The 1,153,433-nt window shown below is 43.5% G+C and overlaps 1 protein-coding gene across 1 annotated transcript; it reads right to left on the reverse strand.

Moving 5' to 3' along the window:
• Nucleotides 1-175,059: 175,059 nt before the first annotated feature.
• On the reverse strand, nt 175,060-767,653 carry LOC147727408 (atrial natriuretic peptide receptor 2-like). Its single transcript, XM_086963625.1, has 21 exons — nt 767,634-767,653; nt 767,189-767,312; nt 663,117-663,221; nt 619,299-619,401; nt 610,786-610,931; nt 590,635-590,707; nt 554,115-554,265; nt 523,246-523,332; nt 479,142-479,285; nt 471,728-471,849; nt 468,776-468,923; nt 453,380-453,428; nt 431,531-431,635; nt 366,089-366,208; nt 336,315-336,408; nt 301,895-301,982; nt 274,150-274,289; nt 271,705-271,857; nt 209,392-209,490; nt 198,317-198,408; nt 175,060-176,256 (listed from the first exon to the last, which is right to left on the reverse strand). Exons 1-21 carry the CDS (start codon nt 767,651-767,653, stop codon nt 176,128-176,130), a joined length of 2,292 nt encoding a protein of 763 aa, XP_086819751.1. The 3' UTR covers nt 175,060-176,127.
• Between the last annotated feature and the right edge of the window lie 385,780 nt (nt 767,654-1,153,433).

The following is a 1,153,433-nucleotide window of genomic DNA, read 5'->3' on the forward strand; positions in this document are numbered from 1 at the left end:
TCTGGCCACCAAGAGTCATCCCAGGCGGAGGGGGAGGTACCTAAGATAAGGACTTCTGTTTTGTCTGAGTTCAGTTTCAGATGGCTGTGCTTCATCCACTCGGCTACTTTTTTCATTCCTTCATGTAGGTTGGTTTTGGCGGTGTTTGGGTCATTGGTGAGTGAGAGGATCAGTTGAGTGTCATCAGCGTAGGAGATGATGTTGAGGTTGTGTTGGCGTGCGATGGTCGCGAGGGGGCTCATGTATACGTTGAAGAGGGTGGGGCTTAGTGAAGATCCTTGTGGCACGCCGCAAATGACTCCAGAGGCCTCTGATTTGAATGGTGGGAGGCGGACTCTTTGAGTTCTTCCGGTGAGGAACGAGGTGATCCATTCCAGTGCTTTTCCTTGGATTCCGATGTTTCTGAGGCGTTGTAATAGGGTGCTATGACAGACTGTGTCGTAGGCTGCGGAGAGGTCGAGGAGGATGAGGGCGACTGTGTCTCCATTGTCCAGTAGAGTTCGAATGTCGTCTGTTGCTGCAATGAGGGTGGTCTCAGTGCTGTGTTTGGCTCGGAAGCCGGACTGTGAGGAGTCGAGGGATTTGTTGGTTTCGAGGAAGGCGGCAAGCTGGTTGTTGACAGCTTTTTCGATGACTTTGGCTGGGAATAGAAGGAGCGAGATGGGGGGTAGTTTTTGAGTTCGGTGGGGTCAGCTGTGGGGTTTTTCAGAAGGGCGCTGAGTTCTGCGTGTTTCCAGCTTTCCGGGAAGGTGGCGGAGTTGAGGGAGCAGTTGATGACGTCTCGGAGGTGTGGTGCTATGATGGAGTCTGCTTTGTTGAAGATGTGGTGAGGGCATGGGTCAGTGGGGGATCCTGAGTGGATGGAGTTCATCAGGTGGATGGTGTCCTCAGTGGAGATTGGGTTCCAGTCATTAAGGATGTTCAAGGGGGGTGAAGGTACTGCAGAAGGTTGGGTGGGTTGGTCTCCGGGTTGGTTGTCGAAGCTGTTGTGGATGTCTGCGATTTTGTTGTGGAAGAATGAAGCTAGGGAGTCGCAAAGGGCTTGAGAGGGGGTGATGTCGTTGGAGTTGGCTGAGGGGTTGGTAAATTCTTTGACGATGTTGAATAATTCCTTGCTGTTGTGGGCGTTGTTATCTAGTCGGTCTTTGAATGCGGCTTTCTTGGCAGACCGGATTAGTTGGTGGTGTATGCGGGTGGCGTTTTTGAAGGCGTCCCTGGTGCTGGTGTTTGGGTCTTTTTTCCAGGCCTTCTCGAGGGAGCGACAGAGTTTCTTGGATTTCTTAAGATCATCGTTGAACCAGGAGGCGTTTTTGCTCTCCTAGCTTTTGGTCAATAGATGGGGATGTAGTCATTGTCAATAGATATGCCCTTCTTTTTCTTTTTTATCTAAATAAACTCTCAAAATAGTGAGGTATAGGTTTTGAATTAATCGAAAAATTACTGATTAAATTGTGCGAAATTAGGGAGTAAATCGTGTTGAAGTACAGCTGATCATGAGAAGACCGTTGTCGTAACCGCAATTGCCGAAATAAGCAATTGTTAGGTACACAAAATGGTTGCGATGCACGTTACGACGCGTGCGTGGTCTCTCGCTAATGACTTTTCCTTTAATGAGTGTCATTGCAGAGATCATGGCAGTGTGCCCGCTAATGCGTGCCGCTTGTTGTGTCCATCGTGTTGCCGTGAATCGTGTATGCAGGGAGTCGGCCCGACACCCGGAGTCAGCGGAATGAGAGCAGTGCGGGCAAGGATGAGTGGAGGTAGGCTGTGTGCAGGAGGAGCGCGAGGCCTCTAGTGTATCTAGAGGCCTCTAGTGAGGTGTATTTTTCAAAAGTATTCCGTTTGAAACAAGAATGTGGGCTAAGAGCAGAGGGCCTACACGGACAGTCTGTGTAGCGATCAAGGGGTAACAGAACCCATGATGTGTGCACAGGTCACGACTTGGACTGGACCGCTCCAATATTAGCCTCCGTGTCCTTAATAAAATCCAGATTTTCTGCCCAGCAGGCTGTGAAAAATCTAAATTGCTTTGAAATGTTGACACAATGATGGATTCAAATAGGGGGGTGTTTTTATATACACAACGCTGGATTCCAATATGCGTGTGTCGAATACACGCGTGTTTTTAATCGAAAGCCCGAAAACAGACACATAAAAATGTCAATGTTCCTTTGTTCAAAATCTTAAATCTCCAAAAGTTCTTCACCGATTGATTTGAAATTTTGACACAACGTTGGATTCGATTAAGCGCGTGTTTATATATACACAACGTGGGATTAGAATATGCACCTGTCCAATACGCGTGTGTTTTTAATCGAAAGGCCGAACAGACCCAATTGATTTGGTTGCTGCACAAAAACTACAAGGGACGCATAGAGAGAATAGTCTGCATATATTAGGATGGACAGTTGGTGTCAGGATGGCAGACCGGGAAGTGGGCGGAGGGAGGGGGGAGGAGTTGGTTCACTTTGAAACATTAAGAAAGGACGCATAGAGACAATAGTCTACATATATTAGGATGGACAGTAGGTGTCAGGATGGCAGATCGGGAAGTGGGTGGAGGGAGGGGGGATGAGGTGGTTCACTTTGCAACATTAGCGCGTGTTTATATATACACAACGTTGAATTCGAATACGCACATGTCCAATACGCACATGTTTTTAATCGAAAGGCCGAACAGACCCTATCGATTTCGTTGCTGCGCAACAACTACAAGGGACGCCTAGAGACAATAGTCTACATATATTAGGATGGACAGTTGGCGTCAGGATGGCAGACCAGGAAGTGGGTGGAGGGAGGGGGGAGGTGTTGGTTCACTTTGTAACATTAGGAAAGGACGCATAGAGACATTAGTCTACATATATTAGGATGAACAGTTGGTGTCAGGATGGCAGACCTGGAAGTGGGTGGAGGCAGAGGGGAGGAGTTGGTACACTTTGCAACATTAGCGCGTGCTTATATATACACAACGTGACAATAGTCATAAAAGCATATTGTGTGCCCACAAGCATTGTGAAATTAAACATATGAGAAACGTGCACTTACTCTTTTCTTTCTCTTCCATTTAACCAGACTGAGCCACAGCAATGCATGGCAGGGTGCAGCTAGTATATATATATATATATATATATCCATCCAAACGTTTCCCCCAACGAAAGAGCCAGCACACAAGTAAGTTCTGTATAAGGAATTCATTTTTCCGAAGGCTGCTGAAATAAAGGGTAAAAACAAATCACAGCTCCGATTAAAACAAAGGCCTGACGCGTTTCGTGCATGTAGCACTTTCTCGAAGGCAATGTTTAGAAGATCAGCAACGCCGTAGGTGCAACTTGATTTAATGTCTGAAGTCCTGCCCCGGTGGGTGTGGCCGACCGCACGGCCTCCTGGATGCTGTAGTTGTACTAGGTAATGCTACAGTGAGCTGGCGCGCTGTCTCTGTAATGAAGTACTGCATCTATACCCCAGTGGGTTGCTGTGTTTTTTCCACTTCCTTCACACAGCTCGTAACTGCCTCCAGATTCCTTCACTTGTCTCCAGGTTGCACATGCCAAGTGGCATACACAGAGACTGCATCGCAGCAGGGCTCTTACAGGGCCGGGACCAAGGGTATTTAATCCATCCAAAAGTTTCCCCCAACGAATGAGCCATCACACAAGTGAGTTCTGTACAAGGAATGAATTTTTCCGAAGGCTGCTAAAATGACGGGCAAAAACAAATCACAGCTCCGATTAAAACAAAGGCCTGACGCGTTTCGTGCATGTAGCACTTTCTCGAAGGAAATGTTCAGAAGATCAGCAACGCCGCAAGTGCAACTTGATTTAATGTCTGAAGTCCTGCCCCAGTGGGCGTGGCCGACCGCACAGCCTCCTGGACTCTAGTTGTACTAGGCAATGCTACAGTGAGCTGGCGCGCTGTCTCTGTAATGAAATACTGCATTCATACCCCAGTGGGTTGCTGTGTTTTTTCCACTTCCTTCACACAGCTCGTAACTGCCTCCAGATTGTGAGGACTTCGCGATAGCTGCAGAGACTCTGCAAAAACAGGGTGTTTTTCATAGTGTAAAACACACACACACACAGACACACACATACACACACACACACATATATATATATATAATATACATATATACATATTTTACTGTATTTTGGACACTAGGGGTTTATTAGGGAAATGTTTTTCTAGTGAGTTTCTGTACAAACCATCTTTAAAGGATATTTTTCGTTTTCATGGTGACTTCAGGTGTTGTGATTACATCAGTAACCACGATGATCTCACCTTATTTTAAAAAGTGTAAAACACAGATATACCCACATTCTACAGGCATTTGGGCACTAGGGGCCCGATTCACAAAGAAAAAGTGAGATAAAAGTCTAACTTTACGACTTTCTGTATTCACAAAGGGCATTTGCTACCCGTAAACGTCCTTTGTGAATATAGAAAGTCGTAAAGTTCGATTTCGGTATTCACAAAGGGCATTTGCTACTCGCAAATGCCTGAATACTGAAAGTTGTATTGTTAGACTTTCGGTATTTATAGAGGGCATTTACGAGTAGTAAATGCCAGTTGTGAATATTGAAAGTCATAAAAAAAACTTTACCTTTATGAATCGGGCCCTAGCGGGTTATTAATGTACTGTTTAAATATACTTTTATTTTTATTAGTGAGTTTCTATTAAAACCAATTTTAAAGGGTATTTTCTGTTTTTATGGTAACACCTGGCATGGCGATGATGTCTGTAACCACGGCGATCGTGTCTTTTAAAAAAGTGTAAAACAGATATATACACACATGCTATAGTATTTTAGACACTAGGGGCTTATTTGTGTACAGTTTAAACTCATGTTCTTCTCGTGAGTTTCTATAAAAACCATCCTTAAAGGATATTTTACGTTTTTGCGGGGATGACAAGCGTCGCGATGATGTCAGTAATCGCGATGATCATGTCTTTTTTAAAAACTGTAAAACACATATATACACACAATATACCGTATGTTTGACACAAGAGGTTTATTAGTGCACTGTTTAAACTCATGCTTTTGCAGTTATTTTACTTAAAACTAACCTTGCATTGTATGGTGACATTTTGTGGTGACGCTGGTCGTTGCGAAGATATCGATAATCGTGACTAGTGCATGTTTGTGAAAAGTGTAAAAACAGATATATACACATATTTTATGGTAGGTGTGACATTAGGTGCTTATAAACATGAGGTTTAAAGTTATGTTTCTGTATTTACATTTGTGAGTTTTATATAGCGCAAACTTGACCTGGAGGTATCAGGTATCAGAGTGCTTTACATGAGCACCAGTTTCGTTACAGACGGACACACTCGTTTTTTGTTAGGCATGGGGATATTCAATTTCTGATGTTTGTCATGATGTTCGTGTTCACAAACATTGCATAACCTGGAAAGCAAGTGATATGATTGGATAAGACACTTTCAACTATCTTAATATAAAATGCTCACCCATATTTTGAATGAGTGATGCATGGGTGATTGAATGAGTGGATGAGTTATGCATGGATGATTGAATGAGCGCATGAGTGGTGTATGGATGATTGAATGAGTGCATGGGTGTATATGAATGTTTGAATGGGTGCATGAATGGATTATTGAATTAGTGCCTGTGTGATGTATGGGTGATTGAATCAGTGCATGAGTAGTGCAAGGATGATTGAATCAGTGCATCAGCGGTGCATAGATGATTAACTGAGGGTCTGATTGATATATGGATGGGTGAATGAGTGCATGAGTGGAGCATGTATGATTGAATGAGTGGAAAATGGATGTTTGAATGAGTGCAATGAGTGCATGAGTGATGTGAAGATGATTGCACAAGTGGTGTATGGATGATTGAATGAGTGCTTGAGTGGTCCATGGATGACTGAATGAGTGCATGAGTAGTGCAAGGATGACTGAATGAGTGAATGAGTGGTGCATGGATGATTGAATGAGTGCATGAGTGGTGTATGGATGATTGAATGAGTGCATAAATGGAACATGGATGAATTAGTGTACGAGTGGTGCATGCATGATTGATGAGTGCATGAGTGGTGCATGGATGTTAGAATAAGTGCATGACTGTTTCATGGATGGCTGAATGAGTGTATGACTGGTGTATGAATGATTGAACAAGCACATGAGTGGGGATGCATGATTAAATGAGTGGTGCATGGGTGATTGAATGAGTGCATGACTGGTGCATGTATGATTGAATGAGTGCCTGAGTGGTGATTGGATGATTGAATGAGTGTATTAGTGGTGCATAGATGATTGAATGAGTGCATGAGTGGTGCATGGATGATTGATTGAGTGTATGGTAGATTAATGTATGTTGCGATGAATGTGTGAGTGGTGCATGCATGTTTGAATAATTACATGAGAAGTAGATACATTCTTGAATGAGTGCATAAGTGGTACAAGAATGATTGAATAGATGAGTAAGTGGACATTTGCCACTTGTTGTTTTAGTGAATAAGTAGAGGTGTGATACAGTGTATAAGTATAATACTAGGTAAATCAGTGAGTCTATCTCTTAGTAACTAGTTTTATGAAACACTGTATGCGTAAGTGATTGAATGTGTAAGTGCCAGTACCTCCATGATTGAGTAAGTTGTTACATGACTACCTAGAAAAGTCCTGTATTGGATTGAAACTTTTAATAGGGAAATTGATTAAAAATAAGAGAAGAGAAAAAATGGTAATTTCACTTTGTGTTTAAAAAACATCTCAAAGGTTATTAGGAAGTAATATGTGTTTGATATGAGAACTCTTTTGAGACATCTATGATAGTTCAACTGCAGCCATGAGTGAAAAAGAAAATACAAATATGTTAGTATTTAACCTTTTAAATAACAGAAACAGAACAATACACATATCTTATACTGTAAGACTATATTACAATATAGTAAAAACAAAATGTTCAGTTTTTTACTGTTCTCAGCTTTCATACTTCTTCACCATACATGATGGTTTGTATGAACCATCATCCTCAAACAGTGGGGAAAAAACAATCGATAGATTGTAAAAAAAAGCTTCAGACTAGATCACTACAAATAAGTGATACTATGCATTTCACTCACTACAAGTCATTAACTAGGGGCTTTTTCTAGACTTACTACAGTAATCTGAAAAAACATATGTTAAAAACATGTCTCATATTATTATATCTGGTACAATATCAGAAATAGATGTGAAGTAGGCTTAAATGTTCGAGATCCTTTTTGAGACCATGATCCTTGGTAGGCCAAATGATATGTAAACTAATGATGATGCATGTAGACAAAATCCAATACAGTACTTTATTCCCAGAAATAGTACGTTGAGGTTTGGTTGTAGTAACAAAAGGGGAAATGTTTTCTTTTTGGAGGCAGTGTTTAGTTTCCTCTTCAAGCTGCAGTAATTGGAGTATTTGCATATACTTTCAGACTTTAATCTGAGTGCTATGTATAGTTGTTATATTAAATCCTTCCTCCAATATAAAATGGCTCTTGATTTTCCAAGATCTTTTTGAGAACATTACCCTCAATAGACTGAATAATCCCACACAGTACTGTGTAGAAGCTGTTGTTGGAGAAACTAAAGGGGTGTAAACAGTTTTTAGTTCAAATGTAAGGCTGCTGTAATTGGAGTATGTCAAATCAGTTTTTAACTGTAATTATGGAATGGAACGTTTCAATGTTATATAAATTCCTTTGTTGAAGGTAAAAAGAATCTTGCATTTAAAACAACTGCTTGAAGACATTACTCATAATATGTCGAACAATATCTAATAAACAGATAAACCACATTATAAAAAACAACGTAAACCACTTTTCCATCCAGAAATTGTCCTCAGAACTTTGGTTGAAGAAAGAAGAGATATGAGTGTGGTAATCTCCTAGTCTTGGTTTTAATTTTAGAGTAACGTAATTGCATTTTGTCCATCCAGTTTGGGATCTTAAATAGACAGTGTAATGTCCAGATGTTGTATTGCCTCCTTCCTGGAAGATAATAGCCAAAGTAGTAAAATTCCTTCCTGAAATGGATATTTGTCCAGCTATGATGTTTGTATTTTCAGTTTCTAATTTTGAGCCATCTGCTCTGCATCATTGTAGCATCATTATAATATATTTCCCAGTTGTTTGTAGGAACAACATAGACATGATATTTGATCAGCACTTTAGCAAGGTCATATTTTGGTCGGCCTTTTTTTCAACAATTTCTCAAAAGGCACAGTTTTAGTATCTGCTAATGTCAAGTAGAGGGATCTTCTGAATTAATTACAGTGCTGGACGTGAAACCAACATCTTTGCAGTCATGATTCCATGTGTAACTCAATCCAAATATGTCATTAATATGTACTTCTTTTAATGCTCTTAGAATTACCATAACATATTATTGTGTGTCTTGTTGCATATTTAGAGAAAACACTACCGATCCAGTGGATATATCTATAATATCTCGGATTCCTGAAACAAAATGTATTACAGTTCTGTCACTCAATAAACATTGGAGCAAACCATATAGTGCAAAACAGATTCTTTTATCTCTTTTTTGTTCAATATGGTTTCCTACATGTGGCAAACGGAACAGTACATGTAGAACAACATTTGCATCGCAGTTGATGCCTGAACTTTTTTTGAACTGGGTACTTACAACTTCTCCATCAGTTACCAGTTTTCTCTTCTTTGATCCTTGAAGATTCTCCTTCTCTCCTTCCTTTTTTTGAACATTTATATTCTGTTTTGCAATTTTCTACTTTGGACAGATTACCATTTCTCGTAAACAGGCTACTTACCTAAATGAGGAGCATATAGACTTCCCAACTGATTTTATTCTCTTAAACAGCTTCCATCAGTACTAACGTTGTTCTCATCAAAGTCAATAAAAAACAAACCAGACAATGTTCTAATTCATGACAATGCCACATATTATATTCCTTCTTTGAATACAGTACTTCCACAAATTAACAAAAGCTGTATCTATACCTAAACCTTGAGATTTGTGGATGGCTACAACATATGCTAGAGACAGATGAAACTGAGTGGCATATTATCAAGGTGGGCAATATGAGATTATCGCCGCTTTTGCGGCCGTTTTCGTCCGCAAAGCGGCGATAATTTAATCGCCCTATTAGCAAGATGTCGCTAACATCAGTTAGCGACAGCTTGTAGGTGATAGCAAGCGGTTTGGGGCCCGCTTTGCATGTCAGCAATACTTATCGCTAATGACATGCAAAGTGGGCGTACCCAACCTGTTAGCGACTGAAAGTAGTCGCTAACATCGATATTGCCTATTATCAATGCGGCGTAGGGATAAAAAAAATCACGCTAATCGCGAATATCGCCAACGCCTGCTCATACCACTTCTTAACCTGTATATCCAATGGGAGATGGATATTCAGGTTAAGACCCTATTAGCAATAATGCCTGAATATCACTGGATTTCCAGCAATATTCACGCATTTCGCAGCTATCGCCGGATATTTTATCGCATTTGAGATAAACGTTGCTAATAGCGCGTTATCTCTGCGATAAAATCCGGCGATGCACAGCAATAGAAAAAATTTCGCTAAGCTTATTTAGCGATAAATATCGCTAGTTGTTGATAACATGCCCCTGAGTTCCCTGGACATATAAGTCTTTCACTAGCTAAAAACGCACAAAGCATCTACTAATCTGCTTGACACCATCAACTTCATCCAATTTTTAAGACCAAGTATTCCACCTCATCTCTGTTTGGGTAATTAATGACATTTATAACTGTATCCATTGCACCATTTACCAACCCTGCTTCAACATTTAAATTCTGGCGCAAAATTATACTACGATTTCTGCATACAAGTCACTGCTTCTCTAACCCTGCAGTTTTTGATACAGAATTTTCAAAAGAATCCAATTTTGCTTGGAGTTGCTCTGTGAGTAGTATTGCCACTCCCTGATGTTTCCAAACTTTCTTCATTCTCAAGTTGTTGTAATTCTTCATTAAATGTGGAGCACTCTAGAAGGGTTGACATTAAACACATTATAGACATCTGTTCTTTAATGAAAGTATACATACGTTGTGCTTCTGTAAAATTGGATGAAAATAGTTTCTTTTTAAGGTGACTTTCGAGCATGTTTGCTTTCTTTTGTGAGAACTCCTACTAAAATGTCCTCCAGTATCTCTCCGTATTGCACATCTGATGCTTGACGCATATTTCTCACCACTTCTTTGTATTCAAAGTGTTACCAAAAATTTACATTTCTAATACTTCTAGAAAATGTGTTGTTTTATTATGTGGAAGTGTTTTTAAAACAGGTTGTCCTTTGCAGGTGCTAGTTGTAATAGATTACCAAATGCTATTACATGTTTCCCACCAAATAGTATATCATAGTTTGCTTTCAATATTTGCTGCATTCTTACATTTATGAAAGCAAGCACTAGGTTTGAGACCATACTCATTTCTTCAATAATTAGAAGTTTCATTATTTTCAATACTCTTGTTACCTCGTGACAAGTGTTACCAGATACCTTCTGATATTCTAGTTTGTTGTCACGTTCCTCAGTTAGCATTACTAGTCAATGAAGAGTAATTCCTTTAATGGTATGTGCCGCTAATCCTGTTGGTGCAGTAACTACACATGTCAAATTTGAATCTGTAGTCTTCTGTAAATAACTGGTGAATACTTTAATCAAGAAGCTTTTTCCAGTGCTGGCTTGACCACTTATGTAAAGTAGAACTGTTTTAAATGAAGAACGCTAACACTGTCACTTCCCATGCAGGAATCCATGCTCTATTTTATCTTTAATTATGTTAAAAATGTAATTCTGTTCATTATTCAGTTGATTAACTAACTGTTCAAAATCTAAAGTTGCCTGTCTTGCTTGCAGCATTGCATTCTCATCTCAGTCATAGCTATTGCTGCTTCATTTTGAATTATTGGTTCTCCAAGAGGATCTTGACTTGCTGGTGCAGAGCTTTGGCTGCTTTGAGAACTGTCCTTGGCTGTTTCAGCAGTGATGATCTCTTCCTGTTCAATCTCATCTCTCAACGTTTGCAGGTAAGTTGGAAACACTGAGCATTGAATGGTGTCTTTTAAAGCATTGACCCCTTCACTGTGGCGGCTATTCCGCCGCAGTGCTAAGGGGGCGGGGCGGGAGAGCGGCGTGAGCATGCTGGTGATGGAACCGCTCCGTCACCAGCGTCGGTTGCGCTATGCTTGTGACGGAGCGGTTCTGTCATGGCCCCGCCCGCTCAATAGAACGCTCAGCACAGGCGCGGAATTCGCGCCGTGCATGAGCGGCGGGCGGGCCATGACGGAACCGCTCCGTCATCAGCACAGCGCCACCACAGCTGATGATGGAGCGGTTCCGTCATCAGCAGGGGAGGGGTTAAAAGAGTCTTCATAACAGTCACAGAGCCAAATAATTCTGCTTCTGCATGCCATGGCTTGAACAAAAGGCTGTAAAAGTGGCAATAAAAAAAAACACTCTATCTATGCTGGAGTTTGGCTACTACATTTTCTAAGGTTAATCAGATTTCCTTTGCTTTGTCTCACCAAACAACCATCACGTTCTAGGACTGCGTATCTTCCTTTTATATTTTTCAGTTACATTAGTTCTATATGTATAGTGCTGCAGTACTTCATAGAGACAAGTTTTCAAGATGAAGACTTCTTCTTGGGTAGTATGTATCCAGCATGATAGTCTTTGGATTGTCTGTACTTTCAGGTTCAAATTCTGAAAGGTACTGTATTTCTGGAAAAGACTATAATACTCTATTATGACTATTTGCAAGGCGTAGGCTTACCCACAGAATGCCTCTTGACTTGGAGAGTAAACTAGCCAAGCTTAACCTGTCCGAACATTCAAATGAACCTATTTCTTTGTGGGAATGCATTTTCAAGCTAAAACTGTACGTTTTCTTTGTAAGACTGCTTTCTGTAGAAATCTCCTTTCCACATTGATTTATCTCTGTCTTCTCCAATTTTGTTATATATGAAGTTGTGTAGGGAGCAACAGTGATGGAGTTGTCAGCAACAAATTGTAGATCCAAATTTGCATTCTTCATCTTCAGAATGACAGGATTGCAGTCAGCGATATATTTTGAAGCCTCTGTTCTTCTCAGGTTGTATGTATTTTTGGTGATGTTCATGTGAGGGTGTGTCTGATTGCAGACAAAAATCTGTTCACTCTTCCTGTTGAGATCACTGATCATGGTAATTCAAAACGACATCTCGTGTAAAAGTTTCCTTTAGATTCGTATTTTCAACTATAGTATTTCCCAAACCTATGAGTTTGAAACCATAAAACTTGTTGCCTCAAACCCTTGTTAGCAGGCTTCTTTGTGATGGCACATGTCACATACTGTTGTATAAAAGACAAGACAGACTCATCAGTGTCTTTTTAAAACTTTGGGGCATCTTTTACATTAGCAGCATGTGAATATGTGGAGCACCTGTAACTTGGTACTCTTTGTGTCAAAAGAAATCAGTTACTTCCCCAAGAGGAGAATTAATATAATTCTCCTGCTAGATTTAGATTGATGTCCTTTATTTTAAAGCTTGCTTTTCTCAGGAATTCAAGGTGGTCATCTCATGCATACTCGGCACAACTAAGTGTTGTGCTACAATGTTTTTCAACATGCATTCCAGCTCAACATGACGATGATAGCAATATTCATTTGTGCCACGCTGGTGAGCCAACGAATGAATCAAGTTGTATTCCAGGTTTTCATATTTTCCTTGAACTTTGCCAACAAATTCCTTTGCTGTGATATTTTGCACATTCACTTCCATCTACAGAATGTGGTTTACTGCATACGATAGTCCTGATAAGTCTATTCTAATAAAAGATTAAATATTTAAGGAATACAGTGATGAAATCTGAGATCCTCTGAATATAGTCTAGTTGATCTGTACTCGGCTGTTGGTCGTCATACCTACCGCCCATTTCTATGGGGAAGAGATGCAGAAAACATTGAGCTTCCAAACTTCTCTCCCACACATTTAAGGGTGCTCCTCTTGCTTCTTTCATTTGAAAGAGATCAATAGCATCACCAAAAATCGTTTTAGAATGTAGAGGGTCAATACTGTATTGTTCATAAATTTCTTTTGATCAGGATTGATCCACTTTTTCAACCTAACCGCTTGATAATGATATATCATCCTCCATATGTGGTACATTCTGAAAACCATCGATATCTTTTAAATAAATATTATTTTGTACCATATATATATTGCATTTTTTACTTTAGTAACATCCACTAACTCTTGTCATGTCTTTTTGCTCTTGGTAAGAACGCCATTCACTAGAATTACAAGTTCTTCTTTCAAATCTCTCTGTACCCCTACAGTTTGAATATTCTGCTTGAAATCAAATGGCAAGTACATAACTCTACCTTTAAGACCTTTCTAGAGCTCAGTTGGATGTAACTTCCCTGTCTTTGGTTCCAGATGGACTATAGCTTGGAATGCAATTACACATTGGATGAGAATTGATTCATACACATTTAGAACTTGCAATTGTAACGGAACTGAAACTACTTCCAACTTGTTATGGACTGATCGAGCTGGCGTTTTATTATCCTCTACCTTATTATAACAATACTTACATATAATTTGTAGAATGGAACATCCAAAAGGTTCCTCTACAAATAAATAATTTGCAAATTGTCACCACTTATCATTGTTCTCTATTTCACTTTTTAAATACAAATGAACATTCCCAGTTTGACTTTTATAGTGAGTGCATCAACAACAAATGCAAAAACAGTTTGGTATCTCTGAGTAAACACTTGTTAAACTTTCTAATCTCTTCTTTGGAGGTATCAACAGTAATACCTGGCTCTTTTTCTGGTGCTGCTGCAGATACCAAGTCCTCTTGTTCCCTACAATCCACTTCTGGACCAAAAAAACTAAACTGAACATCATCACAAACATTTTCTACCTCTGCTTCTGTACCACGCAAAAGAGCTCTATACATTTCTTCTAAACACAGAGCAGGACTTTTAAAATAGTAAAGCCTCCAAACTAGTTTTCGCATTTCAGAGTGGTGAACAGCTAATATTCTAGTGATATAAGGGGTTTTGGAACACTTTGGGGCATATTATCAAGGGGGTTTATCTCTGCTTTTTTGGCTTTAAAAGCCAAGAAAGCGGAGATAAAATTATCTCCCTATTACTGTGTTAGAGATAGCTAGTAGGAGATAGCGACCATCTTGGGCCCTGCTTTGAATGTCAGTGATATTTATCACTAATGACATGCAAAGTGGGCGTGCCAAGATGTTAACGACTGGAAACAGTCGCTAACATCGCTATCTCCTATTACCAACTTTTGGAGATATCTCCAAAAGCTAACACCTGCCCCTGAGCAGTTCTTAGCCATGTGATCCAATGGTAGGTGGATAACATGGCTAAGAGCATTAGCTAACTTTTCAGCGATATTCATGCATTTCGGACGATTTTTATCGCTTAGGAGATAAACCTTGATAATTGTAAGGTTCCTAAGCGATAAAAATCGCCGCAGCTCGGCGATAAAAATATCGCCGCTAAACCAACATAGCGATAATTATCGCTAGTTGTTGGTTTTATTTGATAGACATGCTAGTGAGGGCCACTGTAAATTATTATTCTTTCTTACTTTGCATGGATCTAATCCTTGTAAAACACCAATTTTCTGTTTCAGACTTTTTCAGACAAACTGGCGTACGAAAGCTCTCAGTATATCGGTTGATTCCTGCCAAATATTACACTGCTACATTTCAATTTACATACAGGGACCTGTCAACGCCTTCCCTGTACCTCTTCAGCTATGATTTCCTCTACATTTCTAGGTACGATCACCTCTTTTGAAATAGGACAACCGTCTTTCATCTCATAACATCATCGAAGCTGGTCAACTGCATGCACTAATATGTTCTCTTGCAAGTAGTTTTCATCATTAAAGAACGGCTCAGTACTGGAAGTATCTACCCTTTCACCTCTGCAAACTTTACAAAAATTTGTTCTATTGACAAGACTTTTCTTTTGGTGTTGTCTTCTGATAGACAACAATATTTTATCTAGTGTCTTCATTTTGTTTAGAATAAAAATAAATAGCTTCCTCCTTAGAGAATAGGCCTTATTTATTTATTTTTAACAATTTTTATTAAGGTTTTTACAACATTTTATTTATAACCCCTGGTTCCCCCCCCCCCCCCCACCCCCCATGAGGACAGGTACTTCTATTGTTACATACTTAGGTATTGCAGTACACGAATACAAATTCCTTAAGAAGGCAATAAAGGAGAACAGAAAGAAAACATATTAGCATCAAAACTCAATACACTCTTAATCATACATTTCCTTCTGTAATGATTTCATGAGACACAATTTAGTATTATCAAAAAGGTTGGATTGCGTTATTTGGTGATTAAAGAATTTAGCATTTATCAAAGGCTTTTTCAATTCCTGTATTCAGTGCACCTGAACCCAATCTAGCAGAGGTGCCCAAATTTTCATGCCTATCTTCCGAATATTACGCCCCTTTTGTTTATAAATGGCGACCTCGAGACTTCATGTTGCGAGTAATCTAGCGTTCCATTGAGAAAAGGAGGGTGGAGTGGGATCGAGCCAGGCTGATGCGACACACAGTCGAAAGATAGCCATTGCCACGAAAATCAGCCCTTGAGCCTGTCTAGGACGTTCTTTATTAGAAATGCCCAGCATAATCTCTTCAGCTGTTATGTTAACCCTAGCATGGGTAATGTCCAAAAGAAACCCAGATATTTCATTTATAACGTTTGTTAGAATATTACATGTGGCGAACATATGAACACTGTCTGCAGCGGGGAGCGCACATCGTGGGCAAGTAGTGCCTTTACCAGTCCCCCATTTAGCAATTTTATACGGTGTATAATATAATGAAAAATATTTTTATAAAACTGCGCCTGTAGTTTTATGGACATTAAGTAAGTAAGTGACAAATCATATGCAATAAGGGGAATGCTGGGTGAAACTTCTAGTTTAATTTGCCATGCCGCCCCATGTTTGTCCATATCATCTGGGAGTAAGGCTTTAAAACTTTCATAGATCTCACCAATTCTTGGGGGCGTGTTGCTGCATATATTTTCTATGATTTGGCATATTTGAAATTTAATACGACCACCCCCCTTTTTTGGTAGGAAGTCTCTCACCTGAAGATATTTTAAAAAATCCCTGTTGGGGATGTTATAGTCTTTTTTTAATTCATCAAATGATTTAATTCCCTGAGTAGAAAAAAAACAACCGAGTTGCTCTATCCCTAATGCACACCAGCTCCGTACATTGGAGTCATGAAATATTTCCGAGAGATCTGTATTCTGAAACACCGGTGTGTAATGTGAAAATCGGCCAAGACCAAGTAGTTTTTTACCCTTTCCCCAGACTTTGACAACACTATTGATGGTTTTGAATTTCACTTTTTTAAGGTTATCATCATTAACGTGTCGCCAGAGACAGCCTGTGCTCCCGTTCCCCAGGATGAGTTCTTGCGGTGTGGGAATACTCAGATCATCTGGGTTAGAGTTTAGTAATCTTATGCTGTAATTCATAACCGAAGCCCAGTAATAAAGCATGAAGTTAGGTAAAGCCCACCCCCCACGCTCTCTAGGTAATGTAATCCATTTGAGTGCTCTCCATGGCTTACTATAACCCCATAAAAACTGTGAAAACATTGAATCTATATTCCTAAATACATGTGGTGGGAATTCTAAACATATTGCCCTAAAAAAATACAAAAACGTAGCAAAAAAACCATCTTCTCTAAATTAGTTCTACCTCCAATAGATAGGTGCAAATTATCTAAACGTGACAATTCTCTCTTAGTGTGCAACATAAGTGGCTCCAGATTATTATTTACAATATTCCCAACATCAGCACTAATGCTGACACCCAGGTATGTCGCCTTATCAGTTACTCTCGGATCTCTCATCACAATCTTAGTATTAAGCACAATCTGTGTCTTACTGGAGTTTAGCTTGTATGCCAAGACTCTACCGAAGTTCTGTGCTTCGTTTTCAATCCAGTTCATAGCATTTGTAGGATCCCCTGTGACAATGGCGATATCGTCAGCGTACCCTAAGCATTTTGTTTCTAGACCACGCACACATATAGGGGAAATTAACATGTTTTTTTTGAGCCTGTGTATGAACCCATCAATATAAATGGCAAAAAGGAGGGGCGAGCAGGGGCACCCCTGCCGTGTCCCCCTGTTGATTTTAAAATTGTCGGATAACTCCCCATTGATCAGTACCCTGGCACTGGGATTAACATATAGCTGTTGGATCGCTGTAATATATTTCTTACCTATGCCACAGTTTAGCATGGCGGCCCACATGAACTTCCAGGAGACTCTATCAAACGCCTTCTCTGCGTCAAGCAGTGTACGCGCCATTCGGTCACCTGTTATTCCCGTGTAGTCAAAAAGGGATATAGCTCTTTGCACATGGTCAGTCGTAGATCTACCTGGTATAAACCCGTGTTGTCTTTCAGAGACTATATTATGGATCCGAGGTGCTAGCCGTGTTGCTAATAATTTAGAATATACTTTGGAGACCCCATTAATCAATGTAATTGGTCGGTACGACCCCATTTCCTGGGGATCTTTGTTTTTCTTGGGGAAAACTATTATTTTGGCAAGTGACCAGGATTTCGGTGGGTTCCCACCTTGAAAGATGTTTTGAAATAGTTCAGTCATGATAGACTTGAGCTGTGGTGCAAATTTAATATAGAATTCAGTTGGAATCCCATCCAGGCCTGCAGCTTTTCCAGTGGCCTAGGAGTTCATAGATAGTAGGATTTCCTCCCAACATAGTACGCTATCTAAGATCCCCTGATCTTCTTATCCCAAGCCCTCTGTAACTGATGGATCTATATAACTCATGGGATCCTCGCATTCATTCTCATCCTCATAGTACAACTACTGATAAAATACTTGGAAGGCTTTTCTAATATCTGCCAGATCCGCCTTCAAGCCAAGCGCAGGATCATTAATTGCTTTAATTAGAGTACTGGATGTCTCTTCCCGGGTTCTAACCGCCAAATGATGACCCACTTTCTCGCTCAATTCATATAACTGCTTTCTCAATTAAAATTTCCGATATATAGTTTTTAGCAATTGCCACCTTGTTCACCTCCCTGTCTGTCACCTCACCATCCTGTACTGCCTTGATCAGACCTTCGTCCGCTCTCCGCAAATTTTGTTCCAAGGACATTATTTTTTGTCTTTCTATATTGTTACGTCGGAATGAAAATCGCATAGTTTCACCCCTGACACATGCCTAAGAGTATCCCAAACAGTTTCTATTGAGGTGGACCCCAGATTATCCTCCAGAAAGGCCGGAATCCAGTTCCTCATATGCATGGAATATTCCTTGTTATTCAATAACGCTCTTTCAAACGTCCAACTAGTAGCTGTGGGTCTATCAGCCCCCACTGTGATGATAAGTTCAAGTGGGTTGTGATCCGAGAGAATTCTCAGGAGTTTTTTTATTTGGCAAATTGATTTTAAAGTACAGGACATAAGCATGTAGTCCAATCTTAGATGCCTAGAATGAGGGTGAGAATAATAAGTATATCCAGGATCTCCCGGGTATGTCTCTGACCACCCATCTATTAATCCATGGAGTACACACAAATCTTTCAGAGATTGATATACTTTTCGTTTCCTACCATGATAACCAAAGCCTGGGTCAGAAAGCCAATCACCAGGTAGATGAATGTTAAGATCTCCACAGACAATAACAGGGAGGGGCCAATGTACCAGTTCGTTGGAGATCTTGTTCAACACTTCCTGATCATCACTAATATTGCCATAAACAGTGCATAATGTCAATTTGCTTTTCCCTTTATTATAACAGCATTCGGTTATCACATATCGCCCGAATTTATCCGCGATTGAACGCGAGAACTGGATCCCCCCTCCTTTTGCCAAAATGGCTACCCCTTTTGTACGTGACCCCTGAGATGTAGCAGAGATACGTCTATATCCAAGTGTTTTCAATAGGTATTGCTTTGACCCCTCAATGTGAGTCTCCTGGAGACATATGATATCTGCAGCAGATAGCTTAAACCCTTCTGCCACTTTCTGCCTTTTCTTAATATCATTCAGGCCACATATATTCAATGAAAGTATTTTTAATTTAGTCATCCATATATTTCAAAGTTACCAGATATATCAAATGCGAGCCCTGAACACAGCCTTTCCTCCTTAGCTTCCATTCCCATATCCCCCTGTATACATCTTGTGCCCCTTGTGAAAGTTCCGGTCCCTGTCCCCACCCTCCCCTCTCCCCCTATCACCCCACTGGATCCCCCCCCTGTCCCTACACCCCGCCCCTCCACTATCTAGTGAGACTACCTGGTTCCCTTGGAACCAGGTTGTGGGCATCGAGTGATTCGTTGGCAGCTGGTGTCTCCGCGTCCTAACCCCTGTTGCTATGGGAATGGGGGGAAGTTTATTATTTAGTCGTTATATTTTCTTAGATTCATTGTACACAAGCATAACATCTGTCTATGTAGTATAGGGTACCCTCTCCCTCCCGCTTTCTCAAAATGTCTTATTCCTTATGCCGCGAGTGCCTTGTTGATAGGTATTTAGTTACGACCTATTTTTGGGGATTTTTTCCCCCTCCTTTTTTAGGTTTTTCTTTGCCGTCTCTGTTTTTTGTAATCTCTTCGAGATAAGTTTCCGCTTGAAGTTCGCTGGTGAAACTTCTGGTGACTCCGTTATATATAATTTTCAGTCTGGCAGGATTCTGTAGAAATACAGTGGCTCCCAGCTGTTCAAAAGGAGCAAAGAGTTGCCGCAGTCGCCATCTTCTTTCCACAGTCGCGTGGGCAAAATCGGGTCTACTAAAAAACGTATACCCTTTGTGTTCTCTTTTATGGGTTGGACGTGCCATGTCAAAAATGGCTTCACGTAGGAGAAAGTTGCCCCCATTGCTCTTGAGTATTTCTCTGATGAATGCGATCGTTTGTTGAGGGTTAGTGGAAAGCAATGGGCCCGCTGGATTTCTTTGTCCCTGTCCCAAGTGGTGAGCTCCGGAAAAGATTCTTTAAAGAGGGATATCGTATAGCCCCTGGAGTCGTTCCCCTCGACTTCCTCCGGCATTCCCAAGAGACGTAAGTTATTTCTCCGGGCCCTGTTTTCCTGATCCTCCACTTTCATCATCAGGTCTCACACAATTCCTTTGTGTTCTTTTCCCTGTTTCTGGAGAACGGATACATCCTTTTCAAGGTTCTCTGTCCGTAGCTCGACCGATGCCATTCTATCTGATATTTCTAGACAAGTTTGCCCCACCTTATTGATTGCTCCTTGAAGTTTCTTGTTATCAAGTTTCACGACTTCTTGGAATTTCATAATTGAATTAAATACATCACCTAGGGAAGGTTCAATTTGGCATCCCATCTCATGGGATGTTTTATGTTCAGTTATATTTGTATCTCTTAGCGAGTTGTATTTTGGATCGGACGTTGATGTACCTTGTGTAGGTGGATTCCTATGGCGATGATCAATCCGATCGGTGTTACTTCCTTGATCAGTAGTATCTTCATCAATAAATTTATTATGTCTCCTTAGTCTTCTTTTCTTTTTCTCTTGCCTTTTCTTTGAGCTATTGTCTTTAGGAGAGTCATCCATCTTTTTGGAGTTGGGGTAGGAATTAGAGTCAGAAGTTTCTAAGTTTTCAGATTGTATCTGTTCGTTGCTCAATCCGTGTGGCTCGCTTGATGTAGACATCCCCGTCTCATATACTTCAGACTCCGAAGGTGACTCTGACTCAATTTCAGATCCAGCCCTGTCTGGAAATAGAGCTATATTGCCGGGGTTTCCATCAAGGCTGCGAGACGGATCAGTCTTTTCCAACTCTGCACAACTCGAGCTAAGAGGCATTGGTAAGAAGGCAGTTGGAGCAGTGAGGTTCTTTGTCTGTATACATTCTTCAGGTGGTGGTGCAGTCAAATCTGCAGTTGGTCCTTTAGGTTCAACTGATGTAGCCCTCTACATCTCTGTTGCTAATCCAGTCGTGGTTCTCCCACTCGTGGCCGCCGGGATCTTACTCCGATTACCGGGTATTTTTGGACAGTTCGCTTGGGTTGCTGTCAATTTCTGCTAGTTTCTCTTGCGCAGATTGTCCTTTAATTACTGGGATAAAGATGGTTGAGATCTGGGGTTGAGCATCGTTGGCCTGACCGCTAATTTTGGCCGCTGACTTCAGGTTTTTAATAGCCTGTAGCCGCTTGGCTTTTTTTGCCAATAGTTCCAGCTTAGCTGCTGACTGCAGATTGTCAGGACCCTCTTCTATATTATACTCCTTGGCCGTATCCTTTTCTTTGTTTTTATCTTTTGTTTTGTCTTTCTCCTTGTCTTTCTGCTCCTTCTGTTCCTTCTGTTCCTTTTGCTTCTCTTTATCTTTGTCTTTATCTTTATCAATGTTTTTGGATTTTTCATCTTTTTTTTAGCCCCCCTTGTCTCGGGTCGCCGTGTTAGATTAGCCGGGCCTTGTATGCTTGCATCCTCTAGCCGGTTTCCTGCCCCCCGTGTGCTTGTCACGGTTAGCTCACTCTGAGCACTCTCCTTGGACTATTCGGATGGTTCATACCCCTCCACTTCAGCCATGCTGGTCACTTTCTCCACCGTCGGTCTCTGGCACCGCTGCGGCTTCTCTTGGGCCTTCGCACACCAGTTCATGCAAGAGCAGACTTCTCTCCCAGCAGTTCTTGATTTCTGGCTGTATTCTTTTGTGTATTCTTTTGTCCTTGTCTTTGATGAATTCCAGCACAAAGACCAGCAAGAGAGCTGTTTCACAGTGCCACCAATCCCCGGGCAGGACACGTACCTCAGGAGGGCTATTTCTTGGCAACCAAACCCACTGGGGAGCAACCTGCATGAAGATACACCAGGACCGAGCCTAGACCTGCTCGGGAGTTCCGTGTGTGTATGCACTGCATCGAGTGCTGTCAGCGTCTTGTAGTGTTTTCCCTGGCGTCTCCCTGGCAACGTAGACCGGGAGAGCAGTGGAGCGCCGAGACTGAAAAAAAAGTCGATCTGCCTCGAGGTTAGACCGAGTGTAGCCAGGGCAAAGTCAGCGGCTCCCAGACAGTCTCCCCCCCCCCCCCGGTATATCCTGACGGCGGCTTTTCCTTTTGCAGGCTTTTACCAGGAGCTCCTGAATCGAGCCCCCTGCACACCCAGACCTAGCGGACGTAGAAGACGATGATGAGCCAAACACTATATCACGGTGAGTAGAGAGTTGAAAGCTGCTATAGAGCCGTAGGTTAACCCGGCACTCTCGCTCTCACAGAACCTGCTTAGATCCGGACTGCCGCGGCATCTTTCAAATAATAACATATGTCCAATATCTTTTCCCTGACAGCACATGGCACCTGAGACGCCACGTATATGTCAGTTGCAGGGTAGGCGAGGTGCAGGCAAGCGTACGGGCATGGTGTGGGTATATGTACGATAAGGATTATATGATCCACATGTCACGCTCTACTACAGCGGCTGTCTTTTACTCCCCCGTTTGCTGGGGTTATTGCCTGGGGTTCTATTTATCTTGTTGTGCCTTGTATGTCAGTATGCTTATAAGTCTATTGGCCCATTTAGTTTATAAGAGCTTACTTGTTCACTTGCTTAAGCTGTCCGTGTCCGTCTCTGGCAGGGTGCCGGCAGGGCCCCTCAACTAAGGCACATCGTCGTCGTCATCATTTTCCAGTGATCTCGAGGTGTACTTTTGTTGTTGGAGATTTTTCACAGGCAGTTCACAGGCAGTTCTCGAGAGGATTGTTGAGCTGAGCAATTTTGAGACCCATTGCATCACTTATTAACAACGGTGATGAGCAGCAATATTCCGTGTCTATGTCCGTATCAGCATCAAAATCACCCAGGGGTCAGGACCTCGCGGAGCACAGCTTGCAGCACCGATCACACCGACGCCATCTTGTCTCTCTCGGTTAATGCATTAGTGAAAAAAAGGCCTTATCAACTACACCCTCAATATGTTTCTTTTGTCTGACTACTTCTCTTCTTCTTTTATACTTCTACGTGCTTTTTTATACATTTTGAATTACTCTGCTATGGAATATTCTAACTCTGATTACCTTAAACTGCTTTTGTTTTCTGGTTAAGCTCTCTCACTTTTTGCATGTTTTTTTACTTTCCATATCATAAACTATCTCCTTTTAATTGAGAAGAAAGTGCTAGTAGTAAAACTGCATGCACAGGCTCAAGCATAGCAGGTCCAAGACATAATGCAAGGGCTATTTCTCTGCATGGTAGAATTCAAAGTGTTAGTTATTTAACAGATATATGAATGAGTGTCCCAGCCCCAATCTGGGGCAGGGATTGCATGTGTATGTACGTCTGTTAGGTAATCACTGCCTCTCTTTGTGCCATGTATGCTCCTCTATATGTGTCTGTAAGGGGTTGTATGGATTGTCTTCTGTGTGTATTAGAGTATTGGGTTATGTAAGTGTGTATGTGCAACTGCCTCCATTAGCAGTAGATACAAATCAGTTCTGCCTGTCTCTCGGAATAAATCTTTAGGTGCTTAAGGCACATTCTGTATGGATGTTGTAGTGTCTGTCTGATTGTCTATTTAGGTATGTTAGATTAAAGTCTTCATGGCAGGATGGATGTATAATTCAACACATGGGTCTCCAGGAGTGAATATAGCTCACAGAAAATTCTAATTACATGTGCTACATTTTAACCAGATAGCTCACTGCACTATGGCCTAGCTACAGCCTACCTTAGTGGTCAGTTATATGTGGTAGAAGAGAAGTTTACATCTTGTGTAGCAGTTTTAAGTGAGAAGACAGTGCTAGCAGAAAAACTACATGGACAAGCTCAAGTATACCAAGCCCGAGACCTAAGGCAAGGACTACTTTCCCTATCTGGGGCTATGATTGCATGTAACCTTGTTCGTAAATCACTACCTCTCTTTGTGACATGTATGCTTTTCTATGTGTGTCTGTAAGGGGCTGGGTGGAGTGCCTCCTGTGTGTGTTAGTGAGTTTTGGGTTATTTAAGTGTGTGTTTGCAACTGGCTCCATTAGCGCTAGATACATATCAGTTCTGCCTGTCTGAGTGATGTTTTAGGTGCTTCTCCTACTATCTCACTGGGTGTTTCAGCGTCTGTCTACATTTGTAGTTCAGTATGTCAGATTAAAGTCTGGGTGTCAAAGTAGATGTATAATTAGGCACCTCGGTCTCTCTGAGTGCATATAGCTGACTCAATCCTCAGAGTGCATGTGCTACCTTTTAAGCATACAGCACCCTCCCCTATGGCCTAGCTTCTGCCTGTCTTAGTGGTCAGTTATATGTGGTACAAGAAGAATGTACACCATGTGTAGGAGCTTTATGTGAGATAACAGTGCTAGTAGTAAAGCTGCATGCACAAGCTCAAGCATAGCAGGCCCAATACATAATGTAAGGGCTACTTCTCTGCATGATAAAATTCAAAGTGTTAGTTCTTTAACAATTATCTGAATGAGTGTCTCAGTCCCTATCTTGTGCTATGATTGCATGTGTATGTATGTTTGTTAGTTAATCACTTGCTCTCTTTGTGACATGCATCCTTCTCTATATCTGTCTGTAAGCGGCTGGATAGATTGCCTCAAGGGTGTGTTAATGAGTATTGGTTTATTTAAGTATGTGTTTAACTGGCTTCATTAGCGCTAGATACACATCAGTTCTGCCTGTCTGTTTGAATGAATGTTTAGGTGCTTCTTTTACTATGTCACTGGGTGTTTTAGTGACTCTCTGGTTTTATACTTCGACATATCAGATTGATGTCTGGGTGTCAGGGTGGTTGTAAAATTGGGCACTTGGGTCTCAAGGAGTGCATATAGCTCACACAATCTTCAGCACCCATGTGTTGCCTTATAAGAATATATAACACCCTGCTCAATGGCCTAGCTACTGCCTTCCTTAGTGGTCAGTTATATGCTCTACAAGAGGAGTTTACAACTTGTGTAGGAGTTTTAAGTGAGATGACAGCTCTAGTAGTGCAACTGCATGCACAAGTTCAAGTATAGCAGGTCCAAGACTTACTGCAAGGGCTACTTCTCTGATTGGTAGACTTGAAAGTGTCAGTTCTTTAGGCTTCCCCACTCGTGGTGCTTCCAACAACACCACCCAAAGTAAGTGCTTCTCTTTCTTCTCCCCCTCCAAAGGTAGGGGGCAGGCTCAAACATTTCATTCACGTCTGGGAATCTTTGACTCAAGACCCGTGTGTTCTCGAAACAGTTCAGGGTTTCAAAATAGATTTCACAGAGAATCCTTTCCAATCTGCCACTCTCAATCCTCTGGTTCTTTCTTCAGAACATCTAGAGATCGTCAAAGAAGAGGTTTCTTCTATGTTGAAGAAGGGCGCAATAATAGAGGTTCCTTGGTCTCAAAAGAATTTTGTAAGCACCCTTTTCCTAGTCGAAAAGAAAGACAAGGGTTGGCGTCCAGTAATAAACCTTCGGGAGGTAAACAAGTACCTCGTCTATCGTCATTTCAAGATGGAAGGCATCCATCTGCTCAAGGACCTTCTACTCAAAGGCGATTGGCTGGTCAAATTGGACTTAAAAGATGCCTATTTTACCATACCCATGGCAATAGAACATCAACCTTTTCTCCAATTTATTTGGGACAATCGCCTTTTTCAATTAACTTTGTTAACTCAGATCTGTAGTATCTGTGATTATAAGAAAAACAAATAAGTATTACCATAATTCCTTTATATATCCCTATGCATTTACAGTTATCCTATTTGGAACCTCTTTCATATAAATAATGCTGTCCCGTTTTTCACAGTCTTGTATAACAACATGATGTACAAATTGTTTGTTCTGCCTCTGTTGTCTTCTGAGACATTTCAAACAATTATTGTTATTTTAAAATGGCAAGTAGTGTCAAATTATCGGATGGTTAGCATCTTTTTCAATCATTGGTTTCACTGCCACTGAGTATGGAGGAGTGGCCAAAAGTGCGTATACTGGTTTTTGTCCCTTGAGTGTAATTCATTCACAGTTCACTATTAGGTACACTAATTTAGCCCTGAGGACGTGAATAATGGAACAAGTGCTTCGTAATCATCACTCATATGCCTGTTTCTTGAATATTGATGGACTGAGACATTTATTATGGTAGTCAGAGTGCCGAAAAACAAATATGTTTATGTGCCTCAAGTGTGTTCAGACCCAGGTTGGTGTGGGTCCTAGTGGCATCAGTACCATTAGTTTATCTCAAGTAAATAATTCATGGCAAATATGGCAATTCTCTGCTTTCAGTAATCTCATACCTTTAACTATAATGCTGGCGATTTAAAGTATTTGTTTGGGCATCAAGGAAGGAAGAAATGGCCCCATAATGTAAACATTCATGTGGAAGAGCTTTAATTATGTAATGAGCGTTAATCGGTAAAAAAAGGCCATTACCTTAGCGTGTGTCATTATTTCTCCAGGATTCCGCCGAGCGGTAAAGGCCTTGTCCTGTGGAGTCTACAATCGCACCATATTTGTTGTTTTTACTTTCTCACCTCACTATTTTTGGAATAAAACTTCAGCGCTATAGAGTGAAGTAGAGAATTTTAATTAACCACATATGAGCACTTGCACTTTTTCACAGTTTTTTTTTATCTCTGGCCGCTACTGAAAATCAGTTGGTCTACCTCCTGGTGGAGGACAGCATACTACAAATCCAAAACCCTATGATGATGCTGGAACGTTACACCTAGGCGGAGAATCAAGATACGCCACCAACATCCTGTGTATGTTTTATTAGGGTTTTTATATGATTCCAATAAGGACCCTGATTTGACAGGACAAGTGATCCATTCCATTCTCTTTTGATTATTTCTGTAACCTCAGGAAGTTGAATGGATAAACGCTTCTTCTTCCCTCCACCGTGATAACTACACACCTATATGTTGTGAAACAAGCTTTCAGCACTTCACAAAGAGATGTTACATGCAAAGTCAAGATGACAGTGATACTCCACAGGGGCAGTCTGCCCTAGTAAACTTGACCCATGTTTAAACAGTGCATGTTTAACTATGCCTAGCAGTCTCATACTGCACATAAACAATATCTGATATACAGCTGCCATATTTTATAGGCTCATGATTCATACACACCTACTATGCATTTTTAGTATTCTCAATTCTAAGTGATCCTGCCCTCTTTCACAATAGAATAAATAGGACTACAAGTTCCAGAATGCAAAGAAAAACATTCTCTGCGACCAGCAGATCATGTATACTCATATTAAACTTTCTCATCTTCAAAGACACTAATACAAATAACTTTAACCATTAAAATACAGCAGCACAAGGTAATATGGAGCTCATTGTGCACATTGTGAACTACCTTCAAAGACAACTACTCTGCAGCTGACACAAACTGGATCATAGTCTCCTATGAATAAATATATAAAAGAACTCATACTACCAGTCATAAACCATCTCATTTAATTTAAATATTTGTATATACATTTCAGACTGTTTTTTTACAATCTCACATACATATATACCTTCTTAATCAATATTTGTGCTTGAAAAGAAACCTAATTCACATACCAGAGCCACCCTAGTGCTCAAAATGTTATTCATTTTCTTCAAAATATCTTTTTTTTATTAAAAAAATTGAATATTTGCAATGGCGTTGCAATGCTCATGAATACGTCGCAAAATCACAAAACAAAATCAGACATCCAATTGCCACCAGCACATTCTAAGTTAATAGGTAAACACATTTATTCTAACCATCACACTGTATACATTACCATCTACATAACTCTAAAAACATGTATGAGTCTCTGAATGTTTCTCTGACAGCATGCATGAGGGTTTTAGTGAGATCTGTTACTGAGGGCATAAGTGTGTCAGTGAGTGTCTGAGTGGGTGTATGAGTATCTGAATGGGTCTGTGTGTGAGTGCTTGAGTGTGTGAGTGTGTCTGTGAGTTGGTGCATCAGTCTCTTTATCCATCTGTGTGTTGATGTCTTAGTCTCTGATTGGATCCGTTAGTGGATGTGTCAGACTCTGAGTGGGTCTGTGACTGGGTGTTTGAGTCTCTGAGTGGGTCTGTCAATGGGTGCATCAGTGTCTGATTGGGTCTGTAAATGTGTCTCTAAGTCTCTGAGTGGGTCTGTGCCTGGGTTCATTACTGTCTGAGTGGGCATGTGAGTGGGTGCATCAGTCTTTGAGTGGGTCTGTGGCTGGGTGTCTGAGTCTCTGAATGGGTCTGTCAGTGGATGCATCAGTCTCTGAGTGGGTCTTTAAATGGGTGTTTGAGTCTCTGAGTGGGTCTATCAGTGGGTGATGCAGTGTCTGAGTGGCTCTGTCAGTGGGTGTCTAAGTCTGTGAGTGGGCCTGTGACTGGGTACATTAGTGTCTAAGTGGGTGTGTCACTGGCTGTCTGAGTCTCTGAGTGTTTGTCTGTGAGTGGATGTGTCACTCTCTGAGTGGGTCTGTGACTTGGTGTCTGAGTCTCTGAGTGGTCTCTAAGTGGGTGAAAGAGTCTCTGAGTGGGTCTATGAGTGGGTGCATGATTCTCTGAGTAGGTCTGTCAGTATCTGCATCAGTGTCTGAGTCGGCTTATGACTTAGTACATAAGTGGGTCTTGCAGTGGCTGCATGAGCCACTAACTGGGTCTAAGAGTGTGTATGTGAGTTGTGAGTGGGTCTGTGTGTGGGTGTGTTAGTGTTGGTATGTGACTGTCTATGAATCTGAATGAGTCTGTTACTGGGTGCATGACTGTCTGTGAGTGGGTCTGTGAGCCTCTAAGTAAAAATGAGGGTGTGTGTGTATTTCTTTAGTATTTTCTCATTAATATTCATGACAATGTTGCAATATTGACAGCATCCCTGTGACGTTACATACTAATGCACCCACAATGGAGGCCGGCCCAGGGGCATGGGGTCCCCAGGGCCAAAATTGGCCAGGGGACGGAGGGCCATGCAAACCCCTCTCCCATTCAGTAATGTTAGGGCGCCTGGGGATGGAGTCCCAGGGGACAAAATAGGCCAAGAGACTCCCCATTAATTTTTTTTTTTTAAATGTCTCCTCTGTTAAATATATTTAAAAAGGTCAGGTCCCAGGGGATGGGCTCACCGGAGCCCAAATTGGCCCAGGGATGCGCCCGCATGACCCTCCTCCCCCATTTCACAATGTCAGGGCCCCAGGGAATGGGGGCCCTGGGGCATAAATAGGCCCAGAGAAGGGCGCTGCGTGTCCCCCTCAGCCATAGAAAATTAAAAAAACAATATGGCCAGGCCCTCTCCTCTATTAAATATGTTGACCCCATACCCATTTGGTAATGTCAGGGCCCCAGGGGATGGGGCCACAAGGCCCAAATGGGCCTGTTGAGGGGTGCTGTGTGGCCCCCCCTACCTATTAGAATTTCTTTGAAGAAACACTAACCCCAGGGGTAGGGTCCCCAGGGCCGAAATCGACCCAGAGATGGAGGCCATGCAGCCCCCTCCTCATATACAAGAAATAATTTTATAAAGCCAGCCCTGGGGAAGCTAACGGAGGCCCGACCCCTTTCTAAACCACTCTGCAAAGGGGCCTCCTGGTGCACATCTTTTTTGGAGATGAAGTCCCCTTGGCTGCTAAGGGTACTTGGGAACCAACGGCCAATGGCCCCTCCTATTACTTCCAGTAAGTCCCACACAGTGGGATTGCTGAGTGGTTGTTGGAGGCCCCACCCCCTTTCACTCTGCAAACGTGCATCATGGTGCACTAATGGTTGGAGGATGAAGTACCTTTGGCTCCTGAAGGCCCTGGGGAGCCAACTACCCCTCCTGCTATTTCCAGTAATTGGCACACAGTGGGATTGCTGAGAGCTCATCGTACCCCCTCTTTCTCCATCACTCTGCACACCTGCCTCCTTGTACAATTCAGGTTGGGGGGTGAAGTCCCCTTGACTCCTGAGGGTCCGTAAGGGTCAGCCACCCCTTCTGGTACCTCCAGTAAGTCCCACACAACCAGATTTCTGAGAGGTCATCAGAAGGCCACCCCCTTTCTCCACCACTCTGCAAATGCTGCACCACCTGGCACATTACTGGTTGGGAGCTGAAGTGCTCTTGGATGCTGAGGGTGCTTGGGGGGGCAAAAACCCCCAAAAGTTACCTACAGTAAGTCTCACACATACCCATCTACAGACCTATACCAGTATGCACACACCCACTCAATCCTCCATAGAACTACTCACATACCCTCTCAATTACTCACTCACTCACTCATACAGCCACTCATATACCCATATACCCAAATACCCATTCACATAGCCACACACTCACCCATAAAGCTACTCACACACACATAGTTACCTCCTTAGTCACTCACACACTCACTCACCCACCCATACAGCCTCTCAACACAGCCACTCACTCACTATACAAGCACTCACACACTCACTCACAGACCCACACAACCACTTACATACCCATCCATACATCCGTACAAGCACTCCAACATCTGCTCACTCACCCATACAGCAATTCACACAGACACTCACTCTCCAATACAGCCGCTCACATACCAACTTTTTTAACCAAATACCCACTCAGACAACCACTCATTCACCCATATAGCCAGTGACACACCCAATCATTCTTAAAACCATTCATACACCCACTCACTCACCTACACAGCTACTCACATCCCAACCAATTATAAACCCATACAGCCGCTCACACACCCATACACACAAGATTGCACCTAATGTACTAATTTAACTTTGTACTAGGTTAGTATATGTTTAACAATCATAAACTCATAGAAAATACCTACACTCACTAGATGATGTCATCAATGATATAATTTGCGATATCATCAGTGTTCTAATATATGAGTTCATAAGCAGTGCATTGTGGGGGTGTAAGTTATACTTAGCTTTTGCATGAGTGAAATATGAGACTAACTATAACGTCCCAGTAAAATTTTTTCCCCTGTGAATATAAATATATATATATATATATTTGTCTTACATATTACATCACTCATGACATGGTCAGTGACATCACTGATGACTATGTGTGCTCTATTCTGCAGCTCCCAAACAAAGAGGAAACATCCTCAGAGGAATGATTTTGTGTAGGAAGGTGTCCCTTTCTACACAAAAGCAATCCTGTGTGTCACACAGGCACCCTTGCACCCTGGTGCAAGGGTGACTGCATTGGCGTTAGGCAGCAGTTTTGTACAAGCAGAGAGCAGGACTGGATTTTCTTTAAATTATACCATTGTGAATCTTAGTTTATCACATTCCTAGTCAACGAGCACTTGTTTAAAAAGAAAAGAAGTGTGTTCCGAATACCACATTGGGCTAACAACAATAGTGTCACAGCAACATAAAGTGTGCTACTGTCTCATGCCTGGGAAAGTTTTTAAAGTCAGGGATTGTCAACAGAAGAAACAGATTAACAAATGGAAAATGTGACTTTGAAACATTTTCAGAAGCTGAAACCAGAACTGACTGGTCTGAACAACCCTCACCGTTAAAGGCTAAGACCTGCAACAGAAATTATCCTGGAGGGCATTTCTACTTTAGTGCTGGTATTATTAGTTTGATGACAGGTGATGGACAGCTGACCTCTGTGCTTACTGAACTTACTTTACATGTTATACCAGCTTCAGTATATGCACAATAGCACCCATGGACTAGTGCACCAGGTCAGAGGCACTATGAGCAATGTCTTTTGTTTTTTACACCTCTTTCAATTTTCTTTTTTTTCCTTATTTTATTAAAACCAAATATCCAGTGCAGTCAGTGGAAGAAAATACAGCACATTTATTAATCCTCAATGTATTCTGAATTAGCCCGGCAAATTCACAGTCTTCCTAAAAAAGCAGAGCAAGCAAATACATTCTTTTCAGTTTAGCCATCCCAGATCCTCCCCCACCCAAACCAACATAGAGCTGTTTCTAATGATAAGAGAACTTTCGCCACCTTAATAGACAATTTTATTGATATATATATATATATATATCCCTGCATGTGAAAACGTTGAAATCAAATTATGGCAAACATCATGGTAACAGCGAGTACCAGAAATTGATCAGCAAAATGAAGTCAGATGGAAATATAATTGTCAGACAATCGGACAAGGGGGGCAACATTGTGCTCCGGCCCAGATCACTATATCTGGAGGAAGCCTACCTCCAGCTCAATGACCCGAACTGCTATAGACATTGTGACCTCAACGCACTTAGGAAGGCACAATCGGACTTCCACTCTCTCCTGATGGGATGGCGATCCAGCGGACTTATCAGCATGGATGAGTTAAAGTGTCTAAAGAATGACCATCCTGTAACCCCCGTGCTGTACCTGATCCCGAAGGTGCACAAGGACGCGACCAAGCCGCCAGGTAGACCCATCATATCGGCGTGTGGTGGGCTGCTGGAAAAAGCCACCATGTACATTGATTTGTTCCTCCAAGAGCATGTTTTGTCACTTGACTCATATATTCAAGATTCAAGTGACTTGATGAGGAAATTGGATGGGTTTGAGTGGAATGATGACTTCTGGTTGATTACTCTAGATGTGTCATCTTTATACACAAGTATAGTGCATGCAGATGGGTTAAGGGCTGTTGAGTTCTTTTTGGGTAGGCGACCCATAGAATTAGTCGAGCATAACAAAATGTTGCTGGCCATGATCAGTTTCTGTTTGCACCATAATTACTTCATGTTCCTAAATCGATATTCTTATCTTAAGTGTATAGTACACTTAACCTTAGCGCACTGTTGCTATTTAGCGGAAACCGCTGGTAATATAAACTCTTAAACAATCTTAAATTTGTTTTCCAAAAAATAATAATTGTATTTGTACATTTGTAAACAAATCTTATCTCTACACAATTTACATGAAGTCAACAAAAACTTTTGTTATTTTTCAACACAAATGTTTACATCATCACATTTCAAAAAATAGATGTCAATTCTTTAAACTTTGGCAACTTTTTCTGTGTATGCCCAATGCATTTCGAGCTCAATGGAGCTCTTCGTCGGGGGCCTGTGGAATGAAATACAGAATTCAATGACTGAATCTCTTCTAGAGCATTACATTCATAACAATGAAGCAACCACGTTGTATATTAAAAATGGTAACGTTACTGCAAGAAGAAAACCTTCACCAACACCTCTGTGTGTGTAAAAATTAAGAACACTGAAATAAACTTACAGAAGTCACGCTCAACCAAGTCTTTTCCTTCTGTTAAAAAACGAGACACAGACGCAAAATAATCTCTCTGACCTCTATTATAAAGTATTGCATGACTAAAAAAGCAACCTGAAATCTCTCTTACCTTGAACACAATAAACACGGTGTTCCAACAAAAGTCTCACGCACCCAGTACTCGCTCTTCTCCTAAAGATAACAAGAAAACCATCAGCTATAAACCGGGATGAGTCACCCTGCAGTTAAGCTCTCGACCACACTGCCTCACGCTAGAAGCTCACCTCGCTTTTCAATCCTGGTGTAAAGAAACCAACTCTCTCTCGCTTTCAACCGCTACGCTGTGGGAACAGTGGATTGTGAGTAACATGCCTCTCACGAATCTATACACAAAGCCGATCATCAACAGAGACGACGGACTATAAACCAAAACCACTACACAACTCGCTATTCAGCGCCATATTGGAATGGTAAAAATCTGGAAACCAAAGCGTTTTCAACCACACGACTGCGTGACTGGAGATAAGAATAAAAATGAAAATGAAAAAGTGAGGAAAAACAGAAACGCATAGTGATACAGTCTCAGTTACCGATCAGTAGAATATTACAACGTATGACAAGCAAATGCATATAAGTACAGACATCATACTCGAAACAGCATCCGAGTGAAGGGGAATCATAGGAAACACGATAAATCCATTTTTTCATTAAGACCCTTTGGTTCTTGTGTGGAAAGATATTTGATCCAATGAATTTCTCTCTGGAGGAGGGATCTAGTTAGATCAACCCCCTCGTACATTTTAACTACCTCCAGAATGGAGAACCTGATCTGGGCTATGCTGTGATTGTTCTCATTCCAATGTTTAGCTAAATTACTTTTTATGTTCTTGTTTTTAATAGTACTTTTGTGTTCTGAAATCCTTGTCTTAAGTTTTCTTTCTGTTTTTCCTGTGTAAATTTTTCCACAAGGACATTTTATGTAATAAATCAGGTTTTTGGAATTACAATCTCCATTGTAGTGTAGATTTATCTCTCTGCCAGTTTGTGGATGGTGTAACAATTTGCCTTCAATCACATTGGAGCAATGTACGCAATTTTGGCATTTCTTCATGCCTCTGTGGGTTTCCTCTGTTTCTCTGGATGTTTTAGTTAACATTCAAGAGCTACAAATTCATACGACGATATACAGAAAAGAGACTGATGTGAACAATTCATTACTTTATCAAAGCTTTCATCCTCAAAATCTTAAAGACAATTTACCTGTGTCTCAATATATGCGAATCAAGAGAATATGTTCTCATGAGGATGAATACAAAAAGAATCTACACTTGCAACATCAACGATACAAAGACAGAGGATACCCCGAAGAGGTTTTGAAGAAAGCAAGAGACAGAATTGAAGCTTACAGCAGAGATAACCTGTTGATTCAAAAAACCAAAAAAACTCAGGATAGACAAGTGTTTGTATCAAAATTCTCAACCACATCACAGAAGCTTAAAACTATCATTTACAAACATTGGGATCTCCTAAAGAATGAAGTAGACTTCAATGGGATATTTAACAGCAAGCCTATCTTTGCTTATAAAAGATCAAAAAACTTAAAGGAGTTGTTGATGACTCCGACCAGAGAAACAGAGGAAACCCACAGAGGCATGAAGAAATGCCAAAATTGCGTACATTGCTCCAATGTGATTGAAGGCAAATTGTTACACCATCCACAAACTGGCAGAGAGATAAATCTACACTACAATGGAGATTGTAATTCCAAAAACCTGATTTATTACATAAAATGTCCTTGTGGAAAAATTTACGCAGGAAAAACAGAAAGAAAACTTAAGACAAGGATTTCAGAACACAAAAGTACTATTAGAAACAAGAACATAAAAAGTAATTTAGCCAAACATTGGAATGAGAACAATCACAGCATAGCCCAGATCAGGTTCTCCATTCTGGAGGTAGTTAAAATGTACGAGGGGGTTGATCTAACTAGATCCCTCCTCCAGAGAGAAATTCATTGGATCAAATATCTTTCCACACAAGAACCAAAGGGTCTTAATGAAAAAATGGATTTATCGTGTTTCCTATGATTCCCCTTCACTCGGATGCTGTTTCGAGTATGATGTCTGTACTTATATGCATTTGCTTGTCATAAGTTGTAATATTCTACTGATCGGTAACTGAGACTGTATCACTATGCGTTTCTGTTTTTCCTCACTTTTTCATTTTCATTTTTATTCTTATCTCCAGTCACGCAGTCGTGTGGTTGAAAACGCTTTGGTTTCCAGATTTTTACCATTCCAATATGGCGCTGAATAGCGAGTTGTGTAGTGGTTTTGGTTTATAGTCCGTCGTCTCTGTTGATGATCGGCTTGGTGTATAGATTTGTGAGAGGCATGTTACTCACAATCCACTGTTCCCACAGCGTAGCGGTTGAAAGCGAGAGAGAGTTGGTTTCTTTACACCAGGATTGAAAAGCGAGGTGAGCTTCTAGCGTGAGGCAGTGTGGTCGAGAGCCTAACTGCAGGGTGACTCATCCCGGTTTATAGCTGATGGTTTTCTTGTTATCTTTAGGAGAAGAGCGAGTACTGGGTGCGTGAGACTTTTGTTGGAACACCGTGTTTATTGTGTTCAAGGTAAGAGAGATTTCAGGTTGCTTTTTTGGTCATGCAATACTTTATAATAGAGGTCAGAGAGATTATTTTGTGTCTGTGTCTCGTTTTTTAACAGAAGGAAAAGACTTGGTTGAGCGTGACTTCTGTAAGTTTATTTCAGTGTTCTTAATTTTTACACACACAGAGGTGTTGGTGAAGGCTTTCTTCTTGCAGTAACGTTACCATTTTTAATATACAACGTGGTTGCTTCATTGTTATGAATGTAATGCTCTAGAAGAGATTCAGTCATTGAATTCTGTATTTCATTCCACAGGCCCCCGACGAAGAGCTCCATTGAGCTCGAAATGCATTGGGCATACACAGAAAAAGTTGCCAAAGTTTAAAGAATTAGATTTACAAAAAGGGGGTGGTGATGAACAGAGTGTCTGAGTTAAACAGACCACTCTTACCCAGTCCAAAGATCAGGGCTTGATCCATCACCGTTATTTATCTCACTGCCCCATCCCAGCTCAGAACCTGGCTATATGCAAATCAGTCTGTCCCTGGCCCAGTGCATCATGGGAACAGGGCAGACTAAACTACCAAGCCAATTCTTCACCAGAAACGAAACAAGCTACCGGGGACCGGTTTCTGGCATTTCAGCCTTCTTCGGCCCGGCTTGCTTGAATCCTGATGGAGCATTGAGAAAGGGACTCATGTCTGAGTATACCCTGCCACACCTATAGTGGCCAAAAACGATTTACAAAAAGGGGGTGGTGATGAACAGAGTGTCTGAGTTAAACAGACCACTCTTACCCAGTCCAAAGATCAGGGCTTGATCCATCACCGTTATTTATCTCACTGCCCCATCCCAGCTCAGAACCTGGCTATATGCAAATCAGTCTGTCCCTGGCCCAGTGGATCATGGGAACAGGGCAGACTAAACTACCAAGCCAATTCTTCACCAGAAAGGAAACAAGCTACCGGGGACCGGTTTCTGGCATTTCAGCCTTCTTCGGCCCGGCTTGCTTGAATCCTGATGGAGCAGTGAGAAAGGGACTCATGTCTGAGTATACCCTGCCACACCTATAGTGGCCAAAAACGATTTACAAAAAGGGGGTGGTGATGAACAGAGTGTCTGAGTTAAACAGACCACTCTTACCCAGTCCAAAGATCAGGGCTTGATCCATCACCGTTATTTATCTCACTGCCCCATCCCAGCTCAGAACCTGGCTATATGCAAATCAGTCTGTCCCTGGCCCAGTGCATCATGGGAACAGGGCAGACTAAACTACCAAGCCAATTCTTCACCAGAAAGGAAACAAGCTACCGGGGACCGGTTTCTGGCATTTCACCCGGGAGCTTGTTTCCTTCCCAGTGTAAGAATTGGCTTTTGTAGTTTGGTTTGCCCTGTTCCCATCATGCACTGGGACAGGAACAGACTAATTTTCATACAGCCAGGTTCTGAAACTGGGATGGTGCAGTGAGCTAAAAAACGGTGTTGGATCTAGCCCTGATCTCTTGACTGGGTGAGAGCTTTCTGCTTAATTCAGAGACTCTGTCCCTCACCACCCCTTGTTGTAAATAAAGTTTAAAGAATTGACATCTATTTTTTGAAATGTGATGATGTAAACATTTGTGTTGAAAAATAACAAAAGTTTTTGTTGACTTCATGTAAATTGTGTAGAGATAAGATTTGTTTACAAATGTACAAATACAATTATTATTTTTTGGAAAACAAATTTAAGATTGTTTAAGAGTTTATATTTCCAGCGGTTTCCGCTAAATAGCAACAGTGCGCTAAGGTTAAGTGTAGTATACACTTAAGATAAGGCTGTTTAAAGTTAGGCACGTTACAGGACAGACGTGCTACCTCAGCTGCACGCTTAGGGTTAAAATTTAAAATCTGTATGAAATAAGACAAGATTTCAAAGGTAAAAGAACTGAGTGCTCCTCTTATCTAAAAACCTAAATCGATATTACCAACAAGTCAGGGGTGTTGCCATGGGGGCCTGTTTCTCTCCCAGTTACGCCTGTCTCCACATGGGGTACTGGGAGGGACAGGTCCTCAAAGGCATTCACCATGATATCTGTACCCGTCATATCATCCGATGGTACAGATATATCGATGATATTCCGATGGTTTGGCATGGAACATATGAAGAAGCGGTTAACTTCATTGAGGCCTTGAATTCTAACTCATTCAACTTGTCTTTCACGTCTCACATCAGCCAGCAGGTAGCACACTTTCTTGATGTTACATTGGAGGTCAGTCAAGGTAGGCTCGAAACCAAGCTTTTTAGGAAGCCTACAGCGGGCAATACCATTTTGCATGCGGGAAGTCATCACCCCCCACACTTGATTAGAAGCATCCCCTATGGGGAGATGCTTAGAATTCGTAGGGTGTGTAGTACGGACTCCCACTGCAAAGTTGCGCAGGCAGCCAGTAAACAAAGGTTCCTTGCCCGGGGGTACAGTGAGCAGCTAATTGATATAGCTATTAGAAAAGCTAATGCCCTGTCCCGCAAAGAAGCACTGACCCACAAGAAAGCACAGAAAAACATCAATGCTAGCACTGAGCAACCTGTCAGACTCATTTGGACCTACAGTAGCCAGCACGGGGCACTCAGGAAAATCGTCAACCAATACTGGAACCTGATCAAATTGGATCCAGTTATTGGTGAACACATGCCTAATAGACCAGCCATTACTTACAGGATGGCGTTCTCCTTACAGGACGCACTAGTCAAATCTAGTCCTGAGGTAATACCCCCTAAAAATTGGCTAGCTGCCAGTCGGGGGTTTAGGAAGTGTTCCAGCTGCAAAGCTTGCTCTCAGGGGCTCAATAAGACCGAGTTCCTTACAGCATTCTCAGTAGTGCCTCGTAAGATCAATAAGCAACTCACGTGCAAGTCGGAGTATGTGGTGTATGTGCTGGAGTGCCCCTGTGGCCTGCAATATATTGGTAGTACCAAATTGCAGGTCCACAAAAGGGTACTCCAGCATATTAGGGCAATCAACACTAATGACGCCACTTACCCTGTCGCACGACACTTTAAGGAGTTCCATGATAACAACAGCAGTCTCCTTAAATACTATGCTATTTACTCAGTGGGCCCCTTGAGGAGAGGTGGTAACCGGGATGGGATCTTAAGGGCACTTGAGACCAGATACATCCTGGAGATGGACAGCAAAAGCCCGAATGGCCTCAATTCCACGGAGGATTTTTACACTTGTTTGTAGAAACACAACATCTGAGAGCCTCCCGCTGAATTCTCACCACTTTCTCTCATAAATAGTGTTGGCTATTCGAAGAAATGTTACCTGCCTCAATCATTAGTGTTGGTCCGGTGTTGATCAGATATGACTATGCAAGATAAGAGACACTAGGTCATACGATTAATGTCGATAAAAGTGGTTGCTACATACCTCAGAAATTTCATGTAACTGGTGTTAAGCTTAGTACCTCAGAAAAAAAGAAATTCTGTTTTTAATTGCACTTGTTCTATTTAGCACTTTCAACAGCGATGGTTTTTGGTATGATTTTTTGTAAACACCTAATAGTGGGTTAGGTAGGGGATAGGTCAAAATGTACGCATGTTTGTGCCCTTCTTATCCGGTTATTATACTACTACACCACAATTAATTATCTAGATGGTAGTAGTTTGAAGTATTTATGATGTATATAGATGTAAATATATGAAATTTTGTGTATATATTTTATATATGTGGGACTTCTAGGTATGCTGTGCGTTGGTTTTTGCAACATTTAAGGCATTTATGCCGGCAGCTCTCAGACATTTGCTCTCTATGTATTTTGACTTTGTTTGAGGGTTTATCTTTGCACATTTTTGTAATTATATGAAATTTCGTATGAAGTTTGTAAATACCTTGGGTGCCCATGAATTAACTAAAATATCTCACTTGAATTATCGGATATTATAAATGTATTTAAACAGTTATCAAATTGAAGGGCAATTGTGCTAACATGTTTGGTTCCCCGCTTTTGCAATTGCAAGCAAATCAGTATCCAACATGGTTAAACACTCCCACTGTTTTAAATGTAACCAATCAAATGTGTCCATCGTTGTTGCATGAGCACTTTAAATTTCTCGCAATTATCTCGGTGCGTCATGTGATCAAGGCCTCTGTGTAGGCCGAAACGTTATGCTGGCGTGGTGTGCTGAGGAATAAAGAAACTCACCTGCACTCTGGGTCTCCCGTGTTTTTCCTGTCAGATGGCCGAGAATTCAAGTCTGTCGCAGTAAAAGCGCAAGTGCGGAAATATATATATATATATATATATATATATATATATATATATATATATATATATATATATATATATATATATATATATTCATCCAACCTCGTCTCGAATTTTCAATGCCTTTTTTTAAAAAAGACCAGCGCAGACCCAAATTTAGTGCATTAGTTTATTTCGCCGATGCCGCCATGACACGTTTCGGGAGATCCGTCCCTTGATCACATGACATCTCAGTGATTTTTTCTCTGCCTTTTAAAGTGCTAGTGCAGATCAAATGTTATAGACATAGAAACAATACTCCATACTAGTGTGTCTTTCACATTAACAATTGCCGCATAAATGCATAAATATCATCATGTTTTAAATAAAGACATATTTCCTTCATATCAAGAAATTAATTAATAACCGCTTAAATGCATTTGAAGACTAGAAGTATTGAACCGTGTCTAAAAGACACCCTAAAACATAAGTGAATAAATACATGAACGATTTGTGCAAAACCAGTGATAGTGCAAATACAAAAAAAATTCCATTTCTCTCGTACCACATGGGCAAAATATCTGTTGCAACAAAAGTGACCTGTGCTGTGTTTCTTTAAGACCATGTGCTAAGGACAATGGGACTTCTGTTCTACATATTTGTTATATCCGGGATCAATACCGTTATAAAACCAATGTTAAATTATTACAAATATAAATATTATTGTATAAACAATTGGTTCTAAAATCATCCCTAAGTCAATAAAATATATAAATATTGATGTCCTAAAATCCTATTCACATGTTAAAAGAACAATAGTGGAAAAGTGAATTGATATTAAATACTCATTTTTACATTTATCTAACTCCCAATAAATATGGCTCCCTGCACTAAATGAATTCAGCCTATGTATATACATGAATATCTTACAAAACTATCACAAAATGTAATAAGATGGATCCATGATTGTAATTAAATATGCAAAACATCATTATTATATACTTCTGTAATGGGACGAAATAATAATCCGTAGAGTTCATTTACAAGAAAGTATACAGATCCTCCGTATTGTTCAAACCCCTGGGGTGCTTGGAATCAAATCTAAGTATATATGATGTTTCTAGGCACCTTAACTTAGCTTCCCTATTCCCACCCCTCTTGGTAGGGAGTACCACATCTATCACATAGTATTTTAGAAATTTGGGATCGCTGTTGTGACTGTGTTTGAAATGTCTGGCTATCCTCATTATTGCAAATGGCTCTGATGTGCTGCAATATCCTTTTGTGGACAGGCAATTTCGTGCTTCCTATGTATTTTAAATTGCATCTACATGTAAGCACGTCAAATGTAAATTGATTTTGTCAATGCCTGGATCAAAAGCTGTTTTGTAGCTGATGGTATTAGTCCCATATTGGCAAGCCTTGCACACAGAGCATTTGTAAAAACCTTTTCTAGCCCTCAGCCAACTGTTTTTAGGCCTGGCCTCAATACTGCTTTTTACTAATGAGGACCCCATACTGTTAGTTTTTCTGAAGGACACCTCCTATGATGGGGACGCTTTTAATGATGGGCCAATTTTTTCTCACAATTCCCCTGATTTGTTTTTCCTGTCTGGAAAAGTTGAGAATAAGCCTAACTGGTTCATCAACTCCATGTTTTCCTTATGTTTATTTTTGTATTTCAGCAGATCCCTTCTACTAAGTGATTTGGATTTGTTAATGGATGACTCTATTATCTTCGAACTGCACCCTCTGCTTAGAAACCTAGTTTTGCATTCTAGCAGTTTGTTGTTGCAGTCTTCTTCACTGCAAATCCGTCGAATGCGAAGCATTTCAACATACGGTATGCTTCTGATTAAATGAGACGGATGAGCACTAGAGGCATGCAATAAAGTATTGCCGGCCGTAGGTTTCCAGTACAAAGTGGTAGTTAATTTGTCTCCTTCTACCTTAATCTGCACATCCAGAAAGGTTACAGTAAACTTGCTGATGTCAGCCGTAAAGTGGAGGTTAACTGCATTATCATTCAATTTCTCAATGAACTCTAAAGCGCTCGCCTGGTCCCCATCCCAAACTATAAACAAATCATCAATGTATCGCAGCCATGTGACTACATTTGTGTTGTATATAAGTTCATGCTGCTGCCTGAGGACCAGCTCCTCCCACCAGCCCATAAATAAACAGGCGTAACTGGGGGAGAAGCTGGCCCCCATAGCAACACCCTGAATCTGCTGATACATTTTACCATCAAATAGGAAAAAATTATTTTCAAGACAGAATTGCAGCATTTTATAAATCATTTTGGAATGTTGAACAAAGGATATGGGTCTCCTCGCTAAGAAATATTCTATAGCTCTCAAACCATCTTGGTTTTTGATACATGTATATAAGCTTGTAACATCTAATGCGAGCATTAGGAAGGAAGGTTGCCAAGTAATGAATTGAATTTTGGCTAGGAAGTCACTGGTATCTTGCACATAACTTTTTAGGCCCTTAACAAATTCCTGTAGAAATGAGTCAATATATCTCAATACATTTTCCAACAGGCCATAGCATGCAGCAATGATGGGACGTCCCGGAGGCTTGGTTGGATTTTTGTGTATTTTAGGTATAAAATACATAACCGGGACCATGGGATGTTCCTTCTTTAAGAATTTGAATTCATTCATGTTTAGTAGTCCCAAACTTTTCCAAGCCAATAACTGTGCAAACAGAGCCTCCTGTGTGTCCTTGAATCTTGTGTATGCAACCTTCCGATAGCAGTCCGTATCATTTAACTGTCTATAGGCCTCCTCCATATAGTCATTACGTGGCCATAAAACCAAGTTTCCGCCTTTGTCAGAGTTCCTTATAATGATTTGTTCGTTCTCCTTCAATGTTTTAATTAACTGCTCATATTGCCTTTCCTGATTTGTGATTTTCCTTCTTGTATTTACAGTTGTGGTACTGAGTTTCTTGACTTCCTCCACCAATTGTTCACTAAAAACATCAATAGAGTCACGAGCCATAATGGGAACAAATTTTGAATTTTGTTTGAACGACGTGGTAGGTTTGACATTGGTTCCAATTATTTGTGATGGCTGCATTTCAGATTCCGCCTGCAATTGAGTTTCCCTCAGTCCTTCCAAGCCTTTCATTTCATACAGGAGGTCGTAGTCTGTTCCAACCAACCCCCTGAAAGCTGGATTTTGCGGTACAATAATATCCGCTGAGTCTTCCTGGACTCCTCTCGCCTGATGGAACTTTTTTAATTTTAATTTTCGGATGAATCTGTATATGTCAGCTCGTGTTTGGGTGTAGCTGAAATTGGATTCCGGACAATAGGACAGGCCTAGGGGTAGAAGTTGCTGTTCTGCTGCGGAGAGATCAATGCCCGCTAGATTGATGATGGTGTTTTCCTTGTCCCTCTCTGTCGTTTCTGATAGAGGGACATCCATAATTGCCTCATTTATCTGCGGGCTCTGCCCCTTCCCCGCTTGACTACTCCTTCTCCTGGCTTTCCTGCGGGCCCTCCTCCTCCTTGTTGCCCTGTTTTGTTTTGTCCCTTGGTTTGCGACCTCAGAGTTTCCCTGCGGCTGCTTTTGAAAATTACCAACTCTTCCCCCAACGTGAGCTTGATGTTGGGTAGGGTCTGTCTTGCTCCCACATTATCCGACTCAGAACCACTGTCTATTGCAGAACTAAGTTCCGAGCCTGACGGTAATTCCGTTGTTACTTGGCTTGTGTGTGCTGAAGCTGAAGCTGGAGCATGACCCGATGCCTGCCCTATCCGTTTGTTTGCAGTAGCCACCCGCATGGAGTCATACCTTCTCGCGAAGGTGAAAATTTGTCCATTCAAATAGTCATCTCTATCTCGTCTAAATGTATAGCTTTTTCTGTTTTTAATTTTTTCCTCTTCCTTACTGAGACGTTTTCCATTTCATCCACCATTTTGGTTTTATACTGGGGATCACCTTGTCGCTCTATCTCCTTTTCTAAGAGCTCAATTTTATCCTGTAAGGTTTTTCTGTCGATCACTGCATAGCGTACTAATATTTCCACTAATTTGCGAGATGATTCGAGATTGCACTCCCCCCATTCCGCCATCATTGCTGGGTTGGGGGACTCATAGCTAGGAGCAATCATAATAAGTAGGCCCCTTGGTATCCTGCCCACGTCCAAATACCGCGGGAGGGACATAGCCTGCCACCATTTCGCCTGCTCCTGTTGTTTTAATTTTTCTAAAGCCTTAAAATTGTCCCTTAGTCCCTTGCTTTTGTCCTCTGGACCCTGAATGGTCACATTGCTTGTCCCTTGTGCTTCCTCTGGGGTGTCTTCAAACAGCCCTTTGGCTGCTATTTCCCAATTCCTGAGTGTGCTTGCTGACATATTCGGCTCCTTAAGTTCAACACTAGCGCTGGAACTTGCTTCTCTGTCCTAATGTCGGGAGAATAACAAACAGCTGTGCTGCACTCCCACTGCCCTGCTTCCGCTCCTTAACTCCCGTACCTCGTAGGATTCGATCCTCTCACCCCGCTCGTTCTTCTCCATCCGTGCGCCCGCTGTAGACACACCGATGGATACTCCAACTTGCCGGGCGATCCGCCGAATCACTCGTACGTGCCTTCTGTTTGCCATAAAGCTCGCAGGGGGCTTCACCGCTTCTCCATTTGCGCAGATACTTCCGAAAGTGCCCCGGGGCTCCCCGCCAATGAACACCACGTTGCCAAGGCCACTCATTGCGAAAACGTCTCCAGAGCAGGTACTCTTCCTGGATGTAGCCTTCTTCTCAGTGAGGGGTCTGCGAAACCGGCGAGAGTCAATCCGGTATCTATTCATCCAACCTCGTCTCGAATTTTCAATGCCTTTTTTTGAAAAAAGACCAGCACAGACCCAAATTTAGTGCATTAGTTTATTTCGCCGATGCCACCATGACGCGTTTCGGGAGATCCCTCCCTTGATCACATGACAATTCAGTGATTTTTTCTCTGACTTTTAAAGTGCTAGTGCAGATCAAATGTTATAGACATAGAAACAATACTCCATACTAGTGTGTCTTTCACATTCACAATTACCACATAAATGCATAAATATCATCATGTTTTAAATAAAGACATATTTCCTTCATATCAAGAATGATATATTACCTACTGGCGGTCGCCAGTAGCAAGTTACAGTTAGAACATACTTTCCCTAGGAAGAGCGTTTTTCATTTGCCAATAACTCTGGTGCCACATCACAACATTTTCTTAACTAATACTACATGCAATTCAGCTGCTGTCTTGAAAGTTTTGTGGTGATCCATCTTGCATGGGCTGAGAAAAAAGGGGGTCCCAAAACGCATTTTCCCCATCTTAATTCCAATAGTAGCCCGAACTGCTGAATGGAATAACACCAAATTTGCCAGGTTGGTAGATGTTAGTCCAGGGAAGTATTTTTTGTGATTTAGTGTAAATCCATACAGTAATTTTAGAGATATTAACCAAAATTCAAATTTATATATATAGGGATGTGAAGGATCTGTGGCTTTGACACGCAGCTATGCGAACCCACGCGCCAGGTGGAGTGCTGTAATTGGCTGGCTGCATGCTGTCTAAAATGTTGTGGCTGACATTTTATGAAGCAAAGGCGATCTTGGGGGATGGATGTAAATGTACAAAAACCTGAAAGAGGTCAGGATAAGAGTACCCTGACCACATGGGTGTATTGCAGGGCTATGTAACGGTTTTCAGAATGCAGAAATACATTTTTTTTAAAGGTATCAAACAACATTTTATGACGCGGGAGCCGTTCCCGATTGATCAATGTAAATTTAAAAATGATAGAAGGGTTCAGGGTAGAAGTACCCTGACCCCATGGGTGTATTGTATGAGTATGTCATTGATTTGTTATATGTTTTATTGCTGATTTTTTTTCCAATGCATGTGGAGTTGCAACCCCATTGAGGCACTCAGCTCTGCCCCCAGTGTAATGTTGTGGTGGAGTTGTTAAACTTGCTGAAATATATAAAAAAAATACAGTCAAACATTCACTCACAGAAGAATGCATGCACTCACACAGTCACACACACAGTCCACATCCACTTACAGACACATATATCCAGTCACAGACCCACCCAGAGACTTACAGATCTACTCACAGAACCTCTCTTACAGTCATTCACTCACTCAGAGACCCACTCACAGAATCATTCACCCACTAAAAGACCCACTCAGACACTCATGCACTCAGTTATAGACCCACTCAGAGAGTTAGACATGCACTAACAGATCTACTCAGAGACTCACACACCCACTGAAAGTTACAACCCAGTTACAGAATCATGCACACACTCACAGACCCACTCAGACACTCATGCCCTTACTTAAAACTGCACTCAGAGAGTAACATAGCCACTCGCAGACCCACTCAGAGACTCAAACACCCACTCACAGAACCACTGAGAGAATCACTCACCCACTAAAAGACCCAGTCACAGAGTAATGCACCCAATCACAGATCCACTCAGACACTCCTGCACTCACTCATTCACAGACCTACTCAGACACTCATACAGTCACTCATAGACCCACTTAGATAGTCACAGATGCACTCACAGACCCATTCAAAGACTCACAGACACACTCACAGAGCACTTAGATTGTTACTCGCTCAGTCACAAAGTTCTTCTCAGATGCTCATACAACCACTCACAGACTCAATCAGACAGTCATGCAGTCACTAGGAGATATACTCAGAGACTCATGCACCCACTGACTGATCCACACAGACAGCCATGCAATCAGTCACACAGTCACTCAGAGACTCATGCACCCACTCACAAAGTCACTTGTAGATGTATGCACCTACTCACACACCTATTCAGAGACTCACAGTCTCACTGAGAGACTCATGCACCCACTCACAGACCACGTAAAACACTCATGTTTCCACTCAGACACTCATGCACCTATTTAGAAACGTATTCATATAATTACACATCCACTCATAGAGTCACTCAGATAGTAATACACCCACTCACAAACTCACTTAGAGACTTATGTACCTAAGCACACACATATTTAAAGACTCATGCTCCTACTCACAGACTCATTGAGAGACTCATGCACCCAGTTAACGACTCTCACGGATACGTATGCGCCCACTCACAGAACTACTCAGAGACTCATGCTTCCACTCACAGACCCATTGAGAAATTCATGCACCCACTCACATACCTACATACCTACTGAGAGGCTCTCACACCCACTCACAGACTCAATTAGACACAAACACATGCACCCTCTCAAACCCCTACTCAGACACTTACACACTCAATCACAGACCTAACAGACCCACTCAGGCACTCGCACTCCCACTCATAGACCCACTCCGAGACTCATACACCTTTCGCAGACTTTCTTAGACATTTACGCATCTTGTCTCACACCTATTCAGGGAGTAATGCACCCACTCAATCAATCAATCAGGGAAGTATGAAGCATGCTACTCAACCATGAGGGTCTCAAGGTGCTAGGGGAGCAACTTCAGTCAGTCGAAGAGCCAGGTCTTGAGGGTCTTCTTGAAGGTGTGCAGGGTGGGGGCACGTCTGATGTTAATCGGCAGCTCGTTACAGGTCTTGGCCATAATGTTGGAAAAGGTTCTTCCACCTGTTTTTGCTTTGCACATGCGTGGGGGTGAGGTCAGCGGATCAGGTATGTGGAAGGAGATTCTGTCATTGAGGTCCGATGTTGTGGAGGCATTTTAGCGTTACCCTTTTCTCAACAGGGAGCCAGTGGAGGTTGCGCAGGTGATGGGTGATATGTTCTTGGTGAGGGATGCCGAGGATGAGTCTGGCTGCAGTGCTCTGTATGATCTGGAGATAGTGGAGCACAGACTTGTTGATCCCAGCGTAGAGGGCGTTTCTGTAGTCTAGCCTACTGGTTATGAGTGCATGGGTGACGGTCTTCCTTGATTCAGAAAGGATCCATTTGAAGGTCTTTTGGAGGATGCGGAGGGTGTTGAAGCAGGGAGAAGCAACGGCGTTGACCTGTCTGGTCATGGAGAGGGAGGAGTTGACTACGATGCCGAGATTTTGGCGGTGGTCCGAGGGGGTAGCGGGGCTGCTGAGGGTCCAATGCAGAGGGGGTGGCTCCGAGCACAAGGAACTCTGGGGCATATTACCAACGTTTAGCGATATTTATCGCTAACGATGCTTAGCAACAAATTTTTTAACGCTAAGCATCGCCGGAAATTATCGCAGAGATAACTTGCTATTAGCAAGTTTTATTTCAGAAGTGATAAAAATCCTCGGGGTAACTGCCAATTGAGAGATTATCGCTGGAAAACCAACGATAATCTCTCGAAGTTTGGCGTTAGCTTGATAATAGGGGCTCACAAACTTAGCAATGATATCCACCTTTCATAGGCTATCATGGCTAAGTCAGGAAAATACCAGGTGTAAAAAAAGCAGTGCTAACCGCGGTTAGCGCTGCTTTTTCTATTACTAACAGGGTTAGCAAAATCCTTGATAATAGGAGAAATGTCGCTTAACAACATTTCTCCTATTATTTTTCTCTGGAACGCACCCTTTGCATCTCATTAGAGATGCAATGGGAAGCGTAGAGAAAAAGGGTGCTAACATGCCAATTTGCGTGTTAGCACCCTGTTTCTTTTAAAGCCAAAAAAGCGGAGACAAATCCCTTTTTAATATGCCCCCCAGTCTTCTCCGAGTTGAGCTTCATGCAGCTGCTGCTCATCCAGGAGGTGACGTCCTTCATTCCTTCCTGGAAGGTGAGTCTGGTGGTGATGGGGTCCTTGGTGAGGGAGAGGATGAGCTGGGTGTTGTCGGCATAGGGTACTATGCTGAGTCCGTGCTTTCTGACGATGGAAGTGAGGGGGGCCATTTAGATGGCGAATGACGATCCTTAGAGTATTCCGCAGTTGATTAACGTGGATTCAGAGAGGAAAGGTGGAAGTCTGATCGTTTGAATTCTGTCAGTGAGGAGAGAAAATAGCCGGTCGAGGGCGGTTCCCTGTGTGCCGGCTTTGTGGAGTGTGTGCGGTAGGAGACGGTGTCGAAGGCGGCAGAGAGGTTAAATAGGATCAGGGCTATGTCATGTCCTTGGTTGAGAAAGGTGCGGATGTTGTCCATGGCGGCAAGTAAAGCGGTCTCAGTGCTGTGGTTGCTGCGGAATCCAGATCATTAGGGGCCAAGAATGAGGTTTTCTTCAATGAATTTCATCAGTTGGATGTCGACCGTCTACTCAGTGACTTTTGCAGCAAAAGAAGAAAGAAGATGTTGGTAGATCTTGAGGTCTGTGGGATCTGGTGAGGGCTTCTTCATTAGGGGTCTGATTCTGTGCGTTTCCAGTCTTCGGGAAGGTAGCCGGTTTTGAAGGTGACGTTCATGGTGCGTCATAGTTCCTGATTTATGGTTATATGAAAGGTGTGCAGGGGGCAGGGGTCTGTGGGGGCTCCTGAGTGGGTACCTTTCATGAGCGATGCTGTATCTTTGGTGGCGACTGGGGTCCAGGAGGAGATGGTGGGTTGGCTGGCGTGGCTGGAGGAGGGAGTGGTTTTGGAGTCAGGCTTATAGTCATTGAAGTTGTCATAGAGGCCCTTGATTTTCAGGTGGCAGCAGGAGCCGAGCTTGCTGCAGAGGTCCTGGGAAGGGGTGATGTCTGTTTTTTACTGGGGGGTTTGGTGAATTCCTCTATGATGCTGAAGAGTTGTTTGGAGTTGGTGTAGTTAGTGAGGATCTTGTTCTGGATGAGGATCTTTTTGATGGTTCTGCTGCAATGGTGGTATTCTCTCATGGCGTTCTTGTAGGTGGTGCTGTCTTCCGAGAATTTGCTGTCCCTCCAGTTCTTCTTGAAATGTCTGCAGGTGTGTCTGGATTCTTGGAGGTCAGCGGTGAAACAGGTGGCCTTCCTGGGGCGCTGTCTGTCGGGGTTACATAGGGGTATAAGCTTGTCTGTGCAGCTGGAGATCCATCTGTGGACTTCTTTGACTGCGTGGTTGGCGTTAGTCGAGGTGACCAGGGCATCATGATTGAGGGTGGAGTTAAGTTGCTCTTCAGTGATCTTGCTCCAGTTTCTTCGTGGAGGGACGGGTGCAGGCTGGCGCGTCATGGGTTTGTCAATGTGGAAGTGTGCGCAGTGATGGTCCCTATAAGGGGGTTGCATGGTGTGGCCAAAGTGGATGTTGTAGCCTCCTGCGAAGATGGAATCGAAGCTGTGTCCTGCCTTGTGGATAGGGGTGGTGACAAGTTGTCCCAGTCCGAGGTTGGTAAGGTTGCCTAGGAAGGTGGCGGAGTTGGGGTCGGTGAGGATGTTGAGGTGGAAGTTGAGGTCTCAGTGACGTAAGCAAGCCTCAGCTAGGCCTACCGGTGCAAGGGGTTCGCCCTTCTCTGCACAGAGTCCTTAGACCATAGGAAGAAGTTGGCACAGAAACTGGAAAATACAAAAGCATAGTTTATTAAACCTTTAAAGGTGGTACTACAGTCCACACAACACCCTACAGTATTGCATAGAGTAGCACACCGAACTAAAGCACATGGCCCCTTTTATACACAATGAGGGGGCTCAAATGTTTAGTTCCGGATAGCTGGAAACTGGCCCAAGTCGTCCCAATTAAAAAGAAAGCCCACATAAGCATCACGCAATTAGACAACCTGAGACCAATCTCCCTCCTTCCCTACTGTGCGAAGGTAGTAGAAAAATTGGTCAACAGACAGCTGGTGAGCTTTGTGGAGGAAAACATGCTCCTTCACACGTCTCAATCGGGATTCAGAGCCAAACACTCGACAGAGACTGCCCTCCTCCTATCGACAGAACTGCTGCGAAGTAAGGCGGACGAGGGTCACACGGCTGCACTGGTCCTATTGGACTTAAGTGCGGCGTTTGATACCGTATCTCACCCCGTATTACTGGACCGCCTAAATGAAAAGGGAATAACCGGTCCTGCACATGAGTGGCTGGTCTCCTTCCTCAACAACAGGAGATTTCAAGTGCACTGCCCACCATATAAATCCAGTGTAAGATGTCTCAGGCAAGGGGTTCCTCAGGGCTCGATCCTGAGCCCCACTCTATTTAATCTGTACATGGAACCCCTTGCCAAGTTGGTGGAGTCATATGGTGTTGCAATAGTCTCTTATGCAGACGACACACAACTGGTGATCAATCTATCCCGTGATCCAGTTGTGGACGCTGAGAATTTCTCGGCCTGCTTGGTAGCACTTGACGGCTGGATGAAACAGAACTGTTTCCGCCTCAATGGCAACAAGACGGAAGTTCTTATCGTAGGCCCCTGCCCTTCCATTTGGACCTCTGCCTGGTGGCCCACGGAACTGGGCTTGGTCCCGGCCCCAGTAGACACAGTCAAAAACCTTGGCTTCCTTCTCGACTCTAAGCTAGCATACACCAACCATGTGGGGAAGGTTGCCGGAAAATGCTATGGACTCCTGAAGGTCCTGAAGAAAGTCCTGGACCTTTTGCCCCCCAGCTCCAGAAAAACTATGGTACATGCCTTGGTCACCTCCCACCTAGATTATGGAAATTCCCTTCTATGCGGACTCAGCAAAAAAGGCCTAGCACAGTTACAACGCGTCCAGAACGCAGCTGCTAGGCTGGTCCTTAACCTCCCTAGGAGAGCCTCTGGGAAACATGCATTACGCTCCCTCCACTGGCTCCCAATAAAGGAGCGAATCAAATTTAAAACTATGTGTATAACCCACCGTATAGCTCACAAAAAAGCACCTCCATATCTCCAGGACCTGCTTCCTGTCTATCGCCCCTCACGTCCCCTGAGGTCGATGGGCAGCATGCTTTTAGTGGCGCCTCGGATATATAGAGCTAGGATGGGAGGTCGTTCCTTTAGACACCATGCCAGCAATGACTGGAATAACCTACCCATCGACTTGAGGATGGAGCTGTCTGAAACCAGGTTCAGACAGAGGCTGAAAACCCACCTTTTCCCCAAGCTAAATTCAGCATAGCAGGCCAGGCACTCCCTCTGTGACCCAGCTGATGTAGATAGGGCTGTCAGCGCGGGGACGCACTGTTCTCTGTGCAGCCATGCACTTAACAAATGTCATTAACCTAACCTAACCTAACCAAAAGAAGGCGGTACAAAATACAAGAGCAAGTTTTATGTACATATAAGGGCATATTGGAAGGCACAATCTATGAGTGGGCGGAGTTAACAGTTTTCAGAAACTAGTAAACACATTCCTATCTGGAACTAATTAGTAACAACTGCAGACCCTACTGGGCAAGCCTGGGCATGCTGAAAGTAGGGGGTGCTAAATATAGCCTGTTGCTGGGCAGATTTCAGTCGCAGTTAACAAGGAGGTAGGACAAAGCACATGATGAGCACATGGCAACATGTGGCAGACAAAATGGCTGCCACAAATACAAAATGGAGTCGGTTCAATTGCTACAACAATGGTCAAATACAGCATGTCTTCTGCTAATGCTTAACCTAATCGCCGTTGATTTACAACAGACGACCCTTTCAGCATTAGCTGAAGACATTCGACTTCCTAGGATAAGCTAGATACTCAACCCTTATGTCAATGACCATCATCTCAGCTATCTCTTTGTTCAAATTATTCTGCATTTTGACTTCTGCAATATTTCTTCTGGTCAGTATGCAAGCAGTAATGCACATAGAACATATCATCGGACTACACTGGATACACACCCAACATGTGAAAACTATTGCAATTATTATACATTGAGCAGTCAATACTTTCCAGCCCCAAGCAGAGATTAAAGTCCAGAACCATCCTGCAAGAGTCCACGTACCATTCTCTGTGTGGAGGTCTGCAGCGATCTTATGGAGTTTATTGATCGCTTTATACACTGATGGTGTGTGATCTGGGATGAACACACAGCAACTACTACCTATAATGCAACATGCACCACCTCTATCTGCTAACATAACATCTAGAACCATTTGGTTCTGTAAAGCAACAATTCTAGCAATTTGCAATTCTTCAGTGAGGTTTCCTAGGGCTACAGCTGCTTGATCTGTAACAGCTTCTACAACTCTAGTTAATCGTCACACTTTTCTACTATTTAATGCAGCACCCACAAAGAAGAACAATCCTAAATGAAAATCTACATATTGTTGCAGGCTAGTATCTGTTTGATCTACATCATCAGTATTCAAGGTGCTCTTATAACGATTTACAGTAATATTGTTGAATAGTTTAAGATCTCGATGATACAATGGAGGTGCCAGAAACACAGGAGGCAACAAAAAAGACACATAACATACACCTGTCCACCCAGCTGGCAATCGATAATATCCACCATTTCCACACACAAAGTAGGTGTTATGTGAAGCTAAAAAGGTACTATTATTCAATCCATCTATATTCAAAACAGTAATACAGTCACTAATTCCAACAGGAATATTTCCAATGCTCTGTACACATAATTCTGCTTGTGCCTGAGTGACGGAGATAACAAAATGTTCACTTTCAATAGAGTCTCTTGTGTTGGTGAAGATATATGGCGTTGAAATGTTGTCCGGTCGATATTCCTCCCACTCCCATTTAGTTCCATTTGCTTGGGGATACCTATCTTTGTCTTGATGACATTCTTTATTCAACCGGAAAAGCAGTCTGCCCACGGTAGGCTTCCTAGTTGCAAAAAGCAGGGTATACCAGGCTCAACAAGAGACATTATGCGAAAAAGGGAGAGGTATAAACGGTGTACCTCCCTTCTTTTGATGTGCATGCATCATCCCACGAATCGAACAGTTCGTGGCATTTGTAGCAATGTGGTTATGGTGTAGCATCTGAATAAAAGTGTGATTAAGGTAGGATTGTCGGTGCTTCAATTCTTGATATGGGAGCGTGAAGAAATAATGCTCCTCGGGTGTCGGTGTAGTAACAACAAACAACTCACGAGCAGGAGTTGTCTCCTCAACAGACCATGTTATTGTTGCCACAATCACCAAGACAACAATAAGCCCTACAGCACAAAAAATCTTCTTCTTTTCCATTTTATTTTTACAAAAGCACAAAACAATTCTTCCTGAAACTAAAGTAGTTGTCAGAGCTCTTACCCCTGGGCAGCCGTTGATTTCTTCACCACGGGCCAAGGTGGGTGTCACTACTCTAATGCAGGGCTGATTTCCCCCCCCCTTGCCACATCGGCTCTCCGTTTTACGAACCCAGGGAATGATCAGACAACTTTCAAAAGCACTGCAGACTCCTTTCTCGGTCTCAAAATATATCTCGTTGCTCCAGGGATTGTCTGGTCCGGGAAAAACCCCTCAGATCCGTCAGGTGTCACAGCACGGCCTTTCTCCGCAGTCAGAACCTCTCGATGGTCGGTCAACACAGTAGGCTCCACCAAGGTAGGAAGTACTCACCGACAATGGGTGTTGTGGATCCAATTTTTCCGATTCGTGACTCGAACTGCTATCCTCGTGGCAAGTAGCACTTGCTCCGGTCCACCCCACCTTGGCTCCAAACTGCTTGACCTCTCGAAGACCTTGATCATCACATGGTTGCCAGGTCGAAGTTCATGGCCTTCACCTGTAGATCTGTCAGGAAGTACTTCCCGAACCTGTTGATGAATAGAAACCAAGTTATCAGTTAATTGTGCCAAATAGTCATTCATTAAGACACAAGGTACATCATACACAGAACTTGGTTTATGAATTCCCCAGATATTCATGGGCCTACCAAACAGAATCTCATAGGGGTGAGAAATGTTTGAGAATGAGGCACTGATCTAATAGACAACAATGCCAATGGCAACGCATCTGGCCAAGTCAGAGAAGTAGAAGCCTGTATATTGGCTAATTTCAGCTTCAGAGTAGCATTGTATCTTTCCACCAATCCTGCTGATTGTGGGTGGAATACTGCATGAATCTTCTGTTTGATCCCTAATCCTTTCAGGACATACTTGGTAACATTCCCTATAAAATGAGGTCCGTTATCACTCCACAAAGTCTACAAACTCCATAACGGGGAAAAAATTCCTTCAAAAGCACCTTTGCCGTAGTAATTGCAGTATTGTCCTTTGTAGGGTACGCCTCAATCCATTTACTAAAGGCACATACCACCACCAAGGTATACTTCAGATTATTGCAGCGTTCAAGCTGAATATAATCCATCTGCAAAACTTCAAAAGGTGTAGTTGGTGTAGAAAACCCTCCTGCTGGAGTTCATGTCCCTTTTCCAGGATTGAATTGCAGACAAATCATGCAGGACTGTACTACTCTCTCAGCTGTACTAGCAATTTCTGGATGCTCCCAAACTTGTGTAAGCAATTTCACTATTGCTGAAGCTCCACCATGTGCTAGCCCATGTGCCATCTGAACCATAGGTTGTACAAAAGCTATAGGCAACTTCCATCTATCCATCTGTTTGTTTCACCAACAACCTTCATCATCCAACTCTCCATCCTTGGACCATTGCTCCCGTTCTTTGTCAGAAGCGGTCCTCTGTATTTCTAATACTTCTTTCCTAGCATCATGCCACCGCTCAGCTTTTGACTTCACTACATACATGGAAGTAGTGTCAGGCTGCATCGCAGTCTCACGTGCCACTCGATCTCCAAAAGCATTTCCTTGACCCACCTTATCAGTCACTTTCTTGTGCGCACTGCAATTCACTATAGCTATTTTCTTTGGATATGTTAATGCAGTCAAAAGATTATGCACTAGTTCTCCGTGCATTATCTGCATCCCGTGTGATGTCAGAAAACCTCTTTCCTTCCAGAGCAGACCAAAATCATGCGCCACTCCAAAAGCATAGCGGCTATCTGTATAAATGTTTACACGCAAACCTGTATAAAGCTCACATGCTCGTGTCAAAGCTATTAGTTCAGCTGCTTGAGCTGACTTCTGTGGTATGCGAGCTGTCTCCACTATTGTGTGAAGCGTAGTAATTGCATATGCGGCTGAAGTTGTACCATCCGGTAACTTCAGACAAGACCCATAAACCCACAATTCTCCATATACATCTGGAAGGGGCGTATCTTGCGAATCAATGAGACCCTTTGTCTGTTCCTCAGTCAGGAAAATACAATCATGTGTTTCTTGCGCCTCAGGCTGAGTCGCCGGAAATGGCAACAACGTGGCTGGGTTTAGTGTTGCACATCTCTTGAGTGTAATATGAGGAGCTAACAGCGTCAGCTCATATCCTCTCAGACGAGCACTAGTTAAATGCTGCGTCTCTGTTTGATTCAAAAGGGCATCAACAGCATGGGGTACCAGCACCAACAATTTATGTGATAAGACTATCCCTTCACTCTGGCGTATTGACACAGCTGTTGCTGCAACCGAGCGAAAGCATCCAAGCAACGCTCGAGCAATAGGATCGAGTACTGCTGAAAAATATGCACAAGGACGTTGCTTATCGTCATGTGTCTGCACTAACACTGACCCTTTAGACGCTCCGTGTGCTTCAGGCGAACATTACCTTCACTGGGTTTATGTGGCCATCCATGCCCTTAAATACCCACAATGTGAAATAAGAACCTACATCCTACTAAGGTTCCTTCGAGGCGTTATTATTACATCACAGACTAAGTACCTACAACCTTTTACTTTGACATATTAAGCCTCATTTTAGCTCCAGAGCTATCGAAACTATTGTTCCTTACAGTCCAATATCGGACACTCAATAAGGTCTCACCTGGTCTTGGAAGGCGTAGTGAAAGCAATCTTAATCCAATTCACTTCGATCATATTACCAGACCACCAATTAATCTTGGCTCACACAGTAGCTTTCTGATAGGACCTTGTTCCGTTCATGCATTACATCTAATTTTACTTGCTCCCTGGCATCTTTTGCATTTTCCTACGAATTTTTAGAATCTTCAAGTGGTTCTCCCGAGGAAGGCGTGTGTCACGCCGAAACGCGCGTAGAGATTATTAATTAACCCACTTGGTTGTTTTTTATGACTGTATTTGTTTTTATCTATACATGATAATTGATTTTGAATATGAATGTATATGTTGAAATTTTTTTATGATTAACTGCGATATACTTGTGATTTTTTAATCCCTCTTTCATGTTATGTATATTTTATAATAAATGAATAATACTTATCTTCATGCTGTTTTTGTTAATTTCTCCTGTACACTGCATTAGTCTATATGTGTTGTGCCTACATTTTCTTGTGCCACTGTACCTAATATCCTTAAGGACCCCAAAGTTGCCTAGGATTATTATTTGTATAAGTAACACTGACAATGCACATCCATCTCGCTCATGTACATACAATGTAAAGGGCTTTGTGTAACCTGGAGTACCTAACACTGGTGCTGAACCAAGGGCTTGTCGTAACTGTTGAAAAGCATTCTCACATTCATCTGTCCATGGAAGGGGTATTAGAGTGTCTTTTGTCAAAAGTGCTAACAAAGGCTTAACAATGTAGGAAAATCCCAATATCCATTGCCTACAAAAGGAAGTAAGACCTAAGAATGCTTGAACTTCTTTCTGTGTAGAAGGTACTGGTGTGTCTAGAATTGCCTGAATGCGATCTGACTTGAGTGCAAGCCCCTCCTTAGACAAAAGGTGACCTAAGTAGGTTACCTTTGGTCTACAATACTGCAATTTCTTTTTCAATACTTTGTGATGATGTGAAGCAAGGAAAGAAAGCAAGGACAAAGTGCACTTTTCACATTGTTCAGGGGTATCGGCTGCCAACAAGATATCATCGACATATTGTATGAGCGCCACATCTTCGGGCAGAACAAAAGAATCAAGTTGTCCCTTCAATACTAGGCTGTAAATACTAGGACTCTCAGTATAGCCTTGAGGAACTCTACAAAATCTATACGATCGATTATTCAAAGTGAAACCGAACAGATATCGGCTATCAGGATGAATAGGGATACAAAAGAAGGCATTCTTCAAGTCTATAACAGAGAACATGGTTGCAGTAGGTGGAACTAAAGTAAGAAGTGTCAGAAACCACTGGGTATTGTGGCACCACTATCCTATTCACCTCTCGTAGGTCAATTATAATCCTAGTATCAGTGTCTTTCTTCAAAATTGGGAGAATCGGGCTTATACAAACATTACATGAAACTTCTTCAACCACCCCCACTTCAATGAGATCTTGTACAATTCGTGTGAGTGCTTCCTCGCCCTCCTCTGAAATTCTATATTGAGGTAAACGCGGTAACACAGCTCCCTCCGTTACACTATTTTGCACCGGGGGAATAACCATCTGTCCCACATCAGTATCTGAAGTAGCCCACAAAGTTTTAGGTAGGGAGGCTAATGCAGTATCCTCTTTAGCAATGCAAATTCTGTCCATCACTGGGTAATTATCATTCAAAATCACACGTACTCCTTCAGGGGAACATCTTATTGTAGCTCTGAAATACTTAAGCATATCAAGACCCACAATATTATCTGGTGTATTTGGGGAGAGCCAAAACGGGCATGAAACAGCAAATTTATCAACATGAAATGCAAGTGGTTGTGAAAATGGGCTAATGAGGGTGTTCCATCGAACCCTATTGATGTGATCATTAAGCCAGACAGGGGAGCCCTCAGAACCAATTTTTTAGACAGAGTGCTACGAGTAGCTCCTGTATCAACCAGAAACTGATCAGTAGAACCCAAAACATGTGCTTTAACATAAGGACCCCTCTGATCTACTGGAACTTCAACTGATTCCTTACCCCATCCTACGCAGTTCTATGCATAAGCAGAATCATGTAAATCATGCTGCACATAATCAGACATCTGGTAATGGTTGCGCCTGTCAAAAGTATTGAACCCATTTTGTACCTGCACATTAGAATCAAACCTAGCACGATCGTTCGTGTTGCCTCTAGGACCTGAATATCCTGTGCGATTTCTCATTGGTCCTCGACCACGGACATAGCGTTGTGAGCGCAACAATGGACACTCATCAGCCCAATGGCCAAATTTCCTACAATACGCGCATTGGTCAGCAGCCAAATTCGAACGAGTGTAAGAAGAGCCAAAAAATCCTTGTCCACCTCTAACAATACCTCTAGGAGGTGGACCATAAACCTGAGATAACATAACCTTCGTTTTTAATTCCTTAGACTTTTTCTCCTCACTACCCTTCGCTTCTAATTCCTGACGCTCATAATATTGAGCCATCGTCAGGAGGGATGCCGGGGAAGAGGTAGTCCAAGAGCTTTCACTAGCTTTAAACGGCTAGCCACTCCTGGTAATAGATTCGTAACATATTTATCTACAAACAAATGTCGGCCCGTATCGTCCGTTAGCGACTGACCACTAAAATCATGAAAGGCTTCCTCAAAACGCATAAAGAAATCTGAATCCGATTCATCTGCCTTTTGTTTACATGATGCTAAAATAGTCCAATCAATCTTTTTAGGGGGAATAATCGTTTTTAACTTAGTTAGTATTGCAACAGGGAGGTCTAAAATCAACTGACATGGCTTTTTCACTGGTTCCCTATCCTCATCTTCCATCTCTATCTCCTTCCATAATGCCCCATACGCTGCGCGATCATCAACTTTACGCACTGATCTCCACATATCAGGCGGTAATATTAGCCTGAAAAATAAATCGATATCAGATAATGTCATGCTACAAGAATTTATGGCTCCCTCAACTTCCTCATAAAAAGCGGCTGTATTTTTCCGCGGGTCAGGCAATGCAGCATTAAATGCCATTACATCTGCCCTATTCCAGGGAGTGTATACCCAATTATAAATAAAATAACCTTTAGCCTCTACAGAGGACTTATCATCACTTGTACCCCTCCCTTAGGAGGAACATATAAAGAAGCAGCCTCTCGCATAGGCTTTGCATGCACTATTGCTGTCTAATCTGTTCCAAAGATAGATGATTGTTTCCCGCCGAGCAAATCCATCTGTGCATCTGCATCTGTTTTCCGTTTCTCCTCTCACATACGAAGCGCCTCAGTTCATAGTTTGAACAACCGTCTTATCGTATCAGCCACCTGGGGGAGAGTAAAAAGCCCATTACGTATTTGCTTACAATCGGCTGCTAAATCATCAGGTTCTAAAACACCAGAGACTTTCCGAAACATGTCAACAACTTCTTCAGCAAAGTGCTCAGTAAAATATAATCGCTCTCTGTCCTGCCACCCCTGTAAACTATCTAAGATGTTAGAAACAGTAACAGAATCACGAAATGCTTGATGAGCAGTCTTTCTAAGTTCTGCCGCATGTTCGACCGACAGCATAGAGCGAGTATCTGGTTTTGTTCGATATGCCCTGGAATCGTCATCTTCGTCTGATCGAGCGGACGGAATGGCATACGGAGGCTGAGGTGGATCTAGCAAATGAGAAATCATCTTGTGATTTATTAAGGACAGGATAAAGAGGTTGCCGAACAGCATATTGGCCAGATATCTGTAATCTGCTCTCCATCTCCTGTCTCTCTTCCAATTCTTTCACTTCTTTCTTCCTTCATTCTTGCACTTTTTCATACACATTCTTCCGTTGCTCATTTTCAATCAGCGCTTGCTCACGTCTCTCAAGCTCACGTACTTCTTTCACCCACATTCGCACACATTCAAAAATGTCTTGTCTGGATTTCCGCTCGAACATACACTGTGCCACATACTCAATCTTTCGCATATCAAATGACCCATACATTGGCCAACGTAACTCAGGATCTTTTTGCGTGTATTTCCTCCATAATGTGCTGTACATTATAGAAGAAAGACCATATTTTATGTACATATCTCTATTAGGCGTCCCCTCTGGGGGAGCCAGCTGCGATTCCTCAAGTCTTAACCGGTTATTTCCACAAAAGCAGCACATCCTACGAAGTGCGCTAAAAGCAAGCATGCCAAAAATAGTGCAATATATGCAGTATTATAATCAAAGTAGCACTTAAAGTATCTGTAATACGTTGTGCCGTTCAAATCAAAATCACAATTTTAGAGAAAAATCTCCTCATTACCAGCCTATTTGTGTTGCAACGCATATATTTAACTTTCACATACACATCATGACTAGTCATACCAAACCAAAATTGCCACAGCAAGCGTATCCTAAAACGCCTTGCCAATCCCAGGCTTCCAAAACCCACAGCAAGTACCGTACAATGTTTCGTACCAATCACAGGGCATCCAGATTCCAACTGCCAAGTTCTAAATTCGACCAAACGGCCACTGCACGGCAAACCAACAGAAGAGATCTCAGTCGAGGACCGGCACCACATGGATGGTCAGATCGGAAAGAAAGGAACAACGCCTTGGATGCCAAGACTCAGGTCTCTTCTGGCAGTGATCACGTCCGCGGCGAGATTCCAATCCTTCGTCACAACCATTCCTTTGGGCATCCGAGTCGCCGATGAGCCCCATGTTCAGTGCCAATTGATGTAAGCAAGCCTCAGCTAGGCCTACTAGTGCAAGGGAAGTCATGGGTCGCACTCCGACTCCACCCACCAGCTGTTTTCAATCAACAATGAACTGTAGAGTTTATATTGCTTGTGCTGAATGACGGTTTAAACTTCAGTTTATACATGTACATTATTTTCTGTTTTTCAGTGCCCCTGATGAAGGGAAATTCTCCCGAAATGCATTGGGATTGGATTAATTGTTTCTTGCAATGAATTTTTTGTTTAGACAGGGAACTCAATGTTTAGAATAGGTTTAAGAAATATTGAATGTTTATTTTGAATGTACACACATTGTGTTTAAAGTTTGAAATTACAACATGATAAGTGATCATTAAAATTTTGAAAAAATTCACAAGCATTTGAAAAGTTTATAGAGTACACAGGCAGATGGATGTCTGCCATCAGTAGTGCGGGTAGGGTCTAACGAAGTCAGTCATTAGTCTTTATTCACTTTAACTTTTGTGGAGGGCGGCTCCTCCTCCCCCACCCAGCACACCCCTTTGAAATCAAAGACAAAAACAGCTTGAGAATAAGCGCAGATTAAGGAGTGCACCACGCAAACCCCATTCGAACAAGTCCTCTTCCTGGGCAGTTGGGGTGGTCCTTCTTCTGGATGTTGAATCCATCAGGGATGGGGGTGGTGATGTTGGGGGCAACGTTGGAGTTGGGCTAAGTTTCTGTGAAGAAGGCGACATCTGGCGAGAGGGTGTTGAGGAGGTCTCACATTTCTACAGCATGTTGGTGCAGGGAGCCTACGTTAGGGAGGATGCACTTCAGGGCTACAGTGGGGCTAGTGTCAGGTGTGTGTGTGGTGGCTGTGGTGGTTCATTTGGAGGGTTTGGAAGCAGTAGTGGCAGGAGAACAGCTGGCAGTTGTTATTCCTTCTGAGTTCGAGGAGGGCAGCTGCGTCAGAGCGGTGGGAGCTTGGAGATCCAGGGTCCCTGGTGCAGGTCGCGGTCAGGGATGGGCACACACAGGCTTGCCTTTGGTGCGCCAGTGGCTCCATTAAATATTGGAGAGGGGAGGGAGGTGCAGCGGGAAAACGGCAGGGGGGAGGGGCCGGAGTGGAGCAGCGGTGGAATAAGTCGGGCACAACAGGAAAACCAGGTAATACAGGGAGAAGGAAAACAGGCAATGTGGCACAAAAACAAAAGGAACAATCACAAGCACAGAGGCACAGATCAGAGGCACAATAACAGAGGCACAGGATAACAGAAATTACACAGCAGCCATCAAAAAACTGCACAGTAACAGTGCAACAGAAATAACAGATTGCAAAAACGGGCACAAGCAGAGAGGCAGACAGAGGCCTCAAAGCTACTGGCAGGAGTGTTGCGGGGTCAGCAGTGGTGGATCAGCAGCTGAGCTGCTGAGGGAGAGAGCATGACCCTGGTCATGAGGTCTGGGGTCTTGCTTGTGCTCCCTCGCAGCGGCCACCAATAAATAGGGAAGGGGGAAGGAGGTGCAGCTGTAGGTGGGAGCGGGAAACTGGTATGGGTCACGGGGCAGCAGCAGCGGTTAATTTCAGGCACAACAGGAAAAACAGAAAAACATGGAGAAGGAAAACAGGCAAAGAGGCACAAAAAGCACAATAACAAGCACAGAGGCACAGATCAGAAGCACAATAACAGAGGCACTGGATAACAGAATTTACAGAAATAACAGACAGCAAAAAAACGGCACAATAACAGGGCAACAGAAATAATAGACACAAGACACAAGCAGCGAGGCAGACAGAGGCATCGAACCTACTGACAGGAGTGACGCTGGGTCAGTGGCTGTGGCTCAACAGCACACCTCTCTTACTACTCACCAGGGGGCGCGTGTGCACAGTAGTTAAGGGAGGGGGTGGAGCCTGAGGTGACATGTGTGCAAACAAGCCCTGTGGCGCATTTTTAAGTTGGGGGATTAAGTCCCCTTGAATCCTGATGGTCCCTGGGGTCCAACTAGCCCACCAGGGACCTCCAGTAAGCACCACAGAGCTGCATTACAAAGAGGTGTAAAAAGGGGCGTGACCTCTGAACACCTCTCTGCAACGCAGCTCCCTGGTGCATACTGGAGGTTCCTGGTGGGCTAGTTGGCCCCCAGGGAGCCCCAGTATTCAAGGGGAATTAGTTCCCCATCGTACAACGCGACAGGGGGCGCGTTTGCAGAGTACTGCAGGGAGGGGGCCGGGCCTCCGGCGCGATGCTGGTCTCTTTTTAAATTAATTTTTTTAAGAAGGGGGGCTGTGTGGCCCCCCTTCCTTTCCTATTTTATTAGCCCAGGGGACCCCATCCCCCAGGGCCTGACCCCTATTTTTTGAATTGTTATTGTTTTAAAAGGAAGGGGGCCGCTTGGACCCCTCCCAAGGCCATATTCTGCCCGGAGACCCAATCCTCTAGAGCATGGCCAGTGTTTTTCATTTTTTTTAATAATTGGAGGGGGGCTGCGTGGCCCCCCTCCTCTGGCCATTTATGGTTTCTAAAGTGCTCAACTCACTGTGGGGCATCTCAGCATTGCCTAGAAAATAGTGTCCTGAAAAGTAGGGCTAAAAAACGAAACAAAGAGGCCAAATTAAAACAGAAAAGCTTTAAGCTATGTTCTAAAATACCAGTAGCTGGGGATTTTACGCAAAGCTGGGTGGAGCTCATTCCAAAATCTTGGCGCAAGATATGAGAAGGCTCTGCCCCTAGTGCGGGTCAAACGAATTTGCGGAACCTGAAAGAGGCCCAATGTACTGGATCTGAGTCTCCGAGAGGGAGAATATATATTTTTTTATTATTCTTTTTTTTTGATGCAAGACTTTATTGACATTTTGATAACTTACAATATCATGCCTACAACCCTGGGGCCGGCTATTCCCAATACTGTTCATCCAAGGCAAAAAGTACACAGCTATTCAGCCGACATCCATCGGTCCGGCAGCAGATCTTCTAAAACATATGACATTGTTACGCATTACTTTTATACCCAGAAAATAAGTGTCATCTTGCTTTTGTATTTTTTAATAACATAACTTAACTTTTGACTCAGTAGTTAAATGAGTGACATCATCTGTGGTCCATCGTCCGTCCTACCTTGCGGCAGTTACGGTTGCCTTCGCATTTATCTCACACAACTTCCTCCCTGACCCGGTTCTATGCAATTAAACTGGTCTACGACCCGGCCTTCCCCCGCCCTCTAACATCTTCAGTAGTCCACAACCCTATGCACTTAAGTATCTTCCATCTCATCCCCCGAACTATCTATATCCTCTTCTTCTAAAGGTTCACATATATCGCCCCTGTAGGTGTTCCAAGGCAGCCACACTTTGTTCCATTTGCGGGGATTCGCTCTCAGCTGATATACTGCCCGCTCTGTCACCATAATCGCATCCATATTTCTACACCATAGCGACAATGTTGGCAACTCCGCTGCCCCCCACTTCTGTGCTATATCTATTTTGGCTGTCATTGTGCCTATCGCGACCCATAGTCTACCTTGATGTGTTAAGTCATTCGGGCCCCATATATTCAACAGGCACAAATGTGGGTCGGGTGTCAAGGACACTCCTAGTGTTTGCGAAATGGTGCGCATCACCTGCTGCCAGTATCTTACCATAGTTGGGCATTCCCAGAGTGTGTGTAAGAATGTGCCCTCTATTCCACAGCCCCTGAGGCAGAGCGGGTGTGCTGCTCTGTGCAGTTTGAACCATGTAGTTCTGGTGTAATATATTCTATGTAGAATTTCTAGCTGTACCAGGCGGAACCTAGCTGAGATACCCGCCTCACGCGGAGCTGTTAGCGCTGCGTTTCCAGCTCGAGTCATCCATGTCTCCTATCTCCGCCACCCATTTTTCACGCAACTTTACTAGTGGGTCTGGCAAGTTATTCAACAGTTTACGATATGTAAGGGATGTAGCGCCCTCGAGGGAGAATATTTTTGAAGTTTTTTTGTAAATAGAGAGGGCCTCTGTCATTGAAAGCATTGTATGTGAGGCAACAGATTTTAAAAAAGGATCTTTTTTTCACAGATAGCCAGTGAAGTTCCCTGAGCAGCGGAATCGAGGGAGATCCTACAGGGCGATTGAGGATCATGCTAGCTGCCATTTTCTGTAGTACTTATAGTTTAGCCAGGAGAGTCTCTCCCACTTCAGCCAACAAGGGGTTGCCATAGTCCAGATGACTAATTACCATTGCCTGCACTATGGTCCAGCGATGGGAGGTAGGCATGAAGAGAAGGATTTATCCCCATCCCCGGGGCTGGCCTTTGCGTTTTTTTTAATGTAGTTATTTTTTCATTATTATGGGGGAGGGGGGCTGCGTGGCCCTCCTCCCTGGCCACTTCTGGCCCCGGGGACCCCATCTCCCGGGGCCAGGCCACTTAGTTGGGGACCATGGGGGTCTCCAATTCCCCCACGGTCCCAGCCGGATCCCCGCCTCCTGCTTTTCCACATGGGGAGCTGCTAAGATGCAGCCCTGTGTGGAAAAGCAATCTGCTTTAGTTTTTAGAAGAGAGAGCAGGTTTCCCTGCTCTCTCTTCCAAAAACCAAACCAGAGTTTGCTATGACAGGGCGGGAGCCGCCCGGCTCCTGGCCGGACATACCAAACTGCAGTGTCCCAGTGGTAGGCACCCTGAGACACTGCAGGAGCCAGCCCTGGGGGGTGGCGGTCCCCAGGGCCAACACAGGGCTCCAGGAGGGGGCCACTTGTCACCCCTTCCAACATTGTTAAAACCCTGGGGAGGTGGTGGTCCCCGACCTCGGAAGTCTGTAATGGACCCCCAAATTTGCATAGTTAGTTCCCCGGGGAGGTGGCGGACCCTGGGGAGTGTGGGGGTTTCAAGCCCTCCCTACACAGGTAGTTTATTTTTTTTAAATAAGCCCCACGGCTGCAGAGGGCCAAGTGCCCCATGCAAATATTTTAGAAAAGCCCCAGGGGGTTGCAGTCCCCAGGGCTGCGTGGGGGACGTGAACCCCTGCAAATATTTTTGAAAAGCCCCGGGGGTGGCGCGCCCGGGGGCTAAGTTATAACGAAGCGCAGGAGCCTGCTCTTTTTTTTTTTTTCTTCGTGGCAGGATTCGCAGATCCACCACACATTTAGGTGTTTTTTTTTAAACAAAATGCTTTTTTGGGCCCTGGGGGTCCTTGTGGGATCCCCTGAGCAGACCTAGGGGGTCTGGGTGTTTCTACTCTGCCCCCTTTTCTCGTTCTACTGAGGAAAAAGATGGCTGCCAACACTTCCTGGTTTGAAGTGTTGACAGCCAATTAGCATGCAGCTCGTGATCGACAGGGTGCGCGGATCCACCGCGCCTCTATATATCGAAACTTTTATTTTTTGATTTCTCAGCAACTACTGAACGGATTTACACCATTTAAGAAAAAGGGTTCTTTCTCAGGCAAGGGCTATCTTCATGCCAAACGGGCTGTAGCCGTGTCTAAAGTTTCCTATGGGAAATGCATTTTTAACCTCTTTGTTTTAATTTCTCAAGAACTACTGAACGGATTTACACCATTTAACAAAAAGAGTTCTTTCTGAACCAAGGGCTACCTTTTTGCCAAATTTGGTGTAATTCCATTCAGAAGTTCGGGCTGTAGCCGTGTCTAAAGTTTCCTATGGGAATTAACATGGAGAAAACAAGTTTTGAGACCCCCTTTTTTCTCAGCCCCGGCTTACCAGAGCGGGCCATAAGTTTTGAAAATTCACGAAGATTCAGCAACTAGTGTCAAAGTTATTGCCAAAAAATTTTTACGAATTTCTAATGGATAATAGGTCCTAACTATAACTACCTACTGGCGACCACCAGTAGGTAATATATCAAAGCTCCAAGGTTGCCCTGTTGTGGGAAGCACTCTGACGCTGTTCATGGGTAACACCCTTTTATTTTAATAAGAGGCACAGATAAAACATCAATCGCTTAGGCAGTTCAGCAACGTCCCAGAGCCTGACGCGTTTCAAAGTAAGGAAACCTTCTTCCTCAGAGGCAAAGAAAGTTCTGAAAGTGTCCCTTTGGTGGACATGCCTCTTAAGTTGCCAAATGGCCCGTCATTAATGGGCCGCTTATGCCGTTCTGAGCAAGGGATGCTGCACCATAAACATGCCAGAAAACCCGGTCTGGATAGACCGCTCATCACCATGAGCAAGGAATGCTGGGCAATGTAGTCCCTGACAAATTAGATTGTGTTGCACATAATGTAGCTGCCAGCAAATTCAAGCCCTCGGATGGGCCTCAATGTCCATGCTCCTCTTTAAATCCATCACAACGTCCCCAGATACAGGTCAGCTAGTTAACTGTCCCCTTGGCCCCCTCTTGCGGGGTGGTGCAATCCTGGCAGCCGAAACACCGCTTAAAATCGAAGCTGAGGAAGAAGGTTTCCATACTTCGAAAGTATATAGATATATTACCTACTGGCGGTTGCCAGTAGGTAGTTATAGTTAAAACTTAGTTTCCATGGGAACAGCATTTTTTGATTTGCTAATTACTTTGGCGTAATTTGACGAACCTTCGCAAAATTCTCCCCCCAAAAAAATCTATCCAGGTCAGCTCCTATCCTGAAAGTTTGGGGGTGATTCGTCAAGCGGGGGCTGAGATAAAAGGGGGGTCCCAAAACACGTTTTCCCCATGTTATTTTTTATAGGAAATTTTGAGACAGGCTACAGCTCGAACTGCCAAACAGAATTACCCAAAATTTAGCAAAAAGGTAGTGATTGGTTCAGAAAGTGACTTTTTTTTAAATGGTGTAAATCTGTTAAGTAGTTGCAGAGGAAATGAATATCTGGGGCAGCAGTGGATTCCCGAACCCTCCCGATCACGAGCTTTATTCTAATTGGCTGTCAACACTACAAACCAGGAAGTGTTAGCAGCCATCTTGTGACTCAAGAAAACAGAAAAACAAAGGTGAAAAAAAGAAAAGGGAGCAGGGTAGAAACGCATTGACCCCCTAGGCCGTCTTAGGGGGTCCCACAAGGACCCCAGGGCCAAAAAAAGCATTTTTTTACAATTTCAGCGAAATTCGCGCTGAGGTTGTAAATCCCACCAATTTATTATTTTTTTTTTAATGAAGCCCGGGCTCCCGCGCATCATTTAATTGAGGGCCCGGGTGGGAATTTGCAGCAAATATATGTGAGGACCTGCGGGACCCCCACAGCCCCAGGGACCACCACCCCCACGGCTTGCTTAACATTATGTGCGGGAGGGCACTCACCCTCCCACAGCCCCGGGGACCGCCACCCGGGCCTCTTTTTTAATGTGTTTGGGGCCTCCAAGGCCCCAAAAGCCGTGGGGACCACCATCCCTGGGACTTTTATTAATTATTTGCAGGGCCACACGGTCCCCCGCTGCCCCGGGGACCGCATTCCCCAGGGCTTATAAAAAAAAAACAGGTATGAGGGGGCTGAAGCCCCCCACATGCCCCGGTGACCACAACCTCCCTGGGTCTTCAATCACATGGGGGGCCCATGCGTCCCCCTCCTGGCGCCCTTCATGGCTCTGGGACCGCCACCCCGTAGGGCTGGCTCCTGCAGAATCCCAAGGTGCCCACCCCAGGACACTGCTGGTCTCTATTGCAGGGTCGGATCCGTGTGTCTCCCGCCCTGTCGTTGCAAACACTTTTTGGGATTTTGCTCTTGCTTACAAAATCCAAACCAGATTGCTTTTCCACAAGGGGAGCTGCATGTCAGCAGCTCCCCCTGTGGAAAAGCAATGCCAACTCCCGCAGGAGGCAGGGAGCAGGCAGGACCATGAGGGAATTGGGGTTCCTCCCACGGTCCCCAATGAAGAGGCCAGTCTTCATTGGGGACTGTGTTCTTTCTGCACATCTCTTCTTCCTGCACTTTTCTAAGTCTTTCTGGACTTCTGTTGTCTCTTTCTGCATTTGTCTTGCTTCTATCTGTGCTTTCTTCACATGTCTTACCTTTGTAGGCATAGTTAGAAATTAACATTTAAAAAACCTGAGCATGTCATGAGGGATGTAATATGTGACGTCATCAGCAGTGCATTGCTGGGTTGCAAATATTAGTTAGGTCTACTAACTATAACGGCCAAATTTCTATGGTTTTGTATGAGTGACATCTCCAACTAACTATAACGTCCCTGAAACCTATGTTTTTTTCAGTAAATATATATATATATTCACAGAAAGCAGGCAGCGGTGGCCCTGGTTCTGTTCAGATTGTATTATTGTAATGCGCTCTACCTGGACATCAATTAGGGCTCCTTCCACAAACTACAGCTTGTAAAGAATGCAGCGCAAGATTTTTAATGGATCTACCTAAATTCCACCCTGTTTCAGCTTCCCTTAGGAAAGAGAATTCCGTTCAAGTCCTTCTGCCTTGTCCATAAGGCTCTTCACAACACAAGTCCCGTCTTACCTTTGTAGGCATAGTTAGAAATTAACATTTAAAAAACCTGAGCATGTCATGAGGGATGTAATATGTGACGTCATCAGCAGTGCATTGCGGGGTTGCAAATAATAGTTAGGTCTACTAACTATAACGGCCGAATTTCTTCTATGGTTTTGTATGAGTGAAATCTCCAACTAACTTTAACGTCCCTGAAACCTATGTTTTTTTCAGTAAATATATATATATTCACAGAAAGCAGGCAGCGGTGGCCCTGGTTCTGTTCAGATTGTATTATTGTAATGCGCTCTACCTGGACATCAATTAGGGCTCCATCCACAAACTACAGCTTGTAAAGAATGCAGCACAAGATTTTTAATGGATCTACCTAAATTCCACCCTGTTTTAGCTTCCCTTAGGAAAGAGAATTCCGTTCAAGTCCTTCTGCCTTGTCCATAAGGCTCTTCACAACACGAGTCCCGAAGGTATCAAATGGCTCTTCTTACGGTATGTCCCTACCAAACAACTGCGGTCTGCCAACAAAACCCTGTTGGTAGTTCCCAGGCCCAGATGAGGGGGAAGAGCCTTTTCTGTTGCTGCTTCAAAGTTTTGGAATTCGCTCCCCCTATCGATCTCTGGGTAAACCTCTCACCTTTTGTTCTGTAAGGCATTACAAACATAGCTCTTCACTCTTAATGGCTAGGCCCTCTCCGTGCTTCCTCCAACCTCTCGCTGTATCCGTAGCTCCTTGAGGCCCTTGGGCAAAATTCACGCTTTATAAGACTAATATTCATTCATTCAGAAGTTGTGTTTGAAGAGTGGTGGACAAAAATGGTGTGGCCTCCAAGGACCTTTAAGCAATCCCACTGGGTGGGACTTACTGGAGGTAACAGGAGGGTTAGGACATCCTTGCGAGCCAACTACCCCTTCTATTACCTCCAGTAAGTCCCACACAGCAGGATTGCTCTGTACTGATAGCAGACAATGCCCCCTTTGTCCACCACTCTGCAAACGCACCTCCTGGCATGCTCTTGGTTGGGGGATGATGTGCCCTTTGCTCCTGGGACTCCTTCAGGGCCAACTAGCCTACCTGTTACCTCCAGTAAGCCCCACACATTAGAATTACTGAGAGGTGCCCACAGGCCACACCCCCTTTCTCCACCACTCTGCAAACACGCCTCCTGGTACGCTCTTGGTTGAGATATGAAGTCCCCTTGCCTCTTGAAGGTCCCTGGGTGTCAACTAGCCATACTGTTACCTCCAGTAAGCCCCACATGGCTTGATTGCTGAGAGGTGGTCGGAGGCCATGCCCCTTTTCTTCACCACTCTGAAAACTTGCCTCCTGGCACACAGCTGTTTGGGGGATGAAGTCTACTTTACTCCTGAGGCCCAGAAGAGGCAAGGGGACCTCATCACCCCACCAACAGAGCGCTGAGAGGCGTGTTTGGATATTGGTGGATAAATGGGGTGTGGCCTCCAACCACCTCTCAGCAATCCAGCTGTGTGGGGCTTACTAGAGGTAACGGGTTGGCCACTTGGCTCCTAAGGACCCTCAGCACGAAGGGCACTTCATCCTCCAACCAAGAACAAACCTGGAGGCACGTTTGCAGAGTAGTGAAGAAAGGGGAGGGCCTCGGAAAGTTGTCAAGTTCTGTTTTTTTATTTTAGGAAGGGGGGCTGTGTGGCCCCCTTTTGGCTCCCAGGGACCCAATTCACCGGGGCCTGACCCATTTTTTTATCAGTAATAAAACAGGAAGGTGGCCGGGAGGCCCCCCTCCCGATGCCGATTTCTGTCCCTGGGACCACATCTCCTGGGGCTGGGCATTTGTTTTTTTTTTTTAAACAGGAGGAGGGACCGTGTAGCCCCCCTCCACAGGCCGATAACGGCCCTGGGGACCCATCAACCAGGGACCTGCCTTTGTAAAAAATGAAATAAGGAAAGGGGGCTGTGTGGCCCCCCTTCCCTGGGCCAGTTTTGGCCCTGGGGACCCCAACACCCTGGGCCTGCCCCTCATTTTGAGGGGGTCTGCTCCGGTCGATATAGCCTGGGGCATGGCCACATCCTTTATTATTATTGTTTTTTACATGGGTAGGGAGCCCTGCTCCGCCTTTCTACCCAGGCCATTTATGGCCACTTGCTTGGGGACCGCATGGGGAGCCGCAAGGCACCCGCAGTCCCCACCAGCTCGATACCTCCTGCAGGAGCTGACATTGCTTTTGGGCTTCTTGGAAGGAAGAGCATCTTTTCTGCTCTCGCTTCCATGAAGCAAAGCACAGTTTGCTATGGCATGGAGGAAGCAGTGCTCCTGTCATGCCAAAGCAAACTGAAATGTCCCGGGGGTGGGTACTCCAGGACATTGCTTGAGCTGGCGCTGGGGGTGGCGGTCCCCAGGGCTATTTCTGACTCATCAAGGGGGGCCACGTGGCCCCACTTCAACATGATTTAAGCCCAAGGGAGGTGGTGGTCCCCAGTGCTGTGTGAGGGGGTTTGAGACCCCACACTTAATTTTTCAATATGGCCCTGGGGAGGTGGCAGTTCCAGGGGCTCCATGCAGGCTGGAGCCCCCATGCATCCTTTTTATTTAGGCACAGCGAGGTGGCGTTCCCTGGAGCAGTGTGGGGGGGCCGGAGCCCCCCATGCCTTTATTTAAAAATTAAACCCCGGGAAGGTGGCTGTCCCTGGGGCTGCATGGGAGAAGCATGAGTTCCCCCATACTTTTATTTAAAAACTAAACCCCGGGAAAGTTGCTGTCCCCAGGACTGAGTGGGAGGGGCATGAGCCCCCCATGCCTGTATTTAAAAATGAATGCCCTGGAGCTGCATGGTGCCTGCATGGCCCCCACATTTAATAAAGATAGCCCTGGGGAGGTGGCGGTGCCCAGGGCTGTGGGCTCCACACAGGCCCGCATGTTTTTTGATAATTCCCCCCAAGACCATGCCCAACCGGGGGCTTCAAGGAAGTCCGTGCTTCATTCCCAAAAAACTATTTGGGTGGGATTTGTGGACGCAGAGTGGCTCCCATCCCCAAATATTTTTTACATGTGTTTTTGAGCCCTGGGGGTCCCTGCCCCCTTTTCTTGTTTTTTTATCATTTTCTTTACCTTTTTTATTGTGACTCAGTTCAACTGAGTCACAAGATGGCTGCCAACACTTCCTGGCTGGAAGTGTTGGAAGCCAATCAGAGTGCAGACACAGATCGGGAGAGTTTGCGGATCTTTCGCTTTGAGATATGGCTATCTGAGAAATTTTTACAATTCTCAGGAACTACTGAATGAATTTACACCATTTAACAAAAAGGGTGTTTTCTGAACCGGGAGGATACTGTTTGCCATATATATTATAATTCCATTCAGCAGTTCGGGCTGCAGCCGTGTCTAAAGTTTCCTATGGAAATTAACGTGGAGAAAATGCGTTTTGGGATACCCCTGTTCTCGGCCCCCACTTGACGAATCACCCTGAAACTTTCAACACAGGAGCTGACTTGACCCCCTCATTAGTTTCGAAAATTTCTCAAAGATTCTTTAAGCGAAATTTAAGATATTTGCAAATAAACAAAAACGCTTTTCCTATGGAAACGAGGTCCTAACTATAACTACCTTGTGAGGACTGCCAATATATATATATATGATAAATACTTATATTTTTTTCAATATTAGAAAGTGCAAGTGCTGATTTTCTTAGTATATCTTATAATAATATGTTAAAATCATATACCTACATAATAAAAAAGTTTTTTATGCCATCTCAAACTATGAAAAAAGCCTCTTTGTTACACATGACCACAGAACCTATAAAAATATATGTATTAGGCATATATGTTAGTATCCAAAAAGCAAATTGGCTATAGATTTAGCCCCAAGTTCATCTAAGTTACCCATTCACCCTATGTGCAAATATTAAAAAAACTATACATGTAAAAATGCTCCAGGAATAGTGCAAGTGTGGGAGAGCTTATTTAAGTCAGCCACGTGTATAATTCCTCACCCATGTTAAAGATCTGGGGCTCTTTACTGTTCAGTTCCACGATGAAGAAGGTTTCAAGTTTCCGTAACTCCTTTTCCCTGCCCCCACCTTCCTCCTCCTGGGGACTTGGGCAATACAACTATACTCTAGTCCTGAAGGGTTACTTTTGTGGGTATTCTCAAAATGTCTAGCTACAGGGTAGCTGCAATAATTATTGACAATCGCTCAGAGGTGTTGGTGAATTAGCTTATATACAGGTAAAGTAGTACTGCCCACATATATTTTCTAACATGAAAATTCCAGTATATATACCACATAGTCTGATCTACATGTAAGGTTGCCTCTGACCTTGATAGTTTTAATAAAAATGATGTTAAACTATTCTGATTCGTACTATTTCTGCACACTTTCCATTTTAGGCACTTCCTAAAACCTTACCTATGTGAAAGCCATGTCCTATTCTGTACAATTGTAGTGTATTCACTTCAAACCAAATAGTCTCCTAAAGATTTAGATTGTTTGTATGTTGTTTGGGGGTGTCTGTTAATCAGGTTCCCTATCACTGGATCCTCTTTTATCAAATGCCAATGTTTCTCAAGGACTCTTTGTACCTTGGCATGATAAGCATTATATGTGGTTCTAAGTCTGTGAGATGTTTTAGTGTCCTTTTTTTCCATATTCTTCAGTTTGGAGGGATTGAATAATATGAGTTCTCTATTTAAAGCCTAAACTTTCTTTGAGACTGTATTAAGCATGGCTCGTGTATACCCCCTTTGAATGAAGCAATATTTAATTTCTTTCTCTACCATTTCATATTCTTCATTTGTGCTAAAATCCTTCTGGTATGAAATGAATCTCCAATAGGTATGCTTTTTATTTAGGGGGTAGAATGAGAACTATCATCATGAAGAATAGCATTTCCTGCTGTAGGTTTTCTAAAAACAGTAGTCTGCAATTTACTTTCCCCTACCCAAACTAGAATATCCAAAAACTCAATAGATGTTTTGTTTGCTCTCCCTGTGAATTTTAGGTTCAAAGTGTTCGGGTTTAAGTCGAACAAAAACATGTTGACCTTGTGTTCAGTACCCTGGCACAGTACAAATAAATCATCACTAAACCTTAACCACACGAAGATGTGAGTTGTCTAGTAATCCATACCCAACCCCCAAGCACCTGCTCCTCCCATCAGCCCATGTGTACAGTAGCATAGCTGGAGTGAAGCAGGTGCCCATGGCCGTACCTTGTTGTAGCCCAAAAAATTCATTATTAAAGACAAAAATATTTTTTGTGAGACACCACCTTACCATTTTCATTATTAAGGCATTATGCATCGTATATCCTATGGGTCTCATACGTAAAAAATGTTGGACTGACTAAAGGCCATCCTGATGTGTAATGCTAGTATAAAGGGTTGACACATCAAGAGTCATTAGCATCATGTCCGATTCCCATTTAACATCATATATACGTCTCAAGAAATCAGCCCAATCCTTGATGTATGAAGGTGAAGTTACCACAATAGGATTAAAAAAGAAATCAATATATTTCAACACATTCTCGAATATGATGTATATATATATATTTTTGTTCTACTGAAAAAACCAAAGGTTACAGGGACCTTATAGTTAGGCTAACATTTCACTTGTACAAAATCAGTGAAATTCAGCAGTTATAGTTACCTGAGGGAACTATAACTTACGCCCCTGCAAGGCACTGCTTATTACCTTACATATTACATCGCTCATGACATGGTCGGTAACATCACTCATTGCATTTCAAATGAGAGATATAACTCATCCCTAAGGTGGACTGTAGCTGGACCATAGGGTACGCTCCTATGTGCATAAAAGCTAACACGTTAGAAGTTTCAGTAAATTTATGCTCACTTACAGACACATATGCTGATTTATAAATCCAGTGTTCCACCCTGATTTGAATCTCACATAAGCACATACAGAACGGGGAGAGCCAGGGGAGATGCTTGAGACAGTCTGACAAGCATCTAAAAATGCACTCATATACACTTACACAACTCTTAAGTATGTAGCACTAACAAAAGCAGTGGGACACTTACTATCCAATCATAACCTACACACTCAAGAGACATTCCATGCCATTCCTTACATATAGATTTAAAAAACCACAAAGTCACAAATACAGCCAGTGATGTACTAAGAAATGTTCTTATATATATAAAAAAAACATATAGGGTCTGGAACACTCATTGTGATTTCTAGAAAAGACCTGACACTACCAAGTGAATCATCATGAGAAGTAGTCCTTTAAACATGACTCAGGTCTGGTACAGTTGAGCCTGTGCATGCAGTTATACTGCTAGGCTGACTTGTCATTTAAAACTCTTTGACCAAGTGTTAATTTGCTTTCCTACCACATATACCTCACCCCTGAGGTAGGCTGTAGCTAGGCCATAGAGCATGCTGCTATTTGCTTAAAAGCTTATTCATGTACTTAGAAGTTTTAGTGAGCGCTGTGCGCACTTACAGGCCCATATGCAGACTTATACTTTCAGTATTCTAAATTGACTTCAATATCATGTAAGCAGATACAAAAGAGGAGAACTACTAACCCATCCTTTCAGACAGTCATACAAGTATCTAAAGTTTCACTCGTACACACAGACACAAGTCTTATATATATATATAGCAGTAATGAAGTCAGTGGCACACTAACTTAAATAACTTAATAATCACTGACCAACCCAAGAGAAAATCTAGGCAGCCTTATATATAGATTTATACAGTCACAAACACAGGCAGTGATGTACCAACAAGGTTTCTTTTATAGGGAATCACCTCTATATAGGAACTGATACACTCAATCAATCACAAGACTTAATTTGATCTTTTAAAACCGATCATAAAAGCACAATTTCATCCAAAATATTAACAACAACTTATATAACCATGAACACAAAAGACTTAAAACCAACTTTTCAAATTAATCATGTGCGCAATAAAGATAATATCATAAAACTATTAAATACAATTCAAATCATGCGGGTTAGGCCCATGTTACATAAATGAGTCCAGTTTTATCCTTGCAGCTGCTAATTAAAAGAACAACCGCAGAGATTTCCTTTTTCTCATACAGGCCCACAAAAATGAAACTAGGAAAAAGCACACAAACGGATCCGGGTCAGCCCTTAAAAAGTACAGAACCACCCTACATTGTGTAAATTTATGGGACCTTAAAATTGGAAGAGTAAATGATTTTCTTTCATCAGAATAGGACTTACAGAATACAAATAGATGCAGATCTGACTGAGGAGACTGGTTATTGCATGGGCAGGATGACAAATCTGAGAGTTCATATTTCCTCTCTGGGTACCCTAACATCAGTGACATCAGGTTCAATCGAAAACGCAATAGATTAAATCTATGGTGTGCATTAGTATTACAAGAGAGGTACGAAAAACCTTCCCCATATCTTGGTGGAATAAGGTCATGTATAAGGGAAGTTTTTTGGAGGTGATTATACTTTCCCTCCAAGCATAGTTTGTGCTTTAATAATTCAATTATTTGCTGCTTCAAAACCCTCCTACAGGAGTCAGAATCCTGAAATAATTTTCCCTGCCCCAATGAAGTCAATTCTGCCTATACATATTTAAGCCAACCTATCCTCTTATACTAATCCAATTTCCGACAGTCCTTAATGATGCGTTGCGTTAAATTAACAGTGGACCTATGCAATATTGAAAGCCACAACAGGATCGGAGCCAGTCTTATAAAATCACTCAAATAGGGAATCCCCAATTCTAAATGTAAAATATAATTTGAAACTGAGTGTGATGATGCTACTTGATTTAAAAAAAAGCTATCTACCAATTTCTCGGTGTTGGTATACGTTTGCCATCCCCCAGACCCCTTGCCCATAGGTTGTTGCAGCCTTAGTTTGTGAGCAGTAGATGTTTTTAATTGTGTCCTTGGGACTGGCACCTAACTTCTTAGCAAGGATCTTGATAGCTTGGAGGCTCCTTTCCATACCTTGTGCTCTTGTTGCCACCAAGTTAGATCAGGAATGTTTTTTATCACAAAGGACTCCTAAGTATGGAAAGGAATCTACCACCTCAATTTTCTTTGCGGCCAGATGGGAATAGGGGTGTTTTGTTCCTCTTCCCGCTCCTGCTATGATTATAAAAGATTTAGATTCATTTACTTTTAGGCCTAATGAGTAAAGGACATGTACAATGTTATAAGGGATTGTAAGACTACCCCAGTTCTTGCCATTAGTACTGTGTCGTCAGCGTACGCCAATATTTGAAGAGGAGTGTGATCAAATGTAGGCACGTCCAAAAGGGAGGTGGTCAGGGCGGCCTCCACCCCATTTGTGAAGATAGAAAGAGAAACGGGGTGAGGACACATCCCTACCTAATTCCCTTCTTGATCTTTAAAAAGCATGTGCATTCCCCATTCCTGCCATACTGTACACAGTCAGTGACATTGGCATACAGCTGGTGAATAAAACAGATTATCTGGGATCAATGCCCATCCCTTCCATCCTGGGCCACAACTTCTGTTGAGAGACACAGTCAAAAGCTGTGGTCAAGTCTATGAAGGCCATGCCTTTTGCTTTGGTATATTTATCTATGGATAATGAGAGATTCAGGCATTGATCCACCTCCAGAAACCACATTGTGCCTGCATAAAAATGCTATGCTCTTCGGCCCAAACCTCCACTTTGGCTAATAAATGCTGTCCCATAAGCTTGGTGGTGGTGTCCAGAAAGGAAATTGTTCGGTAGTTTTTTGGGGACCCCTAAAGCCTTTTTTGTATATAGGCACTACTGCACTCTGGTTCCATGCATGAAAACTAAAAGAGGGTTAACTTGTGGGTCCTGTAAGCCACACACCATAGCCCCACTATACTTCCAGGATTGTGGAGGACTCTCACTACTGCACTCTGTTTCCAGGATGGCGGAAGACCCTCTACCACAATGGTATTAAAAACATTTGTTAGTAGGGGGACCCACATATCGTAGTTCTCCTGGAAAAGGTCGATTGGCACTCGGTCAGGGCCTGGAGCCTTTCCAGGGGCACAAGCCTCCAGCCCCTTTCTAACCTCAGATACTGAGAAGCTTAGCCTGCCATGAGATACAAGGTCTAGCTCGGGGGTAGAAATAGTAGGGAGATACTGAAACCAAAGATATTTTCATAATGTCCCACCCATGCTTCCTCGTCTACATGTATATTTAAGGAAGTGTCTTTCAAATCTTTAAAATAGGGGGCTTTTACAACTTTACAAAAATCCTTACTACTCCCTGAGATAGCCGCCTGCTCCCAAAGATGCTTCTTTCATCTTCTTCTCGCTTGTTTATAGTCATTGCATAGTGTTCGTATCATGATGGAATCTCTAAGATGGGTTTTTAAAGCGTTGACGAGGGCTTTTTTAGCAGTAGAGCATAATGAATCAAAACAGCGAGTGGTAGGGATAATATTTGGCGACTTCAAGCGAGTAAAACACTCTTTCAATTTTATCAAAAGGGCTCGAAACTGGACGACTAGGAATGAAGGGGAAGAGTTGTCCTTCAAACAATATGTGATTTCTTCCCTGGATTGGGCTAGTATTTCAGGGACCAGATTCAGTTTCTGTGCCTGTGTCCACTTAAGTTGGTAGCCATTTTTCCTGGCTAGGGTTAAGCTATCCATTACCTGATGCTGTACTTTTGCCTTACACAGGATACTTAAGTGGGTAAATAAGATAGCATGATCGCTATGACAAAAAAATAGGTTACTAAAATGTTGTTATTAAAACATTAAATAAAGATAAAAAACGTTGAAGAGGATTAAGGTGGGTTTATTAAACCTCATCCAGGAACAGCCAAGAGTAACTGAGAAAGATCAGGATTCTTATTAGGAATCCATGTACAGGGTTCTGAGAGCTAAGAACATTAGCAAAGACACACAGGTCTTAAAGGGAAAGGAGAGAGAATATCACACATCTCCCTTCCTTACATCATAACAAGTAAAGGAAAGAAAGAACAATTTTCATAAAATGAAACTCCAATAAAACAAATAATATAATTCTAGAATTGGGCAGAAAAGTTCATGCAAAGCAACAACAAAATAGCAATAAATAAATGCAGTCAAAAGCAATACAAAGAGATCAGAAGCATTATGAATTCCAAGAGAGATAACAACAGGACAAAATGATCAAACATAGTCTTTCAAATAGCAAGGAGCTCTGCGAGTTCTTTGGCTCCTCTTGTAAGAAGGCAAGGACCTGTCAAGAGAACTGTTAGAAGCAAGATGAAAATTGCCACACGAGCCATCATTGTAGACAGAGTCATCAGAAAGAGACAATTCGGGATTAACAACAACCACACGACTCTTATTCCAGATTCTCCCATCTTCCGTCTTAATGGCATTCTTAAAAATCAACAACAGCTCTAATGTCAGTGTATTTCGACCACGGTTTGCGTCCTACCGGAGTCCTTATTTTTACAAAATCACCCACGTTGACCTTCTGATCACCCACACATTTTTTTTAATCAAAGTATACTTTACGAGCGGTTTGTTTAACTAACTCTCTGGTTCTCCAATCCCCAATGTCATTACAAGCCAAACCTTTATTCAAACACATCCATCCAGGGCACCACAAGGTATTAGGAACCCTCCCTTTGAACAACTCAAATGGAGACCTCCCAGTGGAAGAATGAGGGGCAAAACGATAGGTATTAATCCTGTCTTGAAGAGTTGTCCTCTAATTCAAACCAGAAGACCGAGCTAGTTGAATTGACTCTTTTAGAGTCTTGTTGACTCTTTCAACAGCACCATTGGTTTCCGGATGATATAGGGAACACCTTTTATGAACCACACCGCATTTTTTCAAAAATTCAGCAAACCTGGAGAAACAGAATTGTGGTCCATTGTCAGATAACCAACTGTTAGGAAAACTTTCTTTATTAAACACACCCTCTAAAAACTTAATGATAGAATCAGAAGTAATTTCCCTGACTGCACAAACTTCAATCCATCTAGAGTAAAGATCAATTAGAACAATAAGGTAAGGAGTATCAGAAACACCAGACAAAGGACCCAAAATGTCAATAGCAACTTCATCCCAGGGATGACTTGGCAAAACCCTCTTAACCATAGGCATTTGTTTTGTCTTTAAAATTTTGTCACTAGAACAGCATTCAGCACAATCCCTGACCATCCTCTCTATTTCCAAGTCGATGCCAGGCCACCAGAATTGCATGCGTAGGATCTCTTTAGTTTTCACTATGCCTAAGTGACCGCAATGAGCATGAGACATAATTTTTTCCTTAGAGTGCTGGGGGGAACAAGTTTGGTACCCCGAGTTAATAAACCTTCACTCACAGAAAGTTCATCTGAAACCAACAACCACGGCTTAACCAAACGAGTATTCTCCTTTAAGGAAAGAATAACTTTGCAGATCTCCTCATCTTTCTCTAATTCCATCCTCCATTCTGATTCATCAATTGCACCATCAGTCACCTCACACACATTTGTGTATTCATCCGACTCACAGAAATCATCTGTTTCAAACTTTTCCGTATCAACCAACCTAGATAAACAATCAGCTGACTTATTAGCTACTCCAGGAATATATTGAACTTCAAACTCATATTCCTGTAAGGAAACAATCCACTTTCTAATTCTCGAAGATATCGCGTCTAAACCTTTTTTAGAAAAGACCTCTCTTAAAGGCTTGTGATCAGACAGAATACAAACTTTCGTACCCCAAATCAGGTTTTTGAATTTCCTCAAAGCCCAGTAAATTGCAAGAGACTCCTTCTCAATTACAGAGTAATTACACTCCGATCCCTTTAGACAACGCGAAGAACAACAAATCAGGGAATCTTTTCCATTTCTCTTCTGAACAAGCACAGCTCCTAGACCTTTATCACTCGCATCGGTAAATAAGACAGTGGGAAGGCCTGGTACAAAACCATGAAGAGAAGGAGCTTTATTTAATTCTTTCTTAATACGTATAAATTCACTCCTGCATTCCGTCGACCACTCAAAAACAACATTCTTTGCAGTCAACCTTCTTAAATTATGAGTCTTGTCTGCAAAGTTTGCAAAATATTTTCCATAAATTCAACCATCCCTAAAAACGGGAGAAGTTCCTCTTTACTAGAAGGTTCCTTCAGTTTATCAATAGACTTCACCAAGTCTTTCTTTGGAAAAACACCATTACCAGTGATACAGTGCCCCAAATAGTTAACTTCCTGTACTCTGAATTTGCATTTAGACCTTTTAAGAGACATTCCTGCCCCATATAAACGTTTCAAAACAGCACACACACAACTATCATGTTCAAGAATGTTACTACCATAAATCAATAGATCATCCTGATAACACTTAACACCAATCAATCCTCTTAAAATCTTTGACATGATACGTTGAAATACTGAGGCCGCAGAAACAAGACCAAAAGGCATTCTTATAAATTTTAAGGTACCCATAGGTGTAATGAATGCAGTCAGATCTTGGGAGGAATTGTCTAGCTCCACCTGATGGTAAGCGGAAGCTAAGTCAAGAGTAGTGAAGTTTTTTGCACCTTCCAAAGTGCCAACCATCTCATCTATGTTGGGAAGAGGAAATCTATCCACCACAACTTCTTTATTTAGTGATCTTAAATCTATGCAAAGACGAATTTCCCCTGTTGGTTTTTTTGCAATAACAACGGGGGCAAGCCATTCAGTTGCTTCAACCGGTTCAATAATGTTATTTTTTACAAGTTTATCTTCTTGAACCTTCACCTGCTCCATAAGAGGAATTCTCCTAACTTTTGCTACTACAGGAAGAGCATTATCTTTCAACTTAATGTGATGTTTGTAACCACGCAAACATCCCAATTCTTCTTTAAAAACATTCGGGAATTGTTTTGCCAAAATATTTGACAGATTATCATCGCTCTTGTTAGATACAGGATTAGACACCTCTTGAATTTGAACCTGAGGAGAGGAATTAGGATCAAGTTTAACACCAAGTTGACGTTGATGCAACCACCCCAATAACGCATCACCTTTCTTTGAAACATAAACCTTTCCCACAATGATGTGAGAACCCAATTCTATTTCAGCCATGAAGTATCCTAACATTCTAATAGGCTTCTCACTATATCCTAAAGGGAAAATATCACTTTTTAACATTTTTACTTTCTTTGAAAAAAAATAATTAAATAATTTTTCATCAATTAACGTTATTTTAGAGCAAGAATCAAATTTGAAATTAATCATGGAATCTTCTACTCTAACCATACAAGACGGATGATCTGATTTGTCATCATCGTTCACCTCAAAACATATAGATCTTACTTGAGGTTGAGGCCATCTTTTCCTAGAGCTATCACCTTTGTATGTTTTTGTTCTGCAAAATTTAGCATAATTACCTTTTTTATTGCATAGATTACATATTACTTTCAAAGCAGGACAAACAGGTGAGTTTGCTAAATGAGTAATTTGACCACATCTAAAACAAGCAAATTTGTTATTCAAAGCAGAATCAGATAAGTTGGATAACGCATTCTGCTTTTCTTGTAAAGTTGTGCCTCCTTGTTTTTTTATTTGATAAACAGTTTCATCAACTTTTACTTCATCCTTTGACTCAGAAGTAGATGCTTTCTCTTTTTCTTTTTTTAATTCACCAACACATTTAGTCATATGTTCGACTTGTTTTGCAATGACAAGAACTTCTTCAAGAGGAGGTTCATCCTTCAACCAGAGTTCTTTTCTAATATCATCATGTGCGCACCTCAAAACAAATTGATCCCGAATTCGTTCATCTAGAGTTTGACCAAAGTTACAGGAAGATGCCAACTTCCTTAAAGAGGAAACATATTCTTCTACTGTTTCTTCTTTTTTTTGTTCCCTCAAGCCAAAATGATATCTCTCCATAATAGTACTAAGTCTCGGTAAGTAGTGTCTATCCAGTTGTAGAATGGCTATCTCATATTCATTTAAGTTTCTTTGTTCAGCAGCCGATAAATCAGGTAAATGTTCAAGAACATCTTGACCTTCTCCTCCAAGACAATGTAGAAGAAGAGAATGTTTTCTTTCAGCACTTAGATTTGTTCCACAAACTCTAGCGTAATTTGCAAAAAAAAATTTCAATTTTTTCCATTTTACGTTGGGTTCACCAGGACTTGTAAGAAAAAATGCAGGCTGAGTAACATTTTGCATTTTTTTTTATGTTAATAAATTGAGAGTGAAAAATAATAAAATAACTAAAAAATTGAAGTATTGTATTTCTCAGAATTTATTCACTTTCTAATTTATGAGAGAAAAATAAATTTTTTAATTTGCTATTAAACTCTTTATTTTTTGTGAAAATCAGATTTAAAGAGTTTAATTTTCTTTTAATTAAAGAGTTTAATTTTCTTTTAATTACTATTTTCTTTTCTTCCTTTATAGTGAGTAAAACTCATTTAGAAACGTCACAAAGAAAGTCTCATTCCAAAAGAAGATTTCTTGGTTTAGTAATGGCCAATTGTCTCAGGGGCGCGTTCTAATCCGAAGTGCAGTGTTCAAGAGACAATCAAATGATGTGTACAATTGAAATGAGAATGCAGCGTCTTGCTGGAGCGCAGCAGTAGCGTGAAGATAGTCTTTTGAAACGCAGCTCTGATTACATATCCGCGTAAGCAGAGGGCTCTTCACACGTTCAGTGCCACGCGTGTAGTCTTGCTGGAACGCAACGGCAGCGTGAAGGACGTCTTTTGAAACGCAGCGTTAATTACGTATTCGCACATATAGAGCGTAAGCAGAGGGCTCTTCATGCGCTCAGTCCCACGCGCATTCTATCTCATTAAATTAAATCTTATATCTATATTTATTTTCTTAGTCCCGATTTTAAAATGTACCTCCCGCTCTCCTCACCATACTCTGAAGTCAATTTCTGCTGCTGGGAAGTCAAAGCTTCGCTTCTTACCACACGAAACCGCCGCTGGAGGAGAGACAAGGTCGGTTTTCTTTTCTATGTTGCTGTGTTGAGGTCGTTTCCGATCGTCGCCAATAAAATGTTGTTATTAAAACATTAAATAAAGATAAAAAACATTGAAGAGATTAAGGTGGGTTTATTAAACCTCATCCACGAACAGCCAAGAGTAACTGACACAGATGAGGATTCTTATTAGGAATCCATGTACAGGGTTCTGAGAGCTAAGAACATTAGCAAAGACACACAGGTCTTAAAGGGAAAGGAGAGAGAATATCACAGTTACCTGTGTGGACTACTTTCCCATTTAATGTTGCAGATGCTAGAATGAAGTGGGGAACATCCTTTACGACGCGGATTTTACTCTGCAGTGCTTTTACGACGCGTCCGTTACAACGGAAGTCGTAACAAAGACTTGCGCTGGAGGGCGCTAGAGGATTAAGAATAGTATATTTACTATTCCAACACCTTCCCTAGTGTCCACGAGGACTGGTGTTAGAATAGTAAATTATACTATTCTCAATCCGCGCCCCAAACGCAAGTCATGGTAACGACTTGCGTTGTAAGGGACGCGTTGTAAAAGCACGCGTTGTGACGGTACGCGTCGTACCTTCATACATCCGAATGAAGTAACTTGTAGACTTTTGACTTCTCCTCCTGAATGTTATCCCTATCTCACCTGCTTTTATAGCATTAATTTTTCACAGATTCCACTTATATCATAATCTATTTAAAGCTTCACTGTATTCTTTATGCATGAAAACTAAAAGAGGGTTAACTTGGAGGTCCTGTAAGCCACACACCATAGCCCCACTATACTTACAAAGATGCATATTAAATCCCCCCACCCAAATGATGTTAACAGGGCCCCTATTTATATTTGAAATGTTTTTTTCTATCTCATTTGCTAGTTGTTCTACCACTGCCTTCAAATTTATCCCAAATTCATTGTGGTAATAGTTAATTACTAGCCAGATCTCTTCTTTCCTATATTCAAGTTGAAGGAGCTTGAAATGGCTATTTGAAAAGCCAACCTGCCTGAATTGTAGGGGTATAGTGTTAAAGGTTAAGATTACTAATCCCCCCCCTTCGCTTTACCTGACAGTGATTTTTTCGTGGGCGTGTGAAAAGTGCGGAACCCTGAGAAAAAAACTGGGACTTTGGCCCATGTCTCCTGGAAGCAAACAATAGCCAGTGATTGTCAAAGTTTATGCTAGTGGGAATTTCCGATCTTGGAGGCTATTCCTGCCACATTCTAGGATGCTATTTTCCTCTGTGACATTCGAAGGTGACATAATATGGGGGAGTCTCCTGGACACTGAGCACCGGAGATACTGCTGTGGAGGCCCTCCCTACAGATAATGGGATTCATGAGATCTCCTGCAAACTAGGCACTGGGGTAGCTGGTGTAATTGCCCTCCCTGTTAATGAGGGGGCTGATGACGTTAGTCAATTGCCAGATTCCAGATCTGAAAGGGCTGTCTATCTATTGTACAACCTTATCCCTAAATTAATATTAGAATCCTTGCTATATCCCGGGAACGGTTGTTCAGGCATTCTCCTGAACCTGTGAACCGTATGTAACATCGAACACTACTTATAAACGTGCTCCAGTGGTAAAGGAACAATCTGCTAGCTCCTAGGAGTAAATCTATGAAGATTATCTAGGAGAAAATGCCCAGTGGAGGCATTATTGATATTGATCACCACACAGTCGCCGGTTATACCTTTGCTTGAGCTGCCCACACACCCAACTCTCCTGGCCATGATAAATTCATTGGTCAGTGGGTGGCTCCCCAGTCCCGAGTCCTTAAGGTTGTTTGTTAGCCAGTGGAGACATTTATCCATTAACTTTTATTGTGGATTCGTTCTGATTTTCCTGGAGCAGAGGGACATTTGCCAAAAACAGTACCAGAGGGGAGGCTGCTGGTGGGAGATGAAGGACTTGTTGCAAGTAATTATCTGAAGGCACAGGACAGTTCTCGCTTATTCCTACTGACTAGACGCTAGACGAGGACTCTTATTTCCTTTTGGGCTGTTGGAACCTGCTGAAATACATCTCTTAGACTCATTCCTTAGGGATTCCGAACCTCTAGAGGTGCAGTAGAATTTGCAGTGCCAATTGGAGGCTGTCCTAAGACCCTGGTAGTAAAGGGAGATTGAATTCTCATTTTCGTTAGAATGGGCGGTCCCCGATCCTCTTTCAGGTGAACTAAGTTTCCGTTTATGGGTGCACTTACGAAAGGGTTTCTTGGGGGCTCCGCTCAGGATAGGACTAAATGTCTCTGCGTCTCTAAATAGGCGAGTCTCTGCTCAGCTTGCGTCACTTTGGTTAGAATGGGCTCCAATATAATAGTTATCTTTTTACTTACTTCTGCCCCTTCCATATACAACTGCAGAGCCATACAGCCATAAACAGAGGCAACAATGTACCAGTAAAGTTACTTACATAGGGAATCACACCCCCACATAGGCACTGATACACTCATTCAGATATCTAATATGGAATTAACATTACCAACTCAGCCATCCAGAGAGGTAGCTGTTTAAACATGTGTTAGGCCTTGTCCCCTTGACAATGAGCATTCAGTTATATTTCTGGGCCAAATTGACAATTCAAACCTTTTGAGACACATTAACCTACTGTTTTACCATGTATAACTCAGCCTAAAGATACCCTGTAACTAAGTCATAGGATATGTGTTATGTGTATAAAAGGGAACACATGTAGTTAGACGTTTGAGTGAGCTACATGCACACTTACAACCCATATGCTCAGATATTCATGCAGTGTTTCACCTTGAATTAATCTTTTATAACCACATAGAAAAGGGGAGAGCTACTAACATGGCTCCTTACACAATGTCAGAAGCATGTAAACATTCACTCACATGCACAGTGAAACCTCTTATGTATGTGTCACTAATGGAGGCAGTAAGTAACTCTCTAAAATAGCCCAATAGTAAGTAACACACCCAGGAGGCAATCCATGGGTGCTGTTACATATGCAATTTCAAAGCTATACAGTCCCAAACAGAGCCAGTTATTTCCCAACAAACTTACTTACATAAGGAATCCCAACCCCATGTAGGGACTGATACAGTTTTTCAGATATCTAATAATGAACTGACACTACCAAGTCACCCATGCAGAGAAATAGCTCTTTAAACATGTGTTAGGCCTGTTACACTTGAGGCTGTACATCCAGTTATAATGTTAGGCTGAGTTGACACTCAAAAGCTCTTGAGAAGCCTTACATTGCTGTTCTAGTAGATATATCTCATTGTTATTGTAGCATGTAGCTAGGTCGTACAGTGCACTACTATGTGCATAAAAGCTAACACATGCAGTTACAAGTGTAAGAGAGGTGTACCTACACTTATAGGCTCATATGGTCAGTTATACATCGAGGGCCAAATTCACAAAGGCAATTTGAGACAAGTCTAACTTTACGACTTTTGGTATTCACCGAGCTCATTTACGAGTCGTATCTTTACGTCAGGAGTTGGGCTGGAATCTCTGGTTCGACCAGTACTCTCTGGCTCAAGTGGTACTCTCCGGCTGTGGCCGGAATCTCCAACTTGGACATGAAGGAGTGTAATAAATGGTCCGGAATAAAATTTTCACAAAAAGGAACATTAGGAATGTGAGATAAATGGTAGAGCAAGTCACGAACATCAGTTTGGGCAGGGGAACGGGTGTGGCCAGACACTGCATCACATCTTGGAAAAGTTTGCTCCTTTGCATCATGGTACATGCAGTGCCCAGTTTGCACTCCCTGCACTCTACAAGACCATAGTGTTACACCACACTCAGAGTTGACTGTAGTGTTACACCAAACTTTGGTGTAACAGTACAGTAAACACTGAGGGGAGCGCAAATTGTGGACTGCATGTACCATGATGCAAAGGAGAAATCTTTTCTGGGATGTTAGACTTTAAAAGTATTCATTTATTATAAAATAAGTTAATAACCTTTTTCAATTTGAAAATTCATGTAACTTCATTTATTTATTCATTACCTAAATGGCCATTTTGAGACTATTCGTAATTAGGAAATCCTTTGTACATAGTGTTAGCGATTTGTATTTGGAAATTGCTCTTTGGGATTTGCTGTTTAGCGATTTCCAAAATGCGATTTCTACTAGATAGAAATCGCATTGTGAACCACTGCAAATGACTTTTAGTACATGCTGTAATGATATTTTGTATTTCCTAGCAGCCCGAAATAGCAATTTGCACCATTAAGAAATGCAAAATGCATATGGCTAAATGTCTTTATAATATTTGTTGTGTTCAGACATTATGTTTTTTTATTGTAACAAAATGGGATATGGTTCGCAGTTTGCAAAATATCTGTAAAATGTATTAAACAGATAAATATTCAAAAGAAATTGTTTATTTGCTCAGTTAGTGTAACTCTGATGTCAAGACATGCACCAGCAATATTTTTTTGAGGATTGCGAGCCACCTGCCCTACACTTGCGAAATTGTAAAGTTCTACATTTCATTGTTGTCAATTGTGTATGGTTCATTTCTCATATGTTCAGTTATTATTTAATGGTAATCTATAACAAAGTAGTAAAGAAAAGGTGATTACAGGTACCATAAAGCTTTTATTTTAGCTTAATTATTAACATTCACAACCTCTGCTTTATTTGTGTTGCTTCATGGTTGTTTTAGCCAGTAAACTGCAATTGTACTGTAGTAATACACACTGTTTTCTCTCTCTGTACAATCGGGCTCACAGGACTCTTAAGAGAGCGTGAGAACACCGCAAGGCAGGGTCACTCAGTATATTTCCATGCGACTCTTGTGAGACTCTTGTGGGTCATACCAAAACTTGAAAATCAGCTAATGAAAAAGCTCATACTCTTTATCAAGTGATTGTGCACCATACAAACAGCAGTTGGTCACAACCTAGGCTAATTTTGCTACTGTGAAAAATCTAAGAATTACATTTATATTCATGCCACCTCTCCCATTTTTTCTGTACTCATATAACTCCATAATATTCCTGAAGCTTACTCATTCTATTGAGCACACTTCTTGTGACTGAGATCTCTATAATGCACCATGTTGCCTCTGGATTTTGGGATGCAGCTTCATCCAACGGGTTTGAGAATATGCCATTAATTGTGGTATTGACAAGAATCTTTGATTTCCAAACTTGGACAGAACTCGGATTGGTCATAGAGGCTTGAAGTGGCATGAAGTGTTACCAATGGTTCGGAGCATTTTGGATTGTGATCATCCTGACCTGATGATTGTGCACTGTGGAGAGAATTACTTAGGTGCAATCACAGGTATGACACTTGAAATCCAAATGAGGAAAACAGTTTTACAATTGATGTCTCTCTTTCCTCACACTGCCTTTGTGTATTCTAATATATGTCAAATACAGAAATGGCAATTGTCAAAAGAGACCTTTCTCTTCTGTTAGCTCCCTCTGAGTCAGATACAGCATCAGTTCTCTCAGGAGCACCAGGACACCCCGTTGGGGTATCTGTGCGCTATATAAAATTCCCTTAAATAAAAGGTACATTGACTCAAAGTGCCGCATTTTAAGAACTAGATAGAACTAAGCTAATTCTACCATTTTTAGTACAGTATTGTGGATTTTTGTCATCTGTGGTCTTGTGTTAAGTCTATATAAAGAATACTTATTTTTGATATAAAACTTGTGTGGTGTCCATCTGTAGTGTTGTCACTAGATTACTGTATTTGGTCACAAATGCTTTACACACTGTCTCTGAGATAAGCCTGTCTGCTTGTGCCAAGCTACCAAGGGGGTGAGCAGAGGTTATTTTAGGAGTGTATACCCTTACCCTGACTAGAGGCAAGGGTCCCTATTCGTCACATGTCCCTTAAGACTAAAAAAGTCTTTAATTCACATGACTGAATGAAATGTTTTGAAAGTGATCTTACGGAAACAAGCTTAGGATGCATGTTTTCATATATCATGCCATTGGAAATCTATACAACATGACTTAATCCATTATGTAATACCCAGAACAAAATAATGAATAGATAAATGTCACTCCTGACATATTGGTTGACATTTTACAACCATATCCACCGTCTAGTACCACACTCAAGACTAACACAAATTCAATGATACATGTGTTCCATTACACAGCGACAGCCCCGCATAATTGTCTGGTCCAAAACAAAATGGCTCACACATATACATGCACAAGAAAACATGAAAACATAATTGCACGCCTAATCAACGATTGCATGCCTATGCTTTGTCACACTATGAAACATCTGAATCTGCCCTTACAACACAAAAGTGTGCAAATTATGTATGCTTACTTACATAAATATGCCTGTGTGTAGAGGACGCACATGGTATATGTGTACTTTTGCATGGTATTTACCTTATACGTCTAAACTTTACTTATTTGCCAAGCGTAAAGGAGGTATAAAAATGGGAGTAGTGTTTTGTTGTGAAGCTCTTCAAATGTACACACTTACTGTTCACAAGAGTTGCCGGGTGGGATTATGGCTATATTATAGGAGGAGAATGTTGTTGTTTGAATACTGGGGTACCCTTAAAGCTCTTAACTTTAAGGAAAGTTAAAAGCATTACAGCACATCTGGCCACTACACCTGGCATACATTAAAAGCGTAAATTGGTGGAGTAAGTGTGGGGTACAGGTTGCAGAGGCTGCTCCCAAAGGGGGCTTAAAAGCCGGCACCATAACTATCTCCATGCCCCTGGACACAAACTTGTGGTGGCTGAGTTTTGCAACGCAAAGTGACCAGGAACTAAGGAAACGCCCGTGCCCCCCCCCCCCGCAGCGGCCACTGAAGAGGCGTCGGCCTCCCTGGCCAATGGAGGCCGAGGTGGGATACGAACCCCCCAATGGACATAGGGCCGACCGGGTCTGGAAGGCGAATGGGGGGTATATAAGCACTGCTCCCCCAGGCAAGCTCCTATCTTATCGGAGCGGGGAGAGGCACCGGCATCGGAGCCCAAATTTTTGTTGTGGATAGCCGATTGTTCCATTTCATGAAGGCGAAGCCCTCCACGACTGAGGAACCGGCCGCTGCTGCCTAAAAAGGACAAGGGGTTTCCAGGCACGTCTGGGTGCCCACCCCGTTGCACCTGCAAGAGAGATAAAGATGGTCCGGAGCTCCCCGCCCAGCGCCACCAACTGGAGCAAGGAGTAGGACATCGGTGAGCGGGAGCCTACCCCGCAGCACCGTGCACCCCGGGGGTGGGCTCAACCAGGTGCGGCAACCACGAAGAAAGCGGGAGCCTCCGCCGCATCACCGGGCACATCAGGGAGCTGGGAGACTGGGGCCAACGGATTTCGAGTCCGCCACGGCCTGGCAGGATCGAAGTACCCCACCCCACCATGCAGCCACCAAGGAGGAAGGGACTCTCGGAAACCGACAGAGGAAGAGACTGAAGTGAAGGTACCCCCTCCTACTCGCAGGACAGATGAAGGACTGGCCGCCGCAGCAAGCAGCAGGACAACATCAGGAGCGGCGACGAGATCTAGGCGGCACCTCGCGGGAACCGGGGGCCAGTTGGTTGGGATTGACGACCAGCTGTTGGACCGGTGCGATCATGGCAGAGCAGGGCGCCAGAACAGCTACCCGAATGCACCTCAAGCCAGAACGGCGATGCTCACAAGAAATCGATCCGGGGCACCTGGCAGGCTTTGGTGCAAGCAGATGGGACAATTAAGGGACAGCAGCCAGGCCAGAACCAGGCGGTGGTCAGTGCTGGCAGTGGTGCCCCCGAGATGATGAAGGCTGGGACGGGCGGCAGTGCCCCCGCAGCCATCAAAGGAGGTAAGAAACAGGGCTGCACGAATATTGTTTACTTCCCAGCACTTCAGGGTACCAAAAAGAGATACGGCCAGCTTAATCAAAAGAGTCAGGTACCTAGAGCATAGAACAAAGAAAGGATATAAGGCGCCCGATACCTGACATCCTTGGTATACTGGATGTTGATTCTGCAGCACTTCTGGCGGCGCCCCCGCAGAAGGGCCAGTTTTCAATGGTGCGAGTGCAAAGGGGAAATAGATAGCGATAGTGGCCAGTGGCCCAGATTGCTCATGTCGTCTCGTGCTGTGACTGCTGACTCTGGCGGGGGGGGCAGGTGTTGAGCCTCGGGTCAACTCCGCACGGCTTTTATATCGGACACTCTTGTCTACATGGGATCTCAGCAAAGAGATACCATGTAAAAAATATTATTAAATTAAAATAATAATTATGGACGGAGGACTAATTTAAACTATACATTCTCCCGGTGCTCTCATTCCTGGAAATGTAGATTAGAAACCCGCGCTATCATCGCCTCAAACGTGCCTTTTGTTTCAAGAAATACTCATCGCACCGCACCCTGCACTGCATCAGCTTAACATGCACAGATGTCCAATCCCTTGATTTGCTGGTTCGGCTGCGCCCAACAATCAAGGGATAACTGGCGCAGGGAAAAGCTAAAGAATTTCAGAATTCAATTTTAGTACTGCTCGATAACAAGATTAGTGACATCATAACTGCTGGATTACAACCTGATTTCGGAATTAATGGTGCTGGGCAGTGAAGGTTTTCTTTGAACATGAGAATGGAAGCCTGATGGTCCCCGTTATGCGGTATGTCTGTGCGTGCACAGTACTGCAATAAATCATTGAAAGCGGCCCGGACAGTAAAAATGACCCAGGCCATTGTACAAAGGCTCATGCTGTGCTCACTTTCGGCAAATTAAAGGTGACAGGCAAAACAAGATGCTTTCAGAATAACAGTCGGGGTTTGCATTGTGCATGTTGAGGACGCCAGTTAAGACACATGTGTGCTTAGCTTCCTGTCATTTCATAAGTCCCTTCATGGCAGAAATAATGTTGCGAAATCAGGAGCTTGGTTAATTAATAAATTAACTGGAAAAGCCTGGTAGGACCAGGGCAACTTTTCTTTTAATCAGGATAGGAATGTTAGCCTTATAATATCCACCACCCAGGCAACTATTTGAATAGACCAAGCTGCGTTATCATAAGAGATAAGTGGGATAGCGTTCAAAGTGATGTTGGGGGTTCAGGCCCGACCGCGTATAAATTAAAAAAATGTTTTAAAAGTGGTATAAAGAAAATTGACTTGGCTTTCACGGCTCTCCATGTTTAAAACTATTTATGAGCGCTGAGAGCCCTATCTCAGCCTCTGGCAGTGGTGATTCGTCTTACAAGGCCCAGAGGAGTCCGACCCCTACAACTCTACATTCACAGGTTACAGATTGGTAATATTCTTGCTGCAAAGGACTTGTACCAGGCAGAGCGCAAAGCCTAACTCCGGGACAGAAGCTACTCCCTCCCAGCGCAAAGTGAGCGCAAAACCAACCTATCAAAGAAACCGACCCAGAAGGGCCAAGAGACAATAACAAGGAAGTTTGTCAGGACATAACATGCAAAATATGCAAGAATATACATGTTTCCTTGTATTCCTAATAAACTGCGGCCAACAAATGACCACAACGAGACGAACGTGTACGTTGGCTTTTTCTTGTTTTGATTAGGAATACCGTATGGGCAAATGTGGTAAACATGTGGGAGTGGGGCAGAGTGCAGGGGTTATGGGTCACTGAAAAAAAGGCCAAAATAATAGAATTGGAAAAGGGGCAACTAATGGGGTATTGCAAAGGGGCAAATAATGTTATGTTACCTAGCATTTGCCATTAAGGTGGACCTCATATGCTTTCAAACCTGTGCTGAAATTTGCCTGCCCCTTCCTTTGTCTGGGTAAAATGCATGATTCTCCTGGTTTCATAAAAAAAAGAGTGAGGCCTCTCCAAATTCATTAATGTCAGTGCTGCAGATTCTATTGTGTGGAATTTGAAAATCGTTTTGGAATGTAAATGTTGACAAATAGGATATTTTAAAAGTGTTTTGCTGTTGTAAAAAACACTGCATTTCGTGTGCTAGGCTTTGAACTAGTTTCTTCAAAAATGGCCATTATTGTCAGCTAAAGGTCATTGGCTAGCCCGGTCACTTCAGTATGTCATCGGACAATATTGTACCCTTTTCAACATTCTCTAGGGCAGAGGTATTCAAACTTTTCCAGGTTGAGCCCCCCCAGCTGAATTCCCCCAGATGTTGGGCCCCCCCACCACCCGACCGAAACCTCGGGAATCTGGTACACCACATGATCGACTGCAACGCGCACACCACAGGCCATATCCGGCAAACAATGCTCAACACAACAAGAGTGCCTAGCAAACTGCAGGCCTGTGAGTGGGTGTGGCAAAAAACAGAGGCGTACCACACAGCTCAAAACACAATCCTCCAAGGCAAAGGAAGTCATCACAACCCTCCCCATCCATCATGTACACCTTGTCATCCACCAACTCCCCCACCATTCATTCCTTCCCTCCATCTGCGCCCCATCCACATCCAAACCCCTTCAACCACTTGCAAACCCATCCACCATCCATCCATCATCTCACCCATCCATCCCTCCATCCACCCCCTCACCCATCCATCCATCATCCATCCATCCATCATCCATCCATCCCTTCACCCAATCCATCCCCTCACCAATCCATCCACTCTTCCACTCATCCATCCAACCACTCACCCCTTCACCCAAGCTATCCTCCCACTCATCCATCCACTCCTCCATTCATTCATCCATCCACTCCTCCATTCATCCATCCACTCTTCCACCCATCCATCCACTCCTCCACCCATCCATCCACTCACTCATCCATCCAACCACCCACCCTCTCACCCATCCAGCCATCCCCCACCCACTCATCCATCCACCCAGTCACTCATCCGTCCACCCACTCAACCCCCCACTCACCCATCCATCCCTCCCGCTCTCCACCCTCCCCCCACTCATGCATGCACTCTCTGACCCATCCATCTCCCTGCTCCTCTCCTCACCCATCTATGCACACACCTGCCCATCCACTCTGCCAATCATTCATCCATGTCCTCACTCATCCATCCATCCTCCTCTCTCCATTCCCCCCTCACCCAGCCACCCATCCATCCACTCATCCACTCATGAATCCATCCATTGACCTCTCACCCACCCCTTCACTCCTCCATCCATCCCCCCGTCCATCCACCCTCCTCAATCACCCATCCATCCCCACACCCACCCCTTCACTCTTCCATCCTTCCATCCATTCATTCACCCCTTCACCCATCAATACATCAATCCATCCATCCATCACCTCTCTCATCCATCCACCCACCGACTCGTCCACCATCCACCCCCCATCGATCCATCCACCATTTCACTGATCCATCCATCCCTCCACCATCCATCCCCACATCCACCCCTTAACTCATCCACCCATCCATTCATTCACCCCTTCACCCATCAATACATCAATCCATCCATCCATCACCTCTCTCATCCATCCACCCACCGACTCGTCCACCATCCACCCCCCATCGATCCATCCACCATTTCACTGATCCATCCATCCCTCCACCCATCCATCTACCCTTCCAATCATACACACATCCATCCACTCTCATCCATCCCTCCACTCATGCATCCATCCTCTCTCCCACCATCCATCCACCCCTTCACCCATCCTTCCATCCCCTCACTCATCCATCCACCCCCCCACCCATACATCCACCATGTCACCCACACATCCACCATTCCACCCATCACTCCACCCATACATCCACCACTCCACCCATACATCTATTCACCCACATGGCAACATAACGGACGTCTGGTGGCCGGCTCCACCCGACATCCCTTGCTCTCCCTCTGTCTCCCTCGCTCTCTCCCACTCTGCCTCCCTCGCTCTCCCTCTGCCTCCCTCGCTCTCCCTCTGTCTGCCTCCCTCCCTCGCTCTCCCTCTGTCTGCCTGTCTCCCTCCCTCGCTCTCCCTCTGTCTGCATGTCTCCCTCCCTCACTCTCCCTCGCTCTCCCTGTCTGCCTCAGTCTCCCTCGCGCTGCCTCCCTCGCTCTCGCTCTGTCAGCCTCTGTCTCCCTCCCTCGCTCCCCCTCTGTCTGCCTGTCTCCCTCCCTCGCTCTCCCTCTGTCTATCTGTCTCTGTCTCCTTCCTCCCTCCCTCTCCCTCTTCATCTCACCATGCCTGTGTGTGCCCCGGCTGACACAGCTTCTGGGCACACACACACTCAGCCAGCCAGCCGCACCCGAGCACTTCACACCTCTTTAAGAGACCATTCGCATGCTAATGAGCTTTGTTCAGCTCTTAGGCCCCTGCAGCCCCACTCTGACGGAAATCGCCCGCCCTCACTATTTAATTTGCATCGCGCTGCCACAGGGACAAAGGAACGGGCACAAAGGGAAGATCGGAGTGGAGCGCGCGCCCCCCCTGGGATGGTGCCGCGCCCCCCCAGGGGGGCGCGCCCCACAGTTTGAAGAACCCTGCTCTAGGGTGTAGTCTAACTCAGCGTCCTCTGGGCGAGGACATCTGAGGTAAAGGCTGACTCTGCTGTTTGAGCCTGTTAGGCCCTTGAGTCAGAACCTTGCTCTTGCAATGGTAGCACACCCCACTCTCAGGAGGAACCAAAAAGAGCTAATGTTTTCAAGGCCTTTCAGAAACGAAGGGTGGGCAGAATTCCGCGACATTGTAGTCTGGCGCTATTTTCATAGTGCAAAATGCACTCTCATGTTAAAAAATGGAAGTGAGGGGGCATTTTGTGCTATGAAAATAGCACAGCAAATACCACTCAGTGGCGCCAAGTGGCTAGTAAGCAGCGGTTTCTAAAGTGTAGAAACCACTGCATATCAGTTGATGCTCGCTCCTTGCATACTCCGCTGTGATTAAAACTGACTGCAGAGTATTCAAGGGTGCATGCGAATGGTATATGCAGTGGTTTCTAAAGTTTAGAAACCACTGCAAACATAACTCGATTCCATTACATACTCTGTGCTAATTAAAAGTTAATCACTGCAGAGTATGCAAGGATGACGAGTAGTAAGCAGGGGTTTTTAAACTTTAGATACCACTGCATAATTTATTTTCGCCAGCAGAATGGTGGAAATTTAATCAATCAGCAATTCTGCATTACAAGATTAAACACGGAATTAACCAACCACCTGAGGGGGGGGAGGAGTTCACCCCTTTCACCCCTACCTTCCCGCCTTTACCCGCCTGCGGCCCGTTCCCATCAAGGTATTCCTGTGACAACAAGATATGGTGTAAAAAGGCTGCAGTTTATTCCACACATGGATTACACCTCTGGATGGGTATGCTCAGCCTTGAGTCCCTTGCTCACTTTGCCACTGGACTCAAGCTAGCCTGTCTGAACTGGGGTGGCAGAGTGGGCTAAAGAACGGTGATGGATTAAACCCAGATTTGTTGACTGGGTGTGAGTGTTTGATTGGTTCAGATGCTCCGTCCATCACCACCCCCTTTTGTACCACTTTGGCCGCCATAAATTGGCAGGGTATGCTCAGCCGTGAGTCCCTTGCTCACTTTGCCACTGGATTCAAGCAAGCCTGGCTGAAGACGGCTGTAATGCCAGAAACCGCTCCTAGGAGGCTTGAATCCGGTCCAGGGAAGGCATGGCTTGGCATTTCAGGCTGGACTGTTCCCATGAGGCACAGGGTCAGACTGATTTGCATTTATGGCCATGTCTGAACTGTGGTGGCAGAGTGGGCTAAAGAACGGTGATGGATTAAATCCAGATCTGTTGACTGGGTGTGAATGTTTGATTGGTTCAGTTGCTCCGTCCATCACCACCCCCTTTTGTACCGCTCTACTTCAGCAGCATATAGGCATCCATGTAACATCATGGAGTCATAATGTGCCCCTGTTGATCTGCTGAAGTCAGTTTCCAACTTTTTTTTACACGCCTTCCAGGTTGACGGATGTGACTAACATCAGGACCACAGGTGTTGTAAGTTATACTAAGTTGCGACCTCATCGAGAGAACATGCAGAACAACCAGCCAAGGGAAGTGGGCGGGTCTGTGAGGAATTGCAGGTAGACATGTTATCCACCAGAAACAGGAAACAGGAAAGCTGACAAGGTCGATATGTAGCCCTTAACATTTTCCAGTGTGCCTCCTTGCTGGACTAACAAGAAAGAGTAACATAACATTTCACACAAATGGACCTGGTGAGTGTCTAATGCAGCCGCGGCCTGTGCAGGTAAGAGCGGTGGGTGGTGGGGCCCGGCGCGGGCCGTCAGGGGGGATTTTGTCAGACGATGAACAGGGGAAATTAAATAAATAATTATTTTCCCCTCATTTGTCTGTTGAAACCCCCCCCCCCCCCCCCCCACACTAGATCCCACCAGGCCGCAACGCCCAGTGCTCTTACCTGCATGGGCCACAGCTGATCTACTGAGCATCCTGCACATCATTTGACAAACCTGTTCCAACTGTCTGAGTGACGCTCCATTCTGGAAGGCACTGAATTTCAGGCAGAGATCGTTCTTGTGAGCTCTAAAAAGATCCACAGGAGAGGTCCTCAGAGCCTGAAGACTCTATCCAGGTGTAGTCACCATGCTTGCTTAACAAGGTGACATCGACTGACACTGTCTGCTCATAAATTTAGCACTCCTGGCAGATGATTTACTACCATGTAAATCCAATGGTCCTGAACCCAGGACCAGAGCTGAAGGTTTCTCAGCAGAAAGGGTGTAACCCTATTCCCTCCTGCATGTCTATGTACCACATTGCAGTCGTATTGTTCATCTAGATCTGGCAGACTGGCAGCTAAGAGAAGGAACGAAAGTTATGAGAGCTACACGCATTACCCATATTTCCAACAGATTGATGTGCAACATCTGGTCTTATGGAATGCAGAGGCCTCTGATCTTTGATTCCTCCAGATGAGCTCCCCACCCTAAGGCGGCGTTATCTGTGATAACTGGTGTGGATGGAGGTAGAAGGTGAAACAGCTTCCCTTGGGACAGGTTTACTCCCATATTCCACCATCCAAGGTCTTTATACTGCTTTGGAGATCTCCACTATGATGGAGACTCTGCCTGTGAAGGTATTACTGGTGGGTCCTCATGTGTCAGCATGAATGGGTGACCAACTGAATACAGGACATAGCAGACTGAGCAGGTGTAGCACAGTCAGGACTGGAATGATTACTTAATTCTCAAACATCAGCTTCATAGTAGCCTACATGTTCTGAACACTCAGGGGAGGAGGAAGGGCTTGAATATATATTGTGTCCACTACTACCTCCATGAACAGGATGCACTTAGGAGGCACCAGGTAACACTTGGGTATGTAGATGGAAAAGCCTAGATTGACAGCAATGTGGCCATTGTCTTCAGGGAGCAGGACACAAACTGGAGAGCTGGCTTTGATGAGCCAGTCATTCAGATAAGGGAATACCAAGATTGCTGTGTGTTTGAGAATCGGTGCTACCACCTCCATCACCTTCTTGAAAACCTGAAGAGCAGATGTCAGATCAAATGTGAGAACTGCAAACTGGTAGTGTTCAGATCCCACCATAAAGTGAAGATATGTCCTGTGTGACCACATGATAGGGATGTGGAAAAAAACATCCTGCCGGTCAGCAGGCATCATCCAGTATCCCGCTTTTGAAGCTAGCAGAACCTGTTGCTATGGACAGCATTTTGAAAGTTTCCTTTATGGGGAACCCATGCAGAACTCTAAAATCTAGTATTTGACAAAGTTGCTGGTCCGCTGAAAATTTTGGTGACCAGGAATAATTGAGAGTAGCACCCTTGACCCCTTTCCTGTCCTGGAACCAACTCCACTGTGTCCTTTTGGAGCATGGCTTGAACATCCTGTTTTATGGTATGCAGGTGGTTTGGTGTAAATGTATTGGGATGGGGCAGAAGGGCAATGGATTTTGTTGAGAGGGTAGAGCATACCTCAACTCCACAATCTGCAAGACCCAAATGTCTAAAGTAATGGCCCACATTGCTTGTGGAAAGGAGGATACCAATCGTCCAACAGGTTCCATGTGCTCTGACAAGGGGGAACTAGGGCTGCTTCCCTGTGGTGGAGAGAGAACAGGAGGAGACAGGAGTAAGTATAAGTGCTCATGTTCTTCATTTGTCCCGACCTCTGCACTGCCTCTACAGAGGGTTCAACTTTGGCTGTTGGGCATGTTGTTGATGACTCAGAAAGAAAAGTCTCGGGAGAAGACTTGAAGTTTCCAAAATTTGTGACTGTCTCCCTTTGGGTCTGAAGGTCGAATGATCTGACTGAGGCCTTACTGTCCTTAACCCTCTTGAAGATTTAGTTGTTTTTTACCCCAAAAAGGTGGAAGCCATTAAAAGGGAGATCCCGCAGAGCTTTCAGGAGACCCTGAAAGAATCCAGATTTACGTAGCCAAACATGGCATCATATGGAAATACATGTCCCCAAGGCTCTGGCAACAGAGTCTGCAGTATCCAGCCCAACTTTATGACTTGCATGTTTGCAGCTTGACCATCCCACAGCAGCTACAAAAAAGTAACTCAGCATTAATGATGGGCATAACTCATGTAAAATGCTGTAGCTTTATTGCACAAAATTACAGTAAAATTATGTGAGATTATGTGGAATTGAGCAAGAAGCACAACCAAGAATTTAGTGCTACTTTCTTGGTGCAAAATGCACCGTTATCCAAAATGGACACAAGGATGCATTTAGCTCTAAGAAAGATGCGCTCAATGAAAAAGAACACAAACTGCAGCAGCCAACAGCCCCTTGCACTCTGCAAGTTTGTTGTTCCTGTGCTCCGGTGGTAAGATTTTAGTGCCAAATAATCAAAATTACAGGAAAGGGCATAGTAGCAACACTTGTTGTCATTTTGCATCAAACGAATTTCGCAAAATTACCAAAATACTCACTTACTCTGGTGTAATACATTTTTTCCAAGGCCTAGTCTGCAGGCTATCTGGCAGGTTTTTGAGAATTGCCTCCCCTGTCTCCCAGAGAGCAGGTATATATCTGCTGGGGAGACAGGTGGCATTGAGGTATTTAAGGGCTATGGTCCCTGCAGAGACCACCTCAATTGCAAATCGATGACAGTATAGAGGAACAAGAGGCTTGTACTGCAAGGCTCTCCAGTGATTGGTGTGAAGACCGGAATATCAATTCTCCAGGTGCTGGTCTGTAGCACCTTGCTATTGACCTGTGGACTGCGGTGGAAGTTATTGGCTTTTTCAGTCCGGAGGTATAGGTTGTGTCTTAGCCTCATTTAAGGATAGCAAGGGCTACAAGGAATGGATAGCTGTCTGGAGTACCTTTGTACGGAAGCTGGCTCTGGCCTCCATGGAGGGTAGTTGGAAGACCAACATTTCTGCTGCCTTCTTGTTTACTGAGTGGTAGGATGTATCTTAGGTGGATTTTGCACAGTTGGGAAAAATAGTTCCCACTCAGGCAAGGAACCTAGACCACTGGCATCACTTAGGGCCAGATGTAGGTCGACATTTACTGACCGGTAAATGGCTATTCTAGATGTAGGTGGCCCATTTTACCGATTCTGTAAATTTACTGAATCTGTAAATTTACCGAATCGGTAAAATACCGAATCGGTATTATTACCGAATCGGTAATACTGAGATGTAGGTGGGACTCTTCTGAGTCCCACAGGCCTTACCGAATCGGTATTTTATCACCCAATCCAATTGGGTGGTAAAATACCGATTCTAGGTGTGCATGCACATGTGTGCATGCACACCTATGGCATGTGACAGACAGACATGCCCTTAGGGCATGTCTGTGTGCCACATGTCCCACCTGCCTAAATTCGGGGTGCTAGAGGGTGTCAAAGTGACACCCCCTGCACTCTTGCAACATTCGGTATGTACCGAATCGGTAAATACCGATTCGGTAATGCCCATTGATTCCTATGGGCTTCAATGCCCATAGGAATCAATGGGCATTACCGAATCGGTATTTACCGATTCGGTAAATACCGATTCTTACAGAATCGGTAATTCAATTACCGATTCTATCTACATCTCCCCCCTTCTATTTTACCGATTCATAAATACCGAATCGGTAAAATTCGGTATTTATGAATCGGTAAAATATACTTACCTACATATGGCCCTTAGTCCTGTGAAATCAGGGCCTACGATAGAGGACAGTCCATCCCCATCATCATGGGGAGACTGGGGTCTCCATAAGGATCAAAGTAACCAAAAATAACCTGTGCTCTTCCATGAGATGTGGAGCCCCACTTCTCATGTGATAATATGGGAATTATATCAGGAACGAAGACTGCAGGCAAGAAGGTTGTGACACCGATCAAGTCAGATTGGGTGCAGGAAATTAAGGCTGTGCTGTTGAACTTGCTAGGAAAGTTATCGGTCGGGCGCCAAAGGTGAAAATTGACTGGATTCTTATCGGAGGTGGCGTTGGTCGTAGCACCAATCCTGAAGGTTTGGGTGGTGCAAGTGTTAGATTTACAGCCTATTTAACTGGCAGCATAAGCAGGAAAAGTGAAAATGGCATCCGATGGTATGGCGTCTGCCAGCCTCTGAAGGCAAAATATATCAGACCCATGAGGCCAGTTGACGTTCCAGTGGGGGCCATGGATTTTTGGAAGATGTCATAAATCGGATTAGGAAAGATGGTTGGATCTGTCACTGCAGGCGGGAACTCTGAATAGTGCTGACCATGCTGGGTCCTTAAGGCGCCACTGTCGGTAGAGTGAGAAATTATAGCTCGATTTGCATTACAAATGTGTCTTATGTAAGTATCCCATAGAGTGGCATTCTACACATCTGCAAAGCCCTTCAGCACCTTGTCAGGACCACAAAGCACTATATAAGAACTAATACAATACAAATACCCTAAAATGTCATATGTCATATGAAGCATCCCATATACCTCAAAGGGCACATTAACCTTCATATATAACAACTGCACCATAAATTTGCATGAGATGGATATTACGTAATGTCCATTGCATGACATTAAAGCAGCTTTATAAACTGTAAATCTTCTGCAAGAATAAATCACTAACACTGAGTTTCCATGGAGTAGCTCGTGTCCCAACTGCAAAGCTTTTTAGCACCATTTCAGATTTCAGTAGTAGTAAGCAGTGTATAAATACTCATTTCATACTCAATATCCCAACTATATGTGTATCTGAGCACAGTAGGTTCTATTTTGCACACTACTCTACCTTGATATGCTCTAATTAATTACTTCCAAGACGTTACATCCTTCCCATTACCATTCAGCATGAAACATGGGCTCAGGTCAGTGTTTTTTCGAAATGGAAATTGTCAGTGCAGTTGCAATTCGTAAATTCATCTTACACAGTGAGAAGATTCTTAAAATAATCTGTGGTTCTTTCATGTTGTGTGCTAATTTAGAATTAGAATATTACACTCCCCCTTACATCTTTCTCATCTATCTGCATGCACCTCAATACACAACTTCCTTTCCTATCCCCAACTTCTCCCACACTTGTTGCACACATGTCTTATATCCAATTTGAACTCCAGTAGTATGTCTCTTCTTCAAAAGCCGGATTGCGAAAAACAAGAACCCCCTGGACACTGATACCAGTGAAATCCTAGGGCAGGGACAACAGTGTGTGAGTAAACACCCTAGGCAATCAATAACAGTGGCAAAACAAGTAACATCAATTGACAGTAAAAACTAAAGGTGAACAAGAAAAATTAAAATGGTCAAGATTTTAATGTCAACAATTAAAAATCATACAAATACATAACATTTTCATAAACATATAAAGTGGACATAGTAATCAAAAACATACATTTCATTCCTAATAATACATCTGAAAATAGAACTCATTTAATTATTAAAAATCACACTGTGGCGAGTGTAATTCGACGCGCGTTTCAGCGTAAGGACCCCTTCTTCAGGAGCACCCAAACTTGTTGATATCTAAAACCATATATTACATATTACTTTACCTCATAAGCAATTCATGAAGAAAACAGTCTAACATTTAATCAAAAAGACAAGAATTTCAACACCAAAGTGATCACTGTCAAGAGAAAAAATGAAATATCAAGTTGCCACAACCATTTGATGTAATTATAAGAAAACATTGTGCCATACTCAAAGAGAACAAATATCCATTATCTAATTTCAAAAGAGTATATAGACTGACCCAACAAGTTGTAATTATATAATCATGATGGAAGAATAAGACTATTTGCTAAACATAAACTTATACGTATGTACAAACAGTTATCTCCAATATATACATATTCATACACAGACCATGGCTGTCGTCATCTGGATAGATCGTGTCACACTCGACCGTTAATATTAATATGGAAATAACCAAGTGCTAAACAGTCTATGTTACTCACTGTTATCAGGAGAATCTCATAAACCCTATATGTTAGGGAGACGATCAAATTATTGGATGCTCAGCAGATATCTGGGTCATCACGTCATAGACATTCCTAGAGTATATAAATAATCAAATGATCAGGAGAAGTATCGTTTCTGGGCCCAATCAGCACTAGACATTTTTTAAAGAAAATTAATCATTAATCTCACATAGGATGACATCGACATGTGGAGACAGAGGATCAAATTCAAGGATCAATTTAGAGACATTAGTTAAAGGCAATAATTAAATGATGAAACTAATTTATGGAGAAGGAAGCATATGACGGGACAATGCGCATAATGATATTCCCTGTTCACACACAAAAACACTATACTTGAATTGAACCAAAATTAAATTTATACAGGCATCAGTCCTTCAGTTGCCGATCATCAGGCGTTTCACTTGAAAAAGAAATTTCCCCGCTATCACGGGCCGTTTTTATCACTTACAAGCCTGTTTCTACTTAAGGTAATTACAGCATCCATCTGCATGCACGTAGTACCGCGAAACTGCATTGCTATACGAACCATATACTATGCGGGTCTCCCTTTCTCTTTTGTTTAGCTGGCTCCGAGATTTTATTTGTTCTACACCTTCCACTTGTGCGGGCTCTCTATCTACATAGCGTCCTGTAGCCCATTGAAGATTTTCTGGAAGGTACGTAAAGGAGTTGGTCTGTTTGTTTTATCAATTTCAATTTGTCCACGTACACCAGTCTTTACGTTTGGCTTCATTCAGTTATGTGTCTGTCCTGATTTGTAGGTATTGCCATACCATTTTAAATCAAAGAACCATTTTGGTTCAATTCAAGTATAGTGTTTTTGTGTGTGAACAGGGAATATCATTATGCGCATTGTCCCGTCATATGCTTCCTTCTCCATAAATTAGTTTCATCATTTAATTATTGCCTTTAACTAATGCCTCTAAATTGATCCTTGAATTTGATCCTCTGTCTCCACATGTCGATGTCATCCTATGTGAGATTAATCATTAATTTTCTTTAAAAAATGTCTAGTGCTCATCGGGCCCAGAAACGATACTTCTCCTGATCATTTGATAATTTATATGCTCTAGGAATGTCTATGACGTGATGACCCAGATATCTGCTGAGCATCCAATAATTTGATCGTCTCCCTAACATATAGGGTTTATGAAATTCTCCTGATAACAGTGAGTAACTTAGACTGTTTAGCACTTGGTTATTTCCATATTAATATTAACGGTTGAGTGTGACACGATCTATCCAGATGACGACAGCCATGGTCTGTGTATGAATATGTATATATTGGAGATAACTGTTTGTACATACGTATAAGTTTATGTTTAGCAAATAGTCTTATTCTTCCATCATGATTATATAATTACAACTTGTTGGGTCAGTCTATATACTCTTTTGAAATTAGATAATGGATATTCGTTCTCTTTGAGTATGGCATAATGTTTTCTTATAATTACATCAAATGGTTGTGGCAACTTGATATTTCATTTTTTCTCTTGACCGTGATCACTTAGGTGTTTAAATTCTTGTCTTTTTGATTAAATGTTAGACTGTTTTCTTCATGAATTGCTTATGAGGTAACGTAATATGTAATATATGGTTTTGATATTATTTTTTAATGTATATTTTAGATATCAACACGTTTGGGTGGCTCCTGAAGAAGGCGTCCTTACGCCGAAACGCGCGTCGAATTACACTCGCCACAGTGTGATTTTTATTAATTAAATGAGTTCTATTTTCAGATGTATTATTAGGAATGAAATGTATGTTTTTGATTACTATGTCCACTTTATATGTTTATGAAAATGTTATGTATTTGTATGATTTTTAATTGTTGACATTAAAATCTTGACCATTTTAATTTTTCTTGTTCACCTTTAGTTTTTACTGTCAATTGATGTTACTTGTTTTGCCACTGTTATTGATTGCCTAGGGCAGTGGTTCCCAAACTTTTGACTCCTGAGGACCCCCATTGAGTCACCACTGGAAGCCGGGGACCCCCAATCAATTTGTATGAGTTAAATTTCAAATATTAAAACAGTAATTCGAAAAAAATACACGTGTGCACACAAAATAAATACTCAAAGTACTAAGGATTTTGGGGCCAGATGTATGGCCATTTCATTTAGCGCCTCGCAATTGGCGACACATTGCGAGTGGCAAATTGTGAGTCGCTAAATGAAATGTACAACAGTGCGTTTAACACTGTTTGGGATTCTCAATGGTGTCGCAAATTGCGAGGTTAATTAATTTTAATGAGACTCTCGCAATTTGCGAGCCCATTGGGAATGCCAGCCCTCCCAGGTATTGTGGCCCGCTGGGCTCTGCAGGCCACCATGTCTGGGACTGCTTTTAAATAAAGCAGTTTTTTAAAAAATGCAGCCCGTTTACCATGCATTTAAAATAAAGAAAATTAAACGTTTTTGTTTCATTTTCTAAGGGCAGGCAGAGGTCCCTGGGACCACTACCTGGCCTTAAGAAATAATTTTGCATGCATTTGCAAAGGTCCTACTTGCGAAAGCATTACCATCTACTTGAAGTAGGTGGTTTTGAGACTCACTATTTGGGAAGGAACGCCCCTTCCAAATAGCAAGTTGCAAAACCTATTTAGCGAGTCACGAACAAATTGCGACTTGCGAAATAGGCAATATACATGGCCCAATAGTTTTCTGCATGCGCAAACGGGTTCACGAACCAGTTCGTGCATATAAAAACGGATCGTACATCTGGCCCTTAGTATTTTATATTGAAAAAATAGCCCCTCGTGTCACATGTATTCCATTTGTTTTATAGCATCTCTCATACCATTGTAGGATGTCAGAGCACTTTACATCACACTCATACAGACACATTGAATCATACATGTAAATCAGTGTGTATATAAGATGTTTAACGAGGGCTTGGCCTGGAAAAGCACAAACTCAGGATTTAGAACATAACACAGTGGCTAGCACTGACTTTGACATTACAAATTATTTCCCCCCTAAATATTTTTAGCAGCATCAAGATAATGAATAACTGGGAAAAACATCAGTTACTAACTGGTACCATGCAGTTTGCAAGCAGCTCTTTGATGACCGTTTATAGGTCCCTCTGCTACATTACGATTGTCACTTATGAAGTGCACAGCAACGAAAGAACCTCTGTGCAAAAGCAGTAACCACGAACCTATGCACATAAAATAATGCTTTTTAAAATGCATCTTTCACGTTCTTTGCAGTAGGCACATTAACCCTCTGTGCTACATTAGTTAAGCCAAAGCTGCCACTGAACAAAACTCTCCTCACGCTCCAGCAGGTACATTAATCACTGGCATTAGCTTGACACTTTTATTGTTGCTGGGAAGCTGCTAATTAAACAAGAACCTTTTCTGTGCTTTTAAAACTGTTGCCTGCGGACCCCCTGGGAATGTGTCACGGACCCCTGGGGGTCCGGGGACCCCAGTTTGGGAAACACTGGCCTAGGGTGTTTACTCACACACTCTTCTTCAAAAGCCCTCATTCCTCAAACATACAGCCTCTCACTCTACCACAAACTCACCACATACTACCAATTACTCATAATTTTAGTTTTCTGAAGCCTTAACGATTGAGAACAAAGAACAGAACACAAACATATCTATTGACACTTTCCAGAATCTCGTTCCTCCTATAACACTTTCATCATCCAGCATAATACAACGGCTCATAAACCTACTGTTGGTAAGTGAATTATTGGTAGTGGTAAATATGCATCTATCACTAGCAAAAAGGCCACTAACACAGTCTAGGTCTCAGACTTGGTCTCACAAAACTATTTCCATGCTCAACCCTTTGTAGCTTGGCTGCGAGCATTTAAAAACAGCAATTCAGTAAATAATTAAGACCCAGCACACAATAAAAATCCTTCACCATTTATAAAATAGTTAATATATTTATCTTTAAAATTACACCAAAATAAAAAGAATCTAATATAGGGAACCGGAGTTATGGATTTTCAAGGTTTTAGCACTATATAGCCCTCAGAAACATATAGTGCCTTTTTGGGACATCAGGTCACACTAGAGATGGACAAAGTCAAAGTTTCAGGCCAACCCCGAAGGAGCCCTGCATGGCTACCCCTTGCGTTAGGACTCGGTCACCGTTTTTACCAGATTCGGTAAGGGTTCGCCGACTTGCCTTTCGACGAGCTCCTGGTCAAACTATGGAAGTTTACCTCCAAAGCTTCCCAGCAGGATGAACCAGGGATCCAGGCTGCTCTTCACCAGACCGGGTTCAGTGAGAATTTCCCAGCGTGGCTTTGGATGAGCACCCAGTCAAACTCTGGAAGTCAGACCTCTGGAGCTTTTCAACGGGAAGAACCAGAAGCGTAGGCTGGCTCGAAGTTGAGGGTCAACAGCTTGGCTGGCCAGGTTGAGTCAGTCCACTTTATGGAGCTTTTTTCCAAAGTTGCTCCAAACTTCTTCAAACTTCTGGAACTTCTTCCTGAAGTTCCTTTGAGGGTCCCAAAATGTCCAAAACGTACTCCAAGGGCCTGGAAGCTCCAAGATGGTGCATGCAATTTTGTGACTTCAAATTCCACAATCCACTTGGACAAAATCCTTACAAATCCACTGGTAGTGCTCTTGGTGGTGATGGTCCAGGTGAGCTCTGTGAGCCTGTTCCTTGCAGGGAGTTCACTCTTTATTTCTCTTGAAGCAAGTTATGTCCATAGGGCGATAGTTTCAAATTGTGCAGCAGGCGCAGTCAGTCAGAGTTCAGGGTCTGATTGGTGCGAATCAAACTTCCAGCATGGACCCTTCTTCTTCTCTCATTTCAAGCTGCAGATCTGGGAGGCTTTGCCCCTCTCAGATACTTATTTAATGTTCTCTGGGTCGAGCAGGAGGGTGGTCCTGTCCAATTAGGTGCAGGCAAACACCCCAGACCACAACCATTTCCTCCAAAGTGTGGCACAATGATCTCCCAGAAAGCACTTTTTGTCCAAAATTCAATATGACTGAAGTCTCAGTAGAGAAGCAAAAGTTACCTAATACAACCTACAGGATTGCTCATTTCCATAGCTCCCTTCCATCTGACATCTGAAAATTCTTTCCTTAAGCTTGCCATCTGGCTGTGTTCAGAGTGGAATGGAGTATATGGACCTCGCTATCTCTGCCTGTCCCCTTAGCCCTCTGTAGCTGATGCTTAACGCTCCCTTCCCACTACTCTGGCATTGCTGTAGAGCAAGGTCCTCTTACAATTGAAAACCCTTTCTCCCTGGGTGCCAATTAGCACTTCATCAAAGCAGCCTGGCTAATCCACTTACCTCTGACCAATCAGGACAGATCACTAGAAGGTTGGATTTTGGCTTACAGACAAGAAAGTCTTATAACTTATTTTCTTTACATTTTAGGATAAATTCATACAGTATATTGCTGGATTTATCAATACCATTCTACTAAGTCCTTGAATTATATTTTCCGGTTGTCCCTTGCCATAGTTATGAATTCATAAACTATTGCAATTTTAACCTATGTGGTTGGGGATCTAAAATGGGGAAATTAAATGTCTAATTTGTCCAACACCAGGGCCTACACAACTCATTTTATAAGGACCCTGATTATGACTACATGACCTCCTCACCCCTGGGATACCCAGGGGAGACTTTAGGGGTCCTGAATATACTAAACTAATATAGATCCTCACTCCACAGGGCTCCTAGCCCAAAATTCGTTTTTGGGAAGCACTTTACTACAATGATGAAAGTTACATTTGCAATTTATCTATCCCCAGGGCATATAACCTTTCTTTTATAAGGGTCCTCCTTACAAGTACCTGACCCTACACCCCTGGGCCGCCTAGTAGGTGCTTGTTACCCCTGATGGGGTGTGGAAGCACACTACGTCGGAAACCCATAAAGGATTAGTGCTGAATTAGTATGGTGAAATGTGAAAGTAGTTTGAGTGGTGGATATTAGTCAGTTATTTGGAGTGAGAAGGGTAGTGTAAATGTAAATGTAAATGTATAGGCATTTATATAGCGCACTACTTACCCGTAGGGTCCCAAGGCGCTTCGACCGCTGCGAAACCCTTCCTGGCTTCCCTGAGAGATGGTCCCTTAATGGGTATCTCCAGGGTGAGACCAGGCATCCCCGGCGGTCTGGTGCGGCCGTTAGTGAAGATGAGGCAAGCTAATGCCCAGAGTTGCCGAGTGTGATCGCTGATCAGAGTGGGCACCGAGGCGAGAGAATTATCGAGTCCGCTGACCCTGGTCCAGAAACCTGCCGCGCCGGGAATCGAACCCTGGTCCCGGGCCGTCCTCTGCTCTCGGGTCTGCCGCCTCTAACCAGTGAGCCACACTAGGGTAGAAAGGTTTGCATTCATGTTGCACCTGTTACCCCTGATGGGTGTTGAAGCGCTTTTCTGGTGAGTAGGACGCTACTCTGGAACCCATAAAGGATTAGTGTTAAAAATTAGTATAGTGAAGTATGAAGTAATTTGAGTAGTGGATATGTTATTCAGTTATTTGGATAGAGATGGGTAGATTGCGGGATAGAAGAGGGAAAGAGGTATGTATGTATATAGCGCTTGCTACCCCTTGAAGGGGTTTTGAAGCGCTTCATTGGCGAGTTGCATGCTACTCTGGAACCCAAAAAGGATTAGTGGTGAATTAGTATAGTGGAATATGGAAATTGAGAAGTGAACATTTTAGTCTCTTATTTTGATTGAAAAGAATAGAGGAGGGACGGAAGAGTGAGCTTTTTTTTTGTTGAGTTCATAACAGTAGGAGGGGGATTTTGGATGAGTAAAAAATGGGTTTTGGAGGCGAAGAGTAAGAGGGAAGAGTTTATAAAGCTTTGTTTTGGAGGATCAGTTTAGTAAAAAGAGGTGTCAGATGCTGCAAGCAGCGGTAGAGTAGGAGAGAGTCTAGAAAGGGTTATTTTGGGGATCACGGTAGTAGTATGGGGTTTGGGATAAATGAGAGAGTGGATGTAGGGCATAGATTGATAGATGTATAGGGTGAGATATAGGGTAGTGCATTGGAAAGAGTAGTAGAAAGAAGTTTGAGATGAGTCAGAAGGTTGGGACAGAGAATATATTACTATTGGCTTTGACATGGCCTCATGTCATCCTTTTTCCTGACTCTGCCTTGCTTCAGCTTTTCTGCATGCACAGCAGTGCTTGCAAGTTGTTTGGGTTATTCACGTTCAAGACTTGTTTTTTGTTTAATGTACTCTGAAAGACTTTGTGAGCTTCATTAAGATAAAGGCTAGAACATGCAAGATTTGGAGAAGGGGGCGTGAGAACTCCTTCCTGCCCTGGGAATGCTTGCTTGGAACCTGGCCAGTTCTGGTAAGATTCTTCTGGCCCAGACGGGGGTCTTTCCGGAACCTTCTAGTGTGCTTTGAGATCATAAAGATGAGGGTTGTTGACTCAGAAACCGGGAGTTTGGAATCCAAGTGGGGACGGTCACGTCTACTTCGGAGCGTGGACCCTGGTTGCTGAGGCTCTCAATTACAGCTGTTTAACTTCCCCAATCAGGAGTGGGCTGAGATGCAGTGTTTGCACCAGCAGCCCTCATAAACGCTCGATCCCTCTGTAAGCATTGATATGAAATAGCTGATCTGATAGCGGATCATAATTAACCCTGGGCGAAGGACTTCGCTACACCCACGGAGTGGACGTAGTGTTGCCTACTTAGCCCTTTGCAAAGTAAGCGTAGCAGGCAGCGAAGTTGGCCGCCACCCGCCTCCCTCTCGCCCTCCCCTACATACCTTATTTTTATAAAATAGCCTTAGAAAAGGAAATAAAAAGCACTTACCTTGTCCGTTGCGTCCGGGGCTCCCTCTTCTAATCGTGCCGCCGTCTTGGATACCAATGCGCATGCGCGGCAGCCCGCGCATGCGCATTTCTCGCGAGAAATGCGCATGCGCGGGCGGCCGCGTAGCATAGTGTTGCCTACTTAGCCCTTTGCAAAGTAGGCGTAGCAGGCAACACTACACCCACTCCGTGGGCGTAGCGAAGTTGGCCGCCACCCGCCTCCCTCCCGCCCTCCCCTACATACCTTATTTTTGTAAAATAGCCTTAGAAAATGAAATAAAAAGCACTTACCTTGTCCGCTGCATCCGGGGCTTCCTCTTCTAATCGCGCTGCCGTCTTGGATACCAATGCGCATGCGCGGCCTCCCGCGCATGCACATTTCTCGCGAGAAATGCGCGTGCGTGAGTGAGTCAAGGTGCACCTCCAAAGTACTCATTTGATGTAAATATATCTTTCTGATCTCTTGCGGGATGTCCAGTATATTTGCTTAAGTCTTATATCATATTATTTGCTGCTTGTTTATTCATCAGTATTCAGATATTATATTTACCAAGAGTGTTATTATTGCTTGCATATAGACATATATATATCTTTGTGTATTTGAATCTTGTGCATTTGGCATCTGGGAAAGCCTTTCTGTTAGAGAGCATTGTGTAAAACAAACCCCAAGCCTTATTGTAAAAGAGAGAGTCCTAGCATTTTCTAAAATAAAACCCTTTTCTAAAGGTGCTGTGTTAAAGTATTTTGCTTCGCCGGGTGTTGAGCCATCGTGTGGGAGCTGTATTATCTGATAGGCGCAAGCAAGACTGACATAAAGGTAGTTTTATTCCACCTGCACTATTCTTAACTAGGGACTTAAAGGGTAGGTTAGGCCACTCATTTGTGTTTCCTAACCCATAGTGTACCCTAGTGTGTGTAGGTGTTTTCACGGCATTCTAAGCGTTTTCAGCATAGCACCAGCCTTGGAAAATGGTAGTGCCCAGGGCACAAGATGACTTTGAAACACCCACCCATCCATAAATTGCTAAAGTTAGAGTACTAACATTAGACCTTTACGTCCCTCCTGCGCCCATTGCTCACACTCGATCCACTTTTAACAAACTTAAACAAAGCACAAACATCAAAAAAGAGACAAAGTTTGATTCACCCATGCTACATCACAACATTCAACTCAAATGCAACACAACACCAAAACACAACAAAATAAATTTCACACACAAATAGTCATACAAATTCTCTCATAACCCTATCAACTCTGTAATACACCTGCTTGAGACAGACATCCATTAGGAGCAAAGATACAATACCAGCACCATCAGTCTATGTGTTCTACCTACTTCCTCACCTTTTCATATTCATGAAGAATCAATCTCCTCCAATAAATCCTGATAGATCAAGGAAGAGTTCAACAGAAAACACCAGCAGACATGAATCTTTATTTCTGAAAAAATGCCCATTCATTGATCAAAAACTAATAGATTATCTATGACCTACTTAGTGTTACTGATCCAGACTTACTATTCATCTTAGAAACCTAGCTTTAAAAAAGATATGTCACCAATAATTCATGAAACTATCTAATATGGATATCAAGCCATTACACACAACCAACAAATAAAGGAGATGGGCTGGCTAACGTCTTTACATATACCATAACTGTCCCTAAAATGAAAGATGTAGCAATTCAAGGTTGTGAAGTTCTTTTAAGTAGATACAAACCTAGATCTACTCTTACCTGCAACTAACAACGGAACACATATGGATGCTCTCTTTGATGCAATATCCAATCTATCAACCATACTCTTCAATATATGTATACGTGGTGACCTAAACGTCTGGTGCAATAAACCAAATATGCCGCAAACATTTGCTGTTTTGTCAGGACTAGAAACAGACAATGTTCAACAGATTGTGTCTGAACCAGCCCACATAGCAGATTATTCCTTAGATATCATCTTCTCCAACCCTGAACTAATTACATTTCAACAAAGTTTACTACTAATATGGACCAACCATTGAATCATCCCCTTGCTCAGAATTCGAAATAAAATTTCAACTGAATCTCACCCTACCCCCTCAACATTTCTAAGACAATGGACCAAATTAAGAGTTGGAATCTCAGCTAAGCATGGGCGAATTTTGCGAATCTCGCGTTCGCGAATTTTGCGGATTTGCGAACTCACAATCCGCAAAATCCGCGAATTTGCGGATTTTTTTTTGTGTTCGCAAGGATTTCTGCCAGTTCGCGAGGCTTTCGTACCAGTTCGCAATTGCGAACTTACATTTCAGCACGCAACGGTCGCGATTATGTTGTTTCTACGTCTGGTTCATCATCACAGGTTCCCAGCACCCTCTGTTTCACCACTGCAACCCACTGTTACATCAATGCCACCCTCTGGTTCATCATCACTGTAGATTATGGGGGAGAAAAGCAAGCACACCAGCCCTGCTTCAACTGACATGAATTAATTTGGGGTTAGTTTATTAATGTGTCCCTGTTTTAAAATTCCAGTCTGGCACCTGCTTCCTTATCTGTAATTTTGCTTTCTGTTACAGTGCATTTTTTTTCCTCAGGACCTTTGTGGCCTACTTGTAGCTATTCTATGAGCCTGCTGTGAGGGTCAGAGCAGGGTCATACAATTGTTGCAACTAGCAACTGAATTCTGGAGGGGCCCCAGTCAGGAAGCACTACAGGGAATTGTTACTAATGATGAGTTTGAACTCTTGCCCCTGCCGAGTGCTTTCAGTTTTGAAAAACTCGTTTTTCTGCAATTTTGCGGGATTCGCGGGGCGCGAACACGCGCGAGATCGGATTCGGAAGCCGCAAATTCGTGCGAATATGCAATTTGTTTTTTTGCGGCGTGTTAGTTGGCAAGGTTTTGTGCGTTTTTGCAAGCCGCTCGTAGCGCAAGGCGCGAAGTTACCCTCGCGGTCGTTCAAGGGTGCGGCCATCTTGTTTGCCTGACGTATTTCCGTTTCCGGGCGCGAAGTGTAATCTCGCAAAGTCTGCGGCTTGCCAGTACAGTTTCGCGCGTGTTCGCAAGGAAAATCTCGCGCGAACTTACCCGCGCGGTCGTGAACGGGCGCGGCCATCTTGTTTCTCATTCATTGCTATGGTTCTGGGCATGGTCTTTGTATCCTCTCTAAATCTCTGCCACCCTTTGCTTGTTTGTAGTTTTCTTTGATCTATTTTACTTATTATCTATCCCTCTATTTTTCTAGCCCTATATTTTTGTGTTTACTGCTACTTTTGGTTAATTTTAAACTACTTTTTTAAACTCTTTTCTTTTCTTCTCTTCCCTATTCTATTTTCTTTATTCCTTTCCACCCAGACCATGGTGAAGGGAGCCGGGAAGCATCCCGAGAAGGGGAAGGGTCCCGCACCCCGTGTCCGGCTCCCGTGCGGGCGTTTGAAGGGGGAGGAGGTCGTACCCAGGGAGATCTTTACCCCGGAGGAAGTGGGCCAACTCATTTTTTATGTTCAGCGCCGCCTCCCCAGGACCATCATGGGAGGCGGCAAGATCAGTGCCGGGTACGGGGTCCGGGAGCGCCGGAAGCGGTGGGAGAAGGTGTGCCAGGCCATTTACCACCACTCTCGGGTCTGGCGCACCTACAACCAGGCCCCCCACCGCTGGACGGATGTCCTGACCCGTGAGCGAGATCTGCTCGACCTCCTTGGCCTTGAGATCCCCGGGCTTGGTGAGTAGTAGTAGCTATTTCTTTACTACTATGTTTTCTCCTGCTGTGTTATTATATTGCACATTTTTGTTTTTTACCAAGAGCAATAATGCTGCTCATTACATTGTAGGTAAATTATATTTCAAAATCTTCTGTGCATTTCAGGTACACTGCTCTCCTTCTTCTCAGTAGTGTTGCTACTATGCTTATTTGTTTTCGATTTTGTGTTCATTTCATTGGCCTGTGAAATTATGTATGAGTGTAGTTTAAAAAACTGCGTAATGCTACACACTAAGGTTCAGATTTGTAATTACCGGCGCATCCCTGCAAAGTAGCAGGGATGCGCCAGTAATTGTGCGTGACGCCACCATCACCCATGGTGCGCCGTATTTACAATACGGCGCACCATGGGCCCAAAACGTCACCAAAGCGTTACGCATCTGTGCCGTAAAGGCGGCGCATTGCTGGAGTTGCGTCGCAACGATGGTGCAGCTCCATCAATACTCTGGGGTGCCCTATCTCCCCAATGCTGCGTCAAGCCGTAAGTCTGCTTCAAGCAGGCGCAGGGTTTGAGTCACGCATCATTGTCCTCAAAGTGACTGATTGAAATCTTGTAGATTTCCCTCAGCCACTTTTAGGATGCGTTCCTGCGCAGGAACGCCTTCCCTTGCGCCGGAACGCCCCCTATTGGTGCAGGGCTTTACAACGTGATGCATCTCCCATATGCGTCACGCTGTTAATATACGCCGCACCATTGCGTCTCTTTTGTGCTGTCGCTGCGTCACAAAAGTCACGCAACAATGGAGCAAAAGAGCCGCAAGGGGCTTCTAAATCAGCCCCTACAGACTCAAGTCCAGTCCTTCCTTTGTACACATGGCGATAAGAAGAAATAGTGGTGGTGGATTAATAGTTTGAGTATTTTAATGACTGGTTAATGTAGTAGGAAACTTTAGTGTTGTCGCTGATCTTCAATCACGATGGACTTTGGCTGTCACTTCGCGTGCTGCGGACTGCTGCCTGCCAATCCTAGGCAAACCTTTTTAGTACTTTGTTTAGTGAGTTACATAAGGTAATTTCCAATTCGACGGTCCGCAAATCAAGCAATACTAAAGTAATAACGTAGTCGACCACATGAGATTGGTCAATAATATATCCCGTGGAGTAGTTGTCTATTTGCTATTTCGCAAAAATATTTTGTTAGTTCTTTTGAAATGTTTGATTTGGTTGACAAATATCATCCATGTTTTCTGTTTTTCTTTCTTTCATGTTGTACATCAGCTTCCCCCAGGGGCAAGAGGAGGACACAGGAGGAGGAGGAGGGTGCTGTTGACGATGCAGGCCAGGACCGGGCAGGCGAGGGCTCCTTTGCTGGCCCCAGTAAGTTTTAATTTTAATATAGAGTACTTATTTTTTCCTAGCGTTCCTCATTCGATTTTTTCTAAATCGTCTTTGATCTTCTTGTAGACAGGATCTAAATTCTTATCCTGCCTCGACTATGACTCCGTGTAGTATTACTAGATTATTCTTATTAGTCTGTCTGTGTAGCTAACTAAGATTGCACATTTGGCATTTCCATTGGACTCCCATTCTAGTCAGCAATAGCTCTATGCACTGAGTGCAGTCCTCTGGGATTGTCCATAATGTCTTTTCAAGTATTCTAAATGTTTATGCTTTGACAATTGCCAACAGTAAAAAGGTGAATGACCACCAGGAAAGAATAAGATACTACTTTACTTTTAGTTTGGATAGGAGGACAATCCATTCTACTACTGTTGCCTGGACAAATCTGCACAAACAGAACTATGGACACTAAAAAATGCATTGCTTAGCTTATCAATTATAATAGGTGCTGTTAGACTTTCCACATACCTCAGTGATAACAGACTTTGTAGTTGAACCCCCAATCTCCTAACTGACTAGATAGTGTGGCAGAGTCATTTAGCTCCCAAAGTCACCGATGGCAGAGGCACGGACTCATGCTTGCAAAACTTCCAAAACCTTTAGCTCATCCACTCTAGTCTGGAGGACCAAAAACCACAGAGTCTATTTGAGTTTAAAAGCTTTCTTAAAAGTAAACACATTTATTGAAATCAAGTTTGTCATAAAAGTAAACGTTTAACTGGAAATGGAAAAGTGCTTAGTGCTGACGATTAATTGGACACATTTCTTGTGGTCGAGCCGAGCTCTCACCTGGTTTGAACTTGATCCTGCTCGTGTTCTTAGAAGTCAAGCTTCTGTCTGTTAGGAGAAAAAGTGGTGCGTGTTAAAAATAAAAAGCAAGCATTCATCAGTTGTGCCAAAAAGTGCAGCAAGACAACAGCCTTCCATGGAAAAAGGGACATTTTTACTTTACAGTAGACAGTCACAAATTATTAAATTGTATACAGTTTTTTTCACATTTCTTTCTTCCTCCTAGACCAAATATTATATAGTAGTGAGTGGTGTATTCTAACATTATTAAATGTACTTTGTAGGTGGAACATCTGGAGGCGGGGCCAGCGTCGAGGTGTGGTGGCATTGGATGAGGAGGACAACTCTGGGGAGGAGGCGGTGCAAGTGCCGGACAAATCTGTGGGGGATGACACGGTGGTGGCGGGCAGAGGTAAGCTATACATTCCTTACTCATTTGAGATTGAAGACTGCAGAGTGTGCTTTCTGCACGGGTGTATTATATAAATAAACCAGGTAGTAGGCTCCTCTAAATGTACTTCGACTTAGCTGTGAAGTTTTTGGCGAGAAGAATCCCAATCAGATCTGAGGTGAACTTGATGGAAGGGCTGAACGAAAAGCGAAAGAAGGGTGTAAGTAAGTGTGGAAGGACGAGAAATGTAATGATGACTGGCAAAGAAGAATGATATGTGTTTGCTTGGTCCCCGAGGTGGCTGGGAAGGAAAGAATATGGTATGGTGCATGGCTGGGTGAATGATGAAGCAAGGATGGGTGTAAGGAGAACAGCCTGGGTGGGTGAAACAGAAACTGTATGTGTGCATATACTTTGAATGGATGGATGCCTGGATCATTCATGGTACTATCTGACTCTTAGATAGCATATGTGTATCTAGAGAGAGTAGACGGTCACTGGATGAACTAAGTGTTACTTTGAAGAGCTTGTAACACTGCACCCGCACGTCCGTTCCAGTGTACGAAAGGCAAGGAAAAGAAGTTGTAATTTTGTCCAAATACTACCATGAATAGTAGCAGCAGTTTGTATTGCAACTGCAAGCACAGCATATATCCGGTTATTACGGTGGACACTCCCTACCTCTCTTAATAACTTTAGTTTAGTAGTAGTACGTCATTCATGTGTGGGGGTATCACTGTTCACTCCATAATAAGCAAAGCACCTAAAGTCATCCCATATGTCATCAAATACATCCCATGTGAAGTGATAGATAATCAGATTATTTAGCTTCTTTATTTTCCTTTTCTAATACTCATTTGCACTGTAGGGTGAAAGCTAAATTAATTAAGCAGTAGCCCTTTTAACAGAGTATTCTCAGTGCCACCCGTAATAGAAAAGTAAGAGCTTCACCACCTGCATGTACTGGACCGGTACAGTAACGCAAGTCTGTCTCACTCACCATGGTGTGCGTCTGTTTTTCTCGGGTGCAAGTTCACTGCGCTGGCATTATGCCGGCTTGCATAAGATAACGTACCAATTTTCCTAAACAAGAGAGAAGAAGAGGAATAAGACTGGTGTACTGTCATAGTCGACTGTAATGGAAGTCCATAGTGCTTGTAGAATGTGTCGCTTAAACTCCCACTAATGTTAGAGCAAGGATGAAGAAGTCGGAGGTTACATAGAGACTGTCCTCAATAGTTATGTACTGTGCTTTCAATTTGCTACTTGTACTGTGACAACTTTCTGCTCAATCATTTTGTGTTAATCTTAAGGAGCATTGGTTACACACTATGGGCCCGATGTAGGTAAATCTTTTTTACCACTTCATAAATACCGATTCATACCGAATCGTTATTTAAGAAGTGGTAAAAAAGAGAAGGGCAGATGTAGGTAATATTATTTTAAAAATTACCGAATTGGAAGGAATCGGTATTTACCGATTCGGTAAATACCGAATCGGTAATGCCCATTGATTCCTATGGGCATTGAAGCCCATAGGAATCAATGGGCATTACCGAATCGGTATTTACCGATTCGGTAATTACCGATCTCTGCAAGGGTGCAGGGGTGTCACTTTGACACCCTCTAGCACACCCAATACTGGCTTGTGTGCCATGTGGCACACAGACATGCCCTAAGGGCATATCTGTCTGTCATATGGCATAGGTGTGCATGCACACATGTGCATGCACAACTGGATTCGGTATTTAAACACCCAATTGGATTGGGTGTTAAAATACCGAATCTGAAGGGCCTGTGGGACTGAAAGTAGTCCCACCTACATCCCGAATTTTAAAAATCGGTAAACTTACCGATTCTGTATTTTTCCGATTCGGTAATTTTACCGAATTGGTAAAATACCGAATCGGACAATAAAAGGTCCCCCACATCTCAAAAGGCCAAATACTGGTCGGAAACGGCCGAATTCGGCCGTTTCCGACCGGTATTGGCCACCTACATCGGGCCCTATGTCTTTCTTTCTTCATGTAGTTGCTCCTTCCAAATCCAAGACACCATCAAGGAGGAAGGAGCTGGCTCGAATGGCCCGGCAACGGAGGCTGGATGCCACTGTCGCTGAATATCGGCGGCTGGTGGCCCTGGAGGAGGAGGAGACACAGTCTGGTACAACAACAACGTCCTCGGGGACAGCTGCATCCTCCTCCGTGCGGGCTGCCAGGCAGCGCAGTGCTCCAGCGGTACGGAGCCGGGCTACCAAAGCCCAACACCAACGCCGAGCAGCAAAGACAGCAGCTGCCCCCCACAGTATTTGCAAGGCACACCGGCGCCGCTTATCCCTCAGACTGTCCTACCTGGAGCAGGAGGTCCTGAACTATAAGAACTTGGTGGAGGGCCTCCGCTTCGAACTTGCCACCCTCCGCAAGGAGCATGATGCCCTGGCTGCTAAAGGCAACAGCACCCTGCCATAGTGTCCCTTGCCCCTTTTTTAGAGACTTTTGGGGGGTGGGAATTGGGAGTTGGGTTTTTTGGGGACTTTTGAAGGACAATCGTTGGGGTTAGGGAGGGTCTTGCGGGAGATTATTTTGTTAGGGCTATAAAAATATAATTTTTTAAACTTTATCTGACCATACCTGTTTTTTACAGCTTTTGAGTCTGGTGGGTGGGGGTTTAACAGTAAGTTTGTTTTCCTGAATAGTCCTGTGACTTTAGTAGTACTACTGTCAATCTCTCGTCTCTCCTAATACTCCATTATACTACCTCCAACCAAACGCCTATCTTACCTGCAATTTATGTTTGCAAGTAGGGCTAGGCCCAGGGCTGTCTCCACGGGAAACAGCGAATAAGGTTGGCAATCCTGGGCGGATAAAATTTCCTCATAGCGGTGGCACTATTGGTGTGACACAGTGGCAGTTGCATGCCTATGAAAAAAAAGAAAATGAAATCTGGTTTGTCCTCCTGAGCAATACAACGGTACAATAGAGAATATAGCAGGTGACAGTACACTAGAACAGTGCCACATTGTAGCCTAACAAATGGTAAAGTATAACTACTAATTCGGTTGAAGTTCTTTGACATTAGCCATGGGTCTTTGTCAAGCAGAGTAAGAATATATCCTCGGATTTCTTCACCAGCCTGTTGGTATCACCTTATCCTCCCCAGCAAGTGTGTGGATTTATTGCTGTAATTTAGTCACACCTCAATCAAAACCACACAGCCCGGGGGAAGAGGGTTAGGGTTTGAAAAATGGATGGGTACGGGAGTTTTTGGGAAAGGTTTTGTGAGACAAGAAAAAAAAGCACAGCATGGACAAACAATTGTGAACATAAACAAATCTTTTTTTACAAACCTATCCATCAATCTTTGAAAGTGCATGCACTCCTGCATGCATGTCAGTGAAAAGTCAGTAGTACTTTCGACAACTGTGGAAGAAAGAATGCGACAGTACAGGGCGTGTGTGGAAATATTGATAACTATATTCAACATAAGGTCTCTGTTGCCAGATACCTGAGAGCCTTGCTGGTCACTATAAATCCATTCACAACACTCAATGGGGTTGTTCTGGAAGGTGTAGTAGATAGAAAAGGAGAAATTGCTCTTTTTCTAGGTGTCCCCTCACTCACCAGGGTTGCCCCTTGGTGACATGCTTCATCATTGGGGCCATCCCAGTCCTCTACGGGCTGGGGCGTGCTGCGACTTGCGAATTATGTAGGAGCACTTACAAATGACTATGTGTGGTGCAGATGTGATAGTGGAGTGGACTAATTGATGTGTTAAAGGATCAATTTAGAAGCAGAGAGAGATCCAAGAAATGCAGTCACAGTCCTAGAAAAACACAATGGATACTGTATCTGTATGTTGTTGTAGTTGTCCTGTTGAATTTGGTAAGTAAGTTGCATGCAGAAAAAAAATCCTCCTATTAGCGGCACTCCTCCATTGCACCTGACGCTTCGTCCATCGATGTTGGTCACCACCAGAAGACACCCTGTAAAAAAAGCACAGCATGGACAAACAATTAAACATAAACAAATCTTTGGGTACAAACCTATCCATCAATCTTTGAAAGTGCATGCACTACTGCATGCATGTCAGTGAAAAGTCAGTAGTACTTTCGACAACTGTGGAAGAAAGAATGGGACAGTACAGGGCGTGTGTGGAATTATTGATAACTATATTCAACATAAGGTCTCTGTTGCCAGATACCTGAGAGCCTTGCTGGTCACTATAAATCCATTCACAACACTCAATGGGGTTGTTCTGGAAGGTGTAGTAGATAGAAAAGGAGAAATTGCTCTTTTTCTAGGTGTCCCCTCACTCACCAGGGTTGCCCCTTGGTGACATGCTTCATCATTGGGGCCATCCCAGTCCTCTACGGGCTGGGGCGTGCTGCGACTTGCGAATTACGTAGGAGCACTTACAAATGACTATGTGTGGTGCAGATGTGATAGTGGAGTGGACTAAGTGATGTGTTAAGGGATCAATTTAGAAGCAGAGAGAGATCCAAGAAATGCAGTCACAGTCATAGAAAAACACAATGGATACTGTATCTGTATGTTGTTGTAGTTGTCCTGTTGAATTTGGTAAGTAAGTTGCATGCAGAAAAAAAATCCTCTTATTAGCGGCACTCATCCATTCCATCTCACGCTTCGTCCATCAATGTTGTTGACCAGAAGACGCCCTGTCCACTGCCTGCCTGGCGGATGCTGAATTGCGGCTCGCTAATGTGAAGCCTGACTCCATCCTTTTTTCCCCATTGCACAGACTGAAACCCGGCCTGTAATTATTCAACGAAAAACAGGAAGTGATATAATATTACAACACCACTGATAAATAAATATAAGGTATGTAGGCTGTGGAGTGCAAAAAGTCACACTTTGCTTTTCCTAGTAGACAGTACAATATTTTTGACAGTGCGTACTCTGTCTGAGTCACCTTTTGAAGGATAAATAAGTATGGGCAAATTAATGTAGCGGATCTTTCCCCTCAAGCTAGGTGTACTGTAAACTGTGTTTTAGAACAAAATTAGATCTTCCCAGCAGTGCTCCCACCAAGACCCTTACTAAAGCCAGTCGCAAAAATGTAGAAGACCCCCAATCAAATCGGAAAAAACGAGGCCTAGCAGAAAACTGGTGACAAAAGGTACTTTGAAAGTAAAAGTAGGCCCAAATACCCCCTTACCCACCGTGGATTGCATTCAAACCACTTGCAAGCAACCAAGTAAAAGTATCCATAGCCAGCATCGCTCCAAGACTCGAAAACCCCCCCACCCAAACACATGCAATAGAAATACTGCTAACCCTAACGAACCCTAAGTTAAGAGTAGTGGCAAAGGCTTTCTTTAACTATGCCAAATACCCCCTTTCCCACCCAGGATTTTCTTCAAATGACTTGCAACCAAAATGACACATTCTCACGAGTGCTCTAAGACCCCAGAACTCAGTTGCAAAAATGTACAACACCCCGAAACACATGCAATCCTGCTGCTAGGGCTAACGAACCCTAAGTTACAAAAAGTGCCAAAAGGCTTTTCGGCGTGGATTTTGTCCCAACCACTTCCACCCGGTATTAGACCTTCCCAGGAATGGCCCAAGACCCCCCAACCCACCCGCCAAAAAGCATAACACCCCCAAACAGGCCAAAAGCAACATCTCCTACTTACAATATTTCTCGGCCTTCGGTCCAAACGCGCTGCGTAGCTAGGCCATAAGTCGGGATTGCCACCACGGATTTCCTGAAAAGCAAATGCAATCAAGATTAGAGTGTCCCAGCAGTGCTGACAGACCCCGAAACTCACCCACAAACAGACGGAACCCCCCCTAAGAGCACCTCAAAGGTAAGCAAGTCAGCAAAAACACTAAAAAATTTGCGCCTCGGATTTGGTCCAAACCACTTTTATCCGGTATTAGAGCTTCCCAACAATGGCCCCAGAGCCGTCAACCCAAGAGAAAACGAGTAGAAGACCCCCAAACAGCCAAAGAGCAAAAGTACAAAAATGGGGACTTAGTCATTTTTTCCCAAATTTCCCAAATCACTCCGCGCGCGCTCTGCAGCTAGGCCCTAACTCCCCTCTGCCACCATGGATTTGCTTCAAACCTCTTGCAATGTAAAGTATCCATAGCCAGCAGTGCTCCCAGACCCCGAAACCCACCCACAAACACCAGGAAGCCCCCCAAACCGGCCCCCGAAAAGGCTACATTGGGCAAAATGTCAGAAATAGCAAAAAAAAAATCGGCCTGGATTTTGTCCCAACCACTTCCACCCGGTATTAGACCTTCCCAGGAATGGCCCAAGACCCGCCAACCCACCCGCCAAAAAGCATAACACCCCCAAACAGGCCAAAAGCAACATCTCCTACTTACAATATTTCTCGGCCTTCGGTCCAAACGCGCTGCGTAGCTAGGCCATAAGTCGGGGTTGCCACCACGGATTTCCTGAAAAGCAAATGCAATCAAGATTAGAGTGTCCCAGCAGTGCTGACAGACCCCGAAACTCACCCACAAACAGACGGAACCCCCCCTAAGAGCACCTCAAAGGCAAGCAAGTCAGCAAAAACACTAAAAAATTTGCGCCTCGGATTTGGTCCAAACCACTTTTATCCGGTATTAGAGCTTCCCAACAATGGCCCCAGAGCCGTCAACCCAAGAGAAAACGGGTAGAAGACCCCCAAACAGCCAAAGAGCAAAAGTACAAAAATGGGGACTTAGTCATTTTTTCCCAAATTTCCCAAATCACTCCGCGCGCGCTCTGCAGCTAGGCCCTAACTCCCCTCTGCCACCATGGATTTGCTTCAAACCTCTTGCAATGTAAAGTATCCATAGCCAGCAGTGCTCCCAGACCCCGAAACCCACCCAAAAACACCAGGAAGCCCCCTAAACCGGCCCCCGAAAACGCTACATTGAGCAAAATGTCAGAAATTGCAAAAAAAAAATCGGCCTGGATTTTGTCCCAACCACTTCCACCCGGTATTAGACCTTCCCAGGAATGGCCCAAGACCCGCCAACCCACCCGCCAAAAAGCATAACACCCCCAAACAGGCCAAAAGGAACATCTCCTACTTACAATATTTCTCGGCCTTCGGTCCAAACGCGCTGCGTAGCTAGGCCATAAGTCGGGGTTGCCACCACGGATTTCCTGAAAAGCAAATGCAATCAAGATTAGAGTGTCCCAGCAGTGCTGACAGACCCCGAAACTCACCCACAAACAGACGGAACCCCCCCTAAGAGCACCTCAAAGGCAAGCAAGTCAGCAAAAACACTAAATAATTTGCGCCTCGGATTTGGTCCAAACCACTTTTAGAGCTTCCCAGCAATGGCCCCAGAGCCGTCAACTCACCTGCAAAGAGGTAGAACAACACCCCCACAAGTGCTGAGTCTTTCTTCATTGGGCGTAAACCAGCCATCTGCTTTGATGGAAATAGGAGTCTGGAGGAGGAGGATAGAGGAGCATGTTCTTCTGAACTTGTGAACCTGAGGAATGCAGACTGCGGCACCTTCAAATCAATTAGCAAACAAGTGAAGACAGTTCTGCTGATGGGCTTGTTTTTGTGTTTATCTGATTAAAGTTTGAATTATATTAACTGTGCACAACAAATAAAGACAGACACACAGGAATAAAAGTGAATAAGGACGAAAAAGAAAGTTATTGATTCGTTGTCTCATTTTCAGGGTTTGGTATCACGGTCCAGGAATAAGAATAAGGCTTCGTCATCATACTCTGCGAATTCAGGCAGGGTGAGCTCAGTGTCACCTGACAGAGTAGAAATTCCCTCATCTATGTTGCTGGCCACCTCGCCTTCATCCGGCGCGCTTTCTCGTACTCTGAAATCTGGTGGTATGAGGTGCTGATTCATCTTGATCATTGTTAACCTCTCCACATTTTTGGGCGAGAGGCGGCTCCGTTTGGAAGTTACAATGCCACCAGCAGCACTGAAAACACGTTCAGAAGACACGCTTGCGAGTGGGCAAGACAAGTAGTTTAAAGCCAGGTTGGTGAGCTGTGGCCACAATTCTTTTTTCCCATGCCAATACGCCAATGGGTCAGCATTAACATAGACCTCTGTTGAGTCATTCAGATAGTCCTTCATCATCGACTCAAGGTCCTCATCCAAGGTTCCTCCACTTTGCTTAGCTGTTGCTGTGCCTGTGACCTTTTGAGAACCAAACCCAAGCCGAGCTAGCCAATCCTCTTCAGCCTCCAATGTTTCTGCTGTGTCTGGTGCAGATGATCCGGTTGCCGGTGTCTTTAACGGCTGAGAGGTCACTTGTGCCACAGCCACAGGTGCAGAAGTGGATTGTTTTGACTGGGGATGGCCTGCTGATGCTGATGTACTGCCTTTTCCTTCAATTTTCTGCCGTTCTCTTTCAAACCTCTTGGCTGACAAGGCTAGCCAACGTTTGTACTTTGGAACATGTTCATCATCAAAAGGAAAGAATGCTTGGCCTGCCAGCGCCTTTTTGTAGCGTGGATCCAGAATAGTAGCACAAATGTAATGCTGTTCTGAGTGGATCATTTTAAGACGTTCATCACCTTGTAGGAGCTCTAATAATTTCTCAGCCAGAACAAAAGAGTCTTGGTTTTTTACATCTTTTTCAAACACAGAACACACCTCCTTCAGTTGGTGCTCCAGCATGTACAACAATGGGATAGCTTTTCCCAAATTACAGTCCTCCTTGCTGACTGCACGCGTGAAGAACTCAAAAGGACGAAGCATGCGTGTCAGGCTTTTAGCTATGTTCCATTGCGCCGCACCCATCCTCAGGTCCTCCTTCTGAGCTGTACCCTCTGTTAAGAAATAGTGATCGAGTACCGTATACTGCTCATACAGACGCTCAAGCATGTAGAAGGTTGAGTTCCAACGTGTTACCACCTCCTGGATGAGTGCTTTCACTGGCATTTGACGTTGATATAGCAGGCTCCTCAGCTGCTTCCGGGCCTTAAAAGAATGGCTGAAATGGTTGCACATTTTTCGGCAGGTGTCCAATACTCTGTACGCTGCACTGTCTTTATTACCCAAGAATTTTTGGACAACCAGGTTTATACAGTGCGCCAAACACGGCACTCTGAAATACTCACCCAGCCTCATGACCTTAACTATATTGGCGCCATTGTCCGTGGAAACATAACCAACCTGGCGTTTTTTTGGGGACAGCCAGTTAAGGACCTTTGTGTTAAAGACATCCAAAATGTTTTCTGCTGTGTGACGTTTCTCCAAACCAAACATGGCTAGTGTTGCATGTTTCCGAGCAGCTTTAAAAACAATGTCCGGGTCAACACCTGTGTTTAGCTTTGCTTTAGCCCCTGAAAAAGAGACCCAGTGTGCAGTGATGCACATGTAATCAGCACCTGCGCCACTGGTCCACATGTCTGTTGTCAGATGTATAGTGTGAACAGCACTCTTCTGCAAAGCTGCCCCAATCACCTCCAGAACATCTTCATGTAGTGCTGGAACCGCAACTCGGGCAAAATAGAACCGGCTGGGAACCTTCCATTTAGGGCAGAGCGCTGCCACTAATTCTAGAAAACCAACCTCTTCTACAAAAGAAAAAGGGAGAAGGTCCAGAGCTAGCATTTTAGCCAGCTTAGTGTTATACAGACGCGTCAGCGGGTGGTTGCGTTCATATTACGCTTCTGTAAACAACATCTTTTTAATGTTGCCCTGGACCAAGGATTTACGGGATGATGATGATGATATCTTCGACCCAGTTACGCTCGCTGATGAACTTTTACGCATTGGTGTCTCACTCTCTCCCACACTCTTAGTGTGGCTCACATGTGGTGTGCTGCTGACAGGGGTACTGGGTGTAAGTGAAGTGTTTGACACGTCTTCTTCCTCCTTGTCATCATCAGATGAAACATCAAAGTTTTCATTTCGTGCAATTCAGGCTTCCTTGATCGCCTGTAGGTGCGCAAACCATTGGACAGCGTGCTGTCTCTCAAGATGACCTCTCTGGCCTCCGGTACCATAGTTGGTACCAAACTTACCACGACTAACTCGAAGCTTACAAATGCTACAAATGGCTACGTTTTCCTTTTTTGGGCAAACACTAAAGAAGTCCCAAACTGCAGACTTGAAATGTCTTTGGGGGCCGGAGGAGGCGGCGATACTGGTGGTGGTGGTCCTGCTGCTAATGCCAGATGAAGTGGAGGATGTGGATTGCCGAACTTCAGTACGTTTTGCACTTTCACCACCACTAATTGAGGTCGAGGTGGATGGAGGTCCCTTCTTGCGAGGAAGAAATATGGAAGCGGTAGGTGTTGGTGTACTAGTTAACTCCAAATCCAATGATTGTTGTGTTTCCATTGACTCCTCGTCGACATCATCATCACGCTCAGCAGCTTCTCGGGATAGGGTCAAAATGTCTCTTTGCTGCATGCCCGCTGGGGCTGCAGTGACCATTATGATGACTGGATCGTCGTCGTGAAGGGCTTCATCAGCAGCAGTATGCGTCACTTCTTGTTGAGCCTCATCACACTCCATAGCTATGAGTTTTTCGACGACCTTCCTTTTACGCTTAGGTACCTTTGTCAGATCATGGTGTGCCTCACTCTCAGACTGCCGTGATGATGGTTCCCAATCTTCATCCAGAATGGGATCATCAGAAGGAGGTGGGCTTGAAGAAGATGTAGACACCAACCTTGATCTTTTCCTTGCTAGGGATGTGGAAGACAATGAATGATCATCAGGAGGAGTGGCTTCCAATGATACCTCGGCTTGATTGTCAATTTCCTGATGTGCCCCTACTTCGGGAGGAACAACTATTGTGGGCACTTGTGACCCTCCATGCACCTCTGCTTGCGCATCTCCTTGCGCTGCCTCTCCTTCCACATGTACTTGGGCTTGTACTTGCACATGGTGTTGTTGTTGCGGCTGTGGTTGTTCAACACTTGTCAGATGAGTTACAACAACCTGTGTTGATTCAGGGGCATTGCTGCTACTTTCTTGCGATGAGCCAACATCACTGGTCGATGGTGATTGGAGAAGTACACTGACTGCCTTTGAAGCACTCAAGGGCTTTGACTTAAGTTGGCGTGGTGGTGGAGGCACTGAACCCAATGGAGCGGGGGTGCTGCTCCCAGCTTGGTCCCCAGCAGATCCTGCTGCTGCTGCAGGCGTACTTTTTTTTTTGCTCCCAAAAAACGCGGCGGGCGGCACACCAGCCTCCTTGGTAACTTGCTTCTTCTGCTCCTTACTAGCAACTTTCTTGCTAGAGGAGCTACGGAGACCTTTTTTTGGGGCCATCTTCTTCAGAGCAGGTCAGACAGCAGGCCGCAGTTGCACGAATTGTAGAGTTGTCTGAGGCCAGACGTGACGTCGCGTGACGTTATGCTGCACACACACACCGCTGCAGGACTTCTTCCTGGCACTGGTGGTTCTCTTGAGTCTTGTGCACCTAAAAGCAATGGAAGACAGAGGAACATCAGTTCAGTTATACACCCCCAAAAAATCGGAAAAAAACAGAAAAATCAGCACAATCCCATTCCATCCATGCCCTCCATGATGTTTAAGTTCAAGACACCCCACAGAAAGACTAGGCCCATGCAAGACTCAATACCCCTGGTGAAAAGGCCACAAGTACAGCCCCCAAAAACGAAAATGACTGAAAAATCAGCACAATCCCATTCCATCCATGCCCTCCATGATGTTTAAGTTCGAGACACCCCACAGAAAGACTAGACCCATGCAAGACTCACTACCCCTGGGCATAAAGGTTGAAAAGTAGGCAAAATGGTTGCAGGCCTAACAACAATGCCTGCATTCAAAATGGCCACTTGCCTCCCAGCACATGGCCAGGGCCTGTAGCAGCACTCAAAATGGCCCCCAGCCACATGGCCTGTCCCTCCCCATGAACACCCCCAAAAATCGAAAAACACTGAAAAATCAGCACAATCCCATTCCATCCATGCCCTCCATGATGTTTAAGTTCAAGACACCCCACAGAAAGACTAGGCCCATGCTAGACTCAATACCCCTGGTGAAAAGGCCACAAGTACAGCCCCAAAAAACGAAAATCACTGAAAAATCAGCACAATCCCATTCCATCCATGCCCTCCATGATGTTTAAATTCAAGACACCCCACAGAAAGACTAGGCCCATGCAAGACTCACTACCCCTGGGCATAAAGGTTGAAAAGTAGGCAAAATGGTTGCAGGCCTAACAACAATGCCTGCATTCAAAATGGCCACTTGCCTCCCAGCACATGGCCAGGGCCTGTAGCAGCACTCAAAATGGCCCCCAGCCACATGGCCTGTCCCTCCCCATGAACACCCCCAAAAATCGAAAAACACTGAAAAATCAGCACAATCCCATTCCATCCATGCCCTCCATGATGTTTAAGTTCAAGACACCCCACAGAAAGACTAGGCCCATGCAAGACTCAATACCCCTGGTGAAAAGGCCACAAGTACAGCCCCAAAAACGAAAAGCACTGAAAAATCAGCACAATCCCATTCCATCCATGCCCTCCATGATGTTTAAATTCAAGACACCCCACAGAAAGACTCAGTCCACCCACCACTGAGTACCCCTGGGCAAAAGGCCCCAAAACAGCCCAAAAATCGAAAATTCCCAAATTGTAGTTGCAGCAACTGTAATGCCCCAAACAAACTTACTTGTGAAATTTCTAATCCAAAAGTGATCCAAAGAAAGTCAAAAAGGCCTCAAATCCAAATATCCAGCAGCATCCACAAAAAGTAATCCTTCCAGCTCCAGATCCAAATGAAAATTGACCAGGAGATGGACAAAGCACTGGGAGGAGCCTGCTGGACAGGAACAGGAAGTTAAAGACTGTGGGGCACTTCCTTCCTCCCACCCCCCCTCCCCGAAATGGACTCCTCGCAAAAAAAGTGCAGGCAAATGTCAACCTGAGGAGTTATTCAGATAAAAATCATAATTTCCAGAAGGTTTATGCTGCTTGCTGGTGGATTTCTTGTGCAGAATTGCAAATTTTATATTTTCGCGAATGCGAGATTGTTGCTGCTCGCCGCATCTCCAAGCTCGCAATTGCGAAGTCCCGCGATACGTGATCACGGCGTACTCGCGTTGACAAACTCTCGCTGTGCAAGTTGGCAAGCCGCGATTACGTAATCGCGCTCGCCAAATTCTCGCGGGATCCCGCAGCAAGATACAAAATGGCGCAGCACTCGCAAAATATCGAGAAAAACAACTCGGCAAACGCTGATGAACGCCGCGCGCCGCAAAAATTGTATCACCCAGAAAAAAAATCCGCTGCGTGCGAATTTAGCGGATTTTGCGAGAAATCCGCGAATCTCACGGATTGCGAATTTCCCGAAAATCCGCAAAATCCGCGAGCGGAGCGGATTTTACGCCCATACTTAATCTCAGCTAACCACAAACACTCAACAGGAGACAATAAACGTAGTAGAAAAAGTTTATAACTGGATGATAATATGTATCTCCAAATGGAATGCAACTGACCCTCTAATAATAAGAGAGCATGTATCAACATCATTTTGATGTGATTTTCTTGTTGATCCATAGATGATGGACTTACTTTGGAGTTCAAAGGGTGCAGATAGCCTTACCCGACACTCACTTCCTTTATTTTTTTCCACAGTGAACAACACTAACTGTAATGGCACTTGGATCATACAGGTGACTCTTTGCACTTGTTTCACTTTTCCTGTTGTCACTTTATGATTTATTTCACTTTGTGCAGTAGCACTAGCCTCATATTTCTGGTCCTGATGAAAGCAAGGACGCAACAGTCCATGTTTGCTGAAACATGTCGACCATACCTCAGACGGTCTACCTATTTTGACTGCCTAAGGTTATATTTTTTAATCTTGGTATTGAGAGCATACACAGAATAAAGGTTGTTTCGTGCTCTCTTAACCAATTTTAACACACTTTCCTGTTTTGGTTTCTTTTTCTCACTCACAGTTATTTGCACTGCACACCCCAGTCCCATATTTTCTCTCCACTCATTAAGATCGAGTGGTAGACCACACTGTAATTGGAAACAACAAAGGGGACCTCCTAACCACCAGGTCATCCTTTGATTGTGACACTGATTTTCTCAGACGGGTGGTCCGGATAAATCCCAAATGATGAAGGGCGGATCCGTATGGTGACTGATGGGTATTTTCCTCATCCCTTGAGAGCCTTTGTGTCGATCATTTTGACCTCTGGTTGAGTAAGGGACTGTGGTCTGTTGGGTAGATATCCTACACCTTTGAACTCTCTTTTTTTGATCTCAGACCCTCTGGTACCTTTCGTTATTGTTATAACTGGATGACCACAGCCTTTGACAAACTAATCCCAATAAGAACTTCAAAACAGGGCAAAAACAAAAGCAAAGCTCCTTGGATAAATGAAGAGTTAAAAAAGATAAAAGGACAAATCTTAACACTTCAGTGCAGATAGTACATGTCCAAAAAGCCTCAAGACAAATTGTATTAACACAGACACAACACAATGAACAAATTATAAATAAAAATGGCAAAAGATCTCTACTCAGCAGCATCGACAATACTTAATGCTCAACCCCAGAATTCCACAAAAGTCTGTCAGAAGTTCGCAATCCAGAAAGCAGTCAAACTTCCAACTCACCTTTACAAAACATTTGCAATAAGATAGAATCATATTATTTATCTAAAGAGGGCACACTGGAAACATATATACCAAGCAAGGAAGACAATAGAACCCAAATTATACATTAAAACTGAGACAACTGAAAAACAATCTCCATGTATTCCATGCTTTCAAGAAATTATGACCTCAGAATTTGAGGACCTGATAAAAGCCAGTGGCTTGGCTGGCTGCACATCAGACTACTGCTTTCCACTAATTTTCAAAAAGATTATTCGATCACCATCTGCAGCTATCCTAGTAAAAATATTATTAATTCCTCCTCATACACAGGAATTGTTGAAAGGATCTATATGCTCATTACTCAAGAAGGGAGACCTGGACCCACATGACCCAAAGAACAACATGCCAAACTCCAATGGCCTTTTCTATAGCAAACTTATGGAGAGAGCAGCATGTCTAGATCTTGAAGAGGAAGAGCAATTTAATCAGCTCAAATCACAATGTGAGATGACCTAAAAAAAACAGTTGGCAAAAATTGTATAGCTGCATTATGGTTATTCTTTCCAGTAATTCTTCTTACCTAAATAACATGTTATTCCTAACGTATATATCCCACTTCTATTCAAATATTTACAGCATTAAACAGGAGATACAGAAAGATGCATCACCTAATCTCGCCTTAGCAAGAGTTTTGAACTCACCTGCTACAATTATCCAAATGAATTTCAAGTTGGAAAACTGTAAGGACTTAGGAAAATCAACAGCTGCCTCATCGCTACAGATAAATGGGAGACATGGAATCCCCTCAAATTAAATGCATCAGAAACCAAAATACTGACCTGCACTGAATGGAAAAGCTATCTTACTCTGTGTTTCTGCCCAAATGAATTAGAACCTCCATAAAAAATGGCAAAAGTGGTATGAAATCTTGAAATTGCTTTTGATTTTAGACTTTCCATGAATGCTGAAGAGGACAAGCTATCTAAAGGAACTTTTTGCACAATTAAAACACTTTGACACACCTTTAAACATCATTCCTCACAAGATACAAGCAACAACATCACCGCTCTAAACTGGATTATGCTAGGGATCTATACCACAGAATTCCACTCTTAGCCATAAGAAGACTGCAGAAATTCAACAGCAAGACTACTCCTAAATGTAAACATTCAAGCAAGCAGCACTCCTGTCCAGAAGGCTCTTCAAAGGTTTCCAATTTGAAAAAGGACTACTTTCAAGGCTATTATGCATCGCCCACAGAGTGATAAATGGCACAGGACCAAAATTCCTTCAATTGAAAATCACTAAATACTTACATTGTAGGCTGGCACCATGCCTAATATTTACAGCTTACTAGAAGAAAAAACTATTGATGGCACTGCTTTCTCTCTCTGTTTAAGCCAGACAGTAGAAATAATTTGGAATTCAAAAGAATGGTTAAGACATAATTATTCCTGGTGAGATCCATCAGAGAATCTATATGATGTTGTTCACAAAGCTAAGAAACAGCACATATTCTGGCCTCTCTGGCTGAAAACAGATGCCCCTGCATACCTTGTAAGATCAAGTGAGAACCAAAGAAGCACAATACCTTTAGAAACCAGGTACAAAATGGACTGATCGCTATGATTCGCAGAGACAGTTCACTCCTCCATATCCTATTTGTCAAATATAAAAGACCTGCCATCCGGGCTACCCTCACAACAAAATAACTCCCATTAGGCAGGTTTGAATACAAATGGAAATTATCTTTGCGTTTAATGTTACATATCAAAAAACAACACCATCAACAGTCAAATGTAACACAAGCGTTACTACAACATATAACACCCGCCCACATGTGTCAACCATCCATTTGTCTTCAACAGTTTTCCTATCCTCAGCTTACATGCTATCCCAAAAGCCTCCTGCCACTATACCAAACCAAATCTCAGCAAGACAAATTGACCTTGATTTAAAACTATTGATGGTTCCCTCTTCTCCTTTCTAGCAAATGACCCACTCATTACTTAACCTCTATTCTCTACGTTCCTTACTCTATTTATTACATGTCTGCAAACTGTCCATTTCTCATCCTTAAGAACACAATGTCTCCTTCCTTGGTACCATATCTAGGCAATCAAATATTAACTAACCTTCTGTAGCCTAGCTACTCATCTGACAAACCATTTGCATCAACTTACACTAATGATCACACTTATTACCTTGATATACCTAAAAAAAACTGGAGTAAATGGACTGATCTCAATTCCCAACAATACCTACTGAATTAACTACAAACCTTCGGCTTCTCGAGTAGCATGCTACTTGCCATAAAGTGCTTTAATGCCTTGTCAGGAGTAGTAAGCGCTATGTACATGCAACTACAAAACAATACAGTTGCCTGTGGATCATAACTCATTTTAATAAGATATAATTCCAATATAAATAGTTAAAGGGTAATTCGTAAAATATATGAATCCTGTTGGTGGTGAAATGTTCACCATGTGGGCACTTTGAGGCAGGAGTTGATGTCCCATTGCAGTTGGATATTCTGGTATTTCTTTATTATTTATTTTAGAGTTTTAATATAGCGCAAACTTGACCCGAAGATATTAGGTATCAGAGTGGCTTACAAGAGCACCAGTTTCGTTACAGATGGATACAATAACGTTTTTGTTATGCACTGGTAGTTTAAGTGATATGACAAGAACCACAGGATGTTGAGTGTCCCTGCCGAACCTGATTTGCCATCTTCAAGGTCGACCGCTCTAGCCATAAAGCTACATCGTAAATCTGGTAGGAGTCATTTAAAAATATAATTGTGAGCAATTGTGCTAAATTATATACTTTCAAACGATACTGATAGCATATAATTTGGAGATCAACTATGTTTTGCAGCAATCAAAGACGCTTAGTAGCCCATCTATTTAACTCATACTTGAATCACTCTATGACAAAGAAAGACTCAAAATGGATGTCTCTGGAAGTGATCTAAGTATTTCACAGGGTTCAGTGGAGCTTGAAGCAGTGTCCCTTGGTTCTGTAAATTCCGGTGCCAATTGGCATCTCTGTCTCTCAACACTGACAAGACCATCAGCATCAACAACTATCGCAGTGCTGATATATTTGTCACTGAGATTTAGGCCAATAGGAGATTTCTTACTGAAAATTACAGATCGGCAGGCAAGAGAAGAAGTGAATGGATTGGAGGCACACAGGCACCTCAGCAGTAGTTTTGAAGGTCACTCTCTATTGTTCTTCAGCTACACTTCAAAAAGTGTCGGCATAGGCAAAAGGCGATCACTACCTTAATGTCCACCCGGCACTACCTTAGTGCCGGGTGGAAGGCCTAAACCTGGACTGCCCCGAGGCCTATTGTAGCCAGAGTTTTCATCTACAGGGACAGGGACATCATATTACAAACGGCTAGAAATGCGCCACAAATTGAATACGAAAACAGCAGGATAACCTTCTTTCCGGACTTTGTGCTCAAAGTGCAGCGCCAACGATGCAATTTCCTTGGAGTAAAGAGTGCCCTGCGGGGGAAAGGCATCGAGTACGCAATGCTCTTCCCTGCCAGGCTGCGGGTAGAAGCAGAAGGTAAAGTGTGGTTCTTCGACACCCTCGAGGAAGCATGGTACTGGCATGAAGGATGGCGCACGTCGGGAACGAAGACTCACCAAGATCTGAGAGAACGACAGGGGCAATCCTGGCCGGAACGGAATGCGGAGACTACATCCGGCGACAACTTGATGGCTGCTGGTGGCAAAGAATAACTGTATGGTATCCTTTAAGGTCAAAATGGATGGCAAGAAGAGCCCTCCTAGCCAGGTCTTTGGGGACTCATTCTCTCCAGTGGCCATGTGAGTGGGATAGAGTGCTCTGTGAGTGACTGTTCTTTCATAGGGTCCTGGGAATGTACAATGGAACAATGAATTGGGGTTCCCTAGGGGACTAAACATTAAATGGAGTGTTTTACAAACACTGAATGTTGGTCGGGTGTAGGCTGGCTCATGCACCACAAGTTTCAGGGGTGGGCTACAGGCACTCCGCAAGTTTGGGGGGCGGGAGGTTCCACTACCGCCTTGCAGGGAGGCAGGGAGGGGAGTGTATTTATGTTTGGTGGGGGTGGGAATCCTGTCACCAGGGATTCTTGTTGCTACTACAAAAAATTGTGTAATGATGCAATCAGTGATTTATGGAGACAGGGAGGGGGAGGGGGAAGGGAAATTTGTTAGGTTTCTGGTTCAGTTTAGACAACACTGACAGATGACAACAAGACGGTATTATTGATTATTGGTATCATTTTATACCTCTACATTTGGGAATGTAGACGTATACAGAAGTATTGGTCCGCAGTAACGAAATGTATGGAGGTAGTAGTGGCACCATGCTGCGGGCGCAAGAGCGATGCAACTCCACATTTGATTTATCAAGCCACGCAAGCCCACCTTGCATAGTTTCATAAATACAGAGTAACGCAACACTGGGCAAATCGCTGCATTGCATTACTCTGGCCCAGCGAAGTGTTCCATGGTTGGAGTGTGGGCTTCCTATGCATCCAACCATGGTTTTAGCACAATCCCAGATTTAGCATTAGTCGTATTAAAATCCCACGGTCTGATTCAGCAATGTGCAGTTGTCTAGCATCTTTTAACATCTGCTTGTCAGCGTAATGTGTGTGAGTCTGTAATAAGATAGGCTCACACACTTTACGCTGACAAGCAGATGTTAATAGATGCTAGACAACTGCACATTGCTGAAACAGACCGTGGGATTTTTGTTGAGGTTCGCTTGACAGCACAAAGTGTCCATGTAAGTAGAAATGGGGCCACAAATGAAGCAGGGACTAAAAATGATGTCCTGGAACATTAATGGACTGGGGGCCAAGTTAAAAAGTGGTATAGTACTTCAGTATGTAAATAGGCATTCACCTGATGTTGTCTTGTTCCAGGAGACACACTTACTAGGGAATGAGTGCAAGGCACTGACCAGATGGGGCTTTCGATTAGCGGCAGATTCTGCGTTTGGGGCCACCTCCTGGGGTGTGGGTATTATGGTACAGAATAGCTTCCAGATGACGATAGATTGCACATGGACAGACAACCTGGCTAGATTTGTGGCGACCTCAGAGAAATGGGAATGCCAAATACTGAACCTGCTCTCAGTACATGTACCACCAAGACTACAGGCATCAGCTTTCAACGACCTCGGTGACCTACTGCTGACCCTGCCTGAAGGGAGACTCCTTGTATGAGGGAACTTTAACTCCATTGTGTCAGACAGACTAGATCGCTGGCCCCCAAAAGACCTGCCGCCTGCACAAATGCAAATTCACAACTTTCTTGGAGGAATGGGGCAGGTAGATACTTGCAGGGCTGCCCACCCCGTAGAACAGCAGTTCTCCTTTTACTCAGGGGCCCTTCACAGTATGTCTAGGATGGACTGCATCATAACCCTGGCAGACCAATTGGAACAGGTCAGAGAGGTAAACCAGCTGGCAAGAGGTATATTGGACCATACACCCATCTGGGCTAGGGGCTAGGATAGAGGTGAGAGAGCAGAGGATTGGCAGGATATCCCCAATAAGCCAGTGGTTTCTAAAGATTCCCCAGATAAAAGAAAAAGTTGTACAGGAAATTGAGCTTTATTTTTGGGAAAATGAGAACTCAGTGGAATCAGCACATACACTGTGGGAGGCCTTTAAGGTCGTAATAAGGGGATCTACTATTTCCCTCATTGCAGGATAAAGAAAGAGAAACAGGCAACTCTGGTAAAGGGGATCTACTATTTCCCTCATTGCAGGATAAAGAAAGAGAAACAGGCAACTCTGGTGCTATTAGAAGCTGATATTTTACAACTGGAGGGCCGCTGATGCTACCAGGGCGCAACACAGAGCAACGCTCAGTTAAACTTACAAGGTGGGGACAAGACAGGGCAACTACTGACTTGGCTGGACCATAGAGAGCATGCGAATAGGTTAGTGGTAGAACTCAGGGCTGAATCTGGATGGACGCTGACTGAACTGCATGAGATCGCGGACTCATTCAGTGACTATTATAGCATGATTTATAAACCCCAGATGTCTCACACAACTACTGATGCAGATTCATTGTTGGGTTATAGCTCCCTGCCCAGGCTCTCGGATGAGGACTGGGTGGACTTGGAGCAAGACCTCAAAAGTACAGAGGTAGAACGTGCCATACAAGAGCTTAGTGCAGGCAAGCCCATGGGACCGAACAGCCTACCTATTGAACTATATAAAATAGCCTCCAGTAAGATAGCACCCTACCTGACCACAATGTTTAAGAAAGTCGGGATAAAGGATCACTCCCCCTAGATCATAGATTAGCAACCATAGTGGTCATTCATAAAAGTGGTAAGCCTAAGACTGAATGTTCCTCATACAAGCCAATATCGCTGCTTAATGCAGAAGCCAAAATCCTAGCAAAAATACTGGCCACCCGTCTACTGCAAATCATAATTAAACTAGTACACCCAGACCAATTGAGCTTCATGCCAGCCAGAAATACCTCACTAAACTTGTGGTGATTACACAGAGTCCTGGACCGAGCACATACAATGAGGGACGACGTAGTGGTGGTGTCACTTGATGCAGCCATAGCGTTTGACCCGATCGAATGGCCCTATATGTTTTCTGTGCTAAAGAAACTGGGATTTGGCCCAGGCTTTTTGACTTGGATTCAGCTAAAATACAGAGATACCCTAGCACAAACAGTAGTTAACAATCGGAATTCTCCAATATTTCTAATAGGGAGGGGCACCAGGCAAGGTTGCCCTCTCTCCCCGTTGCTTTTTGCCCTCATGCTGGAACCACTTGCGATGTGATTACAGAAATACCCTATCATAATAGGACTCAAGAGGGCTGAGGACTAGGAAGACCATACTTCATTATATGCTGACAACATAGTTTTGCATTTGGCCTCCCCTGCTGCCACCCTGAATGGAGTGATGGACATCTTTGTCGTGTTCGGGAGGTATTCTGGATATAGTACAAACTTGTTCAAATCAGTCATTTATGTTCTCAACAGTGGATTTCCCCCAAAAAGGGTTCACTAGTGCTCACGCAGTCACAGAATTCAAATATCTGGGAATATATGTCTGTAAGGATCCGGCCCATTTCTACGACTGCAACCTCTTGCCTGCCCCCCTGCAAAGATTTCGAAGTGATGTCATACACTGGAAGTCTCTTCCGCTGTCCCTGTTGGAGCGTGCAGCACTATTTAAAATGATGTCCCTACCACGCTTTTCATACATGTTGCAGAACACACCTCATCTTCTAGGGGCAGATTACTTTAAATCAATAGAAAGCGCCCAAAGAGAGCTGTTATGGGAGGGAAAGTCACCCAGAATATCCATTCAGAAGCTTACAAGAGGATGGTATGACGGGGGAATTGGACTTTCAGATATTAAAAGATACTACTGGGCTGCGCAACTCGCCACAATTAATCAATTTATGTATAGACCACAAGGAGACCCTGGATATCAAATGGATAGGTGGCTACTTCCTGAGGGATATAGCTTCATGGGGGATATATATGTCAGCCCCACCAAGCTGAAACGGGTGCCAACGAGAAGTCTGGGCTGGAAGGGTAGTCTCACATAGGCCACCCCACTCTGGGATGCAGAACGACTGGGTAATTTGAGACACACTAAAGGCTTCGACCGTTGGGATTTCATCAGGATTACCAGGGTCACAGATTTATGGAGGGCAGGAGGAATTGTCACTTTTACCCAACTGCAAACTGAGTATGACCTTTCCAACACTGAGTACTTTAGGTACCTTTAGACCAGACACGCAATACAAGCTGATATAACGAAGGGTAAGATGCTGCTAGAGTCCTCCCCATTAGAAGACAGGGTTTTGGACGGACACATGCCAGAAAAGTCCATCACACTGATGTATAAGAAACTAATCAATAATATGTCTGTCCCCCTCCTCAGGCTCTGAGCCAGATGGGAGCAGGATTGGAGGATGAGGAATGGATAGAAGCACTAGCCTCCCCCAAGGAGACTGCTATCTCCTCTCGGTTTAGAGTTGTACAATTGAAAGTACAAAGAATGTATCTTGCCGGCCCGGCACTGATAAGGATGAGCTATAGATCTGTGGTGGAATGCATGAGGGGACATGGACAGGAAGGAGCTTTCATACAAATAATTTGGGAATGTAGAGGTATACAGAAGTATTGGTCCGCAGTGATGAAATGTATGGAGGAAGTAGTGGCACCATGCTGCGGGGCGCAAGAGCGATGCAACTCCACATTTGATTTGTCAAGCCACGCAAGCCCATCTTGCATAGTTTGATAAATACAGAGTAACGCAACACTGCGCAAATCGCTGCATTGCATTACTCTGTCCAAGCGAGGTGTTCCATGGGTGGAGTGTGGGCTTCCCATGCATCCAACCATGGTTTTAGCACAATCCCGGATTTAGCATTAGTCATAGACCTGGCAATGTGTCAAAATGCTTCACCTCCTCAGATGAGGCATAATGAGGAGTAATATATTTCTTTCTTCTTGTTACTTCTTCCTTTCATGTGTGTTTCATTCTGCAGCACACATAGAAAGAGGAAAATGCCTTAGGGATTGTCATCAGTGATGTCATGAGTGATGTCACTGACCATGTCATGAGTGATGTAATATGTGACATCATCCGCAGTGCATTGCGGGCGGGCGAGTTATAGATAGCTGAATTACCTATAACGGGGGAATTTCAATTGTTTTGTATGAGTAAAATGTCCAGCTAACTATAACATGTGTGAAACCTATGGTTTTTTCAGTGAATTTGCAAGGTTTTTTAAATGCTAATTCCTAACTATAATGTGGCTGAAACCTATGGTTTTTTCAGTGAATTTAAAAGGTTTTTTTAAATGCTAATTCCTAACTATAACGTGGCTGAAACCTATGGTTTTTTCAGTGAATTTCAAAGGTTTTGTAAATGATAATTTTTAAATGTATTAATTGTTATATTTTTTTATACTAATTTACTACATTGTTTTAAAGTATTTATTTTTAGATATTTTATTTTTTAAATTACATTACATATTTTTAATATAAGTTGATAAAAAAATGTTTTTAAAAATATTGAAATTATAATATTTTTTATTTTATTTACTATTTTTTTAATTTATATATATTTTATATAGCAGGCAATGATATCCTATAGAAGGAAATGCAAGTTACTGGTAAGTACAGTTAAATTTACTTTTCAGGAATAGTAGTGAGCTGAAAGATGCAGCACTGAGGTATCTCCTGATAACAGGTGATTAAATTTAGACTTCGTAGTTTGATTTTTGAGGAATTTTTTTAAGTTTCAAAACTCCACACTTAGAAACATTTCCAAGTGAAACCAGTCAGTGTTAGCCTATTGAAGGAAATTCAAGTTACTGTAACTACGATTAGAATTACTTTTCAGGATCAGTAGTGGGCTGAAAGATGCAGCACTGAGGTCTCTCTTGATAACAGGTGAGTAAATTGGAATTCATAGTTCGGCTGATTTTAGAAGAATTTTTTAAAGTTCCAAAACTCCACACTTAGAAAAATTTCCAAGTGAAACCAGTCAATGTTAGCCATGGAAGGAAATTCAAGTTGCTGTAAGTATGGTTAGAATTACTTTTCAGGATCAGTAGTACGCTCAAAGATGCAGCACTGACGTTTCTTGTGATAACAGGTGAGTAAATCGGAATTCGTAGTTCGGCTGATTTTACAGGAATATTTTCTCAATAGTAAAGAAAGGGGGCGGGGCCTGAGGTAATATGTGTGCAAACACGCCCTATGGCGCATTTTAGATTGGGAATTAATTCCTCTTCAATCCTGAGGTCCCCTGTGAGCCAACTAGCCCACCAGGTACTTCCAGTATGTGCCAGGCAGCTGTGTTGCAGAGTGGTGTTCAGAGGGCACGCCACCTTTTTACAACACTCTGCAACGCAGCTCCGTGGCGCTTACTGGAGATACCTGTTGGACTAGTTGCCTATTAGGGGACCTCTGGATTGAAGACGAATTAGTTCCCCACCTTAAAACACGCCACAGGGCATGTTTGCACTCACATCACCTCAAGCCCCGCCCCCTACCTTCACCACTGTGCAAATGCACCCTGTAGCGTGTTCTAAGTTGGGGGATTAAGTCCCCTTGCATACTGGGGGTCCCTGGAGGCCAACTAACCCACGAGGAACCTCCAGTATGCGGCAGGGGGCTGCGTTGCAGAGAGGTGTAAAAAGGGGCGTGGCCTCATTACACCTCTCTGCAACACAGCCCCCTGGCATGTTTGCAGAGGGGGAACTAATTCCCCTTGCATACTGGAGGTCCCGGGGGCCAACTAGCCCACCACAAACCTCCAGTATGCGCCAGGGGGCAGCCTTGCAAAGAGGTGTAATGAGGCCACACCCCATTTTACACCTCTCTGCAACGCAGCCCCCGGCGCATTTGCAGAGGGGGAACTAATTCCCCTTGAATACTTAGGGTCCCTGGGGGCCAACTAGCCCACCAGGAACCTCCAGTATGCGCCAGGGGGCTGCATTGCAGAGAGGTGTAATGATGCCACGCCACTTTTTACACCTCTCTGAAACACAGCCCCCTGGCACGTTTGCAGAGGGGGAACTAATTCCCCTTGCATACTGGGGGTCCCTGGGGGCCAACTAGCCCACCAGGAACCTCTAGTATGCGCCAGGGGGCTGCATTGCAGAGAGGTATAATGAGGCCATGCTCCTTTTTACACCTCTCTGCAACGCAGCCCCCTGACGCGTTTGCAGAGGGGGAACTAATTCACCTTGCATAGTGGAGGTCTCTGGGGGCCACCTAGCCCACCAGGAACCTTCAGTGTGCACTCGGGAAGGTACAGAGTACAGTACAGAGTACGGTACTTCGTACCCCACGATTTAAAAAAAAAACATATTTTTTTGGCCTTGTGGGTCCTTGTGGGACCTCCTGAGCAGGCCTAGGGGGTTAGGGGGTTTCTACCCTGCCCTCTTTGCATGTTTTGCACATTTGTTTCACTGCTTTCTTGTGCCTCGGTTCTACCGAGGCACAAGATGGCTGCCAACACTTCATGGTTTGGAGTGTTGACAGACAGTTGACAGCCAATGACCATGTAGCTTGTGCTCGGGAAGGTACAGAGTACAGTACAGAGTACAGTACTTCATACCCCACGGTTTAAAAAAAACAACATTTTTTTTGGCCTTGTGGGTCCTTGTGGGACCCCCTGAGCAGGCCTAGGAGGTCAGGGGGTTTCTACCCTGCCCCCTTTGCATGTTTTGCACGTTTGTTTCACTGCTTTCTTGTGCCTCGGTTCTACCGAGGCACAAGATGGCTGCCAACACTCCCTGGTTTGGAGTGTTGACAGACAGTTGACAGCCAATGACCATGCAGCTCGTGCTCGGAAAGGTACAGAGTACAGTACAGAGTACGGTACTTCGTCTCTAGATATCACTATGATTTTACTTTTGATTTTCTCAGGAACTACTGAATGGATTTACAGTAACAACAAAGCCCCTGCACTGGAGACAAACAGTGATGTCCGGGTGATTTGTGGTTTCAATACGAAAGGTATACTAAGCACATCAAGATTTTCACAGTAAATCAACCATTTAGTGCAATGAGAGAATTCAAAAATTGTAAAGTTCTTGGTGTGTGACACCGGTTTAATGTTCCTCTGTACTGGCCAACACGTGTTTCATCGCAGGGAAACAGACTGCGAATCTTCAGGGCTGGATATAGATACAAAAATTGCATTTGTAAGGGTGTTCTACACGAAAATAGATTAAAGTGGTATGAGTGACCAAGGTGAAAAAAGGGCATGCCATGGAGTGACATTGTGTCAATTGTGACTTGGAAGGTATTACTCAGGTGACTTTAGTGCGGGTGAAGTGTAATATTGATACTAAGATGTATCCACAGTTTGTGAAAGTGTGACATTATTCTGAGAATCTAGAGCATTATTTCGAAAAATGACCAGTGCGTGAAAGAGTGAAGGTGGCGGAATGAATAGTGAGTGTTTGTGTATTTGTTAAATAACGGGTATAAACCCCCTTGTGACTTACAGTGACTCTTTAAAAGTACATGTAAACTATACTGTTAGACATATTTCATTTAATGGAATATACCTAAACATGGGTTGCTCAATACATAATTCATTGGAGATAATCATAGTATCACAATCGCTTATAGATAGCATTATATGTCTTAATAAAGCATTGTTTACTTGACTGGATTGTACTTGTTTTATGGTTCATAAAAGGCTCGTGTGGCTTTCTTGGATAGAGAACAAAGCCTGACGGGTTTATAGTTTCCATGTCTAGGGGGAGTGTAGACTGTTATGAAGAGCGACATATAATTTGCCCGCCACTGGTCAGTGAGAGTGCTAAAAAATCTGTAGAAAAGGGGGGGGGGGGCATAATGGAAAAGGAGGATATCTGGAAAGTAGGTGAAAGGAAGTAAGAATTTGGTACACCTAAAAGAACACCAACTATAGTAAGCCTGGTTCGTGTTAAACCACGTGGATCGCGGTGTTATGGTAAAATGATGAAGAAATAGATGATTGGGGCAACAATGGTCTTGGTAGGTCGTACCATTAGAAAAAGGAACAGGTTACAGCACTACAAAAACTCCCCCTCATAAATTATGGACCGGAAATGGTGATGTGGCCAACCCGATATGGGTGAGATATGTAGAAAATAAACGTTGCTCGCGTTGTTCGATAATTTCTAAAAATATACATAATGCATATTTTATGATAGTATATACATAAATGGTTAAGACAGAAAACATAACAAAAACACAGGCGATGGACACCCACTCGTTTAGTCATCCTACCTCGTTAGTGTTCTAAGAAGGCCATAACCGGGAGGAGACGATTTAGCGCAGTAACGCTCAGAGTCAAAAGCAGGCGGATACACCTGTATAAAAAGTGGAGACACAAGAATATGGTGGATATATGACCCTTTGTATTAGGGCAATTGTTGGTAGGGTAGTCGTATTGGGCCAAAACGCGAGATTGTTTACCTGGCTAACTGTAATCTCCCTCCTGTAGTTCCCGGCGCCGTTTTTCCAAAGACGGTCACCTGACAGGAAGTCAGGACACTTTTTATAATCTAGTTCCGCTTCTGTTTCCAAGAAGAACTAGACCGGCGGTATAGAATGCTATTCGTGCAAAGCATGTCTATATCTAGAAGAAATACTGCATTTACAGCGCAGTGTGGAGTCGAAAAGGGAAAGAAGGGGGGTTTTCTTTGGAAAACATATATTACTTCAAATAGTTGGTGTTCGAAAAAAGGGGGCACAACATTAAAACTTCCGGAAACCAAAAGGGGGGAGCAGGAGTTGATTAATTAGTTTTTTGGTCTCGTGGATGATTGTCCCTAAAGGTTATGTAATGTTTTGGTCAAAAAACAATGTGTTAATGATCAATATGGATGTAAGCTGAAGGTACAATATATTGCATTGAAAAAAACAAAGGTAGAAAATACAGACGTCAACATGTATGAAGTATATATAATTCTGTTGGATTAACATACTCCCTACTCATATTGTGACATTCATAAAATATAGGTGTACAGCCTGTTGGTATTGGTGTACATTAGGAATCTATTTGTTCTCATGCTGCAATGTGATAATGGGAGAAGATTTGGAAATGTCAAGGTGTACATCAGGTCTCAGTTCAGTTCCCCAGGAAATATTGCATCTCAGGGTCGTAGTTCAGTCCGAATTCTATACTGCGTAGACGCATTATCCAAGTTGCCTCTTTGCGTCTGAGAGCTAGCTCACGGTTGCCCCCTCTCACATGGATGGGAACCGTTTCAATGCCATAGAAACAAATACGGAAATCTTCAATGGTAGGTTGGCATTTGGCTATATGTAGGGCAACAGGATATTTTGGGTCTTGTTTTTGGATAGCCCTTATGTGTTCGGAGATTCTGTCCTTCAAGCTCCTATTGAATGGATTTACACCATTTAACAAAAAGCACAATCTGCGAACCGAACTCTACCTTTTTGCCAAATTTGGTGTAATTCCGTTCAGCCGTTCGGGCTGTAGCCCTGGCTAAAGGTCCTATGGAAAATTGCATGGGGAAAACACGTTTTGGGACCCCCTTTTTTCTCGACCCCCATTTGACGAATCACCCCCAAACTTTAAGGGAAGGAGCGGAGCGGACCAGGCCATTTTCTTGGAGAATTACACGAAGATTCGTCCACCAGCGCCTATAGAAACTAGGCCCTAACTATAACTACCTACTTGCGACCGCCTGTAGGAAATATATATATATATATATATATATATATATATATATATATATATATATATATATATATATATATATATATATATATATATATATATATATTTACTGAAAAAAACATAGGTTATAGACCATATATAGTTAGGAATTAGCATTTACAAAACCTTATTTTACTCACACAAAACCATTGAAATTCGCATATATAGTTAGTTGCACTAACTATATATTGCGCACCCGCAATCCACTGCTGATCATGTCACATATTACATCATTCATGACATGGTCAGTGACATCACTGATGAAATCACTGATGACATCTCAAATGACATCACTGATGACATCACTGATGACATCTCAAATGACATCACTGATGACATCACTGATGACATCTCAAATGACATCACTGATGACATCACTGATGACATCTCATTTGACATTACTGATCACATCACTGATGACATCATTCATGTGATAATACGATGAACCTCTTCAGACTCTAATATAACCTTAGATACACTCAGTGTAAACCAACACTCACAAACTGTCACTCATCCATGGAGTTACTCACACACCTAGTCAGTCATGCAAAGAATCAATCACACCTCCATTTCCTCAACTATACAGTTATACAAACTTTACTTATTCAAACATATACTAACACATATTTACTCTCTTATACAATCCCTGATACAAGTTCACAATGATGCATACAGCCACTCACACATTCACTGGCTCTTATGCACAGTTATTTATACATGTCAACTCTCATATGTACTGTGTTTTACATATGTACTTACTTTGACATGTGGCACTGAGATATCCATTCACTCACCAGTACACTCATGCACACAGTCAACCGCCCATACAGCTGTTTCCACATGCACTTTTGAAACCATACATCTAGTGAATCAACTGCTCACACATCTATGCACAGAGTCATACACCTCCCAGCCACCCACACACACACTCAGTCTCCCATACAAATACTTGGGCAACCAATCAATAACCCATATAGTTACTCATATAGCTACTTATCAACACATGCAACAGTTTACAGAACAACAGACATAATGATGCACAAATTAAGACAGTTTAGTCACTAACCCATGCACTCAGTGAGACACATTTAATCACTCACTCATACAGTCAGTCATGCACCTACTAAATCCTTCATCCAGACACTTATACATCCACTCATTCTTCAATATGTAAGACATATTTTAACTTTACAGAAACATACAGTCACTGGATGTTGTCATCAGTGATGTCATCAGTGATGTCATTTGAGATGTCATCAGTGATGTCATCAGTGATGTCACTGACCATGTCATGAATGATGTAATATGTGACATCATCAGCAGTGGATTGCGGGTGCGCGATATGTAGTTAGTGCAACTAACTATATATGGAATTTCAATGGTTTTGTGTGAGTAAAATAAGGTTTTGTAAATGCGAATTCCTAACTATATATGGTCTATAACCTATGGTTTTTTCAGTGAATTTTCAAGGTTTTGTAAATGCTAATTCCTAACTATATATGGTCTATAACCTATGGTTTTTTCAGTGAATTTTCAAGGTTTTGTAAATGCTAATTCCTAACTATATATGGTCTATAACCTATGGTTTTTTCAGTGAATATATATATATATACATACATATATAAACATATATCATCTGTATATCTATATAAATACAAACATAAATGCATGCATACATATACTTATATGCATACAGATGCATGTTATTTACATGAAAGTTGAAAAAACACTAATAAAAGCAAAGCTAAAAAGCCACCTCATTACAAACAGAATGGCTTTAACTTAAACGAGGGCGAGATCTATTGCATTTTCAATGCTTGTTTACTTTGGTTCCATCAAGAAGGCATTCAGATGTGTCACACATTTGCCATAAATTCTGAATGTTAGCACTCTAGTTGCACATTAGATCACTGTAGTAAAGCTACTGCTCACCAGGGACGTCTGCTGCTGGTATTCAAAGTGCATGTTTCAGTCTGCATGTCAGAATTTTTTTAATGAAATAGAAGAGGATTTGAGAAGTCACTCAAAATGATCCCTAATTTTTCTTTCTGAAGCACTAATCATACTTTCTATGGCAAAAATAACCCCCTCATGTTGTTCCTTTTTAAATTGAGTGTTTTCAGACTTACCACTTCATTCCAATCAAGATGGCTTCTGGTGTGCCATACTTTTGTCATAAGGAAGACTGTTAGCGCTCTAGTTGTTCTTTAGAACACTCTGGGACATTCTGTCATTGGGCTATACTTGGGGTACATCTGGGTGATATTTGGGCTACATTTAGGCTCTTTTGTCTCTGGTGGCCATCTTGGGAGACTGTATGTCAGAATTTTTTATTGAAATTGAAGAGGGTTTGAGAAGTCACTCAAAATGTGCCCTAATTTTTCTTTCTGCAGCACTAATCATAATTCATATGGCAAAATATACCCCCTCATTTTGTTCCTTTTTAAATTAAACGTTTTAAGAGTTACCACTTTATTCCAATCAAGATGGCTTCAGGTGTGCCATACCTTTGTAATAAGTAGGACTGTTAGCGCTCTAGTTGTTCTTTAGAACACTCTGGGACATTCTGTCATTGGTCTATACTTGGGCTACATCTGGGTGATATTTAGGCTACATTTGGGCTCTTTTGTCTCTGGTGGCCATTTTGGGAGACTGCATGTCAGAATTATTTAATGAAATAGAAGAGGATTTGAAAAGTCACTCAAAATGTGCCCTAATTTTTCTTTCTGCAGCACTAAAAATACCTTCTATTGCATAATATACCCCCTCATTTTGTTCCTTTTTAAATTAAATGTTTTAAGAGTTACCACTTTATTCCCATCACGATGGCTCCAGGTGTGCTATACCTTTGTAATACGTAGGACTGTTAGCGCTCTAGTTGTTCTTTAGAACACTTTAGGAGGCTGCAGTAGAGCACAAAGGAATCAACTGACAGTCTCTGTCCTTGTTGGATGTACATGTTTTACTGAGAATGTCAGACTTCATTTTCACATGACTGAGAAAGATAATGTGAATTTACAGAAAATATGCTTTCAGTTTAGCTTATAGATCCCCTTCCAAACCACTGTGGGAAAATCATGAGATATTAGTTTTCTTCCAAACAATATTCATGATATCACAGCAGAAGGTTTTTTCACATGGTAAAATCACCTTAGAACCCACCACAATTCCTAAAACGAGTATGGTACAATCAACAAATGATTTATAATGTAACTAAAGTCCTAAAACCCTCTATTAACTACAATGCTTTTTAATGAGGTGCTATCATGTATATTGGTCCCAAGATGGCTGCCAACACTTCTTGGATGAAGTGCTGACAGCCAATCAGATCAGATGTGTGGTTAGGCTCCGCCCAGATATATATCTTTTTTTGAACCTAAATTACTCAAAATCCACTGGAGCACATATATTGAGACCTATCAAAGGCACATCGGGCTAACAGTCCCTACAATTTTGCCAAGTTTCGTGCAAATCCATTCAGCCGTTCGAGCTAAAAGTGAGGCCAACCGCCCTATGGAAATTAACATGGGAAAAACGCGTTTTGGGACCCCCCTTTTTTCTCGCCCCCCCCTTGATGAAACCCCCCCAAATTGTCAGGGGCTGCTCAGAAACAAAATGTTCCATTTTCCTGAAAATTTCAGCCAATTCCGTACACAAACGCCAAAGTTATTAGACATAGAATTTTCAAAAATCCAATAGAGAAAAAATCCTAACTATATATACCTACTGGCGACCGCCAGTAGGTAATTACCTACTGGCGGTCTCACCGCCAGTAGATAATATATATATATATATATATATAGATATTACCTACTGGCGGTCGCCAGTAGGTATATATAGTTAGGATTTTTTTCCTATGGGATTTCTGAAAATTCTATGTCGAATAACTTTGGCGTTTGAGGACGGAATTGGCTGAAATGTTCAGGAAAATGGCACATTTTGTTTCTGAGCAGCCCCTGAAAATTTGGGGGGGTTTCTTCAAGGGGGGGCTGAGAAAAAAGGGGTCCCAAAACGCGTTTTTCCTATTCATTTTCCTATAGGGCGGTTGGAATCACTTTTAGCTCGAACGGCTGAATGGATTTACACAAAACTTGGCAAAATTGTAGATATGGTTTGCCCGATGTGCCTTTGATATGTCTCAATATATGTGCTCCAGTGGATTTTGAGAAATTAACGTTTTAAAAAACAGATATATCTGTGACAGCGCTCCGGTTAGCGCCCCGGTTCGCGTACCTGACGCGTAACGGAACTTCGCGAAGTGAAGCTGATTGGCTCTCCGGTTTCTGTCAACATTCTAAATAGTCCGGAACGTGGAGAAAAACGAAGGGGGAAATTAATGAAAGGGGGCAAGGTATATCCCTCCTGACCCCCTAGGAATGATGTGGGGGCTATTAAAGGGTCCCGTGGGGCAAAAAAAAAAAAAATCGATTTTTCGCAGTAGAAGCGCTACCCGGTACGCGAACCGGGTGGCGAACCGGGTAGCGAACCGGGTAGCTCACCGGTAGCGTAACGGGAGTTCGCCATTTTGTGTTTCGGTCGAATTTAATCACAAGATGGAGGAAAAACAATGTGGGAAATGGGTATAAGGGGGCACGGGAGACGTATCCTGACCCCCTAGGTTTTCTGAGGGTGGCTGAGGAGGCTCATGTATGTCGAAAAAAAAATGTTGGGGAATTTTTCGCGCGGTTAGCTGCCGGTACGCGAACCGGGTAGCGAACCGGGAAGCGAACATAAGTGAAAATTAGTGAAAAAAGGTACATTCGAAATTTTGCTTTTGGGAGAAAATTAGGAAGAAAGTTGTGTATTTAAAATGTTGCTTTGTGTCAAATGTTTTAAAAAAGATTTTGTTTCTTTGAGAAATTGTAATTGGAGATAATGTGAAGTATTAGTACTGACAGGGTGTGCTTGTACATAGGAGCTGTGCTGTGTTTTCAAATTATGACTTGAAAATCGTTTTTATGGAAAAGCAATGCTTTTTAAATGTAAGAGAAGGAAAAAATGGTGTCTGCTTCTTTAAACAAATATTTCACTTGCCCCATGATTCAGGGAGAATAATTTGCTTACTTAATGTGTATAAAAACGTTTCTTGAAGTCATTTAGGTTTCTTGATATGTACTGCTAGAGTTTCATAGCCAGCATGGGGAATATTTACAAGGCCTTTGAGCCACTTTCAAGTTATTTTCCCCATGTTAAAAGTGATGCAAAAGTGGTGCAAGGGCCTTGTAAATACTCCCTCATGTGTGTTAGGGCATTTTAAGTCACTTCCCCATGAATGGGGGAGAATAATTTGCTTACTTGATGTGTTTAAAAACGTTTCTTGAAGTCATTTAGGTTTCTTGATATGTACTGCTAGAGTTTCATAGTCAGCATGGGGCATATTTACAAAGCCTTTGAGCCATTTTAAGTCAAAAAACAAATTTTTAAAACACATCAAGTAAGTAAATTATTCTCCCAGATTCATGGGAAAGTAGAAACAGATCCTTTGAGCACTCCCTGAGCACATAGTAATATAAAAATGTTGTACTCTTTACCATTAGTCTGACTTTTTTTATAATTACTCTACTATTATATCTTAAATTTTGGAAAAAAATGAATAATGTCTTAAACAATTTTTAATTTATAAATAAAATTGTATTGATATTAATTTTAATAATCGTTGGAAATTTCAAGTATTACTTCATCTGAAATTTCATGATCTTTATTTTCATAAATTGTCTCTTGTTTTTCAAAATTGTCCATAAATTCCAACAGTTGTTCGTCTACTGTCACATTAAAAAAATCGTCAATATTGTCCTGTATTTCTGATTGTACTTTGGGTTCCTGTGCTTCTTTATCCATAATTGCTGTTAAGGTAGAATAAAAAGAGAGAGAGAAATAGAGTTTAAGTAAGAAACTTCAACATTTTTATTTTTAACTTAACGTGTACAACATAGTTCTGAGTTTTTAAGAGTGAATTTATGTTTGGGCAGTGTATTGTACAAGGCAGGAAGTAGAAATATAAAGTACTGCATGTGATCAAGTCTAACTCAATCCATGACTACAACAGAGAAGCCTAACTCAATCTATAACTATAAATGAGGGACAGTAAATATCTAACAGGAAACGTTTTTATAAAAATAACTTTAGGTGCACAACATATTTCTCCTTAGAAACTATTAACTTACCTTTGGAAAAGTGTCTTAGGTTTCTCAGGAAATGCTCTGTAAATGTGCCTCAGGAAGTTCCAGTCAAAATGGCTGTCTTTCCCTCTTATTTTTCATATATAATCATGTAGCAAACCAATCAAATGTCAGCACATAAAAATACAACTTGAAAGTAATGTTATCATTGGTTGAAAATGTCAACTCTTTCTAATGTGTTTTTGCCATGTAATTTACCTCAGGTTATTTAGACAGGGCTACAACTTGAATGGCTCTATTGAATTCCATCAAATTTGGGAAAATGGTAGGGACTGGTATGTAGTAGGGACTATTCAAAATTTGGGGAAAGTGTCTCCAGTGCTTTTTTGGTACATTAACTTCCCACATTTTTTTTTGCTGCGTGTGCCGTTGCGCGCCCCGGTTCGCGCACCGGGTAGCTTACCGGCAGCGTAACGGGAGTCCGCCATCTTGCGTTAAGGTCTAATTTGGACACAAGATGGATGATAAACAATGCTGGGATTGTGTAAAAGGGGGCAAGGGAGACATATCCTGACCCCCTATGTTTTGTGAGGGTGGATGAGGAGGCCCATATATGCCCAAAAAAAAGAAAAAACATTTTTTCAAATTTTCACGCGGTTAGCGCCCGGTGCGCGAACCGGGTAGCGCTCCGGAAAGCGTAAATCGTGAAAATTAGAAAAAAAAAAGTTACATTTAAAATTTATTTAGAGTGATCATAGTTAGGGTAGCTCTGAAAAGAGCTTTTGGGTCTGTGGAAGATTTAGGTCCTTATAAGTAGGTACCAATACACAGTCTTAAATTCTGGATGAAAACTCTGTTCCCCTCATCTGAGAAGTGCACACCATCTCCTCTGTAGATATCTTGCATGTAGTAACGCAAGTTATTGTTGTAGATGGAGCCCATTCCATGGTCTCTCATGTAAGCTGAAACAGACTTATTTACATGCTTCCTCGCTTTCTCAATTTGTGGACAAATTTGATTGGACCACCTCCATTTCTGTCTTTGGCATATATTTGAATATACCAAGGCAGTTTGAGGAAAAAAGTGCCATCAATTGCTCAAAGGTGTCCTTGAAAAGCATTTCCAGACCTACCCCAGTCATAGTGCCCAAATCATTTCCACCACAGTGCACTATTAAGAGGTCAGGGTTTGGCAGATGCATAACATTTTTTTAATAAATACATATAAAATATATTTTTCCTTTAAAAGAAGAATACATTTTACAGCTTTTGATATTTGCTATTAAAAAACCATTGAAATTCACTGAAAAAACCATAGGTTATAGACCATATATAGTTAGGAATTAGCATTTACAAAACCTTGAAAATTCACTGAAAAAACCATAGGTTATAGACCATATATAGTTAGGGATTAGCATTTACAAAACCTTATTTTACTCAAACAAAACCATTGAAATTCGCATCTATAGTTAGTTGCACTAACTATATATCGTGCACAAGCAATCCACTGCTGATGATGTAACATATTACATCATTCATGACATGGTCAGTGACATCACTGATGACATCACTGATGACAACTCAAATGACATCACTGACAACATCACTGATGACATCATTCATGTGATAATACGATGAACCTCTTCAGACTCTAATATAACCTTAGATACACTCAGTGTAAACAGACACTCACAGATTGTCACTCATCCATGGAGTTACTCATACACCTAGTCAGTCATGCAAAGAACCAATCACACCTCCATTTCCTCAACTATACAGTTATACACACCTTACTTATTCAAACATATTCTACCACATATTTACTCTCTTATACAATCACTGATACAAGTTTTCAATGATCCATGCAGCCACTCACACATTCACTGGCTCTTATACACAGTAATTTATATATGTCAACTCTCACATGTACTGTGTTTTACATATGTACTAACTTTGACATGTAGCACTGAGATATCCATTCACTCACCAATACACTCATGCACACAGTCAGCCACCCATACAGCTGTTTCCACATGCAGTTTTGAACCCATACATCTAGTGAATCAACTGTTCACACATCTATGCACAGAGTCGCACACCTCCCAGCCACCCACACACACACACTCAGTCTCCCATACAAATACTTGGGCAACCAATCAATAACCCATATAGTTACTCATATAGCTACTGATCAACACATGCAGCAGTCTACAGAACAACAGATATAATGATGCACAAATTAAGACAGTTTAGTCACTAACCCATGCACTCAGTGAGACACATTTAATCACTCTCTCATACAGTCAGTCATGCACCTACTAAATCCTTCATCCAGACACTTATACATCCACTCATTCTTAAATATATAAGACATATTTTAACTTTACAGAAACATACAGTCACTGGATGATGTCATCAGTGATGTCACTGACCATGTCATGAATGATGTAATATGTGACATCATCAGCAGTGGATTGCGGGTGCGCGATATATAGTTAGTGCAACTAACTATATATGCGAATTTCAATGGTTTTGTGTGAGTAAAATAAGGTTTTGTAAATGCTAATCCCTAACTATATATGGTCTATAACCTATGGTTTTTTCAGTGAATATATATATATATAGATATATATATATATATATTCACTGAAAAAACGAAAGATTTGGAATCAGTTCTTTGAAAAAGTCGCCAAGGAAATGCAAACACAAGAAAACGGGTGGACAAACAGATGTGGTGAAGGGCACCCTTGTAGAATACAAGAGCAGTAACTGTTGGTGTTGCAACTTCACTTGAAACAAAAACACCTAAAACAAAATCCACGCAGAGTCCTTGAGAGCACCACCTGTGAAGTTAATGGCCTCTGCAGCATGAAACCCGGGAGGGATCTCCAATACAAGAAAGTGGCCAGATACTTTGTCAGTGACAGACACTCATTACTTTTTGGCAACTCAACATCCAGCCTTGCACATTTTGCTGCGAAATAGCACACCTGGGAGTTCCTGCATACGCGAGGTATAACAGAAGGCTCTTGTCAGCTGTATCCACATTCATCACTTTTTGTTCCGTTCAGTTTGCCTCCTCTAAACCTTTCCTTACATTGTGCCATTTCGGAAAAATCACTATTTTCCCATCAGACCTCTATTTGGATTATGCAATAATGCCATGAAATCATGAAATCACAGACTTTTATATTTATGTGCACTTATGTCTATCCTTACTCTGTTGCATTTCTCTCATAAAGGATATATACATATACACACACACATATACACACACATATATATATATATATATTTTTTTTTTCTCCAATGGCCCACGCTTTCAGAAGGAACACAACAGCTCCCCCATTCCTCGGCAGCGCGATGTCAGTTGGTCAGCCCTACGCGTTTCGAGGACGCCCGCCTCTCTTCAGGGGCTTGCTTCACAGTTCTGGCGCTTGTGACGTCTCTATAGTGCACGGAATTTATTTGATTGATGACGTAAGTACGCAATAGATTGCAACTGCATGCTGGGACATGTGATCCCTAAGAGATATATTGTTAGCCCAACTACTAAAGGAAAGTGTCCCGGCAGATGATCTCCTACTAAGGAAGAAAGTGACTTCAACCTTGTCTGGCGCATGGGGCCCATATGGGTGCCTTCTGAAAGAGTGGGCCATTGGAGGGGAAAAAAAAATATATATATATATATATTCACTGAAAAAACAATAGGTTTCACACCAGTTATAGTTAGGAATAAGCATTTAAAAAACCTATTAAAGTCACTGAAAAAACCATAGGTTTGACACCAGTTAAAGTTAACTGGAAATTTTACTGACCTAAAACCATTGAAATTCCCACGGTATAGTTAGTTGGACTCACTATAACTTGCGCGCCTGCAATTCACTGCTGATGACGTCACATATTACATCACTCATAACATGGTCAGTGACATCACTCATGACATCACTGATGACACCATCCAGTGAATGTGTGTCTTTCTGAAAAATAAATATGCTTTATATATGTATATGTAAAGGTCGATGGAAGAATAAATGTTTAAATAAGTGTCTTAATGGATGTTTTTTTAAAAAAAATGGATTGGTTAACTGGCTTATTAAGTGTATCTTAGTGAATACATATATTAGCGAGTATTGTTTAAATATTTAAATGTTTGTATCAGTGTTTCACTTTGTGTATAAGTGTCTGCATGGGTTGGTGAGTAGCTACATGTGTGTGTATATGGGTTATTAGATTTTTTTTAGTATCAGTATGAGTGTCTGTGTGGTTTGGTGGGGGTGTTACTTAGCACATAGATGCATCAATGACTGACTCACTGTTTGTATGTGTTTTGAAGACAGCATATGTGCAGGACTGTATGGGTGGATGAGTGTGTATATGTGTGTGTTAGTGAGTGAATGACTGTCTCACTAGTGTCTTTATCAGTAACTACATATGTTTTAATCTAGTATATGTGAGTATTGATGTATATAAGTGAGTATATGTGAGAGTGAGAGATTGAAAGAGTTCTTGTTTAAATAAGTCTGTGTTTCTATAAGTGATTGTTTAAGAGAGTAAGTATGTGTACGTTTCCTTAGAAGTAAGGTGGTAGTGTGTGTATAGCTGTATATGCAAATAAATGGATGTTCAATAGTTTATTTGCATGTGTGATTATGTGTGTGAGTAACTTTTGGATGACTGTCGGTGTGTAACAGGATGTATAGGTGTTTCACTACATATGATGAGTGAATATATGTATGAGTGACTATATAGAACTGTTGGTGAATGAGTGGATGTGTATATAGATGGTGGTATTACTGAATTGGTTGTTGTAACTGGTATGGGTATCTCTATTTTTTGGAAAATTTTAGTTTCTATTTTTGAATATGTGTTTCAAGGGTTACATTACACTGAAAGGAGGTCTGTCACTCTGTCACAAGGTTGGTGTCATCAGTGATGTCATGAGTGATGTCACTGACCAATTCCTAACTATATAAGACCTGAAAGCCCACCAGGAATCTCCAGTATGCACCAGGGGACTGCATTGCAGAGAGGTGTAATGAAGCCACGCCCCTTTTTACACCTCTCTGCAACGCAGCCCCCGTGCATGTTTGAAGAGGGGGAACTAATTCCCCTTGCATACTGGGGGCCCCTGGGGGCCAACTAGCCCACCTGGAACCTCCAGTATGCGCCGGGGGCTGCATTGCAGAGGTGTAATGAGGCTATGCCCCTTGTTACACCTCTCTGCAATGCAGCCCCCTGCCGCGTTTGCAGAGGGGGGACTAATTCCCCTTGCATACTGGGGGTCCCTGGGTCATATCTGCCCAAACACCAATATTCCGAACGATTGAAAATGACTTTTCTTGAGAAACATTTGGATTTGGATTATCATGTCCTATACTTTGGAATTTTTGAAAGACTGACTTTGAGGATGCTATAAATTACTTAAGTCTGCCCGAATTGTGTGGGTAAAATTGATACCTAGTCACTTTGAACAAGAATGTACTTACATCTCGTCTAACATTTGGAAGAAATATCTAGTTATATGACAACAGGATATCAACATAACTTGAAGGAAATAAGAACGCCCTAAAGAAGTTCTGTTGTACAGAACGAAACGTTTCGGCTGGCTGTGGTACATAAACTTAAGGAAAATAAAAGCATTTGAATATACACCAAGAGTCAGCGCTTCAATAAGGACTCTAAGTGATATGATTTGATTGGACTTATTGTGCAAGTGGTGCTGTGCCAAACTTTGGAATATTCTCCACTACTCTCTACTACTTACTCTCTCCTACTCCACTACTCTCAAATACTCACTCTCTGCTACTCATTCTCTAATACTCTACTACTCTCTACTACTCTCTCTCTCTACTACTCACTCCCTACTACTCACTATCTACTACTCTCTACTACTCACTCTCTACTACTCTCTCTCTACTACTCACTCTTTACTACTCACTCTCTACTACTCTCTACTTCTCACTCTCTACTATTCTCTACTACTCACTCTTTACTACTCTCTCTCTACTACTCACTCTACTACTCACTCTCTACTACTCTCTACTACTCACGCTCTATTACTCTCTCTCTCTACTAGTCTCTACTACTCACTCTACTACTCACTCTCTACTACTCTCTACTATTCTCTCTCTCTGCTACTCACTCTCTACTACTCTCTACTACTCACTCTTTACTACTCTCTACTACTCACTCTCTACTGCTCTCTACTACTCACTCTACTACTTACTCTCTACTACTCACTCTCTACTACTCACTCTCTACTACTTGCTCTAATATTCACTCTACTACTCACTCACTGCTACTCTCTCTACTGCTCTCTACTACTCTCTACTACTCTCTATTACTCACTCTCTACTCTCTACCTCTCTACCTCTCTCTACTTCTCTCTCTACTAGTCTCTACCTCTCTACCGCTACCACTCTACCTCTACCTCTCTACCTCTACACCTCTACCGCTCTACCTCTCTCTACACACACACATATACACATATATATATGCATATATATGCATATGCATTTATATATATGTATGTGTATATAGATATACATACATATATAAACATATATAATCTGTATATCTATATAAATACAAATATAAATGCATGCATACATATACATATATGCATACAGATGCATGTTATTTACATGAAAGTTTAAAAAACACTAATAAAAGCAAAGCTAAAAAGCCACCTCATTACAAACAGAATGGCTTTAACTTAAACGAGGGCGAGATCTATTGCATTTTCAATGCTTGCTTACTTTGGTTCCATCAAGAAGGCATTCAGATGTGTCACACATTTGCCATAAATTCTGAATGTTAGCACTCTAGTTGCTAATTTGATCACTGAGGTAAAGCTACTGCTCACCAGGGAAGTCTGCTGCTGGTATTCAAAGTGCATGTTTCAGTCTGCATGTCAGAATTTTTTTAATGAAATAGAAGAGGATTTGAGAACTCACTCAAAATGATCCCTAATTTTTCTTTCTGAAGCACTAATCATACTTTCTATGGTAAAATGAACCCCCTAATGTTGTTCCTTTTTAAATTAAATGTTTTCAGACTTACCACTTCATTCCAATCAAGATGGCTTCTGGTGTGCCATACTTTTGTCATAAGTAAGACTGTTAGCGCTCTAGTTGTTATTTAGAACACTCTGGGACATTCTGTCATTGGGTTATCCTTGGGCTACATCTGGGTGATATTTGGGCTACATTTAGGCTCTTTTGTCTCTGGTGGCCATCTTGGGAGACTGTATGTCAGAATGTTTTAATGAAATTGAAGAGGATTTGAGAAGTCACTCAAAATGTGCCCTAATTTTTCTTTCTGCAGCACTAATCATAATTCATATGGCAAAATATACCCCCTCATTTTGTTCCTTTTTAAATTAAACGTTTTAAGAGTTACCACTTTATTCCAATCAAGATGGCTTCAGGTGTGCCATACCTTTGTAATAAGTAGGACTGTTAGCGCTCTAGTTGTTCTTTAGAACACTCTGGGACATTCTGTCATTGGTCTATACTTGGGCTACATCTGGGTGATATTTAGGCTACATTTGGGCTCTTTTGTCTCTGGTGGCCATTTTGGGAGACTGCATGTCAGAATTATTTAATGAAATAGAAGAGGATTTGAAAAGTCACTCAAAATGTGCCCTAATTTTTCTTTCTGCAGCACTAAAAATACCTTCTATTGCATAATATACCCCCTCATTTTGTTCCTTTTTAAATTAAATGTTTTAAGAGTTACCACTTTATTCCCATCACGATGGCTCCAGGTGTGCTATACCTTTGTAATACGTAGGACTGTTAGCGCTCTAGTTGTTCTTTAGAACACTTTAGGAGGCTGCAGTAGAGCACAAAGGAATCAACTGACAGTCTCTGTCCTTGTTGGATGTACATGTTTTACTGAGAATGTCAGACTTCATTTTCACATGACTGAGAAAGATAATGTGAATTTACAGAAAATATGCTTTCAGTTTAGCTTATAGATCCCCTTCCAAACCACTGTGGGAAAATCATGAGATATTAGTTTTCTTCCAAACAATATTCATGATATCACAGCAGAAGGTTTTTTCACATGGTAAAATCACCTTAGAACCCACCACAATTCCTAAAACGAGTATGGTACAATCAACAAATGATTTATAATGTAACTAAAGTCCTAAAACCCTCTATTAACTACAATGCTTTTTAATGAGGTGCTATCATGTATATTGGTCCCAAGATGGCTGCCAACACTTCTTGGATGAAGTGCTGACAGCCAATCAGATCAGATGTGTGGTTAGGCTCCGCCCAGATATATATCTTTTTTTGAACCTAAATTACTCAAAATCCACTGGAGCACATATATTGAGACCTATCAAAGGCACATCGGGCTAACAGTCCCTACAATTTTGCCAAGTTTCGTGCAAATCCATTCAGCCGTTCGAGCTAAAAGTGAGGCCAACCGCCCTATGGAAATTAACATGGGAAAAACGCGTTTTGGGACCCCCCTTTTTTCTCGCCCCCCCCTTGATGAAACCCCCCCAAATTGTCAGGGGCTGCTCAGAAACAAAATGTTCCATTTTCCTGAAAATTTCAGCCAATTCCGTACACAAACGCCAAAGTTATTAGACATAGAATTTTCAAAAATCCAATAGAGAAAAAATCCTAACTATATATACCTACTGGCGACCGCCAGTAGGTAATTACCTACTGGCGGTCTCACCGCCAGTAGATAATATATATATATATATATATATAGATATTACCTACTGGCGGTCGCCAGTAGGTATATATAGTTAGGATTTTTTTCCTATGGGATTTCTGAAAATTCTATGTCGAATAACTTTGGCGTTTGAGGACGGAATTGGCTGAAATGTTCAGGAAAATGGCACATTTTGTTTCTGAGCAGCCCCTGAAAATTTGGGGGGGTTTCTTCAAGGGGGGGCTGAGAAAAAAGGGGTCCCAAAACGCGTTTTTCCTATTCATTTTCCTATAGGGCGGTTGGAATCACTTTTAGCTCGAACGGCTGAATGGATTTACACAAAACTTGGCAAAATTGTAGATATGGTTTGCCCGATGTGCCTTTGATATGTCTCAATATATGTGCTCCAGTGGATTTTGAGAAATTAACGTTTTAAAAAACAGATATATCTGTGACAGCGCTCCGGTTAGCGCCCCGGTTCGCGTACCTGACGCGTAACGGAACTTCGCGAAGTGAAGCTGATTGGCTCTCCGGTTTCTGTCAACATTCTAAATAGTCCGGAACGTGGAGAAAAACGAAGGGGGAAATTAATGAAAGGGGGCAAGGTATATCCCTCCTGACCCCCTAGGAATGATGTGGGGGCTATTAAAGGGTCCCGTGGGGCAAAAAAAAAAAAAATCGATTTTTCGCAGTAGAAGCGCTACCCGGTACGCGAACCGGGTGGCGAACCGGGTAGCGAACCGGGTAGCTCACCGGTAGCGTAACGGGAGTTCGCCATTTTGTGTTTCGGTCGAATTTAATCACAAGATGGAGGAAAAACAATGTGGGAAATGGGTATAAGGGGGCACGGGAGACGTATCCTGACCCCCTAGGTTTTCTGAGGGTGGCTGAGGAGGCTCATGTATGTCGAAAAAAAAATGTTGGGGAATTTTTCGCGCGGTTAGCTGCCGGTACGCGAACCGGGTAGCGAACCGGGAAGCGAACATAAGTGAAAATTAGTGAAAAAAGGTACATTCGAAATTTTGCTTTTGGGAGAAAATTAGGAAGAAAGTTGTGTATTTAAAATGTTGCTTTGTGTCAAATGTTTTAAAAAAGATTTTGTTTCTTTGAGAAATTGTAATTGGAGATAATGTGAAGTATTAGTACTGACAGGGTGTGCTTGTACATAGGAGCTGTGCTGTGTTTTCAAATTATGACTTGAAAATCGTTTTTATGGAAAAGCAATGCTTTTTAAATGTAAGAGAAGGAAAAAATGGTGTCTGCTTCTTTAAACAAATATTTCACTTGCCCCATGATTCAGGGAGAATAATTTGCTTACTTAATGTGTATAAAAACGTTTCTTGAAGTCATTTAGGTTTCTTGATATGTACTGCTAGAGTTTCATAGCCAGCATGGGGAATATTTACAAGGCCTTTGAGCCACTTTCAAGTTATTTTCCCCATGTTAAAAGTGATGCAAAAGTGGTGCAAGGGCCTTGTAAATACTCCCTCATGTGTGTTAGGGCATTTTAAGTCACTTCCCCATGAATGGGGGAGAATAATTTGCTTACTTGATGTGTTTAAAAACGTTTCTTGAAGTCATTTAGGTTTCTTGATATGTACTGCTAGAGTTTCATAGTCAGCATGGGGCATATTTACAAAGCCTTTGAGCCATTTTAAGTCAAAAAACAAATTTTTAAAACACATCAAGTAAGTAAATTATTCTCCCAGATTCATGGGAAAGTAGAAACAGATCCTTTGAGCACTCCCTGAGCACATAGTAATATAAAAATGTTGTACTCTTTACCATTAGTCTGACTTTTTTTATAATTACTCTACTATTATATCTTAAATTTTGGAAAAAAATGAATAATGTCTTAAACAATTTTTAATTTATAAATAAAATTGTATTGATATTAATTTTAATAATCGTTGGAAATTTCAAGTATTACTTCATCTGAAATTTCATGATCTTTATTTTCATAAATTGTCTCTTGTTTTTCAAAATTGTCCATAAATTCCAACAGTTGTTCGTCTACTGTCACATTAAAAAAATCGTCAATATTGTCCTGTATTTCTGATTGTACTTTGGGTTCCTGTGCTTCTTTATCCATAATTGCTGTTAAGGTAGAATAAAAAGAGAGAGAGAAATAGAGTTTAAGTAAGAAACTTCAACATTTTTATTTTTAACTTAACGTGTACAACATAGTTCTGAGTTTTTAAGAGTGAATTTATGTTTGGGCAGTGTATTGTACAAGGCAGGAAGTAGAAATATAAAGTACTGCATGTGATCAAGTCTAACTCAATCCATGACTACAACAGAGAAGCCTAACTCAATCTATAACTATAAATGAGGGACAGTAAATATCTAACAGGAAACGTTTTTATAAAAATAACTTTAGGTGCACAACATATTTCTCCTTAGAAACTATTAACTTACCTTTGGAAAAGTGTCTTAGGTTTCTCAGGAAATGCTCTGTAAATGTGCCTCAGGAAGTTCCAGTCAAAATGGCTGTCTTTCCCTCTTATTTTTCATATATAATCATGTAGCAAACCAATCAAATGTCAGCACATAAAAATACAACTTGAAAGTAATGTTATCATTGGTTGAAAATGTCAACTCTTTCTAATGTGTTTTTGCCATGTAATTTACCTCAGGTTATTTAGACAGGGCTACAACTTGAATGGCTCTATTGAATTCCATCAAATTTGGGAAAATGGTAGGGACTGGTATGTAGTAGGGACTATTCAAAATTTGGGGAAAGTGTCTCCAGTGCTTTTTTGGTACATTAACTTCCCACATTTTTTTTTGCTGCGTGTGCCGTTGCGCGCCCCGGTTCGCGCACCGGGTAGCTTACCGGCAGCGTAACGGGAGTCCGCCATCTTGCGTTAAGGTCTAATTTGGACACAAGATGGATGATAAACAATGCTGGGATTGTGTAAAAGGGGGCAAGGGAGACATATCCTGACCCCCTATGTTTTGTGAGGGTGGATGAGGAGGCCCATATATGCCCAAAAAAAAGAAAAAACATTTTTTCAAATTTTCACGCGGTTAGCGCCCGGTGCGCGAACCGGGTAGCGCTCCGGAAAGCGTAAATCGTGAAAATTAGAAAAAAAAAAGTTACATTTAAAATTTATTTAGAGTGATCATAGTTAGGGTAGCTCTGAAAAGAGCTTTTGGGTCTGTGGAAGATTTAGGTCCTTATAAGTAGGTACCAATACACAGTCTTAAATTCTGGATGAAAACTCTGTTCCCCTCATCTGAGAAGTGCACACCATCTCCTCTGTAGATATCTTGCATGTAGTAACGCAAGTTATTGTTGTAGATGGAGCCCATTCCATGGTCTCTCATGTAAGCTGAAACAGACTTATTTACATGCTTCCTCGCTTTCTCAATTTGTGGACAAATTTGATTGGACCACCTCCATTTCTGTCTTTGGCATATATTTGAATATACCAAGGCAGTTTGAGGAAAAAAGTGCCATCAATTGCTCAAAGGTGTCCTTGAAAAGCATTTCCAGACCTACCCCAGTCATAGTGCCCAAATCATTTCCACCACAGTGCACTATTAAGAGGTCAGGGTTTGGCAGATGCATAACATTTTTTTAATAAATACATATAAAATATATTTTTCCTTTAAAAGAAGAATACATTTTACAGCTTTTGATATTTGCTATTAAAAAACCATTGAAATTCACTGAAAAAACCATAGGTTATAGACCATATATAGTTAGGAATTAGCATTTACAAAACCTTGAAAATTCACTGAAAAAACCATAGGTTATAGACCATATATAGTTAGGGATTAGCATTTACAAAACCTTATTTTACTCAAACAAAACCATTGAAATTCGCATCTATAGTTAGTTGCACTAACTATATATCGTGCACAAGCAATCCACTGCTGATGATGTAACATATTACATCATTCATGACATGGTCAGTGACATCACTGATGACATCACTGATGACAACTCAAATGACATCACTGACAACATCACTGATGACATCATTCATGTGATAATACGATGAACCTCTTCAGACTCTAATATAACCTTAGATACACTCAGTGTAAACAGACACTCACAGATTGTCACTCATCCATGGAGTTACTCATACACCTAGTCAGTCATGCAAAGAACCAATCACACCTCCATTTCCTCAACTATACAGTTATACACACCTTACTTATTCAAACATATTCTACCACATATTTACTCTCTTATACAATCACTGATACAAGTTTTCAATGATCCATGCAGCCACTCACACATTCACTGGCTCTTATACACAGTAATTTATATATGTCAACTCTCACATGTACTGTGTTTTACATATGTACTAACTTTGACATGTAGCACTGAGATATCCATTCACTCACCAATACACTCATGCACACAGTCAGCCACCCATACAGCTGTTTCCACATGCAGTTTTGAACCCATACATCTAGTGAATCAACTGTTCACACATCTATGCACAGAGTCGCACACCTCCCAGCCACCCACACACACACACTCAGTCTCCCATACAAATACTTGGGCAACCAATCAATAACCCATATAGTTACTCATATAGCTACTGATCAACACATGCAGCAGTCTACAGAACAACAGATATAATGATGCACAAATTAAGACAGTTTAGTCACTAACCCATGCACTCAGTGAGACACATTTAATCACTCTCTCATACAGTCAGTCATGCACCTACTAAATCCTTCATCCAGACACTTATACATCCACTCATTCTTAAATATATAAGACATATTTTAACTTTACAGAAACATACAGTCACTGGATGATGTCATCAGTGATGTCACTGACCATGTCATGAATGATGTAATATGTGACATCATCAGCAGTGGATTGCGGGTGCGCGATATATAGTTAGTGCAACTAACTATATATGCGAATTTCAATGGTTTTGTGTGAGTAAAATAAGGTTTTGTAAATGCTAATCCCTAACTATATATGGTCTATAACCTATGGTTTTTTCAGTGAATATATATATATATAGATATATATATATATATATTCACTGAAAAAACGAAAGATTTGGAATCAGTTCTTTGAAAAAGTCGCCAAGGAAATGCAAACACAAGAAAACGGGTGGACAAACAGATGTGGTGAAGGGCACCCTTGTAGAATACAAGAGCAGTAACTGTTGGTGTTGCAACTTCACTTGAAACAAAAACACCTAAAACAAAATCCACGCAGAGTCCTTGAGAGCACCACCTGTGAAGTTAATGGCCTCTGCAGCATGAAACCCGGGAGGGATCTCCAATACAAGAAAGTGGCCAGATACTTTGTCAGTGACAGACACTCATTACTTTTTGGCAACTCAACATCCAGCCTTGCACATTTTGCTGCGAAATAGCACACCTGGGAGTTCCTGCATACGCGAGGTATAACAGAAGGCTCTTGTCAGCTGTATCCACATTCATCACTTTTTGTTCCGTTCAGTTTGCCTCCTCTAAACCTTTCCTTACATTGTGCCATTTCGGAAAAATCACTATTTTCCCATCAGACCTCTATTTGGATTATGCAATAATGCCATGAAATCATGAAATCACAGACTTTTATATTTATGTGCACTTATGTCTATCCTTACTCTGTTGCATTTCTCTCATAAAGGATATATACATATACACACACACATATACACACACATATATATATATATATATTTTTTTTTTCTCCAATGGCCCACGCTTTCAGAAGGAACACAACAGCTCCCCCATTCCTCGGCAGCGCGATGTCAGTTGGTCAGCCCTACGCGTTTCGAGGACGCCCGCCTCTCTTCAGGGGCTTGCTTCACAGTTCTGGCGCTTGTGACGTCTCTATAGTGCACGGAATTTATTTGATTGATGACGTAAGTACGCAATAGATTGCAACTGCATGCTGGGACATGTGATCCCTAAGAGATATATTGTTAGCCCAACTACTAAAGGAAAGTGTCCCGGCAGATGATCTCCTACTAAGGAAGAAAGTGACTTCAACCTTGTCTGGCGCATGGGGCCCATATGGGTGCCTTCTGAAAGAGTGGGCCATTGGAGGGGAAAAAAAAATATATATATATATATATTCACTGAAAAAACAATAGGTTTCACACCAGTTATAGTTAGGAATAAGCATTTAAAAAACCTATTAAAGTCACTGAAAAAACCATAGGTTTGACACCAGTTAAAGTTAACTGGAAATTTTACTGACCTAAAACCATTGAAATTCCCACGGTATAGTTAGTTGGACTCACTATAACTTGCGCGCCTGCAATTCACTGCTGATGACGTCACATATTACATCACTCATAACATGGTCAGTGACATCACTCATGACATCACTGATGACACCATCCAGTGAATGTGTGTCTTTCTGAAAAATAAATATGCTTTATATATGTATATGTAAAGGTCGATGGAAGAATAAATGTTTAAATAAGTGTCTTAATGGATGTTTTTTTAAAAAAAATGGATTGGTTAACTGGCTTATTAAGTGTATCTTAGTGAATACATATATTAGCGAGTATTGTTTAAATATTTAAATGTTTGTATCAGTGTTTCACTTTGTGTATAAGTGTCTGCATGGGTTGGTGAGTAGCTACATGTGTGTGTATATGGGTTATTAGATTTTTTTTAGTATCAGTATGAGTGTCTGTGTGGTTTGGTGGGGGTGTTACTTAGCACATAGATGCATCAATGACTGACTCACTGTTTGTATGTGTTTTGAAGACAGCATATGTGCAGGACTGTATGGGTGGATGAGTGTGTATATGTGTGTGTTAGTGAGTGAATGACTGTCTCACTAGTGTCTTTATCAGTAACTACATATGTTTTAATCTAGTATATGTGAGTATTGATGTATATAAGTGAGTATATGTGAGAGTGAGAGATTGAAAGAGTTCTTGTTTAAATAAGTCTGTGTTTCTATAAGTGATTGTTTAAGAGAGTAAGTATGTGTACGTTTCCTTAGAAGTAAGGTGGTAGTGTGTGTATAGCTGTATATGCAAATAAATGGATGTTCAATAGTTTATTTGCATGTGTGATTATGTGTGTGAGTAACTTTTGGATGACTGTCGGTGTGTAACAGGATGTATAGGTGTTTCACTACATATGATGAGTGAATATATGTATGAGTGACTATATAGAACTGTTGGTGAATGAGTGGATGTGTATATAGATGGTGGTATTACTGAATTGGTTGTTGTAACTGGTATGGGTATCTCTATTTTTTGGAAAATTTTAGTTTCTATTTTTGAATATGTGTTTCAAGGGTTACATTACACTGAAAGGAGGTCTGTCACTCTGTCACAAGGTTGGTGTCATCAGTGATGTCATGAGTGATGTCACTGACCAATTCCTAACTATATAAGACCTGAAAGCCCACCAGGAATCTCCAGTATGCACCAGGGGACTGCATTGCAGAGAGGTGTAATGAAGCCACGCCCCTTTTTACACCTCTCTGCAACGCAGCCCCCGTGCATGTTTGAAGAGGGGGAACTAATTCCCCTTGCATACTGGGGGCCCCTGGGGGCCAACTAGCCCACCTGGAACCTCCAGTATGCGCCGGGGGCTGCATTGCAGAGGTGTAATGAGGCTATGCCCCTTGTTACACCTCTCTGCAATGCAGCCCCCTGCCGCGTTTGCAGAGGGGGGACTAATTCCCCTTGCATACTGGGGGTCCCTGGGTCATATCTGCCCAAACACCAATATTCCGAACGATTGAAAATGACTTTTCTTGAGAAACATTTGGATTTGGATTATCATGTCCTATACTTTGGAATTTTTGAAAGACTGACTTTGAGGATGCTATAAATTACTTAAGTCTGCCCGAATTGTGTGGGTAAAATTGATACCTAGTCACTTTGAACAAGAATGTACTTACATCTCGTCTAACATTTGGAAGAAATATCTAGTTATATGACAACAGGATATCAACATAACTTGAAGGAAATAAGAACGCCCTAAAGAAGTTCTGTTGTACAGAACGAAACGTTTCGGCTGGCTGTGGTACATAAACTTAAGGAAAATAAAAGCATTTGAATATACACCAAGAGTCAGCGCTTCAATAAGGACTCTAAGTGATATGATTTGATTGGACTTATTGTGCAAGTGGTGCTGTGCCAAACTTTGGAATATTCTCCACTACTCTCTACTACTTACTCTCTCCTACTCCACTACTCTCAAATACTCACTCTCTGCTACTCATTCTCTAATACTCTACTACTCTCTACTACTCTCTCTCTCTACTACTCACTCCCTACTACTCACTATCTACTACTCTCTACTACTCACTCTCTACTACTCTCTCTCTACTACTCACTCTTTACTACTCACTCTCTACTACTCTCTACTTCTCACTCTCTACTATTCTCTACTACTCACTCTTTACTACTCTCTCTCTACTACTCACTCTACTACTCACTCTCTACTACTCTCTACTACTCACGCTCTATTACTCTCTCTCTCTACTAGTCTCTACTACTCACTCTACTACTCACTCTCTACTACTCTCTACTATTCTCTCTCTCTGCTACTCACTCTCTACTACTCTCTACTACTCACTCTTTACTACTCTCTACTACTCACTCTCTACTGCTCTCTACTACTCACTCTACTACTTACTCTCTACTACTCACTCTCTACTACTCACTCTCTACTACTTGCTCTAATATTCACTCTACTACTCACTCACTGCTACTCTCTCTACTGCTCTCTACTACTCTCTACTACTCTCTATTACTCACTCTCTACTCTCTACCTCTCTACCTCTCTCTACTTCTCTCTCTACTAGTCTCTACCTCTCTACCGCTACCACTCTACCTCTACCTCTCTACCTCTACACCTCTACCGCTCTACCTCTCTCTACACACACACATATACACATATATATATGCATATATATGCATATGCATTTATATATATGTATGTGTATATAGATATACATACATATATAAACATATATAATCTGTATATCTATATAAATACAAATATAAATGCATGCATACATATACATATATGCATACAGATGCATGTTATTTACATGAAAGTTTAAAAAACACTAATAAAAGCAAAGCTAAAAAGCCACCTCATTACAAACAGAATGGCTTTAACTTAAACGAGGGCGAGATCTATTGCATTTTCAATGCTTGCTTACTTTGGTTCCATCAAGAAGGCATTCAGATGTGTCACACATTTGCCATAAATTCTGAATGTTAGCACTCTAGTTGCTAATTTGATCACTGAGGTAAAGCTACTGCTCACCAGGGAAGTCTGCTGCTGGTATTCAAAGTGCATGTTTCAGTCTGCATGTCAGAATTTTTTTAATGAAATAGAAGAGGATTTGAGAACTCACTCAAAATGATCCCTAATTTTTCTTTCTGAAGCACTAATCATACTTTCTATGGTAAAATGAACCCCCTAATGTTGTTCCTTTTTAAATTAAATGTTTTCAGACTTACCACTTCATTCCAATCAAGATGGCTTCTGGTGTGCCATACTTTTGTCATAAGTAAGACTGTTAGCGCTCTAGTTGTTATTTAGAACACTCTGGGACATTCTGTCATTGGGTTATCCTTGGGCTACATCTGGGTGATATTTGGGCTACATTTAGGCTCTTTTGTCTCTGGTGGCCATCTTGGGAGACTGTATGTCAGAATGTTTTAATGAAATTGAAGAGGATTTGAGAAGTCACTCAAAATGTGCCCTAATTTTTCTTTCTGCAGCACTAATCATACTTTCTATGGCAAAATATACCCCCTCATTTTGTTCCTTTTTAAATTAAATGTTTTAAGAGTTACCACTTTATTCCAATCAAGATGGCTTCAGGTGTGCCATACATTTGTAATAAGTAGGACTGTTAGCGCTCTAGTTGTTCTTTAGAACACTCTGGGACATTCTGTCATTGGGCTATACTTGGGCTACATCTGGGTGATATTTGGGCTACATTTGGGCTCTTTTGTCTCTGGTGGCCATCTTGGGAGACTGCATGTCAGAATTTTTTAATGAAATTGAAGAGGATTTGAGAAGTCACTCAAAATGTGCCCTAATTTTTCTTTCTGCAGCACTAATAATACTTTCTATGGCATAATATACCCCCTCATTTTGTTCCTTTTTAAATTAAATGTTATGAGTTACCACTTTATTCCCATCACGATGGCTTCAGGTGTGCTATACCTTTGTAATAAGTAGGACTGTTAGCGCTCTAGTTGTTCTTTAGAACACTCTAGGAGGCTGCAGTAGAACACAAAGGAATCAACTGACAGTCTCTGTCCTTGTTGGATGTACATGTTTTACTGAGAATGTCAGACTTCATTCTCACATGACTGAGAAAGATAATGTGAATTTACAGAAAATATGCTTTCAGTTTAGCTTATAGATCCCCTTCCAAACCACTGTGGGAAAATCATTAGATATTAGTTTTCTTTCAAACATGATTCATGATATCACAGCAGAAGGCTTTTTCACATGGTAAAATCACCTTAGAACACACCACAATTCCTAAAATGAGTATGGTACCATCAACAAATGATTTATAATGTAACTAAAGTCCTAAAACCATCTATTAACAATGCTTTTTAATGAGGTGCTATTATGTATGTTGGTCCCAAGATGGCTGTCAACACTTCTTGGATGAAGTGCTGACAGCCAATCAGATCAGATGTGTGGTTAGGCTCCGCCCAGATATATATATATTTTTTAACCTAAATTACTCAAAATCCACTGGAGCACATATCTTGAGACATAGCAAAGGCACATCGGGCTACCAGTCCCTACAATTTTGCCTAGTTTTGTGGAAATCCATTCAGCCGTTCAGGCTAAAAGTGAGTCCAACCACCCTATGGAAATTAACATGGGGAAAAAACGTTTTGGGACCCCCCTTTTATCTCGGCCCCTGCATGACGAATCCCCCCCAGACTTTCAGGGAAGGAGCGGAGCGCAGCGAGGCAAATTTAAGGAAAATTACAGGCAGATTCCTCAACCCACGCCAAAGTTATTCCCAATAGAATGTTGCGGATTTCCTATAGAAAACAATCCTAACTATAACTACCTACTGGCGACCGCCAGTAGGTAATATATATATATATATATATATATATATATATATATATATATATATATATATATATATATATATATATATATATATATATATATATATATATATATATATATATATATATATATATATATATATATATATATATATATATATATATATATATATATATATATATATATATATATATATATATATATATATATATATATATATATATATATATATATATATATATATATATATATATATATCCAATTTCAAGGAGCCCCCGACTCTTCAGGGCGGCCTCGTTCTACAGTGGGCATGGAGCAGCCCTCTCCTGTTAGCACGACAGGAAACACACACACCGAGGCCCTTTCCAGAGATGAAACCATTTATTTGCGGTGGCAACAGCACTCCTTCCCCTTTCCTTACGCGTTTCAGCTCTCGCCTTGGTCACAGGTGGGAAAGTTAATCAAAAGCAAAGTGCGTTGTGCTGATTAAAATACGCAATGTCACATGACCTCCAGATGGAAATACATGTCCCACAATGCAGTGTACAGGTTTTGGTAAGTTCTGCCAGGAATGTCAATGAATTCTCTTTAACTTCGATGTTTCTGCTGTTAATTACATCGTACCTGCATTGATTTAAATGGATATGCTTTCCTCTTCGACATGTGCTGAGTTATTGGCAAGTTCTCACAGTAAGCGTTCACCACCTCAAAAACGTTTGTTCCTCTGGATGGTCAGAGCGGGATGTATACCCCTCCGACTCCCTTCCAAACAGTCACGCAATTCACACAGTGGCGTTACCTTCGTAGGTAGTGTGACTGTAGTGGGTCATGCTCCTGTAATAACATCCAAGCACATTTCTCCAATTTCAAGGAGCCCCCGACCCTTCAGGGCGGCCTCGTTCTACAGTGGGCATGGAGCAGCCCACTCCTGTCAGCACGACAGGAAACACACACACCGAGGCCCTTTCCAGAGATGAAACCATTTATTTGCGGTGGCAACAGCACTCCTTCCCCTTTCCTTACGCGTTTCAGATCTCGCCTTGGTCACAGGTGGGAAAGTTAATCAAAAGCAAAGTGCGTTGTGCTGATTAAAATACGCAATGTCACATGACCTCCAGATGGAAATACATGTCCCACAATGCAGTGTACAGGTTTTGGTAAGTTCTGCCAGGAATGTCAATGAATTCTCTTTAACTTCGATGTTTCTGCTGTTAATTACATCGTACCTGCATATATATATAAATCGTTAAGTTCGGCGAACGCCGACCAACGCCATGACTCTTCCACAAGTCGACAGCGGTTCGTGCTGGATGGCGAATCCATATATCAAATCAAAATCCACACTCCAATCCTTGTATTGTTTCACAAGGCAAGTATGAAAACACGAACTCCAAACTGCATCAAATAATGTTTATTTGGAGTGTGGATTTTGATTTGATATATATATATATATATATATATATATATATATATATATATATATATATATATATATATATATATATATATATATATATATATATATATATATATATATATATATATATATATATATATAGTCACAAAATACCCTTTCCCTTCAAAAGTGAATTATGCCCATCAGGGTCAGAACCTCAGGATCCACAGTGACTGGTCATGTTGACTGGCATTTGACCAGTGCTTGGCAGCCACTTGGGCACTTTCTACTGCTGTTATCTTGACTAACAGGTACGCAAATTGAGGCCGGCTTGTGTGATTGAAAAGTAGGTGGATCATGTGTATTGTACTGTTTATAGGGCGAGATGGGTCACATATGAGGGTCAGAGATGCATTCAAAATATTTTTGGAAAGTAGACAATTGCCAGTATGCACTGAAAGATGCATCAGGTAGGGCAAGGGTGTGCACATTCATACAAACTTCAATAATGCATTGTTGATGAATTTAAATAAGTTATTGAGGATCTGTACTGATAGGTGTATGAAAATGCTAAACAGCAAATAGAAAGAGAGAAAGCAAGATTGATAAGTCGGAATAGCTTCTGGAGTTGGGATGGAGCAGCAGTGTTTTAACATGAGTCCAGAATATGGGGTGACCTCAATTTTTCACATGCATTAAGTCAGGGAGTTCAATATTTTTTCAGCTTCCTCTGTGAAACAAGAGCGTCCTAAAGGAGATTTGTGAAAACTAGGAATGCTGAGTCTTGGAACACAGGCTCCATCTTAGTTGGCAGCAGTGCAGCTTTTGTTGTGAGAATCTTGGTCCTATCCTGTGGAGTGACCAATAGGATTGAGTTGAAGAACATTCAGCATGGGATTGGCAGCCTGGGAAGGTCTTGTTTAGCCAATGGTATGGGATCCTCTGGGAGAAGATGAAGTTGAAGCCTTCCAGATGACCACTGTGCAGGTGGTCTACTAGTTCACCAAGACTGAGTCCACAAGCAAAGTCGAAGTAAATTCTGATTTGTTGTTTCCGAGAAGTCTTTCTGGCATGTACATTTCAGTCCATAACATAAAGTCGTATAGTAATAACATTTAACTGAATTAAATTGCAGTTGTGCATTTGACCAACTGTTGTGTTTCTTTTAATTCCTGGAGTGTCTCCATCAAGCAATGCCTGGCTTTTATTTTGCCCTGTATAACCTACAGTATCTAAAGCAGACACATGGACAGTCACGTATAATGGAATGACCATCTTTATGCTATGATATGCTGGACTAGGCTGACATCAAATTATGGGTATCCCACTGTGAACCTTGAATGGCTGCTGTGGTGTCTGCCGTTCCTTTATGAGCTGACAAAGCTTGTTTTCCTTCCAGCCAATAAGTCACCATGTCGCCTTTTCCCTGTGGACAGAAAAATGACAAAAGTCACCATTCAACCTGCATGATCTCTGACTATTGAGAATATCACATTACATACACTACAGTAAAATATAGTGCCTCTAAGTAGTAATGTCAGTGAATGTGGAAAGTAGTGATCTTTATGAAAGAAAATACAGAAAGAGACACTCAAAATCGATCAGGCTAGAGTTATGGGTGTAACTGCCTCAGGAGTCACTCAATTCTTCATTGTCAGTGTTTATACACGATTCGTGAACACAATGCAACTCTTTGGGAATTAGAAGTGGGTCAGAAGAGATTGAGTGACAGGTAGCATAAGGTAATGATAGATTGAGTCTATTCTGTGAAAATGTAGGTGACAATGTGAGGGATCGGTTCTTAACTGTTCTTCGATTTATTTAAAAGCAACATTGCAGAGGAACTGGTCAGTAAGGTATGTCCCTCGGAAAATAATGCACAGATCTGAGATAGGGTAAGTACTATTGGGTGGATGGAAAGAAGAGGTGTGATTTACTAACGCTGGAAGTGTGGTGTAGGGTTTGAGAATAACTTCAATGAATCCACGAGAAAACATGTGATAAGCATATATAATTCCCATAAAGCAGCACAGAACAGAAAGAGTGTAGTAAATGTTGCTACTACAGATCTTGTCTAATTACACCAATAAACCTCTAAATACAGTCAAGAATATCAGACCTGGAAACATTTAAAGCCACATCAGATGGTACATGCTGCTATTTGGAGGCTGACTCTACCCAGAGACCTGTATTCATTATAGGTTATTTAGCGTTTTTGTAATGCTTGCTGTCAAATTAGTGATGAGGCAATACGAGGCACCACGTCTTCGGCGCCTGTTCTGGTGACGTTGAGACCCGAAGGTCGGTCCCCATCCACCCTGTACACTGAGTGGGTCGCGGTCACCATCGGGCTACGCTCAGGACCAGGATACTGTCTCTACTGCCGCTCCAACAGATAACAAAGGTGCCCTTGAAGCCGTAATGATGACAAGCAACACAAAGTCCTGTGTCCGCTTCGCAGCAGGGGTTAATGCTTTCTGCCCAAAAACTAGCCATGGGACGCCTTTGCACTAACGCACAGCAGAAAGCTGCATAATCTGGCATGCAGGACTCAACACATTTAGGAGGTGACGCAGGTGTCGACACTTTGAGTGCAGCGCTCGCAACTAAGCTGGACTTGGTACTAGCCGCAGAGGAAAAAATCGGGTTGGTGCTAGACCAGACCAGAACATCACTCACATCTCAGATATACAAGGTCACCTCTGACTTTACTCTATTACGTGCTGACCACCATAAACTAGCGGAGAAAGTCCAATCACACAATAGCTCCCTGCTAGAACCGAAACCTGTCACCCGAAGTCACGCAGTAGCACTCCAAGACCTCCTCGACCGTCTACACGCCCTGGAAGATCGAGTCAAAGATGCTGAAGGGCACTCCCACCGGAACGACATCCAGGTGGTGGGCCTGCCGGAGGGACTAGAAGAAGGCCGGACCCTGGAGCAGTATGTGGAACATTGACTTGCAGGCCTGCTATGTCTAGGAACACTATAGTCACATTTTGTGGTGGAGAGGGCACACTGTGTCCCGGCATGCAAGCCTCCCCCGGGGGCCCACCCGCGGCCATTCCTCTTTAAACTCTTACATTACAGGGACCGAGACACAGTTCTGCGCAAGACTCACAAGATCTCGGGCCTATAGGTCGGAGGGAATCCTGCTATGCTGTTTCCGGACTATACGGCACAAGTCGAGAGACGGACAAACACCTATGCTGCTGTGAAGCATCAGCTACAAGTTGAACCTGCCATATTCTCTGCTGTTCCCTGCCAGATTCAGGGTGGTGGCTAACAGAGTGGCCCGCTTCTTTGATACACCTGCCGACACTTGGGATTGGCTAGAGGAATCAGGGTTATGGTCCGTGCCTCGATCCTCAGGCACGGAATATACTAATATTGGCGGCAAGAGAGCCCACCACCGTGGTCGGCGGAAGAAGGTAGGAATTATGTCCGCAACTACTGTGGCACCCGACCCAGAGCAACGCCGGTTGGAACACCAGGACGCCTTGGTGGTGGGGGCAACACTGGCGACTCAGATGTAGCGTGAGAATCATGAAGAAATCTCCTCTGGATCTGCCACTGCTAGCACCTGCGGATGGCATCATCTGAACAAAGTGCCGCCAACAGGAACAATAAATAAAGCTGTACACTCAAGTAGACTCTTCTATGGGAATGGACTCTGTTAATGATCACTCTTCCCAATGTACTTTGTCTTTGCGGCTTTACTATGTCGAATGCACGCACTCCACGCCCCAGACATGACCGCTACTGAACATACACACCTCAAGCGCATGCCAGCGCACAGGATGAGGCCACAGATATTATTGCCGCATTGAGGAGGGATAGTTGGCGCTCGCAGTAAGACACTTGCTACACACACAGCACCAGCATTCACACTGGATAAATTACTGCCACAGTTGGGCAAGATAATAGTTTGGAAAAGCCTTGCCATGGCATTGGCCCTATGCATTAAAATGGTTCAAGGTAACGTTTTGAGTGCTAGCTTGTCAAGATCATTCTGTAAACCCCTGTACACACTACATCTTTGTTGTTGCACCGTTCCCCCAAACCAAGTGGAACGGTGCCATAAGCAGACATGACACAAGTTGCAGTGACCACGTGGAATGTACGCAGCATGCACACCCCCACATGCCAATATTCTATATTCTCGTATTTACAGCGCCACAAGACAGGAATAGTACTACTCCAGGAAACACACATGTCACGGGCTGAGCCAGAGCGCTTGCACTAGAGATTGAGAGGCCAGATATTCAACACCACATAATCAGCACATGCGCCCTGCTTGCTAATATGGGTCAGAGTGGGAATCCCGTTTACTCGTGAGGATGGCATGAGCGATGCCAAAGGCAGATACACTTTTGTGACAGGGTATCTAAACGGCCAAGAGATGTTGTTGGGCTCCCTCTATGCCCCAAACTCAGATCAGACCTCCTTCCACTCACGCATATCTGAGGTCCTGGCCCAATGGAGCGGGATTCCCTGGCTACTGGGGGGGGGGATTTTTAAATCTGTGCTCATTGTGGATCTCAATAGATCCCTCCCACCCCTTAACAGAACTCCCTCTGCATCCAATGCACAGGTCCTCTCTAGCTGGCTGACACAATGGGCCCTACTTGATGTATGGCGTACCCTGAACCCCACTGCTTGAGTATACTCTCACTATTCGGCAGTGCACGGGTTACATGTGCGCCTAGACAGGCTGGTATTATTACAGGCTCTACTCCCGCTGGTCCACAGTACTGAGTACCTGGGGCAAACCCACTCTGATCATAACCCTCTATTGATGCAGCTCAGGTGGGAGGCGCAGCGCCCCCATATCCCCATGTGGGGTCTTCAACCCAGCAGCTGGGAGATTCTACGTTTTGATCGTCGCTGGGGACAGCGACATTAGCATACTTCAAGCTCAATGAAGGCACAGCTAATGACGCGTTTATAGAGTGGGAGGCGTTTAAGGTGTCCATCAGAGGACACTGTACGGGTACCACGTGGAATGTCCATAAACAGCTGTCTGACTCCCTGGTGAGGATTGAAACCCAACTACTACTCACGGTGACTGGAAACATTACACTAAGAGCACACAGACTACATGGAACAGCTTCGCTGTCACAACTACACAGCACACACAGCTTGCACACACACGGCGGCTGATAGAGCGGGTAGATTGCTGGCCTGGCTGATCCGTCGGAAACATGCTCATGCCCCAATCGGGGCGTTGAGGGCCCCGGCAGGTCAGTTGTTAACTACGCAGCGCAAAATACACACAGCTCTGGGGCAGCATTATGCACTGCTGTATCAATCTCTCAGTAGCTGCGATGCGTGAGACATGGCACGGTTTCTAGACAGCTTGCAGCTGCCCACAGTGACAGGAGACCACAGGGAGCTGCGCAATGAGCAGATCTCGCTGGTAGAAACTGGGGACCCCATAAAATACTTAGCGTCTGGGAAAGCCCCAGGGCCTAACGGGCAGCCTATGGAGTACTACAAGGCATACCACATCTCACTAGTGCAGCGCCTAAGCACTGTGCTCACCACTGAATTGGAGGCGCAACAGCTGCCTCCTTCTATGTGCAAAGCACACCTGGTGTCATTGCTGAAGCCTAGCAAGGATCCGTTGGAGATGGGCTCCTATAGACCCCTGGCTCTGCTCAACTGATTATAAAATACTCACGAAGGTGTTGGCGGATAGACTGGCACAGGTGGTCCCAGGGTTGGTCCAAGCCGATCAGAATGGCTTTGTGCCAGCGCGCAGTACTTCGCTCAATCTGCGTCGGTTCTTTAGGGTGGCAACATATGCGACAAGGGAATGGCCAAGAGTGGGGTGCCTGGTATTAGACCTGGAAAAGGCCTTTGATTCCTTGGAATGGGCCTATCTGTTTGCCATCCTTGAAAAATTAGACCTCGGCCCAACCTTCATACAGCTAACGCGACTTCTCTACACTGGCCCCACCATCAGGGTCAAAATGGACCCCTACATCTCAGACTCTCTCCATATGCAGGAGTGTCCTTTGTCCCTGCTCCTATTTGCGCTTGAAATGGAGCCACTGGCAGAAGCATTGCAAATCAAGTTGGAAGATTGGATACCCCTGGGTGGTACCACAAACCAGGTGTTACTTTATGCAGATGATCTCCTCATCTACGTCAGAGATCTGGAAGGCTTCGCGAAGCTCTCTGGCTTAAGAATGAATATTGACAAATCCTGCCTCTACCTGTTTGGGGAGGGGCTCCATGACACAGGCCTCACCATGGGCGGCAAGCAAGTACAATGGCAGCCTGACACCTTCCGCTATCTAAGTCTCCAAATCTACCGCCAGTCAGATGACCTTTTCGATAGGAACCAAGGAAGGGCGGTGACATCCATCAAGTCATAGATGCGCTTCTGGAGCACGCTGCCACTGGCTCTGACAAGAAGAATAGCACTCACTAAAATGGTGATTCTCCCGCGGCTCTTATACTATTTCATAAATCTACCCCGTTATGTGCCGGCTTCCTTCTTCACCTCCTTAGAGAAGCAGATCAGGGACTTCCTCTGGGGCAAAGCCAGACATAGGATGGCACTGGAAAAGCTATACCTGCCAACAGACCAAAGTTGGTTGGTGGCTCCTTGCTTGGAGCATTACTACTTGGCCTCACAGCTGCAGTGGATTGCCCGGTGGCTGTTGAGTTGTCACTGTGCGGACACAGTGACTACGCACCACCCTACATCCTGGAGCGAATAGTCGAGCTCTTTCACCCGGGCGCGCATCCGAGATCACAGGAGCCCCTATTACTCACTGTGGCCCAAAACTGCTTCCACAGAAGCCTATAAGTAAAATGCACCGTGACCCCCTATGCGCCGGTAATACCTTTAGAAGGAACACCTAGTGGACAAACGGCGCTCAGAGCGCCTGCAATCAGGGACTGGCAAGAGCTGGGTGTCCAAACCCTCGGAGACCTCAATTGCAAGGGGGCGCTCACACCGTACAAGACATTTGTAGCTGAGGAAGGGCTGCTGCCAAGCCAATTCCTCACCCATCGTGTGCTGGTGGCCTCACTCACAGCAACATGGGGGGATGCCGCTACTGAGCCGCAACCACATCTCACTATGCAGTACTTACACATCGTGGGACAGGGTAGACACCTAAAGCACTGGTTTGCAGACTCACTCAGACTCAGACAGCGATCAGCCTTGACACACTTCTTCACAAGTGGGAGCAGGACCTAGGTCACCCGTTCACCGATAAAGACTGGACCCAGGTGCTCAAGAGTAGCCGACACACATCCCCAGGAACATGCACTTTCGCCAGATTCAACTATACATAGTCCACAGGGCATACCTCATGCCTGCAAATATGAACCAATATTTTATTTGCGAGGATACCACATGCCCGAGGTGCGCTGCAGCTGGGGCAGATTTGGTGCATATGCTCTGGAACTATGCCCGGGAGGGTGCATACTGGAGTGACATTGCTGCGCTGCTGCCCACTTGCAGGGGCCGGGAGTTACTTTTCGACTGGCTAACCTATTTGCTGCACAAGTTCCGTAGAACGCCCAGCACAAAGGTTACGTCCAGGTTCCTCGACCTGGGAATGATAGTGGCCAAGATGTTTATTAGTAAGCGATGGAAAACGTCAGACCCCCCTCATATTCAGGCTTGGCGACACTCCATGATCGTGTGGTCCAAGGCAGACGTTCTCACAATCAAGGGCAAAGAGACCCTGGGGCTGGAAAGCTCCATATTGCCACATTCTGGGACGCTCTCTATACGGACTTGCAACAAAGTGCAGACACACCGCTTGGGGACCCCTCGGAGGTGAAGGCCATGGGTAGCTGACACGCACACACGATGGGATGGCACGTACACCACGCCACCTTCTTATTGATAGATATATGCTGATTGTACCAAGATATCACTGCACACGGAACTGGGGGGGGGGGGGTTCAGAACTGATCAGTTTGTTGCACACTTTTTGTGTCTCTTTTCTTTTAGCAGTTAATGAATGCACAGTTTTGATCTTCTTTTTGCTCTCCTGAGATACTAATCTTGTTACCCAATTGTATATGGCGTCAGTACAATCGCTTACTCCGTAAGTCCACATGCGTCAGAGTATCTATGGATGGCCATGCAGCAATGTTTATGTCTTGGGGGACGTTCATGAATGTAAACCATGATATATTGGACATGTCCCACATCTCTCCCCTCCCCTTCTCTTCCTCCTTCTCCTGCCGCCTATTGGAGACCAACTATAAATGTACTTACGAGTCTTGTTTCTATAGTATTTTATACTGCCCTTACGGATGTGAACAGACTGCACAAGATCACATGTGCTGTATCTAATGTAGCAGCTGCAGTGCCTACCAATGTTGGCATATATATGTGTTATGATGTACTACATATAAAATCAATAAAACATATTTGCAAAAAAAATGACATTATTTTGTGACAATGGACATGCAGTTTCTTAATGTATGGCCTTAAACTGTGGGAAAGCACACACCGTTAGAAGCGACCCGAGCTGCTGGACCCTTGGTTAGTGCTTTAAGTGGGATGAAATATGCGGAGGAGGGAGACAGTAAAAGATGAGCGGCCTAAGAAGCTAAATTAAGAATGCTCTACAAAAGTCATGGGTTGTGTTACTAAATAGATGGCCTAAACTAGGTGAAATAGATTCCTGAGCTTGACAAATTCATGGGCCGAGCATTACTTGACAAAGAATAACCAAAACCAGCAACCAACAAGTTGATATAAGACAGTTATCCTGGGCCATAAGATGCACAACAGTGGAAGATGCACATTTTTAACTATGGAGCTCTTTAACTGCTTGTTCAGTTGGACAGACTAGTGTACAAAGGGGATAACTTGGTTATCCAATTGGAATTAAATAGAATATAACCACATTGGACACTGAAGGTAAACAACAGTATCCTACTGCCTGAGGACCCAGAGTAAAAGGCTTCACTGTCTCTTTCTGCCTTTAGTCCTGCATTTGCAAACATTGGAAAGTTCCAGAAAAAGGCTCAGAATAAGCAGAGTACCAAACCTTAATTAAACTCCCAGAGTCTTAAACCTAAATTAGAACATTGAAATGTTGGAAGCTCCATTGAAAACAATGGAATAGCTCCGGGCTTATAATCCCTGATATAAACCCGGAGCTCCAACATTCCAATGCTTCTTAGTTCACAGCTGTGGCTCTGAACAAAAGCTTCAGAGAGCCTGAGGGGAGTTCAATCCCCTTGCGCTCCCTAAAGCCTTTGTTTAATTTGCTAGAACATTCCTCCCTCTAGTGGCAGAATGTTCTAATAGCCTTATAGCCCTTCATAGCTGGGCTAAACCGGCTATTAAAGTCCCCCTCCCTTATTAAAGTCCCTCGCCTTTGGCGCGGGCCGTTAATGGCCAGTATAGCCCGCTATGGCGGGCTATAAGGCTATATTAAACACCTAGAGTTCTTAACCTTAATTAAACTCCTAACAAGGTGGGCCATTCACTAAGAAGAGCAGACAGCATGACTCCCACTCATACACAGTGGCGTAAAGAAACTTTACCCCCCCCCCCCCCCCTGGAGCTCAGGTGTTGCGTGTGGGGCTAATGATAGGCCACTGCTCATACATGGGTTTCATTTGACTTTATAGTTAAAGATGTTGGTGATCAAATGTTGAGAAAAGCCCCCAGTATAGTGGCATTTCCACAGGTCTGTGTAGCAGGCAGTCCTGCTTTGAAATCTCGATTCTCTGGCTTGGTCAAATTGATTGATACGGGGAAACTGTGCTCTTCCTTTGCTAGCATGTGAGAAGTTTGAATGAGGCCCAATACTGGAAACCAGCTCCAAGGACACGTTTCTAGGACATGCCACTTGTGCTGTGTTCATTCATGCATGATGTTATCATTCCTTCACAACTAAACCGATATGGTAGACATCTGATTTGAAGAAACATCACAAACTAATATTTAGAAGCAAGTTCTGTCTTTCAGCTTATGAGTAAAATAAAGATTGTAAACATCTGAAATTGCCAACAAATCCCACAGTAGTGTAAAATGGCGTCCATAGATTCCTGAATTCAAAATGCTGTACTTGGCCAAATTGTGCAGGATAAATTGAGGCACGTATTCAGCACTTGAAAGGCCAGCCGCATAACCTATACTCATAAGACCAAGGCAGGTCCTCTGCTTTCACAGATTCTGGGTACATACCAGGTTCTCCCAGAGTCCAAGCATAACTCAACTCTTCAATGAAAACTGTCAAACACTCTGCTCTTGAAGGGCCCTGCCACAAGTCCTTTACTCACAGGGCCCAGGCATAAGCCCCGAGGTCATAGAGCCCAGCCACAAGTCTTTGTTAAGAAGGACACTGGATAACCAATTTAGTCAAAGTCCTTTATTAAGGTCGAGGAGCTGAACCAACATCTTGCAGCTTCATCAGCAAACAGCAACTGTCTAACTTAAAACAATACAATCTAAAGCTACCTTTTGAGTACAGTAAGGTAATGATCGATACTTTCATCTTAATTCTGTTTCCTAAAAATAATTTATATCTGGTTACTCCAATACAAACCTTGGGTGCAAAATAAGTATCCAGATGAAGTAAAGCTAAAGCATAAACATTTAAGTCACCTGGGAAACAAGATTTTGTCATGCCTTAAAATACTTTTAGTCCATCGGGAGCTAAAGAATGCAAAAGTAGTCTTTTATTTTTAATAGCTGACATTTTTCCATCTTCATCTAAGGCATCAATGTAGTTACTGAAATAAGGTTTCCATTCAAGCCACTTTAAGGGAGGTTCTGTTCCGGAAACCCAAAACGGCTGAGGAGGGTTGATGGTATAAGTTTGAAGGCTCATTATGCAGTTCCTTTAATGCTATCTCCACAGATTAAAAATTAGTTGGTTGACGAAGAAGGTGAATAATGTGTGTAAAGATCTATGTACATACAAGATGACAGAGACTGGTAATAGGAGATTGCTGAATTATTTATTTAATATATAGATCACACAGAGCACCGAGCGTGTTGCCTCACACAGCTCCGGCACCCGACTGATTCGCGCTCCGAAGCGCGCTCTACAAAATGGCCGCCGCCTCACGTTGTCACGCGACGTGAGACAACTAGAGCGGCAACTCTACATATCTTCCCTTTTTTCCAGAAACCAGTAACTTATTCTATGGGGGCTTCAGTGTCCATCACCCATCTCATAGTCCCGGAACCTGGAGGACTTCACTATCAATCGTCCACCCCTGGTGCACCTTACCGGAGTGGCTGTTCCTTCCGCTCCCCATTGGGTCAGGGACTCTTCCTCCTTGCTTTTGTGGACCAACGATCTTTCTCTGTCCACCTGTTCTCTTCCCTCTCGACTCGTCCTGCCGGCGCCTGGGGAGCCTCCATCTTCTTGCTCCACCCCTGGCTCCGTGTTTTCCATTTCTACTTCTTGAGTGTCCGTATCAGTTCCCAAAATCCGTTGGTCCCTCTCGTCATGTTCCCGTGGCTCTGGAGCCCATTGTACAATTTTGTTACATCGAGCCATGCGCTCCTGGGACCATACGTTGTCGTCACTCAGCCTGGCCGCTCGGCCAAGAACCTCTTTGACCTGTAAAGGTCTGCTGTATTTACTATCCCCCTTCCGTTGAAGTGTGGCCAGTTTGACTCTTACCCATTCTCCTTCTTCCAATTGTGAGTCTTTTACATTCCTTTTCTTATTGTAGTGTTCTGAATATATCCTCTGGGCCCTTTCCAGATTAGCTTGTACAACCGCTGGAGACCATTTACTGGTTACCGCCTTCTCTTTCCACGCCAAATTATCCTTGGTGAATGGGTCTCTGCCTCTTAAAATCTGGAAAGGGCTGTACCCCGTGCCACAGGGGGTGATGCGATACGCCCAGATTATGTGCAACAGTTCCTTCTCCCAGTCCTTCCCCATCATGATGGCTGCTTGGATAGAGCCAATTAAGACCGTATTGAAGCGTTCAACTTGTCCATTCCCTGCAGGATGGTATATGGAAGTGTGTTTAAAACAGATTCCATTTCTCTCCATGTATTTCACCCATTTGTCAGAAGTAAATTGTGGTCCATTGTCACTTAATATGGATTAGGGAATACCTTCCCTGAGGAAGGTGGCTGTGAGAAATTTTAATATAGTGTCAGTGTCCATTTCTTCACTGATATGTATTTCTGGCCACTTGGAATATTTGTCCACCAGGGCGCATAGATACTTAGGGGTTCCTTGCTCGTCCAAGATGGGACCCAATATGTCGATGGAAAGTTCTTCCCATGGGTTCCTCGGTGTGTCAAACTTTCCTATGGCCGGCCTCAATGGTGTTATGGTCTTATCCGCCTGTATACATTGGTTACACTCCCTTACATGTCTCTTGGTTTGCGTATCCATGCCAGGCCACCAATAACCTTGCTTGGCTCTTAACTTGGTCTTCCCAATTCCTAGATGGCCTTCGTGCAGTATAGTTAGTAGTCTAAGGATGAGACCTTACGGGGGTACTACTTTGTCCCCTCGATACACAAAGACTCCCTTGTCCCAGAGTGAGAGCTCTTCTCTCACCTCGAAATATTTCCTCATGTCTCCGCTCAGGTGTCTCTTTTCCGGCCATCCTCCTGTGATGTACCCCTTCAACTCCTGGATGATCTTGTCTGTCTGGTATGCGTCCTTCCATTCTAGGTTACTTATCACCTTCTCCGGTTCTTCCATCAGTGCCACCATTTCATCTTCTTCTTCCTTTTCTTCTCCTGCTGACTCCATAGCTGCTGCCCTGCTGAGATAGTCAGCGACTTTATTTCTGCTCCCCGGGATGTACATTACGTCGTACCGATACTCCAGTAGCTTGAGAGTCATTTTCGCTATCCTCGGGGTGGCATTTGCATGCCCACTAGATGAAAGGACCCGTACTAATGGCTTGTGGTCTGTTCTTAGTTGGAATCTTGTCCCCCATAGGAACTGGCAAAATCTCCCCATGGCCCAAACCACTGCCAGCATCTCCTTTTCGATGACACTGAACTTTTTATCATTGTCTGTCAGGGTCCTGGACGCAAAACTAAGGGTCTCCATTTTTCTCCACCCCTGTCTTGCATGAGGACTGCGCTGAGTCCTTTGTCACTGGCATCAGTTGTCACTACCGTATTCCCTTGTGGGTCATATCCTTGGAGGGGTATGGCTTGTGTTACCTCTCTATTGACGTATTCAAATTCCCTCTGCGTTTCTTCTGTCCAATCAAATGACGTCTTCTCTCTGGTCAACAACCGCATGTGGTGGGTCTTGGAAGCAAAGTGCTGTATGGATTTGCTCTAGTACTCTGCCATTCCTAGGAAGGACCTGACTTCCTCCTTGCTAGCGGGTGGTGGTGCATCGCATATCGCCTTTACATTCTTCTTCTTGGGCGTGATTCCTAGTTCACTGATTTCGCGCCCCAGGTAGGTGACGGATGCCATGCCTAGGTGGCATTTCTCCCACTCAGCAGTCAGCCCCTTGTCCTCCAGCACCTTCAGTACTTTGGCCAGCTTTGCATCGTGGTCCTGTTGGTCACTCCCCATGACCAAGATGTCATCTTGGAAGTACTGGACCCCTTTCATGTCCTTAAAGAGACGGTGCATCAGCTTTTGAAAGACCGCCGCTGCCGATGCCAATCCGAAGGGCATCCTACAGAATTGGTAGCATCCGAAGGGGGTGATGAATGATGTTAGCCTCCTGCTCTCCGGGTGCAACGCTACCTGGTAGTACGCCGACGTCAGGTCTATGGTGGAATACCATTTCTTTCCTTTGGTCTTTGCCAGCATCTCCTCTATTCGGGGCAGCGGGACCTTCTCCACCACTATGTTCTTGTTAAGTTCGCGCAGGTCCATGCACAGCCGGACCTTGCCGTTCGGTTTCATCACCACCACAAGGGGGGCAAGCCACTCTGCGCATATGATTGGTTCAATAATTCTGTTTCCTTCCAAGTCGCACAGCTCCTTCTGTACTGCCTCCCTCACAGCTATCGGTGCATTCCTTGCTTTATGTGCCACTGGTTTGGCATCCGCTTTGAGGATGATCTTGTGCGCAAACCTCTCTAGTCTCCCGACTCTTCCACTGAATACTTTTGGAAAGTCTCTTCTTCATTTCGCCATGTCTGGCTACGGTTCAGGTTCCGTCAATAGCACCTGCACTGCTCCGCCAGGGTCCAGCTTGATGCCCAAGTCTCCTTGGTCCATCCAACCCAATACCGATGGGCCTTTCTCCGCCACATATAGTTTGCACTCTGCACTGTGCCCTCTGAACTCGAATGTTAGTGATCAATAGCCTGCAATGGGAATGCGATCTCCCAGGTATGTGACCGGTCTGATGTCCGGTGGTTCCAGGTGTGGACCTAGCTGGGGCATGAACTTCTCTTTCCATACTGTTCTCTGGACCAGCGTGTATGGTGAGCCTGAGTCCGCCACGATGCTTATCGATACACCCCCTATCAACATGTCCAGCACTGGTTTATTCGATCTCCTGGAGCCTACACTCAGCACCTGGTCCTCGATGCACAACACTTCATCCTCTTCCACGTGGCATCTTCCTTCCCGTTCCTCCTGGTCTACATCGACAAATTTCACTGTGTTGCGGGCCATTTTCCTTCTACACACTTTTTCATAATGTCCCATCACTCCGCATAACATGAATTTGGCCCTGAATGCTGGACACCTTTTATCGTTCGCCTCATGGGCCCAACTGCCACAACGGTAACACGATGTCTTACTGCCTTTCACCTGCCTCCCTGGCGGTCCTGGTTTTCCTTGCCACTTGTTGGGTCCCTTGTAGATCGGGCCTGTGTTCCTGTTCCCGCCCTTAGGCTCTTAATCCTCTATTCTGTTGACCATGGGCTTCGCCGCCATTTCTCTTTTCGCTGCGTCCGCACATCGTCGTGCCAACTCCGCCTTTTTCACCATTGCGATCGCTTCATTCAATGTGGTGGCACCACCCGACCAAAGCTTATCCTGGACCGACTTCATCGTCGTGTGCATTACTATTTGGTCTCTGATGAATTCATCGTGGAGCCCACCAAACTGGCACGTAGACGCCAGCTTTTTCAATGCCGCCACATACTCGTCGATGGACTCACCCTGCTCCTGCTGTTGGAAATTATAACGATCTATCGACACACACACTGCCGATCGATAATGTTCATTCAGTTCTTCCAAGGCGTGCGCGTAGACATCGTCTTCCCCTGCCTGTCTCTCCTTGGGTACCAGGTTTTTGAATACTCTGATACCCTCCGGTCCCAAATTGCGCAGCAAAATTCTCCTTTTCCTGATGGGGGTGAAAGTCTCTTCATTCTCGTCCTCCAGGACTTCTATGTAGTTCGTTATGTATTCCTTCCAATCTTCCCACTTCATCAGGGGCTCACCTGGCTTGGGTAGAAATGGGACCGGCGCCGTCGCCGAGGACGATTGGGCGCACATTGTTGCTCGCCTGTTTGGTTTGGCGTTCTGGGTCTTGGGACTGCCTGGTGCACTGTCCTCCTCACCCTCACGTGTCAGGGTTCAATCGCCTCCCACTTCACCACTCTCAAAGGCACCTGGATTCGCCAGCGCTACTGTACAGCTGGGTGCTCCTGTGAGACTTAGCTCCTGTGCTGCCTTGTCGCTTCTTTATCCCTTGGTAGGGGGTGGTAGCGGCCACTGTACCTCAGATCGTGGTCTGATGGCTGTCCGCTGGTTTCTACTGCTACTGCCGCGCTCTGTGTGTTCCCCTGCGTGCTTCCTGCTCTCCAGTGGTGCTGCACACCGGTCAGCCGCCGAGCTGTAAGGGATTGCCCGGGGGGATGGTCGAGGTCCTTTTTTTTTTTCATTTCTTTTTTCTCTGCACCACCTTGTGGGTCCTAGTGGGCTCAAACACTCCTAGTCGCCATTGTAAAGATGTATGTACATGCAAGATGACAGAGACTGGTAATAGGAGGTTGCTGAATTATTTATTAAATATATAGATCACACAGAGCACCGAGCGTGTTGCCTCACACAGCTCCGGCACCCGACTGATTCGCGCTCCGAAGCGCGCTATACAAAATAGCCGCCCCCTCACGTCACGTCGTCACCCGACATGAGACAACTAGAGCGGCAACTCTACAATGTGTATACTCTCAAATCCAATTAAAAAAGTATTTGGGTAGTAATCAAAGCAAAGTAAACAACAACAAGTAAAAGAAATTAGTGGAGAAGTTAGCGTTAAATGTTCCTTAACCAAGATAAATGTCTTTTTGAAAAAAATCAGAGGCTGCCAAAATGCCGGTAACAAAGACTTTACCTTCCGATATAAACTCCTAACCTTCCGACGTGAATCCCAGATGGTTCAGACAAAATCTGTCAGTAAACAAAAACTTCAACATCCAAAATGGCTGCTGCGTCGGGTCTTGTTGCGTGACCTGCGTGGATATGCACATACTGCATTAGTATCAGGAGGACAGAAGCCGAAGTAACCGTTGCTGGTAGCGCACAGGTCCACAGAGTTCTTCAGTTGCGAGGGAAGGTGGTGCGAGCGAAATGGCAGCACGAGAAGGTAGGCATCAGCAGAATGCTTACATTCTTGGATAGACAGTACTCACGTAAAAAGCAGTACCTCCCTCATCAGCAACAATCAAATTGTCGATAGTAAGGCACAGCTCCCAGTTCGTAGTAGAAAGGTCAATTTCACAAATTCTACCCAGAAGGTGAAAAAAAAATTGTCAAAAATCGACAACAACAAAAAATAATAATAATCATCCACACTTCTTTGCGTGGGTGTGATGCTCCTCAACGCCGCGTCGCCAGTGTTAAGAAGGACACTGGATTATCAATTTAGTCTAAGTTCTTTATTAAGGTCGAGGAGCTGAACAGACATCTTGCAGCTTCATCAGCAAACAGCAACTGTCTAACCTAAAACAATACATTCTAAATGACAGCAAGAAATTCTACATGACAAAGAATAATTCTACACTAAGTTACATCATTTAGAATGTACAAGAGAATAAGAACACAACAGTCCTGCACTCACAGGGTTCAGGCATAACCCTGAGGTCATAGAGCTCAGCCATAAGTCCTGTGCTCAGAGGGCTCAGGCATAAGCCCCGAGGTCATGGAGCCCAGCCACAAGTCCTGCGCTCACAGGGCCCAGGCATAAGCCCTGAGGTCATAGAGCCCAGCCACAAGTCCAGCGCTCACAGGTCCCAGACACAAATCCTATCTGCCCAAAGCCCAGGCACACACTCTGAACTCAGCCTTTCAGCTATAATTGTTCTGCCCCTGGAGTACCTGAGCCAGCCCTGGCTTAACAAAGCAAGCTGTGGCATCAGTAGCAGCTCCTGGAGGGAGTGCTACTGGGTGGTGATGTTGGGCGGGGAGGGGCAGGGTGGGGGGTAGTAAACACCGGAATACGGATGAATGCAGGTAAGTTGACAATTAAATCTATAAAACAAATTTCGTTTTGCGTGCTGCATCACCAAATGCGATGCAACGCGTGCAACAAAATTTGTTTTATTGATTTAATTGTCAAATTACCTGCATTCATTTGCAGGTGTGGTGATCTGTACATTCGAACATCCAGGTCTTGAGTCCTTTCTTGAATTGCTGGAGCGATGAAGCGGTCCTGAGGTGCAGGGGAAAGTTGTTCCAAACTTTGGCCGCCATGTGTTATAAAGATGAAGGTTTCCCGCCCTAAATAGGGTGAGCAACCGTTACTATGACCTGATGGTCCTGTGGTGTATAGGCTGTCACGTCAGCAGTTTTCAGACAGCCCCGCCATCAGAAACCCCGATCTCCCACTTCTAATTTGGGTGAAGAAGCCACACGTTTGGTGGGAAGGTTGCACCACCAATTTAAAGCAGTGCCCCTGCTCTGCCAAACTCTAAATGACCCCTAGATATTTAAAACATGCATAATTTCTTATGGAATATATTTTATCATGTACATTTCGTTCCACTTGCTCACAACAGTGGCGGCTTCTCCGTTAAGGGGGAGTATCGCCCCACTGCTTTCTCAGCAGTGCAGAAAGGAAAAATAAAAAGACAATAACACAATGGTATTATCATTTTATTTTTCAATACTGAGCCAGTTTAGGGCGGGGCAGGGCTGGGCTGTCATTATGCATGGAGGAGGAGTGGTGGGCACCATAAGTGCACATGACGGTTTGGCCGGCCGTCTTAGGACGGGCAAACTGACATGCGCACTTAGTATTTCTTCATGTGGCTGTATTTCACAGCTGGGGGGAGAACAGTCCCAGGCTCCCAGGCACTGTCTGATTGGAAAATCAGGCCACTCAGACCTATCACAAAGCTAATGTTAAGCTGGTAATGCTATTTCCAGCATTACATGAGTATTGTGTTTGGCTTAGGGGAGTCTGGGAGCCTGTGTGATGCCAGGAGTCAGGAACAGAAGAGGACGGAAGAGAGGTGGCGGCCTGCAGGTGAGTGATCTTTTATTCCCCCCCCCCCCCATACCTGCCACTTTTGTTCACTAGCAGCCACCATTGGATCACAATTTTTCAGTTGTGCGCAGTTTCTCATGTGACACAAATATTTGTTAGCTTTGCATTGAGCGTTCCTAAGGGTACAGTTGTTTGATGGCCTCGCAGATGTATTCTTCTGCTACAGGATAATGTTCTGAAATACTGTACCAGACAAAGAAGTATATTATCACTTATTTTTAAAATGTACAGCTTTTTCACTAACTCTTTTAGAAAGTGTGTTATACAATTCACACTTTGATCAGTTTCTTTAGGTGCGAATCTTCACAATTTGACCTGGGAAAGAGGTGGCTGACTCTTGGACCGGGGCCCCTTAGTGCAATATGTCACAGATCTATAGTGGGATAACAACAGCACAGACGGGATAAAAAAACATAAAATGTTCTCAACCACAAGTACACAGACAAACGCGAGACATACACTTATTCACAAATAGTAAAAAGGTGCTGTAATTTGATTACACCATACAAGTTAAGGTAGATCGAATGTTCACTGCAATTCATTTCTTCACTCAAAATGTTTGCACAGATACATTTGCAGCAGCCTTGAGAAGGTGCTAGAAATATCTGCTAATTCAATGACGATCAGCGTTCCTCGAATATTGTGAACACAGCAGGAACTCCGGATTGCAGACCCATTGTGCTGAGAGCGCTAGGGGCGCCCAGGGGAGCGCGCGCTGCTGGATGCAGCTGATTCGCCTCATCAGAAACCCCGGAAGTGGCTGGAGATAGTGTGATAATGAGCCCCGCCTTTATTATTATGATTGCATAGGATGCGTAGCCATTTGGGTTTTGGGACACTAGTAGCAGCGGTGTGACCTAAAATGAGAGGCTAAAGATTGCAATAGGGTCCACCTTACAGAAACTCAGGGAGTACATAATGAGTAGTGTGATTTGTGAGGAGAGTAGCGCAACACTTTTAGACTCACCCTGCAAACAGGCTGGGCTCCAGGATTTGGGATCCGGATGGACCATGAAGAAGAATGGGTAGTCCATAAAGATAAGTGGGCTTTCCAGAGACTCCCAGGTTTCTAAGAGTTGGGTCTGTGCATGTTGGGTAGTCATGTTTGGGTGTGAGCTGCATACCATACCTATTGCTGGGTTCTGACTACTAGTTTTATCTGTGCATTTTTAGAGGTTTAAACCTATTGGTTTGATCCATCTTTCCTCTCTCTGCCACCATCCTCTCTTCCGATTTCACACTCCTTTCTCTCCACTTCACCTTGCTGTCCTGCCCTCTTCACACTCTACTTCTTCCCACCTCACTCTCTTCTCTCTCTACATCATCCTGCTGTCTGTCCAACATGGCCGCCTGTTTCTGTATGTACCTCGCTTCCTCCACTTCACTGTCATACTGCTTTCACCTCACCCTCCTCTTTTTTCACCTTATCCTATTTTCTCTCTCTCCTGAACATGCAAACCTCTCTCTGTGCATCACCGTACTCTCACTACTCTTCACTCTTCTATTTCCACCTCACGCTTCTCTCTCCACCCCACTCTTCTCTTTATACCTCAGCCATCTCTATCTTGCTCGCCCTCCACTCAATCTTGCTTACAGTGGCGGCCCCTCCGCTGTGGCGGTGGAGTGTCGCCTCACTGCTTTTAAGTGGTGCGAAGTAGAAGTAGAAACATAAAATGATAATAACTTTGAGTTATTATCATTTTATGCTTGTGCTGCTTTGCGAGCAGATGGGTGGGCGGGGCTGCTCTGCTCTAAGAGCAGGGCAGGTGAGGAGGGGTTTGCCTAAATGCACATGACTGTTTGTCCGGCCCTCTTAGGCCACCCAAAACAGTCATGCGCACTTTCCCTGTTCTCCATGCAGGCTGCATTACAGCCTGCATGGAGAACATACCCAGGCCCCCATTCCCTGGCTGAGCATCAAACCAGGACGCTCAGACCAATCACAACGCTGCATTGCAGCATTGTGATTGGTCAGGGGAGCCTGGGTGCTTACCAATCACAACGCTGCATTGCAGCATTGTGATTGGTCAATGGGGTCTGGCTGTGCTTCCTGTTCCTCAAGTTGCACGAGGAGAGCAGGAGCAGAGATGCGGGACCCGGCGGCAAGTTACGTTTATTTATTTTTTTATATTACGCTCCCCCCCATGACCCGCAAGCGATGCCAGCTGCCACTGCTTGCTTACTCTTCTCTCTCTTTCTGACTTGCCTTCCTATGCTTCCCATCACCTTCCTCCTTTTGCTCAGTCTATCCTCCCTCTTGCCTCAGCCTCATCCTCATTACCTCTATTACCCTCCCATTTCTTTGCTTCACCTTCGCGTCTTTCCACCTCACCCTTCTCTCACTCTTATCAGTTTAGGGCCCGTAGAGCAGCAGCACTGTAATCAGGGCCTCTAGAATTATGCAACAGGGAAGAATCAAATTATGCAGCAGGACTGACAACATTTTGCAATGTAATGTGGAATAGTATTACTTTATTATTTTGTCATTTTTTGCACGTTAATAGTGTGTAAAAAAGTTTCACCTCATTAGTGACCAGTAAACCTCTGGCAAGGGTAATCCACTGTGCAGCAACACATTACTGCGTTTAAAAAAAACATTTTATTCTTTTATGATATTTTTTTTATCAAAATCTTAAAATTATGCTGCAGATGACGGATTATGTGGCAAATGTGTCAAAACGATAAATATGCGTATAGTGCTGTAGCTGCAAAATCGCATAATTCCAGTGGCCCTGGCTATAATCTATTTCTGGATATTCATGTGAAAAAATTAGAGAATTTGTTGGGAGAGAATAAATGTAAAGTCACTGGTGTGTTAAAGTGGAGTGTATGTTCTTTAAGTCCCTTCTATTAGAGAGCTCCGCCTTCTGTGAGTACCTCGGGAGAATGAGTGAGAGTAGAGCATGTGTTGCCAGTGCTTTTCTTTGTATAATAGGCACCTGCACTGCTTCCTTCCATTCTGTATTTGTGTAGTTTTATTGAAACATAACAAGTCTTTTCACTTAACAACCAGCCGCGGCCCGTGGAGGGAGTTACGGTGGGGCAGGAAGGCGGGGCGGGTGAGGGGCAGGGTAAAATGCGATGCAGGGTGCGCTACGAAATTAGTTTTATTTATTAAATTGCTTACTTACCTTCAATTATCCATACTCCAGTTTTTAACACCCCCCACCCTGCCCCTCCCCGCCCCGCCTCTCTGCCCCACCAAAACTCCCTCCACGGGCCGTGGCTGGGGTAGGGGGTGCTAAAAACCGGAATCTGGATAATTGGAGGTAAGTAAACAATTTAATAAATAAAACGAATTTCGTAGCGTGCCCTGCATCGCAAAATGCGATGCAGTGCGCGCTACGAAATTCGTTTTATTAATTAAATTGTTTACTTACCTCCAATTATCCAGATTCCGGTTTTTAGCACCCCCCACCCTGCCCCTCCCCCGCCCCGCCTTCCTGCCCCACCGTAACTCCCTCCACGGGCCGTGGCTGTTCACAAATATGCCATTGTCAGATTTTTTTTGCTTAATGTAGTGCCCTAAGCAGGGCCACTGGAAATATGCGATTCAGAGGCTACAGCATATGCTGCATAATTGTAGATTTGCCACATTTGTCACACAATCCATCATCTGCTACATAATTTGCAGATTTCAAGAGAAAAACATGTTTCTGGCTCAAACGGATCAAAAGTTACAAAAAACGCAGTGACTCGTGTTACTTAGCAATGGAGACTTTTGGCAAAGGCTGACTAGTCTACTTTCCGTTGTCTATGGCTGCATTTTACTGTGTTAAACTTGTACTAATGAGTGGTAACCTTTGCCAAGATAGTGTTAACATGCACAAATTTAAAAATAACCAAGCAATATCACAAAATGCACCACATTACACTGTGTAATTTGCCTTTGCTTGCCACATAACTCAGTCAACCATGTCTTCCATAGCCGCATAATGCCAGCGATTCTAGCCCTAAATAAAAAAATATCATTTCATCAGAAAGAAAAAAAATCTAACCCTGCTAAAATGTATATCCTGATTGTATGGGCATTTTCACTCAGTTTTTTGCTATAGCAATATCCTTCACTGTGTTTCTGACATAAATCTGTTTTCGTCTCTTAATTACTGTGTGACCCGTGCGGTATCGTTATAGTGGGGGTATCTCCAGTATCCCTTTCGTTTACACATTCACAGTTATAGCAACCATACCCTGTGACATCAAAAATCACACCTGCCTCCAGGCACTTAAAATAGCCCAAGGTATTGGCGTTACACATGAAAATTCCACTATTAGGATGTAATAGCGAGGCTGTAGGCACGTATGGTTGTTTCATCAAGAACACGAACAAAGTATGTTTTCTGCTTCTGAATGGGCCTTGGGTGGACCACGGGATATATTTGGGAGGGCCTGGCCCACCTGACCCACTCTAGACCCGGGCCTGCCTGCATGTGTGATGTCACGTTATTCCTACTCTCCAGAGCCATCCAGTGACGTCGTAAGAGAACAATACGGGGTGAGTGATGAAAGCTGAGGTTTGAAGGGAGGGGTGCGTGGAACTTGCAGTCTGCATGGCAGAATGGGGAGAAGAAACGTGTAATTATACATGTGCAATTATATATTCTCTATTCTGCCACTACTACCAGGGTGCCTACGGGAGCTCGAGAAAATTGATGACATTTAACAAGAACAGCACCAACCAAATATGTGACCTCAGGGTCTAAACATGACTAATATCAGATGAAAATCAGCGAAAACATGGAAAAAACTGTGCTTAACTAGCAAATGGAAACAAAACAAGGGATTCACCGCGAACCGTGTGACGCAGCAAGAACAATTATGGAACGGAGAAAAAAAAGGAGTATGAGGTCTAATCTCTATGACAGAAAAGTTCCCTCATGTTTAAGTGAACGTCCAGAACTTAACTCAAATATATGTTTGAATATGTCACGAGGGTCAATCAGGTTGCCGACGCTTTATTGAATAAGCACAATAACATGCAGTGCTTTATGTGAAAAGCCCTGTTACACAAACATATCAAAAACCTTCTCTAATTTGTGCGTACTTGCATATGCGTAGATTGGTTATGTAGTACATCTCACTTACCTTGACTTGTAAAGTTCCGCGACATGTCAATACATATTTTCCAATGCGCTCCAGAAGTTGGTGTGCATTTGAACTGCACTGTATTTTGAGAGCTGAAAGAAACATTTTCATCTGTTCATAAAAAATATCCATCTCTAAACAAGGGCTAGATGGATTGGCGAAACCTCAGAAACACTCACTCAAACAGCCACTCACACATCCATACAGCCACTTACACACCTAGTAACTCACTCATACATCCATTCAGAAAACCACTCACTCACCCATACAGCCAATCCCACAGCTACTCGCTCACCCTTACAGCCATTAATGTATCCACTCACTTACCATCATAGCCACTCACACACCCACTCACTCACCCACACAACTATTCACATACATACTGATACACCCATACAGCCACTCACACACCCACACAGCCACTCACAAACCCACAAAACCACTCACACACTCACTTAAACACCCATACAAACACTGACACAACTACTCACACACCTACAGACCTAGTCAGAAATCCATTAATTCCCCCATACAGTCACTCATGCATGCCCTCAAACACCCATACAGTCACTCACATAGCACACTCACACACTGATACAGTCACACACCCACTCAGGTCACACATGTTAGAGATAGTATCAATCACTGGTAGTAGACCTAGTTTTCTAATCTAACTTTTATTGTAGGTTAGTGGATATGTTTAACACCCATAAACTCTTAAAAACACTTACACTCACCTGATGATGTCATGAGTGACGTCATTTGAGGTGTCATCAGTGATGTCACTGACCATATCATGAGGGATGTAATTTGTGATGTCATAAGCAGTGCATTGCGGGGGCGTAAATTATAGTCAGCTCAGGTAACTATAATTGCTGAATTTCACTGAGATTGTACGAGTGAAACTTGAGCCTAACAATTACGTGCCTGTAGCCTTTGGTTTTTAGGAGAATATATATATATATATATATATATATATATATATATATATATATATATATATATATATATATATATTTTTTTTTTTTTCAATAATGCTCGCTCCACCCGCAACTTCCAGCCGGATTCGCACAAGAAGATGAGGCAGACCCAAGTAGGTGCTATTAGATTTATTTTCTTAAAACGCCACCAAAATCCTCACGACGCGTTTCGGCAGATCCCTGCCTTGATCACACGACAATATATATATTCACTGAAAAAAACATAGGTTTCAGCCACGTTATAGTTAGGAATTAGCATTTAAAAAACCTTAGAAATTCACTGAAAAAGCCATAGGTTTCACACATGGTATAGTTAGCTGGACATTTCACTCATACAAAACCAGTGAAATTCCCCCGTTATAGTTAGTGATCTCACTGACCATGTCATGAGTGATGTAATATGTGACGTCATCAGCAGTGCATTGCGGGCGCGCGAGTTATAGTTAGCTTAATCAACTATAACAGGAGAATTTCAATGGTTTTGTATGAGTGAAATGTCAAGCTAACTATAACATGTATGAAACCTATGGTTTTTTCAGTGAATTTCTACGGTTTTTTAAATGCTAATTACTAACTATAACGTGGCTGAAACTATGTTTTTTTCAGTGAATTTCTAAGGTTTTTTAAATGCTAATTCCTAACTATAACGTGGCTGAAACCTATGTTTATTTCAGTGGCTTTCAAAGGTTTTGTAAATGATAATTTTTAAATGTTTTAATTGTTATATTTTGTTATACTGATTTACTACATTGTTTTAAACTATTTATTTTTAGATATTTTATTTTTTAAATTACATTACATATTTTTAATATAAATTGAAAAAAAAAGTTTTAAAAAATATTGAAATTGTAATATTTGTTTTTTTATTTTATATATTTTTTTAATTTATATATATTTTATATAGCAGGCAATGATATCCTATGGAAGGAAATTCAAGTTACTGGTAAGTACGTTTAAAATTACTTTTCAGGATCAGTAGTGGGCTGAAAGATTCGGCCCTGAGGTCTCTCCTGATAACAGCTGAATATAGTCTGTGGTTCTGATAAAGGAGGAAACGTTGTTATATGGCCACAAGAACAGTATATAACAGAAGCCAACAGACAATTATCAGATCCCAATTGTTACATGAAGACTAATTTGAAAGAATATGACCTAGCTAGAGAGAAGATACGCAAAATGCTCTTCAAATACAGAAGGGAGGGCCTAATCTCTATGCAAGAGTTCAAATTTTTGCACACCGAGCTACCTATCATGCCTAGATTTTACTTAATTCCAAAGGTGCATAAGGGGACATTTCCAGTCCCAGGACGGCCCATTATCTCGGCAATAGACAGCATTGGTGAACATCTCGCCCAATATGTAGGCTATTTCCTACAACCTCTGGTATCTAGTCTGCCAACATATATCAAGGATACGGGATATTTCCTACAGAAGATTAAAAACACCACATGGACAGAAAACTTCCTTCTATTAACATTGGACATAGAAGCTGTTTATACGAGCATTGAGCACTCCACTGGTCTAAAAGCTCTAGAATATTTTTTAAATACCAGACCAGCCAATTGTTATAACCACAACAAAATGTTGGTGGATTTGGTTAAGTGGAGTCTTCATCACAACTTCTTTATGTTCGGGAGGGATGTCTTTTTACAACGGAGGGGGGTGGCCATGGGGGCCTGCTTTTCCCCTAGCTATGTGTGCTTGCACGTAGGCTATTGGGAGAAGCAGGTCCTCATGGGGGAACACCAGGCCATCTTTTCTGAATGTGTGAAACAGTGGGTCAGATTTATTGACGACGTGTTTTTAATCTGGAGGGGTGATGAAGCCAGTGCGTTAGATTTCATAAAGATGTTAAATATCAATGATTATAATCTAAAATTCACGCACCACATTAGCAAAATATCTGTTAATTTCTTGGATGTCAGAGTTTACTCCAAGAATAACTGTTTGGCAACCACCCTTTACAGAAAAGAAACTGCGGGCAACTCTACGTTGCACGCGAGTAGTGCCCATCCGAAACATACCATTGATAACATCCCATATGGTGAGTTACTCAGGATTAAGAGAATCTGTAGTGTGGGAGAAGAAAGTGATAAATGTATAGAAGAATCCATCAGCAGATTCAGGGCCAGGGGATACCATGATAAAATCCTTAAAACAGCGGTTACAAAAATCCAACAAGTAACCAGAGAATCCCTTCTGTCCCAAAACAATAAGATTCTGAACGAAAAGGAACATTTTGAAAACTCTTATATCAGGTTCCTTACAGCCTTCAGTCATCAGGACAAAAAAATAAGATCTATCCTTACGAGAAACTGGCCCATTCTGCAAACAGATGGAGTTCTAGCAGGAGATCTTCCAGTCAATCCAATTGTTACGTTTAGGAGGGGACCCTCCTTACGTAGTCATGTCTCTAACCCCTTCCCAGAACTTACTACACAACCCACCCGGTTATCTCCCAGAAATGGGTTTTTCAAGTGTAACAGCTGCCGGGCATGTAAGTTCGGGATAAATACATGTTCATATACTACTCCATTCAGTCCAACTCCCCTGCAGATCAAGGGGAATTACAACTGCAGGACTGAATATGCAGTATATGTCCTGACCTGTACTTGCGGCCTGAGGTACATTGGAAGCACCCGGCCAGCAGTATACGCCAGGATATTACAACACCTGCGTGCAATTGTTAACAACGACAACGCTTATCCTGACCCCAGGCATTTCAGAAAAATGCATAATAACAACTTGGAATGCTTGAACTATTTTGTGTTAACATCGGTTGCACAACCAAGAAGAGGGGGAGATAGAGACAAACTCTTGCGCCAGATGGAGTCTAGAATGATACTAGAGCTTGATACTAAGGCTCCAAATGGGCTCAATACCACGGAGGATCTCTATCATTTTCTTTAACTGATTTGTGAGTTTTTGTTCATTTGCCTAACTCACACCCATTTCCGACCCAGCTGTAGTCTCTTACCCTGTGGGTGTGCTGTCACAATTCTTTGCTCTTCTCCCTTCCCCTTCCCCAGGCCCTCGCCTCCCCCCCTTATTTGTCAATTCCAGTCTATTTTTCTTTCCCTCCCCTTTTTTATACATATTTTGCACTGGGGTTCACTCAAATTAAATGGATTAGTTTATGTTCCATCCTGAGTTTAACACATGGTACTATGGTGTTATCAGCACATTTAAAACATTTAACATAGAGATCTACCAGACGGGGTGTTAATCAAGGAGAGCAATAGGGCTGCCATCGTTATTTGATGTCCCTTACTATTCAATTAGGATGAACAGGGTTGCCATCATCTAAAGATGTCCCTGCAGGATTGATAACAGTACTTATTTTGGTCTTTACGGTTCTTGTATTTATATTGCAATTTTGCACAGAGTGTATATGTTTACAGATCTTGCTTCTTTTAATGTGTATATAGGGTAAAACATTTTTAAGATATAACAATTAATTTTGTATTGAAAGTTTTTAAGTATTTATACTTTTATAACCAGAAACGCCTATTTTGCACATAATGTAAAGATTTACAATCTGCACGACATGGCACTTTGCACTTTACACTTTGCACTTTACATGATAGACTGTTTTAGACCATAATCATGCATTTATGCAGATACAATCCTGTGTTAAATCATCTTAAATGTAAATGAATTACCATATTTATTTTGTGCATTCATATGAAGAGGATTTTCACAATGGCAGTCAGACTTTCGATGATATATAACCCAGACCGTAATAGTATTTCGTCTATGTTTACTATTATCACATGGTGTGCACTAGCAATTTAAAAAACCAGGCATGTAGGGTAATGTGTGACTGTGAACAAGGGCTACCGCCCGAAACGCGTCAGTCTCGTATGCTGCCTTTGCCTAAATAAATAAGAACTTGCCTTGATTTTGGGACTCGTGTCGTTTTCTGAGTCTGGGGCTCCAGATTCCAGTCTTCGTGCTTTGCCTGTATATATATATATATATATATATATATATATATATATATATATATATATATATATATATATATATATATATATATATATATATATATATATATATATATATATATATATATATAATTTTTTTTCAATAATGCTCGCTCCACCCGCAACTTCCAGCCGGATTCGCACAAGAAGACGAGGCAGACCCAACTAGGTGCTATTAGATTTATTTTCTTAAAACGCCACCAAAATCCTCACGACGCATTTCGGCAGATCCCTGCCTTGATCACATGACAATATATATATTCACTGAAAAAAACATAGGTTTCAGCCACGTTATAGTTAGGAATTAGCATTTAAAAAACCTTAGAAATTCACTGAAAAAGCCATAGGTTTCACACATGTTATAGTTAGCTGGACATTTCACTCATACAAAACCAGTGAAATTCCCCCGTTATAGTTAGTGATCTCACTGACCATGTCATGAGTGATGTAATATGTGACGTCATCCGCAGTGCATTGCGGGCGTGCGAGTTATAGTTAGCTTAATCAACTATAACGGGAGAATTTCAATGGTTTTGTATGAGTGAAATGTCAAGCTAACTATAACATGTGTGAAACCTATGGTTTTTTCAGTGAATTTCTACGGTTTTTAAAATGCTAATTACTAACTATAACGTGGCTGAAACTATGTTTTTTTCAGTGAATTTCTAAGGTTTTTTAAATGCTAATTCCTAACTATAACGTGGCTGAAACCTATGTTTATTTCAGTGGCTTTCAAAGGTTTTGTAAATGATAATTTTTAAATGTTTTAATTGTTATATTTTTTTATACTGATTTACTACATTGTTTTAAACTATTTATTTTTAGATATTTTATTTTTTAAATTACATTACATATTTTTAATATAAATTGAAAAAGAAAGTTTTAAAAAACATTGAAATTGTAATATTTGTTTTTTTATTTTATATATTTTTTTAATTTATATATATTTTATATAGCAGGCAATGATATCCTATGGAAGGAAATTCAAGTTACTGGTAAGTACGTTTAAAATTACTTTTCAGGATCAGTAGTGGGCTGAAAGATTCAGCCCTGATTTCTCTCCTGATAACAGCTGAGTAAATCGTAATTTGTTGTTCGGCTAATTTTAGGTGAATATTTTAAAGTTCCAAAACTCCACACTAGAAGAATTTCCAAGGGAAACCAGTCGATGTTACCCTATGGTAGGAAATTCACTTAGCAGGTAAGTAGTGTTATTGTTACTTTTTCTTACTCAGTGGTGGGTCCTGGATCCAGCACTGGCGCATCTTCTGTAAACAGTTGAAAGAATGCGTTTAAGTCATACAGGCAATTTTTTAGTAATATTTGTAGTTTGTGAAAATAGACACTTAGAAACGTTTCTGGTGAAAACCAGACAATGGATTCCTGTGGAAGTAAATACAAGTTACTGGTAAGTACGGTTAAAATTACTTTTCAGGAGCAGTACTGGGCTGAAAGATTCAGCACTGAGGTCTCTCCTGATAACAGGTGAGTAAATCTGAATTCGTAGTTTGGCTGATTTGAGAGGAATATTTTAAAGTTCCAAAACTCCACACTTAGAAGAATTTCCAAGTGGAACCAGTCAATGTTAGCCTATGGAAGGACATTAAAGTTACTGTAAGTATGGTTAGAATTACTTTTCAGGATCAGTACTGGGCTGAAAGATGTAGCACTGAGGTCTCTCCTGATAACAGGTGAGTAAATTGGAATTCGCAGTTTGGCTGATTTTATAGGAATATTTTAAAGTTCCAAAACTCCACACTTAGAAGAATTTTCAAGTGAAACCAGTCAATGTTAGCTTATGGAAGGACATTCAAGTTACTGTAAGTATGGTTAGAATTACTTTTCAGGATCAGTAGTGGGCTGAAAGATGCAGCACTGAGGTCTCTCCTGATAAGAGCTGAATAAATCGTAATTTGTTGTTCAGCTGATTTTAGGTGAATATTTTAAAGTTCCAAAACTCCACCGTTAGAAAAATTTCCAAGGGAAACCAGTCAATGTTACCCTATGGAAGGAAATTCACTTAGCAGGTAAGTAGTGTTATTGTTACTTTTTCTTACTCAGTGGTGGATCCTGGATCCAGCACTGGTGCATCTCCTGTAAACAGTTAAAAGAATGCGCTTAAGTCATATAGGCGATTTTTTAGGAATATTTGTAGTTTGTGAAAATAGACACTTAGAAATTTTTCTGGTGAAAACCAGACAATGGATTCCTATGGAAGGAAATACAAGTTACTGGTAAGTATGGTTAGAATTACTTTTCAGGGTCAGTGCTGGGCTAAAAGATGCAGCATTGGGTTATCTCCTGAATACAGGTGTGTAAATTGGAATTCGTTGTTCGGATGATATTAGGTGAATATTTTAAATTTGCAAAACTCCACACTTAGAAGAATTTCCAAGTGAAACCAGTCAATGTTAGCCTATGGAAGGAAATTACATTTTCTGGTAAGTATGGTTAGAATTACTTTTCAGGATCAGTACTGGGCTCAAAGATGCTGCACTGAGGTCTCTCCTGATAACAGGTGAGAAAATAGGAATTCGTAGTACATCCAGTAAGCGCCACAGAGCACAGGGCGTGTTTGCACACATCACGTCAGGTCCCTCCCCTCCCTTCACCACTGTGTAAACGCACCCTGTCACCGTTCTAAGTTGAGAGATTAAGTCCCCTTCAATACTAGGGTCAAACTAGCCCACTAGGTACCGCCAGTAAGCGCCACAGAGCTGAGTTGCAGCGAGGTGTACAAAGGAGAGTGGCCTCTGAACACCTGTCTGCAACACAGCTCCCTGTCGCATTCTAGAGATACCTGTTGGCCTATTTGGCCCTCAAGGAGCCTCAGTATTGAAAGAGAATTAATTCCCCAACTTAAAACGCGCCACAGGGTGTGTTTGCACAGTGGTGAAGGAAGGAGGCGTGGCCTATGGTGATATGTCTGCAAGCACACCCTGTGGTGCATCTTAAGTTAGAGAATTAATTCCTCCTCAATCCTGTGGATCCCTGGGGGCCAACTAGCCCACCAGGTCCCTCAAGTATGCACTAGGAGGCTGTGTTGCAGAGATGTGTTCAGAAGCCACGCCCCTTTTTACAACACTCTGTAACGCAGCTCCGTGGCGCTTACTAGAGGTACCTGGTGGGCTAGTTGGCCCCCAGGGACCCTCAGTATTGACAAGGAATTAAATTCCCAACTTAAACCGCACCACAGGGCATGTTTGCACACATGTGAACTCAGGCCCCGCCCCCTCCCTTCACCACTTTGCAAACACGCCACGTGACACGTTTTAAGTTGGGGAATTAAGTCCCTTTGAATCCTGGGGGTCCCTGGGGTCCAACTAGCCCACCAGGTACCTCCAGTAAGCGCCACAAGGCTGCGTTGCAGAAAGGTGTAAAAAGGGGCGTGGCCTCAGAACACCTCTCTGCAATGCAGCCCCCAGGCGCATACTGGAGGTTCCTGGTGGGCTAGTTGGACCCCAGGGACCCCCGGTATTCAAGGGGAATTCTTTCCCCCTCTGGAAATGTGCCAGGGGGCGCGTTTGCAGAGTGGTGCAATGAGGGGGCGTGGCCTCCTGCGCGATGCCGGTCTTTTTTTTAAGAAGGGGGGGTGTGTAGCCCCCCTACCTTTTCAATTTTCTGGGAAGTTGGTACCTCATCCCCCAGGGCATGCCCCCTAATTCATTTTTTTAATAAAAAATTAGGGAAGGGGGCCGTGTGGCCCCCCTCCAGAGGCCATTATCGGCCCCGGGGACCCCATCCCCTGGAGCATGGCCTTTTTAAAAAAAATTATATTTTTATAAGAGGGGGGCTGCCTTGCCCCAGTCCATAGGCCATTTATGGTCCCGGAGACCCCATCCCTGGGGCCAGCATTTATTTTGGGGGGGGAGGGGACCGCGTGGCTCCCCTCCAGGGCCTCTTGTAGCCCCGGGGACCCCATCCCCCGGGGCAGGCCTACTCCGGTGGGGACCGTGGGGGGGTCCCCAATCCCCCCACAGTCCCGCCGTCTCCCCGCCTCCTGCGGCAGCCGGCATTGCTTTTCCATATGGGGAGCAGCTAACATGCTGCTCCCCATGTGGAAAAGCAATTTGTTTTGCTTCATTGAAGCGAGAGCAGGTTTCCCTGCTCTCGCTTCAATGAAGCAAAGCAGTTTGCTATGGCAGAGTGGGAGCCGCGAGGCTACCGCCTTCCCATAGCAAACTACAGTGTCCCGGGGTGGGCACCCCGGGACACTGCAGGAGCTGGCCCTGGGGGGTGGTGGTCCCCAGGGCCCTCAAGGGCTCCAGGAGGGGGGCCGCATGGTCCCCCTTCCACCTTTTTTAAAGCCCCGGGGGGTGGTGGTCCCCGGGGCTGGGGGGTCCATTACGGGCCCCCCAATTTACATTTTTAAAGCACCAGGAGATGGCAGTCCCCGGGACGTGTGGGGGGCTTCAAGCCCCCCACACAGGATTTTTTTTTAAAACAAGCCCCAGGGGTGTCGGTCCCTGGGGCTCGGGGGGCCTTAGAGGCCCACCATCATTATACTTTTAAGCCCCGGGGGTGGCGGTCCCCAGGGCTGCAGGGGGGCTGTGTGTCCCCCGCTATTATACATACTTTGCCCCGGGGGTGGCAGTCCCCGGGGCAGTGTGGGGGTGATTGGGTCCATAGTCCCGCCCACATGGGCATCAGCAAAGCAGGGCATGCTGGTCTTTGTAGTTATGCCCCATACTTGCTAAGACAAAGTTCCATCCAAAACCCGGTTGGGTACCCCTAACCAACTTGAAAAGTTCACTTTAAATGTCAACCCCAGTGGGCACGAGCAATGAAAAGGCCCCAGGTGATCCTGCCAATAAGAACCCGGTAGTGAGTCCCCCTTCAATCCTGATGGCGCTCGAAGTTTCAAGCGTCCTGGATCCACAAAGCAGTGGCAGGACCTCCTCACGGCTTGGCTTGCCGCTATACAAAAAACACACAGGTTGCCCTACTGAGGAAGTCGCTCCTGAAGGGGTAATGCACACAACCACCGGCAGTAGAATTAACACAGCAGCCTTCCAAATCTCGTAGTGTGACTGCCAAACGCGTTTCAAGCAAATGCTGCTCTTGTTCACTGGCTCTCTTCAAACAAACGAGGTAAGCGGTTTGAGGCGGAGAGCATACTTTTGTCAAGTCTATAGTCCCGCCCACATGGGCGTCAGCAAAGCAGGGCATGCTGGTCTTTGTAGTGATGCCCCATAATTGCTTAGACAGAGTTCCATCCAAAACCCGGTTGGGTACCGCTAACCAACTTGAAGAGTTCACTTTAAATGTCAACCCCAGTGGGCACGAGCAATCAAAAGACCCCAGGTGATCCTGCCAATAAGAACCCTTTAGTTAGGCCCCCTTCACTCATGATGGCGCTCGAAGTTTCAAGCGTCCTGGATCCACAAAGCAGTGGCGGGACCTCCTCGAGGCTTGGCTTGCCGCTATACAAAAAAACACACATGTTGCCCTACTGAGGAAGTCGCTCCTGGAGGGGTAATGCACACAACCACCACCAGCAGAATCAACACGGTAGCCTTCCAAAGCTCGTAGTGTGACTGCCAAACGCGTTTCAAGCAAATGCTGCTCTTGTTCACTGGTTCTTCTCAAACAAACGAGGTAAGAGGGTTGAGGCGGAGAGCATACTTTATTCAAATCCATAGTCCCGCCCACATGGGCGTCAGCAAAGTAGGTCATGCTGGTCTTTGTAGTGATGCCCCATTATATTAATTAAAAAATGTCAAATAAATATTTTGTATTTATGTTACACTATCTTAAGATATACTATGTATTTATATAATCATATATATGTGTTTTATATAAGCATGTATTTATATATGGTATTAAATATTAGTGGAATATATTTAGTTCACATTATCTTAAAATTATATATTAAAATATTTAAAATCTACTACTTTAAATTCTACTTGTATTAAAAAGTTGATATTGTTGTCTATTTTTGGATGATATTAGTGCCAACAATATTTTTTGCCGACATTTTTGTACTAACCATTATAAGTATAGGATTGCGATATTATGGCAAACTCTGTTTTTGACACAATGTTTTTGACAGAGATATTTTTTAACACAATATTCTGTCAGTGACACTTCTGTTACACACTAACGTTACCTTCGCTTGTCGATTCCATTCTTGATGCTGTATTCACAGTGTCACCGAACAGACAGTAGCGTGGCATTTTAGTGCCAACCACTCCAGCCACAACAGGTCCTGTTAAAGGAGAACATGTTAAAACGTAGATGAGCAATATGAGATGAAAGTTTGTTGACTGTGTTATCAAAGAAACTGGTTACATTGATTCAAATCCATTAAAATTTATGAAAAATGAGTTTTCTGAAGTAGGGTAACATTCATTGACACTGAGATAGGGAAAGGACTGACACTAAGGGCCTGATTATGACTTTGTTGATGCAACTGCCAGCCTGCAACTGCGGTGGGACCGGGAACTCCACTGAGAAGCCGGCTTCCTCATCCGGCGTATTTCAACATTACAGTGGGGTTAACCATTGCACAGTGGAGAATGTAGCAGGAGTGCAATGCAGGCCACACAGCGCACTGTTTGACAGTTCCGGACTGTGCTCCGGGTCAGCTGGTGGTGTGTTTTTAAAAACATAAATGGCTGCCATAGGCACAGTGCCGTCTGACCCAACGGCATTGGTGCACTTCTAATATGCACCAGTGTTATGACCTGAGGGCACATACACCCTCAAGTGTTTCTGACAAGTTGTGTGAATTTAAAGTTCATAGGTGATTGCAATTATTAAAGATTGTGTAAAGCTACTCTAGGGACCATGATTTAGATATTGGCGGAGAGGATATTACTTCGCAATGGCGATGGAGTTCCCTTCACGGTAATACAGTGGTCCACCTGCCAAATTTTCTTGCAGGTGGACATTAAGTTTAGCCACAGCAGAGACTACCCTGTCTCTGCCATGGCCAAACTTCTCTGATGCCCCTGGATAGCAAGGCCCATCAAATAAAGCCTTACATGTCCACCCAATCCATTTAGATGGGTAGGCATGTAGTCATTTTTTACTGTTCTGTACCACCAGGTAAAGCCTAGCAATAGGGTACAGTAAAACCATAGTAATGCTCTCCCACCATGGGAGAAGCTTCTCATGGCGAGAACATTGCTTTATTTTTATCTTTTTATAAATCCTGTTTCATGATTTTCATTTTGAAAAGAAAAAAAATAGTGTTTGCTGCAATGCTGCATCCTCGCCTGCAGCCAACATTAAAATGCTTTACAGGAACATTTCGCTGGTTTCTGCCAATGTCTTTATAAATGACCACCTGGCGGTCATTTATAAATGAGGTGGGCAGAATCTCCACCATGGGGATGGGGTAATTTACTCCATCCCCATGGTGGACCCAGGAGCCATCGGCCTGGTTCTAATTCAGGCCCTAGGTCTGATCTGCAGTTCAATCATTGTATTATCATTAATATAAAAGAAGTAAACTGAAAGTTTGATGTGGCTGATGTAAAGGTAGTTGTAGTCCATTTTTGACATCAAAAGATTGACAGTACCGCAATACCATCTGAAGGTAGAGTCATGGCCACATGAGAAATAATTGTGCATTGATATCATTTCAAGCTGATGCTACAATATAGCCTTATAGCCCGCCGTAGCGGGCTATACCGGCTATTAAAGGCCTGCTGAATCGTTAAAGCCGAAGGCGAGGGCCTTTAACGAGACAGCGGGACTTTAATAGCCAGTATAGCCCTGCTACGAACGGCTATAGGGCTATTAGAACATTCTGCCACTAGAGGGCAGAATGTTCTAACAAATTAAACAAAGGGTTCTCGAAGCTCGAGGGGATATAAATCCCCTAGAGCTTCGAGAAGCCTTTGTAGAACATTGGAATGTTGCTCTGCAGGCCTTTACCGGCCCGTAGAAGCAGGTAGCACTCCATTGTCTGCAATGGAGCTCCCAACATTCCAATGTTCTAATTCATATTAGACATTGGTATAGATGGAAAGAGTCTTCCTTCTGGAAGAGGCTGATGAGCTGTGGTTTTGTTCAGAATATCTGACATTGAATGTGAACTTGGAAGGTAAAATTCCTGTTGTAACACAGGGGACACCAACATACATAAATATGCATACAGGATATTCTCAGAAAATGTTGGGGGCAGGTACAAAGCAAACCCTTTCTCCTCCTCTTTGTGCAGACTAAAAGTAGAACATTTCTAAACTGCAAACCACTCAGCAAATCAAATCATGAGGGTACTATTGGAACAAATAAGCCTAGGCATACCAGCCTAAGATGTATACAGAATATATCCACGTAATGAACAGAGCTGTTTTTTTTTCAGCCAAGATGGATGCCAGGGCCTTAATAACATTACAGAATGGAAAGCTATGCTTAACATTTTTTAACATGTCCACCAGTGTTCCAAGCAATTACATGGATTCTATCACTGTAATAAATCTACATATAAAATATCCTGGAGCAAAAAAAGAAAAGTCTTAGTGTTACTCATCCAGCACCCATAACATCTCAATATGCAGGGCCTGATTATGAGTTTGGTGGGGAGGGAGCGGACCGCCACACCAGCAGCCTGCTTCTGAACTGCCAAGCCAGTTTGCCCACCGCACGTCAGTTTACATGTTTCCTCATGTCTGGCGGTCTTTTTTTGGTGGTCCCATGGCGGTGCCTCTGAAAATGTGCACCGCAATGGGAATGCCCCAAAAAGGTCCTGCATGGCCTATAAGGCCCATGCTGTGCAGGAACAGGGTTGCATGCTCACAGGGGGCACTTGTGCCCCACTGCATGCATTCCCATGCAAATGGGCTTCAGGGGGCCCTGTAGGGCCCCCTTTGTTTTAGGATTGCCAGCCTTTTCATGGAGTAAAGACCTCTAGCGGCACCACCAGCATACTACTGAGGCAGCGCTGCCACCAGTGAATGGCAGTGCCCTGGCGACTGCTGCAATGCAATGGCGGTTCGACCACCAAAATTGTGATATGGCGTTTGGACCACTAGTGCAGCGGTGGCTGGACCACCACCATCGTGCCCCCACAAGCCTTGCAGTTGTCGGACGATCAAACTCATAATTTGTCCCTCAGTCTTTAGTAAAGCTTTACTTGTGAATCCTTGTATGTTCTGTCTGCTTTCTCTTATCCCATCAGGTGCTGGAGTTTCATCTTGTCTTTCCAATATGGTACCTCTAAGATCTACACACATTTTCAATGTCCACCAATTTCTATAAACACAACTGAATGGGATAGCACTCACTCAATGCTATACACAGTATCGATTGCCTTGGTGTCTTTGAAATCAACCCTTCTAAACGCCAGCCCCAATTCACAGCACTCATCGACTGCCAGGTAAGGCATTCCACATAGGGATAGCAGACAGGACCCTTCCTTCCCCTCCATGTATGTGACATTGAGGAGTTGATGATTATTTCCATATCACATTATGGCGTCGCTACCACTGAGCTGCGACACTAGAACATTATCTAGCCCATATGAAATGAGGGGAAAACCGTAACTAATTTCAGAGTGAATCGTTGTTTAATGTATTCTTTATAGGGTCCCACATAACAGATCACTAAAAAGAACAATATAGTTTTAATTAGGACCTGCTCCTAAATTCTTCCTCTTCTTGTTTTGTTCCCTGTGCCTTTTTGATGGATCTTTTAAGTTTGCGGCGGCTTGAAGCAGCAGCCGCCGCAAACTTAAAAGTGCATGCTGTGTATTTGCATGCAAAAAGCGGCAAGCACCTTGCGGTGCCTGCTGCATTGTGCATGCAGGTGCAGGGGGGTACCATAGGTATTGCGGAAAAGCATGTTCCCGCACCCATCGTAATGTGGCTGGCGGTGTCTTGCAGACACCGCTACCACATTGCGGTCCACACCCCGCGGATCAGTGGCGAACGGACCTGCTGTGCGCCGCTGATCCCACCGCCATCGTAATGTGGCGGGTGGTGTTTTCACGAACCAAGGAGGTGAATCCGCATCCTCCAGGCCGGCGGTTGCTTCTGCCGGCCCGGAGGATGCGGATTCACCGCCATCCTAATCGACCCCAAAGTGTTAAAAAATATTGCCAAAAATGTTGTGCCAAAAATATAGATTGCCATAATATTGTGATCCTTTACTTAAAATGGTAAGTACAAAAATATTGCAAAAAAATAGTTGAAACTAATAATGTCCAAAAACATATAAACAAAATGTTTTTTAATAAATGAATAGAATTCAAAATACCGCCGGAGTACGTCACCACCAGAAAATCACGGGTGGGATAGGCCAATGTGCCTGTTGGTCCGCAGACTGCCAGTTTTTCTGCTCGCCCAACCATGAAGTGCCTTCACCCCAACGTGACTGTGGTGGTCAAACTGCCACAGCTGAGCTAGCGGAAAGGGACAAATATAAGGCTGAACTCAGTTATATATGTCCTGTGCCACCATTGAGCCAATTGTGCACATCCTGCCACTGATGCTGCTTGATGACGTCCAAAACCAACACCGTACTGAATGCAACCAACAGTAAGTCACAATCTCCACCATTTCCATTTCCTTTCCATTTAACAGATGTACAGGCAAAGGCATATTGAGGTGTTTGGGTGCCTTGGCCCAAACCTATTTTGTGGGTCACTTTTCAGAACAGCTTTGATAGTATGATCTAAATACACCTCTTTGATGCCCTCTTTGGCCAGGTAACTGACACTGCACAGGCATAGCCTTCCAATTGTGTTTACATCTAATATTCAAGGATAGTGATGTGTGTCTTTAATATTGCAAAACAACTGCAGCTCCTCACTAACATTACATCAAGTGAGCTTTGAAACACCCTCTCATTTCCCACATGCTAGTTCCTGAGTTAAAATGAATTAAACGTAAGTATGGCTGTTGCGTGAAGTGGAAACACACCTTTTCTGCAAATTTTCTGTAATAGACTCTCATGCATCACTCACATTATAAAGTAGTTTGTGTAAAATGTGAATGGGACCAGTCTGTTGAATAAGTATTTCAAGGTCATCATGGCAAAACTCTCTGTAGAACAGGGTGGGCTCAAACAGGGGGCATCCTGAAAGTATGACTCCCTCAGCTAGGGCCCTCTTTTACCATGCCTCTAAACGTCTCTGTACACAGTCCCCCTGGCTCCAAGTGTAACAGAGATAGCCAATAGCATCACTAAATGCCATGTATCTGTTGACATTAAAGTAACACACCTGTACAACAACATTGGGGCTCATTACGATATCGGGTGGACAACAGAGATACGGTTTGGAAGCGCCCAACATTAGGTCAGGGGCACCCGACTGCAGGATTAGGATGCAAATACCTTTAGGGCGGTCAAACATCCATTTTTGAATGGAAGCTTGTGCGGCGAGCAAAAAAGTCCTGCTTCAGATACTTTCATTGAAAAATGAATGTTTTTAAACATCCCTGCACCATGTGGCAAGTACCAGGCGCTCCTGCCACATGGTGCAGGTGTGTTTAGGGGTGCACCATAGGTGCCCCCTAGGCCCCATAGTGGAGGGCCAGGAGGGATGTATGCTCTGCTAGTGCCCCCATAGTCACTTTCCCAATATACTTTCCATGTCGGGAACACCAACATGGAAAGGCTGTTGGAAACCAACATCGTAATCCGGACCGAGGCTGGCCCCACTGTTATTCAAGGGATTACAATTTTGCTCCTGTGCTAACGGGCTCTGTGAGCCCACTGGAAGAGGAGCGGAATACCCCAGTGGGTTTCGCTCTGACCGCCGCCATTATAATATAGCAGTTGGATGGAAATCCTGGATGTTGGGTGTAAAGTCTCCAACAGACTGCCGGATGGCTCTCTGTCCGACATCATCCAAATCGGGCTTATTGTGTCCATAACTTTGGTGGTAGCTGGCAACAAACAATGCACACTTCAACAAAAAGGGATATCAAATCTAAAAGGAGAAACTCACCATATAGGTGTTTTTAAAATAATTCCCCAACAAATTCACAATTAAAACTATGCATCACACATCATTGGGCAAAGTGCAATGTAAGATCATGCAGAAATTCCTCTGCACAAGGGGTAACCGTCAGCCATATTTTACCTTTAAAAAAATGGCAGTCCCAATTATGAACCATTCTATACTATATCATCCATGTAACTATTCTCCTTGTCTCCAGCAAGTCATGTATTGTATACTTCTTCAATGGTCATATCATATAACAAGGTGCAATGGCTTACCTAACACACCTATTAATAAAGAAGCTGAATTAAATACACCTGCAGTTAACTATCCTTAATGTGACTGTCAACCACTAAATGGCTGCACCTAGATTCAAATGACAATCACATACCATGATAACCAGTGAATGCCTTTAACATAGTAGACGTTCAAAAAGTAAGCAGTAGTACCTACCTTCATGCTAAACAAACATGTGCATTACACATCTTTCAATGAAACATTGGTAACATTTCAAAGGCAAAATTAATGCCAGGACTAACTTGGGAAAAATCAAAATTGTGATTTATTCTCACAATTGAGATACCTCAATTAGTCCGAAAGAAACAGCAGCCCATCTGTACAGTTCAAATTCTCTGGATTGCTCTCCCGTGGCACGCTTGCCTGAAATAACACTTCAAGGGGAACCTTCCCGGGAAGGGGCATCTAGTGGACAGTCCAGGCTCCTCATGATGTCACATGGGAGGGGTGGACTTGGGTTTAGGAGGGGTTTTCTTTTCTTCTTAGGGGTAGTTCTAGGCTCATGAGGGGGTCAGTTTTGTGAGGGTGGATTGGGATGTGGAAGGGATTGGTTTGGGTGTGGAAGAGGTACTTTTGGCTTTGGTAGGAGGGGTTTGACTGTGACAAGGTTAAGGGCAAGGGCAAATAGCAAGCTGTCACTGGGAAAATGGTTAGGGTGCTCGGGAGGGAGTAGGGGTTGGTATGTAGAGGGAGTGGAAGGTGTCCGATGTATGAGTTGTTTGTGCAGGTGTTTGTGAGTCTGATGCTTCTTCTGTATGTATGAGGGGTGATTTGTAGGTGTATGATGTGTGAGTGCGTATGGGCATTTGTGTTTTAGAGTGTGTGTGATGTTGAAGTGCTGGGTATGCTTTATGTTGTGGATGGGTTGATGGTGCAGATGTGGTATTTTGGGGTATGCTGGGGTGTTGATGTGTCTGTGGATGTGGTGGCGGGGTATACTGGGGTGGATGTGTCTGTAGGTATGAGTGTGGTATCTGGGGTTGGTGTATGTGTTTGGGGTGTGGGTGTGGTGTCTGGTTTTATGTTGGGGTGGTGGATGTGTCTAGGGGAATGCTGGGGGGTTTGGATGTGTCTATGGGCGCAGGTTTGGTATCTGGCGTATGCTAGGGGGTGTGGAAGTGTCTGCGGGTGCCTGCGTGGTGTCTGAGGTTAGTGGTCAGAGCAGTGGCTGTCAGGTGAGTGTTCTGTGCTTCTATGTTTTGTGGTGTTTCTGTTCGTGTGTGCCACTTGGGGCTGTTGAAGTGAGTGCATGCATGTGTGTGAGTGTGCTTTGGACAGGCACGGGAATAGGGAATTTTGATGGGGATAGGGATGGGGAGAGTCAGGAGGTGGGATGGAAGTTTGGGATGGGTGTAAGGTTGTGGTGAGTGAGGATGCCGGAGCATGAAAGGATCTATGTAGACCAGACATAGTCCTGGTCCTGTGGATACCTTCCTGGTTGTTTAGCACAGATGCATACAAGGTTTGTGGAGTCCCCAATAATCTTCCAACAGACCTGTCTCTGTACATACCTACTACACTATGTCTAAATTTATCGGTTTACCCATCGTGGTAATGACAAATCCTTTGGTGCATTTCTATCTCAGATAATATAATATACTCAGATAATATAGTACACCAACAGCATCTGATTCATCTGCAATCTTTCTTCAGCAGATCGTCAAAAATTATGTAAACAATGAAGTTCTATTCAATATTTTATTAGGTTTGTAACACATATAGAGATACATTTCCAGTGTCTTGATTTGTATTCCTCTGCTTACTCACAAACAGAGCGGGCCTTATTCACCAAGCAGTTGCCGGGTGAGGTGAGGCTTTCTCCCACACCAAGCTGGGTGAGTATATCAAAACGCCTTTTAAAGGTTATATCTAGACAATCAGGTCATGGAAAATGTTGTCCTGGAGGGCAACTTTATTGTGCCCTCACATGAATAATAACACATACCCAAATTTTTTGCCTCTTCACTTTTGAGATAACTGTGAAGCTGTCTCTGTTTGCTCATGAGGTTGTGTGTTTATTTTTACTAATATGACAAATTAATTTATTTATTTTTTCATTACTGCAGGAAAGAAGACCACATACGGACCTAGCAGTCGCCATGATATACACTTGGTTCTGGTAGGGTGGTTATTGAACCACTTAAGTATAGTTTTTTCTTAGGAATTAATTTGTTTATAATCACTTTATATAATATTGCAGTAGCATTACATTCTTCTTTATGTCCTGACGAAAGCCAGTGAACATCACTTTTGTGGCTGAAACATGTTGACCTTTCACCTATTACTAAGTAACAGTGATTTTTTCACACTGTTAGGTTGTTTTTAATCTTGACATCAGGACGGATCCCAATAAAATATATTTTCTGTCCGTATAGTCATTTTTAAGCATCACTTTTTCTTTGCACTGCACTCCATCAGCACCATTGGTTTAAGAGCACTTTGGCTAAACCATCCACTGGATAAAAGTCTAGTGTCATATGGCTGTTTCAATCCTGGCTCGGGTACACAGACTTTATTCCACGTTTTCCCAGATGATGATGCTCCGCCAAAGTGGTGGGCTGATGGGATTTATCTGAGCCCAGTGCTACTCTTATAATCTGTGTCTGATGATTCCCATCCTCTAGAGCTCACACAACATATTTTGCAAACTGACCTATAAGCTCCTTTTCTGTATTCTATGTATTTGATTAGGGGTGTGGAGCTCATATAGTCATTAAATATTATCCCCAGACCCTCTTTTTCAAATTTCTTGTTTCTTGTTCAGAGCAGCTATGGTTGCAGGTCATATTGAGGGTTCCCAAAGTGATTGGGTCCCAACCTGTTTGCTCACTTTATTAATTTAGCTCAGGTTTTTGCCTTTTTGACAATGCCTGATTTCGTAGGATTAGCTTTTGATGATGATGTTCTGAATTCTATTCTCAGTAATAATCCAAGCATCTTGGACTCTTTACCTGAGATTACCAATGCCACTCAAGATGACTGGCTCACACTGCTGAACCTAAAAAAGACCCACTCTCGCACTTCCCTTCATGCGGTGATAATTGCAGAATATCTTTGGGGCAAGTGCGCATCAACAGGTCTTATTGTCACTAATACTCCTAGGCTCTTCTTAACACTTTGTGTTTGGATGCCAGAAAATGGTTTGTCAGGCATTTGGATTGTTTATTGCAACGAATTGTCGTAATTGGCCTGGCTGCGTTAGCGATTAGCTGAACCTACACGTTGTCCTCCTTAACTTGGCTATATACGAAAACGCCATCTTGAATACTGCGGCGGCCATCTTAGATCATAAGCGGCCTCGTGGCCGGCATGCCCTTTAGTCCGTTGTCCGTTCCAATGACCACTTCAGTCTGCCCAGCAACAGGCTATTTTTAGTACTGGTCAAGCTTGCACATGCGCAGTCCCAACTGACCAGTAAGCCTTTAGGAATGTGCGCCAAACTGACCAGCGGAGTTGTTCCCCCTCCAATGAGCTGGCAGTGTTCCAAAACATGACCATATATGTACATAAATGTATCCTAACTTGTGCCGCCTATCTTTTATTGCCCCAAACTGTATATAAATCGGGGTCACACCGGTGTTCGGTGTGATACCTCTTGCATTACCGAAGGGTGCTGTTTGAGCGTACCACCACCCCATGGGGTCTTAATAAACTTGTTCTTTGCCTTTTACAGTTTCCGTGCCAACAGTTCTTGAATGTAAGTGGGTTATCTTCGGAGCATGTAGGCCTTGGGAACCCTGATTTACTTCAAATTGGCGACCACGAAGGGACTCATCGGCGACTCGGATGCCCGAAGGAGAGGTCGTGACGAAGGCTTGGAAACTCGCCATGGACGCGCGCTGCCACGAGTGACCCGAGTCTTGGCTGCCACGGTGTTTCTTCCTTTGCTTCCGATCTGACCTTCCAGGTGGCGCCGGTCTCCGACTGAGTTTTCGAGTGTCTGCATCGCTGAGACAGTGCCGTTTGGCTGATTTGGCTTACAAGACCTTGGCAGTTGGAATCTGGACGTTTGAGAAGTTGGGTAAGCTTTGTGTTCGGTAAGGTAGTCTTCGGACGCTTACTGAAGTTCTATGATTTGTGATCGGTAAGGTAGTCCTTGGACGCTTGCCGAAGTCCTACGATCTATGTTTTTGATTTGAGTTAGCTAACATTGTGATTTTGTGATCTTTGAACTTATATGTGTAGTGCACTTCACATAGGCAGGCATGTAGAGATGTTTCTCTAACTTTGTTTCTTCCTCTGAGCGGCACAATCGTGTGAAGTACTGTAAGTGCCATTTTGTCCGGTGTCACGCTTTCGTGATACTTTTCGAACATGCCTGTTTTCAGCACACTCCGAGGGATGTGCTGTCTTGGAGAGGGTACCTCAATTAGGTTAGCAGAAGCACAGCCGGCTCCCCCAGAGGGAACACCAAATCGTGAGATGTATATAAAATTTGGCCTTCCCCCTATAATGTACAGCAAATTATGGCATAAGTATACAAAGTCGGATCCTGAATTGCAATGGCCTCTACATGGGTCGTTCGATTTACGTAAAGTACAGTTTGTGGAACAATGTTTGTTTCAACGCAGGTCTAGACAAAATATGTTTGATTGTGTGCGAATGTGGGAGAAAGCGGTGCGTGAGCGAATGAAGCGTGAAGTTGCCTTGGTGGACAAAGAGCAGCGCAAGGCTGCTCGGGATAAGGCTTTACAGCTTGAGGAAAAGGAGGCTCAGGAGAAGAAAGAGAGGGAGGAACGGGAACGTAAATTGCAAACGACTGGTCAATTTCCTATCCGTCGACCGCTTTATCCTGTCCTTAATAATGAGACTGATGATTTTTCATTGCTAGATCGGTCACCGCCTCCGTATGTTTCGCCGACGGCACCAGCTGCAGATTCGGAGGACGATGGACAGGATAAGTCGGAACAGAAGGGGGTATCTGCTCTCAGGTTTACTGCGGAGAGGTCCGCACATTTACGTAGTTGGGCTCGCAAAGTGAATAAGAAGTGTGTTTCTCAGGATCAGTTGCTTGCGGAGAAAAAGGCGTGGTCGGATCTTGAATTGATGTATTTTTTATCTAGTTTGGCAGATGAAGTTGTTGCTGCATATCGTGAACTTTCTGTCACGTTAGAACCTAAATCGTTGTCAGTGTATCGTGAGAATTTGGTTAAAGGTGTATTTGATCTTGCAGATGTCGATGACCTATTCACGCAACTGATCCAGCTGCGAGACGAAACGACGAAATTGCGGGAGGAGCGGAAAAGGAGGCAAAAGGAGTCCGAATTGGAGAATAACGGGCAGGCTAAGTTGCATGTTATGCCTATGCGTGAAGCCGCGCCTTTGTATGTTCCACCTAAAGGGGACGGTACAGATGATGATAAATTATCGAAAGATGCGAAAGGGTATTTTGTATATAACTGGGTATACACGCCTTGGAATAGAGCAGATGTTATGGCATTGAAAAACTCTTTACCTGATCTTCGAAAAAATCAGGCGGCATTTTATGAAGGGGTGGAAGGGGCTATTTCGTCTTGTGTGATGACTCTTGTGGATATAGATTTGTTTTTTGGGCTAATTCTGCCACCTGATATGTGGAGACAAATTCGTAAAAATAATGATGAAACGATACTGGGGGGCACATGGAAGGAAATAAATGCTGCCGATTTAGATAGGGAACCGGCATGTAAGCCTTGTCAGTTAATTCTAGATCTTCCGGCGGCTATTTTGAATAAATTAAAGACGCTTGTTCCCTCTAAAAAGATTGATTGGACTATGCTAACGTCGTGCAAACAGAAACCCGATGAAACGGTCTCAGACTTCTTTACACGCTTCGAGGAGGCATTCCATGATTACAGTGGTCAATCTTTAACAGACGATACGGGTCGGCATCTGTTTGTAGATAAGTATGTGGCTAATCTCCTACCGGAGATTGCAAAACGATTGAAGTCGAGTGAAAGTTCTTGGGCCACGGCGACCCCTGCGTCCTTGTTAACTATGGCTCAGTATTATGAGCGGCAGGAATTGGAGGCTAAAGAAAGTGTTGAGAAAAAGGCGAAGGAATTGAAAACGAAGGTGATGTTGGCGCAGGTTCGGGGAACACAGGGTAGAGGGAATGATAGAGGTAGACGGGGTGGAGGAAATACGTCGTATGGTCGTACGGACATTGCGGAGGATCAGTGCGCTTATTGTAAGGAGTTTGGGCATTGGGCCGAAGATTGTCCGGTACTTCGTGAGCAGCGTAGTCAGCGTGGTCGAGGAGGTGGAAGGTCGAGAGGAGGTTATACGGGAGCGAGAGGTAGCGGAAGTGATCGTGGAAGGGTTGAGGAGAGGGGCAGTGGCCAAGATGAACGAAATACGTTTGATAGGCGGAATCAATATCAGATTTCGGAGGGAGAGAATGTGGAACACCAGGATTATGTGCATGCATAGGACTGCGTAGGATGGGGTAAGGAATCAGTTGAAGTGCCGGTAGATCAGCAGGGTCCATATGTAACAGCGGGTATTCTGGGTTCTACTGATCAATTTCTTGTCGACACTGGGGCTACACGTAGCGCTTTGTCGAAAAACTTGGTTCCGAGGGCTCCCCTGTCTGGCGAAATGATTACATGTGTAGGGTTTGATGGCACACCCTCCCCCAGCCCATTGTCCAAGCCCCTTGCACTATGTCTTGACAAATACTTTAGTTTTGGTCAATTCTTGTTATCACCCCATACACCAGACAATATCCTGGGTATTGACTTGCTTAAATATTTTCGAGCAACGATACGTTGCGCCCCTGAGGGAGTGCGGGTTATCCTGAATGACAATTATCCTGACCCCTATAGGTTTTACGCCATCTTAGATGTTCCAGCTTTGGCCTCTTTACCGCATACGTTATGGGCGACCTCAGATACGGATGTGGGAGAGATGCGTATTCCACCACTACACATTACTGTTAAGGAGGGGGCCCCTCTACCACGAGTGCCACAATATAAGATCTCGAGAGAGGGTGAAATTGCATTGACACGCATTGTTCAGGATTTGATTTCTGCAGGGGTTGTGGAGGAGGTCCGTTATAATGTTTGCAACAGTCCTATTCTTCCGATCCTTAAGAGAGACACTGACGGCAAAATCTATCGCTTTATTATTGATTTGCGAGAGATCAACAAAATTGTCATTCCCCAATACCCGGTGGTGTCCGATATTACGACCCTGCTTACCTTGGTTCCACCAACGGCCACCACGTTTAGTGTCATTGATTTAAAGAATGCGTTCTTTTCCATCCCTGTTCATCCTGATAGCAGATACCTGTTTGGCTTTACGCTCAATAATAAATCATATAGATTTTGTCGTGTTCCCCAAGGTTATACTGAAAGCCCTAGCATCTACAGCCAGGCTTTGAAAAGGCAGCTTGATTCGTTTAAATTGCAGTCTGGCGTTGCTCTCATCCAGTACGTGGATGACCTTCTGCTTGCTGCTGACACTTATGCACAATGTGAAGAAAGTACAATTGCGTTGCTTTCCTTTTTGGCGCAGAACAATCATAAGGTTTCGAAAAAGAAGCTCCAATATTGTAGACCCCAGGTGACCTACCTCGGTCATCTGTTGTCTAAGGAGGGGCGTGCATTAACATCTGATCGAATTCAAGCAATTCTAGACACACCAGTCCCCTGCACGCAGAGAGATGTACGTGCCTTCATAGGGTTGACGTCCTTTTGTAGACAATGGATTATGGGTTTTTCACACATTATAAAACCCTTGCTAGCGTTATTGTCCAAAGCTACACCAATGCCCTTAGCATGGACAGATGAATGTCAGAAGGCTTTTGAACAGTTGAGACAGGCCCTTTGTTCCGCACCCGTGTTAGGCACACCAGACTACACGAAACTTTTCACATTGTACGTGCACGAGAATGATGGGTGCGCGTTGTCAGTGTTAGTGCAATTACACGGGGATAAGCAGAGACCATGTGCATACTTCTCTGCCATTCTGGATCCTGTAGCGCGAGGGTTGCCTGGGTGTTTTCGAGCGGTAGCAGCAACAGCAGTGGCCATACGACAGAGTGAGGGAATAGTGTTATCACACAAACTGTTGGTGTTAGTTCCTCACGCAGTAGATGCCCTGCTAAACCAAACAAAGACCCAATACCTTACGAGTGCACGGCTAACAGGATATGAGCTGACACTCTTGGCGCCACTTATTACACTGAAAAGATGCGCTACTTTGAACCCTGCCACTTTATTGCCCTATCCGGCCGAGGAGGGTCAGGAAGAAAAACATCATGATTGTGTTTTCCTGACCGAGGAACAGACAAAGGGTTGTGTCGATTTACAGGATGTCCCACTTCCAGATGTGGATGGGGAACTGTGGGTTGATGGATCATGTGTAAGGCTGCCAGATGGTACGACTTCCGCAGCCTATGCGATCACGACACTTAAGACAGTGGTAGAAACAGCTAGGATACCACAAAAATCGGCTCAGGCAGCAGAGCTGATAGCCTTAACAAGAGCCTGCGAATTGAGTACTGGTCTATGTGTGAACATATACACGGACAGCCGGTATGCCTTCGGAGTGGCACATGACTTCGGGCTACTCTGGAGAGAACGTGGGTTTTTGACATCACATGGAGAGCACATTATGCACGGAGAGCTAGTGCGTGATCTCCTAAATGCGCTGCTTGGCCCAAAGAAAGTAGCGATAGTGAAGTGCAGTGCCCATAAAAAGATCACGGATAAAGTGGGCCAAGGAAATGCCTTTGCAGACAGCATAGCAAGACAAACGGCTATGTCCCGAACTAGCTCCCCCATGTACGTGATACAGTCACAGGCTGAACGATGGAGTGATGCTAGGGCAGAAATACTGGATATTCAAAAATCAGCTACTGAATCTGAACTTGCGGCATGGGCAGTAGATGGGGTACTAGATGACGAGGGTTGTTGGAGAAGCAAGGACATGGAGAAGTGGAAATTGCCTGCAGCTTACTTGCAGGCGATGGTCCAGATGACACATGGACTGGCGTATGTCGGAGCTCTTGCAATCACTCGGCTTTTAACACGGGTTTGGGAACATCCTGAGATTGCTAACACTGCGAAGAGAGTAGTGCAGACCTGCCTGGTTTGTTTACAGCACAATCCTGGAAAGGGGACCCATACTCCGAAAGGAGGGTTCGTTCCACCTTCTGCACCATTTGAGGTACTCCAAATGGATTACATCCAACTCGAGCGCTGCAATAACCTGAAGTACGTCCTAGTGGTGGTATGTGCTTTTAGCAAATGGGTTGAGGCCTACCCCACGAAAGACAATACGGCTCTGACAACAGCTAAGGTGTTGCTTAAGGAATTCTTTCCTCGCTTTGGAGTTTGTAAATTTCTGTGGAGCGATAATGGGCCCCATTTTGTTGGAAAGATTGTGGAATATGTACTGAAGGGGTTAGGGATTCAGCAGAAGTTCCACGCTGTATTCCACCCTCAGTCAGCAGGTCTGGTCGAGCGGTATAATGCGACGTTGAAGCTTAAACTGGCCAAAATTGTGGCGTCTACATCGTTGAAGTGGCCTGATGCTTTGCCGCTAGCACTACTCTCTCTTAGATCAGTACCCCACTCACGAACTGGCCTTACGCCCTATTAGGTGGTGTTTGGGCGCCCGATGAATATCTGGGGGGTGCCCAAGCCGCGATTAATACATGATGTGCCTTGCGTTATGATGAATGACTATCTGGCACGATTAACAAATGATTTGCTCTCTATTCATCAACAGGTTCGAGAAGCGCTCCCTGACAACTCTACTGGAGAGGGCCATGATCTCCGCCCTGGTGACTATGTGATGATTCGCTCGTTTGAGAGAGCAAGCAGTCTGGAGCCCAGGTGGAAGGGCCCCGAACAGGTCCTCCTTGCAACCCGCACCGCTGTACGAGTGACCAACAGGAAGCGGTGGGTGCATTCGACACATTGTCGCCGTGTCTCCCCGGATCTGGTGACTCCTGCTGTATTGACCGACTACAAAGAGATCTTGGAGAAAGAAAAGAGCCCAGCTGTGACGTTGGCCGAAGTTGAGGGAGCCTTCCCGGACCACGCTGCTGCCGGACGAGAGCGCTACAACCTGCGTCCTCGATGAGAAGATTTTTTTTTGTATTTTTAAGACTGGTTGGTTACCGCTCCAGGTTTGTGAAACGGAAACCGGGAATTCCAAGGGGGGGGGATCAGTTCTGCCAGTGTAGCGACACCCGTCTTGGCCCGGAGAAGAAAACAACGGCTACCTCGGAGTTCAGCACCGTATTTTTCTTTTTTAGGTATACACGCACGTGTATCTGAGACTTTGCGAACAATTTGTGCTATTTAAGACTTTGCACGAACATTTCTGAACTATGGCAATAATGGCTTCACGTGATAAGAAAGTATTGGGTGCCTTTCTTTTTGTTCTGACTATTGTGGTGATAGCTGTTATAGCCTGGGTAGTTGAACTTGTGGCGCCCGTACGTGAACATTTGCTGCCGACTACCCCGGCTCCGTCTGAACATTTTCATTTTACATTACCCTTTCATGAAGAACGTCATAGGCAAACGTGTCTAAATAACAGCTTCATTCAGATTCTTCACCACACACATAACATGACCAATACCTCAAATTGTTGGGTGTGTGGGATGTTGCCAGGGCACCAAAAGAGAGGGGGCACCCCACTTATTCCACTCCCGTTTTCACATAATGGATCATGCAACGCTTGGTACACCCTCCTTTTTACTCTGAGATGGCCAACCAAAGGGGGGGTGCTTTTCCCTTTGAATAAAGTATGTTCCCATGACAAGGATGGGTTTCCACGGGCTGAGGGTACTCGATTTGAATGGGAAGAGTACAGGCCATTAACGTGTCTGCCCCACGTGTGTACAGCAACCAGAGGAATTTTAATGTATCAAGTGCACATGTCATTAATGTCATTGCCACAAAAGCCGATTTATGTATCAGAAATAAGGGTTCGATTGCAGAGGGGAAAAGCGAATGTAATACCACTCTCACTTTTGATAGCCCGAATGGCATCTCATTTGTTGCATCACCGAATACGTATTTTATTTGTGGAACGAAGGGTTACCATCAGCTTCCTTTGGGGTGGTTGGGTACATGCTATGTATCGTTTGTACTACCTCCTGTATTTATTGCCCCACCAATGTATCACAATGATTACACGTTATATCATGACTTCGTCCTGAATAGGGTTAAGCGAACTGTTGTTCTGGATGACATTGACCAGACTGATACTGCCTTGCAACAGTATGTGGACTTTAATTTGGGACTATTCTCCTTTGTGGGGGCCGCACTGAACAGCTGGAAAATCAGACGACTGACACGTGTTGTCGAGGCTGTAGCGAATGACACTGCCATTGCCCTGGGGAACATTACCGAGGAACTACAGATTTCCAGGATTGTTACGCTCCAAAACAGGATGGTGTTGGATGTCGTTTTGGCTGATCGTGGGGGGGCATGTAGAATTATCGGAAGCAGCTGTTGTGTATATGTTCCGGACAATTCTCCATCTGTTTATGATGCCATCTCCAAGCTTCACAAGATTGCAGCTGAAATACACCCAGACAATGGAACTTGGACACTTTCGGGATGGTTCTGGTCCATGCTTGTTACTTGGGGCTGGAAACTGTTGACGATTCTGTGTATACTGGTGGGAGCAATGTTTTTCATATGCCTATGTATTCAATGTGGCCCAGCCCTATGTTCTATGTGCCTATCAGCCTGCATACCATCAAGACGAGCTCTTGCTCATGACAAAATGATGCTTCATAAAGAAGTAACACAAATCATGTTAATAGATATTGAGGACGAACATCCTGATTATGTTCATTATGAGGTAGATTCAGCTAAACGCTAAAAGGGTCGTCTGTCGTAATTGGCCTGGCTGCGTTAGCGATTAGCTGAACCTACACGTTGTCCTCCTTAACTTGGCTATATACGAAAACGCCATCTTGAATACTGCGGCGGCCATCTTAGATCATAAGCGGCCTCGTTGCCGGCGTGCCCTTTAGTCCGTTGTCCGTTCCAATGACCACTTCAGTCTGCCCAGCAACAGGCTATTTTTAGTACTGGTCAAGCTTGCACATGCACAGTCCAACTGACCAGTAAGCCTTTAGGAATGTGCGCCAAACTGACCAGCGGAGTTGTGCCCCCTCCAATGAGCTGGCAGTGTTCCAAAACATGACCATATATGTACATAAATGTATCCTAACTTGTGCCGCCTATCTTTTATTGCCCCAAACTGTATATAAATCGGGGTCACACCGGTGTTCGGTGTGATACCTCTTGCATTACCGAAGGATGCTGTTTGAGCGTACCACCACCCCATGGGGTCTTAATAAACTTGTTCTTTGCCTTTTACAGTTTCCGTGCCAACAGTTCTTGAATGTAAGTGGGTTATCTTCGGAGCATGTAGGCCTTGGGAACCCTGATTTACTTCAGAATGGTACTTTTATGTTCGCTGATCCTGAGTTTGACTTTCCGGGTTGTGTGTCCAATGTACCTTAGTTAACATGGGCACGTGATCATGTAGATAACACGCTTGGAATTATAATTGGTGTGGGTATTGAGGATCCATGGTTTCCCTGTACCGATATCTACTGATTGTGTCTTACATGTTTGTGGACAAACACTGCACGATCTGCATGGATGATGACAGAGGACTGGAGGGAGATTCCAAAGTGTGCTGGTATTATCTTTCGGCTGATGTTTGGGTCTGGTGTGCACCAGGCTATCTCATAAGCTTGGACCCTTTCTGAAAGCAAACAGTGGTGGAGGAATATTCCCAGTCGCAGTGTTCAAGATGCTCCAATGTTTGCGTACGGTTTTCTGAACTCTGTTGGAAAATGTGCAAAAAGTGTGTACCATGGTTAGTCTCTCTTCTGATATTTTCTCATGACGACTCTCCAGAAGGGCATTGCGATTACTGTTGGATGCTCTTTTACAAGCACAGCGAATAAGATGTTTGGGATAATTGCGGTCTCGTAACTGTAATGTTAATTCTTTGGCATGTTTTTCAAAAAAGGGTTTTGTGAACAGTTCCTGCGAAGACGTAGGAACTGGCCTATGGGTAAATTCTCGCGCAGGGCTTTGGGGTGGTGCCTGCCAAATGATAACAGTGAGTTCCTGGCCATGGTTTTTTTAAACAGTTCACATTGTAGTGTACCATTCCCAGGAAAAATCATGATATCCAGGAAAGGGAGTCTGATGTTGCTAGACTCCATGGTGAATTTCAGAAATCTATTTTGTTGGTTGAGCCTCTCATGGAATGCTTTGATCTCTGTTGTCGAACAGCGCCAAATCACCAAGACGTCATATATTTACCCACCACATGTTAGTGATATCTCACGCTTTTTGTTCATTAAAGAACAAAAGTGGATTTTTAAATTGAAATGTGACACCAATGGTCTCAACAACAGCATTCCGTGGGTCTCAATATAATGTGGCAGTCTTTCAGTCTTTTTCTATGCTAGAACTCCAATACGAGCGGGAATCTCAGAAAAGACCATATATTCCATTTTTTGGAGGTCAAACTGTTGTATATGTGTAACAGAACTATATCTGCATTTTTGTATGCAGCATAATAATAGTGAATTAATGCCCCACTAAGTGTTAGAGTTTTCTGAGTTTTTTGATGACTCTGTCACCACTCTGCAAGGTGTATTTATTGTTAGATACTTATGAATATATCCTTAACTATGCTGCATTTTTGTAACGAACCCGAACACTACCTATAGGCTCGATATATTCTGTGTCTGGGTCTTTGGATAGCTGATACAATGGTTATTGCGTCTAAGCATCCATCGCTTTACATATATTGGTATTGACATCTAGATTGTTCAATATGTCATCTGTGGGGAATTGGAAAACAGTGGGTTATTCCCATTAAACAATTGTGTCATGCTACAAGTAAAAAGCTAACTTTGCCCCTGTGTATTGTGACAAACTGACCTAGAAGCTCCTTTTCTGTATTCTATACCTTCCTGGTAGGCCACCATCTGTTGCAGATGGCTGCCTTGTACGTGGATGGCTTTCAGTAGTGTAGTCTGCCCTACAGAGATGTGTCTCAGGAGGTTAACAGCCTCCTCACTCAGGGCAGTGGGGGTGTAGGGGCAGGGGCTGAGGTGCCTGGAGCAGATGAGACAGTCCCCTCTTAGGGGAGCTAGCCTGGCCAATTGTTTAGGGAGCAACAGGAAAGGTGAAGATGGAAGGGGGGCTGCCGAACAAGGATGGTGTTGATACAGTTCCTGTGTATTCCTCCACCACTAGGGAGTTTCCACTGGAAGCTGACTCTGCAGATGATGATGTTGAGTCTGCATCCTTGGTGGCACTCCCCTCACCCTCTGGGCCACTGGGTTCTTTTGTGTCTGTTGTGTCACTACCGGAATCACTATGGCCAGCTGCTTCCCCAAGAATGTTGGCCCTGTTTCCTCCGCTTACCTGCGATGAAGCTGAAATGACATTTAACCCCTCCCATGCTGGTGACGAACCCCAGCCGTAACGCCCCGCGGTGGGCGTGTGCTGATGACGGCTGGGGTTCGTCACGGCCACGCCCTGTTCTTTTGTTTACCGCACAGCGGTAAAATCGCGGCCGCAGCGAAGGGGTTAAATTAGTTTTTTTGCATCTGCGTCAACACACTGGACCAATAGCTTTTACCACAGAACAATTCTAAAGTGCACAGATGATTCAGGCTACAATGCCCACTATAGTGGCTTCAACATTAGCATGAGCACATACATGTATGCTACATGACCTGTAACCAGTTGCTGACAGTGATGTCATATCCACATATAGCTCTAATAGCATGAGTGAACTTCTCTCAACTCCATCCTTATTTACCTAGTAGGATACTTCAGCACCATGTATACTTTGGCTCTTGTAGTACACCTTAGTGACCTGATGTCAAATAGTATGGCTATAACAAAATCATTTAAACTGAATCCATATTAGGCCCTACAATCAGCAAATGGTCATTTACCTAACACTACATCATGGTGAAATGATGTTCAAGTAATACTGCTATGATGCAGCAATGTGTGCAGTAGCAGAAATCAGCTGACATGTAAATGCTCATTTCACACTATTAACAATTCCTATTTGACACTTCAGAATAGTCTAATTAAAGCTACACTTAAGTAGTTTTGCTATGTTTCACATGTAGCACAGAGAAGTAGACTGTGGATAATGGGCCAAAGTTTTGTGAGATATGACAACAAATATCCACAGCATAAGAGTGTTAGGCCTAGGGACATCCCCAATCCAGCTTGGTGCTGGTGATAACACCATTCTTACATTGGATACTTAAAAGCCATATGGCCATTGAAGGTTTTTGAGGCTCATGAAATGTCCACAATAGAAAGAGGTGGTGTTACTTTTGTCATAATGGAAAGGCACATCACAGTACCTTTTCATATTGCAAACACAAGGAGGGAGGCCCTGCCAGAGGAAGACACATCTGCAGACACCCCTGTCCCCACAGCTGTGGATCCCCTCCCCTGCACTGCAAAGCGGGGACGTCCACATACATTTCCAGGAGGTGGAGATGGCAAGACCATCATCAGCAAGAAACATTGCACCTAATTTCCTTCAGTGTGTGTAACACATTCACTCTGTGGACTATTTCTGGACACATTTTCCTATCTGATGGGAGTAGTATTTTGGACATTGAACTTCAAACAATTTGGCATCTACAACTATAGTTTCATTCATTATGTTGACTTCTTCACTTTTGTTTTCCCTGTTTATTTATTTTCTCCATGTTCACTGCAATAGATACACTAGTCAGAAAACCATTGCCTTCTGTAGTAATTTTCTCACATCTAGCAATTTAGATATGTACTCCCATCTGAACTTTACACAATGCCAAAAATATCAACTTGTGTAAGTATGGATATGTTGCATGTGCACACCGTCTAGCTCAGAATCACAACCATGACTCACCAACAAAAATATATGCAAGGTCATTCTCATATACAATCTAATATTGGTGATTGTGACGGTAGAGGGCCAATGACTCTATCTGTCTCTGCTGATTACTGTGCACGTTGCTTATATGTAGGCCGCAGTTTGAAAAATACCTCACTTGCCTCCTGACCTTTGGTATCAAGACCTCCTCCACTTTAGCTTCTGTTTGCCATCTCTGGGAGCAATCATGCCAGGCCAAAAAGGTGTGAGGATGTGTGCCTTCTCTCCAAAGGAGCTGGAGATGCTGGCTGATGAGGTCCTTTTCCTCTGTGGCCAGTTCTATGGCTCACCAGAGGAACAGATAACTATCTGACATACACATGTTACTCTGTGTAACTCATTCTTTGCAATTTCCACAGGCTACAATGTGCCCTGAGTTCCAGAGTGAGGTCTATTAAGTGTTTTATCATTTCTTGGTCCCAACATAGGACACTTATGTTAGGTATTGTTGAGCACTATACATTGTGAAAATAACATCTCTATATGTAGGGTGTGTAAAGCCCTATATTCTATTTGATGTGTATGTAGCCATCCAGCGACGGCTCGTGGAGGGAGTTACGGTGGGGCAGGAGGGTGGGCAGGAGGGTGGGGAGGGGGAGGGGCAGGGTGGAGGTTGCTAAAAACCGGCAAATGGATAATTGCAGGTAAGTAAACAATTTACTTAATAAAACGAATTTCGTAGCTCGCACTGCATTGCATTTTGCGATGCAAGGCGCACTACGAAATTCGTTTTGTTAATTACATTGTTTACTTACCTGCAATTATCCATATGCCGGTTTTTAGCAACCTCCACCCTGCCCCTCCCCTTCCCCACCCTCCTGCCCCACCGTAACTCCCTCCACGAGCCGTCGCTGTAGCCATCTATGCATTTGTGACTTTCATGTTGCCTGGGTTTGTATACAACTTGGATAATGCTCAATGTGAAGAAAATAGTATAGCCTTTAAATCATAACCCGCGTATGTGCTCTGTCTGGAGCAGATAATAATGTAATTAGCTATATGTTTTGTCCCACACATCACTCAGGCAAAATCTGAGCTCTCCAAACAGCTGTCTAGGAGTTAGCAATAGCTCATGTAGCCCCTCATCCTTGAGGCTGTTCATTGGATGGCCCAAGCTGACCTTTTTGCTTAGGACACATTGGAAATGTGCAGGTCAGGTGTCATCTGTATGCTCCAGCTGCAGACAGCAAAACCAGACAATAAGCTGTGCACAATCAGTACCATGTGCCTGGCCTGGTCCTGACTGTAAAGGTGCAGTATAATGATGCAAAAGTTGGTAAGTCTTCAGTAGCCCACCTAGTTTGTCTCAGATGTCATAGCACCTCACATCATAGTACCTGTAAGATGGGCCTGGCCTTCATGATATTAGTGGTCTGTCTTAATCAGTTTGGGACATGAGCAGATATGAGGATACTCAGATTGTTGATACACATTTGGGCACCATGTATTTGTAGTGCTCAGCATGTAACAGCTACAGTTTTGTGTTAATTTTAAGCAATGAGTGTGCAAGATGTATTCACAATGTATCACAACTGATATTTCATTTACAATCTGGTTTTTACTCTCTTGTATCTATGCAGGTCAACGTTCATCAGAAGAGAGACCTATGCAATGGCATCGCCACTAAGGAACTGATACGTTTCATTTACAATCTGGTTTTTCCTCTCTTGTATCCATACAGGTCAGCGCTCATCAGAAGGGGGACCTATCGAGGGGCATCGCCAGGAAGATTCAGAGCCTGAGGATCTACAAGAAGCGCAGTGTCCATTGCTGTAAGACCTGGGAAGACAGGAGATGCTGGACCTGGAAGATATCTCTGTGCTACATGTGATATACAGCAAAGCTACTTAAGCACAGCTTTATTTAGACTATTCTGAAAGTGGACATATGAGGAAGTGTCAACAGTGTGAAATGAGCATTTGCATGTCAGCTGCTTCACCTCCCGGATTTTGATTAGACCTGGCCCATCATGCTTTGGGAGTCCTGATAGGCTCCCAAGACTTGGTTGATATTGACCTTGGTGTGAGTGTCCCCAGTGGTCCACAGTACTCCTCCTATGAACCCTTCTCCCACAAGCTAGTGCCCTTGGTCAAGGGTGCCCTCTCCCACTGGGTCCTGGCTCCTCTCTAGCTGGGCTGGTGATTGTCACCTCAGTATCTAGGACTGGGAGGCACATGATGGACGTAACTGTGCTAGTTACACAGGTTGGGGATGACAGCTTGGCTGAGGTGTCGCAGTTTGGGTGGGAGGTATTGGTGTGGGCACAGTGAGACTCACTGTTGCTGTCTGCCCAGGATGACCAGATGGAGTTGCACCATCATTCATATCCAGATCTCTAGGAGTGTTATCATCACTGAGGGCTTGATCCTAGGGTGGAGTGGGAGTATCTTTCTGGCCAGTACTTGCCAGGTGCTCTGCCTGATTGACCTGTCCTGAAATATAGAACATTGTTATTGGTGAAAGTGTAGTATCTACATTCAAATGTTTTGTGACACAGTAAGGAGAAACCCAGATAAAATAAAATAGGTAGAGATTATTATTATTATGTATTTCAGTGGTATTGAACTTGTTAACAAACCATTTGGAGACATTAAATATATGTACTTGACTTAAGCAGCTCATTAGATTTCCACAGATGTTGAATTTTGGATTAAAGAATAAACATGACATCTCCCATACATTTAAGGCAACACATTTGAGAGGTAACGTGTATTTGACCATTCCAAGTCCTAGGTGTGTACAACACAAGCGATCACACAAATTGGGTACATACTTAGCATTAGTCATCATGTGAGCAGTGCATAGTCAATTGGTCACCTGCCAAGTCTAATCAGTTGAATTACCTTCATGCATTGCCAATATTTGAGCTACAGACTTGGTATGGTGTAACTCATGATATCAATAGTTTCAGTGGAAGAGAACAGGACACCATAAAGCTAAGTAGGCAAATATGTCTCTGAGTAGAGCATTGTATGTAGATTGCTCAGTCCATGAGAATTGCACATCAGTTATAAAATGTCAGACATGTGAGAATGGGCAAAATCACAATTTCATCTTGTTTTGAGTTACAGGAACAGGGCCTCATTGTAGTTGTAGTCATTTTAATCTCTACTTGCCAACACTTGCAAAATGGTTAACTCCATGAGAAATTGAACATCAGTTGGTCCATGTCAGACAAGTGAGAATTGGCAAAATCACAATTCCATCCTGTTTTGAGTTAGAGAAACAGGGCCTCATGGTAGTTGTAGTCATTTCAATCTCTTATTGCCAATACTTGCAAAATGGTTAGCGTAACATACCTGTTGCCAAAATGCAGTTCGGATGAACCATACATTTACATGTTAATACCTATCATGGAATTATACTTTCATAGTAGTACACTTACAGACAGCATTCCAACATGTAAATGAAATTAAATGAAATCCAGTATTTGTAAAGCACACAATTATCCAAGGGTGTCAAGGCGCTGAGAGCCATCGGCAAGCTATTGCCCAGAGTCACATGGTGCTGGGCTAACCTGCCATTGGCGATCGAACTGTGAACCCAGTGGTCCGGAGTCAGTCACCCTGGCCGCTGCGCCACACCTCTTCCCTCTACATATGCAACAATACACATTACTACAGACAAACCTACATCTCTGATACTTTGAGGACTGCATGTTAGGAAACTAGGTACACAACACAATGGCAAAAGCTGAGTTGAGAGCAAACAGGACATTGAGGTATTGTGACAGTGAGTGAGGTGTAACTTACCAGACTCCAATCCCCCAGGTAATCCTATGAAGTCCTCAGCATGTTGGAGTACCAATACCTTCAACTTCCCAGGGAAAGAGGTGTAATGGGGCACTGGGAGGACCACCGCCAGTCTTCTGGGCCTCCAGGTGTTGCTTGGAGGCCATGGAATGCACCTTCCCCTTCAAGTCATTCCTTCACTTCCTAATTTCCTACTGTGTGCACAGGGTGGTACCGCTAGCATTCACTCTGTACTCTATTCTGGACCACATTTCCCTTTTGCTACTGAGAACAGTATGTTGGACTTGTGCTCCAAATAATTGTCACTCTACTCTTATGATTTCATCCACCATGACTGACAACTCAGCCTCTGAAAAATGTGAATTTTTGGGGTGTGACATAACTGCAAATTAAAGTAAGTGCCAGTGAAAAAAATAAACAGAGAACAATGAATGTGAGAAAAATATGCAACAAAAGTGTGTGGAGAGTGGTAAGAGGGATCGGAAAAATAGGCTGTCCTCACCAAAAACGTGGGCTCTGCCTTGCTCTGCTGCAGTGAAATAGAAAAGGATCATGGTCTGAAATGGGGTGTGTTTTATAGTGTGATTTGCAGGTGTATCCACTTGATAAATGGACATCAGGTGTGTTAAATTCGTGCCCATCCAAAGGCCACTGTTATGGTGCTTGGCTGAGAGCTTACTGCGGCGGCCTACAGCCATCAGAGAATCACCGCTAGGGGACCATTAGTACAACTGTGTTTTCGTAATTGGCTCAGTGGGAACCCACAACCATGACGGTAATGGAGTACTCATCACCAGCATTGCAGTCCGCGTGGCACAGGCGGGACACACTCCTTTGACACAGTCAGCAGCTCAGGCTGCATCTTAATAGGGAGGGTGGCAGACCGCTGGCTCAGCAGTCTTCTTGGGACAACTCACAATCAGGCCCTATATATATAAATATATACTTATTTAAAACACACACACATACACACACATATATATATATTCACACAACGACCATCACCACTCCAACGGTCCATCCGCACTATCTCATGCCACTCCAATAAAAGCCACTGCAAAAGGTTGGTCTGCTAGTAAGTGTCATTCAATCATACATAGCAGCATACTCAGGCAGCATCTAAAATTCATATGAGCAAAGCAACATCCATATGTATAAATTCACTCAATGATGCCCAAGAATAAAAGGCAAATGCCGTCAATCCATCCTTCTGTAAATATTGCACCAGCCACATAATGTGCAAGTGCCAGTTTCTAAGCAAAACCACATGAGTCAGTGATCAAATGACTCCCATACATCTGCCTATATCAGATGGTATATACAGATAATCATAAACTGCTGCTCCCAGAGTACATTGTGCATTGTGCATGTTTTTTCAATGCATGGTAACAGTTCCATCTTCTAGCACAAGCACGATGTTAAAGTGGAATTGCATTTCAAACAGTCAGGTGAGTATATTATTACTGCTGTTCTTGTTTAATGTCTTTGACTCTGGAAAAATCGTTTACACACTGTACGATCATGACAGAATGTCCCCCTGTATGAATCCCTTCCACGCACCGACCTCTTTGCTCTAGTGGTAATCCTTTGTGTATATATATATAGCCGAAATGCATGATGCTGATTTACGGAAAAATAAAGCACTGCAATTTCAATCATTGCGCTTTTCTGGTCTGTACCTGATTCGTCTACTGAATATACTCCGTGGCTCAGGACTGTTGGTTATATATATATATATATATATATATATATATATATATATATATATATATATATATATATTGTGATGCAGAAATCCAACAGAAAAACGAAATCAGCGAGCCCACAAGGTAGTTGCAGCAGGTGAGTTTATTCCTGGCAAGAAAGAAGACGCGTTTCGCCCATGTCCGTGTTCTTGGTCATAATATGAAAAAAATATTCATTTTACTTTCTAGTAATATTTGTATTAGTTTTCATTTAATATGAAATTATATATATATATAGACACATATCGATCTATCTATCTATCTATCTATCTATCTATCTATCTATCTATCTATCTATCTATCTATCTATCTATCTATCTATTTATATATTTATCTATCTATCTATCTATCTATCTATCTATCTATCTATCTATCTATCTATCTATCTATATATATATATATATATATATATATATATATTACCTACTGGCGGTCGCCAGTAGGTAGTTATAGTTAGGATTTTTTTCAATGTTAAATCTCAAAATTCTATTTGGAATAACTTTTGCGCCGGTTGACGAATCTGCCTGAAAATTTCCTGAAAATGGCCTCGCCGCGACCCGTTCCTTCCCTGAAAGTTTGGGGGGGATATGTCAAGCGGGGGCCGAGATAAAAGGGGGGTCCCAAAACGCATTTTCCCCATGTTAATTTCCATAGGGCGGTCGATTTAACTTTTAGCCCGAACGGCTGAATGGATTTACACCAAACTTGGCAAAATTGTAGGGACTGGTAGGCCTATGTGCCTTTGCTATGTCTCAAGATATGTGCTCCAATGGATTTTGAGTAATTTAGGTTCAAAAAAATATATATATCTATAGGCGCGCTCCGGTACGCGCACCGGGGAGCGCTCCGGGCGCGCCACGCGACTTGCGCATGGAAAGCTGATTGGCTGTCGGTTGTCTGTAAACATTCTAAACAGTCCGGAGCGGCCGCCATCTTGTGTCTCGGTAGGATCGAGACATGAGAGGTGGCCAAAACAAAGGGTTAAAAGACCATAAGGGGGCAGAGTAGACACCCCCTGTCCCCCTAGGTTTGATGTGGGGGCCATTAAAGGGCCCCGCGGGGTCTCAACATTTTTTTTTTTTTCGATTTTCGCGGGGGAAGCGCCCGGTACGCACACCGGGGAGCGCACGGGGGAGCGTACTATGGGAAAAAAATCACTGAAATTTTTTTTATGTTTATTAATTGTTTTTTTTCATTTTATGTAAGTACCTACATGTAGGTACCAATGCAGAGACTTAAATTTAATTTACACCATCTCCTCTGTAGATATCTTGAATGTTGTTATTGAAGTTTTTGTGGTATATGGAATCCATAACATAGTCTGTCAGGAAAGCGGAAACAGATCTTTTAAGCACTCCCTGCGAATTTCTAGGGGATCATGGGTAGTCTATCCTGATACCTTATGATGAAAAAGAGGTGTAAAATATACATAGGAGATAATATAGTGGGAGAAAGGTAGTAACTATGAGTAAACTTACTATGTAACATTAAAAAAGTTGCACAGTATACTATAAGTCTTATTTTATAATATAATTATTTTGGTAATACTACATGAATTACATATAAAAATGAATATTGTCTCAAACAATTTAAAATTATTAAATATAAATTTATTCCTCTGATTCTTTTTCATAATTTAATACAACTTTTAATATAATATTGTCCGGTATTTCCTCATAATTATAAGTACATGATTCCATTTGTTGCAAACATTCTATAAACTGTTGATCCAAAGAGTCATCCATAAAATCAACTTTATCTTTTTGCTCCTCTGGATTTTCCACCTTTACTTTGATAGAAGTAACATTTGCTTGTTTTTCTCCTTCCATTTTCTTTCTGAAAATTGCATAAAAATTACCTATATTAGTAGAGTTAGGGTACTGTTGGGTTTAAGTTTAGACAGGTACTTTTGAGTTTTTAACAGTCAAGTAATTTTTGGGCAGTGTATGGTTTCAGGCAGGAAGTAGAGTTATTAAAAAGTGCATGTGATTAAGCCTAAGTAAATTCATAATTATACCAGAGAAGCCTAACTCAATCCATAACTATTACAGAGAAGTCTATCTCAATCTATAACTATTACAGAGGGATAGTATATAACTAACAGAATATTTTTTCTCAAATTAAATTAAAGTGCACAACATACTTCACTTTCCAAAATAACAACTTACCTTGGAGAAATCAGTTGAAGTTGTCAGTGTTATTTGTTTTCAAATGTACTTCTGGAAGCAGTAGTCAAAATGGCTGTGTTTCCCTCTCTTCTTTTATATATATTTTTGTACATAACCAATCAAATGTCAGGAAACAATCGTAGAAAATGAAAGAAACTTTTTAATTGGTTATAAATTCTAACATTTCATATGTGTTTTTGTCATGTAATTTACCTCAGGATATTTAGACAGGCCTGTAGCCTAAATGTCTTAATGGAATTCCACCAAATTTGGGCAAATGGTAGGGACTGCTATGTAGTAAGGCTTATTCTATATTTGATGAAAGTGTCTCCAGTGGTTTTTCTGAAAATTACTTTCCCACCTTTTTTTATGGAGCGCTCACAGGTGCGCGCTCCGGTACGCGCACCGGCAGCGTTACGGGAGTCCTCCATTTTGTGTTTCGGTACAATCGAGACACAAGATGGAGGGCAAACAATGTTCGGTATGGCTAGAAGGGGGCACAGTAGAGACTTCTTGACCCTCTAGGTTTTCTAAGGGGGGCTTAGGAGGCTCATAAATGTAAAAAAAAAAAAATCTTTAATTTTCCGCGGGGGAAGTGCCTGGTACGCGCACCGGTAAGCGTACCGGGGAGCGTACTTTGGTGAAAAATAGTGAAAAAAGTTAGAAAAAGATAAACGTTTTGAATGATCAGAGTTAGGGTAGCTCTGAAAAGAGCTTTTGGGTTCTGTGGTTGAGTTAGGTACCTACAAGTAGGTTCCAATGCACAGTCTTAAATTCAGGAGGAATATTCTATTTCCCTCATCTGAGAAGTGCACACCATCTCCTCTGTAGATGTCTTGCATGTTGTAACGCAAGTTGTTATTGTATATTGAACCCATTCCACAGTCTCTCATGTAAGCAGATACAGATTTATTCACATGTTTCCGTGCTTTCTCAAATTGTGGACAAAATTGGTTGGACCAGTTCCATTTCTGTCTTTGGCATATATTTGAATATACCAAGGCAGTTTGTGGAAAAAGTGTCATCAATTGATGAAAGGTGTCCTTTAAGAGCATTTCCAGACCAACCCCAGTCATAGTGCCCAAATCATTTCCACCACAGTGCACTATTAAGAGGTCAGGGCTTGGCAGATGAAAAAAGGTTTTCACCAATGGTATCAATTGATGACATTTTAATCCTCTCTGGCCAATCCACTTGATTTCCACATTTGATAAATCAAGGTTGTGATAATTTCTGCTTGCTGCATACCTTTGAGCCCAGTGGATGTAGCTATGTCCTATAATCCATACAGAATACATGATGTGAGAAGGTTCTGGTGCAGTCAGAAGAAGTGTAGGAATGAAATGGCAGTTGGAACAGTAGGAGTTTACAAAAAAATAATTGTGGAGTTTCACTGCTCTTGAATCACAAGCAATGATTGGTGGATTCAGATAGTTGAAAACTGAAAGTTAGGGTGCATGGTTGTGTTGTGTGAAAGAAGCAATTTGAATGGTTAAAAAAAAGTCACTAAAAGCTAAAATACCCTGGATAAGCTGGTGTATTGAGAGGTCAAACATCCTTGCTGAGTTAATTTGCAACATTGTACAATAAACTTTTGAACCTGAGAGTTCAGTTAGGAGGGTGTTGCTATGGTAACAGATAGAAAGATCTGAGAGGGGGAAGGGTGTTGGTTTGAAAATAGTGAGGGAAGACTTTTGATTGGTTGAATTAAGGCATATGTGTACAAAGTTAGAGATTTTCTATGCCAGTCTTGGTTTCAGTGTATTGAGTGCACACTTTTTGCTCTGCTAAAGAGAAATTGGCGTGTGTGTCTGACACTGTTTTCAATCTCCCAAAGCATTTGTAAAGGTAAGTAATGATTTATTTAATTTAGATAGAGACTTGTTTGCTCTATGGAGAATATTTGGAAGCAGATAGTTATGTTTCAGAAGTCAAATTGTATGCTAGTATATAAGTCCTGTGTTGTGTTTCTAAAATGTTATACAAAAAACGATTTTGGGCGCAAATGAATGGTATTTTTATTTGGCCCTTTTTTATGATTGCCTTGTGCAACTGGTGCATCACTTTGTACATGGGAAATAAGTGACGCTCTTGTGGCGCAAGGCCTTCATAAATAAGGCCCTGAGTTTGTTGGCTGTTGATTTGTTATTTGCTTTTTGATAATACTTATTATGAACATATGCAAGATAGTGGATTTGTATTTGGGAAACAGTGACCTTTCAAAAGTGATATTCTGTGCTTGTTCATAGGTTCTGCGCAGTGTTTTTTAAATGTTATTCAAAAAACGATTTTGGGTGCAAATGAATGGTATTTTCATTTGTCCCTTATTTATGATTGCCTTATGCAACTGGTGCATCACTTTATACATGGGAAATAAGTGACACTCTTGTGGCGCAAGACCTTCATAAATAAGGCCCTGACTTTGTTTGCTGATATTGAGTGGTTGTACATAGGTTCTGCGCAGTGTTTCTTAAATGTTATTCAAAAAACGATTTTTGGGTGCAATTGATTGGTATTTGCATTTGGCCCTTTTTTATGATTGCCTTGTGCAGCTGATGCATCACTTTAAACATGGGTAATAAGTGACGCACTGGTGGCGCAAGGCCTTCATAAATAAGGCCCTGACTTTGTTTGCTGTTGATTTGTTTTTGGATTTTTTGATAATGCTTGATATCAACATTTGAAAGATAGAGGATTTGTATTTGGGGAAACAGTGACGTTTCAAAAGTGATATTCTGTGCTTGTACATAGGTTCTGCGCAGTGTTTTTTAAATGTTATTCAAAAAACGATTTTGGGTGCAAATGAATGGTATTTTCATTTGGCCCTTATTTATGATTGCCTTATGCAACTGGTGCATCACTTTATACATGGGAAATAAGTGACACTCTTGTGGCGCAAGACCTTCATAAATAAGGCCCTGACTTTGTTTGCTGATATTGAGTGGTTGTACATAGGTTCTGCGCAGTGTTTCTTAAATGTTATACAAAAAACGATTTTTGGGTGCAATTGATTGGTATTTGCATTTGGCCCTTTTTTTATGATTGCCTTGTGCAGCTGATGCATCACTTCAAACATGGGAAATAAGTGACACACTGGTGGCGCAAGGCCTTCATAAATAATGCCCTGACTTTGTTTGCTGTTGATTTGTTTTTGGATTTTTGATAATGCTTGATATCAACATTTGAAAGATAGAGGATTTGTATTTGGGGAAACAGTGACGTTTCAAAAGTGATATTCTGTGCTTGTACATAGGTTCTGCGCAGTGTTTTTTAAATGCTATTCAAAAAACGATTTTGGGTGCAAATGAATGGTATTTTCATTTGGCCCTTATTTATGATTGCCTTATGCAACTGGTGCATCACGTTATACATGGGAAATAAGTGACACACTTGTGGCGCAAGGCCTTCATAAATAAGGCCCTGACTTTGTTTGCTGATATTGAATGGTTGTACATAGGTTCTGCGCAGTGTTTCTTAAATGTTATTCAAAAAACGATTTTTGGGTGCAATTTATTGGTATTTGCATTTGGCCCTTTTTTATGATTGCCCTGTGCAGCTGATGCATCACTTCAAACATGGGTAATAAGTGACGCACTGGTGGCGCAAGGCCTTCATAAATAAGGCCCTGACTTTGTTTGCTGTTGATTTGTTTTTGGATTTTTGATAATGCTTGATATCAACATTTGAAAGATAGAGGATTTGTATTTGAGGAAACAGTGACGTTTCAAAAGTGATATTCTGTGCTTGTACATAGGTTCTGCGCAGTGTTTTTTAAATGTTATTCAAAAAACGATTTTGGGTGCAAATGAATGGTATTTTCATTTGGCCCTTATTTATGATTGCCTTATGCAACTGGTGCATCACTTTATACATGGGAAATAAGTGACACACTTGTGGCGCAAGGCCTTCATAAATAAGGCCCTGACTTTGTTTGCTGATATTGAGTGGTTGTACATAGGTTCTGCGCAGTGTTTCTTAAATGTTATTCAAAAAACGATTTTGGGGTGCAATTGATTGGTATTTGCATTTGGCCCTTTTGTGTGATTGCCTTCTGCAGCTGATGCATCACTTTAAACATGGGTAATAAGTGACGCACTGGTGGCGCAAGGCCTTCATAAATAAGGCCCTGACTTTGTTTGCTGGTGATTTGTTTTTGGATTTTTGATAATGCTTGATATCAACATTTGAAAGATAGAGGATTTGTATTTGGGGAAACAGTGACGTTTCAAAAGTGATATTCTGTGCTTGTACATAGGTTCTGCGCAGTGTTTTTTAAATGTTATTCAAAAAACGATATTGGGTGCAAATGAATGGTATTTTCATTTGGCCCTTATTTATGATTGCCTTATGCAACTGGTGCATCACTTTATACATGGGAAATAAGTGACACTCTTGTGGCGCAAGACCTTCATAAATAAGGCCCTGACTTTGTTTGCTGATATTGAGTGGTTGTACATAGGTTCTGCGCAGTGTTTCTTAAATGTTATACAAAAAACGATTTTTGGGTGCAATTGATTGGTATTTGCATTTGGCCCTTTTTTTATGATTGCCTTGTGCAGCTGATGCATCACTTTAAACATGGGTAATAAGTGACGCACTGGTGGCGCAAGGCCTTCATAAATAAGGCCCTGACTTTGTTTGCTGTTGATTGGTTTTTGGATTTTTGATAATGCTTGATATCAACATTTGAAAGATAGAGGATTTGTATTTGGGGAAACAGTGACGTTTCAAAAGTGATATTCTGTGCTTGTACATAGGTTCTGCGCAGTGTTTTTTAAATGTTATTCAAAAAACGATTTTGGGTGCAAATGAATGGTATTTTCATTTGGCCCTTATTTATGATTCCCTTATGCAACTGGTGCATCACTTTATACATGGGAAATAAGTGACACTCTTGTAGCGCAAGACCTTCATAAATAAGGCCCTGACTTTGTTTGCTGATATTGAGTGGTTGTACATAGGTTCTGCGCAGTGTTTCTTAAATGTTATACAAAAAACGATTTTTGGGTGCAATTGATTGGTATTTGCATTTGGCCCTTTTTTATGATTGCCTTGTGCAGCTGATGCATCACTTCAAACATGGGAAATAAGTGACGCACTGGTGGCGCAAGGCCTTCATAAATAAGGCCCTGACTTTGTTTGCTGTTGATTTGTTTTTGGATTTTTGATAATGCTTGATATCAACATTTGAAAGATAGAGGATTTGTATTTGGGGAAACAGTGATGTTTCAAAAGTGATATTCTGTGCTTGTACATAGGTTCTGCGCAGTGTTTTTTAAATGTTATTCAAAAAACGATTTTGGGTGCAAATGAATGGTATTTTCATTTGGCCCTTATTTATGATTGCCTTATGCAACTGGTGCATCACTTTATACATGGGAAATAAGTGACACTCTTGTGGCGCAAGGCCTTCATAAATAAGGGCCTGACTTTGTTTGCTGATATTGAGTGGTTGTACATAGGTTCTGCGCAGTGTTTCTTAAATGTTATTCAAAAAACGATTTTGGGGTGCAATTGATTGGTATTTGCATTTGGCCCTTTTTTATGATTGCCTTGTGCAGCTGATGCATCACTTTAAACATGGGTAATAAGTGACGCACTGGTGGCGCAAGGCCTTCATAAATAATGCCCTGACTTTGTTTGCTGTTGATTTGTTTTTGGATTTTTGATAATGCTTTATATCAACATTTGAAAGATAGAGGATTTGTATTTGGGGAAACAGTGACGTTTCAAAAGTGATATTCTGTGCTTGTACATAGGTTCTGCGCAGTGTTTTTTAAATGTTATTTAAAAAACGATTTTGGGTGCAAATGAATGGTATTTTCATTTGGCCTTTATTTATGATTGCCTTATGCCACTGGTGCATCACTTTATACATGGGAAATAAGTGACACTCTTGTGGCGCAAGGCCTTCATAAATAAGGCCCCGACTTTGTTTGCTGATATTGAGTGGTTGTACATAGGTTCAGCGCTGTGTTTCTTAAATGTTATTCAAAAAACGATTTTTGGGTGCAATTGATTGGTATTTGCATTTGGCCCTTTTGTATGATTGCCTTGTGCAGCTGATACATCACTTTAACCATGGGTAATAAGTGACGCACTGGTGGCGCAAGTCCTTTATAAATAAAGCCCTGAGTTGCTGTTGTACAAACTTAAATATGTTGCAATTTATTGTTTATATTGTTTGCTTTTTGACATTACTTTGTTGTTTGCTAATAGTGGTCTTTCATGTGTTTTTTTTTACAGAACAACAGATTCAAATCAACTTCTGAAAAGCAAGCAAAAATGCCTTCAAGGCAAAGAATTATCAAAAATACCATACGGAAAAGGAGAACATCAACAACAGAATTCATGGAATCCTCTACAACAACTACTTTAAAAAACACCAGAAAAGCTTCTGGTAAGCCAATTAAGTCTTTTCTTCGCAACATATGTCGTAGAAAAAGAAATGATATTGCTAATGTGAATATTCAGAAAAAGTCAACAAATCTAAAAAGGAAGGAGAGGCCCACAAAAAATGTCTCGATTGGAGCAGGAGAGAAGAGAATGGATAGCAATAGAAGGGTAAATCAATTTAGGGACATTCGTAGGCGAATGTTTCGCAATAGGGTAGTTTTAAATTTGCTAAAAAATGATAAGAAAAGTAAACTGAGAGCTGCTTTTTACAAGAAAAAGAAAAGTGTAGAAAAGATTGTTGATCAGGCTTTTGAAGTTAAGAAAAAATTATTTATTTTAATATTCAATAGAATTAGGATACTTAATAAGGCAATTGATGTTTTCAAATCTAACAGTAGATGGAAAAGAATTATTAATCGGAGTAATTTTTGTGAAGTATTTTCTGGTGAATGGATGCATAGTTCAAGTTCTGAGCCGTTTTTCAATGAGGAGAGTTACTTTCAGGAAAATGATTTGGTGCATGCAGTTGACACCAGTGGTCGAGCATATGAGGTGAAAGATGGTTGTGTGATGGAAAAAGAGAAACTTGTATCTAAAGATGCAGAAGAGGTGTCAGCTGATGAAGTTTTAGGGAGACGTACTAAGGGTCCAGTGTACACATGGAAGTGCAGTAGTATTTGTAGTGTGCGACAGGATTCAATCGATTTGCTTCGAAATTTCTTACGTACATATAGTAAGAAAAGTCTCAAACAAAAAATGAAGATCTTGCAAGAGTTAGATCCTTGCAGAGTGAGAGAAAGCACAGGTTTGCATGGGCATTCACTAGCTTGTCTTTCTAGAAAAGTATGTCAGAGTGTTTTTCATCATTTTAGGATGTTAGCAGTGCATCATAATAAGGTGAGGAAATTAGTGAGAAAGTTGTATTATGCAAAAAGTCCAGCACTTAAGCTTAAACAGTTAAACAGTGCTCTTTTGCATGGATCTGAAGTGGATGTGAAGACTATTTGTGAAGAAATTGAGTTTTGTTATTTTGGGAACAAAGAGGACAGTGTAGAAATAGATATAGTAATGGATGGTAATGTGGAAGATAATGGACAGATTTCAAGTATAGAAAAGTTTGACGAGGAAAAGACCAAGTTTAAGGTGAAATCAAGTGAAAGGCCTAATTTAACTTGTGTGTGTTGTCGACGGACTCATTATAAGATTCAGACTAGGTTAGTTGATTTATATGCAAAAAGTGAATTGGAAAATAATAGTGAATGGAAGGATTTTGTAAGTTATTTGTTGGTGGAGAATTCTTTTGATTTGAGTTTTGATCAGCGTATTTGTAATTATTGTTTAAAAAAATTAAATGAAAATAGAATGCCTGCTAGAGCAGTTCATAATAATCTTCAGTTGATAGATATTCCTTCTGAATTGATGGATCTAAATACTTATGAATCTATTTTGATTCAATGTGTCCATCCTTTTCAGGCTATTGTACGCATGGAGCCTAAGACAGGGAAATTGCCTCCATCAGATTTACAGAGAGGATTAAAGGGAAGAGTTGTTTATTTGCCTCTAGATGTAAAGAAAAATATTGATACAATTGGTGTAGAAAGAGTAGAAGAGGATCCTCTAGTTATTCTAGTTAATGGCGTTCCGACAAAGAGTAAGAAAATCTGGCAAGATTTAGTGGATGTTAGAAAAGTCAAAAAGGCAACGTTGTATTTGGTAAAAAACAATGAGTACTACAAAGATGTAAGTGTTGGAGCAGAGGAAACAGCTACAGAAGAAGACAGTGATTGTTCAGTTGGTCAAATTGAAAAAGTTGATGTGTCTAGAAGTGAAGAAATATATGAACATTATACTGTTCATCCTTTGCATTCCAAAGAAGTAATGGGAAATGCAATTGACTTGTTTCAAATGAAAGCAGCAAAAGGAAGTCCCATTAGTGTATGGGAAGAAAGTTTGGAAGCTAGTTGTTTTCCACAATTATTTCCAACAGGTCGTGGTGGACGATATGATGATCGACCAGTTCAAATTCCTGTAGCTGAATACCGGACTCTAAGATTATATGCTGAAGATCCAAGGTTTCGTCAATGCATTCCATATTTATTTCATCTACTGTTTGAAAGTGATTTGTCTGGGCTTTCTTATGCAGTTAATCATATACTAAAAAGTGGAGCTCATTTGCAAAATGTTTCTGCAAGGGACTTTATGGAGAAAGTGAATCTGCAAGATAGTATTTTGGAATCTCAGCTAATCAATCTCATGGCATGTCAACGTGGAACCAATGAGTATTGGTTCCGTCGTCATGGAGAATTGAAATGTATGCTAAGAAACTTAGGAACTCCTACATGGTTCCTCACTCTTAGCTGTGCTGAGTATGCATGGGATGACTTACTTGAATTTCTACGAGAGGCAAATGGAAACATACCAAATATAGAATTAAAAACACCTGGAGAACTGTGTTCTTTGGATCCAGTGAATGTTTGCAGATATTTTAATCATAGATTTGAAGCTATGATGTCTTTTATTACCAACAAAAAAAATCCTCCCCTTGGAGAGGTTTTGGATTTCTTTTGGAGGAAGGAATATCAAGCGAGAGGTGCTCCTCATATACATATGTTGTTGTGGATTAAAGATGTACCCAAATTTGGATCAGATTCAGATGAAACAGTGATGAGTTTCATTGAAGAGTATTCAACATGTGCTGTTCCAAAATCTACTGTAGAAAACAGTTTAAGGCAACAAGTTTTACGTTTTCAATCTCATCATTGTGGAAAGTACTGTCGTCGAAAATTTAAAAACAAGGAAAAGTACTACACGAAATGTCGTTTTGCATTTCCACGACCAGTGATTTCTAAGGGAAGAGTAAATAATTTGATGTCATCTCTACGACATACTGTGACGAGGAAATCTCCCAAAAATACATACAATTTGAAAAGAAATGAAGAATCTAAGTACATCAACGATTACAACCCAGTGATTTTGTCCATGTGGAATGCAAACATGGATATTCAGTTCGTTGCTGACAACTCTATTGCTGTGGCTCGATATGTGACATCTTACATCACCAAAAAAGAAAAGACAGAACTGAAGGAAATGTGGGAGGACATTTCACATGAAAAGAGTCTAAGCAAGAAATTATACAGTTTCAGTCTGAAGATGTTGTCGCATCGAGAAATTGGAGCATATGAATGTTCTGATCGGTTATCATCAGCAAGTCTCTATGCCAAATCAAGAACAATCATTTGGGTTAGTCTAGGTCTTGCTGCAACACGAAACCGAGTTTTGAAATCTGTACAAAAAATTGAATATTTGGCGGAGAAAGAACCAAACAGTACAGATATTTTGAAGACAAATATGTTGGATACATACTATCCAAATAGAAGTACTCACCTTGAGAACACTTGTTTGTATGAAGTTCTGCAAAACTACAGTTATAAGAGGAACATCACAGAAGATATCAATAATGGAAAATATGCAGTCATTGGCTATGAAGGATGTCTAGTGAAGCAGAAAAAAGGCCATTTGATTAATCATCGAAAATTGAGTTGTGAAGCTACAGACAAAAGAGAATTTTACTATTTAGCTCTTTTGCAACTCTTTAAGCCATGGCGTACAGAAGAGGAACTACTTGGAGATTTTCTCTGTTCTGAAGACTCTTTTAATGCAACTAAGGATACCATAGAATGTCCTATTTTTCTAAATTATCTGCAAATGTTGAATGAAGAAATGGAGCAAGAAACCACAATTGCTGAAGAGATAGCTAGAGACAGTTCTCAAGATAGTCAGAGTTCTACTTCATTGTGTCAGGATCCACTAGGAGGACCTATTATCCAAAATGAAGCTGCCACTGCCATGGATGAGGTGGAAAGAGCTATGGAACAAGCTCAAGAGGATGGAGTTAACTTAGAAGATTTGGTAAAGCAACTAAACGTTGAGCAGAAAAAAGATATATGATGAAGTCACAGAGCAGATTGAACATGGATTCAGACATGAGAAAAAAGAGTGCTCATGTACATCATTTGACCCTGTCAAACTGTACGTAAGTGGAGAAGCAGGGACAGGAAAAAGTTTTCTAATTAAAGCCATTGCAAGTTATCTGCAGAAAAGGACTGATTCACCGCTGTCTTGTGTTGTAACTGCTCCAACTGGTCTGGCTGCACATAATAATAAAGTTATTACTCTACATCGTTTACTGATGCTGCCAGTTGAGCATAATAATAAATTGCATTACAACAAGTTATCTGGAGATGCTTGTTCTGAAGTTTCAAGAGTCTTGAAGAAAATGAAACTTCTTATCATTGATGAAGTAAGCATGGTCTCAAATCTAATGCTTGCTTTTGTGCATTTGAGAATGCAAGAAATTCTTAGAACAGAGTATGATGTGTTATTTGGAGGAAAACACATTATTGTTTTTGGAGATCTATTGCAGTTGACTCCAGTAAAAGGACAACCAGTGTTTAAAATGCTCACACATGAAGATACCAGGAAGTCCCTTGGAAGCATTGGAAACGTTAATATATGGTTAAATTTTAAATATGCTGAACTGCTTCAAAATATGCGACAGGCAAAGGATGAAGATTATAAAAATATTCTACAAGATGTAAGAATTGGAAAAGTAAGCAAGCTTGGGAAAAAAGCTTTACATGGTCGATTAATTTCAAATTTGTATCCAAATGAAAACATTCTTCCAGAGAATATTTATAAAAAAATGACTGAGAAGAAATCTGGGATATGTTTGATGACAACTCTGCAAGAATGTTCCATCTTCAACAACAAAATGTTAGAGTTTGAAAATGAAGAGATTGTGAAACTGGAAGCAATAGATAAAATAGAGCACATGGGTGCAACAATTGTTTTGTCTGAAAATTTGAAAACTAAATTGGATTCATTAGAGAAAAGTATTTCTAAAACAGCTGGTTTTGAAAAGACTCTGAATGTGTGTTTAAATTGTCGTATCATTTTGAGAAGGAATTTAAATGTTGAAAGAGGTCTGGTAAATGGAGCAATGGGTTATGTTGTTGATTTTGTGAATTACAGAAATAGAGATGGAATTGAATTTTTAAAAATAAAATTTGATGGCATTGAACAAGTACAACAAATAAGTCGTGGTTCTGCTAGATTTTTACTTGTAAAAGACTTATATGTTCGCCGAAAACAGTATCCTGTTTGTTTGGCATATGCAGTAACAATTCATAAATCTCAAGGTTTAAGTGTAGATAATGCTTTGGTGAGCATTGGAAGATCTGTGTTTATAGAGGGTATGGCATATGTGGCATTATTCCGAGTCAGAACTTTATCAGGATTGTACTTGATTGAGTGTGATGAGACAAAAATTTGTGCAGATCTAGATTGTGTTAAAGAATTCAATAGGTTAAGAAGAGAATATGCTCCACATTTGCCTCAATATCCTCTGTTTGAAAAACGTGTGGTAGGCCGAAAAAGAAGAAATGAGGATAATTGCAGTGAGGTAGTTGCAAAAAGACAAAAAGTAGAGAAAACTGTAATTGAAAACAGGAAGAATGCAAGGCGCCACCCCCCTTCGGGGAGTGGCGTCGTTAGTGGCAGCCAAAGGGCCGACCCAGTGGAGGTTCACTTCCGAGTCAGCCGACCCGGAAGTGAATATTGTGCAAGGACCAATGGAATCGGGGGGCTGCGGAACGCCCCGGAAGTAGTCGTAGGGCGCGAGGCATAAAAGCCCGCGACCACCTTAGAGGCCCCCTCTTTTTGTCCGCTGACCGCCCAGGAGTCGGACGTCGCGAGAAGAAGGCACCCACCCATCCCTATAATTAGGACTTCAGGCAGGGCAGTAGCGGGGTTCCGGACAAGAATACCACGGGAACTTCTTGTCTAGTGACAGTTTTACCTCTGAACAGGTTTTCTAAATCATTCTGGACTCTGGGCTGGCGGGAGAGTTGGGGCTGACCTGCTGGTGGCCTTGGCTCTTCAGCCCTACCCCGGAGGCCGCTGGTTGCCCAAGTGGGGGCACATTATTGACCTGCGGCTCTGTTGACCGGAAGGGGGTTAACGTAAAGAGAGCAGGCGATCTGGGTTGTGGCCTGCTGGCGCAACCCTGAAGTCAAACCAAAGGCTCATTGGAGAATGGGCGGTAAATGAGTGTATATTGTATATAAGGCGAATTTTTCAAAATACTGTGATGTAATAATTTTGCTAATAAATAAAGAAATGGTGGTCAATGAAGTAATTGACCTGTGAACTTAATTTTTAATAAACAAGCACACTGCAGAAAATCAAGCAAGACTCCCGAGTTTGATGTTGAAGGGGGGCCTCTTTAAAGCATGCAGTGGTGTGGAATGCACTTTGTATGCCATCTAAAAGAATTGTGAAGAAAATGTTGTTGGATTTCAGTTTGAAAATAGTTCTGGTGTCAACTGCTATGCTAATGTAGTGGTTAATGTTGTTTTTTTTCTTAAAAGTTTACAAGAACAGATTGTTGAAAATCGGGATCAAAGATTGTGTGGTTTATTGAATTCTGTGTTTGAGAAATGTAGCAGTGATACAGCAGAAATAGAAAGTGTAACAGAAATTCGAAATATTTTAGATATGTGTTCTGGTCAAGATAAATTTTCACAGAACATTCAGCAGGATTGTCAGGAATTTTTAATGTTTATGTTTGGTGTTTTGGAAGATGAAGGTGTAGATGTAGATAATCTTTTCAGCCTTTCTTATCAATGGCAGCATGACTGCCACAATTGTAGTTTATCAAGTACTACTAGAATAGACACTGCAAGATTTATATATTTGACTTTACCTGACTGTAAATCAGTGCCATTTAAAAATCTAGTTAAAGCAGCTGATCATAATATGGTGTGTACCCAATGTAACTGTACAATGCTGTCCACATTATTTATACAAAGTTATGGGCAGTATATCATTTTAGTTTTCCAACGATGTAGACCTGATGGAACTAAATTGACAACTTCTATTAAAACTTTTGTGGCTTCTCAGTTATCAATTTCAGGAAGAACCTTTACAACTGAAGCTATTATTTATCATGACGGTTCTTCGACAACCTCAGGACATTATACATGCTACTTAAAATCTGAAAAAGGATGGAGTTACTGCAATGATTCTCATTTAACTTATAAACAACGTTTGCCTTATGACTCTACAAATTCTTATCTAGTGTTTTTAAAACCAAAGTTTTAGTAAAGGGAATTGGCCTTTAAAGTCGGGAATAGATACTAAAAGTTAGTTAGTTAATCTAATATTTTAAATTATTTATCTCATGTAGATACTTTAAGTGGATCTCAAAGTAAAAAATACTGATATATCTTACACAAATTGGCCGTGAGGAAAGTGTAAAGTATGATGTTCTTAGATCTTTTTTCATAGGAAGTCGATGAAATGGAAGTTATAGAGCACAGCAGACTTTTTTTCCACCAAAAGGACCTTTACTATCTTCTATTTGGCCTCACGGAAAAGTAAGTGAATCAAAGATTAGTGTACATATATGAGATGTATGTTTGAATGTGTTTTTTTTCCCCGCTGTTAAATGATGAAGACTTTGAACTCACTAATTTAAGTGAAATTCAATATATTCTGAGAACAGCAAAAATAAATAATGTAACATATTGTAGAAGTTATTGTGTAGTTCCATTGTGTAATTTATTTTGTGTTCACATTGTCTCACACTCATTTTCCTTTTTCACCCTTATTTACCTCTCTTTACTAATTTACACTCTTTTTTCATCGCTGTTTCTTTACTGCACTTCATTCACAACTTCTCAATCTAATTGGAAATGTCTGCATTTCTCTCTTCCTTCCACCACTTTTTATCTTTTTCATATTCTCTCAGTACCACTGCTTTAGTTTTCTTACCTTCTCTTTCTTTTTCTCCTTTTTTTTCTTTCGCACTCATTGTACTGTAGTTCACTCAGTCCGTCCTTTTGTTTTTCTGTGTACTTACTCTCTCACTCCTGTTTTATCCATCGTTCTATAATAACCTCATTCCTTTCATCCCTTCACTCTGTGACTTCACTTCACTCACTCTCAGTCATCTTCTATTCCTCTTTTTTATTAATAGTTTCTTATTCAGACTCCTCTCCTTTTCACTCATTTTCCTTTTACTTTCTTATCTTTACTGATTTTGTTTTGATATCTTACATTCTTTTAGTATCTTACTTACCTTTAGGAATTTGTTCTCTTTCTATTTCTTTTTCCTTCTTTTTTCTCAAACTACATTACTTTCTTTCTGTTTTTGTATCCTTCACTATTGCTTCATTTCTTAGTAAACATTTGTAGATTTTGAAACCTCATGAACTGTTTCTTCTAATTTATTATATATTTTGAAGTAATTATAACGTGTTTTTTCTTTTATCTTTCACAGATACAGGTTTTCATTAATTATATGGTAAGTGTGTTTAAAAAATGTTTTTTGTTATCACCTTTTGTTTTATTTTCACTATTTTTCTCTCACCCTACCTCACCCCTGTTTCTTTACTTTGCTTCCCTCACTTATTCTTATCCTCCATGTTTACTTCCTACCACATTCAACTTCTTTCAGTACCTCTGCTTATCCACACTCCTTCACTTACCTTTTTTACTGGTTCACTTAGTTCCTTTGTGACACTCCTTCTTTTACTCTCTCTCTTCTTTCTCTCTGTTACTCCCCATGTCTTACCCTTATTCAATTATATATACCCTCTTTCACTCCTCTTTACTTACACTCACTGCTATTTTCATTCCCTCGTTCACCGCTGTTCCTTTTCTCTGGTTCCGTCACTATCTGTCATTCCCCATACTTAACTGTCCTTCCTTTTACTTTCATCATCCATTCACATTCTCCCAGAACCTCTGCTTTAGTCTTCTTCCTCTTTCTTCTCTTCTTTTGCTCCCTTATTCTTTTTCTTTTTCTCAGATACTTCCTCTTACACTTTTTCTCTGTCTTACTATCTATTACACAGTCCCTCTGTGTTCCTCCCTCTAGCTCTCTTTCTCTTAACACCACTCTCTCTGTCCCCATTCCTTTTAGCTTCATACTTTTTTTTCCTTTTTTTTTTGTTGGTGCGCTGACGGGACGCGCACCGGTACGCGCACCGGGGCATTTACCGGTGCGCGCACCGGGAGCGCTCCAGAGATGAAAATATTTTAAAAAAAACTATTTCAAAACAAAAACTAATATTATAATATACATTATAGTGTTCATTTTTATAAAAACATACCTTTCTCAGCTATAGACATTTTTGAAAAAATAAGCTTAGAAATTTACTAAAAAGTACATAGGTATGAAGCCCTATGAAAAGTTATAAATTAGCATTAAAAAAACCTATGAAATTCACTGAAAAAAACCAGAGGTTTCACACCAGTTATAGTTAGGAATTAGCATTTAAAAAACCTTTGAAATTCACTGAAAAAAACAGAGGTTTCACACCAGTTATAGTTAGGAATTAGCATTTAAAAAACCTATTAAATTCACTGAAAAAACCTTAGGTTTCACACCAGTTATAGTTAGCTGGAAATTTTACTGACATAAAACCATTGAAATTCCCGCGTTATAGTTAGTCGGACTCACTATAACTTGCGAGTGCAATGCACTGCTGATGACATCACATATTACATCACTCATGACATGGTCAGTGACATCACTCATGACATCACTGATGACACCATCCTTGTGACACAGTGACAGACCTCCTCTCACTGTAAAGTAACCTTTGAAACACATATTCAAAAATAGAAACTAACATTTTCAAAAAAGTGGATATACCCATACCAGTTACAACAACCAATTCAGTAATTTCACCATCTATGTACAAATTCACACATTCACCAACAGTTTTATATATTCACTCATACATATACTCACTCATCATATGTAGTGATACCCCTATTCATCCTGTTACACACCGACAGTCATCAAAACGTTACTCACACATATACTCACACATGCAAATAAACTAATAAACATCCATTTATTTGCATATACAGATTTACACACACTACCACCTAACTTCTAAGGAAACTTACACATATGTTCTCTCTTAAACAATCACTTATAGAAACACATACTTATTTAAACAGGAACTCTTACAATCTCTCACTTTCACATATACTGACTTATATAAATCAATACTCACATATACTAGATTAAAATATATCTTGTTTCTGATAAACACACTAGTGAGACAGGCATTCAATCACTAACACACACATATACACACTCATCCACTCATACAGTCCTGCACATATGCAGTTTTCAAAAAACATACAAACAGTGAGTCAGTCATTGATACATCTATGTGCTAAGTAACACCCCCACCAAACTATACAGACACTCATACTGATACTAAAAAACATATAATAACCCATATACACACACATGTAGCTACTCATCAACCCATACAGCCACTTATACACAAAGTGAAACACTGATACATATATTTAAATATTTAAATATTACTCGCTAATATATGTATTCACTAAGATACACTTAATAAGCCAGTTAACCAATCGATTTTTAAAAAAAATACATTAATTAAGACAATAATTTAAACATTTATTCTTCCATCGACCTTTACATAAACATATATAAAACATATTTATTTATCTGAAAGACACACATTCACAAGGATGGTGTCATCAGTGATGTCATGAGTGATGTCACTGACCATGTCATGAGTGATGTAATATGTGATGTCATCAGCAGTGCATTGCACGCGCAAGTTATAGTGAGTCCGACTAACTATAACGTGGGAATTTCAATGGTTTTATGTCAGTGAAATTTCCAGCTAACTATAACTGGTGTGAAACCTAAGGTTTTTTCAGTGAATTTAATAGGTTTTTTAAATGCTAATTCCTAACTATAACTGGTGTGAAACCTCTGTTTTTTTCAGTGAATATATATATATATATATATATATATATATATATATATATATATATATATATATATATATATATATATATACGAAACACCAGATCCTGACACAATGGAGATTGCGTTGAAGCAGGTACAGACCACACGATGTGAAAGTGAAAAGTGCTTTATTCCTCCTTGAGTGGCAGAATGATGCGTTTCGATATATATCTATAGTGCAACTAACTCAAAGAAATACTCTGTCCCATGAGGGGTGGAGCACAAAGCGGGATGAGTCCACCGGCAGTAAATGCAAATCCAAATTTGATCCAACAGCAGTCCTGCATTTCTTCTGACCACTTCCTCCTGACAGGGCCGATGCTGAATTAAAAGGGCGCAGGACCCAATAATTATTCGAAAACGCATGCGCTCGGCAGAACCACTAAGAGTCCGTCCTCTGAAGGAATAAGTCACCAACAATGTAAATTGGCTGACACGTTTCGACCAGCCCACTCTATGTCAAAGCCACCATGATGTAATTATGATGTAACTAAGATGTAAATAAAAAATTATATGTTCACCACTATATTATTGAAAATGATATTGAAAACAAAGATATTAAAACAATATTACTTACCTAAAGAACAATGACAATATTCTTGTCAACTACATTTTTGCATCACAATATTTTTTTAAAAATATTTCTGCCTTTTGATATTTTTGATCCAATACTTTGTCTAAATGCCATTCCTGATGGAGGTTTTTATTTAATTAAGACTTCTTCCTCCATTTCCATGACTCTGTTTGGAGGAACTCTGTGGAGTCCTTAGTGTGGTTAAATAGCACTGTGGTTCCATGAAGGAGTCATTCTTTCCACTGACATGAAGTGACAGAAGAGAAACCATTGTGTCCAACCCTTGAAAGATATCAATCAATCAATCAAGGAATTTGTAAAGCGCACTACATACCTGTGAGGGTCTCAAGGTGCCTGGGAGGAGGGGGTTGGGGGGGGGGGGGGGGTGGGGGGTAGCTGCTAGGTCTTGAGTAGTCTTCTGAAGGCCAGCAGGTCTTGGGTCTGTCGTAGGTTGGTGGGGAGGGTGTTCCAGGTCTTGGCGGTGATGTGGTCGTTTTCCGGATGCGTGGGACCATGGCTAGGGCGAGGTTGGTTGAGTGGAGGCTGCGGGTGGAGGTGTAGAAGCTGAGTCATCCGTTGAGGTTTGCTGGTCCGGTGCTGTGTAGGGTTTTGTGTGCCGGGATGAGTAGTTTGAAGGTTATCCTCTTGTTGACGGTTAGCCAGTGTAAGTCTCTCAGGTGTGGTGTGATGTGGCTGTGTCGGGGGATGTTGAGGACCAGTCGTGCTGCGGCATTCTGGATGCGTTGCAGCCATCTTAGGAGTTTGTTTCTGTTCCTGCGTAGAGGGTGTTTCCGTAGTCCAGCCTGCTGGTGACGAAAGCCTGGGTTTTTTCTCGTTTTGGAGGGAATCCACTTGAAGATCCTGCAGAGCATATGGAGGGTGTTGAAGCAGGATGCGGGGCGGTGTTGACCTGCTTGGTCATGGAGAGGGTGGAGTTGAGGATGACCCCCAGGTTGCGTGCGTGGTCGGTTGGTGCTGGGGCTGTTCCCAGCAAGGTAGGCCACCAGGAGTCGTCCCCGGCTGAGGGGGTGAAGCCGAGGATGAGGACCTCCCTCTTGTCAGAATTCAGCTTTAGCCTGCTGTCCTTCATCCATTCGGCGACCGCCTTAATTCCCCTGTGGAGGTTGGCTTTGGTGGTGAGAGGGTTTTTGGTGAGGGACATGATCAGCTGGGTGTCGTCGGCGTAGGAGATGATGTTGAGGTTATGCGGTCGGGGTACGTGGGTGAATGGAGCCATGTAGATACTGAACAGTGCTGGGCTAAGGGAGGATCCTTGTGGTACGCCGCAGATGATCTTGGTGGTCTTGGAGCGGAAGGGTAGGAGGCGGATGCTCTGGGTTCTGCCGGAGAGGAAGGATGTGGTCCAGACCAGGGCCTCCTCTTGGATTCCAGTGTCGTGGAGACGTGCTGTTAGGGTGTGGTAGCAGACTGTGTCAAAGGCGGCTGAAAGGTCCAGAAGGATGAGTCTTTGTCGCTGACGTTGGACCAGGCGATCAGGCGGCTGGTGCGGATGGTGGTCGCAGGAGTGGTGGGCTCGGCGGTGGACATGGGGGTCGTGGTGATGAAGCTGTTGTGGATGTCGGCGATCTTACGGTGGAAGAAGTTGGCCAGCGAGTTGCACAGGTCATGAGAAGGGGGAATGTCGTTAGTGCTGGAGCTGGGGTTGGAGAGTTCTTTCACGATGCTGAAGACCTCTTTGCTGTTGTGTGCGTTGTTGTCCAGGCGGTCCTTGAAAGCGGTCCTCTTGGCAGTCCTGATGAGTTGGTGGTGTCTGCGGGTGGCGTTCTTGTGGGCAGTGCAGCTGTCTGGCGTTTGTTCGCGGAGCCAGTTCTTCCACCTATGTTTCCGTAACCCGCAATAGTCAACTGCATGTATTCCCATATTCCCATATACATTGAAAGGACTCTGAAAGAGCTGCCCAAGAGGTCTTGTTTTATGATATATAAATAGCACCCAATAAATATTTGAGTTTATGCTAAGGAAGAATCCCCATATTGTGGTATGCAGACTACTTTTACTGGCATTCTCTTAAATGGTTACTATCAGTGAGTTCAGATTAATTAAAATGGTCTTATTAGTGTACTGAAAGAGAGAATAATAAGTGAGAAACACACAGCTAAGGGATGTGCAGCACCCATGTGGTCAATATTTACAATGATTCAAAAACTAGTGAATAAATAAACAATACACAGAAACTGGGTGTAAGTAAAAAAAATGGTGAAACATATACAGTTGTAGGTCAGCACTCTAGCATGGCAGTGACCTCACAATGGCCAACAATCAGTAGCAAGTCAATAGTACACCCATCTCTGCATATTAGCAATCCTCCTATGCTGTTATGCTCTACAAGACAAGCAACCTCTTTTTTCTATTTACTAATTCATGTATGCTCAAGCATGTGTCTATTCTATTGAAGTCTATTTCTTTATTTGGTAAATGTTTCTTTCACATATATGTTGTGCTTTATATGCTATTTTAGAATGCCACTCTGATAGACTTTTTTTACTGAAGCACACTTCTCTGCGCATGTGTGTGTATGTGTGAGAGATAGAAAGGCAAGTGCCTGTACCTCACATAGCCTTCCTGACAGGCACAATGTGTTACTTTGCAGCACACATACTGATAGACAGATTCACTCTTAATTTCCTTCAGCAAACATTTGTCTCCTTCGCTACCACTTACCTTGGAAACTTTGTTTCAATTTTAGCAAATATTTGTCTCCTTTGTTGCAGTTTTGATTTCAAATCTTTGAGCCTGATTATAATGGGAGTTGGACCGCACACTGACTGGCTGTCAGTGGCAGTCTGACTGCCGACAGGCCTTCAGACTGACTGCCAGATTTCAATACAGGTGGTTGGACCCTAAGCGGGCGGGGAAGAACACCGCTTCTAACACGGTCATCGGATCCCGATGGGGCGGTGGTTGGAATTGCAATCCTGAATGAAGGCGTTGTCGAGGCAGGCAATGCAGCAGGATTACAATATCCCTTTCTGACAGCCTTTCCATATCGCAAAGACTTTCATGAAAAGGCTGTTGGAAATGGATTTTGGGGTCCACAAACAGGGCCACCATCTATTATGGGCCACTGTAAACTGGCCCAGAGGGAACATGTAGTGCCCCCACTTCCCTTCATGCTCCATGTGCAATATACCACATGGTACATGGCACACAGTGCATGGATGTGCTTCTTTGCATGGCGGCATGAACTGTAACCCCCTTTTTTTTTTACAGAGTTTATATAGCGCAAACCTGACCTGAATCAGCTATCAGAGCGCTTTACATAGCACCAGTTGCATTACATGAGGACACATTCATTTTTTTTTGTTAGGCACTGGGAGATTAAGTGATTTGCCCAGAATCTTAGGATGTTCAGCGTCATTGCCAAGACTTGAACCCAGTTCCCCAGATTCAAGGTCAACCGCCTTAGCCGTTAGGACAACTCCTCTCCCCTTCCTTGGCCGCAGCACAAGCTGCCATGTAAAGGAGCACTTGCGAGCACTAGTCCTGTGGTTGCATCACAATGAGGTGGTCAGACTGTCACCTATTTGTCGGGCGGTCTCCTCACTGCTATGATAGTGAGTGGCGGTCCAACAGCCTGCTATCATAATCAGCCCCTTTGTTTAATTTGTCTACTGCTGAAGAACAGACCGTTTTCTAAAATTTCATTCATTTCACACTTCTGTTTGCTTAGGTCAGGCGAGAGTAACCATTACTTCCTTTGGAATGTGGACAATATAAGTTTTTTTGAATAGCATTTTTTCTATATGTTAAGCTGCTGATGTAAAAGAAGACTCCATAAAGCTTTGAAGAGAGTAACTTGTACTTTATATTGAACTAATAACACAAGTATTCTAAATAACTTGATCATACAACACCTCCCTTTGCCTAAAAAAAACCCCAAAAATGCATAACAAAATCATTGTACTTTGCAGGTATGACTTCTAGTTTTCTCAATGATTCACGATACCCGCCCCAGATCCCAAAACTACCTTGATGTGTATCTATTTCAGGTAAGTATTAAAAAAAAATTCTGAGCTGAGGCACCGAGAAAACCTCTTGATAAATATTTCTTTCTTTCAGGATTATACTTTTATGCAATAATTGCAAAAAGATAGTTTTCAAAATTAATGAACCGAGTACGCCATTTCAGTAACTGCTTCCCTGAAATTTGTAATAAGGGATGAGGTTGTGCAATGAATTGCTATGACGCCATATCATAACTTCAGTGTAAGTCTCAAGGCTTTTGAAACAATCGCGTATGCTTTTAAATTAGTTATAGAAGTAAACAATGTGAAGCTGTACGTAAGTATCAACCTTTTAATTTTCCGCTGGTATACCTAACAAACAATGTTTGCCAATCATATGGCACACATTTAATTCACCTTGGGAAGATGAAAGACAGAGTCAACATGTAGACATTTGAACTTTTGACCCATTGAATAAATACTGGTCTGTGCTGCAGTTGCATCTGACTATTAGACTTTTAAGACTTGCAGGAGGGTGACATAATAGCTCCATCAGTTGTCTTAAGAAAAGATTATTACTCATTTTTGCAGTGATTGTGCATGGATTCCACAGTGTTTTAAGGGAACAGTGATATGAGAAAGTAGAGCTCCATAGATCTTTCTCTGTGAAAAAAAAGGAAGTGAAATGCTGTGCAGGGGTGGGACAGGCATTGACTTAATATGATCACAAATGTGAATGAGCGTACTATAGAGTCTTTAGGCATGTGGAGTGAGCTGCAATGTTTTCTGTGTGAGTGGGTGGATGAAGTGTGTGAGTTACTTACTGAGTGGGCTGGACAGATGAGTGGGCTCAATAAATGAGTAATAGTCAGGTGCATGAATGGGATGAGTGAGGTTGAGGTGAGTGAGCAAGTAAATGGGATAGGTAGGTAGTGAGATAAGCAGGGTTGGGTGATAAATTCCACTCCACCAGAGGGAGTTGGCACAGTTTTTGGCACTCTGCGATACGATGTAATGCAGAATTCCAGCCAAATTATGCCAAATGCTGCGTGGCAGAGTTTTTCTCACCCACGGCTAACCAATGGTAAATTGACGCGGGCAAGGGAGAAGCGATTGGAGGGCACCCGGCAAGATTTTCTCAACAAGGGCGGTTAAGACCATTTGCAGTGAGAAAGTTGCCACTTGAGTAGAAAATCTACTTTAGCGGGAGCAACAACTAGAGTCACTCATGTTTTTTCAGATTTTTCAGCGCAGAACAAACTCCCGGCACTAAAGGTCAGCACAGCGTGTCAATTTCCACCCATTTGTAGCACTCTGCAGAATCTCACGGAGTTTTCATGTAACTCTGCGGAATTCCATGGTGTGAAACTATAGGACTTCTGCCCACCTTTAGAGATAAGAAGGTGATCAAGTGAGAGGAATAGATAAGTGACTGAGTCAGTCAGTGGGCTATGCAGGTGAGTGAGAAAAATGCATATATTACAATATATATCTCGCAACCTAACAATAACACATCTCCTATAGGCGCTCTATGCACTCCACAACCATTTACATGAACCGATATTAAGGATCTTAGTTAATGCATTTTAATTTACCATAAAATGGTATTAAGCGCCGGTGGATATGGGATACAAGGAATAATTTTGTGACACTGCACTAGTCTTTATTTAATAACTGAAGAGTAGGACTCAGCCAATTGATGCATCAGTTACAGACATCTGTGGACATGCTTGATAGCCTCACATGTTTTAAAACAGGTGAGATAGTTCAGCTGGCTAATATTCCCCATGCAGTTTTCAGAGGAAATCCAGTTTTAAGTTATGATTCTGATAAAGTAGATTATTTAGTTAATGTGCCATCAGCAGATGCGCACATGGAGCCTAAACGTTGTAGCTTTGAATCCAAGCTGCATAACTCCAGTGAGTAAATTAACTTGCTTCACATTAGTTTGCATAGTTTACTGATCACAGGTACAAAAATTGCCTTATTGGAAAATGAGAGTAACAACATTTCTTAGCACACATGCCAATTTCAAATGTGAGAGTACTACTACTACTTAGTAGCAGCCAGTGCCCTGAGATGTTGTGTATATGCATTTATTTACTCATCACTGTCTCATATTCTATTTCACAAAATATCGGAATAATAGTTGCAAGCTCCCTAGTAGAGCACATCCCTTAGGCCTGGCATGTGTGCTTAAGCATATATTTACGTTTAGGTTTCCATACAGCAACATGGCAAAAACTCATCGTTCCAGTCAGGGTCAGTGGAATTGTAAGGCTGCAAATAGCTCTAATACAAGCAAGAGAAATTAGCCTTCTAGTCATAGGGCCTGTATCACAAAGTTAAAGTTTGACGAAAGTCTAACTTTACGACTTTTGGTATTCACAAAGGTCATTTACTACTCGTAAATGCCCTTTCTGAATACCGAAAGTTGAACTTTACTACTTTCAGTATTCACAAAGGGCTTTTATGAGTAGTAAATCCCCTTTGTAAATACCGAAACAGGTAAAGTTAGACTTTCCGTGCCTATAAAAGCTATTGTTTTTGGTCATTTTGTTAAAGAAGTTGTGAAAGGCACTATTTTATCCCATTTCTAAAAACAAATTTCAGATGGGAGAACTACCCTTCCTTACCTTGGGGCAGTCATGCTCACTCACTGGCTTACAGATTTTCCACCAGACTACGTTCAGGTTTCACCAGCCACCACTGATAAGAACTGTCTTTTGATTGGTGGCCCTATTGTGGCATACTGGAACACTGACTTTCTACCTCATATGCTTATACTGATTTTTAATTCATCCATGTTCTGTGCATTATGTGTTTGCTGTAAGAGTTTCAACCCACATTTCTTCAGGGTATAGTTTCATGTTTTTCTGTACAACATGAGCATGTGTGTGTTTTTGTAGAGAGGATTATTGAATGTCAGCCATAGCTGAAGCCTCCTGTGATGCAAACAATGAATGTTTGAGCTTGTGCTGATGTGAAGGACAATATGATTCATTTGAAGGGGTGAGAGAGTAAGAGTTTTGTGCTGAGGAGGGAATTGATGGAGTCGGGGAGTTTAACTTGATGCCATTGGCTCTGAGGATGCCTTCGCACGGGTAGTGACTGGGCAGCTCATAATTTAGAGAGTTACTCCAGGTCTCTCTAAGGGTTATCGCATGAGACTCCTCTTATGCCTCAAAGAATAAACTGTGTTTCAGTGAACCACACTCCCCCCTCAATTTGAGCGTTGCAGGTTGAGAGTTTAGCCGTGATTGTAAATAGTGCTCATGTGATCCATCAGAATTCCAGATTTGATAGTGCAAAGAAAATGCATATATTTCACATTCCTGATTGTGACAAACAAGTCAGATAGGACTGCAAGAAAGTGTAGAATTAATGTACTGTGTGAGATCGGCTTGAGAATAGCCACAGATAGTGCAACACCTAACACAAAAAGGAGGTGGGAGAATATATGTAGCTTCTACAGAACAAGCTGCACCCTGTAAATAAGCAATACAATGACTTTAGCATATTCACTAAAGTCAAATGGAAAGACATATAGATAGTCTGATAGAAGGATTCTCATCATGAATTGACATGGCGGAGCAGCGACTGAGCCCTTCCGGTGGCGTTACATTTCCAGTGAGTCTTTGTCATTTGAAGCCAAATTAAGACTGGAGTTGTCTGAAGTGATAACATGACTGTAAAGGGTTCACGGTGACTATATCTTGAATACCTATGTAAAAAGAAACAATGCCAGAGTCTTTGATCTTTGTATGATGCAGGTGAATGTTTAGAGGTTGAATTGAATAATAGAAGGCTTTCCACCCATTTCATGTGTTGACAGTGTTTAGAAACAACTGTAATCAATCTAGTGCAATGATAGTCTGTAGATTATAGGGCTAGAGATATCACATGAAGGTTAATGTTGGAATAAAAGGATTTCGTTTGACTAAGGCTCCCAGAAAGAGAGCGTGAGATCCCATCTCTTGTTTTTCACATTAAAGCGCCAATTGGTAAAATGGTAAAATCTTCTCATTTCAAGGGCTTGTGGCATAACTTATATGTTTATACCTTTGCATTGATTAATGAGCTATCATCAACAGGAATGTCTGACATAATATCGACAGACAGAATATCGAAATACAAAAATATCGGAGCAAAAATATTGACATCAAAAATATCGGAATCCTATCTTCATAAAGGTAAGTACAAAAATATCGAAAAAATAATATCGTAGTACAAAAATATCGGAATCAAAAATATCGTTTTTTTAAATGTATTAATAATAATGTAAAAATAATTTTAAAAAACATAATTTTACAAATATTAAATACAAATATTAAAACAAAATTAAAACGAATACATATACATTTAAAATAAATAAAACACTTAATAATTTAATGTAATTTTTTTTAATGTTATTTATTTGATTTAATTTAATATTTTTTTGTTTTTACCCTGTACGCCTGTACCCCAAAAACCCAAAATTGACCCTGAACCCTAAAAATATCCCTGTACCCCAAAAACCCAAAACTGACCCTGAACCCTAAAAATACCCCTTTACCCAAAAACTGAAAACTGACCCTTATCCCTAAAATACCCCTTTACCCAAAAACTGAAAACTGACCCTGAACCCTAAAAATACCCCTTTACCCAAAAACTGAAAACTGACCCTGAACCCTAAAAATACCCCTTTACCCAAAAACTGAAAACTGACCTTGAACCCTAAAAATACCGCTTTACCCATGAACTCGCTTGGACCGCCCTAAGGGTAAAGGTGGCGGTGTCGCCATTATACTCAAGGATATCTACACATGTCGTTACTCCCCGGAGTCCATCTCTGACTGTGAAAGCCTATTCTTCACTATCGAATTCTCCCCCAACGACAGTTTTACGGGCATTCTCATTTATCGCCCTCCAGGGTCCTGCAGAACCTTCCAAACAGCACTTCCTACTGTAGTGGCAGAACTGGTTATTGCCCCCTCGAATTTTACGCTGCTTGGAGATTTTAACGTCCATTTCGATAACACCTCAGACACCACCGCTACAGAAATCACAGCAAGCCTAGCTGCAATGCAACTAGAGCAACGTGTTTTCCATCCCACACACAACAAAGGACATCTTTTGGACCCTATATTCAGCAACTCTGAACGTCTTAAGGTGGGCACAATTAACCACCTCCCCTGGACAGATCATTTCCTGGTACCATTTAGTTGGGCCACACACAATGTCCCCACTTCTACCCCTGCTCCTTGCCAAGCACGTAACTGGCCTAAGCTACACATAGATAATTGGTCCAATATCCTTAACACCACTAGACCCATCCTTGTCACTGATCCTTCTGTCAATAGCAACCTAGTCGACGAATGGATTACTAACTCTCTGGACATTGCTCTTCCCCTTCGCACACCGGGCCCAAAAAGGCAGAAAAAAACTGCTCCTTGGTACTCGGAGGAGCTTAGGGAGGGGAAACGTGTCTGTAAGAGACTGGAAAGGAGATGGCGCATGACCTTTAATGAGGCAGATAAATCTATCTACTGAGAAGCCATCAGGAAGTACAAGTCTGAAATTAAAGCTTCTCAAGCTGCCTTTTACAATGATAAAATAATGATGGCAAAATCCAAACCAAAGGAGATATATAGGATACTAAAAACTTTGACAACGATTCCACCTCCTCCAACAGACAATCATAATCCTACTCCTCGCTGTAATGAACTAGTCGACTTCTTCTTTCTTAAAATAAACACCATCTATCTCTCTTTTCCGGATTCGGCAATTGAATCCTCCACTTCTAAATCAGACCCTGGCTTAAAATTAGAAAATCTTCCCCAGAACCATCTGGCTAATTTTACCCCTATGAATCTCGACACACTTGGGCTCCTGATGCATCAAGTAAAATCTGGCTCCCCTCTGGACTCTGCCCCTCCCAGTACACTGATCCAAGCTGACAACATCATCCTTCCGACACTCTTGGAGCTCTTGAACTCCTCAATACAGACAGGGCTGGTGCCATTGGCTTGGAAACATGCCATGGTGCGGGCACTCCTAAAAAAACCCACTCTGGATCCAGGCAATTTGAGTAATTACCGCCCAATATCACTGCTTCCCTGGTTTGCCAAGATTCTCGAGAAACATATCAATATCCTTTTAACTGAGTTCCTCGAACGCAACCAGCTGCTTGACATCTCCCAGACGGGCTTCCGCCCTAAACATGGGACGGAGACCGCCCTGTTGGCAGTGACTGAAGAGGCAAGGCGGATTTTGGATCGGGGAGGATCAGTGGCAGTGATCCTCCTCGATCTAAGCGCCGCCTTTGACACGGTAAACCACAAAATCCTCTTAAACCGCCTTTTCGATCTGGGAATCTCAGGAGAAGCCCTGGGCTGGTTCAAGTCCTTCTTGAGCGACCGCACCTTTCAGGTGTTTGAAGGTTCCGCCATCTCCTCCAGCAGACCGCTGGGATGTGGGGTGCCGCAGGGCTCCTCGTTGAGCCCTACACTTTTCAATGCATATATGAGGCCGCTGGCTGGGATTGTCCGTCCGCATGGTATTAACATCATTACCTATGCGGATGACACCCAGCTAGTGGTCTCCCTTGTGCAAGGGAACAACTGCCAACCACAAACCAATCTAGCGACATGCTTGGAGGAGGTCAAGAGCTGGATGACCATGTCCTGCCTGAAACTCAACGATGATAAAACGGAGCTCATGCTCCTAGGCCCCGCAGCCCCTTCCACCGTGGATTTGTTATGGCCTCTGAGCATGGGCGCTCCTCCCACTCCCAGAGATAACATAAAAAGCCTGGGAGTGTGGTTGGACAAATCGTTGACCTTTAATACCCAGGCAACCAAGGTCTCGGCGGTCTGCTTTGGCCTCCTTAGGTCAGTCAAAAAAATCCTTCCTCTTCTCCCTTTTGAGGCCAGGCAGATAGTGATCCAAGGACTAATACAATCCCGCCTCGACTTTAGCAACTCACTGTACCTCGGGGCTCCGGAGTATAGCCTACAAAAACTGCAGCGAACACAAAACTGTGCAGCCCGCACTCTGCTGGGACTCCCACGCAGAACCTCGATAAGACATGGCCTAAGGACCCTACATTGGCTTCCCGTCAGGGACAGAATAAAGTATAAAACTCTTTGCATCGCCCACCAAGCCTTTTGGAAGACAGGCCCAGAAATTAACCATACTCTAATTCTCCCCTACCAGCCCAATAAGTCACTTCGCTCCTCAAACACCTTCTTGGCAAAAGTCCCTAGGATCTACAGAGCCAGATCAGGAGGCCGCTCTTTTGCCTACAACGCGTCCAGACTGTGGAACACTCTTCCAGGTCATCTGAGAAGCAACTCCAATCTGTCAAGTTTCCGTAAACAGCTCAAGACCTTCCTGTTTAACTAATTGGACCTCTCCTGGATTGCCTCTCTGGAAGACACTGTTCTAGTTCAGCGCCTGGACGCCTCAGGGCAACTGTTGCGCTATATAAAATTGCTTTTCATTTCATTTCATTTCATTTCAACTGAAAACTGACCCTGAACCCTAAAAATACCCCTTTACCCAAAAACTGAAAACTGACCCAGAACCCTAAAACTACCCCTTTACCCAAAAACTGAAAACTCACCCTGAACCCTAAAAATACCCCTTTACCCAAAAACTAAAAACTGACCCTGAACCCTAAAAATACTCTTACCCAAAATTAATTAATATTATTTAATTACCAATTAATTATTAATTAACAATAACAATAAAGTAAATATATTAGCACATTAGCTGTAATTAATTTAATTTAATAATTAATATTATTTTTCCCAATTAATTAATAAAGAATAACAAAAAATTATATATATAAAAATTACTATAATTAATGTAATTAAATAATTAATATTAATTAATTACCAACTAATTAATAATTATAAATATGTACAAAATTATATTAATTAATTAACGAATTAATATAAATTAATTACCAATTAATTATTAATTAAAATATGTACAAACATATATTAATTAATTAATTATTATTAAATTATTTCCCACCCTATTCCCCTATAAACCCATAACCCGCTACAGAACATATTTATCAATTAATCAATTAATTAAAATTAATTAAAAAATATTTCTCAATTAATTAATTAATAATTCCTACTAATTATTAATTAATTTAACATAATTAAATTACTTCCCACCCTATTCCCCTATAAACCCACAACCCGCTACAGTAGTAAAATACAATATTTAATTAAATTACATTAAAAATTAATAAAAAAACATAATAAATACAATATAATATACACTAAATTTATGTAAAAATTGATATTAGTAACATCAAAGTTATTTATTTCGATATTATTGACATCGATATTTAAAACTTCGATATTACTGATATCATACTAATATCGATATTAAGACTGTCGATATTACTTACCTTTGATATTTTGTCCCATCGATATTTAAACTTCGATATTTTTGTATATCGATATTTAAAAATCGATATTTTGTCTGTGTACCCATCAAGAGAGGAGTGCTGCAGATACAAGAAAGAAACAGTAAGACAACAAAAGTGTAACAAATGCTTCCTCTTCCTCTGTAGTCCGATTGGGCAACACTGGAGGGGTCCACCAAACATTCAAGAGGGGCTTCATTACGGCCAATGCCAATGACTATCTGTGAGTGATGGTAGACTCAGAGGCCCTACATCACATTGTGCATCAGGGCACCATCATATTGCGTTACCCCACTGGATTTTAAGCAACACCAACATGTTAACTATGACTGAGGCTCTCTGTTTTCCGTTTTTACTTTTTTTACAGATAAATACAGACAGAAAACATTTTTTTGGTCTGTATTTATTTTTAAATGTGGATAAAAACGTAAATTGGGTTGCTTTTTGAGTGATTCTAAATACTGTCAATCATGACTGTCAGGCCATTAGCTGTGTGGATGGATTGGTAAGGGGGCTAAATAAGAAAGTAAGTTTAGTAAAGAAGCTCTAACAGCATGCACAAGGTGGATGCTGTAATTTCATATTTTCTTCTAAGCGCATTGATTTATCTTCTGCATGCGTTTATAGCATTGAAACCTGGTAGGCATTCAAGCATGAATGCATATTTCCTGGCTAAATAAATGTGGACATATACTAATTTCAGCTTAATTTTTCCATAAAACCCAAAATAAATATGGATAAATACAGAAAAAAATTGCAAAAAATAAATATGAATAAATACAGACGGAAATGTCAAAAAAATAAATACCATAAAAATGGGAGCCCTAATTATGACAAAAAAGCGATAAACGAAAAGGAGTTTAAGTCCTTAGAAAGAATCTCTTTGAATTGTTACATCACAGGCATAAAGTTTGCTGATCTGTGGGACTTTCCAGAACATTCTCCAAAAGCTATTGTCCGGTAGGTGCCATAGCAATACATAGATCATGGCCAAACAAATTAGTACTCACGGATGGCTTAATTCCTAAAGAATGTCATAACTCTCTCTCAAAATGTCTGCAACTTTGCCTGGGTGCAGATTTGTGACTTTCAAATATTCATAACATTTCCAGAAGAAGGCCTAGAATTTTTTTGTAAATTCCATTTTCATATGAGCAAATATGCATATGTATATTTGGTTCTGCAAAAATCTGTAGAGCAAAGGCAATACACTTGATTCGTTTTTCCTCTATGGATAAAACATTTTCCTCTACACCCCTACAAGTTTTAGCGGTGTTACCTTCTCCTTCTAGCCCTGGCAAGGAATTACTTCAGTCCTTATTGGAAGTACATTTCTGACCCTTGCTAAAAAAGATGGGAGAAATGATTTTGAATGCCAACTAATGTATCCATTTTTAGGAGCACACAAACTCACACGGATTCCAACCATGGAATGCCCATTTCCTCCCTCTTCCATCTTCTGTGAGATAATAAATCCAAATGAAAATCTTCATGTGAGTAAATCCTTCTATAAGTGTAAAACCACATTTTGCACATGGCTTTTAATGTTTGCAAGCCAAACGTGTATATTCAAATAGTTTTGTCGACATGGCCTGGAGTATATGTGTTGATAAGTAGGTAGCCGCCCATTCCTTGTATCCTCGTAGGAAGATGACAGCTAGGTCTAGAGTAGAACTTCAGACTGCACTCTCCTGATACATAGATGGCCCCAAGAACATTCCGAAGCATGGGGAGCATACTGCAGTTTACACCTAAACATTTGGTACACAAGCAGAAATAACCTGAAACGTAAAATGAAATGAACTTGTAAGGGGTATCCAATCAACATACATTCTGTAAGAACAGCATCGCATTTGAAAATGTAATTTGTGGAAGCATCGGTCTCATGAAACATCATATAAAGCGAAGACACAAAATATGAATTTTTAATGAATGTAACAGTAAGTGGAACTAATGTTGGTAAGGCACCATAGGCGCAATAGTTTACTGTTGTGATTCACCTAAAAGAGTAACCAAAGCAATGGGTGCAGGTAAAGTAAAAAATCAACAGGACACACACACACATTTGCCAAAGCAGTGCAGTCATCTTTACCTTGATAGATCAACACATCGATAATTTAGGGAGTTTGCACTGCAAGTCGAGGAGTCCATCAGTGGCCGAACAAAACTAATTTCAGTAATACCAGCACGTTCCTAATGTTTCTGCCAATGACTGCATCTGGAAGCCAATTATTCTGAACCTTTAGGCTCACATCATGGAAATGTTGGACACATGACCCATAGAAATGCTTAGGATTATGAAATGATGGTTGCTAGAATATATTGTGCAGGTTATATATATTTTAAAGATGCTCGAGTCCTAAAGCTTATCCTATTGCAGGGTTCTACATACCTGAGTGTATTCCGGCTCGTATCTTTAGTAAGGTGTTGGCCTTGTGTGGGATTCGAAATGTCTTACACACTGCCACCAAATCCAGGGCCATGCTAGCTATCTCACTGGCATGTAAAATTCCATTCTCGATAGGAACTCCAGAAACCACCATGTCTGAAAAAAAGATACATTTTGTAGGGTTTTACAGGTAAAATGAGTCTAGGTAAATAAAACCTTCCATGGACGATACTTAGTGAATAAGGGCCTGATTCACAGAGGTAGCTACCCTTTTGAGTGATTGGCAATTTTGATTAAGTTTACTACTTTTTTATCAACAGCACTCGATTATAAAATTACTCCAAATAATAACTCACTTGTCTCCATCAAAGTGAAGGGCCAGAGGACTATGCACCTTTGAGTAATTTACAATTTTGAGTAGGTTTACTACTGTTAGGCTATTCAAAACATCTGAGTGTAAATTTACTCCCAAAGTGGAACTTAAATGTATATCTCCTTCTTAATTTCAACCCACTGTTTCTACATAAATGTTGCCTCACCCTCTCTTTTTACACATCTCTTCGCTCACCTTTGCCTCTACTTCTCTATCGACCCCACGCATTCTCTCTACCACTGTATTAACCTCACCTCACTATCTCTACCCGATCCCTGCCTCTTTACTTTACAACTTTTCTCTGTACTCCTGACCTCTTTTTCTACTCTTTAACCTCTCGCTATCTTTCTATCTGCGTCGCTATCCTCTTTAACTGATCTATATTTCTTTATCATTGGAAGGTAGCCTGTCGCTCTCTCACTACTTCAGATCTCCGTGGGCCCGATTCAGAAAGGTAAATTACCCTTTCGAGCAAGTTTATACTTTGTGGTTAAGCTTACTACTTTTGGTATTCACAGACTCCAAATGTAAACTTACTACAAAAATATGAATTACATATCTCCACTCCCAGAGTAAAAAAAATGGCGTACTCTTGTGTGCTTGTGTGACATCTCTCCCTAAGCCCACTCCTTGATCTCCCTAAACCCATCTCACTTCTCCCTGATAGCATTCCCTTAAGTAATAAGTCTGGGCCTTTTCCCAACCACTCCCCTGGGCCCCAAAGAAATATATTTTCTTACATGTACAGAGAACCGCAGTCGGGGCAAAACTCTGCACACATAAGCACAGGCAAAACTTACATTCTGTAGTACATTTCTGTCTTAACTCTTTCTCTACCTCACCCCTTGATGTACTGCACCTCTTTCTCACTACATTTCCTTCACCTTGTCTCAAACTCTCTCCCCTTCACTCTAAAACCTTACTCTAGCCACCCTCTTTTTATACATAGCTTACATATCTCTTTCTGCCTCCCTGTCTCCTTTTTGAGCTATTTTACATTTCTCTCTTTATTTGTTATCCCTCCTTACATCACTAATTTCTCTACCTGTCTATGCTTCTCGTCTCCTTCTACTCCACTGTTGTAAAGTTCTCTTTTCAGGTTCACCTCTCTTTCCTCCTTCTGCCCTCTCCCCTTTCTCTTTTAGTTGATAATTCAAATTTGTTCAGCATCATGATTGCCTGAATTAGCTGGAAATGGTTAACAAGTTTCAAGTTGCTTTGTAAAGGGGATGTGGCTTGCCCATGGCTTCACAAACCCCTATAATGGCACAAATTGCAGCAAAGCAAGTAACATTAAACGTATGTCACCCCGGACTTGATGTTTTGACATTTTACTTAGAACTTGCTGAATCAGAATTCACCTCATTAGCTTCTGGGGCATGTTTAGGGCAGGTCTAATTGTCCTTACGGTCCTCGTTCAAGATTTTACTGATTTGGAAACACTGTTTTTCCTAGTCTGTATTTTTTTAATGGAAAAAACTGAAAGTAGGTCCTCTTTTTGTTGACTTTGCATGCTGTCGCTCATGACTGCTATAGCTTTTCAGATTGATAGCAATGGGAGTTTAAAAGGGAGGTGTCCTTAAATAACTGCAGATGAGCTGATGTGCCTGTACAACAATGGTAATGCTTTTCGATGAGTGTATGTTATGAATATGTAAATGTGTCATCTTATTTTGATAAAAATCAGGCAGGCATCCAAGAGCGAGTGTACAATTATCAGTAAAATGTTGAAATACGCAAGATGCAAGTTCAAATTTTCATAGAACACAAAATAAACACTGATAACATTTTGCTGAAATAAATATGGATGAATCCAGGCGGAAATGTTAAAAATAAATGCCGTATAACCGGAAGCCCTAATTATACAATAGCCATTAGCTTGGCTTCACAGTTGCTTGAACGTGACCTTCAGTGTAACTATTCATAGGCATTGCCTGAAAAACAATTTACGTTAAAAATATCGCCACTTCACAGAGTGAAAGCTGGAAAAGACATTCTCTAGTATTCTAGAAATAACTTGTAATCTGTCTTCTTAAAATGTGTACACATAAATAGCTTTTGTCCATGTTACTCACATGCATCTCCTATTGTCTCCACCTTGTAGACATCATAATTGTCTATAATATCATCAAAGGTTGTGTATAATTTGTTTAGAAAGTCCACCACTTGGTAGGGCGTGCTGGTGCTGGACAATTGAGTGAAGCCAACAATATCGCTGGAAAAGAAAATAACACAAAGGTCAAACACAACATCAGTGTGACCTCTAGTACTAACAGCCTCATGTGAGGGCTGTGGTAATGGTAAAAAAGTGCAGCATAGGTAAAATCACACATTTCTACAATTTACAAATACTGCTCCACAACACAGAATTACTGTCATACATTATCACCAGAAAAAAAGGCTAGTTTAACTGCCTACAAAAACATTCTGAAACGCATCTGGTGAATTTATTACTGCAAGTTATTCTCCATTCATGGGCCATACTTTCATTGGGCCTGATTCACAGAAGTAATCTGAGACAAAATCCTAAACTCACTACTTTTGGTATTCACAAAAGACTTTTAGTAGTAGTAAAGTTAGGATTTTGTCTTAAGTCTGTCCTAAGTTTGTCTTAAGTCTGTCTTAAGTTTGTCTTAAGTCTTTCTTAAGTCTGTCCTAGGTTTGTCTTAACTTTGTCTTAAGTCAAACTTTAGACAAAATCCCAACTTTACTACTACTAAATGCCTTCTGTGGATACCAAAAGTAGTAAGTTTAGGATTTTGTCTCAGATTAGTTCTGTGAATCAGCCCCTCATTCTATATGTAATAAAGCACCTTCCAGTGGCACTTTTAATAGGAGTGGATGAACAGAAGCTATATGACTTTTCCAGAACCACTTTGCTGAATGGGGCCCTATTGCTAGTAGTAACAATTGCCGAGCTGGGGCCTTCATCATGATAGAACATATTTTGCTAAAATAAGCATAAAAGGGGATACAACGGAAAAGTAGAAAAAGGCCATTTGGTAATGTAGAATCCATTGACTTGCAGTTCCAGACATATGAGGTGGATGGCAAATGAAAACTGTGCAATGAACTTCAAATTTTGAAAAGGCAGAGGGTGTATATTAACAAGTGCTTTTCACATGAGTTACAGACGGTGCCACTGACCCGTAACGTTTAAGTCGCTTCACTGTTGCATTTTACCTCTACAACCTTTACAACCACACTTTCTGTTTCACTAAAACAGAACACTGGTTACCAAGTTAAGTGAATTGAATGAAACTAAACCATGGGTATTGGCTGTGCTTTTGCAGACAAAGAACCAATGAATTCAGTGTAACATAATTACTCTAAAACAGGCCACTCAATGAAGTAAGTCACAATATATCTCAAAATCACAGTCTACACCATCAAACAAACAAACATTTTAGAATGACTCTTGTTGGCGATTGATAGAGGTGCAAGGCTGGACAAAGAGAACTGGCATTTTCTTTACATTGGATAGCTCTACTAAAATAACTTTTAAAATAAAATAGTTCTTACTTTGTGATAGAATTACTCTCATTCTAAAAGAGAGGAAAAGTCTACCAACCCTAAAGAAGTGAGTGAAAGTGAAATCACAGACCATTACCAACTGGTATTGTCTATTTGACTGTCCTACACATTTACAAAGGCATCTCTTGTAAAATTAATGACAACTGAAAACTGAATAACATAATTGAATAACACACATGGAAGTCTTATCAATAGATTATGATACACAGGCTTCAAACAGAAATTGAAGCATCGAAAACTCGGCTAAAAATCAACTCCTAGAAATTGGGTTACTAGTTGACTGTGGTGTGAGCCATGGTCAAGCAGCATCCACAATCCGAGTCAGTTGAAGTTTCAAGTTTAGTCTATTTGTGAGGTTAATTAAAATCATTGCAATACAAATAATTCATGATCGATAATATTCATCTTGTTTAACGTTAAAACTTCTAGTCTTCCGTTTGCTCATTATTAAATTATGAAACAAGCATAAAAACAGTGGGTGAGTTTACATTTTAAAATTAAATTCTTTTAATACATTTACATGGAGTAAGAGCCATAAAGAACAATAAATTTATTACATAGCTTCTTGACCATTCAATAAGGCCTAAATGCTGAAATATGAGGGAGTGGATGTCAAATAGCTACACAGATTGTGTGAGTTCGTTCTTGCGGTGATGAAGAAGGTTCTTAGCAGTTTCTACCTTTGGAGGGATCCATGCATTGGGAGAGAGTTTGACTAAAGTGCATTAGTGCCTCTGTCCATCTCCGAAAGTGTTTTGCGTCTCCTTGAGATCATAAGGAAGAAGTGCAGAAATGTGCCAAAGCTGTTATAATGTCTCTGTGTGTCTCCCCTTTAGTTATGCTAGTCAGCCCCAGTGGCTACTCTGCGTCCTACTTGCTAGGCCTCGTCAATTCATCACAATTCTACCACCACAGTGTGATAGTGCAAGATGTGCCAGAGCTCTATAGTGAACCTGTATGTATGCCAGTAAGGCTCCAATAGCTATGTCATACCTTGCTAGCTAGACCTCGTCTGCTCCTTCGAGTTCTGCAGCCATTACCATTTTCTCCAAAATCCTGAGAAATGTTACCAGCGTACAGCTCAGTCTGAGGTCCATGAGATTGAATCATGCCACAGCAGCCTCTCTACACAATATCATCCCTCTCTTGATTAACTCTTTGCATAGGATTTTCCGACAATCATCCGGCGTGGCTTTTCAGAGACACAGCCCGTGAATGATGTCCTCAAGCACTTCGTTGCAAAGCCCTCACTGTTCTCCATATTCCTTTCTTCACCAACCTCGAAGGTATAGTTTCATGTAATTACAGAGAGTTAGCCATCCATAGCTCCATCTAGCCAGCGACTGCTTGTCATCCAATAGGGACAATGCTTTGGTATTTGATTTTATTATTCTTTTTGGCTCGCTGCAGCTCTGGTTTAGGGCCCAAGTGGATGAGAGGTCCAGGGTGGTAGGTGACTTTTGTAGGAAAGCTCTCATGCATGATCTATCCCTTCCCTGTATTTTCAGACAGTAATTGTGGCCCAAGGAGCCCTCCTTACCATGTTTGGGGCTTTGGCAGCAGCTCACAAAAGCTGCCTGCCTGCCTGCCCATCTTTTGTTTTACCAGGCCGAACTCCAAACTGATTTGTGCAGGGTACATATACACTGGCAGATTTAATACAGCCTTGAAGATATTTGAAACTTTGGATTCCAAAACAGTGCTGTCCCAGTCCCTCAGGGCCTCATTTCCGTAGGCTAACGTGGGAAGGATTTTGTAGTGATGCCACTGGAGCCAAGGTAAGTGAAGTATATTTATTGTAGGCTACAGGGTTGTGGACCCAGGGAACAGGAACTCCACCAGCCAGCAGTCCAGCAACAACTGTGAGACCAGTTAAACATAAACATTCTGAGAATCCAACACAATACAATCCCAGCTTCCTAGCAACCATGGAACACTGACAGAGACTGCTTCTCCCAGCAATCAGAGACACAGGCAGCAGTAAGCAGCATCCTCAAACAACTTCACACAATACTACACACCTTCCTTCCTCACTTGAAACAAAAAAAAACAAATATATGTGAACATAAAGTTACTCCCGAAACCTCTTGGGAGTGACTGACAATCTTGAGCTTCTCCAGAATCCTCTATAACCCTCCTTGGACCCAGTGTTATTGTTCATGCCAACTTTGCCAGCACCACTCTTGGCACCGTTTCTCACTTTAACAATTTTAGAAATATTCCACGAATGTCCACCCATGACTTGAACCACATTATTGCCAATCCTCAAAACTCTAGTTGGTTCACCAAATTTATTTTCCCCTTCCTTCACATGAATAGGCTATTTATTCCTGACCACATCCCCTACCACAAGAGGAACATGTTATAGTACCTTTCTTGCAATCGTACCAGGCTTACTGTCTACCCTGAGTCTCGGACAAATTTCATCTCACCATCTCCATGAGCTTCTCTGAGTCAGACTCTGATCTAAGCCATTTACCGATCCAACCAGGCCAGAAACTTGTGTTTGCTTTACGTTCTCTAAGAAGCTCAAAGGGTGAGACTTTAGTGGAGGAATGAGGCATAGTCCTGTAGAACCACAACATGCTATTCAATGACCTAACAATGTTATGGTTCCCTGATTTCACCCACTTAATGCACTCCCTCCATCACGCGGTTCATCCTCTCAACAAGACTATTCATCTGTGGGTGATATAAAGAACTCTTGGAATGCTTTACTCCACATGAAGCAAGAAATGTTTCAACTTCACCACTCACAAATTGAGTTCCATTGTCGGAAAGAAGAGTTTTAGGGAACCCATCTCTCATGAAAACATCACACAAAAATGTGACCACACTTGAAGCATTAGCCTTTCTTACCAGCTTAACTTCAGGCTATCTGGAGGCATAATCCATACGTTCTAACATATACCTGCAACCACTAGAAAAGCAATCTAATGGTCCCATCACATTAATGCCCAATCTGACCCATCGTCCAGAAGGACATTCAATAGGTAACAGAGGAGGCTATACAACTTTCAAACTTTTGTCAGCAGCACTGCACACACAACTACGTTCTCAATTGCAGCGTTTAGTAAGTGTCGTACCCAAATGCCCTTCATGAGCATTTTTAATGATGACTTGTCTGACCACATGGGGAGGAACACGTTCTTCACAGCGTAATACCATGCCATCCTCAATATATATTTCATCCTCAACCTTACAGTAACGTTATAAAAGAGGAGACAAAACCTTTTCTCAAGGCCAACCTTTTTTTACAAACTCACAAACTTACTGAAGTAAAAAATCCTCACTCAACACCTTTCTCCAATTATCTTCAGTACCTATCTCAGACTTAGGTATTGTTGGACCTAGGTTACCCCAAGTCTACATAAGGTAGCTTGGCACAGTAGTGGCTACAGATAACTCAAGGCGTTGGTTAAGTGCTTACAAGTCTCACTCACAGTAACTCAGCGATGAACCACTAAAATAAAGACACAACACCACTGATTGGAAAAATACCGTTACCTTTTATAAAAATAATATTCTTTTCTGGTTATACTTTTAGTCAGGTATAATACACCATTAGATTACACCTTGTTCATGAAATTCAGATCACACTTCAATATTTTTCCTGGTCAGATTTTAAGAATCAAGGGTACAGTTACGATCAATGGCTATTCAGGTCACAGTACACTTCACTACTGTATGTTTACAGAAAGAAAAATGCAGTCCGACAGTTCATTACGTTTTTAAATACTCATTAGCAAGTACATTACCCCACAGCTCTTAAGTAACTGCTCAACTCAACAGAGTGACCTGGTTGTAGATCTTCACAGCATAACCCACCAGTTATGTAACTAAAAGGGAAGACACAATAGTATTAGCAAGGCTCCCTTCACGCTAATTTACAGGCACACCTATCTGGTAGAGGATCTACTTCCTCAGTTACCAAAATTCTGTAAGGGCTTTTACCCAGGAACCATGTGGTTCCCTTCACACCTTTCTCCTCTCTCCTCTGTGCTAATTATTAATTGTTTTGTTGTGGGCTGTTTGGGTCACTAACCCACTTTCCCAAGTCAGTCTTTCAGGTGCCAAACAGTTAATCTCCTGGGGCTTAGCCCCGATGTCTCGGTTCTCAGGCAATTGACGCTGCCGCCTCCCGCTCCCTCTCTACCCGGCTTACTTGGGGGATTGAAGGCGTGTCGCGGGTGTGTCCTCTACACGCGATGGAGCCTGGCAGCAGACGGCTGTTGGGGGAGGACAGGGAAGGCTTTCCCGGCCCCAAGGCTCCCTACCGCAACGTCCGCTGTGGCGCTTCTGCCTCCTCCGAGGGGATCAATCACCGGAGCTCCGACGCGGCGCTCCTCTGCTGGCTCGACCGGCTTTTCCTCAGGCGGCACTACTCCGCCGGGCATGCGCGGGCGCGCTCGCTCTTCTCCCGCCTCTGCACAGCCACGCTCACAGGAAGGACGCTGTTCTCCGCGGTGACGCTGCTCTCCTGGGCCTGCCCGACCCTAGGCCCCTCCTGCCTCCACAGAAGCGTTCGCGCTCAAGACATGCGCGGAAGCGCTTCCTTCTCCGATTGACGCGGCTGGTGCCCCCGGGGTCCCACAGCCGATCGTAGCAGCGCCGCTGCTCCTCCTCAGTCACTTCCCACTCCGACTTCTCAGGAAGGATGTGCACACACGGCGCCCTCGCTCCTCAGGTCACAACAGGCTCCACAGTCCCCCGACCTCACCAGGGCACGTCAAGGGGTCCACAGCTGTTTCGTCACACTGGTAGGTGCAGCGCTGGGCAGGGGATGTGGGAATGATCTTCAGGAAGAGTGTCCTGTCAGCTTCCACTGGGGTGCAGGCTAAGAAGGGTCTCCCTTCACACTCAGTTAGCTGTCCTTCTCCGCAATTGATGTATGGGGAGGGATTGGTCAGAGGCTGAAGGGGGAACAACCCTCTGAAGAAACTGTCAGCCTCAGAGACAAACTAGCTGCTCTCAGTGTGTCCAGCTCCTCTCACCACTGCCTCACTCCTCCACTCTTGGGTCAGCACAAAATGGCTGCTGGTCACTGGCCTTATATAGGGTGGCCTGAGACCTGCAGAAGTCTCTAGTCAATTCTAGAAAGTTCCCTAATGTTATCCTATGGACCTGTCCTCCAGTAGTGTCCGTTATGGCAGTTGGTGGACACCATTTTAGGTTTCTGGAGATCCCTAGATTTTCAAGGGGGCTGACTAGGCCTCACAGGTTATGAGGGAAAAATGGCGTCATCGCCAAGGAACACCTAGCCCCCTGACAGCATTAAAAATTCCTGATGGACATATGTAAAAATAAAAATAGAAACTCTGGGAGGCTAAGGGGGACAAAAATAAATAATAATGGTTAGAGTCTCCCCAGAAGCAGACAGGTCTAACAGGTATATACAAAGCATCCACAAAGCAATCATCACAATCTTCATCACAAAGTTCACTGAACTTCACATCTTCACTCTCATCCTTCCTTGCAGAAAACAAGATAAAAAAATCGTCTCTCCCATTCTTCCCACCAGCAAAGTGGGACACATCAAGCTGATACTGAAACAACCTGGACACCATTATCAAAATCCTAGGATTGCAATATTTACTGTCACCAGCACCTAGAATGGTGACCAAGGCTTGTGGCCAGTTTGTAATTTGAAACGCGTGCCTCTGAAGTACGAGCAGAATTTCTCATGGGCGACCAACAAGCCTGCAGTTCCTTTTCTTTGACAGAGTACTGCACCTCGGTATCCCTCAAAACTCTAGATGCAAATTCCACAGTGTTGTCGCTATCACAACCCCTTTGTGCCAGTACAGCATCAAGTCCTACTTGGCTTGCATCAACAGTTATGCAACAAGGTACATCCGTATTAAAAGACTAGAGAGCTTTGCTCTCACACAAGGTGGACTTGATGAGATCAAAAACGGAGGCACACTCATTGGACCAGAGGAACTTCACGCCTTTTTTAGCAGGTTGCTGATGGGACGCGCAATGGTTGTGAAGTCAGAAATGAAACATGAATAATACTCACATAACCTAAATAGTGACTTAATACCATTCTTGCCATTGAGAGGAGGAGCATTGATAATAGCCTCATCCAGACCTTATTTAGTTATAATATCCTCATGGGACAAAAAATGTTCCACCTGTTCTACCTCTATGCATAAAAATTAAACATTTTTAGTTTTGAGCAGCACGCCTTGTTCCTCAAAATTTTCAGAACCTTATATATTGTGATATCATGATAATGAACATCTTTGACAAAAATCAACATGTCGTCCTGAAAAACCTACACACCTTACACCCCTCTTAATATATTTTGCATTACCCTCTAAAAACAGAGGCGGCAGATGTCAAACCAAAAGGCATGCTTTGGTACTGGAATGTGCCAAGGGGAGAGATGAATGCAGTCAAGTGATGGGACTCCGGATGGAGCTCTATCTGGTGGTAAGCACTGGCTAGATGAATTTGGAAAATACTTAGCTCCCTTGACACGAGCAAACAAATCGTTGATTTTAGGCAAGGGATGAGAGTCAACCCAAATTTTCTTGTTAAGGAATCCCAAGTCTACACAAACACAAAGCTGCCCATACTTTTACGAGCCACAGCAAGAGGAAACAACCGCAGTGAAGATTCTGTGGGCTCAATGATCCCTTTGTTGCACAATTTCTTGAACTCCTTGTCAAGATCATCTCTCGCACTAAATGGAATGCCTCGGAGTTTGTGTGTCACAGGCATAGCACATTCCGGTACCACAAATCTTGCCCAAGTTGTTAGCAAAAACAAGAGGAAAATCGTTCCTCTATTTCTATCCCTCATCCTGACAACCTACCACCAAAACTTGCTCTTTAGCATCTGGCTTTAAAATCATTCCGGACAATCCTTGGTGAAACCAACCAAGTATGTATGTGCTCAGAAAACTCAGTCACAAGTGTTGAAGTCGACCCAAAAAGAACAGTACAGAGTGGGTTTAGCCATGTAGCCCGATCATTGCCAACTAATCTGTAGTGATGATGCTTCCTAGCAACCTTGGAACACTGACAGAGAATGCTTCTCCCCGCAACCAGAGACACAGGCAGCAGGAAGCAGCATCCACAAACAGCACCTGCCATCAGCAGGATTGGACAGAGTGAAGAACCCTTTATCTTCCTATGCAGCAGACCCAGGCCGGCTTCAAGGGCTTTGCCTTTCTTTTTGTTTTCCTTTATCTGGGCTGCAAACCTCCAATTAAGATTAAAGAGAACACTGAGCTATTTGTACACATTTGTTGATTCCACCTTCTCCCTGCTCAGGTATCATTTATGATTGTTAAACTTTTTCCTTTGGAATGAAAGCGTTTGGGTCTTTTTCAAATTAATATATAACCAATTTTGGTTGGAGTATTCCAAGTTTGTGTTCAGGAGATGTTGCAGCCCCACTTTTATTCTGCTGGTCAAAACTAAGTCATTCGCATACAGCAGATAGGATATCATGAGTCCTCCCAATTTTGGCGCATGCCTATTAACTTATTTTAATAAGGGGTAAGATCATAGAGAAACAAATTAAAGACATCAGGGCCAACATACAGCCGTTTTAATCCTTCAGATGTTGGTATATTCCTGGACAAATGGGAGCCATCCTCCAGTTTGATCCTAACCCATTTGTCTGTATGCTGCATTTGTAGTGTCCTTAAAATGAGGCGGGCATGTTCCAATCTACAGGTTTTGATCACATTTTGCTGAGGCTACCCTGTCAAATGTTTATTTATGGTCTATAAAACACAGATAGACAGGCTGTTTATAAGACATTGCAAAGTCATTTACCAGGGAAAGGGGCATTATGTTGATTATAGACCCTGTTTGTTTACTAAAACCAGTCTGGTTTAGTGGGATTATATGATGTTCTTCGGCTCCCTTCTGCAGTTCCTCCAGAATGGATCCTGCAAAGTATTTTGCTTCAATTGATGCCACTAGGCAGCAGTTCTCTGGCTTGATTTTGTCTCCCCCCTTGAATATTGGTGAGATCACTGAGCCATTCAATAAGGTGGGTACTTTACTGCTGGCTAAGGCAAAATTGGCTATAACTTCTTTGCCCAAAAAGATGGTTCTTCCTTAGAGATCCCTACAATCCTACTCAGGGTAAGGCACAAGCAAACCCCAAATTAAGTTGTGCTCAACCCCCTGGTAGCTTGGCAGTCAAGCTTAACTTAGAGGCAATGTATAAAGTATTTGTGAAACACTTCAAACAGAAAAACTGTGAAAACATCACACAGACAAGATCCCACATCAGGTTAGAAAATGTGAAAAATAAAACTAGACCAAAATGATAAAAATCCAATTAGTAGAGCCAGAATTATGAATTTTTAAAGAATAAACTGTAAAATAGCAATTAAAAACAGAAAACTCCAACTGCGTCACACTAGACTGTGTCAAAGTTAAACGGTCAGGCTGACTGTGATGGAATGTAGGACAGATACAGTCTCATATTAGTCCTGCTAAAAGTATACCGTCGCAAGTTTTGTGGCAAGAGTCCCATTCGCATTGGAGAGGGTCATAAGTAGCAAGAAGAGTCTCACAGACGGTAGTCGGCGTGGTGCAAAGAGCAGGTCGGGCATCGTGTACAATGGATTGGAGATTCACATTGGCAGTCCCCCATGGGCTGTTGATGCTGCTGTGTGAAGCTCACTATGATTTCCGGTACGAGTGGTGCGGTCTTGTTGTGAACCATTTCATTTGCAGTTGCGAAGAGCCCAAAAGCTTGATTTAAAGAGCCACATCAATTGTCCAAGACCTGAGTGGCACCACTTGGGGTCAGGAATTGCTTAAGCAGGCCCATGAGCTGATGGGGAGCCTTTTCTGTCATTGAGGATAAGATCAGGAGGCCAGCAGACTAGCCTTGGAGTCACTCTATGTTCCTAGGTTCAAGATGGGCATCGGTCCAGTTCTTCTTCCCCTTGTGAGAGGGCAGCAGACAGCAGGTCAGCATAGCAGAGCAGCAGTTCTTTCAGAGGAGCAGTCCAGCAGAGTGGCATTATTTGCAGCAGCACAGCAGTCCTTTTTCCTATCAGATTATCCACTGCTCGAGAGGTGTACTGAAGAGTTGGTGCCTGAGGTCCTTCTTTTATACAAAGTTGTGCTTTTGAAGTGGGGAGATGCTTCTGGAGGCATGCCTTTGAAGTGCACAGATGCTATGCCTTCCTGGCCCTGGCTCTAGCTCACCACAGGTGGTTATGCTTTTAGAGACATGCCTTTGAAGTACACAATTTCCCTGTCTTCCTGGCCCTGGCTTTAGACTCACTACAGGGGATCATGCAGCCCTTCGTATGGTGACACGATACAGCCTAATCAGGTGTCAGTGAGGCTGGGGCCAGCTCATCCCTACCATCCTATAAGTGTGACTATTCAGTCACATCTAAGCTCCAATTGTGTGTGACTTTCTAGGAAGAATAAACAGACGGATAGGTTTTTTTGTCAGTTTAGACCTCATTAGTCATTTGGATCATGGGACCGCCCGCTTTATTCTGCCACTCCGTTTATTTTTATCTCTAGCTAATTATCTCACACTTAACAGTTGCCATGTTTACTCGCATTAGCTGTATTTTACATTTTTATTCTAGCAATGTGTTACTTATACAAGCCGAACCGTCTGCATTACATCCATTAATTATGTATCATGTTTAAGTCACTGCTTGCACTACCTGTTTTAGCCACCATTGTGGGAGGTTTTCAATGTTTATTTACATGACTCCTGGGACTGTTTATTTTCTACATTGTTCCCTTTGGCATGCACCTTTGCTCAGATAATACCTGCTTTCCATGTTCCAGTCATTTTTCTAATGCACTTGATGAATATTATTTTGTGGCTGCCTTCTGGATGCAATCCTCTAGAATCATCCACATTTGATCTCTGCCTCTGTCGCTCGGCTTGGTTTGTCCTTTGCACTTATTTTTCTAATAGGATTCAATCTTATTACAGCACTGCTCCCATTTTGCCGTGAATTTTGATTTGCTTTCTACGTGCATATATACTTTTGTCTTCTTTTAGATTGAAAAGAACGAAGAGAGGTCATCTTATATTTCATTACCACCTGTGCTTTATATTTAGTTTTGGTACCGTCTTCAATGTTTCGCATTAGCTGTAGTTTATTTTACACTGCACAAACACATTAGTATTTGGGTCTACTCTTTGTGCTAGGTCTTACTATACTGATGTACTTTTACACTTTAGGGTCTCCACGGTAATTTTGGTGACTCTTGTGTGCTTCACAGCATTCACTTTGTATGTGGAGTTTCGTATATCCATATGGTTATTTTGTTTTGTTTAGTTTGTTTTTCTTTTCATATCCTTCCCAGCCCTGAAGAGTCACATCTGTGACACAGTGTGACGAAACACGTGTCGGCTGGTTTGTCTCCTTGTACTGATCAAATTGAAATACAAACTCTTTTCACATGCAAATCTGATGTTGACCTCCGTTATTTACCAATGGACACTGTTGTAAACATTTGGTTCTGACACCGAAACCTCACCATACTTAATACTTGTGCACAGGACTTTGATTGCAATTGTGTTGTGTGGATCTTTATCCACACACTTGCAGGGGTTGTTTTTCTCCTGGGTTTGTTCCCCCTGACCCGTTTGCACCGTGGTCTAATGATGTATGATTTTGGACTTTGAAAACGTGCACGCTTGAGTGCCATTACTTCCTGTACTTAATCCAAACCCATCAAAGTAATTCATATATTCCAGAGCATGGTAACCAGAGATGTTAGTCACTCATTTGTTAAAGAAAGGACAGTGGTTATCATTTATATGTGTTAGCAGTGGGCAGCCACAGGCCAAGAGACAGCCTATAATTCAGAGGGATGATATATCTCCCCGTACCTGCGGAAACGACCACAGAAGCACATCCAGTGACAAATCAGACATGCAGGTTGAGCAGTCCCAGAGTCCTGTCAGGCCCCTACCTTCTACCACTGAAGCATGCAAGGATTCAGCACAAAGACAGCCATGCACAGGGTGCCGTCTGGCACTCGGGGCAGAACAAAGTATACAACAGGTAGTCTCCATAGTCCGGAGCTCCAGCTTTACCTGATGATCTCTTCTTATGTGCAAAGGTGCTGCGCTGTGGAATGGTTGGGAGGAAAGGCACAGTCTGGCAGCCTCTTTGTTCCAATGTTGGTGATGCCACTAGTGCAGAGGGAAGCAAGTTGGCTCAGCTGCCACAATGATGTGCACAAAAGCTCACTTCAAACAGGATAATAGGGAAGAGTGCATGTAAAAAGTAGCACACTTCAACCATGGGGCTTAAAGACTGGTGGGTGTCAGTAAACTCAGCCACGTGGCGGTTGGCAGAGTTTTTGCTGAACTTCACGCTCCAAGCAGAGCACAGAGTGGCAAAACATGGCGAACTCCACTGGCAGAGAAGAGTTTACTGCCCACCTCTATTTTTTACTTGGGATCTACAAGTAAATTAAATATGCCAATTGTGAATGAGCCAAGTCTACAATTTTAAGGAGAAGGCACAAGCACTTTAGCACTAGCTAACAGTGGTAAAGTACAGAGTCCTAAGGCCAACAAAAAATGAATTCAGCAAAAATAGGAGGAGGAAGACAAAAAGATTGGAGGTGACTCTGCAGAAAGGGTCAGGTCCTACATCCTCTTACAGATGTAGCACAAATGGAGATATAGTCTGAACACAAGATAGAATCTTGGGGTTCATTTTGAATGCATAGGTTATGAGCCCCATTAAAGATAGAAAATGGGGAAAGGACCGACTGCTAAGAAATTTGAATTTGACATTATATGAAAGGAAAAATACGTTTGGAAAATCACCTTCCCTCTTAAAGACCAAGTAAGGTTATGAAGCAGAAAAAATATTGATATCAAGCAGTAAGCATGGTTTGGCAAAACATATAGGTCTGGGTTGCTAAGGTGTATATATTCTTTGTCACAGTGGTTGTATGTTGTTGTGTGATACATTTGGATGCAAAAAACATCCATACATGCAGACAGAGAATACTCAGATGGATACTTGAAAACACACATACCCAAAATCATGCACAAACACCTGCACCACCCTTTTTGATGTTATCCCGGAAGTGACTCGAAGAGTCACTTGGCTGACCTCCTTTTTGAGCTACCGGGACAAAAAAGCTTTCAGAGGCCTCCCTGCAACTGCCCAGCTGACCAGCACCCACTGGGTCTGTCTGAACCTGTTTGAGCCCTGCTGGTAGCCTGGAGTACGTCCTGATCCCCAAGAGGTGCCCCTGGGTCCTAGACCCTTGGCTGGCATCAGAGTGATTCCTCCTGATGAAAAGGTGATGATGCAAATGTTTAGGCTCCTCATAACAGCAAAGTGATCTCCTCATGCCCAGAAATGACTGTTTATGATGAACTCTAATGTAAAGCTCTAGTGCTACCTGCTCTTCACGCCGACAGCTACAGCCCACGTCAGCTGCCAACGCAAAGCTCCAACAAAACCTGCTCTTCACTCCGACAGCAACAGGCCTGTGATGACCTCTAACATAAATCTTCAGTGATAACTATCTCTTCGTTCTACAGCAGTAACTGTCTACAATGCCCAACCAGCTCCTTGGGTCATTAACAACCTCCTTGCGGCCCCGCCAATGCATACAGTACTCTTTGCACAGACATGAGGAGGTAACTCTTCAGCAAGATGATCTTGGACACTGTTTCTGACCAGTGTTACCCTGAGGGTGGCCTTAACTTGTGAATTTCCACAAGCCCCGTGCAACCAGATAACCCTGAGTTATGCCTTGGGCTTTTTGGCACTAATTTCACAAATTTTAAAAACTGATATCTCAGGTTCCACTGACTTTTTCACTTTGTTACCGTTTGAGTGCTGCATAAATACTATAACATTGCCTGTAAATTAATCCTGACTGCGTTTGTACTAAACTATTAGAAGAATAGGCACAGGTTTATTTGTTGACTTCTGTGGATCACACTGACATTGTTTGTGTTTACTATTTGAGTGGGGGTTTGATCCCTCTCAACTAATAACCCAATTTCCTACAAATCACATCCATAAATCAGTTTTGTGGATGCTTAAAATCTAGGCATTGTAGATTTCTAATCTTCTGTATATTCAGAAAACCTTACATTATGAGTACTTCTTAAGTCTAGCCCCTTCAATGGCTGTAAAAAGAATACATGAACTCAAACACTAAGGCATCTCTGCTATCATGCGCAAGTCTGGCAGTTAGTTCCACTCAATTCTGGACAAAAATGATGAAGGAATATGTTTGTGTGGAGTTTAAAATGAACTACATGTTAAGGTCCGGGGTTAGTGTAACACTATCATGCACCAAAATAAAGCAAGCCACTGCATAAGATCACAGAGTATAGAAGAGTAGACTTACCACCTGCACAACTGCATGTAGGAGCGAAGACCATGTACAAGACTGCACCATGCAGAGGAACAGATTATACATGTGCACCTGGGACAAACTTGCCACATGTACAAGGCCCCACCATACCAAAAATGGCATCTTACTTTGCCAAAACCATTACAGAAGCCCAGTAGGAACTTGCAAAAAATATCAATTGTGAGTCAACTGCTTTTTTGTGGTGGAGGAAGAAAGGTTATATATAAAGAGCCCTGGTCAAATGAAGTTGCATACAGTGGCATATGATGCCCACCAGAAAACTAAGTAAATGAAAAAATACAGGTAAAGGTACACAAAATAAATAAAACGTACTATTCATAGATGATGCTCTGAGGTCCAACGCGGTGCCTTACATCAGCAACTCATGCTTTTAACATAATTGATAGATTATTGTCATCACAAAACAAATTGCTCTCTCACTCATTGGAAGCATGAGGACTGTTAGGTTGTACAGCTCTTTGGAGGGTGAGTTCATAGAAAAATATACACGATCATTATTCGGGATTTGGTTAAGTCGATGTTTCAGTTAATGCCTTTAATGGGCGATGCTGCTACCAGATAATAGTGAGCTCCCCATGAATGAAGATGCTCTCCCCTTCATTGAAGTGAGTGTCAAATGTAGGCTTTCCACATACATTTCAACATTGAGACTTACATTAAGGATGCTGTAAATATTGGTTTTGGCGTATGTATGTCGTTTTTTTGTTTCAGGAGTTCATGAAATAATTAACTACCTATGAAAGGATGTCTTATGTGAATACAAAAATGCGATGTATTACGTTTTTATGGCAGGTTTGATATATATTTAAGATGGGTACATATTTGATTGGATGGTGTATATCTGCAGGAAACTAAAATTGCTAACTCTGTGATTGGCTTTGGAAAAATAAAAAAATTATGATGTTTGAGATATGCTTGGAACAGTCAACTACCCCTGCTACAATTGATGTAAAGCGGGTATGCTGTTTAGAGAAAGCCTTATGGGATTTTCACCTACTGGTAGGCGGAGACTATTGAAAACATGCTTATAATGGAAACGGAACTAAAAGAGTTTGGAGGGAAAGGGTGCAAAAGAAACTGGAGTGTGAAAGTGAAAAGCAGACTAGTGTGCAAACATTGCTCAGTAAGGCGTGTATGTCTTGTAATTGATAATATTTTACAAAATGAAATATAAATCAAAAGCTCTAACGGCAGATTGGTGAATGTTTTTAAGGGTGTTCATGTAGATCTGCGGATCCACTGCATATTAACCCGTGGGGCTGCAATGACCGTCATGGCTGATCTGAGAAAAACCTACTGAATTGGACTTCTTTACAAGAAACATGAAAAGAGTGACTATTTAGGAGTGGTATAATAAAACTAAAGAATGAAAGGAAGTCTGTGATTTGTTAAGTACAGGAGTATGAGTAGGAGAAAATTGGAAAGGATAGCCATTTTAGATACTTTTCTACTGAGAATGGAGGAGGACTGCCATATTTCTGATTTGAAATTTGCAGTTCAAAACAGATGTTAGCAGATATTAAAATAGAAGTTTGAGAACAGCAAAGTGATTTTACCGGCATGTTAACTATAAAAAAGTATATTTCAAAAAGTGTGAGTGTATATAAGCTAAAGAAGATGTGTAGCTTCTAGACACTACAGTAAAAGGCAAACAGATTGGAGCTTAGATGAGGACAATAACTAAAAATGTAATAAAAAGTAAAGGAGTAAGAGGAATTGCTATATTGGAAATATAGTTATTTAATTAAGCCAGTATGAATAAATGTGTTAGAAATTAGATATGGGTGCTTTGTGATAGTATGTCATTTAATAGTATCTAATTTGCACCCACTCAAAGAGTCAGGCAGGCACTTACACACCCATTTATACTCCCATAAAAGCACTTATGTACCCACCACTCAAATATCCAGGAAGTGACTAACACACTCAGCCACACACCCATGAAACCATTCACAAAACCATTTACTCATCTATACATCTACTTACATAGTCATTCACATATCCATACAGGTACTGTCACATCCACTCACACACCTATATAGCCATTTATATAGCCAGTTCTCAGACTGTCAGTTATACACACACTTACCTACCAATACACCCAGTTATACACCCATACAGGCAGTCACATACCTACATAAAGCCATTCACACACCCAGTCAAACAGCGACAGGTGCACTTACACATACAGCTACATACCCACACATAAGTTGTTTCCATCACTAATAGAGCCACTTGCACACACAATTATTCAACCATTCACTAACACAGCCAGATATCTATTCATAAAGCCACTTACATACCCATTTAGACACCCATATAGTCACTAACACACCCAGTCACACCCCCACATAACTACTTACACATCCATTCACACACTCACAGAGCCACTGATACACTCACTCACATATCCACTCAACCACTCACACACCGAGTATTTGTATGGTTTTCAGGTTTTTCTAAATAGAGGAAGTGCCATGTGAATACTTCTTCATGGCACCATTTTAAAGTTTTTTACTGCATAGATTGGATTAGACACATTTTGGAAACGTTTTCTTTTCTCCTGAAGGGATGGAGAAATATTTCCAAACATCCAACAAATTCTTTGGAGTTGGAGAGTCTTTTTCTTCTTCATCCTGCTCTTTCCATTCTCTTCTATCTTCAGCAGAAAACATCTTAACTTTGGAATCCTCTTCTTTTGAAGGAAAGCCAAAAACATAATGGAGCTGTGCTTTTGAGACTGTCCGTAGAGAAATATAAAACTGAAATAACTGATTTTGGATATTGTTTGGAATGTGGGCAGGTGGAGAGATTTGTGGTGGCATCGCAGCAGATCCATAAAATAAATTCCAAAAAGAGAAAGACTTGCTGTAGTGCATTTGTAGAAAGTTTACATAGGTTAGGTTGATTTGTTAATTATTACTTTTAAAATATATAATCAGAATAAATGTGTTAATACAATGTATTTATTATCTTAGGAAATGTATATTACTAAATTTAATTTATGGGTGAAAACTATGACATTCTTAAAAAATACTAAGGTTATAAGGACTTTACAATATAGGAAATAGCTTTAAAAAACATAAACATTCACTGAAAAACAAAGTTTATTGGGACATTATAGTTAGGCAATAGGATTTGAAAAAACATAGAAATTCACAAAAAGGTTGACAGGGGAGTTATAGTTAGGCTTAGAATGTACACTCACAAAACCATGCAAATTCAGGATTTAGAGTAACCTGAGCTAACTATAGCTTTCAACCCCCCAATACTTTTCTTATGACCTCCCATATTACATCACTCAAGACATGGTAAGTGACATCATTAATGACATCTCAAATGACATCACTCATGACTTAAACCAGCTAAGTAAACATCAATATACTTTATAAAATGCCATTAACATTTTTTTTAAATAAGAAGACTTAGATGAAAGACATACAGCACAGAGCTCACTGAAACCTTATCAACTACTACACTCACTTATCAGGTAAGAGACAGTTCTCAGTGGATAGTCCTGTCTCTTCTGCACCACTACTCTAGACATGATGAAGCAAAGTAAAATGTCTAACCATATAGTCTAGTCCATTGTTAACCACAGCAACTTCATTTGTGAACCTGGAAAGAGATTTTAGTGCAAATGTCAGATTTACACAAACCACTACAACATATAACCAGTAGGGAGATCTTAGTGGACAGGCCACTGTGTCACAAACCTCTAGTAAAATTATTCTTCATCCTGGAGAAAGATGTGAGCAGAGAGGTGTGTCCATTGTGCATGTCTACTCTACTGAGCCACCACCCTAGAGAAAGCCTTAGTGAAGGATGCATTTATTGCAATCTACTACTACAGTCATTCACCACACAAGAAAGAGAGGTCTACGGAAACTGCTCAGTATGTCATAAAACACAATTATATTCAGCCATCACTGTTGTGTGAAGCCTCAATGAGCAGCTTACACTGTCACACAGCACTACCATAAACATACCTGAGAAGGGAAAAATTGTCAGTGTAGAGGCTAGTTCGCTGATAAATAGGGCATCCACTTTAAAAACTGGATTATGGATCAGGTTATATATTTTACAAATAGTATCAGTGATTAGAAGTAAAGAAATATTTGCAATTTAATTTATGTAGTAGCTTAGTATATATATCTTTAAGTGTCAGAAACGTTTATGAAATACTTAGACTCACTGGATGATGTCATGAGTGATGTCATTTGAGATGTCATGAGTGATGTAATATGTGAGGTCATAAGAAATGCATTGTGGGAGTGTAAGTTATAGTTAGCTATAACTGCTGAATTTCTGTGGTTTTGTGTGTATAAAATTTGAGCCCTGACTATCCCTGTAACATTTGGTTTTTCAGTAACTTGCTAAGGATTTTTAAATTCTATTTCCTAACTGTAATGTCCCTATAACTTTGGGTTTTTTCAGTCACTACATATATGTATACATAACTCCATTAATATAAAAAAAATCCACCGCACTAACACATTTTTAATTATTTATATACATTTTCCTAGATTCCATGTAGTTTTAGTTTTACATGTATAATTCAACTCATTATTTCATTTTAAGGGCTATTGAACTTTATTTTTAAGTTACATTTAGTACATTTTAAAATACTACTACTCATTCCAGAACCCTAAAACCCCTTACTATTACTATACATTACCTTCCACTGAGCATTAAAATGTCCTTACATTGTTTAAGTGTATAAGATATGTGCAATTGTGTATTTATTAAGATAGATCTAGGTATGTTAAGTATAATCACATGTAAACAGGATGAGCACCCAGTGCTATTATTCCCAAATTTACTGTATAGCTTCCAGTGTATTTGTATTAGTGTTTAGCTAAAAGTCCATTGAAACTCTGAGAGACAAATTTAACTGAGTCTTAGTTCCTTTCCTTTTCTTCATATCCCTTATTCTTCAAACAAAAATATTTCAATGTTTCTTCTACCATTTTTATGTATATACAACCACATGTATCGGAGCAACATGAGGATTGAGGAACAGCTGTTCAAATCATTTCAAGTAGCATAATGTCGGCGTATTTTATACATCACAGTAGCAGGAGGTATCCAGTTCGATCCCTTGTTTCTTTCTCCCAGTCAGCCACACTGAGCTACCACCCGAAAGCTCTTCGTGGCGGCTTGCTATCGGGGGGATCCATGATTCAGCAGTGGTCTCAACCCTTAATCACCAGGTTCACTACAACGTTATCTTCCCATTGGGATAGCTCCATATAATGTTCATCAGTGATCCCTGTCCGAGTATATTTTGGATTGAGCCTGTGCCTTGTATTTCACATCCTTTGCACAGATCTTTCTTCAAAAAGTGGCAACCACAAGGATTGAATCCATGGGTTTATAAACAGGGCAATTTGATAAGTGCCTCAATGTAAATTTATTAGTCAGTCAGTACTGTCCTAAAGAGATCCACAGATTAGTTCCCTCTTTGGGTCGAAAGGTCAACATATCCACAGGATTATTCCATGAACACTACTAAGAATGCTGAGGTATTCACAGAAGGCATTTAGGAGTCCTAAAGTTAGGACTCCTAACTTCTGTGAATACCGAAATGAGTAAGTGCCTTCTGTGAATACCAAAATGCGTAAGTGCCTTCTGTGAATACCAAAATGTTAGTAAGTTTAGGATTTTATCTGAAGTTAGTTCTGTGAATCGGGCCTATGGTTGCCATAGGAGAATTTATTTTTTTTGTTTTGCCAATGACTTTGGCGCCGCTTGATAAATCCCTTTTTGGTTAAGCTGCTGTGTTGAAAGTTTCAGGGTGACCTGTCAAGCAGGGGCCAAGCAAAAAGGGAGGTCCTAAAACATGTTTTCCCCATGTTATGTCTATGTGGAGTTTTCATTTTTTTAACACAACTACACCCCGTACCGCTGAATGGAATTACTCCAAATTTGGCAAAAAGCTAGATGTTGGTCCAGAATTATTTTGGTGATTTGGTGTAAATCTGTTCAGTAGTTTCAAGGATATTTAAGTTTAAAAAATATAGATATCTGGGAGCCTAACGGCCTACTGAGACGTACTGAAATTTGATTGGCTGACAACACTTCAACCAGGAAGTGTTAACAGCCATCTTGGGACTCAGCTTGAAGACGAGTCCCACAAAAAAAGTTTAAAAAAAGAAAAGAGGGCAGGTTAGGCATTATTTTAAATTTTGCCACAATCGTGAGTGGATCGGCAAATCAGCAACAACATTTTAAAAAAACGCGTGGGCTCCCACTTGTCTTTTGAAAGTAGCCCCTAGGTCGGCCAAATCCTGGGAGCATGGTAAAAATAAAGGAGGGAGCGCATGGGGCCCCACCTCCTAGAGTTGTATTTAACCCCGGGGAAGAACACCTCCCAGGGTTTTTTTTTATTGAATTATGCAGAGTTTACCCGCATGGCTACCATTACGCTTCAGGCACCACCACCTCCCTAAGGCTTTTTAATGATTAAATGGGGGGCCTCTAGGCCCTTCCCAGCCCCGGGGACTGCCACCTCACTCGGGCTTTGCAAGTCAAAATGGGGGTGCCGCATGGACCCCAGCAGCCCCTAGGGCTGCCACCTCTCCAGAGCTATAGCTTTTATTAATGGGGGCCCGCATGGACCCCCCCAGCCCTGGGGACTACCATCATCCCAGGGCTAAACAGGAAATTAATGTGTAGGGACACGTGCCTTCTGCAGCCCCAGGGGCCGCCACCTTCTTGGGACCAATAAGTAAAATTACAGTGGGGGCCCCCTCCTGGAGCCAACGTGGCCCCGGGGACCGCCACCCCCCAGAACCTGCTCAAGCTATGCCCTCGGGTGCCCACCCTGGGACATTGCAGTTTGCTATGGTTTGGCAGGAGCACCACTCAAGCAATATCAAACTCCGCTCTGCTTCTAGTAAGCAAGAGCAGAAAATGCTCTTGCTTCCTAGAAGTGGAGCAGAATTGTGTTTGGACAAAGGGAGCTGCATGTTAGCAGCTCCCTCTGTGCAAAAGCAATGCAAGCTCCCACAAGATGGAGGGAGCGGCAGGGATTGTGGGAGTCTTCAGGCTTCCCACAGTCCCCAACTTGAAAAACTGGGTGCCATAGGTGGGAGCAGGGCACCCAGTATTGTGGCCAGGACTAGGAGATGATGAGACCTGGACCAAAATTGGCCACGTGGTCCCCTCCCTTGTTTAAAAAAAATAAAATAAAGGGCAGACTTACCTTCCCTTAACTTTATTTTTTTTTAAAGGATCGCCAGGCCCCAGGCTATGGGCTCCCCAGGCCATCATTGTGGGTATGTGAATGGCTATAGAGGAGAGTGATTGGTTGTCTCAGTACCTGCTTGGTTGTCTGAGTGTCTTTGTGGATGAGTGAGTGGGTGAGTCAGTGGCTGTATGGGTTAGTGAGTGGCGATAGCCAATAGGCATGTTATGTTTAAGGGAATTTTCTATGTGTGCTGCAGAATGCAGCACACACAAAAAGAGCAACACCATTCTAAGACCAGGTAAAAGAAATTAGTGTTGCAGTGGAACACCCACAGAACTACCCAGTGCACGCCCCTTTGTCACAGTAGACTGCTGCAGAAAGGGGCATATTTACAAGGTGGCGTTAAGCCACGTTAAGTGGCTTAGCGCCATGTTCGGAGCCCTTCCGACCGAATCGATCAGTCCTGGTCGGATTCCTTCCCGACCGAGCCATTCCGATGGGCTCGGTCGGGAAGGAATCAGACTCCGATTTCCGGATTACGGACGACAGGCTTCGCAGTCCGAAAATCCTCCAGTACTCCCCTGGTCGCCTCTGTGTGACCGAGGGAGAACGATGGCAGCTTTTCACTGCCTTTTTGTGCCGGTCTGTCCAGCATGAAAAGGCAGTCGGAAGCTGTCTCTGGGATAGATATTTTTAACATCTATATTACTTGCCTTAAAATTGATATATTTGTCCACGATTTTTATGCACACAATATGTGTGCATCATGATATTTTGAACTCAATATTTCTCCTCCTCAATATTTTTTTTCTTTAGTTTGTCTGAATACCCTAGGTTGTTGCAGGATAAAACATGGGGCTGCCAGACTGATTGGCTTTCACATACGATCTTGCATCCTGCTTGGCCATTCTACAAAATGCATATGTCTTCATTCCAATTCTACTTTAGTAGCATTCCATTACAATGGTATTATATTCCAAATTGTTGGGGAGATATGAAAGACCAGAATTTCTTTTAAATGGGGCAGTGCTCCCAGATGTTAGACGTACTCAAAACTAGCAGACCAATTGCTGCTCACCAGTCCAAAGCAAGAGATGTGATTATGTTGTCTCACTAATCAGGAGAAGGGAGGTGACGGAGGAGGCAGTGCAAACCTTAGTGTAGCCCTATGAAAAACAACATTACCAGTCTCGAGGGGACATGCAGCTGGGATGGAGGACAACATATTTATGACTCCATGTCTCTACCGGTAAGCAAACGAACCTTCTAAGGAGGGGGAGGAGGAGTTAGAGGTCACTAAGGGGTAAAGATGAATGTTCTTGGGATGGAGGACAACATATGTCTGATTCCTACATGTTTCTGCGTCTGATTCACTCCCTTGAGCAGTGCCACAACTACTACCCTTAACTAACTGGAGTTTGGGTCTTGAGGACCAGCTACATGAATGTGTGAACAATACTGCATTAAAGGGTTCTCACAGGAGATAAACAATGCTCCATAAAGGACCCAAACATATTTGCAGGACAAGGCGCACCCCAACGGGATGCATATGTTATGTCTTAATTATTTATGGATAGAACTGAATTCCAAAAATGTAAATAAGATCTCCCCAACTGAGTTTGAATTCGCCCATTAAGATCTCAAGTGGTGACAGCAGTGGAATCAACAATGTAACCATGCGCAAATTGAGAATTTAGAGTAGAAGTTAGGTGATGGCAGTGCTTAATTGATAAGAGAATTAACGCAATTGCTTAAAGTTCAGCTCAGAATCCCGCATGCCTTGCAATTAAATATGGGCACCCTGTATACCAAGGCATCATAGTGCTAAATCCACTGCAAGCCTATTTAGTCCACTATCAGACACTCTTTGCCCATTTATCTCACTCTTGCAGGTTCCTGCTTTCTCCCTTTGTGATGTTTTTGATGTGTTTCTCTTACTTAGTCTTTCACCTTTTGTGTTTTACTCTCTCTTGCTCTCAGTAAATGTCTGATGAGCAAAAATACATGCCAGTCCCCAAAATTGAGCCCCGGTTGACTCCACTGGCAACGACCAGCTCAAATTAGGCATAGGCAACAGCAGTTAAGTCAAGCTGCCCAACTACAACAGAAACAAGCATAGCAGGTCCCTACATCTTCAACACATAATACACATGCAAGGTGCAGCTAATTAGAAACATCAAGAGGCAGTTATCCAGTTAAATTATTTGATGGCAGCCTTTAAAGATAACTTAAGCATTCTGTCTACTAAACTCCAAAAGTTGACTCCTGGTGATGAAAGTGATTATTCACAGTATTGAAGATAGTCACGTGATATACAGTTTGGCCCCTTGACAGATTGAGTCACTATTACTTAGGCACAAGATGCAAAAGCATATCAACTGGCTAGTCCTGATGGAACCATTAGATATGAACCCATCAAGAATATTGTCATGGACTGATTATGGTTGATAAAAGACAGTGGAAAGGAATATTTTTTGTTGAAACCAGAAAACATTGGGGGCCGAATAGGATGCGGCTCGGAAGGCTCCGCATCGTAATGGGCTCTTTGGTTTACTTCCCAACTGATTAATTAACATACAAGTGGTCGGAAAGTAAATTGTCTGGTCATTCCGGCTGGCATACGATGGGCTCAGACAGCCCATCAGCCTGTTGGAATCTGGTCCAGTAATCTCGAGGGTGGACCTTTCTGCCCCTGAGATTACAATGTATGGTTTCTGACTTGGTTTCCATGCCGTCCTGTCCGACAAGGAAACCATGTTGGAAAGTGTGTTTGGGGACCCCCAGCTGGGCCAGTTTGGTGCAGACCTCTGGATGGAGGATAAGGGGTTGATCCCTGCACCATGTGTCAGGCACCTTGAAGTGCCTGCCACGGGATGGAGGGATGAACGGCACCTCCTATGGAAGCATTCATTACGGCCGGTTTATGGCCGTAATGCATGCTCCCATAGTGAGATGTAGGAATGCGACCGGACAGTGTTCGGTCGCATCCCAGTGATGCGGTCTGGACCACTGACCGGATGTCTGTTGGTCCCAAGACTGAGTCGGTTTTGGCCAGAAGCAATTCCGCGCGACATTGGCATCAGGCAGTATATGTTGATGTAATTTTACAGTTTTGGTACTCTCTGGTGTCAAACAGTATAAATGCAGCCCCTACCTCTAAGCACATTTCTGTGATGCATGCTCCCACTGTGACCTATTTGGGTGATGCTAAGCCACTTAATATGCCCTTGTGGATATTTTCAAGGTCTCTGACCCCTAGGACCTTCATACACTTCCATTTTGGGAGTATGGCTCTCATAAAACGGCTCCAGCTATGGCTCACATAAAATGGCTCCAGCTCACTGTTAATTGCATGTTGCTGCGATGTAGGCAGCAGTTTTATAGCTGACTTCTTAGCAGTGTACCAACCCGGGGCATGGAGCACCTCCATGAATCCATACTCCTTTATTGAGGTCAAGACACTGCTTTGCTTTCTGAAATCCTGTGGCTTTAGGATTGCAGCAGCAAAGTTTGCTGTGCACAAAGATGCCTCCAAAATCAATGTCCTCACATACATTACATACATACACTTCTTATGTTTACTTCATGATGGTCTAAAAAGCATGCCTATAGTAGTTGCGTCCCTTCATTCGGAAGGAGCAAGGGCAATATCATGGTCATATTCAGTGACCATACTTCTTGAAAATGGACCCATGAGCAGGTTTTGATGAAAAGTGCCCTGCTTTGAGTGCATACAATAACTCAGAAATGTATGAGTTAGTGTGTGAGCTTCAGACAGTACAGCTGGTAGTTTTGTAGTCTGTGCTGCAGATGGTGCAGTTTCAGTGAACACAGGTGCATGAGCCTGGTCTACACCTGCACACTGACATAGATACAGCCCCAGGATCATCAAGTTCAACTTTCATTCCTACTGCTTCCATGCCAAACAGAAGCATGGAAATTACTGTGCAAAAAAAAGATTTGACACTTGGGAACATCACATGTCTAAAATACTGTGACCACATTTAATGGAAACATATTAGGCTGCGCTTGGTCTTTCCTCCCAAGATGGAAAATGCACTATAACAGTGCACACTGCACAATATACAAACGGAATGTGCCTTTTGCAATTGTCAAAAATGCTCGATGGTAAAACAGCGCTGCGCTTCTTTCAAAAAACAAAGTCCAATCCACATGCTTGGTAAAAATCAATGCCTAACAGTCCTCAAATAAACACAATATCCCTCAGACATGACTCAACAAATGTAAAGTAAATGTCATTACCACTGTGAACTGCGCATGCACACGACCCAAGGCATCACGTAGGTTATGAAACTTCATCACTACTTAATCTACTTCTCAATACAGCAGCACTGTCTTCTTTCACCAAAGCCCCAATAGCTAACAGGATCCATATGATTGCATGTGTACTAATAAAGCTGTTTATTCAAAACAATTATTTATTCTTTCATAGATATGGAATTTTAAGAAAAACATGATTGAATGGGATTAAGAAGAGGGTCTTTATTATTATTATTATTATGTTTCTTACATAGCGCCTGAATCGACCACCGAAGGGTTATCTCCGCGCTTGCCTTGGGAACCCATCCTGGCTTTTCCCTGTGAGATAGCCCCTAAAGGGCATCCCCAAGGTGAAAGCCAGGCATCCCGCCGCGGGGGGCCGTTGTGGAGATTAAGCAAGCTTAATGCCCAGAGTTTCAGAGTGTGAACCCATGATTAGGTCAGGCACCGAAGCGAGAATTATCGAGTCCATGGACATTTGAGCTCAAGACCCTGCCGCGTCGGGAATTGAACCCTGGTCCCGGGTCTGACCTCTGCTTCCTGTCAGTAATGTAAGTTCCACTATTGGGTAGTTCAGATACATACCATTTAGTTTTTAATATCCTTACTCACATGCGAAAGTCCATTTCTTACATATTTTGAGGCACTGGTCACTCCCCTGAACCCAATAGGATACCACACTAGGTTAAATATACTTTTTTAAATAATAAGTTTAAGGTAATGACAATGGAAAGCTCTGGTACCAAGGTGTTGGGTAACAATACAAAGATGATATTCCTCTGCAGCATACACATGGATGAACATCCGCTTTAAAAAAAATACACCTTTAAAAATGCCAGAACTAGCTGCAAACATTCAAAATCTTGAACATCAGTTTGAAAATTCACATGAGCTTTGCTAGAGAATCTGAATGCAGTTGACTCCAGACAGAAAGAGTGGAGTTATAAGTCTCTTCTCCAAACCCAAACAGTGAGGAGGTTGAGTCATAACCACTAGTGTATTAACAATTTACTTTGGATTATCAGACTAATGAGGAAACACAAATCTATGAGTAGCCAACAGCATTGAAATACTTTATCTTGCACTTTGTATGAAACTTCCTATTTATTCTCTTCTCCTAAACTCCATATCTGGTCTAGCCTCGCTTCGGCTGAGATCTCAAGCAACCCATGAGCATCCTGGGATGTAGAAAGTACAAATCAGTAATTTAGCTGGAACATGAAGAAGCAAAACTGGTCTAACGTAACTAATAGAAGAGAGCAGAACCTCTCCATCCTAGAGTCAGGAGGAAAAGTCCTAGGAACACCCATTAGTAGTTCCAGACTACAATACAAGTGCACCAAAGCTAACAGAACAGAGAAAGTGTGCTTAAATGAACTTTTTTGGTAGTCATTTGTTGATCTAACAGTGCACATTGACAGTTTCCCAGTTTACCTGAAGAAAATAGTTGCACTTGCATAACTCTGCGCCTGTAGGGTTTTTCCTTGTCTCAGGTCATCAGCCACTTGTTTCGGCAACATGCCTGTTTTGATGATGAATTAATAGTTATAAAAACAATTCATGTTATATACAACTTAAATATAAAATTAAAACAGTTGACATCTTATTGGTATTACATTTTATTTAAAATAAATATCTTCTCAAATATTAAATAGAAGACAGATAATGCATTAAGAAATGTAAACCAAACTGTTCATTTGTTCTTTTTTTCTGGGATAGTGATAAGTAGGCATAAAATCACAATTATTCTTATTTTTCACAGTGACAGTTATCGCTCCTATCACTCCTTTGCCATCTATGTATAGGAGTCACTGACATCAGCTACATCAGCTTTTCAGTTTATTGTCTGTGATGGTTAGGAGAAAAAAAATAAAAAAAACGAGCTAACACTTTTTCCAAGCGGCATCTAGACACACAGTCTAAGAAGCAGAACAGTGGTTCTCAGGGAACAATCCTCTTATTTGCCTTATACAATTAGGTTCAAGGGGCCTTATTTACAAGAAATTAATGCAGCATGGTGCCGCAAGCCTGCGCTATTTATTTATTTATTTTAAATTCTTCTAAAGCGCAGGAATCAATCCCGTAAGGGTATCTCCGCGCTGTGCCAGCAGTAGGAAACTCAGTCAGTGAATAAGGAACATTAAATTAGATGGACAGAAAGGCCTCTTGATAAAGGATAGTTTTTAGTATTTTCCTAAAGGATAGGTAATTAGTAGTTGTTCTGGCTTCAAGGGGCAGTCTGTTCCATAGGGCAGGTCCGACTGAGGAGAAGGCCCGGTCTCCTTGTCTGGACTTCTTTGTGGACGGGGGTTTTAGCAGGGCTTGACTACTTGAGCGAAGGGACCTACTGGGCTGATATGGCACCAAAGATTGAGACAGGTATTTAGGACCTATGCCATAGATGCATCTATGGACCGTTCAGCAGATCTTAAAATCGACGCGCTGTTTTATTGGGAGCCAGTGCAGCTCCCTGAGCAGGGGTTTGGAGGGGGTCCTAGCTGGTGCCCCCATAACCAGTCTTGCTGCCGTGTTCTGGACCACCTGCAAGCGACCTACTGCATCAGCATTTGCTAACGTCAGCAGGCCGTTGCAGTAGTCCAGACGGCTGGTCACTAATGCCTGCACAAGTGTCTTCCTGTAAGAAGCAGGAAGATACGGAAAGACACGTCTAAGCAGGCCAATAGTGTGAAAGCACAATCCTGCGATGTAATTGGTGTGCTCCTTCAAGGTCAGCTTTTGGTCCAGTTTCACCCCAAGATTCTTCACATGATGTTTAGATGAAGGTACTGGGCCAAGATCTATTGGCCACCAGTCAGGGGACCAAAGAATGCTTGCTTTGCCAAAAAGCATGACCTCAGTTTTTGTGACATTACATTGGAGGCAGTTCTTCGCCATCCAATGTGACACCGCCCTCATACCCTCAGCAAAGTTCTCTTTGACTTTAGAGTCAAGGGAGCTGAAAGGGTAGAGGAGCTGGGTGTCATCAGCATAGGAGATCGGTGTGAACCCATACTTCCGCACAATCTCAGCAAGGGGGGCCACATATACATTGAACAATGTAGGGCTAAGGCAGGAGCCTTGTGGCACCCCCTTCGTGAGCCCCCTGGAGATGGAACGGAAGGGGCCCAGGCTGACAGATTGTGATCTCCCGGAAAGGAAACTCTCCAACCATGATAGTACTAGGCCTCCGATTCCTACTCCTTGCAACCGGCCGAGAAGGATGTTATGATCCACGGTATCGAAGGCTGCAGACAGGTACAACAGCACTAGAATCATGGAGCCTCCTCTATCCTGTGACATTTTGATCTGATCCGTCACAGAAAGAAGGGCTGATTCAGTGCTGTGGTTGGGCCTGAACCCGGATTGAGATTGGTCCAGGCCCCCTGTCGCCTCGATAAAATCGGAAAGGATGGTATTTACGTGCTTCTCAGCCAGTTTGCTAATGTAGGGGAGGAGAGAAATCGGGCGAAGGTTGGAGAGTTCAGACCAGGGCAAGGTGGAGTTTTTGCGTATAGGGTTCACTACCGCTTTCTTCCAGGCTGATGGGAGCATACCCTCAGCGTATGAAAGATTAAGCAATTTCTGGATGGAGGGTCCTACTATGTCAATTAGCGGGGAGAAGAATTTAGCAGGTAGCAGGTCAGTAGGGGAACCAGTCTTTATTTGATTAATCAGTATGGTCAGGTCCTCAGCAGTTATTCCTGGGATAGCCTGAAGAGTTCTTTCAGAGGTCAACATAGAGGATATTTCAGGAGCTTCATTTCCCAGAGAGTCTGAGACAGCAGTGATTTTTTTATATATCCCTTCTATTTTGTCTTCAAAATATTGGGATATATCGTCACACAGAACCTGAGTAAAGGTATTAGGGCTCTCGCACACCTCAGGGTTAGTAAAGGTCTGAATAATTTTAAAGAGTTCTCTTGTTGAATTACCTGCCTCTCCAATTTGGGTTGTAAGGCTTAATTTCCTGGCCTTTTTTATGTTTTTATAATAGGAGGACATTACCTCCAGATAGCGAATCTTATCTTCCTCCTTTCCTGTTCGTCTCCAGAGTTTCTCTAATTTTCTGCATCTCTGCTTTTCAGTTTTTAGAGCCTCAGTATACCAGGCTTCCCTTTTAGCCATGGTAGATTTTTTTACGTTTTTCTGAGGGGCAAGAGTGTTAATAGCTGCCGTCAGAGTGGAATTAAACTTGGAGAGAGCAGTGTCGATGTTATCGGAGTTGGAAGATATTGGCTGTTCCCATACTTGCACGAGCTTAGCAGAGGTTACTTTATGCCAAGGTCTGCGTTTAGTGTACTGAGTGGGCAAGTGGTTCAAGGGATGGGTTGTATGTGTAAAAGAGAAGTTTATCAGTTTGTGATCAGACCAAAAGACGTACTTAGGGGGGTAACAATGAACATTTGGATGGGAGGTGAAAATCGAGTCCAAGATATGACCACCTGAGTGCGTGGGTTCATTATTTCTTGGGTGTAGACCTAAGAGTGCAAGGTCTGAGAGAAAAACTTTGGTGTCCGGATGATCACTAATATCCAAATGAAAGTTAAAATCTCCTAGTAAGATAAAATCTCCGTTGGCTTTCATATGTGGAGCTAGCAATTCAGTGAGGGCCAGAGAGAACCCAGCATTGGGTCCAGGTGGACGATAGACTAGAGCTCCTCTCCAGTGTACCTTGGGGCTGATTGTGAGATGAAAAATTAATACTTCCATAGTAGGTAGCATCACTTGATCTAGAACTCTAATATTCAGGGTGTCCCTGTATATGATGGCAATTCCGCCCCCCACTTTCACCGGGCGGTCCAGTCGGATAAATCTATATCCTGTGGGTATCCCCAAAGTGATAGTGGGGGTGGTGTGAGGTTTCAACCATGTCTCAGTAAGGAAACAGATCTCGGGTTGGATGCTATGGATAGTGTCCCATAGATGTATATGGTGTTTAGGGAGAGATCTTAGATTCAGCAAAAAGCTTTCCAAGCCTCCCTGGGGGCCGATGCTGTCCAAAGGCCGTCCAATGATGACATGGGAATCCATAGCTTGCTATGCTGTATTACTTTCAAAGCACAGGGATGCGTCATATTTACAACGATATGACGGATCCCTATGCTCTCCTCTACGATGGTGTACAATTGGCTGCCATGCGCCAACGCAGGCACTCTTGCACCAACACTGGACCAGCGTACATCAACAGCCGACTCAGCTTCTACACCCCCACCTGCCAGCTCTGCTCTGCCGGCCGCGTCCCTGCCACTGTCCCCGTATCCGAAGAGTGACTGCCGTTGGGAGATCTTTCTCCCCCCCCCTTAGCGCCTTGAGACCTTCACGGGTATATAGTGCGGTTTACAAATGCTATGATCGATTGATTGATACATGGAAGAGAAACTCTTAGATATTATGGGGCATATTTATGAGCCCCTTGTGACACTTTTGCACTTCCGTTGCGTCACTTTTTGTGACACAGCAGCAGAGCAAACAATGCGCTATGTTACACCATAGTTACAAAGTGACGCACCTAGGCAGATGCGTCACCTTGTATACCCCTGCGCTACATTATACCTGCATCAGGTATAATGTATGCAGGGTCGGTGTTCCTCTGCAAGAAAGACTTGGCACAGTGAAATCTACCTGATTTCACTGTGCCACTTCTAGGACGCCACTCTGTCAAAACCTTATGTCTGCCTCATACAAGGCGTTAGGATAATGCAGTACAATGTGTATCGGCCTCCCACATGCATTGCTGGAGTTGCGTCAATCAATCAATCAATCATTCAATCAGGGTTTTATAAAGCGTGCTACTCACCCGTGAGGCTCTCTGCTCTCAAGGCACTGGGTTGGGGGGGGTGTAGCTCCGGTCAGTCGAAGAGCCAGGTCTTGAGGTTTTTCCTGAAGGTGTGCAGGGTAGGAGAGCATCTGATGTTGTCAGGGAGCTTGTTCCAGGCCCTGGCTACAATGTAGGAGAAGGCTCTTCTGCCTGCTCTGTTTCTGTGTATGCAGGGGATTCTGCCAGGGCGAGGTCGGCGGAGCGGAGGTCTCTTTTGGGTACGTGGGAGGAGTCTATCTCATTGAGGTATTTTGGTTCGATGTTGTGGAGGGATTTGTAGGCGTGGGTGAGCAGTTTGTTCGTTACTCTCTTCTCGACGGGGAGACAGTGGAGGTCTTGTAGGTGTTGGGTCATGTGTTCGTGTCGTGGGGTCCCAAGGACAAGTCCGGCTACGGCGTTCTGGAACGTTTGGAGCATGTGTAGGAGTGTTCTGTTGATTCAGGCATAGAGGGTGTTGCCGTAGTCCAGACTGCTAGACTACGTCATGCTTATGACACTACTTTAGCAATGTGTGAGTTTTGCGCCAACAGACACGTCAGGATTCATAATGCATCTGTCACTCCTTGAGACATGGAGCACTGTACAGTACATACAGCGCATTCATGGTGTCGCAGGGAGGGCACAGTGAAAAGTCTTGCATCGCTGTTTATCACAGCAATGCAACACTTTTTGTAAATGAGGCCCTTTGCCACTGCTCTATTCTTGAAGAGTATTTAGCCTGGGCACCATTTTGCATGACTATCCTCAACTGTTTATCTTGCCTTGCTCACTCACTACTTGTGCGCCATGTCGTTCGCGATTTACTTCACTCAATGACATGTAATATTCTAAATCAGTCATGTCTGATATCTGTTAATATTATATTTAAAAAATACAAATAATTTTTCCCTCTGTACAAAATCTATATTTTCTAAACTGACTCTCTAAGGTAAAACAGAAAATGTCTGGGTTCAGTAAGTATGATGTACCGCATACGAATGCAATACAATACAAATTATTTTTTAAATCGCACTGCTGCTTCCGAAGAGGTGTACGGGCGCTAGCAGCAAGTGACTGGAAAATATAAAAGAATAGAGGGAAGAATTAAAAAGACACGTTTTAAAATTTTTCTTCAAATGTATTCTGAAGAAGCTAACCGATGATCTAATGGGAGTGAATTCCAGAGCCTGGTCGTAGGGTACACAAAGGATCTTCCAATCCTACTTGCCTTACTCCCTGGGGACTATGAAGATGATTTTGACTAATGGATCTCAGGGTCTGGATTGAGAGTATGCCCTGAATTGTTTCCTCAGATATAAGGGTCCTTTATATTCCAGAGCTCTGTAAGCTAGGGTGAGAGCCTCAACCAATGAAGTTGTTGCATGTGGGGAGATACTGATTGGGGTGCCAGAATTTTCAAAATTAGGCGAGCTGCATTAGGTGAGCCTATTAGAATTGAGCAAATAGCTGCCTAATGATTCCTTAGGATCAGACCGGACTGGCTGTACCGGGCATCAGGCGTTTTCCCAGTAGGCAGGAAGGGTGGGGGCCGTTTTGTTACTGGGAGACGGTTTTGTAGCAGTGATTTAATATCGACCCCCTGTAACAGAAGCAGCAGCAGTGTTTCCCACAAGCACCTCTAGACCCCCCTACCCCCATCGCCCCCACCCCACTGGCCAAGTTGACTTAATTGCCAGGGATGTTTTGCGTTCTCAGTCCGGCACTGCTTGAGATCTGCCCTTTTGCTGTCTAGAGAGTTTCTGCTAGCAAACAGTTTGCTTCATATTCCCCTAAGACATTGCTAATCACAGACAGCACTAGTTGACAAAGGACTGACGTAACAAAACCTGAGGGGGGGGCCTGCACAGCACGTGGAGGGGCCCCCTCCGGACTCAATCAGGACATCTCCGGCCAGAGTACTGTGCTGAGGGGGCCAATTCGAGATTGGGAGCCCCAGGGCTGTGGGGGCATGTGTTACGCCTCAGAGGCAAAGGTCTTTAAGAATCGACCCTGCTATGTCAAGATTCAAGTAAATCAATGCCTTTGCCCCTATTCATTTTTCCTCATGCAAGACTTACTTTGTTTTCATCTTGGTACAGCGCTCATTTTACTTTTTAGATTCTTCATCGTGGGAGAAGATGATTTTGAGGCATTGCTGAAGACGAGCCCCATCATTGCAGTCAACATAGGCATCTGGCATGGGACCTGATTTGGATAGAGGAGGGAAGTAGCATAACAAGGAGGCTGTCGGCCCGGGGCAAGCAAGTAAATGGATCCCTTTGACTACTGTTAGGGCAGTAAATACAGCATCTATCATAGTTCAATGGGCCATGCAGGGCCCCAGAGTCACTGTACCTGCTGTGCTAAGGGCAGCTACGCCCCTGGAGGAGGAAGAGGATGAGAAGGTAAGCAGATTAGCCATTTGTACTCCTGCTGCTTAGCCTGGCAGCAGAAGTGCAGCATAGCAGTAGAGAAATGTAGAAATTCACTGGGTATTAAAGGATGGTTGCAATCATTTATTCCCAAATCTTGCAGGCCCAACTGCGAGGACAACGGTCCTAGACCTAGATTACAGTGATTCAAAGACTGTTCCCCATATGATTTGAATAAACTCTTGGAGGATTGATTGCATGCACTTTTCTCAGTTTTAAAAAGTTGTATTCAGTACTGTGAGCTAAAACATGAAAAATAGAATTTAACTAGATACATTTCAGTTGATAATCTAGGTCTAGGACCACTGTTTTTTGTATCATATTGAACCCAGGTCCCTGACCGTACTGGGGAAAAAAACATTTTTGTAATGGCAACTGCGAGGACAGGGAAGCACTGGAAAAAGTAGGAGTTATCCAGTGCTCAGGGTGAGAAATCGGTTTACACTGTACCCTGATGTGAGCTGCACCTATCCAAAAGGTCTGCTCCTCATCCTCTTAGTGGTTGACCCTTCAGATGGTAATGAGTGAAAAAGAGAGGTACCCCTTAAACTGGTCAAGGGAAATGACAAGGGTTCCCTTGAGTCTAAATTAATACAGGTTTACATAAACATACCTCAAAATACAAAAAGTACAATCATATTATACACCAAAAATTGAAAGTTAAAAAATAATTTATTATGTATACAACGAGATAAAAACAATGAATGTAGGGCTAACTAATCTAATGCCCTAATCTAAAATAAATAAAAACAAACAAGACAATCATTTATGGCCTGCACAATTGAGACTAAAGTCAGAAGAAGTAAAACATGAAAATTGTCAAATACAGATTGTACATTCTGGCTCCATTATACTTCCATCAATGTTTTGCTACTACAGAATCTGTGCGTCAACATCAATGTCGGAGTCTTGAATTGTACCAGGAGAAGCGTCTCCTGGTATACATAATAAATTATTTTTTAACTTTCAATTTTTGGTGTATAATATGATTGTACTTTTTGTATTTTGAGGTATGTTTATGTAAACCTGTATTAATTTAGACTCAAGGGAACCCCTGTAATTCCCCTTCAGATTGTAAGCCACAAAGGAGAGTGCTGGTATGAACAAGGTCCTTGGAGAGCAAGAGGTCTTTGCCTTGAGTCCTCCACAGTGAGTTTCTGTTAGTTTTTTATGTTTGCATCACCTCATATACCAATCATGCAGCTGTGCTGAGTGCTCCCAGTGACAAAGTATGTGACCGAGATCAAGGTCCTATGGCCACAAGTGAAACACCATGTAGTCCCATTTTTTATTTGCTGCTACTGTCAGCTCAATGTCTAGTGGAGGAATGACAGTGGTGCCAGCAGAAAGATTATAGAGGCATGAAAAGCCTTTTCACCTTGTTTCAGAGCAGCCAGAGTGCCTACTGGCCTCTCCTGTTCAATGTAGCCTGCCAGTCCACTGCAACCAATACTATACTTCACTTGATTTAAAGTGTACAAGTAATCTATAAAATAGATGATTGGAGAGAGCTTGCCAGATGGCTGATGAGGTTTGCAGGGCTCTCGTAATTAATTATTGCGACTCATGGTACACAAAGGTTCTTTAATGTTCGGTGGAAGTGTTATAGATAGTTAAATGAGGCACTCCCTTCCTTCTTTCTGCCCTAGTTTTGGGTTTCCCCTAACAGGACTCTCCCATCTCCACCAGACCAAACTGCTACCTTCTAAAGATAAAGACAATGTCCATATCAGTCTTTTAAGGATAAGCAAAGGACAACAACTACCCAAAATGAGTTCCATCGAAGGATATTTTGAATACACAAACTCTACCAACAATCATTGTATAAGTATGGTTCAGTTGCTATCAAGTAGAGTCCCAAGAGCTCTCTACACGAGAGTCCTGGGTCCCACACCAATTGACACAGACAAACTATTTTGTTTGCCAGGGATGGGTTCTGGAACCGAAACCTGGAAGTTCTGCATTCTGCCAGGGGAAGAGCTGCCTTCGGTTTGCCCTGAGGCAAGGAGCTGACCAACTAATGAGCTAGGGTGTTGGAGGGGCCCAGGAATGAGGGTGACACTATCTAGAAATGAATGGACTGCAAGGAGCCAAGGAAAGAAGAACTGAAACGTGTCTACTTCATCCCCAGGGAAGACCTGCACTGCTAGGCCATGTGGTGGTGAGGCTTTAAGACTCCAGTGCCCCAGTTGCATGCCCAAGGAGCCTGAAACAACTAGGCACTCAGAAGGACTGCAGACATATCCTATGTCCTAACAGCATGATGAATAGCTCCTGTGACTGTTTGATGCTGGAAACATCACGTCAACTGGTGGTCATCCCAGAAAAGAAAAAATGATCTTTGGAAGGCTGGGTTCAACAGATCAGGCGGCCTGAATGTCAGTGACTTAAGTCTCTGTTGAATCCCTTATGAAGGTGTTAAGTTGGCTCTTCTATTAATCTGAGTAGTGGATTTTTGAAGTGGGCCTAGGTAAGATTGACCTCCCACAGCAGAGATTTACCTGCCTGCAACCAGATCCAGTGGAGAGTGGCCTACACCCCACTTCCTCACCTGTGTTGCTCTGCTTTTTTTCAGCAGAAGCTTTCACATTCATGCCAGAGCCTGCACGAGTGTTGGCAAGACAATGGCAGAGTAAGCACAAGTCTGCTCTGTGAGCTGTGCAAACAGTACACTACCTCAAACCCTGCCCCACACCCACAGCAGCAAGGTCATCTTGCCAGATTGCAAACTAACAAGAGCTTAAGTAAGGCATAGTGCAAAAATGGAATAGTGTGTGGAAGAACTGTTTTTGGACACATTAAGCTCCAGACAGCTGACATCCTTTCAGGATGAGGAACCCAAATAGAAGCTATTGTCATTTGTCATTGCAAGGGCACGTGAAGCAGTGTAAACTGAATCCACTGCTCCCACTAGTTAACAGAGCTTACCGTACTCATTACATGTCATTGTTGTGTACAATATTGTGTTGTGTGGTAGAAGTACTTTTCTCTCATGTAAAAGCACTGGTTGGTGGATGAAGAATGGTTTAATATTAATGTGAAATGTTTTACTGAAATCTGTATATCCAAGACACCAACTCCTCCCCCATGAGACTAAATAATGTCAGCAAATCTCTTTACTCCACATCTGTGAAAAATCAAAGAAAACATGCTGTCAGAATCATTTGTAACCACCTGTAAAAGCCTGATGTTTTAGATTGGTTTCAAGCTGTCTTTCATCCTGCACAAAATACTGAATCTGTGTAACTATCACTCTTGGACAATATAAGAAAAGACTGTGACCACGTCCATATTAATGCATAGATCCTCTTGGATCTCTGCTGCTTTGGATATGGTCGGGGCCGGACTGGACGTAGCAGGCCCTGGGAGTTTACCCTATGGGCCAACATGGTAGATGCCGGTTTAGACCCCTAGGGGGCTGTTTTTCAGTGTAGCTGCAATATCAGCCTCCAGCAACAAAAGCGCCACAAAGCTTTCCACTAGCACTATTGCAAATTATTCAAATGCAAATGAATACATTTTAAATGAAGATTTATTCCAGCACAGCTATGTGGTCCATTCAAATGAAGGTCCAGATGCAACTGAACATCATACAGAATGTTCAGGTTCAATACAACAGGCTGGAACTTAGAATCCTATCTAAAGATAAACAAGGCTCATGCCAGAATTGAGAAGACTAGCATGACACAATTATAGACATAGAAGAAATTTGTAAAATTAATTAATTACAATATGAGAAATGTAACACATCCCCCTTTATCAATAAAAAAAATCAAAATCAATATAAAAACAAAATCAGAACAATAAAATATCAATTCACAAAATCCATACATTTCTTTGGTAATTGTCTCACAAGTTCTGATAGTTTAACTCTAGAAGCAACAGTTCCATTATTTGACATATAATCAGACGAATTAAAATATTTACTGGAATGATGTATAACGTTGTCATTATCCAAGTGATAATTATACAAACGTGGACATTTAGCCAATCACCTCACATTCCACATCTTACCATCTTGGGTGATAACACTATTAGCAAATACTTTTTTCATTTGAGTAGCTTTACCAAACTTGTTTGACCCTTTACTTATCAAACCTGGTTTGAGAATCCTAACTCAATCAATCACCAATTTGGAAAGAATGTGCTTTAGTTATCCATTTGCCATTATGCCATCTGGCAGATTTTAGCTGTTTAATACCAAGCCTTTTAGCAGTATTGTGTACACATTCTCTATCAGTAAATCTATTCTGAGATTTGTTCCTGAACCACCATGGACACACATTAGATGCAGGATTTCTTCCTTTAAGAAGTTTAAAAGGACTGATTCAGTAGTGGTGTGAGGAGTGATGCGATAAATCCACAACCGTTCTCTTAACACATTAATCCAGCTGCCACTACATTTTACCAATTCATTAATAAATGTCTTAAGCACCCTGTTAAATCGTTCTACCTGTCCATTTTCGTGTGGTTCATATAACGATGTAAGCTTATGTGTTATACTACAATCTTTGAGAAATCCTTGCATTTCGGTAGATGTAAGCTGTACACCATTATCATAGACTAATATAGAAGGACACCCTTCATGAGAAAAAACAGCATTAGTTGTGGCATTTGGAACAAATTTAACCTCTGGCCACTTGGAATGATAATCTATCATGACCAGAGCAAACATTAAATTTTCAGGCAAAAAATTGAATGGACCAGAAATGTCAAATGCAACCTTTTGCCAAGGTTCATGAGGCCACGCCACAGGTTTCAAAGGGGGAACTTGTACTCTTAACATTTTATTACTTGATACACATTCAATGCACTCTCTTACAACACGATCAATACATTTATCCATGCCTGGCCACCAAAAGAAACTTCTGACCAAGCGTTTCATAGATGATATTCCTGGAAGGGTTTTGTGAGCAATGTTGAGTATGTCTTGCATACCTTTGGGAGGAATACATTTGAGAGATTTGAATATTACATTTCCTTCTAATTCAAGTTCTTCTGAAATATTAAAAAATGGTAATAAGTCTGGTCTTATCAAATTTTTATTTGGCCAACCTTCAGTAATACATCTTTTCAACTCAATCCACTTGTCATCCAATTGCTCACACTTACACCAAGATTCCTCCGTTATTCCTTGAAATTGTTCCAGAATCACTTCATTAATAGTGACAACAAAATCACAATCTTTGATTGCTGACACGTCACCCAGATCACATGGTAAACGAGAAAGAAAATCTGCATTGACATTTTTTTTCCTGGTACAAATTCTGCCTTAAAATTATATTCCTATAATTTCGATGTAAATCTAGCAATCCTAGCTGTAGCATTCCAACCTCCTCCTGTCGATAAAATATTAACTAATGGCTTGTGGTATTTTCTAAGGAGGAACTTACTACCCCACACATACAGTCTATAATGTTCAACAGCCCATACACAAGCAAGAAGTTCCTTTTCTATTACTGCGTATTTGCGCTAACACTCATTCAATGTTTGAGAAGCAAATGCCACATTCCATTCCTCTTTACCTTCTGTCTCTGAAAGTAGTCCTCCCAAACCATACAAGCTAGCATCTGTCCTGATGATGCACTCTTTCTTTATGCGGAATGGTTTTATATTCATATTTTACATTCTGTCTCAATAGTTTCCTCAACGGTTCCATTTTGGTAGCAAAGTTTTCCACAAATTTACTAACATTTTCACACATCCCAGAAAAGGATAAAAGTTGTTCCCTGTTGGCCGGTGATGGAGCTTTAACAATAGCATCGATATTCAATTTGTTTTACGTATTACTCCATCACCAGATAATGTGTGTCCTAAGTATTCAACTGATTTTTTGAATAGTTTACATTTGTGTGCTTTGGGAGTAAGTCCATTATATTCTAACCTCTTGCCCACTTCATTTAGATGTGTAAAATGTTCTGATTCATTTTTTAAAAAGATTAATATATCATCTTGAAAACCTTTTGCAAAATTGTCCAAATCTCCAAATATGTGAAACATAACTCTCTGAAACACGGACGCCACAGACACCAAACCAAAAGGCATCCTAGTATATTGATACAGACCAAAAGGTGTTAGTAATGCTGTATATTTTTTAGATTCTTCCATCAATACAATTTGATGGTATGCTGATGGTAAGTCTAGTGTTGAAAATATTTGTGCACCCTCTAACATGCTGACTACCTCATTAATGTTGGGCAGGGGGTGACAATCAATTACTATATTTGAGTTAAGTGCTCTCAAGTCTACACAGACTCTAAGTTTATGTTCAGGTTTGCGAACAAGAACAATGGTAGAAACCCATTCTGAGGATTCTATAGCCTCAATGACTCCTTCATCCGATACATCTTTTAGCATTTCCTTCAGTTCTTCTCTAATGTTGATTGGGACCCCCTAAATTTTTGTTTAACTGGGGTTACATTTTCTTTTAAAACAATTTTGTATGAAAAAGTCTTTACCTTCCCCAATTCGTCAAAAAACACTTTGTTAAAGGAATTAATTAATATGGTTTCTTGACCACATGTGTTGTTTTCTCCAATATTTATCAATGCCACTTTACCAAGTAAATAATCAACACATAAGGATACAGGTTCAGAAGCATGTGGATTCAAAACGATACCAATTTCCATTGGTCACACCAACCTAAAACATTTACACCTTTTTGTGTTATATTCAATTTCACCTGTGCACATCTGCTCTTGAAGTATAGTTCAACATTGAAGAAACCATCAAAATCAATTCTAGTACCGTCAAAACTTTCTGCAATTATGTCAGGAGGTAGATGTTTGTCATAACTAATGACTCTACTTAACTTCTCTTCATAGTATTGATGTGTAATGATTGTCCATTGTGAACCAGAATCAACCATGAGCATGAACTGCCTACCTAAAATATGAAATTCACACTTAGGAGATTTAATTTGGTTCTTAGACACTTTGTCGATAATATACACCCCTACACCTTTCTTTGTATCTAAAGTGTTATCTACCACAGATGTACTGTCCCTACTGGATATGTAAGACACGATCCATCTGTTTGCGATGATTGGGGTCTACTATCTCTGCACATATTGCTAAAATGCCCAATTCTACCACAATTCTTGCAATCTCGATTGATAGCAGGACAACCTGGAAAAGAAGCGATGTGAGATCTGTTGCACATCTGTAACGCATATTCTGACTGTGCGAAAAGGAGTTATCATTTCTTTTGTAATACTGAGGTGGATTGAACTTGTTGAATTTAAATTTTGGATTATTGTGAGGTATTGATTTCTGATGATCATTCTTAACCTCATTTCTAGATTTAACAACACAAATCTCTTCTTCTTTAACAGTGTTGGTAGAGTTTTGTTTTACCCCTTCCATCCATTTTTCGGATTGCTCTATTACTTTAGCTTCAGAAATAGTCTCTGACAAACTTGGATCTCCCATAACCCAAAGTTTCTCTTGTATTTTCTTGTTATTGACATGTACGAATATTTGATCTCGTATCAATTCATCTGTGATAGTACCAACATTGCAGTGTAAGGATAATGCCCTCAGAGCAGTTAAAAAATCGTCAAATGATTCCTCTTCTTTTTGTATTCTAGTATAGAATTTAAACCTGTTCAGTGCAATACTCACTACAGGCTTGAACCTTTTCTATATTCTCATCAATGTTTCAGTATATACATTCATATTGTCACCACTTCCATCACTAGGTGCAACAATTTGAGGAAAAATTCTAAATTACGACTTGCCCCTCAGATCCTAAACAATGTACAAATATATTTTTTTCCTTTCAGAACCCATACTTTCCCCATCTATGGCTTTCATGTATGTAATAAACTCTTCTTTCCACCTTGTACAAGGCATAGGTGGATCCCTTTAAGTTGCAGATATTTGGCTGGTGGATCAAACTGCATAGTGGGTGGATATTTATATTAACAAGCATTTGCAATGCAATAGGTCTCTCATTAGAAAAGTTTGAGCTATTGGTATTGTAAATGACAATTTTTTTATTTATGTGTTGGTTTTGAAAATAGCGAAATTAATAGCTTTGTCATTTACAATGCCAATACTTTTAACTTTCGCAAATGTGACACCTATAGCATTTGTAATGCAATATGTGTTGTATTTACGTGACTTAGATATATTGATATTACAAATAACAATTGCTGTGAATTTTTTTTAATAATTAATACTTAAATAAAAGTTATTGTAATTTATAATGGGAATAGCTTAAACTTTTGTGAAGATTATGTTCAGTGTATTTTATTGTGATGAAAATCCAAGAACAGAAGTTAAAAACATTAACCTCTTTTTGTGACATTTGTAATAAAGCTTGAAACATTGAGAGAACATATTTGAACCAGTTGTTGGTGAATGGTTGCACAGATTGATACTGTGGTGGCGCTGAGTGATGTTGTGGTTGCGACGAGTGATGCTGTGGCGTTCAGTGATGCTGCGGTAGCGCATAGTGATGTTGTGGTGCCCCTGACGGATGCTGTGGTGGTGCTGAGTGATGCTGTGGTGATGCAATAGATAGAGTATAATTATGTGGCGTGTAACTATGTGGCACTGAGTGGTATTTGGAGTGTATGTTGCGTTGAGCGCAGTGTAAATATGTAGCATATAATTATGTGGAACTGAGTGGTATTGTTTGGAGTGTATGTTGCATTGAGTGCAGTGTAATTATGTGGCGTGTAATTATGGGGCACTGAGTGGTATTTTGAGTGTATGATGTTGCATTGAGAGCAGTGTAATTATGTGGCGGGTAATTATGTGGCAGGTAATTATGTGGCACTGAGTGGTATTTGGAGTGTATGTTGTGTTCAGTAGAGTGTAATTATGTGGCGTGTAATTAAGTGGCACTGAGTGGTATTGTTTGGAGTGTATGTTGCATTGAGTGCAGTGTAATTATGTAGCATATAATTATGTGGCACTGAGTGGTACTGTGTGAAGTGTGTTTTGCATTCAGTAGAGTGTAATTATGTGGCGTGTAATTATGTGGCACTTAGTGGTATTTTGAGTGTATGGTGCATTGAGTGCAGTGTAATTATGTGGCGTCTAGCCTATATAGTGTAGGATATATCGCAGAATATATACTGCAGTTTAACATACGTAGCATTATAGTGATACAATACAATAACCATACTTCTACATAAATAGCTCAAATTTCACATATATCTTTCTCATATTTATGTCGCTCAAACTGAAATGTGTCTTGTAACTTAGAATATTAAATGATATTAAGGAACAGAATGATTCTCGTTTTATCAACACCAGAAGGACACATTTTTAATCAGTCCAGAAAAAAGTTTTTGTTATCTGAAGGTTACACACAAATCTCAAAGGCAGGCACTCTAGCCACCCAGTTATCTTATCTGCTTGTATTATGCCCTGAAACAAATGAAGGATGTTTTCTTCTTTTTCGTATGCTAGTGTTTTTTTAAATGTTTATTTTGTACAGCAGAAAGAGAAAACTACAACCATGGGACATGTTACGTCCTATGCAAAACTCTCCAAATAAAAATGGATAATCCACAATCCATAAGTATTTCCTGAAATGGCATGAGGGGAGTCACCCATGTAAATTTCTTTAACTGCATCACTTATGTTCATTCATGAAGGCGACATAACAATAACATTGTCTTAATTGTAGAAAAAGCTTTGTGTAATAAAATACAGAAGATCACAGATTTCTGAATCATGGATTTACGACCTTGCTGGGTACCACATGAATGCTTTTTATTATTATCTGCTTCAGTTTCATGGCCTCTGATAGTTGGGGGGGTCACTACGCTCTACCCTATGAAGTGGCTTAAAAGTCATAGCTGCTTACAAAACAGGGCATATAGTGGAATTTTACATTATCTATCACTTTTAAAACGACACAGCGTTTCTTCCTTCGCTTCTGCATTCTCCTTACCTCTGTTTTGCCAACCTGTTCATACAAGTCGATTCTCAGCACTATATTGTAAATGAGAATCTACTTGTCAAGAACTTCTGTTTTAACTGTAAAGCAGTTAGCAGAGCTCCTTAGTACTCAGGGGTTTGGAGCAAGGCTCAGCGTGGACCAACAAGCACGCTTCATAGATGGCCATTGTGGCAAGGTCATCCCTGCCTGAAAGAAGGGAGAGCATAGCACAGGAGAGGGTGCGGCCTTACGGCCAGAGCTGCCGACTTTGGAGCTGGGGAACCAGGTTCAAGCTTTGGCGTTGGCTTAGAATCCTGTGATTCGGGGCAAGTCACTTAAGCTCCCCCTGTCTACCAACAATGAATGCAACTGGTGCTCATATAATGCGCTCCAATACCTTCGGGTCGAGTTCACGCTATATAAATCTGCAACAAAAAAACACACCTCCGGAGTCTTGCTGAATCTGCAGCCCGGCGCCTCCGGCTGCTCCTGCATGCAAAGACAGACAGTCATCGCCTAAATGCTCATGCTTACCGTGTGAGTCAGATTTTCTATAGGTTTATCCCCTTTAGTCCTCGGAAACAACAGACATGCTCATCAGCTGGTCCAATGTCCAGTGAGGCACGGGCTTAAGAGCATCTTCGACTCTTGCTGAACACGCCCTGGGGGTACATGACGCCCACAGCACGGAACTCCAAGCGCGGCCAAGGTTCGCAGAAAGATGGACGTTCATAGTCCGTCCCCTTCTGCGGGGTTTCCGACGCATCTGGAGAGGAGAGGGGCAGCGCATTGACTGGCAGACCGGTACCTTACTCAAGGAATATAAAGGGGCTGGAGACGCGAGGACCCGACCCTCCAACCTCCCTGACATAACTGTAAGCCCCGCTCAGGAGCGCCTCGAGGTAAGGGACACCTTCCAAGGCGTCCACCAAGCCCGCCCTCTGATGAAAGTCATGTCCTCCTCCAGCTGAGATACGTGTGCTCGGCAGCTGTAAACTTGAACTGCCCGAGGCATCTGCTCTGCTGGCTACTCGTAAAACAAGAGACCATTTGCTGCAGGGGCCTCTGTTCAAACAGAAACAAAAAAAACTGATCAGACAGAAAAGTGACCTGCCCTCCAGAGAGAATGGAAGAGACCGACGTAGAGCACAGAGATAATCAAAAAACAGCGTGCACATCCCGAAACCGGAAGTTCCGGAGAGTCATGCCTGTCATGGGGCGGGACTTCCGTCTTCTGTGGGAAGCCCGCAACCACAGAGTGGCTGGTCAGAGGAGCAGTGGTGACGCGGGGCTCCCATGCCTGAGGGAGAGCCCCGCAGAGGCTGAGACCGCCGATGCGATGAGCGGTGAGTGGGGCTTTAGTTGTGCGGGGGAGGGGGGACTGGGCAGTGTGTGTGTTTGTGTATGTGCGTGTCCGTGTGTGTGCGCATGTCTGTGTGTGTGTGTGCAGGGGGGCTGGCTGTGTGTGTGTATGCAGGGGGGGCTGGCTGTGTGTGTACACGCGCCATTACTACATGTGAGCCAAGCGAAAGCAGGGGCTGTGTGTGCGTTTAAATGTAAGCACGTCTGTGCAAGCGCGTCTAGAAGCACGTCCACAGACCCCAATCGCGCGTGGCCCGGCCAGTACCACTTGGCAGGCAAGACCATAACAATAGATCTCGTGGTGACAGCCCTTTCGCGCTGCAACACCAGCAAGACCTAAAAATTGTCTAAGACTGCAATATGAATCAAAATTTAAAAAATCAGACTATACAGTAAACTACTGTTCAACAGTAACACTCACTGTACAGTTGAAGCTGAAAGAAGTTGTCAATATGTTGCAACTGAAATACGATAAAAATACTAAAATAAATAAAATATAACAAAAGAAATGGATGTGAAGGCTACAGTTCTTGTTAACATTGATTTAAATTGCGGAGCTCTGTAATAAGGGTATTTTTCTGTGTTGAACGCTGCTATAAACCCTTCCTAAGCGTTTATGTAGAAACCATGGCAACCCAAAATGGCCGTCACTGACGTCGTGCGCGATGATGTAAACACGTTTTGGTACTTGCGTGTTGTTTTGCAGAACGTTCTTCCGACGTACTTCAGTGCGTGCGCTCGTAGAATGCAGCGTTAAGAATAATACACTGTGGCAAACAAATTCAGCGCTTGCTGCAATGATTGAAAGGACGCCGTAGAGATTCAAAAAATAAAGATGACCACTGAATCACTGTAAAGACGGAAATATCTACTGTAAAAATTGTTTAAAGAGTGGTGGCAGTAGAATGAAATTAACAACGTTCAGGTTACTTGAATTTGATATTATCGCACAGTGCAGGTTAGATGTCTTAAAATGTAAACGGTCTGCCGCTGGTACGATCAAGGCACTTCCAACGTTGAGTATCAGCCGCAGGTGCAATCAGTAGACAAAATAGCTTTTTCCAATAAGATAACAAATCAGAAGCGCTGCGCAAGAACAATGTGAGGAAATAAACAGTACCTGAAGTATTCCAGATTTTAGCACACCCGCATAAAATCCGGTACACAGTCAAAATATCGAGTTAGAAATATCGATGTACCAAAATATCGTGTCTAGAATATCGAAGGTGCAGAATATCAAAGACAAGAATATCGTTGGACAGAATATCGACCCTAAGGTAAGTAATATCGAAATTTTTAATATCGATGTAAGTAATATCGAAGTTAGTAATATCGATAGCATATATATCGATGTTACTAATTTCGATTACACTAATATCGATATTTGTATTATTTCAGTTGTTTTTTATTATGTATGTGTTATATGTTTTACTTAAGTAATTAAAATAAGTACTATTATATGTGTATTACATATATATATTAATACATTTATTTATAAGTTAATTATATGTTTTGGTACCGGAGCGGGTTGTGGGTTTATTGGGGAATAGGGTGGGAAGTAATTTAATTATGTTAAATTGATTAATAATTAGTAGTTAATATTAATTAATTATAAATAATTGGTAATTAAATTTAATTAATTGGTTAATCATTTTAAGTAATTGATTAATTGATAAATATGTTTTATAGCGGGTTGTGGGTTTATAGGGGAATAGGGTGGGAAATATTTTAACTATGTTAAATTGATTATTAATTAGTAGTTAGTATTAATTAATTATAAATAATTGGTAATTAAATTTAATTAATTGGTTAATTATTTTAATTAATTGATTAATTGATAAATATGTTTTATAGCGGGTTGTGGGTTTATAGGGGAATAGGGTGGGAAGTTATTTAATTATGTATAATTAATTAATCATTAGTAGGAATTATAAATTACATTTAAATAATTGGTAATTATTTTTAATTAATTGGTAATTAATTTTAATTGATTGGTAAATAATTTTAATTAAATCATAAATAGATAAATGTGTTTTGTTGTGGGTAGTGAGTTTATAGGGGAATATGGTGGAAGTAATGTAAATGTAATTAAGTAATAATTTTTTTTAAATGATTGTTTTGTAAAAAATGTAATTGTTAAATAATTAGTAATTGGTAATTAAATATTATAAAATTGTATTTTATTCTATTTATTTTTGTTTAAATATATTTAGGTAATCATGTTTTTTATAATTATGTATATGTATTGTATATGGTTTACATTTTTTAAATACTTTATATCATTATTTAAATAAAAAGATTTTATTTATAAGTATGTTATTTTAACCCCTACGCTATCCAACATTTTCCCTACTGTTGCATTCTCTGGAGTTGGAATAGTAATTGTTACCCCTACGCTATCCAACACTTTCCCTACTGTTGTACTCTCTGGAGTGGGAATAGTAATTTTAATCCCTACGCTATCCAACGCTTTCCCTACTGTTGCACTCTCTGGTGTGGGAATAGTAATTTTTACTCCTACGCTATCCAACGCTTTCTCTACTGATGCACTCTCTGGAGTGGGAATAGTAATTTTTACTCCTACGCTATCCAACACTTTCCCTACTGTTGTACTCTCTGGAGTGGGAATAGTAATTTTAACCCCTACGCTATCCAACGCTTTCACTACTGTTGCACTCTCTGGAGTGGGAATAGTAATTTTTACTCCTACGCTATCCAACGCTTTCTCTACTGATGCACTCTCTGGAGTGGAAATAGTAATTTTTACTCCTACGCTATCCAACGCTTTCTCTACTGTTGCACTCTCTGGAGTGGGAATAGTAATTTTTACCCCTACGCTATCCAACGCTTTCCCTACTGTTGCACTCTCTGGAGTGGGAATAGTAATTTATACTCCTACGCTATCCAACACTTTCCCTACTGTTGCACTCTCTGGAGTTGGAATAGTAATTGTTACCCCTACGCTAACCAACGCTTTCCCTACTGTTGTACTCTGTGGAGTGGGAATAGTAATTTTTACCCCTACGCTATCCAACGATTTCCCTACTGTTGCACTCTCTGGAGTGGGAATAGTAATTGTAGTAATTGTTACTCCTACGCTATCCAACGCTTTCCCTACTGATGCATTCTCTGGAGTGGGAATAGTAATTTTTACTCCTACGCTATCCAACGCTTTCCCTACTGTTGCACTCTCTGGAGTGGGAATAGTAATTTTTACCTCTACCCTATCCAACGCTTTCCCTACTGTTGCACTCTCTGGAGTGGGAATAGTAATTTTAACCCCTACGCTATCCAACGCTTTCCCTACTGTTGCACTCTCTGGAGTGGGAATAGTAATTTATACTCCTACGCTATCCAACGCTTTCCCTACTGATGCATTCTCTGGAGTGGGAATAGTAATTTTTACTCCTACGCTATCCAACGCTTTCCCTACTGTTGCACTCTCTGGAGTGGGAATAGTAATTTTTACCTCTACCCTATCCAACGCTTTCCCTACTGTTGCACTCTCTGGAGTGGGAATAGTAATTTTTACTCCTACGCTATCCAACGCTTTCCCTACTGTTGCACTCTCTGGAGTGGGAATAGTAATGTATACTCCTACGCTATCCAACGCTTTCCCTACTGTTGCACTCTCTGGAGTTGGAATAGTAATTTTTACCCCTACGCTATCCAACGCTTTCCCTACTGTTGCACTCTCTGGAGTGGGAATAGTAATTTTTACTCCTGCGCTATCCAACGCTTTCCCTACTGATGCCCTCTCTGGAGTGGGAATAGTAATTTTTACTCCTATGCTATCCAACGCTTTCCCTACTGTTGCACTCTCTGGAGTGGGAATAGTAATTTTTACCTGTACCCTATCCAACGCTTTCCCTACTGTTGCACTCTCTGGAATGGGAATAGTAATTTTTACTCCTACGCTATCCAATGCTTTCCCTACTGTTGCACTCTCTGGAGTTGGAATAGTAATTTTTACCCCTACACTATCCAATGCTTTCCCTACTGTTGCACTCTCTGGAGTGGGATTAGTAATTTTGACCCCTACTCTATCCAACGCTTTCCATACTGTTGCACTCTCTGGAGTGGGAATAGTAATTTTTACCCCTACGCTATCCAATGCTTTCCCTACTTTTGCACTCTCTGGAGTGGGAATAGTAATTTTTACTCCTACGCTATCCAACGCTTTCCCTACTGTTGCACTCTCTGGAGTGGGAATAGTAATTTATATGCCTACGCTATCCAACGCTTTCCCTACTGTTGCATTATCTGGAGTGGGAATAGTAATTTTTAACTCTACGCTATTCAAAGTTTTCCCTACTGTTGCACTCTCTGGAGTGGGAATAGTAATTTTTACCCCTACGCTATCCAACATTTTATATAATTATTTGTAAAAATATTAAAAGTATATTTAATTTTTTATGTTTTGTACATTTTATTTATGTTATTGTTTAATGTTTGTAAATGTATTAGTAAATTAAAATATATTTTAATAATTTATAAGTTAGTAAAATAATTATTACAACATATTGTTCAGAACATATATATTATATATTTACAGTATATATTTAATTAATATATTATTATTATATATGTATTATTTATTAAGTTTAAACATTATTAGATACTTATAACTATGTATATTATATTTATTAGTGTTATTTAATTTATTTTACAATTATATTTTAAAAGAAAAAAAAACGATATTTTTAACATCGATATTTTTAACATCTATATAATTTTTTCGATATTTTTGTACTTACCATGTTGTAGATAGGATGTCGATATTCTTGCCCTCGATATTTTGGACTCGATATTTCTGTAGGTCGATATTTTGGTGGTCGAAATTTTGTCAGTGATCCATAAAATCCATGTGTCCATGAAAAACACTCTGTGCCCGTGCATTTAATAGACAGAGTGATTATTTCCTTCTCCTCGTCACCAACTTTGCAAAGTATTCAAATGCAAGTGAATACATTTTAAATGAAGATTTATTCCAGCACAGCTATGTGGTCCTTTCAAGTGAAGGGCCAGATGCAACTGACCATCATACAGAATGTACTGGTTCAATACCACAGTCCAGAACTTAGAATCTAAAGATAAACAAGTCTCATGCCAGGATTGACAAAACTAGCATGACACAAGCTCTTTGCAAAGGGCCGGTTTTGGTTCCTAGTTCAGCCCAGGATATGGTTGGCCACACCATCTTAATAAACCGTATTGCTGTGGCAGGCCTAGAGATTCGTGCACATAATTGGTTTCAATTTTTTTATTCGGGTAACTGCAAGAAATGTTTGACCAACTTTATTGCCAGCAAGGCCTCAGTTTAGTGCGGGACCCCGAGGGCTCTGCCTTTTCCTATTTGTTCAACATTTATGTCTCTCCTTGTTGCATATACATAGACTGTGTGTGGTGGTGTGTACTATTAAGTAATGTTTCTGTCCTGCTGTCTCCATAGTGAGGTTCTAGAATCTCTCTGAACATGGAGTTACCAGAGGACTTGTTGTGTGCAGTCCTGTTGTACTGTGCTGCTTCCAATAAACAACTTTTATATAAAATCCAGCAATTAAAATTCAACACTCCTCTCACTCAGGCCTTAGCCCATTAAGGTTTTTAAATCTCCATGTACTCAGAGGATTGTCAAATTGTACCGCATCCAGACGGCAATCTTTTTTCCCAAAAAGCTTTACAATGGCTTATGCTCTTTGTCTTGTATTGGATGGAATTAATCAGTTAAACCTTAATGTAGAAAAAACTGAGGTTCTTGTCAATAATAAAACACTGACCTCTGGCTAGACTCCTACTGGCCGCCTTAAATAAGTACTTTACCAGCTCTATCCCCAGTAGTCAACAGCCTGGTTGTGAAAATTGACAGTTTGCTATCTCAGTTCAATCAGGTTTCTTCAGTGGTCTCCTCATTGAATATGACAGCATTTAGGGGAGACTAGTGTTACCTGCCTCGTAATAGGTATATCAGAAAAGCAGCTAGGCATGATTTTGTGAAATATGAATTTATTTAGAATTTGTAGCGTGGAGCCTGAAAAGAGCAGGCTCTGGGGCAAACAGCCCTGGCTGTTGCACCTTTGAGACTGCCGAGGCTTCTCGCAGGCCATACAAGTATCACTTAAAGTAAGGCAGGATATTTCTACCAATGATAATGACAACCAGGGAGAGAGGGAACAGTGCGTGCTTTCAGCTACTAACACCAAAGGTTGTAGGGAGAGCAGCAAGGTGTAATTCCCTACTGCTGAGGCATGAGCTGTGGGTGAATGATGAGTGAGAGGGTTGGAGATTTTCCTTTGCCAGTTGCAGTCCATATATGTATATTGTTCATTGTTTAAGGTTCCATATGAAAATATCTACCCCTTTTTTTATTGTTTCAGTCCTCGTCAAATATTTATACCCCACTCTCCTGCCAAGGACTATAAATGGTCCAAACCTGCTGTTAGCACAATAGAAGTTATTTTATTACCAACACTGCATAATCACAGAAATAACCAATAGTAGCTCTATATTGTTTCATATTAGATTGCTTTTTAAAACAAAAATGTTTTATTGGTTTTATACAGAAAAAAGACAATACAACACATAAGACAACATCCCCCCCCCCTCCGATCGGGCAGATTAAATGTGAAACAAAAAGAATTTCAAAAGCATATAGGTATAATAAAAGAAAAAAGTAAATATATGAATTAACACATGATTATTCAAAGACAAATAAACATTGGGTTAGATAGGTACACATTTCAACTAGACGATTGAAGCCAGGTTATTGTTATATAAGTCACTAGGATTCAGACCATTCTATTAAGGGTGACCACATTTTTAAGGCTTTTATTCTATGTTTCCTACCTTTAGTTTTATATATTGCCATTTCTAAATTAAAAATTGCTAACAGTCTTGAAAACCACTCTTGGTATGAGGGGGCAATAGGATCTAACCAAGCTGATGCTATACAAATTCTTAATACGGCCATCGAAATAAAAATCAATTCATGACCGATATTCTGATTAGTACAATTTGTTAGGCCCAGGACAACTGTTTGATCAGATAGAATAACCACGCTTTTGAGGATCAATGAGAGGAAATGTTCGATTTTTGATTTGAGAGAAATTAAAGAGGGACAAGATGAAAAAATGTGTATACAGTCCGCATCTTGTAAGTTACATCGAAAGCAGCATGTTCCTCGCCCACTACCCCATTTGGCGATTCTATCTGGAGTATAGTACATAAAAAAACATATTTTATAAAATTGAGTTTGTAGTTTGGTTGACATAAGTGTAGTTTGTGATAGCCCATATACATACTCAAATTCTTCTGTAGAGATTATAAATTTCTTTTGCCATCCTTGAATAATCTTCTGCCTGTCAACCGATAAATGTATCAGTAATAACTGGTATAACCCCCCGATCCGTATTTTTTGCTGATAGTGGCTGAGAATTTTGGCTAAGGTGCTTTTAATCATAGTGTCCTCTCCCCTCTCACGTCGTGATAGAAAATCTCTTATTTGGAGATATTTAAAGAAATCTCTCCATTCCAAATGATACTTGTCTTTCAGAAATTCAAAAGAATATAGCCCTTCTGAGTAAAAAACCCAACCTATATGAGTAATTCCGGCTATGATCCATCTATCGATATAGGAATCTTTAAATATGTCTGGTAAGAGGGGATTATTTTGTATGGGTGTATAGAAAGATAACCGTCCCAGACCTATCATTTTCCTCACAGATTTCTAAACTTTAAACGCTGCTATGAGTGTTTTTAGTCTTACTTTTTTATGGTAACTATCGAAGAGATATCTCCAAAGATAGCCGGTGCTTCTGTCACCTAATATTATTTGATGAATTGAAGGAGCGTCTTTATCCCCAGTTGTCGCTGTTCCGTCAAGAAGAAAAAGCTCATGGTAATATAGCAAGACTGTTGCCCAATAATATAGCCTAAGGTTTGGAAGGCATAATCCTCCTTTTTCTTTGGGAAGTGTCAGTAGTTTATAGGCACGACGGGGCTGTGTGTATGACCAGATAAAGTCCGTGAAGATATGTTCCATTCTTTTAAACCACTGGTCTGAGATTTCTAGATTAATGGCTCTAAATATATACAAGAGTTTTGGAAAGTAGACCAATTTTAAAGCATTCACCCGTCCGATCAAAGAGAGATGTAGATTATTGATACGGCGGAGATCTTTTTGCATTTTATTTAATATAGGTTTTATGTTCAGGTCGACTAGATTCTCTAATTCAGAGGTTATTGTAACCCCTAGATAAGTGGCTGAACTTGTTATGCGTGGATCTGTCATAACACATTTGTTGTTGATAATTATTTGGGTTTTCCCTCGATTCAGAGCATATCTTGAAATTTTGCCAAATCTTAAAGCCTACTGCTCAATATTTGGCGTAGCCAGGTTTGGGTTAGCAGTGACAATAGCGATATCATCTGCATAAGCGAGAATTTTTGTTGAGTATTTATTTGTCAAAATGGCAGTTATATTCCTATTATTTTGCAGTCTCCTGATAAATGGATCAATATAAAGAGCAAACAACAGCGGGGAGCAGGGTCATCCCTGCCTAGTTCCTCTCGAGATTTTTAGTTCTTTTGAGTTACCTCCGTTAACCATCACCATAGCCTGAGGATTAATGTAGAGTTTTTGTATTGCCTGTATGAAAGCCTGGTTGAAACCGACCCTGGACATTGCCTGCCACAAGAATGACCAGGATACCAGATCAAAAGCTTTCTCGGCATCGAGTAGTATTAATGCCATCGGGTCTCCTTCCACCTGGGTATGGTCAAATAAGCTGATTACCCTCCGTGTGTGATTGGTAGTGTCTCTCCCAGGGATAAAGCCATGCTGAAATTTAGATGTAACTTTATGGACTATTGATGAGATACGGTTGGCGAGTAGTTTGGAGTAAATTTTAGAATCTTCATTTAATAATGTGATGGGTCGATAAGAGCTCATCTGGTCAGGGGGTTTATTTTTCTTAGGGAATATCACGATTTTTGCCGTAGACTATGAGTTGGGGGATTGCCCTCCTCTAAATAAATGTAAGCATAGATTCAACAAAATGTCTTGAAGTTGATCCAGAAATACTATGTAAAATTCAAGGGGGATAGCATCTACTCCAGTTGCCTTCCCGCGGGAGAGATCTTTTACCGTTTTTCTTATTTCCTGAATGTCGGGGGCCTTTTCCAAGATTAGCTGGTCTTCAGTGTTGAGTTTGTCACAGGTATCTATATCTAAATATTCAGTAATTTTCTCTTGGTCTATTTCTCCCTCTTCTGTATAGAGAGCACTGTAAATACACCAGAATGCTTCTCTGATCTTCTCTGAGTCAGATACTCTGCCAATTACAGGGTCTTGGATTTCCAATATTACATTTTATGTGGTCTGCTGTCTCATCCGGATTGCTAATTGCTGACCAACTGACTCACTAACCTCGTATATTTTTTCCCGGTGAACAGTAGCTTTTTTAACTGCTTTATTGATATATATATATATTTGTAATTGCCGCCTTAGCTATTGCAACCTGAGTTTGTGCATTAGTTATCTCTTCTGTGGTAAAAGAGCTTCTTGTTACCCTTATAATATCTTCCTCCATCCTCTTTAAAGTTTCTTGTAAGAGTCTTAATGTTTCTCTTGCACACTTTTTAGTCCTGAGTGAGTATTGTATAGTTTCACCCCTAATGCCTGCTTTTAGGGCGTCCCAGACGAAATCTATTGCTGTGCTGCTGTTATTAACCACTAAAAAGTTGAAATCCAGCTTCTCATATGTTTACAATATTCACTCTCGAGGAGCAAAGACCTCTCAAATGTCCAAGCTTGTGGTGTCTGTGTCAAAGATGTTGTCTCCACTGTAAGTATCAAAGAATTATGATCCGACATAATACGGGGAAGCTTTTCTACTTTGGAGGAAGTTTTAATTGAGCTAGAGATCAAGAAGTAATCCAGTCTAGCATGTGTATGATGTGGTTTTGAGTAATATGTATACCCTGGATCATAGGAATTACTGTTTGAAGTCTGCCACGCATCAATTAACCTGTGGGTGATACATAGTTCCTTGATTGCTTTAAAGACGTTTGATTTCCGTCCACGGTAATGCCAGTCATCTTTTATTGACCAGTCATATGAAAGATTTATATTGAGATCACCACAGATTATAAGAGGTAGCGGCCAATTAGTACGTTCATTGGAGACATTATTAATTACCAAGAGGTCATTGTTATTGCTCCCATAAATTGTGCAGATGGTCATTGATGAAGATTGCCCTGAATGAACTTCTGTGATCACCCATCTTCCCAATTTATCTGATTTAGTTCTATTAAAATTAAACCCTCTTCCTCTGGCTAAAAGTGCTACCCCTCTTGCCCGCATACCCTGTGTAGTTGCACCAATCGGATTGTATCCTAGTGAATTTAGCGTTTGTGATTGTGACCCTTCAATATGGGTTTCCTGCAAACATAGGATATTAGCACCAATAGTCTGTAGGCCTACTGCCACCATTTGTCTCTTCTTGATGTCATTTAAACCACAAATATTTAATAATAATATTTTTAGTGGACCCATCTATCAATCCGTTGCGACCAGGGGTGTGACATCAGTGTAAGCGAGCCCAACGGGCTGGGCTGGTTTGTTAATGTATATTACATATTTATCATATCTCAAATAAACTAGGGTCTAGCAAATTTATTAACGTTTCACTTATAACAGTTAAGTAGGCTTGTAGTCCAGCCTGTTCAACCCATAAACTAATTTTCAGTAATACCTCAAACTTTGTACATGAATAAGAGGTGGGATAGATAATAATTCAGTTTATCATATCATCTTACATGTCCTGGTATAAGATTTATATTATTTCCCTGAGTTTCATGGATTAGTCTCTGTAATTTCTCGTAGATAATCCGCTTGTATTTCGCTGATAAAGCTTCTTTTTGAGCCCTTGTATATGATTTTCAGGCGTGATGGATTTTGCAAGAATACTTTCGCTCCGAGTTTTTCAAATGGATCAAATAGTTGGCGCATTTTCCATCTACGCTCCACAGTAGAGTGAGCGAAATCCGGTCTCGCAAAGAACTTGAATCCGTTATGTTCTCTTTGTGTGGTTGGTCTTGCAAGATCATAAATTGCTTCGCGGAGGAGAAAGTTACCAAAGTAGACCAACATTGCTCTGGGATATTGATTTTGTTTGTTGGAGTGTTTTGAGAGAGTTAAGGGGAAGCGATGGGCCCGTTGTATCTCCCTTGCCATATCCCAGGCTTCCAGTTCCGGGAATGATTCTTTAAGAATGTTAATCATTGCCCCTCTGGCATCATCTCCCTCAAATTTCTCTGGAATTCCAAGGAACCTTAGATTGTTCCTTCTAGATCTATTTTCATGATCTTCTACTTTAGCCATTAGATCCTTTATGATTCCATCTTGCTCTTTTTCGTTTTTTTGAAGTATCATAACATCCGTTTCAAGGTTCTCAGTGTTAGTTTCAACCATGACCATTCTCTCCGACATTTCAGAGCAAATATTGGCAACTTTTTGCACAGCACCTTGTAGCTTTTCAATGGCCATGCGTTTTTTTAGGCTGTCTTTTTTAACATCCTATGAGGGTTCAGTTGTTTTTTGACTTGAAGTTTCTCCCGATAATTTATTCATTGGGCTTTTTCGGGTAGGATTGAATCTGGTTTTGCTGTAGTCGGTATTGTTACCAGGGTCTGTGGTCTTTTCGTTCAACAGATTTTTTTCGCCCCTTTTATGTTTTATCCGTTTTTTTCTACTCCCACTCCTTTTTTCCCCCTGAGGCTTTTTTCAGTATGTAGTCTTGAGTCACTGGAGCCAGTGATTTCTAGAGGTGCTGACTCTTTTTGCACATCGGGACTTAGTTCACTTGAGTCGCTTAGTTCGCTTGAGTCACTGGAAATAGACATGCCTGTTTCATATATTTCGGATTCTGAGTCTTCACCGGAGATTGATAAATTCGCTAAGTGCGAGTCTTTCCCTGCTGAAGAGCATTGCATGTGGTTAGCTGGTTGTAAATACTCTATTTTTCATATTAGATTGCTTTGAGAGAGTACACACACATCTCAAACTGCATCCAGGGGCATCCCACATGTGCCATACATGTAGCCCAGTTTACGCCCCCTGTGACAGCTACACCCACAGCAGACCTGCACTCATTATTGTATGCATATGACCACCCATCACAGCTTATGTTAGTGTTCAAGTGTATTTTTACAATTGTTCTTTTTATTGCCTGTTTTTCTTTAATTTCATTTGTTGAATGTATTTTGGGTATTTTCAGTGCCAAGAAAAACATTAAGGGCCCGATTCACAGAACTAACTTAAGACAAAATCCTAAACTTACTACTTTTGGTATTCACAGAATTTAGGATTTTGTCTTAAGACAGACTTAAGACAGACCTAAGTTAGGATTCTGTCTTAAGTCTGTCTTAAGACAAAATCTTAACTTCTGTGAATACCAAAAGTAGTAAGTTTAGGATTTTGTCTTAAGTTAGTTCTGTGAATCGGCCCCTTCATGGCCTTAGAAAACAAACCTTGAGAACTGAACACTTTCAATGAAAACAGATTAAAACTTCAGATCACTGGCAGTGTAACATGCACAATATGCCATGTATCATTAGAAAGCTCTACTCATAAGTCTTACTTTGCCTTATTTGCTGCCTGCTATCTGTTATGTCACTGTCTCATTAGATCATTTGTTATCCTTAAGTTTACTGTCCCCTATTGCTTATTTTCTCACTGACTGTTTGTTTACCTTTTTGCTTGCAGATCTAGAAGCTGCTCGCTCCTTCCCACCCATTTGCTCTCTCACGTCCTACCACCCAGAGCTCTGCCCCCCTCTCAGGACCTACTTAATGGAGGCTGCAGTATAAGACATCAGGTGCGCCAATATAGCCAAAGGCAAGCCATCTGTGCCCGTCCACGCCTGGACTAAACCCAGCACCAGGAACCTGTGGCCCTCTGACCACCCACAGATATTCCTCTGGAGAACACTGAGACCTGCACCATGGATGCCACAACAACAACTGCTGCCTGCATCCCCTCAATGGAGGGACCTTTCACCTGGCTCCACTGCCTGTTCGCCTGCTACTCAGCACCGCCCGCCCACATAGAAACCCTCACTACTCCCCCAATGGCTGACCATGACCACCACAGAACTACTCCACTGCCTCCTACTCAATGCTCAATCACTCTGCAAACGTTCCACCGAGATCTGGGATGCCATCCCCACCCTCACCCCAAACAATGCCTTCATTACAGAGACCTGGTTCAATCCGTCAGCATTCCCCGTCATTGCCACTGCTACACCCAAGGAATACAAGATGATACTCTGGGACTGCACCAACAAACACAGAGGCGGCTTTGTCATCATCCACAGAGACACCATCCACTGCACCACCACTGAAGATGACAATGCACCAAGCATGGAGCATCTCAACTTCCAACTCCAAACCAACAGCAGAGAAACCATCAGAGGCACCTTCGCAAACAAACCTCCAGGCCCACGCCCTGGCTTCTGCAACACCATTCCCAAATTCAACGCCCTGCCCACCAGCAACTACAATCACTTCATCTTCCTCGGGGACCTGAACTTCCACCTCGACAACCTCCAACACACAAACACCACCAACTCCTGGATAGCATGAGCAATATTTGCCTCACCCAACTGGTCACTGCCCCCACACATAACACAGGGCAAATGCTGGACCAAATCTTCACTGCCAGCGATAGAGTCAAGTACAACCATGTCACTAAATTAACCTGGACCGACCACGCTCTCATCCACTTTACCATTGCAGGTGCCCCACACTCCACCACCAAGACCCCTTGCTCTTCTCCCCACAGCTGGACCAAAGTGACAGAAACCCAATGGACGGACACTCTTAACACCACCAAGCCAACCCTTAATCAACTTCGACCAGGCCCAAGCCAGCTGATTCACATCAGAACTCAGGACCACGAAACGCAACTGCAAACGTCTGGAGAGACGAATGCGCACCAGCAAAGATCCCACGGACCAAGCCACCTTCAAATCAGAACTCAACAAATGCCAAAAACTCCAGAAAGACACAAAAAACACACCATGGCAGACCGCATCAAAGCCAGCTCCAACCACAATGAGGAACTCGTCAACATCATCAGAGTGTTCTCGGGCTGCGGCCACCAAAAACCCAATTCCCACATCCCAGAAACTCTGCAACACTCCGGCGAACTACTTTCACAACAAGATATCCGCCATCTACAGTAACTTCTAACACGAAAACACCGACCTCGACAGCCTCCTCATGCCAACGGATGTCACTGAGAACCTGCCGCTCACCGTTCGGAACAGCTCACCACACAAGGCACCATGGCATCATGAACTCCATCCACTCTGGAGTACCCTTGGACCCCTGCCCCTACCACCTCTTCAACCTTTGTAGCAAGGAAATGAACATCAAACTCACCTCCATCCTCAAGTCATCCATCCTCATGGCTGCTTTTCCTGATCAATGGAAACAGAGGTCAGACCCTTCCTCAAGAACCCTCCTCCAACCCAAGCAAACTCAAGAACTGACGACCCATCTCTCTGCTCCTCTTCCCTGCCGAAGTCCTTGAGAAGGCCATCAGCCGACAACTCACCAAACATGTGGAGAACAACAACCTACTGGACACCTCTCAGACCAGCTGCCACACCAACCACAGCATGATACCACCCTGATTGCTGCCACAGATGACATCAGAGCCCTCCTCTACTGGTGTAACACAGGTGACCTGATCCTCCTCAACCTTTCAGTAAAGTTCAACACAGGACCCCACCACAACCCTATAAAAAGGATCTGCCATATTGTGATTCAGGGAGATGCCCTCATGTGGATGGCATCCTTTCTCATAGGACAAACCCAGGTAATCCGCCTACCTCCCTTCACATCAGAACCCAAGTTGATCATCTGCAATATCCTCAATGTTCATCCCTCAGTCTCACCCTTTTCAACACCTACATGATGCCCCTGGTCAAAATAATCAAAACCCATGTAATCAACATAAGATCCCATGCAGATGACACCCAGCTCATCCACTCACTCTCAAAGACCCCTGCACCACCAAGACTAACTTCCACAACTCCATGATGAGCGTCACTGACTAGATGAAGACTAACTGCCTGAAGCTCAACACAGATAAAAACTAAGTGCTGATCTTCAGAAATAACACCTCCCTGTGGAACGACACCTGGTGACCTGCAGACCTCCACCTACACCCTCACCAACAGATCATGTCCGTAACCTCAGCATCATCCTGGATAGCAAACTCACCATGAAATGCCAGATGCTGTCGCCTCCGCCTGTTTCTACACCCATTGCATGCTCCAAAAGCTCCCTGTCCACACCAGGAAAACCATCATCCAAGCTATAGATACCAGCCGACTCGAATACGGCAATTCACTCGATGCAGGAATCGGGTCCTTACTCCTGAAGAGACTCCAGACCATTTAGAACTCAGCAGCCACGCTCATCCTGAACCTCCCCAAAAGAACCCACATTACCCCCTACCTCAGGAACCTCCACTGCCTCACTGTCCAGAAAAGATGCTAATTCAAGATGCTTTCACATATCTGCAAGGCCCTCCAGGACAAAGGACCAGCATACCTCAACCACTGCCTGATCTATTACCAACCATTAAGACACCTGTGCTCTGTCACCCTCACACGCGCTCTCTGCATCAAACGAAGTCACAGCGAAGGCCGCTCCTTCTCCTACCTCTCCTCAAAGTCTTGGAACAACCTTCTCATCAACCTCTAAACAGCACGCTTCTCTCACGGAATTCCAAAAAGGGACTCAAAACATGGCTCGTCAACTGACCGCAGCAGGATCCCAGCACATGGATACCTTCATGGGTGATTAACCGCACTCTATTGATTAATGGATTGAGCTGTATCATATTTTACTGACGAATAAGAGGAGTTTGTGAACTAAAACATTACCCAGTATGGATTTTGTAGTAAAGAAAGATGCACAGTCCAACTGTGTAAGTAGATAATACTTTATTGTAGATTGCTTCTAGGATCGGCAAGTAGGAGAAGATAGGAAGTATAGATAAAACCCCACCAGGAGCAGGCTCCAAGCAGCTCAGCCTGAGTTGACCAACTGACACTGTGAGCCACCCAAGCATTCCATGATATAATGGTACATTCTATTCAGTGGAGAACAGTAGAGAAGTAATTTACTACAGAATTTGATTCTGCCATCTCTGTGATCAGCATAGAGTAGTCAATCAAGGAGTCTTTTTACCATTACTAAAAAATACCAACAGCCTTACTGTAGTTCTTTCTTTTTCCATAAAACATGGGTTGTCCATTACCAAAGAGTGACTCCAGATCTACCAACTTACTGTAAAGTAAGCGATCTGTCTTCTGCTTCTCAAGCATCAGGTCCTGGGTTCTCTCAGTGACCAGCACCTCCAAGTGCTTACTGTACTTCTCCATCTGAAATAACACAATCACATGGTTCTTAGAGAAAAGGCACATAATTCAGTCAGCGTCAATCTTTATGGAAAGAATAACCAAGTGGCATGATTCATCTATTACTGCAGAGTAGAGTGACCAAGAAAACTGGGCTTGGACTGCGGGTCCAAAAGGGGCCTATTGGGAATTTAAAAGCAGCTGGAAATAATGTTCATACCAGCCCTGCTCCCATTCTCCTCACTCCTATCTTTCTCTTTCCCCTCTTACTCTCTGCAGATGTCCACCCTGTACCTGCTGTAATTACCTGGGGTCACTGGAGAAAGTGACAGAGGTGCCAGCAGCAAAAAGAAAACAAGCTGTAGAAAGTGACAGCAGCAAAAAGAAAACAAGCCCTCAAAGGTGACAGCTCCCGGGAATTGCTAAGTGGAAAAAAACAGACAGTCGGTGCCTGAGGTGAAATGCTGTAGTATCGGCATTGGAGGAACAACAACCATGGCAGACTCTCCTCCCTGTTTGAACTATACCAAACCACTGCAGATGAGACACTTACCCCACACAAGAGAGGGCTCTAACAAAAATAAACTTGGGGGTCAGTACAATGGCAGACGGACTGAAGTCTGTCCGCCATCGTGTCAGGGAGTGGGACCACCCGCCTACAAGGCAGTGGTCCCACAGGGGGTATTATGATGTGACCACCTCAGTGGCAGTCACATCTGCTATATTTAACATTGTGACGGGTGCTGCTAGCTACAGCACCCATCGCAAAGGAACAAAAGTTACTTACCTGTAATCTGTGGTTCCCCAGTATTGGTGTCTTTCATAGATTCACATGCCTGAATCATTCCCCATCATCAAAGTGGGAGTCCCATAGTATATAAAAAAGCAATAAATATGCCATAACAATCAAAAAACCTTGGGAACAAGAAAAAAGTTCCACATGCAAGACTGTAGATAGCAGTACCCCAATAATGCTTGGAAGACGCTATTTGCAATGGTATCTGCTTATAGCAAGCATCTGCGATCACATAATAGAAATGCTATATGCATACACATATATAAAAATCCCAATCATCTGAACATATACGGAACATAGGCAAAATAGGAAGCGTCTGAAAAGCAGTAAAGAGGAGGAGGGAAAACAGAGGATCACCTTATCTGAAAAAATTGTGGAGAACTGCTTGCCCCACTGAAGAATCAGCATAGCTGGCAGCTTCCAAACAGTAATGCTTGGTGAAAGCATGTCTGCTGGAACTAGTTGCTGCTCTACAGATCTGCTGAAGAGGGACACCAGCGAAAAGAGCACCCTCCTAGACACCAGCGAAAAGAGCACCCTCCTAGCCCTTAACCCCGGTCGCGCCCCCAACTGCATCCAAGCCGCTCCTGGACACACCCATGGACCTTTCTCCTGCTACTCCTGCAAATTCATCGGCACCGACAACATCTCCGCTACGACCACAACGCAGATTCCTGACCCCAACCATCTACAGTGCATCCTTCTCAACACTCGATCGGTCCACAGACACGCCATTGACCTATGGAATCTACTAGACACCATCTCTCCAGACGTCGCCTTCCTAACAGAAACTTGGATGAACGCTTCCTCCGCCCCAGACATCACCATTGCCATCCCTGAAGACTATAAGATCACACGCAAGGACCGCACCGACCACACAGGAGGAGGAATCGCTATCGTCCATAAGAAATCAATCCGCATCTCAACCAGCTCTGACGCCAACCTCGCTAACTCCGAACACCTTCACTTCCAGATCCACATCGACCCCAAGACCACACTCAGAGGCACCCTCCTCTACAGACCACCAGGACCCCGCGCAAAATTCAGTGAAGACATCACAGACTTCATCACTCCTCACGCGCTCTTCTCCAAAGACTACATCCTTCTGGGAGACCTCAACTTTCACCTTGAAAAGATCAACGACCGCAACACCACCACCCTCTTGGACAATCTCGCCAACCTCGGACTTAAACAACTGGTCACTTCCCCCACCCACATCGCAGGTCACACACTCGACCCCATCTTCACCTCCAGCAATCATGTCTCCTTCAGCCACACTACGGATCTCCTCTGGACTGACCACAGTTGTGTTCACTTCACCTACAACAAACCAAAACCCACCAACCACATCCAACCAACTCTGCAAAGAAACTGGAACAAAATCACCACGGACCAAATCTCCGCATCGCTCCTTCTAAACACCCCAGCCCACTCTTCTAACGCAAACGAAGCCGCCGCCAACCTCACCCTATGGTTATCCAACACCGCCGACACCTTAGCACCACTGAAGAAACGTCAAAGCAAACCTGGCAGCAAAAAGGCCTCATGGTTCAACGATGATCTTAAGAAGTCCAAGAAACTCTGCCGCTCCCTTGAAAAGGCCTGGAAAAAAGACCCAACCACTAGCACCAAGGACGCCTTCAAAAACGCCACCCGCACTCACCACCAACTAATCCGAAAGGCCAAGAAAACAGCATTCAAGGATCGACTTGACAACAACGCCCACAACAGCAAGGAACTTTTCAACATCGTCAAGGAATTTTCCAATCCCTCGGCCAACTCCAACGACATCACCCCCTCTCAAGCCCTCTGCGACTCCCTAGCCTCATTCTTCCACAACAAGATTGCAGACATCCACAACAGCTTCGACAACCAACCCGGAAACCAACCCACCCTACCATTTGCTGAACATTCTCCCCCCGTGAACACCCTTAACGACTGGAACCCAATCTCCACTGAGGACACCATCCGCCTGATGAATTCCATCCACTCAGGATCCCCCACAGACCCATGTCCTCACCACATCTTCAACAAAGCAGACTCCGTCATAGCACCGCACCTCCGAGACGTCATCAACTGCTCCTTCAACTCCGCCACCTTCCCGGAAGACTGGAAACACGCTGAACTCACCGCCCTTCTGAAAAAACCCACAGCGGACCCCACCGAACTCAAAAATTACCGCCCCATCTCGCTCCTTCCATTCCCGGCCAAGGTCATCGAGAAAGCTGTCAACAACCAGCTCGCCGCCTTCCTCGAAGCCAACAAATCCCTCGACTCCTCACAATCTGGCTTCCGAGCAAAACACAGCACTGAGACCGCCCTCATCGCAGCAACAGACGACATTCGAACTCTACTGGACAATGGAGACACAGTCGCCCTCATCCTCCTCGACCTCTCTGCAGCATTCGACACAGTCTGCCACAGCACTCTTTTACAACGCCTCAATAACATCGGAATCCAAGGAAAAGCACTTGAATGGATCACCTCGTTCCTCACCGGAAGAACCCAGAGAGTCCGCCTTCCACCATTCAAATCCGAGGCCACTGAAGTCATCTGTGGCGTACCACAAGGATCCTCACTCAGCCCCACCCTCTTCAACGTATACATGAGCCCCCTCGCGGCCATCGCCCGCCAACACAACCTCAACATCATCTCCTACGCGGATGACACTCAACTAATCCTTTCTCTCACCAATGACCCCAGCACCGCCAAAACTAACCTACACGAAGGAATGAAAGAAGTTGCCGAATGGATGAAACAAAGCCGTCTGAAACTGAACTCAGACAAAACTGAAGTCCTCATCTTAGGTACATCCCCCTCTGCATGGGACGACTCCTGGTGGCCGGAAGCCCTCGGAAAAGCACCCATCCCGACAGACCACGCACGGAACCTAGGCGTCATCCTGGATTCTTCACTCTCAATGAACAGACAAGTCAGCGCCGTATCCTCTTCCTGCTTCAACATTCTTCGCATGCTCAGAAAAACATTTCGCTGGATCCCCACCGAAACAAGGAAAACAGTCACCCATGCTCTGGTCACAAGCCGACTGGACTACGGAAACACCCTCTACGCAGGCACTACCGCTAAACTCCAGAAGAAACTCCAACGAATCCAAAACGCCTCAGCCAGGATCATATTAGACATCCCGCGCAACGAACACATCTCTGGTCACCTTAAAGACCTCCACTGGCTACCCGTCAATAAGAGGATCACTTTCCGACTGCTAACCCACGCACACAAATCACTTTACGACATCGGACCAGAATGCCTCAACTCATGACTGTCCTTCTACACCCCCTCCCGCCAACTACGTTCTTCCAGCCAAGCCCTCGCCACTGTACCTCGCATCAACAAGACCACCATGGGAGGCAGATCCTTCTCATACCTGGCTGCTAAAACATGGAACTCACTCCCCGCTTACCTTCGCCTTACCCAGAACCACCTAGCATTCAGAAAGCAACTTAAAACGTGGATATTTGACAAGTAATCCTCCCCCCCTTTCTAAGTGCCTTGAGACCCTCTGGGTATGTAGTGCGCTATATAAATTCTCTGACTTGACTTGACTTGATGAGGATACCGCCCTCGTAGTGTGCTCTTGGAGTAGTCTGCAAAGCTCTTCTAGCTTGCAGATGGCAAAAGTCAATAGCGGAAGAAATCCATCTAGCTTTGGTTTGTTTAGACACTTCTTGTCCTTGCCGTATCTTCCCATAGTCAACAAACAGTTGATCAGATTTGTGAATGGCAGAGGTCCTTTGTAAATAGAATTTTAAACATCTTCTGATGTCAAGGGTATGCAATGCCCTCTCCGCAGGGGATTGCGGATTAAGAAAAAACGTCTTTAAATGACTGGTTCGTTCAGGTGAAAATCCGAAGGCACCTTAGGCATAAATTTTGGGTTTGTAAGTAGCACCATAGAATTTTACGTGAATTGTAAGAAAGGTGAATTGACTGTGAAAGCTTGAACATCACTGACTCTTCTAGATGAAGTCAATGCTAGCAAAAGAGAAACCTTCCAGGTTAGAAATTTAAATTTCACCTTGTGAATTGGCTCAAATGGGTGGGCTAATACTACATTAAGATGCCATGATGGAGGCGGACGACGAAAAGGAGGACACATTCTGAATAGTCCATTAATAAACTGTTGTATTATTCTTGAAGAATAAAGAGAGGTGGATCCATCATGTCGGTACCTTGAAATGGCTGCCAAAAAGACCTTCAACGTTGCATGAGATAGGCCTGATCTCGCTAAGTGCAAGAAAAAAGGTAATATCTGTTCCGGCGTTGACTGAAACGGATTAACCCCAGCAGATTGACACCACATGCAGAATCTTTTCCATATAAGTCTGTATGTCTTTATTGTAGCAGGTGCTCTCGCGTTAGCCAGTACCTCCTTACAATCCGCAGAGATATTTAGACAAGCAAATTCAAGGTGCTCAGGCGTCAAGCTGCTAATTTTAGAGAAGCCGGATCCAGATGGCAAATTTGAGCATTCTGAATGGAGAGGAGATTCGGTATTGGTCGAAACTGTATTGGATCGCACTCTGATAGGAGAAGAAGTTCGGTGAACCAGTATTGGCGAGGCCACCTGGGAGCAATGAGAATCAAGCAACATGGTTCTTTCTTCATCTTCCAGAGAACTCTGGGAACCAACGGTATCGGAGGAAAGGTGTAAGCATATATTTGAGACCAGTTGATCGAAAACGCATTCCCCAGAGAGTCCCTGTGGGGAAGCCAGCTTGCAAAGAATAGCCATTTGCTGTTCTTCTTGGTCGCAAAGAGGTCCAGATAGGGATGACCCCACTGCTGGAAGATTCAATCCACCGTTGGCTGATGCAGTTCCCATTCGTGGGTGGGCACCGTTGACCTGCTGAGGGTGTCCGCCAGAACATTTGAAACTCCCGGCACGTGAAATGCCAAGGGATTGATCCTGTGTCGTATCGCCCTAGCCCAGATCTCTTGGGCTTCCTGAGATAGAAGAACCGACCTCGTTCCTCCCTGTTTGTTTAAGTAATGCATACTTGTAGTATTGTCCGGGCCAACCAATACTGTGGCTCCATGAATGATTGTACGAAAGGACTTGAGGGCTAAGAAGATGGCTCTTAGCTCTAGCAGATTGATGTGCCATGCCTTTTGTTGAGGGCTCCATTTCCCACTGGCCTTCAACCCTTGAAGGTGTGCTCCCCAACCCTCGATTGATGCGTCTGTGGTGATTGTGTAATTTGGCGCTTCTTGAAGGAACACACACCCTTTCTTCAATTTTCTTTCTAAGACCCACCAGAGAAAAGCCTCCCGCATCCGAGGAGGTATTTGAATGAGATCTTGGAATGAACCGGAGACTTGTAACCATTGCAGGTTGAGTTCCTCTTGAAGGGGCCTCATTCTGAGGCGGCAATTTGGTATCAACGGGATGCAAGAAGAAACCATTCTCGTAAAGGACTTGAACTGTCAGACTGAAACCGACTTTCTTGATAGTAACATCTGAGCCATGTTTTGGATCCTCTCTTGCCTTGTGTCCGATATGAAAGCTTGAACCAGTTGTGTGTCTAAGGTTGCTCCTAAGAACGTTTGCCTTTGGGAAGGAACAAGATGTGTCTTGCTAAGATTGATAGAAAGACCCAGCGATTGGAAGAAAGACAGACATCGTTGGACATGGATGTTTATGTCTGAGAAAGAATTTGCCTTGATAAGGTGGAGTAGTGTGGCTCACTGGTTAGAGGCGGCAGACCCGTAAGCAGAGAACGGCCCGGACCAGGGTTCAATTCCCGATGCGGCAGGGTCGTGGACCAGGGTCAAACGGACTCGATAATTCTCGCCTCGGTGCCTACTCTAACCAGGGAACACACTTGGCAACTCTGGGCATTAAGCTTGCCTCATCTCTACAGACGCCGAGGATGCCTGGTTTCACCTTGGAGATACCCAGAAAGGGACCATCTCACAGGGAAAACCAGGACGGATTCCCCAGCGGTCTTCAGCGCCAGGATACTCCTTGGAGTTACAGTGCGCTTTACAAGTACACCCCCATTTACATTTGCATAAGGCAATCGTCCAGGTAAGGAGATATTTGAATCCTCTCCAGCAGGTGCGCTGCTACTGGAGCTAGGACCTATGTAAACACTATCGATGCCGAACGCAGCCCAAAGGGAAGGACTTTGAACTGAAATTCCCTGCCAGCCACTCTGAAATGCAGGGACTTCCTGTGACGAGGTAAAATGGGAACGTGGAAGTACGCATCTTGAAGGTCCAGGGTGGCCATGTGATCCCCTGCCGACAGAAGATGAAGTATTTCTTGAAGCGATAACATCCGAAATGATCGTTTCTTCAAATACCTGTCGAGGGAACGAAGGTCTAGAATTGGACGCCATTCCCTCGGATTTCTTCCTAGAAAGAACCGTGAATAGGATCCTGTTCCTCTCTGCCCTTGAGGGACTTTTTTGATCGCTCCTTTTTTCAACATCAAATTTATCTGGGAAAATAACTCCTTGAGATGAGCTGGAGGAGGGCCTTTTGGGGGGAAATTTGGAGGAAACATTTCGAATTCAAGAGCATGGCCCCTGGCTACGATGTCTAGGACCCATCTGTCCGATGTTATTGAGGACCAGTTTGAATAAAATTTTGAGATTCTTCCTCCAACCTTTACATGGGACTGCGGCAGTAGGGGTGGAAGGTGATGACACTCATTGCCTTTTATTGGAATCCTTTCTGCGGTGGGTAGGTTTTTTCTCATTCTGGGAATAGGATGTGTTGTGCTGACCATAAGATTGGTAAACGTTGCGACTGGTAGCGCTGATTCCCTTGATAAGATCTGTAGGAAGATTGTTGGCTATAGCTTCCTCTATTAGAGGACGATCCACGTCCTCTCGCACACTGAAAGGGCGGCTTCCGAAACTGCAAGGTACCAAGAGATCTGGCTGTTTCAGTGTCCTTTTTAATGGTTTGCAAGGCTTCTTCTACATGTGGGCCAAACAAAAACTCCTGATCGAAGGACATGTCCAGGATCTTAGTGTGCACCTCCTGGAGAAACGAAGTAGTCTTTAACCAGCCTTCTCGGCGTAGGACAGCAGCCCCTGCCAGCTGTCTGAACCCAGTAGAAGCCACATCCACAGCAGAGTCTATAATCTCTGCCGAGATCCGTTCTCCCTCTTGCAGTTTCTTCAAAGCTTTAGATTTCAAAGGCTCCGGAAGCATGTCGATGTATGGTGAGATATCCGACCACATCTGTCGGTCGTACCGAACGTTGTCCCTGCCATCATAGAGACTCGTTTCCCAATCGAGTCCAGATGCCTGCCGTCTCTATCAGGTGGGGCTGTGATCGGGGATGATGGATTTCTAGCCTGTTTTTGGGCAGCTTGCACGATCACAGAATCTGCCTTTGGGTGTCCTATAAGGCAAGCTGGAGATTTTTCAAGCGCTTTATATTTTTTACCTAGTCATGGCAAGACTGGAGGAATAGATGCAGGATTCAACATCACCTTTAGTCCCTCTTTCCATATGAATTCTATAATTGGAATCGTCCACACCTGTTTCCTTGGCTGGTCTTTAAAGTCATAGAGGAAACATTCCTCTTTCTTAGTTTCCATAGGAATAAGGAAACGTTGGGTTGCTCTCTCCATAAGAAGGTGAAAACCTCCAATGTCCACTGGAGGTGAATCAGATGGAATCGGAGGCGAAGGAGAAGGTGTCTGGATTTGATATTCATCCCACTCCGACAACAAAGACCTGTCATCTACTTCACCTTCCTCTCTCTCTTTATCTTCTGATGAGTGTGCTTCCGCAGGATGATGAGAAATCACTGACAAAAGAGGTCTTGGAGACCTGAATTCTGATGTGGAAAGCCTGCGCCGCAGGTGTAGGAGGCACGGAGTCTGCTGATTCAGATGGCGGTAAACGTCGGTAATAATCATCCAGCATATGTTGAAGATTGGTTAACAATGCTATAGGCATTTGAGCTGTTGGAATACTAGTAGTGGGTGACGCCAAATGTTCAGGCTAAGGTTGATCATCCAGATCTTCCTCTTGGTATTTAATGAGCAGTTCTGAAGGACTTGTAGCTGCTCCAATCCTACCATCCACATCAGAATCTTTCTCACTGTCTTCTGAGTCCAACAATTGTCAGGAACCTGTAGAGGTACCTTATGTGGAGACAGGCGCAATGGAGATAAAGGTTCAAGCCCAGAACCACGCCTTTGTAGCAAAGAAGGCTTCGCCGTAGACGGCGTAGAAGTTAAAGCCGTAGATGGTGACCAAACCTGTATTTCTGCACATGTTGACCATTTTTGCGTCAACAGAAGAGTCGTCGATGGGCCCTTCGACGAAGGAATAAGTCCTGAAGATGATGACGTCGACGAAGGCGTGGTCGTCTATAAAATTGCCTTCGACGACGAGGAGGGCTTCGTTGACGATGAAGTCTTCGTCGACGATTTGGTCGTCGACTATGTAGTTCTCGTCGACGAACTCATCGACGATGAGGTCATCGACGACGATGGAGTGGCCGTCGATGAGGCCGTCGACGATGAAGCCGTCGTCTACGAAATCTTCTTGGTCTTGGTCGTCGACGGTGCGCCGACGATAGGAGTAGATGTAGTTTCTCTCGTTGACGATATAGGTTTCACTGAGACATAGACCAGCGGCGGCGGTGATGACGCCGACGACATGAACATCTCAGGTTTAGGTGATGAAAAAGTTACCGTTGATGTAGAAGTTGCGTCGACGGAAATCTTCGTCGACGACGGGGTTTTCTCTGAGGAAGAATCTTCTCAGAAGTTGGTTTAGGAGGCAAAATCTTGACCGATCTTCTCGGGGGCGTGGAAGGCAATGGTTTGCTCTTGACAGGAGGAGTAGCCTTAGAAGTGGAAGACCTCTCTGACCCCTTAGAAGGTTGCTGTTTCTTCACAACCTTGGCCCCAGGAGAAGATAACACCTCCTCAGCAGCTCTCTTCCTAGAGGCCACAGATGACCCAGAGGCAATACTGCCTACCTCAGACACTGGATTGTCCTGGTCCTTCAGCTTCTGTAGCCAAAGAAGTGAGCGGCCCTCTCTGTCCCTGAGGGTCTTTTGCGAGAAAATCCTGCATATCTTGCAGTCCTTCACTTGATGATCCGGATACAGGCAGTAGATACATTTCTTGTGGGAATCTTCTGAGAAAAGCCAGAGCTTACCACAAGATTCACAAGCCCTAAATAAGATTTCTTAGAGGAAGACATCCTAAAACCAAGAAATCCTGAAGAAAACTGAGAAGAACTGAGCAGAGCTCAGGGAGACTCCCTTCACACGACGTGCGGTAGAAAATCTGAGAGCCTGAGCCTCTGAGGAGAACTTTCTGGTGGGTGCTGTCACCTGATTGGCTGCAGTTTGGGCTATGTATAATGACTATGATAGTCATGCATTTGGAACGTTTTTCTTGGTAGTTTGGGCTACTTTACTTCCTGGTTTCTTGTTACCAAGGTTTTTTGGTTGTTATGGCATATTTATTGCTTTTTTACATACCGTGGGACTCCCTCTCCGACGACGGGGAATGATTCAGGCATGTGAATCTATGAAAGACACCCCAATACTGGAGAATTTAAAATGCACTGTTTGCATTTTCCTGCACCACGTGACAGGCACCATGCAGTGCATACTTGAACTGCCTCATGTCAAGGGGGACCCGCAGTGGGCCCCCAAAGTACATCCCTGCCAGCCTTTTCATGGGGGTGGACCCGCCAGCACACCGCCCGCCATCCCAATCTGGTGGGCGGAACATGGCCACACGATGGCAGTGAACCCACCACCGACTGCCTGTCGGCGTCAGATTCACCACTATAGTAATCAGGCCCCAAGACATGACATCAATATATGCTACATAGGAAAGGGATAGTCAAAAAAGCCCAGGGCCATTGGAATTATGCGGCAGGGGAGAACCAAATTATAGGGCAGGGTTGAATAAATTATGTGGCCTTGATCAGGTAAATCAAATGGCATAGTACAGCACATCTTGCGATATCATTACTTCATTATTTTGTAAAAATGTTTTATACACGTTAACATTTTCACTTCATTAGTACAAGTTTAACACCCAAATGCAGCAAAAAGCAAGAGAAAATTTACCGGTCAGCCTTTGCGAGGTGACTTCCACTGTACCGCAACACCCTGTTGTTGCATTTTTAGCAACTTTTGATCCCTTTGAATTAGAAACACGTTTCTCTGTTACTATCTGCAAATTATGCAACAGATGATGTATGCAGCAAATGTTGCAAATCCTTAATGTAAGCATCAATCTCATAATTCCAATGGGCCTAAAATCAAGGACCACCCCAGTGGAAGTATATATTAATAAAGCAGATTTTTACGTGCTAGGTTTCCAGCAACAAGACTCTAGTACTGCTATGGACCTCATGCGCAATGCCCACTGCTTCCATACCTATAGGCTACATGACAATTTCACATTTAACCAAACACTTATGACAGCCCACTCAGGGAGCACTTTTTCTTGCGTGAAATAGAGCCCATGATGTCCCTTGCTACACCACTGATCATAGCATCAGTAGAAAGCTTTGGTGAAAGAAGCCAACAAATGTTACTATCAACACTAAATTAAAGAAAATCTTTCGAATTTGAAAAGTGGAAAAATGAATTTGCTCCGTTTCATAGTTTCCGGTCCAAGCTTACTTCCTCTAATAAAGGTAATACAGGCAAAGTTAATTCCAGCCATTACTTATGGCAGTGAAGCTATGAGAGGGAGGGACGCTCCTTTATTAGACAGAATTGTGGCTAAAGCACTTCGCATGATCTTTGGCCTTCCAAGGTATTCATCGCCGGCCCAAATGAGACTAGAATTTGGGTTACAAAAAGAAGAGCTGGCACGTAAGGGAGCCTACATAAAAACCTGGCATAAACTAAGCAGGGGTGAACCGAATACCTTAAACGCTCTCCTGTGGAAAGAACTTCAAAACAAAGTAACATGTCCAGCAAGGAGGTATCTGGAGGGAGCAATTGAGGACCTCGGGGTACAGCAACTCTGGGCTCTCCCAGCCTCCACACCAGTCTTTAAAAAGGTGATTAACAAGACAGTCCGGAAGGATTCGGTGCTGCAGGACAAAGCCCCCTAATAGAGCGGGCGCATGGTTGGCTTACAGTACAATCATACACCGTGCCTTCGCCTCAAACTTATTTGCAGATAGGTTTTACCAAAAAAAAAAAAGAGAAATTTTTGAAATTTCGCCTGGAGCTGCTGCCTTCAGTGGCCCACTTGCCTCCATGGCTACGGCCACCGTCACCAACCAGATGCCGACATTGTGGGGAAGGAAAGGAAAACATAGTCCACTTGATCACCACCTGTACCGAGCTCACTCAAGATCGGCGAGTCTTCTTGCGACCGCTTTTTAACTTCCATAAGATACGGACCTGTAGACAAGCAGTCCTGGCCTGCTTTAAAGGGGACAACATCCAACTGAGTTGTCAAATGGTAACATTTCTTGAAAGAGCCAAGTCCCGCTTCAAAAGCTTAACGGTACCCCAGAAGACCATCCCCAACATTGACACTTCTTGACTCTCACATTAGTCTGTTTTGATAAGATGATAGCCCCTTCCTATTGGAATGTCGATATTTTATCCAGTATTCTCGTTTATTTCCTTCATGTACAGAATTTTGTAGTTTTTTTTTAACACGTTTAATTCAGATACACATTTTATAAATCGATGTTTCTTCCTCTGTTAATATTGTAAAGGTTTTAAATAACCATGTACAATAAAGTATTACTACTACCGTTTCATATAAAGTATGCACAATACAAATAATAATCTCGTCATTTTTAATTGTGGTAATAATATTATTTGAGCATCATCTGTATAGTCCATCCCCTAAACGGCAAGCAGCAAATGTAATGCAGAATTGGTGTAAAACTTGAGGTAACATAACCTTCAGTTTCTCTCTTTGGACACATTAATCAGGACACTAATGTTTTCATCACAGAGATGAGGTTGAGGTTTCTGAGTGACTTTACCTTCCCTCATCCCTTCATTTATATATATTAGGGTGATCCCTCTCTGCCATTCTCACCAAGCACAAAGGGCAGACTCCCCCCCCACACACAACCCCATGATAAGCACGAGCATCCAGAATTGAGCGGGACCAAAGACTGGGCAGGGAGAGAAGTAGCTTGTGGGAAGTTTTGGGATGAGATTGGGTCATCGGAGCAATAAAAATTACAAGTAAGTCTGCTCCTCAAATAGCAGGCTATGCTGCAGGTCATGACTGGCATGTATTGGCAGATCTATGTATGTTGGAGAGCAAGGGTATAGCACAGGAAGCATCAGGTAAGGTTTGAGGTGCATGGGCAGAGCTGCATGCCAGTGTTAGTGAAGGATTGGCAGGGCCTGCTGCAGAACACAGTTGAGGTGCACTGGCAGAGCTGTGGGCGAGTCTCAGTGCACGATTAACAGTGTGTATTAGGAACGGAGTTGAGGTGCGCTGGCCGACAACTGTGTGCCTCAGTGCAGGATTATCATGGTGTGCTGTAAGACAGAGATGAGGTGGAGTGGAAGAGCTGTGTATGTTACAATGAAAGAACTGCAGGGGGTGGTGCTGTACAGCACTGAGGTACATTGTCAGAGTTGTGTGTGAATCTCAGTGCAGGACTAGCAGGAGAGCTCCAGGTCGGGATTCATTCACACTGGCTAGCTGTGTGTGGGTTGCAGTTTCGAATAGTAGGCTGTGCTGCAGGTTAGGATTGGGGTGCACTGGCACAGTTGTGTGTTTTGGAGAGCAAGAACGGCATGGGGTATTTCAGGTAAGGTTTGAGTTGCATTGGCATAGCTGAATGTTAGTGTCAGTACGTGATTAGCTGGGTTGCTGCAGGGCACAGTTGCAGGGGTAGTTCTCTCCTTTTCTCTCTCCTCTTGCATTCCTTTCACGCACCATTCTCCCTAAACTGTTCTTCAGCACCCTGCCCACACCTTCTGCTCCCACTCTTCTCCCTCACAGCTCCAATCTCTCAGTGCCTAATCTCCCTACTGCCAATCCCTGCATTCCCTTGCACACCATAGTCCTCTCCGCTACTAATCAAGAGAGTGTAATGTAGGAAAGGCTTATGGTACATTGCCAGAGCTGTGTGTGAGACCCAGTCTTGAATAGTAGGACATTCTGAAACAGAAGCTTGGCATACACTGGTACAGTTGTGGGAGAGTTTCTGTATTCAACGCCAGGCCACATAGGTGTAGTGTCCTCCCCAGTCCAGGTACTTGCCAATGACTACGCCACACACGGATTACAATATAACACATCTTTAATCTTCTGCGAGTAACCGAAAAGTCAATATTCTAAACCTGCATTCACTCCACCACGCTCTAATGCTTATGTCACAGTTCTGCAGAGTCCATCAGGAGCCACAAGGGTTTGGCCATTGCAAACTCACATGACACTACAAACATCCGTGTTACATAAAAAATTGCAATTTTTTACAAATATAGACACAATAATAGCTCTTCAGTGAGCCTTCATGGTGCTTTCATCGCATGTCCCGGGCGTGTCTTCGTAAACTGGGGACAGGCAGTAGAAGTGTCCATGCCCGACATTGGGATGCAGAAACACCAACAGTCAGGGGGTCTTGAAGTGTCCTTTCTGACCCAGTCTCTACATTGACACAGTGCCTGATGAGCAATGAGCCACAAGCCACATGTAGTAAATGCAAGGAATTTCATGTAATGGACTTCCCAGGATGTTGGGAAGTCACCATGTGTCCTTTGTTGGTCAGAACTTGAAATGGTTCAGCATCAAAAGGAGCATCAGACTTTTGTTTTCTAAGCTGACGAACAAGCACCTAATCTCCTCTAGTGAACATAACATCTTTTGCATATTGATGCTTGTCAGGAGAGGCCTTCATTTTCCTCTTATGATCCTAGTCTTTCATGTGGGTTTCTTCCTCGGTATTTGATCTTCTGTTGGTACATTGAGGTAACTTTGTCAACATGGCTCTCCTACGCATCAAGGTTGCAGGGTTTTAACCTGTGGTTGAGTGAAGGGTCAAATGATAAGCTCGAAGAGTCGAATTTAAGACAGTTTAAAGATCGAGCTTTTCTAGTACAGCATGCTGGACAGCTTTCTTAACAGTACCCATGAAATGTTCAACAAGGCCATTGGCCTGGATGATAAAAAAGTGTGTTCTTCTGATGCTTCACATTAAGATAACTGAGAAAGTCTCTGAATTCTCTACTGTTAAAGGGTGGGCCATGGTCAGATTGTAAGATTGCTGTAACATCCCATATCACAAAGATACTGTCTAATCGCTTAATGACTCTCTCTTGAGTGATAGAAGAGAGATCTTCTATCAATGGAAAATGGGAGCATTCGTCAATGATCACCATTAGTGATGTCCGTTGCCAAGAGGACCAAAGAAGTCAATGGCCATTCTTTCCTATGCATGCATTGACAACTCTGACAGTTTAAGCTGTGTTGAGTGGTTTTTGATGGCAGGCAGTTGCAGAGATCACAGGCCTTCAATTCTCTTTCCACTCTCTAGCTCTCGTCGAGATGTGGAAACCAGACTCGGTGTCGGAGAGCTCATTTGGTGGCAGCAATTCCACAATGTCCTTCATGGGACATTTCAATTATATGTTGTCTCAGACTTTTCAGAATGACAATCCTCGAGCCTCTTAGAATAATATTTTCATGAGTAACAGACATTTTATCTTTGACATTTATTAATTTCTGGTATTCACTGTCACTGGTAAGAGGTCAAGGGTGCTGGTACCAAGACTGATGTATATTAATGTCTTTCTTTTTTAGCATGTCAATATCTTGACTTGTGGCAGTGACAATTTGTTCCAATGAAGTGGCAACTGGGGTGCTTGATTTCTCTATGAAATTTATGAAGGCTTCAGCCATCTAAGAATGACTGCCAGGGCACTGTAGAGGCACTCATGAGAATTTATCTGCATGGTTCTGATCTTTCCCTGGACAATGCACATTCGTGTAGTTCCATTCTCGCAATTGCAGGCCCCAACGTTCAATACAAGGAGGCCTTTTTGCCTTTGGATTGCAAAGGTGGTAAACAATGCTTGATGATGTGTCACAAGCATGAAGGGATACCTATACAAGAATATGTGGAAATATACACAAGCCCGTACCACAGCTACGTTTTCTTTCTAAGGTTGTGACTAAGCACATTCAGTTTGGGGCACATGTAAACTTGAAAATGCAACAATACATCTTCGAGTATTTGGGTGTCCGCTGTGCTCTGCAAGGATGGCCCCTAACCTGACAGGGCTATGGTCAACAACAACCTCAGCATGAAGCTTTGGATAAAGTAGCTTGTTTGATTTTCTGGAAGCTTTGCTTGCATTCATGTGACCAAAGAAAAGAAACATTCTTTGTCACCAAGTCCCTTAATGGTGCCCTGACAGTGGCAAAGTCTTGTATGTATCAAGAGCAATAGCTGGCCATGCCAAGTAAAGAACGCAACATAGAAACATCTTGTGGGGGACAGTCAGTTGACAGCGCTTGCACTTTAACTGGATTGGGTGTCATGACCTCTTTGGAAGAAATATGGCCAAAGAATTTAAATTTTGTCTCATGGAACTCACTTTTCTCTGCATTCAAAGCTAAAATGGCATCAGCGTAAGCGGGCGCCTCTCTAGCACACTCTCACCCACACACAGCCATTATGCCATCCCAGTATGCCGGCGTACAACCTTTACATGGAAGAGCGAGGACTACCTTGCCCCGCTTGACTCTGTATCGACACCTCGCACACCCTGAGACTCAGACACACCCTCCCTTCCATATCCCTTGCACAACACTGCATGCTCACCCACCCTCTCATCTTCCCAACCAACTACACCATCTGATTACGGCTGTTCCCCCTACACCCGAAGCACTTATCACTCTCACTTATCACTCTCACCCCTGCCTGCCTCCCCCTCCCTATCACATAATGACCATCGGCCTCTCTCAACAAAAGGTTTCCTCTCCCCTAACTTCTATACCATACATGCACCACCGCTTTCACAACACAGGCCTTACTGCATGCCATACACTGGCAAATGTTCCTGTAACATGAAGTCTCCCCATGGATATCTACTACCTGCGGAGCATCATGAGCTGTTCTACTGCTGCTATTGAAGATACTATTGTATGTACAAACCTACTTGCTTTCTGCTCTCATCCCTGACCTCCTCCCTCTTCCCCTCTCACTTTTCCTCTACAACCCCACTTATACCCCACCTCCATCAGTGCAACACCTTATAGGCAGTGCTGTTCCCAGTTATATAGATGTGCCATGGCTTTTTTGACTTGCATTCATTACCTTTAAGAAACAAAATAAACAAATATGAAGTGGCATCAGTGAGCAATTGACACACTTGTGCGAGGGCTTTTTCTGTCATCACTATAATTGAAAGGATTCATGACAGGCTGCATGATATGTTGAATGACATCTTGAAACGGCTGTCCAGCAGATGACACACCAAAGGTTAGGGCCTGATTGCGATCTTGGTGGATGGGATACTCCGTCACAAACGTTACAGATATCTTATCCAGCAAGTTAAAGTTCCATTATATCATATGTAACGTGCAATGTGAATCACAGGATATCTGTTACGTTTGTTATGGAGTAAGCCATCCACCAAGAACATAATCAGGCCCATAGTGTTTTGTAATGGAATTAAACCAACATGTCTAGGAAAGGTTGTATTGTACCTACAATTCTCATTAAGTTCCAACTGATGATATCCTTAATTCAGATCAAAGAGAGAAAATAACTTCACACCATTCAATTGTGTTATAATGCCATCAATGTGCAGACCTGGATCCATGCAGCTGCACACAGCTCCTTCACTGTCCTCTTTGGGTACTTCCACTATGGGACAGGCAGGTCTAACAGTAGTTTCAATATACTGCATGGCACGTTTTTCATGTTGCACTCCCTATTATAATATATTTATGTTTTAAAATGTCATGTGTGCTACTTTTTACTTTGATGGGGGATTTCACTCCAGTGTTGTTTGTTTTATGTACCTCACTCATCTTGCTGGCACTTAACAGGACTCATCTTTTCTGGGGAATTCCTATGCTCCTGAGCTCCTTGGTCTGCCATGGTTTTGTTTTGCCGATTGAGCAGAGTGAGCCCAGGGATGCTTATTGTGACTTAGTTACACTGCAACTGCCACCACATGCCTAGCGCCGACACACAGCGGATGTGTGATGCCTGCGTGCTGAAGGCGCACCAAAGGTAATCCCATCTGTGCCTGTCCGCAGCCGCACAGCACCAAGCACTAGCAGGCACATGCATCAAGCGATTTGGGAATCGCAAACGGTGCGAATCGCAAAATTCGGCCGTTTGCGATTCCCAAATCACTATTTGGGATGCATCAACGTAAAAGTGAATAAATCGCTATTTTAGCGATTTTTTCAAGTGCGATTGCTTTTAAGGAATCGCAAATTTGCGATTCCTCAAAAGCAATGCATGAAACTAAAAAAAATTGCGAATTCGCAATTAGAGAGAAAAAATTACCATGAGGTTGGACCTCATGGTAATTTTGCGAAATGTTAGAAAAATGCAATTTTTTGCATTTTTTTAACTTTCATGTTGTGCACACACATGCCCTTAGGGCATGTGTGTACACAACATATGTGCATTGTTTGATTTCAGGGGTGCAACAGGGTGTCCTATGGACACCCCTGCACCCTTGAAATCGCAATCTCAATTTGCGATTAGCTAATTGCGAATCGCAAATTGAGATTGTCTTCCCATTCATTCCTATGGGCCTCTAGGCCCATAGGAATGAATGGGAAGGGATTCCTTAATTGCGATTCGCAAAATGCAAATCGCAATTAAGGAATTCTAAGAAATCGCAATTTATTTAGCGATTTCTTGATGCATAGGCATTTGCAATTCCTTAATTGAGATTCCTTAAAAATCGCAATTAAGGAATCGCAAATGCCGAGTTTGATGCATGTACCTGTACGACTCTTGTTTCTCCCACCCTCCAGAGCTACTCCAGGCCAGTACTCCTAGAAATTGGCAACAAAGGTAAATGTCTTCATGTTCTCTGCATAATTTCAATGCAACTTCTTGTCATAATTGGCGCCAGAAATGTAGTTTTCCCGTTCACCCTGCCTTATGGCCTCGGCATGGCAAGGAGATCCATCAATTATTGACACGCCGCCACGCTAGACCCAGTATGCAAGACCATGAGTTAGCTTGTCTGCTCCTCAAATAGGAAATAACTAATAAAACACGAACATGAATTAGCTGGTCTCAAGGAGTCAGAAAATCCAGATGTTGCATTTTTAACTGAGACCTGTGTCGATATGGCGTCTGACCCTGACTTTAAAATAGCTGTGCCTGAAAGCTATTATTTAATCACTGTGGATAGACAACACAAGCGGCGTGGTGGGATTGCGATCATATATCACAACCAGTTTAGAGTCACTTTTAAGCCCCTTTTGCATCGCAACTGAGACTCCCTCTTGCTCAATTTAAAGTATAAAAATACGTATTTCTTCAATGCGCTTTTAGACTTATCATCTCTCAGGCCCCAGGCAGATCTTCATTCATTTACTACCAGAATTCATGGAATCTTGGGTAGAAACTCCCAACTTTACAATCTTGGGCGATTTTTACTTTCATCTGGAATGCATGGATGACAAGGATACAAAGCAGCTAATTGATATTTTGTAGTGTGTCAACCTTTCACAAAAGGTGAAACATCCAACTCACAAAGCCATTCACATGCTTGATGGCATTTTTTCAAATAACCTGGATCTAGTTGTTGGAAAAATTCTGCCTCTTGTCTGGACAGACCATAGGGCCAGTATGTTTAAATTAGTCATCCACACAAAAAAGACTCTCACTCCCAATGCACCAGCAGTAATAAAATATCGCCCCATGAAGAAAATTGGTAACTTAAAATTAGATAAATTGCTGTAATAAACATGAGGTCACTCTGAACCAACAGCTATGCAACAAACTAGCTGAATTATTTACTACTAAAGTAAATAATGTGAACTTAGTATTTACTGCAGCGTTCGACAATACAGACTAGCAATCAATGACAAAGTTAGTTGAGAAACCATCTCCACTAAACCAAATCAATGCCCTCCCTTATGGAACACGTTTACATCACTCACTGAAGAGAAGGCAGCATCCCTTAATGAAACATCCAAATCCGGTGCTCCATTTGATCCCTGCCCCATCAGGTATATCCCCCTATCTCTAAAAACATTGCAGCTCATCTCATACCACTCCTAAACAGGATTTTTATCTCTGGTTGTTTTTCAGTTACTTGGAAAAAGCGTCCATCTAAAGAACTAAAGAAACCTTCCCTTGATCCTTCTGACATGAAGAATTACAGGCCACTCTCGCATCTCCCTCTTCCTGCCAAGATCCTCAAAAAGGGGATGAACCAATATATCATGATTTTTCTTGAAATAACTAATCTGCTCTACCCATCACGGAATGGTTCCAGACACAACCATTGCACAGAGTACGCCCTGATGGCAGCCACAGGGGAAATCAGAGCTAATGTAGATGGAGGTGACAAGGCGGATTTGATCCTGCTTGATCTCTCGGCCACTTTCAACATGGATGACCATTTTATTTTGGTCAACCGTCTTGAAAACATTGGCATTAAAGGTACGGCTCTAAAATTGATCCGCTCCTTTTTGTCCAACAGGGAGCAAGTGGTTGCTCTTAGACATTTTACCTCTGTACATTTTTTCCTTCCTTGTGAGGTTCCCTAGGACTCCTCTTTGGGACTTACCCTTTTTGAAGTGCGTGTCATACCTTTGACCAAACTTATTTGATCATACGGGCTCAAAATATTTTTCCTACACTGACAACACAAAAATAGTGGTGTGTCTTTTCTGAGCCAGAGAAAGCGGCCAATCAATTCAATATCTTTATGAGTGGCATCGCTGACTGGTTGCAGAAGAATTGATTAAGACTAAACTCAGAAAAAATGGAGGTGTTTTTTCTTTGGCAATGACATTTCTCACTGGAACACCACGTGGTGGCCCTCTAATATCAAGCCCCTCACACTGCCTGTCCAGAAAGCTAGAAACATGGGATTCATCTTTAACACTAAATGAATATTCACTGAGTACACCAATCAGATTTTATCTTCCTGTTTTTTCCCTCTGAGAGTATAAAAAAGAAAATTCTTCCCTTTCTCCAAATGAAGCTAAGAAAAACATTCATAATTTCCCTAGTTGTGTCCAAATTAGACTAGTACAATGCCTTATATGTAGTCTCCCAAATTGGTGTACTGATGGACTTTCATAAATTTTGTTCAGTTTCGCAAACTGTTAGGGAATTGCACTGGCTACCAATTAGGGTACGAATCAAGTTGAAGGCCTTATGTTGGGCCCATAAAGCCCCGCACCAGGCTGGGCTGCTCTTTTTTAAAAAAATCTTTAAATGGTATGTGCCTACTCCATCCCTGCAGTCCAGCGCAGCAAGACAGGTAAACATTCCCAGAACCAAAATAGCACATGGAGGTGGAAGGCATTTCTCCCATTTCACCTGTAAATGGTGACACTTACTGCCTGACCATCTCAGAGGTCAGCCAGTTTTGTAAAGTTTAGAAAACAACTGAAAACCTGGCTTTTTTGCACCTCTGTTAAAAACTCAGTTTCCCTACTTTTGTTCTGTCATCATGTTGGACACTAGCTTCAAGACACTGATTGTTATTTGTACGCTTTATAAAATTATTAATATAACATATTAACATAACGCATGGGAGAAACCCATGGAGTTGAACATGTGGAAGTCTCAATGATATTGTGTTTGAGTATGGATTCAAGTTCTTTTTCAACAGCTTCCTGTAACTGAAAGGCAATTCGTCAGTGTCTTTGAGCAACAGGACGGACGTCCTCATTAATGTGTAATTGGAGTTTCATAGTTTTAAGCCTTTCCAACCCATGAAACAATGAAAGGAATTGACTTACGATTTTGTGATGTGCATTCATGTTATGGTTCACTGATATCAGTCCCATGTCAGCAGCTCTGATGAGGCTGAGTAAACAAGCACTTGATGCTTTACCTTGAAGTACATGGATGAATGTTTGTACAGTTATCTTCTAGTGTTTCATCATTTCAACAAATGAACCTTGACTTTTTAGTCATGGCTTCAATGAAGCCCATTAGTAAACATACGTTTTCAATGTCATAAGTTGCGGCAATGGAAACAATTCATTATATTTCTCCTCAGGCATAATATTTATTGATGCACCACTATCAATAATGAAAGGTAAAACCATTTACCTTTAGTGGGATTTTTCGGACTTTGTATTAATGAATTTGTCACTTTGTTATGTCGACTTTTCTTGTAACGCTAATTTTCCTCACAGGCGGCCAGTCCAACATGCACACGTTTCTCTGAGTTAAACATCTTCACTTTCGCTTGATGTTGATATTGAAGAACTACTTGACAAAGATTTAGATGTCAATCAACTTCATTTGGTGTTGATTTGCTTCTGCTGACTTGGTCGGTTGGCGTTTGGAGTGTGCGTTGAACATCGCTTCTGGAACATTTGGGCAGCCATTTTGTCTTTGCGCCGTGATGCACTTACTGATCTTTGCTTATGCCTTTCAAATGATGCTTATAATCATCACCCCAAAAGTCTTTGCCACAATCAATTCAAGTAAAGCATGTACTGCTACTGCATACATTTAAGTGTGTTTCCACTTGCACTTTCTTCAAGGATTCCCCGCAGGCATTGCAAGTGAAAAATACAATTTTGGAAATTTACTCAAACTAGAAGATTCTTTGAAAAACAGCAGCCAGCCCGCAATCTTTTAGCATTATTTCTGGACTAGGCTTACATATTAGTGCGTCCTGGGAGACGTAGTCTACGTTAATTTTAATTGAGCCAATTAGACTAACGCACCGATGATTTAGGAATAATGATCTGTAAAAAGCAAAGTCCAGAAACAGGAAACTGGGCCAACTGTCCAACCTATGACTGAAGCGCCTACTTAAAAGCGTATCCCGCAAGGAGGCTGGTGCACTTACTTTTTCCTTTACCTTGCAAACCATTACAAATTGGTTCTCCTTTCCACAGCCTTTGCAGATGTGTCCCATGGTGGGACATTACCTTTGTGTGGAAATGAAAATGTAAACAACTTCTTTTTCCCTGGAGAAATCACTATCTGCCAAATGCATCATTGTTGCCATTTGCGATTTCTTAATTGCGAAAATTAAGGAATCGCAATTAAGAAATCGCAAAAGGCTATGCATTAAGAAATCGTTATTTTTTTGCGATTTCTTAAAGTTCCTTAATTGTGATTCACAATTTGCGAATCGCAATTAAGGAATCCCTTCCCATTGATTACTATGGGCCTAGAGACCCATAGGAATGAATGGGAAGGCATTTTCAATTTGCGATTCGCAATTTGCGAATCGCAAATTGAAAATGCAATTTCAAAGGTGCAGCTGGGGGGGGGGGGGGGGGGTCCAAGGGCATGTGTGTGTGTAAAATGAAACTTTCAAAAATGCACTTTTGTGTTTTTTTGAAAGTTTTCGCAAATTACCATGAAGGTCAACTTCATGGTAATTTACCTCCCCCTATTTGCGAATTCGCAAATTTAAAATGTTCATGCATTGCATTTAGGAAATCTCAAATTGCGATTTCTTAAATGCAATCGCAATTTTAGAAATCGCAACATGATTGCGATTTCTAAAATTCCGAAAAACATGATGCATCCCAATTTTGTCAATTGCATTCGCAAACGGCCGAAAATTGCGATTCGCACCGTTTGCGAATGCATTTGACAATGATGCATGTGCCCGTATGTAGCCCCCTACCTTGTGCTTTGGCTTACTTTTCACATTCATGCCAGGCTCAATCTGAACACCTCTGGCCTCCATGTCAGCAGCTTCTCAATCTGCATGCTCTTCAGCTCTGGCAGCCATGACAACTCGCTCCAGACTATGAGTTTTTGTCAACATTCATTGTCTGAATGAGTCCGACAAGCATCCATCAATCACTCTGAGACATATAGCTTCCTCATCATTAAATGAATTGAAATGACAGTGTTGGATGAGCGTATCCAGTCTATCCACAAAGTCGTTGACTGTCTCACCATTTTTCTGTCAATCTCGATGGAAAATTTATGTTTTGTAATCTACATTTGGCTTTGGATTGAATTTAAGGATCAAAGCTGCTTTGATTTGACTATATGTAATTTTGTCAGCTCGCTGCATTTTATGACTTCTTTTAAACCTTCACCAGCAAGATTCTTTAAGTACTTGATATTCTTTTTGCTTTCTGCTTCTTCTATCGCATCAATGAAATCATCAAATGTCTCTATCTTTGTCGCCAATATTCAGCTTTTTGGCAACATCAAATGGTGGTTTCAAGAAGGTAGTGGCATTGTGGCCAGTTGTGGAACTTACAGAGGTTGAGAGTAGAGTTTTGTCCTTCGCTGTTTGGTGATCTTGTTTGTGCAACCCAACTCTGAGGACTTGCAACATGCTGGCCTCTGGGTCATGTTTGATAATGACAGGAAAGGTGACCTCTTTCTTGGTCTTTGCCGAAAAAGCTAAATTTCACGATTCTATTCACCAATCTTGGCTTTCTGAACTTATGAGGCCTTTGAAGTTGTTCTGAGCACCACTCGACAGCTTTGGTGGTGTGCCGCTCTGTGTATGGACAGTTCTGCAAGCAAACCCGGGTGCTTCCTAGGGGAACACTCCATCAGCCCTGTGGCATGATGACCCTCTTTAAGCAGTACTGATAAGCAGATGACCATTTCTGTCATCCCTTTGCTTCAAGGCATCTATTTGTGATGTCTGGCAAGTGTTTGAACTCAGCTTCAAAGCGCTTCTGTTTATAGCGTTATTATGCACTTAGATGTTCTTTCAAAACCTGGTTGCAACCGCTTATAGCATTATCACTCCATATGATGTACGGCTTAGATTTGTGTAGTAGTGCAGTCCCTCTCTTTGAGGCCTTCCCAGCAAGTTGTTGGCCAATGATGTGTAGACTTCTCAGAGAAGCTTTTGTTATCTTCAAATGCTTTACATGAAACTGGGGCTTCGCTTTGACTCCACAAATGGACTTCAACAGAGGCACTCATGGCACGCACCAGCAATTTGCTGCACCATGACAAACATTCTGGGGGAGCACTGTCGAACTCTGGGTTACTTATCCCCTCTTTCATCGCAACTTCTATCGTGCTCGCCAGCCCAGATACTACCCAAGGACCACACAAACTCAAAATTCTAAACCTGCATTCACTTCACTACACTTTAATGCTTACATCACTGTTCAACAGAGTCCATTAGGGTCAAAAGGCTTTCATCATTACAAACTCATATGACACTGCATTAGGGATTGCGCAAGGGCAGGTGTTGTTGATGCACATTAAAGACTCTCATAGCCATACCCTCTATCTACCCATCACCTGCATCAGCTCCCTGGAGACTAGTGCCCTCTAGGCTAGCAAGGCGGATGCTTACTAGTCTTCTGCTAATCTCCTTTTATATTTCTCTTCTGCCTTACTCCTGCCTTGCTCTCAGAGTGCTGCCCTACATTTACCCTCCTCCTGATCCCTTACTGTTATTTCCCTTCTCTTGTCACCCCTTTACTCATTCTTCTTCTCTTCTGCTCTCATTCCTTATCTTGACATTCTGATCCCAATCATTCCCTCAACCCTAAACTTCTCCATTTTCTTTTCCTCCTACTATAACCTTACTGACCCCATTTACCTGTTACATTCCCTCTCTCTTCTCCTTACCTTATTTTACCTCTCTCTAGTGCTCTTCTCTATCCCTCCTGCCACGTCACATTCCCTCATCTTCTCTTGAACTCTCTTTATACCTCCTTCCTCATTTGCCCTCTTCACGCGATTTCAAGTTTCTCCACCTACATATTCTACTGGAACATTTTGTTCTTCTTCACTTTTTTCAACTGCGAAGCCCTGATAAGGAGTAAGATGCAACAAGTTCAGATATGATGCCTGAAAAACTTCATAAAGAGTTATTAAATGCACTAGAGACAGGTTGCGTTCCAGGTGAATTGAAAAGAGAACACATTCATACATAATTAAAGAAGCCTTCTCTAGGCCCAGATCAGGTAGAAAATGTTAAACTAGTTTCCCAACTACCATTCATGGCAAAACTACTTGAGAGAGAGGTGTATAATAAGTTATTCAGAATTGTAGAGGACCAAGTGATACTTAGACCAATGCAGGCAGGTCTATGTGTCAGTCGTAGTATGGAAAGTATGGTAACATATGTATTAGAGGATCCATTCATGTATGCAGACAAAGGCACTCCGGCAGTGTGCATTATGCTCAACTGCCTTTGATACTGGTGACCACCAGGTGATACTGGAATGCATGGAAGGCTTTTGAATCAGGGGTACTGTTTACTCATGGCTGCAAACTTTTTTGACAAACTGAACCTCTCAAGTGGTTATGGGTTTACAATCATCCAAAATCAAAAAAGCTGACTCCTGGAGTGCCACAGGGGTCAGTGCTTTCATCATTAATATTTAACGTATATATTGTGCTGTTGGCGCACATAAATCCATCAGATGGCCTGACCTTCTGTATATATGTTGATGATACCCATCGTATCATCAGCACAAGGGTGGAAAATCGATGTGGATATATGGCCAATATCCAAAAGTGGGTGACAAGCAACTACCTAAAGTTAAGCAAGAGAAAGACAGACATTCTGCCTCCTGTCCGGCCTACTTCAGTGAGGTGTTCTGGTCAATGTCACTCAGGCCAAAACCTCTTCTGGTACAAAAGGTGCAAAATCTAAGTGTTAAATTTGAAATCACAGTCACAATGTAAGCTCAAATAAATTCAGCAACCAGGACTTATCTATAACAAATGCGTGTTTTGAAGAGTATTATTAATCTAGACTGGATTACTGTAATGCTCTGCATTAGGATCTTCTAGTAAACTCAAAAAAGAAACTTCAGTTGTTTCAAAAAGCACCAGCAAAATTAGTGTTTGACCTGAAGAAATGTGAATCTATATTATCAGCCTTAAAGAAATTGCATGGGTGCCTGGTTGCACAAAGAATTACATTTAGTTGAACAGTATACAGCCTGCCTTATTACATGTGCATTATGTCCTATGGCACTTTTAAAGAGGTGGATGGGAAATCTGTTATCTTTGTGACAAAGTAACCCATCCGCCAAACTCTAAATCTGGTCCTCCGTCTTGTGAATAAATTGCTTCATGACCACCTTGGGAATCCTCCCTTTAAAAAAGTTATCTTTCTATACAGCGAATCAGAGCTTTATATCTAATGGGGCCTGCCTTCTGAAAGTTCCAAATTTCAAGAGTATCATGCAAGGAGGAGGAACCTCCTATGTGGTGCTGGCCAAATTGTGGATGCAGTATGCCTCCAAATCTAAGAAAGGAAACATAACTTGTGAGATTCTGAACAGAAATAAACACATGGGGGCATATTTACCAGAGAATGGCAGAGCGCAGCGTTAAGCCAAAATTGCTATCGCTGCACTCTGCCATTCTGAAAATGCCACATTGAGGGAATGATTGTTTATGTGCAGGAAGGTGTTACTTTCCGCACATAAACAATCACTAATAGTGATATGTAACTCCTATATGTGCTGCATTGTGCAGCACATATAGAAGTTGCAAATCATAATCTTTTTAAGATTGTTTATGTGCAGGAAGGGCCACCTTCCTGCACATAAACAATCATTCATGGCAATTTGCTGCTTCTATGTGTGCTCCACAATGCAGCACACATACAAACAGCAAAAATGAGGAGAAATAAAAAAAATCTCCTTATTTCCCATTGTTAAGGTCATGTTTATTTTGGTCACAAACTTGGCACTGCCCCATGTTTATGCCACCCTTGTAAATAAGGGGAAGCATCAAAGTCATTGGGTGTTGCAGCAGAACACCCAACCCAACACCTATGGCCCGCCCTTTTCACGCTAAGTGTAGCGTGAGAGGGGGCCTTATTTACAAGGTGACATTAAGCCACGTTAAGTGGCTGAACGGTGCCTTGTCAATAAGGTGATGGACCTAACACCAGTAGATCGTCTTAAAAAGTGACATTCTGGTGGCATTAAGTGCTTGTACATATACCCCCTGGGTGTTTCCTTCTGTTTAATGGATATAAATGTTACCATCTTACTGTAATCGCTCTGGTATAATCTAACATGCATGAACATTAGCGCCTAGATACCTTCTGGTGATGGCCTGCACTTAATAGATAGAGAAATGTGAATACAAATCCCTTTGTCCAAAGACTAAATCCCTTTTCTGCTCAACCTTCTGTCCCTTCCTTTCTCCTCTTGTACTACTTTCAGTCTTTTCCCTTCTTCCCCATTAACTAAATAGAGGGCAAATCTGACCTTCTCCTGTGCACCCGCTGCTCTCCCTCACAACTTTACTCTACACTGACTGCTCTCATTCCTGGCCTTCCCCTACCCCCCCGGAGCACACCACATTCCACAATGCTTTCCATGAGTTCCTCTCCTCCCCACTCTGCTCCCACTCATTGTCTCTCCCACTGCATATGCTCCCCTCCCTTTTCTACCTTCTGATCCTTCCCCTCTTCATGCACCCACCTTACCTCTCTCCCCCACTCAGCTCCCATTCCTATCTTCACTCATCTAGTCTCTCCCGACTGCTGTTCCTTTGACTCTTCTCCTTCCCTCCTGCACAGACGTTAACTACCTGCTTTAACTGCACCTCTCTCTTACCCTGAAACCATCACCCACCACTGCCATTATCTAAGACACCCATTTAACCTATGCAAAGGACTGATGCATCAGATCAGAAAGGGAAGGCTCATTATAGCAAACAAATTAATGTATGAGTGCAGAGAGTGTAATACCTCCAGTATATCCCACACTACCATAAAGCCATGGTGATTTCATAGGAATGAAGTTGAACTTTGCAAATATGCTCTATCCAGAGCATCACAGAATATAAATCCTGCCAACCTGCAATAAACCCTGAACTTTGGACTAATACTCAGGTCATACTGGATATCCCATCTGGAACACTTAGAATTCACTGACGCCAAGTCAGAAGACGTCTCTCCTTTATGGAATTCACTGAACTTCACATCGCTTTATACTGGAGCCTCACACATCTGCAACAAATTCTAAAAAAACATACCCTCACTACCACCACTGATCCTCCAGCTATTAGAAAAGTTTGTAAGCAAGAGCTGTTGACGCCTCTTCTTTATATGAGCTTCAATATGGGCCTATCTCAAAATGCACTGACACAGACCAAACAATGCCTCACAGCTTGGAAGGGGCTAACCATTGTTCTTCTCATGGGCATAGCCGGGGCGCCAAGGGCCCTAGTGCAAGCAAGAAAAATTGCACCCTGACTCCTGCTTTGGAGGTATATTATCGCAATATTCATAGTTCAGCAGGCTCATCAGACTCCTGGGCCCCAGAGTCATAGCACCTTTTGCATTATTGATAGCTGTACCCCAGTGTCTTATAAGTGCAAGGGCAAGATGGGGTAGGATTGTGATAGAGAATCATTTCCCTATGATCCAATCTGATTTGCACTACGAGTAATAAAAATAGATGCATTAGTCACCAATATGCCAACCTATCGTGATTTCCTCTGTGAGGCTATCACAGTGCCCCGGCATTGTTACAGATCTTAAGAGTGCTATGCTGTAAACATCCATTTAAAGTAGTTCTAGGGTCTAAGGCATTTTTATTGTTTGGAATTCTACATTGCAAAGTCTAAAACTTGAAATATTGTCTGTATTCCTTCTTATGGTACATGGAACCTTTGAGCATCAGAATGCATGGATGCTGACTCTCTTTCAGTTGTGGTTCATGGGAGGTTGAGTTAACACACATGCATAAATATATGTGTATTGAAGTGTGCTGAGAACACGTTTGCCCTCTCTAAATTAGGGTCTAAAGATAGCTTAATAAAACAAGACACTACATCATAGCTTACCAGGTTCATCATCATGTCCACAGGACTAACTTTGTTTGGATTCATCTTGTATAACTGCTTCTTAACCTGCTCAAACGTGGGGCGCTGAGCTGGATTCTGTGACCTGCACCTCCTGATCAGCTGGAAGAAAGGGAGGAAGAAGTTAGAGGTACACTGATTTTAACAGTAAGTACAAATGCAAGATAATATTTATGATAGTTATAATACATGGGATTTTGCAATCCTCGTGAAAACACCAGTCTCTAATTTTCTTTATAAAATCAGCTACGTGTATCACACACAGTCGCCGATTATAAAGAAGAGACATCAGGAATAGACTATCATAAGTTATTACAGTAGAGTTTTAACGTCACAATGCCTGCTGCTATAGCTAGCAGCCAAGGTAAATTGCAGGTCAGAGCTAAGAGCATAATTGAAGCAGCTGTTTAAAGCAACAGAACATTGCTTTTCCTTTAGCTTACAATTACAAGCAGGGATAACGTTTATGTTTTGCACTGCATAGATAGTTAGAGAAAAACTAGAATCTTTCTTCACGTTTCAACACATTCCGAGCTAATGTACATTTTTCTTAAAAATAAAAAAGCAGGCTTCTGTTGAACAGTTTCTAATATCTGTTTGTAACAAATAACTAACAGGTTTTTGATGTGTTTAATTTTGCACTAGAGGTTTTATTTTTATTCTTCATGTTTGCAAACCTGCTCGATCTTTATTATGATAGAGCTATGCACCAAGTTTTTAAGGGGTTTGTGTGAAGGGTAATGGTAAAGTCATGTATTGTTTTGGATAAAGTACCCCCTGGCGTACATGATAAGGATATTGCAAGTCAACTCATAGTGCCATATCCTTATAAAGGAACTTGGCCTTCGGCCTCGTTCCCTTTATGGTAATAGAACTCCTCAGTGGCCTGCAATATCCAACTAATGTACTCCAGGGGGTACTTTATCCCTTATATAATTACTCACATGAGTGACATTTTGTTAGCAGAGTTTGAGAGAGAGGCGCACTTCTTTGTTAAATTGTTTTTCGCGATTTATGTTGTGATTGACTAGTTCTACCAGGGCCAGTCTGTGACAAAAAGTAGCCCTGGAAAAAATGTTCACACCACCCGGGAATTGCCAGGTGGAAAATACACACAGCCCAAGTCTGTATACCAAACACTCTGCATGCTGCCTTATTTAAGACAACAACTATGTTCTTGCTATAGCAATACGTCATTAATATGAATACCTCTGTAATATTCCCAAAGCATAGCAATTGATAGATAGCAGATGGCTGCCAGAGCTAGAAGAGGAATCCTTTCTACTGCTTGGCAATAACTTCCAATGTGTACCTGTACCTTCCGGATAATTCTGATGATGCAAACTGGCCAATTCCTTTGTGTTCCAAGAAAAATAGGGCTTGTCTACGAAAGCAGCCAGGAGGTAACTTGAGAACAAAACCCCTCCTCTGTCATTTCCACTGATCCTCGTGCCTCAGCACTTACTTTTTCCTCTCAATGTACACTGAATCACCATGCTCTTACTCTAGCTAAAGGGGTGTGACCCTGTGTGATTGCATTTGAGGATCATATTCAGGATATTGAAGCTCTAAGGGAAACATAATGGGTCAATTGTCACTCCATTTGTCTTAGATATTTGCTATGTTTTGCCATATTCATGCTCTCTTTTAGTTAGGAAACAACTTTTTTAACAGATTGATCTCCATACGTCAATCCCACCCCCTCCTTTTATTCTTAGATGACTATTTTCTTTACTTCTTTATTCAATTTTAGGTGTCCACTCAGTCTATACAAGTGTTTGTGTAGGTAATATATGTATGTTTTGCTCTCTCCTTGATTGGTTCTGGATAAATCTGGATGGGAATGAACTTACTAAAAGCATTTTTTGAGTAATGTATTTGCTTTTATAATTCATAAATAAAGATAAAGATTCACAAAAAAAGAATGGAAAATAATGTGAATACTTTTCAGCCTTTCACATCTTTCTCTCAGGTTCTGGCACAAGTTGTCCTGGTATTATGTCTAGTCAAACCTGATTTGAGATTTTTTTGTAGTAAACTATTCTTGAAGAATGGGTTGACTAGCCGAACTGGGTAACATTCCAAAATGCAAAGCAACATTGATGGCTTCCTATAGCTGAGGGAAAGGAGAGGAGTCATATCGATTCACAAAATTATCAGGAAATAAATATTGTTCACAAAAATATTGCCTTCCTATACTTACCTAATAAAAACACAAATATTGATCACCAAAATTTGGAGAAACATCGTTTACAATGCGGGGATTACATCTCAATGCCATTACATCACGGTTTTTACAACGCAAGTCATTACAATGATTTGCGCTGGATGGCGCTCTAGGACAAGGAATAGTATAATTTATTATCCAACACCTTCCCTACTGTACATAGACTGGAGTTGGAATAGTAAATTATACTATTCCTAAGTCCAGCGCCCTCGAACGCAAGTTGTTGTAACGACTTGCGTTGTAAAAACCGCAATGTAATGTACTGCGATGTAAATGTATGTGTTGTAACGTCATACATCCCAAAACGAAAGCAGTTAAAAATATCTATTTTACTTATGACGATAAACAAAAATAATATTTAAAAAATATTTACAGCAAATACTAAAGTAAAAACATTAAAACAAATACATTTAAATATATACATAAATATTACACCCAAAATAACACTACAAAAGGAACATATATATATAACATTATAAAACAAACACTAATTGGCATTCACCATGAAAGGCAATACATGAAAAAGAATGTAACTAAATGAACACTAATCAAAACAAAGTGTAAAGCAAAGTAGCCAATATATTTATATTATCAATAAACTACCAATATAAAAGGAACTCAAAATGTGATCACTTACTACAACAAAAACTATGAACACTTAAAAAGAATGATACTCAACCAAGTCTGCAACAGAAAACCGGAAAACAGAAATGGAAGAATACTTATAACCACCATCTAAAGTAAGTAAAACATTTAATTAAACTAGCTTATAAATAAATACATTAAAACATTTTAAAATAATAAATTTGTAGCCAGCATTATAATCATATTATATTTCAAACTTTAGGAATTACTGATACAGTACTTCAATATCCATAAAGACACTACAACGATCACATACCTGGAAAAAGACAAATAAAGGTAAGTAGAATAAAAACATTTCTAAGTAGCAAGTTACACTTAAATGCTAAAAAATCGAACTAAATTCATCAGCCCCTACCAGCTACCAACAAACAAAAATTTTAAATAAAAGTTAAACAACTTCTCCCCAACAGAAAAGGAGCCAGCTGGCCCACTTTACAACACCCCCAGCAGAAAACCAGAAATGTACGACTGAAATTACCATTATGAACACAGGTAGGTATAAAACATAAAATTATTACAATAACTTTGTATTTAGATTATAAATATAATGTCATTTTTTTAACATTTAATTAATAGTACTATCACACTATTTTCAGACAGGACCCCAGAAAAAGCAAGATACATCACATCACAAAAAAGGAAAAAATTACACTTTTACATGGCCTACACTTACAGCCAAGAAAGTACAAGCACAGAAACTATGAATTTGAATTGTAAAATAGTACTCTAATGCTTGCTTTGAGAGGGCTACAACAAAATATGATGTTGTTATTATGTAAGAAAAAACAACAACCCCACCAAATGTCACAGGAGTCAAAGTAAGGCATATACTGCAAGACTTAAGAGAGGCAAACACTAGTTCCCAAGAGTCCTCAACTACAATCACTGAAAACATCACAGACCAGCAACCAGATAAACCCACCTTAAAACACTTAGGGTCCGATTCCGATTTCGGCTGGAAGGGCTCCGAACCATGTTCGGAGCCCTTCCGACCGAATCGGTCAGACCCGGTCGTGTTCCTTCCCAACCGAGCCATTCCGGGCTCGGCCGGGAAGGAATCCAACTCGGATTTCCGGATTACGGACGACAGGGTCGGAGAGCTTGTTCGCAGTCCGGAAATCCTCCAGTACTCCCCCGGTCGCCTCTGTGTGACCGAGGGAGTACGATGGCAGCTTTTCACTGCCTTTTCGTGCCGCTCTATCCGGCACGAAAAGGCAGTCAGAAGCTGTCTCTGGGGGCCCCCAGCAGGGCCCCAATGGGTGCCCCTCTGTTGACCCCTTCATCCGGTGGCAGGCACCTTGGGGTGCCAGCCACAGGGTGCAGGGATGAACTGCACCTCTGCTTTCAGCAATGCAAGCATGCTTTCCGGTCAGAAAGCATGCTTGCATTGTAAGGTATACGAATGTGACCGAACCCTGTTCGGTCGCATCGTACTACCAGGGCTGTAACCGATGACAGCAGGTTGGTCGGTTACAGCTCCTGCCCAATGTCGGACCGACTTAGGTCCGTCCGATATGGGAATAGGCCCCTTATTGGCATGAACTTAAAAAGCCACCAGCGATACTCTTCCTGCTCCTAGAAGATACCAAAATCCGAACACTTAACTGGCAAAAATAATGAAGCACCCTTCCTCTTACATGATAACCTTAACCATGATAAATGCATTATGATGTTTGCTAGAGCGGATAACCTATTGGAACTAAGCCACTGTGAAACATGAATTATGGATGGGACATTAAAAATGTGCCCCAAACCTTTCACTCAGATATACACCATACATGGTACTTATCAGAAGACTAATATATCAATAGTATATATGCCTTACTACTACCTAATAAACAAAGTAGCACTTATCATGAACTAATAACCCAAAATAAAATTAAAACAAGCTACCCCCCACATAAAGTAATAATTAATTTTGAACAATCCATGATCCAAACGATCCTTACACTATACCCACACACTGACATACAAGGCTGTTGCTACCATTTTAACGAAAGCATTACGAGACACCTCCAACAGTCTGCACTAAAGGGCTCCTTACGATGGTGGAAGGACTGCCACTGACAGGCCGGCAGTGAGGTCCGCCGGCCCTGCAGTCTTTGATTCTCCCACTGCCAGATTACGATGGTGGTGGGATCCAGACTGCTACCGCAGCAGAGGCAAAGCCCGTCCACCACCGAACCCCCACAGGCAATCATTACGATTGCCCGGCAGAACGGTCTGCAACCATGAAATGGTGGCAGTGGCTAGAAAGCACCGTCTGCCAAATTAGGATGGAGTCTCCGGTCAGCCTTTCTGCGGCGGGGCAACAGCCTTTGAAAGGCATGCATATTTTCGGTATGGGGGCCTGTTGCGGGCCCCCCTTGTGTTGGGGAATGTGTGCGTGCACTGCGGGAATCCATGGTACCCCCCTACATTTCACTGTACCAAGTGGCAGGCACAGTGTAGTGCCCGCCACGTAGTGGAGTGAACAACATGCTCTTTTTGACATCGCAGCAGTATTGTTGTCAGCAGCCACTGCCGTAATGTTAAAGGTGCGGAATCCAGCCGCCGAGGTGGCGGTCCCATCATAATCAGGTATGCGGGACCGGGGTATGCATGGCGGACGGTCCCGGTTTATACCAATATAACGGATGAAGCCAGTCCGTCCGCCATCGTAATGAACCCTTAAGTGTAGAATATGAGGCAAACAACCAATTTGCACTAGCCTATGTAACCGCTTGTAGCAGAGGTAGCTAACCACTAAACTTACGAATAGAAAGTCCTTCATGCCAACTAAACAAACACGAACTAAGGGCCCCAGTTGGATGTCGGGCGATCCGCCCGACATCCTTTCCCACCCGCCACCCATTTCCCCCTGCCATACTATGGCGGGGGGCCCGCCGCAGATGCAAAGACCGTCCGCCACTTTTCCGCCCGGTCAAGGAGTTGACCGGGCGTAAAATGGTTTCATATGATGGCGGTGTCTGTTAGACACCGCCATTCATATTAGGGTGAAGGTGGTGACATGTTTTTCCGAAAGGCATGCGGGAATGTCTTGTGGGGGGCCGTTGCGGGCCCCAAGGGACTCTGGGGGTGGGGGGGGGGGTGCACATGGGGGGTACCTATGGTACCCCCCTGCACTTCACTGTACAACGTGACGTGACGTCACGTTGTGCATTGAAGTGCACAATGTGCATTTTTAGCATTGCGGCTGGCGGTGCTTTAGGCACTTCCTGCAACAATGGTAAAAATGCACATTGTTAAAAATGCGGGATGCGCCCGCCAGTATGGTGGGAGCAACCTAATGGCCCCCACAGGACCGCTGCCCTGATGGCGGGCAGTCCCGTGTTAGGTCGCGATGGCGGGAGGGTACCCCAATGGACTACTTTGAAAGCACTTGGGTTGGCAGACTTCACCACGCTGTATGCAGACGCCAACCCAAATTCCAAATACCATATTGGAATGTTTCAGACCATACCATGGGTCAAGAAACCAACAACACAGTAGAAGAATGGAACAATGCCTTCCAAACCACACTAGAGAGAACCCAACCTATACTCTACAAACTCATAAAAACCCTATACAAATAACAAAGTTACAAGCAGCTAAGAATGGGACAGTCAGTAACGCAAATTAAACCTTAGATTACAAATACACTTTACAAAGACTAGAAATCAACACTATAGCTACCCATTTACAGGTACTCCCCTGCGCTCAAAACACTATACAAAAGCTATACAAAACCTTAGAAAAGGTCCGTCGACAAGCAGCACCTTCTCGTAACACACTTCCTGACAGTAATAGACTACAAAAGTTAAGTGAACAGAAAAAAATGGCTGCAAAATGAAGCAAAGAAAAATACCTTCTTTTTTTTTAAACAATGAGGCTTTAAAAAGAAATTGTCTAAAAATGTTTAAAACATGTAAAAATGTTAAAAGAAATTTAAAAAGTCAATATGAAAAGTATAAAATTAAATAGAACTATAAAAATAAACAATATAGTAGTATTTAAAATATACATCAAAATTAATTTAAAATTGTAAACGTATACATTTATAATTAAAAAATGTACCACACTTGAGAAAATAAAGGCATAAGTTAAAAATATAAAACAATATTCTTAAACTAAAAATGTAATAAAAAGTTAAATATAACAATTTTTCCTATGTGTAGAAATATTTATGCATTTAAAAATGTATACCTATTCATTAATAAATTACAATATATAAATAAAAAATACAAACTGTAGCATGTACCTTCCTTTATTTAAAAGAAATACAAATATTGATAATGTATGTGGGAAATGCAATATCCACTCCAAACTAAACCACATAGGGGGAAACATTGCATACTGAAGGGTTTACATTTACTATTCCCATTCCAATCTAAAGGCCTGATTACGAGTTTGGTGGTCCGATTGCCCGACCGCTATTGTGGCAGTAGGGAGAACACAGCCAAGCGGGCGGCATCCTGACCACCGCATTATGAGTTAACCGCTGGGCCGGCAGGGTTCCGGTGGCAGTGCCACAGTGGTAGCATGCTTCGGCTCATCGAGAGCCTGCAGAAAATGCCGCCTCCATGGAACAACCTCTTGCATGTCAGTGCACTATGTACCATGCACCATGTCATGCATGGCACACAGTGTACTCATGACAGTGCAAGAATGGGGAGGCACAACATGTGCCCCATGAATCCCCATATGGGCTACAAGGCACTGGGGTCCTGTTGGAAGCCCCTTTCCTACTTTTCCGTCAGGTATTTCATTGCAGGGTCCCCACAATCAAAAGGTCAGCAGCAAAGCAGGCCATAATCTGGATGGCCTAACGAGGTGACATTTACAATGAAAACTTGGCTGTTCCCTAAAACTTCATCAAATACGCATTATCTTGATTGGATAATCTGCAGCGCCATACCGGAATAATGACTGTCCTAGCGCTGTGATGGCCCTTGGGATGAATGTTGCTCTTAATAAACACAAATACAAAAACAATTCCCACTGTATTCGATAATAATTTATGAAGGTGTTGGACACAAACCAATTAACCATTACTATTCCCATTCCACAGTAAGAAATCTTACATAAGGTGTTCAACAGTAAAGATGTGAAATTGCTCCTACGCACTCTTAGCAATTAAATATTCCTAATAAAATAAACTGAACAAAATATCAAAACATTAAACAATTTGAAAATAAAATATTATAAGCATTGTACAATGTAGTTCATATTAATAATATTTTTCATAATATATGTACTACATAACACATACACAATCACATAATCTAAATAAATTACTTATTTAAAATAACATTTATTAATTATAAATATAATATTTAAAACATTTTTATTACACACATAAATCATGGTCTGTTGTTTAAAAATACCAATATTATGTTAGTTGAATGTATTTGTTTTCTCTAAATAATACAAAAATACAGTTTGAAGTAAAAAACATATATTATAACAAAAAATACTGTTTTTAATAAAATGTACATTAATTTTACTACAACATAATTACATGCAAAACATAAATTAATCATATTGGAAAAACATAAAAAAATATTATATCTCAAAAATATTTTGATATATTTTTAAATTGACAAATTTGCTACAAACACCAATTAGCAAAACCTTTTTATTATTTTTTCAATCAAATAATCCATAACATTATGTAATGTTATTTATTTCCTAATTAAAATTTTATATAAACTTAAAATATAAAGATCGCACTAGCGAATAAATACAGCAAAATTACAAGCCTATTTTATACATGGACAAAAAAAATTACAAATCATTTCATTAGAAAGTCTTATTAAATAAAATATTAATAAAATGCAAAAGTTTAAAAATGTTCTAAGAAGTATTATATCTGGTATGTAGAAATACAATAAACTTGTCAAAAAGAAAATTAAAAAATAATAACAAATATTTCATCCTTTTTACCAATCAAAACAATATTGGGTCTAATTACGATGTCGGGCGGACTTAAGTTCGCCCGAGACTGTCGACCTCAGGTCGGGGGTCCTGACCACCTAATTAGGATGCTACCACGTATTGTTTGGTCGTATACACCAGTTTTTCAATGGAAGCTCATTATACTGCTGTAAAACAAACGTAACTCAAACTTCCATTGAGAAATGGAATGTGTTGTTCATCCCTCCACCCCGTGGCAGGCACCTCAGGGTGCCGGTCACAAGGTGCAAGGATCAACAGGGCGGCACCATAGGTGCCCCCTTGACCCCCAAATGGAGGCCGCACACACAAGATTGCCCTGCTGTGGGCCCCTAAACACGCTATCCAACATGGTTTCCATGTCAGACAGGCCAGCATGGAAGCCATGCAAGAATCCGTGCATCGTAATCCCAAGGGCGGAAAGGCACGCCCTTTTGGGAGTACGAGCTAGTTCCGACTGGCTGACATGTTACTTAAGCCTGCCCGAAGCCAACCGGAATGATCAGCCGGTATGTTCCTGACCGCCAGCATTGTAATACGGCAGCCAGAAAGTAAATGGAGGGGACAAATTATGATGCGGCCCAGAAGGCTCGAACCATCGGTTTGAGTCTTTCCCGGCTGCATTATCAACAGCCCCTAGATGTGCAAACAAATTAATATTCACATATTCTAATCATTTCTGCACCCTTTTCCCTATAAACCCAACTTCTGACTCCAGTAGCATATTAGCAAATACATTAACTCAAAAAATTATTCAAAATTATAAATAAAATGTATTTAAACTTTTTAAAGTTCCAAACTAAATGACACTAAATAATAGCACATATTTTAACATACAAAATAAATATAAAAGTACCAACAACACATAATAATCTAACCCTTAAAACTGACATAATATACAAAGATAGTTTAGAAAACAATATTTTTACAATATTAAAGAAATACATAAAACTATTTTCCTAACTACGATATTCCTGTTCATGATATTTTTGACACAATAATTATAGATCACATGAATTTGCATACAATATTTTGTCCAAATCCTGAAGTAGAGATAGGAAAAAATACCTAATGTAGAATTTATTATTGACTCAATAACATGGAAATATGGTAGTTATGGACCTCTGCCTACAACTATTTACCTCTGAATATAGTCCAAATGCCTTATCCAACCATTTTTTAGCAGCTGTGCCATGCATTATTAATTTGGTACATTAAGGGCATACTTAGGATGCAGTTCGGACTGCAACTGATGGCTTGTCAGTTGCGGTCTGAACCGCATCTACTGCTGCAGTCCGACCGACACAAATGAATGCGGTCAGAGGGACCGACCAAAGTGGTTGGACACTCATCATAATCCCCTAAGGACTGTGTTTCTGCAGACGCAATTATGTCGGTTTCCAACAGCCTTTCCATGTCGGCCTTTCTGACATGGAAAGGCTGTTAGCAAGCAACACTTGGGGCCCCTAGCAGAGACCCCTTCCCCCCTGGCCATCAGCATCTGGGCTCCTGAAAATCCCTGCACTGTGTGGCAGCCACTGTGAGGTGCCTACCACATGGTGCAGGGATTTTCACAAACTAACATTTCTCAATAGGAGCTTGTGCTGTGGGAGGGCGGCACCTTCTTGCACATAAACAATCCTTCCCCTCAATGCAGGCACCCTTGCACTATGGTGCAAGGATGCCTGCATTGACGCTTGTCTGCTAATTTTAGCTCCAGCACAGGGAGAGACGCTGCACTATATTCTTGGAAATACGGTGCAGCCATGTGTTTCAGAAGCAGTGGAGCGTGGCGTTAAGCCAACAAGGCTAACGCCATTTTTCCATCACTTCTTTTGTAAATATGCCCCTATGTACAGTTGGATCGTAATTCGGTGTGTGGAACTACCGACCTGTGGTCGAGCAGTTCATCAAATGTAACTGTGTCAGTCTGAGGCAACTCTGATCACCATCGTAATAAGGCCTTAAATGTCCAGTAGAAATGTATGTGATCATTCAATTTGTTTCTTTGTACCTTTGTGACCCATAAGGTCAACAATATGGTAAGTTTCACAGCATGATATGTGTGACTTGGAAACTAGCATTGTTCTAAAATACTATTTAGAGGAAATAAAACTTTCTCCGGCAAGGGCTTGCTGCCACATCAGGAGGCCACAAAACATTCTTCCCTCACCAATCTCCTGCCCCACTTCCACCCTCAGCAGCAGCACAACCTACAGGAGCCTTCAGCTCCCACCTGTCTTCAGCACTGTAGAATTTCCACACATCAAGAAGTGCTTGGAGACATTGTGTGCTGAGCAGCAGGGCCGTCTCTAGGTTTATTGCCGCCCTAGGCGAGAATTGAAAAATGACGCCCCCTCCCTTTTTCTAACATCACTCTCTTCCCCCGTCAACCAGGCTACAAGAATATATATATATTACATGATGACCATCCTCCACAGTTGGAAATGCGGCACTGACTACACATAAGAAGCAGCACGCTTTTCTGATGACTACACATGTATCTATTCGCTTGGGAACACAGCAGGCACTTGTCAATGATTACCACCTCCCCAGCACGTGCAAAAGGACCAAACATGCTTCTGTACAGTTCATCTTCAGTGTATTACAAAAAAAATGTCAATTTTCTCCGAAGACTAAAGTGTTTGTGGAAAAAAGATTTGCATGCTGAATAAACCAAGGGTTGCGAGTAGACACTATTGCTATGTGATGGCAATACATATACTGATTACCCAGAGCAGAGCACTCAATAGGCAGTGTGCTCAAGTATTATTTCGAACAGCGGTTTCATCTGACATTTGGCTTCACTGTTGAACTGTTCTTTGGAGCTTTGAGGTATTGGCGATTTAGCACACCAAATACACCTCATTAATGTGAAGGGAGAGGGAGACAAGAGAGGGCGGCAACAGAGTAAAATACAGTGGAAAGCTATTACTGCCTCAAAGCATCCCAAGCCACCATAGGCATACCATTCTTTTTCTTTGAAGGGTCCAGGCTTACTTTAAACAATGCCTTGAGTGCTTTGCTCAGAGACACTTTCGAAGTGAGTTCTTGCTTGATTCAATAAACACGAGAGGTTAGGGGTGTAGCTGGGGGATGTCCTTTGCAGAGCGTCGTCTAAGGCACCTTCCTTAAATTGGTTGTGGTGTCTAAGGGGGAGTGCAGGTGCACAGTCTAGAGCTCCGCCGCTTTTTGAGAGTTGTGTGCAGTGAGTGATGAAGTCAACCTGGCCGCTTTGCATTCTTTCAAAATGCGCAGGAGTCTGTGACTCACTGACTGGAGCGTGGGTTGCATCGAGCCACATACTGACACCAACACTGTGGGCTTTACAAGGCAGGCAAGGCTTAATTTAAGACCACAGGCCCGCTACTCTCTGCTGAACGGAACCGTACCTCTGTCTGTTCCTAGATTACTGTCCGTATAAAATGGAGCAGGCGGATAAGCGCATACTTGACAACTTCTATGCGACACCACTACTTAGTTCGCCAGTGTCTCTGGGGCCCTGAGGACGAGCTCAGACTCGGAGACTCACAGGCCTCATTTACAATTTCAATTGCGTCATTAGGCCTTCACAGTCAACATACATAATACATACATTGCTTGCATCCTAAATATATATTTATATTTTTTACACCCACCCACGTTCGCAGCGGCCTTCCCTGACTGCGCTGACTCCCTGGGGTGGGGATACTGCTCTCGGGGTAAAAGCCACGTCGTCGGACGGTACGTCCACGGGCCGAGACAAGAAGACTGTGTGGCAGGCAGGTGGCAGCAGTATTAATTACTTACTAATTTTAATTCACCATCCAGGCACCAGAGCAGCGCGCCAGCCGACACTTGCACACAGTCCGTCCCCTGCGCGCCGAGAGAGAGGGTGGTGCGCATCACCGGCGTAACAGCAGGCTGCTGAAGCACTGCTCACGGATTGGACTACAAGGTTGCCCAGGGCCATCATTGGTAGCGCTATCCCGCGCCCTACAAGATTGACGGCCCTGGGAAGTGGGGACCCACACTTACACACTGTTACTAGTGTGTCTCACTCCACACACGCGATGCCGCTGCGCAGCAGCATTATGTACAAACAGCAGGTGCGCTTGAACAGTGCACGCCACCACTCAGTGCTGCTGCTGCCCGCATGATTTTTGCCGCCCTCCCAATTTTGCCACCCTAGCCGGCTGCATAGTCCTGCCTAATGGCAGAAACGGCCCTGCTGAGCAGCAAGCGCTATGCAATGCCATACCACTTGCTTGTGTTCAGGACTGCTAAAAAAGCCTCTCCAAAATCAACTCTATCTTCCCCTTTGTGGATATTAGGGGGCAATAGGGAGCACCACACTGGAAGACCATTGGATACCCCTTCATGTGCCTGGACATATTTTTTTTGCTTATTATTTTATATCACTTTTTGTGTTTCTGTATAATATAACATTGACCTTTCCACTCCTCTTGCTTTGATTGGCTTTGTGCTGAGTTATTGGGCTGAAAAGTTCATTGAGATGCACCTGCACTATGGGAGTGGTACAAAAACTCGATAAGACTGTGAGCAGCATCCCTCACATGATAGTGCCCTGAATTTAAAATATTTACTCCCAGTTCCACTTGATCTATACCCATTCCTCAATTCATATTTTTTCCAATATTCATCATACCCATTCCGTCTCAGTCCAATCCCCATTAAACCTGTTTACTCTCCATTGGCAGCTGTACAGGCCCATTCATCATCGCTGTGTTATCAGGGTGGGCGGTGAGAAACTGGCTGGATAGGTCATGGATGGAAATTGTCATGGCAGACATGACTGACATGTTCTTGGTAAAACATGAAATTTCTTCAAATTCTTATATACTATGGGGGCACAAACCATATGCTCAGCACAGTGATTGTCATAGGACGATTTGTCCTCACAATCCACCATGCATGTTTTATTCTTCTGTACATTTTATACAGTCCAGAGGAAAAGGTGGATTCTTCCGCTGCTTAGAACACTAGGGCCTAGATGTATCAAGCCTTTTGCGATTCGTTAAGGCCGAAATTCGCAGAATTTCGGCCTTAAGGAATCGCAAACGGACATTTAGCATCTTTTGGGATGTATCAGAAATTAGCAAAATAAGGAATCGCAAAAAATTGCGATTCCTCATTTTGCTTATGCATTTAAGGAATCGCAATTTTGCGATTCCTTAAATGGCATGTATGGAACTTTTTAAAATTGCGAATTCGGGTTAAGGAATCGCAAATTAACACCAATTTGAAGTTCGTGTTAATTTGCGAAATCCTTTTAAAAAACAAAATATGACTATTTTGAAGGTGGCATGTGACACACATACATGCCCATAGGGCATGTATGTGTGCCATATGCACACACATGTAAGTTTCAGGGGTGCAGCAGGGTGTCCATGAGACACCCCTGCACCCTTGAAATAATTCTCAAATTGCGATTAGCAAATTGCGAATTCGCAATTTGAGAATTACTGCACAATCATTCCTATGGGCCTCCTGGCCCATAGGAATGCATGGGGAATTATTCCTTATTTACGAATTCGCAAAATGCGAATTCGCAAATAAAGATAAATAAGGAATCGCAAAAAAAATGCAATTTTTTACATACATTCCATTTTGCGAATTCTAAATAGCGATTCGCAAAAAATCGCTATTTAAGATTCGCAAAATGGAATCTTGATACATCTAGGCCTAGGGCTGCGACAATGCCGTCCTGCATTCATAGTCATGCAATCCCTTGGGGAAGAATTTGTAATTTTCTCTGTTTTGTTGTTTTTAAACTCTGTTTTTAAGTGTAGAAAATCTATTCTGATGTAAGATTTTTCACTGTATAATTTCTTCCATAATTTTGTGGTTTCCTATCTTTCTGTAACATGCGAATTTATTGTTTTATAAATATGCTTTTATGATTATTTTATAATCAAATAAAACTTAACTGACTGACTAACATGTTAAAGTATAAAAACGTTTTTTCCAAGTTTTCACTCAAAAGAGCAGAGGCACCTACTGTTGCGTGAATGGTGGAATGTTGTGCCTGGTCCTGTGCTATGTGTGTGAAGAGAGGAGCATGTGAAGTGAGGAGTCATGCTAAGCTGTCAATTACTTGGTAGATGACAACCACAACACATGACATGATGTATTATGCGCAACATCAGAAACATTTGCATTGCCAGAGTCAGGTATATCCTCATCTTCCAATTTCTCCAGAAACGTCGGGTGAAAGTCTGCTGCATCCTACTACCAAGCTTTCCTGAGTTTAATAATTGGAATGTTCATTGTATTAATTGCCATATGAGTGATTTGTAACAGTGTATGAACATGGTCTCTTCCTTCAAAAGTACAAAATTAATAAAGAAACATTAAAAAGAAATCCTACTACCAAGCTACAGTGGAAAATTGTTTCCTGTTGCTCATGGGTGTTACCTTTATGAAGCATAAGACCCATGTGCTACCTGAACATGTCCACAATTAGTTGCACCCTGTGGTGGTTGTGTTGCTCCATCTTGGACCCTTAAATGTTAGTGTGCTCCTGCATCCTGTTATAGCAAGGTGGTAATATTATGTGGTATGATTGGGAGGCCTTACCATGTAATATTGACACGATACCCAAAGTGGACCTCAGCATTTTACATTACCAACGTGATGATAAGTAATTGACATGACTCAAAAGAAATCCGACACCTATCTATAAAAATAAAGCTTATTTTTTTTATAAATGTATATACCAAATTGAAGTCAATACAAGGTGGATAACCGGAGTTATCAATTTTACAATGTTTGAGAAATCAGTACTTTATAGAACTGTCAAAATGTACCATTGCAATCAATGAGGGCAATCTCAGGTGACACTCGGACACTTGTAGGGTGAGTGCAACAGATCCCACTTGGAGTTAAGGTCTTGCGAGCCCACAGACTAAGCTGCAACAGTCAGAGCAATATTACTCTGTCAGGAAGTCTGAGTGCAAAAGCAACATGGCTGCCTTTGGTGCTGAACAGGAGCCGCTGGAGCTGTCAAAAACAATGCTTGACAAAACTATGCTTGCAGGTTGACTTCAGAGAGCCCTTTGGAGGTGAAACTTGGAGGGGCCCTTCGACCAAGAATCAACAGGCAGAACAGCTCTGTCTAGCTCAGGCGTCTTGGTTGCAGAGGTGTACCTTGCTATAAGCGGTGCTGAACAAAGCCTTCTTTGGGATGCAATACATCGACAACTGCACCACAGAGGTAGAGGGGAGACAATGCAGGTGGTTCCCTCAACTGGGGTTGTTGAGTGAAGCAGTTGGCAGTCTGCTTGACCACCAACACGTCTTGGTGCCAACAGGAGGTCAGACTTCTATCTTGGCGGCCAACAGTTCGGAAAGCTTGATAAGGCACAAGGGAACTCTGTATCTTGGCGGGCACACTCTGATGGAGCCACCTCAGTGCATGCCAGCTCACCCTCAACATGAGAATTGTGTCAGGGATGTAAAAGCACATTGTTTTATATCAAACACAAAACATTTCGGTGGTACCATTGTAGAGCTGGCTATCTTGGTTTTGTCACTTACAGTAAACTTGAATGGCAAGGCTGTACATATATGCCCTTGCCATTAAGATAAAGCACTCTGCCTCCTGGGCTTTAGGAGGCCTACCTTAGGGGTGACTTACATACCTTAAGACAGTGAGGTGACTCTGTCAAACATGGAGTGTGTAGAGTCTCACTCAAGCAGAGACGCTGCTCATGCAGGCTTCGGTAGCAGCCCATAAGACTTTATTTTACTCGGGTCACACAGGCTTACACAAATAGTGCTGCAGCCCTGGTGCCCCCTTTAACACCCTTGCCCTGGGTACCACTGGTACCATATACCAGGGACTTACAAGGAGGGTTAAAGTATCTTGCTCGTTGGGTGCACCAACTCACATAACCGTTTGAAGGAAAGAGCACTGGTATTCAGGCCTGATCAGCAGGTCCCAATGCACTTTCAGTCCTAAAAACCCCGGCATTCAAAAAGGGAACTTTCCTACTTATGGTCTCTACGGCCTGCAGCAACAATGCTTGGCCCTCGGTCACTGCATCCTGCTGCTTATGATGGTTATGGCAGTGACAAGTTCATGTATGATATAGGCAGACATCCCTGGGGGAATCTAGCAGAGATGCAGGCAGACTGATAGGTTGCAAAAAGTGCCTGCAGTAGCAGCCACTGGCCAAAATGTGAATGGGGGGTCTTCAGGTGAGCCCTGGGTTTCAGGTACTGGAGATGTGGGCTGCAACACATATGGTGTAGGTTAAAAATGTTTTAGACTTACTACAACAAAAGGTATCCAGGAGTCACAACCAAGTGTTTTTTCTTTAGACTGACCACCATACGATTTACAGATTAGATTGTGAATTAAATGCTATTCGTATGTAACAACCATTCAACTACTCATATACTCAGCATGCAACCAGGGTAGGAATTTTTCCCATCAGTTGCCGTTCTGTACCACCACTATCACATCATTTGGGTCCTCCTTACCCAGGAGTTAGTACAGGAAAACAGTCACATTATGTGGAAAGTGAGGACTGTGTGAGTGAGGAGACTGATGTTATTCGTTTCGCTAGGTGGTATCGGTATGGTGTTGAAGTGATATTTACAACTGAAAGAAAGCAGTGCAGTGAAAAAAGAGTGGTAGTGAGTAAAATTAGGTGGAACTGAGTAGAATAAGTGTTTTATTGATTTCCCAGAGGGACGTTGGGAGACACCGACGGAGAGAGCGGTGCTCCTTATTTACCTGAGCTGCTGCCAGGTGAGGTGAGGCGCCATCCCCACAAACACTGGATTGTGGTGGAGAATCAACACCTGACATTCAGGTGATATTTTTCCTTTTTATTTCTTATCACTAAGTTATGCAAGCAGTAGCAACATCTAGGTCCTGATGAATGCATAGGATAATTTCCGCTTATATGCAGAAACATGTCGACCACTTGCTAGTAGATATTATGTTAAATCTACTTTTCACTGTTCACTTGTTTTTAGACTTGGGGGTCTGAGAGAAATCAATAAAACACTTATTCTACTCAGTTCCACCTAATTTTACTCACTACCACTCTTTTTTCACTGCACTGCTTTCTTTCAGTTGTAAATATCACTTCAACACCATACCGATACCACCTAGCGAAACGAATAACATCAGTCTCCTCACTCACACAGTCCTCACTTTCCACATAATGTGACTGTTTTCTTGTACTAACTCCTGGGTAAGGAGGACCCAAATGATGTGATAGTGGTGGTACAGAACGGCAACTGATGGGAAAAATTCCTACCCTGGTTGCATGCTGAGTATATGAGTAGTTGAATGGTTGTTACATACGAATAGCATTTAATTCACAATCTAATCTGTAAATCGTATGGTGGTCAGTCTAAAGAAAAAACACTTGGTTGTGACTCCTGGATACCTTTTGTTGTAGTAAGTCTGATGTTAGGGGCATGTATCCAGTTTAGAGTCTTAAAACTAGCCCTTAGACCCTCATTTAAATAGTGTGTTCTGTAAAAATGTTTTACGCCAGGACAAGAGCCCAGTGAACTGCCATTTCGAATATTGGATGTGGGATTAAGACAGGATGACATCATCAGCAACATGTAGAGCCACTGCTGTTGGCATATGAGACGGTTGCTGGACACTAAACTTCTCTCTAGTTGTCTTTCAGCTCTTATTGCTGGAAAGGATACAGGGTCAAGTTGTTTTCCCACAAGCGCTCCCAAGCAAGAAGTAAATTGAGACCATCGACTAGTGATAAATGCGATTTTGAATTTGGCATGAGAGAAACACAGATTATATATACAGGACATGTCGTGAATGGGGTGTTAGGGAGTTCGAAGGCGGCAGAGCGGGTCAATTTGGAGAGCTGGGCTATTGGATTAATGAGGAACAAAAGAAACAATGGAGGCAATATTGTCAATGATGCTAAACCTACATCACCATACTACTATTGATTCCACAATGGCCTGTCCATGCAGCAATGTAATACAACACCCATTAGTGGCGAATCTATGAGGACAGAGATTTGCTCCAAAAGTATTACATGAATTAGAGAGAGAGAAAAATGGATTCTGGGCATCATCTTCAAAGGGAAAATCATTTTTAACATGCCATGTGGCATAAAATTAGGAGAAGAAATCATACGAACAAAGAAAGCAAAAAGTCCGACAAAGGTGGCAGAGGACTATGGCACAGATTAGACCAGATGAACAGGGGTGGTATAACAGGAGCACATGGGAAATAGCTACAGGAGAAGTAAAGTGGTGTAGTAGGTGGAAAAGGAGACAGGTAACCTGAGAAAGAGAGGTAGACCGGAGCTAATAAGGGGCACAAGATATAAGGGACATATGGTCAACCATGAGAACAGGTGAATGAGGTACAGAAAAATTGGTGGAATGGGAGGTAAGTGACAGAGGGAAGGGTGGAAGAGGGAACCAGGAGGAATTTCTTTTTCAGGGATACAACGGTGAAATGCTTGCTTAGTAGAACATGGGGCACGACATACAGAAGGCAAGGATCTAAAAGAGTATAGGGAGTTCGGTTCAGGGTAGCATGGGGTGCAGCAATTGAGAGCTTTCTGGATTTGGGTTTTAGAGGGAGGAAGAATGAGGAGGAAGGTCGGAGGAACAGTGAAATGACAGGCAGAAATTAAAAAACCAGGAAGAAAGGATTAGGGTGCTCTATACTACTGAACCCCCACCTCAACCTGGCAGTACCACAGATGTCTTGGAAATGGACAGACTTTACATTATTTGGATATGGCTAATGGTGAACATCTGCTGTACTGAGAGGTTGATATGAATACCTGCTCCAGTTACACAAACAAGCATTTCAGCTGCCACCTGTGACCTTTCTAAATTCTCCTTCACATACTTGCCATATTGCCTCTTCTTGTCTATCCCCTAGGTGTGCATCAATAAATAGATTTGGTACTTACCATGAGGCAAAGCATGAAGTTTGCCTCCGCTTGTTTAGTTCAATTTTGCTCTTCAAGGTCTTGAAATCAGCCATGGTGGCGAATTGGTTTCAGCATACTTCAGCAGAAGTTGGAGCACTTGGCTTGAGTACACTCTTTAGTCGCATGATTACTTTGGACAATCCTAGTTGTGGCTTATTTGACTTAAGTGTATGCTGCTGACAATCCTAACTATCCAGATTGTATGCCACCAAAGCCTGCTACCTACATCCTAAGAATTTACATATATAGCATCAACAAATAGCAACTGTGCATTATTAGGCTTCCTCTGTGATTTATGAATTCTTCCTGAAATATATACATACAAACATCTCTACACAAAATCTCAGATTGTAAAGGAATGCATTAGAACACTCCTGTGCAAAAATTCAAGTGTAGACACAAACACCCAAAAGGAACATATTTAGGTAAATTCACAGTGGAGGTTGTACATTTATGCATCCCCAAACTGACGTACAGATTATTTTGAATCACATGTGTCATCCAGTTTACACAGTGTTGTAGTTGTAGCACAAGAGCACAATTGCACTGTAAATATTCTTTTTCTTATTTCTGGGGCCCTTAATTAGAAATGCTGTAAGATATAAGCCTCTTCATTCAGGCAGACATTAATATACTCCATTAAGGATACCCTCACTGCCTTAGGTAGAGCAGACATGTACTCCAATCACGAGAACTTGAAACCGCAGGATAAGCATAATATCAAGGAGCTGTTTTTTAAATATGTGGTAGCGCACCAATAAGATAAGGAACTTAAAAAAACTTCTGTTAGAACACACACCCTAGTATTGTCTATGCAGGGCATGGAGCCTTATTTCACGATTTTAACAAGTGCACACGATAGATTTTTAATCACTCGTCTTCACCACTTACTGGCTTCTACCCCAGGGTTTGTCCAAACCCTTAGAAGATAGGGGTCTGTCTGGCTGCAACAATAGGTCTCCACAGTTTCAAGTTTATTTTATTTGCATAGTTTGTTCAAACCAATGCAACACAGAAATAATTCATTACAGTCCATTTTATGTATATAAAAACTCCTTAGTTATAAAAGGATAAAAGTTTCTGTTGAATAACTGTACAATAAAATTCAAATATTAAAAGTCACTTATTCAGGCACGTTATAACCGGGAGTACATGTCACGTTGTTTCCGCCACTATAATTCATGAGTATAATACTTTGTTTGTAATTGCACAGATAAATTTAAACGTTAGATTACAGCCAGTGTTTTGATTTCCGGTAGTTTCTTTGGCATGCTGTCAGAAATCTTACCAAAGCACAGTTTAGTTGAGGGTCACTTGGGGCAAGGCAAGCCAGAACTGCCTGCCTCCTAGTTCTAATTCCATTCTGGTCTCCACAGGATACCCTACATTTCGTCTTTTTTTGTGAATATTTTACATATTCTAGAACAGTGTTCCTTAAAATGGTTTTAAAAAGAAGTAAGACTTAGGCAGGCCCGTATAGCTTTACTTTATCTACAGCTATTACCTAATGCTTACACATTTTAATGTGATACTAACTTTCTAAGATCTACATTAAGGTAAAGAAAACACTAGAGGTGATTGAAACAGCAATATTCTTTATTGCCATGCTGCTATAAATGTAATGAATTACTGATAATTTTTAAAGACTCTTTTATAGTATTAACCATAGCATGCATGGGCTGACTTAGCCTGTTTAATACTCACTGAACATGATGTACTTTTTAGGTTATTGAATGTTTCTAAGTATACCACAATGCCAAGAAATATGGTTAGACCAATGAGAATTTCGACACTTTGCACATTTGATTGTTATGTAGTTATCCATTGAATTGTATGTTGTTTTTAAACTGCTTTCTTTTATGGCTGTATCCACTGCCGATAAAGAGTAGCACAAATGATCATTGCATCACTGTTCACACTGTGCAAGACAGCTGTGTTATTAATCACAACTTCATTGAGTGCAACAAAAACATTTAAAGCAGGACATATTGGACACTGAAAACAAGTTAAGACAGCTAAATTAAATTTCTGCTAGAACTACAAGTGGAGGAAGTGGAATTTAATCATATACTGGTCATACCCAAAAGTTTATACTTTTTGGGGGAATGTGAAATGGAAGAACGGCAATGGTTTATCATGAGCAAGACAAATATATGATAATCTATGTTAGGATAAGCAAGTAGGTTCTTCAGTCTGATAGAAAATGAAAGAGGTTTAGTGTTATTAGCAGTGATGTGTGAAAAGAGCAACCTCTGCTGTACGGCAAATCTATGACTTTTATAACAATACCTTACCCACGTAGCATTAACCAGGTATTCCTTTACCATGCCATTGCATTTACCATACATGGTAAGTATATTCAAGTTAAGTTAAATGTCCAGCCATGCAAAGTAAAATCCCTGCCATGCACAGCGCTGTTATCAATGATGTCATTTCAGATGTAATTAGTGATGGGGGCGTGGCTTCAGAGCCTTCGGAGATGGCCGCTGTTCTTGGGACCTCCGCTGAGACGTGAGGGTTTGGAACGCTCCAGGACTTATTTCTTCGGTCCGGACCAGAATTTTCTCCTTCCTGGACGTCGGAACCTGAGCTGCTTCTAATTCAGCGAAAATCTGCTCTCATGGTGAACTCAGCGGCCTTATTTTCTTCAATTTGTTATTACACCCTAGCGTAATGTCGCGGCCGCCATTTTGTTTTAGGCGTTACCGCGGACTTTCGCTCCTTTCTGTGTGCGATGATTCTTTCACTCAGAAAATTTTTGTCTCTGCACTGACGACTCTTTTCTTCTCATATTGGGTACTTTTGACCTTTATTTCACCACGTTGATTCTTTTATTTTGCTCTCTGCTGACTGACTGAATTTTTCGTTGTTACCTCACAACTTTGAGATTCTCCTCATCATTTTCTTGACAGACCTCTCTTTGTACGTCTCTTCATGGCTACGTCTCGAAATCCTCGAGGCGCGTCTCTCTCATCTAAACAAGCTGGTTTGGAAGACTTTAATCCATTCAATGTTCTTCAGGAAACTGTGGACAATTCCAACACGGATTCCCCTGTAACTAAGGGTTCCGCATCTTCCTCTAGTTCTCGCACCAGCTCGAAGCAAAATGCTAAAGCACTCTCGACGTCAATGAATGCATCTGGCAAAAGAGTGAAAGTTAACCCGCCATCACCCACAAATTCCTCTTCCTCAATATCGATGGAGCTCCTTCTTGAGGAAATTCGTGCACTTAAGCCACATATGGAAGAGACGAATACCCGTCTACAAAATTTGGAGTCCTCATGGTCCCTTACTGAACAAGGAGTTGAGTTGGGGATTTGGAAAATCGTATGGTCTCAGTTCACGGACTTGTTACCCAGGTCCCTCTCATGTCTAAGAAGATATCTCATCTTAAACAGCAGATTGAGCAATTGGAAAACCGTAATAGATGCAACAACCTGCGTATTTATGGTCTGGTTGAAGATCTTGAAGGTCCAAACCCAATATCCTTTTTTCAGTCTTTCTTACCAACTCTTTTGGGTCTTCCTGATACTCCTCTTTTGAATATTCAACATGCTCATCGTCTTGGTTCAGCTTCTCCATCAGCTTTGGCCTCTTTGAAACCCAGAGGTGTTATTCTTTATTTTTTGGAATACACGGAGTTACTCAAAGTTTTGCATGCTGCGAAACAACGTGGAAAACTGATTTGGAATGGTTCTACTCTCTTTTTTGCCAAGGACTATGCTAAAGTCACTGCAGATCGTCGAAAAAAGTTTTTGGAGATGAGGCCTGCTCTGCGCAGTTTGAATGCTAGATATGACTTATAATAATAAGACGACCACTTACGAAGACCCTGCTCTTCTTCAGAAATGTATGGACACTTGCAATGGAGAATCCATGGAAGTTCCTCGACCATGAAGGCTTATTTTTTCTTCACTAAAAAATTTTCGTCGTGTTTTATCATTGTTTCTTTCTCTATGTTGTATTCTGTGGTGATTTTTGTAATATTTGATGTTGATTTTTCTTGTCTTTCTTTGCAGTATGTGTTTTAATACTCACCTTGTTCTTTTTTCCTCATGTTTCTCTTTTTTATGTAAGATGTATTGTGGTCCCTCCTCAATTTTTACCGCACATGTTTCTCCTGGCAGTTATCCGTTTCCTCATGATCCAGTTTTGGAGTCTCCTGTTCAGCGTTCCATTTCCCTTATGTGGTTCCACCACCCCTGTTCTCTCCGTTTTCTTGTGGTATGTCTTTTGTTGCATTATTTTTCCTTCACGTATGTTCTATTTTCTTTTTCTGTATTATTTTCTTCTCCTTCGTCGGTTCTTCTGTATTTTTCTCCTATCTCCTTTCTCTCTTTCCTTTCTCTTTCTTCGGTTTTCCTTTCTTCGCACTTCTCTTCCTTTGCAGTCTTTTCTAATTCTTCCCTTCAGTTTTTTCATTCCTTCATGTTTACCATCTTTTCTTATCTCTTTTGCTTATATTGTCCTCATTTATTGTGGTTAAATTGTTATTATATGCTTATGCTTTTACTTCATTGTTCTTGCATTTTGGATATGTTTCATATTTTATTTTAAATGTCGATTAACATAATTACGTGAAATGTTAGAGGTTTGGGGTCTCCTATTAAGAGACAACGTGTTCTGTCCCATTTAGCTCATTTGAAGGCAGATATAGCTTTGTTACAAGAAATTCATGTTAAAGATGTTGAAATCCCTAAATTGCGTCGTAACTGGGTGGGCCATGTTTTTGCTTCCCCTGGTTCGGGTAAACGTAATGGAGTTGCAGTTTTATGCCATAAACGTTTGAATGTTCAACTGATTTCCCAGAATTCAGATACTGAAGGTCGGTGGGTGGCTGTTTCTCTATTGGTTGATAAACTACCTCTTACCATTTTCAATATTTATTCTCCCACTGCTCCTGATAAGTTTTTTTGGCCCCAAATTCTTTCCTCCTCCATGCAATATACGGATGATTACTTTATTCTTGGTGGGGATTGCAACATGGTTATGGACCAGTTTCTTGACAGGAAGTCTTATTCACGTTTTTCTCCCTCTCAGGCACATACTCAATTTACAAACACTATTTCTCATCGAGCTCTGGTTGATTCATGGAGGCTTAGTAATCCTACTTTACAAGAGTACACTTTTTTCTCTCCCGTTCACTCATCTCAATCTAGAATTGACTACCTTTTCATTTCTAAAGCTTTGACCCAACACATTACTCACTCAGACATTGGTTCTATTTTAATTTCCGACCATGCTCCTGTCTCCCTAGGTCTTGATTTACTCCCTCCTGTTACAGGTACACGAAGATGGAGATTTAACAACTCTCTTCTTTTAGACCCCTCCTTCACTGCTGCTTTCCCAGATTTTGCTTCCCGCTTTTTTACTGAAAATGAATCTCCTCACACTTCTCCTCATTTAATTTGGGACACATTTAAGGCTGCCTCTAGGGACTTCATTATTTCATACATTGACAGGAAACGTCGTCTGGCTTCCAAATCTATTTCCTCTTCGACATCCAAAATTAAAAATCTTGAACATTCTTACTTTTCCATCCAAATCCCCCTCTGTTCTAACTCAACTCATTTCCACGAAACTTTCATTTAATAAACTTTCTACCAATTCTGCAATTTGGATTTACTTAAATCTAGTGCCAAATTTTATTCTTCGCAAAATAAAGCAGGTAATGTTCTTGCTAATTACCTTAAAGTTAAAAAAGAGCGCACGAAAATTGATTCAATCGTGTGTTCTTCTAATGTATCTTTACATAAAGATGAAGATATCTTGGAAGAATTTTCAAAATTCTATCAAAATCTTTACACTCCTGAATCTCCTCCCACACCTACCCTTATTGACTCTTACCTTTCCTCCATTCCTCCTCCTTCAGTGTCACATATTGATTTTTCGCCCCTAGATAAAGATATCCTTCCTAAAGACATATTAGAGGCAATCCAAGTTCTTAAAAGAGGCAAAGCTCCAGGTCCAGATGGATTTTCAATAGAATTTTATTCTCATTTCTCTTCTTTCCTAATACCTAAATTACATCAGTTATTTTCTTCCTTTATTTCCTCCCAAAGGTCTGAGGGTACGTTTCAAGAAGCATTAATTTGTCTTCTGCCCAAGGATAATAAGGATCCCACTCTTTGCAAAAACTATCGGCCTATTTCTTTAATTAATTTAGACTATAACATTTTTGCAAAAATCTTAGCTTTACGTCTAGATAAAATCCTCCCTCAGCTCATTGGTCGAGAACAATGTGGTTTCATAAAAGGTCGTCATCTCTCGGACAACACTCGCCTTTTCTTTAATGTTCTCAGTAAATCCCCCTTCTTTCCTCGCTCTTTGGCTGCTATCGCACTGGATGCTGAGAAAGCTTTCAATAGAGTCAACAGGTCTTTTATGCTATCTACTTTATCTTGGTTTGGTTTTGGTCCTAAATTTATTTCTTATATATCGTTATTGTATTCCTTCCCTAGATCTTTTATTTTTGTAAATTGTCTTATTTCTTCTTCTTTCCCTCTTCTTCGCGGTGTTCGGCAAGGTTGTCCTCTTTCGCCTCTTCTTTTTATTTTAGCGTTAGAACCCTTTTTATCCCGGATTAGACTAAACGAGGACATCTCTGGGTTTCCATATGGAGAAAATCAATTGAAGTTATCGGCTTATGCGGATGATATTCTTTTATTTATCTCCCAACCTCAAACCTCTGTCCCAGCCTTTTTATCTGAAGTATCGTCCTATGCAGCTGTTTCAGGTTATAAGCTTAACGTCGATAAGTGTGAAATTCTCCCGCTCAATAAATATTGTTTTCAGGCTGATTTTTCAATCTCATCTTTTCATTGGAATTCCTCTAAAATAAAATACTTGGGTCTTTGGTTTACCCCCTCTATTAAAGACACCATTGCCTTAAATATTAAAAATTTGCTGACTACTTTGACTGACTCCACTAATAGATGGCATCCTTTCTTTCCTGGTGGGGTAGGTTAGACTCCATTAAAATGATGTAGGTTCCGATAATCCTATCCTTTCTTTCTAATCTTCCCATTAATATCCCCAAAACTTGTTATAAATCCATTTACTCTATTCTGTCAAAATTCTTATGGCAAAATAAAAAAGCTAGGATGTCCTTTGCCAAACTCAAACGTCCTAAATGTTTAGGTGGAGTTAATTTCCCAGATTTTGCGGCTTATCATACTTCCTTTTTTCTTTCCCATTCTATTTCCTTTCTATTACCTTCTTCCGCTGATGTTTTCTCTTTTCCTTTATGGGTTTCAGTTGAATCTTCTTTCTTTCATCCCTTTACCTTTAAAGAATATGTCTCTTTACAACATATTACACCGAAATTATCTCTTCCTATTCTTAAAAACTCTAGGAAAGTTTTTCTTCCTCTTTTTTTCAATGGTCTTGATGTCTTTGATCGTTTCTTACAGTCCTCCGTTTGGTATAACCCCTTGATTAAAATAAAAAATAGAAGGATCTTCTACAGTGATTGGCATTCTCTTGGTCTCTTTTGGGTTCATCAATTCTTTCAGGATGGCACCTGTCTTCCTTTTTCCTCTCTCCAATCTCGCTTTTCTCTTCCTGATTCTTTCCTTCCTAAATATAACCAATTGTGTGTGGCTCTTCAAGCTGGTTATAAATCCTTCTCTGCTTCTCTCCCTCCTCCTTCATTATCTTCTTCTCCTACTGTTCCCTTTCTCATATCTTCTTCTTCAGTTTCTCAGATCTATACGAAATTCCAGAGTTTTTCTCCTCTTCGTGATAAATCCAAAACTGAGCTTGCTTGGGAATATGATTTGAATGTTTCTTTTGATATCCCTTTATGGCATGATATATGGAATAAATTACGGAAGTCCTCTAGAGCAGCCAATACCACTCAAACACTATTTTTTGTTTATAATAGACTTCTTATTACTCCCTCCAAACTACATGCTATAGATTCCTCTATCTCCTCATCCTGTTGGTCCTGTCCTCATACATCTGCTGATCTTAAACTTATGCTTTTCACATGCCCTTTGATTCATATTTTTTGGTCTAAAGTTTGGCAACAAATCAATTCGATTTTTTTCTACTCACTTTCCGTTTTCCCTCTCCTACATTTTTCTGGGCAGTTTAGCAGATATATGGTCCTCCCACACTTCCAACGTTTCCATTATTGATCTTCTTTTAGCAGTAGCTTTTCAACAGGTCACCAAGTCATGGAAGAATGCTGCAAATGTCTCTTTTCAGACTTGGTGGTATGGTATTTGCTACAACCATAGACTTGACAGAGCTTATGTATATCCTGTTCAACTTGCCATCAAACAAGATTTATTATGTTTACCTGTTACTGAATTTTTGAATGTCTCTGCTAAATCTCATCCATTGCATGCCCCTTCTCGTGAAGAAGTTTTAAAACCCCCATGATATGTTTATATTTTCCAGTTTCATATATTTCATGGATATTTCTCTTTATTATGTAATAGCCTATGTAGAATTTCTACTTATTTTGTATTCTTACAGCATTTTTTCTTAGAATTTTGTTCTGTGATTTCTTCTTCTTTCACTCCTCCCTCTTTTTTCTTTGTCCTACTTCTCTTCTTTCTTTCTTTTTTGCTCTTTTTTCTTTTTTCTCCTCTTTTCTTTTTTCCCTTTATATTGTAATTTCATTCCTATTTTGACATGATTGCTATTCTTTTGCATTAAGAGTATTATGATTTTATGTATTGCAATCCATTTTTCAATACACTTCTTTTGAAACTTAAGAAAAAGATGTAATTAATGATGTTATCAAAGATGTCAAAGAACATTTTATGAGTGGTGTAATATATGAGGCATAAGCAGTGCATGGTGAGTGTGTGAGTTATAGTTTCTTCAGTTGGCTATAACTGGTTAATTTCAGTGATTTCTTTAGTTTAAAATGTTATATTTTAACTGTCATTGTGGTGACGCTATTGGGAATACCTTATCTTGCCGTAGTTCAGGGCACAGGCATCTTGATGCTTCGTCTTTCCTCCCCACTGTTCCCGCTGGTCGCGTCCCTCCCGCCGCCGCTGTTTCCAGCATATCGCGGCCGCAGTGTGGAGGGGACGCCGGAGCCACAACACCCAGCATCTCCAGTGGCGGAAGTGGTCATCAGGAGCATCGCGCCTGGAGGCGCATAAAACTAAGCCTATCCCTAGCTACGCGGGAGGCGCGTGGGCGGCGCCGGGCTAAGCCCGGGCAAAGGGCGGGCCCTCTGTAGCCCTCAGAGTCCTGTGGAGGCCGGGCTGGGCTACCCCGCTTGGACCCTGCATGGAACATTGATCCAGTTTTAACCAAACGGTCTATATAATCTCCAACAGTTGGACATTGTTACCATTGTTGTGGCAACATTTATAATTCTTCTAGGGTAGACCATGCCCCGTCAAAAGGATATTGGGGGATCATTACCGCCTACACCTTGTGGGGGAAGCATTATTAGTCCATTAGATGGGTTCTTCACTAGGGAAGTGACTGCCCTAGAAAGAGAAATAGCAATAACTGAGGAAAGGTTATCCTCTGAGTTCCTTAATGCCAAAAGATCTTCTTTGGGTAACATTATGAGTAGCATCATGCCTGAGAGGAGAGTTAGCCAACGCCTCATAGATCTTGGGCTACCAGAAAGTAGCACTATTTCAGAAGACCAAAGTATCACCGCGCTGGGGAACAGTATACAGGACAGCATTGCCCATAACGATGATAGAACACAAGGTAATACACCCCCTACAAAGACCATAGCTTGCCCTACCACAGAGATAATTTCCACCAGATGCAAACCAAAGGGGAAAAGAAAACGGTGTGGGGGCGGGAAGAAAGGCAATCGGGCAAAGATCCCCAAGCTTACGGCCAAAAAGATTAACCCCCCAGGAGCACACTGCCAAATACAAGCTACTGTCCAGCCTATTAGCACCCAAGCCCCGCTTAACCTCAAGCACCATCCCCTGCCCAAAAGATTACCACTGACTGCTCAGGAAAGAGGTACCTTGATTGGACAAGTAGAACAGTTAGTAAAGTCGTTAACTCTCCCCCTTATAGAGAGACTTAGAGTGGTTAGCGCAAATCTAGAGAAGTTACAGCAAATCACTACAGACAATAACCACTTGCTTCAAGAGATAGTGGGTAGTAAAAGGTCTTGAGGCTTTGAGCAACAGCCAAGTAGAGGGAATGGTACTAATAATTCATCCATATCTAATATCCATCAACCCTCTACGGTGCCACTAAGTGGAAACCTGGATACGAGGGACACAAGTAGAGTGGACAAGAAGGGTAGCCCCAAATGCCCTGGTGGCCGCTGTAGCTTATTGGAAGCTCCTAAACCTTCCCTAGAAGAGGGCCCACAACCGGCACGACAGCCTAATGGGCCCATACAGCCCAGTAGTAGAGCCCAGGGTCTGGGTAACCATTGTATTTTGCACCTGCCCCCTCAGAGTACCCCACTTGTAATAATACTAGGGAATGTTCCACCTTTGCCCTTGGGGGGGAGGGAGGACATTCCGCAGATCAAAAATTAAGTCACCCACTGGTTAGCAAACAACACCGTAAGTGGCCAAAACATAGGGCACAACATAATTATGGCACGCCGAGTAGCTTGGTTGGGGCATACCAGGAAATGTAAGGAAGGGGACTGCATAGTAGTGAATTTTAATAGTTCAGTACCGGTTGAAAAGATTTTGAAGGAAGCAGAGATATATACTGGTCAGAGGGGACAAAGCATAGAAATCTTACCTCTGGGATTCTTCTATCGGCCAGAGCAAGATCATGTTAGTTACAACAGAAACAGGATGCACTATAACACGCACAGAAAAGGAACAGACAGGTGGTATACATTACCTGCTAGGCCATTCAGCGGACAATCGAGGGGTGGTATGGAATCTATCTCACATACGGAGGTTACAAACAGATATAACATCCTCTCAGGTCTTAACGAATGTGACTGACTGAGGGATCCCGTTGCCAATGTGTCTCCCTATTTTGGCTCGGGTCTTCAGTCAGACTGTTCGGTATCACCAAGGGGTAACACGGCATTAACTGCTGCCGTCACAATGGATAATATTGGTTTATCGGGCCGAACAGTAACAGATGGAGACAGTGAGGATCTCATTACTGGATTAATGCGGCTTGGCCAACCTGGGATAAGTACCGGGGTGGACTGAGATGGCAAACTAGTATATAACATCTTGTCATGGAACAGAGCGGGGATTGCAAATAAGATTGCTGACCCATTATGGGTGCAGTTTGTAAAGCATTACTCTATAATCTGTCTTCAGGAGACATGGGCAACCGACAGCAACATTGCACTCGAGGGCTACAAGTCGTTTTGTGTACCGGCAACAAGCTCCAAAAGTGGACGGGCTTCGGGCGGCCTGGTTATCTTTTTTCCCCTCGCATTAAGATGTAGTGTTAGGGTTTTCCCCTCTGTCAACAAAAATTTCCACGCCATTATGTTGAGGAAAGAAGAGAACAGTATGTGTGTGATCAATTTTTATAACACAAACAGCCAGGGTGAGGGCTGTAGGATCTCAGAATTGCAAAACTTTATTATCCAATGTCGAGGAGCGCTTAGAAGGAACCTGCTACTTGTTGGGGACTTTAATGCCCACTTATGTGGTGATCCCATGTTACATCCCCTAGCAGATATGGGTTGTAGCTTGTATTCGGGACTCCATTTTGAACATACAACCCAGGGTAGTGCCTTGAACCACCTGCTAGATGAGCAAGATCTCCTGTTTTTCATGAATATTGCTCCACCGACGACAATACAAAAAGAACCCACCTTTAAAGGAGGAAGTCATGGAACTTTCATTGATTTTATCTTAGTTGACAGAAATCTTATCACACTTCTATCTGGCTTTTGAATAGCCCCCAGTGCTTATAGTGACCACAACCCAGTCTGTATTCTGTTAGGAGGGACCCTTATAAAAAAAAAAAAAAGGTCACCACCTCAAGAGACAACGTGCTGCAACCCATCAATGGCGGGCGACGCATAAAAGGGAACAAGGTGATACCGACCGAATTCCACGAAAAACTGATAAAGGACTGTAATAAGGACTTTCTAACCTGTCCGCTGGCCCGGAGGATGCGGGAAAACCGCTGCGGAGCCTCCACAGACCTACCGCCAAATTAGGATGGCTGGTGGGTCTGGTATTCCGTCCGCAGCTTTTCCGCCGCCGTCGCCTTCCGACCGCGGCGGAAAAGCACTAACATGTCTGGCGGTGTCTATCAGACACCGCCAGGCATATTAGGATGTCTGCACTTCCATGCTTTTCCACGGTGGCTTTCCCGCCGTGGAAAAGCATACGGACCTTCACTTCGGGGGCCCGTTGCGGGCCCCCTGGGTGAAGGGGTGGTGGGGGTGCACTTGTGGGGTACCTATGGTACCCCCTGCATTTGCATGAACAAAGCAGCAGGCACTGCGCGGTGCCTGCCGCTTTGTGCACGCAAATGCCGTGCATGCATTTTTACCATTGAGGCGGGTGCTGCACCCGCAGCAATTTTAAAGATAGAGGATGTGACCGCCACCCTGGCGGCCACATCCTAATCTACACAGAGGGAACACCGCAACCCATGCGGACGTTCCCTCCTACTCTGGGGTCGCGGACGTACTCAAGTCCGTCCGCGATCCTAATGACCCCCATAGTTAGGTAAAATATCGAATTTTTAAAAATGCTTTAAATTAAATAAAAATTAATTAAATAATAAATATAATTAACTTAAACATACTTAAAATACTTAAATAACCTTAAAATTAATAATTAATTAATATAATTAAAATAAAAAAAATTACAAATTAATTTGTTAATAAATATATATATATAAACATAATCTTAATAAAATATTTACAATATTTTTACCGTAGGATAGCGGAAAGTTTAAAATGTACTATAACCACTCCATTAAACGCTACAGTAGAGAAAGCGTTGGATATCGTAGGGGTTAAAATTACTATTTCCACTCCAGAGAGTGCGACAGTAGGAAAAGCGTTGGATAGCAGAGGGGTAAAAATGACTATTCTCACTACAAAGAGTGCAACAGTAGGGAAAGCGTTGGATAGCGTTGGGGTAAATATTACTATTCCCACTCCAAAGACGGCAACAGTAGGGAAAACGTTGGATAGCGTAGGGGTAAAAATTACTATTCCCACTCCAGAGAGTGCAATAGAATAGAAAGCGTTGGATAGCGTAGGGGTAAAATTTACTATTCCCACTCCAGAGAGTGCAACAGTAGGGAAAGTGTTGGATAGCGTAGGGGTAAAAATTACTATTCCCACTCCAGTGAGTGCAACAGTAGGGAAAGCGTTGGATAGCGTAGGGGTAAAAATTACTATTCCCACTCCAAAGATGGCAACAGTAGGCAAAGCGTTGGATAGCGGGAGGGTTAAAATTACTATTCCCACTCCAGAGAGTGCAACAGTAGGGAAAGCGTTGGATAGCGTAGGGAAAGCATTGGATAGCGTTGCGGTAAAAACTTACTCTTCCCACTCCAAAAAGTACAACAGTAGGGAAAGCGTTAGATAGCGGGAGGGTTAAAATTACTATTCCCACTCCAAAGACGTCAACAGTAGGCAAAGCGTTGGATAGCGGGAGGGTTAAAATTACTATTCCCACTCCAGAGAGTGCAACAGTAGGGAAAGCGTTGGATAGCGTAGGAGTAAAAATTATTATTCCCACTCCAAAGAGTGCAACAGTAGGGAAAGCATTGGATAGCGTAGCGGTAAAAATAACTCTTCCCACTCCAGAAAGTGCAACAGTAGGGAAAGCGTTAGATAGCGTGAGGGTTAAAATCACTATTCCCACTCCAGAGAGTGCAACAGTAGGGAAAACATTGGATAGCGTAGGGGTAAAAATTACTATTCCCACTCCAGACAGCGCAACAGTATAGAAAGCGTTGGATAGAGTAGGTGTAAAAATTACTATTACCACTCCAGAGATTGCAACAGTAGGGAAAGCATTGAATAGCGGAGGGGTAAAGATTACTATTCCCACTCCAGAGAGTACAACAGTAGGGAAAGCATTGGATAGCGTAGGGGTAAAAAATAATATTTCTACTCCAGAAAGTGCAACATTAAGAAAGCGTTGGATAGCGGGAGGGTTAAAATTACTATTCCCACTCCAGAGAGTGCAACAGTAGAGAAAGTGTTGGATAGCGTAGGGGTAAAAATTACTATTCCTACTACAAAGAGTGCAACAGTAGGGAAAGCATTGGATAGCGTAGCGGTAAAAATAACTATTCCCACTCCAGAAAGTGCAACAGTAGGGAAAGCGTTGGAGAGCGGGAGGGTTAACATTACTATTCCCACTCCAGAGAGTGCAACAGTAGGGAAAACGTTGGATAGCGTAGGGGTAAAAATTACTATTCCCACTCTAGAGTGCAACAGTATAGAAAGCGTTGGATAGCGCAGGGGTAAAAATTACTATTCCCACTCCAGAGAGTGCAACAGTAGGGAAAGTGTTGGATAGCGTAGGGGTAAAAATTACTATTCCCACTCCAGTGAGTGCAACAGTAGGGAAAGCGTTGGATAGCGTAGGGGTAAAAATTACTATTCCCACTCCAAAGAAGGCAACAGTAGGCAAAGCGTTGGATAGCGGGAGGGTTAAAATTAATATTCCCACTCCAAAGAGAGCAACTGTAGGGAAAGCATTGGATAGCGTAGCGGTAAAAATTACTCTTCCCACTCCAGAAAGTGCAACAGTAGGGAAAGTGTTAGATAGCGGGAGGTTAAAATCACTATTCCCACTCCAGAGAGTGCAACAGTAGGGAAAACATTGGATAGCGTAGGGGGAAAAATTGCTATTCCCACTCCAGAGAGCGCAACAGTATAGAAAGCATTGGATAGCGTAGGTGTAAAAATTACTATTACCACTCCAGAGATTGCAACAGTAGGGAAAGCATTGGATAGCGAAGGGGTAAAAACTACTATTCCAACTCTGGAGAGTACAACAGTAGGGAAAGCATTGGATAGCGTAGGGGTAAAAATGACTATTCCTACTCCAGAAAGTGCAACAGTAGGGAAAGCGTTGGATAGCGGGAGGGTTAAAATTACTATTCCCACTCCAGAGAGTGGAACAGTAGAGAAAGTGTTGGATAGCGTAGGGGTAAAAAATTACTATTCCCACTCCAGTGAGTGCAACAGTAGGGAAAGCGTTGGATAGCGTAGGGGTAAAAATGACTATTCCCACTCCAGAAATTGCAACAATAGGGAAAGCGTTGGATAGCGGGAGGGTTAAAATTACTATTCCCACTCCAGAGAGTGCAACAGTAGGGAAAGCGATGGATAGCCTAGGAGTAAAAACGTATTATTCCCACTCCAAAGAGTGCAACAGTAGGGAAAGCATTGGATAGCGTAGGGGTAAGAATTACCATTCCCACTCCAAAGACGGCAACAGTAGGCAAAGCGTTGGATAGCGGGAGGGTTAAAATTACTATTCCCACTCCAGAGAGTGCAACAGTAGGGAAAGTGTTGGATAGCGTAGGAGTAAAAATTATTATTCCCACTCCAAAGAGTGCAACAGTAGGGAAAGCATTGGATGGTATAGCTGTAATAATTACTCTTCCCACTCCAGAAAGTGCAACAGTAGGGAAAGCGTTAGACAGCGGGAGGGTTAAAATCACTATTCCGACTCCAGAGAGTGCAACAGTAGGGAAAACATTGGATAGCGTAGGGGTAAAAATTACTATTCCCACTCCAGAGAGCGCAACAGTATAGAAAGCGTTGGATAGCGTAGGTGTAAAAATTACTAGTACCACTCCAGCGATTGCAACAGTAGGGAAAGCATTGGATAGCGGAGGGGTAAAAATTACTATTCCCAATCCAGAGAGTACAACAGTAGGGAAAGCATTGGATAGCGTAGGGGTAAAAATGACTATTTCTAATACAGAAAGTGCAACAGTAGGGAAAGCGTTGGATAACAGGAGGGTTAAAATTACTATTCCCACTCCAGAGAGTGCAACAGTAGGGAAAGTGTTGGATAGCGTAGGGGTAAAAAATTACTATTCCCACTCCAGTGATTGCAACAGCAGGGAAAGTGTTGGATAGCGTAGGGGTAAAAATTACTATTCCCACTCCAAAGAGTGCAACAGTAGGGAAAGTTTTGGATAGCGTAGGGGTAAAAATTACTATTCCCACTCCAGAAAGTGCAACAATAGGGAAAGCGTTGGATAGCGGGAGGGTTAAAATTACTATTCACACTCCAGAGAGTGCAACAGTAGGGAAAGTGTTGGATAGTGTAGGAGTAAAAATTACTATTCCCACTCCAGTGAGTGCAACTTTAGGGAAAGCGTTGGATAGCGTAGGGGTAAAAATTACTATTCCCACTCCAAAGAGTGCAACAGTAAGTAAATCGTTGGATAGCATAGGGGTAAAAATTACTATTTCCATTCCAAAGAGTGAAACAGTAGGGAAAGCGTTGGACAGCGTAGGGGTATAAATTCTATTCACACTCCAGAGAGTGCAACATCATATATGATTAAAAATAAATTAAAGATTAATAGCAAATACAAATTAATTAACAATAATTAACAATTTTATATAATATAATAATTAATCAATTAAAAATACCCACAAATATTTATTACTAATAATGACCTATTAATACAAATTATTTACCAGTTAACAATTAATTAATTAACAATTAAAAATGTATTAATAATTACAACAAAAGAAAACCAATAACAATATTTATTTATTCACAAATAAATTACTTCCCACATTATACCCCTATAAACCCACAACCCACTACAGAAAATAAATTAATAAAATTAATATAATTAACAATTAAAGTATTAATTAAAATTATCAATTATATTTTAATTAATTACCAATTAAAAATGTATACATCAATTAATTCCAAATAAATACCAAAAAATACATGTAAAAATATAATTAATTATAATTAATTTACTTCCCACCCTATTCCCCTATAAACCCACAACCCGCTACAGAAAATACATTAATACAATTTACATAAATATCAATTAATCAAATAATTTTAATGAATTACCAATTATATTTTAATTAATTACCAATTAAAAATTTAAATACCAATTAATTCAAAATAAATACTAAGAAATACATTAAAACATTTAAATAATTCAATGTAAATTACTTTCCACCCTATTCCCCTATAAACCCACAACCCACTACAGAAAATACATTAATAAAATTAACATAATTATCAATTAATCAATTAATTGAAATATTTAACAATTATATTTTAATTAATTTGCAATTAATTATCAATTAACTAATAATTCTATATAAATACCAATAAATAAATTAACATATTTAAATATTTATAATTAAATTACTTCCCACCCTATTCCCCTATAACCCCACAACCCGCTACAGAAAATACATTAATAAAATTAACATAATTATCAATTAATCAATTAATTATAATAATGAACAATTATATTGTAATTAATTGCCAATTAATTATCAATTAACTAATAATTCTGAATAAATACCAATAAATAAATTACCTTTTTTAATTAATTATAATTAAATTACTTCCCACCCTATTCCCCTACAAACCCACAACCCGCTACAGAAAATACATTAATACAATTAACATATTTATCAATTAATCAATTAATTAAAATAATTAACAATTATATTTTAATTAATTACCAATTAATTATCAATTAACTATTAATTCTAAATAAATACCAATAGATAAATTAACATATTTAATTAATTATAATTAAATTACTTCCCACCCTATTCCCCTGTAAACCCACAACCCGCTACAGAATTATATTACGCAAAAATTAAATACCATAAAATTAATTAATTATAATGATTTATAAAACAAATATACACTTTTCACACATATACTAAAATACAAAATACTTTAAAAAATTTATATTAACCTACTTACCTCAAATTCGATATTTTTGTTGTCTATGTTCTGTCATTTTATATTTTTGTTGTCTATATTCTGCCATTCTATATTTTTGTTTCCTATATTCTGTCATTCTATATTTGTGTTGTCTATATTCTGTCATTCTATATTTTTGCTGTCTATATTCTGTCCATTCAATATTTTGTCCATTCTATATTTTTTGATTCGATATTTATGCTAATCTATTCGATATTTTTCCAGTCAATATTTTGGCCATTCGATATTGTGTCCATTCTATATTTTAAACTCAATATTATTGTAACTCGATATTAAACACTCGATATTTTGACTGTATACCGGTATTTTCAGTGGGCGAACTGATGGAGGGAATAAGTAATCTCTCCAATAAAAAGGCCCCAGGCCCAGATGGCATCCCCCTGATCTTTATAAATCAGATCTCACTTTTTCGGCCCCAATTCTCACCGCGGTGGGAAATGCTGCTGCAGAAAAGGGTTGCCCAGCCTCATGGGGTCTTTCAACTATAGTCCCCGTTTTTAAAAAGGGAGACCGTGATTGTATTCTAAATTACAGGCCTATCTCCCTGCTAGATTCCATCGTAAAAGTGCTAGGGGGCGTTATCCTGAAGAGGCTGTCTACCTGGGCAGAGGAGAAGGGGATCATTTCTGACATACAATATGGGTCCAGCGCAGGACATTCTACCATGTCCCAGTGCCTCAACCTCTACCTAATCCTGAGTAAATATACCATTGCACGACCAGGAACTGTTTACATGGCCTTCATGGACCTTTCCTCGGCTTTTGACTGTGTCAACCGGGGAAAGTTGTGGCAGTCCATGGAGGCCATGGGGGTAGAGCAACATCTGGTGAATTTCCTAATGGACTTACATAGTGACACAAAGGCTAATGTCAGATATACCCGGGATCTCAAGGTCACTCGAAGCTTCAGAACCAGTCGGGGGGTCAGGCAAGGGTGCATCCTGGCCCCCTTTCTTTTTAACTTATATATCAATGATTTAGAAGACAAACTGGTTAAGACAGGGGCGGACTACCCACATGTGGGACGACGGGGTCTGCCAGTTTTACTATATGCCGACGACGCCGTCCATTTAGCCCGCACTCCGAAAGGATTACAAAAATTGTTGGACACCTTTTATGGATTTATGTTATCACGAGATTTACACATAAACAACACTAAATCCTACGTGTTGCAGGTGGGAAAGGCATCTAGAAAACAGTATCCATTTAGGGTAAATGGAATCAAGGTGCCCTCATGTACCACATTTTCTTACCTGGGGGTACTTTTAGACCAACAGTTGAACTGGGTTGCACTGCTGAACAGGAAAAGGGGAGAAGTGGCTAGGGCTAACGCAGCGCTTTTTGATTTCACAGCGAATGGGCAACAGACCGGTGGCGGCTATGCTAAATGTCTATCGCTCCAAGAGCACTGCAATAGCCACTTATGGGAGCGAACTATGGGGATACAGTAACCATGAGGGTCTCCAAGTCGCTGAAAACACATTTCTAAAGCAACTTCTGTCTGTCCCTCAGGGAACCCCGAATACATCAGTGCACGAAGAAACTGGCATGCCCTACATTAGTGACACCCTGTCATTACGTCCCCTTATGTTTTGGATGCAATGTTGGCTCAACAAACATCTTGGGCTAACTCATAGCTTGCTAAAAGAAATCATGAGCCTTGAACACGTGTCCAAAATACCCTGGCTGAGATATCTTAGAGATAGCTATGACGAAGACGGGCGACTAGACCTATTTGTAAATCTGTCACGAATATCGAAGACAGATCTTGCATTTATAAAACAGTCATTCATTACACGCAAGAAACTGGACAGAGAGGAAAGGGACTTGATGAAACCCAGCGTGCGCCTCCATTTGATGTTGATAACCTCACCTGCTGAGGAGCAGTACTTACTCTGGCCATTACCAGCATATGAACGATTTCTTTTAATTAGATTCAGGTTTAATTTGTTTCACCTCCTACTGGCAGTCCCTAGGGGGTGTCACAAGATGATGGTGTTAGCACCCTGTGGCTGTGACAATTTGTCTCCACTGGATTTGCTACACTTCATGTTTTATTGTAAATATTATGAATTTCCCAGGGCTTTTTACCTTAAACCTAATTTAAAAAGGATGAATTATGTACAAGCCCGTCCTGCGTTCTTTTATCTACAAATGTTGAACCCAGAAAGTATACCTCATGTGGCTGTTTTTTTAAATGTTCTATGAAGTATAGGAAATGTTTGTATGTGTAAAATTGTCAAGAACAAAATCCTGTGTCTACTGCCCCCTCTTGATCATCCAACAGCTGAATCTTTGTGTTATGAATAGCCGTTTTTTATAAAATAGTAACTTGTCTTGTGTATTTTTATCTGTAATGCTTGAATTGTTAATTTTAATGCTATGTAAACTTTTATGGTTTTTGTACAAAAAAACGAAAAAAGTACTTTTGAATTTAATTGAAACTGTCATTTTGACCTAATTATAATGTCACTTTCACCTTTAGTTTATAAGTACATTTCTACGTTTTTTAATGTAAAGTAAGAAATAATTACCCTATCTAACCATAATGTCACTTTAATCTTTGTTTTTTACTGTGAATTTTTTATGTTTTTTTAACATAAAGTAAGGTTTTATTACCATACGTAACTATGTAAACCTCAACCCCACGTGTCTGTTGACTGTGCAAGGCTGTGGTTGGCAAAAGGTCCTGGCATGTGGCCAGGCCCGGCGCCAAACTCCGCACAGGTGGCCAAACCCCCCAGTGCATGGTCCTTTTTATTTTTTAAATCAATTTTGGATTCTGCAGGACTCTTATGAGAGTCTCTCCAGAACCACCACATCTGCCTGTGCTTGCACAAGACTCTCTCAGGAGCACAGAGGGCTGTGTTGGCTCCTAACACAACCCACTGGGATTGCGGCACCTTAAAAATCACATTTCATGCAATTTTGACCTCAGGTGTGCTTCCTTATGGATCTCCCTTACAAAGGAGAGGTGTACACTGTATCCTACCCCCTTATACCTTAATTATTTTTCCTTTTCAGGCCAGGGGGACTGAGATGCTATGATCTATATTGGCGGGCGCAACATTATGTTTGCATTGTGAGCAGCCAATCAGAGAATGTTCTCTGACACGACTCGTGCTGATGGTAAAAAAGTTCCTTATCGCCATTCGGATCACTTCATTATTTGTAATTGTGAGCCTACAGGAATTTCACAAGACTCTTCAGTACCCAACTATCCAGATATCTGTATTTTTATTTCTCAAACACTATTGAATGGATTTACACCAAAGCACAAAACACCTGCTTTCTGAGTAAAGATCTAGCTTTCTGACAAATCTGATATCTAGGCATTTAGCCATTCTGCATGTAGCACTATCTAAAATTCCTTATGGTAATTGGATGAGGAAATTGTGTGTTGGTACCCCACCATTTTTTCTTGGCCCCTTCATGACAGATCACCCCAAAACTTTCCTGGAAGGAGCTGAGGTGGATTAACTTCTCTTGTGGAAGGTTTTGTGAAGATCTGTCAAACAGCACCAAAGTTATTAGAAAACAACTTTCTACGTGTCAATCAAATTGCTTGGCCACACCCAGATATTCCTACATTTTTACGTTAATGTTGCAAAAACAACTAAATAGATTTACACCAGATCCTAAATTGAACAGTTTCTGAGTAAGGATCTAGCTTTCTGCCAAATATGGAGAGTTGGGCATAACTGGTGTATATCTCTGTAGAGTAATGACTTGTAATTATGTGTAATTGTGTGAGAAGCATATTCCAAACTGTAGCATAACTTTCTTAGCGCAAAAAACTCCCTTGCACCCTAAATGGGCCAGAGGATGCAAGAAAATAGCACCAAATGCTACAGGACATGAACTGTCGTTGCTAGCAGCCACTCACTTTCCCATAGTATGCTGCTACCTAGCTCCTGCGGTAGCATATTTGCCCTAAATTACTCTTAAATACTCAAGCTGACATATTTGCATGATTTTGCATCACAAGAATAATGTGTAATTATTGAAATTACTCTGGCAAAATTAAAATTTATGCCAGGCCTACAAATTTGGTGTATTTCAATACAGTTGTTTTTTTGTATCACTGTTCAATTGTTCTCTGGAAAATTGCTTGGGGAAAATGTGCTTTAGGACCCTACTCAATTTTCCTCAGCCCCTCCTTGATAGATTGCCCTGAAACTTTCCAGGAAGGAAGGAACAAGCAGAGACTGATGAGAATTGTTTTGGAAAGTTTTTGAACGTTGATCAAATAGCACCAAAGTTATTACCAAACCCAAAAATACTTTCCTATGGAAAATTGGTCCTAACTCTAACTACCCAGTGCCAACAGCCACTGAGTGTAAGAGGTTTTCAGTAGGTAATTTTGGTTAGGTAGTTATGTTTAGGTAGTTAGGACCTTGTTTCTCGTAAAAAAGTGTTTTTTCTTTTGCCAATATCTTTGGCACCGTTTGATGAATCTTCATGAACTTTTCTAAACTAATGGCCCGCTCACTTTAGCTGCTGTCTCAGACTGATCCGTCAAGCATGGGTCGAGAAAAAGAGGAGTCCCAAAACGCTTTTTCTCCATGTTAATTTCCATAGGAAACTGTTGATGCAGCTACAGCTCGAACTGCTGAACGGAATTATACCAAATTTAGCAGCAAGGTAGCTTTTGGTCCAGAGTGCACACTTTTTGTTAAATGGTGTAAATCTGTTCAGCAGTTCCTGAGAAATGTAAAGATTAGTCAGATATACAAATATGGCCACAGCGGATGCGTGATCCCTTCCGATCTCGTGCCTGAGGTCGGATTGGCTGCCAACACTTCAAACCAGGAAGTGTTGGCAGAGATCTTGTGTTACCTCCAGTAAGTCCCACACAGTGGGATTGCTAAGATGTCTTCGGAGGCAAAGCCCGAATTCACAACCACTCTGCAAATGCGCCTCCTGGAGCTACAGGTTGGGGGATGAAGTCCACTTCACTCCTGTGGTCCCTTGGGGGCCAAGGCGCCCTCCTGGTACCTTCTGTAAGTCCTACACATCAGATTTTCTGAGCGCTAGTTGGAGACCCTGACCCCTTTCTCCCCCACTCTGCAAACGTGACTGCTACTCAAAAAAACCACAAAAATAACTGAAAAAACACAGGTTTCAGGGACATTAAAGTAAGGAATTTGCATTAAAAAACCTTAGAAATTCACAGGAAAAAAACTAAGGTTTCAGAGGCGTTATAGTTTGGCTCATATTTCACTCAAACAAAACCAGAGTAATTCAGTCGTTATAGTTAGCTGAACTAAGGCAGTATGGGTTGGTGAGTACCTATATGAGTGTTTAGATAGGTTATTGATTGGTTGTCTGAGTACCTGTATGGGTGCCTGAATTGTTGTGTGCGTGGGGAATGTGACTCCCTGCATGGATGTGTGAGTGGGTGTTTCACTAGCTGTATGGGTTCATGACTGCACTGGCAAGGGGTTGTATGGGTGAGTGAGTGTGTGTATGACTCTTTGGTTAAGTGAGTGGATGTCTCAGTGGTATATGGGTGAGTAACTGCATATCTGTAAGGCAGTATATATGAGTGTTGGAGTATATAAGTGACTGTGTGTGGAAAGGAGTGATTGTGAGAGTGGCTGTATGGATGAGTGTGTACTTGTGTTAGGGACTGTACAAGAGAGTAAGTATTTGTTAGTATGTGTATGAGTAAGTGAGGTGCCATGTGTATAACTGTTAAGGTGAATACATGGCAGTGTCATTGACTCTTTGGTTGAGTGACTAGGTATGTGAGGATGTCAATGGGGGATTGGTGGTGGGTGAGAGTCAGTATGAGTATTAGAGTGCATAAATCAGTGACTGTATTGATGGGTGACTGCATGTATGAGTGGCTGTATGGGTGAGTGAATGGATGTGTGTGTAGACCTATGAATCAGTGAGTGGGTATGTACTAACTGGTATTAGTGTGTGTATGGTTTCGAGAATGGAAGTCATTTGAGACATCATGAGTGATGTCGCTGACCATGTCATAAGTGATGTTATATGCGAGGTCATCAGCATTGCACCGTGGGGCACACGTTATAGTTAGTTTAGCTAGCTATAAGGGCTGAATTTTTTGGGTTTTGTACAAGTGAAATATGAGCCTAATTATAACGGCGCTGTAACCTTTAGTGTTTTCTGTGAATTTCTAAGGTTTTTTAAATGCTCATTCCTGACTATAACATCCCTGAAAACTGTGTTTTTAGTGACAAAAAAAAAATAAAAATATATATATATATATATATATTTGTGTGTGTGTTGGTCACCAGTAGGTAGTTGTAGTTAGGTTGTAGTTTCCACAGGAAGATATAGGAAAAGTACACCTGTGAGGTATAAGGCGATGCAGGACACATTATCTAAGAGCATTTTGGCATGGAAAAGTTTTGGTTTGCTAAGTGGGGATGAATTTAAGTTCATCAAAAAGGAGTACCCGTTGACTCCATACATTTACTTTATTCCAAAGGTCCATAAAAACTTGTCTTCACCGCCCGGGAGACCGATAATAGCAGCATGTGATGGGCCTTTGGAAAACTTTCCAAATACATTGACCACTTTTTGCAAACGCCAATGAAAAACTTGAACTCATACATCCAAGATACGAGTGACTTCATTAGAAAAATCAAGGAAATAAAATGGAGTCCTGATATGCTGCTTGTAACTCTGGATGTAAATGCACTATATACCTGCATCAGGCACAGAGATGGCCTCCGTGCCTGTGAATACTTCCTTAGCACGAGACCCAAAGAACTTGCATGCCATACAAAAATGTTGTTGGAAAGGTTGACCTTTTGTTTGGAGAATAATTACTTCCTTTTTAATGGACAGTTTTACCAGCAAATACGGGGTGTAGCTATGGGGGCCAGTTTTTCCCCCAGCTATCCTTGTTTATTCATGGGCTGGTGGGAGGAACTGGTCCTCAGGCGTAAATTTGAGAAGGAATGTACATCCAATATTATTTTGTGGTTGCGATTTATGGATGATTTATTTTTTGTGTGGCAGGGCACGGAAGAGAGTGTTCTGGAGTTCATCAATGAAATTAACTTAAATGATCTTAATCTAAGTTTTACATTTAATATCAGCAAACATGAGGTGACATTTTTAGATGTACAGTTTTTTTTTAGAAAATGAGGTTTTATCAACAACCCTTTTCAGAAAGGCCACGGCGGGCAATACATTGCTGCATGCAACGAGTGCCCACCCTCAGCATCTTATAAAAAGCATCCCCTATGGGGAAATGCTTCGCATCTGCCGCATCTGCAGCAATCCCAGTTACACTAGGGACAAGCAACTAGAAAGCCTGGCCCGGTTCATAGAAAGAGGCTATAACCCAAAACTGGTTGAGAATGCCATGCGGAAATCCCTCCTGAAACCTAGAGAGGATCTCTTGAAATACAAATCTAAAGAGAGTAAGGAAGGGGACCCCAATGTGACCCGCCTAATTTTGACCTTCTCTAAGGAGGAAAAGGAGCTAAGAAGCATTATCAGACACAATTGGCATTTCATACAGAATGACCCTGTCTTGGGTGAGATAATGCCCCCCAATCCGGCCATAGCATTTTGCAAAGCCAGAAGTATGGGCGCGATCCTTACCAGAAATAGCCAACAGAGTTTTAAGAAAGATCAATGGACCCCATGTAAAACCGGCTTTTATAAATGTTAGGAACTATACAACCATATTTCCGAACATAAAGAGACAAATGAAACAACATCTGACGTGCAAATCTGAAGTCTGTGTATATGTGTTGGAATGCGTTTGCCATTTAAAATACATAGGCAGTAGTAAACTACAAGTTCACAAGCGCATCCTACAGCACTTAAGGGCAATTGTTAATAAAGATCAGGCGTACCCAGTTGCCAGACATTTTGAAACAGCCCACAACAGTGACCCCAAATATCTTAAGTACTTTGCCATCGAATGTATTCCCCAAACCAAAGGAGGCGGGGACAGAGAGGCCTGCTTTAGACGTTTGGAAACTAGGTATATCTTAGAATTTGACAGCAAGTGGCCAAGGGGGCTGAACGCGACTGAGGATTTGCACACCTTTATCGGAAATATTTCTGACAGATGCTGAGAGACATAAAAAGAGAGTGTAGATACTTGTTTACGTTTACTTTTAAGAAAACAGTTTGTAAACTTATGATGTAATTAGTGCTGGAATCATGGATAAATAAATGCCATGAGAGAAGAAAGAAAGTAACCGTGTATAGGGGCATATATATTAAATACACTAGATTGATAATTTTAGATTTTTATGGATAGTTTTTATCTATGAATCACTTTTATTGATCATTTATATGTCACAATGAATTTGCCTATTTATATTCATAAATGTTATATACAATAATAACTTTTTTATATATATTATATAGAAGGTTTTTTTAGGGCTTTTTATAATGTATTAACATTTGTACATTATGACATTCTTGAATTCCAGACTCTTTATTGTCGCATTATGTTTTTACAATCTGTTCCTTCTAAGGTTAAGTGTCTAGTCAATCAAATAATCCTTTTGTGATAAATCATTCAAGATGAAATAAGGAAAACGCTTGGGATATTTATCAGTAGAGAAAAAGAGAGAAAACAAGAGGGGAAAAAAATCTTTTTAAGGTTTATATTTTTTCACACAGGTGTGCACTTTTCTTATGTCAATAATGTACAGTGACATGGGTTGGAATCACATTGGGAAAATGAGCTGTACATGAAGTTGTAATGTATATATGGGCTAAGCATTTATGCTGTAATTCGATAATTTGCAAAATTAGTGAATAATCAATACAAATGTCAGACTGGTAAAATGCATTTATGCTGTAAGTAATAAGAGTTTTACTGACCAAAATTAAAACATTGTATTCCCTATGTGAGCCATAAAGGGAAAATGCTGAAAGTAATGTTAGTAACAGCATAGTATGTTTTCCATGTCAATTGTACTCAATTAAGCACTTGCACTTTAAAAATGGGCTTGCGGGGATGCATGATCATGTGATCAAGGCCGCTGGGACGGCCGAAACGCGTCATGACATGTAGCAGGAAATAAAATAATGCTGAATCTAAAGTTGGCTCACCCTTCGTGATTCCACATACAAGTGGTGTCCATTTCGCGAGGTTGCTGCGAATATATATATATATATATATATATATATATATATATATATATATATATGATTGAAAGGGCTCCCAAATCGAGTTTTTTCCTCCCAGGAACCACACAAAAGACTTGCACACCAGGGTCCATGTTCAAATTGCGTTTATTGGCGACACGTTTCGACCAAACGGTCTTTTTCGATAGCCATATATATTTGTGTGTGTGTTGGTCACCAGTAGGTAGTTGTAGTTAGGATGTAGTTTCCACAGGAAGAGCTTTTTTTCATTTGCCAACACCTTTGGCATTGTTTGATATATCCTCGAGAAATTGTCAAAACTAGTTTGCCACTCTCTTTGGCTGCCCTTTTGAAAATTAAAGCAAGGGCTAAGAAAAAGAGGGGGTCCCAAAATGCATTCCCCCATGTTAATTTTCATAGGAACTGTAGACACAGCTACAGCCCGAACTACTGAACTGAATTACACCAAATTTGGTAGAAAGGTAGCTGTTGGTCCAGAAAGTGACCTTTTTGTAAATTGGTGTAATCTGTTCAGTAGTTTAAAGAGATTTTCAATTGCATATATAAGGAAGCAGAGGATCCCCGAACCCTTTCCGATCTCTTGCTGAGATCTGAATTGCTGACAAAAAAAATTACAAAAGAAAAGGGGGCAGGGTAGAATTACACTGCGCACATAGGCCTCTTGGGAGCTCCCGAAGGGCCAGAAAAGCATTTTATTCTAATTTTTTGTCAGCATGGGCTCCTGTATTTAATTAATTATTGGCCCCTAGGAGGGACAGGTTCCGGGAGCATTTTCTTTATAAGGAGGGGGGCACATGGGCCCCCCTCTCTATGGGCTTAATATTGTCCCAGGGACCACCACCTCCCCGGGGCTTCTTAATAAATGAATGTGTGGGAGGCCAGTATGGCCTGCCCTGCTGCCCCAGGATCTACCATCTCCCCAGGGCTTATATACGTTTTAAATGGGGGGCCTCTTGGATCGACCTGCCCTGGGAATCACCAACTACCTGGTGCTTTATCTGAAAATGCGGGAGGGGCTGTGCGGACCACTCAGCAGCCCTAGGGGCCGGGGTATTCACTGCCAATGTGCAGGAGGCAAGAGTCACACGGACACCCCCGCAGACTTTACTTTCAATTAATGCGGGGGCCTCCCAGGGGCAAAACTGAAGAAAGGAGGGGGGCCGTATAGACCCCCTCATGGAGCCAATAATGGCCCTGGGGCCAGCCACCTCCCCCGGGACATACCTGTTTGCTCTGACTTGGCAGGAGCTTTTGAAGATCCTGCCAAGCCCGAGCAAACACTCTGCTGTCAGCAAGCAGGAACTGTGTTCCCACTTGCTGAGAGCTGGTGTCCTCTGTTTCCCTGCCTGCAGTGATGTGGGCTGGAAAACAGAGGATAATTGCTTTGATACACAGGAAACTGCATGTTTAGCAGCTCCCTCTGTGTCAAAGCAAGGACTACTCCTGCATGAGACAGAGAGCAATCATGGACCGTGGGGGCCTTGAGGCTCCACCCACTGTCCCCATCAGTGGTGAGTAGGTGCCCTTGGTGAGCCCAGGGTGCCCTCAATAGAGGCTGGGCCCCAGGGCATGGTGTCCCCGGGACAAAGTAAATTTGAAAAAAGCCAGGCCCTGGTGGATGGGGTCTCCAGGGTTGAAATTGACCCAGGGAGGGGGCCACGCGGACCCTCTCACCCATTCAAAAAAGGTCCAGCCCTAGGGGATGGGGTCCCTGGGGCTCATATCAGCCCAGGCAAAGAGAGCCCCGTAGCTCCCCTCTTGTAATAAATGGGGAAAAAATGCTGGACTGGCAAGTCGCAGAATAGTCTGCCCCTTTTCACCACCACTCTGAAAATGTGCCTCCTGGTGCACAACTGGTTGGGGGATTAAGTCCCCTTGGCTGCAGAAGAACGGGGTCAATGCTAATTTGCACAAGGCTGGGTTTGAACTGGGGTGGGAAATTGGGCTAAAGAATGATGATGGATTCAACCCAGATCCAATAATGAGTAGGGGTGGGTGTCTGATAAGTTTCAGCATTCTGTCCGTCGTCTCCTTGTGTTGGCTTTGTTCACCATAATTTGGCAAAGTATGCCCAGATGTGGGTCCCTAGCTCACTTTGCCACTGGATTCAAGCTAGCCTGGCTGATAAGGGGTGTCACCCTGAACCGGTCCCAGGATGCTTGTTTCCAGTCTAGGGAAGACCTCGCTTTCCAGTTTGAGATTGACTGTTCCCAAGAGGTACAGGGTCAAGACTGATTTGCATATGGCTGTGTCTGAACTGGGGTGGTGAAGTGAGCTAAAGAACATAGATTAAATAAACCCCAGTCTAATATTGACTGGGAGTGAGTGTCTGAAATGTTTCAGTGATATGTCCATCGTCTCCTTGTGTTTGCTTTATATACCCTAAGTTGGCAGGGTATGTCCAGATGTGAGTCCCTTGCTCACTTTGCCACTGAATTCAAGCTAGCCTAGCTGATAAGGGGCGTGACCCCAAAACCGGACCAAGGATGCTTATTTATGGTCCAGGGAAGACCTGGCTGGACTGTTCCCATGAGAAACAGTGTCAAGACTGATTTGCATGTGGCTGGGTCTGAACTGGGGTGATAAAGTAAGCTAAAGATTAATGATGGATTTAACCCAAATCTAATAGTGACTGGCGGTGAGTATCTGAAAAGCTTCAGTACTCTGTCCATCGACTCTTTGTATTTACTTTGTTCGGGCCACCACTCCTGTTATCTCCAATAAGTCCCACACAGGGGTATTGCTGAGAGGTGATTGGATGCTCCACCCCCTTTCTGCACCACTCTGCAATCATGCCCCCTGGTGCATGACTGGTTGGGGGATTATTTCTCCCTGGATGCTAATGGTCCTTCAGGGCCTGGAACCCATTCTGTTACTTCAAGTAACCCCCACAAAAGAAGAGATTGCTGAGAGGTCTTTGGAGGCCATGCCCCCTTTCTCCACCACTCCGCAAACAAGCCTCCTGGTGCACTACTGGTTGGGGAATAAAGTCCACTTTACTCCTGGGAGTCCTTGGGGCCCAACTACCCCTCATGTTTAAGCTGGTAAGTCCCATATAGGGGGCTTTGCCGTGAGGTTGTTTGACACCACACCCTATTTCTCTACTACTCTGCAAACAAGACTACTAGTTAAAAAAACGTAGAAATTCACTTACATGGACATTAGAATTAGGAAATAACATTAAAAAATAGTAAACATTCACTTAAAAACCAAAGGTTACAGGCACGTTATAGTTATAAAATAGAATTTAAAAAACTCTAGAAGGTCATTGAAAAAACAAAGGTTACAGGGAGGTTATAGTTAGGTTGGTAGTTAGTTATAGTGAGATAACAATAACTTATGCCCCCACAATGCACTGCTTATGATCTCACATATTACATCACTCATGACATGGTCATTGACATCATTCATGACATCCGAAATGACATCTGAAAGGACATCACTGGTGACAACTCAAATTACATCACTGATGACATCAACCACAGAGCCAGTCTCACACCCAGTTACATCGAATACAGCATCTCATAAAGCCACTCCCACAGAAGCACTGACATTCCCATTTGAAGACCCAGTGACACACCTACTCACCGACCCATAGAGCCACTAACACATCAACTAATCCATACAGCCACTGATACAACCCCTAACTCACATACACAGCCACTCATGTACCTACTCACCGACCAATAAAGCTACTCGCACATCCACTTATACAGATATACTGATACTTACACACCCACTGATACAACCATACCGCCATTCTCATACTGAATCAGTAACCCATAGAGATACTCACATACCTATTCACAATCATACTCACTCACACATCTATTCACTCACCCATACAATTACTCATACATCCACTCAGTTATAAATATACTAACACACATACTCACTCACCTATACAGTTAATGAGACAAGCACAACCTCTCTCACACTCACTCACGCACCCATACAGTCTACCACATGCCCATTCACTCATCCATACACTCACACATCCACTCTCTGACCCATAGAGCCACTAACACATCCATTCATGCACCGATACATGCACTCATATACCATGTTACTGACCCATACAGACGCTATGTACCTGCTCAGTCACCCATTCAGCTACTCATGCACTCTCTCATTCACCATTTAAAGCCACTGTCACACCCACTCCCTCACCCATAAAAAACTCACATAGCCACTAACTCATGTATAAAGTCTCTCACATACCCACACACTTCTATATACCACTTACACACCCACTCACCGATACAAGCACTCCCACAGCCACTTACCTTAGTATATATGTTTAACACTCAGTTATCTTTAGAAAACGCTCTGAATCACTGTAGATACCATCAGTAACGTGATAAGTGATGTCACTGACCATGTCATGAACAATGCAATATGTGAGGTCATAAGCAGTGCTATGCAGAGGCATAAGTTATAGTTATCTCAGCTAACTATAACTGCTGAATTTCACTGGTGTTGAACGAGTGAAATCTGAGCTTAACTATAACGTCCCTGTAACCTTTGTTTTTTTCAGTGACTATATATATATATATATATATATATATATATATATATATATATATATATATATATATGAACCCAATCCTGTGTTCACACTCCTTTGAAAAACAGGCACCGACTCCGTGGGATTCAAATCAAGGGTCTTTATTCACAAGAAAAAATGATCAGACGCGTTTCGGCTGACAGGTCCGCCTTGCTCACTACATTATATATGTATATATATATATATATATATATCCAACAATACCAGACCCCAAAATTGAAGGAGGCCAGCCAGGAAGCTTGAATAACAAGGCACAAGGTTTATTTACAACATGCCGGTGGCAGGTAAGCTCAGGAACAACCACTTCTGAAATTTCATCGCCAGACGCTTTTCGGGAGGAACCAACTCCCTTCTTCTGTGGCGCTTCGTGCAAGTGGACGAACTCGCTGCAGTCTTGTTAAATGTCAAATCCCTGCCCCTGGGGAGGGGCGTGGCCGTAGAACAGCCTCCTGGGTATTGTAGTGCAATTAATTATCCCATGTGGGTTGCGCAGTTCAGTCCTAATACGCATATTAAAATCCCTTGTGGGTTGAAGGGGTAACTGGCCTCATGTCACCCTGCTTTGTCATTGCAAAACATGCCGGATCGAGCACTCACTGGAATCCTGCTCGCTCCGCTTCCATCCTTAGCGTCAAGTTACCGGTCGGCACTGACGGATCCGTGTCTTTACGGGGGGCCTCCTTCGCGACCTGGAGCGGCCGCTAAACATCCAACAATACCAGACCGATGAGGCGATGAAATTTCAGAAGTGGTTGTTCCTGAGCTTACCTGCCACCAGCATGTTGTAAATAAACCTTGTGCCTTGTTATTCAAGCTTCCTGGCTGGCCTCCTTCAATTTTGGGGTCTGGTATTGTTGGATATATATATATATATATATATATATATATATATATATATATATATATATATATATATATATATATATATATATATATATATATATATATATATATATATATATATATATATATATATATATATATATATATATATATATATATATATATATATATATATATATATCCAGGCTAAGGAGGTGCCACCGACACCACAGAACTAATATTCCAAGAGCTGTTTAAACATCGACATCCATAAAATGCTTTTAAACCTTGTTCTCTTTTGTAAATAACTGTTAGTGTATGTAAATAGTGATACATTTTTTATTTAGGATGTTTCACCCTGTATCATTTTGTCACTGTTACAGATAGGTATAGAAGGAGAGTGGAATGCAAGACTGACCAGAATATTGTTTTTTTCACATGAATGAATCAATGAATCAAGGAATGAACGGAATTAAGAGCACCTTTCACTATAGTATCAAAGCAAATATAGTACTCACTTGGGTTGAATGGTAATGCCAGTTTGGGTATTGCAAGAGAATGCCGCATTTAAGGGAGTACGAACTCACAGCAACGAGGAGGTGGTTGTCAAAGATCCCCCCCCCTCGGCCCACAAGGGCTTAACATGTAGTGCAGTGAGACACGGGGAGCACACTAGTGCAGTGAGACACGGGGTGCACAAAAATCCAGTAGCACTATTTTGAACGTCATAATGTTTATTTATCATATATTAGAGAGGCAGCCTTGGTATATTTCTTAGCCGATGGCAGTGTATGTTGTTTTTCATGCATTCAAATAATTGCAATGCCCACATGGGTTACATTAACGTTCACACTTTGGAACAAGAAAGTTTTGTTTAGCTTTACCGCTTGGTCCGCACAAGCCGAGATAAGCCTATGTTAAGAATAGGTGCAAAGCTATCAAGTCTATAATTGATTCAGTCAATCAGTAAATATGACTAAAATATATTTTTGATGAAAAGTTTTCATTTAAACACTTCAAATTGCACGAGATTCATTGTTATACGAGAATATATGCATAGTCTGTCTTTCTAGCTCTGTATACAACCTTCAATGTGAATTAACAGAGTACAAACCATTAAGTTTATAGTACTTTGAAAGTAGCGGACGAAAAACTACAAGTTTGTTTTTCATTGCATTATGTTTCTAGTTCTACAAGTGATTATGTCACATGCATGATTAATTTAAAATGGTGGTCATTTGACAAAATCTTTGTTGGTGAGCAAGCCTGTAGGTTCGGGCAAAACGTGTCCAAATCAGCGGACAAATAAAACCTGAATTTGTCAAAACACGGCATCGTCAATCCTTGATGGTCGAGGAAGTGTTCGTAATTGATTGGACCAAGCTTGGGTGGTTGGGACAACGCGCCCTCTGGTTTTGGTGTGCGGCAGCTGATACACAAGTTAAGAAGGAGAAATATATATATATATATATATATATATAAACTACAAGTTTGTTTTTCATTGCATTATGTTTCTAGTTCTACAAGTGATTATGTCACATGCACGATTAATTTAAAATGGTGGTCATTTGACAAAATCTTTGTTGGTGAGCAAGCCTGTAGGTTCGGGCGAAACGTGTCCAAATCAGCGGACAAATAAAACCTGAATTTGTCAAAACACGGCATCGTCAATCCTTGATGGTCGAGGAAGTGTTCGTAATTGATTGGACCGAGCTTGGGAGGTTGGGACAACGCGCCCTCTGGTTTTGGTGTGCGGCAGCTTATACACAAGTTAAGAAGGAGAAATATATATATATATGTATATATGTATATATATATATATATAACAACAACCTCTGCTCCGGTTTCGGAAAAGAGCAGGCACACAAGGACTATTTGGGTTAAGGCTGTTTAATTAGAAAAAAGCTTCCTCTGACTCAGCACAAAGATATGCGTTTCAGCTGCTGAAGCAGGGTACTTCTGTCACCAGAAGTTATTATGGAAAATGCACTCACTCGGGTCCAATTCCTTAAATGTTTTCTTTTGAGAAAATGGCAATAGCCACGCCCAACGCGCTTCAGTTCGAGCCTCGAAGCTTAATCACGGGATATGTTTTCCCACTCTAGGACAAACAGGCATCATTTATTTCTATATCATGAAGCATTTCCTGTTTCCTCTCTCGCATAGCATCATGGTATTTGTTGTGCAGTGCATTACTTTTTATAAATTATTTCTGATTTTTTTGTATATTTTTTGTTATAAAAACAATTAGTTTAATGTGCTTTAGTGCTTATTAGTGCAAATATTTTAAAGTGCAAATATATGTGCAAAATATTGTAATGATTTAAAATGACATTATAAACAATTCTTCAAATTTTTCTAAAGAGATTTTGAGGCAAAGGAAAAAATTCTGTATGTAATTGCATTTTTACTTTTTTGCCATTGTGCTTAATTGTTCTTCAGTCTCTTCTCCCTAGTGAGTGTCCATACAGTTGTATAACATACATCCCCTTCTTATATTTATATTTATACAAAACCTTCAAATATTATTTTCATTTTTATTATAGAATAGTTCTATTTCTGAGGTTCCAATGTTCTTTTTAGTTTATCCATCACGCCGATATTGTCATTATTTTTCCTTTTTATTTCTGCAGTTGGTCATTTCTTTCTGGTGAGTGTTACAGCTCTTGGAAACCAAATGGTATGTCTTGAAGGATGCTGATCAAGCCTTTCTATAAATATTTTAAAGATGTACATATAATTCCTTATCTTAATTCAATCCCAAAGGTGTTCAAGTGTGAAAAATTACAATGTGTTTTGATTCCTTTTGTCTTAGTAATCTGACCCGATATGCCACTCTTTCCAGATTTGGGACTTGTTCAACTGCATAGAAATTCAATATTTCCCATTTGCTTTCATGCATTTTCTCCATATGTTTTGCAATTGCTTTGGATCAGTCATTCTTTGTGGTGGCTCTGATATATTCCAATATGCGTGTTTTGATTTTGCATATTGTGCTCCCAATTTACTTTAATTTGCAGGGGCATTCCACTACATAGATGACATTCTTGCTCTTGTAAGTTATATGTTGCCTAATTTTCCATTTGACTTTTTTCTTGATTTCCACTTCTTTCCTTTGTTCAGCAATTTTGCAGGCTTTACAGCTTTTACATGGGCAAAAACCTTATATTTCGGTCCTTGATTTAAAAAAATTATTTTTTTAGGTGGCTGTGTGTTAATTTATCACCAAGTTTTGGAGCTCTTCTGTAAGTAATATTGGGATGATTTCCTATGAAGCCTGATACTGTGGGGTCTAATTTAATAATACTCCAATGTTTTTGTACAGTTGATTTGTTTCTGTCGTATATGTTGTCGTCAGTCTAATTTTTGGTACGTCTTCCATTTTTGTTGTGATGGAATTATTTAAAATCTCAGTTCGGCTTTTTCTTTTTGCTCTTTGTAAACTGTTTTTTTTAATTAAAAAGTTTTTACAACATTTTTTCCCCCCTCCTCCCCCCTCACAGGACATTTTAACACATATGCAAATGATGGACATAAGTATACATACAGTTACTATTTATTGCAGAAAAAATAAGAAACTACAAAAAAACTACTAGAGCAGGAAGTAAAAAAAACCCTGAGGATAAAGGGATCCGAGAGAAAGAAAAAGCACATGTAAACCTCTATTATACTATTCAACTGTAAAACCCGAAAATAGAAGGAAAAGGGTGAAGAAAAAAGAGAACAAAGGGAAAAAGAAAAAAGGAAAAAGAAAGAGAGCAAAAAAGACAAACAGACAAGCAGCAAACAGAGCAACATAGGGGGAACACAACATTGTCCCTTACCCTCTGTCTACGACCTTTCGGCCCTATCCTTCCACTCTATAATTGGCTTCCATATATGTAAGCCTAATGCTCTTCCCTTTTTCCCGTTTCTAGCATATATCGCTTTTTCCAAATTATAGATGTGCAACAACCTGGCCATCCATTGCTGCATGGTGGGTGGGAGCCTGTCCCGCCATGCCGAGGCAATACAAAGACAAACTACTGTCATAGCCACAAACAGGAAATATTCATATTGAGATTGGAGTGTGCCCTGCCCCACCTCTAATAAAATCACATCTGTTAGTTTTATTTTAAGGTTCAAAGATCTTAAAAAAAGACTTCAATAGCTCCTATCAAGGGGTGCAAGTTAGGGCAATCAGCGAATATGTGCATTATATCTCCTTCTGTGCAGTCATACCATGGACACGTGATCCCCTGTGTACCCCCCCACTGTGCAATTCTAGCCGGCATGTAGTATAACATGTAAAGGGTTTTAAAGTGTTGGGCCTGTAAGGCTGCTGAACAAAGAATATCCTGGCCTAACTGTAATGACTTCCCAAACACCCCCTGTGCTACTCCTAGTTTATTTATCCATTTTAATTCAAACTTTCCTAAATCATCCTCTCTGTTCACTATAAGTTCTGCATACAGCCTTTTAATAGTACGCCCATGTCCCACCTCGACACTCCTTAATATTGCATTATCCTCAAATCCGCGGGATCCTCCTCTCTTGGATACTAAGAAGCTTCTAGTCTGCAAATACTTAAAGAAGCTCCTTGAGCTAATTCCGATTTCCCGCTGTATTTCCGGGAATTGACGCACTCCTGTCAATCCTATCAAATCTTCCATTTTTTTCACTCCAAGTCGCGTCCATTCCCTAAATGTTGCATCCGCAAAGATCTCTTGCAGTATTGTTGGATTATTACATAATCTAGTGTATGCATTCCATCTTCCCAGGCCAAAACTTTTTTGAACGCCTTCCAAATCCGGTATGCCGCATCTACTGTTTAATCTTGTTTTCTCAGTTCCGTATATTTCAAAAAAACATTCTCTACCTCCTCCCCTTGAACCAATCCGTATATAGCTGTTGAGCCCGCGTGTGTTCTGCTTCCATCTCTGCTCCCCCCATGAGACCTGACATTTGCTGTAATGCTGCTGCCCAATAGTATAGTCTCAGATCTGGTAGAGCCCATCCCCCCTATCCCTTGGTAGTGACATAAATCTCATCGCTCTTCTTGTTTTACCTTGCGACCAAATAAAGTGGTTAATCATGTGTTCTATTGTGTTAAACCATAAGCAACTAAAAAAAAGAGGTATCGTTCTAAATAAATATAAAAATGTTGGCAATAAATTCATTTTAACGAAGTTTACCCTACCTATAATTGACATATGCAGATTATGCACCCTGTCCAGATCTTTCTTTGCTTTCCTCATTATGGAGCTTATGTTTGTTTCCACCAACCTGTCCAGATCTGCTGTGATAGTCACTCTCAAATGAACCCCATCCGAGACCACCCGTAAATCTGTAAATACTGCCTGTGCATTTTTTATAATTTGAGTTTTTGCTTTATTCAGTGCGTAGCTTGCCACCCGTCCAAATTCTCGGCCTCCTGTTCTCTAGCCCTAATAGCCTCTGTGGGTAAATGTGTAATGACCTTGGCACATGCAAGAACTTTAATGGGACCCATTTTGGTATCCAATGGCTGAATCTGGGTATTTTGCTCTAATTTATAGATCAGTGGGTCTATGTACATCGTGAAAAGTAACGGGGAACATGGGCACCCGTGCTGTGTGCCACGGGTGATTGCAAAGGGGGCAGTACGGCCCGCATTCACCCTAATACATGCGGTGGGAACCTTGTACAACGTCTGAACCGCTTTCACGAAGCCTGCCCCAAAACCCCCTCTCCTTAATACTGCCCACAGAAACTCCCACGCTACATGATCAAATGCCTTTTCGGCATCCAGCAGCAAAGCTGCCATTGGTTTCCCTGCTACCCCTTTAGCATCAAATAAAGTGATTACCTTTCTAATATGTTGTTTGGTGCCCCTGTGCGGAATGAACCCATGTTGGTTTAAACTGACCACGTTTCCTATAACCCTGGAGAATCTTGCGGCTAGCGCTTTTGAAAACATTTTAACATCAGAATTTATAAGGGTTATTGGGCGGTTCGAGCCTGGCTCCATTGGAGATTTCCCTTTTTTAAGTATTATTATAATATCTGCCCCTGCCCAACTGGCTGGAAGGGACGACCCTGCCTGTGCCTCCCTGATTGTCCTCAATAAATCCAACTTAATTGATTTAAAGAACACTTTACAGAATTCCCCCGGAATCAGATCTGGCCCGGCCGCTTTGCCTGATGGTAAACTCAAGATAGCCTCCATAATTTCCTCTTCCTCTAAAAAGGCATCCAAAGATTCCCCGTCTTCTTCCGATACCACATTGCGAGGAATATCCTGTAAATATCTCTGGATATCTTCTGGGTCTCTGTCCTGCTCTTCTTTATACAACTTACAGTAAAACTCCCTCAAAACTTCCATGATTCCTTCCGTTTCTGAGACCAAATTACCCCTGCTGTCTTTTATTTCTTTGATTTCCCCTCTAGCAACCCTCTGCCTCGTTCGCATTGCTAGCGTGCGACCCACTCTTTCACTGTATTCGTAACATTTTTCCCTCTGTGTGGAGAAGATTTTGGCTGCCTTTGTTGCTAGTCTTTCCACTGCCGCTGCTTTGGCCACCATGACCTCCATCAATCGCTGCTCAACCTCATGTCCCCTTATAGTGGCTTGTGTCAACCTTTGCTCCGCTTCTAACAATGCAGTACTTAATTGTTCTGTCCTAGCCTTCTTCTTTTTTTGTTTGGACAAACTGAAACTAAGTGTCTCACCACGGACCCCCGCCTTAAAAGTATCCCATGCATTTCCTACACTCGTGCTCCCCCTATTAATATCCCAAAACCCTTTTATCCAAGTGTGCATGTGATTACCATATTCCTCGTACGCCAGTAGCTCCCTTTAAAATGTCCAAGACCTTACCTGCCTCTTGAGCCCTCCGCCCCTAATTTTTCAAATCAAAGGGTTATGGTCCGAAACAATGCATGGAAGTCTCTCCACCTGCAGGTTAGCTAACAGTGATCCAGAAGTAAAAACATAATCTAGCCTGACACATTTTTTATGTGGAGCTGAGTAGTAGGTAAAGCCTGCCTCCTCTGGTTTCAGTTTCCCACAGGCTTCCACCAATGCATTATTACCAGCCATACTCAAAATTGCTCTACATACCTTCTTTTTCCTTCCTCGATATTGTCCCATGGTGTCCATACCTAGACCTCAAGCACCATTAATATTAAAGTCCCTGCTAAAATGATCCTCGGTGCCCAGGTGGCCAATTCTATATCTAAGAAACCAAACAGTTCTGGGTCGTTCTCAGTTGAACCTTATAGTGACCCCAGTGTAACCCATAATTCCCCGATCAAGCATTCAAACAGGGCCCATCTCCCCCATTGATCCTCTAGCTTTTTCCTTATGGTGATAATATAGAGTCTAGTTAGAATGGCCACCCCCCTGGTTTTGGACCCTGTCTTGAATAGGCTAGCAGGCGCAACCCTATTGTTCAAGTAGGAAGGATTTATTGCCCTCTATGTGAGTGTCCAGAATACAGAAAAAATCTGCATGCAAGTTTTTCAGCAATAGTGCAACCCTTTGCCTTTTCAACCTGTCATTAAGCCCACATACATTCAACGTCAAGATCTTAATACTCGTACTCATGATTACTTGTTCTCACAGAGCACCATCCTTTTAAAGCAGCCCTACCATAACTACCCGTCAGTTGTTTAACACCGGACCCATCTCATCACTTTTGTCTAACCCTGCTGGGAGGTGTGTCCCCCCTCAAATCCCTTGTTTGCAACATCTGGTGTTCCTGCATAACCTCTCTGTTCTGCTGTCCCCTTCCCAATACTCCATGTCCTGTGCCCCCCCCACTCCCTCCCTCTCCCGCTAGGAACCCCTACCCCCATCCCCCCCCTTTACAGGCAAATAGGTCAATCATGACCTATGTGTGACTGCTTCCTAGTCCCTGGGGTGTCACAACCCTCCCCCTCCCTAATATACCTACACCAATAAATCCTAGACTGTGCATTTCAACCTAACCAGTGCAGAAAAAAAACTCAATTTACAATGTAATACATGACAAGTCCTCTGGCTATGCATCTGTAGCCCTTTTTACTCTATCTTGATCCTTGTACAGCTGTCTGGGTGCTTCCCCGACCCATTTTCCCCATCAGCTCGCTCAGAAAATCCTGCGCCTTGACTTCCGAGAAAAACATCCTAGTCTGGCCGTCCAACAGTACTTTCAGCCTGGCAGGGAACAGCAGATATGCTTCACAGCCTAATTTTTGGAATGGGTCAATCATGTGCCTTAATCTCCACCTCCTCTCCACAGTGACGTGACAGAAATCTGGACGTGCAAAAAAAAAGATATTCCTTTAAAAGTACGGCGGGCCTGGGGTTTAGCTCTCTCCATGATCTCCTGCCTGGCCAAAAAGTTCCCCACAAACACCAAGATGGCTCTTGGCCTGTCCTTCTGGGATGTGCCATATGATTTCTTTTGTGTCAGAGGAAACCTGTGTGCCCGCTGGATCTCCACGTCCCAATTCCACTTCTCAATCTCAGGGAATGCCCCTTTTAGGAGCGCGATCACGAAGGACCTAGCATCCTGCTCCTCTGCCCCTGCGGGATGCCCAGGAGTCTGATGTTATTGCATCTCTGCCTATTCTCGAAGTCCTCAAGCTTCCATTGCATATCCTCTGTTGCTTTCTCCTGGGCATCCTTGAACTCCTGCCAGCGTGACACCTCGTCTTCCAACTTTCCCGTTCTCTCTTGCACTTCTGTTACTCTTCCTGCCATTTCTGCATACAGTTTGTTCATCTTACTTAAAGACCCTTGAATTTTCTTATTAGCTTGCTTAGCCCTTTTGCTCTCCGTTCTAGCTCCCCCCTGCATCTGTTTAAGTGTGGCATAGAGTAGGTCCATTGTGGGAGCTTGATCCTGTACAGGATGTGATTTCCTCTGCTGATCTCTCGGCTCGTCCTCTTCCTGATATAAATTGGAAGTGGCCGAGTAGTCCTATACCAGTTTTCTGGCCGTTTCCAACTGTGCTGGGCTGCTAGGGAGTTTCTGCCTGTGTCTCTGTTGTTTTTTCCTTTGGTCTGAGGAGGCCTGCTGAATTGTATCATCTGAAACCAATTGGTCTCGTTCAGTTTCTGAAGCGGAGCTATCTGCAAAGCTTACCTCGGAGCCCCCACTTCCTGATCATGTATGTGTTTCCTCGTTGACAGAAAAAAAGCACTCATCACTAGGAGAGCCTGGCGCCAACAGCCCGGTTTCTAACGAGGCCTGAGGCTCCCGGATATCCAAACCCTCTTGTGAGCCCCCGCACTCTAGGTCTGTTTCCTCAGCTGTTTCTGTTGCTCCTGCACCATCCGCTGCTCCAACCATCCCGACCTCTACCAACTCTCCTGGCGCCTCTATCCGCCTTGAGCAGGTTTCCAGTAGCGTCTGAGGCCCTCGGGATGCGCTTGGCACTGGGAAGGTTTGCCCATGAGCATTCTGCTCCATGGTGCTGCCGCCGTTGTTACTTGTTGCTAACACAACTTGTCCCTCTGTGGCATTTTCTGAAGTGTAGCTATCAAATTCAGTCATAACCCTACCAATGTCAGACATACCAGCGCAACTTACCTTACTGCGCGCATCAGTGTCCCTCTTTGAATCCGCTACAGCCTCTCCTACATGCCGCTCTGCCGGATGCACCTCTCTCTCTGAAGAAAACATCCGCTCTGATAGCGGCGCATCCTCGATCGCCCTGCTCGGTGTTCCCTGTGCGCACGCCACCTCCGATGAGGCATTGCCTTGTCATCCAGGACTACTCGGGCTGCCGCCATGAACCACAAGAGCCGTGGATACTCCAGGTGTCCCCGAGAACGCCTCTACCATGGTAGGTTGCCTAAAATCGTGGCCCTGTGATGTTTTAGACAGTGTGTCTTTCGGCGTAATTTTACTGCTTTTCTTCGCGGCTGCCGTTTTTTGTTCAGCCTTCTGCTCGGCGTCCTTTTCCTTAGCTGTTTTGTTTTTAGTGGTCGAGTCAGTGGATGTGCCTGTATTCTTCGCCGCTGCCTGCTTCCTTGTCACAGCATGGGCATCAGGCGGTTTCGTTAGGTCAGCCGGTGCTTTCGGATCCTTTGTCTTATCCTTTGGCTCCTTTGTCTCTTTCGTTTCTTTGGGTTTGACACCGCGTGGAGGCATAGCAGCGCTGGTAGCACTGTTGTGCAAAGTTTTTAGGATACCCCTTGAGGCAAACCACGAGAGCTGTCGAGCTTTGTAGAAAAAATTGCGATGTACTAGTGCCAAAAGGTTCAAAAAACTGCTTCTTAACTAGCCAGGTTTCTTCTGCATTATCCCTGGAGTCTTACAGTCATTCTTCTTTTACCGGGAGAAAGAGGTTAGTGCGACTTACTCCCACGACTGGTCCGCGGCCATCTAGGCCCCCTTTGTAAACTGTTTTCAACAACTTTTTTTGGGTAGTTTCTCTTTTTGAATCTTGCTTGGGGTGCCGTTATATGTTTTATATCTATATATATATCATGACAAATGTATCCAAAAAATACAAGCTCACACTCCAGGATGGAACATGGTCAATATACACATTCTAACCAAAAGGTCTTTTTCACAGCCTTTTGTCAGCTGACATGTTTTGCTCCTGTCCCCGGTTATTTAACTACCTTGAAAAGATTGAAGCTTTTATTTGTCTGATCCTCCAAAAATAAATCAATATCACTCCTCAAGCAGTATTTTAGGGCTCAGTGAGGTTTGGGAGCTCTCTAAAGGGGAATCGTACCTGATGTTTGTGACAATGATGGTGGCCTGCATGTGTATAACCTCAGGACAGATTAACCCAGATTCTCCTATATTGACAGAGTGGCGGTCCCGCTTTCTTGCCATGCATAACATGGACAAAGGTCGATATGAACACAAGGACAGTAGAGCGCAGAGACAGCGTGACCTAATCTGGTTGTCCGTATTCGAGTGGGTGGTGACTTTAAATCAGGGACCATGCAATCAAGGCTCACATTTGAGGGTAGCTGACGGGTGGAATCATATGGGTCCCCTCTATTTTGTTGCTATTTAGAATTTTTCCACAAAGTAAGGGGTTTTATGTATTGTTGTTAATACCTTGCTGGATACACTTCATGCTGTATTGTTATCATGTGTTGTATTATATCCATCTTAAAGCTGAGATAGACACATGATCTTATGGTAACCCCACCAATGCACTTTATTAATCCATTACACTTTAATTGATGGCAGCTTAAGTCTATATTTTCTGAAGTTTAACCTGTGAGCACCATGACTAAGGGCCTGATTACAATGTTAGGTGGACCAGCACCAACCGGCCATCGGTGGTGGTCCACCCGACAGACTGGTCATCGGTCTAACCACTGCATTTCAATGCAGGCAGTCAGACTGCAGACGTCGGGGAGAAGACCACCGTCTCCAAGATCCTATTGGTGGGATGGTTAGAATCGTGTCTCTACATTGGGCCGGAGACTGCGCAGGCATTGCCATAGGGATTACGATGTCATTTTTTGACTGTCTTTACATGGTGGTCCGTCCACCATGAAATCGCAGTTGGAAAGTGACTTTGAGGGCCCCAAACAGGGCCCTCATCCCCAATGGGCCATTGCAAAGTGGCCCTCAGAGCGCATGTCGTACCCCCCACACCCATGCACCGTGTGCCAGGCACCTCATGGTGCCTTTCACATGGTGCATGGATGTGCACAAAGCGTTTTTTTCCACTGTGGCTTGTGCTGTGGCCCGTTTCCTGGGCCTCAGCACAAGCCGCATTGAAAAAAAGCACCTTCCAAACCTCCATGACAGCAGTCATATCTTAATTGGATAGTGGGACCTCCAACTAATTGTCAGGCAATCTCCTGCCTGCTGCGATGGCAGCCGGCAGTCCGACCCACCATCAACGTAGGAAGGCCCTACGTTTTATGCTCTTGCTTCTAGGGTCATTAGAGTGCTGGTCTTGTATAGGTATGGATGCCAGCAGCCTGTTGAAGATATATGTTGCTGCTATATTATTACATACTCTATTTTGCTACTGCACTTGAAGGGGTGGTAACCCAGGGCTTTCTCTCTGGGACACCTTATTTGTGCTGGCCTGGATTATTCTTAATTATTTTGCTGCTAATGTAGTGGGCAGAATGCAAAGGGGTTAGTTGTGCTGCGATGAGAGACAGTGTGCTCACTCCCTCCTTATGATTAAAAGGCTCCCTTGAGTCAACAAACTGACCAGATCACCTGGGATGTACCTGCGTACCTGTGGAGAGGTACTGTGTGACCTGTGAAGACTTGGGCAGCATTTCAGAAACCCCGGTTGACTTTCCCTGCTCTATCTACGACTTCTGTTCTCTACTGAGGAAGGGCTAAACCTATAAACACATGTCTAGAGATAACAGCGAGATCTGCACCAACTTTGGTAAAAAACGACAGCAACTTTGGAGTAAGCATACTGCATTTACCAAAATGCAATGGGGTGAACTGTGCTGGGATCAGAGGGAGTGTTCTTCCTTCTTCGCTGTAAATTACGAGATCTCTCCGGAAGTTGTTGAAGATTTGGAACCATAGAGGAGGACACCCATGGCCAGACAGGCTTTTTATTTCACTGGCAATTCCCTGGTGGTTTGGAGACCTTCTAGGCCAGTTTTGAAAGCTCAGGGCCACCCTGGTGCTTCCGTCACTTTCCCCAGCGCCCTAAGGTTAATTGCAGAAGCCACAGGACTGGCTTCAAGAGGGAGAGAGAGAGAGAGGGATAGATAGAGAGAAAGAGAGAGTGAGGTAGAAGGTAGAGAAAAAACCATCAGTGGAGGAGGAGGAGGAGAGAGAGAGAATAGATCGATGGAAAGAGAGAGATTGTGTGAGGAGAGAGGGAAGCAGGGCTGGTTTGAGCATTTTTGCCAGTGCTGCTTTTGGTTCCCCGGTCTGGCACTGGCCGCACTCCATATATGGAATAAGTAGGCAGCGGAAACACACTAGCCCTTGTGGCCCATGACTACCCACCCCTTCAAGGACCCCAAAACCGGTCAGGTGGGCCCCGTTCACATCAAGGACAATGAATATCTGTGACATATGGGACACTCAGTGATGTTACACCACTGGAACCAGGATATCTCGACACATGATTGCTTGAGGAGAGGTGGACTTGGGATAATGGGCTACAACCCCTGATGTGCATTACTATCGCCATATTTTGCTCTTAAATTAGGAATTATATATGAAATAGGAAAGGGATTGTCATGACAATGAAATGGCCTCATGCTTCAATTTATGTTCAAATAAATAAATAAATACATGCACAATAGTCCATGTCCATCAACTTGCTTTTTTTGGAACAAGAATTGGAAGAATCAAACATTAGCTTACGTCTACATATTCTGAAGGGCTTGGGCAGGAATTATCGGTTTTTCCTCGAATCAGCTCTGGTAGAGGTAGACAGCAGCCGTGCTCCATTGCATTGTTCTCATCTTTCTAAAACAAGAGAAACATGCACAGTTTAATCTGAAGACTCTTAAAGAATGTTACTTTGCTACAGTTACAGAACATGCCTGAGCATTGCATATTTCACCACATGCTTGCACATGGATTCAAAGATACGCCTTAAAACCCTCTCTTCAGCATGTTGATCTATATAGTTTCTATAGCCACATGCATTCTCCAAAGCTTGCATTTTTGTGCCACTGGACCCCAATTTATCCTGCAACCTTTAGATGGAATATTACGGGAAGCGCTCAAACCTCATATGTCGGTCTGATCCGCAGTCTTTAAAAGCTTAAGTCAAAAGTAGTGTGCACGTGAAGTGAAACAATTCCCAAGCGATTGTGAGAGGGAACATCAAGGGCACAACATAGGATGATTATAATATTGTGACCAGAATATCAAGGGACCAAATATCAAAGAGTTAACTGAACAGAAAGAAGGAGATATGGATTTACTCTTCTTAACTCAACACTTACCTACCTTGAAGACACCACTGAATGTATTTGTGAAGTTAGGTATGGAAAATCTATACAACTTACTTTCAATATTTTATCCCTCTATATTCGGGTCACAATATTGTGGCCATTGAAAATTGTGTCCTCATTGTTCCCAACCTACACTCACCAAACACTTTGACATGCCATCTGCAAAGGATGGAAGCAGTGGAGAAGTTGTAGTTTCAGATGCAACCAAAAGGATCTGCTATGGACATAGAATTTCAAAAATAGCATGTCTTCAAGACAGTCACAGTACTCACTTGATGGACCTTGGAAAGGTAAAGGAGTATGTGTCCCCTGCTGGGATTTAGAGCATTTGAGTGTTTCACACACATTTCAGAAACTACCACTTAAAATTGCAGCTCCGTTTTACGGCATTTGTGGTGTAGACTCATAACATGTTTACTTCTCAGTCAGTGTGGCAGGACCTACTTAAATATGGCAAGAGTTCAGATATCCCTACAAAAGGGAACTGATTACAGGTGCTGATGGGACTGTGCCTATATTCTCAAAGAAATGCAGTCTAAACACTTCAAAGGGTTCACTGACATAAATAGCGATGTTCAAAATATTTTAAAAAAATATAGACTAAAAATAGTCTCCCATACCTAAACAGGGAAGTGCAAAAAAATGTAATCAAAAATATTGATGTAAAAAATATAGATATAAAAAATATTGATTTAAATATATATATATATATCGTGAGCAAGATGCTTGTAGCATCGAATCACTCGCTTTCATGCAAATAAAAACGCAATAAACATCCTGTTGTGGAAAGTCAGAAGGAGTGCGCCCCAATTCTTTTGTGAATCGAAGGAAGTGTTGGGATATATATATATATATGTATATATATATTATATATATATATATATATATATATATATATATATATATATATATATATATATATATATATATATATATATATATATATATATATATATATATATACCGCTCCAAGTCTCCTCCCCAGCCGGGAAAGAAAAAGGCAGCACTCGCGGGGTGTTTTGTCAGTTGTCCAAATTTTTTATTCAAGCGCTTTTCACAGACGCGTTTCGGGTCAAGCCCTTTATCAATGTGTCAACACGTTTTTCGCGGTAGAAGCGCTTCCCGGTACGCGAACCGGGTCGCTCACCGGTAGCGTAACGGGAGTTTGCCATTTTGTGTTTCGTTTTAATTAAATCACAAGATGGATGAAAAACAATGTGGGAAATGGGTATAAGGGGGCACGGGAGATGTATCCTGACCCCCTAGGTTTTCTGAGGGTGGCAGAGGAGGCTCATATATGTTGATACATGTCTTCCAGCGGCCGCGCGTGAGCGGAATTTTTTTTTTGCTGCGTGATGTCTGTTAACGTTCGATTCGAAGGAAATCAGGAAGTGTTGACCGCCATTTTGTCACTGCGAGAAAATATATTGTTCATTTCAAAGCGTTGGAACATGGAAAAGGGAGAAGGTAGAGATTGTCTTGCTGCGTAGTTTTTCTCAGGGTGTGCAGTAAGGCCCCGGTTGTTGTTATACTCACGGTGGGGTCTTCGAACACTTTAGCAAATGATGATCCAAGCTGAGGCAAAGGAGGGTGTCAGTCGGGGGGGGGGAGCAATGGTGATTCTCACTGTAAGATAGGTAGTGCAGACCCTTGTCCCCCCTTTTGTAATCTGTAATGCCTATCTTCTCCCCACTGATTGGTAATTGGTTCTACCCGCACCATTTATTAGAGGTAGCTCGTCCGGCCCCACCGGAGGGCACCCCTAATAAAGAGGACATATATATAAAATACGGATTAGCCATGGGAACTTCCTAGCAAATTATTGCAAATCAAAAGAAATCAAACAAAATCAGTAGGCCACTGATAGGATCCTTTCTGACCCTGCTAAAACAAGAAACATCAGGAAATAGCCCTCCACAAAAGTATGAAACCAGGGGGAGGAGCCAAGCTCGCAGTCGGGATGGCCACAAGGTAGTTCAGCTCCGCCGCCCTCGCTGCCTAAGCATGCCTGCCCTACCACCCACCCCGCCCAATAACCGACAAACGCTATACAAATGAAAGTCTGCTGATACCCACTATCGGCGTCACCAGATTGGACTAGATCACGCACAATTGGACTATGTCTTTTTCTGGTTATACAGTAACATCTTTGTGCTTGTTGCCACATTACAAATATATAGCACTCCAACAAAGTAGTAGGATTATAACACTTTAATAACTTATAAATATATACAACGCTCCAACAAAGTAAACACGTTAAAAAAAAACATTTAAAACAACTATTTACATGGCAGCCTGCTGCAACATCCATCTCAAAGCATTCACCGTCCCCTTGACACTGTCCCTGCCCCTCCCTCCCCGGAGTAGCAACAATGGGCTGCTTTGGGCTGTCTTTTAGTTGGCTTTTGCCTATAAAAAGCCTACAAAATCCGTCGGCCTGTGAGGCGGCGTCAGTAGCGGACCGTTGTGCGAATAGGCCGAAGGCAGCACAACGCGCCGAGATCCGGACGGCACCGAGGTGGTGTCCAGCAAGTTGCCGCACTGGTCTGGCCATCCTACAATGCTGCGCCGAAAGCCGGCGTGGGGCGCTACGGGGGGGGGGGGTGGAGGCGGCGTGAACGGGCCTCCCCTGCCTCCCCAGGTGGAGGCTTCTCAGCTGCAGTGGGGCGCCCCTTGGCATCCAACTGAGTTGCGCCCGCTCTGGCGGCACAGTGCCTTATCCGCCATCCAGCTGAGTTGCGCCCGCTCTTGCGGCACAGTGCCTCACCTGCCATCCAGCTGAGTTGCGCCCGCTCTTGCGGCTACAGCGTCTCGCCCACCATCCAGCTGAATTGCGCCCACTCTTGCGGTGCAGCGATAGGCGGCTGCCACAGGACTCTCAAAATGGCGACCGGCTCTTCGAATTTGGGCCTGGTCCACTAAAATGGCCCTGGGACACCTTGGAACTCGGACGCTTGCCTGCTAGGGCATGGGCCCCATTCCCGAAAGCGTCCCCTCATCCTTGAAGTTTCTACAAAAGTCACCGGGGCCCCCGACTCCCGCAGGCTTCCGGTGGGGATCGGCTGTCATGATTGCTTGCGGAATGGCCACGACGGAGCCACGAGATGGTGGTGCTCTCATGCTGACGCCAGCTTCAGTCTGAAACATCAAGAAACACTGTAGACTACCAATTCGATCAGTTCCGGTGGAGCCCCAACGTGACCCGGTAGGGAAGAACTTGCCCTCCCCTCTTTTGACTGATGGTTCTTGTTGCCTATCTCTTCTGTTGTCATTTAACTGAACCTTTTTTGACTGCCGAAAGGGGTTCTGGTCCGACCGCTGGTTGGTGGAGACATTTTGACTATATCCTGGACCTGCCCGGCCTCGCCCAAAATGGCGCCGGTATAAATGGGACTCGCAACTCCTTGTTGTGTACTGGTTGCCCAGTCTTGATATCACGAGATACGTATGCAGTTTTGAAGCACATGGCGGGCGGGGACGAGTACTGATTGAACATTTGGACATCCCTATTAATATTAAGTTCTGATGTGTTATTGATCAGTGTACTATTGAAAGTTCGAATTAACGTCACCCATGGTACTTGCCCGCAAATGTATATCTAGATAATTTTATTGTAACTGGCCCTGTCGTACTTTAATTATAAAATTTACATCCACCGATTCCGCAACTGTTAGACACCTTAGTTCTTGCAACCTATGGCCCACCCGTTAAGTTCTTCTACAGTGTAAATGTCCCCTCATCATGTACGATTCCAGTTTGCTCCGTGGCCGGCCCACGTGGTTATAGGCCCGTATTTGTATACTGACATTTTCACAATAAAGGTTTTTAAAACAAAACATGGGAGTAGTACCTAGATTGGTAAAGTTTTGAATAATAGCCCCTGTTTTCGAATCAGTAAAAGGCAAGTGATATAAAGCAGCCCGATTACATGACGGTTAAAAGGTATAATACGCAGGAATGCTGTAAAGATAAATGGTCAAGGGCTGTTGTGTTTTCCACTCCTGCAACATAAAGTGATCGATAATAATCCGATATTCAGGCCTATCAGCGACTAAGACAGCAGGCCGAGCCTCTTTTGCTCAACGGCTCCCTCATGGGACGAAGAAACGCCCTTTTTCTCGAAATAGGAATATTTTACTTGCAGGACAGTTGTTAATTTCCCGTGAAAATACATTAGCCTGGAACATTGTTAGTGATAAACTGTAAATGCATCTGGGTCCTTTGCTTAAAAAATAAAACATAAAATATATTTTTGAATTAGAATAAGAATACATTTTACAGCTTTTGATATTTGCTATTAAAAAACCATTGAAATTCACTGAAAAAACCATAGGTTATAGACCATATATAGTTAGGGATTAGCATTTACAAAACCTTGAAAATTCACTGAAAAAACCATAGGTTATAGACCATATATAGTTAGGGATTAGCATATATATATATAACCTACTGGCGCCAGTAGGTAGTTATAGTTAGGATTTTTTTCAATGCAAAATCTCAAAATTCTATTGTGAATAACTTTGGCGCTGGTTGACGAATCTGCCTGAAAATTTCTCCAAATTTGCCTCGCGGAGCTCCGGTCCTTCCCTGAAAGTTTCTGGAGGATTCGTCAAGGGGGGGCGGAGATAAAAGGGGGGTCCCAAAACGTGTTTTCCCCCATGTTAATTTCCATAGGGCGGTCAACCTCACTTTTAGCCCGAACGGCTGAATGGATTTCCACCAAACTTGGCAAAATTGTAGGGACTGGTAGCCCGATGTGCCTTTGCTATGTCTCAAGATATGTGCTCCAGTGGTTTTTACGAAAGTTAACTTTGAAAAAATATATATTGGGCTACATTGGGCAATATATATGTTAGAGCCCAAATGTAGCCCAATGTAGCCCAATGTAGACCAATGTAGCCCAAAGATGGCCACCAGAGACAAAAAAAACCAAATGTAGCCCAAATATCAGCCAGATGTAGCCCAACTATAGCCCAATGACAGAATGTCCCAGAGTGTTCTAAAGAACAACTAGAGCGCTAACAGTCTTACTTATGACAAAAGTATGGCACACCTGAAGTCATCTTGATTGGAATAAAGTGTTAACACTTAAAACATTTAATTTGAAAAGGAACAAAATGAGGGGGTTCATTTTGCCATAGAAATTATGATTAGTGCTGAAGAAAGAAAAATTAGTGCACATTTTGAGTGACTTCTCAAATCCTCTTATATTTCATTAAAAAAATTCTGACATGCAGTCTCCTAAGATGGCCACCAGAGACAAAAGAGCCCAAATGTAGCCCAAATATCAGCCAGATGTAGCCCAACTATAGCCCAATGACAGAATGTACCAGAGTGTTCTAAAGAACAACTAGAGCGCTAACAGTCTTACTTATGCCAAATTTATGGCACACCTGAAGTCATCTTGATTGGAATAAAGTGTTAACACTTAAAACATGTAATTTGCAAAGGAACAAAATGAGGGGTTTCATTTTGCCATAGAAATTCTATATATATATATATATATATATATATATATATATATATATATATATATATATATATATATATATATATATATATATATATATATATATATATATATATATATATATATTCACTGAAAAAACCATAGGTTTCACACCAGTTATAGTTAGGAATTATTAAATTCACTGAAAAAACCATAGGTTTCACACCAGTTATAGTTAGGTGGAAATTTTACTCGCATAAAACCATTGAAATTACCACGCTATAGTTAGTTGGACTCACTATAACTTGCGCGTGCAATGCACTGCTGATGACGTCACATATTACATCACTCATGACATGGTCAGTGACATCACTCATGACATCGCTGATGACATCTCAAATGACATCACTGATGACAACATCCTTGTGACAAAGTGGCAGACCTCCTATCAGCATAAAATAACCTTTGACACACACATTCAAAAATAGAAACTTACATTTTCTTAAAAAAGGAGAAACCAATACCAATTACAACAACTTATTAGGTAATTCCAACATCTACTTACACATCCACTCATTCACCAACAGTTCTATATAGTCACTCATGCATGTACTTACTCATCATATGTACTCATACACCTATACATCCTGTTACACACTAATACTCATCCATATAGTTATACACACACAAATTCACACATGCAAAAAACCATTTACTTGATTATACTGCTATATACACACCACTACACATACTTCTACAGAAACGGAAACATATTTACTCTCTTAAACAATCAATTATAAAAACACATACTCACTAACCCACCCATACACACAATCATCCACCCATACAGTCTTGCACACATGCTGTCTTCAAAAGACATACAAATAGTGAGTCACTCATTCATGCATCTGTGCTCTAAGTCATATACCCCACCGAACCATACAGACACTGATACTGATACTCAAAAAAAATAGGTTTCACAATAAGGAAGAGACGAGACCCGTTTCTTAGGTGTTAAAAAGTTTATTTTGCACAACACCAGTCTGCCATATATATATATATATATATAATTTAAAATATAAAGACAAATATATAATCTATCAAAACAGTAAACTAATAAAAAATATTTAAACTTAGATTTCCCAGTACAATCAGTGCAACAGTAGGGAAAGTGCTGAATAGCAAAATCAATAAATGTACTATTCCAACTCTAGAGAGTGCAACAGTAGGGAACTTGTTGTATAGTGGAGGGGTACAAATTACTATTCCCACTCTAGTGAAAGCAACAGTAGAGAAAGTAGTGAATGGCGGAGGGGAAAAAATTACTATTCTCACTCCAAAGAATGCAACAGTAGGGAAAGTGTTGGATAGCGGAGGAGTAGACATTTCTATTTCCACTCCAAAGAGTGCAACAGTAGGGAAAGTATTGGATAGTGGAGGGAAAAAAATTACTTTTCCCACTCCAAAGAGTGCAACAGTAGGGAATGTGTTGAATAGCGGAGGGGTACAAATTACTATTCACACTCCACTGAATGCAACAGTAGATATAATTGTTGGATAGTGGTGGGGTAAAAATTGTTATTCCCACTCCAGTGAATGCAAAAGTAGGTAAAGTATTGGATAGCGCAGAAGTAAAAATTACTATTCCCTCTCCAGTAAGTGCAACAGCAGATAAAGTGTTGGATAGAGGAGGTATACAAATTACTATTCCAACTCCAGTGAGTGCAACAGTAGGGAAAGTGTTGGATAGTGGAGGGGTACAAATTACTATTCCCTCTCTAGTGAGTGCAACATTAGAGAAAGTGTTGTATAGCAGAGGTATAACAATTACTATTCCAACTCCAGTGAGTGCAACAGTAAGGAAAGTATTGGATAGTGGAGGGGTAACAATTACTATTCCCTCTGCAGTGAGTGCAACAGTAGAGAAAGTGTTGGGTAGCAGAGGTATAAAAATGACCCCAGTAGGGAAAATGTTGCATAGCGGAGGGATAAAAATTAGTATCCCCACTCCAGTGAGTGCAACAGTAGAGAAAATGTTGGATAGCGGAGGGGTAAAAATTACTATTCCAACTTCAGTGAGTGCAACAGTAGGGAAAGTGCTGGATAGCGGAGAGGTAAAAATAACTATTCCCACTCCAGTGAATGCAACATTAGGGAAAGTGTTGGATAGCGAAGCGACAACAATTACTACTCACACTCATACAGTTAAAATAAAAATAAAAACCATTGCAAATTAGAAAAAAAACATTAAAATCAACAATATTCAGAAAGGAAAATTGTAATATATTAAATATATAAAAGGAAAAAATATTGTAATATTTATTACATATAAAATACTTCCAAATAATACATAATAAATACAATAATAAATGTATTTTAAAAAATCTTTTAAACTAGAAAATATTTACACACAAATAAACAAATTAATACATAAATGTATTTATTATATTTCCTACCCTATAACACTACCCCAATAACAAAACACTTCAACATTTTTAATTACATTTTTTTCCAAATTTAAAATAATTAACAAATAATTAAAAAAATATTATTAATAAAACAAAACGAATAAACATTAAATTACTACATACACTTTGACACTATGATATCCACAACATACGCCTAAATTAAACTCTAAAATAATAAAGCACAATTATTATTTATAAATGTAAAACTATTACTATTAAAAAAAATAATAAACTAATTAAAATGTATTTAATAATCACCCTTTACCCCTTTAAAAGTAAAAACAACAGACAAAAAAATAAACAATTAGCCAAAATACATATCAAACAATTAATATTATAAACAACTATATATTAATTAACTAAATACAAATGACTTCCCACCCTTTACTCCTAGAACACCACAACACACACCTAAAATTAATTTCACAATTACCATAAATAATTACCAATTCATTAATTAAAATTAATTAAGATCCAATTATCAATACATCAATTAAAAATAAATTACTTCCTACCCCAAACACCTATAAACACCACAACACACACCTACAATTAATTACACAATTACCATAATTAATTACCAATTAATCAAATAAAAATAATATACATCCAATTATTAATTCATCAATTAAAAATAAAATACTTCCCATCTTTACCACCTATAAACACCACAACACACACCTAAAATTATTTACACAATTGCCATAATTAAAAGGGGCGGGGGGTTCCTAATACATCATTATACACATTGTCGATGCTTGATTTTATCAGAGAGAGGTGGTTTTCTCCTCTCTGCCCTACTGCTACTATAGAAACTGTCTAACTGGGGTCAGATCTTATTTTATCCCTCAGTTTTGGCTATTGTTCAGGTCCTGTATAGGGTCGGGAGTCTATTTTTGAGCATTTATGCTCCATGGGGGAATTAATCCTATCCACTGTTCGTTCCCATGAGGTGGAATCAGAAGTGCATAAAGTCCTCCGTACCACTATTTGTTGCCAACGCGTTTCGACCTTCTTGTTGTCGGACCAGGTGATATTTTCGTGTGCGGTCTTCGTCAGGGCTGTGAACTTTTGGGGTAGGACATCATACTACACCTTTAAGATGTAATAGTTTGTTTAAATGTGTGTTTTTTTGGCTTTTACGGAACTTTGGTCTACTTGATGCATTTATCTCTATGTTTTCACGTACCGTCCATTGTGGGCAGTTCTGTCACCTCTGTACTGGATCATTCTGCTGTGTTTTGCTTGTTTCTTTCTTAGTTACGGGAAGCAATACCATTTCCTGTGGGGGTATTAGTTGGAGAAATAGCGTTAGTGCAAGCACTCTCTATTGTTGATTGTTATCAACGTGTCCCTGTGTTTTCTATCTATGGAACTCCTTAATAGTAAAATCAGATTTTGGGTCACAATTCTTGAAAGGCTTCTTTTAGATATTTGGCATTTTTCTGTCCTAACCATTTGGTACCTAAAGCCTGTTTCCAGGCTCACTTTACTAGGGGTAGTTGGCAGTTGGCTTTTTTGCATTCCTCTCAGATAACCACGTCATAGAGGTGCTAGATGGTGGCAGGATGAGCAATCTAAAGCAGGATGGGGGAAAGAGCTGTGTGCAGCTCCATGTGCACTTAAAAGACTGTGCCTCAGCTTATACAAAAAGATCTTAACATCAGTCTATTGTGCCTTATACAAATAGCGCTCATACCCACTTTTCAGTTCACTTCTCGACCTGCAGAAGGACTCTCAGAGGACCACCCTGCTGAATGTGGCCTGCTGTGCACTTCAGAGGACTACCCTGATCTGCCACTCAAACTGCCTTGCCGCCTGAAGCCTGAACTGTACACTCACATGTCACGACCCGCTCCAGAACCCTCTCTGTCACAACCCCCTCTTGCATCCTCTGAGCAGTTGTCTAGAGTGCTTGGCTCTTGCTTCCTTTGCATAGTGGTCTAGCACACAGGGCTCATGTTGCTTTAGCCTATGGAGGTGAGGTGACTCTTTTATAGGGGGTTAATGTATGACTCAAAAGATTTCCTAACGCACATTTTAAATTTACCCTTCATTTGGACTGAGTTTATTAACTTAGTTGTCAGGCTTGACTATAGTTTAATTGAATGTCGCTAAGTGGAGCCCAGACTGCCAGTTGTGTAGTCTGAGTGGAAAGAGTCAAACTCTAAGACTCAGGATATGACAAAATCTACAAATGAGGGCTTTGCGCAGTCCTATGACTAGTTGACTACCCAGGAAACAGAAAAAAGAAATACATTAAATCTATGTTTGTGTTGCTGTAAAGCAAGGTCTTTTGCTTGAGGATGACTTGCCAAACTGAAGGGAAACCGAAGGCTAGCAGCTTGACTTCTGACACGAAGTTACCAAAAAAAGTGAGCCAGAGCCTGTTAGATCCGTAGATGGCTCTGAGCTCTCTCCTGGGTTGATTATATACCAAACTACTCCACTATCCTTAGTATGTAAGAAAAGGGTATATTGAGACCTTGACTTTTGAGCTCACTGGCACACCTACCGTTGGTGCTATTTTAGGGCTCTCTTGATTTCAGTTGCACAATCCCTCTATTGACTGGTCCCTTCAATTAGTCACCTTAGGATCCTGTTACTGTAAGATGGATTGCCATACTAACTCGCCCTCAGAGCCTGAAACAGAACATTCACTACTTGTCAAATTGGATAGTAAGAAGGTATCTTTTGAATGGTCCCAGGAAAACAATGCTGCCTTTCACTTAGTTAAGGAGAAATGCACCACGGCCCCAACACTCAGACATCCAGACCCCACGCAGTCTTCTCATATGGAGGCAGATTGACCACCGGTGGCTGTGTGTGGTATATTGTCACAATGTGATAGCACAACAGAACCCATGCACCAAGTTCCAATATTATCAAAAGATTATTGCAGAGAGCAGAATTTCTTAACCGCCAAATGAGATTTGTTGTCCATTAAATTATGTGATCAAGATTGGCAACACTACCTTTGGCCAGACATACAAGAGATTAAGGCCGAACTCCTAGCTAGATGGGGTTACACTAATCAGGACACTCTAGGACAGACATCACAGAATATTGTGAACTCAAAGCAAATTTTAGGCCTCTGCAACCTTAAGACCTGCTTACAAAGAGTTAGAAAGAGTATGAGTCCAGAATAAATGGACTCTTGGGTGTCTGGAGAAGATAATCATTTGTACAATGAGCTTCCTTACCATGGTACCACTTTATATGTCCCCACGAAAGAATTAAGACAGGAATTTGTGGTATCTTGGTATTCTCTATGCTTTCCTTCTCTACCTCTAATGGAATGTTCATGTGATGCATCTATCAGAATGTTGGTGTTCTGCCTGAGAGATTACAGTTGGCTGGGCTGAGCACCTTGCTGGATGCTCCTGGTGGGGTCTCTCTATACAACTAGGAATAAAGCATCTCTTAAATACTTCATCACTTGTGGACATTTCATCATTACATATTGGCGACGATCTTAAGGAAGAACCTACATCTGTCAAGTCTAGAAGTACTTCAGACTACTTCAAGTTTAAGGAAGAAAACTACAAATTAAGAAAGGACCCCCTGCAACAAGAAAAGCTACCCCAACTGCCAGCATGACCCCACCAGTGAACTACAATCGGTCGCCCACAGCAGTCTGGCAGTTGTCCTGTGTACCAGTGAGTCTACAAATTTTAAGTTGGAGCTGTGCCCTCACGCTGGGTATGCCTGTTTGTTTTGACTTTGGGACTCACGCTGTATCCTCACATGAGGATAAGCATTCCACTTGCCAACTCTGCCTGTTGTCCTATTTACAAGGAGAGCCTACTATATGCTGTGTTGGAGCTGTGCCCTCTAGAGTAAACTCAAATCTTTACAGTTTTTGGCTCATCCTGTGCTGTGCCTTCACGTGAGGGTAAGCATTAATCTCTCTGGGAAGATGTGTGACTGTTCAAGTATGGTTTCATTAAGCGGCAGTGAATAATTGTTTATTTATTTAAAGTCTTTGACAAGAGAAGACTTTTATCTACAGAGCTGGCTCCATGTTTTTGAGTGAACAAAGGATCTAGTTTGGTGATTTCTGCTTGTTTCACTCGTTTACCACCACTTTATGCCAAAACTTAATTTTTGTGGTGATTTCTTATTTTTTGTAAACATTATTTCCTGTGTTTTTGGGCGAAAATCGAGCCACTGAAGCCATCTTCAGCTTAACTGCCTTTCACCGTTTAAATATGCAGCGCGTGTCTTTCATTGTGCACGCTCTCACCTGCTGCCTTCATCGGAGCTTCTCTAACATGCCGACCCCTCTGCCGGATCTCCCGATTTGGTTTGGTGTACAGAAGCGCCGTGAGCCACCCTGCTTTGCGTCACTGTGCGTGCCGCCATGTTGCCTTTGGGAGTCCTTGTGTTACCTGCGCTGTTAATTCATTTGCCTCAACGTCGTTTGGAGTTTTGTTTCAAACCTTCAAGCTCCGTTTTTATTTCACTCAGTTTAGTCATTGCGATGCAGTTGACAACAGGACAAGTGTAATGTTTCCCTCATTTAAAAATTGAGTTCCGTCACGAATCTAAGGTACTGTGTACTTTTCTTCATGAAAATGACGGAGTCTTACGGAGCGCTGTCTTGAATCCTTGTGTGTTCATCATTTTAAATAAGGATATTTTTCGGGGGCAAGGATCGAGCTCACGAATCTAAGGTACTGTGTACTTTTCTTCATGAAAATGACGGAGTCTTACGGAGCGCTGTCTTGAATCCTTGTGTGTTCATCATTTTAAATAAGGATATTTTTCGGGGGCAAGGATCGAGCTCCGGCGTCTAGTTTTAATTGAATGCCTATTTGTGTACTTTTTAGTGACCTGTGTGCCATGTTTTTGCAATGGGTCCATGTTTAATGCCCTATTCTTTCGTTTTCCACACATGCATGTCTTGTTTCCCACTTGTTCACAACAGTGTTTTGTCTTTTGCATTTGCAGTGGGTTTTAGTCCCAGCTGCTCTATTGATCACATGTTTAGGTTAAATGTTTTTGGGATGGTTCCCGTCTTCTTTTCTTTGCAGTGGGTTTTAGTCCCACCTGTGTAATTTTAATGTTTTTCCAATGGGTAACAGTCCCATTTACTTGCAGTGGGTTTTAGTCCCATCTGCTTTATTTAAATGTCTTTTGCCATGGGTCCCAGTCCCATTTGCTTACTGTGGGTTTCAGTCCCACCTGTTTAATTTGCAATGGGTCCCAGTCCCCTTTGCTTACTGTGGGTTCCAGTCCCATTTGTTTGCTGTGGGTTTTAGTCCCACTTGTTTATTTTCTAATGTTTTTGCGATGGGTTCAAGTCCCATTTGCTTGCAGTGGGTTTTAGTCCTACTTGCGCAATTGCTATGTATTTGCGATGGGTTACAGTCCCATTTGTTTGTAGAGGGTTTTAGTCCCTTCTACTTTATTTAAATGTTTTTGCTATGGGGTTTAAGTCCCATTTTACTGTAGTGGGTTTTAGTCCCACCTGGCACCACGTCAGTTGTCCACAGGGATCTCGTCTATTTTTGTTTTCTGCCCTGTTGGGTGTGCGTATTTTTGTCTCCTTCAGAGGAGCTATGCTAGGGTTACAGTTCTATAGCATTTGAGTTTTGAACATGTTATGTGTTTTTATTCAAATATGCTAGTTTACCAGTTACTTTTAGAGTCTAGGTTTTACATCCACATATTTAGCTTATGTTTTCTCTATTTATGTGCTTTTATGCTTTCTATGCTAAATATGTTCAGATTTGATGTATTTTTATTGCAACTTCTTGCACTGTTATGTCTTGCATACGTAATTGTATTTTGCTTAGAGGTAATAGTGTTTAGATGAGGTTTCACCTCTACTCTTCCTCATCTTCCTTGTTCTTGAAATGAAGGTTTCTTTTGTTCTTTCTCTTTTCTTATTGCCTTCCATTGTTTCCTTCCTTTTAAAGTTCTGTAAGAAGAGAGGATGGTTTATATGGTGTAAGAAGGGAGGATGGTTTATACGTTTTTTTCCATTCATCTTTCTTTGTTCTCTTTTTATGGGTGTTTTCTCTTTACTGTTCGTTTTTCCGCTTTTGCTCAATTTACTTGCTTTCATTTCCCCCTGTTCTCCGTTCCTGTTTTTAGCCTTTTGTTTTCTGTTTAAGAAGAGAGGATAATGTGGTATCTTGGTATTCTCTATGCTATCCTTCTCTACCTCTAATGGAATGTTCATGTGATGCATCTATCAGAATGTTGGTGTTCTGCCTGAGAGATTACAGTTGGCTGGGCTGAGCACCTTGCTGGATGCTCCTGGTGGGGTCTCTCTATACAACATGGAATAAAGCATCTCTTAAATACTTCATCACTTGTGGACATTTCATCATTACAGAATTCTTTACTTGGTGTCATGACGTTTCATTGGTAGATCATTCATGAATCCAAAAGACTTTAACAAACTGTCAGCAATGAGTTTGGTGGCCCACATTGTCCAAGGATATCTATGACTATGTTCACAAATGCCCAATATGTTCTCAAAACAAGACTTCCCATTCCACCCCTTCAGGCTATATATGAATCGTGCCAGTGTCTCCACATCCTTGGCATCCCATAGGCACAGACCTTATTACTGACCTCCCCAACTCTAATGGCTATAGTACCATTTGGATTGTAGCAGACCTTTTTTCCAGGATGGTGCATTTTGGGGCCCCAAAAGAGATATCCACACCCAAGACCCCTGCAATGCTGTTTATTTAACACATCATGTGGTTGCATAGACTCCCCACGACCATAATTCCTGGTGGGGGCCCACAATCCATTACACATTTTTGGCACAGTCTTTGTATGTCGTTGGTCATTGATGCTTGACTCTCAGCTGCCTTTCATGCACAAACTGATGGGCAGATGGAGTGGGCACACCAGGTTTTGAAACAGACATTGTGATGTCTAACGATCTCTACTTTGAAGGGTTGGAAATCCTTGTTGCCTTTCACTGAATTTGTTTACCAGAACTCACAGCATTCAGCCACTGGGATTCCTTTTTTATTGCTGAACTGGTACACATCCTTGTATATTGCCTGAAAAAGTTGTAATGCACTCTGAAAATGTACTTGACACAAAAGACTTTGTAAAAAGCCTGGCTGATCTACAACAGCAGATTTTATCACGTGTGCATCAGACTAAGGGGCAAATTACAATTTAGGTCGGAAAGTCCAAATCGGTTTTGGAATAGTTTTCGACCAAATCGGGTTCTGTGAGTCCAACCAACCAATTACGATGTTATGTTATGGTATGTTATGTTATGTTACATACTCTTGTAATGCGCACAGCTACTCCGAGGAGTGTCCCGGCGCAGGTCAAGGTCAAGAGGGGTCACCTAACTGTCACTAAGGAAGGAGGTGAGTTTTTAAGAGTGTCTTGAAGGCTAACAGGTCTTGGGTATTGCGCAAAGGAAACAGAAGAGCATTCCAAGCCTGGGCAGCCTTAATGGCCATGGAGCAACAGCTCATCCTGGAGCACCTGAAGCAAGGCACTGTAGCTAGGAAAAGAGCTGATAAGCGTAATTGTCTCCGTTGGACGTAGAAGGAGAACCTCTTCTGCAAATAAGCGAGACCTTGACCATGTAGGGCTCAATGGGCAATCACCAGGGATTTGAATTCGACCCGATCAGCCACGGGGAGCCAATGAAGTGAGCGAGCAAAGATTTTCATGCACACTACTCCTTTTGGTAATTCCTAGCAGAAGCCTGGCGGCCGCTTTGTGGGTGACCTGGAGTCTATTCAAAGAGTATCCTGGATGCCAGCATACAAAGCTTTACAAAAGGGGGTGGTGATGTACGGAGCATCTGAATCAATCAAACACTCACTCACACCCAGGCAGCCATAAGTGTGGCAGGGTATGCTCAGACGTGAGTCCCTTGCTCTCTTTGCCACTGGATTCAAGCAAGCTGAGCTGAAGACGGCTGGAATTCCAGAAACCGGGCTTCGGAAGCTTGTTTCCGGTCCAGGGAAGACATGGCTTGGCAGTTCGGGCTGGACTGTTCCCATGAGGCACAGGGTCAAACTGATTTGCATATAGCCATGTCTGAACTGGGGTGGCAGAGTGGGCTAAAGAACGGTGATGATTAAACCCAGATCTTTTGACTGGGTGTGAGTGTTTGATTGATTCAGATGCTCCGTCCATCACCACCACCTTTTGTACCGCTTTTGGCCGCCATAAGGGTGGCAGGGTATGCTCAGACGTGAGTCCATTGCTCACTTTGCCACTGGATTCAAGCAAGCCGGGCTGAAGACTGCTGGAATGCCAGAAACCGGTCCTCGGAAGCTTGTTTCCGGTCCAGGGAAGACATGGCTTTGCAGTTCGGGCTGGACTGTTCCCATGAGGCACAGGGTCAGACTGATTTGCATATAGCCATGTCTGAACTGGGGTGGCAGAGTGGGCTAAAGAACGGTGATGGATTAAACCCAGATCCTTTGACTGGGTGTGAGTGTTTGATTGATTCAGATGCTCCGTCCATCACCACCCCCTTTTGTACAGCATACAAAGCTTTGGCGTAATCCAAGCGGGAAAGGATCAAGGCACGGATGACCGTCTCTTTAGCAAGCCTGGGGAGGAGGAGGAGAAAGCTCCTTAATGGTTTGAGGAGGCCAAAGCAGCAGCCGGAGAGCTTCTTTACCTGGGTGGAGAAGGAAAGGTCATCCTCGAACCACACTCCCAAGTTCTTAGCGGATTTTCCGTTGGAGGTTGGTAAAGGAAACCCCAGAGGCCAGATTGTGTCTCTGAAGCCAGGCGGGAATTTACTATAGAGGAGGATCTCTGACTTGTCTTTGTTGCATTTCAGTTGAGCGGCTGCAAGCAACTCAAAGACCGAAGACAGGCAGTGCTGAACAAAAGATGCTTCACAACATCATTTGATCGGACTCGTATTGACTTCAATGGGAGCCTGTGTTCCGAACGAGAACACAGGCTCCCATTGATTAAAGGGATGGTTGGGAAAATCTTGTACCCTGTGGCGGGCACCTCAGGGTGCCTGCCAGACTGTGCATTGTTGGAAAGAGGGGCCCCATGGGGACCCCCACTGGCCCCAGTCCGAGGACCCGGTGAAGGGAGGCCTGCTACGGGCCCGCAAAGTCGGATTCCAACAGCCGTTTTGTGTCAGGCACACCGATTCGGAATGGCTGTCAGAATAGGCCATCGTAATCGCTTGGTCAGAAACTGTGTCGATAGAGCTGTACAATTCTGCCCTGAATGCCGCTCGGAACCGAATCAGACTGCCCGAATGGTTTCCTTGCATTAGAATCAGTCGGTCAGAAATGTGTACAATTCGGTCACAAATATAGGTTCTGAAACGGATTCAAAGAATTTTTGGGAGTCTTTCCAAATGACATTGTAATCGGCCCCTAAGTTGTGTATGAAAAAATATCCTGACAGACATCAACAATAACAACTAGACTATAATGTTGGGGAACAAGTTTAACTGTACACTGTACACCTGCAACTACAAGAGCCATGTGAGCTACCACCCATATATGTGGGTCCCTTCTCTATAGAATGAGTCATTAACCCAGTAACTGTTAAATTACAGTTGCCAGAAGCTTTACATATTCATCCAGCGCTTGCTATGCAGACCCGCCATATGCCCCCCTTTTTCATCCATATTGTTGGATGATCATTTGGAATTCAATGAACAGAGTATCATTGATTCTAAGTTTAAGAAAGAATGCTTGCTTTACTTGATTGCTTGGAAAGGGTATGGTCTTGAAGAACATTTTTGGGTACTAGCCAGCAATGTTCATACCCCTTATCTGGTTTATTACTTAAATGCCTGTCACCCACATGAGTCACGACCTGTAGATTGTCCATTGCGTGGGGGGGGCTATCATGACCCCTCCTGCTCCCTCTCTGTCACGACCCCCTCTTGTATCTTCTACACAGTTGTCTAGTGTGCAGGGCTCTTGCTTCCGCCTTATAGTGGTCTAGCACGCAGGGCTCGTTTTGCTTTAATCCATGGCGCCCTATGTATGCTATGATTTTCTGACTGATGCTTCACCGGCATCCTCATGACCCATGTTCCCTTAACACCCCCCATGACTGATGCTTCAACAGCATCCCTCATAACTGATGTTACCCCGGCGACCTCATGACTGATGCTTCAACAGCATCCCTCATAACTGATGTTACCCCGGCGACCTCATGACTGATGCTTCCCCAGCACCCTCATGACCAATGATTCCCCAACAGCCGTAATTCCCATTGCATTTGAACGTCAGCAAGTGTTCCCCTCATTCCGTGAACCAATGGATGAACCAATCTTGCTGTTCCTTGGGCATTGTGGTACTTTTCCATTTGAGTCCCTGCAAGCTTCCTCCAGAGTCCTGTATGCCAATGGCAAGCCATGCTCTCCCTGTTACAGCGGCCTTGGTGCTGTTTTCCACTAGGCATTTTTTTTAGCAAAAACGATACATTAATTTCCTGTTATTTGGTTCCGATCAGCAAGTTGCACCTGCTCATTCTGTAGGGTCATAGAGAGTGTATTAACACGTGTTTTCCCAATAGTTCGAGAACCTTCCAGATAGCCATGTTCCCCACATGCTGTGTGTGATCTAGCTACATCCATTGAGCCTTCAAAAGGGTATATAAACCCCACCCAAACTCAAATCGAGGCTTTGTTTCTCTCTCTTCAGAACACACTTCTCTCTTCCCACTCACCTGAAAAATCCTGCTGGAACCAAGAAGCTCTCCAGTCTCCTTCAAATCGACCTGAAGCAGTGGTTCCAGTGGCATCTTCTCCTTTCAAACATCTTCGTCCTTGCTCCCTCCTGCACAGCAACTCCAGACCTCCCACGTTTTCCAAAATTAAGGCTTTGAGATCTTCTTCAAACTTTGGACAAGTGGAAGAACTAGGCTAAGTGTTTGATATCAGGTTAGTGCGTGCTAAACCTCCTAGGGTAGTAAAATGGGACTGAGTATCCCCATCTTCAAAGAGTACAGACTTTTCCTCCTTTGTGAATAACTCCAGTGTTTCTTGTGTGTTTATAATCGGGACCCTCCATACAACTTGGATGGTAGAACTGTCACCACTCACAGAATAAAGACTTTAGTCCTGTGTTACTCTGATGAACAGTTGTACCAAAAGAAGGCACCTCAGAGTCTTTGATATGTGCAACTTGTAAGTGTGTGTCACTAAAGTTAACGGAGGTTCATTGTAAGTGCACAGATGGTAACTGCCTCCTCTTGGTATTTCCAGTTCACTGCATCATCAGAAAATCGAGATGTTCTGGTCCAATGCACATCTACAATAGAATAAACGTGCTCAATAAGGGGCTTATTTATGGGATTTTAGTGTAGGGCAGCACAGCAAGGCAGCTTGCTGCCTTGCCCTGTGCCAAAGTGAAAGGGCAAGTATGCACTATATTTAGGCAATAGAGTACATTCCTGTGCTGAGCTGGTGCCTTTAGGCAGCCTAGCGGCAACGTAGGCACCCTTGCACCATAGTGCAAGGGTGCCTTCATTGCATGCAGGATTGTTTTTGTGCAGGAAGGTGCACATTCCTACACAAAAAGAATCCTAAGATGCATTTTCCTCTTTCTAGGTGTGCTGCAGAAAGCAGATTACATTTAAAGGGGAACAAATGAGCAGAAACAGACATATTTCTCCTGGTTATGCCTCACCTCAGGAGGCGTACAGATTTGGCACTTCCCCAGGTTTACGTCACTTAGTAAATGTGGGGCAGGGTCAAATTCCATGGGTGTTGCTTGGGAAACCCCACTGCAAAGCGCATGGAACGCCTCCCGGGCACAGAGTAAGGCGACACAGAGATATGCACTGTGTCGCCTTAATCATGATTCATGAGGCCACTAAAAGCCATGCAGGGTGGCTTTGGTGGCTTCATAAATCAAATGAGAGCCTTTTGCCATGCATGTACCACTTTACTTGGTGCAAAAGTGACACAGGGCTCTCATAAATAAGCCCCTGAATGTGGTGCTCCTTTTAATCTTAGCATGTTGTCTATGAATCTACTATAGTTTGACAAATCATCAGACCGGTCCTCAGACCCTCTTCCTCGGTTTCTTGTACTGATGTAGAACTTAAGAACAGGGGTAGCTCCTCCGCAATGGCAGAGTAGTGTTACCCGACTATAATAAAGCAATTATTAAAACTGCTTTATTATCATTTCGTTTTACCTCTAGGAGCCGGTTAGAACACCTTAGCCATCATCAGAGTCTTGGGGATGGATCCATCAGCAGCAGGAGTGGTGGGCACTGGGCACTCCTGTCAGTGTGCATGTGGGTGTGGAGGCCATCTCAGGACAGCTAAACCAACATGCGCACTGACCTCTCCCCAACTCGAGCTGCATTGCCGGGTGAAGAGAACAGCAGGGGCAGGCTTCCAGTCCCCTTTGGAGCGGTAAGCAAGCCCGCTCAGGCCAATCTCAGTGCTTCTCAAGAAGTGCTGGGATTGGCCGTAGGAGAACTTTGGGAGCCTATGCTCATGGGACCTGCATTTTGCACTTCCTCAACCTGAAGAGCACCGAGGTGCAGCAGAAGAGGATCGTAGAGGCGGCGGCCGACAGTAGGAAGGTAAGTTTTCCTAAAAGAAAAAATATTGTTCCCCCTTGCTGCTCCTGCACAGCCCCCTGACTTCATGTCGGCACTAGCCGCCACTGCTTAAGAAGGAGCCAGGGAGTTGAAGTCGAACTATCAAGTACTTTGATACAGGATAAGCTATATATAAGCTATATAAGCTCACTCCATATATTGCTGCCTGTGTGTATATGTAGCTGATTTTGTTGGACGTGTACTTCCAGAGGAAAACTTACTATGGCTGACCCCACCAGGAGAAAGTTTAGTTATCATAAAACCGTCTGACGAAAGAAGACACCCCATTCATTCCATTACCCATACGTTGTTGCCTTCACTCAATAACATATTTGTACTTCATACTGAAAATGACCTATTCAAAGATCTTCAATAGCACAAATTTCCATTAAGCAAGTTGACATGTATGTTACATTCTGCAGCCATTACAGGCAAGGTCGCTTCAGAACATAACCTCAATGACAACCACGTCTGAATGAACACAAGAATAAAGTGGATCCTTTCATCAGACTGCTGCTTGCGGTGGCTTTGATGCCACTTTACGAAGAGACTCTTTATCTGAGTCATGGCATCTTCCCTTGTGCCTGACGCCGGTACCGTCTATTTGTGAAGAACAGTTTACATCTATCACAGGATTGAAAAAGCTCACTGGATCGATTTACTCACCATTCACGAAAACTGAGAGTACGGACTAGGCTATTACAAAAGGCATTAGGCAGAAAACACAACATGTTTTTACTGGTTTAAGTTCTGCATGTTAAGGAAGTGCAGAAATGTCTTACCGGAACAGGGTCATTTCTCGTTGCAATTTCCAATAGAATTATTGCATAGCTGGAAAACAAAAGACAACATATCGGTAATACTGTATTTTATTTCACAATCTTACAAATAGCAAACTTGGCTACGGCATCAGAGCAGTACAGACAATCAAAAAAGTAATGAAGAACAACTACAGTTTGTGTTTTGAACGTAACTGTCGTGACATGTTCATAGCGAAAATGAATAGCTGAAATTTTTTTTTCTCGAAAAATATAGATATTCGTTGTCAGTTTCATAACAACAGAGGAATGCTTTCACCACAAAGCCTGACTTAATTTACTCTGGGGCATATTATCAACAACTAGCGATATTTATCGCTAAAGAAGCTTAGCAAATTTTTTTTTATCGCCAAGCATCCCCGGATTTTATCGCAGAGATAACGTGCTATTAGCAAATTTTATCTGCAAGCAATAAAATAACCGGCGATAGCGGCGAAATGTGTGAATATCGCTGGAAAACCAGCGATATTCACGCATCATCGCCAATAGGGTCTTAGCCAGAATATCCACCTCCCATTGGATATAATGGCTAAAAACTGGTCTGAGCAGGGGTTAGTTTTTAGTGATATTCGCGCTTAGCGTGAATTCTTTTATCGCTATGCCTGCCTTGCTAATAGACGATAGCATTGTTAGCGACTGCTTTCAGTCGCTAACTGGTTGGGTACGCCCACTTTGCAGGTCATTAGCGATAAATATCGCTGACATGCAAAGCGGGCCCCAAACCACTCGCTATCACCTAAAAGCTGTCGCTAACTGATGTTAGCGACAGCTTGCTAATAGGGCGATGAAATTATTGCCGCTTTGTGGCCGAAAACGACCGCAAAAGCGGCAATAATTTCATTACGCCTGCCTTGATAATATGCCCCTCTGTCCTGTTGCAGCAACCCGTTGGGCAAGAGAGGGAATAATGATGTGAACATGTCGTTTCAATTAGAAGAATGTAAATTTGACGAAAAGTAACAATCTAAACGTTAAATGTTGAGTGTAGTGTGTACGAGTGAATGGTCTCGGGGTTGTTGTTAATCCTTGGCTGAGGGATGTTTTAACCCCTTCGCCACAGGGCAAATTCTGCTGCGGTGCGACGGGGGTGGGGCTGGGCGTGGCGATCCCATACTGAGGACGGCTCCCGGCCGTCATAAATCATGATGGGCGTGTGCTCATGACAGCCGGGAGCTATCTGAACTCCGCCCACTGATTACTTCCCTCGCACAGGCGGGGAAATATTAACGCGTGGGCGGAGCGGCAACGATCGAACGTCTCCCGGCCGTCATGAGCATACGCCTACTGTGACTCATGACGGCCGGGAGCCGTCATGAGCACCCAAGGAGTTAAGGCATGGGCAATGTGGGCTCTCTCCCAGCGCCCCTGCTTTTCAGGGGGCGGGGCCCTGAGAAGGCCAGTCTTGCTCTGATGGCCTTGATTAATTCTTCAACAAATTGTTTTAAATACCGTTGTCTTTTAATTTATTTTTAAAAGTGGGTGATGTGTGAGAGACTATTACAGACATTTTGCAAAGAAATGTTGAGTTTTTGTTTCATGCAACATCTATTAAAATGTTTCTTTTATATCAAACCTGGACCTCACATATGAGAAATGTGAGGGTGTCACAGAGATTATTTGCAGTAAAATAAGTGAGCTGCTTCTGTGTTACAATATTGAAAACACATATCACTATCCCTGAATATTAGTTGTAAACACATTTAGGGGCATATTTTCAAGCCCCTATCGCCACCACAACTTCACTTTTAGTGATGTTCCTGTAGCGATATGGGCTTCGTCTTACTTACAAGGAACCGTTAGGCCACTTAACGTGGCTTAACGCTGCCTTGTAAATAAGGCACCCTTTCACGCTGTACTTAGCATGAAGGGGAAGGGCAATGGGTGATGCAGTGGGCGTTCCACCGCAACACTAGTTGATTTTGCCGCCGCCCAGAGTTACAAGGGTAAATAGGAGGCAGCGCCAAAATTAAGACAAGGGAAAACCTAGTCTTAAACAGGCGAAACGAGGAGAAATGCTTTATTTCACCTTGTTTTTTTGCTGTTTCCTTGTGTGCTACCTTGTGCGGCACACATAGAAACAGCAAATTGCCAAAAACTTTTAGGTGCGGGAAGGTGACCCTTCCTGCACATAAACTGAGTATATTGTGTATTGTATACTGTGTATATTCAGACTACTGAATATACACACTAAGCACCTCCATCTCCTCTACCAGTATTCCTCCAACCGGTTTCTGCAACACTAATCTGCTCTTTGTAAAATTCACCTCTTCCATTGAAGAAATTGTCAACGAAATCCAAGGACACCCATGCACAAATCCAGAGCCTCCAAAAGTTGTGTTTCCTGCCTCTGCTATAAAGCATTTTTGCAAGCCCCCATCGCCACCAGAACGACACCTCTTTGACTTTGTAGTGGCGATCCGGGCTTTGCCTTATTTACAAGGCAGCATTAAGCCACCTAGCATGAAAGGCGTGGGCAATGTGTGTTGTGGTGGGCATTCCACCGAATTACCCATTGATTTTGATGCCGCCCCATATTTACAAGTGTGGCATAAATATAAGGCACAGCCAAAATTAAGACCAGAGAAAACCTGGTCTTAACAGCACGCAACAAGGAGAAATGCTTTATTTCTGCTTGTTTTTGATGTTTTTGTGTGTGTGCTGCACTGTGCAACACACAAAAAAAACAGCAAGACGCCATGCATGATCGTTTATGTACAGGAAGGTGTTCCTTTCGGCACATAAACAATCATTATAAATATGACGAGTTGCAACTTCTATGTATGCTGCAAAAATCAGCACACACAGAAGTAAGAAATCGCCATATAAAATGTTACGTGCAGGAAGAGACCCTATTGTTGTGAATACGGTGCAGCCCTGTTTTTCAGATGTTGCAGAGCGCTACGGTAAGCCACGAAGGCTAATGCTGTGCTCTGCTACATCTTTGTAAATATGCCCCTCAGTCTGTAGAGTCAAAAGACTGAAGAGTCCCGAAAAGTCCTCTGTTGGTTACCTAGCTCAAATAAGAAAAAAACTACAATGCCTCCATTCTTATAGCTAATTAACCCCTTGAGAAACATGGCCAAGAACCTGTTCAAACATTTTTATTCACAAACCTGTGCCCCCACTCCTTTTAGTGTGAATTCCTTCAGATGCAGCACCTTATCTTGGTTCTCTACTAACAGAATTACACACAAACTTGATATCTCCAGTAACAATCAGTGAAGAATTCTCCAGCTACTTTCCTGATTCCACAGGCCATACTTGAACTAAACCTCTGTCTCATTGGAATGCATTCCCACCATCTCTGATGAAACCCTCCTATCTGCAGACTCTCCATAACCTCCTCATACTGCAATGACCCAATCCTTCCTGCAATTGCCAAAGATCTTGTTCTAATCTATCCTCCTCAATGCTTGATCAAACCTATTCATTGCTGTATACAATGTTGTACCAAACTACCTAAAAGCTATACATATGAAGCCCATCTTAAAACCTACCCTTTATCCCTTAAATGTCAGAAATTACTGTCCAATCTCAAGGCAACCATCTCTTCCCAAACTTTTTAAAAATATCTATGTACCCCAAATAATAAAACCTAAACAAGAGAATGACCCGCTGTGTTTTTCCATTCAGATTTCAGGGCAGTTCACAGTACTGAATTTGCAACATTAATGGTGATCTATGATATCCTTCACACTTGTAAATAAAGGCTGCCCATGCCTTTTTTATCCCGCTTGATATAACCACAGCCTTCAATAGAATGGACCATAAATTCTCCTTGACACCCTGACAAATAGAATGAGCCTCTGGGTCCACTCAAATCTATCAGAGCATCCTAAATGGTCAAAAGTGTCAATTACTTCTCTGACTCTTCCCCCTTATCGCACAGTGTCCCTCAGTGCTCCATACTAGTTCCTATTCTTTTTATTATCTAACATGAAGCCCCTGGGTGAACTCTTAAAAGAGTTTGGCGTCTCCAAAGTGCAGCGAACACCCAGGTCCAAACTTAAAACTAAATTCTAATGGTTCTATCTCCAAACTAAAATCCTCACTTCTGAACCCTGACAAATGGATGGCTCAAAAGCACCTCAAATGCAATGCACTGAAGACCGAATTTCTACCCCTCACACCCAAATGTGAGCCAACTACTAATCTTTTCTGATATGAATCCCTAAAATTTGCAGAGAACACACCAAAACTGGCCATATCTGATACACTCTTGGCTTTCCTAGTGCACTCTATTCTTAACCGTAAAAGTTAAATTCAAGCCATGGCTAAACTTTGACAAGTCTTGCTGCTCGAAGCCACAGCTACCCAGAGTCGAGCTAAGTGATTACAAACAAGCCTGACTAGACCCAAGACAGTTTTTGCAAGTGTATCACATGATAAGGCTCCACAGCCATAACAATGAATACATCCAAATCCTCACAGTAGTTCGTTTTTAAGGAAATCTGCAGTGTGTTGTGATGTTTGAAAGACTTGCTGCTTTCCTTCGTGTGATCTTCAGTCGTGATGGATAGAGCATGCCATACTGTATATTTCACCTAAACATGTGTTGCTTGCCTGCCTCGAAGAGGGAGCAGGGCCAAGGAAGTTATCTGGGCCACTATATAGCAGAGCACTGGGGTGGGAGATATGTGGCGGTAGAGCAGGAGGAGGACAACCCCATGCCTCCTCCTGTACTGCCTGCACAGGATTTACTGGTCAGTGCCAGGGGGTCGCGCCACTGCCCTATTGCCTCCCTGGTTTTCCAATTCACCACTAGGCCCACCAAGTTCCCAGAGAGGGCTTGCAGCCAGGATAACCCCGCCTCTCCACAGCAACCAAAATGGAGCCCTTTAGAATGAATGTCAATTCCCAGAAACTCAGCCCACACCCCAAGCGCCCATCCACTGGCTGCAATCACCGCTCTCCCAAAGGGAGAAGTTGAGGCCTCTGCAAACCAGCTGCCATACTTGCTGCTGCCAATTTTCTGGCCCTGCAGATGCACAAACAAATTGGGTCTGCACTTCCCAGAGATTACTCCTTTGACTATCTTCACCGATTCTGCACCAATTGGAAAGGGGCGACCACTCGGTTCCCCCGAACGTATGGTATGGGGCCCGGATCCCCCCGGGAAACCATTTTGGGCGGGGGGTGTGTCTCGGCTGGTATGCCCGAAGCGGCGTAGCCGGGGCGCGCCTTTTCCCGCCCAAGAAGGGTTGTCCTAGACACCTACATCGTTGGCCACGCCCCGTGGGCGTACCGGAGGAGGGTACACGCCCTCCCGAAGAGGAATAAAAGGAGCAACAATCCAAAGAAGCATCCTCTTGTTCCTGTGCGTGGAAGCTGCACCCCCTCGTTGCACGTGAGCACTCGGCGGAACAAGGAGCAATTTTGAGAACTGGTAATTTTTGTGTTTCTCTTTCAGCGACTCCGTATTTTCGGATCCAGGACCTCGTTAACAACAAGGATCGAATATCCGACGACAATGCCTGGCAAGAAGGTCGGAAAGAAGGCTGGGACCGAACAGATGCTTCGCATGTTGGTGAAGGATATGGCGAACATGAAAAAACAAATGGCGGCAATGAACAATACGGGCAGACCGAAGAAAGTAATCGGACCAGCATTGCCGGGAGTAGTCCCCGCTGGGAGAGGTAAAAGGGCCAGGAATAGGGCGGCAGGGGGGGAGTAGGCCCCAGTTCCCGAGTCACCCCCGGCAAGCCCGGTTAGTCCAGTTGAGGCCCCGGTTCCGATCCCGGACGCAGGCCAACCGATTCCGGTTGTAGTTACGCCGACTAGCGAGGAGGATATGCCTCCGGAGTTGGCCGCACTGTTAGCCGCATGGCTCGGCAGAAATACTAAGGGTGCTACGGCACCAGGAGACACGGCCGAAGAGGCCAGGTTACTAATGAAGCAGTTGCGGCAATCGAGAGATGCAGTGAAGGCGAATCTCCCTCTTGTCCCCCCACAGGTTCCCTCAGAACAACCGGCGGCTGGCGTTGGAAAAACAGCGGGACCAGCTACGGATTTGGGTAAGCAGCCATTACCAATGGCGAGGGAGGGAGCGTTACCCTCAAGGAGGGAAAAGGTGGCCCAACATATTCCGCTGGCCACAAAGGAATTGATTTGGGCTGATAAATATGTGAATATGTTTTCTCGCTTGACTGACCACCACGAGGTGGAGCATGTTAAAAGTCAGAAGGATTTGTGGCACCCGAATGTATGGCGTGCAAAAATGGCGGGATTCAGGGTGGACGAGACGATCTCAAATTGGGCCAGGGCATTTGCGATGTTTACTGCGATCATGGGGGAACGTAGACCCGAGGTGTTGCCCGAATTGGCCTGCTATCAGACACGTATAATGGATTTCTATGAAACGTATGAAGGCAATGAATGGTTGGGTTACGATAGTCAGTTTCGTAAGGCCAAGGAGCACGATTCATCTCTGACGTGGGATTGTCTCGACTCCATCTCTTGGCAGAAACAGCTCATGCCGGGCGCGACGAAGTCGTCTTCGCTGGGCGGGGATGGGTCGGCGCCTTCCCGCCATCAATCGGTGGCGCCCTTTTGGGCAGGCACCGCTGGTGACCACCAACCAAGGAGTGGTGGGAACGGGAGTAAGAAAGGGGTTTGTTGGAACTTTAACAGAGGCAAGTGCTCGAGGCCACAAGGGACATGTAAGTTCAGGCATGAGTGTGCAGGGTGCGGACACTCCTCGCACCCTGAGAGTTCTTGCAGAGCCAAGAATGGCAATGCAGGGGGTAGGGGGGGGGGGGGGCAAACAGGTCTGATGTCGACCATAGGGTACCGCTACCTACCCCCATAGATATCATGGCTATGATTCCCTGGCTGAACGAATACCCTGATCATGTCTCCGCTGGGGTGTTGCAAGACGGCTTCTCGTATGGTTTCCACATCCCGGCGGGGGATTTTCGGGGGGAAACACTGTGTAAGAACCAGCTGTCGGTACAGCAGAATACGGCAGTGGTGGAGTGTAAAATTGCAAAAGAGGTTGCCCGTGGCCGGGTTGCAGGCCCATATGGGCAACCGCCGGTACCTAATTTTGTTTGTTCACCGTTGGGGGTAGTCCCTAAGAAGGACCCAGGTGAGTTTAGGTTAATTCATAACTTGTCGGCTCCAAGGGGTCTTTCGGTGAACGATGCGATTGATCCAGGAATTTGTTCGGTGCGGTAGGCATCCTTCGATGAGGCTGTTGCCATGTTGAATCGCCTGGGGCCCGGAGCGCTGATGGCTAAATCGGATACTGAGTCAGCCTTCCGGTTGCTCCCGGTACACCCACAGGATCAGCGTCTGTTAGGTTTTGTGTTCCAGGGACGCTACTACATGGATAGATGTATGCCAATGGGTTGCTCCATCTCTTGTGCCTATTTTGAGAAATTCAGTTGTTTTCTGCAATGGGCGTTCACCAAAGCCACTGGCAATACCCAGGTTATGCATTACCTAGATGATTTTTTGTTCCTAGGGGGAAGCCGGCGACACACAATGTGCGCAGGCGTTACAGGAATTTTGCACTCTCATGAAGGAGTTCAGGGTGCCACTGGCGCCAGGTAAGACGGTTGGACCATCTACTTCACTCGAGTTTCTGGGAATAGAGCTCGATTCTGTGGAGGGATGTTTTCGTTTGCCCGTAGGGAAGGTAGCGAAGTTCAGGGCTTCCCTAGAACTATGCATTAGCAAAAATAAAGTTACTCTCCATCATTTACAACAAACGGTGGGCCAGCTTAACTTTGCCCTAAGAGTGATACCAATGGCCCGCCCCTTTTTCCCGCTCTATTGCACAAGCCATGGTTGGTCTCAAGGAAGGACACCATCGCACGAGACTGTCTGCAGAGGTTCGCCAGGACATGCGCATATGGTTGGCATTTCTGGCGGATTTCAACGGTCGAGTGGTGTGGAGCAAGTCACCAGCATCCTCCGACGAGCTGGGTTTGTGGACCGACTCGGCAGGGAGCGTGGGATTTGGCGCCATCTTCGGTAATCGTTGGTCGGCACAGACATGGCCGACGTGGTGGCATACCAGTGGGCTCACAGGTAACATTGGGTTTCTTGAATTGTTCCCCATTTTGGTGGCTCTGAAGGCATGGCCGGATGAGTTTCGTGATCGCTCAGTGGTGTTTTGGTCTGACAACATGACCGTAGTCGAATGTATAAATAATCAGGCAGCACGCTGCAAGTGGATATTGAGATTACTGAAGGAAATTGTACTGCTTTGCATGAGACTGAACGTACAGTTTAGGGCGAGGCACGTGCCGGGTGTACTGAACCATGCGGCTGATGCACTCTCTCGTTCCCACATGCAGGCCTTCAGGGGTTATCTACCTTCCGCGGACCTTATGGCGGCACCATTTCCCGAAGCTCTCTGGTTACTCGGTGCCCCGGATTACAGGACCTCGTGGGAGCAAGCCTAGCCCACAGAACAAGGAAGGCATACGAAGGAGCGTTTCGTTCCTATTGTGCATTTTTGGGTCCAGCGGGAGGGGATAATTGGGGGCAGGAGGAGTCTGTCCTAAAGTTTTTACTAGCACTCCACAAGGCAGGCCGATCAGCGGCAACGGCCAATAGGCACCGGGCCGCCATTGCTTTCATGGCACAGGCGCATGGCATCAAGGACCCCACATCGTCCTTTCTGGTAAAGAAGGCACTGCGTGGGTGGCAACACGTCGAGGGTCCGAGAGTAGACGAGAGGCACCCGATTGGGTTAGAAAGGTTGTCCTTACTGATGTCGGTACTCCCCGCGACATGTTCCTCCCAATCCGAGGCAGTGCTGTTCCGGGCCGCTTTCGCATTAGCATTCCACGGGGCTATGCGGGTGAGCGAGCTGGTGGCAAAAAACAAGCAGGATGTGGGGGGAGGTCTGTGTCGGGAACACATTCTGATCAAGGGTGATTCAATGGTGGTCACAATAGCCAGGTCCAAGACCGATCAGGGTGCTATGGGGGACAGTGTTGTTGTCCAGAGCATGCGAGGGTCCCCCATGTGCCCGGTAAAATGCGTTGAGGAATATTTAGCGCAAAGGGCGGTGGCATGGGGGGGAAGCTTGCTGAGACACACCGACGCCACCCCACTGACTAGGTTTCAGTTTCAGCGGGTGCTGGCAATGTCAATCGCGGCAGCGGGCTTGGACCTGGGCGATTTCGGGACCCATTCCTTTAGGATAGGGGCTGCGACAGAGGCGACAGCCAGGGGTCTGAGTGTGGAGAAGGTGAAACAATTGGGACGATGGTCCTCGAACTGTTATAAGAGGTATGTGCGATTGCACATGTTGTAAAGTCAATGTCATGCACTCACGCCTCTTGTTTTTTGTTTGGTTTACAGTTTCGCGAGCAACCTATGCGGGGCGGACTGTGCAGTCGACCCGACACCTGGGGACCAGCGGTCAAAGATCACCGACTGAGGAGAAAGTGGTGTGGGTCGTGGGCCACTCATACGTGAGGCATGCCGGGGACGTATTCAATCACTGTCTAACAAAAAGGAGTTTGGCCCATGCGGACAGAAGTGGGGTAAGGGCCCAAATATTTTTTTAAAACAAGAGAGGAACCCACACTTCAATATGTTTTTTCACCATTCGATTTTAGATGAAAAAGATAAACAAAACTTAATATGTTTACCAAGGCGATTATTTACGCCGTTTTTATTCTTCAATTTTTGTAGAGAAAAGCTTGGCATGTGCAGAGAATTTACACTGTCATTTACGTACTAGCCAACAAGGTTGAAATGACTAAACCACAAAAAACATAAATTTACAAACATAAACAATATGAAAGCATATAACTAGTGATAAAAAAGGTTTTTTCTATTTGCAACAAGGTGAATAACAAAGTGAAAATGTGTCAAAAAGGGAGGGAAAGACGTCAAGATATTCTTTCAATAACATCAGTAAACGTAATTTAGCAAACTTATTTTCATCAAGAAGCAATTATCGCTCAAAAAGCAGCCTTTCAATGAAGCAGCATGAAAACAAAATAACCTCTCGGAAACAATGTTTTTAAGGTTATAGATTCCTAAGTGTTTTGTACATATTTCCAAACTTCGCCAGGCGAACAGGATTATGTCCTAAGTTTGGAAATATGTACAAAACACTTAGGAATCTATAACCTAAAAAAACATTGTTTCCGAGAGGTTATTTTGTTTTCATGCTGCTTCATTGAAAGGCTGCTTTTTGAGTGATAATTGCTTCTTGATGAAAATAAGTTTGCTAAATTACGTTTACTGATGTTATTGAAAGAATATCTTGACGTCTTTCCCTCCCTTTTTGACACATTTTCACTTTGTTATTCACCTTGTTGCAAATAGAAAAAACCTTTTTTATCACTAGTTATATGCTTTAATATTGTTTATGTTTGTAAATTTATGTTTTTTGTGGTTTAGTCATTTCAACCTTGTTGGCTAGTACGTAAATGACAGTGTAAATTCTCTGCACATGCCAAGCTTTTCTCTACAAAAATTGAAGAATAAAAACGGCGTAAATAATCGCCTTGGTAAACATATTAAGTTTTGTTTATCTTTTTCATCTAAAATCGAATGGTGAAAAAACATATTGAAGTGTGGGTTCCTCTCTTGTTTTAAAAAAAAAAAAAAAAAAAAAAAGGGGACGTATTCAAAGCAGGTGACATGATTCACGCGGCTGGGGAATACGGGTACAGGGTGACCTTCTACGGAAGGGGCGGGCTCTGTATTGACCAATTTCAATGTTTTGTTGAGGGACTCTTAGAGCGGACAAGGTCACCGCCGTCTGTAATCATAGTACACCTGGGAGGCAATGATTTGGTGTCACTTGGGCGACGAGTACTACTCGAGCGAATTCTATCTACTGTTAGCTGGTTGGCGAGAAGGATTCCGGGGTGCACAATAGCATGGTCACACATGATTTCAAGGAAGGTGTGGCGGGGGGCCCTCTCTGTATCAGCTTTGAATCATTCAGTAAAGAAAGTCAATAACAAGCTTGGTAGATTTTTCCGCTTGGGACAGTTGCATTGTATTCCGCATGGATGTATTCGGGGGGATCTAATGTATCTCGAAGATGGGGTCCATTTGTCCCGGGAGGGGAATGTCTTACTCATAGGAGACTTCATAGCATGGTTAAGGGGTTTATAAAAGCATGACCTTTAGTAGGAGTGTGGGGGGGCCGGAGAGCCGGTCAACTATCCGGCCTGTGGCGGTAAGGTCATGATCGGTGAGCAGTAATTTCAAGGTCCCTAGAGGGGGGCGCCACCCATTACGGATGGGAGCGCCCGGGGGGAGGCGGCCATTGGCCCCTCACACGGGGAGGCGGCACCCACTAACTATGGGGTCGCCTAAGGGAAGGCGGTCATAGGCCCCTCCCAGGGGAGGAGGCGGCTGGATGCCCCTCCTACGAATTTCCCGGGGCCAGGACATCCGCGACGGCGGATGTGATAGACAGTGTGGGGTGGGGAGGGGGTCCACGCTACCTTCCAGACACCTCACACGAGTCCTCGGACGACCATTAAGATGGCGTCGAGTTAAATAAGGGGCCCCCGCTAAGACAAGGGAAATTGGAAGTTGGCACAGAGGTTCAGTCCTCTGTGCGCCCGCCCCTCACACGTGAGGGGGGGAGTTCTGGAGTAGGGATCTGACACCGGTTGCGACCTTGCCGTTGGCCCGTAATGTTAGGATGTACAATTTTTATTTAGAAAGTATGCGTTTCCAGGATGCTTAGACTCGGCTAGGAGAACCTTTGTATTAGAGATTTGTTAAGGTTAGCCAATAAACGTGTCTGCATCGTAATGTCATAAATGAAAAATTGTACATGATATGAAACTGTTAATTTAATGTTTTAATTTTGTTTCATATTTTAATAAATACGGCCGGGAGGGTAACTCCCTCCCGCCTTCCAAAAGTTCAGAACTGCGTCCGTCTTCCCATCCTTGGGGATTGTGTTGGGAGGGGGTGACAGGCATCCCGGCCATATGGAAAGGGGCGACCACTCGGTCCCCCCGAACGTATGGTAGGGGGCCCGGATCCCCCGGGAAACCATTTTGGGCGGGGGGCGTGTCTCGGCTGGTATGCCCGAAGCGGCGTAGCCGGGGGGCGCCTTTTCCCGCCCAAGAAGGGTTGTCCTAGACACCTACATCGTTGGCCACGCCCCGTGGGCGTACCGGTGGAGGGTACACGCCCTCCCGAAGAGGAATAAAAGGAGCAACAATCCAAAGAAGCATCCTCTTGTTCCTGTGCGTGGAAGCTGCACCCCCTTGTTGCACGTGAGCACTCGGCGGAACAAGGAGCAATTTTGACCCACCCACCAGCCCCTTATGGCAACGTTAGTACTGCAATAAAATTGATTTACGTTAATAATGTCTTTCTATTTCGTGATTTAGTGGTTAATAAAGATGTCAAGGTTTGTACTGCAATAAAACGATTTGCTTCATGACATTTTCTTCCCCAGTGGAGCAGAGTATCACAGTCTAAATTTAAAGATGTGTTGAATGTTTAGTTAAAAGGATAAAATACTGCAATGTAAGTGTATTTGCTTTCTTCAATAGGTATAAAACGTCGTATTTATTTTTGGTCGGGCGGTAAGGTCATGATCGGTGAGCAGTAATTTCAAGGTCCCTAGAGGGGGGGCGCCACCCATTACGGATGGGAGCGCCCGGGGGGAGGCGGCCATTGGCCCCTCACACGGGGAGGCGGCACCCACTAACTATGGGGTCGCCTAGGGGAAGGCGGTCATAGGCCCCTCCCAGGGGAGGAGGCGGCTGGATGCCCCTCCTACGAATTTCCCGGGGCCAGGACATCCGCGACGGCGGATGTGATAGACAGTGTGGGGTGGGGAGGGGGTCCACGCTACCTTCCAGACACCTCACACGAGTCCTCGGACGACCATTAAGATGGCGTTGAGTTAAATAAGGGGCCCCCGCTAAGACAAGGGAAATTGGAAGTTGGCACAGAGGTTCAGTCCTCTGTGCGCCCGCCCCTCACACGTGAGGGGGGGAGTTCTGGAGTAGGGATCTGACACCGGTTACGACCTTGCCGTTGGCCCGTAATGTTAGGATGTACAATTTTTATTTAGAAAGTATGCGTTTCCAGGATGCTTAGACTCGGCTAGGAGAACCTTTGTATTAGAGATTTGTTAAGGTTAGCCAATAAACGTGTCTGCATCGTAATGTCATAAATGAAAAATTGTACATGATATGAAACTGTTAATTTAATGTTTTAATTTTGTTTCATATTTTAATAAATACGGCCGGGAGGGTAACTCCCTCCCGCCTTCCAAAAGTTCAGAACTGCGTCCGTCTTCCCATCCTTGGGGATTGTGTTGGGAGGGGGTGACAGGCATCCCGGCCATACAGTTAGTCCGTGACCTGAAGTGGCCATTTTTAGATCCTTTGGCGGTGTTGGTATGTAAATTGTGATGGATGTATTGTCCTCTGCCCGAAGGAGCCTCACAGTGGTGTTGACCAACTTGCGAGCTGGCTCTTTGGAACCCCCAGGTCAGTTAAGTTTGGTGCATTTTTATTGAGCCATTTTACAGTTCTTAACAAAAACGCAAGTGGCGGAGAGCATGGGTGGGTTAGAGATTATTTTTTAATGAAAACAAGCTTTCTAATTGACTGTGTTTTCCCCCACTGTTCACAATCCGTTTGGCTTAAGTCTTTGAGATACAATCGCAGAAAGATTACTGCCAATGATTCATAAAGGATCTTTGGTTCTCCTGATGCTGTATTTCTTCTAAGGGGGTGGACTTTGAATCATTCTACTAAGGGAATTGTTTTTCCCTGCCCATCTAACAGAGCAGGCAGAGATACAATAAGCATCTCAAAGCTGACAGGTCAAGAGACCTTGGCTATTGTCAATGTGTTTTAGCCATGTTGTATAGCAGTGCAGCTACTGTGCAGCAAGCGTAAAAGTCAGGAAGAAAAGTGCAGTGACGCGGCCAGCATGGGCCTCATCATATTCTTCTTTTAGTTGCTGGAGGGGGTAGGGGCAAACAACAATGGGGGTAAGGGAGTGGGGGCAGGGAAAGCTATGATGGTGGAGGAGAGAGGAGTGCACGGGCAAACAACAACATGGGTGGGCGATGGAGCAAGCAATGACTGAGGGAGGGAGGATGGGGAGAGGGGAAGCACTGGCAGGGGAGAGGATAGCAGAGGGATGGGTCAAAACAACACCGCAGTGGGGGAGAAGGATGGGGCAAGCCTCAAAAGTGGTATAACATCATGGGAGGAAAGTGGGGGACTGGGCAAGTAATGACAGGGGCGGGCATAGGGGAATGGAGGAAGCAATTATAGGGGAACGGGCAATGGGTCAACCTACAAAATGGGAGGAAGTAGGGGGCTGAGCAACCATTAATGCCAGAGCAACAATTTGGGAAGTGGAGGGGTATGGGCCAAACAACGATACAGAGTGGGATGTGGGACAGGATAGTGAGTGCTGCAAATAAAAGAAAAAAGCAACCAGAGGCATAAAATGCAAGCAGCGGAAGGATACTCACAAAGAAAGGAAGCAGTATCGACCATGCTCCAGGGGCGTGAGAAACACTACAAGGAAAAGCTAAACTGGCATGCACAGACCAAGCAGGAGTCCACAAATAATAGTGACGATAAAGCTAACCACTGAGATGGCTCTAAGCCTCCTTTATGCTAACAAAATGTCTTGCAATCAATAGTGCATGAACTGTCTCAAGATAGAACCTCCTAGTCATGACTAGGCAGAGAGGAGGCTACAAATACACCCTGACTGTAAAAACATAATCTTGCTGAGTGATGGGTAGGACAATATTGGCACCACCCTCTTTGAAAGCACCAGCTGGGCTTCCTTATAGGCAAGGTTTTTTTTCTTTTTTCTTCACTACTTGGCCTACCTTAAGGGACCTGGGGGTTCAGTATGCCTCAGCCCACCCTGGTCGAGGCTAGGGGCATATTCATTTTACACCATGGCAACAAATGGCTTTGTCAATATCAGGTGACAATCCTGCTCTTGTCGGTGAGTTTGTAGCCCCCCACCTTGCTCAAAACTGTGAGGTATTTTTTTTACCTGCTCATGGTTACCATGGTATTGCCCATCACATGAGGATTTTTGCATTAGAAATAAAATATCATCAGAATTGTTTGCATGGTTTGCAAAATGTAACCACCATATATGAAAACAGATCAATTATTCCTGCACCTACTGTCAATTAAACCCATCTTTCAAAGTTCTATACAGCATATGGGGAGACGGTTCATATTTTGAAAGGGAAGTAGATAAGAGGTCTGAAATAGCTCCGTTTTGGATTATGTTTTAGTCTTTCAAATGGCATATATTGTTAGGTCATTACACAGCTTACACAAATAGAATATAATTATATTTTGAAATGTATTATGCTGAGGTATTGAGAAGTTATATACATTGAGAGTCTACCTGTACATATCTGCAGCTGACAACGGCTCTGGGCTGGAGCTGGACACCACATGTCCCTCGGGTGGTAAATAAACATCCATCATACGCTGGTGATATGTGTTTAAATCGTCAGGGGAATTTTCTTTTCTGTATATCTGCAACCCATAATCTGTCATTGAGAAGAGAGTAAAACAAGTTTCAGTGCCAAAAAGAGAAGAAAGCGACAATGATAGTAAGAACACTTAGTAAACCAATTTCTAAGTGCATGGTTCTCATTTCCTCAACCCCATTACTTCCCATGCAATGTAAAGAATAAATGCACAATTTGAAGATTGAATGGCATTGTCTTCATATACTACCAGTAAATGTGCTTCTAACTCAAAACAAAATAAATAACAATGAACATTTCTATTAGGGGTATTCCACAAAGACATTAACCTGATTAAAAACAAGCTTTGGAAAAAAACAGGTCTCAATTTTATATACTAACGTATGGATATAGCATTTGTGAATGCCTTTGTTTGCATCTGTTGATTAGTTCATTAAAGCCAGAACCTATCGGCTTTGGCAAAGTGTTTTTTTTTCCGTTGTTACAAATGAGGTAGAACAATAACTAAGATAGACGGAGAAAACAGCAGTAAACATCTAGTGAAATAAACATAAATGGAGAGTGAGAAGGAAAGACACAGGTGAAATAACGTTGGGCAAGACAGACGTGGAAAATACAACTTAAGACCCAACTAAACATTTCAAAAGGTGGCTGTAGAGACAAAAAAAAATCTAAACTGAAAAAATATGGATTTCTGCACGTAGGAGGTAAATAATTGAATGTGTGATGAATCAGTATTCTTTTGAGATGTAAAATAGTCCCACATCAAATATTCCATAGAAGGTGGAATGATACACCAACCAACCAATTGCATGAAGTGACAGGAAAATACGCATCTGGGTGGTGACAAAGCCCACTGTATGTATATTTCAAAGGATTGGTAACAATAGGCCATTCAGGCAACTCAACTATCATCAATCAGTAATCAGGATTTACTCTATCTGTTTGGACAAAAAAAACAGTCACGAAAACTGACTACCCTCTTTCTTTAGTAACATGTGATAACATCGTTTTCACAAAACATCTTTCATAAAAAATACATTTAAAATAACATTGGTTTCCCATAACATTTTAAACCGAATTGATCATTGCATTCTATTGCAAAAAAAAATAAATATATATAGAACATCGTGTAACTAGTTTAAAGCCTGTTATGAACATTTTGGGATGGTAAATGAAGATTTAAGGGTAGATAAATAGAACGCATACTAAAAGGGACTTGGGGCTTTTAGGTAACTCACTCTCCCAAAAAATGATACGATCATACAGGCAATATAAAACCAAAATCAGATATTTAAATTAAGGAGGGTGAGGAGGGCTTTTCTCCCCCAAATGAAACTCACATTTCGCAGCCTAAATCTATTGAGAAAAACAATTAGAGTTAATCATAGTCTTAAAACGGATTAGTATTGTGGACTGGATACATGCACATAGTGGGACTTCGGCTTTTCTGATGCATGAGTGTTAAAGAAATTGTAAATTAAAGTTGTTCTCCTATTGGATTCTGATGATAGCAGCATAGTGGGTAAAAATCACCCAAAAACCAGATCTGTGGCGGGGTCCTTCCATATGATCAAAAGCACAAGCCCTTATAATTGAAATTACAAAACTTGTATGTTTAGGACTTCAGATATCCATAAGTAGGCAATATCTACACTACATTTGGAAGTTAATGAACAAAAAACCTCTACAACGAAAAACAACTATTCTCTCAAACGAAAGAGGACCCTTACTAAATGTTCTTGTTTTATGTTCCAATAACACACTTCGTCCAAACAGTTATAATAAAATAACATTGAGGGCCCTAAAATTAGTTTCCCAGTCTATATATTAAATCAATTTGCTGATGACATTTCGCTTTATTAGATTAGTATTTTACATTCGATTTCACCATTGGCTATATGCTACTGTACTGAAGAAATGTCTCCTTTGCATCTCAGACGATGTAAATATTTTTGTAAGAAGGCTTAGTGAATTAAATATTTAGCTCTACATTCGACACATATTTCACGCAATTTGGGGCTAATGACTTCTAAACTAAGGGAGTTTCGCTGACTAGTCCTCGTTTTATACCCCAGGCTGGAGGAGTAACTCTTCAATGTAAATCCTGGGCCCTTATTTATAAAAGGCTTGCACCACTGTCTGGTCACTTTTTTGTGACACTGCGGCGGCGTAAACTACACTGCCACTGTGCTACATTATACCTCTATCAGGTATAATGCATGCAGGGTGGGCATTCCCCTGTGAAAAAGCCTAGTAGAAATGGTGCAGTGAAATCTTTTACATTTCACTGCGCTACTTCTAAGACTTGACTGCTTCACAATCCGCACGCTTGCTTCAAGCAGGTGTAAGGAGTGCCGCGAGGCTTTTCACATGGGACTCGCCCATGTGTAATGACACATTGCTGGAATTGAGCCAGTTATCCAACACACTCCAGCAATGCGTCTTTTTTGGGCCACCAGATATGTTAGTATTCCTGACATATCTGTAAATCCTTGCGCCATGGAGCACTGTATTGTAAATACGGTGCACCCACTCTGTCGTAAGGATGACGCCATGAAAGTGGCGCATTGCTGTTTTCGCCTAGTGATGTGCTACTTCTTCATTAATGAGGCCCTGAATATGTCTGCAAGGGGATGGTAGCAGCACTTCTAAATTCTAAAGAGTGTTATTTTTGGGTCAGCTTTAAAATAAGTAAATACAATTTTCCTAAAAGCTTCGTTTAATAATTTCACGCAAGCAAGAAAAACCATAGAAATGAAGGAATGCTAGCTTTGCTTGATATTCCCAAGTGCTATCAGCTAATATATATTTATGCACGCTGGAATTTGCTGTACATTTTTCAGTAATGCTCTGTGTATTACCTGTAATTTTACAAACCCAACGGTCGTCGATCACACAATTGGTGGACTTGAGTCTTGTGTGGAACATTTTGTGCTGATGAAGGTATGCCATTCCTTGTGCAATGTCCGTTGCAAATGAAAACCTGCAAAAGACATTGTCTTCAGCATCCTTATCAAAGGTACATTTGCAAGTTAATTCCACAAACAATCAGTGAAAGAAAACTTGATGAAAATATTATTAGTTACAAACATAGAATGACAAATTTCCTATTGTGATTGATTACTACCTGCTAAAGGAAAACCTTTGCCTTTATTTCCCTTTCTCTGTTCACAACCCTTGGACACATTGTCATTGAAGAAAGGACTGCAAACTGCTGCTCAAAGGTGGGGAAACCAAAGCGCTACATGGTTGCTGACAATCAATCCTACTTTGCAGCCAGCAGGAATTTTTGCTAGTCACCCCATCAATAACTAATCTACTACTGTGATAGCACTACATGCAGGGTCTAACAAATAACTGAATATTGATAATAGTAACTTTATCCTACTCCCACATCATGGCTATATTGTATACCCACCTTGGGGTCAGATTTTACAGTAAGGAATGAAGGAAGCATCAGGAGCACAGTGACTGCATAATGTCTCCATTTTGGAGACAAGCTAGCAACAGAGATTTTAGGGACACCCTTACTTTTGTCAATGCCACCATGAGCAGCAGGAACTTGTTCAGAGAAGCATAGTAACCCAGCACGGTCCAAAGAAAGAGTACAGCTGACTTCAATGCTGTGTAACTCCTTCTCATTCACTAAGGTATGATAGCGTTTACCTATTGAAGTTATTGCAATTGAATTAAAAGTAAAGTTAAGGGATAGAACTCATTACTATGCGCAATAAGGATTTTGTTTTTATTATAATTGAATTTAAAATGATTTAGAATTTAAGTAACTTTTAGATTAACTGAACTATTTTATTTTATTTCAATTAATTAAAGGTGAGTGCTAGGGTTGATATTTCTGGCCACTGTTTTGATATTGTCACATGTGTGATCTTACCACTTAAGCGGCTTTTACTGGCCTGTGAAGAAGCAACAGAGGACATGCTTGATAAAAAATACTTGGAAACACAAAATCAGCTCTTAGGTTGCCAACTACATTGATTTGCAAGGTCTGATCAGTACAGTTTGCATAACAAATTGTTGTTTTCTTGTGTCCTTGCTTACTTTGTACTGTAGAGGCACCTCATCTATAGAAGGGTCAAAGACTTCACACTAGCATGGATCGTTCTGAAGAGGATGGTATTCTTGGGTCATCCAGAAGTGTAAACTAGTATCTGGCAATAATCAACATCTGCTTGTAGTGATTTGAACATCAGTCTGGAGCAACTGGAGCTCAGACAACTGTTTTCACTGTTGAAGGGACTGAGCCCTGCAGAAATCAAAGAACTAAACTATTTAAAAATCTTCAAACTTAAATTTCCCACTCCAGTCGGTGCAACAGTAGGGAAAGTGTTGGATAGCGTAGGTGTATAAAATACTATTTCCAGTCCAGTGAGTGCAACAATAGGGAAAGTGTTGGATAATGAAGGGGTAAAAATTACTATTCCCACTCCAGTGAGCGCAACAGTAGGGAAAGGGTTGGATGGCGGAGGGGTAAAAATGACTAATCCCACTCCAGTGAGTGCAACAGGAGTGAAAGTGTTGGATAGCGGAGGGGTAAACATTACTATTGCCACTCTAGTAAGTACAACAGTAGGGAAAGTATTGGATAGCGGCGGGGTAAAAATTACTATTCCCACTCCAATAATTGTTAACAGTAGGGACAATGTTGGATAGAGGAGGGGTAAACGTTACTATTCCCACTCCAATGAGTGCAACAGTAGAGAAAGTGTTGGATTGCGGAGGGGTAGCAATTAATATTCTCACTCCAGTCAGTTCAAAAAGCAAACAAAATATCAACATCAAAATATTTACCAAAGCAAAATGAATTAACAAAAATATATTAATATGTAAAAACAAATACAAATATACTTAATATTATTTTTTTAAACACATAATATAATGTTAAATACATAGAACAAATACCTACTAATATTATATTTAGCTAAATAAAAATTATTTAGAAACAAATAAATATTAATAATTAGCACTTATTTAGAAACAAAAACATGAATTGTTACATAAATTTACTTTTTTATTTCCTACCCTATAACACCACACAATTCACAACCTACATCATTTATTTTAATGTACTTCATTAATTAACTTAATTAATTACCAATTAAAGAAATATTATAAATCAAAAACAAATGAAAACTCATAAAAATGTATTAACTTCCCACACTTTACCCCTATAATCCCCACATTCCACAGCTAAAATTAAACTGTACAAAATGAATTATACAATTAAAAATGATTTTCAATTAAAAACTAATGATATTTAACAACTAATTATAAAGTAAGTCACATTTATTTACTCCAACACTGTACCCTTATAAAAGTAAAACCCACACAGATACAAATATAAACAAATATCATAATTAAACTTCAATTAATTAATTAATTAATATTAATGATCAACTAATTATTAATTAATCAAATATAAATTACTATCCACCCTTTACATGCCGCGGTCGGCATTACGAGTACCTGCCGGGCGGTGATGTGGGGAGGGCAGGGTGGGGGGTAGTAAACTATGGATTACGGAGGTTTACAGGTAAGTAAACATATAAATAAATAAAACGGATTTTGTTGCGTGCACTGCATCCCCAAATGCGATTCAGTGAGGGCAAAGAAATTTGTTTTATTTATTTATATGTTTACTTACCTGTAAACCTCCGTAATCCATAGTTTACTACCCTCCACCCTGCACCTTCCCCACCCCATGTCACCACCCGGCAAGTACTCCTACTACCGACCGCGGCTGCCCTTTACCCCTATAAACCCCACAACCCACACATAAAATTAATTACACAATTTGCATATTTAATTTCCAGTAAATTGATTATTATAAATTAACAACAAATTATTAATTAATTAAACATAAATTGCTTCCCACCCTTTACCCCTTTAAGCCCCACAACTAAAATTAATTACACAAATTTCATAACTAATTTTCAATCAAATAATTAATATAAATGAACAACTAATTATTAATTAATGAAAAATGACTTCCCACTCTTTACCCCTATAAACCCTACAACCAGCACCTAAAGCAAATTACACACTTACCATAATTATTTACCAAATAATAAAATAAATTTTAATTAACAGCCAATTAATAATTAATTACATATAAATTACTTCCCACAATTAACACTATAAAATCTCAATTAAATACACATTAATAAATAAAAAATAATCATTAATTTATTATAATTAAATTACTTCCCACCCTATTCCCCTATAAACCCACAACCTGCTACAGAACTAAAAAAGGCAAAATATACTTAAAATAAAATTGATAACTACTAAAAATGTAACAAATATATTGAAAAACATGAGCAATACTAATACAAAAAATATAAATCACATACATTTAGAATATAAACTAAAGTACATAACACTAATAAAAAAAATCGATATTTTAAACAACGATATTTTTGCAAACAATATTAACCCCTTCCATTCTCATGACAAGGTCAGCTCGTCATGAGGCACATTGGAGCTGTGCTTATGACGAGCTGACCTTGTCATGAAATAATGCATTTCAAGCTTTTCCAGCACAGGAGGGGAAAAGCCATAGCACCCAAGGTGTTAATGACTTCAATATTTTTGACAACTATATTTCTTACCTTAAATCCAATATTCTTGACCACAATATTTTTGCTGTCGATATTTCTGTGTCATGATATTTCCATCTCAATATTTGTGTAAGTCAACATTTACGACTTGATATTCTGTCTCAATACCATTATGCCACAATTGAATTCTCCAATATTCTTGCCTTCAACTACCCTTAATAGTCAAAAAAAATATTTGACTTTAGTCTATGAATTGGATTACCACAAATCCAATTTCATTGATTCTGTGCTTTTGTTTGGTGTTTGGTCAAGTATCGCACACTACCTGTCTATCACAGCCATGAAAGAGACTAACTCTAGTTACAAATGTAACCCATGTATGATATTTCATAATTAACTACATTGCACTGTAAATGTTTGCACCACTTCCTGCTAGAGTTTGCACCAAGACTAATACCACGCTATATTACAGAAGCATGCACTAAAAACCAGTGAAAAATAGTGCAAAGACAAGGTACAATATTTGAGCCGATGCTAATTTGGATTACAACCACACATCATTGCCTAATGATCAGCTACAATTAAACAGGCAATTTGGAATCGTAATTAAGACCACCTGGAAACTTTCTTGAAGGAAGGAGTAACATGTAGTCAATAAATGCTTCACACATTTCAGATCCGTGTATGTCCTCATATGGAGATACAACAAGGCAATCATTACCCATACAATGGGACAGCATTGTATACTGATTAGCTATCTCCGTTGTGTATCAATGCTCCCCTCCAGGCTCAGTGTGTTATTGCAATATACATTAATGGTTTGTTTGTTGGCATACTTTTCATTCTTTTCGTTAGCATCTTCCATCAGTTATATTCTAAATAAACGGGAGTCCTAATCACATTTATCGCAAGAGCCCTTCCTCCTGTAGTATTTAATTTATGTTTAGGAATTTTGGACCTTTAGTTTTTTCGATCCCATAATTTACTGCTTATTTCACTGATCAATGCAAATTAGTTTGTTTTGGCCAAGGGATCCTGCCTTTGTGCACTGGAACTTAACGGCGCCATCTGTTTTTATCATCTGCATATCTCCAGTCTTAATCTTTTGTCTTCTGAAAAGCGCTACTCTGGTTTGGGACATCTGCCCATCCTAGCAAAGTAAATCTTTTTGCCTTCCTTATTTATAGAGTGAACATCCTTGATTGATTTAATTTCTTCCAGTCACTTTCCCATGTTTCAGAATCTCAAAATTTGTAGCCTAACTGTAATACTATTGTCACACCTACGACTTGCGCTCTCTGCTTTTGGTTCTACACCATTGTGACCATCCATTTTCTAGTGTTACATGTACTCTTGTGAGTTCTCTACTATCATTGATAGCCTTGGCTACTACATGCTGGGTAAATTAGTGTGTTGTTTCTTATGGGGTTCTCGTGAACATTGTCAGCCTCCTCCTTCACTCTATTTTTACACTGCATATACTTTTCTAAAATGAATTTCTCATTATCATAATTCGTCATGTTTTTTTTCTGCCCCAGAATAGCCCCACCATTCTTGAATATTTGCATGTTCTGAGGAAGACCCTATTCCATTAAGATTAGAGGGTCAGAAAATTGACGAGGCATATTTACCAAGAAGCTGTCGGAGCGCAGCGTTAAGCCAGGAAGATTAATGCCGTGCTCTGACAGTTTCCAAAACACAGGGATGCACTGTATTCACAAGAATACGGTGCACCCCTACCTTTCCTTTAGCGCTGGTACTAAATGTAGCTGCCTAGCGCAAATGCAGGCACTCTTGCATCATTGTGCAAGGGTGCCTGCTTGCAGGGAAAGTTTGTTTATGTGCAGGAAGGAGTCTCTTCCTGCACATAAACTATCAGTAATGGCATTTTGCAACTTCTACGTGTGCTGCAGATTTTGCATATCAATTTTGTTTTTCCTGCACATAAACAATTAATGGCATTTTGCTATTTCTATGTGTGCTGCACAATGCAGCACACAAGGAAACAGCAAACACGAGGAGAAATACAGCATTTCTTCTCATTTCACTGGGTTAAGAGTAGGTTTTCACAGGTCTTAATTTTGGCGCAGCTCCATATTTACGCCTCCCTAGTAAAAATGGGGCAGCATCAAAATCAATGGGTGTTGCGGCAGAATACCTACCACAACATCGATTGTCCACTCCTTTCACGCTAAGTGTAGCATGAAAGGGGGCCTTATTCACAAGCCACTTAATGCTCCCTTGTGAATAAGGCAAAGCCCCAATCGTCACAGGAACGTCAGAAAAAGTGATGCTCCTGTGGCGATAGGGGCTTGTAAATATGCCACAACATGTCATAAGAGCACACTGTGTCGCTAAATGGATATGTACATTACAACAGCTACACCTCTGCTTTTTTAGCCTGTTCCTTTCTAGTTTGTGACATACTGTATATAGCACAGACCACTTGGATAACAACCCCTGCACCATTTGCGCTTTGCTTCAATTTATTTTTACTGCTGTCATCTCATTCAATTCCATGTGGTGATGTATATGATCATATTTGTTCAATCTTTGAAATTAATCAATTTCTAACACAAACTTACAGCCTTTCCAATTGTTGCTTTCACAATTCACTAAAATAATGGCCTTTATTGTAATTTTACTGATAACCCTAAACACTAAGAAATGTAGATTACACTCGGAATTGTGAAGACAGTATCTCAACTGCTAATGCATTTTTTTGTATCTGACTTAGTATCCTTTACGAATTTCCAAAGAACCACCAGCATGTGCAAGAGGTCTTATTTTAGTACTTTGGCAAAACAGATTTGGTCAAATAGGTATTTTGCCACTTGGCACAGTAAACAAAACGAGAGACAGACAATTTACCTTTATCAAGTTGTTCTCTCCTTGTTCCGAACAAGGTGTTTGTATTAAACCTTCAAGGTGGCCTTTAAAGACTGAGGTTTCGATTAGCTTAGAAATTCTCAACTAAATAGAATATGGAGGTACATCAACATTCCCAATAAATAAGAAAATTATTCTCAGATATGTTTAAAGAATAAGAAATAGGTTGAAAATCTGAAAAAATGTAGGGTGGGTATGTGATCTACTAGTTAAGTTTTTCAGTTTGAAACAAACAACTGTTTTCTATTCCTGACTTCCACCTCTACTAATACTGTGATCCTGCACAAATCCTGTATTCCCGCAGACTTACTTTCTTTATTCACCGAACATAAATGTGCTTAGAAATAGGCTGAGCGCCAGTATTGAGCATTATATAAACGAAATAAACTGGTTGGTTCCTTAGATAAGTACATATAGTTAGTTATTTTTGCAGTCTTGATATATCAGTTCTCCTTGCTATTTAAATAGAGGAGTGAAGAAAAATCCTATTCAGAAATACACAGTATTGTGTCATAAACATTTGTTAGGGTCAGTGGTTGATGAAGTGTATAGTATAAGAATGAAGATAGATGCATAAAGGAAACAAGAAAAGAGCATCCCAGGCAGCTTACACTAAACCAGCCATCAAACATATAACTACGGCGCACAGTGATGAATCACCTTCACTAACGCTGTCCTTTGTTATGGCGTGAGTTACAATGCAATCCAGCGGGGCGTAGTCTAAAGGGAAAAGGATGGTGTAATACATTGTGTTTTTCCTGGAAAAACAATGAAAAATGACACTTCAGTATTTTTGACCATTGGTTACCTGAAACCCCAATTCAAGGGGATATCTTCATTAAGCAGGACATCATTCAAGCTTCCCTTTGGACAATATTCGGTTACAATGCAAACATTGGGCACTTCAGTGCATCCACCAATGAATTTACATAGGTTTGGATGGTCTAGTTCCCTGTGGAAAAGAGCATGAAAGAACCGTTTACAAGTTCCATTTCATCAATTCAACTTTCAAGATCAATAATCATAAAGGAGGCAGACAAGTATAAACAGATGGGAGCATATGGTACTATGTATGGCTTGCGATAATTTTTACCACTCAGGAAGTATATTACAAAGTGAATAAATATTGTTTAAAGCGTGTCTAGTTGTACACCTTTGTATTTCAGAATGCTGTGAGGTCACGAAGCGCAATGCAGTTATGGATGGCGGTGTCTAGCAGACACTGTCACCATATTCAACCATTTTCCACCCAGTCGACTCGTCGACTGGGTATAAAAGTGGTAAACGGTCTTCCCGTCCGCTGTGGTACCCCTGCCATCATAATGTGGCGGGGTAAATGGGAGGCGGGCGGGAGAAAATGTCAAGCGGATCACCACCGCCATGTGGGCGGTGGCGATACGCCCGACATTGTAACAGACCCCTTAGTATTTCAGAACCTTATTTTGTCTTATATCCCCTATGTACTGATATACCAATTGCTTCCAAAATAATTAGTGTTTTATCAATTATATATTGATAAATGGCAGTTGCTGAGGCATATCTGGCCCACTGTCCTCGCTGTCAAAGGTATTCGTATTTTTGCTTTCTAATATTCATGTTTTAAAGGACGTGAGCTTAGTAGCTGCTAGACTTGTAAACTGTAAAGCAGTGCATGAAATGGCAAACTGTATCATCTTGATCCTATAAGCTGGATGCAGATATTAGAAGGACAGACTCCTCGATTGGGACATGTATGATGGTGCTCCACCAGACATGAAGGAGGAATGGACAGGAGATTGACAGGTGTGTCTGCTGCCAGTATAGCATAAGGAATGCGACACAGCAGTTTAAAGACACAAACTGAACAAGCAATGTTTGCATTCAGTCTCTTGTGCCCAGTGTATGTCTCAGCAGCACTGGTGAGGGCAGGCAGCCATGCACTGCAAAAAGCAACATTTGTGCCAGGGCTCAGGGGTAGAAATCAGTTAACCCTCAACAATGATGTCAACTGAGCTGAGCATCCAGGTCTCTGCCTCCTTCTGTCAGTGGCTGATCTTCAGACAGTCAGTTAATGAGAAGAGTTGGTACAGAGCACAAAGAACCCCTTACAGTCGATGTGCATCCTGCCTTCACTGCTGCTGGTCATCTCTGACCCAGCAGTCCATGGTGTCTCTGCAACTAACCTATCAGTCTTAGACATCAGCTAATGCACCTGGTAAAACCCACGCAGCTGTGAGGCATCCCCCATATTAGAAGGTAGAGATCTGCTCTGCATCTGCTGGGCCATGTGGAAGCCTATGACCATGTGCCTTGGAGCCAATGAAAAGTCAGAGCAGCCGATTCTCCTCTGTTACCATGTTAGCATCAATATTGTAAACACTATAGGAAATCTGCCTAGTGACAGAGAGTGCACTATAAAACTGGTAAGGGGCAAATACCACACTCAAATAAGAGCGAATGGGTATGCAAAGAGAATGAGCATGATTCCATATGTGAGAAACTTTTAAAACAACAGAGCCAAATGTATTTTACACACAATTGACTTAAATATGCGAACAAACTAAAGGTTCTAAATGTGCTTTAAGAATAACACTGTGGTGTACTAGGCAACCCTTACCCTTGTCAGAGGTGTTGTGACTTAACCTCCCCAAAAAATCTTGAACTGAAAAGATAGCAAACAGAGGTTTTTGTAGGCACAATTTCACTAAAAAAGTGGCTACAGAGCTACATTTCTTGCAGACATTAATCGAAATCTGGCTATGTAATGCCGCATGTCACATGGGCAGGAAATAGTGTTTGCTTCTAATGTGGAAGCAGAGTGAAAATCTCCTTCCACAGGGAGGGAGCATAATCGTTGCAAGGTCCAGCCAGCACCCAGGATGTATGCAGACCAGGGAGCTGGCTGGGGTTCAAGGGCCTTGAGTCTCCCCCACCCACAGCACCAACAGATCCTAGAGATGTTGAGCCCCTGGGTGGGCACCAAAGCCCCACAAAAACAAAAAGGTGGCCATATCCCACCCACACCCATGTTGGGTGCTGGCCAGGGAGCCTCCTCTGAGGCTTCCCCTGCATCCTCTTAAGGATTAAGGAGATGTGAATGTCCTGGGTGGGCACATGGACAGCCACCCAAAAAAAAGTGTCTGGCTCCCGGCAGCACCTACAATGGGTCCTGGCCCCCCAAAAACTTCCAACACAAAAGAGCTGTGGGTATCCCAGGTGGGACTGAGACACCCACAAAAAATAGAAAAAGCGCAAAAAAAGTGATAGAATAATAAATGAGCAACCAGAGCCGCTCATTTATTATTCACTGCTCCGGGAAGAAGCACCCCATAATGCCCTTCATGGTCTAATTTAAAAACATTTTAACGCATGGTTATTCCCCAATCTGGGCAGGGACACCAGCAACACATTGTTGTGTGGGGGCTAGAGGGAGTACACCAGCCCCCCAGAAATAGTTTTAAAAAAAACATGTTTCCTGGGGTATATAGAATATTACCCAAGGAAAATTAGATAATATTTTTAAGCATTTCCAGAGCTGGAGCTTTTGCCTTTTGTTTTGGCAATGGAGAAATCCCTTGTGGTTGGTGTTATGGCTGGGTTAAGTGGCTTGCCAAGTGTAAAAAAATGTCTCCTACACTTGCTTAGTGTTCTTATGACTATAAATACTTTATTTAAATGTTTACTGAGAGACATTGCACCACTGATCCCTTGAGTAAACTAATAGGCCTGTCATTTAAGTATTGATAGTGACTCATATTTTTTTAAAAAAACTAGAAATTCACTAACAAAAATAAATGAAAAAGATTCTAATAACTGTACAGGACTATACCCTTTGTGTCAGGGTCCACTGGGATGAAATTGTAATTCATTGGATATTCTGTGTAAATTCAGTATTTCTGTCATTGAGTTGATTATATTATCATTTAAACACAAAATATTTGTTGAAGTATTTTAATTGTGAAGTAACTTGTGAGCGCTTTAGCAATCCTGTACATGAAAGTGACTACTTTAAAATGGATGCCGTTTTGCTTGCCTTTGACCATGCATTGTGATATATAGTCCTACTTCTATTTTGTGTAAGTGCACTATATATTTATCATTTCACAAGCAGTCCTTGACCTTTGACCATGGTGCAGCTGCAACAAAACGCATTGGGTGTTTGTTTGCCATATGTTTTGCATAAACCACACTTCATGGAACTGGGCTCAAGTACGTTTTGTTGATCGTCAAAGGTATTTTGGATATTTACAAAGGTTTGCGACCTCACTTGACTCGCGATTCTATTTGAATATATATATATATTACTTTCTTTTGTTTATCCTCGGATTCAATCAGGTTCCTTTAGAAACGGACACAGACACAAGGTAAGTGCAAATGTTTTATTCTTCTTTAGGCGCCATTACACGTTTCGGCTCCCACGAGCCTTGTTCAAATGACAAAGTGCTGTGAATTTTCTTGCATTTTTAAAGTGACAGTGATAAATTGGTGAATATCACGTGGCATTAGGGAATCAGAGGCATGAAAGAAATATTCAAACTTACTAGATTCGGCACATGTGGCGTAAAAGACAATAGTGGCTAATACATTTCTTTAGCTGTCTGTGTGAGACGTCATAGAATATTAAATAAATGCAAGGTAATATCTTCATTAAATTCATGGAATATCTAAAAATACATGTACAATATTTTTTTTGTAGAAATCTCTATGTGTCCGACTGAGCAGGGAATTACATCTGATTATATATGTCTGCGGATTGTCTGAATGTGTTGCATCTGTTAACATGATCGGAATTAAATGCAGACAAGGAAAATCGACATATTATAACATAAGGAGGATAAATCCTCTGTACCTATCTAACATACTATCCCCTGGTGTCAAGAAAGTGCTAAAGTGTATGGTGTCTAAATTAACAAATGTAAGAAAGAGAGTGGTGTAAGGGATTTAAAACCTGAATAATGTTTCTGTGAGAAAGGTGCCATGAGTGCCTTTGAGTATATTGTATAAATTCATAATGAAGGGCATGGAACTATATCATATCATTAGGTGTTGGTGGTTAGGATCTCATGTCTAAAATTGTCATGCGGAATTCTTGAACGTGGCAGAACTGCTATGAGGACCTTAGGATAATGCTGTGTCAATGTAGAGCTAAGGTTAAAAGTTGTTAGACCCCTCAAAACACAGGTGGTTCCTAGTGCAATCCGTAATAGGTATTTCTAAAATGGATTGTGCAACACTGTAAAAGGTGTGCAAAGATGCGTATTCCAAAAGCATCAAATGTGCAAATTTCAATGCCTACATAAATGTATGAATAAATAACTGTATAAATTAATAGATAGATACATACATACATGGCAGCATAATACACATATAGTACATATATAAATGACAATATAAATATATAGCAGCATCTTGACTGTACCAATGAAATAACTGTAATTATACAGTCAATAAATATATAGTAAAACTGTAAAATCAATAAATATTGATAATAAATACAATGTAAAAGCAGTTTTTTTAAACCCATTAAAATTGCATTATAGACATGTATATAAATCTTCAGTTACGTTGAGACCTCCCGGGTGTTTAGCATCAAGTTGTAAAATGTATCTAGTCTCGAGCTTATCTGAGTTTGTGTTCCCTGTCTCCACCTCTTCTACTGGGCGGGATAGCGTCAATCACAAAGTAACTGAGTTCCCTGTTGTTGGATTTATGGAACTCTTTAAAGTGTATTGCCACAGGATAGGTGTTATCTTATCCTTAGTTTGTGATTGCACGTAAATGCTGTAATATCCTTTTATGCACTTGCAGTTTAGTACTGCCTACTAATTGAAGGGCACATGGGCACATCAGCACATATACAGCAAACTCAGTTTTGCATGTAAGTAACTTTTGGATCTTGTGATTTTTTGTTACTAAAGGTAGTAGTGTACATGTCTTTATTGATGCCAAGTATGCATGCTTTGCATTTAAAAAAAAACCCCTGTGTTTCCGAAGCCAACTCGTGTTTTCAATGATTTCGGGGTTTGTTTTAACAAGACTGTCTCTCATAGAGGGGGCTTTACTGTATGGGATAGACACCCTCTGCAGTAGCAGGGGTCCAATCACGGGGTCATTACGGACCAACGGCCAATTGGTTTGAATAATCTTTTGTAGAGTCTTTTGTTGCCTGCTGTACCCCATGATGATTCTGAATTCATAGGAATCATCATCCGTCCCTGATCTCATTGTGTCTGTGGCTGCATTATCTTGTTGTTTGTCTCTCAGCAAAATATCTCTGTCCATCAACATGGTTTTTGCAATTGCTTTGTTGGCGGTATTTAGGGAATAATCTCTTTGCAAGAATCTAGATTTGCTGTTTTCTTGTGCGAGTCTTAAGTCAGTTTCATTACTGCATATGCGCCTGAGCAGCAACATTAGTAGGGTATGCTGTTGATCAGGTGCCTAGGATGTGAGCTTTTGCAATGCAAGGTGGAATTACCCGCTTTTTCTTACAATAAAGGCGTGTCTCCATTTTTTGGCTCTGGGTATCAAGAAAGTTGACTGTGACTTTATCAATAGTGGTTGTAAACTGTAGGTTGATATTGTTCTGGTTAATGGTGTGAACAAATTAATCTGCCTGTACTTGTGTACCATCCCAAATAACCATAAGAGCATCAATGGAACGGAGCCACATTTTGATCTTAGTATCTACATAATGTCTATGTTCCACTCTTAGGACCAGCTCCTCCCACCAGCCCATGTAAAGACATGCATAGCTGATGGAGAAGCTGGCCCCCATGCCGACACCTCTTGTCTGCTGAAAAAGAAGATTATTGAACATGAAGATATTATTATGCAAATAGAACTTCACTATCTCAATCAACGTGCTACTGTGTTCCTTGTAATGAGGAGCTCGCTGCGCCAAATAATATTGAATAGAGTTTATACCTTCCTCATGACGAATATAGATATATAGATATATATATATATATATATCTCTTTATCTCTCTCTCTCTCTCTCTCCACATATATATTTATTTAGTGAAAAAAAACATAGGTTTCAGACACATTATAGTTAAGAATTAGTATTTAAAAAACCTTAGAAATTTACTGAAAAAAACATTAGTTTCACACATTTTATAGTTAGCTGGACATTTCACTCATACAAAACCATTGAAATTCCCCCGTTATAGTTAGTTCAGCTAACTATAACTCGAGCGCCCGCAATGCAGTGCTGATGATGTCACATATTACATCACTCATGACATGGTCAGTGACATCACTCATGACATCACTGATGACATCTCAAATGACATCACTGATGACATCATCCAGTGAAGGTGTGTCTTTCTGAAAAATAAACATTTTTTGTATATGTATATCTAAAGGTCGATGGAAGAATAAATGGGTAAATAAGTGTCTAAATGGATGTTTTTTTGTAAAATTGATTGTATAACTGACTTATTAAGTGTATCTTAGTGAATACATGTTTTAGCGAGTATTGTTTAAATATGTAAATATCTGTATCTGTGTCTCACTTTGTGTATAAGTGGCTGCATGGGTTGGTGAGTAGCTACATGAGTGTCTATATGGGTTATTAGTTGTTTTTTTGAGTATCAGTCTGTATGGTTTGGGGGGTATTACTTAGCGCACAGATGCATGAATGACTGATTCACTGTTTGTATGTGTTTTGAAGAAAGCATGTGTGCAGCACTGTATGGGTGGATGAGTGTGTGTATGGGTGTGTTAGTGAGTGAATGACTGTCTCAATAGTATATTTATGAGTAACTACATATGTTTTAAACTAGTATATGTGAGTATTGATGTATATAAGTGAGTATATGTGAGAGTGAGAGATTGGAAGTGTTCCTGTATAAATAAGTATGTGTTTCTATAAGTGATTGTTTAAGAGAGTAAGTATGTGTACGTTTCTGTAGAAGTAAGTGTAGTGGTGTGTGTATAGCTGTATATGCAAGTAAATGGATGTTTGATAGTTTATTTGCATGTGTGAGTGTGTGAGTGAGTAACTCTATGGATGAGTATAGGTGTGTAACAGGATGTATAGGTGTATGACTACATATGATGAGTGAGTACATGTATGAGTGACTATATAGAACTGTTGGTGAATGAGTGGATGTGTATGTAGAGGTTGAAATTACTGATTAGGTTGTTGTAAATGGTATTGGTATCTCCATTTTTTTGAAATTGTTAGTTTCTATTTTTGAATGTGTGTATCAAAGGTTATATTACAGTGAGAGGAGGTCTGTCACTCTTTCACAAGGATGATGTCATTTGAGATGTCATCAGTGATGTCATCAGTGATGTCACTGACCATGTCATATGTGATGTAATATGTGACGTCATCAGCAGTGAATTGTGGGCGCGCAAGTTATAGTTAGCTAAACTAACTATAACGGGGGAATTTCAATGGTTTTGTATGAGTGAAATGTCCAGCTAACTATAACATGTGTCAATCCTATTGTTTTTTCTGTGAATTTCTAAGGTTTTTTTAATGGTAATTCCTAACTATAACGTGGCTGAACCTATGGTTTTTTTCAGTGAATTTCTAAGGTTTTTTAAATGTTAATTCCTAACTATAATGTGGCTGAAACTTATGGTTTTTTTCAGTGAATTTCAAAGGTTTTGTAAAAGATACTTTTTAAATGTATTGTTATATCTTTTTTATACTGATTTACTACATTGTTTTAAAGTATTTATTTTTAGATATTTTATTTTTAAAATTACATTACATATTTTTAATATAAATTGAAAAAAAATGTTTTTAAAAATATTGAAATTGTAACATATATATATTTTTTTAATGTACATATATTTTATATAGCAAGCAATGATATCCTACGGAAGGAAATTCAAGTTACTGGTAAGTACGGTTAAAATTACTTTTCAGGATCAGTACTGGGCTGAAAGATGCAGCACTGAGGTATCTCTTTATAACAGGTGAGTAAATCGGAATTCGTAGTTCGGCTGATTTTAGAGGAATTTTTTAAAGTTCCAAAACTTCACACTTAGATGAATTTCCAAGTGAAACCAGTCAATGTTAGCCTAAAGAAGGAAATTCAAGTTGCTGTAAGTATGGTTAGAATTAACTCTTCAGGATCAGTAGTGGGCTGAAAGATGCAGCACTGAGGTCTCTCCTGATAACGGGGTGAGTAAATCAGAATTCGTAGTTCGGCTGATTTTAGAGGAATATTTTGCTCAATAGTGAAGGAAGGGGCGGGGCCTGAGGTGACATGTGTGCAAACATGCCCTGTGGCGCGTTTTAAGTTGGGGAATTAATTATTTTTCAATCCAGAGGTCCGCTAGGGGCCAACTAGCCCACCAGGTATCTTCAGTATGTGCCAGGGAGCTGCGTTGTAGAGAGGTATTCAGAGGCCACGCCCCTTTTTACAACACTCTGCAACCCAGCTCCGTGGTGTTTACTGGAGGTACTTGGTGGGCTAGTTGGCCCCTAGGGCACCTCTGGATTGAAGAGGAATGTATTCCCCAACTTAAAATGCGCCACAGGTCGTGTTTGCACACACATCACCTCAAGCCCCGCCCCCTCCCTTCACCACTGTGCAAACGCACCCCTTGGCGTGTTCTAAGTTGGGGGTTTAAGTCCCCTTGAATACTGGGGGTCCCTGGGGGCCAAGTAGCCCACCAGGAGCCTCCAGTATGCACCAGGGAGCTGTGTTGCAGAGAGGTGCAATGAGATCATGCCCCTTTTTACACCTCTCTGCAACACAGCCCCCTGGCTCATAGTGGAGGTTCCTGGTGGGCTAGTTGGCCCCCAGGGACCTCCAGTATTCAAGGGGACTTAATCTCCAAATTTAGAACATGCCACATGGCTTGTTTGCAGAGTGGTGCAATCCGCCATCTCAAGCCCCACCTCCTACCTACACCACTGTGCAAACGCTCCCTGTGGCGTGTTCTAAATTGGGGGATTAAGTCCCCTTGAATACTGGGGGTCCTTGGGGGCCAACTATCCCACCAGGAACCTCCACTATGTGCCAGGGGGCTGCATTGCAGAGAGGTGTAAAAAGGGGCGTGGCCTCATTACACCTCTCTGCAACGCAGCCCCCTTGCACGCATTGGAGGTTCCTGGTGGGCTACTTGGCCCCCAGGGACCCCAGTATTCAAGGGGAATTACTTCCCCCTCTGAAAACGTGACAGGGGGTGCGTTTGCAGAGTGGTGCAGGGAGGGGGCGTGGCCACCTCCCCGATCCAGTTTTTTAATTTTTTTAATTTTTTTAAGAAGGGGGGCTGTGTAGCCCCCCTTCTTTTTATTTTCTTTGGGCCCTGGGGACCCCAACCCCCAGGGCCTGACACCAAATATTTATTTTTTAATTTTCTTAACGGGAAGGGGGCCACGTGGCTAATTCCAGGGCCCTTTGACCCCCATCCCCGGGGCATGGAACATTTTTTAAAATATTTTTAAGGAGGGGGCTGCAAAGCCCCTCTCCTCAGGCCACTAAAGGCCCCGGGGACCCCATCCCCGGGGCCGATCTGCCTCCTTTTAAAAAAAATTTAATTATTTGGGAAGGGTGGCCACGTGGCCCCCCTCCCGAGCCACTTCTGGCCCCGGGCACCCCATTCCCCGGGTCCTGGCTCTCTTCGTTGGGAGGGCCACTATTACAACTATACAGTTATCCATATCTCACACATACAATCACTGAGTCTTATGTATACTTATTTATATACAACAATTGTCACATACACTGCTTTTTATATTTTTAGTTTGTTGGACATACATCATTGAGAAATATATTTACTCATCACCACACCCATAAAGAGATTCACTCACCCAATCAATTGTTTTCACATACAGTCTTAACCTCATATACCTACTCAATCAACTATTTACACATCTTTCGACAGTCACACACGTCCCACCCAACCACACACATTCATTCACTATCCCATACAAATACTCACTTAAGTAATTAATAACTAATGTAGACTTTCACATACCCAGTAACCAACTTATGTAGTAGTTTACACAACAAGAGTTAGAGTGATTCAAGTATTCACAAAGTTTAATCACTATCCCATATATTTAGTGAGACACTTTAAAGTCGTCACTTAGACACTCAATCACTTTGCTACTAAATCCTTCATCCAGACACTTATACATCCACCCAGTGTGTAAGGCAGATTCCTATATATATATATATATATATATATATATATATATATATATATATATATATATATATATATATAATATATATATATATATATATATATATATATATATATCAGCAAATGTCCGCCAGTCTCCCAGCCTCACACGGTGGCGGGCTCGAGTGATGAAGCGACCCTCGCAAATTATATCAAAAACGACTTCACCATCAAAGAAGTTTACTCGAGCCCAGGTCCTTTCAGCGTGCAATTTGTTTCATACACAGAGTGTCAAACAACACCCGACGCGTTTCGGTGCAGCCGAACCTTGGTCACGGGTAATGATGTTTACTCATATCTCAGTTTTTAAAGTGAAAATAACATATAAACATAAACGTAGGACTACTCGTCCTCACACCAGTGTTTGTCATACCACTATATGGCGGCCATATTTAAATGTGTGGTGAGCACAGGCATAATATACATCACATATAGAAACCTTGTTAGGACAGCTCCTGAGAGATTCCACAAAACTCATATTGTAACATTTAAATCATTTAGTTACATGTGGGTGCCCAAAGACATATTGGATCAAAACAAAGTCACACATTTGCAAGTTGTAGCCCCAGTGGGCAAATGTACCGGTACTCTGATACATGTAACGTGACAATTCTGCCCCAGTGGGCACGATGATTCCGTATGCTAAATTGAGCCCCAGTGGGCATAAATGTCTCATTCAAATCTCATTGCTGTGTCCTCAAACTCACAAGGTTATATCAAAGTTTTTCAAATGTATAGTCCTGTGAATCCATCCAACCAAAAAACAGCTGCAACCAGTGGTTTTACATCCTCCCTGTGTGGCGACATATGTGTCTCCTACAAACATAAAGAAATAGTGACTTTAAAACATATACAAATATTCAAAAACATCCAAGACAGCTTCACATTCATGTTTTTACAGGGATTCCTATTGCTGGAGTATTATCAGTGCAGTAGATGCATAGTATCGGCTCCTATATTAAGTGGACAGCTAGCTCCTCGTCCTTATTTAACCCCAGAGGTTGTACAGTGTCATACTTGATTATGAACCTTGATTCAAGCTGTCGTAACTGTCTTAGTCTGTCACCACCTCTTTCGGACGGTGAGACCCTATCCAACGCACAAAACTTGAATTCACTTAGATTCTTTCCATGAAAATCCTTAAAATGTTTGGCTATGGGGTAATTCTTGTCCTCATTAGTTATTGCCCTCATGTGTTCTAGTACACGTTTTTTGCAAGGGTGTTTAGTACTTCCAATGTACGTTAGTGGGCATGAACATTGGAGTGCATAGACACAATAGTCAGATTTGCAAGTGAGGTGTTTTAGAATCTTGAAAGGTTTGCTGTTTCTAGACAAAATTATTTCCTTTCTGTTGACACTGTTTTTACAGGCTTTGCATGAGCGACAGGTAAAGAAGCCTTCTATCTTCCTGGTATCTTCTTTCTCCTTTACCATGTTGCTGCAAAGCACATCTTTCAGGGCTGAACATTTCCTGTAGGTAATCAAGGGGTGATTACCAACAGCCTTTTTAAGTGTTTTGTCTAATTGGAGGACATGCCAAAAAATTTTCAGACTCTTTCTGACCTGCCATGTTTGGTCCGAATATGTGGTGATGAATCTGAGTGGTCCCTCCTCACTGTTGCCTGGTGGTTTAGGTACGAGAAGATCACTTCTATCTACGTCCCTGACTTTGTTACAGGCCTGATCGACCACTTTGGCCGAGTAGCCACGCTTCCTGAATCTATCCTTCATGGTGTTCATTTCCTTTTCAAAGTCTGCCTTAGTTGCGCAATTCCTTTTGGCACGTAACAACTCGCCAAAAGGTATGTGTGAAGGGGCGGGTGTCGCAGGCTGAAATAGCAGGCAAGGAGGCCGTATATAGTGAGCTATGGTGGTTTATTTAAGTATACAAGTAAGTCCCAGAACAACAGGTGGTGTGACTCCCGGGACGTCGGGTCTTGTACTTCCGTGAGGAGGGTCTTTGTCCGGTCCTTCTTTCCTTGTCCCGGATCCCGTCTTGTTGACCTTCGCGTTGGATCAGATGTCGGGGAGGTACCTCGGAGGGCAATAAGAGAAAGAAGGGACCGTTAGACCAGTACTGTGGAACAGCAGTTCTTCCGACACCACCACCGGATACGTGTGGGACCAAGAAACGAAGATAAGTGCGGAAAAGGGGAGGAAGGAGGGCGAAGGAGGAGGAAGGGAATAGAGAGGGTGTCCGAAGGGTGAGTGAGGGGAGCGGGCAATGCAGTGAACGTGCTTTACAAAAATATACAGTGAGTGTATCTCTAGCGTGCTCCGTGTCTAAATAGGAGAGACTTTACACTATATACACTGAGCACCTAGGGTGTTCAGAATGGGGTACTAGGTACTCACGCGGTCCGCCGTAGCCCTCCGATGGACTACGGCCGCTCTTCAGCCACCTCCTCAAGGACTCCACCAATCTTCTGACCATACGTCTTCTTCCGCTCTCTCTGCTCCGTCGTCCTCTCCGTCTGCCTGAGAATCCTGCCACGATACTCCGACCGGGTCCTGGGCGCTGGGGTTGCTTTTCACTGTTGTAGGGGTGGGACTTCCGGGGTCGCATTCAATTGCATCCTGTTGGCGGCGTCCGGGGATTGGTTCCTGCATGGAAGAGAGGGGCGGGATACTTCGAGTCACTGTTGCCGCCCCGTCATGGTGGTATGTTACGGGCTTTCGGTAGCGGGGATTGTTGTGGGGTCCCCTGGATACCGGTGAGTCGGGAGAGGTGTGTAGTCCCGGCGGGGTTGGACGCGGGACAGGATCACATACCCTTCCCCTAGCTGTCCTACTAGTACGGGTCGGAGAGGAAGGGTAGCGGGATAGAAAGTCAGCGTTGCCTTGCTCTGTGCCTTTCCGGTGGCGAGTTTTGAAGTGGTAGGGTTGGAGGGACAGGAACCAGCGGAGGACTTTATGCCCTTTGTTCCGAGCCATCCACTCCAGGGGGGCGTGATCGGTGTAAATTGTGAATTCCCGTCCCTCCAGGTAATACCTAAGGCTTTCGATGGCCCATTTGATTGCTAATGCCTCTTTCTCAACGACCGCATAATTCTTTTCCCTGGGAAATAGTTTGCGGCTGAGAAAGAGGATGGGCCTTTCGTTCCCTGTTTCGTCTTCTTGGGAGAGGACAGCGCCTAATCCTTGTTCAGAGGCATCAGTCTGTAATATAAATGGCAAGGTATAGTCAGGGCTAACCAGGACCGGGCTGGAGGTTAGTGCTCTCTTCAAGTCAGTGAATGCCTGCCATAACTCAGGAGTGGGTTCCTTAAGGGCGAGGTCTGTGTGCGTGGTTTTCTTCAGGAGATCAGTGAGGGGTGCCGCCCTCTGGGAAAAATTAGGAACAAACCTCTGGTAATACCCCAGGAGACCTAGGAACGCCCGTAGGTCTTTCTTTGTTCGTGGGAAAGGCAGGGTCTGGATCGCCTCGGTTTTGGCCTTCTGGGGTCGGATAAGCCCCTCGCCGAGAAGGAAACCGAGGTATTGGACGGTTTGGGCGGCCAGGGTGGTTTTTGCGGGGTTAATGGCGAACCCAAAGGAACCCAGGGAGGACACCACCTCAAAAACGTGTCTTAGATGTTGTTCCCAGCTGTTACTGTAAATGACGATATCGTCCAAATAGGCTCCTGCGTATTGGGAATGCGGCCGCAGGACCTGGTTCATGGCTCGCTGGAAGGTGGCAGGGGCCCCGTGAAGCCCAAAAGGCATAACAAGAAACTGGAACAGCCCCTCAGGAGTAGAGAAGGCGGTTTTCTTTTTGTCCTGGTCTCTGAGGGGTATCTGCCAGTACCCCTTGCAGAGATCGAGGGTGGAAATGTATTTGGCCTTCCCTATTTTTTCCACCATTTCATCGACTCTCGGCAGGGGATAGGTGTCAAATGTAGACACCTTGTTGACCTCCCGAAAGTCGATACAAAACCTGACCGACCCGTCGGGTTTGGGAACAAGGACGATCGGGGAGTTCCAGTCGCTGACCGATGGTTCGATGATCCCCATCGTGAGCATGTCCTCGATCTCCTTTCGGATAACTGCTCTGCGGGACTCTGGGACTCGATAGGGTCTCAATCGTACCACCTTTCCGGGTTCTGTCTCAATACAATGAGCGGTGACCGAGGTCCTTCCTGGACAGGAAGAGAAGACCTTGCTGACGGGTGCCAGAGCGACACGGAGGGCCCTTGTCTGTTCAGGGGATAGGGAGGGATCTAGGCAGGAATCAAAGGGACAACCAGAGGGAAGGGCTGACCCGGTAAGGACAGGACGGGGTCCTTCCCATTTTTTTAGAAGGTTGACGTGGTATATTTGGGTTGTGCCCCTTGTGGGATCCAGCTCCACCTCATACGTGACAGGGGTCACCTGACGCCGAACGACGTAGGGACCCTGCCATTGTCCTAGGAGCTTCTGGTCCGAGGAGGGCATCATTAGAAGGACCAAATCGCCTATGGCGAATACCCGGGTTCGGCTTCCTTTATCGTATTGTCTTTTTTGTGCATCTTGTGCTTTCTCCAGGTTCTGTTGGACTATTTCGCGTATCTCGGCCAAATGAGTTTTCAGGTTCTCTACATACTCGGGTAAGGGTCGAGTGCGGTCGGGCTCTGCCTCCCAGGCTTCTTGTGCCATGTCCAGGAGAGTGCGAGGAGGCCGACCATATAACAGTTCATAGGGCGAGTACCCCGTACTACTTTGTGTTTTGCAGCGTATCGCAAACAGGGCAAGTGGCAACATTTCTTCCCAGCGTCGGGCTTCCAACCCTATCAGTTTTTTTAACGTCTGCTTCAAGGTAGCGTTGTAACGCTCCACCAGACCGTCAGTTTGTGGGTGGTATGCTGATGTCCTGATCTGTTTGATGCCCAGTTGCGCACAGACCTGTCTGAGAAGAGAGGACACAAAAGGTGTGCCCTGATCAGTTAAAATCTCCCGGGGAAACCCCACCCGGGTAAACATCGTGATCAGGGCTTTGGCTATATGTTGTGCTGTGGGTTGCCGTAACGGGAATGCCTCAGGGAAACGGGTGGCATAGTCCACTATGACCAGTGCATAGCGACATCCGCTGCGGGAGGGAAGGAGGGGTCCTATTATGTCCATCGCTATCCTGCTGAATGGGACGTCAATGAGTGGGAGTGGCCTGAGAGGAACCCTGGGTGGTCGATATCGACTGGTTTTCTGACATATGGCGCATTCGCGGCAATAGGTTTCTACCCGCTGATGTACCCCAGGCCAATAGAATTTGTCCAGTATCGCTTGACTAGTCTTTTCATCCCCGAAGTGCCCTCCCAACAGGTGGCTATGTGCTAGGAAAAGGACCTTGTCCTGGAAGGGGCCCGGGATCAATAACTGTGGCTTCAGAAGAGGCCCTCCCTTCCGATATAACAACCCCTTTTGTTTGAAGAAGTAGGGACCTACTTGTGTCGGGTCTTCTTGGTCCAGGGCCCTTCCCCACGCCTCTTGAAGAAGGGGGTCCTCCTGTTGGGCCGCCCTGAACTCTTGGTCGGTTTGCCATGGGTGTTCTGCGACGGTCACAGGGTAGGCATAGGCCGGGTTGTTCTTCTCCTTCCTTTTCTGGGTCTTGGTTTTCCGTGGTTTGATCTCCTTAAGGGTCGTAGGCAAACCGTGGGAATATGGTGCCTCTTTCCACCACTGGACAAGGGAGTCGGTGGTATCCTGAAGGAGCTGGGGTAGGCCAGGATAATCGCTTCCCAGGATGGCTTGTTCGGGCAAGGCCGGCACAAGACCGACTGTGAGGTCAGTACCAGGGTCTCCGTGGTGCTGCACCCGTACCTGGGCGGTGGGGTACTGTTTTGTGTCCCCGTGGACGCACTGTATAGCCACCATTCCGGTAGGTTTCCCATGGGATAGAGTCAGATCTTGAGGGCGGAGGACACTCTGTCGGCAGCCAGTGTCGGCAAGGGCGAGGACCTCCTGGCCTTCAATAGACACGGGGCAATGGAAGGCAGGGGGTGTGTCCCCTGGTACATGACATACGTAGTTCCTAGCAAAGCCTATCTCCATCGGTACCTCCTTCTGGGGGCACACCCGTGCAATGTGTCCAAAGTTGCCGCAGTTGTAGCACTGAGGGCCTGGATTGAGAGGCCTGTACGGGATCGGAGAGGGCGTTAGAGGTGTTGGTTCTTGTCTTCGGGGTAACAGGGGACGGGGAGGACGGATGGATTGCAGGGGATGTGTTCGGTGGACGGGCTCTTCCTTGTGACGCTGCATGTCCTGGGCCCGTCCATATGCACAGGCTATTTCAACCGCCGTCTCGAGGTTGAGCCTGGTGTGTTGGCGCACCCACCTCTAGGTTGGTGGGTGTAGGGAGTTCAAGAACTGTTCTAAGTAGATTTTTTCGAGGATGTCTTCTTTGGTGGAGGTCTCTGGTCTCAGCCACCGGTTAGTGAGGTCCTTAATCCGGAAGGAGAGAGCCCGGGGATTTTCTTGGGGTCCTTCTTTGGCCTGTCGTAACCTTATCCTGTATGTGTCGTCATCAACACCAAGACGTTCCAGGATACAGCGTTTAATGTCGGCGTAGGGATTGTTGCCCTGGATATTGGCCTGCTGGTAGGCGGCCTGTAAATCCCCCGTCAGAAGGGGACCGAGGTATTGGCCCCATCGATCTGCGGGCCAGTTTGCTGCCTGTGCGAGTCTCTCAAAGTTCGTAAAGAAGTAGTCCGGGTCTTCCCCCGGGACGTACTTCTGTAGCACTACGGAAGGCAGGGAGGCTGTTGGTCTTGGTTGTCCGATAGCGTCGGCTAGCTTGCCCAGGGCCTGTTCCTGTACGGTTCCTTGACCCTTGAGCACGTCATGGAGCTGGCCCCGGTCGTCCTCTGCGGTCTTTAGGAATTGTTCCATTAACTTCCCGAGTTGTTCCTGGGAGTCGGCCATGCGTTTCATGACGGCCTCCATGCTTTCAGCGAATCCCACTTCTGACACCACCTGTGAAGGGGCGGGTGTCGCAGGCTGAAATAGCAGGCAAGGAGGCCGTATATAGTGAGCTATGGTGGTTTATTTAAGTATACAAGTAAGTCCCAGAACAACAGGTGGTGTGACTCCCGGGACGTCGGGTCTTGTACTTCCGTGAGGAGGGTCTTTGTCCGGTCCTTCTTTCCTTGTCCCGGATCCCGTCTTGTTGACCTTCGCGTTGGATCAGATGTCGGGGAGGTACCTCGGAGGGCAATAAGAGAAAGAAGGGACCGTTAGACCAGTACTGTGGAACAGCAGTTCTTCCGACACCACCACCGGATACGTGTGGGACCAAGAAACGAAGATAAGTGCGGAAAAGGGGAGGAAGGAGGGCGAAGGAGGAGGAAGGGAATAGAGAGGGTGTCCGAAGGGTGAGTGAGGGGAGCGGGCAATGCAGTGAACGTGCTTTACAAAAATATACAGTGAGTGTATCTCTAGCGTGCTCCGTGTCTAAATAGGAGAGACTTTACACTATATACACTGAGCACCTAGGGTGTTCAGAATGGGGTACTAGGTACTCACGCGGTCCGCCGTAGCCCTCCGATGGACTACGGCCGCTCTTCAGCCACCTCCTCAAGGACTCCACCAATCTTCTGACCATACGTCTTCTTCCGCTCTCTCTGCTCCGTCGTCCTCTCCGTCTGCCTGAGAATCCTGCCACGATACTCCGACCGGGTCCTGGGCGCTGGGGTTGCTTTTCACTGTTGTAGGGGTGGGACTTCCGGGGTCGCATTCAATTGCATCCTGTTGGCGGCGTCCGGGGATTGGTTCCTGCATGGAAGAGAGGGGCGGGATACTTCGAGTCACTGTTGCCGCCCCGTCATGGTGGTATGTTACGGGCTTTCGGTAGCGGGGATTGTTGTGGGGTCCCCTGGATACCGGTGAGTCGGGAGAGGTGTGTAGTCCCGGCGGGGTTGGACGCGGGACAGGATCACAGTATGCTGTAAATCAAGTTCTTTGGGTGACAGCTTGACGCATGTAGTATGCTGTTGCCTGCTGTAGGCTTACGATACAGCTTACTAATGAGTCGTCCATTTTGAACTGACACCAAGACATCCAGAAACTCTATTGATTGCTTATCTATAGTACTGGTAAACTGTAGGTTGCAATCATTCTGATTTAATTCATGGACAAATTGCAAAGCTGCATCTTTGCTACCTTTCCACAGACAGAACACGTCGTCTATATACCGGACCCAGAGAACCACGTTCTGGGTAAAGGCCAAGATGTTGCTGGCCACCTGCTCCTCCCACCAGCCCAGGTACAACCCCGCGTAGCTGGGGGCGAAGCAGGTTCCCATCGCGGTCCCCCGGGCCTGGCAATAGACAACATGATTAAACAGGAAAAAATTACTGGAGAGGCAAGCAAGTTACACAAGAACACTGAAGTACCCCCGGGGAGACCTATTGTTTCCGCCATTGGCAGTACATATGAAAACACGTCCAAATATATTGACCACTTTTTAAGACCTTATGTGGAACAATTACCATCGTATCTGCAAGATACACGTGATTTTTTGAGAATTATCGACCCCATACTGTGGGAAGAAGACATGTGGCTTATGACATTAGATGTCAACAGCCTCTATACATGTATACCCCATAATTTAGGTGTGGAGGCGAACCAACACTTTTTGAAAAAGAGGGATGTGAAATATCTGATGCACACCAAAATGCTGGTGTCAATGATGCGTGCTTGCCTCTCCAGTAATTTTTTCCTGTTTAATCAGTGGAAAGGTAGCAAAGATGCAGCTTTGCAATTTGTCCATGAATTAAATCAGAATGATTGCAACCTACAGTTTACCAGTACTATAGATAAGCAATCAATAGAGTTTCTGGATGTCTTGGTGTCAGTTCAAAATGGACGACTCATTAGTAAGCTGTATCGTAAGCCTACAGCAGGCAACAGCATACTACATGCGTCAAGCTGTCACCCAAAGAACTTGATTCACAGCATACCTTTTGGCGAGTTGTTACGTGCCAAAAGGAATTGCGCAACTAAGGCAGACTTTGAAAAGGAAATGAACACCATGAAGGATAGATTCAGGAAGCGTGGCTACTCGGCCAAAGTGGTCGATCAGGCCTGTAACAAAGTCAGGGACGTAGATAGAAGTGATCTTCTCGTACCTAAACCACCAGGCAACAGTGAGGAGGGACCACTCAGATTCATCACCACATATTCGGACCAAACATGGCAGGTCAGAAAGAGTCTGAAAAATTTTTGGCATGTCCTCCAATTAGACAAAACACTTAAAAAGGCTGTTGGTAATCACCCCTTGATTACCTACAGGAAATGTTCAGCCCTGAAAGATGTGCTTTGCAGCAACATGGTAAAGGAGAAAGAAGATACCAGGAAGATAGAAGGCTTCTTTACCTGTCGCTCATGCAAAGCCTGTAAAAACAGTGTCAACAGAAAGGAAATAATTTTGTCTAGAAACAGCAAACCTTTCAAGATTCTAAAACACCTCACTTGCAAATCTGACTATTGTGTCTATGCACTCCAATGTTCATGCCCACTAACGTACATTGGAAGTACTAAACACCCTTGCAAAAAACGTGTACTAGAACACATGAGGGCAATAACTAATGAGGACAAGAATTACCCCATAGCCAAACATTTTAAGGATTTTCATGGAAAGAATCTAAGTGAATTCAAGTTTTGTGCGTTGGATAGGGTCTCACCGTCCGAAAGAGGGGGTGACAGACTAAGACAGTTACGACAGCTTGAATCAAGGTTCATAATCAAGTATGACACTGTACAACCTCTGGGGTTAAATAAGGACGAGGAGCTAGCTGTCCACTTAATATAGGAGCCGATACTATGCATCTACTGCACTGATAATACTCCAGCAATAGGAATCCCTGTAAAAACATGAATGTGAAGCTGTCTTGGATGTTTTTGAATATTTGTATATGTTTTAAAGTCACTATTTCTTTATGTTTGTAGGAGACACATATGTCGCCACACAGGGAGGATGTAAAACCACTGGTTGCAGCTGTTTTTTGTTTGGATGGATTCACAGGACTATACATTTGAAAAACTTTGATATAACCTTGTGAGTTTGAGGACACAGCAATGAGATTTGAATGAGACATTTATGCCCACTGGGGCTCAATTTAGCATACGGAATCATCGTGCCCACTGGGGCAGAATTGTCACGTTACATGTATCAGAGTACCGGTACATTTGCCCACTGGGGCTACAACTTGCAAATGTGTGACTTTGTTCCAATATGTCTTTGGGCACCCACATGTAACTAAATGATTTAAATGTTACAATATAAATTTTGTGGAATCTCTCAGGAGCTGTCCTAACAAGGTTTCTATATGTGATGTATATTATGCCTGTGCTCACCACACATTTAAATATGGCCGCCATATAGTGGTATGACAAACACTGGTGTGAGGACGAGTAGTCCTACGGTTATGTTTATATGTTATTTTCACTTTAAAAACTGAGATATGAGTAAACATCATTACCCGTGACCAAGGTGCGGCTGCACCGAAACGCGTCTGGTGTTGTTTGACACTCTGTGTATGAAATAAATTGCACGCTGAAAGGACCTGGGCTCGAGTAAACTTCTTTGATGGTGAAGTCGTTTTGATATAATTTGCAAGGGTCGCTTCCTCACTCGAGCCCGCCGCCGTGTGAGGCTGGGAGACTGGCGGACATTTGCTGATATATATATATATATATATATATATATATATATATATATATGAATCTGCCTTACACACTGGGTGGATGTATAAGTGTCTGGATGAAGGATTTAGTAGCAAAGTGATTGAGTGTCTAAGTGACGACTTTAAAGTGTCTCACTAAATATATGGGATAGTGATTAAACTTTGGGAATACTTGAATCACTCTAACTCTTGTTGTGTAAACTACTACATAAGTTGGTTACTAGGTATGTGAAAGTCTACATTAGTTATTAATTTCTTAAGTGAGTATTTGTATGGGATAGTGAATGAATGTGTGTGGTTGGGTGGGACGTGTGTGACTGTAGAAAGATGTGTAAATAGTTGATTGAGTAGGTATATGAGGTTAAGACTGTATGTGAAAACAATTGTTTGGGTGAGTGAATCTCTTTATGGGTGTGGTGATGAGTAAATATATTTCTCAATGATGTATGTCCAACAAACTAAAAATATAAAAAGCAGTGTATGTGACAATTGTTGTATATAAATAAGTATACATAAGACTCAGTGATTGTATGTGTGAGATATGGATAACTGTATAGTTGTAATAGTGGCCCTCCCAACGAAGAGAGCCAGGACCCGGGGAATGGGGTGCCCGGGGCCAGAAGTGGCCTGGGAGGGGGGCCACGTGGCCCCCCTTCCCAAATAATTAAATTTTTTTTAAAAGGAGGCAGATCGGCCTCGGGGATGCGGTCCCCGGGGCCTTTAGTGGCCTGAGGAGAGGGGCTTTGCAGCCCCCTCCTTAAAAATATTTTAAAAAATGTTCCATGCCCCGGGGATGGGGGTCAAAGGGCCCTGGAATTAGCCACGTGACCCTCTTCCCGTTAAGAAAATTAAAAAATAAATATTTGGTGTCAGGCCCTGGGGGTTGGGGTCCCCAGGGCCCAAAGAAAATAAAAAGAAGGGGGGCTACACAGCCCCCCTTCTTAAAAAAATTAAAAAAATTAAAAAACTGGATCGGGGAGGTGGCCACGCCCCCTCCCTGCACCACTCTGCAAACGCACCCCCTGTCATGTTTTCAGAGGGGGAAGTAATTCCCCTTGAATACTGGGGTCCCTGGGGGCCAAGTAGCCCACCAGGAACCTCCAATGCGTGCAAGGGGGCTGCGTTGCAGAGAGGTGTAATGAGGCCACGCCCCTTTTTACACCTCTCTGCAATGCAGCCCCCTGGCACATAGTGGAGGTTCCTGGTGGGATAGTTGGCCCCCAAGGACCCCCAGTATTCAAGGGGACTTAATCCCCCAATTTAGAACACGCCACAGGGAGCGTTTGCACAGTGGTGTAGGTAGGAGGTGGGGCTTGAGATGGCGGATTGCACCACTCTGCAAACAAGCCATGTGGCATGTTCTAAATCAAAGTGACCAATGGTAGACTTGTTTCCAAACTCCATAGGAAAGATACTGCTGGCAACAGCTTACTTCATGCCCTCAGTGCACACCCATTCTCGCTCAAATGGAGTATTCCGTATGGGGAGCTTCTGAGGGCAAGGAGAAATTGCAGCAGTGATGAGGGTTTTGCAATTGAACAAGAAAATATGCTAGAAAGGTTCAGGGAAAGAGGTTACCCGGAACATGTGCTGTCTAAAGCAGTTCTCAAAATAACACAAGTAGAGAGAACTGAAGCACTCAAACCTAAAGAAAAAGACCAAGATCCTAATAATGAAACTAGAGTTGTAACCACTTTCAATTGCAAATCAAGCAAAATTTAAAAAATACTTGCTGTTAACTGGAACATCCTTAAGTCTGACAATATAGTAGGTCCCCTTCTTAAAGACAGACCACAAATCAGTTACAGAAGAGGAAGGAATCTTAGAGATATCTTAGTGCAGGGTGACATCACAGAAAAGAGACAACACATACAGGGCCTCAAGGGCTTTTACCCATGCGGCCACTGTAAAGCCTGTAAATCCAGTGTGATGGTGAAAAACATCGATATCCCAGGCAAAAGGGAACCAAGGGCAATCAAACAATTTCTAACTTGTAACACCAGTTTTGTGATCTACGTTTTGGAGTGTCCCTGCAAACTCCGATCCGTAGGGAGTACTACCTGCACAGCCAAAAAACGCGTACAGGAACACCTCAGAGCCATTACACATGTCGATGAGAGATACCCCATTGCGCGTCATTTTAAAGAGTTCCACCAATCCAATAATTCCCTCCTGAAATATTATGCCATTGAACAGGTTAATATAGGTAGAAGAGGTGGTAACCGAGAATTGGCCCTTAGAAAGAAGGAGTCAAAATGGATAATGGAGCTCGAAACCAAGTTTCCCGGGGGTCACAACCTTGATGAGGAACTAGCCACTCATCTTCATGAGGATTAATGTTGATTAATACATCCCTCTGTCATATTGTCATATTTTCTGATTTCTTTGGTAATCAGTCCTTCTTCATGGTCATGTATATACAAAATTATAAGGTTGACAGTTTACAAGGACAGTATTATGCTCAGATGTGCTTTGAAACTAAGAAACTGTTACTCTGAATAAGCAAGATTTTATTGAAGAGATTTTAACTGTATGTTTATGTGCTTTTCATAGGTAATGGGAATTTGGAGTCTCGTCCGTCACAAATCACTTCACGGTCTTTGTATCTTTCTCTCTCCTCTGACATTGAATGAAAGACACCTTCACCAGTACGAAAGTGAAACGTCCTTTCTCACTTAGATGTGCACTCCGTACCTGTTTGTGTGGGTGTGAGTATGCTCTCCCTATGGTAATGGTGATTTACATCCAATATGATGAACTAGATATAACTGTTCATAGTTCTTAGGCACTAGACCGAAGGGATTATGTCGCCTCTTTCAATAAATTTGGAAGAGGCTCAAAATCATGATTTTGAATTATATTTTGTTAAAACTACGGGCACTAGACCGCTTGCAAGTCACATTCTGCTGTTATAACTGATACCACCATCATATATGCACCTTCTCCTAATACTTGGTGGTTTTCTGTACCTATCTGGACACAATGCATATGAAAAGTCGAGATTTCCGAATTTTCAGTAACATGTACCCAGGTAATAATATACCAGCAGGTTGCTCCTTCTTGTTTAACACTCATTACCTTTTGACTTTAATTTTGTATGTGCATAGTAGACCCTTGTACTAGAATATAATGTACCTGGTATTTACCCCATTACAAAATGGCGGTTTGTTTGGAGCAAGGAAATGTACTGTTCTATCGTAAAGTCACCTTTTCCATGTTTACCTTTCTTGAGCATAATACACCACACGTTGCAGGGTGGTTCACGTGTGATCAAGACACAGAGAGTGTCGAAACGCGTAGCGTGATAACTGAAAAATAAATTTCTATGCTGACATCGGATTCCTGAGTGCGCATTTATTGCAGTCAAGCAATCCTTTGGATTTTCATAATTAATCGGCCCTTGCGGTCCGCCGATTTCCGTGCGCCACCTGACCCGGGAGGAAGAATCCCAGCAGGACCCTGCTTTGTGCCTTTGGATGCGTTTCAAGTTTCCCCTTTTTCAAAGGCTTGTGGGAAGTTCGTGCTCGGGCGACGCCCAACCCCTGATTAAATGCTCGTTTGGCGCATTGAATTGTGGGAGTTGTAGTGTCCTTGGTTGTAAGCTCTCCGGAAAGCGCACCCAGAGCGCTACTTTCGTTCGTGAAAAAAATATGAATGAAAAGTTAATAATAACGCAAAACATTTCGTACCATACAAATAAAAGCAGTTTTTTTTATAAGGAAATGAAAATGATTTTGCATTTCCGTGAAACTATCAAGACGTCACTTTGCGCGCCGCGTAAGCGCCCCCGGAAGCGCCTACGTTCGCGCCGCGTATGCGCCCCGGAAGCGCCTACGTTCGCGCCGCGTATGCGCCCCGGAGCGCCTACTTTCGCGCCGCGTATGCGTCCAGGAAGCGCCTACGTTTGCGCCGCGTGTGCGCACCCGGAAGCGCTCCGGTGCGCGCAGCGTCAGCGCGTCAAGTCATGTGACCTTAAAATAACACTTTTCATTGGTTGCTAACAGTTTTTTTTACAAAGAATGAAATCCCCACCCATTTTCTTCACTTCTTCTTTCACTTTTGTGAGTGAAAGACCTGTTTTTTGCTCCTGGATCTTTCTTGGTTTACCATGGCTGCCAGAGAATCCAGCAGTGATGAAGAGCCTGAATTCATCAATGAAGAGCCTCCTCAGCCAAAGGTGAAAGAGCATTTTATTTGGAAATTTTTTAAAATACCACCTAACAAAAAAAAAGGTGAATGCTCCAAAAGTGGAGTGCAGGATCTGCAAACAAGTCCTGTCATGGGGTGACCCCCCAAAACAAATACTCTTTTGGGAACTTTACAATGATCCGGCATGTGGAGAGGAGGCACCCCCAGAATTTTCCCCGGGAAAGTGTCAGGGCTCTGGCACAAGAGGTTCCCAGTGATGGGGCCTCTACATCCACCGGAGGAGCAACTACTTCTGGGAGGGGGCAATCGCAGGAGCTTGTGCAAAATATTCAACCTGCTTTTAACAATGCTGTCCTGAGATGCAGATACTACGATCAACTCCTTACCTATGGTGAGCAAAGTGTCCAGCTCATGTTTCGAGCATTGGAGAACCATCACTGCCGTTCCCATCCCTAATTTTTTGTTTTTTTTGCTCCTGTTGAGCAGTTTCCATTCCCTGTTTTTGTTTCTGTTCTTAAAAAAAAGAAAAGAAAAAAAGTTCTTTTCAGAACTACCTCCAATTCTCATCAAAGAGCTATATTCTTAAAAAAATGAAAAAGAGTAAGTGAAATGGAGTGCATTGATAATGGAAAGGAAAATGAGTAAGAAAGAACATAAAGATATGAGAGGAGAAAGGAAGTGAAGTAGGGGGACTGAAAGAAGGTGAGTGTTGGGAAGGAAAGTAAGGAGAAGAAGAGTGAATATGGGGAATGTGGATATTCAAAGAAAATGTTGAAAATGAACGGGGGTGTGGAAGGGTAAGAAAAGATGCATTGCTGGAGTTGAAGACTGAAGGCCTCATTTATGAAGCCATGCGTCACTTTAACGCCACCAGAGCGTCACTTTTTGTGACGCATCAGTCCAGTAAAAAATGCACCTTATTCAGTCATATTTACAAAGTGGCGCATCTAGGTAGATGCGTCACTTTGTAAGCCCCTGCGCCACATTATTCCTACGTCAGGTGTAATGTATGCAAAAGGGACGTATTGACGCAAGAAAGGGTCATAGAGGTGACGCAGTGAAATCTATGAGATATCACTGCGTCACTTTTATGACGCTGTTGCGTCCAAATCTTACGCCTGTTTCACAGCAGGCATGCAGGCCCTTTCACATGGGGCTTGGCCCCATGTGAAAGGATACATTGCTGGAGTTGCTTCATTTTTGAGACACACTCCAGCAATGCATCACTTTTGCGCTAACAGATACGTCTAAAATACTGACTTATCTGTAAGAACTTCCAACATAATACGTCATAAATTTAATATGACGCATGAGTAGAAGACTGAAGGACTCATTTATGAGGCCATTCGTCACTTTAACGCCACCAGAGCGTCAGTTTTTGTGACGCACCAGTGCTGTAAAAAATGCACCTTATTCAGTCATATTTACAAAGTGACGCATCTAGGTAGTTGCGTCACTTTGTAAGCCCCTGCGCCACATTATTCCTACGTCAGGTGTAATGTATGCAAAAGGGACGTATTGACGCAAGAAAGGGCCGTAGAAGTGACGCAGTGAAATCTATGACATATCACTGCGTCACTTTTATGACGCTGTTGCTTCCAAATATTACGCCTGTTTCACAGCAGGCGTGCAGGCCCTTTCACATGGGGCTTGGCCCCATGTGAAAGGATGCATTGCTGGAGTAGCTTCATTTTTGTGACACACTCCAGCAATGCATCACTTTTGCGCATAGAGATACGTCTGAAATACTGACCTATCTGTAAGAACTTCCAACATAATACGTCATAAATTTAATATGACGCATGAGTAGAAGACTGAAGGACTCATTTATGAGGCCATGCGTCTCTTTAACGCCACCGGAGTGTCACTTTTTGTGACGCACCAGTGCTGTAGAAAATGCACCTTATTCAGTCATATTTACAAAGTGACGCATCTAGGTAGTTGCGTCACTTTGTAAGGCCCTGCACCACATTATTCCTACGTCAGGTGTAATGTATGCAAAAGGGACGTATTGACGCAAGAAAGGGTCGTAGAGGTGACACAGTGAATAAACTGAGGGCCTCATTTATGAAAAGTGACGCATCCCTGTGTGAAAACAGCGATGCGTCACTTTTCAGTGCGCACTCCTTACGACATTCCTGATGCGTCATATTTAATGTATGACGAATCATGTCGCAAGGAGTTACAGATACGTCAGTATTTCTGACGTATCTGTAAGCGCAAAAGTGACGCATTGCTGGAGTGTGTCACAAAAGTGACTCAACTCCAGTAATGCGTTCTTTCACATGGGGAAAGCCCCATGTGAAAGGGCTTGCGTCAGTCTTACGCCTGCTGTGAGGCAGGCGCAAGATTTTGACGCTACAGCGTCCTAAAAGTGACGCAGTGAAATCTCATAGATTTCACTGCGTCACTATTACAAGGCTTTTTGCGGGGGAACGCCCCCTCTGCATACATTATACCTGACGCAGGTATAATGTGGCGCCGGGGTTTAAAAAGTGACCCATCTACCTAGATGCGTCACTTTTTAAATATAGCGCAACGAGGCGCATTTTTTACACCGCTGGTGCGTCACAAAAAGTGATGCACCGGCGGGGCAAAACTGTCGCAAGGCCTTCATAAATAAGGCCCTGGATTTTCCCCATGCTTCGCTCCCCGGTCCGCTTCCCAGTGCACGTACCGGGCACTCCCCCGCGCAAATCGAATTTTTGGTTTTTTTTAAAATTCCCCGCGGGACCCTATTTTAGCCCCCACATCAAACCTAGGGGGTCAGATGGGGTCTACCCTGCCCCCTTATAGTCATTTCCCCCTGTTTTTTATGCCACCTCTTGTGTCTCGATCCTACCAAGACACAAGATGGCGGCTGCTCCGGACTGTTTCGAATGTTTACAGACACCCGTGAGCCAATCAGCTTTCCATGCGCAAGTCGGGTAGCACACCCGGTGCGCTCCCCGGTGCGCGCCTATAGATATATATATTTTTTTAACCTAAATTACTCAAAATCCCCTGGAGCACATATCTTGAGACATAGCAAAGGCACATCGGGCTACCAGTCCCTACAATTTTGCCAAGTTTGGTGTAAATCCATTCAGCCGTTCGGGCTAAAAGTGAGGTCGACCGCCCTATGGAAATTAACATGGAGAAAACGCGTTTTGGGACCCCCCTTTTATCTCGGCCCCCGCTTGACGCATCCCCCCCAAACTTTCAGGGAAGGACTGGAGCTCGACGAGGCCATTTTGAGGACATTTTCAGGCAGATTTGTCAACCGGCGCCAAAGTAATTCCAAATAGAATTTAGAGATTTAACATTGAAAAAAATCCTAACTATAACTACCTACTGGCGACCGCCAGTAGGTAATATATAATATATTCCTATATATGTATATGTATATATATATATATATATATATATATATATATATATATATATATATATATATATATATATATATATATATATATATATATATATATATATATATATATATATATATATATCCATACTAATATAATAAAGAGAGAGCCCAAACCTTTGAGGCGGGTAATCTCATGAACCACAGCACCAATCACAACACCAAATACTGCGTTGGAAAGGGCAGTTGCAGCAGAAGGACATAGGCTATGCAGACGCCCACCATATACATTTAAAAGGTAAAAGAACCGTGCCAGCAAAGTAGTCCCTTCTGAGTGATGGTATGCGGAAAGAAAGTTGCGGAATAATGGGTGTTTACCCTCCCCCGGTAAGTACATCGGTGGCACGGCGGCCCACACCTCCAGCAACATACTCACCACCCATTTGAAAAATGCACAGGTCTCTCTCATTGATGGCCAGTACCGACATACACTTTTAGACACACCTCCTGCCACAAGTTCTAGAATTGCGAACTTTAGAGCTGGGGAGCTACGTTCGAATTTCGGCATCAGCTCAACATCCTGCTATTCCAGGCAAATCGCTTTGTTTCCCCGTGCCTACCACAAATGAATTTGTTCTTCTGTAATGTAAATTGTGTTCATGCCATGTTGTCGAGTTCGCGCTATATAATATTGCAAGGAAAAATAAAGTAGGGAAACTTGAGTTCACACACTACTGAACGCGCACTCTTAAGTGCATCAGCAGTGCACTGTGAATCGAAGCGTTTCACAGGCCTGTCACAGAAAAGAAATGCTATCTAAACGAAATCCTACAAAACAATATACTACTGGCCGGCAGCAATTCATACCCGGACAACGTTGGGACAGGCTGCTAGTAAATATATATAATACTTATTTAAATATCAAATCAAACCACATTCACTGGATGATGTCAACAGTGATGTCATCAGTGCTGTCATTTGAGATGTCATTAGTGATGTCATCAGCGATGTCACTGATCATGTCATGAATGATGTAATATGTGACATCATCAGCAGTGGATTGCGTGTGTCTGAGTTATAGTTAGTACAACTAACTATTACAGGGGAATTTCAATGGTTTTGTAAGAGTAAAATGTCCAACTAACTATAACACCCCTGAAAATTGTGTTTTTTTCAGTGAATTTCTGACGTTTTTTAAATACTAATTCCTAACTATAACATGTCTGAAAGCTATGGTTTTTTGAGTGAATTTCAAAGGTTTTTTAAATGCTAAATCCTAACTATAACATGTCTGAAACCTATGTTTTTTCAGTGAATTTGAAAGGTTTTGTGAATGACAATTTTTAAATATATTTATTCTTATAATTATATTCTTATATTTATTTTTTTGATACTGATTTACTAATTTTTTTAAAAACTATTTATTTTTAGATATTTATTTTTTTAAATTACATTACATTGTGTGGCCCCCCTTCTTTTTATTTTTTTGGGCCCTGGACCCCATCCCCTAGAGCCTGACCCGCAAATCTAAATGTATTCATTTTTTTATAGGAATGGGATTCCTACGGAAGGAAATACCAGTTACTTGTAAGTATGCTTGAAACCACTTTTCAGTGTCACTGCTGGGCTAAAAGATGCAGCACTAGTTTCTCTCCTGATAACAAATGAATAAATCGGAATTCATTCTTCGGATGACTTAAGGTGAATATTTTAAAGTTCAAAAACTGCACACTTAGAAGAATTTGCAACTGAAACCAGTCAATGTCAGCCTATGAAAGGAAATTCACTGAGCAGGTAAATAGTGTTATTATTACTTTTTCTTACATAGGGGTGGAACCTGAATCCAGCACTGCTGCATCACCTCTAAACAGTTGAAAGAATGCAAATTACCAAAGACGCGCGGAAGCCCACGTCTCTTTTTTTTTATATCGCTAGAATGAGCGGATCATACGCGCACCCCACGATTTTACCAAAAAAAAATTATAATAAATTTGGGGCCAAGGGGATACTTGTGGAACACCCTGAGCAGACCTAGAGGGTCAGGGTGTGCTTCCCTCCCCCTTTTCATGTTTTAAACTCACATTTCACACGCTTCTTCAGCCTCCCTTCTATCGAGGCGTAAAATGGCTGCCAACAGTTTCAATTTTCAAATGTTGACAAGCACTTGACAGCCAATTAGCATTCAGCGTGTGATCGGAAGCTTACGCTTATGGTACGATGACAATAAGCAGAGTATCCGTATTAAATTGTTTTTATGGGAATGGGGCCACGTGGTCCCCCTTCCGTGGTCAATTCCGGGCACCGAGGTCCCCACCCCCTGGGGCATGGCTAATTATATATTATTGTTTTATGGAGGAGGGCTGCATAGCCCCCCTACTGAATGCACTTCAAGGCCCCGGGGACCACATTCCCTGGGGACGGCCTTTTTAAAATGTATTTATTATGGCCATCAACGCTAGGGACCGTGCGAGGGTCTTCAATTCCCCCACTGTCACACCGGCTCCCCACCTCCTGCGGGAGCCGGTGTTCTATCGCCATCCGAAGTCCATCTGTGTATGTACCACCTAGGAGTTGCCTTCACTTTCCGCATGCACGTTTGTGGTAGCGCATACGTGGTAATATTACGTATGCGAACAATACGTTCCACCGTCTGGCTATGTACCCTTTACGTATTTCATTTTATTTGCGCATGCTCAATTACAACATGTCCAATCACAGCTCTCACACCCAGTAACATTATGCTCAACCAATCATCCTTCTACAAAGCATTTATAACCTGCCAACATTCTCGAACTTTTCCTATTCCGCAGTCACAGCCATTGATAGTGCTCATATTCACTTCTTCTTAGGTGAGCACTTTTTTTTAAAGAATAATTTAATTAATTAATCTGAATGATCTATAAATACCGCGTAAATGCAAATTTTTGTTCAATTTGACAATGTTGTTTTTAGGCACGCTTTCCTACTTTTTTATATCGTTAAAGTTGACTTCATAACTTTTGTTTCTGAGCAAATCACTTAATCCTGCCGCCTTCAATTTTGTAAGTAGCGCGCCACGTGCTGATTCCTCCCCATGCAGTGCACATGTAATCAATTGGCCAATGTTGTATTTTAGCATGCTCTCCATGTTTTTTAATAACGTTAAACTTGATTTCTTATCCTTTGTTCTGTGCAAATCAGTTAATCCTGCCACGTTTCTTTAATTTGCCAAGCACCACGTGGCCCTTCCCGCATCAGTGTGCTATGTACTGTTCAAGTTAATGCGATGTAGTTTTTCTCATGTAAGTAGTGCATTACATGCCCCATGCATTGCAAAAGTAATGTTTTCGGCACGATTTCCAGCTCTTATACCTCAAAAATCTTACCTTGGTAGGCGATGTTTCTAGCAAATCACTTAATCCTGCCGCCTTTAATTTTGTAAGTAGTGCTCCACGTGCTGCTTCCTCCTCATGCAATGCACATGTAATCAATTGACCAATGTTGAATTTTAGCATGCTCTTCATGTGTTTAATAACGTTAAACTTGATTTGCTATACTTAGTTGTGTGCAAATCACTTGATCCTGCCACGTTTCTTTAATTTGCCAAACGCCACGTGGCCGTTCCCGCAACAGTGTGCTACGTGCTGTTCAAGTTAATGTGATGTCGTTTTTCTCGTGTAAGTAGTGCGTTACGTGCCCCATGCATTGCAAAAGTAATGTTTTCTGCAATGGTGTATTTTAGCATGATTTCCAGCTCTTATACCTCCAATATCTTACCTTAGTAGGCGATGTTTCTAGGCAAATCCCTTAATTCTGACACTTTTAATTTTGTAAGTAGTGCGCCACGTGCTGCTTCCTGCCCATGCAGTTCACATGTAATCAATTGACCAATGTTGTATTTTACCACGCTCTCCAAGTTTTTTAATAACCTTAAACTTGGTTTGTCCCCTGTTCTATCTCATTATACAGATATCTCAATCATGAGACGTACTGGTCGCCACAAGCTGTTTATTCCTGCCTATGCACTATACTAGATGGAGGTCAACCACTCGACATACCAGATCCACTGACTGCTCTCCATATGCTATCAGATCAAGGCCAGGAGTTTGTAAATGAAGTGAGTGACCAATCTCGGCCTAACATTTGTAGAATGCAATGCTATTTCCTATTTTGCTTGCCAAATATAACCTCTGATGATTGCTTTTCAACCCCAATCCTATTGAGAACAAATGTTTTTATATACATTAAAATTAATCTTGGACATATGTACAACATACACATTTTAACTCTTTTTTGAGTTTGCAGAATGTTACATAAATCAGCAGCAAATTGCCAAGGTTGAAAAAAAGTATATCCTCCTCTTCTAGCTGATTACACCGATGTCTCAAATATGGCATTTCCTAGTTGTCTGAACCATGGAGATTCACACATTTTTAACGGATAACGTTAAGGTAAATACTCTAAATATGAGTAGTCAACGAAGTTAAAAAGTAACAGATATAAGTACTAGAGGGGTTTTTGGTATCAGATAATCTCCAATTCACACTTGTATGGATGAGTCAGATACAGGGTGGATCTCTGTATAACTAATGGATGATCAGGTATTAGGATGGCATACAAGGCTCTCAACCTTCTTACTTTTTCTCTTAAAGGGTTCCAAATTGGGGACGAATATTAGGCTGTGCAGTAGAGGTTGACGGTGTTGCTCCACTGGTACTTGAGCCTTCTCATGAAGCAGAAGGAGCCTCTCTCAATATCCTTAACTCTTCCCTTCCAAAGTTGAACCGATTCTTAGTCTGCAAGTCCTTCCGCATACTTGCAGTTCCACACCGGTACTCTTTATTGGAGTCTCCTCTTGAAAGCAGTCTTTCATATCCAGCAAGTAACAAACCAAAGCAGAGTTCAAGTTGAACTGATTCTTAGTCTGCAAGTCCTTCCGCATACTTGCAGTTCCACACCGGTACTCTTTATTGGGGTCTCCTCTTGAAAGCAGTCTTTCATATCCGGCAAGTAACAAACCAAAACAGAGTTCAAGTTGAGAACTCTGTTGGCCACAGTGTTTACACAAGGTAAGCAGAGCGGCCTAGATATTCAATACTTCTAATTAAATGCATTTGAAATAAAAGAGCTTATTTACAAACACCTTGCGCCACTTTTGCGTCACTTTCAACATGAGAAAAGTAACACAAAAGTGGCACAAGAGTTTTGTAAATAAGCCCTAAAAAATATTGTCCTGCATAATGACTTCATCTCTCACCTAATTCTGTCTCATCTGTGAATCATTTTAAAGACCTGTTCATCTGTACTATAAATATGAACCACTAGGCACTTTTATACAAACACCGTTTGAATGCAAGTCTATAACATAAGTGAAATCTATCAGGTACACTGCACACATTAAAAAATAGAAAATATCGTCAAGTGTTACTTTGACTTGTAATGTGTGACCTCATTTAGTCACATCAATCTAATTTTAAACACTATTTTTTTTTCGTTTTGAAGATTAACTACACTACTTCTACTGGAGTCCATATTATATTTTGTTTTTATATTGTTTTGTTAAAGTTATGGTTCTAGTTATTTATTGTAATATTATCATTTAGTTATACTTCCAGTTATTTATTGTTTTGATAAAAGTTAATTGTACAAGTACATACTTCTTTTTTTTTGTGGGGGTAGCAGTCCACAATAGAAATGATATTTATAATTTGAAGTATAACTCTGAGGCTAGTTCTTCACCAGATCTTTACCAGAGTGTATAGCTACAACTTACGGTTCCAATTCAAAAGAATAATAAGTACAACACCATTAGCAACATAGTGTGGTGAACTTCTACCCTCTGTGCTCACGTAAGTGTTCTATGAACTGTTACTATAGTAACAGGCAGAAAGCCGTTTGGGGGTAGGGTTAAAAGTTACTGGACCCTCTACATGACAGAAAGGAAAGCAAAGTAAAACAAAACACTGTGTACCAGATTTACAACCCCTTTCACCACTTTTGCATCCAACTCCCCCCCTACAAAATTACAAGTCTGTGAGCCTCAACAACCCCCCCTCAAGCTCCGGAATCACCACCCCCGGGAATTTGTGTATTACGGGAGGCAGACTGCATGGCGCTCCGCCTGGTGCCCTCGAGGGCCCTGGAAACTACTGCGACCGGCTCCTGCAGTGTCCCGGGATGCCTACCCCTGCTATACTGCTGTTTGCTTTGACAGAGCGGGACTCTCCCGACTCCCGCCCTCCCATAGCAAACATAGGGGCATATTATCAAGGACCGGTGTTAAAATTATCGCCGTTTTATCGGCAGGAAACTGCTGATAAAACGGCGATAATGGGCTTGATAATACGCCCTTGTTAATTCCCATAGAAGCCCATGTTCTGATGTTAACATGGGCTTCTATGGGAATTAACAAGGGTGTATTATAAAGCCCATTGTCGCCGTTTTATCGGCAGTTTCCTGCCTATAAAACGGCGATAATTTTAACACCGGTCCTTGATAATATGCCCCATAGTTTGCATTTTGAAAGACAGAGCAGTGAAATCTATTCTCACTTTCAAAATCCAAAGCAGATTGCATTTCCATATACAAATTAGCATCTACCCATGTAAAAAAGCAATACTGGCTCCCGAAGAACGCAAAAGTTCATCACACAATGTTGCTAAAACAAACAGCAAGTGTGCTTGACTTCTCAATATACTACCTTATCCTACGTAATGTTATTTTCAATTACGTTCTGATAACCAATAAGAATCATGCTTTTAAAAATCAAAAACATGCACCCTAGTTTTCTGTGTAGAATGTTGTCAAACAACCGCACATTTCTTTTCTGTTTTAATTTCACTTTTCCCCCAAACTCCCTTTGTCTATTCTAACATATGCCAAAGGCAGAAATCGAACTACTCCAATCTATTTTGTTAATAGATTAAGAAAGCTAGGAAAAAATGTGAATAAATCTGTTTCTACTTTTCACCGAGACTATAGAATGATGTCCATATACCACAAAAATCTGCGTTTCAGTATGCATGGCATCTATAGGAGAGATGCTGTACATTTTACAGACGAAGCCAATCGTCGCACAATCCGAGGATCCTCCACGCCCATAGATATATAAATTACTTTTACTGTAATTTTCAAAGAAACTACTGAACAGATTGACACCAGATATGCCAAAGGCACAAGTCGGAACTGAGGACTACCTCTTTGCCAAATTTGGTGTAATTCCGTTCAGCGGTTTGAGCTGTAGCCGTGGCTAAAGGTCCTATGGGAAATTGCATGGGGAAAACATGTTTTGGGACCCCCTTTTTTCTCGGCCAGCTTCACCAATCACCCTAAAACTTAAAGGGAAGGAGCGGAACTGAGCTGGCTAAAAGTTTGGAAAATTTCAAGAAGGTTCATCAATCAACGTCAAAGTTATTTCCATTAGAATGTTGCGGATTTCCTATGGATAATAGGTCCTAACTATAACTACCTACTGGCGACCGCCAGTAGGTAATATATATATATATATATATATATATATATATATATATATATATATATATATATATATATATATATATATATATATATATATATATATATTCACTGAAAAAACCATAGGTTTCACACCAGTTATAGTTAGGAATTAGCATTTAAAAAACCTATTAAATTCACTGAAAAAACCATAGGTTTCACACCAGTTATAGTTAGCTGGAAATTTTACTGATATAAAACCATTGAAATTCCCACGTTATAGTTAGATGGACTCACTATAACTTGCGCGTGCAATGCACTGCTGATGACATCACATATTACATCACTCATGACATGGTCAGTGACATCACTCATGACATCACTGATGACACCATCCAGTGAATGTGTGTCTTTCTGAAAAATAAATATATTTTATATATGTATATGTAAAAGTTAATGGAAGAATAAATGTTTAAATAAGTGTCTAAATGGATGGTTTTTAAAAATTGATTGGTTAACTGGCTTAATAAGACATCATCAGCAGTGCATTGCACGCGCAAGTTATAGTGAGTCCATCTAACTATAACGTGGGAATTTCAATGGTTTTATATCAGTAAAATTTCCAGCTAACTATAACTGGTGTGAAACCTATGGTTTTTTCAGTGAATTTAATAGGTTTTTTAAATGCTAATTCCTAACTATAACTGGTGTGAAACCTATGGTTTTTTCAGTGAATTTCATAGGTTTTTTAAATGCTAATTCCTTTGTATATCGAGTTTCTAACCTTTTTTTTTTTTTTACAATTTGCTGTTTTTTTTAAAGTATTCATGTTTTTTCTATATAATTTTTTTCTTTTGCGCTCTGGGTGCGCGCTCCGGGAAGCTTTCAGCTAAGCTCTCCGGTAAGCTTTTCCGTGAGCTCATCTGAAAGCGCACCCAGAGCGCAACTGTCGTTCGTGAAAAAAAATATGAATGAAAAGTTAATAATAATGCAAAACATTTCGTACCATACAAATAAAATTAGTTTTTTTTAATAAGGAAAATGATTATGCATTTCTGTAAAAGTTTGATGACGTCACTTCGGCGCGCAACGTAAGTGCCCTCGGAAGCGCCTACGTTCGCGGCGCATAAACGCACGCAAAAGAGCCTACGATCGCGCCACGTTTGCGCCCCGGAAGCGCCTACGATCGCGCTGCGTAAACGCACCGGAAGTGCACCGGAGCGCGCAGAGTAAACGCGTCGGGTCATGTGACCCTAAAATAACACTTTTCATTGGTTGCTAACAGTTTTTTTTTACAATGAATGAAATCCCCACCCATTTCCTTCACTTCTTCTTTCACTTTTGTGACTGAAAGACCTGCCTTTTTTGCTGTTGCATATTTCTTGGATAATCATGGCTGCCAGACCATCCAGCAGTGAAGATGACTCCAATGATTTCATTGATGAAGAGCCTCCTCAGCCGAAGGTCAAAGAGCATTTCATCTGGAAATTTTTTAAGTTTCCAGCAGACCAGAAAAAGGTGAATGCACCAAAAGTAGAGTGCAGGATCTGCAAACAGGTCCTGTCACGGGGTAACCCCCAAAAAAAGTATTCTTTTGGCAACTTCACCATGATTCGCCATGTGGAGAGGAGGCACCCCCAGAATTTTGCCCGGGAAAGTGTCAGGGCTCTGGCACAAGAGGTTCCCAGAGATGGGGCCTCTACATCAACAGGAGGAGCAACTTCTTCTGGGAGAGAGCAATCGCAGGAGCAGGTGGCAAACATACAACCTGCATTTAACCATGGGGTCGTCAAATGCAGATACTGCAATCAACTCCTCACCTATGGGGAGCAAAGTGTCCTGCTCATGGTTCGAGCATTGGAGAACCATCGCTGCCCTTCCCACCCCTAATTTTTTTCTTTTCTTTTTGCTCCTGTTGAGCAGTTTCCATTCCCTGTTTTTGTTCCTGTTCAGTTAAAAGAAGAAAACCAAAAGTTCTTTTCAGAACTACCTCCAATTCTCATCAAAGAGCTATATTCTTAAAAAAATGAAGAGTAAGTGAAATATAGTGCATTGATAATTGAAAGGAGAATGAGTAAGAAAGAACAGAAAGGTATGAGAGGTGAAAGGAAGTGAAGTGGGAGGAATGAAAGAAGGTGAGTGTTAGAAAAGAAAGTTATGACACAGTGAATAAACTGGAGGCCTCATTTCTGAAAAGTGACGCATCGCTACGTGAAAACAGCGATGCGTCACTTTTCTGGACGCACTCCTTATGACATTCCAGATATGTCATATTTAATATATGACTAATCAATTCGCAAGGAGTTACAGATATGTCAGTATTTCTGACGTATCTGTAAACACAAAAGTAACGCATTGCTGGAGTGCATCACAAAAGTGACGCAACTCCAGTAATGTGTCCTTTCACATGGAAAAAGCACCATGTGAAAGGTTTGCTGTGAAGCAGGCGCAAGATTTTGGCGCAACAGCATGCGTCATTATTACCAAGCTTTTTGCAGGGGAACACCCCCTCTGCATGCATTATACCTGACACTATTTTTTAAAAAGTGACGCATCTAGGTACATGGGTCACTTTTTAAAACTCTGCGCCACATTATATCTGCATCAGGTATAATGTATGCAGAGGGGGCAATCCCTCGCAAAAAGCTTGGTAATAACGACGTACTGAAATCTATGAGATTTCTCTGCGTCACTTTTAGGATGCTGTTGCGTCAAAATCTTGCGCCTGCCTCGCGTCACTTTCATGTTTACAGATATGTGAGAAATACTGACGTATCTGTAACTCCTTGCAACATGATTCGTCATACATTAAATATGACACATCTGGAATGTCATAAGGACTGTGGACAGAAAAGTGACGCATCACACCAGCAGTGTAATAAAATGTGCCTCGTTGCACTATATTTAAAGGATGCAACAGCATCCTAAAAGTGACGCAGTGAAATCTCAAACATTTCACTGCGTCGCTATTACAAAGCTTTTTGTGGGGGAACACCCCCTCTGCATGCATTATACCTCACGCAGATATAATGTGGCGCTTGATTTTAAAAAGTGACCCATCTACCTAGATACGTCACTTTTTAAATATAACGCAACGAGGCACATTTTTTTACACCACTGGTGCGATGCGTCACTTTTCTGTGCGCACTCCTTATGACATTCCAAGTAACGCATTGCTGGAGTGCGTCACAAAAGTGACGCAACTCCAGTAATGCGTCCTTTCAAATGGGGAAAGCAGCATGTGAAAGGTCTTGCCTCAGTCTAACACCTGCTGTAAAGCAGGCACAAGATTTTGACGCAACAGCATCCTAAAAGTGACGCAGTGAAATCTCAAAGATTTCACTGCGTCGCTATTACAAAGCTTTTTGCGGGAGAACACCCCCTCTGCATGCATTATACCTGACGCTATTTTTAAAAAGTGACGCATCTAGGTACATGGGTCACTTTTTAAAACTCTGCGCCACATTATATCTGCGTCAGGTATAATGTATGCAAAGTGGGCATTCCCCCGCAAAAAGCTTGGTAATAACGACGTACTGAAATCTATAAGATTTCTCTGCGTCACTTTTAGGATGCTGTTGCGTCAAAATCTTGCACCTGCCTCGCATCACTTTTATGTTTACAGATATGTCAGAAATACTGACGTATCTGTAACTCCTTGCAACATGATTCGTCATACATTAAATATGACACATCTGGAATGTCATAAGGAGTGCGCACAGAAAAGTGACGCATAACACCAGCAGTGTAATAAAATGTGCCTCGTTGCACTATATTTAAAAAGTGACGCATCTAGATAGATGCGTCACTTTTTAAATATTGCATAACAATGCGCATTTTTTTACACCGCTGGTGCGTCACAAAAATTGACGCACAGGAGGCGCAAAACTAGCAGCGCAAGGCCTTCATAAATATGGTCCTGGATTTTCCCCGTGCTTCGTTGGTGCGCGTACCATGCGCTTCCCCCGCGCAAAACGAAAAAAAAAAAAAAATGTAATGCCCTGCAGGACCCTATTTTAGCCCCTACATCAAACCTAGGGGGTCAGAGGGGGTCTACTCTTCCCCCTTATGGTCATTTGCCCCTTTTTTTTTCAAACCCCTTGTGTCTCGATTTTACCGAGACACAAGATGGCGGCCGCTCCAGACTGTTTAGAATGTTTACAGACACCCAAGAGCCAATCAGCTTCCTGCGCGCAAGTCGCGTGTCGCGCCTGGAGCGCACTCCGGTGCGCGCACCGGAGAGCGCATATAGATATATATATTTTTTTGAACCTAAATTACTCAAAATCCACTGGAGCACATATCTTGAGACATAGCAAAGGCACATCGGGCTACCAGTCCCTACAATTTTGCCAAGTTTGGTGGAAATCCATTCAGCCGTTCGGGCTAAAAGTGAAATCGACCGCCCTATGGAAATTAACATGGGGAAAACGCGTTTTGGGACCCCCCTTTTATCTCGGCCCCCGCTTGACGTATCCCCCCCAAACTTTTAAGGAAGGACCCGAGCTCGACGAGGCCATTTTCAGGAAATTTTCAGGCAGATTCGTCAACCGGTGCCAAAGTTATTCCAAATAGAATTTTGAGATTTAACATTGAAAAAAATCCTAACTATAACTACCTACTGGCGACCGCCAGTAGGTAATATATATATATATATATATATATATATATATATATATACTACTACCAGTAACCAGTAGGTTGTTATAGTTAGGACCAAGGTTTCCATAGGAAAAGCTTTTTTGTTTTGCCAATAACTGGTGCCACTTGACGAATCTTCACAAAATTTTCACAAAACTTCTCCTTTTTGGTTCAGCTACTATGTTGAAAGTTTCGGGTTGACCCATCTAGCGGGGGCTGAGAAAAAACGGGGTCCAAAAAACGCATTTTCCTCATGTTATGTGTATGAGAATTTTCATTTTGTTTACCACGACTACAGCCCGAACCGCTGAACGTACTTACACCAAATTTGGCAGAAAGCTAGATTTGGTGTAAATCCATTCAGTAGTTTCAGAGATATTTAAGTTTTAAAAATATGGATATCTGGGAAACTAACAGCCTACTGAAACCCCATTGAAATTTGAATGGCGGCAAACACTTTAACCAGGAAGTCGTAAACTTAGACATTTGGTCAAAATTTAGACCAAACGTCTAAGTTTACCTTTGTGAATCGGGCCCATAATCATTTAATATTTTTAAAATTATTTGGTTTAAACGTTTGTGTATGTAGCTTGTAAATTATATTAACACGTATAGGTATTCTGAAAATCAGAACTCTTAAATGTTTTTATTGTATTTTTTAAAACACTCCAACATCCTCTATTACTAGTTCACAGTAAGCAAAGCTAGAAACGTATTACCATTTTGATTATCACCTATGTGAAATAAAGCAATAATTTGTAATAAAGTATATATCTGTAAAGGAATTTGGTTAAAGTCAAAATTAATTATTTTGATGAGATCAAATCTATTTAGTTTTGGACAGCACCCTAAATCTAATTTGCAAATCATATATTTCTTAACAAACATTGGCTGTTTTTTCACACATTTAAATACCACTTTGCATATGAAAATGAACAATCTCATTGAAACCTTGCTAATTTTGTGAAAGTCAAATGGAACTGAATGGGTAACCATTGTGTACCGTGTTGTGAATAGCTTCTAGTTTTATAGCGTTAGCCTATTTCTAAGCATGTCCAATTTCAGGACGTGAGGGAAATGAGAAAATGGCCCATTATCGCATTTTGCATCACTCTGGGATTAAAACCCATTCCTTCGCGTTCTCATAGGTAACTCTTCCACTGTGCCACAATTTTTTTTGGGATGAAACATGCTAGACTTTGAAACATTGATGCAATGTGGTTTTGGCATTGTGAAAACCGTTTTATCAGGTCATGAATTTTAATGTATTACTGGAGACCATTACCTTCCATCTTCCCAGTCCAACTGCACACAATTAGATTCAAACACCTGGACCATAATACAAAAATATTCTAATTTTGTGTTTGTCTGCCAAGTTATAATGCGGGTTTTGAAAGATTTAAATGGACACTTCATGGTCCAATTTTCACTTCTGATTTTGATCATCATGACTTCATGACCCTTACTTCTCCTCATACCTTTTTAACATTACTGTCTAAGTAATGCATTATTTAAATGTAAATCAGTAACAAGGTAGAGTAATTGTTTATCAATAAACTAGAAATAGCCAACCTTTATTGTATGTCATTTGGTCACTGTTAACAGCTTACAAAATTAAAATCCATTTGATTTCTCATGTTTTTCTAGCAAAGGCTGTGTTTCCGTCAGGGATCAATAGAAGAACATGAACTGTATTAATACGATGCAAAATTCGCAGTGGAAGGGTGCTCTGTTGAAAATGCATGGGTTTCGGCTGACTTAGCCTATCCATTAAAAGAGTAATTGGACTGCCCAAATATCAATTGTCACACAGGCTTTGCATTGCATAAATTATTAAAGTGGACTTGTTTTTTACGCTATTTGAGGACTTTCAGTTCTAGGAAATGTATTCAAAGACCTTTCATGAAATTGAATGTCAACAACTTTTGTAATTGAATGGTAAAAAAAAATAAAGTGAAATCACATCCTAATAGAATTATTACAAAATACAACTTCTGAAATAGTGAGAAATGGTAGGAGGTAGGACATCAGGATCTTTTACACAGGATTGCACTGGGTCAGAAGGTAGGCCCTGGCACCACCATTTAAGTAGCCCTATTTGCGAATTAGACAGCTAAAAAAGTGCCTCAATTGGGGTAGTTTTGAACTTGTAAAGACACGCTGTATAAGTGTTTTGCATTGTATGGATTTGAACTTGCTGAAGGAAATGTGCCTCAAGGTGCCTGCCATGAGGAACAGAGATCAACAGGGGGCAGCATTGGTGCCCCCTAGGCCATCATCTGGAGGCCTTGCACCCATGGGAGACCTGCTGGGGGCCACCAAAGTCGACTTCCAACAGCCTTTCTGTTTTGGAAAGGCCGGTACAGAAAAGCTGTCAGAGTCGGGCATTGCAATCCCTCAGGCAGAAAGAGCCACCCTTGGGATTACAGGGGGCTTTCCGAGCCCGCAGGAAGCCATTTGGAAATCCACTTTGGATTAATTTCCGAACAACTCCATCCAAATGGGTCAGTCGAAAATAAATCCAAACTGCTGATTACGAACCCGTAGTAACGGCTCCGACCGAGGGTCTGAGCCGTTTCCTACGGCATCGTAATCAGCTGCGCTTAGTCCTAGGCACCACAGACATTTTGTGAATGATAAATGGCTAAAGAAATGGATAGAAACCATCATTATTTAAAGGAACCCACAGAATACACATGTAACGAAAACAAAAGGAAGAAAATATATTAAAAGAAAAAATACATCACAAAATATAACCATGGTTTGAAACCACAGCACCTGCACGCATCCCTTACCTTCCTTCTTTCATGTTTTCTATTTTACCTTGATCAAACAACATTGATCTTGCACCAGTGAAATAAAGAGTGCAATAAAGAGAGAAAAGGTCCAGCAAATATAAGAAGGAATGTGTGTCAATGCCCATGTGAGTTGAAGCATGAGATCATGGACCAGATCATGAAATATTTTTGACTCGCGCTCTGAAAGTAATGTTAGCTCTAAACTATTACTAATGTGTGACAACAACAATAAGGCTGTGTGGAATTTAGTTTTGCTTTGATTAGTTCTGTAATTTTTTGTGCTGCTGTCTTTGTATGCTGCATTATTTATACTTAATAGTAAGTGTTTTATTTTGCTGTACTTCAGTTTTATGCTGCATGCTCCTTTGAATGTTTTGCGGTGATCTGCCATGTTACGTTTTAGGTGTGGTGTTATGTTACTTTGTGTATGTTGCTGTTATGTTCATTTGTTTACTTGATATATGTCAACAAACACTGCTACAGTTCCTGCTAACAGCAGCAAGTACCTTGAAAGTTCTAGTGACAAGTAACCATTTACCACTGTCTAAGGCGGTAAAATAGCATTGCTCCAGGTTTTCAACCAGCCCTAAACTGTGTCTGATACCTGTGCTCACTTTATGTCCCACAGCCACATAAGTTATAACATGTACTGGAGTTTTAGCCTAGGCCTACTAGTAAAAGAATGCATCGACCCAATATTCACCTGCAACTCAAGGCTAAATGTGAAAGCAGATATTACGGTAATGATACATCAATCATCTTTATTTACCTTACTTGCTTTACTTCTTTTCGTATAGATTTGGAGAGAGTGAATGTTTTCTTCTTGATCTTCTTGATAGCTACAATTCGACCATCACTAGAACAACAACAAAAAAATATGTAAGCGAGACCTACCATTTTACTTATGCTGGACATTTCACGTACTGTCTGACATACTCCACGTTCTCACACTCAAGTAGCTATATTAGGGGAGAGGATGTGGCCTTCGGCTAGGGCAGTCAACCTTGAAGCTCGGGAACAGAGTTTGAATCTCCGCTGGGACGCTCAACAAACTTCCTGTGATTTTGGGCAAATCACTTAATCTCCCCCCACCTATCAAAAGAAATTAATGTGTCCATCTTTAACGTAACTGGTGCTCATGTAAAGTGCTCTGATACCTTTGGATCAAGTTTGCGCTATGTAAACCCCCTCCCCCCCCAAAAAAATATATATATATCATATTAGTTTCACAGCAATTCTTACAACCATCTAAGTAGGTGCCTAAAAGTGATATGTTCTGATATAAAATTGCCAGACCGGAGGTTTTCCTTACCATGACCTGAAATGGAGAAAGGTGTTAATATATGGTCATTTGAAAAGCAGCAGGGAAGGCCTTTCCTCAAATGTGTTGCCATAACTACGCTACAACTTCAGCGCGGCAGTGGTAATTCCTCTGGTAGAGAATCATCTTGTGGAATTTTACACTTATGGAATAAAATAGCTTTCCAGATGAGTATACCTTTTCAGCCTACTCTAAAAGTGGTCCAACATTTTTAAAAACATTATTATACCCTCTCACTTACTGACATTGTTTACATTAATTGCATTGAAACGTCACTAGCATACATTAAAGAAATGGTTGGTGACGTAGAGACATCTTTTTCTAGGCACTGAACATCTGAACTTAAATTTGATTGGACTCCATGTTCTACTAAAGGATTTCACAGGCTGCAGCAAAACGTGGTGAATACATTTTCTTTCCTTGAATCTTAAGCAGTTAATGAGAATTGTGTAGCCCTCCTGAGGGCAGTGATGTGCACAGCACCAAACACTGCACAAGAACCTTTTATAGTAGGAATGAAAGCAAAAGCACATAAGAGTTGCAATAAATGGGGGTGTCTTGTTGGCAGAGGTTTGCACCTTTGTCCACGTATGGACCCTTCGTCCTAGTCAGGGTAGGGGATACACTTCTAAAATAACCCCTGCTCACCCTCTTGGTAGCTTGGCACGAACAGACAGGTTTATCTCAGAGGCAGAGTGTAAAGCATTTGTGCATGCATACAGTAACACAGTGAAAACACTACAAATGGACACCACACCAGTTTTGAAAAATAATCAAACTTTATCTAATCCAACAAGACCAAAAACGTCAAAAATCCAACATACAATACTTTTACAAATTGTTACTTTGCAAAATAACCTTTAAATTGCAGGAAAACTGTGAAAAATACAGTTCCTCAGACTTGATAGCTCTGTCAGGGCCAGGGCTACCGCGATACTGAATACACCATAGTCTAACAATTCCAGCCAACCGCATCAATGCAGGTTAGCCAAAGCGTCGACAGACTCGGAGACAGTATCTTTTGTTGTTGCGTCTGACACTATGGTACAAGCCGGTCCGGGGTAACAGTTGCGGTTGCTATGTGAGATGGAAGCGTTGCAGCATGTGGTGTCCTCACAGCTCGGTGCAAGCAGCGGCTCGTTGACGGAGTCAGTGAGACCAAGGTTTGCATTGCAGGGTGAGACGGTGCTCAATGTGGTGCTGGCAAGTCACGATGCTGCAACGGAGCTGGTCGATGCTTGGGTCGGGCAGCGAACGGAGTTGTTGACATCAGTACACCATGTAGTGAAGCAGTGCAGAGTGCGATGCCCACAGGACGCAGTACAAGCAGTGGCTTGTTGACTGAGTCGGTGAGACCAGGGTTGCATTGTGAAACAAGGCGGTGCTCTCTACAATGCCTTCAGGACAAAGTTTCTGCAGCGGAGTCGGTGAGAGAATCGGTTATCCTTTTCATCTCCATGCAACTTAAACCCACGGTTCCAGAGACGGTGCCCAGAAGCTTGGTGAGGTCTTTGCTGTTCCTGAGACCTCGTAAACAGGCAGAAAGCTCCACTTCAAGAGCTTGGTGATATTTCTCAAGCAAAGGACTCAGCAAAGTCCTTCTCCTTTCCTTGGCAGAACCAGCCACCGCAGGCCAACCCCAGGCAGCACACAGCAAAGGGGCAGTATTCCTCCTCCAGTTTGTCCAACTCTTCTCCATGGCAAAGGTTCCTCTTGATTTCCAAGAAGTGCTCTAAAGTTCTGGGGTATGGAACCCAATATTTATACTACAAAATCCTTTGTCCTCTGGTGGCAGAGAAGCCCTGTGCTTGGTCAAAACCGGTTCTGTCCTCCATGGTACAGCTTCCTAACAGGAGGTGAAGACAGCATTGGGGAAGGCAGACCAGGCCCATTCAGGTGAAAGAAATCTCCTCCCCATATTCTAAATGCAACCCAGGTCTATTCAACCCAGCATTGACTCATCATGCTTACTGGAGCCACTGGTCCGCCCCAGCCCCAGCCCCAGCCCCTGACATCCAAAAGCCAGACACAAACCTAGCAGAGGCACACTGGATGACTAAGCAAGAAAATATCTATTTTCTAAAAGTGGCATCTTCAAACATGGAATGTAAAAATCACCCTCACTAAAAGATGTATTTAAACATTCTTAGTTCAAGCGTACTAAACTTTATTTTCCTACCTTGTTCCAAGGGGTAGTTATGTTTATAAGATGTTATAAACAAACTCCCCATTCTATCCTATGGGAACAGGTAGCCTGGCAATAGTGAAAAACGAAATTGGCAGTAATTCACTATCAGGATATGCCACACACACCAGGGCATGTCCTACTTTCACATACACTGCACCCTGCCCACAGAGGTACCTTGGGCCTACCTTAGTGGTGACTGCTATTTAAAAAAAGAGAAGGTTAGGGCCTGGCAAGTGGGTACACTTGCCAAGTTGACATGGCAGTACTAGACTGCACACCGGCTCTGCAATGGCAGGCCAGAGTTACATTTACAAGCTGCTCATGTAGGTGACACAATTAGTGCTGCAACCCACTAGCAACAATTGACTAACAGGCGCTGGGCACACAGTGCACTGTACTAGGGACTGACTAGTAAATAAAATCAGCCAATCATGGAAACACAAATCCATAACAGCAATCTACAAATGGAGCACTTGCACTTTGGCACTGAACAGCAGTGACAAATTGCCCAAAGCATGTAGACCAGCATAACGTAGTCCAACACACAACAAACACACAGGAGGCAAAGGCAAAAAATGGAGGGGAGACCCATGTCAATGGTGCTAGGTCTAACAAGAGTGAAGTAAGATGTTTTGAGTAATGAGAAGGGACAGGGTGGGTAAAGCTCAATGTGTTCAACAAAACACAGCATCACGTTTAGGTATACCTTATTTACAATATATACTTAATCACAATGTCCTGGTGGTAAGCAAGGTGGTGTTTGATTTGCACGCACAGTATTTCCAGGATGAGGTGGTAGGATTTGTGGTTGACATTAAATTAAATACGGGATTACATTTGATGAGGGAAGAGGTGGATGTCAGTTTGGTTGGGTACATTTCAAAAGAGTGGGGTCCGAAGTTTGAAAGAACCAAGCTTGGAGGAGGATATGGAAGTTTTAGCACAGCAAGGAGATCTAGATTATAAGTACGTTCCTGGGAATTCTGGGTGTGTGCTAGAGGCACAGCCTCTTTTGGGGCATTTCCAGTTTCTCAGAGTCAAGACCACTTGCATCAGTTACCTACTTGCTCATGTTTGTATCCTTCTAACCAGTCCCACAAGGTGTGTTTGCTTGCGAATTGTGGGAAAGTGTCATGTTGCAGGGATAACAAAGTAAGTTATGTTTAAAAGCATGTTTCTCAATGGACTTCAGGTATAGAACACAAGCAGTTCCACAATGGGTGATTGAACCCATTGGCATCAGCTTGTGGGCCTTTGATTACTTATTATTACTTCCTGAATTCATTAAGGGGACTTCAGGTCTCATGGTGATTAAAATCAGAATATCGTCAGCCAATTGTGTGTCACCCTTTTGCTGTTGCCTAGGTACTTCATATGGATTAGTAGTGAGATGTCTAAACCAATATCACTTCTGGGTGCATTTGATTTTCTTGAGTGAATTATCACATCTTGTGACTCAATGGTACTGGTAATGGCAAGCAATTCCACAATGGTTTGGTTGTTCTTCTAAGTGGGGATACTTTGTACAGACAAATTATCTTAAAGTATTTCCTGTACTGATCACACAGTGTCAAGTTGCTATTCAATTATGACATGAGTCTTTAGACCTTTCTAGCTCAGAAGAAGTACTATTTACCCAATAAAAGGCTATGTGTATCTTACATGTTAACATGTTAACAACCACTACCTATTTTAGCACCTCAAGGTACTCTACACTGGACTTCAATGATGTTATTAAAGATTCCCATCTCCTTCTTTTACATTTAAAGACCTAAATGAACCTTTCAGCAGGTATAATACCTTAATGTTTTGGACTTAAAAATAGTCACTAAAATGACATGGTATCGGACCACTATAATGTCATCACCACAGAGTTGTTTTCTAAATTCACGGAATGCACCTCCAGGTTTGCACTTGCTTACCATTCTGAAAATGGAATACACCCAGGAGATGTGGTCCTTCCTCTTACTTGACCATGACATGTGTAAGAAAATGATTCTTTTTGCAAGATCACGCCCCATTTTTTGGGACTGATGCTGCTGTGTTTTGACCATGTGCTTTGGGATTCTATTAACCAAACCAATGTGCATGTGTTCTGACCACTAAAACGTGTTGAAATCGACTATACTTCTAACTGGCATATTTAACTTATCCATAGTATATTGTACAAAGAGTACTTAGAGCCTGTAAGGTAAATGTAACCACTGGACTGTGGCACCCGTTTTGCACACACTACAGTGACTGTGAAAATTTGATTTCAGACCTACCGCTGTAGCCTGACTGTGTACTTTTAAAACTGCAAATTCGACCTGTCAAAATAAGCCCTTTTTACAGGCCTAATCTTGCTTTTAAATATTAGTAAGCCACCTCTAACTAAGACCTAATGCCCATAATGTCGGGTACATGGTATTTAAAAGTAGGAGATGCAACTATGTAGTGGTCAACATGTCCTAATGGTGACAAAGCCCTGAAAGCTACTTTCACTGTGGCAGGGTCAGCTGTTCCATAGGAAAGCATTGGGATATAATATTACATTTAATACTGTTATCTCCACCAATGAACCAGGCATATTTTTAATTTTTGGACAATTTAAATGTTTATTACAATCTCAATCCACTTTACTAGTAAAGTTGGATTTACAATACATTTTTGAGAAATGTACCTTGTTCCTGCCTAAAGCCTCTACTAGAAGTAAATTTGCATGAGCTTCCTGTTGTAACCCAAAACTTAAATAGACCACTTAATCAGGTGTGAACTTGCTCCCAAAGCTAATACAAAGTAGTTAGGTTAGGGAAAGTAGGGTTACCCCTGGGAACGTGTTTCCTATTCTTTACGAAGGGGCCAGGAGTAAACCGCCTCCACAAGCTAGTACCAGGCATAAAAGTGGTACCCATGGACACCTTACTCATAGCACTACTGGACCTGTGGAAAACAGAAGAAAGACTGCACATTCTGTGAGACCTGTGAGGAGATCTGAGAGGCTGGACCTGCTGTCACTTGTGATCGCAACAAAGAAGGTGATTCCAAAGGTCAATTGACAGACCTCATCTTAGGATACAGGGACACAATTAGCTACAAGAAGCCTCTTTTTCCTGAAGAGCCCAGCTGAGCAGGTTCATCTGGACCTGCCCTGGTGCCGGCTGGTGTCTTCTGCTGGGATGAGTCTTGACTTCCAAGTGCTGTTCCTGAGGTCGTGGGAACCTTAGCTGTGTCAAAGTGTACTTCAACTAGCATCCCCAAAAACATAGGGCTTTACATTTTTTTGACTTCAAAGTCCTTCAGCTGACTAGGTCAAACTAGTTAAGCTACTCCGGCAAATGTGCGTTGCACTAAGCAAAAGATTTAGGATTTTTGTCTTCCATTTCTGAAACTAAGTCAGAAGGTAAAACCTCTGTCTGAAATGAATCTGGTTTGTATATCTGAACCGAAGACTTGGAAAGCAGTGAAAGGATCTAGAAAGGGCACTTACCCCAGGACCAACATTTATTATGCAGTAATTCTTATCAGGAAAACAGAGGATTTCAAACCTTGCTAAGAATCATAGAAAACCTTACCCTTGAGAAAGCCCTAGACTTGCATGCCACCCAAAAGGTAAAAAACGTGTTGCCTACATCGAGATCAATTATATATAAATCTTTTAACTCTGTGGCAAGATATATTACAATTATGTAATGAATACAACTACAGAAGGCATCTCTAAGGCACCGTATCATAGAGAATAAATATGTTCTTTCTTATGAACAATACACAAACCGAAGACTTTTCTTTGAGCCTTACTTTATGTATAGGATTGCTGTTACTATTTTGCGTGGCTCTAATTTGTGTTGCCCACAACGTATCCAATAGGTCTATACCTAATGTGGGATAAACATATACTCATCTTTGCAAAGAATAACTTCTATATTCAACTTGCATATGAACGGATGTACAGCTGATGAAGCATAGGATGGAGAAGCAACCTACAACTGCTCAGCTTGCTGTCCCCCTCCTTATTACACTGGTCCAAAACACCCATTTTATACCTATCGGTATGTGCCATGTAATATCTAACAGTATGCTCTTTCGCTGTCTGCATCTTTTAACAGTAGGATGGGTAGACACCAGATAAGGCTTGTGATAGCTAGCCATCATCTAGCCAGGATGGGACATAGTTTTTGTTCATACAAACCTATCCATTATGTTCAGTTGTTTGCTTGTTTATCTGCTCTGTTTACTGACCTAACATGGTAGTGTTAAACAATGGACTCAATGAGTAAGTGCCTTCTGTGAATACCAAAATGGTAGTAAGTTTAAGATTTTGTCTAAAGTTAGTTCTGTGAATCGGGCCCAATGTTAGGAATAACGGTTGGAGAGTGCTCTACATGTTGTGTGAGTCATTCTTCTTGGTTGTCCTGTTTAACCTGTACATAATAAAGAAAAACTTACCCGCATATAAACAATTTCTTTTTAGTTAGCAATGACTTGAACCTAGTAGTGGGGGGAATTTCATTTGTGCTGGAGTTGTTGGAGTCATTTCTGTAATTTTATGGCAAGACCAGAGGCTTCTATTATTCTTTTCCTTTACTTAGCTTTATTACACAGCAGCCAAGATAAGTGAAATACTACAGTTCCCAGGGGCCCAAGCAACAGGCTGGCCAATGGGAACGGAGAAAAAATGGCATAACTGACCAATGATAGCCAAGTATAGTAATAAAGGTCACCACTGACTGCTCAGCTTCCTCTTTTCTTGCTGCTCGCAGTCAGATAAGTGCCTTTATCTTTATGCTCGATTTTTGCTGCATTTGCATATTGTTTATGTGCTTTATTTCGCTATCTGTTTACATTGTTCAAAGTTTATTGTGCCTTTTTGCTGCCCCACACCTCCGGCGCTCCTTTCTCTCGGCTTTCTGCCCGCTTCAGGCGCTCGGCGCCACTCGTATTCTACCGGCCCCCCCTCCCGGTTCATATTCTAGAGGTTTCTGCCTCCTGTGCGTGTCGCGCGCGTTCTCCACTCAACTTTCTGGGCACTTCCCAAGCTGTGCCTTCGGGACGACTGGCCATTCCCCCTACCATTCTCCATTAGCCCTCACCTGCCTCCTTCCTCAATTCAAGCCTTATTGCAATGGAAAGCTCTCCAGAGCCTATGCAACATAAGGAAGAAGGCGAAGCCTTCAGGAAAGACCACAATAAATTCATCAATAATTCTGTTGAGACTGCAGTTGAAGTCTCTATGAGGAGAATGTCTAAATCCATGGAAAATACGATGATAAACCTTGTGTCCAAGGCTCTGGCCCAATCTGCTGGGGAAAGCAGAAAAAGAAAGGTGGCCTCTTCTGCTTCTCGTGCTTCAAAAACTGTGTCTGGATTGACTAGTGAGGTTTCCTCGCACTTGATTGAGGACAGAGCTCCTCCCAGGCCTCCTTCTATGGAGGGGTTTGTTGGCACCGAGGGCAAGCGCAAACAAAAAGCTAAGCACGCAGAGTCCCCAAAGCAGAAGCTGGTAATTTCCACCATCTTGGACACTGATGATGATGATGATATTCCTGACACAGATGATTTATTTGATGTTTTTGATTACCCTGACCCCCCTCCCCCCTCTAAAAAAGCAAAAATTGATTCCTTTTCTTTTGAGCCTGTTTTTGATGCTGAAGGACTTCCAATGTTTGACCCTTCATCCATTCGTCTTCCAAATTCTACCGAATGGCTTCCCGCTTCCCATGTGGGGAATACATCGCTACCAGGTTCCGCCTTCCCCTAGAATCCACAGTTAGGTCCCATCTGAAATCTGAATGTCCTAAACCTTCTGTTCCTGACAAAATTACCCTTGTTCCTGCGATAGACCAGCCGCTGCTTGCTTTCTTTTCAAAATTTGGCAAGGACCCCGCAGAGGGGTGGATACAGCCTTGTCTACTTGCCAGGATAAATTGTTGGACGTGGTGGGTCCACTGGCTCGTGTTTTTGACATGGTTGAGTCAGCCCGCCTTGACGGTTCTGACCTGTCGGCGGAGGACGTATCTATGTGGGCGCAACGTGCCTTTTGCTTGTTGGGTAATGCTAATGCGGCCATCACTCACGAATGGCACAAAGGCCTACTTATAAAACTAGATCCCAAATTCTCCAATCTTGCTCCTTGGACCTAGGTTCCAAGGCGAATGGACTCCTCTTTGGTGAGAACCTTATCCGAGATCTTAGTAGGTTTGTTTCTACGTTTGCATCTTTGGACAAGGCACAACAGTCAATCTAAAAAGTCTTCGCCCCTCGGGTTTTTGGACGAGCCAGCAGAGGCAGGGGTCGCTCTTCGGGCCGTCCTTACAACAACCAAGGCTCCAGAGGCTCTTACAACGCTTCCCAGGAATACAAACCCCAGTTCTACCCTCAGCGGGGTAGAGGTTTCCGCGGCAGAGGACAGAAGAACTTCCGGAATAACAACTCCAACCAACAAGGTGAGCTTTCGTCCCCCTCCTCCCATAGGGGGTCAGTTGAGACTAATTCTACCCAAATGGCAAACGATTTCCACAGACCCATGGGGTCTCAACACAGTCCAAGGTTATCTTATAGAGCTCTACTCTCCGCCTTTCCAGCCTTCTCTCTGTCCCAATGATTGGATGGTCCGTTTGGACCTACAGGATGCCTACCTTACTGTTCCCATTCACCCCTCCCACTCGAAATTTCTGCAATTTCGATGGTCAGGAGTGACGTACAGGTTCACTTCTCTTCCTTTCGGTCTTTGTTCAGCACCCTGGTGCTTTACAAAACTCCTCAAACCTGTTATGGCCTTCCTTCGGTCGCTCGGCATCAGACTCATCATATATCTGGACGACATTCTCCTATTGAATTCAGACAAGCAACTTCTCTTATCCGACCTACAAGTAACCCAGAGTCTTCTGCTGGATCTCGGTTTTCTAAACAACACCGAAAAATCGTCTCTTATCCCGTCACAGAACATGGAATTCTTGGGGTTCATGGTAGACTCCCCTGCAGCTTCTCTCCCTCTCCCTCAGGCCAAAGTCTCAACGATCAAGGCGGAGATCGGCAAAGTCCTCGAAACATTTCTTATCTCTCATCGCACCTTGGCAAGGATTGTCGGTCTGCTTTCCTCTTCCATCCAGGCCATCTTTCCAGGCCCTCTTAACCGCTTCGCCGCGGCGGCTTTTCCCGCTGTGCGCGGCAATTTCAAAATTACCGCGTTACGTGACGAGCTGGCCTTGTCATCCGCGCAGGACAGGTAAGCGCGATGACGAGCCCAGCTCGTCAATAGCCCCGAAGGGGTTAACTATCGTGCTCTTCAGAGCTTACAAATCAAGCACCTGCGCGAAGGTCTGGCCTACACCAATTTTATCGCTCTGGATCCAGAGTCTTGCGACGAACTTCAATGGTGGACAAACCATTTAGATGCGTGGAACGGTCGCACTATCTTCGCATCAGCCCCAGAACTTGTGTTAGAGTCCGATGCCAGCCTGTCGGGTTGGGGCGCCCGGTGTGGTCAAATATCGACTGGAGGTACATGGTCTCTAGAGCAGTCAAATTGCACATTAATTGTTTAGAGATGCTTTGCCGGTTCCTTTGCGATCCAAAGCCTCTCCAAAAACAGGATCCGCTGTTCCATTCCACTTCGAATGGACAATTTTCTGTAGTCCATTACCTAAACCACCTAGGCGGTACCAAGTCCAAACCTCTGGCGGAGCTGGCGAAAAGTCTTTGGGAATTTTGTCTGTCAAACCAACTTTCCTTGACAGCGGAGTATCTTCCAGGAAATCTCAATTCAGTAGCGGATTGGCATTTGCGCTTTCTCAGAGACTCCAGCGATTGGAAGTTGCTTCCGTCCGTCTTCCTTTCTCTATCTCAAAAATGGAGTCCTTTTTCCATAGATCTCTTCGCATCCCGCCTCAACTCTCAGTTACCTCGCTTCTTCAGTTGGCGACCGGATCCGTTAGCCTTAGCAACGGATGCTTTCCTCCAGGACTGGTCTCGCCATCTCAATTACGCCTTCCCTCCTTTCCTCATGATCAACAGAGTTCTTGCTCAGGTACGCCGACAGTCGACCTCTTTGGTCTTTGCGGCCCCCTTCTGGCAATCTCAGATTTGGTTCCCTTCTCTACTAGAAATGACAGTGGATTTTCCAGTACTTCTCTTGTCTTGCGACAATCTACTCTTGAGTCCCCAGGGTGCCCGTCACAATCTAATTCTGGACAACACTCTGACTCTGTCGGCTTGGAAAGTTACCGGCCTGTCAATTCTGACGTTCTAATTTCACAGGAAGCTGCGCTCTTCATTATCCAAGCCTGGGCTCCCGGGACTTCTAAAGCCTACAGATCCGCCTGGTCTCTTTGGGCAAGCTGGTGTCTGGAAAGGAACATCGATCCCCTTTCAGCCCCTCTAAATGTTGTTGTCAATTTTCTGGCTTCAGAAGCCAGTGCAGGTAAGTCCTATCGCACCATCAATCGTTACCGTTCAGCGATTTCTCTCAACCATACGCCTATTGATGGCAAACCAGTTGGCACCCATCCTCTAATCTGCCGTTTAATCAAAGAGTTCGCTGTTCCCAACTTCCATATTCTTCTTTATGGGATGTTTCTGTTGTTCTCAAACTGTTTTCAGACCGGCCAGATAATTCTGCCCTCTCTCTCAAAATGTTGTCTGCTAAACTTACAATGTTGCTATGCTTAGTTTCTATCAAACGTGTATCTGATGTTAGAGCGTTAGATATTTCTTCTCGCCAATTTTCTCCAACAGGTGTTGTGTTCCAGATTCACAGACGGACAAAAACTCATTTGGATTCTGTTTTCTATCCATACTTCTCTTCTCATCCTAAATTGTGTGTTGGGCAATGTTTGAAAGTATATGAACAACGGACTTCTGATCTCAGAACGCCTTCTCATTCCCAACTCCTTATTTCTTTCCGAAAAACCCACCTACCTGTCTCCTCTCCTACCCTCGCCCGTTGGGTTCTTTGGGTTATGTCCCTCGCGGGCATTGATGTCTCCGTTTTTGGAGCGCATTCCACTAGAGGAGCCATGGCCTCTAAGGCCTTTTCGGCAGGCTCCCGTCTGGAGGACATTCTGAGATCAGCAGACTGGTCAAATGACAATGTTTTTCGTATGTTTTATTGCAAACCAATTAATACTGTAGCTTCTGTTGTAATTGACATGCTTTAAACAAGCATAATAGGAGCCTGCGGTCTTGCCATAAAATGTAGATTTTCCTAGGTATTATGACGGAAAGTCTTAATTTTATTAAAGACACGGAGGCGAGTATTATCCCGCCGCAACACTACTAATTCTTGTGTTCTCCCTCCCTTTAGCGAATCCAGCCCTGCCTCCGGCATCATCGTAAGAAGACCTCTCTTTATCAGCTTCGAGATTCTCCTCAGCAAACCTTCTTCCCTTTCAACCCGGATCCTTCATCTAGAATTCCAGTTGGACGTTCCACATGGTTTCTTCTGATTCAAGGAGTTTGTTCCTGGACTTTGGCGTTTTCTCGTGTTGTTGCAATATGTCCTTTGTTTTCTGACATTCTCTGATCTGCTCGCCGGCGAAAAGAGGAAGCTGCGCAGTCAGTGGTGACCTTTATTACTATACTTGGCTATCATTGGTCAGTTATGCCGTTTTTTCTCCATTCCCATTGGCCAGCCTGTTGCTTGGGCCCGTGGGAACTGTAGTATTTCACTTATCTTGGCTGCTGTGTAATAAAGCAAGATAAGGAAAAGCATAATACTCGCCTTCGTGTCTTTAATAAAATTAAGACTTACCGTCAAAATAACTAGGCAAATCTACATTCTGTATTACTCTTTGATTCAGAATTACCAATAATAATACATTTACACCTACTCGTGTAGTTAAGAATAATTTGGGAGAAATAAATTCTACTGCAACAGAACATTTATTGAGCTGCTGCTTGTGCTGCTGTTTATCCTCTGTTGCATTAAGCGCTGTTTTCTTAGCGCAAATGCATCATTGTATCTATTTTGGACGGAAGGATGTATTTTGCTTTCAAAAACGATGCCCAGAACAGCCATTTCATGTGTGATTGTCGCCATGACTTGTGAACCTGAGGAGCAGTTGCAGAGTGTGGTTTTGTTTGCATCACTGTCTTCTGAATGGTAAATTTGCTGGAGCTGATTTGGAGAACAAGTCATTTTTAACTTCGTTAACACAGTTATATTCCGACTCAATTCAAAATTGCTTTATGACTTTTGCAAGATATTTCCAAAATGCATTACCCCAATATCAAGGCCTTCAAATCCCGAAAGTCTTAAGTAATCAAGAAATGTTTAATATTAATTATTTGGGGAGAAGTCGTTGTCTTTCATATGGAAAGCTTGTTTGGCACGATTCCAATATGTCTGTCACTGATAGCATTTGTATTGTATTTGTTTATGAGTGCACTATCACTGAAAAGGTTTCCTGGTGCTAGAAAGCAGCACAAGGGGGCAATCAATAACCAGAAGAAGAAGTGAATTTGATGATAAATAAAAATACACAAAATCAAGACTGTACGATCGACAAAACAAGAGTATTTTAAATGTCTATTTGAAAAGACAATGATTAGTCCTGGTACTGAGTGATTGTATCACTAATTTCAGAACCCAGGCTAAAGACACTTAACAATGACCCTCAACAAACTCTTTTGACATGTGGAATCTGCACCAGGGCCCAAGTATGAACTCAAAAGGCTGGATGGGGAATTATGCTCGGGGAGGCATGAAAGAAAAACATTTCCAGTATTATAACTGAACTGGTGAATTATACACAATAGATTAAACTGGGTCTGTTTGGTTACGAACCGGTACCTACCTAGCAGGACCATGTAGAGGACCCAGCAGATTTGGCCCTTACGTTTTGCCCAAACAGAAATGCTCACCGGCAATAATCAGAATTTTATTTATCTCTTCATTCATTTTCAGAAAGTTTGGGGACATCCAATCATGAGTAGCGATCAGACAAGGTCTAAGCCAGCTGATGAGAATGAAGGAGACCTCATCCAGTCATAAAAGAAGCTGAGACTCATCAGCCCGTGCTTTGCGACATACAAGTTTAAATGGCTAAGCAAGATGGTAGACTCTTGTGGCACGCTGTACATCCCTACCTTACCACAGAGAAAACTAGGAGAGCAAGACTACCTGAGTGCTGTAGCTTAATAAGGACCTGAGCCACTGGAATGACGCGCACAAAAATCCTGCTTCTGTGAAACAGCAAAACAGAATTGATTGTCAGCTCAATCAAAAAGGTGGACAGGTCCATCTGCAATAGACTAGCTTGCAGAAACTCTCTCTAAGTTTCCTGCAGCTCATCAAACGAGGCTTAGAGCACCTCATTTGAACCCTGCTCCAGTCCTACTTGCAATCCATCCAAAAGAGAGTCGTTTTTCAACACTCTGGCAAACCAGCCATAAAGAGACATGTTTTTCAGTGACTTCCAAATGGCCAGGGGAAGATTTATCTCCTTGCAGAATTTGTACATTGTATATATTTAGTCAGCCATGTTAAGCAAAGGGGTGCTGACACCCAGAATATTGCCTGCCAGGACAAGGCCATAATCTAGTGAGAAGTTAACAATATTAAAGGTGATGGGAGCTACAGCAGAGGTGGGTTAGGATAATCTCAAGAACCAGAGTTTAGTCTCTCAGTGACAAACATGACTTTGGACAAGGTCATCACTGGTGTAGGTGAGCAGGCTGAAGGTCTTTCTCTTCTAGCAATACCCTCAGATTACAACTTTCATGTTGCTATTGTTCATTATATTAACTAATAATGTAAGAAATAGAGGCACAAAAATATAAGTAGATTTTCTCTGGTTAAAATCTGGTGTCCCCCACAAGCAGGTTTCTCAAGACACATTTTGAGCAACTCTCTGAACTTGGATAATAGATACTCTATCCCGAGGCTGGCATATGTCAGGAAAAGCTTTAATGATATGGGCCTAACTAACCTTTTTGGTTTACCAGATACCATTGGGCCCCAAACTAAGGCCTTATTTAAGAAAAAATGTATTATGATGAACGAAGAGATAGGAATCACAAGGTCAAGCCATTTAACTTCAGTCCTTAACTATTAGTCAATTTCTACAACGCCTGGGTTAGAGCAGTTTTTAACCTGTGTGGGAAAACCAGAACATAGCTTTTATCTCACAAGGCTCAGGTTACATTCAATTTATTATTTGGTTGCTTTTCCTAACTCTGGTTCCTGGTTTGAATCACATATGTGCTGCTCATGTGATAATTCCTCACCCCAAACTACAGTGCGTTTCATACTTTTTTTGCACTTTATAAAGCAGTTTGGGAAGACGCTTCTTACGACCACTTTTAAAGTACAAGCACTTTACATTTCATCAAGAGACTCTGATCTTTTTCAAATGTCTAAATTATCCTACAATTATTTTCTCTGTCCTTAATTAAATCTTGTCCGAAATAATATTGAGGAGGAGGTATGCTTTATAAAATTATTTATATTTAGACCTGATGAGATTGTTAATAGTTTAAAATGGTGCCAATCACCACAGGTGGTCATAAAGTAATGTTATACTATTACTAGCAGCCCGCCCCGGCTTTGCCCGGGGCAGAAGGGGGCTGGGGGCAGCATTTTTAGCCTCTGTGCACCCCCCCGACATTGCCCAGACCGCATCCCTCTCGCCTCCCGCCCTGACATTGGCGACATTGGCCATACCGCCTCCCGCCTCCCGCCTTCAGCCTTCAGCCTTGAGCCTCCCGCCCGCCCCGACATTGGCCATACCGCCTACCGCCTCCCGCCTACCGCCTCCCGCCTCGCGCCTTGGCCTTGAGCCTCCTGCCCGCCTCCCGCCTCTCGCCTGCCTTTTCCTTACCTGAGCCGCCACTCCTCGCCGCAACTCCACTCCTCGCCGCAAGTCACCTCTCCTCCCCACATATCGTCATTACGTTACGTGTAGGTCGCGATCAGCGCTACGTCGCGGCCGGCGCTTGTTTTAGGGGACTACTTTGTTTACAAATTTTAATTTTTTAATTTACTTTTTTTTTAATTTAATGTCGCCTATGTCCATCTACACACCCTGACATTTTCATAGATGTATCGGGTGTGTAGATTGGTGCTGTGGTTCCCGAGTTTACCTTGCCAAAAGGTGCAAGTTCTCTCTTTATAATAGTAGTATAGATTTTTAAATGTATACATACATTTTATTCTTAGATGCTTTAAATTAGTTGTAATCAATGTGTGAAGTTTACTCAATATTCTTTGAATTAGAAAAATTATATGATATAAATGTATTTTCAAATCTGTGTTTTTATAGTCATTGTTATGACCGAATAAAGACTATTGAACTAAATAGATTTTCTGTTGCACCTGATTCAAGCAGCCGAATACACACCTTACACACCTATAACCTCGACAACAAGCTAAAATGAAACCAGAACTGATCAAAGGTTATGATTTTCAACAAATACCTATATAAACCCTAAATATCATGGCATTCCGGCCCATTCATTTTGTGGTATGTTATAGCTTTAAATTCCTCAGAATATGGTTAACAGAAAAGGGTACACCAAGATACAAATTAGCAACTATACAACATGGAGGTGCCACCCTAACATTCTGCCTATGCAGACTTAAAGCCAAGTTCCTAAATCTGTCAGCCAGGGCGCTTCTAAAGGTTAAAAGGGCAAAACTCATGCCAGCCTAGATTTATGGCCTTCAAGGGTTTGGGGACGTTTTCTGTCAACACTGGATTTTATACAATGGAACACCTTCAGAAAACTGCTCCATTTGCCACGGAGCACATCTCTAGAGCACAATTACAGCTGGAATTTGGCTTACCAAGACAGGAACTAGTAGGCAAAGCAAATTTTCTGAAATATTGCCATCTCATAATCAATCAATGCAAGGAAGAGCGCTTTGACACATGTTATTAAGCCAATACTGGAGAACAGCAGCCATTTACTTACCTACCAAATGCAATAAAAAATCTTGAAGCGTGGTCATGCTGAAAAAAACATGCTTGAAGGCCGGCTTTTAAAACATCAACAAAATCTTATTTGCACTGCGGACATTACCAAGCTGACCAAACTAGACAAAAAAATGTATTATAAAGACTTGCAATTCTGTGCCAGCTTAGAATTACTTAACGGAGAACGTACACAAACTAGTCATACCATGCAGTCTACATATGCGCTTTATGTTGCTTCTCATAAAAAAATGTATATCATCAAGTTGTAATTAGACTTTTCCAAATCCCAGATGCAGTCTGTTTGGCCTAAAAAAGGAATAAATACTACACCTCTCGTGTTGCTGTCCAGGGCAGGGCCGGCTTTAGGGCAGTAATATTAATAATAATGATCCACATTTGTAAAGCGCACAATCACCCGTAAGGGTCCCTAGGCGCTGGGGGCCGTCGGGAAGATTAAGCAAGCTATTGCCCAGAGTCACATGGTGCTGGGCTAATCTGCTGCCGGTGAACGAACCGTGATCCCCAGATTCCATAGTCAGTCGTCCTAGCCGAGGCGCCACACCTCTTCACAGTGCGACTGTTGAGGCCGTACTGGGCACTGACCTGGAGGGGGGCGCTTACCTCAGGTGGGGATGATGTGTTTAGTAATAACTGATGATTTAAAAGCAGCTGATGCAGAGTTCTTTGTGCATCCAGATTTCAGGCAGCAATAAAAATGTCAAAATAACTCTTGTGACTAATGTTCCTACTAGAGGGGGAGGTGGGAGTTATGTCCTGTGGCAGTTTTGACTCGCCATAAAGTAGTGCAGAGGGTTACTATGCCTGTTGCAAAGAACAGATCTGTATTTAATGCGGATAGCTGAGTGGATTAGTTAATTTAGACTTTATCATTGCTTTAAAACAAATGTAATTGTGGACAGAGAGGGGCTATGGAGAGATGAGGTGACCTTTGCCAGGTCATAGTGAGGGAATCTGAGGAGGTAAGGGAGCTGTGGGGTGGGGGGGGGGGGGGCACTAAAATGATTGCTGTGCTGGACACCACCAGTGCTAAAGCCGACCCTGATCAAGGGGTGAGTTTGAGAGGCAAAAACGTATCAAACGTTTCTTTCTCGCAAAGAGAATCACATGATGTACAGTAAAACACTGCCTCATGACATGGAGTATAAGGGAACTTTGCTGTGCAGTTAAATGTTTTAAGTAATTGTTTAAAAACTCTTACAACTTCCGCAATTATATGATTCACGTTCATTATTTGCGCAAAAGAAACTTGAAATTAATGTAAATGAGCACGTTAGATTTTAAATCTATGTTTTGCTTTGATTGCAGTCCAACTGTCTTAATCAAATGATATACTTTCATCATTTTACCAACAGAGACTTGGAACTAATGTAAATGATTACACCATCTTTTATTAATGTTGAATGTTAAAGAATCCAGTTCAAACAATTTTCAGCTTAAAATGGATATTTTACTTGATTGCTATAAAACGAGACAATCTTTCTTTTTTCGAACTTAAAATTACTTTATTTCATCAAACACACTAAGAAGCATATTCTTAAGGACTTATCGCTGATTTATCGGCACTTTAGCACCGCAAAAGTGGCAATAGATTTATCACCCTATTCTCAAACTGGTGCAAACTGCCGACATCGCCAGTTTCCCAGCAATAGCTGCTGCAAAAAAAATTGCCATGATGAGAGCAACAACTAACGCTAATGATATACAGAGTAGGCGTTCCCATGAAAAAACACACGAAAACACCACTTCGCGACATTCTCAATGACCAGCCAGATCTGCAATGCGATCCAAAACCAGGCAATAAGGCGTGTTAGCAGCAGGGAAGCAGGGATTTAACACCTGCTTTTTACTGGTGTTAAGCAGGACGGCAACCAGCAGTATAAATGGGAGCCAGGCCCAGAGCAACATATGAAGATCGACACATGTCATGTAGCTACTGATCATGCAGCTCGGATACCCAAGAAGGCCACAACACCCACAGCCACCACCCCCAGACCCCTCCCCCTTGTCCTCCCCCGGACAACCACCAAGGCAGCACAGAACAAGACAGCTGACCTTCCGAAAACAGTACGGCCCCCAGCCACACAATTGCAGAATGTGAAGAGAGGTGGGAACCAAGTATGGGTGAAGGAGGCAAGTCACCCATGAATAAGAATGTACACAATGCCAAGTGTGGCGGTGATGTGCTGGACAGACTTCAGTATGCAGAGCACAGACTTGTCCATGTGGACATATACTGCTGATGTTTGTAGGGTTGTGGACAGTGGACGCGACCATGTTACATCAGGAAGTGGGGAATGTAGCTTTGCACCCCCCCTTGTAAGTGTAAGCGGAGTGGAGTGGTCCGGTGTATGCCAGTCCAGCATAGGAGTGTGAATAATTAGGCCGGGGCTCCGGGCGTGGTTCACTTCCAGGATGGCCAACGTGTCAGCCAAGGCGGCGCCCCTCACCCTTCCACGAGTCCGCCGCAGTGACCGCCAGCCTCCACAGCTGATCGCTGCCTTCCGCGACACAGGTCCCCAGCACACCCAGAGGCACAGCACTGCAGAGTCTTTGTGTGCTGACTACGGCTTTTGGCCTGCACTGCGGTCATCAGGCCCCCCAAATCAAATTGAGTCTTGATTTATTGATGGCGCAGTCCAGTAGGCAACAGACATTGCATCCTGTGCGGCCCACCCGGACGACGCATCATCGCTGACTGCGCACACGCTGAGCTCATCAGGTGCCACCAACTCTGTGCACCTCAAGTCAACGCCACATGGCTGTGGGCCCTTGCTGACATCGCTGTGTCATTGTCAGGCTTGCGGACATGTGCAGACAGGCATGACAATGGTGTGCCATAGGAGTGCAAGTGATGCAACCATGCAGCTCACACAAGTAAATAGGCTAGGGGGGAGGGAGGAGCAGCTGTGAGGCAACGTAACACACAGTGATGACGCACATTTGCCACATGCAAGACATATCAAACATGAATCCCAAGTCGCACACATCCAACCCCACCCCCAACAAGCCACTTCCCGTTTCCTGAATGCAAGCAGATGACAAACTAACATTCGGGATGAAAGTTCCTTTATCTGAACCAGCAGGCACTTGGCAACGTTCCTAATTCTGACATACTGCTGCATTCGTCTGCATGTTTTGGCACTTATCTTGCCCGTACTGACACGCATATGCTAATAAAGTATACGCACCTTCACTTGTATTCAACTGTGATGAGGGTTGATTTGAATGACAATGTGTGTCTCACTGCCTATGTGGGTCACAGCCATACATGCGCATTGATAGCATGGCCCAGGGAGTACCTTTTTGTTGAATCACTGTCCATACACTCATTTATCCATACTTACATACTTGATTGATCATAGCCATGACACATCTGTGTGAATATGAATGTTTTATTCACATTCAGTGGTGTGTTGAAGCTGAACCAGTACAGGGCCATGCAAACCTCACTTTACATTTGTTGCCCTGTGGAGGGTCAGCCAGAGTCCTTTAGGGATTGACAAGTTCATCGGAAGTGGAAGACTTCAGTCTGCAGTGTGTTTGCTGTGTCATTGGTAACTAGACAAAATAGTGCAGCCCGTGTCGAGGTCCAAGGTGAGTGTCGCTGAGTGTATCAGGGGACAGTGAAAGGTGTTATTCCAGGACATGATGCAGAGGACAGAACCAAGCTGAAACCGGCCACATGGCAGAGATGAATGCTACAACTTCATTCTTACCACAAAGCCAGATTCATCATCATCTTCGTCCTCCGATGTGTCAGGTACCAAGTGTCAGGTGGGCGGTGGTGTTTTGTCTGCACCACTGTGTGGCAGTGACACATCAGGGGCCGAAGGTGGAATATCTGCCGCACTGTGTGGCACTGACACTTCAGGCAGTGGAGATGTGGATGGAGTGGTAGCAGCAGCATTCATCCGCACCAGGCCTTGTGGTGGCAATGCCAGGAAGAGGATCTGCAGGGCATGGAAGATCACAGCTACATCACGCTGGTGTGCAGCCGTGGCAAACATTCTTTCTGCCTGCATCCGCTCCAAGCTCTCCATCATTCTCCTTATGTGTCCCAACTCCTGGCTGACATCGCTGGAGCCACTCTGAATAGACAGTTGTTCTTGGCTTAGAGTCATGGCTCCAGCGATGTCAGCAGTGGATTGTTGGAGAGCATGGAGCTGACAGTGGGTGTCCGTTAGGAACTGTAAGTGGTCCCTGGTGGGACTTAGACACCCAAATATGGCATCTAGTTTGGCTGCCATGAGGTTGAACCCCACCCGCAGCTGATCAGCCATCTTCTCCTGGCACCCTAACACATGGTGCTGGAATGCCATGTGTTGGTCGTGGGGGTCCTGAGAGACAGCCATGGTGGTGGGTGTTTCCTGCTGTGTGGTCTGTGCAAGGGGTGGGGTCTCCTCTTTGCAGCTGGGCTGCCCTGCTCCTGGAGGTGGGGTGCCGGAGCAGTCCTTGAGCTGTTGGAGGCTTTCGGGGTCGATTTTGGGGAGGTCTTCTTCATGTGTTCATGTGCTGTTGGGTCTGCTCTGCAGGAGGTGTTGATTCTCCCTCTGCAATGCGAAGCGGAGATGCAGATTGACATTGTGTTCACATGTATGTTCACGTATTAAACAAGTTTACTACCAGACTGCACAACAATGTACATTGTGACTGTTTGATGCAGGACAGTTGACATTGCTGCGCCATCACGGATGTAAGGTAGCACTTTTACATTGTCATCTCACAGTTTCCTGCTATGCCAAATGCGTATGGCTTTTTTCTGCTCACAAGTAGCAGTAGTTACGTCCTCTGTTCTGTTGTGAATGTGTTGCAGTTTGTACCACATTGTTGTCAATGTTGAGGTGCTCGGATTCTTATGTGTGCGTGCTGCATTGTGGGTGAGTTGCCCCTTCAGCTCTTATTTTGCGGGCCCTTATTCCTTTGAGGCGGCCTGCCTTTCACTTCTGTGCTTATACAGTGCTAAGATTGTGCAGACTTGGGTAAATTGGGCTCTTGGTCAGAGTTGTGAATCTTGTGCATGATTTGTCCGCAGATGTGCTATACTTAATTGTGCATGAGTGCCATTCTGCCCATCTCCCCCCTTCCCCTCAGTCCCTGGTCGTTATTCACCCTGTTGCTGTTGGCTTCGGTCCTGTTGTGCAGTGTCCGGCCCCCCAACTCCTAACACCACTCCCCAATGATGGTCCCAGGCTGGTCCTCCGTGGGGCTTGTGGGGTTCTGGTTATCCTCTGTACTTGCTCCGGCTACCTCCATGGTGCTTCACAGTTGTATGTGTTTTTTGCGGCTGCTTTCATCGTGATTTTTCCCACCTGACTTGTGGGACTATATGCAGCGGACAGATGGTACATTGGCCCGTCTGCCCAACCCCTTGGACCTAATACCCGTGAAAAAGAAGAGCAATACCCGCTTGGACCCGACATTGGAATTCCCTCGAGTGTCCCCTGACCTTGGCTGAGAAACTTCCGGCCTCCCTAGGGCTATCACCATCCTTCCCCCCAAAGGCATTGTCCTGATGAAGACCTGCTGTGACCCCCAACTGGGGCACACTTAGGGTTGAAACATCAACGCTTACTCAAGGTCCAGGCCAACCAAGACTCCACATAACGAAAGAAAGGAGTAATTGGTGTGAAAGCATCATCTGGCCTGTCACTCACCTGTATATAAAAAACACCACCACGTTGTATATACTGTACATTTGTAGAGCACTGAGCACTTATGTCACAAGATCACCCCATATCCATGTATTTATCTTTTGTTGACAGCTTCTGTTTACTGTGATTATCTATGAATGAATTAATTCTGATAAAAAGAAACAGTACAAAGCATTTAGATCTCTGGTGCCATTTTTTCAAAGAGAAGTGTTTTAATCCCACAGGCGCTACGTAAGGATTGCTACCAGAATTATAAATGCATTATTAGCATCATTAACTTTTTTCACATTCGGGATTAGATTTTTATCGTTGTCTGGGTGATTTTATTGCGGACATTTGATGCGTTATCGGTAAACTATCGCATGTTACCACCGTGTTGTGAAAACAACGTTAACACTGATTTATTTCCCCATGATAGACTGTGATATGAAAATTTGTGTTACCCTATTTTGGGGATGATTATCGCACAGTCTTGAGAATATCCCCCTAAATGTACTACTACTACACGCAGCTGGGGGGCAACAATTGATGAATTAGAAATACGATGAGCAGATGTATGCTTCAGATTAGTTACTATCCGAAGAGATATTGTATCTTTCAGCCAGTTCGTAATTCCTTTGTTCCCCAAGCAGAAATACCAATATGTACATTAAACTGCAGTAATTTATCCTGAAAACCACTTTCTATATTCAGCAAGACGTCATCTGTGCCCTTCCCAAAGCTAGATGAGGAAAAAACATCTTATCTGACTAACTCTGTAGGCAGCAGCGGTATGTGCATGTAAGCATGGTGAGGCAGTGGGGTGGGACGGGGAGGATGTCGACACACGACGGAATAGGATTTATTTATTTCCTTAATCTGTCATCTGTCGGTGTACCCCCTCCCGCCTCATGCCGAGTTTACCTGCATGGACCGCAGCTGGTTGTAGGCACGGTGCCTGTTGTGATCTTTTGGCTAATCCGCCTGGTAAGCTGTAAGACCGAAATATGTTTTTTACCTTTTCCTTATAAGAGTAGTTAGGGTGTAGTTTTGGTGTAACCTTTGATTCTTCTGAGTTGATTTGGGAGCAGTCACTCACTGTGCTGCTTACTGAATTCCTAATTTTGCCTTCCCTTTTTTATACTAAAATGGTTCTATGAGTGACAATTCCTAGTAAAATCAATCACCCATGAATACAGAATGTCAATGCAAATAACTTAGCTGTGCATGCTGTCCATTTTGCATTAATGATGCCAATAGCAAGGCTTTCAGACCTGTGATAATAGCACAAGAGAAAATCTTAGAAAGTGTGACCTTATTATTGTGGCCAAATAAATTCCTACGTATGCAATGTCTATTCATGTCTACTGTCTACAATAAATGCTTATAAATATACCAAATTTGTCAGGTTACATTTTCCCATTTTGGCTCAAAATTCCCTTCTAAGCCATGATCTGTTTCTGTCATTCTCTGTAAATCTTTTGAATTATGAAAAATGTGTCATGACTGCATATTCTGCCTCTTGGCCACATTCCCCAAAAATGCCTATGTCTGCAAATGATCAGTCTAGTTTGAAAGGAAATGTCTGAACACAAATATCACGTTGACTTCCATCAGGAGAAAAACATTATAAAATTCAACAAAGATATTAAAACACTTTAAACTATTTGTTTGAGACAAAAGTATATTCTTCTATAGAGTCCATAATGCATGTCAACTTAAATCATAAAACCGAACTTTATTTATCCATCACTCAAATGTTTCCAGTTCTTTACTCATACACTATTACTTAGAATATTTTCTATTTCAATTATAGGTGCTGCCTACCCATATAAATAGGGATTCCTTGTACATGGAACCTACGTTAGTCAGAGGAATATAAAGGAAAAAAAACATTTTCATGAGAGGAATTCAGATATACATATGTGCAAATAAGGATTTTTTTTAAATGCATGTTAGGAAATCACATAGGTAGTTGAGTGAGAGGTCAGCAGATGCAAATTCAGTACTTCACCTGCACAGTAATGCAACATTTATACTTATAAACACAACTCCTCCTCTCACTCTCAGCAGACCACCCCTCAACAGAGACCAACTTCCACAACTGTATGAAAACGTCCTAGCCTTGCTGAAGAACAACTGTCTGAAGCTCAACACAGACAAAACTGAAGTACTGATCTTTGGCAGATATGCCTGCACTCTGGTGGCCAATCGGAACTTGCAGCCACACTTGCGCCAAAAGACAATGCCTGCAATGTCAGCACCATCGTTGACAGCAGACGCTTAATGAAACCTCAGATCAACAACGTCTCTTCAGCCTGCTTACACACTCTATGCATACTCCGCAAAGTCTTCAGGTGGCTCCCCTTCAACACCAAGAAAATGGTAAAGCATTCCCTCATCACCAACCAGCTTGACAACATACTCTATGCAGGAACCACCACCAAACTCAAGAAAATACTCTAGACTATCCTGGAACACAGCATCCAGACTGATCCTCGGCCTACCCAAGAGGACCCACATCACTCAGCACCTGAAGGACCTCCAATTGCTCCCTATCCAGATGAGATGCCAATTCAAGCTTCTAACTCACGCCCACAAAGCCCTCCACCACCGAGGACCTGCTTACATGAACCACAGCCTGAATTTCCACCAACCTCATAGGAACCTCCACTCTTCTCACCTCGCCCTCGCCCAGACATCATGTATCTGCTGTACCGGTGGATGCTCTTTCTCTTTTCCCACTGTCAAATCCTAGTACATCCGCCCCTCCACCTCTGCACTTCACCAGCACTGAGCAATTTCAGGAATAGACTCAAGACCTGGCTCTTCGATTGAGGCCAGCGGTACGGCACCTGGATACTTTCTCAGTGATAAGCAGCACGATATAAATACCCAATTGATTTATTGAATGTCTTTCTTAAAAAGATGTTTTCATTGCATAAAACATGTACACATTCCAGGGCATTCCAAAACATATCACGCATAACAATTCATAACTAAAATGCAGGCTCTAGCTGAAAATCAAAAACAGGTTTGGCCGTACAAATCAGACAAGCAGGGCATGGGGAGATGGGTGTGCATAATACCTGCACTGTGTTCACTTCAAATAACCCACTCTAAGAAGCAGCTTCCTGCCTTGCCACTAGGTACTGCCAGTTTCCATGTAATTAGAAATTGAAATAAGTGACTGATATCTAGAGTTTTGCGCATTCACATATGAGACATGACAGCTTTTAATTGCTTCTTCTAAATGCAGTTATTTTCACTGCACGCATGTGCACAAAGTACATTTACTTACTGTGTACAGTGTTCCTGGTGATGCCCTGGTTACTTACCGGCAATCTTCATTACTTCAAGTCCAGGTCTTCGTCATCACAATCCTTACTACTTGAGTTGCCTTCTGTCCTCATAGATATTGTTTACATGGCCCAGCCAAAAATATGTACCCAAAAGGATGCCCAGTGTTGCAGAATTCCACAAAGAGGAACTCACACTACTCACTGTGAAAATACCTAAGCAAAAACAAATATATCCACAAAATGTTAGAGGGAATCATAGTTGGAGGGGATTCAGGACTGCGGCAAGGACGACCTGTACAAATAGCATTGAAGATTACTGGTAAGTTATTGTGTCATTACCTCCTTCATCTAACTTCCTCGTACAGTTCTCCCTCCATAAGTAAATACCCAAGCAGAAGCATTTGAGTTGAATTCTTCCAAAGAAAAAAAAAAGGAAGTATGCCAAGTATGACACTGCTCTCATCATTTATTGTGGCAAAGTAAAGATTTAAAATCATTTAAACTTCATATACAGTGATCAAAACAAATTTGTAGAGGTTGGACCTCCAACCTGCAGATGCTAGTGCAACATAAAAGTGTGTGGGTTAGGGAAGGTCCCTGCAAAACAGATGTCTTTGAGAGGGGCTCTTTTAAATGCAGCCCATGAGGCTTCAATACATCTTTTGATTTACCCTGGACTCTGAAGATGAATCCTGAAGCAACAAATAGTTAGCTGACAATCTTAACATATGTAGAGAGGGTGGTGGAAGATGGACGCAGCTCTCTTCCCAAATGGCCAAAAGTCACAGAAAGTGCATTGACTGTTTGAAAAAAAGGAAGTCCTAGACAAAAACATTGAAAGGGCTCTGTGGACATCCAGGTTATAGAAATTGGACTGTTCCTAAAGAAGAAAGATCTGTGAAAATTACCGGAAGCACAATATATTCAGAGTAATGGAAATTGGTTGGGACCCTTGGGAGAAATAATTGACTTGGCCTTAGGACAAGCTTAGTGGGAAATACCCGAGGAACGGAAAAGAAGAAAGTAAATCCCCAATTTCCCCAACCCTCTTGCCAGAACAAATGGCAACTCAAATTACCGTCCCATCTCCCTTCTGCCTTGGCTCAGCAAACTTCTTGAGAAACACGTCAACTCCGTGTTGGCAGCCTTCCTAGAAACTAACAATATACTGGACCCCACCCAGACGGGCTTTAGGCCTCGCCATGGGACTGAGACTGCCTTGATTGCAGTGACGGAGGAGGCAAGGAGGATCCTGGACGGTGGCGGCTCCATGGCCATCGTTCTACTTGACTTGAGTGCCGCCTTCGACACTGTAAATCATGGCATCCTACTCCACCGGCTTGCTATGATAGGGGTGTCAGGAACTGCGCTTACCTGGATAGAATCGTTCCTCACAGACAGATCCTTCCGGGTATTCGAAAAGGAGTTCACCTCCTCTAGTAAACCGCTTAATTGTGGAGTGCCTCAGGGCTCCTCCCTGAGTCCAACCCTTTTTAATGTTTACCTCCGTCCTCTAGCTGATGTCGTCCGCCCCTTTGGGGTGAAAATTGTCACCTACGCGGACGACACCCAGCTGGTGGTGGCACTGGACCCCCCTCTCAACTCTCACCACAGCCTACATAAATGCCTAAAAGCTGTCGCAACCTGGATGTCAGATTCCTGTCTAAAACTTAATGGGGATAAAACAGAGGTAATGCTCCTTGGAAATAACATCACCAAATCCATTGATACCATCTGGCCCCTCTGTCTAGGCAGCCCCCCACAACCCAAAGACCAAATTAAGAGCCTGGGCATCTGGCTCGACCAAAACCTCACTTTCAACTATCAAGCCACCAAACTTGCCGCCACCTGCTTTGGGCTGTTGAGACTACTCCGAAAGATTCTCCCCCTTCTCCCGCTTCACTCAAGACGGATCATGGTCCAAGGACTAATCTTGTCACGTCTCGACTGCGGTAACGCCCTATATCTTGGCGCCCCACAGTCCACCCTTGCCAAACTACAAGTTGTTCAAAACTGCGCGGCAAGAGTCCTGTTGAACCTCCCCCGCCGCTCCTCAGTCAAGGCGAGACTGAAGGACCTTCATTGGCTCCCTGTGCGTGCTAGGATAGAATTTAAGAGCATGTGCGTTGCACATCGCTCTTACTGGGGAACGGGCCCCGCCATAAACCAGCCTTTGGTAGAAGCCTACCACCCTTCCCGGCCCCTCAGATCCGCGACCTCTCACCTCACTTTTGTACCACGCATAAGAAGAGCTAGATGCGGAGGCCGCTCGCTCTCCTACAATCTGGCCAAGATCTGGAATTCCCTTCCCCTTTCAATCAGGTCAGAATCCAACCTACTTACCTTTCGAAGGCTGTTAAAAACGTGGCTTTTTAATAAAACTCCCACCTAACCCCTTCTGTTCCTTACGAACCCCACTCCCCCCTCCTCTGCTCAACCATCCAGTTTTCTACAGCGCTGGGACGCCCCTGGGTAGCCATCGCGCTCTACAAATTCTCATTCCATTCCATTCCAATATGATCTTAGCAAAGAGCAGTTTAATGTTTGCTTTGAGAAAGGGTTCAAATGTAGATCTCTGAGACTCCAAAGAACTGGAGGCAGAGCCCAAGATTTAACTGGGCAACAAACTACTGATAGTTTTAGGAATACAATTCTTAGAAACCAGTAGGTTAAAGGAGCAACAGACAAGGAATCCTGGTCCTTGAGATTCTGGATTACTGCCCATTAGTTCTCTATTGTTGGCACCTTAGGGGCAAACAAAATTCCACGCCCAAAATAGTCTAGGTTACTATTGGGATCACAGGAATAAGGAGAGAGGTGCTTAGTACTTTACTAGGACTCAAACTCCTTCCAGTGCCTACTCTAAATTTTGAAGTGTAGGGACATCTTGATTGTTGGTTCTTGCTTGCAACTTCATTAGATTATCTCTGTGAAATCAGCTTTATCCTCTCAAATGCCAGACCCCCACACTGAGATTTTACACCATGGATAGGGATAGAAGGGGCAGTCTTAGCTGTGTTGGATAAAGAGGGAATTACCAATGGGGAGTTACTGATAATTGCAGGAGAATCAGACACCAAGCCCCCTGGCCGTGCCCTGGATGATTAGGAGAACCTCTGCTTGATCTTTGGGGATCATCTTTACCACACTCAGAATCAAGTGGATGTGTGGAAAGCAGTAAAGAAGACCGTTTGATCAAGGATCAAGAATGCCTATGTAGCCATTGCTCTCTGAGATGGAGTCAGGGCACAAACGGATGGAAGATGAGCATTCTTCTCTGTGGTGAAGAGAATGAATCATGGGTCAAAACAGAAAAGGACACAGACAAAGGGTATATCGAAGATGATAACTGATAATTTAAGGGTTTGCAGGCCTATTCTCCTTCTCCAGTAGATAAACTGCTGAGAGAGAGAAGATATTTCTGGAAATCTCCTGGAAAGGCGAGCCAGACTCAGTAAGCCCATTCCCCTATAGCAATTCATGTTCAACTTTACCACATGATTGTAGGTCTGTACACACATAGCTTGGGAGAGGACCAAAGGGAAAGTGGAGGAGAACTCTGTGGACAGCTGCTAATTCCTCCAATTGGTGGATCGACTGACTCCTGACATAATCACATCACCTTAGCTGAGAACTCTGTGAATATCACCATGTACTATCTTGCTGGCATCAGTTGTCTGGGTTATGGAGGAAGGAGAATTCAAGAGGTAACCCTTGTCCGGAGGCTCGGATCTGGATTTCTTAAGAACAGAGATGCCCCAGCTATGAGCCCTGACATGAAAAGGCTGGCTACCTCCTCTGGATGTTCCTGGGTTAAAAGTTCTCCCATAGCCAAAACCACCAACCTCTGGAAAGTCATCTAGCTCCTTGCCATATAGCTTGCCAGGGTCTGTAAATCTTTAAGCAGAGATTGAGCTGTAAGTTTTACATACACATTAGCACAGTTAGTGAATATGATTGAAAGTAAGACCTTTTGACAGCACTCTCAATCTTCTTATGAACTGTGTCTGATGGGAGGGCAACTTCTGAGATTACCTACTCTGAGCAGTAATGCAGCCATCAAATTGTCACCCCTCACTGCAGCTGGAAACTGCTCTGAAAAGTTCTCCAGAGTATAGGGTTTGGTTAGAAATCTCAGGAAAGGCTACTTCTCCAAGTCTTTCCATTAATGAAAGAAGGAATGGGGTGCAGAGCTATGCAGTTGGAGAGACTTGCTGGCACTCTTCCTTTGATATGGGCACAGGAGTGGCAAAAATTGTTGCCGTAAAATCTCTGGTTAATCCATGCTCTGAATGAAGCAACCCTTGCCAGGCTCCTCCTCAGGGTCAGCACTAGTGTCATCAGTCTGCAGTCTTGGCACCTTAGGTGGAGGAGCACTGGCTCCTCTGACTGTAAATGGCCGATTTTACAGCCAAATTGATCATATGTTGAAGTGCCTCCATCGTGGGCACAAAAGAAGAGGAACCTGCTCCCTCCTGAGGCCGGGCACAACTTAAACTGACTTCTTCTTACATGCTGTAGCCTGCTGAATGCTAACAGTGCTTCCTGCTAGCCCCTGGTTCCCTAGAGGACATTTTCAAAACAGGCAAAAGAAAAAAGACATTGGTAATGCAATGTGAAACAGATGAACTACTTGGGCATTCATTTACATTTTATATATTAAGTATTTCCTGAATAAGCGCTCCCCATAAGAAAACAATTCAAAGGCAGAAAAAAAACTATAGACTCCAGACAAGACACTAAAAATGGAGTACTCGGTCTCAGCTGCCAAGCACCCAGAAAGACTGACACCTGTGAAACAAAACCGCTGTTGCAAGCCTCAGGGATAAGAAAGTAGAAACTGTTAAAAAAAAACATATAACGCATAAATAAAGATAAAAAGGTATAAATGAATACTTCTACCTCAGCTGAGAAATCCAACACTTGTGTGTCACAGAAAAAAAACAGGAAGTGATGAGTGTGAGTTCCTCTTTTGACTCATTCTGGGACACTGGGAGCCATGTTGGGTGTATTTTTTCGGGTGGAGTAAGTCAACAATGAGTGAGAACATAAGCCACTTCATGGATTAAGGACTGTATGAGGAAGACCAATGAAGAGGTAATGCATGCAGATACTATGCTTAGCATGTACTGAAAGGGTGTAAGTAGTCTTAGATAACATTCTGAAGTTCCAAACAGCTGAAGCCCAGAAGAAGGCAGCACAGGTCAAGCATTTGAGGGTCTGGCTTTATAACAGAATGTAATGTTATTCCACAGTTACTAAAGTGTGAACAAAAGTAACTTACTATATGCCAGTCTGGGTGAAGAAGTGTTTCCTCGAAGCGTTAGCAGCTGCTGTGCATGAGCTCATGCCTGTGATGCAGCTGGCATTTGAGTCGCTAGCAGCGTGTGGCACACTAATGGTACTCCCCATAGTGGTACGATTGCTGTGATGATCTAGAAAAAAGAGAAAAGCAAAACGTGACTCGATGCACCTTTTCTATTATGCAAATGAAACATTTCTGGATGAAAATCTTTTATAGGTTTGTCCATTTATTTTCAACCACTAGAACAAACCTTATATCTTGAAATACACATTTCCCTAGGAGTGACACAGCATTAGGTTTAGTATTATACACGACAATGCAAGAGCTTCCAGAATTCTTTAACAATGCAATATAGTCTTTGACAGATGACGCAGAAAAAGCTATTGAAGTAAACAGAAACATAAAGAAGCAAGGACACGGCTCTAACTTGAATGATTCTTGTTAGTAAAGTGGTACTGTGTGAAAACTAGTGCATAGTAAATGCACAATGTGTCCTAAAAAAGAAGCTTCGGCAGAACTTGTGGAGTTTTTTTACAAAAAACTCAAGATTCTGCAGAATTCCACAAATGGGCAGAAATGGTACAGCTCATGCTGTGATGTAATGCCGGGGAGCTCATTCCTTGTTGAAAAATTCATCTGAACAGCACCCTGTGGTATGCCAGAGGATTCAGCTTCTCAAGTTGATTCTGCTGCCGTTTGAGTAGATTTTCTACTCAAGCAGCAGCTTTCTCACCACAAATGGTAGCAACCGCCCCCAACTGCCGACATTGAAGAAATCGCACCGGGTGCCCTCCTAGCGACTGAAAATCACACTAGGGGAAGTCATATCTCACTCATGCTCTCCAACTTACGGCTTTGAGCCGCACTCAAGAAAAAACTCTACCATGCGGTGGTTGGCAGAATTTGTTCTGAACTCTGTATTTCAAATGTAACGCAAAGTGGCCGAAATTCCACCAATATCACAGGCGGAGTGGAATATATTGCCCACCTCTAATAAAAACATGATGTTCAAAACGAAATAAAGCTCTATGTCACACAATTAAAAACCTCCATGACAGCGTGAAACAAACACATTTCAGTGGCATTTCTGAAAATTCTGAAACATGGAAATAACGTTTCCAAACAAATAGCTTAATTCAGATTTTATCTCTTGAGAGTGTGACTGGTGGTTAAGATCCATTTCATACCTGGGATACCAAACTCAAAAAGGTCAATACTTTTATTCTTGAATAAAATTCTACAAGCTTTCATAAGCCTTCATCATTTTGTGCATGATGTGTAGAAACGAACTGAGAATACGAAATGCTGTTGCTCTTTTCTATGCTAATTTAAAAAATCCTGTTAGTTTCCTTTATTGAGCCTTAAGAAAATTATTTAAGTGGCTTGAAGGTTTTGACAGTTGGCTTGTAAGTGTTACACATGCTAGAAAAGTGGGAATATTCAACAACAAATATGAGTGGATGATTTCCGTTGTCAAGGGGGCCGAAGAAATCAATTGCAATCCTCTACCATGCATGCTTTGGAAGAACAGACATGCTTAATGGATACAGGTTTGTCTTGGAAGACAAGCAGTTGCACAAGTGACATGCCTTTAACTAATTTTTAACTCTTTAATCAAGACGATAGAACCACACTCCGTCCCATAGAGCTTGTTTAGTAGCAACAACTCCACAATCTCCATAATGAGCCAGTTCAACAACCTGTTGTCTCTTGGGTATAACAATTCTCAACCCTTCTAAAATGATCCCTTCTGGCATAACTGAAAGTTCATACTGCACATTTTTTTATTTCTGGTAATCGAGGTCATCATGAAGAGTTCAAGTATGTTTTCACAATGTCTTTAAAAGGAGGGGTGGAGCTTGCCTGAGCCTAAGATGGCTGCTTGAATAGAGAGCTCTGTCGAGCCATCATAAAACCCGCATTTTATCCTGTATCGAGGCGTCTTTGAAAGTCTGAAATGTGCGGATCTGAGCAAAGAAATATGTGCACGTAACAGGGGTCGGACCAGCAGACCCTGACAAAGCTTGCAACATGGGTTACTGAGCTATGGTGTGTGGGCCTGGACCTGCACCACGGAGCTAGGGGAGGAGACACGGTCAGCAAGTCCGCTGACGGAGAGCAAGGCTTCCTGCTGTTTTGTAATCAGCAAAGGCAAAACGCTGTGGCGCCTGAGCAAACCTACGCCCGGCCGGTGCAGCGGTGAACCCCCCCCCCCCTCGACACCTAAGTAGGGCTGAGGAGTGTTGGTGGCCTACCTGGCGCTGGAGAGATCTGCGGGCCCTGGGAGCGGAGAGTTGGTCTTCGGGAAGGAGGCAAGTGCTGCAGTCTGGGCTCGACTGCAAGCACTGTGAGTAGCACCCCCCCTCAGAGGCGGCATGTGCAGTGAGAAGCGGAGCGAGACGACCTGACGAATCTGCCTCCTAGAGTCTGGGGCGACACCACATCACCTGGGTCTACCTTGGAGCACGCAGTGGAGGATGCAGAAACAGGAATAGGCGCAGGAGCCATTTTTCTCTTCCCTACTCGGGCAATTGAGCCAGTAAGGTGTCTTTGACCACCCTGGTGAGCGGTACACTTTTCCTGGGGATCCCTGGGAGCCCAGCTGCGACGGATGTGCAACTGCTTGTGACGCTTGGGGCCAGAGCCCTCCTTAGAACAGTCACCCTTGAAGTTTGGCATGCTTGTGTGGGGACAGCCTTTATCGCTGGGCACATTGAGAGCTGGGACGGGATGCCTGTACTGGATGGTACCGGCAGCACCAAAGCTGTTCCATGCTGCTGCGCTATGCCATACAGCGACCCCTGGACAAATCTATTGATGCCATGGTGCTGCACTATGCTGGATGAGGCATAGTCCTGTTACATTACTGAAGGCTTGACAGGTGCACTGCGGAGCTGCTCTGCTGGCTTGGTGACACGGCGGGAGATCCGGGCTATGCTGATGTCGCAAGGCAGTGGGGCCTGATTATGGTCTCGTATGCCGATGACACTCAGCTGGCGGTTACTCTCAGTGGGGATGCGGAGCGAGATGCCCCTAGGTTTCAGAATGGACTGAAGGCGGTGGCCAACTGGATGACGGCGAACTGTCTCCAGCTTAATGCAACAAAGACAGAGATTATGATTGTCGGTAAGAGAGTGGAGCTTTGGGGGGACAGGTGGTGGCCCTCGGAGCTGGGACCAGCTACGACTCCGGTCTCGGAACTAAGAAATTTGGGAGTTTGGCTGGACGCTAGCCTTAACTTTGTTGGCCATACCAAGAAAACCGCGGCCTGCTGTTTTGGCGTTCTTCGGGGCTTAAGACCTGTTCTTAAATTTTTTGATGCCCCGACCAGGCAGCTGGTGATTCAGGCTACGGTTATTTCCCAGCTTGATTACGCCAGCTCCCTCCTGGTGGGGGCCTACCAGGCAGAAATCATCCGCCTGCAGCGTGTCCAAAATGCCGCAGCTAGAGCGATAGTCGGCCTGCCCAGATTCTGTCCCGTTTCCAACGTTCTTCGCTCCTTGCATTGGTTACCGATGAGGATGAGAATTCATTTTAAGGTCCTATGTTTGGCCTTTAAAATCCTGAAAGGCACTGCCCCTCAGATTCTGTCCAATCTTTTGTCCTTCTATGTTCCGACACGCTCTCTCCGATCCTTGGGCTAGGCCCTCGCCGTGGTCCACCGGTTCAAGCTTTGTCGTGCCGGTGGCCGATCCTTTCGTGTGAAAACCGCGGCTATCTGGGACTCTTTCCCGGTGGAGATTCGTTTGTTGGAGGATCTCATGCAGTTTCGAAAAGCCATTAAAACCTTCTTGTTTTAGTTTTGCCTTTTAGCTGTTCCTTTCTGTTTTTGTCTTTAGTTGTGTTATGTTCTACCTTGTCGGGCGCCAGGACGCTCCTTTGCTGGAGCAGCTGTGCGCACAATAAATAACTATAACATAACATAACATAACATAACATGCTTGACTGGCTGTGGCTGAGGTGAGTAGCTGCGATACCCTACACTGCACCTGGCAGGAAACCCTGCTGCTGTATCGTATAACATACAGGCCGGGGCTGCCAAAAAAATCACCATGGAGAAGGTAGACAAGAATCAGTTGCGGGAGAACACTTCGGAGGAGGGATCCAATGCGCAAGAGGAGCTAACAGAGCACGATGAGGGAGACATTTGAACCATACTTGCGGCGATGCAGAAGAGCCTGTCTACTATTGACACTAAAGTAGACTCTCTTATTGAACGGACAGAAAGATGGAACGGATGGATAAACAAGTGGGAGGCTAGATATGGCCGAACGCAGTCACCGAAGTTGAGGAAGCTCAGCTAGTAATGGACTCTGAACACAAGCAGATGGGAAGAGTGCTCCAAGTGCTACAGGACAAGGCTGAAGACCTAGAAGCTCAGTCCCGATGCAGCAAGATACGCATCACAGGGCTCTGGGAGTCCACCCAGGTGGGAAACATGGAAATATTAGTGGAAATGGTTTTGGTTACTTTGCTTGGAAGTGAAAAGTTCTCTTCGACGTTCGTAGTTGAGTGAGCACATCCGCTCGTGGGCCCGAAACCAGCCCCTGGAGCACCCTTGAGGCCAATAATTGCTAAGCTGCTTAATTACCGAGACAGGCATGCCGCCCGTACGGCAGCTCAAGAGGAGCAGTCTCTACAGGTCAAAGGATCAACCATCTTGCTCTACCCGGACTTTACGATCCATGTGCAGGAGGCAAGCAGGCAGTTTGCAGCGTTAAAACATCAGCTGCGTGATCAAAAATTGTCCTACGCTATGTATACCCGACAAGACTTCGAGTTAACAAACAGGGCAAATTGCAGATTTTTATGGACCCCAAAATGCTGCAAAAAGCACTGAAAGAATAGTCCACAGAAAAGCTACACAGTGTGGAGCAGGACAGTATACAGGGAGGAACCGGAGGCAGTCTGGATGAACAGGACTGACTGTTGAGACTCTCTCATTAGCAGATAAGATTATAGCTCATGGGTATGTGTGGTTTATTTGAGGGCTATTGTGTTTGTTCCTGCACATAATGAAGCTCGGGTATGGGAGAAGGGGGATGGTGACACTGCTTAAAGTTACGGGGCATATCCTGTTGATCAGAATGCGTATATAGTACCCTATACTGAGCTTTGGCTCTCAAATCACGTCTGGCAGACATGGAAAGTGTGGGTGTGTTAATAACTTGATGCTTTAGATTGGCATGATGGTGGGCGGCACTGGGCAGGTCGCCTAACAAGGTTCTGTTATTTAGGGGCATAGGTAACATCCACCTACATGTGAACACCACAACCTTGTGTTTTGCCTGCATTGTTATTGATAAGTATTGTCAAATGAGAGTTTACTCATGACAATAGGGGTGTATTTGGGATTTTTTCTCTATTGCAGAGTTGGGACATGCGTGGCGTGTGTTTCAAGGAGTACACATAAGTTGGTTATTTTCTAATGGTATTCATTGCTGTTGTTACGTACTATTTATGCTAACACTTTGCGACATGACTCCGCGAGGCTGTACATTCAAGGTGTGCACGATGACCACTACTGACGCACAAGGCACAGACACACGCAAGCAGAATTAGGATTTTAACTTGGAATGTGCGTGGCCTCAACGATTATAGAAAAATAAGGAAATGTATGGCTAACCTGACGAAGCACGATATAGATATCGTCGCACTGTTGCAGGAATCCCGCCTGCCCCTAACTAACACAATGCTTCATAGTAGAGGTCTACTGGGAAATACGCATGTGGCGAGGTTGACTTTGCATGCCCGTGGAGTGATTACTTGGGTGAATCTGAGGTCTGACTTCAAACTGGAACCACTAGACACTGACCAGGAGTGTAGATTTACTATTTCAAGATGCAGTGGGAGGGGACTGACCATGACTATAGTAACCATCTATGACCCTAACTTTGATAACTCGAATTTTTTTACATTATTGCTGGACAAAATGCAAAGTGTTGGGATGGGTTGCCAACTTTGTGGAGGCGATTTCAATTGTGTGCTGGACCCTGGCAGAGACAGGTCTGGAAGCCCAGAAAGACGCACCTAAGCGGCAGCGTGCACTGTAGGGGATATATCACCTCAATTGGAACTTAGTCACCTTTGGCGACGCCGCGCCCCAGAGAAGGGTGGGTACACACACTACTCTGCTTATCATAATCTACAAACTAGAATAGATTACTGGCTGGCTTCACGTTCTCTGTACAATCAGGTCCGGGACTGCGCTGTGCTCCCTTGCACGCTCTCTGACCACTTCCCGGTACTATTGGTGATGGATAGCCCGAAAAAACATATTGCCCCCTTCACCTGGCTTTTTTCTCCATACTCCCTTCTGGACACAATTTTCAAATCAGAAATAGCGGAGGCTATAGATTCCTATTTTGAATGCAACATAGGGTCAGTAGACTCTTTTGCGATAGTGTGGGGAGCATTTACGGTTCACATTGCGGTATAGCTATGGCAAAACACTCTGGAGTGCTTCGTGCTCTCCGTAAGCGTCTTTCAGACCTAGAGTGCTCCCTGAAGACCCTGGAAATCAGGATTCTGGCAAATTCAGAGGACAGTATCAGAGAGGAATTCTAAACATTGCTGCAAGAATACCATGAAGTTGCTGATTCAGAAATTAAACATCTAGGAAAATATGCGGCAGCCCACACATATGGGGAGGACAAGCATCCAGGCAAGGTTCTGGCATCCCTCCGGAAGCAGCGTCGGAAGGCTGGGGGAGTCACTAAGATAGGCAGTGATGAGGGAGATATTCTAACTGACAAGACAGATATTGCTAACAGGCAATAATATTCGAATTTATGCAGCTCGCAGAGCGCAGCCACTGAGGCTGAAGTTCTCGACTATTTGACGTATATAAAGCTTTCCTGGCTGACGAATGAGCACCGGTAATATCTCATGCATCCATTGGAGAAGGAAGAAATATCCTCAGCCCTAGGTGGAATGAAATCTGGTGGTGCGCCAGGCGTAGACAGCCTCACTGTTGCATTTTACAAGGAATAAGATATACTTATTCCTCACTTGGCTACTTTGTTTGAGGAGATGAGTGACAATGGCATCATGCCTCCCTCGATGATAGAAGTGCTAATAGTTGCTATTTTGGAACCAGATAAGCCCCCACTTGAGTGCTCATTGTTTCGACCGATGTCGCTCCTCAATGATGGCACTAAGATATACGCCAAGATCCTCGTGAACCATCTGGCGCCGCTGGTCCCATATTTAGTAGCTCCAGAGCAAGCTGACATATAATTTGAATTTGAGGCCAGTGTTCGGAGCGATCCAGCATACAAGACAGGATGTCCAGGCAGTGGCTGTGTTTTTTAACATGGAAAAGGTGTTTGATTCTGTAGAATGGACGTTCATGAGGAATGTCCTGACGAGAATGGGGCTAGGTGGTATTTTTTTTCAGATACTTGGCGTCTTATATAATTCTCCCACTGCCAAGATTAAACTTGGCAATCTAGTTACTGCCCCCATATGTATCACTAGGGGAACACAGCAGGGATGCTCTTTATCTGCCATACTTTACGCACTGGTGGCAGAGCCACTAGCCTGTGCTCTTTGCGAATATCATCGACACAGAGGAATACGCTTTCCGAGGTATGAGTTGATCATATGCAGATGATACACTGCTTTATGTAAGGGACCCTGACTGAAACTTGTCCCCATCGCTGAGAGAGGTTGTAAAGTTTGAAACGATATCAGGGTTGAAGGTCAACTGGACGAAATTAATAATTTTTCCTCTTACACCTGCTATTATGTCCTTCACGCCGGATTATCTGCTGCAGTGGACAACGGAGCCGATGCGTTATTTGGGAATTAATGTTCATACAGACTCAGAGGTGGTATTTCGAGAAAATTACAGGGTCACAATTAACAAGTTAGAAGACGATGTTGATTTGTGGATTTGGCTACCACTGTCACTCGTAGGCAGAATTCCCATCATGAAGATGGTAATCCTTCCCCGCTTTTTATTTATTTTAACTTATGTATTTCCATGGTCCTCCCTAGGCAGATAAGGTGCCCCAGATCTTGATTTATACTACAGGGCTGCACAAAGTGCTCACGCGCATCACTGGATGCATGGTCCGTCTTATACCCCCCATATTTAGATAGAAGAGGCGGTAGCTGTACCGTTTCCCCTGCCGGCTCTGCTGTTTACCCTGCCTGATTGCAAAACGGGAATCATGGATTGGTGTCGGTGGCTATCTCCATGCAGAGACAAGAGAGTGATCCGGGCGCTCAGCTCCTTAAATATCCTGATGTTGAGTGATATGTATACAGGAGGGGTGGCGAAGAAATGGGAGGATGTTGGGCCTACCACCCAACATGACACGATGCTGAACAGGTTCCAGTTCCATAGGGTTAGACATGCCTTGACTGGGATTTTGGGCAGTGACCTTGCTGAGCTGCCTGAACTGATTCCACTCACCTATTTAATAAAATCTGACTCCTCAACTCGGGTCGTAGCAACTATTTATAAACTATACCAGGGTTACTGAGAGAATTTTTACACAAAGGCTAGACTAGCATGGCAGGCTGATCTAGGCAAAAACTTGGATGATGATATCTGGAGACATTGTTGCGAAAGCACGAAACGTATCTCCCTTAATGGCAGACATAGATTGATACACTATACATTTTTAAATAGGTTTTACTACACACCTGAGAGGTTATGCAGATATGGGCTGAGGGAATCTGTCGCTTGGGAGCACTGTGGCGAAGCCCAGGCGGATTTTTTCCACCTTGCCTGGACATGCCCGGGAATTGCAAGTTTTTGGGTCCGGGTCTTAAATACGCTAGGAGACATCGTAGATACAAAACTTTCACCTGACCCCACTTTGGCCTTATTAGGCAATTCAAAACATTTAACAAAAGAAGTCAGACGACTTGTAGACGTGGGCCTGATAATAGCCAGACGAAGAGTTGCAAATTGCTGGTCTTGGGGCCCGTCACCCACTATTGCTAGCTGGTTAAGCGACATGATGTATTGTAGGACGCAAAAAGAACATTACAGTGAGCTTCTCTCCCCATGCAACCGGCCCAAACAATTTTGGACACCCTATCAGACTTTCCTGACATCTAGGTATAGTGAGACATTTGACACACACACCTCTGTACACATGATAGAGGACAGGGAGTAACTGAGATATTAAGCACTACTAGGAATTACACCAGGTTGTGAGGTCCCACGGGTCGTGCTAGGACGTGACTACACACAGAGGGGGTGAAATGTGTGTCTGCACAGGGCAATGTGCGGTACAGTATGGATTAAAACAATACTCCTGCGAATACACCAATGTTATGCTGAAGTGCAACACTGCAATGTATCAGATTATATGACATAATGTGATGATCCATTTGATGCCTTTCATGCTACACTGTATTATTAATGTACTGAGTTTCTCTGATAATTCACATTGTTACTGAAAATAAATCACTTCCTGATTCACTTCCTGTTAAATGACTCTAAGGTGTGGGCTAAGCCCGAGGATTTATCGGTCTGCAAATGCGATAGTTTTTCTCTGCAGGACACCATACATTTTATGTTCCTTTGCAGTATATATGCCCTGCCCAGGAAAAAGTACATTGTCCCGTTGCTTAAAAACAAGGGGTTTGTCCAAGCCAAGCCTGCTCTATTTTATTTTAACCACATTGCTGCTGTGGTTATTTTTCTCCTGTGCTGGATCTTCCCATTTCCCATTGTTCATGACGAGCTGGGCTCGTCATCAGTGTTTGAGGAGGCTACACCATGACGAGCCCAGCTCGTCATCAGCCTCGAAGGGGTTAAAAAGTTAGATTCACCACTAACAATGTTCAGTGTCGCAAACTTCTTGGTAGCTGCTTTTCACCTCAAAAAACGTTCCGGAAATAGATAATATAACAGTTTTGGCGATAACTTATGGAACTATTGAAAAATTGCTGTATTTTTAAAAATTTGTAAATATTTTAATTGTTCAATTTTAACAGTGATATCAATTTTATGTAACTGCACCCCTTAATTATGCATTTTGTGTCTATGTGCTTTTTATGATTCGTTTTGAATCGAAATAAAGTTGTTTTGAACTTGAACTTAAACTACTGAAAATAAATAAATAAAAACAATGTCTTTGAAAATCAGAAAATCAAATTTGTTCCACCGATAGGAAGCTGGGGCACTGGATTTTACAATAAAGTTAACATAAGCATCAGCTTCTTTAGAAGTGGTGCCATGACACTGTATTGGCACATGTGAGAAGTAGTCAGCAGGGTTTTTATCTGTTCCTGGAAGATTAACAATTGTATAATGATACTCCTGCAATCGCAACCCCCACCTCTCAATGGGAGGGGGCATTTTCGCTTTAGACTTGCTGAAAATGGTGAGCAATGACTGTTCATCGATGACAACTGTGAAATGCTTTCCAAACAGGAACACATGAAAATACTCACACACCCACACTACAGCAAGGCTTTTGTTTTCAGGTTGTGAATAGACACATTCCTTCGGTGACAAACTTCGGCTAGTAAAAGCCCCAATTTGTTTAGGAGCATTGGGATGTTCAGTGTGCTGGGTAAGGATGGCACCCAACCCCACCTGGCTTGCATCAACAATAAACTGTCTGTAGTTTCGGGTCAAAGTATGACATTTTTGTGGTGGTCTCAATCACATAATTGATTCACTTAAAGCTTTGCTCACATTCACTCGAGCATTGAAATGGGACATTTTGTTTCATTAAGTCTCTCAAAGGGACACTTACAGTGGAAAAGTCTCAGATATCCTTGAAAAGTAACTGGCCATATCAAGGAAGGATCGCAGCATAGTTACATCTTGTGGGTGAGAAGTGGATCGCAAGGCGTGTACTTTAGTTGGATCTGGTGTCATTCCCTCATCAGAAAAGATATGAAAAAAGAACCTGAGTTTGGTTTGGTGAAACTCACACTTTGCAGCATTTAAAGTGAGACCTGCAAAACACTTGTGTAAGAGCTTTATCGTGTTACTTTTATGTGGCCCCAAAGACTAGTATTCCACCACTCTAATTGCAATCATGTGTGATTGGCTATATTATGTGACGAATAACATCCTGAAAACGTTCTGCAGCTGATGACACTCTAAAACTTAGCTTTCTATATCCAATTAAACCAAAATGGCTTGAACAGGTAGTAATGTCCCTAAAATGTTCTTACAGTATGAGAACGCTAAACGCAGTGACAGCCAGCAGTAGCGGTCGGTGGTGGGAGTAGCTGCCGGGCGGAGACGTGGGGACGGGGAGGGGCAGGGTGGGGGGTAGTATTCTATGAATTACAAAGGATTACAGGTAAGTAAACATATAAATAAATAAAACGAATTTCACACAACAAAATTAGTTTTATTTATTTATTTACTTACCTGTAATCCTCCGTAATCCATAGATTACTACCCCCCACCCTGCCCCTCCCCCTCCCCAGGTCATTGCCTGGCAGCTACTCCCACCACCGACCGCTACTGCTGGTTGTCACTGCGTTTAGCGTTCTCATACTGTATGGATGACTGCTCCGTGTTAGGCTCTAGAGTAGTATTTTTTGTCTCTACTTTACCAGCAACTTTCTAGGCAAGACAAACAAACTTTCGATAAGGCCTACACTTTCTTCACAGACCTTCCACTGACTTGAGCTGTGCTTTGACTCCACATATGCCAAGCATCGATTTTAACTTCAACTGAGGCACATGTGGCACGCAAAAGCAGTTTGCTGCACCACTGCAAACTCTCCAGGAGAGCACTCTCGGTTCTGCAGGTTGTGTGTAATCCCCTATCTCATCGCCAGATGTAACATCCTCCCCAGCCCAGGTACATGCACATGATCACGCCACACACGGAGCTTGGCATTACATGTCTTCATTCCTTAGAGTGTAACCATTAACATTCTCCATCATGAATTTTATTACCCACCCCCAAGCTCTTACGTCACTGTTCTACAGAGTCCGTCAGGATTCAAAAGGGTTCAGTCATCGCTAATTCACAAGACACTACACCCACTATCATTTCAAGCCTTCGGAGTATATCCATGAGCCTTTCATGGGGAGACTCTGCTGAACGCCAAGCAGCACCCACCAAACAAGCTGTGATCTACTTAATTTTCACATCAGAGACCAAAGTTTCATGTAAACATCCATGTCGCATTTAATGTAGTACCAGGTTCTTGTGTATACATAACCCCTTATTTGGACATCATCTGAGGACTGGAGCCTGTAAATCCTTCCACAAAACCTCAAGTATTTCAGCGTCTAAGGACAGCATTTACTGTTCCTTGAAGACTTACTGGCAGCACGAGTCAGGCCAAGTATGTGCATAGCCATGACATGCACTCCACCTGCTTCCTATTTAAATTATACATGTTCAAGTTCATATTGGGCAAAATAAAAGCCAACTGAGCTAAAATATTTCTCCTGTGACACAGTGTCTTTGTGCATATGCAGTCAGCATAAATCTAACAAAAGGTGTCCACATTGTGATAAAGAAAATTCTTGTAATGGAGGGGAAGGTTAGAGTAAACGCTTGTTATTTTATTGCAAATATGTCAAAGGTGGGGTTTGGCAAATTTTGCTTTAATTAAAGCTCAGGGGCTTCTGTAATGGTGTCCGGTTGCTCGCTGCGGGCCTCAGAATTCAGATAGACATGCTGCATCCAGGGGTGGACTCGGGACATGTAGCTTCTTTTGTAAACTTTGTGCCTGGGCTGAAGCACCCCCATATCACCCAGATCTTATAATTTGTCATTGTTCGGTCCTTCTATTACCTGCCACTCCCCTTCTTTTACCAGTCTTCCTTCTCTGGTTTAAGGCACCCTCAGATCACCATCGCCCTAGGACTTCTGTTGCCTGCCTGACTTCCAGTCATCTTTGATTTCTGACTTTCTTAAAATAGCCCCTGTGAGTGGATTAGTGGATGGTCTGCAGATTGAGATTCTTCAGGGGTCCTGAGGGCATCGCCAGGGGATGACATCTGCCAGAGTTCATAACATCTGGCTAAGGAGGGGAAGAGAAAATCTATTAACCCCTATACTGACAGTGCTTTTCCTATTTCTGTTTCAATTTTTTAAAGTCAGTTGGTTGTGATCAGTTCAAATTAACTCCATAGTTTTCTTGTAATGCACGTGTACCATCTCAGCGCTGTTATGTCTGAGTGCTCGAGCGCTCAGACCAGGGGTAATGTCGCGTTACAAAGCGCCTTTATATCGTGCGCAAGGTCTCGGGCCTGGGCCACAATAATAAGGCAGGACACAAGAGTTTGTTACGTGCTGCTCGCGCTTGTCGGTTCTGACGCCACACAAACGCTCACAGCTATTTATTAACACCGTCACGCGCTATGCGGAACAATAAACCAAAACCCACATGTAAGTGGGGAGAGCTCATCTCCGAGCCCCCCCCCCCCCCCTCCATGTTCTCAGAAGTAATGGGCACGCCAAACACAGAATATCGCGAGGAGCGATATAACAAGCGCCGGAATTTTAATAATCCACAGATAAATGCTATAATTTAGCTGTATGCTGAAATTAATTATTTAAACCAGCATCTCACATATGTACTGTAGCCTACATTAGTGCGTGCTTTTAGTAAATCGCCTATAGGGCAGTAATATGCCATTTTGCCACTGACTCGAGCATGAAAGTCGTGTTTTGAAGTTTCATCAGTACGCACATTTTCATAATAACTGTTCATCGTGGAAGATACCACACTGTTGTATACTATAATGTAATAGGACTGTATTACATTAGTTTGTTTTCTATTTCCATTAGCAGCGTCATGCACGTCACTTATGGAATGTTAGGAATGTATTTATGTGACGTCATCTGTCAAACAGCACAGATGACAGCTGCCGTTGTTGACACCAGTTGTTCCCGCTACCGCGGGCCCTTGTGATTTAATAAATACTTTTAAGAACACTTCTTCCATCTCTGTGTTCTTGAACACTACAATTGGCGACGAGGGTCTTGTCTACACAAGGGTCGGCGGAGGTAACAGACGACATATCGATGATTGAGGATCGAGTCAACCATAAATGTGAAAGCGGGAGACAATCAGAAGTTACACGGAGTGAGTACTGAGCGTTGCATTCAAGCGCAGTTTAAGGAAAACTCACGTGAATAAGCAAGCGGCAGCGTATTAAGTAAAGCAGCAAAGGAACTAATCTACTAAATAATATTGATGTGCTGCGCTAATTGTAAGCGGCAACGTTGTGTGATTTAACGCGAAGGAGAGTAAACAAACAGGCGGCGACGGAGTGAAATTGACGAAAATATTTTCGCGCGTTACCATGGCAGCGCTCAGCTGAGGCGTCAGTCTATCACCTCAGCAGAAACGCGTGAAGCATGCCGGGAGCGCGCTGATTGGAGCGCTGCATGACGTAAACAACGTGCGGCCATTTTGAGAAGAAAAAAAAAGCACCGATCATCGGCTGTTCAAGCATAACAGCTGAGGAAATTGTCACACGCACTTTAAAGCGAAAGGAATGAAATAACGAAGCGTGTGGAAATAAACACAAGTAAGCCAAAGAATAATAAATCGGAAGCGGTAAAGACTCATTTAAAGTGTAAAACCGAGTGAGAAATTCATTTTAAAAAATAGTAACATGGCAGAATGCAATAATATTTGTTCTCCTCCACGTTTCTTAGATGAGCCAGGAAAACCCACCATGAAGTGGAAGAAATGGGTGAGGGCTTTTGAAAACTATATAGTCTCTATAGATGGGAAAAATTTTGATGCAGAAAGGAAATGTTCTTTATTATTCGGACTGTTGGGCAAAGCAGGTCAAGATATCTTTGATAGCCTGCCTGAATATGAAAGTCCACCTGGAACATTTATTCCCCTAAATGAATATCAGGAAGCATTAAAGAGATTGGAGAGGCAATTTGATGAGGAGAACAACATTATGGTTGCAAGGCATAAGTTTGCTCAGAGGAGACAACAAGAAGGAGAATCTGTAGAAGACTATGTTGCATGTCTAAGAGTATTGGCAGTAGAATGCGAGTATGAGGAAATGACTGATATATACATCAGAGATCAAATTGTATTTTATTGTTACACTAAAAAGGTGCAAGAAAGACTGTTGGCATGCAAAAGACCAACTTTACAGGAGGTCATTGATATTGCTAGAGGGATAGAGAGGTCCTTAACTTCCACTAAAGAAATATCTTCTGCAGGAAATAATTCTAATGTATTATATTTGCAGGAAAAGAAGAGGGGTGATGGTAAGACTATTGAAAGGAACATGAATGAGAGAAAAATGGGAGGTAAGCAGCTATGCTGTTTTAGATGTGGATCAAGTGACCATTTAGCAGATTTTAAAAATTGCCCTGCTACAGGGAAGAAATGCATTAAATGCAAGAGATATGGTCATTATTCTACACTGTGTAAGACTAAGAGGAGCAACGGTAACACTAGTATTAATGCAGTAGGACATTTTGATGAGGAAATGTGTGCGAATATTGTCTTGTACATAGAAATGGAAGATGGTAAAATAAAGGGTCCCATTAGCGATGTAAAGATTGGGGAAGTAGAACTTAAATTTACAGCTGATTCAGGTGCCCCAATCACTACTATATCAGATACTCTTTTTGAGGACAGATGGAAGGGTGTGGAGTTGACAGAGTCCGACATGAACCCAAAGGCATTTGGAGAAAAAGACATAAATATGTTGGGGTATTTCATTGACACGGTAACCTTCAAGGGGAGAGTGATTGAGACAAAGGTCTATGTTGCAGAAAAAGGAAGGATACTGGTGGGATGGAGAGACTTAGCCCAACTGGGAGTGGTTTTGGTCCCGGGGGCAAAAGATCCTGTGATATTGAGAGAAGAATGGGTAAATAGTATTAATGAGGAGAGTGAAGACACGGATTTAAATACTGTTTTTCAAAAGTATGAGGATGTGTTCAAAAATGTAATTGGATGTGTAAAGGGGTTCAGCCACGACATAAAATTGAAAGAGAATGCCATTCCGTGTAAGCACAAGGTAAGAACAGTGCCCTTATCTGTAAGAAATGAGCTAAGGGAGGCGCTAGAAAAATTAAAAGGGGAAGGTGTGATCGAGGAAGCAGAAGAATCTGAATGGGTCTCTGCTATTGTGGTGTCCAAGAAAAAGAAAACAGGGGACATCAGAATATGCGTGGACCTGAGGTCGCTCAATAAGAACATTATAATAAATTGTCACCCTCTACCAAAAATACAGGACATCCTTCAGTCAACAGCTGGGTCAAAGTACTTTTCACTCATAGATTTGAGGGCTGCGTACCATCAAGTGTGCCTATCAGAGAATTCTAAATCATTAACAACTTTTATCACGCCGTTTGGAGCATTTAGATATGTAAGACTTCCATTTGGCCTGGCATCATCTTCAGGAGTTTTTCAAAAACTCATGGACGTTTTGTTTGGAAAGGTGAAAGGGGTAGAAGCCTTTCAAGATGACATTTTATTACATTCTAAAAATGAAAGTGAGCACGTAAAATTGATAGGAAATGTTCTGAGGATCTTGAGAGACAAAGGCATGACAGTTGCCAGAGACAAATGTAAATTCATGACCAAAGAAGTAGAATATCTAGGACACGTCCTAAATGCCGAGGGGATTTTGCCCAAGGATGATTTGGTTCGGGCAATAAGGGAAGCTCCAGAACCAAGGAACAAGGATACACTCAGATCATTCCTTGGCCTGAGTGAGTATTATGCTAAATTTGTCAAAAAATACGCAGAAATGGTGAGTCCACTCAGGAAGCTGCTCAAGAAAAACATGAAATATGAATGGAATAAAGAACAAGTTGAAGCCTTCAGGCTGGTCAAGGAGGAAATAGCCAGAGCACCAGCGCTGAAACCGTACAATCCTCAACTGGAGAATATTATGACTGTAGATGCAAGCAACGAAGGGATAGGAGCTGTGTTTTGCCAAAAGAAAGACCATGAAGAAAACACAATAGCTTTTATTTCAAGACAACTAAATGAAAATGAAAAGCATTACAGCACTATCGAAAGGGAGACGTTGGCTTGTGTGTGGGCTGTACACAAGCTGAAAGACTACCTATGGGGCAAGAGTTTCAAACTAGTAACTGATCATAAACCCCTTGTGCACATGATGGACGGTAGGGGTCGAGGAAATGGCAATGCAAGTTCCAGACTAATCAGACTAATGTCGAAACTTCAAGAATTCAACTTCGAAATAGAGCACATAAAAGGAGGAAAGAACAGCAGAGCAGATTGCTTGTCCAGACTACCAGTAAGAGAGGAAAAAGATGAAGATCAGGACGACAACGAGTGCATAGTTGCGCACATCGATGCAACTGTAATGTGTGAAGGATCAATAAGTAAAGATGAATGGGAAGATACTGAGAAAGAAGATAATGTGTTGAGAAAAGTAAAAGAATATGTGCAGTCCAAATGGCCACACGTGAGGAACATACCTAATGAACTAAGAAGTTATCTACAAGTAAGCGAGGAATTAACCCTTGAGAATGGTTATTTGAAGAGAGGTGAAGTCTTCATACCACCATTTGGGCTCAGAAAGAAAATTATTTTAATGGCTCACAGAGGGCACCCAGGCACCACGGGCCACTAGGAATGTCCTGAGAATGCACTATTGGTGGCCGGGGGTGGACAGCGAAGTCAGAAATCTTGTTGACAAGTGTGAGCAATGCTTGAGATCTGACAAACACTGGAGAATGGAAAGAAATGAACTGCAGAGGGTACAAATCCCAGATGGTCCCTGGGCTAAGGTGGCAATAGATTTTGCTGGTCCTTTTAACATTTTGCCAAATGAATGCAAACATCTAATTGTTCTAATAGACTATTACACCAAGTGGGTGTGTTACAAATTTGTGGAAGCAGTTACTACAGAAGTAGTGATAAAATTCTTAGAGAAGATTTTTGAAAGAGAGGGACAACCAAAAGTCATCGTATCTGATAATGGATCACAGTTGATATCACGAGCTATGGTTGAATTTCTAGATAAGCGAGGAATAAAACAGGAAAAAACTCCTCTATACAGTCCCAAGAGCAATGGCCAAGTAGAAAGGGTAAACAGATTTTTCAAAGAAGGAATCCAGATGGCTGTGGCGAATGGCGTGAATGTGAAAGACTTTATTAAAACCAAGATCAATGCGTACAACAATACGCCAAAGGAAGCAACGGGGTTTACCCCGTTTTTCTTGATGAGAGGAAGGGCGTGCAACAATGCCATGACACCAAAAATAGGTGTATGGGAGGAAACAGCAGTTGAAACAAGACAAATATGCGACAAAGAGCTAAATGTGAAGGAAAACATAATATGCAAACAAGCACAGAATAAAACATATGCTGACAAGGTAAACAGAGCCAAGGATAAAATCATCGCACCAGGTGATTGGGTACTAATGAAAAAGCCTGGATTGGTCAACAAAGGAGAATCGAGACTAACCAAACCAATGAAGGTTGGTAAAGCGTCAGGAGGTGCGGTATTTGTTGAAGGAGAAGGATGGCGCAGTAAAGATGACATAGTAAAACTGAAACCAGGCCAAGAACAAATCATTATGAGAAATGCTGAAGAGGGAGACGGGTGTCTTGATGAAAGTGTCTTAGAGTGGGATGATGTGTCTAGTTGCTCAGAGGTATTGCATTCAAGTGCAAGTAGAGAACAGATGTTTGATTCTAACATGAACTGCACCAGACTCTCCTCCAGGCTGGGGGGTAATACACGTGTTCAGGAGGATTCTATCATAGGAAATGAAACGGAAAGGAATGGAAATAATGTGGCCGGAGTGAGTGAAGTTGTCAATCAACCTGGCGGGGAGCAAACTTCTAGAGCGGGCAGAGTAATAAGATTGCCCACCAGAATGAAAGACTATGTTATGGAATAATTCAGTTTTGTGTTCATGAAGGAAGGGAGATGTTGTATACTATAATGTAATAGGACTGTATTACATTAGTTTGTTTTCTATTTCCATTAGCAGCGTCATGCACGTCACTTATGGAATGTTAGGAATGTATTTATGTGACGTCATCTGTCAAACAGCACAGATGACAGCTGCCGTTGTTGACACCAGTTGTTCCCGCTACCGCGGGCCCTTGTGATTTAATAAATACTTTTAAGAACACTTCTTCCATCTCTGTGTTCTTGAACACTACACACACCAGCGATGGAAATTCGGTACAGCAATTAGTTTTGCGTTTTCCGCCGACATTGCAAGTACTCTATTGACCAATTGCAAAGTTATGTTTGGCGTGGGTTTTCTGTGTTTGATGAGCCAATACAGGTTGAATATTGCAGCGGGAGATATGGCTTCTGGGAACTGGTTGCAGACATCGGGGTTCTTGGTGTGATCGTCAGGGCTGGTGTGGTTTTACTAGCAGGTCACATGCGTTTTGGGAGGCATGAGTGAAAGTCCTCAATGCAGCCTTGCTTTTTTGTAGCTCCAGGTTGTTCATTGTGCCATTTTTTCAGAATTCCACCTGCAAGAGAAACTGGTTAGGGGTGGGTTCTGTTTCAATTGCCTCTCTTGTGTTCTGTATACACAGCCTTTGTGTGGGGTGAGGATCCTCACAGCAGGGTAGTCCCCAGCCTGAAGAACCCACAACAGAGGCACAAAGAGGTGCAAACTACCTGCAACTGGCAATGAACAGCCACAAAGTCAGTGATCAGGAAGGAGACAAAAGAGTGTTTTTTTAATCTAAAAGACTCTTCTCATGCTAAACAACATGGACTGCAGCCCCCTCCACCCCCACCATTCACAAAGTAGCAGTGCTACAGGACGACTAATCAGGAGATCCTCTCAGCAAAAAGTCTTCATCAAATTTCGACAGGAGCCTTGACCCTTTTGCCCTGACTCCACTGTCTATTCATCCTCGCACTTGCATCACTTGTGATACAATTCTGTTACAGGACCGGAGGCTTTGTATTATGCTTCTCTTTCTTTTAATGCTACACACAGCAGCCAATGAAATCTTTGTTATATCAAAACAAACTACATTTCCCATGATGCAAAACACACATCACTTCCTGTATTAGTCCATAAGACCTGGTCACCACCCGATATCCTCCTCTTTCTTTGCTGCTCACGCAGCCAGTTAAGTGCCTTCATTGATACTTATGAGATATTGTTGTTTATATGCCTCGTTGATGCTTATGTTTATTGATGTCTCTATGCCTCATTGAGGATTAATTCGCCCATGTGCGCGCGCTTTGTTACTGTGTTGTGCTACTATTGGCTTTCTTTATTGCTTCGCACTTTTGCCCCTTAGTTCGGACGACTCGCGGCTCCCGCGCCTCCATGCAGCCATCGGGGGTGTCTGCGGGCTGCCGACGTGTCTCTGTGGCCGCATTGAACACGAGCATCGCGCTCAGCTCAGACGCGTCTCCCTCGCCTTGCAGGCAATGCGTCTCAGCTTCGGAGTTACCCGCGCGGCAGGCCCTTGAGGCAGCTATTGCTGCGGAGTGTTTCTTCAATTCTGGCATCACCTGTACCGACCCGCTGACGGCGGGTTTTGTTTTCCTTAATAGTAGAGCGGGGAGGCCTCCCTCATTGGCCGAGGATGCTCGGAGCCTTTTACTTTCACTTTCCCATAGTTTCGACGTGCGTAGCCCAATTGGGCTTGTTTCTAGTGGGATTTGGACCCAGAGGGCTAAATGTCTCTTGGGCAACGCTAACTGCTCCATTTCAACCGAGCGCCGTTAGTCCCTCCTCATGAGGATGGACTCCAACCTCACTGAGCTTGCAGCTGCTGAGCCAGGGCCTTTGGCAGACGGCAATTTGTTTGGCGAGCGTTTTGTGAAAGACGTGTCAAAATACGGGGACGCTCGTTTGGCCGTCTGGCCGCCAACCCTTCCAAAGTTCCCAAAGAGGCGACTTTGGCCATGGTAGAGGCGAGTGGGATTCCACCCGAGGGGGAACATTCTACCCTACCAGGCAAAGTTTCAATAAACGGCGATTCAACAGGGGAGCCTACCGTGGTGGCTTCCAAGCCACAGAGTCTTCAGGTGAGTGCTCCAGATATTTTTCTTCTCCCTTTGGGGGGGGGTCGTATTCGTTATTTCTTTCAAAACTGGGTTCAATTGTCTCAGGATGCTTGGATTTTAGAAATGGTTCAGGGTTTTCATCTCGATTTCTTTCAGGTCCCCGTTCAGGACAGGTATCCCATGCAGCTGTCTTTTTCCCAGACAGAATGCATTTTCATAGATTCAGAAATAGGAGAATTGCTGCGGAAACATGTGATAGCACGCTACGAAGAGGGCCCTCGCGATTTCTGCAGCAATATTTTTCTAGTCCAGAAGAAAGGTGGCGGTTACAGGTTGGTACTCAATTTAAGAGATTTCAATGGTTACATGGTTTACAAGCTTTTCAAGATGGAGGGTATCCATCTTTTAGCGGATCTTCTGAAGCAGGGGGACTGGATGGTCCATCTGGATCTGAAGGACGCCTATCTATCTGTGCCGATATTTCCTCCACATCGGAGGTTCTTGCAGTTCCAGTGGAGAGGCAGATGGTACGATTATTTGGTCCTTCCTTTCGGTCTTTCGTCAGCTCCATGGTGTTTCACCAAGGTGTTGAAGCCTGTGGTGGCCTACCTCAGGGAGCAGGGGATTTGCATGATAGTGTATCTGGATGATATACTGATCATGGCTCAGACGCAGGATATGGCGGTGCAGCACTTGCGCATGACCATTGCTACGCTGCAGAATCTCGGATTCGTGGTCAACGACACCAAATCCGTCCTCTGTCCAACCCAAAAGATAGACTTTTTGGGGGTTGTGATAGATACTCACGCGGCTCAGTTGAGTCTTCCCAGGTCCAAGTTGCGCGATATACAGAAGGAACTGCGCACATTGTTGTCCAAACAGACTGTCTCACTGAGAAGTGTTTCCAGGATTGTGGGTCTCCTGGCGTCATCCATTCAGGCGATCTTTCCGGGCCTTCTTCATTATCAGGCCCTTCAGAGATTGAAGATCCAGCATCTGCAGAAGGGTCTTTCATACACAGACCTGGTTCCTCTGTCCTCGGAGGTATGACAGGAACTCCAGTGGTGGCTAGGACACGTGGAAGCATGGAACGGTCGGGCCATTTTCTGTTCCACTCCAAAAGTGGTCATAGAGCCCGACGCCAGCCGTTGGGGCTGGGGGGCGCGTTGCGGAAATATTTCCACGGGAGGGCGGTGGTCTCGGCAAGAGTTAGATCTCCACATAAACTGCTTGGAGCTAATCGCCGGATCATTTGCGATTAAGACGCTGTCGCCCAAGAACGTGTCATGTTGCATCCTGCTGAGGATGGACAATGTCTCGGCAGTACGCTACATCAACAAACTGGGAGGTACAAGATCCTCCATGTTAGTAGAGATAGCGAAGGACTTCTGGCACTATTGCCTGAGTCGTCAGATATCGGTCATAGCCGAATACATACCAGGTCAGTCGAATGCGATGGCAGATTGGTATTCACGCCACCTGAGGGATTACAGCGATTGGCAACTCCAACCGCAGGTAGTTCAATGGCTACAGGCAATTTGGGGGTCTTGCCAGATAGACCTCTTTGCATCCAGGTTGAATCAGCAGATGTCTCAGTTCTTCAGTTGGAGACCGGATCCGTTGGCTCTGGCGATGGATGCCTTCACGCAGGACTGGTCCCAGTCACTGAATTATGCGTTTCCCACATTCATATTGATTCCTCGAGTCTACTCACGGATAGTGCGTCAGAGGGCGGAGGTGATGTTAGTGACCCCCCTCTGGAAATCGCAGCCTTGGTTTCCGGGTCTCCTGGAGATCTGTTGCGACCGTCCCAGGAAGATCCCGGAATCTCCGATGATACTCCAGGGCCCTCAGGGAGAGACGCATCCAATGGTAACGTCGGGACATCTATCCCTGATGGCCTGGAGACTTTCAGGAGATGTTGGCAAATGCCAGAGTTTTCGGAGCAGGCTTCAGCCTTTATTGACCAAGCCTGGGCTCCTTCCACCAGGAAGAGGTACACTTCAGCCTGGAAAGGCTGGGTTTGCTGGTGGTGGAACAACGCGTGGATCCCTTGGGGGCAGGATTACCTTGCATTGTGAATTTCCTTTCTATGAAAGCTTTGGAGGGTTTGGTGTGGAAAATGAACCCGCATTGCTATCGATGCCCAGGCCGCTGGCGCAAAACGCCTCTTAGTTCCCATGTTGAATAATTACCAAATAAAGAGACGGGCGCTGGAAGCAGGAATCAAGAACAGAGTTTAATTCTCATGAGGAGAGCCAGTCATTTCGGACACGAAACACAGTGTCTTTCGGGAGGTGCTCTAACAAGTGAGCTGAGACTCTTGCTTTTATATCTTACAAAACACTTGATAAAACAATCAGGACAGTATGACGCAAAAGAAAGACATCCCTATAATCCTCGTGGTGATCCTACTCCACATACGTTCACAATGGGGACCCTTGACCTGCTGATAAGAGGGGAGGGCAATCACGCAGCTGAGTGTTTCGTAGGATGTGTACGCCTGATCATGGCCCAGGGGGTGGGGTGGCTAGGACCAATAGTGGATCCTTTGAAGAGGGGTGACTTCATACAATGAGGGCAGTAAATGGTATCTCCTGGCTTAGGCGATGGCCTCGGACATGTGTGGTCAGCCGGACTCGGGGGGAGGGGTCATCAAAGGAGTGGTATTCATGCCACGTGGACAATCGAGCGCGGAGGGAAGGCTTGTCAACAGAGGGGCATTCATGGAAGGGAAGGAGGTGTTGGTCAGGCGCGGCCGTGACTCTCAAGGACAGGGCCTTGCGGAAGAAGAGGGTTTATGACTTGCTCATGTGAGGAGAAGGAGGGGGTCAGGGTGCGCGCAGGGCCAGAGTCGCACAGAGAGAGAGAAAGAGAGAGATCCTATGACCTGTACATGAGAGAACAGGGGCAGTCGGATACAGCTGGGGGGGCTATTTCAGCTGAGGCGAAGGATGCTTCTTTGAGAGGGAAATGGGGAATGCCTGGGTCAAGCAGGAGGGTTGCCTTTCACATCAGGATCGCGCAAAGGGAAAGGGTTTCATGGTCTATACATGAGAGAGGGGGTGCAAGATACGCGCAGGAGGGAAGCCGGGGATTCCAATGGGTAAAAAGGCCATGGTGCCTAGAATGGCTGTACATATGCATAGGGGTACGGGCTTTTACTGGCAGGGTGATACGGTCAATAATTTACAGTATCCATGGTGCCCACAGGGAGAGGAGTGGGAGAAGAAGGGAAATGAATGCTGTCTATGTACATCAATTTCGTCAACTTTCACAGTCGCCCCTTTTTACATAACAGCAGTCATTTTTGCAACTGATGTGATTACAGGTAGACAAGCATCGTTGATGAATTAGCACTTTGTCGATACTAACATGTGGCGTACAATCATAGACAGTTAAGGTGATGGGAAGAATGCAGTACATAGGAAATTACATTTTCGTTGGTGTTCCTGACAATTAAACGCACTACATAGCATAAATCTTTCTGACTTAAAAATGTGACCAATGAACAGTTTTGACCAGGTAGTTGAGAGCGGAATTCAGTTCAATACACAAGATCTCTTCGTCACAGTGTCTTTTTATCAGCGAGCCATCACTGGTAGGCTCTAATCCGAGTACTTTCGTTGGCGCTGTTGAGCACCGGCGGTGGAGCTATAGGTCCAGCTCGGTTCTATCCTTACGCGTTGCAGGGTGCGGTCAGTCCTCTGCTGTTAGACCACAGTCCTGTTCCCTAAACAATCCGTTCGGCGGCGCCTTATGCTCGGCACCTATAGTTCTGTGGCAACACCCTATTCCCATATGAATGCAGTTCTTTCCTTTGGCAAAAAGTCACGTGGGAAAGAGGGTGAATGTAGTTCAAATAGTCGATAGGGGAGAGAGAGAGCGCAGAGTTGGGTCAGAGTTCCTGGGACACACAAAAGGGACCAAGGGAGCAAAGGATAACAAGCAGGCAGGCCCATCAATCGGGCCCAAAGAAGGCGGACTGAGACTCCAGGCACACGTGGGTTAGCAGTCGGAGGGCTTCAAGGCGGCCCGTCATTTTTCATTTTCCACGTTGAAATTGCGGTCTCGTCCCGTGTCTTGTTGCTCTGCAGCTCCACCTCTGGTCGATGTCATACGTGTCCCAAGATCTGCAGTCAGGCTGTACGTCACATCTGACCCATCTCCTTCGGTGATCGTGAATCTTTGAATAGGTACAAGACAACGTTTTAGAGAAATGGCAGAAGAAGACATCTACGCATATGAATTCCTCCCTCAATTCTACGCATTTGAGAGTTTATGCTCATCGGTCACAGTCAGAGGTCTATTACCAAGCAGTGCATCTGTCAGCATTCCTACTGAGTTTATGGCAGGTTTATTCATCGTCCCATTTAGAATTCAAGTGAGGACAAAATAATATTTCCATCAACTGTGCATTACATCATATTCAACATTTGCGGAGCATTTCCCTTCAGGACTGGCTAACCTTTTCACACAGGGCGGGGGCGCTATCGTCGAGAGTCGGGCAAAACAATGTTTTCTCGAGGGTCAACAGCTACTCATGGTCATCATGTTTATATCCGGAACAGCAGCTGGGGTCTATCAAATGGGGAGGGTATACTTCGGGCGTTCGCGCTTGGGTGCGAAGGGGTGGGGCAATCTGGGCATTGGGTGTCAATCTAGACGTTGGCGTTCGTCTCTGAAGAACAGACATAAGGTGCCATTGACATACAGTTCCCCTATGAATAGCCAGATTTGGGGGACCTTAGCCGTCTTACCTGTCCTTTCCTTTTCAGCCAATTCAAGTTCATCTATTTTTGTAGAAAGGAGAGGTAGTAATATGGCAAGTTACAATCATTTTTATTTCGGTCAATTTCGCTGAACACCTCCGCGTTCAATAAGTATCAAATCAGACTGGTGCCGGTGGGGCACAATTTTACCAAAAAGAGGGAGGGAAAATAGGGAGACTCTCATAGAGAGTGAGAGTCGTCCGCAATCTAAACGAGCCATTCGGTACACGTATGACATGTAAAGAGAGAGAGAGAGAGGGAGAGAGAGAGATAAGGGGGTGGTGAGAGAGAGAGAGAGAGAGAGAGAGAGAGACGTGTACGAAAATAGGTCATTTAGTGCGCTCACAACACAGAACAGCAAAGGTCAGGTGACATGCAAATACAGACAGAGGGAAGACATAAATCCGTACATTACACACACACAAACTCAGACAGGGAAGACAGCACATGCATTACACATATATAAGACATTCACGACAGGACAGGAAACAACAGGTGGCCAACAAAATTCATATTATATCCTACGTATCTTTACTATCTTATTTATCTATGTGCTTAGCTCTTTCTACCCTTCCCTCCTTTTCCTTCTCGCCAGTTATGTCGGCCAGCGTTCCCAATTGCCAATACTTACACCTCAGTCGTTGGTCGGCCAGAAATTAGCCTGGTTGTGCTATTTACCCATGGTTGGATTTTAAACCATTTTTCAGTTCCTTCCTTTGGTGGGAAGTTCTCCGGGCTGAGGCAACGGCAAGTATTGATCGGGAGAGCAGTCGGACAGCTTGGCTACATCTATAAGAGTGCGAAAAAAAGGGGGGGGGGGGGGCAGTGCATTTTGAACACCAGCAACATTTCTAACTTCCCAGACGGGTGGTGCCGTGATAACCCTTACCCGTATATTTTTCTTTGTCCTTTCCCTACCTAGTCAAAACGTCCAGTTACATTATTTAACGCGTCGTTTCTAGTCAATTTTTCGTCATTCAGTACCTGTCCAGTTTCTATGTCAGTCCATCCTCCAGTTGCTATGTTCTAAGGAGGAACAGTCATGTTTAAGTCTACGTCTTTTAAAAACTTTTATTTGTCATAAGGACCGTGCTCATATTCCCTTCTTCCCCTTCTCATTGGCGGTTCGGTCATCGTCCTTCCATACATCAGCCAGGGTTCCGACGTGACCTGCAGAAGGGAGGAGAAAGAAGGGGTGGGGGGGGGGGCAATATTCAAACCTCATCAGCACGCAGTAATCCGGAAATGTTTTTACCTACCACATACTCGACCTATCTCCACGTAGTGCATTTCTCTACCATCAGGGCGTTTAAGCCCAGAGGGACCAGAAATGTCAGACAGATAATCATTGACGATCTGCGTATCTACATGAGTTACTTGGTCGTAACCCCTTTTGATCGGGTACAAGGGTGGCGGTCAGGTGGCATTTCTGTGGTGTCGTTTTTAGGGCTTCTAAAGCACCTTTCCGGCTGCCTGTGACACATAGTGTGGCTGCTAAATATCGGGTCCTTTTTAACCTTTAACCTTCATCATACTTTCTCGTTGCTCACAGTAGTAATACATTCAAAACTCATTAATGCAACCGCTACAACTATGCTTTCGTTTTCAAAATACTTTTAATAAAAAGTGTTGACGTATAAATACAGGCCTACAACCCAGTGGACTAGCCACGGAGCAGATTGGAACTGTACATAGGAAGAACAAAGCTGGTGGCAGTTCATTGCATAAAGTGCGGCAGTGCAATAAAATCGTATTAAACTCCCCTACAGAGCAAACATGATGCATGTCAGTAATTCATCTTTAATAAATTCATAAATACATTATCCAATGTTCATTCATTACCTAAATTACACCAATTCATTTTCCAACTCATAATCAGTACCCACCCTAAGTCAATTCATTGTCCAAGCACATACTTAATATCCTTCATATCTACTTTCATTATCCAAAACGTTATATATATCTAGGGGCAAAAAGCTTGCGCAATCAGGGTGCAACAAAGTTCATTAAAAACGTCTCATTTTGTGTCGGCGCCATTTTGGGTGGGGTCAGGCAAGTTCAGCACAGTCAGAGTGTCTCTAGTCTCGCATGGTTGGCCCAGAACTTTCCGTTGGCAGTTCAAAAAGTTTTGTGCTATGTGGTTAACAGTCTAACAAATATGGACCATTAGTCAACGAGTGGGGAGGGCGGCAACAATTTTCCTACCGGGTCATTCTGGTGTTCCTCCGGAACTGAACAAGTCTGTGCCGTCGCTGCATTTTAGCCATTTCCAATCCGAGGCTGGTGCCGGCAGGAGTTGCTCCGATGTCGTGGTTCCCAGCGAAGGGGGCGGGGGCGCCCATGAGGAGGGATCGGGGTGCCCCCCGGCTCTTATAGAATCTTCAAGGTCGAGGAGAGACGATATGGAGCGTGTGCCCGTCCTGGGCAGAAGACCGCTTTTTGATGTTGACCCTCTTTAAGTAAGAGTATTGGGGTGTCGCTGGAAGCCTCCACCTGAAGGGAGGTGGGGGAGGTTCGTTCGCGTCACCTCCCCCTTCCAGCGACCCCGCGCCGTTCCTCGGCTCCGTCGCTTCGATATTGGCCGTGCCAGCCATTGAAGATGGGGGGGGGTGGTCGGTGGCTGAGGCAAGACAGCCCCCCCCCTTTTTTGACATGTGGCGGGACTACCTCCAACTCTCCAGGAATTTGAAATGTGGCGGGACTACCTGTAACTATGCAGGCGATGGCATGTGGCGGCACTACCTGTAACTATTCAGGAATTTGACATGTGGCGGGACTACTTGATTTGCCGCCGTTCTCGCCCCCGGCTTCGGCCTTCTTCGTGGGTCGGACCAGGCGAGAGACAGAAGGGGGGGGGTGGTCGGTGGCTGAGGCAAGACAGCCCCCCCCCCGTGGCCTGCAGGGCAGCAGGAGAGGAGAGAAGGAGAGGTCTCTGCCATTCTTTGGACCGCCTGCCCAACATCATCTCCTCCTGACCGTGGCCAGGCGAGCCCCTCGTGCCTCGAGGCCTCGCCTTCCGGATGGGCGTAACCGCGGACCCGTTGCACTTCGGGAGCTTCCGGAATGGGGGTAGGTACCTATTGATTTGCTTTCTATTTCATGTGACCGTTATTTGGGCGTGGTGGGAAATGAGGCAGACATGTTGGGAGCAGGAATAGGCAGTGAAGCCTAGCTACCTCGTGGCTATTTTCTGCTATCAAACCTTTTCGCCATTTTATATTTCTTACTACGAACTATTTCTAATGTTTCTTATTTTTAGTGAAGTCAAAAGCTCATCAGGGGGTTACTGACTTAGCCTGATTTCTTTTTATTTTTCTTTCTCTTCCTTAGCGTGTTTCGAGCTAAAGCTTTCTGTTAGTAGGGAACGGTGATCACTTCATATTTTTTTTTTTTTTTATGCGTCCTTTTTCACTAGGGGGTACTTCTGGACGGACCAGACGAGTTCCCTCCAATAAATGGTCCGGGGTGGAACGAGATTATCGATCAAAAGGGGAACATATATTCCTTCATTAGGGTATCATCCTGGACGGACCGAGCGATGTACTTCCATTTACTAGGGTAGCCTCCTGGACGGACCAGTCGGTCTATTTCTACTAAATGGCCCATGAGCGGGGAGCATATGTCCTCCATAAGGGTAGTCTCCTGGGCGGACCATGCGAGCTACCCCCCAATAACCAACCAGTGGGGAGTGGGTAGGACTGACGAATTCACAAAGGGGCATAACCTACCCTTTTCTACTTGCAAAGACTAGACAGAATATTTCTATTTCACGTTGTTTGCAAATAGAAAATACCTCAAACGAAACAATTCCTGGGACAACAATGTCCAGGCAACCAACCAATCAATGGGGAGAAAAACAGGCATGACGGATTACAACGGGGACAAATGTCTGCATTACCTGCCCTTCGCTATCCATAAAGGGAACAGAATATTCCTATTCGTCTCTGTTTGTGGACAGGGAAGATCTCAAAGAGCAACAATCGATTATTAATCGACTTCAAACAACAATCAATTATTAATCGACTTCAAGCAACAATCGATTATCAATCGACTTCAAAACAATCAGTGGGGAGAAAAGTAGGCATGACGAATTACACCGGGGACAAAAGTCTGCATTACCTACCCTTCTCTATCTGCAAAGAGGGACGACGTTCCTATTCGCCGCTGTTTGCAAACAGAGAATGTCTCGTTCTCAAAAGAGAACCAATATGTCAAGTAGCCTTCAAAGCTAAATGAACCAATACCAACAATATCAGTATACAAATACCGACTTTCAATACAAACAATCAATCAATCAGGTGGATAGAGCCACCCTACCAATCAGGCGTAAAAACACCCTACTTAATCTTACCCGGACCGGACCATACGGACAGTTCTTCGACTCCCTCCTCCAGCGCCCGATCGTTCTCTTACTCCATGTAGCATTCCTGTGGGATTCCAGTCAGGACAATAGGTCACTCGAGAGAGGTCCGTTCAGAATTGGTGAAGTTCTGTCGATCGGCAGCCGGGCGAGGGCCCTCTCAAGGCAGGCATACCCCGATCATTTAGATGTTCACTTCTTCGTCTGGATCTCTCTTACCGAACCTTATGTCACTGATGGACCCCGCGTTGGGACGCCAATTGTGGAAAATGAACCCGCATTGCTATCGATGCCCAGGCCGCTGGCGCAAAACGCCTCTTAGTTCCCATGTTGAATAATTACCAAATAAAGAGACGGGCGCTGGTAGCAGGAATCAAGAACAGAGTTTAATTCTCATGAGGAGAGCCAGTCATTTCGGACACGAAACACAGTGTCTTTCGGGAGGTGCTCTAACAAGTGAGCTGAGACTCTTGCTTTTATATCTTACAAAACACTTGATAAAACAATCAGGACAGTATGACGCAAAAGAAAGACATCCCTATAATCCTCGTGGTGATCCTACTCCACATACGTTCACAATGGGGACCCTTGACCTGCTGATAAGAGGGGAGGGCAATCACGCAGCTGAGTGTTTCGTAGGATGTGTACGCCTGATCATGGCCCAGGGGGTGGGGTGGCTAGGACCAATAGTGGATCCTTTGAAGAGGGGTGACTTCATACAATGAGGGCAGTAAATGGTATCTCCTGGCTTAGGCGATGGCCTCGGACATGTGTGGTCAGCCGGACTCGGGGGGAGGGGTCATCAAAGGAGTGGTATTCATGCCACGTGGACAATCGAGCGCGGAGGGAAGGCTTGTCAACAGAGGGGCATTCATGGAAGGGAAGGAGGTGTTGGTCAGGCGTGGCCGTGACTCTCAAGGACAGGGCCTTGCGGAAGAAGAGGGTTTATGACTTGCTCATGTGAGGAGAAGGAGGGGGTCAGGGTGCGCGCAGGGCCAGAGTCGCACAGAGAGAGAGAAAGAGAGAGATCCTATGACCTGTACATGAGAGAACAGGGGCAGTCGGATACAGCTGGGGGGGCTATGTCAGCTGAGGCGAAGGATGCTTCTTTGAGAGGGAAATGGGGAATGCCTGGGTCAAGCAGGAGGGTTGCCTTTCACATCAGGATCGCGCAAAGGGAAAGGGTTTCATGGTCTATACATGAGAGAGGGGGTGCAAGATACGCGCAGGAGGGAAGCCGGGGATTCCAATGGGTAAAAAGGCCATGGTGCCTAGAATGGCTGTACATATGCATAGGGGTACGGGCTTTTACTGGCAGGGTGATACGGTCAATAATTTACAGTATCCATGGTGCCCACAGGGAGAGGAGTGGGAGAAGAAGGGAAATGAATGCTGTCTATGTACATCAATTTCGTCAACTTTCACATTGGCTTATAGGTCTGTTAACAATTTCCGTTCCGTAATTTTGGCGGGTCATTCTCAAATTGAGGGTAAACCAGTGGGTATGCATCCGCTTGTTTGCACGCTTTTGAAGGGGAACAGAGTAGCGAATCTGCCCAAACCAAAATACACTTCTTCATGGGATGTCTCTCTAGTTCTTGCTCTGTTCAATAGTTGGCTCCAAAATGATTTGTTATTCAGGAAACAACTTTCAGACAAATTGGCTATGCTTTTCTGTTTTGCAGCATGTCGAAGATCATCGGACGTCAAAGCCTTGGACATTACAGGTAGAGTCTTTACTCCAGAAGGAGTCTCTTTTAATATCACTGACAGAACTACGACTAGGTCTAGAAGTGTTGATTACCATGCTTTTCCAAGCAATGCAAAACTTTGTGTGGTGCAATGTCAAAAAGTTTATGAGGAGTGTACATGGTCTTCTTGGCCTACAGGTGTTACGCAGTTACTAATTGCCATGCAGAAGCCTTTCAAACCAGTTACTGCAGCTACTATAGCCAGATGGTTGAAATATGTTATGCAGGAGGCGGGTATTAATACCCAAGTGTTTGGAACCCATTCGGTACGTGGTGCCATGGCCTCTAAGAGTTTTATGTTAGGATGTACTGTTCAGGACATTATGCATTCAGCGGACTGGTCCTCAGAATCTACATTCAAACAGTTTAATTATAAACCGGTGGGTGATATTTCCTCTGTAGTGTTTGAAGAGCGTTAAATTAGCATAATACGAAGCCTCCGGTCCTGTATTAGAATAAAAACTTAGCTAGCTATCGCGCCAAGAATTTTCAATTCTTTTAAGGACACAGAGGCGAGGATTATCCCACCCGGTTGTATTACATGTATTATAATATCTTGCCCACCCATGATTATAGTGTTTTTTTGCAGATTTTATGGGCATTCTTTCTCATTCTTCCAGGTTCTGAGAAGAAGATGGACTGAGTATGTTGCCGGTTAAAGGAATGCTGTCCAGTTGGCTGTTCTTCCATGTTGGAGGAGGTTTATGTTGGACTTCAGTTATTTATGGACTTATGTTCGAAGCAAAGAAAGAGGAGGATATCCGGTGGTGACCAGGTCTTATGGACTAATACAGGAATTGATGTGTGTTTTGCATCATGGGAAATGTAGTTTGTTTTGATCTAACAAAGATTTCATTGGCTGCTGTGTGTAGCATTAAAAGAAAGAGAAGCATAATCCTCGCCTCCGTGTCCTTAATAGAATTGAAAATTATTGGCGCAATAGCTAGCTAATTTTTTATTCCACTGTCTGGGAAAACAGCATCACTGCCATCTTTTGCACAGGAACAGGCCGGGGACTTTCAAAATGGAACCCAAGGACCTCCATCACTCAGCTTTGCTTATATGTGGAATCCATACACTACAATGACCACATGCATGAACACACACAATATACTGTTGTGTAGTTCTTACCGATCCGTAGTCCCTGTACTTTGTTCAGACAACATAAACTAAGGGCTTGGTGTGAAGACTGATTCCAGGCACCCCGTAGGATATATTGGCTTATAGACCGGGTAGCTTGCAGTGCCATCGTAAGCCCCACTAACCTACCAGGGAGAGAATAGCTTCTAGCAACCACTGAACATGACAACCATGTTTCCTCAGGGATCATGGAAACAGTACAGAACCTTTTGCTCAGTCACCCGTGCTCACTCTCAGAGAAATATACAGAAAATACACAGTGGGATGTTTTCAATATTTATTGAACCAACGTTTTCTTTCATAAAATACATGTGCTGCAATGATTAGCAGACAGAAGCAGATAACCATGATTACAAGTTCCAAAAGCGTAAATAGTAGCTATAATTCTACCATGGTGCTAAAAACAATTGATTATATGCAGGAATATAAACAATACAGTAATCTAGTGTACTCCTACTATGCGGACACTACCCTGAGTGTACCATGAGTTTGTGTAGGTGTAGAGCCAAGAATCCCCCCAAGGGACGATCAAATCCCATTATGGGTAATGTGCTTTGCCTTTATGCTGGTGTTATACTTCTAAAGGTGCTCATGCTTAGAAGTTTGCTTTGCCTAGTATGTTATACTAGTGAGCTTGTGTCCCTGCGTGATCTAGGCCTATGGTTATTAGTATTGCATAGTGTTTACCTACCTGTTACCAGTGGTTACTGGTTGTGATCTATAATTGTTAATCTCTCCATTCACCACCGGGGCAGACCCCTCCTGACTCCTAGAGCCAGGCTCACCAGCCAGCTCCAGCCAATCACACGCCAGACACACATTACACAAACATGCCAACTTCTAGAAGTGGCACTTCCACACTAGACACAATCATGCCGCATACATCATTGCGCACTATTCAATCTCACGAGTTCGCACATACCAAACTTGACCCTGCACTCCCCACACATCAGGAACTACCATGGTCACACATATTCCCCATGCATTCCTATGGGAGGGCAGGTCACTCTCACCACACACACAGAGAGCGCACGCACTTTACACTGGACCACAGTGAAAAAGTGCTCAGAGACCTAAAATCACCAACACCAGGTTACAGAAGCAGGCTAGGCAAAAGCAAAAAGTTTCGGGGTGAACCTGCCAAAAGGGCCGGGTCCAACAGCTAGATTCTTGTGATCCGTCATCTACGGATATTTTTGGTGTGCGCTGAACATATAGGAGGTTGAACCTAGCCCAATTCTCCTCCTCCCTCTGTTTTTGATTTTCATGTTGTGACATAGACATGTCTTGCTGTATTATATCAATTGTGGAAGACACTATGTTGCCCAGTGAAAAAATTCTGGATGATAATGTGGTCATACCATTGTTAACCACAGCCAAAGCCTTTTCTAGATTAACCCTAATAATCTCGCGCAATCTCTCAGCAGCTTCCTGTTGAGAAATTTTCCACAGCTCGTTGTATATTCCATCAAAAAAGCGCTTTTGACGTGGGTTCCGGGGGCCTAGTAAAAAATCCCTGAAATCCATATCATCAGAAAGAAGGGACAAGTGTTGTTTCACCTGGTAGAGTGTTCAGGTTTTCCCCCAATCTAGGCATAACTCCCCAACACTGTCTGTCTGTACATATCGTTGATCACGCCTATTGATCCTAAACCCTCCAGTGTTACCCAGGAATCTAGATTGACACCCATTTATGTCCATAGGCCAAACTAACCAACCCTTCCAATTGGGGTCAGATGAATTGAAAGAACCATTATGTATCATGGTGTCTAGTGTATCCTCACTAAAGTGTGTAAAGTGCAGCCAATTTTTGAAATGTGACATGCGGGAATACGAGGTGTATTTAAATCCTTTGTTTTTGCTTTACCTAGACATGAAGTTTGTTGCACTGTCTTGTTCAGGAAAATCATTTGGTGTGGTATGAGGCATGCTCTAAATAAGGCCTCCGTCTCCTGAACCTGCCAACCTTTTGTCCCCCAAATAGACTGTGTGTCTATTGTGTCTTTCCAATAGTCGACACCCTGTGTAGACAGTTGGGAAATAAAGGAAGCAGAGTATATCAGCTTGGTATTTGTTAACATATTTTCCTTTGCAGGTGTAGATGCAAGCTATATGAGGCTGTGTCTGAGGTTTCAAAACCTGAAAAATAAGCAAGCTTTTGTGCAAACATTTGTGAACTACCTTTTGACGGTGTTGGGTAGTGTTCCTATTGTGCGTAATTATAAATAGCGCGTTGGAGACTGGCTTTATGTAAAAAATGGCGACCATCCTGCTGTTAACGGAACATGTCCCCAAAATTAATTGTACCATCATACAATTCATTGTTTAAAGATTCAGCTGATTGCTCTAAATCTGAAAGCAAATTATGCACAGTTTCAATGACCCAATTATCAGACAAAGTACTAGAGTTGATGATGTCATTGAAAGAAATTTTGAACAAATAAGGAATTTCTAACAGTTCAGTAGTATCATCTACATCATACAATACCCTGTCCCATACAAATTCTTCAGGAACTGGAAATGCTGTAATGTTCACTAGGGACAAGTCTCTTAGTTCCCAGTAGGATGATGCATGTGGCTTAAGAAACAAGTTCACAAGTTGCACCGCAGAGCTTTCTGGGAGGAAGCCTCCATCAGAAGAAGGTAAAAAACAGTTATTACACCAATCCAAAGTACCAGGAAAAGGGAGCCAATTGTAATCCATAGATGTATCCAGGGAACAACGAAGTAAGTCTTTTTCAGTCAAAGATAGAAAGCATAAACTCGAAGCTTGAAAGGGAGAGACGGTGTCGGCAGCTCAAGTTCACTTGGATCTGATGAGAAATAGTCATAATGCACGAAGTAGCCAGATGCTGTCCGGTCTATTCTTGGCAACACAGTAGGTTTTGTAGAACTAGGAGATGGCTCGATCTATGGCATGTTGACATGACATCGTCAATTTTTCTATTTGAAATTTCTGTACTTGTTTACTCTACAGCTGTAGTTGTTTCAATAGGGAAAATGTTTAGATTGTGATAATAGATTGATTCTATCACATAAAGAATCAGTTTATGATGAAAATCTTTTGAGTTCTGTCAAACTGTGTTCACTGCTGTGACAATTTAAGTATTAATAAAAAGTTGAATGATTCCTCAAGGATCAATTGTGTTTTGTTATCTCCTATTATAGTGGCAAAACATTGTACTGTTAGAAAACGATTGTACTGGCCGTACATTTCTATTTCCTAAGTATCACATTGTATTAAGGGCCATACCTTAACTGGTTCATGTTACAAATAGGAACAATCAAGAGAAATTTGCGGAGACCTTCTGTGTGAGGAGCTGGTTTAAGTGCAGCAAAAATGGGTAAAACCGGTAGCCAGTGGTTTCATTGCAGTGTATTTAAATTGAACTTTACTTTATTACATTTATCTGTAAATTGGGTTTCTAAACATGCATGCACAAGCCAACAGCAAATGAAAAATATTTCTCTACTTCCATAGAATTCTGCTAACATAGCCTGCAAATAGTTTTAGAAATATCGATTGGGAAAATGAGGGAATGAGCAGTACACAACATACCTTGTTTAATCTTTGCATAATCTATAATCCAACTTTCATCCCAAAACAGTTTCTGCTTCTGGTACTGAAACCACTAAGAACAATAAAAATAAAAATCAGTGGTTAGTATTTCAGTAATAAAAAAAAGTTCTTGGTGAAAACATGAAAAAATATATAGTGTTAATGTAAAATATAGCTAGCCTGCAGCTGTGTGGGTTTCTATTAGGAGAGTGCAGAAATTTGTCAGATTCATAACAATGTGCTTGTTAGTAATGAATGATCAATGTGGTGATACCCTCTGCACAATGCTTCTTGCCAGGGAAGGACTTACAAAAATTGTCAACACTGGCATTCATGACAGCCTTCCACATGGTGATGTTTTCAGTTTAATTTAGAGACATTTACAACAAAAGTTTAATATTCATATGATATACATTAAAATTACTAATACCTGCCACCCAACCCATTCTAATAGCTCTGGGGGTCCTGGAATAGCCGGAGTAGTCACATTTGTATAGGGTGATAGTTAATAGTTCTGTTGGTACAGTCATTGGCAGTGCTGGCAGGGACTCTAGGTGGAACAAGCTGGAGTGACCTCCTGATGTGGGTTCTGTCAATTAAGCACTGTTTAGTAAGATATATCCAACTCATATGGATGAATGTCCGAGATGCAGGGTTGGCAGAGCAGAATTTACTAATGTGATGTGGAGCAGTAGGCACAATAGCACAGTATTGGCAAGAGATGATCAGTTGCTTGCAAGGGGCTACTAGCATTCGTCTTAAGGTCCCAGCTAAGAACTGCCTGTTTTGACTTACCCCATACCCCAAGGATGAGAGGGCACACTATAGATTTGCACAGTTGGAGCTTTTGCTGGCCAAGAGCAGAGTTGCCATCTGATGGATGTCTGCTCTTGGACCTATGACTGTAGCATGGTCTAGGTGTTTGGCTGACTGGGCTTTGTTCAGAACTGAGGCATATGAAAGTAGTTCACATGGATGAATGACTAGAGGATGATTGTCAAGAGTGGAAGTGCATGCCGCATGGAGCGGCAGAGTGCTGGTTGTTGTGCTCACCGCTGCGGGTCTGGAGGGGGAGACCCAATCTCCTTGATTGGACTGGTGAGTTCCATACACTGCGAAGTGGTGACACATGACCTGACTTAGAATACACATTCCAATTAGATGTGGACCTCGCCAGCAGTGGTGGTGGTGGTGGGTACAAATCACTGACTCAGTGGTCCCCCACCAAACAGAGGCTTTTGGAGCAGGGACCGACAGGAGGTGAAGGTCGAGGAAGACTGAATCCAGGTGTCATGACTTGCCATCACCATTTTTCGTGGGAGTGTTCAACTATAAGAACAGACTTGCTAATAATGATGCGACGTATTGTATTTTTAACGCTCTATCACAACAGTAAGTTGTATGTTATCACATTGGTAGCAGTAAATGTTTCACTACCTGCTTCCTATAAATACACATTTCTCTTGGAAATTTAAAATAAAACATCCCCAAAAAGAAGCCCTCAGACCCAACTCTTCAGTTTGCCTCTGGACCTCTGGGAGGCTCAGAAGGACTGCTTTGCTGTTCGGCAAGAAGGGCTGCTATTCTGTTGCCCTACTGGCTGCTGCCCAGCTACCTGACTTAAGGGCTGGACCTGCATTTCAAACCCAGGACCACCAGAGTGGCTCCAAGGGCTAGTTGGCTGATCACCTGATCAGAAAGTTCAGGGACAGAACAGGCTTTTACCATTTTGAACCCAGCACCTGGACTACGTTTGGTGTGAGTTTTGTCCACCAAGAGTAGCCACCCCATTCCTGGACCCTTGGAAATGGACCAGAAGGTGCTCTGCCAGCCCAGCTGTGGTCCTGTAGGGAGAATTGATGTAGCGCGACGTATCACCTCCCAGAACTCCGCATCCAAACTTCAGCATGACAGACTGCCTTACTAAACTCTGCATCAGAATCAATGCGCGACGAAGGACTTTTCATTACAGCCCGCAACCTGTTTAGAACCGCTGCTGCATGATACAGCCTCGAAGCAAGTCTTTGCATCGCGAGCCTCATGTTGACGGCATCACCAACTACGATGCAGGACTCCACATTAAAAGTTCCACAACTTCTCCAGAGCCAGCGTGTGTGCAACACATCTTCAGTGCAGGACTTCGCACTGCAAGCCCCTCATGCAAGGCATCCTTAATGCAGGATCGCGAATCGTGGCCTTTCAGATTCATGGAACCATCGCTACGCAATGAATCGCCACACCAGGTACCCCCGCCTGCATGAAGCATCCTTGACCCGGGATCTTGCAATGGCCCACAACCAGGATTTAATGTACATTTGTTCAGCAGGCCTAACTGGGTCCCTCTAGCTGACCCATACTCCATTGTGAAAGGCAATGTGTGACTTTGTACTGGTCCATTGCAACAAGATAACCACAATGGCTTTTTTGTGCTTTTTGGTGCTATTTTCACTGAAATCTTAAAACTTGCATAACTCTGGTTCTAGTGATTGGATTATTGTCATTTTAGTCTCAAATAATTGATAAAAATTTACTCACTGTTTCTAATTTGGTGTGGAAGTTTTCTTGTGTTGTATTTTCACTTTATTACTGTTTGAAGTTCTGCATAAATGCCTTACAAGTTACCTGTGAAATAAACCTGACTGCTTTTGTGTCAAGCTACCAGAGGGTTAAGCATAAGTTATTTTGGGGTTTGCTTGTGTTTCACTCTGTCAAACATTGTGGTTGCTCTGTGAGTAGGGTTTCACCCCCTCAACCAGAGAACCAATCTCCAACAATTGAGAAGCACTTTTAAAGAGATAGTGTTAAAAAAATTAACGTAGAAACATTCATGCCTCCACCTAATGTTAATATTAATGTTAAGAATGACTTGTAAAGCTCACGTACACCTGGTGCTTTCATGGCGCTGTGATGGGCTCTGTCCATTACCAATGGAGACGTCAATTGTAGGATTGTGCAAATAGCCATGTTTTGAGGGACCTTCTGAACTTCATAAGGTCAGTGCAAGCCTGGATCTCCAAGGAGAAGGAGTTCCACAGTCTGGGGGCGAGAGTTGCAAATCTGCAGCCTCTCTGACGTTTCCGTTTCAAAGCGGGGATGGAAAGGAACGACAGGTGAGCAGAGCGCAGGTTGTGAGAGGGGGTATGCCTGAGTATCAGGTTATTTATAAATTTGGAGTTTTGACTGTGCAAGGATTTGAAAATCAGGCAGCCTGTTTTAAACTTTGAGGACAGATTTATCTACAATGAGATTGCCCCATTTTTTGAAAATGTCACGAACTATAATCGTTTTTATTAATGATATTTTTTTTATTTGGAGAGGTCCTGAGGAACAACTTGGCAAATGTATCCTGCGTGACCCACACCTTAAATTTAGTGCCAATACCAGTTCTTCTAGAATTGAATTCCTGGAAGTCTGGATCCTGGTCACTAACCAGCTTATTGAAGTGCCCCTCTATACAAAACCGAGGGCTCGGAATACTCTTTTGTATGAGAGCTTCCATCCCTTAGTCAGAAGAACAATATACCCTTTAGCCAGTTTTTAAGACTTCGCCGCAATTATACTGATATCAGCAATTTTGAGCTCCATGCCTCTGAGCTTAAGACGAAGTTCTTAGAGCGGGGTTACCCACACAGACTGGTTAGGGACTCATTCAAGAGGGCCAAATACTTTAATCGTGATGCCCTACTTAGTTCGAACAAGGAAAAGAAAGAGTCTAAGCTGATGGTGGTAACTACTCATTCCAATTTCAATGACAAGTTGAGAAATATCATCAACTCTCAGTGGCATATCCTTAACACCGATAAATCAGCAGGAAAATTGACTAAACCTAATTTCGCATTCAGGCGTAATAGGAACTTGAGAAATGCCCTAGTTAGGGCTACAGTACCTCCTGAGCCGGTTTTGACCCATAGATCAATTATAGGTACTAACCCCATTCTTGGGAGTCATAGATGTGGCAATTGCCATGCGTGTGACGCTGTCATGACTACCCCTGATCTGGTTTGGGGTAAGAGAAAATTTCAGTTGCAGGAAATTACTAATTCTTGCACCACCAGTATTATTTACCTCTTGCTATGCCCTTATCGTAAAGGCTATGTTGGTGAAACAGGAAGACAGTTCATAATGCGGTTCAGTGAACATAAGTCATCTATCCATAATCTTCGAATTGGGGCGCCGTTGGTTGCCCACTGGAAGAATTGTAAACACACTGTAGATGATCTGAAATGGCTTATCCCTGAACACGTGAATTGCCCCAAGGATGGAAATGTTGATGCCCTTAGAGGCAAAAGGGAGGTTTATTGGATTTTCACTCTACAGACGGCTGTCATAGGGTTGAACGAATGCCTCCCGTGGGAGAATGCCATTATCTAAGGACAGATTAGTCTCAGATTTGTGGTGTTGGTCCTGGCTTCTCCCATCTGAATTGTATATATTTTGTGTCTAGCTGCTTCAGGCCTTATACACTGTCCTGGTTGTCATCTTTTGACAGGGATATTCCTTTCTCTCTATTTCATATGCTGGACCTTTTTAATTCTGTGGCTTACAATTTGGGTGGCCTCTCTTGTGGTCCTGAACGGGTTTTTTCGTTTTATCATTAATTGGGTGTTGGTTTATTATATTAACAAATATACTCTTTTGTTCTTGTTTAATCTTATTCTGACATGTTTTTTCCGTTATGTATTAAAATATTTTCTTGGTTTTTCACTTCATTAGTTTATTCTATTCACTCCTTTTTATAATTTATTATCCTGTTTTTTCGTTGCGGGCGTTCTACCTGTGATATTTCGTAATATGGCTGACTCCTTTTTTGTTGGAGCCCGAGTCCGCTTTCTATATCTGTACTAGGCAGCCCGTCAATGGCTGTGCTATTCTGTCAGAAAATGGCGCCCGGCGTTTTTCATGATTTGCTGCTCAGCATCAGTCTAGCTTATTTTTAGCGTCTACAGGTGAAGCTTATTCTATCTTGTTCTTACCCTTGCCGGTGGTAGTATTTAAAGAATAGCCGTTTCGAGTCATTCTCGATCGACCGCTTTCTCGACGCCAGTGAGATCCAGCCTCGTTTGGACGAACCCCGTTTATGAGGTAAGCGGGACTGTCGGCAGACCTAGCGTATTCCATCTTGATGTTTTGTCAAGCTTACATCTTAATCAGGTCTCGGGTTATATATTTTTTGGTTTTTTTGGATTAGAACATACTTTGAAAAATTCTACACGGAACTGCATTGTTTGGGACTCCCAGGCAGTGACTCTGGCCGTTTTGAATATGGAGGGATAAACAAACCTACTACAGAGTATCGTGGTAAGCGTCCATTAGGAGAGTTCCCATCGCGTTTTTCTTGCTTTTTAGTCCTGCATTTTTCTATCTGGTTCTAGTGGGGTTTGAGCATGCCCTGAAGTAGTCTCCATTTTTATTTTACCTAGGCTCCAGCCTCTCCTAATGAAGTGGTTCTCTGGATCGTTTGTCCTATGTGACTTTCGGGCACACATGATTCAAGGAGCGATATTTCTTAGTATCTATATGCACTGTTCTTAATCAGGTGAGAGGTTTATAAACAATACATTTTTTTTTAGCTGGTTGCTTCTGGCTGGGAGCCCGTTTTGTATTCCTCCTCCTTGTTTGCCCCATGTCTTTTGGGAGACCGTTTCAGGGACGCACTTTTCTGTACTGCTAGTTGGATTTCGGATTATACCTCTTTAGGTCGATTATTTCCTCGATCTGGCTGTGCATATGTATGTCAACTATTTTCAGATTTATTCCATGCCTACCGGACTTCCATAGCTTTGGGATTTAATTCCTCTATTTTATGAGGACTCACCGTTACTTTTGCAGTTAGAATGTTCAATCTTTAGACATCCGGAAGGGCCCTCCGTGGACCACTATGTAGGACATCTTTCCGCGTTTTCCCCCTCCCCCATCCTTCTCCCCTTTTTTTTTTAGATGTTTTCTTTTGTTCATCACAGCCTCATTTATTCCATTATTTGGTTTTCTTTATTTAGGAACGGATGGCTATCTGGGGTTAGTGAAAAAATATATATCTCCTGGACTATAGAAGAGCTTATGGCCACAGACCCTCAAGGTTTGTAGGATATGACATTGGGCATTATACACTTCTCTTCTTCTAAATAAATTTTGACACAGTATTCTTGGGATATAAGGTGTAAGGTAAGGTGATTGATGAATGACTCACTTTCTTTCATCGTATGTAGGCTACAATATATATTCTTTATGTTTGTCCTGCTTAATGTTTGACCAATATTCTGGTAATTTTTTAATTTATCGTGTATTAAAAACAATATTTTCCCCCACAGACAGTCTCTTCAGCCCTGAAGTTCACACTGAATTATATTATAAATTTATGATGACTAGATTTGGGTCACAGTGAGCTACGAAGCAAAACATGTGCGCCCTGATGAAAGAATTCACCTTTATTTATGGCGGCTGCCTGAGTCTTATGGCCCCAATCGAACTGCACAATGATCAGGCACAAAATGTGGGAGGCCGCGCATTTGATGTTCTGGCTGCACCTCCATACATCAGTGGACCCGTGTTGAAGGCCCCCCTCAGGCGCTCTTCTATCTCACCACCTGAGGACAACTGGGGGAGTCAGTGCAGCCATCTACTGCTGGGTGGACCATAGTGCAATAGCCTTCTGAAATGTTGCGGGGTCCCAGGTTCTGGTCTACGGGGGCTGCGTTGGAGGCTTGGGCCCTCTTCTGCATTCAAAGAGACCACAGGCAACTTCCTGAGCTTCACCTAAGCAACATCTACCTCCTTCATACGTGAGTACCACCCGAGACCTGTAGACAGCTGCAACTGGGGTGAGTGGGATCCCAGCGACCAGAGATCATGCAACATAGGGGCGCAGAGGTGGAGATCCAGTGCCCTGGTGGCCCTTGTTTGCTTCACCCTGCAGGCGGGCTCTGAAGACACGAGCCCCCTCCACCTGGCCCAATATCAGATGTAGCCTCTGTAGGAACTGCACTGCTTCACTCAATACACTCCAGGCAGTTCCTGTCAAATTTCTGCATTTGCCTCACAACGCGGCACCCTTAATTGCTACATATAGACTTGGTGGTCAGCTACTCTCCGGCCTCTTTAAAGATATTGACTGAAAGGGGGGCTCTGTAAGGGAGACCCTGGGACACTTAGGACCCCGGCACACAGTGATGTCCCCAACTATGGCTGGGGCTAAAATTAAACACAACCAATCAGTGCAAAGATGTTTACCCACATCACTCCTGCTCCTACAAAAAGTCTCTGCCTCCAACTTACAGGCCCTGTTGCAGTCCAACTCAGAGGGATCATCCAATTCGGACCAGGCCCCGGTGACCAGGACCTTCTTGACCTCCCTCTTTGACTCCCTTAGAACAGATATAGAAGATCTTAAGAAAGACCTCGCCTAGAATATGAAAGAATTGAGACATGACTGGACCTCAGTGGGTGATCAGTTAGCCTCCCTGGAAGATAATGACACCGCGTGGGTGGAAGAGGTATACCAGTTGTGCCAGGAGTTCATCCACCTTTAAGAGCAAAATGATGACCTCAGGGCCCAGGCAGAGGATCTTGAAAACCGGTCCCTCTGCAACAACATTCAACTTTGTGGGGTCCCCACCAGATCAGAGGGCTCAGACATCAGAGAAAACACTCAGGGGCTGTTCCGATTTATCCTGGACTGTGAAGATGATGCTGATCTGCAGTAAGATAGAGTGCACTGAGTTGGCCAACCTGGAGGACCTAATGCCAAACCTACAGATATTCTAACTTTGTGCCTGACTTTCAGACCAAAGAGGGTTCTTTGGCAAGCGAGAGCCAAACAACCTATCCAGTTTCGTGGCAACACTGTCTGCCTTTTTCAAGACATCTCCCTTTTTACCCTTCAGCATTAGTGACTTTAAACCGGTTACCAACTATTTTCACTCCAAATAGGTGTCCCACTGCTGGTCTTTCTATGTGCGGTCAACTCCACCAAACCAAACAACTCACAGATGCCAACCGAATACTCGGCCTCCCAGAGGATCCCTCCCTTTACTTTTCACCTAGCTCTCCCCAGGGGTCTCCATCCTGTACATCATTATAGAAGAGGGTTAGCAGTCACAAGAAACACTACCGCTCTGGACCAGAGGAGCAAGCTTAGGAATGACAAGTGGTTCTGGCCAGCCGTGCTTTAGGCACCGGAGGTGAAACTGCTTCAGATTTGACCAGCCAGTTTTAAGTGCATGGTTGTTTTCCATCAGACTGGGACACCCTATATCTCAGATGTCCTGTGGTGATGGGGAGCCATTCATCAAAATCGATCTTGATGATATGCTCTGACCCCATCGGTCCATGTTCCAAACGCTAACTGCAATGAACAATTTGTTGTTCCAATTTATAGTTCTGCTCTTACGGTTACTAGGTGATGTTTTTTGGTTGTTTTTCACTCCTTCTTTCCTGGTGTACTTGTGGCATTTTAGGGCACAAAATCCTCCTCTATATTTTGGAAAGACCACTTGGATGTTATTTATTAGGAACCGAAAGTTCATTTTACCTAATTCAGTCATACATCCACATACCGGCCAATCAACACAGATGTATACACACAATTAAAGCGCTCTACTCCGGATATGAAAATACTTATCCGCAAGTTTAATAGTTCAAGTCATAATCAATTCAAATTAAAATACAATAATTCATATACGACACCATAAAAAATTGCTAAAAGTTTATGTTAAAACATCTTCCTAGTGTAATCAATACCATTCTACATAGAAACAACACCCCCCTGGAAAGGAAAATTACACAAGACAGTACATTTTGTCTCCCTACTTCTCTCCCTACTTCTTTTGGCCTTATTTATGGAACTTCTGGCACAAAGGCTGAGAAACAACCCAGCTGTTTTTGGGATTCTCTTTGGCGAGACCACCATCTTATCAGGCTTTACGAAGATGATGTAATTTTAACTATCGCTGATCCAATTACCTCGCTCCACGCACTTCTAGCAGAACTCCAGGCTTTTGGCAAAGTCTCTGGATTTAAAGTAAATATGCAGAAGTGCCAGATCTTGAACATCTTGGTTACCCCACCCCATAGAGCTCATGTACACTCCATGGTCCCTTTTGAATGGGCAACTGACTCCACACCCTACCTCAGTATAAAGCGGGCTTGATTTCTTCCTAAGACTATAGCTATCAATTATGCCACTCCCACTTAGCAAAAATGCAGAGTTCTGTCCACCTGGAGTCGCCTCCATCTCTTGTGGAAGTGAAGAATAGGAGCTGTTAAAATGGCAATACTGCAACACATTCTCTAGCTATTTCAGACCCTCCCATTGACCCTGCCACAACACACTCTCCATTCCCACCAATTGGAACTGAACAAATTTATACGGGATGGAAAGGAACCCTGCTTTCATAAACATCTATTCTATTGACCAACAGAAGGAGGAGGAATGGCAGTACCCATGCTACAGCGCTACCACCAAGCCTCTGAACTCTGATTCCTGGTGCAAAGGAACCATCTGCTCTCTGAAATGCATTGGTCCTTTATGGACCAAGCTGTAGCGGGCTCCAAGAGGTGCCAAAGAGTAGTTGGGATGACTATCAAATTGCTTTTGTTGAGGATGAAAGTTTAAAATCTATAAGAAGGGAAGAATGGATTTCTGAATATGGAAAAGATGAGTTCATGAAGATGATTAAATGAAAAGTTTTAGAAGGATGGGGAGAGAGGAAACCAGAAGTTGCAGAAGAAAGAAGTTATTGGGAAGTAAGAAGTGAGTTAAGCGTGGAATCTGGGTTTGTGAACAGAGGAGGAAAGATTATACCACCAAAAGGTTTGAGGAAAAGAGTGATAGATTTGTGTCATGAAGGACATTTTGGTATTGTGAGAACCAAGAAAAGAGTTAAAAGTTCTTATTGGTAGCCAGGAGTAGATACTGAGGTAGAAAGTGTTGTAAGGGAGTGCAGGGAATGTGCAGACTCAGATAAGAATCTAAGAACAATGAAACCACAATTATCACCTGTACAATGTCCAGAAATGGTTTGGGACTTAATTGCAATAGATTTTGTAGGTCCTGTGCAAACAAAGTATGGAGAAAGTACATTTATCATTGTTTTAATTGATTATTTCAGTAAATGGGTTGAGTTGGAAATTGTTGAGAAGGCTGATGCAGACACTGTAATCACATTTCTAAGTGATGTATTTTTAAAGGAAGGATTGCCAAAGAGAGTTATAAGTGACAATGGCACACATTTTACTGCGTTAAAAGTGGAAGAGTTTATGAAGAGGAATGGTATTGTACATGCTAAGACATCGGTATATCATCCATCAGGAAATGGTGCAGTAGAGCGATTTAATCGTGTCATAAAGGGGACTATTCAAATTGCTTGTCAAAACAAAAAGAATTGGGAAGTAGAGATAAAGAAAATGTTGTGGGGTTACCGTTTACCACCATCTCTCACAGGTCAAAGTCCGTTTGTGCTAATGAGGGGAAGGGAACCTTTTACGAAGGATAACATAGGATGGATGAATAGCATGAAACATATTGAGTGGTCACCAGAGAAGGTGAAAGAAAACATTATCAAGGCACAAATGGTGTACAAAAAGAATATTGACACAAAGAATGTGACAAAGATGGAAGAACTCAAGGTGGGTGATTGGGTTAAAACTAAGAAATGGGGTAAGGTGGCTAAGGGAGAAAGTGTATTTTCTAAGCCACTTAAAGTGGTAGAATGTTTAAAGAATTCAGCACGATTGAGTGATGATCGCGTATGGCATATGAGTCGTATAGCACAATGTAAAAACATTCAAAAGGCGCAGCAGGAGGATATTGGGGAAACTACAACCATGTTTGATGATTGGTTGTGGGAGGATGGAATAGAGGGCGAAGTAGAGGTAGAAGAAAGTGAAGAAGTATTGGGTGAGCAAGAAATTGTTGAGAGATCTGCAGAGGTACTGGAACAAACAGGAATGGATTCTTGAAGATTGGGATGAATGGGCAGAGTCATTTGTACTCCTCACAGATTCAAGGATTACATGCTGTCGTAAAATTTAGTATTGTATTTGTATATTTGTTGTACATAGTTGTTTTGTGTTGTTATATTTTCTCATATGGGGGGAAGATGTGTGGTGTTGATACATTCCATGTTTGGATTGTATCTTGCATCACCAAGTAGAACATAGAATTAATGTGGGAAGGGAATTCGAAGTGGGATAGTTGTAGTGGTATTTTGATGAAGATGAGCTGGAGAGGTTAGATGCAAAGATGCCAATAAAGTTTTATCTTTATACTCAAACTGGTGGAGTATACTTTATAGGAACAATTGCAATCTTCCCCCAATAGGCGGACACCATCGCATGCCAGGACGGGACAATCTGGGGGTATGAGAGCTGTGCTAGCCCATCACAGGTTACTGGATGCAGGGGCTGTGCCTGAACAACTTCTATGATTTATGCGCTTGTCAAAATGATTTATGCCATCCCGTGACGTCATTTCATTGCCAGGTCATAGCAGGTTATGACCAAGGTAATGTAACCAAAAGTAAGCTGTGCATGTAATGCCAAATAAACTGCGGCCAACATATACCACTAGAAAATAAGACATACACGTGTTGGTAAATATTATTGGAAAACGATATGGGTAGAAGGATATGAATGGCAGTTTGAGAGTGAGCCCAGTCCAGAGTTTATTTTTATTATTGTTTTTGCCAGGCCAGGTACAAAAGCTAGCCATTCCCAGAACATTGGTTCCGATGACATTCCATATGTTTATAGGAACAGGAATTATCCACCTGTAGAAACATGTCATGCCATCGAGCTGGAGTCAAACTCTGTGGGTATACCCAGAAATATTCCTTTTGTTTAAAATGGATCACTGAAATATTATCGACGGACACATTATCGACTTACCAAAATATCGTTGACAAATTATCGACGACAAAAATATCGACTTACTATACTTATTACACAAACTACAAAAATATCGAGTACAAAATATCGAGTAGTAACTATATCGAGTACATAAATATCGCTTAAAAAAATATCGACTACAATTATATCGTTGGACATGAAATTAGCCCTAACACTACAAAAATATCGACTACAAAAATATAGACTACCACAATATCGTTAAAAATAAAATATCGAGTTCATATTTGCACACTTTTCTTTCTAAAATACCATCTTTATCATCAATAAAAGTCATTTCTCACTAAAAAAAACGTTTCACATATCCTACCGGTTTCTTACATGAAATTACTATTAATCCACATTTGCTATACATTCTATTACATGCATTTTATCTTTTTCTATTAATCTTTGCATTTAACTAACATTTTCATTACTTATTTTCACATATAAATATATTTCATTTAAACACGAACCTGCTTTAATGCGGGAATAACCACATACCACCATTCTCACATCAACAAACACTCCAATTAACTTAAAAAAATTCAAACTAGCCTATACTATGCTTCCTTACATCCTACAACCAATCAAATCAAAGCACACATAACACATATACTATAAAAGGGCTACATGCATTCTACCATTTGTTGCTGCTACCTCTCTGGAAAGTAGATGCCAACACTTTGAAGATTTTGTTGCAGAATAAACATCTTTAAAGATCCAGCTTACTAGCTAATTAATCAAGTAAGTAACACAACATTTTTGTAGAAAAATAAATTAAAAGTGCACTATTTTCCTTACATCTCCTAAGTCTTACACTTATTTTATTTTCATGTCTTCCTACTTTTCTGATAGAAACTACTCCAACACAAATCCTATTACATGGTCATATTTCTTCATGTGCAAATTCAGATAGTAAGTATATAATAATTTTCTGTTACACACCAACTGCTTTTTTTAAACACTAATTTACAAGAGTATTTATTTTTCATTACCATTATATTTACAGATATACTGAAATTGTGCTATTTCTACAGCAAAAACGATAAAACTACCCTAATTACACATGTAAGTATAGATGTGTTTGTTATAAAACGGCCAATTTCATTAATGCACATTTTTAAACAACATATCTTGCTTTTTACATCTTCCCTATAGATCATTTGAAAGATCCAAGATCAACTATAGCAAAACACAAGAATACCCTTCAGAAAAATGTAAGTGTAATTGTTATTAGCTACAATGTGGGCACAAAAAACGCTAACTATATTCTTAACACCATGTTATTCATTTTGAATTGCCTCTACAGATATTCAGAAAACATCATACATGTATTCTACATCTCATATGAAAACATCCTACACAAAATATACCAATATAGAAGAATAGCCTTGTATAAAATGTAAGTATATTTATCATTTCTCTAAAACAGCCGAAAATAACACAGACTATGTTCTTAACAACATCTTATCTATTTTATATTTCCTCTACAGATATTCTGAATACATCATACAGCTATTCTACCTACAACAAAGAAAACGACATATTTAGAAGTTAGTATACGTTTAAATCTGTTACATTTCCAAACAGTTCAGTATTAAAATTATAATATTTTGCTTTTATTTCTTCTATCTACTCTACAGATCATACCTGTACTAAATTGATGAACTCCAGCAATTACTACTATTCTACTATTTAAACAAGTAAGTATATGTAATGTTTACATCAAATGCACTAGTAAACAAAAATGACAACTGCTTTTGAGTAGGAAATACGTTTGTTATATAGAAACATTAATGTTGTTTTTCAATATTTTCATACCAACAGCAAATAAAGACATACATACAAGAACATCATTGAAAAGACATTTCTGCTTCTGTGACTACTACTTTGATTAACTGTAAGTATAAATGCATCACTAATAATGTTAGCACCACATAAGTAAAAAAATGTGTACTGATTTTGTTTCTTTCTACTCTTTCCTAGAACAAGTAAATCAAAATGACTGAAGGTGCAGAATTTGTCATGTCTCAGAAAAACAAATTACTATTATGCTACATGGGTTATGTGTATAATCAGGAGAGACAAAGTGGCAGAAAGGTTTTTTGGAAGTGTACAAAATATTACTCCAACAAATGTTATGGGAGGGCCACTACCGAGGAAAGTAATGTGCTATTTACTAGAGAACATAATCATCCCCCAAATGTCACCGAAATTGAAATTAGAGATGCCTTAGAGAGTATTAAAAGTGCTAGCACACAAAGTGACAAACCCACCACACAAATACTTAAAGAAGAACTGGTAAAAATCCCTGCCCATGCTTCAGGGCAACTACCCTCTATTGACTCCCTGAAGCGCACAATTGCACGCACCAAACGACTCACTAGCACAACCCAACCCAACCCAACTTGTTTTGAAGAAATTATTATTTCACCCGAAATGGCCATCACACACAATAAAGATAAATTTATTCTTTTTGATAATGAAAGCAGTACAAACCGAATAATTATGTTTGCAACTGCAAGTAATTTACGAAAAATCCAACAGTGTCCCCAATGGATGATGGATGGAACCTTTAAACCCTGCCCAAAACCTTTTTACCAACTGTATTCCATCCACGGTTTATACCATCATTCTAACATACCTTTCATTTACTGTTTGCTACCCAACAAACAGCAAACAACCTACACCGAAATTTTAAATGTTCTCAAAACGGAAATCAATAATTATTTTCCCGAAAAAATAATTATTGATTTCGAATTAGCTATGATAAATAGCATTTTGAGAACATTTCCCCACACAGCAATCCAGGGTTGCTATTATCATTTTAATCAGAGTATATGGAGGCATCTCCAAAAATCTACTTTAAGTGTACTATACTCTACAGATAGCACCTTTGCCTATCAAGTTAAAAAGTTAATAGCCCTGGCCTACGTCCCTGTTACAGATGTTGCTGAACATTACAATTTATTAATTGACAGCGCATACTATAAGAGGAATGAGGATAAGTTAACACCATTGCTAGACTATTTTGAAGACACTTGGGTGGGAAGGTTGCACAGATCAGGACATCGACGCCAGCCCAAATTCCAAATCCCTTGGTGGAATGTCTATCGCAGTACTTTAAACCAAGAGGCTAAAACCAACAACAGTGTTGAAGGGTGGCATAATGCTTTCCAAGCAACTACAAACCGAGGCCAACCCACATTCCACAACCTTCTTGAAGCTTTGAAAAAAGAACAAAGCTATCAGGAACTAAGAATGGAACAATCAGTGTCACAAATAGGGCCCAAACTCACTAAACAAACCCAACAAATGTTCCGACTACTTCAAAGTCAAGTTACATTATACCCTACAACTAGAGGTTTAGAATACCTGGCAATAATAGCAAAAAGTCTACTTTAAAAATATCAAATAAATGTACGAATGTCTTCTTACAATACTAATAAAATTCACATGTCATAAACATATATAAAAAATTATAAATAAAACATATTTGTTTGACAAACTTAGAAAATTTATGCAAATAAATTCGTAACAAATATGCAATGTTTATAATTTTTTATAACATACACATAACATTAGAAATCGACATTTCCCACCCAATCAAAATAGTAAAATAAATACTTACTATTTTTGAACTTGAGAGACGCAATGAAGGAAAAATCAATCCATACAATCCAATCCAATATCTTACTATTCCAATGTGGGAAACCCTCAAAAACCCGAAAATAAATTGTAAAACGTAAAAAAACGCTCCATGAAATCCCGAAAACAGTAGTGTGTACACGTTAGGATTTAAAGTTATATACACACTATTTTAAAAAAACGGTTACGCATATCAATGTATCAATCCGATTCGAAACCCTCCAAAAAACCCGAAAAAGGTTTAAAAAGTGAAAAAACCGCTCCTGGCAAACACGAAAAATAGGAGATAAAAGTCAAAATGTAAGCATAATAACTTAAACATTAGTTTCTCCATTAAAAAACACGCTTCCTTCCATGTAGTTTTCGTGCGAGGAAACGAAACCTGTAAAATAACATATATAACGAAAGCCACCCACAAATACCCCCTTCACATTTGTAAATATACTAACAATTAACATTAACCATGTAAGAAGACATTTCCGAACACTTAAAATTAGACTTGAAGGAAAAAAAGCACGACACATCTATAACGGAAACTTTTCACCCAAACGCAAATTAAACTATTAATACATACACCAAAAAACACTACAAAGTTTGATTATACCCTCAAACATGACCACTTACTTATAATTTGTAGTTAAAAATAACCTTACCTCTCTCCACGCGAAGCAACTCCCAACCGCGAACTTCTCCAGTCCTGAATGGAGCGCAATAACCTTACGCGGTAAAAAAGTAGTCCCCTTAACCCATTTGTGTAAAAGGATAATAGAATAAACAATGTTAAATGTAAAATATATAATACATACACATGTATAATATAACAAATTAATACACTATACTCATGTCAATTTTCCTTTATTAAAAAAAAAATATATTTAATAAAAATTAATATATAATATGTATTATATATTAATAATATTAAATAATTATATAAAACTTTGAATAAAAGATGTAAATATTTAGTTAATCAGTATATTTATATGAATAAATTTGTGTATAATTTAAATAAAACATTAAAAATGTTAATGGGTTTAATTAATAATGATAAATAATATAACTTATTTATTGTTATTAATATAACAAGTAGAACCATTTAGTATATAAAGAATGGCCTTAAAAAAGTCTTTATTTTATCTGTGAATGTATATATTTTTGTTAATAATAAAATAATGTTTATGTTTATTAATTAATAATAATAATAATAATTAATAAAAAAATTATTATTTTTATTAATTAGTAAAAAAAGTTATATAATTATTTCTAAGTGTAACAAAATTATATAATTGCTTTAGTAATATTTGATAAATACCAGATATTATAATTAAACATATTGTTTCCCTATACAATTTTAAACTTTACAACCAAATCGATTTATATGTTTTATGTAAAAACAACATTGTGTGAAATATACACCAAGAAATTTTTTTTTTGTATTTGAATTGATCCTAAAAATGTAATATTACTCATGTTACTTGTTAAAAAGAAATATGTATTATATATTTTATTATGTTAATATTTAATATTAACATTATTAAATATTAATATAAGAAAAATATAAGAAATCATTGTTTAATATATTTCTATATAAATAGTTTAAATTGTAAGTGACTGATGTGAATATGTAAAATTTACTGAAAAACTCTAGTAATCCAAATTATGTTTTACATTGACCACATGTATATAAATGTAAAGATGTTGTGTGAATAATAAAAGTTTCAAAAAATATGATGTTATATTTGTTTGTGATTTTATTGTAGTACACAATAAAAAAATGAAAAATTGTTTAATAAAGTTATTAGAAAACATCTATGTTGCATTAATTATTATTTGTAAATTACAGTAATGAACAAATGTATACAAATGTGCTGCACACTGACCAATTGTATATATATTGTTACTACTCCAGTCAATCTCAAATCATAGAAGCTGCAGGACACTAACAAAAATTATTGTACTATTCCTACTACACTCCTACTACACTCAAGGTAATAGCATAAAATGTGGTGGAGAGTAACCAATGTATTTTTATTAATCCAACTCCAGTGTTGGTAATATTACTGATGATGCTGTACACCAACCAATTAATAATTAGAATTGCAACTCCACTCTAGCTACTGTCTGAAAACATCCTAATACATAAATAGTTTTGATCTAAATAAAGGGTACTAATGTAAAGTTATAATAATAGCTATTTTTGTGTAATAAATTTAATGTATCACTGTTAACTTAAACTATCAGCACTCTAAAATACCCAAAACTGTCCCAAAACACTAAAAAGACCCCTTCACCCTAAAGGCCAAAACTGACCCAGAACCCTACAAATACCCCTTTATCAACAGACTGAAAACTGACCCTGAACCCTACAAATACCCCTACACCCACAAACTGAAAACTGACCCTGAACCCTACAAATACCCCTTTACCCACAAACTGAAAACTGACCCTGAACCCTACAAATACCCCTACACCCACAAACTGAAAACTGACCCTGAACCCTACAAATACTCCTTTCCCAACAAACTGAAAACTGACCCTGAACCCTACAAATACCCCTACACCCACAAACTGAAAACTAACCCAGAACCCTACAAATACTCCTTTCCCAACAAACAGAAAACTGACCCTGAACCCTACAAATACCCCTTTACCCACAAACTGAAAACTGACCCTGAACCCTACAAATACCCCTACACCCACAAACTGAAAACTGACCCTGAACCCTACAAATACTCCTTTCCCAACAAACTGAAAACTGACCCTGAACCCTACAAATACCCCTTTACCCACAAACTGAAAACTGACCCTGAACCCTACAAATACCCCTACACCCACAAACTGAAAACTGACCCTGAACCCTACAAACACTCCTTTCCCAACAAACTGAAAACTGACCCTGAACCCTACAAATACCCCTACACCCACAAACTGAAAACTGACCCTGAACCCTACAAACACTCCTTTCCCAACAAACTGAAAACTGACCCTGAACCCTACAAATACCCCTACACCCACAAACTGAAAACTGACCCTGAACCCTACAAATACTCCTTTCCCAACAAACTGAAAACTGACCCTGAACCCTACAAATACCCCTTTACCCACAAACTGAAAACTGACCCTGAACCCAACAAATACCCCTTTACCCACAAACTGAAAACTGACCCTGAACCCTACAAATACCCCTTTACCCACAAACTGAAAACTGACCCTGAACCCTACAAATACCCCTTTACCCACAAACTAAAAACTGACCCAGAACTCTACAAATAGCCCTTTACACAAGAACTGAAAACTGACCCTCAAACTCAAAAATACACATTTATCCACAAACGTAAAAATATCCAAAATCCCACTAAATACACTTTTACTCACGACTAGAAAAAAGACCCAAAACCCTAAAAAATTAACCTATAACAAAAACTATGAAACTAAGCCAGAACACTATAAATAATAATGAACACAACATTAAACATATATATATGAAAAATACATATTTATTGTAAAAAAATATTATAAAATATATTTTCACATTACCTATAATAATAATAATTTAGATTAATTAATATTGTTTAATTCCAATTAATTAATTAACTACAACATAAATTAACACATTACATTTAAATGTATACAATTAATGTAATTAAGTCATTATTATAAATTAATTACCAATTAATTTATTTAAATCATATGCAATATATTAATTACATCATTAACTATTTATAATTAATGTGTTAGCAATTAATAAATGTCAATAATATACTAATTCTTAATACAAAAAATCACTAATTATTATTAATTAATAACCAATATATCAATTAAAATCATATACAAAATAATTATTAAAAAAAATATTAATAATCAATTAATCAATTAATCAATTAACTTATATGCTAATTAATCAATTAAACAATTAACTAATTAATATTAATTATTTACCAATTAAAATCTAATTAAAACAATTACCAAACATATATTAACTAATTAATTATTATTAAATTACTTCCCACCCTATTCCCCTATAAACCCACAACCCGCTCCTAAACATTAGGTACTATTTATTAATATATTATATATATATAATATTTTATTAAATCAATATTTTCTAACATTGTTTCGATATTTTTTACTTTCACTATATTTCGATATTTTGTCTAGTCGATATTTTTGAGTCGATATTTTTGTAATCGATATTTTTGGGTCATTTTTGCAGTCGATATTTTGTTCAACGATATTCCTATAGTCGATATTTTGGTATTGTCGATATTTTTCCGTCGATATTTTGTCCATTCGATATTATGTAGTCGATATTATGTCCAGTTACCGTTTAAAATTAGAGATGGTATATGGGAATGCGCACCTCCGCCATCAAGGCCACTCTTCTTTCTGACATTCGCAGTATCTTTTTGGGCAATTTACAGGGAGAACCAGCTCAATATTATAAAATCATCCCATCAGTTCCCCAGACCCTAAAAAATGTTGTTTATTTTTTGTAAAAATGTTTCACGAATAACATAGATGTTATATAAAGTTTACATTTTCAGAACAAAATCGATATTCGCCATTAAAATAAAGATTACGTCGCTCCGTCATAAAAAACGGACATTTTTAAATAAATCTTACCACAATTGTTAAAATGAAGCCGGTGCATATGATGGATACCGGAAGAGCGATCCCGATCCTGGCATCCGTGGTGAGCGCGCAGACACCACAGTCAGCCGGACAGGTGGAACAACCCTCGCTTTCTTCACACACAGCATCTCCGCACACTAAAAACAAACATAAACAAGGAGAAAAGGTGCTTGCCCAACCCCAACAAGCTCACAAACTTTAAAAAAATGAAATACACAAATTTCATGGGCCAACATATACATAGAATGAAGGCAGCAAGCATGCCACTGAAATTAAGTGACAGGGCCAGGTGTTGTGAACACTTCTTGCTTCTTATTACTGTAAATTACGTCATGAATGTCATTGATATTGGATCTGAGGCAGCAATGTTTTTACAATTTCCTCTAAGGCCCTATTCATATGTAATTGTGCAGATGGAAAGTAAATCAAATTTATGTAAAAGGCTCTTTCTTATTGTTTATCACGTATCAACGTAGTGGCACATTTGTGGCAGCAGAGTGTAAGGATGAAGTAATCGTTCAAAAGGAAGTCAATGGGGAGGCAGCGGTGCAGGGTGCAGGGTGGAAGCAGTGGCACAAGGTGACACGAGGAAGCTACAGACCTGGGTGTGAGGGCGAAACATTGGTCCAGAGTTCAAGAGAAGAAACAGTGGCACGGGGTGCACAGGAATAAACAATGATACTGGCTGCAAAGGGCATGTACCTCAAAGCGTTCTATGCCATTAACGTCTCGCAGTTATTACATTTTGACCATTTTTAACCAAGGATGTCCAGGGCCTTCCTTAAATGGCAGGAGATGAGGAATTCAGATTTTTTTGTTTGTGCCACCAAAAAATGACTCCAGAATGCATGGTTCTTGTGCATTTGAATTACCCTAAGTGCACTCTCAAGCTTTGTTGGTATAGAGGTCAGCAGCTTTGCAAAATGATAATATTGAGGCCAATCACATTGTAGTTTTTTTTGCTTCTTCCCAAATAGGAATGAGGACATAGCATGGATATTTATATAGACATACCTGACCTTAGCGTCACTTCTAACACATCACATATCATGGTAATGAATATGACACTTTTTTTGTCTGCTTTTTCCCTGCATGCAATTACAACGCGGTCGTTACAACGAATGCGTTATAGCAACCCATAACATTACCCCGCAAGTCGTAACAATGACTTGCTCTAGGAGGGGCGCTGGATGTTGGAATATTATAATTTACTATTCCAACTCCAGTATGCACATCAGTAGGGAAGGTGTTGGATTTTAAATCCAACACCTTCTGCCCCCTCGGCAAGTCGTTTTTCTTACTTGCAGAGTAATGGTATGCTCTGTTACTACGCGGTCGTTGTAACGACCACGTTGTAATTCCCTGCGCAGAAAATAATTTGTGATAAATGATGTTTACCCCTGGTAATAGGTCCTAGAAGCTCAAACAGCAGGACCCACCTCTGCAAGAGCCACACACTTACCAAAGTCAAAACCTTCTCATACCTTAGTCTCATGTTCGAATCCTCTGTCACCTGGTCATGAATGGTCAGGGAAAGGAGGAATGCCTTCACTAGAAGCATTGCTTCTGTTTCAGACTTTGCCACCAGGTTGGAGCATACATTTGTGGGGCTATGCTCGAGATCTATACAGTAAAATGTGCGCCCATAGTGTCTTGGGGTTGTGATATCTGGGGTATTCTAATACTGTTCCCTATGATGTGTCGAGAACATGTTTCTGAAAAGGCTGCTTGCAGTCCACAGTGGCTCATCTACTTCCATCGCCATGAAGAGCTAATGCATATCATTTTGGGTCACACGATTAGTCTCAGACCTCTCCTTTTATGGTTGCATTTTGGCTCAAGTTGGAGCTGGAACTTAACAGGAAATCTTTAAACGATTTTGTAGAACTGGACCATGTTTCTTGCATACCATGGATTTCATACATCAAGAATTTTTATTTAAATTAGGGTGACTGAACCTTTTTGGTAATACTGAGAATATCAAGAAAGCAGATCTCATTTGGGTAAAAAACACATTTGATAGCCAGTTTTGTGAAGAGAGGGAAACCCTTGTCTCATCAAAGGTCACAGTTAGGTCATATATTCTTATGCAGACTACTCTCTATATAGAACCATATCTTTTATATGACATGTATAACTCACATCATTACTTACTAACACTTTTTAGGTTAAACATTATTCATCCTTTATTGAGCACTCCCAAGGGATGATCACGGGATGTGGATCGCCCACCTTGTATTTGTGGTTTTACTTCCACTCAAGACACTATGCACTTTACTTTATTCTGACCCATTTACAAACATTTCAGATCTAGTTTTTTAAACCCACTTTCAGTTGGAATACATTTTATTCAGGCTAGGCCTGCTTTTTTGTTTTGATAGGTATTAAGTGCTCCTTTTATGTGATGATCTGTTGCTTACTTTTTCAATTATGCCGTCTTGACGCCATGTTTTATAATGTTTAACTATGTATTGTCTGAATTATTAATGGAATTGCTTTTTATGGTTTTGTACTTCAAAATGAAAAAAGTATATTGAGTGAATGCTTAAATTATTCTTAGCAACTTATAATTACTCTTGGCCTCACTCCAGTCTATCATTTCTTTCCAGTCAATTCAATTTCAAACAGGGACCAGAGCAGCCTTGTTCTCTCTGCAGTAACAAAAGTGCAGTCTGATTTCCCTCATTACAGGAACAAAAGCAATCACAGCCAGCATTACAAGTTGGCCTTTTATAATCTGTAATTTTATCAAGGTGCAAAGCTATCCCTAAAGTTAATGGTTACATTGGTTTAATGAAAAGAATGTGTAACCATAGCCTCCATGTAAATGTGTACGGGTGTGGGGCAGAATTTGAGGCCATTGTCCCAAAAAATGTTTTCTCCGGCCCATGTTAATACATGATTTGACCCCTGTGTGGTCCAGGTATGTAGGGAGAATGATGCTTACAGGGAGATTATGGACAACATTAACATTAGAGGAAACAAAAGCCTTGGACATACACCTATTCTCATTATAAACAGTTACAGAATTTAGGAAACCAACAATGTCCTTTTGTGCTCCATAAAGGCCCTGCCATTCCAACATAGTTTCATTTTATGTGGGAATGTACTGCAAAACAAATATCACCTACATTCCCTCACAAACATATGTTATAAGTAACCATATGAATTGTACTACAGAAAAAAAACTTACATTGAGGATTCAGTAACACCTTCAATCATTAATCGGCAATGATGTCATATATCCAATGAGTTTAGAATACATTGACTACCACATACATTAACAAGCATTTGCAATGCAATAGGTCTCGCATTTGCAAAAGTTTAAGCTCTTGGCATTGTAAATGATAATACGTTTTATTTATCTGTTTTGATAATTAACACATAAATAAAAGGCTTTGTCATTTACAATGCCAATAGCTCAAACACTTGTAAATGCGAGACCTAATTCCCTGCAAAGATGCGGCCACCATTGTTCAGGGCTGCTTGGAAAGTGAAGGCAAGCGTGGCACACTGAATGTTGCAGGAAAGCATGTTGTGCCTGCAGTGCGAGCAACTCATTAAAGAAAATAGTTTTTACTGAGTAAGTAAGACATACCGAGTAACAACCGACGTAAAAGGGCGAGTCATCGTGAGAGGTTACAAATGAAGAAAAGGCGGCACTAAGAAGGGACTAACAAGCCTATTAACGATTCAGAAGTCAGCATTTACGAAAGACAATGGAACACGCCAATGACAAACATGGGCGGAGAGTGGGCAGGACTTCAAGTCCATACTCCAGTACAGCATGCCTCGCGGAGCAGTGCTTGCGCTGCCCAGGCTCGACCTAACAATTGTAAAAACAAATGTTTTTGAGGTAAGTCTTGCCTGAACAGTACACTTTAAACCCCTTTGTATTGCAGTGTTTATTTTAAAGGTTGAAGCGAGGAAACACAACCAACCTGGCTCACAGCAATAAAACCAGCCAAACTAGCAGAAAAAACGCCCCCACCCTGCCAGCCACCGAGAAAACACCCAGTGTCCAGTAAGGCCATTCCAGGCCTGCTTACATACACTGATCTCTAAACGATTCTCAGCAAAATATTCACCTGCACATTTTAATATGAAAAAAATCAGCTGCTCTAGTGCAAATGCACCTGCTGACTTCTTTGATTTTTTAAAAATATTCCCGGTACAGAAGGGGGAGATGGGTTGGAGGGGAGTTTGAGAATACCCACAAATGTGTAATTTTGAGTGTTCCTAAATGTTACAGCACTCTTCTACTTCAAAATTTACTAACTCGAAAATCTGAGTAAGTAAATCATTTTTACGAGTGAAAACCGACTTTTATGAAAAAAAAAAAATTCTGTCGTAAAAAACGCTTTCGTCTAACATAAACATATAAAGGAGATCATTCTTCTCTGCGTCTCTGTTACAAATTATTAATATTATTTATCTTTAAAAGACAACAAAATGTGCCCATCAATACATGATAAATCTGTCTTCTTGTAGAAAACTAAAAGCAAACAATTGTTAATTGGCAGGGAATCTTTTGATCTGAACAGCCGATAGGTCAGAAATGGACTGATTCTGTCAGCCAGTTGTATTTTCTCGCAATCTTGTCTGGAGATCGTCTGGTTTGAAGGTCCAATAAATTAAATGCAAAAGTGTTTCTGCACTGTAGACAAGCACACAATCATCACAGGACCAGCTGGCTTCTTTTATAAATAAAGAACTTAACACAATGAAAATTATTCTAGATGGCATATTGAGGCCTGCATAATAATCGCCTCGCAAATTCCATTTTGGGTGCAACCTCCAGGTTGTGCCCAAAAAGTTATAAAGCCATGTAGGTAGCTTGCAAGTACTTGCTCCTGCGAATTGTGGCTGGTGAAATCTGGTGCAATATTATATGAGCAATAGCGGATGTGTGCGCTTTGCTGAATCTGTGACAGGGGAAAAACATGCTAATAGTGTGTGTGTTTATCCTCATTCATGCACAATTGTGCACAAATGGTGCAACTGTCAATTTCAAAACCCACAAAATTAGAGGTTTGTGGGAGTGTCATTGACACCAAAAGAAGACAGGGCCCAGAGTGGATATCTGCTGTTTGGTTCTGCATGGGCCACCATTGGGCATATCTGCTTAAAACAAGCATCTGGAAGAGCCAAATCATAACAAACCACCGCTTTCTTTGTTAAAAGGTGGCCCATCCTGACAGACTATAAAAACACTGTGGCCTCCTACATCACTGTGCACAATGCATGACTGACTTCAAGCAGGCACACAATGGCATCCAGGGAGAGGGTGGTGACGTAACACACTGGAACAGCTTTCAAACTGAATTTTAAATGCTTTGCAAACTTTCTCCGTCTTTTTCTTCAACATAGACTTGACTGCTTGAGAAAACCAGAAAAAGTACTTTGCAGAAACTAGTCGAGAAAGAGTTTTCTTTCAATATATTTAATGCACAAAATAATATACAGGGAGAAAGGACGTGAGAGCAAAGAATATGAGCAGCCTCAGAAGATTTATGGCCCAGAGGGAGATAAGGTATGCGCAGCATGTGGATGTTGTGAGGGCTTGCAGGGAGGGGCCCCAGAAGAGAGACTCTGGATGCCAAGCTCTGCAAGTCTGGTGCTCAGCCACGGGAAACAAAAGAGAGGAAGGGAGTTTGGCTCTTTTGTTTCCCGTGACTGAGCACCAAACTTGCAGAGCTTGGCAACCAGAGTCTCTGTTCTGGGGCCCCTCTTGAAGGTGTCATTAGTTCGGTGCCAGTCTCGTCTCTGCAATAAGACAGAGCAGTTAATGTGAGTTAATTGTGTTTCATAAAAATATTCATTGCATGTTCTGCCAAGTGTCCCTCTTTAGTGTCACGTGGCGGTGCCGTGGGCTTGGTAGTTTATTTCTCCTCTCAGAGTAGGGCGGAAGCTTTGTTGAGGCAAGAGCAGGGGTGGGTGTGTTCAATTCAGCCACATGTTGTCTTTGTGGCCATTCAGCGTGCACAATACACACAGGAGCAAAAACCATTCCGTTTCTGTTGACTTTGGTGTGATGTGCGCTGGGCGCAACCAGAGGAACAGCAGATAAGTCAGATAATGGAGAGCTGGGGGCACTGGCCTGTGACAGAGACCCCTAATCTCGAAGGACTATCTCAAGCAAAACAGTTTGACAAAGCAGTGCTGTAAAACGGACAAATTAAACCAGCATACACAAAAGCGAAAGTCTTCAGTTACCAGGCTACAGCTGAAAAACAGATGGCACACTGCACTTCAATTAAAAGAAGTGCAAGCAGAGCAAACTAACACTGTAGTTAGGCGTTGCTGTATCGGGACTACAAGGAAGTTAGAAAATGACCAACAGCCAACAGAAAGGGAGATAACAACAACACAACCACAACTAAGCCAATAGCAAGCAGAAAGACAGATTACATTAAGTTTACCCCAACATACAGATTACTTTAGGTCTCGCTGAGACAGTGCATGCATGCACTGCCAAGGCGAGACCTAAAAAGGATTGAAATATTATCTCCCAAACCATATGAAACCATTACTCAGAGGAAAAAACACAAATACAATTGTGAAAGAAGTATTTATATAGAAAATAAAACAGAAAGTTGTGACATTAGGTTAAAATGGTCATGAAATGTACTCTTTTTCAATCTGAAATACAGAAACCTCAACAAATGAATCACTATGCAAAAGCATTAAACAAAAGAGGAGCCGAAATATGTGGACAAATATGCAATATAGTCAGTAGAAGTACTCCGATTTAGCCCTATGTTATAACTGCCTCAAAATTCAGCGTTCATGCTGTGTACATGGCAATTCCTATTCTGTTATATATACATCAAAACACAGCAGAAGCACATTTGAAATGCTCATACAGTTCATCAATAACATCAGTTTATACAAATTCCACTTTTTGAAATGAATATCAAAGAAGAATTCAGAAGTTCACTTCTGTAGCAGATCCAAGAAGACAACTAATTGTCTTTTGTCAATTACAAAAGTCGTTCAAGTAACAATCATTATTCTGCATACTTCTACAGCAAAACGTGATTACCCAAAATGGAGCATAGTAACTTATATTGTGCTTATGACCTTGAAGACAAATATATTTTCTATTTGCTCATTTCTTAACCCAGGTGGAGGACAGCAATTCTTGAGGAAAAAATGCCTTCTTTCCCTTTTGATGTACACAAATGTGTGGTCAGTAAAAAAGGACATAATAAGTAGGAGAGTGCTAAATTTCCAGAACTTGTGTTTGCATAATTAACAAAATGTTTGTAAAATTATACAAAATTACGTGTAATGACGTGAAAAGCAAGTCGAGTATTTTGAGCTATATTCTAGTGCAAAATGCATTTTGTCATAAAAATAGTGCAAACAAACACAAAAGAAATGCTAACAGCTGCTTGTTTTCTGTTGCTCCTGTGCATATGTTGTAACGTTACAGCGGATTCAGTATAATCACTCAAAGGGGCATAATGGCATGATTTTGAGAATTTTGTGTTACAAGTTAAATTCCCAAAATAGGGATGTACCATTTAATTTTTGCCCAGGCCAAATAATAAAGATTATAATTAGTATACATATATGTAATTTGTTTTAAACCCATGAAATAAAAAATAAAGCTGCATCTTGAACGTTATCAAGAAGAAAATTAAAGAATTTTAAGATTCAAGATGGAGTAATGAACCATTGTCAAGATGTACATTATGACAATAAATAAGGTGCAAGACTACATCAATTGCTTCAAGAAACAAAGACAAAGAGACTTGCTGTGTCAAATAAACACACATTTTACCAATGAATTGATTTTAAGTGCAATCAATTCTCAGAAATAATCATAATGCATAGGGTTTTTGTCAAATATTTTTTAATTGTAACTATAACATTTTTCTTAGAAATAAGGATGTCTCAGTGAGTTGAAAGCATGCTACTGGCTGATCTGCGTGTGACCTCAGGTCTCAAGTTTGAATAAAGGAAGAGTAAACCAAATTTCCACACTTTCAAGGTTCATAAACTATAGCATTAACAAATGAGTAATAGTTACAATACATATGTTGTTTGCAGTGTTTTGAAACAGCAAGACATGCCAGTAAGTGCCATATAAAAGCACATTTTAATTTGTTACTGATTTGCTTCTAGGGGAAAAAAAGATTAACAGCTAACACTTCTAAAGTTTGTAGGTGTCCACTTTGTGATTTATGATGAATTATTAGTCACCAAACTATGCTGCATGCATGCCATTGATGACTCTAGATAGTTATTATTCTAGCATAATATGATAGGAGGGGAAGTCCACTGTCAGTTATTGATTCCAAGTCAAATGGGAGGACTGGGCACTTATTCGGTGGTATTAAGCGTATTATAAATTAAATTACAATTATTCTCTAGTGCGCCGACTGCATCCCTAATGCATTAGAGTGCAAGTACACTTAACTGAAGACTTGAAATATGAACCCTGTGATAACATTTTGTTTTCCATTTAGACACAAATATTTTAAAGTGTACTGTACCTACTGCGGGCAAGACAGTGGTTTTGGCTTCCAGTGCCACTTGCATTCTTCCTACTCTGATGTGTGCAATGAGAGATGTCAGACCAACATGGATCAAAACAACCTGTAGACAGAAACAAAAAAATCGTTACATTTTGCAACTGTCAGTGAACAGAATTGCAAAGGTTTCCATTGTACACCACTCCGTATCATATGCAGAAATGTTAAGCAAGCTTATTTCAGACATGAAATAAAGAAGTATTTTGTCACTATCTTATATTCAAAAATAAGAGGACCACTGCCTTTGACAACTTTTTAAATCTTCTACCACCAATCGAATATCTTTGTCTATTTTTGCTCTCTTTGCTCATATATTATTTGTTACGGTACTTACTTGATGATTCGTTGTGACAACATATTGAAACAAGCACCCTTCTATTCTATTATGTTTTTTTCTTTTTGTTAGCGTTTTTGTAACCAGCCCAAAGGTCCCATACGTAATGCAGATAATCCCTGCTCACAGTCACTGCATGAACTGCGGGGCAAACTATTGTCGCGTCCTTGTTGAATGGACCACTGTGAGGGGAGGAAAAGCCATATCAGCGTGGAAAGGGAACCTAGTGTAACATCTCCATATATCCTACAGGTCCGTTTTCAAACATGCTCAGAGAAAGTCCCCATTGGGAGGCACACAGTCCTTGAGAGTTGCAACTTTCTGTCTGATTATTAATATGCATTCTTTTAAATGATGCCGATTTTGTGTTCTTTGAGTAGTTGTGTGAATTCTGCTTGGTGTGTGCAGCAGTGAGTGTACTTTATATTCCTTTAGTACATGATAATTAATGATTGATGCTGGACTGGATTCTTAATTTCAGGTATTTTTCCATCTTACCTCTGTATATTTGTTGTAGTGATATTTCTAGGACATAAACAGGTGAGTGTTGGTAACATGTTCTGAAGAGTTACAGGTAAACATTTGTTTTGCAATGAATTCCGATACAGGAGTTCTGTAATATGAACGGGACCGGTGCCGCTCGAAGTTGCGCATCTACTGAGGGAGCTGCCTTGAACCCACGTTCTTCTACACCGGACCTGCTGGGGGCTTTAGAGGAGGCGTTGACAGCGTGAGGGACTGCGAGTACCAGGACTGACTGCGGCGCTGTGTGGAGCCGCACCTGGACACTCTTCCCGCCCACCCCGCCTCCTGTGGTGTCAAAACCGCGACTCGCGGCCCCCGCTCCGCGGGTGCCGCTCGAAGTTGCACATCTACTGAGGGAGCTGCCTTGAACCCACGTTCTTCTACACTGGACCTGCTGGGGGCTTTAGAGGAGGCGTTGACAGCGTGAGGGACTGCGAGTCCCAGGACTGACTGCGGCGCTGTGTGGAGCCGCACCTGGACACTCTTCCCGCCCACCCCGCCTACTGTGGTGACCGCCCTCTTCACTACCTTAAGTGTACGCAATCGGACGCGTGTCGCGGGACGCGCGCGAAGACCGGGCCAAGAGCGGGCCCGTTTTAGCCCGTTCGAGCCCAGGAGGGACCGGACCGGGCCACATCTCTTTCATCTGATCATCGGACCTATCATCCTGGATTGAGCCGCAAGGTGCACCCCAGCTTCAAGGTAGACCATTACATGGCTACAAGGGAGACCCGGAGCAAGGCGATGGCAGCAGCTGCTACATCTAAAGGTACTTTGGACAACTTCCTGATTAAAACCAGTTCAAAACCCACCAATGACATGTGTGTCACGGAAATCCCTTTGACCCAGAGCACCGCCCTCCCAAATTCGCCAGTTCCTATTATCCCTTCCCAGGACTCACTGGAGGCCTCGCACCTACAGCTCCTAGATAGCATAGATCAAACAATTGAATCAGTTCTTCTGCAGCTTAGATCCTCTTCTACTTTTCAGCGAGACTCTCATCTTGCGACCACTGGCAGCACTCAAATCCTATTGCCTAACTCTCCCTCACCTAAGCGATCAGGCCCTGAACTGGTCACTACGCAAGCAAGGGGCAATAAAGAAGGAGCAGTTCCCAAAAGGAAGATATTCAGACAATCGAAGGGAGCAAAAAGGGCTAGAATTGACCAAGGCCCGACTAGCGTTGCAGCCTCCCCAGACTCCATGGAACGCTCACCCCTTTTATTAAATAATGTTCGCGAGTCTCCACTGTGCCCTACGCAACTGTCACTACAGGGTACAGGGGCGCCATTTGTTTTCGGCGAAAATCTAAGGGCGGAAGGCGACCAGTTTTTACCCCTCATCACTAACGTGATGGAGAGACTCCTGGAACCCTTGATGAGGTGTCTGGATAGCATTAATACTCGGCTAACAGCAATCGAGACTACAATGGGGGATATGAAGGCCCACCCAAACCAGAGGGGTATGCATTCCACAGGTACAGTTCCTAGTGGGGTTCCCGCCATTATAGCGCCAGCTCCAGTAACTGGCCCTCCTATGGCATCAGTAGGTACAATTCCCCCCCCACCTCTCCAGATCCCTCATCCCTCTTCCTCCACCACACTGCCTATCCCACTACCAAAGCAAACTCCCCCAGTACCATTAGCAAGAAAATCCAAAGTGCCAGCACCTACTATCCCTTCTAGGCAAGGAACTACACAGAGCAGTTCTAACGCCCACACTGTCCAAAATGTTCCACCCTTGAAAGACCCAGCTATAGTAAATCTCCCACCCGAAGCCGCTCCTTACACTGTAATTTTGGCTGGAGTTCCTGAACTCTCTCCCAATACTCAGGAACCATTTGAGTCCCTTAGAAATAAGGTGATCGGCTGGTTGAATATCCACAGACCACTGCCATCAAACCTGAGGGGGGATATTCTAATGGTTAGGCGTGTTTCCTGGGTGGGACACATCAGCAAGGTGATTAAAGGGGATTGTATACTGGTTACCTTTAGAAACTGCCAGATAGTACAACTCATTACTAACTGGTTGGGGGGTTCGGGAACTACCAGCATACAACTGCTCCCACTCTCCTTCTTCTATCCGCCCAGAGTTAAAATCAATAGGAACCCGGGGGGCGAAGAAGGATGGACCAAGGTGGGATTTGCTATCGATGGGTCAAGGTACAGGCCTCCTAGACATCACTTACCTGCCCAAATGGACTTCATGCATCACAATAGGTATAGCTGTCTTGAAGAGGTAGACTGACTGAACCAAGAGTCTGGCAAAGAGAGGGGCCCCGGGGCTGACCACTTCACATTAAGCTTGGAACCCGTACTGGCAAAACATACTAAACCCGACCCAGCTATTCCCTCTCCTGGTATCCAGAAGATTAGTACCCCGCAGCAAGGCCCTTTATCTCCGAGCGGAGCACCAGATGACTCCAGGGTCCTAAATATTGTTTCCTGGAACATAGCGGGTCTTTGTAATAAATTAGCTTGTCCAGATTGGGGAGCATATATTGACTGCGCTGACGTATGTATGTTCCAGGAAACCTGGGCCCGGGAGGTACAAAACCGTTTGGGTTTTCCCTCTTACTCAGTTCCCGCTAAGTGGGCTGGAAAGGGTCGGCCATCGGGAGGGCTAACTATCTGGGTGGCAACTCATCTGGGTTGTAGTGTAAAAACTCTGGACACCAGCTCGGAAGATGTTCAGTGTCTGCTGTTAGAGTGGTCGAATGGGTTCAGTCTGGGCATTATAAATGTCTATTCCAGGCCAGTCTGTGTCTCAGCTACTTCCAGAACCATTGAGGAACTATCCTCCTTCCTAACTTACTTCCCTGAGGGAGCCATGTTCGTGGTGGGAGGTGACTTCAATTGTCAGTTCGAACCCCTTGCTGGCTTGTTAGATGCAGCGGATCAGGAAGAGGACGATGTCTGGGAAATTCCCCCAGTCGCCGGACCCACTGCAAGAGTCTGGCCTCCACTGGCCCTGCAGATCACCACCCTGACATTAACTCACTCGATTAGGGCATGTAACGGGCGAGCGAAGTCAGACACGCCCCCCGCCTATACCTTCTCCCAGGCAGGAAGGAGGGCACGCTTGGACTATGTATTTATTGAATGCAGGGAATGGAAAAGAATGGTGGATTTCAAGATCACACAAAGGGGGGAGAGCGACCACGACCCTTTGACGATATGGCTCAGGATTCCGGGTACGAGAGAGGCCCGGTTGTCCGAACAGGACAACTTTAACGCCGGTACTTTGTCTAGTAACAGACGCAAGATAAGATGGGACAAGCTGGCCAAAAATCCGACAGAGTTGGCCAAACTGTATACCCTACTAATTCCGCTACTTGAGGGCGTTGCTGCACTAGAACACACTCAAGGCGATTATCACCACCAGCTCGGCAAACTACATAACTCGTTAGTCACTGCCATTAAAGGAACCCTAAAACCCATTGGCGGAAAAAAGCCTAGCCAAATAAGGAAGCCGTCTTGGTACAATAAGGCATGTAGGCAAGCAAAAAGAGACCTCCTAGAGGCGCTCAAACAAAATACCAGTAGGCCCTTAATAAAAACGAAGCGACAGATATATAGGGATCTCACACGCTACGCCAGGGAGGAATGGGAGGTTGAAAAATGGGCCAACATGACTACAGCCCTGGGGGTCAAAGACGCCCGCAAGTTCTGGCAGCTTGTAGGCACAGGCTCGGCGGACCATGAGCAAGCTGTGATGCCCAATATAGCACCTGAAGCCTGGGAACAGCATTTCAGCAGCCTTTATAAGGAAGGACCCATTGACCTGCTTGACCCCATCGCGTCGACCGTAAACAATACGGACTCGGATGGATTTGAGCTTACCTTTACCCTGATGGAAGTAAGGACAGCTATAGCAAATCTTCCACTGGGCAAGGCGCCAGGCCTGGATCAAGTACCAGGTGATGTATACAAACAGGAACCTGAGATCTGGGCCCCCTACCTTCAAAAAATCTTCAACGCAATCTTAGGTGGTATGTCTCCTCCGAACACCTGGCTGGGGGCAGAGCTGGTGCCCATATTCAAGAAGGGCTCCCCCCTTCTTCCGCTTAATTATAGGCCTATCAGCCTTATAGATGTTTCACAGAAACTCTTTTCAAGGCTGATTCTGGACCATCTTCTGGATTGGGTGGAGGAGTCGGAAATCCTGAGTGTGTACCAGGCTGGGTTCAGAAAGAAGGTATCCACAGAGGACCAAATCTTCAGATTGAGTATGATATTCTGGAAAACGGTCAAAATTAAGGGGGGCTCGCTGTACACTGTCTTTGTTGACCTTCGTGCGGCTTTTGATTTAGTCCCACGAGCCAAACTCTGGAAAGTATTGAGGGCTCTAGGAATTCCCCTGCCCCTACTAAACATCCTCATCCGTCTCCACGCCCAGAACTATGCGAGGGTGAGATGCGGCAGACATGGGATCCTGTCGGCGAGTTTCCCCGTTTGCAGAGGGGTAAGACAGGGTTGTGTGCTTGCACCGACCCTGTTTTGCCTCTTTGTAAACGGGGTGATTGACCATCTTAACGGGGTCCCCAACCGGGATGCCCCAAGGCTGGCGGGAACCGGCATCTCCGCGATCATGTTCGCGGATGATACCCTGCTGCTTGCAAAGTCACCCATGGGTATACAGAGAGTTCTGGATGCCTTTGTTACCTTCTGCAACGATAGGGGCCTGGAAATAAATAAATCCAAAACTAAGTATATGGTATTCAATCCACCCAGACTGTCTCGCCCCAACCCTACCATAGAGGGTGTTTCCCTAGAGAGAGTGTCAACTTTTGACTATCTGGGCCTAACATTGACCGAGGACATGACCTGGGCACATCACCAGACCAAATCCCAACTGAAGCTTTCACAAAAAATTGGGGGGATTTTTAAATTGTTAAAACAGACTATCTACAAACCTGTCTCGCCTCCCCTTGAAATTTATAAGCTGCAGGCACGGGGGGCAGTCTTTTACGGGGGTGAGTTATGGGCGCATAGATGTCAATCAAATTTCAGTACCTTGGAAAATATGTTCATCAGACAACTCTTATCTTTACCGCCGAGTTCGCCCCTTTTTCCTATTAGACTGGACTTGGGCCTGAGACCTATTAAGGAGGAATTAGGTCTGAAACCTCTTACTTTTTGGAGACGACTCTGGGCTACTCCGGAATTGTCTAGCTATAGGAATGAACTATCAGAACTTTTACACCTACCTAATAGTTGGGACATTCCTTGGTTAAAATACATCAGGCAGGAGTTTGACAGACTGGGCCTGACCCAAGTATGGAGGAACCCTGAAGAAGCATGCTGTGGGATATCCCGGCAGGAACTGGTGAGAACATACTACCAAAAAAACCTGGCCGAACAGCTATCTAACCCCAAAATAGGGTCGCTAACACTGTCATTCTTGGAGCATAAGGACATTTATAAACCTGAGCCTGCCTTGGATGCCATCAATCCTAGTAGTCACAGAAAGCTGTACCTCCAGTGGAGATATAACTCTTTACCGCTCAGAGCCCTATCAGCACGATGGAAGCAGGATGCGCCTGCAAACTGCCCTGGGTGCAATGCTGATCTAGAGTCCGAGATACATAGGGTCTTTTTCTGTCCTCTATACAAGATTCCCAGGAAGAATTGGATTGTCCCTATTTGCAGAAATTTGGGCATCAGGCAGCACCTCGATTCGTTCCGAATACTAAAAACTGACCTGTCGCCATGGATTGTGTTTGGGGTTACTAAATTCCTGGCGGCAATGTGGAATCTAAGAAGGAAAAAAGTGGAATAATGATCTGGTTTTAGTTGCATAGCGCCCAAGGACTAACTGATCTGCAATTTTAGCCCCTCCTTTTTAAATGACCCTATTCTGTAATCAGTGTTCAATCATTTCTAATGTTGTTTTTAACGTGTTGCTTTTATGACATACATGTCGAAATAAAGATTTAATAATAATAATAATAATAATAATAATAATAATAATATGAAAAAACCTTCTGGTGAAGTGCAAAGATGTGTTAGTAAGGTGTGTCTTTCAGGAAGGGTCATGGGTTAGTCAATGAGATTTGGGGTATGTGAATCTCGAATTTCCCAATTAAAAAGCAGTGGGCTGTAGGGTGAGGGTGAGATGACCAACATTCGGGATGAGGGGGTAGCTCAGTCAGTGAGCTTCGATGTGTGTGAATTTAAAATTTCCCAACTAAAAAGCAGTGGCCTGCAGGGGGAGGGATAATATGACAAGATTAGAGATGTACTGTTTCCATAATGAACAGGGTTAGTACTGGGTTGATTTGGTGGACCCTTGAGCGGCTCAGTGGGTGAAAGTGATGGGTTGGATCTCTACCCTGAGCAATTGCCGTTGGTTACACTATTTGCAATGATTCATCCCATCACCTTTTGGGTGTTCGATTTCCAGTAGCATACATGGCAACCAGAGACTGGTGCAGCTTCCCAAGTCTACTCACCGATTCAAAGAATACTTCTACAGTACAGATTTACTGTGTTGTTTTTTGGTAAACCAATCGCTATATGAGACTAATTCACAAAGGCAACTTACACTTTTGAGTAATTTACATGTAACTTTGATACTTCTTGTCTGTCCACAAAATCTAAGTGTACATTTAGTCCAAATGTGTTACTTATATGCCTCTGCCAAATTGGAGAGGACCATACTGTAAACCCTAATGTAGTCATGTAAACCCTAAATGTGGGCTGTATTTTCAGCGCACATCCTGAACTCAAGTATTTAATAGTGTTCTCATATGTGATAATAAAGTAAAAGGGGGTTGTGTGAAATAACATTTTGCCTAGGATCAGAAGCCAGTATATCTGTTACTCTCTCGTTCTTGTTCTAAATCAAATATCCATGATGAAAGGAAAATGGCACAGACATAACAGATCTTGGACCCCTAACCCAAATGCCAGACCAAGAATGCATTTATTTGGGGAGGCGTCACACCCCACACACCCCCCTGAAGCTACGCCCCAGTTCAGGATGGGCTATTTCCATGAGGAACAGGGTCAGTACAGATTTGCATTAGGTGGGCCTCTGTCTAGAATAGCACAATGTGCAAAAACTATGGGTTGGAATGCTACCCTTTGTGATTCTCGCTGGATACACTATTTGCATGCATTCATCCCACCATCTTTTGGCTGTTAGATTGCTAGCAGAATGCCTAAAAACTTGAGACAGATGCAGCATTCCAAGTCTACTACTGCCAATGATTGTATATTGCATTCCAAAATGTAGTAAATGTACCCCCTTTCAAGAAATACTTCTATTGGTATAGAATTAATACCTCTTTGGTAAAGCAGTCACTATATATATTTAAAATTTCAATCCATAAAATGAACAAGCTAAAATCTCTTAGTGAAATGAGAAATACAAGAAAAACCACCACAGACATAGCAGATCCTACTACCATGCCAAGAATGCAATGTGAGGAGTGTCATACCACAAACACCGCTGCAGAAGCTAGACCGATGTCCGTCCCACCTGGTAGTTTTGCCTGGGAATTCATGACTACATTCACGTACAACAAAACAGCCTGGAACCCCTACTAGTGGTGGCTCATTATTAAGGGTTGATAGGACCTATCCCTCACCTTTTTTCCATGCATGAAGAGTTTTTGCCAGGCTGAGCAAATGCCACCCTGACAGACACTCTTGATGTTCAGGTCAGGCAGCCAGGCAATGTACTTGTGCTAAACACGCACAGACCTGAGCTGAACTTCTCTGGTCTGAAGATGTCACAGACCTCTTGGCATAGCCTCCTCAGCCAGGTAAAGTGGTTCTCCCCCTCATGATGAGGGGAGCATCACTGATAGCCTTGGGCCCGGATGCTTCAAGTTTAATACCTGAAGTGGCCAGGGCCAAGTGTTTATCAGTGACTCTAGTCCGAGATGGGGGTGGGGATAGCAGTCTCTCTGACCCAATCTTATTCTGTGACAAGGGACTGCCACCTCCCAACCGCAGCCGGTGGTGGGAGTACCTGCCGGGTGGTGACATGGGGAGGGGGAGGGCAGGGTGGGGGGGTAGTAATGTATGGATTACGGAATTAAACAGGTAAGTAAACATATAAATACATAAAACAAAATTTGTTGCGAGCACTGCATCGTATTTGGTGATGCAGTGCACGTAACAAATGTTGTTTTATTTATTTATATGTTTACTTACATGTTAAACTCCATAATCCACAATGTAAAAAAGTAATTCGATATCAGTACTAAATAAAGGGGGGGAGAAACAGTATAGAAAGCACACCACCAATTAAAAAACACAAGATTGCATTTATTATTGTATACACATATTCATATTAAAAACATTTAATAACCAAGCATAATAATCTAATATTTACATAAACAACTCAGTGGTACATAGTCATATGTTTATAACACAATTTAAAATAAAAAAGTAAAAAAACAGTGGCAGACAATGTAAATCAAATAATACATACATTACTACCCCCCACCCTGCCCCTCCCCCACCCCACGTCACCGCCCGGCAGGTACTCCCACCACTGGCCACGCCTGCCACCTCCTCTCATCGGCTGACCAATAATAATGTGAGCCAATGATAAGAGGAGGCAGTCCTAATCGTCAGGAACAACCAAGGATTCCCTCCTGCCACCTGGGATCACCTCTGTGGCCCACTAAGTATTGTTCTTTTAAATGTTTGGTGTGTGCATCCATGCATGTGTGAATGTATGCATGTACTTTATATTTTTGAGTGCATGCTGGGAATGGTTGTGTTTGTCCATGTTAATGCATGGGTGTGAGGTAGTGAGTGTGCATGTGTGTCTGTATGACCTGGCCACCCCTCCTGCTGGAATTATCCACCGCCACTGGTCCCTGATATGGGATCACTCATTTAAAATATATTTTCACTGCACACACTCTTGCCTTCATGTAGAGTTGTCAAACAGTGCATGTGGGCAGAATTCAATGTTTCTAATCCACATTAATTTCAAATCATTTTATCAAGTGACTAACAGCCCCATGTGCTAAGCTTGGTCTGCAAATTGAGGAGGATGCACAGGCAAATTAATAGGGTGTGCTGATAAATGGGTTTGCAGGCTCTGTGAAATAAACTATTTGTCAAGTACCACATTGTTTGGACAAGAAGGGAAGCCAGTATTTATTCCAGGATAACTGCTTTAAAATTTTGAAATTCAGCCACCAGATGAATATATCTGTCTCTCTCTCTCTTTTTCCTCTTAATATCAAAGGTCAGTGTTTTGTCTTTCATTGCACACTACGAGAAAAACCGACACAGATACCAGGCCCTACTCTGGGTTCCCAGACCCAACCACCAAGCAAAGAATGCATTTATTTGAAGATGTCATACCCCAAACACCTCCTTGAAGCGATGTCCCTGCTTTAAGGGTCAGTACATTTTTGTCTTTGAGAATTTGTTTAATGTTGATAAAGGGAATGAATCTTTCTCCAAAACGTGTTTCTTCAAATGTGTGGTGTTCAAGGAGAGAGAGTGCTAGGCATCTTAATGGGAACTATGCTTTTTTAAAGAGCCTTACTTCAAGATGGAGTCTACACGCTGTGTGGGATAATCCAACCCGCTTTTCCCTGAAATGGTTTTGCCTCCAGCTGCAGAGAGTCTTCACCTTATTAAATCTAGCAAAGCTCAATACTATTCTTTTCGTGCCTACAGCAGAGGCCAGGAATGAGACCTAAATCAGATTGATCTGACCGTTGATTGAATTTTTGATTTCTAGAACAAGCAGGCCCCTCATTAGAAATACTACTATTTCCATTATGTACTGTTATTGAAGAGATGAAATACGAAATTATGGCGTAACAGCAGACATGAATAGAAAGAGCCACACAGTCATACATGGTTAAACAGCAGTGCAGGCCCAAAAACTCATGCTGATGAGAGAGAGCTGAAGAGTTCACTTGAATACAGAATGAATAACTTGTAAGGTTGTGGTTAAAGGACAACTCGTGTATTCTGAGTTTTCAATAGATTAAAACACGATTAGACAGAAGGAACAGGAGATTGTATTAGCCTAGAACACACAGACACCAAAAAGAGGTCTTATGAGCACAATGAGAAAGCACAAAAGCAAATAAATATGCATTCACCACAGCTACACATGCATTAGACAGTAGAAGAATAGTTCATTCATTAAGCATTGTTATAATCGCAATAAAGGATGTCTAGAGAATTAGGTTAAAGTTTAGGGTCTCAAGTCCCTTCATGTTTTTCCATAACCAATGTGCACCGATATGTAACTGCCAAGTAATTTGTTGTTTGAACTTTTGTAACAAGCATTGTCAGACTGTGTATAAAAGTAGCTGCCTTTGAAGCTGGCTGTTTACCTGTGTGGGTATGGTAGCTCTCTCTGCTACGACAGGAAAGAGCTGTTCTTAAATTGTCAAGAGGAGTCTGTCTTTTTCTTTATTTTTAAGTTAGCCTTCAAGAGTACCAATCAAAGGTTAGTCTCGTAGAAATATTAGTGTGCCTGTCTATTTATCTGCTCCCTATCACCTGCAGTTTCCATATGTATTGTGGCACTATAGGGTACTGGTCCCTATTTTTATTCTTGAGATTCTCTGCCCTGCTGTGCTTTCTCACTTCCCCTGATGTGCATTGCATTTGTTTTGATTTGCATATTCTTCTAACCTGTTTTCTCAACCATAAATAAAAGGCAAGGGAAGCCCTGAAGGGTGACTGTGCACCTCAGTGCTACCCCCAAGTGACAAAATCACTCTCATGAAAAATGGAGTGAAATATATTAGCAATATCCAATCTGTGAAATGTTAGAATGTGAATGTTTTTGCAGTGTTGATTATGTATTGTTCTATATAAGTTAGCATTCGCTGCACCATTTTATGTTTGACAGCCATTTTGAACCATGATCGGAACTAATCTTTCCTTTCCTAAAAGCACAGCTTTTGGTAACTCTCATGTCTCCATGGTTGGGCCTTGTTTTTTCTCTATTAATATACTGTTCTTACTAGTGCATACTTTTCGCACTAGATGGAGGCCTTGCCCCACTAGTCTAGCCGTGGCCACAACCAGAACGGTCTTGCGCAGTAGATAGTGTGTGCCCGACCTCAGGTTTCGAAACTTACCCTTCTGTACTTCTTTGTGTAGCTGCATCTGCCTGGAAAATTACATTGTGGGCATACCTGCATTGATTCTTAATTGTACATAATGCATCACCATGCAGCAATCCTAAGACACTAGGCAGACTGGGCTTCACTCGAGTGTATCTGAATAAATATATTGGTTTGAACTCTCTACTGTCTGACCGACTCTTCATTTGTATGGAAGGCAGGGAGGTGGTCGTGAGTGACTCGGGTGACCCTAATCGGGACACTTTTCAGAAACAGTCTAAAATAGAGGAACTGGTAGCAAGGACAGAAGTATTACACACTCCTGTCCTAGTCCTATCTTTCCAGGATAAGGACTTTGCAAGGAACAACCAGAGTTTTACCCTGAACTCACTTACCCAAGCATGCTGCACACCTGTGGTATGTTGCCATGACAAAAAAACAATAAAAAAGATTTAAACCATCAGGTCAGGAAGGATGAAGCCCTGTGTTCTTTTTTTAAGTATTCTGAAATTTACAGGGCTTTCTTATATTTCATTAGGAAGTAACCTTTGGAAAAAAACTTTCATCTACCCATATACAAACAAGGTATGCAAAGTTTAATCTTCTAGATATGAGGGTTAGAACACATAGGAAATAAGTTATATTTTCTGATCTGTTTTAAACATTTTTTTTGTAATTTATTTTAACATTATTTCCCGTAGGGTCTTGTTTTAAGTTCCTGCCTCCATTATTGTCTATGGGAGGCTGTTGCAGTATCAATGGTTGACCGTGTATTGTTTTGGACTTTACTACTTTTCCTTCCTGGCAGTAGTAACTTACACTCATAAAGGTGACTCCAGCCCCTCATTCTGGTGAGTAACTTTACTCACCAGGAGCTTCGTTCTCCTCATCTGCTGCTCTAATCAGTCTCTGACCTTTTATAAACACAAGAGGAATGTGAACTTGCATAGAAGTCGCGCCCCACACACTGGCGGTGTGCGCCGTTTTCCCGCCCTTTACCAACAATGATGGACAGCTAACTTTACTATTTTTGACTATTAATGTACTCAAAAGTGTACAAGTAAACCTACACATGCACACTAATCACAAGTGTAAGTTGCTTTGTTAATAGCTCCATATCTCTCTCTCCCACAGAAGGAGACTGGTGAGAGCTTGATGAATTTTGTCTGAGTGTCAACAAATAGCTGCCCCCTGGGAAGTTTCTCCCCTGTTGGATTCTTTGAAGTATGATGCAAGTGTCACTGAAAGGGAAGACCCATGGAAAATGCATGATTCTTGAGTTCACAAAATTGGAGGGGAATAATTTAGTTTTCTAATGCTTTAATTTAACATCATCCAGCTGTTGATCAAAGAGGTGTGTGCTCCAAAAATGAAGCATTAGCAGTAGTTTCTTCTGACTGGGTCTGCTGTCACTGTCACAATGCCAGATATGCCTACTGTGAGTGAGAGAAATCATTGCTGCCAAGGAAGTGGCAATGATGCAGGTGGCTTGTCCTCATTTCAAATCATTTGCAGGCAATGTATAAGACAAACGTTCTTGTCTCTAAATGGCCAAACTATTGGCTTTGCCAATGTTTTTTGCAATCACATGCATGTACATTCACCAAGATGCATGCACAAGCACAGCTTTGACATTTGGATTGGGTTTTCAAATCCAAGATAGCAGCGGATAAGTACATATTTGTGAGAAACATGCACACCCAGGGAATATTGAATTCAAGATGTTAAAAAAAGACTAGGTTTAGCTATGCAGCAAACAGATACAACTTATCCATTCAGAAGAAGGTTAGACTGAAATGGTCTTTGGAGGGACAAATACAAGAATAAGGAGACAGGCCATCAGATCAGGTGCACACAACAGAGATACACAACAATGCCATCTAATCATAAGCAAGGGGCTTACCTAAAACCCAATCTATGTATATGTTATGTATTATAAACATGAGGATTGCCCACAAAAAGCAAAGGCTACCTGTAGTTGACACATACATTGAAATACAGTCTACTACTTATTTAAAGTGGGTATACAGATGCATAATTGTGGTCAAGCAGAGCCCTTAAGAAATGTGTGTATATTTAATGCCATGTGTGTCTCATCAGTTTTGATAAGGATACTAATTGCTACCTTTGTGGCTTACTCTCCTATGGATTGCTTTGCAACCACAACCTATGTGCTTACCAAATGTAGCAATGATTTTTTTAAAGTAATTGTGCTTTTTGATTTTGTTAATTTTAAAAATTGGATGTTTGTACCAATTATCCTGCGCTGTTCTTCCATATGCTGCTGCCTCAAATTAGCAGCAAAGATTTTTCAAGCAAGCAAACACATGGTGACTCAGCATCTTAGTTAATGGTCATGTGGTGTTATTTCCTATCATATTACTAGGTGGAAGAGCTTGTGTCATCATGTTGGCCCAACCCCTGCTTTTGGAGAGTTGGCATCATTGGTGATGCTGTCAAGTATTGCAAAGAACTATGGCACTGAGCAAGGCTCAGAAGAACACGGACTGTCTTTCTAAAACACTTCTAAATGGAAATAGTCCTTTATCACCTCTGCCTTATGCCATTCTGCAACAAATGGACACTCTGCCTCCCCACAACTCTCTTAAAGCCCACGGCTTACATTTTTGTGCCTTACTTCTTTGGAGGAATAATTAGAGGGAAGAATGCTCCACCCTACAGCAAACTCCTTTTTTGTCTGTCATCTATATCTCAATAGGTCATATATTTATGATTCTGCACTTGGCAGTTCAATGGCAGAGTGCCTGCAGCATTGCTTGTGGGTGTGAAATTAGCAATATCCTTATTTTAAGGTTGGTTGTAATATGGCTGTAATTGGCACTGAGTTGTTTCATTGTGCTTCCTTGTGTGACTGCTCCCTGTATACCTGTGACAGATGAGATATTAGCCACAGAAATCAGGTTGGAATGATGGCAGGTTTATCCCTCAATGTCCTTGTGTACAGATAAGTGATTGGTTGTGGGTTTGGGTTTAAATGTCCAATAAGCCATGAAGTGCAAATATAAGGTGGTGGCTGGCAGAAGCAGCCGGGGGAGTTGGTCAAGGTACTACTCCAGATATTGATCTCCAAAGCACAGAAGGCATACATTTTGCTCCATTCCAGAGGTTCTGGGTCAACCTTCTGAGACGATATGCACTTCCCTACTAACAGAGGTCTGAATTACACTGCTATCCATGAGCAGCTCCTAGCCCTACATCAGAGTCGGATCCTTTTAGGCGCAATCTTCTTGTTCAAGGAGTGAGTTAAAAGAATATGCTACATATAAGGTAGACAGTTATCTTCCATCCTTAGAGGAGCGGAAGTTCAAAGCTAAGGATTTGTTTGAGAACTATGAGATCTTCTTTACTTTACTTCTCAGATGCCAGTTCATTCCTTCATGAAGCATGATTCAAGAGGATTGGAGGAGTAAGGGAAGAGGGTCAACAATATCCCAGATTCTAGCAATATTCTAGAAACAGTATCGATTTTAAAGTTAGTAATTCAAATTAAAGATACTCTATTTTTTATTTTGTTTCTTACCACTTCAGTATAATACATTCACAAATGATACTCATAATGGAAGTCAACAGATAGAAATACTGTCCAATGACCAGATGTAATAGAACCGCTCTGGTTGATTCCCATACTTCAACTGTAAAGTAATAGATGCTATCTTTCCAATTTTTATCAACTGCTCGAACATTGACTATGATAATAATGCTATCGTGGAGAATGTAGTGGTGCTCAGTAATTGCTGAGCTAGTGTTCATATAGATCTCCTAGGCATATGCAATCTTTTTTGATGGCTGTCAAGAATAACATCACAGATTTTGGGAAGGATATTAAAGATTCTCAACTGCTGATGCTCATTCTCCATACAGGAAGACGAAGAGTGCACAGGTTTGTGTGTAGAACCATGTCTTGTTGCTGTGGGCGAGGATCCTCTCAAAGAGGCAGCCTGATTGGAGGACTGATGCTCAAGCACAAGTGTTTGGGATGACATACTTTTCATGCCAATCCTGAGTCACAAGGATGTATTGGGCCTGGTCAGTCCTTATGTTCCTCAGACCTTGAGGCCGGAGTGGTGTTGGCGGAATGGCGTTCAGGAGTCCTAAGCCCCACACAGGAAAAATGCGTCCCTGAGCGAGAGCTACCTTGAAGACTCCAACGCGTAGCATCACACCTTCTCTGCTGTGGCAAATATATGTAATAAAGGTTCTCCCCAGTTGTGAATGAAACCTTGTACTACTCTGCAAGGCATCATTGGCTGAGTTGGTCTGCTCTGGAGTTAAGAGAGCCAGCTTGATGTTTGATGAGTAGTAAAATGTCCAGACATTCCAGCCATGCCCAGAAACATAGGCCCTCTTGGCACAGGGTCTACTACTCCACCCTGCCCTGCTTTTTGCAGTACCACATTGCATTGGTCATTCAAAAATAGTGAACGAAGCACTCAGTAAATATTATCACATTGTTCAAACTCAACCAAATTACTAATAATCACAAGCATTATCTCAGTGTCTCTCATTGTGCAATTAACATGCATACTGTCATTATTATTTATCGTCAACATGGCCTGAGATTGTTGAATTTCTAGTAAGTTGAGGTTGATGGCCATGACCCTAATACTAAAACAAACATGATTTGTTTCCTTTAAGTTAAAAAATACAGGATTTAATATCAATAACTGTACTTTCATAATTGTCCATGTCCACTATCATATTACACCAATAGCCGAATTAACACACATGCAACACAAATCAAATCAAGAGGGTTCAATAATATTTGTGTCTTCCCCAATGATTTCAATCCAAGCATGTATGTCTACATTTCATCAATCTTTGGATTCACATCAAATGGAAAGTTTTTGGATTAGGATCATGGCGATCTGGCTCTACTTAGATAGATATTCAACAGTCTCAGGCCATGTTGATGACACAAAAATAACGAATGTATGCATTTTAATTGCACAATGAGAGACACTAAGATAATGGCTGTGATGATTAATATAGCTATTGCTGATTCATTGAACAAAGGGTGCCTATGTGAATTCCAAATATGTTGTGTGTTCTGTTTTTGATTAGAATTGAACTCATTTGTGGTGTCATGACCTAAAATAGATGGATTATCAATGAATGTATAGTACGTGCACTATATAGGTCACATATTTTTACAAGTATGTGTTTTCAGGATGACTGCTTTTTGTGTTGTTTTATATGACTGCACTACACAAGATTTTATCTTTTGCTTATCGTCCTAGACCAGAAACAAGCATCCTAGGACCGGTTTCGGGGTTTTACCCCTCATCAGCCAGGATAGCTTGAATCCAGTGGCACAGTGAGCCCAGGGCCCACGCTTGGGCATACCAGGCACAGGTAGGTGAGACGGCAAAAGACGCAATTGAGGGACGGAATGCAGACCAAATCGAAACATTCACCCCAGTTACGAGATCTAGGTTAAACCCATCATTCTTTTGCTCACCATGCCATCCCAGTTTAGACCCATCCATCACTTGTTTGCGTATCACTTTTCACCCTGATTGGGATGGGTATGCCCAGACATGAGTCCCTGTCTCACTTTGCCACTGGATTCAAGCTAGCCTGGCTGATGAGGGATAATACCCCGAAACCAGTCCCAGGATGCTTGTTTCCGATCCATGGAGGACCTGGCCTGGCAGTTCGGGGTGGACTGTTCCCATGAGGCACAGGGCAAGACTGATTTGCATGTAGCTGGATCAAAACTGGGGTGGCGTTGCGAGCAAAAAAATTATGGATTTAACCCAGATCTTTTGACTTGGGGTAAATGTATGATTCATTCAACATTCCGTCCATCATTTGTTTGCGTATCACTTTTCGCACTAAGTGGGAGGGGTATGTCCAGACGTGGGTCCCTTGATCACTTTACCACTGGATTCAAGCTAGGCTAGCTGATGAGAGGTAATACCCCGAAACCGGTCCCAGGATGCTTGTTTCCAGTCCAGGGAGGACCTGACTTGGCAGTTCGGTCTGGACTGTTCCCCTGAGGCATAGGGTCAAGACTGATTTGCATATAGCTGTGTTCAAACTGGGGTGGCGTAGTGAGCAGAAGAACAATGGATTTAACCCAAATCTTTTGACTGGGGTGAATGTATGATTCATTCAACATTCCGTCTATCATTTGTTTGCACATCACATATACCAGCAGGCATGCTTTACCAGCAGGAGGCATGAGACTGGCAGTCTCAGAGGCTATTTCACTGAAATCCAGCAAGAGGTTGAAACATTGGCATCATAGCCTGAATATCCTGGACTCTCCACTCTGGAGGACAGGTGTGTAAATGAAATGTGTGCAGAAAGACTCAGATGAAAGAGAGCATCTGAGAAGAAGTCAGGTGTGACTTTGGCATATCTATAGTGAACCCCAGTGAATGGAGGCGGTCCGCCGCCTTCTGGAGGGGGGCGACAACTGCCTGGAGTGAGCCAATTACAACAGCAAGTCATCAAGATGGGAAAGACTGAAAGCCCTGATCTCTTCAGATGGGCTGCAACCACTGCCAAGACTTTTATGAACACCGGAGGACACAGGTATGGCCAAAAATGAACATAGTAAACTGAAAGTGCTTTTGGCCAATTGGGAGCCGTAGGTAACATCTGTGGGCAGGCAATATGGGTATATGGAATTATGCATTGTGCAAGTCCAGCACTATTGAGTCTCTAGGGCAGATAGGTCTGAGACAATGAGAGCATGTTGAATTTCCTCTTTTTCTGGAAGTAGTTCATAGGCAGCAGTCTAGCATATGCGGACGTTCTCTGTAATTTACAGCACCAGAAAGTAACAACAATATTAAACCTCAGCCGTCTTCTGATATTGGTGCCCTCTTGATAGTTGCTTTGGACAAAAAGGTTTGTTCTTCCTGACCCAACAGGAAGAGTTGGTCCTCCGTCAGCTGATCTGAAGACAGTGGCATAGGCGGCAGGTGTTTTCGTGAATGGTAGGACATAGCCCCACCCAACCATTTGGAGCACTCGTTTGTCTGAAGTTATAAACCGCCATCAGGGAAAGTGTTATTTTATATTGATTTGTATAGCACACTAATTACCGATAGGGTATCTGTTCTCCAGGTGCTTGGGCAGGTGTGTAGGTTTGTGGTCCCATAGGTGCTTATCCAAAAAGCCATGTATTCAGCTTCTTGTGAAACTCAAGAAGTGAGGAGGAGGCTCTGATGGTTGAGGGAGGCCGTTCCATGTCTTGGGTGCGATGTGGGAGAATAACTGACCTCCAGTTTTGCTTTTGGAGATGTCAAGTCAAGTCATAGAATTTATATAGCGCACTACATACCCAGAGGGTCTCAAGGCGCTTAGGGAGGGGAGGAGGATTACTTGTCAAATAACCACGTTTTAAGTTGTTTTCTGAATGCTAAGTGGTTCTGGGTGAGGCGAAGGAAAGTGGGGAGTGAGTTCCATGTTTTAGCTGCCAGGTATGAGAAGGATCTACCTCCCATGGTGGTCTTGTTGATGCGAGGTACAGTGGCGAGGGCTTGGCTGGAGGATCGTAGTTGGCGGGAGGGGGTGTAGAAGGACAGTCGTGAGTTGAGGCATTCTGGTCCGATTTCGTAGAGTGCTTTGTGTGCATGGGTTAGAAGTCGGAAAGTGATCCTCTTGTTGACGGGTAGCCAGTGGAGGTTTTTCAGGTGATCAGAGATGTGTTCGTTACGCGGGATGTCTAATATGATCCTGGCTGAGGCGTTTTGGATTCGTTGGAGTTTTTTCTGGAGTTTAGCGGTAGTACCTGCGTAGAGGGTGTTTCGGTAGTCCAGTCGGCTCGTGACCAGAGCATGGGTGACTGTTTTTCTGGTTTCGGTGGGGATATGTGCGAGTGAGAGTGTGGCAGAGTGTAGATGTCTGGTGGGTTAGGGAAAATATATGTGGCATGTTCAACTATTCTGGTCCTTTGTTCTGTAGATCTTTGTTTGTGTGCGTGAGAAGTTTGAATTGGCTGTGCTTGTGAGTGGGAAGCCAGTGAAGCTTCCTGAGGTGCACTGAGACATGTGTGCAGCATGGGAGACCAAGTATTCATCCAGCAGAGGAGTTCAGGATTGTCTGGAGTCTGTGTAGGAGTTGTTTGGATATTCCAGAGTAGAGAGTGTTGCCGTAGTCCATCCTGCTAGTGATGACTGCTTGAGTGACGGTCCATCTGTTGTTCTGAGGCAATCATTTGAATATTTTTTGCAGCATGAGTAGGAATTAGAAAACAGGAGGTTCACACTGCTTTGACTTAAGCCATCATGTTGCGCTTGTTGTCTAGGATGAACCCTAGATTTCTAGCATGGCTGTGGGTGTTGATCTTAGCTCTGATGGCCACCAGGTGGGGTCCCATGGGAAGGTCTTGTTGCCAAAGACCAGTATTTCTGTCTTGTCAGAGCTGAGCTGCAGGTAGTTGGTTTTCCTCCAGTCTGCTACTATGGTCATGCAGTTGGTGATGTTGGTTTTGGCAGTGGTTGTTTTGTCCATCAGGGAGAGGATGAGCTAGGTGTCATTGGAGTAAGATATTACAGTGATGTTTTGTGATCGGATGATGTTGGTGAGGAGTGTCATGTATAGGTTGAAAATGGTGGGGCTGAGGGACGCGCCCTGTGGCACTCTGCTTATCACTTTATTGGTCTCTGATTTGAAGGGGGACAGCCTGATCCTTTGGCTTCTTCCCATGTGGAAGCAACAGATCAATTTGACAGTTAATCGTTTTATGGCAATCTCGTGGAGTCCCCTGATGAGTCTGTTATGGAAGCCAGTGGCAAAGGCTGCAGAGAGGTTGAGCAGGATGAGGGCTGCTGTTTCTCCTTGGTCCAGGTTGATTCGCATGTCATCAGTAGCCATGATGGATGTTGTTTCAGTACTGCTGTTCTTTCTGAAACCTGATTGAGTGTTGTCTAGAAGAAGGTAAAATTTGAGGTGGGTTGTGAGTTGCTTGTTAAAGGCCTTCTCTATCACTTTGACCCGGATAGGGATCAGGGAGACGGGTCAGAAGTTGCTCACTTGATTAGGTTTAGCTTTTGCCTTCTTGAGGAGGGCCTTGATATCTGCAAGTTTCCATTCATCAGGGAAAGTGGCAGACGTGACGGAGGTGTTGATGATGTCGGTCAGGGTGATGCTGATTGGTGATGCTCCCAGGTTGTAGATGTGGCATGGGTCAATTGAAGCCCCTGAATGGATGGTCCGCATGATTGCTGCTGTGCCATTTCTCATGACGGTTGTGCATTTGGTCTGGTGGCCATCATGGTTGGTGGTAGGTAGGTTAGCAACAAGTTCCCTGGGGTTGGGTTGGTGTGCGAAGTTGGTGTGTATATTTGCCATTTTGCTGAGGAAAAAATTGGATAGATTGTCGCAGAGTTGCCAGGAGGCAGTGTTATTGGTGGCAGTGGTTGAGGGAAAGGTGAAATCCTTATCAATGAAGAAGAGCTCCTTGCAGCTGTTGGAGTTTCCTTTGATGCAGTTCACTAGTTCTTTTTTCTTGATGTCTCGTATTTGCTGGTGATAGCGTCTGAGTGCAGCCTTGTAGGTAGTTCTGTCAGTGGTGTCATGGCTGGCTCTCCATTTCCTTTCTAGCTGTTTACAGTGTCATTTCGTGTCTCAGAGGTCTTTTGTGTACCAGCTGGCCACTTGTATGATGCGTGTGAGGGAGTCGGCTCAGTTCTTGATCCAATTGTTGAAGTTGTCGATGTCCTTGTGAGGTTGTCTGTGGTGCTGGGTTGATCCATGCTGAGGGCGCTGAACCAGTCTGCTTCTGTGAGTTTTTTCCTCAGATACGACTTGGAAGGATGAACGTGGTAGGGTTGTTGGCTTGAGGTGCGTTGATTTCAAAGTGGATGATGGAGTGGTCTGTCCATATGAGCGGTGTGGTGTAGTTCTGTTTAATGTGGTCACTTGTGGTTAAGATTTGGTCCAGTGTGTGCCCTGATGTGTGTGTTGGTTTTGGGACAAGCTGTGTGAGTCCAATGTTGCTCAAACTGTCGAGGAGTGCTGTGAAGCAAGGGTCATTTCAGCCTTCCAGGTGAAAGTTGAGGTAACTGAGGAGAATGCATGCTCATGAGTCAATGGTGTGCAAAGCAACAAAGTTGCTGATGCGATTGGTAAAGGTGACTTGTGATCTGGGTGGTCGGTAGGCGAGGGTTCTGCTCAGGGTGAAGTTTTCTGAGATTTGCAGCTTGAAGCGCAGGTGCCCCATGACTAGAGTGGCCTTCTCTGTGGATGTTGTGGATTTAATGAATTCACTCTAGATAATAGCAAGTCCTCCTGGCCGGTGACGGCCTTCCTGTCGAGCGATCTTGTAGCCCGCTGGGATTGCCATGACAATGTTGGCAGCTGATGAGGGGTTGACCCAGTTTTCTGTGACAAAGAGGATGGCAGGCACATCACTACTTAGCAGGTCCCATATTTTGGTTGTGTGTTTACTGAGTGATAATATAATTGTTGGTTGATGGTTGAAAGCTTTATTCGATATGTAAAGATATCTTACAAGCATAACATACGTTAAAAAACAACATTTAGAAAAAGTACAGGTATGTCATACATTTTAAAAAGGTAAAATTTTAGGGAACCCCCTGAGATAAATTAGCTAAAAAAGAATTAAATTGATATAGTCAATCTATTGCAATGAAACAACCAAGAACGTTTTAAAAATTTGGAAACACCACAAACTATAAGTGGAGAGGTATCAGTCAATAAAATTCGGAGAGCCTCCGAATGCATGCGTGTTCCCAGGCGTTTGAAAAGGGGTTTCAACCAGTATCTCCTTGGATGGATATAGTCTGGGCACTCAAAGAGTACATGTGCCACCGTCTCAGGCCTGGTTGGACAACAAGCGCAAAAGGGGGATAAATGAGCATAGGATTTCCACTTCGATACAGTTGCTCTTAACGGAAGAGTGCCAACTCTGAACTTGAAGTAAAGGGCCCTGTCCATTGGCATAGTAATTAGTTCCATATAGGGTTCATATGATACCACATCCTTTACTTTGAGGAACGCTGCCGTTGAATTGCAATGATGTGGATTCCCAATTAGTTGGCAAGAGACCCAGTCCCAATATAGTTTTTTGAGGACTGCCTTAGGAGGAGCAGATCTTGTAGTCCAGCAGTCTCCTAGGCCCAGTTCCCCCAAAAGGGTTTTTATGTCCCTCAGCCACTTGATCTTGTTCCAGCCCCCCGTGTTCAATATTTCTGATAGGCCATCGGCATAGGATTTTAATTCCGGGACCCTCCATATGCGGGACCATAGGAGCAATGGGCGAAGACGGGCCTGGTCTTTGATGCTTTTGCAGCCCAAGTGCAAGAGCACTGGAACTGTTGGAGTGCTCAAGGGAAGAGCTAGGAGGTCCTTTAGAAATTTATTTTCAGTCTTGGATAGGGAATCCAAATTGCAGTGACCCCATAACTCCGCGCCATACAAGGCAGAAGTAACCCCCCTTGCCTTGTAGATATCAATTGCAGGCGCCACTGAAGATCTGGTGGATGCATGATATTCCTTGAGTAAGGCACCCCCAACCCTTTTGTGACAGAGGACCATCTTGTCGATATGTGAAGGCCAGCTCATTTTATCATTCAGGCGTAGTCCCAAATAATCAAATTCGGTCACTTTCTCCAGAGGGACTGAATTCAAAATGGGAGGGCGACCTAATTTCCTTGGTGGACGTAGTATCAGATATTTCGTTTTTTCTACGTTTATCACCAGCCCTCTGGTTACGCAAAAGTCCTGAAAACGGGTCAACAACTTCTGGAGCCCCTGGGGGGTCTTTGAAATGAGCAGAGTGTCATCCGCGAACAATAATGTTGGGATCCGCACACACCCCAGACAGGGTGCGTCCGCAGGTTCCTGTAGGAGATGCTCCACCACACCATTTACATATAGGGAGAAAAGTGTGGGAGCTAACACGCACCCCTGTCTGACACCCCTACAGACAGGGATCCTATCTGTTGTTTCGCCATTTCTCCCCCTGCGAACCTGGGCGAAATTGTTCGTGTGGAGTTTCATTAGAAGAAACAAAATGTACGGGGGCAGGCCCAAACGATGGAGAACCCTCCAGAGTTTTTCCCTGGGAACTAGGTCAAAGGCAGTCTTCAAGTCAATGAAGGCCAAATAGAGACTGCCCTTGCCCAGTTCCACCACCTTCCAGTGCACTAGTGTTAGCCTAAAGACCTGCTCAATTGTGCCTGTTCCTGAGCGAAATCCTGCTTGGAAGTCCGATAGAACTTGATTCTCATCCACCCATTGAAGGATTCTCCCCAGAATGACTTTTCCAGCTACTTTTTGTGTAGAGTCAATCAGGCTTATTGGCCTATAGTTCCCTGGTATGTCTCTACTTCCCTTTTTGTATATGGGGACTACCACTGCCCCTCTCCACGACTCTGGGATCGGGCCGCCCTCCAAGATGGCATTCAAGAGGGCCGAAATCATTTTGCCCCAATCAGATGGGTAGGCCCGCAGTAAATCCCCTGGGAGCCCATCCGGGCCAGCAGCTTTCAGTGGGAACACGGTTTTGATGGCATTCTCAACCTCCCGGGGTGTGAACAAGCCAAAGGAGCTATCCTCCGTAGAGAAGGGGAATAGAGCTGGCTCGTTTAGGGGCCCTTCTATCGCTGAATATAAGGCCCCAAAAAACCAGCAAGTCCGCCCAGAATTTCTCCTCCCATTCCTTCTTTGCTATCTGGATCGACTTGGAGTAGACCTTCCTAGCCTCCCTTGTCCTGACTTGGGATTTTGCTTTAACTGCCTCGACTAGGTTTGTTTTCGCCTCCCTACAGTTGTGGGTGTACCAGCCGTCTCTTTTGTTGGCCCTTTCTTTCGCCCCGCCATGCCTCTTACGTACAGTAAACAGATTTGTCAAGGCCCCTGTTAGTCCACAAAATACTTCACATACCTCCCCCAAACCCCCTTCAACTGCGCCTAGATTCTGGTGGGCTCGGGCCAGTAATTGGGACACAGCCTCAAGTTTACTTGCAGACAAGAGAAGTTTTGACCACTTCAGGCGTCTTCCGCAAAGGGATACCTCCGCCTCACCTAAGTCAACTGTGGGGCTAGATACAGGACCCCCACTACTAACAGACCACCAAGGGGCTAGAGTGAGGGACAACAGATTATGATCACTCTCAACTGAAGGTAGTATTACCATATCCCTCACTGAGCTCCATAAGCACACATCAAGCAGGATGTAATCGATTCTTGATGTGTGGTTGGGCCTATTATATGTATGGGCAAACCCCGTGTCCGAGCCTGTCCTTCCATTTAGAGCCCTCAGACCGTACTCTATACTAACGGCATTTAGCTGCAAAGCCACCTCAGACCATTTTTTGATCGGGGCAGCTCTAGGATAGGTATCCCCCTCCTACCATCCTCCTCGTCCTGGTCCTGGGTAACATCCGAGCCCAAGGGCTCGAACGTACAGTTTACATCACCTGCAACCAAGCTGCAGGCTTTGTATTACGTTGCCCCTAACAAATCCTCCAACAGAGCAATTGTGGGAGACTGCCTCCCTCCCTTAGTGCCACGGGCATAAACATTAAATATATTCAAAACAGCACGGCCCCTGGTGTCCTTCAATGTGATGTTGAGTAAATCTGGGCTATTGGTCTTAGTTTCCACTACCCTACAGTTTAGGGATGAAGCTACCCAGATAAGAAGTCCCCCCAAAGGTCGTCCTCTGCCCGAGTCTGGGCAGACAGCTGGGATGGCATAAGCAGAGTACCCTGCCCTGTGTACTGGTTCCCTACTCCACGTCTCCTGAAAAATGCATATGGAATACTCTTCCACTAATGCATTCCAGTCGGGCAGTGCCAGTTTCCTAGTTATTCCAGCAACATTCCAGCTGAAGACCTTTAAGACTTGGTCTGTCACAGCAGGAGAGCGACGAGAAACTATTTTCTGGCATGGAGCCACCTTATCTGTACCTGGCAATGCTCCCCAGTGACCACTAGGAACTGGGTCCCCCAAAGGTTCCAAGGTAACCAGTGGTATAGTTTGGATTTCATTAAGGGAGGAAGAGGTAGGTGACATTGCTGTATCGTATAGGGGCTCACCCATGTCCCCCCTATCTAGGCCTCCCGTTACCTCAAGTCAGTGGCTCATAGGGCCACAGTTTTGGCCGAGCCGCCTAGTCTGTGGATAGGGAAAGGGCTCAAACATGCTGTACATTCCGCCAATAGCACCCTTGCTTGTTTCCCCCAACACAGGCCTAAGGATGGCATGATTTACATGCCGCAGGTAGAAATAGGTCAGGTCCACTGCACTAACTCCAATGCCCCCCACCGTTTGATCTTGACTGCATATCAATCTGGCCACTCTGTTATCCTGGAAGTTAATAATGACGCAGTCCCCTTCCAGCTGCTTCTTGCTCTTGCCAACCCAGCTCACCCTGCGGACACCGAGGATTAATCCATCAACGCCCGCAGGGAGTGGTCTATTTGTTTTTAGCCAGTGAAGGCATTTATTTTTTAAGGCCTGGTGGGTCTCTGGTTGGTTATCTTTCAAGGGTGGGACCTTAACCAGTACAACTACATAGGGGTGGCAATCCGGGGGAAGGTCAGTGCAAGGAATACGGGGAAATTTCTTCAAGGCGGGTGCAGCTAGAGCATGTACTGCCGAGTGGGTTTCGGCAGGGTTAGCTAGCAGAGCTGCCCCATCTCCCTTGGTCTTAGCACTATTTAAGGGTAATTGCTTACGTTTGGAGTTGGGATTTTGCCCACCCACTGGAGCCTTTGGTTGCGTTGCTATCTTGTGGGCTTTGGGGACGTTAGTGGAATTCCCTTGCGGTGGATTAGATTGCGGGGCAGGACCTGGTTTGGACTTAGGTGGGGCAATATTGGTTGAAGTTGGTGCCACACTTGGTGCTATTGGAGACACCGTCTTTAGCGTGACTGGATCCTGTAGCGGAGCAGCTGCAACAGCTGCTCCTTTTCCCAACTTGCCACATGTGGGGTCCTGACTATTTCTAGTCTGTTGTTTGATCAGGGTTTTGAGTGAAAAAAAGTTGTCAAGAGACGACTGCTCAAGACTATTTACTCTGGCCTCCACCCTCTTAATTTGGTCTATGAGCGGTATCAAAGAGCGATTGAGCGCGTTGATAAATTGGTCCAGGCAAACAGGGACTTGGATTGGGGATGGCTTGTCATTAGAATCAAGACCGCTTACCTGGGACAGGGGCTCTCCCGACCCATCTAAGTGCTCCGGACTCTGACCATTACCTATTTTTTCACCGTGGCCCTTGACCCTTGTTTCCTGAAGCGCTTGTACAGTGTAGGGTGACTACTTTTGCGTGTGCTCACAACTCTTTTCCTCTTGGCACGTTTCGAAGCACCCTGAAACACGCAAGGCACTGAGGTGCCCACAGGAGGAACAGGGTCTGACAACGGGGGGTTATGACTAATGACAGGGGAAGATAAAGGGGAAAGTAAAGGTGAGACACACCCTCCCTCAGTCTCGTCACTAGCAACACCTGGTGTTAGCTGTACTACTACATTCTCTAACCTGTCAATACTTCCGCCTATTTCGGATAGCCGGGGATGCTCAGGCACTTCTACAATAGGTGGGGATAGAGCCCTAACTGTGAGAGGTGACAAGACTTTACCCGCAGGGCCAAGATAGGATCGTCTGGCTGGAAAAAGATCCCCGGAGAGGCGACGTTCCGTCATCGCAATCTCCTTCTCTATGACTGCCGCTACTCTAGTTATAAACCTATCCATAGTGCCTATCATTGGATTCCCCCCAACCCCTTCTCCTGCAGCTCTGAGCGGTTTCCCAGAGCGAGTGGACATGATTGATGTTTTGCCCTCTAACAGTGACACAGTACCTTTCAGGGCCAATGTAGAAGATGTTGGGTACCTGGCCCAGCCCAGTCTCTGTCAGCCCCTGACTGCCACAGACTGCCCGCCCTTTGCTCGGGCTTCGCTCGGCGTCCCGCGAGACGGTAGACGGGCTGTTGAAATAAGTGGAGTTGCAGGCTGGGGGCATGGCTATCAGGGGGCGCGTCCACGATCTTCCTGGGTGTGCAGGGACTCCTGGGAGACAGAGTCCCTGCCGCGCTCCACCACTGAAACAACTGCCACACTCCAGTCTCCCACACAATCCGCAGCACAGTCCTGCCGCCTGAGCCCACGGTCCTGAGCGCGAAGCGGCACCCGCGAAGCGGCACCCGCGAAGCGGCACCCGCGAAGCGGGTGCGGCAAGCTGCAGCGCTGTTAGCAGAAATCCACTGAAGGGTCCAAGAACTGCTGCCCAGCCCGACACACAGCAAGAAGGTAGGCGTCCCACAGGCTCGCAGGGAGGGCCCAACTATATCCACCTGGACAGGCTGGGGGCGTGGCTATCAGGGGGTGTGTCCACGATCTTCCTGGGTGTGCAGGGACTCCTGGGAGACAGAGTCCCTGCCGCGCTCCACCACTGAAACAACTGCCACACTCCAAATCTCCCACACAATCCGCAGCACAGTCCTGCCGCCTGAGCCCACGGTCCTGAGCGCGAAGCTGCACCCGCGAAGCGGGTGCGGCAAGCTGCAGCGCTGTTAGCAGAAATCCACTGAAGGGTCCAAGAACTGCTGCCCAGCTCGACACACAGCAAGAAGGTAGGCGTCCCACAGGCTCGCAGGGAGGGCCCAACTATATCCACCTGGACAGGCTGGGGGCGTGGCTATCAGGGGGCGCGTCCACGATCTTCCTGGGTGTGCAGGGACTCCTGGGAGACTGAGTCCCTGCCGCGCTCCACCACTGAAACAACTGCCACACTCCAAGTCTCCCACACAATCCGCAGCACAGTCCTGCCGCCTGAGCCCACGGTCCTGAGCGCGAATTTGCTATTGTGTGTGTTGTATGATTTGTGTGTGTGTAGACAATGTTGGTGATTGTGTTGCATTTGTGTGGACATGATTGATGTTTTGCCCTCTAACAGTGACACAGTACCTTTCAGGGCCAATATAGAAGATGTTGGGGACCTGGCCCAGCCCAGCCTCTGTCAGCCCCTGACTGCCACAGACTGCCCGCCCTTTGCTCGGGCTTCGCTCGGCATCCCGCGAGACGGTAGACGGGCTGTTGAAATAAGTGGAGTTGCAGGCTGGGGGCATGGCTATCAGGGGGCGCGTCCACGATCTTCCTGGGTGTGCAGGGACTCCTGGGAGACAGAGTCCCTGCCGCGCTCCACCACTGAAACAACTGCCACACTCCAGTCTCTCACACAATCCGCAGCACAGTCCTGCCGCCTGAGCCCACGGTCCTGAGCGCGAAGCGGCACCCGCGAAGCGGGTGCGGCAAGCTGCAGTGCTGTTAGCAGAAATCCACTGAAGGGTCCAAGAACTGCTGCCCAGCCCGACACACAGCAAGAAGGTAGGCGTCCCACAGGCTCGCAGGGAGGGCCCAACTATATCCACCTGGACAGGCTGGGGGCGTGGCTATCAGGGGGCGCGTCCACGATCTTCCTGGGTGTGCAGGGACTCCTGGGAGACAGAGTCCCTGCCGCGCTCCACCACTGAAACAACTGCCACACTCCAAGTCTCCCACACAATCCGCAGCACAGTCCTGCCGCCTGAGCCCACGGTCCTGAGCGCGAATTTTCTATTGTGTGTGTTGTATGATGTGTGTGTGTGTAGACAATGTTGGTGATTGTGTTGCATTTGTGTTGGGAGGGGTTACGGAGGGTGTTGTTAGTATTTGAGTGGGTGTGTGGGGGTATGGCTGCTAAAGAACTGGTAGTGTGGTGTGAGATGCAGCACAGCAATAGTTGGGGGAACGGCGTATGTGGTCTTGCAATCTAAGGCATGCTGCGGCATATAGCTGGGCCGCGATCAGACCAGGGTTCTTGGTGCCGGGTGCAGTTGAAACATGGATGTGGGCCGGTGCCATTAAGTAGGTCCTGGGAGAGGGAAGAGGTTCTGGGTGTCATGTCGTCATTTTGTGTGCTGATGAGTGAAGTTAAATGAAGTCCGACCTCTTGCTTGGCTTCTTCTTTTAAAGACGGTTTTCGCAGGTGGTACTGGATCCTGCCGCAGAACGGTTGCCCATGATTGTAAGAGGGCATATTAAAAGGGCTTGGAGCCAGCGGCTACTGGGTCGGTGAAGGACTGGGTAGATCTCTGACTATAGGTACCACAAGGTTTGTGGAAGCTGCGTCCATGGCCACAAAAGGACTAGGGAGCATGTTGGCTGTGGTGGCTGGGCAGTAATGAACACAGATGCTAGCTCGTACCATAGCTATGGAAGGGGTGAAAGGCAGAATTGGGCTGGCATGGGTCCATGAAGAGTCCCAAGGACTCAGTGGTTGCCTTGCTGTCCTTAAAGTGCTCAAAAGCCTAATTGGCCTTGTTGCTCAACAGGCAGCTGCCATCAAAGGGCATGTCCATAAGAGATGACTGAGCATTCCCCAAAAAAGCCAGTAGACCTCAGCCAGGTGGGGTGAAGAAGTGCCACCAGCAAAGCAATCACTCTAGCTAGAGAGTCAGTCGTAGCCAGTCGCAGCGCATCGTAAACTTTTCTGCGGCCCTCCCATCGGCAATAGCCTAGAAAAGGATGATGTGTGTCTCCTCTGGAACCATGGACAGCACCTATGCAATTGAGTAATGAACTGTGCAGAAATATCGGCCATAGAGACACACGCTGGTCACTGACCACAGTGCTAAGCCAGGGGAGAAGAAAATCCTCTTGTCAAAGGTGTCCAGCCTTTTGGATTCCATGTCCACTGGTGTGGTAGGAAATGAGCCAAGGTTAATTTTGGATGCAGACGCCTGTACAACCAGGCTCTAAGGTGTGGGGTGCTGGGTGAGGAAAGCTAAACCACATGGGGGTCCGTGAAAAACATTTGCCTGTGACAGGATTCGCAGTGTTTAAACCCCACAGGTTTTTACAGAGACTGACTTTAGCACACTGGGGCGGTGCCTATACATAGGCACACTGTGCACATCAATCCTGGAGAGGACAACACCCAAGCCGCCAATGCAGTGCAGATCAACACCACCTACCAGCATGCAGAGGCACTGCTCTAGATTTTCCAGATCCAGTCTGATGCCTGGGGAATAGAAGTTTCTATCACATTTTTAACATTTCACCACACAACTTAAAATATATAACATTTTGGTAAGCTGCAGGGGTATGAGGATTTAAGACAAATTGTTTGCAATTAAAACGCTGTCTTCAGTTAAAACTATAGACAGTAAAAGGTATAGAAATATATCAATAATCACTTAAATAACTTATCAACAGGGATAACATGAACACAGATAAAGTTAATTAGAAAATTAACGGAAGACAAGCAAGATAACAAAGATAGAAGACAAAGTTGGAATGAGAGCTTTTTGGGGATTTGTGAATTATACTCTAAGTTTATTAGGAATCAAACATTGAATGAGAGAAGAATTTTCTTAGAAAAAGGAAGCACTTAGATTGGAATTAAGTCTTTGAAAAATAAAATGAGGGTTGACAGAGAAGATTGCATCAGGGAAGATAAATGTTTTTTTTTCTCACGCAAACAATGTATATGTTTTAGATGTAGACATCCATCGCATGGTATTGGGACAGGGGCATGTTCTGGTATGGTCCTTTTTGCAAATGTTAGCCATTGTAAAAGGATGAAAGTAAACAGTGTTCTAGAAGTGGAAGAGGAAGAATGAGATGATGAAATTAAAGAAAGGAGAACCAAAGATCTGTCTTTAGTAGTCAAATGATGTCCTGAAGATTGCATTGACTTGTATACCAACATAACAGTGTATGGAAACGTTTTGAACTTATTGTTTGAATTTGGTGCAAGCATTGCAGAAGAATTATTGGAAACAAATTGGAAAAGAAAAAGGATAGAACATTGGAATAGGAGTCCAGAGTGCTACAAAAGGCATCGCCTTTAATTGTTTGTTTTGGTGGGGGAGCAAGACAATTAATAAGATTATGAGTGGTAGAAAGCATTCAAAGAGCCTTTTGCAAACAAGCTAGGAAAAGTACTTGGGTTTTAACACGGAATTTGCATCAAAGCTTGGGGCTGGAGCAACAAGGCATCAACTGGTAAATGTTTGATTCTGTGTTAGTGAGTATTTAGCAGATGAAACTTAATTTGATGTGCAATTACAGATTGCTAAAACCAATTGAGTCATCATGATGGCTACCCAGTTATGTAACTTAACTGAAACAACTGGTAAACTGAGAGTATGTGCCGACTTCAAAAGCCTTAATTGAGATGTCTTGATAGATTCCAACGACTACATTGCTTTAATGACATTTTTATAACTTTTGGAAGAACAATGTATTTTAGTAAGATTGACTTGCCACCAGCCTATTACCAGGTTAAAATATGTCCATCTTCTCAGCATTTCACAGCATTTGTGTCACTCTTTACAACGGTTCAATTCTTGAGAATTTTTCAGATGGTGCTAACAGAGTTAGATGAAGGAATTACTTCAGAGACCTGTGTAAGTTTAGGAAAGCTCATATTAAGTATCTAGGACATCTCATGTCACAAAATGTCACAATGTCTCTGTTCAGATTTAGTTTAAGCTGGTATGTAGAATCTCACTACCACAGACAAAAAAAACAGCCAATGGTCATCGCTGTTGGAAGAAGATCCTGTTGGGCATCGTGGGTCGTCCTTAATGATGGTTCTCTATAGCAATGAGAATGTACTGCAAGATCTCAACACCTGGGACTTCAGGATTTCTCCTTCTCTTTGAGGACGAGCTCCACCGATGTCACACCAAGGGTCCGCAACCTGATGAGCACCTCTTGGAAATCAGGAACTCACTCTAGTAGAGGCAGCAGAGCCCAGACAGTAAGGTCCGTTTGCAGTTCAATCCGGCAGGTCAGCTGGGCAGATGCAGGGAGCCCTGGAGCTTAGAACAGGCGGTCAGCTGACCCTGGGAGTCACTTCAATCTGAGATAAAAGGTGCAGGTCCAGTCTTCCTTTTCTGACAACGTGGGTAGCTATTCGGCGGTATTCCGAACCATTGTTAAGTTACCCCTGATGAAGGGTCATGTTCCGACCCGATTGAATATATTATGATGCATAAGCGGATATGGATTCAATTTGATATCTACAACGAAAAGAATTAAAATTAAAAGTATAAAGGTGACAAATCGAACTGGAATCAAAGTGTATTACCTTTATGAAATTCAATGATAACTAGTTTATAACAATTTCATCGTTATTGGAAACGTACTCATGCCAGCAGGAAGGGTGTCCCCTCCAGCATTCTTAGTTTCACCAGACTTCCTTTTCAGCAAGGGGGGCAGGCCTCAAGCAGCAGTGCAGCAGGGTGTCCTTCTCCTGCAGTATCCACTGGCTCATGAGTGTACTAAAGAGTTGGGTCTGAGGATCCAATATTTCTACCTAATGCCCACTTTGAAGTTGGAGACATTTCTGACGTTCCCATGCCCAAAAGTGCTTGGAATTTTCTGCCTCCCTGCACAGGCCCCACCTTGTGTAGGGTCACAAAAAAACTAGTGTCAAACCCTTTGTCAGTGTGCTCAAGCACATGCTTTGTTATGTGCAAGGGTGGTGGGTCACAGCTCAGCCTCCCCATCAAGTCAGAGATTACCCATTCTGCCAACAGCAACTCTCTCTTTGTCTCACTGTGTGGGAGCAATACACAAATATCAATTGCCAGCTACATCTAGTCATGTGACCCAGGATACAGGATTTAGGCACTAAATGGTTAGGACAAGAAAATGCCAGCCTTATAAAAGTAGCATTTTCACAATTGTGACTTAAAATCTGATTTTGCCATTAAAAAGGGTTTAAAATACAAATTTTTAGACATCAAACTCGGCATTCCTATCAGCTCCCAATTGAAAGTTGCCACTTATTAAATGTAATAAGGTAACCCAATGTGATTCTCTATGAGAGATATGCCTCAGAGAAGTGACAAACAAATTTAGGAGTTTGCACTACTAGAACATGTAAAACTTAACAGTACATATATAACATTTTAAATATGCACTCTGCTCACCATATTATTTTGTGGTGTTGCTATGGGTACCCTGGGTGGCTATGGGTATACCCAGACATGGATCCCTTGCTTGCTGCACCACTTGATTCGAGCTTAGCTTGGCCGATAATGGATGATACACCAAAACCGGTCCCAGGATGCTTGTTTCCGGTCCAGAGAGGATCTGGCTTGGTAGTTGGGGGATGGACTGCTCCCATGGGGAGCACAGCCAAAACTGATTTGCATATGGCTAGGTCCAAACTGGGGTGAAGTGGCAAGCAAAATAACCATGGACTAAACTCAGATATGTGACTGGGGTAAGTGTTTGAACATTTTCAACACTCTGTCCATCATATTATTTTGTGATGTTGCTATGTGCGCCCTAAGTGGCTAAGGGTATACCCAGACGAGGACCCCTTGTTAGCTGTGCCACTGTATTCAAGCTAGCCTGGCTGATGAGGGGTGATACCCGAAAACCAGTACAAGGATGCTTGTTTCCAGTCTAGGGACGACCTGGCTTGGCTGTTCGGGCTGGACTGTGCCCATGGGGCGCAGGGTCAAGACTGATTTGCATTTGGCTGTGTCCAAACTGGGGTAAAGTGGGACCAAAACAACGATGGATTAAACCCAGATCCATGACTGGGTGTGCATATTTGACAAGTTTCAACACTGCGTCCATCATATTATTTTGTGATGTTGCTATGTGCGCCCTAAGTGGCTAAGAGTATGCCCAGGCATGGGTTGCTTGCTCACTGAGCCACTGAATTCAAGACAGCCTGCCTGATGAAGGTTAATACCACGAAACCAGTCCCAGGATGCATGTTAACGGTCTAGAAAGGACTTGGCTTAAAAGTTCCGGATGGATTGAAACCATGGGGAGACGGGTCCAGACTGATGTGCATATGGCTGGGTCCAAACTGGGGTGACGTGGCAATCAAAATAAAGATGGATTAAACCCTGATCTGTGAATAGGGTGAGTGTTTGAAAAGTTTCAACACTCCATCCATCATACTATTTTGTGATGTTGCTATGTGTGCTCTAGGCGGCTAAGGGCATGCCCAGATGTGGGTCCCTTGCTCGTTGCGCACCTGGACTCAAGCTAGCCAGGCTGATGAGGAGTGATACCCCAAACCAGTCCCATGTTGCTTGTTTCCGTTCCAGGGAGGACCTGGTTGGGCAGTTCGTGCTGGAGTGTTCTCATGGGGAGCAGGGTTAAGACTGATTTGCATATGGCTGGGTCCAAACTAGGGTGCCGTGGTGAGCAAAATAATGATGGATTAAACCCAGATTTGTGACTGGGATGAGTGTGTGAAAAGTATGCCCGGGTATGCCCAGACGTGGGTCTCCTGCTCCCTTGTCACTGGATTCAAGCTAGCCTGAATGATATGGGGTGATACCCCAAACCTAGTCCCTGAATCTTAGCTCATACTTAGTGTCTAAGATTCTTCCCCTGTTTTGTTCAAATTAGGGGTGACGTTTCCAGGTTGTGCTGTGGGGGGGGGGAACCACACAGATTTGCAGGGGCTATAAATCAGGTAGGCAGTGTTCGAAAATTTGGCAAGGACTAAGTAATTGCAGTTTTTCAATTCATTGTACGTGGATTTAGCATGTTTCTACCCTTTCTTTCTACGGTGGCAATCAGCAAAGATTCAGGGCTGTCATTAATAGGGTTTACGAAGTGGCACGTTACAGCAAAGTTGATTCCTTTGGTTCACAGTCACTTTATTCATAGGGTGGCAGCCTTAACAGCAGTTGTTCTGCTGCAGGATGTTCATAAGGCTGTGACTTCGTTGCCTACCTACTTTATTGACCTACTGTTATTTGCATTCAAGGCTGCAGTCAGAGTGGAGGGGTTTGTATTGCTCTCAGGCCAGCAGTCCTATCTGCACAAAAAGAACATATCACCGCTGGGGCATTTTGACTTCTGATGTGGTGTGTTTTGTTTTATGGCTGTCATTGGAACTTCTTCCAGGGGTTGAGCACAAGTAGGTTCTTGTAGTTAGGGAATAACAGAAGGAAAAGAGAAAGGGATAATGCATTGATTGTTTATGGTAAACACAATGCCACTTTATTTTCTCATCTTCGTACCGCTCCTAACTGCCCATCGCCATCGAATCATGTGGAAAAGCAGGAAGGCCATGGATTACTAGGAAATGTAATAAGCGTTGGTCTGGTGGGTCGCCCCTTCTTATGGGTCCCCATAATGTAAGTGGCCTGAAAGTGTGAGTCCTACCCGAACGATGCTACAAGAAAAAGAACTTTAGGAAACGTATGCAGGGCTTCTTCGCAGAATGACCCATTGCTAAAGAATTTCACTATTTTATTTATTTCTAAGGTTTTATATAGCGTGTAGACCATCTGAGTGCTTTGCCCAATATAGCATAACGTACACAGGTACAAGTACGCACACTAATATTGTAAAAAGGCAAGTCAGCAGTATTGTGAGCAAGTTGTTGTTCAGTATGCGGGCAAATAGGAAGGCGATGAGGGATATGGGTTATAGGTCCAAAGCAAGCGCGTTTTCACAAATGATTAGGAAGACTGAGTGCAAGAAGGGCACATCATAGATAACAGAGGCTGGATGGAGATAAAGGCCAGTGTCAGAAGAATAATCATGCTGTTACGCCATGGGAGCAAAGGTCAAACGTCAAAGGCTACAAAAGGAAATGGAAATATAACTGAGTACCATAATACATCCAAATAGTACTTTTTTTTTTTTTTTTTAATTCTGTGTGGACTAACAAATATCACTGCCTTAGCAACGTGCTTCCATATCTGCATCGAAAATAAAAAGAGGAAATAGAGGGGGGTGCAATAAAGAACTTGCTTTTGAAGGGCGTGAAATTTCAATTTAATACGCATTTGTCTTGATGACAAACTACATTTGCTTATTGCTTTATGTAGCAAGTTCTCGGCTAAGTGCTTTCAGGAGCGCAACCAACAAAAAGTACAGTAATTTGCAAAAAGCACCGAGGAACGCCTCACTTTCTTCTTAGCAAGCACCTACGCAGCCGCAGGCCAGGCTGATCAATGCAGTTCATTAGCAGTCGGACCTGCTCCTGCTGTGAGCCGCGCGCGGTGTACCCTGTTAGCACTGTTCTGAACCCCCCAGGTCTCAGAGGCACGCGCGGATCGGCTAAGAAACGTTCACGCGCCAGCCGGCACCACCTGGCCTCAATGATTCGTTCCCCATGGAGGGCTGTGATGGGCATCAAGCCCAAGCCGGGAGGGTAAATGAGGCGCGCTCCAGCCAGCGGCTTCCCTACAGGCCTGCAGAAGTTCAGCGACACGTCCCACCGGCGCTTTGTGACTGCTTACCGCCTCCCCGTGCAGGCACTAAACAGGGCCACAACTACAGAGATGCACCGCTTACACTGCTTTGAGATGGACGAGCTACTGGGAGATCTCCCTGGACTCGACTTTAAGACAGTAATTCAATAACTGGTTCGCCCCGGCCTCTGAAAGACGCAGTCCTCGCTGCAGCGCGTCTTTTATCCAGCAACAAAATCGCCAGACACGTGATTACTCCTATATTTATCTTACTTCATCGCTCTCTCTATAGAAGCAGGACGCTTATTCAAAACATTAACCATTTCCTGCATAAAACTATCCATTCGAATTCCCCTTCCACCCTCACAACATCTAGGAAGGGCCTCGCCCTCTACAAAACTCCCTCCCACCCGTGCTTTAAAAAACAGCACACAATAGTCCACTCGGCCTGTTGCACTCCCATCAACTTATGCCTTAGCACATAAAGGGAGCGCTGAAAGTGTTGACAAGGTCTTTTCCACAGTTTTGGTCTGGCTGGTGTCGTAAATAGCTGAAGAGCTGGAGCAGCTGTATTTTACTACCTTACACGGGGGTAAGTGGTTGTCACTGGTACTTTAAAGGAATGTACAGTTTTTGTTGGAACCCAGCAGTGTTTAGTGACATTTCTGAAGTAAACACAACATAACATATAAAAAGCAAACTATCAGCCCAATTAGACCGAATATGGACAACACAAATAAACCCAACAGTTAAAACCGAACACAACACACCAATTACAGTACAGCACAAAAAAATCACATTCCGTTATTGCAGGACAAGAAAAAAGAAGCATATAGAACACTTCACCACCACAATAAACCTGCACAACATTTATCATACACTACCGTTTCCAGAAACCTGCTTTCATAATACGACGGTAAAAGGTGTGTGGCAATCATTGCCTTAATTCATCAGCAAGTACATGAAACACTTCCAGTCAAAAATGGTTTTTGATCAGCCTCATGAATCCTACCCATACTCCTGTGCCATCAATCCTTCCTTCACGTTTAAATATCTGAACTAAAGCACCTGCTTTTCAGGGTAAACAGCCATTACAACGTGGCTATTACCCGCAAGTCATTACATAGCATGCATTACAACGTATGTGATGTAACAACGCGTACCATTACTACGCATACCATTACATTGCATGCGCTTTTACAACACGTGATGTAATGGCTATCCACATCGTTGTGAGGAAACTGAGGCTATTCCGTTTCCTCACAATGACGTGCACCGCCCCTAAGACGCCGCTGGAACCAGGAGAGAGGAAAACCACGAGGAGAGAAAGGTAAGGGGGATTAGGGCTCGGGGGAGGGACGTGCTGGGGGTAGTGTTTCAGTGTAGGGATCAGACTGGGAGGCGGGGGAGGGTCGTGCTGGAGGTAGTGTTTAAGGGTAGTGCTGTGGTGTGTGTGTAGTGCAGGGTAGTGTTTTAGGGTTTAGGGTAGTGTTGGGGAGTTGTGCAGGTAGTGTTTAATTGTAGGGAGCGGAATGAGGGTCGGGGGAGGGTTGTGCTGGAGGTAGTGTTTTAGGGTTTAGGGTAGTGCTGTGGTGTGGTGTGTGTGTAGTGCAGGGTAGTGTTGTTGGATTTAGGGTAGTGTCGGGGTTGTGCAGGGTAATGTTTAAGTGTAGGGAGCAGACCGAGGGTCGGCGGAAGGTCATGCTCGAGATAGTGTTTTAGGGTTTAGGGTAGTGCTGTGGTGTGTGTGTAGTGCAGGGTAGTGTTTTAGGGTTTAGGTTAGTGTCAGGGGGTTGTGCAGGGTAGTGTTTAAGTGTAAGGAGCGGACTGGGGGTCGAGGGAGGTTCGTGCTGAGGGAGTGTTTAAGGTTTTAGGGTAGTGCTGTGGTGTGTGTGTAGTGCAGGGTAGTGTTGTAGGGTTTAGGGTAGAGTCAGGGGTCATACCACATAGTCAATGGAGGGAGAGTGCTGGAGGGTCAGGGAGGGTCGTGCAGGGGTACTAAATTAGGGTTTAGGGCAGGGTAGTGTCACTTATATTGCATACTTTTACCAGTAGTATAGCTTTACCACGCATGCCTTTGCGTTGTAATGGTATGCGCGGTAAAAGCATATGCATGGTAAAAATATGCAATGTTATGGCATGTCGTTGTAATTGCAATGAATAGTAATACCCGCGTTGTAATGGCATTTGTGGTATTAGTACGTATTGTAATGAGTCATATTCGCTTTTCAGATAACTCCAATTTCCTACATCCAAACTCCCTTCTCATCACCAGCTAGTCCTACTTCATCAAATCAAGTACACCTCTTTTACTCCTCTTCTTCTAACGTCTTCCTTTGCCATACCTTCCAACTCATACAGTGCCACAGTGTGACACACAATATCCTCTCCCATCACACAGTCACCCAGTGAGGAGCCGATATCACATGAACGGTACAAAAGGGGGTGGTACAGTGATCTGGGCCTAAATCCATCGTTTTTTGCACTCCACACCACCCCAGTTCAGACATGGCCATATGCAAATCAGTCTGACCCTGTCTGAAACCGGGTCCAGGGAAGACATGTCTTGGCAGTTCGGGCTGGACTGTTCCCATGAGGCACAGGGTCAGACTGATTTGCATATAGCCATGTCTGAACTGGGGTGGCAGAATGGGCTGAAGAACGGTGATGGATTAAACCCAGATCTTTTGACTGGGTGTGAGTGTTTGATTGATTCAGATGCTCCGTCCATCACCACCCCCTTTTGTACCACTTTTGATATCACATGAAGGCATGGAAAACAAACTGAAAGCCACTGTAAATAGTGGTTTTCCAAGGCTTTGAACTGCCGACGTCCATTAAGGGGTGTGAAAACAACCCAGGACATTGACACCAGGCTCAGCAAGCATATTTTTGGGGGGAGGAAGGAGGGGACATGAGGGTAGGGTGGAGTTCAAAAGTGCCTCTTAGGTACTTCACAGCATGAGGCCTGCCTCTCCAAAGGAAGACCCCACCCCACCCCCTCCTCACACTGTGAGATTTTTGCTCTGGTTGGCAGTTATGCTTTACGAAGAAAGTTGATAAACAAAGCCAAACATCTCTATAAATACGGTAGATGTTGTTACGGTATACAGTCATATTGAGTAAAAAATATATAGAATTGCAGTAATATCGAATTCAAAATATAGAATGGACAAAATATCGAATGGACAGAATATAGTCAACAAAAATATCGAATTTGAGGTAAGTAAGTTAATAAAGTGTTTTTTATGTTAGTATATGTGTAAAAAGTGTATATTTATTTTGTAATTTATTTTGAGTAATTAGTTTTATGGTATTTAATTTGTGCGTAATATAACTCTGTAGCGGGTTGTGGGATTATAGGGGAATAGGGTGGAAAGTAATTTAATTATAATTAAATAAATGTTTTAATTTATTTATTGGTATTTATCTTGAATTAATTGCTAATTAATGTTTAATTGGTAATTAATGTAATTATAATTGGTAATACATTTTTATTAATTAATTGATAATTATGTTAATTTTATTAATTTATTTTCTGTAGTGGGTTGTGGGTTTATAGGGGAATAGGGTGGGAAGTAATTTAATTGTAATTAATTACATTTTTGAATTTATTAATTAGTATTTATTTTGAATTAATTGTTAAATATTTTTCAATTGTTAATTATTTAATTGTTAATAGGTAATTAATTTGTATTACTAGGTAATTCTTTTTAATAATTCTTTTTTATTTGTATTTTAAAAAAATTAATTATTATATTATATCAAATTGGTAATTACTTTTAATTAATTTGTAATTGGTATTATTATTTAATTTATTTTTATTCATATATGAAGTATTTACTTTCCCTACTGTTGCACTCACTGGAGTGGGAAAAGTAATTTTTACTCCTACCCTATCTAATGCTTTCTCTACTGTTGCACCCTCTGGAGTGGGAATAGTAATTTTTACTCCTACGCTATCCAACGCTCTCCCTACTGTTGCATTCTCTTAAATGGGAATCGTATTTTTGCCCCTACGCTATCCAACGTTTTCCCTACTGTTGCACTCACTGGAGTAGGAACAGTACTTTTTGCCCCTACACTATCCAACGCTTTCCCTACTGTGGCACTCACTCGAGTGGGAATAGTCATTTTTACCCCTACGCTATCCAACGCTTTCCCTACTGTTGCACTCACTGGAGTGGGAATAGTAATTTTTACCCCTACGCTATCCAACGCTTTCTCTACTGTTGCACTCTCTGGAGTGGGAATAGTAATTTTTACCCATACGCTATCCAACGCTTTCCCTACTGTTGAATTTTCTGGAGTGGGAATAGTAATTTTATGTTCTACGCTATCCAATGTTTTCATTACTGTAGTTTGTTAGGACTTTAAATAGTAGTTTTATTTATTCATGTATTTAATATTTTTTGTATTTTTTTAGATAATGTTGTATTTAATTAACTTTAAAAATATTGAAAGCATATTAATTTTTTTAAATTTATTAAATATAATTATATATTTTTATTTATGTTTTATTTTATGTGTCTAGATGTATTTGTAATTTATAGTATTTTTTAATAATTTATAAGTAATTAAAATAATGATTAAAAATTAATATTAAATAAGTATATATTATATATTGTATGTACATTTTTAATTACAGTTTTATTATTAAATATGTATTATTTATTAATTTGAAACATTATTAAATATGTTTAAATATGTTTATTTTATTTATAAGTATTATTTACTTTATTTGACATTTTTTTACAGAAAAAAACTATTTTTTATGACGATATTTTTAGCATCAATATTATTTTCGATATTTTTGCACTTACAATGTTGTAGGTAGGGTGTCGATATACTTGACTTTGATATTCCAGCGTCGATATTTCTGTAGGTCGATATTCTGTCCGTCGATATTCTTTCAGTGATCCGCCCCGTTTGCCTTACTACAAGTGCATTAGTACATAATGCACTTGTTATAAGGCGGAATGTATGTCCATCACGTTTGTGACTGAGTTCCGCTTCGTCAAACTCTAAATCAGGCCCTTGATCTACCTGTGTCTTATGCTGAAAAATATATGTAAGGCTGTGAAATGCAATTGTTAATGTCTGAAATGTAAATGTGTTAGTCAAACATTTTAAATTCCCTACTCGAAGTTTATACCTAGCATCATCTCTTAATCGCTTAAATTAATGTACAGTGCTAAATTGCATCCAAGTTAGGGTTGTGCTATATAAATATCAATACCTACATAAATATATTTGCATTGGCAGTGACGTGAAGTGCAAAATTGTTGGTCCAAGGCCAATACAAGTTTGTCCGAACCCAATGCAAAATGACATGCCACTGGTGCAATTTACATGATCTGAGCTAAGGTCTCTTACCAGATTATGTGGAAGGAGAACCATCTTCACACAAAATAGGAACTAAGGTTATATTGCACATTGTTATAATGGACATGTTGAAGGAAACATTTTCCTCAATTAAGAAAGTGCTTTTTTAAAATCAATTAGCCCTTGCAGTGATGTTGGAGTCAAACCCCAATAATTTGCAGAACCCCAATAATTTACACACCACAATCTATGTCTCCGGCAATCTGGCTCTGTTGTATTTATTGATCTAGCAGCAAGAAACACCAGCCTCCCCGACATTAAACATGTCAATTGGCAGAATAAAATTCAAATAGGAATTGGACGACTCAATAACTAAGTTCTAGATCGAAAACAAGTTCAAAAGATTTATTATGGTCTGGAATTCGTCTTATAAACTATACTGAATCATGCATAGGCTCGGATACAAATCACAATTAATCAGAAACTAGAGCAAGAATCCCGATTGTTTAATCTCTCTGAGTTTTAAACGTCAAACTCATAAAGAGTACTGACACCATTCTAGGGGAGAAGAAGTCTCAAATACATCAGACAGAGTCTTAGGAGGAAAATGAAAAGTTGCCCCTCGAACCTTCAAAGTAGTTTTTTTTTGTATATATATATCTTATGCTTTCACAATTAGCAAAACTGCTGATTCAGCATGATATGGTCATGGTTAGGTCACATTGGCAAATAGAAAGCAACTTCATAATAATTAAACTCTTAGCACTAACCCATTTCTCAGGGTAAAAATAAATCTTCCATTTGCCTCCTGAGCAACTGCACTCCGAGATGTATCATACAATATGAAACATTTCTCAAACAAAAGCTCATAGAATTATGTTCTTCTACAGGCTTATATCGGAACTTCCAGCGAAAATCCTTCAAAATGTTACATAGAGTACATCCTGAAAAAGAAAATGTTTAATTAACAATACACGCTTTCTAAAGGCAATCAGAATTAACACCATGGCATTCTGTGCTCCATGGAAACTGTGAAAAGAAAAGACTTGCAGAGGATCTCTGATTGATTGGGGGACTGAACAGATGTAAGATCAGCAGAACACCAGAAGCTTCATCCATTCTAAGAAAATGGAATCTTGAATGAAAATGTGGCATAGGTCTACAATATCATTATTCACACATCTGAGCAATATAATTACGTTGTTTTAAGTAAATATTCATCAGTGCATAGGTTGCGACCTTGTGCACCATTAATATCACTAATTTGCACAAATAATTTGTCACCCAAAATTTGCACCTAAGAAAGGATTTCGACAGTGAAACACACCTTGCACCACAACATACCTTGGCAGTCCAGTTTGTCAGCGCCATTGTTCCAGCTGTGGAAATAGTGTGGGTAAATATCTGCCCATCATCAGGGATCCAAGGCCCGCATATTCCGCCTTTTCCCTGCAAAAAGGGAGAATGGATATTTTAGCACATCAAAAGGAAATATGCTTGAATATGTAGTGAGCAACACCGAACGACTATTCAACATAAACCAGGGCCACTGGAATTATGAGATTGTGTGGCTGCTGTGTTTTTCAAATAATTATAGATTTGTTGCAATTTCGACATAATCCATCATCCAATCTGCAGAATAAAAAAAAAATAGTTTCTATCACAAAAGATTCAAAAGGTACTAAAAACGCAGCAACAAGTGTTTCACCATGTGAAAGGACCTTTCCAAAGGCTGACTGGTTACCTTACTGTTGCTTATTACTATATTTGGGAATTACACTTGTACTAATGATGTGTTAAAAAGTGTAAACATGACAAAATAATATTGATACAAAATTTGCTGCATAATGCTGCATACTTTGCCTTTTCTTGGTGCTTATTATAAACAACCTTGCCACCTAATTTGGCCCGCAGTGCCACATAATTCCAGTGGCCCTAGTATGGAGGGGGACCGCAGCGGACAGAAAGACCCGTCCACCGGTTTTCTGACGGTCAACCAGTCGACCGGGTGGAAAAGGGGCTAGATATGGTGGCGGTGTCTGCTAGACACTGCCATCCATATTAGCATGGGTGCGGGAAGCAGCCTTTCCGTGGTGGCGATGCCGCGACGGAAAGGCATGCAGGTTTTGCTGTCAGGTGCCCGTTGTGGGCCCCGAGGTAATTGGGGGCATGCGGGTGCATATGGGGGTAGGTACCCCCATACATTGTCATAGACATCAATTGGAGTAGTTTGTTGTCGATTGTTGCTACTGCTTAAATGGAGATAAGATGGCGCCGGAGATGGATGCTGTATCACTCGAGGATGTGGTTTTAGGAGTACTATCCAATGAGCATGGGTTCAGATACATCCTTATAGAACAACAGGACATATTTAAATGAGATTAACTACTGGCTGTCCAATTTGCAATAATCTGGTGTACTACTGTTTGTTAGAGGTTTCACAGTAACCTTTAGATATCACTAAATTATGACCGATAGATAATTATGTTTTTTTTAGTGTAACTTTATTTCATCTATCACATATGATATAGCTTTATACTTTAATTCTTATGGTGGACTATGGGCACAATAATATAAATGGGAGTGAGTTTGCGGACCTACTTGCGTCTTAAAATGCATTTGCTTAGGTTGGGCACTATTGTTCTTGTATTGTGCTATTTTTGGTTGGTTTGATATTGTTACTTTGTAAACTCAGTGTGAAGGTATGGGCTCTAGTGTAGTATTATTTATCCCCTCTTAAAATTATTAGCTCTTTATAATATATATATATATATATATATATATATATATTTTAAAGAACTCGGACACAATATTAGCCAACTACGGTTTGCTGCTGTTGAAGTAGTTGCTAAGCGTGATGACAGGGACAATAACAACTTTCTCTTGCAAAGAGAAAATCATTGGATACAATTTTTGCAATCCCCCAAATCATGGGGTTTAAATGATCGGATGGAATTTTTGTGTTATCTATGAAATTGCGATTAACCTACATTATTTATATTTGTTGCATGTATCAGACCCAACAGATTGTGCACTTTTTATGTACATTTCCTCATCTTTTGCTGTGTTCTTACACTCTCATTCACATTTATTCGTTTGCAACTATCAAGTCCGTTACCATACACCGTTACAAGATGGCCGCTACCAACTCTGTTTTCTTTCTATGTTGACATTTTTTCAACTTGCTTTGTACCTTCTCTATTTCTTTGACACTAAAACACACATCGGTGCCTCAATGGCTGAACGGCGCTGACATGCTGTTTTTCTTGGTCATAAAAGTAAGTTCTGCTCGTTACTCGTCAGCACTTTCATCCAGCTAATCGTATTTTGTTGCACGGTACATCCCGCTTGTTATTCATGATACATTTTTCTGTAACGTTACTCTTTTACTTTCTGCACCACGTTGTACATTTGTCAGTTTGCTTCACTATTCATTCAGAAATCTCCTTTCAATGGCTGCGGCACTTATTTCAATTCACTCTTACCTTTCGCACCATCATAACGTTTTCTACCCGTTAACACTTGTTTGAAATATCTTGGGTAAATACTGTGTACTCATGGCACACTCTGCTTCGCGGTTTATGTAAACTGCTTTCTGATTACCTTCTTACCACTTCGTGGCGTTTTTATTATTTCGTTCTATGTTACCCGCCTTGGGACTTTTGGTATTCCTCATTCCATTCGATACGTTATATTGGCTGAATTTGTTACCACTATACAACGTGATGGTTATCAGTTGATTTTCGACTTTAATGTGTATGTGCAATTTGACACTTGCAATGATCCTACATATATTTTTTGTTTATATTATTTTCAGACTACCCCTGACGAAGGACTTTAAATTAGTCTGAAATGCATTGGATGAATCCTCAATGATTCTTGTGCATATTTTGGGAAGTTTAAGGATGTCAAACCAGCAATTTGCTAAATGATTTGAACTATTTCCTGTGGATATAACATGGAATAAACTATCATGGAAATTACCATTTCTTGAAGTTTGACTATAATTCTTCAGAAGGTTTCTACGTCCAATTGGTTGTGCCCAGAGAGACGACACTTATCTCAAGTGTCGCAGACTGTTTCTGTACGAACCGTACCTCATGTACGATGGGTACACCCATCGTACATGGAGTACGGTTCATGGGGGGTACGCGCCGTACCCGGGGGGGGGGCGTTATGTACCTGTTTCGGTGCAAACTATGCTTTTACGGCTGTTTTCAGCTCCAGTAGAAAAGGGTCGTACGGTGCGTACCCAACACGTATCGTACTTGCTGGGTCGTAAAAAACCAGCTGCGAACCGAACAGATGTCGCGTACAGCGGGTTCCGAGGGAGAATCATACGGAGATTAGAATCGTACGGTCTCTGTACGACTCGTACGGAGTACGGCTCCTGGTACGAATCGTACTTCGTCGTACGTACGGGGGACATTGCAGGGTACGATTCGTACGGGAAAAAAGCTCTGAACGGCTATTCAGAGCGTTTTTTCCCGAATCGGAATCGGCCCCCAAGTGTGAAGTTATTGAATCTAGTGTAGTAAAGTTTATTCCACTAGTAGTTGTTCATATGCCATTGTTGTTTTCAGGCGCTATGGGACTATGAGATATAGTTTTTACACATGAAGGACTACATTTTTTATTAGGTGGGTGAGTACAAAGTCTTCCCTTTATATGCTATTTTCTGATATGTTTACATTGGATTGATACCTTGAGAATGTTCTGTTCCTATTTATAATGTTATTTACTTTTAGTATTATTACAAGCAAATATTTATATTGAGGTATGTGAATAGTGTTTTTTTACACTTGGATAGGTTTTGGTTCACATAAATTAATACTGTGGGGCAGATTTTCAAAGAAGTCAGCCAACGCAGCTGCAAAGAATGCTGTGCTGCTGTGCGTGACACGGAGGGAGCAGGAGAGCACCATATCTACAGAGATATGGCTTTTTCCTCCCCTTTCCCTAGCACTAGAGCTGATTCCAGCCACAGTGCACAAGGCACACACTTTAGCGCCATAGTGCTAACGTGCATGCCTGAGTCTAGCATAGGTTTTGTACAGGAAGGGTACCCTTCCTGTACACAATACTATGCCTAGATGAGCTTGAATACGGTTCCCACTTTGTTTGTATGCTGCACAGTGCAGCACACGTGGAAAGTAGAAAAAGAAAGGAGAAATTAAAACATTTATCTTCATAACCCCTCCTTTCAGATGGCCTTAAAGTTTGGTGCTAAACCCTGTCTACAATTGTTTTTGATGGGTTTTGCGTCAAAAGGCATTGGTTGTTGGGAATGCCCATGTACCACCTATGTAACGCCCCCTTGGCACTAAGTAACACAAAGCAATGCTTCACACTGCTTTGCGTTACTTGTAGGGTACTTTCCAACAAAAAACAAGTTTTGCGTTGGAAATAGATTGGTAAAAAAACATGTTTTGCACAAAAGTAACACCAACTCAGTGCAAACTGTTTGAAAATCGAACCCTACATATTTGACACAGGGTGATGGAGAGCCAATCTGCATGTGTCATTGTTTATTTTTCCCAGTGCTAACAATTTAAAAATGTAATTGTATATATGGATTTAAACAGTTGTGATGAGTACACTTACTGTCAATGAGGTTGTAGGGTTTCCACAAAAGGGGGCCCATTAGGATGGCGGGCAGGCGGATTGCCCCCACCAGGCCAGCGGTGATCACTGCCGGCCTGGCGGGGGCAATCCGCCCGCCATCCGCTCCGGAATGACCTCCCGCCATATTAGTATGGCTGGGGGGGGGGTCCGCCGTGGACGGAAAGACCGTCCGCCGCATTTCCGCCCCGGTCGCAAGAAAAGGGTTTATATCAGACACTGCCAGCCATATTAGGATGGGCCTTTGAAGATGCTTTTCCGTGGCGGCAAGCATGCAGTCTTTGCTATGGGTGCCCCCTGCAGGCCCCATGGTGAAGGCGAGGTGGGGGTTTCCACAAGGGGGGTACCTGTGGTACCCCCCTGCATTTGCATACACAATGCAGCAGGCTCCGCGCGGTGCCTGCCGCTTTGTGTATGCAAAAGCATCGCAAGCATTTTTAGCACAATATTAAACATGCATGATGCGCCCACCACTGTGGCGGGCGCATCCTAATGCCCCCCACGGGACCTCCACCCTTATGGCGGGCGGTCCCTTCCCCTGATGGGATGGCGGGTGAACTAAGTCCGCCCGTCATCCTAATGACCCCCAAGGTGTCCTGACATGGCTATTATTTTTACTTCTGTACCTGGTCTTGCCACAAGTTGACGAGGGTAACAGTGGTACTGTTTTATTGATTATTGAAGAGATTGTTTTAGCTAAAACAGTGATTTTATTGAATTTTTTTCCTGATGGAGTCATGGGCGATATGTGATACGCCCTCTCAATGAAACATGTATTGGCTAAATAGGTTCATAGCATGGCAACTGGAAAAAAAATTTCTCAATCTTTCTTTATTGAGTTTTAGGAGGCATACATTGGTACAATGACTGTAATGTAATAGGTGGAGACATTAATACACATCAAGATTGCTAGTAAAACACACAGTTTCAAAAAAGGTATTGGTCTTTCAGTTATGATCAAGCAAGCTAAATGTACCATCACTATCAATTCAGCAGAGAATCCCAAACATTTTTAATTGCCTAATTTAACCCTCCCTCCCCCAACTAACCCAGAACGAACTGAATGAATGGACATGCTTGTGCCATAGATGACCTTGGAGGGGCCTTGATCATCAATTTTGGGAGGATCAGAGGAGCTGGGACATATGATTTTTTGGAGGCAGTCAATGTCCCCCTTTAACTGTTAATTCTGGAAGAGGTGGAGTGCACTAGTATGTTTAGGGCATGAAAATTGCGGAAGGCCCATCAAAGGGGACCACACTAAGTGTACTCGAAATTTCTGTGGGTCTGTACGACTACATCAGACATCCATTCCATGGTTATGGCTTGCCAGAGTCGCGCATGCCATTGGTACTTCGAGGGAGCTTCTACCTTCTTCAAGGAAGCAGCAAGAGCTGTCTTGACTGCTTCCAGACACAACCACAGAATAGTACAGTCTCTGAAAGTTTGATATTTGAGGGTCTCATTACATAACAGAATAACAGGGCAGTTCCACCAAATATGGTTAAAATCCCCAAGGAGTCCAAAACCCTTCCAGCATAAATCAGATGTGGTCTGGTAAATCTTTTTAAGTTTGGTAAGGTATAGGTACCAATCAAAGAGCAGTTTATAGTGTCCCTCTCCCATTCCGACTGGTTAAATCTGGGGATGTCTCTCCAAATCTTACGCCACTGTTCTTCAGTAAATGTCTCTCCAAGAGCTGCTCAGAGAAAGCTATATGCTGTGGTCTGGATGTGCGATTGGTGGAAATCAGTAGCATGGTCATAAAGGAAACACAACCCTGTTGTCCACCTGCCCTCTTTACAACTTTTTCTATTTGGGAATGTTCTAGTGGCTGCAAGACATTTTAACTGTGTTTAGCAATACCGCTCAGTGTCTTGTAGGGCTAACTTCTTTTCACAGTTTTCAAAGGACATCATATATGTTATAGTATAGTGTGAAGTTGGGTAGGGCCAAGCCACCAGCATCTCTTGGTAATGTCAATAATGTATAAGTGAGTTGAGCCCCGCAGTCTTGCCAGAGAAATTAAGCGATCAAGGACCAGAGGGTATAGCATTCTTTATTTTAAAACATTTTTAGTCATTCTTGCATGTTTACACTATGCCTACACTAAAGTTATATTCATTTAGAACCAATTGTACATTTTCTTTTCACCTTTAGGGATCATATTATCTTGTGGCGTTCATTAAAACTATGGTTTTTACCTGAGTTAAGTTTGGTAAGGTATAGGTACCAATCAAAGAGCAGTTTGTAGTGTGCCTCTCCCATTCCGACTGGTTAAATCTGTGGATGTCTCTTCAAATCCTACGCCATTGTTCTTCAGTAAGTGTCTCTCCAAGAGCTGCCCAGAGAAAGCTATATGATGTGGTCTGGATGTGTGGATGGTGGAAATCAGTAGCATGGTCATAAAGGAAACACAACCCTGTGGTCCACCGACCACCTGCCCTCTTTACAACTTTTTCTATTTGGGAATGTTCTAGTTGCTGCAAGACATTTTAACTGTGTTTAGCAATACCGCTCAGTGTCTTGTAGGGCTAACTTCTATTCACAGTTTTCAAAGGACATCATATATGTTATAGTATAGTGTGAAGTTGGGTAGGGCCAAGCCACCAGCATCTCTTGGTAATGTCAATAATTTATAAGTGAGTTGAGCCCCGCAGTCTTGCCAGAGAAATTAAGCGATCAAGGACCAGAGGGTATATCATTCTTTATTTTAAAACATTTTTAGTCATTCTTGCATGTTTACACTATGCCTACACTAAAGTTATATTAATTTAGAACCAATTGTACATTTTCTTTTCACCATTAGCGATCATATTATCTTGTGGCGTTCATTGAAACTATGGTATTTACCTGATTTAAGTGCTCCTGTTGGTTTGGAAAAACAGGCAGTGCTCTACTGAGATTGCATGCAATGGTTATTTTAATTTTTATTGGTTTAAATGTTTTATTGCAAGCATATGACTGCCACATTTAGTTGGTACCATGCTTTATTTTTCGTGTTCTTCTTACTTTTGTGGGAAGTACCTGCAATAACAAATAGAAAAATATATAACCATTGCACCGCCTTGCCAAGTCTATACCCATTGACTTTGTCAATGGTTGTTTTATTATGTGTTTGTTTTTGTTTGTGACGTGAGTTTTCTTCATACAAGATATAGTAAAAATATGGAATGCCCAACCTGCACAAATCAGACTGACACCACCATTCAAAGTTTTCATTAAAGATTTCAAAACATTCATGCAAAACAAATTCTTTCACAAATATTGCAAAGATTAGCCCCGCCTATCCAATGTAGATTGAAGAGTTCCATAACAATCAGAAATTATTTGGCGCCTAATTGTGCAACGGTGACAATAGCAGTTTTTGCCTTTACATGTCCCGGGGAACACCATACTGCAGACACTCAAACTGGGGCCGAGCATCACATTTAGCATTGGACTCTCTGGGTAGTAAGGCAGAGCAGTCCAAAGCTTACTCAGGGAGGTGATGCATGTTAGAAATTCATAGCTCAGTAATACAACAAATAACATTCCATAAATTAGTGTCTTTTCAGTGCATTTTCATTCAAAAGGTAAAATATTTTAATACATATAAACATACATGCACCAAATGGCAGATGGACAAGCCAATGGGAAGAAATTTTGAAGTGTCTTGCAAGTTACATGAGGCGTTCAGTAAAAAAAGTTGCAGCAACCAACTAACTCCGTAAAGGCAGCGTAGGCTCTACACGTCTGGGGCATTTTTAATGGTTTATGCAGGTCACATGGGTGTACAGTAGTGAAAGATTAAAATGACCAACTAGCCCCCTAATAGCACACCAGATCCCAAAGGTCCGGGGGCGTTTAATGGTTTACGCAAGTTACATGGGATGCACTGTTAGTAAATATTGCAATGACCAACTAACCTGCTAAATGAAGAAAAGATCCCACAGGTCTTAGAAGCTTATAATGGGTTATGCACCAGTAGACCCCTACCCCTTATAAGGGCAATACCTTCCGGTAAGCCTACATCAAATTATGAGAAGGCACATAGTTAGCAAAAGTAAAGCCTACTGGCTTTGTCAAAGGGTGTCAGGATATATTCAACAAAGAGAAAATAGCCATTTCATTGTGCATAAGCATTTCCGTACAATAGTTATGAATATGAACATATTTCATCTTTCGGGAGTGCAAAACACTGATCAATGAATGACCATGGTTTTCTATTTAACCAGTTTGCCTAATAACACCTAAAGACTCAGAACTCCATGGGTCCCATACACTCCCAGAGTGCACCAAAAGGAAAACCGAAACCTTTCCTGTGGTCACTTGTTCAATATCCTGTGAGACATAATGTGTACCTTTTCAAAAATCTGGTGTGTTCTTGTCAGTCCTCAAAACAGAACAAACTCTTTTGGAGGTCCTCTACCCTTCTGAGCACCAAAAGGTTGAATGCTCAAATGTTTTAGGCCACACTGGGGCTTATGGAGCAATCATTTGTCCCACTGCAGCTCTCTCCTTTTCTTTCCACTTGCCTCTGCTCCTGCCTGCAGCACTGTTGGGCCTAAGGTGGCAACTGGGAGTGAGGCAGAAGGCAGCATAACTCCACTTTCTGTGCTCCACTCTTCATGCTCTACTCTGGTAAAGCCCAGGGGCTCCTAAAGCCTGATTTTTACTCAGGGCAGTTCCCCAACATAAAACCCAGAGGAAAATTATACATATGGAACAGGTGTGCATCCAGTGAAAAAGAAGCGGAACAGCTCATAGGCTCCCCAATGGATTTTCAGAAGCCGCTGGCCAGGGAAGCCACCAGGAACAGTGGAAAGGCTGCACTCAGGCAATAACTTAAAAATAGGATAACTCTGACATGATTTGCTGTTTTAATAGGTTCGTTTTGTTCACCTTTTAGTAGCATGCCGTAGACACACAGAGAGCTCTTTTGTGGCCCAAAATGTCAGTGGTTGTTTCTTGATGCTTTTTAACAGCATGTCTCTGTTGCTTCTTCTTCTTAGGAGCAGTGGGTTAGACTGAATCTGCCCTTCTGCCCAGCCCTTGACAGTCTCCTATGTAGTGTCTTCCTGGCAGGGGAACCCACCTGTGATCCAGGCAGACCACTCTCCCTGCCGGTATTTCCCAAGTACCCACAGACCTTCAGCTATTTGCAGGGTGATTATATGCCGGGCAGGAGCTAATGGTACCCATTCTAGGGCACCAAAAAACAGAACCAGTTCACAAACCTCATAGGTGGAAAATTTCATTCAGGTCCCAAGAAAGTCAAGTTCTAGTGGCCATTCTACCAGAATCTGTCAGGAAGATAGAGCTCGTCAAGTTTTCCAGTTTTCATCCCCAACTATTTTTTCTGTCAGGAGAAGGCTAATCTTCCAGGATGAACTTTTGCTCCAGGGGGAGCTCTGAATTGCAAGTTGGAAAGCAAAGTAATTCACTGTACTAGCAGGGTAGCTCAAATTATGATGTCTACCAAGCCTGGCTCAGGGCAGGGAAATATGCCCAGTTTTACAAATGTATCCACACAAGTATTTGAAATACTCTTGATATGCATTAGTGACTTAGTAATTTATAGGAAAGGACACATCAATGAATTCCTACCTCATGCTAATCAAAGGCACAGTTTAGGCACACTTTATCCAATGTGCAAAAAAAGTTTAAGCACTACCAATTTTACACTTCTGTCAAAAACAATTAGGGCATTTTTTCTTTATTTCCAAATGAATTACAAGGCATAAGCCAATTTAACCTCGGTCAAATATGCCATGGTGCTACCAGTGTGCAGATGTTGTAGCATTTTTTAAGATTAGCATTTTTGTGAAAAATAAATGTCATTGAAATGTTTTAGTAATGAATAACAAGACTAATGTGAATGCACGTGAAACAAGTTTAAAATAATGCTTAAAGTGTGCCTATGACCCTATTTTCGTTAGGCAACATTTTGCTAAAATCTCTATTTTAAGTAAAAGGGATTATGTTTGGTGCTGTTCATTTCAAAACTGAAGAAAATCATACAGTAATTCTTTAACAAATTTAAGTGTTATGAATGCATTTTCCTGTGCTCCTACGTTGGAAAGTCTCCAAGGTTTCTTCTGCTGTTCCACTGACAGGTTAGAACGCTTCGACTGGTGTATAGCCCACTGTTTAGAAGTGTTGCATATTAGTTTTACTTTCTAGACAATGTGACACTGTGGCTGCTTGACTCTTTTTTGGAAATGTGTTCGTTTTATAGGCCATTAAATGGCGCTGCACAATTGGTCCAATATTGGTTACTTTTAGTCATTCCACTGTAAAACTGCAGTTTTCTCAATTTCTATGCAAGATTTGTGTATAAGAACCCCTTGGTTTTGAGCAAAAACTAAGGATTGTTCCTGAACTTCCTACAACTAGGGATGGTGATGGATTTCTTATTAATTGTGCTGTCCACTTGGGGCCTAGAATGTTTCTTATTATGTAGTCTTCATTTGATCCTTCTTGGCAGTTAACCTTTCTGTACCACTTGATTTTTGAGATTTTCCCCTGAGCAGAACTTAATGATTAGGTGGCTCCTGTTACTTATTTATTACTCTGCTAAATTTACGTTGGACGGATGTTGAGGAGGTTGGCTTTTAAAGCAAGATCTACTGTGAAGCTGAACCGCCACAGTTAGTATTGCGGTGTGTTCTGAATTTTGGGGTTTGCGGCTCCACTGCAACAAATTGGTAGTAGAAGATGATTGTTTAAAAGCACATCACTATTCTAGTGGGTCCCTAAAGGTTTCCCAGTCCTTAATGCATAAACTGCTATTCCCTGGGAGTTTTTTACGCTGCTAGAGTGTGTCCAGTGATGGACACGCCAGAGAAGTGACTTGCAGTGTGTTCCTTTATGATTTGGAGTGTAAGTATTATTAAGGACAATTGATTTATGTGCAAGATTGAAGTATGAGTTTGAGAAATTGATTTCTGTTGTTTTTGTGAGTTGTTTGGATGTGCGATGATGATTTTGGATTTGATTGCTGGATTGGCAAATATTTTGTTGGTGTTTGCTACTAAAAAGTTGGATTTCCATTGAGAAACTATGAGTGTCATGAAACCAATGCCCAGATCCACACAGTTTGAAGTGCTAAACGAATGGTATTGGATGGCGGCAGAGGAAGAGAGAAAAAAAAAAAACAGGTGAAAGGTTACTTTAAACACTGGATGGAGAGCAAGTGGGACAGACAGTAGAAATGCTAGATGGATGATATGATGGAAGGTGTAAGAGCCTATCCTGCTACAGTGAACAAAACACATCATAAACACAAAGCAAACAAAAGACAAAAGCAAAGAAATGGTTCTGATGAACACGATAGTTTCATAAATGAACTTTTGAATCCCAGACCTCCTCACTACACAGCCTGAGCAACAGGATTGAGTGGTACTAGCACAGGAACAGATACAGGTGCTGGGGTAGATGGTAGTGTGGTGCAAGCTTCTACATGAGTGGAACCTTGTGCATCAATTGAGATGGAAATGACTGTGTTGTCTGGTACAAGCAGAGGTTTGCAGACTGAGGTTCAGGTTCAAACTGCCGCACCTATAATCACGGAGGTAGTTGAAGAAGCTCCAAGGGAAATTAGTGTTTGCATTTTAAAAATGGAATATGGTAAAGTGTTACACTGGAACATTGATTTAACCCCTTCAGCGCGGCGCGAATTTTCGCGCTGTGCTGAGGGTTCTAAGGTTCTAACGGGCTCATGACGGAACGGTTCCGTCATCAGCACAGCTCACCCGTAGCTGATGACGGAACCGTTCTGTCATCAGCATGGAAGGGGTTAAACCGACTGTTGACATACAATATTGACAAAATGAGATATGTGATTAACTCATTTGGTGCGTTGGACGGCCCCTGGCCGTCCTATGTCACAGTGGGCGTGTGTGGAGGACGGCCAGGGGCTGTCCGAAACACGCCCACTCCATAAATCACCCGCATGGCGGCGAAATTCGTGCAGCGGTCAACGGGTTAAAGAAACAGTGAGAGATGGGTAAATGAAGCACATGATAATTTAGAGTGACCCATATATTGATAGAGAAGTGACTGGCAATCCTTTTTCATGTTTGATTGATACAGGGGCTTCCCATATTACAATTTATTCTGTGGAAGTCCCAAATCTGCCTCTCTCAGAATTAGAAGTACAATATCTCCACCCCCCAGCCTCCCGCAGTCCATATCTTCGCCACCAGCAGCGCAGGCCGCGCCCAGGCCAAGGGCAGGCCCGTCCTTGCCTGTCATTGCCAGGAAGAGGCAGGGCAGGCCCCACCCCTTTTGCTTGCTGTCCAGTGCAGTGTAGTATACTTGCCATTATCTCCACTGCCCATTAGATTGTATCTGTGTAGATCTTATTAAGACCTATTACTACCCAGCAAGTGATGGGGAAAAGCAAGATCATGGAAGGGGGAAGCGGGGGGAGAGTGTGGCAAAACTCATAAAGGGACAGAGGCTAGGAAGGCACCTAAACACCCAGCAAGGAACTGTGTCTTAGATCGTATAGACACACTCATAGAGGAATGTTAGGATTTATTAGTGAGGGAACCACATTTGCATGCAATGGATAAATCCCCGAATAACATGGTGGCCTCCTCCAGGAATAGCCCTAACAACTGCCCTGTGATCCCCAACATGTTTCTCAAGCCTAAAAAGGTTCCTAAGGAGAGCATGGAAAAGAGCCAAAATGAGTTTTGGCAGGGAGTCAATTCCCATTGCAATTGCCCCTAACCCCCTGGAAAATGGGCGCACCCAGTCTTTAGTGATTGAATATTTAGTTACCTGTACCAATAGATACGCCATACTGTCCAATCTCCAGTGGGAGGGAAGTGCACAGGGTATCGCACAGGGTATTGATGAGTCATTAAACATAGGTTCAGAGCAGGCTGCTGATCCAGTAAAGAATAACACTCCAGACACACAAGAGGTCATCCGAGTAGTCCATTTGCTTCAGACTGAATTAGGGTCTTTGAAGGGCATGATGGAGAATCTAGCAACTATGTTTAAGCATTTGACACACTGAAAGTCTTGTAGTACTCATTGTTCAACCTGTAGAGCTAGCATTTCATGCAACCCACCACTAGTCCAGGTAAAACCAGCATCCACTCGAGCAAAGAAGACTGTAAGTAAAGCAACCACATTATGTAGCGAAGTGGCCAAGCAGAACATTCCCTCTACAGAGATCCCTACTGGAAGTAATGCTCTGCCCAATATCAGACCCCTCATCGTCTCTCTGCTTAATAATACAGCAAGGAAGCAGCCCCAGCCAGGTAGGATTATACATACTGGTCCACCCTTATCCAGGCAGCGTGTTAATCACGGTGAGAAGGGGGACTGTGAAAACACCAATCCACTTAAAACTCATAGAATTTTTATGGTGAATGTGCAAAAACTGGGACAAAATACAAGAGAGAGTGTAGAATCATTGACCAATAAGGTCATACACTGGATTCAGCACGTATGGGGATGTCGTTCCGTAATTAGGGATGACATTGTGAAAGCAGGTAGGCTCACCTCTCCCACAAACCCTCTGGATTGCATTGAACTGACCTTCCACAGTGAAGTTTTATTTGAAAACTTACTGGCACTCAAATACAGAACCTGTTCCCCTGACCACTCATCTATCCAGTTCCGGCAGTATCCACCAGCCAGCAAAACTAACAACTATTGTGAGCGACTGGCATCTAGAATAGGTAGTTCCACTCTCGAATGTAATGATTGACTCACTGTTGTGTCAACATCCCGTATTGGTAGTGGTGAAGAACTGTCATCATCTAGGGAAAATGATCCATTGAATATCTGGTCCTGTAGAGCTTATAACAGGCAGACAAAATCAGTTCAAAATCTAACTTCTCAGCTACCCGAACCTGCGGGTCCAATAGGGTCCAGCAATCCCCTTACCGAAAATGACATAGATCTAACACCTAGCATGAAAATTTTTAAAAGAGACACCCTGCTGTCATGGAATATTGCAGGAATTGGCTCCAAATTAATGTCTCCAGACTGGTTAGCATTTATTAACCTCTTTGATATTTGTTGTTTCCAAGAAATGTGGCTTTTAACTGCACATCATCAGGTAGGTTTTTTCAATTACCATGTGCCGGCGATAAAAGGGGCAAAAGACAGTCCTTCTGGTGGTTTGACTGTATGGGTCAGACAATCATTAGGCATTAGTATTGAGGAACTTCCTTCTAATAGCAACAATATCCAAGCACTAAGACTAAACTTAGGATTGCTAGGTAAAGTTGATATTTTGAACATCTATGTGAGGGGAACAAGAGGGGGTAGGTCTCAAGTGTTAGCGTCTTTAGATGATCTCCTCTATTCCCACTCCCAAGGAAATAACTTAGTTATAGCAGGTGATTTTAATACAACGTTTGAGCCACTCGCCAGTGAGGAATGGTTCCTCACTTAAGAGGAAGACCCTCAGTGGGGAATCCCGAAGGTGGAGCTTGTTCCCATAAAGAAGTGGACAGACTGGTAAAACAGATAAACTCTGTCTAGAGAAGGGGCTCAGGGAACTAAATGGTAAGACTTCCCAAGGCAAGCTAGGGTCTAACAGATTCAATAACGGACCCAATATTAGCAGGATAGATTATATACTAGTGCGTTTGAAACTCTGGCATTCCATCGAGGCTATGGGGGTGAGCGATGGACTCGAAAGTGACCACAATCCTCTGTGCCTAGCTTTAAAATGGTGGCAGCTGGAACAAGCACCCTGTAGAGAGGTTGAATTATATTCCCACAATGTTATCCCCACGAATAATATGAGACTACTCAAGTGGGCGAGCATAGTTGAAAACTGTGGGTCCTTGTAAAAACTTGCAAAGGAAGTTGACCATGCCCTAACATTGTTGAATAGCATATGTTTAAATAACATAGGGCTGGAGAGTGTCATCAAGTGCCATGACAGTTTTTTTTAAATATAATAATGCATTTTGTTAAACCTCATAAGGTAAGGAAAGTACTACACAATAAATCCTGCCTCTGGCATAACAAAGATTGCCGGCAGACCAGAGCTCTTCTTGGGAGTGCTAATAAAGGCGGCGAACCAGCGGCAGAACGTGCAGCCAGACAGGCATATACAAATTCTATGGCCAGAGCAAAACGTTCTTGGGATGAAAAAGTTGGCAGGATCTTAAGGAGGCCAATAATAAAAAAGACAGCAAACATTTTTGGAATATTATTAAGTTGGACAGAGATAGTACTCCGGAACCTCCAACCAATCATGTTTCACAGGAAGAGTGGGTCAAACATTTTGAAACGCAATACGCATCTAGCTCGCTAGAGTTAACTGAGGGTGGGGCAAGCTATGTATTTTATGTAGATGAGGCTTTTAGTATCAAAGATGTTGAGAAAGCCCTTGGTGCCATTGTTGGAGGGAGAGCACCTGGCCAAGACGGCATCCCTGCTGGTGTGTTCCTTCACGACAAAGCCAGATGGGGAAAGTATATTATGCTATTGACTAATGCAATTGCGCAAGGAGCCCCAATACCGGACTCCTGGAAAAGTGCCAGAATAATCCCTGTGTATAAAAAAGGTGTTAAATCATTGACGTGGAACAACTGCCCTATTAGCCTGATCAACTCAATGCAAAAAATATTGGGGAGATTAATTCTTAATAAAATCCAAGACTGGGCTGGTGAGTACAGCATATTGTCCCCCGTGCAAGTCGGCTTCCGTGCATACACAAGCACCATTGATCAGGTGTTCCGTTTTGTTCTATTACACTGGAAGGTGGTGGTTCTGGGCAAAGGCAGGTATGCTGCCTTTGTGGACCTAAAATCAGCTTTTGATCTTACACCCCGCTCTAAGCTGTGGGTGACCCTGCAAGAATTAGGGTTGCCCATTGAACTTTTGACGCTTTTAAAGAGACGGCACAAGGGTAATTACGCAACAATAAGCTGGGGCTCCCAGGGCCAGTGACTGATTCTTTTCTCGTGGAGCGAGGGGTGTTCCAGGGATGTGTCATGGCCCGACTTTGTTTACTGTGTTTATTAATAGGATAGTTGATTGCATGACACACATGAACACAGATGCTTTGATTTTAGCAAGGATTAAAATCCCGATTTTAATGTTCGCGGATGACACATTGATAATTTCGAAGACTCCTTGTGGCCTCCAACGAGCACTGACAGTATTTGAGGAATTTTGCTCTGCTCGTGGTCTCGAAGTCAATGTGTCCAAAACGAAACCTATGACTTTTAACGAACATAGAGTTTTTATAGGAGGTATTTTAATGACTAACTGTCCCCTGGAGCAAGTTAGGGAGTTCAAATACTTAAGGATGAACACACAGAGTGACCTAAAATGGAACCATCAGATTGACTTAGCCACATTGAAACATCTGCAATTGTCGGGGGCCCTATGTCTTGAGCATAACAGGTCACTTACGAAACCTATTAGACCAGTGCTTCAAGTATATGGCGCAAAGGTGGTCAGCTCTGCATTATATTGTGTAGAACGATGGGGACTAGAGAACTTGTCTAGACTTAGCGTGTCTGAAAATAAGTTTCTCCAGGGGATTACCAACCTTCTACAAAGTACACCATTGTGCCCGATGTTCTATGACCTTGGGAGGAAACCACTTCTTAACACTGCTAAGCTACGAACAGTGTTGTATTGGCGCAGATTGTGGACAACACCAGAACTGGCACCATATGCTGAGGGTTTTTATGGATATCATAAAAGCTGACATTTTCCTCAAAATTAGTTGGCTGCATGGTGTTAAAGATATCCAAGCTAAAATTGGAATGTCAATGCTCTGGGATGAACCCACTACAGCTTGCTTTCCAATGAAGAAGGTTCTAAAAGAAAAGTACTGGGAGGTGGTTACACTCAATGCCCTTAGTGCCAGCAATGCATCTTCACTGACAGGGTTATTCATGTAATTCAAACTCACTCCGATTTATGAACCATACTGGGATACTGTCACCAAACCACTAGACAGGAAGCTCTATTTTCAGCTGAGAGCGGGCACGTTGCCCTTAAGGCTTTTACATCAAGGTGGAATAAAGTATGTGAAAGCAAGTAGCCTAGTTGCTTGGCCAGCGATTATTCAGTTGTGCATATGTTATTCGCCCGCCCAGATTATAAAACCCCCGCAGGGTATGGTTGAGGCTGATATGTAAACTTATGGGGACAAGAAGTAGTTTGGCAGCTGAAAGAATCCTACGTACGAATACCTCATCTGCTATATTTTTAGCAGTTGCCTAATATCTAGGGTGGATGTGGATAATCAGATTGAAATTTAACTGTATTTAAAATGTGTTGCACAATTGTGATAAACTATTTCTCTGGTTTAATGTTCTTAGATAGCCGTATACATCCTAATAACACAGTGTCTCCTAGTAGTATGAATTCCTATTAATAGTGTTCATTATGAATTTTCAATATGCTGTTTTAGGAAATGAGCTGTCCGGGCTAGTTTTATTGTTAATGTAGAGAATGCTGCAGGAAATCATGATTTACTGTCGGCTTAAACTACATGTGTATTTGCCCCTTAGGCGAACAAGCTATTATGTATAATTGTGTATGACACTTTTACTGTAAATATTATATATATTTTTATGTGCTTTTATGACTATTTGTCGACTAAAGCTTGTTATGATCGGATTGGATTAGAGCACCAGTTCATTTTTTGTGCGATTCAAGCTCTGTGAAAGTATTGGGAAGGGCTTCCTCTGCATAAATTGAGTGATTTACTGCACACAGGATGGTTTTGTAACTAAAACGCAGAATGAATATTTGATGTTTAAAATAAATTCAGCAGATGCTAGAGGTCAGTTATTACCAGCTTTGACAAAAGAGATCTGCTTCTGAATTTAAAACATGCTGTCAAAGATGAGGTATGGCATTTTTCAGGAAAAGAAATACGATAGATCACAAGAGCAGAGCCAGTTAAAATAAAAGTCAAACCAGATAATATATTGCCTAGAATTAGACAGTGCAGGTTTTCAAAAGAAGCAGAAGAGGGATTGAAACCAGTAAATCCTCCAACTTGGTAGTCATTGTAACTGACTTGTGAGGGAAATTGAAAAAGCTGAATGGCAAGTGAAGAATCATGCAAGATCTCCGAAAGTTTAATAAAATAGTGATTCCTTGTTTTCTGGTTGTACCAAAACCAGCAGTAATACTGTTTCAGCTGGTATACAGTCATTGGTTTATGCCAAGCATTTGTCTCCATTCCTCTGCATGAGGAATCCCAATTTCTTTTTGCGTTCCTATTTTTGAATAAAGATCTTGTGGGGTGAAGAATCCCAAAAGGGTATACTAAATGTCCTTCGATATGTAGTCAAATCCTGAAGATAGATTTAGAAAATATGAGGGTGCCATGCAATTCAGTTTTAGTGCAGATGACCTATTTGTTGCATCAAAGGTGAAGGAAGACTGAAACTTGATACTATTGCCTTGTAGAATTATCTAGCTCAGATTGGACGTATGGTTTCCCCAACTAGAATGCAGTACGGTAAAAAGGAAGTGATTCATATAGGACACCATATTGAAGGGTGTGAGGAAAGTCTAAAAAAACGTGTTTATGCAATCCTGAAAATGAGCCAGCCGAACACCCAGAGAAGTTTGGAAGTTTCTTGGAATTGTTGGCTATGTCAGCAGCAGATTCCAAACTTTTGATTGATTGCAAAACTTTTAGTAAGGATGACATGTAGTGACATTCAAGATCCAGAACCATTTGACAAGGAATGTTCAAATGTATTTGAAGAGTTGAAAGAGAATCTGGTCATACGCATGCATTTGGGATGCCTGACTACAGTTTGACTTTTTAGCTATATTGCCATGTAAAAGGTGAATGTGCACTTTTGGTTCTGACACAGAGGCATGGTGATCTCATGTGCACATGGCCTACTTGTCAGTCATATTGGATTTAGTAGCTGTAAGTCATCCAAGTTGTTTGAAATTTGTTGCAGTTGTTTGTAATGCCTCTGAACAAAGTGAAGGAATTGTGATGGTTTAATACTTTAATTGTTTGTGTCCCGCACTCAGTAGAGACTAGAATAAAAACTCAGCATCTTACCAATGGCAGACCTACACCTTATGAGCAAGTGATACTACAGGTGAAATCATCTCAATTAAGAAGTGTAGTACTTTGAATGCAGCAGCACTTTTTCCTATTTCAGACAGTGTGAGAAGTTTGCCTGGTATATGCTGTCCACTAGTTATAGTGGGCACCCTGTACCAGTCCAAACAACCCATTAGAGGTGACAGGTGAAAGACAACCTTATTTGAAAGCTATCCTAATGGTAGCTATGGAGAGCAGCCTTCAGGCTAAGTCTTGAAGGAATGTAAAGCAGCTTGTCTTACCAGTCTATAATCTCTTGAATAGCTCAATGAAAGGACAACCACACCAGGTATATTTTTAAAATATATGTATTTATTCCAAACACACCCTACTAGTCTCTTTATGAGGCTAGAGGTAAAAGCATATACGTTACACTTAATATCACACAGTAAATTAGCACAATATACGTTGAGCCCTAGGGGCATACCAAACCATATATTAAGAAAGTGGTATAAGAACCACGACTTGACTAGACACAAGGTCCAGAGCCTGTAGAATCGCTGGGACCCCAAGGAACCACCCAAGGTAGTGACACAAGGGACCCACGGTGGACACGTTCAGTGTGAGAACAGAGCAGAGAATCACCATTATCTTCTATGGGGAATGTCACAGTTGGAAATTTAAAGATTAAGGACACTTAGTAGAGGACTTTGAGCAATCCCCTTCAGACTTAAGGGGTTTTAGGGCCAACACCCACGGGAGCACTGGAGTAATCAAATTACCTCACCCAGGGAAGCAAGGTGCATAGGTGTCTTTTGGTGTTGGGAATCGCCGTTGATTTCAATGGCGATTTGCTGCAAAGTGCTGCTGCCGTCGAAGAGGAAAGTGTGCGGTGTGATGCAAGCCTAGATCCAAGATGAGAAGAACCCGAAAGCAGAGGGGACAGAGTATGGGTCACTTGCCAGTGACCAGGGGCATGATAGTCCATTGCCCACTGATGTCGGGTGATTTCAGGTTGAAGAGGTGAAGCTTGACTCTGCAGCCATGAGGACCAGGAGGTGTGGACAACAACCAGGAGCTGGATTTGAGCTGTACCACAAAGGATGTCGAGTGCTGCGGTGTCGGTGACCAGAGTGGACCCAACAAGCCTTGCCAACAGCAACCCACGCAGAAAGTGCTGAAATCCTTCTGTGCGGACCAGCAAGGACAGAGGGACTCACCAAGTGGTGGAGTCAGGGCACATCTGGAGCAACCAGGAAAATCCACAGAAAGTCAAAGTTGCCTTCTCAGGGACCCACCAGTCAACGGACCAGGGATCACAAAGGTACCTCAAGTGAAAACACAAAGGGCCGGCTCACAGAACACTCGTGGAGTGTAGGCCAGCAATCTTCAGTGGAAATGGTGCTCGGGGTCTGGGCTACAAGAAGCCAATGCAGAGCCTCAAGAAAAGTCAAAATGCTAATGCACTTGCAAATGTGCATGGTGTCCAGGGGTTCCGGTTCCATGGTACTCACTAGGGCTGCGGGTCTCAGCTTTGCTGGGGACTCAGGTGGACCTCGGAAAAGTCTGGAAATCCACCTCCTGGGCTGCAATTACTTCAGAGTCCAGCTGGAGCTTCGGAGATGCAGACCGGTCAGATGCGTCTTAGGTGCCTGCCAATTAGAGGAGTAACTCCTTCACTCCAAGGGAGATTCTTCAGTCATCTAGTCGTGTAGATCGTCGAAGTTCCAGGATATTTGTAGCAGAGCATGTACTCTAAAGTCCTGTAGCCAGGGGTTCCCTTCTTATACCTAAGGAAGGGGTTGGACATACTCTGGGGACCCACCTATGGGAGGGTTTGAAAAGAGGGGTGGCTACACCCATTTCCTTTGTCAAGTTTCACACAAGAGCAGGGCCTGGTAGCCCCTGCAATCGGTTTGAACTGGGCTATGCACAGAGACACCAAATGTGCCCCCAGTGCAGACTTCAAAGCACTCTCAGAGTGCACCCACCCAGCCCCAATACAATAAAGCCTGTTTGGGAGGTGGTTACACCTCCCTGTGACAGGAAACCTATTGCCCTGGCCTCCCCTACCAGAGTTTCGTCCAGCAGCAGGAAGCCAGACTTGTGTCTGTGGCTGCAGCATCCATTTTGTGATGCCAGGGCTCTTTTAAACTCGTACCGGGTATACCGGTGTGTACATGTCTATCCCTCTAGAAGGGTAGAATTCTACCCCAGCTGCCAGGACTGGCGGGTGGGGGAGTAGGATTCCAAAGTGTTTGACACCAAACATGACATGGTTCTGTGCAGCCATTCCAAAGTTAGCATTTACCGTATGGCTATAATGCACTTAAGAGTATATGGTCTGGCTGCATCACAGAACAGCCCCAGTGAATAGGTCCTGAAGGCTGCAGAGGGGCCCTGCTCATGCATGGGCACCCTCTCACACAAAACCCAGCACCTTGCCTTCAGGATTGATAAGGCCTGCCATAGAGGTGAGTGATAGGTTTATATGTGTAGTGATTTAGGGTAGATATAGGTAACCTATATCTAAGTAAGGGGTGCATGCACCACCTTACCCAGGCTGCAGTAGCAGTCCTGTGGTTGTAGTGTAGGTCCTATTTTCCCTGTAGGCCCTGCGCATTGGAATAACATAAACAGCAGTGTAGACGTAGGAGTGCGGTCTTCTAGGTCTCTACTGACTATGTTAGACTTAATTGGGTTTGTACCAGCTAGCTCAGAGGTCACTGGAAACTTTCTTGACTGAATAGGAAGTGATCAGCTTCCCTGGCTCAGACAAGAAGGGATTCAGTTTTCCAACAACCTCATTAACATGACAACTTTGCTCCTCAGAATAAGAGTCAATCTCTAGAGTCGTGTGAAACAATAGACAGCTATTTCACTCAGTCAGTTGTGCAGAATTACTTTCACCAGTTATGCAGAGAATAGAGAGACGGATGTTTTCAATAAAAGGTATTATTTATTGAACAGTCTTCCTTCTCATGCAAGAGAAATGAATTGCCACAATTTCAAGACTTGTTATTATAAAAAAGTGCGTACAGTAAAAGGAGTATTGCGAAATAATACTGTAGAAGCATTGATATGGTTTCTTAGCCATAAGATGGTTAAATAAATAATAAAATAAAAATTAAATAAAATTGAATAAAATGTATACATTCATATATACATTTGGCTAACGTCCTCAACTGGTGCTTCTAAGTACGCCTACCCCAGTGTACCTTACCTAAGCCTAATAAGTGGGAGGGAGTAAGTAAGTAGCAGTTTAAGTTAAGTTGGTTTTGCCAAGGGTTTGCTTCAAGAATTCTCTCTAAGGGTTTAGTCAGCACCGTACCTCTGGAATAGAATGTTGGAGGTCTGGTATCTCCTCTCAGGACTCGATATTCCAGTTACCCGCAAGGGTAGGCCGGAAACGCCGGAGCTGGATTTTCTCGGCAGGAGAAAAGACAGCGTCTTTCTCAGTGGGTCAAGGAGGAGGAGGGGCAGCGTCCGTGGGCTTCTCGCATCTGCTGGGCTCTGCAAGGGACAGCTGTTCTGCTCCAGTATTCACCACCACCGTGTTTGCTTATGGCAACGTTGGTATTATTTATACCTGAAAAGTGCTGAGTTTGACGTAAGTTTTTGGACATAAGACGTCAATAAAGATGTCACTAAGAACTGGTCGTTCTTACAGTGCTCGCAAGAGTTCTATTACTAATCAAAACAAAGCAAGCGGGGCTTTCCCAGGTTGCTGGGGGTTTGAGCTGTCGAAAGAACTCGGTGTGTTATCTAGCAATCTAAGGAAGTGGCTTCTGCTGTGTCATGTACTGTAATGAGCTGCAGAGACGAGTTACTGAAATATGGCTCTGATCGTTTATGCCATTATAGGGATATCTATTGATTATAGCCTTATAGGGGCATGAGGTCACAATATTGATCGGGGTCCTAGATAGAATACAACACCCACTCCACGAATTTATGTCCATTAAATTACTAAAAACGAAAGCAATAAGATACGCGTTTATTCCTACCCACCCTAAAATACATATTGCATTTGAAATGGCGTATATGAAATACATGAGAATATAGGTACTGTACGTTTTCAAGCATAGTAATCATTCAAAAAATTATTGCATATGTAATTAGTTATGAACAATTTTTGTGAAAAAATTACACATGAAATGTCTCTTAACCACATGGCTGCTAGGCGTTTTCCCGTCCTGCGCTGAAAAAAATGAAAATCACATTTATCAATGACGAGCTGGCCTTGTCATCCGCGCACGGCAGGTAAGCGCCATGACGAGCCCAGCTCGTCATTAGCTTCGAAGGGGTTAATACAGAAAAGAAGGGCGAGACTATTTCATCACATATAAATACAATTGCTGTAAAATGTGCTAGAGGCTTGAGGTAAAGTTTTTTCTCTAGATCTTACTAAAAATAGAAGCTCTGTTCTTTATGAATAGTTCTACTTTAACCCCTTCCATGCTCATGACAAGGTCAGCTCGTCATGGGTGTTACCTGCGCTGTGCGTTTGACGAGCTGACCTTGTCATGAACAATGGGAATTGTAAGAATGCAGCAGAGGACGGGAAAACCCCTTAGCAGCCAAGATGTTAAGCAAAGTACGTGTGCCAGAATAAAGGTAAATATTTTGAAAAATGTCTGATTCAAAAAAAAATTCTCATGGGGAGCGGGAAAATAGAGTTCCAAACGCTTTTCAGTAGTTTTTGTTGATCAAAACTGAAGGCCGAATTCAGAGTTCATGGGAACGCTGTGCGCCGGATTGTTTTCTAAAATTCATTGTTTCTGTTCAGGGGAGAACATCATATCAGACAGGCTCTCGAAGAATAGGTCTACATATTCAGGTGACAGTTCGACCAGGTTCGATAGTGCAGTAACCTGGCAGTTGTGAGAATGATTGCTATCATCGATGTCTGGATCAGCAATGCTCACAGAAGGTCGTACCTGGGTGATGCTGCTTTAATTTATTGCTTCACTGCTGCCAACTAGTCGTAGCGCAGGAGTCTCAACGAATGCCTTCATCAGGATTGGTAGCCGCTGGGGACAACACGATGCGTGAGCCGTTACAGGACTTAGCAAACTATCGATATCCATTGGTACTGCTGATGGTAGTGCAAGACAGCTGTCTAACGCGCATTCTTCTCCGCATAGCATACATCGAAGCACAGGTAAGATGTAGGTCTGCCATATAGGTCTGAATGAAAGAAACCAGGTCATGTTCAGATCTCTCAGCCGGGCCAATCCAAGGACCTTAGTTATGCGGTGCCGGTAGCGTATTGCTAGGATCATTTCTTCTATCCTTGCCGGAGTCATGTCTGTGTTTTGGCTTGCCATATCGGAGCAGAAGGGTCAAAAATAAAATGCCTGCTACGAGTCCCAAAATTAGTGGTAGTCCGCCAAAGACTGAATGGACAAAATTGGGAATAATGCCCAGAACTGCTTTGAATGGTGTTAACAGTCCCGAAAAAATTGTCTTAAATACTTTTGAGATACCAATGGCATCCGACATATTTAGGATTTGGCTGAGCATTTCTGTGAAATGCACGGGGCAATTTGTTAATAAAAGTTCATGTATCTCTAATGTTGTCCCTGCAACTTGGAGATCATATGTTTCTTTTGATGACGTGATCGGCACTGTTGTCTGCAAAAGCACAGACTTCATTCTGCTTAAAGTATCAATTCGTATAGAAGAGATATTCAAAGGAGGCCAAATCGGCGTCTCGGAATCTCCAGGGCCATATGGAAACAATGCTTGCATACAGCAAGTGACCATGGAAGTCACGCTTACGAGATATGCTTTCCCTGGCACCAAGCTGTGATCCGTTATTAGAATGTAACTCCCGTTAGAAAGTTGCCTAAAGAAGGGCTCTATCAGCGTTGCAGGTGTGACGTGCTGGTGGCATGAAAGGTTGTTTGAAGTCCCTTCACAGGCCCCATGTAAATTAATACCCTGGCACAAAAGTATACCGCTTAGTGAATGTTTTCAATTTTCACCACTAAGAAATACATTTATGTCGATGTCACTGTAGCACGTGTGTGTATATGGTAATTTCCATGATGACTTAATGTACCCTTTACCCAACCTTTCATACTGGCCTGTCGGTATATACTCAAGGCAATTTTTAAATCGGAAAGTTGTTATCGGAATTGTGATAATCCAGTGTATTATCCATTCAATGACAGGTCTTTCTGACATTGTCAATGGTAATCTCTCAAGTTTTTCGATGCTCAGGATTGTATAGTCTGCTCCTTTCTGTGCCAAACGGATTTGTTTAACAGTGAGGTTAAAGATAGAAAACAATGACGTTATGTTGATTAAACGCCATGGCACATAGCCTGAACGAAGATTTTGCAACGTCCAGCCTAGCTGTACAATAGAACGTAATTGGGACTGGCCATGTTGTAACAATAGCAAGTCTTTATCTATTATATCGATGGCAGATGATACAATACTGTCCAGTGAATATATTCTGGAGGACAGAGTCATTAACCCATTGTCCACAACAGAAAGTGATTTTTCCAAATTAATACGATCAATTTCTCATATTTTTTCTGCGGTTTCAATTTGCATTACTTTCCATGCCTTGTTGTATGCCGCATATACACTTGCCGCTATGAAACATTTTTGACGCTGTTTGCGTGGTCCCATAATGAAATTACGCAAGTCAGCACCATCTTTAAGTAAAGATAAGTGTTGCTTAATTTCTGCCAGTGTGGATGTTTCTAGCCATTCAAGGCACAGTTTCCCTACACTGTATGTTGTTACTATACCTGGATGTTGTCGCTGAGAGTATCTAGGGTCTGGTCTGGTCATTTTTTACCCCTGTGTTTTGTTCAGGAATCTATCTTGACAGTTATTAGTGTCTTCTTGCCAGATTAACCACTTTTTCCAATCAGGATGTGTTCTGTTTTGATGTAAAATATGGTCTACGTCTATTTCAATATCTGTGGTAGCATTATCCGGTATAGGCTTTGGAATAGACGGTTTGTTTGGCCAAGACAGGTTGTTTGGTGAATTGTGTCATTTAAGAACATTATTTGTTCTGAGATCATGCAAGCTCGAAATAATGCTTCTAGGCCTTGTACCTGCCAATCTTTTGTACCCCAGATTGTTTTTGTTTCAATGTTGTTTTTCTAGAAATCAAAACCAAATGTAATCATTTTTTCATAAAATGCTTCTGAATAAATCAATTTAGTATTTGTCAGCATGGTTTTCGTCCCTGTTTTATCCAACAGTTTATAATAAAATGTTTCTGCATTACTCGTCTTGAATCCTGAGAAGTATTGGAATTTCTCATAGAATATATTTGAACTGCTTTTAGGTGGAGTAGGACAATGTTCCCATTGGTTATATTTAAAAACATTTCTAGGTTGCGCAGATTTATGTAAATAGTGGTCTGCGTAATGCGAAAAACAGTACATCTGTTCATAATTGAATGAACCTTGTAAATAATCATGTTCTGTAAATTTTGCTGACAACACTAAATCCGACATCATATTATTTATACTTTCAAAGTCCCAATCATCAGAGAATGTACTTGGTTTTACAAAGTCACTTAATGAAACATTGAACTGGTGAGGATATTTCAAGATCTCGACCGGGCCATATATTTCATAGTCAGTCTTGTCCCACACTACCCCGCCGGGTATTGGAATGGCTGTGACATTTACTGATGATAGTTCTCTTTTCTTGACATGAGATGATTTGTAGGTTTCAGAACTAAGTTGATGTTCTGACTTGCTGTGTCCATTGATCTGTATTTTCCCTCAATGAATTTTCCCAAACAAAGTACCATGATGAGCCAAAGCAGGAGGAAAAATACACCTAGCCCAAACCAAAACCCTAACCATGGAGAAATAAGATAAGTTTCCTTGAGTTGATGAAAGAGTTCTGTTGCCTTTTTTTTAAAAGTCTTTGTTTCTGGCGTTACTTCAGGGTCGCTTTGATCTTCAGAAAAGTTATCGAAATTGATGAAGTAGCCAGATGCAGTTCTGTCGATTGTTGGAATTGTTTTCTCCATTTGCTTTTCATTAGCACATTCTGATGCCACATCATTGTAGACTGGTGTTTCATGACGAACTGTTTCAATTTGATTTCCAAGAGGCACGAGTTCCATGGCATTATTGCATAGTCCTTCTCTGTGCACTGCAGGTTTATCAAATGTGATTAGTCTTTTAGTTTGAACCTCTTGGATTGTTGCAAATTTGGGTATTCTGTTATTTCTTCGGAGTCCACTTGGCCTACTGTTGATTATAGGCCACATGCTTGTGGTTTCACCAGGTCGATGGATACAACTCGGTTCTCCTTTTTACCAGCAAGGGGCGGTAGTACTACTGATCTTGTTCCGTTGATTGCTAAGACAGGTACTGCTTTTCTGTAAGAAGGCCCACATTCTTTCTTCACCGCTATTTTTTCTCTGACCAGATCCCCAATCTTTGGAATCCAGACAGGTCTTGCTAGGACAGGTGGTGTGTCTTCAGTGGTAGCTGGCTATTGTTTTAACTTTATGTTGCTTAAGGATTTTCTTGTTTCATTCAAGTCCTGTAAAACAGCCAAACGATCTTTGATGTCAAAGTATTTATTTTTATCTTTTACCACTGAAGCCTGACTATCAAGATCCTGAATATACATTCTAGTTCCGAACAATAGTTTGTACGGGCTGAAACCTTTTAGAGAATTTCTTGGCAAATTATTAAGACTACGTTGGACACTTATTAAATGTTTGACCCACCCATCACCCGAACCTAATACCTTCGCTGTTATAGATTGCTTTATGTCTCGTTTTTTTTTTTCCACTACACTGTTTCCCTCAGGGTGGAATGAACAAGAGAATCGCAATCCAATGCCCATACCAGTCATGGCCTCCTTATAAGCTCGAGAGCTAAAAGTAGGACCTTGGTCAGAATGAAGCATGGCAATTGCGTATGTGCCGATAAAGATCTTTTATAACAGTTTTGGCATCAGCCGAGCGCTGGGGCCACATTTTTAAAGTGAATGTAGTCTTAAACAATTAATAGGACGCTGGTTTGCATATAAACAGCATTACCCTGACTGGACCGGTCACTACTGCGATCTCTGCTGCAGTCTTGACAGTTTTTTGCAAATATTTCATGTTGCACACTCATCCCCGGCCACCAGTATACTGCTTGTAATTCAGTTAGAGATTCTTTGATCTTTTTGTGCCTCGGACCCATTCCCATGTGTGCGTCTGCTATTAAAAAGATTCTCCGTTTCGTGTTTGGAAATACCCTATCCCCCACTCCAGGGATTCGAGCAAAAGGAACGGAGTTTGCATCAATTACGTATGTATAATTGAGTGGATAGTTCACGGGTAGTGCTGCACAGTTGCCTTTTAAGGACGTTTTTACTGCCAGCATGGTTTTCCCGTCTATGTATTTTTCTGAACGCTTTTTTGTGGCTACGGAAGCCGGTTTAGTTGCTTCCGCTATGGCTGTATTAGCCAATGAATTCCCTGCAACGTGAACGCCATCACGTTGATGACTCAGAGTGTGTATCACGTGAGTCTTTTGTAGTTCTCTCTGTAAAAGAACTACTTGTTTCCAAAGCATTTTATGCTTGATTGTGGCACCTGTGTCATCTTTGTAATAATTTTGAATCCAGTTCTGCAATTCATTATTGTAGGAGGTGACGCAAAAATGCGAATCGCACACGATTAGTGTCGGAAATTCACGTTCGGCATTTTCAAGCGCCATCTTTAAAGATCTGAATTCAGCTCGCTGAGCCGAACATTTTCTCAGTGATTCAGTTTTTGTTATTTTCGGTCTGAATTTACCGCAGAGCCAGCGACCTTTAACAATCACACAGGCTGCATCGTAGGATTTATTTTCTACATTGTTATGCTGTACAAATCTGTCTGTATAGATTATACAGGAGTACTGTTGTAGAGGAAGAATTTCGATTGGCAGAGGATATTCTTTTTCATAATTTAAATCATTCCGTTTTTTCATGTGCGGGGCAAAATAGTATTTCACGTCTTCTGTAGCAAGAGATGTTTCCCACTGTATCCATTTCGGATCCAGTGACACTGTAGGCAGGTTTACTGGGCTAAATAGTGCCTCGAAGGCGGATTCCTCTGTGAGAACAGTGATCCTTTTGCCTTGTGCTAATTCTCGTTCTTTTGCTATAGCAGTTTGCACTGCTTTCACAGTATTTTCTGTGAGACTGAATGTTTTTTCTGCTTGTGCGTACAAATGAGATTTGTAAGCTATTGGCACCGTTTCTCCCTCATTAGAGGTCAGGTACGTGAATCCGCATCTTCCTGGGATTACTCGGATTACAAGGTTGCATGTGTTGTCACGTGTTTCTAATTTTGTTTTTGCTAGCATGTCTGTTTGCAGTGATCTCAAAATTTCTGTGTGTTTTTGAGTCCAGTTGATTGGTTTAAAATCAGGTTTAATTAATTCGTAGAGAGGTTTAATCCTCTCTGCGTAGTTTAGAATGTAAGTTCTTCCGAAATTCAGAAAGCCTAGAATCGATTGTAAGTTCTTCAGCGTTTTTGGTGCTTGGAGTACAGCGCACTTCTCTAAGAAGTTGTCCGCTAGGCTTTTTCCTTCACTTGATAATTCGTATCCTAAAAAAAAGACTGTCAGATGGGCAATTCTTGACTTTGAATTTGTAACCCTCTGCTGCGAACCCAAGTATTATGGTGTTCACCCTTTTCAAGTGAGTATCCAAGTCGTCGTCTGTGAGATAGATGTCATCGACATAAGATAATGTCTCATCGTCATATATTTGTAGTAATTCTGTTACTCTGGCTGAAAATAATCCCGGGCTATTCTTGAACCCCTGTGGGAGCCTACAGAAATTTTTCTGTGACCCCATTATTGAGAAAGCGGTCAAGTACCTGCTTTCTGGTGCAATATTTTGACAAAAGAATCCATTAGATATGTCTAATGTTGTTTTGTATTTTTTCCGAACTATGTTATTCATCAGTGCCGCACTGTGCGAGTTCTGTACCGCAAAAGTTTTGCAACACGAGTTAAGGTGTCTGTAGTCCAGGACTAGACGATACGAATCATCTGGTTTGGAGAGAGGTGCATGTTTCAATTACCCCTTGGTATTCAAGTTGATCTAAAATCTCCCTGACCTGTTTTTTAGCTTCTTGCTTAATAGGGTACTGCCTTTGTGCAGTAGGTTGACATTTTACCTGGATTTTGTGGGGAGGAGAGTCCTCATCCCATCCTACATGATTTTTATATAAGGCTGGTGCCTGGGCTACTGCCCATTTCCTTGCATATATATATTTAGTGTGAATTGGAATGTGATTTGAGAAGGCAGGCATAATCATTTCTTCGCCATGAGGGCACTCCCTGACAAACTCCGGGGGCCAATCTTTCTCAGCTAACAGGATGTCATAGCCTTTTGAGAGGTTATCCCAAAATAGACCCTTTATTTTTCTAGTCTTATCTCCCTCTATAAGCAGTGTAATTTTGTATATCTTATGAGGTTCGCTAACTCTGGTGTCTGCAGTTTCTACTTGAATGTATTCATTCATGTCCACTGTCTCCAGATGACTCATCAGGATCTTGCGAGCTATGCTGATTTCTGCTGCACTGTCTAGCATTGTCTGTGCCCACTCTCCGTTTTTCAGCTGTGTCCTCAGTATTCTCGGCATGTTCGATTACTCTAATACTGGCTACCTTCTTTCTTGGAAATTGGAATTTTTTTCTTTGAGCAGGTTCCTTGTCTTTGGACTTGGTGTGCTCTCCTGGGTCTGACCGTCCTCTTCTTTCCGATTTCTGCGAAAAAGATTGAGAGGGACGTGTATCAATACTTTGATATCTATCAGGCTTTTTTAAGTTATCCCTATTTCTGAGGTTATATCTTTTCCCAGAGTGCTCCCTCTGGGGAGACTGGTGTTCTCGAGTCGGAGTTCTTTCCCTCCGCCGAGGGGACCTTCCTCTGGACTGGAAAACTTTTTCCTTGGGACTGGACTGTTTATTTCCATCCCAGCTCTTTTTAGGAGTGTTTAGATTATTTTTAATAAATAATTTTTCAGGATTTTCGAGTAGCTGTGGTTTTACAGGTTTCCCACCCAGACTATCTCTACCTAATTCTTCATAGCATTTTTCTATAATTCTGGCAAGCTCAATTGGTTGATCTGTTATATCTGTTTCTTTCAATTTCTGGCGGATCGCCACACATGCTGCTTCTCCTTGTATAATGGCTAGTAATTATAGCCGAGACCTGCTAGAAGTCTTTCAGTAATTTCATACCAAGAGTTAAAGCAGGTTCTGGACCGTATTCATTCTGAATTTGTTTTAGCACATCTGGTATTACCGCCATGGACGGAACACCATGTGTTTTTGTGTAAATGGAAGCAAAGACTGTACCCCAAGTGTCACAGTCCTCCACGTGTGGTGCGACCCCCATTGGAAGGCAGATAGTCAGAACTCTGTGTTTCTCAATAGGGGTAGTATTTGGGAATACTGCCTCTATTTGAGTAATTTTCTGTGCTAACCAGAAAGGGATTTGTTCCTGTTTTATGGGTGTTTTACCAAGACATGATTGTATGTTCTGTGTTGTAATTTTATTTGTGTTCCCCTGATGAGGGGTCAGCTGTGGAACATTAACAGATGTTTGGACTGTTGCAGTCCGCATTACATATTGGACTAACTTTCTATGTATTTTAATTAATGTTTTTAGCTGTGCTAACAGCTCTTCGTGAAACATTTTTACAATGTCCGGATGTGGTGTGTAGCTGGCTAGAACCGGCCACGTTGGTCCTGGTCTACCTAGTGGACCGAGCCTGGTGATGTGATCATTGTGTTTTAGGGCGCCTTTAAACCAGAGCAGGTGCTCTTGGTATTTTAATGGGATTTCAATCTCCTCGAAAGGAGCGTACTCTTCGGGTGGTTCCTCTATTTTGTAATAGTGGAACTCGTGTGTTGTAGCATTTGCCGCTGGAAAGTTTATCCATGAATAGAATACCTCTGTCTGCCGATATTCGTGTGCCTGATAGAATTCACTTTTCGACACCCCAACCATCCCTATTCTCATATGTGAGTTAGCATCATATGGCTAACTGAGTATATATATATGCATGTTCTGAATTATTCCCGTTAGTTACCTGATTATTCAAATGTATGTGTGACAATATTAGTTCTTTAGCTTAGCTTGTGTGCCTCCATTTTGTGTATCCCTCTGTGTCTGCGAGTCGCACTCGCTCATCTGCCCCTCCCGTAGGAATAGAGAATTTCACTAAGACAGCAGTTTTCGTTTCTCAGCTTACTGTGGCCAAAACTAACAAGTCTCTTTATCAGTAATGTTCTCATGCCCCAGAGACGCTGAAGCCTAGCTCCATGGCCTTGAGTAAAGATAGCGATGTATCCTTTGCAGGTGCAGATGCCTACTGTATGAGAACATTGTTCACTGGTCTGGGTTTCAGTAATTTTCTAGAAGGGGCGTACCCTAATGAACTGTGTTGCATTATAATGTATTGCTGTGATGCAGAGAGTCAGTCCTCTCGTTCGCACTCCTAGGAGTGAGATCGGACAGGGCCCTCTCATATGAGTGTGTTTGGCCTAATAAAGACTATTGTTTATTCTTCTCCACTGTCTGGCTGACTTTCTACAGAATACCTATAGGTGAGTGCGGTAAGTCACTCGGGTGGATTTGAGCCACGCTTATCAGATGGCGCCCGAATAGGTACCCCGCGATAAAGATCTTTCTCACCCGTAGGTGGGTAGCAGAAGACCGGGGACCCGCTGGTCGGCACGGTGGGCCCGGGTACCCATCTGATGCCGAGCTTGGTTCTCGCAGCGCTGCCCCACCCTGCTGATCGGGAGAGGTCCCGGTTCGGATCTTACGCCGGGGTCCAGAAGGCGGAACTTGGAGCTGACCGTGTTGGTCCTGGCAGCTGGAGGTGGAGAACGGTAGAGGTCGGTGCCGCCTACGGAAGGTGAGTGGTCCACCTGTGATTGTTTTAGAAACTGGAGTGTTCCGGGAGACTAGGGTGTCTCCTGTGGTTTGAGGAGCCGGTGTGCTCCTGGGGCTAGTGTGCTCCGGGGAACTCAGAGTGCGAATTGGTGCTCTGACAGACTTAACGAGGGTGGGAGAATATCTGGATATATTGTTTGTAGTAATCTGACCGGGTGGTACTGTGGTGAAGGCGTGGCTCATTACGGGTGGACTCCGGAACTTACCCTGAACTCCTAGAGTGGTGGTTCAGTGGAGGTGAGTCCTGGGTCTCCTGTGGTAAAGTGCGCAGTGATCCGTAGTACCGCACGGGGAGCGGATGCGTTCTCCATCCTCAGAACAGTTAGTGTACTGTTCGGTCTGCGGTAGGGTCCAGGTTCCCCAGGACTTGGTCGACGGGCCTTGTCCCATTTTGTAACACGTGTTTGGAGGAATTTTTATGTGTGTGTGTGTGTGTGCGATTTCTTAACGAATAATTATATGTATGCACGAATGAGCTCGAGCTAGTGATTTAAGGTAACAAAGTTTGTGGAGAAGTGTTTCTTTCACACCAAGGTAGAGATGCCGTGTTTCAGTAAGTTACGATGTTTTGGATGCTGTTGTCGCCCCTCAGATACCAGGCTGGCTGAGAGCCAACCTGCACCCCCTGAGGGCACTCCAAGCTTTGATATGTATATCAAGCATGGATTGCCCCCGATTTTGTTTGGCACTTTATGGCACCGGTACACCGCTGACAACGTGGATTTGCAGTGGCCCTTGACGGGTTCTTTTGAAGAAGCTAAATTGGACTATTTGCAGGACAAATTGTTTGCTAGGCGTAGCCGTCAAAGTATGTTCGATTCTTTAAGAGTGTGGCAAAAGGAAGCAAGGAAGCGTAAGTTGAGAGAAGAGAAAGAGGCTTTTAAAAAGTCCGCGCAGACAATGGCGCAGAAAGCGAGAGAACATACTAAGAATGAGAATGAGCAACGTTTAGAGCGCGCAGATAGGCTTTGCAGGTTGAAAGAAAATAAAAGTTATGTAGTACGAGAGGACGAACAGGATGAAATGGAAGATATTTTGAGTACTCGACCCCCTCCTCCTTATGCTCCGCAGTCGTTGTACCCCTCTCTGCCAGCCCCCGCCTCAACTAGTGGGGTTCCGGGTCCATTAGCAAGTGCCCCGCACCAACAAGGCGCAGCGATTTCTGCTTCACCGCCCTCGACACCCCTCGTTTCTTGGCTCCAGACCACTTTGCCCGCTCCCTCCCCATTTTCTTTAGCGCTCCCTACTGCCTCAGCTAGCACCACCCCTAGTCAGGAGATGTTAACGCCGAGTCGAGGCGCAGGTAGTGGACTGCTCTCACAGGTACGGAAGTTGCTTACGCGTTCTACAGTTGGTTTAGATGAGAAAAGTATAGTGGCCAACCAGGCATGTCAGTGGGCTGGGAATAACATTTATTCGTTCGAAGACATTTGGTCCACAATGAAAGATTTTGAGCCTTTGATGCAACAACACGCTTTATGGCACATGTCGAATGTATTGATAACGCTATGGGAGCAGGGGTATGGAGGTGTGGCTCCGGCGACTTTACGAGATATACAGAGCGGAGCCTACAGAACGAATACTGGGGTGAAGGAAGTGATGCGCAGTTTACGTGCCTTATTGCAGTATAGAAATGAATAGCCCTCTGCAGGTGCACCCCATTTTCCAGGTATACATCCAATGCGTGAAGTGCACCCTATCTTTCATCCCGAGATACCCGAGATGGTAGACCCAGTCACGAACGCTGTCACCAGGAATAGGGTAGATGCACATTTCCAGGAGCAGTGGGTGTATACACCATGGAAGAGAAGTGAGGTATTAGCTTTAAAGGCCCAGTTGCCGGATTCTAGACAGAACCCGACTGCATACTATAAAGAATTGACGGAAGCTGCGTCTTCCACTGTAATGACTTTAGCGGATGTTGAACTGTTTTTGGGCTTCTGGTCCAGGTCGATGTATGGCGCCAGGTAAAGGGCACAGATCATTCGGAAGAACTAGGTGGTACGTGGCAGGAGTTACAGGATTTGGATAAGGAACGTAAGCCAGGAGAAAAGCCGAAAGCTGAGATTTTGGCGTTGCCGGGGCGAATAATAAAATTCATGCACGCTCTCATTCCCCCGAAGAAGGTAGACTGGGACAAGTTGACGGCTTGTAAGCAGAAAAAGGATGAGGCAGTTTCGGACTTCTTTACGAGGTTTGAAGAGACGTTCATGGATTTTAGTGGGCAAGATGTGTCGCAGGATGGAGGGTTGCGACTCTTTGTTAATAGGTTTGTTATGAACTTGTTACCAGAGATTTCGGCAAGGTTGCAAGCGTCGGAGAGTACGTGGACGACGTCCTCTCCTTCCGGTATCCTCTGCATGGCTCAGTATTATGAACACAGAGAAAATGAGAGTAAGGACAAGCAGGAAAAGAAGGCAAAAGATTTGAAGACAAGGGTTTTGTTACAGCAAGTGTCGAGGGGTCGAGGAAGAGGTGCGGCGAAAGGACGTGGCGGTGGCGGCTATGAGAGAGGTGAAAGTAGAGAAAGATTAGGACCGAATCCGTGTGCGAAGTGTAAGCAAGAGGGGCATTGGTGGAGGGATTGCCCTCTGTTTCAGTCGAATGCAGGTTCAGGACGAGGTCGAGGAAGAGGTAGTGGGGACTCCGGGAGACAGAATACGCGATCAGATGGAGGCGGGAGGCCGGGAGGTAATTACTTCGACAATGGTGCAGACAGGCAACAGCTGCAAAGGGGCGGTGGTCAGTACTATAATGATGATTACTCCATAGACGATCTGACCGGATTCTCCCATAACTAGGACAGCGTAGGACAGAGCGAGGGACCAGTGCCTGTGGAAGTTGATCAGAGGGGACCCTATGTCGAGGCAGACTTATTGGGGTCTCAGCAAAAATTTCTAGTGGATACGGGTGCAATGAAATGTTCAGTGGCTCATTCTCGGGTCCCCGGGGCGGCTCTGTCTGGCAAGAATAATATCTCTGTGGGTTTTTCAGGTACCCCAGTGATTAGCCCCATTTCCAAACCCCTTACATTAACGATTGGTCCTTTCATTGTTGATTCACCGTTCTTATTGACATCGAATTGTGGAGAAAATTTACTGGGCTTAGACTTACTGAAGAGGTTGCACGCCACCATTTATTGTTCTCCGGATGGCGTGTACCTGACGTTAGGCCCGACTGTTGCTCGCCCACTACAATGTTTCTCTAAGGATGACCCACTACCACCTGAATTTGAAGGGATACCCGACAGTTTGTGGGCTGTCAATGATACAGATGTGGGTAAAATGGATATCGCCCCGGTAACAATAAGGGTAAAGGTGGGAGCGAAACTACCAAGGGTACCACAGTACAGAATTCCTAGGGAAGGAGAGAAAGCCCTGTTGCAAATAATACAAGATTTGATTCGGTCAGGTGTAGTGGAAGAGACGGATTCGAACATATGTAACAGCCCCATACTACCGATCCTTAAAAGACGGTCGCCTGAAGCTACTGATAATACTCCTGATGTATATAGGTTTGTGATTGATTTGCGCCATGTGAATAGAGTAGTGGAGCCACAATACCCGGTGGTCTCAGACATCACTACGATATTGACAATGATTCCCCCATCTGCTAAATATTTTTCTGTTCTGGACCTGAAGAATGCTTTCTTCAGTATCCCAGTACATGAAGACAGCCGTTTCCTCTTCGGATTCTCATTGGCTGGCCGAAGCTTCAGGTTTAAGAGAATTCCCCAAGGTTACACAGAAAGTCCGAGCATATATAGTCAAGCACTGAAGGCACAATTGGATGAATTGGAGCTTCCACCTGGCAACGTTATGTTGCAATATGAGGATGATATCCTGATTGCATCGGACGACGAGAAGGGTTGTCGGGATGCTACAATTAAATTACTGCATCATTTGGCAAAAAGGGGGCATAAGGTGTCCCTTCCAAAGTTCCAATATTGTCGAACGGAGGTTACCTACCTAGGCCACCTCCTTTCGAAAGTGGGGAGGAGATTGACGCCAGAGCGCATAAAAGCGATCACTAACATGAAGGTACCTAACACGCAGCGAGAGGTGCGCGCATTCTTGGGCATAACATCGTATTGTCGCCAGTGGATACCTAATTATGCGTTACTAACAAAACCCCTATTGTATCTAACTACCAAAGAAGTGCGCGAACCCCTACCCTGGACCCCTGCATGTCAGGAAGCGTTTGAGTCACTAAAAACTGCTTTATGTTCTGCACCCGTTCTGGGAACACCTGATTACCAGAAGCCTTTTGTTCTTTATGTACACGAGGCGGAAGGTTGCGCGTTGTCTGTCTTAACACAATGTTTCGGAGGGAAACAGAGACCCTGCGCTTACTTTTCTGCGATGCTCGACAATGTGGCAAGAGCGCTGCCGAGTTGTCTGAGAGCCGCGGCGGCTGCTGCGGTCTCTATAAGACAATCGGCAGGGCTTGTATTGGGTTCAGACCTCACAGTAATGGTACCGCATGCTGTGGACATTTTACTAAACAGAACACAGACGCAGCATTTAACGAGTGCTCGTCTGACCGGTCATGAGATGACCCTCTTTGCACCTCATGTGACGATAAAAAGGTGTGCTACACTGAATCCTGCCACATTGTTACCAATCCCCACAGATACAAAGGACGATGACATACATGACTGTCTGTTTAGGACAGAAGAGGAGACAAAGGGGAGGGTGGATCTGACGGACAAGCCCTTAGACGAACCGGATGGGGAGTTGTATGTGGATGGGTCCTGTTTCAAACTTGCAGATGGTACATCGACAGCAGCATATGCAATAACGACATTACAGACGGTAGTGGAGACCTCTAGGATACCTTACAATTCGGCCCAAGCTGCAGAAATTATAGCTTTACTGAGAGCATGAGAATTGAGTGAGGGACTGGACGTGAATATTTATACTGACAGCCAATACGCCTTTGGCGTGGCTCATAACTATGGGCGACTGTGGGCAGAACGGGGATTTCTGACTTCACATGGACAACGCATACAGCATGGTCCGCTGATATTACGACTGTTAGCAGCATTGACGTTACCCAAACGATTGGCTGTGATAAAGTGTAGCGCACACAAGACAATAGTGGATAATGTGGGACGAGGCAATGCCTTTGCAGACGAAACGGCAAAGGAGACTGCTCGGACAAAATTACCACGGATGTTTGTGGCAGGCCCAGCTAGATGGGTACCAGATGTTAACATGTTTGCAGATACTGTACAGAGTGTGAAAAATATACAAGAAAAAGCGACGGAGGATGAATTGAGGACATGGAAGGATGGTGGGGGGCGATTAGATGCGGATGAATGTTGGACAGATGTGACCGATAAGAGACGATGGTTACTTCCGAATGCATATGTTCTTCCAGTGGTGACGATGACTCATGGGCCTGCACATATTAGCGCCAAGGGTATATGCAAGCTGTTGGACCCAGTGTGGAGCAATAAAAATATCTCTAAAGTGGCGACTCACCTGGTCCGACAGTGCATGGTGTGTTTGAGGCACAATCCAGGAAAGGGTACCCTGTCCCGGTGGGAAATTTTGCACCTCCCTCTTTCCCTTTTGAGGTGATTCAGATGGATTATATTGAGATGGAAAGGGTCAACAATCTCAAATACGTCTTGGTGGTTGTATGCGCTTTCAGTAGATGTGTGGAGGCATTTCCAACGAAGGACTGTACAGCCATTTCTACTGCAAAAGCATTAATAAAGGAATACTTTTCTCGCTTTGGATTACCTAGGGTGATCTGGAGTGATAATGGCACGTCCTTTAATGCAGAATTGATGAAGCAGATATGTAAAGGCTTACAGATTTCCCAAAAGTTCCACGCGGCCCAACATCCTCAGGCCGCAGGACTTGTGGAGCGATTTAACGGAACGCTCAAATTAAAGATGGCCAAAATACAGGAGAGTACAGGTCTCCGTTGGCCAGATGCCCTTCCTTTAGCCTTGCTTTCCACGAGAGTAACTGTTAATTCCAAAACGGGTATTTCTCCCCATGAGGTAATATTTGGCCGTCCGGCCAACGTTTGGGGAGTACCCAGGCCTAAGTGCTATTCGGAAATTCAATATCCTTTGTTGACAGACTACTTGTATGCTTTGACTAAAGATCTTCGTTCTATTCATCAGCAGGTAGCAGACACCCTGAAGCCGTTGCCGGAGGGGCCTGGACATTCCATCAACCCAGGAGACTGGGTCGTCGTGCGAAAATATCAACGGAAGTCTTGTCTGGAGCCAAGGTGGTCGGAACCACGACAGGTGCTCCTCACCACCCGCACAGCACTTCGAGTGGAAGGCAGGAAGGCGTGGACGCACGCATCACACGTGAAGAAAGTCCCGCTGCCGTTACCCTACGACCAATGGGTAAGAGAAGGCATTGCTGATGAGGAACATGAGCAAATACCCAGATATGTTCCCTTCTCGGATGCTTCACTGAAGGGAGAGGAGCAAAGTGACAAGGAAAATTCAAAGTCACGTGCAGAACAAAGTGCTTCACAGATCTCTGTTACTCCCGTTGCTACTAGTGAAAAGGCGTCAGAGAGTTCAGTACCTGCCATAGATACACCTGTTTTGTTCACTGACTCCGAAGTGCGAGGGAGCACTCGCTATAATCTGCGGCCCCGAAAAAAAAGTGACAAGTGTAATGGACTAAACACTGGAAGAAGGGCTTAGTGGACATTAAGATTTAGTGGTAGGGATGGACTTGTAAGAGCCCTGGTGTTTAGCCGAAGATTGCGTTCTATGAGACTATAGAGTGGTGTGGGGCCCAGATTAAGTGCTCCTCTGTTTCAATTGCTGTGTGTCAAGCGACGTGGGAATAAGGTATGGACGGTAAAAGCCTACCTGTGAGGCTTTGAAGGACACAGGGAGAAGATCCCTTTTTAGGGTTGAAGAACCCCTCTGGCCGGTCTCGGTGGATAGTCTGGGACAATTTTTTAGAAGTGTTTTTTCCATTTTTTGATATATATTTTTGAACAATTTTAAAAATGTACCCTTTTGGTCGCCCCATCCCTGATGAGGAGCAGCCCTTTGCGGCTCCTCCAAGACCCTTGCCTGATTCTCCCTGGTTGGCCCTTTCTAGGAAGGGAAAAATAGTGCTGATTATTATAGTACTCATTGGTTTTATAGTGACTCTTGGTATACTGTTCTTTCTGGATAAAGCCTACCCCGTTCATGTGTTTGCACCCACACCTACTGCTGTTCCTGAACATAACATGGTTACTGTGGATTATGGTGAACGAATGCTTAGGCGAGGTTACAAAGAAAATGTTTTTATAAAGACTTTGCACCATGCTCATGCCACCACCAACCTTACAGATTGTTGGGTTTGTGGGCTCCTACCTTCTGCTGCCTACAAGAAAGATAGATTTCTAGCGCTTCCTTTGACACCTGTGAATAGTTGTGTGGGGTGGTATACTCTCATAGGTCTTGTCAAATATTTTCAGCAGCCAGATTTTCTAACTCCTCGACTGCAGAATAGGGGATTGACAATGACAATGCGAGTACGTCCTCTGCCTCCCTCTTCCCTTGGACGGATATATACTGACGGACATTTTGATCAGACATTTGTAGAGACGTGTGAGAAAAAGGTGGGCCGGTTTTTGATTCCAAATGACACTGACAAAGTTAGGGAAAGCTTTCTACAACTGAATTCCTCCTTGTCTTACAGACACCCACCAAAGGGAAATGATAGTGTTAAGTCTCTGATACCCCTGGCTGTAGTGGGTCCGCCACCATTTTTTTGTATTGAGGGCAGGGGCCCCATCAAGGTTGGTAATAGTTCCTGTAACGTGACGGCATTGATACGTTTGCCTCTCAGCCCCTCTTTGGTTACTCCCCCCAGCATCTATTTTGTGTGTGGAGATAATGGATACTTATGGTTACCTGAAGGTTGGGGTGGGGTATGCTACTTGGCCTATATGATTCCTCCTGTAGACGTGGCACCCTCCGACTATCACAAGACTCACCGTAGGTTTCCCAGTCCACAAGAGCAGCGTAAAAGGAGGGAACTTCAGGTAGATGACGTTGATTAGACAGACACCTCTCTACAGCAATGGACTGATTTTTCTAAGGGCCTTCTGCCTTTCTGGGGTCCGATATTTAATAGTAGGGCCATTCGACGACTGTCCAGAGTGATGGAAAAGGTAGTCCTTACTGAAGCTGACATTGCAACTAACATGTCCGTTGAGATTCAGGCTATGAGATTATTTACGATTCAGAATAGGATGGTGCTCGACGTCATCCTAGCAGATAGGGGCGGGGCCTGTCGCGTCATCGGTACGTCTTGTTGTGTTTATATTCCTGACTCGGCTCCGACTGTTAACTTGGCAGTACAGAAACTTCATAGATTAGCGACTGAACTCCATCAGGAGAACGGGACATGGTCCTTACAAGGGTGGCTCTGGGGCGCTTTCTCCTCTTGGGGTTAGAAAATATTGATGGGTTTAGTTGGTGTGGTGAGTGTAATATTGACATGTTGCCTTTGTGTATACTGCCTTCCTCCATGTTGCTCAATGTGTGCCACGAATATGCGACCACAAAAGAAAGTGTCAGGTCAATATATTGCTTCTATCATTACTGACATTCCTGATGCAAATTGGTTGATGTTTATTGCAGATGATGTTTTTGAATAAAAACGATGCCCTGCCCTTAGAATGGATGTGACGGCGCTACCTTTTGGCAAATAAATATGGCTACAGTTAGCCAATGATGCTAAAAGGAGGGTCTGATAGAATTCACTTTTCGACACCCCAACCATCCCTATTCTCATATGTGAGTTAGCATCATATGGCTAACTGATAGAGTATATATATATGCATGTTCTGAATTATTCCCGTTAGTTACCTGATTATTCAAATGTATGTGTGACAATATTAGTTCTTTAGCTTAGCTTGTGTGCCTCTATTTTGTGTATCCCTCTGTGTCTGCGAGTCGCACTCGCTCATCTGCCCCTCCCGTAGGAATAGAGAATTTCACTAAGACAGCAGTTTTCGTTTCTCAGCTTACTGTGGCCGAAACTAACAAGTCCCTTTATCAGTAATGTTCTCATGCCCCAGAGACGCTGAAGCCTAGCTCCATGGCCTTGAGTAAAGATAGCGATGTATCCTTTGCAGGTGCAGATGCCTACTGTATGAGAACATTGTTCACTGGTCTGGGTTTCAGTAATTTTCCAGAAGGGGCGTACCCTAATGAACTGTGTCGCATTATAATGTATTGCTGTGATGCAGAGAGTCAGTCCTCTCGTTCGCACTCCTAGGAGTGAGGCCGGACAGGGCCCTCTCATATGAGTGTGTTTGGCCTAATAAAGACTATTGTTTATTCTTCTCCACTGTCTGGCTGACTTTCTACAGAATACCTATAGGTGAGTGCGGTAAGTCACTCGGGTGGATTTGAGCCACGCTTATCATGCCTCTGTTACAAAAATGATGGTACCACCTCGTGAGGTCAGTCCGTTTTCTATAAGTTTTAACGTTATAGTTTTTCTTATGTTTGCCGCAATGAGGATTGCATCCCGGTCATTCATTCCTGTATCATCGGATTCCTGCTAAGTCGCATTTACTGTGTACTTCAGCGGTCCCGTTGTTCCCGCCTTCTCCTGGCATTTTACTGTCAGGAAGGTCTTTTGTTGCAGATCAGGTTTCAAGGAGACAAAGATTAGGTGCACAATATTTTTGGAACACTGTATCCTTCAACGTTGAATAAACCAGAAGCTCTACATAGGAATCTCTTCCTACTAAGCTCAGGCGGATTTTAACCTTTCACCCACTCCAGACATCTATTGGAGTATTTACGGGAGAAAGGGTCTGTGTGAAAAAGCACGACTGAGTTACTCTAACGTCTTGCGTTAGTTTTATCGCCTTACCAAACGTTGGGCGCCATGTAGTGTAGTTCCTATTTTCCCTATAGGCCCTGCGCATTGGAATAACATAAGCAGCAGTGTAGACGTACGAGTGCGGTCTTCTAGGTCTCTACTGACTATGTTAGACTTAATTGGGTTTGTACCAGCTAGCTCAGAGGTCACTGGAAACTTTCTTGACTGAATAGGAAGTGATCAGCTTCCCTGGCTCAGACAAGAAGGGATTCAGTTTTCCAACAACCGCATTAACATGACAACTTTGCTCCTCAGAATAGGAGTCAATCTCTAGAGTCGTGTGAAACAATAGACAGCTATTTCACTCAATCAGTTGTGCAGAATTACTTTCACCAGTTATGCAGAGAATAGAGAGACGGGCGTTTTCAATAAAAGGTATTATTTATTGAACAGTCTTCCTTCTCATGCAAGAGAAATGAATTGCCACAATTTCAAGACTTGTTATTATAAAAAGTGCGTACAGTAAAAGGAGTATTGCGAAATAATACTGTAAAAGCTTTGATATGGTTTCTTAGCCATAAGATTGTTAAAATGAATAAAATATATACATTCATATATACATTTGGCTAACGTCCTCAACTGGTGCTTCTAAGTACGCCTACCCCAGTGTACCTGACCTAAGCCTAATACGTGGGAGGGAGTAAGTAAGTAGCAGTTTAAGTTAAGTTGGTTTTGCCAAGGGTTTGCTTCAAGAATTCTCTCTAAGGGTTTAGTCAGCACCGTACCTCTGGAATAGAATGTTGGAGGTCTGGTATCTCCTCTCAGGACTCAATATTCCAGTTACCCGCAAGGGTAGGCTGGAAACGCAGGAGCTGGATTTTCTCGGCAGGAGAAAAGACAGCGTCTTTCTCAGCGCGTCAAGGAGGAGGAGGGACAGCGTCCGTGGGCTTCTCGCATCTGCTGGGCTCTGAAAGGGACAGCTGTTCTGCTCCAGTATTCATCACCACCGTGTTTGCTTAAGGCAACGTTGGTATTATTTATACCTGAAAGGTGCCGAGTTTGACGTACGTTTTTGGACATAAGACGTCAATAAAGATGTCACTAAGAACTGGTCGTTCTTACAGTGCTCGCAAGAGTTTTATTACTAATCAAAACAAAGCAAGCGGGGCTTTCCCAGGTTGCTGGGGGTTTGAGCTGTCGAAAGAACTCGGTGTGTTATCTAGGAATCTAAGGAAGTGGCTTCTGCTGTGTCATGTACTGTTATGAGCTGCAGAGATGAGTTACTGAAATATGGCTCTGATCGTTTATGCCATTATAGGGATATCTATTGATTATAGCTGTATAGGGGCATGAGGTCACAATATTGATCGGAGTCCTAGATAGAACACAACATGTTGTCATTTTGGAAGGCTTCCCAGGGGTGGCATCATACATGCTGCAGCCCCTGGTAGGCCTCTGGGGTACCTATGCCCTAGGTACCTAAGGTACCATATACTAGGGACTCATAGTACCCCAGTAACAAAACTGGAGTGTACCTAAAGTACTTGGAATCAATTTAGAGAGGAAGCAGCTAGGCTGGGGTCCTGGATAGCAGGGCCCCAGCCAGACTAAAGTAAAAAAACAGTGAAACATCAGCAAAAAGTGGGGGTAACCATATGAGCAGATCCTACTCTCCGACACACACACATTGTGAAGACTGGGAACTTGATGATGTTGAAACGGAACCTTAACATAACTGTCTGAAGGTGGCTGGATTATGCACAAAAACAAGACCAGATATAAAGGAAACTCCTCAAGAAATGTCTGAGCTGATGTTATTTGTTGCTAGATTATATTTGAGAGACCTGTATGGAGCACTGAGAGCTTCCAATCCATTTCAGAGACACTGTAAGCATCCTCTCTGATGAAATGTAACTTCAGCACAAGAGGCAGAGTTGGTTGCATTGACAAGAGTTTGTAGCTTGCCCAAAAATGTGGATGTGACAGTTTACACAGACAGCGAGTATGGTTTTGAAGTTTCACATGATTTTTCGCTAACTCTGGTACCAAAAGGGGTTCATGACATCATCTTTTGTAAAAATTAGGAAGCCGAGGATTTTGCAGTGGTCAATTGTGTTGCACATATAGCTGGAAACGATCTAGTCACACTTGAAAATAAATATGCAGACCAGATGGTAAAGTACCGTGAATTGCAAGATTAAACTGTCATGCAGGAGAATGAGGATGATGATTCAAGAATACATACTGTACAGAATGTGGAACATGAAAACGGTTTCTTTTTAGTTAAATCCAAGCTTCTCTGAGTGAGCTGAGAGATCTACAAGAAGATGCACTTCAAAAGTAGAAAATATGATGGGGAAAATTGGGTTGTATGCAAATGCTCAGAGCAAAGATGTCCTTCAAGATCCAATGCTGCACCCAATATGTGAGTACCTGCATGGTAAGTTGCATGCAGGTAGAGACAGTCTGATCAGAATCTTTAAGAACTGTTGGGAGAATACAACATTTTGGAATGTAGCTGGGGGTGTTTGTGGAAGGTGGATGATGTGCCAGTTAAATAATAAGGGAATGAAGACTGTTTTGATAATGAATCATACTGAGACAGATCTTGGGGCTTGATTCACAAAGGTAAACTGAGAAAAAAGTCTAACTTTACGACTTTCGGTATTCACAAAGGGCATTTGCGAGTAGTAAAATTAGGCCTTTGTCTCAGTTTTGGTCTCAGCTAAACTTGAGACCAACACTTAAGTTTAACTGAGACAAAGTCTAACTTTACTATTTGTAAATGCCCTTTGTGAATACCAAAAGTCATAAAGTTAGGCTTTTGTCTGAGTTTAACTTTGTGAATCGGGCCCTTGGTACGCACTTCAAAAATGAGGTTTTCCAAATCATCTGTATTGCATTGCAGATCAACCAGACGTTTCACAGTAGATATTGTCCACAATCTTATCATATTGTCGAAAGGGCAAATTGGACTCTCAACAATAAACTGGCAAATGTTTGTACTTTAACTGGTTTAAATTGACACCCTTCCTCTTGTTTTAATGAGCATTAGAGTACAACTGACAGAATGAGGAATTTGTTGCCACATGAAGTTATCAAGAGCTGAGCAATGAGGCTTGCATATTTTCTTTCATCTGCACTAATTTCAATAACTGATGACATCATGCTGGATTACTGCAAAGGTCTGGTTGATATGATAAGATCTGTCTCTCATCAGGTGAATATGTAAAAAAAAAAGAAACAAAAGACATGCCTTGTCATAGCTTAGGCCCAGAAGGTTAACTAGTAGTTTGAATCACATGAGGAAGAGTTGCCTGCAGGAGAAGTGAAGGGATCACTACCAAGTGATCTTGATGACAAACACTGTGGTGAACTGTGCAGGAGTGCTGCAGGGGATCTATGCTGCTCACCGAAAGAGAGTGAAAGTAGGACAAGTTAAAGAAGTGGTAGACCTAACCACGGAAAGAGATGAAACTTCACAGAGGCAGGTGCAGAGTTGAGCACAATGTCAAGATCAAAGTCAAGATTGAGTTTGCAGCATGGATCCAGGGGGGGCGGGTTAACATTTTTAAACTTGTGAAAATACCAGATATGGAGCAAGAAAAATTGAGTATCACGTTAGTGAACATGTTGATGAAAAATCTGAAGCTTCTGAAGTCCAGCATCAAAGCAAGGATCCCAGTGAAGAGCTGTTTCACTGCAAAAGACAAAAGTAAGAGTGGCAGGTAGAAGAAGAAGTCTCTGATCCAATAAAGTAGAAGATGATTTAAAATCAGAGTAACAAATATCCACTGATGGAAAAAAATTGACAGTTATTCACACAGACAAGGCAAGATCAAAATTAAAGTCAATTCCAAGTTTAATCTTGAGTCTAAGTTCCTCAGAAAGTAATGAGTCTCTGAAAAAAATGTGCTGAACACAGAAAAGCAGAAGAAGATATTCCAATGAAAATAACTTACAAGAGAAAACTGACAAACTAGTGGAAACTGAAACTGACAGAGACTGAAACTAGTGGAACTGGAAAGATCAATGAAAAGGGGAGTACCAAATAGCAATTCCCGATGCGGCAGGGTCGTGGACTCGACAATTCTCGCCTCGGTGCCTACTCTAACCAGGGATCACACTCGACAACTCTGGGCATTAGCTTGCCTCATCTCTACAACGGCCCCCCACATTTGCCGGGGATGCCTGGTTTCACCTTGGAGATACCCAGTAGGGACCATCTCACAGGGATAGCCAGGACGGGTTCCCCAGCCGTCTACAGCGCCACGACGCCTCAGGGCAGCAGTGCGCTTTACAAGAACACATACATTACAAATTGCGCCGCGCCTGAATAGTTGTTTCTAACTACAGTATCTGAAGAAGAGGAAGAAGCAGCAGAATTTCAAGTGTTTGCAACTTACTACAGAATCAATGTAAGTAAAAGTTTGAGAATAAAATTGAGAGTGAGATAACATCTCAGGAAGAACCACCTTGAAAGAAGAAAGAGACTGATATGCAAAGTTAAAAGAAAAAACGGTAACTCAACTAGACAGGAAGTTTTAAGAGACTGAAAAAAGGTTTGAAAAAAATATTTTTGAAAAAGAACTTTAGAAAAAAAGACAATATTTTTATTTTTATTTATTTTGATTTTGATTATTGTTTTTAAAAATTGAGAAGAAAATAATATGGCTTTAAAGAAAATTATTGTTGATTTTCAATTTGTCCCAGAATACGTTTTATCTCATTTAGAAGATGGAGTATAGGAGATGCTGTAGAATTGTAGGGTTAATAAGACTATTAATAATATTATTATTTTTAGTTTGGCTGTTGGTGTGCTTACTATGTCTGGTGGGATATATGTCTAATGAAACTGAAAAGAGTAATGTGAAACATGATGATATAGATCATAAACAGATTTGTGATAATGGTTTTCAAGATAAGGTTGATACTAGAATGATTCACAAATATGGTGAAATAATGAATATTATCAATTGTGTTATGTGCAGTTATCTTCCTATCTCATCTGTGGAGGGTTCTACCTATGAATTCCTTCTGACCTCCTACTCACTATATTGTGATATATACATTGCTATATTTATCTGTGATGATTTTCTCTCTCTTTACATAACTGTTATTAATGTTTCCTTGGAGAATCTCTCTATGAAAAGGGATAATCTGGATGTAAAGTTTGAAAACATTTTAAGAGATGTACAAACTAAGCATGAAAGTGGAGAGTAGGTGTGTGATTTGAAGAAAGAACAACATTAGTTTATGAGAGAATACTATGAAAGAGGAGTAGAAGTTGTGAAGAATTTGGTAGAAGGAAAGATTGTAGATGAGAAGTAAAGAAGTAAATGAAGAGGAGGAATTTAGATGGTCAAATGTTCAGCCTAAGTTAAGGATGGAACAGAAGAAAAGGGGTGAACGGTGTGTGGTTAGAAGGAGGTCTTCAAAGAATGGTAAAGCTCAATATGTAGGAGAAAGTGAGTGTGAGAGAAGTATGAGGTGAGTCTGATTTATTTCTTGGATGATTAACCAATTTTGAGTGGAATTTATTATGATTTTGGGGATACTGCATATTTAAATTTGCCATTAAAATGGGTTGGGTCTTGTAATTTGGCTTTAGTGTTTCCTTGCGTGTATCATAAGGGCCAGACTGGGAATACAAACCAGCCCTGGCAATTCAGTTGGGCCAGCCTGGGGGTAGTGGGAGGAGTGCGAGTGAGAAGCATTGCTGCAAAACTAGCCCCTAGTAAAAAAATAAAATAGCCCCCACTACTCTTAAAACAGCTGTCACTCTTCTGGCCCACCTGGAAAAAGCCTGGTGCCCACCACGGTCAGTCCAGCTCTGTATATCATATTAATGAGTTTGATGAAGCAGAAAACTTGCATAGAGCAAAAAGGAGTTTCGTCGAAGTTGTTTTAGATATATTAGGTGATTTCTTCTACAGGGGTGGCACTAAATGATGTGAAAATTAGGTATTTGTCTACTTTAGTGGATAGAGATGATGTGTATACTGCTGGAACTTTGAAACAGGTAAAAGTAGAGATGTTGCTATTAGAGCTATGGTTATACAGACTAGATTAATATTAGATATTCTACTAGTGAATGAAGGAGGAGTACATAAGGCAATTAAGGCAAAGAGTTGTTGTGCATATGTTCCAGATATAGATCATAAACAGATTTGTGATAATGGTTTTCAAGATAAGGTTGATACTAGAATGATTCACAAATATGGTGAAATAATGAATATTATCAATTGTGTTATGTGCAGTTATCTTCCTATCTCATCTGTGGAGGGTTCTACCTATGAATTCCTTCTGACCTCCTACTCACTATATTGTGATATATACATTGCTATATTTATCTGTGATGATTTTCTCTCTCTTTACATAACTGTTATTAATGTTTCCTTGGAGAATCTCTCTATGAAAAGGGATAATCTGGATGTAAAGTTTGAAAACATTTTAAGAGATGTACAAACTAAGCATGAAAGTGGAGAGTAGGTGTGTGATTTGAAGAAAGAACAACATTAGTTTATGAGAGAATACTATGAAAGAGGAGTAGAAGTTGTGAAGAATTTGGCAGAAGGAAAGATTGTAGATGAGAAGTAAAGAAGTAAATGAAGAGGAGGAATTTAGATGGTCAAATGTTCAGCCTAAGTTAAGGATGGAACAGAAGAAAAGGGGTGAACGGTGTGTGGTTAGAAGGAGGTCTTCAAAGAATGGTAAAGCTCAATATGTAGGAGAAAGTGAGTGTGAGAGAAGTATGAGGTGAGTCTGATTTATTTCTTGGATGGTTAACCAATTTTGAGTGGAATTTATTATGATTTTGGGGATACTGCATATTTAAATTTGCCATTAAAATGGGTTGGGTCTTGTAATTTGGCTATAGTGTTTCCTTGCGTGTATCATAAGGGCCAGACTGGGAATACAAACCAGCCCTGGCAATTCAGTTGGGCCAGCCTGGGGGTAGTGGGAGGAGTGCGAGTGAGAAGCATTGCTGCAAAACTAGCCCCTAGTAAAAAAATAAAATAGCCCCCACTACTCTTAAAACAGCTGTCACTCTTCTGGCCCACCTGGAAAAAGCCTGGTGCCCACCACGGTCAGTCCAGCTCTGTATATCATATTAATGAGTTTGATGAAGCAGAAAACTTGCATAGAGCAAAAAGGAGTTTTGGCGAAGTTGTTTTAGATATATTAGGTGATTTCTTCTACAGGGGTGGCACTAAATGATGTGAAAATTAGGTATTTGTCTACTTTAGTGGATAGAGATGATGTGTATACTGCTGGAACTTTGAAACAGGTAAAAGTAGAGATGTTGCTATTAGAGCTATGGTTATACAGACTAGATTAATATTAGATATTCTACTAGTGAATGAAGGAGGAGTACATAAGGCAATTAAGGCAAAGAGTTGTTGTGCATATGTTCCAGATAATAGTAGAATTGTAGATGCCTACATTACTAACATAACTAATCTTTTGCAGGTAAGTTGGTCTTTTAAAGAATGTGGGTTATAGGAAAGTGTAGGTCCTGGTTTACTAAACTAGAAAAGGGAGCTAGGAAAACTAGGAAAACCCTTTTCCAGTTCACTAAACCAGAACCTACACTTTACCATAACCCAAGTTCTTCAAAAGATCGAATTACTGAGAAAGATTAGGAAGGTTGGTGAATTGCTAAATAGTTTGAGAAGGAGTATGTTGAAGAATATACTAACTCCTGTAATAATTAGATTTAGTTTGTGCAATTAGCTTATTTCCTTTTCTAAAATGTCCTAGGTGCCTATTTAACAGATATAGGATCAGAAGGAATAAAGGTGATAATAAATTGTTGAAGGGTAAAATAACTAAGAAAGAAGAGTTTGCATTAGAGTGCAAAGGTATGTAGGCTACATACCCATCCAAGCAATTTAATGCATATCCATATTAGCAGTGAGCAACGGGTTCAACGTTCCTCAATTTCAATGGAGTTATTTCATTAGCAGAGAAAGTAATTGTAGTACGCTACTGTTTAGCCAGCAATGCATCGGGTCCAGATGGTATGCCTATCGATCGGCTAAAATTAAATATAGATCCTGGGGCGCCATTGCTCGCTGTTGTTTTAAGGCCTTCAACAAGAAATTTCTTCCCAAGATCATGGTCCACTTCGATAACTGTCCTTATTTTTAGGAAAGGTGATTGCTTTGACCCATGTTGCTACCATTTATTTTCTTTAATAGATACAGCTATAAAACTTTTAGGGAGAGTGATTTTTAACACGCTGTGGAGTGTTGCAGTGTACGAAGCTGACTCTCTATATAGTGTTCTAAAAAGAGGTACACTGTGCAGATAGTCCAGTGAGAACCCAATTAGTCTATAGAGGCTATATAGATAATACTAGCGCTCTCTTTTCTGGTAGTGTGAGCGAGCAGTTAGGCTTAGGGTAGTGCTATGTATTTGTTGTACTCATAGAGGCAATAAATGATACACACACATAAAGTATAAATCAGAGACCAATTTAGAAAAATAGCACTTTTTTATATATGTTTAAATCCCAAGAACTTTGTTCAAAGGTATATGCTGGTTTCAATAGTAATTCATACAGGTAAGTTAAGCTTTTAAAGCTGGGCGCATTTACATGCAATGCAATCCCATGAAAGGAAAAGTCAGAGATGCATAAAGGTAGGTACAGTCGGTTTTAGGGGTTCACCTTCAAGGTTGGGAGTTGTAGTGGGCCAACATCCAAAGGACCATCAGCAGTTCTTTGGAAACTGCCCAGGTTCTGCCGGGAGAAGGGTGCTGGTGAAGTTGGTAGCTGTCACCCTGCGGAGAAGGGGACCACCCAAAACAGGCTGCACAAGGGACTTGGGGCAAAGGAAGAGAGCTCCCAAATGTGGGCTTATGTTGTAAGGGATCTTGCAGCAAAGTGGCACAACTGATTCATCGGGACCCAGGCTGGGTAGCTTGGGTGCAGAGTGGTCAGGTAGGCTGGGCTGAGTGCGCAATGATGCTCCTCATGGTCAGGGGCAAGCAGCTGGCAGGGGCACAATCAAGGCAGCTGGGCCACTCACAGAGTGGGTCTCAGTGATGCTGACACGCATCGACGGCTGCTTGGTCGGGTGCAGTGGAAGTCCTGACTGGACTCCTACAGTTGGTGTTTGATGCAGGGTGTCCAGTACTCGGGGGTTGGTGCTGTACTGCTCTAGTTGGTCATGGTGTCTTCCCCCTCAGTGAGAAGGCAGATCTGACCTTCCAGAGCTAGGGAAACGTATACTGATCATCTGTGGAATCTGTTGGGCTAGGGAGCTGCAAGGTGGTGGGACCAGACGCTGCATGCCGGTGCCTGCGGACTACAAGGGAGTAGCTCCTCTACTTTAACAGAGACTGTAGGCTACTTTTGAAGTGCTGGTAGGATACCCAAGGCTTTGGAAGTTCTCCAGCTCAGAGGATGAGTCACACTGTCACAACCGCTCAGAGAGGGCTGCGGACAGGCAGGGTTTTGCGCCAAAGTTCTACAGTTCTGCTGCAGGGCCCACCAGGCAGTGACTCTTGAACATGCTTCTTCTCTTGATCCGTCAAATCTGAGTTCTTAGGGTCAGGGGAGCCACCTAAATACTCAATTTAGGGGCATTTAAGGGGAGTGGCAGGTAGTAGCCAATGGCCTACCTACCTTTAGGGTGTTGACACCATCTATATGACTACTTCCTGTGGGAAGTGGGCATATCCCTGACCCTAGAATGCTAATTCCATCCAAAGCAAGATGGAAGAATCTGAAAAGTGGGGTCCACATCAACTCCCAATCTTACTAACTTTACCGCCTGTCTTGCCATCAAAAGTGGGAGCAGAACAAGGAGTGGGCGTCTCCACTCTCTGGAGAAGCCTGGGTCATATAACAAAGGTGGCAGGACCTTTGAAACTTCCCTCCCTGGAATGTACAACCTGCATGGTGCATGTGTGAACACCTCTGTCCAGAGAAGTTTTGTTCCTGACCTCTGAGAGCAATGGCTTTCACCTCAGGTGGCCAGAAACCTGTCTTTGGTGGCTGGCTGGTCGAGACCAGTCTGTCAACACACTAGTAGTTTTTAGGTTTCAGGAGGCACCTTTAAGGTGCCCTCTGGGTGCATTGCTTAATGAACCAGCCACTGGCATCCTTGTGGGTTTATTAAATTAGGTGCTTGGGGCCAAACACCTTGGGGAACAGTGAAGCCATCATGTAGCTGGGGAACTCGTAATCACCAATGCCCAGCCCATGTTCTCATCATGGCTTCCCTGTGAACTTGTAATATCTAAGGTTGTGCTTAGATTCACAGGGACACATCCACTCACACAGATATTCCCAAACATGGTGTCTAGTGAACCTGTTGTGTTTTATCTAGGACCCCGATCAATATTGTGACCTCATGCCCCTATACGGCTATAATAATACGGCTAAAGGTAATCCCTATATTGGAATAACGATCAAAACCATATTTCAGTAACTAGTCTCTGCAGCTCATGACAGTCCATGACACAGCAGAAGCCACTTCCTTAGATTCCTAGATAGCACACTGAGTTCTTTCGACAGCTCAAACTCCCCAGCAACCTGGGAAAGCCCCGCTAGCTTTGTTTTGATTAGTAATAGAACTCCTGCGAGCACTGTAAGAACGACCAGTTCTTAGTGACATATTTATTGACGTCTTATGTCCAAAAACCTACGTCAAACTCAGCACCTTTCAGGTATAAATATACCAACGTTGCCTTAAGCAAGCACACGGTGGTGGTGAACACTGGAGTAGAACAGCTGTCTCTTGCAGAGCCCAGCAGATGCGAGAAGCCCACGGACGATGCCCCTCCTCCTTGACGCGCTGAGAAAGACGCTGTCTTTTCTCCTGCCGAGAAAATCCAGCTCCGGCGTTTCCAGCCTACCCTTGCGGGTAACTGGGATATTGAGTCCTGAGAGGAGATACCAGACCTCCTGCATTCTATTCCAGAGGTACGGTGCTGACTAAAACCCTTAGAGAGAATTCTTGAAACAAACTCTTGGCAAAACCAACTTAACTTAAACTGTTACTTACTCCCTCCCTTGTATTAGGCTTAGGTCAGGTACCCTCGGGTAGGCGTAGTTAGAAGCACCAGTTGAGGTCGTTAGCCAATGTATATATGAATGTATATATTTTATTCATTTTAACTATCTTATGGCTAAGAAACCATATCAATGCTTTTACAGTATTATTTCATAATACTCCTTTTACTGTACGCACTTTTCATAATAACAAGTCTTGCAATTGTTTCAATTCATTTCTCTTGCATGAAAAGGAAGACTGCTCAATAAATAATATCTTTTATTGAAAACTCTTGTCTCTCTATTCTCTGCATCCTGGTGAAAGTAAATCTGCACAACTGACTGAGTGAAATAGCTGTTTATTGTTTCACACGACTCTAGAGATTGACTCTTATTCTGAGGAGCAAAGTTGTCATGTTTATGCGGTTGTCGGAAGCTGAATCCCTTCTTGTCTGAAGCCTGGGAAGCTGATCACTTCCTATTAAGTCAAGAAATTTTCCAGTGACCTCTGAGCTAGCTGGCGCAAACCTAAATTAAGTTAAACATAGTCAGTAGAGACCTAGAAGACAGCAATCCTACGTCTACACTGCTGTTTATGTTATTCCAATGCGCAGGGCCTATAGGGAAAATAGGAACTACACTACAAACCCTACCTTAGGGTTGTAAGGCCTGCTGTAGGAATGACTTTTCTATACCACATGAAATGTTTTGCTGGCATGTCGAGTCTTCATTTTTCTCTGCACCAAGACATACAGGTTGCAATGTCAATTTGCATGAGCTTGGTGAAGGGCCCCTTAGGGTGGCTCAATTTGTGCTGTAGCCCTTACCTTAGGGGCCATCTTCAGTTCCAAGGCCCAAGGTACCAGAGGGACTTACAGGGATCCTCAAGGGATGCCAATTGTGAAATAATGGTGCAGTTTAGGGAAATAACACTGGTACCGAAGACCTGGTTAACAGGAACACAGTATACTTTCAGTCAAAGTTGCACCAGATATTAGGCAAAAAGTGTTGGGGGGGAGGGGTAGTGCAACAAAAACTCAGTTTCCTACTGTCAGTAATATTACCATTCTAGAACCATGCCAATGCTGGTTCTGTGAGCACTTATTTATAGTGGAGTAGTGCTTAAATCAATTATTATAGGAAAGTATACCATCGTCAAGCGCTGCCTATTGTACCTGGCATTCTTGGATCTGTCTACCGGTTTTGGTTGTGTCAATCGTGCCAAACTGTGGTCATACCTTCTAAAGTTGGGATCGGACAACACACTTGTGCACTTTATTTATTTCATGATGATCCAACTCCTAGTTAGAATTAGTGCAGACGGGGAATTATCTAATCCATTAAGGGCCAGATGTAGGTAATCCTAATTTACCGATTCTAAAATTCCGAATTTTACCGATTCGGTATTTTAGAATCGGTAAATGCTATGTAGGAAATAATTTGGTAAGTATTCGGTTTTTACCGAATCAGTATTTACCGATTCGGTAATTCCCATTCATTCCTATGGGCCTGGAGGCCTATAGGAATGAATGGGATTTACTGAATCGGTAAATACCGATTCGGTAATGGGGGACACATTCAAGGATGGCAGGGTGTCACATTGACACCCTGTTGCACCCCTGAATCGTGCATGTGTGCTCATGTGACACACATACATGCCCTAAGGGCATGTATGTCTGCCACATGGCACTTTTGGAAATGCACAAAAATGCTTTTCCAAAGGTTTTCGATATTTACCACCAACAGGTCTTGATCTAAAACGACAATTTATAAAATCACATATAATGAATTACCTGTGGCCTTAAATGCCATATATCAAGCATAGTTTCTGATAAATATCAGTTAGGAATGATTAACAGTTTTTTCAATTTGGGTGTTTTGTTCGACTTCTCTAGGTTTTGGGGCACACATATTACAAACTGCTGTATGAAGCTGTGCAAATCTATCAGTACACTTTTTAATTGGCCCTGGCCACCCGGTCGTAAAGCTATTACCCCTCTTCTTGAAGTATAGAAGACACAGTGTTCACCTGTTGCTGTGTTTGTAACGAGGGTTTGGAATTATGCCAGCGGTTTTATATTACAGATTGAGGCGAATTGCTAATATACTCAGTTTTAATACCTCCCTCAGCTTCGCATTTTGCTTGCCACAAAGAGCTCAGTCTTCTCTGTTTAGAAGCCCAAATTAAATTAGGTCCACTGTCCTCATGGTTATATGTGTGAAGTAACACCAAGAGCCAGATTGAATCACTTAATCATAAAAGAATGTCTTGCTTCTGAAAAAAGCCTCAGCATCCTATGGCTTGCCTATGTTAATAGAATGTTTTCGGTCGATTAGTTTATTGCTCATTGTTTTTCAACCAGATTTCTATTACTACAAAGAATAAAATGTTAGGCAGCACAAGGGTTCTCGAAAGAAGATGCCAGGGTTGGGGTAATGAGGAGTGCAACAAACCTACGGTGAATGCATATGGCAAATTATGCCATAGAATCCCATTTATTATTAGAACTCGTGAATGGGGAACAGGGGTGGCCCATCCATTTGAGCAGCGGAGCATCGTCCCACGAGCCTCATAGCTGAAAAAATAAAACAGCAACAAAGTTTATTTATTATTGTTTTATTTTTCAGCAACCTGTCCTAAATTATGGGGCTTATTACTATGTTGGTCGGAGTTTCCTCCGATCTACACTGTCTCGGACTCCGGACCGACCGACCTCAGGTCAGTGGTTCCAAACGCCTGATTACAATGCGACCGAACACTGTTCGGTTGCATACTCACTTTTCTATATGGGAGCTACAGCCATAAACCAGCCATAATACCGGCTCCTATAGAGAAATGGCTGTGTGTGTAAAACCCTGCACCCTGTGGCAGGCACCCCATGGATCCTGCCACACAATCTGTGATTTTGAATTGGGGTACCCCAGATACCCCCTCAACCACTAACTGTAATCCTCAGGGTGAAGGGGACCTGGCTAGGGGGACTGAAAGTTGCTTTCTGACAGCCTTTATGTGTTGCAAAGGCCAGCACGGAAAGGCTGTGGGAAACTGACATTGTAATCCTGGTGGCGGAAACACCACCCATAGAGGAGTACGGTGCGGTTCTGACTGGCTGGAAGACTCCAAGAGCTGGACATAACCAAGTCAGAATGATTGTCCGCTTTCCATTCTGACGGACTTTGTAATTGGGCAGTCGGATTGCAAACCAACAGTGTCGATCGCAAACCCTGCGACTACTGTCAGAAAGCTTCCACCTAGCGTTCGGAGGCTTTCCGACCAAAGTCGTAATCGCCCCATAAGTGTCATGGGGGTGGGGCCAGTGCTGCCTAGTGGCAGCAGCAGGGACCTGTGACAGTGCACTTTAAAATGCGCATGTCTCTTTGGCCAGCCTTCTTCCGATGGCCAGCCAGACATGCACATTTTAAAGTTCTCTAACGTAACTTTCTTAGACAGCTGGGTTAGAGAAACCGCAGGCCTCCAGTGCTCTTAGGAGCGTTAGGACACCCTGCTCTATACAATTCTGGTGCTGCTTTATTTCCAGGATTGGTAGTGTGGTTTCCTGCATAGCCCATCAGGCGCTTTCTAGAAGGTCCCCGAGGGAGGGGGGCTTTGTGCTTCAAGTATGGAAGGTATGCCTATTTTCTTTATTATTTTGTTGTTGTTGTTGTTGTTGTGACCCTCGGCCCCCACCCTCAGTAAAGGCCGGCCACCACTCAATCAATCAATCAATCAGGAGCATGGCTACTCACCCATGAGAGTCTCAAGGTGCTTTGGGGGGGGGGCTGCTGATCTGTCTGGGCGCAGAGGTTCAGTCAAAGATCCAGGTCAAAAAATCCTTCCTGAATTGTGTCAGCAGCAGGGATTGCTTGAGGTGGAGGGTAGGGTGTACCAGGTCTTGGCCGCAAGGTAGAAGAAGGATCTTCCTCAGTTTCTGGTCTTGTGAATGAGAGCCTTGTAAGCATGAGTGAGGCGCTTGAAGGTGATTTTCTTGTTGACTGGAAGCCAGTGAAGTTGACAGAGGTGTTGTGTTAAGTGGCTGCAGTGAGGGATGTTGAGGACCAGTCTGGCAGCAGCATTGTGAACATTCTGTAATTTCCTAAGCTGTTTCTGGGTGCCGACAGCCTAGAGTGCTTTACCGCAGTCAAGTCTGGTGGGGATGAGTGCATGGGTCTTTCTGCATTCCGTGGGGATCCATGTGAATGTCTTTTGAAGCAGGCGAAGCTAGTGGAAACATGATGAGGAGACAGCACTGATCTGGCAGTTCATTGTGAGCTGTGAGTCCAGTATGATGCCAAGGTTTTGTGCGTGGTCCGTGGATTTGGGGGGGATCCTAGTGCGGCAGGCCATCAGGAGTTATCCCATACTGAGGGGGTGTTTTCCATGATGAGTACTTCGGTCTTGTCCAAGTATAGCTTGAGGCAGCTATCTTTCTTCCAGGTGGCAACGGCCTTCATCAACTGATGGGAAAGGTAATTGCTTTTTCCTTTTAGGGCAGCAACAAATAAAAAATTACTGTGCTTTCTGTTGGGCCATTTATATTATTCTTTTATTTATCCATGTACTTGTGACAGGGTTTCAGACAGACCTACTCCATTTTATCTTTTTTTGAAATAATTGTGCTATTTACACCAAACAGCTTTTAATTCCGCTTTTAAAGAAGCACCAATTTGTACAATGTGGAATTGCGCTCAGGTATTTGCAATTGTTAGGAGATAAACAGGTGGTGTAGGGTGGCTTCCTTTTTAAAATCAACACTTATATAAAGAAATCCATGTATTGGGAATTATTAATCTGTATATCCTTTGACTTAGAACACCATAGGGAGCACCATCATTGCATGATGGAGAATGGGGCAGTGGGCAGGATTCTGACATGGCAGGGGACTCTGGCAATACCAGGTAGGGAAATGGAGGGAGCTCATGGGCAGAGATTCTTTGAGGAGTGGGTACGGGGCAGGGGATATTATAGGGTGATAAATCTCCTTAAAGTTATATACAGCACCACTTAATAAAACGTATGAAAGGGAAATGTAAATGTCTATTTTCGCACCCCTTTTTTAAAAAACAGACCCATGGCACAGGCACAGGCTACCTATAACAATCGAATATCACTCAAAAGATTTTTAGCAGATTCTGGATTCATAGTACCATAGTTTATGAATACCGGGTTAAAAAAAACACCTTCGCAGAGGCAAATACAAATATACAATCTAGTAAAATGTGTGCCCTTCTACAAATACCTACCTGAAGCCTACCTGCACTACACATTACTAAGGTGACATGTATGAGCAGCTAATGAGATTGAGACCTATTGGAAATTCAAAACGTCCTTGCCTCATACCATAGGTAGGTAATGGTGTATAATTTACATCACAAACTCAAGTGTCTTATCAAGGCGATAGACTTTTTGGATTTCATTACAAGAACGGAGGCTACATTATGCAATGACTTTTAATTGCAGATCCAAGCCAGTCGCATCACCATATAAAGGTTCCAATAAGAACACTGAGATAAAGTAAGACATTACACATAGCAACCATCAGCCTCTTTTAAATGCGGCTCCAAGCAGATAAGTAGCTCATTATCTTCTCTAAACCTACTTTCTCTAATATTGTGTTTTTGGTAACAATTTGGATTTATATTGGGGTTTATGTGAAGGGTGGCTTTATCCCCTCCCTCCCCCCCCTCTCCTTCATGATCTGCAATTTATGGAGATCATCCCCTCCCTCTGTTTGGATAACCTCTATTTACCAGGTTGTTGTTTAATAATGTGCATTTGCTCAGTGATTTCGTTCAGTATGCCTTAGCCCTGGTAGTTTACTTTCCTTTCCTTATTTTATTGTACATCCCGCTGTTCTTTGCCTTTATTTCTGTCCAAAACCTTGTTTGAATAATGTATAGATATCAAACGCTGTATTCCTCATACAGTCAGCTCTCACAACGAACTGGCATTTATGTAGATTAAACCAGCGTTGGTTTACTCACCCTGTTTCAGCCTGAAACTCCGCTCTTAATCTATCAGTTTTGTAATGCTTTTGCATGCTTAGGACAAGCGCTACCCTCCTCGCGCTCCCACCGAGTGATCCCATGCTCACCTTCCATCTTTGAACAAGCATTCAAAAGACAAGCATTGTTCCGAGTTACTTGAACCTCTCCCCCATTTCGCCCGCAGTCTCCGTCCTCAAGGAAATGATACGTCACGCATTAGAGGAAAGTCCCCTGGCGAGAGCCACGCTTCGTGCACGTCTCGCCTAGGAGCTTTCCTCACTCTCTGACAGTTGAACATCAGCTGTTTACCGCGTTTGTGAGGATTTATCGAACGAGCACTGCATACACTATAATTTAGCGAGCGGGCACTGTATACATTATTTATAAGAATTACCAAATTAATGTACAATTAATTCTAAAATCTGGTTTTGGCAAATAGCAAAAGGGCCCCTTAACCCTAGACATATTATTTTCAGCCCCTTATAATTTGCCCTTGAGGGGAAAACTATCACTTATATTAACATATTTTTAAAGTGTGAGAATAAATAGGGCGATTAGCTTTTTACCAATTCTTTTACCTAAAAAAAAAAAAAAAAGCAGGGCAATATGGAAAATGTTTCTGACTCAGATTCAGATATAAACAATGCTACACTGCCTAATTTTAATAAGGAGGATTTTCGCATTATGATCCAGAAAGAAATGAAATCCTGTTTTAGGGAGACCTTTGCTCAGTTTGCTCCTTATAAAAGACCACTTCCTTCTCAAGAAGATGTGTCTAATCTTTTTATTCATGATAAAGTTGGAGCTAAACGTACCAGGAAAAGCAACCACACTGCTACCGAGACGCATGTGAGCACGGGAGGTCCTAGCACCTCTGATATTATTGGTGGTCTTAGCACCACAAATTCTTTGGATGGTCTTTGCACCTCAAATAATAGAGATGTCTTTTATGACACACTTCATTCGGGTGCCCCTTGCGGCCCAAATACCTGGTGCCAAAGTGCTCAGGATTACCATGAGGGTTCAGATGAGGACGAGGATATAGACCCAGACGAATACGTTCTGGATTTAGATGATGAGGACGTAGGCATTTTTGAAGAGGAGGATGAAAGCCCTTCTACTTCCAAAGATAGTATTCTAAACCCCCTGGGGGAGGAGATGTTCTCCCCCCTAAATCTAAAACATCCCCGTTCCTCGCAATTGTCTCCCCAGGACCATGTCTCTAAATTTATTAAAAAATGGATTAGTTTCCCTCTTGAAAGAGGGACAAAGATTATTTCAAGGGCTGAGTGGTTCAAGACCCTCAATCGATGAGAAAGCTTGTTACGCCCATATTATGGACCCCAAATTAATTAAGTACCTGTTTAGACTTGGGCGCGACCCTAGGAAAGGTCTCAAAAAAGCCTTCAAGGGTTGCCAAGATCGCCTATTGGACATACTTGGTCCATTGAGCAGAATTCTTGACTCCGCTGAGGAATGTTACCTTAAAGGTACCCAGCTTGATACAGATCTAATAAGAGGTTGGAGTCAAAGAGCCCTCATTCTCCTAGGTAATGCTAATACTAGCATTAACGCTGAAAGGCGTAGACTCATCCTTTTAAACTAGACCCTAAACTCACAGATATGGCTGAGAAGGAACCTTCCTCGAATCCAAAAGGCCTGCTCTTTGGTGAAGAGCTTATAAGATCTTTAGGAAAGTATGTCTCAACTTTTACTGCTCTTGATAAGGCCCAAAAGAATATGAAGAGAGTATTCAGCAATAATGTTTTTGGAAGGGCCGGAAGAAGGGGCCTTCCTTCCGGCTGCTATAACCAAAGGCCCTACCAGAGATCACACCCCTTCGGAAGAGGCTCATACCAGAATAATTACTACAACACCTCCAACCGTGGAAGAGGAAATCGAGCAAGAGGTGGAAGATCTCGATCAACTTTCTCATCAAACCCTCCAAGTAAGTTCCCTTCATTTACTTTCTCCTTCTACCCCTCCAAAAGTGGGAGGCAGACTGAAACTGTTTTCCAAAAAATGGGAGGAAATAACTCAAGATCCGTGGGTACTGTCCACAGTAATAGGCTTTATGATAGATTTTGTTCAAACTCCGTTTCAAACCTCATTCCCGAGGGATATTCCCATCTCAGTAGAGAAGGAGAAAATAGTAGAAGAAGAGATATCCTCTATGCTCGAGAAAGGAGCGATAATAGAAGTTCCTTTGGATTCTCTAACCTTCGTAAGCTCTTTGTTCCTTGTGGAGAAAAAAGGAAAAGGTTGGAGACCGGTTATAAATTTAAAGGGCCTGAACAAATTTCTCGTTTACAGGCACTTCAAAATGGAAGGAATACATCTCATAAGAGACCTTCTTCCAAAAGAAGACTGGTTAATAAAACTAGATTTGAAGGACGCCTACTTCACTATCCCGATGGCGGAAATACATCAACCTTACCTACAATTTCTCTGGAAAAATCATCTTTATCAGTTCAAGGCTCTCCCCTTTGGGCTTTCGTCCGCTCTTTGGTGTTTTACCAAGGTAATGAGAGAAATAGCTTCCTTCTAAAGAGAACGAGGCGTTCGGCTTATTATTTACCTCAACAACATTTTGATAATGTCACAAGACCTGACTCAGATTCGTATAGACCTGGAAACAGTTATGAATCTGTTGGAAAGTCTAGGCTTCATTGTCAACAAAGAGAAGTCTATTCTAACCCCCTCCAATTCTCTGGAGTTATTGGGTTTCACTCTAAACACTTCCAAGTGCCTTCTCCTTTTACCTCCTTCAAAAATCTCGAAGATCAAGAAAGAGATTTGTCATGTTTTAAGACAGGAAGACATCCCTTTAAGGGAACTGGCAAGACTTCTAGGCCTCTTATCTTCTTCCATTCAGGCGATCTTCCCAGGCCCTCTGAATTACCGGGCCTTACAAAGGATAAAAGGAAGGGCGTTGAGGTCCGGTCTTTGGTACGAAGATCGAATCACCCTAGATTTGGAGGCCAAAACAGAACTGAACTGGTGGTTAGAAAACCTGGAAGCTTCGAATGGTAAAGAAATTTTCGGGTCAGAACCGGACTTTGTGCTGGAATCAGACGCTTCCCTTCATGGTTGGGTTGCTTGTTTCCTAGACCAGAATACAGGTGGTGTTTGGTCTCAGGAGGAGTCATCTCACCACATCAATTTCCTAGAACTTACTGCTGTCCTATATGCCCTTATGAGTTTCAAACACTCAATTCAAGGGAGATCGGTTGTTCTGAAAATGGACAATGTTTCGGCAGTGGCCTACATCAATCGGTTTGGAGGTACGAAGTCTGCCGACCTTTGGGACCTAGCAAGGAAACTCTGGGTGTTATGTTTAGAACACAAAATTGCCCTCAGAGCGGAATACTACCCAGGGAAGTCGAACGTTTCTGCGGATTGGAATTCCAGATTCCTTTCGGACTACAGCGATTGGAAACTGAACGTTGCTGTCTTCGACTCACTAAATTCTTATTGGGATCCATTCGAAATAGACCTATTTGCGACCCGTCTCACCTCTCAACTAGAGCGTTACTTCAGCTTTATGCCGGATCCCGGCGCAGAGGCAGTGAATGCATTTCTCCAACCCTGGGCAGGGATCAATGCTTCGCAATGATCCAGAGAGTCTTGCAGAAAGTGGGGCAGGACCGATGCTCTCTAGTCCTAATAACTCCCTTCTGGCCATCACAGGCGTGGTTCCCCACTGTTCTGGAACTGACCTTCGAAATTCCATTTCTCATTCCTTCCTTGAAAGATCTCCTTAGGGACGTAAACGGAGATCCTCACCTAATGACCCTATCAGGGAGTTTGAACCTTCTTGCCTGGAAAGTGTCAGGCGATCTAACAAAGTCTCAGGACTTTCGTCATCAGCTTCTACTCTCCTCAGAGAGTCATGGGCACCGGGAACTCACTACAGATACAACAATATCTGGAAATGCTGGCTTCGTTGGTGCATGGAGAGGGATTTGGATCCCACTCAAGCACCTATCGTTGATATAGTGAATTTCCTAGCTGAACTCTTCGACAAGGGATTGAGTTATAGATCAATCGACTGTTATAGATCGGCGATCTCTGCTGGTCATGTCCTCATTAACGGCAAGTCAATCGGTAAAAATGTGATTGTTTGTAGGGTAATGAAGAGCATTCATCTAAAGAGACCCCAAAGACCAAAATATGATACTCTCTGGGATGTGAATTCGATTCTAGATCTCTTCACTTCCTGGCCAGATAATTCATTTTTAAGCAGAAAGTTTCTTTCTTTTAAACTCGCAACTCTTCTTTGCCTTATCTCCTTTCGTAGAGTTTCTGATGTTAAAGCTCTGGAGATTTCTACTAGGTCATATAATTTATTTGGAGTTAAATTTGAGGTCTATAGAAGAACCAAGATCATGTCTGATTCAATCTTCTATCCTCATTTCGATCCTTCTCTGAAACTTTGTGTAGTCGAATGTATGAAAGCGTATGATATGACAATGTCTAATCTTCGACCGCTTAATGAGAATCAACTTCTCATTTCCTTTGTTAAGCCTCATAAGGCTATTTCCTCCACTTCTATTGCCAGATGGGTTAAGTCTGCTATGTCTTTAGCTGGTATTGATATTTCCAAATTTCAACCTCATTCTCTTAGAGGTGCCATGGCAAGTAAGTCTCTTTGGTCCGGAGGTAAGTTGGATGATATCCTTAAAGCTGCTGACTGGTCTAATGCAAGTACCTTCGCAAGACATTATTGTAAACCAATTGAACACATGTCTAATGTAGTTTTACAGGGCTACCAACATGCATAATGTAGCCTCCGTCCTTATAATGAAATTGCGATTCTCCTATTATCATGCCTAGAGAATCTAGATTTCATTAAAGACACGGAGGCTCACATTATCCCACCCAACCCTTCCCATGGTATTGGGTATAACTTAACATGATGCTAATTATCATCTTGATTTTATTGTTCAATTGTTCATCTGGATATGAGTCGGATTCCTTTGTTTTTAGGATACAATTTTCATTGTCCTCTTCCTTTCAGATAACCCTTCTACTTAATCTACTTTTGACGTGTCATCATCAGGAGGTCGATTGACTGTCTTCTTCTTCTTCAAATTTGCTTCCATTCACTTCGAATCTTCTGGAATCTACTGGATCTACTTTCGCCGAATTTAAAAGAGGCTGATGGTTGCCATGTGTAATGTCCTACTTTATCTCAGTGTTCTTATTGGAACCTTTATATGGTGATGCGACTGGCTTGGATCTGCAATTAAAAGTCATTGCATAATGTGAGCCTCCGTGTCTTTAATGAAATCTAGATTCTCTAGGCATGATAATAGGAGAATCGCAATTCTGAGTACTTTACATTTTTCGAAACATAACTAATCAAAGCTCTTAATTCCTTTATTTTTTTATTTTTAAGGAAGCTGGAAAATTCACTATGTCCTGGGAGAATAAGTGCCTCATTGATCTACCTGCTTCGTGCTGCTTGCGCTGACTGGAATTTACTATGTAACAATTCTTTATAAAAATGTATTGATATTGTATTATCGGCGCTAAGCAATAATTTTTACAAAATCTTCACGATTGTTAAGCTTAAATTCAAGTTGAATTGCTTGTACCATGACAGAATTGGGGCAAGTCAATACACATTTCAAGCAGCAACATTTTATTTGCTCCCAAAACGTTTTAACGTCTAGAAGTAATATCTGGGCACCATATAATATCTAGCTTTGATATGCAATAAGCAAATGCATGAGTGAGACATGTTATAATTTTACAATAGTGTTTCCCTTTCAAGTAAGATGTCCTTGTACCCCTATATCCAAAGTAACATTAGGCATCCCAGTTATTTTAAACCACCCGCAGGACAACTGGGTACAGCAGTACTGTTCATCATTCAGAACTGTTTTTTTTCACAAATCATATTTAGTTACTTACTGCATCTATCTGTTCAAACTCCAGGGTATAATGTCGGTTTGCAGCAGCTAAAAAGGGTTACTGAAGCTGTCCTCCTAGTTGTTTTTACCTTTTCATGTGTCAGACTATTTTACTCTCAAAGTGAAAAAAAAAGTGCACCTCTGCTGTCGTCGCGCGCCTCTGTAATTATGGCCCACAATAGTGAACAAGAGTCCGTGTAAAAACTGTACTGCACTACCCAGCATAAGCAGACCGAGACCGTGGGACATCTGCCTGGAGTCTCAAAGAATTCTTGCACACCAAAATAATGGTGTCTCTGGGGGGGGGGTGCGTTACACAAGTGGATATTGATTCAAAACTAGCATGGCAGTGTGCACGTGTGTTCCATTCATTCATCAATCCAGTGTCTCAATCACTCCCCTTCTTTTCACGCCACTCTCTTCTGTCTTATATATAAACACTCTTTTTCTCCTGATGCCTTTCTGAAACACTCAATCTACCTATCTCATCTCTTTCCTCTTCACCACCCTCTTTTCAATTTCTCCTGCAAGTGCTTCCTTGCACCACCTTCACTTTACCTCTCCTCCCAAACACACAATTCACCCACTCACTTGTAACCACTGTATTTTCTTAAATGTTTGAGCTATCAATATTTTGATAGTGTGTACCTCTTTCACACACTTTTTCAGGTCATCACAATTACAGTTGGGACACTTCACCATTGCTTTGTGTGCTGTGGCAAGAGGCAATTTGCTGCTATATTGCGACTTTTGGTGGACTTTTAGGGTGTTGCCTTAAAGTAGGTGGTTGGAGTAGCTGTAATGTTGCACCGTGGGCCTATACACAAAGGGGCAGATTTATGTTAACTTATCGTGCGCCACAGTGCGCCACAGCTCCGGCACCCATGATGCGCCGCATTTATAATGCGGCGCACCATGGTGCAAAAACAGCACAGATGCGTGACACATCTGTGCCGGAAATGTGGCGCATTGCTGGAGTTGCATCGCAAGCGCGACGCAGCTCCAGCAAGACTCGGGGGTGCCCCATCTACACAATGCTGCATCAAGACCTACGTCTGCTTCAAGCAGGCGCAGGGTTTTGACACAACATTGGCCTGAAAGTGATTGAGTGAAATCTCATAGATTTCACTCAGCCACTTTCAGGAGGCGTTCCTGCGCAGGAGCGTTCCTGCGCAGGAACGCCCCCCTGCGCAGGACGCCTCCTTATGGCGCAGGGCTTTACAACGTGACGCATCTCCTAGATGCGTCACGTTGTAAATTGGGCGCATTGTTTGCGCCGCAGTTGCGTCAAATAAAGTGACGCAATTGCGGCGCAAGGGCATCATAAATCTGCCCCAAAGCATTTTGTGGTTGGGAGGCCACCAGTTCACAAAATCACAGGCTTTGAAGGTTGCACTGCAAAAAATTCCCATGGAAAGTCGGAAATGACTTTCACCGTTCACAAAGTGCAATTTGCAATCCATAACTCCTAAAAAAGAAAAGGGAGTTGTAACTGGTGCCTCCGTCTCCTTCATGATTCACTATGGAATGTACCAATGCTTTCTAATTATAATTGAATTCACAAAACATTGATTTGTTTACAAATTCCAAAATAGTTGATAGCAATCTCAAAGCAAAGGATGTCCGAGGATCAGCCTCCGTCATATGATTGGTCACTGTCAGCATTAAAGGGGCAGGCAGTGGTCCAGGAGCCCGCTGTATGCGCCCCAATTCTGTTCACTGAACGCCTATTTTTGAAAGCAGCCCTGGATAGGAAAACATTTTGCCAAGCAGTGAATGCCGATGAAGGTGTGAGGGTTGCTGCTCTCGCCGGCCTTCATTAGCAGGGAGTCAGAAAACGACTTTTTCCTCATAACTACTAACAAAACAGGAATGTTTGTAACTTCCTCGTGAAAGGGCATTCAGCACCAGGAGTGATTATTACCTGAAATTCAGCACAAATTAAAGGTGTTGTTAAAAAACAATGGATGTTTTTTGCACATCGACACCACCATAGTGCACCAGCCCTGTGTTACAGAAATAGAAAAATAGTAGGAGCTTAATGGAATATGTTTGACACATAAACCTCAACACTTGAATTGCACGATACGCTAACTAACTAAACGAATGGTGCAGAAGAAAAGTCACGCCGTGGAACTGATGTGTCGGCATTAATGAAAAAACGAAAGTTAGAAACCACATATGGGGAAACTAAATCATGGAAACACAATTTTAAGGAAACACAATTGTAAAGAAATACAAATAAATTGAAAAATAAAGGAAAGATTGTAAGGGAAAGAAAATGTTATAGAAAAATTCAAAATTACTTTAAACTTGGGTAGAGTCTAGAGGAGGCGAGGGTTTTTTGTGTTCAGAGATAAGCAGTGCTTAATTTGTAAAATATGAAGTGCAGGTGCTCACATTTTTTTTGTAGGCCACACCCACTTCCCCGGCTCCGCCCACAACCTCCAGTGACTCCACCCACATCCTTTATTGGCTCCAGCCACATCCACATGCCTAAACACATTAGAGCTACCTCCTCATTTCTTGAGGTCCGCAAGAAGCTGAAGACCTAGTTTTCTACTTAAGCACCTAGACGACCCCACACCTGCCCAAGGGCCTGGATACCCTCCAACACGACCCACATGGCTAAAATCAGGAGCACCGTGACACGTGCTACTGGGTTTGATGGACGAGGCGGCACCGGGAGAGAAAACTGCAAAGTATTCAGAGAGGTAATCGAGTAGGCGCCGCACCAGTCACGCGACATGAGAGAAAAAGGTTTGCATGCATTTTGTCATATGATCACAAATCTGAGAGCAATTCCTCTGTGACTTAAAAATTAAAGAAATAACAGTGCTATGATTAGAACACATTATTGCATCAGTGCACTTAAAATTCACATTTGCATACATGTGGCTTGTTAATTAAAAGCTCAATCAAGCTGAAATAGTCAGCTTTGAGTTCAGACAGTCCCCACCAACCCACATGATTACAGAAGAAAATATGCTCTCCCCAGCGCATGCGTGAACTATGACAGCCACGCATCTGCAACTCAGTGTAAAACTACAAGTAAACCCAGCTTCTCTTTAAAAAGAGGGCTGGGTCTCACCTGCAGTTTGTACCACTGGGGGTCCCAGTGACCTCCATGCCCCAACTAAAGGTTGTCAATGGGATGTACCGACTGTGTATAACTTCATAATTGGTTTACAATCATTCCACCTGCCAACGGATTATTTGCAGTGCATCATGGGCCCAAGAGTCAAGGTGTTCTGTTATTTGCATGAAGCCATACCTTTATGCAAATGAAGTAAAGCCCTTTGAGATTGTGCCATCCCCTTTTCTGCACCGTTCTCATCCATATTATAGAAGAAGCTGTATAATAATCCGCAGCCCCTTATATAACACCAAAGCACCCTGGGGTGGTGCAGGAAGCAGGTGCAAATGACCTCTGTCCTCCTGGGCAGTTTGTGACAATCTACCCGTTAGCATAGAAAATAGAAGCTGACAACACATTTTCAGTACTCTAAGATCCTGGACAAGTGTACAGATAAAAGACATTTTGGACACAAGTAAAGCAACGTCCTGCAGTGCTTTCATGAGTGACTGCAGCTAGCAGTGGCGTGGCGATCCCCCCCTTTAGCAGCTTAAGCGAGGTGTCACTTGGGCCCCCTGGGCTTGTGAACTCACTGCCTCTAAAATAGTTGTTATTTATGGGCCTCATTTGTCTGTATGTTTGTCGGATAACGGTTAATGTAGCACCCTTAAGAAATGTTATGTCAGAGAGCTGTATCCTTGGGCTGATAGGCACAGTGAAGAAGCAAAAAATTATAAAAATAGGGAACCACTGAACGAGGAAAATGTAAAAGTAAAGAAGAAAGATGAATAGATACAAATGTGAAATAAAGAAAGGGAAGATGGGTGAATGAAAGGAAGAGAACATGAAAGGGAAGAACGAAGGAAAGGGGACTGTTCGGATGAATGGGTGAAAGGAATCAAGGGTGAATGAATTGATTGCAGGGTGAAAGGCTGTACAAAATGAAAGGCTGAAAAGACGAATATAGGAAAGGTGAAATCATGGACTAAAGAGTGAAAGGATTGACAAGTGAATCTGAGTAAATGGAAGAATCAACAGGTGTGGGAAATGATGAGGAGGGAAGAGACAAAGGATTTGTCGGGTACAGTGATGGATAAAAGGGATGTACTGATAGGTGCAAGAATGAATGTATCCTTGAAACAGTAACAGGATAGAGGGATGGATTAAAGTCTAGTTGGATGTGTGGGCGGAAGAAAAAGTGAAAGGATGATGAATGGATAGATGGAAAGGTCAGAGGATAAACAGACAAGATGGTTGAAAGGAGGCAGAAAGTGTGAATGGAACTCGTCTAAGGAGGGTCGAGTTCGCTGACTCTGACGTTGCCTCAGAACTGGTTATGTTACATAGAGAGTTATGCATCCACTGCAGAATTCTGTGCAATAACGAAGTCAAAAGTTCGAAATCTGGTAGTTGCTTTAAGTCTCTCACCTTACCAAGCGCTACAAATTAAGTAGAAGTGAGTGGGATTACAGTAGCAACTGATGTCAGCGCTTCCTTTAAGTTGAGCTCTAGTTATGTTCCTCTTAATAGATACCGTAGAGCGTTTTCTATTCCCCCCCCCTAATGCTGGAGTCGCAGGATGCTGGAACCTGTTAAACTGGACATTTTTCCAAAGGGATCACTTTTGAGTTCTGGAGCATGATGGTAAAAACAAACGGAACAGTGGCGCTTCGTGATATATTGTAATAAAAAAAGAGCGCCGACCTTCAATCTATCTGCCTCTGCCGTTCATCAGAAGCCGTGGGACGGCTCTGCCACCAGGCTTCTGTCGAAATGAACCAACAGCTGCCCGGCCTGGGGTCTCGAGGGCTGGAACCAGACTACTGCCCGCCATCCCAGCACTTCACAATTACCAGGAAGGAAACAGAATGGCACACGCAGGTTCGTGTCGGAGTCCACCTCAACGCAGCCCAACGTCGCCCAGGTCGCGGCCAGCGCTACTGGCTACTTTGAACGGCGGCCTTTGAACCACGATAGTACTCGCCGGTGCGGTGGTGAGGTACAGCCATGCGGGTATGCTGGGGCGTGGCAGAAGACGGGCATGCGCGCGCATTGCAGGCAATCTGAAAAAAAATCAGCGCACGCTTCCTGCCGCGCACAGCCCCAACCCCTGCAGAAAACCAGGCGCCCTACCAAACTCAGTGTCCCCGCCTACTGATTCACGCCGCAGGGACGCCATTGCCTGATTGAGAGGAAGAGCGTAAGTAGTTAACTCTTGAAAAAGAACAGTATGAACTTTAAAGTAACTTGAAGTCAGAATCGGAGGAGTCACGAAGTAGAATTTAAACACGTACATAGTCTCTCATCAACAACACAAGCCGTACGTAACTATCAGTTTGACTGACGTGCACTAAGTGGGTGTAGCCCCGGCCCTGATTAATAAGTGCCGGTGCTAAGCACCGGCAAGCACCGGCACAAATTAAGCACTGGAGATAAGTGATGTTAAGGGATGGTGAGTGTCTTTTAAGAGTCATAGACGGTGCAGTTCTGGAGTGGAAGCAGTTGTTTAAGGTGCAGTGATAGGAAGAGCTTTGGGTGGTGAGTGTTTTTTGGGTTCATGGATGATTGGGTATGGGGTGGTGAGGGGATTTTAGGGTTCAGGAATGGGTGGAGTGTACGTTGTTGAGGGTTTTTTAGGGTTTACAGATGGGCAAAGTTTATGGTTCGGTAATGGGTAGGGTTTAGGAGAGGTGAAGAATGTTAGGGATCAGGAATGGGTTAAGTTTGAGGTTGGTGAGGGAGTTCAGGGGTCAGAAGCAGGTGGAGTTTATGGGTAAAAAGAAATTTAGGGTTAAATATTGGGTGGAGTTGGAGGCGCCAAAGAGCCAGCACGCAAGATGACTGCACTGACGTGAGGCTTGGGTCATCGAAGGAAGATAATCCAGCGTAATCGTCCCCCACACTCTGGTGCGATGCTGCAGCGGGTGAGGAAAGCCGCCTGTTTGGGTCGAAATCCTCTGTTGCTGGCTGTGGCCCGATGTTGCGGCTCATGAGGTGCTGTCAGCCGAATGCAGCATTCAATCACTGCTGCTGCCGGACTGTGTAGAACTTGGCCTCCTGACGCGACCCCTGCTGAGAGGACCCTGCATCATTCCGGCACTACAGGTAGGCTGGAGGTGCCTCTGTGATGGGGAGGATAGCGGTACCGCTTACTCTATCCTATTGGGCCGGAATCAGTGAAGGGAAGTGCCGGCCTGAAGTGTGCAGTCCAGCCTCTCTCTGTGGGACCGCCCTGAGTGTTGAGACAGCCAGAGACTGTATCAGCTAGCAACATGGTCCCTCCCCCCCTACACTGAGCCTGTGGCTGCTGACCAGACAAAGATTATTTACTGGAGTGGGTGATGTCACCTACCCCACATGACTGATATCACTGTTAACCCCTATCCTGCACTGTTTTATGGGACCTCCAGGCTCTCCTTTACATCTTGGCCTGCTGTCTGCTCCCTCCTGTCATCACTCAGACGGTTCAGTGGAAAGGTGATGGCACCTTTTGCCCACCCAGTCACCAGACCTGCTCGTGTCCCCCTATATTTTGGGCCTCAGTGGGGGAGTTGTGGGCCCATCAACCTTGTGAGGAGTCTTGCATGTTGAAACTCTACTCACTTGCCAATGGGCCTATACCTACTTTTTGGATGCCTCATCTGCAACTTAGTGCTTGGTACCCATGCCCCCTTCTGGCACCTATGAAGCAGGCTCTCCTATTCTGCTCATGCCCCCCCCCCCCACACCTCTTTATTGGTGAGCACAGACCAGGGACTGGTGCATGCGGCTGGTGGTGTGAAGTCTGTCTGTCTTATTACAATGTTGGTGCTATGTGCTGCTCAATCTTTTTTTGTGCGCAATCCTTGATGCTGCATGAGGTGGGAGGCAAATGGCCAGCAGGAAAAACTTCAGTTTGAAGCATGGAGCACTCCTTGGGGCTCAGTCTCTGGATCTGAGCCAGGAGATTTGTCCCGTCCTTCTCTCCCGGTGCCTGTCGGCACACATGATATGAGCGACCTGCTCCTTGCCATGAAGTCCAGGCTGTCCTCCATTGAGTCTAAGATGGATTCACTGGGTGCTCGAATTGATGGAAACACTTATAAGATAGGAAAACATGATGGCAGGCTCCGAGAGACTGAGAAGCACATTTTACAAGTGGAGGGCAATGTTGCCTTACATGAAGACACCTTCCTCAATATGGCACATATACTAAAAGTGATTGCATCCCAGAGAGAAGACATGAAGCCTAGGTCATGCCGCAATAACTTTTTTTTCATAGGCATGCCTGAGTCCACTAACACCGGAAGTCACTATGTGTAGTGGCTTTCTTTGGCCAACCCTCTTTGGTGCTGACTCCTCCACCTCATTATGGAATGTGCACACCGCACCTTGGCAACCAGACTCCCTCCATCATTGCCCGTCTTCTGAATTTTAGTGACAGGGACACCGCCCGGCTCTTGGCCTGTATAAAACGCTCCTTATCTTTTGATGGCAACTCCTTTTCAGTTTTTCCAGACTTCATCGCTATGGTCCAGGAGCTCTGCCACAATTTTCTCCTAACTAAACAGCGTCTTCAGACTGCCATAGCTCTACTGCGCTGCGTATCACTGTACAAGGAGCCAGCATGTCTTCAACACTCCTCAATACTCTTCGGAATACCTACAAATCTACCCGCCCCCACCTCCCAGTGAGACTCGCTCTCCTGGTTCACTTCATCCGGCCGCACCGTTATCTGCACCAGACTGATCTGGATGAGACTGTTCATTGGATTGTAGAGGATGGGCTGCGGTCCCCTGCAGTCCTACGTTTTATGCAAGCCAGATGGTGTCATGCTCTGCGGTGCCTTTAATCGCCATGCTGCTGTTCAGTTATATTACTTGTTATATTATTCATTAGGTGGGTGTTAGGATTTTGTTTTCCCCCCAATGTCCTCGCCTGGCTGAGGATGTTTCTGCTGCCTCTTTGGATGAATCCCACAGGTCACCCTTTTGACCTCTGTTGCTAGTTGGGTGCACAGCTGTGCTTTGCTTATAGTATTTATTTTGCTTCTCTCATGGGACAGACATGTGTTGGGTGGATGAGAGAGAATCGCTACCTTCTTAATGGGGGATGTCCTCATTGGTGGGAGGAGGGCCCTTGGGGTTTTGGTTTATGCTTATGTGACATGTATTCTAGCCCTTCTGAGCTATCATGACCCTTACTTATTGTTGCAGTCTATTCACATTTTGGACATTATTCTATGCAGATTTCTTCTGGTTTGTCCTAATGCCACCTGAAGTGACCTACTCTCCTTCAGGTTTCCACATGCTATGCAAATGTGTTACCTGGAATGTTGTGGACTTGTGGACCGAAATAAACATAGGCATATTTTGTCATACTTGAACAGACATGGGGTACAAATTCCAATGCTACAGTGACCCACCTGGCCTCAAATGATTGTAACACCTTTTCAACTAAATGGGCTTCCTACTGATGCTTCTCCTCCTATTCCTCCTACACCAGGCGCATGGTACTGCTGGTGAAACAGGGGATTCCACTTACCCAACATAGTTTCTTGATGGCTGACCAGGGTAGATAACCTTCGGTGAGCTACTGCCACACACTATTACCATGGTCAATTGTTATAACTAGGCCGGGGCGTAGTTTGCATAGCAGCACTACACGTAGCTTCAGTAGTACTGCGTAGCGTAGCTAATGGCATTGTGTTCTTGTCTGCACTGTGAAATAATTGCAAATGGCATCCAGCACAGTGCCCGTCATGATAAAATAAGTATTTCTATCTTTATTTGCTAAAGAGCATATAGTACTTTCACAAAAGTGAAACAAAAAAAATTAGCAAGCAGTGGGAGAGGTGAAGATTTTCGGATCCTACCTAACCTAGGGGGAGTAGCAAGCAGATGCCTGGAAAACAAAAAGCACATCTTATTGAACGATTCAGTGGTGGTCCCATCCTCTTAGGACCACCCCAAGCTCAGTTATTGAGTTATTGGCAAAAAAACATTCCCAACCAAAGGTCCTGAAAAGAATTATGGGATGAGATTAGCAGTGGGCAGTGAATATTATATAGTAAACAATATCAAAATAATTCTACAAAGAGCAGCAGTTCAACTGGTGGTTACTAGATGTCCCTCACAAGTCAAATGCAAATGCTTGATGAAAGGGTTTCAATGGTTTTGCATTTGACTCGTGAGGGACATCTAGTAACGACTAGTCAAACTGCAGCTTGATGTAAGAATAATTTCAATGCTTTGCATTTGACTCGTGAGCGACATCTAGTAACAACTAGTTGAAATGCAGCTCTTTGTAGAATTATTTTGATATTGGATACTATAATATTCACTGCCCACTGCTAATCTCGCCCCATAATGCTTTGCAGGGCCTTTGGTTGGGATTATTTTTTTGCCAGTAACTGTGCTTGGGGTGGTCCTAAGAGGATGAGACCACCACCGAAGTTCAACAAGATGTGCTTTTTGTTTATGCTCTTTGTGTTCAAGGCATCTGCTTGGTCCTCCCCTAGGTTAGGGGCGACCCCAAAAGCATCACCTCTCTCATTGCCTAATGTTTTCATTGAAAAAGTTCACTTTGGTGAATTGGTTATATGCTTTTTAGCATGTAAAATTGGTTTATCAAAACATCTGAGGGTGTTGTTTATTTAACTGCTATGCTACGTGGTTAAGAACAGTTTTTGTACTGTGCTACGTGCTCTATGTATGCTCTGGTAGCGTAGTACTATGCCCAGGGTTAGTTATGACCCTAATATAAATGATCTAGGCTTTTCTGTTTGAGGGGTCACATTTTCTTTACTGGTTCCTCTTTGCTCCTATGGAGCTGCAATTTCAACTGCATGATTAATGAGGTTGAGGATCACTTGCACGCCCCATCTAGCTTCCAAAGTGTTGCATTTCAACACCTTTTGGACACAATGAACTACCATGATTTCCTGGACATCTGGCGTGTTCATCATTCCCTAGCTCGAGAGGGCACCTTCTTTTCAGGAGTCCATGGTAGTTATTCCAGGCTGGAATATTGGTTGTTCTCTCATGGTGGAGTCCTGGGTGCATGAGGTTGACCACCTAGCTCACACCCTATTAGTTCACTCCCCGTGCTCCCTGCCCTATACGTTCCAGTGACCTCATCACCAGAGTCCAAATGGTGCCCCTCCCCACTTATATTGCTTGACCACTAATTTGTCGAAGGAAATGCTGCAGGATATTACTGACTTTTTCGCTTGGATCTGGGAAGCTTTTAAGGTGACAGTCAGGGGGCTGTTTGGCACTGCTCCCCTCAAGGTCATCTTTCTTGGTTAGAGCGTGCATTGTCCTGTCCAGAGGCGCTCCAGACTTATGCTGCTGATCCAATAATAGCCCAACAAATTAGCAACACTTTGACAGACTACCAGGACCTAGCTGATAGGAAGTGCCATTTTCACAGGAAATATGCCACTGCTCAAGCTTAAAAGGAGGGTGTGCATCTGGTGAGGATGCTGGCTACCTTGATCCACTGCTCTTGGGAAGCTAATGATGTGGTCAGTATCCGGGTTGCAAAAGGTCAGCAGCACACAGATACAGTAAATATTCTGCAGACAATAACTTATTTCTACAGCTCCCTCTATACCTCCCAGTGTAACGTTACCTTGGACGTAGGGTCCTAATTACATAACATAGCTCTGGGGTGGCTTACCGATGCTGAACTTATGTTTCTGGACAAATCTTTTGCGCTGGATGAAGTAAGGGAGGTTATCCAGCAGTTGCCGTCGGGGAACACTCTGGGGTCTGATGGGGTCCCTTCTGAGTTTAACAAAACTAACATTGATCGCTTGGCTCCACAGTTGCTTGCTGTTTTTCAAGAAGCAATACAGATGGACAGTCCTCCTGCATCAATGAGGAAGGCCTTTATTATCAGATTGCTTAAACCTGGTAAAGCTCCAGAGCTCTGTGAATCCTATAGGCCACTCTCTTTAAATAAAAGTGACGTCAAAATTCTAGCTAAACTCCTTGCTAATATACTGAATCAATATCAAAACAATAAAGAAGGGAGGGTAGAGGTCACGGATAGAACCTACCTCCAGTCAATCTATATATAAACAACAGAGTTCTATCTGTATTTTATTGTGTTTTTTAATGGTTTTTTAGTTAGTTATGCTCATGGTGTGTTTGTTCGTATGGGGAAAGCACTGAATCTTCTTATGACCCGCTTAGTGTGTCCCAACCAGTTTGGGGTTATTCCTGGAAGATCTACATCTCATAATCTTTGCACACTATTCACAGATATGCAGGATTTGAATCCTGAATTGGCTACAGTGCCAGTCTTTTTGGATGCCACAAAAGCTTTTGATTCCTGTGAATGGGATTACTTAATGGCTATACTTAAGAGGATGGGGTTTCCCTGTACATTTTTGTCTTCGATCTAACTGCTTGATACTGCCCTCCAAGCCAGAGTTAATATTAATGGTGCTGTTTCCTCCCCCTTCCTCATCGCCAGGGGCACCCTGCAGTGTTCCTACTCTCTCCACTCCTGTTTGCCCTGGCAATTGAACACATTGCCACCAAATTGTGGCAACTGCGCCGTGACTACGCTCTACGCTACCCTAGTAGGCCTTTATTGGTTTCTTTATATGCTGATATTACAGTATGTCTATGTGACCCTCATATTAGCTGTAATCCTGTACTACAGGAGTTCATCTCCTTTAGTGAGCTATCTGGTATAGCTATCAATTGGGAGAAATCCTTTATTTTTCCACTCACACCCAATATGATGCCCTTCCCTTCCCTCTTGCCTTTCTGCTGCAATGGTGCTCTACGGAATTTAAATATTTGGGGATATGGATTTCCCACAATAGGGAGACAGTACTATGTTCAAATTATGGCATGTTATGAAATACCATCAAGGATCAGATCACACATTCAATCTCCCTTCCTTTTTCACTGGATGGATGTACATCCTTAATGAAAATTGTAATCCTTCCTAAATTATTATACTTGTTCCTGAACATCCCTATTCCTCTGCCTTACTCTTTTTTCTTTATGCTTCAAGCTCAGCTGATAAGGCTTGCTTGGGTGGGGAGTCAACCCAGTATGCACCGTGACGACCTGGCACAGGCTGTGTCGTAAGGTGGGTAAGAGCTTCCTCTACTCTCCCATGCTCCATTTGGAATACCATTGTCTGCTGGCTTTTGTACTCAGTAAGATCTAGGGAGTCTTCAGCTGAAACATAGGAGCCTCACTCACTGGGGGATCTGTATATCAATGGCACATTCCTCACACAGGATGAGTACTTGAGGGAAACGCAGACACCCTTTTGCCGTGGATAAAGGGTGTCTGCATTGCAGGGATGATGTTGTTATGCAGGAAGGGACACCTTCCTGCACGAAAATAATCATTAATGGCATTTTGCTCCTTCTATGTTTGCTGCAAAATGCAGCACACATAGAAAGAGCAAAAAACGAGCAGAAATAAAAGTATTTCTCCTTGTTGTGCCATTACTCTGCCTCCCCTTGGAAGGCATAGGTTTCTGATGCATTCCCAGGTTTACCACACTTTGTAAATCTGGGAATGTGTCAGGCTCCATGGATGCTGTGTGGGGACACCCACAGCAACACCTATGGAGCGCCCCTTTCACTCAGAGTAATACAGGAAAGGGGCCCATTTTTCACAAGGCCATCAAAAGTTATACAGGGTGACTTTATGTGACCATGTAAGTATGGGCAGGCACACTGTGCTGCTGGGGCATCTAAATTAGTGACACACCGATGGCACAATCAGCTTGTAGATGAGGCTCTTGGTCTCCCTTCAATACCTCACAGAGCAGACCAAGCCCTAGCACTCTCGGAACAGGTCTCAGGAGTGTTGGGAGCAGGACTTTGAAGCAGCCATCATCGATGAATAATGGTGTTGCTGCTGCTTCCAGTCTGATTTGGTGTCTGCCAGTATCGGGCTCAGATTTATTAATTACAAATTCTTACAGAGGGCGTATTATACTGTCATGTTACATAGGGTTGGCCTTAGATCATGCACCCGGTGTTCACAGTGTGGCTTGGATGAACCTGACTTTCTACACTTGGCATGGACATGTGGACTGAGGTAAAAACTGCTCTCTCTTGCATGATGGAAGGCAAGGTTGTGCTGACACTTCTAATGACCATACTGGGGTATGTTAAAGATTTCTTTGTGTCTGCTCGGAAATATTTTGCCTTGGCCCTGCTGCTTGCCAAGAGACATATTGCTTGCTGCTGCGGTCGACGGCTGGCACCCAAATGTAAGGATTGACTCAACGATCTTGTCTATTGTAATGCGCAATTGACATTATATGCACAGCTCCTACCACTGTCTTCACACTCTGGAGATATTTTTGGAGCCTCCACATATCTATTACCAACTCCGTCCTGCAGTCCATAGCCCATGAAGTAAGTATCCTTTGCTGCATAGATACCTGCTTGTATACTCCTTTGCGAATGCTGAAATGTTCCTGACATTATTAACGTGGTTCTCTATTTTGTTTCTGTCCTTAGTATCTGTCACTCTCCCATGTGCATGGTATATTGTGATTGCTATGCTTCCTCTAACCTTGCTAGCTGTGGAGCTTCGAGATCTGGTCATAATGCCCTAATGTAATTGGAGCTGTGACACTATGTAACGCTATGTCTGTGCTATGACATGGTCACCATTGTTATGGGTTTGTATGTTCTCTCAAAACTAATACAGAAATAAATACATTTAAAAAAGAATGGGTGGAGTTTAGGTTGGGGATGGATTTTAATGGTTATGGGGTAGGTGGAGTTCAGATGTAGAAAGAGTTTTTAGGGTGCAGGAATAAACGGAGTTTAGGAGTATTGAGGGGTTTTAGAGTTCAGGGAAGGGAGAAGTTTATGGGTCAAGCATGGGTGTAGTTTAAGTGTAGCGATGGGTGTTTAGGGTTCTGGGATGGGAAGAGGTTAAGAGTAGAAAGAGCTTTTAAAGTTCAGACATTGGTGGAGTTTAGGGGTCATGAATGGATGTAGTGTAGACATAGTGAGGGGTTTTTAGGGGCAGGGAAGTCTGGCGTTCAGAGATTGTGAGTGGGTCAGCGATAGATGGCAAAGAAGGCAAATCCACCAGGACTTGTGGAAGAATACTGTAATGTATTTGACATATTTGAAACAAAGATAGCAATAGCAAAACATTGAAGTACACAGAATCCAGCATCACCAAGGAGTACCCTGATAAGGAAAGTACTAGCCAGGGAGGAGAAATTCATTCATATAAGATTATTTAGTACAGCTCATATTTCACAAATAAGAATGAGAGACTGGAGCAAATGATCATTGAAAATTTAAAGAATGCACAAACCATAACCCTGGTACATATTTGTAGACAATGAAGTCAAGATTATAAAGTATTCTTTGATGCAAAGTCTGGCATCGAGGATGTGTTGTGCAGTCAAGGTGTTGCATTGGTTCCGAGGAGCTGCAAGGCTGCAATGTAGAGTCCAGCCTTGTCATCGAGGCTGCCGTTAGCATGGGATGCAAGGGCATCCCAATGTGGTTCCGAAGAGGCTGCAGGCTGCAGAGGCAATGAGGGTCTTTGTGACAGGTTTGATCCACGCAACAGCAGCAAAGTGTTGGTTCTGCTTGGGGTTGTGCTGCACAGCAGAGGAGATGAAACAGTTCTGCTGTGTCCACAGAGGCCGGCAGAGCACCTTAGGCCCACTTACAAGGGTCTGGGACTGGTATCTGGGATGATAATTTTTCAAATATACCTCTTATATCATTTTCTTGCGGAGGTATACTGAATATATTCTCTGTATCTGGCAAGAACCAATAAGCACCTTATAGCAGTATCTCCAAAGGATCAATAATAATTGATGGAACATCCAGACTATGGCTCATTTTACATCTGAAGACATTGATTTCCTGGACATTACTCTTTACATAAGAAATGACAAGATACAAAAGAAACTATACAAAAAAGACACAGCAGAAAACTATTTCCTAAGGCCAGAAAGATGTCGCCTCCAAAGCATTCTAGGCTATATTCCGAAGAGTGAAGTACTTAGGATCAAACATAATTATAGTGAAAAAGAGTCATTTGTGCCTACTGCATATAAATTGTTGGACAGATAGAAAACAAGGGGATAACAAAAAGGTGAGTTATTGCCAACTACCAGGGAAATAAACTATAAAACTTGTCTCTCATGCAAATTAAGAATATATCACAAAAATATTCAAAGGAAACAATACGCGTCCTTTCTGACTTCCACTGTTGCCACCATATCATCAGAAACCTCTTAAAGGTACACTGGTACTTACTAACAAGTAACACCTCTATCAACTCGGACATCCCAGCATATCTACAAATGGAGTTTCAGTTTGCAAAGAACCTGAAGGTTTTTTGTGCAGATCCGAGTTCACTGACAAAAGACAAATAAAACCAATTTTTCTGAATAAACCTATTTTTTTTTTACATTCCACAACTGTAGCTTGTGTACATCTGTAATTAACAAAATCAAGGAATTTACACCGGAAGCAGGAAACACTTTCAAGATAAATGATTGGATAAACTGCAACAGCACCTTGGTAATCTACATCATTCAATGTCCATGTTATAAAATATATTTGAGCAGCATCAGCAGACCCATCAGAACCAAGATTCAAGGGCATTATAAAAATATTAAAAAAACTGACATAGGCCCACCTTGCACTGAACATTAAAATCAGGAACACCCACATAACATAACTTTTATCTTCTGCGGATTAGAACACATCAAGGTCCACCCACGGAGGGGAAGGAGTGAACTTAAAATGAGACAACAGGAAAGCGAATGGATTCTGAGAATGAATACTAATAAAAAGTGATTGAACAAAGATACATAAATGCATTGTTGGCTGCAAGACAACCAACAAACTGCCAATAACTAATCTGTCCTTGTCCCCAAAACAGCTTGAAAGAACAAAGAATATACAAACTTGCTCAAAGTGTGGAAGGAGAAACCTATAACTTCTTGGGGTTAGGTCTCCTAATTCAAAGATAATTAGTTATTTTTCTTATTGTAAGGATTTGCAATTACTACTAGAAACAAAAAAATTAGCATACACACAACCATAATCTCTGTACCAATATCTCTAATACTTTCTTAACAGCATCATATGCAGCACTTTATATACTATGTTGGTTTGTGTTAATACTGTGATTAAATTACTAAACGGCATCTATACAAAGCCACATATGTTTCTGACTAATCTTTGTATGAACAAAATATCTATGAATTACCAGCACCACAGAAACAAGATCATGTCCCATAAAAAAAGAACCAATAGAAGCGATCTGCAATGAAAATGTCATTCAAGACTACGTAGGACCGAATATACCTAATGAACAAAAAACAATCCACTGCATCTAAAATACTGTAAAAAACTTTTACTGAGGGACTGATAGGAGATCTTCTGTGAAATGTATAACCACTTGAATATTGCCACTGCTCCTTTGGGTCTATTATGAACAGATTATGAGTATATCTACCAATACTTCTGTACATGTAACAGCACACAAGACGTTATGAGGTACAATGATATTAATCAAAAATTCTATTGCTCTTAACATAATATATTAGTGAGCATACCACGAAGACAGTGTTTACAACTGATACATACAAATACTTTGTACCCTTGAATCACTAAATATACCCCACTTCGAAATTACCTCCCTGCTTTCCAAAAGGTATTGATCATAGTCAATGTAAAAGTAAACACGCATGTGAAATCTATCTCCCATCGGGTGAACATAATAAAGCAATTTATTTCTTGATATTCATACATCCAATGCTCTTTGGGGAAGAAATACATATAATCATAATGTTCTTCCCACCTCTACAATGGGAACCCCCATAACTTGGTTATATTTGACAAAACACATCCAGACAAATAACCTTAAGTAAGCCTGCCCCTCTTTGACTATCAGTCTTCTTTGTTTCCCATTTTTTCTTGATTTATTTAAAGTGATAACATACATGAAGCTAGCTGAGACTAATTTAACATGGAATATAAACTATTAGCAGTACGTTTTTACAATTAAAGCTCAATGACAATATGGACGCCGTCTTAGCCAATCCACATTCAACCTTTGACCTGTTATTTCACTTCCTCTTCCCTTTAAAAGAGTCCCTTCATCTGAAATCACTCTATCATACACTTTTGACAGGACTACAGGAACATAACAGACTGCTACTAATGAAATGTATGTGCAATCTGCCCAATTTCTGGTACATCTGGTGTACCTACTTTAAGAATTGAGCTATATCACAATGAGATGCTAGCAATTACTTTTTAAACCTGTCTCATGCCTTTATTTTCCTCATTTCTTTTCCCCTGTTCTCTTCCCCCTGAAAGATATTGACCACTCTTTCAAAGTATTGTGTCAGTCATTTTGCTATTAAACAAGCATGAATATCTACTGCCTGAAATTAGGATTAGGACGATAAGGACAGGCAAGTGGTTATCACTTAAAATGTCCCATTTATTTGAAGTTAACTATTGAGGCACATAAATTACATGAGTTTATTCACAGACCTTTCTTAAAATTTTGAATCTTTATGACTAATACAGCTTACCTATAATCCATGTAGGACCAACCACAGTACTGGTAATATAAAGCAAGTCGATGTCAATATAAATAATGATACATTCATGTACAGAAACAAAATTGCATCTCTATTAACCAATTCACCTACCATGAATTTTACCTCAAGCCCAACTTAAAACGCAGTTAGGCAGGCTCTGAAACCCAGGCCTGAGGTCACTGATTTACAGGTCACAGGTAGGGTGGCATGTAGCCAATAGACACATACACAAACAGGAAATTCCCAATCAATCTCACAGGTAGGCGCAGCGGCACCACAATGGTCCAGGGAGATTTGCTCCAGCAAAGCAAACATGGCTGGGGGGATATGCGTGCTCCCAAAACACCATATAGTGTGATGCTGCATAAAGTTAGGAACACATAGCCAATCAGGACACAGCGGTGACCATGCGCTCCCCATGCCGGACATCTGGACATGTTACCCTGTTGCTGCATTGTGCCCAAGCAAGTTCGAGGCCCACCAGGATTTCTCATCAGATACTTTAATTTATGATTCCAAAGACAGAGGTTCACATTCCTTACCAAAAAATGATCACCTGAACTGTTTATGGCACTCAATGAATTGTAAAAAACCCTTTTCAGATTTATTGTAAGTTGAGACAGTTCTCAAACCCTATGCCTGTTAACTGTTTTCTCTGCCACACTTTTTAATTAAACAAACTGATCCTGTTTCTCCAAACACCTCTTGTCTCTTGTTTTTTCAAGGTATTTCATGTTCGAGCATCAGTGCTATTTTTGATGTACAACCCATCTTAGGTATAACCTGCGCTTAAACTGCAAATGTTTCCTGTAAACCATTTGAGCAATTTCTGAGACCTCCATCCAAACTGGGTTGTGTAACCTTATCAAATACCTGTTTGACTCACTACCTAGTACCCCACCTGATAGTCGCTGCACTAAAAACCTGATTCTGTCACTTACAACACAAGCACTAAGACACCGAATTTGGCAGTTTGCTTCTCTTTTTCTTAAAAAAAAATCTCACACGAAAAGCATTGGAGTAGTTTGTAAGCACTTATTGCGGCACATGAAACACAGATGCAAATGAATATATTATTTTTAAATACATATTTATAATTAGGTTTGTTTCTCTCTTTTTTGACTCTCCTTTTTACTTGTATTTAATGTTCATCTACATTTATCAATTGTTTCTATTTTTATTCTTTATTTATGTCACATATACATATACACAAATGGAATTCCTGTAATTCTGTTTCTAATAACATAAACATCCTTGAAAAATCCCAATGCTGGCGTGCCATTGAGGGGCGAAACATGTGTTGGCTAGCTTAAGTGCCTCACAATTAAAAAGAGGATTTCATTCGTTTTCAATTGCATTAAAATAAACAGGCATGATGATTAGTACATCATCTCTGACCACTTTTTTACTCAAGGAATATCAAACCAGATGTTTATTATTATCATTGAAAATAGCTTACTCTATTTCACTTAAATATATTTCATAGTTATGGGCATGAGGGTATTGCCTTCATAAGTTAAGCAATCAATACTGTCAACGAGCTAATACTAGTCAGTATAACTCTAGAACTATTACCCCCCTTCCTTGATAACCATAGACTCACAGAGAGCAGAGTCTAGGTGCACGTGCAAGGTGGTTGGAAGCCTGTTGTGTCCCTGAGGCTTCAGATCAGGAGGCCAGCCAACTAGACCTCAGAGTCACTCTGGGATTCTGGGTTCAAGAGAAGAAGATCTAGCCCTTCTCATCTAGGCAATGGGGCAGCATGAAGCGGGTTAACATAGCAGGGCATCAGTCCTTCACAGCAGTAGTCCAGAAGAGTGGCAGTCCTTTCAGCAACACAGAAGCCCTTTTTCATGGCAGAGTATCCACTGATCCAGAAATGTACTGGCGAGTTGGTGACTGAGGTCCAATACTTATACCCAGAATCTGCCTTTGAAGTGGGGGTAAACTTCAAGAGGCTTTCCTTTGAAGTGCACAGGTGCCCTGCCTTCCTAGCTCTGGCTCCAGACCAGCTACAGGGGGTATGCAGCCCTTCGCCAGGAGGTAGGACATGTGACCCAGAAACAAGATGAAAGGCATTAAATTGCTAAGGCAGCAAAACAGGACCTTTCTAAAAGTGACATTTTCCACATTGTAATTTAAAATCCGACTTCACCATGAGAGAGGATTTTTCATTACGATTCTGAAGACACCAAACATGAAGTGGTTACCTGTTCCCCTTTGGAAGTATAGACACATTTTTAATAAATGCAACATAATATAGTTATATTCTATGTGCAATATTAGCATCCAGACTTTAATGAATATAAATTGCATCTAAATACGCACATTTGTAGTATACAGTTATGTATACTCGTACAAGGCCTCAAATGACTAAAGCAGCATTGCTCAAAAGAAAATTGACTAAGATTGCTGAAACACACACAAAAAGTTAAAATTCCTGACCTTTTTATGAACATAAATTTTTTATATAAATACATAACTGTATAAATGTTCTTGTTTAACTCTTCTAAATGTTTATACTTACACAAAGAAGGCTGTTAACTCATGAGTAAAAATGTATGTTGAATGAAATAAAGAAAAAAACTCATAAATATCCAGTATTTAAACTGAACTTGACCTCTTTTAGTATACTTGTCTTTTTCCAATTAATGATTTCTATTTAATGATTTCTACTTAGATGTTTTCTCTTTGTTAAAACAGATGTTTCGAGTTCTATATAGATCATTGCTAGTGAAACATACAATTTGATAATTAGAAGGTTAGAGATGTAGTAAATGTGTAGACAAGTAGTCCTGCATGAGAAAAATCCAAAATTAATTTAAATCTTTTCCTAAAAAGTTGCAAATCTAACATTGCTGACTGTAGACTATTGTATTCGTGTAAGAAGATGGGGAGTTAACATGCTCCAGGGATAGCATCGAAAGCTTATGGGTCGAGCGGAGGAGATGCAACATGAAGTTTGCAACAGCGTTTTGTATGTTTATAATAGAATGTGTTCTTAGAGTAGGTTACCATTGCTCTTTATGACTTTCCCTGACCACATTGCATGCTATAATTACCTACCTGCCTTAGTCCATTTCCCACTAAGACTCTGATGAGTTTTTTGATCCTCTCTTCATGGAAAGTTCTACTTGATCAATTTAGATTTTATGCATATTCTCATTTTCTAGAACTAGAACTCTTCATGGGATCTCACTGTCACCATTTTTTTCCTCCCAATTCTTAGATTAGGGATTCTCTCCTTTATGGCACACGTTTTTTTGCATTTTACTATGATTATGGTCTAACAAATTTTGATTTCTGTTCACGATTAATTTATTAAGATTAATACAATTAAAATGATGACTTTGAATAAAGATGCCTTTCTATGCGTTGAACAATAAAACCCTTTAACCCATTCCAACCTCTCATTGTTGACTGAACTTAGAATAGAAATTCTTGTTTAATTGTTGAAATGCAAAGCTCCTCATCTTCTCTAAAACAATGGCAAAGATCCATGCAACCTAAGATAGAAATATTAACAGCGGGATCAGCCTTTGTGATGGTAAATCAAGTTTTACTTAAACGGATTCCCACTCCATCAGACATTGCAGCTTATTAAATGTAGTGAGGTAACTCCACGTTATCAACATTATGCTATGGGAGAGGTAGGCCTTGCAGTAGTGAAATATACGAATGTGAGAGCTTTTCACTACCAGGACGGGTCCTACTTTTTAAATACATTGACCCTGACCTCCTGGCTAACCAGAGCCTAACCGTGGGATGAAATATATGTATTAAAAAGGAAAGTTTGGCCTGGTAAAAGGTTTAGTTGGACTGGTTGAAAAATCAGTTTACAACTGCACACATTTCAGTCGCAGGCCTGAGGCATATTTGAATGGGCTACTAAAGTGGGTGGCACAATCCGGTCTGGAGGTCAGCTAGTAGCATTTCATTTACAGGCCCTGGGCACAGATAGTGCCACTTTACCAGGAATTTACAGGTACATTTATTATGCTAATTGAGTATAAGTTATGTTATGTTAGATTATATTTATAGAGCACCAATCACCAAAGTTCTCTAGGCGCTAGAAGCGTGGACCCTGATCCGGGGTCCCTTGGTAGCCAGCACATGATAGGTGAACTTAGCCGAAAGCCTCAGTAAACAGGGTAATTTTGAGTTCCTTCCTTAATGTGCGTAGTGTGGTTTCCCCGCATAAATCGTCCAGAAGCTTGTTCCAGAACTGGGAAATCATCACTGAGAAAGCCTGCCCCCCCCCCCAATGTCGATCTGGTAAAATGCTGGCAAGCCAACAGGCTGGCCTCAGATGACCGGAGGTAACGTCCAGGCACATAGGGCTATAAGCCAATTCAACCATTGTTTAAGGAGAGAGCACAAGCATTTTAGCACTGGTTAGCAGCGGTAAACTGCAGAGAGTCCTAAAGTCAACAGAGATACATTCAGCAAAATCAAGGGGAAAAAAGTCACCCAGTACTGAATTTCCTTTTCCCTTGTGGTATCATGTCTTGTTGACTGCTCGTAGTACAACCATGTTTATCATACTATGAATTGCATTCCACCCCCATTGTAGTAGTAGTCCCCACTGGGACGATTCCCAATTAGTGACATGCTTTAGTTCCTTATGTATTGAAACAATCAGCACCACCATCCCTTACAACACCAATCAAAGGAGACCATCAGTAGTTTTTGGCATGAGGTAAAATACACATTTTACCTGACTACACATTATAAACACAGAAACATCACAGTTCCTTCCTCTCAATCAAATGGAAACTTCATCAACTAGAGTTTTCGTATGCCTTACTGTTCCCAGCTTGGCTGCAGATAGTATGAGAAAACAAGGCACACTTTTTTGACACCCCAGAGGAGACATGGCACTGACTTTAATACACTGAAATGAACAATACTGATGGGACAACTCTTGCTACATGCAGAGGAGGCAAGTGGAAGGGTGGGCGTATGCAACAGCAATGAACGATGACCAAGCCATTAAAGGAACAAGCTACTTCTGAATGGGCTCTAATGCTTAATCAATTGAAACTCAGGCGGTTCCCCCTAGCGTCAACGTCCTAGGACAATTGCCCCACAACCGGAAATAGTGAGGACTGTGACAATTTGGTATAAGCCAATTCTACCATGGTTTAAGGAGCGAACTCTACAGACTGACCATGCTGTAGACTCCTTTTCCATTGGCTTTCATGAGACAGGGGGCAAACTTCCGTGGCAAGGGATCTCGGCGCCAGGATGGGCCCATCCCACACAGCATTTTTGTCTCACATCCTCACAGCCTCTGCAGCCATCAGCATCTTTTCCACCTCCAGCGCAGTCTCAGGTCGCTGCAGTCCCACTCCATGGTTCCGGTGCCCAGTACTGACCCCAAAACTGTAGGGGTGGGGGGATTCCTTTTGGTAGTGAAACTGAGTGTTCAGCCTCTGCCGGCACCCGTTGGTACAAGGCAATCTTTAGCATACAGAGCAAAGGCGTCCAGCCCTAAATACATCCCAGCAGCCATCTTGCTTTAGCAGTGGTAGCTTGAAGTGTCTTCTTTGTCCAAGCTGGTGGCTCCACAGTCAGCTTCAGTGAAGCCCCTGCAGGGGTGCTGTATAATAGGATATTTGAGGGGGCTCCACTGGTGCCTGGGAGCTCTTTACTCTGGAAGCTTAAATGGTAAATAGTTTTTTTATCTAGCAAGATATATGTTCATACCACATTGTCTAACTAGGCATTCTAAAATACATGCAGTTACGGAAGCTGTTAAGCCTATCCTGCGAACACCCCACACCCCAGCGCCTTGAGATGGGTGGGTAGTCGCGCTTAACAAATATCTGATTTATGATTTTTATCTTTCCTTCAATGCTAAATTTCCACATATTTATTTTGGCTAGAACTAGCACAGAGCCACTTGACGTATACATGTGTAGGTCATGACAATTCAAAAAATAAAGTGTACACCATGAAAGGTTGCAGGCATCAGCCACAGCAGAGATGTCAATATGAGATGCACAGAGCAGATGGGGAGGTGCTACAATGAGGGATTTTCTTACAGTTGTGCCCAACCATTGTCATTTCATGGGCCACAACAAAAGCCACAGTGTTAAAGTGCACTTTCCGACTGTCGGCACGGCGGTCCCATCATAATTAGGTGGTTGGACCACCGACTGCTTGTCAGACAGTCTCCTGACTGCCATGATAGCAATCGGCGGTCCGACTGCCTATATCAAAATGAGGGCTTCATTTTTTTTATTGATTATTCATTTTGTAAACTGGTTATTAACTTTATAAGTTAGTAATTTTTTAGGTGTGGGCTGTTGGGTCTGTAAGGATTTAGGGTGTGAAGTTAAGTAATAATTAATGATCAATTATTAATTTACTATTAATTATTTAATTGATAATTATGTACATTATGTAATATTGATTTAGTTAGTTATATTTTAGTTGTGGGTTGCAAGGTTTGTACTGTAGGGGAATTGGGTGTAACATTAAGTAATAATTAATCAACAAATAATTATTAAATGTTCACTAATTAGGTATTCATCAATTATGTAAATTGTGTTATACTTATTTATTTTAGTTATATTTCATGTGCGGCCTGCTAGGTTTGTGGGAGCATATTTTTGAAAGTTAATTAAGTAATAAAAAAATAAATACAAAATGTTTTCAAAATTGATAATTATTAAATTGGTTAACAATCATGTGAACTGGTGGAGAGGGCAGGTATACTACACGACATACTCAGCTTATGCGAGAGGCGCACTGATTTGGGTGAGAGCCGGGGTGCCTTTGCAGGTGACTAGATCGGTGGTGGATCCGGAGGGGCGGTATGTAGCCATCACAGGTAATTTGGGGGGCAGGGCCCTGAATATTTGCTGCATTTATGCGCCTAACGTGGACCAACTCTCCTTTCTGACCGCGCTGTCGGGCTCATTAGCCCACTGTTTTTCGGGGCCCCTCTTATTGGGGGGGGACTTTAACTCGGTGGTGGATGTGGATCTCGACCGTTCCCACCCTCCCCTCCCGGACTCCCCGGTTCGACGGGTGGCCAAGGGTAGGAGGGAGTGGCAATCCCAGTGGGGACTGACGGATTTGTGGCGAGCGCAGCACCCGCATACCCGGGACTACTCCCACTTCTCGGGTATGCACGAACTTCACGTGCGGCTAGACGGGTTGCTGGGGTCGGCGGACCTGATGGCCGCGACGGTGAGGACTGAATATCTGTCCAGGACACTATCCGATCATAACCCGTTGCTAGCTGTCTTTCAGTGGTCTCCGGGTACCTCCGCTGTCCCTACTTGGAAACTACGACCCGAGATTTTGGAAGATCAGGTGTTTAGGACGGAGCTAGAGGACAAAATTACCGAATATTTTGTAGCGAATGCCGGTACGGCCGGGTCGAGAGCCACGGAGTGGGACGCATTTAAGGTGGTGGTCCGGGGTTACTGTATAGCAAAGAAGGTGGGGATGCGTAAAGTCATCTTGGACGAGCTAGCTGAAGCAGACCGGAAACTCCGTGAGATAGAACTTCGCCGTCCCGGTAACCCGGAGCTATAGGAGCAAACACTGGCGGCAAGGGAGGCAGTGGCCGTTGAAGTCGAAAGACTTCGGAGCTTCGATTATAGGATCTACTTAACTAGATCATTGGCGGAGGGGGATCGGTCGGGGGCGCTCCTGGCGTGGCTGGCTAATCCCTTGAGACGCACCACCCCCACGATGGCCATGCGCACTGAGGAGGGCAGTGAGGTATATACCCAACCCGAGATCCTAGACTGTTACCTGCGCTATTATGAGGAACTCTACCGTAGTAAGATGTCGCAGGACACCACCCCCATTGATGATTACTTGCAGTTGCTCCCGATCCCCACTTTGGAGCCGGAACAGGCGAAGGACTTGGGGAGGGATGTAGAGCTAGGGGAAATCCGAGGAGCCATTAAAAGGATGGCTAGGAATAAAACGCAGGGCCTGGACGGCCTTCCGGTGGAGTTTTACTCCACGTACATAGACCTCCTAGCCCCTAAATTGCTAGTGGTATATCGGGAGGCGAAACGCTTGGGGCACCTGCCGAAGTCGATGTGCGAGGCTCTGGTGGTCCCGCTCCTCAAACCGGGCAAGGAGGGTAACGAGCCGACCTCTTACCGACCGTTATCGATGCTCACGGTCGACTATAAGATCCTAAGTAGCATTTTGGCATCAAGGCTGTTGGGCCACATGAGCTCCCTGATCCATGTTGACCAGGCGGGTTTTATTCCCAGGCGCAATACGGTAATGAACATCCGGCGCCTATTTCGAATCCTAGGGGAGGCCCACGAAGGAGCACCTTGCCCCTTGGTCTTATCAGTTGACCTGGAAAAGGCCTTTGATAGCCTGGAGTGGGCATACCTCCACAGAGTCTTGGCGCGTTTTGGTGTGGGGGAGGGGTTCCTGCGGTGGACAGCGGTCTTGTACGCCTCGGCAACGGCCAGGGTGCGGTCAGGCCCACTGATTTCCCGGCAGTATTCGGTGTCTCGGGGCACGAGACAAGGGTGGTCCCTCTCTCCCCTGCTCTTCGCGCTTGCGGTGGAGCCTCTGGCGCTATCGATCCGCACTGGAGCCCATTTTGGGGGACTGCAGACCATATCGGGACAACAATTTATTTCCCTCTATGCCGATGACTTATTGCTGTTCCTAGAGGATGCCGAAGCTGCCCTGACCGGAGCTGACGCGGCGCTTACCACCTTCGGAGAACTCTCGGGCTTGAAGGTGAACTGGGCAAAAACTTGTCTGTTCCCGGTCCGACACGGTGAGCCCCAACCTGCCACCGCCAGAGAGATTAGATGGGAACCGTGCTGCCTAAAATATCTTGGGGTTTATGTGTACCACGACCAGGCGGATGTCTTAGACGGTAATATTGCTCGCTGCATCCGAGCGTTGAGAGGTTCCATGAGCTTTTGGGCCTCCTTGCCGCTGTCAGTGGCCGGTCGTATCGCGTTGCTGAAAATGGTAGCGCTCCCACGACTATTATATTACTTTAGGACGCTCCCGCTCTGGATCCCCCCGGCTACCTTCCGGCACTTGAATTCCATGCTAGTATCATTTCTCTGGGGGTCGGGCCGCCGCAGAGTGGCACTTAAGACCCTAATGAGACCAAAATCGGAGGGGGGGTTAGCGGTGCCGGACCTTGAAAACTATTACCTGGCCGCCCAACTGCAGACTTACACTCAAGAAATTGCGCGGGAGTTCCGGGGACCGGAGGACGAGAGAGGGCGCGGCATACCTAGGCACGTCTTGTCCTATATCGCTTTACGGCAACGGCTGACCTTGAGAGACCTCACACGTGAGGAGCGGGCCATTCAGTCCTGCTGGAACCGAGCACATGCTCAAGTGCAGCTGAGGCGCCCCTATGCTCCGGAGATCCCGTTGGGGATGATCACTGCCCTACCACACGGTGGTGATTGGTCCCGGTTGAGGTTCTGGGAAGATGCAGGGCTGCAGATGGTGGGTGATCTATACGAGGGAGGTGTCTTGTTGCCATTCCAGTCGATACTGGAGCGTTTTGATGTTCCTCGCGGCGATTTCCTTCTACATGCGGCAGTGGTGAGGGCGGTTCAGGCGCACTGGCGGACCGGACAAGAAGAATCCCCTACGTCGGAGACCTGCCAGTACGTCATGATGTCGGCTGGGACAGTCAAAGCGGTTACGTGTCTCTATTCCAGATTGATTAATGCGGGGCTCCCCCCCCTGGAGGCCCTCAGAACCAGATGGGAAGTCGATATTGGAAGGGATATACCGGAGACTACATGGGCCCAGCTGGTGCGCCGTGCGTGGAAGGGCACTCGTCACGCCCGGTTTCAACTGGTCCACTATTATATATTACACCGGGCCTACCTGACCCCAGAGAAAATTAGGAAATATTTTGCCTCGGATTCGGCGGTTTGCCCCAGATGCCGAACGCCGGCAGCTACTTTAATACATATGCTATGGTCTTGTCCGGCGCTGTCCTCTTACTGGGGTGCGATAGGGGATACTCTAAAGGAGGTGACCGGGAGGGACCTGACAATGGATGCCGCGGTTGGAATGCTACACTGGTTCCCCCATACTCCCAAGAACAAGCTCTCGAGTAAATTCATTGACCTGGGCCTACTGCTGGCAAAACGTGAGATCACTAGACACTGGAAGGCACGAGTTGGTCCAACGGGCACTAAATGGCGCAACGAATTCTTGAAATGGGCAGCTGGAGAAAGCACCCTTAGGCACCAATTAGCAGCGCGGTGACGCAACGAGAAGATGTTAGAGGCAGCGCAGGAATGGGAAATACTAGTGCAGGCCCTGCGAGATTACCTCACTTCCAGTGATTCAGATAGCGATGATGATGCACACAATCCAGCCCACTGACCTTCTTCTGAAGTGTTCTACTTTCTGATAGGATTTGTTCCCTACAGCTAGCTCTAGACATATGCTCAACACACCAACGGCGGGGTGGGGGGGGGGATGGGGGGGAGGCAGGAGGACTAGGCGCTGCTCCTTCACTTTCATTAAGACGGTAACGTTATTGTTTGTTTAGCTCGGGCCTTCCGGGGGGGATTAGACTGCGGGGGAGGGGGGGGAGTTTTATTATAGTTATTTTGAAAAGCAGATGACGACTTACATTACTCCTGGCTGATATCACGTGACGACCAGAGCATTCTGAGTGGGACATTAGGTAGCGCCGCCCAGCCTCCGGAATGTGGGCCAACAGGCTGTGTAACCAAATTTCTTCCTGCAAGTGGTCCCCTGTACTACTATTGACATTGTTTACGCAATTGGATGTCAGCAAGTAACTTGTATTAATTCCTGCAATAAAAATATATTTAAAAAAAAAAAAAAAAAAAAAAAAAAAAAAACAATCATGTGAACTGTTTAATTATTTTTCATTTTTTAAAAATATTTTTTGGGGTCACTTAATAATGTTCATATTAAGGGTTTTATATATTTGTTCTAAAATTAATAGGGTTATTCAAATATGTAATGTGTCTGAAGTTAATTACCTTCCCTACTGCTGCACAGACTGGAGTGAAAATAGTAAATGTAACCCTTCTGAAGGCCTTCTCTTTCCCTACTGTTGCAGAAACTGTCATTAGAAAAGTAAATTTAACCCATCCGAAGTCCAATGCTTTCCCTACTGTTGCACAGAGTGGAGTAGGAAAGGTAAATTTAACCCTTTCAAGTCCAAAGTTTTCCCTACTGTTGTTAGACTGGAGTGGGAATAGTAAACGTAACTCCTCCGAAGACAAACGCTTTCCCAACTGCTGCAGATACTCCATTGGGGATAGTAAATATTATCTCTCCGAAGTCCAACACTTTTCCTACTGCTGCACAGATTGCAGCAGGAATGGTAAATATTACCCTTCCAAAGTCCCAAGCTTTCCCCACTATTGCACAGACTGAAGTAGGAATACTAAATTTAACTCCCCTGAAGTCCAACACTTTACCTACTGTTGCACAGACTGGAGTGGGAATAGTAAATTTTACCCATCAGAAGTCAAAAGCTTTCCCTACTGTTGTACAGACCGGAGTGGGAATAGTAAATATTACCCTTCCGAAGTTCAACGCTTTCCCTACTGTTGCACAGACTGGAGTGGAAATAGCAAATCTTACCCCTCCAAAGTCTAACACTTTTTCTACTGTTGCATAGAGTGGAGGTGGAATAGTAAATCTTACTCATTCTAAGTCCAATAATTACCCTTCTGTTGACCTGTTTGGAGTGGGAATAGTACATTTAACCCCTCTGAAAGCCTTTGCTTTCTCTACTGATGCATAAACTAGAGTGGGATCATCTATCATTCCCAAATATTATTTACACATATCTATTATTAGTTTTTGTCTAGGTTATTTAATTTTATACATTTTTTTTAATATGTGTTGAGTCCCAAAATTGCTGTCAACACTCCCTGGTCTCAGCAATCCTGCTGTGGTGGACTTACTGGAGGTAATAGGATGTTCTTGGGGACCACCTACCCCTCCTGTTGTCTCCAACAAGTCCCATACAGAGGGATTGCTAAGTGGTCTTCAGAGAGCACGCCTCCTTTCTCCATCACTCTGCAAACGCAGCTTGTGGTGCACTACAGGTTGGGGGATGAAGTTCATTTTACGCCCTAGTGACCTGAGGGGGAAAGAAGCCATTCTGGTACCTCCTGTAAGTCCTACACAGTGGGATTCCTGAGAGCAGGTCGGAGACCCAGCCCCCTTTCTCCACCACTCTGCAAATGTGACCACTAGTTAAAAAAATAGAAATTCACTGAAAAAAACAAACATTACAGGGACATTATAGTTAAAAATTAGTATTTAAAAAATCTTAAAACTTCACTGAAAAAAACAAAGGTTACAGGGGCGTTATAGTAAGGAAATAGAATTTAAAAAAACCTTAAAATGTCAACATTTTAGTTAGGATCAGGTTTCACTCATACAAAACCAGAGAAATTCAGCAGTTGTAGTTAGCTGAGCTACCTATAAATTGGATGTATGACCTTACAACGCATGCTTTTACCACGCATGCTGTTACAACGCAAGTATTACAACGCAAACCTTTACAACGCATAGCGCTTTTTGGTGCTGGATAGTGAATAGTTTAATTTACTATTCCAACTCCAGTCCCCGTGGACACTAGGGAAGGTGTTGGATAGTAAATTAAACGTATTCCCTATCCTGGAGCGCCCCCCAGTGCAATGCATTGTAATGGTTTTCGTTGTAAAACCTGCGTTGTAACAGCACTGCGTGGTAAAAGTTGCGTTTTAAAGGATGTTTCCCCTATAAATTGCACCCTGCAATTCACTGCTTATGACCTCACATATTACATCACTCATCACATGGTCAGTGACATCACTGATGACATCACTCATGACATCTCAAATGACGTCACTGATGCCATAATTCACTGAATTTTTGATGTGCCCACTCACATCCCAATTTAACCTTTTAACACACACTTACTTCCTTTTTGATAAGGATATTTTTAGGCAAGTAAGGGGTGTGTCGATGGGGGCCTGTTTCTCCTCCAGCTACGCATGCTTGCATGTGGGCTGGTGGGAGGAACAGGTCCTCAAAACTACCCACCGATTGCTCTATGAGTCACATGTTGTAACTTATTTAAGGTACATTGATGATGTCTTCATAGTATGGAGAGGAAGTGAAAATGACGCAAATAAGTTCATAGAGGAAATAAATCAAAACTCTATGAACCTGAAATTCACTTCCCATATCCATAAAAACCAAATGGAATTTTTAGACGTAAGGCTTTATGTCAATAATGAGAAAATTGAAAGTACCTTTACCTTGCACGCAACAAGTTCTCACCCTAAACACCTCATTGTTAGCATCCCATATGGTGAAATTATCAGATTGAAGCGTATCTGCAGCAATGAGGTGGATTTCATCAACTGTCAGTCTGAGTTACTGGGTAGGTTGAAAACTAGAGGGTACTCTGATAAATTAATTGCGGATGCAATAGAGAAGGCTAATGCAAGATCCAGAGTAAGTCTTTTTGAACAAAAAGATGCAGGAATTAAAGAACCTCTAACAATAACAGATTACAAAAAAACTAATGCCCCAAAGGCTAATTACTTTTTTTGAAAACAACAATGGTCCCATGCAACAAAGGATAAATCATATAAATGAATACAGACACAGTGGATTCTGTATTAAAGCGACTTGTCCAAGCTTTTTTACCAACTCATTATATGAACGTTTTCTAAAAAATAGATTTCTCTCTTTCCTATTATTCTGCACATTATGGTTTAATTTCTTCAAATTATTTGTGACCATATCATGAAAAACATCAATACTGTCTTTTGGCATGAGTGGTACAAAGCAGGATTTAGACTTAAAAGGACTGATCCCAGCACCTTTTTGAAGATGATCTATTTTCCTTAGTCTTTCCTGAGTTGCTATATCGATATCTATTTGTGAGGTAGATATAGTCGTTTCATCATTGGGATCATGTATCAAGAGCAAATTTGGGATGTCAGAAGCTGCAAGCATAGGCTCCATTTCATCGATTTGTTCCGATGTTGGACTATTTTTATCTTTATGTTTTCGGAGGGCAAAGAACTTTTTCAATTTCAACTTCCTGATGTAACAATACACATCAATTTGTGTTTGCGCATAGTTGAAGTTATCACCAGGACAGTAGTTAAGACCTAAGGCCAGTTGTTGTTCTCCCGCCTTGGTGAGAGTTATTGAAGACAGATTGACAACACTATTGTCTTTTAACGCCGCTTTTTCTGTTGCCACTGCGTTTTCTTTTTTATGTTTTTGTTGCCATCTTTTACGTTGCTCACGTCTTCTTTTGGTCCTTCGGTATTAATTAATGTCCTTTGCCTGGGACGAAGTGTTTAACAACAAGGGGTGGTGATGGACAGAGTTTCTGAATTAAGCAGAATACTCTCACCCAGTCAAGAGATCAGGGTTAGATCCAAAAACGTTTTTTAGCTCACTGCACCATCCCATCTCAGAACCTGGCTGTATGCAAATTAGTCTGTTCCTGTCCCAGTACATGATGGGAACAGGGCAAACCAAACTACCAAGCCAATTCTTACACTGGGAAGGAAACAAGCTTCCGGGGACCGGTTTCTGGCATTTCAGCCGTCGTCGGCCCGGCTTGCTTGAATCCTGATGGTGCAATGAGCAAGGGTCTCACATCTGAGTATACCCTTCCACGCTTATGGTGGACAAAATATTTAACAACAAGGGGTGGTGATGGACAGAGTTTCTGAATTAAGCAGAATACTCTCACCCAGTCAAGAGATCAGGGCTAGATCCAACACCGTTTTTTAGCTCACTGCACCATCCCAGCTCGGAACCTGGCTATATGCAAATTAGTCTGTTCCTGTCCCAGTGCATGATGGGAACAGGGCAAACCAAACTACCAAGCCGATTCTTACACTGGGAAGGAAACAAGCTTCCGGGGACCGGTTTCTGGCATTTCAGCCGTCGTCGGCCCGGCTTGCTTGAATCCTGATGGTGCAATGAGCAAGGGACTCACATCTGAGTATACCCTTCCACGCTTATGGTGGACAAAATATTTAACAACAAGGGGTGGTGATGGACAGAGTTTCTGAATTAAGCAGAATACTCTCACCCAGTCAAAAGATCAGGGCTAGATCCAACACCGTTTTTTAGCTCACTGCACCATCCCAGCTCAGAACCTGGCTATATGCAAATTAGTCTGTTCCTGTCCCCATGCATGATGGGAACAGGGCAAACCAAACTACCAAGCCAATTCTTATACTGGGAAGGAAACAAGCTTCCGGGGACCGGTTTCTCGCATTTCAGCCGTCGTCTGCCCGGCTTGCTTGAATCCTGATGGTGCAATGACCAAGGGACTCACATCTGAGTATACCCTTCCACGCTTATGGTGGACAAAATATTTAACAACAAGGGGTGGTGATGGACAGAGTTTCTGAATTAAGCAGAATACTCTCTCCCAGTTAAGAGTTCAGGGCTAGATCCAACACCGTTTTTTAGCTCACTGCACCATCCCAACTCAGAACCTGGCTATATGCAAATTAGTCTGTTCCTGTCCCAGTGCATGATGGGAACACGGCAAACCAAACTACCAAGCCAATTCTTACACTGGGAAGGAAACAAGCTTCCAGGGACCGGTTTCTGGCATTTCAGCCGTCGTCGGCCCGGCTTGCTTGAATCCTGATGGTGCAATGAGCAAGGGACTCACATCTGAGTATACCCTTCCACGCTTATGGTGGACAAAATATTTAACAACAAGGGGTGGTGATGGACAGAGTTTCTGAATTAAGCAGAATGCTCTCACCCAGTCAAGAGATCAGGGCTAGATCCAACACCGTTTTTTAGCTCACTGCACCATCCCAGCTCAGAACCTGGCTATATGCAAATTAGTCTGTTCCTGTCCCAGTGCATGATGGGAACAGGGCAAACCAAACTACCAAGCCAATTCTTACAGTGGGAAGGAAACAAGCTTCCGGGGACCGGTTTCTGGCATTTCAGCCGTCGTCGGCCCGGCTTGCTTGAATCCTGATGGTGCAATGAGCAAGGGACTCACATCTGAGTATACCCTTCCACGCTTATGGTGGACAAAATATTTAACAACAAGGGGAGGTGATGGACAGAGTTTCTGAATTAAGCAGAATACTCTCACCCAGTCAAGAGATCAGGGCTAGATCCAACACCGTTTTTTAGCTCACTGCACCATCCCAGCTCAGAACCTGGCTATATGCAAATTAGTCTGTTCCTGTCTCAGTGCATGATGGGAACAGGGCAAACCAAACTACCAAGCCGATTCTTACACTGGGAAGAAAACAAGCTTCCAGGGACCGGTTTCTGGCATTTCAGCCGTAGTCGGCCCGGCTTGCTTGAATGTGGTGGTGTGGAGCGCATGGGACTCACGTCGAACTGTTGACAGTCTTGCTTCTACAAAAAATCAAGCTCCTGTATATATGTGAATATATATATATATATATATATATATATGTATATGGAACAAACAACCCCTTCCTGTGAAGCAACCGGAGGGACACAGCGGCGGGTATATCAGGAAGAATCTTTATTGGAACAATGGCATGACACGTTCCGGCATGAATGCCTTTATCAAATGCCTGTAACAACTAGGTGTTCCCTGCAACCTCCTTTTAAAATGTTTGATCACTCTCGCATTTAATTGCCATCCAGCTAAGCTGAGTTAGCAATCCCTGCCTCTCTGCAGCCTACGCCTGTGAACTCCAGTACCCAGCGTGCACCTCTATAGTTGACTGGGTAAGTATGGTCTATCAGCTTGTACATCTCATAGAGAGGGCTGAAAGAGTGGTATTAAAAGTTCCAGTTGGTAAAAAACATAATTGCTGCTGCAATATTTTCTTTATATATATATGTATGTATGCATGAATGGCATAAAAAGTTCAGCATATCAGGCCGGTTGGTCCTGTGGGAGTCCCGCTGTTCCAAAAATGCAATAAAAAAGAGCTAGGGGAGGTTTTTCTCTCACTGACCATTTCAGTGCCCCTGGACCAGTTCTACGGTACCAAGCAATCGGATTAGTTGGCTGCAAAGCAAAAATGTTGTAGCCACCATTATAGATCTCAGGGACTCAGTCCCATGTCCTGAAAATATTTTTTAAAAGTAGTATAAAAGGCTGGGTATGGACACTCTGACGTACTAGCACTTGTCTGGACGGGGGACCCAGAGAGACTGCGTTCCACTACTGGGGCTAAAATTGAAGGAAAAATAATGTTCGTGCTGTGGGTACAGAGACACTTACATCAGATCCCACACAACCATCCAGAGCGGTAGAGCAGTACACATGTGGGATCCAAAGCACAAGCTTTGCCCCATAGAACTGCAGTACTTTGCAAGCTTCCCAAGGGTAATGTTTGGGTGATACATACCCTGGACATTCCGCAGTACCCGAAAATGTTTTTTTAATAATGTGGGTTGGGTGTCTGTAAGAAAGGTGGATATCTGCAAAAACCACATTTGATGGACAGAATGCAGAACAATGTCATACATTCACCCCAGTACAAAGATATGGGCCTAAATCCATCGTTTTTTTGCACTCCACACCACCCCAGTTCAGACACGGCCATATGCAAATCAGTCTGACTCTGTGCCTCATGGGAACAGTCCAGCCTGAACTGCCAAGCCATGCCTTCCCTGGACCGGAAACAAGCTTCCGAGGACCGGTTTCTGGCATTCCAGTCGTCTTCAGCCCGGCTTGCTTGAATCCAGTGTGTGGAGCGCATGGGACTCACGTCTGAGCATACCCATCCCACTCGGGGTGACAAATGCAAAAACCACAGTTGATGGACAGAATGCAGAACAATGTCATACATTCACCCCAGTACAAAGATCTGGGCCTAAATCCATCGTCTTTTTGCAATCCACACCACCCCAGTTCAGACACGGCCATATGCAAATCAGTCTGACCCTGTGCCTCATGGGAACAGTCCAGCCCGAACTGCCAAGCCATGCCTTCCCTGGACCGGAAACAAGCTTCCGAGGACCAGTTTCTGGCTTTCCAGCCGTCTTCAGCCCGGCTTGCATGAATCCAGTGGTGTGGAGCGCATGGGACTCACGTCTGAGCATACCCATCCCACTTGGGTGACAAATGCAAAAACCACAGTTGATGGACAGAATGCAGAACAATGTCATACATTCACCCCAGTACAAAGATCTGGGCCTAAATCCATCGTTTTTTTGCACTCCACACCACCCCAGGTCAGACACTGCCATATGCAAATCAGTCTGACCCTGTGCCTCATGGGAACAGTCCAGCCCGAAAGGTGGATATCTGCAGGGGTTCGAGAAAGACCAGGTCAGAGGCCAGGCCCTGCTGCAAGCCCTTCTCTGCGCACAGCTAAAGATTGGCTGTCTGTGGGGGGTTGGTTGCAGGGCCAGGCAAGGAGGCCAGACCCTGCCGCTATCCTCTGGCTGAACACAACTGAGGGGTAGCTGCCCAAAGTAGGGTTGGATGCAGGGTTATCCTGACCCTGGAAGTCACTGAAGAAAGCAAAGGTTAAAGAGATGTTATAGTTAGCTTTGGTAATAAAACTTTAGTCTACTAAAAGCCCTCGAAATTCACAAAAAGAAACAAAGGTTAACGTGACTTTATAGTTAGTTATTGCAATAACATAAAAACTGATGTCTAAGAACGAAAAATACTGAAATTTACCAGTTGTAGTTTAGTGAGCTAAGTATGACTTATGCTCCTGCCATGTTCTACTTATGACCTCACATACTACATCACTCATAACATGCTAAATGACATCACTGATGATATCACAGACATTGCAAATGACATCATTAATGACATCACTGATTACATCATACAATCATTGTGACACCCTCCTATACGGGTTGTGGACTTGAAAGAAATTCAACATTCTATACTTGTGGCCAATTTTCTGTTCACCTTATTGAGATTACCTACACAAAGACTTCACATGAAGTGCAATTTTAAGTCAAGAGGTTAACATGCATGCATTTACCACTGAAAAGACATCTTCTGCCAGGCCCTGTAAACAACCCTCTGTAGTTGAGTGAATTACATTACACACATTCCTAAAATGGGCACAATGGCACACAACTTTAGAAGCCATGCTTACAAAACCAGTGTGAGATAAAAGATTACTAAGTGGGACACCCCTACAATAAACATTATTCAACAATCTGCAATGTCTCAAAAATTTTCGCGAAGCTCTGGAAATAAACATTCACACCTTATAAACGTTATTGATACATATAAATTGTCTATTGCACAGTATTACAATTATTTAACATGGGCATCTGTCCAGATATCCACTAGTGGGTAATCTATTGTCAACAGAAATCTGGCCTTTCACATAGATTATTTTGGGACAGGCGTTGGCTTTAAGACATAGCCTACTTTCAGGTATACCTCTACAACCCACATTAGGTGCACTTAGTCTTTACCTTGTTCAACATGGAGTAATACTTACACCTCAAACTTTAGTGATGTGTACACGGTGCACCATATAACTTTCAATATGCACAATCACACTTCAGGTAACCCTGGAAGTAGGACTACGCTACGCTCACGGAGCGTGCATAGTTTGCGCTACTACGCACTACGCGAATTGCACATAGAACCGTGCAAAACCGCTTGCACTGTGCAAGATGCCGTTTGCAATGATTGCACAGTGCGGACAAGCATCCAGCACTGTGTAATCAGTGCGAACAACATTTTACCTACCGCACTACGCAGTTCGCGTAGCTTGCGTAGTGCGAAGTGCACTTCGAGTAGCTACGCTTAGCGCTACTACGCAAACTACGCCCAGGGTTAACTTCAGGGCTTATTCCATTTCCATGTAATGAACCAACACATGTGCACTAAGTACCTTTATGCTGTATAGGAGTATGGTGTTATCTATATCTGTCATGTAAGATGTTATCAGTGACATGATCTGTGATGTCATTTGAGATGTCATCTGTGATGTCATCAATGCCATTCAACATTTCATAAGTGGTGTGATGTGTTCTGTTATTTCCTACTACTCATGGTTGACTTTTGCTTGGGGTTCTCACACCCTTACTCTGTACAGCGGGAAGAATCCCGGATGGGGGGATCTCTCTTTTCAACAAATAAATAAAAATACAAATAAGGGATAGGGAAAACAATGCATACTGCACTTTTCTAAACAATCATATTTTCTATTCATAATCTTTGAAGTCTGCTGGTGAGCTACGTGTGATATGTCAAGCAGCCACAGATTACATTTAATTTAGCTATTTTCGTTGGTTTAGGAATACGACGATTCTCCTAAATTCTATAAGTCTCAATAGCGACTTTCCAGTACAGTGTTACACCAAGATAAATGGAAACCTCTAATGCCTCTGGAGTATTCGTATAATTTAAAATATGTTAATGTGATCCTTTGACATTCAAAATAATATTCAGCATAAAATATTTATTAGCATTAAAGAAAATGCCCACTTAAGTTTCCAAGGTACTTACCATGAATGCTAGAGGGCAGGAGTGAATGTTGGCATGATGCACACAGCAGTTTTCAGCGTTGGCATCTTTCCAGTTGGATGGGCACTCTTGCTCCTCGCAGAATGTTTTCGCAGCATCAGCACTGCTGGAGGGAATCACAGCGAAAAATTAACAAATAGTGGACAAAGAACAGTACCTTCCTAGAAATTGCTTCTAAAACTCCAATTTTCACGACATCGATATGTGAATTAATGGACATATGATTGTGTATCAAGTGATCCTTCTGAAATTAAAGACTAAAATGTACTTTTTGTTTGTAAGCAGCTTATTAATGCAAACTGTTTCATCACAGTAAATATTCAAGAAATTGAAATTTGTGGCAAGAAAATCAGTTCTGTTCATGGACGGCAATTCATCAAAATGCCAGTAGGGAAGCAGCATCACACACCATTTTGAGCTTAATTACATCATATCACCTTTGGCCATGAATATTTCCACAAAGCCATATCAAATTACCTTTAACAAGGATGACATTGCTGAAGTTACATAATAGATGCATGATTAATATGACAGCACAACAGACATGTGTCCACTTTAGATCCCATCTACATTAGTTTGCAGCCATGATCTTTGAATACTGGCTCTGAATTGCAGTGGGTAGGTAAAGCAAGGGAACCAGTCCTTTTCTACAGTGGGTGGGGGTTCAGGGAGGGTCTCTTCCTTCCAGAAAGATTTAGAACAAATTGAGTCAAATCCAGCTTTTTAAAGCACAATTTTCACATAAAACAGCTCAGAAACCATAGGGTTTCAAAAGGTACTCATTAAATCAAATCAAACTTTATTCGTTTTGTTTTTAAAAACCAGAAAAGTCACATATACACACAAGGATACCAAGTAATAAAAATCACAAGTGAAAGATGTAAAACCACACCCTGAGCAACCATCCCATGTAGAAACACATCAATAAAAAACATTCTCAATAGTAAATTTCAACACGCCGGGCCTCAGCAAGAAAACAATCATTACTCAAAGTGCATAGTGCAATTTTTTAGTGCAAACTTTCTTGACCAGTACACAAACTATACATTTAAAACATGTAAACATTTGATAAAGCGCGTAATAGCTTTGTAGTGACTTTCAAGTGAGGCTGACAAGATTCAATTGGAATTAATTATTTTTCATTTGTTCATGACTTACAGAAGAAATAAAAAATTCAGCCGATGGCTAAATGCTGGCTTGATATCAGTCAGTTCATTAACTCCTTCACTGCGGCGGCTATTCTGCTGCAGTGCTAAGGGGGCGGGGCGGAAGAGCGGCGGGCGCATGCTGGTGACGGAACTGCTCCGTCACCAGCGTCGGTTGGGCTGTGCTTATGACGGAGCGGTTCCGTCATGGCCCCGCCCGCTCAATAGAACGCTCAGCGCAGGCGCGGAATTCGCGCCGCGCATGAGCAGCGGGCGTGCCATGACGGAACCGCTCCGTCATCAGCACAGCGCCACCGCAGCTGATGACGTAGCGGTTCCGTCATCAGCATTCAAGGGGTTAAAGAGCGATTGTGCTCAATTATCAAGACCAAAAATTATCAATATGGACAATGTGAAAGTCTCTCCTCAAAAGCATAACAGATATGACACAAACTCAAGTAAAAGGAACCCTCATTTTCCAACCAACCTCTTTAAGCGAATAGCAGCAGCAATGAATCTATATATCATTTCACAAATATATTCTGATTGGAGAAGTTGGAGATAAAATAACGCTGGCCTACATTTTTTAATATTCAAGACCCTTAAAAGTGGTATAATGTACTCAAGTCAAGTCAAGTCAAAGAATCTTTATTCGGTGATTAAAAAACACCATAAAAGCACATTCATATTTACATAGTAAAAAGTCATTAAACATTTCAGGGTTCTTTGTACAGTGAATTTACAAAACATAAATACAACAATATAGCCATATTTAACACTTAAAGGTTAGAATAAAAACATTTCAGTCTTCTCCTCTAGTAAGCCATAAACGAAGTGCTACCTTAATAAAGTTCATAATGCTACACAGTATTAAGGGTTCCTCAGCTTTCTGTAAGAATACTAGTGCCTCCCTAGCATGGACCTGATTAACTTTTTTCAGAATATTTACAAGGTATCTGCGTCTGGGCATTGAGTAAAAGGGGCAGAGTAAAACGAAGTGAAGGGAGTCCTGCGGAGACCTGTTGTCGCAGCCGCAGGGCCCCTTCTGTTCTATTGATGTAGCAAACCCCGCTGGTGATGCCAACATAAATGGGAATAGGTTCAATCTGAAACGACACATCAGGAACCTATCCTGTGCATTATACATAAGAAACAAGTATGGCTCCATACCTTCCACGCTCTTCACTAGGTGATGGGCCCTCACTGTCTTTTTACACCCTTCAGCCTCATCTCTGCGCAGGTTTTTCCGCTCTAGGAAAATTCTCCCTACATGCAGTTTATCCTGGGCTACAATAGTTACAGGATGAGTAAAGAGGTTCCCAAAACCTAGCTCCTCTAGGGTATTCTTCACATAAAGGAGCCAAGGGATGCACATACACTTGTCCCTCTTTAGGCAGTCCGATAAGATTTCTCTACTAAGTGTCGCATCAGGATTGACCCAGATTTTTAGCCAAGCGATAATAGGCCTCAATTTTATCAGATCTTCTATATATGGTCTCCCTAGCTCCCTATGGGCAATCAAACCAGCAGGACTTTGTGGTACCCTCAAGAGTGATTTCAGATATTTATTTTCTTCTCGTTGGATACTAGTGGTATTAACAAAGCCCCATACTTCTGCCCCGTAGATTACCTTGGAGCATGATACAGAGCTGTACAGGTTTATCACCTGTTCCGGGGACCATCTTCCTAGCCTCCTGCCATAGCTAGCAATTGCCCCGTTAGAAGCAATCATTTTACCACAACGTTCCTCCACCAAGGTATCAAATCGCAGGGCACCATCAAATGTTACACCAAGGTAGGGAAACGTTTTAACCTCTTCCACAGTGTGGCTCCCTATTTTGTATGTAAATTTAGAGGTGGTTTTTTTCCCCGCCAGGAGCACATAGGATTTACTCAAATTTACAGAGAGGTCCAAGGCACTCATGAACCTAACAAATCCGTCAATCAGGGTTTGTAGACTCCTCGGTGTGCGTGCGATCAGTACCGCGTCATTTGCAGAAAGCAGAACAGGAATATGACGCGACCCAACCCTTGGGCAATCTGCCTTCAGACCTAACAGGAACTGCTCCAAATTATTAATATAAAGGGAAAACAAAAAGGGAGCAAGAATGCAGCCTTGTCGGACTCCACTCATACAGGGAAAAGAACTAGTCAGTCCCCCTCCCTATTAAAGCGGACCTTGGCGGTGGTGTCACTATGCAGTTCCCTCAAGATATTAATTAGACCACTCTCTATCCCCATACTGAGCATCATGCCCCACAATTTTTCCCTATTGACGTGATCGAATGCTGCTGCCAGATCCATGAAACCCATGTAGATGGATTCATCACTAGCCATGGTATACTTGGCAGTCAGCATATAAAGGTTCAGGCACTGGTCACTAGTGGACCTCCCTGCCCTAAATCCGTATTGAGTGTCCGAGAAGATGTTTTTTTCATCGGTCCACTCGGACAGTCTATTAAGAATTGCCCTCCCCAAGAGTTTTGCTGACACGTCAATCAGGGAGATCGGGCGGTAGCACTTTGGGTCATCCCTGTTGCCCTTTTTGAAGATCGGCACAATTACTGCCATAGACCAAGACGGGGGCAGACCACAGATAATAGCAGTATTTATTACCCTTGTCATTAGAGGGGCCCAGAGTTCGATGTTACTCAAAAACAGATCAGGGGGGATTCCGTCAGGCCCCGGAGCTTTATTTTTGGTCAGGCCCTCAATCCCTGCAATGATCTCCTTAATGGAGAATTCCACCAATGGAGCCTCAGTTGAATTGGCCGGTAGGTCTACAGTGGAGCCAGGCTCATGGTTATAGAGGCCCCTATAGTGGTTGACCCACTGCTCTGGGAGAATATTGGCCCCTATATCCGGGGTGTCTTTTTCCTGGAAGGTTGGGTTATTAATTATTTTCCAGAAACCTGCTAGGCTAAATGCTGGCTTGATATCAGTCAGTTCATTAACTCCTTCACTGCGGCGGCTATTCTGCTGCAGTGCTAAGGGGGCGGGGCGGAAGAGCGGCGGGCGCATGCTGGTGACGGAACTGCTCCGTCACCAGCGTCGGTTGGGCTGTGCTTATGACGGAGCGGTTCCGTCATGGCCCCGCCCGCTCAATAGAACGCTCAGCGCAGGCGCGGAATTCGCGCCGTGCATGAGCAGCGGGCGGGCCATGACGGAACCGCTCCGTCATCAGCACAGCGCCACCGCAGCTGATGACGTAGCGGTTCCGTCATCAGCATTCAAGGGGTTAAAGAGCGATTGTGCTCAATTATCAAGACCAAAAATTATCAATATGGACAATGTGAAAGTCTCTCCTCAAAAGCATAACAGATAAGACACAAACTCAAGTAAAAGGAACCCTCATTTTCCAACCAACCTCTTTAAGCGAATAGCAGCAGCAATGAATCTATATATCATTTCACAAATATATTCTGATTGGAGAAGTTGGAGATAAAATAACGCTGGCCTACATTTTTTAATATTCAAGACCCTTAAAAGTGGTATAATGTACTCATTAAATATTCAAGTTTTTTCATGGTGTGGCAAGCCCAATAAACCTGGCACTCTCTAGGTGTAGACCTATGGGTACCCCCATATGTCAAATATTGTATCCGGTGTGCCAGTATTTCATTATGAGTGCCTCCATAAGCCATAAACGACCCCTTTATGCCAAACATTACATTCAATGTTTCAGCGTGAGAATTGTGCTATTAATGCAGTGCATATACTGTGGGTGACCCTTATGTCACAATTACCTCAGTATGTTAGGTACAACATTTTGTCACTCTTCAAAAGAGAGAGTTTCCCAGAAAACCAGAAGGGACTGGGTATACAACAGTGAAAAAAGGGGAGGTTCCTTTCTGTGTTATTTGACTTTTGAGTTCTGACCTTCAGGCCTAGATACTAATTTGACTTTTAGTATTCCAATATGACACGGATTATTATATCTGCACACGACTAGGGTATTTTTTGTCTTTCAAAGTTTATTTTGTTATTATTTTAAAAACATGTGAATTCATTTATTTCATAACACTTTCAAACAATCCTACACAAATTGACTGTCTAATACAAATGGTCATCCCTATGCTTATATTTCAATCAAATTGCAGGTAATCAGTACACAAAAAATTAGAAATTTCATAACATTATGACAACAAATATAAAAGGTTTATATAAAAAACAGAAGAAAGTCCTTGGTCGACGCGTTTCGGTGTATAGAAGCTGTTGTAACACCTTCTTCAGGACAGACTTTGAATTAAAAACCAAACTTCTTCATTCTAAAATTGAATACATACAATTAGTGTCATATATTTTAATGAGAGCTAAATGCATTAACCTAGTGTGCATGGTTAACCACGTGACATATTATTCCAAGTGTTCTTACTTTTTTATAATGGATCTTGATATGTTTTAAGATTCCACACCCTTGGAAATTACGGTCAACAGTTCCTCCTCATAGGTAGTAGTATTGTTAGGTGTGTTTCTTAATTCCTCTAAGAAGAGAAAATCCACCAATTAAAAGTATGTTTCAGATGGATTTAGAGCCTCTAATATGAGCTGTGGCGTTGTTACTTACTTAACGCGGAGAGAGGTAAGTCTCTAGTGTCAGGATCGAGTCTTTTTACTTTCGATTCTGGTCTAGGTCCCTTCTGATTATTTTCTTGGGTCTAGGCCTAAAAGAGAACATCTGTATTGGTATGGCCGTATGTCTTTTTGTAAATTGTGTCTCAAGAGCAAACCTCAGCCTTTGCTAAACATACCTTAAGATTATGTATCCATTCCCAGGTAATTCTTGAAACTGATTCTTTTTTCGTTTTAAGGGTTTTCTTCACTTTAGACCCTTAATATGGAAGCCGTCATTCTTCTTTTTTGAGTGACCTGAATTTAAAGATTTTAAATAATAAATAATTACCTGGGAATGCATACATAATCTTAAGGTATGTTTGGCGAAGGCTGAGGTTTGCTCTTGAGACACAATTTACAAAAAGACATACGGCCATACCGATACAGCATTTTGTCACTCCTGGTATGTCATTCCTTATGCCAAGAATGACCTCCAAGGATTACCTGGAGTATGATAGCACCACTATTTTGTCACAGGTGCCTATCATGCTAAGTACTGGCTCCTTCAGGCCAAAACATAAAGCAAATGGTACTGTGAGTCTCAGTTACAATAACCCATGAAAAAAATTACATGTCAAACACGATCATGTACAATATTCATGATTTATTATTCATGCAAAAAGTGCTAAATAGATCAAAGAGTGCAGACGGCACAGTGGTCATAAGTGCAATAGTAAAATCATTAAACTATGATGCATGTGTACAACGTGGGTGTCCACAACTTCACTATAAAGTGCAGTATTATTATTGATATAAGAATAGGTAATTATTCCATATTGTACAATCCCCACTCCAATGTCGACGTTTCAACCAACAGATTAATTAGCGTGGGTCTCCTCAGGAAAAAAAATCTGTCTGACAAAGCATGTAGGATAAGAAATCATAAAAGTGTCTATAAACATCATGGCCATATTGCAGTATCAAAATCCAACCTACAAAAATAAACACGTACATCTCAGCTGTTTATGTAACCTATATCTGAAGAGGTTTCTAAAGGATCTCACCAAAGGCCTCTTCTGGAATAATTGAACATATATATCTCAATTAGTCTAGCTCTAATCCAAGACTTCCTACAAATGAATGAAACTGATAATGTATCCATAGAATTCCCTACGGCAAGCCATACTCACATACTTCAGGGCCATCACAATTCATATGCCAAAAATATGTCATTTGTACTCAATGGTGGCATCAAAATCAAATACATATGAACCCAAACAATAGTTACTAGAGGGCACACAGACCACTGATCCGACTCAATTAGGAAACCAAGGGCCAGATGTAGGTAAGTATATTTTACCGACTCATAAATACCGAATTTTACCAATTCGGTATTTATGAATCAGTAAAATTGAAGGAGGGAGATTTAGGTAAATTCGGTAATTGAATTACCGAATCTGTAAAAATCGGTATTTACCGAATCGGTAAATACCGATTCGATAATGCCCATTGATTCCTATGGGCCTTGAAGCCCATAGGAATCAATGGGCATTACCGAATCGTTATTTACCGATTCGGTAAATACCAAATCCTGCAAGGGTGCAGGGGGTGTCACTTTGACACCCTCTAGCACCCCAAATACAGGCATGTGTGCCATGTGGCACACAGACATGCCCTAAGGGCATGTCTGTCTGTCACATGGCGTAGGTGTGCATGCACACATGTGCATGCACACCTGGATTCGGTATTTTACCACCCAATTGGATTATGTGGTAAAATACCGAATCTGTAAGGCCTTTGGGACTCAGAAGAGTCCCACCTACATCTGGCAGTAAAAAAAACAATTCTGTATTTTACTGATTCGGTAAATTTACTGATTCGGTAAATTTACCGAATCGGTAAAATTGCCGGTCTACATCACAAATACCCATTTACCGGTCTGTAACGGCCGAAATCGGCCGTTACTGGTCAGTAAATGGCCTCCTACATCTGGCCCTAAGATACCAAGCCTCCATTCGATCAGATTTCGCTCTTTTTGTAGAAGTAAGTAACACTGTGCTAAATCTCACCTTCCCAAGGCTAGCCTCCACGTGAACCCAAGGTGCCCAATCCTTTAAATGCAAAAATTACACTTTCTTAGTAAAGGTAAGCCAGATAGTACTAAGTTCCCGGCTATGCGGGTTCAGCATCCACCATGGACGACAGTTACTCTTCGCTCGGCAACTGAGTAATAACATGCTTGGTTGTTTGATTTTTCCAAATCGACTGGTGCGCGCAAAGCAGCTCTATACCTATTACCCGCTTGTGTCTGGAAGACTAGACCTCTAACCCTTGCGGCCATCTTAGGTGCGATGCATACATTGTATATCAGTAAGATTGAGTTTTGTAAAGAAATCAAACCTTGACTCATGGCTCAAGAGTAGATCACTAACCCTGGCATCCAATCTTAGGTAGGACGCTTCCATTGTATAGTTTGTTGTACATCAATAAAGTGGAGTTTGGTGAGGAGATCAGACCGTAACTCATGGCAGCTGTCTCTACACCTCTTAAGAAGCCTGTTGTACCTTAGTCTACAGTAGTCTACATCATATCCTTAATATGTGGCTATCACAATCCAACACCAACGACATCCCGCTGTTGCAAGCCCTGTGCGACTCCCTCACCACATTCTTCCACCGCAAGACATCCACGACAGCTTCAACACCCAGACAGCCCCAACAGACAGCAACACAACAGACCCTCCGCACACCATCGACCACGACCCCCTGCTAGCCTGGGCCAGCGTGAGCATTGATGGCACCATCAAGACCATGAGCACAATCCACTCTGGCTCTCCGTCAGATCCATTCCCCCACCACGTCTTCAACAGAGCAAGCAGCTCCATCGCACCCCACCTACGCAATGTCATCAATCTCTCCCTCGAGACTGCGACCTTCCCAGAGATATGGAAACATGCTGAGAACAACGCCCTACTCAAAAAACCTAAGGCAGACCCTCAAGAACTTCCAGCCCATCTCTCTGTTCTCCTTCCCGGCCAAGGTCATAGAGAAAACCGTCAACTGACAGCTAACCCGATACCTCGAAGAAAACAGAATACTGGACCCTTCCAAGTCAGGGTTCTGCAGCAACCACAACACCGAGAATACCCTCATTGCCGCCACCGATGACATCAGGACCCTGCTGGACAACGGCGAGACCACAGCACTCATTCTCCTAGACCTCTCTGCCGCCTTCGACACCGTCTGCCACCGCACACTACGCGCATGCCTCCACGCCACAGGTATCCGAGACAAGGCTCTGGATTGGACCACCTCCTTCCTCTCCGGCAGAACCCAGAGCGTCCACCTCCCCCCATTCCGTTCCAAAGCCTCCAAGATCATCTGGGGTGTACCCCAGGGATCCTCCCTCAGCCTGACGTTGTTCAACATTTACATGGCCCCCCCTCGCACACGGAGCCCGACAGCACAACTGCAACATAATCTTCTACGCCGACAACACTCAGCTGATCCTCTCCCTCACCAAGGACCCCATCACAGCCAAAGCCAACCTCCACGAAGGAATGAAGGCCGTCGCCGACTGAATAAAGACCAGCCGTCTGAAGCTGAACTCGGACAAGACGGAGGTCCTCTTCCTCGGCTCCAACCTTTCAGCTTGGGACGACTCCTGGTGGCCGATGGCACTGGGGGCAGCCCCGACACCCACCGACCTAGCACGCAACATGGGATTTATCCTCGACTCAACGCTCTCAATGACCAAGCAAGAGAACGATGTCTCCTCCTCCTGCTTTAACACCCTCCGCATGCTCCGCAAGATCTAAAGATGGATCCCAACAGATACAAGAAAGACAGTTACCCAGGCCCTCGTCAGCAGCCGACTCGACTATGGAAACGCCCTCTACGCGGGAGCCCCGACCAAGTTCATCAAATGACTACAACGCATCCAAAACGCCTCAGCACAACTGATCCTCGAGGTACCATGCCACGGCCACAGCACCCCCCACCTGAGAAACCTGCCCTGGCTCCTCGTCAACAGAGGATATCCTACAAGGTCCTCACCCACGCACACAAGGCACTCCACAAGACCGGCCCAGCCTACCTCAACAGACGGCTCTCCTTCTACATCCCCAACCGCCAGCTATGCTCCATCGACCTCTCACTCGCCACCGTCCTGCGCATCCGAACAACAGCCACCGGGGGATATCCTTCTCTCACCTCGCTGTCAAGACATGAAACATCCTCCCACTGAGCCTATGACAAATCCAAGACCTGCTGACCTTCAAGAGGATACTCAAGACCTGGCTGTTCGATCAGTAGCAACCCCCCCGCGCCTTGAGACCCTTGCGGGTATGTAGTGCGCTTTACAAATGATTGATTGATTGATTGAATTTGGGTTCCTATCTGTAAGGGGCATACTATTGTGACACAAGCCCCGCCTATATGCCATAAATGCTTACTGTAAGTCATTTGTGGTTGCATCATTATAAAGCCAGATCCTACTGTACCCATACCACAATTCCTAGGATCAACTAGTTATGTTAACATGCCTCTGCAGATATCAGTACAGTCAGTGAATACTAAAGCCATTTCCATATATAATCATTTTTCATCTTTGAATGAATCTGTTGTGTGAAAATGTCACACATTTTACAGTCTATGGGTATCAACCAAAACCTCACAAGCATAAATTATGTACAAATCAAAGTAGCCACTACAGATCTCACTTGACATACATCAAACAATCCATTTCAGTGCTCTTAAGGCAGTCCATCCATCTGCATTCTCAGAGATTTAGCAGTTCATTCAAGTTCCCTCCTCTAGAGTCAGGCTTCACCAGTTCCAACCCATACCATCTTATCGTGTCCTCCATGTGTTGTAATTGTGTAAAGTGCTTGGCAAGTGGTGCTCCCCGTGTACGGCATCTTATCCTGCTCCAGTGCTGGCAGATCCTCTAGTTTTCCAATCGAGCAGCCCGTCCCCGATATATGAGATCACATGGACAAATAATATTGTGGATCACATTTTTACTGGTACAATTAGAATGGCTATATAGCTCTATTTTCACATGTGCCACCTTACTCCTATTCTCAGTCTCTCGCTCCTCCATACTCACTCAATATCACTTATTCCCACTGACATTGACTTACTCATTCTCACTCACAGTTACACTGATTCAGTGAAATTCACTCACATCCATCACATTCAGTCTCATCCTTACACTCTCTAACACTCCATCACATTCATTCTTACTCATTCATCCTCACTCACTCACTTGCAGTTACTCTTACTTGCACTCATTCTCAATCTCTGACTTACTTATCCTCACTGACATTCATTTTCACTCACTACCTGTCAGTGACTCTCACTTTCACATATGCTTACATATGCACACACACAATCACACTGACACGTATTCTTTCTCACTTAAGCACATTTAAACCAGAAAGTACGCAGACAACATAGATTGACATTCTTTGTACTTATCTCATCTAGCAGAGAAGGCCCCCTTCCAACTAACTGTACTCTTTTATTTTATTACACCAACAGTGAATACTACATTAATATTCATTATTAGTAGAATAGAAAGGGGGCAGAAAAGAAGGAGGACCGAGCCCTGACTCCCTAAGGGAGAGCTGCCTCTTTATTCTAGGCACTGGTTTTGCAACCCCTGAGGTCAGTGGTCACAAAGTCAGTGCCCGGGGTCACAAGATGCAAACAGCAGCAACACCTGACAGTCCTTAAATAACATCCATGGTTCTGTTGTCACAAATGTTTATTGTAATTTTGAAAAAATATATTCCCAATGATGTCAAACAACAGTAGGATCCTCTATAAAATCAAAATAATTTCAAGCCTTATGAATTAATATATCATGCACATACATTATATTATCAGTGGGGTCTGCAAAGTGCTCCTTCAGAACCAAAGTCATTGTGCCTGATAAGCTGAGATCATGAATTGATTTAAGTCTCACCAGTTGTAGGCAATGGCTCCTTGACCTCCTCGGACCCTATTCTTCACAGTGGACTCCATCCCCCAACAGTAGAAGCGCCCGGAGGCAGGGGAGAGGACTAGCCTGGGGCGAAGCACAGGCCAAGTTCATGCCTGTCCTGCACCCATCAGCCCCAGAAAGAGAAGGAATTTGGCCACATCCTTTGGTCTTTCTTTCTGACCTGTGCCTTTTTCTGGTGCACTGCGGAGCCAGTCTCTTGGCAGAAGAAAGTACTGGATGGGCTGTGGTCTGGCCAAAAGAGTTTAAGAAGAGTGTAAAGACATCCTAAAAGGTGGAAGACAAATGGAGGGCCCCACTGGACTGGCTCCTGGCACGCAGCGAGTATGGTTGGGAGCACTGAACATTTACTGCCCTAGACCGCCTGGTCAGTGCCCTCAGTAGTGTTTTGTTGAATTATCCTTTTGGGGCCAGATAGGGCGGTGCACTTGATTTGCACACAAGGGAAAGTGCGGTAGGGGGTTTGTGTCACTGGTGGGATTGGGACTGTGGTAGACACGCAGGCTCTGGAGGGGACTTCTCAGCCCCTGTGGCTGTTAACCAGGAGGGGCTGTGTCATTTGATCAACTTTATCATGGAAAGAGGTATGGTCCCACAGTAAAGGCATCCTCTCTGCCCCCCACACCGTGAACCATGACCATCGAAGGGGTTTTTAACATGTGCAGTCTCAGAGGTGTCCAAAGAAATCGAGGGAGGGCAAGTGGGGGAATGATCATCTCTGTTACAGTGGAGGTGAGTGGGCTTGTTGTTGATTTTTCATGGGTTACAATGGTGTTTCAGAGGCTAATGTTATCTGTACCAGGCTTGTCCCATTATCCTATTGGTAAATCTTTATAATTCCAGATGTGGGCGTGATGGAGTCTCTAGTTTTGAACATTTAAACATGCAAGCGCACATCAGTGCAGCTATTAGGGGAGCAAACTTTCAACTTAACACCCTTAAGAAAATCAAGCCTTTCCTCCGCCTAAAGACATCAGGCCGGCGGTTCAATCCCCGGTGATCTCTAGACTGGAATATGGTCTGGTGACCCTTGCTGAACTCCCCAAAGCTATCTTGGCCCCGTTCAGAGCCACCCTGAACGCATCGACCAGACTCATCACGGTATCTAAAAAGCATGACCACATCTCCCCCAACCTTCTGCAACTAAGTTGCCTATCTATTGAAGCCAGGATCCCCTTCAAGATAGCCTGCTTGACCCATGAAGCCATACATTACAACACCCCGATCTACCTGACAAATAAGCTTGAACTTTCAGGCTAAGGCCGGAACCTAAGAAGTACGACCACCCTACTCTTGTAACCGCCCGGATTCAAAAAAGAAAAGATCTTACAATCGAGCTTTCACTGGTCTTGCTCCAAGAATCTGGAATGCCCTGCCTCCCAAGAACAAATCCAATCCTTCCACTGCATCTGTCAAGAACCTTGTCAAGCGGCTATTCCTGAACAGCATTTTTAACAGCTCCAACTTGTTCTCATGCTCATGCTTTGTCAAAATTGTGATTCTTATTGTACTATGTTGGTTTAATTTATTGTATGCCTGCCTGTTAAATTGTTATCGTGCTCGAGGGCACTTCTGCTACTCTTCTGGTCGAGGCAACCCCTCAACCCACGACCGCATCTGTTTCCCCCCCTTTGTTTTTAACCTCTCCCTCGGTCCCATTGTGTTTTGGTTACCCATGGTTTCGCCAAATTTGTACAGTGCTCTGATACCCGTAAGGGTCTTGTTCGTGCTTTATTAAACTTTTCAAATAAAATAAATAAATAAGCTTGTGCCTGAGCTTCTAGATGGAGCATGAGGTGGGAGTGGGTTGGTAGATGATAATTCTAGCAGGGGACTTTCATTGCCACTTATGTGACTGCCCTTTAAAATCTGTATTAAAAAATGAATTACGTCTCTAAGCCCAGGTGTATGGTGTCAGAGGGGCTTCATTTTGTTCTTACCATGGAACGGTTAGAGCTTGGTGCAATCCTAGAATCCTTTAGCCTTGTATTTGCCTTGGACAGGTTGATTTACTCGCCTAATCCTATTACTGTTCCTACTTTTAAGGGGTGGGGCTTCAGATCTATCATCAATTTAATCCTTGTTTCCGCTCCCCTATTCTTGTGTATTGCCAACTTTAAAATATTTCACAGCCCATTCAGTGACCATAATCCCTTGTCTTTAGAACATGAGGGCTTCATGGACCCTATTCAACCATGGGTGCTCTTCCAATGGGTTCTTCCTCGTTGTCCATGACAGTCGACTTAACTGGTCCTAGGTAGACACAGCGTACATTAAAGCTCCCCTTTTAATTAATGTAGTCTAGGTGATAATTACAAGTCTGGACGCAGATGCCCTAGAGAAGGATGTTTTGCAAGCATTTGAGGTTACCGCTTGTAAAGCCAAGGAATTACTGGCCATTCCCTCAACTCAGGAGGGTGGGCAACATCCAAAATGGTTTGACAGGGCTTGTTTCAAACACCTTCAGCAGCTGAAGGAGGCCCTGAAGGAGGTCCCAAGATATAGGTACATCATGGCTGCCCAAAGGCAGGCCTACAAGCAGGCAATAACCACATGCAAACATACCCTGCAGGAATTAGCTTAGTAGAAGTTAATACAGGCAAGTGAGTTGGGAGACAACTCGCTTTTCTGGAGGGTAGTGAACAGGTCATGTTTTACAGATATTTCTGAGCAATAGTGGGTAGACCACTTTGCAGGGGTTTACAACGTTGGCTAGGTGGCAGAGGTAGAGGTTACAGTAGCCAAAGAGCTGGGGCAGGTTCCTGTGGTTATCACCCTGGAGGAAGTAACCAAGGATATAAATGTGCTAACTGGGAAAAAGGCTCATGGGATTCCACCAGATCTATTGAGGATGGATGATGAGCTATGGGGGTCCCCTTTTTACCCAGGTCCTGGATGCAACAGCACGTTGTGAGGGTCTGCACTCGTGGTCAACAGCGTTGATTATGCCTGTGTTCAAGAAGGGCAATAAAGATAACCCCCAATGCTACCACCCCATTTCAATGATTGATGCAGTAGTAAAAGTCCTTCGGAGGGTCATACTTAATAGGATGATGGTCTGATCAGATGCAAATGACAATCTGTACAGGCGTCCTATTGGGATTTAAGCCAGGGAGGTCCACATCTGCCCAGTGTATCCCAGCCTGAATATTTCCACCTGGCATTCATGGGCCTTACATCCCCATTCAACAGGGATAATTGCTGCCCGAGTTAGGGGTGGAGACCAACATAGTGGCCTTATTGGCAGACTTGCACTCTGACACCTTGGCATCCATATGTTTTTTTGCATGGTGGCACCTGCACCCGGTCCTTCTCGACCAGTAGGGGGTGCAGCAGGGGTGCATCCATGCACCATTCCTGTTCACCCTATATGTAAATGGCCTTGAGCAAGCCCTTCTCTCTGTTCAGGCTGATTGCCGTAAGGTAGGTTTGAAATCACTCCTAATATTGTTATATGCCGATCATGCGGTCCTGATGGCCCACACAGCCAGGGTGCTGCAGCTCCTCTTGGACAAATTTTGTCATCTTTATAGATAGTCTGGAGCTGGCTATGAATTTTTTCCAAATTGTATGTCATGGCAGTGGCACCACAGTCTACCAGCTCTGAGCTCTCCAAGGTGGGCCACCACACTCTGTGCAAAGCCTCAGCTTTTCCCTACCCAGTGGTGCAATTTGATGTGAAGAATAACTGGCAGCTGCTGTTGGAGGGGAATAGGGCTGAGCTAGTTAAAATCACTGGGGCAGTGGCTAGCTTTGCTCGTAGGCTTGGTTCCTGGTCTCCACAAGTATTGCTCAAGATTCACAAGACTAAGGGGCCGATTAGGATGGAGGATTTTCCGCCTCCTCCGGGCCGGCGGAAGCCACCTCCGGCCCGGAGGAGGCGGAAAATCCATTGCGGGCTCACCAAAGACCCACCGCCACATTACGATGGCTGGTGGGTCTTGGTTTCTGTCCGCTGCTTTTCCGCCGCGGTCGGATTACAACCGCGGCGGAAAAGCTCTCATTTGGCTGGCAGTGTCTATCAGACACCGCCGGCCAAATTAGGAAGCATTTGAAAACATGCTTTTCCGCGGCTGTTTTTCCGCCGTGGAAAAGCATGTGTACTTTTGATTTTGGGGGCCCGTTGCGGGCCCCCAGGGTGTTGGTGGGTGGGGGGTGCACATGGGGGGTACCTATGGTACCCCCCAGCATTTACATGCACAATGCGGCAGGCACCGCGCGGTGCCTGCCGCTTTGTGCATGTAAATGTTACACATGCACTTTTAACATTGCGGCGGGTGCTGCTTCAAGCAGCACCCGCCGCAATGTTAAATATCCAGGATGTGACCGCCAGGGTGGCGGTCACATCCTAATCGCACATGAGGGAACGCCGCAGCCCATGCGGACGTTCCCTCATACTCTGGGGTCGCGGACGGACTCAAGTCCGTCCGCGATCCTAATCGACCCCTTAGTGTGTATCCCAGACCCAGTATTGTACCAAGATTTGGAGGGTATGTGAAGACTGATATAATTCAAGTGGCCATAAGCTAATTTTAAGGTGTCTTCTCTGGGTCCCGAAATATACCCCAGCTTTTTTTAGTACATGCTGTAATTGCAATTGGGTTTCTTGCCGACATAGTCACTTTTGGCCCCCTGATCTGCTGGGTAAAAGTCTGAACTTAAGCTTAATAGATTGATCCTCTATGATTGTACGTCCCTGGATTGCATGCACAGAATCTCCTGGTTAGCCTATGTCAAGGCAACATTTGCAGCACTCAAGAGAGAGCAGCTGCTTACCCGACACCTACTATTACAGTGTCGCCCCGGGATCTACAAGGTATACACAAGCTGGATTTTGAGCAGGCAATATGAACCAGGGAAGGGGCTGAATTCATGAAACCCTTAGTGAGTGATCATATGCTTCTAAAGTCTGTTCAGCATATGGAGTGTTTTTTAGTGCAGGTATCTAGCTGCCATGACCGGTTTCTCCTGGCCAGGTTTCAATGTAATCAATCACAGCATTTTCTGGCCACGTCCCGGCAGATGGGTCCTCCCAGGTAACAGGCTGGCCTGCGGCTGAGACAACAGATATCCGCAGAACACCATACATTTTGTTATGTTTTGTAAGTACTCCATTTGGCCAAGAAAGCAGTTTCTGTTACCATTGTGGAAGTCTTTGACATTTATCTAAGTGTGACCAACTGTCATGTATGTACAACTGCTCCCTAATGAGCATGTTTCATCTGCTGTGGCCAGTTTTGTACATGCATTCTTGGTGTCCAGGTGCTCAAGACCTGATTTAGTTTTGTGCAATGTATATCGTGTCGCTTTTTTAAACTGACTTTATTGTAATTAGGATTGGTATGTTTTAACTGTATGTTTTTATGGATATTTATTGTGTTCTTTTATGGTTGCCACGTAAAACCAAATAAAGATTTTATGATAATCAATTACTTTAAGATGTTTCCAAGTCATCCAGTGATGACCAGGTTCACAATTTAAAGGAACAGGCACATTTCTGCACCATACAGCACAGAGTATTCTAATGTAATGTACTAGTGTTGTAAAGAATGGTGTGCCTACTTATTTGTAGGTCTGGCTAGGGACAACTTTACTTATCTTCCAGATGTGTCAGTAAAAAAAAAACATAGAGAGGGCAATGTTTAACCTTCCTGAGTCAATCCTTTTTGGGATCATCATTCACAGTTTGAATTAGCCAATAATGATGGATATTGGTAGTTGCTAGTGCGAGGTATAACATATGGAGTATTTTAATTTAACTGTGCAAATGCGCTTATGGAAGAAGCAGACACTAGAATCAAAGAAATGCCCCTCAGGAGATACCACCCCTCGGGAGACACTGACACCACAGCAACAATTACCTAACCCCAAGTAAGGCGTGGAGGATCTTCTCCTGGCTCGAAGAGTACATCAAATAACAAGAAACACTACAAGCTAGGCCCCCTCTCCACTTCCACCCACACCAAGCAATAGAAAGGTCAAGTGTCATAGAGAAAGAGTACTTCCACCACAGTAGGCTCCACCTCCAGCATCCCAGTGAGTGCTGCCCCTAACTGTGTTGCTGCTGGTGTTGTCTACTACTGAAGCATTAATATCTACAAAGCATTGGGCTGTCCCTTGGCAGGCCAGACAACTCATACAGGTTCTCCTTCAGGTGCACTTACTGTTCCTGCGCACCACAGTTCCAAGGGGCTGGTGTTCAAATCACCTTTCTACTCTATTACTATGAGCATCTTCTTTGAGATGGCAGAACATTCAGGATGAAGCTGGGTGGCATGGTAAACAGGTGTGTATCCCTGCCTGGAGTGTCAACAGTTTGTAAACTGGTATCCTGACCTATTATTTGGCTCGGATATCATGCTAATCTAGGATGTTAGCAGTGGGATTGGCCTGTCCCTGGTAAATGCAAGGTCCAGAAGTTATATGACCCGAAGAGGCCACACAAAGTGTACCCTTTTAGTGGGCATATGACTATTGTCCATACTAGGGGTGAGACATATAAAGTGATGGTCGCAGCATACCAAGGTGTGTAAATTATGAGAGCAGAATTATTTCTCTGTGTCAGTGAGAGGGTAATCTATTGACCCTTCTCATGTAAAGTTGTGCTTTTATGTGAGCCCTAAATTATATGCATGTCAATCGTGTATATAGGCCGTAAGTATAAAGCAAATAAACAGTAGTAGCAGTCTGTATGTCATGAGAATTTGGGTACCTAGACCAGTGGGATTAAATTTGGATGGGTGCAGGTTTATTATTGCAGAAGACGGATGGTGGAAGGGAAGGATGAGAGTACTTTGCAAATTATAGAGCCAAAATTCTGTCAGGTGAAACCTACAGGTTCAGTAAATAAACCTAGGCTCAACCTCTGGTAGCTGTGGCACAGAGAAATCAGACATAACATAAGAGACAACTTACCTAGTGGCAGTACCAAAACAGGAACAAAGTCAAACATAACACACTAAAAACATAATAACTAATTTAGAAAAAAGGGGAAAAATTAATGAGCAAAATGACAGCAAATGGCAAAAATACAAATGGGGAACTGGAGATATGATTTTTTTAAAAGTTTTGATTCAATCTGTTAACAATCCTTACCATGCGATGTAATGCCTGATTTTATTATTTGGTGGTGGGCCATTTTCCACCAGGGCTACAGAGTAAATTACTCTGTTGCACTGATGGCAGTCACAACTGCCACATTTCTAAATGTAAGTCTGCCCTGCAGATATTTCAGGCATTCACAGGAACCACCATCAGGGCGTTTCCTGCCAATATATTATAACTTTGTTGGATGACTCTGTCAAACATGATGGAGCTTACAGCAAAGTAACAATTTATTTTTTAAAAAGAAAATTCTAAAATGGGATTTTTTTTTCAAATAAACAATCAGTATATGCCTCAACATTGGAGTTTCCTCCCATATCAAGAGAGGCATTGAGCACTTTCAGTGCCCTTACCAACTGGTTTACCCTGGTGGCGACGATTCTCCAATGGCATTTGGTCAGTCGGGCCAAATGAGGTAGTCCCTACCCGTACTGGATCACTTCCCCTGTTTAGATCTCGAAATTTTGGAGTCCGTGGCTCGCAAAGTAAAATCGGGGTCCCCAAGCGACCCGGCACCTCCTGACGTCATGATGTTAGCATCCCAGGTCGCTTTACCAACCATTATGGTCCTCCTGAATGCATCCATCACCTCTGGTACTGTCCCTCCTGTCTGGAAACAGGCCATGGTCCGAGCCCTGCTAAAAAAACCTAATCTGGATCCATCGGACTTTAGCAACTATCGGCCTATTTCCCTGCTTCCCTGGGTGAGCAAAATCCTTGAGAGGTATTTCAACCTCCAGCTGGTGAATTTCCTTGAAGATAACCAGTTGTTGGATGCCACCCAGACGGGTTTTAGACCCAGACACGGAACAGAGTCCGCCCTCCTAGTGGTCACCGAGGAGGCCAGAAAAATCCTAGATCAGGGAGGATCAGTGCAAGTGATCCTCCTTGATCTTAGTGCAGCATTCGAAACGGTCAGCCATGACACCTTGCTGAGACGTCTTTTGAATATCGGAATAGTGGCTAAAGCTTGGCTCGGGCTCAAATCCTTCCTGAGTGACAGGTCGTTCCAAGTATTTGATGGAGAGACATCGTCCACCAGTAGGCCTTTGAAGTGTGGAGTCCCTCAAGGCTCCTCCTTAAGCCCCACGCTTTTCAACATCTATATCAGACCACTGGCTGAGGTTGTTCGTCCATATAGAGTTAAGATCATTTCTTATGCGGACGACACCCAGCTGGTGGTCTCACTGGCGCAGGAGGCTGCTCGGCCGCTATCAGGTGGGCTAACAAAATGCTTAGAGGAGGTAAAGGCCTGGATGACTTCGTCATCTCTCAAATTCAACGGAGATAAAACAGAGCTGATACTCCTGGGCCCCTCGAACCCCACCTTCTTCAACTCACTATGGCCCCCCTGTCTAGGCACCTCCCCCAGTACCGAAGGACAACATCAAAAGCCTTGGGGTGTGGCTGGACAGGAGCCTTTCATTTAACACCCAAGCCACAAAGCTTTCGGCTACCTGCTTTGGCCTTCTTAGGATGTCAAAGAAAGTCCTCCCTCTCCTACCCATGGAGGCAAAGCAGGTAGCCATACAGGGTCTGATACAGTCACACCTAGACTCCAACAACGTCCTCTACCTTGGTTCCCCGGAGTACACCCTACATAGACTGCAGATAGTGCAGAACTGTGCCGCCTGCACACTGCTACAGCTTCCACGCAGACTGTCAGTCAAAGCTGGACTGATTAGCCTGCATTGGTTGCCAGTGCGTCAGAGAGTCATCTTCTAGGCCATGTGTATTGCCCATCAGGCTTTTTGGGACAAAGGGCCTATGATTATCCGCGGTCTAGTAATCCAGTACCAACCAAGTAGAAACCTCCGATCTAGCCAGGCTTTTATGGCTATAGCTCCGAGAATAAAAAAGGCAAGGTCCGGCGGAAGGACGTTCGCCTACAATGCCGCCAAGACCTGGAACTCACTTCCCCTTCACCTCAGATCTTACCCCAACCTCCCCTCATTCCGAAAACAACTAAAGACGTTTCTGTTTAACTCCCCTCAGTAAACTTAGCCTGCTACTCTAGCTCGCTACCTCTTTCTTTCTGGTTCCTAGCGCTTGGACGCCCCCAGGCAGCAATCACGCTGTTATAAAGTTTCTGTTGCCATCAGACAATGGTCTGTCTATATTTTAATCGGGTGGGTGGACCACAGTCTTGATGTGGAGGGAACTCTATTGCCATTTCAACAGTTTTTTCTCCGCCAAGATCTAAATCAGGTTCTTAGACTTTTTCCTGGAGCTGGGAATCCTCCATCTGTGCAATGCAAGGTGCTGGATCTGACCAAGTCCTGTCAATTCCAGCCACTCGGTTTCAGGGCCCTTCTAAATTGGTGGCAAAAGCTCTCAGTGTACTGATGGGAAAATCGTAGACAATTAAATCCTCTCCAAGACCTGATTGCATTTGTGACAGAGTTCTCTCCCCACCAAGATGTAAATCAGGCTCTTAGGCTTTTTCCTGGAGCACAGAATCCTCTAGCTGTGAAATGGCAAGGTGCTGAATCAGATCAAGTCCTCTCGATTCCAGCAACTCGTTTTTCCGGGTTCATGCTAGATTGGTACCAAAAGAGCTCTGAGTGGATCCATGAGAAAATTGTGGACAATGAAGTCCTCTCCAAGTCCTGATTCCTGGGCCACCTTATCAGGGTCTCAGGTCCAACATTCAGACTTTAGTCTCTTTCCTGGAGCTCCCAATCTACCAGCATGGCAAGCCTGAAGACCATAGCCAATGAAGATCACCCAAAGTATGTTAACTGCTGGTCGAGCTCCTTCTGCACCTGTTGCTTTTGACAGGAAAACCTCAGTGTGGGCAAGTTTAAAAACCACAGCCAATGAAGTCTTCTTGCAGGTGACATTCTTGGACCAACTTCCCCAGTCTTAATTTCTTGGTCATTTTGTTAGGTCTGAAATGTAACCCCTTTTGTGAACTCAGCCTTAGTAAGCTAGACGTGGAGCTGCAGACAGGCAGGGTGCACCAAAGTTGGATATCTTCACTGGGAGAGCTCTGGACCAGTTCAGGCAGGCCAAGACGAATGAGCTAACTGGAGTTCCAGTCAGGAAAAGGGGAATTTTTAGAAGACACTTTTTCTTTATATTTATCAAACGTCCAACTTCTCAAATGAATTGGATTTTTATAAATATTAACACATGTGTTTACCTTGGTAAATGATACAGTCTATTCATGTACAAAAATGGCTTTTTAATTATACTTCAGCTGTTCTCATATTGAAAGCTACATTACTTACAGAGGGAAATAGCTTTCGGAGGCAAGCCACTGTAGGAACATGTATTTCAGATCTACTATGCATTTAAATACCCTGCATCCTGCCTTGTGGGCTACAAGGCATACTCAGTGTAATGTGTTTAATAATAAAAATAGGTTTTCCCAATCAAAAAGAATTTATTCTGACAGGTCTAGCTGCAGCTTTTTAAGATGCAGCAGTCAAGCTACACATGTAGGTCTGATGCCATTTGTTACTGGTCAGCCTAGTGGATGGTATAAAACATGCTGCAGTTCACAGGTGACATTTAAAATCCCTACTATTGGTGTGTGTTTTGCACCATATACTACATCATTACTGGAAAGTTGACAACTGGATGATAAACAACTTTTATCACATTGTTGCTTGTCAGAGCACATACACTGGGAAATGGATACCAGGGATCTGATATTCAGAGTTCAAATAAAAGCTTTATCTGTCTGAAAGAATTGGGGGTGCCACACAAAGGGAGGCACTGTCTCAGAGTGACCCAGATTCTGAAGGTGAAAAAATGTGGAGACAGGTCTCCCCTCTGAAATGTAATGAGAGACTTGTTAGCAAAGCATGGCTGCTTAGTTTTTCCTAAGAAGTCATCTGGTAGATGGTAGTAGTGAGGGGTGGAAAGATGGTAGTGGTGAGGGGTGGGATTGTAGTTTCTGTAGTTCAAGTGAGTTTCTAGATGAGGCCTAATCTTTTCTCCGTCTCTGATTACTGCTTCAGAAAGGGTGAGGACAGCCAGGTGCAGAGTTCTCACACCTCACTGTGGTCTTGGGGGTGCTTGAATTCAGCACTGTATACCTGATTAGACTCAAGGGATTAGAGAAGCTGGAAAGCTCTGCTATCGGTGGACGATACTGAAGCGAGTAATGCCTCAAGATCATGAACAGGATTTGAATCATGTATTGTTTCCCTAATTGCAATATTATTTTATTTTGTGTGATTAAATTACTTTCTTTGTTTAAAAGAATACTGGGATGGACAGTAAAGTATTGTGTCTGTTGGTTGACTGTTGATTTCTGAGCTCTTGGCCACCACACTATTTGTCTGAAAAGCCTTTGACTGCTGGCCTTCACTACCCTGAAAGTCATATGCAGAAGTCAGTCAGTAAAATCTGCATTTTAGGGATTACCTGCCAAGGGTTTCTCTTTTATTTTGATGCAGTAAAATTCCTTAATTTTAACTCAATACAAAACACATAGGTTTCTTCCAGCAATTCCTCAAGGTAAATGCTTTGTCCTGGTGAGAGTATCACAGAAAGCAAAAAAGTATAATAGTAGAGCAAAAAAACAATGGTCTCTTCAGTGAACCAAAAGTAGCTAATGTGAAACCATTGCCAGCAAAGTGAATAGGGGGAGAGGCATCATGCACCTCTCGGCGGGCAACTGGAAGTGCGGCCCCTTGGGAATCCACCCCGATCATAGTTGGATTCAGTTTATGTTAATGCTCCACCTCCTCGCTCGGGCTATGGTTCTTGCTGACTATAGCTCTCCCTGTTATGCCTTCTCTGACTTCTGTCTCTCCTAAGACAGTCCGTCTGCCCCCTCTTACCCACCCAGGTCATCATGGGCTCCGCTGTTGATCTTGACAAATGTTTCCTTCCCACCATTTAATCCCCGGCCTCCTCTGAGGTTTCAAAAAACATAGTTTAGTCCTGATATAGTATCTTGTGTTCAGCTGGGTAGATCATCTCGTATTGAATGTCTACGGCCCTGAGTTTATTTTTCACTTCCAAGAAGGATTTATGCACTTTGGCCATATCTTCCAGGAATAGCATCACTTTAGTTGTTGCACACCGAACGTCTTGTAGGTGGCAAACCTGCAGCAGTATGGCATTTCTATCCATGTGGTTGAGCACATGGATGATGGCGAAAAGTGAAGTATAATGCATTGAGGCTGGTTAGGTCTCACTATGTAATAATCTGACAATACCCCAAAGATGGTTCTTGGAAATACAATAATAAATCCTTAGCTCAGTCCTGGTAGTGTGGAAAATAGCATTCATGCGTTTCTAGAGGAGCATGCGTTAGGCATTTCAAACTAACAACATGGGCGATAAGTAAATAACATGACTCAAAAGAAATCCAATACCAATTTATAAAAATTGAGCAGATTTAATTTTAATTTAGACACCAAATTGAAATAAATCAGATACATATAACCAGAGTTATGGATTTTAGAATGAAAGATGTCAGTACATTACAAGCTGTTAAACATTACCATTGCGGTCAATGGGAGAAACCACTAGTGACAAGCAGTCATTTGCAGGGTGAATCCACTCGAAGTTAAGCTGCTGCCTGCCCCAAGCAAGACCAAGCTTTGACAGTCAGACTATTTTTACCTGGCTGGTGGGGCCCGGGTGCAAAGGTGTCCTGGCTGTCCTTGGTGATGAACGCTGGACTGGAAAATCACACTAGTGACACTCTGTCACTTGCAGGCTCAGTTTGTGGTAGCTCACTGGGGGTTAAGCTAGTTTGGACCAGAAGTCACCTCGCAGTGCAGCTCTTCTTAGCTAGGGCAACTTGGATGCAGAGGTGTGCTTGGCTATCTTTTGTGCTGAGCAGGAGCTGCTGGTGCTGGTTTTGCCACTGAGATGGTGCTTGTGATCAAAAGGATGCAAAACCTCGACAACTGAGCCACTGAAGTGGGTGGTTGAAGTTGCAGTGGTGTTCCCAAGGTGCAGCGTCGAACAAAGGGGTCAGTAGCCGGACTACCACCAACAAGGACTATTCAGACAGATTCAAACTGCTGAATGTGCAAATAAAGAATTCTATAAAATGCTCACTGAATTTCGTAAACCAAATTTCCTAGAAGGAACTCATCCCATTACTCAAGATTTCACAGGCAAAGTGACAATTCATTACACGGTCAAAGCTGTCATGTTGTACTCATATTTAAAACAAAGCAATAGCACCAGTACCGACCCATTTCCAAAACAGCAATCCAAGAGTACTCTAACGCAGCCTCTCCATTACTTCCAACAAACTTCACGCAATGAATTTATGGACCTGGTCAAAGCAAGCAGGCCGGCCAGGAGCCCTTCTTACCCATGTCCACGACAAACCTTCAAAGAATTCTTCTAACAACCTCTGCTGCCACACACGTAAGAAGATTTATCAACGATTCCTTAACTACTGAAATATTTCCAGAAGACCCAAAAAAGTAATGCATATGCCCATTACTAAAGAAAGCAAACCTTGACCCACTGAACCCCGACAACTACAGGCCGATTACAAATGGACCTTTCCTGGGCAAACTGATAGAAAGAGCAGAATTCGCCCAGATGTCACAATTAATTAAGGATAATGCCATACTTTTACACTTCCGAATGGGATTATGTCCAGGAAGATTCACAGAATTTGCCCTCATTGCCATCTGGGATGACCTTAAGAACACAGTTGACCGCAACAGGGATGCTGCACTATTTCTCATGGACCTCTCAGCTGCCTTCGACATGGTTGACCATAACACTCTGATACAAAGCTATACAAAGCAGGCATAGAGGGGACTGCTCTAGAATGGATCTCATCGTACCTTTACAACAGAACTAATGTCATCCATACCCCCTTCCTCTTCCAACCACTACTAATGTACAAAAGCAGGGTCCCTCAATGCTCAATCATCTCACCCATGCTTTTCAACATCTACATGAAGTCATTACCAGCACTGATCAATCAATTTCACCTCATGTGCTATAAGTTTGCAGATGATACACATACTCCTTCAACTGGAATGCCCCAAAGACATTTGAAACTCATACATTTTCAGTTGTGTCAAATCCGTGGATCAATGGATGACATAGAGCCATCTCAAATTGAATGCCTTCAAGACAGAATTTGTCATATGTGGTGATTGGAAAAAATTTGACCCACTCGCCACATGAGGAACACAGCCTAAAGTATCAAAGCACATAAGAAACCTCAGAATTACCATTGACTCCAAGCTATCAATGAATGCCAAAGTGGACAAACTAGCAAGATCAAGCTTTGTTACTATAAAAACTCTGCGATGCATCTCCCCCCACCTGGAATTTTCACACAAGGTCCAGGCTACCATCTGTCTTGTTCTGTCCAAACTTGATTATGCCAATAGCCTCTAACATGGATCACCTTTAACAACTATAAAAAGACTACAAAGGATTCAGAACTTTGCTGCCAGACTACTCTTACATATAAAGCCACAAGCCCACATATGTATTCTCTTACTGTCCCATTACAGTAGGACTTTGATAACCAATTGTGGATAGCTGATTTAATTCATCATGTGCGACTCATAGTCTTTAGTCGTCTCCAGTATTGCCGTGTATGTTGGAGGTGAGTCAGTGTGTAGATGCGGCATACACACTGACCCACCGCCAACATACACGGCGTTACTAGACTATACTGATTCAGAATGTCTAGCCCTGATGAAATCTGCTGTAAACAAGAACAGCCGGAGATGAAACATTTGTTTGCTAAAGTGCATTTGTGACCACACATAATTAAAAGATCTATTGAAACCATAATCTCAATTCTGATTTCTGTGTTCCTGGAGAACGTTGTTGCTACATTGGATACTGGTTGCCAAAGATCCGCATTCAAGCTGCTTTGTATCACCCACAAAGCAATACATTGAACAGGACTGCTCTTCATCAGGAATTAACTCACAAAATACATTCAACAAAGGAACTTCCGCTCCAGAGTGGCATCTCACTTCATAGTCCCACCATACAAGAAACAAGCATTTTCAATGCAATAGGTCTTGCATTTGCGTGAGTTAAAGCTATTAGCGTTGTAAATGACAATGCCTTTTACCCATGTGTTTTGGTTTGGAGAGGATGTCTGTGCTGTGGAGTTGAATTATGTGGCTTGAATTGGAATTACTTGTGGAATTGTGTGCGGTTGAATTGTGTGTTGTGTAGTGTATTTGTGTAGTGGAAATATGTGGGATGGTGAATAGATGGGGTGAGACAGAATAGATAGAGAGGGATAGGTAGTTTGTGCTTGAAGTGGTCAATGAACTCCAGACAGAGTAGTAGAAAGAGTGTGTGAGAAAGAGAGAAAGAAGGGGACAGTAGGGTGCAGAAGAGACCCTAAGAACAGGACGAGAGCTTGACGGAAATGTTGAAAAGCCATGGGAAGGAAATTGTGCTTGAAGACCTCAAGTGAACCAAAATGAGAAAGACGGTAAGAGTGCATGAGAAAGTGAGCGAGAGTACAATAGAGAGAGATAGGGATGAGCGGGAAGGGCACCCTTGAAGAGTGGTGGGGAAGCGGGAGGTTGACCAATGCGCAGCGCGAGGAGGGACAGGAAGGTAGCATGTGTGAGCAGGCAGAATAGAGAGGATACAGGGAGTGTGAGGGAGGGATGAGAAGGGACAGTGGAATTGTGAGATAAGAGGGGGTAGTAGCAGTGTGAGGGAGAGATGAGAGGGGCAGTGGGTGTGGGGGAGAGATGATAGGGTTGGTGGAAGTGTGAGTTAGTGATTTGCTGTTTTAGAATTTTTGGGGAATTATATGGTGTGGAATTGTGTGGTGTGGTGTAGAGTTGTTTAGTGGAAATATGTGGATTATGTGGTGTGGGATTGTATGGTGTGGTGTTGAGTTTTATAGTGGAAATATGTGGCACGGAGTGCTTTGAAATTATGTGGATAGTATTAAAATGTTATTAACCATAGTGGAATTACGTAGAGTGTAATTTTGTGTTATGGAGTTAATATGTGGAAATGTATTGTGTATTATGTAGTGGCATGTTGTGGACTTGAATGGTGTGGTATGCTGTGAAATTTTGTGGCATGATGTGGAAATTTGAAATGTGTGGAATTTAATTGTGTGGCATGTAACTGTGTGGCGTTGAGTGAAATTATGCTTATTGGAAATATGTGTAATGGGGTGGAGTGCATTTATGTGGATTGCTGATATGCGGTATAGTGTATTTATGTGAGGGTTTTTTATATTATATTGAGTTAAGTGTAAATATGTGGAGATTAATTATGTTGCTCTGGGTGTTTTTATGTGGGGTCTAATTATGTTGTGTGATGCTGAGGTGGTGGTGCTGTGCTGGTAGTCAGATGTTGCTGAGTGATGCTGAGTTGGTTGTGAGTTGCTGCTGAGGTGTGGCAGCCCTGACACTGAGGTGGGGTTGCACTGGTGCTAAAAATAAACATGGGCTAAAACTAATATTTTGTTTAGGCCTTGTGAAGCACGCTGTGCCAAAACGTCCCTGGTTGAGGAGAGAACTACTTTGTGTGAATGTGCTTTTTTGTGAAACAACAGAATGCTGTCACTCATTTTGAAGTAAGCCAATGGCTGAAGTAGGATGACCCATAGTCCAATTTAGTGATGGCGGAAGAAAAATGTGATTGACACAACAGACCAATAATTAAAGAATCCTGGCTGACAGTCCCTTTAAGTATATATATTATATATATATATTTTTTTTTGGGGGGGGGGGGGGTAATATCAAAAGATCTTGCTCAACGTCAGACCTAATGACATGCCATGTGAAGATGTATAGCGAGTGTGGCATATTGTGCAGAACATGGCACAGGGTCTGCAAACCATTGATTTTGATTTGCACAGCCTGAAACGGGATTCAGAACACGGTTTAGGATGTGCTCAACATTGCACATTGTGCAGAGTATGGCACAGAGCCTGCAGTCTGCAGACCAAGGCTTAGGCAGGCCACAGCAGGCACAGGGATCCACAGCGAGGTTTAGGATGTGTTAAGGGTGGCACAGGGCCTCCAGGCCATGGCTTCAGCTGTGCACAGCCTGGCAGAGCATGATTCAGGACATGCTTAGCGTTGCACATGCCTGGCACATGACTGCAGATCGTGGCTATGGTCGTGCTCAGTGTAGCACAAGCCGCAGAGCTTGGGTGAGAGTGCGGGAGTGCAGAGACACTATTGATGAGAGTGGGAATCAGAAAAACACTTTGGCATCGTTTTTCAGAACCACAATACTGAGGGTTCCTTCATGTTGAGGCTTCTTAATTAATAAAGGAGTGCATATATAAAATTTAGAAAAGTGGCCGCACATATCTGCATTATGTGCTGGTAGTCAACTTTTTTTTCAGATCAGCAGTTACCTTTTGTTTTCATTTAGATATCGCTGCACATATCATACATACATGTGCACAAGAACAAAGGCATGGCATTATCCCTGCTATTTTCATGCAGAAACAGTATCTTCGGGAAAACACAGCAGTGGAAGTTGAAAGCCTGGAAGACTAGTCCAGTGCTTACATGCGCAGAGCTAGACTACGCCATCTAACATCAACAATCCAAAACCCCGTCTGTGCACACGAGGAGTTGCATCTGTCCTGAGGCGGGTGAGCCTAGCTGGTCTCAGTGACTCGAGCTGCCCTGGCAAACTGACTGTTGGAGAATCTGCAGGGCTTTCAGTGTCTGCCTGTAGCAGCTCTGACAGGGTGGAAAGGAAACCCCTCAGAATCCTTAGCTGCCGCTTTCCATGGCAGTGCTGCTAAACTGATTAATGGAAATGTATTTATTTCAGCATTTGGTGGAGCTCCGAGAGACTGAAAACAGCAGCGCTGGTATTGTGTGAGATACCTGCCCGCCGGATCCCTTACTGATCAAATGCTTAAAGCAGGGTCTGCGGGTGGCGGGGCGGTGGGAATAGCAGCCTACATCTTGTAGATGAGCAAAATAATTTTAAAAAGTCCTTGGGACAAACGATGAAGACAAAAGTGGAAAGATAGCCAAGTTAGGCGCTTCTGCTGGGAGGAAACAAAGGACAATAAGAAGGGACGAAGAAGTGGGATTAACCAATTGCAGTCACTCACATAGTCACTCATAAAAAGCCAAAAGGTGAGCTGTTAGCCTAAAACTGTATTCAACTGATCGAGAGACAGCGCAAGCACAGTCTAAGCTCGACCTAAAAACAGGGGTGGCACATCCTTCTCTTTTCAAGCAGCCAAACTATGGAACTCTTTACCCCAGAACATAAGATCTACGGATAACCACCATACTAAAGCATAACTATATGATATATCCATCTGTATATAAGCATTTATTTGGACTATAGATGTATACTAATTGCCCACTAATCCTGTTTGGGTTGCAGAGTAGCGTGCCACCCACCAAAAAAGGTTTTACACCTCATCAGGGGTAGCTAGCACTATATAAATACAAACCCTTCCTTCTTCCATCCCTCTACTATACTTTTCAATCCAAATAACTGACTAACATGTCCCCTGCTCAAATTAATTTAATAGTTTCCCTAGACTAATTGACCACTTACCCATTTTTGGTTCTGGAGTAGGATGTTACTGACCGAAAAGTGCTTCAACACCTCATCAGGGGTACTTTTACCTTCTTCTGTCCCTCCACTATCCTTCTAAATTCAAATAACAGACTAACATATTCACCACTCAAATTAATTTCATATTTCACTATACGAACTCACAACTAATCCTTTATAGATTCAAGAGTAGTGTACTACTCGCTAAAAAAGAACTTCAATGCCGCTTCAGGGGTAGTAAGCACTATATAAATGCAATTACAATACAATACAATTATGTACACTTTTTAGGGTGGTGTTAAAGAGATACTTTCCTGACAATATGAATTCAAAATAAGAGACAAAACGTGTCAAATGATTTTGTCTGGTAACATATGCTTACCTCTGACAACACAAAGCATTCGAAGGACTTGTGTAAAAGATTTGAATTTTGTCCAAGAACATAATTTTCTGCTATAAATGGGTCCCTATTACAAAAGCAAACCCGTCAAGCAGACCATATGTTATCCGCAATCTTAATGCTTCGCAAAGTGGTACAACTTCTAAGATCTAGATTTTCAGAAGAGGGAATTTCTGGATCAGAACAAATGCAAAGATGCACAGAGTGATGAGTACTCTGCTAGGCTACATTGAAATGATCATTGAAAACTTGACTGCAGGGCTGAGGAAACTTAAGTTAACAGAGATGTCTGACTTAGAGACCGCGGGTTCTAGTCCAAATCCATAAATCCATTTTGAAGTATGTAATGTAGTACTTCTGTAGTACTCTTTTATTTAATCTTAAATGCCTTTTTGAATAGGCCCCAAAACATCTAAAATTAGAATAGAATAGGAGCAATTAGTAAATATTGACACAAAAATAGTACGAACAGAAAAAGCTGTGACTTTAGCGTTACTTTCCATACTCAAACATCTTTTGTGAATTGAATCCTGTAATGTATCTTCATACACTTGATGACCTTGCTTCTAGGTGAAGAAGAGATCCAATTATGGACTGTAATATACAGATCATATTTGGTTGATGGCAGAACTTGATTAATAAAGCATTTTTTTCACCGGCACAATCATCTGTTCTAAGAGCAGCTTTTTAATTACCCAAGTGTGCAATTATCAATAAAGGCTTTGAGTTCCCTTTCTCTCCCAAGGTTATTATACATAGTATAGTTGTTAGACTGAAAAATCATTCAAGTTCAAGTTCAGGAATTTGTATAGCGCACTATTCACCCAGAGGGTCTCAAGGCCCTTGAGGGAGGGTGGGTGCATTACTTATCGAATAGCCAGGTTTTTAGTTGTTTTCTGAAGGAGAGGTGGTTCTGTGTAAGTCGGAGGTGAGTGGGGAGAGAATTCCAGGTTTTGGCCGCTAAGTAGGAGAAGGATCTTCCTCCCATGGTGGATCTGTGGATGCGCGGAATTGTGGCGAGGACTTGATTGGATGATCGTAGTTGGGGGGTGGGTGTGTAGAAGGATAGTCGTGTGTTGAGGCATTCGGGTCCTAGGTCGTAGAGGGCCTTGTGTGCGTGGGTGAGGAGACGGAACGTAATTCTCTTGTTGACGGGGAGCCAGTGGAGATCCTTCAGGTGACCGGAGATGTGAGCATGACGGGTATTGTCCAGTATGAGTCTGGCTGAGGCGTTTTGGATGTGTTGGAGTTTTTTCTGTAGTTTGGCTGTGGCCCCGGTGTAGAGGGTATTTCCATAATCCAGTCGGCTGGTGACCAGTGCGTGGGTGACTGTCTTTCTTGTTTCGGTGGGGATCCAGCGGAAGATTTTTTTGAGCATGCGTAGGATGTTGAAGCATGAAGTTGAGACAGCGTTGACTTGTCTGGTCATCGAGAGGGAGGAGTCTAGGATGAAGCCCAGGTTACGTGCGTGATCTGTAGGTATGGGTGCTGTACCCAGGGCCGGTGGCCACCATGAGTCGTCCCAGGCAAAGGGGGTGATCCTAAGATGAGGACTTCCGTTTTGTCCGAGTTAAGTTTTAATCGACTGTTCTTCATCCATTCGGCTACTTCTTTCATTCCTTCGTGTAGATTGGTTTTGGCGGTGTTTGGGTCTTTGGTGAGGGATAGGATCAGCTGGGTGTCGTCTGCGTAGGAGATGATGTTGAGGTTGTGTTGGCGCACGATGGATGCGAGGGGACTCATGTATACGTTGAAGAGGGTGGGGTTGAGTGAAGATCCTTGTGGTACACCGCAGATGGCTTTGGTGGCCTCTGATTTGAATGGGGCGAGGCGGACTCTCTGGGTTCTTCCGGCGAGGAACGAGATGATCCAATCCAAAGCTTTATCTTGTATTCCGACGTTGTTGAGGCGTTGTATGAGTGTGCTATGTCATACTGTGTCGAAGGCGGCGGAGAGGTCGAGTAGGATGAGGGCAACTGTTTCTCCGTTGTCCAGTAGCGTTCAGATGTCGTCTGTAGCTGCGATGAGGGCGGTTTCGGTGCTGTGTTTGGCTCGGAAGCCGGACTGTGAAGGGTCGAGGGAATTGTTGGATTCAAGGAAGGCGGCGAGCTGACTATTGACGGCTTTCTCAATGACTTTGGCAGGGAATGGGAGGAGTGAGATGGGGCGGTAGTTCTTAAGTTCAGAGGGGTCTGCTGTGGGTTTCTTCAGAAGGGCGCTGAGTTCGGCATGTTTCCAGCTTTCCGGGAAGGTAGCGGAGTTGAAGGAGCAGTTGATGACATCGCGGAGATGGGGTAGGATGATGGAGTCTGCTTTGTTGAAGATGTGGTGGGGACATGGGTCGGTTGGCCATCCTGAGTGAATGGAGTTCATCAGGCGGATGGTGTCTTCAGTGGTGATTGGGTTCCAGGCGAAAAGGTTGTGAGAGTGCTGTTTTGGTTCGGAGGTGGGTCGAGTGGGCTGTTCATTGGACTGGTTTTCAAAGCTGTTATATATGTCGGCGATTTTGTTGTGGAAGAAAGAGGATAAAGAGTCGCAGAGGTCTTGGGAGGGAGTGATGTCGTTGGTGCCGGCGGTGGGGTTGGTAAAATCTTTGACGATGTTGTATAGTTCCTTGCTGTTGTGGGCGTTGTTGTCGAGTCGATCCTTGAATGCTGATTTCTTGGTGGATCGGATCAATTGGTGGTGTTTGCGGGTGGCGTCCTTGAAGGTGGTCAGGTTGTCAGAGGTTGGGTTTTTTCTCCAGGTTTTCTCGAGGGTACAACATAACTTTTTGGATTTCTTAAGGTCGTCGTTGAACCAGGGGGCCTTTTTGCTACCTTGTTTGATCTGCTGGTTTTTCAGGGGTGCTAATACGTCAGCGCTGTGGGTGATCCATTGTGTGAGTTTGGTGGCAGCTTGGTTTGGGTCCGATGATATGGCAGGAGGGTTTTGGTTTAGCGATGTGAAGAGTTGGTCGGTGGTGATTTTGTTCCAGTTTCTTCGAGGAATAGGTTGTGCGGGGTTGTGGGTCGTGGTCTTTTTGTAGCTGAAGTGAATGCAGTTGTGGTTTGTCCAATGGAGAGTTGTGGTGTGATCGAAGGAGATGTGTTTGCTGGAGGTGAAGATAGGGTCGAGCTTGTGTCCGGCCAGGTGGGTGGGGGTGTCAACAAGTTGTTTGAGTCCGAGATTGGCCAGGTTGTCTAGAAGGGTGGTGGTGTTGCTGTCGTTTTTCTTTTCCAGGTGGAAGTTGAGGTCTCCCAGTAGAATGTAGTCCTCGGAGGTGAGGGCATGTGGGCTGATGAAGTCTGTGATGTCTTCGTTGAATTGTGTGCGGGTTCCTGGTGGTCTGTAGATGAGGGTGCCTCTAAGAGTGGTTTTGGGGTCGGTGTGGATCTGGAAATGAAGGTGTTCGGCGGTCGCGAGGTTATCGTCGGAGCTGGTCGTGATTCGGATGGTGTTCTTATGGACGATGGCGATGCCTCCTCCTGTTTGGTTGGTGCGGTCTTTTCGGATGATCTTGTAGGCATCCGGGGTGGCTATGGCGATGTCGGGCGCTGAAGAAGTGTTCATCCAGGTTTCTGTAAGGAAGGCGACGTCCGGGGATGCAGTGTCGAGTAGGTCCCAGAGTTCAGTGGCGTGTCTGTGGACCGAGCGGGTGTTCATCAGGATGCACTTCAGGTGGTTGGAGTTGGAGCTGTGTTTGGAGGTAGTGGATTTGGAGTGGGTCCTAGTGCAGGCGAACTTGCAGGAGTGGCAGGCGATTGGACCATGGGTGTGTCCTGGGGCCGCCTTGCAGCATTGTGGAGTGCGTCCTGGGTTAAGGGCAAAGAGGGTAGCGGCGTTATACGTTATGCGGGAGGAGTGGGTTTTGTGAGGACCAGGGGGTCTGGCGCTGGGCGCGGTCCAAGCGCGGACTGGCGTAGATGGGCTTACCTTTGGGGCACCTTCGGCGCGCATGGGGTGCGACCGCTGCGCGTGGACGCTGCACGCAAAAGCATCTGTCATAAGCGATTAGTGGAGGGGGGAGGGGCGAGGGAGGAGCAGCTGGGAGGCGAGGGCGGGGCGGAGGGCCGGGCTACGATGCACAACAACAACAAAATGGCTGAAAATGAAAAGCGAAACAGGGCGATGTAGTAATGGGCAGAGGCACAATCGGGCACAGAAGAGTTATCAAGCAGTGCGATCAGTGGGATGTAATGTGCTTCACTGATCGTACCAGGCAGTTCCTAATAATGATAGTATGGGCAATGAGAGCACAACAATGCAGCGCTAAGATCTCGGAAAGCAAGCACAAACAATTTACAATATTAAAATGGAAATCCAGGCAGAGCGAGCAATGCGATGCGCAAAACAGCTGATAGCAGACATTAACAATGCAGCGTAATAGCGCTACGATACCAGGGTCCAGGGAGCGTGGGAGCGACCGTCTCTGAGCGAGTCAGGAGGGTCACAGCGCAGGCAGGGACGGCACGAACTACCACTATCTGTGGGAGGGAGGGGCAGCAGGGAGGCGGGGCGGGGCGGAGGGCCGGGCTACGATGCACAACAACAACAAAATGGCTGAAAATGAAAAGCGAAACAGGGCGATGTAGTAATGGGCAGATGCACAATCGGGCACAGAAGAGTTATCAAGCAGTGCGATCAGTGGGATGTAATGTGCTTCACTGATCGTACCAGGCAGCTCCTAATAATGATAGTATGGACAATGAGAGCACAACAATGCAGCGCTAAGATCTCGGAAAGCAAGCACAAACAATTTACAATATAAAAATGGAAATCCAGGCAGAGCGAGCGATGCAATGCGCAAAACAGCTGATAGCAGACAGTAACAATGCAGCGTAATAGCGCTACGATACCAGGGTCTAGGGAGTGTGGGGAGCGACCGTCTCTGAGCGAATCATTCACTTTGTGATAGAAAGCTGAAAGCTGGTACAGACATTCGTCTTTGTGATACGAATTATATAAGAACAATAACCCAAGTGCATAGTCTAATTGAAATCCAAGATAGCCGACTAATATAAAGAAAATCATTTTACATTTTCCAATTTGCTACAAATTTGGCACAAAGGTTCATGTGTGTACGTCAGTGAATGCCATGTGCATGCCCACATTGGATCTAGACTCCGATGTCATCAATATAAAACCAAAATGGCCGCCTATAATGACCTCAGGAATAAGTAACGCTCACTGTAGCGAAAGTAAATGCATAATTTGTATCCTTAGATGCCTCCAGAATGGTTGTCTAATTTGGTGCCATTACTCCATCAATCCCCAAACATTCGCCCACTTGTTACACAGATTGTTTAACATGCTGAAGAAGAGCCTCTTGTGCAGATCAGAAGTTTTCAATAGTTCTGTTGCCACTTGCAAACATTAATTTGTAAGCACTGTTTATTTCATGCAATGGACAAGTTCGGCTATTCATTAGTACAAAGAATGTCTCAGCATTTCTGAAGTGAACAAGATCAACAGAACTTGATTGATCTGACAGAAATTTAAATTCTGGAGTAGCAGAAGGCAGTGCCACCCAGGTGTCATCCGTTGCTTTCTTCCCTCTCCCATGAAAAGCCCATGTGTGGTCGCAACTGGTAACAGTATGGAAAAAGGGCAGAGATTCACATATATCAACACCTAAGCTCGCTGCAATACTGTATATAGCTGAACTTTTTCCTATACCAAATGCTAACCACAATTCTTGGCATCCAATGTTTTAGAAATTAGCAATCATAAGAACAACTACATGGGTATCTACTGTACGAATCTTTATTTTGGAATGACCTTCAGGAGATGCATAGAAAGAATGAAGCATAAATCATGTGTCTGCTTCCTCATGATTGCAAGGCGATATAATTTTTAAATTCATTGGTGTGGAACTCAAAACTTTATCCTCCTGGGTGACAATAACTTGCTTCCCTTCGATGTTAACCTCTTAGCAGCTATGGAACGTCCAGCTCCAGTGCTGAACGTTCCATTGCGCAGGTGAGGTTTGAACGTCCAACGGCAGCACTCCAGAGGTAGTGGTGCGGTCGGCCGTTGGAATAGGCGCAGCACCTAAGAGGTTAATAAGTTGGACACACCTACTCAGTAAACCAAACAACTCTGTCTTGCTTTCATCTCGTCTAGGGAAACTATGCCAATCTTTGGGTACAGAAGTGTTAGATTCAACTTGCTTGCAAAGACCCTCCTCTCTTTTTTATCTAACACTTTCCTTGATGCTTCCAGTGAAATATATATCCCACACACGATACAATAATTTAATGCTCCATGCTTGAGTTTCTATGTAGAATATAAAAAATGTTAAAGCATATTTATCAAATGTTTTACAAGACTTGGGAGGTAGCATATTTACTATAGCTGCACCATCTAATATCTTTACATCTATCTCTGGAGCAGGGTATGGAGGTATTTTCAGCAACGAAGTCCAATAGCTGCAAGCTCTGTCCTGTGTTTTCCATTTACTGATATCGATGCCAGAAAAGATTGATTCACATGCTTGTACATTTTTTCAAATAACCATATCTTGCCTGACACCCAATATATAATATAGCAAACAGATTGTGATTACTTTTCAGCATGGATAGTTTGTGTTTGGAATCAGAAGTTTTGCACAGGCTGGTTCTGAGTAATCAAAGTTTGTTCCTTGGTAGTGTATCTGTTATGGGCTTCAAACACGTTTGCAACACCTCATAAAAATAGGAGTTAAGTTATCTTGCTATCTGCCTATTTTAGGTGCTGTTTTCACAGACATGATAACTGTAGCAGGCATACCTTTGTTGCTGTCCAGATTGTAAAGATCATTACACTCCTCAACAAATGGATTACTTACTTCCTTAATTGTGCACAATAGAGATTTGACATCTTTTGCACAATTTTTTTGTACACTTGGTATTTGTTCATGGTGGTACAGGCTGTTTTTTTTTACTTTCACAAATGTTTATTCAAATTTATTTCCAACTATGGAAATCTCTGGCACAGATATCATCCATCTTCTGAGAGCTCTTGGATTTTCCGTCTGACCTACAGCATCTCCATTTCCCTGGAAGATAGCATTTTTCCTGCTCATGATTTTGATCTAGAGCAATTGATGAGAATGTGCAGTTGCTTTTCTTGCCAACAAAATTTCCTTTACAAAGCTATGAGTAAATGTGTGGGTGGTGTTTTGCTAGTGTCGTCATTTCTCGAATGTGGACAACAGCCATTGAGATTAATTAATTAATTTATTTATTTATTGCATTCATGAGATGGTTCTACGATGCTACAATAAGAGCGCTGCTTAGATGTTAAAGAGCCAGGTCTTTAAGGCTTTCCTAAAGCTCATGTAATTAGTCTCATTTTTTGCTGAGATGGGCATAGAATTCCACAGTGTGGGTCCCATGAAAGAGAAGGATTTGCTGCCGCAGAAAAGCATTTTTAACAGCCCATCCTAATATGGCTGACGGTGTCTGAGAGACACCGTCACCATATTAGAGCTTTTCCGCCGCGGTTGTAAGCCAACCGCGGCGGAAAAGCTGCGGACGGAAACCACGACCCACCAGCCATCCAAATGTGGCGGTGGGCTTTTGGTGGGTCCGCTGCGGTTTTTCCGCATCCTCCGGGCCGGCGGTGGCTTCCGCCGGTCCGGAGGATGCAGAAAAACAGCAATCGTAATAGGCCCCTAGGTCGTGTGGACCACAGAGTGTCAGAAGGCATGTGACACTCTAAAGGAGGTTATGTGTTCAGCAACAGTGTTACTGGCACCTGACTACACAAACAAATGTGTGGTTCAGACAGATGCTTTAGAACAAGGGATTGGAGCAGTGTTGGCACAAGTAAATGAGGAGGGCCTTGATCTGCCAATTGCCTACATTGGCAGGTGACTCCAGAGAACAAAGGTGAAATGCCATTGGGAAGGAAGCTTTTGCTGTGATTTGGTCACCAAAACAGCTGAGATCAAACCCGTTTGGTTCTCACTTCCGGGTTCAAACTCACCACAGACCTCTCAGATGGTTAATGAAGATGAGGCGGGAGAATACAAAGCTATTGAGGTTGTCCATTTCTCTACAGGGGATGGACTTCACAGTGGAATACAGACCCGGGACTGCCTAATGCAATGTGGATGGACTTCCCAGGTTTTTCTTCTAAGCTTTAGCTGATGAGGACTACCAGGGTGTAGGTTAGTTACACATCACCTTTCATTTTGGGGGTGGCATGTAAATAAGTTATCCTTTTCGCCCTGTTCACCCCCATTTTTTTGACTAACCAGGCCCAGGCCAGTGCTCTGATTAAAAAGCTATATAGTAATTAGGTATCATTACAACTGGCAATGACAGACCCCTGTAATTCCCTAGCATATAATAAGGCAACGGGGACTCAAACTACCTATACGTTTCTAGTGTAATAATGCCGGGAGGTTTAGAGGCACAGTAGATTTCCTGCACTGGAGTGCTCATAGCTGTGTTGCCTGCTGTTACTTTTAAAGGCAGTCCTGCTTTGCAGACTGTCTTTAAAAGTAAATTGAATGCGAATTCGATGTTGGAATTAAAGGTACTCCCAAAGTGGTAATCTACCTTATTTGTACACATAAGTCACCCCTAATATCTCCCTTAGGTGCCACAGGGGTGGGGTACCATGTAACTATAAGCTGGGACATTATAAAAGACTTTGTACATGCCTTGGCGAGGTAAAACCTTCCAGTTTTGTTTGTCCCATTGTAGATACTTAGCTTCATAGGCTAACATTTGAATATTTCATTTAAGAATAAATATTGCTAGGAAGGAGTCCAAAATGTCATTCAAAGTCTTAAATGTTTGACAATGATAAATCCAACAACTTGCCACTGTTTAATTTATCATAACTTATACAGGTTATAGGGATTTCTTTTCCCTAAGACAAAATGTAGCCTTCTAGCAGCCTCTCCTGATTGGTCAGCTGCTTTGATGAGGTGATGAGTGGCCGGCAAAGTGCAGAGGTTATCTGATGGGAGAGCTTGGTCGCTGCAGAGAACAGGCCAGAAAGGGTGCTGGGTAAACCTAACTGGGCTTTAAAGAAAAACAGGACAGTAAGTAATGCCAGCCAGGCTGACCTTTCTTCCTGTACACTCAGCCAGATGGCAGGCCCAGGAATGGATTTGAAGAAGGTCTGAGGGAAGTGTAATAGAAATGAGCCACACCAGTAGGTTGGTTTAGCCAGGTCGTATTCTCCAGGAGACAAATTCTACATCTTGAATTTTAAAGTGCAGTGCTTTGTGGCACACTTTGGAGGAAGCTGTCATGCTTCTTGTGGGGCGGCACCCTGTACCTCATTGGACAGGGTTGTCCCCCTGCTTGCTGCCCCAGATCATTGAATAGATATATGTGAGAGCTGCATAGCAGCTCAGATCTACTGTCTGAAAACACAAGGAGAAGAAGGGCTGCCCAGCTGGAACCCTGGTAGGCACCCCTAAGGTTGTCCCTCTGAAGGACTGCGCCTGCTGCCCACTTGGAATTACAGCCCTGAGGACTTTGCCTTGCTTAAAAAATTATTAAGGAGCAGGTTCCCTGAAAGCAGCAGGTTAACAGAGCTTCCCTGCACCATCACCCACAAGACGTCTGGAGTGTGACCAGTGAACTGTTAAGGATTTGGCCAGGTGCATTGTGGGAATTTTAGCCCCCAACTTCCAATGAACATCTCAGAGTTTCTATACCCTTGGATCTGTGTTTTGAACACTTTGAACCCTCAAAAGAAACTTCAGGAAGAAGTTCCAGATGTTTGGAGAAGTTAGGAGCTACTATTAGAAAAAGCTCTATAAGGGGACCAACTTGACGTCAAGAGTCAAGCCAGATGTCTATCATCGCCAGCTGGCCTGAATTTCAGGTTTGTCCCGCAGAAAGTTTCAGACTTCCAGAATTTGACCAGGGTCTCATGGAGAGGTAATCCGACTAAGTTGCATTGAAATCGGCCTGCTGGAGGGGACCGCATGACATTGAGAGAAAAGCAACAGGATAAGTTAGGCCTGGGCGGTGAACTCCGCTCCGCTCGCGGAGTTTGCGTATTTTTCAGCACTGTGCGTTACACGGAGCTCGCAGAGTTCTGAAAAACTCCTGCTCATGTTCGTCAACGTCAAGTTGGCGAGCGCAAGTGAGGAAAATACACCTCCCGGAGAGATTTTTCCTTGTTCGCGATCGTCAACATCAAGTTGGCGAGCGCGAGTGTGGGAAATCAAACTCCTGGCGAGATTTCTCAACGCAGACGGTCATTGCGAATGGTCGTGTATGCTTGCGACCGCTCGCGTTGAGAAACTGTCTGTTCGCGTTGAGAAAGCTGCCGCTCAAGTAAAAATCTACATGAGCGGCAGAAAGGACACAGCTGAGCTGTGCATGGTGTCGTTCGTGATGATTGCACAATGCAGACAATGATCCGGCACTGAAAATCACACCAAATGGCATTTATCTAAAGAAACTCCGCCGCTAGCGGAGCTCCGCGCGGTGCGGTGGAGTCTTTTTTGCACTTTGCCCATGCTTAGTAAAAGTAACATTTTGAGCAGTGCCTTCTGTTTAGCGTATCTGACAAGGACTCTGTAGTATTTCTTAAATAATGAAATAATATCATTCATGGTAGCCCATTGTTAACATGTTGGAGTGTTATGTATGTAACATGATTCTATGCTTGGAGAATGTAATGGAGTCAGTTGTACCCGTTTACCTGGCTTGTGATGGATGGGATCTTTCTCCTGGAATACACTGCATTCAACCAGCCTTCCTGTGTCTTCAATCATATTTATCAGGAATGCTTCACTGGCATAGTCGGCAGTTGTGTTGGAGAACATCCTAACTCAAGGATTGGTGAGAGATTTTTATTGGATTTACTCCATTTTCATCAAAGACTTACTTAATGTCTTAAAGACTTAAAGACTTATATCTTTCATCAACCAACAAGCTGTTACATTTTGAAATACAAGAAGAATTTCATTGAAAGAAAAATAATTTTCTTAAATCAATTTTTCTGTGAATTTATTTAAATTTACAACTATTTTCAGTATTAATTATTTAAACTGAATGTAGTTCAAGTCTCATCCTCATTTCAACTGTGGTAGTAGTGACTGTTTCTAATTTTTTTCTTTAAAATAAATTAAGAGAAATTCATTTGGAGAAACTTTGCAGTTGACTCTTATGAGGATTAGAGAACATTTTAGTTTGTAGACGCTATAGTACAGTTCACATTTTTTTGGGGAAGCATACAGTGTCTGTGGATCAATGAGTCAAAGAGGAGACTTTAATTGGATATAGTTGGTCCTGTCCATGGTAAGGGGTCATCATCCTATGCTCTAACAATAATTGATATGTATTCAAGGTGGCCAATGATATTTTTTCTATCTGAAATTGACATTAATTGCATAATTCTGTGTTTGGAAAAGGTTTTTGCAGAAGAAGGTTTTCCAGAAACATTGTAGAGCGACAACGGAGTACAATTAATTTCCAAAGAAATGGAGGTATTATCTTCTTCTAAGGGTATTGTACATAAGACATCTTCTTTATATCATATCGAGGCCAACGGCATGATTGAGAGATTTAATTGGGTTGTTAAGGAATCAATAATGTTAGCTAAATCTCAATCTTTGGACCGGAAAAAAGAAGTAAAAAAAAACGTGGGAGAATATAGGTTGTCTCCACATGCTAGCACTGGTGAAACATTTCTTCTGTTTAGAGGTAGATCGCCTTATACAGTGGTTGAGCCTTCTTGGGTCAATAGGTTTGAATTGTGCAATTCATAAGAAAGATGAGGAAAAAGCCAAACTTAGGAAAAAATATTTTGATTTTAAAAAGGCTGTTAAGAGAACCGTTGTAAAGATCGGTGATTGGGTAATGATAAAGCGTCCTGGAATGTTGGTAGGTTCCTCATCTAAATTCATGAAACCAATAAAAGTTATTAAATTCTTTAATAATGCTATACAGACACAAGATCATTGTATTTGGAATTTAAATAGAGTGGTGATTGTTAAGGGTAAGTTTGATGGGATCAACAAAGATGACAATGTCATGCCTAATGCACGTTGTTCAACCAACAAAGGCGATAATATTCTAAATGCATGTCGTTCATCAAGGAGTGTTAAACCACCTTCTCGTTATGATGATTTTTGTATAATCATTTATTCTCATTAACAAAATCCTTAATTTCCTAATATTGTTATTTGGTAAAGAAGGGGGTTTGTTTGGGTGAGTTGTCCATACCGAAGGATAAAATTAAAATCTTAGGGGTGTGGTTTGAGCCTGACCTAACCTTTAAGACACACGCACAGAAAGTTGCAGGCATTTGTTTTGGCCTGCTGCGTTCAGTGCGGAAAGTTCTCCCTCTTCTGCCCCCCCAGTCCAGGACACTTCTGATCCAGGGGCTAATACTATCCAGACTGGACTACAGTAACGCCCTGTTTTTGGCAGCTCCTGAAGCTACCATCAATATCCTTCAACGGGTACAGAATGCTGCAGCCAGGATGCTAGCGGGTACCTCAAGAAGATCTTCGGCTAGACCAGTCTTGAGAGCACTTCACTGGCTGCCAATACGAGAATTAGTCATCTTTAAATCGCTATGCATCACCCATAAGGCTCTTTAGGGTAAAGGACCTCCGGTCCTCAGGAGCCTGATTTGCCCTTAAAAATCATCTCGGGCTCTCCGGTCGGACCTTGAAAAGTTTGCTAAGGTTCCCAGAGTTAGGAAGGCACGAACAGGGGATCGCCGCTTTTCTGTTAATGCTGCAAAAAACTGGAACTCTCTCCCCAGTCGGATTCGGACTGAACCCTGTTATTTTAAGTTTCGAAAGGCCCTTAAAACATTTCTTTTTCCCAAGGACTCCTAATTATCGGTACCCTCTTCAGTTTGTTCTCTGTTTCCATTTTTTGTTAGCGCTGGGACGCTCCCGGGCAGCCATGCGCTTTATAAATCAAATTTCATTTCATTTCATAAATAATTAAATAATATCATTAATGGTAACCCATTGTTAACATGTTGGAATGTTATGTATGTAACATGATTCTATGCTTGGAGAATGTAAAGGAGTCAGTTGGACCTTACCACTGGCTTGTGATGGATGGGATCTTTCTTCTGGAATAAACTGCATTCAACCAGCCTTCCTGTGTCTTCAATCATATTCATCAGGAATGCTTAAGATTCCTTCGCAGTCAGGATCAAACTTTGACTTTTCCTGGTCAAGCATGACCAGAGGTCCCAAGTTGGTGCTATATGTTTTTAATCACTAGAAAGTGTTTAATATTTAAAAATTAATATCTCCAGTTCCCTGTATTGGATTTTTGTCGTTTTATTGATAAAAATATTTCCTATTTTTATAATTAGTGTAGGATTTGTATTGCGTGTGTGTCTTACTTATGTAGTGTATTGGTGTTTTTAAATACTTTACATACCTGTCTCTTGAGTTAAGCCTGCCTGTTCACAGCCGGCTACCAAGGATTGATCCAGCGGCTAATGCTTTGCGACCTTGGCTGGACCTTATATTGTATTGGTGGCCTTATTGCTAGTGGTAGGTCCATGTCTACACCTACTAATAAACCATCTTCTAACAGTTGCCCTGACAGAGGGGCCTCTCTCCAAATTGTGAAAGGTCCGCCAACCCGATAGACCTTTCAAGCATTAGCAGGAACCGCTGTCAAGGCGGTTCCTGCCAATGCATTGTAACTTTGCCAGAAATGCGCTGTTAATTATGATATTCTTTTTAAATAAAAAAATAATTCTCCCCTTGCCATGGGAGTTTACTCCCATGAAGAGGGGGGCATTTAGCACTTTTCAATGCTCTTTACCACTAGGTTTTACCTGGCGGTGGTGATCATTGAAAAAGAGCTATATCTTCGACCATCTAAATTAGATTAATGGACTTATAGACAAACATCCAACTGCCCTCACTCCATTGAGCCATCAGAGAAGTTTGACTGTGATGGAGTAGAAGTAGTCTCCCACATTTAAATCGGGCAGAAGGACCATAGTCTTGGCAGGAAAGGGAACTAAAACGTCATTGTGATAGAGTTCCCTCTCGGCCAAGATATAAATCTGGCCCTTTGTCTCCTTCACCTTTTAATAGGCTAAAGAATTAGATGAAATTGGTTGCGTTGCCCCATAATAAATCTATATTTGATTATATATGGGGTTTGCTGTTCTTAAATTGCCCTGCATTACATTAATTTAAACTGTTCAATTGCTCTGAACAGCATTTCAATACAAAATTAGATGACTGATTGCATTATCGCCTCGGTAGCCATTTCTTGTCAGAGTCCTAATATGACCTGAGTCCTCACCTTGAAATACACAAGTAATTTGCTCTAAGCTAAAATTACTTTTATTTTAGGACCTTCACAATCCCTGCCCATGTTTTTTTCCACTACACCACAGCACTTGTCAGTCCCAAGAAAAAAACACTGGGGGGACGAGTTGAGAGAGAATTAAATCGAAGGGTTGTGATGGAAGGCCAGATCTGAAGTAATGAGTATCACCAGTAAGAAATCAGGACATTGCCCTGTAGTTGATTGCAGAATAGTGTATCAAGGTGGCAATATTGTGTGGCATGGCTGGGAGACCTTACGATATAATTTTAATACAATACCCACAAGTGAACCATGGATTCGAACTAGTAATCCTTAGCTCAGTCCTGGTAGAGGGGCAAAGAGCTCTCAGGCTTACTTAAAGGAACAAGTGTTAAGCATTTCAGAGCATCTACATGGACGATAAGTAATTGACATGACTTGAAAGAAATTCAGCACCACTTTATATATATATATATATATATATATAGCTTATTTTTATATAAATTTAGACACCAAAATGAAATCAGTGCAAGGTGGATAACCAAAGTTATCAATTTTAATGTGTTTCAGAAAATCAGTACTTTGCAGAGCTGTTAAACTTTACCATTGCTATTAATGGACAAAACGCTATGTGGCACTCGGCATCTTGCAGGGTTAGTTCAATGGAACCCACTTGGAGTCAAAGACTTACTTAATGTCTTTAAGACTTAAAGACTTATATCTTTCATCAACCAACAAGCTGTTACATTTTGAAATACAAGAAGAATTTCATTGAAAGAAAAATAATTTTCTTAAATCAATTTTTCTGTGAATTTATTTAAATTTACAACTATTTTCAGTATTAATTATTTAAACTGAATGTAGTTCAAGTCTCATCCTCATTTCAACTGTGGTAGTAGTGACTTTTTCTAATTTTTTAAAAAAATAAATTAAGAGAAATTCATTTGGAGAAACTTTGCAGTTGACTCCTATGAGGATTAGAGAACATTTTAGTTTGTAGATGCTATAGTACAGTTCACATTTTTTTTGGGAAGCATACAGTGTCTGTGGAGCAATGAGTCAAAGAGGAGACTTTAATTGGATATAGTTGGTCCTGTCCATGGTAAGGGGTCATCATCCTATGCTCTAACAATAATTGATATGTATTCAAGGTGGCCAGTGATATTTTTTCTATCTGGAATTGACATTAATGACCGTTAGGACAATTTTACCTTGCCCGGGGAGTTTGGTTGATGAGGTAACTTGGCTTTCCTTGGTGCTGAGTGGGGAGCCGTGGGAGCTGTCAAAACAGTACTTGCAGGTTAGGTTTGGAAAAATCCCTTGGACGTTAAGATTGGAGGGCCCCAGGACCAGGAATCACCAGGCAAAACAGCTTTACCTAGCTCGGGCATCTCGGGTGCAGAGGTGGACCTGGCTCTCCGGGGTGCTGAACAGGAGCTGGAAGAGCTGACTTTACCAAGTGTGCCAACGCAGACAGTTTGGGGGTGTAAGTACTCAACCACTGCGCCACAGACATTAAGGGTTAATGATGCAAGATGTTTCCATCTTCTTGGTGGGTCGAGTAAAGCAATCAGTAGTCAGCCGAATCACCAAAAAAACCTACACACCAAATGCAGAGAAGTAGCAAATCTTCTTCCAGACATCCTGGGAATGCTGTAGATGGTTTAGACTCTTTAAGGTTCAGGACTACCCTTCCCCAGAAGGCATCTGTTTGGTTACTTTTGGGCTATTTGTGGAGGGAGCCCGGTAAACAGTCCTTCTTTGGATTGTGGATGTGTGGTTTGTGCCTGCTGTTTGCAGGGGACTATTACTTCTAGTCCTAAAGAGTTCTGATGAAGTCTTTCGGTTGCAGAGGGGTTCACCTTCTTTTTGGAACCGATATCTGGTCCAGGACGAGTAGCAATACAGCAGGTGCAGGGGGCTGCCACAGGTGCAGAGCTTTGCGCCTTGTCTTTCGTGAAATCCTGCCTTGTGCAGACACAGGGCTCTTCTCTTGACCATCTTCTTCAGAGCAGATCTGGGTGTCTGGTGTCAGGGTTGCCACTTAAATCCGGGAGTTAAGTGTTGTTTGGAGGTATTATGGTCCATAGCCCATAGGCTACTGATCCTGCTGCTTACCCACCCCTGAGGTGACCACATCTGTGGGTTGTATGACACCAAATTACCCACAACCCATTATTTTGGGGACTTTTCAAGATGGCATGAGCCACTCTTGGTTGAACAGAACATCTGGCCTGATAGCAAACACGAGTGGTTGGGGGCAATGTGTCTTTGTATTCACTAGGAGACAAGTTACTTACATATCAGAGGCAGTGTGGCCTTTGAGGCTCACCGCCCTGATAGGTCATTCTCTAGCCACCCTGGGAAGGCAGAGGTGTGACCTCCTTCCTACGCAGGCCTTTTGTCTCCATCCTCCGGGGTGATATCACTTCCCAGCAGGAGGGCGGACTTCTGCCTTAGCTGAAACCATCTTGGAAAACCTGCCAAAGCACAGGGAGACCACGGCAACTTGGGGCAACCTCTAAGGATGCCACTCAGATACATGCCAGCTCACCCTCGACACGAGGATTCTGTTAGGGGTGAAAAAGTACAGTGTTTGATATCAAACACAACTGAATTTGATGGAACCATAATGGAGCTGACTAACTTGGGGTCGCCGCTAGAATGTCTATGTTCCCCTATGGACCGCCGTTCACTTACAGTGATCTTTAATGGAAAGATCACTGTAGGGACATGTATGCTTGCACATTTATGTCCACACCATTGATAAAATGCATCCTGCCTCCTGGGTTGTAGGAGGCCTACTTTAGGGGTGCCTTACACATATTAAGGCAGTGAGGGGACCATGTCACACACTGTATGTGCAGAGGGGATCTCGAGCAGGGAAGATGCTTGTGCAGGCTGCGGTGCAAAAGGGGGTGGTGATGGACGGAGCATCTGAACCAATCAAACACTCACACCCAGTCAACAGATCTAGGTTTAATCCATCACTGTTCTTTAGCCCACTCTGACACCCCAGTTCAGACATGGCCATATGCAAATCAGTCTGGCGATGGCAGCCCTGTGGACTTCATTTACTTGGGTCACGCAGGCTGGCACAAATAGTGCTGTAGCTGTGGTGACCCCTTTAACGCCCTGGCCCTGGGTACCAGAGGTATCATCTACTAGGGACTTATAACAGGGGTTAAATCATCTTGCTAATTGGGTGAACCAATTCACCTTACCTTTGAGGGAAAGCGCACTGGCACTGGGACCTAGTTAGTAGGTTCCAGTGCACTTTCATACAGCATTTAGAGCAAAACGTGTGGGTGACCATCCAAAAGGCCTCTTTCCTACAAATAGTATTCAAATTATTTGTCTTGAGTTAAATTATGGGTGGAGAATACACTAACTTCTCTATCCTGCATCCAATTGCAAAAGGAAAAAACAGATGTTTTCATAATGCAACAGCAGATTATTCTGACTAATATAGTATTTATTAGAGCAAAGAATAAAAGTGCTTCTACTACACTGGTTCTTATTACATTAAGAACATTATTTGGGCTGCTTTCCCATTCACAGCTCATAAAACAGAATTCCGTGTTTCATTTATTCTGCATTAGATTACAGGAAAATAAAATAATTGTTTACTATTTAATATATTATAGAATATTAATTATTTTTCTCAACTTTATAGAATGTGATTGCATCGAATATATTACCCTGAATCTGTTTCGAGGATATTACTCTGATTACTGCACCAGTTACTGGATTACAGGATATTAACAGAATTGATGTGCTTTGAATTAAAATAACGAAGGCACTGACTCTTCCCCTATGCTGCATTAGATGAGGTGAAAGGGTTATTTTCAAATTATTCTACTCGTAATGTAATGTTGGTAGGGCTTACTATAATGACTTCCCACTGACTTCAGTTAAAAGAGTATGCTGATATCTGAAGTGTTACTTTTGATCAGAGCCACCGGTATTATGTGATTCTGGGGGCATTTCATTTTTCACATAATTATGGATTTGCCACATAATCCTGCTGCATAATCTGCAGATATTACCCCCCAAAATTGCTTCTAACACAAACAGATCAAAAGTTACAAAAAGCACAGCAACATGTGTTGCCGCACAGTGGAAGGCTTTATGCAAAAGTTGACTCGTCACATTTCCGATGCCTAATACTGTATTTGGATATTACACTAGTACTACTTCTGAGACAAAACTTTTCCCAAACAGTGTTAATATGTGTAAAAATGACAACATTCTGAAGTAGAACCAGGGTCGGCTTTATGGCAGTGGGGGGGCGCTGTATTTAAAAATACGTTATGGGTTCGAAAGCACCTACTGCAGAGTTCCTTGTGTGTCCAGCAGTTTTAAGGCAACAATAAAAATGCCAAGATAAGTCTGGTAAATAAGGTTCCTACTGGAGAGATCAGAGATGTGTTTAGTGACAGTTTCGACTCATCATAAAGTAGAGCAGATGTTTAATGTACCTGCTGCAAATTACGTGTATTATGCAGATCACAGACTGAGGTGGAGTAAACTATGAGTAGGGCTATAAAAAAGAAGAAATATATGGGACAGAGGAGCTAAGGATAGATATGGGGCCTTGTTTGATGGTGGTAGTGAGGGAATCTGTGGAGAAGGACGTCATGGGGTGAAAGGGATGAGGCGCAAAAAAAGATCGCCGCACCAGGCGCCACCAGCATTAAAGCCGAGCCTGAGTAATAATATCGCAAAATCTACTGTATTAAATTGCATAATTTGCCCTTTATTGCTGCATACATAAGTTAACCCTGCCAGATACTTTAGCCCCCCACCTATCGAATACCTGTTTATGAGGGTTTATATTTATTCCTTTATTCCGAACCAAACTACGGAAATGTTTGATGTGTCATTAAACTTTCCATTTCAGTATAATACAGACGAAGCAGTCACGCCCAGCAAAATACTAGAAGTAGTAGTGCAGCCAATCTCGTAAACACACAGACACACGCAACGAATCCACCATTCAAACACAAAAATTCACCCCAACCAGAACAAGTGTGGCACATGAAGCATAAGTGTTATCTTCACAGACATATAGCGCCGCCACAGAAAAGAGAGAAGTATAACAGCTTTACAAGAAAGGACGGGAAATAGCCATACAAGCTTCTTTCGCCGAGCACAGAGACTGCAAATGCAGCTCAGCTTCAATTATTCTCCCTCAACAAAACCGTTTATAAACATATGTTTCACATCCGCATCCATAGCAGTAACGCGGTGCACGCGACGGACGAAGAGAAGGAACATAGGAGAGAAAAGAAGCCATTTACTGCCCTCTAGTGGCGATATTCACAACCTACCGGTATAAACAAGTAACGGCACAGCAAAAAGAACTAAAGTTTCAAGAATATGCGTTTGTAAATAGTTATGTGTTGTGTCCTGGGCCTGGGTTGCTGGGGGAATGTGAGCTATGGGCCTACACTCAGGGGGCACCTGGATATTATACACTGGCCGCCGGGGGCCTTTAATGTAAATGAAGCATGGACACTAATGTGGCTGTATGGCTCTGCACGTCGCCGCCAAGTGCCAACGTACGTGCGGGGCCCCTTTATTAAAGACTGGTCACGTGGTTCTGCGCGCTGCACGCATGTTGCGTCACGGGCGTGCAGACACTAGAACACAACATTCCTCCTAAAACATGGAGAAAGAAAACACAAACAAATAGCATCAACACCATGATAGTCTTTGGTCATGTTATCAGGTTCTTGATCATGTGCGACGTACATCAGGTTCATGATGAATAGGAAGACTTAAGGCACTGTGAAATATTACATAATATACCAGAACAGTCTTACATGACATGGTCTCGCAGGCGGCAGGAGGGTGCTGGATTACTTCTCAGTTTGTAGTGGTCAGTTCCACGAGTGCAAGGGCTTCCCCCGGCTGCTGGGGATGCCGGTGGGCTTCCAGCTGGCTCTTCTTCTGGAGTCTCAGGGTCTGCACCATGTGTTTCATCCTCAGCCCAGTGATCATTGGTCGTGGCAGACTGACTCTCTCTTGAGGGGCCCTCAGCCGTCTCCTGGATATTTTCAGCTGATGAGCCCGTAACCATTCTTGGGAGTGAGCCCTCCGGCCTGGGAGACAGTTGCACCTCCTGGTGAAAACGTTTGAAGTGTGATATGTTTCTGGTGATTGTTTCTCGTCCCCGCACAACACTGATGCGGGTACCCTTTACACCTATGGCCTTTTCTCATATGTCAATCGGAACTTCCCACTGGTTACTCGGTTCTCTAGCAGTACCAGATCCCCCTGTTCTATTCGGGCATGACTGGCTCTCCTCCGCCGGCTGACCTGGGCATACAGCTGGTGTCGTCTTGTCTCAATTCGGCTTTCATTGGGCACTTCCGGAGTCCACTGTGGGTGATGGGGAATTGAGGCAGCCACCACTCGCCCTATCAGAATATGTGCCGGGGCTACCCCAGTGGTGGTATGGGGTGTTTGGCGATAGTTTTGCAGGAATGTGAATATCGCCATGTCCAGTGATTGTCCCTTGTCATGTGCGATCCGGATGACCTTATTGAGAGTTAGCATGAATCGTTCTGCTTCCCCGTTTGCTTGTGGCCGCGAGGAGTTATGCGGCGGTGTCGCGTTCCTAGGGCTTGTAGGTAACTGGCCAACTCTTGGCCTTGAAAGGGAGGGCCATTGTCCGTTCTTAGTTCCCGCATCACTCCATGAGTGGCTACGATTTTCTCCAGTTTGGGTATGACTTCCGTGGCGCTAGTAGTGCTCATCAGTTCCACCTCTGGGTACTTGGAGTGATCATCTATTACGACCATAGTGTGTCGCCCATCTGGAAGGCTGCCAAAGTCCATGCTGACACACTCCCATGGCTTCTGGGGTCGAGGTTCGACTGCAATGGGTGCTTCTCGTGGAGCGTCTCCAGTTACTTGGCAGGCTGCACAGGATCTTACGGTCTCTTCTACCAGATCATCCATTAGTGGGAACCATACCTTCATCCTCAGTCTTGCCTTCGTTTTCACCATGCCTTGGTGACCGACGTGGGCCAGTTGTACCACCTGATCAGTCAGAGTCGAGGGTATCACCAGCCGGTGACCCTTTAGCACGCATTCCGACTGGTCTTCATTCAGTTCCTCCCTCACATGATAGAGGCTCTCCATGATACGTTGAGCGTGTGGTGTCAACAACTTCCACTCCTCCTTGGCCCTGCGCCAGTTTCCCATTTGAAGGGCTCTCCTCGCTCTTTGTAAACAGTCATCTTGCAAGGTCGCTTCGGCAATGTGGCTGATGGATATGGGCCTCGGGCAAGACCGTGCGATGACACATCTGACTTATGCTTCTGTGTCGTCGGCCTCTTCCATTTTCTCCGGGGTGGCTGCTCTTGGATGTCGTGAGAGATAGTCTGCTGGATTCCGAGATCCCGGCTGGTATTCTATCTGACAGTTGTAGTCCTGCAGTTGGAGCATCCATTTTTCTATGCGAGGAGGAGGCTTTGTGGAGGTCCCTGAGAACAAGGCAATTAGTGGTTTGTGATCCGTGACCACTGTGAACGGTTTGCCATAAAAGTATAGATGAAAGTGTCTACATCCCCAATGTATGGCGATGGCTTCTTTTTCAATTTGGGAGTACCGTTGCTCTGTGTCCGTGAGTGAGCGGCTGGCAAATGCAACGGGGAACCAGTCCATCTCGTCTCTTTGCTTCTGCATGAGGACCGCCCCCAGCCCTGCTGGACCAGCATCTACCGCTACTAGGGTTTGCTTCCGGGGGTCAAAGAATGCCAAAGTGGTGCTGTCCGAGAGAGCTGCTTTGATGTCCTTGAATGCCTTCTCTTGCTCTGGTCCCCATGTCCAAGGCATGGACTCTTTCGTGAGTTCCCTCAGTGGCCGTGTCAAGTTGGCCAGATCCCTTATGAATCGTCCGCAGTAGTTGACCATCCCTAAGAAGCTGCAGACTTCGGAGACTGAGGTGGGAGGAATGGCTTCTTTAACGTCTCTCACCTTTTCGGGGTCCGGATTGACTCCGTCCTCAGAGAATGTGTATCCAAAGAACCCAATCTTTCGCTTCAGGAATTCACACTTATCCCGGTGCAGAGTGAGACCCGCGTCTCTTAGTTTTCGGAATACCCGGGCCAGTCTCTGGTTGTGTTCAGGTATGGTGCGTGCCTGGACCGTGATGTCGTCGCTGACGTTGATGACACCCGGGATATCGGCAATCAGCTCCTGTATCACGTTTGAAATACTTCCGCTGCACTGGATATGCCGAAGCTGAGTCGGGTATATCTTCGGAGTCCCACATGTGTCGAAAAGGTTGTTATGTTCCGTGACTCCTCATCAAGGACTAGTTGGTGATATCCTGACCGGAGGTCTAGCTTTGAGAACCAGCACGCCCCTGCCATTTTCCCTATGAGGTCGTCAATAGTGGGTGTAATGTGACGCTCTCTCTTGATAGCAACGTTGGGGAGGCGCATGTCCACGCATATCCTGACGGCGCCTGGCTGTTTCAGTTTCCTGGTGACTACGATGGGCGACACCCATAAGCATGGGCGGAAAATCCGTTTCGCTCACGGATTTTGCGGATTTTTGGTAAATTCGCAATCCGCGAGATTCGCGAATCTCCCGCAAAATCCGCAAATCCGCGAGCAGCGGATTTTGCTCGCACTGTTCGCGTGAGTTCACGGCTTCCCAGTACAACTTCGCGCCCCGCGAATAAGCGCTAAATTGCAGAAATACGATCTTAGCAAAACTGAAACTACTTACCAGGTTCAAAAGTTCAGGCTCATCATTAGTAGCCATTTCCTGTAGTGCTTCCTGAGGGGCCCCTCCAGAGCTCAGTTGCCTATTTGCAACTATTATGTGACCCTGCTCTGAACCTCAGAATAGTTACACATATGCCACAAAGGTCCTGAATTACAGCTAAGGTAGACAAGCAGGAGCCAGGCTGGAAGTTCAAATCCATTAATCAGCCCCTAATTCATTATTGTCAGTTGGGGCAGGGCAGGTGTTGTAACTAATTTTGTAACAATGAAAGCACTTAGCAAGTGCAAAAGATCACTAATCAGGAAGCACTAAGGAAGCAGGTGCCAGCTAAAAAAATATTCTGTGACACATTAATCAGCCCCAAATTAATTCAGGTCACTTGAGGCAGGGAAGGTGTGCTTTGCTTTGCCACAATAATGTACACTGACTGGACAACCAGAGGGTGCTGTGATGAAACAGAGGGTGGCATGGGTGGGCCAGAGGGTGGCATGAGTAGTCAGAGAGTGGCAGTGGTGACAGAGAGTGGCAGTGATGAAGAAGAGTGTCCCAAACAGGCTGGACACGTAGAAACAACAAGTTCGCAAAACTTGCGACCCGACAGGTAAGTTCGCGTTTGCGAAATTGTACAAAACCCTCGCAAACTGGCAGAAACCCGCGCGAACACAAAAAAAAATCTGCAAATTCGCGAGAATTCGTGGATTTTGCGAATTGCGAGTTCGCAAATCCGCAAAATTCGCGAACGCGAGATTCGCAAAATTCGCCCATGCTTAGACACCCATTGGGTGGGGCCTGTCACCTTCTCTATGATGCCGGCCTCCTCCAGTTTCTTGAGCTCCTCTTCTACTTGTGGGCGGAGATGAAATGCGATGCGGCGGTGCCTGAGGGCTACCGGCTGGACAGCCTGGTCCACGTGTAGATGTATTTGGCGACCCTTGAACTTCCCGATCCCTTTAAAGATGTCCGCGAAGTCAGCTAGGAGGTGTTGTACTGATTCTTGATGAACTCCAAATGCAAATGTGACTACCCCTAGGTCTTCGGCGGCTCGGCATCCCAGCAGCATGCCTTGCCCATCTTCCGCCACAAAAATGTTGGTGGTGATGGTCTTACTGCCATGATTAATGGCTGTCCTGAACTTTCCTCTTATGCGTAGAGGCGTGTCTTGACCGTAGGCGAAGACGGTAATGGGCGTCGAGCTTAGAGTCGGTGGGCAAGCCATTGTTTGATATAGGGCCGCACTCATGAGATTGATGGTGGCTCCGGTGTCGACCACGGCCATCACTTCATGGTCTGCGACTTGGATGCAACATTGAGGGAGTTTCCTAGCTCTTCGAGTGGCGGTGCCAATCATATGTATTTTGTGCACTGTTCTCTCCTCTTCCTCATCGTCATCCATGTCACTCTGACTATGATTGCTATCTGTTGTGGCATTCACCACCTGTCTTGGCTTGCGGAATTTCTTGGACCGGCATACCTTTTCAAAATGGTTGAAACGGCCACCGCCTGAGCACCGTTTCCCTCGAGCGGGGCATTCCGACGTCTGGGCATGGGACGGCCCGCCACAGTAGCCACACGCCTTCCCTGCTGTTCCTGGCGAGGGTCCAGGGGGTTTCTTATTCCACTTTACCGGTGATTTCACTTGTACCTTGTTAACCGGTTCGGCCTTTACCAGTGCTTGAAGGGCTGCCTCCATGTGAGCGGCTCGGGCTTTGGATAGCTCTTATGTGCGACCCAATGTTAAGATGTCGGCTAAGGGCTTTCCTGACTCTTCCAGGATTCGCTCCCTAAGCTTGGCCGATGCACATCCTTGAATTATCTGACCCCTTATTTCTTCAGTCGTGTCCAGGAACCCACACGACATTGCTAGCCTCTTTAGCCTCGCATGATATGTGTCCAGTGACTCCTCTGGTAGTTGTCTGGCCTGCCTAAAGATAAAACGCTCGTAGTCCTGATTAGCCATAGGTTCAAAATGGGCATTTAGGGCATTGATAAGTGTGCTGTGAGTCTTTGGCGTGGCCTCTACTAAGGTTTTGGCTATATTGTGTACATCTTTGCCTCCTAAGTGGAGCATCATGGCTCTCTTCTGTTCCTTGTGGACCTTGGTGGCCTCGAAGAATATGAGTAGGCGGTCCACCCAGTCTTTCCATTTGGGGGCAGCGAGGATGGCGAGCCTTCAACTACAAACGGCTCAATGGGAGGTATTGTGGCCATCGTAGTGGTGCCTGGTTACTGTATCTGGAGGGTCGGACGAAGAGCAAGAAGGATTAGCCACTTTGAGTTGCGTAGTAACCACTGTGTGCGCATTGTGTCCTGTGCTGTCGAGCTGTGACTGCTTGACGGTGCCTCTATGTAGGCCTTGTCTTCTCCTCCCCCTTTTCCGTGTCGCGGGGGCCGACACTGAAGGGCCAGCACACGTGACGGAAGGAGCGGGCCATGTCAAGGCGTGGATGCTCACGCAGGATGCGGCAGCATAGGCGGACAGCGCCCCGTCCACGCGGCAGCGAGGGGGCGGGGCCAGGCTGGAGCGCACCGGGCCACTGCTTCTCCCGAGCAGCGCAGTTCACGCACCACGATCTCCTCGGGTGCGGCGCTGCACGGGGCTTGGGGACAGGAGCGGGGCCGACACAGCACCCAGCAGGTGCAATGGTGGTCGTCACTTGTGGGCGTTGTCAGGCAGCACCACGCTCTGAGAGCGCGCACTCGGGATCGCGGCAGCTCACCTGCAGTCCAGCATGAAGCACCGACTCTTCTCCACCCCGCACCACGCCTGCGGTGCTCGAGGCACGAGCACTGCACGGCTGCAGCCGCCTCCCACTGGGGTGTGCACGTGGCGGATGCAGCGAGGGCACGACCACCCTCGTCGCCAATTGTTGTGTCCTGGACCTGGGTTGCTGGGGGAATGTGAGCTATGGGCCTACACTCAGGAGGCACCTGGATATTATACACTGGCCGCCGGGGGCCGTTAATGTAAATGAAGCACGGACACTAATGTGGCTGTATGGCTCTGCACGTCGCCGCCAAGTGCCAACGTACATTCGGGGCCCCTTTATTAAAGACTTGGTCACGTGGTTCTGCGCGCTGCACGCACGTTGCGTCACGGGCGTGCAGACACTAGAACACAACAGTTATGACTTAATTCCCTGGGTACTCCAACTATCATGGAGTATTCCTGATACGTAAAGAGGCAACTCATTTCGGAGCCTCAAATTTGGATTTGCCATCAATATACAAAATAAAAAAGTAAAACCTGGGATTTTAATTGAGCTGGTTCCTCCGGTTCTCAGACACCTCAGTTATTAACAAGTGACTTTGAAACAGTTCCTGCCCGGGGCATTTACTGACGTCCTTAATGTTTCACATAAACACAGCGATGATTTCTCAACATCGATATTTTCAACAATGTAAAAGCCATTATGGTAATCAATTGCCTGCTCCTGTTTGCCTTTCATGTATTCAGCTTGATTTACTTCCGTTAGAGTTTTTTTCCTCTTTCAGAAACAAACAGAAATTTCTTTCCAACAAACGCCAGCTATGCTAATAATTTTGGGGCATATTACCAAGCAATAGCGATAATTATCGCTATTGCTTGGTTAGAGACAAAAATGTACCGCTGAGCTGCGGCGATTTTTATCGCAGATAAACCTTGCTATTATCAAGGTTTATCGCAAATGCGATAAAAATCGGCCGCAATGCATGAATATCGCTGAAAAGTCACCGATATTCATGCATTACCGAGCTAATGCTCTTAGCCATGTTATCCACCTCTCATTGGATAACATGGCTAAGAACTTCTCAGGGCAGGTGTTAGCTTTTGGAGATATTCGCACTTAGCGCGAATATCTCCAAAAGTTGGTAATAAGAGATAGCGATGTTAGCGACTGTTTACATTGCGGGCGAGCTCTGACTCACCCGTTAAATCTTGACAAGCCTCTCCTGGCCCCTTTCACCGCGGCTGTTGTTACGGTGGTGGTGAGGGCGGGCGGCCATCTTGAGAGTAGTCCCTCTCCCCAGCAGAACTGGTGGCAGCGTTCTAGCTGGGGGAGAGAGGACACGGCATAAATTTAGCCGAGGCCGGTAGTCTTTGCGGTGTGTTTGGGGTGGTTCCAGCTCCCTGTTACTCCCGCTTTGCTTGTGGCCATATTTGTGAGAACAGCGGTGATTTTAAGACTGTTTGTTCGTTTTTTATAATATAACTATCGTATCCCTTTTATCTATATTTTATTCTGCCTAACCCTTTTCGTTGTGCATCGTGGGCGAGCTCTGACTCACCCGTTAAATCTTGACAAGCCTCTCCTGGCCCCTTTCACCGCGGCTGTTGTTACGGTGGTGGAGAGGGCGGACGGCCATCTTGAGAGTAGTACCTCTCCCCAGCAGAACTGGTGGCAGCGTTCCAGCTGGGGGAGAGAGGACACGGCATAAAATTAGCATGCCTGCAACAGAGCGCAGCGGTCGCGCATGGCGGGCGCGCCTTAGGCGCACCGAAGGTAAGCCAAAGGTCAGCCCGTCTGCGCCCGTCCGCGCCTCAGACGTGGCGGACGCAGGGCGGGCTGACATGCAGGCAGAGACCTTGCCTACAACCAAGATTAGATACACGCGGTCGAATTTGATGACTCTACGTCCATCATTGGATAAAAGACTAACTTGTGTTGATATTGACCCTACGAGGCTCAACTCTTGCTCTGCCTGCGGTTTTGCATGCTGTACCAACAATATCACTTCACCAAAATTCATCTGTGACTTAGTTTCTATTTCAGCGGCTTTAATAAATACGCGCTCAATGTACAAACATGCTTTAGAAATTTTTTCTTTGCTAGAAGATGGTACTTTGGACCTGCTATTTATCACGGAGACTTGGTTGAACGGTTCAAGTGCTCCTGATATTGAATTGGCCATTCCAAGAGGGTTCAAAATCCGAAGGAAGGATAGGGTTAGTGGTAGGGGTGGAGGGTTAGCAATTATTTTTAGAGACTCTTGGGTTCTTAATGTTTAAGATTCAGGTAATCTCGCGGAGGGTGAGATTGTGAATTTTTCTTTACTTTTGTCCCCACATTTTACATTGGGTGGCTCCCTCATTTACCGACCTCCGGGCCCCTCTGGTCTCTTTCTTAAAGCTCTCTTAGAGACTCTCGTTCCCAGAGTAGTGAGGTTTTCTCGTTTTTTACTGCTCGGTGACTTAAATATTCATGTAGACTGTCAGGAACGTCAGGAAAGTAAGCTCCTATCTGACTCCTTTGACCTGGCCTCTCTAACCCAATGGGTTTCCTCCCCTACACATACAGGCGGGCATATTTTAGACGTCATCTGTTCTAACTTTCCACTGAAGGTTGAGGCCCCCCAAATATTAACCTGGACTGATCATCAGCTTATCAGATTTTCGTGGTCGGCAATGAAAGATTCCCCCAAGGCCTCTATGAATATGCGCCCCCCAAAGATCATTGTAGGTAATTTCTCGGCTTGGCTTGATCAGAATATGCCCTTTTTGGGTGGAGAATTAGTTTCTGCAGTGCAGATCTTTGACAGTTTGATACGAGCTGCTATGTCTGTCTCATCGAAGGTGACAGATCCTGGTAGAAGTAGGATGACTCCTTTGCAACCCTGGTATTCGCCTGACTACGCACTAGTAAACTAGCCTGCAAAAAATTGGAGCGGGTATGGAGGGTGGCCTATTGCCCACAAGCGAAGGCAGCTTACCGCTCGGCTCAGCGAGAATATTATGCTAACATCAAACTGGCTAAAACTGAATATTTTGCTAGAAGAATTGAGAGGGCGAATAACAACAGCCGTGAATTTTTTTCTATAGTTAAGAGTTTTCTTTCTCCTTGTGCCGAACAAATATCGATGAAACCCTCTACTGAATGGTGCGAAAGTCTCTCCTCTTTTTTCTTGACAAAAATCGCTAAAATTCAACAAAGTCTTAGAGCAATTGGCGGTGGGAGTCGGACTGCTGATAATGTTGGACCTAATGTTTCACCCATCTACACTATGGAGAGTTTTATTCCACCTTCAGTGGAACAATCTGCACCCCCTATAGAATCTGATGTTCTACAGGCGGATACAAATTTTCGAGACTGGCTCACTAAATCCCTGGATTCGGTTCTGCCTCTTAAGCTCTGCACTAAAAAGAGCAATTCTTTTAAATCCCCCTGGTTCTCGCCTGAATTAAGAGAACTCAGGAAAGAGTGTAAAAGAGCAGAGCGCGCTTGGCGCAAAGACTGGGCACCTATTCACAAAACTGCATACAAAGCAGCTTTAAAACTTTACAAACTAGGACGGCAAAAATCCAAAGCTGCCTTTTTTGAAGAAAAAATTCGTCTCTCTTCTAATTCTTCCAGAGAAACATTCAAAATTGTGAATTTGCTTCTGAAAGTCCCAGCTCCCCCCCTGGTCCAGAATGATCCAGTACTGAGATGCAACCAGTTAGCAGAATCTTTCGATACCAAAATTCGGAAAATTCTAGATAGCCTTCCTCAATCCTCTACCACTGAACTCATTGAGACCCCTTCTCCTGACCCTACTTGTCCTCAATTTGAGGCTTTCAGTCTTATATCCAAAGAAGACTTCTGTCATACCTTTTCCACTATTAAAAGCGGCTCTCCCTCAGACCCAGTCCCGATGCACATTCTAAAGCAAACTTTAAACATCACTGCCCCTGTAGCCACTGAGCTACTTAACTCGTCACTATCCTCGGGCATAGTGCCCCCGAGCTGGAAACAGGCCAGAGTCAAAACGCTTTTAAAGAAACCAGGACTAGACATCTCCGATCTGGCCAACTTTCGCCCGATCTCGCTCCTACCTGGACTGAGCAAAGTGGCCGAAAAAGTGGTGAATAAGCAGATCTCAGAGTACCTAGAGGTTAACCATCTCCTCAGTGACTCCCAGACAGGTTTTCGCCCGGGTCAGGGCACAGACACCGCCCTTTTGGCGGTGACTGAAGAGGTAAGATGCATCTTGGATTCAGGGGGATCAGTAGCTCTGATCCTCCTGGATCTGAGTGCTGCATTCGATACTGTGGATCATGCAGTCCTGGCCCAACGCCTGGCCCTGTTGGGCATTACAGGATCAGCCCTCAAATGGTTGCAGTCCTACCTGGAGGAGAGATCCTTCAAGATCTGGGAAAATGGGTCCATGTCAGAGGCCTTCCCTCTGCAGTGTGGGGTGCCGCAGGGCTCCTCCCTCAGCCCCACACTGTTTAATGTCTACATGGCCCCGTTGGAGAAGGTGATAGCCCCATTTGGGGTCAAATCCATTAGCTATGCTGACGACACCCAACTCGTCGTCTCGCTGTCGCAACATGAGGGCAACCCGGTCGATCTCCCAAACTGTCTTACAGCCATTTCCTCCTGGATGTCCAGTTCGAAACTCAAACTAAATGGATCTAAGACGGAGATCATGCTCTTAGGCAATCAATTCACCTCTCTGCCCCCTGAGATGTGGCCTGCCTGTATGGGAGATCTTCCATCCCCCAAGCTGCAAATCAAAAGCTTAGGGATCTGGTTCGAACCCCAACTGACCTTCAAGACCCATGCGCAGAAAGTGGTTGGAGGCTGCTTCGGCCTGCTTCGGGCAGCCCGGAAGGTCCTCCCTCTCCTTCCGTTTCAATCTAGAAAGCTGCTAATCCAGGGTTTGATTTTGTCCAAACTGGATTATGGTAACTCCCTTTTTCTCGCAGCCCCTCTTGTCACCATCAACACTCTTCAGCGAGCTCAGAATGCCGCAGCCAGGCTGCTGATGGGGGCGCCGAGACGGGCCTCAGCCAAGCCATTGCTGAAAGCCCTGCACTGGCTCCCCATCCAAGAGCGGATCTCTTTTAAGTCTCTCTGCATTGCACATAAGACTTTGCAGGGTAAAGGCCCTCCGGCCTTGAGAGGACTGATCCGACCTTACAAGTCGACCAGGGCCCTACGCTCGGATGGAGAAAATCTGGTCATTGTCCCACGAGTGAGGAAAGCACGAACAGGAGGCCGACGGTTCTCACTGAACGTGTCAAACAAATGGAATGCCCTCCCTAGAGAACTTCGAATGGAACCGGATCACCTGAAATTCAGAAGAGCACTTAAAACCTTGTTGTTCCCTCCCATCCCCTAACCTTGCTTCTCGCTTGAGTTCACCAGGTTCAGGTCAGGATTAGCGCTGGGACGCTCCAGGGCAGCCATGCGCTCTACAAGTCCAAATCAAATCAAATCAAATCAAATCATGATACCTTGGTGGCAATTAAATTGTTAAAATCCGGTGCCCCTGGTGATACCTGCCCGGCCAGGGTGTTGGCTGAAGTGGCAGAAGTAGTGGCACCTGAGGTTTCTCAAATTATGGGCTTATCTTTTACAACAGCTAGGGTTCCTAACAAATGGAAACAGGCTAATCTGCTTCCCTTGTTGAAGAAGACAGGTGCAGATCCATCTGTGCCTAGTAACTATAGACCCATATCTCTACTCCCAGCTATGGCAAAAATTGGTGAGAAACTTGCATTTGCTCAGTTGAATGCCTTTGTAGAATCCTCTGAGGTTTTACATCCTGCTCAGTCTGGCTTCCGTGCAGCTTATAGCACGGAGTCGGCTTTGGTGGAGATTACTGAGGTAATCAGGGAGTGCCTGGACAGTGGCGGCAGAGCGGCTCTGATTTTATTGGACCTCTCTGCCGCTTTTGATACTGCCCCGCACTCACTACTCCTGACTCGCTTGGCTGATATTGGTGTACTGGGTTCTGCATTGGAATGGGTGAAGTCTTTTCTATCGGACAGGTCTGAGCAGGTTTGGATCCCTCCTTTTCTATCCTCAATTAGGCCCCTTACTACCGGGGTTCCTCAGGGATCTACATTGAGCCCCCTGCTTTTTAATATATACCTTACCCCTCTTATAATGCAGGCCGAACAAATGGGAGCAAAAATCATAGCGTATGCAGACGATACGCAGCTTTTATTTACTTGGCAGGATGCTGCAACTAACACAGAGGTTGTCCGTTCGTGCCTTTCCGCTGTGTTTAACTGGCTAGCAGTGGCACAGCTGAAGTGCAACGAAGACAAAACTGAAATTTTGTTGTACGGCCAATTTCCGCCCAATTTTAGAGAACTCTTGTGGCCGTCTGATTTTCCCCAACCAGGCTCAGTTAATATCTCTGCAAAAAATTTGGGAGTCTGGTTTGGAGAAGATCTGAGATTCGAGGCACACATAAAAAAACGTACAGGGGTGTGCATCGGATCCCTTAAAGCCATGAGAAAGTTCTTTCCTTATCTGCCACCTTCAGCAAGAGAGTCGGTTGCGAGGGCCTTAATTTTATCTCGGCTCGACTACGCCAACTCTCTTTTTAGCGGAACTCCAGACTTCTTAGTTGCCCGACTGCAGATTATCCAAAATGCGACGACACGTTTGCTGTGCAAAGTTCCAAGTAGAGAAAGTGTGCGAATACATATGAAGGAACTACATTGGCTGCCGATTGCGCAAAGGATAATTTTTAAAATCCTTACTTTAGCATTTAAGGCAGTCAATGACCTTGGGCCTCCTTACCTGAGGAAAAGATTTAGCCGCTATGTCCCCACTCGGTCTCTACGCTCATCTGACTGTAATTTCTTGAGAGTGCCCCGTTTTCAGCGAGTACGTCTGGGAGGCCAGTCGCTTGCTGTTGTCGCAGCTCGGACTTGGAACACCCTACCTCTATCCTTGAGATCGATTGAAAATTTCGTTCTTTTTAAGAAGGCACTCAAAACGTATCTTTTTAGAATTGCCTATCAGATTTTATAATGCTTTCCCGATGGCCACTTGCTTATTTTCTTTTTCGCACCAGTATACTCTGGTAGTAATAGAGCCCGCTACAAAACAGCTAAATAAATAAATAAATGAATCTTAGCGCGCCCACTTTGCATGTCATTAGTGATAAATATCACTGACATGCAAAGTGGGGCCCAAGATGGTCACTATCTCCTACTAGCTGTCGCTAACTGGTATTAGCGAGAGCTAGGTAATAGGGAGATAATTTTATCTCCGCTTTCTTGGCTTTTAAAGACAAAAAAGCGGAGATAAACCCCCTTGATAATATGCCCCTTGTTTACCTGCAGACACTTTGGGGCTTATTTATGAGAGCACGACGTTAGTTTTGCACTACGTAAAGTGGTACATGTGTGACGCAAGGCTCTCAGACAGATTCATGAAGCCAAGCAAAGCCACCCTGCCTGACTTTGAGTGGTCTCATAAATCATGAGTAAGGCGACCCAGCGCAAATCGCTGCATCACCTTACTCTGCCCCAGCAGGCATTCCATGGGCGTAGAGGTGGGTTTTCTAACGCAACACCCATGGAATTTGTCGAGGTCCCATATTTACAAAGTGATGTAACGCTGGGAAGCACCAAATCCACACTCCTCCCCAGGTGAGGCGTAACGAGGAGAAATATGTTTATTTATCCTCATTCTTTTTTCTTTTCATGTCTGCTATAGCACACATATCATTCTCAAGAACGTGCGATAATCATCACCAAAATAGGTTAACACAAATTTTCATATTGCGTCTATCGCGGGAAAATAACTCTGTTTTAACGTCATATTCACAACACGGTGGTAACATGCGATAGTTTCCCGATAATGCGTCAAATGTCTGGGATAAAATCACCGGGACGGCAATAAAAATCTAAACCTGACGTGAAAAAAATTGCGATGGGCCCAACTGCGATAAAAAATTCAGAGATAAGCAGCGCCACGCGTGGAAAGCCCCCAAGTCAGGTGGGAAAAATCACTATAAAAGCAGCAGCAAAAAACACAAACAAAACCCATACAACTGCGAAGCGCAATGGAGGTAGCCGGAGCAAGTACAGAGGACAACCAGAACCCCAGAAGCCCCACAGAGGACCAGCCTGGGACCATCATTGGGGAGATGGTGGCAGGAATTGGGGGACAGGACACTGCACAGCAGGTCCTGAGCCAATAGCAACAGGGTGAGTAACGACCATTGACTGGGGGGACAGGGGAGAGATGGGCACAATGGCACACATGCACAATTAAGTATAACACATCTACAGACAACCATGCCCAAGAGTCACAATTCCGACCAAGAGCCCAATTTACCCAAGTGTGCACCATCTCAGCAATGTATAAGCACAGAAGTGAAAGTCATACCGTCTGAAAGGGATAAGGGCACGCAAAATCAGAGCTGAAGGGGCCACTCACCCACAATGCAGCACACGCACATAAGAATCTGAACACCTAAACATTGACAACAATGTAGTACAAACTGCAACACTTTCGCAACTGAACAGAGGACACAACTGCTGCCGCTTGTGTGCAGAAAATGACAGTTCGCATTTGGCATAGCAGGAAACTGTGAGATGACAATGTACCTCCCCAACATCGACACGGGCACCCTCCAAGAGCTCATGGACAGCTCCGGCACCCCACCTCCAGGAGCAGGGCAGCCCAGCCCAGCTGCATAGAGGAGACCCCACCCCCTGCACAGACCACACAGCAGGAAGCACCTACCACCACGGCTGTCTCCCAGGACCCCAAGGCCAACATATGGCCTTCCAACGCTGTGTGTTAGGGTGCCAGGAGAAGATGGCTGATAAGCTGTGGGTGGGGTTTGACCTCATGGCAGCCAAACTAGATGCCATACGTGAGTGTCTAAGTCCCATCAGGGACCACTTACAGTCCCTAACGGACAGCCAGTGTCCGCTCCATGCTCTACAACAATCCATGGCTGACATCGCTGGAGTCATTACTCTGAGAGAAGAACAACTGTCTATTCAGAGTGGCTCCAGCGATGTCACCCGGGAGTTGAGACACATAAGGAGAATAATGGAGAGCTTGCAGCGGATACAGGTGGAAAGAAGGTTTGCCATGGCTGCGCACCAGCAAGATGTAGCTGGGATCTTCCATGCCCTGCAGATCCTCTTCATATCATTGCCACCACAAAGCCTTGCGTGGATGAATGCTGCTGTTACCACTCCATCCACATTTCCACCCCTGAAGGGTCAGTGCAACACAGTGCAGCAGACATTCCACCTCTGGCTCCTGATGTGTCACTGCCACGCAGTGATGCAGACAAAACACCACCACCCACATGTGAGGCACCTGACATATCAGAGGACGAATAAGATGATGAATCCGGATTTGTGGTAAGAGTGAAGTGGTAGCATTCAAAGTATTCAAAATTCTTTATTTTGATTAATTTAGAACCATAAAAGATACATATAAAATCCCCTTCCAATAATTCAAATAGATTCGTTAAAAGTGTAAATACGATACATCGCAGTAAGGGCCTTTAAGACGAAACTGTGAAGCGCAACCTGCCCCCACTTTAGGCGATAAAAATATATAATATACAATAAATATCTAAAATACAGCCATTAATAATCATTAAATTGGTTTCGTCTAATCCAATGACATTTTTCTATTGATTGTGCTTCCTCACAGGATCCCTATATAACTTCACGGTACCACAAATTTCATCAATGCAGGTCTTGCTTCACAATTCCCATATTCCACAATTCTAGCACAGTATACATGTTTCAACTTCACAGTGCTATGTGAAAAATCATAAAGTGCTATGTGTAAAATTAAGTTGCTGTACAATTTTCCTCTGATTGTGCTATTGCTTACCAAAGTATCCACTTTTAGAGCTTTAGTTCAGCTTTGGCTCTTATAAGATTTACATTAAATAAGTACCTGCTTATGCCAAAGACAATTACTTGCAGTGTATCAGTCTTCAAAATTCTCTCTGCCTCTTTGCAAACCCTGGTGTTCAAGTTTTTGCAAATGGGTATAATCCATTTCTTCCCAGGTTTGTCATACGATGGGCAGAAAAATAATACATGCAAATCATTTTCTTTGGCTTTACTTTGAAATAGAACACACAATTCATTGCTTTCGCTTCCAGGGTTACTACGCCATCTGGATCTATTAATATTTGTTTGTAGCACCCCATATCTAAACTTTACATATAAAGACCTAGTTAATTGTGGGTGCACCTCGCCCATAAATGGCTCAAAATGTGGTACATCTTTAAAAAGAAGGAACTTTGTTGTAAGGGACCCTTTATTAGAGCTGTGTAACATACTATTTTAGGTATAAGCCCAACAAGTTATTTTTAGCAGTTTCTTTGATAATGATAAAAGCTGGGTCGGATCTTCCCAAAAATGCGGTAGACCCAACTTTAAACCAAGAAATGTCCCTGCTCCTATTGTTCTTTAATATCTCCTCTAGACCTTCCCTATAATGTTTCAGTTCCGGGGTTGTCCAAAGTCTTACCCAGAATAGGAGTGGTCTTAATAGAGCAACATGATCAGTACGTTTAACATTCAGATCCATGGTAATTGGAATCAGGGGAGTTCTTATAGGGAGACTTACCATTTTTCTAAAAAATGTGTTTTCTCGCAATTCAAATTTTTTTTTACAATAGGGCCCCCAAACTTCAGCCCCATAAAGTAAGGCTGATTGTACTTTGGGTTTAAAAACCTCCAAGGCTGGAGAAACCACTTTCGAAATACTGACTTGATGTTTTTTGACTATCCTCACTGTATTTTGTCGGAGGATGATCTTATTGTTTTCCAACTGTGGTTTCCAACACATGTTTGTATCTAGGGTTATGCCCAAATAATTAAACTTTGCACATACTTGCTGGAGATTATTTCAAGGCCTTTAGTGATGCAATATGTATAGCATTCATCTCTGCCATATGGCCGGTTTCAGCTTGGTTCTGCCCTCTGCCTCATGCCCTGGAATAACACCTTCCACTGTCCCCCGATAAACTCTGCCACACTCACCTTGGACCTCGACATGGACTGCCATATTTTGTCTGGTTACCATTGACACAGCAATCACAATGCGGACTGACGTATTCCACTTCTGATGAGCTTGTTAATCCCTAAAGGACTCTGGCTGGCCGTCCATGGGGCAACAATGTAAAGTGGGGTTTGCATGGCCTGTACTGCTCCAGCTTCAACACACCACTGAATGTGAATATAACATTCTAATTCACACAGATGTGTCATGGCTATGATCAATCAAGTATGTAAGTATGGATGAATGGAGGGACAGTGATTTAAAAAAAAGGTACTCCCTGGGTAATGCTATTAATGCGCATGTATGGCTGTGAGCCTGATAGGCAGTGAGACACACATTGTCATTCAAATCTACACTCATCACAGTTGAATACAAGTTAAGGTACGTAAAGTTTATTAGCGTATGCGTGTCAGTATGGGTAAGATAAGTGGCACAACATGCACCCAATACAGCAGTATGTCAGAATGAGGAACATTGCTCATCGCCACTGTCCACTTCAGGGGAGTGCCTCACCTTTCACAGGTGTGTGTTAACCCGCGTTGTAGTCCGCTCATGTAGTCGGAGTCCAGGGGAATGCAGCCATGTCCACTGTTGTCGTGGGATATGTGACCAGATCTCCAATATGCAACAAGGTGTTGGGACATGTGCAATGGGTTCCAATCAGTTGTGGCTACAGGTACATAGTTACATGTCCATGAAAGCGATTGCAGCTTCGTAGGCCATCATTTCCAACATTAGGTCGTCGTCGTCTTCATCAAACAGGACGACGAGTCGATCCATTAGCAGGTCCCGACAGATATGCTGCGTCCACCCCCTTTCATCAATTAGCACTACAGCCCAATAGGGGAGTGGTTCAATGTGGTCACTGCACACGAGGATTTATGCAATCTCCCAGGTCCAACTGCCAGCATGTATGCCAAGTATCAAGGCATCCCATAAACGGGTATCACTGTGAAACTCCTGGTCGTGTGCCAACAGGGGGTGCACACACTTGTCAAAATCCAGTTCAGCTACCGTCCTGTTGGATAGGCAGACAGCCATTGACCACTCGAATATGCACGATCGACAATGCAACACAGGCTGAACGCAGGTGATGTTGGCAAGGCGGAAGCTTAGCCGGTAACTGATCCGCAGCACTGCCAATGGCAGTGCCCCCAGTAAATTCAGGATACGTGCACGGTACAGTTCCACGTGACAGGGGTTGTGCATGTGTCCAGGATGTTCTGCCATTGCGTCAGTGGCTCTGGTTGAAGCGGCACTGTTCTGACCTGCGCCAGTTCTGTGGATGAAATGCCACAGCTCGGATAAATGAGTTGTTTTAGTGTGCAACGGTTGTACGCCTGGGATGGTGTAGGAGTAAGTGTGAAGGCCCTTTCATGCAATATAACTTTGAGCTAGGACTTCTGTTTGTAGGGTGAGTATGTGTTGGTCTTTCATCGGGCTGTGCGTAGTGTGGTAGTCATCATCCGCTGCTCTAGTGTCTGTCAGGGGGTGCCGGGCACATGCAATTTTGAGGTCGGAGGTACAGATGTGTTCCCGCCTGATAGTTCAGACAAAGGAGCTTTCATCCGTAATGTTAGTTTGTCATCTGCTTGCATTCAGGAAATTTGAAGTGGCTTGTTGGGGGTGGGGTGGGATGTGTGCGACTTTGGGATTCATGTTTGACATGTCTTGCATGTGGCAAATGTGCGGCATCACTGTGTGTTACATTTCCTCACAGCTGCTCCTCCCTCCTCCCGAGCCTATTTACTTGTGTGCACTGCACGGTGCATCACTTGCACTCCTATGGCACACCATTGTCATGCCTGTGTGCGCATGTCCACAAGCCTGACAACGGCACCGTGATGTTGGCCGTTGAAGGTGGGCAGCCACATGAGTGTAGGCCTATGGTAAGGATAGGGCAGACACAGATGCAGAGTTCATGTCTGGCTGAACTCGCCCTGAAAGTAGGGCTAGGCATTTGGCTCATGCTGCTGCAATACAGATACACTCAACACTTGGCATGTATGAGCCAAGACCCAAGCGGTTTTGTGCTCCTTCCTGTCTCTGTTCTTTCAAGCCTGCCCTCCGGGTGCATGCTACATTGCAACATTGTAGATTGCGGGCCGGGTGGCGCAGACACTACAACAGAGACACACCCATTAGTTACTTCCTTGTCCATGCCAGAACTGAACCATGCCCAGGGCCCCGGGCAAATTCTTCACACCCCTACACTGGACTGGCATAGGCCAGACCAGCCCACTCTGCTTACGCTTACAGGGCGGACGACAAAGCTACATGTCTAAGGTCTTAGCCACTGCCTGAGGTGACATGGTTGCGTCCACTGTCCACAGCACAATGTAATGTGGTAGGGCTCGGGGTCATCATGCATGCATTATGACCACACAGACACACTTAGATAGATAGTGGAACTGGCTACGGGCACATGCACCCACCCCTTTTTTATTAGCAGGGTCACATGTCCAGTGATGCCTGTGCTGGATGGGTGTGAGGTGTGAGGTGTGTGTAAGCCATCCTTCAGGGAGTGGTTGATGATGGCAGCAACTAGAACAATGATCATTGGATCACACACAAAAGATTAAATCATAAAGGGTCCATGACTTGAGCTGCACTGAGGTAGGGCCACCAGAGATGAGCGTGCTCATGTGAAGAAATTGTTATTGATTGTGTCCCTTCAGAATATTCCTGCTGCAGCTGCAGTGGGACGTGGTACACCTGACTCATCTTCATCATCATCATCCCAGGTCTTCCCCACTGCCTGAGATGACATTGTTGCATCCGCTGTCCACAGCATGAAACTCAATCATAAAGGGACCATGAGTTGTGGTGCACAGAGTTAGTGGCACCTGATGAGCTCTGAGTGTGTGCAGTCAGCGATGATGGCGTGTCCTTGCAGGTCAGGATTGGATTTGATATGTGTGAGCCCTGCTGCCCACAGTGTAGGCCGGAGGCAGAGGTCAACAAGGGTTCACAGCCACGTGACGTTGACTTGAGCTGCACAGAGTTAGAGGCACCTGATAAGCTCAGCGTGTGCGCAGCCAGCGATGAAGGCATGTCCTTGCAGGCCAGGATTGGATTTGATATGTGTGAGCCCTGCTGCCCACAGTGTAGGCCGGAGGCAGAGGTCAGCAAGGGCCCACAGCCATGTGGCGTTGACTTGAGCTGCACAGAGTTAGTGGCAGCTGATGAGCTCAGAGTGTGCGCAGCCGGCGATGATGCGTCGTCCGGACGGGCCGCACTGGAAGCAATGTCTGTTGCCTAGTGGACTGCGCTATCAATAAATCAAGACTCAATTTGAATTGGGAGAACTGCTGACTGCAGTGTAGGCCGAAGGCAGTAGTCAGCACACACATGACCCCGGGGTGTTGTGCCGCTGGATGCACTGGGGGCCTGTGTCGGGGAAGGCGGCGATAGGCTGAGGAGGCTGGCGGTCACAGTGGCGAACTCATGGCAGTGTGAGGGGCGCCACCCTGGCAGACGGGTTGACCATCCTGGAAGGGAATCACGCTCAGAGCCCCAGCCTATTCATTCACACTCCTACGCTGGACTGGTGTACGCCAGACCAGCCCACTCCGCTTACGCTAACAGGGGGACAACAAAGCTACATGACCGAGGTCTTCCCCACTGCCTGATGTAACATGGTTGTGTCCACTGTCCACAACACTGCGAACACCAGCAGTATATGTCCACATGGACATGTCTGTGCTCTACATACTCAAGTCTGTCCAGCACATCACTGCCACACTTGGCATTGTGTACATTCTTATTCATGGGTGGCTTGCCTCCTTCACACATACTTGGTTCCCACCTCTCCCCACATTCTGCAATTGTGTGGCTGGGGGCCATACCATTTTCGGAGGATCAGCTATCTTGTTCTGCACTGCCTCGGTGGTAATCCAGGGGAGGGGGGTCCGGGCAGGGTCCTGGGGATGGTGGCGGTGGGTGTTGTGGCCCTCTTGTGTCTCCAAGCTGCATGATCAGCAGCTCCATGACATGTGTTGGTCTTCAGATGTTGCTCTGGGCTGGGCTCCCTTTTATAATGCAGGTTGTCGTCCTGCTTAACACCAGCAAAAGGCAGGTGTTAAATCCCTGCTGCTAACATGCCTTATTACCTGTTTTTGGATCACATCGCAGATCTGGCTGGTCGTTGAGAATGTCGCGAAGTTGTGTGTTTGTGTGTTTTTGCATGGGAACCAATACTCTGCATCTCTTTAACGTTAGTTGTCACTCTCATCCATGGCGATGTTAGTTGCAGCATCTGTCGCTGGAAAACTGGTGATGTTGGCAGTTTGTACCAGCTTGAGAATAGGGCGATAAATCTATTGCCACTTTTGCGGCGCTAAAATACCGATAAATTGGCGATGAGTCCTTATATACCCCATAGAAAGAGGAAAATGCCTCATTGGATTGTTTATGTGAAGGCAGATGCCCCTTCCCACACAACAACAATCCTGCCAACAGCTGAGGCACCCAGGGCTTTAAGTGGGATGAATAAACTAAGGGGGGGGTCTCTCAATTGATTTAATTTGGGTATGGATTAAAACATTTAAGCTAAAAACCTGTGCTTGGCATAGTGTGCTACCCAACTGGCATTTTGCTGCTTCTATCCCTGCATCCTGATATATAATGCAACAAGTAACATTATACCTACAACAAGCCAGGACTATTGGCTTTGTTAATGTTGTTAGTTGCATAAGATAAATAAGCATCAACTATGGCTTAGTTGTAAAGAGTATTGAAAATGCTACAGTTCTGAAATGATGAGACTGTGCAAGAACTATAACAAGTCCCTTTGAAGTTACATCAAAGGGAGTGAAGGTTGGTACAGCAGAAGAACTAAAAAAACATTTATAATCCAGATGGTTAAGGCAAATATGGAGAGCCCAATAGGGACCCGTCTCAGCGCCTGCTTTTTAGAACTGCCAGTGCTGAGCACCAACAGGACCCTGTCCACTTAAAGCCAATGGTGCAAGGGTGCCTACATTGGCTCTAGGCTGGAGAAAAGGTGCACAGGAAGGCAGAAAGAACAGCAAGGCACCCTATTGCTTAAATACGTACATTCCTGCCCTTTAACTTTGGTATAAAGCAGCGCAGAAAGAAGCCTTGCTGGGCCACCCTACGCTAAAATGCCATAAATGAGGCCCTATGGGCCATAATTATGGAACAGAGGTTCAGTGCAGTGCAGAAATTAACCTTGCTGTGCTGCACTGTGTCACTGGGAAAGGGCAGGAATGCTCTGTATTTAAGACATATGGTGCATTCCTGTCCTTTCCCCCTGCCCTGGCACACGATGGGCTGCCTTGCGCCAACACAGATACCGTTGCACCATGATCCATGGGCGTCTGCGTTGCATGCAGGATTGTTTTTGTGCAGGTCTTGGCACCTTCCTGCACTAAAATAATCCTTAAAGGCATATTCCTCTATCTATGTGTGCTAGAAAATGCAGCACACATAGAAAGAGGAAGTAACGAGGCGAAATAATGATATTTCTCCTTGTTACGCCTCTCCTGGCAAGGCCTATCTTTTTGGCCCATTCCCAGGTTTACCACATTTAGTAAATCTGGAAATGCGTATAAAAACCATGGGAATTTCATGTGGACTCCCATGCAATGCCCATGGAATGCCTACCTTGTGCAGAGTAATGCAACGCAGCGATTTACACTGAGTTTCATTACAGCAGATGGATTTTTAAATCAGTTCAAAGCCAAGCAAAACTGCTTTGCATGGCTTTAAAAACATGACTTAAAGTTTGCGTCGCTCCTTCACCATGTTGCGTGGTGCATGAGCGATGCAAACCAGAACATAAATATGGCCCTATAGGGCATACCAAGGAAATTTGTGGAGCAGAGCAGCGCAGCAAGTCACCCCGCTGTGCTTCCCTGCGTCACAGGGAAAAGGGCAGGAATGCACTGAATTTGGCCAAAAGAGTGCATTCCTGTCCTTTCCCTTTGTGCCTGGGCCATTTTGGCAGAACACAGGCACCCTTGCACATGGTGCAAGGGGGCCTGTGTTGTAGGCAGCATTGTGTTTTTGCAGGAATGGATACCTTCCTGCACAAAAACAATTCTTGAGAGGCATTGTCCTCTCTCTGCAGCACACATAGAAAGAGGAAAAATGAGGAGAGATAAACATATTTCTCCTTGTTAAGCTCTCCTGGGGAGGAGCATCTTTTTGGTGCATTCCCAGGTTTACCAAGTTTGGTAAATCTGGAAATATGTCAAAACCCTTGGGCGTTGCATGGGTACGCAATACCCAAGGAATGCCTCCCTGGCATGGAGTAACGCACCACAGTAATTTGTGCTGTATTGAGTTACTCCAGATTTATGAAGCCATTTAAAAGAAAGTGGCTTTGCGTGGCTAAATAAATCTGACTTAGAGGTTTGCGTCATGCATGTACCACGTTACGTGGTGCAAGCATGATGCAAACCTCGCATAAATATGCCCCTCTATTTCCTAGAATATTGCATCCTCCTTGAAAGTGTTAGTCTCCTATTTTAGAGACTCACCATTTAAACATAGCAGGTTAATTAATAGCAATAAATCAAACCACGACGGCACAACATAATCTACATTCAATAGGTTTAAAGTACCATGTTTGCAGTTATGGGCATTGAGGTATAATCTACTATTTTTATTATGAAGACGAAACTTAAAGAATTCAGTATTCACGTTTTGTAGTAACCATTGCAGCTCAAAAGCCACTTTCCTCAAAATAAACTAGCATTAGCAAAGCCAATAGTTCTGGAGTTGAATGTTGGGCTCTTGTGGAAGAGATTTGACCTGACAGTCAGACAAGTGATTTTGTAATTGGGGTATCAGGTTCAAGTCCTGTCATTGGCTCGTTATTCTAAAAAATTCGTGGCAAATCACTTAAACTCTCAGTGTCAAAAAAATGGAATTTATCCTTGTGCAATGTAATCTGGTGCTCGTGTGGCTGCTTGAATGCTCTTGGGCCACGTTTGCGCTATACCAAACTGCAAAAAACAAAAGCAAAGCCTTTTGGCTTTACCCATGCTTATTGTGTTTGAGAATTCTTTTGCAGGAAGTCACGTGTGGTATAAAAAAAAGCATAGCATAAAACCAAAGTGTAGATATTTTTATGGAGAAGCACTAATTGCAAGAGCAGTCCATTGCACTGAGGGGACTGCTCATAGTGCTCATAGTGCAGATGTGCACATTGTGCAAGAGAAGAATGTTGTCACTTACAGTCAGGCATGCCAGTGGATGTGATAGGCTGAATTCTTTAGTTTAAACCCACCCCTCCTTATTGTGGACATCTGCTTTCATTGCCAATCCTTGTCCTGTTTCTTCTATAGAAAGGTACCGTGGCAATATGGGAGGAGTGGGGGGAAAACGTAATATGATGGAAAGAGAAAAACACATTTGCTGTGTCAGCATCCAGGAAAGGGAGTAACCCAAGCCAAAATCTGTGATATCGTTATTTTCCTTCTGGGATCTGTTAAATTGATGGAAACACTCTTGTTGTCCTGCTCTTTTGGTCTAATATTTCTCGCACAATACAATCTCGGTGATTCATTCACCTGTTGTGCGAATCTTCTGTAAACCTTGATTACCAATTCCACCCTTAGTCTGAGCAGGGCACTTGGATGGGATAGATGCAATTTGACTATTTACCTACAGGAAAGGGCAAAAGATTAAACGTATGCTATAAGCATAAAAGCAGTAGAAGCAGGTCCAGACTGGACGTAGCGGGCACAAGCCATTTCCCCGGTGGGCCCCCAGGGTGGGGCCTGGTTTTGGGCCCCTGGGGGCGTTTTTCTTTTTAACGGGGGCCGATGTTGCAGGCTCCAGGTGTTAGAAATGGGATCTCTGGTTGGATAAGGCTTGCGCCAAAGCCAGGCAGAGGCCACAACTCCAGTCAGGGCAAGGGGTTTCCCCCCGCCACGATAACCCCTGCTCACCCCCTTGGTAGCTTGGCACGAGCAGTCAGGCTTTTCCCAGAGGTAATGTGTAAAGCGTTTGTGCAACACACACAGCAGCAACACACTAGGCACACCACAAAAGGAACTCGACAAAAGGTTATATATAAAAATAGCCTTTTTTATTACAATGAACACATTAGATCATAATCACACAATGTATACTGTGCCAACTGGCACTAGGCAGTATTTACAGGGGATTATTTACACATGACAGGGCCAATTGGGCCACTGTCAAAACCAGAATAAATCGCCAATTGTAAAATGTAGCACAAATAGGAAACAAAAATAGCACACAACCAGTTGCTACTGGTAAAGATCTGACCTCAGCATTATCACCTCAGGCATAAAACATATTAGGCCCAAAACCTAATTTGTAACAGCACATTATGTAAGAATCATGGAGCAATAGGCCTAGCAAGCATAACCCTATTACGCATAAATCATTGTAGGCATCACATCAGGTACAAAACATCACCTGAATCACATTAGAGCCCTCTTATGTACAACCCTCACAGCTTCTGAGAACAACCAGTACTGACTGGTAATAGGGCATTACACTTAGCACATCACAATATGCCCAAACACCATGAGCGGCAGAAACGAATGGCACACCTCCCACAGGGTTACTGTCCCAACGTCAGTGTTCCCCGAGCGGGGCCCTGTCCTGGGCTTGCCCGCAGTGCCACTTCAATTTGTACTTGCCCCCAAAAGCGCTAGCACCACTCTGCCAGGGGCGAGCCCCACCCTGGGGCCCTGGACACCAAAGTTGCCACCACATTGCAGCTGCCCGCTACGGCGACGCAGCCGAGGACACCAAACCAGCACTGGTACTCCACATGCCTAGTCCATCCGGGGCCCCTGAGGGGACTCCTCCGGGAATGCAGGGAATGTGACCCAAATGCCCCCAAAGATGCAGTTGCCCGCAACGGCAGCACAACTGTGAGGGCTGGAAACACTTCACGATGCAGCTGCCCGCTGTCAGATGGGGCAGCTGGGAAGCACAACTAAGTCCTTGCATACGGGGCGGGCACCAGCAAGGTGCCCCGATACCCCCCCCAACCACCGAAGCCTGAGCCCCTCTCAACGGGTTCTCTGCTGCGACGTCTCCGCTCTCTCCTCTGCCAGCAGCACTTCTCTGGTCTCCTGTGGCTCCTCTGCTTCGTGGAACCTTCTTTTGCGGTGGGGCAGGTGCCAGAAATGCACCTTGGGCCACTTCCCTATAATCCTCTTAACGCGGCTGGCTGCGGGGCTCTCCCTCATGCTGGGGAGCTCCGCTCTTCCGCAGACACGGCTTCCGCTCGGGTGCTTCCTGCGGCATGCAGAGTACGTTCCCGCCAGCCGACACACAGGAGCCCCAAGAATGACTACAGCACTTCCTCACTTCCGGCTGGGTCACCGGGGCTCCCTCATCACTACGGGGGTCCCGCCCACCTCCAGGAACAAGGGTGCTTAGCTTCCTTCTTCCCGGTGTTCGTTTCTCTGCGGCGCTGCAGTGGCTTCTTCGGGGCAATTTGGTAGTGTGAGGAGGGCTTCCGCCTTCATTCGAAAATGCATCAGCATGTGGGGTGGGCACCCGCCCTCCCAAGCATAAAAGGCGGGGTGGGCACCCGCCGAAAAGCACAGTAAAGCACCAAGATGCGGGGTGGGCACCTGCTTGGTGAGGAGCAGTTCAAATGGTGGCCATAACACAGGGTGGGCACCTGTGAAATAAAGGGCAGTGTGGGGGGAATCCCACTTGTTGCAGCCTCACGCTGCAGGCCCCCAATGCTCCTTCAAATAAAGAAAAGCTCTCCCAAGGTGCTAGGAGGGAAGTCCACAGTTCAGGGTCGAAACGCAGAGCTCTCCACCAGAATCAAAGCCAGGTTCGGGGGGGGTTGGCAAAGGCTAGGCTCAGGCAGGCCAGCTCACAGGGCCCTGCAGCAGGGAGGCAGTCCCTAGTGGTGGTTCCTCCTGGAGCCCAGCAGCAGGCCCTCCAAGTCAGGATCAGCACAACAGAACATTTTCATGGGGTCACAGCCCCTTCTTTTATACACAAATCCCCTTTGTGTCACAGCACAGGGTTTAGGGATACCAGTTAGAACTGGTATAGGGGAGCTTTGGAGCACTTTGTTGTGCTCAGCTCCTCTCTCCTTTGTCAGGTGGGGGCTAGGTGCTCAGACGCACCACAGGGGGCGGAGCCAGCATTGTGGAGGGAAGGCAAAACCCTATTCAGGTCCCAGGTGAAACTCCTCCCTCCCATCTACATGCAGATCTCCCATTTTCGCCACTGGGCAGACTCATCCTGGCTCCTGGAGCCAACCACACCATCCAGCACCTGTCAATCATAAGCCAGACATGCAATTCACATCAGGCAGGCAGACACACAGTACACAGAAATGCCAACTTCTAAAAGTGGCATTTCTCCACCAGTCACCATACATCTGCGCACACCATTGAGCAGCAATTATTCTCACGAGTTCACACATACTAAACTCGCTCCTGCACTCCTCTCATACCAAGAATTACCAGGGACACACATATCCCCCATGCATTCCTATGGGATGGCAGGCCAATCTCACCACACGCACTCAGAGTGCGCATGCACTTTACACTGGGCCACAGTGCTAAAGTGCGCAGAGGCCAAAAACTACTAATATCAGATCACATAAAAGGCAAAAAGTGTAGGGGTGAAACTGCCAAAAGGGCCAAGTCCAACACCCGTCAACAAAGTCGGCCGAAACCGGCTATTGCAAACAGCTCGCTCGCACCCACTCAGTCCCCCCAGGGGGGCGGCCGAGCAGTTTGCCAGGGCCGGTTTCGGTTCCCAGTCCGGCCCTGAGTAGAAGTCAGTGCTGACACTGAGGTTCATATTTATGATTTTTTTCATGCAGCGCAAAGCAGCAAGCGTCACTGCTCTGCTGCACTGCGTGAAAGGAAAACAGCATGTTTGCACCATGTTTAACATTATATGGCACATTCCCATCCTTTCTTAGCGCTGGCACTTTGTTGGCTGCCTAGCGCCAAGGCATGCACCCTTGCGCCATGGAGCAAGGGTGCCTGCATTGTAGGCAGGATTATTTTTGTGCAGGAAGGGACACCTTTCTGCACAATAACAATCCTGAAAGGCATTATCCTCTTTCTATGTGTATTGCAGAATGCAGCATACATAAAAAGAGGAAGAACTTAGGAGAAATAAAGCTATTTCTCCTCATTATGTCTCACCTGGGAAGGCGTAGTATGTCGACTCATGCCCAGGTCTACCACTACTGGTAAATTTGGGAATGCGCCAAAATCCATGGGTGGATGCATGGGAACACCCACGATCCAACCATGCCACTCCTCCCTGCGGCAAAGTAATGCCAGGCAGTGATTTGCGCTACCTTGCATTATTCTAGATTTATCGAGCCATGCAGGGCCACGCAACGTGGCCTTGTGTGGCTTGACATATCTCATTTAGGTTATGCGTCGCCCTTGCGTCACCTTACGTGGAAAGGGTGGCACAAAACTTTGATAAATCTGACCCTGAAAGTGTAAGCCTCAAATTCCAGGTTTGGCAGTCAGTCTAGGCCCACAACAAAGTTCCAGACGGGTCGCTAATCGACCAGTCTGTGTCCCAGTGTAGCATGCATAACACATCGACCATTGGTCAGTCAATTTGTAAAGTCAGAAGACGCACAAATGTGCTATTTTTTGTAAGATAAAAAAAACACATCTCACAAGTTGTGCAAGGTGTAATAGTCGCAAGTTTGACTGTTTCTGAGCTCTTTTGTAGCAGCAGAAAAAGAATTCACCCTGGTGCAAAAGGAATCTGCACATGCAGTCTTCTGTCCTTCCCTAAGCCACTGGCACAAAGAAAATAGTCTGGAACAAAACCTCTGCAGTGTTTGTTTATAGTAACCCCTTACGCCCCACACCACAGGGAATAAGAAACATAATGGAAGAGAACATAACACTTCATAGCTAGTTAATGGCTCGTAATGAGCTGCCACGTTTTAAAAATATACATCTCGCATTTTCCATCAATATAGCAAATATTTTACTTTATTTTATCAACAGCTACTTGGACGTTCACTATACTGTAATGGGTAGGACACCTAAGTTCTTTGATGCATTCTGCAGCTCAATTTGTTTTAATTATTTTTACACTGCCTAGTATATATAGGTAGATTTCTCCGTCACATAAGTGATGCATTAAATAGTCCTTCTTATAGCAGGAAAATGCATGAAATGTCCAATTGTAAGCGTACCTTGATCAGCTAAATACATGAGGAAATATACTATTTTGGGGTAATGATTATCCAAATCACAAAAATAAAAACAAACAAATACAGATAAAAAGAGCAAACCAAATAGAATAATTACAGACGAAAATGTCTAAAAAATTCATATCTTAAAACCCGGCGCGCAACTTATATTTTAGAAATTGGGCATGAACTTTAGTTTTCATCTTAAGATGAACTCTGCACTTTGTTGAAGGAACCTCTTTCTACGGTTGCATAGTCAGTTGGAGGTGGTGAAACCGCTTCCATTATTACTTTATTCAAATTGAATCCATTTTACCTTTGATTTTGAACCTGTTGACCTAGCTCTCAGTCAGGGTTTTGGCGCCTCTACAGAAATTGGGTACCAGGAACATAAGTAAGAGGGTGATCAAAAATCTGTGCTGGTTTTTTTTTCCCCCATAAAGAGGACTGGATGTGTTTAAATCAGTTTAGAACCGATTATGTTACATAAAGAGACAAACTACAGCAGAGCCTGTAAAATGTGGTTGGTTTGTGAGCAATAAATGCAACCAGATCAACTTTAATAAATATTCTTTCTCATTTATGTAGATCTTTTTTTCTAGTAATGTCTAAAAATATAAGACATTTGCACTGCCAGATTAAAGCCTGACTATCACTGAATCCTTCCCTCTTGACTCCACCCATGCTACCATCACCCGCCACTCATTCCATTCTTGTTTATTGTTTCCTCAAGTATATTTTGGTCATTTTCAGCAATGGCAGCAGATGTCTTTACCTATCCATCACCTATTTTCTCTTCTCTTTAAGGAAACATAATTAGTTATTATTATTAAATCCTTGAAAGGATGGATGCAAATTTTCAATGCTTACAACTCACCTGTCTTAGATTCAGAAAGAATGTATGTATATGGCATTTCTATATGTGCACATAGCTAAAAGGCAGTAGGGGGCTGTACAGGGTCAAAGGCAAGCAAAATGCTAACGAGTGATAGGAGAGGTTGCTGGTTTTTAAACTGTTCATGCATTGTGGGGTGGTGTTTTTTAGAGAGGAGCATCCTAAGCTCTTTCCTAAATTGGTACAGGGTAGGGGAGGTCCTGATGGATATGTGATGTTGTTCCAGATCCTGGGTGCAAAGAAAGAAAGGGCTTGCTGCTGTTTTAATTTTTGGTGTCTTAGCTGTGGGTGTGCCAACACCTACCAGAAATAGTGAGCCTGTCTGGAAGATAAACTGAGGTGTTGGTCATGATGACTTTGTAAATAAATAATCCAGCTGTTTTGAAAAGGGAGAGGGCAGCAAGAGGAGCTAATTATGCTCATAAGGTTGGGGTGATGTAATCATATTTTTTCAGGCCCTGGATGAGACATGCTGCCAGTTTGGAGTCGGGGAGGCCATTGAGCAGGGACATAAACACCAATCAGATGCTACAGTACGGGGGCTTGAAAAGCAGTTCTGAAGACGTTTTCTGGAATAAACTGTTTCACTTTCTTTAGAAGAAGGAGCTAGACCAAGGCCATCTTTGTGGTTTTTGGCACTGTGTCCTAGATGGTTAGATTTATGTCCAGGGTGAATTCAAGTCACTTGGCATTTTGTGAAAGTTGGGGTTCGAAACCGTCAAGATTCATGCCATTGATCCAGCTTTGTACTGTTTCTTGTTTGCTGTTCTTTCCAGATAACAGTCATTTTGTCTTTGATGGGTAGAGCTTCAGCTAGGTGCAAGTCTTCCAGAGCTTCAGGATGTGCAGGCAGTATTTGAGGTGTTTCATGTCTGGAGCAGAGGATATTTTCAAGACGAGTAGTGTATTATAAGAATACTGGTGAATCTTGATGCTGTTATCTGTGAATACAGCAAGCAACAGCTCCATGTAACAGTTGATGATGACAGGGGACAGCATGCAACCCTGGGTACTCCACAGCTAAAAAGGATCGTTTGAGACTTAGAGGTGCCCATTTGAACACATTGGTGTCAGCTCTAAAGGTAGGAGAACCAGTGAAGGATGTTGCCAGTAAATCTAATTCAAGACTCCAGGTGCGTATGAAGGTGGAATGGTCAACTGTGTAAAGGCAGCTGAGAAGTACAGCAAAATCAGGAGACAGGGGTCATCTCTTCATTTGTGATCAATAGGGCATTGTTTATGATATGAAAGATAGCAGTCTCTGTGCTGCAGTGTGGCTTGAAGCAAGACCGTTATTAAATCAAGAGATGGTTAGCATTAATGTGATTTTTAAGTTGAACATAGACTACTTTTTCTATTATCTTGAATTTAAATGATAGGTGAGTAATGGGCCAGTGTTTGGAGAAGATATAAGGGTCTATGTAGGTTTCTTTAGTAGGGGGACTCCGACCCGTCTTGAGAGCACTTCTGTGAATATTTCTTGAGTGAAGGAGGCATTGACAATGATAAGTAAGGGAGTGAAAGTGATGCCCAGAGAGAGCTTTCATCAAGTACAAAGGTAAGATATAATCTTCATAAGAAGTGGCATTGAGGGAATTGAGTATGTAGGCAAGATCTGTGAAAGGTTATGACCACTGCAGGATTCTACAGGAAGGAGTTGGAGTAAAAGATGGAGTAGGCTTTGTGTTGTTGATGCGCTGTCAGATCCTCTGTATTATTTAATTGAAAAAGAGGTTGATGGCATAGCACTTTTCTGTGGAGTGAGGAATAAGTGGGCCTGGTAGTGCTTGATTTTCTTTGTATTGACTGATGTGATGTTATGTGCTGTCAGCATGTTGCACAAATGTATTTTAGTATTATGAGGGTAATCTGGAGTGCTGTTTTACCTCCATTATCTTTCTTGTCTGCATCTGGATCGTTTTTTGCCAGGAAGGCCCTTAGATTACGGGGGTGCTAAATGCTTAGACTCACACATGCTCTTTTAAATTGGTGCATGGATGTTCATATAGTTTTCCAAATAAGTGTTGAAGTTGTTTAGGTGGGTGTTGATATCAGATGTGAAATTAATAGCATGAGACGCTAGTTCAACCATTAGGTTGTCTTTGAAGAATCGGAAGGGATGATCTTCCGTTTTGGGTTGACCTTGGTTTGTTGGTAGGATGCTTAGCAGGTAGAGAAGCATGGTAAAATGGTTGGTCCAGCCCAGGGCTATGAGTGGCTTACATATCCTTGGGACTGGACGAAACACTTTCCCATCCCTAACCCTTTCTATTAAACTCGCAACAAAAAAAGGAAGTGCACACCGATGTCAAAGTGAACATACATTCAAAGTAAAAAGCAAGGCAGAAATAAAAAATCAGCTTTGTAAGCAAGGAAAAAAACACTTGCTCAATGGAGACATTCAAGCATCATATTTACTATATAAAAGGCTTCTGGGTAGCATGCAGCTGGGAACGTACAACAGCAAAACCCATAAAGAATCAGGTATTAATATCCATTTCCATTTATGAACTTTATTTCGATTTAAAAAGAAAATCACAAAAGTCAGCACAATATAAGAAATACAAGGTCTAGAAAATCAACAGCGATCAATTAATTACACTATTCCAATACCCGTGACTGAGGGATAATCCTATATCCTATAATACAACCCTAAAACTATAAATATATAAAACTATGTTAAAACCCACCTATGGGGTGGACCAGAAGCAGTTCGTATTTGAAAAACACAATACTTTGAGACATTAAAACATATCGGCAGATAACAAGCATAGATGAATAAAAAAGGGAAGGCGAGGGAAGTGAAATGTAAAAAATTACAAACGCCTCCCTTCAGACCGGCGAATCACCCATACTCGGCCCAAAAACTTTGCAAGAGCTATCACAAAGGGGCCATCCACAGCTGATTTAAGTAATCTAAATGCTTCATGGTGTTTAGATTAATATCAACACCAGACCTACCCACCCTCTTTCAGTACATCATAGACTGCTGCAATCAATAGAACCTGTGGGAAAATGGGTGCCGCACATAGAAACAGTAGGGAAATAGGAAGTTCTAGTAAATGACAACACTTTAGACAGACTCGGAATAAATCGAGAATTTCATACTTAACAATGTTATCACTGTCCTACTCCTTCTAGATAGGGTCTGATTGTGTGACACACTCACTACACTAGATCCTCTTGACTCCATTTGTATCCCTACTGTTGACACTACATACCCACTGAAGAATGGCTGACGATACCCTACCCCAACACAGCAAACAAGAGACAGAGGTGGCACATCGAAGCATACTCTTGGAAGATGATGTACCCCAAAGCAGGCCATGTGGATTTCAGGCAGCATTAGCATCTTTTTCAAAAATATGAAGTCAACTTGAAAATGTACACAGAACTTACCCAATACATTTCCAACTCGATAACAATCCAAACAAAACCTCCAATATCACCTCATGCCTATATCCTGTCTACTGATGGATATCTACCTTTGCATGAGGAGAACTAAAAACGTAGATCATTGTAATAGGAGAAAGTAAGCTAGAAATGCTGCCCCAATGGAAACCAGGGACTTTCTTTGACTCTCAGCTGTCCTTCATTCGACAATTTAAAGCAGTGGTTAAAGGGAACAATTTTCAGTATTCAGAGGGCAGGACATTATTTTGATAATACCGAATATATTATTTTGCTGGTTGTTATCGGCCTGCAGAATTTGCTAGGTGGTTTTTTCACACCCTCCTAAGACCAGCCCTGTATGCTCTGATTTGGATGTGTGGGCTTCTTCCGATGAGAATTCTTATGGCTTGCCCCAGCTCTTCTCAGATGCTTTAATAGCCGATTTAGTGCCCAAGAGCGGGAGATAGCCATTACAATATCTAAATGTAACATTCAGCTGCAACTAAGGATCCTTATTTAGAGTCATAGTAAGCCATGTGCAGGGTCAGATGGGGGAACCAAAAGCAGCCCTTGAAACAAAAGCTCAAACCGGCCCCACTCCCTTCCTCAACTCATGCTTTCTGTCTGTCCATCCAGCTATTCTCTCTCTTTCCTTCTCGCCTCTCTCTGTTTTCCCTCTCTGATTGCTTTCTCTCTACCTCCCCCCTCACTCCCTCTCTCTCTTGAAACCTCCCTGTGCCTCCTGCAATTAATCTTGTGGTGGCAGAGACAACCAGCATCAGCCATGGGATTTCAAAACCAGCCTCCAAGGACTCTTGCTCACCCTGGAAATGCCCAGTGGAATGAAAGGCCTGTCTAGCCCTGGCCATGTGGTGAACAGTGAACAGATTACTATGCTGTCTATGTTCCTGACAGAGATTGGGCAGCCTGCCCACTCTTAAAACGGTGCAGGTGAATTTTAGTCCAGCTGCAGAACTGCCACCTGTGTTCTTATATACTGTTATTTTATGAAATGAAATTAACTGAAATTAAATAAAATAAAAATGCATTTATAGAGTGCACGCATACTCCAAGGAGTGTCCCAGCGCTGAAGATAGGATCTCCTGCCAGCCAAAAATGATAGTTCTATACAGTTTGTTAAAAAAATCTTATCTACCGTTATGATACTGTGCACAGCTTTTCTGGTCACAATGCACATTATATCAAGTGATACTATAAAGACATTAAACTGCAAAACAGATCTATGATTTAAGCAGAAATGTTATAACAGTGAATAGATGTATACTGGTGTGCATTCAGGAAATTTAACCAAAAACAATGTGCTGTACCTGTACGAAAGAATTCCATTTTCTACAGCATACTCATAAAATCGGTCTGAGGCAGTGACTGCATATGTTACACTGAAGGCCACACCACTTATTGCTTTTTCTGGTGGTCTGGACACCCATGCCATCTCCAGGCCTAAAAGTGAAAAAACAATTTGGACATGTAATTGTTTTTCAGTCGATTACGGTAGACGTATACATATCAACACAGAGCAAGGTATTGCTCAAATGCTTTCTACCAGTGCCCTGTCCACGTGTTCTAGACACTATGCTGCACCCAGTCTTCAAACACTGGAAGAGTTTCCGCATTATACATTATGTACATTAAATCATGGAGAAACTCTTTCAGTGTTTGGAGGTTGCCTGCCGTCTAGTGCCTAGAAGACATATAAAGTACAAGCAGACAAGACACTTCACTCACTTCATTTACCACTCTAAACAAACAAAACTGGAAGGTCGGGCCGTGCTCTTTCAATTGTCCTATAGTAATCTAACCCGACTTCCTCTTTTATAACTATTATCCCGCGATATATGGGCATGATATACTATTCCCATTCACAAACCATGGGTTTGCAATTTGTACAATATCAACCAAGTATTAATAGAGGGTCTAAGGGAACATTTAAAGACCAAGCGTGAATATATTCCCCTAAAGTTACTCAAAGGACAAACGAACTATCCACGGGTCTAATAGGTGTAAACAGACAATCTAATAAGCAAAGACCTAAGGAGCTGTGTTCCTATTATAAGAGGACACTACCTTAAGAAAGGAAAATCCTTTAAAAGGACGGATTACCATCACTCACTGAAGTGACATACTTCATCATCTGGTATCTCCTCCTGGTTGCACAGTGGTGTAACCAAGGGCTACAACCCTCTCTCTGAGAGAGGGGAGCTCGCAGATGTTTTCAATTCAGTATGGTAAATGTAAGGAGCTTGTATCAGATCCTACAGATGTGAAATAGATATTGTGTGTACAAGAATGATGGACGAAGTTCATGAGAGTGAAAAGTGATAATAAAATTGGGTAGCGGAAGAAAAGCATTTAATAGGTAACTTCTGTTATCCAAAGTTAAAAACAGTGAAACCGCAGTTTTAACAAAATAACTGCTTGGATGTTACTGGGTCTACATTTTTCAGCCTTTAGGAATATAAGTTATCTATGGCCTTCCTCAGGACCACCATAAGAGTTTGCTACTGCATAGTGAAAATAATAATACAAGAAAATGGTGAATCAAACTACACAAGGTTGGAACGAATACAACCAAGTAACCTGATACTAAGGTGTGAAGATCCTCCATAATTTACAGGATGCTGTTAGCACCTGTATCTTACGAGGAATGGACCTCACCTCACCTGGCAACAGCTCAGGAATTGAGGCCCGCTCTGTCCGTAGGTACCCCAGGCTACTTCTGAGCTGGAAAAGGATTTCCCTTTTTTTAAGGTAGTGTCCTCTGATAATAGGAACACAGCTCCTTAGGTCTTTGCTTATTAGATGGTCTGTTTAGACCTATTAGACCCGTGGATGGTTCATTTGTTCTTTGTGCAATTTGTACACCAATCAAATTGTGAATGATATTGTAATTTTTAATGAAACATAAGTACTAATAGGTCACTTTGTGAATTGGCCATTCACGGATGGGGGGTTACAAAACAACATGCCCTATGAATATTGAATAGACATAGCACAATTTGAGACCCCTTGTGATTGTCTGTACATAGAGGAATAGCAGCCTTTAATCCGTAATTATCCATTCCCAAATGGGAAACCCTTTCTTAAAAAGCGGCCCGTGTCTATTAAAGAGTCTGGTGCTGCTTTGAAAAAACAAAGAATCCCCACGTATATGCTATACTACTGTGTAATGCTCTCCCAAGGCCACTGTCATGATTTCCAAATGAGAAGATGTCCAAAAGGTGCAGCTTCCCCTTCGTAAATTTGATACCATCCCATTCTAATCAATGATTGATCAATGAAATGTGATCACAAAGGGAACGCTATTTACTTGTGATCCAGGGTTGCAAGCAGGGATGCTGGTACACTTCAAATCCTTTTTACAGAAAATTTTTGTAGTAATGGAGAGGAGATCTGACATTATTTTCAAATACAGTAATAACAGGATGTGGCCTAATGGCTAGAATGGTCATCCTCGAAGCGGGGGATCCAGGTTCGAGTTTCAGCAGGGCTGCTCAACATCCTGTGATTCTGGGCAAATCACTATCCCCCACATGCATGAAGGTAGGCTTTTGCGATCCCTTATTTTGCGATTATTAAGGAATCGCAATTATGGAATCGCAAAAGCCGATGCATGTAGGAAGTGCTAAAAACAATAACAATTCCTACACAATTTGTGAGTTGCAATTAAGGAATGGCTTGCCATTCATCCTTGGCTTACAGGCCTTAGGAATGATTGGGAAGTGCATGCGCAATTCGTGAGTAACCGTTAGGTACTCGCAAATTGCGCATGCAATTTCAAGTGTGCAAGGGGGGCAAAAGGACAGCCTGTTGCACCCCTAAAATTGTAATGTGAACCCATGTTGCGCACATACATACCCCAAGGGCATGTGTGTGTGTGTAACATGTCACTTTGATAAATGCACTTTAGTGCATTTTACAAAGTTTTCGCAAATTACCGTCAAGTTTCATTTGACGGTAATTTGCGACCCCTAATAGCGAAATCGCGATTTCAATTCGCATCATGCATTGCATTTAACTCCTTCCATGCTCATGACGAGCCCAGCTCATCATGAGTCACAGTGGAGCTGTGCTCATGGCAAGCTCGGCTCGTCATAACGGCCGCGGCCCTCCCACACACGATTGATTCCCCGCCTGTGCAAGAGAATTAATTAGTGGGCTCGTCACTAGCACAGCGGCGCCGAGGCCCTCCCTCTCCCCGCACCATCGGGTAATTACCCTTGCAGCGAAGGGGTTAAGGAATTACAATTTGTGATTCCTTAAATGCAATCGCAATTTAAGTATTCGCAAATTCAGCGATTACTTAAATTGCGATTTTTGCATTTGGGATGATGCATCCCAAATGCAAAAGTACCAGCCGCAAAGGGGCAGATTCTGACAATCTGCCCGTTTGTGACCGGTTTTTAGTTTGAGGCATGGGGCCCAAAATCACCCAATGCCCAGCAAAATGAATATAACCCTTTGTAAAGCAACTGGTTCTCATGTAAAGCTCTCTGATACCTGTGGGTTGAGTTTGTGCTATATAAAACTAAAAAAATACTATGAAGCTTATGAAGGCTAATTATTTCCACAGCCTACTTTTTGCTGATAAGACTGCATGGCAGCACCATTTCCTGAAGTCCTTACACAGAAGAACCCAAAGATCAGAAACTGAAACAAAGGGAAAAATATTCTGATAGGCAGAATGAAGAAAAAATTGGAACAAGTATGCACTGTTCCTTTAAAGAGCCAGCAGCTCCATCTCACAGCATGCCTGGTATTGGCATTTGCTTGGTGTCGTATCGTCTCGCCTGACCCTGGTGTTGTGACAGGGCAGGCGGAAGCGGAAAGGGTCGAGCCTGGAGGGCGAGGGGAAAACAAGGGAGTTCGGGCGCGACGTGGAGCAATAAAGAGCTAGTTAATTAAGCTCTTGCGACCGTGTCTTTTCTTTGGGGGCCAAACCACGAAACTGGCGACGAGGGTGGGATCGCTGTGATCCACCACTTCTGCCACCTCACCGCCACACCAGCTGCCGAGGACGCAGCTGAAGACTCGTCCATGGGGTGCCTAGGAAAATAAAACAAAAAAAAACGCAAAGCGACCCGATCGGACCAGCGGTCGACAGAGCGCCCTAGAGGAGGAATAAAGCACAAAACCAATTGTGAGTCCAGCCCAGTGACTATCCTTCTTGAAACCACAGACCTGCCAACTAATAATGCTGCATGCGAAAATTCACGTCCTCCCCGGTGGCCATCTTTAGGTCAGGCATTGTTTATAGAATAACATTGACTCTTACTACGGCGGCCATTTTGGAGTCAGGCAAATCACACAAAAAAAACTACAAACCTTCAAAACTTCTGGAATAAAGGCCCGTACGGTCTGTTGAGACCGCATCCCCGCTCAACATGTCAGTGGAGGCCGATTCCGTGTGCACAACTGCCACTGGGTCTGCCCAACAAGCCCCACAACCGAGTCCGATGCTTGTGGGAGTATCATGCCTGCGCCCTCCAGATCCTTTGGAGTTGACGTCCGGTAACAGCATGAGGCCCAAATGGAAGAGCTGGGCTGAAGACTTTGAAGATTTTATGACGGGGTCTCAGGTGCAAGACTCTAAACAGAAGCTGATAGCTCTGCGAAACTTGATAGGGAAAGACATTGCGCAGATCATTAAAGAACTGCCTGCTGCCAATGCCGCCTCATATGAAGATGTTAAGGGAGCTTTAGACTGGAAGTTTCTCCACAAACGAAACCTCGATTACGAACGATACACGTTCAACCTTGCCTCGCAAGAAAAAGACAAGCTAATGTGTGACTTCATTGCCCACATCCTACGCCTAGCCCGATATTGTGAGTTTGGCACTTTCAACACCGAGGACGCACTTTGTCTGCGCATCATCGAAGGATGTCAGTCGGAATCACTAAGCCGCCGATTGCTAAAGAAACACTACCCACTTGAGGGGATAGAAGAACTCACCCGCATCAATGATCAAGCAGAAGAACACGCTAAGAAGATGGAAGCCAGTAAATCCGACAAGAAGGAACAAGCTATTCGAGAACAGTCCCACACCGATTTGAGGAGTCGTCCCGACCATCGCAAATCTGGAAGAACGGCAAAGCCTCACTGCGCGACTTCTTCATGCAACAGAACTCGAAACAGTCAGACAAGCAGACCGGCCTCAAAATGCTACAGATGTGGCCAAGACTACCCACACTCAGGCCAGTGTCCCACCATAGGCCAGCAGTGTCATCGTTGTGGAATGGAAAACTACTTTGAAGTAGCCTATCAGACGTGACGGTCAGAAATGAAGCCATGCAAGTCAAACACAGAACCCCGCCACCATGTGAGAGCAGTACGAGGAAGAAGAAGCCATTCATCCAGTTCATCGAGATCAAGCACTTAGTCAGTCAACTCCTACCGGTCCAGGAGGTCGATGTCCCAGGAATCGTCGTCTCACACACCCAACTCGCAAGACAGTGATGAATACGTGTGCATGGTGTCAGATCCTGACCGATTAAAGAAATACCCGCGATTGAATATTCAAATAGGGAGCCACCACGCCAAGTTTGTACTAGACACAGGAGCATCACTTAACTGTATTTGCGCTATGAAATACCAGACCATGAACCCTCATCCAAAATTGATGCCTGCAGCTGTCCGATTCTACACCTGGATGTCTAGGAAACCATTACCGTGTCTGGGACAGTTCCACATGACTCTGACTTATATGAATCGACAAATACAAGCTCACATCCACGTGATTGACGGCCCTGAAGCGGCGGATTGCCTTCTCAGTTTGACTACAGCAGAAAGTCTCAAGCTGGTTGAACTTCTTTACACAGTGGATGACTCCCCGGACATTGTTAACAAAATCCCGAAACTCTTCAAAGGCCTCAGGAAGCTTGCCCAGTTTAAAGTCAAACTACACATCAACGAGCAAATACCACCGATAGCACAACACCACAGGAAAGTGCCATTTCACCTGCAACAGGCAGTGGATGACGAATTGCAAGACCTGCTGAGAACCGACATTATTGAGAGATCTACAGTCCCTACTCCCTAGGTGTCACCAGTGGTAGTCGTGCCCAAGAGAGGGTAAGACAACAAGGTATGCCTATGTGAAGACATGCGATCCCCAAATTCAGCTATTGAGAGGGAACGACATCCTGGACCCCACATCAGTGATATGATAGCACGTCTCAATGGGGCAACAGTCTTCTCGAAGCTAGATCTCAATAAAGGATATCACCAACTCGAACTGCAAGCGAAGTCACGATATATTACCTCCTTCGCCACCCATCAAGGTCTTTTCCGATATAAGAGTTTGAATTTTGGAATATCCTCAGCCGTAGAGATCTTTCGAGAAGCTATCCTGCGTGTAATCCAGGGCATTCTTAACGCTTTCAATTACAGCGACAATATCCTGGGGAGAATCAGGCAAAACATGACAAAGCACTGGACCAAGTGTGCCACGCCTTACTCAACGCTAACCTCACGCTTAATCCAGACAATTGTGAGTTCCACAAGTCCATGCTAAAATTCTACAGACATATCTTCTCCAAAGACAGCATGAATCAGACCCAGAGAAAGTGTCTGCCCTCGCGGCAGATGTCAGTGACCTCCGTTCATTCCTGGGGATGGTGAGTTACTGTGCCCGTTACATTAAAGACTATGCCACCATCAGCTACCCGCTAAGGGAACTTCCTCGCCAAGGACAGCAATTCCTGTGGTCACCTGCGTGTGAGCATGCGTTCAACAAAATCAAGAAGGCGGTGAGCAACCTAGCATATTTTGTCACCAAAAGAAAGACTGAAATCACCGTAGATGCCAGTCCTATAGGTCTGGGTGCCATCCTGGCACAATACAATGATGAAGCGGACCAGCGACACGTCGTCGCGTATGCGAGCCGCAGTCTCACTGACACGAAAAAGGCTTACTCTCAGCCTGAAAAGGAGAGCCTCACGGTTGTGTGGGCCTGTGAACACTTCCACTTATTTGTGTATGGGAAGTATTTTACACTCATAACAGACCACCTGGCACTGATCACCATCTTTGGCAACCCGCGGGCGAAGATGCCCCCACGGATAGAAAGATGGGACATACGTCTGCAAGACTATGTCTACACCATTGTCCACGAACCTGGGAGAGCAGAAAACCCAGCGGATTACATGTCACAACACCCGCAAGCATAAACACAAGTGTGACGCTCCGTGGCAGAGTAATACATCCATTTCGTCATTGACAATGCATGCCCTCCAGCAGTGCCGCTAGATGCCATTCATGAAGCTTCTGCTCAAGACATCAGCACTCAAGCCATCATGCGTCGAATACGCACCAACTTGTGGAGACACCTGGACAATGTCTCACAAGATAGAGCTGTCGATACTCAAGAACTCACTGCATTCAAGCACGTCCAAGATGAGTTATGAATCAGCACGGACGGATAGTCATTCCTCAGAGATTACGACAGGGTGTTATCAACCTAGCCCATGAAGGACACAGAGGAGTGGTGGCCACGAAGAAAGCGCTACGGGAACGTGTCTGGTTCCCGTCCCTCGATCAGATGGTGGAAGCCACACTCAAAGACTGTGCCTCATGCCAGTTAGTGGGTTGAGACGAACCACCAGCGCCATTGCAAATGTCTGAGCTACCAGATGCGTGTGGCAACAAGTAGCCATTGACTTCTTTGGTCCGTTAAAATCAGGAAAATACATTATCATCATCATGGATGAATACTCTCGTTTCCCATTGCACATCAGGTATCGTCCACCAAAGCGACAGCTGTCATCCGTCATCGATGAAACATTTGCAGCTTGGGAAATCCCCATGGTGGCGAAAACAGACAACGGACCACATTTCAATGGCCATGAATTCACTGAGTTTGCAAAACATCTAAACTTCAAACATCGGAAGATCACCCCCTTGTGGCCTCAAGCCAACGGGATGGTCAAAAGTTCATGGGGACACTCAAGAAAACCGTTCAGCAAGCAGAACTGGCACACCGCGACATTCAGCAAGCGCTCAATGAAGTGCTGCGAGCATACCGGATCACCCCACACAGTACCATGAACAAATGTCCTGCCACTCTGATGCTAGGGCGAGACCCCCGCACTCGGCTCCCCACCTCGGATGCTGTCATACAATCCCAAGCCGTGACCACCGATCATGATACTCTGGTAAAACTTGACCATGAAAAGAAGTCAAGAATGAAGGACTATGCTGACCAACGCAGACATGCACGACCAATGGACATTCATGAGGAAGACTGGGTGCTAGTAAGCGCGACAGGAGAACGAAAGCAGGCAGTCGCTACCTAACACACCCCTTGCGTGTTTCCAGCCGGAAAGGGACGATGATCACTGCCGAGTCTGAAGGTAAACGCATAACAAGGAATGTGTCCCATTTCAAAAGATGCAACCCCTCTGTCTACACTCGAACTCAGGACCCAGACTCTGACACGGATTTGTCGAGTGAAAGAAGCAACAGTGATGATGCGCATCACAGAACATTGACACCTGAAGGTACAAGGGACCACAGTCCATCTGAACAGGTGCGGACGAGTCGTCCAAGAAGAACAACCAGGCGACCTGTTCAGCTCATTGAAGAACTCTGAGACACAGTAAGCATTATTGTACAAAAGGGGGAGGTGTTGTATCGTCTCGCCTGACCCTGGTGTTGGGACAAGGCAGGCGGAGGCGGAAAGGGTGGAGCCTGGAGGGCGGGGGGAAAACAAGGGAGTTCAGGCGCGACGCGGAGCAATAAAGAGCTAGTTAATGAAGCGCTCGCGTCTGTGTCTTTTCTTTGGGGGCCAAACATGAAACTTGGAAACTTCATTTTTTTTAAAAGCTTATATCACAGCCTCATAGATGCAAAAACTTTCCATAGTAGAAGTATAGAGACTGGGGAGGAGGGAGGGTTTTTCATGATTCCAAAGAAGATTATGGTTTCTAAGATGCAGAACTAGGATTGGAGCTTTCCTTTCTGAATCGTAAGATCTTCATTGATGGTCATAAACATAGAACAGAGTAGCAAGCGCATCAATAAAAGAAAACAGAAACTCTCTATACTTCAAAAATAGAAGAAGGTACGTAACAAAAGAGCTTCTTATGGGCAGTTTGTCCGACTATCATACCCTTTCTAGAATCTGAATCCAAACAATAGTGTTTGGTGAAAGTGGATAGATATATAAATATGTTCCTCCCTTATACATTTCTGATACAGAATAATTTCAAAGTCAAGCTGCCGTCACTGCTTTTCCAATTATGGGTCGTGCTCTGTATATGCCAGGCAAAGATTTGTTGCCTAATTTATAATGCAGGTAGGCGCAAGAGACTATTCACCTTGAAATGGACCTTTTGACAAAATTCTCATTCAGAATGGAATGCTTGCACCTCACAATGGTGGGGAGATGTAAGGTTTTAAAAATGGTAATCTTGCTTAAAGTCTTTTATTTTTTTAGGTCCGTTCCATTAGAACTATCCAGGGGACAGTTACAGCAATTACAATCATGTTGCACAAGATTTTTATGGGCCCAGGGGAAACCACGGAGAGCAATGCACTTTATGTTGTTACCCAGAGAGAAAGGTGTGGGGCTTTATCCGTTTCTCCACTCTATTATTATGCATGCATTTTGCAAAATATCAGGATAATGCTTCCCGGAGAGAATATTGTTAACCCCGCAGAATACCCTTCTATATATCAGATGTTACTGGGGCCAGAAGTAAGAATTGTTTGTTTAGAAAGTTGGAGTATAATTATTACAAGAGAACCCCCTTCAAGGTAGTAATAGCTGCATAAAAGGTATGGAGAGCAGTACAGAAGAAGGTACGAATTGTAGGTGGTATGTTTTTATGCTCCAATAAATACGCCCGTTTTACTACCCGCGGTCTTCACTGATAGAGTTGCTTATAGATGGAAAGATAAAGGAATTACATGTATAGGCAATCTATATGAGGATGGAGGTCTGCTCTCCTTTCAGATAATAGCAGATAAATATAAACTCCTCAAAACAGAATTTTTAAAATTCCTCCAGATGAGGGACTTCTTGGTGAAAAAACAAAGGACAATAGAGCCATTCTTGTTAGTTGAGGCCATTAGACATAACCAACGGATTGGTAGGTTTTTTAGGTGCTTAGTAGACACACAGAAAGATGATTTAGAGGCCCAAAATATAAGATGGAGGAATCGATTTGGAGAGCAAGACATACACGTAGAACAATCAATCAATATAGCAGGGAAACTTTTAATATCAGCCAATCTAAGAACACAACATTTTAAAACTATAATTGATTTAAATCACACCCAGGCAAACATGATGAAATGGGTGTGGGGGCTTAATGATAGGAAATGTTTTAGATGTGTGGCGGATATTGCTGATATTATGCATATGTTTCATGCGTGTAGGAAGTTAACTCAACTTTTGGGCCATATAGAATATTTCCTATCGGAAATCACATGAGTAAAAATTGATATCACACTGTCCATCATGCTGATGGGCATAGGGGAAGACGTAACTGAGGGACGTCCAGCTTTTGAATTTAGATATTTAATTTTTATAGGAGTAGCGGTGGCCCGTCTCTACATAGCTTCCTTGTGGCTTCAAAAGAAAGTCCCAATCTTTGAAATCTGGAGTGCTAGGTTCTTTGTTATTTTTAATATGGAACATAGCTTATATGCTCTCAAGGGGATACAGAAACGGAAACTAAGTTTGTCAATCTAGAGGCCTGTGATTAATCATATGAAGGAGTAATATGAAACTATTTATTGAATGTCACCCGGTGTTGGCTTTTTGGGCTCTATGTTGTTGGTATATTTATTTAAGAAATGTATGTTAACCTATTTGGAAATAATGTGGACTTTTATATGATGTTTACCTCATCTGCAGCATGAATTTCTGTGTATGTATTTAAAATTATGGATTGCAATAAAAAAAAGATAATATCACAGACAGAATGTCATGGGCGACACTCTGGGGTGCAGACCAGGCTGTAATCAGAGGAAATCTAATTAACAGCATTTGCATCTTCCTTCGATTGTCTAGGAATCCACAGCTGGAGCTTGAAGCAGACACTGCCAATTTGGAGTTGCAATTTAAAACCAAAGCCTCCCATAAAATGCAGAGAGTCTTAGAGGGGAGTTGGAGAGGCATTTGACCACATGCTACTCGAGACAAAGCAACTCTATTACCATCTATTGGCTCACGAGTTAAGAGCACAGTGGACTAGGAATTATATACAAGATTTGGTCGATGAAAAGAGTCACATCTCAATGTTAGACCAAGATATCTTAAAGATCGTTGCCCGATATTACATGGCCCTTTATGAGAGTGTGAACTGTGATCAGTGTCATTCCGGATAACAAGACACTTACCTTGCTAATGTGCTCTTCCCTGATATAGACACACATTCCAAAAGAGGCTTATAAGAACCAATAACACTGGAGGCAGTCCAACAGGCCATCAAGGGACTTCCGAACAATAAATCTACGGCACCAGATGGGTTCCACAATTAATTTTATAAAGCATTTGCAACACTCCTGGCTCCTGATCTGACAGAAGTCTCTCACTCTTTCCAAGATACTGAATGTGTCATGCCCTCAATGATGGATTTCCTCCTCACTCTTGCATTAAAGTCAGTCAAAGACCCTTCTGATTGCAGGTCCTACTGACAAGTTGCTTTTTAAATAGCGACAGTAACATTTATACTATGGGTGGGTGGAATTGGTGGAATTTGATTCTGCAGAATTGCACTAAAATTCTGCAAGATTCTGTGGAATTCCGCGACAGGGCGCATTGGGCATTTGGCACTGTTTTCTAAGCGCAAAATGCACCCTCAACCTAAAAAATGGATGCGGGGATGCATTTTGCTCTAAGAAATAGTGCTGTTCAATACCAAATGCACTGCAGTGCATACCCCTCAGCGCCCTTACATACTCTGCAGTTACCACTTCAGAGTATGTAAGGGTGCCTAGGGATATGCACAGCAGTGCATACCCCTTGGCGTCCTTGTATGCACTGCAGTGCATACCCCTCAGCGCCCTTACATACTCTGCAGTGATTACTGCAGAGTATGTATGATGCATAACCCTTGACTCCTTTACATACTCTGTAGTAATCACTACAGAGTATGTAAAGTCGCCAAGGAGTATACCCTGAAGTGAATACAATGGTGCAGAGGGGTATGAACCCCTGTGCATACCCCTCCACACCCTCACATACTAGGGCGCAGAGGGGTATGCACTGTACACTGCTTTGCATATCCCTTTGGAGCTCTTATACACTCATCAGTAATCATTGAGTATAAGGGCTCCAGAGGGCATGCACAGCTGTGCAGTCAGTGGTTTCTGAACAGGGTCAGAAGAGGGAGCTGCCCCTCTATGTTTAAAAATCACAGCAGATTAAGGGGCCAATTCCGATCCGGGTCGGAAGGGCACCGAACGCGATCCAGCCAGAAAAAGTCGGAGCCGTACGCGTGTTTTCTGCCCGACTCGTACAGCTATACGAGCGAGCAAGTACGATGCGAGCACCGCAAAATTCACTGACCGAATGGTTTCTGAATCTGAACCGCTCAGTACGTGTCATCCGCAAGCAAACAGTGCCATGCAATGGATGCGATTTAGGACCGAGCCAGTACAATGCATGCGTCAGACAGCCAGTTCGAGCCGAAGTTTCCGGCTCGCAAAACATCCAGGATGTTACCTTTGGGGGTCTGCGTCGGACCCCCTGTCACCCGCAGCCTTATGACTCGGACACAGGTGGAGACCCAAGGGTCTCCCCAACACAGGCATGTACGGTGCGGATGGCCCCGACACATACCCACTGCAGGGGGTGCCTTTGTGCGAGACGTACCCATTCAGTCAATGGGAACCCATGTATGCGTCGTACGGCCGGCTGTCATTGACTTCTATGGTAGTCCGACTGAACTGAGTCCGGCAGCATGCAGCTGCATCGTACTCGCACAGTCGGACTGCAGGAGTCTGGATCCGGCTCGGTCGGAGAGCTTTCCGACCCAGATCGGAATTGGGCCCTAAGTGTTTATCTGCAGTGGTTTTTACCCATAGAGAGACTGCTCCCTCTTCCAGTCCTTTTTAAAAACTAAACACTGCAGATTAATTTTGCCGGCAGAGTGGCAGAATTTATTATTAGTTTTCCGCTACAAGAGCACCTCGGAATTACCAATTCCTACGATTCCGTCGGTGGAATTAATAATTCTGCCCAAGCCTAATTTATACCAAGGTCCTCATTGCCTGATTTATCGATGCTTGGCCGGTCCTGGTATCTCCATACCAGTCAGGTTTTATCAGAAACAGATGCACAGGTAATGACACCAAGCTTCTCCTGTTCTCATTGGATGCCTACAAGACATTTGCCCGGATAGATTGGATGTTCCTCACTAAAACACTTGACTGGGCAGATAACGGTCTCCATATGAAAACTTTAATCTTGGCTAATTATAAGTGGCCCAATACTAATGTCTGGCTATGCACCAGCCTCTCGTAATGCACGTTTCACCCGAGGCTTGAGACAAGGTTGCCCCCTTTTCCCTTCAATCTTTGCTTTGATGATGGAACCATTGTTTCTACATGTGTTGGCCAACCCCGACCTCAAGGGCTTGCACACAGCTGCAGGACAAGTAAAAATGTCCCTTTCTGCTGATGACATAATCGTCTTCCTCAGTAACCCTTTGATGTAATTGACTTAAATAGAACACTTCCAACAGGTGACAGGGTTTCAATCAATCAATCAATCAATCAATCAGTCATTTGTTAAGCGCACTACATACCCGCGAGGGTCTCAAGGAGCTGGGGGGGGGAGGTGGAGGCCACTACTATTTGAATAGCCAGGTCTTTACTGTCCTCCTGAAGGTCATCAGGTCTTGGGTCTGTCGTAGGCTCAGTGGGAGGGTGTTCCATGTCTTAGTGGTGAGGTGGGAGAAGGATCTCCCGCCGGTGGTTGTACTTCGGATGCGTGGGACATGGCGAGTGAGAGGTCGGCGGAGCGAAGATGGCGGTTGGGGGTGTAAATGGAGAGTCGTCTTTTGAGGTAGGCTGGGCCGGTCTTGTGGAGTGCCTTGTGTGCGAGGATGAGGAGCTTGAAGGATATCCTCTTGTTGACGGGGAGCCAGTGCAGGTTTTTTAGGTGGGGGGTGATGTGGCCGTGTCGTGGTACATCGAGGATCAGTCGTGCAGAGGCGTTTTGGATGCGTTGTAGTCGATTGATGAGCTTGGTCGGGGCTCCCGCATAGAGGGTTTTTCCGTAGTCGAATATGCTGCTGACGAGGGCCTGGGTGACTGTCTTTCTTGTATCTGTCGGGATCCATCTGTAGATCTTGCCAAGCATGCAGAGGGTGTTGAAGCAGGAGGTGGAGACGGCGTTGACTTGCTTGGTCATTGAGAGCGTTGAGTCGAGAATGATTCCCAGGTTGCGTGAGTGGTCGGTGGGGGTCGGGCTGCCACCAGTGCCGTTGGCCACCAGGAGTCGTCCCAGGCTGACGGGTTGGAGCCGAGGATGAGGACCTCCGCCTTGTCTGAGTTCAGCTTCAGACGGCTGATCTTCATCCAGTCGGCGACAGCCTTCATTCCTTCATGGAGGTTGGATTTGGCAGTGATGGGGTCCTTGGTGAGGGAGAGGATCAGTTGAGTGTCGTTGGCGTAGGAGATTATGTTGAGGTCGTGCTGTCGGGCGACGTGTGCAAGCGGGGCAATGTAAATGTTGAACAGTTTCGGGCTGAGGGAGGATCCTTGGAGTACGCCACAGATGATCTCGGAGGCTTCGGAACGGAACGGGGGAGGCGGACGCTCTGGGTTCTGCCGGAGAGGAAGGGGGTGGTCCATTCCAGAGCCTTGTCTCGGATCCCTGCGGCGTGGAGGTGTGCGCGTAGTGTGCGGTGGCAGACGGTGTCGAAGGTGGCGGAAAGGTCTAGGAGGATAAGTGCTGCAGTCTCCTGTTGTCTAGCAGGGTCCTGATGTCGTTGGTGGCGGCGATGAGGGCGGTCTCGGTGCTGTGGAACCCTGACTGGGAAGGGTCCAGGATTCTGTTCTCTTCGAGGTATCGGGTTAGCAGTCTGTTAACGATTTTCTCGATGACCTTGGGGAACAGAGGGATGGGTCGGAAGTTCTTGAGGTCTCTTGGGTCTGCTTGGGTTTTTTGAGTAGGGCGCTGATCTCGGCGTGTTTCCAGCTCTCTGGGAAGGTTGCGGTCTCAAGGGAGAGATTGATGACGTTGCGAAGGTGGGGTGCGATGGAGCAGCTTGCTTTGTTGAAGACGTGGTGCGGGAATGGGTCTGACGGAGAGCCGGAGTGGATTGCACTCATGGTCTTGATGGTGTCATTTACGCTAATGCTGGTCCAGGCTAGCAAGTGGACCTGGTCGATGGAGTGCGGAGGGTCTGTTGTGTTGCTGTCTGTTGGGGCTGTCTGGGTGTTGAAGCTGTCATGGGTGTCTGCTATCTTGCGGTGGAAGAAGGTGGCGAGGGAGTCGCACAGGGCCTGCGACGGGGGGATGTAATTGGTGTTGGAGCTGGGGTTGGAGAGTTCCTTCACGATGTTGAAGAACTCCTTGCTGTCGTCCGAGGCCCAGGCGGAGGAAAGACACTCTGCCTGGGCCAAATGAATGACAATGATGCCCCCAAGTCTAGAAACTAGTGTTCTAACAATTTTCTGCTCCATCCAAAGGAGTTATGTAGGCTAGCACAGCCTTAGACTGGACTCATCAGCAGGGGGTCATGGATCTAGAGTCGAGAGAGACCACAAAGATCGAAGTCATGATCGCTGAGGGAAATACAACCAAAATGCTATCCAGACTTTATAGGGCACTGGATAAACCCGTCCTATTATCAGACTTCACTAATGACAAAAACGGGCCAGAAGACCTCTGCCTCGAACTGACAGAGGAAAAATGAATTCCGATTTGGAGAGGAGCCACATAATCCCCCCTTTGTCTGCAACATAGAGCCAATGCCTTAAAGGTTATGCTTAGGTGTTATATGACTCCAGTTCAACTCAAGGTGATCAACCCTAGCTCCGATGATTGTTGGAGCGGGTGTTGGTTGAAAGGAACTTGGAAGCACAGGTAGTAGGACTGCCCTCCCATATTGGTGTCAGGTATTAGAGATCATTAAGCATATACCAATGACAGCCTAAGGAGCATTTCTAGGTCTGATGGATGATGATGGATGGTACCCCTTCTCCCCTACAGCAAACAGACTGTTGTCCCACTTACTCTTGGTGACTCAACTTGTGGTGGCTCAGAAATGGAGGGGCCTCACAGTGCCAACAATTGGGCTGTGTTAGTCTGAACTGATGATGATTCATGCAATGGAGAGGCTAATCGCCACAATTGGAGATACATTCCCTTCCTATGTCAGGGGATGAACCTCCTTCCACACATTCGTTAAGAGAAACGAAAGGGTACATAAGCCCCCCCAATTAAATTTTCTTGACAGACAAAAAAGAATAACCTCAAGCGAGCTACCGATTCCACTTGGACTTCCGGCGGGGGTGGGGGGGGGGGGGGGGGAGGTGGTCTAGCTCCAGTCGCTGTTGGGAGGAAAGTTGAGAATCGGCAAGTGAGTCTATTTTTTGTGGCCTCCCGCAACTGAGGGGGACACTGAACCTGTATCCATGTTAAAAAAAAAGTGAAGATTATTGTAATAAGCCAATATTCCTGTGTTGTATACCTTTGTCATTACATACAGCTACTTGTCTGTAACCCTCACAATGTCCTTCAAAACTAAAAAGAATATATTTATTCTTTATTAATTACACATTACAATACATTGAATACAATTGTGAGCCTTGCTATAATGGATATGCAAACACAGATGTATGTTAAATATTTTATATGTTTATTTAAACTGTAGCTAATTCTTATAAAATATGGTGACCTTATGTAAACGCTAGTCAATGATTAGCATGCCCTTGAAGTAATTACATTCAATTCATCAAACTGATTTTCAAAACCATGAAGCTAACCCCTCTTCCAAGCTACTATTACTTTTCTAATTGTATTTCATGCATTTCTTCTGCGTTAAATTATCCATGCAGAATGATACACTTAATCCATGGAATTTTATTGTACTTATTGTATTATTAAATGGAAGTATTGTTGATTATATTTAATTGCATTTAATTCAATGTAATCCCTTTAACCTTTGATACGGTGATGATGTACAGCACACGTCTAATGATGGCAATGGTTTCGTAAGGAACTCTCTAGGTAGTGGTTAGTGGAGGAAACGATAGTAGTAGGGAATGTATTGGTGTTCTGAATTCCTATATAATCTCGCTACGATTTCCCTACCATCTACATCTGCCAGAACGGTATCTAAGCGTGAGCCCATGCATTGGTGTTGCTTGTCTAACTTTTATCCTGCTGCTAATTTTTCTAGGAAGGTGATATAAACAAAATGGTCAGAGAGAACCACTGGGTCCATTCCTGAGTGTGGATGTGCTGCATAAGAAAACATGATCAGATCCACACAAGCCACACAGCCCTGGATTCTGCTGGGCCTCTAGTTTCCAGAAATGCCTGAGGTTGCAAGGGTTTCATGGATGCTGGATGACACGCTGCGGAAATATAGCAACAATTACCCGTGCAGAGTCCACATTGTCTTTACATAGTCATGGTTTTCCCTTTCTCTACAGTGGGATGCTGATATGCATAACTCTGGAGGCTATGGAGATGTAATCAAGTGTATTTCCCTAGAAAATGTAGAGCTGGAACAGTGTTGCCCAATGTGGGATTAGTCCCCTGAGTACACGAAAAGAGCCCTGATCTCAATTTTTACTCAGATACAAATATGTTTAGTAGCAGACATCCTTAGGTATGAATACATCCTCTTCGGGATCAGGAAAGACACCACTTGTCCCACCAGGGTTTATTAAACTTAACAGATACAAAGGAGAAGCTAATTACTGGTTAGTATCTAGACGTTGTAGGCATTCCCAAGAATCTGAGTGCTGTGCTAACTGCCCATTTATCTAGGAGAGGGCTCTCACTCAACAGGGAGTGAAATTATATTCATTGGGGGTGCTGATTTCATTTTCTCACCTGCTGACCCTCTTGTATATTATGGTTCATGCCAACATAGAAGTGCCATTAACGTATTCAGAACACATGAAATGATTTCAGTGTAAGCTGCCATATATGACAAGACCAATAAGAATGGGTTCAATGATGTTACTCGGGCAAACACGGTCACTAGGGGGCATATTACCAAGCAATAGCGATAATTATCGCTATTGCTTGGTTAGAGACAAAAATTTACCGCTGAGCTGCGGCGATTTTTACCGCAAATAAACCTTGGAATTACCAAGGTTTATCGCAATTGCGATAAAAATCGCCGCAATGCATGAATATCGCTGAAAAGTCAACGATATTCATGCATTACCAAGTTAATGCTCTTAGCCATGTTATCCACCTCCCATTGGATAACATGGCTAAGAACTGCTCAGGGCAGGTATTAGCTTTTGGAGATATTCGCGCTTAGCGCGAATATCTCCAAAAGTTGGTAATAGGAGATAGCGATGTTAGCGACTGTTTTCAGTCGCTAACATCTTGGCACGCCCACTTTGCATCTCATTAGTGATAAATATCACTGACATGCAAAGTGGGGCCCAAGATGTTCGCTATCTCCTACTAGCTGTCGCTAACTGGTGTTAGCGACAGCTAGGTAATAGGGAGATAATTTTATCTCCACTTTCTTGGCTTTTAAAGCGAAAAAAGCGGAGATAAACCCCCTTGATAATATGCCCCTATATGCCCTTTGCCCATTAAGTGATAAACAGGCTGTTACAGTGTCTAGAAGTACATTGCAATATGTACATTCAGGTACAGGGGGACAAGAAGGGAGCAAGTTCTTTTCCCTTTATGAATAAAGACTTCATAATCCGTTAACTATGGCCCCTATAATGGAGCCTTTTCTTGGTAAGCAGGCGTGAGTTCTTTTTGGATGGCGAGTAAAACGCATCAGTTAGATTGCTGTTTATCCTCACTCTACACCACAAGACAAGCACAGGATTGTGACTATGTCACACCCAATTAGGATGACTGACATGCTCTAACAATGCATTGCAAGGGGTCGTGTGTTTGCAATACTATACCCAAACACCCCTCATATTCGGTCCTTGGCAGTGCTTCCTGAAGTTCTTAAACAAGTCCTAGAGAATACAGGGGCATATTACCAACAAATAGAGAAAAATATCGCTAAGCGCGCTTAGCGCTATTTCAGTTATCGCCGGCTATCGCTGGAATGTATCGCCGGGATCGCGCGCTATTAACAACACGTTTCTCCAAGGCGATATAAATTCCAGCAATAGCAGCAAAATGCTAGAATATCGCTGAAAATCCAGAGATATTCCTGCAGCAATAGGGAAAACCTTGTAAATATCCCCTGGTGGTCGTAGCACGACAATCCCTCCCTTTTATGAAGATAGATAAGTCTGAAAATTATCAGACGTTAGCTTACAGCGATAACCGCGGTTAGTGCGGATTTTATTATCGCTGTGTGTGTCAGGGCAATGCTTGTAAATATTGCAATGTGAAGTCAGCAATATTTTACATGTTGTTATGTGTGGAAACGCCCACTTTCTCATTAGAGATGCAAAGCCAGCCATCTGTAAAAAGGCTGCAAACATGTGCTAATGCATGTTAGCCTTGTAAAAGGGGCGAAAATATTATCTCCGCATTTTTGACTTTTAAAGCCAAAAAAATGGAGATAAGGCCCTTGATAATATGCCCCACACTGTGTTTCCTTCAGCAGATCTTGGTATGAAAGTTAACTGTAGTACTGATACTGAAGCTGAGATAGTTCTGTTTGATGGACAAAGCGATGCTGCCCTCCTGGCCAAACGCCAGAGGTATATAGCTACCCCAAAAGATGAGAAGGAAGCAGCACTTGATAAAATTATCTCCCAGGTATATTCTTCCATGGGAAGGGGCTCTCTGAGAGGGAAACCTCTTAGTGCCTGCTTAAACATCAAAGTGTCAATGGAGGGAAGCTCTAAACAAAAGAAACCGGGGTGGAAGTATTTAGAAAATAAAGTTCTATGAATTAGAGTAGGATCGGTGGCTGGAAGTCAAAATCCTATTTCAAATGATGGGAGTGCCAATCAGAATATCACCTGAGAGATAGCAAGTAAACAGGCCTCCCAATAGATGCCAATATTCTGATAAGTGCTATCCTCAATCTTACCAGGATCAAAGATACAGAAGGCACTCAGCATCATCTCTCTAAAACTAATGTGTTTGGAACATGAATAATTCCGTGAAGAGAAAACATTTATCTCTGATTTTCTTGAAAAGTGTGCAAAGCTTCAGAATTTTAACACTTCATAATCTATAAATCGTAATGTCCTTACTAAATGTTGGCCCTACATAATTGTTGCAATATGCAGCAGGGGTGAAACCCCTGTACCAAGTAATAATGCTATTGTTTTCAGGCAAGCAATAGTTAGACAAGCATAAAACTGTTTTAGAAAGTCTTCAGGCTAACATGATAGAAGTTGTATCTTTTAACAATATGGACAACAAGTGCAATCTAGCCTTTCCGTGGACCAAGTAAATCAAGGTTTCACGTACATTTTGTATGCTCAGACAACACATACAGTGTATGAGTCTCATCTGTCATCAGCAGAAGTGTTCTTAGCAGCAGTGAAGAAGAAACGCAGCAGTAAAAAACACTATAATTAATTAGAGACCTACTTTCCAAGGCAAAAATAAAATCATTGTTTTGCTGATCTTCACATTGGAACCTAATACTAAAGCACACATTTCTACTTCCAAAGTTCGACATCTTTGTTGAGTTCAATGGGGGGGACTCAGAGAGCAACTAGTATACACATTGACTATAACCCCACCTAAGAACACAAGCGGTCTTGGAAATTCAGCAGTTTATATCACACTTTCCACATATCAGAATTCTACACGTGTATGATTCAGCGTTCAATATTGATTATTCTGCACAATTGGCTGTTGGCACTAGATGATATTCTGCTGCATATTCAGCAGGACAAGGTGTGCTTTAGGGTTCAGAATGTAATAATCAGCACACATACTCTAAATGACAGAGACATTTTACTGCGCAAATTACCATGGTGAATGCACCACTCACCCTGCAAAATGCAGATCCAATTGAGGGTAGATCTAAAGTTTGGTAGACAGATTAAAGTCTGTTAGGATGGTAGAGGACATTATGGGGTATATTATGATGTCAGCGGATTTCCACCGCCCGCATGGAGGTGGTGATCCACCTGACATCATCCCCCTCCCGCCTCCCATTTCCCCCGCCATATTATGATGGCAGGGGGGACCGCGGCGGACGGTAAGATCGTCCGCCGCTTTTCCGCTCGGTCAATGAGTCGACTGGGCGGAGAAGGGTTCAATATGGTGGCAGTGTCTGCTAGACACCGCCATTCATATTATGATGGCAGCGGGAACCAGCCTTCCGCCACAGAAAGGCATGCAGTTTCCTCAGTTGGGGGGCCCCCAGGATGTTGGGGGGGTGGTGGGGGCACATGGGGGTAACTATGGTACCCCCCTGCATTTGCATGGACGGGGTGGCAGGCACTGTGTGGTGCAGCTGACAGCACTACCCGCTGCAATGCAAAAAATGTGGGATGCACCTGCCAGTGTAACGGGCGCATCCTAATTGCCCATGCGGGACCGCCGCACCTTTAGCGGGAGGTCCCATTTCCCGGGGCGATGGCGTGCAGACTTTAATAGACCCCTATGTTTGCCACTCTGATGTACTACCATCCTCTAAATTTAAATTTGACCTCTGACCCACTGTGATCTCTATACCTTAATAGGAACCACAGTCATGATGGGTTCATTCAAGGTACAAAACATTTAGTGAACAGACACCATTGATTTTGATGACTGTTCAAAAAACTCTAGAAAAGTTTTTGTTTTTCAAAAACAAACTCCAGCAGTCAGAGTTTCTTAGTTAAAAGCGTCCGACGAGTTACCCCTTCCGCATCCAGGGAGCCTTCCCGCTGGGTGTGGAGCTCATTATTTGTTTTTTTCTGTCCATCACCATCACACAGTGATAAACAGAATAAAAAAATATCACAATGTCCACCCTAAATAGGGCGGACAATGTAATAAGCATCCTCTGATGGTCCGTACTACACTGGACCATCAGTGGAAGCTTTCATCAATGGATCCTACGGTACCTGCCAACAGAAAGCTGATGGTACACTCAACTCTAAATGAAGTGGGCAATACAAAAGTTTGGCAGATAAGGTACTCTCTCACATTTGTGACTGAGTGAATACTCTGTCCTCCAAACTGTAAATCTGTCCCTTTAGCTTCTCTATTCTGGGTTATAATGTACACCTAAAACATTGGACATTTAATAGGGTGAAAAAGCTAAGAGATAATCCATGCTAAATAGCTTTCTTGTGTGATATCATCTCTCCAGTGACAGCTTCAATTAGTGCACATACAGCATATTTTAACACACCAAAGTGAAGGCAAATCAGATCTTGAGATGCAGAGACAGAACTTGCTGCAAAGATGGTTGTTCAGATATGCTGAGTATTACCATTTCCTAGGTCACACAATAAAAAGAGAGATATTGGTTGACTCTCACACCCACAAAATATCAAACAATATGTTTTGCACTGTAAAGTTAGCCAATTAATTAAATCATCCATGGAAGTAATGCCCCCTTCTGTCCTTCTCACTAAAGCATCAGTCATCTTCTAGGTATTTATCTTGACAACATTAGTCTGCATTCCCCAGTCAACCAATGCAAATACGTATTTGTTGCGGCTGATTAATGCTCTTATTTTGTGTAGATTCGGGAGCTAAGTCATAAAAGGCTACCTGCACTGTATAGCAATGGGAGAAGTGAGTGCCTTTCACTCTTTTACTTCCAAAGTGATAACAGAAGCTCTAGCAGCAGTGGGAATGTAACTATATTTTTCTAATTCATTAAAACTTGGATCAAACAAAGTAGTAGAAAGGGAAAATAACACCCATAAAGAAGCCTTAACTGATTTTGTGAAATCTAATCGAAACACTGATTCTCAACAGCTGCCTGTCTCCGCTGCCCAGCATCAGCTGAGCAGTCCATACAGGTAACATCCTTATCTGGAACTACCTGAAGGATCTTACATAGTGCTTAGTTCATCTATCCACTTAGGGAGGACAAAGAGCCTTCCTGAGACTGCAGCTCTGTAGGAATATGCTGAGAAGACACTGACCCGACCTGCCTCTCTAGCTGTGTCACAACAAGGTTCAACACTTGCACCTGAGATACATTTTACTGTGAACCTGTGATGTACAAAACTACTTCTCCTGAGAGTGTGGAGAATGAGGAGCGCAACAGCCAACCTGCTATCACCTTTCTGCCTCGCACTAAAAGTCCTGAAACAGGCCCAAGCACCAGCCTTAAGGGCAGATTTGTATCCATCAGGCACATACAAACATACAATGAAGGTGCACCCAACTATCACTGACTTATGTCTGTATGGTGATCATGGTCGTAGCCTTTTACCAGCGGTTTACAAATATTGTGTTTCTCATCAGTTTGATGTAGGGGTATTATTAACTTGATATTAAAGCACCTGAACCAGTTCAAGTTGGACTGCACCCGGGGCGTGGCCAACAGCATGGCCCGGTAGCTGCGCTTTCTGCGCGCTCCGCTGGCCCGAACCGAATCCTGCCAAAATTCTGTTCCTACTCGCATTTTCAACACTGGGCCAGTGGTTGGAGGGCACAGGCAAGCGGTGGTGTGCCTGATAGGGAGTCTTTGAGATGCTTTACTGGCTGAAATTGGGACCTCTTCGGCACGACTGTCGGCGCGCGGCTCCTAAGATGGCGGCCGGGGCGGACTGACAGAGGCTGTGGGCCGGAGCTGTGGAGCACTCGTCCAGCATGCCGTGGTGGACTTGGGTGAACGTGGGCTGCTGTAGGCGAGACAAGCACTGCGAACTGCTTTGGCCTCTCACTGCCGCCCCGCGGCTGGTGATTTGTGGCTGCCCTGGGAGATCCTGCAGCTGGTGCAGGTGCGCTGATATGACCTGAGAGGCGGGGGCTGGAAGAGAGAGGAGCTCCCTTCACCTGGAACAAGACGGAGCTCTGCGGCCGCGAGGACTGCTGTTGAGGCCTGCAGGTGTTACCTGGTGCATAATGGGAGCCCACATGGTGGGGCGCCCAGCTCCCTGAGTCTCCTGCCAAGTTGCAATGTGGAAATGCGGGGAGCGGCGCAGAGCAATCAAGCGCACAGCGCTTTGGCCGCGGTGGGGGAAAGTGGCACTGTGCACTGCCCTGCTCCTTCAACATAGCGGGGTACCTAGAGGCTGGCGGCTGCCTTGCGGGCCCATCTCTGAAGCCGATAGAGTGGAGGAGGCCTGAGGAGTGGAAGACTCCCCGCGTTGGTGAGTGAGGGAGCCTTGAGACTGCAGCAGCCATCTTCGCAGCCTGAGGGTGCTGGCGGGAAGCGGTGGGAAGTCCCTGAGGACAGACATCCAGCTCCCTGTGTCTTCTGCCCCACTGCAGTGCAAAGCGATAGAGGGCTTGAACATCCCCATGTAATACTTAGAGGCCCACTCGGGGCACCAGTAACCGGCGTACCTGGATATATGCTCTTGGGTCCCCCCGCAGGGATCTCGGCGGAAGGTGGGCGAGGCGAGACTGCGCTGCCTTCCTGGACCAGGGGAACAAGTTGGAGGAGGGCCTGTCGTGTGGTGGCGTGACTCCTTGGGGTGCACCCATCGCCACTCTCTAGAAACCACGCACAGCAATACCTGAGCCCTTCAGGGTGTGCCACGAGAGGATTGTTGAGCTCTGATCTCCTGGATATATTGTGTGGGACAGTAAAGCACCGGAGACTGCGGTTTACTTGGCTGGGGTCTACAGTTTTGGGAAGTGCTGCCACCCCCCTACACTGGGTCACTTGACGTGGTGTACATGAAGTTGACTTGGTTAAGGCGAAAGTTCTTTCTGCACCCGCGGGGGCAGAGGGTGGCCCGACCCCATCCAGACATGGATGAGGCTCTGCAGGTGATCCACGCTTCATGAGAAAGCCTGGAGGGTAAGATGGCAGAGGTGCGGACGGAGGTTTCCTTTCTGCACCAAGACCTGCGCAAGGTTACCGAAAGAGTGACCGAAGTTGAAGAACATGTCTTGGAGCTCGAGGACACCTCGCGAACCACGCGTAAAGAGGTAACTGAACTTAGGGTGACAGTGAAGGATGTGGCCTGGAGAGTCAATGATGCCGAAAACAGGGCCCACAGAAACAACGTGCGATTTATAGGTTTTCCGGATAAAGCAGAGCTCACTGACCCGGGACATTTCCCATTGACCTTTCTTAAAGATGCCCTTCCAGAGACACAATTCTCCTCATGCTTTGTCATAGAAAGAGTGCATAGGATGCCTTTGGTCAGACCGCAGCCGGGGGACGACACTTGGCCGCTGATAGCTCGATTCTTGGATTTTCAGGGAGTTACGGAAGAAGGGTGAGATCAAATATGGGAAGAACATGAGAGTGATGATGTTCCCTGATTATTCGCGAGATGTTCAATAACAATGGCGCACCTTTGACCCCATAAAAGTGAGACTTTGTGCCTTTGGGATCCAGTATATGTTGCTGTTTCCAGCCAAACATAAAGTTATCTTTCATGGGTACAACGCAGTTCTTCCAGACACCAGAAGAGGCGTGATCCTGGATTGAGGAACGGCCTCAACTAAGACGTGGGCCGCCTTCTCCTGCTCTACTGCCCGCTACTAAGCAACCAAGCCCTGGCTGGGAGCGTCCTCATGTAAAGCGACAGAGACAAATGCTCAAACACCGGACTTCCGTCAGGGCTACGCCGGGGAGATCCCTTAGGAATGGGCGTTGAGAACTTCTCAGAGGTCCAGTGGCCATGGAGACTCTGATCAGTCGGAGAAGCACGACTCCCAGATTTTGGACGATACACACCCTCTTTTGGAGAATATTCAACAGCTGGAAGGTTCAGGCCCAGGCCCTCCGGGTGGGGACTCTGGACCGTTGCATTCTTTCAATAATGGCGAGGAGGAATGATGAGGTGGGGCCAGACGCCCTCCTAGAGATGCTGTATTATTCTTGAGGTATAGAGGACATTCAGAACAATTTGCTGCGAGAAAGGGAAGTATACAGTGTGTTGTTATTTTTGTAGTGTTATATAGTTGAGTGAGTGGAGGAGGGGGAGGGCTACAGACCTCTAGGTGGTTTACCTGCGCCAGTGTTGTCATGTTGACGAGCTTGGAGGTGGGGGGGCACAATGGACACTGCTAACTGTTCTGGACTATGTGCTCGAGGTGGAGGGGAGGTTAGTTCTGTTTGGAAAATTTGCATGAATACTGACATTGAAATGAACTGGCATTGCATGGGCGGTGTTGGGGGGCTTTGATGGGAGTGGTAAGCTCTAGCTTATCTTACACAATGGGTATCGATGGGTACTCGGTGCTGACGTGGAATGTCAATGGACTAGGAAATAAAATCAAAAGAGGGTTTGTTTCTAACTATATTAAAAGGCTTAAACCAGACATCCTACTATTACAGGAAACAAATCTCATGGGACCACACTGCTCTTTCTTGGGTAGGGGGCAATACATCACTTTGGCACATGCAGGATTCACCGGAGGGTCGAGGGGAGTAGCAATTCTCATCAAAAGATCACCCCCCTTCCTGGTCACTTGATGTTGGAAGGACTCAAAGTGCACATACATAGAGGTCCCAGGTACTTGGAATCACAGAGGCTGGCTAATTGTCAGTGTTTATGCTCCCCCAAGTCTCCAGCAGCGCACGCTGGATAAATTGTCTGACCTCCTTCTACAATCTGGCCCGGTTACACATCTCATAGGAGGCGACTTCAATGATGTGAGCGATCCTGCCTTGGATCGTACACTGACGCGACTGAGGCAGCAGGGGGCCACCACAATGGCTAGGTTCCAGGCAGACCTGGGGCTCACTGACCTTTGGAGGCACCACCATCCATCTAAACATGCATACTCCTACCTTTCTGGGGCTCATGGGGTGTTTTCTAGGTTAGACTATCTTTTTGCCCAGCTGGTGAGATTGACCAGGTCGAGAAGACGGACTACTTAGCCAGGGGAATCTCAGACCATTCACTGCTGTATCTGCGGGTGGGGTGAAGACGGAGAAGTCAGGGCACAACATGGAGACTGAACGCTTGGGCATTGAAGGAAGAAATGGTTGCTAAAGAAATTTGAGTAGACACTGACCTCTACTTTAAAGAAAATGAGAGCTCCGTGCAATCAGTGGTCACTCTCTGGGAGGCTTTTAAGACGGTGATACGTGATAGAGCCCAAAATGGTAAAGCCCACAAAAAATGACGGGAACTTCAGGAGACACTGGTGTTAGAAAACAGGTTGATGGAACTTGAAAAGGGGAGATCCCCTCCCTCAAGTGAACATACCCTCCGTCAAATTGATATTACAAAAAGGGAATAGCAAGCGCTTGTTACTAAGGAGACTCTGGCGAATCAACTCGCAGTCCGACATAGACTATATGAGACTGGAGACCGAGCGGGTAAACTGTTAGCGTGGTTGGGCAGGAAGGAACAAGAGTCGAAGTGGGTCTCGTCTATCAAGGAACAGGGCAGTATTTATTCCGCGCCTCAGGATATTGTGGAGGCGGTAACTAGTCTTAATATCGAGAAAAAAAATATCGAATAGACATAATATCCAGTTTTTAATATTGAGTGGCCAGGATATTGACTTGCAAAAATATAGTGGTTAAAAATATCGACATGCAGGTAAGAAATATCGATTTTAATAATATCAATATAAGTAATATCGATTGTCAAAATATCGTTGTTAATAATATCGATTTTTTTGTGTTTTGTATGTTAGCATTTGTGTTAAAAGTATGTATATATTTTGTAATGTGTGTTTGAATTTTTTTCAAGTAATGAATGTTATGTTAATTAATTTATGCCTAATTTAATTCTGTAGCGGGTTCTGGGTTTATAGGGGAATAGGGTGGGAGGTAATTTAATTGAAATTAAATAAGTAATTAATTATTTTATTAATAAAGAATTGACTATTTAATCATTTATATTGTTAATTAATTAAATTAATGTATTATTAATTTATTATAAATTGACCAATAACAATTAATAATTAATGTTTAATTATGTTAATGTATTTTTATTAATTAGTAATTAATTAGATATTAATTAATAATAATTAATGGGTAAATATTTTAATTGTGTACTTTTTTTATGAGCGAGCTGAGGGTTAATAGGGAAGTAGCCTGGGAAGTAAATGTTAATATAATTTTAATTATTTTTTATATAATATGTATTAAAAGTTATTTTATAGTGTTAATTGTGTGAATTAATTTAGATTTGATGGTTATTCTTTTTATTGTTAATTGTTATTAGTTAATTTATTAATTGTTAATTTATTAATATTTTACAATATTGTAGGTGACGTTGATATTATAGGGGGATATGGTGGGAGGTAAATTAATTTTGAAAAATTCCCACCCGCTATCCAACACTTTCCCTACTGTTGCACTCACTGGAGTGGGAATAGTAATTTTTACCCTCCCGCTATCCAGCACTTTCCCTACTGTTGCACTCCCCGGAGTGGGAATAGTAAATTTTACCCTCCTGCTATCCAACACTTTCCCTACTGTTGCACTCGCTGGAGTGGGAATAGTAATTTTTACCCACCCACTATCCAGCACTTTTCCTACTGTTGCATTCGCTGGAGTGGGAATAGTAATTATTACCCACCCGCTATCCAACATTTTCCCTACTGTTCCACTCGCTGGAATGGGAATAGTAATTTTTATCCACCCGCTATCCAATACTTTCCCTACTGTACCACTTGCTAGAGTAGAAATAGTAATTTTATCACCTACGCTATGCAACATTTTCAGTATTATTATATTTAATGTAGTGTAAAATATTAATATTTAAAAAAATATTTATTTTAATGTTTTAACTTATACTATATAAATTGTTTTTATATTTATATTGTAGGTTTATTATATATATATATATATATATATATATATATATATATATATATATATATATATATATATATATATATATATATATATATATATATATATATATATATATATATATATATATATTTTTTACATTATGGTTGTAATCGTTTTTAATTAAAAAAATTGATTATTCTTTAATATTATTATGTTAATATACATAAAAAATTAAATATGCATGTTTCTGTTTTCATATATTACATTTATTATTTATTAATCTTATTTTTTTAATTATTTTAAAGTATGTTTTACTTGATTATATTTATTATTTCATAAATTTTATATTACTTTTAAGACATTAAAAAAGTCGATATTTTAGCAAACTATATTATTAACATTGATATTTAGGATTCTATATTTTTGTACTTACCTGTTTGTAGATAGGAAGTCGATATTCTGTCACTCGATATTTTCACCTCAATATTGTGGTAACTCGAAATTCTTCTCCTCGATATTCTGTCAGTGATCCTGTGGAGGCAATTGCTTGATACTACTCAAAGCTTTATGCAGCCCAGACGCAAGCCACTGAGATACAAATAGCTCAATACCTTGAAGAGGCTGAACTCCCCTGCCTTGCCCCCGATGAGAGGGATAGGCTCGATGAGGATATCACTCTGGCAGAGGTCACAGAGGCCATTGGTTGACTAAAAGCAGGGAAAACCCCGGGTCCTAATGGCCTTCCGGGGCAATTATTTAAAGCACATAGTGCCCTGCTGGCTTCCGCACTTATTAAAAATGTTTCTGGCCTTTAGAGAGGAAAGGGTACTCCCAGCAGATCTTAGACTAGCAATGATGGTGGTGTTTCCTAAAGAGGGGAAACCCCCAGATGAGTGTGGGTCATATTGACCCATTTCGCTCTTAAATATAGAAACTAAGATCCTGGCACTGTATCCGTTATCTCTTCCCTGATACATGGAGACCAGACAGGCTTCATGCCGAAACGTGCCACACATTACAACATACGACGATCAGCAAATTGGATGGATGAGGTCAGAGATCGAAGGAAGGCTCATCTGCTGCTTTCCTTGGACGTGGAAAAAGCGTTTAACACCTCCATTGCCTCTTCATGATACACACTTTAATGTAATTTGGCTTTGGCCCGGGATTCGAGGAATGGGTGGCCTTGTTAGACAATGCGCCTGAGGCCAGGGTTAGGGTCAATCGTGCTCTTTCAGAGACCTGGCCGATCTGGCGGGGGACTAGGCAGAGATGCCTGCTCTCCCCACTACAGTTTGCCCTTATTTTGCAACCCCTGGCCTGTATCGTCAGGGCCTCCCCGGGACTGGGTGGATTTGTGGATGATTCCAGACAGAAAGCAGAGGAACGCATATCGTTATATGCGGATGATATTTTACTGTATGTGACGAATCCGACGGAGACGATCCCTCAAATCCTGCGAATTGTTGAAGACTATGGTTACCATGCAGGATATAGGGTTAACTGGACAAAGTCTACCCTATACCCGGGGGGGAGGTAGAAACTCGGACTTTCCCTAGCTGCTTGCACTGATCCACAGAAAGATTTACCTACCTTGGTCTTTACATTACAATGGATGTGAACACCAGCCTGGTTCGAAACATTAAGCGGGTTATCTCAAACTTTCAAGAGGACGTTAGGAGATGGCGGGCGCTTCCATGTTTAAAATGGTTACGCTCCCGCAGTTGCTTTATGTATTGCAAAATACTTACATTAAGATTCCGGATATAATATTTAAAGGCATTGATAGTGAGCTATGCTTACTCCTCTGGGATGGACCCATCCACGCATTGCACTTTCAACATTGCAGCGGAATCCCTATAATGGAGGTTTGGCTCTACCAGACATTAGGTTGTATTATAGAACGGCCCATCTTATTGCCATTAATGAATGGATCCATGCATCTGGGGATCATCTGACATATAGGCTCGAAAGGCTGCAGCTTAGAGACATACCCATCTTCACTATCTTTATGGAGTTAAGGTATGTAGTAGACTGCTCCAAGTGACCCAGAGGACGCTGGAGGCATGGAAGAGCGCGGAGCGACAAATTAAGTGGGACCAAAAATGCACCAGAGAAGCTCCACTGTGGACGGGGAACTAGGCTGTAAGAGATTGGAAAGTTGTGTGGCTTTAGGCACTGGGACCTAATTGGTATCTCTAAAATAGGTGATGTCATGGATGGAACATAGTGTGTTGGCCTCTTTCCGCATGCTCCAGGCTAGATATCAACTACATGACACTCAGACATATGCGTATCTCCGTTTGCAACATGCATGGGTGGCGGAGGGGCTAGATGGGGCGACGCTACTGTATAATGCCGCATTAGAAGTTCGTCTTCTCCAGCAGGAAATCCCAGCTAAAGCTATTTCATTTACCTACACAACATTACTTAATAACATGCCCGATAAACTGGGTCCACTTCGTGCAAAATGGAAGACGGTCACCGGTGGGTTGGAGGATATAGATTGGGAGCCCACTCTCATGCATCCACGTGAAGTGGCAATTTAATTAAGGTTACGTCTCATCCAGTACCAAATACTACACTGTGCATTTTTTGATAGAGCCAAATTGCATACAATAGGAAGAACCAAGAGCCCGGAGTGTCTTCGATGTCACACTGAACATGGGACGTTTATACATACCCTTTGGGTTGCACTGAGATACAGGCCTATTGGAGATCGATTGTTGGGGAGCTCAATCACATATTGGAATTGAATACAGAACTGGAGCTGCGGTTTCTCCTTTTGGGAATTCCGACAGAGGTAGACATCCCAATGCGCAAACTTGTTTTAGCTAATCTGGGGTTGGTATTAGCCAACCGGGATATAGCTATATACTTGGGGGCTCCACAAAAACCCTACAATTATTGAATGGAGGGCAATTCTTGACTTGTACATGGTTGCAGAACGGGTGATAAACAAGGCCCGGGGCTATCCTAAAAAGTTCCAGAAAATATGGGCCCCATAGATTAAATATTACGGTCTTGAGCTGGAGGGAGACGAAGAGGGTGGGACTTTGTTGTTCGAAGGATCCAGGGCAGAGCCTTAACCGATGTACTGTTTGTTCCAAGTATGTGTAACCATGGCAACTGTACAAACGCCTCTGATTTCTCTTTGCGCCTATTCCGTTCCAACGTATGTGTAGATTCAACCGCGATAGTAACTTTGTTATACACTTACCCTACATGGCCAAAGTGGAATGCTATGCAATGTATATTGTGTATTCATGCTTTGTTTTATGTTTTGTTTTATTTTAAAAAAACATTAAAAGAAAAGTTGGACTGCACCCTATTTCTTCATTACAGAACATTTCAACTACTGTGTTCACTGTTAACCTCTTGGTGTGACCACTCCAAGATGGTATATTCTGCGGCAAGCTGCAACATCGTATCCTGTGATCTAAAATAGACTGTTTAAGTCCCACATAGCTTTTTGCTTCATTTGGAGAACATTTTGTCCCGAACCCTTTATCAGTGACTGGAACAATGAAACGGTGTGTCAGTCCTCTCCGATGTGCGATCCCTCACATCTTTCCAAAAATGGCCCATGCTTGGATACTGACAATTATAAAGAAATTTAATATTTTCACATATATGTGGGCTCTTACTTCTATGTCTCTGACTACAATGGAAATCTTTCTGTAGCAGGTTGGTGACTGATCATTCTTTGCTGAAAGGTTATTTTTAATTTTGATACAAATACTGTTTAAATTTCAAATGATATTTTTATTTACAAGATCCTGCAAATCAGACTAGAACTTTGTGGGCACAGCACAGAGGTATGAACTATTTATATTACATGAATCATTTACAAAGTGTGGTTAAAATGCTTGGTATAGAACTGTCTCCTTGAACAGTATTTGGGATTAAACTGTAACCTTAGTTGAAAGTAATAGAAAAACTTCTTAAAATCCACTGTTTTGCAGAATAGAGCCAAAAAGATTAGACCTATGGCAATAGATGATGAAGATTATTTTCTATTATGTATCAAATAAGATTTCTAAGAAGGCAAGAAAAATATGGCTGGTCTTTTTGTATTGTATTGTGTTCTTATATAGCGCTGCTATCACCCTACGGGTATCTTGGCGCTCAGACAAGAATTAACGATTATCCTACAGTTCCAGATTAGAGAAGATGAACTAGCCCCTAGGGTATAGTAAGGTCTTCAACTCCTTCCTGAATTTCAGCAGGCAGCTAGCTACCCTAAGGCCCTGTGGAAGCCCATTCCATAATTGTCCAGCTGCCACACTGAAAGCCCTGCCCCCCATTCTGGACCGTTTGAATCTGGGGACCAGGACTAGGCCAGTGTTAGCAGACCGTAATTGTCTAGGAGCTCGTACCAATTGAATTTATCCTGCAATGGTAAAGGTCCCTGTCCATGAACCGCCCTAAAGACGATGCATAGTGATTTAAAGCTGACCCGTTCTTTAATTGGTAACCAGTGAAGGTCTCTCAGTGCCAAGGATGTTGAGGAGCTCCATGGTCTGTTAAGAGCCACCTTAGCTGCCGCCGACTGCACCCTTTGGAGCCCTAGAAAGATGTACTGAGGGGCACCCAGGTACAGGGCATTGCAGTAATCCAACCTGCTCAAAACTAAACTCCTCACTAGCAAGGCTCGAGAGGCGACTGGTAGTAACGAGGGGATCTCTCTCAGCATACGAATTAGTTTAAAGCCAACTTGGATGGTTTTGTTGGCCTGAGACACCATTTGAAGATTGGCGTCCATTTGCACTCCCAGATTGCGCATGGTGTTGGTTAGATTTAGAGAGTCTTCTTCTGGGGTAAGCCTAAATTCTGTCATGGGGGGCTTTAAGATTTTTGCAGCTGAGCAGTACATCACCTCCATTTTCCCTCCATTCAATTGGAGCGAGCCAGCCCGCCGTTTTCCGCATGCACTCCTGGAAGGCCTCTACTGAGGTCTCCTGCTTGCCCTCCAAGGAGAAAATCAATTGAGTATCATCCGCGTAATTTATAACGCTGATACCAAAGGATTTGATGATGGACAATAGGGGTTTCAGGTACACATTAAATAAAATGGGACTAACTGAGGACCCCTGTGGGACCCCGTGCGGGACGGGAGAAGCTTCTGATGCAAACTGGCCTAGGGTCACCATCTGTTGGCGGTCTTGGAGGTACGACTGTAGCCACTCAAAGGCTCTTCCTCTCACTCCGTTGTTCCACAATCTTTGTAGCAGCACGGCATGACTCACAGTGTCGAAGGCCGCCGACATATCTAAAAGGACAAGAATCGAAGCGTCCCCTCTGTCGGCGCGCAGTCGAAGGTTATCCATCACTGTGGTCAATGCCGTTTCCATCCCGTGTGCTGGTCGGAACCCAAATTGGAATGCATCCAGCAACCGATTATCCTCTAGATGCTTAGAAAGGGTTCTACTGACTGTCTTTTCCAAGATCTTTTTTGGGAACGGGAGGAGGGAAATCGGCCTGAAGCTGGCAGGTGTTGTGGGATCCAGCGACGGCTTCTTTAGCAGCTGAAAAATCATCGCTTGCTTCCATGCAGCTGGCACTATACCTTCTTCCAGGGACTGATTGCAGATACTAAAAAGCTGTGGAAACAATATTTTGCCAAATGGTTTCCAATATCTGTGGGGAATAGGATCAGCCGGGGATCCTGAAGTAACACTAAGAGCCATATTAGCAAAGGAATCCTCTGTAAATAATTGGAACAATGTTAATAAAGAGTTAGCATTTAACTCGATACTTGGCTCCTTCTGTTCAGTGTCTGGAGGCTGGGTATTATGGGGGAGTAAGTTCCCGACAATATTATGAATTTTCTCCTGAAAATAGCCTGAGATGTCATCGCAGAGCAGTTGTGAAGCAATTGTCTTGTTGCACTGGCTGGGGGGCAAGGTGATGTCCTTATAAATCTTAAAAAGAGTTTTGGTACTATTCGTGGAGTTCAGGATAGTGGTGGCATAAAAATTGGCTTTTGTTTTAGCAATTGCTGTTTTATATTGGAGTTGGGCTAGCTTAAAAAGGTTTCTATCTACGTCTTCGTACTGTCTCCTCCAGCTTCTTTCTGCCTTTCTAAGAAGACGGCGGAGTTCTTTTAACTCCGCATTAAACCAGGGAGCTGAATTCTTATCCTTATTTTTAATTTTGCACCTTGGGAGTAGGCGATCTAAATTCCTGACCATGGTGCTGCAGTACTTTTGGTAGCTCTTCTCCACCGAGTCAGTAGAGGTCAGATGATCGTTTTCCTCAATCAGGGCTTGTGCAGTGTCACTATCCAGTTTAGCCCAACTCCTGTCCAGTCTGTATAAGCTTGCGGCCCTTTCTCCTTCCGGTTGAGCCCCTACCCTAGTTGTAAAAAGGACCAGATGGTGATCAGTCCACGTTTGGGGTAGAATATCTTGTAGCAATGTTTCATCCTCGCTAGCGAATACTAAATCTAGTGTGTGCCCTCCTTGATGAGTGCTCTGATGTATCAGCTGTTGCAAATTCAAATTTGCACATGTCAGTTGTAAATCTCTCAGATGCTTCGCCACATTTCCAGTCTCCCAGAGATTAAAGTCCCCCAGTATAATTACTCTTGTGTGAGACAGAGCAAAATTCCTAATGCTCTCATATAGGCTCTGGTAATTTGTACATTGTCCCGGGGGCCTATAACACACTATGCCTGAGAGTAAGTTCCCCTTAGTTCCTTGTAAAGTGAATCCCATCAATTCAATTCCACTAATTTCGTCCAGCGCTAGGGGAACGCAGTTCTATTCCTCCTTGAAGATCACCCCCACACCTCCCCCTCTGCCCGTCAATCTGGGGCTATGCCATGACTTGTAACCAGGTGGGCATGCTAAACCTAATTCCACTGCAGAATTATCGTTAGTCCAAGTCTCAGTTTAAAACAGCATATTGAGATCCGAGTCTTCGGCCGCACAAGCTATCTCAAGGTGGTGTTTAATGAGAGACCTACAGTTAATTAAACCGCAGTTTAAATGCCTGCCTTTACCTGTTGATCGGCGTAATCTTCCGATTATCTATAGCCAGCAACTCCTCCCGGGAATAGCAAAGCCGCTGTTGGGGAGATGAGGTGCCTTGGGTGTTGGAATTTTGAGCGTTTAGGGCAGCAGGACCGGCCCTAGGCGCGGCCAGGTCGCGGACAGGCGCAGACGGGCTTGCCTCTGGCGCGCCCGCTGCGCGCGTCCGCTGCGCGTCTGCATTGGCTGTTTTAAATAGGTGGTCTAGTGCAGCTAGTCAGCAACTAGACTGTCAACCAAGATGGCTGCCCCAAAATGTCCACTCTATGTCCCTGAGATCGGGATGAAGGTCCGCTAAGCAGCGTGTACTTGAAAAAATTTTAAGGTGCAAGTAAGTGGCATTTTTAGAATTAAAAGCAAAATCCCTAAAAACAGGTTTAATTAAAATTCTGCTATCGCAAACCCTGTGCTATTCACAGCGCGACTTTAAAAATATTTTGCAGGCTTTGTTTGTCCGAGCATAGCAACAATTCAATTGTCACAATCAAGCACTCAGATGTACCGTGCCTTCTCTGTCTAATGTGCCGCGCGTCTGCAAAAGCCGGTTTAAATAGGCAGTCTAGTGCAGCTGGTCAGCAACTAGACTGTCAACCAAGATGGCTGCCCCAAAATGTCCACTCTATGTCCCTGAGATCGGGATGAAGGTCCGCCAAGCAGCGTGTGCTTTTAAAATGTTTAAGGTGCAAGTAAGTGTCGTTTTCAGAATTAAAAGCAAAATCCCTAAAAACAGGTTTAATTAAAATTCTGCTATCGCAAACCCTGTGCTATTCACAGCGCGACTTTTAAAATATTGTGCAGGCTTTGTTGGTCCGAGCACAGCAACAATTCAATTGTCACAATCAAGCACTCAGATGTACTGTGCCTTCTCTGTCTAATGTGCCTTTTCACAAGCAGACTTGTGTTACTCGTCCAGATGGGACAAAAGTAAAACATGAGGAGGACAGGATGCAAATACTCTGGACTATCTATCAAAGTCTACAGGAAGAGGAAAGCATCAATAATGACTTTATTTAATTTTACTTGAATGCTTCTAAGATGCAGAGCCTAACTCCTGGCAAGATGGGTTTCCCAGAGGAGTCTATTAAAAGATGTTCTTAGGAGGAGGAGTAGATGAAAATTAGGAAAAGCCCCATTACCTGGTGGTTATAGAGATTACTCCTAAAAGACACTGGGGCAACTTTCCCCCTAATTATGGCTAACCTCTTCAATTCATTTTTCAAGCCTGATTGGGTGATGAAATCAATGGGGGTGGCCCTCTTCCTGGTATTTTCAAATGTGGGACAGAATCCTGCAATGGGCAGTCTGTAAAGACCAATTTCACTCTTTAAGTTTGATGTCAAAAATGTCAAAAGTATCTTCACTACCAAGATAGAACAACTGATGCCCCAGCCATTTGAGTTGGGTTCATAAGCAATGCATAGTGAGAGAACAATACACAGAAAATGTTCCTTGTCATAGCCAGCTTGTCAGGCGTTCACAATAAAGCAGTTCTTGTTACTTTGGATGCTGAGAAAGCACTTCAACTGGTAAACTGATAATTCAGGAATCTGACAGTGGATGAAAACTGCTTTGAAATAATAGTAACAGAACACGACATTGTGATTTTTCTGCTTCCATTTTCTTTTTCCTTTACAGTTTATGTTATTCATTGCCAGTTCTGTTCTCTTGCTTCTGACGTAAACAACCTCACTCTCTTGGTTGGCTCTTCTAGGCAAGGACTGACAAATGATTAGCTCATTGTTTGGAAGGTTTTTATACCTTGTATCTCTTTTTAAGGTCTTTTTGAGCTCCTATCGTAAAAAGGGTGCACCTGTTAATCTGAGTTTCGGTTTCTGTCATGTGCATCCTCATTTAAAGCAATGTGTGAAGAAGTCTAGAAAAATTATGGAAATTTGGGAGAGTCAACATTAGATGCTCATTGCTAGGAGGCATGCTGCTACTTTGAATAACAATGTAGCTCATTGCTTTCTTGTTGAATAAACTTTGGCAAACTTCCTAAAATGTGTGAAGTGGTTTGTCTTTTTTTCGAGATGACTTTTAAAGCAGTTGTACTTAGTATCCAGTTCTTCACATGTATAATGGCTGGCCTTTTCCACAGAACTACAAGCGTTAGGGTCCATGAAATGGCATCAAAGGCATTTAATAGTCAAAAGATGATCAAGACAGGAGTTTAATTAATGCAACTCCTCCTTGTGCTCTCAGTGGAACCATAGACAAATCTCACTAGGAACCACTGAAAATTAAAGGTAATAAAACAAAGCAAGGATCATTTAAATCTAATGCTTACCAAGGATCAACCTGCAGCATGTATACAGCGTGAACAACAGCTAATTTATACCCACTCCTGATACATCCAGAAACAGCTTCAATTTAAGCACATTAGTGGTTATCTTAATATGTTTTTTCACTACTATGAGGCCTTTATCTCCCCTAGGATTACACTGGTTTTATTACATTTGATAAGTGGTAACTTTCAATTGGGAGCAGATAAAATTGTCGAGTTTGGGGGACTAAAGAATTGTACTTTGAGGCCCTCCTTAATGGTAGAAAGTTGGCATTTTCTAGTCCCTGCCATTTGGTGCCTGCAGCCTGTATCCTGCCTCATATGACTTTGTGTATTGCCCCCAGGCAGTACGACAATGGGGAATGTTTTTTTAGCAGGACGGGCCACCTCTGACTTGATGGGGAAGAGCTTTCACCTACCACACTTGCACATCCCAAAGTCTATGCCGGAGCACTCTCACAAAGGGGTTTGACACTAGTCTTTTGTGACCCCAGACCATCTGGGACCATGACATGGAGGCAGGAAATTCCAAAGACCTCTGGATGTGTAAACCTAGAAAATCTTTTCCAACTTGAAAGCTGACACCACATATAAATATATCTTACCCTCAGACCCAACTCTTTAGTACACTGTTGGACCTGTGGAAGACCCAAAAGGACTGCTGTGCTATTCTGCAGGAAGGACTGCCACTCCTACTGCCCGCTACCCTGCTCTCTGAGTGAACGACTGGAGTTGCAATTTAACCCAGGACCACCAGAATAACTCCAAGGGCCAGTTGCTGGCTTCCTGATCAGAAGCCTCGGGAACAGAACAGACAGAAACCATCTTGAACCCAGCACCTGGAACTAATCTGCTATGAGTCTTGTACCCCAAGTGGTGCCACCCAAATCCTGGACCCTTGGAAGTCGACTTGAAGTTGCTCTGCCAGCCCAGCTGTGATCCTGTGAGAGGACCAATGCAGCACAACACATCTTCTCGCAGCTCCACTTTGGGACCGTTGATGCGATGTATCCCCAATGCAGGGCTTCGGATTACAGCTCGCAGTCTCCTCAGAACCACAGCTGCACAATACGTTCCCAACACAGACCTTCACATCACAAGCCCCTCATCAACAGCATCCTCAATGATGACACAGGTATTTGCAGTCACCTCTGAATTGCCACTGTGCATTGCATCCTCAATGCAGGCCTTCTCATTGCAAGCCCCTCGACAATGGCATCCTTGATGACAACACAGGACTCTGCATCTCAAACCCTGCAACTTCTCAGGAACCAGCTGGTGCGCTACACATCTTTGACGTAGGACTTCGCATCACATGCCCCTCATCAACGGCATTCTCGACAATCACACAGGACCTCACAGCGCAGCCGCACAGCTGCTCGGAACCGCTGTTGCACAAAACATCCTCAATGCTGAATCAAGCAACACTCTGCAACCAGGATTTAAGGTACCCTATTTCAGCGAGCCTAACTTTGTTCCTCTGTCCGGCCGGCGCTTCGTCACGGTCATCTTGAACTTTTAACTTTGTCCGCGACCAGATAACTACAGCTGATGCTTTGTGCTTTTAGGCACTAATTTTACTTAAAACTTTGACATTGCACATCTCTGCTTCTACTGATTGGGTTTTTGTAATTTTGGTCTCAAATAATGTATTACATTTTACTCTAGTATTCTAAACTGGTGTGGGATTTTTCTTGTATTGTGTTTTTGCTTAATTACTGTTTGAAGTCCTGCATAAATACTTTGCAAATTGCCTCTAAGATAAGCGTGACTGAGTTTGTGCCAAACTACCAAAGGGTTAAGCACAGGTTAATTTGGAGTTTACTTGTGTTTCACCCTGACAGTGATTGTAGTTGCTGCTTGAGGACGAGCGCAGCGGGAGCGCCGTTTGCGCGCCGAAGGCGCGCCTAAGGCAAGCCCGTCTGCGCCCGTCCGCGGCAGACCAGGGCACGGGGCCAGACCCCCTGGTCCGCACCTTCCAGATATCCGTTACGACAAAGAGGAGCTCCTCAGCCTTCGCAACAAATACTTAAAGGTATGTGAGCACAGTATTGATCTCAGCATAAGTAGACCGACGTATCCCTGCGAACACTGTGGTTTCATTTTTAATAAGCATCCTAAAACAAGTACGCCCAATGACAACGCCCAACCAGAGCATAGTAGGAAAATCACTGGTGCACTGCTCAACTGTCGCTCCCTCAAAAAACACAAACTAGAGGTACACAACCTTATTACAGACAACAAATGGGACATACTGTGCCTCACGGAAACCTGGCTGGACGAAGACTCAGACCCTGAAGTCAGGGAGGCCCTTCCCCCGGGATATGCAATTTGCAGGCAGGATAGACCTAAGGGTAGGGGTGGTGGCATCGCCATTATCCATAGAGTGAATATGACATGCTCCCTCGAACCTGCAAATATATCAGATAGCGAAACTGGATCATTCTCCATCGATATAGACAAAAATACGGTAATTAAAGGTCTACTAATCTACAGACCCCCGGGAGGTAGCAGAAACTTTGCGGAAAGTCTCATCCAGAACGTTACCCCATTGGCTATGAGATACAGGAGATTCCTAGTACTTGGGGATCTTAACCTCCACTTCGAAGACCTCAATAATTCAGCGGCTCAAGAACTGTGCCAAGAGCTGCAAACCTTACAACTAGGAACAACCTCCCTCCTCCCCACCCATCGGCAGGGGCACCTACTTGACCCCATTTTCAACAATATGGAGGATCTGAAGCAGGACCTTCCCATTCCCTTGCTGTGGACCGATCACTTCCTTGTCCCCTTTCACTTCCTAATCCAGACTCGACATAAAAAAATCCACAATAGCGACAATAAACAACAGAGGAAATGGTCACGTTTTTCCATGGACTCTTTTGAACATCACTTCCTTCTAAACGGTTCTCCCATAGACCTAGGAGTAGAGGTTGACAGGGCTTGCACAGCCCTGGACGGAAACATCACTAAAGCCCTGGATATCACTGCCCCTTGGGCCATTAAGGGTCCGGAGCGACAAACCAAAACTGCACCTTGGTTCAGCACAGCTCTTAGAGAAACCAAGGCAGCTTGCAAGAGGCTTGAACGCGCCTGGAGAAAGAACTATTCACGAGAGGCAAGAGATGTGTACAAAGCTAGCTTAAAAGATTACCATCTCCTAATCAGGAAAACCAAAGCGACCTTCTACGCAGATCAAATAGAAAACGCTAATTGCTCATCCAAGGAACTCTTCAGGATCTATAAAGAGATCACTACACCTCCCCCCTCTTCAGAGCAGGCTAACACCTCAGCACAATCTTGTAATGCCATCGCGGAATTTTTTTACAAAAAAGTACGCGACATTTACACCAGTTTCCCTGATGATGCCAGAACTGGCTCCAACCGTCTTCCTCCTCAGGAAGAAGCGATTTGGGAGGCAAAGATCGAAGACTGCCTCACAGTATTCCAGGTTCCGACGAAGGACCTCCTGATAGCCATGGCTAAAGGAATCAAATCAGGCTCCCCTCACGATCCTGCCCCGGCCAAATTCTTGGCCAGCGCCATGAGTCTTCTAGCACCTTATGTTGGCCATATATTGTCTACTTCTTTTAACACTGGCAAGGTCCCCCACGGGTGGAAAAAGGCAGTCGTGCTACCTCTTAAGAAAAAACCCCACATCAGTGCGTCCCAGCTTAGTAACCTCCGCCCCATTTCGCTTCTGCCCTTCTTTTCTAAACTAGCAGAAAAACTAGTCAATCAACAACTCTCAGCACACATAGAGTCCAGAGGCCTCCTGCATACTAACAAATCGGGCTTTCGAGCCCGCCATTCCACAGAATCAGCCCTCCTTTTTTCGACTGAGGCACTGAGGAAGCACGTGGACGCTGGGCATGTGGCAGCACTGGTGCTCCTGGACCTCAGCGCAGCCTTCGACACTGTGGCACATCATACGTTGCTACAGTGTCTGAAGAAAGGAGGAGTGACAGGCATGGCCTGGCTATGGCTGGAATCTTTTCTTACCAACCGCAGCTTCTCGGTGCAGCAAGGAGGAGCACGATCCGACACCTTTGACCTCGGTCAAGGAGTGCCGCAGGGATCAAGCCTCAGTCCAACACTTTTTAATTTATATGTCACCCCCGTGGCCATTACTGCGGAACGCTATGGGGTGGAAGTAGTAACATACGCAGACGACACCCAGCTGGTGGTCGCTCTGACCCAACCCTCTGAACTAGCCGCTGCAAACTTCTCAGCATGTCTCCAGGAGATGGCTGAATGGATGGCGAAGAACTGCCTCCGTCTTAACGGTGATAAGACTGAGGTGTTGATTGTGGGAAAACCCCCCTCAGTCTGGTCATCTGCCTGGTGGCCGCAGACCTTGGGGCCCCTCCCTACCCCCAGTGATCAGGTGAAAAATCTTGGAGTATGGGTGGACTCAAAGCTTGACTACGACTACCACACCAGACGAGTAGCTGGTGCTTGCTTTTCGATTCTACGGAAACTCCGCAAAACCATCGACCTGCTCCCAGAATCCTCAAGGAAGACCCTGGTCCATGCTCTTGTCACGTCAAGATTGGACTACGGAAATGCCCTGTATCTAGGTGCCAACGTCTCTAGTCGGCGGCGACTGCAGACAATCCAGAATGCTGCAGCTCGCCTGGTCCTCCGGCTGCCTAGAAGAGCCTCCTCTAAAAAATCCCTACAAACATTACACTGGCTCCCGATTAACGAAAGGATCGACTTTAAGGCCCTGTGTATTGGCCACAGGATCGTACATGGTAAGGGTCCGGCCTTCCTTCAGAACCTGTTATGCCCCTTTACGCCCACCCGTCAACTCCGCTCATTAGGACCAGGCCTTCTTGCTGTCCCCAGACACAAAAAAGCCAGAATGGGAGGCAGATCCTTTCGTACTCTGGTGGCACACAGATGGAACTCTCTCCCCCTGAGCTTAAGAGTGGAAACATCGGAGCTCATCTTTCACAGGAAACTGAAAACATTCCTCTTTCCTAAAGATTAGCCCGTCCTGCTATGACTGTCGGAGCAACTGACTCTTCTGACAGCGCGGGGACACACTGACAGTGTAACCAGGCGCTATACAAAATCAGAAATAAATAAATAAATAAATTGAGTGGGGTTTCACCCCCCTCCCTAAGCCAGTACCCCAATTTCCAACAACTATTCCTATAAAAATCTGAAAACTTTGCACACATTGCAGGTGTGTTTTATAGTGCAGCACACATGCAATGTGTAAAAATTTAGAATAAATTCAAACATTTATCCAACTTGAAGTCAGCCTCAAAAAGGTGTTATTTTTTGATGGAAAGCCCTCTATAACTTTTTTAGTAGATAGGGTTTTACGTAAAAAAACCTGGGTTGTAGCGTGAAAATGCCCGAATAACACGTATAGCAGGCCAGTAATGCAAAGTTGCGCAAAATAGCATAAAGCATTTATTGGCTTACTTCAAAGATACTTTCCAGTGTAAAAAAAAGTTTAGCACTGTAAAATAAAAAGTTTAACCCGGCAAAACTATTTGTGATTGTATTATGTATATAAAATTAATTTTTACAAAATTTTTTTTAAACGATTTTGTGCCAGATTGCGTCACTTTGCATTGGCACAAGGTCTTGATAAATCTGCCCCTCAATCTCAGCATTCTCAGTCATTCTCAGTACTTGTCATTAACTCTCACCCAGTTTTACACACCGACACATTCTCACACATACAAAAAACACGCACACACACACTCCCTCTCACCACACTCACAGAACGTACATTTAAAAGCATTTTATTTTACTTACCACAGCTCCCATAGAAGGACAGGTTCCATCTCCAGATGGTTCATTTCGTATTACGCTAACAGTGAAACAAATACTATAATTCACTATTAGCTTATTATAAAATTAGGCCAAAAGGGAGGGTAGAGACCCACACCTACAACGGCGATCCACCCCAGTGTTCATGGCACTGAGTTTCCACTTCTAAGCCCAAGGGTCGTAAAAACTGTGCCAGCGGTCAAAAGAGCCAAGCCAGGGGTCACATCTGCGACCCCTGCCGTCCATGGAGGCAGATGGAGACAAATGGATTGAGACAGACAGCGAAAGAGACAATTAGATCGAGAAAGAAACATATAGATTGTGATACAGACATAAGTAGAGATATTTAAGTGGAGATATAGATAGATATAGTGACAAGTAGAGAGAGGTAGACTAAAACAAGAGAGGAGGATAGAGATGAAGACAGATAAAAACAGAGAGAAATTGGATGATAGATTTAGAGACAGGCACAACATGAGATTCAGAAAAAGACACAAACCTAGAGATGGAGATGAAGACAGGAACATCGCTTGTCAGAGACACGGTGATAGAGAGACAGATAGTGACAGATAGAAAAGGAAGATTGGGGCAATAAATAAACAGAGACGGAGAGACACAAACAGGCACAGATCGAGACGCGAAAGTAGAGGTAGAGACATAGACAGATAAAGGCAGATATAGACACGTGGAGACAGACAGAGAAAGGCCGATAGTTAGAGCTAGAGACAGAAATACTGAAAGAGACCGATGTAAAATGTTTCCAGATATATAGATTCTGTTTCACATAGATAACATTGAGGCAACATACACTGCTCATCGGATGAATCGGCGAGTTTAAATCGCATCATGCAGATCACCAAGCGAGAATTTAATTCCTGACAAGGCTGAATCCAACTTCCCATTTTAAGAGGCTGGAATATTGAATATCACTAAATTGGGTAACATTAATAACAGTTATGTACATATAAAAAATACAGTTTGCTAGTTTGAGACACCTGTGACAATACAATTTACAAAGCATGCAGTATTAGAGTGGATATTTAGGAGCAATATGTTTTAGTAGCAGTTAGATTCTACCAATTACAGCGTGTATGTTATTTAAAATATTAATGAAACTCTTGGTAAAACACGAAACATGAGAAAAGTCGGGAGAAAATGGATAACAAAGATTGATATGTACAATGGGCTGAAATGCAATTTTATCGCAGGAAAAGCAGTCTTTGTTCGATATAGAATGGAAGAAATTGGAACAGATGCATACATTAAAAGATCTATCAAGGTCTGCCTAGACATATTAGCTCGGCAACCCCAGCTGACACCGAGAAAACCAGATTCGTGTAAAAGCTGAAATCCTGCTTAAAGCAGAATACGCAATTATGTGATGCATAGGTGGTTTGGGAAATGTGTACTTCATAATAGCCGTATTAAATGCAAATGTAGCCCTTTACCACTTGTATTATCAATGTGTTCTCTATTTTAGTGTACAGTTTATAGCAAAATCCTGTTTGTTTTAAATATCTTTTTTAATTGTCTTTCTTCAGAATGCATTTCTTGCTCTACAGTCAGTGGAATATTAAAAGCGCTAGAGAGGGCGAGGGTGCCCCCGCACATGGGATAACTGACGATGTGCCCACCCACTGCCCTTAGCAGAATGGTGCTGTGAACTGAAAAATAAATGGTGAGGGAACGGAGAAAACAGACCCGAGAGTGCCAGGTGCGTTTCTCTCTGGAAAAGCTCCTTGCATTAAGGCGGGCCTCATGATTTGGATGGTACGTGCCCCTAAGGGCAAGGCATATTTAAAATGGACCGCATTGTCTCCCCATTCCTCATCTCAACGAGGCCCCTATCCATAACTTATGGCCCCACTAGAGTCCTCAGTGGTTCCAACGACTTCAAGGCGCAGATGTCAAGTCCGTGGCGTAGGGCAAAGCTTAATTTGACCCGGTGGTTGCCAGTAAGGGGCACGTATCTGCCTCACTGAAAGCAAGACAAGGAAAACACCCAAACGGAAAAGACGGGGGAAGAAAAAGACGGACAAACTGTTACTGTCATAAAGGGAAAAAGCAGGAACCGGCAAGAGTGCGCTGAAGGGGCAGCAGTGCCTGGTAGCGGATTAAAGAGGCCTGGGTTGATTTAGGTCTTTGCGCCCTTTTTATTTCGTGTGCGCATATTTATTTCCACCGACCGCGTGTTTCAGAGCAGAGCTTGGGGCACCTGCCCTTATTCAGAAATTAAGCACTAAGATGCAAGCCTCCTCCTGGCAGACAAGGGTGCAAAGGATACCAGGTACACCAATTACAGTTGCAAAATAAAAAAATGGGTTTTAACTGGAAACATTAATTATGTCTGTGACAATGGACCTACGCAGTTTAACAGTAAAAATGCATGTGGTGTAATCAGTTTCTGTACACATTGTACGTTCGGGACCCCGGTCCTAATGTTTTCTTTGTGCGTTGGCTAAAAACGTTTTCAGCAGATTAACTGTACCATGGAGATATAAACTAAAAAACACTCCTGCCTTTCTCTCCTCGACATAGAGAGTTCGGGAAGGAAAACAAGGACCACACAACGAAGTCTGGTGCAAAGAAAACAGAGAAAACACCAATTCAGAAAAGATACTTTCAGAACTAATACTGTCATGCTCAGGCCCCTCTTGGAAGTTCACTCATTGTAAATATGTATATATTTTTTTCCTGTACATTCCTCTCTCCTGCGTGCTTTGTTGGATTTTGTGTTTATGTAACCTTCATTTTTAGTTTGTAATGTTGTATTGTGTTTCCGCTGTTCTCTTGTATCGTAACTGGCTCTATTGTTCAGCGCTCTTACACCTTCGGGTAATGTCCGCACTTTATAGAAATGCACTAAATAAAAAAATATATATAAATGTCATGCTCTTCGAACAGTTATGTAACTGCAGTTTGAACACCTAGAAAGTACTGTATGTGCTAGTCATTCTCAGTGGTGTCTCTATGAGTGTTTTTGGGGGGAGAGCGCAGATCAAACTGTTGGGAATCTATCTATCTATCTATCTATCTATCTATCTATCTATCTATCTATCGATAGATAGATAGATAGATAGATAGATAGATAGATAGATAGATAGATAGATAGATAGATAGATGGATAGATAGATATTCATTCACTTGTATGGAGGATTGACTATGCATATTTCTATGTTGTATAGCTACATAAAAACGTATCTCCATACAGTCATTTAAATATTTTAAGCAAATATGTAGACTCAGTTATTGCCTCAATCATTGCTTTGCAGAGAACGGTAGTTGGGGAAATTGAAATATTAACCTGTGAGGCAAGGTGCGGTGTTTTTTTCCGTGTAGTGATGGTGGAGCCGAAGTGGAAGAACAAATCGAACTGTTGCAGGCCCTCGTGTGACGGCCCTCTAGAAATGCTAGGCGAGGGTGAATCATCTGATTATTTCCCGATAGTATTATGTGAGCTGTGGACATTTGATAAAATATACCCTGCACCCCCTCTGCTGCAGGGGGCGCTGTGGCGCCACCCAAGGCCAGTACGCACTCACCTCCGCAATCCATCATGTTGAACTCGTCGGGCCCCTCTAGCGGCCAGCAGTCGTAGTCGCAGTTATCCAGGTCATGCCACCCTGAGCAGTTCTGCAAGAGCAACACCTGAGGAGACAAGACAAGACAGAAGGCGAGGGGATGAAAAGCGTTGAGCTACACACGGACGCGGGCAGTCCTGACAGTAAGCACACACACAAACATCCTGGAAACTCTGCCCCGCTATGTCTCCACAAGGTGAGAACCTATTGACAGGTATCCAAATTCCACTCGATGGGGTTCACGAACGTTGGGAAGAAGCAAATATCATTGAAGTATGCATAACATCAGAGGCACGCATTTCACCATAGGCACAAAAAACACATATTCACACCTGTCCAGCAACGGTCTCAATATGCGAGCGCCTAGCTACTGTATTCAGTGGTTTTAATAATATATTTATCCCATGCGCGCAATGTAACTGGTGCTCAGGTAAAGCGCTCCAATACCTTCGGGTCGAGTTCGCGCGGCGCTATATAAAATACTGCGCAATTTCTTTGTAAGTAACTTCCGTAGCTGTTTCCCACCCGCGCGTTGCCTTTAAGGTTGGATGTTGCTCCTCACTGGTCTGCGTTCAGCACTCACCAGTAAGCTCCAGAGCAGGCGGAGACTGCCCGCGGGTCTCTGCTGGATTGCCATGTCTCACTGGTCCGGCCGGGGTCTCTGGGCGCACAGCTGTACCGAGGGACAATTGTGCTGCTGGATCCAGGGACTCTGACGAGTCCCACCGCTGGGGACCCTCCGTGCCTGCTGGGGAGGCGGGGTCTGCTGCCATTCACGGCCAAGTCGCGTGTGCACGAGTTACATAATTATTCTATTATTATTATTTAAAGAAAGGCAGTGTTACTAGACGTCATTTAGTCTGGATATTACATGCGCCTTTCTTTAGAGACGTTTTATAAACATACTACTGAAAAAGAAGTGAGTACTAAAGATAAAAGTATATTGTTTATTAGTAATAACGTGACTGAAATTATAAAGCCAAGTGGTAAAGCCCACTCGTCTTGGGGGAGAGCGTGCATTCAAATAGGTGTCTTGGACGCTCTGTAAACGTGTGATGCCGGCAATTCTCTGAAGATGCCCAAAAGCAGGGGGGCAACCAGACCCGAACAGAGGGAGGGGACTAACAAGCCAACCAATGAAGACAGGGCTACCACGTCTAACAATAATTGGAACTAACCTTAGAGCCAGTATCAAAAAAAATGACAATACTTGGGCATTTTAAACATATTGATCAAACACTGTAGAATTGCAACACAAATGTTTTACCAGTAGGTGTTATGGAAGGGGTCTGGGCCAGGGTCGGATTGGGATCACAATTCGGCCCGGGCACTGACGAAAAAAGTGGCCCACATTCAAGAGGCGTGGCCCATTTTTAAGGGGCGTGGCCCACATTCAAGGGGCGTGCCCTTTCATGAAACACCGTTTGCACAGACAAGGAATGAAAGTGGGAGGATACTGTTCTTGCACACGACACAGGGCCAAGGTGACAATGGCTCACATTCTGAGCAACTAAAAAAAATAGCAAGGCCCCTTTTTGTCACAAAAGTATTCCAGCCCTCCAGCACAGGAGCACCTGAAAGCAGCAAAGCCCCTGCTATTACTAACCTACTCAGCCCTCCCCAGACCTTCAGCTCAGGAGCACATGAACAGAGGTAAGGCCCCTGCAATCAGTAAATTAATCAACCCTCCAGGCCTTGGGAAAATGTCCTGGCAGGGGAGCACAAAACACAGCTTTCTGGGTCATCCAAGGTAGCCAGGTAGCCAGGTAGCCAGGGGGCAGGCTGAGGTGAAGCTGGTGCATGGGAAGTGCCTTCCCAGTGTGTTCTTGCAGTTTGAGTATTTACCATTTACTGTAGTATTACCCTTGTACCTGTGTATGGTACCCTTTTGTAACTTGCACAAGTCACTTTTCTCTTGTAACACACTGTTTGCTACCTCTCACTTTTGTTTGCTTTAGATACTTGCACAAGTGCCACCATTGCCTACGTAACGTTTGTTCTTGTGCTGGAGTGTCTGCCATTAATTGCAGTATTATACCTCGACTTGTATTTTGTACGCTTTTGTAACCTGCACACATATCTCTTTTTCCTCCTGTAATGTATCGTTTGCTCCTCTTGTATTTTGGTTGCTCACTATTGTCACTTTTGATTCATGTAACTTAACGTTTGCTTTTGTAATTTGTCCACTTATAATTTTCTCCTCATGTATTATTGCTGTTCCTAGTGTGAAGCGCTCTGACACCTTCGGGTAAAGTCCGCGCTATATAAAATCGCATAAATAAATAAATAAAACAAAAAAATTCCAAACATCACCAGGCCCCCACAGCAAGACCCATTCTTCATCGCCCACTATGCCCTGAATGTGGGCGAGGTGTTAAGACTAAAGTTTCTGGGCTGCATGGGCGCCGGGGGGCCGAGGTGCAAATGGCTCAAAGGCCTGAGAAACACCTGGCCCCCAGGGAGGCCGATTATTGCAAACAATCACCCCTCCCCTCCCCAGCCCAGCCTCAGCTTGATTGCTTGGCAGGGTAGGGGTGAAGGAGAGCCCACAGCTGACAATCGCTGTCTGGCCGCACAGCGAGGCTGCTTTCATTTTCTCAGTCTCTGTCTCTGTGCACTCTGTGGGCCGTTTTTAGGTCTCGCGACCTATCGATGTGCGCAAGCGCATCGAGCGGAGCGAGAATTCAAGTGGCGAAAACACAAGTCAAACCAAAGGGCTTTCAGCCCCGCGGTTTTCATGCAGTTCCCGTGTACATGCACGCGCATCGCATGCAAGCCCAGCCCAGCCTCTCGCATTCCCAGGCTCTCCCGCCCCCATCCGGCATCAGGCTTCTCCTCCCCTAGCAGCACTCCTCCCACACCAGCAACTCCCCCCTCCCACACCAGCACCTCCCCTCTCTCGCATTCACGCCCCCCCATCAGGCTTCCCTCCCAATCCGCCTGCCTCCCCTCGTGCCTCCTCCCACACCAGCAACTCCCCCCTCCCACACCAGCACCTCCCCTCTCTCGCATTCACGCCCCCCCATCAGGCTTCCCTCCCAATCCGCCAGCCTCCCCTCGCGCATTCACGCCCCCCCACCAGGCTCTCCCACCCCCATCCGGCTTCCCTCGTAATCTGCCTGCCTCCCCTCACTCGCATTCCCTGTGCTTCTATTCTCCTGCAAACTAAACCACTGAGTAAACAGTGCCTATCACCTGCGAGAGGGGTGCGGACTTCGATGGAGGTAGGATCCAGGGTTGCCTTGAGGCTGTGTTTCAGTGGTTCCATCATAACAGCCTCAAGTGCAACTCTGACAAATCCGAGGTCCTCTTTTTTGGGTGCAGTTCGGAGCCGGACTGGAAAGTGTGGTGGCCTGAGAACATGTTTCCACCAGCAAGTTCGTCCCAGGTGGCAAAAAACCTTGGGATTAAGATCGACAATGGCCTCACACTACGCTCACAGGTAATCGGTCTCACTGGCACCTGCTTTGGCTTGCTCCGGATGCTTCGCAAGTTTCTCCCCCTGTTATCTGAGGAACACAGGAAGATCACGGTGCAGGCGATTATAGGCTCGAGAATTGACTACTCCAACGTCCTCTATCTCGGCCTGCCAGAATACCTGCTCCAACGGTTACAGGTTGTCCAGAACTCGGCAGCACGTGCCATTTTTGGACTATCTCGCCGTGCCAGAGCCTCGGGCCTCCTGGAGGCACTGCACTGGCTTCCTGTCCGGAAGCGGATAATTTTTAAGACTCTCACTCTGGCACACAAAGCCCTGCACGCCTCCGGAGCAAAATACCTGCAAAAAAGGCTGACCTTTTACCATCCCGCCAGGTCGCTCAGGTCAGAATCCTTGTTTCTTGCTGCGGTTCCTCGTGTGAAGGGAGCTCGCTCTGGAGGTCGCTCTTTCAAATTGTTAGCTCCTCAGTTGTGGAATAAACTGCCTGTGACCCTGCGTAGCACTCCTAACTTATTGGCTTTTAGGAAGGGGCTCAAAACCTGGCTTTTTACTTCTTAGTTTCTGGCCCTATTAGGTTTCCTTCTCTCTGTTTTTTATTTACTTTCCCTGTTGTGTTATGAGATTAGTGTGTAACTCAAAGCGTCGGGACACTCTTTCGAGTAGCCGCACGCTATATAAAACCCCGGTATAACATAACATAACATAACATAACATAACATAACATAACATAACATAACATAACATAACATCGATCCCACCATGTTTCGGGTCTTGCACTTTTATTTAGAAAAAATATGGTTTTCTAGGGGCTACAGTTCTGAGCTGCCTCCACCTAACCAATCGGATTTGCACATCTAATGACAGCAAGCACAGAAATTGAAAGTAGTTTCCCTACAACATATAGCAAATTAGCAAACCTGTTGGTAAATACAGAATGTATTTTATAAGCGTGTGCATGGAACCGAAAAAAGACCCACCCAATTGGTTTTTTTTGCGTGAAACCGAGCCAGAAGTACTGGAAAGCTTTACATGGGCACCAGTTACATTATATAAGGTCACGTTCACTTGATAGTATGGATCTGCGCGTTAAGCACGTGCAGCTTGTCTTGCCGAAGGGCCAAGGGACGCAATCTCGGTAGGGTTTGTACTTCATAATTCCAAGGTCAATACCATTAGTACCATCACGTTGCGCAACAAAAGCAGCTGCATTAAGAGCCAAGCGTCATTTTACTTTACGCTCTACATCATTTTATCAGTACCACTTTTTATTATTCACTTTAGCTGTTTTGTGTCTTGTTGTTGCATGGTTTTCAGGGCTCGGCTAGTGCACATTGGAGATGGGGCTACTATGCAAATATGACAGCCCGAGGAGTCCAATGAAACGCTAGGTATTCTAACACATAAATCCACCATTTCAAATCTCCAACAACGCCGCATCCGTTCGGAAACAAAAGTGCTCCCGTGGAGAAAGCGTACCAAGTCTAGACGCCGACCAACGAAATAATCACAACAAAGTTTACAATGGAGAACTGGCCACCAGACAAAACACACAAACGGAAATCTCGAGTTGTCAAAATTGTCCAAGACTTTCTGATCAGCAAACCTGGATGTTTACAGTGCCCGCCTGACTGCCTCGTGCGCCTCTCCCCTCCCCCCTCACACACCCTCTCAGCAGTGTCTGAGTTCTGATGGCTTCTCCACTCACCCCAGCTAATGCCACAGCTCAGCGGATTGGCTTAGGTGCAGTTGGATATGCCCTAGAAGGGCCCTTTGTTGATCTCCGCCTGCGCCAGGGCCTGGTGTTGCTGTGAAGCACAGCGCCATTGAGTTTGTTCATTCAGGCAGAACCCTCGACAGGAAGGAAGGAAGCGGCCATTCTTTCGGGTCCTATTGTCTCGCTCCCAGGCTTAAGCAATCAAACAGCTCTGTGGCCGGCGCTGCAGGCCCGCCTGCTCCAGTGGCCGTGGGGTTGGGGGCCCCGCATGGCTTTTGTTTTGGATATGCTGCAGCGGCATCCTTTCATGGCTCACATCCCCAGGTAGCTGCTTTTCACAACTTTGCATTTGTGAACTCAAAAGGGGGCGGAACAGCTGTTCTCGGTTTGTCTCGCAATAACGTGAGCATGGTTTTGTGAAATGCATTATGCCTGGAAAATAAGAAACATTTCACTGCTCTGAAGCAGTCAGAACTAAAATGGATGTCCGCACATTTAAAAACTTAAATCATTCTTTAAAAAAAGGACATTGTTTCTTTCACACCATGTTCAACGGGCGCACATTTGTAATTTTTTGTGCTTGGAAAATAATGCAGTGAACATTTTTCGCCATTTTTATTCCTTATGTAATACAGGATGCTGCAAACAGGTTTTGCTAATAAAAGCACATACTCATTAAAAAATTTGAATAATATAATTACATTTAAAAATACAGATAACAAGCACAGGAAAAATTCACATTTCAGACAAATTTAAGACCTAATAGCAGATAGTATTGGCCAAAGTGCAATGTGCAAACAATATAAAACAAGCACTGGCGTTGCCAATAGGTCTCGCAGTAGGAAAGTTGGAGCTATTACAATTGCAAATAACAATGCCTTTTATTTTTGTTTTCATTTTAAAAACATAAAGGGCTTTGTCATTTACAAAACCAATAGCTCCAACTTTCCTACTGCGAGACCTATTGGCAACGCCAGTGCTTGTTTTTTCTCCACTTTCCTAGTCCACTCTCTGTGGACTGGGACAGGGGAGAAAAAAAACGGCCCACAGATGGCACTGAGGCACCGGCCCTTCGACCCATTCCCGAATGCCCGCCTTGCCAATCCGCCCCTGGTCTGGGCTACAATGCAGGCGTTTCCCATAGTGATTACCCAGGCTGGATATTCCGATTGGTAAAATTGGGTTTGATGTTTCCACACTGAGTGAAACTGAGTACTGGAACACTGGCCCTCTTTTAATTTTGCTGAATGGAATTTCACATTGAAATTTCTTTCTGTACAGTGCTTAGTTAGGCCATGTACTTTATGGGCAGCTTGCAAGTGAGCTGAATAGGCAGTGTGAGCATGACACTATAAGACACCAGAATCATGAAAAAACATGGCTTTTAGATGTCCTCAGTGGGCGGGAAATACTGGGAAGAAAGTTATCAATCTTCTTTAATTTTAAAATAAAAGTTCCACTACTTTTTTATTAATAAACAAAGTTTCAAAACTGATAATTTCAATTTTCAGGTACCTCTCGCTGAAAGGGAAGGGGAGGGATTTGTATGTTCTGTGAAGCCAATCGAGAGGCTGACACAGAAAGAAGAAACACACCTTCTCCTCAGGGTGCCTGCTAGCTGAAAGAATTGTAAATATGTGTAATTGGTTTATCAGGAAATCTACAGGCTTCTTTGGGGCCGTATATGACTTTAACTGACGGAGTCATTTGAGGCATAGTGACAAAGTGAAGGGCCTTAACATGAGTTTGGCAGTCCGACAGCCGTAGGACGCGTCTGCCCCCACCAGCAGCCCACAGCGCTGGCGGTCCAAAGACCACCGTATTACGAATTGACCATGGGGCCAGTGGTGTAGAGGTGGGTATCTTGCAGCGGTGGTGAGTATTTTTCACAAATATCTGGATGCCTGTGTGTGCATTTTGATTGCATATGTGTCAGATGCATACATATGCATGATATATGTGAGAAAAACCATATACCCATTACCGGGGCTGAGCCCTTGGGGAAGCTGGGATTCTCATCTAGATTTTCCTTACCAATCTCTAGAATCCCAGGTCTGGTCGACTGGATCTTTTTTCCCTGTCATGAAGCGTAAAGGAAATATTTTATAATTCATAGCTCAATCAAATTTGCGATCCAAATTCAATTAGACTCAAAGGACCACTGATTACGAACTGAAGTTTCGAAGATTTATTACAAAGCCAAAAATAATTGAATATACAAACATCTCAGCAAGAAATTCAGGAAATGGACTGGCACTAATACAAAGGTAATTCTACGCAAGAGTCTCAAATGACTCAGAATAAAAAACAAGGTTAATTCAAGCAACATTAGACAAACCATTACTGACAATGTCAAAAATCTGGACTGCATTTACAAAAAGGAAAGAATCTCCGTTAGATTGTCCCTACTCTAACTCTAAGGTGACATCCCTACTTAACATACCTCCCAGGCGAGAGAAAAGGTGTCAGCTGTGAAGACTTCCTAAGAAGTACATTCACTTCCAATAGGTGACTTCAAATACTGAGCTCGTTTTAAGATGCTCCTTGCTACACCTTACTCTGCCTCAAGTTCACCGCTGCTGTCTACATCTTGCCTTTCCCAAGCTCACTTCCTAACTACTAGACTCCTGTCTACTCTCTGCTCTCTGTCCCGGACTGACTCTCCACCCTCGGGTGCTGTCCCTAATACAAAACCCCAAAACAGTCGACACGCCTTCAGACACGCCCCTCTGGCAGGCGTAGCTCCACAGAGTTTTCCACTTCGGCACCCCTCCAGCCAGCATCCGTTGGAGTGTCCTTGGGTCCCAGGCACTTTCTCTGCTGAATGTTGCACTCCCAAATTCTTTGGCAGCATCTCTGCACTCGCGCCTACTATCCTAACTTCTAAACAATGGACTTTTCTACCTAACGAGCCTTGTGGCCTTGCACCTGCAAGCTGAAATACGTGACACCATCCTTGCAACATTCGAAATTACAGTTTTAATTTCGCTGCGGACAGCCTTTCCCAGGATAGAGAAATCATTTATTTTTGACTAAGGCTAACCAAAGAAAACTACAATTAGGCCTCTACTGGCTTCAGCATGTCCCAGGCCTTTGCACTTTTAAACACATTTATAACACAACATTACATTTCATTTAATCACTTTCATGTTAATTCTACAAGGAATATCTTTCACATTAAACTCTATGTTAATCCACTCGTTAATAAACACATGTATTATTTCATTAAGGCACATCATTGTTAACACGACATTTCACATAAGATTATATTTCTACGTTATGCAGCATCACATTTTCTAATTAAGGCTCTACATTAATCTATGATTAAAAAACACACCACTTCATATTGCACTAATCCCTGGCCTACCTTTATATTTCTAAACTACATTACCTCCTCGTAAGTCTTCCTCGCCACATGATTTACATAGTGAGCTTTAGCTCCACAACAGAACCCTCCAAAGCAAAAATAAACCACCTCCCACCCCCTCCCAACATGGCCGACCAGTCCCACCTGACCTCTATAAGAGGCGGGCCGGCCCAACCAATCAGCCTGTTTTTTTTGTTCTGCACGACTCTCTCCAGAGCACGGTACAGGTAAGATGGGCCGGCGTGAACTGGCCCTTGGGTTTAGGGTGGAGGACCTGCTCTAGCGGTCTCAAGTGCCTTATGCCTGTAAATCCCCCCCCCTCTTCCTTCCCCCGGTCCTGAGGGGCCGGTTAGGTACTGCCATAGCATGCCAGTGGTTTACAGGGGGGGGGGGCGGCAGGGGATATGGGGTGTTTGGACATCCCGGTGTATCCCCAGGTCGTTACTGGTGGGCCCTGGCCACTCTGTGGGCTTTTTTGGGTCCTACGCAGCTGATACCCTTCATGTGTATGCACATATGTGTGTGCTAGTCGGCCTGCTCACATACTCGGCTGTGGTATGTGTCCTGGTTCTACCATTCTGGCTCTTGGAATCAGCTGTAAAGAATGTCTAAGGTTTGGCATGGGGTATTGGAATCGAGCTGCTCCCCTGTCGGCCTGCAGTTTGTTAATCACGACATGTATGCTGCGGTAGGGGGATGAGATTCTACATTATTTGTGTGTAAATGTATGCAAATGGACGTGTCCTTGTCGAACACCTCTAGCCGTAGCAGAGGTCTCAGGACAGTCGCCAGTTTCTCTTTAAATTATGACTCTCTCCCGACTGTGGTTTGTTATTGATACATGCTTGTTTTATACAGCGCCCCGGCGAGGCGGGCGACTTCGTGGCACAGCGTAGGTTACCCGGCCTCGAGGGAGTCGCGAAGCGCTCCCTCGCAGTGCTCTGCCCGTTCCGGTCGCTCGGTTAGCGGCTGAGGGTTTCCAGTGCCCGGTTTTCGGAAGGAAGTCTTCACTTCTTTTAAAAAGTCTGGCAACACGGCTGGCCTACCTTGCCTGGCGGCAGGGCCGAAGGGGCTCCGCTGTCCGAGTCCGGTTGCAGCTCTCCGCGGCGGCTGGGCGGCTGCTGTGCGCCGCCGCCTCCAGGCGTGTCTTGTGGCCCTACGGGCCGCGGCGGTTTGCGGAGCTGGAGTTACCTCCGATCGCCCCCCGCACCCCAGGGGCGGGGTTTGGTTGCCTCCAGACCTTCCAGATTCGGCGCTAGGGAGTTCCTGGTGTATCACGTGGTCTCGGAGGCAGCTGTAATGCTTCGACTGCTGCGTGCAGCCGGGGAGCTGTGGCTCAAGGGTACGGCTGGTGCCTTTGGTAAGTTCGGCCCTCAAAGGCCTGGGTTCGGATCCGGCCAGTGCTGTGGAAATATCCCAAGGTGGGAATTTTTTCAATAAAGTAAATATCCCAAGGTGGGAATTTTTTCAATAAAGTGAAAGGGGGCGAAGAGTCCGGGGTTCGTTCCTCGATGAGGGCGTTTTTTATTTCTGGGCTGCATCAATATGCTTGCCGTTTCACTACTGTTATGGGCCGGATTGTGTGGCTCTAGGGCATAGTACAGCAGACCCTGATGCAGAGGTCTGGCCCGGGACTGTTCCCAGCCTCGGCGGGTCTTGGGTCCCTGAAATTCCACAGACCTGAGTATTCTCGCCGTGGTGCCTCTTCCACTCATGTCCCACTCGGCAAACTCTGGGCAATTGCTTGCTTCACTTCCACAAGGGCCCCCACATCGATTCCTGCCTTTAATATGGCCCTGTATGGCGGGCTGTTGTCATACTACACTAAACATGGGGACAGCCCCCCTTTTTGTCCGTGTTCCCTTTTTCTGGCGCCCTGGGCCGTGGGTTTGTGCCGGTCGCGAGTGTTCCACTCGTGTTGTCCCGTTCTGCGGCTGTGGAGATGCGAATCAGACCCTGGTACAACGGGGTTAGATTCCCCACCTCGGCGTGGACTCGTTATCCCGGGTTCAGCTGGTGCCCCTGGGCATGGCACGCCTCCTTGGGCCTCAGGGACGGGGTCTGGATGCGTCTACTGCTGGGGCTAGTGTTGGCCTCGTGGTCGCAGGTTCACATACCGTCGGGCCCACTCGGCTTTTTCGGCCATCAGGGGTCAGTGAGATCCTTTCCATTAAGTTGGGTTACAACTGACATCTGTTATTCAGCGCCACGATCCCCGTAGGGGTGAATGGGCACCCTACTAGTTCAGATGTTTGGTTTTGACACAGCGGCTTTCGAGCTTACGCCTTGGGGTGCGTGATTTCGCAGCATGTTGCGCTTCTGTGTCGGCCGGCTTGGGCCCGCCGGACCCGCCGACGGACCCCACCCATGCAAGGGCGGGACGTCCTCACCTGAACTGCGCAGGGGCCCCCTGCGCAGTTCATCTCATGCTGGTCGGCCGCTCCCTGTCTCATCCTTGGACCCTCTCACTCCAGGGGGTCCCCTGGAGGGCGGTTGCCTCCATTGCATACCGTACTGGGACGTGGCTGTCCCGGGTCTCGGGCTCTTCGGACTTGCGGTCCATTCTTGCGGTTTTCCGCGAGGGAAATGTTTCGATCCCCGGCACCGGGGGCGGGTTTGCCCTGCACCAGTTGCCTCTGGACTATGGCTTGCTTGTTCTTCCCGTAGGCTCCCAGTGCTGGTAGGCCTTCGGGTAGCTGAGCGCTGGCATTCACGGGATATCCATTTGGTACCCACCGTCTCGGCGGGTTGGGGTCCCCGCTCCTTCCGTTGTCTCTCCTATAGGGTGTTTTGGGTCCATGGATTGGCCTGTGGTGCGGGGGCTTCCATTGAGCTTGCCTTCGGGCCCGTGCGGGGGGGGGGTGCTGTGCTCCTGGCCCTCCTGGCGGCTCCTATTCGCCGGGTGTGGGTCTTGGGGTTACCTGTCGGGCCGTGTGCTTCCTCACGGCCTCGCCCCCCCCCACCCCCCCCAATGGGTATGTGGCTTCGCAGCTGGCGGTGTCTCTCGGCCGTCGGCTTCCGGGCCTATGTACGGTGGTCCCTTCGGTCCTCGTCTCGGGCTGGTCCTCCTTAGGGGGGACGTGTGCCTGGTCCCGGTACTTCCCTCTGGTTCTTTCAGGGGAGGGGCGTCCTTTGGCGCCGGGTCGTTTGGAGGTCGTTGGGTTCTCCGTCGGCCGCCCAGCACCTCGTGCCTCGGGGGGTGCTGGTTGCCTTCCTGGCGGCCGTCTTTTTTTGCTGTGCTCGCTTCAGCGGCACTTTTACTACTCTTGGTTGAGGTGACTGGCTTGACCCCTGCACGATTTCGTGTGGCATCCCCGTGGCCGGTGCCTAGGCCCCCCGGATCTGGGTCGGGGGCTTCACCGGTCCTGGCCCTTCGGGCTGTCTTCCACCGGGGTCCGACGGAGTCGGGTCTGGCCTTCGTTGCATGGTCTCGCCCTGCCCCGGTGGTGTTTCGACGCCTAGGGCCTCGGCTCGGTATACCTCCGAGGTCTCTGTGCACGGAGGGGGGCTCGGCCCTCCGGCCCGGGTTCTGCTCCGCCTTCCGGGTCCTTATTGCCTGTCTCTCGCATGGCCTGTCGGTCTGCTGGGCGCATCTCCCCCGTGCCCTCTGAGATCGCGGTGCCTCGGCAGGAGGCGCTTGGGCAGGGCCAGGGTGCTCAGGGGCGCTCGGTGGCGCCTGGCCTTGTTTTGGAACGTTGCAGTGGTGTGGTGCCTGGCACCCGCGCGTGGTTGCCACGCAGGTCGTGGTGCGTTCCTGTTTTTGGTTCCCGGCGGGGTCCACCGCCCCGGGTTCCTTCTCCTTTGGCCGAGCTGACGTTTCGAGCCTCCTGGCCGATCCCGGGTCTTCCCGTACGGTGGTTGGGTCCCCCGCTCTCGGCGTCAAGAGCCGGCTCTTGTCGGCTGGCCTGTCTCCTTGTACAGGCCTGGTTCTGGAGCGGAGGACGCTGCTGGCTCGGGCTTTGCTGCTGGGTTCCCACAGGTGTTCCAGTGCTCGCTTCGGCAGCACGTATACACACGGCTCCGGCGCTAGGTGGACGCGCGGATTCGTTTTGCTTTCCATGTTAGTGGTGCAGTGTGACTCGGGACGGCAGTCCCGGTGGCTGAGATTGGTCCTGGACCGGGGTTCAGTTCCCCGCCTCGGTGGGTCTTAGGCCTACATCCTTCCATGGACTCGGGAATTCTCATTCCGGTACCTTCTCGTCTCAGATGGTCGCGCTCTGCAACTCTGGGCGGATGCTTGCTTAGTCTCCACTCGGGCCCCTTGCGGCGGGATGCCTGACTCTCGCCTGGTTTCCTGCTGGGGTTATCTCGCAGGGGTATCCCAGGTCGGGTTCCCAAGGCACGCTCCTTATTGCCTTTGGGTGATACGTGCGCTATGCTCATCGCAATTCACTTGCATACTCCCTCTCTCGTTCTACGAGCTCTTCGGGGTCCGCCCTTTTGGGCCCCGGCCCTCGGTGGCTCTGCGGTTCCTCGCCTGTCAGGTGGTTTTCCCTGGTGGCGAGGGTGTCTGCTGGGCGGAGGGGCGTGCGGGGGTCGTTCCTCCGCTCCCCGCCCTTTCTTGCGGGTTTTGCCGGACGAGGTTGTTCCTCCGGCATGTCCCACGTGTCCTTCCCGGGGTCCCTTCCCTGGGGCCTCGGACTCGGGTGGTATCTTTGCCGCTGTTTCCGGCCTACGTGGCCACTCCCTTGTCCGGGCTGGGTGTTCGGCGTGCTGTTTTGGCTTCTCTTAGCCGCACGTTTTTCCTTTCCCGGTGGGATGTCCTGTGTTGTGCCTTTCGGGCCCGTTTCGTTCGGGCCGCTGGCCCTCGTTCCTCCGTGGTTCACGGGCTTACACAGGCGGGCATCCTTCCCTAAGCTTCACTGGGGTCGGTGGTTCCGGCGGGGGCCCAGGGTCGGTCGGCGAGGTGTGGCTCTGTTCCCTGGGCCCCCTTAGTGGGTGTCTCCTCTGTGGAGTGTTGGTCTGACTTCGGCGTGGTCATCACCCGCCTGGTACGTGGGTCTCTAGCAGTCCCGGGGGGACTTCGCTGGGGCCGTTCTGAGTGCTGGAGCTGCGACTCCTGGTTGGCCTCCTTTTCCTGGAGGTCTTGATTTCAGGTTTCCTGTGGTCCCTGTTTTCTTTTCCGTTGTTTACATCAACCTTGGGTTGGTTTCTCTGCATCACCATGTGGTGTTGTGGTTATGGTGGTCAATGAAGCCTTGTTGGCTTGGGTATTTGCTCACTATGTAAATCATGTGGCGAGGAAGACTTACGAGGAGGTAATGCCCCGGTTACTTACCGGTAATCTTCATTACTCCGAGTATAGTCTTCCTCGCCACATGAGTTCCCTCCCCCCCTCCCTGTCTGGCTATCGGCTTCATTGTTTGCTTGGTAGAACAGGCTGATTGGTTGGGCCGGCCCGCCTCTTATAGAGGTCAGGTGGGACTGGTCGGCCATGTTGGGAGGGGGTGGGAGGTGGTTTATTTTTGCTTTGGAGGGTTCTGTTGTGGAGCTAAAGCTCACTATGTAAATCATGTGGCGAGGAAGACTATACTCGGAGTAATGAAGATTACCGGTAAGTAACCGGGGCATTAGTAAAGGTCCTCTAAATATGTGGGTGTGGACTACTCGAGATTATAAAGCACCCCTAAAAATTTTCAAAATAACATGGCGCTCCCTTAGTTCCCCCCTTTGATGACCTGTGTCATCACATACTACACCATCCTCAGGGAAGAACTGACTTAAACGGAGCTCGTTGCCACTTTCCCTCTCTTGAGCAACTCCATGTTTTTTAGTCATCGATATTGACTGTCCTGCAGTCTGCATCTTAGCACGAATGCTTTTGGACTTGCTAAATGTCTTCTCTTAAGGGAGCGAGGTTGGGGGCTGATTGTGAGCCATTGTGAAAATGTTTGTTAAATGCAGCGCATGACGGTGCTGCAATTAACAAATGTTTTCACAAAGGGCCACAAACAGCCCGCAGCCACAGCCCATTAGTGCGGAGCAATCTATGATCTTTCCCCCAAACACGGAATTGCCGTTTTCGCGCCGCTCGTGTTTTAAACGCGGGGGCGCGAAAGCACTCACAGGATGGATGTGTGCGCGCTTTCCACGGGACTCTGCTCGCTCGGAGTCAGCAAGCTGCGCGCGCGCATGTCAGACTCCACAGACTATCGCGCCTGCCACGCTAGAAACTACATTTCCCATGAGCCTTGAGGCTCCACTCAGGAAGTACATCTGGGGGAAAGATACGCTTCCGGTTGCGCGTTATTCAGTTCCATGTTCATCTTCGGCGTGAGTGCGGATGCTCTGCACACCAGTACTTTGTTCCTGAACCGCCTGACGGATTGGCTACGGAGCGGGACCTCCTGAGTTCAGCTGTGTGGACCGCCCTCCGTGCGATCTCATCCATCATGGCCAATCACTAAGTCTGGGCAGTGCCGCAGGTATTGTTGTACCGAATTTTCCGCCGCCACTAGCGGCCAGCAGTATGCCTACGCTTAACCTTTGATCCTACGTAAACAATAAGCGAGTGTCGTACTTTAAGAAGTCTTCTTGGTTTTGGGTGTTGCGGAACACGGTGGCGGTCGAAACCACGTGTTACCGTACACCCTTGTATATTCCTGATTGTATCGGTAGCGGGGCACTGTAGTAAGGTTAACTACGTGTCACCGTTACTCTCCTGGCATTTGAGGGGAAGTAATACAGAGCGGGGCGTGATAGTGATGTTAACTACACGTTCCTGGGACTTATGTTCTTGTTATCCGTTTGGTGCACCTTAACAGAATTCAGTGGTGGTCGCAACTACGTTTTTCTGTTGAAAGCCTGATTCTCTTTTGGGTCATTATTGAGTTTTCTTTGAAGAGAAGGGAGCGGAGTGTTGTAGTTATTGCTTCCTACACACTGCCGTATCTCTCGTACTTTGTCTGGATCAAATATACATTATTTCCGGAATTCTTGGACCCCCATTAATACATTGAGTCCTCCTAACAGTCTGTGGTATGTGGGGTATGATTGGTTAAGAGTCTCCAGTAGAGTGTGAATGCGTCTGTTAGGTGAGGACCTTCATTCACCCTCTGTTTCTATGTTTCTAGGATATTATTACAGGCTGTGACTGAAGGGCTGTGTTGGTTTATTATCAAAGGCTCAGTTTTTCTAATCATCAGGTATATATCCTTAAGTATACATAGCGAGACTTTATGAGAGTAGAACTGGGTGGCATTGAGCACTTATATGATACATGTCTTGTTTTTTGTTACAGGCATCCCTTCCCTGCTGACCCTAGCCTTTTCCCTTCCCTCGTTTTTTATTTTAGTTTGTTATTTTTCTCCCTCGCCTAATGACTCGAACACCCTGTGTATATACATTCAGGGTGTTGGTGACATTTGGAGGTGGAACCATTGTTGCAGCGACTGGATCCCGTGGAGTCGACCTGACAGAATAACGCGCCCACGAACGTTGCTCTGCCTGGTCCAGTTGTTGCAAAATGGCCACCATGGATGATGTACTGCAGGCTCTGCTTTTGGTTCAACAGGAGCTGGCCTCCTCGAAAGCTGAAGCCGCTGCTTTAAAAGAAAAGGTGGATAGGTTGTCTAGAAATCCCTTTTCTTCATCCAATCCTCAGGTACAAGTGACGGTTCCACCCCCTATCCCCCTGGCTAGTCCGGAGAGATATTCAGGGGATCCGGCTAAAACTCAGGTGTTTTTAACTCAAGTTATGTTACACTTGTCGTGTAAGCCTGCTTCATTTCCTAACAACCATTCTAGAGTGGCATTCGCGATATCTTATTTGATAGGGGATGGAGCCAATTGGGCTGTACCATTGGTAAGGAAAGACGACCCCATTCGCTCGGATTGGTCGGCTTTTCGAACCGAATTCGAGAAGGTGTTCGATCGAAGGGCCACCACTCTTAGCGCAGACAGAGAACTTCTCGAATTAAGACAAGGCAGATCGGACTTGATAACGTACCTTACGAAATTCAACCGGTTGGTGGCTGAAACCTCGTGGCCGGAGGAAAAAAGAATGTCCCTATTCTATCAGGGCTTAAGGGATGGCCTTAAAGATGTCATCGCTCAAATAGATCCCCAACCGGTTACTTGTGTTGATATGGTAAACCTGACCCTGAGACTGGATGGTAGAATGACAGATAGGGGAGGGGACAGGAGGAGATGGGAGAAGGGCCCTTCCAGACCAGAATGGCTTCCACGCAGGGCCTTGCCTTCTCCAGACGCTAACTCCGAACCGATGGAAATCGGGGCGGTCCGTTCCCCTTTAACCAGAGAAGAAAAAGAAAGTCGTAGGGTTTCCGGCCTATGCCTGTATTGTGGCAAGAAAGGCCATTACGTAAGGGACTGTCCTTCCAAACCCAAAAGTTTGGGTACATGGTCTCGAAACAAAAAAGTAGCTATCACTGCTGGTAGCGCTAAAGAGGAGGCCTGCGGAGGGGAAGACGGAAACTTGAGAGAAACACAACCCTGGAAAGCACCTTCGTTAACTGTGTTAACCCTGCATGAATCTGAATCCCATATCTTAATGCCCATGAGATTAGAGTGTCAACTACAGGTATATGCTGTAACTGTTATGATCGATTCAGGGGCTACTGGGAATTTCATCAATAGTGGTCTTGTAACTTCTTTGTCATTAGATCGGGTACCCAGAGACACTCCTGAGGAAGTCTTGGCGGTTGATGTGAAACCATTAATATCCGGCCTCATAACAGAACAAACAGAGAGAGTAACACTAACTGTTGATGTAAAGGAAGGCAGGCATCGGGAAGAGCAGGTACTAAATATCATTGAAGCCCCTCAATACGAGGTAATCCTCGGAATGCCCTGGCTCAGCCATCATAATCCCTCCATCGCCTGGAAAGAGAAATCGATACAGTTCTTGTCCGAGGAATTTAAATCCCACATGGAAAGAAGGGAAGACACTTGTTTTTCACCAGCAGTTATTCCATTGATTGTGGCTACTGCTGCTGAAAAGGAGGTGTGTTTACCGGTGGAATATCAGTCCTATAGGGACGTCTTTAGTGAAAGTAAGGCCGAGCAGCTCCCCCCGCATAGGTTGTATGATTGTAGAATAGATCTGGTGGAGGGAGCCACAATACCATCCTGTAGGGTTTACGCACTTTCTGACCCTGAAACGACTCATTTGAAGGAGTATTTGGATCATTATGTGGATATAGGCTTTATTCGCCCATCCAGGTCTCCTGCAGCCTCCCCCCTGTTTTTCATTAAGAAAGCGAACGGGGATTTGAGGGCGTGTGTAGATTATCGGATGCTGAATAAGAACACCATCAGAAACCAATATCCACTGCCTCTTATCTCTGTTTTGTTGGACCAAGTACGGTATGCCAAGGAATTTACCAGATTAGGTCTTCGGGGGGCGTACCACCTGGTCTGCGTCCGAGTTGGGGACAAATGGAAAACCGCGTTCAAAACGAGATACGGCTTGTATGAATATACTGTAATGCCGTTCGGGCTGTGTAACGCTCCGGCGGCATTTCAGTACTTTTTGATCGACGTTTTGAAGGAAGTGGTGGATGTCAATGCGGTGGTATTCATCGATGATATTCTGATTTATTCAGAAGACACCACAGAACATACACGGCATGTAACCGAAGTACTACAAAAGTTAAGAGAGCACAGGTTGTTTTGCAAATTAAGCAAATGTGAATTCGGTGTGGACAAGGTTGAGTTCTTAGGGGTCCTGTTAAGTCATGAGGGGCTGCAAATGTCTGATAGAAAGATACAGGCAGTACTTGAGTGGTCCACACCCACATGTGTGAAAGACGTGCAAAGGTTCTTGGGATTTGCGAACTATTACCGCCGGTTTATTTTGCGGTTTTCTCAAGTGGCCGTTCCTTTGACTAAACTGCTTAGGAAAGGAGTAAGGTTTATGTGGTCCCCTGAAGCCGCTGAGGCATTTGAGTACTTAAAAGAAGCTTTCACTACCGCCCCGATTCTCGCTCATCCAAGACCAGAATATCCTTATGTCGTAGAAGCAGATGCTTCCGACAAAGCCATTGGAGCTGTGCTTTCTCAGAGAGATAAGGATACCGGACAGCTCCATCCAGTGGCATATCTGTCTAGGAAATTAAGCCTACCCGAACAGAATTACACCATCGCTGAGAAGGAGTTGTTAGCGATCAAAAGAGCATTCCAAGAATGGCGGCAGTACCTTTGGGGGGCCAGATACCCAGTTACCGTCTATACAGATCACCGAAATCTTCAATACATGAAGACAGCTAAGCACTTAACGCAAAGACAGATGAGGTGGATGCTCTTTTTCGCAGAGTACGATTTCACCATCACCTTTAGACCAGGGGCAGAAAACTTGAAAGCTGATTCCTTATCCCGCAGAGATCAGTTGGAAGACCATGGAAGCGGGGAAGCGAAAATGGCCATAGTAAGTCCTGACAAAGTGATCTGTGCTATACAGGCCAACACCTTTTTGGACATTATACGCAAAGCAAAGGATCATAATGCATGGGTCCTTTGGGTTACGAAGGGTGCCAATCGCAACCTGGTGAATGGTTTGCCCTTTCAGGACAATAGACTGCTCCTCCCTTCTCCAGAACTGCGGAAAAAGGCATTTAGGTGGTGCCATCATGATTCTCTTTTGGCAGGACATCAGGGGGTAAAAAAGACTGCACACCTGATGAAAAGACATTTCTGGTGGGAGTCCGAAAACACCGATATCCCTATTTGGATAGGTCAGTGTGAGATATGTGCTAGGGCTAAATCCTTCCCGGGAAAGAAGAAATGTTTGTTGATGCCCTTGCCTTCACCGAGAAAGCCGTGGCAGAACATCAGCCTAGACTTCGTCACAGGACTACCACTGGATCAGGGTAAATCGGCAGTGTTGGTGGTCATCGGCAGCCTCACTAAATTGGGACACTTTATACCTTGTGTCAATTTGCCAACCGCTGGGCAGATGGCTCAACTACTGCTTACCCATGTTATACGGTTGCATGGCGTCCCAGAGGTTATTGTGTCTGACAGAGGCCCTCAGTTTGTAGCAAGATTCTGGAAAGCGTGGTGTCAGGCGTTGCATATCCAATCCTCGCTCTCAACCAGTTTTCACCCGCAGACGGACGGGCAGACAGAGCGGTTAAATCAGACACTGAAAAAATACCTTAGGTGTTTTGGTGAGGATGCTCAGGACTCGTGGGTTTCCCTGTTGTGGATGGCTGAAATAGCGTATAACAACGCTTGGCATAGTTCAGTGGGTGTCTCGCCTTTTCATGCTACTTATGGGTTTGATGCACGTATCCTCCCCGTGCACATCCCGGAGGAGGTGTCTCGACAGCCCACGGTTCTGGGACAGATGCGGAAGGTCCGTGCCCTACACAAGAAGGTTCGGGTGCATTTGGAGAGGGCAAAAGCTGTGTACAAGAAATGGGAGGACAAACACCGTGTGGAGGGCCCCACGTTCCAAGTTGGCGATAGGGTCTGGTTGTCGACTCGCAACATTAGGTTTAAGTTGCGTAGTGTGTTCCATCCCCGTTACATTGGGCCATATACCATCGTGAAGAGAATCAATCCGGTGGCATTTAAGCTGAGACTGCCTGGCTCGTTGCGTATACATCCAGTATTCCATTGCAATCTTTTGAAGCCAGCTCTCTCGGCTAGGAGGAGGGCCCCACCTCCGGTACTCGGAAATGAATATGAGGTTCGGAGTATTAAGGACTCTAAATGGCGCAGGGGCGTTCTGTGGTACCTGGTGTCCTGGAAAGGCTACTCGTTGGAGGACGATTGCTGGGAACCTGTTGAGAACATACATGCCCCGGGTGCTGTCCGTGCCTACCATCGAAGATGCCCCTTGAGGCCTGGACCTAGGAGGCGCTAGGGAGGGGGGATGTACTGTCAGACTCCACAGACTATCGCGCCTGCCACGCTAGAAACTACATTTCCCATGAGCCTTGAGGCTCCACTCAGGAAGTACATCTGGGGGAAAGATGCGCTTCCGGTTGCGCGTTATTCAGTTCCATGTTCATCTTCGGCGTGAGTGCGGATGCTCAGCACGCCAGTACTTTGTTCCTGAACCGCCTGACGGATTGGCTACGGAGCGGGACCTCCTGAGTTCAGCTGTGTGGACCGCCCTCCGTGCGATCTCATCCTTCATGGCCAATCACTAAGTCTGGGCAGTGCCGCAGGTATTGTTGTACCGAATCTTCCGCCGCCACTAGCGGCCAGCAGTATGCCTACGCTTAACCTTTGATCCTACGTAAACAATAAGCGAGTGGCGTACTTTCAGAAGGCTTCTTGGTTTTGGGTGTTGCGGAACACGGTGGCGGTCGAAACCACGTGTTACCGTACACCCTTGTATATTCCTGATTGTATCGGTAGCAGGGCACTGTAGTAAGGTTAACTACGTGTCACCGTTACTCTCCTGGCATTTGAGGGGAAGTAATACAGAGCGGGCGTGGTAGTGATGTTAACTACACGTTCCTGGGACTTATGTTCTTGTTATCCGTTTGGTGCACCTTAACAGAATTCAGTGGTGGTCGCAACTACGTTTTTCTGTTGAAAGCCTGATTCTCTTTGGGGTCATTATTGAGTTTTCTTTGAAGAGAAGGGAGCTGAGTGTTGTAGTTATTGCTTCCTACACACTGCCGTATCTCTCGTACTTTGTCTGGATCAAATATACATTATTTCCGGAATTCTTGGACCCCCATTAATACATTGAGTCCTCCTAGCAGTCTGTGGTATGTGGGGTATGATTGGTTAAGAGTCTCCAGTAGAGTGTGAATGCGTCTGTTAGGTGAGGACCTTCATTCACCCTCTGTTTCTATGTTTCTAGGATATTCTTACAGGCTGTGACTGAAGGGCTGTGTTGGTTTATTATCAAAGGCTCGGTTTTTCTAATCATCAGGTATATATCCTTAAGTATACATAGCGAGACTTTATGAGAGTAGAACTGTGTGGCATTGAGCACTTATATGATACATGTCTTGTTTTTTGTTACAGGCATCCCTTCCCTGCTGACCCTAGCCTTTTCCCTTCCCTCGTTTTTTATTTTAGTTTGTTATTTTTCTCCCTCGCCTAATGACTCGAACACCCTGTCTATATACATTCAGGGTGTTGGTGACATTTGGAGGTGGAACCATTGTTGCAGCGACTGGATCCCGTGGAGTCGACCTGACAGCGCGCGCGTTACAGGGGACACTGAACCTGACTACTAACAACAATGAGAACAAGATAACTGTGTATGGTGCCTTTGTGATCCCCTATATGGCAGGTGGATAATCATCTATACTCATTTTATGTGTTCCTTCCTTTTTTCTGACCAAACTTATGGTACCACCTATAATCTAGGGTAAGGAGTAGGTGCTTTATCTTTAATCACTATTAACACATAGTGACTACCGATTACTACGTAGAAAATAGTATTCCTAGATTCCTAATAATAAAATATAAAAAGTAAAAAAATACAAATTAAATCAATCAATCAATCAAGGCATTTATAGAGCGCACTACTTACCCGGAGGGTCTCAAGGAGCTTGGGGGGGGGGGGGGGGGAGTGCCGCTACTGCTCGAACATCCAGGTCTTGAGTTTCTTCCTGAAGGAGAGGTGGTCTTGGGTCAGGCGAAGGTCGGTCGGGAGGGTGTTCCAGGTCTTGGCGGCCAGGTAGGAGAAGGACCTTCCTCCTGTTGTCTCTCTTCGGATGCGGGAGACGGCGGCGAGGGCGTGGTTGGTCGATCGGAGGTGGTGTTTGGGAGCGTAGAAGTTGAGGCGGTTGTTGAGGTAGCTCAGGCCTTGGTCGTGTAGGGCTTTGTGTGCGTGGGTGAGGAGACGGAAGGTGATTCTCTTGTTGACGGGGAGCCAGTGCAGGTCTCTCAGATGTCCGGAGATGTGGCTGCTCCGGGGGACGTTGAGGATGAGTCTGGCTAACGCGTTCTGGATCCGCTGGAGTCTCTTCTGGAGCTTGGCGGTGGTTCCGGTATAGAGGGCGTTGCCGTAGTCCAGTCGGCTGGTGACGAGGGCCTGGGTGACCGTTTTCCTGGTCTCGGTGGGGATCCACCGGAAGATCTTCCGTAGCATGCGCAGGATGTTGAAGCACGACGAGGAGACGGCGTTGACTTGTCTGATCATGGAGAGGGAGGAGTCCAGGATGAAGCCCAGGTTGCGTGCGTGGTCTGTCGGTTTGGGTGCGGTGCCCAGGGCGGGGGGCCACCAGGAGTCGTCCCAGGCGGAGGGCGAGGAGCCCAGGATGAGGACTTCCGTCTTGTCTGAGTTCAGTTTCAGGCGGCTGGTCGTCATCCACTCGGCTACGTCTTTCATCCCTTTGTGGAGGTTGGTTCTGGCGGCGGCGGGGTCGTTGGTCAGGGAGAGGATCAGCTGGGTGTCGTCGGCGTAGGAGATGATGTTGAGGTTGTGTTGGCATGCGATGGCCGCAAGGGGGCTCATGTAGACGTTGAAGAGGGTGGGGCTGAGCGAGGTGCCCTGAGGAACACCGCAGATGACTTCCGTGGCTGCAGATCTGAACGGTGGTAGGCGGACTCTCTGTGTCCTTCCAGCGAGGAAGGAGATGATCCACTCCAGTGCCTTCTCCTGGATTCCGGTGTTGCTGAGGCGCTGCACTAGGGTGCGGTGGCAGACAGTGTCGAACGCCGCGGAGAGGTCTAGGAGGATGAGGGCCGCTGTTTCACCGTTGTCCAGCAGGGCTCGGATGTCATGGGTGGCAGCGATGAGGGCGGTCTCGGTGCAGTGGTTGGCTCGGAAGCCAGACTGTGAGGGGTCGAGGGATCCATTCTTCTCGAGGAAGACGGGCAGCTGCTTGTTGACGGTCTTCTCGATGACTTTGGCTGGGAACGGGAGGAGCGAGATGGGGCGGTAATTCTTGAGTTTGGTGGGGTCCGCTGTTGGTTTCTTTAGTAGAGCGCTGAGTTCGGCGTGCTTCCAGCTCTCAGGGAAGGTGGCGGTGTCGAAGGAGGAGTTGATGATGTCTCGCAGGTGGGGTGCGATGACAGCGTCGGCCTTGTTGAAGACGTGGTGGGGGCACGGGTCGGTCGGGGATCCGGAGTGGATAGAGTTCATCGTGCGGATGGTGTCTTCTGTGTTGATCTGGGTCCAGGCGCTGAGGGTGGTGGTGGGGGGCGTTGGTGCGGTCGTTGGGAGCGTTGTTTGTGGGCTGAAGCTGTTGTGTATGTCCGCGATCTTGTTGTGGAAGTAGGAGGCGAGGGATTTGCAGAGGTCTTGCAACGGGGTGATGTCGTTGTTTCCGGCGTTGGGGTTGGAGAGCTCTTTCACAATGTTGAAAAGTTCCTTGCAGTTGTGTGCGTTGTTGTCCAGCCGGTCCTTGTATGCTGTTTTCTTGGTGGTGCGGATCAGTTGATGGTGCTTCCGGGTGGCGAGCTTGAGGGTGGTCATGTTGTCCGGTGTTGACTCCCTTCTCCAGGCTCTCTCGAGGGCTCAGCAGTTCTTCTTGGAGCTCTTGAGTTCGTCGGTGAACCATGGGGCCTTCTTGCTGCCGGGTCTGCTAGGCGGGGTCCTCAGTGGGGCGAGACGTCTGCGCAGTTGCTAATCCACTTTGTGAGGTTGTCGGCGGCCTGGCTGGGGTTCGCTGAGCTGGCGGGAGGGTGCTGGCTCAGGGAAGCGGCGAGATGGTCTGCTGTGATCTTGTTCCAGTTTCTTCGAGCAACCTGTTGCTGTTGGTGGTGGATCTTCTGAAAGTGAAGTGGACGCAGCTGTGGTCCGTCCAGTGGAGTCCGGTGGCGTGGCTGAAGACGATGTCCTTGCTGGATGAGAAGACAGCGTCAAGTGTGTGTCCGGCGAGGTGGGTGGGGGTGGTCACCAGCTGCTTGAGTCCGAGGTTGGCGAGGTTGTCAAGCAGGGTGGTGGTGTTGCGATCGTTGTTGTTCTCCAGGTGGAAGTTGATGTCCCCCAGGAGGATGTAGTCAGCGGATGGGAGGGCGTGCGGGCTGATGAAGTCGGCGATGTCTTCGCTGAATTGTGTGCGTGGTCCCGGGGGTCGGTAGATGAGGGTGCCTCTGAGGGTGGTTCTGGGGTCCGTGTGGATCTGGAAGTGCAGGTGTTCGGTGGTTGACAGGGTGTCGTCGGTGTTGGTCGTGATGCAGATGGTTCCATGTAGATGATGGCGATGCCTCCCCCCGTCTGGTTGCCTCGGTCTCTTCGGGTGATCTTGTAGCCCTCTGGTATGGCGATGGCGATGTCGGGCGCTGAGGAGTCGTTCATCCAGGTTTCCGTGAGGAAGGCGAAGTCAGGATCTGTGGTGTCGAGGAGGTTCCAGAGTTCGATGATGTGTCTGTGGACGGAGCGGGTGTTGAGTAGGATGCACTTGAGGTGGTTGCTGCTGGTGATCGGCTTGGCGGGTGCTGGTGCGGGGCAGGTCCGGATGCAGGAGAACTTGCAGGCGTGACAGCTGAAGGGTCCGTGGGTTCGTCTCGGGGTGGCTCGGTAGCATCCCGGGATTCGGCCGGTGTTGAGTGCGCTGAGGGTGGCGGCGTTGTACGTCCGGCGGGTGGGCTGGGGTCCTCGGGGGCCAGGGGTCCTGGCACTGGGCGCGGTCCAGGTGCGGACGGGCGCAGACGGGCTTACCTTTGGCGCACCTTCGGCGCTCAGTCGGCGCTCCCGCTGCGCGCGTCCGCTGCGCGGTCGCTCAGGGGGCGTCATAAGGAGGGGGACGGGAGGGCAGGTCTGCTGGGCTGGGCGAGCGGCTGGGCCAATGGGCCGGTGGTGGGCGGGGCCGCAGGGGGCCAGCGGCGGGAAAAAGTGGAGAGCGGCGGGAAAAAGTGGCGAGCGGCCGGCTCAGCTGTGGCTGGGCCGCTCGGGGGTGCTGGGGGGCGACGGAGTCGGCAGACAGGATCAGCAGGCGAGGCGGCAGGCAGGCAGGATCAGCAGGCAAGCAGGAGAGGGGGCAAGGGGGTGACCCGGCCTCGAGAGGCACAATAAATTAGTTGATTGCAAATAGTCTTTGTAGCATTGTTTCTACCAGAGTAAGCATCAAGAATATTGTGTCGTGATCAATAATGAAGGCTTCTATGGTTCCTTTGCCCACTTATACTCATGAAAGGTTTATTACCTTTTACACATGTTGGGTAATTACGATAAGAATGTAGGAGACCTGTGATTAAAGTCATGTGACTTTAGCGTACCTCAGGTTCTCACTAATTTAAGTGATAGCCGAGAACCTAAAGGCTCTTTTAATTGAACTGGATCCCAGTTGTCCCATAAGTTGTATATAAGAACTTCCTCCTTCCACTATAAGTTTTCGCCGAGGTGGAGTCCGCCCTGGTAGCACCATCTTACCAGGGTGGGGAGAAGATGCCTATGATGAAGCATGACACAATATTGTGTGTGAGGCATCCTCTTCCATTAAGGATGGCCTCCTAGACCACCTTAGATCTCACATGACTTACTACATTTAGATCTCCACTATCAACAACGCTTCCATTGCTCTTTGCATGAACATTGGCAACCTACTTTTTTGTGTTTACTATTAGTTTAACATAATCATGTGAACATAGATGTGTCTTTTAGTTCTTCAGGTAGTAGTTCTTAAACTTTACATTTGCAGTCTAGTTTATATTTTGGCTTCTTTGCTACTTTTAGTAGGATTTTGCAACATATGAAGTTCAAAGTGACTAAAAGACAATCATTATTGTTACAAAGATTTAGATTATTATTTTTTCTCTGGTGGCAAGTTATCATGTCCTCCAAATAGTAGTTTTGTAGCTCACAGCTGGGTCACTTTTTCAATTTGTTGCACATTGGTACATAAGGAAGATGTTTTTTGTTTGGCTTGATGGCACCTTCTATAAAGCGACAGGCACCTTCAGGTGAAAGCATCGCCCCACTTGGGATTTGAAAAGTTTCTACATTGTTGCTGGTTTAAAGGGGTTGTGGAGAAGTGTGGCTCAATGGTTAGAGTGGCAGACCCTGATGCAGAGGTCTGGCCCGTGACCAGGGTTCAATTCTCATCTCGGTGGGTCTTGGGCTCAATTTCCTCGGACCTGATAATTCTCGCCTCGTGCCTATTCTAATCATGGGTCCAACTCTGGGCAATAGCTTGCTTAATCTCCACAACGGCCCCAACAGCGCTGGGATGCCTGACTTCACCTTGGGGGTGCCCAAGAGTGGACATTTCACAGGGAAAAGCCAGGAAGGGTTCCACAGCGGTATGCGTGCAGCGCCAGGAAACCCCGATTGGTGTATAAGTGCGCTTTACAAGTACAAATTCATTTAATTGTTCAGCACAGTTTTATATAGTGAGCTAGAGAGTATGCAAAGAAAACATACTGAGATTAAGAGGTATTCTATTTTATATTTAATTTTTTTATAGGTTTCCATTAGCATGTGACCATAAATGGGTCTTTCAGTTGTTCATGTAATAAATCAGAAACATTACATATGTAGAATATGTTATTTTGGGGCTTCCTTGCTACTTTTAGTAGTATTGTGCTACACAGATATCACCAAATTGATCCTTATAAATTCCTAACAACTTCATAACACCACTTGCAATAGCGAAATGAATCACCTACATAGTCTAATATATGTTGCTCTGAATCTTTATTACAATTTGCTGTTTTGCCACAACATGAAATGCAAAATTCTATGTAAAATGCATTGGAGTGCAAGTGTGTCTTGGGACTCTCCTTTCTCTTTGCACGCCCTTGACCAAACCCACCAAACTTTCAATCCTTCACCAATGTAACGGGTTCAAAGGTCTGCAATGTTTTACTAAGATTAATCAACCTGATGCCGAGTTATCCATACTAATATAATAAAGAGAGAGCCCAAACCTTTGAGGCGGGTAATCTCAGGAACCACAGCACCAATCACAACACCCAATACTGCGTTGGAAAGGGCAGTTGCAGCAGAAGGACATAGGCTATGCAGACGCCCACCATATACATTTTAACGGTAAAAGAACCGTGCCAGCAAAGTAGTCCCTTGTGGGCGTGTCTGCGTTGTGCTGTGGGCGTGTGCTGGGGGCGTGACAAAACCTGGGGGCATGTGGTACGTTCCGCCCTTCATGCCATGTCTCATATCGTGTGCTAATCCCACCCTGCTCCCTTTAAATACCCCTGCACCCCATAATCATAACCCACCCTTACTCCTTAAAATACCCCAACACCCTTAAACACTAACCCATCTTAACCCTATAAATATACCCTGTCCCCCAAAACCCAAACCTATTCCTAAACCCTAAAAATACCCCTGTACCCCAAAACCCAAACCTAGCCCTGAGCCCTATAAATACTTGTGTACCTCAAAACCCAAACCTACCCCTGAACCCTAAAAATACCCCTGTACCCCAAACCCCAATCTAGCCCTGAACCCTAAAAATAGCACTGTACCCCAAAACCCAAACCTATCCCTGAACCCTAAAATTCCCTTGTACCACAAAACCCAAACCTAGCCCCGAACCCTTAAAATACCCCTGTACCCCAAAACCCAAACCTAGTCCTGAACCCTAAAAATACCCTGTACCCCAAAACCCAAACCTAGCCCTGAACCCTAAAAATACCCCTGTACCCCAAAACCCATACCTATCCCTAAACCCCAAAACTACCCCTGTACCCCATAACCCAAAACTATATCTGAACCCTTAAAATACCCAAACACCCAAAAACATATACCTCAGTACCCCAAAACATATACCCCTATAGCCATACTTACCCTATCCAAACATTTAAAAAAAACATGCTTTTACCATTCATGCATTTACAACGAATTTCGTTGTAAATGTATGCGTAGTAAAAGCATATAAAATGTAATGCAATGCGTTATAATGGCATTGTGGAGTCATGGTACTTTCGTAATGAAAGTATGTGGAGTGATGGTATGCGGAAAGAAAGTTGCGGAATAATGGGTGTTTACCCTCCCCCGGTAAGAACATCTGTGGCACGGCGGCCCACATCTCCTGCAACATGCTCATATTTTTTCACCACCCATTTGAAAAATGCACAGGTCTCTCTCATTGATGGCCAGCACCGACATACAGTTTTAGACACACCTCCCGCCACAAGTTCTAGAATTGCGAACTTTAGAGCTGGGGAGCTACATTCGAACCTCGGCATCAGCTCAACATCCTGTGATTCCAGGCAAATCGCTTTGTCTCCCCGTACCTACCACAAATGAATGTGTTCTTCTGTAATGTAAATTGTGCTCATGCCATGTTGTCGAGTTCGCGCTATATAATATTGCAAGGAAAAATAAAGTAGGGAAACTCGAGTTCACACACTACTGAACGCGCACTCTTAAGTGCATCAGCAGTGCACTGTGAATCGAAGCGTTTCACAGGCCTGTCACAGATAAGAAATGCTATCTAAACGAAATCCTACAAAACAATATACTACTGGCCTGCAGCAATTCACACCCGGACAACGTCGGGACGGGCTGCTAGTTAAGGGATGAAATCAGAAGAACCCCTATCTCTGGTAACCCCAAATATAACTACAGAGTGGCAATCGACCACACTGTAATATATATATATATATATATATATATATATATATATATATATATATATATATATATATATATATATATATATATATATATATATATATATTCCAAAGTTTTGCCACAATAAGCACCACACACACTCGAGGAAGTACAGCAAGGTCGCGTTTATTTCCCAAGTAACGCTACGCGTTTCAGCACAAAAAGTGCCTTGATCACACGTTTAATCAACATCCAGTTAGGGAACACCTTAAATACAAGCCTGCTGATTTCAAACTTGTGTAAACATAGAAAAAGTACAATGCATACATGAAAAACAGTTTGGCCATTTGTAAAGAGTAATTATCAGAAGTCCACCATGGTCACCTAGGGGCATATTACCAAGCAATATTGATAATTATCGCTATTGCTTGGTTAGAGACAAAAATTTACTGCTGAGCTGTGGCGATTTTTACCGCAAATAAACCTTCAAGGTTTATCGCAAATGCGATAAAAATCCCCGCAATGCATGAATATCGCTGAAAAGTCAGCGATATTCATGCATTACCGAGCTAATGCTATTAGCCATGTTATCCACCTCCCATTGGATAACATGGCTAAGAACTGCTCAGGGCAGGTGTTAGCTTTTGGAGATATTCACGCTTAGCGCAAATATCTCCAACTGTTGGTAATAGGAGATAGCGATGTTAGCAACTGTTTTCAGTCGCTAACATCTTGGCACGCCCACTTTGCATGTCATTAGTGATAAATATCACTGACATGGAAAGTGGGGCCCAAGATAGTCGCTATCTCCAACTAGCTGTCGCTAACTGGTGTTAGCGACAGCTAGGTAATAGGGAGATCATTTTATCTCCGCTTTCTTGGCTTTTAAAGCCAAAAAAGCGGAGATAAACCCCCTTGATAATATGCCCCTTGTCTCCCTGGCAGCACTATATGTATAAATCATACTTGGCAATCTTTCAGGCAATTCGTTTTCATTGCTATTAATAACAAAAGTAAAACGAAACAATTTAACAAATTAAATTAAGCTTTTTCAAAACTTAATAGAACTTGATCAGAAAATCGTCCTCTTTCTGCCAACAGGGTGTCCGCCATTTGTTAAAGGGTAACAATCCGTAAGCATTAAATAGTAGAGATAAAGGCTCTCTATCTAAAGGCTAGATCCTAGGACGGCTTAATGTATCGATTAATTCTATTGACACATATTGCCCCCCAATGCAATTTACGACACATGATTTGACATGTAAGTCTCTCAAAAGTCTCTGATCGCTGAGTGTAATTATTACAGCATTACAAAGTTATACCCTCGGTCTAGTGCCCGAATACAAATTATTTTAAGGAAAAAGAGAGTCAATTGAAGGAAATTGTGGTACTTCCACCACATATCCAACTCGGAGCGTGATCCCCATATAAGAACATGAGTGACCATATCTGAAGGAAACCGGTCTTTATAAGTGCTGGTGGATAAATGGCTTGTCAATCAGTGTCCCATTTAACTGGATCAGAGTGCAAACAGATCAATAAAAAATGAAGGTCTTAGCTTAAAGTAGTGAAGTGCCAGTCTTCAATCCTTAAGAGCCGTGTGGGAGTCAGTGCAGTGTTCAAAATTAATAAGAAGTAGTGTCCCACATCCGTACTCCTAAAATACAACATACAAGTAATTAAAATTGGTTTAAAAACACAATAATTACAGTTACTTTTCACAATACATTGCAGGAATATTCAATGGTACACATAGACATATGTATCAAAAGGTTGGTTCATCAGGTATAAATGCAATTGAACATTGCCTGACTAAGGAAAAAACAACAACACATCATTAGTCCATATGGAGATGGGTGGCTAGTTCTTCATCGTGTGCCCCCCAGGGAATCTTGTCTCAAGCTGTAATATCCATTTGGACTCTTTTTTTCCGCAGGGCAAGTTCTCGGTTTCCACCCCGTTTTCCAATGTTCACCTGTTCAATTGCGTAGTATCTTAGTAGTTCATTGTTGGATTGATGAACCTCTTGGAAATGTCTGGCAATAGGATACTTAGGGTCTTTGTTGGTAATGGCCCGTAAGTGTTCTTCTACCCTTTTCTTTGTCATGCAGGTCATACTTCCCACATATCTTATCCGGCACGGACATTCCAAGATATACACGACATAGTTGGTACTACAAGTTAAGAATTGCTTGATTTGTCGTCTAATCTGTTTTCCCGGGACTTCAAAATCCTTGACTATAACACTGGATTGACAGGCCCTGCAGTGGCCACAAGGATAGAATCCCTTTAACCATTGAATGTGTTGACCCTTTTTATCCGTTATATCACCTTTGACCAGCATATCCCTTAGGTTCCGACCCCTCCTATATGTTACTTGGGGTCTCTTAGTAAGTTTGGGGCCTATGATGGTATCTGCTTTTAGGATTCTCCAATTGTAAGCCATTATTTTTTGGACCTTCTTTGACTCCTGATTAGATGTAGTGATGATTCTAGGAGTGTTTTCTGTTGCGGAAGGTTTAGGTTTAGGGGTTAAAGTTTCAGATCTCAAAACTACAGAAGCTTTTTCAGCAGCTTTCTCGAGTACCCACTCTAGATATCCCCTTTCCCTGAAGCGTTTAAGTATGTTGTTTGTTTCCTGGTCATAGTCTTCCTCTCTAGTACAATTCCTTTTAGCCCTCAAAAGTTCCCCATAGGGTATGCTCCATTTGAGGGGATCAGGGTGGGCACTGAGGGCATGGAGCAAACTATTTCACGCAGTGTCCTTCCTATGCAACTTGGAAATCAGTTTACCCTCCTGGACTTCAATACTCGTGTCCAAGAATTCAATCCGATTCTTGTGGATGCTATATGTACTGATGGCAGAGAATCAATTTGACCTACTTTTCATTACTGAAACCTGGCTAAATGACACGTGTGCCCTGGTGGTGGAGTTAGCCATTCCACGGGGCTTTAAAATCACAAGGGTGGACCGCCCGCTTGGAAGAGGGGGCGGTGTCGCCGTGGTTTATAGGGACCAACGGGTTTTCTCCTGCGAGCCCCAGGATGAGCTGGCGGATGCGGAGGTGCTCCATTTTGCCCTCGTATTTAACTCACATTTTACCGTAGGTGGTACACTGGTGTACCGTCATCCAGGATATGTTGGGAACTTTGTGGGGGCACTGGAAGAGGTTATAACCCAGCGGGCTCTAAGATATTTAAGGTATCTCCTTCTGGGGACTTTAACATTCATGTCAATATCTTGGACTCCACTGAGGCCATTCGCCTAGGCGAAGCCCTCTCTATGGCCCATCTCAAACAGTGTGTTGTTGCACCCACCCATGTGGGGGGCCATCTCTTAGATCTGGTTTGTTCCAACACCGACATCGTCATGTCCCGTCCTGAGAACGTGACTTGGTCGGACCACAAGCTGATCAGGTTCTCCTGGTCTTTGGTTACTGCCTCGGAGAGCGGTCCCCCACTTGCCCATCCACAGAAAATCAATCTAGACACCCTGACGGACTCTTTATCTTCAACCCGTCCACTACTGCCCTTAGAGATTGAAGCGGCGGTTAGCACTTTTAATGCTTGGGTAGAGCACGGGTCCGTCGCCTCCACTAATAAAGGTTGTATCCGTAGGTTGCGATCTACCCCTTCCAAACCTTGGTTTTCACACACCCTTCGGGAACTTAAACTGTGATGTAAGAAACTCGAACGGGTGTGGAGACAAGCCTATTTGCCCGAGGCAAAGAGAGATCTGCGGGCAGCGCAAAAAAACTACTATGCGGCCATCAGATCTGCCAAGAGCAGTTACTATGCAGGACGAATCAATAAAGCAAATAATAACAGCAAGGAAATTTTCTCAATTGTAAAAAGCTTTTTATCTCCATGTGCCGCACAACCTTTGCTGCCTTCATTTGAGCAATGGTGTGAAGAGCTTTCCTCGTTCTTTGTAGATAAAATTGCTAAAATTTAGGATGACCTGCATGCCGTCTGTGACGGTTTTCTGTCTCCCCCTGCATTCCCCCCCTCTACCATGCCGAAACCAGTTGAACAGTTTTCTAACTTTGCTCTGTCTACTGAGTCCGGCATCATTGCTGTCCTTGCGGCCTTGAAATCGGGGTCTCCCTCTGACCCTTGCCCTGCCAGGGTCATCGGGGGGCTAGCGGAAACAGTTGGTAATGAAGTCACCCAGATTATTAATCTTTCTTTTCTCTCCGCAACTGTCCCGCTTTGTTGGAAGCAAGCCAAATTGCTGCCACTTCTGAAAAGGACTGGTTTGGATCCAGCTGTGACTTCCAACTATCGGCCCATATCATTACTGCCAGCCTTAGCAAAAGTTTGCGAGAAGATTGCTTTTAAACAGTTGCACAACTTTGTTGAAACATCTCAGGCTTTGCATCCAGCGCAGTCTGGATTTAGGGCTGCTTACAGCACCGAAACAGCCCTAGTCGAAATGTCGGATGCTATCCGGGAGTGCTTGGATGGAGGTGGCAGACCGGCTCTGATTTTATTAGACCTCTCTGCCGCCTTCGACACGGTGCCCCACTCCCCCTTTCTTCTTACTAGATTAGCCATCATTGGCATCACCGGCCCTGCACTCGACTGGTTGACGTCTTTTTTAGATAATAGGACGCAACAAGTCTGTATGCATCCATTTGCTTCCTCACCAAAGAAACTCTCTACTGGGGTTCCCCAAAGGTCTACTCTGAGCCCCTTGCTTTTTAATGTTTACCATATCCCTTTGATCTATCTAGCCTAACAGCTAGGGGCAAAAATTATGGCCTATGCCGACGATACCCAACTTTTGTTCACCTGGCCCAAGAACAATTTGGATACGTCGGCGGTCCAACTTTGCCTCTCATCGGTCTTCTGGTGGTTAGCACTTGCCCAGCTCAAATCCCACGAAGGCAAGTCTGAGGTTCTCTTTTATGGCTCTTTGCCCGATAACTTCAGCGATCTCCTATGGCCCAGCGATCTGCCCTGTCCAAAATCCATTGGTGGCCCAGCAAAAAACCTGGGAGTTTGGTTTGGGAACGACCTCAAGTTTGAGGACCACATCAAAAAACTCACGGGTTTCTGTTTTTCTACTCTCAAAACCCCACGTAGGTTCTTTCCCCTCCTCCCGAGAGAGGCTAAAGAGACAGTTTTGCGTGCTCTAATACTCTCCAGGTTGGATTACGCGAACGGTTTGTTCTGTGGCCAACTGGCCTATTTGATTCAACGCCTACAGGTCATACAAAATGCGGCTGCAAGGATCTTGTTTAATTTACCCAAGAGATCCAGTGTCCGCCCCTTCCTCCGCAGCCTCCATTGGCTCCCAGTTGCCCACAGGATTATGTTCAAAACTCTTGTCCGCTCTTATCGTGCTGTCCATCAGACTGGCCCTGTCTACTTGAGAAAAAGGTTCACTCCGTACATCCCTAATTGATCCCTCCGGTCGGCCAACCAGTGCCAAATGACCGTGCCCAAATTTAAGTACTCCAGATTAGGCGGTCAGTCCATCTCGGTCAGAGCCGTGAGGGCCTGGAATGCTCTCCCCCTCCACCTCAAGACCGCTCCGACCATCATGGCCTTTAAGAAAGGGCTGAAAACTCACTTGTTTAACACTATTCTGTAAACTACTATTTTCTGCCCTTTCTGCCCTCTGAATCGTGAGGTTCCGTGACGATTGTAAGTGGTGTTTTTGACTTGCACGAATATGGTCGAGTCTGGTATCTACGAACCGCAAATGACGAGTTAAGTGGGTGTGCGCAGTTTCGCTGTGCTAACCTAAACCGTTCGTCTGTTTCGTGGGTTTATCCATCTGTACCCACGGGTTCCATCTTAGATACGGCATCCATTTTGTTTCTTGCCCTCAAGTAGCCAGCGAACGGACGTTGTCCGCTTCGCGACCCTGGGATTCCCAAAACATTTGCGGAAGACACATTTCCTTTGAAAGTGTCTTTATGATGAGGGGGATGATACTGTAAGGCAGATGGCCCCGCTCGAGGCTCATCTTGCCGTGCCGGTCTATTGTCTCAGCCGTGCATCTCATTAGGCACGTCTTTTTGATGCCTGTAGCTCGTGTTTCCCGATACCTCCCCTTTACACCCTTTCCGATCTCCCCACTGTTTCCATCTTCCTCTGCACCTGTCCTTGTTCCCTCTTCGATCTGTTTATTGTTGATTGGAATGTACTAATGGTGGGAAGATGGGCTTTTACAGTTGGGAACCGCCAAATGTTTCCGCACTTATGTTCCGGACCCTGAATACATCAAAGCGACCCCTCTCGGGGATAATTATGAGAACCAAGTTGTAAACCTTTGTGTACCATGTAAACGTATGGGAGAAATATGTATATAAGGAGCGACCCACTTGCAGCAATTTGAAGCAGTCTCCCCAAGTTGCACGTGTTGTACTTGCTGTGACTTCTGTGTTCCCTGCAGTAATAAACCTTGAATCTTTGACGCCGAAAGAAGTGTCCCGTGTCTCTGTCACTTGTACGCCGGAACAGGTTACCCACGAAGGTTTCAGGTGTTGTCCCCTGGCACCGCTGGGTCTTAAAGAACCCAGTCCTTCAGTTGGCGCCCAACGTCGGGCTGCATCAGTGGTACCGGTCCAAGCCCGACGATCGTGAGAAACTTCGTGTGAAATCTCCGAGGGAAGGTGCACCCCGCTTCATTGATCCTGTTGTCGAAATAAGTGGCCCGACGACTTTTCCCGCGAAGATTCCCGCCTCCCGACGGCTGCGACAGACTGCTGCCCTGACTGTAGACCTGTTTTGGCGCCTGGCGTAGACCTTGGTATAGCGAGACGATTGACAGGCCTTCCTGGTGACGCCATCGATCTTTGAGTTAAGTATTTGTGGGTCGCTCCCAGAGTTCTTGGTTGTGGTTGCTTAGTTGTTGCATGGTTCCATTGCATTTGTGGTTCTTGGTACTTTGTTGTGATATTTGACGACTGCAGCCGCCAAAGACCGAGGGTTTTTGCTCTTTGCTGGTACTTGGTAAATCCCGTAACCCTTGAAGTTTGTGAAACTCGGCTAATGTGCAAGATGCCTGGTCGTTGTACTCTGTTTAGTTGTTTCAGACGTTGTAGTACGGATTCCCGACTGGAGGACTCGTGTCCGATACCTCCGGTTGGAACTCCCACTTATGAGCTCTACAGTAAACATGGACTAGGTCCTATTACCTTTAATGAATATTGGATTCGTTACACCAAAAAAGATGGTGTCCTAAGTTGGCCACCTCATGGTAGTTTCGAGACCCCGATTTTAGATAACCTTGAGGCAAAATTGTTTAAGAAAAAGTCAAGGCCGGCCATGTTTGATGCCTTTCGGTTGTGGCGTAAAGAAGCCCGACAGAAGGAGATCAGACAGACTAAACGTAATCAGAGAGATTGTGTGGCTACCATTGTAAAGAAAGCAGAGCAGTTCCAGCGTGATAAGGAGGATAAGGAAAAGGAAGTATTTGATAGGTTACAGCGTATGTCTATAGATAAATGCTATCCCGCTTTGCCTACGGAGTCGGATAAAAAGGAAGAATTAGTTGAGGATCCTTTAATGTCCTATCTTATGAAGTCACCACCTCCGTATGCACAGGGTACCGCAGTTCCTGTGGTCCCCCCAGCTCCTGTTCCTCCTGTTGTTCCTCAACCTGTTCCTCAACCTGCACCTGTTCTTCCGACTATTCCTGCTCCTTTGCCTACTGCTGTTCCTACTGCTCCTCCGCTTGTACTTCCACATACTCCTGCTCCCGCTACCGCTCCTGCTTTACTTACTCCTGTTGCTTCGTCTGTCTCTACTCCTTCTCTTGTTAATCCCTTATGTTATACTTCTCCGTCTACTCGATGTCGTACCTCTCCTGTTGCGGCTAACTTCTTTAATTCTCTTGGACCTATTCTTGAGTCCGCTGGTTCGGACGGTCCTCAAAGGCGTAGCCAGCTTCCCGGTAACAGGGAGCGTGCCGCGCTGTATAACATGGCGATGGGTTGGATGACATATCCTCTTAGAAATCCTCCACGTGCTGTACTTGATACGTTCTGTCAATTCAATATTCCGACACAGAGATACGTTTTCGAAGAAATGTGCAAGGTTCTGCGCGATCAAATATCGGCCGATGCATCTGATGATGTATTGACCGCTTTGTCTGATCTACAGCTTCAGTTCTCGAGCGGAATGATAGTGGACACCAACGTTCGACGTGCTGTCGAACGGTTGTTATCTCTTCGTCCCTCTCCGATACCTCAAGCCTTGTTCGTTGAGGACGTTGAAAGACAGTTTGATGCGTCAGGTCAGTTTCCCATGCGCGAAGTTCCACCTGTGTGGATGCCTGGTGATGCACAGGCTGTTCCTATTGTTCCGCCACATTTCCAGAGAGTGTGGATTCATCTCCCATGGAAATGATCAGAAGTTTTGCAGGTAAAGCAATCTTTGCCTGACCCTCGCAAAAATCCTGCAGGGTACTATAAAGAATTATCGCAGCTCGTAGATGCTACGATAATGAACCTTGCCGACATCGATATGCTGTTTGGCAATGTCGTACCGCAACCGGTATGGGCAAAGATTCGTCAAGAAAACCATGCGGTAGAATTAGGTGGTGATTGGGCTGCTCTTATTGCGGCAGATGCATGACAAACTGGTGGTGCTAAACCTGAACAGCTTATTACCGATCTCCCTCAGAGAATAATTACCCTAATGAAAACGCTTATGCCTGCTATGAGGGTGAATTGGGACAAACTGTCCGCTTGCAAACAAAAGAAGGATGAGAGTGTCTCGGATTTCTTTACAAGATTCGAGGAGGCTTTCATCGACCACAGAGGTCAAGATATGGGCACCGAAGGTGGTCAAAGGTTGTTTGTGGACAAATTTGTTTCAAATTTACTGCCTGACTTGAGCAATAAATTAAGAAATTCCGAAAGTGCGTGGGCGGTTTCTACTTCCGCTCAGATATTGGCTACGGCTCAATATTATGAGAATAGGGAGAAAGAAGAGAACGACCGCGCAGATAAAAAGACGAAAGAACTTAAAACTAAAGTGTTGTTGCAGCAGGCTTATCCTCCGTGTTCGAATCAGAATGATTCGCAGCGGAATCGGTCGCAGCCACAGTCAAATAGGTCGCAATCGCGAAATGACTCCTCTTCCCAAAGATCTTCGTTAGGGTACAATCAGTGTGCCTATTGTAGACAGGAGGGTCACTTAAAATTCAACTGTCCTGTTCTAAATGATCGTAATAGTGGCAACTCCTCTAGAGGAGGTCGTGGTGGTTCTCAGCAGACATCACGTGGTAGGGGTCGTGGTGCTCAAAATGATCGTTCAGATAACTCATCAAATTCCAATAATTGTTTTGATCAACGTGGATCCTCGCAAGGACGATCTGCGCAGTACAATGTAGACGATTATTACGTCGATCAGGGAACTGACGACAGTAATTACTAGGATAGCCATAGACAAGGAGAGGGAGTGGTATCAGTTCCGGTTGATCAGAGAGGGCCTTACGTCGCAGTTGCTACATCGGGCGTCGTTGAGCCTTTTCTGTTGGACACTGGTGCAGCGAAAAGTTCCATAATGCATTCGAAACTCCCATGGCGCACCTTTGTCTGGCTTAACAAATGTTTCCGTTGGATTCTCTGGCGCCCCTGTTAGCAATCCAGTTTCACGCCCTTTGCCTCTTACAATTGGGCCACGTGAGCTCGAAGCTCCGTTGATTTTGACTACTGGTTGTGGTGAAAATCTTTTGGGCCTGGATTTGCTAAAACGTTTGTATGCGACTTTGTATTGTTCTCCTGCGGGAGTAAAGCTTACTTTGGGCGAGAGGGTTGTCTCTCCTATGTACTTGTCTCTCGATAAGCTTCCACCGGAATTGAATTCTCTTCCTGCATCTTTGTGGGCAACAGGTCCCAATGATGTGGGCCTGCTCGACATCTCCCCTTATGTTGTTCAGCTGAAATCTAATGTGCGATTGCCACGTATTCCCCAGTATCGAATCTCTCTTGATGGTGAACGAGCACTGTTAGCGATCATCTATGATCTGATCGAGGAAGACATTATTGAAGAAACTCGGGGAAACGTGTGCAATAGCCCTGTACTGCCCATTCTGAAATGTACTGATCCCTCGAAACCGCCTGTTTATCGTTTTGTTATCGATTTACGGGAGGTAAATAAAATTGTGATTCCTCAGTTCCCTGTTGTGCCTGACATCACGGCGCTACTGACTCTGATTCCAGCTTCTGCATCTTGGTTTTCGGTGATCGATTTGAAGAATGCTTTCTTTAGCATTCCGATTGCCGAAGAAAGCAGAGACCTTTTCGGCTTCTCCCTTGGTGGCCGTAGTTTCCGGTTTAAACGTGCTCCTCAGGGCTACTGTTAGAGTCCATCCATTTACAGTCAAGCCTTGAAGGGTCAACTGGATGCGTTTATGTTGCCGGCTGGTGCGGCCTTAATCCAATATGTCGATGACTTATTGGTGGCTGCAGATACTCAGGACATTTGCAAACTTGCTACGGTGTCGTTGCTGCAACATCTCTGTGACTTACATCACAAGGTGTCACCTTCTAAACTCCAATATTGTTGTCAAGAAGTAACCTATCTAGGTCACTTATTGTCAAAGGAGGTAAGGCGGTTGACCCCAGAGAGAATTGCAGCAATTGCGCGAATGACTGTGCCAACAACCCAAAGAGATGTGCGTGCCTTTCTGGGCATCACGTCATACTGCAGACAGTGGATCCCGAATTTTTCACTGTTAGCGAAACCATTGGTGGCTCTTACGTGCAAGGATGTTTCAACTCCTTTACCATGGACGGAAGAATGTCAGAAGAGTTTTTCTGAATTGCGTGACTCATTGTGTTCGGCTCCTGTGTTAGGTACCCCTGACTACAGCAAGCCGTTTACATTATATGTTCACGAGAGGGAAGGTTGTGCTTTGAGTGTCTTAACGCAACCTTTTGGTGGAAAGCAACGTCCATGTGCATATTTTTCCTCGACCTTGGACCCGGTAGCTAGGGCATTGCCGAGTTGCTTGAGAGCAACAGCGGCAGCTGCGGTGTCCATCCGACAATCAGCAGGATTGGTCATGGATAATATGCTTACGGTGATGGTTCCGCATGCAGTTGATACTCTCCTAAATCGTACGAAAACTCAGCACTTGACGAGTGCAAGATTGTCTGGGTACGAATTGACGCTTTTGGCAAGTCATATTCAGATAAAACGTTGCAATGTCCTAAACCCGGCGACTTTATTGCCAATCAGTACAGAGTCAGATGAAATAACAGCTCACGACTGTTATTTAAGGACGAGGAAACAAAAGGTCGCGTGGACCTTAAAAACACTCCTTTGGATGATCCCGATGGGACTTTGTATGTGGATGGTTCATGTTTTAAATTGCCAAATGGTGACGTGACCACTGCGTATGCTGTTGTAACTTTGAATACTGTTGTGGAAGCTGCAAGATTGAACCAGAACTCTGCCCAGGCTGCAGAACTGATTGCTCTCACTAGAGCGTGTGTGTTAGCGAAAGGGAAACGTGTGAATGTGTTTACCGACAGCCAATATGCATTTGGCGTCGCCCATAGCTTTGGACGATTGTGGAAAGAGAGAGGGTTTATGACGTCGCATGGTACGAAGATTCAGCATGGCCAGCTTGTCAATGATCTTTTGGATGCACTTACGTTGCCTAAGCAGGTAGCGATTGTTAAGTGTAGTGCACATCGTAAGGTGATGGATGATGTCGGTCGTGGTAATGCGTTTGCGGATGAGACTGCTAAGGAGACTGCCCGGAACCTTATCACTCGAATGTATGTGGCGAGTTCGGTTAGGTGGCCTACAGAAACGAGCATGTGTGAGGATACTATCGAGAGTGTGAAAGCGATACAGAATGAGGCCACCGAGACTGAAAAGACGAAGTGGAAAGAAAGTACGGGAAAGTTGGATGCGAATGGTTGTTGGGTTGATTTGTCGGAACACAAGAGATGGATGTTGCCAGATGCGTATGTGCTAGCTGTTGTGACGATGGCACATGGGTTAGCACATATTAGTGTGAAAGGTATTTGTAAGTTGCTGTCCCCTGTGTGGAAGAATGATGGTATCACGAAATGTGCTGAACGGTTGGTTAAGAATTGTATGGTATGTATGTTGTACAATCCTGGTAAGGGAACCCCAACACCTCCTGGCCATTTTGCTCCCCCATCATGTCCTTTTGAGGTGATTCAATTAGACTTCATCCATATGGAGAGATGCAATAACCTGAAATACGTTTTAGTTGTGGTTTGCGCGTTCTCCCGATGGATTGAAGCCTACCCCCTCAAAGACAACATTGCCCTGTCGACTGCGAAAATCCTGCTGAAGGAATACTTTCCTCGGTATGGAATGCCTCGGATTGTATGGTCTGATAACGGAAGTGAGTTTGTGGGGAGTGTGATGAAGAGTGTGTGTAAGGGCCTTGGAATTAATCAAAAATTCCATAGCGCCAATCATCCCCAGTCAGCTGGTCTGGTTGAAGGGTATAATGGCACCCTTAAACTAAAGCTGGCGAAGATTCAGGCTACGACTGGTCTTTCGTGGCCTGACGCTTTACCCTTAGCGTTATTGTCAACAAGGGCGACAGTACACTCCCGAGTAGGGCTTAGTCCCTATGAAATAGTGTTCGGTCGTCCTGCGAATGTTTGGGGGGTCCCTAGACCGGGTGTGTTTTCTAGTCTTGAGTACCCAATGTTGATTGACTATCTTCATGATCTGACTGCTAAACTGAGGTTAATTCACCAACAGGTTTACGAAGCATTGCCGACGCAGACGGAGGGTCCAGGCCACCAGCTCCAACCCGGAGATTGGGTGGTTACTCGCAACTTTGCTCGCAAGAACAATTTGGAACCCCGCTTCACTGGACCCTTCCAGGTCCTCCTTGCCACAAGAACTGCCGTTCGTTTGGAAGGCCGGAAAAATTGGGTGCATGCCACCCATACAAAGAAGGTTCCTATACCTTTGCCGGCAGACTCTTGGGTGAGGAAGGGCATTGCTTCAACTGAAACCGAAGGATTGCCGGCTTTTGTACCCTTTAGCGACGCACAACCTGTCGGAGAATCCTCAGTGCAGCAGAAAGACATCGTTGAACATTTGTCACCAAAAGACTCAAGACCAGAACATTCGACTGATCAGCAGAACTCTGTTCCCTCATCGGATCCTTTGTTTGATGAACAGACACGTCCTGGGAAAACCCGATACTTTTTGCGATCCAGCACTCAGGACTAATAAAAATTCTGTTTTCCCCTTGACAATTGCATTATCCCGTATGCTACGATCAGTCTGAACACCCGTATTATTGTGATTATTTCTGTATATATTGAGTTTCGTTCCACATGTGTTTTTGCTTCCACAGCTGAGAGACTTTTTGTACATACATTGTGAATAAAGGCCGTCGGGCCGCGCGTGTACTTCCTTCTGGTTAGTAGGTCTTGACGCTAGGTTGAAGACCGTTGGTTCCTGGGAACTCCTAGGGATTGACTACTAATACACAAAACGAAGTACGTCAAGAAACGTTGCGGACGGTCATAGGGGATGGCGTTTTCAAAGCTGATGGACTTGGAAGAAGCTCAGGCGCAAAGATTCAAACTGCAACAACTTATTCGTACCAAATGTTTTATGTTTCAAGTGTTCGTATTGCTTTTGACTGTTTCTGTACTATTGGCGGGTGGGGTGTATTACATGATGTCGTACTTCTTACCTTCTGCCATACCTATTCCTACTTCTGATCCTAAGCTTACCTCCATTGCATCCCCTCATTCCTTCCATATTTTACCCGAACACGAACAGGTTAGACGTGCAGAATTCCGAAATAATTCCTTTATCCAGCTCCTTCATCAGTACCAGTTAGTGGTTAATACTACTAATTGTTGGGTGTGTGGGCTAATGCCACATACCACGGATAAGGGAATTCCATATCTGGTCCTACCCTATAGTTCCCAGGGTTCAGCTCGAGCATTCCAAACAATGTTTCGGAGCGCACTAGATTCTTACCCCAGTCGAGAGCCACGTTCTCCCTACTCTGGCCCTGGCTCGTATCATAAGCCTTTGTCTATAGCGATAGAAGATTTGGATAGAGATATCTATGAGCCGTCGCTCATACCAGAGGAAGAGGTACAAGCCTATAGGGTCCTGAGTAAGGTCGAGTATAGTGCACTCACGAGTGGAAAACAGCTTAGAAGCTCGCCTCCGATATGGGTCGTACCCCACATTGGTAATTTCTGTCTAATGGGTCGTGGCCGAAGATCAAAAGCTCGTCTTGGAGAGAGTGCTTGCTCCGAGAATTACATTCTGCCGATGATTTCTTCCCCTGTGTTTCTGGCTGCCAAGGGTACATACTTTGTCTGCCATGATCGTGCGTATGCATGGTTGCCCTCCGACTTTGTGGGCTCATGTTTTATTGCAAATCTGTTGCCTCCGACGCTCACTGTAGATGCAGACTATCACAAGACTAGAGTTGTGAGGGGCGTAATTAGCGAAGAGGACACTGCCGGTCAAGAGGCAGGAGACTTTTTCAAGGGTTTCCTCTCGTTTTGGGGGCCTATGGTTAATAGTAGGAACCTGAGACAATTGACTCGAGTGGTGGAATCGACAGCTAATATTACTGCCAGTGCCCTTGGTAATATCACCACAGAACTTCAGGCGGATAGGCTTATGACGTTACAAAACCGTATGGTTTTAGACGTGATCTTAGCAGATCGAGGTGGGGTATGTAAGGTGATCCATTCGAGCTGCTGTATTTTCATTCCAGATAATGCTCCGACTGTCTATCAAGCCATCTCAAAGTTGCATAAGATCTCTGAGTCCATACACGTGGACGTAGGGGATTGGACGCTGCTTGGGTGGTTTTGGGGCATGATGTCGACTTGGGGTTGGAAGATTCTGATGATTGTCGGAGTTGTTGTGGCGTTCCTGTTCACGTGCTGCCTTTGTGTGCAGTGTGGTCCTGCCTTATGTGGCCTCTGTGCTACGACGTGTATAAGGCAACCGCCTGTTACCAGAGGAGCTCGGTTGGACAGAGCGATGTTACAGCAACATCTAGATGGTCTGATGAATATCGAATATGATTCTGACTAGTGCTTGCCTACATGAGGGCAAAAGGAGCGTCTGAGGTTCCGTGACGATTGTAAGTGGTGTTTTCGACTCGCACGAATATGGTCGAGTCTGGTATCTATGAACCGCAAATGACGAGTTTAGTGGGTGTGCGCAGTTTCGCTGTGCTAACCTAAACCGTTCGTCTGTTTCGTGGGTTTATCCATCTGTACCCACGGGTTCCATCTTAGATACGGCATCCATTTTGTTTCTTGCCCTCAAGTAGCCAGCGAACGGACGTTGTCCGCTTCGCGACCCTGGGATTCCCAAAACATTTGCGGAAGACACATTTCCTTTGAAAGTGTCTTTATGATGAGGGGGATGATACTGTAAGGCAGATGGCCCCGCTCGAGGCTCATCTTGCCGTGCCGGTCTATTGTCTCAGCCGTGCATCTCATTAGGCACGTCTTTTTGATGCCTGTAGCTCGTGTTTCCCGATACCTCCCCTTTACACCCTTTCCGATCTCCCCACTGTTTCCATCTTCCTCTGCACCTGTCCTTGTTCCCTCTTCGATCTGTTTATTGTTGATTGGAATGTACTAATGGTGGGAAGATGGGCTTTTACAGTTGGGAACCGCCAAATGTTTCCGCACTTATGTTCCGGACCCTGAATACATCAAAGTGACCCCTCTCGGGGATAATTATGAGAACCAAGTTGTAAACCTTTGTGTACCATGTAAACGTATGGGAGAAATATGTATATAAGGAGCGACCCACTTGCAGCAATTTGAAGCAGTCTCCCCAAGTTGCACGTGTTGTACTTGCTGTGACTTCTGTGTTCCCTGCAGTAATAAACCTCGAATCTTTGACGCCGAAGGAAGTGTCCCGTGTCTATGTCACTTGTACGCCGGAACAGGTTACCCACGAAGGTTTCAGGTGTTGTCCCCTGGCACCGCTGGGTCTTAAATAACCCAGTCGCCCTCACCTTCTCACGCCAGGATACTATTTTAGTAATAGAGCGCGCTACAAAAGCCTTTAAATCATATCATATATCATATGTAAGTTGAATATTGTAACTGTTCTGATTCAATTTAGTGATGAAGTTTTCCGCCTCTTTTTCTGTACCTTGCCTGATGACAAAAAGGTCATCTATGTATCTGACCCATGTGTGTACTTTCTTAAAGTCCTCACTCAATCTGTCCTATATATATCAGCTAGAGATACTGTCGCTTATAGCTTGTAGCAGCAGTAAACACACAAACTCCCAGTTGCAAAAGGTAGCCTTTATTCCATTAAAAAGGCAAACACTCTACGCGTTTCCGGAATCCTTTTTCCCTTGTTCGCAAGTAATGGTGAAAAGTATGTGATAGGCTTTTAAATAAACTTGTGACTGATTTAAAGAAAACATAGAAAGCAAACTCAAGCTCCTGTGACATAAATAAACGTAACATTACTGCGGTTTTCATAAATGTTTACATTCAGCATTCCTTCTATCTCGGGGCTTCTTTTTATACAGAAAAGAAAAATAATTAACAGACAACAATTTTGTCGTTTCCCTGATAATTCCGTAGCACTTGTGTCATCCCCTTATTCGTTTTTTTTGGCCATCTGTTTCGTTTACAAAAAACTTTATCAACAGACTTTATTTTGACAAATGCCAAGTCTTACAATTCTACCTCTGTGGGTAATTGTCTTCGCCTGAAAGCACTCTAACCGAATGCTATGTTAATATATCTTACCCAAGTGGGCAAACAGTCTAGCCGCTATTTCAATTATTACAATTGAACACTTGTGCTAACAAATAATCATCGCCGCTGTGGGCTACTTTTCAAAAATTGATACCATCCAGTAGAAGACAGCTTTTACTTTCAAAATATCTTCGTCTCCACAGTTTCTTATCCGTTCTAAAAGAAATGTACAAATATAAAATAAACCATAAGCAATAACACCAATGCACCACTAGGTATTAAAATCTTAGTAGAAAATAGAGACATTTATTGTGTCATTATGTCTAAGCAATTTGTCTTACTGTTGTCTAAGCACTGGCAACCTTAAAAAACTTGAACCAATTTTCTATCATGTTCAGGTTATGCAATCCAACATCAATGTCAACTTTCCATATTCTGTCATCTTGTATCATGATCTAACCCAAATGGCCTTCTAGTTCCTCATCGCAATTATGCCCGATGGGAGGTAGTGTCTGGTACCTTATAATAAATATTGATTCCAATCTACGTAAACGCTGCACTCTGTTGCCCCCTCTTTCATCATGTTTTACCATGTCAAGCACACAAAAACTAAGCAGATTTGTATTTTGGTTATGATGACTTTGAAAATGTCTGGCAATCGGATACGCTTTATCCCCATTTTTTATTGCCCTAAGATGTTCCAAAATTGTAATCTTTGCTTTGTGAATTGTACTGCCTATGTATGTTTTCTCACATGTGCAGAACAATACATACACTGCAAATTCTGTGTTGCATGATGTGTGCTCGGGTATTTTGAAAGGTTGTGTGTTGGGCGACAATCTGACTTCCTTGCAATTCCGACTGTTCTTGCAGGCTTTACAATTTCTACACATGTAGAAACCTTGGGGCATATTATCAAGGGGGGTTATCTCCGCTTTTTTGGCTTTAAAAGCCAAGAAAGCGGAGATAAAGTTATCTCCCTATTACCTAGTTGTCGCTAACACCAGTTAGCGACAGCTAGTAGGAGATAGCGACCATCTTGGGCCCTGCTTTGCAAGTCAGTGATATTCATCACTAATGACATGCAAAGTGGGCGTGCCAAGATGTTAACGACTGGAAACAGTCGCTAACATCGCTATCTCCTATTACCAACTTTTGGAGATATTCGCGCTAAGCGCGAATATCTCCAAAAGCTAACACCTGCCCCTGAGCAGTTCTTAGCCATGTTATCCAATGGTAGATGGATAACATGGCTAAGAGCATTAGCTCGGTAATGCATGAATATTGCTGACTTTTCAGCGATATTTATGCATTTCGGTCGATTTTTATCGCTTAGGAGATAAACCTTGATAATAGTAAAAATATAGCCGCTAAACCAACATAGCAATAATTATCGCTAGTTGTTGGTAATATGCCCCCTTGTATTCCTGCTATTCTGTCTCTTACAGGTTCTACTGCACTGCACAACTGATCTTTGAGTGATTTGGCTCTTTTGAAAGTTATTTGTGGGAAGGCTTCCACGTATTCTGCAATCTCGGGATCTGTTTTTAATACTGGCCAAAACTTATTCAAGCTTCTCTTGATCATAAATGCTTGACTGCTATAGGTGGTGATAAAGCGGGTTTTATCATTCGTTAGGTCAGTATTCTTTGTTTCTTTCTCTACCCAAAGTGAGTCCCTAGTTCTTTTGGATACTGCTAATTTTGCCTTATTGATGATTTTTTGTGAATAGCCTATAGCTGCAAATCTTTCCCTCATTGTTCTTTCTTCAGCTTCAAAGTTCAGTGTGGTGATGCAGTTTCGTTTAGCTCTGAGGAGTTCTCCCACCGGTATACTTTTGATGAGCAAACTTTGGTGGCAACTGCGTGCATTCAGGAGACTGTTTCCTGCAGTGGTTTTCCTGAATAAAGTACTCTCTAATCTGTTGTTCTCAACTCTTAATTTCAAATCTAGGAATTCAAGGTTATATTTTGCCCAGTGACTTGTGAATTGTAGATTGTAATCATTCACAGTTAAAGATTCCACAAAGCTGATGGCTTCTGCTTCTGTCCCAGCCCATACTACAAAGATATCATCAATATACCTTGCTCACTTCACTACTTTCTCTTTGTACATTGATGATCTGTATACTACTTCCCCCTCCCTGTACCCCATGAAGAGACCTGCAAAGCAGGTCCCCATGGAAGTACCGAGGATTTGTCGATAGATCTTGCTGTCGAAAAGGAAATAATTTTGTGTGAGGCAGATTTTCATTATTTCAAGCAGCATTTGTGTGTGATACAGATATGAGATAGATCTCTTTGACAAGAAATGTTTACATGCATCTAGACCCAGTTGGTGTGGGATGCAGGTGTAAAGACCAATTATGTCCAGGGAAAGAAGAGAGTAGTTCTCATCCCATTTCAAAGTTTTCAAGAAATTCAAAAAATCCCCCGAGTCCCTTACATACGATGGGAGTTTTTGTACAAGGTTTTTATAAGTTTATAAGTAAGGGGAGCAGCGCAAGCACCGGGCTGGTGCTAGCACTATGTTCGTGATGGCACCTTCTATAAAGTGACAGGCACCTTCAGGTGCAAGCATCGCCCCACTTGGGATTTTAAAGTTTTTACATTGTTGCTGGTGTAAAGAGGTTGATGAGGACATAATACCTGCACTACATGATCCAGGAAGCTTGCTAGTAGCCATGCCCACTGGGGCAGGATCTTAGTATCTAACAGTGCGAAGTGGATACCTGCACTACAAGATCCAACAGGCTTTGCAAGTAGCCACGCCCACTGGGGCAGGATTTCCGTTGTTAAGAGTGCGAGGCAGAACATTTCCTTTATCCAGCAAGCTGTGCCACTGACGAAAGGATGCCATTCCTGAAACACGTTTGGCTGCTTATATGGATGCTTTTCCTGTAGCTGCTTGCCTGCATGGTGCCCTCATTAAATATAACAAACACATTTCTGCTGGTGGCTTCTTTCTAACTGAGGGCCACTCGTTGTTGGATGGATTTGGCACATTTAAACTCAGAGAACTGTGGGGCATATTATCAAGGTCATTATCGCCGCTTTAGCGGGACTTTTTCCAGCTAAAGCGCTGAAAGGAGCCCACCGCGTAGAAGCGGGCCCGTGTCAGTGCTGAAGAGGCACTGCCAAGTAAGGGGAGCAGCGCAAGCACCGGGCAGGTGCCCTCATTAAATATAACGAACGATTTTCTGCTGGTGTCTTCTTTCTAACTGAGGGCTACTCGTTGTTGGATAAGTGTGGCTCACTGGTTAGAGGAGGCAGACCTGGAAGCAGAGATCAGCCCGGGACCAGCGTTCAATTCCCGGCTCGGCGGGGTCTTGAGTCCTAAAATGTCTATGGACTCGACAATTCTCGCTCCGGTGCCTACTCGATTCACGGGTTCACACTCTGCAACTCTAGGCAATAGCTTGCTTAATCTCCACAACGACCCCTCGCGGTGGGATGCCTGGCTTTCACCTTGTGGATACCCTGCCGGGGTTATCTCACAGGGGAATACCAGGATAGGTTCCCTAAGCAAGCGCTTAGAAACCGCTCGGTGATTTGCGCTATATAAATTCCTGTACACATTTACATATATATATATGTATATATATATATATATACATACATATATACAAACTTTCGCCAGTCACCGTCGCCGCACCTCACATGCCTTTGTGTTTCAAAGTTTTCTTTTCAAAGTTGGTGTAATTTTCACATCAATCAATTCAGCATATTATTGGCACAATTCCTATTTTGAGTAACATCCTTTAGCTGCAAATGTTGGCAGACTAGAATGAACCGTGAATACTGTCATTATTTAATGTTGCCCAGAAAATGTGATTTTGAAAAATATGATTGACAGAAAACATGATTCATAATGATCAATGTAAATAGCATCAAATGCACAACACAATATGTGTGAGCATTTCAAGTGTATAAATAAAATGTATTCAACAGAGTGTGCCCACTTAGGGTGAATCCACAGCAGCAATCTATGGACATATGTAAGCCTGTTGGGAGCATAATATGCAAGGGATTTGTCTAATTGAGGTTGCGCACCAATACTTGGTGCACAATAGTAGAACATGAATTTATTGTATGTGACAATTGAGTTTATGTGTCTGCATACAATGCATTTAATAAAAAAGAATTATAACATACAGTGAACATTTAGATTGACTGATGTCTACAACCTTGTTGAAAGTCTTTCTTCTTTGACCATGATCCTTTCACCTGCCACTTTTTGTAAATGTGTCTGTAAAAACCGTGCCTCACTATCAGTGAGCAAGGCTGCAAGACAGACAAAACGTGTATGGTGGTTTTCAGTAGCACGCAATACATTTTGGAACTAGACAATATCGCATGACTGTAGCTTTCTTTGTGAAGAAATGACTCCTTCACCATAATAGGTGAAAGGACAGACAACTGTATTCACTGAAAAAAAAACAAAGGTCACAGGGACGTTATAGTTAGGCTCAGATTTCACTTGTACAAAACCAGTGAAATGTTGTAGTTATCGTTACCTGAGCTAACTATAACCTGTGCCCCAGCAATGCAATGCACTGCTTATGACCTCACATAATAAATCACTTATGACATGATCAGTGACATCACTGATAACATATCAAACGGCATTACAGATGACATCACTGATGACATTATCCCATGACTGTAAGTGTTTCCAAAACATTATCCCATGACTGTAAGTGTTTCCAAAACATTTCTGAGACTTAAAGATATACACTAAGCAAAAGTATAAGTTGACGTGCTATTCTTTCTGTATTAGTAATTAGTCATATTATTTCTAACATTTCTCATCTGAGTAGCTGTTTGACTGTCCTTATCAGTGTGTGAGTGGATGTCTGAATAGCTATATGAGTGTGTGACTGGGTATGTGAGTGGCTATATGGATGTGTTAGTGGGTATGTGAGTAGCTGTATGGGTGAGTTTGTGGCTTTTGTGAGTGGCTGCATAGGTATGTGAGTGGGTGAGTAAGTGGCTGTATAGGTGACTGCATTGGTATGTCAGTGGCTCTATGGGCGAGCTAGTGGATGTCTGAGTGGCTGAATAGGTGTGTGTGTGGCTGTATGGGAGACTGAGTAGCTGTGTGAGTGGCTGTATGGGCAAGGGAGTGGGCGTTTGAGTGGCTGTATTGGTGTATTAGCAGCTGTTTGAGTGTGTTTATAGGTGCGTGGGTGTGAGTGGTTATTTTGTAGGATGAATATATGTGTGAGTGGCTATACATGTCAGTGAATGGGTGTGTGAGTGGTTGTATAAATGTGTGAATGGGTATGTAAGTGGTTCTGTAGGTGTTTGAGTGGGTTTGTGAGTGGTTGCTTGGGTGAGTGAGTGATACTTTCAGTGGCTGTTAGGGTACATGAGTGTATCTGTCAGTAGCTGTATCTGTGAGTGTTAGTGTGAGTGGCTGTATGGGAGAGTGTTTGGGTTTGTGAGTACCTGTGTGGGTGAGCGAGTGGCTGTGTGAGTTTCTGTATTGGTGATTGTGTCAGTGTGTGAGTGACTGTAAGTACATATGAGTGGGTGTGCAAGGGTCTGTATTTCTGTATGACTGGATGTGTGAGTGGTCATATTGGATGAGTGAGTGGGTGCATTAGTGGATGTATGAATAAGTTAGTTGGTGTGTGAGGGGCAGTATGAGTGAGTGGTTGTGTGAGTGGCTCTATGGTTGAGTTACTGCTTTTGTGAGTACTGGTATGGATCTGTGAATGTGTATGTGAGCAGTTGTGTGAGAGTGGGAGTGGGTGGATGAGAGGTTCTATTGGGGTATGAGTGGGTGTGTGAGTGGTTCTCTGGATGATGGCAACAGTGATGTCATTTGAGATATCATCAGTGATGTCACTGACCATTTCATGAGTGATGTAATTTGTGGGGTCATAAGCAGTGCATTGCGGGATTGTAAGTTATAGTTAACTCAGGTAAATATAACAGCTGAATTTCAATAGTTTTGTGCAAGTGAAATCTGAGCCTAGCTATAATGTCCCTGTAACCTTTGTTTTCTTCAGCTAATTTAAAAAGTGTTTTCAGTTCTATTTCCAAACTGTAACATCCCTGTAACCTTTGTTTTTTTCAATGAGTCTCTACTTTAAAAAAAAATACTATGTCCTAATTATGACATCCCTTTAACCTTTGGTTGAGTGAGTGAATTTCAATGGTTTTTTAAATGTTATTTCCTAACTGTAACCTGCAACCTCTGAGAGTAGGTGTGTGACTGGATGTTGGATCACTGAGTGGGTGTGTGAGTTGTTTTGTGGGTGTGTGAGTGGCTTTATGGGTCTGTATGTGGGCATGTGAGTGACTGTATGGGTGTGTACATGACTTTGTAAGGTGGTGTATGAGTGCCTGTGTGGATCTGAGAGTGGTTGTGTGAGTGTCTGAGTGGGTATGTGAGTGGGTGCATGATTGTTTGAGTGGGTCTGTGACTGGATGCGTGAGTCTCTGAGTGGATCTGTGAGTAGGTACATGAGTGACTGAATGGGTCTGAGAGTCCGTGCGTCAGTCTCTGTCTGAGTCAAAGTGGGTGCATGAATGTCTTTAAAGGTCTGTGAGAGGATGGATGAGTCTCTGAGTGGGTGGGTGCATGACTGTCTGAGTGTGTCTGTGAGTGCTTGTGTGAGTTTCTGAGTGGGTCTGTGAGCAGAAGAGTGAGTGTCTGAGTGGGATAGTCAGTTGGTGCATGAGTCTCTGAGTGGATCTCTGAGTGAGTCTCTGGCCTGATCTCTGAGTGGGTGCATGAATATCTGAGTGGGCCTTAAAGTCGGTGTGTGAGTGTCTGAGTCAGTCTGTTAGGGTGTGCATGAGTCTCTTAGTAGGTCTGTGAGTTGCTGCATGAGTCTCTAAGTGGATTTGTGCGTGGGTGTGAGTCTCAGTTGGTCTGTGAGGGGGTGCATGAGTGCTTGAATGGATCTGTGAGTGGGTGCATGAGTTTCTGAGTGTGCCTGTCAGTTGGTGCATTTGTCTCTCAGTGGGTCAGAGAGTGTGTGAGTAGATGCATGAGTGGGTCTATCAGTGGGTACGTGCTAAAAAAATAGGGGGGCACATTGGAGCAGGTCCTTATGCTAGCTCTCCCTGTGGTGGTCCTCCTGTCCAGTTTGCCAACAGTCTGCTACCCTCTGTTACCTCAAGTTTTCTGCCTTCCCTGCTTGTTTTTCTGTCTCTTCTCTGGTCACTCGTGCTGTCTATTCTTTCTGCTTGTTCTGCCCATTATTTTGCCTCTTTCTGCCCGCTCAAGATCTTTATTTTGCCTCTTTCTGCTCCTTTCTCACCTCTATTTTCTCTCTTGCTGTTCACTTCTGACTTCTATTTTGTCTCTTTCTGCCTGTTATTTTGCCTCTTTCTGCTTGCTCCTGGCCTTTATTTTGCCTCTTGCTGATTCTTTCTGACCTTTATTCATGCCTTTTTCTTTCCATTTATTCTGCCTCTCTCTGTTTGTGTCTGACCTTTATTCTGCCTCTTTCTGCTTGTTTCTCACCTTTATTCTGCCTCTTGCGGCTTGTTTCTCACCTTTACTCTACCACTTGCGGCTCATTTCTTACCGTCATTGTAGCAATGGCCTGGTTCTTATGCAAGTGCTAGGCTTCCGGATTGTAGGTTCTGCATCTTAACTTAGTGTCTGGGAAAAGGTTTCATGGTTAGGTGTTAAACTTTTTGTCTCAAGAATTGCTCTGCAAGGGAACATATTTACTGTATATCAATATATTGGTAGGGGAGAATGTTTCAGTTAACAAGCTTCCCTTGTATCGCCAATTGAGGCTGATTCTTTTCTCCACTTGATTACAATGTGCCATCTTTGGTAAATCACTTCATCTCACTGTGCATCAAATTTATGAGCCAAAATGCAGAGTATTTACCGCCAAGAGCTACTCAGTAAGAACAGATTTACAATCCACAATACATGGACTCCCCAGTTCTTCTCAGACATAAATGTTATGCTTTTTTTTAACATGTTGCCAGTTGTCTCCCCTGAATTGTGAATTGAGAGTGAAAGTAGCAGTTGATTGCACTAGATGAACAAACAGGATTGCCTTGCATGCTTTGGGTGTGTTAACTGGATATACTGAGAACACTTGTTACCACTGCTGTTGGCTTATACAGCTTAGATATGACCTCTATGATGGCATGGTAATATTAGAGCTCCTTTTTTAGTAGGGCTGATCTTCAGGTTGAGAACTCACAACTATTCACAGCAACATGGATTCACTCCCTTTATAAATTTATGACAATATTTTTTATGTTGATAGAATAGCTTGAGGTCGAGATTGGATCCTTGAAGATAACATGGTAAGCTGTTCATGTGCCAGAGGTTGATAAAATGAGTACTACTGAGGTGACAAATAATGGCACATATTATTTAAGTTGGCTCAACATATGACATCCACTGTAGTCACCACTATGGGCCTCATTACAAATTTCTGTTGGAGAGCAACAGACAGGCCATATGTTGCGGTCCGACCTACATCTGGTGCTGTAAGTCGTCCACCGCATTATAATCTGTGACAGTCGGAGGCAGCTGGCAAAGGTACCTACCAACGCTTCTGACACGCTCAGGAAGCTGGTCTGAATATCCATTGGAATGTAATAACCTACAATAGGGGGGTGCCTGGTCAGACACCGCTGTAGGGATTACAATTGCCCTTTCAGATATCCTTTAAATAGCGGTCCGATTACCTTAGAAAGGCTGTTGGAAATGGACTTTGGGAACTCTTAGCAGGGCCCCCATCCCTCCATGACCTCCACTATGAGGCGAATTCCGAGCCTGCTCTGAGCGTTCCATTGAGCGGGGCGGGCCATGACGGAACCGCTCCGTCATAAGCACAGCGCCACCGACGTCACAAGCATGCGGCCGCCGCGCGGCCGCCCACCCCCTTAGCACTGCGGGGGAATAGCCGCTGCAGTGAAGGGGTTAAATTGCGGTCCGATTAACTTAGAAAGGCTGTTGGAAATGGACTTTGGAAACTCTTAGCAGGGCCCCCATCCCTCCATGACCTCCACTATGAGGCCTGGGGGCACCTGAGGTGACACCACAAACATCCATACCCCACATGCCAGGCACCACATGGTGCCTGGCACATGGTGCATGGATGTTTGAAAACATCAATTTTTCTTGTGCTGCGGACCTCTTCCAGCCACATCACAGGCCTTAATGGAAAAATGTATGTTTCCGACCACCTCATGGGCGGTCGCATCTTAATTTGTCAGATGGAACTGGCTACTAGTAGTAGGGTGGTTTGCATTCCGAAACGCTGTTGGTTGGACATGCGTCCAACCTGCATTGTAATAAGGCTCTAAGTGAGGAGCAAGTTAATAATATCTTGGTTTATACATGACTGGTATAGCGAGGAGAACAAAATCAGTTAACCAAAGATTTTCCACTTTTTTGTGTCTGGGCCAAACTAAACCCTTCCCTGCACACTGGTTTTGCAATCTTACATAGAGAGACAAGAATTAGACTGCCATGTATTGCTACAATGGTATATTCTATTCTCTCTCTCTCTCTCTCTCTCTCTCTCTCTCTCTCTCTCTCTCTCTCTCTCTCTCTCACTCTCTGTCTATTACAAAAATATTAAAGGCAAGATTTAATCTGACGAAAATGATAGAGGTGAGCCCTATCCAAACAGATATTTTGTTGGATGGGCACAGCTAGTCAACAACATTTAGCAAGTCATTATTCCACCGAGCTCGAAAAAATTACCACTGACAAGGGAAGGAGTGCATTTCTATTTTTCACTTTGTAACACAAATAGACTGCTCCTACGTTACTTTGCACCCCGTGTTCAAAAGTTTGGAGAACATTAAATATTGGTTGGGAAGACATTCATCACTTTAATAGCAGCATAAGTACATTTTTCTATTGACTCACATTAGTGGATACGTAACAGAATGGATTACGACAATAGGATTCTGCTGTATGGACATTTTAACTCTGTTTACATTTAGTTTTCATTTACGTGCAGTTTCATTATTTTTATTTTTATTTTTATTTTGGATTGCTGTTTGGTAATCTGCATTTGCACTTGTTTTCGTGATGTGGGAGGGTTGATACTTTCTTGATGTTGTTTTCAAAAATTGGGTTGTATTAGGGGTAAAGGTACACACGCAAATGCATAGGTAGCAGAAGAGGATTGCACGAGTTTACTTTTGCACATTTAAACTCAGAGAACTGTGGGGCATATTATCAAGGTCATTATCTCCGCTTTAGCAGGACTTTTTCCCGCTAAAGCGGCGATAATTGGATCGCCCTATTACCTAGCTGTCGCTAACACCAGTTAGCGATAACAGTAGGAGATAGCGAGCATATAGGTGCCCACTTTGCATGTCAGCGATAATTATTGCTAATGACATGCAAAGTGGGCGTGCCAAGATGTTAGCGACTGGAACCAGTCGCTAACATCTCTATCTCCTATTACCAACTTTTGGAAATAATCGCGCGAAGCGCGATTATCTCCAAAAGCTAACGCCTGGCCTGAGCTGTTCTTAGCCATGTTATCCAATGGTAGGTGGATAGCATGGCTAAGAGCATATGCTCGGTAATGCATGAATATCGCTGACTTTACAGTGATATTCATGCATTTTGGCCGATTTTTATCGCTTAGGAGATAAACCTTGATAATATCAAGGCTCCTAAGCGATAAAAATAGGCGAAGCTCGGCGATATTATTTTGCCCGCTAAGCAAGCTTAGCGATAATTATCGCTATAGCTTTGTAATATGCCCCTGTGTCTTTAAGAATTCGAATTTCGGGGGGCGTGGCTAGCAGCCGATCATGGCGGCAGCATAAGGGACGAGCTCCGCAGCTGAAGCGGCCTCTTCGTCTATCCGACACATAATCCGGCACAATTTTCAAGCCCAACAGGAGGGTACCAGAGCCCAGGACCGGGTGGTGTAAGCAGCAACAAGCGGCGTTACAATCCGACGTCTGGAGACCGAGAAACGTCGTGGCTGCGGTTTGGCCTACTCCGACCTCCTAAGCCGGGGTCTCCCCTGGTCGAGTGGCCCAGCAGGAAGTGCAGGCGGACCTGGGAATCTGGACCGGAAGTGCCCGCAAACCGAGCAAGACGGCAAAACGAGTGCCTCCCAGACAGCCAGACGCGGTGAAGCACACAGGCCACAGGAGTGTGGCGGACAGTAGTGTTATCCCCGGTGCCGGGCCATCCCCGATATCGGATAGGCGGCTCTAAGTGTGAAGGATCCTGTGACGGCGAGGGGCAGCCGCCATTTTCTAAAACGAGGAAGGTGCTGCGCACTTGGTGAACACCGGCACTCTTCGCCCTACGGAACACCCCACCGAGGCTTGAACACAATACATTTGGTTTGGGTGGTACGACCGCACCGCTCCGGACACCCTGGAGCGGAGAGGCACGAGGAGCACGAAATCCAACGGTATGGCGGGGAAAGGTCCCAAGGGCGGCACCACACAGACCCGCATTGAAAGGTACACCTCCGACAAGCCAACTACCTCCCCGGTAGCGGGGAAAGATCCGGGAGGCAAGACGGCTGACACCCCGGGAGGTAAGAAGGCGACACTGGACGATGTAATGCATGCTCTGGCTCAACTACAGACGACAGTGGGTGCGATTTCCACGGATGTCACCTTGCTCAGATCAGACCTCCACAAAATGTCGGAGAAGGTTAAGAACATGGAGGTGGTTACGAAATCCCTAGTGGAGGACGTCTCCGAACTTCAACGGGAAATGGGGAAAATGGCACAAGACAATAAAATGCTCCGGGAGAAACTTGATGAACAATAAGGGCGTTCGAGGTAAGCATGGGCGAATTTTGCGAATCTCGCGTTCGCAAATTTTGCGGATTTGCGAATTCGCAATCCGCAAAATCCGCGAATTCTCGCGAATTTGCGGATTTTTTTTTGTGTTCGCAAGTGTTTCTGCCAGTTCGTATTTGGTACTAGTTCGCAATTGCAAACTTACTTGTCGGCTCGCAACGGTCGCGACTATGTTGTTTCTACATCTGGTTCATCATCACAGCCTCCCACCACCCTCTGTTTCACCACTGGCACCCTCTCTTTGACCCATGCCACCCTCTGTTACATCAATGCCACCCTCTGGTTCATCATCACTGTAGAAGATGGGGGGGAAAAGCAAGCCCACCTGCCCTGCTTGAACTGACATGAATTAATTTGGGGTTAGTTTATTAACAACACCTGCCCTGCCCCAACTGACAATAATGAATTAGGGGCTAATTAATGTGTCACTGAATTTGAAGTTCCAGCCTGGCACCTGCTTGTCTGCTCCCTTCGCTGTAAATCAGGACCTTTGTGGCATACAGTTAAGGTCAGAGCAGGGTCACACAATAGTTGCAAGCAGGCAACCGAATTCTGGAGGGCCCCCTCAGGAAGCACTACAGGGAATCGTTACAAATCATGAGGTTGACCTTTTGCACCTGCTCATTGCTTTTGCAAAAAATTGTTTTTCGGTTTTTTCGCGCTATTCGCGGGGCGCGGCGTCGTGCGAAACCGACCGCAGAAGCCGCCAATTCGTGCGAATGAGCTTTTTATTTTTTTGCGGCTTGTTGTTTCGCGAGTTTTTTTGCAGTATTCGCGAGCCGCTTGCAGCGCAACACGCGAATTTACCCCAAGGTCGAGTACGGGCGCGGCCATTTTGTTTGCGTGACGTATTTCCGTTTCCGCCCGCTATGTATAATCTCGCGCAGTAAGCGCATTGCGAGTAGAAGTTCGCACGAGATCGCGAGGGAAATCTCACGCGAACTTACTTTCGCGCTCGTGAACGGGTGCCGGCCATCTTGTTTTTCATTCATTTCCTGTGTCTGGGCATGGTGTTTAATCCTCTTGCTATCTTTGCCATCCTTTGCTTGTTTTCAGTTTTTTTTTCACGATTTTGCTTCTTATCTATCCCTCTCTTTTCCTAGCTGTATATTTTTGTCTTTTCTGCTATTTTTCTTTACTTTTAAACTACTTTTTTAAACTCTTTTCTTTTCTTCTTCCCTATCCTATTCCTTCTTAATTTTCTACTTCCTACCTTACCTGCCCAGACCATGGTGAAGCCAGGCGCTGTGAAGCTGCCCAGGCACTTGAGGGCGGCAGCGGCGGCGGGGAGGAGAAGTCCTGGACCCCGTGCCAGGACACCATGCGGTCGATTGAGGGGGGAGCAGGTGATGCGACGGGAGATCTTCAGCCCGGAGGAAGTGGGCGCGCTGGTCTACTTCGTCCAGCGCCGCCTGCCCAGGACCATCGCGGGAGGTGGCAGGATCGCGGCCGGCGGCTACAACATGCGGGAGCGCCGGAAGCGATGGGAGAAGGTGTGCTGGGCCATATCCCACCTCTACGGGGTCCAGCGCACCTACAGCCAGGTCACCCATCGCTGGACGGACCTCCTGGACCGGGAGCGCGACCTGCTGGACCAGCTCGGCTTGGAGATCCCCGGGCTTGGTGAGTACTAGTAGCCATTTCATCACTCACTACTATGATGTTTTCTCCTGCTCTGTGTTGTTGTATTGCAAATATTTGTTTTTTACATGGAGCAAGCCAATAATGCCGCTGATGACGATTACATTGTAGTTAAATTATATTTCAAAATCTTCTGTGCATTTCAGGTGCACTGCTCTCCTTCTCAGTGGCGTTGCTACTATGCTTATTTGTTTTCTATTTTGTGGTCTCATTGGCCTGAGTAACTATTATGTATGAGTGTACTTTACAGAACTGCGTAATGCTAGAAACTAGGGGGCAGATTACATTTACAAGCCCCTTGCGCCACGTTTACGTTGCCTTGCGTGACGCAACAGCGGCGTAAACGTGCCGCATCCCTGCGAGTCATTTACAGCATGACGCATCTAGGGAGATGCGTCACGTTATAAAGCCATGGGCCTGCACCACAATGGGTGCGTTCCTAGTACGCAGGGTGGGCGGTCCGGCGGCTGTGCACCTCGCAAAATTGCCTGCGTGAAATCTACAAGATTTAACGCAGGCACTTCTGCGATGCTGCTACGTCAATTCAATTCCTTATGCCTGCTTGAAGCAGGCGAAAGGACTGACGCAACATGTTAAGTATTGGGTGGCCCTGAGCATTACTGGAGTTGCATTGCGTTGGCGACGTGACTCCAGCGATGCGTCACTCTTACGTGAAGAGATGCGTCACGCAAGTGCCTACCCTTGCGCCAGGGCGCGCCACATTGTAAATGAGGCGCATCTGCGTGTCGCAAGGGTAGTTTTGCGTGACGCATTTGATCTGGTGCATCTCTGGAGATGCGCCAGAACGCGTAAGTAAGTATGCCCCTAAGGGGCAGAATTGCAATTACCGTCGCATCCCTGCAAAGTAGCAGGGATGCGCCATTAATTGTGCGGCCCGCTACCACCACCAAACATGGTGCGCCGTATTTGCAATGCGGCGCACCATGGGCCCAAAACGTCACCGAAGCTTTACTGCTGGAGTTGCGTCGCAACGATGGCGCAGCTCCAGCAATGCTCTGGGGTACCCTATCTCCCCAATGCTGGGTCAAGCCGTACGTCTGCTTCAAGCAGGTGCAGGGTTTGTGTGACGCATCATTGTCCTAAAGGTGACTGATTGAAATTTTGTAGATTTCCCTCAGCCACTTTTAGGATGTGTTCCAGCGCAGGAATGCCCTCCCTTGCGCCGGAACGCCCCCTGATGGCGCAGGGCTTTATAACGGGATGCATATCCCAAATGCGTCACGTTGTTATAATATTATACGCCGCACCATGGCGCCCTTTTTTGTTTAGCTGCTGCGTCACAAAAGTCACGCAAGAACGGAGCAAAAGAGCCGCAAGGGGCTTAAATCTGCCCCTTCCTTTGTACCCCTGACAATAAGAAAAATAGTGGCGGTGGATTTATAGTTTGACTATTTAAATGACTGGTAATGTAGCAGGCAACTGTTAGTGTTGTCACTGATCTGACTGAAATCACAATGGAGTTTGTCTGTCACTTTGCGTCTTGCCTGCGGACTGCTGCCTGCCAGTCCTAGGTGAACCTTTCAGTACTTTGTTTAGTGAGTTACGTGACTTTTGAAGTCACAGGTCCGCAAATAAATGAAAACTAACCCTAATCAATATAATTTCGCGGAAATATTTTGTTATTGTTCTTTTGAAATGTTTGATTTGGTTGACATTGACAAGCAACAATCATCCATGTTTTCTGTTCTTTCTTTCATGTTGTACGTCAGCTCCCCCCAGGGGCGAGGGGAGGACACTGGAGCAGCAGGCGGCGGATGCTGTTGAACAGGGCCAGGATCGGGCAGGCGAGGGCTCCTTTGCTGGCCCCAGTAAGTTTTCATTTTAGACTAGTACCTATTTTCCCTAGCGTTCCTCATTTGATTTTTTCAAAATCGTTTTTGATCTTCTTGTAGACTGTATCTAAATTCTTATCCTGCCTCTACTATGACTCCCTGTGGTATTACTAGATTATTCTTATTAGCCTGTCTGTGTAGCTAACTAAGATTGCACGGTTGGCGAAACTCCCATTCTAGTCAGCAATAGCTCTATCAACTTAGTGCAGTCCTCTGGGATTGTCCATAATGTCTTTTGAAGTGTTCTATCTGCTTTGAAAATTCCCAACTATAAAATGTGAATGACCACCAAGAAAGAATAAGATACTACCTTTTGGTTTGGATAGGAGAACAATCCATACCACTACAGTGGCGCGGACAATTCTTCTTCAGAAACAGAACTATGGACAATAAATAGTGCATTGCTTATCAATTATAATAGGCGCTGTTAGAGTTTCCACATACCTCTGTGATAACAGACTTTGAACCCCCAATGTCCTTACTGACTGACTACATAGTGTGGCACAGTCATTTACCTCCCGAATTCATCGATCATTGATCCCCAATGATGATTATTATCCAACGTTGCTGAAGAGTACGGAGTCAGAGTCAAGAAGTGTCAGAGGCACGGACTCATGCTTGCAAAAATTGCAAAACCTTTCGCTCAGTCACTCTAGTCACTCTAGACCAAAAAACACAGAGTCTCTCTAAGTTTAAAAGCTTTATTAAAAGTAAACACATTTATTAAAATGAAGTCATAATAAAAAAAAAGAAACGTTTAACTGAGAATATAAAAGTGGTTAGTGCTGACGATTAATTGAAGACATTTCTTGTGGTCGAGCCGAGCTCTCACCTTGTTTCAACTTGATCTTGTTGTTAGAAGTCCATCTTCTGTCTGTGTGGAAAAAAATGGTGCGTGTTAAAAAGCCAGCCTTCATCAGTTGTACCAAAAAGTGCTGCATTACATTGTTTTCACATGTCTTCATTCCTTGACCAAATACTAGTGAGTGGTTTATTCTAACATTCTTAAATGTACTTTGTAGGTGGAACATCTGGTGGCGGGGCCAACGCGGAGGTGGTGGTGCTCGACACGGAGGCGGAGGGCAATTCCTCAGGGGAGGATGCGGCGGTTCCAGTGCCGGCTGTGAGAGTTGAGACGGTGGTGGTGGCGGGCAGAGGTAAGCTCTTATATATTCCTTACTTATTGAGATTGAAGACGTGGCTGGGAAGGAAAGAATATGAGATGCATGGCTGGGTGAATGATGAAGCAATGATTGGTGCAAGGACAACAGCCTGGGTGGGTGACACAGAAACTGTTTGTGTCCATATACCTGGATCATGCTACTATCTGACTCTTAGATAGCATATGTGTATCTAGAGCAGGGGTACTCATAGTATGGCCCGCGGGCCGGTGGCGGCCCGGCAAGCCTTCCTTGGCGGTGTGCAGACCTTGCAGACAATCACTGCTCCCCCGGCCCCCACAGAGCAGAGTGGAGATGCAGGGCCACAAAGAGGTGAAATAGAACAAAGCCTCTGCTCTGTGGGGCCGGGCAAGCAGTGATTGTCAGGGTGGAGATGCAGGGGCGCTACAACAAACAAAGCCTCAATAATATGTTAATGGTCTTTTAAAGACCTGTTAAGTACTTTGGTGTGGCTGTCTGTGTGTGCGCGTTGAGGAAGCTGTCTCAGCCCGGGCTGAAGGCTGACACAGACAGACACACACACAGTGAGATGACAGAGGGGGAGGGAGAGGGAGGGCAGGAGGGAGAGAGAGATGGAGAGGGAGGGCAGGAGGGAGAGCATGAGTGAGAGAGATGTATGTAAATGCTGGGTCTGGTGGCTCAGTGGATGAAGGCATCTGCTGCAGGGACCTGTGTGCAACCTCATGGTCACAAGTTTTCGTTTTGCTTTAGCCCCGCCCCCTCTGACTCCGCCCCCACCAGTGCAGCCCTCGGCCACAAACTACACTGTAAATTTAGCCCCTGAGAGAAAGTTTGTGAGTACCCATGATCTAGAGAGAGTAGACGGTTAGTGGATGAACTAAGTATAACTTTGAAGAGCATGTAACACTGCACCTGCACGTCCGTTCCAGTGTAGGAAAGGCAAGGAAACAAAGTTTTAATTTTGTCCAAATAGTACCATCAATAGTAGCAGTAGTTTGTATTGCAAGCACAGCATAGATCCGGTTATTACGGTGGCCACTCCCTACCTCTCTTAATAAGTTTAGTAGTACTCAGTCATTCATGTGTGGATGTATCACTGGTCACTCAATAAAAAGCAAAGCACCTAAAGTCATCCCATATATAAGCAAAAACATCCCATGTGAAGTGATAGATAATCCGATTATTTATCTTCTTCAATTTTCCATTTCTAGTACTCATTTCCACTGTAGGGTGAAAGTTAAATTAATTAAGCAGTAGCCCTTGAGTTGTAACAGAGTATTCTCAGTGCCACCCGTAATAGAAAAGTAAGAGCTTCACCACCTGCATGTACTGGACGGGTACAGTAACGCAACGCAAGTCTAGGTCACTCATCATGGCGTGCGTCTCTTTTTCTTGGGTGCAAGTTTACTGCGCTGGGATTATGCCGGCTTGCAGAAGATAACGTACCAATTTTCCTAAACAAGAGACAAGAAGAAGAATAAGACTGGTGTACTTTCATAGTCGACTCCAATGGAAGTCCATAGTGCTCGTAGAATTTGTTCCTTAAACTCCCACTAATGTTAGAGCAAGGATGAAGAAGTGTGAGGTTAGATAGATACTGGCCTCAATAGTTATGTAATGCGCTTGCAAGTTGCTAGTTGTACTGCAACACAAATTTCTGCGTAATGATTGAGTTAATCTTAAAGAGCATTGGTTTCAGACTATGTCTTTCTTTCTCCATATAGGTTCTCCTTCCAAACGAACAAGGAGGAAGGAGCTGGCTAGAGCGGCCCGGCAACGGAGGATCGCTGCCAATGTGGCCGAATATCGGCGGCTGGTGGCCCTGGAGGACGAAGAAAGTGTGCAGTCGACCACAACAACAACATCGTCTGCATCGGCCTCCGTGCCCCCACGGGCTGCCACCCAGCACAGTGGTCCACCCAGACTGAGCCGGGCTGCCAAAGCCAAACGCCACCGCCGAGTAGCAAGGACAACAGCTTCCTCTCACAGCCGTTGCACCTGCAAGGCAGTGAAGGCACGCCTGCGCCGCAGTACCCTGATGGTGTCCCGCCTCCAGCAGGAGCTCCACCACTTTTCAAACGTGTTGGAGGATCTCCGCGTAGAGCACGCCTTGCTCCGCCAGGAGCATGATGCCCTGGCCCAAAAAGTAGACAGCATCCACCCATAGTGTCCCTTGCCCCTTTTTTAGAGACTTTTGGGGGGTGGGAATTGGGAGTTGGGTTTTTGGGGACTTTTGAAGGACAATCGTTGCGGTTAGGGAGGGTCTTGCGGGAGATTATTTTGTTAGGGATATAAATATACTTTTTCAAACTTTATCTGAGCATACCCGTTTCTTACTGCTTGCCTGGTGGGTGGGGGTTTAACAGTGACTTTGTTTTCCTGAAAGTTTAGTTCCATTTTCTTCCTTTAAGTGTAAATGCCCAAATGTTTTCAACACTAAGTACCTCTCACAGAGTAAGTGAAGTGAATCCAAGAGTCCTAGGACTTTAGTAGTACTACCGTCAGTCTCTCGTCTCTCCTACTAATACTCCATTATCCCCCCAAACCACCAAACGCTTATCTTACCTGTAATTTGTGTTTGAAAGTAGGGCTAGACCCAGGGCTGGCTCCACGGGAAACAGCGAATAAGATTGGCAATCTTGGTCGGATAAAATTTCCTCATAGCGGTGGTACTAGTGGTGTGACACAGTGGCAGTTGCATGCCTATGAAAAAAAAGAAAATTAAATCTGGTTTGTCCTCATGAGCAAATCAACGGTACAATAGAGAATATAGCAGGTGACAGAAGTACACTAGAACAGTGCCACATTGTAGCCTAACAAATGGTAAAGTATAACTACTAATTCGGTTGAAGTTCTTTGACATTAGCCATGGGTCTTTGTCAAGCAGAGTAAGAATATATCCTCGGATTTCTTCACCAGCCTGTTGCTATCACCTTATCCTCCCCAGCAAGTGTGTGGATTTATTGCTGTAATTTAGTCACACATCAATCAAAACCAGACAGCCCGGGGAAGTGGGTTAGGGTTCGAAAAATGGATGGGTACGGGGGTTTTTGGGAAAGGTTTTGGGAGACAAGAAAAAATAGCACAGCATGGACAAACAATTGTGAACATAAACAAATCTTTGGGTACAAACCTATCCATCAATCTTTGAAAGTGCATGCACTACTGCATGCATGTCAGTGAAAAGTAAGTAGTACTTTCGACAACTGTGGAAGAAAGAATGCGACAGTACAGGGCCTGTGTGGAATTATTGATAACTATATTCAACATAAGGTCTCTGTAGCCAGATACCAGAGAGCCTTGCTGGTCACTATAAATCCATTCACAACAACACTCAATGGGGTTGGTCTGGAAGGTATAGTAGATAGAAAAGGAGAAATTGCTTTTTTTCTAGGTGTCCCCTCACTCACCAGGGTTGCCCCTTGGTGACATGCTTCATCATTGGGGCCATCCCAGTCCTCTACGGGCTGGGGCGTGCTGCGACTTGCGAATTACGTAGGAGCACTTACAAATAACTATGTGTGGTGCAGATGTGATAGTGGAGTGGACTAAGTGATGTGTTAAGGGATCAATTTAGAAGCAGAGAGAGATCCAAGAAATGCAGTCACAGTCAGAGAAAAAGGCAAGGGATACTGTATCTATGTTGTTGTAGTTGTCCTGTTGGAAGTGGTAAGTAAGTTGCCTGCAGAAAAAAAATCCTCTTATTAGCGGCACTCCTCCATTGCAGCCGACGCTTCGTCCATCGATGTTGGTCACCAGAAGACACCCTGTAAAAAAAGCACAGCATAGACAAACAATTGAACATAAACAATTATTTGGGTACAAACCTATCCATCAATCTTTGAAAGTGCATGCACTACTGCATGCATGTCAGTGAAAAGTAAGTAGTACTTCCGACAACTGTGGAAGAAAGAATGCGACAGTACAGGGCGTGTGTGGAATTATTGATAACTATATTCAACATAAGGTCTCTGTAGCCAGATACCTGAGAGCCTTGCTGGTCACTATAAATCCATTCACAACAACACTCAATGGGGTTGGTCTGGAAGGTATAGTAGATAGAAAAGGAGAAATTGCTTTTTTTCTAGGTGTCCCCTCACTCACCAGGGTTGCCCCTTGGTGACATGCTTCATCATTGGGGCCATCCCAGTCCTCTACGGGCTGGGGCGTGCTGCGACTTGCGAATTACGTAGGAGCACTTACAAATGACTATGTGTGGTGCAGATGTGATAGTGGAGTGGACTAAGTGATGTGTTAAGGGATCAATTTAGAAGCAGAGTGAGATCCAAGAAATGCAGTCACAGTCAGAGAAAAAGGCAAGGGATACTGTATCTATGTTGTTGTAGTTGTCCTGTTGGAAGTGGTAAGTAAGTTGCCTGCAGAAAAAAAATCCTCTTATTAGCGGCACTCCTCCATTGCAGCCGACGCTTCGTCCATCGATGTTGGTCACCAGAAGACACCCTGTCCACTGCCTGCCTGATGCTGAATTGTGGCTCGCTAATGTGAAGCCTGACTCCATCCTTTTTTCCCCATTGCAGAGACTGAAACCCGGCCTGTAATTATTCAACGAAAAACAGGAAGTGATATAATATTACAACACCACTGATAAATAATTATAAGGTATGTAGGCTGTGGAGTGCTAAAAGTCACAATTTGATTTTCCTAGTAGACAGTACAATATTTTTGAAAGTGCGTACTCTGTCTGAGTCACCTTTTGAAGGATAAATAAGTAGGGGCAAATTAATGTAGCGGATCTTTCCCCTCAAGCTTGGTGTACTGTAAACTGTGTTTTAGAACAAAATTAGATCTTCCTAGCAGTGCTCCCACCCAGACCCTTACTAAAGCCAGTCGCAAAAGACCCCCAATCAAATCTCAAAAAACGAGGCCTAGCAGAAAACTGGTGACAAAACTTACTTTGAAAGTAAAAGTAGGCCGAAGTACCCCCTTCCTAATTACCCCTTACCCACCGTGGAGTGCATTCAAACCACTTGCAAGCAACCAAGCAAAAGTATCCATAGCCAGCATCGCTCCAAGACTCGAAATCCCCCCACTCAAACACATGCAATAGAAATACTGCTAACCCTAACGAACCCTAAGTTAAGAATAGTGGCAAAGGCTTTCTTTAACTATGCCAAATCCCCCCTTTCCCACCATGGATTTTCTTCAAATGACTTGCAACCAAAATTACACATTCTCACGAGTGCTCTAAGACCCCAGAACTCAGTTGCAAAAATCTAGAACACCCCGAAACACATGCAATCCTGCTGCTAGGGCTAACCCTAACGAACCCTAAGTTACAAAAAGTGCCAAAAGGCTTTTCCGCGAGGATTTTGTCCCAACCACTTCTACCCGGTATTAGACCTTCCCAGGAATGCCCCAAGACCCGCCAACCCACCTGCCAAGAAGCATAACACCCCCAAACAGGCCAAAAGCAAAATCTCATACTTGCAATATTTCTCGGCCTTCGGTCCAAACGCGATGCGTAGCTAGGCCATAAGTCGGGGTTGCCACGACGGATTTCCTGAAAAGCAAAGGCAATCAAGATTAGAGTGTCCCAGCAGTGCTCCCAGACCACGAAACTCACCCACAAACAGACGGAACCCCCCCTAAGAGCACCTCAAAGGCAAGCAAGTCATCAAAAACACAAAAAAAATTCCGCCTGGGATTTGGTCCAAATCACTTTTATCCGGTATTAGAGCTTCCCAGCAATGGCCCCAGAGCCGTCAACCCAGGAGAAAACGAGTAGAAGACCCCCAAACAGCCAAAGAGCAAAAGTACAAAAATGGGGACTTTGTCAGTTTTTCACAAATTTCCCAAATCACTCCGCGCGCGCTCTGCAGCTAGGCCCTAACTCCCCTCTGCCACCATGGATTTGCTTCAAACCTCTTGCAAAGTAAAGTATATATAGCCAGCAGTGCGCCCAGACCCCGAAACCCACCCACAAACACCAGGAAGCCCCCCAAACAGGCTCCCAAAAACGCTACATTGAGCAAAATGTCAGAAATAGCCAAAAAATATTCGGCCTGGATTTTGTCCCAACCACTTCTACCCGGTATTAGACCTTCCCAGGAATGCCCCAAGACCCGCCAACCCACCCGCCAAGAAGCATAACACCCCCAAACAGGCCAAAAGCAAAATCTCATACTTGCAATATTTCTCGCCCTTCAGTCCAAACGCGCTGCGTAGCTAGGCCATAAGTCGGGGTTGCCACGACGGATTTCCTGAAAAGCAAATGCAATCAAGATTAGAGTGTCCCAGCAGTGCTTCCAGACCCCAAAACTCACCCACAAACACCAGGGAGCCCCCCCCAAACAGGCCCCCGAAAACGCTACATTGAGCAAAATGTCAGAAATAGCCAAAAAAAAATCGCCCTGGATTTTGTCCCAACCACTTCTACCCGGTGTTAGACCTTCCCAGGAATGCCCCAAGACCCGCCAACCCACCCGCCAAGAAGCATAACACCCCCAAACAGGCCAAAAGCAAAATTTCATACTTGCAATATTTCTCGGCCTTCGGTCCAAACGCGCTGCGTAGCTAGGCCATAAGTCGGGGTTGCCACAACGGATTTCCTGAAAAGCAAATGCAATCAAGATTAGAGTGTCCCAGCAGTGCTCCCAGACCCCGAAACTCACCCACAAACACCAGGAAGCCCCACAAACAGGCCCCCGAAAACGCTACATTGAGCAAAATGTCAGAAATAGCAAAAAAAAAATCGGCCTGGATTTTGTCCCAACCACTTCTACCCGGTATTAGACCTTCCCAGGAATGCCCCAAGACCCGCCAACCCACCCGCCAAGAAGCATAACACCCCCAAACAGGCCAAAAGCAAAATCTCATACTTGCAATATTTCTCGGCCTTCGGTCCAAACGCGCTGCGTGGCTAGGCCATAAGTCGGGGTTGCCACCACGGATTTCCTGAAAAGCAAATGCAATCAAGATTAGAGTGTCCCAGCAGTGCTCCCAGACCACGAAACTCACCCACAAACAGACGGAACCCCCCCTAAGAGCACCTAAAAGGCAAGCAAGTCATCAAAAACACAAAAAAAATTCCGCCTGGGATTTGGTCCAAACCACTTTTATCCGGTATTAGAGCTTCCCAACAATGGTCCCAGAGCCGTCAACTCACCTGCAAAGAGGTACAACAACACCCCCACAAGTGCTGAGTCTTTCTTCATTAGGCGTAAACCAGCCCTCTGGTTTGATGGAAATAGGAGTCTGGAGGAGGAGGATAGAGGAGCATGTTCTTCTGAACTTGTGAACCTGAGGAATGCAGACTGCGGCAACTTCAAATCAATTAGCAAACCAGTGAAGACAGTTCTGCTGATGGGCTTGATTTTGTGATTGTGATTATCTGATTAAAGTTTGAAATATATTTACTGTGCACAACAAAGAAAGACAGACACACAGGAATAAAAGTGAATAAGGACGAAAAAGAAAGTTATTGATTCGTTGTCTCATTTTCAGGGCTTGGTATCACGGTCCAGGAATAAGAATAAGGCTTTGTCATCATACTCTGCGAATTCAGGCAGCGTGAGCTCAGTGTCACCTGACAGAGTAGAAATTCCCTCATCTATGTTGCTGGCCACCTCCTCTTCATCCGGCACGCTTTCTCGTACTCTGAAATCTGGTGGTATGAGGTGCTGATTCATCTTGATCATTGTTAACCTCTCCACATTTTTGGGCGAGAGGCGGCTCCGTTTGGGAGTTACAATGCCACCAGCAGCACTGAAAACCCGTTCAGAAGACACGCTTGCGAGTGGGCAAGACAAGTAGTTTAAAGCCAGGTTGGTGAGCTGTGGCCACAATTCTTTTTTCCCATGCCAATACGCCAATGGGTCAGAATTAACATAGACCTCTGTTGAGTCATTCAGATAGTCCTTCACCATCGACTCAAGGTCCTCATCCAAGGTTCCTCCACTTTGCTTAGCTCTTGCTGTGCCTCTGACCTTTTGAGAACCAAACCCACGCAGAGCTAGCCAATCCTCTTTAGCCTCCAATGTTTCTGTTGTGTCTCGTGCAGATGATCCGGTTGCCGGTGTCTTTAACGGCTGAGAGGTCACTTGTGCCACAGCCACAGGTGCAGAAGTGGATTGTTTTGACTGGGGATGGCCTGCTGATGTACTGCCATTTCCTTCAATTTTCAGCCGTTCTCTTTCAAACCTCTTGGCTGACAAGGCTAGCCAATGTTTGTACTTTGGAACATGTTCATCATCAAAAGGAAAGAATGCTTGGCCTGCCAGCGCCTTTTTGTAGCGTGGATCCAGAATAGTAGCACAAATGTAATGCTCTTCTGAGTGGATCTTTTTAAGACGTTCATCACCTTGTAGGAGCTCTAATAATTTCTCAGCCAGAAGCAAAGAGTCTTGGTTTTTTTCATCTTTTTCAAACACAGAACACACCTCCTTCAGTTGGTCCTCCAGCATGTACAACAATGGGATAGCTTTTCCCAAATTAGAGTCCTCCTTGCTGACTGCATGCGTGAAGAACTCAAAAGGACGAAGCATGCGTGTCAGGCTTTGAACTATGTTCCATTTCGCCGCACCCATCCTCAGCTCCTCTGTACCCTCTGTAAGGAAATATTGATCGAGTTCCTTATACTGCTCATACAGACGCTCAAGCATGTAGAAGGTTGAGTTCCAACGTGTTACCACCTCCTGGATGAGTGCTTTCACTGGCATTTGACGTTGATATAGCAGGCTCCTCAGCTGCTTCCGGGCCTTAAAAGAATGGCTGAAATGCTTGCACATTTTTCGGCAGGTGTCCAATACACTGTACGCTGCACTGCCTTTATTACCCAAGAATTTTTGGACAACTAGGTTTATACAGTGCGCCAAATACGGCACTCTGAAATAGTCACCGTCCCTCATGGCCTTAACTATATTGGAGCCATTGTCCGTGGAAACATAACCAACCTGGCGTTTTAGTGGGGACAGCCAGTTAAGGACCTTTGTGTTAAAGACATCCAAAATGTTTTCTGCTGTGTGACGTTTCTCCAAACCAAACATGGCTAGTGCTGCATGTTTCCGAGCAGCTTTAAAAACAATGTCTGTGTCAACACCTGTGTTTAGCTTTGCTTTAGCCCCTGAAAAAGAGACCCAGTGTGCAGTGATGCACATGTAATCAGCGCCTGCGCCACTGGTCCACATGTCTGTTGTCATATGTATAGTGTGAACAGCACTCTTCTGCAAAGCTGCCCCAATCACCTTCAGAACATCTTCATGTAGTGCTGGAACCGCAACTCGGGCAAAATAGAACCGGCTAGGAACCTTCCATTTAGGGCAGAGCGCTGCCACTAATTCTAGAAAACCAACCCCTTCTACAAAAGAAAATGGGAGAAGGTCCAGAGCTAGCATTTTAGCCAGCTTAGTGTTATACAGACGCGTCAGTGGGTGGTTGCGTTCATATTGCGCTTCTGTAAACAACATCTTTTTAATGTTGCCCTGGACCAAAGATTTACGGGATGATGATGATATCTTCGACCCAGTTACGCTCGCTGATGAACTTTTTCGCAATGGTGTATCACTCTCTCCCACACTCTTAGTGTGGCTCACATGGGGTGTGCTGCTGACAGGGGTACTGGGTGTAAGTGAAGGGTTTGACACGTCTTCTTCCTCCTCGTCATCATCAGATGAAACAGCATTATGTGCAATTCGGGCTTCCTTGATCGCCTGTAGGTGCGCAAACCATTTGACAGCGTGCTTTCTTTCAAGATGACCTCTCTGGCCTCCGGTACCATAGTTGGAACCCAACTTACCACGACTAACTCGAAGCTTACACATGCTACAAATGGCTACGGTTTAATTTTTTGGGCAAACACTAAAGAAGTCCCAAACTGCAGACTTGAAATGTCTTTGGGGGCCGGAGGAGGCGGCGATACTGGTGGTGGTGGTCCTGCTGCTAATGCCAGATGAAGGTGGAGGATGTGGATTGCCGAACTTCAGTACGTTTTGCACTTTCACCACCACGAATTGAGGTCGAGGTGGATGTAGGTCCCTTCTTGCGAGTTAGAAATATGGAAGCGGTAGGTGTTGGAGTACTACTTAACTCCAAATCTAATGATTGTTCTGTTTCCATTGCCTCCTCGTCGACATCATCATCACGCTCAGCAGCTTCTCGGGATAGGGTCAAAATGTCTCTTTGCTGCATGCCCGGTGGGGCTGCAGTGACCTTTGTGATGACTGGCTCGTCGTCATCGTGAGAGGCTTCATCACCAGCAGTATCTGTCACTTCTTGTTGAGCCTCATCACACTCCATAAGTATGAGTTTTTCAACGACCTTCCTTTTACGCTTAGGTACCTTTGTCAGATCATGGTGTGCCTCACTCTCAGACCGCATTGGTGGTTTCCAAGCTGGATCCGTATCATCAGAAGGAGGTGGGCTTGAAGAAGATGTAGACACCCCCCTTGATCTTTTCCTTGCTAGGGATGTGGAAGACAATGAATGATCATCAGGAGGAGTGGCTTCCAATGATACCTCGGCTTCATTGTCGATTTCCTGATGTGCCACCACTTCGGGAGGAACAACTATTGTGGGCACTTGTGACCCTCCACGCACCTCTGCTTGCGCATCTCCTTTTGCTGCCGCTCCTTCCACATGTACTTGGGCGTGTACTTGCACATGGTGTTGTTGTTGCGGCTGTGGTTGTTCAACACTTGTCAGATGAGTTACAACAACCTGTGTTGATTCAGGGACATTGCTGCTACTTTCTTGCGATGAGCCAACATCACTGGTCGATGGTGATTGGAGAAGTGCACTGACTGCCTCTGAAGCACTCAAGGGCTTTGACTTAAGTTGGCATGGTGGTGGAGGCACTGAACCCAATGGAGCAGGGGTGCTGCTCCCAGCTTGGTCCCCAGCAGATCCTGCTGCTGCTGCAGGCGTACTTTTTTTTTCTCCCAAAAAACGTGGCGGTTGGCACACCAGCCTCCTTGGTAACTTGCTTCTTCGGCTCCTTACTAGCAACTTTCTTGCTAGAGGAGCTACGGAGATTTTTTTTTGGGGCCATCTTCTTCAGAGCAGGTCAGACAGCAGGCCGCAGTTGCACGAATTGTAGAGTTGTCTGAGGCCAGACGTGACGTCGCGTGACGTTATGCTGCACACACACACCGCTGCAGGACTTCTTCCTGGCACTGGTGGTTCTCTTGAGTCTTGTGCACCTAAAAACAATGGAAGACAGAGGAACATCAGTTCAGTTATACACCACAAAAAAAATCGGAAAAAAACCAGAAAAATCAGCACAATCCCATTCCATCCATGCCCTCCATGATGTTTAAGTTCAAGACAGCCCACAGAAAGACTAGGCCCATGCTAGACTCAAATACCCCTGGTGAAAAGGCCACAAGTACAGCCCCAAAAAACGAAAATCACTGAAAAATCAGCACAATCCCAATCCATCCATGCCCTCCATGATGTTTAAGTTCAAGACAGCCCACAGAAAGACTAGGCCCATGCTAGACTCAAATACCCCTGGTGAAAAGGCCACAAGTACAGCCCCAAAAAATGAAAATCACTGAAAAATCAGCACAATCCCAATCCATCCATGCCCTCCATGATGTTTAAGTTCAAGATAGCCCACATAAAGACTAGGCCCATGCTAGACTCAAATACCCCTGGTGAAAAGGCCACAAGTACAGCCCCAAAAAACGAAAATCACTGAAAAATCAGCACAATCCCAATCCATCCATGCCCTCCATGATGTTTAAGTTCAAGACAGCCCACAGAAAGACTAGGCCCATGCTAGACTCAAATACCCCTGGTGAAAAGGCCACAAGTACAGCCCCAAAAAATGAAAATCACTGAAAAATCAGCACAATCCCAATCCATCCATGCCCTCCATGATGTTTAAGTTCAAGACAGCCCACAGAAAGACTAGGCCCATGCTAGACTCAAATACCCCTGGTGAAAAGGCCACAAGTACAGCCCCAAAAAACGAAAATCACTGAAAAATCAGCACAATCCCAATCCATCCATGCCCTCCATGATGTTTAAGTTCAAGACAGCCCACAGAAAGACTAGGCCCATGCTAGACTCAAATACCCCTGGTGAAAAGGCCACAAGTACAGCCCCAAAAAACGAAAATCACTGAAAAATCAGCACAATCCCAATCCATCCATGCCCTCCATGATGTTTAAATTCAAGACAACCCACAGAAAGACTAGGCCCATGCAAGACTCACTACCCCTGGGCATAAAGGTTGAAAAGTAGGCAAAATGGATGCAGGCCTAACAAAGCCTGCATTCAAAATGGCCACTTGCCTCTCCCAGCACATGGCCAGTGCCTGTAGCAGCACTCAAAATGGCCACCAGCCACATGGCCTGTCCCTCCCCATGAACACCCCCAAAAATCGAAAAACACTGCAAAATCAGCACAATCTCCTTCCATCCATGCCCTCCATGATGTTTAAGTTCAAGACAGCCCACAGAAAGACTAGGCCCATGCTAGACTCAAATACCCCTGGTGAAAAGGCCACAAGTACAGCCCCAAAAAACGAAAATCACTGAAAAATCAGCACAATCCATTCCATCCATGGCCTCCATGATGTTTAAATTCAAGACAACCCACATAAAGACTAAGCCCATGCTAGACTCAAATACCCCTGGTGAAAAGGCCACAAGTACAGCCCCAAAAAACGAAAATCACTGAAAAATCAGCACAATCCCAATCCATCCATGCCCTCCATGATGTTTAAGTTCAAGACAACCCACAGAAAGACTCAGTCCACCCACCACTGAGTACCCCTGGGCAAAAGGCCCCAAAACAGCCCAAAAATCGAAAATTCGAAAATTTTAGTTGCAGCAACTGTAATGCCCCAAACAAACTTACTTGTAAAATTTCTAATCCAACAGTGATCCAAAGAAAGTCAAAAAGGCCTCAAATCCAAAGATCCAGCAGCATCCACAAAAAGTAATCCTTCCAGCTCCAGATCCAAATGAAAAGTGACCAGGAGATGGACAAAGCACTGGGAGGAGCCTGCAGAACAGGAACAGGAAGTTGAAGACTGTGGGGCACTTCCTTCCTCCCACCCCCCTCCCCCCCTCCCCAAAATGGACTCCTCGCTAAAAAAGTGCAGGCAAATGTCAACCTAAGGAGTTATTCAGATAAAAATCATCATTTCAAGAAGGTTTATGCTGCTTGCTGGTGGATTTCTTGTGCAGAATTGCAAATTTTATATTTTCGCTTGTGCGAGATTCTTGCTGCTCGCCGCATCTCAAATCTCGCAATTGCGAAGTACCGCGAGACGTGATCTCGCCGTACTCCCGTTGACAAACTATCGCTGGCAAGCCGCGATGACGTAATCGCGCTCGCCAATTCCCGCGGGATCACACAGCAAGATCGAAAATGGCGCAGCACTCGCAAACTATCGAGAAAAACAACTCTGCAAACGATGATAAACGCCGCGCGCCGCAAAAATTGTATCACCAACGCCGCGCGCCGCAAAAAAAATCCGCTGCGTGCGAATTTGCGGATTTTGCAGGAAATTCGCAAATCTCGCGGATTGCGAATTTCCCGAAAATCCGCAAAATCCGCGAGCGTAACGGATTTTCCGCCCATGCTTAGTTCGAGGCGGAACAGCATCCGTATTATTGGGGTACCGCAGTCGGAAGGAATTAAAGCCATGGACCTATTTGTGGAGAGCCTGATCACGGACGAACTTAAGCCGAAAGGCTTGTCAACCTTTTTCTCCATTGAAAGTGCCCATCGAGTACCGGGAGGCCAACCAAAGCCAGGGGCAACTCCGCGGCCCATAGTAGCCCGTCTATTTAACTTCCGCGACCGGGACGCCATCTTGCAGGCGGCCAGGGCTTCTCCTCCTATTAAGATACAGAACGCTACTATCGCCATCTTCCCCGACTACACGGCGGAGGTCGCACGTCGGCGATGAACCTTCTTTGATGTTAAAAAGGAACTGAGGTCACGAGAACTACCGTACTCCATTCTCTTTCCTGCAAGACTAAGAGTGGTAGCTGAAAACAGAACGTGGTTCTTCGACAACCCGGAGACGGTACAGGAATGGCTGGAAGGATGGAGCCCGGGACAAAATCCACAACGGACAAATCGACCCAAGAAGGATCGAAATGCAGGTCAACGCCAGGGCTCCCAAGCTTCGGGAGGTGGACCAGAGAGTAGCGAATCCTTGGGGGCAGACGGCGGCCAAGAAGAAAATGAGGAACAGTGATCTTCAGACTTTAACACCTTTATAGACATTTAATGCTGCACAAGCGCTTCCCGTCATTGGACACTGGGTGAAGGGCCTCCGAGGGTGTGAATGAGAGACTGCCGGCAGCGGAGAGTCCCTCACCCCAACGCGCAAGTACACTGTTTTGGGGATGGGATATGCACTCTGCTCAGTTGGGGGGGCGGGCAGTTTTGAGTCCGTGCAGCAGGGGGGCAGGGAGGGGGGTGGGTAGGGGCTCGGGAAGGATTGCAATACAGGGCTCTTTGGTCCTGCGAGTTCTTGTTGTATGCACACATATGCTTATCGGTATGCTTTATTTTTCTGGTAGTATCTTGTCTATTTGGGACAGTGAGGAATTGGAATGTTGGAAGGAGTCACATCTACCCTACACTTGTCTCCATTCGCCACCTCGCTCACCGCGGGGGGCCTCATGGTTGTTCACCACTTTTCTCATGACCGGAATAGATAACCATACCACACCGGCCCCATTGCACGTCATGTCATGGAACGTCAGAGGTCTCGGGGACAAGATCAAGAGGGGTCTGGTGCTACAGGGAATTAGAAGACAGGGGCCTGCCCTAGTTCTTTTGCAGGAGACACACCTGACGGGGGTGGCCACGAGGGCTCTAGATAGGCGAGGTTTTCATATGATAGTGCATGCGGAATTAACTTCAGGGTCCCGTGGCACGGGTATTTTGCAGAAGAAATCCTCCCAATTTATAGTGAAATCAACAGCAGTCGATGATCAAGGCCGCTTTGCGGCAGTCCATGGCCAGTGGGAGGGGAAATTGTTGAATGTAGTTTCCGTGTATATACCGCCGGCACTACACTCGGTAGCCCTGCCGGACCTGGGCAGATTCTTGCTGGATCTCCCTGACGGGGACTTGCTCGTAGGTGGGGACTTCAATATGACACTCACAGACGCCCTCGACCGATTCCCCTCTCGAACGCACACAGATGGTCCCAGCAGGTTGCAAACTTTTCTAGACGCACAGGGTTTGGTGGACATATGGCGTACACTACACCCAGGTCAGCAACAATATTCATATTACTCGGCCACCCACAATAGTCTTTCAAGGATCGACTACTTTTTCACATTGGGCAACAGACATCTTACCGTGGCCGAGGCAAGCATACAGCCAAGGGGCATCTCGGATCACTCACCGATCACTCTGACAGTCACCACCACAGGCACTAAACGACAACGGATATTCCCGATCTTCCCGGGATATCTTAAAGTCCCACAGATAAGTAAGGACCTGAAGAAAGCTACCCGGCTTTACTTTGAGGAGAATCGGTCCTCGGTAGACTCCCCCTCCACATTATGGGAAGCGTACAAGACCGTGTTTAGGGGCCAAGCCATCGCCATTGTTGCGAACCACAAGAAAACATATAGGAAGGAAGCATTAGATTTGGAGTTGGGCCTCGAAAGGGCCAACACCGCCCATATGGCGAGCCCATCGGAGGACACACTTCACGATTTACAGGTTCACCAGCGTCGCCTTACCGACCACTTGAGAAGAGTCACTTTGGCGGACATTGCCGCGACTCAACACAGGGTCTACGATATTGGGGACAAAGCTAGCAAACTCCTGGTGTGGCTGGATAAGAAGCAGGGGGAGGGAGGAATATTCTACAGCTCACTGACTCATGTGGCGTCATCCACACCCACCCAGGCGATATAGTGGAGGTCCTGGCTGATCATTTTAGTGAGGTGTACACTCCTGCGGCAGTGGTAACGGAGGATGAAGCTCGGGATGCCCTCAAATGTGTGCCTCTGCCGAAATTGACAGACGATGCGTCGACTGTCGACGAACTCCAACTGGCCATTGGCTCCCTTCACTTGGGTAAGGCTCTGGGCCCCAATGGAGTACCCATTGAGTGGTTTAAGACCATGTCAGAATCCCTGAGTACGCCCCTTCTTCAGATGTACGAGGAGTGTAGGTTGAAGGGAACATTACCGCTGGACCAACGGATGGCGACTATTGTGGCCATCCCGAAACCGGGTAAAAACCCCAGCAATTGCACGTCGTATAGACCTATCTCCCTCCTGAACCCAGAAGCCAAAATAATAGCTAAAGTACTGGCGAACAGACTCCTGCCGTGGTTAACTCAATTGATCCACCCAGACCAATCCGGATTCATGCCGCATCGAAGTACGGCCCTAAACCTTCGCAGGGTACATGGGGTTGTGGCGAGGCTCTCGATGCTGCGGAGCCGGCCGCAATCCTATCATTAGACGCCAAGATGGCGTTCGACATGGTAGAGTGGAATTACCTTTTCGCAGTGCTCGCACGTATGGGCTTTGGTCCGGTGTTTATCTCCTGGATACGTATGCTATGCTTTATAAAGACCCCATAGCCAGAGTGGTAGCTAATGACCATATTTCTCGAACCATACATTTAGGACGTGGCACACGGCAGGGGTGTCCACTCTCGCCCCTCCTTTTTGCTCTGGTTCTGGAACCGCTGGCGGTTACTATTCGTACCACGCAGCTCCTGAAGGGGATCCAATGGGATCCGCAATGGGAAGATAGAGTGTCCCTCTATGCAGACGACATGTTGATATACCTCACTGACTTGGAAGACAGCCTTCCCAACCTCCTGGCTCTATGTAATTCACATGGGCGAGTTTCAGGGTACACCATCAATTGGGCAAAGTCGACAATCTTTGAGCTCAAGGGGCCACTTCTGCCACTCCCGGACTCCTGTCCGCTGGAGATAGCACCCTCTTCCTTTAAATATTTGGGTGTCCATATTACCCGCGACGAGGCGGAGTTTGCACGGCTTAATTTACAGCCTCCCTTGCTCCGACTCCGTAACGACGTGCAGCACTGGAAGGAACTCCCACTAACATTGCTGGGAAGGGCGGCGTTATTTAAAATGATGGCCCTGCCGCGCTTTTTATATATTCTTGAGAACGCCCCACGCTTGATACCGGACAGCTTCCTCCAAAAGATAATGGCACAGATCACGGGCCTGCTCTGGGGAAACCGGCCAGCCCGGATCTCACACACAAAGCTGAATAGGAGTTGGTACGATTGGGGCATCGCATTGCCCAATATACGACTGTATTATTGGGCGGCCCAACTTAAGATCCTTAATCAATGGATACATGCCCCGCAAGAGGATCCAGCGTTCAAGGCAGACAGGGCACAACTGGGCATGAACAGCCTGTTGGCCCCACTGTATCACCGCGGCATTGCAGTGAAACTCGTGGGACCCACGAAACACACTGTTCACCTATGGTACAAGGCGCAAGCAAAACTGAAATGGGTTGGGACCATCACAAAACTTACACCTTTATGGGACACCAAGGCACTGGGACATCTGCGACGCACCAAGGGCTTTACCCAATGGGATAACATCGGGATTTCAACTGTGGGGGACATGTGGACTAGAGAGGGGGTGGTTTCCTTTGCAACTCTTCAGGAACAGTACGAGCTGGGGGATAACGAACTATACAGATATGTACAGATTAGACACGCTCTACAGGCGGCAATCCCACCAGACACATCCCCACCAGAATCCTCTCCGCTAGAAGACCGTCTGCTCACGGACTTCTTACAGGAGGGTGCAACCTCGCTGACATACCGCAAATTGATCAATAACCTACCTGACCCACTAGAGAAGCTGAAAGATAAATGGATGACTGATGTCGGACTTCTAGACGAGTCCGACTGGAATGCAGCCATGGCGTCTCCCCGTGAGGCAGGTATATCCTCCAAATTCCGTCTAGTGCAGTTAAAAATTCTACACAGGATTTACTACACCCGCACGACACTACACAAATTGCAAAGGGCGGAACATCCCTATTGTCTCAGAGGCTGCGGGGCAGAGGGCACGTTTATACACACGCTGTGGGACTGCCCATGTATTGTTAGTTATTGGCAGCGGGTTCTGCGTACCATCGCACAGACACTTCACACCTCACTCACACTGGACCCGCGGATGTGTCTACTGAATGTGTGGGGGCCTACTGACCTTACCTTTTACGCAAGGGCGTGGACCACGATAGGGCTGGTCACGGCCAAACGAGACATAGCACAGAAATGGGGATCGGCTGACCTCCCCACATTGGCGCAGTGGATCCGGAATATGGACATGCTCATGCTGACAGAAAGAGCAGTATACAAACTACGGGACAACCCTCGTAAATGGAACGGGGTCTGGCAACCTTGGAATTCCTACAGGGGGGACATATGTGAGCCGCTGGATGAGGAGGATCTTGAGGGTTCTGATGTTGAAGAAGAACACTGAATGGGATCGGGGCAGGATGATGGGCAACACATATGGAGGAATGGGGCGGTTATGTAATGAGGGCCTATGGCGGGGGGGATAGGGTAGGGCTTAGGGTACGGAAAATGTATGACTGGTCCCTCACATGACAACTATGATGCTAGATGCTCTATCGAGTCCAACTTAACGACATGCTGATTCATGTGTGCAATTTCTTTTAGTTTATGTTCAATGTTACACAAAAAACACAAAACGCAAATTGTAATTTTTACGGTACATTTATACGCTCTGTTCATCTGATCACTTTGATAAAGGATGCTGCTACACGATCAGAAGAGGTCCGGAAACATACGTACTGTTTGATATTTACCTTGTGTCATGAGCTGGCCTCAGGGATGTAAGCCTTTATGTGATTGATGCTGATGATACTATTTGATTTTTGCAACAAAAATAAAAATTAAAAAAAAAAAGAATTCGAATTTCCTGCAGATTGGATCACAAGGTATAACCATACCTGTTTCCTATAGTGCATGAGTTTAAAACTACGGTTGTCAGGGTTTGAGTCAAACTGAATGCTGGCAGTGCCGAAATGGAGTTGCATGTTTAAATGAATTTGCTGCTTGCGGTTTTTGAGCTGATGTATGGGTTTACATTTCATAGTGCGCTGACAGATGATGATGGGTGGACTCAACTGAGGGGTGTCATCGAGGATTGTTATGTGGCTAGAGGGAATGGAGCATGAGTAGTGAGTTAGGGTGTTATTGATTATTTTTCACAACTAGTAGGTTCAACTTTGTTTATACAGGGGATAAATCGTCACAGGGAGAGATTAGGACTATGAGCACTTAGGTTGAAATTGTAACTAGCATTTAAATTCAGAGCATTATTTGATTCATGTATTTACTTTTTGGCAGAGTAAGTGTTTTGCACAATGTTTGAAACGTTCTTTTTTTATCCATTTCAGTGACCCCTGACAAAGGGCCCCTGTGGCCTGAAATGCATTGGGTAAAAGTAATAAACACCTTTTGAGTCAACACTTGCCTTTATTGATTCCTTTTCAGCGTGTCGCTGTCGAAGGCCCGGAGGGCATGCAGGAGGCATATGAAGATATAAAAAGAATTATGCTGGAATCACGCTGCTTTTATCGTGATGATTGTGAGTATGGATGAATATCGGATAATGGTTTCAAGATTATGGATGGGTTTACTTTGAATAAGAGGATTACACTCAAAAGGAAAAATAAGTTGCTGATGATTAGGATAGATTCCTGATTTCACAGTGCGACAGAAGGGCGCGCACGTGCGTGCCCCTTAAGACTTTCTTTCACTTTCTAAAAGTGGCATTATCGGAATTATGATTTCAAATCCAACTCTACCATTAACGAGGATTAAAAATTCCACTTCCTCAGATAACAAATTTGAATTTCCTACCTGCTCCCAATTGAAAGTTGCAAAAAACACAGCTGATGGACAGAATGTAGAACAATGTCATACATTCACCCCAGTACAAGGATCTGGGCCTAAATCCATCGTTTTTTTGCATTCCACACCACCCTGGGTTAGACGCTGGCTATATGCAAATCAGCTCTGACCCTGTGCCTCATGGGAACAGTCAAGTCCGAACTACCAAGCCATGTCTTTCCCAGACCGGAATCAAGCATCCAAGGACCTGTTTCTGGCTATCAGCCTTCATCAGCCTGGATAGCTTGACTCCAGTGGTGTGGAGAGCCTGGGATTCACGTCTGAGTATACCCAGCACACTTGGGGTGAACATTGCAAAAAACACAGTTGATGGACAGAATGTAGAACAATGTCATACATTCACCCCAGTACAAGGATCTGGGCCTAAATCCATCGTTTTTTTGCACTCCACACCACCCTGGGTTAGACGCTGGCTATATGCAAATCAGCTTGACCCTGTGCCTCATGGGAACAGTCCAGTCCGAACTACCAAGCCATGTCTTTCCCAGACTGGAATCAAGCATCCTAGGACCTGTTTCTGGCTATCAGCCTTCATCAGCCTGGATAGCTTGACTCCAGTGGTGTGGAGAGCCTGGGACTCACGTCTGAGTATATCCAGCACACTCGGGGTGAAAATTGCAAAAAACACAGTTGATGGACAGAATGTAGAACAATGTCATACATTCACCCCAGTACAAGGGTCTAGGCCTAAATCCATCGTTTTTTTGCACTCCACACCACCCTGGGTTAGACGCTGGCTATATGCAAATCAGCTCTGACCTTGTGCCTCATGGGAACAGTCCAGTCCGAACTACCAAGCCATGTCTTTCCCAGACTGGAATCAAGCATCCAAGGACCGGTTTCTGGCTATCAGCCTTCATCAGCCTGGATAGCTTGACTCCAGTGGTGTGGAGAGCCTGGGACTCACGTCTGAGTATACCCAGCACACTCGGGTGAAAATTGCAAAAAACACAGTTGATGGACAGAATGTCGAACAATGTCATACAATCACCCCAGTACAAGGATCTGGGCCTAAATCCATCGTTTTTTTGCACTCCACACCACCCTGGGTTAGACGCTGGCTATATGCAAATCAGCTCTGACCCTGTGCCTCATGGGAACAGTCCAGTCCAAACTACCAAGCCATGTCTTTCCCAGACCGAAATCAAGCATCCAAGGACCGGTTTCTGGCTATCAGCCTTCATCAGCCTGGATAGCTTGACTCCAGTGGTGTTGAGAGCCTGGAACTCACGTCTGAATATACCCAGCACACTCGGGGTGAAAATTGCAAAAAACACAGTTGATGGACAGAATGTAGAGCAATGTCATACATTCACCCCAGTACAAGGGTCTGGGCCTAAATCCATCGTTTTTTGCACTCCACACCACCCTGGGTTAGACGCTGGCTATATGCAAATCAGCTCTGACCCTGTGCCTCAAGGGAACAGTCCAGTCCGAACTACCAAGCCATGTCTTTCCCAGACCGGAATCAAGCATCCAAGGACCGGTTTCTGGCTATCAGCCTTCATCAGCCTGGATAGCTTGTACTGGGGTGAATGTATGACATTGTTCTACATTCTGTCCATCAACTGTGTTTTTCCCAATTGAAAGTTAGCACTCACAATAGTGAAAAAATATTTGGGGGAGTTTTTCACTACCAAGGCGTAAAACTTAAAACCACATGTCCAACTTTTTAATTTCAATGCACCCTGCACTATAGGCTGTTTAAGGTGTACCCTAGGGATGACCTATTTGTTTTAAAAAGGGAAATTCAGGCTTAGCAAAGGGGTTACTTTGCCAAGTCAAATTGGTCGTTTAAGGCTGTTGGCAGGCAGCAGTGACAGGCCTGAGATATATTTTAAAGGGCTACTTAAGTGGGTGGCACAATAAGTGCTGCAGGCTCATCCCCCGGATTGCGACTTCATATGCAAGCCATGTCAGCAATGAGGGGAGCAGTTTTGCCCTGCGGTGGCTGGTCCACAACTGGTGATAATTCTAGCTGGACTGGACGAATCGTTTGAGAAGTTTTGGATTGAGGCAGTTCTCTTTGAACTGGCAACTTTCTGAGGCAGCCTTTGAGGGGATCCATTTGACTCAAGATCTCATTGGATTGGTCATCAGAATAATGTAGATAGCCAGACAGAAGTGGAAGTTGTGAATGGTGGACGATGAAGTCCTGAGAAGACCTCACTAGGGATTTTGGGGTTGAAACATCAACATACGTTCCCATATGGTCCAAGAATGTTAAGATTTGTACATAAATACAAACAAAATATATAATAATATGTTTTGTTTGTATTTATGTATGTAAATGTGAGCACTGAGTCACCTGCATTATTATAGTCACTTTTTCACACTTGAATATACTGTATGTTAATACATGCTAAATATTGAAATAAATATATGTATTGTGTAATTCATTTGGGAGTCAAGAATCTTTTATTAGGTGTTCTCAATGTCAGGCATCCTACAGTAATTAATTGTTTCAAATAATTTGTGGGATAGAAATTCTACAGAAATGCATTTTAGGGCTTTTAGAGTTGCAAGCAGTAAGCTCTACATTAGTGAGTCCCACCTGACATTTGTGATGTATAGATAGCAGGCTCACTACTAGCATTTAATGTCCAGGCCCTGGGTATATGGTATACCATTTTACAAGGCACTTATACATACATTAAACATGCCAATCAGGTGTAAGCCAATTTTACAATTTTTTTAAGGAGAGATCAGAAGCACTTTCGCACTGGTTAGCAGGGGTAAAGTGCAGATTCCTAAGGCAAACAATAACAAATTAAGTAATATAGGAGGGACAAAGGCTAAACGTATGGGGTGACCCTGTAGAAAAGGCCAAGTCCAACATGATCAACTTCCAGCCAAAAGCCAATGGAGACTAATCAATACCTTGATGGGATTCCCTGTTTAGGCAATAGAAAGTGGACCATGGCCTTCTGCTGCAGGGCTAGTTCTATGCCTCTCTGAACTCATGAATAAATAAAAGTAATTACCATAAAACTGGGAGCCCTAATCTTAATAACCATCCTTCTAGAATAGATGGAATATAAGGAGAAATATTGGTGTGGACCCCAAACAGATGAAAAGGAGGAGTGACCAAACAGGCTTGGGCACTGGATATTTAAGGTCAAAGTATGCTACAAGGGACTTATTTTAGGAAACAATAAATCTCAGTTGTGAGTCGTCCACACGTAACACACTCCAGTATATCCACAGGATATCACACTTTGTAATTAGCTGGAATAAATCAAAGGAAGGAAAAGAGAACACGAGGAGGAAGTGAGTTATATTCAGAGAAAATTTGTATTTGTACTTAGTGATGAAGCATCAAATGTAAATCTGGGGAGACGAATACAAAGAATTGAATTCAAGCAAAAGCTATGAACAGAGGTATATATGACATCTACTCATCAGTTCACAACTAAAACATCAACTCCTAATAATTATGACAGACAACCAAATTAATCAATAGACAATGGTCGTGTGTTGATGACAACGCAATGCTTCTGGAGATACTAGCATACTTTGACCTTAAATAGGAAAGCGTACAAGGCATTTCGAGGTAAAACAGAGTAAAAGACAGGGTTGCGTTCTTGCCCCCTTTTTATTCTCAATACACACTAATGGGGTGCAGGAAGATGGAATATAAGGAGAAATATTGGTGTGGACCCCAAACAGATGAAAAGGAGGAGTGACCAAACAGAGAGCAGTGTGTCTCTTGTAACATGGTGCTAGACACCATGTGCCCATACAGATTATACATAGCTGCCAAGTTTTCAGTTTGCTTATGTAGGACATTCTCGTGAGTATAGTGGGTTTATGTGTGACATTTCAAGTCTTAAGAGTGATACTTTGATGCAAGAGAAATAAGACAGTTGCATCCACATCAAGAGATAATTTTTAGAAATTACATCCTTTTCTCGTATGTGATGGTCCTTAATGAGTGACTTGAACTATGTCGCTTCAAATGAAGATCAGGAAACCTTAATGATGGCATTCTTGCAGATATACTGGCTGAGGTCAAAAATAACCGGTTCCGGAAGAGTACCCCCCATGCCACCCCTGCGATTGGCTGGTTTGATGTGGCCTGTTCCAAGCCCTTAAAAAATCTGCACTGTGCCCTCAGAACCAGTCAAAGAGCTCAAAAACTGGTGAGGGACCTGTGTATAGCATATAGCCAGGGACGGAAAGTGAGAATCAGGGGCCTGAGGTAGGAAGTGTGGGCGAACCTGTCATTGCAGTGGTTACAAAAAAGTCTAGTGATTTCTGGAGTGTGATTAATGCCCCATTACTTAAAAATGATTCAGATCCTACCTTACATACACATGTTGGTGAGGATAGATGGGTGGCTCATTTTTAACAACTTTTCGGTGCTGTCGATGTGACTACTGAGTTTCTCTGCAACTCTGTACAGTTATCCCATAAGGAGAACTTGGCCTCTGATATAGCAGAAGTGAACGTTACTCAATGTAGCGCCCTAAAGGCACCAGGCCCGGATGGGGTCCCAATAGATTTTTTCTTAGCACATCAAGACATCTGGACTCCACTTTTAACTAATATTTTTAACACCATAGCAAGGTGGGCCCACCAGCCTCATGGAATACCATGAAAATAATTCCCATCCTGATAAATGGGGATAAGTCCAATCCGCAAAACTACAGACACATCTCCCTTTTACATAGTACAGTAAAACTCATGGGACGCCTCCTGTTGAACAGGGTGGAGGATTGGGTTACAAAGAGAGACATCCTAATACCAGTGCAATATGCTTTCCAAAAAGGTAAGAGGGCAATAGAACAATAGCACAACCTGAGTTCGACCATTGCCAAACATACATTGGAAAAATCTGAGAAACTCTATATGTCCTTCATGGAGTAGTCAGCTGCTTTTGATTGTGTTTACCACCCTAAAGTATGAACCATCATGGAAGAGATAGTCATTGATGCTGTGATAATTATTTTTATGTGTTAGATGTATGCACAAGCTACTGACTGTGCTCACTATGGCAGTGATGGAAAGTATACTATGTGATATAAGCAAGGGAAACCCAATAAACCCTTGTAGGCTTGGGCACTGGATATTTAAGGTCAAAGTATGCTACTGAGAAAGCTATACTGTTTTTAAACGCGCACGGGTGCTAGCGTGTATTTAGGCGCGCAGCGCTGTAATTTTTTAAAAGCATTTTTCGTTTTGCACAAAGCCTGTAAAAATACTGGTATTATTTGTATTTTAACTGCCACTAGGTCGCCCACATACCTGCACCTAAATTGTGTCCCCACTGTGCCTTGTTAGTGTAGCTCGAGGCGCCCGGCCGCCATCTTGGGACTGCTGTGGATAGTGTGCCACTGGTCAGAGCGCTCTAGTGCTCTGTGTGGACAACAGGTGAGCCTGTATTTAAGGCGAGCACCTAGTGTGGCTCGACCTTAGAGAAAGCTATACTGTTTTTAAACGCGCACGGGTGCTAGCGTGTATTTAGGCGCGCAGCGCTGTAATTTTTTAAAAGCATTTTTCGTTTTGCACAAAGCCTGTAAAAATACTGGTATTATTTGTATTTTAACTGCCACTAGGTCGCCCACATACCTGCACCTAAATTGTGTCCCCACTGTGCCTTGTTAGTGTAGCTCGAGGCGCCCGGCCGCCATCTTGGGACTGCTGTGGATAGTGTGCCACTGGTCAGAGCGCTCTAGTGCTCTGTGTGGACAACAGGTGAGCCTGTATTTAAAGCTCGCATTCTCCCGCGCAGCGGTGACGCGCAGCGGAAGCGCCTGTCTCTCGCCTGAGTCGAGCCAGAGTCTGCCCGTCTGCGCCCGTCAGCGCTAAGGAGGCGCGAGAGGCGGGAGACTCTGATCGTCTTTCCTATCGCCCCAGGATGCCCCCTGACTCAAGTATGTCACGGGATTATTTACTATCACTTCGGGGTCCTCATGCTCCCTGTCACTCCTCTTTAGTTCCCCACACCTGGTATGGCCCGGCTAGTTGTGCTCACTGTCGAGTAACTTTAAATTCTGACTTGCCGTCTGAGACATCCAGCGATTCTATTCTGCTTCGAGGTGGGCTAATTAACGCCCGCTCCTTAGTAAAAAACGCTCAGAGCATCTTTGATCTTATCACCGAATCCCATCTGGATTGTCTTTTTATCACGGAAACATGGCTGAAGCCATGGTCTAATCCTGCCCTTGCCATAGCCCTACCACATGATTATCATATCCTACGGTTAGATAGGCAGGAACAACGAGGAGGGGGTCTTGCAATTATCTATCGGAATAATTTCAAATGCACTATTGAAGCACTGACGGAGCTAAAAGAGTCAGAAGCATTAGCTTTCTCTTTAGCAATTCATGACTCTCTTGTCTTTTCCGGAGTCCTTATATATCGCCCTCCAGGCCCACCCTCCACATTTTTAGACTCTGTTGGCGACGTGTTGAGTGACTTAACTCTCAGGTTCTCTAATTTCACGGTGTTGGGGGACCTCAACCTACATCTCGAGGCCCCCACTGATCCTGGAGTTAGTTGCTTCCTAGACACAATTGAAGTGTTGGGACTTACTTTGTTGAATCGCGAACCAACACATCAAGCAGGACATCTATTAGATGGCATCTGCTCTAATTTCTCCAGCCTGATAGCTAAACCTCCAAGCCCTCAGGTATGGACTGATCATTTTTTAATTCCTTTCCTGATAGCTGAAACCCGGAAATCCTTCTCCAACTCCTTAAAAGGTACAGATAACCCCTATATAAAACCCACTCCGAATTGGAAGGCACTAGCCAGAAGAGCCGATATCGTTGAAAATCTTAAAAATGATCTACCAATTTTCGCCGATTGTACCTGTCCAGACTATCAAAGCTTTTGTGACTGGATTGCTGGAGCGGGCAAGCTGCTCACACCAGCTAATAGTGAGAACATGAAACCTAGGAATAAGAAAAAAAATGCCCCGTGGTTTTCATCAGCCCTTAAGGCCGAGCTAGGCGAAGTGAAAACTCTAGAACGGAGGTGGCGTCGTAATTACGACACAGCTGCACGTAACACCTATATAGCAGCTAGACGAAAATATCATGTAGGATTAAAATTAGCAAAAAAAGCCCACTACCTACAGGCCATTTCTTCTGCAGGCCAAGAACAAAAAGCTATCTTTAGGATCGTTAAGGATTTTATCAAGCCCTCAGCTCTATCGCAAGAGATCCCTCCATCACAAGATCTCTGTAACACGATATCTGATTATTTTGATAATAAAATCCTAACTATCACCAATACCTTCCCTTCACATATTACCTTCACAACGGATGGTGAACAGATAGCGAAGATGACTTCCCCCCTCCGCTTTGACGAGTTTTGCCCAGTCCCCCTGGAGGAAACTGCCAAAGCTATTTTAGCCAGCAAATCAGGTTCCCCTTTTGACCCCTGTCCTCCTCCGGTGTTGCACCATCTAATAGAGATAGTTAATCCTATGATTAACAGTATCATCAATTCTTCTCTAGCAACAGCAAGTATCCCAGAGGATTGGAAACTTGCAGCTGTAAAGCCACTCCAAAAAAAGGCCCTGGCTGATCCTACTACCCTGTCCAACCTGCGCCCGATCTCTTTGCTACCCATCTTATCTAAGCTGACTGAAAAGTTTGTCAATAGTCAACTGACAAACTTTTTGGAGAAGAATAACGTTCTCCATTCAAATCAGTCTGGCTTTCGGTCAGAACACTCTACCGAATCAGCTTTATTATATTCTGCTGAAACTTTAAGAGCAGCAATGGATCGGGGAAAACAGGCTGTCCTTATCCTTCTTGACCTGTCGGCAGCCTTCGATACCGTGTCCCACAACATCTTACTGGACCGGTTGGCTGCCGCAGGGGTGGGAGGACAGGTGCTGACCTGGTGTAGGAACTTCCTCACAAACAGACGCCAAATAACAGTGCTTGGCCCATATCAGTCTGAGGCTAAAAACGTCAGCTCAGGGGTGCCACAGGGCTCTAGTTTGAGCCCTGTCCTTTTCAATCTATATATGACACCCCTGATGAACTTGATCGAGTCATTCAAGATCAGTTCTATCTCATACGCTGACGACACCCAACTGATTCTGGTGCTGGATAAGGAACAACCAGGTGCTGAGGAAGACCTTAGGAACTGTATTGCAGCGACATTCAAGTGGATGAATAACAACCATCTAAAGTGCAACGCCGGAAAAACGGAAATTTTACCCATAGGGATCAATAATCTTTTTTCCCCTTCAGCATGCTGGCCATCGGATGCAGAAGCTCCACCTAACACAATTGCATCCGCCCGTAACCTAGGCATAAAGTTTGACAACTGCCTATCCTTCAAACCTCAGGCTGTAGCAGTGGCAGGTATGTGCTTTCAAATTATCAAAGCACTTAGGAAATTTTTTGACCTCCTTCCCCTTTCGGCGAGGAAAACAGTTGCAGTGGCCTTAATAAATTCTAGGCTAGATTACTGCAATGGACTCTATGCTGGAGCAAATAAAATCGTGCTCCACAAATTGCAGATGATCCAAAACGCGGCTGCCCGCCTCGTACTGCGTCTGCCCCGCAGATCATCTGCCTCTGCAGCTCTAAATACCTTACACTGGCTGCCAATAGGAAAGAGAATTTTGTTTAAACTTCTCCTGATTACTTTTAGAGCCTTCCATCAACGTGGCCCGTCCTATTTACGAAGGGGGTTCAAAAGATACTACCCAGCACGCTGCCTAAGATCTGCCAGTCAGAATTTACTTACTATTCCCCGTTTTAAACTGGCTACAAAGGGTGGCAAATCCATCTTTGTACTGGGAACTAAGGCCTGGAATAAACTTCCCCTTCCCTTGCGTTCTTTCTCCCAAGAGGCCCCTTTCAGGAAGGCACTGAAAACCTGGATTTTCTCCATGCCTGACTCAATGTGTAGAACCCTAGTGTAGTGGCTGTGTTTAAGAAACTGGACTTCTTTCCCTATCCAACCCTTCCATCTGGGTTGTGTAAGCGCCAAGATACTCCTTGGAGTGGTAGCAGCGCTCTATAAATGCCCATTACATTACATTACATTACAAGGCACTTATTTTAGGAAACAATAAATCTCAGTTGTGAGTCGTCCACACGTAACACACTCCAGTATATCCACAGGATATCACACTTTGTAATTAGCTGGAATAAATCAAAGGAAGGAAAAGAGAACACAAGGAGGAAGTGAGTTATATTCAGAGAAAATTTGTATTTGTACTTAGTGATGAAGCATCAAATGTAAATCTGGGGAGACGAATACAAAGAATTGAATTCAAGCAAAAGCTATGAACAGAGGTATATATGACATCTAATCATCAGTTCACAACTAAAACATCAACACCTAATAATTATGACAGACAACCAAATTAATCAATAGACAATGGTCGTGTGTTGGTGACAACGCAACGCTTCTGGAGATATTAGCATACTTTGACCTTAAATAGGAAAGTGTACAAGGCATTTCGAGGTAAAACAGAGTATAAGACAGGGTTGCGTTCTTGCCCCCTTTTTATTTTCAATACACACTATTGGGGTGCAGGAAGCCATGACGGGAGCCTCAAAGATGTACCTATTTTCAATGCAGCACCCCTCTCTGTAATGCTTTATGCAGATGATGCTGTGTATGCTGCTAGAAGTGGGGTGAGGTTACAAAAACTAATAGAGTCCAAATCAAACTTTATGACTGGTTTGGACCTTCATGTTAATGAAGCTAAATCCTTTGAACAAATGGCAAGGACACGCCCTAGTATGCTTCCAGCGTTTCACAGAGAGTCACGCTGGCTGGCGGTGGTGGACACCTTTTCCTATCTGGGGTTTTTGTTTGTCAGAAAACACACCTGGTTAAACATAGTGAACACCAGAGTCCTAGTTATAGAAAAAAGTGTAAGAGCTATCTATAGCTTCATTAAGTCAATGAAGTCTAAGACGATTGAGGTAACAAAACAGGTGTATGCTTCAGAATCTATCAATATAGCATCTTATGGAGCAGAGCTGTGGAAGATGGCGGCAATTGATTCCCTATAAAGAATAGAGGATGGCTTTAAAAAAAGATTATTAACCCTCCCAAGTAATTGCTCAAATTCTTACTCTGATCTCGAACTAGAGGCCCCATATATTTCAGATATTTTGAGACTAGCACCTATTTTGTTATGGCATTCGATTTGAAAGCAAGACACTGCTAGCCTGACCCAAAAAATGACCAAGGAATGTTTATCCCAAGATAATGTACATAGGATCACTTGGTTGCAGTATGAGAAATCTACAATGGAAACTATGAGTCTGGAGATCTATTTGTTAATCTATCTAACTGTAGATCTGCATCCAAAGCAATAATAAAACACATCTTCCCAGAGAAAACTGTTGGAGAGAGAGGGGAAGCAATTCGTAATAAAACCTCAGTAAAGCTGTACCTTTCATGTCCCCTTCTGACTCAGGCTGGCGAATCATACTTAGCGTCAAATCCCCAACATTGTTTTATTCTAGTTAGGTTCTGTTTGAACCTCATACCTCTGATGTGTTCCTCAAAGAATATCTATTCGCTAAATGACCTGCCAGTTGGCCTTTATGATAGAAGGCAAGCCCAGTTGGATTTGCACATATAGTTCTTTTGTAGTTTTTGTAATTTACATAGAAAAATTTATATTCTCCCCCTATTGCGTAAACTCCATTTTAAACAATACCTAGGATGCTGGGTTTTTTAGGAATGTACAGGAAGAATGGTGCTCAGACTACTATGTGTTTCTGGGTTATGTGTACTATTAATGTAAACTGTGCTGCCAGGTCGGGGGAACTACCCATTAACCTCCATTGTTTTGTGAGTCGGGAACCCACAACTGTTTAATTGGCACCGTCCTGGGCACACGTGTTGAGGATACAAAAGGAGTAGCAGTATCTATTGCTGACCTATTTTGAGGTCGACACCAGCGTGTTCTTAAGCAATTTCAATAAGAAAAAAAGTAATGTGAAATAAAAAAATCAGCCGATACGTGTTTCGTCACAACGCGTAGGCTTGTGACTCTTCAGGGCAGCTGCGTTGATCGAGGTCTGAAATGTGGCCCCTCAGTACCGGTGAGGAATCAATCCAGACTGGGGTGATGTGATGAGCAGAGAAGGGTGGTGCGCCTGCCTGGGCTTGTGAAGTAACAGGCGACTTAGTACACGGATGGTACGTACATAGGCGGGTGCGCCGTTCTGTGGTGCTGGGGTGGGTTGGAGGATCTGATGTCGGTTCCTGCTTCCGGCATCCGTGTCCTAACTCACCTGTACCTAAACAGTGTGTACCCGTGCATCGGGCCTGTCCAGGACCCCGGTCACGCTCCGCCTGATCAGGCCACACAGAGTATCTCGCCACCCAGTTCAGGTCTAAGACCCATGTGATTCTTAGTATTGGCACCCGCCTTCGTTCCTGCACTTTCACTGCAAGTTCCCCTTCCACATACTCCACGAGCCCAGGCAGGCACACTACCTGGGCTGTTATGTCCTTCAGAAAGAACTTTGGATTTGACTTAATTTTTTCCATTTGCCTCTCATTTCTTGCTTTTCTGGAAGTCTTTATTTAGCAAGAGTAATTTAGCTCACTTGGTTCTAAAATAAACAGTTCTGGTCACTAGGCCACATCGCATTGCGCCTCCTCCTTGTTCTCCCTGTACAATTTTCCAATAATGCCCCTCTTTTACTGCCGTTTAAACTGTCCCAGTTTTTGGCATGTATTTAGAAGCTTAATTTTGCAGCTGGGCATCCACATCTCTTTGATAATATGGTAAGCAGGGGATACTGCTTTTTTACATTAATTTGGCTGGTGTTTGCTTTTGTGTTTCGGTCTTCAAATCTCTGAAATTTGTTTGTTTTGGGTATGAATTTCTGTGATACTAGAATAGAGTGCCAATATCGGCAACACTCCTCAGTTCATATACAACAAAATACATAAATAAACCACAAGACACCTTGTTAGTGGAGAATATTGCTGCAGTTTTATTTGCATAACAAATATGCCAACATGGTGGGTTATCTTATGGGCGATCCAAGGGCAGGCCAGCCCCTATGCTGCCTGTCCGCCTGATGAGCCAATTTACACTGTGGCCGTCGCCAATCAGTGATTGCCAATTTTGGGAGGGGCCACCCCTCCCATCAATGGACCGCCAGTCCACGTCCTTGCTCACGCCCCCCAAAAGGTGGGTGGAGCGTTCCAGGCAGCCCCCGGTTGCTCAGTCCCACAACTGCGCGTAGTACGAACGGGGCGCCGTCGTACTTCCAGGGGACACGCTAAGACATCCTTGGTTATCCTTGACTTAGCACCCTTAATGTGCTGCTACATGTAGTACCCTTCTGTACCTTGCAGACACTGGATCGCCCTGTAACTCCTCCACAGCTATGGGGGTGGCCACTGTCACAACCAGGGCCCCCCACCATGGTAGGCATCTTTACCTACATACTGCTGATTACCAGGCCTCTCCCAGGTCTGGTTAAAACAAGTCCAGGCCCATACAGGACCGGAGGCCAGCCTGCCCCTTCTGGACAGGTGCCCCTATCTAAACTCCAGTGGACTATAGATTGACAAAACCAAAACCCCTCTGTTCAGTGATGGATGCATAACTTACACCAGGTTGGAATTAAATTCGGGCCGCTGCTTCAGCAGAAGCTGTTCCAGTGCCTGCACAATTACACCACCCCTCCCAGGGTGGCTTATAGCCGGCTGTTCCCTTAAATGCATTGGGATTCCTATTGCCCCACAGGTTAGCCTGTCCTGCTGAATCTGCAACTCGGAGGGGGACCCAATATCCATGGTACCCGCCTCGCCCAGCCCTTCATGCATATACGCTCAGGATTACCTAAAAACATTAGTTTAGTGTTGGTTCAATGTTTACATTGCCTGGCTGAAGAGCAATACCTTTGACAAGCCACTCCTGACAGGAAGTGCCAATGCGGGTGGAAGAGTTAAAAAGCTCGCCTTACTTCCTCTCACTCAATTATCCGTGTATAGCACTTGTCGGAGTATGTCCATCGCATTCAGTCAGTCGCCACCCTCTGTAAAGCCTTGCCCTCCCAAACTTCTGCTAGTATACCAGGGAGCAGACAGGACTATGTGAACCAGAGGGGAACCATAAGTATGCATACCTCCCCCTTTTTTTATTTATAATTTTTTTTTAATACTGGGAATGCTAAGTGTTCTCTAATACTTTGTAGCCCATTTGTGTTTAGCCCAGGGCTTTCCCCAATCTTATGGCCCATAACACATTTGTTGGATGACAACTTCTACAACCTGCTTGGCTGCCAACGAATTCAGTAGGCTGAACTGCTAGATGGACCTACTAGGATCTGAAGCTGTGACCAGCGGTCGAACGCAAGCCCATTTTAGTTCTACCGCTCCACATGCCTGTGAACTTGCATCCCAGGGCAGACTTCAGGCACCATAACCCATACTTGGACATGCCTGAGCTAGAAACACACCTCTGTATTTGCCTATTCAGTTTATGGTTGCAAAGTGTGGTGACATTGCCATCCCCAAGCCCATGTAAAATAAATTTGTGATGCCACTTTCTATAAAGCGACAGGCACCTTCAGGTGCAAGCATCGCCCAACTTGGGATTTTAAAAGTTTTTACATTGTTGCTGGTGTAAATGGGTTGATGAGGACATAATACCTGCACTACATGATCCAGGAAGCTTGCTAGTACCCATGCCCACTGGGGTAGGATCGTAGTATCTAACAGTGGAAAGTGGATACCTGCACTACAAGATCCAACAGGCTTTGCAAGTAGCCACTCCCATTGGGGCAGGATCTCCGAGTGCGAGGCAGAACATTTCCTTTATCCAGCAAGCTGTGCCACTGACGAAAGGATGCCATTCCTGAAACACGTTTGGCTGCTTATATGGATGCTTTTCCTGTAGCTGCTTGCCTGCATGGTGCCCTCATTAAATATAACAAACACATTTCTGCTGGTGGCTTCTTTCTAACTGAGGGCCACTCATTGTTGGATAGATTTACCGGTTCACCCTAACCGCAGAAAGGAGCCCACCGCGTAGAAGTGGGCCCGTGTCAGTGCTGAAGAGGCACCGTCAAGTAAGGGGAGCAGCGCAAGCACCGGGCAGGTGCCCTCATTAAATATAACGAACTAATTTCTGCTGGTGGCTTCTTTCTAACTGAGGGCTACTCGTTGTTGAAGATATATATATATATATATATATATATATATATATATATATATATATATATATATATATATTGTAGAACAACACCAAAGTTCCGGTTGGCACTCAGTCACGTTCACGGGTGGGTCGGCGTAGGGCTACCGGTCACCCAATACATCCATAAGGTACCTTTATCCGTTAGAATAAAACCTCGCCGACACTCAGAAAGTTGCTGTGCACGATAGATTTTAATAAGGCAGGAAAACAACGCGTTTCGCTTTACAGCTTGATCACGTTTACAAAGTGAATCACCAAACAATTGTCCTTTTACGGTTTCTCTAAATCTAGAAAGAGGACAAACCACCAAGTGTCTAAAACATAGGTAACTTCATGGCAGACATGTTTGAAGGAGCAAAAAGAGTTGTGCACGTATTGTATTCACGATATAACTTAAATTAATTGCAGTTGTCGTCAAAAACATAATATAAGTGAATGACAGAAAAGCCAAGCAAAACACAAATGATATAGTTATTAATTTCATGCAAAATAATTGCGTTCTAGCGTTCGGCCCCTTGATTGTGTGATACAAAGTTTTAAAGCTTTATCAAATGCACAGAAACGCTTTGCTTGAGTGGTACTAGTCTCAGCGAATAAATCACAAGAGGCCATGCCCAAGTGGGCAGACGTCCCCGTCAGAACAGCACACGATATTCATTCTAGTGTGAAAAAGTCCAAGCCCCAGTGGGCAACTGAACACAAATTATTTACAATGACTGCAATTAAGGTTCTATGCAAAGTCCAGCACACGATGTTCATATTAGTGTGAAAAAGTCCAAGCCCCAGTGGGCAAATAAACAAAAATTATTTGCAATAAATGCAATTAAGGTTCTGTGCAAAGTCCACGCCCCAGTGGGCAAATCATATATATAACCAGTCGTGAGATGTACATCCATCAGAGGAGTGTTTCATGACCAACGCTTCCACTAGTTTTCAACGCAGTTTGCTTAGCTAGGTTTACTTGCTCCAAAGTCAGTCACATCAAATCATGAGGTACCTAAGCAGAAAATATCAAAAAGGGGAGGGGAAGTTAAAACATTTTAACTAAAATGCTATGCAGACAGTATAATCATTTCATATTTACAGATTCATTCAGCAAGATGTACTGCTAATTCTTCATGCAAATTCAATCCATTGGGGGTCATACTCTCAAAGTCAATGATGTAACGAGACTCGAGTTGTCGTAATGCAAGTTTCTTGTTGCCCCCTCGTGTGCCAAGGGCAACTTTATCTATAACTACCATCCTCACTAGGTTTTCGTTCTGAAAATGATGGCTGGCAAAATGGCGAGCCACCGGGTACTGTGGGTTGAGATTTTTGATCGCCCTTAGATGCTGAAGGACTCGTTCTTTCGCTTTCAGAATAGTACTGCCTACGTACCAGAGGTTGCATGGACAGATGAGTACATAAACACAATAGGTTGTGTTACAGGAAAGGGTCTTTTTGATCAAGAAAGTATTGCCTGTAGTTGGAACTGTAAGTTCCTTGCAGTTTGTGCTATTCCGACAGGCCTTACAGGATCTGCAACATCTGAATCCTGGAGTGTCTCTTGGCTCTATTTTATCCACCACAACATTCTTGCTCAGGTCGTCTTTCAGGGATCTGCATTTCCTGAAAGTGATCTGGGGGTGGTGGCCCAGATAAGGTTTCAAATGATGATCTGTTAAAAGAATACTCCAATGTCTATTCAGGATTTTACGGAGATCCCGTGACTGTGTAGAGTAGGTAGTAATGAACCTCACTTTTTCATCGTTTTCCTTGATCTTGTTGGGATTGAGAAGTTCATTTCTAGTTTTGGCATCTACTCTTTTACAGGCTTGGGTGATCGTTTTGTTTCTGTAACCCCTTGTTATGGCAGGGTTTTTGGCTTTATTTAGCAGTGATATAGATCATTAGTCTTGCTCACATCTAGGATAGGTATTCTTAGCCTGTGTTGGCCCTTTTAAGCCCTTTTTTCCAGACCTAGAAGAGGATAGCTGCTTAATATGATAATATGCCTTTATTCTTGACTTTAACCTGTCTATTGCCTATTGGCTTTGACATATTAGACACATTGGTATGGTTTATGTAGGTATTCTGACAGAGCTAAGGGGCATTTCATCCCTTTCAGGCCTACAGGCCTAGAGCTAGAGGGACTCCATTTTGATGAAGCTGAGAGGCTTTTCAGGGTAAAGGCAAAGTTTATAGTTAAGGCTGTTGTTCACTTGGAGAGAACCGGTCTGGGCCAGCCCTTATCGGTAGGCTGTATTATTCTCTGTGTTGAAGACACCACAAAAGGCTGGCCAGCTGGGTGTGTGTCCTTGATGCGAAGTGATGCAGAGACCTGGTGGGCGGCAGGCTGATGGCTGGAACTTTCCATGAGGAAACAGCATTCTATATCAGTGAAGTGCAGAGGCGGAGCCAGGGAGTCGAGTAGAGTGAGAGTCGTGTTGAGGTGGTGGAGCCAAGCAGTCGTGTTGAGGTGGAGGAGTGGTAAGCAGTGGAGTGGAGTTGGCAGAGAGAGAGAGAGTTCAAGCTGGAGAGAGCTGAGTTGAATAGTGAGCTGGAACTGAAGGAAGCAGTCAGAAGCAGTTACTTATCAGGAGGAGGTGTGAATAGCTGGAGTCTGAAGTAATGCCTTTTAGAAGAGACGGAGGAGAGATCCTGGACTAACCTGTGGGAGCAGAGGGAGTTAATTGGACATTGGCGCAGAGACAGAGTGAACAAGCTAGTGGAATGAAAAGCATCAGAGCGGCAGGAACCATTAGATTGAAGCTGGAAGGTGGAGACAGTTCGTGGGAGAGAGGAGTCCAGTGCAAAGTGATCAGCGCAGAGGTGTACCCAAGAGTGCAGGAGAGAGAGAAAGTCTGAGATGAGCCAAGGCACAGACGAGAGAGGAACCCAGATGACAGCTAGAACAAGACTACACACTAATAAGGTGAAGGCGCTCCTGTTATATTAATTTACTTTACACTTGCATCTTAATCTTATCTTTATTCCCTAGGCTTTTGCATTGCTAATCTTTTCTCTTTCAGCGGTGTGTTCTACCTATAGTCTTTGTCAGTTACATGTGTTAATTATAATACAGATCTGTGTATGTATCTATATTGTTGTGATTAAAGAAACCCCCAGTTTATTAGTGAACTGCCGTGCGCTTCATATTTTTGGTCAATCTAGGTAAACGCATCTTCTAGGTGTTTACTAGGTACATGAATGGATGAGTAATCCCAATCAGGTAAGTGGTGATCACATAAATAGGGAGTGAGTGGACCTATGATGCCAAGAATAAGAGGTACATTATATTAATTGGCTAACTCCTAATATTGTAGTAGCAGACCCTTAGTGAAGAGACTTCCCAATATATATATATATATATATAAAGGTGTTCATAGGAATGTGGTCGTCGTTGATATGCGGCGTTAGTGAGAACGCTGGGTTGGATACCAGCGTGGATACCCACAGGATTGTGGCTTGCATAAGTGAGAGCGCCAGGGGGGACACTGGCGTGGAGATCTACAGGATTGTGGATCGTTTGGAAAAGGGAGCATTGGGTTCTGCAGGCCCATGTGTAGTCGCACCGGATTGTGCGCCATATCTGCCCTAGGGTAGACCGGTCTGGGTCTGAGTGGCCGCGAGACCAACTGATGTGAATATAAGTGTGGTGTAGGGTATGGATATCCCTAGTAATCAGTGAGTATTCTTAGTATCCCTATAGATTTAGTGGTGTTTTTAATAATATGAGCTTGTATATTGCGAGTTCCCCATCCTCAGGTAGGTACCCAGGTGCCTGGATAGGTGGTCCTGAGGAGGGATGTGATTACGTTCTGGCTGGGTTGGAGGGGCCCCTAGGGGCTGATCCCATCTAATCAGAAAATCCAGCCATAACATCTGGCGTCACGAACTGCTTACCTATCCTGTGTGTCCTGGCCATGTGCTTAGAGAGTTTCCCATGTGTTCTGAGGGAGTGTCCTGAGCGCCGGTTCCATCTGGCGTAATGTTGCAGTTTATGTAGCCTGTGTGACCTATGGGCTTGAACAGTTGCAGCGTGAGGAGATTGCATTACATCATGGCATTTGGCTTATTCAGGGTGGAAGGAATGGTTTTCATCTTGGTGTTTAAACTGTCAGGGTTGAAGGATGGCATTACATGAGGGAGCCAGTTACATCTTTGTGATGGTCCAATTGTATAAATGTGTGTAAAAAATGCTTTTAAATTGCCCATTTAATTGCTTGCTGCATCTGCTTATGCTGTGCAATGTGAAATGTGTTCATTGTAATATGATCTGTGGAGTTCTTTGAATATAGCTCCTTGTAAATATGGCTTGTGAATAGCACCATGTTAATGTGTCTTGTGAGGTGCATGTTCTTATGTTGATTTGCTGTGTTCCTTGTGCATTGCGCCTTGGATATATTGTTTGTGAAAAGCTTGTCTTGTAAATATGGCTTGTGAATAGCGCCATGTGGTCATGGCTTGGATGGAGCATGTTATCATTACGTTAGGCAGGGGAGAGCTGGATCTCTCTCGCGTGCTTGGGGATAGCGTTTTGAAAATGTGTGTACGTGTTATCTGTAAACGTGAAGAGATGTGTTCATGATTTTCCCATGTATCTGCAGTCATTGGGAATTGATTGTGCTTGAGCTGCCAAAGGGTTAATATTTTGAACTGAGATGGCAGTCTTTATTTTTAAACATGCTGTTTTACCTTGCATGGTTGTTTTGACCTGACTATAAAAGTCAGTGTATTATTTTAAGGATTGATGGGTTGATTTTGACTTTTTTGATTCCTTGGTCTGCCTACGTGCTTTGTCAGCTTCTTGCCGGAGAGGTAACATCTTGTGCTTTGCGAAGGGTTCTGTTCATTTCACATTCTTTTTGAAATGCGTCTACGAATTTGTGTGGGTTTACCTTGGAACTGATGCGGTTATAAATCAACCAGTCGGATTGAGATAAGGGTTTGCACGGAGAGAGCTGTGTTCTTTTGAATACGATTTAAAATGAGTGAAATGTTAAAAAGATGGCCCTGTTAGAGTGCACGCTACGGGGCTGTTTTCATTAATTATTTCTTTGAGGGTTTTCCATCTAGAAAGGAATGTGCTGGTTGCAATGATCACAGGTTGAAAATAATCAATCTTGCCCAACAGTGCATGGTAACATGTGATTTTAATTAGTGAAAGGCAACCGTGTGCTTTTAAAATGTATTTGTATTCTTATTATTATTTTCCCAAATGCAAAATGAAACTTTTTTTATAAATGTGTCTATATGAAAAGTTTGCGCTATAAATTACACTGTAATGCATAGTTGCATGATGCCCATGGTTGAACTAAACACAATGTTGAAATGTGTCTGCATTTTATGTTGTTTTAAAATTATTTCTCTTTCAACAGCTGACAATGGTCCATGTTAATTCATTTTTTAAATACAGACTGTATAATCTTGTGTGCAAAACTTAGTTGCCCCTTTCTAAATAAGTGCCCTTATTTTAAATGTCTTGCCTTTAGCTGAATTAGTTAGACAAAAGTCTTTTTAGAAACTGGAGCTTTTAAGTAGCAGTACACTGTAACAGAATTGTTTTTTTCTAAAATGCTGGCTTTCGTTAGTTAGTGCAATCAGGCCTGGGAACTAGCTTGCAAAAAATGTGTTTGTCGACCTTGGCAGACCAGCTGGTTTGTGAAGACGAGTTTTTTTTCTTCCTCTGCAGGCTCCGAACACGGCCCTGTCTCGTTATGATTGGCTATAATCCAATTTTATTCCGCGGACGGCTTGTTTATGTAAGGGCGGGGGAACTGGCTCTTCCTGGCTGTTGACGCAGGCAGCTTCATTGCCTGCTGATAAGGGACTCTTGCACACTCTTGGCCCTTGGCAGTAGGCCTGGGCGGGCTTCTCTGATCAGGGAAATGGGAGGCTTGCAGTGCCTTCCCCTCGCAGTGAGATCAACTTTTGGCAGTGATTCAAATTACTTCATACTGTAGCCTGGCTCCTGCTCTGAAGGGAGGGGTGTCTCACAGAGGATTAGGGTATGTTAGGCCCTACTAAAATTTCATTAAAAGTTAAATTTTGAATGTTTTTAATTAATTAGGATATTTTCTTTTCAATAATGAAAGGCACCCGGGGTGCTTTTTAAATTAAAATTTTATTTTGCAAGAATAATGATACTTGTTTTCTTGTCCCTAGGATTGCTGGGTTGTGGTGTTGTGTGGGTCGGCCCCTCCCCCTCCCACTTCCTTTATTGTTTTAGTTTTTTACTTTCATGTTTTTATGTTAGTTTATTATTTTTGGAAGATGGAACCAGACCAGACCAGACCGGAACGGTGATGGATGGCCGCATCGGAGGAAGTGTCCGGATACCGAAGATGCAGGGTGGTGGCCTACACTGAAGTAACAAAATTGACATTGGACTCTTTTTCCTTGGCCTGCATTTTTCTTGGCAATCACTATGAGCAGGCCCCACTTTTAGAAAAAACACAAACATGTCACCTATTATAGTTTTTCTGTTTTCTTCAAAACAGTTTTTGCCAATGAAGGACTTTTTTTTTTGAATGGTGGTGCACACATGTGTTCCACAGTGTGAAGAAATTAGGTGTTATATATATACACCTGCTATCTTGTAGAAATGGGGTTGTCTTTTACTGTTATTACATTTTCACCTTGATTGATCAAAGGGTGGTTACCCTAGACTTTAGATTGTCCTGGGAGGTGTGTCTTTTAGTATGATTATGTATTAATGTTTGTCCAGACCTTGAAAACAGTTTGTCATGTCTACTTCTCAGATTTCACCAAAATGTTTCTTTAAGTTAACTATAGTAGGTAGGCCTCATTTAGGCCCATTGTTATTTTCATCCCACAAACAAGCCCCTACACCAATAGATTTCATGTGTCATCATTAGCTTAAGTTGACCATAGTAGGTAGGGCTCATTTAGGCCCTTTGTTGTTTTCTCATTAGAAGTTGAAACACATTTAGTTCTTAAGTTGTCCGAAGTAGGTAGGCCTCATTTAGGCTTAAGTTGTCCGAAGTAGGTAGGCCTCATTTAGGCTTAAGTTGTCCGAAGTAGGTAGGCCCCTTGCTGTTTTCATTCAACACATAAGTCCCTACATCACTAGATTTCACCAGTTATCACTAGAAGTTGAGGCACATTTAGTTTGAGGATGCTTTGGTTAGTTTCTGTTGTTATCAGATCCAATCTCAGATATGTTTCAGCATTCAAGTCAAGGGTGCTTTGATTTGTTTTCTGTTGGTTGTTAGGTTTGTATTCCCTACAATTGAGTTTCAGGTGGAATTTCCTTAAGTTGTCATTCTTTTTAGAGAGTTTTTTAGTTTTTGATTTGTTGATAGATTGTGTTGATGTTTGTTTATATGGATGTTGTTGTTTATTGATGTTCGCAAGATAAGGATCTAAGGGTGGAGTGTTATGGCAGGGTTTTTGGCTTTATTTAGCAGTGATATAGATCATTAGTCTTGCTCACATCTAGGATAGGTATTCTTAGCCTGTGTTGGCCCTTTTAAGCCCTTTTTTCCAGACCTAGAAGAGGATAGCTGCTTAATATGATAATATGCCTTTATTCTTGACTTTAACCTGTCTATTGCCTATTGGCTTTGACATATTAGACACATTGGTATGGTTTATGTAGGTATTCTGACAGAGCTAAGGGGCATTTCATCCCTTTCAGGCCTACAGGCCTAGAGCTAGAGGGACTCCATTTTGATGAAGCTGAGAGGCTTTTCAGGGTAAAGGCAAAGTTTATAGTTAAGGCTGTTGTTCACTTGGAGAGAACCGGTCTGGGCCAGCCCTTATCGGTAGGCTGTATTATTCTCTGTGTTGAAGACACCACAAAAGGCTGGCCAGCTGGGTGTGTGTCCTTGATGCGAAGTGATGCAGAGACCTGGTGGGCGGCAGGCTGATGGCTGGAACTTTCCATGAGGAAATATCATTCTATATCAGTGAAGTGCAGAGGCGGAGCCAGGGAGTCGAGTAGAGTGAGAGTCGTGTTGAGGTGGTGGAGCCAAGCAGTCGTGTTGAGGTGGAGAAGTGGTAAGCAGTGGAGTGGAGTTGGCAGAGAGAGAGAGAGTTCAAGCTGGAGAGAGCTGAGTTGAATAGTGAGCTGGAACTGAAGGAAGCAGTCAGAAGCAGTTACTTATCAGGAGGAGGTGTGAATAGCTGGAGTCTGAAGTAATGCCTTTTAGAAGAGACGGAGGAGAGATCGTGGACTAACCTGTGGGAGCAGAGGGAGTTAATTGGACATTGGCGCAGAGACAGAGTGAACAAGCTAGTGGAATGAAAAGCATCAGAGCGGCAGGAACCATTAGATTGAAGCTGGAAGGTGGAGACAGTTCGTGGGAGAGAGGAGTCCAGTGCAAAGTGATCAGCGCAGAGGTGTACCCAAGAGTGCAGGAGAGAGAGAGAGTCTGAGATGAGCCAAGGCACAGACGAGAGAGGAACCCAGATGACAGCTAGAACAAGACTACACACTAATAAGGTGAAGGCGCTCCTGTTATATTAATTTACTTTACACTTGCATCTTAATCTTATCTTTATTCCCTAGGCTTTTGCATTGCTAATCTTTTCTCTTTCAGCGGTGTGTTCTACCTATAGTCTTTGTCAGTTACATGTGTTAATTATAATACAGATCTGTGTATGTATCTATATTGTTGTGATTAAAGAAACCCCCAGTTTATTAGTGAACTGCCGTGCGCTTCATATTTTTGGTCAATCTAGGTAAACGCATCTTCTAGGTGTTTACTAGGTACATGAATGGATGAGTAATCCCAATCAGGTAAGTGGTGATCACATAAATAGGGAGTGAGTGGACCTATGATGCCAAGAATAAGAGGTACATTATATTAATTGGCTAACTCCTAATATTGTAGTAGCAGACCCTTAGTGAAGAGACTTCCCAATATATATATATATATAAAGGTGTTCATAGGAATGTGGTCGTCGTTGATATGCGGCGTTAGTGAGAACGCTGGGTTGGATACCAGCGTGGATACCCACAGGATTGTGGCTTGCATAAGTGAGAGCGCCAGGGGGGACACTGGCGTGGAGATCTACAGGATTGTGGATCGTTTGGAAAAGGGAGCATTGGGTTCTGCAGGCCTATGTGTAGTCGCACCGGATTGTGCGCCATATCTGCCCTAGGGTAGACCGGTCTGGGTCTGAGTGGCCGCGAGACCAACTGATGTGAATATAAGTGTGGTGTAGGGTATGGATATCCCTAGTAATCAGTGAGTATTCTTAGTATCCCTATAGATTTAGTGGTGTTTTTAATAATATGAGGTTGTATATTGCGAGTTCCCCATCCTCAGGTAGGTACCCAGGTGCCTGGATAGGTGGTCCTGAGGAGGGATGTGATTACGTTCTGGCTGGGTTGGAGGGGCCCCTAGGGGCTGATCCCATCTAATCAGAAAATCCAGCCATAACACCCCTTTCTCGAAATCTGTTACACATGACTTCCTTCTCCAGTTCAAATGTTGCTGCCGTGCTGCAGTTCCTCTTCGCCCGTAGAAGCTCACCATATGGGATGCTGCCTACTAGGTTTCGAGGGTGAGCACTTCTGGCATTCAACAGACTGTTGCCACCTGTAGGTTTGCGATAGAGGCTGGTAGTTATAGTATCACCCTGTATCTCAACTTTAATGTCCAAGAATTCAATCGAGTCTTTCTGGATGTTTTCTGTGAATTTCAAATTAAAAGTATTTATGTTTAAGGTCTTGACAAAGTCCCTAGCTGCATCGATGCTTCCATTCCAAATCATAAAAATATCATCGATGTACCTAAGCCACAGGGCCACTTCGTTGTTAAATTCGGCTAGTTCATTGGACACCTGCTCCTCCGACCAACCCATGAATAGGTTGGCATAACTAGGGGCGAAGCAGGTGCCCATAGCCGTGCCCTGTGACTGTCGGTACATCTTGTCATCAAACATAAAAAAATTGTTGGTCAAACAAAATTCAATGAGAGTGACTAACATTTGGGAATGGCCAGTGTAGGAAATCGATCTGGACTTTAGAAAGTGTTGGACAGCCTTAAGTCCCAGATCGTGCCTAATGCAGGTATATAGGCTACTTACGTCTAGAGTAACCAAAACAAAGGTGGGTTCCCAATGTATACCTTCAATGATTTTGAGGAAGTGGGTGGTGTCTTTCAGATAGGCTGGGAGAGTGACAACAAAAGGTCTCAAATAGTGGTCAATATATTGGGATGTGTTCTCCAACAGCGATCCCATGGCAGACACAATGGGTCTTCCGGGGGGATCCGTGGGGTTCTTGTGGAGTTTAGGGAGCAGATATAGGATGGGGGTCTTTGGGTGGTCACATTCCAAGTATTTGTATTCCTCCCATTCTAATAGTCCTCTGTCCCTAAAATCTTGTAAGAGGTCATCGAAGCAGTTTTTAGATGTTCTGAGACCTGAATGACTACACATCTGGTAACATGTTATGTCACTCAATTGTCTGTAACCTTCAGCCAGATATTTATTCTTATCGAGGACCACAACATTCCCCCCTTTGTCTGCATTACGTATCACTATTGTGTGGTCAGATTTGAGATTGTCAATCGCCAGTTTCTGTTCACGAGAAAGATTTTTCTTGTTGTTAGGTATTCGCTTGGATCTTAGTTTTTTAATGTCATTCAGTACACATTTTTCAAAAACATCGACAGACTCGCATGCAATTTGGGGGAGGAATCTAGATTTGGTCTTAAAGTTACTTCCCGGGTTTACGTTTGTATCAATTTCAACATCATTTAGATACTGTTCAGTTGCAATATTCCCTGAGGAGATCAATTCCATCAGTTCAACATCATTCAAGTTCAAATCATTTAAATTACTCATGCCATTTTCAGAGGGAGGTCTAGTTGGATGCGTTTCAAACCATTTTTGGAGTTTTAATTTTCTTGAAAAATAAAACAAGTCTATCCTGGTTTGCGCATAATTAAAGTTAGTTGAGGGGCAGAATGAAAGTCCTAAAGATAGTACCTCGCTTTCATGCACAGTTAACGGTCTTAAGGAAAGATTAATTACCGTCATACTCGAGCCTTGCTGCCCCTTGTCATTACTCCCACGGGCGATTTTTCTGCGCTTTTGTCGAATTTTTGCTTGTTTGTTCCTCTGGGTCTTCCCCGGTTCCCTCTGCCTCTTCCTCGTTGGCTCCCCTGATCCTGTTGGGACTCCGTTCGTCCTTGATTTAGGACTTGGAATTGCAATAAAAAATTCTTTTTTGTTTTTTGTGCGTCTTCGGAGATTTTTTGATTTAGGCCAGACGGGGAGATATCTGGTAGGCTTCCATCGGATGCATCGCTTTCCACTACTTCTCCCGGACTTGCCCGGACGGGGTTGGTGGTTTTAGATGGGTTCGATTTATCGAACAAGTGGTCGTATTTTCGATGGAAAGTGAGTGTACGACCAGATTGATAGTCTTTGTAGTCACGTAAAAATTTTCGCTGTTTTTTCATTGTGATTTCTTCCTCCAGTTTGGCCATTTTTATTTCCAATTGTTTTAAATGAGCATCCAATGCCTCTTTGCTCATAAGTGCGCTTATTTCCACTAGTAAAAGATCAATCTGTTCTAATAGTTTGCTTCTGTCCTTTAATGCGTATTTCACAAGGATACGCATCATAGTGGTGGAGCAGGATGCAGAGTTGTTAGCCCACTCCTCCAGCATGTCTGGATCGGGATCCTCAAAAGTGGGAATGGTAAAGATCCTTAGACCTCGGGGTACTCTTCCAACTTCAATGTAGCGTTGTAGAGACTCCGCCTCCCACCACTTGGACAGTTCTTTCTTTTGCAGTTTCTCCAGTTTGATCAGAAGCGTTTGTAATTGAACTTCATTACTTATGTTGCTTGAGGCTTGAGTAGTTGAGGTGGATAGATTTCCACTTTGCATGAAGAATAGTTTGTCTGCTGTAGCCTTACGTTTGGCATCCAAACCCGCCATGGTATCGTGCTTATTGTTTTCTTTCTGTCAGCAACTTCCACCGATAGTAGGAGACGTCTCTCCTTAGTCGTACTCGGCTCCTAACCTTTAGCAGCTGTGGTCATGTAGTTTTTTCGGCGTCATCCGCCCCAACACAATCCTTCGAGCTGAACCGCACACACGCCTCACCTCTCAGGTGCGTCAGTTAGGGAGTTCGCTCAGAGCATACTACAAGTTCCACAATTCTTAGCGCCTTGCCGTCTTGTCTCAATCTCCGATGATCACCAAATGTGGAGTTGTGGATTTGGCGAGTTCGCACTTCAACTCGCTCTTCAAGGCTGGCCGGCAATGCTGCATTCAGGGAACGGACTGGTATATCAAGATTGTAGAACAACACCAAAGTTCCGGTTGGCACTCAGTCACGTTCACGGGTGGGTCGGCGTAGGGCTACCGGTCACCCAATACATCCATAAGGTACCTTTATCCGTTAGAATAAACGTCGCCGCCACTCAGAAAGTTGCTGTGTACGATAGATTTTAATAAGGCAGGAAAACAACGCGTTTCGCTTTACAGCTTGATCACGTTTACAAAGTGAATCACCAAACAATTGTCCTTTTACGGTTTCTCTAAATCTAGAAAGAGGACAAACCACCAAGTGTCTAAAACATAGGTAACTTCATGGCAGACATGTTTGAAGGAGCAAAAAGAGTTGTGCACGTATTGTATTCACGATATAACTTAAATTAATTGCAGTTGTCGTCAAAAACATAATATAAGTGAATGACAGAAAAGCCAAGCAAAACACAAATGATATAGTTATTAATTTCATGCAAAATAATTGCGTTCTAGCGTTCGGCCCCTTGATTGTGTGATACAAAGTTTTAAAGCTTTATCAAATGCACAGAAACGCTTTGCTTGAGTGGTACTAGTCTCAGCGAATAAATCACAAGAGGCCATGCCCAAGTGGGCAGACGTCCCCGCCAGAACAGCACACGATATTCATTCTAGTGTGAAAAAGTCCAAGCCCCAGTGGGCAACTGAACACAAATTATTTACAATGACTGCAATTAAGGTTCTATGCAAAGTCCAGCACACGATGTTCATATTAGTGTGAAAAAGTCCAAGCCCCAGTGGGCAAATAAACAAAAATTATTTGCAATAAATGCAATTAAGGTTCTGTGCAAAGTCCACGCCCCAGTGGGCAAATCATATATATAACCAGTCGTGAGATGTACATCCATCAGAGGAGTGTTTCATGACCAACGCTTCCACTAGTTTTCAACGCAGTTTGCTTAGCTAGGTTTACTTGCTCCAAAGTCAGTCACATCAAATCATGAGGTACCTAAGCAGAAAATATCAAAAAGGGGAGGGGAAGTTAAAACATTTTAACTAAAATGCTATGCAGACAGTATAATCATTTCATATTTACAGATTCATTCAGCAAGATGTACTGCTAATTCTTCATGCAAATTCAATCCATTGGGGGTCATACTCTCAAAGTCAATGATGTAACGAGACTCAAGTTGTCGTAATACAAGTTTCTTTTTGCCCCCTCGTGTGCAACTACCATCCTCACTAGGTTTTCGTTCTGAAAATGATGGCTGGCAAAATGGCGAGCCACCGGGTACTGTAGGTTGAGATTTTTGATTGCCCTTATATGCTGAAGGACTCGTTCTTTCGCTTTCAGAATAGTACTGCCTACGTACCAGAGGTTGCATGGACAGATGAGTACATAAACACAATAGGTTGTGTTACAGGAAAGGGTCTTTTTGATCAAGAAAGTATTGCCTGTAGTTGGAACTGTAAGTTCCTTGCAGTTAGTGCTATTCCGACAGGCCTTACAGGATCTGCAACATCTGAATCCTGGAGTGTCTCTTGGCTCTATTTTATCCACCACAACATTCTTGCTCAGGTCGTCTTTCAGGGATCTGCATTTCCTGAAAGTGCTCTGGGGGTTGTGGCCCAGATAAGGTTTCAAATGATGATCTGTTAAAAGAATACTCCAATGTCTATTCAGGATTTTACGGAGATCCAGTGACTGCGCAGAGTAGGTGGTAATGAACCTCACTTTTTCATCGTTTTCCTTGATCTTGTTGGGATTGAGAAGTTCATTTCTAGTTTTGGCATCTACTCTTTTACAGGCTTGGGTGATCGTTTTGTTTCTGTAACCCCTTTCTCGAAATCTGTTACACATGACTTCCTTCTCCAGTTCAAATGTTGCCGCCGTGCTGCAGTTCCTCTTCGCCCGTAGAAGCTCACCATACGGGATGCTGTCTACTAGGTTTCGAGGGTGAGCACTTCTGGCATTCAACAGACTGTTGCCACCTGTAGGTTTGCGATAGAGGCTGGTAGTTATAGTATCACCCTGTATCTCAACTTTAATGTCCAAGAATTCAATCGAGTCTTTCTGGATGTTTTCTGTGAACTTCAAATTAAAAGTATTTATGTTTAAGGTCTTGACAAAGTCCCTAGCTGCATCGATGCTTCCATTCCAAATCATAAAAATATTATCGATGTACCTAAGCCACAGGGCCACTTCGTTGTTAAATTCGGCTAGTTCATTGGACACCTGATCCTCCCACCAACCCATGAATAGGTTGGCATAACTAGGGGCGAAGCAGGTGCCCATAGCTGAGCCCTGTGACTGTCGGTACATCTTGTCATCAAACATAAAAAAATTGTTGGTCAAACAAAATTCAATGAGAGTGACTAACATTTGGGAATGGCCAGTGTAGGAAATCGATCTGGACTTTAGAAAGTGTTGGACAGCCTTAAGTCCCAGATCGTGCCTAATGCAGGTATATAGGCTACTTACGTCTAGAGTAACCAAAAGAAAGGTGGGTTCCCAATGTATACCTTCAATGATTTTGAGGAAGTGGGTGGTGTCTTTCAGATAGGCTGGGAGAGTGACAACAAAAGGTCTCAAATAGTGGTCAATATATTGGGATGTGTTCTCCAACAGCGATCCCATGGCAGACACAATGGGTCTTCCGGGGGGATCCGTAGGGTTCTTGTGGAGTTTAAGGAGCAGATATAGGATGGGGGTCTTTGGGTGGTCACATTCCAAGTATTTGTATTCCTCCCATTCTAATAGTTCTCTGTCCCTAAAATCTTGTAAGAGGTCATCGAAGCAGTTTTTAGATGTTCTGAGATCTGAATGACTACACATCTGGTAACATGTTATGTCACTCAATTGTCTGTAACCTTCAGCCAGATATTTATTCTTATCGAGGACCACAACATTCCCCCCTTTGTCTGCATTACGTATCACTATTGTGTGGTCAGATTTGAGATTGTCAATCGCCAGTTTCTGTTCACGAGAAAGATTTTTCTTGTTGTTAGGTATTCGCTTGGATCTTAGTTTTTTAATGTCATTCAAAACACATTTTTCAAAAACATCGACAGACTTGGATGCAATTTGGGGGAGGAATCTAGATTTGGTCTTAAAGTTACTTCCCGGGTTTACGTTTGTATCAATTTCAACATCATTTAGATACTGTTCAGTTGCAATATTCCCTGAGGAGATCAATTCCATCAGTTCAACATCATTCAAGTTCAAATCATTTAAATTACTCATGCCATTTTCAGAGGGAGGTCTAGTTGGATGCGTTTCAAACCATTTTTTGAGTTTTAATTTTCTTGAAAAATAAAACAAGTCTATCCTGGTTTGCGCATAATTAAAGTTAGTTGAGGGGCAGAATGAAAGTCCTAAAGATAGTACCTCGCTTTCATGCACAGTTAACGGTCTTAAGGAAAGATTAATTACCGTCATACTCGAGCCTTGCTGCCCCTTGTCATTACTCCCACGGGCGATTTTTCTGCGCTTTTGTCGAATTTTTGCTTGTTTGTTCCTCTGGGTCTTCCCCGGTTTCCTCTGCCTCTTCCTCGTTGGCTCCCCTGATCCTGTTGGGACTCCGTTCGTCCTTGATTTAGGACTTGGAATTGCAATAAAAAATTCTTTTTTATTTTTTGTGCGTCTTCGGAGATTTTTTGATTTAGGCCAGACGGGGAGATATCTGGTAGGCTTCCATCGGATGCATCGCTTTCCACTACTTCTCCCGGACTTGCCCGGACGGGATTGGTGGTTTTAGATGGGTTCGATTTATCGAACAAGTGGTCGTATTTTCGATGGTAAGTGAGTGTACGACCAGATTGATAGTCTTTGTAGTCACGTAAAAATTTTCGCAGTTTTTTCATTGTGATTTCTTCCTCCAGTTTGGCCATTTTTATTTCCAATTGTTTTAAATGAGCATCCAATGCCTCTTTGCTCATAAGTGCGCTTATTTCCACTAGTAAAAGATCAATCTGCTCTAATAGTTTGCTTCTGTCCTTTAATGCGTATTTCACAAGGATACGCATCATAGTGGTGGAGCAGGATGCAGAGTTGTTAGCCCACTCCTCCAGCATGTCTGGATCGGGATCCTCAAAAGTGGGAATGGTAAAGATCCTTAGACCTCGGGGTACTCTTCCAACTTCAATGTAGCGTTGTAGAGACTCCGCCTCCCACCACTTGGACAGTTCTTTCTTTTGCAGTTTCTCCAGTTTGATCAGAAGCGTTTGTAATTGAACTTCATTACTTATGTTGCTTGAGGCTTGAGTAGTTGAGGTGGATAGATTTTCACTTTGCATGAAGAATAGTTTGTCTGCTGTAGCCTTACGTTTGGCATCCAAACCCGCCATGGTATCGTGCTTATTATTTTCTTTCTGTCAGCAACTTCCACCTTTAGTAGGAGACGTCTCTCCTTAGTCGTACTCGGCTCCTAACCTTTAGCAGCTGTGGTCATGTAGTTTTTCCGGCGTCATCCGCCCCAACACAATCCTTGGAGCTGAACCGCACACACGCCTCACCTCTCAGGTGCGTCAGTTAGGGAGTTCGCTCAGAGCATACTACAAGTTCCACAATTCTTAGCGCCTTGCCGTCTTGTCTCAATCTCCGATGATCACCAAATGTGGAGTTGTGGATTTGGCGAGTTCGCACTTCAACTCGCTCTTCAAGGCTGGCCAGCAATGCTGCATTCAGGGAACGGACTGGTATATCAAGATTGTAGAACAACACCAAAGTTCCGGTTGGCACTCAGTCACGTTCACGGGTGGGTCGGCGTAGGGCTACCGGTCACCCAATACATCCATAAGGTACCTTTATCCGTTAGAATAAAACGTCGCCGACACTCAGAAAGTTGCTGTGCACGATTGATTTTAATAAGGCAGGAAAACAACGCGTTTCGCCTAACAGCTTGATCACGTTTACAAAGTGAATCACCAAACAATTGTCCTTTTACGGTTTCTCTAAATCTAGAAAGAGGACAAACCACCAAGTGTCTAAAACATATGTAACTTCATGGCAGACATGTTTGAAGGAGCAAAAAGAGTTGTGCACGTATTGTATTCACGATATAACTTAAATTAATTGCAGTTGTCGTCAAAAACATAATATAAGTGAATGACAGAAAAGCCAAGCAAAACACAAATGATATAGTTATTAATTTCATGCAAAATAATTGCGTTCTAGCGTTCGGCCCCTTGATTGTGTGATACAAAGTTTTAAAGCTTTATCAAATGCACAGAAACGCTTTGCTTGAGTGGTACTAGTCTCAGCGAATAAATCACAAGAGGCCATGCCCAAGTGGGCAGACGTCCCCGCCAGAACAGCACACGATATTCATTCTAGTGTGAAAAAGTCCAAGCCCCAGTGGGCAACTGAACACAAATTATTTACAATGACTGCAATTAAGGTTCTATGCAAAGTCCAGCACACGATGTTCATATTAGTGTGAAAAAGTCCAAGCCCCAGTGGGCAAATAAACAAAAATTATTTGCAATAAATGCAATTAAGGTTCTGTGCAAAGTCCACGCCCCAGTGGGCAAATCATATATATAACCAGTCGTGAGATGTACATCCATCAGAGGAGTGTTTCATGACCAACGCTTCCACTAGTTTTCAACGCAGTTTGCTTAGCTAGGTTTACTTGCTCCAAAGTCAGTCACATCAAATCATGAGGTACCTAAGCAGAAAATATCAAAGAGGGGAGAGGAAGTTAAAACATTTTAACTAAAATGCTATGCAGACAGTATAATCATTTCATATTTACAGATTCATTCAGCAAGATGTACTGCTAATTCTTCATGCAAATTCAATCCATTGGGGGTCATACTCGCAAAGTCAATGATGTAACGAGACTCGAGTTGTCGTAATGCAAGTTTCTTGTTGCCCCCTCGTGTGCCAAGGGCAACTTTATCTATAACTACCATCCTCACTAGGTTTTCGTTCTGAAAATGATGGCTGGCAAAATGGCGAGCCACCGGGTACTGTAGGTTGAGATTTTTGATTGCCCTTAGATGCTGAAGGACTCGTTCTTTCGCTTTCAGAATAGTACTGCCTACGTACCAGAGGTTGCATGGACAGATGAGAACATAAACACAATAGGTTGTGTTACAGGAAAGGGTCTTTTTGATCAAGAAAGTATTGCCTGTAGTTGGAACTGTAAGTTCCTTGCAGTTAGTGCTATTCCGACAGGCCTTACAGGATCTGCAACATCTGAATCCTGGAGTGTCTCTTGGCTCTATTTTATCCACCACAACATTCTTGATCAGGTCGTCTTTCAGGGATCTGCATTTCCTGAAAGTGATCTGGGGGTTGTAGCCCAGATAAGGTTTCAAATGATGATCTGTTAAAAGAATACTCCAATGTCTATTCAGGATTTTACGGAGATCCAGTGACTGCGCAGAGTAGGTGGTAATGAACCTCACTTTTTCATCATTTTCCTTGATCTTGTTGGGATTGAGAAGTTCATTTCTAGTTTTGGCATCTACTCTTTTACAGGCTTGGGTGATTGTTTTGTTTCTGTAACCCCTTTCTCGAAATCTGTTACACATGACTTCCTTCTCCAGTTCAAATGTTGCCGCCGTGCTGCAGTTCCTCTTCGCCCGTAGAAGCTCACCATACGGGATGCTGTCTACTAGGTTTCGAGGGTGAGCACTTCTGGCATTCAACAGACTGTTGCCACCTGTAGGTTTGCGATAGAGGCTGGTAGTTATAGTATCACCCTGTATCTCAACTTTAATGTCCAAGAATTCAATCGAGTCTTTTTGGATGTTTTCTGTGAACTTCAAATTAAAAGTATTTATGTTTAAGGTCTTGACAAAGTCCCTAGCTGCATCGATGCTTCCATTCCAAATCATAAAAATATTATCGATGTACCTAAGCCACAGGGCCACTTCGTTGTTAAATTCGGCTAGTTCATTGGACACCTGCTCCTCCCACCAACCCATGAATAGGTTGGCATAACTAGGGGCGAAGCAGGTGCCCATAGCTGTGCCCTGTGACTGTCGGTACATCTTGTCATCAAACATAAAAATATTGTTGGTCAAACAAAATTCAATGAGAGTGACTAACATTTGGGAATGGCCAGTGTAGGAAATCGATCTGGACTTTAGAAAGTGTTGGACAGCCTTAAGTCCCAGATCGTGCCTAATGCAGGTATATAGGCTACTTACGTCTAGAGTAACCAAAACAAAGGTGGGTTCCCAATATATACCTTCAATGATTTTGAGGAAGTGGGTGGTGTCTTTCAGATAGGCTGGGAGAGTGACAACAAAAGGTCTCAAATAGTGGTCAATATATTGGGATGTGTTCTCCAACAGCGATCCCATGGCAGACACAATGGGTCTTCCGGGGGGATCCGTGGGGTTTTTGTGGAGTTTAGGGAGCAGATATAGGATGGGGGTCTTTGGGTGGTCACATTCCAAGTATTTGTATTCCTCCCATTCTAATAGTTCTCTGTCCCTAAAATCTTGTAAGAGGTCATCGAAGCAGTTTTTAGATGTTCTGAGATCTGAATGACTACACATCTGGTAACATGTTATGTCACTCAATTGTCTGTAACCTTCAGCCAGATATTTATTCTTATCGAGGACCACAACATTCCCCCCTTTGTCTGCATTACGTATCACTATTGTGTGGTCAGATTTGAGATTGTCAATCGCCAGTTTCTGTTAACGAGAAAGATTTTTCTTGTTGTTAGGTATTCGCTTGGATCTTAGTTTTTTAATGTCATTCAAAACACATTTTTCAAAAACATCGACAGACTCGCATGCAATTTGGGGGAGGAATCTAGATTTGGTCTTAAAGTTACTTCCCGGGTTTACGTTTGTATCAATTTCAACATCATTTAGATACTGTTCAGTTGCAATATTCCCTGAGGAGATCAATTCCATCAGTTCAACATCATTCAAGTTCAAATCATTTAAATTACTCATGCCATTTTCAGAGGGAGGTCTAGTTGGATGCGTTTCAAACCATTTTTTGAGTTTTAATTTTCTTGAAAAATAAAACAAGTCTATCCTGGTTTGCGCATAATTAAAGTTAGTTGAGGGGCAGAATAAAAGTCCTAAAGATAGTACCTCGCTTTCATGCACAGTTAACGGTCTTAAGGAAAGATTAATTACCGTCATACTCGAGCCTTGCTGCCCCTTGTCATTACTCCCACGGGCGATTTTTCTGCGCTTTTGTCGAATTTTTGCTTGTTTGTTCCTCTGGGTCTTCCCCGGTTTCCTCTGCCTCTTCCTCGTTGGCTCCCCTGATCCTGTTGGGACTCCGTTCGTCCTTGATTTAGGACTTGGAATTGCAATAAAAAATTATTTTTTGTTTTTTGTGCGTCTTCGGAGATTTTTTGATTTAGGCCAGACGGGGAGATATCTGGTAGGCTTCCATCGGATGCATCGCTTTCCACTACTTCTCCCGGACTTGCCCGTACGGGGTTGGTGGTTTTAGATGGGTTCGATTTATCGAACAAGTGGTCGTATTTTCGATGGAAAGTGAGTGTACGACCAGATTGATAGTCTTTGTAGTCACGTAAAAATTTTTGCTGTTTTTTCATTGTGATTTCTTCCTCCAGTTTGGCCATTTTTATTTCCAATTGTTTTAAATGAGCATCCAATGCCTCTTTGCTCATAAGTGCGCTTATTTCCACTAGTAAAAGATCAATCTGTTCTAATAGTTTGCTTCTGTCCTTTAATGCGTATTTCACAAGGATACGCATCATAGTGGTGGAGCAGGATGCAGAGTTGTTAGCCCACTCCTCCAGCATGTCTGGATCGGGATCCTCAAAAGTGGGAATGGTAAAGATCCTTAGACCTCGGGGTACTCTTCCAACTTCAATGTAGCGTTGTAGAGACTCCGCCTCCCACCACTTGGACAGTTCTTTCTTTTGCAGTTTCTCCAGTTTGATCAGAAGCGTTTGTAATTGAACTTCATTACTTATGTTGCTTGAGGCTTGAGTAGTTGAGGTGGATAGATTTTCACTTTGCATGAAGAATAGTTTGTCTGCTGTAGCCTTACGTTTGGCATCCAAACCCGCCATGGTATCGTGCTTATTATTTTCTTTCTGTCAGCAACTTCCACCGATAGTAGGAGACGTCTCTCCTTAGTCGTACTCGGCTCCTAACCTTTAGCAGCTGTGGTCATGTAGTTTTTCCGGCGTCATCCGCCCCAACACAATCCTTGGAGCTGAACCGCACACACGCCTCACCTCTCAGGTGCGTCAGTTAGGGAGTTCGCTCAGAGCATACTACAAGTTCCACAATTCTTAGCGCCTTGCCGTCTTGTCTCAATCTCCGATGATCACCAAATGTGGAGTTGTGGATTTGGCGAGTTCGCACTTCAACTCGCTCTTCAAGGCTGGCCAGCAATGCTGCATTCAGGGAACGGACTGGTATATCAAGATTGTAGAACAACACCAAAGTTCCGGTTGGCACTCAGTCACGTTCACGGGTGGGTCGGCGTAGGGCTACCGGTCACCCAATACATCCATAAGGTACCTTTATCCGTTAGAATAAAACGTCGCCGACACTCAGAAAATTGCTGTGCACGATAGATTTTAATAAGGCAGGAAAACAACGCGTTTCGCCTAACAGCTTGATCACGTTTACAAAGTGAATCACCAAACAATTGTCCTTTTACGGTTTCTCTAAATCTAGAAAGAGGACAAACCACCAAGTGTCTAAAACATATGTAACTTCATGGCAGACATGTTTGAAGGAGCAAAAAGAGTTGTGCACGTATTGTATTCACGATATAACTTAAATTAATTGCAGTTGTCGTCAAAAACATAATATAAGTGAATGACAGAAAAGCCAAGCAAAACACAAATGATATAGTTATTAATTTCATGCAAAATAATTGCGTTCTAGCGTTCGGCCCCTTGATTGTGTGATACAAAGTTTTAAAGCTTTATCAAATGCACAGAAACGCTTTGCTTGAGTGGTACTAGTCTCAGCGAATAAATCACAAGAGGCCATGCCCAAGTGGGCAGACGTCCCCGCCAGAACAGCACACGATATTCATTCTAGTGTGAAAAAGTCCAAGCCCCAGTGGGCAACTGAACACAAATTATTTACAATGACTGCAATTAAGGTTCTATGCAAAGTCCAGCACACGATGTTCATATTAGTGTGAAAAAGTCCAAGCCCCAGTGGGCAAATAAACAAAAATTATTTGCAATAAATGCAATTAAGGTTCTGTGCAAAGTCCACGCCCCAGTGGGCAAATCATATATATAACCAGTCGTGAGATGTACATCCATCAGAGGAGTGTTTCATGACCAACGCTTCCACTAGTTTTCAACGCAGTTTACTTAGCTAGGTTTACTTGCTCCAAAGTCAGTCACATCAAATCATGAGGTACCTAAGCAGAAAATATCAAAGAGGGGAGAGAAAGTTAAAACATTTTAACTAAAATGCTATGCAGACAGTATAATCATTTCATATTTACAGATTCATTCAGCAAGATGTACTGCTAATTCTTCATGCAAATTCAATCCATTGGGGGTCATACTCGCAAAGTCAATGATGTAACGAGACTCGAGTTGTCGTAATGCAAGTTTCTTGTTGCCCCCTCGTGTGCCAAGGGCAACTTTATCTATAACTACCATCCTCACTAGGTTTTCGTTCTGAAAATGATGGCTGGCAAAATGGCGAGCCACCGGGTACTGTAGGTTGAGATTTTTGATTGCCCTTAGATGCTGAAGGACTCGTTCTTTCGCTTTCAGAATAGTACTGCCTACGTACCAGAGGTTGCATGGACAGATGAGAACATAAACACAATAGGTTGTGTTACAGGAAAGGGTCTTTTTGATCAAGAAAGTATTGCCTGTAGTTGGAACTGTAAGTTCCTTGCAGTTAGTGCTATTCCGACAGGCCTTACAGGATCTGCAACATCTGAATCCTGGAGTGTCTCTTGGCTCTATTTTATCCACCACAACATTCTTGATCAGGTTGTCTTTCAGGGATCTGCATTTCCTGAAAGTGATCTGGGGGTTGTGGCCCAGATAAGGTTTCAAATGATGATCTGTTAAAAGAATACTCCAATGTCTATTCAGGATTTTACGGAGATCCAGTGACTGCGCAGAGTAGGTGGTAATGAACCTCACTTTTTCATCATTTTCCTTGATCTTGTTGGGATTGAGAAGTTCATTTCTAGTTTTGGCATCTACTCTTTTACAGGCTTGGGTGATTGTTTTGTTTCTGTAACCCCTTTCTCGAAATCTGTTACACATGACTTCCTTCTCCAGTTCAAATGTTGCCGCCGTGCTGCAGTTCCTCTTCGCCCGTAGAAGCTCACCATACGGGATGCTGTCTACTAGGTTTCGAGGGTGAGCACTTCTGGCATTCAACAGACTGTTGCCACCTGTAGGTTTGTGATAGAGGCTGGTAGTTATAGTATCACCCTGTATCTCAACTTTAATGTCCAAGAATTCAATCGAGTCTTTCTGGATGTTTTCTGTGAACTTCAAATTAAAAGTATTTATGTTTAAGGTCTTGACAAAGTCCCTAGCTGCATCGATGCTTCCATTCCAAATCATAAAAATATTATCGATGTACCTAAGCCACAGGGCCACTTCGTTGTTAAATTCGGCTAGTTCATTGGACACCTGCTCCTCCCACCAACCCATGAATAGGTTGGCATAACTAGGGGCGAAGCAGGTGCCCATAGCCGTGCCCTGTGACTGTCGGTACATCTTGTCATCAAACATAAAAAAATTGTTGGTCAAACAAAATTCAATGAGAGTGACTAACATTTGGGAATGGCCAGTGTAGGAAATCGATCTGGACTTTAGAAAGTGTTGGACAGCCTTAAGTCCCAGATCGTGCCTAATGCAGGTATATAGGCTACTTACGTCTAGAGTAACCAAAACAAAGGTGGGTTCCCAATATATACCTTCAATGATTTTGAGGAAGTGGGTGGTGTCTTTCAGATAGGCTGGGAGAGTGACAACAAAAGGTCTCAAATAGTGGTCAATATATTGGGATGTGTTCTCCAACAGCGATCCCATGGCAGACACAATGGGTCTTCCGGGGGGATCCGTGGGGTTTTTGTGGAGTTTAGGGAGCAGATATAGGATGGGGGTCTTTGGGTGGTCACATTCCAAGTATTTTTATTCCTCCCATTCTAATAGTTCTCTGTCCCTAAAATCTTGTAAGAGGTCATCGAAGCAGTTTTTAGATGTTCTGAGATCTGAATGACTACACATCTGGTAACATGTAATGTCACTCAATTGTCTGTAACCTTCAGCCAGATATTTATTCTTATCGAGGACCACAACATTCCCCCCTTTGTCTGCATTACGTATCACTATTGTGTGGTCAGATTTGAGATTGTCAATCGCCAGTTTCTGTTAACGAGAAAGATTTTTCTTGTTGTTAGGTATTCGCTTGGATCTTAGTTTTTTAATGTCATTCAAAACACATTTTTCAAAAACATCGACAGACTCGCATGCAATTTGGGGGAGGAATCTAGATTTGGTCTTAAAGTTACTTCCCGGGTTTACGTTTGTATCAATTTCAACATCATTTAGATACTGTTCAGTTGCAATATTCCCTGAGGAGATCAATTCCATCAGTTCAACATCATTCAAGTTCAAATCATTTAAATTACTCATGCCATTTTCAGAGGGAGGTCTAGTTGGATGCGTTTCAAACCATTTTTTGAGTTTTAATTTTCTTGAAAAATAAAACAAGTCTATCCTGGTTTGCGCATAATTAAAGTTAGTTGAGGGGCAGAATGAAAGTCCTAAAGATAGTACCTCGCTTTCATGCACAGTTAACGGTCTTAAGGAAAGATTAATTACCGTCATACTCGAGCCTTGCTGCCCCTTGTCATTACTCCCACGGGCGATTTTTCTGCGCTTTTGTCGAATTTTTGCTTGTTTGTTCCTCTGGGTCTTCCCCGGTTTCCTCTGCCTCTTCCTCGTTGGCTCCCCTGATCCTGTTGGGACTCCGTTCGTCCTTGATTTAGGACTTGGAATTGCAATAAAAAATTATTTTTTGTTTTTTGTGCGTCTTCGGAGATTTTTTGATTTAGGCCAGACGGGGAGATATCTGGTAGGCTTCCATCGGATGCATCGCTTTCCACTACTTCTCCCGGACTTGCCCGGACGGGGTTGGTGGTTTTAGATGGGTTCGATTTATCGAACAAGTGGTCGTATTTTCGATGGAAAGTGAGTTTACGACCAGATTGATAGTCTTTGTAGTCACGTAAAATTTTTTGCTGTTTTTTCATTGTGATTTCTTCCTCCAGTTTGGCCATTTTTATTTCCAATTGTTTTAAATGAGCATCCAATGCCTCTTTGCTCATAAGTGCGCTTATTTCCACTAGTAAAAGATCAATCTGTTCTAATAGTTTGCTTCTGTCCTTTAATGCGTATTTCACAAGGATACGCATCATAGTGGTGGAGCAGGATGCAGAGTTGTTAGCCCACTCCTCCAGCATGTCTGGATCGGGATCCTCAAAAGTGGGAATGGTAAAGATCCTTAGAGCTCGGGGTACTCTTCCAACTTCAATGTAGCGTTGTAGAGACTCCGCCTCCCACCACTTGGACAGTTCTTTCTTTTGCAGTTTCTCCAGTTTGATCAGAAGCGTTTGTAATTGAACTTCATTACTTATGTTGCTTGAGGCTTGAGTAGTTGAGGTGGATAGATTTCCACTTTGCATGAAGAATAGTTTGTCTGCTGTAGCCTTACGTTTGGCATCCAAACCCGCCATGGTATCGTGCTTATTATTTTCTTTCTGTCAGCAACTTCCACCGATAGTAGGAGACGTCTCTCCTTAGTCGTACTCGGCTCCTAACCTTTAGCAGCTGTGGTCATGTAGTTTTTTCGGCGTCATCCGCCCCAACACAATCCTTCGAGCTGAACCGCACACACGCCTCACCTCTCAGGTGCGTCAGTTAGGGAGTTCGCTCAGAGCATACTACAAGTTCCACAATTCTTAGCGCCTTGCCGTCTTGTCTCAATCTCCGATGATCACCAAATGTGGAGTTGTGGATTTGGCGAGTTCGCACTTCAACTCGCTCTTCAAGGCTGGCCGTCAATGTTGCATTCAGGGAACGGACTGGTATATCAAGATTGTAGAACAACACCAAAGTTCCGGTTGGCACTCAGTCACGTTCACGGGTGGGTCGGCGTAGGGCTACCGGTCACCCAATACATACATAAGGTACCTTTATCCGTTAGAATAAAACGTCGCCGACACTCAGAAAGTTGCTGTGCACAATAGATTTTAATAAGGCAGGAAAACAACGCGTTTCGCTTTACAGCTTGATCACGTTTACAAAGTGAATCACCAAACAATTGTCCTTTTACGGTTTCTCTAAATCTAGAAAGAGGACAAACCACCAAGTGTCTAAAACATAGGTAACTTCATGGCAGACATGTTTGAAGGAGCAAAAAGAGTTGTGCACGTATTGTATTCACGATATAACTTAAATTAATTGCAGTTGTCGTCAAAAACATAATATAAGTGAATGACAGAAAAGCCAAGCAAAACACAAATGATATAGTTATTAATTTCATGCAAAATAATTGCGTTCTAGCGTTCGGCCCCTTGATTGTGTGATACAAAGTTTTAAAGCTTTATCAAATGCACAGAAACGCTTTGCTTGAGTGGTACTAGTCTCAGCGAATAAATCACAAGAGGCCATGCCCAAGTGGGCAGACGTCCCCGTCAGAACAGCACACGATATTCATTCTAGTGTGAAAAAGTCCAAGCCCCAGTGGGCAACTGAACACAAATTATTTACAATGACTGCAATTAAGGTTGTATGCAAAGTCCAGCACACGATGTTCATATTAGTGTGAAAAAGTCCAAGCCCCAGTGGGCAAATAAACAAAAATTATTTGCAATAAATGCAATTAAGGTTCTGTGCAAAGTCCACGCCCCAGTGGGCAAATCATATATATAACCAGCTGTGAGATGTACATCCATCAGAGGAGTGTTTCATGACCAACGCTTCCACTAGTTTTCAACGCAGTTTGCTTAGCTAGGTTTACTTGCTCCAAAGTCAGTCACATCAAATCATGAGGTACCTAAGCAGAAAATATCAAAGAGGGGAGGGGAAGTTAAAACATTTTAACTAAAATGCTATGCAGACAGTATAATCATTTCATATTTACAGATTCATTCAGCAAGATGTACTGCTAATTCTTCATGCAAATCCAATCCATTGGGGGTCATACTCTCAAAGTCAATGATATGTATATATATATATCTGCGCAAACTCCAAAAACAGCCAATACTGGTTCTAGTAAGGATCAGAACCCTCCAGGCAATGAGGAGACGGACCACGGACTGGATACACAGATGATTTTATTATCCAAGGGTTGAAGATAGCGAGGGCAAGACGCGTTTCGGGCTTCCAAAGCCCTTGTTCACATGCATCGATTCAACGTTATTTTTTCATTTTTATAATGCTGTGCAAACCCGCCTCCCCGCCCTATCTCTCTCATGTCACATGATCATAGACATAAACAAAAGGTTTATACACAACGCGATGTCAAAATCATAGCTATGAATTCTATTCTAATGTTAATTGTTCAATTATTTTCTTGTGCATAACAATTGTAATAATATTTGGATATAACTTGATAAATCCCCAAAACAGGCATAGGCCTATGTGCAAAATTGCGTAATAAACAACCATGCAGTAGTAAACAGATATATTCCGCTTTCCTAAATGGTTTGGGATAAATCCCTGTGCAAATTATAGCGGATGGCTATATAAGCAATAACACATGTGCAAAGTTGCGTAATAGTAATGAGAATATTATGGGATGAATCCCTGTGCAAATCCTAGCAAAAGGCCTGTGCAAAATAGCAAAAAGTACAAAATTATGCAATTTGTATAGAACAATTAAATTGATCACAATTATTTCATTTGTTCAAGGTACATTCAACAAATTGTACAAAATATCGCGACCTTTTATAGATAGGGGGACGGGACTAGTGATAAAAGTGCAAAGTATTAACAGTATTGTTGAATCGCAATCTGCAATTCATGGAGATTAATAAAGTGCATAAGTGCCAATGGAGGGAAAATTAGTTATAAGGAAAAGGGAAACAAAGTGCTGAGAGCTTATGATGATAAAATTCTGTGTAAATGGTACATGTATGCTGATCTAGACACAAAGGAAATCTAAATTTATTTCCTTATTATTGGTCTGAATAAATCCATACATAAAACCTATTAATACCAGTATAAATAAATCATCATTTAAAAGTTTATAGAAAAAGACACCACATTTATAAATAAGGTACAAACAATATATATACCTAAAAACCCAGTGAAAAAAAATATATGTATATATATATTTTATATTTTATAGGAGGAAGCAGAGCAATAATTTGAAAAGTGGCTGACAAGGAACTTGACCAGCCACTTAGATTACAATGTATGGACAGAGATATTTACAAGGTGAATTCATGAAAAACAGAATACCACCCTAGATCACAGGGAACCTGACATATCTAGGGGGTAAAGAGGGTGCTAACAGGAAGCATTTACGATTTACAGATATTTAGAGTAAGTAGTTATAAAAAATGGCGTAGATCCTCCGTGTTGTTAAGGCCATTCGGCCATTTGCTATCAAATTCAAGGATCAAACTTGACTCTAATCTCCTTAACTTAAGCTCCCTGTTGCCTCCTCTTCTAAGTTTTGGGACAGAAGCTATCACATAATACGAGAGACAGTTAAGGTCTTTGTTATGCGTGCTCTCAAAATGGCGAGCCACCGGGTATGCCTGGTCGCTATGGAGGATAGCCCTGATATGTTGCAAAATCCTGACGTGCACTTGCTGTTTGGTACTGCCAATATAGTTTAGGCCGCAAGTGCACGTCAGGACGTACACAGCAAATTCAGTTTTACATGTGTGGCTACCTTTGATCGGAATACCAGCAGTAGAAAACGGTGTTCTATAGTGGGTCTTATTGATTACGAACTTGCACGCTCTGCAAGAGGTGCACTTTCTGAAACCTGCTGATACTAGCCAGTTTGGCTTTTGTTGCAATTCAGGGCTACTTTGATCATGAATAGCGCCCATATTTTGTGCTCGTCTAAATGTAACTAAGGGTTTGGCAGGTAGCATGCATCCCAAAACAGGGTCAGTTTGAATAGTAGACCAGTGTTTCTTTATGATCTGTCTGAATTTATTTTCCTGGCTACTATAGTCAGTAATGAATCTAGGACACTCTATATCTTCTGTTTCACTTTCATTGCTGAGCATACTATTTTTGTTAACCAGTAAACTAGCTCTAGACAGTTTCTCAGCCTTTACTAGAGCCTGGTTGAAAATTTGGTCAGAATAACCACGAGCTCTCATCCGGACTTTCAATTCGTCAGTGCATCGTTGGAAATCCACAGCAGTACTACATATTCTTTTTAACCTTAGGATTTCTCCGTATGGTATGCTGTGGATAGTGTGCTTTGGATGTAGGCTTGAGGCATGGAGCGTGGTATTGCCAGCCGTGGCCTTTCTGTGCAAAGTAGTCTGGATGTGATTATTGTCATCTATATATATCTTGACATCTAAAAATTCAGCTTGCCTGGCACTTATGTTGGAAGTAAATCTTAGGTTAAGGGGATTGTTGTTAATTTCAGCAATAAAAGTTTGTGCTTCTTCTTCATCCCCTTGCCACACAATAAAAATGTCATCGATATATCTAAGATATTTGACAATTTTCTCTCGCACCCAAGTTTGGTGTTGGACCTGGAGGACCTGCTCCTCCCACCAGCCAACGTGTAAACACGCGTAGCTGGGGGAGAAACAGGCCCCCATGGCCACACCCCTCAATTGTTTCCAGACTTCTTTGCCAAATGTAAAATAGTTGTTGTTTAAACACCAGTTAATTAAACTTAGAATCACCTTGTTGTGTTCATACATTTCAGCAGGTCGTTGGCCAAGATAGTATGTAGTTGCATTAAGACCATCCTGATGAGAGATACTGGTGTATAATTGTTCAACATCAAGGGTAATGAGTAACATATCAGTCTGCCATTCCAGATCCTCTATTTTCGCTAAAAAGTCAGTTGTATCACGAACAAAACTTGGGAGTTTGTGGACCCAATCCTGCAGGAAAAAGTCTATATACTGTCCCACATTTTCTCCACAGCTGTTAATAGCGGAGATGATGGGCCTTCCGGGAATTGGTTTTGTTCCTTTGTGGACCTTGGGAATGAGGTACAGAGATGGCAGAACGGGATGATCATTGTACATAAATTTAAATTCATCAGCAGAGATGAGGCCTTCTCTGCGATATTTCAGAAGCAGTTTGTGCAAAACCTCATTGGCTTTCGAATACTCTTTGTTGTTAGATTTCATATAACATGCCAGATCTTGCAATTGTCTTAATGCCTCAGTAGAGTATTCAGATTTTGCCCAAATAACAATGTTACCCCCCTTATCTGCAGTTTTTATTACAATATTGGGGTTGTCTTTTAACTTTTTCATAAGTTCAAAGTATTTGGCCCGTTGCACATTGTACTTCTTTTTCTTTTGATTGTTAGTTCTTTTGTACAAATCCTTGATGTCAGCAATTACACAGTCCTGAAAAACATCTACTGCATCTTTTGCCATGATCGTTACAAAGTCAGATTTACCTTTGAATGGCGTGATGCCAGCACCTTTTTGAGCCACATGGATTTTTTCCAATCTTTTTTGTGTGCTGGTTTCGCCGTCATTGATCAAGGGTTGAGAGTTGGTAGCATTGTCTAAATCATTTATGTCAAGAAATAGTGGTACATCAGAGGCAGTAAGTTGTGCCATGCTCTCAATATTGTTCATGCCAGTATTTGTGTCTTTGTTAGAAGAGGATTTTAATTTTTGTAGTGCAAAGAATTTTTTCAATTTAAGTTTTCGGATGAAACGATATACATCTACTCTAGTGGGTGCATATTTAAAATTCTGTTCAGGGTAGAAATTGAGACCCAATAGTAGAAGTTGCTGCTCCGCCTTTGTTAAGGTTACATCCGACAAATTGACAATGGATAGATTTAATTCTGTTTTTTCTTCTTCCATGTCTGATTTGTTTTCTTGTTGTTGTTCCATCCTCCTTTCTTTGCATTTCCTTCTCCTTTCCCGTCTTTTTTTGTTTCTGCGGCTGTTGTTATGTTCTTTTGGTGTGGTCGCAAGGTGCGCAACCTTTCCTCCACTAAAAAACCCATCTCCTCATCTATTTCAAAAATGGGTAGTGGGAGGCCAGTTGTAGTTGTGTCATCATTGGAACTCACTGACTCGCTGGATATTGAAGCGATATCAGAATTGGAACTCCCCATGTCAGGTTGTTGGTCTTCAGTTACTGTGGATGTGGTTGGCTCTTTTGTTGCCCCAGTGCCTTTGCCTCTGAATTGCTGTCGTTTAGTAGCATTGAATTTGCGCGCAAACGTAAATATCTGGCCATTGGCATAGTCTGCCGCGTCACGCGCAAATTTGCTCACTTTTCTAGCCTTGATTTTATCAGTGTATTTTTTCAGTCTCTCTTGTATTTCATTTTTCAATTTTTTAATGATTTCAGTTTCTTCAATTGCACTTATTTGTTCTTCTAGTTTGCTGATATTAAGCAGGATGGCTTCTCTATCAATAGCAGCATATTTGATTAAAATGTGGACCAAGTTCATAGAGGCAGCTAGATTACTTTGACCCCATTCCTTTAGCATTAGAGGGTTAGGATTTTCGAAGCTTGGAGCCAACATAATTCTTAAGCCTCTTGGTACACGTTTTACTTCAGCATATTTGGACAGGGAATAATGTTCCCACCATTTAGTTGCCTCAAGCCGTTTTTGTTTTTCTAAAGCTTTATAAAGGCTTTTGATGTCAGTTTCAGCTTGTGTGGTTAGATTGCTGGTAGTTTTTTCAACATTGCTGCTAGGCATTATGACCTGGTTAAACAATTGCTCCGCTTCTTCCTCCCTCACACGGAACTCCTCCGCAGACATTATCCTCGCTTACAACCCAGTACTTGTTCGTTATAGCACGCACCTTTGTTTCTGTTTGCTCAGTTTGCTCGGTTCAGCGTGCGATGTGTTCCCTTTTCCCCAGCCGGGGACGTGACCTCCTCACCTCTGCTTTGCCGCTTTCGCCGTGTGGTAGTTTTCCCCGCGTTGTAGCCACAGAACGCTGCAGCCGTGCCTTCCGACTCGGCCGCCGAGAATCGTTTCTACACGCCGGGGAAATCCTGGATATCAGGCCGCAAGAGGGGGCATCCGCTTACAATTCCAGCAGGAAACTTGAAAAGGCGTAGCTTGATCGCAGATGCCTGCTTGTTGAGGAGGGGGTCCGTGAACGGAAGCAAGCTGACTTCCGTAATTTAATCTGCGTAAACTCCAAAAACAGCCACTACTGGTTCTAGTAAGGATCAGAACCCTCCAGGCAATGAGGAGATGGACCACGGACTGGATACACAGATGATTTTATTATCCAAGGGTTGAAGATAGCGAGGGCAAGACGCATTTCGGGCTTCCAAAGCCCTTGTTCACATGCATCGATTCAACGTTATTTTTTCATTTTTATAATGCAGTGCAAACCCGCCTCCCCGCCCTTTCTCTCTCAGGTCACATGATCATAGACATAAACAAAAGGTTTATACACAACGCGATGTCAAAATCATAGCTATGAATTCTATTCTAATGTTAATTGTTCAATTATTTTCTTGTGCATAACAATTGTAATAATATTTGGATATAACTGGATAAATCCCCAAAACAGGCATAGGCCTATGTGCAAAATTGCGTAATAAACAACCATACAGTAGTAAACAGATATATTCCACTTTCCTAAATGGTTTGGGATAAATCCCTGTGCAAATTATAGCGGATGGCTATATAAGCAATAACACATGTGCAAAGTTGCGTAATAGTAATAAGAATATTATTATACATATATACAAACTTTCGCCAGTCACCGTCACCGCACCTCACATGCCTTTGTGTTTCAAAGTTTTCTTTTCAAAGTTGGTGTAATTTTCACATCAATCAATTCAGCATATTAATGGCCCAATTCCTATTTTGAGTAAAATCCTTTAGCTGCAAATGTTGGCAGACTAGTATGAACCGTGAATACTGTCATTATTTAATGTTGCCCAGAAAATTTGATTATGAAAAATATGATTGACAGAAAACATGATTCATAATGATCAATGTAAATAGCATCAAATGCACAACACAATATGTGTGAGCATTTCAAGTGTATAAATAAAATGTATTCAACAGTGTGCCCACTTAGGGTAAATCCACAGCAGCAATCTATGGACATATGTAAGCCTGTTGGGAGCATAATATGCAAGGGATTTGTCTAATTGAGGTTGCGCACCAATACTTGGTGCACAATAGTAGAACATGAATTTATTGTATGTGACAATTGAGTTTATGTGTCTGCATACAATGTATTTAATAAAAAACAATTATAACATACAGTGAACATTTAGATTGACTGATGTCTACAAACTTGTTGAAAGTCTTTCTTCTTTGACCAAGATCCTTTCACCTGCCACTTTTTGTAAATGTGTCTGTAAAAACCGTGCCTCACTATCAGTGAGCAAGGCTGCAAGATAGACAAAACGTGTATGGTGGTTTTCGGTAGCACGCAATACATTTTGGAACTAGACAATATCGCATGACTGTAGCTTTCTTTGTGAAGAAATGACTCCTTCACCATAATAGGTGAAAGGACAGACAACTGTATTCACTGAAAAAAAACAAAGGTCACAGGGACGTTATAGTTAGGCTCAGATTTCACTTGTACAAAACCAGTGAAATGTTGTAGTTATCGTTACTTGAGCTAACTATAACTGTGCCCCAGCAATGCAATGCACTGCTTATGACCTCACATAATAAATCACTTATGACATGATCAGTGACATCACTGATAACATATCAAACGGCATTAAAGATGACATCACTGATGACATTATCCCATGACTGTAAGTGTTTCCAAAACATTTCTGAGACTTAAAGCTATACACTAAGCAATAGTATAAGTTGACATGCTATTCTTTCTGTATTAGTAATTATTCATATTATTTCTAACATTTCTCATCTGAGTAGCTGTTTGACTGTCCTTATCAGTGTGTGAGTGGATGTCTGAATAGCTATATGAGTGTGTGACTGGGTATGTGAGTGGCTATATGGATGTGTTAGTGGGTATGTGAGTAGCTGTATGGGTGAGTTAGTGCCTTTGTGAGTGGCTGCATAGGTATGTGAGTGGGTGAGTAAGTGGCTGTAGGGGTGACTGCATTGGTATGTGAGTGGCTCTGTGGGTGAGCTAGTGGATGTGTGAGTGGCTGAATAGGTGTGTGAGTGTCTGTATGGGAGACTGAGTAGCTGTGTGAGTGGTTGTATGGGCAAGAGAGTGGGTGTTTGAGTTGCTGTATTGGTGTATTCGCAGCTGTTTGAGTGTGTTTATAGGTGCGAGGGTGTGAGTGGTTATTTTGTGGGATGAATATAAGTGTGAGTGGCTGTACATGTCAGTGAATGGGTGTGTGAGTGGTTGTATAGATGTGTGAATGGGTATGTAAGTGGTTCTGTAGGTGTTTGAGTGGGTTTGTGAGTGGTTGCTTGGGTGAGTGAGTGATTGTGTCAGTGGCTGTTTGGGTACATGAGTGTATCTGTCAGTAGCTGTATCTGTGAGTGTTAGTGTGAGTGGCTGTATGGGAGAGTGTTTGGGTTTGTGAGTACCTGTGTGGGTGAGCGAGTGGCTGTGTGAGTTTCTGTATTGGTGATTGTGTCAGTGTGTGAGTGACTGTAAGTATATATGAGTGGGTGTGCAAGTGTCTGTATTTCTGAATGACTGGATGTGTGAGTGGTCATATTGGATGAGTAAGTGGGTGCATTAGTGGATGTATGAATAATTTAGTTGGTGTGTGAGTGGCAGTATGAGTGAGTAGTTGTGTGAGTGGCTCTATGGTTGAGTGACTGCTTTTGTGAGTACTGGTATGGGTCTGTGAATGTGTATGTGAGGAGTTGTGTGAGAGTGGGAGTGGGTGGATGAGAGGTTCTATTGGGGTATGCGTGGGTGTGTGAGTGGTTCTCTGGATGATGGCAACAGTGATGTCATTTGAGATATCATCAGTGATGTAACTGACCAGTTCATGAGTCATGTAATTTGTGGGGTCATAAGCAGTGCATTGCGGGATTGTAAGTTATAGTTAACTCAGGTAAATATAACAGCTGAATTTCAATAGTTTTGTGCAAGTGAAATCTGAGTCTAGCTATAATGTCCCTGTAACCTTTGTTTTTTCAGCTAATTTAAAAAGTATTTTCAGTTCTATTTCCAAACTGTAACGTCCCTGTAACCTTTGTTTTTTTCAGTGAGTCTCTACTTTAAAAAAAAATCCTATGTCCTAATTATGACATCCCTTTAACCTTTGGTTGAGTCAGTAAATTTCAATGGTTTTTTAAAAGTTATTTCCTAACTGTAACCTGTAACCTCAGAGAGTAGGTGTGTGACTGGATGTTGGATCACTGAGTGGGTGTGTGAGTTGTTTTGTGGGTGTGTGAGTGGCTTTATGGGTCTGTATGTGGGCATGTGAGTGACTGTATGGGTGTGTACATGACTTTGTAAGGTGGTGTATGAGTGCCTGTGTGGATCTGAGAGTGGGTGTGTGAGTGTCTGAGTGGGTATGTGAGTGGGTGCATGATTGTTTGAGTGGGTCTGTGACTGGATGCGTGAGTGTCTGAGTGGATCTGTGAGTAGGTGCATGAGTGACTGAATGGGTCTGTGAGTCGGTGTGTCAGTCTCTGTCTGAGTCAAAGTGGGTGCATGAATGTCTTTAAAGGTCTGTGAGAGGATGGATGAGTCTTTGAGTGGGTGAGTGAGTCGGTGCATGACTGTCTGAGTGTGTCTGTGAGTGCTTGTGTGAGTCTCAGAGTTGGTCTGTGAGCAGAAGAGTGAGTGTCTGAGTGGGTTAGTCAGTTGGTGCATGAGTCTCTAAGTGGATCTCTGAGTAAGTGTCTGACCTGATCTCTGAGTGGGTGCATGAATATCTGAGTGGGCCTGTAAGTCGGTGTGTGAGTGTCTGAGTCAGTCTGCTAGGTTGTGCATGAGTCTCTTAATGGGTCTGTTAGTGGGTGCATGAGTCTCTGAGTGGATTTGTGAGTGGGTGTGAGTCTCAGTTGGTCTGTGAGGGGGTGCATGAGTGCTTGAATGGATCTGTGAGTGGGTGCATGAGTTTCTGAGTGTGCCTGTCAGGTGGTGCATTTGTCTCTCAGTGGGTCAGAGAGTGTGTGAGTAGATGCATGAGTGGGTCTATCAGTGGGTACGTGCTAAAAAAATAGGGGGGCACATTTGAGCAGGTCCTAATGCCAGCTCTCCCTGTGGTGGTCCTCCTGTCCAGCTTGCCAACAGTCTGCTACCCTCTGTTACCTCCAGTTTTCTGCCTTCCCTGCTTGTTTTTCTCTCTCTTCTCTGGTCACTCGTGCTCTCTATTTAGCCTCTTTCTGCTTGTTCTGCCCATTATTTTGCCTCTTTCTGCCCGCTCATGATCTTTATTTTGCCTCTTTCTGCTCCTTTCTCACCTCTATTTTTTCTCTTTCTGTTCACTTCTGACCACTATTTTGTCTCTTTCTGCCCGTTATTTTGCCTCTTTCTGCTTGCTCCTGACCTTTATTTTGCCTCTTTCTGATTCTTTCTGACCCTTATTCATGCCTTTTTCTTGCCATTTATTCTGCCTCTCTCTGTTTGTGTCTGACCTTTATTCTGCCTCTTTCTACTTGTTTCTCACCTTTATTCTGCCTCTTGCGGCTTGTTTCTCACCTTTACTCCACCACTTGCGGCTCATTTCTTACCGTCATTGTAGCAATGGCCTGGTTCTTATGCACGTGCTAGGCTTCTGGATTGTAGGTTCTGCATCTTAACTTAGTGTCTGAGAAAAGGTTTCATGGTTAGGTGTTAAGCTTTTTGTCTCAAGAATTGCTCTGCAAGGGAACATATTTACTGTATATCAATATATTGGTAGGGGAGAATGTTTCAGTTAACAAGCTTTCCGTGTATAGCCAATTGAGGCTGATTCTTTCCTCCACTTGATTACAATGTGCCATCTTTGGTAAATCACTTCATCTCACTGTACATCAATTTTATATGCCAAAATGCAGAGTATTTACCGCCAAGAGCTATCTCAGTAAGAACAGATTTACAATCCACAATACATGGACCCCCCAGTTCTTCTCAGACTCAAATGTTATGCTTTTTTAACATGTTGTCTCCACTGAATTGTGAATTGAGAGTGAAAGTAGCAGTTGATTGCACTAGATGAACAAACAGGATTACCTTGCATGCTTTGGGTGTGTTAACTGGATATACTGAAAACACTTGTTACCACTGCTGTTGGCTTATGCAGCTTATATATGACCTCTATGATGGCATGGTAATATTAGAGCTCCTTTTTTAGTAGGGCTGATCTTCAGGTTGAGAACTCACAACTCTTCACAGCAACACAGATTCACTCCCTTTATAAAAATAGCGGTCCGATTACCTTAGAAAGGCTGTTGGAAATGGACTTTGGAAACTCTTAGCAGGGCCCCCATCCCTCCATGACCTCCACTATGAGGCCTGGGGGCACCTGAGGTGACCCCACAAACATCCATACCCCACATGCCAGGCACCACATGGTGCCTGGCACATGGTGCATGGATGTTTGAAAACATCAATTTTTCTTGTGCTGCGGACCTCTTCCAGCCACATCACAGGCCTTAACCCCTTGCGTGCGGGGCGTATTTTCCGCCTGTGCTGACTCCGCCTTGCGCGGGCGGAGTCATGACGGAACGGTTCCGTCATCAGCACAGCTCAACCGATGCTGATGACGGAACCATTCTGTCATCAGCACGCAAGGGGTTAATGGAAAAATGTATGTTTCCGACCACCTCATGGGCGGTCGCATCTTAATTTGTCAGATGGAACTGGCTACTAGTAGTAGGGTGCTTTGCATTCTGAAACGCTGTTGGTTGGACATGCGTCCAACCTGTATTGTAATAAGGCTCTAAGTGAGGAGCAAGTTAATAATATCTTGGTTTATACAAGACTGGTATAGAGAGGAGAACAAAATCAGTTACCCAAAGATTTTCCACTTTTTTGTGTCTGGGCCAAACTAAACCCTTCCCTGCACACTGGCTTTGCAATCTTACATAGAGAGACAAGAATTAGACTGCCATGTATTGCTACAATGGTATATTCTATTCTCTCTTTCCCTCTCTCTCTCTCTCTCTCTCTCTCTCTCTCTCTCTCTCTCTCTTCTCTCTCTCTCTCTCTCTCTCTCTCTCTCTCTCTCTCTCTCTCTCACTCTCTCTCTATTACAAAAATATTAAAGGCAAGATTCAATCTGACGAAAATGATAGAGGTGAGCCCTATCCAAACAGATATTTTGTTGGTTGGGCACAGCTAGTCAACAACATTTAGCAAGTCATTATTCCACCGAGCTCGACAAAATTACCACTGACAAGGGAAGGAGTGCATTCTTTCTATTTTTCAATCTGTAACACAAATAGACTGCCCCTACGTTAGTTTGCACCCCGTGTTCAAAAGTTTGGAGAACATTAAATATTGGTTGGGAAGACATCCATCACTTTAATAGCAGCATAAGTACATTTTTATATTGACTCACATTAGTGGATACGTAACAGAATGGATTACGACACTAGGATTCTGCTGTATGGACATTTTAACTCTGTTTACATTTAGTTTTCATTTACGTGCAGTTTCATTATTTTTATTTTTATTTTTATTTTGGATTACTGTTTGGTAATCTGCATTTGCACTTGTTTTCGTGATGTGGGAGGCTTGATACTTTCTTGATGTTGTTTTCAAAAATTGGGTTGTATTAGGGGTGAAGGTACACACGCAAATGCATAGGTAGCAGAAGAGGATTGCACGAGTTTACTTTTGCACATTTAAACTCAGAGAACTGTGTCTTTAAGAATTCGAATTTCCTGCAGATTGGATCATAGGTATAACCATACCTGCTTCCTATAGTGCATGAGTTTAAAACTACGGTTGTCAGGGTTCGAGTCAAACTGAATGCTGGCAGTGCCGAAATGGAGTTGCATGTTTAAATGAATTTGCTGCTTGCGGTATTTGAGCTGATGTATGGGTTTACACTTCATAGTGCACTGACAGATGATGATGAGTGGACTCAACTGAGGGGTGTCATCGAGGATTGTTATGTGGCTAGAGGGAATGGAGCATTAGTAGTGAGTTAGGGTGTTAATAAATATTTTTCACGACATGTAGGTTCAACTTTGTTTATACAGGGGATACATCGTCACAAGGAGAGATTAGGACTATGAGCACTTAGGTTGAAATTGTAACTAGCATTTAAATTCAGAGCATTATTTTATTAATGTATTTACTTTTTGGCAATTGTTTTGCACAATGTTCGAAACGTTCTTTTTTTATCCATTTCAGTGACCCCTGACAAAGGGCCCCTGTGGCCTGAAATGCATTGGGTAAAAGTAATAAACACCTTTTGAGTCAACACTTGCCTTTATTGATTCCTTTTCAGCGTGTCGCTGTCGGAGGCCCGGAGGGCATGCAGGAGGCATTTGAAGATATAAAAAGAATTATGCTGGAATCACGCTTCTTTTATCGTGATGATTGTGGGCATGGATGAATATCGGATAATGGTTTCAAGATTATGGATGGGTTTACTTTGAATAAGAGGATTACACTTAAAAGGAAAAATAGTTGCTGATGATGAGGATAGATTCCTGATTTCGCAGTGCGACAGAAGGGCGCGCACGTGCGTGCCCCTTTAGATTTTCTTTCACTTTCTAAAAGTGGCATTTTCGGAATTATGATTTCAAATCCAACTCTACCATTAACGAGGATTAAAAATTCCACTTCCTCAGATAACAAATTTGAATTTCCGACCTGCTCCCAATTGAAAGTTAGCACTTATCAAATATAATATGGTAAAACAATGTTATCTATGGGAGAGGTAAGCCTCACAATAATGAAAAAATTAATTTTGGGCGTTTTTCACTACCAAGGCGTAAAACTTAAAACCACATAACCAACTTTTTAATTTGAATGCACCCTTCCCTATAGGCTGTTTAAGGTGTGCCCTAGGGATGACCTATTTGTTTTAAAAAGGGAATTTCAGGCTTAGCAAAGGGGTTACTTTGCCAAGTCAAATTGGTAGTTTAAGGCTGCCGGCAGGCTGCAGTGACAGGCCTGAGATATATTTTAAAGGGCTACTTAAGTGGGTGGCCAAATAAGTGCTGCAGGCTCATCCCCCGGATTGCGACTTCATATGCAAGCCATGTCAGCATAGAGGGGAGCAGTTTTGCCCTGCGGTGGCTGGTCCACAACTGGTGATTATTCTAGCTGGACTGGACGAATCGTTTGAGAAGTTTTAGATTGAGGCAGTTCTCATTTGATTGGAAAAAATGGGGACCCCTACATACTAGTTAGTTTGCTAATCGTAGGGAATATATAGACACAAGTTGGGAAAATAGGTATCTAGCAAACAAATGATAGAGTTGTCGCCCTTATTTCAACCTCATTTTAAAATGAGGTTGAAATAAGGGCGACAACTCTATCATTTGTTTGCTAGATACCTATTTTCCCAACTTGTGGCAGTTCTCATTTGAACGGGCAACCTTCTCAGGCGGCCTTTGAGGGGATCCATTTGACTTGAGATCTCATTGGATTGGTCAACAGAATAATGTAGATAACCAGACAGAAGTGGAAGTTGTGAATGGTGGACGATGAAGTCCTGAGAAGATCTCACTAGGGATTTTGGGGTCGAAGCATCAACATACTTTCCCATATGGTCCAAGAATTTTAAGATTAGTACATAAATACAAACAAAACATATAATAATATGTTTTGTTTGTATTAATGTATGTAAATGTGAGCACTGCGTCACCTGCATTATTATATTCACTTTTTCACACTTGAATACACTGTATGTTAATACATGCTAAATATTGCAATTAATATATGTATTATGTCATTCATTTGGGAGTCCAGAATCTTTTATTTGGTGCTCTCAATGTCAGGCATCCTACAGTAATTAATTGTTTCAAATAATTTGTGAGATACAAATTCTACAGAAATGCATTTTAGGGCTTTTAGAGTTGCAAGCGTAAAGCTCTACATTAGTGAGTCCCACCTGACATTTGTGATGTATAGATAGCAGGCTCACTACTAGCATTTAATGTCCAGGCCCTGGGTACATGGTATACCATTTTACAAGGCACTTATACATAAATTAAACATGCCAATCAAGTGTAAGCCAATTTTATAATTTTTTTAAGGAGAGAGCAGAAGCACTTTAGCACTGGTTAGCAGGGGTAAAGTGCAGATTCCTAAGGCCAACAATAACAAATTAAGTAAAATAGGAAGAACAAAGGCTAAACGTATCGGGTGACCCTGTAGAGTAGGCCAAGTCCAATATGATCAACTTCCAGCCAAAAGCCAAGGGAGACTAATCAATACCTTGATGGGATTACCTGTTTAGGCAATAGAAAGTGGACCATGGCCTTCTGCTGCAGGGCTAGTTCTATGCCCCTCTGAACTCATGAAAAAATAAAAGTAATTACCATAAAACTGGGAGCCCTAATCTTAATAACCATACTTTTAGAATAGATGGAATATAAGGAGAAATATTGGTGTGGACCCCACACAGATTTAAAGGAGAAGTGACCAAACAGAGAGCAGTGTGTCTCTTGTAACATGGTGCTAGTCACCATGTGCCTATACAGATTATACATAGCTGCCAAGTTTTCAGTTTGCTTATGTAGGACATTCCCGTGAGTATAGTGGGTTTATGGGTGACATTTCAAGTCTTAAGAGTGATACTTTGATGCAAGAGAAATAAGACAGTTGCATCCACATCAAGAGATAATTTTCAGAAATTACATCCTTTTCTCGTATGTGATGGTCCTTAATGAGTGACTTGACCCATGTCACTTTAAATGAAGATCAGGAAACCTTAATGATGGCATTCTTGCAGATATGGGCTGAGATAAAAAATAACCGGTTCCAGGAGACTACCCCCCATGCCGCCCCTGCGATTGGCTGGTTTGATGTGGCCTGTTCCAAGCCCTTAAAAAATCTGCATTATGCCGTCAGAACCAGTCAAAGAGATCAAAAACTGGTGAGGGACCTGTGTATAGCATATAGCCAGGGACGGAAAGTGAGAATCAGGGGCCTGAGGTAGGAAGTGTGGGCGAACCTGTCATTGCAGTGGTTACAAAAAAGTCTAGTGATTTCTGGAGTGTGATTAATGCCCCATTTCTTAAAAATGATTCAGATCCTACCTTACATACACATGTTGGTGAGGATAGATGGGTGGCTCATTTTGAACACCTTTTCGGGGCTGTCGATGTGCCTACTGAGTTTCTCTGCAACTCTGTACAGTTATCCCATAAGGAGAACTTGGCCTCTGATATAGCAGAAGTGAACGTTACTCAATGTAGCGTCCTAAAGGCACCAGGCCCGGATGGGGTCCCAATAGATCTTTTCTTAGCACATCAAGAGATCTGGACTCCTTTTAACTAATATATATTTTTTTTTTTTGGAAAACCTTTATTTACCAAAATAAAGTACACCGCTATTCAGCCGTACATCCCGGAGGCCAGGCAGCATTGTGACTCAATTCGGAAACATGTACAAAACAGAAATACAGGAGTAGTCAGGTTTAATTTTATGATATGAAAGAAATCTAAAATAACGAGAGAAACCAACAAAGCCAAGAAAAGAGAAAGAGAGGAGAGGAAAAGGAAGAAAGAAAAAGAGAGAAGAAAACAGCAAGGCTAAGGAGCATAAAAATGGTAAGGCGCATTTCTCGGGGGAAAGGCGGGATCGATACATCATACAAGCATCAGGACACAAGACAATCATATGGACGGGGAGCAGAAAATCAGGATTAACCACGTGGAACCTGGGGAAGGGGGAGCTACGGAGAAAGGCGGATCTCCGGCTGAATCATCTCCGGGGGTACACAAATGTCTCCTCTATATGAGTTCCAGGCACTCCAGATCAATCCCCACATCTTGGGCTTACCCCGGGCCATGGAAACAGTTTTCTCCCGGAGCATGCACCAATCCATATTGGTTTTCCAAAGACTAACTGTGGGGGCGGTCGGAGCACCCCACCTCTGGGCGATGTCCCTCTTGGCTATCATATTGCCCAGGGTGACCCATCGGGTCTGAGCCGTATTGTAGTCAGTCGGACCCCACACGTTCAACAGACAGCGCCGAGCCTCCGCATGCAGGGTCACACCAGTCACAACTCTCATTATCGCATGCACACGCTCCCAATACGAAGCAATGACGTGACACTCCCAGATTATATGCATAAAGGTGGCCGTTGCGCCACACCCTCTCCTGCAAAGGCCATCCTGGGAGAGCCCCATGTGAATTAGTCTGGGGCCTGTGACATAGATCCTGTGGAGCACTTTCAACTGGATCAGCCGCAACCTGGCAGAGATGGCCACCTCCTTAGGGGAGGAGACCGCTGACTGCCATTCCCCGTCATCCATCTCAATCCCGTCATTCACCCAGAGGTCTCGCAATTTCACCAATAGGTCCGTTCGCGCATTTATAAGTTTTTTGTAGGTCAGGGAAATAGCACTATCAGGCATATGGCCGTCCAACACCCTGTCCTCCAACGGGGACGATTCAGGAACCTTCTCTCCTACAGGCATAGAAGATGAGAGTGCGTGTCGTAGCTGTGCGTATCGAAAGTGTTCCGTGGCCCCCAATTGAAACTCGGTCTGTAGAGCAATGAATGATTTGATTTCCCCCCTGGACAGCATATCTGCGACCTTGGAAATGCCAATGAGGTCCCACCAGTCAAACCCCTTGGAGTGCCACAGTTTCCCCAGCAAGTCGGAATCATAAAGGGGAGTAGCCATGGTGAGCCTATCCTGCCAGCCCAAAGTTTTGGTCACCACCCTCCACAAGTGCACCGCAGTCTTAGTGGGTCCAGTCAGTTTCCGGTCCAGAGATCTAGAATACAACGCCCTATAGTACATCCCATTATTCATGAGCCAGCCATCCATGGCGTATCCCGGGTTGACTGCCGGTCCGTAAAAGCCGTGGTTAATAGCCGCCAGCTGAGACGCCCAAAAATAGCGGCGTATGTCCAGCAAGGCAATGCCCCCGTCGTACCACGTTATAGTCAATTTAGCAATAGAGATCCGCGGTCTGCCATCCCACAATAAGGTGCGCTGCAAGCTCTCAATCTCTCCAAAGTACTTGGACGGCACTGGGTCTTGTGTGTTCTGGAGTGCATAGAGGAACCTCAGCAGGGACATCATTTTAAACAACGTCGCGCGGCCCAACTGGGACAGCGGCAGTCTCTTCCAACCCTCCACATCGCGCCGCAGGCGCGCCAGAGGGGGGAGCAAGTTGTTCGCATATCGTGTACGGGCATCCATGGAAATGTAGATGCCCAGGTACTTGAATCCCTGTTGCGAGACCTGTATAGCGCAGCCTCTAGGGAGACGCGGAGTGTCCCCACACAGCACGTAGAGGTAGGACTTAGACCAATTGATGACCAGGCCCGAGTAACCACCAAAAGTACCCAGTACGTCAAATGCCACAATCAAGGACCGACAGGGAGAGGTGAGATAGAGAAGAATGTCGTCCGCATAAAGCGAGACGCGATCCTCAAAGCCCGGCGACCATTTGATACCATCAATATCAGGATGTGTACGGATCCATGCGGCCAACGGCTCAAGCGCTAAAGCAAAAAGGAGCGGCGACAGCGGACAACCCTGTCTAGTACCTCTGCGCAAAGCAAAGGAGGCTGACAAACGACCGTTCACCGTCACGTTAGCCATCGGGGAAGAGTAAAGGAGCCGAACCCAACTAATGTAGTCAGGCCCAAACCCGAATTTAGCAAGCACCGCCCAGAGGTAATTCCACTCGAGCGAGTCGAATGCCATCGTCGCGTCAAGCGAGGCAAGCACAGTCGGTTCAGTGAGCATGTGAGCTTGCGCCATAACCGCGTGAAGCCTGCGGAGATTAAGGGCCGTGTTCCGATGGGGGATGAAACCAGTCTGGTCCGGGTGAACCAAGTCCTCAATCACGCCCACAAGCTGATTGGCTAGCAGCTTCGCCAGGATTTTAGGCTCGGCATTTAACAGGGAAATAGGACGGTACGACCTACATAGGTCTCGAGGCTTCCCCTCCTTGTGAATGACCACAATGGTGGCCAAACGTTGATCAAGCGGGAGTTCACCGGCTTCCCGAGCTGCCAGGAACATATTCCTCAGGGGTGCAGCGACGGTGTCCGCCTTGAGTTTGTACAGCTCCAGTGGGATACCATTGGGTCCCGGAGCCTTCTCAGAGCGCAGCGAACTTATCGCCAACGCAACTTCGTCTACCGTTATGCCGCGGTCCATGTCATCGCGCTCAACATCCGACAAACAAGGAAGCTCAATCTCTTCCAAAAAGGATGCCGAGTCCGATTCGGACAGAGCAGAGACAGACGTATAGACCGTCTCAAAATAGTCAGCAAACGCCGCGGCAATAGCAGTAGGGTCAGTGACGACCAGGCCGTCGTCGCCCAGGATCTCAGGTACCACTCGGGAAGCCAGTTCCTTCTTGTCCAACCAGGCAAGAAGCTTACCCGCCTTGTCACCGGCGTCGTAGATCCTACCTTGCTGTTCCCTGCCCATCACCTGAGAGAGGAGAGCATGGAGCAATTCCGGGGTCGACCAGGCCGTCGTCGCCCAGGATCTCAGGTACCACTCGGGAAGCCAGTTCCTTCTTGTCCAACCAGGCAAGAAGCTTACCCGCCTTGTCACCGGCGTCGTAGATCCTACCTTGCTGTTCCCTGCCCATCACCTGAGAGAGGAGAGCATGGAGCAATTCCGCGGTCGGCCCCAGTGCTAACTGGGAATTCAGGTCCGCGATATCCGACTCCAGCCGCACCAAGTCCTCATCCCGTCGTCTACGCGCTTCGGCTATCAAGGAGAAGGCCTCTCCTCTAAGAACAGTCTTGAAGGCCTCCCAAAGAGAGACGGCCGAAGTTACTGAACCCGTATTTTCAGTAAAATACAGCTCAATAGACTTAGCAAGGAGGTCACGAGTCTTGGGGTTGCGAAAATACCAGGGGTTGATCGGCGCCACCCTGGCTGCCGCCACGATGCCGAAGTCAAAAGACACCCAAACCGGAGAGTGGTCCGAGATACCTCTGGCCATAAGACGAGCACTAGAGACCGACTGCGCTTGAGCCGAGGGGGTCAGTATGTAATCGATACGAGAGAGACTACCATGAGCCCCTGAATGGAAGGTGTATTGTTGCTGGGCGGGGTGTAGAAGTCGCCAACAATCAACCTTAACTAATATTTTTAACATCATAGCAAGGTGGGCCCACCAGCCTCATGGAATACCACGAAAATAATTCCCATCCACATAAATGGGGATAAGTCCAATCCGAAAAACTACAGACCCATCTCCCCTTTACATAGTACAGTAAAACTCATGGGACGCCTCCTGTTGAACAGGCTGGAGGATTGGGTTAGAAAGAGAAACATCTTTATACCAGTGCAATATGCTTTCCAAAAAGGTAAGAGGGCAATAGACCAATAGCTCAACCTGAGTTCGACCATTGCCAACCATACATTGGAAAAATCTGAGAAACTCTATATGTCCTTCATGGAGTAGTCAGCTGCTTTTGATTGTGTTTACCACCCTAAAGTATGAACCATCATGGAAGAGATAGTCATTGATGCTGTGATAATTATTTTTATCTGTTAGATGTATGGGCAAGCTACTGACTGTGCTCACTATGGCAGTAATGGAATGTGTACAAGGCATTTCGAGGTAAAACAGGGTATAAGACAGGGTTGCGTTCTTGCCCCCTTTTTATTTTCAATACACACTAATGGGGTGCAGGCAGCCATGACGGGAGCCTCAAAGATGTACCCATTTTCAATGCAGCACCCTTCTCTGTACTGCTTTATGCAGATGATGCTGTGTATGCTGCTAGAACTGGGGTGAGGTTACAAAAACTAATAGAGTCCAAATCAAACTTTATGACTGGTTTGGACCTTCATGTTAATGAAGCTAAATCCTTCGAACAAATGGCAGGGACACGCACTAGTAGACTTCAAGCGTTTCACAGAGAGTCACGCTGGCTGGTGGTGGTGGACACCTTTTCCTATCTGGGGTTTTTGTTTGACAGAAAACACACCTGGTTAAACATAGTGGACACCAGAGTCCTAGTTATAGAAAAAAGTGTAAGAGCTATCTATAGCTTCATGAAGTCGATGAAGTCTAAGACAATTGAGGTAACAAAAAAGGTGTATGCTGCAGAATCTGTCAATATAGCATCATATGGAGCAGAGGTGTGGAGGATGGCGGCAATTGATACCCTATCAAGAATAGAGGATGGTTTTAAAAAAAGATTATTAACCCTCCCATGTAAATGCTCAAATTCTAACTCTGATGTTGACCTAGAGGCCCCATATATTTCAGATATTATGAGACTAGCACCTATTTTGTTATGGCATTCTATTTGAAAGCAAGACACTGCTAGCCTGACCCAAAAAATGATCAAGGAATGTTTATCCCAAGATAATGTACATAGGATCACTTGATTGCAGTATGAGAAATCTACACTGGAAACTATGAGTCTGGGAGATCTATTCGTTAATCTATCTAACTGTAGATCTGCGTCCAAAGCAAGAATAAAACACATCTTCCCAGAGAAAACTGTTGGAGAGAGTGCGGAAGCAATTCGTAATAAAACCTCAGTAAAGCTGTACCTTTCATGTCCCCTTCTGACTCAGGCTGGCGAATCATACTTAGCGTCAAATCCCCAACATTGTTTTATTCTAGTTAGGTTCCGTTTGAACCTCCTACCTCAGATGTGTTCCTCAAAGAATATCTATTCGCTAAATGACCTGCCAGTTTGCCTTTATGATAAAAGGCAAGCCCAGTTGGATTTGCACATATAGTTCTTTTGTAGTTTTTGTAATTTATATAGAAAAATGTATATTCTCCCCCTATTGCGTAAACTCCATTTTAAACAATACCTAGGATGCTGGGTTTTTAGGAGGATGTATGACGTTAGCACGCATACTATTACCACGCATACCTTTACAACGCGGTATTTACAACGAATACCGTTACAACGCATAGCGCTTTAAGGTGCTGGATAGTGGTAAGTATAATTTTATATTCCAACTCCAGTCCCCGTGGACACTAGGGAAGGTGTTGGATATAAAATTAAACGTATTCCCTATCCTAGAGCGCCCCCCAGCGCAATGCGTTGTAATGGTATGCGTGGTAATGCCTGCGTTGTAATGGTAGTGCGTTGTAAAAAATGCGTGCTAAACGTTGTATACCCGCTGCCAGGTGGGGGGAACTACCCTATAACCTCCATTGTTTTGTGAGTCGGGAACCCACAACTGTTTAATTGGCACCGTCCTGGGCACACGTGTTGAGGATACAAAAGGAGTAGCAGTATCTATTGCTGACCTATTCTGAGGTCGACACCAGCGTGTTCTTAAGCAATTTCAATAAGAAAAAAAGTCATGTGAAATCAAAAAATCAGCCGACACGTGTTTCATCAATAAGCGTAGGCTTGTGACTCTTCAGGGCAACTGAGTTGATCGAGGTCCGAAATGTGGCCCCTCAGTATCGGTGAGGAATCAATCCAGACCGGGGTGATGTGATGAGCAGAGAAAGGTGGTGCGCCTGCCTGGGCTTGTGAAGTAACAGGCGACTTAGTACACGGATGGTACGCACATAGGCGGGAGGCCGTTCTGTGGTGCTGGGGTGGGTCGGAGGATCTGATATCGGTACCTGCTTCCGGCATCCGTGTCCTAACTCACCTCTACCTAAACAGTGTGTACCCATGCATCGGGCCTGTCCAGGACCCCGGTCACGCTCCGCCTGACCAGGCCACACACAGTATCTCGCTACCCAGTTCAGGTCTAAGACCCATGTGATTCTCAGTATTGGCACCCGCCTTCGTTCCTGCACTTTCACTGCAAGTTCCCCTTCCACATACTTCACGAGCCCAGGCAGGCACACGCCTGGGCTGTTACGTACTTCAGAAAGAACTTTGGATTCAACTTTATTTTTTCCATTTGCCTCTCATTTCTTGTTTTTCTAGAAGTCTTTATTTAGCATGAGTATTTTAGCTCACTTGGTTCTAAAATAAACAGTTCTAGTTACTAGGCCACATCGCATTGCGCCTCCTCCTTGTTCTCCCTGTACAATTTTCCAATAATGCCCTTCTTTTACTGCCGTTTAAACGGTCCCAGTTTTTGGCATGTATTTAGAAGCTTAATTTTGCAGCTTGGCATCCACATTTCTTTGATAATGTGGTAAGCAGGGGATACTGCTTTTTTAAAATTAATTTGGTTGGTGTTTGCTTTTGTGTTTCGGTCTTCAAATCTCTGAAATTTCTTTGTTTTGGGTATGAATTTCTGTGATACTAGAATAGAGTGCCAATATCGGCAACACTCCTAAGTTCACATACGGCAACATACATAAATAAACCACAAGACACCTTGTTAGTGGAGAATATTGCTGCAGGTTTATTTGCATAACAAATATGCCAACATGGTGGTTATCTTACAGGCGATCCAAGGGCATGCCAGCACCTATGCCGCCTGTCCGCCTGATGAGCCAAATTACACCGTGGCCGTTGCCAATCAGTGATTACCAATTTTGGGAGGGGCCACCCCTCCCATCAATGGACCGCCAGTCCACGTCCTTGCTCAAGCCCCCGAAAAGGTGGGCGGAGCATTCCAGGCAGCCCCCGGTTGCTCAGGCCCACAACCGCCCGTAGGACGAACGGGGTACTGTCGAACTTCCAGGGGACACGCTAAGACATCCTTGGTTATCCTTGGCTTAGCACCCTTAATGTGCTGCTACATGTAGTACCCTTCTGTACCTTGCAGACTTTGGATCGCCCCGTAACTCCTCCACAGCTCTGGGGGTGGCCACTGTCACAACCAGGGCCCCCCACCATGGTAGGCATCTTTACCTACATCCTGCTGATTACCAGGCCTCTCCCAGTTCGGGTTAAAACAAGTTCAAGCCCATGCAGGACCAGAGGCCAGCCTGCCCCTTCTGGACAGGTGCCCCTATCTAAACTCCAGTGGACTTTAGATTGACAAAACCAAAACCCCTCTGTTCAGTGATGGATGCATAACTTACACCAGGTTGGAATTCAATTCTGGCAGCATGGCCCTCCTACCCTGGAAAGTCAACTCAATGCCTCCCAGCTGTCCGACCCCAGGAGTGAGAGGGGAGACATCCCCCCCGCCCGGGCCACTGCTTCAGCAGAAGCAGTTCCAGTGCCTGCACAATTATACCACCCCTCCCAGGGTGGCTTATAGCCGGCTGTTCCCTTAAATGCATTGGGATTCCTATTGCCCCACCGGTTAGCCTGTCCTGCTGAGTCTGCAACTCGGAGGGGGACCCAGTATCCATGGTACCCGCCTCGCCCAGCCGTTCATGCATATGCGCTCAGGATTACCTAAAACCATTAGTTTGGTGTTGGTTCAATGTTAACATTGCCTGGCTGAAGAGCAATACCTTTGACAAGCCACTCCTGACAGGAAGTGCCAATGCAGGTGGTAGAGTTAAAAAGCCCGCCTTAATTCCTCTCACTCAGTTATCCATGTATAGTACTTGGCAGAGTATGTCCATCGCATTCAGTCAGTCGCCACCCTCTGTGAAGCCTTGCCCTCCCAAACGTCTGCTAGTACACCAGGGAGCAGACAGGACAGTGTGAACCAGAGGGGAACCATAAGTATGCATACCTGCCCCTTTTTTTATTTATATATATATATATATATATATTTTAAATACTGGGAATGCTAAGTGTTCTCTAATACTTTGTAGCCCATTTGTGTTTGACCCAGGGCTTTCCCCAATGTTATGGCCCATAGCACACTTGTTGGATGACAACTTCTACAACCTGCTTGGCTGCCAACGAATTCAGAAGGCTGAACTGCTAGTTGGACCTACTAGGATCTGAAGCTGTGACCAGCGGTCGAACGCAAGCCCATTTTAGTTCTACCGCTCCACATGCCTGTGAACTTGCATCCCAGGGCAGACTTCAGGCACCATAACCCATACTTGGATATACCTGAGTTAGAAACACACATCTGTATTTGCCTATTCAGTTTCTGGCTGCAATGTTTGGTGACATTGCCAGCCCCAATCCCAGCCAAAATAAAAGGAAGCTTTACTGATACCCCTGTGAGCCGCTGCTGGTGCTCATGATGGTACATATAACATTGGTAAACTAGATGCTGTAGTATCTTATTAGAGGGCCATTGCAACACTTAATAAAGTCCATGGCTAACCTACTCACAGAATGGTAGACACAAGAGAGGCTGTCAATTTAAAGTCCATTGAGATGGTCGTTAGCTAAGCCCAACAGGGTGTGATCCTGAGAAATGAGGTAGGTACCACCACCATGTCCCGCATGTGAATCAGTCCAGGATAACTTTGCCATGTACAGTAGTGCCACTACAATTTGCCGGCATCTAACCTGTGCAGTGTCCTGTTCTGTGCAGTCCCCCTCATGCTTCCACTGGGCACCTCTGCCTGATGCGAGTGACCTAGGTTCATGGTCCCCCCACATGGCGTGGCCTGCCAGTGAGATAAAACATCACATACCCCATCAGTACCGCTACCTGCCTTTGCTAGGGTCTTGCCTGGCATTCCTTCATGCCCAGATATGCCAAGGGAAAATGACTGTACTTGGTCAATTGACCCGACCACACATCAAACCCACCGAGACAAGATGTGACCAGTTAACCTGCCCCAAACTCTGCGGAAACAACAAATAAGCAGGTTCTGACATAAATGAGGGGATCTCCAGTTATACTTTAAAATGTTTGTACTGCCCAACCAGATGTGCCCATTGGAAAGATACCACAACCGCTTTGGATTTAAGCCTCACCCAGCACAACCTTTCATCCTGGACCTACCTCAAACTTGACATGTATTTGAGCGTGCTGTCACCCTAGAGGTCTGCTGGCTCTGACGTGACAAGTTGAAGCATGCAATCTGCCCCAAACTCAGCAGAACACCCTGTGTGTGAGCTAACCACCAACGTATGCCAACCCATAGTGTTCTACTTCCCTTTGCTCGGGGAGGCGGTCCTGTCCAGAGGTGTGTGTATTGAATAACATGTGTCCTAGAAGTACCTATGATTTGAGTACAAATGTCACTAATTCATAGTATCTGGTGTTTTAATAAAACTAATAGCAGGTCAAACAAATCCACCAAGCTTCCTCCGCTTAGCTTAGGCGTGTGGATTTAAGGGGATCCAGTGTCATATGGAAGATATCTCCCTTGGCCTGCCCTCCCTTCAGCACCACCTATAAGAGGTTGCACAGTGGGTGGGGGAAGGCATTTGTACCCTTGCCCCCACCGCCCTCAACGGCCGGAAGTGACGCGGCCAGCTGACCCCCTGGTCCCCTATCCCAGGGAGCCTTGTCTGCTGACTCCTGTGCCTACCTGTGGCACTAAGGCGACTTCCCTGTTGGAGGGTCACCTACGTGGCCCCCCGGGCAGCCTTGGCATTTCCATGTCATAATATATTGAGAATACTATACCTCTCTTTGTACACTAGCCAGGAGGTGTAGCTTCAGGGGGGTGTTTGGGGTGTTACAGCCCCCTAATACATGTATTTTCTGTTAAATAGTTGGGTACAGATGCTTTCAGTTGGGCATTGTGCGATGTCAGTCTTATTTCACTAGGGATGTTTACAGACGCAGACAAAACTGCACACACATTCTATTTTGAAAATCCTCAAAATATTGGTTACTTTACAAAATATTGTCTTTTCTCACTTAGTACTCATACCAATCTGCATTCCTCTCCATTTCCATTGCCCCTTAGACCCCTCACATGCACCCTGGTTGTTGCATAATGTATTGGAAAATGATATGCAAGATTGCTTGTCGGAAATTCGGAAGTGAACCACCCCCAATCGTGCTGACCAAGCTGCGCCCCTGACACTAGCCCCATCTTGTAGCCTTTAAGAAATAGTTGTCCGAGCACAGCTTTTATGCGTCCAGCCCAGCAAAGCAAGAAACTGGAACTACAGGGTTTTATCATACTTCAGGACAGTGTTCTTTTGAGTGACAATCTCAGGTGATGGTGTAATGCGGGGAAATTCCCGGAAATGCAGTATTTGAACGAGAGATGCGTGCCACTTGTCGGCTGCAGATAAACTAGCACATGTTGCTCTTTGTAAGAGTTGTTAACCTGCTGTATCCATCAAACTCCCAATGAGGCCCTATCTTCATATTCAATATATGGTCCATATGTATCTGTACAACGGACAAGGCCTCTATTTTATTTTTCTAATCTAGTTTATGTGAATCTCCCCTTGATTTATTAATACATTTCTGTGACATTAACTATCGCAGCGTCATTAGGATCAAGATCTGTGGCATCATTTCCTGGGATTGAGAGCCAAAGTGTAGTGAAGCAATCCAGACAAGAAGTGTAGCAAAAGGATATTTATTTATAATAAGATAAGTAATAACAGGTGGGAGCCAGGGAAGCGATGTCTTCATATCAACCGCTAGCCACCGAATGAATACCTAACATAGAATCCACATTGCTTATTCTTATTTATGGCAGGTTCACCACAATCATGTACCAATGCCACGCAGTATTCGCTCCAGGGATCATCATCACATTCCTCTAGAGGAGGTGGAAGTCTAGATAAGCAATCAGCAATGCGATTATCTCTTCCCGGTAGGTAGACCATTTTATAAATGTACTCCTTCATACGCATAGATAGTCTGGCCAACCTTGCTGACGCACCTGACATACCCTCACATGACAAAATACGGATTAACGGTTTATGATCAGTATGAATGATCACAGGCTTGCCCCAAACAAATGCTCGAAAATGTTCCAAAGCCCAAGCACACGCAAGGGCTTCCCTCTCAATAATAGGATACCTACTCTCAGCAGGGGAAAGAGCCCTAGATGCAAACAAGATTATCCTTTCTTTGCCATCCAAATCACATTGTGATAACACGGCACCCAGGCCTTTGTCACTTGCATCAGTGGTTAACAGGCAGTCAATATTTGGGTCAAAACTAGCAAGTGCATACGTTTTGTAAATCGACCTTAACCAATTTAAACTCTTCCTCACACAATTCATTCCACATAAATATAGTATTCTTCTTCAAAAGTGCACGTATATTGAAAACTTTTGCAGCAAAATTTTTTATTAACTTGGCACAATACTCAGCCATGCCGAGAAACGCTCTTACTTCATCTTTTGAAACAGGTGCAGGAAATTTTACAATATTTTCGACTAATGCAGGTTTAGGTTTGACACCTTCTTCGCTTATAATGTGTCCTAAATAGGAAACACTCCTCTGGCTGAATTTGCATTTGGATAACTCTACAGTCAGGCCTGCTGACTGTAGGGTTTCCAAAACTTGTTTTAATTTTGAATCATGACCCACTTTGTCGCTTGCAACCACCAGAATGTCATCCTGAAAAAACGAGATTTTGTCCATGTCGCCGAACAATTTATGCATCAGCCGCTGAAAAACATCAGCGGCTGAGGCTAGCCTAAAAGGCATACGCCTGAATTGGTAGCAACCAAATGGCGTTATGAATGCCGTAAGATTCTTAGAGTCGAGATCTAACATAACCTGATGGTAAGCGGCGGAGATATCAACCGTGGAGAACCACGTTGCACCCTTAAGGGAAGATACCATTTCGTTGATTTTGGGAAGGGGACATTTCTCAACCACGATGTTATTGTTCAAGTGGCGTAAATCAATGCATAAACGGATTTTTCCATTGGGTTTCCGGGCAACCACAATCGGAGAAATCCATTCAGACGTCTCAATTTCCTCTATAATACCTTTAGCGAGCAATCCCTGAAACTCCCTTTTAACTTCCTCCCTTATCAGTATAGGTATGGGTCTTACCTTGTGAACCTTAGGTTGTGCATCAGCCTTTAAAATAATTTTATGTTCGAACCCCTTAAGAACACCCAGTTCACTGCTAATTACCTTAGGAAAGCTTTCAGATAATGCTTCCCCCATCTTGCTACAGTCATCCAAAATCAATACTTTATCTTTTGAATTGGGGTCCAAAATAATGTGCAAATTTTTCTGGTCAAACCACCCCAAAACTGATGGTCCTACTTTTGCCACATACAATTTTCCTCTTGTAGACCTGCCTTTAAATAAAAAGGTAAGCCATCTAAAACCAATCATGCCAATCTTATCTCCTGTGTAACTGATTGGGCAAACATCAGGTGTATTCAATTGCCCACCAATTTTGTTCAAAAATTTCTTCCTCCAAACCTCTTCGTTCACAATCGTGTATGGTGAACCGGAGTCTGCATAAACACTCACAATTACTCCACCAAGAGATATTTCACAAATTGTTTTACCTTTTAGGGAATCCTCTGAAATGTTAATCACATAGTTCCCTCGAACATTCTTAGCACAACATTCATCCTCAGTTTCTACCTCATCCATACTCTCTACATCTTCCTCATACACGTACTTCACATTACTACGTCTGCGACACATTTTACTAAAGTGACCTAAAAGTCCGCATATACCACATTTTATTTTTAACGCTGGACAGAGTCTACTAAAAGCTAGATGCTCTTTACTATCACATCTGTAAAATCTTCTCTCCTCTATGCTCCTATTCTGAACCCTCGTAGATTGATTAGTCCATTTCCCTTGTTGTTGCTGTTGACGAAAATTTTTAATGGGACCCTGAATTTTACAAACAGTTCCAGAGGTCTTGGACAAGTCTTTTTCAGTTTCTTTCACTACAGTAGCGCACCTCCCAGACATTTCAGACTTCCTCATGATGGCCGCCACATCATCTAGAGGTGCGTCACCATTAACCCAAAGACGATCTTGCAGAGCAGAGTTGTTGTTGTGCATCACTAGTTGATCGCGTATCAGGTCATCATGCAAATTGTCAAATTTACAATCAATGGCAAGTTTTTTTAGGTCATCCATCCACTCATCCACAGTTTCCTCTTTAGTTTGTTTCCTTTGAAAGAATTTATGTCTTATGACCCCTATGCATACTTTAAGTGCAAAATATTTATCCATATTTCTGATAGCATTCTCAAATTCATCCAAATTGGGGTCATCAGATTTACTCATCCTAGAAAAGGTTTTTAATCCAATAGGTCCTAAAGAATGTAGCAAAATTTTCTTTTTCTGTTCGGGTTTCATCTTTTTGGTTTCATCAACAGCCTCTATATAATTAATAAAATATTCTTTCCACTCTATCCACTTAATACTGGGTTGAGTACCCTTAACCCAAAATGGTTCAGGAGGACTTATTGAAAAATTCTGTTGTGCCATGTCTCTGTCCTTATTAGCAGTGCTTACCGTGCAGTCACCTTCTTCCATGCACTATAAAGCACATATAATATAAAAAAATGAATTCAAACAAATACAACCATCTCCCGACTTCCTCACCTGTTGTAATAGTCAAAGATAAATATCCTTATTTACTTCCTTTATTCTTCTGACCGTAATGTACCTTTAAATACGATGTAAATTTGATATGCTTCACGCTGTGAAAATTCTACGCGCTGTCAAAACCTCCTGTCACAGTGTCAATTTCCTTCTTAACGATAAATAAACAATCCCCCAAAATGGCCGCCACGTTGGGTCACGCTGCATGACCTACGTCTGACGTCACTTCCCGCACATGCGTTGTGATGCGTCTTGAATTCTTTATCGCGCATGCGTTGTGACGTGTCTTCAATGCGTAGTCTTCTTCGCGCTTGCTGTGCGCATGCAGATAGAACAGTAAACACCGATTGAAAAATGCTGGCAAAGTGGTGATTCAACGGCCTCAAATCTTCAGTGACAAAAAGTACCACAAGACAGCAAGGTAAAGCGTAGTCATAACAAACAGCGGTACATATAAAAAAAATGACATGTAACTCACAAGGTTAATTATTTACCGGTCCGTTTTCCAAATAAATTTTTTTTTATATTTTCTTCGTAGTTCACTCTTCTCCGAATCCATCCATAGAAATAGGTTTAATTGTCCAGTTTCCCTCGTCGCCAATTTGTAGTGAAGCAATCCAGACAAGAAGTGTAGCAAAAGGATATTTATTTATAATAAGATAAGTAATAACAGGTGGGAGCCAGGGAAGCGATGTCTTCATATCAACCGCTAGCCACCGAATGAATACCTAACATAGAATCCACATTGCTTATCATTCTACATTCTAACACATGCATTTAAAGAAACATACAACATAACACAAAGGTCATATGAAATCACTTTCTATGATATTGTTACGCTCAGAGGCTTTGTGATGTCACTTCCACTACCGCTGGCATTTTAATAACTCTGCATCTGTGATTAATTTTGTGATACATTTATGCTCCGGTTTGATAGGACAGAACTTGTCTTTTTGGTTCCCTTATTACGTGGGCTTTTGTTTCTGGCCTAGACAGTTCTTAGAATTTTTGTGGAATTTCATGGAATTTTTACGTGGCAGAAAACAATCTTGATGAACGCTAGTTTACTACACTTGGGATTCTTTCTGCTTTGGAACAGTGCCTGTGTTTTTTTATTTTCGTAGATTTGGAACTTGCACTGTAAAAAGTTTACTTAGAGCGTCAATTGTCAGAAGATAGGACAAGAAATGCGACCTCGATGCCAAAATATGCTAAAAATGCATAATTATAAAGGGAAAACGAACATTGTGTTTTTGTAAGTTGTGCTGTGAGCATTTTATACTACTGTGTCACTGTTTGTTATCATACATAATGTTTGTAAAAGTCGACAGGACAGAATAAGACGCTGTACCTAATGCACTCTAAATCTCAGTGTTTATCAGTAAGCTTTGACCATTAACTTTACTCTTCTTGGAAGCAGATCAACAAACGGCTGTATGCATAAGATAAGAACTTCTATTCTCATGTTCACCGTGTGTTGATAATCTCGCTCCAACTGATGTAAGACTGCAAAGTCCCACTATTGTTACCACTCCCAGCGTTCAACTACCCCGCCCTGGAATACCTGCATTAACCCCGATTCAAAGTCACATTGTAAATCTAAGCATGACTCGACATATGCCTAGTCATGGTGACATCTTTAATCTCAAACTTGATTTATGAATGGCTGAGGAAAAGTTAGGATGTCCAGAGCCTGGGCCACATAGGCCTGGGCGGCAAATTGAGTCCCGCCCGCGGAGAACGCAAAATCGCCCACATTTCTGCGTTCCGCAACTTAGCGAAATTTTTTACTCGTTCCCATTCCCAAAATGCGCGTTTGCGAGATATTTCCCCCGAGCAGGCAAACAGCAATTGCAAACAGGAAAAAAGCATTGCGAACAAGCAATTCCGCATGTTCGCGGAATTTCTGCGCGTTCAAAGAGATTTTTACTGTTTCGCAGAGATTTGCGTAACGCTATTACACAAATTCCACCCACCTAAAAACTGAGGAATGTCTGCGTTCTAGAACTCGTGAAGGTGTTGGATGCGGTGGTTCCTAAAATATTGCAAATAACTTGTTTTTATTGCCTCCTTCATATGCAATTAGCAATTTCTATGTGAAGACTTTGCTACCTCATGAAATGCGGAGGTGGAAACAATTAATCAATTATAAAGTTCTTGAAAGTACACTGTGCCTTCATTAATCACCTTAAAGGTATTCACCTCGATTCATAAGTGACTTATTGTAAAAAAATATATTTTTTTCTAATGATCTGTGTAATTGTTTGTCGGAAATGCTCTTTTCATGTACGCCCTTTCTTACATTGTTCATTCATGATTAAGTTGAATGTGTGCTTGACGCCTTACTTTTGTTGTCCATAAAAACAAGTCATTTTGAAATGTTGTGTAAATGATCCTTTTGTTTGCGCTTTACTTCATAAGAGCCTATATCCAAGCTCACAAGGGATCATTGGGTTTCCCTTGTTTATTTACTTCTTAGGAGAGGGATGGGCACGGTTTGGAGCCAGGCTGCACTTACAGCCCATTCCTTTGCAATTTTACTAGCCAGCCATGATGAGGGCAGAATGGAAAGGGGCGACCACTCGGTCCCCCCGAACGTATGGCAGAGTACCACGATCCCCCCGGGAAGCCATTTTGGGCGGGAGGCGCGTCTCGGCTGGTATGCCCGAAGCGGCGTAGCCGGGGCGCGCTCTTTCCCGCCCTAGAGTGGGCTGGCCTAGACACTGACGCGGCTGGCCACGCCCTCGGGGCAGGCAGGGGCGGGTTTACGCCCGCCCTGAAGACGGATAAAAAGGGACGCAAGACCGGAAGACATCCTCTTGTTCCTGTGCTCTGAAGATGCACCTCCTCGCTGCACGTGAGCTCGAGACGGAACGAAGAGCCAATTTTGACCCACCCACCAGCCCCTGAGGACAGCCAGTTGTTTTAAAATAAATCGATAATTGTATTTTCGTTTACAGGTTGTGGTATTATCATGTTGATATCGAGTGTGTAATAAAGTTCGATTTTATGTATGTTTTGTGATTAAAGATATTCGGTTTTGAGTGTCCGTTTATAAGTATACTTATTCTGGTCATAGTGGCCAATGTATTGTTGGTTAGTTGGTCGATTTTATGTATGTTTTGTGATTAAAGATATTCGGTTTGTAGTGTCCGTTTATAAGCATGCTTATTCTGGTCATAGTGGCCAATGTATTGTTGGTTTAGTTAGCATTGTCGTATTTATTTTGGTCGGGCGGTAAGGTCATGATCGGTGAGCAGTAATTGGAAGATCCCTATGAGTGGGCGTCACCCAACACGGATGGGAGCGCTCGGGAGAGGTGGCCTTTGGCCCCTCAACGGTGAGGCGGTCCTGTCTAAGGAGAGGCCGCCGGAAGGAAAGGAAAGGCGGTCAAGGCCCCTTCCTGTGTAGGAGGGGTTACAGCCCCCTCCTGGGGAATTTCCCGGGGCCAGTGACGTCTGCGACGGCAGATGTGGTAAGTTGTGTGGGGTTTGGGGGGAGGTCTACGCTACCTTCTAGATACTCACACGAGTCCTCGAACGACCTTTAAGTGGCGTCGAGTTTATTGGGGCCCCCGTCAAGTCAAGGGAAATTGGTAGTTGCACTTGGGGTACGCCTCAGTGCTGTCGCCCCTCCCAAGTGGGGGGGGTATTTCTGGTTAGGGATCTTGACACCGGTTACGACCTTGCCGTTGGCCCTTAAACGTTAGGATGTACAATTTCATTATTTCAAGAAAATGTTTTGTAGGTTGTTAGTTCGGCTAGGAGAACCTCTGTATTAGAGAATCTGTTAAGGTTAGCCAAACATCGCAATGTGGTTATGAAATTGTACATTAATATGAAACTGTTTAACGTTTAATTTTTTGTTTTAATAAATACGGCCGGGGAGGGTCACTCCCTCCCTCTTCCAAAAACTTCAAGAACTGTTTCCGGTTTCCCTCCTTTGGGGATTGTGTTGAGAGGGGGTGGCGGGTATCTCAGCCATATATTCACGGGGATGTGTTTTCCCTCGCCCCATTTCGGATTGATATCTAAATGGACCGCCAGCAACTTCCAGGTCTTTTGGAACTCCTCGATAATCTTCATAGAATTTGAAGCTTTTTGTTTTCTACATGCTATACAATGAGTTGCCCCACTTTCGGCAATATATAGTGCAAGACCTTTTCCAGTTGGTTGTTAGAGCTCAATTAAAATAGAGACATAAAATATTGTTAGTAGAGGAATTTCAATACCACAAATAACCACGCTCTATTCTGAAACCACATTAAATAGAGCCATCACTAGGAGGAAGTCAAAATATATTGAGCTACTCAAATTTGCAACAGTGTTTGTAGGCTTTACCCATGCCCTTTTCACTTTACAAGTGCCCAAAAAAACTCTGTTGTGAATAAGATACATAGCTTGTGAAGTGTTTACAGATATTGACAGTGTAAACTGATTCATTTTCAGCTCTATCCACTCTATACCTTCCCAAGTGCAAGCCTGTGCTTCCTCCCAAGCCTTTCACTTGTGGTTTTCTCAGTCTATTATGTAGAGTAGATGGCAAAATAGGCCCAGTGAAAATACTACCACACACCCAAGCAGGAAAAATTGTTTTATTGCTAGTTTGCTTACTCTTGCACATAGTGGATATCAACTATATTGCATTCAATACATTGCATGGCAGTGGTACTATATTTGCTACTTAGACTTACATCTGCATTGTAAGTTAAGTATGTAATTATTATTCTTAATTCCACATAGTCTTACCTCCACAGGTACATATTGGGGAAGTAAAGAATAGTAAATATCTTCTTACCTTGCAGTGTTCTAGGTTGAAGTAGAAGATGCAACACTTTAGTGGACCGATATTAAAGGCTTTGGTATAGTGTCATGCAACCCTCTTGAAACTGGATAACTTTTCAAAAGCAAGTCCTACTTCCGATTTGGGTATTATTTATAAGAGCTTCTCAATGAATAACTGGTTCATCCATATGCCCCAACTCTGATGCTGATGCTAATTTAGTTCCAAATCTACTGATCTTTTGCAAGCATGCTCATGAAATCTAAAAGATAGCAACTCTTTACTTACCATTATAAAAGTCCATTTATAAAGTGCAAAGTTTTTGTCAAGACCAGAGGCTTCATATTATGCTTACCTTCCTTGCTTCATTGCTCACAGCAGCTAACAACACCTCCTGTTACCTCCAGTACAGCTGAATTGCTAAGAGCTTCTCAGAGATCATGCACCTTTTCTCTACCACTTGTCAAATGCGCCTCCTGGCGCACTACTTGTTTGGGGAAGAAGACCACTTTAGTCCTGAGGTCCCCAAGAGTAAAGTAGTATGCATTCACCAACCAGCAGCACCCCAGGAGGCTCATTTGCAGAGTGGTGGAGAAAGGGGGTGTGGGCTCCAAGTCCTCTCAGCAATCAAGCTGTCTGGGAATTACTGGAGGTAACACGAGGGGTTCCTGGATCCCAGAGACCCTAAGCATCCAAGGGGACTTAATTCTCCAACCGGCAGTGCACCAGAAGGCACCTTTGCAGAGTGGTGGTGAAAAGGGAGTGACCTCCTCAACTTGCCAGAGGTTTTTAATATTTTTTTAATTTTCTGAAGAAGAGGGGCTGCTGGCCTCCTGCCCGGGTCGTTTTGGTCCTCGGAGTCCCATCCCCCAGTACCCAGCCTTTTCTGTTTTTTTTTTATAATTTAGAGAGTGGGAGGGTCGAGTGCCCCTCTTCCCGGGCTGATTTAAGCCAGGGGAACCACACTCCCAGGGCCTAGCCTTTACATATATATATATTTTGAAAAAAAATGTAATCAGACAGGGGGCGCATGGCCCCCTGCTCCAGGGTCATTTCTGGCCCCTGGGTCCCCATCTCCCTGGGTCTGCCCCCGTTTTTATTTTTCAAAGGGAAGGGTCCACCTGGCCCCACTCCTGGGGCCTGCTCTTTTTTTGTTTTTTAAAGAGAGGAGGCCTGCAGCCCCTCTTCCAGGCCAAGTTTTGCCCTGGGAACCCCATCACCTGGGGACAGGCCTCTCTACTGGGTGCCCTGGTCCCATCCAGCAAAGGAACAACAAGGGTTTGGCTAAAGCGCAGTAAGGCCGCGCCCCTATAGTAATCAACAAAACAAAATGCCAATACTGCAAAATGGTTTCTTAAATTCAACAAAACAATGAGTCAAACAATTGTCCTGTAAAGACCACTATTTCAGTCCTGAATAAATCTTCAAATCAAATTTCTTTACATTTTTCATCTCATTTTATAAAGAATTTTCACTTCTTGAAAGAATTTATTTCCAGTGGAAGACTTCAGAACCTATTTTCAAAAGGGAGCCCCTAATGTTAAATACTAAAGGGAATTATCTAGAAGGAATTAGTGAAGGAAATGTATTTGTAGAAAAAATATTTATAGAAGAAAACAACATTTTCTATTCATACTGAAAAACATTGCAATCGTTCTGTGTCACAATCATAGTTATACCAAAAAACACTCACTCACATATCCAAGGATTGAAGAAAGAAGAAGAAGGTGTACCTCACCTAGGACATTTTGTTCTACTCTTTCGTGGTGGGGTACTAAATACTATCTATTTTGTACAGGACTGCCTTAATCAATAACGTATGCCCTCTAACATCTTGAACCCTTTTAGCTCAATTACAAAAGATGAAACACTAGGTTGGCCTATCAAAAGCAGGAAGTCGACGCGTTTCGAATCCCCTTAATTACGGGGATTCTCCTCAGGACCAAGAAGAGGTGTTCTGTAAAACAAAAGAATACAACCATTCTTATTACCCAATCTTAATGAACCACCTTCAACTTGTGCACAGATATACAGCACTCACACTTTACCTCTCAATGCTTGGCTGAATCAGTACAATCGTGTTCTGTAAATGTTAACAGAAAACGGGTATTAGTAGTCGCATTATGTGTCACTTGAACTTTTAAATGGCCTTTGTTTGAAGGACAGTAAAGAATTGCTTACTTAGTGAAAAAGATTTGCTTCAAAACCGGGGTTGTATCTTGGGGAGTCGCTCTGTTGTGTAACTGTGAAATTAACAAAAAACGTGAGACCCCATTAGTTGTCTAGAAAGTCTCAAAATGTGCAAGACCGGAGTCATCAACTATTCAAAGGAGTTACCTTAGTACTTGAATTTTATGTTGTGTACTGTCTTTTTTTCCGTTTTCTTTTGGATAGTCCGTGTTGGTTCTTATTTTTGTCGAACCTAAGTGAAAAACATCCGAAAATCAGGACTGATGTTTTTGGCGTATATGCAACAAATAACCGAGAAATAGCTTTTTTACAATCTGGGTTTTCTTGAGCATGTTTACTCTAAGAGTGTCAGGGGCAACTCTAAACTTTTGTGAGGCTACTTTTTTCCAAATGAGCTGCGTTAGTTAAATGGGTCTCAACCTCTGCTAGCTTACTCGAGTCTGCAAAGAACCCCGTCTCCTTCTCAGTAGACCTGCTTTTTTGGCCTCATACCTTAGTTCACTCGGCGGGGCTCTCCAAGCGAAGGATCTCGGCTTTCTCTTCCGCTATCGTTCTGATCTACTTGTGTTCTGACGCGTCCAATTAAATGTAAGGAACTCCTCGAGCATCTTGGGAAATGAAGTTTTCTTATTGCCAACATGCGATTGTCGATATCCCTGTGATTATAATGTGCCAATTTGGCAAAACACTGAAGTTATCGTGTTGATTCTTTTGCGGATGATCTAAATGTTATCACGTTTTTTGATAGTTACTCGTGTTTGTGACGCGTCTATTTAGATGTAAGAAACTCCTCGTGCATCATGGGATACATAGTTTTTGCTTGCTCGACAGGTGGTTGTCGGTATCTCTATACTTCCAAAGCTCGAATTTTGCAGAACACTGCTGTTAAATTTTCATTAATTCTTTCAACGATGATCTATATCAATCACTTATACCTTCTCCATTCCAAAACTACAATCCTGAAGAATATTTATGTTCTCGCGACTATTAACCACCGCTGATGGTTTGTGGGACACGTAGTTATTAGTGCCATTAATAGCATCTTTTTATAGGGGGCTTCTTGCGTTTATTGTGAATTGTATCCCTTTGCATTTTTGAACCAAATTCGGATGGATAACGGACAGATGATATAAACCTTACTGGCCCAATTGCCAATGTTAATAAACTAAATCTCATGTTCGAACTATTCCTAAGGATTGTATCACGTCTTAAATGTTGTAATTCCAAATTCCAGCTCCACATCCTGATGTATCAGTGGCATGACCATGGTCAGTTCAAAATGTCATTTATGTTGCACCCTATCTTTAATTATAAATGATATAGTTCTGACATCTCATTTAGCCCGTTTACTGCTGTATTGTATTTCAAAATTAATGTTGCCTCTCTTTTTGACAATTTCGCCTCCAGGTCTCCTCCCCTCAGGTCTGGCTTGATTTTTGAAATTACAGTCCATTTTATATCATTCTCTGTAAGTGCACATTTGTTCCAATGTTGTCCCAACGGATCCTAGATTTATGCTGGGTAATCCGATGTCTGATTTCTTGGTTCGTTTTACCAATATAACGTTTTTTACAGGGGCATACAATGCCGTAGACACTGTAAGTCATTTTAGAGTGTATGAGTGAGAGAGTAACAAGACTAACTTTGACCTAACATAATATGAAAGAACACGAAACGTTCGCATACAGCGAAGATCACATAAGAAAATTACTGAGCAACCCTCCTTTGTTCAGCTCCACAGCACTCAGTTGCACGGCAAAAATCAACAACGAAATAGATAAATTAATTAGCATTAACAACAGAAACAAATTCGGACAGACCTCTATGGCCATTTCCTCATCCAACATCTGAGAGCTGGCACGATTCCCGGATGCTTGATTATAAGAAATATACCAGTCATCTTCACCGACGATCCAGTTTATAAGAAAGGGTACAGTTTTATAGAAACCAAATGTAGCAGAGATCTAAAGGTATTAACTGTAGAAACAGCACAGAGCCAGTCGAAATCACAATTGAAAGAGATCGAAGCTTTAGAAGCAGAAATGAAGTCAAATCAACTAATTACGGACTGAAAGGCACTTTTAGAGAAAGTTGAAAAGGACATCATTGAATTTAAAGACTACACAATTATTCAAAAAGAAAATAATTTTGAAAAAGACAAACGGAATTTCTCATTAGAAACGGCATATCCCTATCTTCAACAAGATTTCTAGTTGAGACCTGAGTCACGCAGATTCCTTCCAGATAATCAGGGATGGTCCTGTATTAATTTCATCACTTTTTTTGAGACATCATCATGTGACAGTGAAACTGACAATAGAAATTACAGACCGGGGTTTGGAAAGAGAGGAGCCTTTCAACCAAATTATCAACAAAATTACCAACAAAATTACCAACAAGGAGCTCCCCAACAACAACAGCAGCCTTTTTAGGACGAGGACAGCCAAAAGCAAGAGCCAAAACCCGCTATATCGACCAAACATGGGAGATGTCCACCAGGAGACACAACTACAAAAACTAAATGAGTCTCCAATATATAATTTATCAGACAAAACTTTGACAGAAATCGAGATCAGTGTTCTAGAAGAAGGCCTAACATTTGTACCAACCAAATCCACAGATTTTGTCAGAATGAAGTCAGAGTTTATAGAGTTTTGTAGGAAACTCCGACTTACCGCCTTTTTCACAGATAAAACTCAGCAAAAGAGTCCAGAAACAACAGGACTAAGAAAGAAATCAAACTTCTGCCCTCCATCAAGTAAAGTACCAAAAGAGGTCATTATCTTTGAAAAAACAGTCCTCTCAGCAATTGCCACTCAAGAAAAGAGGAAACTGGGGTTTATAAAATCTAACTTGTCAAAAGCACTCTCTAAAAAACTATGATAAAGTTATAATCAAACAGGCCGACAAAGGCGGTTCAATTGTAATATGGTGAATTGCACAATACACTGCAGAAGTAAACAGACAACTATCCGATAAGGAGTGCGAACACTGAAAGTCTACGGGGTAGTTGTTGGTTTGCTCCCTACCTGTTCCTTGGTGCTGGACACTCCTTGTGCTTTCTTGGTGAGGTCGCTGGTGCTCTCTGTCCCCCTCCCGCCGCCGCAACAGCCATCACGGCCGCAGAGTGGTGGTGGGGACTACAAATCCCATGCTGCACAGCGGCGGAAGCGGCCAAGGATACTTCCGCGCCCGGAGGCGCATTTAACCCCAGGTCAGCCCCCGCGACGCTGGACCACGCGCGGGACTAGCAGGGCTAAGCCCGGGCAAAGGGCGGGACGTCAACGGCCGTCCAAGGCCGGACAAGACTGGACTGGGCCACCCCACTAAAATTTGGCATCGGAGACACCGGCAAGAACTCAGTGAGTAAAAACCCGGAAGTGTATGATTGTGACTTTTTGTTCCTCAAGCGCCCGAAAGCCGAATGGCCCATACCCTAAGGAAGGGCATTTACCTACACCTGGGGATTGCACTGCAGGGACTTTGGACGACTTTTTTACTAAAGCGGTTGTTGTGTTGGAGAAGGAAATAGCTCGAGCTGAAAAACGCTTATCCTTGGACTTTGGTGGTGCTAAAAGGTCATCTTTGGGCGCAATAAGATTAGCCTTTACCCCAGAACATGCTGAGAGACAAAGTCACTCGGAAATTAATTTAATGTCGCCCGGAGAGGATCTAGATGTGAATATTTCCATCAGTGATGACAATTCCTCTTTATGTAATAGTATTTCCTCGGAGGAATTCTGCCCAATTGTACCAAATAGCAAAACAGTGCCTAGTGAGAGTAGTTCAGTATGCCCTAAGAAAACGGGAAAAAGAAAGAGGGGAGGGAGGCGGCATGTGGGTAGAAAAACAAAAATTCCTAGAACATCTAATACATTCGTAAAATCCCTCCTGAAAAAAGCGGCGGAAGTATCAAACTCCTTACCTCGCCGTATATCCTCGCCTGTGCCCCAAAAAACCGCGCCCACATCTATTAACCAACAACTACTACCGGACTCAAGGGAGGGCGCTGGCACACTAATTTAACTAGAGCATTTGTTAAGATCATTCACATTACCAATAATTGCAAGATTGAAGGCCATAAATGAAAAGGTAGATAACCTTGCCAAAGTAGTTGCGGACAATAATCAGGGGGCAGTGAATGTAGCACCCAAAAACCAAAGAGGAGGTATGTCAACAGAAGTAAGTAAGCAGGGTGAAACTAGTCAACCACCATCATGTTTGACACAAGCCAGAAAAATGGAGGAACAAAGATCAAATAAAATAAGGGGCGAACTAGGGAAAAAAAGTGGGCTTAGACCAGAGTAAGGACACTAAAGAACAGGAAAATTCTAGGATATATCCCCCAACTATTCCAGTGGAGGGGCTAAATCATCATGATGATAAACATGTCAGTTCCCGGAAGAAGTTACAGAGACTCAACCTACCACCACAGTCAGCACCCCTGGTTCTAGTCCTAGGAAATGTACCACCACTTAAGGAGGGAGCTACAGAGGACTATGGACAGCTAAGAAATAAAGTTATGCATTGGCTGTCGAGTAACATCGTAGAAGGAATAGTGGGAGGGCAACATATCATATTAGCTCGACGGGTGTCCTGGGTTGGTAGATCTAGGAAGACAAACAAGTGGATTGTATTGTGATTAATTTCAACAGCAAAGTACCCGTTGATAGGATCATGAGGGAAGTGGGGTATAGGGGGGTGCCAGGGGACTAGGTATTGAGATCTTACCATTAGCCTTTTTCTACAGTCCCATGAATCAACAAAGAACTGATAACTGGAATCAAAGGCAGCAAGTGTGAGAAGTACCTCAAAATCAGGCTCGACATTGGGAAGGGCACAGAGAAAGACAGAATCTGGAACGGCAGGGGAATACCATGTTTATAGGGCAAAATAGATTTGCAACATTGTCCGGTCTAAATGACTGTGACTGACTGTGTAGTATGAGGGAAGCCGATAGGAAACAAAGGGAAAATGCACGGTGTATCTCAAGGCAGCATATGGCACATAAAGTAATACCCCCTAGAATGAAAAGGCTAGGGAATGCACCAACAGAAAGACTAATAGAAATTCAGACACATAAAAAAGAATTGATAACTGACCCTGCTTGTATCAATAGCACACAGGCAACCTATAACATAAGTGATGATAAACCAACGAGTAAAAAAGGGGGTGTAGATACAATAATCATGCTAGATGTACTGAGCACTTCACGTGACAACACCAAATTGAAGTTAACAAAGGTAGCAAAACCACGAGGCCTAGTAAGGATTATGTTCTGGAACATTTGTTGCCTGGGGAGCAAGATCTCTAACACTGCATGGTCGGAGTTCATACATGATTTTGATATCCTATGTATACAGGAAACATGGCTAATTAGTGAAACACATATAGATGGATATAAGACTTTCCACATTCCAGCTGTGCTCTCCACGCATGGCAGACATAAAGGGGGTATCTGTGTGTACGTCTCCAATTTGATGAATGTACAGGGGATAAAAATGTTGAAATACTGTTCCTATTACAAAATGGTCTCCATTCAGTTGCTGGTGGGCCTGGAGTTGGTGGTGGTACATTTTTACAATAACACCAATAAAGGGAACTACATGGAGGTAATGAACAAGCTTATGGAAGATCTAATTTGTGCTAATTTTGCCAGTAGGAAAGATGTAATAGTGGTATGGGGAGGGGATTTTAATATTACCATATGCAAGTCATTAATGTGTAACTCTTGAGAATATGAGTGGGAAGAAAGTAGAAGTATAAATCACTTTATACTCACGGAGAAAGGGGAAAAAATGAATGATATCATGGCTACCCTGGATCTTGGGTTTGCAAATATGATGTCCTCACCAATGGTTGAGTTCAGTGCAACGTTTGTGTCACGGGGTTTTCAATCAGTTATTGACTTTATATTAGTTCCTAAAAACCATTCTAATAGGATTGAGAGTTTGTGACCCATGTAAATGGCCTTAGTGATCATCTGCAATTAGCCTACATTTATCCTTACCGGAATGAAATAAATCTTCGACTATTGAGTCATTGGCTTGGACGCAAAATGTAACACTGGCACGCCAAAATGGGGTTGCACTGAAGTGGAGTACATTAGACCCTATAAAAACAAATGAAGGAATAATTTCCAAGGCACAGCCACATATTTTCAATTTCAATTTCAAAAAGCTTTTATTCGATTTGTACATACAAATCATACAAGCAAAAAGTACATAGTTAAAATATTTAAAATCACCATATGAACACTTATAGGAAAAAATGGTAAGACAATGTGCAAAAGGTTAGAGTGCAACAATTAATAAGTAATCTTGTCTCTATAAGTCAACATACTATTATAAAATACAAGACATTCATAAATGAACAGACAGGAGATCAGTAGGGATTACTCAATAGGCCTTTCCTGGCAGCTGTACATCAAAATTATTTAAATAATCATAATATACTGTGGACATCTACAAATATGAATAATACCTTGATTACAAAAATTGATATAAAATTTGAAGGCGTATATATACAGACAGGAATGTAAACAATAATAGCAACATAAAACAATTCCTGGCAGCTGTATAACATAGGTACAGACAGGTAAGTATAAAAATATTATAGTACAATACTTTTCCTGGCAGCTGTACACTTCAAAATAAAAGTAGCCAGAAAGAAGCAAATCTCCTCGTTCTCTAATGAGGATAAAAATATCAGTGCTGTTTCTGTAGTACGAATATTGTATTTAATAAAAATTGGCTTAAGGTATTTTAACCTGAAAAAATGAAAAAATTTACAGAAAAGTAAGAAATGGCAACTACTCTGCCGAGAAATATTGTCACACGGACAGGGTATATCTGAACTGGTTCTTGTGTTTGGAAAAGCAACCAGATGGTGAACAATACCCAATCTGACACGTGTTAAAACATACTGATGAGAGGGACGAGTCACATACACAAGATAGGATTGGAATCCCGAAGTTAGATTTAAATCTTTATAAAATTTCACGGTAACAAGATTGCCAGAGGTTTTATCTCGCTCTGCCTTTCGGAAATTTAGGAACGTTGTCTTAATTTCTTTTTTTGAGATAGAAACAACCTCTTCAGGCTCACGGAACACATCAATATTAAAAAGAAGGAGATACCAACGGTGAATGTATCTCAACCACAGTATGCGTGAAGAGTGGTCCAAGCCTATACAATCAAGAATAATATCCTGAGTGAATCGAGTCTCTGGCTTAGCCCAAATAGAACGCCACAATAAAAGTGGCCGGACTGCTGCTAAGTCAGAAATGAACTCGATCCCGACTTCTTCATGGATCAGCTGGATGGAGGCAGAAGGGGGAACACATAACAACCTCCTTAAAAACTTGTTTTTCTCCTTCTGCAGGGATATACCCTCGCTATGTCCCCACACCCCTGCCCCATACAGAGCAGAGGAGACACAGCATACATTGTATATGTTCATCATGTCTAAAATGCTTCGTGAGCCAAGTTTAGAGGCAAAACGAAAAATACTGCTAGTAGACCGCAGCATTTTTAGTCTGATAGAATCAAATTCCGAGGTCCAGGACCCACTATAGTTGTATGTAATTCCTAGATAACAAAAGGACTTGACAGGAGTCAACTTTTCTTTATCCAGGAAAAAGGTATGCTTTACCTGCTTAGCTGCCTGACCGCATGACATTACATACGTCTTGGTTTTGTTCACACGAAGCCGCCTAACTTGAATAAACTGCATAAAATTATCGATTAGGCGCTGAAGGCCCATCTGTGTTCGGGATAAAAGAACAGCGTCATCCGCGTAAAGTAACAGCGGAACAGGTTTACCACCAATCAGGGGGGCATCTGCTGGGATGTCAACCAAGGAACGGTCGACGTCATTAATAAAAAGGGAAAATAAAAGCGGGGCCAAAACACATCCCTGGCGTATGCCCCGAGACACTTTAAAAAACGGGGTACATTCACCAAGGGTTCCATAGCGGACTTTACAGGAGAGTTTTTCGTAGAGTCTAGCCAAAAAATGAACTATTTCCCTTGGGGCCCCTGCATCAAGCAAAACCTCCCAAAGAATGGTATGGTTAACCAAATCAAAAGCGCTGCTCAAATCAGCAAAACATAAAAAAAAGGGGGTTGCCATTTTTAGCCACAGTATATTTGTTGATTAAAAGGTCCAGATTTACACATTGGTCCAATGTGCCCAGGCCTTTCCGAAAGCCATATTGGACTCTAGTTAAGATGTTAAAATCAGTTGCCCAGTCTTCCAGCCTCTTGAGCAAAATCCTACTCATCACCTTTACAGAGGCGTCCAATAATGAAATTGGACGGTAGTTAGAGGCCTCTGATTTATCACCTTTCTTATGTAATGGAATAATGACCGATTGGCCCCAAGTGGATGGAAAATTAGTTTCTGCCGCGCAATTAAATATCCTCGCCAAGATGGGGGCCCATAAAGCCGGTTCATCTTTGTATAAATCCAGCGGGACCCCATCGGGGCCAGGGGCCTTGCCTCCTTTGCTTAAAGAAATTGCTTCATGGCTTTCTTCTAATGTTATTCCCAACGGGAGGGGTAGCCATGGAGTAGGCTCAGGTGATAGTGACTCAAAAGATAACCCTTCTGGATTAAAAATTTTGGAAAAATGACTAACCCAATCGCTGCATGCCACATAAGAAGTTAATTCTGGAACATTTTCTTTATTGAGAAACGGGCTGTTAATTGTTTCCCAATACAGTTTGCAGTTTTTAGTCTCGGCTGCTTCCTTCAACTTATCCCACGCCTCAGTCTGTAATACCCTTTTCCTAGTGTTAATTGCTATTTTATATCTAGCCCTAAAATATTGTATATCCGTCTTGACGCGTGGTTTGGTGCCTAAAGCATTCTTTAGATCACGGAGGGCGACTATACAGGTCTTATCAAACCACCCCTGCTTCGGACCACTATTGGCTAACGGGGCCTTAGTAAAAATACCATCAATAATACTATTCATGGAGACAAAGTGAGCTATTAGGCAGCCAGAATCACAATCATCATCCAAACAGGAACTAATTTGATTCTTACATTGAGTAAGAACCTCCTTCTGCTTAACCTTAGAATTTAATCCAGTCCATTTAATCCTTAGACCCTTTGGTCTAATAGGTACTAAGTCAGTTGAACATTTTCCACCTGAAACTAATGAGGTACCATGCCCCAAGAGGGTAACACGAAGGCTGTTATGGTCACTGAGACTTTCTTCGTTTACATACAGATCAGTAAAGTCTCCACTGCTAGACAACAAAATATGATCTATAAATGATCCTGCATCTCTGCCTGTAAATGTAGGGCATGTTATTGCCTGGTTGTTTGTGTTACAGTTTAACAGGGTCATGTCTAGTGTGACTAGCATATTATTTAATGTGGAACCATAACTACAATGTTGGAAGTGAGGAGGAGAATCCTCCCTCGCCCCCAGGCCCCCCCAATGGCTACTCGTTGCTGCACCAAAGCCGCAGATGTTCCCGTTAGACAAATGGCAGGGCTGCAGGTTAAAATCCCCTGCCCAGACAACCTCGGCCTTTCTTTTCGAGATACCAAGGGCCTTGACAATTTCCCTTTCTAGAGGCAGTAGAATATCCCCTCTGGTAGCATCAAAAATATTGTTGTAGAAATTTACTACAACTAAATCAATATTCTTCCTGCACTCCACCCTTATAACTTGGCTGTGAGTCCCAACAGTCGTACTGTATTTGACCGTACAATCACACAGCTTGGTGGATAAAAGCAACAAAAGGCCCCCCTTAGCCCTACCCGAGCTAGATTTGGTTGCTCTAAGACAGTAAGATGCGTACCCTTCGATATTAATAGGGTCCAGACACCAAGTTTCCTGCAATAAAATTAGGTCCAATCCCTCCCCCAAAAAGCTGGTCCAGAAGGGTGTACCTAGTTTGCTGGCAAGGCCAGCAATGTTCCAGGAAACAAGAGAGAGTCCTGCTGGTTTACCAGGATCGCCAACAACAGACGACTCTGGCTGAATTGCTCGTAATAGGGCAGGACCATCTTCCCGAGAGATGGTATCTGGGCTTAATCTGGGGCTAACAGTAGCTGTACATGCATCAAGGCTACCCCTATTTTCTATACGTGGGAGGGGTATTAGCGATGACACCATTAAGGGTTCGAGAAGTGCGGCTAAAGGTGTGACTGGAGAAGAACTCGCCATATCTAAATAGGACGTAGAGATGTTTGAATCCAAAGCTTCAGTAGGGCTGAGTCAATCTACCTGGTCTAACACAGCATATCTGTTTGGATGGGCGAATTGTGAGAACAGGGGATCTTGGGAAGGGGGCAAGTCCTGCCATGTTTGTTGCCACTGGTGTTAAACTGGTTGTAGTGGCTGAAAGGGTTGCTGCCACTGATGGGCAGGCTGAAGTAGGGGTGGTGGAAAATGGGGGGGATGTTGCCAATGAGAATTAACATGGTGCAGGGGAAAAGATGGAGCATTTAATGGCTGCTGCTGAAAATTAACATAATGTGGAAGAAAAGGAGAAGGGTGTAGTGGTTGCTGCCAAGGTTTGGCAGCATGTTGCGGGGGGTACACAGATCCTCTATTACTTTGAAAAGTGGAACAAGGAGGGTTTGGTCTTGAAGACATCGGTAAAAAATAAGACAAAGGAAGTGGGTTAATTTGAGTCGCAGGACCACTATTGGGTGCATTACATATATAGCTAGCTGCCCCTATATCCCTAAAATTAACTGTGATTACGTCCCCTACTATTGTTTTCTTGCTTCTGCCCACCCAGTCCCCTCTACGCACGGTAAGAATTTCACCGTTCATGCTGTTAGGTAGAGGTTTATGTAAATGTAGCCATTGAGCACATTTATTTCTAAGCTCAGTGAAAGTTTCTTTTACTCCCTCCTTCAACGGGGGGACTGCTGTCAACACAACCACAAAAGGGGAAACCTCTGGTGGTAGATTAATTGACCTAAAACGTGCCTGCTTTGGCTTAGGACCTTCAGGTTTGTTCGTAGGAAGAGGTACTGAAGGGGTATTAGATTTCCCTACGACATCTTTTACTTGAATAGTGGTGGTATTATTATCAACAACAGAGTGTTGGTGAGTCAAAATAGGAGCCATCACCTTCGAAGTGGGTATAGATGTGGATTGGACAGAATTGTTCCCTGTTTGCGACAGATGAGATATAACTGGGTTCCCGGGGACTACAGTTACTTGAACGTTGTTTAATACATCTTTAGGGGGCTGGATACACGATGAGCATTTAGGGGCTACATCTGTAATCCCTTGTGGCTGATCAGGCCCTTGCCCATTCGTTTTGTGTGGCCATTTAGAATGTATTAAAGATGTAAGCCTGTCCAATTTGGAAATTAAAGGCTTGATTTGTGCTGCTAATGTGGCTTCAAGGTCTAATTTTAAATCTGTTACCATGTTTTGCACCCAGCAAGGAATACCTGATGTCATATGTGGAGTAGGGGAAATCAGATTGTGATTCCTAACTGATGCTTTTACTTTATTTTTACCCTTAGATATAGCCTTTGGGAGATTGGAAGTCCTTCCCCGGGTAACTATAGATACAGGAGCTGTTTCCACATCATTAAGCCCACTCAGACTTGGCGCCGCTTTGCCAGATGACTGACAGGCTTCTAGATCTGGTGTAACCTCCAGGTCAACAAAAGACGGGTCTGAGTCTGATGGGGCAACCGATAAATCAACAGTATTTAGTACAGTCGGAGCACTATTAGTGGGCATGGTTAGGGGTAGGGAACAATTATTCGAAGACTGCAAAGCAGGTGATTTAACATTTGCCAGAGAACCCAAGGATGAGCGCTTAGCATTTGCAAGGTCCATAGAGACTCTCTTTTCCAATAAAACAATACTTTGGTCAATAGTCTCATGTACACGGGAAATAAAAAGATCTATAGGTCCAGTCACCTGTGCTACCGCCGTAGCTTTTTTCGCGCAACTTCTGGTTCTATTGCGCATGGCCGACATCTTAGACGTTAATGATGATTGAGGGCGATAGAGCAGGGGTTCAGGGCCAGGGCCGTCCTCTGCCGTCCTTGAACGGCCTTAAACGGCCCGCTCTTTGCCCGGTCTTCGCCCCGGGCTACGTCCCGCGTGCGTCCCGCGGTGCGGAAGGAGCCCCTCGTGGATTAAAGGAGAAGGTTGGGGGCGTGGCCGCCGGGGGAAGAGGCAGCAGCTGTGAGCAGCTAGGGCTGCTGGTCCTTGCAGTCCCCCGGTAGGCTTGGCGCTGTGATTGGCCCCGCTGTACTCAACCTGGGAGCGGAGTTCTCACCACCGGCTGTGGGCGCTCACACCAGGGAGGACGGGGTCGGGCAGGGGGTGAGCGGCGCCCGCGGAGCGGGTGTCGCGAAAAGTGATTGCTCTGTGCTCTGTGCTCCTTGCAAGCCAAAGAATCCTCACGGCGTCAGGTATGGCCAGTTACACCCACTTTCAATGCGCAGCTTGGCGCTGATGTAGACGAAGGCTGGGGGCGTGGCCGCCGGGGGAAGAGGCAGCAGCTGTGAGCAGCTAGGGCTGCTGGTCCTCGCAGTCCCCCGGTAGGCTTGGCGCTGTGATTGGCCCCGCTGTACTCAACCTGGGAGCGGAGTTCTCACCACCGGCTGTGGGCGCTCACACCAGGGAGGACGGGGTCGGGCAGGGGGTGAGCGGCGCCCGCGGAGCGGGTGTCGCGAAAAGTGATTGCTCTGTGCTCTGTGCTCCTTGCAAGCCAAAGAATCCTCACGGCGTCAGGTATGGCCAGTTACACCCACTTTCAATGCGCAGCTTGGCGCTGATGTAGACGAAGGCTGGGGGCGTGGCCGCCGGGGGAAGAGGCAGCAGCTGTGAGCAGCTAGGGCTGCTGATCCTCGCAGTCCCCCGGTAGGCTTGGCGCTGTGATTGGCCCCGCTGTACTCAACCTGGGAGCGGAGTTCTCACCACCGGCTGTGGGCGCTCACACCAGGGAGGACGGGGTCGGGCAGGGGGTGAGCGGCGCCCGCGGAGCGGGTGTCGCGAAAAGTGATTGCTCTGTGCTCTGTGCTCCTTGCAAGCCAAAGAATCCTCACGGCGTCAGGTATGGCACAGCCACATATTAAGGTCTGTCTAGACAAGGAATCCACACATAAAGAAATCTTAGATACTTTTGGACATATCACCATGGTAATCCAGGACTCTCTCAGTAAAAACAAAAATAAAACCCGTTATAAGTCCACTGAATGGTTTGATACTCACTGTACAAAGGCTTACGCTAAACTCATAAATGCGCTTAGTGCCAAACCCAAAGATAATGAGCTAATAAGGGACTACCGAAGGGCCTACAAACAAGCAAGGTCCTGTCGGAAAAGAAAGCTAAAAGAACTAGCATGGCAAAACTTAGTAAATGCGTCAGAAAGTAGAAATCCCAAATTGTTCTGGCAAGCAGTGAAAGCCCCATACTTTCGAAAGTTTACAAAAAAGAGGGGGGAAAGGACGGCCCTTCTGACGTAATACCTGAGGTGGATGTGCCCATAACGGAATACACACCGATAGATCTAGAAATTCAATATGCTGAAGTCATAATGGCAATAAATAAGAGTAAAAGTAGTAAAGCCCCCGGCCCAGACGGAATACCTAATCATATATTTAAAACGATGATCGATCTCTGGGCCCCGATTTGCACACGTGTCTTGCGGGCTTGTTGTGCAATAGGTTTTATTAAAACCTGGTCTGAATCGGTAATTATACCGATCTACAAAAAGGGAGACAGAGAGAGTCCAGCTAACTATAGACCAATTTCCCTACTGGACTCTCTTATGAAGATTGCAGGCAGAGTGGTTCTCACAAAACTTCAAACATAGACAAGTGATAAGAATATCTTAAGTCCTGTTCAATATGGATTTAGAGAGGGAATGGGGACAGTGGAACAGGTCCTCAATTTTGTAATAATCCAGAGGAAATATACTTGAGCCAAGAAAGAACCCTTATACGCTATCTTTGTCGACCTCACAGCGGCGTTTGACTGTGTAGACCATGCAATGCTGTGGCAAACACAGGAAAACATAGGCGTGGACCCAGCTATAATAATATTCTTACGTCAGTTGTATTCTGGGGCTACAGCCAGAGTAAGATACGGAAAAAAGGGAGAATGTACTGGGCCTTTCCGCATAGAAAAGGGTGTGAGACAGGGCTGTGTGCTGGCCCCTTTCATATTCTCCATTTACACGAACGATCTGGAGGGGGAATTGGAGGCCAGCACAATTGATTCTCCCAGATATGGGAAGAAGCAGGCTGTCTCACTCCTTTATGCGGATGACATAGTACTTATGGCTCGCACCTTGGTAGGTACCAGAAGAGTATCATCAATACATAATCAATTCATGGGAAAAAGAGGGCTAGAAATGAACGCCAAAAAGTCATTTATGATGAAATGCGGGAAAAACCGTGCTAAAAACAAGACAATCCAGATGGATGGACTCTTAATCGAGTGTACAAAGAGTTTTTCCTACTTAGGGGTGTTACTGGATGGTTCAGGTTCATGGGTGGCAGCCATATAATCTAGGACCCTGCTATTTAAATGATCTATAGCTGCCCTAATGAATTTTGCCAAGCAACTAGGCAAAAGACCACCTAAAATCCTGTCAAACATATATATGGCCAAATGCAGGAGTATAGCCCTATATGGGGCTGGAGTCTGGGGGATCCAGAATGCACCCTCCATTCAATTAGTTGAGAATGCGTTTCTAAGATATTTGTTATCACTTCCCCAGGGTGTGTCTATATCTAATTGTCATGCAGAGGAAGGGTTGGAATATATTTCCGATCTAATTAGGCTGCAGCCAATTCTACTCTGGCACAGGGTATGGACGGTGGAGGCCCTGTGTTTTAACAGGGATATTATAAAGGATGCGATGGTGTTGGACAGAGCCAAAAATATTCTTGGTTAGCTTATGTCAAGAACACACTCACTGATTTACAAAGACCAGAACTTTATAGTAACCCTGAATTGAATTGCGGTATTTTGAGGTAGAGCCTCAAAAGAATATGTATGACCCACTTTGAAATGTTAAGATCAACAAGTGAATTCCTGAAAAGTACAGTAATCCGACATCAAATGACATTGTATAGCCCGATGATGCAACCCTATTTATCAATTTGCTCAGTGGGTTTTGATCGTTTTATACTGACAAGGTTCAGATTTGAACTTTTTTTCCACCTAGTAACTTTTCCAGAAAGAAATGACTGGTCAAGAGCTTTGGTATCATGCCCATTGATAATCAGTCTACCCAATCCACATTTCATCTGATTTTATTCTGTAAATACTACGGAAAAGAACAGAGAAGGTGGATCAGACATTATCTGAGAGAGGGCTACTGGCGACAGTGTAGACCAGCATACTTTAACCTGTTACAATTAGGAAATGAAAAATGTATAATGGTCATGACGGGTTTTCTAAAAAGTATTCTGAAGAAGCGGAAATTAATGTTAACAGACTAATTATCCATTATGGTGTGGTTTAAATAATGCTTTATTTTGATAAATGTATCAATTTAATGTCTTTTTAATTCTTTTAATGTTTGATGATTATTTAATGCTTTTATGAAATGATGATGTTTATATTTATATGTATCTTTTATGATTTTATATTGTGCAAAATCGAATAAAGCTTTCTTTGAATTAAATTGAATTGAGTGCTATAGAAAGATAGACAAAGACCCCACTTCTGATTTACAAAAAGAACTGTTCTCTATACTCAATAAAGGTTTTGAACAAGGTTTCTTAGGCAAAAAAAAATCGATTATTTACAGAATAAACATCCAAGAACACTCCTGTTTTATGTACTCCCTAAAGTACACAAGGATTAGAAGCAACCCTCTGGAAGACCAATAGTTTCTGGTTGCGAATCTTCATTCGAACCAGTTTCTAAATTTGTCGATTATTTTCTGAAACCATTCATGATCGAAGTAAAATCTTTTTTACAAGATACGATGGACTTCATCAATAAACTAAATCATTTGCCATTCACTGAGAATACAGATTTCTTGGTGAGTATGGACGTAGTGTCATTATATAGCAGATTCCACAAGATGTAGGCCTGAAAGTTCTACAAATATTTCTGAACACTAGAGAAAGACCAGTGAAAATTCCAACTGAGTTCATTTTAGACCTGGCCAAGATGGTTCTGAAAAGGAACTATTTTAAATTCAAAAATGACTTTTTTTATCAAATAAAGGGAGTCGCGATGGGCTGCCCTTTTGCTCCTGAATTAGCAGTCCTTTTCATGAGTAAATTTGAAGAGAAATTTGTATATGAGAATAATCCATACAAACAGTGGACTGGTGGATGGGTCCGCTACATAGACAATGTTTTTCCAACCTGGACAGGTGAGGAGGAGCAACTACTTGCATTTCAACAGTGGCTCAATAATCGCAAAAAACACATTATATTTAGTCTTCAACATTCCAAACAAAAAATGTCTTTTTTGGATGTTGAAGTCTATTGCTCAGAAGGGAAGCTGGTTACCAGGCTCTTTAAAAAGAAATCAGATAAGAACAAAGCTCTGCACTACACGAGCAACCATCCGCAGAGTTTAACAGAAAACCTACCCCTAGGACAATTCCTAAGAATTCGAAGGAGTTGTTCATTTAAGGATGAATATATGGATCATGCCAATGCCCTCAGAGAAAGATTACTATCATGGGGTTGCCCTTCCAAGCTGTTGAAACGCGCAATGAAGCGAGTGTGGTGGACATCACTGGAAGCTTTGCTCTCAAAAAAAGAGAAAAACAATCAAAATCGCATAGTATGCGTTTCAACATTTTGTCCAACATCAAATTGGCTGAAAAAATGAATTAATCAGAACTGGCACTTAGTCGAGGCTCTGGACACCAAACTTGTGGAAGCCCCTTTGTTTGCCTTTAAGAAAGACAAAAGTATTGCAAACCAAATTGTGAGAGCAACACTTCCCAAAAACAAAAAATCTAACACTGAGAGAATATGTCAATTTTCCACCGATTGTTGGACACCACAAATGTGGGACATGCGTCTGCTGTTCACTTACCATCGAGGGTGATTTGTTTCAGCATAATGGAGTCTCCTGGAAACACGAGAAATTTACGAACTGTAAATCAAAATACGGGTCTACGGCATTATATGCCCCTGTAAAAAACTTTATATTGGCAAAAAGAACCAAGAAATCAGACATCGGATTACCCAGCATAAATCTAGGATCCATAAAAATGTTCTAACGGCACCATTGGTACAACATTGGAACAAATGTGCACATACAGAGAACGATATAGAATGGACGGTAATTTCACAAATTCAGCCAGACCCGACGGGAGGAGACCTGGAGGCGAAATTGTCAAAAAGAGAGGCGAGCATAATTTTGAAATACAATGCAGCAGTAAACGGGCTAAATGAGATGTCAGAACCATATCATTTATAATTAAAGATAGGGTGCAACATGAATCGGGATGTTGAGCTGGAATTTGGAATTACCACAATGAAAACGTGATGCCATCCTCAGGGAATAGTTCGAACATTAGATTACGTTTATTAACATTGGCAATAGGGCCAGTAAGGTTTATATCATCCTCTCGTTCTCCATCCGAATTTGGTTCCAAATGCAAAGGGATACAATTCACAATAAACGCAAGAAGCCCCCTATAAATAGATGCTATTAATAGCATCAATAACTACGTGTCCCACAAACCATCAGTGGTGGTTAATAGTCATAAGGAAATAAATACTATTCAGGATTGTAGTTTTGGAATGGAGAAGTTATAAGTCATTGATATAGATCATGGTTGAAAGAATTAATGAACATTTAACACCAGTGTTCTGCAGAATTCGTGCTTTGGAAGTATAGAGATACCGACAACCGCCTGTCGAGCAAGGAAAAACGATGTATCCCATGATGTCCGAGGAGTTTCTTACATCTAACTAGATGCGTCACAAACACGAGTAACTATCAAAAAACGTGATCAAATTTAGATCATCCGCAAAAGAATCAAAACGATAACTTCAGTCTTTTGCCAAATTGGTACATTATAATCTAAGGGATGTCGACAATCGCATGTTGGCAATAAGAAAACTTCATTCCCAAGTTATTCGAGTAGTTCCTTACGTTTAATTGGACACGTCAGAACACGAGTAGATCAGAACGATAGCAGAAGAGAAAGCCGAGATCCTTGGCTTGGAGAGCCCCGCCGTGTGAACTAAGGTAGGAGGCCAAAAAAGCAGTTCTACTGAGAAGGAGACGGGGTTGTTTGCAGACTCGAGTAAGCTAGCAGAGGTTGAGACCCATTTAGCTAACGCAGCTCATTTGGAAATAAGTAGCCTCACGAAAGTTATAGAGTTGCCCCTGACACTCTTAGAGTGAACATGCTCAAGTAAACCCAGATTGTAAAAAGGCTATTTCTCGGTTATTTGTTGCATATAAGCCAAAAACATCAGTCCTGATTTTCGGATGTTTTTCATTTAGGTTCGACAAAAACAAGAACCAACACAGACTATCCAAAAGAAAACGGGAAAAAAGACAGTACACAACATAAAATTCATGTACTAAGGTAACTCCTTTGAATAGTTGATGACTCCAGTATTGCACTTTTTGAGACTTTCTATACAACTAATGGGGGTCCCAGGTTTTTTGTTAATTTCACAGATACACAACTGAGCGACTCCCCAAGATACAACCCCCGTTTTGAAGCAAATCTTTTTCACTAAGTAAGCATTCTTTACTGTCTTTCAAACAAAGGGCATTTAAAAGTTCTAGTGACACGTAATGCGACAACTAATACCCGTTTTCTGTTAACATTTACAGAACACGATTGTACTGATTCAGCCAAGCATTGAGAGGTAAAGCGTGAGTGCTGTATATCTGTGCACAAGTTAAAGGTTGTTCATTAAGATTGGGTAGTAAGAATGGTTATATTCTTTTGTTTTACAGAACACCCCTTCTTGGTCCTGAGGAGAATCCCCGTAATTAAGGGGATTCGAAATGCGTCGACCTCCTGCTTTTGATAGGCCCACCTAGGGCTCGATTCCGATCCGGTAAAAATATCCACCGTACGATTCGTATTCATAGCCCTTTCCGTACGAATCGTACCCGTCCGTCCGAGTCACGGAGTACAATCCGCATTCCGTGAATCCGTCCGAATCGTCGTGATCCGTACGTATTGCAAGGCTGAGACTGTGAACCGTACGACTCGTACACACGCCGTACGACTCGACGAGTACGATCCGGACCGGGGAATCAGGACGCGATTTGTACGGTCCACATCAGGTAAGGGCGATTCGTACGGAAAAGCGCACGATTACATACACCCCATACAGCGCGTACCCCCCCATGATTGCAGGGGTACGGCACGTACCCCTGCGATCATAGGGTGTACGAGCCGAACCCCCATTGTACGATCGGTGTACGAGCCGTACCCCCATCGTACATGGGGTACGGCTCGTACACCGATCGTACAATGGGGGTACGGCTCGTACACCGATCGTACATGGGGTACGGCTCGTACACCGATCGTACAATGGGGGTACGGCTCGTACACAGATCGTACAATGGGGGTACGGCTCGTACACCCCATGATCGCAGGGGTACGGTGCGTACCCCTGCGATCATGGGGGGTATGCACCGTACCCGGGGGGGCCGTTCCATACCTGTTTAGGCACGAACTCTGCTTTTATGGCTGTTTTCAGCTCCCGTAGAAAAAGGGTCGTACGGTGAGTACCCGACACGTATCGTACTTGCTGGGTCGTAAAAACCAGCCACGAACCGTACAGATGTCGCGTACAGCAGGTTCCGAGGGAGAATCGTACGGAGATTAGAGTCGTACGGTGTCTTGTACGACTCGTACGGAGTACGGCTCCTGGTACGAATCGTACTTCGTCGTACGTACGGGGGACGTTGCAGGGTATGATTCGTATGGGAAAAACGCTCCGAACGGCTATTCGGAGCGGTTTTTCCCGAATCGGAATCGACCCCTATGTGTTTCATCTTTTGTAATTGAGCGAAAAGGGTTCAAGATGTTAGAGACCCTACGTTATTGATTAAAGCAGTCCTGTACAAAATAGAGAGTATTTATTACCCCACCAAGAAAGAGTAGAACAAAAGGTGCTAGGTGAGGTACACCTTCTTCTTCTTTCTTCAATCTTTGGATATCTGAGTGAGTGTTTTTTGGTATAATAATGATTGTGACACAGAACGATTGCAATGTTTTACAGTATGAATGAAATCTTTTGTTTTCTTCTATAAACATGTTTTCTACAAATACATTTCCTTCATTAATTCCTTGTAGATAATTCCCTTTAGTATTTAATAATAGGGCTCCCTTTTGTAAATAGGTTTTGAAGTCTTCCACTCGAAATAAATTCTTTCAAAAAGTTAAAATTCCTTGAAAAATGAGATGAAAAATTAAAAATAAATTGATTTGAAGATTTATTCAGGACTGAAATAGTGGTCTTTACAGGACAATTGTTTTGTTGAACTTAAGAAACCATTTTGCAGTATGGGCATTTTGTTTTGTTGATTACTGGTCCCATCCAGGGCATCGAGTCATTTTTGTTGGGGACTATGGGGGGAGTTTGAAGGTCCCCGCGGTCCCTGCTGGCTCCCCACGTTCTGCAGGAGCCTGCATTGCTTTTGGACAGTGGGAGCTGCTAACATGCGGCTCCCTCTTTCCTTAACACTGAAAATCGTGGAATATAGTGGGATATAAAGGGGCAGGGAAATATTATTGGGGGGAATAAAAAGTAAGTACAGTGAGTGGGAGAGCAGTGTTAGGGGGGATAGTAAATTGAAGGAATAATGGGCAGGGAGGTTCTCCGTTTTAGCCTTGACAGCATTACCAGGGTAATATATCTTGTTAGAGCAGATATGTCTCATGAAAGCAGCTATTTTGCACTTGCATTGCTGCTCCTTGTGATCATGCTCTTGCCAAGAGAATTTTGGAATATGGGGGAAGTTTTCTTCCTGTACAGCTCTGTGCTACTCCAGAAGATCCTAGATAGGTTGATCAAGGCATCCATCAAGGTGTGTACAACTTAAGAAGGAACTTAAGAAGCAAGGAAGATCACAAAATGCAGAGAAAGGCAGAAATGAGAAACATAAACTGCAGCCGGAAATGAACGCTGACTGACTTCAGCTTCCCCTGACAGTTCCTGACAAGTCTGGTCCCTTGCTCTACTCCTTCAAGCTTCAAACACAGCCCACACAGTGGAAGACTCAGCTTTACACATGGAGCAATGCGCAAGTTGCACTGACGAATTTGTACGCAAGTCTTAAACACCTGCCAAATCTTCACCCGTAACCATCACCTCAAGGTACACAACTTCTTTGGATTGCTTCCTGGTAGTGTTTCATTGCATCTCAGATTCCACAGGACAGTTTGGTTCACCTCCCAGTCCCTGCAAAATCCAGTGAATGTATCATATGTTGAAGTTTTTAAAGATAGTCTAGTGAATGCAGATAGGGCGACCACCTGTCTGTTATTTACTCAGACTATTGTCTGTGATTTCGAACGAGTGCCCATTGTCCATAAATGCTCGTATTACTTACAGTGTGTTCATATTTTCAAAGCTGCTGAACTTAATTTACAGCAAATTAATACTAATCTCCATTCTGTTCAGGAAATGAGCCAGCCAGCCCCAGTGAAATATATTGGCCCCATTCAGCTGCACTCGCATGCTGCTCTCTGGTCAGCTCAGCAACCTGCAGGGAGTAAAGGAGGTTTGGGGCCATATGTATCAAATAATTTACCTATTCTTGGCCTCATTTATGAACACTTTTGTGCCACTGCAACATCACTTTTTTGACGATCCGGTGGCGCAGTGAGCCCCGGCATATTTACAAGGTCATGTAAAGCCATTTTATGTGGCATTTCGTGGCTTTTCATGTCCCCATGGCGTTCCATTGATGTTGCTGTGAGTGTTCCCACACAACACCCATGGAATCTGAAGTATTCCCAGATTTATGAGGCGCATTGAGGAGAAATGTTTTAATTTCTCATCGTTATTTCCTTTTTATATGTGTTCTGCAGACATAGAAAGAGGAAATCGCATAAAATTGATGGATTTTATGCAGGAAGGTGTCCTTTCCTGCACAAAATCAATCAGCCCTGCAACATCAGCACCCTTGGAGCAGGGCAGGGGAAAGGACAGGAATGCACCATATCTCATAGATGAGTCACAACAATATTCCTTGCGGTACTGCCCTACATCAAAACCTCATAAACTAGGCCCTCTGTGTCTATGAGAAAAAGTGTTGATACATCCGGCCTTAATATTTACACTTCCGCTTGGGCAGCACACCCAGGCCTCTCTTAAAGTGCCATCAGTCTTCCTTTGTTGTTTGTATTGTTCTGTATGTAAGAGATTTCTAGGAAATGCAAGAATATCACAGGTATCTGACTGTAGGAGTGTTTACTCTGATAATGATTTAAACAGTACTTACTCATTACTTTTTCCCAATGTAGAGTGCCAGAGCACTTTACATAACACACACACACACACATATTATGCAGAAACAAAAGAATCATACAAGTGTTAAAATCAATGTAGAGGATATGTTACATGTGGCAATAAGAGTTACGGGGTGTAGGACTCACATATCACTCATAATGTGAGGCATATAATTTGAGGCATTATATGTTACAAGTGATTGATCTGGAGAAAAATAAAGTCAGGCTTCTAACTGTAATACAGGGATTGGGGCTCTCTGTACTAATGAGACATTGTTACTACCCAAAGGAACCCTCATACCAACCTTAGAATAATGAAAGATTGAGAAAAATATAATACGTTTCTAAACATATTCCTTGCAGTTTGCATGCAGTTCCTTGATGCTGATTCACAACTCAGTATGCCATATTAGAAGGATTGTAACCTACAAACTGGAAGCTACAAAAAGATCTCAATTATAAAGTAAGTAACCCACAGAGTTAGCCACTTAAAGGACACATTTGTGATCTGCATGCTATGAGTTAAGCTTTGCAGCAGGTACAGTAACATTATATGCTACTTTACAATGCATCAAAAATGTGGCTAGACAAAACAGTGATTTCTCCAGAATGATCATTACCCGCCAGAGTTATCTGGCCATTACTTTACCCTCCTGAAAACTTCTGGGCCCACAAAGATCTCGGGAGTAGCAGCCTGTGGGTGACTGGTTAAGTAAACCAGAACAGATTATCTGTCACATGTATCCTTTATCCACACGGGACCCCTGATTTGGTGTCTATTCACAGTATTACTAATTGGCAGCCATTAGACCCTTCGTCTTTTAATTGTATTCTAAATAATCTTAAATCGGGATCTCCTAATGACCCGCTCCCTGTTCATATTCTCCAAAAATTAGAACCCACCTCTTTGGAACTTATTAGGGAGTTACTTATTGCGTCACTGAGGGAAGTCTCTTTACCAGCCGAATGGAAACACGCAATGGTTCTCCCTCTTCTGAAAAAACTGAAAGCTGATCCGGCTGAACCTTCAAACTTCTGCCCAATCTCCCTGCTCCCTGCTTTTTCTAAAATCCTGGAAACACATGTGAACTAACCACTCACGCAGTTTGTGGAATCCCATAAAATCTTACATGTGTCTTAATCAGGCTTTAGAGCTGGGTACTCCACAGAGTCAACACTCCTAGGAGTTACAGAAACACTTTGTCAGCATCTGGACTAAGAGGAAACAATGGCACTCATTTTATTGGATTTGAGTGTCGCTTTTGATACAGTGTCCCATTTAGTTCTTTTAAAAGTACTCCAGTCCCTCGGGATAGTTGGCTCAGCTCTGGATTGGATAAAAAACGTCCTCACTGGAAGGACCTTTCAGGTTTTTTCCCCATCTGCCAGCTCTAAGACCTATGCATCTCCGTATGGAGTACCACATGGCTCGATTCTTAGCCCTGTGCTATTCAATCTCTATGTCAGCCCTCTAGCTACCATTGTGGAAGAAGCTGGGTTGTCTATCTTCTCTTATGCAGATGACATCCAGCTTCTCTTCTCTCTTTCCTCCAATGAACCCTCCACTGTGTCATCTCTACAGGTAGGGCTGCATAAAATAGCTAGTTGGATGCACACAAACTGGCTAAAGTTAAATGATGGAAAGACTCAGGTTCTGATCCTGGGGGAAAATAAAGATCTTTGGGGCCCTCATCATTGGCTGCCAGAAATGGGTGAACTTCCCCAACCGGTGCAAACTGCACGTAATTTAGGCGTGGTGATCGACGATCAGTTGTCGATGAGACAGCAAGTAGTCAAATTTGCATAACTTACTTTACCATCCTAAAATGGCTCTGTAAGCTACTTTGGATATTGCCTGGTCCCACTCAAAGAACCGTGATCCAAACCTTAATAATGTTGAGGCTGGACTATTGCAACGTCCTGTATCTAGGAGCCAATAAGGAGGTAGTTCGCAAACTGCAAGTGGTTCAGAACTTGGTGGCTCGACTGCTTTCCCATGTGCCAAAATCATCTTCCATCTCAGGTGCTCTCCGTGATCTCCACTGGCTCAGGAAAGAGAACCAGACCAAATTTAAGGCCCTATGTTATATGCACAAGAACAAACAGGGCATAGCACCCCTTTATCTATGTTCCTTAGTCCAGTCTTATCTCCAGTCACGTCTTCTCCATTCCTCATCTCAAGCCAAATTTCTAGTTCCTAGGTTTAAACTATCACGCATGGGCGGACGGTCCTTTTCCTATCTGGCCCCTGTACTGTGGAACTTGCTACCCACATCACTCCGTCATGAAGTCAGCCATAAGATCTTCCGCTAAGGCCTTAAAACCTGGCTGTTTAACCAGTAGATGCGGTCCTCTCCCTTGCATTCTGTCCAGTGGAGCCGGGAAACCTCCGGGTAGCTGTGCGCCTTACAAATTTAATTTAATAATAATAATAATAATAATATCCTTGTTGTCAATTTAAGTATAACAGAGTTTTTAATAAATGTATAAGCTGACCATCATACTCTGCTTTTTATGACTCCACCAACTTTCTGATGCCACAACTTGACGGAAAAATTGTGGGATCCTAGATTTATTTCCAAGTTCAGCACTGCAACCACATGGCTGTATAGACTATCCAGTCGTCTCCCTCGCTTGAGGTTACACTGTGTGAGCCGACCTGTGATTGGCTTACAGGTTTCCCAGCCAATTCTCACAGTTTGCCCTGTGTGCATTTGAATGCATACTTTGGCTTATGATTTACTACAAGGCATTTCTTTGTTTCTAGGCTAGTGGATTTATGAACACTGGGCCCGGTCCTGTGCATGAGCAGACACGTGAAATGTCAAAGTGACCAACACCTGCCAATTCTCCACAAATACCATTGGTGGTTCTTCACCACAAGCACAACTAGCATTGCACCACCACTGCCACTTCAGGGAGACCCTCAGCATGCACTGCCAGCAGTGGACTCTTAGCCTGCATTGCCAGCTGTAGACCATCAACAGGATGTGCCAACCTTTTATCCTCAGCATGCAGCGCCAGCCCATGGTCTTCAGCATTCGGCTTCTGCACTGGACCTTCTCTCTCTAGTACAAGTTGTGGTCCTTACAATACAGTGCTCTCTTCACCACATACTAGGTGCCTAGGGATCTATAAAGCATTCATACCAGGTTTTATTCACCTAAAAGTGCCCAGAACCTTTAGTGTCAGTCCAGGACTCACTGTATGCTTTCAGTGCAGGTTTTCTCCCTCACTATCATGTACTGGCCATGGCCCTCACACTGCACTGGTTTGTTCAACTCTTACCACACTGCACAATGCTCCTAGGGATCAACATTAAATTTAGACCAGGAGTCCCAATGACAAACAGATATGTCAAGCCCCCTTATGGTCGAGACTCTGTGCTTCTTTCCCTCATTCCTCTCAATCTTACCAGTACTGTTATACTGTTATCACTATATATATATATATATATATATATATATATATATATATATATATATATATATATATATATATATATATATATATATATATATATATATATATATATATTTTATCTTTTTATTGGGTTTTCACAGTTGTTGCATCAGCAACATAATGAAATAAGTCTAACCGAACCTTCACACTAAAGTATTCTTCATCCGGGCAATACAACTACTTGCTGCACGTATTCTTATACTAAGCAGTTATACACATATAGTGTAAATCATGAAGAAATACAGTGTTAATCAGTATCATCAACAGTTGGGTTTACACACAAATATTCCGTGAGATATTGCCAGTAGTCCCGTGGCCGGGATCTGGCGGGTAGTTCATCTTCATAAGTGCGCAATGTGTCCTGACAGTGCGTCATATCTTAAGTCCAGCGTTTAACAGTAGGTACACTTTTACTGTCCCAGCACATGGAAATTCTACGCTTAGCTAGCAACAATGCCACCATGCAAAATGTACGCTTTAATGCTTGCACATTGGGCAATAGCCTCAGTAAACAAACTTTGATTGTACAAGCAACATCCACCCCCACCATCGCCGTTAGCAGGACCGTGACCCGTTCCCAGTACATGTTTATTTTTTGACAACCCCATGCTAGATGGACAAAATCAGCTCTTTTGTTTCGTCGAGGAACAGGCACCATGGCAACGCAATGGCGTTATGCTTAATTGGTGAAAAAAGCCTACAAAACCATCAGGAACTTTATACCTGCTTCGTTGACTTTAAGGCGGCCTTCGACCGTGTCAACAGGAAATTACTATGGGCCAAATTGAAGCAGCAGGGCCTGCCAGACTCAATCCTAACGCCGATCATTGACCTGTATAGTAACACCTGGATGCAGGTAAAGATCGACAACGGACAGAGGCTAACCCGGAAGATCAATACCTTTGATGGCTTAAAGCAAGGTTGTGTCCTGGCCCCTCACCTTTTCAATTTATTCATGGCGGACTTAACAGCAAGCCTTGATCAAATCAATGCTCACCCACCGCGGCTAGGTAATATCAGTATAACACACCTATCCTATGCCGACGATGTGGTCCTACTAAGCCAGACAAGAATAGGCCTGCAACATCTATTACAGGAATTGACCCGCTACACCAAACAGAATTTGCTAGCAATAAACAGTACAAAAACCAAGATTATGGTCATAACCCGACGCCATAAAGTGCAACCAACCTTCACTATAGACAATGTCAAACTGGAAGCAGTTGAAAGTTATAAGTATCTCGGTATACTACTGGACAAGCGTCTTAACTTTGCTACGCACCTAAACAGCATGGAAAAGAGGAGCATGGTCCTATTGCACGCTTTCAGTAGCTTGGCGTCCGAACTCAGAGGCCCCCTGGTCTCTCCCCTGCTAACAATAATGAAAGCCAAGCTACTTCCAACAATAGCTTATGGGAGCATATTACATCATGGCAAGAGTGCACAACTCTTGGACAAACTCCAAATGAAAATCTACAAGCGTGTATTTGTGTTACCAACGAATGCATCACCCGCACAAGTCAGACTCGAATTCGGTTTGCAATCTCAAGTCCTGCTGAAAAAGTACGAGACCATAAAATTCTGGTACGATGTGTGGATGAACCAAGAAATTGCGCTGTACCGTGCCATGTGGGAAACAATCAGCAAAAGTCCCAACTCGTACTATACCAAGTACCTTAAATCATCACTTGAATCAACTAACTTGGCTGCACTTTGGGAATCCAATTTTCCAGTGCTTTCCTTTAAACAGTTGACAAAAAAGGCTGCCAATAGGCATTCGTTGCTAAATGACAAAATAACTTTTAGTCATCGGTCCCATGCCTGGATGACAATTCAATCTTATAAAAAACTAGCACCAGCAACCTACCTAGACCTTTCTTTCTCGACATTCATCAAATGGAAATACCTCAATTTAAGGCTGGGCAACTTACCAACAAATGCCGAGTTACCAAAATGGAACCCCCAAGAACGTGATGGATGCTGTTTATGTGGCGCAGGAAGACAAGACTTCATCCACCTGATCTGTATTTGCCCGGCCTTGAACCAGGAACGTCGGAGTTGGTTGAAGACCAAGTTTAAGGAATATGGAAGACGCACCTGCCGGTCTGCGATCATGCTAATCCTGTGCTCAGTAGATCCGCAACTCATTTGCAGGGCAATCAAATTCATTGACAATTTCGAGAAAAAGCAAAAAAACTGGCGAAGTCTTGAGCCCTGAACACATTTACTTTATTAACCCGAAAGACGCTCTCATTTTTATAAAATTATTTACTCACTCAGCAATGTAAATTTTCGTGTGTTTTAATATTGCTGCATTTACATTTTGTAATGGTTTTTACTAACTATACAATAAATATTATTATTATTAATATAGCTCTTTCATACCCACATCTTGCAAATCTTGCGTCTGTGTGGAGGCCCTATTTATAAAGTCTCATAGGTGTGTAGTATGTTTGATGCAAGTATTTGACGTGAATTAATCTGAGGTTACCATTAGGTGTCAGTAGTTGGGTTAGTGTACATGTCGTGCCCCATTACACCTCTGTAATAGGATCTTCTAATAATTCATTCCATCTATCCATTGCTCTTTGACTTTTGTATCCTATTTCGTCTTGTGCGACAGTATACAGTCTGAAACCAAGTGTGCCGTGTTAGAGGACGTTATCTGGAGCTGAAGGGTATTCAGTTGCGCAAGTTCGTTAGGAAAGTTGGGGTATAATTGCTTAATGGCCCCTCGTAACCTGGGGTACGTGAATTGGAACAATAGGGTTGGATTTTGAATATATGATAAGTCTTGCGCTGTGTGAAATATGCCCTTTGTGTATAGGTTCCCCATAGTAACTATTCCTACCTGATGTAGTAGTCCCATTCCTACCTCCTCGTTCGTAACCGATAGTTCAGGATGGTGGTGTAATGGGAGAGCTGGTACGTACAATGGGAATTTCTTGGCCAGGTGCCCTAATCTGCGCCATGCTGCGTTTGTCACGTCAATTGTGTTAATGTCCCTTTCGTGCAGAGGCGGTCTGTGATAATCGCAGTTAAGGGGATTGGATGCGCATCGCCCTCCTCCACTGCCGTGTGTGTCAAGTACGGAACTGCATGATACCAGTAGATAGCATAAGGTGCCTATGCGCACAAATAAAAGAGCAAAAAATCTGGCACACCAAGCCCCCCTTTGGAGTATGGTAGTGTGAGTGTGCGCATCTCAATGCGTGCCTGTTTACCGGCCCATATCAACTTCAGTACAACCGACGTTATTCTTTTAAAAACCTCTCGTGGAGGGCATATAGGAATATTGTTAAATAGATAAAGCAGTTTTGGCAAGAGCACCATTTTAACAATCCAAATACGATCTGCTAGGGATAGCGGTAACTGTATCCATCTGTTGACCTTATCTTCTATTGAGGAGATCACCCATCCATAATTAGTTCGGATGACCAATTCTGGATCTCTATGATACCACACGCCTAGATACTTAATGGGCTTGCTCTGCCACTCTAAGGGGAATTCAATATCATGTGGTGTGGTGGTGTCCGTGAGTGGTATAATGGATGACATGTCCCAATTTATTTGCAAGCCGAAATGCCCTCCAAACCGAATATATCCCTGCAGCAGGGGTCCCAAATGTAGTTCAGGATCTCTTACGTAGAGCAGCATATCATCTGCGTACAGGGAAATATGTAAGGGTCGCCCCGGAAACTGCAGTGCCGAAGGGTGATGGAGTTGTCTCACTTTACAAGCCAAGGGTTCGAAGGCGAGAGTGAATATTAGTGGGGATAATGGGCAGCCCTGTCGTGTCCCTCACTCGATAGACAGGGTGTCCGAAATATATCCGTTTATGCGACTGAATAAACATCGGAGGAAAGCCCATCTTATGCAGTACTGTGATTAAATAAGACCATGCAATGGAATCGAAGGCCTTAGCAGCATCTAACATGACCGCTATGGCTTTAGTATTTGGGGTCAGATAGTGGGACAGGGCGAATAGCGTTCTAGTGTTGTGTGATGTGGATCTTGAGGGTATTAATCTGGACCGGTCGGGGCGAACTAAATTGGTCATAAGGGGTTGTAAGCGGGTGGCCAGGATTTTAGCTAAAATTTTGGAGTCAACATTTATTAGCGATAAGGGCCTATAAGAGTCACATTTTTCTGGGTCTTTTGTTGGTTTTAACAATGCTATTATTACCGTTTCTCGTAAGGTTGGAGGTAAGATATTGCTGTCAAAGGCTGCGCCATACATCGCCACCAGTCGGGGCACTAGCATGTCTACGTGTGCTTTATAAAATTCACCTATAAACCCATCAGGGCCTGGGGCTTCACCATTTGGCAAGGATTTGATTGTTTCTGTGACCTCCTCGACAGTGATCGGTGAGGACAAGTATGCTGTTTGTGCGTCAGAGAGTCACGCAATCTCTACACATTCCAGATAATGGAGTATGTTAGCGGGTGATGTAGTAGGTTGCGACTTATAAAGTCTGCTATAGATTTGTACAAATCCATTCAGTATCCACTGCATATCTGTGCAGAGATTACCCCCGTCATCCATCTCTTATCTGTAAGACTGTTTGCTGCTTACGCCCTTCACAGATTCTGGCCGCTAGTACCTTGCCTGGTCTCCCACCTTCCCCAAATGTCCAAGCTATGGGACGCATGTGTATATATTTAACCTCATCTTGAGCAAATGAGTTGTATTCCGTGAGAGTTTGGCGAATGTTGCTTAAGATGGATCTGTCCTGAGTGTTTTCGTACGCAGTTTCTAGTGTTTTGAGGCAGGTCTCACAATGCCTGAGTTGGGCCCTGATGTCTAGCAGTATTCCAATTGAGGTGCTCATGCACACTCCACGTAGCGTGGCCTTGAAAGCCTCCCAAAGAAAGCATGGGTCGTCTGTGGAATGTTCATTCAGTGAAAAGTAGTCCTTGATGGCCTTAGCTATAGTGTCCGCATACACGGAGTCAGTGAGAGCTGCAGCGTTAAATCTCCAGCTGTATGGAGGTGGCATGTAATGTGGTATTTGAAGGGTTAACATGATAGGATTGTGATCCGATAGTCTTTGGCAGATGCTTAACTCCCGTGGTCCACAGCAGTCTAGACTCCGAACCCAGCCAGTAGTCGATGCAGGACCAGCTGTTATAGGCCGAAGAAGTGTGTGTGGCTTCTCTAACCTCTGGATTCCGAACTCTCCATAAGTCATGTAGCTTTAAATCAGCCATGAGATCTAGTACTTTGTTCCTCGCTTTCCTATGGGGTTCCCTCGTTGACCCTGACCTGTCCATCTGATCATGTAGTGCTAGATTCAGGTCCCCTTCCCAAATCAGTGTTCTGTCTGGGTCGTCTTGCAGATGCTGCCATATTTTATGATAGAATTCAGGAGCATCAATGTTGGGTCCATATGTATTAACCCCTTCGATGCTGGTGACAAAGCCAGCTTGTCATGGGCGTTACCTGCGCTGCGCGCATGACGAGCTGGCTTTGTCACGTAACGCGGGTTCTTTGAATTTTCAGCGCGCAGTGGGAAAACCCGCTAGCGCGCATGCGGTTAAGGAGTGTCATTTGTTGCCCCCGTAATATCCCCTTAAGTTACAGGAAACAACTGTCTGCATCTAGGATGGTGTTTTCTACTCGGAGATTAGTGCCTTTTTTAACCAATATGAAAACCCCTCTAGAGCACGAGGAGTACGTAGAGTTGTGTACAGTTTCAGCCCATCGTCTACCAATATTTACAGATGTGTGCGGAGCGACATGCGTTTCCTGCAGCATTACTATGTCGATGTGCCACCTATCTAGACATGCAAACATCTGTCTTATTTTTTCCAGGTTCGTTAAGCCTCGGATGTTTCACGTGATTAAGGTTAGTGCCGCTTTACCTGGCATGCTATTGGCCATAGTCAACTGTTTTATATGGGGGTGAGTTCGCCGTGTCTGTGTGTACAGCGACCGTCATTTGATGGTGCCAGCAAAACCTGCAGGTCAAGAAATTAACGCATGTATGTTTTCCTTCCCGGATCTCAGCAATGCCTCTTAAGTGTTTGGGTCCATGAATCAGAACAGTTCCCCATCGCTCCCACCCCCCACCAACATCAGCAGCCCAATCCTGCAGAAGCCATTCCCAAACATGAACTCCCCAACAGTACATTACCAGTTTGGGGATCACCCATTTGGAGGTCCGCCTAGGGTACACATCTCCATCCAAATTAATGGATGTGGATGGGGCATATCGTAGTGGCAGACAATATCTGCGTGAAACATATCAGACAAGTGTTAGCATAATCGCAAGTAAATAGCCCCAGCAGTCCTAAACATAACGAAATACATAAGTAAACCAGCATATGTAAAAAGCAATCATGTTTTAGTCTCTTATCTGAAAAAGAATGGGCCTTAGGTGTGCCTTCCTCAACAGATACAGGACATGGCTATCTGTATCTGCTCTACCTCACCATTAGACCCACTACCTATGTTGCACTACCTCAGATGCACCATACGTTGGGTGGCAGGTTTCCCCTCCCCCCTTGGCATCCAGGGGACATTCAGAGGGCGTTGTGAGTCGTCGATCAGCAATTGCCATTAGATCAGCAGGAGAGGATAAGGCACAGTGGCAGCAAGTGATTTCACATGCCGTCTTGTGTATAAGGCCAATACAGTGTAGTATAAGATACCCTGTACCTCACCGCGATGTCTGGAAAAGTCATAGTGCCCATAGTTCCAGGTCAGGTATCCTGCAATTTCTAGAGTGTCAATATGGGACTGCGCAACAGCAGCCCCACAATATCTGGATTCGTGCAATGTCTTGCCTCAAAGTCAGTAATAACATCCCAAGTTACCACCCTCTCGTTTAACGGTTGTGGCGTGAACAATGCTCAGTCTATTCCTCAACCCATCACTATTAGTGATCATTTGTACAGTACCTTCTCAGTGCAGATCTTAAATTCCAGCATCTCTGCTACACTTACAAGTCGTGTTGCCGATGAAGACTCGCCAGCATCAGGGTAGTCCGACTCCTGCAGGTTATCTGCCTGTCGTCGTTCTTTCCGTTGTTCGTGGATTTTCTTAATGAAGTCATGGGGAGCCTTCGGCGTGGCAAGGATCGTAGTTTTCCAGTTCCATGTGACTTTTAGGCGTGCTGGATATATCATTGCATATTCCACCTGTAGATTCCGTAACTTGGCTTTTGCAGCTGTGAACTCCTTACGTGCTTGTTGCACTGCCATTGTGTAGTCAGGATAAAACTCCAGATGGTTGCCTTGATAGTCAATGTCCTTCCGTTCCCTTGCCATCCGCAATATGCCATCTCGATCATGGTAGTTCAAGATCCGCGCCACAATTGGTCGAGGCGTTGCACCAGGCGGCCGTCGGGGCGCCAATGAGCGATGGGCCCGTTCTACTATGAAGATAGACGATAGGTGTTCCGCTCTGAAAACCGCTCTGCAGAGGTCCTCTATATACATCTCCATGCGGCCCATGTTGGTTGATTCTGGTATACCCGCTATTCGGACGTTATTTCTCCCCGATCGCACTTCTAAATCTTCAGCTTTGTTTCTGATCACTTCTAAGACTTTTTCCATCTCGCTACATTTGGAGGTGCTACCGTACGCCTCATCCTCCACCGCCGACAGCCGCGTTTCCGCTTCATCCTGTCTCTCGCCCTGATGGTCCATTTTTGCTGCCATGTTGTCCATACGACAAGTTAAATGATCCAGCTTACCGTTGATGTCCTGTAGACTAGTTTAGATTGCCTTCAATATGGTCTCCATGCCATTTTGAGTGTCCCCCTCTGCTGCCATGCCTGCGTCTGCTGTATTTGTGGGGCCGCGTACTGAGCGACGCGATTCAAAATTCAGCTTCGGCTGTTGTTTGTCTGGTTTCCCCATTGCACAACTGGGGGGTTGTGTGCCTGATGATGCCTCGGTGAGCTTTCCTGATGTCACAGTCTGTGATTGTTACAGCTAATTCGCGCCTCTGCTCCGGTGCACCAATGTCGCCACGTGCGCTGTCCGCTCATGCACCTCAACTGTCGCCCGCGCTAGTGAAGCATCCAGCGAAACTGCACGGAGCTCTAGAAGGTGCGGATGTCTTAATTAGGTCCGTACAATGGTCCGGTGCCCGCTCTTGGAAGTAGCGTGCAGTGCAAGGTGACAATTCCTGTAATGATGGCGATTATGGGCAGGGTAGTTCTCCTGTGGCCCCTCTACCGGTGTCAGAGAGGAGCGGTTACCACAGTGCCTCAGTTCAGGAGTGCCGACCTCTGTATTTGGGCCGTCCGACAGTCAGGCGCGTTACAGGGACCACAGCGCAATCATTAGATTGGTAGGGAGAGTGGCACGATTTTCCATCAACATGAGGGCTTCCCAGGTTTGCAGCGGTAGTATCCTCCTTCAACTCCGGCAATGGTCCATTTTATGCCATCCGGTCTTGAAAGCAGCGCACATTTGAGTGTAACAAGCTGGCGTTATGGGCATCTGATCGTGTGATTACCTCAGCGCGTGGCAGTGCAGTAGCGCAAATCCGGGGGCCGCCATTATCACAGTGCCGCGCAGGTCATTCACAGACCCAATGGAGCCGGAATCCCCGAAGAGTGGTCTTTTTTAAGCATGACAGGCATGTCAGCCGGGGGACACAGCAGTTAGCAGAGCCAGTGTTGACTATTCGCGCTCATTGCGCTCGTACGTTAACAGTCAAACAGGGGACCGCCATCTTAGGTCCTTCCTCCGCCATTTTTCATGCCTGAGTAGTGTAGCATTGATCAAATGTTCTGTTTTTCCCCCATATTAAGAAAGCACGATTCGTCTTTACTCCCGCAGCTGAATATATTGCGGCGCACGTGGCTTGGCTCAGTGCTTATGCTGTCAGGGTGTGTGAATGGTCCTTAATACAGCGCGGCCGCCGCCATCTTACCGGTTTGCATTTTGGGCGCTTCGGCAGGCAAAATTGACAATTTTTCCTCAATGAGCCAAAGAATTTGTGCTATCACCACATCTTCAGGTGCCTGGTAGGTTTTGATCAGACACGCTGTGTCTATTGTTCACAGAGACTGCCTGAAAAACAGCAAATTAGGCCGATCATGAGCCCGTCCGGCGGAGCTGCCTTCCCAGCCAGCCATCCCGCAGTGCGCCCTCTAGCGCCTCCCTTTAAAATATGTGGACATAAAATCCACCAAACCTGGCTTCGTGAGGTCTCCATGTTCCTTGTTTAATATTTTTGTTCATATATTATTGTTTTTACATTTGCAACAGTACATACAGGGAAAGAGACAGTGTATGGCATTCATAGTGCAGTGGAATGGGTAATGTGTGTTAGGTCACCCATCCTCTGAGCCTGACAGGTGTTAAAACATTTCTTGATCCCCTGTAGTATTTGCGTATTTCATTTTCATATCAGACTATACATTATTGATCGTGGGTTCTCCCTGGCACGTGTAGAGGTCCAGGACCTATTATTCTGTATCTTGTATTCATGCTTGGGACCTTTAAATGTGGTTTTTGGAGGTCTACGTGTACCTGGAATCTTCTCTTTCCATCAATTTAATTAAATACACATCCCATTCACCACATTCCTGCATTGTCTTTGAGCCTTCTGGCAGTATGTCCAGTGCCATTACCTCTGCCTGTACCCATTTAAACAGTTCTCCGTACCACCTTTCAATGGGTGGGTAGGTTTTCACATTCCAACACTGCTGCTTGTCGTTTGGCCAACAATATGGCCAGATCTTCAATTTTTACATGCTTTTTATGTTGCTTAGTTTTTAACAGGAGACCGAATAAGAACAGTCTCATGCACCTTTCAAGGGTACAATTAGTAACCTCATATATACAGGCAAATACTGCTTTCGAGAGTTGTGTGACTCCTGTACAAACATGCCCAACAGGTCTTCACCAGCCATCCTACATCTAGGCCCTATACCAAGGGACCCCAGGAAGATTCTGCGGAGTCTATTCAGCATGAGGAATGTACGGTGCAAGATATTGAAATGCAATAGTTTGAAGCATGCATTACATGCCACCTCTTAGGGGTATACCATGCTCTGACTATGCCTTCCCAATATCTTCTTCTCAGATGACTTTCGACACTGTCAAGGTAAACTTTGTCATGGATACTAATGCTTTCTAGTTCTAAGTCAATGCTCTGTGAGTATTGTCTAGCATTAATAGGACACTTGGTGCCCTATGTACCTTGGGCAGTTTAGTTCTCAACTCCCAGATTGTTTAGATCATCTCCAGTCATGCACTGAATGACAGAAATTGACCAACCCTTATCTGACTGAATCTCTAAGCATCTGAAATATATGGAATCCTTAAAGCTCAGTCCTCCCGGTGAACAAAACACCTGTGCTGCTGTCTCACGCAGAGTGACAGCCGTATCTTAGCTCATCTGCAGGGCTTGTAAACCACTGCAGCCGCATGGTTTCATTTTCACCGGGAGGCCCTAAGTGCACGTCACGGATCTCTTTCCTGTGGCTGCTCACCTTTTTTAAGTGGTTTCAAGTGCAGCTCGTCAGATCCCCTTTCAAATCGGAGGCCAATATCAGTCAGGTGCAGCGCTATTTAAGTGGGTGGTACAAAAGGGGGTGGTAATGGACGGAGCATCTGAACCAATCAAACACTCACACCCAGTCAAAAGATCTGGGTTTAATCCATCACAGTTCTTTAGCCCACTCTGCCACCCCAGTTCAGATATGGCTATATGCAAATCAGTCTGACCCTGTGCCTCATGGGAACATTCCAGCCTGAACTGACAAGCCATGCCTTCCCTGGACCGGAAACAAGCTTCCGAGGACCAGTTTCTGGCATTCCAGCCGTCTTCAGCCCGGCTTGCTTGAATCCAGTGGCAAAGTGAGCATGGGACTTACGTCTGAACATACCCTGCCACACTTATGGCGGCCAAAAGCAGTACAAAAGGGGGTGGTAATGGACGGAGCATCTGAACCCATCAAACATTCACACCCAGTCAAAAGATCTGGGTTCAATCCATCACCATTCTTTAGCCCACTCTGCCACCCCAGTTCAGACATGGCTATATGCAAATCAGTCTGACCGTGTGCTTCATGGGAACAGTCCAGCCCGAACTGCCAAGCCATGCCTTCCCTGGAGCAGAAACAAGCTTCAGAGGACCGGTTTCTGGCATTCCAGCCATCTTCAGCCCGGCTTGCTTGAATCCAGAGGCAAAGTGAGCAAGGGACTCACGTCTGAGCATACCCTGACACACTTATGACGGCCAAAAGCGGTAGCAGCAGTATTCCAACTTTTAGTGAGCAAACTCTGTCTTCTACGCTTACATATCCACCTTAGACGTGCCATGGTCCCATCATAGTTTAGTATTAAGTTAGAACGATCACACTTTTAATTTAGTCTTGTAATTGGAAATTCCATTTTCTTTCTCAAATTTACCTTCTTTTGTATCTCTCTCACTAGAGTGGTGGTGAATTCTGGTAGCTGGAAATGTGGGTGTAGGAGCTGTTATGCAGAGGAAGTTATCTAGAGGAAGAATAGGCAATAGCTGAATACATTAAAAGAAGTAGGCATCATGACTACGTGAACTAACTGCCTCTCTACATTCCTGGAGCTGTGATTGTAAAAGATGAAACAGAAAAAACATTTTGAGCTTTTATCTGAGAATGAGGTGCTTGGCACCTGGAATCCTTGGCATGGCATCCCCCTAACTTTTTGCCTTTAGACCTCCTGTTTTTGCTGTCTTTGGTTTTGCTGGCCTTAGGACTTTTCACACTTTACCACTGCTAACCAGTGCTAAAGTGCATGTGCTCCCTGCTCAAAACATGATAACATTGCCTTGTGCACATCTGGCATATTTAATTTACTAATAAGTCCATAGTAAAGTGGACTACATGTGTCCAGGGCCTTTACATTAAATGCTACTAGTAGGCTGCAGCACTGATTGTGACACCCACTTAAGTAGCCATTTAAACATGTTTCAGGCCCGCTATTGCAGAGTCTTTGTGTGTAGTTTAAACTTCAATTTTAACCTGGCAAAATAAACCATTTGCCTTGCCCAAACCTTCTTTTCTGATACATATAAATCACCCCTAGGGTAGGCCTTTGACAGCCCATAGGGTAGGGTGCAGTGTATTTCAAAAGTTGAACATGTACTTTTAAGTTTACATGTCATGGTAGTGAAACACTCTTAAATTCGTTATTCACTACTACAAGGCCTATCTCTCCCATAGCACAACATTGGAGTTGCCTTATTACATTTCATAAATGTAATTTCCAAATTAGAAGAGGTAACCTGTTCATTTTGGTGTCTTTAGGATCCTAATTTAAAATCCTAGCTTATGATGAAGGTAGATTTTAAATTACAATTCTGGAAATGCTACTTTTAGACAGTTTGCATTTTCTTGCCTTAGATATTTGGTGCCTGGTCACATGACTGGGTGTATTGTATTGTATTGTAATTGCATTTATATAGCGCTTACTACCCTGACGAGGCGTCAAAGCGCTTTTTTTCGGTGGGTAGCACGCTACTCCGGCACTTATAGAGCATTAGTGTTGAATTAGTATAGTGAAACATGCAAGTACATTTTAATTGGTGGATAGGTTAGTCAGTTATTTGGATTTGGAATGATAGCAGAAGGATAGAGGAGGTAAAAAAGGTTTGTATTTATATAGCGCTTGTTACCCCTGATGGGGTGTTTAAACATGCTATTCAGGAAGCCCATAAATGATTAGTGGTAAATTAATATGGTGAAATATGAAAGTAATTTCAGTGGTGGATATTAGTCAGTTATTTGGAGTGAGTAGGATAGCGTAGAGATAAAAGGGGAAGAAAGGTTTGCATTTATATTGCATGTGTTACCCCTGATGGATGTTGAAGCACTTTTCTGGCGAGTAGCACGCCACTCCGGAACTCATAAAGGATAAGTGTTGAAAATTAGTATAGTAAAATATGAAGTAATTTGAGTAGTGGATATGTTATTCAGTTATTAGGGTAGAGAAGGCCGGGTGGTGGGATAGTGAAGGGAAATAGGTTTGTATTTATATACTTCTTACTACCCCTGATGGGGTTTTGAAGCACAAGTAGCACGCTACTCTGGAACCCATCAGGATTAGTGTTGAATTAGTATGGTGAAACACAAAAGTAATTTTAGTGGTGGATATGTTAGTCAGTTATTTGGATTGAGAAGGGTTGGGGAGGGGTAGAAAAGAGGGAAGAGTCTAGAAAGGGTTACTTTAGGATCATAGTAGTGGTATGGGGTTTTGGGTTTAAAGAGAGAGTGGATGTCGAGGATATGTTGAGCAAAGTATAGGCTGAGAAATAGGGAAGTGCATTGGAAATGCAAATTAGAAGAAGGCGATAAATATATAGAAGCATAAGTACATTGAAAGTATATAGATACATAATGAAGGTATGTATTTTGGACAGTATTTCTGGCCCTGGCCCCGGTCAGTCTCGAACAGGCTCAAATAGGCAATTGCCCTTGTCCTCTCTGCCCTTAACATGCTCAAACAGGCAACTGCCCTTGTTGTCTCTGCCCTTAGCCTCGACGTCCGGGCTGAGACGCCCTAAGCCTGGTCTTTTAAAGCCCTAGTAATCAGGTGACCCCGTCAGCCAATGGGAACTCTAGCCCTAACATTATCCAATCACAACACTAGCCCTAAAAATCTAGAACCAATAGGAGACCAGGACCTTACAGCCAATCTTAGCCCTAGTCCAAGCACCTAATCAGTTCAAAAACCCTAATCTCTATGTACAGTAGAGGCCCTAGCCCTACCAGTAGTCCCGCCCCAAGTCCTAGCAACCAATGGCACAGGAGGCCCTTGTCCCAACTTCCAAAAGATAGCCTAACCCTACTCTTAGTCCCACAACCAGTCCAGCAACCAGTCACACCAGAAGCCCTACTCGCTACTTCCAATTAAAAGTCTAACCCTAGCCCTAGTCCCAACAACCAATAACACAAGAAACTCTAGTCCCTACTTCCAATAGAAATCCTAACCCTAGCCCTAGTCCCAACCCTACATTGATTGAATCACAAACCCAGAAACCAATCAGAACACTCAAATACCCAACCAATGAGGACACTAACCCTAATCCAATAGAAGCATCAGATACAACCACCAATCAGTGTACACATGTACCAAACAATATCAGGCCATATAAGGTCCCAGCAACCTCAGACAAGATTTGCTGGCCAGGGAGTTGGAAGCTGCTTTTCCTGTTCAGAATCTCCTAGGAGGCAAACAGGCTCAATCCACACTTTGGACTTCTGCAGGTAAAGCCCTCACTAACTTGAAATCTAGCAATACTGTTTGAATAAAACTTTACTACCTCTACGAAGTGCACAGTCCCTAGTAAACACAGTTTAAACAGCTCACAGATGCACAATCTGATGTAGAATATCCCTGTTGCTGGGGGGGGGGGGCAGGGAGGCTGGTTTCACTGGCTTGTGAATACAAAATGGTGGCTGAGGGTATACTGTTTTAACATGCAGGTCTTAGCACAGAGCAAAAGAGAAATTTGGAGGGAAAACTGAAAGTTATCAGCAATGAGAGGGAAATACTACAGAGTTTGGACTGCAAATCCCACAATTCAACACATTAAATGGAAGCAATCATGGGCAGGAAAAAAACCACAAGATTAAAACACAAAACAGGTGATACAATATCCAATCAAAGGCAGGTTAAAACTACAATTTTTAAACTGTAACAACCACAGGCGAAGACAGAAATCACAGAAAGGGAAAATCGTTTTTTTTTAAACCTTTGTTCTGGAGAAGAGACAACACTGTGACTGGATGGGCCATCACTGGCAGGATGGGTGGTAGGAGCTCTGCACAACCCCATGTACACTTTCATTGACTGTGTTCTACCTCTGCACTAAGGGGCTGCATACCTCTGTTGTTAGTCTGGATCCAGGACAGTAAAGGCAAGCCATCTGTGCACTTCAAAGGCATGCCTCTAGTAGCTTCTCCCCACTTCAAACTGGGTACAAAAGAAGGACCTCAGACACCACCACATGAGTACCTTTCTGGACCTGTGAATATGCTGTCAGTAAGAAGGACTTCTGTGCTTGGAAAAGGACTGCCACTTGGCTGAACTGCGGCTCTACTGTGCTGACATGCTGCTCCCTTGCCTAGTGAAGAACTGGACCTGCAACTCCATCTTGAGCCCAGGACCCCAGAGTGCCTCAAAGTGTTCGGCTGCTGGCCTCCTGGTCTGAGCCGCAGGGACATAAAAGGCTCCCCTCAGCTCCTGGTCTTCAGCAAGTTCTTGAGCCCCAAGTGGTGCATCCCAGGTCCTGGACCCTTGGTGTGGCTCTCGAGCTCTTGAAATCAAGCTTTTGGGCTCGTTGCGACAGTGAAAGGGGCCTGTCCACACCAGAACTGTGCCACTTGCACTGAAAATCAGCACAAGCTGTCACCAGACCATGTCTTTGCACAGCAAGCATAGGGCCCCCACAGAAGACTTCCAATGCGAAGCTCCAGCCTGTCTGGCCGCAATGCCCAGCCTGCTCTTTGCGCAATGCCAACCACCCCCAGTGACTCTTTCCTTGCTGCCTGCGGCCCTCTCCACCGTGAACGGGACTGTAGGCACAAAACTTTAGAAGGTAAAACTTCAGCGGGACTAATCTGGGACTCTGTCTGACCTGCACTCCATCGTAGTCGGACTGAACTTTGACTTTGACCAACTCAAATAGGCCGGGTTGCACTCTATGCTTTTTGTCACAGTTTTTCCCTTTATTCTTTAAAGATTAATTCATTTAGTGCTGCTGATTTGGATTTTTTTTGCTTTGGTCTTGTTTTATTCATTAAATTAAGCTCTATTTTTCTAAACTGGTTTAGGATTTTTCTGAGTGGTATTTTCAGTTTTACTTTTTAAGTGTTGCACACATACTTCATAAATTGTCCCTTAGTTGAGCCTGACTGCTTTGTGCCAAGCTACCAGAGGGTTGAGCATGGGCTAATTTGGGGTTTGCTTGTGCCTTAACCTGATTAGGATTGTGGCTGCTGCTCGACTAGGGCTCACAATAAGTCAACAGGTGACCCAATTTCTAACATTGATTTAGAGAGAGGTTGTGAACATTACAAGGTGGTAATCTTTGCTGCATGGTGACTGGATTTGCTGCATGGTGACTGGATTTGCTGCATGGTGACTGGCTTTGCAGTGTGGTGCACGTCATTGTTGCAAATTGGATGGACTTGAAGAGAGGTCATTTGTTTTTTGCATGTTGGAAACTTTGTTGTGCCATTGTCAGCATTCTACTGAGGGTGTGGAACTGTTTGGTTAAAAGGTGGATGACTTAGTTGTATGGTGGTCAACTTTGCGGCAAAATGGATGGATTAATTGGAAAGTTGACAGCTTTTTAGTGAGGTTGTTGGCACTGCTGGCATTGCTAATGTAAAGAATATTCCATAGTAATAGTTCTTTACCTGCAAAGTATCATCCTCCTACTCTGGGTTACTGGGATCCAGAGACGACTTTTGTCAGAGGAGCCTACGGCTTATGTAGGGTTGTTACTATAAATTGTTTTTGGGTTCTTTTTTTTGGATGGTTTAATAGTTAACAGAGAACTACTGCAGAAATGTCAGTACCTGTGAGATGATGTCCCGGTGTGGCTTCACCACTACTAGTCATGTAGCAGAGTTCTGGATCACTTAGTGTTCGTGGTTGGCTGTCCAGACAGTCCAAGGGAGAGTAAGCTAACTTAGTCAAGAGGTGAAGGTAGAATACTTTTCCAAGGAGGTATTCAAGATGACAGAAGTAGTAGTGCATGACTATGGACATCTGCGTGTCAAGGGTAATTCTGGCATCAGAAACTACTTCTAATTTCTTCCGCTTGGAGTGGTAGAAGGGTGATTGATTGACTAAGGTTGAGGGAGGGGCTTGGGTTTCGTGGAAGGTGCCGAGCAGAGAGAAATTACACCCTGTTTCAATAATGTTCAGGAAATTCCCAGCAAAGCTGAGGCCAGTACCAGTAAGGCAGTTTTCCTCAACATACCGTTGGTTCTGCTTGTTTGTGACTCGTTAGAATTGGACATCATCAACACTCGAGCAGGCAAGTGAATCAGCAGGTAAACAAGAGTGGCAAGTTCTAATGAGATTCACTGTAACCGGTATATCTAGAGACAACCTGGACCATTATCTCCACCCTCACTGCCAACAACAATGTATGGAAAGGAAATTTAATGGAACGCTTGAATTAATGAGTGAAACGGCTGACCAAAGACGATTTCCAGAGACGTTTGTACTGCCCCTTCCCCCTGTGGAAGTGAGTCTTTGACACTTTAATCCTGGGCAGTACAATGATCAGTTGTGTTCGAATATGTGTGAGCTTCACACTGATGAGGTCCACGGGGATGTTTCCACATTGGTGAGTTTGTGGGACATGGTTCCACATTTGTATGTGAAGATGAGCTCATTTTGTTGTTCAGGTTTTATCTGGTGCTTGTTTTCCTGTTTTTTTACCATTTGCATTTGCAGGACATGTTTTCACATTTGTGCCTGGCCTAGAGCGCATTTTCTTCTCAGCAGTTCACCTGTTGCATATCTCCCTTATATTAACCTTTTGGTGGATTACCTTGTTTCTAATCCAACATTGACTGAGATCAGGAACTCTTATTCCTATTGGCTATTACACAGTATATGTGCCCTGCGGTGAGCTTCCTAGCACTCATTTCCAAATTGGTTGGATCCCTTGAGTGTTTTCCCTGAAGGTGGCTTATTTGCATGTATTAACCTTCTGGAGAGTTCTCTGGCATGAGTCTTGCTACTAGTTGATTCCAGGAAGTACATATCTTTCAGTGAGGTACCTGGTAAGAGTTTTCCAATTGATGGTTTCTCTACATTGAATACCACCAAGTATGTGAGGGTTCTGATCAGTATATCCAAATTAGCTATTAACTAAGTGCATTCAACAGTTGGTGAGTCACTTGATTCACCCTACTCTGTTAGTGGGCTCTCAGGTATCTGGTCCATTTCACTTTTAAAGAGGCTATATCACGAAAATAAATTTATTGTTAAAATCATTACAATCAACAACTGTTATTACAATGTGGTAAAACCTAAATACATTTGACATGTGTTTAAAACCGAAAACGTGCATTGTGCCTGTGGGGGTTAAGTGCAATGATGTTCATAATAAAAGTCCTTGATCATGAATGACTGGTCTGGTCTCTATAACTACGATAAAATGAAAGTGTCACTGCTGTATTCCATAAAAGAGATATGAAAATGGAAAGCATGCTACGGGGTAAGTGTTCATGAGGCAAGTTCTCATGTTCTCCAATGCATTAGTTAGCCGTCATTATCAGAAAGCAATTTAATTGACACAGATGTAAATCAGTGTAAAAGTTGCACATGGTTACAATTAGTTCTTCCTTGCTTATGTATTTGCTATGTTAGTGAGTTTTGTCAGTTACGTCATTCTGTGCCTTTTGGTTGATGCATAATTGTCGTTTTACTTCTCAATTTGTGGCATATCCTGGTTTTTGTTTTTCAAACTCTGTTCACCTTAATGGCTCCTTTACAGGGAGCCAATTGACACTGGTCCTACATTTGTATGTCTGTGAAAGAAATGTGACACATAGCTCTTAAACCCAGGGTTTCAAGTTTAAATGCACACCAACGACAGTCATGTTATACATATCCAGTATTCACTATTAAAAAAACAACAGTTGAAAGACATGGTTCAGGCACAAAAATGCGTAAAACCACTAAAATTCACCAGTTCTGGTTCTGAAAGCTCATAACACACGACATAATTCCCAGCATCTGCCATGATGTTCTTCTGGTAACATTTTTTATGTGTCTGCGCCATTGGCAAATAGGTCTTACGTGCATTGCGGACGCTCTCACTTATAGTAGGCATATAATGTGCGATTCGTCCTACCATCCTTTGCCTCCCTTTTGGCCCACCACAAAAAGGCATCATACAAAGTGTCTGGTCTTCACTGCGTAGTCTTTATTAATTCTCATATAACACTCTCTTTATTTGTTGAGGCATTGTCAACATTAGACCAACTTTATTAAACCAATCCAACACACATTGATACATTGGGTTGTGCAATATTCGTTTGCACCACAGGTTATAATTGTATTTACAATAGAGGATCTCCAGAGCCACCTTGGATGTGGGATGTACCAGCAGGCCACAACCCATCTCCATTGCTTCCATTCCATTCCAGGTAACTACCTGTCGCCTACGCCCTAGACGCGGCTGCCTGGTACTGCTTTGCGCCTTTCCTTGCGCACCAGCTTGCAACCCCCTTTCACCAGATTGCTTCTTCCAAGCTCCGGCATCTCGGGTAGGGCCGGAGGGTCAAGGACCACCAGCAGGATGGCCCCCTTTCCCGCCAGCCCGAAGCCCCATGGACTGCCCTCCCTGTTCCAGGATGAGCCAGTCCCCACCGAAAAAGGAGTCCCCACCATTTTTCTTGCCCGGGACCCCGCCACAGGACGAGGAGCCAACTGGCGCTCTCACCCTCCCCCCCAGTAGCTACTTCCCCTTCCAGATCTGGTGCCAAGGCCCCCAATTTAGTGTAGATGAATGATCCAACCCTGCATTCCTGATCACCAGGAGACTCCTGCAAATAATGCATGTTAATACTCTCCCCAGACCGTTATTGTCGGCTTATTTATGGAGATTGTAAACCTGCTGCTACGCGATGTACTGAGATAACAATGCCTCCCCAGCAAGTGCCATCTACAAAAATGGCAGGCATATACTTTATATCCCTTGGTTGAGGTATCAGCTCCCAAACTGTCCCCTTTTGCTAATCAACGACCTTTTTGCCCATCAAACTAAGCAGTGGCATCACAACCACCTTTGGAAATTATTCCACCAGGCAACGTGTGCAATTGATTCAGACCCTCTCAGCCCCCTGTATGGTGCTTTCTGACCAGCGTACCCATACCTGACCTTTGCTTGAAATTGGTGCTGAATAAACGTAATTAGGCCTGCAGGACAGAGTCCTAGCCTATGCCACATCACGTACCCACATGCGCCATGAAAGTAGCACCGCTGAACCATTACCGCTGCAGTATAGAATGCACTGCTTAAAAGCAGCTGTAAATTGTCAATGAAGTGCAGGTAATATGCTAGCTCTCCGGGCCCCAAGGGAAATACCCCATACAATATAGCCAGCACCGAACCATTAGTGTGTGAGCACCCAGGGGAAAGCCTCCGCTTTTGTCCCGTGTCCACCCAATTCTACATACATGCGACTATACCCTGAGTTATCACCTTGCCACATTCCTTACACCCTCCATGGTAAGGGCCGCCCTCTGTACTTTTCTCCCTTGTGATGATGAGCCAGACTATGGCATATTCCATGACAGGGCACATAGCAACTGTTAAAGTACTACCAAACCAAATACAAACTCCTCCACTCTTGTGTGCGGACTGAATGTTGGCTATCCTGGAGCTTCTGCCAGTTACTTGCCGGAGATCATGTTGCCATCATATCAGCGCAGTGCGCCTCCCACCATCATATGGAGAAAAAGAAAACAAGCAGTCAGTGTTTGGTGATCTACTCCTTTGAAAGTGCACTTATAAATACATAGTAGAAAGATTTTTTTTAATAAACCCATGAGCAGCTCCCCGGCAAGAAAGCTGTGGTTATCGTACACTCTGAAGCTGCTCCTCCCCCAAGCATGAGCTATGTAAGCACTCGTGCTTAAATCACCCTTTGAAGACACCACTCTGCATGTTTGGAATGCCTTGAACCCTGCCATAATTGGGAGCAGCTATTGAGTTATTGATTCCAGAACTGCATGTGTCCCTAAGTCTAACCTGCCAAAGCCACCCATATGTATGTATGTATGTATGTATGTAAATGTATAGGCATTTATATAGCGCACTACTTACCCGGAGGGTCCCAAGGCGCTTCGACCGCTGCGAAACCCTTCCTGGCTTCCCTGAGAGATGGTCCCTTAATGGGTATCTCCAGGGTGAGACCAGGCATCCCCGGCGGTCTGGTGGGGCCGTTAGTGAAGATGAGGCAAGCTAATGCCCAGAGTTGCCGAGTGTGATCGCTGATCAGAGTGGGCACCGAGGCGAGAGAATTATCGAGTCCGCTGACCCTGGTCCAGAAACCTGCCGCGCCGGGAATCGAACCCTGGTCCCGGGCCGTCCTCTGCTCTCGGGTCTGCCGCCTCTAACCTGTGAGCCACACTACTTTCATTACACTTTCCATCAGCCAGCCCCCAGGCTCCCTATACCCTCAGCTGGCGCATATCAACCATACCCCCTTAATAACCTGGCACCCCAGTGTCATTAGAAACGACTCTGCTATGCTGCATATTTCGTGTCCTCCAGAAGACCCTCTTGTGCAGGACTTTAACTGGCCTGTACTTCTGCACTCTGCCCTCTGATTGTTAATTATGTTGCACCCCATTGGCCCTCACTAAAAACTGTTGACATGTAAAAGGAAAGAAAACTGGCCACTGACCAAAGCAACCATAATGATGGTCGATTTGATAGCTATTCACATTGCCCGGGGATTATGCCACAAATAGATCCCCACCCATTATGGGATGCACTTTAATATGCCAAGGCCCACTCCGTGATAATCGTGTTGCACACTACCAGTCCTCCCCAAGGACTGCCGAGACATAAAAGGAAATGAGAAACTCTGCATATAAATATTTGGCCATTCAGGGTTTCCTTCCCCACGTCCACTCCGTTAATTGTGTTGTACACTGTACTTCCTAACTCTGATATGCTGATTCCATCCCCCACATTACCTGTGGAGTACACCACATTTCAATTGCCACCAGTTATTGGGATGAGATTTAAAATGCTTTCCACTCCCAAGACCCACTCTTTATGAATTGTATTGTACACCATAAGTCCCTTACGAGAGACTGCTGTAATTGAAAGGAAAAGAGAAGCTCTGCATAAAATTATTCGGCAATTAGGCAAAACCCAATGAGTCACCACCTTGTATTGGGATGAGATGGGAGCTCTTTGCAAGGAAAAAAGAAGTGCTGCATAGAAGTGTTTGGCAATTAAGCAAGAGCCAATAAATCTCCACATTTTACTGGGATGAGCTTTACAATGGAGTACCTTCCAGAGGCTCACTCCATGCACCTTGTGTTGCACTCCCTCAGTCCTCGGTAAGGACTGGCACAATTCCTCACATTGCCTGAGAATATGTCGCAAATGAATCCCAGGGAACATGTCACCAAAATATTTCCATCCGTTGTTGGGATGAGTTTTTAAACTGAGATGATCTAGTCATTGCCTAACTCACTTAATGATGCACACCAAACAACGAAAATGCCCGTGTGCCACCAACCGCTGGCTACCTCCGCACCCTAGGTGACTAATTACAATGCAATGAAACCTGCAATCCATGGCCACTTACACTTATTGCACGAACAAACCTGCAGATGTGAGCATCTCCATGCATACCCAAACCATAGTCTGCTACACAATGCTTTCGGAATTGTATTTCGTGTTCAAATAACTGCAACCAAATCACCCTTCATGAAAAAATCTTGAAATGTAACCTGAAAAACGGCAGGATATAAACCTCACCTTTGGAGTAAAAGTCAGATTTTAGCCACAAAAGAAAACCACAGTGAAGCAGTTTCTCAGACTCTTCATCAATGAACCGTCAGCCATCATATCGACTTCAACAAACAGGCAACCTTTAACTCTTACCACAGATGGCACCCTGTAAACCAGGAGCTCTTTGCTGTAGATCTGGCATGAATGAGCAGATTAGCTTGATTGTTTTGAGATGTTATGGACATTCCCTTAAGGGATGCCTTTACTCCGGTTATGGATGCAACTGTTATGGCAGCAATTACACATCTTTCCTGCCAATAGCCTTTCAAAGATCAAGCCACAATCATTAACCAGCAGTCCTAAATAATCATGGAACAAATGCAGTTTCAAACATGTTTCTTCCAGCACTACTGCTGTTTTTTAACGACTGATTTAGCTGGCAATACCCAAGAGCAACCACACCCACAGTATGGAAGGAAGTGACGCATGCATTTCAATGGAAAGAAGAATTGTGAAAGGCCTCCTACTGCCGCCTGTGTACAATACAACACGTTCTTAAACTTTAACAAGGAGAGATCCTGAATGCAGTCAGGCCTTTTGTGGTAGCAATTGCTATTTGCCCCTTCCCGAGCCTCCACAAAGACGCCCCGAATACTTCTCACGTCTTTTAAAAAACTGTGTACCCGCTAACGAGGCGTTGTTGGGTTTTCACCCTTTCTTCGCGCCCCTGCATGTCCATTCTGTCAATTGATGGACAACGGCAAGCTGGAACTGACCAGCAAACATGACTGCGCCTATCTTGGCCCTGTGCCAAGAGGACACGGCAGAGCAGCAGCTACTAGCCAATCCGTCCAAACAAAAGCCCGACCAGCGCGGCGGCTCCCTCCCGCTCAACCACGGTCATCAATCACAGAGGCGCCACTATATGATCGCGCTCCCCCACCCCGTACCTTGAAATACAAAACCTTTATCATGATGTCTCAATATCCCCACATCTCTAAAGAAAACCACTATTCCGAGTTACTCTAGGGGACATATATTTAGAAAGCGCAGGATGCCTTGTCATGTTTTGCATTACATGAATACTACAATTAATTTACTGGCGTTAGTTATTGAAATTTGCGACCCCTTCATGTTAAAAATGCCAAATTTAACAACCAGCCTGCCCTACACCTCGGCGGTTGGCACATTCTTTAAATATACATTCATTTATAAACCAGTGTCCAAGGGAAACTGCATCAATTTATTTCCATCTAGTAAAAGCAGGTTCCCAGGCTGGCAAACGAAACCCTGCCCACTCTGCCTGCTTTTCCTTTAGAAATTCACCTCTTCGCTTTCTTAGAGAAAGGGTTAAATTAGCAGGCACACCCGACCCGAAGACTGAGCAACGCGCGCTCGAGCACGGTCCCATACAGCAATCACCAGCCGTTTGCACTACCCCTTATCCATTAACCTATTACTTAAAATAGCTATCATTTTTAAACATTTGGAAAAGGGAAAATTGCATCCATTTCTAACTATTATTTCCAATCAACAAAAGGAAGTTCCCAAAGCTGGCGACGAAATAGCATAATGTTGTTCGTTTAAACCTGCCAACTCTGCTTTTCTTCATACAGTTCATCTCCTGACTTTGACTTTCGACAAACGGCGTTACAATTAGCAACCAGACCCGACACGGGAACTCAGCAACATGCGCTCGAACCCAGTCCCACACAGGGATGTATGTCGTTACAATGCATACTTTTACAACGCATACCTTCACAAGGCATTTTTTACACCGCAACATCCATTACAACGCATTCCATTACAATGCATGCCATTACAATGAATTCTTTGAAACTACCTTTACAACGCATTCCACTACAATGCATACTACATTTACAACGCATACCATTATAACGCATTCCATTACATTGCATGTATGGTAAGTATTGGATAGTGTAGGGGTAAAAATTACTATTCTAACTCCAGGGGGTGCAACAGTAGGGTAAGTGTTGGATAGTGTAGGGGTAAAAATTACTATACTAACTCCAGGGGGTGCAACAGTAGGTTAAGTATTGGATAGTTTAGGGGTAAAAATTACTATTCTAACTCCAGGGGGTGCAACAGTAGGGTAAGTATTGGATAGTGTAAGGGTAAAAATAACTATACTAACTCCAGGGGGTGCAACAGTAGGGTAAGTGTTGTATAGTGTAGGGGTAAAAATTACTATTCTAACTCCAGGGGGTGCAACAGTAGGGTAAGTATTGGATAGTGTAGGGGTAAAAATTACTATTCTAACTCCAGGGGGTGCAACAGTAGGGTAAGTATTGGATAGTGTAGGGGTAAAAATTACTATTCTAACTCCAAGGGGGGCAACAGTAGGGTAAGGGTTGGATAATGTAGGTATGCGTTGTAATGGTATGCGTTGTAATGACTGCGTTGTAATGACATGTGTTGTAGTGGTATGCGTTGTAGTGACATTCGTTGTAATGGTTGCGTTGTAATGGCATGCGTTGTAAAGGATGTTGCGTTGGAAAAGTTTCAATGTAAAGGTAGTGCGTTGTAAAAGTTGCGTTGTAAGTGTTGTTTCCCCCCACACAGCAACCACCAGCCAGGAATGTAGTTTTTGAAAACAAGTAATGCATTATAAGAGTTAAATAGTTGTACGTGTAGACATATGATCTTGCATATAACAAACCGTGCACAAAGGGTGTAAAATGTTCTCAGTGGTACTTTCAAGGATGATATTGTAATATCAATAACGACCCTGTTGGCACAAAGATTTCCATGCAAACCATCAATTAAAACTTTCCATCATATGTGTGTTGGTTATACAAGTCCCGAAATGCAACTGAGAACTATATTCCAGTATTACTCACAAACAACCACCATTTTACTCGATGTTCTGTAGCTGATCTTCCAAAGGTAATGTGCTTTCGCGCTACCTTCCAAAGCAACCAAACTCGACAAGGAGTTGTAATGATGGAGCAAGGATTCGCTCGTGAAGCGCCTTGCCCAGTGCAAGAACCTCGCCAAATGTATAATACTACTAAAATCATTGTTTTGTCGTTTATTGTACGTTTTCCCAAAAACGCGGGTGTCCCCGGATGCTTGCTTGTATGTCTTTTTCATATTAACGAAGCTTGCATTAAGGAAAATGGCTGCTTCGCTGAAATTCAGTCTGCGCATGCGTCGATCATACCCATGTGATGTGACGCACTCGCATTCTGGAGGGAGTTTTGTGCTCATGCGCACTGTTGCAAACATGGCCGCTTGTCTCTCACCACGCTCTCTGCTTGCTACCGCTGCTTTTGCTTATCTATCTTTTTGCACTAAAACAATAATGCTATAGTCATTATAAAGTAAGGGTTGGTTAATGTTCTATCATGGTATACAGTGTAATCATTTTGGATGTGATTTTAATTTGTTCTCGCTTATTTTTCATGTACCGCGTCTTTGTGGGCTGGGGCATACGTGAGCAACGCCATCTTGAGGCTCCTCTGAACCCTGTCAGCTGACCAGGGAAAGTCCTAACTGCGCAGAAGCTGAAACCAGCCAGCTGGCTCCTGAAGCCAAATGCGCCTGAGAACCCAGCACAAGATGTGGACAATCACCTTGAAAATAACAGACTTGTTGCGATGCCTTGTGCGCTCATATTTTCTATTGTATTCTATGGATGGGAACGTGAACCTGAGGGGCGGATAAGAAAATTTAAATTTCTTGATGGGAAAGTTGAATTCTAGGAGGTGGTAATGACCGCACCACCTTTTCTGACCAATCACAATGTGGGAAACTGTCACTTGCAACATTGGTGGGTGGTCTAAGGGTCCCCAAAACAGTATAATTGCCCTAGTTTAGCTTAGGAAAATTGTCCGACTTGTCCGAGTAGCAGACCTGTCACTGACCCTACGATCTCAATAGGTGCTCAATCTGAAAGTGCTGCGGAGCACTTTGTCCATACTTTCCACAAACTCCTAAGGGGTGGAAAATCTTAAGTGCTGGCGAAGCACTTTGCTGGGAAATTCGAAAATCCAATCGGGGTTTCTGGCGGATTACTTGCAGAAGGGGGTAACGCAGGCGTTGCTGTCCGAAGCTGTGGGTGTTGGTCGTACCCTGGGAGGCCCAGTCCTTTGACCCGAACCTGAGGGGTATCCTGTCCCGGTCTGTCCGTGGGTTGTACCTGTTCGCATCTGGTGTTCCTTTTCCGAGGGTCCCTGTCCCCGTCTTCCCAACTGACCCGTGGCCAGGGTTGGTCTTCAATCTGAATTAGGTAAATATTGATTGTGGGTTTGCGTATCTCTATCTCTCTCTCTTTCTTTCTCTCCCTCGTATATTCTATTAAAGCATTTTTACCTGTGATATTGCTCTATTGCCGTTGAAACATCAAGTATATGTGTCTGATTTAGTTGGTTCCTTCTCTCCCCCCCTTCCTTTAGGAGCTCTTTGATTTATTATAAGTAATAGCTTGTTCCCATTTTGCCCTTTCCTTTAGTGGATTGCAGTGAACTTAACAAGAATAGTCTAAAGTGATAAGGATAAGTACATGTCTTTAGGTCCATCCATAACTCTTGTCTTAGTATATAATTGCAGTGATTAGTTCTGTTCTAAGAAACCTACCTCTAGTCTTCCCATATAACCTAATGGTCATATTTTTTGTGCAAAGTTACCTATTGGTGTTGATATTGATGTTTGACATATTATTCTGCATATCGCTTATTGTCTTGGCATCTTCTCTTTGAATCTTCATATAAAGTGTTAAACTTCATCAGGTGTCTGTGGTCATTTTACAGAAAGTGAATAAGTATGTACTGCCGTAAAGAAATGTTTTAGGTTCCTGTCTACTATTTTCCCTTTTAGCTCCAGGTCCGTCGAAAGTTTGTGCCTGTGGTAAGTCAGGTGCATGGTAAGCAGAGGTAATCCTGAACCCTTTATTACTCATAGAAGCGTGACAGGATTTCACCCGGTTCACAGGAATCACTAATTGAGATTGAATGCACGCCGGGGCCCAGTGCGTGTAAGAAATTGGTGACCCGGGTGAACTGCGCGCTCTATCAGTAATTTTCTGGTAGCAGTAGTATGGTTAGGACTAGTTAGATTAGGTAGACAGGGAAATTAAGAAACAAACCGTGAATATAAAATGTGCTGCTGATTTTCTACTATATTGTTTGAAATATTTTGAAATGTTTTAAGGATATGTGTAAAAGTATATGATTTTTGCATTTGTGCTATAGATATGACATGTTGAATTAACCCAGGATTGTTTGTAAGTGTTCAGTGTAGTCCGAATCCCCGGGGAAGTATTTTAGCTAACGGTGAGCAGAATCCGGTTAGCTGTTGAAGTCACTAGGGTCTGAATCATTAGTGTAGGGTTAAAAGAATAACTGGAAGCACTAATTAGGATCTTTGTTATATCTGAATAATTGATAGCTACGAGTCCGGTATAAAACTTTCATTGCGATATCACCTAGTAAGGGTCGCATACGGAAAGGAGTAGTAGGGTCTCCGAGGCTTGACTGGTAAGTAAAATAGTTCACTGGTGAAATCCCGGCTCAGTACATATCCCTGACGAAAGTGGATGAGTCGGAAGAATAACGGGTTCTATATTACTCGAGTGTGAGGTTAGGCAAAGAAGTCTACCCAGAGTGAATGAGAAGTAGACAGAAGTGGTTTACTTGCAGTGAAAGGAAGTTTTTCTATCTCTTTAGAACACTCAGACATAGTGGCAGACGTTGTGTGTTAGTAACTAAGTTTTACATTTGCACTTTAGGAAAAGTTAAAAGTTTCCGTTACCTTGTGAAGGAGGGAGTCAGTCGGAGAGCTGCTCTGACGTCACTCCGTGCCGCGCTGGTATTGGTCAAAACAGCGGGTGTGTAGTGAAGCTGAATTTGTGAAGGAGGGGTGAGTGCCGGAGCGTGAGACTTGTTCTCGTGAAAGGCCGCGCACCCATTGGTTAAGAATTTCTGTATTCGCAGACCGGATTGGGTATTGTGAAATAAAAGTCGCGCTAGCATTGGAAGTACAAAGGTAAACAAAATTAATCAAGCCGAGTTCGAAGAGAGTCCCGAAGATTATATGTGGTATCCAGATTTTATACCTCATCCCAAATACCTAGGATTTTATAAGGATCAGCTTAGACGAGGTAGACCACACATGATGTATGGAATGAAGAGGAAAATGTCATTTACTGACAAGGTAAAGAATTTCTTCAAACCCGACAAGCCCATTAGGACGAGGGAAGGTGTGCTCATTCCCCCGCCGAATACTCCTGCTTCTTTCATGATGTTTGATAAAGGGTATCACACTTGTGTCTGGTTAGAAAATTGGGCAAAATATACTGTAGATGACGGAGTTCTAGCATTCCCTGTTGAAGGTACCTTTAATGGTCGGATCCTGTTTAACTTAAGGACCCGTATGAATGAATTACACCCTAGACCTAGGTTGACCCAGTACGAAGCTCTGGAGGAATAGGAGATTGAGGCTGCAGAGCGAGATAAACCCCGGATGGATAAGGGAGTGAGTAAATGGTATCCTAAGCTTCCAACGCCAACCAAAGAGCAGAAAATGAAACAGTGGAGGCAATCTATGTTAACTGAAGGACTATTTCCTATGATGGGGGTGTTGGAAGAAAGGAAAGGAAAATGCAAAGAAAAGACCCATCACCTAGCACCTATGGGGGACTTAGATGATGAACACTTGGAAGATTTGCTAATGAAAAATCCACCTCCCTATGATGCAGACTCAGAACCTGTGCCCTCTCGAAATCCCTTTACAAATTATCCCAGATGTAGGAGGGACAGTAATACAGATGGAACAGGGACAGACAGTAAAACCAGTGAAAGGGACGGGTTTTGCAGACCTAAATCCACAGTCCCGAATTATCAGCCATTCGGAGAAGATCCACCTCGATTGGTCACTCCGACAGCTCCGAATATTTATCCGTCCTTAGTACCTCAAGTATTGCATGACAAATCTGCCGGAAGGGTATTAGGAGAAAAAGAGAGAGAGGCTCTGTCTAAACAGCGAGATGAGTTAGTTCGAACCATTGCCCAGATGCATCCCCATCCTGATTCCTTGACTATTCCAGTAACTATTGGTCCAGCTATTCCACTGTATAGAAATGACATGACTAGTCCCCATCCTCCTGTTGTCCCCTCAATGCTGCCTACTTCTAGCATCCCGACCCCGAGGAAGGAGGTATTCATAGATGAGGATCAAGAGAGTGAGTGTGAATCTGTGGTTCTGATGGATCTGCCCATTAGAGAATCGAGGGCTAGTATAATAGGGACAAAAAGTCAGCCCAGACAAAAGGAAGTGTTGATTGAAAGTGCAACTGGGATTAAGAGTGCCACCTTGGTTTCCCCAGAAGAATTGGACAAATGGACAAAGGAGCTAGAGAAGGAGGTCGCTCCCCAACCCAGGGCATTGGAAATATATAAATTGAGAATAGAAATAGAAGAAATGATGGCTGGGAACGTAGGAGTTGAGCGCCTAAGCTCGTATAATGAAGAAGAGTTACTGTTTATCAGTAAAAATCTTACCCGGAGCGCTAGGTTGCTCCATGAAAAGATAATGGATACAGCAGAAGAAATGGGAATTGATGTTAGTCGCTCCAAAATTCTTCAGAAACCTTACAGAGTGGATTTCTCAGACAAAGATTTAGAAAGCCTGAATGTGATGGGAAAACAGATCCAAGTAAAAGAATTGTTGAAACTCCTGCAGAAGTGGGGCGAGGTGGGGAAGTGGAGAACCCGGTGGGCAAAGAAAAAGGAAAGCAGCAGGGCTGGGTCAGTAACTTCAGAATTCGTATTAAAGGAAGTAACACCAACAGAAAAATTGTGCCCCATGAGGGAGGTCCCGGGAGGAAAATATGTCCATGTCCCTTGGTCCCGACAGGATATTGTGTCATTTACAAATGACTTCCCGAAATTACGGGAGAAGCCTGTTGATTGGTACAGGCAGGTAGAACGCTTCATAAAAGTTCAGAAATGTCTGCTGAAAGACTTGGATGGGTTTTTCGACATTGTGGTCCCTGTAGATCTGTGGACCGACTGTAAAATTGAAATTGATTGGCCCAGTGAGGAATTTCCCAGAGATGAGAAAACAGGTGCGCCTGCACCTGAAGTAATGAGGAAGTATGATCAAGTCATACAATATCTCAAGAAAAAGGTTCCCGCAAAGGAAACAGACTGGACCCGAATAGATAGAACCACCCAAGAACGTGATGAAACTGTTCACTCCTATTATGAAAGGCTACTGCAAGTTTTTAAAACATACAGCGGTATCGACAATGTGGACATGAAAGACATGACACATTTCAGTTACAGATTTGTGCTAGGATTAAGGCCCGAAATTTCACAATGGATTAGAGACAATAAAATCAGTTGGCAGGGAAAACCAATAGATGATGTCTTGAAATATGCAAAATACTGCGAAGATGAAATCGAAAACAAAAGAAAGGCCCTCAAGGAGAAGGTAATGTGGGCACAGGTGAAGTTGGCTGAACAACAAGAACAGCAGTTAAGTAACTTGAATTCTAATAAGAACTCACAGAATACCACTGGTGGGGGAGGAGGAGGAAAACCCCGAACTAAAATGAGTAGAGAAGAGGCCATGAAGAAATTCCCGTGCCATGGGTGCGGCCAGATAGGGCATTGGAGAGACGAGTGTCCACACCTGCAGGCCGGTAATGCCCCTGTAAATGGTTTAAATCCACAGGTGCAGAAAGAGGGGACAAGGAAGAACCAGCAACAGGTAAAATTACCCCCAGTACCTCGCGCTCCTAGACAGAATTTTAAGAATCAGGGTCAGCAGAATGAAAGGGCGGAAGCATGGGAAGTCGAGAATGAAAGAAACGCAGTCATTCCACAATATTTGTTAAATGATACCTTCCTCTGTGAAGATCAAGATTGACGGGGCCTGAGAGGGGAGGATGAGGAGTGCGTACTTGGCGCCTCCTTGCCGGTAGACCAGACTGGACCATACATTGAAGGAAAGGTTGAAGGAAAAGATGTCACCTTTCTGTTGGACACTGGTGCTACCAGATCTACTGTAAGAACAGTGGATGTTCCTAACCTACCCCTCTCGGGAGAAGCAATCCAAGTAGTGGGAGTCTCAAATCAAATAATAAGTACCCCAGTAACCGAACCAATGGAAATTTCTATAGGAAATTTCAAGGAAATGCACAGATTTGTGGTCTGTGATTCCAGTCCCGTAAACCTGCTAGGACGTGATTTGTTGTGCAAGATGCGTTGTACCATTTACTGCACACCAAATGGTGTCGAAATTCAGACCCCTGATGAAGATGGCCTGTACAAACTGATGTTAGTTAGACAAGATGCTGATATAAAATCATTGACAATTGAAGATTTACCTGAAGAGCTCCAGTTAAGAGTGGTACCAGAAGTGTGGGATTTCACAGGAAAAGATGTAGGCCTGATGGCAAATGTGGACCCAGTTAAAATAGCAATAAAAACGAATGCTGTATTCCCCAAAACCAGACAGTACAAAATGAGTGCAGAAGTGAAAGCAGGAGTGGCGACTGAGATTACCCGGCTGCTCGAAGCAGAAATAATAGAAGAAGTGATGAGCAGCCCCTGTAATTCGCCTATCATTGGGATCAAAAAGCCTAGTGGGAAGTACCGGGTAGTGCAAGATTTGCGCAAAGTAAACCAAATTGTTGTACCTTGCTGCCCTATTGTACCCAACCCTGCAGTAATACTATATCAGATTCCCTGGAATGCAGAATGGTTCACTGTCATCGATCTATGCCACGCATTCTTTTCCATCCCATTACATCCAGAAAGCAAATTCCTTTTCAGTTTTGAATTCGACAGCCATATCTATGTCTGGAATCGTGTCCCCCAGGGGTACACCGAAAGTCCATCGATTTTCAACCAGATACTGAAAAAGTGCCTTGAATCCCTAGTGCTGCCAAGAGAGTCTGTTTTGGTACAGTACATAGATGACCTGTTAGTGGCATCTAAAACCCAAACTGACTGTGTCACTGATACCATTGCCTTGCTGAATCACCTAGGAAAGGGAGGACATAAAGTGTCGCCTGACAAATTGCAGTTTTGTAAGAACTCAGTGAAGTATCTGGGGCACCAGATAGAAAAAGGAATCAGGAAAGTAACTACTGAAAGAATCAAAATAATTAGAGCAATGGAACTGCCCAAAACTCAGAAAGAAGTGAGAATGTTTCTAGGAGTTGTGGGTTACTGTAGACAATGGATTGTAGGGTTTGCTGCACTGGCCAGGCCCCTGATAAAAATGACCAAGAAAGGAGTAGAAGACCCCGTCAGTTGGGACAACGAAAGCATGAACGCTTGGGTAACATTGAGAAATTGCCTATGTACAGCTCCTGCATTAGGTATGCCGGACTACTCTAAATCTTTTGAACTATTCTGTGACACCAGAGAAAATTGTGCTCTTTCAGTTCTGACCCAGGAGCACGGATTAGTTAGACGCCCAGTGGCCTATTTTTCGGCCACCCTAGATCCGGTGGCTGCTGGATTGCCGGGGTGTCTGAAGGCAGTTGCTGCTACTTGTATCAGTCTGGAACAGAGTGAGAACATTGTCATGGGACATCACGTCACTGTATATGTTCCTCATTCTGTTGTAATCCTGCTAACTAGAACTAAGACCCAGTACCTCACACCTAGTCGGCTGACTAAGTATGAAAGAATCCTGATTGGTGCTGAAAACGTCACCATTTCCCGGTGCAATGTCCTAAACCCAGCGACACTGTTACCTGTCCCCCTGGATGTAGAACCAGAAGAGGAGGGGGAGCATAATTGCATTGATCTGACTGAGTTCAGTACTAAGCCCCGTCCGGACATCCGTGAAATAGCATTACTTGATGGGGATGAGACAATGTTTGTGGACGGCTCATGTTTAAGACATGAGAATGGAGGTCTGAGTGCTGCCTACGCTGTGGTCACGTTGACGAAAACCATAGAGGCATCATACTTAAGCGAGGTGAAATCTGCACAGGTGGCAGAGCTCATCGCGTTAACTAGAGCCTGTAAGAGGGGTAAGAACAAAAGAATAACTGTGTACACCGACAGCCAGTATTGTTACGGGGTTGTTCATGACTTCGGCCAGTTGTGGTTGCAAGGAGAATTCATGACTTCCTCAGGCACCCCCATCAGAAATGGAAAAGTGGTGCATAACTTACTGGAAGCTATCCAATTGCCCAAAGAATTGGCTGTGGTCAAGTGTGCGGCTCACAGATCAGGAAACGATGATGTGACCGCCGGTAATAGATACGCTGACCAAATTGCACAATTTTGTGCCCGACACCATATGTCACTCCAAATTGCATTGTGGAGTGGAAACAGCTGCCAACTTATGTTGTTTGAGAATGTGTCAACGTGGGAAGAACTAAAGGATTTGCAACAGGCAACAGACAGGCAAGAAAAAGGCAGGTGGGCCGCACATGAATGCCAGTTGAGAGAGGATGGTGTGGTGGTAAGCGCGACTGGGGTACCGGTGCTGCCTGATAGCTTGATTGACCCCATGATCAGAATGATACATGAACCAACACACATGGGAAGAGACGCAATGTGTCGGGTGTTTGATAGGTTGTTCTGTAACTCAAAATTCAGGAACCAGGCGGAAAGGCTTTGCCAGAGGTGCCTAGTGTGTCAGCAGTTCAATGCAGGGAAAAAGACTGTGGTAGAACAAAGTACGGTTGGAAAGGCAATAGGTCCCTTTGTCAGAATGCAGGCAGACTTTGTAACTATGCCAAATTGCAAAGGATATAGATATATCCTAGTCATAGTTTGTCTGTTCTCCAGGTGGGTGGAGGCTTACCCAGCAAAGAAGAATGATGCCCTAACTACAGCTAAGCTATTGCTCAGGGAGTTGATACCTAGGTATGGGATCCCAGAGACTATCGAAACGGACCAAGGTGGGCATTTTGCCAACGATGTCCTATTGGAACTCTGTAAAGCATTCAAAATGAAGCGAGGACTACATTGTGCCTACCGTCCAGAGGCTTCTGGAGTAGTGGAACAAATAAACGGCACCCTGAAGTCCAGGTTGGGAAAAATGTGTGATTCCACAAAAATGAACTGGATAGAGGCTTTACCCCTTGTGCTGATGAGTTTGAGAAGTATCCCGAACCGAAAGACTGGCCTGAGTCCCCATGAAGTGTTGATGGGAAGAGTGATGCGGCAGGCATGGGTACCCGGACACAAACTGCTAAGCATTTCTGATGATATGGTGCTAGAATACTGCAAGCAGCTGGGTGACCAAGTGCGTTCTCTCTCTCAGCAGATTGGAGAGACAGAAGACGAGTGGCCAAAGACTCCAGCACATAAACTGCAGCCAGGAGATTGGGTGGCGTTAAAGAAACACACCCGGAGCAGTTGCCTGAAACCCAGGTGGGGAAAGCCACGACAAGTGATCCTCGTCACTACTACTGCTGTAAAGTGTGCTGGTGTACCGAAGTGGATCCACGCCAGCCACACGAAGCGGGTATCTGGAGAAAACGCGACTGAAGCTGAAGGCAGCACAGCTGATGAGGCTTCCGAAGAGGAGAGTCCGGAACTAGCTGACATCGAGCTGCCGAGCACAAGTCAAGACATTGAATGGTTCCCCGCCGACGACCGGGTTCATGATCCAATACGAACCAGGAAATATTCCTACTTAGACAGTGAGTGGGATAGTCCAGGTGAGCTAGAAATAGACGAAGCAGATCAGGTCCACGAGAATCACATCACACCTGATCAGGAAGTAGGCCAAGTAGGGTCAGATCAAGGCATCGAGACTCCTCCTGGAACTCCGGAGTCCGGAAAGGGACAGATAGTAATTAGAGCTGACGTTCATGCAGAAGAAAACGAAGAGATCGAAGAGCATGAACAGGAACAGATAGAAATAGATCAATGTGCTCAGACACCAGAAATAAAACCAACTAAACAGAAAAAGCAAGTACGATTTGAATCTGAGCAGGGTCAGACTAGGGACCAGGCAGAAGAGATAGATGAAAGACCTGGAACTAGTCAGTCAGGTAGGGAAACAGAAGTGCCACAACAAAAAGTAAAAAGAGTGCACGAAGAAGGGCAAGTTTCCTCAACTACTGGGAGGAAAGGAGGCAGAAGTGCACCTCGATACGTCAAGAGACTAAGGCTCAGACTAAAAACAGTCGAAGAAAACGATAAAGACCGAAAAAGGGCTCAAAGTGAAAGAAGGGCAGCCCAAGGAAAATCGCTGAGAAAAAGCGATAGACTAAAGAAACAGAACCAACGGTATCGAAGCCCTGAATGGACTTACTTTGTGTTGGAAGAAATTGACGAACCACACCTCAGTGGCAACAGTGACGACGAGTCCATTGCTGATCGGAGTTCGGACGAAGACCCTCCTTGAGAGAGCCCAGAAGTGAACCTCTGGTACAAGGAAACGAAGAGGGGTAGCAAAAGCCACCTGTAAGCTAAAATGTCTGATCCGAGTGTCTCTGGGAGATCCAGATGTGGGTGTCTCAAAACTTGCTGTAAAATATGCTTATGTAGCGTAGCTATGCTAATAGTAATGTGGATAGGACTAACAATCTTCTTACCGTTTATGATAAGTAAGAATCCTAACTTTTCCCCTACTGAACCTGAAGCAGTAGACGTAGGGGCTGACCCGACTGCAGAAACACCACGAAACTTAGAAAGACGCGACAAACAAGTGAGTCTGACACACACACGACCTAACTTAGAAGCATCAGATGAGGATGGACTACATTTTCACAAAATGAAAAACAGGACACATCTAAATGTTTTTGCTAACTTGTTAGTGCATTATGTAGAAGCTATGGAAATAGAAGACTGTTATGTCTGCATGAAGCTACCTACCTCAGTGGCTGAAGGCGTGACATACCATCATCTACCGTTAACCTATGGAATTTCCTGTAGTATTTTAGCTAGCTTGTTCTATAGAAGCACTTTGCAATACTATTATTCAAATGATGACGTAGTATTTTCTGAACTGCCTATTAGAGGACACTTGAACCGTGTACATACTACAAGTGACGTGACCCGTTATATGGGAGAATATTTTCTGACTATAGGTAACATAGATTTAAATGAAGCTAGAGAATCTAATTTGACCTGTTCTCTGCAAGAGCAGGAAAAGATGTTCATTAAGATGGCAGACAGAAGGAGAGAAAAGTTTCAAAAGAAAGCAAATGACGAAAAGGATAGAGTCCCTAGGTGGGCTGAGCACATGGATAACACCTCGCAAGGCGAAGCTAATCCTGCCTTGTTGCTGGATTTTGAACGAAAGGGGAAACTTTGTATCCATAGGGAAAAGACAGAGTACTATAACAATGTATTCATCGGTTCCAGCGAGTGTGAACATAATTATAAGGTAATTGGAGGTTGGGGTTTCAAAAATGGGTCAGAACCTGTGTTTCCCGGAATATATTATATATGTGGGAACAAGGCTTATTTTAAATTGCCGGATCACTGGTATGGAAGCTGCTACTTTGGCATTGTTTTCCCGAAAATATACCATGTGAATAATGCAGCTGGAAGCGATGAAGATACTAATGGCTTAGTGCGTAGTAGACGTGAAAGTGTAGGTGAAATTATAGGTGATATTTTTAGTGCACTGATACCTGGAATGGGGGTAGTTCTGAACACCCATAGAATCTGCAAATTGTCTACAGTAGTGGACCGGTTATCAACGGACACTGCTGCAGGATTCCTGATGGTCAATACCGAAATGGTTGCGATCAGATCAATGGTTTTACAAAACCGTCTTGCCCTTGACACCCTATTAGCAAAAGAGGGCGGAGTCTGTAGAATGCTGAAAGCGCAACATTGTTGCACTTACATTCCTGACAAAAGTATCGAATTAAAACAATATGTGAAGAACATAACTAATTTGGAAAAGGAACTCAAACCATTGGAGGTTGACAGTGCCTGGACGAGACTGACTGGAGGTCTCTCCTCTATAGGTAGTTGGTTTACTAACCTAGGTAGAAATATTTTGTGGAAAATACTGATGCCAATAGTTGTGATAGGTATAATTGTATTGATCATTTTTATCTGCTGCAAATGCCAGAAATGCAGAAAGAAATATACAGTGAATCAGAGGGGGGTGAAAAGAAATATTGATGAACTGGAATTAGAAGAATTAAAGAATACAATCTATAAAAAGGCGAAAAATCACCACTCTCATAGAGAAGCTGAAAGAAAACTGAACAATAAATTTGTTGAAATTGAAATGAGTGATATGGATGAATGAGAAAAGTTGGCATCTGTTTCCTTTATGTAGTGATGATAGTAAATATAATCAAAGAGGGGATTGATGGAGCAAGGATTCGCTCGTGAAGCGCCTTGCCCAGTGCAAGAACCTCGCCAAATGTATAATACTACTAAAATCATTGTTTTGTCGTTTATTGTACGTTTTCCCAAAAACGCGGGTGTCCCCGGATGCTTGCTTGTATGTCTTTTTCATATTAACGAAGCTTGCATTAAGGAAAATGGCTGCTTCGCTGAAATTCAGTCTGCGCATGCGTCGATCATACCCATGTGATGTGACGCACTCGCATTCTGGAGGGAGTTTTGTGCTCATGCGCACTGTTGCAAACATGGCCGCTTGTCTCTCACCACGCTCTCTGCTTGCTACCGCTGCTTTTGCTTATCTATCTTTTTGCACTAAAACAATAATGCTATAGTCATTATAAAGTAAGGGTTGGTTAATGTTCTATCATGGTATACAGTGTAATCATTTTGGATGTGATTTTAATTTGTTCTCGCTTATTTTTCATGTACCGCGTCTTTGTGGGCTGGGGCATACGTGAGCAACGCCATCTTGAGGCTCCTCTGAACCCTGTCAGCTGACCAGGGAAAGTCCTAACTGCGCAGAAGCTGAAACCAGCCAGCTGGCTCCTGAAGCCAAATGCGCCTGAGAACCCAGCACAAGATGTGGACAATCACCTTGAAAATAACAGACTTGTTGCGATGCCTTGTGCGCTCATATTTTCTATTGTATTCTATGGATGGGAACGTGAACCTGAGGGGCGGATAAGAAAATTTAAATTTCTTGATGGGAAAGTTGAATTCTAGGAGGTGGTAATGACCGCACCACCTTTTCTGACCAATCACAATGTGGGAAACTGTCACTTGCAACATTGGTGGGTGGTCTAAGGGTCCCCAAAACAGTATAATTGCCCTAGTTTAGCTTAGGAAAATTGTCCGACTTGTCCGAGTAGCAGACCTGTCACTGACCCTACGATCTCAATAGGTGCTCAATCTGAAAGTGCTGCGGAGCACTTTGTCCATACTTTCCACAAACTCCTAAGGGGTGGAAAATCTTAAGTGCTGGCGAAGCACTTTGCTGGGAAATTCGAAAATCCAATCGGGGTTTCTGGCGGATTACTTGCAGAAGGGGGTAACGCAGGCGTTGCTGTCCGAAGCTGTGGGTGTTGGTCGTACCCTGGGAGGCCCAGTCCTTTGACCCGAACCTGAGGGGTATCCTGTCCCGGTCTGTCCGTGGGTTGTACCTGTTCGCATCTGGTGTTCCTTTTCCGAGGGTCCCTGTCCCCGTCTTCCCAACTGACCCGTGGCCAGGGTTGGTCTTCAATCTGAATTAGGTAAATATTGATTGTGGGTTTGCGTATCTCTATCTCTCTCTCTTTCTTTCTCTCCCTCGTATATTCTATTAAAGCATTTTTACCTGTGATATTGCTCTATTGCCGTTGAAACATCAAGTATATGTGTCTGATTTAGTTGGTTCCTTCTCTCCCCCCCTTCCTTTAGGAGCTCTTTGATTTATTATAAGTAATAGCTTGTTCCCATTTTGCCCTTTCCTTTAGTGGATTGCAGTGAACTTAACAAGAATAGTCTAAAGTGATAAGGATAAGTACATGTCTTTAGGTCCATCCATAACTCTTGTCTTAGTATATAATTGCAGTGATTAGTTCTGTTCTAAGAAACCTACCTCTAGTCTTCCCATATAACCTAATGGTCATATTTTTTGTGCAAAGTTACCTATTGGTGTTGATATTGATGTTTGACATATTATTCTGCATATCGCTTATTGTCTTGGCATCTTCTCTTTGAATCTTCATATAAAGTGTTAAACTTCATCAGGTGTCTGTGGTCATTTTACAGAAAGTGAATAAGTATGTACTGCCGTAAAGAAATGTTTTAGGTTCCTGTCTACTATTTTCCCTTTTAGCTCCAGGTCCGTCGAAAGTTTGTGCCTGTGGTAAGTCAGGTGCATGGTAAGCAGAGGTAATCCTGAACCCTTTATTACTCATAGAAGCGTGACAGGATTTCACCCGGTTCACAGGAATCACTAATTGAGATTGAATGCACGCCGGGGCCCAGTGCGTGTAAGAAATTGGTGACCCGGGTGAACTGCGCGCTCTATCAGTAACACTACATTTTACCCTTAAAAAGTCCTACGACATCTTATTTCCGTTTCTAACACTTTTCAGTCAGCAAAAAATCCTCTGCTGAAACCCTGGATTGAACCAGGGAACCTGCGGAGGAAGCAGCGCCCCCCTCGCAGCTGCCAACAATCAACAGCAACCCGCCCGAAACTACCACTTCTGCGCAGCTTGCCCGGGCAGGACCATAATAAAACACTCAGTGTCACAAATAAGTGCATGAAAACCTCAGCATAGTTTATACTACAAACCAAATGAATCTAGACTACACCGTAAGGCCGCCTCACCTGGGCAACAGCGAGACGACCAGCAACTTGCTTCTAACTGCGACCCGCGGCGCCCGAGGCAAGAGGACAAAGAGGACTTCTCCCTTGTGCTCAGGGCTCTTATTCATTTCCCTGGGGGAGGCTGTCTGCGCACCTAACTGACGCACTACGAGCTTGCTCTACCTCCTCATAATTCCTGCTGACCACTCACTCCCCTGTGCACTGGCCCAGCCTCTCTCTAGCCACCTCCTCTCGCACGAAATTCCACTAAAGGACCCCCTCCCCTAGACGCGGGGGCCTCTCATTTTGTGTGTATTCATAACCATAACCTCAGGATTCAGTGGTTTTACGTATTTGAGTCAGGATCATAACCCAGATTATAAAAGTGACTTTTGTCCATTTTTGCTATGAGGTATTTAATTTTGAACCCTTGCTGCGCATGGCATTTTGCCATACGCAACGGCGTTGGGGCAGGGCTTGGCATGTTTGGCTCTGTTTAATGTTTGACCTTGCTTGTGCTTATTATTAATGATACATGAAGTTTATGAGTCCTCTCCAATTTAAGAGTAAAGGACAAAATGATAGTCGAACACTGCACTTAAAATGGCTGCTGGCGAGCTCGCAAGTCGGCTCCAACTCACATGTCTGGAGACAACAACTGAGCTTTTTCTCAGGAAAGCCTTATATTTATCCAGAGCGGCAGCCGGCACTGATTGGAGGTAGGAGGGGCGGGGCGGGAGGAGAGGGGATGAGGTAGGGGAGGTAGGGCTGGGGGCGGTAGAACATGTGAGAAGCAGGAATTAAGAATAAAAGAAATCTTACCTTCTCTCCACTTCCGCGCCTCTGTAGTCCTCCCTCACTTGGCCTTACCGGAAGCACACCCAGGTAACCAGTCAGCCAATAAAAATGCCTTAGCTGCATTGTGATTGGTCTGAGCACTGTGTTGCAGTGCTCGGACGGTGACTGGAGGCCTTGGCATGTTTTCCACGTAAGCTGTGATGTTGGAGAATGTGTGAAGTCCGCTAGACTGTTTTGGGAAGCCCGAGAGGTCCGGCTAAACAGTCACTGCACACTTTAGGAGGGTGCTACCACTACTCCCATGCCCCCGCCCCCTTACACAATGTGGGCGGAAGTAGGAGAAAATAAAATGATAATAACATGAGTTATTATCATTTTATTTTCTCTTTGTTTCACTGCAAAAAAGAAGGTGGAGTGATGCTTCTCCGACTGAAGGGAGGAGCCGCCACTGTATTTTTCAATATTTTAGTACATCAAACCACTGCCCCAGGGGCGCCGTCTTTGTGGTTGGATCCCTATGGATGTGAAGTTATTTTTCACAGGGCAACACTCTTAAGTCAACGCTTACTTGTCAGTTTCAAAATGGCCCAAAAAATTAATTACAACTCTAATCCAGCCAATTACATTGTCTAAATATTCAAAATGTGATGGGCATAATTTTAACTATTCAAATCTTTCCTGTCACCTTTTTCCAATGCCACTATCACAAAAACTACTGAAAGGATTTATACCAAATCAAAAAAGTACGCTTTCTGTGTAATGTTCAACTTTCATGCTAAGTTTGATGTAAATCTGTTCAGAAGTTTTTACTCTATTTTTCGGAAAAATTTGCTCCTGGAGCTAAAATGGAAAAACACACTCCTTTCCCCACATAACTTGTTTTCCCATTACCAGATCTTAGCTAAACATGGCAAGCCAAAATAAACTGAGCTGACTGAGTTAGTTAATTGCCAAGTTTTGTAAATTCCTACCACTGAGTCAAAAATTATAGGCAATTCCAAAAATTACCTTTTCAAAAGTGCAGCTGAACCATAATTACTCAGTGTAATTAACACAAACCTTTGGGGGCACACTGCTGCTGCTGTAGTTCCCGGCGGGGATCATCCGACTACCAAACCCCCCCTCAGCCACCGCAGGTCTCCTTCGCGGCCGCCGAGTGAGGGGGGCATACTGGCCCGCAAAGACTCTGAGGACAACTCTACCCAGGCACCATAGCGGCGCGAAACGCCGCACACGGAAATCTCGCGCCAGGAGGTGCTTTAAAGGCCCTCAAGTCCCGGTGGAGCGGGGGGCAACACGAACCTTTGGGGGCACACTGCTGCTGCTGTAGTTCCCGGCGGGGATCATCTGACTACCAAACCCCCCCTCAGCCGCCGCAGGTCTCCTTTGCGGCCGCCGAGCAAGGGGGGGCATACCGGCCCGCAAAGTCTCTGAGGACTACTCTACCCAGGCACCATAGCGGCGCGACACGCCGCACATGGAAATCTTGCGCCAGGAGGCGCTTTAAAGGCACTCCAGTCCCGGTGGAGCGGGGGGCAACACGAACCTTTGGGGGCACACTGCTGCTGCTGTAGTTCCCGGCGGGGATCATCCGACTACCAAACCCCCCCTCAGCCGCCGCAGGTCTCCTTCACGGCCGCCGAGCAAGGGGGGCATACCGGCCAGCAACGACTCTGAGGACTACTCTACCCAGACACCATAGCGGCGCAACACGCCGCACACGGAAATTTCGTGCCAAGAGGCGCTTTAAAGGCACTCCAGTCCCCGCGTCGAGGGTCCGAGCGCGGGTCCGTGCCCGGGGCTAAGCCCGGGCAAAGGGCGGGCCCTCCACGGCCCTCAGAGGCCGGAGAAGGACGGAACGGGCCACCCCCCTTGGCTGACACATTGAAGGCCTACTATCAAGAAGGTAAAGACCCCCTCTAACTGATTTCATATTTCGCCGCCCTATATCCCTTTATCACCATGACCTCCAAGGGGGATCATTCAACTAGCGTAGCAGGCATTGGGCAAAAGTTCTCCCTGTTAGACGAGTTAAACCTCTTGCAAGTTCGACGGCACCAGGAACACCTCCTCATCCACTAACACCAACCAGATATCTGACACCAACCACCTACAATGCATCCTGCTCAACACCCGTCCGGTCCACAGGCACGCCATTGACCTCTGGAATCTACTAGACACCATCTCCCCGGACGTCGCCTTCCTAACAGAAACATGGATGAACGCCTCTTCCACCCCAGACATCACCATTGCCATCCCAGAAGACTACAAGATCATACGCAAGGACCGTACCGGCCACACAGGAGGAGGTATCGCTATCGTCCATAAGAATTCCATCCGCATCTCAACCAGCTCAGACGTCAATCTCGCCAACTCTGAACACCTTCACTTCCAGATCCACATCGACCCCAAGACCACACTCAGAGGCACCCTCCTTTACAGACCTCCAGGACCCCGCGCACAATTTAGTGAGGACATCACGGACTTCATCACTCCACACGCGCTCCCCTCCAAAGATTACATCCTTCTGGGAGACCTCAACTTTCACCTTGAAAAGAACAACGACCGCAACTCCACCACCCTTTTGGACAACCTCGTCAACCTCGGACTTAAACAACTGGTCACTTCCCCCACCCACATCGCAGGTCACACACTCGACCCTATCTTCACCTCCAGCAGTCATGTCTCCTTCAGCCACACCACGGCTCTCCTTTGGACTGACCACAGCTGCGTTCACTTCACCTACAACAAGCCCAAAGCCAACAACCACCCCCAATCAACTATGCAAAGAAACTGGAACAAAATCACCATCGACCAGATCTCGTCATCGCTCCTTCTAAACCCCCCAGCCCACTCCTCAAATCCCGACCAAGCCGCCACCAATCTCACCCTATGGCTATCCAACAGCGCCAACATCCTAGCACCACTGAAAAAACGACAAAACAAACTCGGCAGCAAGAAGGCCTCCTGGTTCAACGATGATCTTAAGAAATCCAAGAAACTCTGCCGCTCCCTTGAGAAGGCCTGGAAAAAAGATCCAACCACCAGCACCAAGGAAGCCTTCAAGAACGCCACCCGCTTACACCACCAACTGATCCGAAAAGCCAAGAAAGCCGCTTTCAAGGACCAACTAGATAACAACGCCCATAACAGCAAAGAACTATTCAATATCGTCAAGGAATTCACCAATCCCACGGCCAACTCCAACGACATCACCCCCTCCCAAGCCCTCTGCGACTCCCTAGCCTCATTCTTCCACAACAAAATCGCAGACATCCACAACAGCTTCAACAACCAACCCGAAGACCAACCCACCCAACCCCTAGCAGGACCCCCACCTCCCTTGAACACCCTCAACGACTGGAACCCTATCTCCACTGAGGACACCATCCGCCTGATGAACTCCATCCACTCAGGATCCCCAACTGACCCATACCCTCACCACATCTTCAACAAAGCTGACTCCATCATAGCACCACACCTCCAAGATGTCATCAACTGCTCCTTCAACTCCGCCACCTTCCCGGAAAGCTGGAAACATGCCGAACTCAGCGCCCTCCTGAAGAAACCCACAGCTGACCCCACCGAACTCAAAAACTACCGCCCCATCTCGCTCCTTCCATTCCTGGCCAAAGTCATCGAGAAAGCGGTCAACAACCAGCTCGCCACCTTCCTTGAAACTAACAAATCCCTCGACTCCTCACAATCCGGCTTCCGAGCCAAACACAGCACTGAAACCGCCCTCATCGCAGCAACAGACGACATCCGTACTCTCCTGGACAATGGAGACACAGTCGCCCTCATCCTCCTTGACCTCTCCGCAGCCTTCGACACAGTCTGCCATAGCACCCTTCTACAGCGCCTCAAAAACATCGGAATACAAGGAAAAGCATTGGATTGGATCACCTCATTCCTCACCGGAAGAACCCAGAGAGTCCGCCTCCCACCATTCATCTCAGAGGCCACTGAAGTCATCTGTGGCGTACCCCAAGGATCCTCACTCAGTCCCACCCTCTTCAACGTATACATGAGCCCCCTCGCGGCCATCGCTCGCCAACACAACCTCAACATCATCTCCTACGCGGATGACACTCAACTGATCCTTTCACTCACCAATGACCCTAGAACCGCCAAAACTAACCTACACGAAGGAATGAAAGAAGTAGCCAAATGGATGAAACACAGCCGTCTGAAACTGAACTCAGATAAAACAGAAGTCCTTATCTTAGGCACCTCCCCCTCTGCCTGGGACGACTCTTGGTGGCCAGAAGCCCTTGGAAAAGCACCCATCCCGACGGACCACGCACGGAACCTGGGCGTCATCCTGGATTCCTCACTTTCAATGAATAGACAAGTCAACGCCGTCTCTTCATCCTGCTTCAACATTCTTCGCATGTTCAAAAAAACTTTCCGTTGGATCCCCACCGAAACTAGGAAAACGGTCACCCACGCTCTGGTCACGAGCCGACTGGACTACGGAAACACCCTCTACGCCGGTACTACCGCTAAACTCCAGAAAAAACTCCAACGAATCCAGAACGCTTCAGCCAGGCTCATATTAGACATCCCGCGCAATGAACACATCTCTGGTCACCTGAAAAACCTCCACTGGCTCCCCGTCAATAAGAGGATCACTTTCCGGCTCCTAACCCACGCACACAAAGCACTCTACGAAATCGGACCAGAATGCCTCAACACACGACTGTCCTTCTACACCCCCTCACGCCAACTACGATCATTCAACCAAGCCCTGGCCACTGTACCTCGCATCAACAAAATCACCATGGGAGGTAGATCCTTTTCCTACCTGGCAGCTAAAACCTGGAACTCACTTCCCACTCACCTTCGCCTTACTCAGAACCACCTAGCATTCAGAAAGGAACTTAAAACGTGGATATTTGACCAGTAATTCCCCACCCCTCTTCAAGCGCCTTGAGACCCTCTGGGTATGTAGCGCGCTATATAAATTTTCTGACTTGACTTGACTATGTAAAACCAACTATGCTACATTGGAAACTCCCCTTCCGCCCAAAAGCGTTAGTACACTATCAGACAAGGCCACACTCCTAGATGCCCCCATATTATTTAACAAAACCTGCAGCCCGAACACTCAAACTATTTTGAACCCTCTCAGGTCCCATCTGCGAAAAGGAAATATAACGGTGACAATCAAGGTGGAAACGACCCCAAAATCCAAAAATTGTGCCTAAGCTCATCCACTGCTAATTCCTCAATGATCCCAGTGATTGTCGAGTACCCAGATGCCATAACACCACCTCCCCATTTGCACATACTACTCTTTATTGAACAATTGATAGCTCCATGATAGCTCCGTTGTTAGAAAAAATTAACATGTTAGGGGATAGGCTCTCTGGAATAGAGAAAGCCATCAAGTCAAACCCGCTGGCTGACAAATGTAGTGACACATCCAACCGCCCCAAGTCACCTCCTATTCACCTAGGCTCTAAACCATTTGTACAGGACAAAAGGCGTCAAATACAACCAACTGGCCCTAGTGCATCAGGGCAAAAAATAGCTAAATACCCCGCTAAAGTTTCCCTTCCTCAGTTGACGGCACCTAGAGTAGTTCATAACAAAGTTAATTCCATCCATTTACCACCGGAAGCGGCCCCATACGTGTGCATCCTTGCGGATGTACCTGCTCTTCCACTTGGAAAAATTGAGAGACAACATGACTTAGTTAATAAAACCAAATTCTGGCTGTCAAAAAATAGGCCACTGCCTCGTAATTTATACGGAGCAATAAGGAGCGTCAGAAGGGTGAGCTGGTTGGGCTCCCTTTCTAAAGATGTTGCTGGGGACTTGCTACTTGTGAGATTTAGAGACAGAAATATTGTCCCTTACTTGAAAGCCTGGCCGCCTCAAGAAAGAGACGGCCCAATATCCATATGGGACTTACATGACTTCTATCCCAAAATTCCGTGTTTTCCTCCTTTTCCGAAATCATACCCCATGTGGCAGGATTCATAAAATGCATCATGAGTTTTTAGGAAACACTTGGACATGTAACAATGACTAACCACGAACTCCTCTGATACTGTCTCAACCTTGGAGTGGAAAAGAATCTTTATGACCGGGACCCTGCCTTACTGTATCTTGGTCTCTTAAAGTGTTTTTATTATAATCTGGATTGTAAATTGTGTGTATTATGAACTTTTAAGGTTTTGTATAACAAAAACCGAATAAAGTATTTTGAATTGAATTGAACTTTTTATAGCACTGCATTGTAATTGATATGGGTTTCAGAGATCATAAGAAAAAAAAATCTTACTTTTATTTATTTTATTTATTTATTGAAAGTTTTATATAGCGCTTCACATAAAAGTAGGTTGAATATTAACAAGATGATAACCATTAAACAAACAGATACTTAAAATTTCAACTCATTATACTATTTTAGTATTACTTAGGGGCAGATTTACTAATGCAAGACAACTTGCTGCAATGCATTAAATGGAGGGGACAGGAATGTGTTATATCTACTATGATATCACGCATCCTTGCTCTCCTTCTGTGCTGTTGTACTTGTGGCTGGCAAATGCCAACGCAGGCACCCTTGTACCTTGGTGAAAAGGTGCCTGTGTTACAGCCACAATAGTTTTTGTGCAAAGTGGGACACCTTTCTGCACAAAATAGTCATCTGAGGCTTTTTACCTTTCTCTACGTGTGCTGCAGAATGCATCATACATGGTAATAGGAAAAACGAGGAGAATGATCTGGAAGCAGGAAAACTGCTTGAAGTTGAATTAAAAAAAGATTAAAGTAGTTCTTTACAGATCAAATGCATCTTTTTGGAATATGTCGTGGTGGCCAACGAATCATGGACAGCTTCCTTGCTCTGTGCTGAAAGCAAAAGAAAGATGGGGAGGGAGAAGTTTTTACTTCATAGCATGCAAGCCATTGGAACTGAGATCTAAATCATACCACTTTTTTAGCAAAATCTTTAAAGACATGACTGTTTACCAACAGCATGGCCATTTAATAATAGTTATAGGTATTCTGTCTTGTTTTCAGAAACTGTCAGCACCAAGACGCCTCGGCAATCATGTGTTCTACAACATTTGTTACTTACTTGTAACAATTCCCCTGGAAGGTGTACCATTTTTGTTCCATTCCCAGGTTTACGTGTTTTAGTAAATCTGGGAATGCGCCCAAAACCATAGGTGGATGCATGGGAGCACCCATCCTCTAACCATTGAATGGCTTCCAGTGGCAGAGAAATGCAGGGCAGCCACTTGGGCTGACTTGTGTTACTCCCAATTTACTATGCCACACAAAGCCTCACAAGGTGGCTTTACGTGGCTCAGTAAATCTTACTTAAGGGCTTGTTTTACCCTTGCGCCATCTTGTGTGTGTCACCTTGTGTGTGGCGTCAATTTTTTAGTACAACCCAGATGCAAAATCTCCTGTGTCAAATCTCGTAATGCTTTCAAATGTACTCATGATAGAGCTGCTAAATATATGTGTAAGGTATTGAGATCTGATGTCACTTCTTGTGATGTCACTTCCTTTGAAGTAATTGTTTGTGATGCCACTTCCTGTGATGTAACATCCTGTGATGCGGTGCCATGATGTCACATGCTGTGATGTCACGGCATGATGTCAGGTGCATACTGCCTAACTTGCTTAGTCCCCTCACTTTATTTTTTTTGGATTTGGGCCCTGGACATGACGTTTCACTTGTGCTCCAAACCACCAAGAGACCTGTATATATTGGAGCATATGTCCACGCCAGAGATACATCGGCGTGCTCGTCGTGCTTACTATTTGTTTCCTCGATTACCGATCTATACTGCGTTTATGTACTGTATGAAGCCATTGCAGCGGCTGTATATACTCTTGAGACACATCGAAATTACTCACAATGACTACTGACAGAAATTTGGATATACTCCCCTATGATGGCCATTGAACATATGGATGTACTTCTTGAAGCCTTTATTGTTCTAAACAGCCCTGAAGAAGTTGAGGTATGATTTACCAAATGACGAAACACGTGTTGGCTGTATCAAGTAACAAAAACTGAAGAAATATATGCTGATTACGTGAAATGGACTAAGATTAAACTTTGTAATGAATCTGGATTGGCTGTAAAAGAATTGGATATCTATTGACCCAGGCTTAATTCTCTGGCTTAAAGGTGGACAACGATAACACTTGTGTTGAACAAAATATTATTATTATTTTTTTTTTTTTTTTTTTTTAATTTATTATCCTCATTTGCTTTCATTGGCTCCAAACTGTCAAGACAGAAGACTTCCGCAAAGCAGAGAATCAGGCCATTCCTCTGTACTAACTCAGCTTCAGCTGGCGGGGATAACGTTGGAGGATGAAGGACTTACACCCCATTCAGTGACAGCTGGCTGGCCGTGAGATTCTAAACATGCGGGCTCTGTTAGACCATTGTGCCCGAACCATCGAGGCCCTTTTAGCAACGACACAACTGTGGCGGAGCCTGAAGGTAGCCATGTCAGCATTAATCATCGGACCTGGGGGAAAAAAAAAAGAAAAACCCCAGGTATCAAAGTGGCCTCTCCAACAACTTCCAGAAGGCTCTTTTCGCCTGATTTCCTCCCCTTGCCAAATCGAGTTTCGAGATCTGGAGAATGGAAGAGCGCCATTCGTAGAAGGTAGGTGGCAAAGCGTCCTTCCAGTGTCTGCAAATTTCCCTACGGGCCGCCAGAATAGAAAAAAACACTATGTTGGAAGCAGCGTTTCGAGTGTTTCCACTTAAACCAAAAATAACTAAACCCAAGTCAATAGTAAGCTGATAACCTACAATCAAAGATAATTCATTACTTATAGAGTCCCAAAACGGAGTGATTTGTGGGCATTCAAAAAACATGTGGGTGTCTGATGCCGCCTCCAGTCCACATCTTGGGCAGGAAACAGGCCCTATTTGTGAAAATTTTGAGAGTCTCTGCGGGGAGTAATATGCTCTATGAATTGTAAATATTTGGTTCCTTCGGAGCCAAGCAGGCTTAACCAAATCCCACAGTACTCTGCATGAAGTTAGCCAGAGTTCTTCCACATCTACTCCTGGCATAGACTCCGCCCACAGTTGCGTTGGAAGGCAGAATTTGCTGTCAGATTCCTCTATGATCATATTATACCAGAGAGAGATTTCTTTTTTCCTAGGTGGTCTATCAAGTAGGCATGTTTCTAGTTCGCTCACTCCCCCTAAGGAGAATTTGCTACAGCGTAAGGGCAGTGTATTCTGCGCCTGGGCCCAACTTGAAATCTGTAGATATTTGAATCTGGAAAATCTTGGGCCGACTTTGTTGGTAAAGTAGTTCCAGGGAAGCAAAGATCCATCAGAAAATAAGTCTCCCCAAGATGTGATACCTGCCTCTTTAAGTGGTAGTGCTAAAACGTCTTCTGCCCAAGGGGGGGGTGCAGGTAAGTCCCATATAGGAGCTCTGCTTGAAAAGTATCCTAGGTTTATCGAGTATCTCACTCTGTACCAGGTGTTGGCCATCCCCCGTAGTACCTTCAGCTTTATCTTTTTAAAGAATTTGGGATCTCCAAACTTGAAAAGGAAACTGGCTTGCCCGACTCCCTCACATCTCAACAAAGTAGAAAACATAAGGCCCAAGCTTGAATCAGCTGGTGTTTTAAGGAGCATGCGTGCGTGCGCTAGCTGGAAAGCCCATGCGTAGGCCTGAAGGTCTGGGCCAGCCAGCCAGCCCGTCTCCCTCCGACGCCTTATCTTTTTCCACACTATTCTTGGATTTTTATTGTTCCATATAAAGGAAGATATATCATTCTCTAATTTTGAAATTAATTTAGGGTCAAAATACAATGGTATTGAGTTAAATAAAAATGTAATCTTTGGCAGTATGGACATCTTAACCAAATTTACCTTGCCCAAGATAGTAAGAGGGAGATGAGCCCATGCTCTCATCAATTTTCGGCACTGTGCTGCTACTTTTGCAAAATTTAGGGCTGCTATTGAATCTATATTGTTATCTATGATTACCCCCAGATATTTCAACTTAGCTCTTGATGTCGTACTGTGAATGTTTGTGTCAATATTCCAAGACATTGACTCAGTTTTCGAGGCATTCACCTCGTAACCTGACACTTTTCCAAACTCCAAGGCGAGATATATAATCACCGGGAACGCTGTATTTAAATCTGGAGTAAAAATCATAATATCATCGGCATAAAGTGCCACCTTTTTGGTCCAATCACCGAAGACAAATGGTATAATTTGCTGACTCTCTCTCAGTTTTTGTGCGAACGGCTCTATGTATAAGTCGAATAATAAAGGCGATAGGGGGCAACCTTGTCTTGTTCCCCTAGTTACCCTGAATGATTCGGACAAACCTCCATTAATCAAAATGGAAGCCGAGGGGTTTCCATACAACAGTTTTACTGCTCTACGAAATTTGACTTCCACGTTGAACCCCAACAAGGCCTCCGACAGGTGTTGCCAATTAACCCTGTCGAAGGCCTTGGTGGCGTCCAAGGTGAGAACCGAAAGGGGCAGAGTCTCCCTAGTCGCCAGATCTATTGCTCCCACGAGGTCATATGTAAGTTCGAACAACTGCCTCCCCTTCACAAACCCCTTTTGATTAGGATTTAGTATATCTGGAGCCACCTGACCGAGCCTTTTAGCCAATATTGCCGCCAAGATTTTATAGTCGGCATTCAGAATTGAAATAGGCCGATACGAACCGCAGTCGGATAAGGGCTTACCTGGTTTCGGGATTAGTGTTATCGAGGCACTATCCCAAGAAGCTGGGACTGCCTCTCCCTCCCTCAAGATATTATTAAATAGTTCCACCATAACCGGGGACACAACCGATATCAGGTTTTTGTAGATTTCTGATGGTAGACCGTCGATTCCCGCAGCCTTTCCACCCTTAGCTCCCTGAATAGCTTATTCTACCTCTTCCTTTGTTATATCTCTATCTAAAAAGTTACTCTGTTCATCAGACAGGGATGGTAAAGATAGATCTTTTAACCAGTTGGCCACGTCTTCGGAGGCGACATTCAGGTCTTCCAGGTATATTGTTTGGAAGAAGTCTTTAAAAACTTCTCTGATGTCCTCATCGTTCGTGAAAGTACCGCGATCAGTTGTCACTGAAGCTATATGATTTAGTGCTCGATCTGATCTTACTTTCCAGGCCAGGAGCCTTCCAGCCCCCTCCCCATATTGGAAGTGGGCTAGTTTGCTTGCCTCCCATCTTTGCATGATTCTTTTGTCTAAAACCGATGTTAGAGCATTTTTCAATTCTGTTATTTTAGCACGTTCCAGCAATAGATCATGATTGCTGTCGTTGCTGCTGTTTTCGATAACTGCCTGAATAACTTTAATATTCTCTTCAATAGTAGCCACCTCTTCCAAATACATCTTTCTTCGATATACGATCATATTCTTTATAATCCCTCTTAAAGTGCACTTAAAGGCATCCCAAATAACACCCAGAGCTGCTGAACCAGCATTTATTTCAAAAAAAGCTTTTGCTTCTGACTGTATTTGCTCTAAATCTTCAGGGGAGGTAAGGAGGGACCGATAGAAAGACCACGTCCTCCTAGGAGGTTTGTCTCCCCACTCGAGTTCCATCTTCATCGCTGAATGATCAGAAAGATGCGACAGAAGGTATTCTACGTTTTTAACTGAGTTGGCCAGCTTACGGCTAGTTAAGATAAAATCTATTCTTGACCTATGCCGGTATTTAAAGTTCCTGAAGGAGAATCCCTTTCTCTGTCCCTCTCTTAATCTCCAAATATCAATATAACCATATTGGTTCATACAGCCCAATAGAGAGTTTCTAGACTTAGAAAGGGGCTGTTGTCTACTTGTAGGAGACTTATCCAACATCGGATTAAGTACTATATTAAAATCACCGGCAATAATGACAGGCTCGGGAAATTGCAGCAGATGGAGAAATAAGGATTCTAGCGCGGAAGGGTCATCCTTGTTCGGCCCGTAATACCCGGCTAGCGTTAGTGCTACACCTCCTGTCACGACCGCCACAATAGCCCACCTGCCGCCAGAGTCTACCATTTGCCGAGTAATTCTTAAAGAGATAGATTTTTTAAAGAGAATTGTAACACCCCTTATGTTCAGTGATTGAGAGGTAGAAACAGAAGTTTCCAACCATCTATTTTACATGACCAACTTGAGCATTTCTCTCTCAACAAGATGTGTCTCCTGCAATATGATAATGTCCGCCTCAACATCCCGTAAGTACTGAAGAATTTTATTTGCACGGGGTTTGGTTCGGAGACCATTTACATTCCAGGAGAAAATGTTAAGCTTCGTCATAACCATGGGAATAGGCAATTATATAACATACTGCCCAATTATATATATATATAAACTGCTAATTGTCTGCTTCTTGGAGTTGGAATCCCTAAGAAAAGATATTGATGTTTGGAGCGCTCTTAAAAATAGATATTTTGTTATTTTTTCACCCCTCCCCTCCACCCCCCTGTGCCCTCCTAAACCTCCCTCCCTCCCATGGGAAACCCTTGCACTCCATATCCGGATGTACCGGAGGTAAGTGCCCCGACTCCTCCCGAGCCCCACCTGTGAGTGCCTCAGAAAAAGAAAAAGAGATTTAGTGTTCCTTATTGATTAACCCCCCCTTTTTTTCTACCTTTTTTTTTTTACCCTCTTTCCTTCTTTGTTTTTTTTCTTTTTTTCCCTTTTTTATTCTTTTTCCTTCTTTTTTTTTTCCTGTGTTGCTTTATGATCTAATTATCATTTTTTTTACATTGTGTTGTTTCCTGTGTTATTTTATATTTTTTTTGTTTTTATTGGAATTACAAGTGAACTAATACGGCCCATAGGTCCTTATTGGGCCTATTGACTCAATTTATTATTATTTTTTTTTCTTTTTACTCCCTTACTTCCTGCCTCCCAAAGTCAATAGCAGCTCATCTGCTGCCTGTACTGATCAGATGTTATACATTCTGTTGTTATGCATTATTTTGAGGGAAGCGGGGAAGCCCATCTGCACTGTAGCACCCAAACCACGGAAGGCATCCATCCTTTTGCCCAACTCCCATTGTTGGTCAAGGGTAAATCTGGACAGATCGGAATGTATCTGATAATTGAATCCTTTGCCCGGTAATGGTTTCTGTTTTAATGCTAGGTTCAAGATTTGTTCTTTCAGGGTGCAAGTGTGAAAGTTTACCAGGATTTTCCTAGGCTTGGTTCGTTGTGGGTTGCGCCTAAACGGATCCCTATGGATACGCTGAATGTCTGTTGCAAGATCTTCATTTGAAACTTGAAGGTTAAGAGATTCTTTTAGCAACGAAATAGTGTAGTGTTTAATGTCTGTTCCTTCATTCCCCTGCGGTACATTTAAGATTTGGATATTACAACGCCTAGCGTTGTTTTCCACAATCTCCAATCTTTCTGATAAAGCAGTATCCTCTCTTCTCAATTTTGATAAATCATCCTGAACACTTTCAGCTCTCATAGATATCTGCCCGACCGTTTTCTCTAGCGATTGAGTTCTTGCTGAGAGGCCAACTATCTTTTCATCAAGGGACTCGCAAAAGGCTCTTATTTCCCTTTGATTGGAAGCGGACTCCTCAAATCCTCGCTTGATCTCAGCTGATAAAGTTGTAAACATCTGCTGTATCGAAGCTGCGAGGATGGGAATAGTGCTGGAGTCTAAGGCCTCACCCTCTTCGTGGGTAGGGAACATAGCTACCTTAGTTGAGGTGGGGGTTATAGGAGACTTTAATAGTAGAGATCCGTCTGTTGACTCTGATAGGTCTATGCTCTTCCTACTAATTCTTTCTGTTTCCGTTATTTGGGATATATGGTCTTCATCCTGAGTTCCATTTTGAGAAGAGATAGGCGGGAACAGAGGGAATAATGCCAAAGTATGAGTCGAGCCTGCAACTGCAGCGTTTATCTCATAAATTGGTGGAGCTGTATGCCCCACCACTGGCCCCGCGTCTGAATGCGGATGAGTGACAGTGTCAGCACAGGTATCCTGTATCGCCTCCTCAGAGTCTTTGGAGAACTCCTGCAACAGATCTGGCTCCAAATGGGGCCCCTGGCTCTGTGCTATCAACGACATCGGGCTGAAGCAGTAACACAATCCGGATTTTAGAAAACAACCCCCGCCAAGGCAGACCGCGACCCGGTCTGAAGGTTAAAAAAGTGCAAAACCGGCTTCCGAAACGGAGCCGCTGAAGTGGCAAGGGCGTCTACCCACTCGTTAGCGGAACACTCAAGGTAAACGCGTAGGCGCTCAGGTGCGACTGGAGCGGAGCACTGCGGCAGTTAGCCTACTGCCGCCATGTTTCCCTCTGTGTTGAACAATATTATTGACTTTGGATTTTACAAGATGCTCAGATTAGAGTTTTGATATCATATATAGTACCCAAAGCCTGGGTCCGACATCTGTGCATCACATGCAGTCCTCGGTGGACTCGAGTGGAGAGTGCTGCTGCCTGGGCATTGAGCACATTCCACAAGAGGTGACTTGGCATGTGCAAGAGTCCCAGCAGGGGTGTTGCCTACTAGCCATGTGTATGCATGCATGACCTGTCCTGCACGCCTGCTAGTGGGACAACCCCAGCTGCAGCCAATCGGGGCCCCTTCAAAGCAAGCCTGCTCTTCTATTTAAGAGACCACTCCATAGTAGGAGCAAACAATAGGTGTCTGGCAGTGTTGGAACCAGGATGACTGGTTTCAATCCCAGCTTCACCACAGGCTCAGTTCTAGAGGGTGGGCCAGGGTGGGGTAGGTCCACTCAAGGAAGAGCTCTGGCCCACCCAAGGAATTCAGAGCTCGAAACCCAGCTTTCGTACTTTTTTCTCAGTGTTTCACAGGGGCCTGCAGCTCCGTGGGCTTGGCATCATTGTTTAATTGTAATTATTAACACCATTAACTTGGGATACTTCCAGGCCAAAGGATAAGTTTGAAATAAAGTTTGAAGTCAGACGCCATGCTAACCTTGCAGTCTTGCACTAATGCAGGGGCCTCTTGAAAAAACTTTCACTTTAACAAAAGACGCTGCAGATAGCAAATGATTACTCATTACAAGAACTCAAAAACTAATATTTTTTAGATGAAAGAACCTAGCAGTGTACATGGGTATTATCATACCATTCTGCCTATATTTGGTCATAACTGTAATTTGTACATCTTGTAAAGACTCCACATTTTTCTTTTTCAGTGTTGTTTTTTATCAATTGTTTAAATTAACAAAAAAAATAAGAAAACACAAAATATTTACATTTTTTTATTTATACTATAAAATATAAAATCCTTGCCTTAAGATTCACTTAACTTGGCTTGGTGGGAACATCCAAAAATGATATCCGAATTTTGGTAAACTTTGTTCTCATAATTCAAACGGTTCACCAAAAACTGAGTTTGAATCTCCCTTATATTCATTGAAAAAGACAGTTAAAAATGTAATTATGGTTCTGTCTTGTATGCGGAAAATCACTGTTATTCACCAGTCTAAGTTAGCAATGCACTAAATTCACATAATGTGCAATGCCCACCATGTTGTTCTTTTGATAGCTATTATTTGTTTTTGTTCTGTTGACGAATTGAGTTTTGAGGTTATGATGAGGAAGCGGGTTATGGTTTGTATGCTGCATGCGCTGCTAACCATAGCTGGCGAATTTCAGAGGTATTCTGCATTTGAGCCAGGACCATATCTGTGGGCTTTTTAGTGAACATGTGAATTGAAAAAAGATACATTATGGCAAGCAGTGCACTACGGTACTAGATAGGGGAGTGCGAAATAGTACAAGGCAAAGTACATCTCATTTTTAGGTCTCGCAGAACAGCACACATTTGCTGTAAGAGGTATTGTATACAGTTTCGGGCTTGTAATCCACCATTTTACTTACCATATCCTGGCTTGATTGTCATTCTTTTTAGCTGCCTTCTAAATTGCCACCATATGCCTCATGTCACTTCCTTTTATTTTTCTGGAACATGGACCAAGTCCTAATTGATTTAATTTGATTAGTGTTCTTTCACTGGTCGCGCTGTGATTCAGGGTACAGTTTGTCATTTTTATGTCCTCCTTTTATGCTACATCTTAGAGTTGTTTATAACGTACGCCTTACACGTTTGTTTGTTTTGCCTTAATTTGTTTTGAAGTTTGGCACTTCCTTTTACAACACCAAACAAGTGTCGTTGGCTATTAAAGGAGTTTGGGTCTTTGTTTTACAGTTTTGCGCTTCTAAAGTGCCGCAATTTTGGGCAGCGCAGCAGTTAATCAATTTCTCCTTAAGACCTGTATCCTCAGGCATATATGTAGTCCTCCTCTTCTCTGTGCATACAACGTATGTGTCTGTTTAAAGCACATCAGTTGTCTTCGGCACAGCAGCTCCAGCTTTTCTCCTTAAAACCTGTGCTTAAGTCCTCGTCCTTGTATGTATTCCACCGAAAGCTTTTTCAAGCCCCCTATGTAGTTAAGTGCAAAGATGTAGCTTACAGGCCACAGCTACACTCAACTCTACTCCAGTCTACACCAATCTCACCCACCCCACTTAATTGAACTCTACCCCACTCCGCTCCACCCCGATCTACCCAATCTAACCCACTCCATTCCAATCTACCCCAATCTACTATACTCTACTCCAATCTACCCCACCCCACTCTACACCAATCTACCCAGTTCCACCCTACCCTACTCCACTCCAATCTATTACCAATCTACCCTTCTCTACCTAATCTACCCCACTCCAATCTACTCCAATCTAACCCACTCCAATCAACCCCACAACACCTCACATACAACTCAACCCCATTCCATTCCACTAACTTTTAGCCATGCTGAGCAGCAGCAACACTGGTGTAGAACATAGCTGAAATACATTGCCAAAGCCAATAGCTTTCACATAAGTGAGAGCTATTGGCTTTGGCAATGCTTGTCAAACTTCATTGCTTAGCAAAGTACTAAGCAGCCAAATTGTTAAAAAAAATTAAAAGCAGCAAAGGAGCCTTCTGTGGTAGGAGGGACGTTTCTGCAGCTGCATAGGAGCATGTGCATACTGAACTTCTTTTGCAACTTAAAGTTGTGAAAAGCAGAGCCCCTCCCCTTCGCTAAAGCCAGAAGCCCTTATGCAGGAATTCCTACAACAGGGAAATATGTAGGTGGCGGTTATTGTGTTAAAAACTTAAAAAATTGACATATGTCAGGTCTAAAATATCAGATCACAGAAACTCTTTTGTGTATTTTTTGGCTGCTGAGGTTCATCTTCATGGCCCACCCATGCTACTTCATGGCCCTCCTAGATCAAATATCGTGGAGACTGACCTGCTTCACCTATGGAGTAATTTACATAGGTACTGACACACCCACAAATACACTCATACAGCCACTCAAAATCCCATGTAGTTAGTCACACACTCATATGCACACATACACTGCTACTTAGTCTCAAACACCCATACATTGATCACATACCCACTCACACACTCATACACACACCAAGCCACACACTGATACAGTGACTCAAACACCTAGGTATACACTGATAAAACCACACACAGACCGACACATCCATGCACAGACCAATGCAGCCACTGACACACCCAGACACTCGCCGATACAGCCACTAAGAGACCTAGGCTCACACTGATACAACCTCTGACACAGCCTGGGACACATTGATACAGCGTGTGACTTACCCTCACACACAGTGAAACAACAACTGATACACCCAGCCACACTCCAATACATACACTGACACACAGGCACATACCTATACAGGCAGTGAGATACCCAGACACATATTAACACAGTTACTTAGACATGCAGCCAAACACTGATTTAGCTCTCAAACACACATACACATTCTGAACAGCCATTAACACATCCAACCACACACTAATATAGACACTAACACACCCAGCCAAACACTAATGTATCCACTAATACACCCAGGTACACACTGACACATACACTGAGACACCAAGGCATATGCCGATGCATACACTGACACACCCAGCCAAACATGTATGCACCCAATAACACACTTAGGCACACAGTGTTTCATATACCAACACACCCAGGTATACAACAATGCAGATACTGACACCAGCAGCCATACACCAAAGTAGACACTGACACACCCAGCCAAGCACTAATGCAACCAATAACACACTGTGATGCATACACTAATACATCAGTGCAGACACTGACACAGCCAGGCATACACCAAAGGAGACACTGACACATCCCTGGATATACTAATGCTCACACTGACACACCCAGGCATACATTGATGATTAGACTGACTCACCTAGGCATACAGAATGCAGACACTGACACACCCAGACAAACACTAATGGAACCGATAACACACTTAGGCCCACACTGACATATACACTGAGACACCCAAGCATACAGCAATGCAGACACTGACAAACTGAGGCATACAGCAATGCAGAAACTGACACACCTGGACAAACACTACTGTATCTAAGAACACACCCAGGCATATACTGATGCACACACTGACACACCCACTCTCACACCTATACAGTCACCGACACATTAAAAATACTGAGTTATCTCTTTCTTTGACCAGATGGTGGCTCTAACAAGAACAGGTTTTTTTGTAGAAGGGTTTTATTTAACAGTTTTTTTAAAAACAAACTTGTTTTTTTTGTTTTTGAACAAAAACTGAACAGGGGGGTAAAAGGATAAGGATGCGGAAATGCAAATCATTTCAATCTTCAAAAAGAATTGCATGTTAACTATAAGCAAACAAAAACTAACAGCGATGTTTCTTCGCTGCATCCAAGAATGCACCAACAAAAGACATTCTCAAAGCCACAAGCATGTGGCATTTCACCCAGTGAATAACAATCTCACTCAATTCTTTGCAGGCAGCTGGTATTGTAATCACTGCAGTTGATGAGGGTTCTCCCAAGGATGCTGTGGAGGTGGACTGTACTGCTGCACCTGCTTTCTCCCACCTCATCCGATTGTAGACCATTTCATGAATTGTTTTGAACTACTTCCATATGGAACTTGTCCCATGTGTATGCTTCTTGGCAGTGCCGCTGGATAAATGCTTGCCACAAATCTTGCACTGTACATATTTTGCTGTTACCTTCCTATACCCTAGAATGTATATTAAAGTGTTTCCAGACATCACTTTCTTTTCTTTGAGGTAGTTTATATTCCTCTTCATCAGCCATTCTGTAAAAGCATGACATTACTGGTTCTCAATCCTTCTTATAGAGACCACTGGAGAACTAACTGTTTTTGGGTGTAGGTTTCCATGTACATGGGTGAGGTCCTCTTCTATCCAATCTAAATATGGATGAAATTTGCGAATTTGCCGTACACAAATTTGTGCGAATACGTACTCACGGTCCGCAAAATTCGCAAATCTGTGCGAATTTGCGGATTTTTTATTTTTGCGTGTTCGCTGGGGGTTTTTCTGCGCAGCTACCGCGAGGTTACCCATGCGGTCCCACATGGGCGCAGCTATCTTGTTTTCAGTGTTCGTGTTGCGTATTTCCGTTTCTTGGCGCTAGTTGCATCCTCGCGTTGGACATTTCCTACGTGCGGGGCGCAATTATGTGATCGCGTCCGCGATTGCGTGCTCGCAGAGAAAATATCACGCAAACTTACCCACGTGGTCGAAATGGGCGCGGCCATCTTTTTTTTCATTCATTGCTATGGTTCTGGGCATGCTTTTTCTATCCTGCTTTAATCTTTGCAATCCTTTGTTTGTTTGAATTTTTTTTGTTTTTTTTACTCATTATCTATCCCTATATTTTTCTACATCTATATTTTGTGTTTTTTTTCCAACTGTTTGTTAATTTAAAAACTACTTTTTTTGTTTAGCTCTCTCTTTTCATGTATTTACTTTTTCCCCCTATTCTTTTCTTCTTTCACCCAGGACCATGGCAAGGGGAGCCAGCAAGTCTAAGGGGAAGGGTCCCGCATCCCGTAGCCGGCTCCCTTGCGGGCGCTTAAGGGGGGAGGAAGTAACTGCCCGGGAGATCTTTAGCACGGTGGAGGTGGCCGCACTTGTTTTCTTCATCCAGCGCCACCTCCCCAAGACCGTTGCGGCAGGCGGCAGGCCCGGTACCGGGTACGGGCTCCGGGAGCGTTGCCAGCTATGGGGGAAGGTGTGCCGGGCCATGTATCGGGAGTCTGCGGTCCAGCACACCTACAACCAGGCGATGCACCGGTGGTCCGACATCCTGGACCGGGAACACGACCTGCTCGACCTGCTTGGCGTGGAGATCCCTGGGTGTGGTGAGTAGTTGTAGCTATTTAATCACTACTTTGTTTTCTCCTGATCTGTGTTATTATGATATTGCAAATATTTGTTTTTTCCGAAGAGCAAGAATGCTGCCGATTACATTGCAGGTAAATTATGTTTCAAAAGCTTCAGTGATTGCAAGTGCTCGCCTGCTCACTGGCGGTGCTACTATGCTTACTTGTTTTCAATTTTGTGCTCATTTGGCCTGAGTGATTATGTATGAGTGTACTTTAAAGAACTGCGTAACACTAGAGACTCAAGTCCAGTCCTTCCTTTGTACTCCTGCCACGAAGAAGAGATACTGGTGGTAGATTGATAGTTTGAATATATTATGATTGGTTAGTAGGAAACTTTTTAGTGGTCTGCAATCATGTCGGACTGTGTCTGTCACTTCGCATGCTGCGGAGTGCTGCCTGCCAATCCTAGTAGAACCTTTTTGTAGTTGGTTTAATGAGTTACATAACTTTCTAAGTAGACGGTCCGCGAATCCAGCAAAACTAATATCCTAGTAGACCACATCAGATAGGTCAATACATTTAGTGCAATTGTTGTCTATTTCCCCGAAATAATTTGTTATTGTTTTTTTTTAATGTTTGATTTAGTTGACAACAATCATCCATGTTTGTGTCTTTCTTTCATGTTGTACATCAGCTTCCCCCAGGGGCAAGAGGACAGAGGAGGAGGCAGCGGCAGCGGCACCGGCGGAGCAGGAACAACAACAGGAAGGCCAGGATAGGTCCGCCGAGGGCTCCTCGCTGGCCCCAGTAAGTTTTCCTGTTAATATTATTATTTGTAGGGGAGGCGTGGCCAGCAACATGGCCGACTAGGTTGTACGTCCGGTGAGCTCCGCCGAGCTAACCCTGATCCGACGACACAAACACTCCATAGACCCCAAATTTCCTGCACCGGGAGGTCTCCTGAACCTGAGGCGGCTGGGGGCAGTCCGTAAATAAGAACAGTGGCCGGGCTCGGGCACATAACTGCAGAGTTTATAACGCCACAGAGACCGCCCCCTGGGCTCGCAAGATGGCGGCGCCCTGAGTCGACGCGCCGAGACTCGGCCAGAATCGGAGAGCCAGCCGGGGGAGTGGCAGATGAGAAACTGTGAGTGGCCGGGGGGCTGGACTGCCCCCCCGTCCCGTGTCCCGCCGGCCCCGAGGCTGGAAATGCGGGTGCGGCCTGCTGGGTGCGGAGGCAGCCGAAGAGGGAAAACAAGCTGCCGATAGGGGTGTCTATCCTGGAGACTTGCCGGCCCCGCTGCGACCGGCACATCGGAGAGGGGGAGCACTGAGGAGTGACTGCTGGTCACAAGGTCTGGCCCTGCAAGCTAAACCCGGGCCTTCCAGAGGCGCCTTCCCGGCTGCCCAGATCACTCCCCAGTGGGCCACAAGGGGTGGGGAGGCTCAGGACGATCCCGCTGCGGAGCACTCCCATGCTGAACATGCCGGCTCCTACTGCGGCAGATCCCTGAAGCTGGTCTGCGACCCGTACAGGGGGACCTTGGCCGGGTGTCTTGCAGAGCCCCACCGTATTGTCCCCATTACTGCACCATCTGGAGGCGCTTAGCGTTCTCGAGAGAGACCCCCAAAGCCCCTCCAGGGGCCCGCATTGACGGGTGGCCAAGACAGTGTCCCTCACGACGGGGGCCAGGGACCCAACATGCCGTCCTGATGGACTTGACGGCCCCCATCTCATGCAGATGCAGGACTAACAGCGGGGAGCCTTCAGCGGATTCACAAGCAGGTCCCGATGAGCCCTGGACCTTCCTTGATCCCATAAAAAATAAACAACAAAGGTACCAGAGGGTCTCAGGTAAATGTGCCCATAAACACAAAAAACCAGACAAGAACTCACCCTTACAACCAGGTTATGTCACAGAGAGCTCTCCGTGGATGAGGACAAATACCCATCAGTCACCATTCGGATCCGCCCTTCATCATTTGGGATTTTATCCGTACCACCCGTCAGAGATTATTGGTACTCTCCTAGGAGGTCAACCCGGTGGTAGGGGGTATCCTCACTAGAGTAAAGAGACGACAGTGTGGTATACCACTCGATGTAGGTGAGTGGTAGAAAAGATGGGACTGGGGTGTGCAGTGCAGAAGAAGGTGTGAAGGAAAAAAACCAAAAGAAGTGGGTTTAAAATTGGTTAGGAATAAGCACCAAACAAAGATTTATTTCAGTTGTGCTTACCATACCAATGTTAAAAACAGTGCGCCCGCTGACTGTCTAATGATGTGGACAGCCTCAGGACAATATGGTCGACTAGTTTCAGCAATTAAAGGACTGATTTTGTCATTGCTTTCTTCAGGACCAATAACTAAAAATGAAAGCTACTACACCAAGTGAACCAAAATTGCACCCTAGAAACACAAAACAAGTGCATACAGTCACCTGTACGTTCTGGGTGTCCTTACAGTCTGTGTAAAACACTGTGGGAAGAAGGTGAGGAGAAAGGCTTTAAAATAATAAATGGGCCATATGGTCCAACCATCACGTATGCTTTGGACTGGAACACAACAATGTGTTATTAAGAAAAAGCACTACCTGAATGCAGACATGATTTAGATACATTTGGATAAAAAGTTTGTAATACCAAATGCTAGTGAACTCTTACCTTAACATGTAAGGTCAAATGGCCTCACCCCACCTGGCTGTGGCTCAGGGGAAAAATGAAGCACCGCTCTAGAAAAAATGTAGGACACACATTAACACATAAATTGCACGTGATAGAAACAAAGCTCCTGTGGCTTCCAATAGCGGAAAATAAATGGTCATCTAGACCAAGCCGAGTAATTGGATGTTAAAAGAGGCGAGCTCAGCGTGAGTAGATAACCCTGTAGTAAATATGCTTGCAATAGCGCGAGGGTTCACCTTACCTAACCGTCGGTACTCCTGGCCGGCGTCCTGGCCGTCTGGGGAGGTACCGACAGCTGGCGAGGGAGTGTTAATAAGCCCTGCCATCATTGGATGGAAGGTCACGTGGGGTACTCACTCGCGTCTAAAGATCGGCGTTTATCCCCGTAATCCGGTGCAACAATACGCTGCCGAGTCAGCCCAGTCAACAGCAAGCTGAGCGAAGGTTAAATCACACCAGCGCTGCTATTGGGAGCGCGGTGGTGTGACGCGTATACCTCACGTGTTTAGATTGGACAACTCCCCGTTTAGAGCAGCGCTCCTATTGGGTGTCATGTAGGTTACTCGCCTATTGGGTAGTATGTTGGTTGCTCGTTCCGGGCCTGCCTCCGTCGCCAAAGCGACGGGGGTAAACAGACAGACACAAACAAGGATTTTGTTTGGCCTTCCTTGATCCCGACACCATTGACAAGCCTGCACCGCAGAAGTAGGGGGCTCTGATCCGGGAGACACAAACCCCTCTCCTCGGACGTGCAGAACCCGGGGCCGACGCTCGGTGATGAGACGGTGAGTGGCTGACGGGAACCACCCCCTGTAGCGGTGACCGGCTCCTTGGCTGACTGAGGATAATAGGTGGGAGCAACATCAACGCCCGATGGAGGGTCCTGGGCCCAGCCGGAGATAGGAGGACCCATCATGGGAAAGAAGGAGATGACAGCCAGGACCCCAAGGCAAGCTACCTTGGATGGGTATGCATCAGCGCCACATCCTGCCGGGGCGGACATGCAGGGAACGCGCTCAGATACGGCGCTCTTGATGGACGCCATCCAGGCATCGCAAAATGATATAAAGGCTTCAAGGGCCGTTCTTGAAGTTAAGATTGGCGAAGTGGGATCCAAAGTTACCCTCCTACGACAAGATTTTCGCAATCTGACTGAGAGGGTGACCACGGCAGAGACCCTGCTGGGAGAGGCGGAGCATGCACTCACCACGCTGAAGAGAGAAATGGCTGACCTTCAGGCATCGCATAAACAACTCCACTGGAAGGTGGATGATGCCGAGAACAGGGCATGCCGCAATAACCTGCGCTTTGTGGGTTTTAGGGAAGAAATCGAGGGGAACAACACGGCGGCCTTTCTCCATACGTGGCTGCGGAAAAACATCCCGACGGCGCCCTTCTCCACCTGCTTCATCATAGAGAGGGCTCATAGGGCTCTACTTGCGAAACCCCTAGAGGGGGCCAGACCCCGACCACTTATTGCCCGCTTGCTGAATTTCGCGGACCGCAATCTTATTTTGAGGGAGGCCCGGAAGCAGGGAGAAATCCGGTTTGAGAACGCAGTGATCATGATCTTCCCGGATTACAGCCAAGACGTCCAGAAACAATGTCGTTCTTTTGATTCGGTGAAGGCGAAGTTGAGAGACTTAAAATTGCAGTACATGTTGCTCTTTCCGGCGAAGCTGAAAGTCCTATACCGGGAGAAATCGTATTACTTCACACACCCTGATGATGCATGGCAGTGGCCTCCGCGGCGGGAACAGATGGGGGAGGCGCCTGATAGAGCCCGGGAAATGGCGAACTCGTGGAAGATACCGAAGACGCAGAGACCGCAGGGCTCGCGGGGTCACTGAAGGACAACTACGACTCCCTACCCGAAACGGACACAAAACTCCAGCAAAGTGGGACAGTCAGCCTCCCCTGTCCCCGGGGGCGCGGCGGGATCCAGATATCGCTGCCTAGAACAAAGGGCTCAGTCAGAAGGAGACGAAGACACAACTGAAAATACCTCTGAGGAAGAGAGCACTGACACGCAGTCCGTACATCCACTGGTGACTGAGATCCGAGAGATGGAGAAGGATGCAAAAACGGGAGAGTGAGGCCCCCCGGGACGCTACCCAGGACTCCCATTCCTGAATGCGGGGTACTATGGACAAGAACTCCTTGGCTCGGCTGGAGTACACGCAAGTTGTTACACCCCCCCACAAACTTTCTTTTCACGCTTGCTTGATGTATTTTTTTGTTTGTTCTAATCTTGAGGTGAAAGGAAGTCCTGTTGGCTCTTGGACTACTGCCCGAAAGATAGGATGTTAAGGGTTTACTGAGGGTGGGTGACAGACCTTCTCTACCCTAAAGTCCCCAACGATGTTGACAGCAGAGAAGGGGCTGGCGGATGGGGGAGGTGGGGAGGGGGATGGTGTGGGAGTTGTTTGCAGTTATTTTGTTGAGGGTCAGGGGACGGGAGTGGTAGGTTCGGGAAGGGGGTAGGGGGGTTGGTGGGGAAGGAACCAGTTTAAGCTTGTCATGTCGAATGCACACTCACGAGACCTGGTAACCCAGTCTCCGAGACACTGGCCACACAGCACCTTTACTACACGACATGGCCACCGATAGCCGTGAAGAGACGGCAGGGTCTTTAGATGACCTAAGGGTCCTCACTTGGAATGTTAATGGCATAGGTTGTAAAATAAAGCGAGGGTTAGTAAGTGATTACGTGAAGAGGTCGGGGGCAGAGGTCATGCTACTTCAAGAAACGCACCTGAAAGGCTTGAATTGCGCCATCCTGGCGAGAGGGCGATATAGAGTACTGGCCCATGCAGGCTTCACATCAGGCTCACGGGGGTGGCAATCCTGATTAGAAAGTACCCACCCATGCATATAACACAGACCTCTATTGATCCACAAGGGACATACGTTGGGGTGAGAGGCCACTGGAAGAGGAAGGAATACACGCTCATATCAGCATATGCACCACCCAAACACCAGGCAGCCACACTTAAGGGGGTTGTAGACATACTCCTCAACACTTCCGACACAACCCAGGTCCTGGGAGGGGACTTCAATTACGTGATGGACCTCAGGGCGGACAGAACAGGCGATAGGGATAGGCCTAACGCCCGACTCCACTGTTTACAGCTATGGACACGGTAGGGCTAGTTGACGCCTGGAGATGGATTCATCCAACCAGTAGGGAATACTCCTTTTTCTCCGGGGCACACAAGGTGTACTCCCGCCTTGACTATGTTTTCATGGCTAGACACAAACTTTGCCATACAGATGTGGCGGAGTACCAGGCCCGAGGTATCTCAGACCATTCGCCTCTGCTGCTTAGAGTGGGAGTAATATAACAGAACACATGCCATGGCTGAGAATTTCACTTGGCCAAAGGAATATTTGAGATAATTGGTTGTTTTGAATAAAGCAAATACAACCTGCTTAGTACATAGCGGCATATACATTTTTAATACCTCTTTCTGTTTTTTTTACCTTTTTTAAACACTTATTTTTTGTGCATGGAAATACAAAGTATTTTTATATACAATATATACAACATTTACAATGATGAAAAAACATTTACACACTGCAAACATACTTGGCCTGACAATCATACATGACTCATTCAAACACAATAACAAAAATTTGGTGAATAAGAAGTGAAAAAATAGGTCCCCAAATCTGGTCTATTTTTTAAAACATAGGAGAGAATCCGTTTTGCGTTTTGCCAAAGTTTAAAGTCTTTTCACAAGTCAGTAGTGAGAGGTTTGACTTCTCTGATTTGTTATGAAAGCGTTGTGGAAAGTTAAAGTTAAGCCAGATGCGGGACCAAGCTGGTCGACGCGTTTCGAACCCCTGACAGTTATGGAGTTCTCCTCAGGACCAAAACAGATGCTGTAACAACAGGAAAAAACACTATTTTAGAAACATGGTCTAGAAGGTAAAGAGACAAGACCGGACAAGACCCCCTGTGTCCGTCAACAACCGATAACCTAATCGTACCTTAGTATCTTGAACCGTGGTCCACAATGCCAAAGACTAGAATTTCCAATAGAAGTGCCCGGGCTGTGAAAGAAGCCAAATCAAAAGGCGCATTGTGTTAATAAAGCGCATTGTGTTGAAAAACCGCCATTCATTCTCAATCTTTCACTCTGTTCTAAGTGTGTGCAGAGAAGGTATACCTGCTAGAAGTCGGGCGTCCGCCTCGCCATTATTATGAAAGTCTTCCTCGTAGCAGAGGGGGATTGTTTGGGCTGAAACCAAAACAGAGGGGCTTGTGAAATAAATCCTCTAGTTGGGGTAGGGACCGCTAAAGAGACTTCGCGGTAACTAAGAAGCACT

The sequence above is a fragment of the Lissotriton vulgaris genome, chromosome 3_1 (assembly GCF_964263255.1).
Source record: "Lissotriton vulgaris chromosome 3_1, aLisVul1.2, whole genome shotgun sequence".
In the NCBI taxonomy this organism is placed as follows: Eukaryota; Metazoa; Chordata; class Amphibia; order Caudata; family Salamandridae; genus Lissotriton; species Lissotriton vulgaris.

Excerpts from the sequence above, each read along its gene's own strand:
- LOC147727408 (XM_086963625.1), bottom strand. The coding sequence starts at position 767,653 with ATGGCCAAAGGTGATATGAT. Across the intron at positions 366,209-431,530 it reads GCCCTTCAGAATATGTAGAC|CTGATCAGGAGGTGCAGGTC; the intron begins GTAAGCTAATGT and ends CCTTTCTTCCAG. Across the intron at positions 198,409-209,391 it reads AATGGAATCGACAAGCGAAG|CTCTCAAAATACAGTGCAGT; the intron begins GTAACGTTAGTG and ends TGTTTCTTTCAG.